Below are 1,153,433 nucleotides of genomic sequence, written 5' to 3'. Positions count from 1 at the left end.
ACTAAGGATCAAATTTATCCGATCCCTAACATCGAGGAGCGCCTTGAGAAAGTTAGTAGCGCTCAGTTTATTTCCACCCTAGATCTTGTCAGGGGTTATTGGCAGGTTCCACTTACAGAAGAGGCTAGTAGGTATGCGGCGTTCATTTCACCAATGGGAACATTCCGTCCTAAAGTGTTGAGTTTTGGTTTGAAGAACGCGCCATACTGTTTTTCAAGTCTCATGGATAAAGTGTTGCGAGGACAGCAAGAATTCGCTTTACCGTATCTAGACGACGTAGCGATATTCTCCGCATCCTGGTCTGAGCATATGGCACACTTGCGGGCAGTGCTAACCCGCCTGCGCGAAGCGGGCTTGACAGTCAAGGCTCCTAAGTGCCAGTTAGCACATGCCGAGGTTGTCTACCTCGGTCACGTGATTGGTCAGGGTCGTCGCCGCCCCTCTGAAATAAAAGTGGCCGCTGTGCGAGACTTTCCGCAACCGCGCACCAAGACCGATATTCGGTCGTTCTTAGGTGTCGCCGGCTACTATCAGAGGTACATCCCTAGGTACTCTGATATCGCGGCTCCCCTGACGGATGCTCTAAGAAAAACAGAGCCTCAAACAGTCGTCTGGGACGAGACAAAGGAAAGAGCTTTTAGCGCCCTAAAGAGTGCCCTAACAAGCCAGCCTGTGCTACGATCGCCAGACTATACAAAAGGGTTCATTGTTCAGTGCGATGCTAGTGAGCGAGGCATGGGCGTTGTACTGTGCCAACGGGAAAATGGAGAAGTAGAACACCCCGTCCTGTATGCTAGTCGTAAGCTGACCAGTCGTGAGCAGGCGTATAGCGCCACCGAGAAAGAGTGTGCATGTCTCGTGTGGGCCGTTCAGAAATTGTCATGCTATCTAGCCGGCTCGAGGTTTATCATTGAGACGGATCACTGCCCTCTCCAATGGCTGCAGACCATCTCTCCCAAAAATGGCCGCCTCCTGCGCTGGAGCCTCGCTTTACAACAATATTCCTTTGAGGTGCGTTACAAAAAGGGGAGTCTCAACGGTAACGCCGATGGCTTAAGTCGAAGCCCCTAACGTAGGAATCAGCCTCAAAATTGTTTGTTACTGATGTTTTTCTTCCTGAGGCAGGATTTTTTTTTTTAACATATTGCTTTTGTTTAGTGTTTCAAAGGGATGATATGCTTTCTAGTGCAATTTTTCAATTTGTGGACGCGTTCTGAATGATGCTAGACTACTGTAAGGAACTAGGCAGTGGTATAAAAAGGGGAAAGAGCTTGGCAGGGCTTAGTGAGGGTTGTGCCGTGCTTGCTGACTGAGCGGTTGAGTTTTCAGCGTAGTTCTAACGCTTGCCGGGAACGAGAACAAAAATGTGAACTCTCCCGAAGTCACTTTGCAGTGTCCCGTGCGAACCTGAACGAGAGAACGAGGCCTTCTCTGTGCGCTGCGCTCAAGAAACGTCAAGGGACGCCCGACTTCGGTTATGAGCATCATCGAGCGACATCCCTCCGGACAGCGGATGCAGTCCCCTGTCCATCGGGATCTCCTTCCCCCGGCGGGGCGGTCTGTTGCGTTTCGCCTGCGACACGTGGTTTTGCCGGCGCGTCTGCGGCGGGGCGGCAGACATTTTGGCCCGATCGTCGTCGCCGCAACACTCATCGCCAGGTGTTTCCAGGCGCGTCTGCGGCGATGCGACCGCCTAGGGATCCTCCTCGCATTCCAGTCATTGTGCCCGAAACAGGCGATGCCAAAGCAGGGATCTCATTCCAGTTATTGGGCCCGAAACAGGCGATGCCAAAGCAGGGATCTCGTTCCAGTCATTGTGCCCGAAACAGGCGATGCCAAAGCTGGGATCTCATTCCAGTTATTGGGCCCGAAACAGGCGATGCCAAAGCAAGGATCTCGTTCCAGTCATTGTGTCCAACCGGCAACGCCACGACAGGGTGCTACGAGATCGTGCGCAGCGCCACGACCAGGTGCTACGAGATCGTGCGCAGCGCCACGACCAGGTGCTACGAGATCGTGCGCAGCGCCACGACCGGGTGCTACGAGATCGTGCGCAGCGCCACGACAGGGTGCTACGAGATCGTGCGCAGCGCTACGACAGTGTGCGTCACCATTAGCCCATTGTACATTCACGTGCTCGTCTTTTGAGGGGTTCCTTCTTGCCCTCAACTGCGAGAGTATAAAAACAGCTGCCCCCGGACGCCAAAAGGAGGGCTCCGATTTCTTCTGTTGAGTGAAGTGCTCTCCCGTCTCTCTACTTCGGTCAAACCTGACCGCCAACTCTTTGCGATGTTAAAATAAACAAGTTGTTTCGTTGTTAACAGTCGACTCATGCTTTGCCGGGACCTTCGGATGCTTCCAGTTGTACCCCAGGCCGCCAGGCCAACGCTACCCTTGGGGCTTGCGACCCAGGTACAACCACGGGCGTCAGCGCCGAGTTCCCAACAGATCGTACCAGCAGCCGGATCAAAACACGCCCTATTATCCCTTCGTCTGAGGTTTTCGATAACTCGATCATAACGCGGCTTCTACTACTGCTCCGAGCCACGCAATAGTGATATCACGTGACCCTCCCTGCTTCAATTTTCGTGATGTACATAGGTTGCCCTAGTAAACTATACGCCAATAAAATTTGCGCATATTTTTAATTGGTCACATTAAACTATGCTTCATGACTTATTTCTCGTTCTAGAAATTGAGGCGTCATACCGTGATTACACAATCGGTGGCTAACTAAGAGAGCAAAAAAAAGGTGAGAAGAAATTTGTGTCAGATATACTTTAACACAAGCTGGCGCCCACTGACACTCAGATAAACCTTCGGTCTTTGTTACGACGCTGGGGTTCGCAAGCCTTGCGCTTGGCGTCCAACGCTACGACGTGGTGGTTTACCGAGGGAGACCGGTCGTCGGCATTGAGAGGCGAGGAGGCCGGGCTTAGACGACACGTAGCTTTGCAAAAACTTAACAATTTATTTACATGATGACGATAAAAACTAAAGTGAGATTCAAGGTACAGAGGTGCTGCTTATTGTATACCCTTCAAGGCCCTCGAAGTGCCCCTATAGTTCTCTATACGGGAAAATCACATTGTTCTCGTGGATGTAGGCAGGGTTCATTGTTTCCGGTTCCCGTAAGCCCATTAACTCTCCGGATGGGAAGGTCCACTCTTCCGAGCGACCTGAAGAACTTAGAAGAAATCCTCACCGTAGTCGTAGTAAGCGTGCATCACGTCTCACCATGTGCACAAACGTGTACAGTGCTCAGCAAACGTTGTCGACGCTGAGGTGAATAATAATGTCCGCTAGCTCTGGTATGAAAAAAGCGTCAACTGAAGCTCACCAAGCTTGCCTGATGTATTTTACTTTGCTTGTTTCACAGCACCAACAAAATGTACACCTTTAAATACACTTTACGGTCACGTTTGAAACACCTCCGTACGCATGGGCGCACTTAAAGATAAGGCATTTAAGCTCGTTCCAACGACTGCGTTCAGTCATTCATTCTCCCCTCTCATTACAGGTTGATGGAATCAGACGGATTTTGCCTTTACATACATCGATACTGTTCGATTGAGCTCGTTTAATGACGCAGTCCATAATTGAAAGTTAATAGCGTAAGAACGAACACACCTTATCACAAGCAGCCGCGCTTCGAAATTGGTACCATAATTCGTGATTGCATTATACGCCCTGATTTATGTCCTTTTCGATGTATATATATATATATTCTTTTTCTTGTCGCCGGTTTGCTGTTTGCGTTCTTTGTCCTAAGAGGGAGCTTTAGCTCGGGGCAAAGAGTCCGGGAGTCTGGTATCCTTATTCGAATAATGTAAAACGCGGAAATGCTCTCACGAGTTTCAATTACTTGGTCCGATTTGCATTAAATTTATTGCATCTGAGAGAGGGTTGCATTCTGGCAGCATAAGGAAGAAGAACTGTGATTTAAGACTGAATGTAGTTTTACAAAAAAGACATATCACTGTTCTGTAAACTATCTATAGATAATATAAATAGATATTTATAATATATAGTATCTATAATATCTACAAATAAATATCTCAGATATCTATTTACATCTTAGCTGAAGCTGTCAACATATTTACGAAGGTTTATCAAAATTTTGTTTCAATAACAAATTAGGGTTATATTTCAGAACGACGTGGTACAATGCATCAATTTCGTTATTAGGTGCAGTTCACACAATTGTGATGTCGTTTCTTATTACTGCGTTACAAATTGTCAACTTGATGCTTCACTTTCTATAATTTAGCAATTTTCAAACAATTTTCATAAGGAATTAATTTCATAAATTAAAACTTCACTTCAACAGTTACTATATTTGAATTCCTTCTTATAAGTGTAACAAACCTCATCAAAAACGGTACAGTGGTAGCCGACAAAAAAAAATTCGACGGACACACTTAGGACTGCTTACATGTAGGAATGTAGGTTTGTAGACCTCGGAACGCTATGAACGCGCTCGTGTTATACATTCATGACGTGGCGCCACCTTCTCCCCATTGGCTGCGCCGTCACGTACCCAATGACGTACCCAAGTTTCCTTTTCAAAGCCATCAATTCACTTTGTTTACAGAAACCTCCCTGAGAATTTTGACGTCAGGCTGAGCAGTTTCTCGCGTTTTTTTTTTTTTTTTTACTCTTTGCGCCGTCGGCCATTTTTGGTACCACCTTTCGGTCACGCCGACTACGACGGATTTTCGCTCAATGGCGCATTGAGGGCAAAGCAGGCACGTCTCAAGTTTTTGTACCAACTGCTGCATGACATCTATAAGATAGATGTATCTAAGTATATCGCATTTTCACAGTCGCGCCCGACTCGTCATGAGCATAAATACAGATTAACTGAATATTCTTTCAACAATGACTCGTTTGGGCAATCGTTTTTTTTTTTTTCATTTACGATACGCGAATGGAATCGGTTAAATTCCGTTGTCACGGACGCCGAAACAGTGTCCGCTTTCACTGCAAAGTTAGAATATGCATCTAAGGCCTAGTACCATCGCCATTGCGGCGCACCCTCTCTCATTTGAACGCTAGTTCCCGTTTCTTAGATTCCTGAACTTCTACAATGTATTTCCTTTCCCTAATATTTGCTGGTGACGACCGTTGAAATGTGTGCCGGTTGTCTTGGTGTAAGAGATTGCTTATGCTATTGCACATAATTTTGTTCTTGTACTATCACTTGCTTGCTTTTTCGTTCCATTCCCATTTTTGTAACAGATTGCAATCAGGTGCCTGATTGTGCTTCGCTTTTTTATTTGCAGTACTATTTTGTTTGCACATTGCGCATGATCGATACGGCGTTGATTCTCTTTGCTTGGCAAACTGATTGTAAACCATCCTCGTGGTTGTGCTTCATTTCGTGTGCGCAGCATGCGCGTTTTCGAAATGTTACTTTGAATTTGCGGGTGATCTTTGCTTTAAAAACTCTGTATAGAAGCTTGCTTTCTTCTCATTTGTTTTTCGAATAATATTTTGAATTTTGAACTTTTTTCACAATGTGCTTGATTGTGCACTGTTAAACTTTATTGTAATATTGATCTTTTTGCTTGAAAAACTGATTAGACCATATTTATTGCTTTCGATTCTTTTTTGTTGTTGTTGTTTTCTTTGTTTTTTCGTTCTTTTTCTTTTCAAACATGATTGTCTTTGTAATGCCCAACTGCTATGCTCTCAACTGAGAGTGGCAGTATTGAAAATAAATAAAATAATGCTTTCGCATTAAAACGATTTCTCCGTTCACATGTACGTATTTAGATAGAACCTTCCGAGCTTCATCTTGATGACGGTGGCTCCTGGTATTTGCAATGACCTTGTTGAAGTGAATGTGCATGCAGCAAACTTCCTCTTTGCACGTGTCTGTTTTCGAACGTAACAGCCTACCTATTGTGATAGTGTCTGTTTCGATTACAACTTTAACCTGGTTATTCGTAAGGGTGTGCGCATTTGCTATTCTGTCAGACGAGCGCGCCAATATTAACCATATGTGGACAAAAGGAAAAAATGATGTAGACAATCTGCGATAAAGTGGTCGACGAAGTCAAGCTATGACACGTGTAAGGCAAAATATCAAAAAAAGTGAAATCAAAACATTATCAAAACAAGTGAACTAAGTGACTTTACAAATCTAGCAATCGGTGAACTTCTGTGCACCGATTGTAAGGTTCGTAAAGTCTTAAGTACATTGAAGGCTAGAAGCGTTTCACACACGCACACACACAAAAAAGGAGGTCCAACGCACATGTTCAAATCTATGTGAAGCGAAACTTCGATCAATCGGTGTGTATTAAATTCTATACAACTAATTGTGATGCGTAAAGAAAGGCACCTTTGCGGTTTTGTGGCTGCCACCGACACCGGCGACCTCTCGCTCAACCTGAGTCCGAATTTCTGAGCCGCTGCGCCAACAATCCCAAATGGACGACGTAGATTTTTGTTATTTAAGCGCTGCGAATGAAGAAGAAGTTCGTACCGATAACAGACTCGAATTCAAATCGAGCGTGGTGTGAACATCTCTGAGAAGAAACGGGCCAATGGTACAGACATGTGCGCGGAGCGGTCATTTCAAGGTCATAATACGCCGCAATCGAACGGGCTGTTGTCTTTCTACTAGCGAGACCTCGCTTCTCCTTTGCGTATACGCTTGCAGCACCACGGAGCCATGGATCGGCGTGCAGAGCAAGGGTTCCTTCCGCGGCGGCGCCCGAGGCTCTTTTGCGCTCACCGCGTGCTTGTGTGTGTGTGTGTGTGTGTGTGTGTGCGCGCGCGTATGTGCGTGCACACACTGGGCGTCCACTTTTATGCACGAGCGCCAGTGTAGACGCCAGTCTGTACACGTTCGAAAAGAAGGCGAGTGGGGATGCAGGCAAACAAGCGGGCAGGCAGTTCAGCGAAAAGGAGTAAGAAAAAAAAAAGGCACGTCCGTCTATACGGCAGAGCGGGTCGATCGGCTCGTCTGAAGAGCCAATTGGCCCGGACAGATTGGCCGCGTCGGCGTATAATAATAAAGAAAGAAGAAGGGGGGCGACTGGATTTTTTTTTTTTTTTCTGTTTGAGGCATGGCCCAGGAGTACGCGTTCACCGCGTCTCAGGTATGCTCCCGTGTTCGCGGCGTCTGGCGCCTTCTCTCTCTTCCCCTCCGCACTTTTCTCGGGGCCACTGCTAACCGGACCCCCCGAAGACGAAGCAACGGCCGGGCCGATAACCGCCGCGGTATTTCTTCCGCCGCCGTCCGTGGACCCGCTCGCTCCTCGCACAGGCTGGCCCGTTGTGTCCGGCACGCATTGCGCAATCGGTTGCACGATGCGATTGCAGGAAGGGAGGGGGGAGCAGGGATTACCGTTCCGCGCCAGCTGCATTGATTCTGCGCTCATTACCATTCTCCGATGCTCCGGCCAGGAATGGGACGGGCGTGGAATGACGGCGAGAGGCGGAAAGAAAATGGAATTGATACCCGCCTCCCCCCAAATAAAGCGAAAATCGAAGGGGCCGGAAGCGTAAGAACGGGTTGGCCAGCAACCTCCGACCCCATGTAGTAGTACAGCCACACTGTAGACCTTGAAGATGCAGTCTCACAAGCATGGATGTCTGTGATGTGACGATAACTCCAATATTGTGAAATGAAACAAACACTAGCCAAATAATTAAAATAAGACGACAAAAAAACTTGTTCCCGTGTGGACGATGGACAGCAAGGGTAATGACATCTGGTTAACTATGGGTTGGATGTCGCAGTGCGCGTGCGCGAAGGTCGGGCACTGCGACTCCTGCCATATGTCCTGTTTATCGCTTGGCACGTCGTCTGAATATGCAGTTACTTCAGCAACAAACGTGTCGTTGATAATTTCTCCGTGCCGATAACCGACGCCGAGTGCCAGTCTCTGGAATGTCCTGTCTTCCTCTGGTGTTCAAATATTGCGTTGGAAATAGAGACACCTCTGGCGACGTCGTATTGACGCTGCTTTAGGAAATTCTTTAATTTTGTAGATTCGATGATGTAGGCTGCCTCACTTTGATCAAACTGTAACCAAAGTTACAGTTTGATCTTTCCAGGATGCCCTTCCCGCGCACCAGTTGACCATGTAACTTGTTGGACGGACATGCGTCACCCAAACGTCGTGATCATTAAACATGGCCAGAGTCGCACTCACGCCGCGTGCATGGGGGATGGCAGCGCGCTTGCTTTTCTCTGGCCCTGCTTTCGCGCATGGGCGGTGACGTTTCCCAGCAAGTAAAGCGGTCAGCCGATGCGCGTGAACGACCATATCGAAAGACGAGCTACCGTGGTGTCGTGTACGAAAAAGCCCTGCTCAAACGTGACACAGCCTACATTGGCGAGTTTGGAAATTTCAAAAATAAGAAACACCTAAAGCAGCGTCAATACGACGTCGCCAACGCATTATCTGAGCGGCACGAGAATACGGGACATTCCATAGACCGGCGCTCGGCATCCGTTATGGCCACGGATAAATTGTTACCGACACGGTTACAGCTAGGACATCACTGCAAATTCAGACGACGCGCGAGCGATAAACCGGACACGTGGTCACCTACACGGGGTCTACGCACATGCGCTGCGCCATCTCACCCATGCTTAACCAAGATCCATTGCCTTAATTAACCGCCCGAAACGTTCAGTTTTCATCCCTTCGTTCTTGTTTTGTTTTTTGTTTTTTCTTTTCGTCGAGCCTTTGTTTTATATCACCATGTTCTGCCCTCGCCAAACGGATTTCCGTCTAATTCTTGGTTACTATAGCTCCAAAATGCAACAAGTAGTGACAAAAGAAAGAAAGAAAAGGAGAAACATCGGTACAACACTGGATGGTTTTGACGGACGTGTGTTACCCACATCACGCCACTTTTTTTTTTAACTGCAACCGCCTATTATTTCAGCCGTCCTTAAAGGCTGGTTAACAGCAGCCGTGAAATGAAAGTGGATGCTCAGCCAAAAACACGACTGAACTACACCTTGCGCTTAAAACTCTAAATCTTGAACCGGCTGTCCCAAACTTTTCAGGATATGCACAATTTCTTCTGTCCCTCAAAATGGCTCTTCCAAACTCTTCAGAACAAGCAGAAAGCTCTGGGTCTCCTATTCTAACACTCCTTATTGCCTGAATGGTAAATCTGGAAGCCAAGCATATCACACCAACAGGACACAAGCGGCAGAAAAAGAAACAGCAAGCCCTTCACCCAAAAATTTGTATGAACAGCTGCCATAAACGCGAATAAATATAAAGCAATGCGCGTACCGCGTATTAGCTATCTCACTGATTCTCTCCTGTATATAACAATGCTGTTTTAGAGACTGTTAATTCGTATAACTATCTCCCAGCTCCATAACACTAACAATCCTTCATGACAAACTCGTATTGACTTCATGGCTAACAATGCTAACCACACGTTATGTTTTCTTCGTCGAAACTTTTCTCTAGCACTAGTTTCTGTGAAGCTGCTGCTCTATAAAACGCTCGTCAGATCCAAACTCGAATATGCTACATGTACTTGGTATCCTCACTCTACCTTTCTAGTTTCATCATTTGAAGCCTTTTCTAATTGCTCCCGTACTACGAGTGTAGCTTCCATGAAAATCCAGCTTGACCTCCTTGGCCTTGCAATACGACGAAAACTCACAGGACTTGTTCTCTTCCACAAGGTTTACCACAAATTTTGATCTCAAGAAAGTATTGTTCTTGGAACTTCACTAAATCTCACCTCGCATCGGCCACAAATTCAAGGTCCACGGTCCCCGAGCTGCTGTACAAACCTCCATTCGAACTCCATCGCGCCTAGAACAGCGTCCAGCAGGAACTACCTCCATTGCCAGTAAATTCCGACCCATCATCCTTCAAAACCGCGTTCTCTACTGTTTTGATAACCACTTCTCTCTGTGAAATTCCATGTGGCTTTGCGAGTATCGAATTAAATAAATAAGAGTGGGAGAGGGGAATGTGGTCAGATTCAGAACATCTGAACATTCTTCCTTGGTCTGGGCTTCGTGAGGATTTCGTACAAGCGTTCATGGCCTAACGAACTGTCTCTGGGCTGTCTGCATGCAATCTACACAAAGAAATGTTTTAGCTCGTCGTTCGCTACCCCAAATGCCCGCGTTACCTAGAGATATTTCCGGTCACTCACTTTCTGGTAAACAATAATAATTTTCGTTAGATTTCGCGCAACCAGCACCGGACACTTCAGCGCTTACTGGGAGGCATCATCCCTAGTACACTGCAGGCGAATAGAGCCAAGCACGCTGTCTCACAGCTCAGTGCCATTCATTATGTCGTCCGTAGACGCCACGTCCGGTGCTACAGCCACGCGAAATCTCCGAAACTATCCCCTAAAGTGAACGACCGAGAATACCGCCCCTGAGCTCAGCGTCAGCTGCAACACCGCACTTTCGGAGCGACTTCGATATCGAACGACGCCGACGACTCAGCAAGCCAACAGCGCAAGGGCGGACTAGGACGTAAACGTGAAGAAGGCTGACTAAAAAGCGTGCAATATCAACATATATCCCTTCCTCCGTGTTCTGCATTCCTGCAAAGAGCCAGATTTTTTTGTTATTTTTTTTTTGCCAGAAAGGGCACCGACAAGTTTTGCATAAGCAGATTCTAATCATTCCTGCCTACTCAGCTCTCCCGGTTAAGTTGGTGTGCCGAGATAGAAAATCATTTGGGCGTTGTGTTCATACCGCAGTTTTATTCGAGCGCGAAATATCTCCCATTTCGGCCTTTGCATTGCGTCCCAGAAAAGTGGAATGGGGGCATTCTTGCACGACTCACATTGCACAAAAGCAAACAGATGCTTTATTTATTTATTTATTTCTCTCTCCTTTTTTTTCTTTATTTGGGGGGAGGAGATAGCCTATATCGCAAACAAAACATGCTTACCAAGTTACATTGTAGATCGATAATTGTGGCTTAGCGGTCTTACTGCAATTTATTGCATAATGCGATGTGTTGCCAATCAGGAGTGGTGCGCAGCGCAAGATGACAGTAAAGCGCAAGAAAATGTTGGGGGGGGGGGGGGGGAGAAAAAGAGTCCATTTGCAACACCTGAACTGAAACAGTGACATATATAGTTGATGTAAAGATACATGAGCACTCGGAAAGAATTTCTAACTGCTATAAAATGTAATCACAATGTTAATCGCTAGCGCTGCAGAGGATACGGCACAAATGATGATGGTTTCGTGAAGGATGTGTTCCTGTTATAGATCGAACATAGTACTGAGTAAAAGGCAGCCAACGTAGGTGACCATCTCAGGGCACCATGGTCAGCTTTAGGTGAGGACACGAAAGGCAGTGAAAGCATCACCATCACCATCATATTGTAGCTTTTTATGAATTAACTGCACGAGGCAGTAGTTGCATGAATTCAGTTTAATATTTTGTCCATTGTTTTTGGTAGAGTTCTATCTTTACTGTTGATATTTTACAGGAGCGTCAGCTGTTAGGAGCTATTCCGAGCTTTGCCACGTGCGTTCTCAATCCGTCTTATCTGCATTATGTGCAGGGATGATTTTCAAGCAATCAACACCGGCAGCAGATTAGAGAACACATTGAAACTATGCAAATCCACACAGCTTCAGTGGGTTTACACAGAATGTATTCTTTGTAGACCCAGTATACATTCTAGTGATCTAATTAACTGCTGTCTAGTGAAGTTCCGAAATCTGCAAATCATTATAATGAAGTTTAAAGGATCTTTGGATTTCGTTTAGAAATCCTTGTGGTACATGCGCTCTCAACGGCCGCTGTTCTTGATGTCTACGCCGAGTCTGCGTGAATCCGCACAAAACTTTATTTTTGCTAATTTGTTACCAGCTTCTTTATTATTTGTATGCTTATTATGTAGTTCAGTGTGATCAATGTTTCACTTCTGTTTGGGTCCATAAGTGGCCTGAAATATTAAAGATGTAATTTCATAGGCGAAATAGGAACAGCACCCGAATAGGTATTAAATTCCACTTGTATTTTTAGTCATGGTGATCTTTGTTTTTGTGTGTTTCGTTAGCTATTTTATTATTATTATTATTATTATTATTATTATTATTATTATTATTATTATTATTATTATTATTATTATTATTATTATTATTATTATTATTATTATTATTATTATTATTATTATTATTGGTAGTAGTGGTAGTATAGTAGTAGTTTAGAGTATTGTGTCAATTAGAAAAAATAGATACCACGACGTTATCGCACGTTGCAGTTAGTCACCAAATATAGACCATCAGTATAAATTAAACCAACCAAGCATGCGTACTTTCCAAACTCGGGTCATACAGTAGCAAACGCGAACCTCCGGGCAGAAACACATTGTGAATGCTCAGATCTGCTTACGTGGAGGTCATGAGCCCTTGACCGCACTCGGCTTGGGGATTAATTTTAGGACTCTCCTTTCGAGCCAGTCTGCTGCACGTGGACGGCATGGTTTCAAAGTGTACCGAATGTTACGCCAGGTTAATTCGACCTCCCGCGTCGCTCTGCGCCAGCGAACATTCCTGAGCACCGAGTTACAGGCAAGGCTCGCGCTACGTGAATTGGGCAAACAGGATGCTTGGCTGCAGCCCCCATCGCTTCTGAAGTGGTATCATTTGTTCATAAATACGCATGCGGGACGCGCTAAAATGGGGTCAAGGTATTTTTATGAGCAGCTGAATGTTTAACCTCACTCCAAGTGCTAAAAACAAATACCTCGGTTATCACGAAAACAACCGTTGAACAGAGCGTCGAAGACGTCACAGATTTCTGCGCATATCCTGGAAGGATGAGCAAGGGTGTTGTTGGAGGAGGTTTAAGGAGGGTGTCGTTGGAGGAGTGTGATTGGAGGAGGTTTAAATTTGCCGCGCGCGTCGGTGACATGCTTCTTCTAAGAAAACTGTTGGCGTCGATCCTTTCGCGTAGCTAGCGCCATCCGCAGGCTCTTTCCGGTAGCAATATGAGTACTTGACGCGCTCCTTGTATTTGTACTTGTCACGACGGTCAAATTGCGCCACTATAATATCGAGCCTTGGGTTTTAACAAGCGATGGTGAACTGTACTTCTGATAGTTACACCAACTTAAGGAAAAAGAAAACGGGAGACTTCAGCGATTCTCGTCTCCAGCGTCCGCTACAGTATTGTTTGTTGTGGTTTCCGAAACACATATTCACACAGGCCCCCAATGTTAGAGTCAGACCAGTGGTGGGTGTCTGAAACTCCGCACAAATTACCGAGCGCCGAAACTGCGCGTCAGCGCAGCGGGCGCAAGTTGACTATGGATTTACGCGTCCGGCACTACATGTGCTCTGAAAAGGCAACGAGCATTTGACTGAAAAGTTCTTGCATTTTAGATGGAAAGCGGAATCTATACTGGCTGCTCTGAGTCAGAGGAGAGCAGCGACCAGTCGAAGATACCATTAAATTGCAAATTGTTGCCTCGTTTGTTGCAATACGTGAACGCCGTGCCGGTGTGCACAGTGCATCAAGAGCAAAAGCACTGATGAAATAAATCCTATTTAAACTATGTTGCAGACATCTTGAAACACTTCTGATTGGAGCAGTGCTGCAAGATTGAATGAAATGTGCACAAGTGCACAAATCTAAAACAAGTGGGAAGGTAAACGGTTGGGTGTTTTTGCTCGGTGTTAATATGTCATTGTTGTATGTAGCGGGTTCACTTCTTTCATTGTTTTTAAGGAGGCTTTGCGCCAAGCATGACTAATGCGAAAGCATTACTTGGCTCATTGTGCGACCCCGCCGTCATCAGAAAGCCATGCATGGCGGAAAAAACAGCACACCAATTACGTCATCTTCATCCAACTAAAAAGAAGCCATGGTCACCTCTGCCCCACCGCCATTGCTACCGCTCCGGAGCCGAGCGCGCTAACCACTGCGTCACTACTGGGGGCGAGGACGGAGTCGCCATCTGTTGGAAGCGCCTCCCTTGCGTAGTATGAGGGATCACGCGGCGCGCTCCTCACAGGTTTCGCTTACGGAGCTCAATAAAAACACCACGCGGCAGCCCTCCTGGACATTTATGTAGGTAATCTCAAAACGAGGGGAGTTTTTGACTGTCGATATAATAACCTTGGGCAAATTTAAAGCACAGAATCGTTTAGAGACGCTATCTCTTTACCGAATACGTACAGCGAACGCCACTACGCGCGGTCGCCGCGATGGAGTCTCCCGAACCGGCTTCTTGCGTGAAAGATAGGCAAACGCTGAGAGTAAACTATGTGAAATATGTTCTTATAGTGGGCTGTCTGTATAACCAATTGGAGCATAACAGAATGAAGCCTCAATGCAGCGATCGCAGGGGTTCGCAGCGACCGATTGCGCGTCTGCATGCATGTCCGCGCACAATGTTTTGCTTTCGCTGTTAGCGCGTTTTCACACCGTGCCGTGAGCTTTAGGCCGCAGCATATGAGCATTTGACAGTACACTAGCAACCATTGTTGCGTGGAAGCTATCAGAACTGTTCAAAAATAATTTCGTTATAGAGACCTCGACGGCTACGGCGACTGTGATGTCACGTCGCGACGATTCAATCTTTTTTTGTCTTGTAAATTCTTGCAAATTTCAATATTATTTTTCAAGTTGCGTCGCACTGTATGTTTATTGGTCTTCTCAGCGTGCGATATCCCTCTTCTTCGTTTTCGTAATCCAGTGCATTAATTCATAACACAAACATGACCATATGCCATGCCTTTATTTAATGTGCTTCTTACCTCTCCCTTTCTATTTCAGTGAACTTGCCAGTATCTAACATCGACAAGTTCATATACCAAACCGACATGACATTAGCCGGGCAGCCGGGCGCGGGCGAGCGTCTCAGTGCACGTTTTCTGCTGCTCATCACCGAACATCGCGCAGTCCCGGCGCCGTAGCAGAAATGTTCCTCGCGTCTGTGCTTGCTGCACACCCGAGTTGTAGCCGATGGCTGTCTGCCGGTTCTAAGTTTCGCCAGCCAAGCTTCACGCAGCTCCTTGCCCTGCGGCTACATCTGAATAAGGCTGACACGAGGCTCCATTGCGTACATCCGGCATTGCGGCACTGAGCAGTAGCCTAGCATGCTGCACGCCTCCAAAGGCAGCCACTATCTAGTGTGCTTTCAAATGTTGTCAAGCAGACACCCAAGGCTGGAAAAACTCACCACTTAATCAGAACCGCACCGCAGGTGGGACTTTAAACTTTCGTTTTCAGCTGGCTTCGGTGCTTCCGAAGCAGCCGACGCGGCCGCTGTGTCCGCGTGATCCTTCATGCCACGTCACGCCGACGGTGGCGCCGGCTTTTCCAGTGGTGGAAATCGTCCTCAATACGCCATGCGCAAAACGCTGACAACGCCGCCTGTCACAAAGACTGGGAAGCGTAGGCGGTCTCGCGGAAGAACTGTTCCCGCCAGCGCCGTTTGCGTTCTTCATCGTGGTTTAACGCTTCTGTCAGCCTTCAGCGATGTCTTGAAACAACTATTGCGTAGTTGGGTGCTTTACTTGAAGGAAAAACAGCGCTACAAGGACGCGGACTAAAAGGAGAACATATACGATGGACAGACGCTAACTTCCAACTAAATTTTATTTGAAGAAACAGGGTTTATACAGATGAAAAAAAAAAGTGAATAGCACCACCGTGGCTACAAGACCTCTCTATCGCATCAGAAATACCATCTCTTTTTCGGCAAGTGCCACTGACGGGCAGCTAATGCACGTGCCCTCGTCCCTAGCAATGCAAAACGCTTCTAATATCTCCCTTTCTAGAAACTGCCAGAAACTTGGTAGTGAAGATACGGACGGTATTTGTGACGTTTACAGTGTTCAGCCAGATGACCGCCCGCATTGTTATTTACGGCCCAACTGTGCTCTCGCGCCCTATCATTGTAACACCGTCCCATTTGCCCAATTTAAACCTAGTTGCAACTTAGGGTATCTCATATACGACATTTCTATTGCATTTCGTGTACTGCGCTGCATGTTTCTTAGAGCATGGTTCTGGTTTTGCCTTTTTCAGCATAGGGCATATTTTGGCCAATTTACATGGTGCGCTAAAGACAAGACTAATATTGTGCCTTTGCGCAACCTTCTTGAGGTTGTGGGACACCCTTTGCCGATATGGAATCACTTGCACTGTCTTCCTGTCATCTGGCTTTTCTTCGTTAATTCCCTCCCTTATCTGTTTGAACTTTTGGAGTAGCTTATCACAGACTCTAGCAACTAAATAAGAAGAGACACCGGCTATAGCGCAGTCTTGTAACCTGGTAAGGCTGCTTTAAAACGTGCTTGGATGCTTTAAAACGTGCAAGAACTCGCAGGCACACACTTAGTTTCCGGTGCTGCTTCACGAGCAAGAGCGACGGTGGCGGTGGATCGCGGCTGTTCGACGGAGAAGATAAGCAATCGCGCTTTGCTTCCTCTGTTTTAGAGCGATTACAATGTTTTTTTTTGCTTGATTTCGCTGCGCCTTTAGTTAATGCTTCTACGTCTAAACTTAGATTAGATTATTAAATTATGGGGTACGTTTTACGTGCCAAAAGCATGATCTGATTATGAGGCACGCCGTAGTGGGGGACTCCGGAAATTTGGACCACCTCGGGTTCTTTAACGTGCACCTAAATCTAAGTACACGGGTGTTTTCGCATTTCGCCCCCATCGAAATGCGGCCGCCGTGGCCGGGATTCGATCCCACGACCTCGTGCTTAATAGCCCAGCACCATAGCACTAAGCAACCGCAGCGGGTCGTTTAAACTTGGTCGCCTCGCGTACAGTCCAGAAGACACGATAAACATTAGGTTGTTACTGAGGAGAAGGGATGCCCCCCTTTGAAAAAAGAAGATGCGAAAAGCTGAGCCAGAGAATGCGGAGCGAAGCTGTGGAGAGAGAGAGAGGAGAGAGAGAGAGAAGAAAGGCAGGGAGGTTAACCAGAGGCGAGTTTCCGGTTTGCTACCCTGCACGAGGGTGGGGATATACGGTTTGTAAGGACGACAACGAGCGAGAGGAGAAACAGAAGTAAAAGGAAAGAGAAGAAAAGAAAACAGGTAACAGAAAAGGCGTTCCAATCCCAGGCGTTCACACAGGCCGCTTGTTCTCAAGAAGCGCAGTAGCGCTCGTGTATCCCCCTTCACTGTGTCCTTGTCGATCGTGCGCCCTAAATATTTCGCAATGAAGCGCAGTAGCGCCTGCATGGCCTTCTGATGCGATGTTAAGTCGCGCCTATGTTTCAAAATTCTTTCTTCCGACAGAGGCTGGTCGTCCAACTGGTTCCGCACGACGGAAAGCGATTGTCTGTGCCCACTGTACTGTGGGCACTGGCGTATAGAAGATGACGAATATGGCGAAGCTGTGAAGCGCTCATTGTATTCAGACGCTCTGAACGAAGGGCTCCGTATCAAAAAGCAGCTCATGGCGCCTTAAAAAAGAAGCGTCACGAAATCTCCCATGCGTTGCGCGGAATCAGCTGTTGCAATACCACTCGATAGCACTGAAATGCGACCTGCGGCGTAGAACGTTCGGTGTATGCTCGCCTCAGCTGTATGCATGTTGACTGTACAACCTGGCGTCTGTGAGCATTAAAGGCTTTTGACAGGACACTAACCTCGTTTTTAAGGGCTCCTAATATCCCTTTGAAGTAATGGGAGACGCCTGAACTTCGAAGCCCTGATGCCTACAGCTAATGCAGATTCCCTTCTGTGTCAGCTGTGTCATGCGTTGTAGTCAATTCTGAAACCTTCGTGTTTCTTTCTTTTTTTCTTGCTAGTGGCGCTAGCAAGTTCTTGTCATTTTCTTGTTTTGCATGAAATGGGCCAATATACATTCATGTTGCTTCAGTGCAGTTGTCTGTGTTTTGAAAATAATTTCAGTGTAGCACGTGGTTTACAAGAAATATTTAATGTCATGCTTTGTATGTGCTTTCAAACTGTTAATATTGTGTCAACGTACTCTTTTAACTAATTAAAAAGCGTTGCATTGGCCATTAAGGCTCGGGGCGCCACAGCAGGCGATACAACATGTAGTTTAATTCTGTATATGGGTGCGAGGGTGACACTAGTAAAAATGGTGGTGACACTAGTAAAAATGGTGGTGACACTAAAAAATAACATAAAATATAAAGGCACTATGCTCTTGACTGAACAGGGAGGCAGATATTCCAGCTATGACATCCTCTGATATGTCATTCGCGTGCTCTCGTGAAATCATCGAAACGCTCTGCTTGTTTAACGATGGAACATGCTGTACAGACAGTGGTAAGACGCAAGCATAAAAACCATCAAACCTTAATCATTGCCGGGCTCCTATATTTGCTATTTTTCTCAAGCTCATCGTGCTGGTTTGCAAGAATTACCGTCGCTGGCTTCTCACGTGGCCGCGCCTAAGAATGCGTGGTTCGTATACAAGCGCGGTCACGTGAGAAGCCACTACGAACCATACATTCGCAGGCGCGACGGCGCTCTCACTGGTATGTGCGGATTCCGTTTTCTACCAGCGGCAGCTTTGCAATGGTAACGAATTAGTGCGATTCTAACGTGTTCTATCTGGTATTTCTACGATGTCAGATGACTAACAGTCGCCGGGCTACCACTCTGCTGTATTCGGCTGCAAAAAACTTTCGGAAGCAAGCGTGAAGTGCATCTTCAGCCGCGGCAACCTCGTAGACACCGCTGCTGAGATAGCAGAGAAGCGTCCGCTTTGTATTGGCGCCAGCCTTAACAGAAAGGGCTTGATGCCACCACGTGAATGTTCGGAAGGTGTTGTTCCCAGTGAGCGCTCGGCGACGAACTCGGAACTCGGCAACCATGATTAAACTGTGCTATGAAAGAAAGGTGCGCATTCGAGTCGGTCAACTATTGCGAATGAATGTCGTGCACACACATTAAAATCATTTGTTTTAAGATTATCATGCTTGGAAACCAACGTTCTGGTGGAAGTTGACTGAGGACGTATTATGAAAGCAGTACGTGCTGACCAAGAAATGAAGGTATGGCCTTTTCCATTCTGTAACAAAAGCCATACCTACCGTGTGCTGGCCACCCTATAGGCTCTCCCGTGCTTCCGAATCTCGCCGGCAAGCTGTCGACACCGCGCATCGTGCACGGCTTTACTGCAGAAAATAACGTTGCTGGTTGCAAAGAGTAGTTCGTTTTTCAGCTCTCTCGAGCAGGCGAGATGCCCCTGCATGCACAGGCACCATTCGAGATCTAAGAGCGCATAATCTTTCAACGCGTTGCGTGCGTCTGGTTGATCATCGCATATTAGCGGCCACTATCTTAAATAAGCTCATTTTATCCATGTTAATAGCCCTTTCAATCGAATTATTTTACAGTTCTTTATTTTGTAAAGCTTGATGCTCGGATGCCAGATAAACAATGCTTATAAAATCGTACCACGAAAAATTTTAGGAGCACGAAAGCTAGCAAAACATGTTTCCGCGGAGCTTCGCAGTTACCTGGATTGGAATGTACGCTGGTGCGGCAAAAACACATGACACATGGAGACACCTCTGATTGTTGTCGCCCGAGTGATACCTTAATAGAGTTCAAGGCTAGACGTATACAATAACAACACGTTACATGTATACGTTACGTAACGACAATGTTCAGACTTGACTCCCCTCGTATTTCCATCGTGAGCAGAGCTGCGGGAGCCCCTCTAGGCCCGTCGCCGTTCGATATTGCGTATGGGGGCGAGGACTTACGGAGTCGCCATCTGTCGGAAGCGCCTTCCTTGCGTATAGTATGAGGGATCACGCGACGCGCTCCTTATAGGTTTCGCTTACGGCGCTCAATAAAAACACTAAGTGGCAGCCCTCCGGGACATTTCTCTAAGTACTCTCAACACGAGGGAAGTTTTTGACTGTCGATAACATAATCTTGGGCAAACTGAAAGCACAGAATCGTTTACAGACGCTATCTCTTTACCGAATACGTACAGTGAACGCCACTGCGCGTGGTCGCCGCGATGCAGTCTCCCGAACCGGCTTCTTGCGTGAAAGGTAAGCAAACGCTGAGAGTAAACTATGTGAAATATGTTCTTATAGTGGGCTGTCTGTATAACCAAATGGAGCATAACAGAATGAAGCCTCAATGCAGCGATCGCAGGGGTTCGCAGCGACCGACTGCGCGTCTGCATGCAAGTCCGCGATAAATGTTTTGCTTTCGCTCTGAGCGCGTTTTCGCACCGTGCCGTGAGCTTTAGGCCGCAGCGTATGAGCATTTGACAGTACACTAGCAACCACTGTTGCGTGGAAGCTATCAGAACTGTTCAAAAATAATTTCGTTATAGAGACTTCGACGCCTACGGCGACTGTGATGTGACGTCGCGACGATTCAATCTTTTTTGTCTTGTCAATTATTGGACATTTCAATATTATTTCTCAAGTTGCGTCGCACTTTATGTTTATCGGTCTTCTCAGCGTGCGATTTTCCTCTTCTTCGTTTTCGTAATCCAGTGCATTAATTCATAACACAAACATTACCATATGCCATGCCTTTCTTTAATGTGCGTCTTACCGCTCCCTTTCCGTTCCAGTGAACTTACCAGTATCTAGCACCGACAAGTTCATAGACCAAGCCGTCATGACATTAGCCGGGCAGCGGGCTCTTTCGAAGCAGCCGACGCGGCCGCTGTGTCCACGTGATCCCTCATGCTCTTCTAGTGGTGCAACGCGCCCCCAATATCAAAGCTAAAAGCTTAGTGACGACAGAATATGATGCTGCATTCATTTATTTCAAGTTCTTCAATGAATACAATTTCAGAGTCATCGATGACATCGTCCTCCACTTCTCCGCACTCTTTTTTAGCTTTCGACAGCATGTCGGCTAGGTCCGCCTAATCTTTGCGATCCACTGCAGCTTTCTCTTGAGCTCTGTCAGAAATTGATAATGTTTCCAACCATTTCTGGAATTGTTCGTGCACATGGGCACGCAGCAAACAGTCATTTCGCTAAAAAAGGGAGCGAGGAAGTGGCCGCAGCTCCTTTCTCGCACCTGTCGCTTTGCGAAGTGAGATCCGCAATGGCGGCGCCCGTCAGGGAAAACCGGCTGAAGCGGCGAGTACCCCTTCAAAGAATGTCCCCGCCCTGCACGGAGCGGCGGCTAGGTAGAGACCATTCAGGCACCCTAGCTCGGAGTAAAGCTTTAAGCTCGGAGACTGCTTTGGTGCATACTAGTGCAGACGGAGAGACATGTGCTGTGCAGTTCGTCGAAACGGGACCCGTGGTTTTGTGCATATACGTGGCGCCGAATCTGCCTCAAACGGACGCGGCAACGTTAATGTACCGAAATCTGCCTTCGGCTCTACGCTGCGGTATGTCCATGCTCGTCGTAGGAGGCTTCAATAAGGAAGCACGTTCAACGCCAACGTTCGAAACCCGCCTCACTGGGCCCGGAACACTCATTTCCCGGCACCTCCCAGGCCGATGAGCCGCCAGCCGGACAGCCCCCGAGTATAAAGCACACATAAATAATACTTGATCATGGCCAGAAACCGTAAAGAGACACTCACTACCCCCCCCCCCAACTCCTAAGCGTGTGGCAATGGAATTGCAGGGGCTACCACCGGAAGCGCGGCTCGCTTACGGAATTCATCGCCACACAGCCCCATCCCCCCGACGTAATAGCGTTGCAGGAAGTGCATTGTACTCCTACACTTCCCGGCTACAACACCATACACAGACACAATAAATACTAACACACCACACCTCACAGCCACATTAGCGTCCAAACATTTCACCATTATCGAACACACCCTCGATGCCTCACACATACCACATGTACTTCTCGAATTAGTCCCGTGATTTCGCTCCCATAGCAGCCTGTTTGTGCTTAATATCTACAGCGCACCTAATGCGAGGAAGTACGAGTGCAGACATCTTTTTGCACATCCATGCAAAGAGGCTAAACAGATGGTCATTGTAGGCGACTTCAATGCCCTGCACCTGGCCTGGGGTTACCAAACATAACACCGAAAGGACGCCGGCTTGCTCAGGTACTTGTGCTCCATTGCATGACTCTGCTGACAGAACCAAATCAACCAACACGATTAGGCAACAGCGTAAGCAGAGACACGTGCCCTGACCTCAGGATGGTCAGAGGGGTACGTCAACACTCTTGGAGTGATCTCGTGAAGAACCTGACCATTACATTCTAGCTACTGAACTGCAGGTACAACCAATACGTACTCCTGAACGTGCTGTTAAGATAACGGGTTGGGATGCATTTAGGCGTAACCGCTCCTCCCTAGCTCCTCAGGACACCCCCTTCCTTCAGGAGTGCATCAAGCAACTAAGAACTGACCTAAAAACTGCAACTGAACACATCACTGCGACAACAGAGACGCCCGATGTGGATCTCCATTTGCTCCATCTCTGGGAGGCCCGCAGAGGCCTGACCCGGCGGTGGCGGCGGCAAAAACAATACATTATGCCTTTATTTCCATAAACGTACAATTTATGGGGGATTTAAGGAAAAAGTTGCTCGCAGCAACTTGACGGGCCTTAAACCCGGTCTGAGGGCAGCAGCAGAAGGCACAGGCACTGATTCAGGACCGAAAAAACAATACATAAGCAAAAAAAAAATGACAAGTTGGCTTACACATTATGCCAGCAAACAGAAATGCAATCTAAAGAAAACGTTACAAACCACAAAAAGAAAAACTACGCAATCCACAGTGTACACTAGAGCAACGAAAGCAGTGATAAAATCATTAACAAAGCAATCATTGTAAGGAAAGAATAAGACATGATTGAGCCGTTGACAGAGGCTAATATCGAACTGAGATGTGTGACGACAGTCTACTTCAGAAACAGTCACAAGCAACAAATTAATTCGTGTTCAAAAATCACTGAAATGCTCATATAAATGCGATATAGGACAAGAAGTGACATCCATGTTATTACATTTAAGCGTGTTTAACAGGCGTGGTAAGCGATGGTGCAACATTTGAAGAGCATAGTTAATGCGAGGGTGCGGCACACACCAGTGTTCAGGTGACCGTGTACTGTATTCTGTTCTGTTTCTAATTAATTGCGCTAACGACGTGATGTATGACTGGCTTTGTTTTACTTCTTTACGATAGGCTAGTAACAGCCTGAACTCTAACAGAGAATGCAGTGTGAGTACTTTCACCTGTTTGAATAGAGTTGCAGTGTGAGGTACCTCGCAGAAGCATGGGTCGGCGCACGCGCAGCACGGCAGATGTCCGTCCCGCTTGCTTCCCGAACCCAAAAAGAGAGAGCGCCTTGTCTCCCGGCGCCCGAGTAACCCCGCCGGTAACAGCGCAACACTCGCGCCATCTCTCGCGCTGCGCTTCAACCACATCGACCGCCGCGGGCGTCACGCAGGCCACGCGGCGAAGCGGGATTGCAGGAGATGGGGGAAACAAGATATCTGGGGACGCCCGTGAGTCGCGCATCCCCACAATTGAAAAGAAGGGGGCCCAATATGCTCTCTTGGGGAACACCAACTGTTACTTGCTTGAACTGGGAGCAGTTGCCATTAATTTCAACAAGTTGATTCCACTGATTTAAATAAGATTTCACTATATCCAAAGCAATACCACAAATACCGTAGTGCTCTAGCTTCTTTAACAAAAGTCCATGGTTAGTAGAGTCAAACGCTTTACTGAAGTCGATAAGAACTCCGAGCGTGAGCAGCTTGTTTTCAAAATTCCGCAATATTCGCAATATTTGTTTTCAAATTCCGCAAGTAACGCGAGCTGGGTTGACCGTCCCTTTCGGAAAGCATATTGACAGTCACTGAACAGGTTATGTTTTTCAAGGAAATCTGAAATACGCCGAAATATAATTTTTTCAAGTCCTTTTGAAAATACTGGAAGTATAGAAATGGGTCTGTAATTAGATATCACAGTTTTATTGCCTTTTTTAAACAGTGCAAGTACTTTAGCTGTCTGCATTTTGGCAGGAAATACCCCAGATGTCAGGCAGATGTTGTAAATGTATGCTAAAACAGGCGATATAATGTCCAAGACGTGCTTTACAGGTGTAATCTGTATGCCGTCAATGTCACACGACGTGGTATTACGTAACTCAGAAAATAAATGGACTAGCTCAGACTCAGTAGTAGAATATAAGAATATACTATCGGGGCACCTGACCTGAACATAGCGGATGTCATTTCTATGGACACATAAACCAGCTGCATTAACAAAAAAATTATTAAAACAATCAGGAACCACTTCATCCGGGATGATAATGCCATCTTTAAAAATCGCAATATTTGCATGCGACGACGACGCTCGATTTAGCATAACAACGTAATCGGAAACTGCCTCTCCGTATCGCTCGCCTAACTACGGAGGCAGATGACTACGCGAACACCCTCACTAACAACAATCGGCACAGCCTTTGAGATCGCCTCAGCGGCACGCTAAGCACACCTCGGACCTGGTAGCCACTCCGCGCATTATTAGACAGTTTTAGTACTGCGGACGTTGCGGACGTAACGGCGTTGCGTACGCAAGATCGCTACGTCCTGCAAAGTGCGCATGTGCAGAACGCAACACAAACGGTGTGTGATACGTACGCGGCCGGTGCGTACGCACGCATTCGATTCTTGCGTGTGTACGTGGGGAGCCTTGCGTGCTGCTCTCGTGATTCTCGTTTGTTCGGGAGTGAACGAGACAAAAGAGTTTCGCAAAATGTCGGCGTCGAAGGCGAGCAACGGAAGGCTGTACTTTTGAATGGCCTACGATTTGACTTTGCTGCGTGAATTGAACGCGCCGAAGCCATTCCCAGATCCTGCATGGTGGTCATCATTATCATCAGCCTAGTTACGCCCACTGCAGGGCAAAGGCCTCTCCCATACTTCTCCAACTACCCCGGTCATGTACTAATTGTGGCCATGTTGTCCCTGCAAACGTCTTAATGTCATCCGCCCACCTAACTTTCTGCCGCCCCCTGCTACGTTTCCCTTCCATTGGAATCCAGTCCGTAACCCTTAATGACCATCGGTTATCTTCCCTCCTCATACATGTCCGGCCCATGCCCATTTCTTTTTCTTGATTTCAACTAAGATGTCATTAACTCGCGTTTGTACCCTCACCCAATGTGCTCTTTTCTTATTCCTTAACGTTACACCCATCATTCTTCTTTCCATAGCTCGTTGCGTCGTCCTCAATTTCAGCAGAACCCTTTTCGTAAGCCTCCAGGTTTCTGCCCCATATGTGAGTACTGGTAACGCACAGCTGTTATACACTTTCCTTTTGAGGGATAGTGGCAACCTGCTGTTCATGATTTGAGAATGCCTGCCAAACGCACCCCAGCCCATTCTTATTCTTCTGGTTATTTCAGTCTCATGATCCGGATCCGTGGTCACTACCTGCCCTAAGTAGATGTATTCCCTTACCACTTCCAGTGCCTCGCTACCTATCGTAAACTGCTGTTCTCTTCCGAGACTGCTAAACATTACTTTAGTTTTCTGCAGATTAATTTTCAGACCCACCCTTCTGCTTTGCCTCTCCAGGTCAGTGAGCATGCATTGCAATTGGTCTCCTGAGTTACTAAGCAAGGCAATATCATCAGCGAATCGCAAGTTGCTAAGGTATTCTCCATCAGCTTTTATCCCCAATTCTTCCCACTCCAGGTCTCTGAATACCTCCTGTAAACATGCTGTGAATAGCATTGGTAATCCATAGCAAAAAAATATATATATATATGAACTTTGTTTTTGAGAAAGTGTTTAGTGTACGCTGTTCGCGCGAAAGGCTCGATCTCCTGTTGGCGTAGTTCGTCGCAAATGACCGTGCCAGCCTCAGAAAGCGAGTACTCAGTTTCTTTTTTTTTTCTCGATAGGATTCGTGTATTGCATCTGTATTAAAAGTAGAGTTTCTGAAAGGCCTAAATATAGTTCGATGTTGCGTGAACGCACACACACGTAACATCACATTGGCGAGATCAACAGCGTCTATAGTTCGACCGATGGTTCGACGTACGGGCGGACGCGGCCAACGCGTTCCGACGCGCCCGGCGTCTAACAACGCTCGCCCGCTTACGTACTTACGTAGGAATTTCGCAGTACTAAAAGCCCTGACATGACACGCGCTCCTACGTTCCGAAAAGCGCTTGCGTGCTGCGTACGTATAGTCATGGCGCAGTACTAAAACTGTCTGTTAAACCCTACGCAAACCAAAATACATACTAGCAATGCAGTCCGCACGATCCTCGACAAATCAGGTCTCGATGACACTACTTTACTTCACACTCTACAACAACGCTACATTGCTACAGGCACCCACCTCACCTACAGAGACTACCCACACATAGACGCCACCCCCCATAAACGCCGATATTAAAGAAGCCAAGGTTAGGGCGGCCTTGCAGGGTATTAGGCGCAACACTACACCCGGGGCTGATGAGATTCAGTACACACTCCTATGCGACCTAGATGATCTGGCCATTCAGGACTTAACTGCATTCTACAATGACCACTGGAGGAATGGCACGCTTCCACAGGAATGGCGCCATGCGGCCATCATACTAATTCCTAAGCAAGGCAAGCCACTGTCCCTCCAGAATCTCCGAACTATATTCTAAACTTCGTGTATAGGTAAACTCTTCAAGCGCGTTGTACTTTCCAGGCTACAGCCCTTTCTCGAAGACAGCCAATCCGTTCCGGATACACTCTTCGTCTACCGCCCTAACCTCTCTACGCAGGGCGTTTTGCTGCAGCTTAAGGAGGACTTTGCGGATGGCCCCACGGATGCACAGGCCAGAGTTATTCTGGCCCTGGACCTCAAGGGGGCCTCCGACAACGTCTCCCACGACCTAATTATCGACAATCTGGCTTCTTCCCAACGTGGCAGAGGTACCTACAACTACGTAAGACCTTTCCTTTTGGACCGCACAGCCACTATTGGCATACAAGAGCTCCGGTTGGACGTCATCAAACTCACAGGTAGAGGAAAACCACAGGGCTCGATTCTATCGCCCACCCTCTTCAACGTGGCTATGGTTAAGCTGTCCCCCTTACTAGACCAGTTACCCACCATCCGGCACGCTCTCTACAGTGCAAAAGTTACGATCTGGGCAACGCAGGGATCCGACGGGGCCATCCAGGATGCTCTCCAGGAAGCTGTGCGTGTCATGCAAAACTATGCAACCACGGGAGGCCTTGCCTGTGCAGCCGAAAAGTACAAATTCTTCCTCGTGCACAGGCGGTGCCGCAGAACCGACGAATCCCCTAATATCTCGCTGTTTTTACACAACAGCCCCATCCCTCAGGTAGCTAGACTCCGTATCTTGGGCCTCCACATTCAGTCTGACGGCAAAGCCTCGCACACTACGCACCTTTTGGGTCAGCAGATAGCACAAGTCACACATATGATAAACCACATTACTAATCGTAGAAGAGGCCTTCGCGAGGAAGACGTCCTCCACATAGTACAGGCTCTGATAATCAGCCGGCTCACTTATCACCTCCCCTATCATAATCTTACCCTCATTCAGACTCGGAAGATGGACCCCCTTCTGCAGAAGGCAGTGAAAGCAGCTCTTGGGCTGCCTCCCCATGCTTCCACACAACGGCTTCTTCAGCTTGGTATCCACAACACCGTAAGCGAAGTTGTTGAGGCTCATCGCAACGGTCAGCTCCAACATCTCAGACACCGTTAGGGCTGCGCTATGCTCTCTCGCCTTGGCTACCCTGTCCCCGAGACACCCACGCACGTCTCACAATATCGCCTCGCTCCTGCTCTACGTGCTAGCATACAAGTAGCTCCGATTCCCCGCAATCTGCATCTCGAGCAACACGCCAGCCGTAGACGTGCCTGAACTCAGGCCCTGGCACGCATTTTTTGAGACGGCACCACAATGACACCGGTTTTGTACACTGACGCGGCCCGCTACCCAGGGAGGCGGGCCATGTGTTTAGCTGTAATTGACAACACAGACGCGCTTAGGGTGTGTGCCTCATTTATCACAATGGACAGCTGTTCAGCAGAGGAGGGAGCTATCGCCCTGGCCATTGTCCACGCCTCGACCCTTCCCGCACATGACACCCCCATCACCATAGTGACGGACTCGCAGGCTGCCTGCCGGACCTTCGCGCAAGGACTTGTGACTGTACACACACATCGAATCCTCTCCACTGGCCCCCCTCCCGCGTTACGCAGGGTGCGTGTCGTCTGGACTCCTGGACATGCCTCTCTCCATGGTAATGAACACGTTAATGCGATAGCCTGAAGTCTGACTCGCCGGGCACCCATGGAAAGAACTGTCCAACCCAGACAACGCACCGCCAGAGCCCCTACACTACACCGCGACGCTCGAGTACTACCAACAAGACCGTCATAACTATCCTCCTCCTCATCCTTCGCTTAACAGGGCAGGTGCCGCTGCCTGGCGGCAACTGCAGAACAATTCCTTTCCTTGTCCCCACATGCGACGTATCTTTCATCCCGCCGTATACCCTTCCTATTGTCCCCACTGTGGGGCCAAACCCATGCTGTACCACCCTACATGGGAATGCCCAAACCTTTCGGGTGTTCCTCCTATACCCTACCCTACCCTTTTCTCTTGGGAGTCTGCGCTGCTCAGCACAAGCCGGCAGCAGGAACAGCAATCGCTGATCCAGCGGGCTCGCGAAGTCGCGCATGGCAATGGCGCCCTGGACTGAGTGCCCCACTCATCGAGGAAAATTTCCTACTTGTTTTGCCAAATAAAAGTTTATTCTCTCTCTTCTCTCCATTCCGCCCACGTTCTTGAGGTACAGATATTTGTGCACTTTAGCCGCCCACATCTTTTCATCCATGTTCCTGAGTCTTTCTTCAAAACTAATTTTGCTCCACGCTTCTCTGACTTCAGAATATGCCCAACCCATATCACCCAGCACTGCCTAATTTGTAGTTTCACCGTGGGTCCCCATTTCCAATCGGTTGGTTAACGTTGGTTAACTTCTAACCCCGGCAACATATCTAAATTTAGGCACAGTATTGCTTTGGTAAGGTTCTTCGATGTCAGCCCTTGGTATGGAGGTGCCCTGTGCTGGATGGATGGATGGATGGATGTTATGAGTGTCCCCTTTGGAACGGGGCGGTGGGTTGCGCCACCAAGCTCTTGCTATTATACTGCTCAATGTCCTACTTAGGTTAAAAAGGAAAAAAAAACAAAAAAAAACACTATGAGCTCCCACAACCAAATTTTCTGAACCACTATTGCGAACTTTGCTTTTGTACGTCTCCACTTCTTTGTCGTTTCCCTACTTTTTTTCCACCAATCTTCCAATCACCTCTTACTAACCTCTATTGCGGACATGTTTACTTTTCCACTGCTCTCGCTGAACCCTAGGGCTTGAAAGAGGCCAGTGGGTCCTAAATCGACCGCTGGGCAGACGTCTTCACATTGTAATAAAACATGATCCATCGGTTCCCTAGCTTTACCGCAGCAAGCACATACTTCTATAGGCGAGTGTTCTAAGGCATCCCGATCTCGCTTCGAAAAGTAATAAGCTTCCTTGTGAGTTATCATAAATTGTTTCTTTCCTGATTTCGTTTTTTCCTCTGAAGTAGTTACTCATGGCAGGTTTCTTTTCCATTGCCTCTAGCCAAGAGATTATTTCAGCCTCTCTGACTTTCCGCTTGACGTTCCTTGTTGCTGTGTTGCCCACCCTATAGGCCGCATACTTGCTGGTAAGCTTTCTAGTTCCTTTTCTCTACCGTGAATCAATGTTTTTCCTGTACAGATACCTCAACACTCTCCGAGCCCATTTACTTTCTTCCATATTCCTCAGTCATTCTTCATAATCAATTTTACTGCGAGCTTCCCTCACTTCAAAACTAGTCCAGCCCATATCACCGTGCACAGCTTCATTTGTAGACTTCCCGTGAGCGCCCAATGCGAGGCCACCCACTGACCGTTGGTTCCCATCGAGTCCTGATTGTACCCCTGGTTTAAAGCAAACAATCGCATTTCGAAAAGTAGGTCCTGGAACCATTACACCTTTCCACATACTCCAGATTACCTTGTACCTATTGTGCCCCCACAGCGCTCTGTGCTTCCATTATAGCTGCATTTCTCTTCCCATTCTGTGCTTTGGTTGCAGACATCGCCACCTATCGGTGCCCGCCACAATCAATGTGAGCACCGTACGTGTAGGAGCTTTTGCGGCGCGAATTTTGAAAGGTGCATCTACCGTATAAAACGTTGTGGACCCTGCGCAAACGTTTTCTCTGTTGGTCCGATGGCTTATGGGACAATCCTCGCAAAAAAAAGTTGTTCCCGACCAGGCCTGCGGGACTCGCCTTCGGTTTCTCTCTTGACAGTGATGTCGCGCCTACTGTTTGGCGCGAGGCCTGGGTGGATGCGACTTTTACCACAACCTGTACAATGCTTTTACAATATGCGTGTCTTATTTTTTTTTTTACATTTCTTTACTAGAGTATTTTTACCTTCATTTTATCTTTCTTCAATAATAGAGTATCTCCAAATTTGGAGCGAGGACTTGTGAGTGAGGAAAATGTGCGTCTATATTACTTCCGAACCCATTATTCCCGTTATTGTTCCTGTGCTGAGGTGCTCGATCATTAAAATCCGCAACAAGTTTGGCCTATATCGCATTTCCACAGGTTATTGACATTTCATTAATGATATTTTACGTGCTCTTTGTGATTATCTTGTGATTAGTAATGATCATGCTTTTTCATACGATTGCACAACGTGGGCATGCGGTTTGCACGAGGCGGGAAAAAAAAACTGGCACTGTTTGTGCCGGCAGTTTCCTTTAGCCTGTACGAAAACTTGCGTACACATGGAATTACTTTCATTGATTTTATAGAACACAGTTGAATTATTGAATCATAGAATAATAGTTTATTAATGAACTGCAGGGTGTACCCTCCTTTTGTCACCACTTCTGCTCGCGAAACTGTTTCACAGAAATTAACACAAACGGGCAATGAACTTTTTCGCAATGAAAAATGAAACTATAAAAGATGATAATTATTACACCTGACTAGACGAACGTTCGTCGAACCCTTCACTACGTAATGGGTAAGGACTATGACGGGACGAAGATTGCGCCTCCCATACTCTCAAAAACAGGCACTTCAAGTAAGCTACGCAAGCTAGCTCGTGCGATTGCTTCACGAAATCGCGTCGAAACTCCTCGACACGTCCCTACGGCTCCTATTTTTTCCAGCCCTGCCACAACAAAAATCAACGTTCGTGCGGCGTCTGCGGCTAAGCGTGGCGTTCAAAAGCGCTTTGCGTTTCGCGTCGGCATGACAGACAGCTACGTTTGTTAAGCATTCGGCTGTGATGACACAATCGAACATAATGTTTAAAGGAAAATGTACTATCCGGAAGCGTGTTGCTTCCGCTGTCTTCGTCTAACACATCCAATTAAAATTACCTATACCTCTCATTTGCTACTCCAGCGGTTGTGCGTACAGAGAAAGGCGCTGCCTCCATAAGCTGGACAGCCGTCTGCTGTCTGAACGTATAGACCTCTAAGCTCCTGTCTTTGACAAATGTCCACACAGAATATTCTAAAATCCCTGCTCTGTTTTTTTTTCTCTTTATCTTCAAGGCATGTTTAAGTTAAAGACTATACGACCGCATGCCGGCCCCTAACTCCACTCTTTCCTTCTTTTCTGTTTCGCCCCTATATTTCCATTCAGCGCGCAGGGTAGCAAACCAGAATACTTTTCTGTTTAACCTTCGCGCCTTTTATTTTCTTCTTTTCTCCCCCTCTCTTTGAATATATTTAGAAATGTTTGCTTGTGCTAAAAGGTAACATTAACACCAAATAACCTACAGCGATGCATCCATGCCCGCTGCTCGGGAGGAAAAAGACGTGACATGCGGTTGGCGCAATGTGCACTCGGCCATGCGAGAACGCCTAGCTGAAAGACCAGGCGCGCTCTTTCTTTAGAATAAACGCAGACGTGAAGACTGTGGTGCGCGGCAACTTGAAAAATGCGTCGTTACGTGGATGCGGTGGTCACTGTGGCGTTGTCGACTCCGTACTTGGTGTAAAAGGTGGTTCTAACTTTGCAAGCCTACCAGCGGCGGTTGATTCGTCTGCGTCGCTTTGATATCAAATCTGCGTAGTTCTGCAACTGGGGCGAACGACTTGGCATCAGATACTGGAAATACGGGAAGCGGACTGGAAAAGATGTCAGCCATTATTGTCAACACACCGCGACTATAGAGGTTAGCAGCCGGGCCGGTGATTCATTTGCAACGGCGTCGAAGAAATTTCACAGACATCACGTCACTAGTCACCAGTGATATCATTTCAATGTTATCCAAATGACATAAGGACAGGCCCGTGTATGCACGGTGGCTTCCACAACGCTTCCAATGAATGCGTAGAATAATTGAGTGCATGCTGAACCGCTCCGTATGCAAGAAAAGCTGAATTCATCTGTAGAGGCGAAAAAAGTACGCATGGAAAGTGCTCTTAAATTATCAGAAAGGAACTATTAACACAGAGAGAGAAGCAAAATTAATTCCTATGTCTGTATGTTTAGGAAATTGCTATGGAAAAGTGTTTTTATTTTCTTTTCTCAAAGTGGCGAGTTTGGATGCATGTAAATGTAGCTCCGGCCTATTCGCCGCATAGCACTGTGGCACGCTCACATCCTCCAAAAGTCAAAGTCTCAAATAGTAATTGCTTTACTAAACCAAACATCCGTGCTCACTTTCGGTCGCTTTGAGTTCCTCCTCGTGGTCACATACTTAATCAATCCCTTCCCTGGGGAAAAAGCCTCACTACTGCATAGGATAAGGACAGGATCTGCCTATACGCCAGCATTGTTGTTTAAAAGTGGGCGTGCCCATTTCCTATTGTGTCCTTTATGCAACAACAAAGGAGAGATCGAACACTTTCTGAACGTTGTTGTGCCCAAGCTACCGCAATTCTTGAGAATCTTCAGAAAAAAGGTCTTTCATATGCGGGCCCTGCAAAACGCCTCAGAGGCATTGGTCTTCTGAATGTGTGGTGAATGTCGTACCCCCGCGGCAGTGCAAGAGACGCTAAGGTGGAACAATTGCCGGTATCAATCGCCACGCTAAACCCCACTGGTAGCTAGAATACACCACCAATAGCAACATTGAATTGATGGATTCAGAACTATCAGAACGCTCTAAAAAAGACACCATGAGTGCAGGGCTCTCGATTTATTTGGGGACAGTCATCTTACTTGCCCTGGAACCTCGGTGCGCATAAGCGCTGCATTCCATCTCCATCTGAATGCGTCGCCGTTGCCGCGTTGGGGAAGAACCAGCGACTTCGTGCTCGGCAGCAGAAATCCGTAGCTGCTGACCCGTCGTGGTTTCTTGACTAAGCGATTATTTGAAAGCCTGATAATCAGAGGATAGCCTGAAACCTTCGCATAAAATTGAGGAATAGTGTGTTCACATAGAGCAGACGCACCCGTCGTCCTCCCCATTCGCCCTCATAGATTAAGTGACGTGACCTCGTTCGCCTACGGAGCAGCATCTGGAGAGACGAACCGCACGACTGTGCTCATACAGCGCCGATTTTCGCTGCCACAACGCTTGACATCACTCGCGGCTCGTAATGGGGTGTCTGCGCGTCACGCGTACAAGCCTGCATCGTAACTGGTCGTAAACTTGCCGACAGCTCGCTTCGCGAAGGACGACAACGTCAGCCGCTTATTACAGAACAAAAGAGGCGCCGGCTGCTAGGAGGGCCGCGGCTATATCTCCCCCCCCCCCCCCCCCCGCTTTCCTCATTCTATCCCTCCTTGCCGCACTCCAATATAGCAGCGCCCTCGGGCCGCGAGCGCGGGAGCAGGCGTTCACTCGCGCTGCCTATGATTTAAGCGCGCGGTTCGTTCGCCGCGAGCTTCAGACGTCTGGCTTGGCTGCATCGCGGCGTGTCTCAAGATCCAGGCAGGTCAAGCCGCGCGTCGCAAGGGCCGTATAGCCGAGTTTAGCGCACTAGCTCCTTGGACGAAATGCGCGTCCGCGACTTGTCCGGCTGGAATAACGGTCGGCTTGTCTCGTGGCATCGCGACGCCCGGGTCGCGCCAGTTTGGCAGCCTCGACGCTCGCGGGTAACGCGTGCTCGCCGCAGACAACACGGGCGCCTATTGTGCGCCCTTTCGCGGAACGGGCACTGCTCGGGGCCTCGTAGTCGTGCGGTGCGCAGCAGCGACTCTTCACGGCTGCAGCCTTAAGCATCCACCACTTCACGACCCGTCCCCTCCAAACCCTTCGCAAGCACGTGTGCTCGTGCGGAGGTTAGCTGTGCTGTGGGTGTCTCCCAACTATCTGAACGATAACCACACTGCCGGCTTGTGTCGGAGATGGCCAAGCTAGCATCTCGCATTCATAAATCTTGTGGTCATCTCCCGCCATGCAGAAAAAAAATTAACGAGTGCACGTAGCCGGCACCACTCACTGATATACCAACAGTGGCTATTTGCGCTTAATGCTCGGAGATCCAAAATAAAGTAAGTTACTCTTAGAAAACGGTAGGAAGAAGATGCGCAGGTGGGCTGAAGAAAAACGCAGTGGTAGTCGAAATAACGGAATAATTACTTCTCACCTAAAAATTATTCCGCGTGCACTACTTTCATAAGATGATTGCTTTAAATGCTCCTGATATTCATGATTGAGGTAATTGGAGATTCCTATAGTTACTGGCAGAGATATTCTTCCTGAAGTGCACTTAATATAATGGTGATCATCATCGTTATTATCACAGGGCTATGGCCTGTCTCTTGACCTTTGTCAGGGATGTCTGCGCAAGCTTTATTTTTGCCACGTTACTTTCAAACACTAGTTGAAAATCAGATGTGCCTTCCGTTAAGATTCTGTAACGTTTATCATTACACAAACCTGCTTGTTAATTGGCATCAGAGGCGCGAGCGGACATATTGCCGTTTGTTCTTGACATATGCTGGCTACCACGATTGGTGACCAGCTCTTCTTAGCAGACTCTTGATAAAGACCGGACCCCGGCTGAAACGTCGAAATTAAATGTTTTTGCTTTTTTACGTGCACCTACACTTCTTCTAACACACACACACACACACACGCACATATATATATATATATATATTGGCAAGCTAGGCATTCTTGCAAAACCGGGATTACATTCATATGGCAAGAAAAGTTGATCATCACTCTAGAAAATAAAGCCAAACTGAAGGCCTCTCCGGATTAGTTTCCACCGCCTGGCGCTCCTTCGCGTGCACTTAAATATAAGCGTAGGAGCGTTCTTTTTTCTTTTTTTTTTTTTTGCATTTCGTCTGCACCGGAATACGGTCGCCATGGACGGCAATCGAAATCGCGACCCCGGGCTCAGCAGCAAAACGTCACTGAGCAACAGCAGCGGGTCATTTTCGTAAGTGCCGTTTGTTCTTTGCCCACGTTGGCTACCACGATGGGTCAGCAGCTCTCCTTAGGAGAAGTTTTAGTGTATGAACTGCTTTGTGAATGCGGACCTTGTATATTTAATTTAGAACTATCGAGCGTCCTATTCCTTTCTACGCAGTAATGGAACGCGCGAATAAGCGCCACGTCGCATATAACACGTTGCTTTTAAACGTGACCGCGCGTCAGTCTTCCTCATATTGTAACGCCTCCGGGATCGGTGGAACGTTGGAACGAAGACCAGGATGGAACGTTTCTTCGCCGGTGGAGTGCAATAAATCAGCGATGATGCCATCGTCGTCACTATCGTCGTCGTCGCCGCGCTGCTGTCGTCACACACAATAGCTCGCCCTGCACAAACACATTGGTCCATCCGGTAATGCTTTGCAGCGCCCCAAATGGGGCTGCAAAACAATTCACATAACGTCGATACTTTTTTTCTTCACTTCTAACTTTGCCTAAAATATGGCCATCGGCAAGAAAAACACAAGCTTCATGAACATAAAAAAGCTTTTCTAAAATTGCCCAAGTACAAATACTAATTGAGCGCCTAAACTATATTTTCGTTTCATTTTTCTTTCTTCTTTTCGTAGCAGACATATCATGCCATCGTACAACCTCCAATTTGAATGACGTATACTTGACCAGCATTTTCCAAGTAAACCTCTAGTGAACCACAGCCATTTTCAGTAGCAGCGAGAAAGTAACCGCGGGTTCATCACTTTTTTTTTTTTCGTTAATACAAGGAGTATTCGCATTGTGCGAAGCCCCTAGCGCGAGGCACGTGCTGGCCTCACGCCGAGTACAAACCCGGCAAATACAGCGTACGTGTTCAACAATAGGTGATAGAATTTTCGTGCCATACTTTCGCCATGTTTAGGTCATTACCCTGCCCCACCTATTACTACGACACCTGACGAAGATGATCGCACCTATATGTGGCCGCCGTGAGCGCCAAAGGCGTGAGATTTTGCTCTCCTGTTCGGGACTCAGACGACATCGTTCTCCACCAAAATGGCGGGGCGTGAGCTAATAAAAAAGGCTGAATGCTTCAGTTGAGTTTTGCACTCAGACTACATTTCAGCACTGACAAGGCGATCAAAATTTGCCAAAATGTATCGTACTAAAATTCCTGCCCTCCTTGAGTGGCTCAAACGCATCTCTGACCGCGGCCTTGATTTTAGAATTTCAACGTATTCTTGATATATCTGTGCCATATTTTTTTTCAATGGCGCCCTTTCTAAAAAAAAATCTGGTTCAAACTAGAATTAAACTTTGACGGCGTGAAAAATCTGGGATGTGGTTGAACCTGAAAACTAAGTACCCAGTATATGAATAATGTACTATTTATCCTGTGGTATGCAAAGAAATGTGTACATTTAGATAAGGCGACGTTTATGCTTTTTCGAAGCATATGTAATTATACTTTTGCTAAGCAAAGATTACGTAATAATACATGGGGCTTTTCCAGGGTTTTGCCGCAAAGGCTTCATATTCTGTCAGCATTCTGTCATTGTAGCCTTTTATGAACCACATGCCCGAAACAGTCATTGAACACTACTCCACTTTTCGAAGCAAATCAGTCTTTGAGCAAGAAGTCCACGGCAAACTACATGATTGCTCGGGGTGGTGAAAATGAAATGAGAACCACTTCAAAACATTCACGTCTTAAATGTGCTCAATAGTCCGATGTCCAAGACACAGAGATTTGAGTAGCTGTGAGAAGCACAAGGACACTTGAAACATATATACAGCTCTGTAAATCACTCCTCCGCGACTCATTTCACTCGCCCTAGAAAACAACACTGGATGACATATTTATAGCAACAAAACAATGCTAACGACACTCAGCGGCTTATGAAAGCCAATAAGTTCAGTTTGAACTTCATGGCGCATGGCATGCACTAATTACAAAGGGAAGACGACTATAATGAATAAGGGTTTGTTTCATTCCTTCAACTGGCACTTGGAAAGACGGCCGCAAAACCCAACGTGTGAAGCCAACAAGAGCAGTTCGCAGCACAATATAGACAGCAAACACACATCTCAACGAAAAATGGTGCCGCGTGCGTATTTCCTGACTCCCAAAGGGTTTGCAATGTTGCAGATGATACCTGTTCAGGTATTTGCCTGGTGAACATTTATGCAGGTAATGGGCGCTTACTGAAATCCCTCCACTACGCGGCTGGTGAAAGCTGCTACGTGGGATCACCCGACACCTGTTACAGTAGGGAGAAAGGACTCTGAACTTGAGCAAAGCTCCTCCGTATTGCCAAAGTGCGAAACTAACGTTTCAATTGCGAGTCAGTTTGCAAGCTTGTGTCTAAACTATATAACGGGAATTATTTCCTGTTAGAAGCCACAAGGACTAACCAGAGAGAAGTTCACGCAAATGGTCCACTTGTCGTTGTCCAAACCGAGCCTGGAAGCCATGGGTTTCTTTTCCCAGAGGAAATAACTACTTACACGCTAGGTTACTTAGACATGCGCGCAAGACACACGTCCTTAGGCTCATGCATTCAAAAGTCCAAATGACGCTGGGTGACAGGACTAAAAACGAACACGCACGGTGACAAAGCACTCAAATGAGCAAATATTTCATTAGACGATGAGTAGTAACAAAATTGTGCCTTTGAAGCCCATAGTTAGCTTGAGGTGCAAGCTTTACCTTCGCTGTCTACTGTCATAGAAAAGCTGCTTCATTTGCCTGCCATGTCACCGCACTCAGGTGGATAATTCGTCGCTTTAACCAACACCCATTGCTAGTCTACAATGCACCCCGCACACCCGTCTCTTCGCCGTGTTCACTGCGAAGCCATCAAAGCACTTCTCACGAAACAGCTCAACCGTTTGCAAAGCCCACTCGCGGTGTTGATCGGCTGCGTTTTTCGGTACTCGGGTGCTCACTGAGACACCGGCTGTTTAAAGGCCTTGAGCGTGCTCTGCATGGCCAGATCCAGATCCTGCCTCTTCTTGATGAAGGTGAGCGTCTTCCAGAGTGTGACACGTATGTTCAACTTGGTCCTGCCTGTGAACAAGGCGCACATGTACTCGCCACGCAGTAGCTCGAGAAGCCTGTCCTCATCGGCCGACAGCACGGGCGAGATGTCGGCATGGCCCAACGACGCCGTCTTGGCCAGATCGCCCGTCACGTAGGCATCGTCGATGGCGTGGAAAGGGACGCGGAACGCGGCAACGTACAAGTCCCACATGATGGCCGACGGGATGACCACGAACCAGCCGTGGCAGTGCATGGGGAAATATTTTTTGGGATAGTCGGTACGGCTCAGGTAGTGACGGCTATGTGGGTTTCGAATGACGGCGTTGCCACGGAAAGTGGAGCAGTGCAGCCGCCGGTCGTTAGCAGTGATGCGAGTGCGCAGGTATGCGTCCAGCAGCTCCGGGTGTATGAAGACGTCGTCGTCAATCTTCACCAGACTACGCACCGAGGGGCAGTTGAGCATGACCCAGCGCATGCCGTAGAGGAACTTGAGCGAGAGGTTTCGGTAATGGTCCATGAACGGCAGCTGCACAATGTCGCCATACTGCGTAGCTTCGTCGGTTATATTCACGTCCGGCCGCGTGCCGACTAGGAAGAGCATGGACCATTTGAAGAGCGACGCAATGCGCGGGTGACCCACGGTGGAGCGGAACAGCTTGCGTTCGCGTGCGTGCGTTGGATCCGTGTGCACAAAAATGAGGTGCTCGGCTTTGCCGGTGTTACACAGGTGGCGCACCAGGCGTCCGTCGGCGCTCGGGTCGACTACGCTGGGCGGGTCCAGCGGGAACGGTATCTTGCGCGCCAACCACTCGAGGTCCACGCGCGCGGACGTCGACACAGTCGTTGCGGGCGCGGGCTCCGGCGGTGCATCGGGACTCGCGCGCGGCTCTTCGGGACGCCGGGGCAGCGCGGCGTTCGGTGGATATTTCGCGCTGTCGGCTCGGCTCTTGCCGGTTGATGCTTGGCCGGTGCGGACTCTGTGGACTGGCGCAGCGTTGACGCGCCCCGCGTTCAATTGCTGCGTGGGTATCCACTGGGGGCTGCGATAGATGCAGCCGCCAGCCGTCACCAGGATGAGAAACACGAAGATGATCGGGAAATGGCGCAGGAACTTGCGATGTTGATTCTTGCGGCTGTAAGGCCTCGGCTGCTGGTAGCCTTCCTTGCCGACACTCTGGAAATAAAAGATGCGTTGGCATACAAATAAAAATTGGCATACACAACACTAATACGCCCTAAAATATAGTATACGCCTCAGCCATATGGGATCCCCATCAGAGATGCCTAATAGCTGACTTAGAATTCCTGCAGAACCGTGCTGGTACGCTTCATCTTTTCAGATGATTCACAACAAACCAGTGTAACAGCATTAAAATATCGCGCAGAGCTTCAAGCCTTGTCCCTTCGTCGTAATATATCTCGTTTAACACTATACCATAAGCTTTACTATCACGTATCTCTTCATAAGGAGTTCATGTGTGAACCCTCAGCCATTTTTCTGCGTAGGGATCATTCTTGCAAAGTCAAATACATCATGTGTCGTTCCCTCGCATTTGGTCAGTCATTTATACCTCGTACCGCGGTAGAGTGGAATAATCTGCCATCGCACATTGTCACGGAAACAAATGACTCGAAATTTACAGACGCTCTGCGCAGTACCATGCATACCTAATATATAACGTTTCGCTCTCTGATTTGTAAACTGATTTTTTTTTCATGCGCCGATAACCAGTCTCCGTGACGTTGTCATAGGTTGTGCAAATCATTTAAAGTTGCTGTACTGATAACTATTTTTATTTTTTGCTTCTGTGTTTTTACGTTGATGCACTGTAATTAATTTTATCATAGTTTTGCTCTTGTGTTGTATTTACATTTATGCACTGTTCTTTGCCTCACTGATGTAACATTTAGCCTATGCAATACCCTCCCTAGAGGGCCTTTAGGGTTATTGTGAAATCAATAAAAATAAATAAACATAGGGCATTAAATCATTTCCTTCTTTGCTGGTTCAGGGCGTCACAAAACAAGTAAAAAGTGCAGCTCCTGATTTTGTGTAGAAAATAAGTCTCATGGTGACGTTTAATCGGACAAATTAAACTATAGCAGATGTCATGTTACCCAGATCATTGACAACCGCCATTTGAAGTGACCGAAAAAGGCGAGACATTATGCTATTTCCTAAATCCGCAGAGTAGCACTCATATAGGCTGCCGTGCGGAGTTTTACGAAGAATGTCAGGAGTAACTGAGTGGACAACGCGCTTATACTCAGTAATGGAAACGCCCGGAAACCATAATTTGACAGCTTCATTTGCCGCGCCAAAAAGTCATCCTTCACGTAAATATTCAGCTCAGAAGTGTATACTGGGGCTCTATAACGTAAAGCTATTCCAAACTTTTCTACTCCAATTCTGCTATCAGTCCTCCACGATTGGTCAAAAACTTTTTTGGACCACCCCTACTTCACCTGTCTGTCACTCGGCGTCACGAAAACCGCGATAGCTCCCCATCTGATATGACGTGTACACACTCATTATGCATGATTTGACCGAATAAAGAAAAACACTTATTTCTGATTCGACGCCTTTTCGTCATTAGCCCCCGACTATTGGTCAAAAGTTTTCGGGCTGCACCCGCTTCACCTGCTTGTCACGCGACGTCACAAAACCGCGAAAACTAAGCGCGTCAAAGTGACGTGTACGCGTTAAAGATGCATTACTATGCCGAACGAAACTGAATTTTCTTCTGAATAGCCTCAGGCTGCCCCGTTCCGAAAGGAATAAAAGATGGCTGCCGCCGATTGCTCAGGTGCTGGCTACTCGCACCTGCCGGAGAGCATGGGTTTATTTGCGTGTAATAAAACTTCTTGCGTGGCCGTGTAACGTTTTCGAGCACTTTCGGCACATTTACGACCTCCTTCGACCAACTCTTCTTTGCTGAGAATCCGTTTTAGCGTCATTCTTAAGCTTCCTTTGCATGCCGCCGCGATTTTCGACCAGCCACCGTAAGCTAAGTGAGGGGGAAGCGGACCAATCGCACATGCCGGCACCACCCTCTTCATCCAGTTATCAATTTTCAGTGCACTGGCTCTGCGCCATCGAATCCCTCTCCACTTGAGCGTTCTCCTCGCCTCTTGCCAGCGAATTAGATACGACAAGCCGCTCAGTGTAGGCAATATTATTCGTTTCTCAAGCAAACACAAGTGACCTCCTGTGAACGAGTAGAGCGTTTGATTGGTGTGTTCAGACAACCATGCGGGTGATCGCCCGGTGCTTGCGTCGGTGGTTACGCAAATTTGACGTCAGGAGATTGGAATAAAGACATATTGTAATAGTTTTACGTTATAGGCCCCCTGCATTGCACGAAACTATATACCCATATATAAACGCCTTAAAGAAACGTATTGCTGAAATCGCCAATAGCACACGTTAGGATATTACACGCGCGGCTTCACCTCTGCCTTTACGTCTGAAGGGCAGAGGGAAAACATACATAAGGTGAAAAAAAGGTACAGAACGACCGGGCAAATCGCGGACAAAGCCTCTCCATTAGCACGCAGTGCTGCAAAAGAAAAATGACTACAAAAAAATCTATTTCGTAATCCGTTGAAATACCCGTTTGAGCAAATAAGAAGTCTGTAGCCAGAGCTCTCAATAAAGTTTTCATCGGGTTACCAACCGTGGGCCTTTGCTCGAGGGAACGACCTTTTTTTTTTTTTTTAGGATTTCGTATCCAATCTACCGTATGTCCCAGCTAACGTTAGCCAAGATATTCAAAGAAAGAAAAGCTTAAAAAATGACGGTGCAAGATATGATTATAAGACATTCGGTGTTCGGTCGTCAGAGGTCTGACAACCGAACATCGTCGGTCCTAAAATCCTATCTCACGCCGTGTATTTAAATCTTTTTTTTTTCTTTGAACACATTGACTAACGCTAGCTAGGACACCGTGTATATGGTTATTACATGGAAATAATCGGGAATCTTACTTTTAGGTGGCTATTTCATCATGAAGGTTAGCCTCTTTATTTTCACAAAGTGGATGATCGTTTGCTCGCTTGTTCCAGTGCGGCGATACGATTGTCAATGAAGCTTTGTGTCGTGTATTCATGCCACTGTCTCGTCCACTTTTTGTGTGGCAGCGGACGTATGTAGAGTCAAGCGCGGAGAAAGTAGCTGCTAACGCAAATCTGATGCGGCGTCGACGACGCGAGTCTGAGGCGAAGGAACGAAACTGCGGCGTGAAGACGTTTTCCTTAGATGATGCTGCTAACCCTTTGTTTCCTACTAGGATGTCATTGAACGTGCAGGTTCTAGCCTATACTTTCCATTAAATACTTAATAAGCTAAGGAAAAGAAACACTGACGTCTTCGTTTTCTTGTTCCTCTTTCTTTTTTTTTCTATTTCTCTTCAGAGCGATAGCTTCGAGTATAAAAGAGCTCTAACTTGATCTGATTGGTACTCGTAATGCTGTATTGAGTAATATCACATGGGATAGGATAAAGGAAAGGAAACGGACGGACCGCTCACTGTCAGCCTAATGAATTTTATTGTGCACAAGGCAATATATAGTATGCCGGAAAGAGGAAGATAAAGCAACAGAATAACAATGAAAAAAGAAAGCGGGTGGAAAATTTAGACAAAATAAAGAAAGGCCCTAATCACACAAGTGAGCGATCCAGTAAAATAGGATGCTCGACCTAGAACTGCTTTTTATGTATTGACCATGTGTGCTGCCCGCATGCCCTGCCCACGGCTACCGCGCGTATATAACGGCAATTGGTGTCACTTATGACGAGTAAACGCTTGTTTTTCGTATTGCTGCACTGCCTGTATCGTGCATGTGTATCGGAAAAGTCGCGTAAAGCGTTGCAGAGATTAACGAGCAGCCGAAGCGGTTCACGACGAACAGATGTGAGGCATAAGACTGTTGTTGTGGAATAAGAGACGGAGAACTTTGAACTGATGGAAAAACGACAGACGTCCTTTCGCTTCGGGCGCATCAAGAAGACTGCTTTATTTTTCACTAGAAGGTATGGGAAATGTGAGAGAGTAGTGAGAAGGAGAAAGTCATAATACACCATGCCACACAAGCATTCTTGCACCACGCACGCACCAAAGCCATCGCCACAGGCCGGGCTGCCAGGGTCATGAGCCTCCGGGACATGAACGCTTGAGTGCAGTGGGGCCGTGCGGGGGCCCAAGGACCTGCGTGTCCGCAACTCCCCTGTGTGCAATAAAGTTATCACCACCACCTCCACTCTTGGAACGCACCACCGCACCGCCGGTTCGTTTGTATACGTCGCGCCCGCCAGTAAGGCACGTAGTTTGAGGGGTATCAAGTGTCCGGCGCCTCTGAGAAGTTCTCCTTGCCACTTCGTCGGTGGCCCGCAGCGCGGGGGTTTATCAACTGTCTGGCGCCGCTGGGGAGGGGGACCCTGGCTCCAGAATGGAGGATATACAACAACCTCCCCCGGATGAGCGAACTATTATTGAGCTCATTGCTCTACAATCTCCAAGGGATACAGCAGCTGTATCGGTCGCTTCACCTCAGTTCCCCCACTTAATACCAGTTTGCAGGACCGCACCCTGCCGTCTCTACCCTTAAATGTTTCCTTAATTCTGGCGGTCTTCCACATGTGGCGTTTCAAGCGGTCTTCCCTCAGGAGCACCAATGCGCCTTTCTTCAGATCACTCGATGTCGTTGGTCGGCACATATGTGCCGATCTGAGCTCCAATAAGTACTCTTTCCGCCACCGTCTCCAGAAACTGTCGGCCATGGCAGTCCGGTACTTCCAGCGTCGTGAGAGATGCATGCCACCGCCAGGAATTTCGTCCGGCAGCAGGTGTGGAGGAAGGGTCGTCAACTTTCTTCCGACAAGGAAATGAGCCGGTGACAGTGGTTCTGGCTCTTGAGCATCATCATATATGAAAGTCAAAGGGCGTGAGTTGATCACGGCCTCCACCTCATAAAGAACGGTGGTCAGTTCTTCGAAACTCAAGCTGCTCCGACCTAACACCTTTCGCAATGCTACTTTCACAGATCGCACCATCCGCTCCCAGAATCCACCCCACCAAGCTGCCCGTTCAACAATAAACTTCCATCTGATCTGGTTTCCGGCGAAGCATGACTGCAATTCCTCGACCTGCAACAGCATGAACATTGCCTTTAGATCCCTGGCTGCACGCTTGAATGTGAGCGCGTTGTCCGAATACACCGTCGAGCAAATTCCACGGCGTGCCACAAAGCGTTTAAAGGCCAACAGGAAGGCTGTAGCCGACAGGTCGCTGACAAGCTCAAGGTGGACGGCACGTGTCACAGCACAGGTGAAAATAGCGATGTAGCATTTTTTGCTGTCGCGTGACTGTTGACAAATCAAGGGCCCTGCAAAATCGATGCCAACGATGTCGAACGGGTTTCCCTTTGTCACTCTGTCAGCTGGAAGTGGTGCTACTGGTTCCGTAGCGGGAGGGCAACTTTGCCTGTGACTGACGAGGCACTGCTTGATAATTTTCTTTACGGCCTGACGTCCTCGGATAATCCAATACGATTCTCGCAGCTGTGCTAGAGTATCGCGTACGCCCGCGTGCAGCATTCTCAAATGTTCCTTCCGTATGAGCAGTGACGTGAGGGGGTGATTGCCAGGGAGAACGATGGGATGCTTAGTCTCTTCGTTGTTATCACTGAATTGCAAGCGTCCACCAACTCGCATGAGGCCCTCTTTGTCGAAGTATGGGTTGAAAGGCATAACAGGAGAGCTCTTGTGCAGCGGTCTTTGATTCTTCAGGTTTGAAATGTCGTCGCTGAACGCATCTCGTTGAGCTCTAGCCAACCAGTATCTTTCGGCGCTGATTATTTCTTCAGCTCGTAATGGGCCGATCGTCCTTCCTTCTTTGTTGTGGCAGTTGTCGACAAAGCGGCGGACCCACGCGGTTACTCGCACGACTCTGCTGAATGAACTATAATTCTCAACATTGAAAATTGCCATGGATGACGATGATACTATGGGCATCACCGTCACCTTTCGCTCTTCCATTTGGCACTCCCCAACCTTCGAGCTCGGCTCACTTATCGTTGGCCAACACGTGTCATCCTCCTGAAGCCAACGGGGTCCTTTCCACCACAGTTCGCCTTCCCGCAGGGCCGATGGGAGAATGCCGCGGGTGATTAGGTCAGCGGGGTTGTCTGAGCCTGGGCAGTGTCTCCAATCCCTGGGATCTGTCAGCGCCTGCAACTCTGAGACTCGATTTGCCACGAAGGGCTTCCATCTGGCAGCGTTTCCCTTGATCCAGTACATAGCTACTGCAGAGTCAGTCCAGAGGATGGTAGCAACGTTCTTCAGATCCAAGGCCTTGGTAACGTAGTGGCATAGTCGCGCGCCAATAAGGGCTCCCATCAGCTCCAATCGGGGTAGCGAGAGGCGTTTCAAAGGGGCCACTCTTGATTTAGCCATGACCAAGCTGACATTTGTTAGTCCGAACGGAGACTTGGTCACAATATATGCGACAGCACCATAGGCCTTCGGGCTTGCGTCACAGAAAACATGCACCACTTTCTCCGTATCATCGTTTCTAAAGTCTGCCGCTATCAGTCTTGGAATAGACACTCCTTCGATGCGTGGAAGCTCCCTACACCAGCAGTCCCACTCAGGCTGCAAGGTTTCAGGCAAGGGATCGTCCCAACCAATTCCCAACTCCCACAACTTCTGGAACATTACCTTTACGCACAATGTGGTGGGAGCAATAAATCCAAAAGGGTCGAAAATTCTTGCCGAGACCTGCAGCACAAATCTCTTGTTGTCGGCTCTTGCGGAGAGGAAGTCGATGAGTGAAGTTAGGTTGTATTCAAAGTGGTCAGTCTGAGCATTCCAACCCACTCCCAATACCTTTGTAGCTGCAGCATATCCAGCATCAGCGTTCGTTCTCTCCATATTGCCATTCTCTAAGAAGTTGACGAGATCGCGGTCGTTCGACATCCACTTGTGTAGCCGCATCCCTGCTTGAGACAATATATCTTTGGATTCCTGGCACAAGACTTTACCCTTGTCAAGGCTGTCAACCCCAGTTACAAGGTCGTCCACGTAAAGATGCTTGCGCAGAATACCTGCAGTTTCAGCATACCGTTCCGGCAGGCCTTCAAGATGATGTTGCAACGTTGCAGCCAAGAGAAATGGGCTCGACGTGACCCCGAACGGCACGCGAGTCATGCGATAGGTCACCACAGCTGGAAGCTCTTCCCCTTTCTTTGGCGTCATAGCGTACCAGAGAAACTGCACAGCGTTCCGATCGCCCTCTGATAGTGATATTTGGAGAAAGGCCTTTTCAATATCCGCAACGATGGCAATGTTGTAAGTGCGGAAATTGATCAGCAGATCAATGAGCTCTGGGTTTAGGTTTGGGCCACTTTCCAAAACGTTGTTCAGTGAGAGGCGATTTTTGGCACTTGATGATGCATCAAATACTACCCTCAGTTTTGTCGTCTGGCTTTCGCGACGAACAACTGCTTGATGTGGCATATAGTACACCGGACCTTCCGACGTGCCGCAGTCCTTGCTGGCTGGCTCTGCATAGCCCTTTTCTATGTAGTCTCTTATGCAGGCGTCGTATTCCCTAATCAACGAACCTCCTTCCAAGAGGCGCTTTGTCTGTGCTTTAAGACGCCTTGCTGCGCACTCGTAGTTGTCACCAAGCTCGTAAACCATCGAATTCCAAGGGAACGACACCTTATAGCGGCCATTCTCAAAGTTGACGGTTTCTTTATAGTGCTGAAGGACTGCGTCCTCGTGACGAACTGGCTCATGTTCCTTGATACCGATGTGCTCGAGCTCCCAGAAAGACTTTAGCTGTGCTGATATTTCCTTGTAAATTTGTTCACTCACTCCTATCCGCATCACGCCAGCAGCCGAGGAGCAGACTCCTGTTGACTTCCTTGTGCCGACCTGGCCCTGGACTGTCCATCCGAATACAGTCTCCACCGCCATCAATTTGGAGCTGAGACGCTTAGTGGATCCCGTGACAATTTCCCAGTAATGATCAGCGCCAATCAAAAGGTCAATATTTTCGCTTTCGTCGCCCCGCGAGGCGTCTGCGACTTGGAGGTGAAATTTTGAAAGTTGAAGTAGAACAGAATTTGATGGAGCAGCCATGATATCTGCACAGATGCAAGGAACCTCCAGCGCTTCCACTCGCACCCCTTTTCCGTCGTACTGGCTTCCGAGCCACAGCTCCACTCGACGCGTTTTTGTGCGTGTGGTGGCTGATGTCTCACCAAAGGCAAATATTTTAAGTTCCTCTTCTCCCAGCACTTTTAACTGCAGCTTTTCGGATAGGTTGCGATTAATGAAAGTTCGCTGACTGCCACCGTCCAGGAGAAGCCGGACAAGCGTACGTTCATGTGGACCCACTGTCCAAGCTCGCGCTGTCTGTAGGATAAACTGCTGCTCTCCAGTGCACATCAAGTCATCTCCCGTGCCTAATGAGGACTTCAACACCGTGGCTTGCTCAATCACCGGTGACGAAGATGCATCCCTTTCATCAGTGTTGCGGTGTCTCCTAAAGTGAGGGTCGCACATTGTCGTTAAATGTCTGCCCTTGCAATGCGCACACCTGAGCCACTTAGCTTTACGGCATTCTCTTGCCTCGTGCCCTTTTGTTGTACACCGGAAACATCGATTGTCACGCTTCAGCACCTCTCTCTTATCCGCCACAGACATCTTTGCGTTGCAGTTGCCGGTCTCATGGCCGTTCGAATTACAAAATAGACATGCTGTGCTGTCCTTGATCGTGGTGTGCAGTGCCGCTGCAGTAGGCATGTTCGCCGCTTTAGTGTTGCTGTTGCGCCTTTTTTTTACCAATTCGGCACTGTTGTCTCTCGGAGCTTCGGCCCGCTGTATGATCTCCCGCGTCGCAACCTCTTTTCTCAAAAAACGCAGGAACTCCTCCAGCTCACTTCCCTCGTTCGTAGCCTCGTTTTTTCGTTGGTATTCCAGACGAAGGTCGGCAGGCACCGCTTTCTTTATTACGGTCAGTAACAAAGTTCTATAAGTGCCAACACTCACGCCTAAAGAAGTGAGGCTGCGTACACCTGTCTCTACTTCGTCGACGAGGCTGCGCAGTTGACCGAGATTCCGTGAGTCACGCACTGGCTTGATGTTAAGCAGCCGTGACATGTGGTCTTCTATAATAACTTCCTTTCTGCCGAACCTCTCCTTCAATAGCGAGAGCGCGACATCGTAGTTGCCTTCCGACAAGTCAAGTCCTGCTACCGCAGCCGCCGCCTTTCCTCTCAAGTAGCTGTTGAGGTACTTGAATTTGTCTACGTTTGAGAGATTCTGGTTAGCGTTGATAGTCGACTCAAACTGACTCCAGAACCCTTGCCACTCTCGAAGCTCTCCGTTGAATTTGTTGATTTCGAGCTTTGGCAGCTTAACGGTGGAACGTATTTGCGAATCGTTTGCGCTAGATTCTCTTTGATCTGAGGAGTTTAGTGTGCGATCTGATGAAACATTTGTGCAGCTAAAGTCGCGTAGCATGCGTTGTACCTTTGTTTTCGCCACGATGATCTTTTCTCTGTACATTTCGGAGCATGCAATTTCCTCTTCGAAAGCTTCATCTTCAACGCCTTTTTCTATCTCCCGATCTAGCTCTTTCAGTGAGTCTTCTTTAAGAGTAAGAAGATTTAGCTTTTCTTCCAGCTCACCGATTGATGCGCTGTCGTCCATGGTGGATACTTCATTGATCAGCTTGGTTGTAGATGATCGCGCCACGGCCCTTTTTCGCTTGATTCTGTCGATGTCCATCTTTTGACGTTCCTATTCCCGGGTTTCGGCACCAAAAAATGTTGTGGAATAAGAGACGGAGAACTTTGAACTGATGGAAAAACGACAGACGTCCTTTCGCTTCGGGCGCATCAAGAAGACTGCTTTATTTTTCACTAGAAGGTATTGGAAATGGGAGAGAGTAGTGAGAAGGAGAAAGTCATAATACACCATGCCACACAAGCATTCTTGCACCACGCACGCACCAAAGCCATCGCCACAGGCCGGGCTGCCAGGGTCATGAGCCTCCGGGACATGAACGCTTGAGTGCAGTGGGGCCGTGCGGGGGCCCAAGGACCTGCGTGTCCGCAACTCCCCTGTGTGCAATAAAGTTATCACCACCACCTCCACTCTTGGAACGCACCACCGCACCGCCGGTTCGTTTGTATACGTCGCGCCCGCCAGTAAGGCACGTAGTTTGAGGGGTATCAAGTGTCCGGCGCCTCTGAGAAGTTCTCCTTGCCACTTCGTCGGTGGCCCGCAGCGCGGGGGTTTATCAACTGTCTGGCGCCGCTGGGGAGGGGGACCCTGGCTCCAGAATGGAGGATATACAACAACTGTATACGCATATAAAGTATGCAGTCTGTAGTCTCTATAGCGTATAATGCAAGGGCGGAGCAAGCGCTGCTTCCTCGCTCCAAGCTCGCATCTCAGCTCTTGTTTTCCGGACTGCTCGCCTTAGTAATACATACGGCAACTGTCGAGTGAAATAAAGTTACGTATTCGTGCCAAGCTTTCGTAAAATATTTATTGCGTGAGCGCGTCTCCTCGTTGGCCCATGCCCTGGAGCTAGTCCCTAAAGATAGCGATTGGTATAACAGCCCCATTGCAGCGGGCATGACCAGTAGCGGACGGGCCTTGCCGTATGGTAAGGTCCGCACTCGTGTAAGGGCCGCTCCCCGGACTTGACAGCACAAAATAATAATAATAATAATAATAATAACAAAATTTCTAAAACTGAAAAGAAAGAACGTCGCTGAAGCTTCTGTCCTCTCTGATTATGGGCATATGGTGTCGTCGGACATTGTGGACAAAGTCCCACGCACGTCTAATGCCATGGATGGAACCGGGGACGACTGTGCCCACGAGTGTGCTGCCGAACCGAGCAACGGAGACAGTGGGCTTCTTCGATTTTACACTTCTGGCTACCCGCGGGCTGCCAGAGCCAGCCAGAGCGCCTTCGTTTTTCTCGGGTTGCTCCGCCCACCGCGCGACGCACTTCCGCCGGGCGTTCGTTTTGCTCGGGCTGGACGGTTCTGGCTACCCGCGGGCTGCCAGAACCTGCCAGGACGATTTTGGTCTGGCTGCTCTCTGGAAGTTCTCTGGCTAGCAGACGACTAAAAGAGGCGATGGGCGCTCGCCGCCATCTTTGCTGGGACTTCACGGATTGCAACGCGGGCGCTTGAGGACTTACATTTACCTCGCTCAGCCAACTGTCTACGGTCATCTTCGGATTTCCTTACTTCTAGCGTTATCTTTTTAGGTGCTAACGCTCCGTTGCGCATCGCGAAGCGGTGTGATACGAGCCGTGGTGAACCGCTTGAAGCTTTTGTGTGTGTGTCCCCTGATTGCTTCTTCGCGGCGGTGAACAGAGCGCCGCGCTCTCATGCGTGCATGTTAACTGCATCGTGTTCCACGAAAGTTGTAGACGCTCATCCACACATTGCGGTACATTTTGGGTTCGTCTTTCACTGGTGGCGTTCCTTCTCACATATCTCGCGTATGTATATATCTCTCCTTTCTCTGCAATTAGCCAAGGCTTTGCAGCTAGCCCATGTTCGCTCCGTCTGTCCGTCGTATGCTTAGGTGGCAGCTCGAAACCGATGTGTTCGAACTGCAGGCCGTTGATATAAGAATACACTGATTGCACTCGGTACATTAGACACACACGTATGTACATTGGCTTATTGCTCTCATGATTGCGACCAATGTTTTTCGTGTGAAACGTTTCGCTGGTCACAGGCGACGTGCATTTTCATGCGCCAGCCGCGTCCCCAGCTCCTTGGGGTCAAAATGAGAAGCACCACCAGCCACATCAAACTTTCTGAAATCGAAGCCCGTGCAAGCAGGTAGGCGCGAAATTTTATGCGTATGAGACGTACCCGATAACCTGCTTTTTCATGTCTTGTAATGACACAGCGCCAACTCATCAATGTCGCCAGTGGGCGACGTGATCGCCGCGAACAGGGATCCTCCAACTATCGCTTTCGAGTATACAATCACGATTTCGCGTCTTGTCGTCCGCCGCGTCGGAGGCCACCTGTTGCGCTGCGCAAGGTGAGGTTGGCCCAGTACGCGTCCTGCGCCGAGTCGCGCGAAATCGCGCGAAAGTGATCGTATTCCTGAATGCAACTATATATTTTCAAGCTGGTAACGCATAAATGGGCCGACTACGCCGAGCGCGCGCCGGCCTCGCCGGGCGCTGCCATGCTGGTAGCATGTTTACATTTGGCCAGCTGTAGCGGCGTTCGATTTTGCAAACTTCGGGCAGGTTCGGGTTGTCTTGGAATCCCAGCCCACGTGACTTCCTGTCAGAACCGGAACTAGCTGGCTGCCATCTGGCTGCCAGCGGGCTGCCAGAACTCCGAAAATCGAAGAGGCCCAGTGACAGTGGGAAGGACCAGGCGTGCACCGGGTGCGTGACGTGCACGCGTGAATAAGTAAATGCATTATGAACACAACATGTTCGCTCTTTTCGCACAAAGGGTGTTCGCGTGGATTACGCAGGGCCGAAAAAATGGATCGAAATGGCCCGTCCCCGTGTAAGGGCCGCACCTCGTCAAGATCGTGAAAGAAAGCGCGGGCCATACACGAGAGAAGTTTTGGAAATACGGATTGTTTACCTTGCGTGCACGGAACTATCTTCGTCGCATCTAAATTTGACTGCAATAAAAAAGCCAGGGATCAAATGACAGTCACTTTTGGTGAAAGCTTATGCATTACGTTCATAAAGCTTTTTTTTTCCTTCTTTCTGCATACCTCATCTCCGTCGTGAACAAGGCGAAATAATATACAGGGTATTTCCGCTAACTTTAGCCAGAGTTTAAAAATGTACCGATGCAACCTAAGACGACGCGAACTTTTCTATGAAGTGTGTCACGCTATTTTTTGTATCTTGCTTAAACAGATAATTAGTCAAGGTTAATTAACCAACTTCTGAAGGAACGAAGTTAGGCAAAAAGTTGCAGAGTGGTTTGCCAAACGTCCGAATGAACAGTTTCTGTCTTTTTATCTATTACGTATGAGTGTTTTTCAGCTTACTGCGGTATGCCCACGAAATATAAAAACTACTACGTGACATGCCCGCTTGAGCGCCGTGATTGCAGCGCTCCCAAACTGTCCGCGTACAAACGAACATAGCATCTAGCAGGGCGTGCTGCCTCTTAAAAGGCGACAGGGTAATGACGAAGGCATTGGCTGCGTGATTTAAGCCAGAGCGATGTGCTTCCCTCGCGGCGGTTCATGATAGCGGTAAAAGCAGACGCAGCGGCAGCACACCCGGCTAAATGCCATGTTCGTTTGTGCGCGGACCGCTTGGGACCAGTGCAATCACGACTCGCAAGCGGGCATATCACGTGGTGTTTTTTTTATTTATTTGAAAGGCACCCGCAATAATGTGACAAACACTAATACTTAATAGAGAGACAGAAACTGTTTATTCGGACGTTTTGCAAACCGCTCTGCAACTTTCTAATTGGAACTCTTTTTCCTAGCTTCGTTGCTTCAGAAGTTGGTTAAATAATCTTGACTAATTATCTACTTAAGCAAAATAAAGAATAGCATGACACACTACATACAAAAGTGAGCAACATGCACTTGGTCGCGTAGTCTACCAGACGTACGCGTTCCAATGCGTCCGCACACGCCGCGCTGACTCGACGTCGCGTGGCGCCCGACGGAGGAAGAGGGCGCGCACCCAAACGATGCACGAGTTGCCGCGCGTAGCCGCGCGTCTCGTCGCGGCGGCGCAGTGTTGCTAGCTTGCCATGTTCAAGGCAGTCTAGCCTTAGCTTAACGGCCTCGTTAAGCAATGTGTTACATATTAGACAGTTTTAGTTTAGCGTCAGCAACTACAGCGTACGCTATACGCTATAATATAGCGTACGCTAAGCAGCGCACGTTTTTTACAATTTTAGTTGACCGGCGATATCTTCGAATCTCAGAGGCCATATGCCGTTGTTGCGGCTATTTCGCGCCATTAGCGACAGGTGGCGTTGACATCTCGAATGTTTCTTTCGTTAGGCTTCGACTCGTTCGAAACGAGAAGCGATCTCGAAAACACCACGAGGTTATCCATAATACTCTGTCGTCGAAGCGGCCTGAGACTAAGCGAAAGCCGTTTACACAGTCATTTGCTACGAACGAAGTGCATTTTACAAAAGCAACGCCAAATTCAATTCGAAGCGAGCAGCCGGGACCGCCGCCATGTTTCCCGCAAGCTTGCCTGAACGTCGCGCGAAGAGTCGTTCCGGAAGTGACGTTGGCTTGCCGTGGTCATGTGAGGTGTGTCATGCTACTGACGCGAGCGGCAGCTTCCGGCGCGGGCGCAAAAATTCTAGCGGTTGTAGGTCTCCACGCCGCCGCGCGCCGACACGCAAAACAGCCTCCGCGCCTGACGCCGTACGCGCCCAGGCGTGGTGCGGCGCGTGCGGGCGCATTGGAACGCGTACGTCTGGTTGAGCGGCGTGGTGCGGCGCGTGCGGGCGCATTGGAACGCGTACGTCTGGTTGAGCCTCTCAACCAGACGTACGCGTTCCAATGCGCCCGCACGCGCCGCACCACGCCTGGGCGCGTACGGCGTCAGGCGCGGAGGCTGTTTCGCGTGTCGGCGCGCGGCGGCGTGGAGACCTACAACCGCTAGAATTTTTGCGCCCGCGCCGGAAGCTGCCGCTCGCGTCAGTAGCATGACACACCTCACATGACCACGGCAAGCCAACGTCACTTCCGGAACGACTCTTCGCGCGACGTTCAGGCAAGCTTGCGGGAAACATGGCGGCGGTCCCGGCTGCCCGCTTCGAATTGAATTTGGCGTTGCTTTTGTAAAATGCACTTCGTTCGTAGCAAATGACTGTGTAAACGGCTTTCGCTTAGTCTCAGGCCGCTTCGACGACAGAGTATTATGGATAACCTCGTGGTGTTTTCGAGATCGCTTCTCGTTTCGAACGAGTCAAAGCCTAACGAAAGAAACATTCGAGATGTCAGCGCCACCTGTCGCTAATGGCGCGAAATAGCCGCAACAACGGCATATGGCCTCTGAGATTCGAAGATATCGCCGGTCAACTAAAATTGTAGAAAACGTGCGCTGCTTAGCGTACGCTATATTACAGCGTATAGCGTACGCTATAGTTGCTGACGCTAAACTAAAACTGTCTAATATGTAACACATTGCTTAACGTGGCCGTTAAGCGAAGGCTAGACTGCCTTGAACATGGCAAGCTAGCAACACTGCGCCGCCGCGACGAGACGCGCGGCTACGCGCGGCAACTCGTGCATCGTTTGGGTGCGCGCCCTCTTCCTCCGTCGGGCGCCACGCGACGTCGAGTCAGCGCGGCGTGTGCGGACGCATTGGAACGCGTACGTCTGGTTGAGCCTTTGCACCGGCATATTTTTAAACTCTGGCTAAAGTTAGCTGGGACACCGTGTATACGTAAGAAGACAAAAGAGAGAACAACACGAGTGCGGATTCGGAAATGGAACGTCTACGGAAATTACAGAAAATATAAACCAGGGAAACAAAAACAATCGTGAGTACGCGCAGACATAAAAATAAAGGACATCCGGGAGGTGATGACGGCTTATGAAATACTGATTAACACTGCAGCGTTTGCTTCTATCAGCCGAGCGTTGCCTTGTCCCTAACGTGAGTACCGTGTCTTGAATTCGCGTGAGTTTGTTCCAGCTTTGCGTATTCCTTTGGCTTAAACTTCACGCCAGTTTCCCATAAACCTCGCAGTCACGCGTCGGCGCTCGCTTCGTCCTTTTCCTTCTTTCGTGGGTCGTATTTAGCGCAGTTCTTAGACGAAAATGAACGTTAAATGATTACATAGCTCACTTTCTCTTCTTGTTCCGGATAACTTTTCCGAGTGTAGCACGTGTAGCGCGGCACAATTTTTCGGCACATTTATTTTCATAATTGAGTTACTGAGTATTGGCGAAATTTGCAAAATGCAGGAATTGGTTTCACGCGGACAAAAAGTCGCCGTCAGCCTGACTGTATCAAAATGCTGCAAAGAGAGACGATAGGTCTGTAAAACCAAGCTTTGTGGTGAGATTGGGTGCGATCAAACGAGCTCAAAGTCGTCACACTGCGACGCACTGCCGGAAATGCGGTCAGAACCCCCTGTTTCAGGACTGCAATGTCACAACAAAAAACACAGATAAATTCACTAGAAAGGTCATCGAAGTATGTGCAATCGTCTGTGTGCAGTATGTTCCACATCCACGGCCAAAAATGACATTCACTTATATGCTCATGCTGTATGCCAAAGAAACTGAAAGCAGTAATGCGTGAGGTGCGATCGCAGTGAAAAATTATAGGAGCAGGAAGAAGGTATGCAATATTAGCGAAAACTATAAGAACACGAAAGCCATGAGGTAATGCAACCTAGCGGGAAAATAGAACAGTAGTTGCACAGTTTTAGCAAAGGAAGAGCCGTTGAGTCAAAATCAAGGCTAAACCAGAACCATGGTTATACACTTAACATCATGCTTAGGCTTCCTCGCACCTACAGAAGTCGCACACTGGCCATCGAGCATCTACTGTGTATCTGTCCTCGCGACAACGTACAGCGCCTCTCTCTCTGGACAAATTTAAACCGGCTGAACTCGAGACCGTTCTCTGAGTCAAAGATACTCGAACCGTGGCCCCACCCGTCACTTGAAGTGCACCGGTTTAAGAGACCGCTTATTGTGTCCCTGTGCGCACTCACACGTGCACTCAGTGTTTACTCTCTCTCCCTCTTTCTATTCCCCTTTTCCTTACTCCCACTGTAGGGTAGCAAACCGGACGCTCGTCTGGTTGACCTGCCTGCCTTTCCTCTCCTTGCTTTCTGTTCTCTCTCATGCTTAGATATTTGCATAAAATAGTGAGTAATATTCACCAGCAATAATATTCACAATGGTACGCCAGTTATTAGCTATATAATGCATTATTTATTTATTTATTTATTTATTTATTTATTTATTTATTTATTTATTTATTTATTTATTTATTTGACATACGTCAGTACTACAAGGGCTCTAGCCGTAGTAGGTACGCTAGAGGATTCACAAAGAACGAACATGAACACGAGTGTTACAAAAACGCTAGGTAACAGAACATGACATAGTAGAATCAACTACAGGAATGAAATCGTTAAGGAGAAGGGAACGCGTATCACCAGGTAGCAAATTCCAAAGGCCACTTGTTCTGCGGTAAAAGCTGTACTTAAATGTATTAATGGGTGGGTAGCAAGGTTGCAGATCAAGTTTGTGGTAACTTCTGGTAGAAGCTTTCTTGGCGAGTGTTAAGTGCGCACAGTTTGACAGACTGACAATTAACGATACTATACAAAATTTTTAAGGAGTCCACATCGCGGCGCGCCGGAAGTGGTGCCAATATTAGTAGTCAAGTTCAAGAAAGGAAGAGTAGTAGAGGGTGAGAAGTATATATGTCGTATCTGCGGCATATAAAGCGCCCAATTTTCTTCTGCACGGATTCAATTTTACGAACATCACACTGGTAGAAAAAACGTCAAACAACAGAGCCATGCATACTCAAGTATAGGTCGAATCAGCGCAGTAGCTTCGTGTCTTTAGGGCCATCCGAAAGTGTGCGCTTTATACATATATCCAAGATTTTGGAGTGCTTTACCAGTTCACATATGTACGTGATCTGACCGTGATAGGGCACGTATCCAAATCATGCGCTTATTTTACCTAAATATGGCAGGATCCTAATGCACAGCAATATTAAATGGAAAGTCATTCCAATGCACAGTTGCTAGTAATCAAACACATTAACTAAACGCATATTGGCCCGCCCGAAGATGCACAGGAAGCTGCGACGAACCCGCCGTGGTTGCTCAGTGGCTATGGTGATGGGCTGCTGAGCACGGAGGTCGCGGGATCGAATCCCGACCAAGGCGGCCGCATTTCGATGGGGGCAAAATGCGATAACATCCGTGTACTTAGATTTAGGTGCACGTTAAAGAACCCTAGGTGGTCAAAATTTCCGGAGTCCCCCACTACGGCGTGCATCATAATCAGAAAGTGGTTCTGGCACGTAAAACCCCATATTTTAATTTAAATTTAAGCTGCGACGACTATGCAGGGGCCCAGATGTGCGCGACAGATTATCAACTGGAAGGTAGACAGATGCCCACTGTGAATTACGTTGCGTGGAAGGAGGAGCAGCCTTTTTTACACAGTTCTATAGGTATAGGCGCGTCAGCGAAAGCTTAATGTTAGTCATGCCAGGATGTTGACTACATAATTCTTACAAATGAAAGGTGCGACACAGCTACGGTTCGAAAAATACATCCTGGAAATTCATTTCAAGTGGATGCGTCTTGCAAGCTCACCAGCTGCAATTAGTAAATTCCAGTATGTGCTGTAATTTGTTAAGAAGGTAATTAGTGACTTTTTTGTTAATTAGTTGAATATGTGTTTCGGTTTCTCGTGCTAGCACTGCCGCCTCTGAATAACCCAGCTAAGGACAAGAATTTCGCTATCTGCTACAGGCGACTTTTAAAAATTCCATAAAGCTTCAAATTGATCGCACTGCAGATACTACACAACCAAAGCATAAAGGATAAGAATATAGAAAAGTACAGGCAAAAAAATTAAGGGGGACTTAGTTATCGCTACGTGGATAAATGCGAAAGCATTGCGACCATCGCACGATGCTTAGATATTATGCCACAACGCCAGGTCATGGATTCGAGTCGGGTGCCTCAACTCTACCTTAATTACCGGTGCCTTAATTAACTTCGCCTTAAGTAACACCAAAGGTCGTGGGTTCTACTCCCACCAAAGGTCGAGGGTTCGACACCCACCAGAAATCGTGGGGCTTAACTCCAACTTAATTTACATCAGAAGTCGTGGGTTCGAGTACCTTAATTAACCATATCTTAATTGACTTCGTCTTAACACCAAAGGTCGTGGGTTCGACTCCCACCAAAAGTAGAGGGTTCAATTACTTTTTGGACCACTGGTGGTCACGCCCACGCCGACAACTATGCCGGATTTTCCACCTCATGAGCCATATAATGCTTTCGCATTAATAATAACGACACAAGAGGGCTAAAAGGTTGAAACGGCTTAATGTTCGAGGCAGAGCACGAGGCGAACTGGGATATATCCTGCGAAAATCTGCCGCAGCACGTGCAAAGAGAGGCAATGCGCACGTTGATTTCTCGCGTTGTGCCTTCTACGGCAGCCTCCACTGGCGCCAGATGATGACGATGATGATGATTTATTGGCATCCCCTTTGAAACGGGGCGGTGACAATTAGTCGCCTAGCCTGCTTGAGTTACTCGGGTACGCTAGACATGCTTTCCGTTCCAGCATTTGTGTATACATATCTTTGATCTTTTTTTTTCTCTTCCTCAAAACTTCCCTATCTACCTTGTTCCGCTACCTATATGCCCGTAACGGGTCCGCTCGTATCAATCTCTTCCCTGCTTTTTTTCCACCAATACTCTGAACGTCTCTTGCTCATCTAGACTACTAACCGGTCAGCGCTTCCATCCTCTTTAAATCCAAGCGTTTCTGGAAGGTGTACGTCACCTTACGGTTCTCACTGAGTGCACCCCTTCGCATACCATCGGGATGTGCTGAGTGGTCTCCGGCGTTTTGCTGCAGCAAACACATGCCTCATTCCAAATATTTGCTCCGGTACGTTTTTGTCCTTAGGCAACCAGCTCGAGCCTCAAATAACGAGGCACTTCCCTTCGTGTTATCGTACTCCGTGTTATTGTAGAGCCCTCGGGTAACAGTGCCACCTGGGAGCAGCCGGGCGCGCGCGCCACATTACACTTTCTTGCTGGGGAGCACGCCGGATAGGACGGCCGGAGCAAAACCTGCCAGTGCGCGAAATCACGGAGACCATGTCCAGAGCGAGGTTCCTGCTCCAGCTCGCCAAAGAGAAGCAAGCTTAATCGAAGCGTTACACGGAGCAACGTCGCGGAGCCTGAATAAAGCACCTTGCCGTCGGTTACTGCGTCCATGTAAGGAAGTCAAACGTGCGGGAATACATTTTTTTGCACTTTTTGGATGCCAAGAGGGTAATCGAGCAGCAAGAACCGGCGTGATTTTTTCGGACGACGGGCGAATACGGAGTCCGAATACGAATCATCCAAGTTTTAAGCAACGCACCCAAAAGCTGAAAACCGACTGTCCTGCTTTTCTATAGAGTGGACGCTGCTGTAGCTGTCAATCTTCTCTGCAGGAAATGGCATTGCCTGTAGCACAACCTGGCAACTTTCCAGGTCGTCGCTGCAAGATTAAACAATGCAAGCAAGCAGCGATGAGCTAGCCGCATCCACCGCCGCGCTCAGAGTTTATTATACCGTTGAAGCAGAAGGCAATCAAGCACCAGCAGACTTGTGCCAGCGCCACGGAAGAGAGCTCACGCGAAAATGACTCCGCCAGAGTTAAAGGACTACAGGTTATGCCAATAGATAGCTGGTTTTCTTTCTTTCTTTTTTTGAACGTCCAGGGTTTCGTGACACGACTTTATCAGTAAGTCCATCAATTTTATTTTATTTTCTCTTTGAAAGAGGAAACAGGACAATATGCTCACGATGACGAGGATGCGCTGCGACAGCGCAGCACGCGAGTGGGCGAGGCACTGTGAGTATAGTAAAGAGAATAACGTCAACCACGATGCTTATCTTTCCCGCTCATCTGGGAACCGCCAGACAACGCGACCATTTTTGTACAGGGCAGTCTTCAGGAGAAAAACGACGTAGGAGGCATCTTTTCCTAGGACAGGGGGGGGGGGGGGGGGAGGAGAGAGAGAGAGATAGGGTTGCCAGTGTGATGGTCTATTTTTGTTCAGAGTGCAGGAAAGCACTTATCACTTCGCACTCCAATCTGCTAGAAGCGGGGCCATGGAAGAACGGGGGGGGGGGGGGGGGGAGCAGGAAATATTGGGGAGTCGGCTGCCCGCTGCCACCTCTTTCACCCCTTCAGAGCCGCCCCGCCGACACAAGGTGGTGCACAGTGCGTCGAAACCCATGGCTCCTTGTCGCCGAGTTTTCTTATATTACAGCCCACTTGATACAGACACGGCTAATTGGAAAATAAACTGTGGAAGCTTTACAGATAAAAGTCAGCGTACAGAAGACCTCCGATGCCGTTATCGCATGCTCGTTTCTCGATTGCAAACTTACATGCGCTCTCTTCATGTGCAACGCAAGTGGGGTCAGTGATGCCACCGTGCTTGCAAAAGACAGCCGCACTTACCATCTTTCCTGTAGCGCTGCGCCTGCTTCCAGGCACGGGCTTCGGGCGCACTCAACTCATCGCTTGGCAGTGGTCGGGACTTCTGAGTTCTGGCATCTTCCGTCGGGTGACTATGAACTCGGGGAAGCCATGATGTCCCTCTTCTTTCTCTTCGTCGAGCTACGAGACGACAGCGACGTCTGTAGCTGTGGACAACGTTCGCACTGATATACAGCGTTTTTACTTGGGCGACGCGCTGCGTTTCTTTACGCAAACAAATCTTAATACTGCCGCTAATATACTATGATGAAGTACTGTTTGAAAACAAAAATAATATTTAGTGAGCAACGCCCTTTACGTATACCGCTTTCTTACTGCACGTGAAAGTCCAGTCAAAAGAAAAGAAAGAAGATGCTCTCGCTAACGTGAGCGCCAGTAGCCGGCTTTGCACAACGGCTAGATTTAGAAAATTTTCTCCTTTAATATATTGTGCAAAACAGACGTTCCAAGTAACGTACTCTAACCGTTTGTTTTTCCCTTGGGACAGTCAATGGTGTCCCACACGTAAATTGCTTACCGCCCTCACAAAATAAAGATGCCGTACTTTTACACGTGTCTGGTCTGGCGCTGTCCCTTCTATGCCATACCTGCAATGAACTTGAAATAACTGATCATTTTTATCAACCTGCCGGCGGCGATATACAATCCAAAGAAAGAAGTACATCTAAACTCCATTCCGAAAAGTAGCCGTTGCTGTAAATACTGAAGATATTGTTTCCTTCGGAGCATCTACAGTGGTTTTAGCCACAGGGACGCATGCATGGCCGTCTGCGGGTTCCTTTGTGACACGATGAGAATACCTGGTTAACTTGCTGATTTAATTATTCGTTGATATTTCACAAAATTAGAATTAGAAATTTATTTTAATTTATTAGTTTCCAATTTGGCTGTCCTTTTATAAACCACACGTTTTCCTTCAAGGAAATGAAAAAAAAAATTCTCTAACATTAGTTAACTGAAACCGCCGTCGTTCGCGACGCGTCCATAACCGCGACCGTTACCAACCAACGTTCAGGAAGCCTCGAGCTCGCTCATTCCCGACGCCGCCCCGGCTGCGGGGGCCGCCGGGGACCTTCTCCGTCGGCGTCGCCGCCGCTGACAGGCGGCTTTCAAAAGTTCGGAGCTGGAAGACCAGCTCTGGGCCGTCCGGCAAGCCGAAGTCCAAGTCCGCCCGAGTCCAAGGACTTGGATCCGCCACCTGAGGCCACCGCAACCAAAACTGCCGGTCCATTTTTTTCAACAAAGTTGATTTCCTTCCTAACATTAGTTTGCCTATTTTAACTCGTTGTACAATTTCAACTTTACCCTGACGTACTTTTTCTCTCAAGCTTTCTCCCCTCGCCTCACCCGTTCAACCGCTGGCTTCTTGGCCAATACATATCCAGCTTTCCTGGACACGTACCAACTAGCGCCCCAAGCGGCCCCGGCACGAAGCTAGCGCGTTTTCAATGGAACGAGCGGGTTTTTCGCGCATAACAAAAGCTGCAGGTCGATTATTGAAAAAGGCAGGTGACAGACGTGTTTTGGAAGACAATCCACACGAGCCAAAGGCAGTGATCACGCTATGACACGTAATAATTTTGTTCCCACAGCAGTTAAAGATTTAGCAATGGAAGTCTATGGAAACGACGAAAATTTGTACTCGATTTTCAAGGCGAGAACGGTGTCTGCGATAAAACTAACGCGTCTATCGTAATACCCAGTGCAGCGTATGTAGTCCGGCGACTCAGCTTTCGATTGATGCCTATCTCGACTCTCCACACATGGCGTAACACTGTTACCAAAAGCTTTTTTTTTTTTTGTAGCTCTGTCGCGGAAATACAAGTGGTATCTATAAAAACAGAAGCGTACCGCTAGGCGGAGCTATTCAAGCCGTGGCCGAGTGGTAGAATAGCGCGCACCTTTCGTCTCGCGTCACGGTGGCCGCGGGTCGATTTTATTATTTATTTATTTTCGCACGTTTTATTTTTATTTTCTTTTTTTTTTAAAGCGGCATAGGACCTAGTTTTGTAGTGTCTGACTAGATGGCAAAAACACAAAACCCAAGATTTGCTTTTGGTTCTGGTTTTTCAGCGGCGCAGTTTTTTTAAAGCCGCATAGGGGTAGTTTTATAGTCTCCCACCAGATGGCAAAAACACAAAACTCAAGATTTGCTTTCGGTTTTGGTTTTCCAGTGGTACTCAAGGAATATTATGTTTTCTATTTTTCCTTCCTAAAACGTAGCAGTGTCGTGTTCATTTCTTAAGTCATCGATTTTATGAAGAGTTTATTCATTGGACATCATAACTAGAAGCTTGCGCATAGCTTTGTGTTATGCAAAAAAAAAAAACTTTCGTGCTTTGTAGCGTGGACCTTGGGAGAACAAAATGGCTATTCGTATTGCGTTCTTCTGGAACGTCCGTTTTCTTCGACTTTCGGCTGTCCTTAATGGCACACACTCCGAGCGAATCAGGTCCACCTGGGCCACAATGCCACCCGGTGGCCAGTGCCATTCCTATGCAACATTCGTGTGGAACAAAGGGTCTGCTAGGCTGAGTCGCTGCCCGAACATTAATTATTTCTAAAGATTCATCCAAATAAGAAATGCACCAACTAGGAGAAGATGTGCAGCGTCTGGATTAATAGCTACTGTTTGTGTTCCGTACAGCCAAGTGGTATGAATCCGTAGGTGTGGCCGTAAAAAAACCATTTGAATAAATGTCCCGTGCTGTGACTGCCCCGGTATTTGCTTTTAATGCGCAGCATTCATTGGCGAGTACCCCAGCAATTTGGTAGCAAAATCGTGCAATATCGTGCCTGTAACGCCCAAAAACTTGACGCATTTCCCATATAAATGCATAGGTCTTCATAAAGAAGGTTAAGGTGGCCAACTTGAAATTGGAAGTGGCATCAGCACAAATTTGGCCGTGGTACAGGGATGGGCCAAGTTGAATTTGGTAGTGATATGGGAGTGGCCCAACCTACATTTGGGGTGAAATGGTAGTGAGCCAACCTGAATTTGAGGCTGATGTGGGGGTGGCCCAACCAAAGTTTGAGGTGATATAGGGGTGGGTAAGCCTAAGTTTGGGGGAATAGGGGGGGTGGGCCAGCCTGGATTTGGCGATCATATGGGGGTGGGCCAACCTGGATTTGGGGATGATATGGGCGTGGGCCGACCTAAATTTGAGGGTGACATGGGGACGGCTAACCTAACCATGGGGGTGATGTGCGGCTGAGCCAAGCTGAATTGGGGTGTGATATATAGGTGGACTAACCTTAATTTGTCGGTGATTTGCGGTGGGCCATCCTAAATTTGGGGTGATTGAGGGTTGGGCCAGCGTTAGTTTGAGGCGGATTTGGGGGTGGGCCAATCTAAATTTGGTGGTTTGTCGAGGCGGGCCAATCTGCATTTGGGGGTGATATGGGGTTGGTACTACCTAAATGTGGGGGCAATCTTGGGGTCGGCCAATCTGAATTTGGGGATGAGTTGGGGGTGGGCCAACCTAAATTGTGTGGCGTGTGGACTCGAAATTTGGGGTTGGATGAACTTGAAAATTAGGGGTGGCCCAATTGAAATTTGGGATTCGGCCAACTTTGAAGTTTAAGGCTGGGCGAAATGAAAATCGGGCGTGGCCGACCTTAAACTTGGGGGTGGGATAATTTAAATTTGAGGGTGTGCCAACTTGAAATTTGGGGGTGGGCCTACCTAATGTTTGGGGGTGGGCTAATTGAAATTTGGTGGCCTGTTTACGATTAGTTAGACAACACCAGTGGTGTTTCTGCAGCCTTTTCATCATCGCAAAGTACGCACATTAATAATTGTTAGCCAATACACCTCAAGGTGAGCTACCACTCGAGCCTTCCCAGCCCACTGGGCTAATAATGTCACAGGGGTGCCCTCATCGTGAGGACTGCGACATTCAATGTGGAGATCCACAAGAACTTATCGCAGATCGAGCTGACCATTTTCACACCAATGTCATCGCTAACACTACTCGCTCGTGCTAGACGCAGCACAAGCTTACAACGATCATAATTCAACTTTCAATCGCACGCTAGTCGACACGCTCTCAGTGCACAATTTCGCCAATCATCTGGATTCACATTGCTGCATGTTTTACTGTTATGTTGCGTCGTTTTTCACGAAGGCCTTCTCCCGCAAAGAGAATACACTTTTGAGATTGACGATGCAAGCTAGTACATAACTCATACGAAGCAAATGTATAAACGGTTATAGTGAATTTTCATAAAAATATATAAGTAAATAAGATTTCAGATGGTATTGTTTCGACCGGGCATGACAACGATTTCTTCCCGCCTGTTACAGTGCTTTGACCGAAAACCTAATCATTTTGCCCAAACGTGTTGCCCCAATACTACATGGGCTAAATGTACAAAAGTGCTGTGCGTGGTCACAGCTTCAAAGCGAGTCTGTTTTGTGTGCTGTTGTTTATATTGTAGAAATGTTGAGTTTTCCCCTTCATAAGAGCACAGAAAGAAAAATATTACAGTTGGCAGCTAAGCGCAAAGTACATCGGAAGATCTGAAACCAGCGATATTTTTTTTTTTTTCAATTTGCGGGTTGGTCGTCTCGGCTGGTAGATGGCTGTCCGATCACTTCAACGAATTTTGTTTGTGTGCAACTGCAGCAAAAACGTCGATACTACCGTTTCATTGCCAGGACCTTTATGCCCTCCACACACACAAGAAGGACACCAGATAATTGGCACACGCACTTTACTGATATTGTTTTGCTAATTTCAGTGTAGCGAGATGTCTGCGAACGGAGCATTTTCTTAGTATCAGTCCAGTGTTAGCAGTGAGAAGCAGTTCGGTCGACCATACCCATGAGGGCATACTAGCCATTGTAGCGCTTTACTGTAGGACAAGTGAAGTGCTAAAAACTTGGTGTGCCTTGCCCTTTCCGCAGGTCGTCCATCTGTCATGTTATGGTGACGATCAACGTTGTGTCCGTCCTCATTTTTAGCTTCACCATCGCGAGAGCGCACAGAGAAAGGAAGCTTTGCTCACAATCAGCCCCAGCGGGATTCCACCACTCGTAACTGCTGCAATTTGCATTCAATGGCTGGGCATGCTAACAACATCCTTAGTTTCACAATCACTAGAGCGCGCAGAAAAGGGAGCGCTTTGGTCGCTATCACTACCAAGAACCCATGTCAATACAGATATAAGTACGTGCAGGGGCTGGGCATGCTAACTTCTGCGCTGCCACCTGCCGCCGCCACCTTAGATTTTCCATGCATACCTGCTTCTTGTTTTCATCGCAGACGCATGCCCCCCCCCCCCCCTCCTGTCAGGTCTGCGGGCAGCATAGAGGCAGATAATGAAGTTTTCTTCTTTGCATAAACGCATTACCCATGGCAACAAACCATAGGACATTGAATTAGACCTGTTGCAGACGGCTGCTGCTGCGGGAGCCGGAACTACGTTTGAACGCTTTGATGTCTCGGTTTGACGCTGCGTGCCGCCGTTGTCTAGACCCGCCAGAAAATAGTTTATGTAAACGGTGTCACATCAGGGGCTCGGTCTGCCCGATTTCCGTTCGACGCGCTCGTGTTGGCTTCACGGAAACGTAGCTATTGAATTTCCTACAAAAAAAAAATTTGTAGGAAACTATGCACGACACAACGACGACTGCTCGATGGAAAATGGTATAACCCAGCCTCTGTGTGGCTCCATCCGATGTCTGGCGCCACGGCTGATGTCGAGAATAAAAGGGGAGCTACAGCCCGGGCTTAAGGAGAAGAGGACACAAGAGGCCACGGTGGAAGAACAGTCGAGCAACGAGTGGCGTTCGAACACGTTCAGCAATCCTCCGCATTATCTCGCTCTTTTGTGTATTCCGTGAGACCGAAAGCTGTCGGTGGAGCTTCACAGTTTTGTCCACAGATTCGCCGCTGCTCTGCGTGCAAGAAAGCAAGTGATCTGTCAAGTATGGAACGTTCCCAGCGTGAGGTCCCCTGTGCCGGCGGCAGCCGGTATTTCTTTTCGTCGTGGCCCTACGAAGACCGGATCTTCTTACAACAACTGTACCATCGATACGTGTCCACTGGGGTTCACTCCATGCAACAGAACGCCGCCTTATGCGGCACTCGCGAGGACTGCAGCCGGTGGCCACTGTGGAACTTTCTGGCCCTCGAGTTGCGATCCTCTCTTGATCGGTCAGTGCCGCCGAAGCAAATCGAGCAGTTCTTCAGAGAGGTGGACGGTGATGGAGTGAGACCGGACGCGGTGTCCCGCAAACTGAATTCGCTACTGTTTCCAAGTGATTCGCCTTCATCCACGCCGGACGACGGAACAGACGAAGCCGCGGCGGAAATACGCGAAACGAGAAATGACGCCCCTTCCGACGTAGGATGGGAAAAGACGGAAGCTTTTGGCGACGCACCTCACCCCCAGGAATGCAGCGAGAAGCAGGCCACAGACGCAGGCTGCGTAGTTCGAATGACCGAGAGCCGTTCTGCCGAAGTGCTTCTTGCGTCGAAAGACGGCCGACGCGCATCAGGTGGCGCAGTTGATGCAGTGCCCGCGCCAATCAACACCGACGGGCTTCCTGGGGCACATCCGATGGATTCGGAGTCTGTGTTTCCAGAGAACGACGTTCTCGATGACCTCAGGGCGCTTTTCGTCGAAGACCCCGACGAGGACAACGAAAGCACTGGCGACGACGTAGCGTTAACGCGGCGTCAAGCGCCGGCCTGCGACGTGTTCGACACTACTGGTCGCGATCGTGAAGAAGGCACTGCTGGTTCGACAGTGTTCCACGTTGGCGCTGCGATAGAGCCGGCGTTTGGCGATCATCCGCACTCCAACGCCGGCGCGACTGGCTACTCAATAGACGATGATACTTCATGGTCAGCTTTGGACAGTGTTGACTCGGATGTTCAGTTCACTGCGAAGAGCGTGGACAAGGAAACGCAATGCGAGTTCGAGGCGGATTTTATGTCCGAGCTGCTTCGCGCTGAAGCCGCACTGCAAATGGAAGTCCTTGAACTGGGCAAGCAGCTGCGTAGAATGGAGATGCATCCGGAGCACGGTGATCCGGAGCACGGTGATCCGGAGTAACGGTGATCAGGAGTGGGTGCTTTCGTTGTGGCAAACCCACATGCTTGGTGCACTGTCTAGAAGCTCGTGAGCTACACCGCGATATGCGTGACCTACGTATATATGCGTTGATGGGCTATTTTCGAATTGGCAGAATTGAATGTGTTTTCTTGTCTCGCTGTCATAAATTTCTACCGCAAATAAAGTTGGCGGATACTCCAATTTCTAGCGGATGAAACAAATCCCACTTGTCCTTTTTTTTCTTTTAATGCGCATAACTTTCTTTGGGTACCAGACACGTTTTATTTGACACCAACCTTAGCGAAAGAGCGCTGGCGACAACCCTCCTCCTTTTCCGCCCTGTCGTCGTCGCCGTGATGCTCCGTACAAAATCCAAGTGCCTCACTCGCCGTACGTTGGGGATGAGGAAAACGCGCGCGATGGTGAGCCGAGAAGGACGGTGCCTAGATGCGCGAAGTCTTCCCACGTGCCCAATGTTCGAGGTCATGTGATCAAATGCGCACTAGAAGGGTACCAGAGCGCGCGTCGCCTCTTCTAGCCCGGCCGTAGCTACACATAGCGTGGCTCGGCGCTTACGGGTATCGCGCGCCCTATCTTAGAGATAATCTGTGACGGGTGCAGAGCTTGGGCGAGCCGAGATGGCTATTACTTCGAAAGCATTATATGGTCCATGAAGCGAAAAATCCGGCGAGCGTCAGGTGTTAACATTCGATGGTACCAAAACCCATGTGACCAAATGATGACGTCACGCTCCCGGCGCTAGACTTCCTGCAGCTTGCATTGCGAAATCCCATGGTGAGCAGCCACGGCATCGGACGGACGCCGTAGCCCACACCCAAAAAATTGACTTTGTCCAGTTCGAAAATTGAGTTGACCCACATTCAGTATCGACGTGGCCCACTCCCAAAATTGTCTTGGCCCACTCCCAAAATTTCAGTGGCCCACAGCCAAAAAATGTACTTTGCCAAATTCGAAAATTTAGTTGACCCACGTTCAAAACCGACCCGGCCTACTACCGAAATTGACTTGACCCGCCTTCAAAATTTGAGCGGCCTACCCCCAAAATTGACTTTGCCCAATTCGAAAATTCAGTTGGCCCACGTTCACTGCTTTCGCACTCAATGTATGTACGGAGACTGAAAAGGCTGTTTCACATGCTGCGACTGCAACGACGAAAATCGGTGCTGTCGGACGCGTCGCAATGCGATTTTTAGAGGGCTCATTTCACATGATTGCGATTTCAACAATGCGACTGGTGCGACGCCCAGGGTTGCTTACAGCCAGGTTTCGCGGCACACGCTGCATAATTACTTTATTGTAGTGAATAAAACGTTTACACTATAATATTATTGACTTATCTTGATTAGAAGCAAATAATATGTACGTTTACTAATTTAAAACCGTTAGTTAAGATTTGTCTTGGAGTGCGCGACGGCGGTTTCTGTAGATCAGTGCAACATCGCGCACGTAAACAGCTGTTCGCAGGTGGTTCAGCAATTCTTTATTCTATGGTTCAGCGCTGTGTGTTGTCTTATCTACCTTCTATGACCGTTTCGTTTTGCCTGCGCTACAACAATCTACAAGATGGCCTACCGACAAGTTCATATAGCTGCCCTCACCGTATATGCAGTATTCGGAGTTCGGCTGCACGAAGTTGTGTCAGCCCAACAAGATCCTCGCGCTACCCGTGCTCGGCGTCAGCTTTTGGAGAAATGATGCGTGTACAATGCCCGTCATTGCGCATATGTGGTGCCTGCTCCTAGCCATATTCTTACGCCAAACGCATCAAGAAGCACCAACCCGAACGCCCGCGTGTGCCCCTGAACGAAGCCTCAAACGATCTGTGTGATTACGACGTGGAATGAAAATTGTGTTGTGAAATTCAACCTTAGCGCTAGCCTGGTTCGTCCATCGCCGTGCTTGCGCTGCGAATATATATATGGGAGCCCTCTATAAATATTTCTAAAGGCGCAAAAGCCGACGAATCAAATGTTTCGAGCAGTTACCGTCACTTTTGTAGAAACCTGTACGTTGTAACATAGCATTCTAAAAGACACACTTCTCGTCCACTTTGTTGTCCCGTGTCTCGCGCTGGTACTATACTCGGAACTTCTAACAAGAAGACCATATCAATACGCGCTATCCATAATGCAGGATCGTGGGCCCACGGCAGGCGCACTTGCCGTAGAATTTTTCAGCTTTCTGCTCAGCCTCGCACGCCTCTCACGGTTAGCCTGTTCTGTGGAAATAAATATTATTATCAATGTTATTAGATATTATAGTTTCTTCACTGTAATTTATAGCAATCTTCCAGATTTCTTAAGATAGTCATGCATTTAACCTGTATTAGATCAACATTGTTACGACATGCTTATGGGAGTCATTTCAAACTAGATTGCTCAGCCAGAGAAAGTACAAATGCAAGCCTCCATGTTTATTCCAATTTGGTACTCCTAAACAGATTATATTGGCAGAATTTCGTGTCTGCTTGCATTTCCTGCAATTCGATGTTCAGAGCTGGAAAAACTGATTCCTTTTCTTGCTGTCGAAAGGCTGCTTCAATGTCGATAGCAAGCTATAATTATTAATTTCGAAAGTGTTAAGCAATGACTATATGTCTAAGCTTATCAATGCATTTTTGTTCCACGAACACAATCAAGTTTTCTCTCCGTCTCATTGACAGCCATGGAATGAAACCGTTCACTTTCATAAGTATCAGGATGCAAACATTCTGGAGTTTGTCCTGAGCATTTGTCTGCATCCTATAGTGTGCATGTTTGTATCAAGTTATGGTGTTACAATCTATAGTAATTAACTATAGTGCAACAGAAATACGATGGACAGGAACGAAGTGAACACACAGAGCACTTCGTTCTTGTCTGTTGTCAATCTGTTGCACTTTAGTTAATAATGATTACACACAAAGTCATCTAGTTTTCAGTTATTATGTCGGGCTTATAAGCCTGCTTGTGTCCTGGAATATCTGCACGGTTATGTATCCTGTAATTTAATTTCTGGCCATGTGCTTGCAAGTCGCGTGTCAATCTCCTGATTTTCCTGACAATCTTGTGTGATGTGCAGGCCCAAATAGTTTCTAGTGAATCCATGCAGGGTGTTGTGCAGGGTGTAATCTGCACTACAAGTGCTGCTTTGATTGCTTTCAGTTCAGCTTTTCTAGGTGTAGGATGACCTGGAATGGTACTCACTTATATAGGGTTTAGCTTTATGTAGTGTCATACTACTGTTACACTGCTATTGCCATGCCATATGTGCCTTATGTTTGCTTGCATCTTCATGATTAGCAACCTCCTCTGTGTGTTTGGCAGTTGCATATAGTCTCCTGGCTTAATTGTTTGCCCCCATATTCCACGGTATGGGCCTGTTGTGTTTCAAGTTCAGGCACTCCCGAGGTTGTGTTTCTGAAGGGAGGGGTAGTCGTCTTTGCATCTCATATGCTAGCTGGCATAGTATCTTGGGACGAGGTTCTGAGCTCTTGAGACAAAGAATTTGTGCTGCAGGCTGCAACTCGTACTGTCTAGGTGCTTGTTCGTTAGCTCTTTCTCATAGAGGTCTTCAAGCATGGTAAAGTTGGAAAGACCTGTTATTACTACCCGATGCCTGTATTCGACGAGTTGTCTTTTTTGTGTGCTGCTGGTAATTCATACCGTACCATACCTTGGACACAAGCACAGCATCTGCGATTTTCTATAGTATCCACTTGTCCACCCCCATTATTTCGAGATTATTCTTTTCACCAGGTGTGGAAGTTGCGTCCAGGCATTGCATAATTGTTTCACCCACGTGCTGGCTCTGCCATCATGGGCTTACACTGGCTGAGGATTTGTGGATGTTGTCTTGTGGGCATACTTGTCCAGCTATGTGGATCACAATGTGCAATCTGGGGCAGTTCTTGATTCTAGTCTTTCTTTTTTTTTCGACGTTGATATGAGCTGACTTATCAGAAAGCGAGAGGCCAGACCGGCCAAGAAAGTCTGAAGTGTTGTCGAGGGCTTGTTGCATCATTCTTGATTTCTGCATAAGATAGCTTTCCCATAGACTGTAATACACCATAGGCTGTAGTGTTTCTTGTAGTATGCCCGTGTTGTTGGTATGTGTGGGCCAAATGTACCTCCAACTCTCACCTGGAATTTTCTGCCTTTCAGAAAGTTACTGTTTAAGTGCTCTACCAAAAATGTTTTTGCTCATCGTTCCTCTTATTAGAGCAGCATGAGGTACTCCTGTTAAAAGCCTCTTAACTCTCTTCATTCTTTCATAAGCGGTATTACACAATGTCCTGCAATAAAGTTCCTGCTGCTTATGGCCCACTCATATCTGCCAGAAGGGACAACTCTTGAAAAAGGTTTTCTTTGTGCTATGCGTGCGACGTATATGTAGTATGAGCATTCATGCCTTGATATTATACATCTGTAGAACCAGCTTCCTGACAGAGTACTTGCTATACCTGATCATGCTTATTTATAAGTGCAGTGCTGTTGAACAATACATATTGATGCAATGAATATTTACACACTCGAATTATCACGAAACATGGTTGTTTTACAATTCTGCCCTTTGCTTTCTATTGGCGTTAGATTTTGCATAAGCATGCCCCCCTATGCAATAGTATATTGAAGTGTAAGGGTTCAATAAAAGGTGATGAACTAAATCTAAGTGCAAGAGCTTTTTTTTTCACCTATGACTCCCATTGAAATGCGACTTCCATGGCTGGCAAAACAACCCCTCGCCTTGTGTTAGCAGCAGAATGCTATAGCCACAGTGGCAGGTGAACAAATTGAAGAACAATATTTCTGTCTATAATTTTTTTTCTTGCCTGTATGTAAGTAAAGTTTGGAATAAGTTTGTCATTGCAAAAAAGCCCAGTTTGTGTTATTTTATTGAATAAACCACATATTGTGTATAGTTGAAATGCAGAAATTTGTTCTAAAATCCTCGGGTGATATATGTTCTTGCAAGTAGCATGGTATTTCATTATTTATAAAGATAGTAATCGCAGCGGATATCGTTATATGGTTTTACACACTAATATATGTGATCACAAACTTATTAGAAACTTACTAGAAACATGTAAGGCATGAATGTTTCTGCACACTTGATCAGCCGTGAACGTGCAAGAACTGCTTGTACTGGCTGACTTCACTGCACAGTTTTGATTTACTTTTCTTCAGCGTGTCGTTTTATACTGTTTTATCCCCACAAGAACAGGCCATTTGCCTGCTTTTCGCATTGTTGCACGAGTTCTACATAATTGTGCAGGAGGGTACGTTGTCACTGTGCCATTATAGCAAGCAATTTACTTAATCTACTAGCTGTACAGTTAAGTACCTTGCAGAGCATGTGTTCATACAGATGCAGTAAGGATACAAAGTCCGCAACATAGTCAATGTTTATTGGTTTCTGTGCAAGAAAAAAAAATATCCAGAGAAGAGGTGCAACTTAACGTGCATGTAATGTTTTATTCAAGCCACGGATTTAATGCTATCGTAGCAAATTCATTACGATAGCCTACACTTTCGCTCTGTCAAATTTAATAAGAGGCAAGATAAGCTTTCAAGATGCATCGGGAAATTCATGCTTGAAAACCGACAAGAAAATGCAACTGAACGGTACCGCGTTCAGCGCAACGTTGAAACTTCGGGTACTTTGCTGTCTTGTCATTTGCCCTTGCCAAGTTTGAAGTAATTCAAGCTGCTTTGTAAGCGCGATTTCTGCATGCTACTCAGCAAAAGAAAATTGTGACGACCTCGTCGTCTGCTGGGGTTCGAACACCTCCTAGCACTGAGAACTCCCAAAGGCGTACGAAGCAAACGTGAAAATGCACTTCATTTGCTGTGTAGCGTGTCAACAAACGCATAGCAATCGGAGAATGCAATCTGCGGTACAAGTTTTTTATTCTCCCTTCGCGTACGTACCGAATTCGACGATCCACCTCTCCGCGCATTGCACTTGTCGTGCGAGACGCCACTTTCCAAAACAAACCGGCGGAATAGCTCCGTTGACAGCTCTCCGCGCAATTTCGACGGAAAATCGCAGCGATCGGTGCGACGGTGCGACTGTGCGACCAACCGGTTGGTCGCAGCCGAAAATTGGGGGGTCGGCACTGCGACTGCGATTTTCATCGCAAACGACGGAAATCGCACTTCCGGTGCGACGAAAATCGCATCATGTGAAACAGGTTAAAGGGCCCCTGAAACGGTTTGGACAAATTTTGTAGGCGCGTAGGGTTAAGTAGAACATTACCACAATTTAAGTGAAGCGTTACGTATTAAGGGAGCTACAAGCGATTACGAGTTACCCTCTTCCCTAGCCATGCGTTTCCTTCTCAACTCGTTCGCCGAGCGATCGCGGCTAAGCTCCACCTTCACTGGTTCTGCGTCACGAAGCGACGTCACATCGTCCACTTCCGGTTGTTTTGGAGCCCGCGCCCGCCCGCGCGAAAGCTCTCCGCTAGCCGCTTGGCCGTCGATCACCAGCGAGAGCTATCCAAGCAGCGTGTGTTGCAATAGTTCTGTTGATGGTCATTCGCGTCATGGACCCGGAGCTTGAGGAGCGGTTGCGTCGGATGAGCGAGGAGATGGGTTTTGACCCATATAGCGACACACCTTTTCAGAATCCGCTCCACGCTGACGACGGCAGCAACAATTCGCCCCCACCAGACTCACCGAATTCCCCACAACCACCGGTAAGCGTAAACACGGAAATTGAGTTTCTCTATTCGATACCTGTCTATCTTCTCGGAGCTGTCTAGCTTGTAACAGGAAAAACGAAAAAGAAACATTCAAGTTGTACGGTGTGCTCTTTATCCGGGCCCTGATCGGATACCGATAGTCCGATGCGCTGCAGCCACTCCGCTCGTCTGCTGCCGCCGCAACTTGACATATTTCCAGTCGCTACGTCTGCAGCCCACAAGGCAACAATGGTGATTCATCGTGCTCACGAAAAGGTAGACCGACACTGACGGCGGAGCTCTCGTCAAAGACGGAGCACGTTGTAACACAAGCAGACGACACTTGCTGTGTGCCGGAAGTGCTTAAGTGTACTGAAAAATTGTTGTGCGTTCTCTTTATGTTACTTTCTTTTTATAAAAACAAATTAACTAGCATTCCAACTATTACGAACATCATTTGTTTACCATAAAGTTGGAAAAATTATCGATCACGCGCCCTGGGCAGCCATTCGGATAGCTCGCCCCATCTGACGTCAATTGGGTGATTTACGTCATATGGGTAGGGGCGGCTTAAGATTCCACCGAGCAGTGTGCTGCGATCGGCAGCGATGTGCATTTTTAAAACCTTATAATAAATTCGCGCTTTGCGCGAAGCACTTAGATGCATCAAATAATGATCAGAAGGACCTACTCTAACGACTCAGCACGTTTGTAGAAAATCTTCAAAATCGTATCAGGGTCCCTTTAATTTCCTCTGTAACTTTTACGCGCATGTTTGCTGTCCAGCACTTTAAAAAGGCGGCGTCTGTCTGAAGCCGCGAAGCAAACGGACCAGGAAGGTGCCTGGGGGTGAAGAAAATCGCGCGTCCACATACATTTATTCCACATACACTCAAACATACATTCCAACAAATCGCCTTCGCTGCCGCCTTGCGGCTGTTACGCGCAAGTGTATATGTTCCGTGTGTGAAATCGGCGAAATTAATCGTGTCGCCGTGAGGGAAGCGAGCGCCGGAGGAGGAAGGCGCCTGGAGGTGAAGAAGAAAATCGCACGGTACGGAGGCAACTTTTCTATAAACGTTGTACGGAAGAGTGCGGTGAAGACGGATGGATGGATGTTATGAGCGTCCCATTTGAAACGGGGCGGTAGGTTGCGCCACCAAGCTCTTGCTAATATACTGCCTAATGTCCTACCTAGGTTAAAAAAGAAAAGAAAAAAAAAACCGATGAACTCCCACAACCAAATTTCCCGACCCCTTATTGTGAACTTTGCTTTTGTACGACTCCGTTTTTTTTTTTTTTTTTGTCGTTTCCCTAGTTTTCTTCCACCAATCTTCCAATCGCCTCTTACTAATCTCTATTGCGGACATGTTTCCTTTTCCGCTGCTCTCGCTGGACCCAAGGGCTTGAAGGAGGCCAGTGGTGCCTAAATCGACCACTGGACAGACGTCTTCACATTCTAATAAAACACGCTCTATCGTTTCCCTAGCTTTACCGCAGCAAGTACATGCTTCTTCATCCTTCTTATATCTCGTGTTAAGGCGCGTGTTCTAAGGCGTCCCGATCTCGCTTCGAAAAGTAATGAGCTTCCCTTTGAGTTATCATAAATGGTTTCTTTCCTGATTTCGTTTTTTCCTCGTAAGTAGTTACTCATGGCAGGTTTTTTTTTTTTTTCATTGCCGCCACTCATGAGATTATTTCAGCCTCTCTGACTTTCCGCTTGATCTTCTTTGTTGCTCTCAGACCCCGCGGAGAGTACGCGCCATAATATTAGGAAGCACGCAAGCAAGCAAGGTTCTGCACTGGGCCTGCTGTGCCTGCCTACCTGCGTGCTCGCGCGTGCGCTGCAGCGGCTGCCGCCCTATATAAGCATATGCCACGAGCATTCATTTTTATTCCAACATTTTTTTTAGGATATCGTTATTCCGTTTCCTCGGGTCAATTACTTCAGAGAGAGAGGATAATTTATTTGAGGTAAAACGGAGGAGGTCTGCCTAAGGTAACAGAGCGTGCATACTCTGCTGAGAGGGAGTGAGAAGAGAGAGAGAGTGACGAGCAGGATAAACAGTACGGTTAGGTATGATAGGTCGCAATGCTAATTAAAAATTCTTGTTGATTAACGTTTTAGTTATCCGTAAACGTAACGATTGTAGATTCGAAGCCGGGCAGTAGTAAAGTCAAATCTGCTTATAAGCAGATATGCATAAATCTTGATACAGTGGCATTAGCTTCGAAATGTCCTTCCTCAGAATGTGCGCCACAGTGGACTGGCATTCCAGTTAATATTTTTCATGTAGACACCATTCGCAAAGTTCGCGTGTAGCAGAACAAAACTGCAGGCAAAAAAAATAAATGTAGAAGAGTAAGAGAAAGAAGATGCTGCATCATACCACAAAATATTGACTTTTCCTTTTTCCTCTTTTTCCACTTTCTCCAACGATTTCTAGCCGTATAAAACGTTTGATAGACCATTATTAGAATATATACGCGTCAGCTGTATGGGACCAGTTTACGCAAATATTGACAAAATAGAAAAGATACAAATAAAGGTTTTAGATCTATATACGATGCATATAACCGCAATATATCACAAACTGCGCTCTTACAAATTGCTAACATGACAAAATTAGGGAATTAGGGATCTCGGTCAACTAGTACATTTATCTATCAATTAAAGGCCAACACGATTTTCTCACACTAACGAAGTGAAATTTCATGCCAAATTAATGTATATACGGTTTGTTTGTTTGCTTTTTTCTTTCTTTCTTTTTTTTTAAACACTAAAGAACTGCAATACCTTATCGCCAGCAGTACGTGAAAGTGTTGACATACATCGTCATTTATTCGCGCAGTACGCGAGTCCTCGTGCCCCGAGAAAATTGGTAAATATCCGTTTGGTCCTGCTCAAACAGTCAACTGTATACAGGGTGTCCCAGCTAACTTTATCCAGAGTTGAAAAATATGCTAATGCCACGTAGCTGGACAGAACCAGGGTAATGTTGTTTGGCGTGGCTTGAAGATACTCAAATAATTTTTTTTCATTCCTCATAATTAGATAATTAGTTTTAATTAATTGATTGACTTTTCAAATATTATAATTAGATTAAAAGTCTCAATGAGAAAATTGTTGAGCGACATGAAAAACTCCCGATACAGTATTCTGTTGCTCAATACGTGCTGACCTTCCACAGTGTCTAACCACATTATCAGAATGCATCTTATACCCGCCGTGGTTGCTCAGTGGCTATGGTGTTGGGCTGCTGAGCACGAGGTCGCGGGATCGAATCCCGGCCACGGCGGCCGCATTTCGATGGGGGCGAAATGCGAAAACACCCGTGGGCTTAGATTTAGGTGCACGTTAAAGAACCCCAGGTGGTCAAAATTTCCGGAGTCCTCCACTACGGCGTGCCTCATAATCAGAAAGTGGTTTTGGCACGTAAAACCCCAAATATTATTATTATCAGAATGCATCTTATATGCTGACGACACAACTGTCTTATGTTCGAGTAATTCTCTAAGCAACATTACAACAACCCTTAATGCTGAACTTATTAACGTTAGTGCATGGTGTGCTAAAAATAAGCTTTTGATAAATCCCTCGAAAAGTAAGTTCTTAATTTTCTATTCCAGGTCAATAAATAACGCGCAAGTTATGCCCCTCTTTATAAACACACATCCTATTCATCTATTATATCATTGTTCATTTCTTGGTATCAAACTTGATTCCCGCTTAAAGTTAATTTGCATATCAATGAGCTACAGCGGAAAACTTCCTATGGTATTAGGGCATTACTAAAAGCTAGATGTTACTTTGACTTGACTACTTTGGTCACCTTATATTATGCACTCATTCACAGTCATCTAAATTATTGTATTGGTTCCTGGGGTCAAACATATCACTGCCACCTTTCATCCCTCCAACATGTTCAGAATCAAGCCATTCGCATTCCCACCTGGAGCAACCGACGTTCGCATGTTACTGATCTGTACCGGGAACTGCAGATACTGAATATTGACAATCTAATCAAATTTAATGTCTGCACATTCGCTTATCAAGCAGTTCAAGACCATAACCTTCTCAAATTTATTCTTATCCGACACCTTACTAACTCAAATATTACACGCATTTCCTCCAATAACGTAAATGCGTTTTTCCGAGCGTGAAAGAAGCCCGCGAATGCACGCAGAATTGCCGCGCGACTGGCCGCTCGAGGCGCTCGAGTCACCTTTACCTTGTTCTGCCGCGAAACGGCTCGAGCTTCCGCTCTTTACGTAGGTGTGTTTCTCTATGGAGGTACTGCAATAGTGACTTGTAAAATGTGTTGTCCATAATTCACCCTGATTCCTGCATCGCTAAAATCTTGCGCTAACGAGTGCGGTGGTAAACGTGGCTCCGTCGCACTAGACCGACACGACCCCAATGTCAACTGGGCGCTTGCGTTACCGGCATTTGTCGACGTTTGCGTTGTCGGCAAACGCGTGGCTGAAAGACCCGTCTGACGCTGTTCTACTGACTTTCTTTCTTGATATCCTTCTTTCCTAAAGCGTAGGCAGACGTGGTGGCCCTCTCGATGGCAGTTGTCAGCCATGCTCCCTCCCTATTTCCCGATCTGTCCATTGTATATGTGTGTTCATATCGAATAATAATGATAATAATAATAATAATAATAATAATAATAATAATAATAATAATAATAATAATAATAATAATAATAATAATAAATGTGGCAGAAGCGGAGATGCGAGTGGATTGGCAAAATGCATGTATGAAAAAACTTCTTCCATGGTAAAAGTCTTCAGTAGTGGAAGAATGATCTGAGTGGTGCATCTTTCCTCCTTGAAGGAAAGATTCTAGGGAGTCATCTCCATAACTGGATGATGATGATATATTAAATATTAAAAGCATGGAATTTTTTTACACGTGTACATTGTGCGCCAATGTTTTCTAAAAATTAAACTACCTGGAATGCCCATTACATTTTCACTGGTCTTGTTGATAAAAAATAGCAAGGTGATTGTGTATTATTTCTTTTGGCTTTGCTGTGGCACTGCTAAGCACGAGGTAGTGGTATCAAATCCAGCCACAGCGGCCGCAATTCGATGGGGGCGAAATGCAAAAACACCTGTGTACTTAGATTTAGGAGCACGTTAAAGAACCGCGGGTGGTCAAAAATAAATCCGGAGGCGCCCACTACAGCGTACCTCATAATCAGATGGTGGTTTTGGCACGTAAAACCCCTAATTTATTTTCTTTATTGTTTATTTGTCAAAATTACAAGAAACTGCAAATGAAGACATGTGCCAAAATTGCGGAAAGTTCACGACGAGCTAACCAGAGGTCAAGAGGACGTTGGTTGTGGGAGAGAAGTGGTTCTATGTGAAAAGGAGAGATTGACGCTATCTTCTGCAATCCTTGAGGGAGCACGGCTTAATTAGTGTGCTTCAATGTCTTCCTTGCCCACCGCTCCTTGCAGGGTGGGGACAACCGCGGCGTCTAGCTGCTACGGCGTCCGCCATTGCATAGTCCATCTCTCGGGTAGCGCGCTGTAATTACACGAAAAAGTCTCCATTTCGCCCGTAAGGCGAAGCATCGATTGCGATAGCAAATTAGTAGAAAGCTATACGAAGTAAGGATAGTAGATTGATCGGCCGTATAAACTTTCAAACATTCGCTTACTAACTAAATTAACACACATGGTGTCACGCGCGCACAGGTAAACATGAACGCATCTCACTCCACCACTGCGGACACTCGCTGTCGAAACGTTGGCGCGAGGAAGCGCGGCAGCAGAAGCGAGCGAAGTGACCTTCCTGCTGCCTATTGCTTCAACGCAAACTTAGCGGCGAGAACGCAGTACGCACAAAGATATGAGCCGTCGGCGGACTACCCAGGCTCTGCCCCCAACGCAGTTGCTGCCAGAACGCCGCCCCCCCCCCTCAATCCTCTCGCCCCGGTGGCTTGCGCGCGACGGAAGACGGCGCGCTTCCTGCCCGCTTTCCCCCTTCCGCGCGCGAGCTCGTTCCGCGATCGTCGGTTCCCCTCGCAAGCTTTCACTCACAGATACGGCATACGGCGACGGTGTTTTCGCCCTTGAACTTCATACGCAACCTCACGGCTACGACGACAACAAAAATGCGCCTAGTGTCCATATAATTGTTATCGCAATAATATTCCATTAGATTCGATCTAGTCCGCAGGCGCGTTTCGTGTTGACAAAATTGCTTGAAGAGGTAGTAGGGCATAATAGATCAGGGAAGCTCACTTCTTTATGGTATAATGTTGCTCAACCTACGTTCCGATGCCCTCGCGTCCATAAACGCGGCGTATTTTGCTTCTAGGTATAATGCAGCAACTGCTAGCGCAGAAAGCATGCGACGTGGATCACAGTGTTCTCGCGACACCTACGGCAGGTGCCGTAGTTGGCTTGTCTTTAGCTAGTGCGGTGTGGGCTCGTCCGCTTTAGCGTATACAGGTGAGCTTTGGATGCTATGCCTTTCCCAAGCAAAGCGGGCTGGCAAAATTTTATTCTGACTAAAGTTTGATCACGCAGAGCTAAAATACGAAATTCAACTGTTAAAACAATAAAAAATAAATAACCTAATGAACTGCAATTCTGGTATTTATGTCAATGTTTGGAATACTGGGGGCGAGGACATACGGAGTCGCCATCTGTCGGAAGCGCCTCCCTTGTATAGTATGAGGGATAACGCGGCGCGCTCCTCATAGGTTTGGCTGCCGGCGCTCAATAAGTATACCACGCGGGAGCCCTCCTGGACATTTCTGTAAGTATTCTATAAACGAGGGAAGTTTTTTACTGTCAAAATAATAAGCTTGGGCAAACAGAAACCACAGAATGATTTACAGACGCTATCTCTTTACCGAATACGTACAGTGTACGTCCACTGCGCCTTGTCGCTGCGATGGAGTCCCCCAAGCTGGCTTCTTGCGTGAGAGGTGGGCAATCGCTGAGAGCAAACTATGTAAAAAGTGTTCTTATAGTGCCTTGTATGTGTAACCAAATGGCGCATAACAGAATGAAGCTCAATTCACCGATCGCGCGGGTTCCCAGCGACCGACTGCGCGTCTGCATGCATATCCGCGCACATTGTTTCGCTTTCGCTGTGAGCGCATTTTCGCACCGCGTGCAGTGAGCTCTAGGGCGCAGAATATCAGCACTTAACGTACAAGCAACCATTGTTGCGTGGACTATCAGAACTGTTCAAAAATAATTTCGTTATAACTATATAGGGACTTCGACGCCTATACGGCGACTTCTGATGTGCCGTCGCGACGATTCAATCTTTTTTTTTTCTAAATTCTTGGACGTTTCGATATCATTAATCATCAAGTTGCGTTGCACTGTATGTTTATGGTCTTCTCGGCGAGCAATTTCCCGCTGTTTCTTTTTCCTAATCCAGTACATTCATTGTTTCGTGCTAACACGAACATGATCATATGCCATGCCTTTTTTTAATGTGCGCCTTACTATTCCCTTTCCATTCCAGTGAACTCGCCACTATCTAGAATCAACAAGTTCACAGACCAAAGCTTCATGACATCAATCGCGCAGTGCGCGTTTTCTGCTACTCACCACGAACATCGCAGCCCCGACGCCGTAGCAGAAATCTTCCTTGCGGAAGTGCTTGCTGCACACCCGAGTTGTAGCCGATGGCTGCTTGCCGGTTCTAAGTTTCGCGGTTCAAGCTTCACGCAGCTTCTTGTTCTGCGGGTACGTGTAAAGGCTGACACCAGGCTCCGTTCCTTACGTCCGGCACTGTGGTACTGAGCTGTAGCCTACCATGTTGGACTCCTTCAAACGCAGCCACTACCCATTATAGTACTTTTAAGTGTTGTTAAGCAGACACCTGAAGCGGGAAAACATCCCCACTTAATCAGAACTGCAGCGCAGGTGGGGCTTTAACCTTTCGTTTTCAACAATGCTGATTTGGTTTGCATCTCTGTTTTGCACATACCCTTCTCTGTCTCCTTAACCTTTTTCTTGACGGATGATTCCTTACCTGTCCCCCCACTGCTGCCCAAGTATTTGCTTGTCAATTTCCTAGTTCGCTTCCTCCACCTTGTGTCAACGTTCCTCGTGTATGAGTAACTGAAAACCCTCCTAGCCCACCGCATTTCCCCCATTTTTCTCAATCGCTCCTCAAATGCTACCTTGCTACTATAGGCTATCTGCCCTCGAAAGAAGACCATCCCAGATTCCCCTGCACCCCAAGATTTGGTGTCTCAATTGCCATGTGCTCCCAGAGCGAGCCTATACCCACACCACGTTGCCTAGTTTCCAACTGTTGCCGGGTCTCTGCTCTCATATAACTGCATTGGCAAAAGTCAGGCCTGGAACCATTACCCCCTTCCATATCCCTCGCACTACCTCGTACCTATTGTAGTTCCACAGTGCCCTACTCTTCATAATCGCTGCATTTCTGTTACCTTTAGTCGTTAGATATTTTTCCTACTCTGTCAGATACTCAATTCCATTATTTATCCACACCTCAAGGTACTTGTATTTATCGACTATCTCCAGCGTGGCCTCCTGTATCTTATGCTCGCCGCAAATGTTATCATTAAAAATCATGACTGCTGATTTTTCTTTGCTAAACTTCAAGCCTAATCTGGGTCTCCTTCTGTACCACATATGTCCATCAATCCCTGCAGATCTTCTGCATTGTCAGCCATTAATACAATATCATCCGCGTACATCAGTCCTGGTAATGACTGTTCAATCAATTTTCCTTGTTTGAAAATTATAGGTTGAAGCCGAGTCCGCTTTGCTGTATTTTGGCCTCTTAACCTTGTAGGTACAGCATAAACATCAGAGGTGACAATGGGCGCCCCTGCCTAAGCCCCCGCCGAATCATTACAGGCTCTGAAACCTGCTTTTCCCATTGTATAATCACCCGGTTACATTTATAGATATCTTTTAAGAAATTGGTTACTCCATCTTGCACTCCTAAAGTTTCCAGAATGCCCCTCAAGCCCTCTTGAAGTACACTATCATAGGCTCCCTTGATATCCAAAAAAGCCAGCCATAGGGGTCTGTGTTTCTTTTCAGCTATTTAAATGCACTCTGTTAGTGAGAACAGATTGTCTTCTAGCCTCCTATGCTTCTGGAACCCATTTTGTAGCTCTCCAAGTAACCCCTCGTTATCTACCCATGCCTGCAATCTGTCCTGTATAGTCTGCATAACCACCCTGTAAACTACTGACGTCACTGTTATAGGCCGGTAGTTATGTATGTCAGCTTTGTCCCCCTTTACCTTATATATCATTCTCATCTTACTTAGCCTCCATTCGTCAGGTACATTAATTACCATTCATTAGCATTTTGCTCACCACCTCCCTTAATGCTTTCTTAGATTTCGGGCCCAAATTTCTTTATTAACCTAATTGGAATACCATCGGGGCCTGCCGATGTGCTACTTGGTACCCTCCTCTCGGCCCTTTCCCACCCTCTTTGTCCAAGCGAAAGCAGTGGATTGACCGGGCTATCCCTCTCCGGCATACTGCATGTACCATTTCAATTTCAGTCAATGCCCGAGACAGGCGCCTCTGGCGGAAAACGACACAAGTGCGGCGTCGCGGTTGTTCGTTCGTTTGACATGCTGCACAGATGCTGTTCCGTTTCCATTCAGTAGAACTAACGTTCGCGCGATGTAGTGCTTGAAATGTTCACTTCATTTATTGTCGAGCATCATCCGTATCTTACTGCACCTCTATAAGAACGCTTGGTGGCCATTTTTACGTGATCATCTGACTTGCTGAGGCATGAGCGCCGAGGCCGGAGATGGCGATGGTCCGCAGAGTTCACTAGAACCTCCGGACAATCCCGCTTGTCAAAAATCCATACCTCTGTGCAGTCTTGTGGAAGACGGCCTCTACCTCGGTGGACGAGACGCTGCTGAAGACGAGGAATTGATTCAAGGTTTCGGCATCACTCACGTTCTTACGGTGGACACGTATCGGCTCAAATTTGAGGGAAATGTCGTCTGCTTGTACCTCTATGCCGAAGACAGGGCCGAAGAGGACTTGCTTAGTCGCTTTCATGAGGCCTGTGAATTCATCGAAAAGGGACAACAGAACGGCGCGTGCTTAGTGCACTGGTGAGTTGATCGCTTGTTTATTGCACGCACGTTACCACGTGGTGTCGGCGTAACTGTGTACATTGTGCTCGTTCCAGTCGCTTTGGTGTCTCGAGGAGTGCGACATTGGTGGCCGCTCATCTCATGCGAAAATATGCCTTAGATTATGCTGAAGCGCTGCACAAACTGAAGGAAAGGCGTGCCTGCATTGGGTATGTGACTACCCCTCCTGCACCACTGCATTCTGTGGAGGGAACATGCATGCTTACTTTCGTTTAATTCAGAGAATGTCAGAGGTGACTTGTCCAAATTTCCATTCTTTGCTTGATGTTGTATAGTGTGCGGGCGCTCAGCTATTTGGATATCTTTAAACAACTAGTCAACATTACTGTGCAATACCATTAGGTTAAACACTCTTCACAACATACTTTTCTCTGTGAATAATTGTTGTTTTTGAGTGTCACGTAACAAACAGGCAAAAAAGAAACTGTTCCGCCATCACATCAGGTTATGAGCAGTGCTGAGAGTGACAGCAGCAAAGTAGTGTGGCTACACAAGAATAAAATCACTGTGAGAGAATAGCATGGAAATGCATGGCTGTACAATGAGACATCAGTATGTGAACAACTGGTACATGTGCCCTTCCCAAAGCAGTATGTTGTGTAATCTGAACCACACCATTCATTGTGTCAGTGGATTAGAAATATACACTGCAACTCGTGAACTACAGCTTTGATCGCATTTCCTTTTTGACCGACTGTATGTACGGGCTGCTGTAGCTGCTGTCCAGCCACAATAGCCTTTCGCACCGATCATTGCCCTGACATTCACACTGCAAGTCCACTGAGTCATTGCATTCACTTGTTTGGAAGGCGTCAACACAAGTTAGTGTGTGTAGCAATGTACCTCCAGGTAGAGTGCCTGCATTCCTTGCAATGCACCCAAGTCAAGCGGAAAGGGCAGCAGTATTCAAACAGTACCTGACTGATGTTAACTATATCTTTATACTGTGTGCATAGGTGTCACACAGGGCTTTTATTCTTGTTGCTGTTATATTCATGGCAGCGATAAAATGGTGTGGTTCTATGTCTCTTCTTTGTCAGAAAGAATATTTTTAACATGAAGACCATTTTAACAGAACGATTCTGTAAGCCATGAACCCCTTCTATGCCTTGGATGAGCTGGGTTCGTCCACATGTTTCTGATAAAAACAGCCAAGAATGAACTCGGCTTGTCAACGGTACTTTGCATTTTCTGGCAATGCAATGGACATGCCTAGTTTTGTCTTAATGCTTAGTCGTGCTTTTGGTAGATGGCAGCACACAATCCATGGGACAGCGGAAGCAGAAGCAAAATTATTCTGACAAGGTAAAACAGGTTGGCAACTGGGGTCTTCAAAAATAATTTGCCCATTTTCGGTCAGAATTCGGCATAAGATTGTGGCATTGGAAGGTGTTAATTCATTTCTGCCAACTCTCCTGAATTTTTCTTAATGCCTACGAGCTCGGGTTCGTTTACAGTTTTACTAATTTTATGCTCTGCTTCACTAAAGATAAATTCTGTTTGCAAAAAGCTTTCGAGGTGTTGAAAGATGGGGCGGTACAAGATTGCAAAAAACATATACAAGAAATTGGGATACTACATGTGCCACCATCTTGTGGCAGTGCAAGACACCATATACCAGAAGGGTAGTGGCAAATTTCGCAACAGCACAGTCACTGAAGAATTCACTCTTATCTAACAACACTGTATAGCTTGTCAGTCTCTGCTGTTCCAAGTTTGCTGCTACTCATGTGCTGCATCTAAAGGTAAACTTGTTAATAAAGTGTGTGTAGCATTTCACAAGAAGTGTGTGCTGAAGGCAAAGTTCTAAACAATGCATGTTATACGACCCACCATGGTGGCATAATGACTTTGGCATTGTGCTGCGAAGCCCAAGGGCACAGGATCGAATCCCAGCTGCCGTGGCCACATTTCGATGGAGCGAAATGTGAAAACACCTGTGTATCATGCATTGGGTGCATGTTAAAGAATCCCAGGTGGTCAAAATTAATCTGGAGACCCCCACTATGGCCTGCTTCATAATCATTGTTAGGGCAGTGCTTATTGATTAAAAAGTAAGCGCTGCTAAATTGGAGGTGTTCTGCCTTTGTTGAAATGGTCAGTGCCTAAAGTTAATGGGACACTCTCATTAGATTTCTGGGCTGAATCAGTGAGGCAAGAAGCACCACAGAGATACAGAGATTAACGTACCTGCCAGCTTGTGAACCTGGAAATTCTTAACAGTCCCACGGACACGAATTAAGGGTGTGGGGGAGGCATAACATGCAAAAAATTCTGGGGTTTTATGTGCCAAAACTAGCAACATAATTATGAGGCACACCGTAGTGGGGGACTCCGGGTTAATTTTGGCCATCTGGGGTTCTTTAACATGCACCCAATGCACGATACACAGCCATTTTCACATTGCGCCCCCGTCTAAATACGTCTGGGATTCGATCCCTTTCCGTCAGGCTTAGCAGTGCAGTGTCAAAGCCACTACACCACCACAGCAGGTAGTTTAACATGCATTCTTTAGAAATCTGCCTTGAGCACACACCTTTTGTGAAATACCACACCCACTTTATTTATGTTTAGATACAGCACACAAGTAGCAAATAGCAGCAAACTTGGAACAGCCGAAACTGACAAGCAGTACATTGTTTTTAGATAAAAGTGACTTTTTCAGTTACTTTTCTGTCGCCAAATTTGCAGGTACCCCTCTGGTATATGGTGTCTTGCACTGCCACGACCATATATGATTATGTAATGAAAAACTTCAATTGATTGAGAGAGACTTGTCTATGGCTCTCCAGCACAGCATTACTTACAGCCTTTAGAGTTGCTTTAGAATATGAGCTGCTTCTCTTTGTTGTGATTATGTGAAATTTATGCATACTGTATGCATGTGCGTGTGCCTTACTCACGGATTGTATGATTGCTAGCATTGCTTGCATTGCTTGCATTTTATTCTGTAGACCAAATGCAGGCTTTGTGGCTCAGCTGAAGCTTTTCCAAAAAATGGGGTACAAAGTAGACAAAGCAGACCTGCAATTCAAGCTCTTTCTCTTGGAGCGGCTTTCTCATTTGGCAAAGAAAGGTAGGTGGCTTAGTGTTGACTCTAAGCATTCGTATTAAAATGGCCAGTTCCAAAATGTTTCAAATAGTCTTTTGTGGCACTGTCTGTACTGATATGATCAAGAGTTGTTAAACAAGGGAAGTCTTAGGCTGGAGCCAATGTTTTGCCGAGGGGATTTGTCTTCATTGAGGTGAAGGCAAGTCCCTTTGTCGAAACGTCGGCTCCATAGTGATATCCCTTGTTTGGCCATTAGTGATCCCCTCAAGTCTCCATCTTTCAGTGACACCTCTGTCTTGTTTGGATGTCTGTACTGACATTGTTCACATATGGCAGAAGCTTTCACAACTGTTCTGAGGAAAAGTGATGACACTGCTTCATTTAGTTTTCATATTTTCTGCATTTTATGATTCCAGTTGCTCAGATTAAAGTTTTCCTTATCTGAGTCTCATTATGAAGTAACTCGGACAGCAGTTTCTGCATGTTACAGTTTCCTGATTAACTAGTGTACATGGTTTTCTGCTCTTAGGGGAAGCGTCTAATTAATATGTGTGTAATATTTAATGTTGGCCACTTTTTCTCCATGAAGTCGAAGAAAGGAAATTTAATCAGTCTGAACACTAATGGAGGTGTTACTCCTAAGGCAGGATGGCACTGCACGTCTAACTTGCCAAATTGATTTGCCGACGAGATCTCTGTAAAGAATTGATTTTTGTTGGAAATATTGATCGAATGCACAGATTTGCTTGCATATATAAAATTTTATTTTATGTGCAGCGTAATAGTGTCTCTCTTGTTAATTGAGGATCTCCTCTGTTGCAGCTGGCTCATTTTATGCCGTACCATGTGAGGTGAAGAGCTTCTGGACTGATCAAGACAAGTCTAGTGGGGAATGCTTGAGGTGCCGGAAATGTAGGTCAGTATCTACAGCCGCAAAGCAGCAGGGCTGTACTGCGTACAGTGTTCTACGTTCTTTTGTGGCTATGGATATGTGCAGTAGATGTGCGTGATGTGCTAGGTTGGTTTTAAATCAGTCATTTGACATTGCGAACAATGCTTCCTCCATCCATTTGTTTTTCACAAAGTGAACCTGTTCTGGCAGTCAATGTGCTACCTAATGCATGACCAAAGCACGTGGACATGCAGTAGGTGATAATAATTTGCAGTTTGTATCATCTTTCTAATATTAACAGTGCAGGCTGTCAAGAATAAGCCAGTGCAGAGAACTGGCTTAATTCTCTACAATCTCTGCAAACTCCTCTTGTAGCCTTGCTGTATCACTTGGTTATTGAAATAAATCAGACAAGTAAAACCATGCAGCTCTTGGTACCACAAAGGCAGTTGACTCAATAACAATCAAATAAGTCCATCCCCATCCTTTTCCTCTCCCATGTCTGCTGATGATTATTGTAGGACTTATTGTCCAGAACAAATGCATTGGATGCAATTTGAGATACACGAATGATTTATAAAAGGCTTTTGCCATAGTTACTAAAGATCGGAAGTACCTGTACATATCTTTCTTTCTTGCTATGCTGGGTGTTTCAGAAAACACCTAACTTTTTTTTTTTAAAAAGGTGAAGTTGAGAAAATCAGTGATTTCCTCTAGATTGCTTTTACTGCAATAGTGTACATAATAAAATGACTTGAAGTAGTGATTGGATGAGTAACTATAAAAAGAAATATTAAAATAACATTTTAATCGACAGTGTAAGCCAATCGGTCCTAGGTCAAGACTCAAAGCAAGTCTCCATAGTTGCAAAGCCCCAAAGCACTTCTAGAATTGTACAAGGCTGACATTGTAATTTCCGTGGAGTAACTAATTCCGGTGAATTTCACCCAAAAGACCAAAACTGAAATGCTGAAGGACATAACTGTCATGCCCCCAGCGGATGCTCATGAGTGACCGTGACTGTTTCTACATTACTGTCTGGCAAGCATAAAGTGAGATAGAGCATGGCTTGATCAAGCTTCTTGCTCATGCTTACCTAATGAAAGGAGGAAACAGTCTTGTCACTCATGAGCATCTGCTATGACACAATAGTTGTGCTCATTGGCACTTCATTTTCAGGCTTCTGGGCAACATTTACCAGGATTCATTACTCCACAGGAATTAGCATGTCAGCCTTTTGAAACTCTGGAAGTGGTTATGAACTCTTCGGACAGTGGGCTTAAGAGTCTCACATGAAGATTGATTGTTTTGGTTAAAAAATTTGTCTATAACAAGTACATACAGCGTGAACAGATGAGAATGAGATAGGATGCAGCGGTGCTTGGCAACTGTAATGTCTTCCATTGTATTGGCTACATATGGGAAGTGAAATAAAGTAATCCAGAGTGAACAACCAATGATGTGAAAATGAAGGAAAGCACACAGGACAAAATGAGGAGCAGATTTTGACGTGTCAAGTGCGCGAGTGCCGTGATCACAGTGGGTCAGCCATGCAAAGAGGACGACGAGACGCTGCAAGCCAGGAGAGAGAAAAGAAAGAAAAGAAACCGGGGAAACGTGGAACAAGCCTGCGTGGAGGAAGGAGTTCGGCAGTGCTCTAGGCGCAAGAGTGAAGTCGTCAGGCCCGTGCTTCGTGCCTTCTATAGGTCCAATGTGACCTTCCAGAGGCGTGGTCACCGCATTCTCCCGATTGCACTCGGGAAGGTGCCGATTGACGTGGGAGAAACCGAGAGCAGAGGTGACGCCATTGGACTTGCTATCTGGCGTTGAGTCCTCTACTGTGCCAAGGCCGCCTGCCCATGTCCCATCGTCGCAACTGGACTTACTCCTGCATCACTGGATCCCGGTTGTCCGCCTCAGGGTGGCCAGAATTTTTCTTCAACAGTGCCTGCCTTCAGCACCACTTCTACGCACGGTCCACTGCAGACCATGAAACTGTAGGCCCCTTCTGACATTGATACTTTTTTTTGGAGACTTGATTCTTTTTTGTGGGTTTGATTAGTTTGTAGAGTTTCTTTTACTTGTGCTGGATTTTCTTTAATAAATGGCTTGCGGTGTGGTAATGAACGACTTCATCGCTTCGTGCACCGAGGTGGTGCCTAAACAACAATTCATTAATTGAAAGAACCTCATCACATTTGGCGTCCGCGACAGGAGGATCGTTGTCTCATATTTGGAAAAGAGACAGCCTAAAATGAATTTGATGGACTTAGTCACCGTGGCCCAGCGGTTAGGTTTGCATGGGGCAGACTTGGACAAGTGGATTCAAGAGTGATGGTCGATTATATGTGAGAAAGCTGAGAAGGAGCACAAGAAGCAATTGGCTGAGCAAGCAGCTGAAAAGCACATCTAGAAGAAGAGCTTCGCAAGGTACGCCTTCGCATCAAATGCATAGATCCAGCACTCACGGATGCTTGCTCCGAAGGGACAAACTCCATTGTTGGGGATGCAATACAGCAGTGCAAATGGGACTGGAAAGCTCTCTCCGACATAGCATCAAACGTTGACAAGCAGAAAATGTCTCATGCAAAGACAACTTGTAATGGAGCCATCGTAGGCAAAGGTACTGTTTTATCCAAAGAAGATGTTTGCTCGCAAAGTAAGGAGCACATTGCCTCTGCATGTCAACCAGCCCAGCGTAGACGATGACCGGTTCGTACATGGGTCCGAGCTACCGTGCATCAGCCGTGTTGAGGAAACTATAGTTAGAACTGAGTATCTCCTCGAAGCTAAAGATAGTACATTGGAAGATTTGCACCCGGGCCAAACTGAACCTGAAGTTATCACGGCTTCTGAGGAACTGTCTTTGGTTTCCAAAAAAAAGTATTGAGGTGTCTTGACTGCATTCCTCGAATCGGACAAAAGCAACTGTTTGTAACACTATGTGCTCTTGGGAGGGTTTATGCCTGTCTGCCAAATATACTCATTGCTTTAAGGACGCAGGAGCTCCTTTTGTGTTCTCATGCGCTCATGTGGGGTTCGACCATTGGCATGATGTTGCAACTACACATCACAATGTTTAGGTTATTAGGATGCAGGCAATGACTTGGTTGATGCCATGCCTTTTCATGACTCTAGCTTTAACAAAAAATGTCTGGGTTAAGCTTACAGTCAACAACACTAGAGGTCTGATTTTATGCAGATATAGAGGCATGACTTCCGGGAGCGATACGATCGTAGATTGGCTAGTCTACTCTAACAAAGAAGATAGATATCTAGTTCGATTGATGTGGGAACGGGTCATTTAAAGGAGCTATGATGCTTCATTTATGGTTTCTGTCGGAATTTTGACCTCAGACATAGTGACGTATAGACTTGGTTATGTTTATTCAAATGGAGTGTGTGGTGATAGTCTGTAGCACACTTAGCAGCAGTTATTTTTTTCTTTAAAAAATAAACCTTCTTAAAAGGGGGCTATGTGATGTGTCAAGTGCACAAGTGGGTCAGCTATGCGAAGACGACGACAACACGCTGCAGTGGTTGCACGAGCGCGCCAAAGAAATAATTTTAACAGCAACAACAACAAGCCAGGAGAGAGGAAAGAAAAAAAAATGCAGATCCCAGGCACTGTGGGAATCGGTGTAAGCAAAGCTTTCTGTGCTGTTTGGTTTGATTGATGATAATTAGCGGTGATTTTGATGACGAATGTTTAATTTCTTGGAACGTTTTGTTAACATGAGAGTGGTGAGTTGATGTTAAACTTTACCTTGTGTGCACCACTGCTGTTTGTCTGCATAGTACACAGAACACAAAGGGGGAGGTTTTTGTTTGAGGCGTCGTTGTGCGCCATATTTCATAACCTCTGAGAGGGTTGAGCATTGTCATTGCACGGCCGCTCGATCCAAAAGCACAAGGTGCAGCCCGCTGCATCGCGCCTGAACGGTGTCTCGGGCCTAGTTCTCCATGCTCCCGCTGCGGCGCCACCGCTCGAGGATGGCTGCTGATAGAGAGCGCCTTCACAGCTGCGGCGGCACGCGTGATCTCCACTCCAGTCAAGGCGTAAATAATGCGTTTTATATTTGGAAATTGCAGACAAAATCTTTTAAGTCGTCGTTGGAAGTGCTGATAATGCCACAAACGCCAACAGATTGTCACAGGGGTGGAAATCTGTTCTAGAATACGCCTGAACGCTATCCGTGACGGTTGCCCGTACGATGCACGACCGGGTGGTGCACTTCCATCGAGAGGTTCTGCTTGAAGCAATCTATCAGTACTTTTATTCACTTCTCGTGAACACGTACGCAAAGTAAAAACTTTACATAGGGAGAACTTGTACGAGTTTCCCAAGTAATTCAAACTAACTTATATGAAATAAAAACGCTTATCATTGCTAATAATCATCAGTAGATTGTTTCTCATGAAAACGAAGCACATTGAGTGATGCTAGAGGTTATCTAAGGAGTGCGTTCCTTTTAATGAAGCTTCAAAAGGCATCTGCTTCTAACATGCTCATACCCTTTATTTGAGCACGCTTTCCATAAAACACATTCCCGCAGGATTCTTTCATTGTAGGCAGGTTTTTTTTCCCCTGAAGTGGACACTTGGTTGCTGATAAAAACAGAAGCTTTGTCTCCTTTTTCCGCTCTTTGTAATACCTGAACAAAGGACTGAATTTCGTTGTTGTTTTCATAAACTAAGCGGTGGTTTTTCATTTCGTCCCGTTCGGACTGCAATTTTTTCAACTCTTCTTTTTGACGGGCAACTTTTTTTTAAAAATCTCTTGACTGCTTGCTTTGACTGTTCTAGGACGTCCACAATATCTAATGTAGTTTGGCAGGCCTGGTCAACAAAAAAACTACGTTCAGAGCATGATTCTAAGGCAGTCTCTGGAACTAGAGCTTCCACCTCGTCGCTGAGAAACTGCAAGGCACTTTCGATGTTGGGGCTTTCTCCTGAGCTGCCGCAATTATCGCTTGCCTCAACTACTGTGTCATCAGTAAAGTTTCTTCGATGGCGTTTTTTGGGCTGCACATTCTCTTTTTGCAGGTACTTTTTGCAGGTCGGTACCGCATTCGGAAGCAGGAGCCTAAGTTTCGTGTTCATTTTATAGTCACTTTCTATAAAGTGCAGGGAACATACCAGAGACCTATCGCTCGGTTCCCACTTGCTTCCTTTTCCCGACACTCCTTGGCGAGATATATTTTTTTAGCCACGCTTCTCGACACTCCAAGTGGCAGGGGAACTCGTGATATTTCACAGTCGGGTCCTTTTTGGCATTTGTGTTGCAGAGTGGCACACAACAGCTGCGCGGCATCGCGCCACATGAACGAGGCTGGCTACGGCACACACGCACACCGAAGAGCCTTAACAAAACACAGCAAGCACAGGCAAATTTGCTCACACACACGCACGCGAAAAAGCACGAGATTAATGCATATCGCACGAAGCAAACATGTTCTGACGCGAACCGACTTGCTCACACATATGGCCGCGAAAAAGCACTAGATTAATGCATAGAGCACGAGGCAAACACGTCCTGACGCGAGAACCAACGCCCGCTTAGCCCCGGTGCGAAGTCGCGAAAGCATCCCTGAGCATTGGCGCCCTCACCAAGAAAAGCGGTCGCAATTGTAAACTCGGCCGAGATGTGCACGCCTATCATCCGCGGCTCGACGTAGCTGGCCGCACCTTGCTTTGCATTGAGCGGCCATGGTCATTGCCTCACATGGTACATCGCATCATGGCAGAAGCATTAAACTTGAATTGGATTATGAGGCTGTACGTGCCAAAACCACAATCGGATTATGAGGCAGGCCATAGTGGCACACTCCGGATTAATTTTGGCACCGTGGTGTTCTTTAATGTGTCCCTAAATCAAAGTGCATGAGCATTTTTTATTTCGTCCCTGTTAAAATGCGCCTGCCTCGGTGAAATCGGCGACCTCAAGCAATGCCATAGCCGCAAAGCTATCGTGGCGGGTACAGAAGTGATGATTTGACGTGCGACCACTTCTGTCGCCTAGACCCTGCGTAATTTGTCCGTTAGACATATTTGCATGGTTTCATTTCTCAGAAATAGCAGAAGTGCACTGTACCGTACCTTGAACTTAAGTATATCCAGTGTTTCCTTGCCTTCTCATGTCACCTTTTCCCCTATTCCTTCCCCCCCCCCCCCCTGTTTGTATTTGTATGGGAACTGTGAGCGAAGAGTGTCAAACGAGTGGCATTCACTCATTTCGCGACTGTGTTGGTTCTACCCATTCTCTGCCTTTTCTCCCCCCTCCTCTCTTCCATTCTATCTAGTTTCCCTCTGGAGTTGCACATTGGTAAAAAGTGTTGGTAGAAAGGTAAGCGCTTGCGGGGGGTCACGGATAATTACAGCTGTCAAGAGGCTAATGTGGCGATGACCCGGGAGCTCCAGAGGTCATTGCGCACATTCGACGCGTTGTTGCGATCCAGACGAGTTCCTTGCATCTCTCTTTTTCTCTGCCACACTCCTTCCATGTGTATACACGCTCTGAATCACCCCCCAACGCGGTGTGCCGACAGCAGCAGCAGTGGGAAAGTCGAAGGAAAAGGCAAAGAAAGCTTCGCTTTAAAAGAAACCTGGGAGACTTGGAACAACAAGCCTGCGTGGAGGAAGGAGTTCGCCAGTGCTCCACGCGCGGAAGTGAAGTCGTCAGGCGTCGGGCCCATGCTTCGTGCCTTCTACTGGACCAGTGTGACCTTCCAGAGGCGTGTTCATCGCGTTCTCCTGATCACATGCAGGAAGGTGCTGATCGACATGGGAGAAATGAAGGCCATTCACCGGGAGCAGAGGTGAAGCCATTGGACTTGGTGTCCGGCGTCGAGACCTCTACCGTGCCAAGGCCACTTGCCCATGTTCCCAATGTCGCAACCAGACTTACTCCTGCATCACTGGAACCCGGTTGTTTGCCTCAGGGTGACCAGAATCTTTCTTCAGCAGTGCCTGTCTTCAGCACCGCTTCCAAGGTCCGAGCGCTGCCTCCGTCGCCACCTTTAGTTCATCTCGCAGCTCCACTGCAGACCATGAAACTGTAGACCCCTTTCTTTGGAGACTTAATTCTTCTTGGTGGGTTTGTTTAGTTTGTAGAGTTTCTTTTTCTCTTTGTGCTGGATTTTCTTTAATGAATGGTTTGCGGTATGGAGCAATGATTAATTAATTGAAAGAACCTCATCACACAGATATATCTGCAAAAGGAGTGGAAGGTCACTTTTAATCCTTTTCTTCTTGTTAGATTTGCACTGCCCATCAAAAAAAATTCGCAGTCGAACCATCCTTGGGGTTGATATCTTTGTAAGCGATAGTGTGCGCATTACGACAAGGAGATGCACTGCAGATTTCAGTGGTGAACGCGTCCCTCAGCCACCATGTGGGACCTTGCAGAGAAAGGGAAATTTTTATTCAGCATTAAAACGCGTTGAATTGCAAGACACAATGGGCTTGACCTTGTAGAAACATGCAGCGAATTTCGGCTATGAACACATCCTCTTCTATCTCCATCGTCAACCAGAACATGCATGCACTCACTTTTTATGAGTAAGTAGCTGCTATGCAATGCACCTGTAGGCTTATGCCTCAGGCGCGAAGGAAAGAGGCAGCTGACCCAAATTGACGTCGGAATAGAACTGCAAGCCTTGGCTTAGCGTGCTACTGCCAGGCACCTTCTTTATTTTCTTCTCAAGCGGGCGTGCTCTATCCGGGTTCTCGGCGCCACCCGAGGAAGGGTGCTACACACCTATCATGCCAAGCATCTCAAAGCACTCATCAGCATGAGGGAAATTAGTAAAGATGTTTTATTCCACCTTCTTAGGCATGTGTTCACGGCCTAATGGTTAGAACATCGAGCTTATGTGCTGTGGAAACCGAGTTCGAAACTGTTGAGTAATAATGTAGACCATCGCATTTGTTGATCTGCAGTGCAATGAGGAAATTATCAAAGGCGATAATTGGATGGGTAGAACAGGCATATAACTTACATATAATTACCACTGCACTCTTACACAGATGCAAACACATGCACATGTGTAGCTGCCATTGTCGTTTTTCACCACAGAAAGCAACCATCAGAATTTCATTATATATAAAGAAAGCATGATTTGTTGAGACATTTCTTTACTCAACGTTATGGCTGGAGGACCAGAATTTATCAAGATTGGGCATACGAGGTTACATGAGGGTCCTGTTTATACAGTTTTAGCTGTGGACAACACCAGAATGCAGCATCAGTCAGGTTTGAGACCGTAAAATAAAGGTAGAAGAAAGTGCTTACGAAGGTAACCAAAAAGGTGGAAGAAAAGAAAAAATTACCAAAGGAAGAAAATTAAAAGAAAAGAAAGACAAGGGTCAAGCAACCATTGCCTTCATGTAATGTGACTGAGTTCAAGGAACATGAAGCATGAGAGTGTTGCACTATAGCTAACAGCCAGAGTTAGGGGACACAAAGGACGCAGAGGGGAGAGTGGTAGTGGGGCCTGCTTTTCCAATGTAGCGTGGTATGCATGAGCGCTATGCGTTGTGTAAGCTTCATCGTATGGGGAGTTTCTCTCGATTTTTGTTGACCACGACCCTATGAAGCTAGTGGGCAATTAAGCCAAGGAAAGCACAGAGGTAACTAGCCGTGGTTGAAACTGAAATGCAGAAAATAATGCAGAAAATTAGAAATGAAGGTGGACGAAAAGCTATCTTGTCGCTGTTGGGGACCGTACCTACAACCTTGTCATTACGCGTGCGATGCACTACCAATTGTGCTACAGTGATGACCATTAATCCGTTCACTAACTTAGGTATTTATGCTGTCTTCTCGTCCACTCTCATTTCCCCTTCTTTATTTTCTGTATTTCAATTTCAACCACAGCTAATTACCCCTATGCTTTTCTTGGCTTCATTGCCTGCTGTCTTTATATGGTCGTGATTATATGTGTATATATATCCCGTCGATATCATGTACACAGTGTCAGTGTTGTCTGTTCAGGCACGTACCCAGTGACCCAAGTTGTCTACTAGGCCAGACAGCAGCTGGCAGCAAGTTGTCTATTTGGACACATACCCTGTGGCCCAGGTTGTCTGCTCGGCAAGGCCGCAGCCAACACATACCTAGTGACCCGAGTTGACTCTCCGCCCGTGAACGACCAGAAACGTGTAAACGGCCAATTGAGGAGAAGAGTAAAAAAAAAAGCTATCTCTAAAAAACATCCAGGAAGGTGTGGCATCCACCCCCAAAAAGCGTGTCTCTTTCTAGTTAATGTAACCTTCCGAGTGAGGACGTTGCTCTGACTCTGTGCATTAGAACATATTGTATTACATACATGAACTGGGATATACCAGGACATGAGTTCCTTAGCACGTCCTGAATGTCAGTGGTATTCCTGAAGGGCCAGTAACTTTGGGAGTCTCTGCTGTGGAAGATTTTAAGGCCATATTGGTTTTGCCTTTTACACATCTTATGTTGTAGTGTGGTGCGCTGTTTATTCGGATGTTTCTAATCACAGACCAAATGGTGTTTGTGTCTGTGCATAGGTAATTTGGCATGTGTGGTTATTATCATTTCAGGTTTACACTCTGCTTTACATCGAAGATTGTGCCTCACACACCAGGCTACAGCATTGCCTGGTGGGACACTCGCTGGAAGGAGCCGGAAGAGAGGCTTTGCCAAACAAGCATCTTTGTTGAGCCAACAGCCTGGCTCTTCAACCAAGCAAGGGCACTCCAAGGAAGGGTAGGCGCCATAGCATTTTCTTTCAGAACAAGCACTTCAATACTAGCTCACTGTATGGTTTGTGTTAGTTAAAAACTTTTACTGAAATGTTTTACCTTATACCCCTGTCACACAGGCACTCGAAAGCCTTTTGAGCAAAAACACATCTCTCAAAAAATAGTTTCGCCCGCAGACACATGACAGGGAACAATCTTTTTCAGAAGCGGTCTTTTCTGGAAGCCGAGTTCGTCTATCTCTTTTTGTCAGAAAAGGGGTAGCCTTGAAACCAGTGGGTGCCAGCAGTTATCATATATTAAAGTAAATAAGCAAATGTGTCTTTTTCTGTTACCTAGGCTCATAATAAAAATAATGTTATGTCTCGCCGAAGGTGTAGTAAATCCAGTAATGCTCATTTTCTTCTGTGCTCTTGTAAGTAGGTCGAACAGGTCAGGGATTTCGCATGACGACGCTTACAGACCTGTGCCGCGTGGACAAGACGTTAACATTTCTTAATCGGGTGTTGTTAAATTTATTTGAAAAGTATGTAATAAACTGAGTTTTCACTTGATATTTCGAGATACATCAGTTTATTTCGGCCGATTTTGTTTCAAATGCCAGCACCACGCTTTCGGTAGCATGTCCAGAAGGAAACACTAAAAAGAGATCATCGGTTCCATGTGTCTGCTGTGCAATACCTCTTTATTAAAAAGCCTGTCAACTTGGTAAAAGACCACTTATGTAAAAGAGCTTTTGCATGCTCATGTGACAGAGTATTACACTGACTGTAGCAAAGGTCCAGTGATACAGGTCTTATGTTCCTGGTTGTGGTAGCCATTTTAATATAGAGGTTAAATCTACAAATATTTTTGCTTTATGATTGTTTTCAAGAGTAAAGTTATAAGTGTTATGATTGATAATCTTGATGTTATCATTTTCGTTTATCGTTATTACGGTAATCCTCCTTTCCTGCTTTCCTACCTTCCAGAATTGCGTAAGTGGGTCAACTCGAGTATGAGTCAACTTAGGCATGTTGTGACACTTACTTATTCTAATGGTAAACAAGTTTATTCTAACAGTAAATGAAAAATGGTATAACAGTCATTGTGGGTTGGTGATTATGGTTCTATTTAATGACATATGGGGTTGTATAATGCAATGATTTTATTTCATTGTTGTTCCTTCTTGTGCTTTGTCAGTATAGATGCTCGATCAAATTTTGGTCAATTAATGATTAATGATTAATCAATTATCATTTTAGCCTTTAATCGATTAATCACTTTCAATGCAGGGTGTTTAATCGATTAATTGATTTATCTAAATTTCTGCCAGGCACTTTAGTAAGGTTAAAACACAGTTATCTACTTTTGTAGTACCCTATTTTAATGTTTGAGAGGTTTGAAACAAGTTTGAAACACGAGTGTATAAACGTTTAATGAAGCATAATCTTTAATTTCTTAGACTAAGTACAGTTGGCACTAGCGGCTTTTGAAAAAATAAACATATGTTAAAAAATTGTCACTTAGGGAATTGAATAAGATACATGGCATTAGTGAATCCATGTATAGTACAGTTAAACAAGAAATAAGAGAAATGGCAAACGTGAAATGTGAAGTCCAACTAAGATATGCATGGAATTCCAATATGCACAGGGTAAAAGAAAATCACTGGTTTTGGATTTTTAACCACATGCTCTTCTCTACATAGTGAAGCAATGTCAGTTAACTGAGATGTTTGGGTGAAACCGACACCTTCTTTAAATGGCCACACAACCAGCTTGCAAGACACTATAGATTTGCTGGAATCAACATGAACTCCATCACTATCTCATGAACATGCTACAAACCGGCATGTATACTGTGCCACGTCTTTAGTGGACTGGGAGTGGCACGGCGATCAACAACTGGGTTGCTATAGTATGCCTTGAATTGCGAGGACTTCGGGTGGTGTAGTGGTGTGTGCGGTGTGGGGAAGAGAGTGGAAGCGCTCAGCGTGGCATCACTCGGAACTCGGAAAAGCAGTCAACACTCGTGCGCTCCACAGCAGCACAGTCACTGCTCGTGCGCCGCCATTCCAGTATCAATATTTTCGCACCACTCCTCTCAAACTCTCAAAAATGATGAATCAAACAGGTCTAATCAATTAAGTCGATTAAACAAAAGGTGTACATCATGTGAGATTAATCGTGTTATGGGATACATTTAATTGATTAATCATTCATTGATATTGCCGACCCTATTTGTTAGTGGTCCGAGTGGCGCTCTGCCCACATTATTAGCGGGATCAACTGACTGTGAACAATGGATGATAGGAAAGAAATATAATCGAGTGAAAAGAATCCTTACATTATACCAGCCCTGTATTTGACTCTACAGGGCTTTCAGAAACCAGGTACCTATAATAATGGCATCAACTATGCTGACAAGTTTTACAGCGAATCTGTTAAGGGAAGTTCTGCAACGGCTTTCATGCAGCGGTCAAGGCCGGTGTGTGACAATGTTGTCGATATCAAATGTAAATGCAACGCAATGTATGTCGGAGCCTTGAATTTGCTTTAAAGCATAATTATCAATGATAATAAAATAAAATATGGCTATAATATATAAACATGTATGAATAGACAACAACTTATTTGCACAGTTTTTTTGGCCCAGTTATCTGTAATTATTGTTCCTCACATTACGGTTTTCCGGCTCCACGTTTAAGATCTTTGTGCGACTGTAGCAGTGAAAGCTGACGGAATTGCATTGCAGCACAGCCGACGTGGGAGCCATGTTTGAGCAAGGTTGTGAGCCAACAAACAGACTCTGAAGGAGCCTCTTTGTTGGTTCATGATTTTTCGAAGGGTAGGAAAACTCACTTATACAGCTTCAATGTCTTTGATGTAACAGTTGTCAGATTGGCATGCATCTGTGAAGGATTTTTTTTGTTAACATCAACAGTGCCAGTTGTGTGATCTGCCAGAATAGATACACATAATTGTTGACAGCAGTGAGCCTCCTTGCCGGTCTTGTTAAGTCGTGTTCACAAGCCCACTCATTTCTGCATCGTCCAGTGTTCTCAATGTATCTCTTGCCATGTATTGAAGACTCTTTTACATGACTCTAATGGTGCAAGCCCTTTGTATGTCTTATGCCCATGTAGCAGAGAAGAGCTTTGGTGCCCAGGTTATAAAGCTCCTCAAACCAGGCTATGTATCTGCCTTCTGTGTTGGTAGCTGTCATTGAAATGGATTTTTAAAAAGCAGAAGGCTGGCAACAAAGAAACAATGCATGAGCCAACATAGTGAAAGAAAAAACTGGAAGTGGTGTTTTACATTCATAAGGCTCGCCTCCCATAGTCTTAAAAAGGTGGTGCAGCATTATGGCATTCCTGCTGTCATTACTGGCCCCTGTAAACTGTCACATGTGCACACGTTTTCTCAGGCAAGAACAGGAAAGTGCCCTGCAAAAAGAAGCATGCGAAGTCTTATGTAACTTGCCCCATTGGCTTACTGTACGGGATTTCCCTTATCATGCGGCAAGAGATACGTTGGGCAAACAGAATGGTGCGTAAATGATTGGGCTCGATAGCACAGCCTCTCAATTATAAATAAGACATTTGCTCATTTGCCGATGGGCTGCACTAAGTGCTCTTGCACTCCACAGTTTCACACTATCAAAAATACTCAGATGAATGAAGTAGGGACACAATGATTTGAGAATTTCTTATCACATTCAACAAAGTGGTTTGCAATGCATTAGTAGACAGATTTCCACCTGCACTGACAATCCACCATTGCATCTGCACATGTATGAATAGCAAAGTTATATATATGCGTGTGTGCTTTCCGAATAAAGAACTAGTCGCATCGCATTCACTGCAGAGTAATTTGCATATTACAACCGTTTGTAAGTGGCTGCCATAAGTGGTTGTCCTGCGCGTGATTTGGACAGGTGTGGTTATATAGTGTGCTTGCTGGCTTAGTGCATGTTCGGATATGCTCACCTTATCATTTAGTGTTCTTCTGCCCACGATGCAGTTAACCTGTCCAAATTGTCATGGCAAGCTAGGAAACTACAATTGGTCAGGTGAGGGTCTGCAATTGCATTTTTTAAATTTCTTTTTTCTTCTCTCTCTCTTCTTTAGTGCACACTACACTTGAGTAGTTATTTCAGTTAGAGTAGGCTTTCATGATGTATTCACTTAAAATACGATTGCATTCTGTGGAGGAAAGGTTGGTGTACATTTCAGTGAATATGAGTATGACAGACATCTTATAATTAGGTATGCTTCTGTGACCTTGTTTAATGTTTAATTACCAAGTATTGTTTATATTGTTATGTGAATGAGCTCATAGTGCCAGCCTCATTGTTCCTGCTCGAAGCCAGAAATTTTAATTCAGTTATGTTGCTCTTCGGCACTTGAACAGTCAGCATTGCAAGAAATAGACAGTTTTAGTTCAGTATTTGCAGCCAAATGTAAACATGTTACATACATAAAGAAATAGCGTTGTCATCACTGCGCATGCTCTGAACATTATTGGGATTCTGTGGTTTACATGCGCTATGATAATGTACATTATTTGGAGAGTTTAACGTGTAATGTTTATGGACGCAAAGAAATAGCATTGTCGAACATCATGGCGTCACCCATGGCTCCCGCTTCAACGTGAATTCTCGTGGTGGCTACGCTCTCACTCACGTTCATCAGCAGTATATTGAAATTAGCTATCGCTTTCTCTAAACTCACCTTAAACATTATTTATCAGTGCATATCACATCCAATTTCTGAATTCGTTCGGCGATTCCGGCCCCCGTAGGCCTAATGAGACGCGTCCGCGTGGCAACAACCATAGAGTTTCCTACAAAAATTACTAGAGGGAACTCTGGTGCTGCAGTCATTGTCCTAACATGGGAATGATGGGAAATACATGGATTTGTCTGATCTTCGTGCTTGTGGATTCAGACGTTCTTGTGGCTTTGTATATTACGCTATATAAATCTTATTGTCGTATATTTAAGTGCAATCTATATTCTTCGAAGTGCAGAAGACGCCGGGAACACGTACAATTGCTATTAATTGCAACGATTGAGCTTGTCCAGGTGGCCAAATCGAAATGCGGCAAGCGTCTCACGGCACTGGCATGCCCGCGATAAATTCATGAGGGCGGTTCATACGCTTGTCGATACATGTGTCCGTGGCTTAATGGCTTCAGTATCAGGCTTCTGTGCTAGAGTTCCTGTGCTAGAGTTCCTGTGTTCGAATCCTGTCATCGGACAATTTTAATGATGTTTATTTAATTATTTATTACGCAATACACTGTTGAAAATGACGAGTTTACAAAGTCACAAAGCCGTTTGAAGCCAAAAGGACGAAGTTTAGGCAAATCCATGTACTTTCCATAATTCCCATGCATGGACAACCGCTCCCATTGCAGCTCCCGTAGACACTAGCGCCAGAGTTTGTTCTAGTAATTTTTGTAGGAAACTCTATGGCAACAACAGGATGGTTGCTGATGGATTGTCTTGGCTTGGATACGTTTGGCACGAGACACTAGATGGCACCCTATTTTCTAACACCTTCCTTACGTTTGCATTCCCATATGGTAAACTAAAGGTCTTGAAAAGACGCGCACTGTAACGTCCTGTAAAGATGCTTACGTTTAACGTATGTGAGGTGACAAATGCTATTCTAAAACTGTCTAATAACTGACATAAATGTAAGACTGGTAAAGTCGCAGCTTTGCACATGTTTTAGGAGAAGCCCTCAATGAGGAACAGATTTAAAATCTTTAATTCAGTTCAGTTAAATTTGTGGTGTAACACACCCATTGTGTCTCCCAGCTGTTGTTGAAGCTGTTACCTGTTGTGTTCTTGCCATCACAGGGCTGTATTGTGAGTGTGGAGCTTGTGCACAGCCAGGCTTTCATATCACGCCAAGTAAAGTTGACAGGGCTGTTGGTGCATCAGAGCCTGTCAAAGCCTACCTGCGGCACAGACACAGGCCTGCCACAAGTGAGTGTGGGCCCGCTTACAGTCGCCTAGAGGAAGAGCCTGATGACAGAGAGAACGACTCCTCGTCCACCTGTAAAAGGCTGCAAGATGAGCCTGACAGTGGTAATGTGGAGCTCATATCTGCCTGCTGTCAGTTGGAGAAGCAGCCGGAATGCGACAGCAGTGAGCAAGTCTGTGCCTGCAGTCAACTCGAAGATGAACAGCATGAGGTGCACAGCTTTGAAAGTGCATTGGTCGCTAACTTACATGAGTCAAACGAGGAGCAACACGATAGTAGAGGAGGGGAGCATCCAAGAACAAACTAGGCAGCATCCCAAAGCATTAATTTGTTGAAAGGACACGGCAGCAAGGATTCGCACAGGAAAGAAGGCCTATGGACATTGTAAACAGTTCTTCTATTAAGCTTTTTTTTTCTACCACATTGTTTTGTGGTTTCTACCTTTAACTGACAATTTCTGTAAATGAAAAATGCACGAAATACTGTTGTATGAGGCTATGGTGAATGTTATGGACTGACTAGCTGCTAAGTTAGCAGAAATCACGCATGTGGAGCATCCTCTTCTTTTCATTTTTGGTCATAACTAGGCTTTGCATTTTGCTCAGAAAAATGAAGGTCAACATTCCATTACCATCACTTTTTTTTTTTATTGTTGACTCAAGTCACAGATGATGTTAAGCCCAACTCCAGCCTGTCTTGGAAACGCCAGAAATAATTTCCTGTGTTGACATTGCTTATATCAGTACACACTGGCTGTCGCATGGTCAGTGTTCCGTGACAAATGTTCCACCTATGCTGAGATTCATGTGATAACTGCCAGGCGGATGAAGGTTTTCAGCAAAGCAACAATGGGGTAGTGAATGACTTACTGACTGGCATGTGATGGAGTGAACATAGTTTCAAGAGTTGTTTGCGTGAGTTTTTCTGTTTTGAATGTGCCAGTAAAGCAGAAGTGTTTAATCAAGCAGCAGGAATCATGATCAATACATGCTCAAAAACGAGGTTTAATGATATAAGAGAGTACATGTACTTTTATTTATTTTATTATCATGCTTTGTGCGTGCTCTCATTGCCTGTAAATGCAGTTCTTTGCGCCTTCAAGTCCAGATTTAGCCCTTCAGATCTAGTCCCTTGTTCTGATAGTGACATAACCTCACAGAGTGAGCAGTTGCAATGCCTGTGGACAACAGAGCAACATCCTATGGCTCTCCAATAGTGTCAGTGACTGTACAAGACTGTGTCAGTGACTGTACAAGACTGTTTCGATTTGACTGTGTAAGGCTACAGTGCTCTAATACTTTCATGCTCTTTATGACCTACAATGCAACTGCACCAGTTGAACATGTAGTTCATAGGAAAGTGGTGTGCTGTAATCGCATCACATCACACATCACTTTATTACTTTAAAGACCCCCAATATGGGGGTATTACATAACGGGGTGGGTACAGGAATAAGTAATCACATATACAAAAAAAATCATTGGTTAAATATGGCAGCTACACAATCAGAAAACGTAGATGGACAGGTGGTTGCAGTGACGTCGTGTGGAAGGCCATTCCAGTCTATGGCTGAGCAAGAAAGGAATGGGGCAGCAAACTTTGTAGTATGAGCACGTGGACGAGCAAATTGCAGGGGATGACCAATGCGGAGTGAAATTCGTACCAGAGAGCTGATGTAGGGCAGAATATGAAGTGAGCTGAAAAAAAAAAACTTATGGAACAAGCACATACTGGCGATTAGATGACGACAAACAAGATTTGCTAAACCGGATTTCACTTTTAAAGATGATATGCTGGTACTGTATGAATAGCATGAATGAATTAATCTAGTGGCTCGATTCTGTAGTTATTCTTGTGAAGTTATCAGACAGATTTGGTTAGGGCTCCAGATAGGGGATGCATATTCTACTTTTGTTTGTACCAGGGACGTGTATGCCCGAAGCTTTACGTTCGGTTTAAAAAAACCAAGGGTTCTGTTAGCTGATGGTAGTATGTTTGTGACATGCGCATTCCAGGTTAGGTCTTTGCACAAGGTTACGCCCACGTATTTGTAAGAACTGGTTAATTCCACTGCGACGCCAGGATTAAGTGATGCATGACAATTGCAATTGTAAAGACTGCAGGAAGCCATCTGATCTCGCATACATTCATCACTTGCTGATACCACTGGGCAACGCATTGACTGTTGAAGTAAGCTCAGTTGTTCATATTGCATGGCAAAAGTGCACTCGCACAGCATGGGGCACAAACTACCAATGACATGGCACTTTGCAACCTCTAATACATTGCTTTACCAGCTGGTAAGCCATGCGTTAAGTGGCATTAAAAAGAAGGCAGTGTATAGAGACAACCCATTGGTGCAGCTTCGCATCATGAAGGTTTTAAATAAAAATGACCTGCTGCTCATGGAAATTTGTAGGTGAAACTGTGTCATGTGAAACTGAACAGATGATTAAATGTTTACACTCTTCCATTTTTTGCATCTTTTTACAATGTTTGCATTCACTATTACATTTCTTTATACTCAGTAATAATGCTCAGCACAAAACAAGTTATGTCTAGAAAGCAGAGCAGAACAAGGGTGCAAACTACAATATTGCGAAGTGCACTCGGGGTGAGCCGTCATCTTGCAAATAACAGGGTGCTCAATAACCACCATATAAGTTCATTTCTCAGTGAGAATGTGAATATGCGCTAGTTAAAGACATAATTTAGTGGTAGGGACATAAAGTGTAAACCTTAGATTAAACAGGTGTTTGACAAAGTATTCATTAACTTTATTTGCTGGTTTCATTTGCAAGTTAAGCTGCTGGCCACATTCAGGTGCCAAGGCAGCTTGTTACGTGCGTATATTGAGGGTACAAGAGCAAGCGAAAAAAGTTCAGAAAACAACATTTTATTGTTAGTAAACTGATAACATAAGCACAAAATATCAGAGAAGCTATATAATGTGTGGAAAGCAAACCAAAATGACATACATAAAGTGTGCAAGGCAGAAAATTTTCAAATGTGTGCAAGCATTTTCATTTTTAATACAAATTGACCACTTCTCATTCCATTTCTGCTCAGCTGGAAAATTAAAACAATATTCTCAATAATCATGAAGGGCTGAATGAGCAGGCACCCACCATGGCAGCTTAGTGGCTATGACATTCTTTTGCTAAGCATGTGGCTTGGCACCTTGCTTTAGTGGCTGCATTGCAAATCAGGCGGAATTTCAATAAATGCTCATGTATAGAGCTTGGGGGACACATTTAGGGAACCTCAGGCTGTCAAAATCAATATGGAGCTGTACACTGCAGCATCTCTCATGCACAGCAGGTGTAATTTCAGGTGTACTGCATTACTGGGGTCTTTATCGTGTATCATTATCGTCAAAATACTGGTCTATTACCTGAACCTGTGTTCCAAGTGCAACCATATTTCCTATTGCAGGAAGATTCATTATTGTATAGTATTACCATAAACAGGGAGCAATCACTGAACTGGTATTCGGTTGTATAATTAATTGGGCCTGACCTAATAAGGAATGTTTCAGTTTTAGGCTGCCTACAGATTATTATCTTGAATTATGCAAAGCAATGGCCATGTTCTTTCTGGTTGTTACCTCCATGTTTGCATTACAGGGTGTGTAGTTTTAGTCTATGTTATCTCTGAGTGATAAGGGCACCTAGCTTAGACTTGAGAGCTATCCTTTTTCTACCTGTAAATACTTCATCATTATTTAAATTTATTTGTTTTCATTATTTCTTTGTCATATAACCAGTTAAGCTTTCCACATTGCATCTAGGCATTTGCTTTTTTTTCTTTTATTGTATTGATGACCTTCCTCACATTATTTATTTGCAACTCATTTGAATACACCTTTGTTTAGATTTCGCAGTAGAAAACCTTACGAGCTTTGGAAGATAAAAAAGTGAGCTTTTATCCTTTTGCCCATTCCATCCATATTTCTCAACTTTTTACAAATAGATGTTTAAAATTCAATTCTGTATTCGGAGTCATTTGTTCTTAAATATTTATATTCAACTTAGTTGCTAGATTACTCGTAATAAAGTGCCCATCATTCAGTGTAAGTGCCCCAAGTTTCTCAAATTAAAATGATGTCCATGCTCTAAATCAGTTTTAGCACATCTTGTGCTCTGATTAAAAGAGCTAAATAACCTGTCATGTTGGCACTGGCCACTAGTGCCACTTAGATCATACAGAAGGTGTGGCTGTGTTTTTAACTATCATCATCATCAGCCTGGTTATGCCCACTGCAGGGCAAAGGCCTCTCCCGTACTGCTCCAACTAACTTTTTAACTATGGTAGCTTACAACCTCTGGCCAAGCACTAGCTCTGCTTACTGAGCTACTTTATCTGGCATGCTGTGTGAAAAAAAAAAAGTTTCCATATAGCACTGCAAGATTTTCTTTTTATTTGATGGCAGGTAACCTTGCTTCACTACAAAAATAAACAAGAATATGTGTTTTTGTTTGCATTGTGATAACTGATATACTGGCTATATGCTCTGGAAATTCTAATGCATTAGTAGATATAACCTGTATGATGTTTGGGAAAAAGTTATTGGGAAAGACGTCTTTGTGAAGTTTCTGTTGAGTTGACACATCACAATGGTTTGAATGTGAAGATGTCATCATTGCATGTCATCTAGTGATGTGGTTGCTTTGTTTCAGAGACAGATTTGAGCTTTTGTGAACTGTGCAATACAAGGGTGGGCTGATAAGTCTTGAGCTTTACTGAAAGAAAAGTCATTGCAATTTTCCACTTATTCAAAATATTCTCTCCGAAAGTCAGTGCACTTCGAACAATGAATGTTCATCTTTTCTTGTCCTTTAAGAAAAACAATTGTTGTTGGGCATGAAACCATTTATCTGCAGCATCTATCACTTGTTCACAGATGGGAAAATATTTGCCTTTGAAGTGTTCCTAAAGGTTAGGAGAAAGATGGTAATCACAGGGTCTGGCAAGTAAGGGAGATATTGCACCTAGTCAAAGATGACGTCAACCAGTTTTCTGCTTCGTGATGGTGGCTTCGTGCAGCAGTGCATCATCATGTAGAAGCAACAGCCTAGCTTGGCAATTGTCCTCAAGGCTTCTTGTCAGATTCTGCCTTACTCTGTCAAACAGTGATGAATAATGAACTGCTTTGGGTGCTATCTTCCAGATGGTCGATGAAAACATTTCCATCCTTGTCCCAAAACGTGGATGTCATCACCTTTTCAGCGAATATTTGCTCTAGGAAATGCTTTGGACGAGGGGAACCCAAATGTTCGCACTCTTTCGACTGTTTGGTCTTGAAATTGTACAAATATAACCATGTCTGATCCATCATGAGCAGCCTACATTAACATTGCCTTTATCACCTTCAAAATGGTGGAGAATGGCCCGAGTTGACATGCGTTCATATGTTTCTGGTCAGCACTGAGGCATTTAGGGACCACTTGGTTGTAACCATCATGTCCAGCACATCAGTGAATATCTAGCCTATGCACTGTCGTGACAAATTAAAGGCTACTACTATGTGTTTAGCTGAGGTCCTTCTGTTTTCCAATACCATTTCATGAACAGGGTCCATATTTGCCCCAGAGGTCGCTTCCACAAGTCTCGCAGGACATTCTTCATCTTCTGTGCTGATGTGGCCTGTACAAAATATAGCCACCCATCTTTTTTTACTATAGCATATAGCATATGTTGCTCAGTCTCAAAAATCTCCTTTGCAGAATTTCCTCTTGCTTAGAGAAATTTGATCACTGACACTCTTTAATAGTAAAATGCACCGTGATTGACACCATCTTCTTTTCAGAAGTGAAAAGTTAAGAAAAAACTGGCTTGAAGGGTAAAATTTGCAATACAGTTATGCAAGATAATATATTGTGCAAGATGTTAAGATATTATGCAAGATCATATATTTTTAATGTAACACCGAAATTTTTTTATTAGACAAGAGGATAATGGTAAGGCTCATGATTTATCAAATCTCCCTCGTATATCTGTTATCTTTATATTTCTGGTTTTGTCAGCTATGCTTCATTCTTATAGGGAGGGGGCATCATTTTTTACAAGTTTTTTCCTTGTTACATTATTGTTAAGGAATACTGAATTCTCTAGTCAGAAAACACTTGCATGCACAAACAATGTAAAAAGCTGGCTAAGGCAGAAAGATTCTCGTATGTTTTATTGATAGTAGATGCTCTGTAAAAGTTTTCAAGGAAAAGGCAAATGCTTGCTCCTTGCTGCTTCAGTGTACTCTCAATTCTGTCTCGAGCATTTTCAACATGAATGCCATGTTGCCAAGAGCCTAACAGTGAATAGTCACAAATGCCGGCATGAGTGCAGCTGATTGTAGCGACTGTGCCACTGTGGAACTGAGAGCTCTGCACAAGGATGTGAAAGTCGTGCCAGAATTTTATAGAGAATGTTAAAGAGATTACCACTTTCATGACAATGTGAAAGTGACAAGCGGCAACCTATTACTCCTTGACACTTTTAACTATTTTCTCATCTTTTTCTCTCGTGCCATAAATAAAATACAGAAAGCACAATTAAATTCTTTATATTTACAGTCCATCTCTTTTTGTTTGCACTACACAGGTACACTTTATCTGCGTAAAGCTAAGGCTGCATGCACAGGCGTCACTGTTTAAGCGGGCTTGCCGTAGCAGGCTCTTAGAGCCCCTCACCAGGCCCCATTGCAAATTTTGGTTATACACTGGAAGTTGAACGCACCATCCAGGGAGCGTTTCACCAAAATGTTTCAAACTGGTTGATTATTAAAGGAGTTTGAAGAAATTGAACTTTCTGTTGCCATGCCGCCAGGAGGTGAGCGTTGCTGTAAACACAGACACTCCCTCCCTTTGCCTTGACTAGCATCCACAAGCGACGTTCCTTCCCTGCCTTCTCCTAGACCAGAGCCAAGGGACCCTTTTTTTTTCTTCTTTGTCTCCCTCATTTTCTGTGAGGCGCATTTCCAGTGGTGGCTTTGCGCCTTTATAATATTTGAGATAAAAAATAAAAGCACTCGACATTAAAAGGGTTAAGACTGTTCACTGCAAACAGACATGAAATTGACACACAGCGTGTTCCCTTTTGCACTCTCACAGATTTTATCACACTTCAAAGTCATAACACAGGAAAAAATGCAAGCTTGGTCTCAAAGTAGTCCGGACATCAGGCAAAACAACATGAAGGGTTATGCGACACTGTGGTCCAGTGCAGGTTGTGACGCAAGTTCCAAAACCAGTGTGACATAGGCCCTGCAGCGGGAGGGGCTAATGGCAAGATGTTGTGGTCAGATCACTTGAACGACCGATGAGCTGAGAGGTCACATTTGGTGTCCCATTGGATGCCCGAGGATGTTCACCAGCTTGGGACATGATCCACACGCCCAGGACCACCAGCGACGAGCAGGAGGAGCCCGGACCTTAAGTCCGACGTAGAGATGTCAAATTTCATGAAATTTTGAGGGGCCTGAAAAAAAACTGGTTGCATTCATGTTTTTCTTTGAGAAAAATATGAAAAATTGAAAAAAAAAAGAAAGACGATTGTGCACAGAGCTATAAAAAACCTGATACATTTATTTCTCCAACACTAAAAAGAATATAATTGTTACTTTACTGCATCACAAAAGTCCTAGCAGAGCATCCGGGTTCAAAATCTCGGCATGATTTCACGTCAAGGCATTGATTTCACAACAAAGCGTCAAGACCGACATTTGTATCAATCTTTGTCCAATTCATTTCCGCCTCATGCATCAACACTTCGCTGTGCAGCGGATGAAGCCTTCTGGGCATTGAGGTTCGAGTGCATGTACACAAGTTCTTGCTCACGATTCACAGTGAGCCTGTTGCGTAGCTTAATGTGCACATTTCCAAACTCGGACCAGTTTTTTTTCACATGCCGTAAAAGAAGGGGGAATCTGCAGGGCACGATGGGCAAGGGGGCTCAAGGGTTGGGTGAAGCGAAGTTGTTTCCACCACGTGGATAGATCCTGGTGCTTCACAGGCTCCCAAACTCCTTCTTTTGACCCAACTTTTATATAGGTCGAAAGGAGTCGCATCGCAACAGACTTCTGTGGAGAAGCTCTGGGGTTTTCTCTTTTCTTTAAATTTTATCCTGGTTGAAAAGACGAAAAAAGCACCTTTTTTTCTTGATATTTTCAATATCAAGAAAACCAACCACTTAAATCTCTAGTCCGACGGACTGCTTCTCTTGCCAGCTTCTTTCTCAATGGCGCCTGTTTCATGCTCATGCCACAAAGCTTTCCCGCATTTCTTTTTCATTCACATATTTTTTCTGTGTCATTGCAAAGTCGCGCTCGTATGTCTGGGTTGTTGTCGTCGTCTTCATATGAAAGCGATAACCTGTATCGCAGAAAACTCGGCATCGGCGTCCCGCGTCCAGCATCGACAGTCTTTTTGCGAAAAATCATTCCGAACCATACATACCCAACCGCTCTCCTATCACCAAAGTTGCTCACACCTGGTCTTTCATTCTTTACAAAGGTATTCCTCGGAATTTTGAGAATGACAGCCCATAAACAAATGTCATGAAAACAAAACACTAACAGCGCACACCTTTTATGTTGGATCTTCCTAGACTGAAATAATAAAAATGCGAAACAATAACAGGAGATTGGCCCATGCAAGAGGCTGCGTTTCTGCTGGAAAGCTTGTCTTCATGCATAGCCTTTGCCACCGGCATTTCACGGTAAACGTTATGGTTACATAAGCAGCAGTTGCCGGGAAGGGTGAAAAGCAGTCGGGGATCTTTGAATGCTATTGCGTTCCACTCTTAAAAGTGAAGCTTGAAGTGTCCTCCAAATTTTGTTTGCAATGGTAGCATGTGCACCTCAAAACACAACCCCCAGTTGCAATTTCTTCTTCTTCTTCTTCTCCTCTCTCTCTCTCTCTCTCTCTTTAATAAGAAAAAAAGCTACTCACATAGAGGTGCATTCACATCATTATATTTCAGTCACCGACCGACAGATAATATGGACCTAACGGGAACCGCCCGAATGTCCGCATGTTAGGGAGTTCTAAATACTGGATACACCCGAAAATAAGTGACTTTATTCCACAAGCGACTAAAAAAATTAATTGTAACACCTCTCTCGATGACTGTCGACAGTAATGCATTTATCATTGAATCAGTATAGCGACACAGCACACTGCCACCACTGAAATGAGTTATGTATAAGGTGTGTGCTGCAGCAGGACGCTTCCATTGCCATTTTCTAAGAACATTCAACGTCATGTAGCGGTGCCGATGCGAAGCCTGTGCATGGCCTCGAAAATGCATGGCACGCCGGTGTGTGTGAATGCCGAGAATTGCTGTCAACCTTGCCGCACACCCAGTGGCACAAGTCGGCGAGGAGTTCATTAAAGAGCGACATCTACTCGGTACATTCATGGTGCAGCTTGCTAAAGTGTTGGCGCGAAAGGCGTTCATTGAAAAGTGGCACATTTGTAAGTATTGGGTTCCTGTCCTTGAAGAACCCTTGCGACGTCGGTTCGAATCTAATTAGCATCGGTTAAATTTAAGGGTTTTTTTGCCATTGTAGGGCAGCACATTCCCAGTGGCACATACCTAGTGACCCAGGCGTCAAAGAGGTTCATTAAAGACCAGCACAGACTAAGTGGCCCATACGCAGTGCTCCAAGTTGGCATCAAAGAGTTCATTGAACAGCGGTACCTACGCAGTCCCGCATCTACAGTGACCCATGTCTGCTTGAAAGAGGTTCATTGGAGAGCAGCACATGTATACACATTGCCACATACCCAGGGACCCAAGTTGGTCCAATGATTTGTTTCGAACCTCGTTTTCCCAGGACAGCAGCCCGATACGCTGCCCATTTGACCGCGGACTACCCATTGACCGAGGTAGGCGGGAAAATGGTTAGGTACATACATAATTTCACGTGACTATAACGCAAGGCCCATCGGCATCTGCGATCGACGGCATTCTTGGCACAGTGCAGTGCACGCTATCTTATCACTGTGTGGAAACGCTACTGCCCATCAACACATCCAGTGTTAGTCATGCACAAATGAAGGTATCTTTCGCAAGGGGTAGTTCGTGAATACAGCCCAAGTTTGTCAATGCGTGTTGCTGTGCAGACATACACTTGCCCTTGACCCAGACATTGTGTGGCCGTGATTTTCTAACAATGCCCTTCCTTTCCACGCTTTATCAGTGATCAGAGCAACTCTTCGCACATGTTATCACTGGGATCAGCTGGCCATGAGAGTCATAGAATCAAGCAGAAGGTGTTGCTTCAAAATTGCGGCCCGTATCTCGACCATTGTCATGCTGTCGCTACAGATAGACAAAGAACAGCACCAAATTCTCATCGGCGACTGCTAGATCGACTATAGTTTTGGTTTCCTGGAGTGCCGGCGTCATAGTTGATGACCATGTTGGCAACGTGTCAAAAAGAAAATATTGCTATTTCTCCTTGACTCAGTGGCCATATTAGGACACAGCCATGCAGTGAGAGTATGAATTATCGCACGACACGCTGTAAGGTGTTCGAAATTTCGGTCATCCTTATACATTGTCTATGGGGCTATAGTGGCGGTGCCTCGGGGCTGTCCGAGTAATCAAGCGTGTCCAAATTATTGCTGTCCGAATAATCAGTTGTTGACTGTATCCTGAATAACACTTCTAAAGGACAAGTGACAACAAAATAGTAAGATTTTACTAACATTCGGTTAACACCCTAGAGGCAAAGCAGTGTCAGGCACAAAAAGGCAAGGTGCAAATATTGGTGCCTCACATGTTAACCTTTCTCCTACTATGTATTCACAAAAATCATGGTCCTGTATCAGATTTGGGAGTTGTTTTTTGCTGCAATTACTTTGGATTGCACAAATGGGTAGTACGGGTGAACATATGTTATGTGTAGTAGACACAGAGATAGCTGTAGCTGCCTCCTGAGCAGTTTCATATTCTTTATACCATTCTCTGCTTGTACCTTGGAACCCTCTTTCCTCTGCCTGGATATCCGACATTTGTTTGTTCTGTCAATGCTTAGCTAAGGGACCATCATGCCATGTCTCTGGGACCTGCATGTTATCATATAGAAGAAATAAGTGCCTGTTCATTTTCTCTAAGGATTGATTTGTGGACATAACTAATATCTGTTTATCAGACCCTATACACTGTCACTGTGGCGAAACCGACGGGCTACCTTGGAGTATCCTCCTTGTGCACCGTCGTGGGGCTGTCATACTGCAGCTGATGTTCACATTTGAAATACCCTTAGCCTTATTTAGTGCCTTTAGAATAAGCATGAGCTTGTACATATGCATCGGGCATGAGTAATAAAATCTGTCCTTTATGCGTATCCTGTGCAACCTCTTGATTTGGGTGTACCCAATCATAGTGTTGATCTGCTGGTTCCTGGGGACCTGGAATGTTGCCTAGGATTATGTCACAGGTAGGGATGCCTGTACATCTTGCCAACGTTTTACCAGTAAAGTAGTGACGACAAGGTAACCTGGGCCTCGGGTAGAACGTGTGTAGTTCCCTCAACCAATGCTACAGCTCTTTGTAGGCAAGAGACCCTAAGGAAACGAGGCCTTGGCGCACTACAGAGGTATTGCTGCCTGTATGTTGCAGCATGGAAACGTCATATACATTTAAAATGTACGCCGTCATGGGCATATTATTGTAAGAGTTACTTTCCTCATGTTCTTCGCATATCGGGCTGGTGATATCACCCTGAGGATTGCTTTCACCGACTTCGGGCCCTGCCACCCCATCTGAAGCTACATATTAACATTCCCAGTTCAAGCATAGCTTCGGACATTTACTGGGCGCTATCCAAAGCACAAGATGCTTGTTCATGCGACAGCCTTTTTTCTGGACTATGTATTACCTCACGCCCGCGTCGATGGCATGTCTGACAAAATGTGGATCTTGTTCTGGCTGGACAATTTGGAGCCGTGTAGAGCACTCTACTACACAAGAAGCATTTCGCAATTGCAGCTCTAGTCGCATCCAGGTATTTGCCTCAGAATATTGTTCATTTCTGATTCCTCTCTGAAGTGGTACACGTTTTTCTGTTGCTGGTCTTCCATAAACTGATTTGCTACTTTTGTAGCTGCGCACATGGCATTCTCTCTCACTGAGAAAGGTCACCAGTCTTTTATTGCAATTTGCTAAGAACTGCTTCGTCATGTACTAGCCACGTACTTCATAGCCATTTCTTCGTTCTTGAGATTGGAGACTCCATAATGTTCCCTGTGCCCATCTGCTGAAGAACAACACTGCAGCAGAGATAGCCTGTATTGGTCATAGTCTAAGCACTCCTGCAGAGGTAGCCTGCCACATACTTTCAAAGCTTCTTTTGTGAGGCACATGCTCAATGCAATGGCCCACTGTGATCTGCGCCGGCCTTGGCTGGTAGTGACACATTCAAATCTGTTGAGATAGGCATCCAAATGATCTTTAGCATGCTGAAACTGCGGGAGAAACTTGTACGGATTTATTGTTCGAGAGCAAACCGCTTGTGCTGCTTCATTGGGTTCTGCCTTCGTTCTGTCCCCTCAGGCTGCCTCCATCTCGGCAACCTTGATGCGTAACTGAAAGCTGCACTCCTCTGCTTCTGCTCATGCTCATTCTGACGATGCCAGTTCAATGGTACGCCACTCACGCTCCTTCGTGTCTTCCGGCTCAATTGCTTTCATCACACTGACAATTTCCCCTCCTCTGTCATCCACTCTCTCAGCTCTGACCCCAACGAGCCTACCGATTCTTTAAGTTCTATTATTCATGGGTGTTCATAACCTTAATTATGTGCTTAAATGACAGAGAACAGTTTCGTCCTGTCATGCGGACACCAAATAAATTTTTTCTTTCTTTTTAACATCCATTTTCACAAGGGCCCCGAATCGCCGATTCAGAAACTTGAGTAACACCTTTGAATGTGTGCCATTTGAGTAATGTTTTCTTGAGAAGACTTTTTAGAAAAGCCACACGTGTACAGTGCAGTTAGGCACGCAACTTGGTTGAGATCCTTATCGATCTATGCTCTACTGACAATGTATTTGTTCACCTCTTTAGGGTAGTTCGGGCCCTAGTAATTATAACTGCAATAATTAAATTAGTCTTTTTAAAAAATTGAGCATGCTACAATATTGAACTCGGATAAATTATCCCTCATATAAAAGAATTGCTCAACATTGTAATTCCACAATAGGAATGCATAGCAAACAGCATGAGCACATTTGAATGACAACAGCACACACTCAAAGCAAGCCCAAGCTTCAGGCAGTATAGTATGGCTCTAGAAGCTGGCTTTCCCACAATGATGTGCAAATGAAATGCTCATCATTGCACATAACATATGAGCATGCAGAGAAGACATTGAGACAACATTGGAACTGTGGCTTGTGTGACCATTTTCCCATCTCTCTTTATGCTCGTCTGTTTGTGCTTTGTGACCAGTTGTGAATGTGTACAATTTTGGCTCGGCTTGCTATACTAGAAAGAATTACCTAGGGTCACCATGTTCGCACTCCAAACATTAGGGAGCTTAGGTTTTGAATGCCCAAAGTTGGGGTTACGCAAACCCCTGGGCCTACGAAAGAATGAAAGCAGGGCGTTGGGCTTTGGATACGCAAAGACACTTGGGTAGGCTATTTGTAAAGCTCTTACTGTGAACATGTGGTTCATGACTGAGGAGTGCTCACTTATACTTAGCAGGCAATGCTGCGGAAGGCATATGCAAGTAGTGCGGTCGTTAAAGTCACTTCATATGTTTCACAGTGCAGTTGTTTCTGACGTGTGATGATTTGTACAAGTTAACTAGTTCATATATTGCAACTACATAAGTCTCGGAGAGCATGAATGAAAAGTGAACTTTTCTGTTCATACCTTTCATCAGTTAATTTTTCACAGTTTTAACATGAAATTGACACTGATAAGTTCTCAAGCTGCAAACCGTACATACAAAAGCAAAGAATGAATGAAAAGTTAAAACTTGTTAGCTTAAAAAAATGGCTAATGGTTTGAATTAGGCTGAGCTTGTCACAAACAGCGTTTAACTTATCATATGCAGTATACCAGAATTTTTTTGCTGCATCTGTATATGGATGTCGTTTTGGCTCACCTTTCCTCGTTTACATCTATCCATAGCATTGCTTGCAATTTTTTTGCCTGCACAGAATATGGAGAGTGCCCACACATTCTGTAACACATACATGACGCTAGTCAGGTATATTAACGCTAGTTAAAAAAAAACATCCCAGCAGAACCAACGTTGAGTTGATGTTTTTGTAAGCGATAGCTTATGCATTATGACAAGAGACGTGCTGCAGATTTCAGTGATAAACACATCCCTCAGCCACCATGGTGGGCCTTGCAGAGAAAGCGCAACTTTATTCAGCATTAAAACGTGTTGGCTCACATCACAAGACAGGACATTCTTGACCTTGTAGAAACATGCCCCAGTACGATGAGAGAATTTTGCCAATGAAGGCGTCCCTTAACTTCTGTCTTCATTGTCACCTAGAGGATGCTCGCGCCTAATACACCAAGTATCTCAAAGCACTGCCTAGTACAAGGGAAATTCGTAAAGGTGTTTTATTTTTAGGCATGTGTCCCTGGCTTAGTGGTTAGAGCACCGGGCTTCTGTGCTAGGGGAACAGGGTTCAAAACCAATCATCAGAAATGTATTTTCTTCATGTATACATACTGTATTTGCACATAAATAATGCGACCCACAATATAATGCGATAGGCAACTTTCAGCCTCACAAAAAAATAAAAAAATATTACCATTTATCGCAAAGTGATGTCACGAAGAAACGGGAAACAATGCATAAAGGCGCATACCCACAGAGCTTTATTTATCATTACTGCGAACTGCCGTGACAAAATAAAGTTAAAGGACGAGTGCTTTACACCTTTGTCACTGTCAGCAAGGTTGTCATCATTCTCGGTACGTGACACCCACCAGGGCTTTATTGTATTGGATGAACAGCACTTCAGAAATTCTTGTGACACAGTCGAACATGGCAAAGCCTTTTACAGATTGCACGCTGTGATGCACCACGTGGCATTGAAGACTGCTCGCATATGTCCATGAATTTTGTACATTGCCCCTTGGCTATCTATGAAACTTCACCGTAGTGCACCAGTGTAACTCAGTGGGCAGCATTTTTAAAAAAATGTTTCATAAGGTCGCCCGAATTTCAACTCGGTTAGCAACATCAGCATACTTATGGCACTTAGTTGTAGCGTTCTTGCTGCGTTATAGCCAAATTTTGGTCAGGATTAAAACACTGCTGTAACTCAGCAGGAATGTTATGAATAAGTGCCATAAATATGCACATTATTAGAAGGGCACACCCTCCTTGACATTGCTAACTGAAAGTTGTTGAAATACAGGTGGCCTTTTGAAACCTCTTTTAAAAATGTTGCCCATTGCGTTACATTGGTGCATTGCAGTGCAGCTCAACAGATGGCAGCAGGGGCAATGTCCAAAATTCTTGGGTATGTGACGCGCTTGCCCAGCAGTGCCTATCGTCTTGCTCAGGATTGCGATTAATACGGTGTAACCATACTGACGTGGAACTAACAGCATTCTAAATCAAGAGAAAAAGGACGGTTTAAATTGCTCGGTGGCAACTCCCAACTCGCTGCTCTTGCGGCAAGGCAGCATGGCGAGCAGGCGAAATTATTTTTTTAATAGAACATGCATTAATTATTGCATTAAAATGCATTAAATTATGCATTAAAAATGCATAATTTTGTAAAATAGAAAATGAATGATATATTGATGTCACAAACCCAAATATATAATATGCAAGGTATGTTTCGAGGCCAGAAATTTTGATAAGTGGACTCTCATTATATTGGTGCAAATATGGCACGCAAACACACAGACACATATGCCAAGCTAATTCACCCTCAAGATTACATAAATGGCCAGAAACATACAAACCATAAGGTACAAGGGGGGAGGGCAAAAAAAAAGCTATCGCTTTAAAATTTTCTCAACCTCCAGTAACACTTACTATATATGCTGGCTACAGTGAAATGTAAGCAACGAAAAGAGATGTTGTGACTTAGCTTGTTGTCTCAAAAGTAAATGTGGGCAAGGGCCTTCGAACAGTTCTTATATTGACTTTGCTATATGCAAGGTTGCTGTCTGCCATAACAATGGACTACAAAGTTGTACCCTGCTTGTATTTCTGAAGGAGTTGTTCCCATTTTTTGTTTTACTGTGTTTAAGATATTGTGGTGTGCAAAAACTGCGGCTTAAGGTTTATAACGGGCTGATCTCACAAGTTTCACTCTGCCACCACTGCTGCAGTGGATGTTGGTGGCATAGAGTTTTATACAATTACTATAGGGAATTGTGGCACTAGTGTCTACGAGAGCTGCAAGCAGGGCAGTTCAGCCAGCATGGGAATAAATTGTAAATTGGTAAATTGTAATAAATGAAGCCACAAGCACAAAGATCAGACAAATCCATGTACTACCCATAATTCCTATAGTGGCTGAACAATTGCAGCGCCTGGATTCCCTCTATGAATTGTAGGAAACTCCATGGCTGGTGATATACATGTTGTTCCGGTGTTGCTACACACAGTAGAAGTAAAGGCCCCCAATATTGTGAATCATACTTGTATAACAAGGAAAAAAGTGTTAGAGCATGTCTGCTTCCTGTTTTGGCAAAACAATCCTTGGCAAAAACCTTTCTTGAGTAAAACTATTTGGTTTACTTTTCATTCAACAGTTTCATTCAACAAAAAATAAGAATTTCTTATGGAGATAACTTTATTTGAGAAATCAGTTTCAAGGCCATGCTCTGACCAAGTCTTTGAAACATGTACACTCACTGCACATGAAGCTGCATTTTGTGTTGATGCACTAATTTATTTGTGCGTTTGCTGTGAATTGAGCAGCTGATCAACCGCTGCATGTACACATTTAACACATTTTAAAATGACTATGCTTAAAGGTGATGTTATGCAGACAAAGCAGAACCACTGCATGATGCATTTCTTAGAATAAGTTGTAAGACAAGGGCGTATAATGTTTGTTGAAAACCTCCTCTATTTTCAACTGGCTCATTCAAGTGTGCTGCATGTTGTGCCACCTCATAGCATTTCTACTGTGCCCGATTTCCCATTTAACATGACCTGCTTGCCATGCTTAGATTTGTAGTTAATATAGTGAGATGGTGCTTTCTCTTTGAAATAAGTGCTTACAGGATGGCCCCAATTTATTTTGAAAACGAAAAATATTGCTAATGATAATTTATCTGCTTCTTGCCATGTGCATTACTGTTAAACCTCGATATAACAGCTACATTTTGCTTTCTGGCTTTGTGCAACAGGTTCAGCTAGTATCTTGCAATTGTGAAGAGCTCAAAAATCAAGTACCAAATGTCTACATCCTTGTGGATACATTCCCAATGTCTAGCGCCCAGTGCTGTGCATAATATTGTTCCAAACACCACCTTTTCATCTGCTGAGCTAGAATGATTGTGTATACAGCCCCTCCAGGCACTGATAATGCCCAAATATCAGAACTAATGAAAATAAATGTTATGCAGAGTCTATGCGCTGTGGGGATCAATGTTATGCAAAGCGTTTTGCAGCTGGCTCTCCAGCATTGTTTGGAGTTCTGCAAAGTGGATTGGGTGTACGATGACAGCAGCATGATTACAGGGCAACAATGATCGTATGGTGATGATAGCATGACAATCAATTTACTGTACTATGGCAGAGAAGCATTACAACCTGCTTATTTGCTGTGACCTGGGCCAATCCCAAAGACTTTACTATGTTGCACGGAATCTAGTAGCATTAGTTGCTATGAGGAGAGTTGCTTTGAGGGAAGGTGGTGCAATGTAGTCTCTTGAAGCGCTAGCTGCCACAAGGATGGAAGAAACTGGCATGCTTAAATTATGGTACCGCTACAGTTTATGAAATGGAAGCATCAGAACCATAGAGTTTAGAACACACATTTTGTGCACATGTACAATATGCAGACAAATTATTCATTGCAACATTGCTTCCTTTATTCTTTTTTCAGTTTTTCCTTTAAGCATAGCCACCACAAAAGCCTACCTCTGCAGAATATTAAGAGATGTATCCGTCACTAGACCATTTGCAGAATTAGCTGCCCTGTATGGCTCTTTTCAAACTAAAAACTCGTTTAAAGAGGGCATTCTTCCTTCTAAATACGGTCCTCCCATGGAGCATGAACACTTTCCAAGAATTGTTCATATACTAGTCATAGTCACCCATTTTCCCCACTAAAAGTTAATGTTTCCCTTCAACACCCTTTACCACTGCTGAATCCCTACAGGGGTTCTGCTGTGGTAAAGGCAAGGCTATTGAATGGAAACAATACTTTATTGTACTAGTCTGTGGACAAAGAAAAAGCCATTTTAGCACATGCACAATCTTTTTAACAAATACTACGTATATTGCTTTGGAAGGTTACCTTGAAAAACATGGCACAAGATCGGCCTTTTAGACTTCTTTTTTTGCTAGGCCAGTTTTGTAGCTCCAGTTTCATAAAACAGTTTCACTACTTTCTTTTGACATTTCACTAGCTCACTTTTATGCCACTAAAATTCTTAATAATTGCATGTAGGCTTTTTTCATTAAACTTAATTATCCCAAGGTAAGATCACAAAACCACCTACCTTCATAGTTCATGCAAAAGCAGCAATTGTCTCTGAAAGATAGTCACTACATCTGCAGAGCGCAGTTATGCCTCCAGCAAGCAATTTGTTTAATGGGTCACTTTCTTAGCAAAATGGGAATTTACTCCCAAAAGTCCACATGGTTGTCAAAGAGGTTCTAAACACACCCAAATCCTTTATGCAGCAAAAGTGCAATATCTTCAAGGAGGACTTTTCCACCTAACATATTGGGCCTATACTCCATTTCGCAAGTCATTTGCAGCACTGTGGAAGCTGCAGGATTCCTTAGCCAATAGGAAGGTCAAATGCCACTCAAGAGGTGTTCATCCATGCTGCATCATCTACTCACCACCACAGTAATTCGCGGTATGTGACGTGCATATGCAAAGGTCCTAACATGTCACGTATCGCAGTAACTAATCATGTACCAAGCAAAAATATTCACCGACGATTACAATACTCCCTAATGCAAAATTTGAGTGCAGCTCTGTATGTATTTTCACTTTGCGATATATTGGCTAGCATGGACAATCTGTCTCATGCAGCACATTACAAACTGAGAGCAAAGTGCGGTGCGTCTGCCTTGCTAATCAAGAGATTGTGAGAGGCAGTGCGTGGGTTGTGCGATTCACAGCAGCCACTGCAGACAGACCTCTGCTCATGCAGCGCTTCGTGTCTATAGAGCTCATGCGTGCTTATCTGGTGCTATACCATAGCCATCGTTGCCGCACAGTGAGTCTTGCGCGGCACTACACTTCCTTCTCATGCTTTCGTTCCACCAACGACGAGAGTGGCCCTTCGTCACGGGGAATTCGTGCCAGCAGTGTCAGCAGCAACAACACCTAAGGAAGTGTCACATCGAGCCTTACTCGTGGCCGCTCACTATTGCCCTTTGCAAGAGCAGTGATCCCCGTCACACACGCTGGTACCGTATACTGTCCTCAGCAGCTGACACCGCGGACTAACATAGCCCCCCCCCTCCCCTTTTCACCCCAGAAGCACAGATCGCCCACGCAGCTGCAGATGCCTAGGCCGCCTCCCCTCAGCTCTTCCTCTGCTTTCCGCCTCATGGTTCCGCTGCACTCTTTGCAGCACTCGTTCGCTCGGTTATACAGACATCGAACAACGCCGACACTTGCCGCCGGTACAGACGCCTAAGAGCTGCACTCTAAAACTCTCCACTCTCACCTATACTGGGACAGTTATGCACGGAACTGTATTCCACTGTGCAAGGATGTTAGCTGTGTACGCCTCGTACCTTTGGCAGTGCTGCAAACAACTTGTGAGATAAAGTATAGCATTCATAGCGTTCGCCAAGAATCTGAGTGAGCAAGCATACTGCCCCATGTTGACTTTCATTTGGCCAATGTTTTTTCCACACTTCCCCAGTGTCATACAAGGCAGCTACTCTGGGCACTAAGCTATTTGTTATATGAGTACTCAAAACTTTCTCTTGAAGTATTTATGGCTGCTGATGTGAAGTATGAAATCACGCATGCTTATTTTGTTTCCACATTTGAAAAGCTATTAACTGGAGCAATTAGTTATAAAAACTAGCACAAAAGCTTGCCATTCTTAACAGTACATTAAGAGAGTTTACCGTAACACGAATTCTAAACACAGTTCAGTGACACAAAGGGTATTAGGCCATTTGTTAGTGACTGCAAAGCCAGTTGTCAACAATTCGGCATGAAGCGACGCTTTTGTGTTGACAGTGCTTCTTGTGCATTTATTAATAATCTCAAAAAGGTTCTTCCAATATCACCAAACTGTTGACGCTCAGTCCCAAAGCTCGGGCTAGGAATTTGCAATGGCTAACAGCTTTCACCAGCTGGCATGACACATGTTCACAAAAGTTAAAATTTTAGCAGACTGCTTACAAAACGCAATCTAGGAGGAGTAAGAGTAACAATTACAGAACGAATTTAGTACATAATTAAACTACACATGACATGAAGCACTGAAAAATAAGTTTTATTCATGCAACAGAACTTTCCACAACTACTACCAAAGGATGTACTACAGATTTAATCATGTTTGAATAAAAAAAATATGCAACAACACACTCCTGAAATCCCTACAGCAAGAGACAAGTGTACTGTAGCAGACACTTATTTCTGGAACTTGATAGTGGTGTAGACAGTAAAGCACAACAAGTATAACCGCTGTGGCAACTTATTTCACCGGCTAAAACAGGAAGCAGCGCTTTATATTCTAAACAAGAGCATGCACATATGCACTCACAGTAAAGGAACATGTTCATGCCAAGTCCACCCCAATGTGCCACTATAGGACCACTAATTATCAAACTAGACTGTGCACTGAATTGTGAGCTATAAACAGGCTGGAGCTTAGACTAGCACTCACTCACTGCAGCACATTTTCACTAAACACTTCTCCAGCCCACCCAATCGTCATGAGAGGATTACACGAATGGATGCGGCATCTAATTTGTAAAGAGTAAATATTGCAATTCTCTGGGTGAGGGGCTGATGGGACAATGATTTTTCACTTCAGACAGCATTACAGCAACCTTTCTCACAAGTACCACACACAATTTCTGCTGAGCGACCTCATGTAAGTCATCCCAACAGGAAAAGTTACTGTGCCTTCATTTACGTGAAGGATAGCAGCTAAATGCTCCATATGTATGTACAATTTAAGTCGCTTTAAGAAGTTCACAAAATTATACAAATGAACGACACTACATATAATAAGCTGTATGCAACTCGTCACAAAGTGATGTCTTATTTAATCATAAGCAAATTTAGCAGAAAAGAATGTGCAGGTGACAGTATTGCGCAAATAGTGAGCCAAAGCCATTTCCATACATTAAAGCCTCCCAATAATGCTTGCAAGTTTTCCATGGTTACACAACTGTTCAGGCGGGCATGCAATGTAGCGTAAGCAGTCAGTCATCCACCAAGGATACATTTTTTACAACTCGGAAGCAAAACTTTTAGTTCTGTTGAGAAATTACAAGATAAACTGCAGCAACTTACCCATTAACAGTGCATTTAGAGAGAAAGCAAAAAAGAAAGTCAATGAGACACTGTGTTTAAAGATGTCAGACATACACAGCAGAATTTTTATATACATTGAAATACACTGGAGACACTGCACACTGCAACATTACACTATTCTAGAAATGTTTTTAGGTATCATTATGCATATAAATTTCTGCGCCACAAATAGATGCCAAAAGGCACTACAGGAATAAAAAGTGTGCTGCGGATTTCTGACCGTACGAAGTGATTTCTTAGATATTTTTTTTTATATTGTTGTTTCCGGTATGAGAAAAGGAGTAGCCATCACCATTATCAGGTGACTACATCTCTCTTTTATTGTCACGCTACGTGAAATTGAACACGTAGATACGGATGCTTTGTATACAAGCACAGTTTTAAGCCTGCTGCTGATATGGGAGATGTAGCTATGGGCTCCTGATCAAGTTTGACCACCTTAAGTTTACTGTTTTTAGAAATGTAATGCAAATTTGAACACAACCAATGACAATTCAGACAATTTTTTAAAAAGCATGACAAAACAAAAACAATGTGTAATGCGACTGCAAGCAACTGGTTCAAATTGACTGTATTAGCATACTGTGACACACAACTTGCTACTGCAATTCATGCCTGTGCAACATCAGCACTTGCGCTGGGCCATGGGTACATACATTGCAGTACATCTATCACACTGTGCTGAACTGCTAAGCATTGTCCAGAAGAGCCAGATGTGTGGAACAGGGTGTTTGATTCAACAATCAGGAGCAGATGCTGCTCATTACAGTGGTGGACCAGGCCACTGCAGACTACTTTGTGCTGTCACTCCCTTTACCCTTCGTGGCACTCCTGCTTAATTGCAGACATGCACCTTTCTCTTCAAACTGATGCACTTGCAGTTTTTATGCACAGCTCAGACACCCAGTGGTTGAGCTCATATGTCTTTTTTTTTTTTACATGCATAAGGGAGGAGGAAGGGCACTGCATGCTATTAGAAGCATGCTTTCAAATTTAATGCAAACTGCTTTCTTAAACTGGTGACCACAAAAATTGCAACATGAGAGCTTTTGCATTAACAACCCTTCCAAAAGAAGCTACTGAATACAAACGCAGGGCTGCAACTGTGCAGATAATGTTTTCAAAAGCTCTTTAACATTGGCTTTGAGCTCTCCACAAGGACATAATAGAAACCACGGCACATGTGATGGACAGAATAGATAACGCTCAGAAACATAGCTCATCAAAGCTTGTACAATGCTGCACCTTCTCAACAATGCTTACAGTGCAATTCTGGTCGCACTGTACAACAGTTGCACCATGCTAACACTATTGCAACACCTTGCCACTACTGTGCTTACACATTGTTCTCAAAAAGCACAGATCTACTCTATGCGCTTAAACTCAGTGCAGCCATCACATGCTCCAGTGTCTCACAATGAAGTTCAAATTAACAGTAAAACCTAGAATTTAAAGCAAAATGTTTTTTCATGATGGAAAACAACAAGGGAGACCTGTTGCAACAGAGCTCATTTTGTCTAAGCTGGCCTGGCAAAGCTTACGATGGCTCAAGTGGTTCACAGCAAAGCATGTGCAAGGTAGGTACAACACTTTGGTAGTGAATCTCAGTGAGTACACTTGACACATCCTTACACATTACATAATGCTATTGCAGGTTGCCACTTCTACACACCAGTATGTATAGCCAGCTGTGTTGCATTACCTGTAAAAGTTGAAATTGGGAGGGACAATGTCGAGACTGTGCCCACGAGCCGTTTTACTTGATTTCATATACACTGTTGCAACTCTCACATTTGCTGGACAATCACAACTGTTGGAACATAATGTAAACCCCTCACAGTCTGCTTTGTGATCCAAGTTGCACATATGCTTAGCACATAAGTATGTCCACATCTTGTAAGTAGAAGTTCCAGAACTTGATGCAGCTTCTATGTAGCTTAAAAGCACTTTAAAGCTTGCTCTGTACACAGATTAAGCTATGCAGAAAACACAATTGTTCAGACATGGCACTGGCAACAAAAACCTAGAAGCAAACACACTACAAATGGCTCACTACTGCACTCCCTTGTAAAAGGCTATGTGCACCAACTTTAGCATGATGAGCGCAAGTGCACAACCTTTGCATTTCTGAAAAATAAGTGCTGTTCAAATTATGTCGCCCTTTACTGTAACCGATAATAAACAACACTCAACAACAATAAAAGAGCAGCACAAATAACTAGTGGACACACCACTGAATACCAGCTTCCTTAGTAAGCTGCAACGTGGAAGCAACTTTAAAACCATGCCCAACCAGTATGACTTTTCTCAAGTTAGCAGACAGTGCAACTTGTACTTCCATCAAAGAAATTGCCATTTATATGAAGATCACATAGTGAACAGCATCTTCGGGAGTGAAGATAAAACAGATCGACATCATTTGTAAAGCATCACATTTAAATTTACACAGCGCAAAAAGACGAGCACAAGCAGACAGCTATGAGATAAATAATCCTTTCATGCATGTACATTGTGTGCTGTCAAAAACAATATTAAAAAAACTTCCATTTGGTCTTTAAGTTCTTGCTTAATCATTTTACACTGTGCGATTCCAAGCTGCTATGCCAAAAGCATTGCTGCAATCTACAGGAGTTGAACCAAGTTCAATAGCAAACATCCTTCTCTAGGCACTACTACTCACAGGGATTGCTCTCACACGATAACTTTACTCATCCTTCCCTTTGCAAAAGCCATTAAGCCACACTTTTTTGTAACAGGGAGCACCCTGTTACAAATGTGGCAGGAAGGCGAGACAAAATTGTAAAGGCCGATAAAGGTCTTGACTTGTGTTCCTAAAGCTATGTACACTGCACACACAAAATGTGTGGGAGAAGAGAAGCAAGAGTGTCAGCTTCAGCACTAAAGCAGGCTGTTCTCGCTCGAGGACACCACTGTCGGAGATCCAAAGCTGAACGATTGTGGTGTCAGGCCCAACAACAAAGCAAGCTTGATGGCCACATTAGATGGCTTCGCCTCTTCTAACTCTTCGTCAGGCATCATCTACAACATGAGAAATAAATCTGTTGCATCAGCAGTGCTAGAGAATCAAATTAACAATCAGTTCAAATAACCACACAATGACATTGTAGACTAGTCGTACTGTATATATTTACGTAGTGGCTACACTCACGAAAGATTCGCACTACACAGTTCCAAAAGAAGTACTTCAAAAAGTATTTTTTAATTATTTCATATGTGGAAGCCATATCACTAATCAAAAGATGTTACAATCTCCAGTGCATACAGCAAGGAATGAGATGATACTTGGCCACATGGATCTGTCACTGTTGCAACTGATCTGTCTATCCCGAAAATATAGCAAAATGAAAATGTACATTTTTAACAGCCATGCATGTACATGGCTTCCATCCAACATCACAAAAATATACTGTAGACCTAGTGCATGCTATTGTGGCATAAGTAAAATACACAAGTACATGTGCTTAACCTGGTTCACAGCACCACGAGTGCAAAATGCAAATTTCAACCTTTCCTAAAGAAATAACTTCATGCTAAAAAAATATTCCTCACAATACAACAAAGAAATGGCAAAAATGGCAGTCAAAGCTTGGCTTCACCCTTCGCTGTTCATAACAATGTTCTTAAAAAAAAATGGCCTGTACAGCACCTGCATAGAAGGTGCCAATGTTAAATGTGCTTCTGTTATGAACCAAATCATTGCACAGAAAGGAGTTGTGCTTACAGTTATGTCATGGCTAGCATATTAATGTAGTACCACAATGCTGAAAAAGAAAAGCTTGTTACTGTACTGAATTCAGGGTTACATACAAATTCTTGATAATTGATGTGCTGTGCAATATATTCCTACCACTCGACACCGAATAATAGCAGCAGAGTTCATCAAAACAGGCAAGAAGCTTACCTTGTCACAAATGTGCTCGTATATAAGGCCATCAGATCCTACTTTAAGCACCGAAAAACCATCCGTCCACCTAGCAGAAACCAAATAAAAATAGTTAAGTGTGTTTTCTTACATGGCTATTTAGACATACATACTATTGTAGCAGCTTTTGGAGACTAAACATTACACATTATACCTTATTAGCAAACATCACAGGTAAACAGGAAAACGGCCTCCAAAACTAAGATGGAATTAAAGAAAAGGACATTTCCTCACCCTACTTGTAAACGAACGTACTGGTGACAGCCGGGATAACAATGTGTTTGTTTTCTTGTAACACTGCATTATATTCGCTGGTACGGGCAGCCTGCCTTCACTGCAATAGAGATGTGGCCCAAACAGCACTGGCATCTGTGCCCAATCACCACAACGCCGTTGGCCTTTGTCTCTTCTTTTGCAAAAGGAACTTTTGCATGGCTGCTGCATTATGCACTAATAATGCTGCATGAATGTATTGGCAGCTGCTGCTTGCCCTAACACGTGCAGACACTAGCACTTTCAGAGTCTGTGTTGCCTGTCTACAAACCCCACACAAACTGAAGCACAGAAGATTGGCAACAGCTCAGTGGTTATTGTGTGCGGCTCCCAATTGCACATTGTTGCAGTGGCTTTCAAATCACCAGTAGCAGCATCAGGCAGGTTCTTTGTTTGATATATGTTTGAGGCGCCCCCATGCGGTGGTGTCAGGCAAATACTATATTTTTCCACGTATAACCCATACCCCAATAAACACCCTGGAATTTTTTTTTTTTTAATGTCAGCTGAATTACTCACAGAAATAACTGCACACAACACTCAAATCTTTATAAAAACAGCCTCGCGGATTTACGACTTTTCCACATCGTATCTTTAGCCAGCAGCTCCATTTCCCACCTCTTCGGCAACGCTAATGATCATCTGCTACGCTGCAAAGGACTGCCATCGAGCGCGGCTCGCATGATCCACGTTCTGGTTCGCCGACGCCGCATGCACTATTTTCCAACTGCTAGCCCAGCGAGAACACAAAATCACAGTCCAGAAAGAGGAGAAAAATGGGCGACCATGAAAGAAGGGAGAGAGTTTCAACTCACGGGGGTGGGGTTCCCTTGGAGATAACGAAACCTTAAATGGTGAACTTTGCCTTGTAGTGTGGCTTCACGGCAACGTACGCAGCGCTGCCGTGAAGCCACATTTCAAGGTTAGATTTGAACATAATTTGCACCCATACTACTGATTTTTCACGTTTTTGGCACGGGTTATACACACATAAATATGGCATACAGCCACAGGCACAGGTTTATGAACATCACTGAGAGCGCTTTTCAAAGTTCCTACAACTGGCTGTTACCAGTAAATAGAAAAGTTGTCAGAAATTTGTCTCTCTAGCAGCAAAATCGAACACTGTTTCATAGTCATTGTAATTCTGACAATTATTTCAGCTGAAAAGTGTCAGGATGTGACTTTTTCATTAGCCACGGTGACAAAATATTTCTAGCAACTAGCAAAAAACCTAAATGTATCTGGTTTTGCCTCGTGGAACTGATACCTTGGGAAGTACAATGACCATTTTTTATCTATTGGTCTCTCACTTCTTGAAATATGTCATACATCATGAGTCTTATTTAGCAGAGAATTATTTTTTTTAGTTTATAATGTGATCCTTGTTTATGTGTCATCTTTACCTATCCAGTCTCTATGATAACGGCATGTAACTGCAGCGTGGGACCTGACGCATTAATGCAGAAAGCTAGGCTAGTTGGTTGCTTTAAGTGACATATTTGTAGCGCTTAAGCTTGGAACATGGAAAAGTAGAGACAGCATCTGTCCTGCCTATTCATTGTCATGTTTCATGCTTGGAACAGCTGTCATAGCAGTGCACTTGTGTGAGCAACCCTGTTCCCTCTGCAGCCCCAGGTTTGAATCCTGGGTGAGTGCTTGGGTAGAAGGGAGTTTATTTTCAGCCTGCAGCTAATCTCATACATCTTTTCTCAGGCAGGGAATCTCATAACAGCGACTGTGGTAAATATTAAAGACTATCATGGCTCATGGCACATATCTGAAAGTGCTATTCCAAGTTCAACCAGCATTTTAATACATGTTGTAGGTTCTTGACACTCTCTTACCAAGGTTGATTTCCTTATGTTTTCACCAATAAATATGCAGAAAAGGACACCTTTGAGTTCACAGTTTGACAGATTTAGTATTCATCAGAGCCTAGTTTGTCTAGCGACAATGTCAATTATAAGTCAATCCTCGATAATATAAGGAAGTGGTACTTGCAGTGAAATACTTTTATAAATTGCAAATTTTGTTAATTCAAGGTTATAAGGTTTCAGCAGTAAAAATAATTTCACAAATTCCCACAGTAATCCTGGTGTAGTATCTTGTCATTAAGCACTCGTAAGCAAACTGCAAGAAGGTTGGGCCATAATAGCGCGAGTATGAGAACCAGCGCAAGCTGTGCAGATCGTGCTGAGATCTATGCACCATAAACCTTGGACGCCATAGCTGATCACGCTTGTGCCCACAGCCGTTATCCAATGATGTCCACAAATTAAAAACAAATGGAAAAAAGATACATATTTGTCCAGAGAAAAAAAAATGGCACAGTTTCACAAGGCAGAGCAATGATGGTAATAGCAGATAGAGAAACCATACAAAGCAAGATTCGTAGCTTTATTGTTGTCACGCGTGCTCAGGCAAACATGTACAAATCTCACTCTATGACTACGAACACTCGCCATCACAATGTGAGCAAACACTTCACATCATGCCAGAAACTTGAGATTATGCGACCGCCAACACTAGATGTGCAGGAACACAACGTGCACCAAGGCAAGGGCAAATATGCGTAGGCCTCCTGCCCTGCCCCTTCTAGACCGTGCTTGATCATGTTACCATGTGTTCACTCCTCCCAACCACCCTTACGCTGCAGGAATCGTCAGCCCTCATGTTTTCCCAAGTGCTCCGAGCTGCCGTGCACCCCATGGCCTCCGAAATTTCTTTACCAGCACAATAAATGGTGTGGTGGCATTTCCTGCATACTGCATCCCAGCGCAATGCAAGTAGCATGCAATGCAATGATCTTTTTTAAGATGAGAGGTTGAGTACTAGGGACAGAACTACAATGACGAATACCTACACCATTGGGCTAGTACTTGAATGTCCTGGGTGAGGTGCAAATCATGTCCCGCATTTGCCTCAATTTCTTGATTACTAAAACGTTTGCGATAATGCTGACGTCTTAAACGTTCTTGAGCATTAATCTATCACTTTAGCTTGACTTAATATCTACGTTTAGTGTCCCTTTAAAGGAAAAATATTTCCACATTCCAATAACAATTGCTGTTCAGCCTATCACAAGCTACAACTAGCAGCAGCATCTGCGGTAGCAATGCCATGGTGAAATTTACAGTGAGATCTCTCAACGAAGATAACAGAGATGCTCTAGATACCTTATACTGTAATATTATGATGGCTACTATGTATAGGCAGGTGCTAAGTTTCACCACAATTTTACTACTACACTGAAACAAACTTTATACCTAATACTGACCCCAGCTCTATGAAGGAAGACAAGAGAAATGCAATAAGAAAGATAAGTGGTAACAAAGCCTATATGCAGCAAATAAACTATGAATTGTTTGTACATAAGTCCTCTTCTCCTCAGAGTATGTAGCAACACTAATACATGCCAAATGTACTATCGTGGACAAATGAAACGCGAACAGCGGAGCGCGTGGCCGATAGTACAATGAGCGCGACCTGCTGGCCATGCTCAATTCAGGCACCGAGTGTGAGAGTAAGTGTCCCACTGCGATATTTTCGACCACCATTTCCTGTGACAAGACGTTCATTTGAGGAATCGCAAGTTGTTTGTGTGCAGACGCGAGTAAATGCGGGCGTGAAAGAGAAACTTTGGGGGCTTGTGCTCCTTGAATATATGACTCTGCCTAGGTACTGTGTGTTGTAGGCGTTTGTCCCTTGGCGTGCCGGCATCGCTCGGACGCTGGCTGCCGGCGCGGTAAAGTAGGTGAAGCAGCGGACTAAGCCAGTCGTGGCGGATTGTAGCTTTCTCGCTCCTTACGGTGATGTACTTTGTAAATAACATCACAAATGTTTCTGTGGGAGCAGTAGCGACCATAGTAGAGCCCGGACCACATATATTAAATGTCTGGAAGGCAGAGCGCTTTAGCAGCCGCGGTTGAATGAAAGTGGCTGAAAGGCTGCCAGTGACGATGACTGACCCAGCAATAGCGCCGCAGGCATGAGAAAGTCTCTCTGACGTACCTTCATACGCAAAGTTCTGACTGGTGTTGCAGAAGTCGCTGGGCGCGCTAGTGCTGAACTTAGCATTACAAGTTGGCGGCTGGACACAATTATATTTCTTCAAACATACCTTTTTACTAATTGTAACAATGTCATTATTTCGCATTATTGGTGGCACCTCCAGGAAACCAAAGTGGCAACGGGGACACCAATGCTAGAATCTGGACTTGTCCGTGGGTTGGGGCTCGCCGAGGTCTGCGTGTGACAGGGGAGTACAAGATCGGCTGTCAGCCAATTTTTTATGCGAACACCCTCTGGCACGTGTCAGCTTCCGCAGCCCCAACCCACGGGCCGCCTTGCTTCCAGCTTTGATCCCCCACTACCCCTTGGGTGCCCTAGAGATCCTGCACCACATGCTTTACTATAACCTCAGGTGCTTGCGCCTGAGGCCTCCGTTATCAGTTACATGTGCCTTCCTGGAGCAGTGCTTGTGAAAAGTCCTATCTATCGTCACGACAAAAAAAGCGACCCGCAACTTATACAACACATACCAGTCAGAACATTGCCTTTTCAGACACAGTGATCACCAAATGGGGCGTCCGTGCCCACTGCCTCACCACGCAGGCAACCAGCGGCAAAGCGTGAACAAACTCTACCGCACTCCACAACGCCAGCATGTCTAGGGAAAAAACGCATACAACACGTGCTAAGAAACCTCCTCCGTAGTGCCTAGGCAGAGTCATATATTCAAGAAGCAAAAGGCCCCAGACTTTCTCTCTCACACCCGTTCTTACTCGCGCCTGCACACAAATGAGTGGTGAGCCCTCAAATGAAAGTCTTGTTTTCCAGTGTAGGTACTAGTTTTATCATACCACTGCACCGGCACGCTGCTGACACTGCCGTCAATGCAGCTGTTCGTGCCACGTGGTGTTGCCTAAAGGCAGTCCGCACGTGCGAGACGAGTGTTTGCTTTGCTCACTATCAATAGTTGCTTTTTATTTATGTATTTATTTTTGCCACGATTGTCTCCTCGCTACCACCAGTGCTTTAGCTGCTGGAAGGCAGCACTGCTCGTGCCACTCAATTGTAACATTAAAAACGCCGCTTGCACAAGAGCCACACCTTAATGGGGTAGTGTTGTCGTGTCGGCGCTATTGTATATAACTACAGGACCCGGTGTTTCTAAGGCTATTAGAACTCATCCATGCCTGGTGTGTCGACAGAAGACTTCAGATGATTGCTCTTTACTGGTACAATGTGCCGCAACGTGACATTGCCAGCATTACAGGCCACCAGTTGTCGACTGTTCATTGGATTCTCCAGACGTAGCGTGACGAGGGACGGCTTGGAAATTTACCTCGTGGACACAGGCGTCGAGCCACGAGAGAAGACCAGGATCTTCAAATCGTGGCATGCGCAGCTGAAGCCCCACCGGCGCGCCACGCCAGTGGCATGGCGGTTTAACAAAACTAGCACACAGGAAACACAGGCGAACATATCGCAGTGGGACACTTGCCTCGGTATTCAGAAATGCATCTTAACTTGAAGCCCATGCTTGACTTGATATAAGTGACGCCTCGTATGAACGCGTCCAAGAAGCTCATTGCATTTCTGTTGGTGCGTTCATGACAGGCGTCATTTAAATTAAGTCAAGTGCGGGCTTCAAGTTAAGATTCCTTTCTGAATACGGGGGTTACTCTCGCACTCACCGCCTGACTTGAGCATGGCCAGCAGGTTGCACTAATTGTACTATCGGCCACGCGCTCCGCTGTTCGCGTTTCATTTGTCCACGATTGTACAGGTGCAACACAACAACCATTTAGGAAGAAGAGTACTTATACAATTCTAGAATTTTTAAATCCTTAAGCCAGTGCCCAAGTCAATTGTTTAAAAAGAACTCGTTCATTGAAAGGTATCTAAACAGTCAGCATTAGAAGCAGTCAGTGCACACCTACAAAGAAATTAATGAGTTGATATTACAGATAATGAGGCCCCCAGGGAATGGCAATCTGATTATTTTGGCCAAGTACTATGAAATTTCAATCTTGGCCCCAAAAAAAGCAATGCAACATACCAAGAATCTACTGCAAATGCATAAATGTTTATGGTGTTTTAAACAGAGCCTTTGGAAAATTGGTCAGCTAACAAGCAGAAGAAAGTGGGTGCTCAAAGGAAGGTCATCAGTGAAGACAAATTATTAACCTTCATGGCTCTACAAAAGCAGCCCAAGTGTAAAACAATCAGCAACTAGTTGCATAGACCATGTACTCACTCAGCCTCCTGAGAGATCATCTTCTGCCACTCCCAAATTCGGAACTTCCAGAACATGAACAGGGCACGCAAGCCTGATACGCCCACAATGCGCCAGCGTATACGAACTGTGCTGTCCTCCTTGTGAGTTGTCATTTTGAGAACTTCCAGTTGCACATGTGCATACCGTAGGTGACCCAGGATGCGAACCAGTGCCATTTGCTGCACATAGCCTGTAATTCCCCTGTATGGCGAAAGCATCCATGGAATTCCAGAACAGCCAAAAGTCAGACAAAAGTTCATTTAAGTCAAGAGTCGTCAAGAATACCGTTGTTGTATAAAACCAAACAAGACCTTTTGGAATCTACAATGAATCCTTTTCTCAAACAAAATGCAGCTTACAATTGACATGTTCTTATCAATTACTGAATGTGAGTAAATGTAAGGACTGTATTTGCTGATAGTCATGCTGTTTTCTGGGTAGATGTGGCCTCAGAAAAGCTCAGCTGTCGAGGTTTTAAAGGGGTCCTAAACAACCCCTTGAGCTTTGTGAAAAAAACACAGTCTGCAGATAGCATACACTGCTGTCAACATTGCACTCAAATTTTGCAGTCGTGCACGGTACGTGGAGCTCGCAAGTAAAGCACGAAGTCACATTTCTCTCAATCTCTCTTTTCAACAGAAGCTTGCCCATCACTCTTTTCTGAACACTTTATTTCGTAATATAGCAGATTCCCATACCCAGCTGCTATTGGCCAATAGCTGACATCAATTAAGAAGGGCGTTTGGATCAGTGCGCTTCTTCCTACAGTTACTGTGAATATTTATTGACGCAGTTTAATAAATACACTGAAGTAAGCGAAAATCTGGTTTTAAACTTTGAGAATAATTACGTACTTCCAGAAAAAGCCAACTATCTGCTCATGCTGGGGCCGCGGCCGCTCGTGTAGGAATTAAACTTTGGTCACCCTGCTTATTTGTATCATAGGTGTTGGGTCGCGCCAATTCCAACTAGGTAGTTTTGAACACTCAACTAGCCTAGAACCAGACAACACTCAAGGTCAGACCACACGCATGCTTGCCAGCGTGCACTCGCAATTTGCCACTCCTAGTTAGACACCTTGGCAGACTTCGCTTTGTATTGAGCTATTGGCAGCGCTTCAAAATGCGCAAGTTGGATGTGGCTACCATCCGTAGTTCAAGCTGGTGCAGGACAAAGCCAGTCTGCACCACATAGCACAGACAGAGGAGCACATGAGCACGAGCACGCACTCAAGTCCTCTCGTGCACACAGCAAGTGCTGCACATATGCACTGCAGTTGCATGTAGCTGCGGTCTGCTATGTAGCATAGCTACCGCAGCCGCCATGGGGTGCCGCAACAAGTCTGCTGGCTGAGCGCACTGCGGTTCACTGAGGACAACTGTGTCTGGCATGTTGTAGGCACCACTTTAACGAGAATCAAATTTGAACTGCGCACCACAGTGACATTCAGTAGACGGTACGTTGTGGGCGCACCCCGCTCCGTCATAGCATTCACAGTGCAAGTCATTGAAGAAGCAGAAGCACCGCGAATGGCACATTTGATTGCCAATAACTCTTCTGCTGAACAGATTGAGGTACTTTTTGTGGCAAAGTATTTCTGAAATAGTCTAATTTAACTTCAAATGTATTATTTTGATAAAAAGTGGTTCAGGGCCCCTTTAATGATATCTGCAGCCCTATCTCAATGAATGTGCATCTCATGTTCATATATGCTCCTACACGGCACTCTTAAATTTGCAAGTTTCCCACGTGTTACCTCTCTTACAGCCATCATGTAGACTTCTCCATGCTGCCAACGTAAACATTGGTCTGACCTACACATGGAGTCCCGTAGACCTGCGTGAAGGCTGCTAAGCTGTGAGCCATCCATGATTTGTGGAAGCTTGCTTCACGGCTTCTGGCATTAAACATGAGCAAACTAAATTATGTAAATTGATTAACAGGTTTGAACATCCCGAAGCAACACAAGGGCTACAGAAGATGCTGCAGTGAAGGTCTACAAATATTCTGACCACCTGCACCTCCTTAATGTTCACCCAAAATACAGCAAACAAGCATTTTCACATTCCACTCCCACTGGAATATGGCTGTCATGGCCACGAATCAAGCCTGCAACCATACGTTCAGCAGCAGAACACCAGAGCCAGTGTGTCAGCACAGCGAGTAAATTATGTGAATAGTGTACAGAAAGCCAGAGAATTGAGGCCTCATGGCAGAGGAATTGTCACACGCACCAACGTTGCAGACACAGTTAACCCCTTAAGTACTCTCGACGACTCTTACTCAGTTACAATTTTGTTTGAAATTAGGGCCGAGGACGAGTCTGGCTCGTCCTCGTGTTCAGACACTCTAAGTGCCAGCAACAGGGTGGGCTGGTCCAATCCATTTTGACGTTCTGGTGAGTTCGCTCGACGGCCGTTAGGAGGCCTACAAACTCAGTTTGTTAGGATCGCCCGGTAGAAATGAAAAAAATGGTGGCTGCCATTCACGTGTTGTCGCACCCATCACAAAAGTGCAGCTTTCATTCGATTAGATCATCAAGCACCAAAGATGATTTGCTTCTGCATGAAAGCATTGACAGTGATGGCAGTGTTTTCTGTGCTACGGCAATCACACATCAAGCGACTCTGATGTTGCTCACTACTATGATAGTTCTCATACGGTGCGGCAATGAAGGAAGTTAGATGGACAGAATAAAAGGTGCCCAGATGGCTGGGAAACTAGCACAGCAGTTTATGATTTTGCATGGCAGCAAAGCTTTGTTTTCTTCAAGATGCCATCAACCAACACAAAGTTCTTTTGAGAAAAGGCTGAATTATCAGAAGGAAAGCAGTAAAGCTACTGCACAAAGGTAGCCAAAATCATGGAAACAATGTTTCCAATATGCCTATGCTAGCACTATGGCTTCAGCTGTGCTAACACAATAAATTGTGACCTAAATGAAAAAAAATTAGAAGCCTTCCATTCCTGCCTCAACATTGTTAAAAGGTACATTGTGTAACTTAACTCGTTACAGAGCTAATCGAAACTGACAGCAAAACCATATCATGCAGTTTCATAGGGCAAACTGTTAGCTTAAAGGGCCCCTCAGCAGGTTTGACCATTTTGAGCTGACAAGCGCAGAGCATACATTGCGCGATAATGATCGTGTCTGCCAAGTATTACATCGCTACACGCCGCGGAAAGATCTGAAATTTCAAACTAAACGCTGTTTTCCCTTCTCTTCGCAGCCACCACTGTCCAAGCCAGAGGATGGTATACACGTGTTTGCACTGTGACATCGCTCGTGGTGACATGTGATTTCGAGATTTATTCAAGGCAACATCTGTTATTTGTGTAATATGTTGCTTGAATAGACGAATTAAAGCTTAGAGAAATAATCAAACACACAAACCGAATGTCTGCAAGTTTTTATTTTACTTCGCACCACAGCAAGAGAGATGTACTTCTGTTTCGTCTGCTTGTTCCCACGTCGTGCAGTCGCGCACGCAGACACCGAAACTGTCATTTTCTACCATGTTTCAGCACGGGATCATGCTCAGTGATTTGCTTGTGTCTGCCTCGGTATTCGTGTAACACTGACTTATACTGCTAGTCAGGTGTCCTCGTGCACAGCATGCAAGATCGTGCCCTGCGCGAAACAAGACAATCACAACAGCTTGTGTGCGACGCCGGCAGTGGAAGTGCGCTGCGCCACAAAAAAGAAAAATCGAGGAGAAAAAAAAATTAAGGCGGGGCCCATGATGTATGTGTAACACGATCCTTGAGGTCCGGGATGGGAGCGCGCAGGGAAGAATGCGAATGCTAGACAGGGCAAGTGGAGAGAGTGTCTAGCCTGGCAGTGGAGCTCGCCTCCTGAAATCATGGGTTCGCGACACTGAAATATTTCTATCTCGGCTATTAATGAGCCAATTTTAAAAATTCTTATGGCAGAACGCTCCCTAGAGGACACGTAACAACTTCCAGCGTATAACCGAAGTTTGCTGTGTGGCCTGGTGAGGGGGCCCTTTAAGCAACTAGTACTTTTAAACAGGCGCAGGTATCAAGAGCCATTAAATTTCTGATACCACACCATGTATATGACGAGCCTGGAAGTTGATTCCACTGTCCTGCTGTATAAAAAAACTATCTTGAAACATGCTTTTGCACCTTGCTATAGACCACCCATTTTTTTTACTTTCGATGCATGAACAGGTGAGAAAACCTGCAATTTTTTAACAAATTACATTTTAACTACGTGCATGCAGAGCAGCAAAAAAGAAGAGACTGCCAGGCCTCTAACCTTGTGGTGATGCCACGAATGTTGTTCCTGAAGACAATGTTCCTGTTGTACAAGCTGTAGATGTGTGGCTCAGTGAAAAAACGAGGCAAGTGGCCAGCTAGGGCCCGTGATATCCGCTTTAGCTGTTCTTCAGTAGCACGACCAGGATCTGGTAGCTGCTCATTATTGCGGGCCCCTTTCAGAGCAACTGATGTGCCCGCAAACTGCAACACCTCTCGCTCATAATCAGATAGTGCCATCTCTGCTGCCACCCGCCGGTCAACATCAAAGCAGTACACCTGATAATTAGGCAAAGATAAAAAGAAAGAAGAAGAAAGAACAATAAGGAGAGAGACACTTCTAGAGCAACCTGTCCTATCTACACTTGCAAATCTCTCAACAGGGCTACCAACCAACATGCAGCAATTTTAATTTGGATATTTTCAAACTTCCCATTAAGGGGACACTAAATGAACAAATAAAACCATGCTTGCCAGACAGATTATCCCAATTTACTATACATTCAAGGTTTGTTTCAGGAAAAATTAAGAATTATTTGTGAAGAAAATCATAGCTGAAATCTGAAGTTCAATATTCATGCATGAACTGTAAAGCTGTAACACTGCCTCAGCAAGTGGCAACAACGCTGTTCGCCACGGAAACCCGAAACAAGCAAAAGAGTCGCCACTTGACATGATCCCAGTAGCTGTGGAGTATTTTTTTTAAATAAATGGTTGCATATAAACAAATACTAATTGAGTTAATTGGTATAACAAATGAAATTGAGAAATCCTATATATTAAGTGTCCTTTCTCAATTTTGTTTTTATCATGTTATCAAGTATTACTGCCACCAGCATCACAAAATGTGCAACTTCCGCTCTTGGATCGCCTGGTGTTTTTCTGTGACAGCATCTGGTTAAGCAGCGGCTGGACCAGTAAAATTTTATTCATCGTGGGAGCCTGAAAGCTGTGCACACAGGACATCTTTAACAGGAAAAAACAATACGATTAGCCAGCTTTCTCTCCAGGGAGCATTCAAAGCATTTTCTACACCATTTTTCCCAGAAGAATTCAAGTGTTAATAACCACCAACACTCCTCTGTCCGCTTTCTACATTGATGCAAAAAGCTTGGACAAAAGTTTTTTTCCAAATTGCAAAGAACAAATGACAATGTCTTTGATGTATGCTGTTTCAGGGGCTTCAGCAGTATAGAATGTCACAGTAACAGTGAAGGCACGCAATTTAGTGATAAATGAAACAATATGCAGCTGGGTTTGGCACCAGGACAGAGTGCAAAATGCATGCAGCACTAGCTAACTGAATATTTGGTACGACAGTAAAATCATAAAAGAATGAATAGTCTCATATTCATAGCTCATCTTCAGGCACATAATGATGTGCAAGTCAAGATAATAAAGCTAATAAGAATGCAACATACTTCCTCAGCTAGTCGAGAAGGTACTACAAACAACCTGTTTCACAAGCACAGAATTAGTGTCTGTGCATCACCATTTGTTTTTTCACACAAGCACAGGCTTCGTGGTGATCGAATGCATGGCAGATGTGCAAGTCAATATGTTTATTCTAGCATAAAGCTCACATGATCTAGTCATGCAGCACAAGGCAAATCAACGGGAGCTTCAATGAGTGAAAATGGGATGAATAAATATGGAAAAATGCCAAAAGAACATAAAACTAACCTGCCTCTACATGCACTACTTGTGTACTACTGACTTAAATTAATCACGAAATAAGTGTGCTGAACAATGTGCAAAAATAAATAAAAGATCGAAATAAGTAGACTACAGGGCATTTGAATTCTATGCCCACACTCGTTGTTCCTTTCACCCAAAACAAGATGCCATTTCATAATGGGTACTGTGTGTCACCACCTTTACCTTTACCAGCAGACTTCCATTAACTCCAGTTAATTCAATTCTTCGGTTAATTTGATCCCGGTCGGCGTCCATGCCATTTAGGTGCACCAAAACTCATTATTTAGATACTTTGCCGGATAATTAGAACTTTACCAGTCGACATGCACGCACCTGACCCCTATGGTGACCCCTTTATTGGCAGGGTCTATCGGCAGAGCTTGGGGGAAAGTCAATGTATTGAACGTGCATCATCTCCCGTCAAAAGCCGCTATTTCTGGCCTGCCCTAGAAAGATTTTCAAGAAATAACCATAGCTCAAACTGTCTGATTACAGCATTTATCCAATTATAAAACTTTCTAAAAAAATAAATTTGGGCCAAAAATTGGCTGGTTGGCGTTTGTATGCTGTGCCGCATAACACCGTATTGCAGCGAACTTTAGAAAACTGGCTGTCGTTGTTTAACACATATTAGACCCTTGCCCACTTTTCTTACTAAAAAAAAAAATTAGTGCACCTTAGATTTCTACTTTGTTTAGGTGCTTCAATGCGATTTCTACTTGGGAAACATAGAAAGTGGTTGCGTGTCTGATTCGGAAGCGTGTTCGAATCAGACAAGTACTGCCTAATGAATCATTGGAGTGTTTTTGTCTTTTTTCTGCATCCTGTTTAATTCGACACTGTGGATAATTAGATCAATTTCGTTGGTCCTGTCAGGGTCGAATTACAAAAGTTGACTGTAGATTCTCTTCAAGCACTAGGGTAGTCACACTGTGCTGTGAACAATACGAGGGCTATGGGATGAGATGCACAAGAAAGACCAAATGCTACAGAGGATTTCATAGCGGACAGTGTGTGTACTACAACCATCTGTGGTTATTAAGCAAGCAGTGAAGTCCCAGCACATACCTAGGTGTTGCACACAATTTTTTCTCACCAAACTATGGCTGCGAGATGGCCTTGAAATGAACCCACATACCTAAGCTCTATAGCAGAGTTCCGAAGTGACTGCACCACACAAATATGTAAATGGGAGGAGAAGTCAAGTAGATTCAGCCCTCAGCTTTCGAAAGCTTGTATTTGGAAAACAGCTTTTATTTATTTCTTCAGCTATATCTATGGCCTAAATTTATCAAAGCCAACACGCTTGAGAAGCTTCCAAACAACTGCAGTCACAAGCAGCACAAAAAGTTATGGTTTGCGAAATTTTCCAAAAATACTTTGGAAATGCATCGCTTCAAAAAGTATTTCATAAACAATATCTTGCTGTGTCATACACTATGAACTTTTTTCTCTACCTGTCACTGGTGCACAAAAGGTTATGACAAATTACTTACAGGTACAAATTGTGGCATTCATTTGTTAAGACACATCCACTTGCTAAAAATTGTGGTTAGGTCAGCTGGTAGAGCAAATGCCCAGAAAGAAGGAGGTGCCACTTTTGAACCCCAGACTAGGTCAAAACTTTCAACAACTGCAAAGTCTTTCTGAAATGTTATTCACCTATGCACACCCGGCCACAGAAGTTTATGGACCAAGGGATCTCAGAAAACGTTTAATTCCAAAGCAGCCTGTAGAAATAGCCAGTAAAACTGTACACGACAATGTTATTAGCATATTATAGTCGAGGCCTGAAATGCAAATACCAGGCCGCGTTGCGAGGTTGCGGATATATTCAGATTTTTCTCACATTTCATGGTCCGTAATACTTTGTGGCCGGGTGTACAGTCTAGCAGGAAGTCTGGCTCTCAGTCTCGAGACTTCAAGACCTCCTTCAACATTTATGTATTTTTATGCGGTGTATCACATGTATTCTAATAATAAAATCTGAAATCTTAAACAAGCAATATGGGTTTTTACAGTTTTCTGCTACAGTCTTGTAGGCGCCAAGTTTCCCTATCATCAATTGTAAGACTAGTACTAGCATCCTGCCAATCGGTGAACTTAAAATTAATGAAAATGCTGTAATCACAAAGGAGGGGAGGGCATACCACACCTTTTTAAACAATGTTGGCCCTGATCACACACCTTTTGTGGGATGCATGCGCATTTTTAAAGATTATTCCATGCAGCCCTCTAGATGGAGCACATAAGGCTTTCTTGGAAAATAAGAAGTGGAATGCCAATGCCCTTTTCTGCTAATGCAGTGATTATGTTAATCTGGTAATGGGCATAAGGATTTCAACTAAGTGAAACATGCCTTGAGGTCTGACCAGCTTCAATTCTGAGAACTTGCGACGTGTGCCCTAAGGTAATGAAAAAGTTATATGGTGAATACAATAGATAGTTACCATGGCTATCACAAATTCCACTGAGGTGTTAGCTGCTGGTAGCAATGTAAAAAAAAAAAAAGACGACTTTCATTGTCACCACAATGTCTTCAAGAAAAATGGCCATTCTTTCTTTCATACCTCTGAGTGGCACTGGCTAACACTCGCGGAGCTAGATGTAGTACACATCAATGCCCAAGTTAGCGGACGGATTGATGGCTGTCGTAGCACAAGTGGAAGTTCATCGCATGCGTAATGCGAAGGTTGTGGGTTCGGTCCCACTGGTGACAAGTTATCTTTTCGTGCACTTTCATTTTTCTTTTCTTCATTATCTCCTACACTTCAATTTCAACCACAGCTAATTACCCCTATGCTTTCATTGGGTTCATTTCCTGCCGGCATTATATTATATGGTTGTGATTAACGAAAATCAAGCCCCTCCATTTGCCTTCTCGTTCTCTCTGGAAGCAAGCCACATATATACACTTCATTTTCTACAGTGATGATAAGTCTGAACTGGAACATTACTGCATTATGCCACATATTTGGAAGGTCTAATTCTAGAAACTGACGCTAAGAACATTTCTGCTAAATAAATATTACTTCATTACTAAAATGTGCTCCTAAGCAATTACTTACTAAGTTAATCAGTGAAACATAGTTAGCTCACAACAATCTTGCAATTTTTCTTTGAAGTATGTCTGCCTCTTCCAGTAGTCTAACTGGTGTGACAGTTGATGTACTCTGCCACAGAATATCTTCATTACATGCTTTCACTAAAATAGATAACCCGGTACATCACACTAATAAGTGACAAACGGCCATATGCCAGTGTGAAATCGATTATAAAAGCATCTGTTTACTGTATATTCTCAAGTAAGGGCCAGAACTTTTTTGCAAATTTGGGTCCAACTTTCTTGGAAGGGACCCGTACATGAATAAAAAGTAAATAAATTTGCATCTCCTCGCAAAAAAATGACATGCTTGCCACCACGTGCAATGACCTTGGGAAGCCTTCATCTAAGCTTTGTTTGCTACCCCATTTGCCATCATTGGCACACAATCGCGGAGATGGAGCAGCTGGAATCTGGTTTGCCAGAAGCACACTGGTACAAGATGAACCCATCCGCGGACATGGGCTTGGATGTAGCGCCGCAGGTAATGTAGTGTGATTAAAACACTACCACAGCTTTCACAAAAATTTTAACAGTGTGTAACAGTCGATAGTGCCTGCATACGTTTAAGCTAACATGGGAGCAACGAAAGCTCATTGCACAAACGTGTGCAGTACATACAAAGTGTGGAGCCCATGGCCGACACCACACATATGTTGCACAAACCCGTATGCACAGAGCTACAGGAAAAGCAGCAGGGAACTGGGACATAATTTTGCCAGTGCTTAGTTGACCAACTATGGAAACAACCGAAGAGAAAAACGAAGAACAAGCTGTAGTGTGTCGATATCGCTACATGGTCATGGCTGATGAGGTGTGCACATGAAAAGGGCGTGCTGCCCATACATGAATAATTTTTTTTTCTGATATACTTAAGCCCAAAATTAGGGGTATGGCCCTTACAGAAGAGTATGCAATATTTGTCCACAAATAGGCGACCATACATGGGTGTCCTAGTTACACATCAATAGGCTTATCCAGATATGAAACAAGCATGATGGTGCAATGCATGTTCCGGCTGAAAATAGACGCTCGAACAAGGTTAAAAAAAAAGTTGCCATTTTGTCCTTAGCCATTAAACTGGTGAACATTATGCAAGGTGTCATTGTAACAGCTGGCAGCACTCGCTTTCCACCAGACCTCTACACTCATTTTTGCACCATATTATCAATCTACTGGTGCAAACAAATATTTGTTCTGTCAGAGGTGGCTTGTCTAAGGATCTATGAGAGTCTACAAACCAGCAGCACAACATTATCAACCCAAGGGTGCCAGCCCAAAGAGGTTGACAAAACACATGGGCAACATTTGCTGCAGTAACCAGCATTCAGAATGCAAAACTGACACCCTAAGGCACAGAACATTGAATTTCTCCATTCCCTGCTGACGCTCAAAACCATTTCAAAGCCTCGCAACATCTGGCAGGCTTCCAGGGGTCAAGTCATAGAAGAGAATTACCATGCCATAAAAGGGGCACAAGTTGTTGAACAGCGTGTCGCTCTCTATATCCATTCCTACATAGCTCTAAGCAGGTAACTACTGTATTTACGTGTCCACACCAAAAATGCAAAAAAAAATTTGACAGTAAAGCTAGGCTGTGGGTTATATGCGAATTTTGCCTTAAGATCTGGTTTCAAGCTGCTTTGTGAAGCCACACCACAAGGCACGGTTCTTCACCATTCAAACCATCATCTCCCAGGGAACCCCATGCTACCGCCACCCCTGCGTGTTGAAGCTCCCTTCTCCACTACTTCATGGTTGCCCATTCTCCTTCTCTTTACGGGTCGCCATTTTTGCACTTAGTAGCAAGCGAATAGTGCATGTGGCGCTGGCAAATCAGAACTCTGATCACAATGAGCATGCTCAACGACCATCCTTTTACAGCGTAGCAAAAGCTGAAGAGTATCAGCATCACTGAAGAGGGGGGAAACAGAGCCACTGGCCAAAGATACGATGCGGACGAGTCATGCATTCGCAAATGGAGACTGTTTTTGTAAAGATGTGAGCATCTGACTAAATTTTCACTAAAGAACTTTATAATTAGCAAAATATAAGGGGACATGTTGCAATTGTGGAATTGAAGTCAGCCAGTAGTTCAAGCAAAACCTTTATCGAAAAACTTTGGGCCTAACGCCTGTTTCGAGAAATATGAACTCAAAGTGAACTGTGAAATGCATTGCATTTTACTCCAGTTTTTCAGTACTTATTTCTTGAAACTGGTGCTGATTTCCAGCAAAAAGGTAATTATGAGTAGTAGCGGACTTCAATTTTGCAATTTACATGACCCTTAAATCATTAAGATAAACACAGTTGCAGATTGCTAATTAATAATCATGTTGGCAATTATTATACAAATTCTGATGCCCACTGGTGCAACAAAGCTTGATCAATAAGAATTGTTTTGTATATTATGCTGGAGGAAAATTTGTTCCAGAGAATGACCTAACCCCCCCCCCCCCAATGTACCTCTCTGCTCAAAAGTTGTGTGACAATTAGCAGACTTGAATGCTTTTAACTAATGGTGTCGCCACTCTTCAAGGCACGGCTCCTGTAATGGTGCGATTAGCTCTTTCTTGGTCATTGTAAGATGGCCATTTCCAGATTTTCTTAGTAAATATGCTTTTATCATTGCAGAAAGTTCATTAGGCGAAACTGCAGAACATGAAAAACTGATTATGTTTATCATGTCAATGATTCCACTATCAAGCAACACTTTTTAAAAAAGCAAACAAAGCTTTTTAACAAAATTTTCTGCAAAAAAAAGAAAATGTTGTGCACTGCACTGCTCATAATAAAACCGGGACATAATTATTCCTTTGTTATACAGGTCACTTCAATGTAGAGGCATCACTGTAGAGGTGCTTGGACTGTAACAAGCACTTTGGTAGATCTCACAATCTCCTCTAGAGCCACTCCTTTCCACAACCCATCCTCATTATTAGATATTGTTCTATCTAAAATATGCACCCAGGAATAATTACTGCTGCCATTACACATACTTTATGACCTTCTTTATCTGCAAGACAACAGAAAAATGCTGAATATTGATTAAGTGCTTCACGCCACTCAAGAATAAGATGACAAAATCCACCAAGCTGAAAAACTTGCGGCGGCAATGGTGCATATTCACGTGCCACAAATGTTGATGTGCTGCTAGTAACAAACAAAAACATGCATAAAATGTTAAAGAATGATACAACAGATCCATCTAGTATTAAAAACTACACTCACCGGTTCTTACACAGAGGGTTGTAAACACCACAGTTGTAAACAATGACCATTTATGCAACTGTTTTACACATTGCTGCCTCATGGAGAAGCAAAAACAAAGAATGAAAACAACTTTACAGTACCTCAGCTATCTACGTAGCTACGACAATCATAGCACCTGGAACGAGGTGAAGCGGGCAAACTAAGCTATAAGTCTTCTAGGCTGCATAAAAAATGTCAACTTTACAGCACTTTTCCACCCATCATGTCACCTTTAGAATGAGTAAAACCTCGAAGGAAGTGATAAGGCAAACTGCACGAGTGTCTTGACTCACATATACAAGAGACAAAAGCTGTAATCTCACCTTGTATGGGTAGGCATCTAAATATCCAGACAAGACCGTTGTATGCACTCTGCAAACTACGCCTGAAGATTTTGTCTCATCATCCCCACTTCGGAGTTCAAAAAATGTGAAAGGGGCCTGTTCCTCCCGGTTGACAAGTTCTGGAGCAATGACATCATTTGTGACAACCTCAGGCAGCGAATGTGCAGCAGGGAGGCACATACTGGAACTGCGGCATGTGCTCTGGAGGGAAGTGCCTCCCAGGACTTGAGGCAACACAGCAGCATGCTTTGCAATGACCTGTCCGGGAAAGATGCAGGACAGAAGGAAACCTCAGTAGCTATATCAATTTAGCTCCATTACATTTATGAAAAATGGTGCAGCTCAGCACAGAAAAATATGTAGTCTTGTCACAGTATTATCTCATACATACAACATTCCAACCTGCAGAAAGTATTTGTGGAAAAGTTAATGTATAAATGAACTGAATATCCCAATATGAAACCAACATTTCTTCTCTCTCCTCACTTCAATATAATGCTTTATTCTGTAAGGCCTATGTAAACACTATACTGAAATGTATAAGAACCAGCCCCATGAGCAGCCATATGTTGGCCAAGACTGCAATATGCCACAGAACATAGTTTGCCCAGTGCGCTAGAAATTATATTTCTGTTAACTTTGTTGCTAGTAAGTAATTCAGTAGCCAATTCTACCCGAATTCTCAGCTCTCCTGTACTTAGTGGTTTGGACGTGCCAACTGTGTAGCCATTGTGCTGGCTTTTCGTAGCAGACAAATGGCAAGGCATGTGTTGATTAGTCGTCTCCCACTTTTTATAGAATGCCGTGCAGGCACAGACTGGCAGCATTGAAAAAATGCTATTGTTCATTGAAAGTAACAAGTTACAAGGACCATCCATGAAGTAAGTTCCGATTGTTCTAAAATGAGGCATAAAAAGCAGAAAAAAGCAGTGTTTATATTATCCAACAGGTGATACACAGTCTATGTTTAGGGACGGAAACAATTCTTTTGAAGGAATTCTTTGAAAGACAGTACCGTTTTGTGTGCAGTGTCACACTAATGTGCCACTAGCAAGTAAAACCTGGATATCGCAACTTGTTGCCCCACTTAGAAACAGTTTTCGAGAGACAGCAAAGATGGTGCTAGTTGTCAGAGTGACATGTGCTAGTTTGGCACTTTAGGAGCAGTCTTCTTTTATGTAAAATGGCTGCCTCGGTACAGTTTCCCGACAAATGCAAATTTACTAGCATAATCTGGCCGGCCATCCATCATCACAGCGGGTCTAATGGAAAGTGCGCGGTAAGCAATTGAAAAAATATATATATATTAAATAAATAAAAAATTGACGCTTGACAATTAATTTTTCTCCCAGTTTTCATACATTAGCCACCCCCTGCCACCCAAGATTGTCACAATTTTTGGTACAGCAACTTTTTCTCAGCAACGTTGCAGCTCAGGCAGAGTTGACATCCTAGGAGGTTTCAGTCACTGGGAGCAGTTTAGTATGACACATTCCTTCAAAAGGATGGTTCACGTCTACAGAAACAGCCAATGCATAATGCTAGCCAACAATATTATAAAAACGCTTTTTATCATGCTTATGCCTTATTTAAAAATCAACTGGAATTCACTTTCGGGACAGCCATCGTACACATATTAGGTTGTTTTTTCTTTGACCTCTCAAAAAGTGGCAGATGGTGCCTCCCTGCACGTGTCAAATGGAACACTCTGAAGCATGACAGTAATAGCAGTTTGTCAACAGAACTGATAGTTGGGCGAGCTGGTACGAATTCATAGTAAAATATTTAGCGCGCACAATTGACAAGGACACAGTGAAGGGAGACACACGAGCGCTTATCGCAGCGCAGTTTGTCAAGTCTGCATTAGATGCAAATTGTGCCGTCTTCCGGCACAAAATTTACTTTCACCTAACTTGAAGCAGACGGTAAACGCACATTTTTGCACCATACATTAGCTAAATAAACATTTCTTGAAGAATTCATTCCCTTTAAGTATGACAAGTACACACAAGGACAAAAAGGAAATGCTGAACTGAGCTTGGTTCTCATGGGTAATGCTGCGGGAAAATTCAGACACGCGGAGTCTAAACACCCATTGCAACAACTGACCAACAGGAGACTTGATAAAATGGCAGCTCAGACTGACATAACCCTCGTGGTACTTTGCCATGGCACCTCATGGTGCTCAGGAAATGCTGATAAAATTGCTAAGGGGTGAAAGTTAAATCCTGATAATAAATTTACTATAGCTCCCCAATTGTCACATATTTATTCTGGGTCCTCAGTCTCAATTATGCAGTTATGAACTCGAAAATCCCACATTTAAATGCAAACTACTCAATACATTTTTTTTTTTTAATATATGATATTTTGTGATTTCCACACTGAAAACTGAACATTGTCTGTTCCCATAACCTTGGCTACACATTCCACCAAGACAACTTGTTTCTCAAACCGATTTGACCAGCAAGAGTCCTCAAGAGAGCTAAAACGTAATACATAACGACTACTACTGAGCAGAGGTAGGCACAAATAACCTCCCAAGGCTGGACCTCACCTCCAAATGAGATTGGATGACCTCATTTAACTTCATCCCATGAAATTGAGATGCTGCTTTCAGATCTCACCTCGACTTTCGGTCACTGACAGTGACCTCCTCTCAACTTCATTATTCAGGTGTTTCGTATTAGCAGTGATGAAAGTGAAAAAATAGGTTTAACGTTTAACTGAACCTCCAATTTAAACTAACACCTTTACAATTTCCAGTATATAAAGCGGCCTTCCAAGAATTGACCTTAGAATGTTACTGATGCATTTGGCCCTTACGTTGCGAGTTTGTGCTTACGTTTCTTCTACTTTGTGCGTGTTATTTATTTCCCTTATGTAAGCGGGGAGGAGGTTAAGTGGGGGAGGGAAGGAATCAAGGAGCGTAGCCTCTGAACAGACTTCGAGCGTGGCAAGCGGTACAAATGACAGAACGAAACCTCGCGCCCCGTTTCTGCCACACCACATTGTTTATAACTATGGGTAATGCATGAAATTGTCATTTTCGTCTGCTGCAATGTTCAAACTACGGTAACTTGGGAATCGTCGCTCACAATGAATTTGCCAGCAGCCAACCAATAATTAATATAAGTAACCCCGATGAGTTCGTTAAAAGTAACACTATTTAAAGAACGCGGCATTATGTACAAGAGTTCCCAAGCGGCAAGTGACTTGTTTCCCGCACGTCGAATGAATCGCACGTTACGTAGGAGACGGTGTCAACTAGCTAGCATGCACACGCAAGCTCACGCGATAGCAGAGGCGACAGATTTGAAACTGCGCAAGAGGATAAAAAAAGAAGCACAACAAAAGGGCAAGAATCACCTTCGTGCCTTGGCTAGAGGTTAGGGTTACATAGCAATTGCATGGCGTTGCAGCAGTCAGGGTCAGAAGACCGGTATGGGACCTGATGTTGCTAGTCTTCACAGTCCCCAACGCACTGTTCAAAGAACCCTTGAGTGCTCGGAGACACACGGCCATATCACGCAGGAGAGCGCCAGTGAGCAAAAGACTGAAACGCAGTGACGAAAACCTTTAAATATGCACAGAAAGTATACACATGCCCGACGACTTAGGTAGCAGGAAACTCGCTACTGCTGCTGCCGGTCAATGTTGGCTGGTTGTCCCGAAAATTGGCTAAAGCTGTAAAAAATATTGTAAATCCCACTGCAAAACGCAAATAGTAACTCTTATGGCAATTATAATAACACATTATTAAACAAAAGTTCTAGCATCAGTAATTCTTGCAAAATGTCTTAGTAAAGTACGTTTTGCACTACCTGCTTGGCGGCGCCGGATCCATCCGTGTTTCGCCCGTGGACCCATGTGCGCCGGCAATGGCGTGGTATGTGGCTGCGCTCTCTCAAATTAGGTTGTTTTCTGGGTTCTCCGCCCGTAATGTTTTATCGTCACAGACGTTTGCACCATGCGTGGCCATCGCATGCAACATCCAGTGCCGCCACAAAACGTCTACTACTGTCAAGAGGCGAAAAACGTATCCTTTCCACTGGTGGGCACCGCGCAGGAGAAAAGTGAGGGACCAGGACCACATCCTGCCCGAGAACTACACGTTTCTCCAAGAGGTCGCACAGAAGAAATACCTGCAGCCAGGCGAAAGTCCGCTTAGGGAGGAACCATGGCCTGTGGCGACTTGGACGCCGGAGTCGCGCAGGACCGGAGTGATCGGTCGCAAGATAGGCATCTACCCCATGTGGACAAACACGGGCAAGCGGATAATGACCACATTGATACAGGTCTTGGACAACCATGTAATTGAGTACTTGCCTCCAGAGCAATACGCGAAGACGCGGTTTGGTTTCCGGGCGCAGGGCCTCGGCTGCTTGATAGTCGGTGCTGGCAGTATTGATCCCATGAACTTCAAGGCACCTTACCTGAAGCTCTTTGAAAAGTCTGGTGTAATGCCCAAGAAGAAGCTTACGCGGTTCCTGATCACTCCGGATGCGGCCCTTCCGCCCGGGACACCGCTGACGGCGGCCCATTTTCGGGCGGGCGACTACGTGAATGTGTACGGCAAGACGCGGGGCCACGGTTTCCAAGGTGTGATGAAGCGATGGGGTATGAAAGGCGGCCCGGCCACGCACGGCACGACCAAGTCACACCGGCGATTAGGAGCCATCGGCGGGCCCCGTGGCATCATCCAGAAAGGGAAGCGGATGCCGGGACACATGGGCCAGGAGAGGCGACTGCTCGCTGGACTCCGTATCTGGCGCATTAACACACAGCACAACGTACTTTTTGTGCACGGTCCTGCGGTGCCAGGCCATACGCTGGCGCTCGTGAATATCTACGACTCGAAGCATGGCAAAAAGGGCCATTCTGCCGATGACCCGCCACCATTCCCTACGTACTTTCCTGATGCCGCGCATCCTTTGCCAGAGGAAATGTACGACAAAGAGCTGCACCCATTTGAAGCACCGTCAGTCACATTTGAGGATGATGAAGTGCAAGTTAAAAAGAAAGCCAAGGTCAAGGCCAAAACCAAAAGTCGAAAGTAGTCATGTGCTATCTGACTGGCACTGCAACATGAGCACGGAACTTATTTCATTGTAGAATAAACCAATGTTCACATTATGTGAGTCAGAGTCAGCTACTCCTTTATGGAGCAATACATATGCAGACACATTATGTATATACACTAAATATTCGAACCTTGTCTTAAGCAGTATCTGCATAAGTGTGGAGGTGTTTTAAAGACAGCAGTTTTAGAATCCTGTTATAGCAACTCAGTAGTCAGGCTCAAATCCTGGTGGCTGCATTTCACTGAGTGAAAAATGCAAGAATGCCTGTGTGCCATGCATTGAGTGCACATTAAAGATGCACAGGTGGTCAAAATTTCCGAAGTCCTCCACTATGTCATGACCCTCTGTGGTTGCTCAGTGGCTATGGTGTTGGGCTGCTGAGCACGAGGTCGCGGGATCGAATCCCGGCCACGGCGGCCGCATTTCGATAGGGGCGAAATGCGAAAACACCTGTGTGCTTAGATTTAGGTGCACGTTAAAGAACCCCAGGTGGTCGAAATTTCCGGAGTCCTCCACTACGGCGTGCCTCATAATCAGAAAGTGGTTTTGGCACGTAAAACCCCATAATTTAATTTTTTTAACTATGTCATGCCTAGTAATCGTATTGTGGTTTTGGCACGTTAACTGCATAATTGTTTTCTTTTTAGCAACTCTTGCTCCACTACATTAAATGTAAGCAATGGTACCACTTGAACTTTTGGTGTCAAAACAACTCGGTGAAGTGATTGGATTAATTGAATTAAAATCCCAAAGCAACACATTGGCTGTGAGCAATGTTGCAGTGAAGGGCTTCAGTTTAATTTTGACCACCTAGGGCTTTTTAGTGTGCTCCGACAGCTCATGGGCTTGAGCACTTTTGAATTCTGTCTCCAAAATTAGGCTGAAGCTGCTGCTGGAGATGAAGCAGCAACCACATGCTCATCTGTAGAGGGTCTTAGCCACTGAACTACCAAGCTGAAATAATCAGTGTAGGAAAAAGTCAAACCAGGTACACCCATTTTCCTAAATGAAAGCAACCATTGTTATGCAATTACAGTCCCAAAAAAGTCAGTTTCACCAGAGAGGCGAAGCATCAATTGGGATAGCAAATTAGTATACAGCTATACGAAGTAAGGATAGTAGTATTATTGGCCGTATAAACTTGGAAACATTCGCTTACTAACTGAATTAAGTATGGTGCAAACGCACAAGCAAACATGAACACATCACACTTGATGAGCACGGATCGGGATCGCAGTCATAACGCTGGCCTCTGAATGTGTGATCTTGGATTGACATTTACATCAGGAGACTTCATTATTGCTTCTGTCTTTATGTTTTTTATTGATAGGTTAAGCTTTTCCTTCAGTTTGGAAGCAGTCATGTTCACATAAGTTTTCAAAGTGGCACTGCTTGTAAAAAAGCTCCCAATATATTAAGCATTCAGCTTGGTCATGTATATTTGTTATGTATGTTTCAAGTACATTTCAATTTGCAAGAGTGTTCAGTGTGATGTCTCAGTGGAGTGATGGGAATTCTCTTACTGCACTCAGGAAATATGTGACGTGAAAATAATTCTGACTGAAGGCACGCCATTCCTTTCATTGCATCTCCTTCAGCTCGCTTAGTTAGCCAAAACACACTGAAATGATATAGTAATTAAAATTAATTGTATGAGGATGCAACACCTGGTTTTATATAGAGTGATGTGGGGAATGTTCCTTGACACCATACGAGAATTGCAAAACTATATTTTTATACCCCTAACTTTTCTCAATATAAGCTCATTGTCATTCGTGGTTGCAAAGTTCTGCCATCTTTTCTTTCTTCTAGTGGTAGGAGATTCACTTATCTACGTCTAGTAAAGTTTTGCAGAATGTCAACCCATCAAAATTGAATGTTTGTGAAATATAACAGTTTCACAGTAATAGAAACAGACATTAAGATGAACATACCCTCATCACTGGCAACATGGATGTATTATTGTGTAGTTATGAAAAAGGATACAAGTACTATGTGGTGAGTGTTTCTTCTTTGTATTACAAGTACCTTGTTTAGCTAATTCCATTGGTCATTTTGAGGAGCTACTTGAATTCTCCAGTGAGTGCTCAGATGTCACAAATTCAAATGTGCAAAAGGAAGACAAAATGCTCCACACAAAGATAGCATTTAATGCCAATTTAGTTTAATCATTCTGAAAGTTACAGTTGAACTTATGCCTCAATGGCAAAGCTAGGGAGGACATTGTGCCATGGTGATTTTAGCTGAAACAACCAATGGAAAACACAAAATTAGTTCCGAATTGACCAATAGCAAGTAAGTTATTTACAATGAATAAAATACATCTGCTCCAGTGAAATTTACCTCTAATGTCTGGGCACATATCGTGATGCTTGTTCATCATCACTTAATTCACTGCACTCACCAGTGAGTAATCGAACTCCTGCAGATTGTAATTTGGTCCAGCTGCTTTGCTATACTCCTGGTATAATGGCAATCTTCTACTGTACTGTTAAAATACTTCTGTGCAATCTTCACAAGTGTCAAACCTAAGCTAAAGACTCACTAGCACCAGTCAAAGCCATAAAGGCACATACCAGTCATACAGGCTGCACTTCATGTTATGGACATGTGTGTCCTGTGCATCCACCATTCCTCCCAAAGGAGGGATATTTTTTATTTGCATTTTTTCGACTCTCTATCTCCAGTGCCAAAGTATGTGTACAGTGGGCACAACTTGCATGGCATGGAGCAAGAAAAATGGCAGTTGTGACTCTTTTGCCTTGTTTGCCGTTCGTACTAAGTAGAGAACCCACTAGAACCTGCACTCCAAATAATTTGGTCTAAAACACTTGTGCTTATTTTGCATGACATCCTGAAGAAAATTCTAATAAAAAGACATCATTATATTACTGAGGTTACGTTATGTTGCCATGAAATAGGTATTTATTTAATGTAACTTAAAAAAATAATACCTTGTAAGTTGTGTGAATGAAGAAAAGCAGAATGTAGCAAAATTATCAGGAATTTTAAAGCAATGGTTTATTAAATATGGCAAGGATATTCTGGTTTAACATGGTCAAGCTTACTTAGACTAGTTTTACGATGGCTATTTGAAGACAGTATAGCATGTATTATGTATAGCATGTGAAGTATGTATAGATGTATAGCTGACATCTTTACATATAAAAAGGTATTCAGAGGCCATGCACATGTTGAAATCTACTATGTGAAGCAAAGCTTTAGTGAGTTGATTAATAAAATGTTATATACCTAAATGTAACATGTACAATTGTATTCATCCTATACCACATGTAACCTCATGCACTGTTTGTGCACTGCACAGGCCACAACATTAACATAGTGTAATGTTTATGTTATGCACTACACCATTCACAATCTATGCTGAAATGCAAGCACCAAATCATATGGATACACAGTGTTAGATGTTGATGCAGTGATGTTACAAGGATGAAGGCGATATATGCATGTTGTTTGTAGATGATACGTAGCTAAATATATTTAAAGGTGTCACAGTGGCACATACCCATTCTGGAGGATTGTCCAACAATGGATGCATACCCAGCGGCACATACCCAAGGGCTCAAGAATGCGCTAGTGCAACTATAAGAAATGCACTGTTCCATTGCTAGATCTGTGTGCTTTAGAGATATCCATGAGCCAACATTGTGTGTACAAGTTTTATGTTGTGATTTATTATTTCATTATGCAGAACAGAGGTCTGCTCAGATGTGCTCACGGGCACCACTTTGTCAGTCAAAATTCCATGCTATATATGCCAGGGCATCCAGTGGCACATACCCAGTTGGCCAAGAATAGGGCAGCTCAAATATAAGAAAACTAAGAAAATCAAGGAAGCCACTGAATATCATGCACTATTCCATTCTGTGCCTGTGTGCTTTAGAGACAACTATGAGCTGGTATTATACTTACAGGTATTATGTCGTGATTTTTTTTTTATTATTATGCAGAACAGAAGTGTGCTCAATGGCACAGCTTTGTATGTCAACATGCACAGCTATATAAGCTGGTTTGCTGGAACCTAGCTCACGTGCCTATCAGGCGAGAATGTGACGACCAACCGATGATGCGCGCCAAATTACAGGGTGGTAAGCAGAGAAAGCTTCACTTTAAAAGTACTCTCGTGCCAACATTGCTTTGCTTAGTGCTTTCTAGATGCTTGAATGGTGAGCAATGAGTAGCCACTGTAGGTTCACAGCAGATTTTTGTGTCACGCTCATTAGTACTCATCCTACCACTGAATGTTAGTGTACGCACAATGCACATCACATGTAATTGTAATTTTATTTGCACCAAGAAATGTGGGCGTACGCGGTGGCATACCAGGATAATCGAAAAGGTAAAAACCCTTACGCGTGAGCGCCCACTAACCAACCACCGTGTAGGCGAGGTCAGATGATGTTGAGAATGGGGGCAGAGTGAGAATGGGCAGAGATGAGGAGGATCGTGATGATGTCATGAAGGGAGAAAGCAAAGAAGGGAGTGGAAAGCAAGGAAGGAATCATGATGAGGCGAGATGGGTCCCACACTGTTATATCTGGCCTTGAGAGATACCATGTACTACAAAACGCCTGAAAAGTTCCTGGGATGCCACATAGGTGACCTGGGCAACGGATGTCGCAAAGAGACTGCATGGAAGGGACAAGAAGTCGCTAACGGACGCAGGAAGCAAGGACTCGCGATGCCGGACAGTCCTTCCGTGAAGGAGCTCGGGTTGCCCCGATCTCTTGCTGACGTGCACTGCGGTGTTCACACAAGGCAGCTCTTAGGCCCCAATGGTGGCACATCAGCATGCTGCACTCGCTTCCATATACAGGAGAACCTCGTTCATGTGTTTCGGAAAAAAACGCGAGAAAAACATACTAACCGGGAAACGTACGATCCGAACTAATGAAAAAAATTGACAGACTCAACTATTACTGACATCTCGTAATGCGAATTAAGCGTCGCGCGGATCGTTGCGGCAAGACGCGTTTTGTTGTTTGTTTTCCTCTTGTGTGGTGTTTTAAGAGGGCGACGGCAAACCGAAACGAAATCGGGCTGGTGGGCGACGCCGGATGCCGCCGAAGCGAAACGTGATGCCCACATCACGTCGCCTGCAGCAGGGAACGGCGGCGCGTTTGGATTATCGCCTATTACAAAAGCGCGCAGTACGCTACCATACGAACCACGCGCTGTAAAACAGATAGGTGAAGATGCTTATTGTAATAGGTTTGGCAGCGATAGCTGTAAATGCGGCATGCGACGACCTGGGCGTAGATTAATGCTGGTACCGGAATAAGGAATTAAACCATGCGCGCCGTCGTTTTAGCGTGAGACGGGTGATTATATACTGCTCTCGATGCCTTTTTTTTTTTTTCCCATCGGATCTAGCGGCCGGAAAACGTAAACGATCGCAGTCTGCAGCATGGAACGGCGGCGCGTTTCGGTTATCGCCTATTAAAACCGTCTGCTACGCTTCAGACGGCACCATATGTGCACGCGCTGTGAAATTGGTAGGCAGAGATGCGTATCTCAGTAGGACTGGCGGTGATAGCTATGAATGCCGCGTGCGACGAGGCCGGAGAAGATTTGCTGGTACCGAAATGATAAATTGAATGCGCGCCGGCGTTTTCACGTGAGACGGGCGGGCGGGTATTGCGGTGAAGCTGCCGCGGCGGGCAGCTTTATATTGGGGGCGAGGATTTACGGAGTCGCCATCTGTCGGAAGCGCCTCCCTTGCGTAGTATGAGGGATCACGCGGCGCGCCCCTCATAGGTTTCGCTTACGGCGCTCAATAAAATTTTATTGTTTAAACACCACGCGGCAGCCCTCCTGGACATTTATGTAGGTAATCTCAAAACGAGGGAAGTTTTTGACTGTCGATATAATAATCTTGGCCAAAGTGAAAGCACAGAATCGTTTAGAGACGCTGTCTCTTTACCGAATACGCACAGTGAACGCGTCACATACATTGCGCGCGTTGGCCGCGATGGAGTCTCCCGAACCGGCTTCTTGCGTGAAAGGTAGGCAAACGCTGAGAGTAAACTATTTGAAATATGTTCTTATAGTGGGCTGTCTGTATAATCAAATGGATCATAACAGAATGAAGCTTCAATGCAGCGATCGCACGGGTTCGCAGCGACCGCGACCGACTGCATTCATGTCCGCGCACAATGTTTTGCTTTCACCGTGAGCGCGTTTTCGCACCGTGCCGTGAGCTTTAGGCCGCAGCATACGAGCATTTGTCAGCACATGCAACCATTGTTGCGTGTACTGTTCAAAAATAATTTCGTTATAGAGATTTCGACGCCTACGGCGACTGTGATGTGGCGTCGAAACGATTCAGTCTTCCTTTGTCGTCTAAATTCTTAGACATTTGAATATTATTTCTAAGTTGTGTCGCACTGTATGTTTATTGGTCTTCTCAGCGTGTGATTTCCTTCTGCTTCTTTTTCGTAATCCAGTGCATTAATTCAATTATAACACAAACATGACCATATGCCATGTCTTCTTTTAATGGGCTTTTTACCGCTCCCTTTCCATTCCAATGAACTTCCCAGAATCTATGGTATCAACAAGTTCATAGACCTAATAAAGCGTCATGACATTAGCCGGGTAGCCGGGCGCGGGCGAGCGTCTCAGTGCATGTTTTCTGCTGCTCATCACCGAACATCGCGCAGTCCCGGCGCCGTATCAGAAATGTTCCTCGCGTCTGTGCTTGCTGCACACTCGAGTTGTAGCCGATGGCTGTCTGCCGGTTCTAAGTTTCGCTAGCCAAGCTTCACGCAGCTTCTTGCCCTGCGGCTGCGTGTGAATAAGGCTGACACCAGGCTCCGCCGCGTGCGTCAGGCACTGCTGCACCGAGCAGTAGCCTACCATGCCGCACGCCTCCAAAGGCCGCCAATACTTATAATAATACTTTCAAATGTTGTCAAGCAGACACCTAAGGCGGTAATGCCTCACCACTTAATCAGAACCGCGGCGCAGGTGGGACTGTGTCCACGCGTGATCCCTCGTGCCACGTCACGCAGACAGTGGTGCTAGCTTTTCCAGTGGTAGAGCTCGCCCCCCCCCCCCTATACTGTTCTCGATCGCGCGTGCCTCGCGCATTTTCCCTGATTACGTGGGATCTAGCGGCAGAAAAACGTGTCATACGATCGCATTTTGGCGACGTACTGAACGTTAATTGTTGCCAAAAAATTGTGTATTCCGGGAACGTATGAACCGGTAAAAGATGAGCATTTGTTACGCTCGTCATTTTTTGTGCTCTCGATTGCGAACGTTGGCGCCGGGAAAATGTACGTAATGGGAACGTATCCACGAGGTTGTACTGTATGTCATATCATGCACCGCAATTAAATATATACATCAGTATATGACGCACACTTCGAGCAGAGCAGCAGGTTCATGCATATATGCTGCACACAGCTCTCATTCAATGCTTGTGGGTCTTGGTTAAAATTTAAAAAGTGATCTACTGTGATTATAGGATATTATTAGAGATGAGCTAAGTTCACAGTTTGCATAAAATTGTTATGCAGCAGAAATCCGCTTGCTCATTTTCCAGACTACAGTGTCACTGCATGATTTCAGCAGTGTGTTCATATATTAGCTATAGATTTTCAGGTTAATAAGTTCTATTTCTGCGGTCCCATGAAGTATGTGTTAGAGGACTTCTGCTGCATGTTTATTATTGGCTTGTTTAGCTATTTTACAGTCTGCTTGGAATTCCACATAGAATCAACTATGCGAGCTGTAGGTAAAATTGACACTGTGCATAAAGAAAATGTAATGGTGTCTATTTTCAGCCATGGGTTACTTCAGGAGCATGTCAAGAGGGAAGACTAACTGGACTGATGGCACCTCAACCATGAGGCGTTTGACCCTGTATTAAAAAAAAAACTTGTAGATATATTACATGGTCTTTTTCTTTAAAGAGCAGGTGCATTTCAGCCACCTCCTGCCATAATTAATAGACCTCTTGCCTTGCTAACATGAGCCTGTGATTTTAGTAGTACGAAATTATTTATTAGGCAAGATGTATCTCCTCTAAACTCGGAGAACAACATTTTTCCGCTGCATATATATATATCTCTACACTTTGCACAGAACACTTCAACTGTAGCCTACAGTTCATATTAAAATGATAAAAATTAATTATGGAATTGCCCAAAGGTAACCTTTACACTGCCAAACATAAAATAAATATCATCTTCCAACTATAAACTGCCAAAGGCCTTGAGTCACTCCCTTGCTGCCATAAACCCATGTCTTCCTTTGTAAAACACATCAAGGATAGGCTAGGGAAGTAGTGGCCGACTGTCCATTGAACACCAGATTTGCCATTGAACAATGAATGGTGTTCATAATTTCATCCACCAACTCTGAAATACCACACATACATGCACATTCTGCACTTAATTGTCTTGCCTTGTCTTGCTTGTACAACTCATTGCTCTGCTTATTTTGCAAAGATGATATAAGAAATAATAATGTCCTGATGAAGACAAATACCCTTGTCAAAATGTTGGCTTGAACAACATACCCCTACATACTCTCAATCTGACTGAGTGGACGACAAGGCCGTACTGCCTATGCTGGACGAATTGAAACAACTCCAACAAGAGGCAAAATTTAGCCACCGAAAGCTATCCAGACAAAGGCAGGCATTTCTGTGTGATCAAAGCTACATTATCACACAATGTCCAGACACAGAATAACAAAAGCCCCCATGGGACAAGTTAGACAAGGTTACTGTTGATCCAATACATAGAAACATGTAGGCAGACACGCAACTGTCAAGATGGCAAAATAGAGCTCAACACATCAGGGACAATATCAAGGACTGGATGCTATACACGGCTGCCTCTCCAACTAATTATGGCTTCTGTACAAGGGTGACAACTGACTGTATGCCAATATCATGGAACCTACACTGCAACATCACATCACAACATCAAGCAAAACTTACAGCTGTAATGGAGGCCACCACCGTGCCAAACCCACACAAATGAAATCTGCTCACTCAACCAGATAGCCAGGCTGCCTGCGGGGCACTCACAGCCGGAAATGTCCTCACAGCACTAACAACACGCCTCAATGCACACCCTAATATTAGAGTATGGATTTAGTGTAATTTGAGCCGCATGCGGATCAGAGGGAATGAAATGGCACATGCCACGTCCTGTGCTAACCTCTCAGGCCTCCCCTGTGGTGGCTGGACCCATTGAACCTGAATGCCCTCATGTGGGTGGAAAGTAATAAAAACTACATACATTACTCACCAAATGCATGAAGTATTCACACTCAGATACGTACAGTGAGGAGGGGCGATACCATGGAGGTGTGTGCAACGCATTCCCTTCTGTTTCCACACTTCAAACACTACATACAGAATTTGTCTGGCAAACCTGTTTGCATGACATGTGGTGGCTTCCCAGACAATTTTCACATTCTGTGGGACTGTCTGGGGTGCTGTTCTGTTATCCAAGTGAGCCTTGCCAAACTCATACCAATGGACAGGCCGGCAACACATGAGGAGTGGCTGGCAATTTAACTCCGCCCCCAACTACATGCAAGCCATGAACAAGCTGATTGCACACTTCGATTTGGTGGAGGACAAGTAGAACAAAGCAGGTGAACATGAAATGGGGTTACTGAAACAAAGTTTACTCTTTCTTTCCATAAACCAGTGGCCTATTTCAATGCCAAGTACAGTAGACTTCGGTTAATTTTACGCTGGTTAATTCTATTTTTCCGGTTAGTTTAATCCCAGCCAAAGGACCCGGCCGGCGCCCATACATTTCTATGGGTGAAAACTTTCGTTATTTCGATCTCAAAATTGACCTTCGCCGCAATACAGCGGTGCCACGCGGTGAAGCATATTAAGAATGCAAAGGGGCCCTGTTACGGCACGTAATACGCGTTTCTTAATTATACAGGTGCGCACACACAGTCTCCAGTCACAGTTAGAGCACGTAGGCGACTAATAAGCATACTGCAGCAATTCAGAGCCGTTTCTGACGTTGTTGTGGCGATTTGAGCCCTCATTCCGCCCGCCATGCGAGTGTTAACGGGGCCTAGTACGCGTTCCTTAATTATACGCGCGCGCACCAAGAAGTGGAGAAAAACCATCTGTGTTTTGGGAAAGCTAGCGAAAAGGAAGGAAGGTGTTACGATTAAAACAAGCCGACGAGAAGTTTAAAGCCAACAAAAAAGCGGGGGTCTATCTAAAACTCTGAAGACTTGCCATTAAACTTATTAGGCGTCTTGGTGCTCGTACTGTGACCGGAGACGGCGCATGTGTGTAAATTAAGGAATGCGTACTAAGTCCCATAACATATGGCATCTGGTTCTGCCTAATATGCTTCACTGCATAACATTCCTGTATTGCAGCGAAGCTAACTTTACATCAAATACTGCCAAGTGAATTAACGGCGTGTTTCGGCGTTTTTTTTTGTTTTTTCCCTATAGTTTAATTCGACCCACCGGGTAATTCAACCAATTTCGTCCGTCCCGTCAAGATTGAATTCAACTGTATACCTATGTTCAAAGCATAAAGCACGTGTCCTAATTGTTTATATAGTCGTATCATGGGAAGCCAACAAAGACACCAAGGACAACATAGGGGAAATTACTTGTACTTACTAATTGAATTAAGTTCTTTAATTCAATTAGTAAATACAACTAATCTCCCCTATGTTGTCCTTGGTGTCTTTGTTTGTTGGCTTCCCATGCTACGATTACTAATAATCGGGCCCCTCGGTTAACCCTCTTTCTTCTCGTGCCTTGTTTAGGGCACATTAGATATCTGGACTCTTTCCTCATCCCTCGTTTACTCACCCCTTCTGCTCTGAGTTTTGCAACTCGTCCATTGTGCTTCGGCTACTTTTTGTTCTTGCTGCATGCTGTGTGGCCACAGAAGCAAAGGCATGAACCTTGATGGCTTTACCTCTCATCAGTAACAAAGAATAAGATACCATGTGTGCAATCCCATATCCCACCTTGTGTGCTATGCAGTGCATGATCTCATGTACAGGCCATCTATGATTAGATGGCTGCTTGCAGATGGTTGACTTGAGGCACCATATGCTACGTACATCACTCTTCTGGCCATGCTTTTCTTCTTTTCTTTCATTGAAACGGAGTCCTAGTCGCCACACAATGATGATGACTGCTCCTTGCGATAGTGAGGAAAAAATATTGAAAGAAATGTCACAATATCAGTAAATGAAGCATGAGTGTAATGAGAGTAAATGAGGTCCCAATGTAATCCAAGATCTATAAAAGCAGTCATGAAGAGAGCTGAAAACGAGAAGTTCTCAAAGATGTACAGCAACACAGCTAAACAATTTCTTTTGAAAGGAACTGCCACGTGTTGAGATGTACCTGGGTATTAGCAACACGTCGCCAGTTCTTATAAGCACTATACACCATGCAGGTCTTTCAGAAAATGTATTAGATGCATACTAAGCTGCCAATACAAATTAGCTAACTCTTCTGTTTGCAAATTAATTGAGACACAAATTTTAGAGCAAGTTACAAAACTCATTTCAAAGCACCGTCTAGCAAATTTTTTTTCATATTGCTACATTTATACATAAATTCATGGGGGAATACCAGCAACAAGAGCATTCTTGTTGCTGGTATTCAAACAAGATCTGAACCTAAATGAGGTCTTCCAAAGCACACTGCAAGAAGTCTGTTTAAGCCTGATTATTTTAAACCATACATATACATTTTTTTCTCTAAAAGCTTGTGAGATGGCATGGCTCTAAATGTGGTCACTCATGAAATATTTAGCTTTGATCTTTTGCAAGAAGTCATCCTTATTGATTATTCTTTTTATTTTATTGTTCCCTGTTTTCTTGGTTTGCAAACGTGGGACAATGGTCTACATATTCTACATAGCTAAATTTTCCTCTTTTTTTTTTTCAATGACAACCAAAATAATCATGAAGTCAACTGACCGGTTTTAGTGCAGTATTACTACGGGTGCTGTGGGAAGCAGTTGGATGATAGGCTACAGGAACATGCAAACTCGCTAAAGGACACGGCATGTAGCCACTTGTTTAGCCACGTGCATGTATGTAAATGCTTTCTATATTTCGACAGTTGCATTATCTTGAGAAAAGATATTGGGAACGGGAACAAAGAACATGTGAGATTCTTGAGGCATTTGCTATCCACAAGTTTGGCGATATCTGCATCATTGAACCCTCTGTATGTTTGCTCAGGAAAGGTTTGTCATACCTTGATTATGAATTGTAAACACATGCTCTTGTGCACTCGGTGATGACAGCAAGCTATGAGTAGCTTTCACTTACAGTGGAAAAGACACAAGAACACGTAAGAAAACGGTCAGACAGAGTATTCTTTCTTGTCCAGTCGTTTCCTTGCTTGTTTTCATGTCTTTTGCACTGCAAGAAGTATGAACCAGCTAGCCCAGTAACAAGTAGTAGTAAGTCTTTCGCTATAATACAAATAAACATTAACCCTTTAAGGACGAGACATATAAATACCCAGAAAGAATGTTTATTTTCTATCTAAATGTGGAAAACACATCAACAATAAGCATAATCAACAAAAATGAAGTTTGCAGAAATCTTTTCATCAATGAGGGGAAAACCCCAGGCAGCAAATTGGAAGTGTGCTTCACTCCAAGCCACCTAAGGCTTCGTTTTCAATTTGTAAAAACAGCACTCATAATATGTGAGCCATAGGTGTACATTTCATTTGCTTTATGTCACATGTGTGACAACCCTGCAGCTGGATATCTTGTATCAGCCTGTCTCCTCTGACCTTGCTTTCAAAAGACAGTGAGTCGTGTGCCAAACTTCTTCCTCGTCTAGTCTTCCTGCGCTAAGCCAACAAATGAGGCTTGCGGCAAGCTGAAGACATTTAGCTAGAAACTTCGTACTCAATACTGAAACTCCGCAATACATTTTTTCTGGTAGTTGCCTTTAGGCAACACTCATTAATAAAGGATTACGATTGCTATTCAGCGCCTGTCTTTCGTCTCCTCTTGTTTCATTCTAAAGCACTCAGTGTTGCTCAGCTGTACCATGGCTACAGTCTTCCAAGATATTATGCGGCCCAGCTGAGAGGACGTTGCACAGGTATGCAGCTTTTTTGCAATATAAGCCACACCTGCACTTAAATCCTCTCTCCACTTCATATGCCCTCCTGGATCTATAATATTAAAGTGTATCTGCAAAGTGTCACAGGCATTCAGGCATGATTACAGCATACAAACTGCTTTTAAATTTTTTTGGGGGAAAGGGTACAATATAATGTCATCAGCTATGTACACAGAACTCTTGCTTTTTTTCCGGTGCGTACTTGAGTGAGTACTTGTTTATTTACACTTGACTAAAATAAACCTTGAGTGGAATGCAGAAGCTAGAATAATTGTGGTTTTTGCCAAAGAATTATTTTGATTTTATTTTGGAAGACCTGGCATAGAATGCTTCTTCAAGCAGATTTTATTGTTTTATGATCAATGAATCTCTTAACGGCGACATCTTTGAGTCTGTAGTTCAATAGATTAAGTGCCTATTGAGGCTTAGTTTATGGAGTGATGTGTTCTTCATTCTGCCACCCTTTCTGTACCCAACCCACCATCCACCTATGTTACACCTTCTCCTACATCCCATGGCTTAAGCGGGAGGGGATGAAAGAAAGAAAGAATGGAATAATAAAAAATTGGCGGATCCCACGCACTGTGGGAATTGATGTAAGCAAATATTTGTACACTGTTTGCTTTGATTGACGTGACAGAAGTGTTAAACATTACTAAGGTGACTATTTGGGCATGTTGGTAGGACATGAATGCAGCTTCATGCGCAGAAGACGAGCACGAAGAAGAGGCTGAGACACACGAGCACAGACTTACAACATTGTTTACAACAGTGCAGACTGACAAACAATGTTGTAAGTCTGCGCTCGTGTGTCTCAGTCTCTTCTTCATCCTCGTCTTGTGCGCGAAAAGCTGCATTCACGTTAAACTTTAATTGAATTATAGGGCTGTAGATAATTGAATTCACCTTATAATTGTATGTATACATTGTATACATACATTCGGCATCTGTACCATGTTTCGCTGCATAGCAAAGATGCTCCTGTTCCGCTCGACGCTTCTTTCGGGCCTGGGTATCCTCAACGCTGAGTGTACACTTTGGATCCATTTTGCTGGTGTGAGTTTACGTGCTCCTTTTGCATACATAGCCAGCACGCTGTTAAGACGCCAGCTCCAAGCACTCTCTTCAGGTTACGGATGATTGTAATGTTTACACTGTCACAGCCCAGCACCAGCAGTTTTGTCGCATAGGAAGGTGCAGCACATGCCATACGCACAAACTGTGAAACGCTGCCACAGTGACGCCGGCTGGGATGGATGGATGGATATTATGAGCGTCCCCTTTGGAACGCGGCGGTGGGTTGTGCCACCAAGCTCTTGCTACTATACTGCCTAATATCCTACCTAGGTTAAACAATGGAAAAAAAAAAAAAACACTATGAACTGCCACGCCCAAATTTTCTGATCCCCTATTGCGAACTGTGCTTTCGTACACCTCCATCTTTCATCGCTTAATTTCCCTACTTTTCTTCCACCAATCCTCCAGTCGTCTCTTACCAATGTCTATTGTGGACATGTTTGCTATACCACTGCTCCCTCTGAACCCAAGGGCTTCAAGGAGGCCAGTGGTGCCTAAATCGACTGCTGGGTAGACGTCTTCACATTCAAATAAAACATGCTCCGCAGTTTCCCTAGCTTTACCACAGCAAGCACACGCTTCTTCTTCCTACTTATATCTCGCTTTATAGGTGCGTGTTCTAAGGCATCCCAATCTCGCTTCGAAAAGTAATGAGCTTCCCTTTGAGTTATTATAAATGGTTTCTTTCCTGATTTCGTTTTTTCCTCTTAAGTAGTTACTCATGGCAGGTTTCTTTTCCGTTGCCACCACCCATGAGATTAATTCAGCCTCTCTGACTTTCCGCTTGACCTTCTTTGTTGCTGTGTTGCCCACCCCACAGGCCGCATACTTGTTGGTAAGCTTCCTAGTTCTTTTCCTCCACTGTGAATCCATGTTTTGCCTGTACAGATACCTGAACACTATCCCAGACCATTTACTTTCTTCCATATTCCTCAGCCGTTCTTCATACTCAATTTTACTGCGAGCTTCCCTCACTTCAAAGCTAGTCCAGCCCATATCACCCTGTACAGCTTCATTTGTAGTCTTCCCGTGAGCGCCCAATGCAAGGCGACCCACTGACCTTTGGTTCCCGTCGAGTCCTGATTGTACCCCTGATTTATAGAAAACAACCGCATTTCCAAAAGTAAGTCCTGGAACCATTACACCTTTCCACATACCTCGGAGGACCTCGTACCTATTGTATCCCCATAGCGCTCTGTGCTTCATTATGGCTGCATTTCTCTTCCCCTTTACTGTTATGGTTTTTTCCTGTGTTTCCATATATCCATTGCCTTCGTTTATCCATATACCAAGGTATTTATATTCTGTTACCCGAGGTATTTCTTGGCCCTGTATCTCCACTGTCTGTTCACTGTTTTCATTGAATACCATAACACCTGATTTTCTAACACTAAATTTCAAACCTAAATATTTGCCTTCCTGTCCATAGATATTAGCAAGACGTTGCAAATCACTTTGCTTGTTAGCTAGCAACACAATGTCGTCCACATAAAATAAACCTGGGAGTTGCTGCTCTATTACTGTACCCGCCTGTTTGTATGAGAGATTAAACCCGATATTACTTCCTTCTAGTGCCCTCTCCATCCTCACCATGTACATCATAAACAGCAGCGGGGATAAAGGGCACCCCTGCCTCAGTCCCTTGTTGATATGAACTTTCTCCTCGCTCCTCATCCCTTCCCATTCAACGCAAACGGTATTTTCTAGGTAAATCTCTCTTAAAAGCTATGTACAATCGTTACCTATGCCTTGCCCTTCCAGAATATCCCACAAAATGTTGCGGTCTACATTGTCGTAGGCTCCTGTAATGTCTAAAAAGGCCACATACAACGGTCTGCTTTCTGCTTTTGATATTTCAATACATTGAGTAAGAACAAACAAGTTATCATCGAAACGCCTACCTATTCTGAAGCCATCCTGAAGCTCTCCCAAAATGCCATTATTCTCTGTCCATGCTTGAAGCTTTAATTTGATTGCCTGCATTGCTAGCCTGTATATTACCGATGTAATGGTCAACGGTCTATACAAGTGAATTCTGTCTTTCTCCCCCTTACCTTTATAAATTAAATTCATTCTACTTTGTCGCCAACTGTCTGGTATTCGTATATCTTTTAAAGTTTTTTACACTGCTTTCACCAGAGCTTCCTTACTTTTTGGTCCTAGTTCATTTATCAGCCTAACGGGAACCTCGTCTAGCCCTGTGGCTGTGCGCTTAGGAATTGTCTCTTCCGCTTTCTTCCAGTTTAAATTTGTCAGCACCAGCTGCTTTTCCCCTTGGGTCTCTTTCATTCTCATTTTTTCATCAAGTATAACCTCGTCATTGCCTTGGAAAGATTCGGCTGTTGCTTTTCGGATGTAATTTATTGCCGCTTCTCCTTCCAGTCTGTTTTCATCTTCGTCCAGGATATGTTGTTGTATTGTTGTTGACTTCCTGCCTAATAATTTTATGTGGTTCCAAAATATTCTAGGTGCGGCCTCCTTTTTCTCACGTATTTCTGACAACCAACGTTCACTTTCACCTTTTAATTTTGCTTGCACCAGTATTTGAACCATAGACTTTTTCTCCCGGTATATTACCCATTTATTAGTTACTTCATCCTGTGGCAACTGTGCCTTCTTTGCCTGCCTGTGCTCTCGAGATGCTTTCTGTCGTTTGGCGATCGCTTCTCGTATCTCCTTGTTCCACAAGCTTTTCGGTTTCTTTTTTCCTTTCCAACAAACATGTTGTTTCTCTTTCCGTATTTCTGTCGTTATTACACTTAGAAGCTCACCATATTCCCACTCTTGGCCATTTGCCAAGTTCTTCCTCAACTCTAGTGACTGTATTTGCTATTTGTTCAGTGTTCAAATTTGGACTGGCCATTTTGCTCTCCTTGCTCTCTTTCCCAACTACATATCCCATTTTCAATATGATGCGTTTATGGTCACTCCCTATGCTGTTAAACCCTTCCTCATCGATGACCATTTCTCTCAACTTATCATGAATTCCTTCTGTCATCAGACAGTAACCAATGGTCGATTGCCAGTTTCGCACTTCCCACGTGATCTGCCCTTCACACTTAGGCCCTGTATTCACGATCACGAGGTTATGTTGCTCATAAAGGTCCAGCATTGACTTCCCGTTATTGTCGGTATAGCCATCTAAATCCTGTATGTGGGCATTTATGTCACCTAATAGGACAATTTCAGCACCACTCCCGAAACCCTTAATATCAGCGCTTTATCATTCCACTAACTCTTTATTCTTCTCTGTGCAATTTTTTCCGGGCCACAAATACGTAACGCCCAGCCAAGTTTCTTTCCCACTCATTGTACCTGATAACCAAAGATGCTCTTGACATTGTGAATTTACTCTTTTCCATTTGGCTCCCTGATGGATGAGCGTTCAGACTTCACCTCCCTTTCTTTCCGACTTAGTTCTGTTGCACCCTTCCCAAATATAATTCTCAATAACTGGCGGCTCTTCTGAGTCTCTAAGGTGCGTTTCTGTAACCGCATACACCCCTATTTGTTCTCTGTGTAACTGCTCCTCAATCTCTGCCCACTTTTCCTTTCTTCTGCCGCCCTGCATGTTTATGTAGCCTATTGCATGGCGAGCTCTTTTTCTTGTTTTCTTCCTTTTTCTATTATCGACGGCGATGCTCTTCTGATGTTCCCCTAGGGGACCTTCTTCATTACTATCTACTCTGACCTCCTGAGCGCCCGCGGGCCCCCTAAAAATGCAACAGCGCGACCACCAAGTCGCCAGCCCACTTCTCGTGCTAACCTGTAATTGAAGTGGATCCCATCTCGTTTAAAACCACCACAACTTCTCACTTCCCTGTTTACTTCGACAACCTCGAAGCCTTTCTCTCGGCTCATTTTCCATATTGCCTCATTAGCAGCCACTACGGCTCTTTGTACATGACTGTCACGCACAGACACCTCCGGCACCGTGCACACCACGATCTGCACCTGAGGGGATAGCTCACGCAAGTCGTCCACCCCCTTCGCCAAGCGCTGGGCTAGTCCTGGCCCTTTCCTGTTTAGGACGTCATTTAGCCCACATGCTACTATAGATGAGCGGAGGCGAGTGCCACCTGGTGGTGTTGCAAGACCACAGCAGCAGTAGCAGCGCCCAGAAAGCCGGGAAAAGAGGCAAAGAAAGCTTTGCTTTAATAATACTAATAAACAAGCTGTACCTCAGTGCCTTTCAAACATCCAGACTTTTTCATGAGGGCACTACCATCATAGGAAAATGGTGCCATGTATCGTATCTGGCTAGACTTTGCCGAGGTACTGGACTCTGTGGCCAGCTGCAGCAGTGCTTGCCTGTGTGTGATGTGTACCACATCTGCACAATGGAATCTTGGCATTTTTGCATGTGCGGTGGTGGTGTTGTTGAGAGTATTAACGAAGCTCTATAGCACTGCCTCTGGCAAGATTTATTTTGAGGAAGGTGGACCTAAGGGGGTACAAGGGAGCCCAGGGCATCAAACCCCCAATATTTGCTTCTGCCCCCATCACCCCCTTCCTACTATCACTGATCAAGTGCCCTGCTGCACCCCCATGAAAATGGAGAATTGTGCTCTGGCCATCTTCAACAGAATAATTAGTAACACCCTGTATATTGCAAGTATGCTCATTTAGTAAGTATCTGCTCTGCAGTGCAAATTTCCTCATAGAGGTGTACAGCTGTTGCAAAGTGTATTACACAAAACAAGTGGATTGCTCGAAAGCTACATTGTTGCATTATTCAGCGTGAGATGATTCTGTATGCATGCCTACAATTCGAGAGTTCTTTTGGCCATGTGCTCTTATCAGGGTAACCCCCAGGATAATCTGTCATCAGTTATTTAATTTACGCAAGAACATGTTGGATTATTTTGTTCACAGTACAAAAGAGAGCAATGAAAAGTTATGCATGAGTAGGGTCCTATTTTTTGGGTAAAACCTGACAATTCCCAGTTTTTGCACCCCAAACAAAATTTATGAAAATTGGGTTAAACGAAATCTGTCCCGCAAGTTTTCCCTTTTGTAAAGGATAAAAATAAATGCAGGTACTACAAAACCAATCAGCACTGCCAATATTTCCTGAGCAAGTGACCAAGACATATCATTACACAACATAATACTAATATTATGAATTCGGTATATGCCTTGTTTTTCGCTTAATACTAAAACGAAGACCAGCATGTATAAAGATATAACATATTCAGCGCCTGTGGCTGCTGAGTGAATGAAAACATGATTCTGTTTGAGTACCCGTGTTTACATGGATACCAGAATATGCATTGCATTGCATTTCCTGCATGTCATAAATGTAAACTGCAGTAATGCACTAGCGAGCGAATTCACACAGCGCTGACGTTGAGAGGATCAATGTTTACCAAACTACGTCACATTCAAAGCGTAGGTGATTTGTTTAATTGGTCTTTCCACTAATTTTAGGGAAAGAGCATATACAGACAAGGACGAAAGGCCCAACAGGTTTAGGATAGGCAGAAAAATTCTACCAACGCATTTGATAATGTACGTCACCGAGGGCTTGTAAGATAAGGAAAAGCATCACACTTCCTGTGAGGCATGTGTGTGTGTCGCAATTCTTGTACTTTTTTTCATTTGCTTATAAAGTGCAGAGAACAAAGTGAAGAAAGGATCACCAAACCCATCTATATTTGTTGTTTCTGGTAATTTGGTTTATTTTAGATGTGTTAGTAATGCCTGACAAGGATTTATGGAGATCAGTTTGTCACATGATTTGCGAGCAGCTCTTTTTGCCTTTAGGCGTTCATGCGACTGATTTCGCTTGTTTAAATAGAATGACTGTGTAAAAAAGGAGAGCATTGCATGTATTAATAATTTGTCAATGTTACAAGAACTATCCCGAACTTTGGGCAGCCAAACAATACCCCCGATTTCTCCTCAATTTTAATCTTTGAAAAGAACACAATTTTCACTCCCCGAATTTCAAAATACATGAAACCAAATAACGAAGGACCCTATGTTTAAGCTGCTGTGCTTGGCATCTCACACGCTCTCTAACCATTGCGCTGCAAAAGCGTCAGGCTTAATTATGGCTTCCATTTTTTTCCATGAACCAAGAAGCAACCTGCAGTGCTGAAGGAGAAACACTGATGCTCTTTTATAAGAAAAGAAAAAAAAACATGACTAGCTATACTTGTGGTGGCTCAGCCGGTACATATGACATTCTCCTGCTGATCACGAACTGGCGTGTTGAATTCCCCGCCTCAGTAGCTGTATGCCAATGTAGGCAAATGAAAAGACACTCCTGTACTAATACATAGGTGCACATGATCGGCAGATAGTAAATAGTAATTGAGAACCACCAAATGCTGAATCTCTCATAGCCTCTGTGTTGCTCTGAGACAATGAAAATGTTCTATCAACCAAAGAATCCACCATAAAAATACACTTTTCTTCAGAAATTATGTACTCTGCTTGCTTCATGTATGCCTTAGCATGATGCAAATGAAATGAAGCGTTAAAGCATGAAAACGGAGTGGTTGGGGAGGTCCTGAAAAAGCTGCAAACATTATGTGTCTCATGTGCACTCTCATGTCACAGCTGCGTCATGTCTTGTGATGGCTGCTGCTTGATGCACGCACTAAGCAACCAGATTATAGATTAAAAAGAAGTCTCAAATGATATTTGATTTTTATTACTGTACTGTTGGTCGGTCATTACAACTACCTCAAAAAAAGCAGACATCTTATGTTTTCTTTCAAGATCAAGAGAGTGGACTTGGAGCTAGACTTACTGATACAGCATGTTTCACGACTCTCCACATGCGAGCTTGGTTATAGTGAATACCACAGGTCATCACGGAGGGGAACCTCCCAATTTGCATCAAGCTAATGTTCACAAGTTTGACTTGCAATCAGTTGATTGTTGCAAATTGGGACGTTACCTTGGCAGTTGCGGGTCACGCTCATCACAAATTGCCAGCTATTATAGCTCTTTGATATGCACATGCTATCACACAGAAGCTTTGTGGTGCCTAAAGATTTAGAAGCTGTGGTGGAGCACTCAGAAAGGACAGCCCTTCCCTTCTCCCACTGCCCTCTCCCTCGGTGGCAGGAGAGGATGGCAGTCACTTTCCACGCCAGCGCTCTTCCTGCTGGAGACAATCCACAGTGTTGTAGGCGTTACCAAAAAAAAAGTGAAAAAATATGTTATGTTCAAATAAAAGCAATGTCTCACCACCCTAAGTTACTTGCAAATTAAGGTAAAAGTAATGGCATTTACTTTCTTGTTAGTCCATGTTCAGAAATTTTAGACAGTGGATCCTAGCAGAAATTATTTACCAGAAAAATTGCAAGTGCTTATGTGAAAGTGTTCATAGTCAGCCTCACTCGTTCGGGATTAACCAGAAATGGTCGCACACAGAATAAAACAAAATTTAAGTTGAAAGCAAAATTAATTAATAGCGCCTAAATTATGAGACAAACAACTTTCTAGTATTTACTGTGCGCTGTTGAACTTATGCAATAGTTTCATTTCATAGGCGGCATCGGACAGCTATAAACAGCTTTGGTAAATACGACTGCAGCGATGTGCAATAGACACTCAACGGATCCACTGGATAGAATGCAGGCAGCAGACCTAACTAAAAAAAAGTACTTTTTTTTAGTTAGGTCTGCTGCCTGCATCGTCAAAGGCACGCACTTTGTGGCACACACAAGAGCCAAGAGCATGGCTGCTGCGAGTGTCTATACATTTTATTTGCGATGCCACTTTAGTTCATATTTTCTATGCTTCTTGAGGGTGGGTGGGAGAAAGTACTGGAATGAAAAGCAACTAGCAAGATGGTGCTTCATTACCAAAAAATGTTGATGCAAGTATGTTACCCTTTACAGATAGAAAAAGTAACGACTACATCACTAAGCTATCAAAAACAAGTAATGCATCAACGGTAAAGTTGTTACTTATAATACATTATTGCCAACACTGCACACACATGATGAATCAGCTTGTATGTATAGCAACCCATACTGCCACTACAGTTGTGCTGTTTAACGGCTCCATTCCCTTCGAAATTACATAACAGAATAACAAATGCTACCTAAATATCCTCATTGCACCAATATACACCCTCAAGCATATCATTCCTTTAAAAAAGCAGAGGCTTATAGAAGTATTTTGCTATTCCCTTACATGGACAATCATAGTCTATGATTTTCATTTAAAGGGGCATGCACCAAATTACAAACTTCGATTATTTCTAGGTTGTGCAACCTTAGGGGGACAGCCAAGTTTTAAGTGACTGTGCAGGTTCAAAATAAGAATAGTGCAGTAGCTTTCCATAAGCTAAGGCTTGCTTTGGAAATAGAATTGAATTATGAAATGACAGATGGCATTCGTTTTCTCTATACCAAAAAGCTTGCCCAGATGCTGCTATGTCATGACTGTTAAGGCACACCTTGTTTTGCCTTTGTAATTTTTAAAAGGACACTAAAGGAAAATATTAAATCTTGCTAGATTGACGAGTGTTCATCTAGAAGTTTTGTGTGTACCAATATATCACTTTTTACTGTAGGCGAGTTGCTCTGGGGCTCTGCTTGGGTTCAGGATTCCAGATAGTCACTTGAGTCTCGTGGTTCCCACCTCAGTGGATGTATAGAGAAAATGATGCAGGTGGCAGTGGCAGGATATAGCAGTCACTCGGCGAATCGGGTAGCAGTACTACAGCCCACCCAACAGGTGGCATCACTCCAATTTACCATTTTCCCGCTTACAAATTTGTTACAATTTGTCATCTTTCAATCTGGCTCAACTTAATATTTTACTTTATGTCCCTTTAAAATAGGTCTTTTTCTTTCACAAACCTGATTTCGCAAATATCATACCTATGGAATTTTTGGCATATGTGAAAGAAACAACCATAAGTGTGGAGACTTCTGTGAATTTGAATCTGCCTAATTCAGTCTCGACCAAAAAACACCTGGCTGGCACACATGCATTTCTATATGTCCAAACTTTTATTTCGATTCTAAAATTGGTCTTTGCCACATAATTCAAACTTGACCTGTCTGCATGCATGTGCCAGACTCCAATGGCGCCTTTGTTTTTTTTTCCCAACGAAAAGTGGTCAACAAATTTCCTGTGCTGTGCAATCTAATACAATACCAAAACCACATTTGCATGCTTGACTGCATAGCTGTACTGCGGCAAAGCCGACTTTAAAACCCGGTTGCCACAGTGCAACACACATTAGACCTTTGCCTATTTTTCTTGCTAAAAATTGGGTGTGCATTAGATTTGTACATTGTTTAGCTTTAATGTCATGTTTACGTTAGTTTTCTACTGTGAACACATAGAAAGCAGGTGCACGTTAGAATCAAGAAAATGAAGCAGCGGTGAGCTTTGGTGTACTTTCAGAATCTTGTTATAATTCAATCGCTTCTGCCTGTCCTGCAAGGGTTCAATTAACTCTCTATATGCTGGCATTATCGTTTGGTAACATACTGCATTCTACCCAGCCTTCGAGACACACAGGCTGGCAGTTTTACTAATGTGTAGAGGGGCCGTTTGGTAAAGCAGCCATTTTCAATATTGGTAGTTCAGGGTTTCCCCTCCAGGGGACAGTGCCTGCGAATTTTCCATTAAGGCAGTAGCACATGCTTTTTATGCCTGTCTTAGTTGCATGAACAGTAAAATTATGTACAAAAGGTGCAATAAAACAGTGATCCATGGTCATCATTTGAAAGTCTTGGCATTCCTTATACACGTGACGCATTTGAATTCATGACACATATAACATGGTGAGATAGTGTGTAAAATTTGGCTTTCTTTTGCCAGAGGTCAAACGTATTTGTTTCAAGCTGTCTCTTAGTCATATGCATTCTGAAAAGTTATATGTGAAGGCAGCAATCAGAAATACAAGCAAGAATGTCCAAACTTGACTTCCTCTTAATCAATGGAGTCCAATGCTTCTTCAATGCGTTGAGCATTCTCTGGGAACTTACTCAGATTTCGTGCCAACCCCAAAGCTAGTGCAGTATAACAGAGCGTTTAACACAGACCAGTACTAATTTGAATGCCACTTCCTCAAGGACCAATTCAATGCAGTCTACAAACTAAACGAATAATTCAACCATGCTACTCTACCTATAAAACTTGTAGCATCATTCATTACACATAGTGCCAGAAATAAGAGCCTCCAAAAACATGCTAAATGCATTGTTCGATAGCAGCATGGATTGGTTCATCAATACTTTTAGTCGAATGCTGGAGTTTGTTACAAACGGCCACGAGCACGCATTCACAGTGCACACTTGGTAACAGTGACAAGTATAAATTTGCACTATATTATGGCACAATGTTACCAAATGGTAATGTACCAATTTCTCATTTAGTTCTGGAATAAATGAATTCGTTCTTGCACAATGGTTTGCAAGTGCTTTAGAGCAAGCGCAGTTAGCCATCAATACTTTTCTATTATGCTCTGATATATGGCACAATAAAGGGTTAACAGATGTCGACTGCATAATGCAACCAGGCTTGAGCATAGTGCAAGACAATGCACTAAGCTCAAGCTAGCAAAGGCATGGTGGCACACGAGACCACCAAAGCAAAGCCAGTTGCAAATGCACGTAGAAGTAGTGAGGCGAAAGATGAATGCCAGGAGCAGCAACTGCATTGTTTATTCCCCACAGGATAATGCCATGCTGCCTTTAACGGTTGGACTTGGCCACACGCTCGAGCTCGTCCTTCTTCTTGATCGCATAGCTGTTCGATGAACCCTGCAAAATAAATCTCAGGTGAGCAAGCACACTCATTTCCAGGCTCAACAACTAGCTGCAAGTGTGAAAGGAATGAAAAATTTATGCATAAGTATCCTTGCAGTGCAAACCACCTTGCCCATAGATGTGTTGCCGTCTTAGACAGCACCACAACCAAAAGAGTGCTTGAGCAAGCCATTGCTGACATACACTCAGGGTTTTGTTGGAGGCAGCCAGGCTACGGAACAGTACAATTTTTCACAGACCCTCTACAGCAACACAAAGGAGAACAAGCACCACATAATGTAAACATGTCAAATATGAACATGACAACGCCATGTGCTGTTGACATTTACCTTAAAGGGAACATGGAAGAGAAGTACAAATTACCTGTATGATCAAATCCCATTTCCAGGATGCCAAAAAGCTTTATTGCAATAAGACAAGGGATTTGGTGCGTCAGAAAATACAAAAATGAAAATATGAGTGGGGACCACCTTGTTGAAGTTCCCATACCAGCTTCTCATGATGTCAAGACTTAGATACCTAGCATTCCTTTCAGTTTAGGTAATTGTTCACCAATAAAGATTACAGTGATCTAAATAAACGAAGTACTCAGCTAAGAATAACATATGCAATGGCATGAAAATCTAGGAATATCTTAGAACTTTTTCAGTGCTAAAGTTTGCCCAATACAAGAAAATCCTTAACTTTGTGTTGTCACATGATGTACCGGCGCTGCTGTGAGGGTGCAGCATTCAAAAAAGGAAAGATCGATTGTTTTTTTCTCTAGTACTGAACACGATTGCGCCAAAAGAATGAAAACGAGCTTCAACATACTGCACTCCTTTAAACCGATTTGCTGTATCTCTTCATGTGTCCCTTTAATTGGCAACAAGCCAATACAACATTTTTACGAAGTTGAACACCTTGACATCGCAGAGGAATATCTCGTAACAAGTTTTCAAAAGCATCTATAAAAAATAAAGATGTGAAGAGCAAAAAACTTGCTTTTGCAATTTTCTTGCAATGAAATCACTACACTCGAACCTCATTATACCAGAAAACAGATGCAACAAAGTCAATAAAATTTCACTTGAAATCCCCATAGAGATATGTGTATTTAAAACCTTATTTTAACGAAGTGAAATTGTCCCGCCAATGGATATAATCAACTAGATTCGTCTCTGAAACCAAAAACTACCCCTCGCGCTGCGGGCGAAACATCTCATGTTTGCAACGGGAGGGCACCTCTTCGGATGACTGGAAATTATTGTGTTAACTGTCACAACAGCAATGTAAACACGAAAGGGTTGATGCTGCCAGTGAAATTGTCAATTCACAAGAAAACGGTACGAAAAAAGCAGATGACAGACATGGATTACTGAGGCGCGCCGAACAAAGTAAATAAACAACTGGCAAATGAAGCGATCTCGTTCATTGATCACTCATGAGTGTATGACGGTTTTTACATGTAATCTACATGAATTTCATGATTACTGGGCATATAATCTTTTAATGCAAATTTTCTGTTAGACCAGCGCTTGTACTGTCTTCTTTCTTGTGTTTCATTTGTGTGTGCGCTGCCTCAGAATGAAAACCACTTCTATTGCATGTGCTAGCAATGGCCGCAGTTCACGCGTGCCGAGAAATTGAATGTGCGCACGATGCATTGAACATGACTGGAGTTCATTCCTGCATTACCAATGCACCGTTCGATCGAGTTACTGGACGATACATGCCCGCTTCTTGGTCGCGCCAGCATTGCCGAAGCAAAAATGCAACTTCAGACTCTTGACCACTGTTGAAAAGTGGCCAAGCTACTTACGCTGCTGCCTCTATTCTATAATGTAGGGGACGTACTAGTTAAAGTTGTGTGCGCATGTCATATTTGCACTATGCGGCGATATATTTTGTTTATTTCTGCAGTGTCAATGGAAGTCCGTTGCCGCCAACAGAGACAACACTGATTTGTAGAAAACATTTTGTGAGAAACTGCAAAAATAACTTAGCTAACACGCATCGAATGTGCCAACGATTTTTCAGGCGGCACATACGTCGTTTCCAATTACCTGCTCAGCGTCACTTACATGGCTAAGCAGACTGCCCTTTCGCTGCATTGCAGCCATGAAAATAATTGTCTAGTGCACTGATCTTTAAGGGGGGACACGAGTCTTGCGGTGAAAAAATTGCGAAAATAAATGATTTTTTTTTTTAGAATAACATTTTCTATACCTACAGCTAATATTCCTTTAAATCACCAAGTTTCACATATCGTGGAAGAGTATTTTGCCCGCAATATCAATTTATAGCATCACTGTAAGCTGAATTCCGCGCAAAAACAACCTCTCTATCGCGGTGCATAGCTCTTTTCCTACGCGCGCGATCGCAGCCATCTTGGTCTCATTAGAAAGAGGAGCCTTTCTTCTTCAATTTCCCGCCAAAAGTGATTCCACCGGCTCGCCGGTGACGTTAAAATCCAGGAGGACAAAAATTCCAAATGCGCGATCCCATTCGTCGACTAGCGCGCGTGACCAGAAACGCGTGCTGCGGTTGGCTGTGTTAGGTTCCTGTCTGCTCCATTCTGCCAGCGACTTGACGGCATGTCTGGTAGGTTTGTGACAAATGCGCAACGATGACCGATCCACAGGGGAAGTTCACCATGAGGCACAACTTCGGCAAAAAGAAGTGTTCCATTCCTTCGGAGAACAATAATTGTCCACCGCCAACCGCAAGTGATGCCGAAGTAGGCCTAGCCAGCTCACCAACGCGCGAGTGTTCTGGACAGCGGCCGAGTTCGGCGTGACACTGCAATGTTGCAGCATGCAGATTTGCTGCAGAGAGATGGATGAAAAAACACCTTCAAGTTCTTGCTTCAACGCCAGCAAAAAGCAGAAGTTGGAATTGCTCACTTACGCCGATGGCGTTGCAGCCGCACCAGTTGACGCCGAGGCAGGCTTCGCTATTGTCAGTAGGACTCTGAACGCACTGATGTCGTTTGTTAAGTGCAAGGTGTGCGGCGGTAGCGTCGCAGTAGGCAAAAGCGAACGGGAATATGGCCTCGCCATAAAGACCGTTATTATGTGCGCGTGCTGCGGCGATATCGCGTTGGCGTGGAGCTCGACCCGCGTGAACAGCAACCTTGCCACGAGCGCGTTGCAAGCCACAGGGAATCGGCGAACAGCACTAAACAATGTTTTCGCCACATTTGGGTGGCCGTGGTCAGAGCGACTACATTCTTGGTGGCTGTTGGCCACTGACTGCAAAATATTGCAAAATTTTTTCTGCACCTTTGATTAAAAGCGTATATATTTCTTTTTTTCTCGTTTTCTCAAAACACCAATTTTTTTACTGCTAGCTGGTTTGCAGCAGCGATATCTCTGCCTTCAAGGCAGGTAGAGCCATAACTTTTGTTGTGGCTTGTAGCTGAGTGTGCAAAGTACACAGTGGTAGGAACAAATTCTGGAATTTATGCTTTAAAATTTTTCAATTCTGCTGTAGATCGGACAGTAGGGAACTCACATTTGGAACAGTAAATATTGAATTGCTATAGAGCTACCAATATTAGTTATATCAAAAAGGTATTCCTACCATTGTGTTCTTCATGTTTTCTAGTACTATGCATGTGACAATATTAATTTTTGTAGCGTGGATATTTTTCTCGTTTCTGCAAATGATGAACAATGAATTCCATTTATCTTCAGAAGTAAATGGCCTATAGGAAAAGAATTACGTATTTGAAATCAGCACAGAAATCTTTATAATGTTGGAAGGTTTTATTAGTATTGATAAAAAAAATGAATATTATATCAATAGTAGTGTCTCCCCTGAAAAGGACTGTCGTGTTGTTAGTGTAGAAAAAGCGAATGTCCTTGGCAGCTTTTTAAGCAGCTGCAAAGCGAAGGCATTGAGGAAAATCCCATTCAGATTATTCCCCTAGAGCCTTTTGAGCCATTGGCTATGACAATTTCATGCATCCAGGAGAATAAAATGCTTTTTTCACATGGTGGCTAGTTTTTTCCTTTTTTCTCAACACTCTTTATTTTAGTAATCAGCAATTTTCCAGGAGGCATAATTACTTGCCTAATAATCCAATTTGAATAATTTTTGCTCTATCTGATAGCTAGGCTCCCAGGCAGGGCAGTAAGTCTATAATACCATTTCTGCACCTTGAAACATAGTGACATTTTGAGGAAAGTAAAAATATATATATATATCGCCCATGTCAAGTTACAACTCTGAACTTTTTTAACTTTGGATAGAACAGAGGTAGAAACATGAGACATGCTTACTGCACTCCCTGAACATTCAGGAATATTTTTACATTTCTTATTGCAAAAAAATTTTTTGCCAGTCATCCCAAAATTGGGAACATGAAAGATTTTATAAAATATTTTTCTCGTTATGTACAGAAAAACTAATTACATATTTGCATCAAGCACATCAAATTACGTATTACCTACAAATTTCATTCCTATAGTAGCAATATCAATAATGGTATTGCTCGAGGCCCCAGGTCGCCCCCCCCCCCCCAAGGCAAATAGAAGCGTGTACATAGTCCTGCGAATAAAACGTCCACACACGCGCGCACGGTACGAAACGTGCCCAAACACGCGCAGTGCAAGAGGCAATCAAGGCGGCGTGAACGAGATGTACACCTGCTAGCTGGAATTTTACCCCGCATGCGGCGCTCTCACGCTCTTGTCTATTGCACGTCTCCACTGACCTCTCTTACATGTTCCTGACTGCACGAGCCACGCCACGCTGCGAAAGATGGAGTGCATTCACTTCTGCGCGCCACACAAACAGGCGAGGTGGGGCGTGACCTCCGAGATCTCACTAGCACAATCATGGGGGTAACACTCAACTTGCACCATGTTGCGCGGCTGTGCACGCAGCCACAGCTGGACCTGGCCTCAGGGGCCTCCGGGCGCAATCTTGGGGGCGACGTCCAGGGCGTGCATTATTTTCTCGCTCTCCGTGCAATGTGCCATGTGGTCTAACAGCTGGGCATGGCCTTGAAGATAGCACTGGCATTGGTGCAATCTCGGAGGCCACGAGCTGGCGTGGCGGAGTTTGCTTGCCTCCTCGATCCCACAATGGAGTGCTGTGCCGAGTGTGCCATGTGTTCTTCGACCGCGACGAGACAAGTGGAAAGTGGACACAAAAGACCATTATAATGAAACAGAAGCCAGCTATCTAAAGGCTGACGCATCCAATGCTAAGTCGAGTGTTGCATACGCCGAAGATTCTTTGGTTCTTTTTTCATTGCTTGCGTGGCCACATACCAGTTCCGAGGGCTTCAAGACAGTCTTCTTATTTCCATTTTACAATCGCGCTCCCCATAGGGCATATATTGCTATAGGCGGTAATAATTAACTTAACGAAGTAACAGATATAACGAAATAATTTTTGCCGCCCCTTCAACTTCATTATAACAAGGTTTGAGTGTAGCATAACTTGATATGCTGACGTTAGCAGAAAAATATGGAAAAGTGGGACACGACACACACATCCTCATTTCACAAAAATGCAAAACCCATGAATGGTGAGCCGCCATTATGTAATACAATCTATGGTGACGTGTGCAACCTTTATTTCTAATTAAATCTGTACATACACACATTGGCTACTGACACTCCCTAAACCACTACTCCAGTGAATGCAATGCTGCACTTAGCAGTGCATTTTCATGCCTGTCATAAATGAAATACAATTTGTTCAAGCAGGGTCTGTATTCTGTAATGTTCCAGTTAATTAACTTTACATTCTTTTCTTACACACAGCACCAAGAAGCCAATCCCACCCAGTGATAATGGCTGCATGGTGTCATTCGAGCCAATGACGAGCAATAAGAACGGAAAATTACATTAGAAATGCTACAAAATAAGACTGCTGTGCCAATTAGCCATGGCGCACAAAACATTTTCTGGCGGAACTGAAAAAAAAAATTTAAAATTAAATTACGGGGTTTGATGTGCCAAAAGCATGATCTGATTATGAGGCCCGCCGTAGTAGGGAACTCCAGATTAATTTTGACCAGCTGGGGTTCCTTGAAGTGCACCTAAATCTAGGCATACAGGTGTTTTTCCTCATTTCACTTCCATCGAAATGCAGCCGTCGTGGCCAGGCAGCACTGAACACCTCTGCCAATGTGCCATGACATGCAAAGGGACAAGAAAGGTTCTCGCATAATGATCCCACTTTTCTGACCGAAAAAAAAAAAAAAAAGAAAAGGCGAAATTAAGGGGTGCGATCATTAAGCGGGTTAAATTTTCCGCGAAAAGAACAAAAAATTTTTTCGTCTCACATTTGCTGCGGGACACCAAAACAAAAATAGCGGCCGGCAGAGCAAGCCAAACACGTCTTTTTCTTCTCGTGAGTACAGCACGTGCATTGAAAGTTTCTTCCGGACCAGTAATGAATAATAACGTTAATAGAGTGTTTTAGTTAAGCGTCTTTACGGTACGCTCCGCTCCGAGCTGCCCCGCTAAGCCACAGCGGAGCGGCGGGCGATTTTCACGTTTTAGTTATACGTTTAGCGTAGCGGAGCGAACCTTTCGTAGTTGCAGCGCCCCCTGGCTAAATTCAAGGTAATGAAAGAAAATAAAAACACTTTATGATCACTCTTATACAGTAAAACGTATATATGTATATATATAACTTATTTCTCCATGAAGTACCTAGACGTGCGCTTGTAATGCGTTAACGGTCCATTTTATCCAATGGAAAAGAAAGCGCAGTCTTGGGGAACGCCACGTGTTAGCCAGCGTGCTTGCTTTCTGCATCCAATCCAATCTGTTCTGACGCCAACGCTAGCCAAAGTGCTGCCCGGCACGCTCCGCTCAGGCAGCTTCTTAGCGGACCGTGTTCTTCGCTCCGCTAGCCCGCTTACGGCTAAGCGGACGGCGCATGCGCATTCGCGCTTCCGCTCCGCTTAGCTGCTTAGCGGAGCGTAAACACGCTCAACTAAAACACTCCAATATAGGCAAGTTTGCGGCAATAATGTAGCCACGTTCACTTTGAGGGGACAGAAACAGATGGGCGCACTTAGCTGCTAGTGACATAGGAACACATGGTGGGCATGCTGTGGAAGCTGCAGCATCTGTCTTCACTACTATCCCAATATGGCACGTTTCCCCTAAGGGTGGGCGAATATCTTAGCTGTGTTACAAGCGTCGGCATATGAATAGGGTACACTTCAACCGCATCAGTGTAAACGTGGCTGCTATTGTCGCCGCTCGCGATTTGTTGCGTGCCCACGAGTGCAGACGAGAGGAAACAAAAGGCACCTTTTTTGTTGTTGACCACAACCATTATAATGTTTGCAAATAATAAAGCCAAGGCAAGTTTGGTTGTGGCTTTTTTTTTTTTTGTCATGGAAGTGCGGAAAGTGATGAAAGGAATGAAATGGGGCATCTGCTTAAAGGGAAGCTGAAAGCTTTTCCAGAAAAAATGAGTGAAGAGCAGTATGCCGTGGTTTTCAACCCTCTGAATTCGAATATCGCATCGAAATTGAGCGAAAGAAGGCGCAAACATTTTATTTCGACGAAAAGTGCAGCAGCAGACACGCCCAACTCGCGCGCCTCGTGACGTCAACAATGGCGTTCGTCCGGACCGACTGCTGCCGCTACACACGAAGCACGGTGCAAAGTAGTTTGGTGGTGTTTTGCTGAGACGGTCATGGAAATTTTCGAGAGCTTGCGTTTCTCTGAGGAGTTCGGCGTTAAGTCCAAACTCTATGAGAGCGATTTTGCGTGCGACGGTGAGGGGCTACGGCTTCAAGCGACAAAACAGGCTGTCGCTTGAAGAAATCGCTCGGTGTTGTTGCTCGATCGCTCGTTTCTAGAAATCTAGAACTCGTCGCTCGGAAATGCTATGAGTGACTAACCAATTGTGCGAAGCCGAAACTGGATGTACATAACTCAAATACTACTGTTTGTCGCACGGAACGAGCAAACTATTCAATTTTACACGTGCAAGAATAAGAACCTAGTTAGTACAAGACCTTCAGAAATATTTTGTGCTCCTTCAGTAAAATACATCAACTTAAATTGATAAAGCATGCGTCACGCTAGTTTCGGCGCGTATATTGCTGCCCTCATACCGGGAAGTCGTCGCTCAAAGCCGTCGCTCGCGTGGAGTTCGGCTTGCAGACGACGAGTGAATGCGACAGCCATCGCCTTGCTTGTAGCGCTGTCGCGTGCAAGATCACTTGTAAGGGGTTTATACTTGTACATACTACACGTACCTATGTACTTGTACATACTACATGTACGAGCCGATTTCGAAGAGCCGGCCTCCCCAAGAAGCAAAAAATGCTGGTGCAAGCACTGCTTTCCACGCGAACGAAGGCGAAGTGTTAGCATCTCCTTGTGTTGGAAATGTTCTTTGGCGAGTATGTTTTTTGCTAAGCTGCATTCAGCGTTCCAGTGAGTACGTTTCCGGGCAAACAACTGTAGTGTTATGTTTCTGCATGCCTCCTCATAGAACGTAAGCGGTGATGCGATCTTCAACATTTGTGCGCTGCCCCAAAGCTGTCGGCAATCTACACAGACGGTTTAAACGCGGAAAAATTTACCGGCTGTTGTAGCACGTGTAGTATAGAACCTTCATCAGCGTGTCATCTGCACGCTACTCGTAACCGGCGAATTCCATCGGCTACGTGAGATGGTCGGTTCCTTATGTGTGCGAGAGAAGGGGGAGCGCAGCGTCTTGGCGTGAGCAGGCTTTCCAACACACGCAAACTTTACGATTGCGCTGCGTTATGGTAGCTGCATGCAGGCTGTTTCACAACACACGTGCGAATAGAAAATTCGCGGCGCTTGGCGATGAAACCTGCGTCAAGGGTGGGCAATAAACATGCACCTTCCGTTCAGCGTGCTAACTATTTTTTTTTTTGGAGAACCCAAAGCACGCATTATTGATAAACTCCGGTAGTAATCGTCACAGAAGTGGCTAGAGCACAACACTGTTGTTCTTGAGCCTTTGAAGTTGTTTCGCTTCACAGCAGCCTCCCACTTAGCTGAAAGCTTCCTGTCTTGCAGGAACTAATGGAACATCGGAACATCGTCTCGGCCACTGGTGTTCGTGCAAGCCTAGGCTGCACAGAACGGCGAAATGATCGGCCTACAAGTTCAGTTGATGCTGCGCACGTCAACTACCACTCCTATTACACACAAAGGAATGTAGGGTCGAGCAAAGCAGATTATGACGGCACGCACGCAGAAATAAGCCCGGTCAGGCACGGTCGCGGAGACTGCGAAGGAGCGGAACACCAGTGTTGATGTCACTAAGCCGCGGTTTCTGGTCTCCACTCGCATTGTCAGCAGCAGCACGCCGCGCTTGACAGGTGGGGGGGGGGCTACAGCGCAATTTTAACCGATGACTGCGTCGCTCCTAAGTGAAAAATCCCCCCCAAAATTTTACCTTCATGCTTTATAAGGTTCCCGCATCCGTATATGAGCGTCTTATTGAATTCAACAGATTCTTCAGCTTCCGTTTAAGTATGTTTGGTGCGTGCAGAACGCTTGGTTTGTTCTTGAGTTGTTCGCATAGCATTCGACAGATGGTAAGCGTGATCATTATTAGCTAGACTTGGCACACGACATATCGCTGTGGCAAGTTCGGGGTGCGATCATTACACTGGAAATTTAAAAAAAAAAAACAAATTTTGACGACAAAATTTAGGGGCGCGATCGTTATGCGAGTAAATACGGTATTGATGAATGGGTGAGTTGGTGCATCATATTCTTGTCTTGTTTTAACGGAACTCAGTTTGAATATGAAGAAAGGACATGTCACATGTCTGTCCTTTTTCCTTTATGCTCAAACTGAGTTGCGCTAAAGCAAGGACCAGAAAAGCCCGCAGAAGAGCATGGAATTGTTCTTCTGAAGTTGCGGCTTCCCCGTGCCACATGGTACTGGCCATCCTCACGAATGATGATGATCCTTTTACACGGTACTGGATGTGCAAATTTATTTACATGTAAAAAGTTGGAGGTGGCTCAGGGCCTCTTAAAAAGCATGTGTGCTGGTGCTACATATCACTTTCAAGCAATTAAATGCTGTCGTGATGATGCACTTACAGAATACAAAGTCTTTAAATCAACAAACACATTCCTAACAGATGCCTCTGACACAAATGGGAGAGGTGCTCTAATTTAGCAATGTGCATGCCATGGTCATACGCACGAGCGAATGTGAAGATAGCTCGCAGGGGAAGCAGGTACTGTGGAAGGAAAAAAAAAAAAAAAAAAAAGAAAAGAAAAAAAGAAAAAAAGAAAAAAAAACAAAGCAGCCGAGATTTCTCCCACTTCCTGTACAACACCTTCGAAAGCTTTGCCAACCGTATTTTAATGGCAATTAGAATCAAGAAATTCAGGCACCCAATGGCAATTCTGCACCCATGTGGTATATGTATATAATTCAGCGTTAGGTGACTGACCTTGGCTGCATTGATGAGCTCATCAGCCAAGCACTCGGCAATGGTTTTGATGTTGCGGAAGGCACTTTCACGGGCGCCTGTGCACAGCAGCCAGATGGCCTGGTTCACCCGGCGCAGCGGCGACACATCCACGGCCTGACGACGCACTGTGCCAGCACGCCCAATGCGCGTAGAGTCTTCACGTGGTCCACTGTTGATGATAGCGTTCACCAGCACCTGCAAAGGGTTCTGTACCAACAAACACACAATCACCCATTACCCACTTGTCCACACACTGTCATAAGGCCTCCCCCCTTACAGCTTGACACTTCACTCATTCAATCAGCATCACTCAATTCAATGAAGTGCCTTCTATTCCTTCATGTGCCACTTTGAGGACACATCAAGCTTGCAAGCAACAAGAAGCATAACCAACATCAGAGTAGTTTCATCATATCCTTATCCAGCATGAACTCTGATGCTACTCGTACAACACATTTTAATAAATATGCAGTCTAGTTATATTTAACCTGACTTGAATAGCCAAGAACACTACATGTAAAAACATGCACAAATGGATACACAGGTAGTTCCCTTAACCATATTTATTAAGTCTAGCCCAAGTACAAATGGCATCAGTAAAGCCTCTCTGCTGCGATTTCTAATGAGGCAGACGCAACTCAAAAGTGACGCATAGCAGAGAAGCTGCACTTATGTGTTTTATTGAAAGGCAATAGGTCACAGATGGCTAAATTAGCAATGGAATTTTGTCGCTGAAAAGGAACAGGCAATCAGTGACAAGATTTCATTGCCAGCAAATAGAAAATTTGGCTCATTAGCTGCTCGTGCAGTTTGTCAACAGGCCTCAAAAGTTAGACCATGTGACCCTTTCTGGTATCCCCATGGCCTTCAAAGCCATTATTTGTTACAAATATGACATTTGGTTAGGAAGTGGCAATAGGGGAAGTGGTACCAGACCTCTCCAGTAAGAAGGTGTATGATCTCGAAAGAGTGCTTGACTATCTTCACTGCAAGCAGCTTCTTGCCATTGTTGCGGCCGTGCATCATCATGGAGTTGGTCAGACGCTCCACAATGGGGCACTGGGCCTTGCGGAACCTCTTGGATGCATAACGTCCGGAGGAGTGGGGCAAGTACTTGGCATGTTTCTCCTTCACTGCAATGTAATCCTGCACAAAAACAGCATAAATTCAGAAGCTGTCATCTGTTTCACTTTACTAAGCGGAATGCAGAGAATATGAGCCCTACCAGGCCTCAATGCTTAATTCAAAGGCTAACAACTGAACAATTTTGCAGGCTCGTCTTGAGCTAGTCAGCAATGCAGTGTACAACCAGCAGATGAAATGCAAACGACTGCAAGAATGACGGACATTTCTCGTATTTATCACTCTCGTCTTGTCCTGTTTCATTCAACAAGCTCTAGCTTGCTTAACATGTGCTGTTATGTCCACTCACTCACCAAAGACAGCGCGTAGAGAGTACAATTATGCCGACCAGCGCCACTTTTAATGTAGGACTCCAGTGTCAGCAGGCCTACTTTAACTAGTTACAAAGCACAAGTTGCATATTACAACTGCTTACGGTAGCTGGGGAGCGAGTGTGGTTAGTAGGGGACGCAAGCACAGGGCACCGCATTGCATGGGTCGGCAAAATGAAACTCACAAAATATACTTTTTGCTTAGAGCTCACTCAGTATCAGCCGGGCTCACTCAAGACTCGCAGCCCTAGTAACCACTCGAGCTCGCGGGTCAGTGCGAACGAGTTTGCTGTCCTATGCCGCATTCTAGCGAACATATAATAACATCGGGATTTTCCATTAAGCATTTCAGGAATTTGAACAGAAATTCGCGAGCAAGCCGGAAGCACACATCAAACAGCGCTTAATAAAAGCATACACATTCTGTAGAAAATGTTGACTACAGCGGGTGATCACAACGTGAAACAGTTCGCCTTTGCACAAGGCCTCGTTAACAAAATACAGCACAACTTACAGCCTATGCACACAGTAGAAGATGTGAGCATACACAGAAGAACTTACAGTGAGGCCGATATCGCTGACTTGCACATCACTTGAGCTCCAACGTCCAAAAAGTTTTGTTTCTAGTTGCTCCGTAGGAACAACTGTTACCGTAGTAGGCGCAGGATCGTCCCAGCAGTCCGTCATTTTGAGCTGTAAAAGAAAGCTTAATGTAACACAGACGCCGGCACGGACAACGTGGTCGCCCACATGCCAATCAATGGCAGGTGCCAGTCACCAAGCACAATTACCTCAAACTTAAAAAGTAGCTACAGTTCTCTTGCTAAATAACCGCAAAAATGCTAGGAGAAAATGCAACAACAGCAAGTACATGGAGCGAAGCGACGATCGTATATTCGAGTACTCGAATACAACCTGGCTGAACACGTTTACGAACCAAGACACTGTTAGGCTTAAGCAGCTCGGGAAACCGGTCGTGCACATTCAGAAACGCCAAAAACCCATAACATCTCAAAGTTCCAATGCTGAACAACTCATAACATATTCATAAAAGCCAACTTAATCCAATTTGCAATTAAATTTAAGCAGAACTCTCTATTAGTGTAAAAAATATATCACTCGCCTAGCACACTCCCCGCTCGTGGCAGCTAGAAGAGTAGGAAAAGGCTGGATCAGTGCGGATCTAGCATCAAGTCGAGAACTTCCGGTGAAAACATGCTCGCCCCCTGGCGACAAAAAATGCTTTCAGTTTTTTTTCTCTGTGCGCGGCTAATGCGCGAATCTTCCTGTTTAAAATATTTTTCGTAGCCTGTGGACATTACATTTAGTATATGTACAAAAAGGCTACGATAACTTTATATAAACAGAAAGAGAGCCACTTCTATGGCATATATTTATTTTTTATGTGCTACAGGTTTCATTGTAACAGCCTTTTTCTCTTCGATGTGTGCGAAGAAATCTACCAAGTTAAAGACACAGATATTTTCTACTTTGCAAAGTGCATTTTGCTCTGAGTTATTGCTAACGACTGCTTACGTTTGCACTTCACCTTTACATCATGGGTAGCTGTATAAGCCCTTGGCAACGATGTGAGCAATATGAAACCACCTACAGGAAATCGCGCCGAAGCTGGCACCGTCATCGTCTTTGCAGAACGGTATTGCTGTGCGCAGTGACTGCCACTTTGTTTGTTCGCCATGATAAGGTGCAAAACTATGTTAGAGAACTTAATGTTATTTTCTAGATTCAAGTTGTGGAGTATCGTTTTTGTGTTACTCACTTTGAGGCAAATGGCTGTCACAGAAAAAGCCGTCGAAGAAGACACGGCGTCATCGTGCACTTACGAGGCGAGTTCAGTTCATTCTGTCATATCGGCCCTCTCATAACTACAGGGCTCAAAAATAGCTCATATACGTTCCTCCCGCGACATCTTACCACCTGATGTAAACGCCACTTCATATATATATATATATATATATATATATTGGCCTCCTCCTTAAGGGGAAGCTTTAGCTCGGGGGCTCCTAACTAAATACAATGTAGAAGGTGCATTTGTTTTTCTCGGCAACCACTACACCAAATTTGATGAGATTTATTGAACTTAAAAGAAAAACTTGAATTCTACTGACTTCTGGTTTCGAATTTTTCATTTAGATTGTCAATTCTTTATTAAAAATTGGCAGAAATCGCACATTCCTAGAAAACGAAACCATCATGTTTAAAACTCTAACTCAACAATGAAAAATAATATCCCAATTCTGTGAATCGCACATAATAGCATATCTACAGCGGACAAAATTGATACATTACACATGAATCTGAAAAAATTTTGTATTATGGAAATACGGTTTTTTCAGAACCCTTGTACACCACGTAACCAATTCACGTAAGATACAAACTGACATACCAAATTTGTCCGCTTTGACTCTTATAATAGATACCGTTTACAGAACCGTGATATGTGTTCTTGATGCAGAGCTATTAGTTTGTAAACGTCGTGCTTTTTTTTTTCACTTTCGAATTTTTTAATATATTTTAAACAAACTCCTGGCCCTAAATTGAAATTCCGCTTCCAACATATACTAGAATTTAACTTTAGCTCTCAAATGCAACAAATTTCATTAAAAGAAATCCAGGGGTTATCTCAGAAAAGCGTTTCTGCATTTTACATGTATTTGAATAGTCGCGTCGGAGTTGTGTCCGAGCTAAAGCTTCCTCTCAAACAATTTGTCGAGGGATCAAATACATGAATAATAACTGCATTGCCATTGCCAAAGATGCTGCAAACGAATTCTTGAACGCTATGCACTGTCAAAACAAGTAAAATATGTATTTTTTCATAAAAGATATACTCCTATGTGCCAACATTGTGACCAAAATAACTGATATCAATGCTTCCATGTTTTTGTCTATTTAATAAGTAAAGAAAACATCACACGAACTTTAGAACTATATCAGTTTAAAACCAGCAAAGCAGTACATGCCACTGATATGAAAAATGTAAAGGCCATGAAATGAACAAGTTGAGAATAAATATGCTAATGAGACTTTGTCATTCAAGAACCTTTTTTTACATTTTTGTTCATATGCAACGGCCAGTGAAAAATCTCAATGCAGCTGTCATTTATTCCAATGTATTACGCATGAGCAGCTGTCACCGGTCGTGTATCGTGAGTAATGGCACCTAAATTATTGTCCCAACAGTTATCACGTATACAAAGCCGTTGTGCAATATATACGAGGGCGAGTCAAACCAAAGTGAGCCAATGCGAATATATGACAAACGGGGCACTATGTTTAAAAGTAGTCTCCATAAGCATTTAGAGATTTGTCCCATTGACTTACGAGTCGCGTGATTCCCGTCTCATAAAACTCCTTGGGTTTCTGCTTCAAAAAGTCTGCAACTGACTCTTTCACGTCATCGTCCGGCACGAACCTGTTTCCGTTGAGCTGTTTTTCTTCATTTGTTCCAAAATGTGGAAGTCGCAAGGCGACAGGTCTCAGCTGTATAGCGGGTGTTGCAGCGCTTCCCATTTGAACTTTTCCAGTTTTGTATTAACCACATCAGTGACGGGATGACCGGCATTGTCGTGGAACAATTAAAAATTAAATTATGGGGTTTTACGTGCCAAAACCCCTTCTGATTATGAGGCACGCCGTAGTGGAGGACTCCGGAAATTTCGACCACCTGGGGTTCTTTAACGGGCACCTAAATGGGAGTACACAGGTGTTCTCGCATTTCGCCTCCATCGATATGCGGCCGCCGTGGCCGGGATACGATCCCGCGACCTCGTGCTCAGCAGCCCAACACCATATCCAGGTCGTGCAACAAGATGACCCCATTCGTCAATTTTCCACGTCATTTGTTCTTGATTGCTACATGCAGCCGATCCGGCATTTCGCAATATCGGAAACGATTGATAGTCTCTCCGGGTTTAGCAAATTCTACCAGTAATGACCCCTGACGATCGAAAAAAAAAAAAAAAACGTCAACAACACCTTTCCGCCGGAAATGATGGTCTTTACTTTCTTTGTGGGAGGTGAATTCGATTGGTTACACTGTAAACTTTGCCCTCGTGTTTCAGGCTCGTAGTAGTGGTACCACGATTCGTCCACGATCACAATTGCAGACAAGAAGTCGTCACACTCATGGTGATACCCGATCAGATGAGTCAAGGCAGCGCAGAACCGCTCTGTCTTACGGCGGTGGTTCAAATTTTTGGGCATCCATTGCGCACACAAGAGCCGATAACCGAGATGTTCATGAATTATGGCGTGAAACGAACCGTGACTAATGTTCACGCACTCTGCTAGTTCATCGATCCTTATCCTCCGTTCTTGTCTCCTCAGCTCATCAACATATCCAATTATGTTGGGGGTGATTGCACGATGGCTTTGTCCCGGTCTTGGATCGTCTTTGCAACTTTCACGTCCTTCTTTCAACCGTTTACTCCAACGCTTCACAGTGGCCCAATGAAATGCGATGTTCAACATACACGGCCGCCATACGGCGACTAATTTCTTTTTGGGAAACACCTTCAGCTGTCAAAAACCTCAGGGCACCACGCTGCTCAACTTCTGAAGCGTCCATTATGTCACGCAACTATGTTCAACCCAGTGTATGAGAGCATTAAAGAACATTTATCCTCACACCTGCGTGCCACTTTTGTAAATGAGAGATGCCGCTCTGCTACGCGCATGACTCGCAGATAATGAGCAGAACAATTATTGTGCGGGGTTGGTTGTCTCACTTTGATATGACTCGCCCTCGTACATTAGAAATGCGAAGATACAATGGAATGTACAAATGCGAAGATACGGCTTAATAAAAGGCATAAAGTGTCGCTGGAAACAAAGTTCACTGCACGTATACACAAAACCTCGCAATAAGATTTTTAAATATACGTATAAGTCTCCAATAAATCTATGTATCTAAGAAAAAGTAACTGTATATAATGCGTCAAACAAGGCAAATAAACATGTTGCCCAATCACAGGTTCACAAAATACTAGATCCTGCTCCCATTCCATCCACTCCCCTCGATGTATCGCGCGCGACGGAAGGCGGCACACTTGCTCCCCGCTTTTCTCCTTTGCGCACACAAGACTGAGCCACCATCGTCGGCTCACCCATTCCTACACCCCCCCGCCCCCCCTGCTCTTTCACTCGCACACACAGCATGCGGCGCGCGGTCACGACGTTATCGCCCTTAGACTTCATACGAAACATGAGGGCGACGCTGACAGCAGGAATGCGCCTGGAGTGTTCATATAATTACTATCGCAATAATATAATAATAGTATCCGGCAACCGAAGCGTGCCATGGTTGATTACTTTCCGCAAAAGAAGTAACAAGCTGTCACCATTCGACAATTCGCTGCGCCGCAACAATGTATATATTTTTTCTTTTGTGAGGCGGGGGCACCGAAATGAAAAAGAAACGGAAAGGAGAGTATGTTGGCCACAATTAAATGCCTACTTTGGCCACTTAATGTGGCTACCGAATGAATATCGAAGAAAACGTGAGACGTTTGGTCCACCGAGAACCATACGCATATATTGCTCGGTATCCTACACTAGCGAGACAAGACTTTCCAGAGAGGTTGCGCTCAAGCGAACGCGGTGCAATCCGCCGAGTCTTCAAAGTGATGGCGGTGGGCGACCATTGTTTCTTTTTCTCGTCTGCTATCCAGAAAGCGTCCTAAACTCTGCCAGGCGAAAATCCACTCGGCCAGAGCAAACCGAAGGCGCACCGAAGTGCGCCGCGCGTTGGTCGAGGCAACACCAAAAAAACGCATGCGCTCTGGCTGGTTCAGGAAGCCCGCGGGTAGGGTAGCGAGAATAAAAAAATTGAAGAGGCTCAATGTGTCCTCGCGAATAAAAGCCCCCCCCCCCCCTAATGTAGAAAAAAACAAATAAGAACGTAGTTACCCTGGTTGGCTTTAGTGTCTTGACACGGATGCTTTGGCGGAGGTGAAAAGAATGTTGATATTTTTTTCTGTGACATGACGGCACAAATGAACCATCATAAAGCTTCGTCTCATCAGACCACGCTGCGTGCTTTGTCAACTTGTCTAATAGTGTGTCGATTTGGCTTGTCTCGTTGTATGTTCCGATGTACGACTTTAGGAAAAAATACCCGCCGTGGTTGCTCAGTGGCTATGGTGTTGGGCTGCTGAGCACGAGGTCGCGGGATCGAATCCCGGCCACGGCGGCCGCATTTCGATGGGGGCGAAATGCGAAAACACCCGTGTGCTTAGATTTAGGTGCACGTTAAAGAACCCCAGGTGGTCAAAATTTCCGGAGTCCTCCACTACGGCGTGCCTCATAATCAGAAAGTGGTTTTGGCACGTATTATTATTACTTTAGGAAAGTCAATGCACCTTTGGCGTCAAATGTTTATAACAACATTAAACCCACAAAGTTCCTCAATTTAAAATCTAAAGCACAACTTTGGAAATGTCAATGCACCTTTCACATCAAAAGTTTATGAGAACTTTATACCCATAAAGTTTCGGAATTGACCTCCATGCGCTCCGTAGATTCCGCGGCCTCCGCGCGATTCCTCGGTGAGCCCATTCGCCATCCAAATGACCTTGAAACTTTGTGCTCGGATGGGGCTGCTTGTGTTATGTGACTCCCGGTACATGTGCGTTGCCGCGAAATCCAGCCCGAGTTAGCAATGTTCGTGGCGAATGTCTTTACGAGCGTGAAAAACACGTTCTAGACAAACTCCAGAATGATTTCTGGCGCCGGGGGTTGCTTTGGTCGACGGTGCATCGACAGCGCGAAAAAATTTCGGGAGGGGGGGGGGCTGAAGCCCCATAAGCCCTCCCCCTGGATACCTCCCCCTGGCTACGATGATGAGGAAGTAGATCAGTTTTATGAAGATGTTGAATTAGCGATGAGAAAAGCGCAAACTCAGTATACTGTAGTAATGGGCGACTTCATTGCAAAAGTGGGGAAAAAGCAGACTGGTGAACAAGCAATTGGCGAGTACGACGTCGATTCTAGGAACGCTAGAGGAGAGATGCTGGTAGAATTCGCCGAAAGGAATAAACTGCGAATAATGAACACCTTTTTCAGGAAGCGCCGCAACAAAAAGTGGTCCTGGAAAAGCGGTAATGGTGAAACAAGAAATGAAATTGATTTCATACCTTCTGCCGATCCCAGCATAGTGGAGGAGGTAGAAGTGTTAGGTAGGGTAAAGTGCAGTGATCATAGGTTAGTGAGGGCTAGGATTCACGTCAATTTGAAGAGAGATATACTAAAATTGGTCAAGAACAAACAGGCCAACCTAGAGACAGTAAGGGCAAAAGCAGATAAATTCAGGCTGATACTTGCAAACAAATATGCAGCCTTAGAACAGAGAAATCATGACAATAGGTAATGAATGAAACCGTAACTAGGCCGGCTTCAGAGGCAGCAATTGAAGTGGGAGGCAAGGCACCAAGGCAACCAGTAGGCAAGCTCTCCCAAATAACAAAGGACCTAATAAGGACACGACAAAGAATGAAAGTGTCAAACTCAAGAGATAAGATAGAATTCGCGGAACTGTCAAAGCTGGTCAACAAGACGAAAATAAGTGGTATTCGAAACTATAACGTGAGAAAGACTGAAGAAGCCGTATAAGATGGACGCAGCCTGAAATCAGTGAGAAAGAAACTTGGCATAGGAAAAACCAAGATATATGCACTGAAAGATAAGCAGGGTAATATCATCAGCAATCTCGAAGATATAGTAAAAGAAGCGAAATAATTCTATAGTGACTTGTACAGCCCCCAGAGGAGTCAGGATACCTCCATTAGAAACAGTAATGAACAGGATACAGAAACTCCTCCTATAACTAGCGATGAGGTCAGAAGGGCCTTGCAAGACATGAAACGAGGAAGAGCGGCAGGAGAAGATGGAATAACAGTCGATTTAATCAAAGATGGAGGAGACATCATGTTTCATAAGCTTGCGGCCCTTCATACGAAATGTCTCACGACTTCCAGGGTCCCATAGAACTGAAAGAACGCCAACATTATGCTAATCTACAAAAAGGGAGACATTCCAAAATTGAAAAATTGTAGACCCATTAGCTTACTCCCAGTATTTTATAAAATATTTACCAAAATAATCTCCAATAGAATAAGGACAACACTGGAATTTAGTCAATCAAGGGAGCAGGCTGGCTTCAGGAAAGGTTACTCTACAATGGATCACATCCATATCATTAACCAGGTTATCGAGAAATCTGCAGATTACAATAAACCTCTCTATATGGCTTTCATAGATTACGAAAAAGCATTTGATTCAGTAGAGATACCAGCAGTCATAGAGGCATTGCATAATCAAGGAGTACAGACCGCTTACGTAAATACACTAGAAAGTATCTGCAGAGATCCCACAGCCACCTTAATTCTATACAAGAAAAGTAGGAAGATACCTATAAAGAAAGGGGTCAGACAAGGAGACACAATCTCTCCAATGTTATTCACTGCGTATTTAGAAGAAGTATTAAACTGGGAAGGCTTAGGGGTAAGGATCGACGGCGAATATCTCAGCAACCTTCGGTTTGCCGATGACATTGTTCTATTCAGAAACAATGCAGACGAGTTACAACAAATGATTGAGGACCTTAAAGGGATACTAAAGCGAAGCAATAAATCAGTTTAGACTAATAAACCATTGTTTGAGAACCCTGCAGGCAGTCATTTCAAAATAATAGTTTGATTGTTAGGTGAGAAAATGCAGGTCGAAGTATCAGTATTTGAATTTGGCGCCGAAACCCCGACGCCGGAACGTCAGTGCGACGTCAGAGATTCAGATTCTAAAGTATGTTTTCGCATTTGGGCCGCGTTGGCTGAGTAAATGTTCCCGAAACTTGCCATGTTTAATAGTTGGTTCATTTAGAACACGATGTAGTCGATATGTACCGCTATATAAATAAATAGGCTCTAGAAGATGCCATGAAAATCCATGACGCCACAGCGACTGTGCGGGAAGTTCAAGGAGGCGTCGCCACCCGGCTTTCCTTCTTGGGCTTTTTATTGCTTACCAAGAGCATTATTGTTGTAGAGTGGTGTTTTTGGTGTCGTAGAAAGGTAACTTACTGATGCAGAAGAAATCATTTTTTTCTCTTTAGTGTTTCTTTAACAGAGAGTGTGTGTAAGAGCAGAGTTGAAGATTAATATGCAGAAGGCAAAGATAATGATGAATAGCCGGGCAAACGAACAAGAGTTCAGGATCGATAGTCAGCCTCTAGAGTCTGTGAAGGAATACGTTTACCTAGGTCAATTAATCACAGGGATCCCTGATCATGAGAAGGAAGTTCATAGAAGAATAAAAATGGGTTGGATCGCATACGGCAGGCATTGTCAGCTCCTGACTGGAAGCTTACCATTATCATTGAAAAGGAGGGTGTACAATCAGTGCATTTTACCAGTGCTAACATAAGGGGAAGAGACTTAAACTGACAAAGAAGCTTGAGAACAAGTTGAGGACCGCGCAAAGGGCAATGGAACGAAGATGGCTAGGCATAACGTTGAGAGACAGAAAGAGAGCGGTTTGAATCAGAGAGCAATCGGGTATAGACGATGTTCTAACTGACATCAAGAGAAAAAAAATGGAGCTCGGCCAGGTCATGTAATACGCCGGTTAGATAACCATTGGACCATTAGGGCGACACAATGGGTACCAAGAGAAGGGAAGTGTAATAGAGGACGGCAGAAGACTAGGTGGTGCGACGAAATTAGGAAATTTGCGGGTGCTAGTTCGAATCGGTTGGCACAGGACAGGGGTAATTGGAGGTCGCAGGGAGAGGCCTTCGTTCTGCAGTGAACATAAAACAGGCTGATGATGGTGCATCGCCGAGCCCCAGTTAAATCGGTTTTGGTCTTCAATAAGACAAGCTCATATAACCGCGAAAGTCGTATACAGCTGTCGCGGCTCCAAGTGCAGCGTGCCACGCTGGTCGTAATCTACATTTCAAAAACTTACTATAGCGTTAAATACGCGATATATTAATCAATTGGCGGCGAGTTCTTAACTTCCCCATTTACCTTCTAGCATGAATTTCAGAATATTCAAGAAGCGGACAATCTTATAGCTGTCAATGCGGCTTTTCGAGTATATAAAGGGTGCTTCAGCGAACACTTTCAAAATTTTTTTTAAGGTTGCCAGTGGCAGATAGTACAATTCTAGTTCATGAGCTGGTCTACTCGAAGTGGTGGACATTACTTGCACAAAGAATCGATATACGTAATCGACTATAATTAACAAAAAATACTAATTAAGCTTGTAACTGATTACCTTATGGCACATATTGCGCTTTACAAATTCTAGCCGTGGATTTCGCAAGGCGGATCCATTTGAAACGAATTCTGAGGATGACACCATTTTCGAAATATTAATTCCCGAACTTTGCGGAGAAATGCAGACACAGCCAAGGCGTTCTTCAAAAGGCAGTCCTTTCTCCACTGAGCTCCACGGCATGCCATAAGATGTGCACACTTAGGTTGATGCGGATGATATAGCGCTTACCTCATTGGCATGTGATATTCACACCTTGTACTACTTAATACACACCGCAATTTTTACCCGTTTGTCCTAGAAGGTTGGCATGCCAACGGTCTGCCCCTTAATGTGTGTAAGGTATATTTGCCGGTGTTTCCTCTAAAGGAATATACGTAAATATATCTTTATTGTTTTTCTGGAAATTTTCCCCCAAAATTATTCTGCAAGTAGTAACGTCAAGTGGCTTGGCGTGACATTCTTTTGTTTAGCGTGCGCACTCTACAAAATGTGCGCATGGGGTTGATATGCTGTATAGACAAAGTAACTGTCATCGGAGCTATTCTCATTGGAGCGTTAACAGTCTATCGCATGTTGCACGCCATTACGAGAATTTCGGCGAGTCTGGCTTTTCTTCCTATATAGCATTGCGTCATTGTTCTACATTGGTACTGGATGTGTAGGCTTTGCGAATATAAGGATCATCATCATCATCATAATCTTGGCTACGCCCACTGCAGGGCAAAGACCTCTCCCATGCATCTCCAACTACCCCGGTCATCTGCTAATTGTGGCCATGTTGTCCCTGCAAATTTCTTAATCTCATCCGCCCACCTAACTTTCTGCCGCCCCCTGCTACGCTTCCCTTCTCTTGAAACCCAGTCCGTAACCCTTAATGACCATCGGTTATTTTCCCTCCTCATTACATGCCCTGCTCATGCTCTGCCCATGCCCATTTATTTTTCTTGATTTCAACTAAGATGTCATTAACTCGTGTTTGTTCCCTCACCCAATCTGCTCTCTTCTTATCCCTTATCGTTAAACCCATCATTCTTCTTTGCATAGATCGTTGCGTCGTCCTCAATTTAAGTAGAACCCTTTTTCGTACGCCTCCAGATTTCTGCCCCGTAGGTGAGTACTGGTAAGACATAGCTGTTATACACTTTTCTCTTGAGGGATAATGGCAACCTGCTGTTCATGATCTGAGAATGCCTGCCAAACGCACACCAACCCATTCTTATTCTTCTGATTATTTCAGTCTCATGATCCGGATCCGCGGTCACTACCTGCCATAAGTACCTGCCCCTTACCACTTCCAGTGCCTCGTTAACTATCGTAAACTGCTGTTCTCTTCGGAGACTGTTAAACATTACTTTAGTTTTCTGCAGATTAATTTTTAGACCCACCCTTCTGCTTTGCCTGTCCAGGTCGGTGAGCATGCATTGCAATTGTTCCCCTGAGTTACTAAGCAAGGCAATATCATCATCGAATCGCAAGTTACTAAGGTATTCTGCATTAACTTTTATCCCCAATTCTTCCCAATCCAGGTCTCTGAATACCTCCTGTAAACACGCTGTGAATAGCATTGGAGAGATCGTATATCCCTGCCTGACGCCTTTCTTTATTGGGATTTTGTTTCTTTCTTTATGGAGGACTACGGTGGCTGTGGAGCCGCTATAGATATCTTTCAGTACTTTTAGGAAATGAGGTCCTGTATCGGCGTGGAAACCAGAACCGGTATAATTTAGCGATCCCTTCCGCTCGATTTTGATGCGAAAGCATCAAATGGCCCGTTGAGCGAAAAAGCCGGCATCTGCAGCAGCGAGATTGCACTTAAATTCCCATTGGCTGCGACGCCACCTCACGTGCTCGCCTCGACGGAGCAGATGCGGGCGAAAGGGAACACCTGCTACCTTGCTGGCGCGCCAGGTGTTGCGCGAGGGGAGGGGGCATCGACGCGACACCACATCACCCTCGCTCTCAGAAGTCCGTGTTATCTGGACGTTCCTTGTCCACGCAAGCTCTCGCCTGCGTTCTAACTTTGCCTTGGTAATCGCGATAAAGAAATTTATGTATAAGAAAACAAAATAAATTCGAAAACAAAAACGTTGGCGGTAGTGATCAAGTCCGGGGTCCGAGTCCCTCCGGAGATTTCCGGGATTGCCGGAGGGGCGGCACTGAGCCCCCCCCACGATGCCGAAGCCTACATCCCCCCCCCCCCATCTAACTTGTCATTGCCAGACTTTTGTCACCCACATCATTTGAGGTTTCTTTTGACTTGCGTCGACCACCTTTTCAATCACAATTTTATTGTGGTTAATAGCGCACTGCATCATTGTTGCGCGGATTGTGCATGTATTTTAATTCACACTTTGCTTTATTTCTGCAAATCCTGACAATAGGAGAACAAGCGCATTAGAAGTACCAGCGGCGGCTGCCTCATCCGTATTTTCTCACTTCAACATTGTTTTAAATTTCCACTGTAAATACCATGCACATATACAATATATTTACATATTTGCACAGAACAAAGTTTATGATATTTTAAAGAGAAGGAGGTAGCCAATTAACAATTATTTCTAAAGGTATAGATAGCTTATGCCTAAATAATGAATATGTTGCTGTATGTTCACCTCGCTTCAAAATGTTTTGCGTGCTTTTTTGACCTTGAAAAAAAAAAAAAACCTGTAGACTTTAGTGACCCCTCCGGCAGAGTCTTTTGTCAACGGCGTGTGAAATGCACATGAATGATATATATCTTAGTATCGCTTCTCTTTCCAGTAAGCAAAGCTAACGACCCATTAAAAAACACGTCTAATAATTTGCAATACTTATTAGGGATGGAAACATCGTCACTTGCATGCAGAGGTTATAAATATATTCAGGGTGTCCAAATTAACTATCATGCGCCAAGATTAAAAAAAAAAAGCAATGCGTTACTCGAAGAAAACCTAGTGTATATTGTTACCAGTACAGTGAAGTAGCTGCCAGTAATTTTTTTGTTACTGAGATTACATTAGGTAATTCTAACTAATTACCTAACTCGAGACGTACTATCATAATTATCAAAATGTCAATGAGGCATTTGAAGAAACAGGGAAGGGACATCTAACTGCGGTATTTTCAGTGACGTACTATTTGTGTACTAACTTTTTTTCGACTCATGAATAAACCCTGCGAAATATGGCCATTTTGATGACTTCGCTCCCACCCGCATCTTCGCACAGGCTCATTTTGAGTTAGCAAGGACGAAATGAAGGAAATGAAGAAAAGAATCACCGCCCAAGCACTTCGTACCGATGGTTAACCAGCAAAGCTGAAATGTGCGGCCCCGGTTTTTATCACTGGGTTGATCCCGACGGTTCATTAAACGATGGCTTGGTAGGCTGTCGGATCTTCGGTACGCAGTTGCTGGTTGCGCTCGGCTGCACGAGCCTGTTCTTGTGCCCGGCCTGCAGCATCGGCACGGCGTAGACGAGCTCGTTCCCGGTTCTGCTCGCAGCGTTGCTTATCGAACGCTGTCTGCTCCTCAAGAGTACGCATGATGCGTGATCTGCCCATTTCGGAGCCGGACAGAAACTGCTGCGCACCCGCTGGGCTGCGGCGAAGAGCAACGACGTCACTACTGGCGCAGCCAATCGAGCGCCTCTCTTTCGCTTTTTATTCCCGTGCATTCACATGAGGTTGCGCCGGAGGAGTTTTCGGCGTACAGGCGACAGGCTGACGGACAGACGAATTGGCTAGCCATAGACAGCTTCGCTGTAAAACAGCGTAATCGAGCTACTGCCTTATCTGCCGCGCCTCGGCCAAAGTAACACGTCGCGGGTGGTGTTAGTTGGAAACAAGCTGTGATAGCTGTTGTCTTAGCCTAGATAAATTGCACGGATGGTTCCTTTTCTTTTGCCACAAAACCTATCACCACAAAAACGAATTGTCAACGTCAGTGCAAATGTTCAAAAGTGCGTTTTGCTTCGTCCCAGTCACCATGTCTTTGTCTAACGAGCTGAAGGTAAAAATGATCCTTTCCTCGGGAGCTGCAAATGACAAGAGGAAGTGCGCAAATATATAGCATTCATGGAAGTGGGGCGGTATAGACCAAACGCGTCGACTGCCATCAGAAATGATGAAAACCTGAGACGAACCGGCACCTTCAAGAAACAGCGTCATAGGACTCCATCGTTGAGTCCTAGCCCACGTTCTAGCATTTATGGCCTGAAACCTTCATGCTAGCGCGGACGCGGCCGCCCAGGTGCCAATTTCCAAGTCATCAGTTTGGAAGATTCTAAACGACGGCCTTTCACCCGTACTACTTTAACCAGCATACCCGCCGTGGTTGCTCAGGGGCTATGGTGTTGGGCTGCTGAGCACGAGGTCGCGGGATCGAATCCCGGCCACGGCGGCCGCATTTCGATGGGGGCGAAATGCGAAAACACCCGTGTGCTTAGATTTAGGTGCACGTTAAAGAACCCCAGGTGGTCAAAATTTCCGGAGTCCTCCACTACGGCGTGCCTCATAATCAGAAAGTGGTTTTGGCACGTAAAACCCCAAATATTATTATTACTTTAACCAGCACCAATGCTAGGAAGATAAGGAACTATAGAATCGTCTAGATTTGACGAATTGGGTCCTGACAAAAGCCAATGAATCACTGGACTTCTTGCGCAACATCATGTGCACAGATGAAGCCAATTTTCACAGAAACGCCCAGGTAAATTTGCATAATGCGCGCTATTAGAGTGATTACAATGGACACTTGGTAAAGCGCACTCGGCACTAGTACCACTGGTCGTTCAATGTGGGGTACGGAATTTAAGCCGCTGCTATATTCAGGCCCATCTTCTTCGACCAAACACAGACTGGACAGCGTTACGTGGGCGAAATTCTTGAAGGTGTGGTGGATGAGTTTCTCAACGTAGTTCCACTTCTGTGGTATCAGCAAGATGGAGCACCAGCACATAGCAGCAGCCGAGCACGAAACTGGCTAGATGCGACTTTTCATGCGCAATAGATTGGAAGGAACGGACCTGTAAATTGGCCGGCAAAGTCACCTGACCTCTCTCCACTCGATTTCTTTCTTTGGAGTATATGTGAAAAATCGCGCCTACATGATCGAGACGGATGTCAGATTAGCTCAAGACAAGAATAACGGATGTCTGCCGTAGGATTTTAGCATCGGTCATCAAGAAAGCCACTGAAGATGTGATAAAGCGGACTCAGTACATGCGTATATAGTTGCAGAAGGAGAGCTATAGTCGAACACGTCCTCTAGGCAGCAACTAGTGTTCAACGGCGCTTACAAATTTATAGATAATAAGGGCACACTGAAATCTCATGTATTTTTCGCTTTTGTGCAGTCGTCCTGATTGCCAATACGGCTCATCTATATAGAAGTGCTTATTTACTTTCTTGAACGCATCGGTTTTGCCTTTTCTCAACACGTGGGTCGCTTCCCGGTGTGTTTATTTGCTTTTATTTTGTGCCGTGAGCCTGTTCTTGCAGAACTTATACACTCTCATGAAAACTAAAACCGTCACTTTCATTTAGCTTTAGTCCGAATCAAGTTTCTGGCGCGAAACATAGCTGCGCGCGCACTCTGTCGATGCGGTGCGAGCAAAGCCGGGATTTGAAACATGCTATGCCTATTACATTGCTTTTCGCGTTTCGTGCGTGGTCAGAGCGGCGCTTCCGCCTTGTTAATTATCAAGGGGCTTTTGTTATCAATGTGATCAGTCGGCCTTGACAGACGGATAATAAGACTGACGTAGAGAGAAAGGAATACCGAGCTGCAAAACCGCGATACCTGCTGTTGGTGCTCCTTCCGTACCATTATCAAGGGGATGCGCTGTCTCTTGGGGTTTGCGACAAGCAGTGCAGCTGCTTTCAGCCGGCTTATTTGAGGGTGCTGATTTATGATGCGGGTGAGAGCGCAGTCACGTGGTATTTATTCGTGAGGTTTGCTTGTCAGTCGGAAAAAATTGCACGCAATTAGTACGTCGCTGAACGCACAGCAGTTAGATGTCATTTGCGGGCGCTTGGGGGTGCCTACAAATGCCACATTGAGACTTTGATAATTGGGACAGTACTTCTCGAATTAGATAATTAATTGCAATAGTCGAAATAAATTTCAGGAACGAAAGAATTACTGGCGGCTACTCCATTGTACTGGAAGAAAAGACGGAAAACGTGGAAATATTATCACAAATTACACAAACTACGCATCCTTTATACCTCACTTTAATTTTAGGAGATCACCCGGCCACTTGTGCCTGGCGGTAGTTGTGAACTTTTTAGACAAATCTGACTTTTTGAATAAACTTTAAAGTTAAGCTGATGGCTGACACCTGATGGCTTCGCGTGCGCTGTGTTTTCACGTATACCTACATCGCATTGAAGCGAGAGGCATCATGAAGGGAAATTCGCTCGCCGCTGTTGCCGGTCTTAATGACGCCAGCGTTCCGACAGCACGTGTCCGCGGTCATAGAGTTACATATGTTCTTGTTTGCCTGTGCACGCACGACACCGTGCTTGTTAATTAAGTCAGTAAGCGAATGTTTACAGCACTCTATGCCAACTGATGATAAAACTACTGACCTTACTGCATATAGCTGTCAAACAATTTGGTATCGCAATCAATGGTTCGCCTTTCGGGTGAAACTGTGTGTTTTTTTTTAAACCGCGTAAATTGCTTTTGACTCCTGTGGCGTCCCCCGCTGATACTAAAGTTGAAACGTTGGCGTGAATTTCCGATTCAGCTTTCTGTTGCTCATTACGTGCTACATAAACGTTTTTTCCAAGCCTGAAAGAAAGCCCGCAAAACACGAAAAAGTGCCGCGCGACTAGTCACGTGGTCTACAATGTTCTCATTGCCACTTTTGCTCTGAATATAATATTTGAGAAGTTGATTAATTAATAATAACCAATTAAATAATTAGGCTAAATAAAGAAATATATCTGACTTGCACCAATCGACGGCAAACAACATTGCCTTGGTTTTGAAGAGCTACGTACGTGGCACTTATTTGAAAAATTCGGCACGAGTTACGTAGGACTTGTTGTCCTGGAAAAATCCGGCTCTTTAGATGTCCTCAGTGCCTATCGACCAGTATCCATCTTGTCAATTTTGTTTAAGGGATTGGAACGAGTAATTTCATGACGACTGGTAGGATTTTTCGATAAATATAATTAATTATAAGCAAAGAGTTTGGCTTCAGGCAAAAAATCGTTTACAGAACTTGCTCTTCTACCACAAAAATAATTAATCAGTGGTGACATTGAAAAAAAGAAAAAAAAGGAAAGATCACTGGAAATGCAGTCGTACATAGATTTCTCGAAGGCGTTCGATAGAATCAATCATATTACACTCATTCAGAAGCTTTCACGCGATCATGCTCAGTTTGCATATATCGGCACTACAAAATGATCTGCCCCAGGGAATTATAATATATATATATATATATATAGACGAGAGAAGAAGGGGAACCTAGAGTCTCGACTTTGTTAGTCATGGCCACATAATGACAACAATGGCGCCAAGGAAAGCATCGGGGAAATTAACCGTGGTTGAAATTTGAATGCAGAAAATAATCAAGAAAACGGAGATGAAAGTGAAAGATAGCTTGTCGCCAGTGGGAGCCGAACTCACAACCTCCGCATTACGCGTGCTTTGCACTACCAATTGTGTTACGGCGACGGCTATCGACTCGCCCGCTAACTTGGGTATTTATGTTTACTAGACCTAGCCCTAGGAGTGTTAGCCAGCGCCACTCAGAGCCATGTTGGGCGGATGTGGAACATCCTTTTTTTGCCCAATGGTGTCACATAGCACGTCATCTTAGGAGGCACGTGGCTAATAAACCCTCGCATCCTACCTAATGACATCAAGGCTGCCAGGTTCGAGACCCTCGCAATGAATAAACGAGAGAAGAGGAACCGTCCGCTTTCATTTCCCTTCGTTATTTTCTTACTTCCGCGAATACTGGCAAAGGGCCCCGAGCGGCCCATCGCGCGGAAATTTTGTGTGTATTCGCGGGCTTCTTTCACGCTCAAAGAAACATTTCTTTGTGTAGCACGTATTGAACAACAGAAAGCTATAGCGGAAGTTTTTCATGTTGCTGTACAATTTTCTCAGAGACAATTTTCATCTAACTATAATATTTAAGAAGCTGAACTACTAATTAATACAAATCATGTAATTAGGCGTAAGGAAAATATAATTTGAGTATCTCCAAGCAACGGCAAACAACATTACTTCGGTTCTGTCCAGCTAGGTGGCATTAGCATATTTTTAAATCTTGGTGCATGATAGTTGCGATAACCTGCATGTATATAAAGAAGGAAAGGCGGGGGAGGTGAATCAAGGTCTCGCCCATTTGACTACCCTACATGTGGGGAAGTGGTAGGAAAGAGTAGAAGGAAATCATTGGTTCGCGCATACGCAGATGAATGTTCGCTCACGTTGAACGTAAAAAAAAAAAAAATCTTGGGTTTTACGTGTCATAACCACGATCTCATTATGAGGCACGCCATAGTGGGGGACTTCGGATTAATTAAGACCACCTGGAGTTCTTTAACGTGCACCCAATGCACGGTAAACGGTCCTTTTTTGCATTTCGCCCCCGTCGAAATGCGGCCGTCGCAGCCTGGATTTAATCCCGCGGTCTCGTGCTTGGCAGTGCAATATCAAAGCGACTAAGTAACCACGGCGGGTACACGCTGAATGTTCGCACGCAAGCGCTCGTCAAATCCGCTTTGTCTGTGAAAAAAAAAAAGCGTATTAACGCTTTGGTGGCCTTGTGCATACCGCGGTCTGCGGCCAGAGTCCCAGGATCTTAGCTTCCGAGAACGATGCGTCGTCTAAGCGGCTAAGACTCATACGCAGAGCATGACGTCGACAGTAGTAGGTTGGATAGTGGCACAGGATGTGTTCCATAGTCTCATCACATCCGCAAGAGATGCATACTGCGCTGTTGGCCACCCCGATGAGGAACGAATAAGCTTTCGTGAATTCCACGGCCAACCCCAGGCGGCACACTTCAGACGACAGCGATTGTCGTCGTCGCTCTTTCGGTCATTTTGTCTATGTACGCGCTGTAGTCAAGTTTGCAACGGGATACCAACTACACAGCGCTTACGCAAACCCTGCTTCGGCACACTAAAGTTGCTCCACGACGACCTGGGTGGCAGGCGAAGCCGCATGTCAATATTTAATGAACATAATCGCGAGTTGGTAAAATCCGGCGAGTTTCAATGTCGAAAAGTAATGCTCCTTGCAAGTGAGTAAAGATGCCGCCGCGCTGCATCACTTCTCAGCAGTGGTATTGGTGTACGCGCTGATCTTGCTGGTGAGTTATGCGCGCTGTTTCTTCTGTACTGTCGTTGCCGGCAATGGCCGTCTTTGAATGCTTGATGGTGAGTATGCCTGATTTCATATTCCATCTGTTCATGAGAGCCATGACGCAAGGCAAACGGTACTATTGACAGCGAGAACTAGTTAAGGACGTAAAAACGCTGGAGATCTTTAACGAATTCGTGCTATGTACCATGCGCATTGAGGATCTAGAAACCCAGCTCGCTTGAGATGTAGGTACCGATCTTGAGCAAATTTCAGTATATATCGCCCAAACAAACTAAGCTATTAATATATCAGAGTCTTTTTGAATCAAACATAAACTACTGTCATTTAGTTCGGGTAAATACTGCTCTCACAAATGCTGATAAACTAGCAATACTATACAAAACGTGCGCTCGGAGCAATAGCTAATATACCGTTTTTGTCACCCTCTGAATCACAATTCAAAAGCGTCAGTGTCATAAAAATTAAGTGCTATTATGAAATCCGTCTTCTTCAGTTTCATAATATGTAAATTCATCACAGAATTGAATTATTATTCGAAAACGTGAACCCTTGAAGTAAATTCTATACATTACGAAACGCGACATCATGAATATTGGCATGTTCCACGTCCGCGGATTAATTACTCACCAAGCACTAAATTACGTGTTGCCTCCAACTCTAAGCAGGTTTAATTTAACTGAATTACCACTAAAAATGATTTCATATAGGGACTATAAGAAAATGTTTCTCGGACACATTTGCCTTGTACTAATGTTTTCTGCCCAGTGTTGTGCTTTTCTTGTTGTTAAGACACTTGTTTTATTATACTTTCTTTTAATCGTAGGACTTGTGTGCATTTGTAATCATTCTTTTGGATAATGAATCTCGCTCTCTTCAGTTAGTTATATTGTGATTCTTTCGCCACTGTCGATTTATTTTAGAGGATGGGAGCAATGTCAAGCCTGCATAACAGCGGCTTTTTTCACCATGTCCTCAGCCATGTGATATATCCAAGTGGCATTAGACAGACAGACAGACAGACAGACAGACAGACAGACAGACAGACAGACAGACAGACAGACAGACAGACAGACAGACGGACGGACGGACGGACGGACGGACGGACGGACGGACAGACAGACAGACAGACAGACAGACAGACAGACAGACAGACGGACGGACGGACGGACGGACGGACGGACGGACGGACGGACGGACGGACGGACGGACAGACAGACAGACAGACAGACAGACAGACAGACGGACGGACGGACGGACGGACGGACGGACGGACGGACGGACGGACGGACAGACAGACAGACAGACAGACAGACAGACAGACGGACGGACGGACGGACGGACGGACGGACGGACGGACAGACAGACAGACAGACAGACAGACAGACGGACGGACGGACGGACGGACGGACGGACGGACGGACGGACAGACAGACAGACAGACGGACGGACGGACGGACGGACGGACGGACGGACGGACGGACGGACAGACAGACAGACAGACAGACAGACAGACGGACAGACGGACGGACGGACGGACGGACGGACGGACGGACGGACGGACGGACAGACAGACAGACAGACAGACAGACAGACAGACAGACGGACGGACGGACGGACGGACGGACGGACGGACGGACGGACAGACAGACAGACAGACAGACAGACAGACAGACAGACAGACGGACGGACGGACGGACGGACGGACGGACGGACGGACGGACAGACAGACAGACAGACAGACAGACGGACAGACAGACGGACGGACGGACGGACGGACGGACGGACGGACGGACAGACAGACAGACAGACAGACAGACAGACAGACAGACAGACAGACAGACGGACGGACGGACGGACGGACGGACGGACGGACGGACGGACGGACGGACAGACAGACAGACAGACAGACAGACAGACGGACGGACGGACGGACGGACGGACGGACGGACGGACGGACGGACAGACAGACAGACAGACAGACGGACGGACGGACGGACGGACGGACGGACGGACGGACGGACGGACGGACAGACAGACAGACAGACAGACAGACAGACGGACGGACGGACGGACGGACGGACGGACGGACAGACAGACAGACAGACAGACAGACAGACAGACAGACAGACGGACGGACGGACGGACGGACGGACGGACGGACGGACAGACAGACAGACGGACAGACGGACGGACGGACGGACGGACGGACGGACGGACGGACGGACGGACAGACAGACAGACAGACAGACAGACAGACAGACGGACGGACGGACGGACGGACGGACGGACGGACGGACGGACGGACAGACAGACAGACAGACAGACAGACAGACGGACGGACGGACGGACGGACGGACGGACGGACGGACGGACGGACGGACAGACAGACAGACAGACAGACAGACAGACGGACGGACGGACGGACGGACGGACGGACGGACGGACAGACAGACAGACAGACAGACAGACAGGAAAGGGCCCCCAAGAACAGGTAACAGAAAATACATTTTAATTACAGGCGTTCACACAGGCCGGTCGATATCAAAAAGCGCTGTATATAGCGCCTGCCTTCTAATGCGATGATAAGTCGCGTCGATGTTGCGAAGGTCTTTCTTCCGAAAGAGGATGGTCGTCCAACTGGTTCAGCACGACGGAAAGCCAATGCCTCTGCACGCTTTACTGCGGACACACAAAGAACATACATAATTGTTTCCTCATCGCCGCAATGGCCACATGCGGCATCGTCAGCCATTTCTATGCGGAACGCGTAGTGAAGGCGACGGCAAACCATAGTCTACAAAAAAGGGTCGCGGCTCTTCGGGGAAGTCTTGGTGCAAGCCGAAGGCTAAGGTTAGACCCATGGTGTATAATCGGGCATGCATAAAATGTGTATTCCACTCTGATGTGGCGCATTCGCGTGCAAATAGATGGAGCATCCTTGCAGCATCTATGCATTCAATTGTATATACATTTCTGCAACAAACAAACAAACAAAAAGCAAATAACTAAATAAATAAATCCGAGGACGCTTAAGCGCTTCTTACGAGTTATGAATGCGGAAGCATTCATGTCCAATTGAACTCCGCTGAGCGGTTCTTCGAATTATGAACTCCTCGCGGCCAAGCGTGTGCGTTGAGACGCTTGGCCAATGCTTCCTAAATAGCACAAGGCCGGTGCACTTCGATCCGTGACATCATGCTACCTTGCCCGACTGCCATAGAATCTAATGGGGACGCTCCCCAGTAAGCCGCGGTGATTTTGACGTGACCGCTTTCGTCACGCCGGGCTTGGCAATGGATATTTCTGTCCAAGTAATCTGGTGCCATAAAGCAGAGTGCACAGGCCTGCTATCTAGAACACATTGGTCTGGCTCGTATTGATTTGGCCTTACCGAGGCGCAGCTAGAACGCAGGCGAGAGCTTGCGCGGACAAGAAACGCGGAGATAGCACAGGCTTCCGAGAGCAAGGGCGAGGGCGACATGCCGTCGCGGCGATGCCATCTTGCTTCACGCAACTCCTGGCATGCTGTCGCCGCAGCAGGTGTTCCCTTTCGCCCACTCTGCTCCATCGAGGCGCGCTCATGACGTGGCGTCACACCCAATGGGAATTTAGGCGCCGTTTAAAGGTATGAGCCTTAAATGGCTCATACCCCCCCCCCCCCCCCGCCCCCGATGGCCTTGAAAAAAAAAAAGAAACACGTGTCGTCCGGTCCAGTGGCACAAAATCTATCACCATCAGCAATGGCTCATACCCCTTCACCCCCCCCCCCCCTTCCTGTAAGCAAGCAGAAATTCCATGGCTCATTCCTCTCGTAATGCAGAGGTTACAAGTTCTCATCAAAGTTAAGCGTGCAGTACATGCATTCATTGGAATCGCATACAAGGTACACAAATACAGCGTCTAGTCGAGTGGTACAAAAAAAAATTGACAGTCACTTTATAATATGCTATAGAGGGCGAAGGCGAAAGCCTGCGCGGCTCAAGAAATATTCATAAAGTTACTTGACATTTTCATTCGAACAATATACGTTGTTACGTCTTATTGTTTTCTCTCACGTCGTGTCGTGGATTCGAGTGCCTTAATTGACGCTACCTTAATTAACTTCGCCCTAGTTAACACCAAAGGCTGTGGGTTCTACTCCCACCAAAGGTCGTGGGTGCGATCCCACCAACGGTCGTGAGTTCGAGTGCCTGAAATAACTCTATCTTAATTAACCTTGGCTTTTCTTTGGCATGAGGAGCGGAGTCGGAGCCAGCTGTGGAAGAAGACGAACGCCCGAGCAGTGGCACGGGCGCGTGTCTGCAAGAGGCGAGCTCGCATGACTTTCTGTACAGCAACGTCGCCTTTTCCAGACCATCAGGGCTATGAGCCACTTAAGGCCGTCGCCTTAAAAGCCACGTGACCTTCCCAATGGCTCATACCCCTGCAAAAATGGCTCATACCCCCGTGAGGCTGACGCTACAACATAATAGAAAATGCAGGGCTCCTTGATATAGGATTGTCAGGACAGGGAGCTCGCTCTTATACACGAATTCAAGGTCGCTCCTACGCCCGCCTTGATCGGATTTATGTTTCTTCATCACTGCTCTCCCGAGGACTGTAAAACTGTCCCGTGTTACTATCCCAGTTTCGTTCTCCGATGATTGTATGGTTATCGCAAAGATTGGTGAAAAATCTGTAACTAATTTCCGATCACAGTGGGCACTCTGGAAGCTTAACGCTGAGCTCTTAAATGATCAGGAAGTTATTAATCGCGTGCGCATGGCCCTAACAAATTCTCTTTCTACTGACTTGCCGTTATTTGCTGCTTGGGAACATTTTAAACAAGAGGTTCGTACAGTAGCTGTAGAAATTGGATCGGTGAAATAATTCTATAAAAAGAATGAAGAAAAAATGCTTCTTAAGAGCCCATGTAGCCCTTATGAGATGGAATGCAAAATGCCAGGCACTTACATTGTTGACATAGAAAATCTTAAATGTGAGTTACAAAAGTATGATATACTAGGTTGCAGAGGTGCGGGAATTCGATCTCGAAATGGGCGTGTTCTGCAGTTTGAGCAGCCAATAACACGTCAAGCTTTACTTGACGAGCGACGTCACACTACTTCCAAAGTAATTCCGGAAATATACTTCGAAGGTAGTCTTCTAACAAATACGAATTACATAATTTCTCAGTTCGAAACTTACTGCACTGTGTTGTTTAGTGCCCCTCCGAACGATCACGATGCAAAAGTTTCAGAGTTTTGTATCTCTTGTAAAACCGTTACAGGATGATGACTGTGCAGTCATCAGTGGTAGCCTTACGATCCAAGAAATTGAGCTAGCTATTGATCAGCTGCCTTTGTCAAAAACAACCGGCCCCGATGGACTTTCCAGTGAATTTTACAAAGCTTTCAAATCAATTATCAGTCCCATATTATTGGACATTTTCATTACGAGTTTAGAGGTGGACGCCCTTCCGCAATCTTTTTGCAAAACCCGCACAGTTTTAATTCCCAAAAGTTCAGATAAAGAGAAACTGCGTTCTGCTGAAAGCTACCGACCAATCACATTGTCAAACGTGGATTACAAAATTTTTGCAAACGTTTTATCTAATAGACTGCAATTTGCGATGCCAATTCTAATTGGTTCTGACGTGTAGAATTAGGGGCCGATCCATTCAAAGCAACATACATATCGGCCATATACTTCAATACTGTTATGGTTCCACTGAGCAGCTTGCAATGCTCCAGGTAGACCTTGCTAAAGCTTTCTATCGTGTTAGTCACTCCTATTTATTTTCTCTTCTGGAGCATGCCAATGTTGGCTTCATTGTGCTTAAAGGCGTTAGGCTTTGCTACACCAGTTGTACTACTCGTTTAATTATTAATGGCCAACTCTCCGAACCCGTTTCCATTTGCTCATCAGTAAAACAAGGATTCTCGATGTCCCCGCTACTATTCGCGCTTTACCTGGAACCGCTTTGCTTAAGCGTAATTCAGTCGAGTTACATCCATGGCTTCAATACACTGGGTAATGAAGTAAAGGTCTTAGCTTACGTAGATCTAGCGTTCTTCTGCACGGATAAGTCCAGGGTTGGAAAGGTAGTATCGACAATAGAAGGATTCGGCAGTGTATCAGGAGCACGAAAGAACTCGTCGAAAAGTTTAGGCTTATGGTTTGGCTCATGGCGCTATACACCAGAACAGTTTGCAGGCGTTGAGCGGACTGATGTCCCGCCAAAGTATCTTGGCGTGCCGCTAGACACGTATAAATTAAGCGCACACTATTGGAAAGAACGGGTTTCGGCCCTGCAAAGTTACGCCCAGATATTCGTTCCACAATGTCTTTCTATTTTTGGGAAAGCCGAAGCCTGCAATAAGCTCTTGGCAACAAACATTTACTATGCATTGCAAGTTATTCCTTGTGCTAGGGTATACATCCAACGCTTTCACCGAATCTTTGCAACCTTCGTATGGTTTTCATCTTTTGAGCCCGTGAGACGAGACAATATTTTTAGGCCTGTTAGTGAACGAGGGCTGGGCTTAGCACATCTCTATGTGCGGCAAATAGTGTCTCGTTTCTTCTTTTTTCGCGATACTTTACATCCTATAATTCGGTCATACATCCAAGTCGCACTTGTTAATGCGTTACCTAATTTAGTTGTTTCCTCAAATTTTTCTTCCCATTTATGCTTGTGGGGGTTCATGAAAGAAGTTTACTTAGCGGTTCGTTTCCTGACAGTTCGGTTTTCCACTGAATACTTGTACTTTGTGTCGCGGAAAACGATATACAAAGATTGACTGTCCATGCTATTTCAGCCTCCATTTTACCGATCACTATACATTAAATGGCCAGGCCACGATGTACTAAGGCGAGTTCTCAATATGTATTTATCTCCTTTCTGCAAAACATTATTTTATAAACTTCATAGTGAAACCATACCGGTAAAAATATGGCTACAAAAAAGAAAAAGGGTATCTTTGTATCTTCTGTTAACTGTCGCCTTTGTGGTGTACCAGAGACAATTGAAAATTGCTTTATTAGCTGCACCGACGCCATCCTGTTTTGGGATGTTCTCCAACGGAATTTAAAAAAAGACTGAGATTAACGCTCATACTGTGCGATACCTGCTGCCAACCACTGATAATAGTGCACCTTTCGATACGTTTTTTCTCATGAGAATGCACAGTTTGTGGAAAACGCGAATGATGGACCGAAACGCCGAAACGGTGGTACTTACAAGAGTACATTTTATCCAAATGACACTACACCTAAAACATGTTTATGATGGACTCGATATGCAACCGGACTGGTACCCTATTTTGGTGAGATGCTTATCCTTACCACCCTTCTAAAGTGAAACCAACGTTTCTAGTCACGGCATGAACGCTGCCCTTTCTGTGTGTGACTTTCATTGTGTCCTCCATTCTCTGACTATGCAGAACTGGTGAATGTCGGGTTGAATGCTACTGTAATAAATGCCATGGAAGAAAAGCGCCCAGCAACGTGAATCGAACAGTGCATATATTCATTGAAATTACCTATACAACACACAGAACAACGTATGTTTCAATTCCCGGCTGAGAGGATGCAACCTAAAGTCGAAGAGAAACGTCGTTGGCGCGAGTCTGACCTCGCTATACGAGCGTTCGAAGCCGCAGCTAAGCGTCGAAAACGATCCGAAGAAGCGGAACTGCGAAAGCAGCAACGCGACGATGCGAGACGGAATTACCAAGTGTGTGGCAGGCTTTTGCCTTCACGTGTTACAGCAGTGTAACGTGCTGCTGAATTTTTGGCTTGAAATAAACTTTTTAGGAAGAAATAAACGCGTTACTTTGGTAGTAGTAGTAAACAACTTTATTGAGGTCCTGAGGAGCTAGGCAGGGGGCCTGCTATAGGTAGGTCCCTGCCCAGCCGTTGGCTAGTCTCGTGTCGGAACAGAGGCCATGCCTCTCCGCTCGTTCACGGGCCCTTTGGACAGCCAGGAGCTGGACGTCTTGTTTCGGGTCTGTGATGGCCTTCGTCCAGTCTTCTTCTTGGTTAAAATCCTGTAACACAGGGCACTGCCAGAGCATGTGACTTAATGAGCAATATTCAGTGCCAAAATCTGGGCAGCGTGGATCAATGTCCGGGCGGAGCATGTTCAGAAAGCCCCTAGAGGGGTAGGACCCCGTCTGGAGCATGCGGAGCGTGCTAGCTTGTGATCTGTTGAGCTTATGAAGGGGGAAGGAAAAACTCTGCCTATTTCCTCTGTAATGTGATGTGATTTCGTGAAAAGCAACAAGAGGATCACTGGGCGAGCTCTCCGGAAGTCACCCAAGACACCGTCCCGTCGCGGCATATGAAACCTCGCGCATGGTCGTGGCTATTTCATTGGGGTTCAGGTGACCCGGTCCCATGTGAGCTGGGAACCAGACTATGTAACGAATAATGTCAGAGGGCGGTTTGCTGTTGAGAATCCTGACTGCCTCCTTGGCCATATGCGAACGCTCTAACGGCCGCTCCGGAGTCCGTGTACACCGCAGTGCGCTTTGTGTCAAGTAATGCGAGAGCTATAGCAGCCTGTTCCGCCCCATCGACCACGGAGGTCTTCAGCGAAGCTGCCGAAAGGAGTTGTCCCCTGTCATTGACTACCGCTACGGAAAACTTGTTGGCACGCGTGTCGCGCCGCGTCAACAAAGGCCTCCGTTCCGGATATGTTGTTTAAGAAAGTCCTAGCCCTCGCTAACGTTCGACCTTTATTGTATTGGGGGTGGACGAGTCTTGGAAAAGGGTCTACAATAAAGGAGTTGATTGTTTGATTACCAAGTTATGTGGTCTATCCCTGATTGAAGCTAGCACGGAGGCCTGCCGCATCCAGCAGTCTTCTACCTGCTTTGGAGTTTGATACTCTAATAATTTGTGCTGATTTTTGTGTTTCTATTAACTCCGAAGTTGTGTTGTGTATTCCCAATCTCATGAGTTGATCTGTGCTAGCCGTGATTAGAACGCCAATCACCCTTTTGACACGGATGAGCGTGTCCGATTTATCTCTTTCCGTTTTGGTCCAATTGAGGACCGCGACTATGTAAATGATATATACATGGCTCATGAGGAAAGCATGATGAGCCCTCAGGAATATATACTCGCCTATGCGAGGATATATTCCTCGCAAAGCTCGCCTATGCGGCCTTTGTTGTTGGACACTCTCATAATTAATCTGAGAATGTTCTCCGTTTTAGTGGTGAGATGGGCTATAGTTTCAGCGTTGCATGCAACCCTTTGAGTCTAATGAAAGTCCTAGGATTTTGATAGAATCTACTCTCGGGATGGTGTGCCCATCCCTAGTACGAACGCTAATGGACACCTGATCGAGTGGGGTGAGTCCCCTAGCACCTCGTCTAGCCTGCCTGTACAGCAGGAGTTCCGACTTTCCAGGCGAGAGTGCCAGTCCCGTACCTTCCAGGAAAGAGTCAAACATCCAAAGCCTCCTGTAGAGCTTGTTCGACCATCGCCTCCGATCCTCCGGGAGACCAGATTGTAATGTCGTGAGCATATAATGCATGACCTACATAAGGAATTGCTGCAAGGCTTTCCAACAACTTGCGCATTGCTATATTGAACAGAAAGGGTGAGATAACTGCCCCTTGGGGAGTACCCCTTCTTTCGAGTCTGAAAGACTCCGAGACTGATTGCCTCAACTTTATGGCCGCGGTCCTGCTCTCGAGGAAGGATGCAACGAAGGGGAAGAATTTAACTCCTAAGTTCAAGGCCCGATATCTCCTTAATTAAGGTTGCCGCTTTCTATATTAAGCAACAGTGTATATGTTATGCGAAATTTTGCATGCTGAATAGTAACGACCTTTAGCTTAATTCTCTACAGCTCTTTTACGGCAGCACCACCAGTTTCCGCAATTATGAACCGCATTTTGGCCAGAGTTACAGGTTTAAACCTACATTTTCTCAAGAACCAAAGGTATGCAAACCAGTTAAATTGGCAGGTGTGTACCGCACACAACTGTTTTCAAACGAAACTTGAGAAAATTAGGTTTCTACTGTAACATCAGGCACGAAAAACAATATTGCTCTCACTTGTGACCTATAAGAGGGAACTTGCAGAATACATTTTTTTCCCAATATGATAAAGAATATTTTTGCACTTTAGGTTCAGACTTTACGCAATATAATGTACAAGTTGTAAAAATTTCACCATAGTCTGAATAACAGTTTTATAACAAGAATAGATAAAAATATTAAAAATGTCATTTCGAGAAAGAAAAATAGTTTTATATATGTCTGCATTTACCACAAGGGTTAGGAAGGTTCCAGCATATTACATGCCATTTCTTGCCTTCGTTCTTATTCAATCTGTGTAGCTGCTGAGCGTACCCTCAACCCGCTGCTTATCAAGGCAGGCAAGGCCAGTGAGAGCGATCTCACTGAAGGTGTCTGGTCTGATGCCAACTGCGATCAAAAGAGGCCTTCCTGCTGCGTTTTCATCGCTGTTCACTTCGTATTCGGGGACAATGATGACCGCCCCCCCCCCTGCCCACACACACACACGGGTGAATTTGGACGCACATTCAGAGTACAGCCACGCTGACACAGTACGCTACAGCAGCTCCCTTACTGGGAAAACTTGCAGCGACAGCGATCGAACACGTGATATATCGACTGAATTTTGCATATAAAGTCCCTTTATTTACCTCAGCAAACAAATACATCGAGTAAAACAGCTAAGGCGGCGTGCAAACGCAACGCACGTCTTTTTAGGGGACGCTGCCCTAGGCGCATTTTTTATATAGTTTGAAGCAGTCGTCCATGCTCGCCGTTGCAATGCCTTGCTCCTCAGGCTAGGTGTAATTTTGTGCCACTCAGGTGCAAAAATTAATATGTTGTTAATTTACCGTACCACCCTTTTCATCACCAGCCTATTTTTCGATGTCTACTGCAGGACGAAGGCCTCTTCCTGCGATCTCCAATTACCCCTGTCCTGCGCCAACTGATTCCAACTAGCGCCTGGAAATTTCCTAATTTCATCCCCCACCTAGTTTGCTGCCATCTTCGACTGCGCTTCTCTTCTCTTGGCACCCATTCTGCAACTCTAATGTTCCACCGATTAGCCATCCTATGCATTACATGGCCTGCCCAGGCCTTCCTTTTAAAACGCCACAATGAAACTCGGGGGCTTGGAAAACACAAGGAGTACGTCCTTGAGTTCCAAGAGCATGTACGCAGGCTTGCCCATGTGAAAATTATTTGTTGTTTTATTCATATGTACCTTCTTCAGCCCTGTTCCCTCTCCAGTGCGAGCTGCAAATAATCATGCAGGCTCATGATCTTCATTTTTAACGTTTAGTGGTCACTGTTTGCTTTTGTATTAGATTTCGGGGCGACATAAAAACCCCTGCCATTTAGAACTCTTCTCACTTATCAGTATAGTTATGCTGTAACGATGTAACTTCCTTATTTGTCTACTATTTCAACGTTGGCATAATATATGTTGGCACAGCGCTTGTCCTGTCTTCATTCGTGTTACTTTTGCTTTAGTTTTAGGCATTAATTAAGCGCCAGCTTCCTCAACAAAGCGTATTATTCACGTAAGATACACGTGTTCTGCAAAAAATAAGCAAAACAAACAGAAAGCACAGGCTAAAACGAGCGGAATTCCAGCGCTGCCTGGAGGAACATAAGAAGCCAGCTCGTTTTTTTTTCTCATGTATGTGCATGGGAGCCACAATTTATGGCCTTGACGGGCTCGTTTGCGCCTCACTTTGCCGCACGCAGAGCTGCTTCGTGGGACGACCGGATATGCTGAACGTCCACATAGTGTGCCATAGCCACAACGACGTCGGCTGGACCGAGACGCCGGACGTCATCTACAACGAATGTGAGAAAAGCGGTTCGCGCGCTGTCAGCGGCACGCGTCAACAAAAAAAATAATTCAGCGGCGATTTAGCGGGAAATGCGAGAGAAATGCGTAACTATTACGTCGCACCTCTTTGAGGTCCCGCATCCATGATTTAAACCGCGTTCACCACATTTAAAAGTGCTGTTCAGGAGCTCACTCAACACACATCATGCCGGGCGTCTCGGCGAACACAAAACATTTTTCTAAAATTTCTAAGATGGTCTGCCAAAGAGGCGGACATTACTTGAACACACACGAAAAAATTAGACGCATAATCTTCTGAATAACAAAAAAATACTAATTAAGATTTTAGCTAATTACGTTATAGCAAATTACAATTACAATGAGAAATTCTAGAAGGGGAGTGCGCAAGGCGGATTCACTTGGAACGAATTCTGAGTACGACGCCAGTTTTGAGATATTAATTCCCTAACCTTGCAAAGAAATGGATTGGCGTTCCCGTTACTTTTGTGCTTCAATGAATAAAATGATGTTTTGTTAAAGGGTCCCTCACCAAATCTAGCCATTTCGAGCTGATAAGCGCAGAGCATGCATTGTGCGATAACGATCATGTCTGCAAAGTATTACATCGCTGCGCGCCACGGAAACATCTGAAGTTTCAAACTGAAGGCCGTTTTCCCTTCTGCTCGTGGCCGCCACGCTTTAATCCAGAGGATGACGTACACGTGCTAGTGCGTCTACGTACACGTGTTTGCACTGTGACGTCGCTCTTAGTGGCACGTGACTTCGAGAATTATTCAAGGCAATATCTGTTATTTGTGTAATATGTTGCTTGAATAGAGGAATTAAAGCTTAGAGGAATAATCAAACACACAAACCGAATGTCTGCATGTTTTTGTTTTACTTCGAACCGCAGCAAGAGAGGTGTACTTCCGTTTTGTCTGCATGTTCCCACATCGTGCAGTCGCGCTCGCAGACATCGAAACTATGTCATTTTCTACCGTGTTCCAGCGCGGGATCATGCTCCGTGATCCGCTTGTGTCTGCCTCAGTACTCGCGTAGCACTGAATTATAGCGATAGTCAGGTGTCCTCGTGAAGGGAGCGCAAAATCATGCGCTGCGCGAAACGAGACAATCACAACAGCTCGCTCGCGACGCCGTCAGCGGAAGTCAGCATAGAACAGTTTACACCGTTTGGAGTGCCCCTTCTGATAAGGCGCGTGCCGTTCGTTACTGGAAAGTTCCGGGCTCGCAGCGTTAAAGAAAGGAAACGCATCAAGATCAAGGCAGATGACGATTATTGTTGTGTGGCAGAATGGGCACGCCAAAGGGTGTAAACTGTTCTTAGAGTGTGTGTGTATATATATATATATATATATATATATATATATATATATATATATATATATATATATATATATATATATATATATAAGGGTGTAACTGATGATGAGCCACTGCTCGAGTCATGCACTAGCTAGTGGACTGCGCACCTTTGAGAAAGAGTAAACTCGCCGGTTGTGCGAATGCTGCGCTACATTTCCCCGGTGAGCATATACAGCCGGACTTGTGGCGCAATGAAAGAGAGGGAGAAAGAGGGAGCGACAACAAAAGTTAAGGCGTCCCATTGGAGGGTGGCGTTTGCCTCGCATTTCTTCAGTTGCTTCACATGATCATCCTAAAACCTATTTTCGTACTGTGAGCATTGGACTTCAGTTTTATTAAAGAAAAAAACATCGAGTTTCCAAAGAGCTGCAACTCTAGACTTTCGTGAGCTATCTTCCAGTGTTGCGGTCCACTGACCAACGTCGCAGTGATGTAGCATGGACGATAAAAAAGAAAAAAAAGTGAAAAAAAGGAAGAAAAATATTCGGGCATGTATACCTAGAACGGTAAAATTTCTGAAAACTATAAAGGGCAATGAAACCAGGAAACTAGATTTTTTTCCGGAAACTTCGGAAATAGAAAAAGAATGTCCTGAACTATTTTTACGCAGCGAAGTAAAACAAAGTTGGAAACGAGGGTCTACATGGAAGGAATATTACCACCAGTTGCGACAATGTGCTGACATCGTACGACACAATTACCAGAGTCTTTTGTTCGTTCAGAGATTCATAGTGGAATTTTGAATTCTCATCTAACAACCACGAAAGCTCAACGTTTGCTCTTTTAAGGTGAAGAGGCTGGTAAATTTGTACACCATTCGCTATATATACGCCGACTCTAGGCGCCGTAGCATGCGCGCCATATTATTGACCCTTTTCGCGGAGCAGTTTGTTCTAGAGAAACGAGATGGCGCTTTCGGCGGCGCGCCGCACGTCACCTCAGCAACAGCGCAAGAATACAAAACCATTACAGCTTCCACCTTGCTTCTGTGCGATCAGCTGTCGGAAATGCAACTGAGTTTTCGCTAACGCAGTGTGCTCCAATCATGCCGGATTGAATCATGTGGATTGAAGAGGTGTGCTGTAGTTGGCTGCGAAAACAGTGACTGGCATATTAAGGAATGTAATGAATCTGTGTAGCCAAGTTCGCGAACCGTTGCTGCAACTCTCCGTACGTGTTACCGGCACTTCGAGATGTAAAGCTTTCTTCGAGGATAGATAAATTTGCTCATCCACCAGCGTTGTATCGCTAACGTTCAAAGAAAGCGCTTCAGCCCCTGAACGTCAGCAAGAGTGAGTAGCACTCGTTAGACAATGACAAAGGGAGTAGCGCTGCTTCCTGTCATAATACGTTTCGCGCACAGTATCCAAGGTATATGTAAACTGGCAGCGAAGCTCCCATACAAGCCCACATCTCAAGAAAATGGCAGCTTGTTTCAACCGTCGCCATCTACGTATTGGGGGGGGGGGGGGGACAACTAACAGGAAGCAAAAAAATAAAAATAAAATAAAAAGTGACTTCACAACCGGAAATTGCAGTGACGTCAAAATCTTATGTGCTTGGCGCGAATGTTCGACTTTCTTTAGCGTCTGGCATTTTGACCGCTACGCCAGCAGTTATTGTTCTTTTGAGGTTTAGGCGATTCAGCGACTCCCTTCAGCTGAAGCGCCAGCGTGTCATTAAACTTTGAGTGGCGCACGTCTTAATGTGAACATAATTAGGCTCTTATTGATGGCAATTGCTCCAGTAGTTTCCTTAGGAAGGTGAGCGAATCGGACGAAACTAAATAACAGTGCCACAGAGGTTTCAAAAGCAACTTCGCTTTTACTCGTCTAGAGTAATGCAAGCAATATAATTGACTAAACAAACATGTTTCAATGGATGAAAAATACTATGGCTATAGTAGGATACAACTTAAAGAAAACAGCAGTTCGCAACCAAGGCACACGGATTGCACGGCGTTGTGTTACTCCGATAGCCAATTACCGAAGCTAATTCGTCGTCATGCGACGTTTTCAAAATGGCGTAGAGCTTGATACCTCCGGAGCGTTTGCTGTCCTTGAAGAGTCTTTTCCTTGGCGGAAGCGATAAGGTGTGCAACAGACATGGACAAAGTGTATGAAGTCTGAGCATTTCACTTTTCAAAAGTCCTCAGTACAGTTCATTTCATTGCTGAGCCCGTTTTACTTGTGAAACTTCACTACCAATTGAAGTGAAACTTGACAGCAAATAGTTGCAGCAACGCAAAGCATTGTATTTCAGTTCAACAAAGAATTAGGCTTTCGCCATTCCACTATAATAGACGAGTGAAGACGCATAAAATTACGCGCTTATAACTTTACTTTTGTGGTTACCACCTTATTTAGGTAACAGTAAAAGTTTGAAGTACGAACTATTTGCAGACTCGCGGAGCAACAGTGGCTGGCGGTTATGAGGGCATGGGCGGGGCTTCCCTTAAGTTGTATCCGACTATTGCACGCAGTCGTATATATATAATGTACAGCAAATATGCGAAACGTTCTTACAGAATAATTCGCAATTCCGTGCGACACCGTGTATTCAGATCGAACAGTTATCAGACGAGAGAACATTGCCCCAGAAAACATTCCACTTACCAATTTGTGCTGCCCGTCGGACACTCAGAGCCTGTGTTACGGCGAGTGAACGAACATAACGCGACGTTTCTTCGCGAAGCGTTCCCGCACGTATCGTCACGACGAGAGACAGCGCGGCGGATGCCGCAGCGTGAACTTGCACGATAACAAAATACCTGGACTCACACCTTTCGCCCATGAAAGCCGCGCGCTAGGTCACGAAAAATTTGAAGTGAAGCGCTAGCCACACTTTGAACAAACACGCAAGGAAAAAAAAAAAAAAACTCGGACCGCTGCATTCAAGTGAGCAACGCCGTTCCTCACGACATTATAGCTGGCTTGCACAGTCTTGCCAAGCCTTGCGCCAGAATCACTGGTTGGTATGGGTCACAAAGAACGAACTAATAAATTGATAATTAGAATAAAATTAACGCTTCTTGTTTTAGTGCACCAAAAATATTTGAAAGACAATATTTGCTGGTATGACAGTATTCTGATTTAAAATTTTCGAACATTTCTTCGAAACAGGTTTTCTATAGTTTCAGTGTTTGTGTCCCCCTCACCTAGTCGCGCTTCAATCGCGCACCATTAACTGATACCTCTGGCGATAGGTTTTGGCATGCTTTTCGTTCCAAGCTTCGCGACCTATCTAGATAGACCTCGCAGTATCTACACACATCTACCCCAACTGGCACGGAATATTACGCCCACTCTAACGCCAATGTGTCTATAAGTGAATGGGCGCACACTTGAATATATGCGCACCATATATGCACAATAAATGACGGACTACACCCATAGCGCACGAATGGTTGAAGCTGAACGTTTCGTGACGGTCCACAAGAGTAAGCGAGTTACTAGCGATAATACATATTCGCTACAAGGTATTACAATGTGAAAAACGGCTACGTTTCATGCCTTGCGCGCAACAAGAACAAATCTATCGGAACTGAGCACATCCGCGAGCAATTAGGCAGGAATAATCAGATAGTGACCCCACCAAGGAAATTTGCTGAGTCGGAAATTTCGCAAGCCGCTGCTTCAAAATATTTGCCAAATAAAGAACGAATAGCAAAACACACTAATCATGATTCAATTCATGAGCGGAAGGTTTGGATGGCTTGGAATACATATTTAACCTCGCTTTTAAAACGAGCACCACATACGCTGCTCACTCCGTTTGCACATAGCATAATCGGTCTCCAAAGCGCTTTTGCATGTTCTCTGAAGCTGTGCCCAAAGCTTCATGTTGTCCACCCAGTCACCGTCTGCGGTATCTCCCGAAACAGAGGTTTGCTAAGCCGCACCGGCGTCATACACACCCATTGTAAACGCGGAGGCAACGGAGGCAGTTGAGAAAAGCAATGGACGCGTCACCACGTGATCAAACATGGCAGCGCCCACGGGATCGCCTCGAAAAGGGTCAGTAGGTTTTTTTATTTCTCACCGAAGTGGTAAACAGCGAACCTGAATAGCTATCGAATAGCTAGAAGGAGGCTGGTTGACTGCCTGCACGCTTGCGACTGTGGCAGTGTGCTGCAACGACAGAGCGCTTGGGTCATTTTTGCGACAGACGTGCAGGATATCTACAGCTCGGTGACGGCGGCACTGCACAAGAGCCGCGACCGGAAGTACGTGTCGGCCGAGACGGCGTTCTTCGAGCGATGGTGGCAAGACCAGCTGCCGCCACGACGAAACAGCGTCCGCAAGCTCATCCAACAAGGTTAGCCCCATGCGGCGCTTACCCGAATGCGACAAGTGACGCGTCGCATTTCTTGCGCATTGTGTCCACGTAAACGTCGGTAATGCGCTACGAAAGCGAATCGCATTGGTGCGACCGGCGGAAACCTAATCACAGGAAACGGGTTCCAGCTTGTTTCGGACAAACGGAAATGCGCCGCGTGTAAGCATGCGCTGTCATGTGGTAATTACCGTGTTGCGCTAAAAAAATGCGACTGTCGCATCCGCGTAAGCGCGGCTAATGTTTCCATGAGCTGCGAGCAGTGAAAAAAAAAAGCATGTTTCCTGCTAAATATGCCACATTGAAGGGAATAATAATGAAAATGTGCTACCAAATATACATAAAGTTCGGCTGCAGTTGTAATGCCTTGGTCGATTATATTTTTTAAACAGGCATTTTCTTAAAACTTTGGATGATAACGGGGCTTGGTCAGGGTGATAAAGCAAAATCGCGCAGTGACAGAGGTGGAGAACCACAAAATGTTTTGTCCAGAAGGATTTGTATTATGAACATTCCTTTGACCACTGTGTTATTTTTTGTTTTCGCCCCATGTCATTTAGAGTTAGCAACATTACGATGTGTGCGGGTGTGCAATTTCCCAGTTTGGTTTCATTTAGCTGGTCGACGTTCTGACGTGAGGTCACAACTGCCGCATTATGCACGCCTTCGCCATCCGGTTGCACATGTGACTGCAAAGTAAGTGTTTAAAATCCCCCCCCCCCTCCCTTCGTTTTTATTTTCATGCGTAGCATTATATGGTTAGTCGGTCGAAGACTTACAGGTGAAGCCAGAAAACCTCTTTCCCAATACGTACAGAGTGAGAATGCGCAGTTCAAGCCCATTGTGTGCCCGGTTGGTAGCTGCCGTCCAGAGTACATTGACAAACGACCCGTTGTCCACGATAAGTATCGGCGCGCCGGCGCAATTAATACAGTCTACGGGCCCGTCCTTCTCGTCATTCCAATTACGCCCCCCCCCCCCCCCCCGTCCAGGTCCTCCAATACTTTTCGTCTGATCGTGAAATTTCCCCGAAGGTTTCATATAGGGAGAGAAGGTGATACCAGAGGCGCTGGCGTAAGTAGAAGGTGAACAACAAGCTGCTGTGCCAGATGGCCGGGCTGCGCGATCATGCAAATCTTTCACGAGGAATGGCGCCTCTCCCACATTTATTTCAGCATGTTTGTACAGTGAACATGGAACGGGAACTTTTGGCAAAATAATTTAATGAGCGATGCGTTTGTGTTTAAATTATACACGGCACCGTTTTATGATTGACGTCGTCCCCTCCCCCCTAGTAGCCTTCCTTGCACAAACTGTTTCGTTCGGCTGTCTCTATTTGTCTATTTGCACTTTGTCTAGTTAGTTGTATAAGTCAGTTATATTTGGTTAGCTAGTTCAGTGTGTTAGTTATTGATTGAATAGTTAGTAAGTTAATTATATTTCCTTACTTATTATACTTAGGTAGGTTATTAGTGGATAATTTTGCTATATCAGTTAGATAAATTAGTTAATCAATTGGTTAGTTGTGTTAGTTTAATTATTTAATTAGTGTCGTTAGTTAGCTTAGTTATTTAGTTAGTTTAGCTAGTGTATTACTTAGTTATTATTATGTAATTAGCTTATTGGTTGAGTTGGTTTTGTTACTGTAATTTGCTACGGTATTTACTATTGAGTTTAGTCAATGTAGTTAATGTAGTTGTTAGATTAGTAAGTTAGGTTAGTTAGTTGTTCGATTGATAATTAGTTTAGTAATTGCATATTTGGTTAGCTTTGTTAATTTAGTAACTGGTAATTAGTTGGGAATCAGTTTAGTAATTAGTTCAGCGGTAATCAGTAATAATGTAGTGATAGTTTAGTAATTTAGTATTAATTAGTAGTTAGGTTAATAATCAGTTGTAAGCTTTGTTTATTAATTACCTATTTGCTTAGTTAATCCGTTCGCTAACTTTGTTAGTTTGAAACGCAGGTTTTTTTACGCGAAATTACATAAAAGTGTGGTGTGAACTTGCTGTGTAGTCGATTTCTAACGATTGAGTAATCCAAGGGCCCTATAACGTGAAGCTATTCCAAAATGTTTTTATTTCAATCTCCTGATGTCTAATTTGCGTAACCGCCGACGCAAGCATCGGTCGGTCACCCGCAGGGTTGTTTGAACAGACCAATCAAACGCTCTCCTTGTTCATAGGGATGTCACTTTTGTTTGCTTGAAAAACGAATAACATTGCCTATGCTCAGCGGCTTCTCTTATCTAATTCACTGACAAGAGGTGAGGAGCACGCTCAAGTGGAGAGGGATGTGATGGGGCACTGCACTGAAAGTCGATAACCGGACGAAGAGGGTGGTGCCGCCGTCTACGATTGGCCCGCTTTCCCTTATTTAACTCGCGGTGGCTGGTCGAAAATCACGGGGGCATGCAACGGAAGCTTAAGAATAAGGCTAAAATGTATCCTCAGCAGAGTTGGCAGAACGAGGTCGTAAACGTGTCGAAAGTGCTCGAAATGTTACGCGGCCGCGCAAAAAGTTTTATTAAAGCAAATAAAGCCATGCTTTCCGGCAGGTGCGAGTGCCTGGGCGATCGGCGGTAGCCATCTTTTATTCCTTTCGGAACGGGACAGCCTGTGGCTATTTAGAAGAAAACTTGTTCGGCATTTTAATGTATCTTTAACGCATACACGTCACTTTGACGCGGTGAGTTTTTGCAGTTTTGTGACGTCGAGTGACAGGCAGGTGAAGTGGTTGCAGCCCGAAAGCTTTTGACCAATAGCCGAGTGCTAGTGACGAAAAGACATCGAATCATAAAGAACTATTTGTTTTTGTTCGGTCAGATCATGTATAATCAATGTGCACGTGTCATATCAGATGGGGAGGTATCGCGGTTTTCGTGACGTCCCGTGACAGCCAGGCGAACTGGGGGTGGTCCAAAAAAGTTTTTAACCAATCGCGTAGGGCTGATTGCAGAATTGGAATAGAAAAGTCTGGAATAGTTTTACGTTATAGCGCCCCAAGTGTACAATTTGAATTAGAATTAAGCCGCAGCTGTTGCAAACGCAGTTGAACCTGGAAATGAAACAAGGTGTTGGTTGTTTCGAAGTTGTTCGCGTTTAAGTTTCTGAACACTGTGCAGAAGCAGGGCGGCGATTTGCACGTTTTATTGCCCAATATTCACACGCCGATACAGGCAGCCGACCCTTGCACAATAACGAGCGTACGCGCTGAACGCCCGTGGCGTCCGTTCGGCGCCTGCTCTCTAGTCCATTGCGGGCGATGAAGCTTTCCTATAGCGTTACGTGCTGGTTCCGTGACCAGATAACGGTATTCAAGTACCCTGCCTATATATATAATGTACACTAAAAGGGGGATAGCAACCAGTATGGGACGTCCTATAGTAAACACCCAGCCAGTGAGGATGGAATGTGACTAAAGGGGAGCAAAAACGATAGGATGCGCCCCTCGTGCATTAATTACACATGTACGCACCGCCGACCCTCTCCGCTGCCTATGACGGCATTAACGCGTTGGTTATGCCGCGCCGGGTAGCGCGCAAACAAATTAAGCGGAACTTCCCTGAACGGGAACTGTTGAAGATATGCGTAGGATAATATGGCAGTCGGCGTGGTGCGGAATGTATATGTCCGGCAATGTAAATATGTGCCTCTCTCTGTTCGTACACTCCGCACGCATATATAAATAAATAACGCACACTGCGTTATCATAGTCCACCCCACCCCCTAAAACACACACACACACACACACACACACACACACACACACACACACACACACACACACACACACACACACACACACACACACACACACACACACACACACACACACACACACACACACACACACACACACACACACAACACACACACACACACACACACACACACACACACACACACACACACACACACACACACACACACACACACACACACACACACACACACACACACACACACACACACACACACACACCGCCATATAATGCCACACATATTGGACAGCTCTCGTTCAGCTGTGCGCCGCTTAATTTTTTACTTTCGTGTTACGCAGCCCTTCGGAGCTGCTTCACCTTGGCACGTTTCGAGTCGATGTTTCGCGTTCGCAGTGCACCACTATTCGGCTGTCAACCTGCAAACGCTCTTTGGAGGTGCGGCCTGTCGCATGCAGTCTTCTGCGCCGCAGCAGTGCTCGTGACGGGCTGCGTGTGCTGCATGCAGGGCAGCTGGAGATGGCAGGTGGCGGCTGGGTGCAGAGCGACGAGGCGACCACTCACTACTCGGCGATCGTCGATCAGATGACGACGGGGCTGCGCTGGCTCAACGACACCTTCGGCGAGTGCGGCCGGCCCCGCGTCGCCTGGCAGGTCGACCCATACGGACACTCGCGCGAGAACGCCGCTCTCTTCGCACAGGTGTGCACGTGATACGTAGTTCAAGCTGCTGGGGGCCGCCGCCACGTTGAGTTTGGTTCGCTCTGTACGACAGTTCAGCCCAATAGGTCACGCCTTTTGCGGTCAGTGGAAAGCCTTGTTCAGAGGGCTCTATAGAGCACACCGACTGTCGTTTAAGTTCGAGGTTAAATTTCGTAACCGAACAGTCATCAGGCTAAAAGTAAATCTGCCATACCCCGTTGCGGGGCCGGATTCACATGCATTTAGTTCGCAAGTGCTCTTTGGAATTGTCCGGTCCATCTTTACTAATAGTACGTCCAACACCGCGGTTGGCTGGCAGGTGCTCTTACACGCAGTTCCAGCGTAAAATATTTCTTGTGAATAGGGGCGCTGTTCTCCAGCTCGAGGGCGTCGGTTTGATTCCCGGTCACGGTGGCTGCATTCCTATGCCTATGCAGCCGCCACGGCTGCCTATGAATGCAGCAGAAGAACAATGCTTTCTCATGGCCGACTTACGCACAGACCGCACGCGTGCGGTCGTGCTTAAATCTGCACATGTCGCACACAATTTCGGCCCACATTGGGTCCACACAAGCAGTGCCGGCCAGCTGAAATTTGTGCACTTGTGTACGACATGTCCATTATTCCACACGACCGCACGCATGCGGAAGGTGTGCGGTGCGGCGTGCGGTTTGAGTGCAAGTCGACCCTATAGATGTAGGCGAATAAGGGCCGCCTACGGTATCGCTCAAGGTGGACACTTCACAGTTATGCGGTAGAAAGGAAGTCTCGAGAGCACTCCCAGGCTGTCTCCCTCCCAAGGAAGGACCAAGCACAATGCTGCTCAGTTTTCGGTGATCTGAAGAGAACCGGTGTATTCAGGATGACGTGATAGATGACCACGGACGGACTGCAGAAACATTCATGTGCAGACGTTCCGGTGCAGCTCAAGGAACCGTTGGCGTTCGAAATGAGTCCGGAGTACTCGATCATACGGTGTTCGTAGTGCTATCCGAACAGAGGCTCTACTCATGGGGATTTCTTGCGCCAGGCACTATATTTTTTGCAATTTTTTCTCCTTCTTCCGCAAGCCCGTATTGCGTGCAGCACTCTCGAAAAAGGTATACAAATGAAATTAGGTTAGATGGCATTGCTATACGCAAGGCGTTCTTTTCTATGCGGATGTTTTATTTTTCAACTGGGCGCATCAGCATTCACACATTTTTTTCGCACACCATTTCAGTATTATACTCACCTACTCACCTTTCAGATGATATCTGAAAGGGTATCAAAAGATCGCAGACATTAAATGTAACGGCTCGTATTCATAAAGCAGACCGTGGAGCGCTTCGTAGGCGCTGCCGCAGTGATAAGTATGCATCAGTGAACATTAAAATTTACAGGACCGACACTTCTACCAGAGCCGTAGAGCGCGACTAGGTAGTCTGCGCACAAGGCGCCTGCTGGCGACAAATAGATTAAAATGGGCGACGAAGGCGGGAGGAGCGCTCAATCGGTAGTGGGAAACAAAAACATGTGTTTGCCGTGGTCGAATCTCTGCGGCGCCACGTCGCATTACGTTTGGCCTTCGGCTGTGCCGTTCAACTTTTACAACTACTCACTTGCGTTTAGGCGTGCTGAAACCGCTCGAAAGGTGTCCTGCGCGGAGCCGCTTCGAGTAAGCACACGTTGTTTTGTTTTGCGCTGTCTCTGAGGGGGTGCGACTTGGGATGAAATAGAGCTGCCACTCACTTACTCACGTAGTACTCACGTACGGGGCAGAAACCTGGAGGCTTACGAAAAGGGTTCTACTCAAATGGAGGACGACGCAACGAGCTATGGAAAGAAGAATGATGGGAGTAACGTTAAGGGTAAAAAAAGAGCAGATTGGGTGAGGGAACAAACGCGAGTTAATGACATCTTAGTTGAAATCAAGGAAAAGAAATGGGCATGGGCAGGACATGTAATGAGGAGGGAAGATAACCGATGGTCATTAAGGGTTGCGGACTGGATTCCAAGGGAAGGGAAGCGTAGCAGGGGGCGGCAGAAAGTTAGGTGGGCGGATGAGATTAAGAAGTTTGCAGGGACCACATGGCTACAATTAGTACATGACCGGGGTAGTTGGAGAAGTAAGGGAGAGGCCTTTGCCCTGCAGTGGGCGTAACCAGGCTCATGATGATGACGATGAGAGCTGCCGCGAAGGCCTTCTTAAGTTGCAAACGTGCGTTGATTCTACTGAGCGCCATAATCATACCTTCAAGTTTATTACGCTTAGTCATCCAGGGCTGCTTCAGTCGACCTCCGTTACGAACTGCCTCTGCTACTGGCACAAACCTTTAGTATATTAATGAGATGCTAAACGTATCCGCCGCTGGCGTAGAGCTCTGCGTGGCGTTGTCATTCGCAGTCCGTATAACAACAGACACACAACGCGGCAACATACACTGCTCAAGCTGTCAAATCGCTTGTAACGGCTAGACTGTCACGAATACCATAAGCTGCATGAATTTACTCAAATCTGGAAGCGAGGAAACGTCGCGAACGCATCGTACACAATGTTGCCATATATATATATATATATATATATATATATATATATATATATATATATATATATATATATATATATATATATATATATATATATATATATATATATATATATAGGGCGGAATTTTCAGGTTCTGGGACCTGGGGGGAACTAAGAGCTCACATTGGTAGCGTATGACCAGAGGCCTCCTTTGGTACTATTTAAAACAAGTAAAGCCTTGAAGGACTCTAGGTACTCTTGTACAGCGCTATAAGTGCGCGTCTTCCCGCAGATGGGCTTCGACGCAATCTTCTTGGGTCGCGTGCACGTGGCCGACAAGGAGTACCGCCGCAGGCAACGCTCGCTGGAGTTCGTCTGGAACACCGACAGGAGCATCGGTGCGTTCACCCGCAAGCTTCGCCGTCCTGGTCGGCACCAGCCCACGCGTGCTTTGCAAACATTCCACAGGACACGAATGCTCGTTATTGGTACATCGCGGCTCTGAGTGGCTGTTAATTGGTTTCAGGAGCCAAAAACGGGGAATAATTATTGCCGGAGACGTAACCTGTGCAGGGGGGATGCAAATTATGTCGTTTAAACAGTCTTTCTTGCACCATTCGAACGATAAACAGGAAGTCATAGCGTCAGGGCTTGCATGCTCCGCATTTTATTTTCACTGTCTAAGACTGAATGGAGATCTCTGAGTGAAGTGGACACATGCTTTTTAAGTTGTAACGCGGATGATTCCTTTAGCTCAGGCCTACCATAACATAATCACCCGCCACCTACCTTTCGTTGTATTTCCCACTTCCCCTTTCCCTAGTGAGGAGCAGCAGGCTAGAGGCACGCTCTCCAGACCGACCTCTCCTCCTTTCTCTTCATTAAAATCTCCTCCTCCTCCTCCTCCTCCTCCTCATACTAGGCATTGAAACTGTTCACTACTGTATGTAATGAAGCTGACGGACGCGAAGACAAGACATGCATTCTTTTTTTTTCATTCCACCACAAAAGGAAAGAAAAGAAAAAAAAAGGAACGGACTCATACAGCGCAATTCGGCCTGTGCTGTTAAATTAACTGAAGAGGTGGGCATTATTTGAGCGAAAAATTGCAGTGTCAAGTTAGGTAATTAAAATATTCACTAATACATTTTCTAATTCTTCATTGTAGGGCAAATGTTGCAATATCGAGAGTGAAGACAAGCGGAAAGGCAGAGAAGTAATGTCTATATATCTTAAAACTAACATGACTTTCTTGATATCCATCCTTAAAATGTACAGCGAAATACGTTGGCATTGCAGTTAATATTTTCCCGAAAGACTTCCTCTAGCAGTTCAGGACGATCTTAACTAAAACGCCGACGCGAACTTTGCAGAACTTGCATTCTCTGCGGGTTGAGCATTGGTTCGGACCAGAAGTACATAGAGTGTCACGGACAGACGAAGACAGCGCTAATATGTAAGCAGTAAGGATGACGCGGAGGGAAGAAGAGGGGTATTGCTAGCTGCAGGCTGACCTCCTTGTAAATATATAGCGGAAGCAGTAGGGGGAGGGGAATCCACCGTTGGTGTGCCACGGATGTCAATGCCGTTCATAAAGCTGGTGTCAGTCAACGCGGAATCAAATTAGTATTATGATTTTTATGCTGAAACACACATCGACCCTATTTGGCTCAATAAGAACGACCAACAGCGCGACAGCCGAGGTACCAGCGAATTCTGTAGAGTGAAAATTTGGTGAAAACTTGATGCCAGCTCTAGCGTGCAGCATGGCCTGAGCATCCTTTGCGGCATTAAAGCCCAAACTAGCGTGCACGACAATTTTGACCATTCTTTTAAAGATAGATAAATAAATAAATAAATAAATAAATAAATAAATAAATAAATAAGGGGGTGATAGTGCTTGTGTGGTTTCTTGATAGGCTCTTCAACCAGTGTGACACCGATGGGAAGTGGGAGCACTGGCTGTGTTTTGGCTTATGGCTTAGTGAGCGATGCGAATGCAGCTGCATAAGTTCGTCTTCTGACAAGTAAGCTGTAACACCTAAATAAAGACCAAAAAATCTCAGATTAAACCGATATCAATGGTGGAATGCTGACGTTATTGGTACCGGGAGGTTTGGTAAATGCTCAGAAAGAGAAATTTGATTTTCACTTCCTCTTCTGGAAAGTCATCTCTCTCTCTCTCTTTCTCTCTCTCTCTCCTTTTCGCAGAACTCATAGAGACATCACTGAAAGTGCTGTATCAGACTAACAAATTTTATTGTTTCCTTTTAATGTCGCGACTAAATAGAGTGTTTTAGTTGAGCGTCATTACGGTACGCTCCGCTCCGAGTGGCCCTGCTATGCCAAAGCGGTGCGGCAGGCGATTTTCACGTTTGTTCAGCGTAGCGGAGCGGACCTCATGTAGTTGCAGCGCCCTTTGGCCAAATTCAGGGTAATGAAAGAAAATAAAAACAGCTATTGATCACTTTTATACAGTAAAACGTGTGTATATATATGTCCATGAAGTGTCTACACGTGCGCTCGTAATGCGTTATCGGTCCATTTTATCCAATGGAAAATAAAGCGCCGTCTTGGGGAACGCCGCGTGATAGCCAGCGAGCTTGCTTTCTGCATCCATTCCAATCCTTTCTGACGCCAAGACTAGCCAAAGCGCTGCGCAGCAGCACGCTCCGCTCAGGCAGCTTCTAAGCTGACCGTGTTACTCGCTCTGCTAGCCCGCTTACGGCTAAGCGGACGGCGCATGCGCATTCGCGCTTCCTCTCCGCTCAGCTGCTGAGCGGAGCGTAAACACGCTCAACTAAACCACTCTAGTGAAGGCCACTTCACGAAGGATTACGTTTAGCGGTGTTTACCCCGAAAGCGCACGAACTGCTTGCGAACTGCTGGCTATAGGATCATGCGATGTCACGCAGACGCTGTGATTCTTCCTTTCTGTGTTACAATAAGCATAAGCATGCAAATCGCTGCACATCACAAACCGTGCAGAAGCTGCGAAGAGGAGCACGAAAATCAGCGCCAGTGAAGCCGCTGTAGCTTTGCAGTGTTAGCGCATACATACAGTTAGCATGCCGCACGACACGCTTGATTTTTTTTTCACCCCCACCCATTTTTGCGGGTTCGGTTGTCGTGAGCAATTACAACGAGTTTCTGCTACGTTAGCGGTATTCTTGTGTGCTAAACGCTCTATACGGAGTATATGTGAAACAGGCGATACCAAGCGCGCTATACGCAGGGAGCAGCGCCGACCTGTTCGCGTCCATCCTGCCCAATGTCTACATGCCACCCAGGGGCTTCTGCTTCGACAAGTACAGCTGCAACACCGACCCGGACGTACTGGTAAGTGAACTACCTAACATCTCGTCTCTCATAATGTCCACGTGCCGCTCGCTCAACGTGCCTAATTTGCATGCATGCGGGTATAAACGCGCGGGAGACGTGTGGAACTCTAGTTGAAACGGGTGTGTCCTTATACGTTATACAGGAAACCGAGTTAGATGCGCGCACACTTCCTTCGAAGTAGCTATGCTTCGACAGTTTGAATTGGTCGGCTGGACCGCCGAAATTATTCAGCAAACGTAAAATAAGCCGCAATCCAAATTATAACACATCTCAAAGTGGTATATGCAATTAATGACTGAACGCAAGTCATAATTTTCGTTCGCGCGTCAAAGTAGTTTTTCGCGTGAGTTCCACTTTTGCTGCGTGTCGAAATAATTTGATCCGCATAACATAGCGTTTCGTTTATTTCGAGCACTGAAAAAGAAAAGAAAAAGAGGCCTCAAAGGTTGCTCGAATCTCGTCACTACACATTAATATGTACCTGGCGGGCATCATTTGCTAGGAAAACCGAAGCAATCAGTTCAGTAATTACACTAACTACGATAATTACTTCTTAGTTAGAAACATTACGGCGCATGTTTCTATCGTAAAGTTGAAGGAAATTGTCACAAAAGTCTAGTTTCGTGTTCCAACGTGTTAAAACGGCTATGTTAACCGGCATAGATGGCCTCCAACTAGTAGCTGAATTGACCCCATTACGCACGTAACACTGCGAACATGCGGCTCGCGGTGCAAACCTCCTGTCACGTGGCAGGGTTGCGAAAAAGATTAAGCAGGGCCATACGTCTCGATAGAGCGGGTCCGTCTCGCCTCTGCGGCCGAACATGCATCCAGCCGGGAGTTGCGCACATCGTCAACCGGAATAAGGTCGCGGGAAGAGGGAAGTGGGACGGCAGCTTCTTTTTACGCCGCCCAGCTACGCCACAGCAGGGCTGCATAGCAAGCTGCGCTTCGCAGTGCTGCGCGCGTAATCAGGTACGTTCAACAGAGAATTTAAGGCCGATTAAACCTCGGTTTACATGACCGTTTTCGAATGGTTAAGCACGGGCCTTTATGGCGATTCCCTTCAACTTTCCAATCAAAACAAGTGCCTCAAAGTTGGTAACTAGGAAGTTAGTCAATGTAATTAGTTTAATTTGTGAATGGATTGCTTTATTTTTTTCTGGCAAATGATGTCCGCCTGGACGCGTAATTAATGTACAGTGGCGTGATTAGAATAACTACTGCGGACTTCTTTCTTTTTTAAGTCTTCGAAGTAAAAAAACAAAAACTAAAAAGAACACTGCTTCCCAATGAGGCGTAGCTGCATGAGCCTTGTTGGCATGCCAGTTTCTACTTTGTTGTATAGTCCAGGCAGAACGACAGGGTCACAGAAACACACAGCTGTTTGTCTATTGTGCCTTTCTGTGTCCCTGCCGTTCTGCCTACGATGCAACAAAGTAGAAGATATGTTTTCCGTTGGTGCTGTGTTTTTGTTTATATTACCATTTACCTCATTAGTGAAAAAGTGTAGCTGGAAACATACTGGTTCTAATCTCTTCATATTGACTCCATTCAACCCTAACGTGTGAAGGCCATAAAACAGTTGTTGAGATAATAAACTCTGGCCCATGTGGTAGAGAGACAAAAGGGAAGGAGAGATAGGGAGGTTAGCCAGTGTAAGTACCGGCTGGCTACCCTGTGCTGGGGAAAGGAGTAAAGGGAATAAAAGACGAAAGAAGAGAAAAAAGGATCGAAAAAAAATCACACAGTAACGCGATGCTACGCGCTACAACATTCAAAGACGGTCGCACAATTCACAGGTCCTTGAAAACTTCAGCCGAGCCCTTAAGGCCTTGAGTGCCGAAACCCGTCTGGACCAGTGTCCTAGAACTTTTTCTTCTGTGAATGGGCAATTGCTTTTCATCTGACTATATAGAAGCAAATAAAAAATAACGCAAACAGACACAAGGATTGTCAAAATTGACTCCTTCTTTAAGCAGAAAAGCTTTTGTATTATACACTAAAATGTCTTTTTTTAGGTGCTCATGCCATGAATCTTTTGTCACGCAAGATATGTTGAGAATGCGTATAAACGGGGATAACACGCCTGAATTTATTGATGTCTCTCGATAACGTCAGAGATGACCGAGGTGTATGTCTGGTGCGTTTGGCATGAAATGACCCTTAAGAAGGATCCAATATGCTACGTAACCTGTTCTTTTCTTTTTTATTACGAAATAGGTATCTCTCCGATTAGAACATGACGTTTCGGTGTATTGTATCGAGTTATGTTCTCAATGCCAGATAACTTGGGGCCGAATTCACAGAGCTTTTTGTTCATACGTGCTGTTTTTCATTGGCTGATCGCCTTCGCTGATAATATGTCTTACATCGCTATTGACTGGCATGGTCGCTTTTAGCGTGCGAACGTTTTGTGAATACGGGCCCAGATATGAGTGACCAACCGGTGAATAAGCAGATATGAGGACGTTAGAAGTGGGCAGCGGCATGATAAATGCAGGAAGTTAAATCGAATTTCAAAGCAACCTGGTTTAAGTGATATGGCGGTAATCACACTGACATAACAGCGTCAGTGCCCCAAATCTTGTTTTACTTCTGTTCGCACATTTGAGTGACATATACAGTTCAAATAAAACGCCTGAAGGCCTAGTCCACATTCTCCCACACACCGCATGCGGTGGCTCAGTGGCGGCGTTCTCACGAGAACAAGGCCGCGGGTTCGATTCCTAACTGCGGCCGGAGGATTTTGATGGGGCTGAGATGCAAAAAAATTTCGCGTACTTCGATTTATGTTACTTTCAGGAAAACCCGCTGGTAAAAATAAATCTGGAGCGCTCCGCTATCGCGTCACTCATAATTTCCTGTACAGGTTCAAAACGCTGAAATCAACGAATCAATCAATCAATACATCTACTAATTATCGAAATAAATAATCTATCATTTAATTTAATGACATGATTAATTAATTAATTAATTGCACCTACTTGAATTTCGTAAGCATAAATAGTTAATAAGTTAATTAATTGATTAATTACTTATTTACCCATTCAATCAATCGAATATGTAACGTACCGAGGACTAACATCGAGGTCTGAGTGCTGGTAAGCAGAGATAAAAAACAATAATAAATATACCTGACACCACTGCGTCATAAAAATGTGGGCATGTGGGCGTTATTTATATATTCCTGAAACTGTGAGACGCTCATTGTGGTGTTGCACTGCAGGGTGTTGCATTGCAGACGCTCATTGCATTGAGACGCTCATTGTAGCGCACTGTGGTGTCGTTTCCCTTCCGTCCTTGTTTGCTAGCGCTAAATATGCTTTCAGTTTACCAACACGCCCAACAAATGCCAATGTGAGACGCTGTTTGCGCCTCCTTCTTGGTGCATGATGCACTCTGAACCACAAGATCATGCATCTTCAATTAAAGAGCATTTTCCTTTCTTTTTAAAGAATGCATAATGTGAGTGTCATCAGTGTTCTATGCGTTCGCATTCGTGCATGCGGCCTCACCTCTAAAGCCGTGGCAGTTATTGTGGCACAGTCATCCTCTGGCTTTTTTTTTTCAGGCCTACAATGCAAGGACGCGGGCTCGACAGTTCATTGACGCCGTCAAGGAATACGTGAGTATTACAAAAGTGCCTCGCTGAGTTTAAAGCCGTTCCGCCCTTTCCTGCCACATTTTCTCGCTAAAAACAAACTGTTTTGTCGCAGTGTTTTGTTGTAGAAAATATTTAGTGGTCTCCTTTAACACTGAACATCTTGAAATCTGGAAAAACCGAGCGTTCTGAAATATCGTATGAACGTGGCAGTTTCATTATTCCAAATGGATCAGGAAATGCTTGTGAAAATCTTTTTCCCAAACAACGCAGCCAGCTTTGCGCCATCTATATGATTTATGCGTGTTTCCGAAATTATTATTTTTCGTCTTTTCTTTTTTTGCTGCAACGGCACACGCACACACAGAGAGAAAGAAAGAAAAAAAAAAAGCAATAACTGCGCGTCCTCGCTCCTTGTTTATCTGCAGTTCTTCCGCCCTCCCTTTTCCTTATGCACGATGATTAAATGGGCGGTGTGGTAAGGATCGAGTCCCACTCGTGCCCCAAAAGCGAAGCACCATCTTTTTCTCGACTTACGTAGCTCACGCTTCGCCGGCCGTTTTTGATCACTTCGACGGTGCGCGCAAGTCGTATTCGATTAAAAGGCGAAATGAAAAAGAAGATCGGTGTTTACAAACGTATCCACGAATATAATAATCTTGCTCCTATAGAATCACGCACAATAACTGTGCGCCTTCGTTCCACTTCTATGAACACAATATTGAAGACACTTACGCTGAATGTACATCGAACTTTTCTGTCCACATTACACACAGGAAAGGACGTGTTATTTTCGCGGAATGGTGTCTGTTTCCCAAGAATCACTAGATCAAGCGAGCATATACTAGGTCCTACGCCTTCCTATTCAAAGCAACGCCAAGCTTTGAATTATAGTTTTTCCTTCGTTCAGGACAGTGGCTTAATTAACAAGTTTTGGCCTATACCACAATACCATCACCTTCGTCTCACCTGTATGTATATATATATATATATATATATATATATATATATATATATATATATATATATATATATATATATATATATATATATATATATATATATATATATATATATATATATATATATATGTGGGTGCAGTAGCCAAAAATTTTGTTCGGGGGGGGGGGGCGCTCGGTTTCCTCGTCTTCCTCCTTACAGAATTTGTCGAGGGATCAAATACATAAATAATAACTGCATTGCAATTGCCAAAGATGCTGCAAACGAATTCTTGGACGCTACGCACTGTCAAGAGAAGTAAAATATGTATTTTTTCATAAAAGAATACACTGGTATGTCCCAAAAACTGTGCCAGAAATAACTGCTATCAATGTTTCGACGTTTTTGTCTATTTAATAAGTAAGAAAATATACCATGAACTTTAGGACTATGTATATCAGTTCGAAGCCAGCAAAGCAGCGCATGCCACCGATATGAAAAATGTAAAGCCGTGAAATGAACAAGTTGAGGACAAATGTATTTCTGAAACTTTGTCAGTCAAGAACCTTGTTTGCATTTTTGTACACATGCAACTGCCAGGGAAATACCTCAATGACGCTGCCATTTGTTCCAATGTATTGCGCAGGAGCACCTGTCACAGGTCGTGTATCGTGATTAACTGCAACGAAATAATAGTCGCAACGGAGACCACATATAAAAAGCAGGAGTTCTGAAAACGTGCGAGTGCGAGTCAAATGAAAGTGAGCCAAAGCGAATATATGACAAACGGGGTACATTATTTAAAAGTAGTCTCCATGAGCATTTAGACATTTGTCCCACTGACTAACAAGTCGCGTGATTTCCGTCTCATAAAACTCCTTTGGTAGCTGCTTCAAAAAGTCTGTAACTGACTCTTTCACGTCATCGTCCCACGAATCTGGTTCTCTTCAGGTGTTTTTTCAAATGCCCCAAAATGTGCAAGTCGCAAGGCGACATGTCTGGGCTGTATGGCGGATGTTGCAGCGTTTCCCACTTCAACTTCGCCAGTTTAGTGTTAACCACATCAACGACGTGGCGACGGGCGTGGTCGTGGAACATGATGACCCCATTCGTCAATTTTTCATGTCGTTTGTTCTTGATTGCGACACGCAGCCGATCCTACGTTTCACAATACCGGAAACGATTGACAGTCTCTCCAGGTTTAGCAAATTCTATCAGTAATGGTCCCTGACGATGGAAAAGAAAAGTCAACACTACCTTTCCGGCGGAAATGACGGCCTTTGCTTTTTTTGGGGGTGGTGAATTCAAATGTTTCCACTGTAAGCTTTGCCGTCGTGTTTCAGGCTCGTAGTAGTAGCACCATGATTCGTTCCCGGTTACAATTGCCGACAACAAGTCGTCACCCTCATTGTGATACCGGATCAGGTGAGTCAAGGCAGCGCCGAACTTCTCCGTTTTCTGGCGGTGGTTCAAAACCTTGGGCATCGATCCATTGCGCACACAAGAGCCAATAACCGAGATGTTAAGGAATTATGGTGGGAACTAAACCGTCACTGATGTTCACACGCCGTGCCAGTTCATCGGCGCTTATCCTCCGTTCTTGTCGAATCAGCTCAGCAACCTTTGCAGCTGCGTTGGGGGTGATTACACGGTGGCTTTGGCCCGGTCGTGGATCGTCTTTGCAACTTTCGCGTCATTCTTTGAAACGTTTCCTCCAATGCATCACAGTGGCCAATGAAATGCAATGTTCAACCTACACGGCAGCTACACGGTGACTAATTTCTTTTTGGGAAACACCTTGAACTGTCAAAAACCTCACGACACCACGCTGTTTAACTTTTGGAGTGCCCATTATGTTACGCAACTATGTTCAATCCAGCGCATGAGAGCATTAAAGAACATTTATCCTCACACCTGCATGTCACTTTTGTGAATGAGAGATGCCCATGTGCTACGTGCATGCCTCGCCGATAACGAACAGAACCATTATTGCGCGGGGTTGGTTGGCTCACTTTCATTTGACTCGCCTTCGTACATTATAAACGCGAAGATACAGCTTGATAAAGGGCAAAAAAAGTGCCACTGGAAACAAAGTTCACTGCACGTATATACACAAAACCTCGCAATGAGTTATTTAAAGATACGTAAAAAAATTATGGGGTTTTACATGTCAAAACCACTTTCTGATAATGAGGCACGCCGTAGTGGAGGACTCCGGAAATTTCGACCACCTGGGGTTCTTTAACGTGCACCTAAATCTAAGCACACGGGTGTTCTCGCCCCCATCGAAATTGCGCCGCCGTGGCCGGGATTCGATCCCCCGACCTCGTGCTCAGCAGCCCAACACCATAGCCACTGAGCAACCACGGCGGGTTAAGATACGTATATGTGTCCAATAAATCTACGTATCTAAGAAAAAGTCACTCTATATAATGCGTCAAACATGAACATGTTGCGCAAACACAGATTCATAGATTCGCCCCCCGCCTCCCTCCACTCCCCCCGATGTATCTCGCGCGACGGAAGGCGGCGCACTTCCTCCCCGCTTTTCTCCCGTGCGGACACATGAGCCACCATCGTCGGCTCACCTAAGTCGCCCCCCCCCCCCCACCCCCGCTCTCGCTTGCACATACAGCGTGCGGCGCGCGGTCACGATGTTATCGCCATTGGACTGTATACGGAACATGATGGCGACGGCAGGAATGCGCCCCGAGTGTCCAGATAATTGCTATCGCAATAATATAATAAGAGTATCCGGCAACTGAAGCGTCCCGTGGCCCATTACTTTCCGCAAAAGTTACAAAATCGAACTTTCACCATGCGACAAGTCGCTACGCCGCGACAATGTCTTTTTTTTTTTTGTGGGGCGGGGCACCGAAATGAAGAAAAGCAAAGGAAAGCATGTTGGCCACAATCGAATGCCTACTTTGGGCACCTAATGTGGCTACCGAAGGAATATCAAGAAAACGTGAAACGCTTGGTCCACAGAGAACCCATACGCACACTGCTCGCTATCCTACACCGGCGAGACAAGACTTTCCGGAGAGGTTGCACTCAAGCGAACGCGTTAGAATACGTTGACTCCCGCGACGTGATGGCGGCTAGTGACTATTGTTTCTTTTTCTCGCCTGCTAGCCAGAAGGCGTCCATGACTCTGCCAGGCGAAAATCCACTCGGCCAGACAAAAACGAACGCGCGCCCAAGTTCGCCGCGCGGTGGTCGGGGCAACACGAGAAGGACGCATACGCTCTGGCTGGCTCTGACAGCCCGCGGGTAGCGAGAACAAGAACATTGAAGAGGCTCAATGTGTGCTCGCGAATTGAAGTGAAAGTAGAGAAAAAAATAAGGGCGTAGTTACCTTTGATGGCTTCAGTGTCTAAGCATGGATGCTTTGGCGCAGGCGAAAGAAATTTTTATATTTTTTTCTGTGACATGACGGCACAAATGGACCACCACAACACTTCGCCTCATCGGACCTAGCTGCGTGCTTTGTCAACTTGTCTGATAGTGTGTTGATTTGGCTTGTCTCGTTGTATCACAGAGGTTGTATGGTCTGATGTACGACTTTAGAAAAGGCAATGCACCTTTGGCGTCAAATGTTTCTAACAACATTAAATCCACGAAGTTCCGGAATTGAAAATCTAAAGCACGACTTTGGAAATGTCAACGCACATTTCGCATCGAAAGTTCGAGAACTTTATACCCATAAAATATCGGAATTGAAATCCATGCGCTCCGTTGATTCCGCGGCCTCCGCGAGATGTCGCGACGAGCCCACTCGCCATCAAGACGCCCTTGAAACCAACGCTTGAAACTGTGCTCAGGATGGGGCTCCTTGAGTTATGTGACTGCCGTTGCATGGGCGTTGCCGCGAAATCCAGCCCGAGTTCGCAATGTACGCGCTGAAATGTACGCGCTGAAAAATGACATTCTAGACAAAATCCGGAATGGTTTCCGGCGCCGGGGGGTTGTTTTTGGTCGGTGGTACATGGACAGCACGAAAAAATTTCGGGGAGGAGGGGGCTGAAGCTTCGTAAGCCCCCCCCCCCCCCCCCCCCTGGCCACGCCCCTGATATATATATATATATATATATATATATATATATATATATATATATATATATATATATATATATATATATATATATATATATATATATATATATATATATATATATACATTCTCGTCCTTTATTTCTTTCTTTATTATATGGTACATAGATCTTGGTGGCGCCTTTAGTAGGCGCCGGCTACTCCTTTTCACACAGAGATTTAAAAAATAATAATTAATGCATTAAAACTACAAGCCAACTCCAAAGCATAATAACACAAGATTCAGTCTCATAAGTACACTAATTCCACGCTACAAACTGAAAGTCAACACCAAATCATAAAAACAGAAAGTCCAGTCACACAAGTACACTAATGCCGCACTAAAACTGAAAGTCAACTCAGAAACACAGCAACAGAAAGTCCAGTCACATAGGTGCACTAAAGTAAACACAAATTCCGCTCACTTAACTGCACTAAAATCAGGGAACATAAGAAAGCGCGGATTAGATTCAAATGAAGGTGCACGCTGCTCTTGCCGTCCTCTTTTCCCCAGGGCCTTCCTGCTTCCGCGATGTCCTTATCTGTGCAAGGTAGCATGTCGATGCCTACACATACACCAGTAAAATTCTCCGCATTTCATCAGAGAGCTGTTTCTCTCTCTCTCCGAGATCTCCCCGCAGCGAAAGGTGGGAAACCCTGCGGAGCCACCCTTTTGTCTGCGCAGGCCAAGCATTACGAAACACGCAACGTGATGGTGACCATGGGAGGTGATCTGGCGTACACTAAAGCGGAGTCCTGGTTCGACAACATCGACCGCCTTATTTCGGCCGTCAACAGAGAGGTGAGCGGACAGTTCCTGCGACCGCGCCGGGCTGGTGTTTATCCTCGCTCCTTAGTCAAAACACCGTAAGTGGCCTGAAGAAGAGCAGCGCGAGGACAAATAAGAACGGTCTTCAATAAATAAGCGGCAAGAACTTGTCGCGCTTCCGGCTGGGAAACGCGGAACTTGTTCCGAAGTCTGGAGACCAAGTGAACAATGCGGTGTGGTCCTAAGAAGCAGGAACATCTTACATTGGTCGCTAGGTGTGTATAGACTAGACCATATAGATAAAACAGCGCAGATGATTAGCAAAAGGAAGCGACGGTATTCATGAAGGCTGAGGCATGGCTTGGCTGAGGCTGTTCACATGAGGTGCTCCGTCAGTTTGGTTTCGTTTGGCCTTAAACGATATGGAGGCTCAATCCACTACGAGAGATTGGCCAAGAATCGGGCGGTAGTAGGAAAGAAATGAAAAATAATTTATGTAAAATAAAAGAGAACATTTTAATGAGCTAATAATAGAACAATAATAAATTACCATAACGAAGAGATGCGATGTTTTGAATCATGCTGTTGGGACTTTTAATATTGAAGATTCTAATAATAATGCTACTTATTGATGAAGACAATAAGTGTCCGGCTTCACCTTCGTCTGCCTCCGTTGAATAACTCTGGTGGCAGCGCTTTTGTGCGCCCTGTTCCATGGCATGCCCCGTCTGACTCAGTACTGTGCGTACTTTTCTGTTGCTAATAGATGGCGACGCACGTAAGCACACTGTTAATGCCACTGTTTCGCACTTTGCGCGAAAGTGCGATCCTTTCTTTTGATATTTTTTCCCCGCCAGTGCACTTGAAATTAGTATTCATTTAGTGCTACAGAAAAACACGCCTGTGGTGATATTATAATCAACGACGCAACAGAAGTTACTTCATCGCAACGAAGCGACGGTCATTGCGAAGAAATGAGATATGTGGCAGGGCCCGTCAGGAGCATACAAAGCTACTGGAAAGCAGCAGGATGTCTTAAGCAAATGAATAGTATCGTCGCATTCTGAGTTGAAAATGTGGTCATGTGGGACACGCCACGAAGCTTTCCTTTTTCGTAGCAACTTCCAGTGGTCGAGCGCTCGACAACAGCCCTTGCCTCATACTACGGGTCCTGTTAGAAACACCTGGAGTATTAGGCTTCTAATATTACTCTGATAAATTGTCCTTTCATACAAACAACTGATTTGTCGAGCTCAGAAAGCCACTCACTATATTGGGATTGTAAAATATTCATTTGGTTGCAATGGTTGCAATCGAGGATGCCTTCGTTCAGATTGGCTGGTTTGGATCCTGAAGCCTACGCTTTCTTAAGAGTACGCAGAAGGTAGCTTACTTGAGTTGTGGAATGGCGAACGCTATGTCATGGAAAACGGTAGAAGTCAGACTGCAGACCATCGCCAATCGAACATGCACGTACCATACAACAACGCGTAAACACCTGATGTAATAAATAAATAAATAAATAAATAAATAAATAAATAAATAAATAAATAAATAAATAAATAAATAGTGGTAACGGTGCCGCAGGCGCTCGTACGCTTCGAAGACGCGTTCACGTGCACATTGTGGGTCGGTGTGGAAAGACGCGCGCATATCGGAATGCAAGGTATTCGGGATAACAAGGAGCCACTTGCGACCGTCGGGCTGGTAGTTGCGTCGATACAAGGGGTTGTCCCGGACGGCGAAATGGGCAGCTTGGCGACGCATGGAACTACGGGAGATGCAGTCGAGCTAGAAAGTCGAGCAGTCGAGCCAAAAGAGGGACTACCCAGCGATCCTTGCGCTGTTCTGATGCGAAGGCGTCGATGTCGACCGACGACACCGCCTCAAAAATAAATAAATAAATAAATAAATAAATAAATAAATAAATATGCAAGATGTTCGAAAACACCTAGATGAATAAAGCTGTCACAGACAGCTTTATTTGAAGGAAGCGAGAACGGACCAAAATACAAAAATACAAAAGCTGTAAGGGCTCTGGGAGCATATACAATAAGATACAATAGAGAAATTGCGCAATCACACATAAAAACGCGACGTAATATTGAGCGACACCGAAATTTTACAAAAGGCGTTTATTCAAGATAAAACATTCAGGAAATTCATGGTGAGAAAAATTTTCATTGACGCTTTGCTTCTTAGAGTAGAGGTGACTCGAGTAGGCGTAGTGATAACCCTACAGTAGCCAAACACCAAGAAGTGCATTTCGGCACTGTTGGGCATGCGGCCGATTATCAAGAACATTTGTGCTAAAATTGTCCCTACGCAGCTTTCTATGCTGGTGACGTGAGGCGTGCTCAAATGTTTGTTCTGTACAGCAAATTTCATAAATAAAAAGGTTAGCTTATGAGCTGACGGGATAGCCGTCCCGGAATAAACTAAGTACGTGTTAAGTTTCACATAAAAGTGAGAGCCGTCGAGGGTCTTGTGTCTCAGTGCAAAGTGTGTGTTTCCGTAGAAAGTTTTATCAGCACAAACAATGAATTCAGTACGTTCGGATGCGGAGGCACTTCTGATACCGAATAGTGTTTTGGGACACAGTTATCAATCAATCAATCAATCAATCAATCAATCAATCAATCAATCAATCAATCAATCAATCAATCAATCAATCAATCAATCAATCAATCAATCAATCAATCAATCAATCGCAGGCCTCAAGTTCGGGCGTAAGGCTGCAGGTGTTCTACTCGAGTCCTTCGTGCTACCTGAGGGCACTGCACGCGGCCAACCGGTCGTGGCCCGCGCACACGCGCGACTTCCTGCCGTACGCTGACCGGCCGCACGTCTACTGGACGGGCTTCTACGCCAGCCGGCCCGGCCTCAAGCGCTACGCCCGGCAGGCCAACGGATTCCTGCAGGTCACTCCCGCCGGTCGTGTCACGCTGTCTGGCGCATTACGCTGCGTACTGCTGCAGGGCGGTGGACAAGACTCGCGGTCGCGCAATTGTTCGCCACAAAAGTATCTTTCTTGCCTGAATGCACGGTATAACCGGCAATGCTAGACATTATCGAACTCAGTGCTGCTTACTGATCTCTAGTCGAATCCTTCGACGTTCGAGGTGAAGGACCCTTTCATATCCTCGTTTCTCGGCCGACCTTTTGACATATCTACATAGACCGTTGATAATATCTCGGGTTTCAGTGATCCGTTTATGTCAATCGCGTGCCATTAAAAATTAAAATACACGCTTTCGTAGTAAATTTAACTAACGCACTAGAGAGAGCGATAATGATCAGAAAGTGCAAAGAGGTCAAGGATGTCCGCTTTGCTACCCTGCACTCGGCAACGGGGATGATGGGATAGAAAGAGATAGTGAAGCGATCGGGAAATAGGGGCGCTGCGCGCGCGCATGCTGGAAGAGGAACCTTCTATGAGTAACCACCTAAGAGGAAAGAACGAAATCAGGGAATAAATAGTTTATCATAACTGAAAGGGAAGCTCTTTACTTTTCGAAGCGAGATCAAGATGCCTTAGAACGCATAGTTATAAAGCGAGGTACACCGAGGAAGAAGCACGAGCTTGTCGCGGTAAAGCTAGGGAAACGATGGAACTTGTTTTATTATAATGTGAAGATATCTGCCCAGTGGTCGGTTTAGGCTCCTGTGGTCTTCGTGAAGCCTTTGAGTTAGGGTAGTTAGTCATAGTAGATGCAAGTAAACGTGCCCGCAGAAGAGATAAGTAAAAAGCGATTGGAAGTTTGGTGATCGAAAAACATGGAGACCACAAACAACTGAGGCGTAAAAAACAAAGTTCCCAATAGTTATTCAGAAAGTTTGATGCAGGGAATTCTTTGTGTGTGCGTTCTTCTTTAATATAGGTAGGATATTAAATAAGAACAAGAGCTTGGTGGCGCAACCCACCACCCCGTTTCAAAGAGGACGCTCATAGCATCCATCCATCCATCCATCCATCCATCCATCCATCCATCCATCCATCCATCCATCCATCCATCCATCCATCCATCCATCCATCCGTCCGTCCGTCCGTCCGTCAGAAGAGCTCTCGACTGAGTAGGCCGGCCATGAATCAAGGAGACCACGGACATGGCGCCCTTTGGCCATAGTTGGCCCTTACGCCATTAAACATAAAACATTCATTCATCAATCAAGAATCTGCTTTACCGTCACTGCCATTGAGTGCAGGTGGTACGTGGCGCGGAGTGATGAAGTGAGCGCACCTTCGAATTCTTTATTGAAGCGTTCGTGTGGTGCAGTAACGTAATTCTAACAACCGAGTGAAATCATTTTAAGACATCTACTTCATTTCTTCCCCACTATAATGAGACGCATATAGTATACGTGATTACACTCACTTATACACAGCGCGTTTAGTTCACCCCGTGCAATATCGCTGGTTTTTTATTGTTGCGGTGAGAAACCTCACACGAAGGTAGCGATGTTGTTTTGTGATGTAAAGAAAAGGTTCACGGTTTTTATCGGTGAGCAGGCCAGCCATCAGCTGTTCGCTGCAGTTCGTCAGCCATAGGCTATCTGGACAAGGTATTATTTTCCGTAGGAATCTTGCTCTTTTGCATGCCCTTATCGCCGTCTGCTAGCCTTCGTTTTACCCATAAGAAAATATAACTCCTGTATATTACAGCTATCATTTTGCCTGGTATACCACTTATTTTTTCATTTCATTTATTTACACTAAGGGCCCAGGGTCGGGCATTATATATATATAGGGGGGGGGGGGGATAACAACAAGAAACTTCAAAAGGGGGTCATAAGAATGAAGAACAAAAATACACACAAAAAAACAACACGAGTATTTTCAGCATTAAGGAGATACAGTGCATCTAGAAGTAGTATGAAGTAATGATTATATAATGCAATAATACAAGTTTAGAGCTACAACACTATTAGAATAATACAACAAATGCATGACAGCGTTCAAAGGTAGTAAGGCGCGCAAACAGGATAACATGGCTAACATGATAACATGAAAAGATCAGCTGGTGTGCTATAGTTTGCTCATTAAGGTAGGTTAGTAGAGCCGATAAGAAAGAAGATAATTCTTTAATGTTGGCAATGGATTGCGGGAAGAGCGTTCCACTCATTTATTGATAAGAGTAAAGGTAAGTGTAAATATCTTTTAGTCCGAGCGAAAGGTAGGTATACCTTGTGTTCGTGGCCAATACGGGCGATGATGTGGGCTACTGGATGAATGAATTTGCGTGAAAAGGCACTGTCACGGAAATAAACAACGGGAAAAAAACGATAATCGCAAATATTTTCTGCGTATTATGAGAGGTAAAATGCCAAGTGTTTTTATGGATGACACACTGTGATACGAGAATACGAGGACGAGATTAATCTAGCGGCTTTACTTTGAATTGGTTCCAGCATGCCAGTAAGGCAAGCTTTATAGGGATGCCATATGTTAGAAGCGTACTCTAATGACGGTTTAATTAGCGAATTAAATGCCTGAAGTTTAGTGACTGAATTAACAAGGCGTAGGCGAGGTTTTAGAACGCCATGCTTTCTAAATGCTTTGCTACTCATTAATTCTGCATGATCATTCTATTTTAGATTGTAATTGAATAGAACTTCTAAGTATTTAATTGACGAAACTGTTTCAACTGCAGAATTGTTAATTGGATATTCCTTAGGCAATAAATTGAGACTGGGACCAAATTTAATGTCTTTAGCTTTCTCAATGTTAATTTTCATTTGCCATTTGCTGCACCATTCTGAAAGAGTCGTTAAGTCAGATTGCAGCGTTGAAGTATCGTTCTGGCTGGTTATTTCTTTATATACTACGCAGTCATCTGCAAAGAGACTCTGTTATTCTATATATCGTTTATGTAGATGAAAAATAACAGCGGTGCCAAACTGATCCTTGTGGCACTCCCGGCTTGACATGCGTGTGGTGGGGTCCGTACTGATTGATTTTAACACTCTGAAGTCTGTCACTCAGAAAGCCCTTCATACACATAAATGAGAGAAAGGGCTCTTTATTAGAAAACAGAGAATTTTGCCGGCGCGTATATAACCGCTGGCATGCTACTTTGTATAGGGATGGGGAATGGGATTAAGAGATTCCAGAAGAGAGTGGGAGAAAAAGAGGATAAAAATAAATATGAACTGTCCGACTGGACCTGATACTAATATTTACAGGTGACCTGGCGGGTAAATTTAGGCTTTTGTATATGAAGTGTGCCATTTTTAAAGCTTTCCTATAAGACCAATTTCTGACAGGTACGGTATGAGCCTTCGAATAGAAGATGAAGTAATCTGTAATCTGTGCCAAGCTGGTAGATTCAAGTTACCTGCATAGTGGAAAAGTACTACGGGTGCAAGGTTACGATGCAAACACATAAATGTTTTATCATCTAGCTATAGGCTACGTAGTTTTGTAACTAACTTTGGTGAGGGACGCGATCGAACACTTTCGAGAAGTCAATAAATATTGAATCGATGAAAAACGACCCATTGATATTTTAAATCGGTTACTAGCTCAAACAACTGGGTGTGACGGGGTATTTTTCTGAAAGCCGTGTGGCTTTCAGAAATGGCCGCAATTTACACGAACTATAGTCTTGCTTGACGGCATGGACCTTACTTTTCAATTTTTTTTCGATGAGCGTGAAATGATTCTGCTCTCCCTCCCGCTCCCGCCAGTCTTGTTACACGAGCTCATGTCTTCAGATGCTTGCAACGTGGCGGCGATGAACGAGTTCGCCATATAGCTCAATCTCGTGGAGCTGACAACAGACAAGGAGCCGGTACAAAATATCAGCGGAGTAGGACATAAAACAATATGTATGAGGGTTCGGTAGTGATTTTGATCCCCGAACAATGAGTAAAAAATAATAAAGTTTGTTTTCCGCGATAACTTTATCAGAAAACGCATTTGCTATCGTTACACAGCACCTTTCGCTGCCATTTGTTTTTTTGTCTCCGGGGCGGCAATAGTCATGGATGCGGCCATTGTATCACGAGAACTAGGGAGCAAAAAAGAAAAAAAAATACGGCGGCTGACAAATACCGTGCGTAAAATATTGTGCTACCGTCCTCTACCCACAATGTGTGCGTCTTCTTCTTTTAACAGGTTTGCAAGCAAGTGGCAGTTACAGCAGGACTTCGAGCATCAATACACAGATTCAGTAAGTGATTCGCAATGCTACATGCCTGTACTCGATCCAATAGACGTGAACAATATGGGGTGAAACCACTAGGATATCTCAGATACGAGCAGAGTTTTGTATCACTGTGACATTATGAAACAACGTCCTGTTTTTTTATTAACTATATTCAAGGAGATGTTTGTCCCTATGAGTGGCACCAGCTACTCTTCTTCTCAAGCAATATAACTGTTCTCAAAATCATGGTCATAACAAACGCAACGAGTCGAAAAAAAATGGTGTCCTCATTTCAAAGTTCGCGTGCACAAAATGTAAATGATCATGTTGGGTTTATTTCAGTGAGCTTTGGCTGTGGTAATGCAGGCCTCTCAATTCAGACTTGACTCTGAAACGTCAAAATAACAGTCATGCGGCTTCATCCTGGCACCGCCTAATAATAATAACAATACAAATAAACAATGCAGTTTTTATTTGCTCTAAGTCGAGGCAATGACAAGTGCGTGTTGTCTGCGGTGACACTGCTCAAAAGCTGCCGATTTCTCTGCAATGCAACATGATAATCTCTTCACATGTCGATCCCTGAACATGATCTTTGCAGCGGAACGGAAGATAACGCCCGAGCTTTGCTGCTGAGGTAAGATAAAGCGTAGCGAAAGTCTACAACACCATTCACTTCCTGTGAAGTGAGCAAGCGGGGTATAATAAGGATTGCCAACCATCCCGAATTTAGTGGGACAATCGCGACTTTTGAGTAAATGTCCCATGTCCCGACTTGACCCAATCGGGACGGCGAAATGTCCCGAATTCTGTGTTTATTCTAGTAGATAACAATGAATAGACCATTTTTCTTTTTATAATGCCGGATAGCTCGTTTGCACGTTCTTTTTTTTGTGGACCTGTTGCATCGTAAAACAAGGGTAATTTCGTTTTTGTCGTGGTTCGAGATCTGTTGCAGGCCGTAACCGTTCACAGTTCCTCTATTTGTGTTAGTAGCCATGCTAGTCGGGCAGCTATACTGCGCCTTTCTTTTAGTAAATAGTGACACGGCAGGGCGAAAAAACAGTTCAGCATTGTTGCACTTACAAACCGGCGGTTCCTGGCACTGACAAGGTCAGTCGTCGCCAACCCTCTCCCCCCGTCCCGACTCTAAAGTTGGCAACCCTACGTAGAGCCCGTTCGGCCTGAAGCAGGCAGGCCCAGGCAGACCAGGTGCCGCTGTGTCAGGCGATAACGTCATTTACGTTGCATCCATGCAGCGCAAGTCTGCAGGAGACCTCGACAAAAACCGCTTATGCGGTAATAAAGCCGGCAGGTTTGTGCGACCTTGCAGAATCAGAACACATATTCCTGCGAGGCATATGTAGGGACCGCGGGCGCCCGACGCGCTTCTTGCACCGTCAAAGCGCATTTCCCGACAGAGAAGCATTTCGGTTTTCTGCGGAACTTTTCTGCAGCCCTTCGTGTACCTTCCTAACCTCCTTACGGTCACCTCGCGCCGTTTCACAGCTGTTGCGCTGATGGTCTTTAGCGCGAAACCACATAGTTAGCACTGCCTAAACTGACGCTTCTGAGCCAGCCAAGGTATATTCAACAAAAGAATCTACTCGTAAGTGTAGAGCGTCTCAAACGTGCATAACGTTTCAAGCAGAAATGTTCGGCCGTTTGCTTATAACAATTCTAAAATCTAACTCTTTGCTCGAAGGGCTCCTTAAAACCTCCTGCGGCAGTTTGGAGATTCTTTACATCACCCTTCAACCTGTTTGCAACATTATCTTCAGAATGTGCTTTCTAGGCAGGCACACTTTATTTCTGCGAAGTTTTGTCGTGATATGCCTCCAGTATAGTTCGTAAGCGCGAAACGTTATAGTGCCCCGGCAGTCATCGACAGCCTCGATTAACACGAATTTGGTAACTCCTTACTGCGCTCTAATGGTACCTTTAAGGGAAATTTCTCCTCCATTTTATTCCCAAGGCACTCTTTCTGATAAACCTGATTTCTGAGACGGTACACTGTGTACTAAACCAGAGAGCGCCCAACGCGCAATTAATAGAACCTTGGTAATTTCTAACAATGCGCCTATTTATCCCGCACAATTCTAACTTTACCAACGCATCACTCTTGACATGCTCAACTTTACCTACAAATTTCACTGACTAGCGTCGAGCACAGTAAAATCTCGTCAAAATTTGGATAGGAGGTTCTCCACCGCATGCATCAAGTCGTATATAACAGCTTCGCCAGAAGATGCCAGCCTATTCTGCGAGATTTACTGCTCCAACGGGGTTCTCGCGCATGGAATATTGACATTATAGGCTTCACGCAGTAACACGTCTGTGCAACGGAGCATTGCGCTGTATTTTACTGAGAGAGCAGTTAAGAGCTCGGCATGGTGTTTGCTCTCTCCGGCCATTTCGTTGCGTCGCGGTGTCTGTCTTCTTGCGTGTTGCATGCATCGTTCATTTAGCCTGGGGTGCAGACACCATATGTGCAACCTTTTACTTCCACAGCAGTGAAAAGCTCAAATTTTTTTTTTCTACGTCCTTCCGTACGTTCCGTTCAGTTACGCCGCGTCGTGCGTCGTGTCGTGCAATCACGCCGGCGTCGTTGTCACTGCGTCGCCGCTTTGTCATCGTTGTGCACAGTTTGGGGAGTTTGCACAGAATTTCATCAGTTTTGCCCATAGTTGTGAGGGCTGGAGGAAGGCGTAAGCGTGTCTGCTGTCCTAGTTTAAAAGAGTTCAGCGTCGGAATTCATCGGGGCAGCACTGAAGAAAGCTGTCGTCGAGGCCGTGTATATACTTCAGCGGACGGCCCGCCATTGTGAATTGATTGTCGTTCGCGGTGACGTGCTTTTATTGACGATGTTCGTGCAAAACATAGGACTGTCGTGTAAAGACGCTTGTTTTGCACCTTCTGACGACGATACAAAGTTTTCCGAACGTAAAACATGCAGGGACGCCGGATCTGGTCAGAGCATGGGTGACGTTCGTTCGCTGGCACGCCCGTCCCATGTGTATACTACACCGAATCGTCCTATGCGGCAAGTCGGATGGACACGTGCCGTACGTAGGGCGGCCCGCGAAATGGTACCGTGTGTAGCCGTATTTTCTGAACACATCGACATGACAGGGCATCGTTGCGAGGTTGCCGCAGTCTCCAGCGTAGCAAAGATGTGGCACCGAAGCAGCCGTATCATTTGTTTCTCCACGCGGGATACCGACAACAGTGGGTCAACTTCGCTTGCTGTTAACAACGATCGGAATATTTGGCCGCCAAGGAAGAGCAGCCGAATTCGCCAGCTCCATTTTGCGGTGGCCAATGCACGCGTTTTATCTTTATCGCATGCTTACAGTGTTGTCAAGTTCCGACCCATTCTGTATGCTGAGGCCAAACTAAAAATGGTTCGCTACATCCACTATATGGCAGTGATTCCGACTAGCACAAATTAAGTCGTCGGCCTCACTTAACGATGCAGACGACCGCGATTCTGGCATCGACAACATGGTGTAACACGCTTGCGACTAGCAGAGGAATTCTGCAAATGGCCATTCATCTAGCGCACTCCTCAACGGCACCGCATGGCACCAGTTTTTAAGCCCACGAGATCACGTGTCCGGTCACTTGCGACCGCCGGGCGCGCGTTTTGATGTGACCTTATAATTTATCATAATTGACAAGTGACGAATAATAATTACTATTCATCAATGGTGGACAGGCCGCCATTGGAATCTGAACCTGGCAATGTTTAACGCTAGAACGTTATCTAGTGAGGCGAGTCTAGCAGTGCTATTGGAGGAATTAGAGGGCAGTAAATGGGGTATAATAGGGCTCAGTGAAGTTAGGAGGACGAAAGACGCATATACAGTGCTGAAAAGCTGGCACGTCCTGTGCTACCGGGGCTTAGCGGAGAGACGAGAACTAGGAGTCGGATTCCTGATTAATAAGGATATAGCTGGTAACATACAGGAATTCTATAGCATTAAGGAGAGGGTGGCAGGTCTTGTTGTGAAACTTAATCAGAGGTACAAATTGAAGGTCGTACAGGTGTACGCCCCTACATCCAGTCATGATGTCCAGGAAGTCGAAAGCTTCTATGAAGACGTGGAATCGGCAATGGGTAAAGTCAAAACAAAATACACTATACTGATGGGCGACTTCAATGCCAGGGTAGGCAAGAAGCAGGCTGGAGACAAGTCAGTGGGGGAATATATCATAGGCTCTAGGAATAGCAGAGGAGAGTTATTAGTAGAGTTTGCAGAACAGAATAATATGCGGATAATGAATACCTTCTTCCGCAAGCGGGATAGCCGAAAGTGGACGTGAAGGAGCCCGAATGGCGAGACTAGAAATGAAATAGACTTTATACTCTGCGCTAACCCTGGCATCATACAAGATGTGGACGTGCTTGGCAAGGTGGGCTGCAGTGACCATAGGATGGTAAGAACTCGAATTAGCCTAGACTTGAGGAGGGAACGGAAGAAACTGGTACATAAGAAGCCCATCAATGAGTTAGCAGTAAGAGGGAAAATAGAGGAATTCCGGATCAAGCTACAGAACAGGTATTCGGCCTTAACTCAGGAAGAGGACCTTAGTGCTGAAGATATGAACGACAATCATATGGGCATCATTAAGGAATGTGCAATAGAAGTCGGTGGTAACTCCGTTAGACAGGATACCAGTAAGCTATCGCAGGAGACGAAAGATCTGATCAAGAAACGCCAATGTATGAAAGCCTCTAATCCTACAGCTAGAATAGAACTGGGAGAACTTTCCAAGTTAATCAACAAGCGTAAGACAGCTGACATAAGGAAGTATAATATGGATAGAATTGAACATGCTTTCAGGAACGGAGGAAGCCTAAAAGCAGTGAAGAAGAAATTAGGAATAGGCAAGAATCAGATGTATGCGTTCAGAGACAAAGCCGGCAATATCATTACTAATATGGATGAGATCATTCAAGTGGCTGAGGAGTTCTATAGAGATTTATACAGTACCAGTGGCACCCACGACGATAATGGAAGAGAGAATAGTCTAGAGGAATTTGAAATCCCACAGGTAACACCGGAAGAAGTAAAGAAAGCCTTGGGAGCTATGCAAAGGGGGAAGGCAGCTGGGGAGGATCAGGTAACAGCAGATTTGTTCAAGGATGGTGGGCAGATAGTTCTAGAGAAACTGGCCACCCTGTATACGCAATGCCTCATGACTTCGAGCGTACCGGAATCGTGGAAAAACGCTAACATAGTCCTAATCCATAAGAAAGGGGACGCCAAAGACTTGAAAAATTATAGACCGATCAGCTTACTGTCCATTGCCTACAAAGTATTTACTAAGGTAATTCCAAATAGAATCAGGAACACCTTAGACTTCCATCAACCAAAGGACCAGGCAGGATTCCGTAAATTCTACTCAGGAATAGACCTTATTCACACTATCAATAAGGTGATAGAGAAATGTGCGGAATATAACCAACCCTTATATATAGCTTTCATTGATTACGAGAAAGCGTTTGATTCATTAGAAACCTCAGCAGTCATGGAGGCATTACGGAATCAGGGTGTAGACGAGCCGTATGTAAAAATACTGAAAGATATCTACAGCGGCTCCACAGCCACCGTAGTCCTCTATAAAGAAAGCAACGAAATCCCAATTGAGAAAGGCGTCAGACAGGGAGATACGATCTCTCCAATGCTATTCACAGCGTGTTTACAGGAGGTATTCAGAGACCTGGATTGGGAAGAATTTGGGATAAGAGTTAATGGAGAATACCTTAGTAACTTGCGATTCGCTGATGATATTGCCTTGCTTAGTAACTCAGGGGACCAATTGCAATGCATGCTCACTGACCTGGAGAGGCAAAGCAGAAGAGTGGGTCTAAAAATTAATCTACAGAAAACTAAAGTAATGTTTAACAGTCTCGGAAGAGAACAGCCGTTTACGATAGGTAGCGAGGCACTGGAAGTGGTAAGGGAATACATCTATTTAGGGCAGGTAGTGACCGCGGATCCGAATCATGAGACGGAAATGATCAGAAGAATAAGAATGGGCTGGGGTGCATTTGGCAGACATTCTCAGATCATGAACAGCAGGTTGCCATTATCCCTTATAATAGCTGTGTCTTACCAGTACTCACGTAGGGGGCAGAAACTTGGAGGCTTATGAAAAGGGTTCTACTTAAATCGAGGACGACGCAACGAGCTGTGGAAAGAAGAATGATAGGTGTAACGTTAAGGGATAAGAAAAGAGCAGATTGGCTCAGGGAACAAACGCGAGTTAATGACATCTTAGTTGAAATCAAGAAAAAGAAATGGGGGGGGGGGGCATGGGCCGGACATGTATTGAGGAGCGAAGATAACCGATGTTAATTAATGGTTGCGGACTGGATTCCAAGGGAAGGGAAGCGTAGCAGAGGGCGGCAGAAAGTTAGGTGGGCGGATGAGATTAAGAAGTTTGCAGGGACAACACGGTCACAATTAGTACATGACCGGGGTAGTTGGAGAAGTATGGGAGAGGCCTTTGCTCTGCAGTGGGCGTAACCCGGCTGATGATGATGATTACTTTGAAGTCTTTGCGATTTCGTTTCGTGATTGCCAAACACAGACCAATGCATTAAAACATAAAACTCAAAAACAAAAATTTTTCAGTCAGGATCCTTTAACAATATTTAATGAAGTATTTATCATCATCAATGAAGTCTGCCAAATTTCTTCTTTTTGTATGTGTACCGTGCGGTTGCTGTGCTTCTTTGTTGTTGTTTGAAGATGAGCAGTCGCCAACTATCTGAAAGGTCGACCATTCTGCTAAATGTCTAAGCACATTTACCGGCAAAAGGAATATCAGCGTACAGAGCAAAAATGCCAATGGATCACGATTTTAATTACGTGTCTTTCACCGTGAGCTGAATACGTCAGCAACTCGACGCAAGCGTTTTAGAAGGCCGCGCGCCATATGAGTCCCTGATTTCTTCAACGGAAAGCGCGTAGAACTGTGGTCCTTCGTTTGTGGAAAACAACACGTTACCACGCAAAAATGTCTTCTTGAATAAAAGCGTTGGGCGTAAGGGCTCTGAACTATCCACCAAATTTTCGTTCAGCTTGCACTTGGACAACACGCAGCTCACGTGGTATTAGATGAAGGAGAAAAAAAGGCAAAGCTTGTTCAATCTCTCATACAAACAGGCGGGCACGGTAATAGAGCAGCAGCTCCCAGGTTTGATTTATGCGGACGGCATTGTGTTGCTTGTAACAGACAAACTGATGTGCCACGTCTGGCTAATATCAGTGGACACAAAGGTGAGAATTTCGGATTGCAACTTAGCGTTAAAAAGGCATGTCTTATGATATGCAACGAAAAAAGTGAACAGACAGTGTGAATACAGGACCAGGAAATACCTCGGATAAAATACAAATACCTTGGTATATGAATAAATGAGGGCAATGTATATATGGAAACACTGGAAAAAACAACCATAGCAAATGGGAACAGAAATACGGTCATAATGAAACACAGAGCGCTTGGAGATACAATAAGTACAAGGTGATTTGTAGTACGTGGAAATGTGTCGTGGCTTCAGTACCTAGATTTGGAAATGTGGTTGTTTGCTTGAAGTCAGAGGCAAAATCAGGACCCGATTTCAACCACAGGCCAGTGGGACGCCTCGCATTGGGCTCTCGGGAAATCTACATATGTAGCCGCACAGGATGATATGGGCTGGACAAGTTTTGTTAGGGAAAATGCAAGTTAGGGAAGCTCAGAGTAAAATTGACTTTGAAGAACGACTGAGGAATATAGAGGAAAGTAAATGGGTTGGGAGAGTGTTCATGTATTCACTCACAGTGAAGGAAAAGAACTAGGAAGCTTATACCAGCAAGCATGCGACTGGTATAGTAAGCAACATCGCAACAAAGAACGTTAATCTCAAAGTCAGAGAGGTTGAGACAATCTCCAGGGTGGCGGTAATGGAAAAGAAACTGGGGAGGGGGGTGGAACTGGCGGGGGGGGGTAGAACTGGGGGGTGGTGGAACGGTGCGTATTCAGGACCATTATAAGTGCGGGGCACCATAATGGGGCTTTGGAATATCTGACGTCGACTTAGCGGTTTCCCTCCACCTCTATCCCCCTCGTTTCAACATTGTAAACGCGCTCGTTCAGGACTGCTGCAGCACATGCGGCGCGCTTGTGATTCTCTGTCAGTCACGAGCAACCCTGCATCGTCCCTTATTCTTGCTTTAATTGATCAGCGTCACGTTTTAATCAATTAGTAAATCAGTGTATTTCATGTTCAATGAATCTATGAAGCGCATCGTGATGCCACGGGGGCGACAAATTAGCAGAATAGACTGATGGACAGAAGAATGTGAAGGGAGGTGTTGCAGCGCCATTCTAGGTGAATTACATCGTAAGAGCTGCACTGAGGCCTGCGACAAGGCCATGTTGTCGGTGTATACCTCGAAGTGTGATATATGGAAGACAAAAACAATGATAATTAGCAGAGTTGCTATAAACGATTTTTGATTATTATTTTGCGAATATTGTGGTCAGTATACTGAAGCATTTGTTGGACTTTCTCAGAAATAAAGCATTTGTGTGATATTATGTATCTGCCACACAGTGCACTTTTTTCTGTACGTTTTTATTTCTTCACAGTTAGATAAGACAAGTTGTCTTTCTGCTTAGGGATTTTGCAAGGATTTTATTGCAAGGCTGTATGTAATTTCGATTGCAATCGATTTTCGCGTCCTTGTCTTGATCGCACCACTTGAATTGCGTAGAATTCAGGAGCTCATCAATGTACGGCTGTTTCGCCTATTGCTCTCTATTCACTGGAGCAGAAATAAGTGTTTATTTATTTGTGCAATTATCTGTTTATTGATTGATCATCTGCATGGTGCTTTGATTTAAAGCAAATGAGTGCGTGGAGTGCCCTTCTCTCCTAACTTATCGTATGTTCATCTCCTCTGACGCAGAGAGGGCCGTTGCTACATTGCAGCACCACGACGCAATCACGTGAGTTGTGGCAGTGTAAATGCGCTGCACGTGTGTTTGGAGCAGTTGGCCTGCGACGAAAGTGTTTCTGCTCGCAGTGGAACCTGCTCGGAAAAGGCGGCCCAGGGTTATTCGAAGCTCATTGGAGACAGCATGTTCCAGTGCGAGGTAACATCGCTAACTGACAAGAATGGACATCGAGTTTCCTTCCAGAGTTACTAGTGGGAAATGTAGCGCTGCACTCATTAAGTCGTCATGGGCCTGATGGGTAGTGGGTGGATTTTTCTACGCTTCGGCATGACTTCGTGGCGAAAGCAAACTGCAACTTATTTGTACTTCTGCTGTAACGCGTGTTAATCACACAGTAGTTTTTTTTAGCTCGGTGGAGCACCTTACGTTGAGAGCTGCTTCATCCTGTTATACCATTACGACTGCAAAAATACTTGCCTCGACAATTGTGAGCATGCGTGTCCCTAAATTCTGCTGACTTCTGTGCTGAGACAATCACTGGTGGGTGAATATTCTGTGATATCTTGAAGGGTTTATTTGTAAGATTTTGAAAGCAGCGCGATGGCAGAAATTAGAGAATAAATGAGGTTAATTATTGTCATACAGACGATATTAGGTTAAAATAAGTAAAAATATTCTTCGAAGAGAGAGGAACGAAGTTTGGACAAATTCATATACTATACACATCACTCCCACGCTGGATGAAGCGCTGTACCCACGACTCACGTAGACACTAGCGCCAGATTTCTCGCTGGATAGTAATTTTGGTATGAAACTCTGTCAGTATACATTAGCGTGTTGCGCAAACGTTGGCGTAAACGAAGTCTCGGCCTTCAATATAGCGTAAATGGTTATGATCAGTCTTCATAGCCTGCCGTGGCGTGCTAGGTCTCCTGAGAAAACACCTATGCAGCACTAAAGTAATTCGTAATACCACAAATAGTCAATAGAAATTCGACTACTGCGCTCAATTAGGCTAATTAGCAGGCGTACAACACGCCTGAGAATACGACGAATCTTTTCGTTATGCTTACGCACGAAATGGGGTTCTCGTGAGCTTTTACGAAGATTACATATAATTTTGCCGTGGGCCGAACAATGACAAAACGAAATCATATGCGGAGGTACAAGAGCTTCTGTGGCTTTGGCCGTGATTTTCAATACTCTGAAATGAGGTGTCGGATTTATTTTTGCTGTACTGTAGAACGTACTCGCAGATGTGTCTTATTCGTAGACCAGTCATCTGTCGGAGTCAGTGCGGTTCGTTGATGAAACGATGATGCGACTGATTGCTGCAGAAGGTGATCAGCGACGGGATCGTGAGCCTCCTGTGGCGAAACCCGGACAGCTACGACGAGCCACTACAGTTTTGCCACAGGCTGAACGAGACTATCTGCTACATCACCGAAAATGAGAAGAAGGTATAATTTGATACCGAAGCCGGTCCAACACACATTGGCTAAAATTTGACAAACCCGAAGAGATTATAAGCGTCTTTGGACAGACGACTACAGACTACATACAGACTACTAGAGCAATCACATCATTAACTGGTCATACATACACACATACAACATACATGCGAGAGAGGCTACCAAAAGTCCTGCATTCGAACTTTCATATACCCTGTTTGTTCTTTCAGTTTCTGGTGATCGCTTACAACCCCATGGGTCAGAGGGTGAAGCACTATGTTCGGCTCCCGGTTCCCTTCAAGGATGGCTATGTGGTTGAGACACGAGATAAAGAGACCGTGCAGTCTCAGGTATGGCAGCGCTACAGTGTTTTGAAGGTATCGGACGCAGAAGTTCCCATGGGATAGGATGTGCAACGTACGCTTTGCGATAGTCAAGTATTATGACTAGCACGTGCTCCTTAGCAACACCAATTCGGGATGCGATTGCATGACAGACAAATCTAACCTTCCTAAAGTGGGCTGCGAATAAAGCATATGAATTACGCATGGGCCACAGACACTCTTGATGCGGAATGGAAGCTTCGTATGTAACATTTATATTGAAAGCCGACCAACCACCTACTGAAGGATTGAAAAGGGGGCGAGTTGGTACCTATCCATTCTTGGGCAGCGTACGCACAAACGGTCTTCTTTCTCTTGTTTGTTTGTGTGTGCGTTGGCCAAGAATGGATAACCCTGTACTCTTAGCTCCTTCCACACGTTCTCCCTCACCATATCTGTAGGCAAACTTATGGAAAACATAATGCTCTCTCGATTCAAATTGTACATAGATTCTATTGAATATCTTTATACATTTACCGACTAGTTCTAATATTTCCTCTCTGGTCAAACTTCTCCAAGCTTCATGACGATATCTTCGCCATGTCCAATGCAGTCTAACTTTGAGATATTCTGGCCCTCACTCTAAAAAAGGCCTTCAATCACGTGGCCCACGATGCCTTGCTCGACGAGTTGGCTCGCTCATGCTGTGGCTCTAGTCTTTACAACTACATGCTCACCTTTCTCCCTAGCTGAACCTGCTCTATTCGCTTTGCTGATTCTGTCCTAGCTAATCTTCAATGTGTTACACTGCAAAGCCTCGGTTCTTTCTCCTGTTCTCTTCAACTTGGCCGTGTGCAAAATACATTGTGCACTTGCCACTCTCAAAGGACCTTCGCTTTACAATCTACGCAGACGACATAAATATATGGATGCCCGCTGCCTCCCCGGGTCATCTGCAAGACACTTTGCAATGTTCCCTCGACCTCTCTTCCAAATCTGCCCAGTCTATTGAGTTTGCGTGGTCCCTCGAGAAATCTGAACTCCTCCTTGTCCATCTCATCCGTTGACACCACGCTCCCATCCAAGTTACCTGCGCTGGGATTGCTGTAACGCAGCCGCGTCACATCGGGATCCTTGTTCTCCACATTGCCCTAACAGACGTACTTGTTCACATTATAAAAAATTCCCACTGAGTTTGAATAGCTTTCATTAAACTGTTTTTAGAAACTCAATAAAACTTCTGTGTATACTTGTGCCAGGGTGATCGCGGTGTTATCGCAATGCGGCGGCCGTTCAGGAAATCTTTCGCCAAATCGAGCAGGTACTGCACATGAGGCGCCGTATGTCCCCGCTATCGCGGACTGCGGAAAACTGACATGCTCCGCTTTGACGACGCTCTCGTAGTCTCTCGCTTTCATTAGCTCCCATACGTTAAGATTTCGGCAAAAAGATCTCATCAAGCTCGATGCTTTCCTTCGTAAGGTGACGAAGCTGGCACTTGGCGTTCCTGTCAGCACTAGTACAAATCTCTTAATGCTACTACACGTACACGGCACCACAGAAGAAATCATCAACATTCACAAACGGAATCAGGAACTCTGTCTCACTCTGACCTCGCAGGGTCGCTTCATTCTTTTTCATCTCAGCTTTCATGTCCCTGACGCCTCTGTCCCTGTTTCTACTTCGCTTCCTACCACTATGCAGGCGCTTCTCACGGTCGGCCCCGCTTCCTCACCACGTGTATCCACAGCGATCACAGATGACACGCGTACACTGCTACCCGTGACATAGCATATAGGCACCCTTACCGCACGTATGAGCCTTTACACCGACGCTTTGACTCGACCGTATGCAACTTTTTATTATGAACGTTTCCCAATAACTGACTTTGCCCTGGCGGAGTTCTACGCCGTTGCAATCGAGTTCCGCTACCTTCCGCGACATTCACGCAATGGGTGAAGACTGCACTGCGCTTCACTAAAAAGGGCGAAGTGCGAGGCGTAGAGAGGGGCTTCGGTGCCCGGAAAGAAAGTGGACAGGATCGGCACTGAGCATGACAAAATACAGGCAGCTACCCGCTGTAAATATTTATTTACTGTAAAAGCGAGCGTAATTTTTAATGCTGCATGCCAGCAACCGTCGAAGGTCCGCCGCCCGCTAGCAAATACATTCAGAGTGAAAGTATGCATGGCGCCGAACTGTCGATGAGCGAGCGACTCCATATTGCTATATACCGCAGGCGTTATGGATAATCTTCTGGTGAACGGGGAGGCCTCAAGAGGCTATTAGATGACTTAGAAATAGAATTTCTTCTTTTACAAGAAAAAGCCAGGAAGCTGGCCTGTAGCTTCAAACCTAACGCACAATTTCTAGAACAATTACAAAGGCTTTACTGACTAAGCATAATAAATAATCGCCCTGCTTATTAAAGTGTTGGGGACGGTACACCAACGTCTACACTTTCCAGAGGCATATCGTAATGTGCACATTACGTTCCCCAGAAAGTGTCAGTGATCTCAAGCCACTGTTAACTTTATACCGAGAGAGAAAACTAGTTTTTTATGCTTCTTGAGTATCGAAAGAAAAGAATATGCTATGAAAGAACTGATCTAGTGACCACTGACAACGTAGCCTTCCCTTGGCGCTTCAGGCTTGAGCTTGAAGCGCCAAGGGAGGGCTACGTTGTCAGCGGTCACTAGATCAGTTCTTTCATAGCATATTCTTTTCAGCCTATTTTTTCAGGCTTGAGCTTGAAGCGCCAAGGGAAGGCTACATTGTCAGTGGCCACTAGATCAGTTATTTCATAGCTATCGGCATAAAGTTAACAGTGGCTTGAGATCACTGACACTTTCTGGGGACGGTAATGTGAACTTTACAATATGCCTCTGGAAAGTGTAGCTATTGGTGTATCGTGCCCAACACTTTAATAAGTAGGGCAATTATTTATTATACTTAGTCAGTAAAGCCTTTGTAAGTGTTGTAGAAATGGCGCATTATGTAGCTGTGTAGAGTATGAGGTCGGTTGTTGATTTTTTTTAACTGTGTAAGAAGGCTGTTGTATGAAATTCGATTTTCTCGAAAGTAACTGCGGCAGCTCGTTTTTCTGTTACTGTGACTTAAATGACAACTATTCACTATACTCGCTTCTTTTCGTGGCAAATCACTTAATGCGACGTACCAATAGGTTTAAGTTATTCTCTGTGGTTTTCCCGCAGGTTGTTCCCATGGCTAATACAGTTATGGATCTTCCGCTCAAGAAACACATTGCGATGAACGAGCTCGTGTTTCAAGTGGAGTTGCCGCCACTGGGAGCCACCGCCTACCACGTATCAAGAATACCAGGTACAACATATGTGCCCTATTATACGTGCCAGATGTGCTGGTAAAATTTTAGATAAAGAATACAGTGAAGATTTAAAGTTGAAGAAACCCACCGTAGGTCGTGTGTGCAACGCACTTACTGGGCGAAAATAGAAGCTTCGTGGAAGCTGAGATAGTTTCCCACATCAAGGCGCACCTGTGGAAACAGGTTTGCGCTTAGAGCTATACAGTTGCTTTGTGCGCCGAGCATGAGTGGCACGGCTACAGAGTTTTTCACAGAAACTACATTTTGTGATTCATGTTCCTGACCAACAAATACTTAGAGAGTAGGGTGCGCACATGATAAAGATGAAAAGTCGTTTTAAGATCGACCTGAAGATACGAAAGCGGATGCCCAGCACAACACGTGGCCACAAATAAGCCGAGCCCTCTATATCCGACCTACATCCGTCTGCTTGCGCTGCCCAGAGGAGGTGGTGAAAGGATGTGCGTGTAAGAAGGGGGACTCGATGATGTTTTGTTCTCTTCCTGCGGTATAGAACAAGCAAAGAAAGTTACCGATGAAAGAAGAACAAGCTTCAGACAATGGTAGTCCTTAACAGTAAATTCGACAAAATTCTTCTTCCAGAATGAAACAGGGAATGGCCAGGCTTGCGTTTGAGGGTTTCTCCCAGTGGGTAGGTATCCGATTAAGAAAATGGAGCTTGGCTGAACAGCAAGCAAGGTCGCAATGTTAACGAGTGCGCAGGACAAAATGGTGCCGCAAGTGTAATGGAGGTATACAGAGGTGGCGCCTCAACGCATGATGCGGCGTTGTAGTGCTGTTTTTTTTTCTCGGCGCCGGGCAGCTACGACAGTGCGTTTTAATTTTCTGTTTTTTTTTCCAGTCGCGAAGCCGGCAAACGAAAACTACGACATATTCAAGATTGACCTGGAGGAATCGTCGATCGAAAACGAGGTATAGCATTAGTGTCACAATATAATAATTCAAGTTAAATGTTCTGAAAGCTTATTTTGGTGGCGCGCACTGGTCGTGACTATAGTCGCCATGGCAGACAATGATTATTACGCAGCGATATCGATTAATAAAGAGCACATTGCGGGTTGAGGAATAGAACTTGCAAATAATATTCAAAGTAAACTATTTCGCATTTATTGTTGGTGAATATTTAGAACCAATACTGCGATGGAAAGGCTATGGGTAAAATTAAGAGCATTTTAATATTTTCATTCGGCAGCCGCGTTGACAAAATTTTAAAACCTATCGGGTGCAGACGCTTCGCTATGGGCTCTTGTCGACACCCTTTGGAACGCCAAATGTTTTTAAAAATTTGCAATATCAATCAATCAATCAATCAATCAATCAATCAATCAATCAATCAATCAATCAATCAATCAATCAATCAATCAATCAATCAATCAATCAATCAATCAATCAATCAATCAAATGAGGCTTTAATGTGCGAGAGTACCCCGTCAAACCACCACTCGAGGAAGTTATGACAAAGTAGAGAGAGAGAGAGAGAGAGAGAGAGAGAGTTAAACGGGATGGCAAAGGCAGGGAGGTTAACCAGAGTAGTCGGGTTAGCAAGTCTGTGCCCTGAATTAACAAATTGGCCTCCGAATCTAAGCAGTTTCTTGACTACACCGAGATTTGAGCGACTCGGTGACGTTTCCGGCGTTTCCCCTTGCATGTCGTGTTGATGATAGGGCTTTAACACGATGGTGATGATGAGTTATTGGCATCCCATTTGAAACAGGGTGGTGGCAAATAGTCACTAAGCCTGCTTTTGTTAATTATGTATGCCGTACATGTTTTTCATTCTGGCGTTATTATATACATTTTCTTAACCTTTTTTCTCTTCCTCAAAACTTCTCTAGCTACCGTGTACCTATGCATGTAACGGGTGCGGTCGTATCAGTCTCTTCCCTGCTTTTTTCCCACCAATACAGTAAACTTTTCTTGCTTATCTCGACTGTTGAACGGTTGATGCTGGCGTCCACTTTAAATGCAAGTACTTCTGGAAGGTGTACGTTATCTACAGGTCTTACTGAGTGTATGTCTTCGCAATACAATAGGATGCGCTAAGTGGCCTCCAGATTTTTTGCTACAGCAGACGCATGCCTCATCTTATTGTGAATATTTCTTCCTGTAAGCTTTTGTCCTTAGACAACCAGCTCGAGCCTAAAATAGCAAGGCGCTGCCCTTTGCGTTACGGTACAAATTTTTCCTTCTAATTTCTTTCTTCCCATTCTTTTAAATCTCCGTGGTCCTTTTTGTTTCCATTCTTTACATCCAATTAAATTACTCTCACTTTCTTTGTGATGACTCCCGGTTGTCTATGTACAGTTTAAATTACCCTGTACTTGATTGCCAACTTCCTTGACCCACGACCTTTGGTGTTAATTAAGGCGAACTTAATTAATGTAGAGTTAATTAAGGCACTTGAAACCACGACCTTGGTGGGAGTCTAACCCACGACCTTTGGTGTTCATTAATGCGAAGTTAATAAAAGCACAGTTAATTAAGACTCTTACCCACGATCTTCAATTTTAGAAAACAAGTGATAGGAAGTAACGACACATTCGAATGAGAACGTCAAGTAATATAACTAATGTTTCGTGAGCGCGCAGGCTTTCGCCTACATCCTCTTTAGCCTATGCTAAAGTGACTCAACTTTTGTTCCCGTTGTTTGCATCCAATTCACTGTATATATTTCTTTCACTTTCATTTTGATGACTCTTTGTTGTATATTCACACTTTCGATTACCGTGTACTTGGTTGCCAATTTTATTGACCTCTTCCCCCATTCTGTGTCCACGCTTTTCATGTACACATACTTGTGCACTTTAGCCGCCCATTTATTTTCATCCACGTTACCACTGGCTCTTTGGTCGTCCCAGATGTCATCAACGCAAATCACCAGCTATGGAACTCCACTTTGGTGTCACCGTGCTTCACTGCACACACAGTCATCACATCCTTCTTCTTTTATTCCTTCTATTCCCCCTTTCCGTCACCCCAATGTAGGGTAGCAAACCAGACGCTCGTCTGGTTGACCTCTCTCTCTCTCTCTCTCTCTCTCTCTCTCTCTCTCTCTCTCTCTCTCTCTCTCGTTCCTGAGTCTTTCTTCATAACTGTCTCGATACCTTAAAAACCGCCTCAGTGCGTCGATGTCTTCCTCGCTGTCGAGATACATTGTGGAGCGGAGGATTGTTTAAGAATGGGGAGGTTATTCTCAGTCTTACTCATCAAGCGAGAACAGCTTTATGTTTGAGTGACTCAAGGCACTCTAGTCATCACGAAGGGGTTTAAATGCGTTCGGACAAGAAACGGAGGAGTGTTTGCCTAAAGAGTCTGAAAGCTCGCCTGTCCTCCGCATTAAGGTATTATCTGGTCTTGATAGGATCGCATGGACACGAACGGTGGCTACCTTTTGAGGCGTTAAAATGTTTTGCAACCTCTTAAGCTCTATTGCGATTCTTTTTAACGACCCACTCGACGGTAATAGTGGGTGGTATCGACGTGAAACTCTCGGGGTGAGAGATATCGGTCATGCTCCGAGAGACAATGGGCGATGTAGCTGGCGGAGGGAGCTGGTGTTTCGACCTTAGCAGAGAGTTTATCATGTGGGGGTCATGAAAACTGTTTACCTGACTGAAAAGCTCTACCAATTTCTATAGCTTGTTGTTTGGTGAATGGCGTGAGTGCTTGACATTCGCGATCACTTCGTGTGGGAGGTTGGTAGGTGCAGTAAGTTGTGTTCGTCTGCTGGTGGCACCATTAGATAGTTGACCTCGAGTGAGTACTAGTAGGCAACCTTAAATGTGCGATCCGTGCAATAAAATGGTGACGATCAGGAAAGTGGCCCTCTGGTTCTCAGCACAGAGGGTTTCATCATACGTGTCGAAACCAGGCAGTGACAAGGGTCTGCTTGTCGCTTAGACTTAGGCGAGTTGGTGATTCAAGGAAAAACGAGCCCAACATGAAAGACGAGGATAGAGAACCAAATACGCACGTGTACAGTGATTCACAAGAGCGCCTCCAATGAAAATGTTACTCAGAGCATGTACTTGAATAACATTCTGCAATGGTTGCTCTTCGTAGCTTTCTCGGTTATCGGAATTTGGGCACCTGTTAGCGGTAGCAAAGAGGCCTTTGCCAGCAGATTTCACGCACGCTGAGACTCCGATCGCGCACAGTTGTGGTTGCGACACGGCTGCGGGTAATTAATGAATGTGGTCGCTGCTCAGTACACGAGATGTACACGCTGAAATGTTTGTGCCACACAGAAGTACCGCTTGATCGTGGATGTGACCACCGGCCTGCTGAAGGAGGTCATCATTCTGGAGAGGGGCGAGACGTTGGTGCTGCGCCAGTCGTTCTTTTGCTACGAGGCGCAGAACACTGGCGGCAAAGCGAGCGTCGGAGCCTCGTCCACGTCGGGCGCCTATATCTTCAGTCCAGCCGACGACGAGCCGTACGACCTGGGCACACACGTTACGTACAGAATCATCAAGGTATGTTTTACGTTGCGTTCAGTTGGCCCTGCGTTTCAGGGCCAATTCAGGGCCAAATACTCTGCCAAACGCAGCGTGTTTCATCGCATGTATCGAACATATCATCTATGATAGAAAAATCTGAGCACATCTAAGCATTTCTTATGAGTTGTGAATGGGAATGTATTACTGTCCAACTGAACGCCGCTGAGCGGTCCTTCGAGTTTTACGTTGCGAGTAATGTACCAGAGCGGTACGGTGCTGCCCGAGCCAGCAAGCAGCAGCAGCAGCCTCCGGTGCCAACGCCGCATGCCACCGAGGTCCTGCGAGGAAGCAGCAGCTGTTACCAAGGCCGGCTGGCGCGCGCGGCAACGAAGCCCAGTGGGGGTAAGAGAGAGAGATACGGATTTCGCGCCTGCTTCCGAGAGCGAGGGTGACGGGGCGTTGCGGCGATGCCCTGTCCCCTCACGCAACACCTGGCGCGTTAAGGCAGCAGCAGCTGTTCCCTCTTTCCCACTCTGCTTCGTCGAGGCGAGCTCGTGACGTGGCGTCGCAGCCAATGACAATGCGAACTTAGGTGCCGTTTCACTGCTATAGACGACAGACGCCGGCTTTTTCGCTCAATAGGCCATTCAACGCTTTCGCATCAATAATCTCTGAGGTTCCCATGAGACAATGGCTCCGTCTATAAAATTATCAAAGACTGGAAGACATCTCGCGTTTATCCGGTTAGCCGCCGCGGCAGCCCAGTGGCATCGCCCAGCTGAGCTCGGAATCACTGGTTCAAACACCGGCCGCTCATTGTCACGGAGAGGAAACACAAAATGCCCATGCACTTAGATTTAGGTGCACGTTAAAGAACAGCCTGTGGTATAAATTAATCCGGAGTCCCTCACTACAGCGTGACTCATTATTAGATCGTCGTTCTGCCATGAAAAATCCCAGAATGCAACCTTTCGTATTCAGTTTCGCTTTCCGATTCAGTACTCCACGTTTATAGAGAACGCGTGCTCCTTATGTTGACTCGGCCGTCTCAGCATGAGATCGCATATCTCGGAGGTTGATTAATTTGAAGTGATTTGCTTCATACCAACCAAGCAGACGTGCCACCTCTCACCGAAATTGCAAAGAGAACTCGCCTGCTAACGAGTCAACCCACAAAAAGCTGATACTTGTCGACCAGTAGAATTCATCGCTTGTTTGGGTACTAAATGAGTGCTTTACATTCACGATCGCTTCGTAGGTTGGTAGGTGCAGTAAGTTGTGTTCGACTGCTGGTGGCACCATTAGATAGTTGACTTCGAGTGAGTACTAGTAGGCAACCTTAAATATGTGATCATCACACAGGCGGAGAAGCTGAAGTGCGTACACCAGGAAAGTAGAGCTGCGCCTGTTAAACTCTTCTCTAGAATCTGCAGATGCGAATCGAAACTTGCTTTTCCAAACACAAGTCGAATGCACTTACTTATCAGCATATAAAATGTGTTTCTTGAGCGTAAGATCAATCAATCAATTAATTAATTAATTAATTAATTAATTAATTAATTAATTAATTAATTAATTAATTAATTAATTAACATAGTACGGTTGGAAAAGACAGCGACGCGCTTCATTATAGAACCAAAATACCACGACCCCGTATAAGCGTGATGTTGGCGCCGCGGAGAGGCGATGTTCTCGTGTGGTGGTACCAGAGAATGCAGCCAACAGATGGTTTTTGTAAAGAGTATGGGGCTTATAGCACAAGAGCGGCACACGTTTAGCCCAGAACTGGCACCCGTTTGTATTAATAACGCGTGAGAACTTTAACTGAACTCATAGCATGCATGAACTGGCCGAGGACAAAATATTATCTACTGCAATTACTAATTTCATCTGATCATTCAGCAGGGTCAATGGTAAAGAATGTGTTCGGTGGTTTTATTGTTACCACATTAGTCACAGGCAGCCCTGTCGGCTATTCCGATGCACTAAGCAAATAATTTCGCAATTGCTACACCAAGCAATCGGCAAAGAACACTTGTCTCATACCGTGATAGCCCTGTTGGGAGGCGGGGTCGTGTAGAAAAGTCCAGGCGATGCAGGCGGGTATTCTATGTGCTGGAAACTTGGCCTGTTCCACATGGAGCGTGCGGCATCAGGCGCGAGCATGCGAAGATTAGTTGCTGCATCTGTTCTTGATAACGGGATGGGTTCCTGCACGCCATAACCATGAGTACACCGAGCAACATCGCCGGCGTTATCCTTGATCGATGAAATGATGAAAAATCTCTCAAATTTCAAGCATTACTCATTCGTGTGGTTCACGCTGTAAAATGGATATCATACACAGTAGTGTTGCCTTAGAATCACTGAATGCGCTCCATGTTAGAGGCCCTTTTTGGCGAATCACACCAAATGCGCTACGAAAGAAAGCAAGTTCCGCCGCAGTCGACGCTTTCCATTGAGGAGCCCTAAATTTTTTGCCGGAGAGATATCTCACAGACCCACCTACTGTGGTCGAACGGTCAGTGTCAATGTGAATATGGTCTTTGTAAAGATACCTATCGCATTTATTCGAGTATCATGATCATGATCAGCCTATTTTTACGTCCACTGAAGGACGAATGCCTCTCCATGCGATCTCCAAGTAACCCTGTCTTGCGCTAGCTGATTCCAACGCGCCTGCAGATGTCCTAATTTCACCATCCCACCTAGTTTTCTTTAGTCCTCGACTGCACTTGTCTTCTCTTGACACCCATTCTGTAACACTAATGATCCACCGGTTATCTACAATACGAATTACATGGTCTACCCAGCTACACTTTGTTTTTCTTAATATCAGCTAGACTATCGGCTATCCCCGTCTGCTCTCTGATCCACACCGCTATCCTCCCGCTTCTTAACGTTATGCCTAACATTTTTTCGTTCCATCGCTTTTTGCGTGGTCCTTAACTTGTTCTTACCCGCCGTGGTTGCTCAGTGGCTATGGTGTTAGGCTGCTGAGCACGAGGTCGCGGGATCGAATCCCGGCCACGGCGGCCGCATTTCGATGGGTCGAAATGCGAAAACGCCCGTGTACTTAGATTTAGGTGCACGTTAAAGAACCCCAGGTGGTCAAAATTTCCGGAGTCCCCCACTACGGCGTGCCTCATAATCAGAAAGTGGTTTTGGCACGTAAAACCCCATATATTATTATTATTATTATTAACTTGTTCTTGAGCTTCTTTGCTAACGTCCAAGTTTCTACCTCATGTGCCAGCACCGGTAGAGTACAATGATTGTCCAATATACGTCAACCTTTTTTCTCAAGAATGTCACCCAAAATAAGCTGTCGACTTATATTCGTGACCAAATGATTTCGACCCATATTCGTGAGCAAAGCTAGCACAAGTATACCGAGCCAACGGAATCTATCCCCAAGCGTCTAATCCGTAGTGGCTGTCGCGATAATTTGTGGATATCGCCTGACAGAAAGAGGGAGAAGGTCGGTGTTCTAGCAGCGAGACGAGATGGTGGGAAGAGGCGAGGGCAAGGTGCCTGGTGAGTACTTTGAGCGCTTCCGCAACAATGTGAGTCGTCACTAGTCAGTCGCGAACAATCGCCACATTTATCGAAGGAAAAATTGTCATCCGACCTAGTGTAGCGCAAAGCTAGAAAGGAAACCCATACGGATTTCTCAGACAGAAAGCTTCGCAGTTCAAGAAAAAATCGTCCTTACCCGTGGATACAACCGAAACCAACGCCTCTCTAGGGCGATCGCTACACCATCTGAGCTAACCAGGAGGCCAGCAAATTACCGGGCGAGGTTGATTGATCCACAAGGCGAAGCACAGGGGCAGTGAATAGGGCAAATCAGCTCCACAGAAGCCCGCGAGGTGGAGGAATGTTCTTGAAAAATATGGTCAATCATTTTACAGCAGCATTTATGCAGAATTTTTCTTAAACTGTGAAGCTTTCTTTCTGAGAGACGCGTATTCTCCTGTGATTCTCCTGTGTGGCTTCCTGTGCACATATGTACTTCGTATAGCGTAGAAAAGCTGGATGGTTATGTTGGGGTGCTGTATGCTACAGGACAGACTATCCTTTTGTTGCTGTTGGTACCAGCCTCGCATATCGAAGATGAGCCAACGGCACAAAGCGACGAGGACAGGAACACCCCTCGGTTCATGTACTGGTCGCTTCGCGCCGCTCGTTCCGCTTTGACATGAACGTCCAACTTGCTCAACACAAAATTCAGTTTCACATTTTTAGTTAATTACTCGTTATTTGTGTTGCTACCTTGTCAGTGCTCTCAGTGATCAGCATTTTTGAGAGTAATAGGCTGCCCATATTCGTAATGTTTTAGGCGCATGTCATTAATAATTTGGCAAAAAGCCTGACGTCTTGTTCGTTCTTGCAGGGAAACGTGGTACAGGAGATCCAGCAGGTGTTCGACTCCTGGATTACTCAAGTTATCCGGCTCTACAAGGGCCTGGACCTCATCGAGTTCGAGTGGATGGTGGGACCCATCCCGGTCGAGTGAGGTCCCTGTATATGGAGCGAGGTGCCCCCCAGGCTTGAGATGCAACTCTTTGAGTAGACTGCACTGAGTGGCCCTGCCGGTCTGGTGCTCCTTATGTCAATAAGGAACGGAAGATAAGCGTTGCTACAGCAAGAGCGCAATGCTTTCGTGCGGGCACTTAGAAGACAAGTGTGTGCAGCACCATTCGTGTAATGATACACTAGCAGAGAACGGCCGTCACGTAAGCAGCCGTCCGTAATCTGGTTTCCCTCGAGCACCGCTGCCGCATAATAACACCTTCACTTTAAGAGTGACATTATACGTTTGATGAAATTATGGAAAGTATTTTCTTTTATAGAAGTACGCGCCTCCGCTTGTGACCCTTGGGACGTGTTTTAGCAGGGGTTTATAGTTCATTGTTGCAGATAGAACAGTCGCTCGTAGTAGGTCGTCATTTAGTTGTTACTTTATTGGATACCAGTAACTGATAATGTTGCCAGTCTGCTTCCTCGGTGTTTAAACGTGCCAAGGGGCCTTATTTCCTCTGGCTGAAGTTGCTTGCTCTACGGCAAAAATCCTACCATACGAAGTCTATTGTACTAAGTCTTCTGTGCAAATTATATTGGTCTTGGTGGTTATCGTAAAAAAGAAAGTCCTAGTTCCGTCGGAAATGCAATGTATTCGTTGGGATAGCAAATTATTAGAAAGTTATACGAAGTAAGGTTAGTCGTTTTATCAGCTGCATGAGCTGCTGTAAACATTCGCTTAATAGCTAAATTAACAAGCACGATGTCACGCGCGCACAGGCAAACACGAACACATCTCACTCGATGGCCGTGGACACTCGCTGCCAGAACGCTGGCGTGATGGAACAGCGGCAGCAGCGGCGAGCGAATTCACTTTGCTGCTGCCTTTCTTTTCAACATGAACTAGGCGCGTGAGAACAGCGCACACGAAGCCATCAGCTATCTCTGGTCGGCTAGCCTTCGAACCCAGCGAAGATTGCCTCCAAGATGGGACGCGCTCAGCCGGTCTCAGCCGCCGCAGATGGAGTCGACATGGATATGTGTGATCTTCGTGCTAGGGGCTTCAGACGTTCTTGTGGCTTCGTTTATTACGCTTTATCAGGGCCTAAATTGGACTAAATTTCAAAGCAATTTATACGTTTTTAATGTAGAAGGTACTAAGATTCTGCAATCAGGCACGCATAATCGCTGCTAATTGCAATGGTTACGCTTGTCTATGCGTCCGTGGCCTAAGGTTTTCAGTATCTGGCTTCTGTGCTGAAGGTCCTGTGCTCGAATCCTGTCGTCGGACACTTTTATTAACGTTTCTTTCATTACTTATAACGCAATACTTGCTTAAGAATGATCACTCTGCAAAGTCACTAAGCCATTTAGAGCCAGAAGGATGAAGTTTAGGCATATCCATGTATTGCCCATCATTCCCATGCTCGCTGAACTGCCCTGCTCGCAGCTTCTGTAGGCACTAGCGCCACAGTTCCCCAGAGTGATTGTATGGAACTCTATGGGAGCAGAAACCTAACCTGCCCCCCCTAGCGCGCTCACATCTCCTCGCCCGCTGCCACCCATCACCTGCGCGCGTAACAAGACGGCGCGCACCCTCCCCGTCTTCACTGTTTAAGGCGATTAGCGCAGCTCAGGACGAGCAAAAAAGGAAAGAGGTAGGGGTAATCAAAGGGAGCGGAAAACAGGGTTCTCACCCTGTTTTCCGCTCCCTTTGATTACCCCTACCTCTGTCCTTTTTTGCTCGTCCTGAGCTGCGCTAATAGCCTTAAACAGTTATGACATACCAACTCGCCCAAACTGCCACGCATTTGACCTCCCCGTCTTCCTCCCTCGCAAGCGCGAGAAGACACCGCCGCATCAAGCCACCACCCTTTCTGGCTCCCCCTCGCAAGCTTTCGCTCGCGCCTACAGCATACGGTGCGCGGCTGCGATGTTATCGCACTACGGAAAAAAATTCACCTTGGTCGGCGCCTGTTTCCTGTTATCGCCATACGGATGAATATTCTGATACAAACTGCAAGGGCTATTCACTAATTTAGTAAATTTCATAAGTGAAAACATTTATACAAATTCCCCTTACCTCTTATGGCGCAGGTGACGAGTGACGCTGAGGGAAGGAAAAAAAAATTGCCTCAGCGGGTCTCAGCACAATAGTGACCTTGTAGGAAAAAATTCTTTAATCTTAACCAACTAGGTCTTAATTTTAGGCAACCTTAATCTTAAGCAACGTCAAGTTGCTTGTCAGGACGCTCGCCTGTCGAGTGCACCTGGTCCAAGCCTGTTTAAGGGTTCGTTAAAGAGCATGTTCGGGTGGAGAGGAAACTGCCCCCATACACGTCCCCACACGAATACCTCGACAACTAAAAAAGTTTGCCATCTTCACTTAGCGTTGAAGACTCATCGCTCTTCATGCAGGAGCCGCCGAAGCAGGGTGGTCAGCCGTGAGATCATTTCGCGTTACTCAACAAACCTCCTAAACGACGGCATATTCTACACGGACTCCAATGGGCGAACAACGATCGAAAGAAGGTATGTGTGCCACCCGGGAGCACGTAACGCGCGGGAAAGCGATCGGACGACGAGTACGTGAGTCTTGCTATACATCGACCTGTGCCGAATGCTATACCAAAGATCGATAGCTGCGGACACGCCACGTAGGCGTTGAAATTTCTGCTTCCTGATTCATCTACAACCATCCTGGTTCCGGAGCAGCAATTTTTCAACCAGTTGCTATCTCACTATTTCGTAGGGTGTAGCAGATAAGGATAGGAAGGTTAAGGTGTTTTTACACACAGGGGCAGAAACTTAAGGTTCTGCGCAACGAACGATGAAGCAAAGAGTGATAGGTGTAACCTTAAAAGATAGGAAAACAGCGGCGTGGATTAGAGAGAAAACGGGGGCAGCCGATTTTCCAGCTGAGATTAGGGTCAATCAGTAGAGTTGGGCAGGCCATGAAATGTGCAGGGCAGTTAACCGATGGTCTATTAGAGTTACCGAATGGGTTTTAGGGGAAGAGAAGCGCAATTTAGGAGCAGGTAACTAGATAAGGGGGCAGTTTGTATAGTGTGATGAAAATAGAAAATTTGCAGACATAGGAGGATGGCGTTAGGTGGCGCAAGATATAAAGAGAACTGAGATGGGAGATCGGTGCGAAATTCCTTCGTCCTACAGTGGACTTAAATAGCCTGATAAAGAAGAAGATGATGGTGTGACACTTTAAGAACAACGGCAGCGTTGGGAAGCTCCCTTCGCGGAAATAGCTGCATGGTTTCCGTTTGTTGTCTCTGGATATACAGATACATATATACCACCTGGGTTACCACGACGTGAACCGACCATGCTGTACCGTCTGTAACTAGGCGTCGCATATACAAACGCTTATGCCTTCGCCATTGGAATGGCCAACAGTACCACGTGCGACACATGCAGCTGTGATGAGACGCTCCCCACACATAATTTGCGTCTGCCCGCGCTATAGTGGCGATAGGCAAGTGATGTGCGGAGTGCTGGACCAATTGGACAATCGTCCGCTATCAGAACTAAAAGCTCTAAGCCAGCGCTCCCAAAGAACCTCCGCGCAGAAGGCTTTATTCGCGCTTCTAAGATTCCTGCAGTCTACGAGTCTTTACGATAGACTTTACGAACGCCACTCCCTACCTCTCTATAGTGTACGAAGTCTGTTTTTGCTCGTCTCTCTTTATTTCTCTCGCTCTCCCCTGCCGTTCTCTATCTCTTTTTATACCCCTACTCCTTCCCCTTGTGCAGGGTAGCCAACCGGAACTACCCCTGGTTGACCTCCATACCTTTCTATGCATCATTTCTCTCTCTCTCTTTCATATAAACCAATTTTCGAGACCTTTCCTTCTGCCAAATGAAAGGCGTTCACTCTAATTGGGCAGAAGCATTGAAAACGAACTCTATCTAGGTGCACGAGGGCTCTCTAAAAGGGATTTAAGTATGGGCAAGTAGTTATTTCCGCATGAAGGAGCTTAGAACACTCTTCTGCTTTTACAGCGTAATAGAATATAGAGGGTCATCATAGTTATAGCTAAATAATACAGAAAACTAAATATAGTTTCTAAGTGTCATCGACGCATGAGTAACTTCATGTGTTGATATGCTAGTATTTAATTGACCCGCCGTGGTTGCTCAGTGGCTATGGTGTTAGGCTGCTGAGCACGAGGTCGCGGGATCGAATCCCGGCCACGGCGGCCGCATTTCGATGGGGGCGAAATGCGAAAACACCCGTGTACTTAGATTTAGTTGCACGTTAAAGAACCCCAGGTGGTCGAAATTTGCGGAGTCCCCCACTACGGCGTGCCTCATAATCAGAAAGTGGTTTTGGCACGTAAAACCCCATAATTTAATTTTTAGTATTTAATTGTGAGCTTCACGTATTGTTTTTGCCGCAGGTAATGGTTAACCAAGATGAACCCAGGTTGAGAAGTTATCAAAGCGAGCTTGCGCCCCGAAACATGCGTCGTACTTTTTTTATTACGATAGCATGCCTTTTGACATGAAGCATTATTTACAAGTATAGTGGATTCCCGGCAGAGTCCGGTCCAACTATCCACTTCCGGCGGCCGACCTAGGGTGGTCAACATCGAAGCAGGTGTTTCTGCCGGAGGGCGTGTAGAGGAGAATAAGTCCAGAGTAGGTGCCCAGTGTCCACCTCGCAGGCAGTAGCGGGACAGAAGAGGCCGGAATCGCTGTTGGAGGCGCGCTATCATGTCGACCACGACCAGGTTACCGTAGGCGTAAGGGCGACACGGGCGCGTAACCTTCGTAGCAAGACCTCTTTCCAGCGTGCTAGGCCGCCAGGGAGGTCGGTGCCACACGGTGGGAGAAGTGCTCGCGTGGTGCGCTGAAGGTTTTCTTTTTCCTTGAGTAGCCTTGGTTTCTGGAGAGGTGGGGGCCAAATGAAGGGGACGAGGAGTTTTATTGTGACTCGCTTCATCCACCAAGGCTTGTGTGGGATGTGCATTGCGACGTATGCATTGTACACGTACAGTAACAGAGAATTGCTCAAGTGTGTCCGGAATCTCCTGTGCCAAAACGTCAGAATTCAGAACACGCCGCAGACTACGGATGGAAGCTGAGGAATTGGTGATTATGAAAATATGCCTACCGTGCGCGTCTCCCGCGCTTGCATCGTCAGATGTTCCTGCCAAAAAGCGATCGTGTCTGTTAATCCGGACGCTCTCCCGCTACACCCATCTAATAGCCCTCTTGGATCATATAATGTTGCCATCCGCCCAAAGAAAGACTACAACATACACGGTATCCCTATAAAGACTCTTCAGAGACGCTCGCCTCTTACGTAACCGGGACGGGCTTCTGAGGCTGCACATATCACCAGGCCTCCATCATGTTATTCCTGTGGGTGCCGTTCTTAGTGAAGTGCATGCCCTGTGCACATTGGCAGCAATCGCCCTTCCCAACGGACGCGTCTTGCGCGTTCAAGCATACCTGCTCTCTGGCACGGGAATTTATGGCTACATGGTAACAGGGGTCGATCCCGACGAGAGAGAGAGAGAGAAAACATTTATTCGGACCATCGAGGTGGTTGCTCTTGAGGTCGAGTGGGTGGTGTCTCATTCCAGGACTCCACTGGCCATGGCTGCTCGACGTACTTGCTGGACGACAGCTTCTTGTCCCGCCAGGTTATCGCCGGTCAGCTGTACCTCCCACCGCTCAAATGACGTGCTAGGCGTCTTTAAGTGTTGAGGTTTGCCCCCGCACCCCCACGAGATGTGAAAGAGTGTAGGGCGTGTGTCGCCGCACCAGGGGCAGATGCCGCGATATGTATGTGGGAGTATTTTACTGTATCTGTGTAGGTTTGGAAATGTGTTGGTCTGAATAAGTAGGAGAGCTACGGCACCTTCAGTGCTGAGCTTTCTGTGAGGCGGAGGATAAATCCTGCGGTTGAGTCGCTGGATCTCGAGTAGGTCGCAGTAATTGTACGGCAGGGGCATGAAGGTAATGGGTGGGGATTGATGAGACGATTGGTCTTGCCCCGATCGGTTGATGAGCGCTCGAGCTGGGGCGTTCGCCCTTTCGTTCCCCTCCAGACCCGCGTGGCCCGGCGTCCACGTGATTTGATGGTATTCTTGCAGGCTCGGGCCTAGAATCTGAGCCGCCAGCAGCGGTGTTCGTCCGTTGGTAAAGTTACGGCAGACCTGCTGCGAGTCGGTAACGACATGGACTTCCGTGCCTACCATGTCTTCATGCTTTATTACCAGCGCCGCGGCTATGGTCTCAGCCGCAGCTGGGGTCTCTGCCCTTACTGAGGCCGCGAGGGTCAAGGAGTTGTCTCTCCCGTTCACGGCGGCTACCGCGAAGAGGCCCCCTACAGGGTACGCCGCCACGTCCACGTACGTTACGTACGGGTCACACTTGAATTGTCGGCGCTGTCTGTCGACGCGAGTCTTGCGTCGTCCTTCATGGAGTTCATGACTCGTGTGCTTCGGTATCGGGTTCGCCTTGATCTTGCATCTGACCTCAGGCGGGAGTGATCGTTGCCCATCGAGGGCACGGAGCTCCGTTGCCGTTCCGGTCCGGTGGAGGATGGCTCTGCCCGCCGCCGTGTTCTGTAGTCTGGCCTTTTGCGTCCGACCGCGTCCGACAGCTCAGCGAAGGTGTTGTGGATCCCGAGGGCCGCTAACTTCTCGTTTGAGGTGGTGACAGGGAGACCCAGGGCCGTTTTGTACGCGCCTCTGATGATGGCATCGACTTGTTCTTGGTCGCGTTTGTTTAGCGAGTGGTAGTGATACGGCATGCTATACGTTATTCTGCTGATCACCAGAGCCTGGACGAGGCGAAGCGTGTCCTCTTCTCGCATGCCCTTGCGGCTTTTTGTAATTCGTTTTATAATCCGCGAGATCTGGTTGGTGGCAGACCTTAGAGTTTGGATGGTGTGGGAGGCTTTCAGGTAGCTCTGGATCGAAAAACCCAGAATCCTAGTCTTATTGCCCTCCGTGATCTTCTGGCCCTCAAGATAGAGGTCGATAGGGCCGGGGGACTTGCAGATTCCTCCTCCGTGCACCCGGATCATCTCGGACTTCTCGGGCACGCAACGCATCCCGCTCGCTGCCGCAAATCTCTCCACGGCCGTCGCGGCCTCTTGAAGGGTCGCCTCTTTTCGCGCTAGGGAGCACTTGCTGGCCCAGAGCGTGATGTCGTCTGCGTACAGAACTTAACCTAGGTCGGGGATCTTCCACAGCTCTTTGGTCAGCGCTAGCATCGCGACGTTGAAGAGAATCGGGGAGATTATCGCCCCTTGCGCTGTTCCTTTGTTCGGCACGTCGATCGTATCCCATCGAGTCTGACCTATTCCGATGGTTGCCTTCCGGCCCGTCAAGAACGATTTAACGTAATTAAAGATATGCTCCCCGCAGCTGGTGTCGTTCAGTCCCTTGAGAATGGCCTCGTGAAAGATGTTATCGAAGGCCCCTTTTAGGTCGAGTGTGAGCAGGAGGTGTTCTCATCCCTTCGGGATGCCCTTGAGAACTTCTTCCCTTAGGATTAGGAACGCATCTTGCGCAGAAAGTCCCGGCCTGAAGCCAAGCATGGTGTACTGGAAGAGGTCACCGTCCTCTATGTAATGTTGGAGGCGGGTTTCGATGAACCTCTCGTACAGCTTGCCGAGGCACGAAGTCAGCGAGATTGGACGCAGGGCGTCGATCGCGGGCTTCTTGCCGGGTTTGGGAATGGTCACGATTTCCGCGTGTTTCCACTCGTTCGGTACGTGGCCCTTGCTCCAGAGTTCCTCGTTTAGGTATTCGGTCAAGTCCTGGATGTGCATCGGGCTCGCTTTCTAATCATGGCAGTGGTGATTTTGTCAGTTCCGGGAGCAGTGTTGCGCTGTAAGGCTCGTGCCACGGCGTACACCTCTTCCTCCGTGATGGGAGCGTCCAGTTCTGGTCTTGGTTCTCCTTCATATTTTAGGAGGCAGGGTTGTATGTGGTCGCTGCCCAGGTATCTGGTTTTTAGGGTGTCAATCAGATCCTGGTCGTTTCCGGGGAACTTGTGAGTGATTTCTAGAAGCGTCCGACTGGTTATCGATTTCGCCTTGTCGGGCTCGATCAGGCAACGTAGGATGGCCCACGCCTGCGCCGTACTCAGGGTATCCTTGAGCGAGGTGCCAAACTGTACCCAATTTTGCTGCGTCAGCTCGTTTGAGTAATTTCTGGCTTCGTCTGTTATTTTCTCGATTCGTAGACGTCGTTTCCGGTTTAACCGCTGTCGCTTCCACCGTTTGAGGAGGCCCTCACGGACTTCCCACAGGTGTAAGAGCCGGCGGTCGACTTCGGGCGTCTCAACCGTGCGCTGGATGGTTTTAGTGGTTTGGATATGGGCGTCCCGGAGGTGCTGCATCCATTCCGCTATGTCCGTTATACCGTTTTCGGGCGGGGGTACTGCCTGAATGCCTCCCAGTCCGTAAGCCTAATTTCGTCAATTGTTCTCTTGAGTTTCGGCGTGGATACCGAGATGCTGAGGATGTACTGATCGCTGCCCAATGTTTCGCCCAGGTGCGCCCATGACAGGTGCGCCTTACGTTTATGACAAATGACAGGTCCGGAAACGTGTCTCGACTTACACTGTTGCCTACTCGGGTTGGTTGGAGGAGGTTGGTTATCAATTCGAGGCCCATTTGGTCAACCGCATCGAGGAGCGACCTCCCCATTTTCGTGTCTTGTTGGTAGCCCCAAGTCGTGTGTCTAGCGTTCATGTCTCCCACCACTACCAGCTGGTTGCAGCCAGCGGCTCTCACGCTATCGTAAATGATGTTGCGGAAGTCGTCTTTCTGAGCCCTCGGTGGACTGTACAAATTCAGGATGAAAGTGCTACCTCTACCCCTCTTCTGCGGGAGGACTTCCACTAGCTCGTGATTAATGTCATGATGTTGATAATGTTGTCCCACGGCCGTCGCCGTTTTGTGAACTAAAACCGCGACCTTCGGTGATCCCGCGTGTTTCATTACGTTGTAACCCCGTAGCCTGATCGGCTGGTTCCCGACCTCCTGAAGGCAGATGCCGTCGGGGGGAGGGGGAGGGTATAGGTGATTTTGGATGAAGAGGTGGAGTGAGCTTGCCTTCTTGTTGAAAGAGCGACAATTCCACTGCCAGATCTCGAGGTGTTCGGGCGCGCTGCGTGTGGCGTTAGCTATTGCTGACGTTCATGCCACCGCCGTCGCAGTTGTCGGCGTCCCTGACGTCACCCGTGTTGTTTATGCGTTTGTACGCCTTGATGCGTGGGTTGCTGCTCTCGTCGTCGACCCGCTTGCGCGACCCAAACTCAGCCTTGCGTATTATTCTTTCAAGGTCCTCATGGCTTAGTGTGTTCTCCTTGACTTTATTGTCTAATTCGCCCATCTGGTAAAGCATCAGTTGTATCGTAGCATAAATGCCATCGAGGGTGACTGCACTTGACTGGCCTGCCGCTGCCGAGGCCGCACCGGGGAGCGATGAGGGCGTGGTGGTTTTTGAGGGGGGAGGAATGGAGATGGCGGGCTGGTGGCCTATCGTTCCGCTTGGCGGCCCTGCCTGTGTGTTGTTGCTTGCTTTGCTTAGCAACGCTTCTAAGCGTTGCATGCGTTGGTTTAGGTCGTTAACCTGAGCCTTGAGTTTTTAATTTTCTTCCCTGATGCGCGCACATTCTGGGGGGCATTTACTATTTTCACTGGTATATTGAGCGGAGGAGGTACTAGACTGATTCCGGCTCACCTTGTTGTTGTTGGCTTGGTTCTTATTGCCCGATTGGTTCTTCTGCTTCGACGTGGATGTCGAGGTAGAAGGCTGCCGCTGCCCTTGCTTCTCTCCTAGCTTTGGCCACTCAGAGCGGAATCGGGACCTGGACCTGGACTGGGACCGGGATCGGGGCCGGGATTGGGACCGGGGCCGGGACCTTGACCTGGACTGGGCCCGGGACCTTGAGCGGCTCGCCGAGGATTCCGAGCTGAAGCACCGCAGGCGGCTTCGCTTTGGCCTTCCTCCATCATTGTCGTCGTCTTCCTTCCTCCTTCCGGGTGGAGGATGCTTTTTGGTGGTAGTGCTGTTGTTTTTTAGCTTTTGCTTGCACTCGCGAGATCCCGTGGCGTGGGCTTCGCCGCAGACGGCGCACTTGAGCGAGCATTCGTGGGCGTCCGTCGGATCGTGCGTCCCGCAAGCGAGACAGATCTTGATGTTCGGGGTAGGACAAAAGTCCTATCGGTGTCCCATGCGCTGGCACACGTAGCAGATTTGTTTTGTGGGCTTGTAGGGGTGACACTCGGTCTCCCCTCCATAGTAGTAGACATATCGTGGAACTACGTGAGAGCTGAACGTGATCACGGCCGTCTTGGTCTTTCCCAGCATGCGAGCCTGCACGATTTCCACGCCTTGGGTCCTCACTCTTAGGTGAGTCATAAGCTCCTCGGGCGGGGTGTCCTGGTCAATTCCATGAATGACGCCCCGGGCCACTCCGTCCGGTGCCGCAACGTAAGAGTTGACTGCGTAAAGGTTGCCGCCCAGCACAATAGGCGTGATCTTGCGTGCAATATCCGCGACCTCCTGATCTGGGGTACTAACAATAATTATGTTGGAACCGGGCCTCTAGCGCACGATGAAATGCGAATCATCAACTTTCCCTCCGCAGGCGGCCGAGACGGCTTTCGATATTTGGTGGTTGCTGAAACTCTTCACCTGAAGGCCTTTCTTGGGTCGAATGACGATTTTTAAGTCGCTACGTGGCAGGGGGAGGGGGGGGGGCGAGTCGTCGCCTCTTCTTAAAAGAAGGCTTCGTTGATGCCCCAGCGCCTGCAGCTGCGTAGGATGTTGATGATAACGCGGTTGCGGAGGAGGGGATAGCGGAGAGATCACCCTGCCTGCCACGCACACTTGCTCGCCTCTGGCGAACTTCTTCTTCGTTCTTCGCTTGAGGCGTAAAGACCAATCGGAATAAGGTCATCCCAATGGCGTCCCTTGCGAAAGGTCCTCTTCCATAATGGCAGGGTCGTCATGGCGATCTTCCGAGATGTCTTGGAAGTCCATGGCTATAGTTTCTTGCGACGAAGGCCCGGCGGCAGCTCGAACAATAGCACCGGGGACGGGTGGGGCTGTAGCAACAACTCCACCTCCACTCCCTCCGATAGAAGTAGAAGCGGCCGGCTGGGATCCAGCAATGTGCGCCATAGTGAGTGTCGAGTAATCGTAGCAAGCGAGCGGCGGCAAAGGCGGCGGAGCGCCTCGCCTACCTCCGCGCTGCTACGTACGGCGGCGTCAGGCTTAACACGGCAGCGCCACCCCGGAGAACTTCAAAGTCCGAAAGCGCAAAATAATATGCACTCACGGTCTTCAAACTTCTCAAGGGGTTTCCGGATGACTTCACGAAGGTCGTCCGACAAAGACATCGCTCCTCCGATGTGAATTTCTTACAAGAATAATGAAAGTCGACAGAGCCCATGCAAAGCACGTCTACGCCACTCGGCTCTTCTTCCCGATCCCGACGAATCGCCGGAAACCCTACGAGATACACAGAGTTGCGACACTCATTATGTAGTGCTAGCTACCTAGGACATGGTCGCACATGTCTGTTAACAGTTTCAGGACCGGCTACGCCAAAAAAATAAACGCTTTATCTACAAAGGGCACGGCACGTTCTTCACCTCGTCCATACCACTGAAGCGTAGTATACTGTTACCAGTGCCTACAACAAGGCCACATGCGTGCACCGTGCCCTAACCTGGCTCCGGTGTAGACAAATGAGCCAAACAACTCTCAAGCCTTCCAATGTGGTCTATCTAAGTCCAATGGCCCTTCAATAACGGATGGCGCTTGCCCAACCAAGCGTAAGACTCAGAAAAGTAAACGCGGTGTTCGCACCTTTCGCCCTACTCCATCTACCCAAGACCTGTTGGTGACTGCCAACCGCTTCGCTCCGCTAACAGAAGAGGATGAAGCCATCGAGGAAGATGTCCCTTCATCATCTAAGGTGGTGTGTGCGCCTCAGGCCAGCTACAGCGATGTTACTAGCCGCACTCGTCACAGTCATCGTGCGTCTGCATCAGCGGCCCAGGAGAAACTTCAAAAGGAAATGGCTGACATCTATTGCAGTATCGAAAGGTTGCAGACGGAATTATCCAAACTCCATTCTTGCCGCAACCACCTTGTCATGCCGTGCACTTGGTCGACAACAAATTGGTCATCGGCGGTGCAAATACCTCATAAATGCCCTTCACCAGTACCAGCGTCAGGTATTGCGTCCACGCATGAATTTGCACCTAATTGCCACCGACCCATCATCACTTGTGCGCTATGTCGCGCAACAGCTACAGGCCCTAATTGCCACCCTTACAGAACACTTATGCCACAGTGGCTTCTAACCCACCTGCATACGCAATTCAGTGGAATTGCCGGAGTCTCACTAACAAGGTCAATGAGCTCCGAGAACGCATTCGCTTGGGCTCACTTCGAGCTTGGGCGTTACTCCTACAAGAACAGAACAATCTTCGTGATGCAAGTAATTTTTTCCGGCTATGATACGCAACCACCTGTGGTCTCCGCCTCATTTACCTTTCCGCCGAATGCAGGGTCACTCTCATCAGCTCATGTTATCTCTGGGATTCGGTCTCCGTTCACGGCGGCCGCTTGTATCGCTGCACAAAGCCAAGAAAAATTGCAAAATGCCCCGGGTCCCAACGGCGTGACCTATGAGGCATTTAAGAAACTAGAAGGAGCCACGTTGGAAGCTGTTCTCAGCTTATTAAGCGCTGCAGAACCGTCATTAGAGGTACCGGGGCACTGGCTTCAAGCAGCTATAATCGCCATCCCAAAGCCCGCCAAACCTCGTGACAACATATCAAATCTTCGGCCAATTTATCTGACGTCTACTTTGTGGAAATTATTGGAACGTACGGTGGCTAGACGTACATCACTGGTATCATACGTCGCAAGTTGGCTTTGGCCCCCACCTTGGTGCAGATGAGTGCCTAGATCACTTATCCTCTATGATTTTGATTTTAAGTCCGGTCCGTTCTCGACATAGATGTGCACAAGGCACATGACCATATCAACCAAGCTGCCCTCGTTGAAGTCCTATGCTGGATTCACTTACCCTCCCACATGTACAACTTTATTCACAACTTTCTTACATCTCGTGAATTTGCCATACGCATCTATAAACACAATGTGGGATCCTTTCGGCCACATCACGGTGTACCGCAAGGGGGATCAGTGCTAGCCCTCATACTTTTCAACATTAACCTCCTACTCTTGGCATGGTGTTTGGGCGACATTGCTGACCTGCATGCACTCATTTATGCGGATGACATCACAGTCTGGTCCGTTCACCCGTCTCTCCAAATATAAGCCAGAAGTTCACAGCTCGCTCTGACAATTAGACATCAATGATGTTCTTTTGTAGGGCTCACGTTGTCGCTTCAAAAGACTGCTCTACTTCCCTTTGCGAATGCGCGTGGTCGCCGTGCGTTTAACACCTCCCCTATCGCCTTTCTTTTTTTCTTTTGCACAGAAGCAGAATTCGAGATGTCAGCTCACTCCGAGTCCTCGACCTTGACCTGTATGATTTCGGCCCCGCCGGCGCTTGGATTCGCACAGCACGCCAGAAAGCGCCTAAAATGCTGCACTTCACCCGCATGATTTCTCAAAAGTCAGATGGTGCCACAACCACCATCGCCCGCCTTCTCATACGTACTGTGTTGCAGCCATGATTGATATACCAAGCCCAGTTTCATTACATGACACGCGCAGAGTGGGACCGATTGGAATCTATCAACTGAACAGCAGTGCATCTAATTACGGGCCTTCCACAAGTTAATACCATTCACGCCCTCGAGGCCGAAGCGCAATTAAATACGCTTGACGAGCTGGTTCACCAGCGCCGCCAAGTTCGTTCCATAAAGTGTCATAACATCCCTGAAGCCGCAGCCCTTTAGAATATATGGCAGACGGTACGGTGTGGCCCCGCGATTTCTGCCCATTACGACCGCCGTGGCTTTACCAGCAAGTTATGGACATTCGGTCTATGACTCGTGCTACTTGCTTTTCTGTCCTACACATTATTCGGCTTATTTCTTACGCTCACGTCGCATATCCCGACTACAACGTGACGCAGCAAGACAGATGTGCCTATGTCGGTCATGACATGCTATAGAACCGATAGCTGCTCGTCATGCTAGAAGCGCAGAAGGTAAGCAAATAAATAAATAAATAAATAAATAAATAAATAAATAAATACCCTCATGTCTCATTGCGATGAGGGACGTTGGAGCTGACACTAAGCTATAGCTCAAAAGGCACACATTGAAGACCTAAACGGATACATGGACTACAACAGAAAACAACTATTTAACCTAAGTGGAGAGCATAATCTTGCAACTATTAATAGGGAGCCTAAGTGCGAAGGTAAACCAACGTGGGAGCCAGGAAATGGAAAAGACGCGTCTATTCATTACAGTCTGTGTTGCCATATATATGCAGCAAGTTGGTTAGTATACTAACAGACAAGGTAGAAATTAGAAGCTTATAGGCTGATCGCTATATTTGCGCTTGGGACACAATAAATCACCTAGTTTCAACGACCAAAGAGTAGTACAAATAGCAGCAAGCATAGCGCAGGAACTCGAAAAGAGCCCATAGATTAAGTGGCATTACTGCGTACTTCACGGTAGCAGAAAAATTCACCGTCGATCACAATGCTCCTTAATGAGAAATTTGAGCGCCGCTACTCAGGTGTTTCGAATTCCACCGGTTGCGTCGCTCATTGTTGAGAAAGAAATCGCGAACACGGGAGCGCGTGTCTCGCGCGGAGCGCTTGCTCCAGCGGCGGCGGCGGCGCGGCCGAAGTAGCGCGTGCGATGTGGGTCCGACGCACACGCGAGGCGCTTCGTTTCCATATACGGTATCGGTGGACGCGCTCGCCCAGCGCTCGCCGCATGCCTCAGTCACATCGCTGCGGAAAGACACACAATGGGAATTACTTAGGCAGAAGGGAAAGGGAACTGCTTATTGTAGCCCGGGAACGAAAAATCGAAAGCGCAAATAATTTCTGGCTTTCAGGAGATCACGCGAGAAAACTCGAAAGCGCACCGAGAATATTCTGGGACCCCGTAAAACCTCTGTGGGCGGAAAAAACGACTAAAGAGTTCAGGCCTATGACGAAGATCGAAAGAATTTCAACGGGGCATACGCACGAAATAATCGCACTAAAGGAAATACAGCTGATTTATTCAAGAGTTATGCAGAAGAAATTCGCGGGAGGCAGAAAATTTAATTAGTTCCGAATAACACCAACCGGAAAAAGTTTGAAGGGAGAGTGCCAATGTGCGCGGCACCCATGTTGGATGTAATAGCGTTGAGGATAATTATTGAAGTAAAACCGAAAAGGAGAAAGACATTACTAAAATTACTGATAAAAACGAAAACGAAAACAAAAACAATGCAAAAATGAACCAAGCAAACAAACAAACAGTACCCATAAAGGATGCGCAAATCTCGCGTAGTTGAGGACAGTGTAGGATCACTCATTTGCAGAGGAGGAAATAAAACCGACATTAAATCCTTCAGTCCAAAGTTATAATATCTCCATTAGTGTACAGTTTAAGGACGCAAGCTTGCCCAGAACAGAATGGCACATTGGGAAAAGTAGAGATGCATTTACTGGCAAAAGGGAGGGGGAGGGGGGGCAAGTAAAAGCTTTTTGCAATTACACACTCTATAAAAATAGCCAGAGAAGAGAACAGACCATTATATTTAGCGTTCCTTTCCTGCATATTAGCATTGTATACGAAAACGTAAACACGGAAATTTTGTGGACTCTTTTTAGTGACTGTCTGGTTGAAGTTAAACCGTGAAAAAAAAAAGTAATGTGAAAAGAATGATAACGGGCAATAGCTTGGGAAAGGCGAACTAGCGGCGATACAACAGGCTGTCAGACATGTTTACGCCAATGTTTCCCGCTATCACCGCTGCTCTTTATGATGTATGCATGATAGGAATAGGGAAGAGGGCTAGAAGCAAGTAAATTAGGTTATACTTACTCGTATACGAGCAAGGAAGTGTGATGGTGGAGCATCTTATACCGGGTTTACCGTAAGCTGATGGTATTCCCCAGTTAGCGGATAGTCATACGAATGTTTACCTCCCGGCAGATATTTGTGAAGATGGTGATTCACTAAGTTTCGGTTTAGTGGGGAGAAGTCAGAATTTCGGGTGTTTAATAAGAGTCAGGCAATCACACAATACAGGGAGACAGAACATCAAGGGTTGAAGAAAAGAGTTATCGAAGAGTATGTATTAAAGAAGTAAATAATAACATAGCAAAGCATGAACAAGTAATATAAGCGAAATGAAAAAAAAAAAAAACGTGGCCATAGCACAACAGAGAGGGTTGTGGCGATGCGAATAGTATGATGCAGTTAAGAAAGGAATCATTGCTCCAGGAGTTAAGTATGGAAACTCAGATTTATGTTTAAAAATCGAAGTGCACTCGGGGCCACAGATTAATCAGAATGTTTTTGGAAGACTAGCTTTAGGTGCACACGGAAAAACTACGAATGACGTTGAAAAGAATACATGTACTGGGCCTCTTTCAAAGTGTGGAGGGCTAAGAACAAAATTTCGAAAGACTACTACGGTATTTGAAGTAAAGTAGATAGACGGCTGAGGCACTGATGAGGTATGGCACTTCTATTTGAAGAACGTTGTCTCACAATGGAGAAAAAGTGCCAGGAAGCTAACCAGTGCTACGTTAATAGTGCGGACAGCAGCAGAGATAGGAATACTACAAATAAACAATGTGAAGAGGAAGCCAGCTATGGAAGTATATCGGCAAAGAGCTGATAAAATCAAAAGACGAAATATTTAATGGTAATCCAGAGGGCAGCGCGAAAATCGGGGTGCCTCAATATACAGGATACAGTTCGAAGGACACAGTTCAGGGTGATCGGGATATAGTTCGAAGATCTTGGTTCCCGAGAAAGCATAGTCATAGGAGAAAACTCGCGGATCACGACTATTCATGCGCAGCGTGCGAAAATAGTGCAGAAATCATTCAACTTGTCCGGTTAGCATGCATAGAAATTCACCCAGAAGCAAGTGAAGATGCAGTTACTCAGCTCGAGGCCTTGGGCTTCTAGTATAGACTGGGATAAGTGAATGAATCTGGTGGTGTAGAGGCTACACTAAACGACGACTGGACGATTGGTTGCGTAAAACGCAGACAGGGAAGACTGTTATTTTTTTTAGAACAAAATATTCCAAGTTTCCACGGTTTGTAAAGCACGAACCACTGACTCTTAGGGGCCCAGAATAAACGCAGAAGAAAGACAAAAAAAAAGGCAAAAAGAAATTATACAGATCCCAAGCTCTGTAAGAATCGATGTTATGCGAAGCCATTTGCAGGTACCTGGCTAGGCAGTATCATTTGGGGTTCTCCAAAGAGTTACCAGATGGACAAACGTGGTTGTGCAAAGCAAGCAATTGCGTGTGTCACGCTAGCCTCTTTGTTACGACCGCAGCAAGACGACGACGACGGCGGTAGCGTGGCGGCGTGACGAAAATGTATGTTTTCTTTTTATTCCGAGGAAGAAGCGTTATAACCTGTTCCGTTACGACCTGCGTTGATCCCTACCGTGGTACACTGTCGCACATCGTCTTCGTGGCGCTATCTGCTCTACGAGAAAAGGACTGGGAAATGTAGGCCGAAGGCGGTGCAGTCTGCACGCTCCCGGCCGTGAGAAGAGGTGCTCGCGCACGTGCTATGTGGCGTGAAGCGCGCCATTCGCTTCAAATGGCTAGTCGGCGTTGGCGCGAGGTATACATGCTATCATAGCCCGATAAGTCTCGCCAACATTGATTATAAGATCTTTATGAAGGTATCGGCGAAAAGGATGCAGAGTGTGATAACACTTCTGCAGGGCCGCATCAAAGTAGCAGAAGTGTCGCAACAAACGTTCATGGAACGCATCGCGTTTTTGGAGCGCTTGGAGCGCAGATTTTTTGGGGGTGGTTATTAACAGAAATTTCACCTGGAAACCTCATGTAAATTATGTGAAAAGCGTCTGATGGGAATTTGCCATATGTTTATGTTCCTAGCAGGAAGGACCTGGGAAGTGTCATACAATCTATGCTGCAACTGTATAGGGTCTTCTTTATTGCATTCCTGCGGTAAAGCCTACCGGTAATCTCCAACAACTGCACAACTAACGTGAATACAATCCAAGGTATCCAAGCCTAAGCTCTCAGGATATGCCTTGGTCTACTGCGGGGCACGTCAACGACAGAAGCCATTGCAGTCACTCAAGATTGCACTATCAGAACGCACATTGCCATTGAAACAATGCGCGTGCACATAAGACACTTTACCCACCACCGCGCAAGTCTCCGAGTAGAAAGGCCCCACACAACATTCAGTCTAACTGTTTTCGCGCACCGTGCCTCTCTTACGTCAGTATACGCACCTGCAGAAAAACCTTCGATTCCTCCATGGTTTGTGGGCCGTACTCAAGTAAACCTCACAATCCCAGGACTTCAGAAAACGTCAGACTTACCGTCATCTGCACTTAAGAAACTTAGTCTACTCCTCTTGTACTAGAAATAGAGCGACTGCACACACGTCTATACTGATGGTTCAACTACGTCAACGAGTTCCGGTGACGCTGTAGTGATACCACCAAGGGGTATAACCCAACAGGTCAAGACTTCTCATATCACTACGTCTACAGCTGCAGAGCACGCGGCCCTCCGCGGTGCGCTTCACATGATCAATACAGATAGCCCTGGAAAATGGACAGTCTTCTGCGATTCACTGCCTGCCTTGCAATGTGTGCAGTCGTTTCTCCGACATGGAAATTACTATCCGCTGACGTGCGAAATCGTGGAACTTATCCATCACTTCATAGAAAAAAAGCCATGATACCTCTTTTCAATGGATACCAGGCCATTGCGGTATCATTGGAAATGATGACGAAGATAAAGCAACTCGGATGACCAATCAAGAACAGACGCTGCGAGACCGGTTCGCATTCTAGCACACACACTTTAGTTAGCTGAGTGGAATATCGCACTTACAAGGTGCACCAGACTGCATAGACTAAATCCTTCGCTGCAACTCGGACCTCCGGCCGGACTGCACCAACGAGAAGCGTCTGTTCTTTGTCGGAGTTGCCTTCACGAAAGCTTATTCAGCAGTAATTGGAATAGCTGAAGGTCCTGCATGTGATGTCTGTGACTGCGAGGAGAATGTTGACCACCTGTTGTGCCGCTGTACTCAAGTCGAAGCACAAAGACAATCTACGTCCAACTCATTCAGGAAACTAGGCGATCGTCTTCTGAGTGAACAGACAATGCTAGAACATCGTCCCCACCGATCACCGGCTCAGAAGGCAGTGAAGGCACTTTTGTGCTTTCTGGGAACGCCGGGCTTGTGTGAGCGCCTTTGACTCTGTAGTGTTGTCCGCGCACTTCTCTCTACCCCCTCCCTCCCTATCTCTCTTCTCTTTATTCCCCTTTTCCCTTCACCCAGCGCAGGGCAGCCAACCGAACTCTCGACGGGTTAGCATCCCTGCCTTCCTTTTATCTCTCTCTCTCTCTCTCTGCTCATGTGAAGATCCTCGCTTATGCGCATGATATGGTTGCTTCTTGCACAAATATGGACAATATCCACTTAGTTACTGATGTCGAAAACCTTTTGCTAACCCGCAGGTTTCTGCATAAGTAGGGAAAAGAGCTCTAGCTTCTGACTTGAAAACTGGTTTACAAAGCCTAAGAACTTTTTCAGTTCGCATTGGGCAGCTCTGCCGACGCAGTACCTCGGCGTTGATTTAGGCAAATGCAACGACACCGATGATCACCCGGAAGTGCAAACGTCACGCCTACAAGAAAAGGCAGACGCGTGGCAAGGGAGGCAACTCTCGTTGTCCGCGCTCTCTACGGTCTGTCATGGGCTCCCTGTGTCCAAGAGCTCGAGCTCGTATGTGATGAATGTATTGTACGCATCACGTATTAGTATTCAAAGAATTCATCGACCATGTGCTGCATTTAGTTGGGCTTCAGCGTGGGCGAGAAACGCTCGGACGAACCTGTTTATTCTCGTTAAAAAGGATGGCATTGGTCTGGTCCATATATTTATGAGACAAGTTGTTGCGCGTTTCTTGTTTCTCCGCGAAAAAAAGAACACTGTTTTTCACGTGTTTTTCCTACCAATACGTTTACGTAGATTGCTTCCTTGGTCTATTAGTTTACTCTTATGTGTGGTGCCATTGCTAAATATATGCGCGAGGTTTTGCAGTCTTGTCGTATGCTGCACGTCATATTTTCCTTAGAATATTTGTCTAATTTGTCCCCCCACCTCCGCCTTCGAAAAAACAAAAGACATTAATAAGAATGACCTTACAAAGATCTTGATGTTACGCTCCCTACCGCACTGCACGTTCTGGAGCCCCCAGAAAAAAATTACACAAAAGAATTCAAAAAATGCCGGTCGCGCCTACTCATAAGAGTTTCTTCTTTAAGTTACACACAAACACATTATTCGTTAGAGCATGCCTCCAGCAAAAATAGATGTTTATATCCTGGACGACTAATCCTCTATTATTAAAAAAAACAGAAACAACTGAACATTTTGTTTTCTATATGTACCCACAGCGCGTGTCCTGTGTGTACCTTCTTCGTCCTTCGTCCAATTTGTGAGCGCTGCACAAACTTCATTATGTATGTTTTTGCTACATTGTATGGTAAACAGCTTTTCATTGCGATGTTCTGCAATGAACCATTAAAATAAACTTGCCCATGAACGTGCATGGTATACGATTCGTGCCGATTGATAACACACTCGGTGCTCCATATATAGGATATAATATTGCTCCTGGGCCTAGACAGTTTGTGAAAGGCCCGCATCCATCACGCATTAATCATGCAGATATCAGTGTACGTTCTGTACGTGACAACTTCATTGAGAATGCTGTTCCTGTTAGAGAGGCGTCCAGGATGCAACACCATCCACTAGAGTGGATCCCTCTGGCGATTTGACAGTGCTCAAGAAATTTTAATGTGTCGGCCATACAAAGGCTGTTGGCGCTCTTTGTGGCCATCCCTGGCCCTTAAGCCAATAAAACCCACATAATAATAATAATAATAATAATAATAATAATAATAATAATAATAATAATAATAATAATAATAATAATAATAATAATCGTCGTCGTCGTCGTCGTCGTCGTCATCATCATCATCATCATCATCCATAGGTTAGAGCATCAAGCTGTTGTGCTTGGAGTCAGAGGTTCGATCCTGCAATCGTGAATATTCTTTTTAGTGAAGAGGCCCGAAACAAGGCGGGACAGGAACCTACCTGCCCACTTAGCGCGATGGGCCTGGGATGAGGCACAGAACACTCCACATTAAAATAAATTAACTCCGTGGTACCAGACACCATGCAGACAGCTTCAAAGCGGGTGCTCATAAAACCCATCAGTCCATCCGCGCTTGAAACTGCGAAACGAGGTATGATAGATGGTAAGCCGAGGTTCTCAATTATGAATATCTGAAATTCCCACTAGTTGCAAGAAATTAACAAAGTTGGCTGATGTTAAATAATAACCACGCTCTTTACTCATAGTTCGTGTATTCTCATCGCAGTCCGCAAATAAAAGAAGTGTTAATGCAATGTGTAGTTATGATTCTCATAAATAATACACGTTCGCCGTTTTGTTTTCGTGAGCTGAGATGCAGTTGAACGGACGTAGTTTTAGCTGCCATATAGCCTTAAATATATTCAACAGCTAATCCTGTATAATTTTTTTGAATAACATTACTACCTATCAGCGATGCACGCTTTTGAAGTGTAGTACGTCCAGCTTTACTTGCGGGACGTCGCTTGCGCACAGAGTGCAATTTTGTTTTCTTTAAGACGGCTGGAAGTTTGTTATGCAATGTATTTCATGCAAAACAACTAATCGACTGAAGAACTGCAGATGTAGTACCCGGCCCTGGCTGTATATGGTAATGCCGCCACGGATATGTAGATTGGCAGATCAGAAGGACGTCGAAACTTTGTGCGCATGAAGTCAAGTGAAGAAAGGACTTTCCAAGCCACACGAGTGAGCTCCTTTCGCAAAACTCTGTTTTAGGCATCATGCCTTAGACACTGCAGCGTCCTTGGCATCGTGCCAGAGACATGGGAAACATATAAGCCTCGTCATTTATGTTTTATTCCAACGTTAAATCCTTGTCTTCTCGTCTTATCTCTTAATGAAAACAAGTCATCAACCATCTATTGTTGGTGCCAAAGTTAGGAAGTTTCTAACACAGCCGAAACCTCTCTTTGCCTTCCCTATTTCTGAACAGATCCAGTCAATTATCGATTGGTGCAGGCCTTTGCTAAGTTGAAAGACAAGCCTCAGCTCAACAAACGAAGCGCAAGACATAGTTGAGCAAAAGGAGAACAACACATCATTTTTTTTCTTTTGCACTTGCAGCTAGCAACGCTCCTCCCTCGCTCCTCTTCGACCGCTCATAGACAGCTGTGCAAATATAGTCATCTCTGTGATGACACGCTAATACGATCGATATTTTTTTTCGCCACGGCATGGAATTACCTTTTCCCAGACGGGGTCCTGTGGCAAAGAAAGGAACAGACAACTGGAAAACTACAGCTTCGCAGTACTACCCCGTCGTGTCTTGGGTGTACATTAAGGTAATCGTGCTCTCATTTGTAATCAGAATCGCCTGCCTCGAGGCATTCGTCTCTTTGGTAAAGTCAATATACAGCGCTGTACCCAAACATTCTGGTAGCGACCCAACTCACGCACTTCCCTCTTTTCCACCAAACCCTACAGGACGTGGTTCGAAACATGCAAATGACCATCCTGCCCGACTCATCCCAGGGGACGGCCAGCCTTCACGACGGGGAGATTGAGCTCATGGTAGTAAAAAAAAAATATGTATAAATTCTGCCCGTACTACTCCATTGCACCAACATATGGCCTATGCGTAGTAGTACACTCTTGAAGTGATTCATAGCGCTTAGCACCTGTTTGCTTTTCACTCCATCGAAGCTATCACTGCATTGTTGGAATGTCAGATTTCGTGGGAGGAGGATGACGAGTGTGGCCGCCGACACAGCGAACACCTCCCGATTCACACGCGCTATAGCATGCACGAGTATACTGCTCGGACGTTTGATAAGTTTCGAGATTGCCGATCCCTCAAGGCCTACTGGAAATCTCTCAGCGTCCTGGATTGCCACGACATTCGCTCCGGTTTAAGAACGAAATGTTAGCCATTAGCGTTATTCCAGGTGTCAGCTCTCGAGCATTGAAATCGCTGAAGTCCTAGGTCCAGAAAACACTAAGAATAACAACGCATCGATGATCTTGCCGTGCGCTCGTAATCTCGGTGCAATTAAATGCGCCGCTTTCGCTTTCTTCTTCTCGCTCAGAGCGGCGATATTTGACTTTTGTGGCGATGTTCGGATGAGAAATCAAGCAGCGCCCCCTGAAACGTATTGTATCTGTGTCGGTAGCCACGTGGCGCGGCTATTTCGTTTAACTCGGACAGTGCGTGCCACTTCATCGTCTGTATTCTGCAACGAACTGGGAAACACAGCGACGGCAAGCGACCATGTGCGGAAATAATGAAGGGGTCTCTTCAACTTCGCAATTATATGAATTGTCTGTAAGGAAATAATCGTGGAGCTCATAAGAGAGAGCAACCAGAGACGCTCCGACTTAAAGCGATGCGGCGTCATGCTGACGCCTGTCTGTTTCAGAGTAGCAAAAAGAAAAAAAAATGCAACCGCTTTGCGGCCGCATACTATCAGTTAAAAATTGCTTAAGCACCTACTTATTCGCGTCCCGCATGGCCGCAGTAGCATGAAGAGAAAGAAGCACTGCAACGAACGGGAAGTTCTTGAAAACTGAAATGAAGATTTTCCAAAACTACACGTTATCCTTCATATCTTGTCTATAGTGATCGCCGCTAACAAGAGGTAACCGAAGTTGCTCTTGTAGTTTGCCAGCGCTAATAGCATCAGAAACTCGACTTAATCAAAGCTGCCATTATAGCCGGTGTACCCATAGAACGCAGTAACAAGCGATTGATATGCACTCCCTCGTTATTGCCGTTATACGCGGCGGATACACCCGCCGTGGTTGCTCAGTGGCTATGGTGTTGGGCTGCTGAGCACGAGGTCGCGGGATCGAATCCCGGCCACGGCGGCCGCATTTCGATGGGGGCGAAATGCGAAAACACCCGTGTGCTTAGATTTAGGTGCACGTTAAAGGACCCCAGGTGGTCAAAATTTCCGGAGTCCTCCACTACGGCGTGCCTCATAATCAGAAAGTGGTTTTGGCACGTAAAACCCCACATATTATTATTATTATACGCGGCGGATACCGTTACAAGAGTCGCGGCTGCTGAGCTGTCGTTGCCGGGTCGCAGGTGCACCGCCGGCTGGTGGAAGACGACGGATGCGGGCTCGGCGAGGCGCTGAACGACACGTCGGTGGTGCGCGGCCACCACTGGCTGCACCTCGGCACTTCCGGCTGGCCCCGCATGCGCCAGCAGGCGCTCCAGCTCGTCTACGCGCCCACGCTCGCGTACTACAAGCTGGGCAGGGAGTCGGTCGACAGCATGCTCGCCACGGGAAACGTGAGCCACGCGACGCTCGGCTCTTTTAAGTGTGCTCGAGTACAGCGTGCGTGATTTGTTCGCTGGGTATGCGAGATGCCTTCGGAAAAAAAAGCAACAGGGTGCTGCGCTCACAAAGTTCCGGCGGCTTTAATTATAGGGAACGCGAAGCAGATGCTCGCGTGCTTTTAATGAAAACAGCACTGGACTGAGGTAAAAATGCTGCCGGCTGCAGCCCCAGGCTTCACTTTTGGGAGCAGGAATTTACATTCATTAATCGTCACTTTCTTTTCTTTTGTTGGCTTTTTGTTTTTGTCATCTGCCGAAGTTGAATTATGAGAAAGCATTGGGAAAACAGCGTGTCTGGAACATGAAGCAGAACCCCTAAGTTGCGAGATACTTGCTGCGTTCACTTTCGATTTCTCCGAGCAAGTCGGGAATTATGAAGCTTTGTAGCCCCAGGCTCCAGTACTTCTTTATGTGAGGTTTAATTAAGCATTATAATGAAGCCGATAAACGTGATCCCTTTTTCATTATTTACGTGTCGTCGAGGATCGCAGTGCCGTCAGGCATCAGCCGAATGAGAATTAGGAAGTGAAGATAAAGAAAAAACGGGAATACAACTAAAGCATGAGCCCTCCTGGTATTTGGTACTCAAGAAATGTACGAAAACTTGCGGAGTGTAAGAAAACGCTAATTCGAGACTTGTCTCACATTCTGTTTTACGTTGTGCAGCATATTTATGTTTCTTAAAAAAAAACGTTTCCATAGTGAAGGCATCATGAAGGATTGGTCGGCGGGCCATCTTTTCAGGCGCAGAAAAAATCGAATGAAAGAAAAAAAATGCAGATGGCGCCAGACGGGCACACATTGCGTGAAGGTAACTAGACTATCCTAAGCGCATTTTCCTTTTGCGCAAGAACACGTTGCAAAGAAACAGATAACAAAGAAAAATACGGGGAACGGACACGTTTATCCGTGCTGCGGAGAAGTGCCACGTACAATTGCGAAAACTTGTCCGTATCACGATTCTGCCTGCGTATGAGGATTTATTTTCTCAAGGTTCGCGCCAACGCTGTCTCTTTGAAATGACGCTATCCCGAAATTTGTCCGTGCCAGTCTTGCAATGCTGACCGATGCTTTGCTTAGGTCGGAGAGCAGTACCAGTACTCGAGATCGTGTAGTCATGAGGTAACGGCTCTGCAATGTTGCGTCCTATGTTCAGGACAGAACGCGCAAGTGCGCTATAAATTTTTATTATTACTGTTTCGCTTGCCGTTCACGACCCAAAAAGTAGCGTGCAAGAGTCAAGCCAGACGCTGTAAAAACCTCTTCCGCTGCGTAAAATGCCTCGCTTAGGCAGCTGAATGACTTATATAGCTTTTGGCTTTACTCTTCTGCTCAGACATTTTACGCAGCTGTGCGCATGGGAGTTGTCAGGTATCTGATATGTACACGTGTCGAAGCATGAACAGTCCTTGCACGTGCGGCGTTGCCTGCGCCATCATAATGGGGCTACCGCCACGAAAGCGAAGCGCATATTGGAAACAGTTGATTTTGAAGCAGATATCATTCGAGGTGGCTAGTGTTTGTTGTGAGTCTCGCATTTTTATCGCAGTCGCCGCTTCGACGTGTTTATTTGTCACCTTTTTGGCAAGCGGGCGGACGGGGCAGCTGGTGTTATCGTGCTTTAGCAATGTCTCCTGGATGCGGTTCAATTATTAAAGTCCATGAATTGCCAAAGGGAATACCGCAGATCACGTATACACAGGGGCTGGTGGTGAAGCATGGCTTCATTGATTTCTGCGTCGCTTATACGCATCTGCTGTCCAACAGCTGCGCTCAGCCGAACTACGTGGCTTGTCTTGGCGCCTCATGACAGTTCTCAGGGCTGCGGGAAGAGCTGCCTGACAACGCGCACTTGCTGACACTGGAGGCACTCTCCGCGTCGCGGATCCTGGTGAGGCTCGAACACCTCGCCGTCGACAAGGACGCCAATGACAAGCTCATCTCTATCACGGTACGTACTTCATTAGACCATTACTGTCCCCTACGTTAAAGGAGCAGTGAATCGGTAAAGCACTAGTTCAGTATATAGACTGGCGCGCTTGTTTACAGAACTATCTCCCAATTCCTTCGGTGAAAAAACAACAACAACAATTTCTTACTAGCGCAAAAAATGAAAGCCAGAAAACCAGGCAACAGTGTCCTTAACGTCGTAGCACGGATTGTACAGAATTTTTTTCTTTTTCCGCTCCTTTTCTTTTTTCTGTAAAGGCCGACCCATATGGTGAACGTTCGGCGGCGAACATGGCGGCGTGCCTTCGTCGTGCAGCACACGCAAAGACAGGCGGCTGCCGGCAAGATTTCAGTGTTGCTACAGGCGCCATGGTTTAGTACACAGTAAAATTAAAACAAAATATGTTTTGTTTTTTACAGGCAAACTATTTATTATTTAGTGGTGACATAGACAACGACTTATTATTTAGGTTTCATTTTAATTTGACAATTTCAACTTTTCATCACAACCTAGACTGCAGAAGGCCGACAAATGGCTCGGATTGTTCACACTGTGCAGTGGTAATCGTGATTGGAGGCTCTAAGGCTCTATTCTCGACACCATGGAGGAAGGAGGCACTTTTCCTTCCTCCATGCTCAACACGCATGGCGGCTGCACGGCGGCCATTATCCGCCATGTTGACTCTCTGATTGGATGTCGAGAACTCCCGTGCCTTGAAATTTGTGCCGCGAAACGGAAGTTTTGCAAAGCACATCGCTCGCGGGTGGTGTTAGCATCTGTGTTTTGGGCCATCGTTCACTCTAAAAAAAGTTTACACCCTTTGGGGTGTATATCTGCCACACAACGATAATCGTAATCTGCCTTGCTTGCGTTTCCTTTCTTGAAAACGCCGCGCCCGCTACTTTCCTGTCGGCAATGCTACGTCATGCTGATAACGCGCGTGCCGTTCGTTACTGGAAAGTACAGGGCTCGCAGCGTTGAAGAAAGGAAATGCGGACAACACAGATGACGTTTATCGTTGTGTGGCAAGATACGACTCAAAGGGTGTAAACTTTTCTGAGAGTGTTTGTTTAAAAAACACGTTTATTTGAAATAATATTGATTGAACAATGGAAACCTTCTGCGGAATTTTTCACTTTTCTCTGCTGCGTTTGTATTGTAATCAAGATTAATGACTTTTCGCATCATCAGAAACAACGGCGGCCTTTTAATTTATAAGAAGAAATGTACGCAAGGCGGCGCCTCGAAGTTTCCTTAGGCGGCGCGGGTAAGCAGCGAAGTGAACAAGAGATGGCACCGCCGGCACTTGCGTCGCGCAAGCGGATACTTCTGGCGCGCGCAACGCTATCGGTGATATTTGGCCATTTCTCAGCCAGCCGAGTCGGACTGAGTCACTTGCGTTTTGCGAGATAGCGATAACGCGGCCTAGAACGTGCGCTCATCACCACTGGTAGATCGCGCATGCTGTCTGAAGTTAGAAAACAAGCGCGTTGGCGCCAACATACGATTACTCATTCCGTATCCCGGAGACACCTCCTAGCTAATGAAGCAGACGACGGAAGCGAGAAGCGTTTTCGGCGGAATAATCTTACGCTTTGAGCTAGCTGCTTTATTTTTGCTGGGGAGGAAAACTGCTTTGCTTTATCAGGAACGTTAGGTTCAGTGCCTTCATTTCAGTTTCATCGGCAAAGCGTCAAGTTTACGTCACGTTACGAAAGCAAAACAGGGTCATCAGCGCCATTTTGTAAGCTTCGCGCCTACGTCACGCTTCGAAAGAAATTGGCGGAATGTCCAGAGTAGAGCCCTGGGGTAGCGGCGGCGAGGTTCAAATTTTGGCTGCCGGAAGAAGGATGCAGTCGAGCCCCGGTTTTAGTCCCCGCTGCCCTCCTGCTTTCGCCGCTTCCGGCAGGCGGCCAGCTGACAATGTCAAGCCCGGCTTTGTCGATGGCGAGCAGCGACATTTTGGCTGCCGGGCTCCGGGCGGACGCTGCCGTGCGCCAGACCGCCGCTTTTTCGCCGAAAAATCGCTCCATGTGGGTCTGCCTTAAAGGCCCCAAAAAGCTTCCAGGTTGAGATTTCATTCACTTTGGAATACCAGTGCACTATTCTTTCTTGGTAAAAGATTGCTTCGCCTTCTCTAGGCGCTGCTAAAATTTATGACGCCGCGGGGTGTTGGTGCGGGAATATCAAAATGTGTTGCCATCAATCTTTCGTTTTAACATCCCTACTGGCTTGGTCTAAGCCTTCGTTCACTGCAACATTGACCTATTCATCAGTCTAGGCGCGCTCTTCACAAATCTGGCTTAACTTAATACTTTTATTTGCCGTCTTTTCAAAGACCATAATCAAACGATACTTCATGTGCGATGTTGCTATCAAAATAATACATCATAAGCTGTCGGGCAAAGCAAGGCCTTTGAGCAACAATAGCAGCAATAAAACATTGCGCTCCTACTTTGAACCACTGTCAGTTCTCTTCAAAAGACAAAAACTAAGATGATAATTTGATGAAAAGAAACAAAATTCGCTGTCGCATTTGAGGAAGAGGAAAGCATCCTATTGCAGGAGGGGCCGCTTTCATTATGTGTTTTAACGATGTGTACCGTACCACATAAAAGTGTATATAAATTGAATGCTAACGAAAACATTTTCTTGGGCCAATTATAATGAAACACGAAAACAGAAAACCATAGAAAACAAGAAACACTGGACAAATACTTATACAAGATAGCACCTGTCCTGTGCAATGTGCCTTTGTCCTTTTTTTTTTTCACTACGCTTTTTTTCGTCAATACCATGACAGGGAAGAGTGACACCGAGGAACTCGATTTTATTGCTATATAGTGTTCATATTATATGAACACTCCCAGGCGCATATACACCGCACTACACTGGCGTTAGCATGCACCCGCAGTAGTATGCTTTCATCTTTCTCAAATGCGTTAGCCGATTTTCAATTACTTTTGATGAACGATATCATGAAAGCTAAGATGAACGATAATATAAGGAACAGACTACCTAATTTGATAACTGCCAATTAAACAAGCCTTCTTTCACAAGTGGTATTATAGCTTTCATACCGATTTATTTACGATTGTAAGATTTTTATCACCTTCGCGGTATAAAAGCTAGCGAAAAATAAAGACTTATAAGAATGCACTGCAGGGTCACAATGAACCTGTTAGATCACATATATCATTACGTCACAAGCTCTTGCGCAAGTCTTCTAGCAATAATGAAAGAGCGTGTGGTTCGAAGTGTTAGGGGGGCACGAGCAAAGTGCCGAAACGAAGCCCGCACGAAGACCCTCCACCACGGTATTTTAGGCACGGCTATTGGCCGAACTTTTCGGCATTGCCCAGCTATCTAAATAGGCGGTCCCAAGTCCGAGGCGCGTCTTTTATGCCTCGATACAGTCCGTAGCAATATATAAATTGGTCAAAAATTACGCTTTGCTTTCGGTGCTTGGTTAGCGCTCACCAGCTGATCTAAAAAAAAAAAATTCAAAGCATTCTAACCAGTTGGCCTGTTAAAATAAGGCAAGATAACTTTAGCCATTGAGTACAAAGAAAATCGAAAGGGGGCTCATTGCGTCACGTGATTAAAATCACCAGATCTGAAATTTTATTATCTTTACGTGAAGAGCGCCAAGTTAAAGATAACCTAAGAAATGGGCAAAGGGAATTACTGTATATTAGTAATTATATATACTACTATATTAGTACTACTACTGTATTACTGCCCTTGTTTTTTATTTGTTTTCCTTTATTCGCAATAAAGTAGGTTTAACACTCAGGCTAACATAGAATGTGGTGGCGACAGCCACCTCCTTTGCGTTTAAGACGTGCTCAGTGACTATGGTGTTGGACTGCTGAGCACGAGGTCGCGGGATCGAATCCCGGCCACGGCGGCCGCATTTAGATGGGGGCGAAATGCGAAAACACCCGTGTACTTAGATTTAGGTGCACGTTAAAAAACCCCAGGTGGTCGAAATTTCCGGAGTCCTCCACTACGGCGTGCCTCATAATCAGAAAGTGGTTTTGGCACGTAAAACCCCAGAATTATTATGCGTTTAAGACGCCCGTAAGCTCAAGAACAAAAGGCAAGCGAACCGGCTGGCTTTCACGACTTTGCAAAAGTGCGAGGATGGAAGGACGGAACGAGCAACAATCTAACCGTATATCTACCTAACACGATACGTTTAGCAGTAAAACGAACACCAGGAAAGTAAGGCGTGCACGTGATAAGTAACAGCGGCTTCGCGCACGCGTTCCGCAGCATCTGCTCAGGAGCAACCTCCTGGAGGACGTGCACGAGGCAAGCCTGTCGGGGCACATGCTGCTGGACGAGATGCGGCGTCTGCAGTGGCGGCAGACACAGACGTCGGGCGGCCCATCGGCGCCCAGTGGCGGCTCGGGTGTCGTCCACGAGCAAGACAACTATTCGGTACAACTGTTGGACGGTCGCATCAGGACCTTCTATGCCTCCCTTTCGCCCAAGCTGCGCTAGGGGAACGCTTGCGACAGCAGGGGCGCTTCTTTTTTCGTCAGCTGACTGAATAAAGCCTTCGACTGCAGCTTAGAACTTTTTGTATTTTTTGTCAGAAGTGTTGCATGAGGTAAAAAAATATAAAGAAGCATGTAGGGGGTGTGTGCCCGCGCGACATGGACAGACGTTGAATAGACCCCACAGGCACACGCTTTCCGTCAGGGTCCCTCGCTATATAGGGAGGTACAGGCACGTACCCAGGATATTTTTTCGTGGGTGTGGGGGGAGGGGGGCGACCCAAGGTAACTTTCTTATGTAAATGAGGCGGGGGGTTGTACCTGTACTAGTACAAATGTTAATAACGCCCAGCATTCGCCATAAAGACCCGTAAACCCGCAAAATAGGAATGAAATAAGGTGTATCTCACAGGCGTACCTGTGCGATACACCTCTCCTTTACTTGGCGAACAAGGAACTACGTCAAATGGACTCACGCAAGAAAGAAGCGTAAAATAAAGATTACTATAGTAGAATACAACGTAAAAAGCAGCAGTTGGTAACCAAGGCCCAAGGACCGCGTGGGGTTGTGTTACTCCGCCAGCGAATCACAGAAGCAAATAAAATCGTCGTCATGCGGCCTTTTCAAAATGACGTCGTACTTGATACCTCCGGAGCGTCTGCTGTTCTTAAGGGCCCTTTCATTGGCGGAAGCAATGAGGTGTGCAACAGACATGGACAAAGTGTATGGTGTCTGAGCATTTCACTCTTCAAAAGTCTGCGGTACAGTTCATCTCACTGCTGAAACCGTTTTACTCATGAAGCTTCACTGCCAACTGAAGTGAAACTTCACAAAAGATAGCTGCAATGAGGCAAGCATTTTATTTCAGTTCGATAAAGGATTAGGCTTTCGCCATTCCACTATAATAGGTGAGGGAAATAATTTTATTTTTGGTGTTACCGCCTTATTGGGGTAACAGGAAAAGTTTGAAGTACGAATTATTTGGAGCCTCCCGTAGGAACAGTGGCTGGTGGTTATGAGGACGTGGGCGGGGCTTCACTACAGACTTAAGTTGCATCCGGCTATAGTAGAGTTTTTTTAATTAGCTCTGGAACAATTATAGAGAAATATATATTTGCGGAACAATCACATGTTCTTTTGAATCCCTCGTTTACTGATCTGCCAAGTGCCCAAACCGAGTCATATGGTTATTTGGGAAGTTGCGTAACGATGCGTGGCCGCCAGTCCCGTACAACCACGTAGAGCGCAGGACGCTGCGGTTTTAGACGCACTGCGCCCCCCGCGGAAGATTAGAAAAACACACACATAAGCACAGCAGAGAAGTGGCTTCGTAAGGCGGCTCGACTGATGACTGTAGAAGCGTCATTCAAAATACACGGAATTATTGTCACTTCCGGCGCCGTTTTCTCTACTTCCTTTTTAAACAAATAGATGTTGATCTATAAATATTTTCATAAACAACGGGTAAATTTGTTACTTTTCGCTTTTCCTTCCTGTTTGGCTGTTGCCTTGGCTCTCTCCCTTAGTAGATCGCTTAATTTCTCAACTCCTGGCGACTCCTGTTTCCAGTTGCCAATTTCGCACGAAATGTGTTGTACAATTAAGGAAAACCAGTCGAGGAAACGGGTGACAGTCATACTGCTTATAGGTATAAGTGTTATTGCATGGTTTAATGATGGACACTGCCTCGCATTATTTTATTTTCCACCTTATCTCACCCATATCGCGGGTATACGGTTCCGAGGATCTGCCAGCGTCGCGGTGAGCCGTCACTCAAGGAAATAACGATGCGAAAGGAAAAGTTAATCGTAACTGGTGTTTTCTCCGGCCGCAACTCGTTCCACGAGCATACAGACCAGCTGACTACGAACGGAATCTCTTTCCTGGTCCCTGGATCAGTTCAAACAAAGAAGGTTCAATTAACGAAGTAACTGCGATGCGCGTGACCGTTGAATAGATGGTGACAACTGAACGCGTCTCGAGTTAGTCGCGCGGACACCTAATCGATGAGAAAACTGGCCTCCACACCACAGGAGATGCTGATAACTACCGCCATCCAAAAGGAGTGAAAAAGGCAGCAAAATGTTGACTGCCTAAGAGTTGTCAAGTCTCAACATTGATTTGGCGGAGCTTTAGGAACGCGTGTGAGGAGTGGTGGCGTTGGGCGGGGTGGGGGTATGCCGCATAACTTCCGGGGAGGGGGGGGAGGGGCGTTTTTTCGACGTTTAGAGAAAGACTGCGAAATATTGTTACGGAGAAGGGTGAAAGAAGAGAGAGAGGAAGAAGAAGATCTCGAGATGCTGGCTGCTGCGCGTTGTTACTAGTCAGCCATTTTTAACCCAATTGACTCTCCTTGTATATACATTGTAAATACAGTTTTCTACTCCCAACATCCCCGTAACATATTGGTGGGAGGTGCTGGGTACCACGGCTGGAAACAGAGCTCCGCATTGGACGTCGCATCACCGTCCTCACCATGAATCACGGTGAGCACTCGGGATAAACGTCGTTGCCGCCTCCAACGTCACCATCGCACGCTACGTCGCTGTCCCCTTCGGTTGTGGTTGTGCAATCCAAGGATCCGGGAACTTTCTGCGGGACTGATGGCGCCGACGTTGAAGAGTGGGTGGCTATGTACGAACGTGTGAGTGGAATCAACAGATGGGACCCTACGCTTATGCTAGCTAACTTGTTGTTCTACCTGAGAGGCACGGCAAAGGTGTGGTTCGATAACCATGAAGAAGAGCTGACCAGCTGGGACTAATGCAAAGAGAAGCTAACAGAGTTGTTTGGCAAACTAGCCGGCCGTAAAACGGCCGCAAAGCAGCAACTGGCCTCTAGTGCCCAATGCCCCACAGAGTCCTGTGTTTCGTATATCCAGGACGTGCTCGCGCTTTGTCGTGAAACCGATCACGACATGACAGAAGCTGAGAAGGTACGGCATGTGCTCAAGGGAATTGCTGACGACGCGTTTAATCTGCTCATGTGCAAAAGCTGCTCTACAGTTGATGCTATCATCAAAGAGTGCCGACAATTCGAGCAGGCCAAAAGCCGACGCGTCCTGCACCCACTCACCAGACTTCCAAATACTGCTGCAACATCGACGTGTGAAGATCAGCCCGCACAACAGCATGCGTCGCCATCAAACGACGTGGTGCGAATCGTTCGACGTGAACTAGACGCGATGGCGCCCGCAGCTTCCTGTTCGCGTAGCCCTGATGCTAGCCCTTTTTCAGTTCCCCTCGTGCAAGCCATCGTTCGACAGGAACTTCAAAACTTTGGCCTACATTCTGTCTGTGCTGTCACCAACCCCAGGGCCAACGAACGCCCTTCTACTATTTTCGCTCCACCCCGACGCTTCTCTCCGCGTTATCGCAATCCGACTGAGTGGAGAACCGCGGACGACCAGCCGATATGTTTCACCTGTCGCCGCATTGGTCATGTCGCCCGATACTGTCGCAACTCGTGGCCCTCAACACCTCGCAAGCCGACCAACCTGAGCCGTTTTAATGGAAATGCCCGCAATGCTTGGCCCACCACCGAGTCTAACAGCGCCGACAACTCTGCTAGGAACACGTGGTACAGTCGCTCACCAACGCCACGCGGACACCAGTCTCGTTCACCGCAAACCTGTCGCCCATCTTGCCGTTCGCCGCAGCCGTGTCGCCTTTCGTCCCCTGTGGCTTTTGGCGGCACCCTTTCGGAAAACTAAGAAATGCGACCCTCGGAGGTGGTGCTGCATTGCCCACTACTGCAGCAAATCCTCTCTCTGTCTGTGCTCACAAAGAGAAGTGTAATTGACGTTAACATAGACGGCTTACCTGTCCAAGCACTCGTCGACACTGGAGCCAACGTCTCTGTGATGAGTGCAAGCCTACGTAGACGTTTAAAGAAGGTCCTCACCCCGACAGCCACCCGAGTGCTTCGTGTGGCCGACGGCGGCGTGCTGGTTGTACTTGGAATGTGTATTGCGCCTATAAGTATAGCCGGCCGCCCTACTTCTGTTCTCTTTACTGTGATCGACAACTGCCCTCCCGAAATTATCCTTGGATTGGACTTTTTATCCCATCATTCCGCTCTCATCGACTGCGCAACTGGCCTTCTTCAGTTGGAACTGCCTCAAGTCGCCGATGCTCCGAGCACCGCTCCACCGCACTTGTGTTCGCTTGAAGTTGTGCGTCTGTCACCTGAGGCAGTCACTTACGTCGCTTTGACCGCACAGCCACAGATTCCCTACGGTGAATATGTCCTTCGCCCCATCACCGACGTGCTTTGGAACCGGAACGTTGCTCTTCCGCATACGCTGGTGACGATTACTAATAACTACGTCGTTCTTCCGCTTCTGAATTTCAGCCTGTGCACTCAAGTGCTTCCAGCCGGCATTTTCTTGGCCAGTGTTTCTAATACTTCTGAATTTGACATTGAAAGTCTGAATGCCGAGAGCGGTTTCTTAGCACTAATTGGAGCTCACAGCTCTGCTTCCCTAACGGATGACGTGGCGAAGATGATTGCACCTGACCTCACCTCTGCACAGGCCACGGACATACGTCTCCTCCTCGAATCGTACCTTGATATCTTTGATTTTGGCGACAAGCCTTTAGGACAAGCATCTGTTCACCACCGTATCAACACTGGAGACACAAATCCTATTCGTCGGCGTCCCTATCGTGTATCGCATGTTGAACGTCGAATCATCCAATCAGAAGTGGACAGAATGCTCCGCAAAGGGGTCATTGAACTTTCAGCCAGCTCTTGGGCTTCGCCTGTCGTACTTGTGAAAAGAAAAAGATGGTAGCTGGCACTTTTGCGTCGACTATCGCCACTTAAACAAGATCACGGGAAAAGACGTCTACCCACTAACACGCATCGATGAAGCCTTGGATTGCTTGCACTGAGCCAAATACTTCTCGTCCATCGATCTTCAATCCGGCTACTGGCAGATTTCAGTTGATGAAATGGACCGCTAGAAGACGGCCTTCATCACGCCGGATGGCTTATATCAGTTCAAAGTCATGCCCTTTGTCCTATGCAATGCTCCTGCGACATTTGAACGTATGATGAACTCTCTTCGGCGAGGCTACAGATGGACCACCTGTCTCTGTTACCTTGACGACGTTATTGTTTTTATTGCGAAAGCAATACTGCTCGGAGGTTTCCGCTCTTGGCCGTCGTCCCGGAGAATCCACCATTGACCTTTAGCGTGACCTATGTGTGACGTCATACCAGCTGTGGAAAAGCGGGGCCCCAACTCGGCTCGCCGCAATCGTCTCAGCGAATCCTCCACGGTATGTCGGATGATGTGTATAAGGTGAAGCTGCAACGATGTGCTGCAGCTAAGAAGCGGCGGCGTGCGGAAGAAACGGCTGAAGAGCGGGAACAACGTTTAGCTAAACGGCGTGCATATTATGCAGCCAGGCGAATGCGTTCAACATCTCTTGATCTGGGTGCATCTACAAGTATCATGCATGCTCTCAATGCTGACGCGACTTTGACGACACCTGATCATTCGACAGCAAGCCTTATGGATGCTTTAAATGGCGACGAGACTGCATCTACACTTTCGATGAGCAGTATGGAACTCTACAACCTGAACAGAAGATTGCTTTCGCAATCCACTAGGCTTAGCCAAGCTAAGCCTCTGCCATTTTTTTCTCCCACGTTCGGCAGCCACCTTACCCGACTCGCTGCCATTCTTGCGGTCTTCCGAAAAGCCGGCCTCCAACTGAACTCCATGAAGTGTCAATTCAGGCGCCGTCAGATTACCGTGTTCGGACACCTCGTTGACGCATCCGGTGTCCAACCGGATACGGAAAACACTCGCACTGTACGCAGTTTCCCTGTGCCACGTTCTGCTTCTGACACGCGCTGCTTCGTCGGCCTGTGTTCTTACTTTCGCCGTTTCGTCAAAAACTTCGCCGACGTTGCTCAGCCTTTGACAGATCTTCTAAAGAAGAACACGCCGTTATCATGGGGGCCCTGAGCAAGCTCACGCGTTCGCCGCTCTCATCGGGTTTCTGACTAACCCTCCCACACTTGCCCACTTTGATCCATCTGCACCGACCGAAGTCCACACTGACGCAAGCGGCCACGGCATCGGCGCTGTTCTTGCTCAAAAGCAGAATGGTACCGATTGCGGGATAGCTTACGCCAGCCACCTGCTGTCACCTGCTGAGAGAAATTACTCCATCACCGAGCGGGAGTGTTTGGCTTTAGTTTGGGCAGTCGCCATGTTCCAGCCATATTTGTACGGCCGCACGTTTTCGGTCGTTACAGACCACCACGCCTTCTGCTGGCTGTCTTCTCTCCGGGATGCTACAGCACGGCTTGGTCGCTAGGCTTTGCGGTTCCAAGAATTTTCATTTGTTGTCAACTATAAGTCTGGACTTATAGTTGCGGAATATAAGTGCGGAATATAACCAACCCTTATATATAGCTCTCATTTATTGCGAGAAAGCGTTTGATTCGATCGAAACCTCAGCAATCATGGAGGCATTACCGAATCAGGGTGTAGACGAGCCGTATGTAAAAATACTGAAAGATATCTAAAGCGGCTCCACAGCCACCACAGTCCTCCATAAAGAAAGCAACAAAATACCAATAAAGAAATGCGTCAGGCAGGGAGATACGATCTCTCCAATGCTATTCACAGCGTGTTTACAGGAGGTATTCAGAGACCTGGAGTGGGAAGAATTGGGGATAAGAGTTAATTGAGAATACCTTAGTAACGTGCGATTCGCTGATGATATTGCCTTGCTTAGTAACTCAGGGGACCGATTGCAATGCATGCTCACTGACCTGGAGAGGCAAAGCAGAAGGGTGGGTCTAAAAATTAATCTGCAGAAAACTAAAGTACTGTTTAACAGTCTCGGAAGAGAACAGCAGTTTACCCTTACAAAAATGACTTTAGACTGTCTATAGAAAGTCTATAGACTTTTCATAGACGACCTTTCCTTTCTATAGATTTGGACTTTTGTTGATATAAAGTCTATAGACTGTCTATAGACGAAAGTCGATAAAGTTTCTATTTCTTTTTGTCTATTCGCAGTCTATAGACGGTCTATAGAAAAAAGTCGATAAGGTGTTTGTTTCCTTTTTGTCTGCTTCCCCTCTATAGAATGCCTACAGACGAAAGTCGACAAAGTCTCTATCTATTTTTGTCCATACTTTGTCTTTAGACTTTCTATAGACGAAAGTCGATAGGGTTTCTATTTCTTTTTGTCTATTCGCAGTCTATAGACGGTGTATAGAAAAAAGTCGATAAGGTGTTTGTTTCCTTTTTGTCTGCTTCCCCTCTATAGAATGCCTACAGACGAAAGTCGACACAGTCTCTATCTATTTTTGTCCATACTTTGTCTTTAGACTTTCTACAGACGAAAGTCGATAGGGTTTCTATTTCTTTTTGTCTATTCGCAGTCTATAGACGGTCTATAGAAAAAAGTCGATAAGGTGTTTGTTTCCTTTTTATCTGCTTCCCCTCTATAGAATACCTACAGACGAAAGTGGATACAGTCTCTATCTATGTTTGTCCATACTTTGTCTATAGACTTTCTATAGACGAAAGTCGATAGGGTTTCTATTTCTTTTTGTCTACTCGCAGTCTATAGACGGTCTATAGAAAAAAGTCGATAAGGTGTTTGTTTCTTTTTTGCCTGCTTCCCCTCTATAGAATACCTACAGACGAAAGTAGACACAGTCTCTATCTATCTTTGTCCATACTTTGTCTATAGACTTTCTATAGACGAAAGTCGATAGGGTTTCTATTTATTTTTGTCTATTCGCAGTCTATAGACGGTCTATAGAAAAAAGTCGATAAGGTGTTTGTTTCCTTTTTATCTGCTTCCCCTCTATAGAATACCTACAGACGAAAGTGGATACAGTCTCTATCTATTTTTGTCCATACTTTGTCTATAGACTTTCTATAGACGAAAGTCGATAGGGTTTCTATTTCTTTTTGTCTACTCTCAGTCTATAGACGGTCTATAGAAAAAAGTCGATAAGGTGTTTGTGTCTTTTTTGCCTACTTCCCCTTTATGGACTACCTATAGACGAAAGTGGATACAGTCTCTATCTATTTTTGTCCATACTTTGTCTATAGACTTTCTATAGACGAAAGTCGATAAGGTTTCTATTTCTTTTTGTCTACTCGCTGTCTATAGACGGTCTATAGAAAAAGTCGATAAGGTGTTTGTTTCTTTTTGTCTATTTCCCCTCTATGGACTACTTTTAGACGAACGTCGATACAGTGTCTATTTATTTTTGTCCATATACTTTGTATATAGACTTTCTGTAGACGAAAGTCGATAAGATTTCTATTTCTTTTTGTCTACTCGCAGTCTATAGACGGTCTATAGAAAAAATTCCATAGGGAGTTTGTTTCTTCTTTGTCTACTTCCCCTCTATATAGGCTACCTGTAGACGAAAGCCGATACAGTTTCTATTTATTTTTGTTCATACTTTGTCTGTTGACTCTCTATATTATGGACAATAGTCGACAAGGTTTCTATTTTTTTCTCTACTCCTGGTGTATTGAATGTTTATAGAAGAAAGTCGATAATATGTAATTCCGAGTTCCCATACCCCCCGCCCTCTGCGAACGCGATGATATGGCACTGGTTCATGCACGACGGCACCGCAACCCTGGCGCGGCGGGCAAACCGTGCAGACTGCTAGTCTGCGTTCGGTGCAGCTGCACCGAACGAGGATCGCGGCGGAGCAGGCACCGTCCGAGTCACCAAGGTCTTCCAGGCACCCGAAGGCCCTAAACCTGGCTGCTTCCCGGACGTACACTTCGCGAAGACCAGGTGGTGAAGGTCAGATGGTGAAGATGTGGCAAAGGGGGTGAATAAGTGGCGAAAGCCCGCAGACCAGGTGGTGAATTCACCACCTCTGAGTTGTCGTGGTCTTGCATGTCTATAGATTAACAATAGACAAACATCGTTTATCTGGGCCCAACCCGTGTACGCTGTAACCAAGCGCAGGTACCGGTGGATAATACATAGCTGCATTTGATATAAGCCACTAAAGTTGTATACTGCTGAGATTGCTATAGAGCCTATTTGTAGACTTTAGTATACACATAGTGTATACCTCCGCATTTGTTGACCACATATGATCTACGTAGTCACTCTCGGCAATCCCAAGACAGTCTTCACAGTTGTCGCATCACTTTTGCGGCAGTAGAATAACGGAAGCAAAACGCCGATCCAATTGTTAAAATATATGTTATGAACGCCAGCTTCAGATACAAGTGGATTTGAAACAGGCATCAAGCTAATAGCAAAGACACTCGTAATGTTTGTAGCTGACAACGCGGACTTTGTGAATGTGCCATGAACCGATGTCGCGCATGTGGTGTTCGCGTTGTGTGTCGTCCGATTCTCGGATACTTTTCACATTGTCTTCATACCTCGGCTGCGTCACTAACATCGGGAGACTTTTGTTGCCTAATATCCTGCACTATAAACTCATCAACGTTTCTCATTCACTTAAAATAGGTGCCAAATTCTCTGAGCCCACCCAGTATTTCGCCGGCGGTATGCCTGCGCAGCCACGCATATGAGTACCTCAATGCTGTACTGATTGCTTTGACCTATCATCGGAACAGAAAATTAGCACTAACATACGTGCGGGCATCACATTTAGCGGTACGCTGGAAGATATGCTACAAATACGCTGTATTACTCATCGACGCTGACAATAATGCGTCTAAAACGTCTGAAGGGCACCGTAACGGCTTTTACAAACAGCGCATTCATGTTAGCGTTCCAGTCTCATACGATAGCCCACAGTGTTTGTCATACAACCTGCCAGCGCATATCCTTCGTCCACGAAAAAAATGCATAACGGAAAAGAAAAGCCACCCGTTCCGGCGCGCATGGCGCATCAGAGAGAGAGAAAGAGACAAAGAAAAAAATGAAGGAGGAAAAGGCGCTCACACTCCTCCGAGCGCGCACGCCCTCCGCGCGGAGCTCCTGCGCATGCTCGGAGTTCTTGCGCATGCGCGGCGGTGCGCCGTCTCAACGAGCGCGCCAGGCACGTAAACGGTTGTGCCGGTGTGCGGTGTCTCCCTGAACGTTGGTGTCTGTGTATGCGTGTCTTCTTTGTGGCATCACAAGTCAACTACATTGAATGGTAAGCTTTATCAAAGACGTTTTGCGTCAATACCTCATGATTATGTGAGCGCATTTCGTAGCGCGAACCGGCTGCACGTAGCGCAGGCGACTCGGGTATAGTGTCTGTTTGTCGTTGACATGGTTTGATAACGCGCTCCTGTTCTCGCTTCTACTATACGGAATGTTTTACGGCGAGCGATCGCTCGTGCTTGTTGATTTTATCATTATAGCTTAGGTGCGTAAAAAAGGAAGTACACCATGTTTTAACTTGATACTGAGCTACCACTAAGCGGATTGTGTGTGTTGGGCAGCCAGTGTGGTAGATCTCATTTAGTGGCGCTTGATCCGGCCGCGATGAATGCTGCACCGTATGTGTAGCGAAATTCTCGTGACACGCTTTACGCATATATCTCGAAATTGTGTTAGCATCAAGAATTTTCAAACAGACAGGCATAGTTGAATAACTGCTAGCGTACTAGGATGAAAGGCCGTGTTTGCGGGGCATGCATCAGCAGTGTGGGCGCTGCCGTTTTCGCATAGTTTAAAAGTAGCAGTATTTTTAAGGTTCCTGGCAACCAAGCTAAATAATTTTGGGAAGTTACAGCAAGCAAAACACGAGACTTGAAGAAATATCTAGTAGAAATCTCTAGATTCACCCAATCTATTTATATGCAACCACAAACGCTTTTGGAGCATGAAACCTGCGATAAGCTTAGTCACGTGCAGCTCCGCAACTTAGCCGAAAAAATCAGAGAACAATAAATTAGTCGCTCCGGGAACACCTTTACACGTTTCAAACTGAAGGCATTGCGTTTGACGGTAGTTGGAAGATTTGTTTTTTGTCTCTTTTTTGAACAATTTAGCAGCAGAAGTTATCTTTCGAGCTATATGAAAAGCGTTAAGCGGCTTCCGATGCTTCGGCGTTCTGTAGTTTACGTGCTCTTAATCACAAGGCAGCTGCTGGCGCAGATTCGCATTGTGCTAATCGTGCATGGTATGAAGCCATTGTCGTGCGTAATAAGTGTTCCGGTTTTCATTACTGTTGCATGTAGCGCCGTCGTCTTGGACAGGCTGCATACAATATGCGCTGTACAAAAGAAAAAAAGAGCCAGATTATCAATTTGGTGGTCTTTTCTAAGTAGATAACGCACAGATTATTCAAATAATTCAGCGGGCATTGCATTTGTTCTACCCTTATCAACACACCTAAGAGATCGTAACATGTTTTAGTTGATAAGTAACCTGATCAGTACGCCCCCATTCATGTGCATTCTACTGAAAGTGTGGCAAATGTATTCATCTCGAAGTATGAGAAAAGAGACATTGCAGACTGTTCTAAGCGGAAGTAAATTGCAAATCTTAACGTAATTGTTCAAAACTGTAGTCAGTATGCTGAGCATGTTCGTTCGGCATGGGCATATTGTATTAACACCTGAAAAATGTGCACAGCCCAGCCGGGTATCTTTGTTTCAACAAGTATTATTATAGGAATCGATTGGGATTCTCGCATTTCTTTTATTTTTATAAGTACACTGTGTGTCACATGAACCTGTCCTAAAACGAAACGTACCGTTGCTGGCACCGGCGACCATTACGGTTGTCTAACTGCTTATCATACTGTAGTATAACGAAACATCATAATGGTACTGATTAATATTCCCATGTAGTCTTTAGTCAGAGGTAAACAAAGTTAACTAGAGGCATAAGTGATGAGAGCAAATTATATTGAAAACTACTACTGAAGCGTAAAAATAACTAATTGTATAACTCATTGTATAGTTTTTCCTCACATTGTTGCATTTGCTTTACGTGTGTCTCTGTGTCTTCCGTGCTGTACTCGTGTGGCCATCAATTACGAACTTGCCGAAGCCCTTGTCAGCTTTATTAATCAAGGGATTCAAGTCAGTTGAATCTAACACTGCATGTCAAGTGACTGACGTGTTATTCGTTTTATCTAAATATTATGGACTGGCAGTACTTGGCAAGCATTAAACCACAATATTTTTTTTATTGCACTTAAGCTGCAGGCGTCATAGATTGCCAGAAAATTTTCATGAGAACAACCAGGGAAGGCTTGGAAAAAGATCGGGAAATTTTAAAATGGCCACATAGGTATGCTGTCTTGTTATATGTCATACAAAGTTTCCAGAGAATCTCTGAGTTAAATATATTTTTAAAACGTTTCACCTGATAAAAATTGAAGGAAATTGGTTCCATTTATTGAAAAATAAAAGAAAGTCAAGCTTACTGACAAGGCATTTCTTACTCAATATGTGTTTTTTTTTGCGTTAACTAAACGTCCTGAACCTCGATAGCCTAGAAAAAATTTTCATCTTTCAAAGCACCTTAAATAATTTACTGTAATAGAATTCATTCGAACTATACTATCAGTTCTGTTTCCTAGGAGGTGCATATCTGTCGTGCCATGACACAAAGTGCTCGTGTGGTATTTCGGGTGCTCATGTGGTATACCTAACTTGGAAACCTGTTAGCACGCCCAAGAGGCCTCATTACCTGTAACAAATTAAGTGACCATATCGATACAATCAGCCCATCTGCCTTCCATTGAAGTTATGGCCAATCACCCATTCATTTAAAAGTATGAGAAAGACATTTAAATGTGTATTAAGCAAAATAAATTACAATCTTAGGCATGATACTGTGAATATTCCAGTCACGTCTTCTGAAAATATCCCTCTGCACGGGCATACTTAACTACCAGCCAAAAAAAATGTACAGACAGCCCAACTGGGTAACGTTTCAGCAATAAATATAGAGACCATTTGGGATAAGTACAATAATGCATCATATATGAACGTGTCATAAAAGGGAACATACTGTTGCTGGCACGAGCAGCAGTTGTGACTGTTTAATTGTTCACCATACCATGCAATAAAACATTCTATAAAGGTGCTGATTTGTATTGACAAGCAGCCATTAGTCATAGTTAAACCGCATTAAGTATTGACTTCGATGGTTTGAGCAAATATATTAAGCTGCTTAATGAACACACAAAGAATATACACTTGTTATTTTTGCCTCATATTGCTGCATCTACTTATTTGCAGCATACACCTGCAGCACCTTTGGGACTAATGACACAAAGGTCAAGGCCAGCCTGGCGACCATGCTTGCCAAGGAGTAGTGTAAATATTTAATCTGTTTCCATAATAGCATACGACATGAATTTAAGGAATTCATCTATTATATCGAGCAATAAAAACGGTGAATGCATTGCTGGCGCATTTGTTTTATTTTTCGCACTGCATGATTCAGCACTATATAAATTCTTTCTGTTTGTGCAACATATATGAAAGTACAGCTGGTTCAGAAGCATTATTAGTCTACTAACGGTAATGCATAAGTGCAGATGAAAAGGAACAGGTGCACATGCATAAATACATTCAAAACTTTTTGCTACCGCATGTAAGCAAAAATGTAAACTAACTTGTAGATAGCCGCTATGGAGTTATGGCCTTATACACTCTTTGTAGACTTGTCTATAAGATGTCTGTGTATATAGAGTGCCTATAGATAAAAAAAATTCATATTTGTTAACAAATGTCTGCAGAATGTCATAGAAAAAAAGTGTATCGGACTATAAAGTTCTGTTTTTGTAGACTGAAGTCTATAGAATGTCTATAGACTATCTATATACATTTGTATATAGACATTCCATAGACTTCAAACTACAAAAGTAGAACTGTATATATAGTTCTACTTTTGTAGACTGAAGTGTATAAAATGTCTACGGACAAATCTCATCTGTAGACATTCTATAGACTTCAGTCTACAAAAGTAGAACTGTAAGCCTATACACTTGTCCATAGACAGTCTATAGACAGTCTATAGACTCAGACTTCTTATAGACGAGTCTATAAAAAGTGTATGGCCATAAGTCTCTAGACTGTCTATAGGCAGTGTATAGACAGTCTATAGACTCAGACTTTTTATAGACTAGTCTATAAAAAGTGTATGGCCATAAGTCTATAGACCGTCTATAGACAGTCTATAGACTCAGACTTCTTATAGACTAGTCTATAAAAAGTGTATGGCCATAAGTCTATAGACAGTCTATAGACAATCTATAGACTCAGACTTTTTATAGACTAGTCTATAAAAAGTATGGCCATAAGTCTATAGACTGTCTATAGACTGTGTATAGACAGTCTATAGACTCAGACTTTTTATAGACTAGTCTATAAAAAGTGTATGGCCATAAGTCTATAGACTGTCTATAGACTAGTCTAAAGAAATGTTTATAGACAGTCTATAGACTCAGACTTTTTATAGACTAGTCTATAAAAAGTGTATGGCCATAAATCTATAGACTGTCTATAGACTAGTCTAAAGAAATGTCTATAGACAGTCTATAGACTTCATAGACAAATGTCTATAGACTGTCTATGGACTTTCTATAAAAATTTTTGTAAGGGTACGATAGGTAGTGAGGCACTGGAAGTGGTGTGCGAATACATCTACTTAGGGCAGGTAGAGACCGCGGATCCGGATCATGAAACTGAAATAATCAGAAGAATAAGAATGGGCTGGGGTGCATTTGGCAGGCAGGCATGAACAGCAGGTTGCCATTATCCCTCAAAAGAAAAGTGTATAACCCCCAGCTGTGTCTTACCAGTACTCACGTAAGGGGCAGAAACCTGGAGGCTTACGAAAAGGGTTCTACTTAAATTGAGGACGACGCAACGAGCTATGGGAAGAAGAATGATGGGTGTAACGTTAAGGGATAAGAAAAGAGCAGATTGGGGAAGGGAACAAACGCGAGTTAATGACATCTTAGTTGAAATCAAGAAAAATAAATCGGCATGGGCAGGACATGTAATGAGGAGGGAAGATAACCGATGGTCATTAAGGGTTACGGACTGGATTCCTAGGGAAGGGAAGCGTAGCAGGGGGCGGCAGAAAGTTAGGTGGGCGGATGAGATTAAGCAGTTTGCAGGGACAACATTGCCACAATTAGTACATGACCGGGGTAGTTGGAGAAGTATGGGAGAGGCCTTTGCCCTGCACTGGTCGTAACAAGGATGTTGTTGTTGATGATGATGATGATTATGATCATGATGATGATGATGATAAGTCTGGACGTCTGCACAAGGACGCTGACTGCCTCTCGCGTCACCCCGTGGATCCTCCCCATCCTGTTGCGCATGATCCGGTGACCTGCGTGATCGCTTTGACTGACATGACCGACATGCGCGCTGAACAACAACGCGACGCATCCTTACAGTGCATCATCGCCGGAGTGCAATCTGGCAGCACCGACGGCACGTGCTGCATGTTCGTGCTGCATGACGGCATCCGCTACCGCCGCAATGTCAACCCTCACAGCCCTGAGTTGCTCCTTGTCCTTCCTCGTCATCTGCGGTCCGTCGCTCTCCAACAACTTCACGATGCACCGACGGCGGGACACCTTGGAGCTTTGCGTACATACGACCGCGTACGACGCCGCTTCTTCTGGTCGGGCCTCTACCGCTCTGTGCGTTGTTATGTCGCAGCTTGCGAATTGTGTCAGCGCCGCATGAAACCTTCCCTGCCACCAGTGGAACGACTCGATCCAATTGAAGTTCCCTCTGAACCATTCTTTCGCGTAGGCCTTGACCTGCTTACCCCTCTTCCGACGACGACTAGAGGGAATAAGTGGATTGCTGTCGCTACTAATTACGCGACACGCTACACGATAACAAAGGCGTTGCCAGACTAGTTACGCAACTGACGTCACCGATTTTCGGCTTCACGACGTCATTCTCCACCACGGTGCACCTCGCCAGTTACTTACAGACCGCGGCCGCTTGTTCTTATCTTGAGTTGCGGACGACCTGCTTCGATCTTGTGCCACTGAGCACAAGCTGTCCACCGCCTGCCACCCCCAAACGAACGGACTTACGGAACGTCTGAATCGAACGCTTACAGAGATGCTCTCGATGTACGTTTCCAACGATCACCGCGACTGGGACGCCACGCTGGCCTACGTGGCATTCGCGTATAACTCGTCCTGACATGACACCGCAGGATATTCACCCTTTTATCTTTTGTATGGTCGCGACCCCACTTTGCCCTTTGACGACATCCTACCTTCTGTGCCTCGTATTGCCACTGAGTACGCTCGTGAAATCATCGATCGCGCTCACATGGCGCGTCAAGTCGCCCGATCTTGCTTATTAGCCTCGCAGCATCTGCAAAAAGAGCGTTACGACCGCTGCAATCGCGATGTTCAGTTCGCCCCAGGTGCTTGGGTGCTGCTTTTGTCACCACGTCGTCCGGTCGGTCTCACCCAGAAGCTTCTCTCTCGCTACACAGGGCCTTATGAAGTCGTACGTCAAGTTAACGACGTCAATTGCGAGATCGCGCCGTTACAGTTTCATCTATCCTCAAGTCTGCCGCCTGTTGAGGTCGTGCACATTTCGCGGCTGAAACCATACTTCGCTCGCAGTTCTTCGCCTACTATGCGCCGAGACGGCGCTTCAGCACCCGGGGGTCCTGTTACGGAAGGGTGAAAGAAGGGAGACAGGAAGAAGATCGCGAGACGCTGGCTGGTGCGTGTTGTTACTAGTCCCCGTAACAATATGAAATAAAACCACGTGATTGCGCTCATTCGCTATCCTATTGCAACGCTCTCCCCCGCGCTTCGTGCAAAAGAACCGTGTGCGCTGACCGCGACGGAGTGAGTGGCCGCGGCTCAAGGCATCGGCTTCACAGTGCGTCAGCATCTTTGGCGTTGGCACACGGAAAGGAAGCGCCGTCGTCGCTGATAAGCGATAGGCTCGACGCACGGTTGAGAGCGCTGAAATGCGATAGCGCACGAGCGCAGTCACGTGGTTTTATTTCATATTTCGCGGGCTTTCTTTAAACGCCGAAAGAAATCGCCACGCAGCATGTACGTTGCCAAAAAAATTGGCTCAGTTGTTTCTGAACCCCCTCTACAACGCAACGAAACGCACTTCGCCCTAAAGCAAATATTAAATATTTTGGAAAATTGATCTTAGTTAATTAACAAATTAAGCGGAATATAAAGAAATACCAAAAAGAGCGCCACATGATGCAAACCATATGCCGTTGGTTTTGTTCAGCTGCGGATAATCACTTTCTTAAATCCTTGGTTCAAGTAACGTGAAACACCCTGTATGTCGCCTTATAGTTGAGAGTTCACAAGAAGCTTGTACGAGTCGCGCTAAAGATAGCATCTGAGCAGATGGAATCTCCTCTCGCGTGGTTGAAATTAACGCTGTAATGACCAGCGTATAATTTATACTACGCCGAGTTTAATACCTCAAGATACTTATCTAAGCACGGGAAACCTAACGATTAGCCTATGATAGCGTTGTTGACACGCTGTAGCAAGTCTTTGGGATAGTTTCGGCAAATCAATTACTAGTTATCTATTAACAGCACCAATTAAAAGTTTACTCAAATGGCATTCCATAATTTTTTGATACAAATGTACTCTTCGTGTCCAGCAATAAAACTGAACAAGTTTTCATTTTTCCGTATGTGGAACTGTGTTTGGAACTGTACCTAAAGGGCCAACCGAGCAAGCAGTATTCTTCCTTGTAGACTTCTTCATTCTCGCACAAAAGAAAAAAAAAGAAGAAAAAAAACATGCTCAAGGGCTTTTTTTGGTCAACCCCCCTCCCTGTACACGGGCAAATGCCATTGCTTGTAAACCACAGCATTAAGGTAGCATAAAATTGTATACTTTACTCGTTTCGTAAATTAAAATCAATGTCAAGAGCACTGCTACTTTACCGATTTCTGCTACGCTTGCATTTAACAACATACGATACCGAAAGTGATTTGCTCGGCACCCCACATTTACGACGCCACGCTCAAGGCTGCTTCGTCGAAGAGCTGCGTGGAATCGTGGTCGTGTTTGTTGACAGCGGCAGAGAAAGAAAAAGTTACACAGGCACTTAATTACGTGCATTGAATGTGAAAGCAGTATGACTTTTCCACTCGATACTTTTTACTTGGTAATATACTCGAATTGACTGACTGAATATACTTTATTGAAACCAGCAAGGGGTGGTGGCTGGGCCTAGGTCTCCCACGTGGGGACGTCGAGGTGTTGCCTCTTCGCCGCCTCGCAGGCTTGCTGAGTCGCCCAGAGTTGGTCGCAAAGGTTGGAGCTACGCAGGGCAGCGTGCCATCTCGACGAGAGGGTCGTGGGGTAAGGGTCGGGGTATTGTTGTGTAAAGTTCCAAAGCATGTGTGGAAGTGTGGCTGGCTGTGTCTTGCAGATATGGCACGTGGGATTGGGGTAAATGTCTCGGTAGATCTTGTAACGTTGTAACGAGGGATAAGTATTGGTTTGTAGCAGGCGGAAAATTGTAGCCTGCGCTCGGGATAGTTTGTTGTGTGTGCCGGGGAAGGTTCTACGCTCTAAGTAGAAGGACTTCACAAGATCATTGTAGCGTGTCAGGTGATCCATACCGGTGGGGGCAGCCTCCCCGTCTCCCGCGCGGTTAACTAGGCCTCGCAGTAGGGAGTGGGTAACCTCGTTGAGGTTGGGGAGGTGCGGGTGGACGGTGCCTGCATGAGCTGGGAACCAGACGAGTGTAACATGATGGTTGGTTGTGCGGGGTGCTTGTTGCAAGATGCGCAAGGCTTGGTGTGAAATACGGCAGTTGATATAGTTGATAACGGAGGAGCGGGAGTCAGAGACGATCGTATGTTAGGTCTAGTGTGGCTAGCGCGATGGCCACTTCTTCAGCTTCCTCAGCGTGTGGGGTTACTAGGCTGATAGCATGGCGGAGAGAGCCTTCACGCGTGGTGACAGCTGCAAAGCGGGTACCGTGGGGATATTCGGCGGTGTTGACGAAACTCACACCGTCGTGGCGAGCAAGGGATTTGGTGAGAGCCGCAGTACGTGCTGTGCGGCCTGCGTGGTTGTATTTGGGGTGCAGTTTTCTGGGGATAGGGTCGGCGTGAATCCAGGCTCGTATGGCGGAGGGGATCTGGGTTTTATGGCCATGTTGATGGTGGTAGGTGACACCGAGCGAGGTGAGGATATGGCGGCCCGTCGCTGTGAGAGTGAGTCTCTCCAGCTGAGAGCGGCGTTGGGCCTTGATGAGCTCGTCCAGTGTGTTATGGACGCCTAGTTGAAGGAGGAGGTCAGTGCTGGTGCAACCGGGGAGGCCGAGGGCTTGTTTATAGACACCGCGTAGGAGGATGTTGAGCTTGGTTTGTTCAGCCCTGTACCAGTTTAGATACGAAGCGACGTAAGTGATGTGACAAATTACAAATGACTGCATTAATCGGAGGATATTGTCCTCTTTCATACCCCCACGGCGGTTAGAGACCCGCTTCAAAAGCCTCATGGTGTTGGCTGTATTCATCTTGATTTTGGCCGGGGCCATGCCATTCGCTCCGTTAGCCTCTATGAGCATGCCGAGCACACGGATATAGGGGTAAGGGGCTGCCATCCGTGAGATGAAGCGCAATGTCTTCGTAATGACCTTTAGCAGTGGAGTATTTCGGACGGCGGCCACGGAGAGTAGGCCTGTAGAGGAGGAGTTCGGACTTCGCAGGGGAGCAGCGAACCCCCGTGCCTTGGAGATAGGTCTAGACTGTTTCAATGGCGGATTGTAGTGCCGTTTCTATTTGGCCGTCACTGTCTTGGTGGGCCCAGGTGGTTATATCGTCAACGTAGATGGTGTGGGTGACACCGTCCACTTGCTGCAACTCCTTGGCAAGATCGATCATAAAGAGATTAAAAGGCATTGGGGAGATAACGGTGCCCTGGGGGGTTCCCACCGTTCCCATCCCCCCCCCCCCCCGAAAGGAAGGCCATGCGATTAGAGAGAAAGTCTCTGACGTAATTATAAGCGCGCGCACCGAGATTAAGGCGTGAGATGCGGTCAAGAATGGTGGAATGGGCTGTACTGTCAAAGGCTTTTTCGAGGTCGAGGCCGTGTATACCTTTAGTAGTACGTGTTCTACCTTCTAGTAGTGCGTGCTACCATCTGGTGCTTAAGTTGTACCATGACGTCTTGGGTCGACAGGTGGGTCCCGGAAGCCAATGACCGAGTGAGGATACGCTGCGGTGTCTTCCAGATGGGTGTTATTGGGGTGAGGAAGGCATTCTCCATAACCTTTCCCACAGAAGAGATTAGTGAGATGGGGCGAAGATTATCGTGGCTAGGAGGTTTGCCAGGTTTGGGAATAAGGATGACCGTTGCTGTTTTCCAGGCCGGGGGAATGGCATCATTACGCCAGCAGTCATTGATATAATCTGTGAGGTGGGTGACGTACGGAGGCATGATCCAGGTTACGGATGGCTTTGTTAGTGACCACATCGGGGCCAAGGGCAGAGCGGCTGTTTAAGTGATGCAGGGCGGCTTGGACCTCAGCGACACTAATGTCTTCGTCCAGTGGGGATTGGGGGCCCCGGTGTAGGAGCCGTAAGGTTGTACTGGGCTCACGGGGAGATACTTGTTAGTGGGGTAGTCTAAGACTTGGGCGCGGCCCTGTTTCTTCGGTTCTATATACAGAAGTTTAGTGAGGCGATCTTGTTGGGAAGAGCGGGTGGCTTGACTATCGAGGAGGTGTTTGAGAAGCTTCCAAGAAGAGGGACAGTGGATCTGTCTGTCAGCTGTATTGCACAGTTCAGTCCACTGTTGACAGCTCAGAGTCAGGCAATGGGTTTCGATTTCCTTGTTGAGGAGGGCTATTTTAGCGCGGAGGCTCCTGCATAGACGTTGCCTTTTCCAGTGGGATAGGATGGATGTTTTAGCTGCGAGGAGATGGGCCAGTCTGCTGTCCCTGCGCTCGACGGGGGTATCGGCGGTAACGGTGTGCGTGGCTGCCTTGGTATCGGAGTGGAGATTTCGGGTACAAGCATCAATATACGCTATGGGTTCCGCTAGCTGGTCAGCGGATCGATGCTTGCGAAATGCATCCCAGTGAACCCAGGTGAACTCACGGGGTTTGGCGGTAACTGCAGCTATCCGAGGGATAAGTATGGTAATGATGGAATGGTCACTACCGAGATCATGTTGTGTGTTGCTTCATTGGGCGTTGGTGACGTTCTTGGTAAATGTCATGTCGGGGGTCGTGTCGCGGGAAGTGGAGTTACCGAGGCGTGTGGGGAACATGGGGTCTGGAATGAAAGTGAGGCGGTCATGGGAGTCTTTCCAAAGGTTTTGAGCCGCCGTCGTCGAGTAGCTATATCCGCATACCGTGTGGGGGAGGTTGAAGTCTCCACCGATAACGAGGGGGTTGGTGCCAGCTACGTTAAGGGCCTTCTTGAAGAGGGTGAGAAAACGGCTTCGAACTTTGGCAGTGGGATGGCTGTACACGTTGAGGAGAAAAATACTTTCCTTACGCTTCCTGGTGGGTATAAGTTCAACGACAAGGTGTTCGATGTTTCGGTCGTGGAGATTGTGTTCAATGAAGGTGATTCTCTTGCGGACGAAAGTGCTGAGGCGGCGAGAAGCATTTGACGGGATGAAAGGTTGGTAGCCTGGTAGGGTGACCGAATCGATATGGGTTTCCTGAATCATGATGGCGTCCGGTTGCCGGGTGAGGGTACGAAGGTGTTGACGGATGACTACTTGTTTGCGGAGATAGCCTCGGCAGTTTCACTGCCAGATAAGTGTATCACTGTTAGTGCGGACCATGATGGAGATTGGGGGATGCCATCATGGGCAGTGCCGGGGTTTCATGGGCAGGGAGAGCGGGCATGGGAAAAGTTTGTAGGTGGGTTTGTGACGCGCTATGCAAGGGCGAGAAGGGCGTGTTGTATGGATTCGACTGCGTTCTGGAGTGTGTCCATCGTGCTTTGAAGTGAGGCAAAGTCAATTTTGAGGGTGGGGCACCAAAACTTTAGGGGTGGGCCAAGTAAATTTTGGGAGTAGGCGAGGTCAGCTTTGAACGTGGGTCAACTCAATTTTCAAATTGGGCGAAGTCAATTTTTTGGATGTAGACCACAGCGTCCGTCCGACGCCATGGCTGTTCACCGTGGGATTTCGCTGTGCGAGCCGCAGCAGGTCCAGCGCCGAGAACGTGACGTCATCACTTGGTCTCGTGGGTTGTGACGCCGGACTTTCCTCCTCATGGGGCCTACAATGCATTCGCATTAACAACAAGCCGGAGCGCTGCGGAGCGAGCAGCCACAGGTGATCGTGTTCGGGCAGGCGGCAAGAGGCTGCGGCCTCTGCTGCGGCATGCCAGCCGCCACCTTACTCTGGCCGGTCGCAAGCGGAAAGAAGACAGTGACGCGACAGACCTGACGTTCATAAACGAACATACTGGGCCATCGTATCGCTTGACGGAGGCTGAGAAGAGTGTCCGATGGTTTTGAAATTTCACAGCCAGCAATACTCTTTATCCCAGGGTCAGTCAGTGTATGCAATACTGGGCTGCTTAGCGCAGTCCTTGAGCCAGGTCTGCGAAGCGTGTGTCATTTTTGTGAATGATTTCAATAAAGTGTTACTTGTTTGATACACAGTTAGCATATATGCGTTTCTTGAATGCTCGCACACATGTATACATTTAGAGACTTTGACATCGGTATGATCACAATTAAGTTTATTGATGCAAAGCACACGCAGGCTCTATGGTAAAATTGCCGCCGTTGAAATGAGGGCTATAAGTACAGATAGGTCAAGAGGGCGTTCTGATGCGTTGCTTTGCAAATTAGCGAGGAAGATTCTTGTTATATGTCCTGTTTATGCTGTGCTTTTTGTTCATGTTCATGTGTTTTCATGTTCTGAACGTAATTTGTTTTCGTTGTTTCACGGCATCGTGCACTCACCCACGCGACAGCCACGTGGTATCAAAGAAAGTCGCCGAAACGTTCAGATTTAAATTCGTCTTTGTTATATAAGGCGTCGCTGCCTACCGCAGCGCCATGAGCAGGCGCGCGCTTGGAGCCGCCCAAGGGGGAGGAAGAAGAAGATGGAATAAACGCAGAGGATGAGTAATGTCTCCATTTCTGTCGTACTGAGTAATATGCACGATGTAGCAGTCTTGTCCCTGTCGCTTCGATAAAATAGAAATGTCGGTCTCTTACAGAGCCTTCCGAGTGACGCTCACGGTGCCATGGCATCATCAAGAACAGTCTCGTCGCGGTTTTCTTTATACAGGGTGTTTTTTTCTTCTGCACCAAATTTTTAAAATGAGAAAATATAAATCCCGGTAACGTTACGTTTACCATTCGAGTGTACGGATAGGCAGCCTCTAGATACAGAGCAATTTTCGCAATTACGCGTATAATTAGCAAAGTTACTGTAATTTTCTAATTATTAACACTAAGTGGATACAGTAAAAGTACTCTGGGGCCTGTCCTGCACACTACCTATCCCAACGATTAAATTTTGAATAGCGGATTTCATGTGGGAGCTACGCGAACAATTAGTTCCCCTTGGCAGGCTCCTTGAAAACGAAACTGGCTGGCAAAAGAGCGTCTGTGTCGTCTTGTAACTTGTAACAACTGCAATTCATCAGAGATGACTAAACGTGGTTAGTAATGACCAGTAAGGACTAATAATGGCTTGTAATGACTACTAATGACTGTGATATGACCAACATGTCTAACGACGGTTTGAAATGACCACAATTGCTTACAAATGACTAAAACTGCTTAGTAGTGAGCAGTAATGACTAAAGAAAAGAAAAAGAGAAGAGGCTAGCTAGGAATTTCGACTATCATAGCGCGTGAAACCGAAACTGAAGCGAGCGCAAAGCCGCGCCCTTAGAGGCCCGGCGTTGGGGTGACCAGCAGCGGGCAGTGCGCTGGGCTGCGTGCTCCTCGCTGTCAAAGTGGGCTGACTGCCCACTGCTGGGGGACGTAAGCAGAACCTCGAACCTTTGCGTACGATGTAGCCTCCTGGTTTAGGTTTCGCGTGCTCGGATAGCCGGAACTCGGCGTGCCACAATTCCGCGGGTAATCGCATTTTTCTGTATCCAAAAGTTGATATGGCTTGTACGGAGCTGTCCCATAAATTTTCCGATTACGATGAGCCCGCTAAAACTAAATGTTTAAGAGTTACTTAATAGAAGTTTGTTAATTAGCGACTAATGGCCATGCATCAACCGTCACCTCATGGTCGCCAGCACTGACGGCATGTCTCCGAAGTAACCGTCCCTTTATTTCAAAACGGCTATTTTTAAAGATTACCTAAAATCTTCATGGAAACATCCTGTAGATTCGCCGTTTCCTACTTCTGCTTAATGTGTACGCCCTTACGCGTACTGACGGGTGTAGCAGGAGTTCACATGAACGAGCTAGCGCGCTAGAAACGCGCTACTGAACCAGCTGCGTTGCCGCAACAGGCCCCGATGTCTTCAATGCGGTCACTGATTCTACTGTGCTTACCGCAGCAGAAGCAGAAGCGAACTTAATCGCCGACGATAGGGCAGCTACTGAGCACGGATATCCCCACTGGTGACACGCACGTGCTGGTGTGCATACTGCTAATTTGCACAGCAGTAGGACATCAGGACATGTTTATAAATAATTTGCTAATAGCTAAACCAGAGAGCTTGAACCCATGACACACGATTTATTACGAATAACAGAGCCTTATTTGACTTGCCGTCTTTCAGATAAAGCGCTCGATATTTGCTCTGTTTCTTAGATGTCTGTGCACTTATTTCTACTCATCATTAGCCAAAACAGCAAATGAACTGGCTGAAAGACTGCACACTTAAAACGCCCTTGGCTATCATCACGTACTTCATTCGAACACCGAGAAGTTATGCGAGGAGTCATGGCTTGATGAGCCGATCAGAATTGTCTCCGGGCTACACATGCAACGTGTAAATACATCCCTATGAAGTTTAGTAAAGGACATGCTATGGCTCACTTGAGGTACACAGCACGCTTCTCTTGAAAACATTGTCATTAACAGTTCGCAACATGACTACCAAGGGACATTTTGTGTTCGTCAGTCTCGGGAGCACTTTAGGTGGACGTCCAAATAACCCACTACGCTTCTGCAAAACGGTCATCATTTGAACTCTTCACGGGTAAACTGGTGCACCTGTCTCGTGTCTGCACAATTGTGCTGTTCTTGCGCGTCAACTACGGCTGCGTCACTCACGTGTACTTCTGAACCCCTTTTTCATTAGCTCACAAAGCGCTTCCACGGTGAATACGGTGCTGAATATCGGTATAGATATGTTTTCAAGAGTTCACCGACATCCCCTCGAGACAGTCTCGGCGAAAATCGTTTGATGCTGTAGGCAACAGTTTGTGACAGAAGCTCGGTTGGGTCATTGTCTTGACACAAATTGGATAATAAGAAAACGCTGATACTATTTCTCGCCTTGCTGCTTCGTACAAGACATTAACGTCATAATCTCGTGCGCAAAAGATGAGAGAACGTGATGCTTTGTGTCGTAGCAAAGAGAAGAGCTTTTTTTTTAAATAGTCATTCACTTTCCACAAATATGTTATTGGTGCTCGAGAGTGAGGTGCGCTGGTTATGGAACCGATGGAACGATACGTGGAGCATGCCGTGTGTAAGAATCCGGCGAAAGCGCGTCTAAGCGGCTTGTCAGTCTTAAGCTTGCATGTGGGGTCATTGTAAATGCACACGGGTCGGCCTGAGCTGCCATCAGGGTAAGCTCGCTCAGCCCAAGTGGGTCGGACGCAATAAATCGCTCGAACCGCTTGGCGAGATATATGCGACGCGGTGGGTTTGGGCTGTCTGTATGAACCAGAGTTCTGACTCTCTCAGCTATCTCATCCCCTTTCGTCTCCACCAGTACAGGGTAGCCAACCGGAGATAATCTCTGGTTGACCTCCCTGTCTTTCCTTTGCCTTTCTCTCTCTCTGACTCGACCTGTTAATTTTAGTATCGTGAAAAAAAATTACGCCTAAATAACGCCTCGCTTACTCAGGGCGTATAATTTTCATCCAATATAAGAGCCTTTGGATGATACAAGCTGTAAGTGATCAACCGCAGCTGTCCCTTGGAAGGTCGTCTGTGGTGAAAGTGCAAAATTGGGACAGTGTAAGCCTCAGCGAGAGAAAAGGAAAGAAAACAGAACACCGTCGCGGGTAACAAACAATAGTTTATTTCATGATATTTACTGTCTCTAAATTTGTGTCTTTTTTTGTCTTTTTCAAACCACACACAATGCACGATTTCGGGTTAACATCGATATGCGCAACACAGAAACTTCTTTCTCATTGCTGTGAGCAACGGCATACAGCTGTCAGATAAACACAGAACCATTCAATGCTACATCTTACGTGGACAGTGTTTACAGTGATATACAAAAAGTTCTAGGTGTTGGCCCTCGCAAAGGGTCTATTCACATTGCGGAACACGTTTCCAAACTGCCGGCCGACATGTTTCCCCAAGAGTTGGCCAACGTGACGGTCTCCGTCTATGTCGCCAAGCATCCTCTCAGTCTGCAAAACAGCGTTGGCAACTGCAGCAATACTGGCCAGTGTGACAGCCTCGACAACGAAAACAGGCGACACTATTGCCTCGTCTTTTGTTCTTGGTGGCATATGCTTTCCCTCGCACACTGTGCTTATAGCGTAGTGCACACTGTGCACTACGCTATAACGCCCGAGTATGATTTCTTTTTATTATTTGTCCAACGCTCTTCGTAGCACGTATCTTAACGACGCAAGTGCACTTCTTGTTAATTTTATTTTTCTATTCTACTTGTCGCGCGTTTATCGTGATGTTCGCGAGACAATATAGCGGGAGAAAACTACGAAAAGCCCCCGAGCGCCTTGTCGAACATGTCGAGCTTTATGTGACTCCGCGTTGCCCAACTCTTGGTCAACATGTCGTCGCCGCTTGTTGGGGACATGTTTCCTGGCATTTGTTGGTCCTTCAGTGTAACACGACAGCAGACAGCACGTTACTCACGCGGCTACGGATAGTGTTGGCCCACTTGTTCCCCAGTGTGAATAGACATTCACCAGCAGCAAAAACTGATGCAAGTGCACAAAGTTCTGGAAACCGGCACAATGCTCACAATACGTGCATGAAGGCGCATTATTGCACCGATATATTGACGTGGTTCTGATGTTGCTTTTAATATTCATAAATCATGACGAAAAAAAAATATGCGCCCGATTCAATAGAACTGGCACTGATGCGAGCTGCAAGGTGAAGCCTCCATCTCTACATTAAAGCTTGCTTCATTGCGCTGATTTCCAGACAACAGACAAAACTATAAATGCAATATGCTAATCAATACGCACCATTAGAACATCAGTAGCGTAACACAGCTCCTGGGCAGTTTTTGCACGCAGCGAGTACATCACGCTGCGATGGGCACCACCACTGCTACGCAGCATGCCGTTGACACGGCTTTGGGTACCTTTACCGTAACGACCATGTAAAGATTCAGTAAACACTCGTATACCTCGATCCATCGCGGTTAACGACCTGATAACAATCTAACACGTACTCGGCACACCTACTTCGAGTTCCACGTTTTGTTTTTACCGAGCTATGGCACTTTGACAATTCTGTGTCAGAAGGGCACACTTAAAAAAAAAATTTTTTTAATCCAAGGCCCGGACTTCGTAACGAAAATTGAAATTTTCATTCTTCTTTTTCTTTCTTCTCATCCGTCGCGGCAAGTGGCCGAACGCGGCAATAACGGAGGCACACCGGCGTCCGCGAAAATGAAGTGCGAAAATATCTAAAAGAATGAAAAATGAAATGAACCGCTACAAAGAGGACCCAAGAAAACGCCACCGAAGTTCCTACTGATGCAGTATGCTCTAGTTGAGCTAGCTTCATTGTCCATTAAAGTTGAATATAAGATGTGTGCTAAACTCTCCTGGCATTTATCAATCTCGCAGAGCCACGATGAGAAGCTCCCATCGAGTGCAAAAACCAATAGTTTTTGCGACATCAAATTAATCTTGGTTTCCATGTTATTAAAAAAGAATGCCGTTATGCCACTTATCGCAAGGCACTAAAAGAACTCTGTGCATTGCCTCTGCATAAGACGCTGAAAAAATGATGCAAACAAACAGCCTTCAGCGTATTGGCAACTGACACCCCTCATGCGTTTTCGGAAATGTTGCGGGTTTGATAAATACAATTAACACCTTTTGTTCGTCGCGCTAATAGAATCCGTTCATCGAATTTCCTCTTGCCTGACAACAGTGTACCTTCCGAGAGCCGGCAATATACGGTCCACCACTTTCCTGAATGCCACTAAGGATATTTCTCACGCAAAATACACTGACCATGTTCGGTTGGTTCTCTGTCTACCACTAATAACTGAGGACAAGTATACCCTACCGCCCCCGCTCTCCTCCACGTTCCTGGTTAGTATTGTAATGCTGGTTGTGTCGTTGCTGCAGGCGGTGTTAGCGTGGCAGCTAGTGTGTCCCACCTTAGCGCCGCTGTCCAGAACATAACGCACGCTACCAACTCGTCCATTAATTCGCAGTCGCGCAAGAAAGCAAGACGACGGGACACCTTCGTTTGCACATCCATAGCTTCCTAATCTAACTTCTTTCCTATTTCAAAGGCGAGGTCGTTCGGTCAAACATGCGAGGTTCCCTACGAGAAAACGTTCACACCATTTCGCTGTCAAGGACTATTGGCTTTTCATACAACCTATTATACTTGATTGAAGATATCAAAGCGAATGCTATAGAATCAATGGCTGTGTCGTTTTTAAAAATTCCACTTTACAATTATTACGGCCAGCAAGACAAGCAAAAAAGATGTGATTTTGAATATATACTCTCGTGCGCATAATCAATTTATCTGTTTTTTTCTTAGGCTGCGATGTAAATAACAGCGGATGAACGCTTCCCTGACCTTATAGAGAAGACACAGAAGGGTTTTGAACGTGACATGTCTACAGCCGCTCTCGGCATATTAATATTATCCCGTTATTTCAGCAACCGTTATCGCCGAGGAATTTCCTGAGAACTAGCCACAGCCAACTTTCCCAATTTCCGAGCTGTTAATAGTTTAATAGCGTTTCTCTGTGTGTCTTGCTCACAATCCAAGACTCTCGTAACACCTGCAAACAGTTTTCGTCTTTTGGTGCTTTGCTGCGTCATCTCTACTTTCCGCCAGTTGCACCTCCTAATCGTTACCATAAAAACCCATAAACCTTTACCTCTCGACTTTTCTGACTAGTTTTAGCGACTAACAATGTAAAGTTAGCCGCGTGCAAGAAGTGCGCGTGTGGAAAGGAAAAAGCAAGGAAAACGGCCCATTGACTGGTCACGACACAATTAAAGTACACACACGCACAAAACACAAAAGAAAAACAAGTGGCGTTTACGTAGCGAAATATTCCTACATGATCTGATTACTGTGTAGGCTTCCAATCACAGCAGCTGCTATTTTATGAGTATACGTGGTTCGTCACAAACAAGCAAAAGACCGCTGGTGCTCTCAAACGTTCGCTTAATGACAGCGCCGCTTTTGTTCTGCAAGTGTCATGGAAGCTTGTTTTTAATGAGCCAACCTGTAGCCAAGATGTCTTGGGCTTCAAATTTTCGGCGACAAGTGCCATTCTGGAACCTAGGTCTGAAGAAGTAACCAAGGGGCGCGTCTAGACGAACTCTGAACTGGTTAAACCGAGAAGGTCGCAACAGAAAAATGTCATGTGCCAGTTGAATTGACTGCGCGTGTCTAGTGGCGCCATGACACTGTATGGAGCTGCCCAAACATTTGGCGTTTAGAAATATACAAACATTTCACAAACAGAGATACATATTTTTTGTGTTTACTGCTTTAGCGTCACAATACGCTATATAACCTACACAGTGCCGAACACTCACTGGAGGGAGTGATAAGTTAACATACGTCATTTACGCTAGCAACAGCTAAACACTCCCAATAAACAGTAGCCGAAGAAGCAACAGCAAATATATATATATATATAAATGTACATGTGGAATCACCATATATTTTGCGCTGAAGGACCTGAAGCGCACTGCGCTTACACTTGAGCCGCAGCACAAGTACAAGGGCTTCAGCGTTATGATATTATGGAGAATAGTAGGTGCTGTGGCCAAAGTCACACACACACACACACACACACGCACACATCATAAACGCGGTCATGTCACGTTGGTCAAACTAAGCTCTGTGCGTGTACCGGCTTTCGCCCCCAGTGCCATAATAAATGTTTCTAAGGAAGCGAAAATAAATGCGAAGTTGCAATGAAATCATCACTCACCGGTGCTTTTGTCATTGCAAGCACGCATAAGATTGAACTCTGAGACGTTTGTCACTGCTCGCTGCACGCATGGCAGGTCCGACAGAACAGTGTGCAGAATACATTCTTAACATCCTCCGACAGGAGTTGCAGCCAAAAAGTGCACCAGTACTAAAGGCAGCAGTAAAACACCTACAAGTACCCAAGAAGTACCAGCTGCAAGAAATGATGCTTGTACGTGCAAGCATTAACGCCATTGACAGGGTCACACTAGACATAAACCGAATCACATACACGTATTCACATCTCTGACTACGCATGCAACGTTACTGCTCCCAGCAGCCCAAAATTATGATGCAGCGCGGCAGACTCGTGAACCGGTTCTACGTGAATGCAGAGCGCTTCAAGTGACGAACAACAGCCACGCGAACATGGTCCTGGAGCCCCGCATAAAACTTCTTGGAACTTTTTTACACGCCCACCGCTATAATTAAATGCGACGGATGCATTGTATACCTAATGTTCTAATCTGTAGTTTGTGTTTTTTTTATCTTTCGACTACAGGTCAGCCAGGGTATACAAAATAAATAGTCACGGCATAAAAAAAATGAACGCTACAACGAAACAATGACGCCATGTTTGCCAGTTACATACTCTGCATCGCCATGAAGTTTAATTATATTGTTGTGTTCGTGTCCTGCAGGGCTACAAACGGCAAATTATCGATCGCGTTTCTTTCCTTACCATACTGCGCAAGTATAATCTCTGTGTGTGTTTTTAATTTTCTCTTTACCCTCTCCCACTCCTTTCATGTGCGTGCATTTTTAAAAATATCTTTCTGTCTCCCCTTACCCCTTCCACAGTGCAGGGTAGCAAACTGGGTATCTTATCTTCCGGTTAACCTCCCTGCCTTTCTCATCTCTTTTATCTGTCTCTATCTCTGTCATTGAGAATCTAAACGGCAAACCCATGAACAGGCAACAATAAATTTTATGACACCACTTTCTTTTTGGCAACGTGACGTCGGTTCGCAGGCAGTGAACCATTTTATTTGTTTGACAGCGGCATGTCGTTACAGACTGCAGGCGCAAACGCCACGAGGCACCCAAGAGCGACCGCCGTGTTTTTACTACAGGAATACTTACTAAACGCGCATAATTGAACACCTATGTTGTTCTTGTTAACGAACTTGCGTGCAACACTTGCTTCAGCCGGTACAAGCTTGCAATCTTGCCAAAAATAACGAGGACATCATGAACACGCTGCGGTGCCTCCAGTTTAGATGCTACAGCAAAATATTGTGAAAATGCGATCATTTTTAGCGAGATCATACGGCCATAAGAATACGCACATGACGTGCACGGGACGCAAGAACAAACGCTGCACACTGCGGCTCATAGATAGCAGTGGGAAATGAGAAATAACAGGGCGCCGTGCGGATGACTCTTCGCACGATGTTTGGCTTTCTGTGGCACGAAAAGTGCAAAAAAAAAAAAAAAAACAGAGTTATGATGTTTAATTTTCGATTATTTTCGAATGCACTGTATATATATATATATATATATATATATATATATATATATATATATATTTTTGTGATAAGCAATGTCCCAGCCACGGCTAAGAGTTGTCAATATATGCGACGTCATGGGGAGGCGCTCCGGAAACATTCAAGGTGGCGTCACCATTCGTCTTTCGATTTCGCCTTCTCCTGGCGCACCAACTTTCCATATTTGAATAAAAGTTGCCTATCTGCTATTCCAGAAGTCCAACCTGCTGCTGATAACGGCCGACTTGTCACGACTTTCACACACGCCGCTTTTCAATGTCAGTGATGTCACACTGAGTAATAATAACAAAATTAAAGTAATAATTAAAAAAAATCACGGTAATGATGCTAAACCGTTTCTTTAAAGAAGGATCGCGCTCTTGGCTGCTGCCGTTTCGTGGGAATAAGGGGACGGTGTGGTGTATCGTTGATGAGAGAGCTCGCTGCCAGGAGTGGTGTCTACAACCACTGCAGGTAGCGCCGACTCCCTGACGAAAGCCAAAAGAGAGAGAGTCGCAGGCCGCGCGACGGTCCTGTAGACTCCGCTCTTCGCAGACGGCGACCTCTGTCTGCCGAAGGACGTCTTCGGCTTGTCATACCGTAGGGCCTTGCAGTCCCAGACGCGATACTTCGCGGTACGTCTAATAATTATGGTAATGAAGAAGCATCTGGCACGTGTTAAGAATGCGCTAAAACTTTTTGCGATTATCAAAAAGAGATATAGGTTATTTTGGCACGAAAGAAAGGCGAGTGCGAGTACTCACATCTAACTCGGGGACAGAGAATATCGCTTCCACTCCCAACATAAGTCTGTGCCATGGAGCCTACTGCGCGACGATCTTCTTGGACGCAACATACCTTACAACAGTACTAGTGATGCACGTGTAAAGCTGAGTGCGCCAAAACAATCCTAACTTTAATTATCGATGAGTCCGTGCTGGTTCTTAAGTTGCTGCTGCAGATTAAGCGACTGTTAAAGCGACGTCAAATAGACAATGCATCCGGTCAAGTGTTCATGAAAGTTTGTTTCACTGTTCGCGCTAGAATCGTTCGGGGTTTCTTTCTTTATTTCACGCGAGAACCCCAGCATTGTTCAGATCAGGCTTATTCGAGTAACGTGAGACGGTCCGCACTTGATCCTTTTTGACACATAGCAGCAGTGCCAGGTTTCAGAAAGAAGAAGCTTGTTTTATGTATATGCACTCATAGACACGTTTGCCCACGATCAAAACATAATAATAATAATAAATTTTGTCGATGCTCGAAGTATAAAAGACCTGACACAGCCCTACTTCTAGTATACACTCATATTGCAGAAAATGTGAAATTAAGCAGAATTACGTCGAGAGAACCTTGAACAAGAATAACGTCGTGCCTGTTTTTGCTAGTCAGTGTACAAGGAGACACTAAAATATTGCCATCCACATATATACGTTGCCGTGATCTAACGGACCGCGAATGCGCAAAGAAACAAAAGGAAAAGCACTAAATAGATGCGCCTCGAGAAATGGCACGCGCTGTCGGGATATAATATCGTGTTTTAGCATACCGTCACGCCATTGTCGCAACCGTTGCCGTCGTAAGCTGCTGCCAATCAGCTGCGCCGTAAAGACGCGTAATGTGCGCCTGGCACTTAAAGGAACTAACGGTGGCATGACGGTACGTTCTAGTTGAAAGCACGAGTTAAGCGAGGACAAGGTTGATCAGCTGACACCACTCGCCTTTGCGTACACGTACTGGCCTGTTGCTAGAGTCGCACTCATTAATTCATTTCTTGAGGTACAGCTAGGTCGACGGCCGGGCGCATTTCGTGACCAGTCATCTTAGAACGCGGGAAAGAGCGCACACTGCACGACACAAGAGGAGAGCCTATCTTGTCCGCTTCCTCTCCTTTTGTGTCGCCTACTGGGCGCTGCATCCCGCGTTTCAAGACCATTCCTTGAGGCTTGAATGTGGAACGCGGCGGAACAGCAGCTCGACAAGTTGTCCCGAAGATGGTGAATACACTAAACACTTCGAACAGCAATATTTCACGGCAGACCCGCGTACAGGAGCAAGTGATTTTCCCGTCTCGGCATGGGACTACACCAATACAGGTTTCCTTATATTCCCCGATAGCATACACACAAGTAGCACAAAGAACAGTCATACTGATGTCATCCGCGCAAGAGAATGTTGCGCTCAAAAAGACAAACATCGATGATTGTTTGCACACACTCTGAGATAACACGCACATTCCACTGTACACGCAGTATCGGAGCCAGGAAAAATACGATCGAAACCAAGATTTTCACTCCACTCTTTCCTTTCTGTTTTTTTTTTCATTTTGCACGCACTTTACATAACGCTAGATTACTTTGTATACAACAGCAAAATTCCCGACGTGCTTGCGTAATAATTAGTGCGTGGGCTGTTAGTACATGGACCCGCAGAAAGGGTGCTTAGTTAAACTTACGCGCTTATTTACAGGTAATAGATAATGAGAAGTTAAACAGAGAATATATTATCTCGTTAATTCTATGCATACATAGGTGTGTATATATATCTTTATCGTACAGCTATAGATTTCTCCCCCGCTTCCCACCAACCGTATATTTTATAATTTTTCTTCTTACGAAGCAATGTGCTTCACATCGAGCAAGGCTTCGCCACCTGCAGCGTCTTGACAGAAGTCCAGACAGTCATCAACCACTGTCTCAGCGATGACAAACTTCACTATCAGCGAGTTTTTCCTTGCGTGTCGTCTCAAGCGCGAATACAAGCGCCTAATGCGTGTGTGCAGAATTCTGCCAGTGGTACGTGGGTGAGGAAAAAAGCCTCTAGTGCCGTCGCGTAAACTTCGTGGTTCAAGAGAAAGCGCACGTACTAAGGCCTGACTCATACATCGAGACGACTTGCAGACGGGACCGATTTTGTGAAACGAAAACAACCATATCGGTGCTCAAAGAAATCTCGAAGAACCGAAGCGTCATTGCTTTCCTGAGCTTTTATAACAAATAGCAGCATCGCCGAAAGAAAAACTAGCACATTTTCTAAACAAGATCACACGCAGATAGCGTCTCATTCCTAGTTCACTAATGTAGCTGCAGCCGACATTCTTTCTTCTTCTACATATTCAGCAAGGTGAAGGTGCCATCGCTTGACGTGCTGCCTGGTAAAATGACAAAACACGAGGTGAAGCGTAGCTGTAAACGCAACACTTCGCGAGCTCCAGAGCTCCAAAGAAAAAAAAAAAGAAAGGTGGAGGGGGGGGGGGGGAGTAAGACGCCGGAGGCAATAACTAAAATCACAGCTTCAGTGCCACACAGTGGCAAGGCGGGAACGGTGTAACAACATATCAAGCGTGCGCCCACAGAGGCGACATAGTATAACTGCACACACAGACAGGTTTTAGCCTGCGCGCCTCGAAACAAAACACAAAATGGCAGAAACTGTCGGTTGGCTGCGCAGGCATGCATATATATACACCGCGTGCGGTCGTCGTCGCCAGAACGGCACGCGTGTTTGCACATTAAATTTTGTTGACGCCGCGATGTGAAGACGGAAGTAGGAAAGCAGACTCTTACCGGGTTATGCGAGATTCGTATCACGGATATTTCGAAAGAGCGGTGCGGCTGCCAGACTATCGATAAGCGCAACAACGCCTGCGCAGCTTTATTCGATCGTGCAGAGCGCAAATGCTACCGAAAACTTCTCAGTACCCATCCCAAGCAATACACGGCGAACGTTATCCTACTTAAACTACACCGTTATCCGCAACATTCTGTAGAATATACACGTACTAGTGCAGTTGCTGAAGAACGTAATGTTTCCCTACATTACATTTCCCCACACAAATACCCCAACAACCGTGAATAAACCAACCCTGGGATGAACTACCTGAGGGCATGTACATCTATTTTATGCATGGCTTGCAAAGCTACATCCGCCGATCAGTTCGTGGGGAAGCTGAGCCATTAATTTCAAAGCGCATAGGCGCCATGAGCTGTTGGAAGAGTTTCAATAAATCTGCATTCACTTAATGCCGAAAGGAACGCAGCCCGGCTTATTACAAGGCAATGGACTTGTCTGTGCAGCACATGGTGCCAGTAAAGCGCGCGCTTGATGCAGTTGTGTCACGATACATACGAATGGCTTCAAAATACGTCGCAATAAAGATCATGCTGCTGCCGGCGGGCGCATATCCGAGTCGTCACGATACGCGTATATATGATCCAAGATAGAGGAAGCACCGTCGTAACGACTCATGAGGTGACCCGAGACCTTGCAGCGCGACTGAAGGCGCTATTTAAAGTTGTAAGGGCAGGAACGTAAAACTCAGCGCATCGTATCGCAACGTGGGTGCTTAGGTGTACGCCAAATAGAATTACTAATTCGATAGTCGCAGGCACGGTACTATCGGTCTGTCATCGTCTACCCGCACGCTCAGACTGTGGTAAACAAACTGATCCTGCCTATATAACTAACTCCGGAACACTAACCCACGACCTCGGAGGTGCTATTTCTCGAAGTAACAATAAAAAAAATCTCGTCTCCCATTGGTGAAAGAGCGTTTCTCGGGCACAAAACAAAAAAGTGAAGCGTTTTTTTTTTTTAGTGAAACCTGAATAATCGGTTCTGGTGACAGCATCCATGTACAGGAAAAACACAAGAAAAGCCGTCTGCCCGGCTTCACAACGCGTGCTCTTTATTCCCTGTGGCACTGTGCAGCCTAAACTTTAAAGCCCTAATTGAAACAAACCCTCTCTCGCGTCTCCATTTGCTGGTCACTCGGAGAAGTGGTTTCGGCCACATCTTCACTTCGGGTCTCTAATGATATTGAGCCCTGCTTCGCAGCATGCCAATCCAAGCTCTTGTCGTTCTGTACAGGCACACTAGGAAGTACGGTGACGTTTACCTCGACAGTCGTCGGGACAGCTGCCGTCGATGGATAAACTTTCCTGTTTCTACCCTTCGTTGAACTTCGAATTCGTCTATATTTAGTAACAAATCAGGCCCCGCCGGTTGAATGCTGCTATTGAAAAGTGTATCAATCAGCTGACAGATTTTTTTCTTACTATTCATAGGGTTGAGAGAGATTTCAAAGCGACTTCTTTAGTAATAAGACTCCCGATCTAGCTAAGTTTAGCTTGGGGCGTAATGGTTTACCTTAACACGATTCTTGTGCCTTAGAGTTGAAATTCATTATTACAAGTGAAACTAGAACTGTGATAATCAGATGTGACCCTTATAAACACGTTGTGCCGTTTTTAATTACCTGCCTTCAATGTTCATGCAGTCAGTGGCGACAGCCACAAGTCTGAAATGGCTCTGAACTTTAGTTTTACAAGTTTTTCACCGAGCTCTCACCAAACAGTAGTCTTACGCCACACAGAGGGAAACAGAGAAGAGAGCCGAAAAAGAAATTAAGAGGAAAATAACTACGGGACATTGTCGATACCGTCGAGTAAAGAACGAAATTCCGCGATAACAACGATGATCAAGGTGGCGGCTACTCTCCGTTGAGTTCACAACGACAATGCTTTCTTCAGAAGGCAGAATGGCACACTGTCTTTCAGAAGTGAAGCTGAAATGCAAGCACTCTGTAGGTTTTTTTTCCTTTTTTTGATCAAACGTCATGGTCGTTCTTCGGATGAAGTATTCGCCTATTGTGAGGCTACGCCAGCGTACTAAAGAGGATGTTTGTTAACGTCACGTCTCAGCTCGTGGGCTTTGAATAACCGCTACATATATATATATATATATATATATATATATATATATATATATATATATATATATATATATATATATATATATATATATATATATATATAAAGAAAACTCCTCGCTTCTCACAGTAGACTAGATGTGTAAGGCGGCGTTTTGCAGCTACAGAACCAAAACAAAGCGCCTCCCGACTTTGGAGCAGCCATTGGTCATCTCAAGTGATTATGCTTGGAACAACCTGCGTTCCCTCCAGCGCAACAGCCACGGGACATGCCGACGGGTCACACTATTCTACTTGCTCAACTCATCCAAGAAATTAACAAAAAAGAAACGATTGAGGAACATCTGGGAGTATCTCATACATGCAGTATATACGCTATCGGAGACGATCAAGGCGTCAATAGTTGAAACTATGTTCTGCGCCGGCGACCTTTGCAGCGTTGCCTTCCGTTCAATTCTATGCCACTTTCAACATCCACTGCGGACAGCACGCTGATCGCATTGATAACGCGGGCGCAGCGTCGCTTTCACTTCGGGCGAAGCGCGTAATGTAATAGCACCGGAAAGGGCATGGCTGCAAAATCGCGGCCCAGAAATGAAACAATGACCTCTACGCCAACAGCTCCACGCAGAAAATTTCCGCATAGGTTACGGTAATGCCGCTAATTAGCGCGTGCTGCTGGTAACATTCTCAGTTGTGCCTCTGAGATGATCACTCAATTGGATTCGTTCACTCTGCCACCATACATTCTCTGATCGCGCCTTGATCGTCCAGGATATTCACAAACAATCATGACGATTGCATGGTTTAGCAAGCTCGCGCAGCGAGCCAATATGCTACGAAGCAGGGGCAGATGTCAGAAAATAAGCAAGGAAGATATTTTGTCGAACAAGGCAGCATAACGAACTGTTCAGTTGTGTGCAACTATGCAAGAATTTAGTTTTTAAGCATACCACTTACCGCATGCCTAAGCATTGCGCTGAATATAGGAAAGTCGAGTCGTTTTATCCTTTCTTGACATGATACGCCGCGGCCATCTGTTGCTAATAGCCAAAAAGGTTGAGCATGTTAAAAACTAAGGCATATATTTACACGTAAGCATGTTTTGTTCCCAGTGCATGCCGCAACTTCTTTCCCCGAACAAAACAAAAAAGAATTTATCTAAACTCTTCTACAGAGTTGAAACTACTGATTCCCGCTGCATCAGCAGTTAGTCGACAGAACCGAGCTTCAGTTAAGGAAACATGTGCCCATGATCAGGCCTGCCAACGTTGCCTCCATGCGCAGCTATCTTGCCGGTATGACCGCCTGGGCGGGCGATTCGACGATGTGCTATATTATAGATGTGAAGCTGATACCAGCAGCGTCTATATCGTTCAAAAAAAAATCGCAAGGTTTCCAACGTTCCTATAGTATAGATGGAGAGAGAGGCTCGTTTGTTAGCCTATGTTCTTGGGTTCTAGCGTCACCAGGAACGTCCGGATTTCGCCCGGATTCACCGTCACCGTGAAAAGCCGCTCGTCGATGGGCAACGAATTCTTCCCGGAGGAAGATGCGCCGGTGCTCAGACCGGCGTTCCGATGCCCCGCCAGACGCCGCAGCAGAGCGGGGGTGGGCGACTCCCTCACGGAGTCTCTCGTCTCGAAGTGGAACCTGGTCGTGTTGCGCAGGTACTCGTGTGCCGACAGCACGGTTTCCTCGGCTGCCGTCACGGTGTATGGGACCAGCATGTTCTGTAAAGAGGTGGACCACACAGATAAGAGACGTTGAGTATGAAGGACAGTAAAGTGAACCGTGATTGCACGCGGTAAAAGGCGACCTACGCAGAAGATGCAGTGTGGGCCGTTGGGCAACGACTGCCGCCTACGTGATTTGTATCTGTGTCGTCCAACACAACGCACCAACATAGACCAAGTGAATGTACTCGTAAAGGTCCGGCAGCTTATCCGTCGCTATGACTTAAACATATTTCTTCTACGACCCTGGCGTACGATAAAATCCCGCCGTGAACCATTTGTTTAGCTTGCAAGTGTGAGGAGACGAGCGTCCCTGGCGGCCCAGAAAATAGTTTTGAAAGCGACCACGAGGGGGGTACTAAGTAGGACTGTAGACACAAGTTTATTCAGGGGGCTTACGAGGCATCTTAGTACAGTGGTACCCCTGCAAGGATGCCTGGACAAGGCGGTCACAGCGCTACTAGAAAAGTCTCAAAGCGTAGTTCGGTGTCGGCCCGCCTGTTAAGTGAGGATGGCCTCGCGAAACAGCAAAAATACGGGTATTTCGGTAAGTCACTTTAATTCGGCCACCACGCAGTACGGAGAGACGAAGTGCCAATACTAGAGCCTCAGCAGCCGGCGCATGGGCGTGTAGGCGACTGGTTTCGCTGGGGGCGCGCGCACCTTAAACACGCCGCAGCACTGAACTCGAGATTTTTGCCGTGATTCACGGCGAAATGCTACAGCTTGTTCGAGGCACAAAGCACAATCTGTACGACTACAGTCAGTGTTTGCAGACTGGCCACAACAGCGCGCGTTGTGTAGTGTCGTCAAAAATCTTTCGTATTAACAGCGGAAGGTGGCCCGGACCGAGCGCACTCAGTAACTAAACCCGTGTTCAAGGAAACGCAGCACGTTAAGAGCATCTCACCTTAAGGGATACAGAAGCAGGCTTGTTGAGCCTGTTGTCCTTGATGCCGGGGTAGAGGTGTTCAAGGCGGACGATCGCACGGCTTCCTCCGACGGGTTCTAATGTCAGCAGGTGCAGGTTTGGCGGTAACGGATACTGCAGCCCACTCGCCTGCATCGTGTTAATTGTGAACGGAACGTCAAAGTCACTCAGTGACGTGCCCTTGCCTGCTTTCTTGATTGTATACCACTTGATCAGTCTAATTATTGAAGCCCTTCGGTGTTCGCTTATTCGAGATCTGAGTGCAAAATTTTGAGCCCCAATTTTACCAGTATTCTTTTGTTTAGCCCATTACATTTCCACCGCAATTACTCTGTGGGCTTACTGCTTTAGTAATATTGAAACAAGATAATTTCTGCAGTTTCAGCCGTGGTTTAACAAAGATTTTTCGAGAGAGAGAAACAGGACGAATGCCTCATTATTTCCTGCAGGCGTGTACGTAACAACGCAAGACTTAGGCATCATCATATCGGCATGCAGTTCTAGACAAAAGCTTGTGGAGCACAGGCACCGCGAAAAAAAAAGAAGAAGAAACTGAATGTCGTCGCGGCTAGGACGCACAATCGGGATTCCCACTGTTGTACACAGTGTTCGCGTAGAGACGGTGGTAAATACTTTGTTGAATATTGCTAAAAAATATTGGGTTTCCTAGTCTCTCACTGCAGGGCCTCGCCACTGTGAAACGCGCTTATTATGACAGGACGTCGAACGTCCACCTTTTTCTTGATCCAAGCGAAACGGGCATCGGCATTGGGCTTAGCGTGAAGGCACAGGAATCCTGATGGGCGGCGTGAGTTGTGCCACGCACTGCAGCAAGGCTGCCGACAGTAATTCAGCGTACCCTTGGCACCGGGATGTCGAGCAGCTCCCGGTCACGTGTGTGGAAGGCGAACTGCGGCGAGAACACGAGCCGGTTGGCCATGGAGCGCAGCATCCGCTCGGAGTCCTCAATGGAGCCCAAGAAAGCGCGATGCGTGCCGCGGGCGACAAGGCCCCGCTTGTCCACGCCAATCTCGTTCAAGGGCTCCTCGACGCCGAACGAGTCGTCATACTGCAGCCGCCGGTGAAGCTGCGCAAGAACAGTCGACAGCCGTTAACGCTGCATGCAGTCACGGCCGTCACTATACACTACGCGTACAGCGTCGTTGACATCGCTAGGGCTGTCGCGAGCATTATAAGGACTGCACACCACAAATAAGCACCTCTAGCTGGAGCTCTGTATGACGTCCACGGCATTGTTTATAACGATGGATAGCGCTACGCGCGGCACACGGCATGGAACAAGCGCTACCCTGGCACAACTTTTCTGCCATCGGAGCAGGCGCCTATTGGCACCACCTGCCACCTAGGTCAGAAATGTCCTCCTGCACGTATGTGGAAGCTGTTTGCTGAGGCTATCCTGTAACCATGTTTTACAGGCTTATGACGAAAGTTCTGCTTACCAGCGTTTTGCATTGCACTGATGACACAACGGTATAGTTCCAATTCGCGGCCTTATATCCAATACGGTCGCATACGTGTACATCAGTACGCATTTAAGACTTGCACGACGCCCTGCCGTGCAAAAAATAGCAACGTGAGGTAAAGGGCTTAATTGGTTTTCATTTCTTTCAGGCTTCAACTTCGGAAATTTTTGTTGATGGAAAGATTTCCAACAACTTAGTTGTATGATTACTAAAAGACGCCGTGCGCAGCCGTTTACTCGCCTGCAATTGCACTGTCTAATAAACGTGTCCTTGAGAGCAACCATTAAGGGAACTAGTGGGAGAGGGGTGGATACAACCTCTCTTCCACCTTTGCTTCCCAAAGCATCGTCTTGTGCTCTGATCAAGACACTCGTTGGCTCAGCAATATTTAGGGGACCTCTTAAAAAAACGCTCACTACATATATACATATATGCGTGCCGCAGTTGGAACATTTAGTATTTAGGTTTTTATTTTACAGTTCATGGTGGAAAATTACTTGAGCACTTACCATTAATTCGAGTTCGCCTTCATGCAGGCTGCTCCCACCTTGTGGTCGGTCTGGAAACACTGTAAACTGGAGGTCATGAGTTTCATTCTGAAATAAAAGTGAAAAACTACTACAACTCTCTATCAAGTTCTCTGCCTTCCATACTTTTGGCCCGCACATAATTTTTAATGTTAAAGCTGGGTTTACACGACGAACCGAATGATGTGCACGATCCTGACGGGCTCAGCGCCGCCGAATCGTGCCGTAACACGAATGCCGCAGGCGAGCTGCTGGCGGGGCAAATCGCTGAAGCGTGATTGGTCAGAATGGCGCTTTTGATGACGAAGGCGCCGTTCTGACCAATCACGCGATGCCGAACGAGCAGTTCGCTTTCCGAAACGTTACAAGATCACTCCCCAGCTTAGAAGGGTATTGATGTTCAGTATTGTAGGAGGTTGCAAATCAGGAAAATAGTGCGCTTTTTTATCGATGTCGAAATTAAATTGTAATTAACAAAAAGAAATCATGAGTGCTACGCAGGATGTGCTGAGTTTCTCGCTCGCCTGAGTTTGCTCCACGGCAGTCAGTGAACAAAGATAGCGCAGGACGCGCGAAAGCAGCACACAATAAAACGTCGAGACAAAGCCACGTATATGTAAACGCGAGCGCACCCTGCGCGCGCCGCTTGCTCCTTCCAGACACTGAAGTCTGGGGAATGTTACGTATACCAGCGCCGCTTTGTGTTATCAATGCAATATTGCAATATATATATTGACTGTTCCGCTATGTATCTACACACTCTGCGCAAGCCTCTCGCCACGCCTTGTTAGGGCGCGTCATGGGCGTCTCTTCTCTTCCGGATATTATCCTGTCCATCCACCGTCGAATGCGAACTGTGCAGACGTGGTGCATTCTCACAACTAACACTTTCCTTTCTTTCCAACGCGGTAAGAGATAACATGTGTTCTATAAGTTACTGACACATGTAGTGACACTGGGTAGAACAATATTGGAACAAATGACAAGGCACCGACGGTTTGACCACGTGACTATTTCTCTGCCGCCCATAAGGTAACGCCCAAGTGTTGATAACCCAAGAGTGAATCTAGATAAGCCAATGAAACTGTAGGCGTGCCGAGGGTTGAATTTTATGTCGTTACACCATTAGCTCATTCATCCGAGGGCGTCGCCACAGCTCGCGGAGATCCCGAACGTAGTCGGGCCTTGCTGCGTTGCACCCCACCACTCCGAGGGCAAAAAGCGGACCTCAGTGTGGGATACGATGCAACAGGCAAATAGCAGCTTCGAGTGGTCGTAAAAAAATTCTAGGTGGGCACCGCATCCGACCAATGTGCATAGTCCGAAGTATCAGGAAAGCACGGTTCTTTTGGCATGGGAGCAAAAGAAAAAAAAAAAGCAGGCGTTTTCGCGGTTTTCGAGAGTTGCGCACAGACGCGGTCTTGTGGAATGCGATGCACCCACCAAGCTGCCAAGCGATACTTTTGAATCACAATGGGCGGGTACTGCTCAGCTTCCGTGTTCTGTTGCAACCTTGCTCGAGAAATTCACCCACGCTCGGGGGCCTTATTTTGCAAGAATTCTGTTCCTCCAATTCTACTCATTGCTCATCGTCCTTCGCGCCTGTACGTATACGTAAAGTGGCCGATGCCAGCGATATCAACGGCGGCGCGTGTAGGGAGCCAATGACGATGGGCCCGAAAAGTAGAATGCGAAAAGAATCTTTGCAGTGCTTTGTGCTAGCGAGTGACATCGATGGGCAGTGACCACCTTTCGGCGATCGCCACCGCTGACCGTCACGTATCGAGGAGCCGTACGCACCTTGAGATAGATCCACGAGACCACAGGGTAATAGTTGTACGTAGTGGGCTCCACGATGGTCTTGGTCCACGGTCGATGAGCGTTCCTCCTGCGAAACGTCCCCCATCAGCGCGCGCCAGGACTATCGCCGCGGCCGGTGTACGTGGGCACTTATATGCACGGAATCGAGGCTTCGCGTCCTCCAAGTGCTTTATAACGCTTATCCGTAGCCGTCAGCACAGTAAACAGTGGGTATGGGCAGAAGATGGCGAGGAGTGCAGATGTGAACGAACGAAAGATGTGGAACCACAATAATGCGTGGTAAACTTGAGCAAGCTGGGAAACAGAACGGCCCGGAGCTAAAAATAACCGCAGGCCGTTTTTCTTTACTCCTTTGGTCATTTGTGCAATCGCGATTTGCCAAGCATGCGGTAACCAGAGGCAGAATTCGCAAAGCTTCTCGGACTGAGTAGTCACAAAGCCGTCGGCACGCCATGGCCGTTCGTATGAGGCAGTGCCCTATCTTGATAGTAAATATGATGTTAACAAAACCTGCCGGTCAATGAAAAACATTACTTACGAACAGACACTTTACGAATTTGACCCCTATCTATTTGAATGAACAACTGCAGATGAAAATAATAATTACAACCTCACCCTAAACGTCTGCCAGCCTGCACCTCTGCTTCCTTCCTATAGCAAACTGCCGTTTTTCACAGGAACTGCATGTTCCAACAAGGAGACGAGTGCTGGGCAGGAATGCACGCCGATGTTGTCCTCGCACGTTAAAGCGATGACCGACGTTCGTGGCTGCGTGGTTCGCTTGCTCGCTGGCATGCTAAATCAATCGCTGCTCTTACTCGACTGCAGAAGATCGCCATCAATTTTCCGTTATGCGCTCGAAGATTTTGGCAGCTGCTCGTAATGTTGCCGAGAGATGAGCAAATGCGATTTAAAAGTCACAGCATTTTTGTCCCACGTTGGAAAATAGAGAATGCGTTGAGTTCAAAAAGCTGTCGTCGTTTTCCCAGCAGCGCGGCTAACCAAGCAAGCCGTGACAGTGCTCGCATTTCATAACCCGGTGATCAATGACGGCAATGTTGTATTAAAATAAACGGGCACCGCCTCCCGCCTTGGGGGTAATTATTCCACCATTTGTTAACGCGAAGCTTTCTTTGCCTTTTCCCCGGGATTTGGCATTTGTCGTCGTTTCGTTGCGTTATATATCGTCCGGGGCTTTGATAACCTTTGTAACTCTTTTTTTTTCTCTCCGTACTTATATGGTTCAGGCAGCGCTCAGGAAATTAATTATAAAATTGTTTCCTTAATTTCACTCCTATAGTTAGAACTGTAACTGAGAAAAAGAACTTCCATGATCCAGTTAGAAAAAAAGAGAGAGAGAAAATGAGGCGGAGAACTGGAAAACGGGAAATAAAACTGCAAAAAAAAAAAGAAAAGAGAAAAACATAACACACGCAACATCGCATTAAGATCTCGAGAACTCTCGGCGAAGAGCTCCTCTCTCGAACGAATCACAACCTTTGATGTTGACCTCTATACGCCAGTAAAAAAAAAAAAAAAAAAAAAAAAAATATATATATATATATATATATATATATACACATATTCCTGAGATTTCTCGTACCCACCTTTTAACCCGATTAAGATGCTTCAAAGACGCGAATAAAGAAAAAGCATCAACTCTAATCATTTTTTACCTTGTACTACCCTGCCTATACATTATTACAACTTTCAAAATTCCTTGCGCCTTCCTGGTTGTAGTGTGCTCTCCGCGCTATGAAACAGGAAAACAACAAAACAATTTCCTTAGCATCGCTCAACTTTTCGATGCCGCAGTCTCGTCGGTACATGCATAGGCAGTAAAATTAAAAAAAAAAAAAAACATATTACTTTTCACGAACGCTATTTTGGTGCTTTTTTACCGCTGGCCCCTGCAGAATTTATCGGGGAACCACTTCGGCTTATATGGCCATCGTCCCGAGCTGCTTCAACCCCGCACGCAAACTATGATGGCAATGATCGCGCTCTGTTGCTGTCTTCTATATTTTTTCTGGAAAAATGCCTATATACACATCATGGAGGTCAGAAGGTCGCTGACCACTTGCTACGTTTTTTAGAAAATCCGGTAAGGTATAAACTATCTGTAAAAATTGCAAGCCGACTTTTAAGATACGCACCATTAATACGAGCGCTGGTCGTGCGTTTACTATCAACGCTGGAAACACACACACACAAAAAAGTAAATATAAAGGCCATCACGCTGCACTCGCGAGCAAAAGAGGGGAGATGTGAGGTCGTTTCTGAGGCATTTCGTTGAGCTGAGAAGTACCTATGGCAAGCACACACGCACACACCACACACACACATAGAGAGAGAGAGAGAGAGAGAGAGAGAGAGAGAGAGAGAGAGAGAGAGAGAGAGAGAGAGAGGCAGGGACGCTAACCAGACGCACGTCCGGTTCGCTACTCTGCGCTGGGGGAAGGGGTATAGGGACGAAGAGAGAGAGAGAGAGATGAGATACAGATAGCACAGTGTCGTGCTCACTTGAAGGTTCGCATCGAGTGGCTGTGAAGAAAACTACCAGCCACTGCCGTGAGAAATAGAAGGTGCGCAAGTTATGGCCAACAAATGTATTTTTTTTCCTCTCTCAGCGCCGTATATTCTACTAGTTCTTGTTTACACGGAAATAACGCTTGGTTTAGTCTCTATGCAGTTGTGTTCCCTATAAGGGCCATTTAACTTAAAGTACATGAAGCGTCTGGCCGCAGTGATTACTGGTGGATACAAAGCTGACGTTGCCGATACATATACGTCGCCCCATATAATCCCATCTTAGGAAGATTAGTGCAACTACCAGGAAATGTTTAAATTTTGGCAAGCAATAATCGAACTTCACTCTCAATGGTTCTTGGACATGAAAGTTATAACATCTTTTAAACGTTAAACATAATAAAAGAAAGTAGCGACAGATTTCTAAGATAGCAACAGCGGGCCCGTACGACTTGGGCCCTGCTGTCGCGACTACTGTACGACTATTGTGTCACCACGCACGTATCGAAATCTCGCTGTAAAGCGTAATAAACACTTTCGTATGGTATGGGCTATACTGTGCAAGGATCGTTATAACAAGCGGCACATCGTGGGCTCACCTTGTTATGATCAAGCGACATACCGTGCGAATATGATAAAAAATTATTTTAGAAGACAGTAGTTCTGCACCTCGCAGGAATCAGCGCTTTTTAGCATATACGAATAAGTAAGCTTCGCAGTAGTCGTATACTCTTGTTTCTAAGCCCAAGAACTAAGCATACAGATCGCAAACAATGGACATCTCGACGGTTTTACCACCGTTATATGCTTGAGTTTCTGGATCCCATAAAACGGCGCAAGGATTTATGCTACTTTTTTTCCTTCTCAGTACAATTCCAATCAAAGTTGTTCAACGCATGGTTTTATACAGGAAACCAGGCAAACTTTCACCAGAACAGTATCTTTTGGTTCCCTTTCTTACATTTTTCCTGCCGGATTTAAATATAATTGTAAAACGGAATTGCGTATTTTCCTTCTAAACTGCGCATGCAATCGTCTCTCAGCAGCAGGCGTCATTTCATACTTTCGCGAGCTCGACGCTTTAGACAAATTAAACTGTTAGTCTGTTTCAAACAGCAAGACCTGTCGTTGCGTAACTCAAGCATCCATTGCGTTCGCTTGATCGTCGCGTTCTGGTATAGAACCCATGTGAGACGAAAACGCCCACGTGCAAGAAGCTACTGCGAGAAAATAGCGCACCAAGCGACATTCCAAGCCCAATTTGCACCATACTACGTAAGACGCTTTGAACATGCGTCAGACAAAGGAAACCGGTACATGAGGCTAACAGCAATTTTGACGTAGCGCTGTGAAAAAAAAAAAGAAGCACATGGAAAATAATTTACTAACAGCAAATTCCACCCGCGCATTCACTGGGCAGCAGCGCTTTCAGACAAGGTATAAATATGCAAAAACACGGATAGAGAAAATTTTCACACTCACGTTCTCTTTATTGTCTGACGTCCGTTGGAATCAGTGTAAAAAGTGCCATTGTTCCAAATCGAGGTTTGGTAACGTGAGATGATCTCCTTGCCGCGGCTGGGCTCGCGGCCCTCGCTAAGAGAATGAAAGAAAGATGAAATGTAGGTGAATTAAACAAGAAAATCAGTTGGAATACTCATTAATAGAATAATTACCATTAATTTGCTGTGTTTATCATATTCGCGCGCTAACCAGGCAGATTCGGTACAAATGTAGTGATTCTATTCCAATCCTGTTCTTTTCAGCGCTTCGCCAGTGCTCCAATGACCGCTACACGCCTTGTGGATCCCCACGTCACCCACGCTTTCGGCTTAACGTGAACGGTGGATGATAAGAAAGGATTAGAATAGAGCAAAAGTTATCCTTACATTATAACGGCTCTCTCTTTCTCAGATTTTTTTTTGTTTTTCTTCAGCAGCTACAAAAATGATAATGATTACAAGGTCACTGACTGTCCACGAACAAGAGAAGACTCAGGTTGGAGCCAACGTTTCGATTATGAGCTTGTTTGGAACTAATGCACCGATACACTGAATACACTGGGCAAGCATGGCCCAACGGAAACGTTTTAAATTAAGGAATCAAGAACTCAGTCAGGGCCAGCTGAATTGTGGCCGCCGCGCAAACACGACCATTATAAACAGTCCCTGCGGGATGCGTTAGTTGTCGTGGTAAAGATTGCAGCATTGATAGCACTATTTTGTGTGCCTGCGCTGCGGCGTCCCCCGATATCACATGTATGGCGTGCAAACTCGCATTTCTTCACACGGAGAGGAAAGCGTTTTTGCTTGTTTGTGTTACGTGCCGCTACACACTATTTTGCACTGCTTCCACAGAGCAGTGGCTAGACAAGCAAACAAGTGCATAGGACAGAGAGAGCGAAGGCTCGTGCCAGCTCGACGGTACTCTCGTGCTCTCGTACATTGGCCTGTCGTCGAAGGAATGGTGCTATGTTGGTGCATGCAGCAATACGCGCAGTAGCATTTCTTGGAGCTGTCTCGGTATTCAGGTTGTACAGCACAACTCGTTCACCTGAGAGCCTGATGCGAAGCTTTGAATGTATAGTTTCAAATTGACCTCAAGTGCGTTCGTGGTTGCTTAGTGGCTATGGTGTTGGGCTGCTAAGCACGAGGTCGCGGGATCGAATCCCGGCCACGGCGGCCGCATTTTGATGGGGGCGAGAACAACCGTGTACTTAGATTTAGGTGCACGTTAAGGAAACCCAGGGGGTCCAAATTTCCGGAGTCCTCCACTACGGCGTGCCTAGTAATCAGAAACTGGTTTTGGCACGTAAAACCCCATAATTCAATTTTTTTTAATGCTTTCGCAGCTGACATGATGGTGGCAGTTGATATGCATGAATTTGTCCTAGTCGATGTACCCGCATGCTTCACTGAGTCCCATGCCCCAGTCCTGGGTTATTATTGCCTGTGGATATGGTCGAGGGCTGGAATACGGGACATTAACTGAATGCATAAATAGGTAAGTTCCAAATCACGCTGGGCGTTTCGTCCCCGATAGTTTCCAACACCCGTGATCGCACATTGTCGGCTTAGTAAGCTGCCACCAATGGGCGTTTCGGAGTTCGTTCTTGAACTGCAGACATTTTTTCCCTCTCAGTTCGATTACAAGTGCCATTGGCCTCCATCTATGTGAGGGAGCCGTTCCTCTGAGTACGAAATATGGGCACTAAATTTTTAACGAACTTCGAAGCTGTATCAGAAAGTTTTGAATGCTTTATTTTCTTCCCCCTTCCCATCCACAAAAGAAAAAAGAAAAGAAACGAAAAGGAAAATCAATTACTTCGAGTTTTATTCCAACTCAAGTCTGAGCATTCGACTCCATCCTAAGTCGAATCATAATTAAATGGAACGCGGTTCTTTGATATGATTGCGGTGATGCCGGATCTGATGGAAATCAACAGGGGTAGAATACACATGCGCCACTACAGGACCAACACGCTCAGACATTAGCGCAAACGTTTTCGATCCTCTGAAACTGTTATTAAATCCGTGCAAGCAGGTCTCGGAACCATGTTCCGCAACCAGACTGGGGAACATGGTACACTGCACGTAGGTTCTCAAGGAGACGCGAACTGTATACTGCTGCACCAACCTGAACGGGATGGGTCCGACGACCCAGTCAAACTCGATGATGTCTTCGTCCTTGTACAGCCGGATCACTTGGGAGACCCAGTCGCTGAACGTCTGGTGAATCTCTTGCACCAAGGGGCCCTGCGTACCGGCGAGAAGACCGGAAGGACAACGAAAGCAGTTAACTGTGTCATGCGCAGAGCGAGCCACCGGCGCTTCGTGGCTATTTAGTATTTCTCATAAAAAAAACACGGTCAATCGACCGCACAGAGTAGTAATTAAGGAAGAATACCTAGATTGATGCCAGGTCGAGGACCATAGCGTAACTTCAACGTGCTCTTGTACACTGAAGTCATCTAAGGTAAGAGCTGAGCAACGTGCTTCAAGTCAGTTCATCTTCAAGATAGAAATTTCCTTTAGACATAATATAAAAAGTAATATAAAAGTAAAAAGAAATACCACTTTACTCCGTCCAAACGCTAGATATATTTGCTAGAAGGAGAAGAAGCAGCCGAAGAATAACTTTATTCAAAGGTCCGGCGAGTTATTCGGGGATTGGGCGAACATCCCCGGCTAGAGGTAGATAAAGTAAGAGAGATAGAAAAAATAAGAGAGCAATAAAATGAGAAACGTAACTCGCTATAAATATAAGTTCCCCAAATATTGTGAGCCCTAGTTTACATTAATAAAGAAGTTTTTCACAGCAAAGGAAGCTGCCTTTTCAAGGCCAGTAACTGGCCGTGGCGCAAGTATTTTTCCAAGTGACAATATGTGGTTGTGCAGAGGCCGAAGTTACTAACGTAGCTACCAAACGGCTTACGCTGTACTTTTCCGGCTCGTTTCTTCATATACCTCTCGAAACATATCACTTTCTTGCGCGACATGCTAGCAAGATTCACGACTAAGACTATCCTAAGCTACGTTGACTGTGCCTATAAGCATTCAATGCTTAATACAAACGACAGGGTTGCAGACTGGTGGAGAGGAAGGAAAAAGTTGTGAAAGCGGCATGCCACAGACAAGAAGTTTCATCTATTTCCCCCTCGCTTACGCTGCACCGTAACCTGAATACGGTTTACAGCAAATGATGAGCTAGTTTTCTAACACTTGTCAACGCGCGCCCATTCAGAACTACTTTACAAACTGAAATGTTGTCACACGGATAGATATAGGACCTCACAACTAAAGAAAAAGAAACAAAGGGGGGGGGGAAGGGGGGGAATGCTGCTTAATTGAATGAACCCATGAATGTGTTAAAGAGAACACTGATGGGTTTGCCATTCCTTGCAGGCATTCTGCCTTTATTTGACTTTCATATAAAGTTTTGCACGCTCCTGACACCAAAAATGTTAATATATTTCTTCTTTATTTCTTGCACCCGTCCGCTTATGGTAAGACTCCGCACGGGCGTGAACTAAATTAATTATTTCGTTTTATAATTTTTTTTCATAGTACGTGTTTCTTTTTCTTGAGTTTTCCACATGTAATACCGGAAGTAGACGTGATCTATCGGTCTGTCCATTGCTGTAAGAGAATGTCTCTCTGACCCGCTCGATGATGATATGTGATGTTTAATGGCGCAAGGGCCGAGTCTGGCCAAAGAGCGACATGCAAGCTCTGATGCGCTTGACAGGAAAAATGAGAGATGACAAATGACACAAGAGAGAAAGAGAGAGAAAAAGGCAAAGGAAAGACAGGGAGGTTAACCCAAGATTATCTCCGGTTGGCTGCCCTGTACTGGGGGAGGGGCAAGGGGATGCAATAGGTGAGAGAGAGAAGGATAAAAACACTTTTCAGACGGGCTACATCCTTAATTTCGAAGAGGTAAGTTAATCCGCCGTTCTTATACGCCTTTATGTTTCTATTACCCCTTTCCCTTACACCTAGTGTAGGGTAGCAAACCGAATGCTCGTCTCGTTGACCTCCCTGCCTTTCCAATACGTGCTTCCCATCTCTCTGGACCTTCAGTTGAAGGTTACATTACTGGCAGTGTGTAGAGAATCCCCCGCGGAACAACCTCTGGCCTACTGCTGGACTACACGGCAAAGGAAAAAGAAAAAAATTTCTGTCATTGGTGGACGTTACTATATAGATACATAGAGCAGCGATCTGTAGGTACAGCCTTCGCGAAAAGTTTGGAAACACTGCTCCCGCAATAAACCATCGTAAACCGGCGTGATGGGCCTGCAGCAATAGTTACAGCATTCAGAAGATCAGCAGACATAAATGGAAGTGTCCCTCCCAATCTACAGAGCTTTATATGGCACCGAGAGTTGCACTCTCGCATTGCATGGTTTCGAAAATTTCGGCAAGGACGAGGAACAGGAGGAAGAAAAGGAGCGGTGTTTCTTGCTGCAGGCCGACATGAGCTACAAATAGCCGCCGGCAGCTGCCCCACCCGAGCGCCACTTATGGGGTGCGGTAGAGTCTGAAGCCTACCCGCACAGTGGCTCAGTGGCTACGCGTATGGCGTTGCGCTGCTAAGCACGAGGTCGCGGGTGCGATCGCGACCGCGACAGCCGCAGTCCGATGGGGGCGAAATGCAAAAATGGGTCGTGTACCGTGCAATGGGTGCACATTAAAGAACCGCAGGCAGTCAAAATTACCCCCCCCCCCCCCCCCCCCAACTACGTCGTGCCTTATAATGTGATCGCGGTTTTTGCACTTAGAACCTCAGAAATTAAGAGCCTTACGTTTGTCAGAACGCATAAAGGGAAGAGCCGCGGTGAGAACGGACCGCACCTTATCGTGTTCGATTTGTCTTTCCCCCCTGTAAGTCCGCATCCTGCCTTGCAAGCTAGTTCACCAATCGGTACCACTAAATTCCAGACATATAGTCAGAACACTGCGCTGATAAATACCTTTAGCATCAATCAAAAGGCGGCACCGTCGTCACGCAAGTGCATGATAATCGACTTTCGGCTTCAAAAAGCATGGCAACGATTCGCCGATGCATGGCGTGCAAGCTGCGCGGCGCGTACCTTGACGAGGCTGTAGTTGACTCGGCGACCCAGATCGATGGGCTGATCGTCCGAAGGATTGAAGGAGTAGGCGCCCGAGGGCTTCTCCACGACGCCTTCATAAGCTAGGTATGCGAACAGCGACTGGCGGAAGGGCACCTCCAGGCCCGTGTTGAGGAGCATCACGCGACTCAGCAGGCCCGTCACAGGGTCCAAGAAAAGCCGGTACTTCTGCAAAGTCGAGTGGTTTGTTTAGTGGTAGTTGCAAATGTCGAAAATAATTCGGTTAGCCTTTCTTCCGTCTACAGACTGTTGCTCAATAGAAAACAGATGAAAATGAGTAAAGTGAACCCTTTGCAGCCTTGGAGCGGTTTTCCGAACAGATGTGTAGAGTTACTTGACTGCGAACAAAACAAGAGCACAAATAAGAAACGAGCTTTACTGCATATAAATAGACGTCAAAGACGGTCACATGTGCGCATCCCTTAATTGATTTCACCCATCTCTGCTAATACATTGCCGCGCAAAGAATTCCACGGCACCCTTTTCTACGAATACGAGCATCGTTCGAGCACTTAAACAGCTTTTCGTGCCGTGGCTGCCCATAAAGGCATCAGCTTCGCGCTCAGGATATATTGTCTATATTTCTGATAATACGACCAGCATGAGTTCAATAACTGTGCAGCGCCTATAAACGGGTGGTTAGTAGACGAGATGAAACGAGACGAATTTCAAACAAACAGAGCCGCCAGATTCATTTCATCCAACTATACGACTGGCACTCTAGGGTCACTCGAATTAAAGCAGACTTATCCCTTCAAGCATTATGTACCGTAGAACAGTGGCACTTTTATGTTTGATACACAAATACATTCAAGACACAACACAACACAAGTTACCCCTTGTAACCCCACTACGTACATGTAGGCTTCTTCATAATCATCTCAGCCTAAAGCGAATATTTGGTAGAACCAAAGCTTCAAATTCCTGAGCGTTGCCACAAGCTATGGCACTCTGGAATGATCTTCCCGACAGCCTCGCCTCCATCACCAACCGCGGGATACTTCGCGAAAATTTTTGCACTCACATCTTGTAAGGGTGTGTTTTAGGTATTGTACAGAATTTTTGTAATTATTAGGAAGGTTAATTTATTCCTGTTTATGCTTTATGTAATTTTGTTGTACTACCCCCCCCCCCCCCCAATCACACAATGTTCCTATTGGAACCTATGGTGTATAAATAAATAAATAAATAAATAAATAAATAAATAAATAAATAAATAAATAAATAAATAGCCCATCTGAATTCACTTTATCCTTGTGTCCCGCATCACTGACAATACTGAATTTTCCCGCCATGTACGACAAATATCTACTATAATGAACCACACAGAAACAACACGTGTCAGGTAAGTGTTAGCTCCGAGTTTATATGCTTAATATCATTGGAATGCTATATTAACACTCCATAAAAATATATGCATAGTATGGCAGGAACAAAGATGGCTGCGGCACGTTCTGTCTCGGAAAATTACGGCTGCGGTTTGTATTACGGTGAATGCAACGCACTGAGTCGCGCATCGTTTACGCCTGCGTTACGCACCCAAGAAACGCCGCATAATTATGGACTAGCTTGAGCTGCGCAATGGCACATCCAGACCCCAGATGAACATTGTTTCATTGGCATGGGTTCGACCTCCAATGACGGCAGTGGGTAAACGTTCATTTTCTGTGCCTGGTGGTGACGCGGGCCTCACTACAGCGGCAACCTCTATCAAACCACGGACGCGCGTTTACTGATGTGACCAAACAGCTCCTTTTGAGGTCCGCATTACTGGCTGTCGGCACCAAAAAGAAATAAGAAAAAGCCAGCCTGTTGTTAGCCAGCGCGAAGAGGAACGTCGTTAGTCATACGCCACGGGCGCAGAAATTTTCGCGAGGCAGATAGGGCGCTCAGCGGAGGACCTCCTTTCAGCACTAGCTGCGCTGTCAACACTTCCGGGCATCACAATATGAAAGCATACGTAATACTAATGCACCACCGGAAACGACCGGAACCACTGACGTACCCCATTGACTCTTGGGTTAACGCAATTGCTGTGACCAGCAGTCATAGCAAGTGCTTCGGCGCTCCATCCTCCAGCTCGATGGCGAACGGCCTCTTTATTTCTTTTCTGTGGTGGAATACTGCACTGACAGCTAGACCCAGTGAGAGGCTTCGTTTATACTCGTCTCTGGCTTCACACTCATCATGTCGATGCCCTTCCGACGGTGAGTCGTTCTGCGCAGCCCGTGCAGTATTCTCAGCAGGAGAGGGACACGTTTCTTAGCTTATAATATATAGAAGGTGGGCGTGGAGTAGTGATTAGAGCGATGAGTGCGCGGCAGCGAGAGAGCGGTAATCGTGTAATCGCTGGCTCGATTCTTTACACCAACGCGCAATTTCTTGATGGTGTTGGGAATTGTTCGAACGGCTGATCGCAGTTCTACTTCATAACAAATCAGTAAGGGGCGATACCATAGGCTACTAATGTTGACTAACCCGCTACAAGTGGTCACCTTATCGAGCGTCACAAATGCGTGCATAGGAGCTAAAAGAGCGCACTTACGCCATTGTCTATGGCCGGAGCTTCGCTGCCACCGTCAAAAACAGCACTGCTTTCACTGTCCCGAAGCGTGAAACCTGGAAAAAAAAAACAAGCGGAACTTTATAGCAACGACGGAGGAGAATGCCGACGAGTTGTGCACAGCAGACCAGACGTCTTGGTGTCCGATTTTTTTTGTAGATTTCGCTATCACTTTATGCGTTTTGTAGCGTTTTTGTCTGGAAACCTTTCGTAGGTTACCTCCATTGGGGAGCCTCCGCATTTCGTCCGATTTTTGCAATTTGTATAAGTTTGCAGCTATATACAGGTTGGCATCATAAGGCCGCTTGGCACGCACGGGTGAATATTTGCGAATTTTTCATCAAATTATCGCAGTTTCAAATCGAGTAATAGGTGCTCGAACGAGGGCTCAGCAGTCATGTCGAAATGTGCGATACTGAAGAAAAGACACTTCCTTGCACCTCAACGAGCTTGCTCGTTGTGATTATCATCATATTACTTCGTATTTGTGCTTCGCTTGACTTTTCACGTAAATTTTCCAGCTAATAAGGCTGACATACTAGTTTAACTACTCTTCACCTCTAAACCTTGCATTCAAATATTTTAGCGGCATGCACATCCGCTGAGCTCCTCAAGTAAAGTATATCAGCACCAGCAGAGCTCGTGATAGTAAATACGGGATTGCACGGGTTGATTTCCAGTTCACTCCAGCATGACCGCCTACAGCTTGCTTCGAGTTAAATAGACACACAAGAAAGAAAATAAACTTCAAACTTCAAACATACAAAAATATTGTAAAAAAAAAAAGAAATTCCGGGGCAGCTTCTTTCGCAAGTGACAAAAAATATATATCCTCGTTCGTTGGCAGTAAACGTTCGGGACAAACATAACACAAATAAATAAAAAATAAACGACAAAGAAAGCGTGGTGTATAAATGAACACGCCCTCGCCTTCGTATTTCCGCAGCTGGTAGGTGGTGACACCCATGGGCGGCAGCTGCATCGGAAAGACAATCTCCGATGTCGCGATGGACGTCTTCCGCTCGGGGATGCGGAGCACCTTCCGCTGAACCGGCACGAGCTGCGCAAGGAGGAGGCCGCCACTCGTCGTGAAGACGCCGCAACCACACTTTCCTGTTCCACGAGATACATACACTCTGCGCCGTAACCTGTTATGGTACAGCACCTCCGCAAAGCACAATCGCAGAAAAGAAAAAAAAAACTTTTTTTTTTTTGGAGCACCTCAAGGCAGCGGGAGCTTTCTGGCTGGGTTCTTTTTATCGCTCTCTTTATTTCCAAGGCTACAAAAGTGTTACGGCCGATTGCCTACGAAGGAATGCAGTCGCGGCGGTGTGTGTGTCTCGGATGGTTACGTCATCAAAAATAAACGAGGATAAATTAATAATAAATAAACAAATTCACCCAGGACACGAGCCTTGCTGTGGTATTTCATCGGTACGCCAGGTCCTCGCAGTCACGTAGAACAGTCGGTCATGTAGAATGACCGATCATGCAGATTTAACGGTTGACTTACGCTTGAGCCTCTCGCTGACACAACGGCTGCATACTTGCACGCTGATGACTGAGTTTACATCTTTCAATCAGCTTGAAAGATATAGTTCAAGTTCGTCTGAGACGAAAAGTCTGAAGAACGAGAACATGTTGAAGAATCCTGTTCGTTTCAAAAGCTTAACCGCAATACTACATGTGTAATCATTCGCGCAATGAAAGCAAGCACTTAATAAGTCAAGGCGCAAACAGCAAATGTGAATTCCCATGCAATTGCGTTTTGACGCTCGGTGTTCTGAAAAAAAAAAAAAAAAGTTGGGCTACGGAGTCCTCATACACATCGCTCTCACGCTCCCTGCGCATGCGCCCACCACACGGCGTGGACGCGCGTATGAAGGTTCCCTAAATTGGGCAATTGCTGCAAATATTACGAGTGTGAAACATGTGACAGAAATATGCAATGGCTGGGAAAGGGCGTCGTTACACCGCATGGCGCAGCAAACGTTGCTTGCATGTTGGCAACATGTCGTAACTCGATGTGTGTAAACATAGTAAATGTGCGCTTCTCCGACAACACATAATTCGTTATCATTAACACAGGTAGTCCAGCACTTACCTGTGCCTCGATGACCTGTCCCGGCAGTTCTTTCACTTCGTAGCCGCCGCCCGTAACCGGCAGCCTCGCGTACGTTTGGACGGGTGTAGATAGCGGGTTGTAGACGAAGACAAAAAACTGCGCAGATATGTGAAAGGCGGCGAATGGGCAGCTGTCATAGACTGCGATGAGATTCGCAGATGCACATCCATATGTATCCGCGGATTAATCAGGGCGCTTCATTTGACAAGCCTATTTCAAAGCAAGTCTTGAGAGCGGGCTAATTGGTATGCCATCATGATTTCGTTGCTTCAAAGGTTGCGTCTGGTTTGCTCTATGCTTACCAAATCGCTCGTCTCAGAGGTTATTTAAAAGACAATCAGTAAGAGTCCATTACGAAGAAGCTGCAAGTTCTCACATACACTTTGGTTTTAAGTGATGCGCAAGAACGTCAAAAAAAATAAGTGTAGCGAATGGCGACCTTGGCAGGGCGTATAGGCAAAGATAACCCGTCGTACAGAGCCACCAGCGACAAGTTCTTCATCTGTGGTATATAAAGCATATGACACTTCGGAGAAGAGAGAGAGAGAGAAGGGAAGAAGGAAAATCAGGGAGGTTAACCAAACTGAGTCTAGTTTGCTACCCTACACGTGGGCAGCGAAAGAGAGAGAGAGAGAGAGAGAGAACGTAGGTCTATACCGAAGAAATGCATGGCGAGATCAGCATGTTTGCCGCGCGATATTAAAACGTTGGCAAGTTACTTTGAACAGCAAGAATTCAACAAGCTGTCATATGCAGAAATGATGACATGTTTTCGAGAGAAAGTGCAGGAATAAAAATAACGGTCGAATCTAGCGTGAATGAAACGTCAACAGCGCAAACAAAACAAACCGTCCCCGCCAGGAAATACACTCGACGAGTATATGTTCTGTTCGTTTCTTGCGCCGCCACAATAATTTTTAAAATTAATTTTCGCATGTAGAAAAGGGTGAAACAAGATCGCCAAGGCTCACCGTGCCTACTTTTAAGCCCTGCATTAAACTTCGCACGACAATCTCTAACGGCCACTCGGCGCTAAAGAACAATATATATTACTTCATATAACCAAATAAAGCAAGAACACAACTGCTACTGAGAATAACACAGATAGCTGCCGGAAAAAGCTCAGTAAAGCTGAGATCGAACGCGTTTATAAATCGTGGCCTATATTTTCTTGGATAACCATAACTAGCGGCCAGTGACCCGTGATTATGCCAGGCTTTTGTAGTGCGAATTCGTGCGGCTGTTTCAGAAATTCACTACACTGTACCCGATATCATCGCTATTGCCGCATTCACACGGTGACCCGTGCGTTCCACAACACCAGAGAAACATGTACGGATTACGTAACGTCAAGATATGCGGACAATAGACAAGAGATTACAGCGAGAAAAAAAATACACGGGGTGACCTAAGCGCAATTAGCCTGCGATGTGCTGAAAACAGCTAGACAGTCACATGTACGAAGATTATGCACTGTATGTCTCACATGCATTTATGTGCATCTGACACTGAACTGGGCTCTCCGCTCTCATTGCTTCCTTAGCGCGCCTTGATTGGGCTCGATCAACGGAGAACAATATTCTCCATATTAATAGCGCCAAACCTCACTCAAGAGATGCAAGCTTCGTTTTTTTTTTTTTTTCGGGAAGCCACGACAGGATACGCTGATCGTGCCGAGTATGTCTTCTGCGGAGTGTGGTCCTCTTCGCCACGGCCACGGACGAAATTCTTGGCCGCGGTAGCTTCATAGTCGTTGCGCTATTCGCAGTGTCAGCTGCGCGGTTCTCTCAGACATTGCAGCCTTGAGGTTGCAACTTGCAAGTACCGGTCTGCGGTTCAGACCATGTGTGGAGGTCTCTAGTGCTTCTACATTTACCACAGTAGAATAGGCGACACTGGCGACCGTTGGGCCACCAGAAGATCATACGCCCGCCTGTGACGAGGCCGCCTCGAGTTGTACTTTTCTCTTTCAAACGGAGCACACCTTGTACACACGTGCCAGTCTGCGACTTACTTAAATAATTAAATTAAATTATGGGGTTTATCGTGCCAAAACCAATTTCTGATTACAAGGCACGCCGTAGTGGAGGGCTCCGGAAATTTCGACCACCTGGGGATCTTTAACGTGCACCTAAATCAAAGTACACGGGTGTTTTCGCATTTCGCCCTCATCGAAATGCGGCCGCCGTGGCCGGGATTCGATCCCGCGACCTCGTGCTCAGCAGCCCAACACCATAGCCACTGAGCAACCACGGCGGGTGCGACTTACTTCGTCGGCTGTTTCGGTGATTTCGCAGCTGCTGATGTTGAGAAGCGGGCAGAAAGTCAAGCAGATGTCCGACTGGAAGGCGGTCCCGGCAGCGCCCGGTAGCAGCATTCGCCGGTAAGCCTTGTTGAATACGTCCTGCGAAAGTCCACAGCGGCAGGTCCGGTACAATTCCTTTACACACACATCGCTGACCTGGAACGTCCTGCCGGCCAAGTCGGCAAGACTCGAACTACGCACACAGAACTGACGGCTATGTAATTTCTTAAATAAGAAAAAAACAATTGCGAAGGGAGAGAGAGAGGGAGAGAGAGATAAGGGGAGGGGAGGGACGTTAACCAGGCTGAGCCCGGTAGGCTACCCTGCATTGGGGAAGCGGGAAAGGGGATTGAAAGAGGAGAAGGAAGAAAGAAGGTCACACATTCCACAGTTACGCACACAAGCGTGCACCACTGAGTCAGTCACAGGCGGTCATACAGGCTGGCGCACTTCAAGAAACGCACCAGCGCCTTTGAGGCCTTGCACATAGCAGACGCACGTGGCCACAGGCCCAAGATCTAGCGAGAAATCTACAGCTTATTTGCTCCCTCTCATGCCTTTTGAATTACACAACTTTTTATTATGCAACCATATGAGTGAATTACGTAACTTCTCGAAATGGGAAGCAGACGTCGCGAGCGAAGTACTATTATAGGACTACAATAGGCGAGAAATTCTAATACAATTATACACGGGAAAAGAAAGAAAATAAAAGAAAGAGAGGAAGAGAGAGAACAGCGATGGCTTAAATGTCTTCTTGGAGAGTTTCTTTTTTTTTTTTGCACTGCTAGCTGAGGAGCCAGAAATTCTTCTTCGATCCGCATTAAAGAACCCATAATATACCGTCTACACCAAAACCAATAACGCCGATTTGGGACGCGATTCTATATTAGAGGTGTTCTGTACCCATGCAAATGATATATTGAACGTCACCGCGCGTACGATTGAGCGATTAAGCTTTGTAACTGCTCTTTATCTATAAGTTCTGCCGCGCATAGTCGCATCAACAAAGTCACCACTACCAATAACATAAGCTCCCAGCGTCACGTGATGGGCAGTATAAAGAGCAGTATAAATGTACTCTACACACGTACACATGTACCTTGCACAAATGATGATAAAAAGATGCACTTTACGTACCTCACATTGCTTGATTCCTATCTCAGTCATGTATACGTAGTCCTCAGCCACATGCTGCTTCTGAGTGCCCCTGCAGTGAACGGCGGATATGGATAAATGAGGTTTGCTTTCCTGAGACAAACTGCATAAAAATCCTTATGCAAGGCGCGAAAGCAAATGTTTTTCTTGAGGCACAATTAAGATTATCAAAAAAAAAAGAAACTGCAATATCAAATTCCATAGTGCCGACAGTAGCATGAATTCAATTATATCGTACTCAGTATAGTGTAAATCTAAGTTCAAAGTAAAAGAAAGCTTTCTTTTACTGCATGCGCAAGTATGTTGTGCGCATCATATCTTAGCCGATTCAGGTACCGCAGAAATATTAGAGCTTCGTCTTCCCTGAACATACATTTATCTCCCAATCGCTTCGCACCTACTGTCGAGGTAGATGCGAATTCGATTCCGCCCAGGAATTCGTTCACTCGGAATCAATAAAGATTTCAGCCATCTTGTGCGTGTCTTTGTATATATGGCCGAGATCGTTAAGAGCTGAAACTTGCTAACCGACAGTATTGAAAACTAAATAAAGCAATGATGTGGCGAAGTACCTGCACGCAGCTGCACCTACATATCGTTGAATAAACAGCAACAAAAAATTCTATTTAAATTAAACGATGGGGCTTTACGTCCCAAAACCACCATCTGATGATGAGGCACGTAGGAGTGTGAGGGGGGGGGGGGCTTCGATCAATTTTGAACACCTGGGGTTCTTTGACGTGCACATACATACAAGTATACTGGCGTTTTTGCATTTCGCCCCCATCGAAATGCTGCCGCCGTTGCCGGGATTTGATCCCACGAACCCGTGCATAGCAGCGCAACACCATAGCCACTAAGCAACCACGGCGGGTAGCAAGAACAATAAGAAAGACTAATTACAGAAAGGAATAATTTAAGCACACTTATTCACAAACTGCATCTGCCACTTGCATGCGATAGCTTCAAAGAAAGGTGAAGGTCTTGTTAGACACATGATACACTTACGATATTGCGTCATGGTGCTGCAACACAGCCACGGCTTTTGCTGCACAAGAGAGAAGAATGACATCAGGCTTGTGTTTTTCAAGTAAGTAGTTTAGTAAACAGGATCATATTGCTTTGTTTCGCGGTTCGTGGTCCTGCATTCCACGTTTAGTGACCATCGGAGACGTTTTGAACATAGAAAAATGGACGTATGCCGACGCATTATTTATAATTTCTTATATTTATTTATCTTGCACAATACATAGCATTTCATGCGGGTTTGCGCTAAAATTAGCCTCCTGAGGAGATTCCGTGCTCCATCTGGGCGCAGCAGCTATATCACGTGACTAAAAACAAAAGAAAGATTGGGCACATATGCAACACAAAAATATAGCAAATGCTTTCTTTCAGGTAGATTTATTCTGGCTCAGAATGTACAAGTAAATTACATAGCAATACAAACAGGAGGAATAATAATATGCAACAACGAAGTGTACATACACATACACTCACGTCAGTAACGTAACAGAGTGGACCACCACAGAACCAGTAAAATAGGCTAAAAATGCCGAGCTATGAAGAAAATGCAAAAATAAATTCTAAAAAAAGTCATGATGCAGATTCAAGAATGATAGAACAAAATGACAGTGTATGATAATTGCATTACTTGAGTTAAACATCTCTGTATTCCAGCAAGATGGCGATTCAGGCCAGTTGGCCGATATTCATGTTGAAGTTTTTTGAAGCGCGGTGACAGAAAGAGATTAAGGCGCTTGTCCTGTTCTTCTTACATGTTCTCTACCTTCTTGTATTTGTCGCCGGGCATAAAACAAAGAAAAGAAGAGAAAAACTTAAACATCAGTATCTATGTTCGCCCATGCTTCACTACTGGGGCCGAATTCACAAAGCTTTCCGTTCGTAAGTGATGTTTTTCACTGGCTGATCGCCTTCGTTAATAATGTGTCCTACATCACTATTCGCTGGCACGAACGCTTTTAGAATAAGAACGTTTTGTGGATGCGGGCGCTGGTTCCAATGGATTAAATAGCGATCGGATTGTGAACTTATTATCAATTAGCAGTGAGACCAGCCAGACAAAGGTTCTGTTTGCTACCCTACGTAGGTAAAAAGGGGTTAAGGGATAAAAATAAAGAAAGGCGAGAGAACAGACAGGGTGCCGCTTCATCCGGAGGCGCACATCAACATCCCCGTCGGTCTGCAAATTTCACGAACTGGGACCGAATTCACAAAGCTCGTTGGATCGAATCCACAAAGCTTTTCATTCGTAAGTGCTCGCTGTCATTAGGCGGTCGCCTTTGCTAGTGGGTACCCGGCATCAGGATTATCTAGAATTTTCTCTTACGAACAGTTCAAGCGAAACAGATTGTACTGAATACGGGCTGTTATTCGTGAATGCTTTTGCCATTGGCCAGCCGTCTTCGTTAATGGTATGTCAAGCATGAGGATTGATTGGTATTTGGGATTACGAACAATTCAAGCGTAAGGGCTCTTTGTGAATATGGTCCCTGCATTTGGGGCGCCATAATGTAAAGTTATTTGATAGTGATTTTATTCCAATTTTCTTACGTCAAATTTACGCAACAGCTAGCCGACGCAAGCATCGGGCGCTGACACGCAAGGTTGTTTGAAAAGCTCAATCAACCGCTTTCCTCGTTTATAGAAACGTAACTTTTGTTTGCTTTCAAAGCGGATAGCATTGCCTACATTGACTGGCTCTTCTTATCTGTTTGGCTGACAAAAGGCGTGGAACACACAGAAGTGGAGAAGGTTTTGGTGGGGCCGGGCGAGCGCAGTGAAAGTAGATAACTGAATAAGGAGGGTGGTGCCGGTGTCCGCGATTAGCCCGCTTCCCCTTTCTTAGCTTGCGGTGACTCGTCGACGATCACGGCGTCGTTCAACGAGGCGTTAATGATGCCGCCAAAACGGATGCTCAATGAAGGAGATATGGCATTACGATGTTGTATACGTGCAAAAAGAGCTCAGGAACGTTTTACGGGTACCCAAAATTTTTAATATGCGCAAAGAAATCAACTCTCGATCCGAGTAGCTGTCGCCAGAGCGATTGGTGGACAGCCATTTTCTATTCCTTTCACAACAGGGCAGTCTCCAGGTATTCCAAAAAAAGTTCAGTTTTCTTCGGCATAATAATGAATCTCAATTTTCTCAATCGGGAAAGGCTAATGGTGGCAAATGAGTGGAATCGGAAAGAAATGTTTTTCTCTTCTTCGGTTTAATCAAGCGTAGTTAGTGTTTACACTTCATTTTGATATGGGCAGTTTTCGCGACGCTTCGTTACAGACAGGCGAAGGGGGCGCGGCATTAAAAATGTTTGACCAATCGCGGAGGGTTAACGAAGAATTTGGGATAGAAAGATACTCGAATAGCTTGACGTTAAGCTCCCTCGAATTCGCAAAGCTTTTCATTCGTAAATGATCCTTGCCATGGGCCAGTCGGCTTCGCTAGTATGTCTGGCATCAGGATTGGATGAAATTTTCTCCTACAAAACAATTCTACCGTGAGAACTTTTTGTGTATACGGGGCCTGAAGTTTGAAAAGTGAATAGCTCGGTAAATGAGACCAATAGCGCAGGGAGCAGCCCTTTGGTTAAAAGAACATTGCAGGTGCGCTGGCTGAATAAGCCGCGTAAAGCGATGATCTGCCTCTCACCAAGAGTGTCGACGTCTGCGCTGTCGTCAAGCTGCCCGATGACCTTGAGCTGCTTGCATGCCTGTCAACAAAGGAGGTGTGAGGGAACACGCGCGCACTTAGCAGGGCCGCGAGCCGTGCTCGTTTGATCAGGACGAAAGCAATGAGCCCCAATGAAGATGTGAAAATTGAGGCCCCACACACAGACACGCGTGTCCCGAGACACAGAGTGACCAGCAAGCTTTGAAACACTTTCTCATTATAAAAGCGAGTAGCCCCTAATGCATGCGTGAGAACTTCATCGTGCTTCTCTGTCATGCGGGGGAGCATTCCTCGGTAGCTGAGCCTGTCGACTTCTTCCGATTTCCCAACCCTAGTACCCTCAGTAGGCCGATGAGTCAGCCATATTTCAATACAACTTCATCATCACCATCATGCTCTATGTGCACGTGCGCATACCTGGAGAACACCGTTGGCGTGGCGCGCGAAGTACTTGAAGTTTGGCCGGCTCGTGTAGTAGCCGGTCCAGTAGGCGTGATCCTGGTCGGCGTACGGGAAGAAGTCGTCCGAGAACTCGGGCCACCGCAGGCCGCTCTCGTGCAGCGCCTTCAGGTAGCAGGCGGGAGTCGAGTAGAAGGCGTGCACGCGGCTGCCATTCGCTTGCTGAACACGAAAACAGGCACGAGGGACATCGTGGTCGAACGCTTATAGTTCAGGTATGACAACGTTACCTCACGGGACGTGTTATCAAAAAATTACACTGAATAAGGTACTGGCTCTCAATGGGAGTAAAATATTCCGCAAGAATCGCGAAGCAGGTTGCTATATAGAGAAACACACACACAGATGGGGCGCTATAACGTAAAGCTATTCCAAGCTTTCCTATTCCAATTCTGTAATCAGCTCTGCGCGATTGGTCAAAAAACTTTTTTTGGACCACTCCCATTTCGCCTGTCTGTCATGCGACGTCACGTAAACCACGATAGGTCCCAATCTGAGATGACGTGTAATTATGCATGATTCGACCACGCAAAAGAACAAAAATAATTATTTCTCATTCGAAGCCTTTTCGACATTAACCCTCTGTTTCAGGCTGCACTCACCTCACCTGTCTGTCACTCGACGTCACAAAACCGCGAAAACTCATTGCGTCAAAGTAACGTGTACGCGTCAAAGAGGAATTATTATGCCGAAAAAAACAGTATTTTTTTCTGAATAGCCGGAGACTGCTCTGCTCCGAAAGGAATAGAAGATGGCTACCACCGATGGCTCAGACACTGGCTACTCGCACAAGCCGGAGAGCATGGGTTTTTTTCGTGGCCGTATAACGTTATCGAGCTCTTTCGCCACGTATACAACATCGCTCTGCCAACTCTTCCTTGCTGAGGATCCGTTTCAGCGGCATTTTCAGGTTGCACGCTTACACACACGCTTAGGTTACACGCCTTAGGTTGCACGCTGCCGCGATTTTAGACAAGCCACCGCAAGCTATGCAAGGGAAAGCGGACCAATCGCAGATGTCAGCACCTCCCTCTTGATCCGGTTATCTATATGTTCAGTGCGCTGGCTCGGCCCTATCGAAACTATTTCCACTTGAGCGGGCTCCTCGCCTATCGTCAGCCAATTAGATAAGAAAAAGCGCTCAATGTAGGCAATGTTATTCGTTTTGAAAGCAAACGAAAGTGGCCTCCTATAAACGAGTAGAGCGTTTGATTGGGCTGTTCAGGCAACGCAGCGAGTAACCGCCCGAAGCTTGCGTCGGCGTTTACGTAAATTTGACGTCAGAGATTGGAATAAAGACATATTGGAATAAGTTTACGTTATAGGGCCCATGATACAAATGCATGCGCCACACAAATGACTTCAGGTATGACAGCAGCTGTGAGAAATGTGGAACGGCAATGATATCAGACACACAGTCATAGAAAGCTGGAAACCTCTGTGCCCCAAATAAGGCCAACGCTCAAAACTTCACTGAAAGAGCGCTAAAGCACTTTTAACAAAGCTGTAGAATGCCTCACCTAGAAAAACAAAAGAAGAACGTGATGACAAAAAACAGAGGGCAATAAGCAGACACATTTAAGCGCTTCAGAATAAGCCATGTAGCAACCAGACCGAGTGAACACAATCCTCCACCAGGATATTTGTAGAATGCATCTGGATATTCACGGGCACGATTTCTAAAATTAGTCACGGCAGCTACACAACGTTTTCAGTTTCAAGCGTATCTTCGGAAGCACGCAAGCACTTCATTCCCCTGCATTGTCTCGGGCCATCACGTGTTGAAATCTTACTTAGCACATCACTTCCTCATCTGATCACCATATTTTCCGTGCCAGCTTGCACTGGTATGTTTCATCCTAACACTGTTTTTGCTTTGTTCCATGTTTGCATGTTAGTGTTTATTATTGTGTTGATGTTGCTGCTTTGTTCCATTCCATACATTTTTTCTCCAACATCTAATATTATGTATTAAGGATTGCAATATGATGTTCCTTGTTTACGTTACCTTTGTTTCTGAGCTCGCTGCTTCAGTCGTTCGTTGAGTGCCTCGTGCTCTTATTTCATTTCGTAATGCGGGCACGCAGGCGAAACTGGACGAGGCAGAAACGTCTTCTTCGCCCGAAGGCGGAGATGGACTTACAGGAGCAAAGAAGAAAGAAACGTCGAGAAAGGGACTGGGAGAACGGCCATAAACAAGGTAGAATGAACAGGTTGTGCGTTGAAAGGCGCTGTTATACGCTGAAGTGACGAATGACAAAATTGCATCCCAATTTCTGCGATCCGGTTGAATATAGGCGGCTATCATGACAGTGAGCGTAGGATGAAACCGCTCAGTCAGGTCATTGGTATGAGGATGGTAACTTGAAGTAGTCTTATGGGTAGTGCCGAAGGCTTGGACTGCCAGTTGCGAAAGGGATGCCTTTTCACGGTCGTTCAGAAAGACACGAGGAGTGCAGTGACGCAGGATAATGGGTTGAAGAATGACGGCAGCAACTTCATAAGCAGAGGCAGACCTCACAGAAGCTGTTTCGGCATAGCGCATCAGGTGGTCGATGGCTGTCCCTATCTATCGACTAACGGCAGGAGTAATAGGAGGATGCCCATAGAGATCGATGCCAACAACGTCGAACGGTTCTGTAGGACACGATACTGGTAGTAGCTGTCCAGCAGGAGCTGATGTTGGCCGCTTTCGACGCTGACAAATGGCGCAAAAAGCGACGTATCTCGCCACACTGGTAGGCAGGCCAGGCCAGTATAAGCGACTTCTTACGCGGTCGTAAGTTTTTTGCATACAAAGGTGGCCAGAAATCAAATCGTCATAAAAGGCCTGAAGGACACGCACAAGAAGGCAGCGAGGCAGAACAGGCACCCAGCGTCGACCGCCAGGATGATGGATATGGTGGCACAGCACGGCGTTTTCCAGCTTTAATTGTGTCAGCTGCCGACAAAGGATCAAATCCTGGCCGTCCAGCGCGCCCGCGATCGGGCCGGCAGACTTGATCTGTCAGTCCCGTCGTGGGATTAGCCGGGTGCGCGTTTTATCGCGCTTTGCTGGACCAAATAAAAGTTCACTCACTCACTCACTCACTCACTCACTCACTCACTCACTCACTCACTCACTCACTCACTCACTCACTCACTCACTCACTCACTCACTCACTCACTCACTCACTCACTCACTCACTCACTCACTCACTCACTCACTCACTCACTCACTCACTCACTCACTCACTCACTCACTCACTCACTCACTCACTCACTCACTCACTCACTCACTCACTCACTCACTCACTCACTCACTCACTCACTCACTCACTCACTCACTCACTCACTCACTCACTCACTCACTCACTCACTCACTCACTCACTCACTCACTCACTCACTCACTCACTCACTCACTCACTCACTCACTCACTCACTCACTCACTCACTCACTCACTCACTCACTCACTCACTCACTCACTCACTCACTCACTCACTCACTCACTCACTCACTCACTCACTCACTCACTCACTCACTCACTCACTCACTCACAAAGTCGGACGTTGGGCGGGCGCGAAGCTCCACGAAGGCGATCTCTAATACGTCGACAGTACGAGACGGCAAGTTGTTAAGACGAAAATGATTCATGGTTGTCCCAAGTCAGGTCATCAAGAGCGGCGAAGGACAAAACTCCGCCGTAGAAGCGACGTAAGTGAGTGCGTCACTGGAGATCATTGCGGAACCATTGAGTGTGGCGGTAGGAAGCGGGTAGCGAGAAAGAGCGCCTGCGTCTTGGTGCTTTTTACGAGACTTGTAGATGATCTCAAAGTGTGATCTCAATCTATGATTCTTTCAGAGGAAGAATCCAGCGACCAAGATGTCCTGAAAAATAAGGCGTGGTTGTCCGTAAGGATGGTAAAGTGGACAAAACTCCGGCAGTGAAGATAATGGAGAAACTTCTGTACCGACCAAACGACAGCTAGCTACTCCTGCTCGGTGATGGTATAGTTCCTTGCGGCAGGTGTGATTACACTGCTGGAATATGCAACGACTCTCTCACGTGAATAATTGTCTCGCTGGAGGACAGCACCATAGCCATAGCCGCTATCGTTCATGTGTGCAGTCTCATCGAAATGACAAAGGACAGCCTCAGATGTGAGGGCGCCCTCCAACTGGTCAAAGGCAGATTCACATTCCGGAGACAACACGAACGGAGTACCAGAACCAAGTAAGCTGTGTAAAGGAGCAGTTATAGAGGCGAAGTCGCGTATAAATCGGCGAATATAGAAAGCAATTCCAAGAAAACTACGCAGGTCTTTGTTCCTTTCAGGACGAGGAAAGCGAAGCATCACCGAAATCTTGTCAGGTTCAGTACGAATACCATCCTTGCTCACAATGTGACCTAACACCTTGATTATCTTGCTTGCAAAATGGCAGTTTTTGGTGTTTAGCAGAAGACCAGCGTTGGCGACGCACGTAAGAACCTCGTCCAGACGTTGCAGGTGCTGGGCAAATGTCGATGAGAAAAAAAATTCACGGGGATTCTTATGTTGTCTCTAAGAGAGCTTGAAGGCGAAAGCCCAAGTGCCGATGCATTAAAATGTACGTTGCTAGTGTACGTTGTTTAGACATCCCTCTTAATTCCAAAGGTCTTTGGTTCAACTCCCACCCAAGATCGCGGGTTCGAGTGCATTAATTTACCCAATCTTAATTACCTGTGCCTTAATTTTCTTCGTCTTCATTAACACTAAAGGTCGTGGGTTGGAAAGCCTCAACTCTATCTTAATTAACTGTGTCTGAATTAACGTCGCCTTCATTAAGACCAAAGGTCATGGGCTCAACTCCCACGAATGGCCGTGACTTCGACTCCCACCAGAGGTCGATGGTTCGCAGCCTGTTTGTACGTTTCGTGACGTCGACGCGTTTTCGCTCATGGTCGACTGACCGATGTGACATACAAGGCTTTAGCCTTAATAACTATATCGTCCAGATAGCACAAGCAAGTCATCCACTTCAGGCCATGCAGAACGGCGTTAATCAAGCGCTCAAAAGTTGCGGGAGCATTGGAGAGGCTGAAGGGCATGACGTTGAACTCGTAAGGGCCTTCTGGGGTTGCAAACGCCGTTATTTCTTTGGCGTCTTCGTGCATCGGGATTTGTCAGTAACCTGAACGTAGACAGAGACTGGAGAAGTACTCGGCGCCTTGCAGGGAATCGAGTTGCATCGTCAATGCGAGGCATGTGCTATACATCCTTGCGCGTGATCCTGTCGAGTGCTCGGCAATTGACAGAAAATCGCACGGAGCCAGCTTATTTTTTTCAGACCAATACAATGGAAGGCGATCAAGAGGCGGATTATCGTACGTTGCAACATATCGGTGACATTTTCCTTATAACTTTCCCTTCGGCTAGAGACACGCAATACGGCAGGCGACGCACGATGGATCTGCCGTCTGTCTGAATCCGATGCGTTGCGACAGAAGTCTGTCCCATTGTCGAAGAATGGATGCCAAATGAACGTTCAGGCCTCTTCAACAAGGCAAGCAACTGTTGTGTCTGTGAACGGGTCAAGTCGGAGCTGATTACGGCTGCAAGAGCAGAGGCAAGATGAGAATGTTCAGCATGAGGGATTTCAGAGGGAGCAGCCTCAAGAGGAACGACAGAGAGGGTCTGAATCTCCTACGCAAGCCAAAGTTGCCTTTAGAAACAAAAATTTCGGAAGTGTTGTGTTCATTGTGGCGAAAAACGCAGAACCATCATCAAATCTAACTAGGCCTGATACAATGGCTATCTCCTTCGTAAACCAACGCGCAGAAGGTAACGCTAACACATCGCCATGGTTGATGACGGCTGACGTGATCGTAAGAACTTGCTGACAGCCTGGAGGTAGCTGAGTATCACGCCACCATGGCCGTGAGTTGTGGCGTTGGCTAGCACTACCAGGGATAGATCTAGTACACATATATCTAAGAAAGTGAACAGGAAAACTGTGCAGCAGTAGCTCAATCGGTAACAGCATCGCACACGTATAATGCGAAATCGTGGGCTCAGATCCCACCTGCGACAAGTTGCTTTTTCGTCCACTTTCTTTCCCCTTTACGGTATCATTTCTGCATATAATCTCACAAAAGAAAGCAAACAAGTTATTTAGTTCATGCTTTCCTTGGTTTCATCGTCTGTTGGCTTCATATAATTGTAACTATATCAGCTGTTCCTGCGAAGCTCTTAAGCGATTTTTAGAAATCGCCTGTGGCAGACAGTACAATTCTAGTATTTGAGCTGGTCTACTCAAAGAGGCGGATATTACTTGTCCAAGAAATCGGAATTCACAATCGACTTATTAGCAAAATTCACTAATTAATTTTTTAACTAATGGCCGATGGCACATATTGCAATTTAGAAATTGTAGCCGGGGAGTTCGCAAAGCGGATCCACTTGGAACAAATTCTCAGGATGACAGAGTTTCCCGAACTTTGTAAAGAAATACATTGGCAGTCCAGTTACTTTTGTGCTTCAACGCATAAAACGGCGTTTTGTAAAAGAAAGCAAGTGGAATGACAGTGAACTTTGACCACGAGTTTGAAATCGCATATCGTGAAAATGGTGTCATTCATAGAATTATTTTTAATTGCATAAGCCGTGCAGCCTCACCGGCTACATTTTGTAAATTGCAATGTCGTTAGTAAAAACGTAGTTAGTCAAATTATGTCAATTCGTCTATTACGCTTTTCCATTTGTCGCGCAAGTAATGTCCCCCTCAGCGTGAAAACCTACTCTAGGACTATAACTGTGCATATGTGTGTGTGTATATATATATGTATATATATATGTATATATATATATATGTGTGTGTGTGTGTGTGTGTGTGTGTGTGTGTGTGTGTGTGTGTGTGTGTGAAGGAAGGAAAGCCTTGGAGAGGCTCCGGCCCGCGCGCGGACGTGTTGGAAGAAGTGTGGGGGAAGTCACGTACTGTTTTTCGCAAAGCAGCCCTGGGAATGGTACCTAAAGCGTAAACACTGCCATGGTAACCCATTCCTGAAGCTCTCGCTGCCGCTCTAGGCCTCTGAAAATTGAGGTTGGGTCTTTCCGCCCGTGTCTTTCTCGCAGCAGATTCTGTTCGCGAGACAACCTGACTTTGGAACGTGGTGTGCAAGCAGGAAAGTTGTGTTTAGGGTCTGTGAGTGCGAGTGTCAGTGACACATTCAAGTAATCACGGCGCGGGTCTTCGTCATCTTCTTCAACGTGCCACGGAAAAGCACAGGAGCGCGTCTGCGTCACTAGAACTGTTACAGAAGTTTCGTAGGCTCTGTTGTGACGCGCGTCAGCAGCACACACTACCGGCGGCTCGTAGCAATGCAATTCAAAGCTCCCGCCTATCTGCTCCGGCGAGCAGAGTGGAGGCACAACGGGAGATGACACACCAACATGGCTGCGTTTCGGGCTTCAAAAACATGACGTCAATGCTCCTCCTGTTTTGTTTCTATCCTCCATATATATATATATATATATATATATATATATATATATATATATATATATATATATATATATATATATATATATATAAACACAGAACTAGCCTAAAGAAAGACGTAACCCAAATCGTAGCGAGTGGAAAAAGCTGCCTTTAGTTGAACATGCTAGGATTTTCAGACGACGAATGTTATAGCTGACCGAGGCGTACACGCGCCTTCATTCAGACGAAGCAATAATTGCAGTTTTCCTTTTGTTATGGCTGGACACTTGTGTAACTTGTGGGGCCGTATTTTGTGGCAATCTACGAAGAAAAAAAATTTCTCTTTTTCTTTCGGGGCCAAAGCAACGTCATAAACAGCATTGAGTGGCTTCCATTACACATATTAGATGTCTCGGTGCTCGTACCGTGACCAGAGCTGGCGCGTGCACGCGTGTGTAATTAAGGAACCCGTACTAGGCCCCCTTAAGGCCTAATATACGGGGAGCGCAAGGTGTGCTAAAGAAGGGCTAGAATCGCCACAACAACAGAAACAACTCTTAATGGCTGTCAGTACAGTTATTAGACGTCTTGGCTCTGGTGCTGTGACCGGGGATGGTGTTTTCGTGCGTGTATAATTAAGGAACTACTACGTCCCGTGACAGTGGCCCCGTGCGACTCTTAGTATGCTTCACTGCATAACAGATCTATATAACGGCGAAGCTGGCTTAAGCAACCCGGCCATTATGCAACGCATATTAGACCTTTGGCTCATGCGCACTCCTCAACGCACGCTTCGATATGAAGTCAACTGAATTATGCTCACACCGCCCACTTACAATTGGCTCGGATTTAAATTCGACTTGACGTAGCTACCTAGCGCATAATCGCAGTTACGATGCGGCTGTGCTGCATGACGCGGTGTTCTCTTTTTATTTTTATTTATGTATTCTAGGGAGGGGGGCGCAGTACTTCAGAAGCATTATGGCCATGCCCGTACAATGGGGAGGATTAGTCGCAATTCGGGAGTCTCCCGGACAAATAGGAAGAGTTGACAAACCATGCAGAGTACATCGTCTAAAATTATGTGTAAAATATAAACGTTCGGCACCAGAGTACGCGTTTAGAATGCCTGTGTCTTCAAGGAAATACGCAAGTGCATTGAGTGCTTCTTGCTGCGCTGTTTTCGATGGCCACGGGCCGAGCAGTTTTAGGAGCGAGAAAGGTCAATGCGCATCGATTCCGTGCACTTCTTGTCCTCTCTGCCACATATGCGTTGCATATGCGTGTCCGGGAAAATGGTAGTTGTTGCAGCCTCAAGCCATGACTCAATAAAGGAGTAGACAGTCAACGCCTTCGTCGTCACTGCCACAGGAACAAGCCGGGAATGACATGTGTTTTATGTGGTACGTAAAATGTTTTGTACTAATTTATTTTATACATGCGAAAGTATTGTATGGCTCCTGAAGCGGAAAATTTAGCGGCGTGGCCGGAGATCGTACAAAAAGTCACGTGGTCACAACGATGCGTTCGCGCCACTGCTCGCGCGTTCGTCGTCGTCTTCTTCCACAGCTGGCTCCGATACCGCTCCTCATGCCAGCGTTCCCATAGTGCCCCTCCCTCTGCGAAGGCGCTGACCGCACTGGCCCGCTGCCAGCTGTCGGTGCGGTGATTTCGGTGAGTTCTGTCGTGCGCTCCTATGGACGAACCTTCGACTTCGACTTCTCAGTCAGTAGCTGCGCCCGGCTCTCTTAGACGTCCACGCAAGTACTCGACCGAGGCCGAGACACGTGGTGCGAGAAATGATACAAGGAAACCAATACCATTACGTTTCGTAAAACGAGTCGTTATCGGGTGTACGTCGCAGTTCTTTCGCATTCATCCACGTAGGATGCCCAAGTACCTTTGACTTCTTATTTATTTATTTGCCAAACGTACCATTTAGTAGAAGCTGATCCTAAACAGAGCACCACGGGTATATACAACACACAATCATCTGCAAGCAGAAAAAAGCGCAGTCGACTAAGGCACAGTGAACCAAGGAGCTGGAGGAGTTAGTGTCTTGGTAGCTCTTGAAAGGTTGAGATTCAAATTGTACTGCTTCGTAAATGATCGATTCCTGATTATTTCTTTCAAATCAGATGGACATAAGCATTTCCTTCGTTAGTACTTCTTAATATGCATCGCATATCCATTGGTGGGAAAGGAATAAGGTGAACTTCCGCATCCTTATGAGGCCATTTCACCAGCGAGTCCAGTAATTCATCTCCTGTTGTGCCTACATGTCCTAGGACTCACTGCAGTAACACTTATTGTTTTCACTGAGCAGCCCGAGTTAAAAACTTTAGTATCGAATGCATAGTTATACATGCGTGTGGTTGGCTTTCGTCGATAGTTTCGAGACTTGCTGAAGCCGACAAGGTGTTTGTACCGATTGTCCTTTCTTTTTTCGTATTTCGTATATGTTAAAAAGTCTGTGGCTTGGACCACTGACACTAATTTTGCTGCTGTTTACGACTACGTGCGTCCCGGCCGACAAGCGTGCTTCTCTTGTAAGGCCCGGATGGCATAGGCTGCTGTCGCAGATTCTTTTCGACAGAACCATCCATGTATATAAACATGTACAGAGCCCCGATATTTGCTAAATAGTGGATGTAATGCCGATTGTTTCGCTGCGAATGTCGAAGCGTCGCGTTTCCTTTGAAGACCGTCGAGTGGTGTTTCTGTTTTCGATACCTGAAAAGCAATGGAGAGTACCAGACGGCCGAGTTCCAAAAAAAGCCGACTGGGGAAGCCGTACACTTGAAACACGGCGTGCATTTGCGTATACCGGCATTATAAAATATGAAGACGCCAAATAAACGGACACACACAAGAGAAGAGAACGGGACAGGGCGCCACAATGAACAGCTACCAACTAGCCCAACAAGAAGTGCTTTTAAGCGTATACCGGCAGTTTTCCATCAGTGAAAGGTGTTTAGATACTCTTTTGCTCTAAGCTCTCGTACGCGTCTGTTTCGCTGACAGGCGGTACTTCATGCAAAATCTGTTTTACCTGTGAGCTACACACGAACGCAACGAGACCATAGAACCTGCTGGTAAAAGTGGCTGACCTCTGCGTTGATGTGATGGATGAGGCTGTCGAGGTTGCGAAACCACTTAGAAGCGTCCCTGTAGTGGAAGTCCATGCCCATGGTCACTACGGTGTGGTTCGTGGAGTAGTGCTTGGCCTGAGAAGAAGGGCAACGAACAAAATTTGACAATTTTGCGTCAAAGTACAGCGCCTGCAGTGCAGTGAACAGGTACAGATGATAGAGAAATATTTGTGACAATTACGGAAGGCATGAAAAAGTTGTATTTTCTGGAAACTGAAGTTCGCATTAATGAGCTGAAAGGTGTACTCTGCACTTTCGTGCGTGATTCAGGAGAACAGTACGCCCTTGGATTCGGGATATTCAGCTTCTTGAGAGTTCCTGCCTTACGAACATTTCTGTGAAAACTTGCATGCAGGGTAAAGTCGAAATAAGCAGGAAATTTGCTTCCGCGGACCCAGAAGTCGCGCAGAGCGTGTTCAAGCTGGTTAATTACTTGTCGATATTCAGTCCAGCGTTTTCTTTCCTTATTTTTTTAATGCAGTACAACAAACTAAATATTTTTTTTATTATTATTTGGCCTTGAACTAACTTGCGTTGCTTGAACGTGCAACCGCGGTACATTTGCAAACCTAATTTCCCGCGCAACATTGTTTGCTAAGCTCGTTGAAAGCTGCTGTCGCAGATATGCTCGTAACTACGTACTAGCGCGACTTTGAAAAAAAAAAAAAAATCATTGGCCACCTGCAAGCACCGGAACACTTGCGAAATTCGAGACAGATTTCCAAATATCGCGGTCGACTCAGATAACACGACAGTCTCCACTTACCTGTTTAGCGACGATATGAAGAAACTCTCTCGCCCTCCTTTGTCCGTTGTATGCCTGGCATGAAATAAAAATGAAGTTTGCGTTGCAGCATTGATCACTCAGCGCCAGAAAAAGCGCGACGTATTTTCGATACCTGCTCCGTTTTATAAATGAAAGCGTGTCACGAACCAAGGATTGCTAAGCTTGCGACACAAAACTACAACAGACACGCCTTGCACGGCGATAAAACTACCACTGAAACAAGATACTCATAGGTCTGGTTTCGGTGAGATGATCACGGCAGAAAAAAAAAGTAAAGTTGCGAAATGCACCTATCCAGCTCTCTTCAGCGAAAATCCCAATATAAATGGCGAAAACATGAGATCAATCTTGCTCGTCTGCAACACGATGCCTCTGCGTGCAAGTTTGTCGTCGCTAGGCTGGGTCACGACGGTTGAAATTTTAGACTTCATCGAAAATCTATAACAGTTCCGCTTGCAGCCCAACTAGTCGCGGTTATTTCTGTTCATTTCTTGATAGGACGCCAGTAAGGAACACTGAGTTTAAACCTCGACGAGCGGTTTCGCACACCGCGATCCTGTCCCACCTTTTTTTGTCTAGCTTTTACGTTTCGTAAGAAAAACTGAATTTCAACGCGACGAGATGATAACACGCGAAAGCACGAAATGGCCCTCTCGAGGGGCAGAAAAGCAAGCAAACAGTAGGATAGATCATAAGATTAGTCTTTTGAAAACACAAACAAGTCATTCTAATAAGTAAAATATGTAATATGCTAGTCGCGTAAGGCTCCATAACTCTGTCATAAAAAACATATATCTTCAAAACAACTTAATGAGCAAAACGAGAACAAAGTGAAAGCCGAGGCCAACGTTTTGACAGGTGGACTTGTCTTGTTCAAGGCGACGTATGCTTTCTTCGGCACGGTTGCGGCAGATGCTTTCCATCTCGCGCCTTCCCCGTGTTTTCCCTGGATTTCAAAACAACTTGCCTTTCAGTGATCATCTACATTGTGCACACACAGCTTGGACCCTTTAAGTGACAAGGCTGATTATCAGAGGACGAAAAATCACCGACTATTACGATACACCCAAATGCGAAATTTGAGCGCAGCTTTGCGCAGGTTTTCATTTCGCGATATATTGAGGCAAAGAATTTGAGAGAGGCATGAGAGACATGTAGCAGAGTCGACAATCGTCGAAAATATGATCTGCGTGACAGGCGCGCCGGCTTTTAACATGACTCGCCGAAGGTTCCAGTGTAATCACTGGTGCCACGGGGCTTCCAAAAAGTATTACGCAATTCGCGCCGCGCATACAATCAGATTACAAAACAATCGCAAACCATGACAATCGAAGCAAGCGCGAACGAGACCAAACCAAGCAAACCAAACAAGCGTCAGTGAGGGCTGACGTGAGCAGACGTTAATACGAAACGAGCGGTCTGGCAGAAACCAGATACGAGTATACGCATCGAGCGATCGGGCGGGTCCACATGACACCAGTTTCCCGCGCACACGTCATTGAAAGGGCCTTTCTCATTGGTCTCCGCCGTTCGCAGCTCACGTCCCCTTTCATTTCCCGCTCCGCCTTCGCTCTTTAATCTTTCGCTGTGCTCGTTCGCTCGGTTACGCTGACGCCAACGCCGACGCTCGCCACCGGAACGGGCGCCTAAGAGCTGCGCTCTAAAAAGAACCCGAAGGTCCTGATGCTCAACTCCGAGTGCCTGTAATGCGATAGCATTACCAGATCTTATCATCATTTGATGATTACCTATCGACATTTGCGCGACTTCTCCGGTAATTTGTGGGTTATTATGGCATTATCGTCAACTGCCACCGCCAACAAGTCTACAACGCCATTCAACTGAAATCCAACGGCACAATGACTGCTTTTTGCTTGTTGCTCTTAAACTCAATACATAGAACTTGCATATTGTGCAATAATGGAGTCAAGCCTCATTAATACTTGTCTTTAGTGTCTCCCGAAAGAATACGGGGTGAAAAATCAAAAGAGTGAACAACTCACGTCCAACGTCTCGTCCACACACCAGACGTCGAAGCAGAAGCCCGTTGGCGGCCAGTATACGTTTGGCAGGACACCCGTGAATATGTCTCCTTTCTCGCCTGCAAGTGGCCATAGCGCAAGTGGCTCGTGGGTCATAAAAAAAAGAAGGGTCAAAAGCAGCACACACACGCCCCCATTTTTCAGAATGACTTGCGTGTATAACGTTTCAAACTTACTTTAGTCTCTTTCAGATTTGTTTCAATATTGTAGCGATAATGTACGTGAAGTAGTTGTACGTTGTAGGATAGTTGGACATGACGAAACGGTGAATATACCATCATTTCCATACATGTCCTGACTCAATGTCCGTAACTAGTTGTAACGCTATCCTCGACGCACAGCATAAAATAATTGATTAGAAACTGCTCTCATACACAAGGCAGCTCCTATTAGTATAGCAATCGAGCAATGTGCGCGCGCGAACTGCGGTGTAAATAATAATTAATGAGACTTTACGTACCCAAGCTACCCCTGAGCGATGTTCGACACTGTAGACAAGACTTCTCGTTATGTAGGGCATTAATGTGGGGCTCTCTGAATGTGCAACGAAGCCATAGAACACGGACGTCTTTGCATTATGCGCCATCTGAACACACTATCACAAGTGGCAACGGAATCGGTGGCTTCGTGTTCGGCAGCAGGGCGCCATCGCCACCAATCCACTGCGATTGGTGAGTGCTTTCAATGAGAGAGAAACTGTTTTATGGGTATACTGTTTCATTCGGTGACGTTTGCGAAGTAGAAGACACTACATACATATAAGCAGGCATCTATCTATTAAATTATTTTCATCATAGATGACATTCCACCAGTATTCAGTCGCCATCAATGAGCATGTCAGGCGTTTTTGATGACGAAAACTTCTTTCAAAGCTTTGTGTGCGCGGTCGTTCATAGCTGGCGTTGTTACATGCAATGGGACGGTGGCTGGGCCTGGCGATATCTCCTGGCACGGCGTAGATACCACAAACACTCGTAATGCGGGTGTGCTTCATTTTTTTCCTTCTTATTTCTTTTCTTTTCTTTTTTTGGCTCTGCGCATGCATCATACCGATGTACTTGTCTGCTCTCCACAGGAACTCCATCTGCTTGGTGCGCTGCCGCCACTCTTTGTCATCGAGGTGAATGCGACCCAGGAACAAGCCGTCGAATCCCATCTAGAAGATGAAATGAGTGTGGTATAGAACAAAGGGGGGGGGGAGGACACAGCATAAAAGCACTCCGTAGTGATTTGGGAGGACGGGTCAAACCGACACTGTTATTCGCCCTGTGTAAACAGTCATTTTTTTCTTTCCCAAACACTTTCTCCGGAAAAAAACCCGGACACGATAGCCATATCTTGGGGGAAGAAATGCAGGGGGAAGAATGCAGGGCCAGTTAAATAGACAGGGAAGAAGCGCTCCACTTCCAACGATGGCATATTTCGAACGCTCGTTGAAGTAGAGGCTTTCGTCCTTGTTCGTTTCACCGTCCCTGTGTTGCCGTGAGCTGGTCTGCAACAACGAAATGTAATACCACGCGCGCAGTGTCGTGGAAACTTCGGACAAAGGTTAACCGAATAGTTAATTTGGAGCAGACCGCTTGTGCGGGCATGCACGTGACCGCGTACCTGTGCGAAGAGCGCGGCCTCCTGGCGTGCGTGTCCAAAGGGGTCGATCTGCCAGGCGACGCGCGAGCGGCCGCAATGGCCGAACGTAGCGTTCAGCCAGCGCAGTCCTAGCGACATCTCGTCCACCGTTGCTGTGTAGTGCGTGGTCGCCTCGTCGTTCATGCACCAACCGCCACCTGCAAACTCCAGCCGACCTGCGACGCCGTACGCACAATCAGTTCCCGAATATTGTACGTGACCGTAGCTGCTTCTATACCAGTGGCGTAGCCATGGGTTGAGTGGGGTGTTTCAGGTGTACACTGACCGAACTTCCAGTGTTTCTGTACCCTCATCCGCCGGTAGCTCTGTTTCAGGGGCTCGCTTATGCCTTCCATGCCGCCAACGCGCGGGAAAGAAAAGTACGGTAGAAGTATCTGATGACCCTGTGCGACGCTCACTTTTCAGTGCTGCACAGGCACATCGTTATATTTGCCTTACATGAAGTTTCCCAGGGTAAGAAATAGTAGTGATATTTATAGCTTGAAAAATTTGTGTGGCAGGCCATAGAACTTATGCCAGAGGGTGACTGCACCACTAAGGCTGGAGTCACTCCTTCGTCACAATATGCCGCACAAAGCGGAATTAAAAAGGAAGTAAAGAAAAAGAAAGAGCTCCAGAGAACGAAGTGTTAATTTTCGTGTTAATTAAATGTCGCTTAATACCTTCTGCAGCTATAGAATTTGCCCGATTAATATGAACCTTGTCGCCGTTATTAATGGAATCAAAGACTTATTACTCTGAAAGCCAGAATGTAGCGCTACATAATACTAGCGCCGAAAAACAATGAATACATAAAACAAATTCCAAAAATAAACCATCCGAAAGTGATACGAATTATTCGCAGTCCTTGAAATAGAGTGCTCATTACGTTTTAATGTGATATTAGCACCGTCACACCGGAACCGTTTTCCCTCATCGCTAGAATTAAGGACATTTCCTTGATGTAGAAGAAGTTACACGCGACACTATAAACCTTCGCTTCTTCTTTAACGGGGATCGTCAGGAACGACCTTATGGAGCTTTGTGGCACCGATACCTTTGGCAGAGCCTCGTGTTTGGAGAGGCTTCTTTAGGGTTCGTTCTTCATGATTAATACTAGTATTTTAGCGTTCTACCAACAGTCTACATCCTCTTTTCCAATCTTTGTTCTTTTAACAACGATATTTGCTATGCGGTCATCTAGCAGATCATCCCTATCTGTCGAAGCCTCGGTGAGGAGCAGGTCTCATAAAAAATGACAACTGTACAGCGCAACTCAAAGGGAATGTCTCAAGTGTAACCCAAAACAGCGATAGCTATCCTGACAGACAACGACGAACTGTTACTGTAACGCCAAGAACGAAGACGACTTTGGCGGAACGACGACGACAACTAGAGTACGGCGATAACACGACGGTACGACGACTTACAGATCGTGGGCGCGAGAATGATTCATGGTTGGGAACAACTGAAGCTTCCTAATGGCTTTCGTAAAGGCAAAATTATGATAAACACGGTGACGATACACCACAAAATCTACCTAACCTACCCCTAGCAGCTATCGCTCTAAAAGTATATATTTATCGCATGCATCACGCTCAGCTGGGATGTAAACCCTGACATCATTCGAGTTCCAAGACAGACGTTCAGCTCAGTGAACCATAATGCCCTTAGCGGTATGGATTACGACAATATAGACGAGGCAACCTAAAGTTTGCCCGCCCGGCACCAGCGCCGAATGCTCCCCTAGCGGACCGATGGAAGTTTCGAGGGTCGTCGCTGCGCTGGCGCGCGCCCGTGTTCTGTACGGCGGGAGCGCTCGTACGCGTGGTTTTTGCGATGCCGAGTGCGACCTCATCAGCCAGGAAAGGTGGCACGCAATACTGATGTGTTGTTGATTGCCACAGCAGCCTCGAAGACACGAAAGGTCGTACGCCGCCCGTGAAGTTCTACAGATTTCCTGGGAAGTGGTACGAGAAGGACAGACGACAAGCATGGATAGCTGCAGTGCGCGGCCGAGTAAAGTAAGCCTCATACTTTCGCATTCGCGTGTAATATCTTGAAAGCGGAATAGTCATATGCCTGTTTTTAGTGCACGGCCGTTTGTTTAGGCGTGTCGCGTTGTTGAATTGTGGTGGCATCCGCCGTTTGTTGGCGGTAAATGCATGCGTGTTGCGCCGCTAAGCTCCACGACGCGTGCTCGATTCCCAGCCACGGCGGCCGCATTTCGAAAGGGGCAAAATGCAAGAACACCCTTGTTACCGTGTGCTTTGATTTTTGTGCATGTTGAAGAACCCCCCGAGGTTAAAATTATCCCCGAGACTCCCCATTACAGCGGGCCTCATAATGATTTCGTGGTTCTGGCATGGTTTTGGCACTTAGAACCCCCGAATTTATTTGATTGCACCGTGCCTTCACTCGCGATCGGCATGGACGAGCTCAAGATAATTATTTCCCTTTTCCAAACGCTGCAACTTAAATTACTAGTTGTGCAGGTAACGAAAGGGGCCGCGCGCTACTTTTGTGTGGTAGCAGACCGCATTTAATGCAAGCCGCGGTCGTCGCGTGCGTCGGGAAGCGGCAGATCGGAAAGCAGCCACTCGAGACGTGCGCGTTATTTTTGTTGTTTGCCCATGCTTTCTAAGTATCTAAGTGTGCAAGTATCATAACTTGTAGTGGTACCACTCTTGTAGAATAATATATGCACACAATCACAGGAACGTTACCTTTGCAAACATATTATTGGGAGTAATTTAATCCCCACAAAAAATAGGCACACATACTGTTTCATTTATATGCGGGCCGCATTTCGATGGGGGCGAAATGCGAAAACACCCGTGTGCTTAGATTTAGGTGCATGTTAAAGAACCCCAGGTGGTCGAAATTTCCGGAGTCCTCCACTACGGCGTGCCTCATAATCAGAAAGTGGTTTTGGCACGTAAAACCCCATAATTTAATTTTAATTTAAATTATAGGCGATGCAGATGGAAGTGGCGCCAAACAGACCAATGGCAATCACAACAGTCTTCTCAGCAGTCAGCACCACCGGGACATGTGCTTTCGTACTGCAGCGACGCAGCCCTTGAGCAGCAGCAAGACACGTGTGAAACAGACTCCAGAACATGCCTTTGTAATGTGACGGAACCGTCAAGAGGCAGCCCAATGGATCTGCAGTCATCGAGTAGTATGACAACAGAAGTTCCTGCTGCCAGTGTGACTTATGTTGCAATTGAAATAAAAGTGGCTAAATTTCTGAACATGGTGCGTACCTCTAACTCGACGTCATATACGATCTTGTCGGACACCTGTGACACGCACTTGGCTTTCACTCTCACATCACCGTCCACAATTTGTTCAACGCCGTACACGTTCGGAAGCAGACGCTCCCCTATCGTGAGGTTGCCGCCACGAAAAAAAGCTGTCGGCGTCGGCAACCTTCTTGAAACCGCACGGCAATCTTTGCATCGCTGTTGCACAAGCAGGCGATCTGCCGCCGTCGAAAACGGAGGCCGTGAGAACGAGCAGCGAAGAAAAGCGCGAACGGCACAATGCAAACAAAGCGGAGACTACGCCACAGAACACCTATACAAACTTAGAGAAGGGAAACTGTACCTTCCACAGTGCTACGGAAATAAGCGTAGCGGTGGCGTCGTGAACTAAAGTATGTGACCACGGGTGGCGCTGTACAACAGGAAACGGAAACGGGGTTTTGCACAGTATGGCCGTTGGCTTTACCAGGTGTTCTGTGGCTTTACTGGGTTTCTGGCTGCTGCGCCTCGATCGTGCACCCGCCAGTTTAGTTGCTGTGTGGCAGACGTAGCGCCTACATATATATGTAGGCGCTACGTTTGCCACACAGCAACCAAACTGGCGGTAGCACGATCGAGGCGCAGCAGAATACATGTAGCGCTGAGTCATATCGAGTTGAGGCACACTCTGAACTGACTTTTAAGGGCATCCCCAGCTGGTTTTCGTTTATTACGCCGCCGTTACCCCGAGTTGTACCGCCGCGCTCCAGCTGTTGCATTTCGTGTAGGGCTACTGACAGAATGCGGTTTCCAGGTGGCACGATGGCCTCGACTGGAATAAACGCACACGACACCAAAGATTGAGTAAGCCTGAAAATATTTTATTTGCATTTTATAAGTACAACAAAGAGCACACGTCTACGCATCCACACAAACGCGGTCACATAGTCAAGAACATAGTCAAGAAATGGCTCATTAATAAGGGTAGCACAAGCGCACAAGAAAGAAGACCTAAGCTACAAAACGTACGGTCGGCTGCTAAGTATAATAATTTCTCTGTCACCGCGGGTCACTTTTGTACAGCATCTTTACAGAACTACCAGGCCAGGTAGTTTGGCGGAAAGAACGCAACAGCTTACGGCCGTCAGCTGCCTCTTCCTTACGGGTGTCATAATTATCCTAATCTCCGCATCAACGTCGTGCAATACCGCAAACAGGCATCTGTATCTGAACCATATGTGCCAGCTTAATACATGTGTAGTAAAATTATGATAACCACTGCGTCTTATCAAACGTATTGGTTTTGCAAATGCGCATTACAGCTGACGGAACGACATACTGTAAGTGAATCACAAGAGAACAAGGACAAAAGGAGGGTACAACACTTGAAGAAGAAATGAAGAATTAGTAGTGTCACGTTTCGCCTACGACGCGCGGTTTAGCCGGCGCGGCTGCAACAAAGCGGCAGACATTTTGGCCCGTTCGGCGTCGCCGCTACGCCTCCCCGCCAAGCGCGTCCAGGCATGTTCCGATGCCACGTGTCTTCATGTGCGTGTGTGAGTGTATGTGCATATTGGTGCCCACGCTTGTCGAAGCGCGGCAGCCGGGGAGAGGAGCTCCCAACAACTGTGAAGCGAGGGGGTCTGACAGGCGCCGACACGACAGTGTGAGCCACCTTCTCCTCCCCATTGTGCCCGACCGGCGGCGACACGACAGTGTGAGCCACCTTCTCCTCCCCATTGTGCCCGACCGGCGGCGACACGACAGTATGCGTCACCTTCTCCCCCCCATTGTGCCCGACCGGCGGCGACACGACAGTATGAGCCACCTTCTCCTCCCCATTGTGCCCGACCGGCGGCGACACGACAGTATGCGTCACCTTATCCCATTGTGCCCGAGCGGCACAGTCACGTGCTCGTCTAGAGAGGGGTTCCTTCTTGCCCTCAACTGCGAGAGTATAAAAGCAGCTGCCCCCGGACGCCAAAGGAGGGCTCCGATTTCTTCTGTTGAGTAAAGTGCACTCCCGTCTCTCTACTTCGGTCAACCTGACCGCCAACTCTTTGCGATGTTAAAATAAACAAGTTGTTTTGTTGTTACCAGTCGACTCATGCTTTGCCGGGACCTTCGGATGCTTCCAGTTGTACCCCAGGCCGCCAGGCCAACGCTACCCTTGGGGCTTGCGACCCAGGTGCAACCACGGGCGTCAGCGCCGAGTTCCCAACAACTCGCGCCAGCGGTGCGATTACAACAACTGTCTGCCAGCGGTGAGATCGCGACAACGGAGGCCAGCAGCGAAGATATGCGGTTGACTGTATGCTGAGCAGCTCAACGACGATCCGGGAGCAGTGCAACGAGCCCTGTGTGATGACTGGTTGCCTGCAGCGGAACGACTGCACTGAACTCTTGGCTGCGAGGTTTGGTGAGTGCGGGACTTTCTTCTTCTGAGCTTTGCCAGGCTTTTGTTAGTGTCAGAAACAGAGCTGGTAATTGTGGTTGTCGTTGCGGCCGGGTTAGATTGCGGCAAGACAATAATAGGCAGTAGAGAAAGCAGCATTCAGAGCAGCCATGGATTTGAAGTCGTTGCGCAAACCGAAATTGCTGGAGCTTGCAAGAGAGTTGGGTCTGGATGTCTCGGACAAACTCAGAAAACCAGAACTGCTAAGGGCCATTCTTGAGTTAGAAGCTGAGGATGACGAGCTGTCGGAATGCCTTGAGACCATTGAGGAAAGGGAGACTGCAAAAAGACAGGAGCACGAACTTAAAGAACAAAAAGAGAAAGAAAAAGAAGAGCGCGACTACGCTTTGGAAATGAAGCGTCTCGAGGTAGAGATGGAACGCGCTCGTAATGGAAGTCAGGCACACGGTGCAGGAGAACGAGTATTGTTCAAAATGACTGACCTGATGCGGCCGTTTAAGCTTGGAGAAGACATTGGTTTGTTCCTGGTTAACTTTGAGCGAACGTGCGAGAAGCAGGGGTTCTCTCGGGAAACGTGGCCACAGCGCTTGCTCACTTTGTTACCCGGCGAGGCGGCCGACGTAGTCGCTCGCTTGGATAGAGAGGAGGCAGAGGATTTCGACAAAGTGAAATCGAGTCTGCTAAAAAAGTACAGGCTGTCAGCGGAGGCGTTCCGTCGGAAGTTTCGGGAAAATGAGAAAGGCAGAAGTGAGTCATACACAGAGTTTGCGTACAGGCTTATGTCAAACATGCAGGAGTGACTCAAAGAAGAGAAAGCGTTTGGTGACCACGATAAAGTTCTGCAGCGCTTCGGGCTGGAACAGTTTTATAGTCGGTTACCTGAGAACGTGCGGTACTGGGTCTTGGATAGGCCAGACGTTTGTACGGTGGCTAAAGCCGCTGAGCTAGCCGAGGAGTTTGTGACGCGTCGGGCTCGCGGAGCTAAGGACGGTCAAAAGGGTGAATTTGGCTCGAAGTTTGAGAGGCCGAAGTTCACACCCATGAGAGCAAAGAGGAACACACGTAGTGCGGATGCGAGTGAAAGCAGTGCGACCGAACCTAAGGAGACGGCGGCAGCCGAAGCCGAACGCAGAAAGCGGTTCGAGATGAGGCAAGCGCGCGTTTGTTATACGTGCCAGAAGCCGGGTCACTTTTCGGCGCAGTGTCCGGAAACAACACCAAAAGTTGTGTTTTTTTCATTATGCAGCACTGACGAGAACATGAAGCTTCTCGAGCCTTACATGCGAGACCTCCTCGTGAACGGGAAAGAGTGCCGAGTGCTTCGCGATTCAGCAGCTACGATGGATGTAGTTCACCCCTCTTACGTAGAACCCCATATGTTCACGGGCGAGTGCGCATGGATCAAGCAAGCCGTGGAAGCTCATAGCGTGTGTCTGCCGGTAGCAAAAGTGCTTATTGAAGGACCTTTCGGAGCGCTTGAGACGGAGGCGGCAGTGTCATCCATGCTGCCCCCCCAGTACCCGTACCTATTTTCAAACAGGTCCGATCACCTCCTGCGCGAGAAGGGGCTTTTGTTTGGTGAGGCTAGCGTTCAGGCCTTAACCAGATCGAAGGTTCGGGAGCTCGCTGCAAAGGCGGTAGTTGCGGGGCCGACGTTATCAAACAATGAAAAAGGGTCAGAGGCGCAGCAAGCCGATATTCAGAGCACGCCTGAACTGAATAAAATTGAGCCTGTAGCGTTGAAGGCGCCAGATACTGGAGAGGAAATGCCCGATAAGGGAAAGTTAGAAGAGCTATCTGCAGATTTGCTCATCGCGCCTACGTCAGACGGACTTGATAGGTTGCTAAAAGTCAGCCGGTCGGCTTTGATAGCCGAGCAAAAGAAGGATGGCAGCCTAGAAAACATACGCTGCAATGTCAAGGAAGGTATCGCCAAGAAAAATGCTCGTTTTGTGGAAAGAGGTGGAGTCCTGTACCGGAAGTATCTAGACCGCAGGGGAGTGGAGTTCGAGCAGCTGATCGTTCATCAATGCTATCGTCAGGATCTGTTGCGCTTGTCGCATGGGGGTTCGTGGTCCGGACACCTAGGAGTTAAGAAAACTAAGGACCGTCTCTTGCAAGAGTACTATTGGCCAGGGTGTTTTCGGGACGCAGACCATTTCGTGAGGACATGTGACACCTGTCAGCGGGTGGCCAAACCAGGGGACAAATCGAGGGCGCCGTTGAGATTGGTACCTATCATTACGGAGCCTTTTAGACGGCTCGTTATTGATACAGTGGGACCTCTGCCGGTAACAGCCACGGGGTACAGACACATTTTGACTGTGATCTGCCCAGCGACAAAGTTCCCTGAAGCAGTGCCGCTTAAAGAACTCAGCTCAGTTGAGATAGTCAATGCACTACTGTCCATATTTGCGCGAGTTGGTTTTCCTGCGGAAATCCAATCAGATCAGGGCACAGTGTTTACTAGCGCTTTGACGACAACTTTTCTCGAAAGGTGTGGGGTAAAGCTGCTACACAGCTCAGTGTACCACCCACAGTCGAATTCCGTTGAGAAGCTCCACTCCGTCATGAAGCGCGTGTTGAGAGCATTGTGTTTTGAACATCGAACTGACTGGGAGCTGTGTCTGCCTGGGGTGATGTTTGCATTAAGGACCGCGCCGAATGCAGCTACGGGGTTTTCGCCAGCTGAGCTGGTGTACGGTCGCTCGCTTCGGTCTCCGCTTCGCATGCTTCGAGAATCGTGGGAAGGCAGGGGCGACGACCCAGTCGTGGTGGAGTACGTGCTTAAGCTCCTCGAACGCTTAAGAAGGGCACAGGAGTTGTCAGGTGAAGCAATGGCAAAGGCACAGCAGAGGGCCAAGGTTTATTATGATCGGACAGCCAGGGCCCGTCGTTTTGAGGTGGGCGATGAGGTCATGATATTGCGCACATCGCTAAACAACAAACTAGACGTGCAGTGGGAGGGCCCAGCACGAATTGTTCAGAAACTGTCGGACGTTAACTACGTGGTGAGTCTGCCAGGAAAGCGGAAAGCACAGCAAGTTTACCACTGTAATCTGCTCAAACCTTATAGACAAAGGGAAGCAGTGGTGTGCATGATGGTAAACGTTCCTGAAGAGCTTCCGGTCGAGCTTCCGGGACTAGGCTCAGTGACGAACAGGGAAGACACCGGTCAAGTCATTAGTGACTTAATCAGTAAAGCATCGCTGTCGCCTGAGCAGAAAATCGAACTACACCAGCTCTTACAAGAGTTTCAAGGTCTGTTCTCTGAGAGGCCTGGTAGGACTTCTGTCCTTACTCATGACATAGAACTTACCTCCCCAGAGCCAGTACGATCCAAGGCGTATCGGGTGTCACCCCGCCAGAGCGATATTATGGAGGCTGAGGTAAAGAAAATGCTACAGCTCGGTGTTATTGAGGCAGGTGAGAGTGGTTATACCTCCCCTTTGATTTTAGTTGAGGTACCGGGCAAGGAACCTCGTCCTTGCGTCGACTACCGCAGGCTTAATTCCATCACTAAGGATCAAATTTATCCGATCCCTAACATCGAGGAGCGCCTAGAGAAAGTTAGTAGCGCTCAGTTTATTTCCACCCTAGATCTTGCCAGGGGTTATTGGCAGGTTCCACTTACAGAAGAGGCTAGTAGGTATGCGGCGTTCATTTCACCAATGGGAACATTCCGTCCTAAAGTGTTGAGTTTTGGTTTGAAGAACGCGCCATACTGTTTTTCAAGCCTCATGGATAAAGTGTTGCGGGGACAGCAAGAATTCGCTTTACCGTATCTAGACGACGTAGCGATATTCTCCGCATCCTGGTCTGAGCATATGGCACACTTGCGGGCAGTGCTAACCCGCCTGCGCGAAGCGGGCTTGACAGTAAAGGCTCCTAAGTGCCAGTTAGCACAGGCCGAGGTTGTCTACCTCGGTCACGTGATTGGTCAGGGTCGTCGCCGCCCCTCTGAAATAAAGGTGGCCGCTGTGCGAGACTTCCCGCAACCGCGCACGAAGACCGATATTCGGTCGTTCTTAGGTGTCGCCGGCTACTATCAGAGGTACATCCCCAGGTACTCTGATATCGCGGCTCCCCTGACGGATGCTCTAAGAAAAACAGAGCCTCAAACAGTCGTCTGGGACGAGACAAAGGAAAGAGCTTTTAGCGCCCTAAAGAGTGCCCTAACAAGCCAGCCTGTGCTACGATCGCCAGACTATACAAAAGGGTTCGTTGTTCAGTGCGATGCTAGTGAGCGAGGCATGGGCGTTGTACTGTGCCAACGGGAAAATGGAGAAGTAGAACACCCCGTCCTGTATGCTAGTCGTAAGCTGACCAGTCGTGAGCAGGCGTACAGCGCCACCGAGAAAGAGTGTGCGTGTCTCGTGTGGGCCGTTCAGAAATTGTCATGCTATCTAGCCGGCTCGAGGTTTATCATTGAGACGGATCACTGCCCTCTCCAATGGCTGCAGACCATCTCTCCCAAAAATGGCCGCCTCCTGCGCTGGAGCCTCGCTTTGCAACAATATTCCTTTGAGGTGCGTTACAAAAAGGGGAGTCTCAACGGTAACGCCGATGGCTTAAGTCGAAGCCCCTAACGTAGGAATCAGCCTCAAAATTGTTTGTTACTGATGTTTTTCTTCCTGAGGCAGGATTTTTAACATATTGTTTTTGTGTAGTGTTTCAAAGTGATGATATGCTTTCTAGTGCAATTTTCCAATTTGTGGACGCGTTCTGAGTGCTGCTAGAGTACTGTAAGGAACTAGGCAGTGGTATAAAAGGGGAAAGAGCCTGGCAGGGCTTAGTGAGGGTTGTGCCGTGCTTGCTGACTGAGCGGTTGAGTTTGAGCGTAGTTCTAACGCTTGCCGGGAACGAGAACAAAAATGTGAACTCTCCCGAAGTCACTTTGCAGTGTCCTGTGCGGACCTGAACGAGAGAACGAGGCCTTCTCTGTGCGCTGCGCTCAAGAAACGTCGAGGGACGCCCGACTTCGGTTATGAGCATCATCGAGCGACATCCCTCCGGACAGCGGATGCAGTCCCCTGTCCATCGGGATCTCCTTCCCCCGGCGGGGCGGTCTGTTACGTTTCGCCTACGACGCGCGGTTTAGCCGGCGCGGCTGCAACAAAGCGGCAGACATTTTGGTCCGTTCGGCGTCGCCGCTACGCCTCCCCGCCAAGCGCGTCCAGGCATGTTCCGATGCCACGTGTCTTCATGTGCGTGTGTGAGTGTATGTGCATATTGGTGCCCACGCTTGTCGAAGCGCGGCAGCCGGGGAGAGGAGCTCCCAACAACTGTGAAGCGAGGGGGTCTGATAGGCGCCGACACGACAGTGTGAGCCACCTTCTCCTCCCCATTGTGCCCGACCGGCGGCGACACGACAGTATGAGCCACCTTCTCCTCCCCATTGTGCCCGACCGGCGGCGACACGACAGTATGCGTCACCTTATCCCATTGTGCCCGAGCGGCACAGTCACGTGCTCGTCTAGAGAGGGGTTCCTTCTTGCCCTCAACTGCGAGAGTATAAAAGCAGCTGCCCCCGGACGCCAAAGGAGGGCTCCGATTTCTTCTGTTGAGTAAAGTGCACTCCCGTCTCTCTACTTCGGTCAACCTGACCGCCAACTCTTTGCGATGTTAAAATAAACAAGTTGTTTTGTTGTTACCAGTCGACTCATGCTTTGCCGGGACCTTCGGATGCTTCCAGTTGTACCCCAGGCCGCCAGGCCAACGCTACCCTTGGGGCTTGCGACCCAGGTGCAACCACGGGCGTCAGCGCCGAGTTCCCAACAACTCGCGCCAGCGGTGCGATTACAACAGTAGGCGTACAGCAAACAAGCGATGACGGAGAACACACAATGATGCATCGGGTGTTCTGCGACATCGGTTTGCGTACTTACGGTGTTATGGAGATCAACGGCATAAAAACGTACCTTCAAGCGTACTCCCTCAACCTCCGCCGCACTCATTATGATAATCAACGCCCAAAACAAAATGAGGCACTATTTTTTGCCAAGAGTAGACCTCTTTACAGCAAGTCTATGTAATGACTCGCAGACGAAACCAGCATGCTTTTGAAAATGTTTTACCGCCGTAGTATTCGAACGCCAACGGCCAGGAAACACATCGATACCAATAGGCTGTCGGCTGTCGGTGGTTAATCAAGTACAAAAACTTTGACGCTATGACTAAAAAGCAGCTTCAACAATCGAATTTAAAAAAAATCAACTGCCTATTTGCCTGAGGTAAAAAAACATCCTTAGACACCTCGATTGTTTATGTCAATGGTTTGGGTAAAGTAAAAAATCAGCATGTTCAGCGCCCCTAGCAGAGAAAGCACAAATTAAAGTATTTGACCAAATTACAGTAGCTACACTTGCGCGCTTACGCTGAAACGCGCCTCGATTGACTTTTCGCCCTCTGTGGCCATTTGTTGAACTTGAGAGTGTGCGGGGCCTGACTACGCCACGACGCGACCGCGCTGCTTGGCGTTTCCACATTGGGGGAGGCGCAGCAGCGCCGCCAGGCCATGGTTTTCTCGTCTATAGCGGCCTAAAGCGCGCACGTGCTGGGCGGTGATGATGATACCGACGCCTTGTAGCCGCGCGTCGCCACGGTGCGTAGCAGGTGTCGGTTTCTCGCTTACGACGCTTCCCAGTTGGTGAACAAGAGCACATTTCCAGTAGTTCTCCTAAACGCCCGCACGCCATTGGAGGAAACGAAAGTGTTTGCAAGGAATACGCTCGGACAGAAAAAGGAATAGGCGTTCCGAACAAGCTTCAGCGCGATGAAAGGCCAGAAAGAGGCTTCGCCTGCCCACAGTGGTGTACTGTGGTGTGAGCATGATTCAGTAAATGTCCAGAAAAGATGCACGTCGGTGTTTCGGCAAGTAGCCGAATGCGATCTGCGAGAACCAAGTAATTTGATAATTTGCATTAAGTGTAGCGTGGCGTAGTCTTGATCGCGCGGGTACCTGAGGCTACAAGAAGCATTACGCAGCACGGACCAGGGGGAGCAGCTCTGGGCTGTCCAGCGAGCCCACGATGCGGCCAGGGAGTTACAACTCCCGGTCCCAACGTGGGAGTAGCCCGCTCTATGGGACCTTGCGCCCCGTAGCTCGCAGGACCTTTCATTAAAGTTATTCCATCCATCCATTAAGTGTAGCGAAAGTGCACATAGAGACCCATCCCTGATTGTTCTTTGTTGCGTTGTGCGAGGCACAGTCAAATAAGTAAGCGCTATATTTTTTATATACTTACTAATAGTCACAATATAAAAGCAACACATCCCATCTTCACCACGGTCGTTCACACATTCAAGGAAATGTGTGCCAGCACTTCTGCAACACGAAGATGCCGAGGACGATAAAAAATATTGCGGGTGATACTGGAGCCGGAAGTGCACCGTTGATTGGAGCCCGTCAATGATGGACCCCTCTTCGCCAAGACCTCCCGTAATGAATTCCGAACAAACGAAAGTTGTTCAGTGTCAGGTCTAGGGAGTGTGCTAAACGATCTGTACATGGTCAAGCCATCATGTAAGCTTTTTACCCGCAGTCGTTCAGGCTGTGTGAAATTGTGCATTCTGAGAGAGAGAGAGAGAGAGAGAGAGAGAGAGAGAACATAAGAGAGGAAAGGTAGGGAGGTTAACCAGACAGGCGTCCGGTTTGCTATCCTTAACTAAGGAAAGGGGATATAAGGATGAAGAGAGAGAGAGAGCGTTTTGCTGCTGCTGCAAATACAGCCGAATGGAACAAAATGCAGCGTTTATGTATTTTGTCAAGCTCAATTCATTTTCCAAAATGTCAAAACATGGCAAATTGTTGGCACACAGCCCTTAGACAAGTATTTTTCGACTATACAGGCTTTTTACAGAACACCGTGAACACCTTTGCCGCTGTCGGCGCCGTTCGGAACTTCTTTAGTCTATACATACGTGATAATACCTGCTGCTCACACGTATTGCTCACCTGCTCAAACAGGCTCTGTGTTCGTATTCCCAAAGCAGTTTATCCGTCACGGCAGCTATGCTACTGAGAAAGTAGAGTTAATTTCTGGCTGTCTCTTACATAATTGCACTTCTCTGGAGCGCAGTTTCCTCATGGAGAGGGAGTACACGGAAGCAGACAATTATTTCCTTTATTTTGTTCTTCAGCGCGACACTGAGCTAGAAAAATACCCCAAAAGCCTACTCAGCCAAACAAAGCCAACTAATTTATGCAGCCGCTGGGGAACTGGACTGTTCGCGTCAAGGCGTCAGCAATGCGCGCTCGTCTACTCGTGGTCAAAAATAGAGCATGACACATCTGTACCTAGGGAAGGGAGCTCCATCTTCAAGTGCTTTGTTGCGCAGTGGCAGCGGCCCCCGAGGACCGAGCGGCTTCAGGGTTACTAAGCGAGCCGCACGGGGATCTGCTCCGCCACCGTGTACGCGCGCGCTCAAAGTTATACGCGCGTTACGTGCCAGTGTGGCGGGCTCTCCACGTCCCAAACGACGATCATTCCTTCTTCCCACGAGGGCGACAACAATGCAGCTCACGAGCAGTGCACCAGCGAGCCGGCGGCAGATATACGACCGGCGCCACATGTGCGCAGTGCTTCTCGGCGGGTGCGCATATACTGCACAGCGCCGGCTTCGGCCCGTCCCTTTTCTCCTCTGCTCTGCGTACATCTGCATGGAAGCCTTCCGGGCCTTCCCTCGTCTCGGTGTGCGCACACGCTCCCGAGCGGGCCACCGGTCGTCCAGATTTATGGCGGCCGCTGAGTGGTCATTCGCGTCGCAAGCGCTCCCACGCGGGTCGTCGAGACGAGGCGGGCGCGCGGGTAGAGCCGAGGGAGCGGGCCCCCGTCGTCTGCGAACACCGCAAAGGCGACGTGCGGTTGCGCCGCACTTGTAAATCAATCAACCGAGGAACGCGGCTATGCTTCGGGCACCGCCGCTTGCTCGCCTCGTTCTCTCTCTGGCACTCGACCAGCGTACACCAGGGCCCGCCGAATCCACTATACGCAGATGTGCGCAGAGGCCGTACATCGCGTTTTGTCGCTTCCGCTTGCACACGCGGACGCAAAAAGAAAAAAAAAATATCTTTCTCCTTATTTCAGTGCACGGGTTTTGTTGCGAGGGGAACACTTGAGTTTGCGTGCCGCGCGAGTTCTGTCGTCATACGTAACGCTGGATTGCAGGAACTTGGCAGCACTCTGCCGCCGCAACGGGCAAAGGGTCACCGCGAGGTGTCTGCGGGAGCCCAGTGCTCCCTCAAAGGACCCGAGAACGCCTTTGTTCCGGCTTGTAAAGAACGAAAGTGTCTAGCGAAGGAAAATGTGGTGCCGTATACATTTTGAACGCTTCCGCCTCGGGCACGCTCGTCGCACTCTTGCGGTATACGTTCGTGGGGCTGACAGAGTGTGTGGCTGTTCGAAACGACTGCGCCGTATCTCTAAATGCGGTGCTGACTGTTCCTTGTGGCGCTACACGGGACACTTTGGCAAGCCTTCAACGCTTAGCGTTAAGCATCTGCTCAAAAATCAACAGAGAGAGGGAAAAGCTGCCTTTTCTAACAGCGCGAGATGGTCGTCAGCACATGTGTCCACTCAGACTGAAGCGAGTCATTGCTATGGTTATCTGCCAGTTGTAGCGAAGTTGAGAATGAAGTACACATCCAGTTATGGTAGCTTTCAGTCGGGATGCCGGTTTTGTTGTCTCGGCTAGCGAAAACAGGACGTGAGTGACCTAAATGGTGCGCAAGTGAGAAGCCGTATTTACGTAAACTCGACAGAGTCGAGGGGCTTTGACCGGTCGAGTTGGGAACAGTTTTATTTATTTATTTATTTATTTATTTGTGTAAACTTTATGTGGCCGATCTGAGCAAGCAGTATACGGCGTGTCGAGTCGGTGAACTTACTTGCTGCAGGCTGGTTGACTTGCTTGACCAGTGCAGCGAGAGATGCTCAGGAGCATTGTCAGCTTAATGACACTTCTTCGTGGAGAGCTCTTCTCCAGAGATTTAGGAGGCGGACTGAATCTCACACTTTTGAGGCACTCAACACTCTCCGCGTTCTTGGTCTACATTTTCCCAGTTAGCGGTAACGCCTGGGTCTCCGAGGTCGTACTAGACTGTGGAATGCCATTTAGTAATTTTTCGAATTTCGCAGTGAGCGCCAAGCACTTGTGGCGGAAGTGGGACCTCTGATGCTCAACACCATCACAGAATGAACGATCATTATCATTTATGCCCAACACTTTCGCTGACAAGGGGAATGGAGATAGCAAAGCGGCATATGTGATTACGGTTCCGAAGGCACCATGCAAGGGCATCCAAACTTGGTCGCGTCGAGTCCTCTCCGGTGTGCAAAAGTGTTTCGTAGAAGCAGCCTCGTGGAAACTGGGCTCGTGTTCCCAAAACATTCTTACGCTGGTAAAATTCGTAAGGTCAAGAACAGTCCAATAGGGACAGCAAACATATCATTAGCGAAGGCCGCCAACCAATAAAAAAAAGTGCTTCCGAACAAAAACCTTTCTGAATTCGGCTTCTGGGTCCGTATTCACAATATTTTCTTACGTTAGAATTTTTTCGTAAGAAAAAAATTCAGCCAATTCAGATGGTAGACATGATATTAGCGAAGGCAACCGACCAATGGCAAAGAACACTTACGAAAGAAAAGCTTTGCAACTTAGGCCCGTGATGTCGTGCCGGCCGCAACTTTTAGTTCGCTTTTTAAACAGCAAGGCTTCACTTATTATTACAACGAGGATTGCCCCTAGACAAGTGTACTCAGCGTTAACTACGCGCAGTTAAGTAATTGCGAAGCACCGCTTCTACTATGGTTTTCCAGTTGCAACCTTCACATATCGGTGTAGCAGTCATCGAGACTGCTCACAGTTTACCTCTCACAGCACTGGCAGGTCAGCGAAGGAGTGCTTCTCAGGACGTAGGAAGAGTCCAGAAATGCTGCCTTAATTCGCATCCGTTTGTTGTGATCTCCCCTGCACAAACGTTTTGTGACAGAGGAAGTTAACAGAATTGAAGCCGCGCTCTTGTATCGCATTCGCACGGGGTCAGTGCAAACTACAGTGTTGCGGTTCAAGACATGAGAAGTCACGTCATCGTCGCGTACGCGCACTGGAAAGCTCTTAGTGACACTGAACATTAAGAGTGCTCTGAATGTGATGGATATCTAAAAGCTTTACTAGGTGGAATGGTTGGCGCCCAGCCTGTTGCACCTAGTTCAACCCCGTACTCTTCATTAGTCTTTGCCTGTGTGTGTATAATGACGGGTTTCGTACTATGCTGCATTTCAGAAGTAACGCTCGGTCGGAGAAATTGCCACCAGTTTCAGCATGTCTATACGCCCACCCACAGCCGGCTTCATGTTCGTTTTCGGTACATTAGAATGCAGTTCTTCTGCTCCGCTACCACACAGTGCGCCCTGAGTATTAAAGCTTTCGCAGAAACTATCGAAAATTATTGTCAATGTAAGCCAATATCTTACGTGGACTAAAGAAATCAAATGAACACACTAGCGATAGTTCTGAAGCAACGTAGGGTCTGAGCGGTAGGGGCCGAAGCTCGTCACATTACGTTTCGTAACACGAGGACATCCGCTAACACAAGAAAATGCTAGTGACGAGGATAGATTTCAACGGGGTCGGAACTGGCTACGCGCCATCCATTACATGTCGACCCTGCAAACGGCTCATCATTCACACTATAATTATGCCGGAGAAACTTTAGGAGGAGACGAATCATCTCTCATCTAAACATCCAGTGTCTTCGTGGGAGCAGCATGTCACTTGAGCTTGTTTGTGGGGCCATCTTGCACTTCAGCCCCTCAATAACCACTCTGCGTTATTCGTCAAATTCAGGACAATCTAACAATTAATGGTGTATGTCACCAAGAGCTTGACAGTGCGCACAAAACGCACGTTCGCGTTGCTACCTTACACAAGGAGGAAAGGGAGACGAAAAGAACCGAGCAAAACGGGCAGCGAATCAGCTATGGGCTGAAACATCTGTTACATGTCCGTTAACGCTACCATCACTAAGGTCACACGCAAGGATTCCAAGAACAAACAACAACTGTTAAGCTGCTGTAAGGGGCTTTGTGCGCCACTAATGACTACGAGTGGCTGTGCTGTAGGAGATGTTCGGAGACGAGTGTAACATATTTCATGAAAAGGCGAAGTCCTGATGTGAAAAGAGCAATCCCAAATCCACCGGAGGCATGTCAGAGCCGTCCGACGACACCACATGCGTTCCTTTTGCTGCTGGACGCTATTCCTTCGAACTCGAAATCATTGTATTTCTCTGAAAACGTACATAAAGAGAGAAAAAAAATCTTGACATACAAAGCAGAGAAATGGGAGATAGTTTCTGACAGACTCGCTTTTCTTGAGACAACAATGGCTTAGAACAGAAGAAAACGAAGACAGAAAACGAGCATGTTGTTGGTCTTTTATCCTGCCCCCCCCCCCCCCCCTCACACACACTTACTTTTTTTCTTTCCATTTCCAACGCCATCTTCTCGCGCGAAGGAAGAACATTTCCTTTTTTTCGCGCATCGCTTCTCTCACTTTCTCTTCAGCAGTTTTTTTCCATCCGCACCGATCGCGGGCGATACAGAGGAAGGGGCTCGGGGCGGAGCAGTTACCTCGAAAAAGCAGATCGTGCGATGGGTACTGCAGAAAAAAAAAAAAAAGAATAGTAATAACAACGCGCGCCACCAGGCTTCCCGGGAACGGAACGTGTATATACACTGTCTCGGTCGCGCACATAAGTTAACGGCTCGATGCACGAGTTCTCGCAGTTGGTGCGCTTCAAAGCTCGAGCGCTGCGGCCCGAAGTCTTCGCGCGCCGCCGAACGCGCGCCTCCTTCGCTCGCTGGTTTCGTTCTCCGCCCTTTTATTTCCGCCACTTCACGGCTGCACCCCATCCTTGAGAGATGGGGCCGCGGTTCTTTCAGAAAGCCATCCTTCAACGCGCCCTGACAACGGAGTTGAGAAGCCGCGTCTTCGCGCGTAGCAACAATGGTGCGCGAAAGCTCGGATGCACCGCGCCTTGGCGATCGCGCACTCGGCGGCCTCGGTTGCATGGGTGCGCCCTCCGCACTCGGCCTGCAACCCTTCCTTTCCGTCTCTCTCTCCCTCTCTCTCCATCGTTCAAGCGAGTTGAAATGTTCCGTTTAAGAGAGCCGAGCGCGGGCACCATGAAATGTGCGTTAATATAATTCATTTTGTTTATTTCCTTTCTTTTTTCCTTCAGAAAGAGTGCGCGCAAATCAAAATGCAATAAACACCGCTGTGGCGCTTCTTATGCTACGTCGAATGCGTGTTCTGACCCTTGTATTTCTGTCCTGCTCCGCATAGCGGAAATCAGCCCTTGAGCGCTGTAAGACACTGACGAAACGGGGCCACTCCCTTGTGCTCGTCGAGTGCCCCAGGCACGCGTACGCACAGAAGGCCTCTAGAGCAGGAACTTCGCGAATTCGCATCACCCGTCGCGGTGGCGGCTCAGATAAAAGTTCTGCTGATGAGCACGATGGTGACGCAGGGGCGTAACCAGGGAGAGAGCGGGCTTATGGGGCTTCAGCGCTCCTCCCCCTCCCCCCCCCCGAAATTTTTTTCTTGCTGTCAATTAAATTAAGCGCCGCCGACCACAACAACCCGCGGCGCCAGAAATTATGCTGAATTTTGTCTAGAATGTCCTTTTCACACTCGAAAAGGAATTTCAGCGCGAACATTGCGAAATCGGGCTGGATTTCGCGACAACGCCCGTGCACCGGGCGTTCCATATCGTAACGCAAGGAGCTCCATCCAAGCACAAAGTTTCAAGGGCGTTTTGATATCGAGCTAATGACGAGCGGGCTCGTCGCGGCATATCGCGTAGGCCGCGGAATCTACGGAGCGCATGGATTTCAATTCTGAAACTTTATGGTTATAAAGTTCTCATAAAGTTTTGATGCTAAAGGTGCATTGGACATTTCCAAAGTCGTGCTTTAGATTTTCAATTCCGGAACTTTGTGGGTTTAATGTTGTTATAAACATTTGACGCCAAAGGTGCTTTGACTTTTATAAAGTCGTACATCGGACCATACAACGAGACAAGCCAATCAACGCACTATCAGACAAGTTGACAAAGTACGCAGCGAAGTCAGATGAGACGAAACGTTGTGGTGGTTCATTTGTGCCGTCATGCAACAGAAAGGAATATCAACATTTTTTTTTTCACCAGCGCCAAAGCATCCATGTCAAGACACTTAAGCCAGCAAAGGTAACTACGTTCTTATTTATTTTCCTACTTTGACTTTTATTCGCGAGGACACATTGAGCCTCTTAAATATTTTGTTCTCGCTACCCGCAGCCGTGGAAACGACGTGGAAAATTGAGGAATGGAGTCATCTCGCTCCACGACCATGCCCTCCCCCACGTCGCTGATGTGGTTAACACAAATCTGGCACAGTTCAAGTGGGAAACGCTGCGACATCCGCCATACAGCCCAAACATGTCGCCTTGCGACTTCCACATTTTGGGGCAATTGAAGAAACAGCTCAAGGGAAACAGATTCGTGTCGGACGATGACGTGAAAGAGTCAGTTAGCGACTTTTTGAAGCAACAACCCAAGGAGTTTTATGAGACAGGAATCACGCGGCTACTCGTTAGTCAGTGGGACAAATGTCTAAATGCTCATGGAGACTACTTTTCAATAAAGTACCCCGTTTGTCATATATTCGCTTTGGCTCACTGGACAATCGCCCCTTTACAGAGGAAAAAGCTCTAGGACACTGGTCTAGAAGCGCTTCGACACTCAAGGCCTTAAGGGCTTTGCTGAATTTTTTAAGGACATGCGAATTGTGCGACCACCTTTGAATGTTGTAGCGCGTAGTATCGCGTTACTGTGTGAATTTTCTGGTTTCCATTTTCTTTCCTCTTCTTCTTTCTCCTTTTATTCCCTCAAACCCTTTCCCCAGCACAGGGTAGCCAGCCGGTACTTACACTGTCTAACCTCCCTGTCTTTCCTCCAGTTTGTCTCCTCCTCCTTGGCTCACTTTCATTTGACTCGTTCTCGTATATTTTGCAGAACTCCTGCTTTTCATATGTGCTTTCTGTTGTGACTATAATTTTTGCGCAATTACTCAAAACACACGAGCGGTGAACCTGCTCCTGCGCAATACATTGTAACGAAGGACAGCGTCATTGAGATTTTCCTCTGGTCGTTGCATATGTACAAAATGTAAACAAAGATGTTGAATGACAGTGAGAGAGAGAGAGAGAGAGAGAGAGAGAGAGAGAGAGAGAGAGAGAGAGAGATGGAAATGAGAGAAAGGCAGGGAGGTTAACAAAGTTATATTAAAATATTTGTTCTCAACTTGTTAATTTTCCGGTCTCTACATTTTTCATATAAGCGGCATGGACTGCTTTGCTGATTTCAAACTGATATAATTCTAAAGTTCGTGTGATATTTTCTTTACTTATTAAATAGACAGAAAACATGGAAGCAATAATATCAGTTATTTAGGGCACAATTTTTGAGACATACGAGTATATGCTTTTATGAAAAAATACAAATTTTACCTGTCTCGACAATGCGTAGCGTTCAAGAATTCGTTTGCAGCACTCTTGGCAATGGCAATGCAGTTATTATTAATGTATTTGATCCCTCGGTAAATTCTATAAGGAGGAGGCCGAGCTGCGACGTAAGCCCCCTCCCCCCGAACGAAATTTCTGGCTACGCCACTGTGGTGACGTGTTCGACTACTGGCCCCGGCGCTACGGGTATTTCCGTGGGGAGGGGGGGGAAGAGAATGGAAAAGCGCTCGCGTGACATGCTCTGGATGCACGTTAAAGAACACAATAATAATAATAATAATAATAATAATAATAATAATAATAATAATAATAATAATAATAATAATAATAATAATAATAATAATAATAATAATAATAATAATAATAATAATAATAATAATAATCAGCCAGGTTACGCCCTCTGCTACGCTTCCCTTCCCTTGGAATCCATTCCGTAACTCTTAATGACCATCGGTTATCTTCCCTCCTCATTACGTGTCCTGCCCATGCCCATTTTTTCTTGATTTCAACTAAGATATCATTAACTCGCGTTTGTTCCCTCACCCAGTCTGCTCTTTTCTTATCCCTTAACGTTACACCTATCATTCTTCTTTCCATAGCTCGTTGCGTCGTCCTCAATTTAAGTAGAACCCTTTTCGTAAGCCTCCAGGTTTCTGCCCCTTAAGTGAGTATTGGTAAGAACCAGCTGTTATAAGCTTTTCTCTTGAGGGATAATGGCAACCTGCTGTTCATGATCTGAGAATGCCTGCCAAACGCACCCCAGCCCATTCTTATTCTTCTGATTATTTCAGTCTCATGATCCGGATCCGCAGTCACTACCTGTCCTAAGTAGATGTATTCCCTTACCACTTCCAGTGCCTCGCTACCTATTGTAAACTGCTGTTCTTTTCCGAGACTGTTAAACACTACTAGTAATGTTTAACAGTAAAGAACAGCATAAACATTCAAAATTATTCCCGGTCCCTCCGACACCGCGGCTCGCACAGGCGTTGCTTTTTGACATGAAACCCAATGAGGGTGGCATTTGGACGAGGTGGTTAGGCATATTGGAATGAGTTTTTGCTGTGATAGCCAGACACAACAGAAGCAAAAAAAGAGACACTGGACACATGAAGCAGTTCGCACGCACTTGAAAATGATATTTCTGTCGGGCCACTACATCTTTACGCAGGCCTTGAACTTGCGCCAATGTCAGAACACGGGAGGGGACAAATTAACTTGCGGCTCGTGTGTTTAGGCTCGGAAAATAGACTTCGTTCCGCAACGAGGGCCTAGTTCCTAGACGCTGGAGAAGCACCGACTTTTCCCCCACACCACCGCAGCACACTGTCCGCAGACGTGCACTGTCAGGGAGACGCGCTTTCCATTGGCGTTCGTCCCGCGTCTTTCTAGTGTCCTTGTCATTCAGAGTTAAAAAAACATTCGAACAGAAAATGCAATCAATCAATCAATCAATCAATCAATCAATCAATCAATCAATCAATCAATCAATCAATCGATCGATCGATCGATCGATCGATCGATCGCATGTGGTATAGGGGGCGAGCTCCACCACTGGAAAAGCTGCGCTGCCATTGGCGTGACATGGTATGAGGGATCACGTGGACACAGCGGCCACGTCCACTGCTCCGGGAGCGCCGAAGCAAGCTGAAAACAACAGTTTGAAGTCTCACCTTCGCTGCGCATCTGATTGAGTGGGAAGTTTTTCCGCTTCGGTTGTCTGCTTGACAACACTTGAAAGCAGTATAATATGTAGTGGCTGCCTTTGAAGGCGTTCAACATGTTAGGCTACTGCTCAGTACTGCAGTGCCGGACGTACTCAACGGAGCTGGGTGTCAGCCTTTACACATACCCACAGGAAAAGAAGCTGAGTAAAGCTTAGATCGCGAAGCTTAGATCCGGCAAGCAGCCATCGGCTACAACTCGGGTGTGCAGCAAGCACTTCCTCAAGGAAGATTTCTGCTACGGCATCGGGGCTGCGATGTTCAGTGAGTAGCAAAAAGCGCGCGCGCTGCCCGACTAATGATATGAAGCTCTGGTCTGATGCTAGATACTGACAAGTTGACTGGAATGGAAAGAGAATGGTAAGAAGCACATTAAAAGAAAGGGCATGGCGTATGCTCATGTTTGTGTTGGCACCAAATAATGAATGTACTTGATTAAGAAAAAAAAAAGTAGCGGGAAATTGCTGGCTGAGAAGACAGATAAACATACACTGCGATGCAACTTGAGAAATAATGATATTGAAACGTCCAATAATTTAGAAGAAACGAAAAAAAAAGATTGAATCGTCCTGACGGCACATCAAAAGTTGCCGTAGGCGTCGAAGTCCCTAGTTAAAACGAAGTTATTTTCGAACAGCTCTGATAGCGTCCACGCATCAATGGTGGCATATGCACGGTAAAATGCTCATATGCTGCGGTCTAAAGCTCCTGGCACGGTCCGAAAACGTGCTCGCAGCGAAAGCGAAATATTGCGCGCGGACATGCAGCAGACACGCAGTCGGTCGCTGCGAACCTGTGCAATCGCTGCATTGAGGCTTCATTCTGTTATGCTCCATTTCGTTACACAGACAGCCCACTACAAGAACAATTTCACATAGTTTCCTCTCAGCCCCCGATTGCCTACGTTTCATGCAAGAAACCGGTTCGGAGGACTCCATCGCGGCGACCGCGCGCAGTGGCTGTTCACTGTACGCATTCGGTAAAGGGATAGCGTCTGTGAATGATTCTGTGGTTTCTGTTTGCCCTTGGATCATTATTTTGACAGTAAAAAGTTCTGTCGTTTCGAGATTGCCTACAGAGATGTCCAGCAGGGCTCGGGCGTCGTGTTTTCATTGAACGCCGACAGCCAAACCTATGAGGAGCGTGCCGCGTTATCCCTCATACTACGCCAGCGAGGTCCTTCCGACAGATGACGACTCCGTAAGTCCTCGCCGCCAATATTTCGTTATGAGGGAAAACCGCTGTATGAACTTCACTGCCTTTATTTATATTCATGGCTCTAAGTTATAGAGCACCAGCACCTACGTGCACAGAAGGCCTCCATACCGACAATTCTGACGTGACGTCAACGTCGCCGTGTTTGTCGAGCCAGCTAACCATCGTGTCCTGTTACTGACGCCATTGCAATCGCAAATGAGCAGTTCATTACTGGCGTTACCTTAACGCAGTATCACACCTGCGCTGTAGCGCATCTGCGCCGTAATGAACAAAATTTAGACACTTGTTGAATAAAATTGGAAGTACTCGAAGACAGTATTATTCTCGGGCCCATGAATGTTAGCCTGTGCCCTGAATTTGCGTCATTGCCAGCAAATACAAGGGAGGGGGAAATCAACTTGTAGCTCATGTGTTTAGGTTGAAGATATACGCTGCGCCGTAACGAGGCCTCAGCTCCTCGATGCCGAAACGCTGAGGGCGCAGCACGTTTCGAGCCTGTTCCCAGCCCACCGTTTGCCGACGCGCGCTGTCAGGGCGGCACGCTCCTTTCCCCCAGGTTCAACGCGATTTGCATGGCCTGCCCATTCGTAATGCGGACGCTAATGAACCTCGTTAGCGGCGCCCAAGGATAGCATCCGTTCACACTCACTCGCTCCTTCGCAAACATTCTCTCGTACGCTGGCTGTTGGAGCGAACGTTTGTTGCGAAAACAGAGCATGCCGGGAAAAAAAAAATGCTGAGTGGAGTCATTTAAATTAGTCCGGCCTCGTCCGTGCCTTCGCATTTGTGCAGTTGCGTAGGGAAACTAAGGGTAAACCAAAACAGCATATTTCTTTCCTTCGTTATTTCTTTCGCGCAAAAGCTTGCCGCTGTGTCGGCATCGCCTGCCGGAGTCTGCTCGTTCGAGTGAGCTTACTTTTGAGCATGCGTTCGCGTATGGGCCCGACATCAATACCACCGATTTTTCCTGTTCAGTGCCTTGCGCAGCTTCTAATTAACGACTCCACCTGAACCCTCAGCGGTTGTCCTGTTGAAAAACGACGGCAACTACTTGTAAATACGCGCGCAGCCATTACCAATACTACAAGTACACCGGGTGTTCAAAATTAAGCTTTACGGTTTTCCTAATATTAGGCACTCGCAGGCACACGAAGACCACCAGTGCAAATAAGTTATGTGGCCAAAGGGACACAAAGTGAGATGATAGTTATCGCTGTCAGCAGCCCAATTAACTAAAATTGAATAATTAAGTGTTTATTGACTGCAGTAAGTGTGTATGTTTGTATTGAAAAGTTAGAGGCAATCGTGTTTCTACACAGTTATCATTCGGAATAATTTTTCTAGGATGTCTGTGCTCCTAGATATTCGACTCCAAATTTTCATGATCCGTTCGCATGATTACGCATGCAAGAGAGTTAGGATTGGCGCAAAGCTCCTCCCTTATGTGACGCGACTGTCACGTGCGGCGTTTAGTCTGACAACAAAGCACCTCAATCTAAGTACACGGGTGTTTCCGCATTTCACCCCCATCGAAATGCGGCCGCCGTGGCCGGGATTCGATCCCGCGACCTCGTGCTCAGCAGCCCAACACCATAGCCACTGAGCAACGACGGCGGGTCATGGCACATAAAGCAAACGACACTCCGTGGGGAGAAATGCACATGCAAATCAATGTGTTTTGCCATGGTTTTAAAGCGCTCACAGTTTTTGGTGACATTTTAACGTGAAGCTTGCTTGCCTGCTTCCCAAGAAATCTACTTTGGCTACCACACAAGAAATCTGGCTGCGCCCCCCCCCCTACAAAAAAAGAAAGGAACCAGTACATCAAAACTCATGCTTTAGTCGTGCTCGAAGCGTGCGCAAAATGACGCGTCTAACTGCCTCGCCCCACGTGCGGCTAGCTGCATTAGCCATAGCATATACTTTCGTCACTTCATTGCGTCAATTCAGTGGAACCGCTGGTTCAAGCACCTGACTCGCAAACGATGATATGAAACCTCACTAGAGGAAGTTTTTTTTTCTCTTCTACTACTGAGGAGGCATTCTGTGATGACATCAACCGAAGGCACTACGTGGACATCCATTTGTGAATTCTATAATGGCTAGTGCCATTAAAACAAAGACGTGGCGAAACACGATTGGACTGAGACCTGCTGAAATCGGCTAGGCGGACACAAACGGCAAGCAGCGTGCGAAAAGCGAATAAAATAATGTAAACCTTTCAAATCCGAGGCACAAGACGCCGATCGCCCAGAACATCTGAGAAGTGCCGTTTCCTTCATGTATTTGAGAGAAATTAGCGCTAATCGATCAGCCGACCATAGAGCCATGCGGCAGCTACATTGTCCCTACAAGCGACGGACCAAATGACTATACAAACAGCGATTCACGGTGCAGTTTCTGGAGATCTGCTTTCCTGGAATCCGGTGTGTCCTCCAAGAATGACAGTAAGACAACTAAGAGCAGGCAACTGAGTTAGCATTATTATTCTGGTTAACCCCAGCCAGCTATGACCAGCGGGGCGGTACTATGACCAGCTACTACCATAGAGCGCCGTCAAGCTTCACTTCAAATCTTCGGTACTTTTAGCCAGTAAAGACCAATGTTTGGACCACTCATGAGGATGTTGCTCTTTTGTGAAGAATTTTCTTAATTACCACTTCAGAACTTCAGGTGAATTCTCACCAGGCTCAGCGGCAAACGTTGGTTGTAAAGTACCGTCCACGCATCGTTCTACCACAAGAATTTAAAAAAAAATGAATGGTTTGGCAGTAGAAAATTAACGAAATGTTCCGACACCATGATGATAGGAGGCGAGCTACCCTGCCAGCATAAGGGACTCTCCGATTGCTTCTACCAGCGTCCGCAAGCGACATTCCTCTTCTGCCGTTATGGAAGGAGCGCACACGTGACGTTTAGTCACGACACCTGTCTCCTCCTTTTTCTTGTTTCCCTATCCCTGCTGGGCGACGAATTTCCAGGCGCGGTTCTTCGCGCTGTGTTTCACGGGAATGCCCGAGTTGTTCGCATTGCTGCCGACTGCGTTTTTTTTAAGCGATAACTTTCTATGGCTCCTCCCCAAACTTAGCGGTTTGTACGTTTCTGGCCGATTATGGGGGGAGAACGAAATTGGGCCACTGTCTGGACCACTGCCCACTGTCTTGACGAGCAGACTCCATTGGCAACTGAATATGTGCCAGAATAGGCAACTTGCTGCTGTCTTGCTGTCTCGCGCTGCACTTAGCACAACCTTTCACCCCCTAATCAAGAATCTTTCTCTCTCTCTCTGGCCGATTATGGGAGGATAAAGAACTTGGGCCACAGCCTGGACCACTGCCCACTGTCTTGCCGAGCAGACTTCAACTGAATATGTGCCTGAATAGACAACTTGCTGCTGTCTTGTTGTTTCGCCTAGTAGACAACTGGGGCCGCTAAATATGTGCACACTGGTTATGTGCCGAAACAGACAACTTCGGCACTGCCTTTGTCATATCGGTATGAGCCCAGTCAATAACGGAGTCGGCAATGCGAGCTTGACATCCATGCGAGAACACGCCACGAAATGAGGGAGACACCTCTCGCTTACAGTTTCTGAGCGAATTGGTTCAAAAGCACAGTTGCCACATTTTATTCATTTATGAATATCCAATGGAATAGGAAAATAAAACGAGCAAGAACACCAATTATTTAATATGCCCACTGCTTGTGTTTTATTTGAGCTGACAATCGCACATCTTCTATGTATCCACCAACGTTATTGTATGGAGAGGCAGGTGTGTTGTACCGCACAAGAGATACTGAACAGCAGGCCACTGTGGACAGCGGTCACAATGGACGGATGCGCTAAAGGCAGAGAGAGCGCTGGTTCGCTACGTGAGGTCGACGAGGCTGCGAGATTAACTACAACATAGACGTAAGTGCCGCCTCGGAATTTTATGCGCCCATTCCAGTAGCAAAGCGGAATTTTATTTTTGTCTGGTTAACATTACTGTCTTCCTCTATTTCTGTATCTCTCTCCGCACCACTCGGTATACACAATTGGGTATGTGCCACTTTGATTGTGCCTATTCTTGGATCATAACCTAGAATGGTCATGTACCACTATGACGCAAGGGGTACGTAAGCCTTAAACGTATTTAGGTATGTGTCGTACTTATGATTGCATGCAATTCTCATTCACATTCTACCCTCGACAAGCATGATACATCATCTCAGTCTTTGTGAAACAGACAGCTAATAGCTACACGTGACTATGCTGTGCTCGTGTAATCCGCTGCTATTGGTGACCGCACTAGCTCAAACAAGCTTCGCGCCATTCAGATGCCAACATTGCGTTGTATTTGCGTGTTTTTCTTTCCGCAAGCAGCCAAACAAACGTGTTGTGAAAGATACATACCAGACAGGTATTCGCGTTATCTCCACGACCAGAGGGAGACGAATTGAACGAGTGTTACTCTCCTTCGCACAGAACTAAACATTTTCGAATACGAATCTCAGTCAGTGCGGACAAGAGCGCGTGCGCGTCGACAGTGTGCGGTCTCAGCTATAGACGAAACTGAATCACAAACCACTTATAGATGGAAGCTCGGGATCCCTTTTGCCGTGCGCTCTGTCGCCATCGTGGCTTTTCTCAAAAGAAACGCCGGTCGATGCGGTGAATTCAATTTCACAGCCGTATGCTCTCCTAAATGAGTAGGATTTTTTTTCCTTCCTTTATTTTTTCTCGAAGAGCTTGATATTCTTCACTTATGACATTTGTGGCCACTGAACGGAAACACATAACTTATACGTGCTCGGCTTCTGCTGCTGGTGCAGTTTTCGCACTTTCTTTTCAGCACCTGCGAGTATCCAAAATTGGGCTGGCTCAAATCATACATCTTGAAAGAGAACGGCAGACTAACGAGGGTGAACTGACAGGGATGGCCAGCAGATGACGTGACCTGAAAGTCGTAGGCGGATCTTGAGCTGGCGCTGTTCCTTTTGACGGGTATCATACTCTAAATATTCACCATACTGCTGCGTAAGTCTCCCTCAGGCATTTGCTTCCCTGACTCTCCTCGTGTGATTTTAAAACCTTCGTAAGGTTACTCAAACAGTGAACAGGAGACGAAGCGGACAAAACGAACTCATTCAGTTCACCTTGTTACTCAGCAGCTCATATCGTCGGTAATATCGTCGGTACATTTCGTAACCCGATATTCATCATTGAGGTCGCCGTCGGTCGCTCTGCTGAGAGAGATGCCTTGTATAGGAACCGCAGACCTCGCAGCGACACCGCACGACGTCTCGAGAATGGGGTCGCACAAATGCTCTATTGACACCTTTCTCCCACTTGTGGTCTGCACCGGCGCCAGTCTGTTTTAAACTGGTGCCACGGTAAGCAAATATAACAATAAATAGGTAGATTCTGACTCTGCTATTGTCAACTGTCAGTCAGCATTCAGCAATTGTAAACCAAGTCTTCTCTGCTCCTAGAACACTATAAGGAGCTCCTATTGCCCTCCATTGTGCATTACGGAACACACATTACATATAGCTAGCCAGCAGCACATTGAAAGGAAGTTCAGAAAGCTTCCTTTGTCGTAGATTGTGTATGACAGGCAGCTCCAAACAAAGTGCATGGAAATCACGGACCCACAGTAGCAGCGACGAATTCCTTGTGCAGCCACTGCGCCAGCCATTGGTCAGGGTTGTCAAGAAAAAAAAAATAAAGTGCCCGTGCCCTGCAGTGAAGACAGCAGGACATTTTCTGTCGCGGGAAGGCGCACGGGTATCCGAGGTGCTCTTGGTGGATACTCCCCCCCCCCCCCCCCCCCCCCCGACATCGGTTGTACGGGACGCGTCTACTAATCAGGACGCTGTTCGCGCTCATCAAGGGAAAAAGAGCTGCGCTGTGACTTGCGAGATTTATTTTCGAACCTGCCGGGATAGCTTCTGTGCCTCTGGAAATGCTCTTGGCGCGAATGCCGCAGCCGCCACAGGTTGCTCGTTGCGCTAAATGCGGACGTGTAGGGATTTCTAGGGCGTGATTTTCTAGTTGCATACGGAACCCAATAACCGCGATGACAATGAGCATCTATTTTCCCTACCACATTCACTGGCTTCTGCCAATGCCAAAGGGGGCAAGAGAGCCGGGACCAAATTAAGAAAGCTTTTCGTTCGTAAGGGCAATTTTTCATTGGCTGTTCACCTTCGCTAATAATATGTACAGCATCAGGATTGACTGGTATTTACTCTTACGAACAATTCTACCGTAACTGCTTTTTGTGAATACGGGCCGAGATGGGTAAACTTTAATGCATCAGTGCACAAATAGGCGGACGAATTACTATGAACCACAGTCTGTTCAATCGTGCGCCGAAACAGGTCGAGAGTGCGAGACGAAGAAGCGTGCATGGAAGTCGAAAGTGAGACTCACCTTCTTCGATTAGGGCGCGTACCGAGGCCTGCTTTTCTGGCGTCTGCTCCTCCCACCAGCGGGTGAAGAAAGCCATCTCGACGTAGATAAATCGTCGGTCCGGCTTCGCCTCCAGCTCCGCGACCACCGAGTCCAAGATCGTACGCACGTCTGTCCAGGAAAAAAAGTATAGGAAAAATTCACCGACGATTACGACACTCCCTCATGTGAATTTTGAGCGCAGCTCTATACGCGTTTTCATTTCGCGATACATTGGCTGGCGCGGGCAATCTGTCTCGTACGGCACGTTGCAAACGGAGCGAAGTGTGACGCGACTTCCCACTCGTGGGAACGCGTGGGCGCGATTCACAGCAGGCGCCTAAGACCGACCTCCGCTCATGCAGCGCTTTGTTTCCATACAGACGACGGGCTACCCTGGCGCCATCACGTAGCCATCGTTGCCGCAAAGCCCGTCTTGCGCAGCACTACGCTTTTCTTCTCACGCTTTCTTTGGTATTGCCGTCTGCCCAGCCTTTCCTCCTTCCCTCAAGAACCCCTTTCTCTCATTTCCTGCTGGGCTCCGCCTCCGCTTTCTCCACTCGCTGCGCTCGTCCGCTCGGTTACGAGGGAAAACGCCGACGCTTGCCGCAGGAACGATCGCCTAAGAGCTGCTCTCCAAAATAAAAATAAATAAAAAGTAAAAGAGATGCATCTCACCTAGTCACCAAATTCTTGTAAGCGCGAAAAGCTTTTCCAAGCGCTACGCTTGGTGTGCGGGCTATTTTCAATGTTGTTTCGTGGAGACGGTCATTTCCTTCGAAAAAAACGTTCAAGCACTTAAAATAAGTAGCACGCAAATATAAGAGAAGTAAAATACATGCATTAATGAAAAGAAATCGTAAGCGTTGCGATCCGCGATAGCATTCGCAGTATCATCGCGCATGCAAACATGCGCGCGCCGCACGAACACGCTATACGTCAGAAATGCCTCCCCTGCTAAATCTCGAACCCAATACGTTCATTTGTTTGCGTATGTCATGAATGTAACAAAAAACTATATTTGCAACGACTTTGTTCTACATATCTGCTTATGCGAAGGTGTATACTGAAGTTCTCTCTCCCTGTTTTTCGGGAACTACTTCTAATGCGTTGCACTTGTAGAAAACGTCAGGAGATGGCGCTACCAGAGCTGCTGTTGCCGTCAGCGGTGTTTCGGTTTCAGTAAACAGCGATCCCATACGCGAGCGCAGAGCCGAGCAGTCTCCCAGAGGGACGGAGACGTTCTAACACAATACCTGACCCTTTTTTTTTCTTTCACCTGAACAGGACCTTAAAGAACAGCCTGGAGCAGGCAGCGTAATTTTGCTCGTTGAACTCGATTATTCGCGCAGGAGGGCATACTTTTACACGAAATCAAAACGGATTGTTGAATAATTAACAAATTTTCACAAATACACTTTTGCACTAATTGCATAAAAGCACGCATTGAAAAGTTAATTACGCATTGGAGCCCGTGAATTCGCAAGACATGTCCACGTAGAAGGAATTCTGAGGCCGCGGCATCAGCTTCGTAATATCCGTTCCTAAAGTTAGCTACAATATGCATTGGTGTTGGAGTTACATTTGTCATTCACAACTTAAAAACGCGTTCTGTAAAAAAAAAAGGAAAAGAAAAAAGAAAGAAAGAAAGCTGATGTTCCTCTTTCAAGGAAGCCTGTCTCAAAATTCGCGCATTTCAATATTCGTTCCAAGTGGGACGTGCCTTGGGCATTTATATACATGAATATAGCGGCTGAAACATGCTCCCTAAATTGACTAGTTAAAAACGCATTTGGAAAATTCTGCTAATTATATAATTATTTACTGTCATTTCTATTGCAGGTAGCGTCTGCCTCGCTAAGTAATCTACTTCGGGAAATACAATTGCGCCTTCTGCTTGAAGCGCATTTTAAAGATTTTGTTCCCCTAAAAGAGAGAGAGAGAGAGAGAGAGAAGGCCAGGTATTTAGGTACATGCAAGTTTTCAGTGGCCTGTGTATCAACGGCCTTTCGTCAATCAGTCAATCATCTCAACTTCCTTAAGCGCAGTAGAGGTACTTAAATCGGCAGTGGCGCCAAAAATAAGGTCGTTTATTGTCCTCACAGCTCCAAAACTAAAGCTACGAAGTCAAAGGAAATAACATCCACTTCGGAACCACGACTTTGATAAGTTATCAGCTTTTCTGCTCATCAGGCGCGCGTTTCAGCGCCTGGAGCCGAACCGTCGGCGCAGTTCTTCCATCGTTTGGTATGTTACCCCTCTCGAACCCCCGTATTCTCATCCTTGACGCTAAATAACGCAGAGGAAATGATCGAGTCGAGCACCACTTGCGTCATTTCCCTCTTGCACTCGTAGTTGGCGTCGATTTTCGCACTTCATCGCCCTTGGGCGAAATTGTGTCTCCCGGCAGAACAAAAGGCGGAAAGCGGCGGATGGCAATCGCCTTGGATTGCATCCGGGAGCAACTGCCACCAGCGTTCGCCAATGGAAGTCGCTTTTTCACCCTTTCACGGGCAGCAGAAGCAACAGGGAATCGGAGAGCAGCCATCTTTAAAGCCAGGCTACTCGCTGGCGGTAAAACTTTAAGCCGCACCCGATCGAAACCTCCCAAAGGCGCACGACTCTCTCTTACTGGAAAAAAAAAAACAAAACAAAAAAACAGTATTAGGACGCCTTCATCGCGAGACTACCCGCCTGGCGCAAGTCAGGCGCCGATATTCTTCAGTGAACTCGAATATCGCGGGTTGCAAAGGATGCAAGATGCCGTAGTTTTCAGCCACACTGTTTTTTTCTCTTCATCATCTATTTTATGCGACGTGCAAACAATATGCTTGCCATTCTTCTAGAGTTAAGATAAATAATAATAATATTTGGGGTTTTACGTGCCAAAACCACTTTCTGATTATGAGGCACGCCGTAGTGGAGGACTCCGGAAATTTTGACCACCTGGGGTTCTTTAACGTGCACCTAAATCGAAGCACACGGCTGTTTTCGCATTTCGCCCCCATCGAAATGCGGCCGCCGTGGCCGGGATTCGATCCCGCGACCTCGTGCTCAGCAGCCCAACACCATAGAGAGTTTAAGATCACCGCCGCTGTATTATAGCAGGTTGGACTTGAGACTGGCGGTGACTAAGCAGCAGTACCATTTTGCTATAAGATGAATTTTTGTGTCCAGCGCGTCATGAATCATGGGAACAAAAACGAACTTGTCGCTTTGCAGGCGTTCACTCAAAGTATATATGTGTGCGTGATAACCAAAGCAGATGAAAATGGAAGAAACACAATAAAGCCTACCCTTGGCTCAGGGCTAATGCGAACTTATATTCGCTTGTCACTCATTTAAGGGAGATTTTTCAACATGCTTATTGTGGTTTCGAGACGCGAAAAACTCGAATAGAGCATCAGCGGTGCTTCAGAGAGCAAACTACCGCGCTTCCTTAAGGAAGTTACTTATCTCAATCATAATGCGGACGTTGGCTTCCGCTTAGTACATGTGGCTAAGCTTTTGCTGTGTCATGCATAAGCGAAAAGACAAAACTACCTAAGTCGTCGCGACAGGTAAACTAAGAGCATGAAATAAAGACATGCGTAAGCAAGAGACAGAGAAAGACTTTAATGAGAGCCGGATGTATTGCCCTAGTGAAAAGCCTGACATGCCACTCCAGATGATTAGGGTGAAATATAATATAAAAATTAATAATATAGAAGGAAGGAATGACGAGAGCAAGATCCCTGGTACAACACATGTAGCCTCCGTGACCCATGCAGTTAAATTTGGATGACATCGTCAGTTCTATTCATCAGGCTCCTGATTCCCGTTTTCATAAGTATCAGAGACTGCGAGCACGATGTCAAGCAAGCTCTCTTTGTCCTCTGCGGTTTCACGTAGCGTTCATGAAATTACGCCTTTTTTTTTCCTCTCCCTCTCACTGGTATCCGATGACTGACAGTCGTGCATCATACGCGCGTGACTGAAACGAGAAAATCATGCAAGCCTGTCTCAGCGGTTGCACTCGCCTCAGCGTGCAAACACTCTTCGATGCGATATAGAACAGTCACGATACAGTTCGCTTTAATACAAATAGACGGTTTGAAGGCACTCTTCTCCAAATGATATATAGCTGCCGGGAGTGCTTATCGACGGCCAAGTCATGGCGTTGCGTCTTGTACGCGCTTTCTCGCGTGTGTGGGCGCACCTATTTTTCAAAGTTTCTTTTCTCCCATTTTCGGATCCATTTATCTCCTCTACCCTACACAGGATGGTAAGCCCGAACTAGTTCTGGTTATTCCATCTGTCTTGCCGTACCATTGTTCACTTTTTCTTAAACCGTTTACGCACTCCATCTGTTTCTTTTTTCTTTTTGTCAAAAAGAGGACCCATTGTAAGAAAAAGAGCAGCACACAGAGAATAAGAGTGAGGGTATATTTTGCTCCAGTAGCGCTGTTGAAGATTCGAATAAGTCGTGGTAGCCCTGCGCCACTCTTGCGCTGTCTTGTCTCAGCAACCGGACTATTAAAGCCGCGGTAAAGCCAACCTAAGCGGCCAGAAGTGCAGAAAGCGTACCTTTATTTGTGACAGAGCGCACAAATCTGAGGCTGCAATATAATAGGTATATATAAACCATGGGTATGCGTACTGATGGTAGTAAAAGAGGAGACCCAGCAAATAACGCGCACGGTACCGCTTCGAGCCGCGTAGAAGTGGGCGCGCGAAAGGGCCTTAGGCAGTTCACTAACACCGCATCCTTTTCGCTCCGAAAAGCGGCCCCGCACTGAAGCTCTCATGAGCGGAATATATCCGTGCGGTGAAGTAAAAAAATAAAGAATGGCCACAACTGTAACGCAAAATAGGTGCATTACACGGTCGATTTGCTTGACAAAGAGACGAGAAGCAAGGCGGGGGTGCACGCACGCAGTGCGAGTCAGAGTGCCTGCTGTGTCGGCGCACAGAGACAGACACCTTCGCATTTTCGCTGGCGCAAAGGCCAGGCGCTTCTGATGCACCAAGCGAATCGAAGGATTCCGCTCGCTTCATTGCAGAGCTGAAATTGTGCGGATATAGCCACATCTTCGCCATAAATCGCATTCTCTTTCGGTAAACGCACGTAGTTTTTACGAACGCTTCCTAGAGCCTTCCTTCTTTCACATCGTCGACGCAGGTGTTCGACGTAGTGGAGATTCACCACAATCTCCTTTCTTCGAGTTCATCCGTCTATTCCACCTCGGCGCGTCGGACCGCTGCTTGGCGCTTTAAAAATCACTCGGCAGCAGCTCGAGACTTGGCGCTTCCAAGTGAGGACTAAGCCGGCAAGTTTCTCTTCCCCCGTGGTTGCCCTTTACCACTGTCAACTGACTCTTCTTTTTTACTGCGATAGCAATTATATGGACACTCCAGGCGCATTTGTGCCGTCGGCGTCGCTGTGATGCTCCGTATAAAGTACACGGTCGATAAAGCGTCGCCGCGCGTCTTAATATGTGCGAGTGAAAGCACGTGAGGGAAGCGAGCGATCGCGGCTCAATCTGGCGCGCGCAAAGGAAGAAAGCGGAGAGCAAACGCGCCGTCTCCCGCCGCGCGAAAGGTCGTGGGGGGATCGGAAGGAGGGAGGGAGCGCGGGCGGCATTGTGCTCCGGCAGCAACTGCGCATTTCGTGACCGGACGCAAGGGGAACTGACAACCACAGTTCAATCTCGCGCGCCATATATGGAGGAAAGCGGGGAGGCAGCACAAGTGGGAGAGGGGGCGGAGGGCGGCTTCGGCTCTGCCAACAAGTGCGTACTTTGCATGGCCGCGTGCGATCGCGTGTGCCGTATCTCGAAAGGGAGCTCCAGACGGCTCATACCACTGCGCGCGCAGCGTTCTCGGCGCTCTTGCGTTGAAGCGATAGACCGCACGATCGTCACTTCGTTCGCTGCAGGCTGCAGCGCTTGCTCACACCAGCGTTTTGACAGCGAGCGTCCGCGCTCATCCAGTGTGATGTGTTCAAGTTTGCTTGTGCGCGCTGACACTATGATCGTTATTTCATTTAGTAAGCGTATGTTTCCAAGTTTATACGGCCGATAAAACTATTACCCGTACTTCGTATAGCTGTCTAGGCGGTGGTGGTGGTGGTGGTTTTGAAGCAGGCAGCCTAGCATGCATAGCCGGCGATTGTTCCGCCTGAGCCTCCTATGAGTGTCACTATGTGCGTCAGCAGGTTTCAAAGAGCCCCGTGTCTAACATGAAGACAATCAGCAGTCGTTGAACTCTTTTCCTGATTGCCGCGGGCCCTCCGGGGAAAACGACGTCTTCAAAGGTCCTGTGCGAAAGACCATTCTTTTGAAGGCTTTCGATCATCGCTTTTCTTTCTGTGTCGAACTGCAGGCATAGCCAAATGAAATGTTCGATGTCACCGATATCACCACAAAAAGCACAGAGCTAGGAAGCGCATCCTTCAGTCTTGAATAACCAAGCCTTAATTAAGGCCAAACCTCAATAGCTGCGTCAGCAATGCCTGAGATGCCAAAAGACGGAGTGGAAGAGACTCCGCTTCATTACTAACCTTCTTTTTTGAAGCCGCTTGAGGAACTCCTATCGCCAGGCGAAGTCCCTTTCTGTGCACTGCCTCCAAGCGCTCCAATTGGCTCGGGGATAGTGATATCAGCGGCAGCTAATAGAGAATGCGGCTTGTTATCACAGCCACGTTCAGTTTTAACATGGACATAGGACTGTTTTCCCAGCGTACACCTCCAATGCGACGAAGTGCGTTGACCTTTGCACTGATCCGGCCTCAACACTTTCAACTGCGCGTCGCCAGAGTAGCTTGCTGTCGATGGTGATGCCCAGGAATCGAACACTAGTTGCACGGCGAGTTGCATGGCCCCTTATATTCAGCGTCAGGCGTGTTGACTTACGCCTCACTGCCAGGAAAATCATGAAGGCAGACTTTTTCGCTGATAAAGATATGCCAACCGTTGATAAGTGGCGTTCGATGACGGAGATTGCACCCTTGCCTATCTGGCCCAAGCGTTTGTGTTGGTGCCCCAGATCCAGATGCAGATGTAATCATCGTAGATGGACATTTTAACTGCCGTGCAACCTACCTCCAGCGCTTCTGAAAGGCTGGCCATGACAACGTTAAAAAGCAAGAGAGATAGGACACTTCCTTGTGGGACACCGAGGGAAATGCGTCGCTTTTCGCTCATTATGTTTCCGAGCTTAACCTGGACACATTGATCCCTAAACATACGTGGACAAATCGAAGAGCATTTCCAGAGACACCCACGGTTTGGAGTCCGTTGATGATGCCTGTATGAAGCGCACAGTCGTATGCTTTGGCAAAGTCCACAAAGATGGCGAGTGTCGAAAGGCCGTCGTCGCGATGGTGCTTGATATGGTTTAGGAAGCCCGAGACACTGTCCTGGGCCCTCAACCATGGATTAAATCCGGTCATAAACGATGTAAGTCAACTTTTTTGCTCAAGATACCAAGTTAACCTCGTACCATATTAGTTTTTCCATCAACTTTGATGCGCATGATGTTAGCGATATCGGCCGATACGAGGCCGGGTTCGCAGGATCCTTTCCAGACTTGAGCACTGGCACCACCCATGCTGTCTTCCACGCTTCTGGGATCTCTCCTGTGCTCCAGACGCGATTAAATATGTCCGGAAGGGCTCGTCTTCGCTCGTATAGCAGATTTGTCAGCATCTGAATGCTGATTAAATCGGAACCCACAGTAAAGCCTCTTCAGCTCATTAGGGGATTCATCCAACGCTTCTCTGTATGTGCCCCAGCATGTCAATGTACAGAATTGTCTACCAGGAGTCTGAAATCCGATTATGTTTGTGAAGATCGGGAGATGGTCTCTGCCTATCTTGTCCGGGGCCGTTGTCGATGATACCAAAATTTCTGTAGAGTGTAACACGAGGTCTGCGGCACTCCATGAATCTGGTGGCCTGGAGAAAGTCGGTTTGCCATTGTTCGTCACACGTAAGTCAGCATCGTCCGAGGCAGCGACAAGCTCCTTGCCTCGAGAATCTACAATCTTATCCCCCAAAGCGAATGATGTGCGTTAAGCTCGCCACAGATTAGTCTAGGAGAGGAGCAACGACTGGAAAGGTCCTTTAGAAACGCCTCCATGGAGACCTTCTTTCGTGGACTTATATACATCGACACCGCACTGTGTTTTCGGTTTCCTAGGCACACTTGCCCAGCGGCGACTTCCAAATAGGTGGAACAAAGGTGTTGCACTGGTAAGGTACTGTGAGGTATTTCTCGCCTGATGTATATAATTGAACTTCCATTTGCAAATGACGGTATACTCTGATTGTCGTGTCTGATGTAACCTGGGATCATCCTTCCATTTGGGAGACCGGCCTCCGAGAGGAATAGAGTTGGTATAGGGACGTCTCGAAAAAAAAAAGGCTAAGTTCGCACAGACGCTGCAGAATACTGGCGCAGTTCCATTGCATAATTGAGGGCACTTTTGAACGGTGGAATGGACCTTTAAAACTTCTTTCTGGGCGAGTTGGTGCATACCTGATTTCAAAATTGTTTCGTCTTTGTTATTTTGTGGATGCATGTGTTAGCGCTGTAACAATTTTCAAATCAAGGAATGGACCAGGTGGGCGAAAAATTGCCATTATGCGTCTACTAATCGTACGTGGAAGTAGAGCAGAATATTACTGACTCAAGAACCAGCACGGCTTCCAGCACATCCTTCGTTGAACCCACAGGCATCTCCGCGACGTGTGAGCGTAGTGCCGTGAACAAAGCGCGTATCACATGTTGGCAGTTTTCCTGCTGAGTGCTTCCAAGCGGTACTTGAGGTCGATTCACTGCGGCTGCATAGGTGGTTTTGCGGACTCTTTTGGAACATGTTCTACAGCGGCGTTGACCATTTTCGTTGGCTAAATTACTTCTTTTGTCGGTATCATAAGAAGCCAAGAACCAAAGACACCAAGGACAACACTTGTAAATTACTTGTAAATAAAGAAATTATAAATTAATGGAATTGAAAGTGGTCGAGAAAACTTGCTGCAGGTGGAGAACGATCCCACGTCTTCTCATTACGCGTGCGATGCTCAACAAATTGAGCTCCCGCTGTGCCGTCCTCCCATACACTTTCTCGGGTAGTTATGTGTTACCACTAGAACTAACCCTGGGAGTGTTAGCCAGCGCCACCACTCACAAACCTTGGCGGCGGATCTAGAACATCCTTTCTGCCGAAGGCGTCACGAGTACGTGATCGTTTTCGGTGAAGGCAACTGTTCAATAAACTCACAGAGCTACCTGAAGGCATCAATGTTGCCGGGTTCGAGATCCTCGTTATGTAATGAACGAGAATCGCTCTTCTGTCAATATGAGACGCGGGAAATTAGGTGCCTACTCTGTTTCCAAACCACTTAGTTGTGGCGCGCTGGACGTCTTCTTGTTGTTCCATGGTGCACTTGCATATTTGGACTCAAGACAATTGATTATTCCTTCGCTGAGCAGCTGTCCGTGCAGGACATCGGCCGTAGCTAGCTGGGTGGTCGCTAACGCGGTTTGCACGCACAAAACTGTATTTACTTACACACGTCTTAAAATTACGAGGCACCCTACAGCGCTTAAATCTTGTAATAGTTGGGGTCGGGCATGAAAAGGGGTAGCTGGCCCATGCCGTCGTCCGGCTCATCCACGCTAAGGAGAGAGAGTGAGTGACAAAAGGGGAGGACAGAAAGGGAGGTTAGCCAGTGTAAGTACCGGCTGGCTACCCTGTGCTGGAGAAAGGGGTAAAGGGAATAAAAGGAGAAAGAAGAAAAAAATTTGAAAAATTCACACAGTAACGCAATGCTACGCGCTACAACATTCAAAGACGATCGCGCAATTCCCAAGCCCTTAAAAACTTCAGCAGAGCCCTTAAGTCATTGAGTGCCGAAACCCGTCTGGAAAAGTGTCCTATAACTTTTCTTCTGTGAAGGGGCGATTGTCCAGTTTTTCGAGCGCGGTCACGAGCACTTTTCTTGACATATGGTAACGGGGACAGTCGCAGAGGAGGTACTCGATCGTCCCCTTGCTGCCGCAGGTGTCGCAAGTAGGGCTGTCGGCCATTCCAATGCGGAAGAAATAGTAGTTCGTGAATGCCACGCCGAGCCACAAGCATCACAGAAGTGTTGCTTCCGCTCGTGGTAACCCTGGTGGAAGACGGAGTTGCAGACGTGGATCCAACTTGAGGAGACGTGCATTCGCGAATTCACTGGTGTCCTACAGAGTCTGCGTAAGCTCGCTTGCAAGGGAGCGAAGACTTGTGGCTGCATCTGTTGTTGACAGTGGTATTGGTACAATATGGGCACAATCGTGGGCCGATCGGGCAGCGTCATCCGCACTGTGATTACCCGAAATTCCACAGTGACCACGCTAAGGACGTTGTTGAAGGGAGGCACGTGTTATCATCGAGAACAAGGAGTACTGTGTTTATTTGTAATATCTACATGAAGAGTGGAGAAGGTTACATCGCATCATTCTAGGATGACTGAACTGAAGCACACCCCGAGGAGCCAAAAACGTCTGCTTAAACACCCTTTGTCCTCCCTAGATCCCTAGGCCAGGGAAACTGCCGTCCAACCTTCCTCCAATCGGAGCATCCAAAGTCGTCGAAGGACCTGCGTTGAGGGCGAGGGTTCACGCACTCACTCCCGCACCTTTGTTCACTGCACACACAGAAAGGAGGGGAGCTTTTCAGACAGGGGTTGTCACGTTTAACTCATGTTGGCGCGTCTTGGTACCTGGGATGACGCCGCAGTTAGCTGGGGAGTCTGTCAAACAAGCGCGGCGGTTACCGGAGTCCGTGAGGGAACGCTTTAGAACACCCATTCCAGGAGTTTTCTTGCTCACATTTGTCCGTGAAGGCGACAGTGAAATAACTAACAATAATCGGTCCGCCAAACGGATCTCGCCTTCCTGGAGCCGGTAGTCTGTCCGTGGGGGACGCATTGTCAGCTTCACGAAGCGATTCGTCGCAGTGGGGTAGAAGAGGCTAGAAGGTCACTACCCCCGCTGGCCAATCGTAGCAATCACTGCTCCGCACGACAGCACTTAGCTACGTGTCCGAAGCACTGGCAGTGAAAACAGCGTGGTTATGTCTCCACGTGGTCGAGTAGCTCGTGTCTGGTAAGACCAAGGTTAATCTTCTGCGGGCGTTCAGAATTTGGAGCAAAGGTGAGAACCGGAGTCAGTGCGCCTTGACTACCGTTCAGATGACAAGGTTCCTGATGATACTTCCTGATGTCTCAAGTAGGTGAGCAGCTCTTCATCCGAGTACCATTTTGGGACTGTAACAATAGACGTGTTTTTCATATAACTGTGCGGGAAACGGGCACATATGCCTATGCCGCCGAATATTCTTGGTCTATAGAAGGACGTTAGCTTGACCTTTTGTCTCTACATCCAAGAACAATGCTCCCTGCGCTGTGAAACGGCTCTTGACTGGGGCTACACTGACAATCGTTTCAATCTCAGAGTATAGGACAATAGGGATCACTTGCCTTAAATCACCTCTTTCGGATGCTGCAGTGATGAACACTGGAATGCCCACCGAATGGCCACCGAATGCCCGCTGCCTTTACGCTGGCGCACCATTCGGAAGCCAGCCTCGTCCATATCTAGGTCTGAAAGGTTCGCCTCGTCGTGGTCCCCGATGATTGTTGACTCGTCCTCAGATTCTTCAGTGTCTTGTCGTTTGCAGTCAGGCAGGCTTGTACAAACCAGCCGGCGTTTCTGACCGAGTGTCACCCCTTGGGAGGTCATGGCGGAGTGCTCGTTGGTACCAGATTGGGTTCTTCTAGCAACCTGTGAGGCGGCGGGTGGCGCAGCACCCGTCGGTTTCCTACACGGAAGGTATCTTTTCGAGTCGTCCGTTGTCTTGGAACAGTTCCGACCATTAAGATGACCGATAAATAACGATAAATACAGGCAGAGCTACTTAGACGGGCAGCAGCAACTTCGTCGTCGATGCTTCGCCTTTCGGACGAAACTGCGACTATTTTTATTAGCGTCTAAGAAAGAAGACCATTCTCCTACGTCAGGATTGCCATTATTGTCCACATTAGCGTGACTGAACGAAGTTAGTATTTTGCCATTGTAAATTGTTAACTCCACAAGGGTGGTTTGAAACGCGATTTTATCAACGGGATCTTTCGAGAGAGCGAGAGAGAAACTTTTATTGTCTTAAACGATTTGCATGCAATGGTTGGAGCCCCTTTAGTCCAAGGCCCCGCAAACCTCGGCCGCCCGCTTGACCTGTCTTATGAAGGACTGTGTGTCCCGCCAGGTCTGAGCTGGTTAGCTGTACCTCCGATTGCTCCATTGTGTGGTTTGTTTTATAAGACGGGTGTGTTTCACAGTCCCAAGTAATGTGTTGTAGCGAGTGGGGAACATGGCATTTTGTAATTTAACGTGGAGGAATACCGCGGTCTGAATTTTGCGCCAGCTGGCGGCTTCCTCTCCACTGAGTTGTGGGTGAGGGAGTTGAGGGGGGGGGGGGTATTTTTTTCTGGTTGCACGCTGATGAGCGAGAATCTCCCGGACATTCGTTGGATTGGGGTTATTACAGTGGCTACTTGGGACCATCCCGGTCGAGTAGGCCCGGTTAATAATAGCTCGGGCTAGCGAATCGGCCAGTTCGTTCCCCTCAAGGCCTGTATGACCTGGACACCATAGGATCCGGTGATGATGGGCGAATTTCGTCGGTATTATTGAGTGACATGTTTTGGTCACGTGGTCCCTGACAAGCAGGCGACATGCTTCTTGTGAGTCTGTTATTATGGTGACGCTCTTTTGCGTGCGTTTCGCGTGAGCGAGGGCCACTGCCACGGAGAAAGTTTCGGAAAGTTTCTTTTTTTTTTGTGTTTTTTAGCGTTTTCCTCTCTATCATCTTTCTAACCCCTATCTCCCATCCCCAGTGCAGGGTAGCAAACCGGAGACTGATATCGGGTAAACCTCCCTGCCTTTCCTCTTCATTTTCCCTCTCTCTCTCTCGGAAAGTGGCAGGTGCTGAAAATAGGAAACGACAGTGAGCTGAACCAGAATGTAATGTTTGTTTTGCTGCCTTACTCTGGGAAAGAAAGAAAAACAAGAAAAACAAGAAGAAGGGAAATAAGCAAGAGCGCACAAGTGAATTGAGGCCACAACAACAAGTGAAAGCATAGCTGAAGCTCCAAGAGCGGCCACGCAGGCCAGTCGACCTCACGAAACGCAGGTGCGCTTTCGTCGGCTTCTGCCGCAACGAGTGGAAGAAAGAACACTTCAGAATTTTCTGCTGCCCACAAGAGCCCGTGATCGCAACGATTTAGCACAGTCAGGCGGAGCCGACTGTGTGCACGGTGCAGGCCATCTTCAGTAAGCGCAGGTGATATATCGTTTTTGTCATAAGGAAACCGGTCTCATTAAGCGACAACGGCAACATTAATTAGTCTTGAGTTCATTCCGGCAGGCGCAACAATGTGCCTTTGTCGGCTGCTCTCAGACAAAGCTTGTACTTCTATCACCCCCTCCCAACGCCGTAACAGTCATGCGGTTCCGGGAATAAGGCACATAGTCCATCGTACCGATAATAGCCGAGAGAGAAAGGAATAAAAAATGTGAAAAAAAAAACATGGAAAGAAAGGCGAGCGCTAAAGACGGCGATATATAAGAAGGAAGAAAGCTGAAAGCTGTATCTGTGGTGAAGGACGAACATTACCGCTGAAAGCTAACGACAAAGAAGGTTTTAACTGAAACTTTGCGCCACCATAGACAAATCTGTTCAATTCTACCTGCCTTGTCGATTTATTTAGTGAACTGAAAAATTCTAACGATGCGTAATAGCACATTTTTGCAAATGAGTAAGGTTAGTGGGAGATCAAATGAAGAAATTGTGAAGTTGCAATAAAGCTGATCTGGTGACAAAGGTGAAGCTTCTTGCGTATACAGAATGACTGTGGTGCGAGTTCTGTATTACGGAACTCCAATTTGACAACAAGATACTGAATAAAGTATTGTAAAGTTCAATGCCAATAACATCAACGCCCTAAGATTAAAAAATAATCATAAAGTGAGATAAAAGGATACCCACACTCCCGCTAATGCATTCACTGTGGGAGCAAATAAGGAATACAGTAGTTAAAGCGGCGAAGCAGACAATAAATATGTTAGCATTCTCAGATTGTTTCCCCTATATCGCACGGCCATTACAACATGGACGTAAAAGTCCTTTATAAGCACATGCAACACATTAAACTTCTATTATTAAAAAAAACAGTTTTAAAGATACTTTTCATGTGACAGGAAAAACTGCAGCTTGATTAAGCCCGGCGATCGAGGCCGGCGATTGGTCCGCCTGAGCGTGTCTTTCATTGCTACTGGGGTATTCACCATCTGTCGAACAGTTCAGTGTGTCTTAGAAATGTGAGAATACGTGTTTTTTCTTGTTTTTTAAAGGTTTGTATCTCAGACGCCAACTGCTACAGCACATTCTGCTGCCCACAGGACTTCAAACGGTATTATAGTGCACTGTTAAGTTGTGCACCATTCCGTACGTCTAGGCTGCTACTACCGGCTGCTTCGCAAGGAAGCCAAGGCATTGTCAGGCTTTTCCAAATCATTTCTCCCATTGCATTTGGCTTCCCTCCTTTTCTTTAAAATAATGTATACCTGAACTTCAAAATTCGTATGTAGGACTACATGCACTGCTCGCAGGATAGACGCATAGTTCTGTGCGCTCGGCAGAGCAGTTCAATAGCAGTTCAATCAAAACCCAAACGTCTTAACGCAGCACAGTGCCTATAGTCACTCAACGTAAAGTCAGCCGCGTCGCGCTTGCGCGCCTCTCGGGTCGGCATGAAGCGAGAGCGGCTCACGGTCTGATACGCTGCGCGAAGAACGAGAGGCGAATGGGGCCCGGCGGCGCAGAGACGCCCGAAGGCGGAACAGACGGGATGTCACGGAGGAAATGAGGTCTCTGCCTTCGGGCTCATTGTGTTGCAGACAGGTTCAACCATTGGCTCATACAGAGCCCCTACCAGCACTTCTCCTTTCCATGTTACTCGAGACGTCTGCACCACAAATTGTTTCTCGTCGCGTTTCCACCGGTAGCTTCGCTCTTTATTCCCTTTGTCCCCCCCCCCTCCTCCCCCGTCTCTCTACGAGCAGCCTTCGGGAACCAGGAGCTCGAGGAGCAGCGAATATTAGGATACCTTTTCGGCTTTAAATGATTACAACGGAACCAGGCTCTGTAATTGTGGGAACGTAAATTACAGTCCTTTCTTGTGCCCAAAAGTAAGTAAGTAAAACAAAAAAGGAGGAACAAGGATGGAACGGTTAGAACGAGTGACGTTACGGTGTAAAGCCAATCAGCACATTGAAAATAAACGTTCCAAATATTAATGATACGATTTCTGACATTTTTCCTTCGTAATGCCGCTTAACGTCGTGGAAGTTGTTTCCCACACTTCCGTGGTTTTGCGGACAGAAAGCCAGCTTTCTTAGAAATTTCCAGCAGGACGAATAAACCAAACGAAGAAGCAAGAACGGAAGGCAGCAAAGAAAGAAAGAAAGAAAGAAAGAAAGAAAGAAAGAAAGAAAGAAAGAAAGAAACGACAGAGAGAAACGGCCGGTAGCCTTTATTTTAGTGGCGCAATACATCAATCCTAGCCTAGCTTTCTATATCGCAGCTTTTGGACCCCTCTAACGCCTCTTTTGGACATTTTGTCGGATGATGTTCTTATTTATGTCCCGGATTCCACCGCAGTAGCCATCGGATTGCTCCGTGGGTCAGGCATCGCACCCAATGTGTCGTGCAAAGATGCGGGAGAAATTCTTTCGCCGACGGGTCAATGTTTTAGCACGAAGCTCGAGCTCGCAGAGAAGCTTCGCCTCATTTCTGCATTTCTGTGCCTCTCGATACTTTTGCAATTGAGAAAGAGCCGCGAGAACAAAAAAATCGCTCGCTGCATGGGTGTAAAAATAAAAAATGCTAGTTGCGCATGTACACGTACGCATATATTTGTAACTTAAGTCAACTACAAAGGCAAAACAGAGTAAAAGAGATGGGAAAAATGGGGGCCTGGATGTTATGACAGCACTATCTCGCCCATCTCATTTTCTTTGTTCTAGACGTCAAAAATATAAATGAATAAATTACGGAGCTTAAAGTCCCAAAAGAACACATGGAATATGAGAGATGGCGTAGTGTGCAGGCTCCGGATTTATTTTGAACACCTGAGGTTATTTAACGTGTACCTCAATCTGGGTACGCGAGCGTTTCGTTTGCTTCAAGACAGAAGCCAGTAGCCAGCTTTACGAAACAATAAACATTTCTAGAAGCTCACCATTGGGAATCAATCAATCAATCAATCAATCAATCAATCAATCAATCAATCAATCAATCAATCAATCAATCAATCAATCAGCTTTACGAAACAATAAGCCTTTCTAGAAGCTCACCATTTGTAATTAATCAATCAGTCAATCAATCATCCAATCAATCAACCAATCAATCAATTTTTTGACAAGTGACGGCTACGAGTGAAGTGGCGCACAAAGAAAATGACATGCATGTAATCTATGGGAAGGGATTCCTGAATTATATGCAACTAAATGCGATGCGTACGACTGTGTTTATTTTCATTTGCTGCAACGTGTAACCTCATGCAATGTTTGTGCGTATGCATTGCGCAGACAACAATTTTAATGTCATGCAAAGTTTATGCCTTAAACCGTTCACAAGTTAGGCCGAAATGCAAACACTGAATCAAGCAGTACCTTCTCGGTTACTCGCACACACGCGAGGAATTATTTAAGCGGGCTTCTCCACACAAGATCTCTTATTGTGGAGAAGCAGGTCGTGACGGACGCTCAGAGCAAGGGAGCTGTGCACCCATGCAAGAGCCGCACAGCTTTTGAAGTGCCGTCGCAAGTATCATACGCAACCTACCCCCAGTAAAAGTGGATAAGAGAGCTGCTTTAACTCGACAACTCGTTAGGTTAGAAGGGCATGACCCAGTCCTGTTGTCTTCTCCTCGAACCGCATATCCCTCTGCCATGAAAAAAAAAATGTATGAAATGCCAGTCCCGGTTGCTCCGCAAGAAAGTGTTTAGCATGCTTTGGAAGGTGGTTATTTATGGCACTATGTGGGGCACTATGTTGCACTACGTGTCATCGGTGGTGCCCCCTTACCACCGCGCACTCTTCGCACGTGGGAGCCAACCGGTACTTCGAGCGTCACTTCCCCAAGTAACAGTTCGGAACCCAGTGCTGCGTCTCAGACGACAGCGTCTGCGTCTTCAACCAAAGGTGCAGCGTCTCAAACTACAGCGTCAGAAACGCTAGCCGTCACGAGGGAAGAATATAAGAATGCTCCTCTTAACACCGTGCCACCGCACGGTGGTACCGTACCAGTCTGCGGTTTTTACCGCTGTGCTGGAAAACACCATCTTCGGGATCGGCCCACAAGAACAATTGGGCAGCCAAGAGAAAATCGCGGTTAGTTCCCCCAAAAAGCTGAACGCTTTAAAGGAGAAATGGGTCACTTTTATTTTTTTGTTCTCGTGTTCTTTTTTCGTCCTTCCTCCACATTTTGCGTCGACATACGTCTATATCGATCAGCCTGGAACTCTCGTCTCGACTACGCGACATAACACAGCGACCGCCAACAGCGCGGCAGTTAGCGACGGGCTCGGCGAATGGGAGGAGGCGGGCGCGAACGTACGCGGCCTGCACGTCAGCCCCTCTCCTTGTTTGCTCGTCGCCTAAAGAAAAGTGTGGCAGCCAGCCCTCGAAGTCGTGGCCGCCGCCGGCCGACGCTGTGTCAACAGGCGGGCAGCAAAAGACTCGTCAGAGGTGGCCTGACTGCGATGCTGCGCATTTCGGTGGATGACTTTCGCCGAGCGCGAGAAGGCCCATGGCGGTCACGGTTCGACAGCGCGGCCGCGAACGGCTGAAGACGAGCCTGACAGTGCTGATCACCTTAGGTTCACCAGGAAGAAACCTCTAGCCTCCCGTCTGTGGGTGAATTTTCTGTGCTTTTGCATCTCCTGCTATATTTCGTTTCCCTTTCCCGTATTATACACGTAGCAGCCAACCAGGCATGTGACTGTAATCTAGCTGCCCTTCTCTCCCCCTCTCCAATCTCTATTTCAACGTCCTAAAGGGTGTTGACGCCGCTTACGAAAGTCCACTTTCGCGACGGGCGCACCTTTTGCGAAGCTGGCATTGTTGCAAGAGAAAAAATTGTAGGTGCGCACACACGCACACACACACACACACACACGCACACACACACAACACACACACACAAAAAATTATATATATATATATATATATATATATATATATATATATATATATATGCGACATCGAAGTAGAGGTATGTATGGTTGCCGCAAGGTTATAATTGAAAAGATGATGCACTTCTTGCTTGAAAAACAACTGTTAATTGCCGACCTTCTCAAGAAAGGTCGGTCTCCGGCCGACACGTCCACAATAATTATTTGGCTATCAAGAAGTAACTAAAGCAAGTAAAGCAACACACACACACACACACACACACACACACACACACACACACACACACACACACACACACACACACACACACACACACACACACACACACACACACACACACACACACACACACACACACACACACACACACACACACAAACACGGTAAAACGGACGCTGACTAAAACATCAAAAGAAAATAAACCAAGACGTTTCGGCTCCCATACGGGGGCCTTGTACACACATATATATATATGAGGTAAGTTCGACCCTCCTTCAGAAAAAAAGAAAAAAGCAGAGGTGGTGAGTTGAATAAGGCCGACAGAAAAATACCTTAGTAAGCCATCCTCTCTTCCCTGTGCAATGCGGTATTAAGTTTTATTCGTTTCTTATATACGTATATCTATCTTTTCGGGAAGTCAAGGGGCATCTCAGGGGGTAGGGGAGACGCTTGGGTACGAAGAAGAATAAAGTTGGCAACGGGCGAAGATTTGGTTGTCGCAAACTCTTTGTACTCATCGCTCTGTTCCCTTCTACCTCCTAACACGGAGGTTATACGGAGGACAGGACAGCAATATCACTAGCAGAAACTAGACCCCCCCCCCCCCCCCCCCCCCACACAATCGTCATTTCGCAAATGTAGGGTTTCTCATCGCAAATGACAAGCTATTCGTCCCTATGCCAGTTAGTCCGATCCGCAAGGCCACACTTTATATGCCATCCCGTAAATGGAGGTCTAAAATTTCATCTGCCGCCATCTCTGCCTCTCCGTTTGAGGGAGACACGCCACTATTATTAACTTCGATTCCACATCATGGCAGTGGAGATATACCCTCCGGTCTATTCGCTTAATGGAGGCAAAAAAGTTATCGCCGAGAGACGAGCACTACAGCAGCGGCCAGATGAAGCGGGACAAATAACGAGACCGACAGAATGGAAGACGCGGTTGGGGCTTCGAAATCGAGTGGGAGCACCATCACTCTTCTGAGCGGCCCGCTTCTGTTCCGCGACACCAGGGACGTAAGATGAGGCCGGCGTAACACCCGAAATTGGAGCAGCGTCGCGGGTGCACCGACAGATGAAACCGAAGAGAACGTGCCTGGATCAAAACTGGCACTGCGAGAAAGCGGGAGCAGGAATGACGCAAGTCATCGCTGCACGCGTCTTTGTGCGGCGGTACACTCGATGCCGAATAACGGCTGGATCCTTTGATTAATACGGTAAGCAACAACAACAATGACGACGTTTCTTGTGAAATGTGTGTTCCGCGACGACCAGCCCCGGTGGCACACATAGAGTAGCGCCAATGTTCTGCGCCCTTGGAAGCCACAGTGAGATACAGAAAAAGCATGAGACATACCACTAATATGTTTCATGTCTATCACCAGGAACTCGAGCTTGCGGGAGCTAAAAAAAAAAAAAACGAGTCCTACGTCTAATAGTGATGGAAATGGACGTAGTTATGCCTTGTTTAATGTGTTCTCAAGAGGCAGGCTGTGATAGTAGAAGAGATAATACATTCTGCCATTGATTTAAGTTGCTGACCGCACATGCCAGCCTCATTCACTGAGCGGGAAATATGCAAATAGCCGGCATACTGAGGCGTCGCTTGGCGTTGTAACGGCTCAACGTCATGCAAACGAGGGGTGCCTATGGCTCTCCCAGTAAGTGCTGCCTGCAGACAAATCAATGGCTCCATAAAACGAAACTATCAGCTGGCGTAACGAAGATCACAATTTAGCACGCAAAAATCCACATGTGCGTATGTTACGAAGTGTCTCAAAGTCATGTCAAGCATCCGACCGCATACATATTACAGGACGCACTGATGCGTTTGCGGGAAGGGAGAAAAGTTTGCTTAAGTCTTACTCAACTATGCGAGGCGGAGGCGGAAAGGGTGATTATTCTGCAACGTTAAACATGTGCGCATAAAATTCAGGCCGCGGATCGCGTTCCTCCATATCACGTGCTAGGATATGGGAAAGAGATGGTTGGCACAGTGCTAACGATAAAATCATTTTCACCCTGCCAGGAAAGAGTGCGACATGTGTTGCGATAAACGAGAGAGTATGGCCTGTGTCCTGCGTCTTTTGCCTTCTTGGCCAGCACCCTGACTAACGAACCTCATCAAGCGTAGAGTCAGAGGCACGCACTGCTGAGGCAAAGTGTGCCAAAATAGAGTGTTCGTTTGGAGTGCCCATCTCACTGCGCAGTTTTTGACACCGCTGAGACCGCATAGTCGTGTCTGTGTTAACACTAATAGTTGCATAACACGAAATATTTATACGAAAGTAAAAGAGCTCCTAAACGTCGGCAGCTGCGAAAACCACTTTTACGCAGTAGTTAAGTAAAAGATTTACTTCCATCGGTCTACGGAAATTGTGATCCCGACACACCGAGCATACAAGGCCAGCATCTCTAACCAATTCAAGGCCACGTCATTAATACGCACCGCCTGTTCCCTCCTGCGAAAAAAATGGCATCGAAGAGTGAACGGTTTTCAGGGTTTCAGTAGAAAGTGCCCAAGAAAGAAAAATCAAGAGATTAACTGGTCAAATAGCTCAATCAAGTGAATATCGTAAAGGCCTACAAAGCTTCGTCCCCTTCCCCACTGCAAGACACATATGCACCATTGCCCATTTCGTCAAATACTGCACTCGTGACCAATATATCGAGACTAAACATTGTCACAAAGAAGAAAAAGACACGGAGGAGCGATGGGGGGGGGGGGGGGGGGGAGATGACGGCAGGGTACACGCTTGGATTTAAGCTCAGCCTCTGCTACTGAGAACGATTGCAATGTTTTCAACTGCAGAAGACCTTGCGTGGCCAGAAGAAAACTGTAGCTGAAATGGAGCCAAATAAAATGCAGTTATTTGCAGATCGAGTAATCATGAATAATTGAACCCTTGGCATAAGTCAACGCGCAGTATTGAAGATATACGGCAAAACTGATCGTCAAAAAATGCCCCAACCTCCTTGCCGCTGAGTTTTCACTTGCTTTCGCGAGACGGCATTTGATCAAAGCAGCACGCAATGCCTGACACAACGAAGTGCTACGGAATTCGCAGTTCATACGTATACAAGCCTCAGCTTTGCTACTATTTACCATTATTAACCATTTATCGTCAATCAGCGAGCGATATGTCACCATCGATGTATTTCACAGAGGGACGAAATGTTATAGTATTGCTATACTTAAAGGCGCTACGAAAGCAAATATTCTAATATTCTATCCCCAACGCTTTGTCGTGGAGGCTCAAAAAGCAGGAATATTGCGTTTTTAGTTATGGTGCATGCCAGGAATATATTCTTTAGAAATTCTCATGCCAAGACCTCCTCTCCTTATTTAGCCCCAATTTCAAAGAACGCTCCTGACATCGAAAACTTTTCTTTTTTCGACAAAAATAATTCGAATTCGAAATAAAAAAGAACATCTAGTACCTATTTTCTTTTATCCTTCGCTATATCTTCATTTATCGCACGCCTCAATCTAAACCAAGTCCTCGCACAGAAAACCACAACCGTCACAATCAATTCTGTATGTTCTGTTGTCGAGTTGCGCGTTTTCGGGGTTGTTCCTGACTCATGAATCCTGAAGGGCCGAAGATCTACATATTTCACCATGTCACTGATTACCAAAACGGCCACTCACGACGAATCCGGCCACGTACACAGGCACCAAGTGACAACAGTCACTGAGCAGTGCAGAGTGGCGTTCAAATGATGACCAAATTTAAGCCTTGCTTATGTGAACATTCATTCGGTTGTACGACTAGGGTTTCTAGGTTCTGTGAACGGTTACGTAGTAGCAGGGCTAGTTTGGACAGTCACTGAGTCGGAGCCGCTGAGCCTGTGTCTTTTTTGACGTAAAGCTGAGGCGGTAGGCAAAGTGAGAAAATTTCTAGCGAGTGGAATAACTGATGGATAAGATGCGTGTATAAGCGTAGTTGGCCTAACTAAGCACGGTAAGCTAGGCCTAGAACCTTCCACGTACTTTGTGAGGTACATTTAAGGAAACGCAAACCTGCTAACGCAAGTTCTGCAATTAGCGTGTAAAGAAAAAAGGACAACAAGCAGCCCTGGCGAGCCAGACGAAGAGTGAAACCGGCGTGCTGTAAGTGCGAAGTGTTCACACAGAACGGTGCTTTCTTCACAATATTCTGTTGTCGTCCTTATGTTGCCGAGATAATGAAGGAAAAGGACAGATTACGGACAGAAATTAAAACGAGCTTGGCCATAATGTTCACAACATAAAATTCATTTGCATCGCTGTATGCTTATCTGAGCTGCACTGAGTGCTCATGCACCCCGCAGGCTCCAGAGATAAAAAAAAAATTCGGCAAAAGTAGAGACACATTGGCTCTTGAATTTTCACGTTCGACGAAGTGGCCCAGAATGCATCCGCGACACATCCGTGAATCTTTGAATCCCACTTGTGATGATGATTAACGATTGTATCTGTCTGAATGACCCGGCTGTATATATTTGCATGCTTTCGAGATTAAAGAACTAGTTGTAGGTGGAGGAATTCTCCTGTCGCCTTCCATTTCTTAGTGCTTCTTCCGTGCACTTTTGTTTTTCATTTCTGACAGGCCGCTTAGGTTGCCTGATCGAGCTTAGTCTAAATAGTGGCTATGCGCTTGCGGTACCACCGCTGCTCTACTGACGCGAAATCTACCAGAATAGCTGCCGTAGGGTGCCTGATAAAGACGAGAGAGGTCGCATTCCAGCTTCGGCCTAGGTGGTGCTTCTGCGCTACGGTAAAAAAATACAAAGGGGCTGATGGAGACTTGAAGCGATGAAGAGTGGACGAACAAGGGAGGCCTCAGGCTGTAGAAAATGTTTCGACTAGGGGACGCATTGTCATCGCCAGGGCCCTGTTGACCATCAGCTGCCCTACGAAAACCGTCATTAAGTATCTGAGATATTTCATCTTGTTTCTTTTCTATTACATCACACTTCTCCAAAATTTATCAGTGGCAGATTACACCATTTCGCATCTTCCAGTGGATTAACGGAAAAGCTGACAATAAATTATGCGATTTGGTGATGAACACATTCCTATTAATTATTCATTTATGTAATTACATTATCAACATCAGCCTGGTTACGCCCACTCCAGGGCAAAAGCCTCTCCCATACTTCTCCAACTACCCCGGTCATGTACTAATTGTGGCCATGTTGTCTCTGCAAACTTCTTAAATCTCATCCGCCCACCTAACTTTCTGCCGCCCCCTGCTACGCTTCCCTTCCCTTGAAATCCCGTCCGCAACCCTTAATGACCATCGCTTATCTTCCCTCCTCAATACAATTAATTATAATTACATTACAATTCATTAATCACATTACAATTAATTACAATTGCATTATAGTGTATGTTAAAATCGCGGAGACAGGCAGTGCTGAAGTCCTGTCCATTTAGCAAAACAAGAGAGAGAGAGTGGGCTCTTTAATGAAACCTGGAAAGGTATGCTTCGTGGCATGCCTAGCATGCCATCAGTCATGGGTATGATGGGTATGAGTAGCACGGGTATGATAAAACAGGAAGTGACCTGTAGAATGCAGGTCACAGATGCACAATATACATGAAACACGTCACAACACGCAACAAAGTAAAGTATCCAGTTGCATATGCATTTACTAAAGGCTATTCACCTTTGAAAAAAACAGCCCTAATGTGAGCACTGAATATTCATCAAAGACTGCCATCCCGTGAGGTACTTGACCCATGCGCTAATGCTGCCTTTGCATTACGCGTAACGAAGGGGAGTTTAACACCTTCCTTAGAGAAAGTGCATAGTTGCTCAACATTACCAGCTTTGAGATATCCACCTTTAAAACAATCTACTAAAGCAGTCGATGTTTCGCTTAAATTATAAAAGAAAAATTCACCGACGATTACGACACACCCTAATGCGAATTTCGAGCGCAGCTGTTAGGTGTTCTGAATTCGCTGTATATTACGGCAAATAATTTGATTCTAAAGGACGAGGTGCTCTCGGCGGCGGCGCGGAACCTCTGCTCGGGCAGCTCGTTTAAGGCCGATCCACATGACGGACCAAATTGCTCTTTTGGACCGCGGTCCGTGCATCACGTGATAGGACGTCACCAGTTCGTGCGTACCGCCGTTGGCCCGCGCAAGACCGCGGCCCTCGCGGTCCAACAAATCGCCGAGGCATCTCCCACTTCCGTTTTGGCGACGGACCGCATGCACACCGCAGCGATTTCGGCTTAGCCAACGAATGTTGTCCGGCAACAGAGTGTCTTCAGCCAAATCCCTTCTAGTTTTCAGCTCAGCAAAAGCCAGTCAAGCCAGTCGTTTCATGTCCGCCGTTCCGCCTACACGTGCGCGCAGCAGATAAATGTTTTAAACACCGTGTCCTCTCGGAGTGACGAGGAGGTTTTTTCATTTTGTATACCTCGTTGAGCAGTTCCCGGCTTTGTGGGACTCGAGCCGGAATGATAACAATGATAACACTCTGGCCGAGAGTGTAGCTGGTTGGTCTGCTCTGCCGTCTGCTATGGCGGTCCGCCGTGTGGATGTGCTCTGCGCCGGACCGGACCGCGGCAGGCCGTGACGTCGCATCACGTGACCGAGCGGCCCGCGGACTTGGTCCATCGTGTGGATCGGCCTTTAGCAACAACGGTAGACGAAGCATTTTCACCGGTAGCATCGCTCATTGTTCAGAAAGAAAGCGTGAACACGGGAACGGGTGGCTTGCGCGGAACACATTCTCTAGCAGCGCGTGCGCAGTGAGTCCGAAGCCCACGCAAGCGTTTTGTTTCCGCGCTGGCCGCAAGCCTGGTCCTGCCGGCGCTCCGCTTTCCACCTCACCCTTTTCGCGAAACCCTCCTCCGCTTTCCACCTCCTGGTTGAGCTGCACCCTCCTCTCCGCTTTCCTCCTCGCGTTTTTGATCCGCCGCTGCGCCCCGCGTTCGCTTTCATCTTTCGTTGTGCCCGTTCGCTCGGTTACGCCGACGCCGAGGCCAACGCTCGCCGCAGGAACGGGCACCTAAGAACTGCGTTCTCAAAAAAGTTACCGCTCTCACACTTCGAGGCAAAGAAATGTGGAAGTATTGAATGAAGAGACTTCAACGGAAGGAGTGCCCCGCCACTGCATGGGCCCGCCGCAAGTGACCGCCGGCACCGCCGCCGACGGCATCCTGAGCTGCCGATACGCTTGAATGTGGGCCACGTCCCGCGCGGCATCCCCAAGGGCAACGAGGATCAATCGTCGCGACACTTTCGCTTGCGTCACGCGGCGCGCACACTTCACGGTTGCGCGCGCCTGAGGGGTTCCTCGGGTCGTGCCCGGCATAAAAATGCTCCCGCCGTGGCGCAGAAGGAGGTTGGCCTCTCTGTACTCTACGCCCGAATCGCGCCCTGAAGCACGGAACAGGGTTCCTGCACGGACAAACACGCCATTTCTGACCGCGCCAAATAAATCCCTACGCACGAGCCACGACAACGAAGCTACGAATTTCGCCGCGGGGCCCTGATACATCCGACACTAGTGAGCAACGCAAGAATTATTTACTCGAGCCAGCCGATTTAGGGGAAACAACGTCAACCGTGGCATAGTGCAGCGCACGCGGCGCAGAACACAAAGGAATGCGGAGTCATACCGCAGGTTCCACAAGTGAACTTAGTGAGGAAAAAAGAAAAATAGGTCATCCTTCTAAACCCGCGACGCGAGGGGAGAAATCCCGAAAACAGAGAGAGCAGAAAAATAACGAATCAATCAAAGCACGGTTGACCTTGAGTAAACGAACCTCAGTCAGAGAAGGCTTCGCATATCAGCAGTATGAACACGCTGCATGCATCTGCCTTCGTTGCTCGTCAGCCGTCCGCGTAAATACTATGTCTATGAATAGACAGTTACTAACTGGAAGAAGTGAACCACGGTTAAGCCGAAGCTCATTTACGGCATATAAAAAAATTTGCAATATTTCAAGCAAAAAAAATCTTACAACAGTTATTCCGTTAATTTGGTTAACAAAGCGTTTAAGGGAGGATAGCCTGCCTTTGTAGCTATGCAAAACTACAGCAAGACGTTGCTTAGATGCAACTTAACCGAAAGAATGCCCATGAGAATGGTAGTATTTCCAACGGGAATGTAAATGAACCCTCTTGAAAAGTCCGCTCGATATGGAACCCTAATTTATCTACATAATTTATCATCACTGTGATTTAATACTTACGTAACAGCGCGGAAAAAAATAAGGAAGGGACGATGATAGAGACAGAATGAAGAGGGCGACAGACCGAAAAGTGTCGTCCCTTCCTTATTATTATTTTTTTCATGCTGTTACATAAGCTGCAATAAGTTGCAATGAACCAACTAGCCCAACAAGCAACCATTCTGTAATTTAAGAGTTGTCCCTCTTTTTTTAACATGTGATGTTTAGGAGATGTCGAAGCCTCTAAGTGGCACTGGCTACTCATTTTCACATAGAAATACATCCAGTGATAGGCCACAGAAATAGGAGAATCACATACCACACACTCTCTATCGAAAGATAAGCTCATTCAAGGAGATGTTATCCTTTTCACTGCTGCTGCTTTAAGCCAGCGGCTACGGGCGCGACGGGCACACAGCTATGCGAACGCTGTGCGTCCGCCGCACGCGGCGAGCAGCCGAAGGGCGCCGACGGCGACCAATCCCTGGAGCCGGGGACCTCAAAGGATGCGAAAACCAATCAGGGGACGCGAGCCCAGGGTCTTCCGGGACGGATTTCCGCGTCTCGTTAAACGAGGTACGGCCCCGAGCGCGGGCTCGCACATAAGCGCATGAAAAACCGCGTGCGCCTCGTTGCCGCAACAGAATCACCTTTCCCACGCAATATCGTACCCGTTGAAAAGGTCCGAAGCAATAGCGTGTACAATATTGGGAATGAAAAACACTCGACCGACTTTAAACGCGACGCCTTTAATCTCCTGATCCTAGTCCCTTCGCGCGTGTACTCGTCGCGAATCGGAAACACACACACAGACACACACACACACCGTCCTGTGTAGTTGTTTCTTTGGTACCGCTTTAAATTAAAACTGTATTCTGTGAGTTTTACGTGCGGCACGCCGTAGTGGGGGTCTACGAATTAATTTCGACCACCTAGAGGTTCTTTAACGTGCATGGAAACCTAAATACACGAGCGCTTTTTTTTTTTTTTTGCATTTCGCTTCCGTCGAAGTGCGCCGCCGCAGCAGGGAATGGCACCCACGACCTCGTGCTTTTCAGCGCAACGCCGCCGCCACTACGCCACTGCGGCAAGTAAGTTCCGCTGTCGTTGAGTGTGTTTTGCAACAACATGCCATGGTTGAATGTATTTCGCAAGATCGCCACTGTTAGGAAACACCATAAATCACAATGACGCCTGTTACACTTTCGGTGAAATTAGCTAAGGAGAGAGAGAGAGAGAGAAGAAAGGACAGGCGGTGAGGTTAACTAGACGAGCGCGTGCTTTGCTATCCAGTGAAAGGAGGATCGGGAGATCAAAACTAAGAGGGAGAGACAGAAAGAACGGCAACTGCGCGAGGATGAGGCGGTGCACATCGCGTCTGAAAGCGGTCACTGAAGCCATTCGTCTTCAGAAACTGCAGCAATGCCCACGTTGCTTTCTGAACACGCGACGCAGAGGCCACGCGGTCCAAGCCTCTTCCGTTTCCGAAAATGGTCTATAGCGTGCTTCCCATCTACAAACCATATTGGGAATGAAAGAAATGGGTTCGAATTCACGAAGCTCTTATTTAAGCGTTCTCTATCGTGCACCTTACCATACCCTATATGCCGTGCAGCCGTTCTCATGTATGATCATAAATGTAAAAAAATATATCAATCATGGTTATATTGCGCTTAGTTTTACAGTGACGATATCAAGTGAAGGACAGGACGTGAACGTACGTCCTGCCCCTCATTTAATATCGTCACTGCAAAACTAAGCGCAATATAACCATGAACGTTCACCAATTAGGCCCCTTCATTGCTTTACTAAATATATCAATCAGACTGTAGTGCGTTTCGAACTCGGAGCGCGTACTGCTGCCACAAATTCGTACTGTCAGGGGCAAAAGTGTGCGTATGGAACCAGCGCTCGTCACGAGGCGCTGAGTCTGCAACTGGAGCATGCTGACACCATCCGATAGGGAGGCCACGAGAATGGCACAATATTTTGGATGAGGAAGACGCGCACCTGTATCACCGTTCGTGTTATAGCTCTATGCGCCCAGCCAAGCTCTGGCCGCACCCATGCGCGTTGGAGGTGGGCGCGCGCTCGTACGTTCTATAGCACGCCGGTTCCCAGTCAAGCCAGAATGTGGGCACATGTGCCTCAAGATGGAGCGGTCAATCTGCTGGCGCGCAATCGCAGCACGAGCTGCTGAAAAATGCTTGAACCGCTGCTGTTGGCACCCGAAGTTTCAGCGTTGGTGGTCCACGCCAGTGAAAGCGCATTGGGTGACTAGTCAGTCGGTAAGAGTACGTGTTTGTTGTCCTCTGCAGTGGTGCTTGTTCAAGTTGGGAATCAGTGCAAACGATAACAAGCATCGACTGTGTAGACAGCGTGCCATGGGTCAGTGGGACGGCTATGGGAGTGACGCAGTTCGGTTGTCGCTTCGGTGGGAAGATTTTTCTCCCGGCAGTGCAACTGCTTTCATTCCTCCCAGCGCATAGCTTCTGGCTAATTCATAACCAGTGGCATTGAGCAATGTGCGCGAGAGCTTGGCATCTAGGCAGATAGAAAAAAACCTTATTTTACAAGCGGCTGCGTGTCCGAGTTGTCAGCGGTGTGAGGAGAGAAGTCGTTTTGGTCTGTATCCGACGCACCGAAGTTGATGAGATTTGCTCATTAAAAGAAAGTAAAAATCTACCGATTGAAGACCGCAGATATTTTTTTCTCAGAGGATAATAAAATATTGCGTAGCGTCGGATAATTTCTTAAAAGTGAAGCGCCGGGTTTACGACTACTACGACTAAAACGTATCACCGTTACGGCACTTTATTTATTTATTCATTCATTTGCAGTACCCTCAGGGTAAAATACGTTATAAAGGGGAGAGCGTATACATAGACAACAGTAATATATATATGCAGGGAGTTTCAACGAACACTTACGAAAATCTTTAAAGGTTGCCTGTGGCAGAGATCGCAATTCTAGTTCATGAGCTGGTCTACCCGAAAAGGCGGACATTACTTGCGCAAAAATGTGAAATGCATTATCGACTAATTAACAAACATTCACTGATTACTTTTTTAAATAATTACCCTATGACCCACATTGCAATTTACTAATTCTAGTCATGGAGTTCGCAAGGCGGATCCACTTGTAACGAGTTTTCAAGATAACAGCAGTTTCGAGATATAAATTCCCGAACTTTGCGGAGAAATGCATTGGCGTTCCACTTAATTTGATAAGGAAACGTCGTTTTATGCATTGAAGCACACAAGTAACTGGAACGCCAATGCATTTCTCCGCAAAGTTTGTGAATGAATATCTCGAAATTGTTGTCGTTTTGACAGTTCGTTCCAAATGGATCCCGCCTTGCGAACTCCAAGGCTAGAATTTGTAACTTGCAATATGGGCCATAATATAATTAGTTAGTGAGTTAATCAGTCATTTGTTTAATTATTCGATCATGCATTTCAATTTTTTGTGCAAGTAGTGTCCGCCGCTACGAGTAGACCATCTCACGAATCAGAACTGAGCTATCTGCCAAAGGCAACCTTTAAAAAATTTTGAAGTGTGCGCTGAAACACTCTGTACACACACACACACACACACACACACACACACACACACACACACACACACACACACACACACACACACACACACACACACACACACACACACACACACACACACACACACACACACACACACACACACACACACACACACACACACACACACACACACACACACACACACACACACACACACACACACACACACACACACACACACACACACACACACACACACACACACACACACACACACACACACACACACACACACACACACACACACACACACACACACACACACACACACACACACACACACACACACACACACACACACACACACACACACACACACACACACACACACACACACACACACACACACACACACACACACACACACACACACACACACACACACACACACACACACACACACACACACACACACACACACACACACACACACACACACACACACACACACACACACACACACACACACACACACACACACACACACACACACACACACACACACACACACACACACACACACACACACACACACACACACACACACACACACACACACACACACACACACACACACACACACACACACACACACACACACACACACACACACACACACACACACACACACACACACACACACACACACACACACACACACACACACACACACACACACACACACACACACACACACACACACACACACACACACACACACACACACACACACACACACACACACACACACACACACACACACACACACACACACACACACACACACACACACACACACACACACACACACACACACACACACACACACACACACACACACACACACACACACACACACACACACACACACACACACACACACACACACACACACACACACACACACACACAGACAAACACGCGCGCGCGCACACACGCACGCACGCACGCACGCACGCGCGTGCACGTTACAAATAGGGCATTACAAATAAAGGACATTACAATTAGAGGATAAAAACAAAGTCAGCTAATACATTTCATGACCAAGATTTCTGCAATACAAAACTGAAGAATAGTTATACATTATTTCCAGGCATCACGCTTACAGTAATAACAAAAACTACAGAATGCGCCAGTCAACAAAATGGTCCAAGGATTCGTTGTGGTTAACCGAAGCAGTTTTAAATGAAGCGGGATTACTTATGCTACCCATTTATGCGGGCAAACAGTTCCAATTGTTGTGTGTTTTCGATAAAATGATTGCGAGCGTATCAGTGTGTTAGAGTGCGGCACGTGCACTTTGCGCACGCCATCTCGACGGCAGGAGATTAATGCGGCTGGATGAAACCACGCTGACCGGAGCGCTGGGTTTTAGTAGTGTATCTTATGGATTAATCATTGCTTCGATTGTTTCTTGTGGGTTGAGAGAGAAGGGAGGCTTAATGTGGCCTTCACTTGTGTTAGGCTTGCCGGGCGATGGTGATTTGTTAATATGAATCGAGCAGAACGGTTCTGAACGCTTTCGAGGCGGTTTATTAAAATGGCATGATGAGGGCCCCGCGCCGATTAAGCATATTCGAACTGCGGACGAACATATGTTGTCTATAACAAAAGTGTAAGCGCTAATGGTGCTAGCGGGAAGTTTCTGCGAAGGTACCCTAGCGTGGGATTAGCTTTTAACGTTATAAACTCGATGTGTTGTTTCCAGGACAAGCTATGGGTTATATCGATGCCAACGTATTCGTAGCTTCTTAATTCTCTAAGCAGATGTTATCAAGTAAGTAGGTAGGGCAGGCTTCATTCCCACCGGAGATTTGCATAAATTGACATTTTTTAACGTTAAGTTCTATTTGCCATTTACGAGACCAGTTAAGCAATGTACTTAAGTCATATTGAAGGGAGAACACGTCAGAGTCCTTTGTAATTTTAGGATATATTACGCATAATCTGCAAAAACACAAAGCTTAAATGAGATGTTATCAGAATGGCAATTAATGTAAATCAGGAATAAGAGGGGTTCAAGTACAAACCGCTGCGGGATGACAGATTTAACGGGTGCTAAGGTTGAAATATCTTCATTAAGATTTAAGAATTGCACTGGATACCTTAGGAAGGCCTTTATCCAATTAAAGACGTTAAGGTAAATATTTATAGCAGAGTTTAGATTGCAGTAACGTGTCGTGTACTTTGTCGAACGCTTTTGCAATATCAAGAAACATTCGGTCCGTTAGAAATCCTGCGCTGAGAATGGAATTCAAATCGTTAGCAAAACAATTCAGCTGAGTGTCCAAGGAGAAGATATTGCGAAAACCGTGTTGGCTGGGAGCAAGGAAGTTCTTAGATTCGAGGTAATTTATAATCTGGGAGTAAACAAGATGCTCCATTATTTTACAGGGAACTGACATCAATGAACATAGCCTATAATTAGAAGGGTTATGGAGGGCACTATATTACGAATTGGAATTATTTAGGACTTTTTGAAATCTAGAAGTACTGTGCTGCAGTTACGCGACCAAGAAAAAATTATTTCCAATGAGATGGAGCAATGTTCATTGGTACTGCGCAAGAACTTAGCTTTAATTTCATCTACACCACTCGACGACTTCTAATTTATTTATAGTTGCTTTAATAACGCTACAATTAAATACTATGGGATCACTCTAAAAGTAACTTTCAGGTCTTGTTTCGGGAAGGGGAGTAACATGTGAGGATGGTAAGAAGGCCTGAGAAAACATGTAATTTAGTATTTCAGCACACGCTTGGTCGGGAACAGCCTCCAGATGGTGTCATTAGCACGGAATTTAATTTTAATGTTATTTCATTTGGTAGTACTCGATAATTTGTTGCTGTTAGTTTTTAATAGCTTGGGAATGATTAACATTGTAGAAAGAAAACTTTGCTAACATTAGTGTAGAAGCCTATGCTGCGGAAGCGGATTTGTATGAGAACCACGGCTTTAGTGACCGTTTAGCGATACAAAATAAGCGTTTATTTTTGTTACTTAGCCTGTTTAGATTCCGGCTATACCATGGTGCATTGTTGCTTGAATATTTGCGTCGGCCAAGGATGTAACGATTTATTATATCACTGTTTTGTTCTTTAAGGAGGCACTCGTTTTTTTCGATGGGGCGTTCGAGATACCCAGGTAAAAACGTGGAAAGAAATGCAGCTATTTCGTTGTTTATTGCAGAATGTCCACTTTTTTATAATCTCTTATTTGGTTAAAACGTTTACGCGTAAGTTGTTGCGAAAGCGTGAGCGTGAAATGCAATATAACATGGTCACTTACGCCAGGCAAGTTTTAAAAAGTTACAATAAATTATGGTGTTTTATGTACCAAAATCCCGATCTCATTATGAGGCACGCCGCACTGTTTAATTTTGACAACCTGCTGGTTCCTTAACTCGCACCCAATTCACGGTACACGGGTGTTTTTTTGCATTTCGCTCACATCGAAATGCGGCCGCCGCGGCCGGAATTTGATCCCGCGACCGCGTGGTTAGGCCAGGTAAATGCGTCAGTGTTAGCCGCTGACTTTGGCGAAAGATCAAGTAAGGATGACGTTGTGCCATTTATACGCGTTGGAAGGGTGACCGCTTGAGCTAGACTGAAGTCAGATCAAATAGCGATAAAGTGATATGCTTCATTGGATGATGGCTTAGAAAAGAGACACGCGCTTTACCAGTCAACGTTAAAAAAGTTAAAGTCGCCCATTAAAATTACCTGCGCTCCCGGGAACTTGACTGTGTAACCTGATTTAAGCAGTCACGCAAGTGATCGGAAAAACGAATATTTGAAGGTGGCCAGTAGCAGAACCGTAAGATAATTTTATTGCGATATATGGACATTCCAGTCGCATTGTCGCCGTCGGAATCGCCGTGATGTTCTGTATAAAGTCCACACACGATAACGCCGTCGCCGCGCGTTGTATGCTATATGTGCGAGTGAATTAGCACGCGAGGAAAGCCGACGCACGCGGCTCAATCTGGCGCGCGAAGGAAGAAAGCGGAGAGCAAACGCGCAGTCTTCCATCGCGCGAAAGGCCGCGGGGGGATGGGAAGCCTTGGCGTATTGCGGCATTGTGCTCCGATAGCAACCGCGCATTTCGCGACCGGGCACAAGGGGAACTGGCGATCCGGGATCAGGCTCGCCCGCCATATACGGAGGAAAGCGGGGAGGCAGCGCGGGAGGGAGTGGAGGGCGGCTTCGACTGTGACAGCAAGCGCGTACTTTGCACGGCTGCGCGCGGTCGTACGCGCCGTATAATGAAATGGATCAGCAGACAGCTCATACCATTGTGCGCGCTGTATTCTCGCCGCTCTTGCGTTGAAGCGATAGACGGCACGAATGACACTTCGCTAGCTGCTGCTGCCGCGCTTGCTCACACCAGCGCTTTGCAGCCAGTGTCCGCGCATATCGAGCGTGATGTGTTCCTGTTTGCTTGTGCGCGCTGGCACCATTCAGTTCAATTCAGTTAGTAAGCGAATGTTTCCAAGTTTACGCAACCGATAAAACTACCATACTTACCTCGTACATCTGTATACAAATTTGCTATCACGATCGATGCTTCGTCTTTCCGGCCAAACTGCGACATTTTTAAAGAAATTCCGGCTCTAAATCCAATAGTCTGAACATATAATCGGTAGCATTTTGCTTACTCGCTCACATGCAAAAGATTGAATTGAAATCGGCTGAGTGGTTGTCTACTAAGAGCACTTACGACTCCCACGTGCAATTTGAATATGGACATACTAGTCGACCGCGAGTTAAAGCCCCTCTCTTAAACAAGATTAACCGTCCTTGACCCTGATAACGTCTTTTAACCACTGGCTCTGCACGCGATCGTGTACAGGTGCAGCAACTTGGCGAGCAGGCAGACCCTTACCAGTCGAGGCTGTTGGGAGTGTGCCAAACGGAGCTTACGAGGTTTAACACGCCATATAGATGCGAGCAGCTGCGAGCAATGCGTGCCCACAAGAAAAACAGCGTGACTTTCTGATACCACTACGCTACAAGAGCCATTGTAAAACGGCGGGAGTGCGACACTCCCACTTCAGCTAGCACCACGCAGTGTATATTGTGTTGCCTTATATACCGAAACGGAAAACTTAAAGCCCAAAGTATGCAGCCCTGCATCGTTTGCGGTGTAAACATTGTTGATTTTTTTTTGAAGGAATGATCATCAATAACCACGATATAACGCGCAAGCATCTCGCTTTCCGAACGTTCGCTTTATTGCTTCCTACGTCACCGAGTAGGCTGCGTTCAAATAGCGTCCCTGCCTCGTCGAGAAGACGACCGCTGACGAAAGTGCGGCGCACGCGAATGCCGAGGGCGCTAGTGAATGTTCGGAAAGCGAGATACTTGCGCGTTCTCGCCCTGCTGCACTCCTACGCTGGAAACAGTGTAAGCGAGCGCGGTGGCAGTTTTACGTCAGTATGATAGAAAAACCGACAAGTGCAGCCATATGCGGTGAGAAATTATTCGGTTGTTCATCAAGCCAATGCTCGTGTCTAGTGCTTTCAAAACTATTAATTTATCTTAAAGGGACACAAAAGTGCAACAACAAAAGACGGGTGGTCACGTCCCCTTGAAGTTTCCGCACCTGGTCGCTATGACGTCATGGATTTTGACGGTATCTTCTAGGGCCTACTTACTTATACAGCGGTACAGATTGACTACATTGTGTTCTAAAAGAACCAAATATTAAACATGACAAGTTTCGGGAACCTTTACTCAGCCAACGCGCCCCGAATGCGAGAACATACTTTGGAATCCCTGACGTCACACTGACGTACAGGCGTCGGGGTTTCGGCGCGAAATTCAAATACTGATACTTCGACCTTCATTTCCTCATCTAATAATCCAACTATTATTTTGAAATGACTGCCTGCAGTGTTCTCAAACAATGCTTTATTAGTCTAAACTGATTTGTTGTTTCGCTTTAGGGTCCCTTTAAAATAATGTTGTGCGTGTTTATATTACACGCCGAGTGGTGTATTAAGCAACAGTCATTGCCAAGCCAAGTATAGTGAGGGGTGCTCATCTGAGAGGTGCCGACATTCCTCTGCGGCGCAACGGGTTACATTCGGGGTTCACAAGCACGCTTAGTGGGCGCGGCAGCAGTGCCGAGACGCGTCGCTCAAATCCATTCTTGTTCGCCGTCCAGGTTACGCTTAGTGTGCTGCTGACTTCAACCGGACCTTCATCAGGGAATTCATCGACGCAACTGTTCCGCCCACTTGTTATCCCGGGACATGACTGGCCTTCTCATTGGGTACCAGATGGTGCCAGCGGCTACGTCCCCCCGACAGGTGCAAGTCTATAAGAAGACAAGACCATGACGTCAAGGGAATGCTGTTTAAGGAACTGTTTCTGCGAGGGATGCTTCAGTGGGCGCGGCGGAGCCGAGATGGGTCGCTCAAATCCGTTCTTGTTCGTCATCCAGGTGAGGAAGCGCATCGGCAAATCCTTTCGTAACAGTACTGTTTGCCTGGTTTTGCGGCCGTGCGCACACGCTTTGCTTGAATGGTTCTGTGATTTGCCGGCTGCGATTTGCTGTGTTGCTAGCAGGGGATGTCGAGACTAATCCTGGGCCAGGTGACATTACGATTGAAGAGCATCTCAAAATGATTGAGAAACACATCCAGGAGATAAATAACGAATAAATGGTGACCAATCAAAAGCTGGGAGCAATAAATGAAAAGGTATAAAAAATAGGCAAAATTATGGAGTTTAACGTGCCAAAAGCACTTCCTAATTATGAGGCACGCCGTAGTGGAGGACTCCGGAAATTTCAACCACCTGGGGTTCTTTAACGTGCACCTAAATCGAAGTACACGGACGTTTTCGCCCCCATCGAAATGCGGCCGCCGTGGCCGGGATTCGATCCCGCTACCTTGTGCTCAGCAGCCCAACACCATAGCCACTGAGCAACCACGGCGGGTGGGCAAAATAGAAAGGCAAGTCTAGAATGCGTCGAAAGGGTTGACAAACTCGATCATCTGGTTCTGCCCTTGACTAAGAAAATCGACGAATTAGATAACAGTGGCCGCAGCTCCAAGATCTGTTCACCAAGATCTGTTCGATGTGGTTGAGAAAACAATCTTTGAAGATACGATAGGAATAAAAACGGCTAGCATCGAAAGAATCCACCCCCTTGCGCGAAAGAAAGCGACTGGCAATCCCAAGCGCAGCTCTATCATTCTGAAGTTATTTGACTACCGGGATAAAGGTAACATACTTAGTATTTACGAAAAGCTAAAGGGCACGGGATACACAATTAGCGAGGATTTTTTGCCCGCAGTAAGAGAAGTTAGAAAGAAGCTATAGGGAAGAACGGAAGTGTATCGAGACCAGAAAGAGGGGGGGGGGACACTTTCTTTTTGTCTTACGATAAAGTAAAAAAAATAATCGCCTGTACACCTGGGATGATGAAATCAAAGACATAGTGGAACCTACAAAAAACGAAAGCATGGACAACCGACCAGCCAAGCGAACTCGAAACCACCGTCGGCCCTAGCTGTTCTCAATGTTAATGCGCACAGCTTTTTGAACAAAATCGAACATCTGGAGGCGATTCTGATCGCTCTTGAACCTGACATTATCTGCATGACTGAGACATGGCTGCACGTTGACAATGGAAACCATGAAGGGGCTCCACCGGGCTACTCCATCGTCTGAAAAGATAGGACGACTAGAGGTGTTGGTGTTGCTTTGCTCATAAGCCGAGAGATAAATTACTTAGTGATGCTAGATGACCCAGTTGTGGAGGTGGTCTGGTGTAGGATTTAGTTGGGCCAGAGCCACATCTGTGTTGGCGCAGTGTACAGACCCCACAAGCCGACGTGTCGTATCTTGAGCAGCTTCTAGAGTACATGCATGGGCGCATAGTGGGGAACGCCATAATAATGGGAGAGAACTTTAATCTCTCAGATATTAAATGGAGCTCTCCGAGCCCATCTAATGTAATAAACAATACTTTGCTGAGTTTTCTGTTCACCTTCAACCTGACCCAAATTGTATCCAAGCCTACCCGAGTGCAGGGCCCTTCGAGCTCTATCTTCCACCTTGTTTTTGTAAGCTATTTCTTTTCGAAAGGAAACAATAAAGTCGGTATTCTTGAGAGAGAGAGAGAGAGAGAGAGAGAGAGAGAGAGAGAGAGAGAGAGAGAGAGAGAGAGAGAGAGAGAGAGAGAGAGAGAGAGAGAGAGAGAGAGACAACTTCATGTAGTCGCCTGCAGAACGACACCATGACTAAATGGCGCCGTGACGCGGGCCCTGACGTCTTCTCAGCGGGTGGTCTCTACTCAATTCCAGCGCGTGTTACTCCCGCGGTCGGTCGCCCTGAGGGGCAACGTTCCGTCGGTTTCGCTCGGCCTTTGTCTTTCAAGAGCCGCCGAGACCTGCTGGACGGCCCAGGTTTGACTTTCGTGGTCGTAGCATTCCGCCGCAGCCGCGAGTCGCGGCGGAATCGTTGTACTTGTCGAAGCCTCATTGGGGAACTTGGTACAATCCCATAGGATGTGCGTCAGGGTGGCCCTCTCCCGCTGGCACACGCGGCACACATCACTCACATATAATTTAGGGTATAGATGAGTCATTAACACTGGGGTGGGTAAAGAACCAGTTTGCAATTGTCTGAACAGCACCGCCTCCGCTCGGCTCAGCCCCGGGTGCGGGGGTGGGAAAGTCCTTCGAGCCAGGCGGTGGAACTGTGTAAGTTCATTGAACGTCGTCATGCGGTCCTTTGCACTACACCACGTTGGACGGTCGGTTGCAGCGGCGCGGTTGGTTAGCGCTCGCGCCACTGCGTGTGCCGGCATGTTGGTGTACGAACACCAACAAGCTCCTGAGCCTGGGGGTACACAATACCCTCGACGAAATTGCGGAAGCGCAACGGACCGCCCAGCTGGAGCGGCTCTCTATGACCGAAGCCGGCAGGCGCATACTTCAATACTTGGGCTTCACGCCCGGAGCGAAAGCGGCGAGTAGCGACGTTTCTGTCCCGGACGGAACCCGGCGCCGGATTCGGGTGGACCTCATCCCGAGAAACATGAACCCGGAGTATAACAAGGAGAGAAGAGCGGCGAGGGCCAAGGCCCTCATCGACTTTCACGCCAAGGACGAGCACGCAAGGTTCGTGGTTCGTGCTCGGCTGACCTGAAACGATAGAATCGGTATGTTAGAATCAAGTGGTTCCCGGCGCACGCGGGCAACGATGCGTCCGAGAAGCACGATAACCACAACGAGTCGGTATTCTTGAAGGACTATCGGATTATGACATGGTTCTTTGTACGCTAAGTATTCCTAATCGAATCCGCCAAAGTAGTACTAGAAAGCGCGTGTACGTATTTAACAAAGCAGAGGATGACGCTACAATGACCTACCTTGCCCACGAGTACTACGACTTCCACGAGCTAGTCTCGGAAGGCTCGGCCAGCATTGACGAAATTTAGTTGCTGTTCAAAGCACATGTTATGCACTGCTTGAGGCAATTTGTCGCACAAATACAAAATAACACTAACAAGCACAACCCATGGATAACACGCGACGTAATTCATTTAAAACGCCGAATAAAAAGGCTGAGGAAATCTAACAAATCATGCCCAGTACCAAACTTCTGCCAAAAAATAAATTCGTTAAACAGACTGCTAAATGAAAAAACAAAAGTAGAAAAAAGCGCTTCTGCAGTATAAGGCTTAGCAATTTTATCAAAGACTCAACCCAGAAATTCTGGCTTTATCTCAGGCACAAAGATAACCCTTCAAAACCGTTATCGCCGACAGAAGAAAAGAAACGAGCAGAAGCGTTCAACGCATTTTTCCATTTCGTATTTGTCCCTGACCATGGCATAACGCATGCTTACATGCCAGAAAATGTAGAGCAAAACGGGGCGCTGAGCGCACCAGTTGTAACCGAAGCAGGCGTGTTCTCACTATTATTAAATTTAGATAATAAAAAATGCAACAGTCCAGAAGTAATCCCGAACTGTTTCTTGCAAAGTTATGCTGAGCCTGTAAGCAAATACTTATGCCTTGTCTACAATAAATCACTCTCCAAACAATACCTTCCAGCAGAATGGAAAATTTCTAAAATAGCGCCAGTCTACAAATCAGGCGATACGTCTTGTCAGTCAAATTATAGGCCTATTTCTTTCACATGTGCATGTCGTAAAATCTTGGAACATATTATCTTAAAATACGTTATAGAGTTCATTGAGGTAAATAATGTCCTCCATCATTACCAACATGGATTCAGGACTGGTCTGTCTACCGTTACCCATCCTGTTGAGATCCTACACGATTTCACCAAAGCAGTTAACGACCACAAACAAATATATATGTAAGTTACCAAGACTTCTCAAAAGCCTTTGATCATGTCTGCCATGCTAAACTAGTTCTAAAACTTAAATATATACTAGGAGATGGGCCAATTTTTCGTTGGGTTAGCAATTACTTTTCTGACAACCTCCAGTTTGTTCAGTTAGGAGCCCATACTTCTGAAATTGTGCCAGTCATTTCTGGTGTGCCCCAGGGCTCCGTTTTGGTCCCTATCTTGTTCCTTTTGTTCATAAACGACATAACTAGTCAGGTTGAATACAAGATTAGGTTGTTTGCAGACGAATGCGTCCTGTATAGAGAAGTACTGAACCGACATGCAAGATCAAATTGGTCTTAACAAGGATTTTGCTTTGATAGCCCAATAGTGTGAAAACTGCCAAATGGCCACCAACATTGATAAAACAATTTCAGCGTCAGTAACAAAAAAGAAATCTTATCTTTGCATACGGCTGTGATAGTGCCATCCCTAACACTCACTCAGAATAAGTACTTGGGCGTCGTCATATCATCAGATTTAGGATGGTCGGCTCATGTAGAGCACGTGGCAAGCAAAGCGATGCGAAAGCTAATGTTCTTAAACCGGGCCCTGCGATACTCTACGACGGAAGCCAAGCTCTTGGCCTATGTGACGATCATACGTCCTATCCCAGAATATGCGAACGGGGGGTGGTTTCCCTTTGCCCAAAATAATATAGCTACTCTTGAGGATGTCCACCGAAAAGCCGCGGGATTTATCTGTAACAGATATAGGCGCACCGACTCGCCTACGCAGACGCTATCCGATATCGACCTTCATACGCTAAGCAGTCGAGCGATGCTGTACCGACTCATAATCTTTGTATCTCATCCTGCATAAAAAGTTTAAAATGGATTCTGACACCTATATTTGCTATAACATATCCAGAGAAACCCGTTATAAGCATGGGCTTACACTCCAAGAATATCCTTGCGCTATCAATACATTTAGTTTTTCTTTCTTCCCGCGAGCTGTTCGCGACTGGAATGCTTTAGCCCAGACGGTAGTCGCGCAGCCCAGTGTTCACAAATTTGTTGAACGTGCTGACCAAACTGTACTGTTAGCAACGAGTAAGTTATGTCATCATTATTATGTTTACCATTGTTTTACTTACCAGGTATTTTGGAAATCTGTGATGTGAAATTGTAGATGATGTTACCAATTGGCATATCTCGTATGCTTGTCCTTCTTTCCTTGCTTTCTTCTTTTTACAGAACACCATATGCAATTGAAATAAGTTGATTGCGCGTTATCTTTTTGCCATACTCATTGCTGTTTACATAGGTCTATTATCCTTAACACTATCTAGGTAACCTTTTGTATACTAAAGTATACAATGAACCACAATGTCTACAGACCCTTCTAACCCATTCCTGTAAGAATCCCTGATGGGATTGACAGTAACACGAAATAAATAAATAAATAAATAAATAAATAAATAAATAAATAAATAAATAAATAAATAAATAAATGAATAAATATAAAATAAATAAATAAATAAATAAATTTGCTGAATTACTCCTCTGTCAAGTGGAACGTTTTCAGGAACTCTCGTGCCTTTCTGCCCGTGTAGCACAAAAACGTTCTTATTTGGAACTAGTCACCTGTTTGGTTTTGTCCCGACTCAAGCAAGTATAGTCACTCGTAATCGTTCATCCAGGAAGGCTGTTCACTCGCACTGCAAAAATCAAAGTGCGGCAGTGCAAAAACAGGACGCATACTTGCAGTACGTTGCTTATTTGTCTCTATATTGCTGTGGTTCGCGCCCGCCCCAGGCATGCTCGAATTGGCTGGCGGAACATCATCGACCGCTAGGTGCACCACTAACCTTAAAAAAAAAAAAACTAAGTGACATTATGGGTATTAAAGATTGCTGTCAGCAAAGAGACGCAAAGCCGCGCGGCATGTAAGCCTTATTTGATGGCCAATTCTTGAAAAATGTTTTCGCGTATTTAAGGAGGAGTAGGAAAGAAAGAGAGAAGGCAGAGACGGGGTTAACCAGAAATGCGTCTGGTTGGCTACCCTACCCTGGAGGACGGGAAAGGTGGAATAGAAAGATGAGATAGAGAGAGGAGTTGGCGGAAGAAAAAATCCGTGAGTTCGCGCGCGCGCGCGGAGGGCCGTCACAGAGGCCCGTCGCCCTCAAGAAAGACAAAAGTGCTTTCACAGCTTTGTGGGCCGACGAGCCATGGGGACGGTCTTCAAGTAGCGCCAGCGAGGACAACGGCCGATCGTCCAGTCGTCGCAATGCGATAGATAGTGTTTGTCTTTCCGACTGAAATCGACGACAGTGGCACAATAAATGTTCAATGTTCTCTTCGCTGTCGCAGATATCGCATGCAGCAGTGTCGGTCATTCCAATCAATGTAGTGTAAGCCTTCGTGAAAGCCACTCCCAGCCACAGCCGGTATACAGGGTGTCCCACGTAACTGGAGCCAAACATAAAAAATATGCAAATGCCGCGCAGTTGGACAGTACCAAGGTAATGTTGTTTGCTGTCGCTTGGCGATACTCAGATTATTTTTTCATTGCGCCTAATTACATAATTAGTCTTAAGTAATTCATCAACTTCTGAAATGTTATAAGCATACGAAAAGCGTCAATGAGAAAATTGTAGAGCAACATGAAAAACTCCCGATAAAGATTTCTATTGCTCGATACGTGCTACATAAAAGAGTTTTTCCGAGCGCGAAAGAAGCCCGCAAATATCCGCAAAGTTGCCGCAAAGTTGCCGCTCGAGGCACTTTGCATGTATTCGTGTATTATTCATAAGAAAAGTTTGTTATATACTGCTGGACTGCACGTCCAACGTGTACACGTTGAAGAAACAGTCGTGCGTCCGAAGGTTCGGTATAAACTACGCTTGACTGTAGCCGGAAGGCTGCCACCATGTAGTTAAATATATACAACCTTCTCATCAGTAACTCCACGCCCCCCCTCCTCCCCCCCCCCCCCCCCCCCCCCAATACGCGTCCGCTGAAATAGGTCGGGTGGAACGCCGTCGGCCGCAGATCGTAATCACCAACCTTATTTGCTGTTTTTTTCTTGTCCGCCTCTGCCGCGCATTAAATGAAACACGAAGCCACGTATCTATGATGAAGCTGCTCCAGGTAGTCGATAGGCCCGCTTTCGCTCTGACGACATGGTCGGGCCGCACGAAATTGCGAGCTGATGCACGACAGAGCGGATGGGTACCGGCACGCAGCAACTAATTTACCCAAGTCCCGGACGACGGACGCTTGTTAAATCCGGACATTTTATGTAAGTACGTAATGCGTATACACATATTACTCAGGCCCTTTCAGCCTGAGGGGCGCATACGTCACTAGACTGAGTACTGTTGGAAGAAAGAAACATATACTCTCTGTGAACAAGCAAAGAAAAAAGAACAAGCAAACCGCATACTGCAAAGGTTGTCCCTGTAAACATTTCCCTGTGAAGCTCCTATTAGAAATTTCGAGCACGCATTTCATATTGCTAGAGCAAGGACTTCTTTTTCGTGAAGCTTTCGAATAAATTCTCTGAGTTGGCGAGGGAAATCTGATAGCTCTAGAATAGTTTCTCCTCGATAGGGTCAACAACAAATCGAGTCGACGCGAGTGGGTGTTTGTTTCACAGATTTGTAATATAAAGCTTATCAGCACAATTTTCCTTTTTTTTAGAAGTTATCCAGTTTAACTGTTTATATAAGCAAATACCGCACAAGTATACACATAGACAAGAAGAACAATTAAGAGAGTTCAACGACTGCCCAATGTAAACCGGCCCACAAGGTAAAGTGGGATTCACTCCTGTGGTCCATGTATAGGATAAACTAGGCGGCGTGGGAATGACCGTGCGCAGGCACGTCAGTTATATATATATATATATATATATATATATATATATATATATAAGCAGAAAGAAAAGAGTACAGAGGTGTTCTTATCAGGTCAAAAAAAGAAAAGCGGCAAGTAAACTACATTCTTCAGAAAAAATTGTTGTTTGGCACTTTGAAATGAAGGTGGACTTCATTTCTTGCTGAGTAACGGTGACTTTTAGTTCGATGTCGATGTCCACGAAGAGTTTGACATACATAAACCGATGAGAGGTTACGGGTGTATACAAAACGGCTAGGAGCATGGCGCTACGTTGCATTGGGCCGGGGCTGGTGACTATTATCTCAAATACCGCTAATATAGAGGAATGTTCCCGCGACCGAGATGCTTGAATAAACGTCCTTGAGCAGTCGCCTGTATGGTGACGCTGTGCTTATCCGGTGCACATCACGTGCGCGTACTTCTGTCCCCTGTAAAGTCATGCTTTGCATAGTTTTGTGTCGGCTTTGTAAGCTTTGTATCAGCAATGATATTACCAATTTTGTCAAATTTACTGGAGCAGGCGCCGAAATAACAATAAAAGCGCACTCCATTGGCGCTTCTAACACAAGATGCTGAGAGCTGCAATACACGAACCCGTGAAACTGTTCACGATAAATACCGCTTTATGTTAGACGGAACTTTGTGCTTGCATCGAGTGCCTCCAGCACGTTGGAAATAATGGCAATAAAGCACTCTTTTCACATTAATTCATTCATTAATTCATTCAACGTACCTGCAGCGCTTAATGAAAATCATTATTTCAGGTGCGAAAAACGGATAATAACTCGCGAGTGACCATGTGCCGTACATACATAAACAAAAAGAAATTATAAATAATGGGAAAGGCGGACTAGTCTTCAAAATGAACAATTGGCGTATAAAAGCAGCAAATTTTATGAGCGTTTCAACACAAATGAGTGGAACGCTTCCTCTGACACATATTTTTCAATACCCTTGGGCCTACTTTCAATATCTTTTATTCAGGCCACGTTAAAAAACTGGCCAAAGTTATTCCGAAGTTTTCCCCGAAGGCGTTTCCCACAACCCGGCTGCTGCTTTCGGATGTCATGCACCTTAATTGAATCCCAGCCATCACTGATGTCTAAAAAAAAAAAACCGCAAGTGCAACGACAACGGACGGGGAAGCAACTCGGCAAGCTAGACGCGAGGGGAAGCAGGTCAAAGGAGGAGCGGGGCGTGAGGCAACAAAGCGGCCCAGGCCGTGTCTCTCGCCCTACCGCGATTGGAGGCAATATACGATCGCACGTCACGCTGAATATACGCGCGCACGCGCGTCCATCGCAGCTCTGCCATTTCCTCCGTTGCGACGACGACGAGGCCAGCCGTGCGACGAGCGCTGCCCGCTGTGTGCCTCGCCGCACCGAAGATGACAGGCTGTGCGCCTGTCATCCCGTCGGCTTCGTCATCTTTCACTCGCCCAAGACAAAAGAGGGGCGGAGGGCAGCCCCCTGTTTACGGCGTCAACACGGCGCGCTTACACGTGTGCTTCCGTGTCCCCTTCAAGAGAGGGTCTCGTACACGCAGCCGCAGGAGGGCTACGTAAACTATGCGCGTACGTGCTTGCGTGCGTGTTTGTTTGAGAGAGGAGGAGAGGAAATGCGGGGGTGGTTGCGGAAGAAAAAAAAGTGTCTGCCAAAGTGTCGACTCCAAAGAAGACAAGATCTACGCACAAAGTGGTTAAAATAATTTGTATAAATGTTGATTATACTTCCGTATTCTGTTCTTTGTGTCTATTTCTCGTGCTCTTTATTCACTCATTTCGTATCTTATTCGTATCGTATTATACGTGCAGTTACGTCGACCTAGACTTCGTTAGCGTCGACACTTGGTTTTGTCTTCTTTCCTTTCTTTATTATTTTTTTATTGATGATAGGTGGACCGACCGCGCAGGTTTATTACAGTTTATGGTGCAATTCGGCTAATTTTCGACTATGCTGGCACTAATTACGCCCGTACCGTAAACTTTACCTACTCCGCAACTAATTCTCACTTCTTGTGGGCAGCAGTGCAGCCCGTTTCAGACATCATTGCCTTGCGTAAGCCAAAGCTAAGTTCAAACGAACTCGCTCCATTCGCCAAATCTGCCATACGGTGGCTTTGCCTCATAATGTCTATATCTACGGCGGTGCACCCTTTACAGGTGTTTAGTACAATTTCGTTAATTTTCTACTATATGGGCTCTAACTACGCCCATACCGTCAATTTTAACTTCTCTGTGACAAATTCTCACTTTTTTGTTTCGTCGATACCTACATTTTGATATAATTTGTGACTTACTACGACGCTCCGAACGTGCGAAAGGGCCATCTATTTCTGGAAGTGGTTACAAGATACCCATCTCCCTAGATACGCCAAGCCCCTATGAACACAGCCAAAAAGAGCTTGCCTTCTAAATGTGTGGCCGAAACGGCAACCCGCGGACGCCGATGAAATATGTGACGCTTGGGTTTCCTCGAAGGCGTGAAACAGTGGTCTACAAGACGCGCAGGATTCTAAGAGTGAGATGAGGAAGGAAAGGCAGGGAGGTTAACTAAACTTTGTTCAGTTTGCTACCCTACACAAGGGGAAGGGAACGGGGGAGTGAAAGAAAGAGAGAGAGAAGACACGAGTCTTGACAGCACTTTCACATGCACTAAGCCAGGTGCAGTACATCTAAAGTCAGGCACCCAATTCTGTCGTCTTCAGGTACTGTATAAGAGTTTGAAAGGCTTTCTGGGCTGATAAGCTATGAAGCCAGGCTCTCAAGACCTTTGCTTATGTAAATGACCTATCATCCAGTTTTTTCAAGGCGCACTGGAGAGTCTGGTGCTGTTTATCGAAGTGAGAACAGTGGCCCAGAAGATGATCGACGGTCTCTTCTCACTTGCACTTAGCGCACACGAGCGAGCCCGCCATACCTATGCGATAGTTGTAGGAGTTAGTGAGTAGTGAAGGCCACTCGTACCCACATCCGACGCAGCAGTGTTGCGTCATGTCGTGAAATGTTTGTCGGTAATTGCAGTTTCAGTGATGGGTCGAGGCTGTATAATCGACGGTTAGAGTTGTGCGAAGTACGCCAATATATCGACGCGATGGTACGCGCGAGACTGCGAAGCTCTCTTGCAGCGTGTACTCTTGACAAAGGTATAAGCAGTGTCGGTGCTCCAACCTGGGCACGTCGGGCCGCGTAATCGGATAGGTGAATACCAACGATACAACAATATCCCGGCAGCCACCGAAAGACCGTCCTCGTTCAAAACGCAATGGCAAATTTCGTTGATTTGAGGCTGTAATGAGTGAGTGGAAAGCGTCGTGGTTGAAAATGCAGCGACTGCTGAAGACTGTTGAAAAATGCGGTGGCAGAACACTGCGGGACAGCGGCAGCTCCAAATACCCTCGAGTGGCCGACAAAGAAGATGGCAGGCGGTAGCACTGTACGACGAGGGAGAAAAAATATCGCCCAACCAGGGGGCGGCACAAAACCAGCGGGACGATGACGCAAGAGAAAGGAGGAGAACAGACTGAAACACAGAAGTAAGAGATCGCTCGGGAACGGGGCTCGAAGATCGCTGATGTCGAGGGCGGTGTCGTCGGTGTCCAGACCCCAACCAGAGAGCGTCGACCGAACCAGGACGAGCCCGGCTGTTCCTGGAGAGATCCGCCGAGCGTAGCGCTCGGCTGTTCCAGCTGCACCTGCTGTTATTGGTGACGATCCTGATCCTGGTCCTGATCCAGAGCCGCCATGAGGAGAGCGGAGGTTGCCTGGAAGCGACGAGATGCCTGGGGCGACTTTGGTGAGAGGCGCCTGGGCGGAACTGCGAGCCAAGGAACGGGTGCCGCTCAGGTGCAGCGGTCGCACTTGGATCACCTTGGACTCCGACAGCCTTGGCCTTGGACTTAGGCCTTGGACTCGGACGTCCGGGGTTGGTTCTACCGTGCGTCCGCGTCCGTCGTTTGCCCCTGCCCCCCAGGTCGCTACCACCGTCAACGCAAGGGCAATTTCTGTCAACGCATCGCCACCCGAGTAAATAAGACCTGCGATGCCTTTTTTTTCTTGTTTCTTGTTTCGGACCGGGAGTGATTTGAACACCTTGCATGGACTAACGTGGCCAACTGTACTTTTATTATACTGTACGTTTTGTGTGCTCCTTGTTATTCTCTTGTTTTCTTTTTTCTCGTAATGAATATTAAGTTTGTTTTGGGGAAAAATGGTTTCGTCTGTGTTGGACTGAGGCTCTGCCTCAGTTAAATAACTCGTACTCGAGAAACCTATCATAGCAGGGACATCAGTTGGTCGTAATTTCCATATCGTAAACTTGCACGCTTTGAAGTACTGCATGCTTTCGAGTCACAAAACATTGCCCATTTGCTAGTTGGTTGTTTTTCAATGTATTCCACATTAGCGCGAAGAGCGCCAAGTTCGGAATCTGTAGATGTCGTGACATCTGAAGTCTTAAACTTGATGACGACCGATCGAGATGGTATAGCAATGGTGCCCGTTGAACTTTACGAGACCAAATCGTCCGTGTAAACATGGATTCGGCTAGCGTAGGAACAATGAAAAGGTTCCATTGTGATATGCTTGAGAGCCGCGGAGGTCCGGTTAGCTTTCTTCGTAATTCCTGGAACAGCAAGGTACACAGGATGCTTTTTCAAGCTCCACAGAGGCGATGGCGTTCTTGTTGCGGGCGAGTATGTCAATCACAAAGAGTGCTGGTTAGCCATAATTGATCTGGAAAACCCTACCTTGGGTCTTCGCTCGGGAAAGCGAGCGTGATGATGGTAATAAATTCTGGATACATGGCGAGCATGCACCCAGAGTGCGTCGACAGCTATATAAGTCGTTATTGGGTGGTCTCTCATGATGGCAATGTTTGCTGCGGTTGAAGCACATCGAGGTAATCCCAGACATGTTCGAAGGGTCTGGCCTTGAATGCTGTGTGCATACGGATGTCAATTTTGTTAGCCTTGGCGAGTATTGATGTGCTATATCGCAAGTATCCTAGGAAGAGCGGGGTTCTGAGCGTGACACGTAGCTATGACCCCCATTTTCCCATGCACGATACTGTGGAGAGCAACACGAATTCCACCGTGACTGCGACCAAGGGATGTGAACGGTTTATATGCGGTACAGTTTTACACGGCAAATGTTTAACAAAAACACAAAAATAAAATGGCCAATAATTTGCATAGCACTCATCTACGATTACTATTCCGGGTATGCGAATAGCCGAAACCCGTCATGAATAAGGCATGCATCGCAGGCCAGTACGCATGCTTTATGAAGCACTCGCGCTTCCCTCTGGACCCGCGCACTATCCAGCATATATCGCCGCCGCGAAATCCCCACATACCCCCGGGGTACATAGCCATGGAAATGACCCACGTGTTTTGACTGTACTATCTCCGGAATGGACTGATATTTTTCGTTAGATAGCTAGATAAATAGACGTCAAAAACTGCTTTGACAATGCCAAGAATGCTACTCGCATGAGAAGTAACCGCACGTGATACACACAAGTACTATATGGCATGAATTGTGCGTTTTTTTTCTTTCACGGAACTGGACGACCGGCTTTAGTAGGGGCGCCTGTGTAATGTACATACACATTCATCCATTCTTTATCCCTCATCATAAATCACTACTACACTTTTACTACAATTCACTCTGCCCCAGTGCAGATAGCAGGCTAGATGACAACAGCTCAGGACAACATCTCTGCCTTTCTGTAAATAAAATCTCACTTGTTCATCACGGTTCTAGCGTTGGCAGTGCCGACAGCATAGTTAACGCAACCTAAAACTACCCTCATGTATTAATGCATTATGTGAAGCTGAAAATACGAGGTTTCTGTGTTTTTCCGTTGTAAAAATCTCAGAAAGTTTCAGCGATCTCTTCTCTGATAATGAGAGCAAGGTACTCTCAGAACGGGGCATAACACAAAGAAATAACAAGATGAAGCCCTTGCGAATAATAATGGGAGAGCGACGGCGATGCCGGACAGTATCCTGCGCAGTCATAATTTTTGTCAATGTTAGAATCAGACAAAAAAATTCACCGACGATTACGATACTCCCTAATGCCAAATTTGAGCGCCGCTCTGTAAGTGTTTTCATTTCGTGATATATTGGCTGGCGCGGACAATCTGTCTCGTGCGGCACGATTAAAACAGAGCGAAGTGTGGCGCGACTGCCTTGCTAATCGGGAGATCACGAGAGGCAGCGCGTGGGTGACGCGCGGGCACGATTCACAGCAGCCGCCGCAGACAGACCTGCGCTCATGCAGCGCTTTGTTTCTATATATGGTATCGGTGGACGTGCTCACCGCATGCTTTAACGATGGCGTCATCAATGAACAGACGACGCGCGTTACTCTGATGCAATCTCGTAGCGGTCATTGCCGCAGAACACGTCTTGCGCGGCACTACGCTTTTGTTCTCAAGCCTCCTCCTCCGCTTTCCGTCTCATGGTTCCACTGCGCCCCCCTACTCCGCTTTCCTCCTCGCGCTCTCTTCGCTATCACCGTCTTTCATCCCCCGCCGCGCTCCGCGTATGCTGTTTCATCCTTCGCAGTGCTTTTTCGCTCGGTTACGCTGAGGGACGCCGAGGCTCAAGGCAGGAACGGGCGCCTAAGATCTGCGCTTTAGAAAGCAAAAAGCAAAAAAAAAATTCATGAGCCATTTCATTCTGTGATGGTGGATGAACAGCGAAGCTGTTTAGCGCACGCCACAGAGGTAACCCAGAATACTGACCGAAGGTATGCACATATCTATTTTCCTAATCTGTGGTCATCGTGGCGATACAGGTGCGCACACACATCTGCGTACCACCTCTGTTATTAAATGTGTCCATCACGTAAGATAATGAATGGCTCATACCCACTTAAAGCATTGGCTCATACGCCCGTAAATGCGGCCTCCGCATCACTACGACAGGAGTGAAATTCTACGCTCGAATGATGAGCGGCAACAAAGCCAGCTGTGGAAGAAGACGGCAACGACGAACACGCGAGCAGTGGCACCGGCGCGTTTGCGCGGTTGGCGCCGGAAATTTTTTAATAGTCCTTTTTGAAAAAGTTGTGCGAAACATTTTTTCAAAAACATCTGTTCTTACCCTTCTGCCTGGGACCTCTTTGCGTCCCACGTGTGACAAGGGTAGTTCAAGGGCGCGTTACAGGTCCCCGAGCCCACAGGGGTATGTTCCATTGAGCTTGGACCTTTTCTGACCCAGAATCTACACACATGATGATGTGTTTTTGTCAACATCTCGGACATATTCTTTTCCAGATCCTAGCCATGGACAGCTTCTGTGTAATACTCGCGATGCGTTTCGTTCGTAAAAAAAAAAACTGTTACAGTGCGGTTTTGTTCCATTTTACGTTCGATATTACATATGGAAGGCGCCAGCTCAAATGAAGCACTCTATAGTGCAAGAAAACACTCTTGTGAATGCAGGGCCAGGGGCATCAACCGATAAATATAACTGCACCGCAAGTAGCAGCTAGCAGTCACTGCCTAGCACCTTTAGAACGAGTATTTCTGCAGTTTGCTCTAATCTTGAAGCGCACTATGAGTGCGAATTCTAACATTGCGGCTTCGTACATGGGCTTGTGAATGTACAGCTTTGTACGCATCTTTATGGAATTCGTAACCTTGCTGCATGAAGTAAATCAAGTGACGTCCCTTGCATGGCAACGGCATCCCTTCGCGCGGCTACGTCCAGAATCGACTTATTAACATGACGATTCAATGTACTTTCATTCTAACCGTCACGTATGCTCATTTGCTCCGCCCACATTGAAACAAATCCTCGCCGCTGTCAGATCAGCAACGCCAAACAAGACGCTCTCAAGCGTAGTGATAGAGATGGTGACGGACATACCAATTAATGTCCCCAAGATGAAAGACAGGCGACGTTCTCTTCTCATTAAGGTTTTTTTCGCGCGCGAGTATCTATGGTGCTATCGTCACGCGTCCGCTCCTCGCAAGAACGCCGTCTGCGACCTGCTCGCACGCTGCAAACATCGTTGCTGCCGCCAACCAAAAAGGGACACAACCCCTCAGAGACTTGAGCACCCCCCCTCCCCCTGCAGATATATATCCCCTTTTATCCGTACATTGCCGGGCCGTCAGGGCGTGCCGGTGCCACCATGCACGCGCCAAGGGAGCGTGAGCTCTCTTCCGTGGAGACGCGGATCGGCCCATTAATCTGAAACCACTTGGCGTGACGACCGCAGGGTCCTTTCGACGACACCCGCGTTACCCCCCTGCGGGACAAACGTGTCGCGGTCGTGATCGCAGGGCGATACTGCTGACATGCGTGGAGCAGTGGCGGCGTCGTCGATGCTTGGTGCGCACGTGGCAACCGCAAAGCCGCCATCCTTTTCGCCGTTCTCTTTCCGCCCGTCTTCCCTCCACTTTTGCTGGCCACGTTTGGCAAAGCTTCTCGGTCGGTGCCTTCGTCGGAGCACGACGGTGGAAATGAACTGAGCGAGTGTAGTGTGGCCGATGGCCGCTTCGAGTAAGACCATCCAGAGTCATATAGCAGCTACGGTTGACATGAACCAATGAATGACGCCGAGTCATCGATAGTGTTCAAATTTAGGAGCTATTCGCAATCCGTCGACCCTCATGAGCTGGCTCACCTCGACGACCGAGAATGCAACAGCCCATGCGGCAGAGAGTCAAGAAGCACCCTCACAGGCAAGGCGAATTTGTGGGTAAATTCACGGCCCCTAGATTTGGCTAGCTTTCGTGACCTGAGGATGAGTATTCGGAAAAAAGAGAGAAAACGTATCCTTTACATCAAACTATTTTCTGAGAGTAGTTCCTGAATATAGGTTTACGTTTGTTAAAATACCTGGCAAACAAATCAACAGTCAGAATGAAGTCAGAATCAACAGTCGACAGATGGAAACCCACTACAAATAAACTGGAAATTAACCGGGGTTGACGTGCGAGAGACTAGCTGCCAGCACTTCAATAGGCGGATCTATATTTGTCAAAGGCGAATTTTTTACCCACTAATTACATGATACTAATACGCCAAGAGTGACAAGACCGTCCTTGGCAAAACTAAATACACATGTCGTAATATCGGCCTGCCTCTGTGGCGCACCTAGCCCAGGTTCGTTCATTTTAATTCACCGGCCATAGGAAAACTCGAACGTCTGCCTCTTACTATTTTATTCTCAGCTGTATACCAGTTATTTATGATGGCACACCTGCTGCGGGGCTCTGGCTAAGTGGTGCAACTATAGTAACACTTAGATTATATAAAGTTAGACGCATTTGTATTCATACAATTTTATTTTTCACGTCCTACCAAATCAATCGCATTGGCACTGCTGTTTGCACATGTCTTTGCTTGCTTGCGACATCTGTTTTTGTTTTTTTTGTTTTTTTTTCTTTTTTTGCGGCATAGCACCGTAATGCGTCACAATTTGAGGCGAACCTCTCAGGCAGTGCGTCTAAATTCCACTCATAGCTTCCGACACATTTTGAGAACGAATTCGCAATACAATTCCGGCTTTCAAGCGGCCTTCTGCCCTTTAGGGCAAGCTCATTCTTCTGCTCTTTTCGCGGGCTCACAGAAAATAGTGTAAAGAAACGCAGAACGAAACCCGCGCGTTACCCAATCGTTCAATCCTCTTGTGTGAATTTTCTCGCAGCAAGTCGCCATTCGACCACCTTCCGGTCATTGCGGTCTTGCTGTTGCGGCTGTCTCTGCGGTTAGCTTTGCTTGCTTCGCGTGCCGAGCGCAATAAAGCGGAGACCGACGTGCAGACACCGGCGCCGGCTATAGCCTTCACGCAGGACAGGCAATGAGGACCTCCACAATCGCTCGGTGGTTCCCCAGTGCCGAATTCATTACCGAATCGACCCATCGCGTAAATGTTTGTCCTTCACTGGACGCAGGCGTCTAGTGAGATGCCCTTCAATGTCTCCACGAGGCTTGGCCCTCAGGATATATATAACAGGCAATTAGTGGAAATTAAAGCGAGAAATTGCGCAAAATATAAAGAGACGAATAGGACTAACACGAAAACCGGCGTAGCATACACTGCATGTTAAGGTTAAGCGATTGGCACAGCAGGTCAAGCCATATACAAACACTTCGTGCAGTGCAGGCAAGACACCGCCACGATACCCGTCTGAGCGTTAACCGTAAACTTAATTAGAGTGGGAGCAGCTTGGAACATGAGTCACACACGGTGGAACCTTTACGCTTGAACCATCTGACCTTGCCGGTATTAGGAAGTCTTAGCAGAGGAGATTACCGGAGTGGGCATACTCAGCAGAAGAGCGCGGCACCAGTTTCTTGCTTTTCTCTCCACGCACGCCTCGGCGCACTTCTTTTCCATCTTTTCTTTCAATGCGAAGCATCCTTCTCCGAGTGCAACTACTTTCTTGCGAGTGGGCGCGCGCCATCTCGCCGCTTAAGTGGGCTAGTCCCGGTGACAGTGCAGTCGAAAATTATGTGTTACAGGGGCAACAGGGTATGTGCCACTCGGGCGACTGGGTATGTGTGCATTGGGTATGTGCTACTGGGTGTGCGCACTGGGTGTGTGCAATGGATACGTGCCACTAGATGTGTCGCGGGGGTCACTGGCTATGTGCCACTGAGTTTCAGTTTTCTTTCAATCTTATATCTCGCCATTACAAACATGTCGAACCGAACTACTTAACAAAGCCGGAATCCTAACAGTACAAAACCGAGCTGTACTAGCCCGTTCTAAACTTATGTACCAGCTCTTACACAACAAGCTTAATATTGATACCTCTAGATATATCTCCAGAAATGAAACACGGCCAACGTGGCATAAAAACACACAAACACTCAATGAGCATTCTTTTCATCCCGATTGCTTTAAGAATTCATTCTTTCCTTTAGCGATAAGAGAGTGGAATAAACTGAGTGAATCCATTAGTAACAGCCCCTCATTAGATAAATTTGCCAATTCAGTGGAAGAACATCTCCTTGCCTTGCAGCTCTGAATTACATACTCAGGTTTATTGCCGATCTTCATAGCCTAACACTTTAATATATGAGTGTTCTTTTTGTATGATGCATCATACGCATGTCTGCATCCTGTTTGTCGTGTTCATTAGGTATTTTATATCACACGTGTTTTCAGGTTTTTCTTTTCTTTTTCTTGTTTGGTTTCTTGTTTTCTCAGATTCTTCTTTGTTATAGTATATTGTACCCAAATATTGCATTTGTTATGAACTACTTAATTCTTTTGTTTAGCGAAGCCAAACCCTTTGCAACAACACATTTATGATTATATAATGTATTTATATTCTCTGTTCGTAAATATTACCATATGTACTTGCCCTTCCTGTTATAATCCCAAGAGGGATTGACAGTATGTGAAATAAATAAATAAATAAATAAATAAATAAATAAATAAATAAATAAATAAATAAATAAATGTCTTACTTATTATAAATATAAACCCTACAGCTTATAATCTCTACATAACCGTTCGCTACACAACATTCACATCATACACACAACCGTTCTCTAAATATCATGAATGCTTCGCATTATGTAAACGTTAACTGCCAGTTGAGTCTGCCAATTTACTTTTTTTCTGTCTTATTACTATTCTAAGAAGAATCACATTCCACAGACATAGATGAAGAAAAGACACTGTCATCTTAACCAAAACTAATTCGGCAGATCGAAGTTTTTGAAATGAGGGCGCTGAGGAATATGTAGAGAGTGAATCGATTGCTGAATGGCTACGCTGGTAAAACGATAACGATTGCCTTCGTTAGAGATTCCTTTTCAAGAAGAAAGCGAGTATTGATCGCAATAAAGGATGCTTTCTTTAAAGCAAACTAGGCCGAACAGAAACATTTTAAATGGTAGCCGAACAAGCGGAACCTGTTTTCGGGATCACGGCACCCTAATCGGCGCGTCTACATTGCACTCCACAATAGCCGCGGTGTACTCCCGGCCAAAAATGCGTTCCACGCACTTATCTGACGCACATTTGGCGACACCACGCAAAAGATACGTCAGAAATACGCTCCACGTGGCCGCTTCAGAGACAAGAGCACGAGGAAACGAAGGATAAACGATAAGTAAATAAGAAATCAACTGATAAAAATTAACACCTTCTGAAGTAGAAAATCCTTCAAACGAGAAGACAAAAAACGACATAATGTTAATAAGCCTAACCCGAGTACTGCCGAACGACCAGCTCGATCACTTTGCGATGCCATACCTCAAGCACATACATTAGACGTCACTGTACCACCTCCATGTCTCCGCCACGTATTATGTATACCTCATCATTCACACTCCTTCGATTTGGTCTTTCTGGCTTGTCTACACCAAATCGACCCACAAATCACTTGACACACTCCTCGGGCAAGCCTCGACGACTCGCGAGCTCCGTTCGACGGTTTCGCTAAGCTCTCATCCTTTACGTGGCTGCGGCACTGCGCGCTTCGGCTTTGCCAGCAGCCGTGAGCAGTAGCGAAGAACCCACCTCGGCTTCATCGGGCTCTTACGCAGAGGCCTCTCTGCTGTACTACTGTCTCCAATAGACATCAGCGCGTGGGTTGCTCGAGTTGGACACAGGCGCGGGTTGGGTGGCGACCCGTTGAACGTTGACGTCCGCGCTGCCGCATGCGCGCACCTGCGCGCTTCTCGGTGCCGCCCTGAAGTCTTCTACGTCGACGCCAGTTAGGCGAGTTGGACGGGAGCCGGAGGCTGGCGCAAGTCTTAACGCTACACGTGCTGACTCCATCTTGCTAGCGCTCCCAGCCAGGCCCGCCAGGCCTCCTCGCTGCCGCGTCGAATGTAACGTGCCGGTGCCACTGCATGTGAACACCTCCGAGCGTTACGGACTCGCCGAGTCGCGGTAACGCTGGCTTCGATTTCCTACCTCGCAAGTGCTGGGCGGGTGCAACAAAAATGATTCTACCATCACGGAAACTGGAGCGCAGTTAGCGAAAACGTCACTAGTTCCAGCAAAAGCACATTAGGCCTCATATATAAATTATTCTGGAAAGTAAATACTATCGGAAGTGATTGACGACGAACTACAGGGGTCAACTTGAAGTTCTGGAGCGCTGAAGACGCCTGATTATCTGATTATCACCGAGAAAACAAGCGAATTAGACCGTGGTAATGCCAAGATGGAAATACCACACAAAGTAAAAAAAGAAAGAAAGAAAAGAAAAAAATCCGCCATGCATGTTCTGCCTTTTCTCTTTTAAATTCTGGGGATTTGCTGACGGGGATATGCAGTGAAAAAAGAAGAGAGAGAAAGAAATGAACAAGGATTGCAACAACGCGCCTGAAGAAACGAAACAGTGGACACGAAGTAATGGCATGATGCGCGATACCCCATGCGCAGAGCTGCATGAGTTTATTTGATGGACACCTCTTGATTTTTTCGGGCACATTGTTTGCAAATCAGTTTTCATTTTAAGCCCTGCACACAATGCCTCGACAACGTGACCAACATACGAAGTGCAGAACGTGTTTTATTGCCAATCGGATTGTAAAGATAAATGAGGAAAATGTGAAACCTTATTCTGAGCTATAAATCACGAAGAAGAAATCCGCTTGCTGCTTCTTTCTCGCTGCGGCAAAACACTGATGACATTGTAATAACGGAGTCCCGGTGCCACTGGCGATATCAGTGATCTAAGTTGAAACTCACTTCATAGAAGGCGCGTGGGGGTGGGCAGTAAGGGAGGGTGTAGGGGATTGGATATGAGCAGTGGTATTACAACCAGAGCCAAATGTTCATTCAAGGTGGAAATCCAGACGACGAGCAAGTCTTGCAGGCTCCATAAAGTTAGCCACGAGAATCTAAGAGTAAAACTCCGCCGCACCAGAGTAATCTGCGTAATTATGCTTTGTTTTAGTTTCTTTGTTTCTGCAGCAGGAGCACGGGGTTACGAAGAAATATTATTCCAAAAAAAAGCGCTCGTTACCGACGCCACCTGAAACTCTTTGGCGATCAGCCTGGCACGAAACGGCCAGTATCAAATTACTCAAATCGGTTATGGATGTTCCCAGGTAAATCACTGGAGTTTCGAATCGCGCATCGCCGTGATGGCACTTCGGAGTGCGAACATGTATTTTCTCGTTTTAAACGACTTTGAGAAAAAAGATCGTCATATCCGGCCCCGTGTTCGAAAAGTCGCAATTTCTTTATGGCTTCTGTGCATAAGACAGCGTAAAATAGGCGTTCGCGTTCATGATTAAAAGCGCGTACAGGGACAGACACCGTAGGAGAGAAAGAGAAGTGATAAGGGAAAGACAGGGAGGTTAACCAGGCTGAACGCAGTTGGTTACCCTGCAGTGGAGATTAGAGAAGGGCGAGTGAAAGATGAGAAGAATGAGTTCACACTGTGAGCAGATAAGGACAGAATGAAGGGTTCACCGTTTGGTTCACCACAAGCGCTCATACAAACTGGCGCATCTGAAAAAGCGGAGCAGAGCTTTTGTGGCTTTGCACATCACATACGCACGAGGCCACGGTCCCAAGGCCATATCTTCCGCAAAAGGCCCGTCATCTAGGCGCATTAAAGCTGTAGGAAAACTAGAAAGCAATTTGGGCTCGCATAAGGCAAGAAGCAGTTCATAAGCTATACAGTGGTTTGCAAGAAGATGCTGGTGTCACAAATCAACGATGCTGGTGTCACAAATCAACGAAACCTGCCATTGCGCATCTGAAAGAGGACATGATATCATATTTCAGTGGCTGCCGGGACATTGTGGCATCGTTGGTAATCACCTCGCCGATGACGCTGCCCGACGTGCCCAGGCTGGCTCACCGACACTCCTTATACCTTTATCCAGAGTCGACGCTGCAAGAGAGCTTCGCAGTCTCGCTCGTATAATCACGTTAGGTTGCTAGCATACACCACAGAACTCTAAGTGTCGTTTACACAGCCTCGACCCATCACTGAAACTTACATTACCAGCGAACCTTCCACGACGTGACGCAACACTGCTGTGTCGGCTGTGGGTAGGAGTAGCATTCACCAACTCCTACAGCTATCGTATTGGAACGGCGGATTCACCAATTTGCGCTAAGTGCAAGTGCGAAGAGACCATCAGTCACCTTCTGTGCCACTGTTCTCGCTTCGATAATCAACGTGCGACTCTCCAGTGTGCCTTGAATAGACTGGATGACAGGCCATTTACGGAAGCGACGATCTTGGGAGCCTGGCCTCACAGTTCATTGGCCCAGAAAGCAGTTCGAGCGCTTTTTCGCTACCTGAGGGCAACAGACTTGAGTGCCCGACCATAGACATCCTACACCTAAGTTCTCTCTCTCTCTCTCTCTCTTTCACTCCCCATTCCCCTCCCCACGTGTAGGGTAGCAAACTGGACTCAGTCTGGTTAACCTCCCTGCCTTTCCGTCTTCCCTTCTCTCTCTCTCTCTGCAAGAAGATACGCGGGCCAAATTCACAACGCTCTTTGTTTCCGGGATATGTTTGTCGTTGGCCGGCCACTTATATCACGTCGGCTGTCACGATCAGCCATTGCAACCTGTTTTCACAACCCGCCGTGGTTGCTCAGTGGCTATGGTGTTGGGCTGCTGAGCACGAGGTCGCGGGATCGAATCCCGGCCACGGCGGCCGCATTTCGATGGGGGCGAAATGCGAAAACACCCGTGTGCTTAGATTTAATAATAATAATATTTGGGGTTTTACGTGCCAAAACCACTTTCTGATTATGAGGCACGCCGTAGTGGAGGACTCCGGAAATTTTGACCACCTGGGGTTCTTTAACGTGCACCTAAATCTAAGCACACGGGTGTTTTCGCATTTCGCACCCATCGAAATGCGGCCGCCGTGGCCGGGATTCGATCCCGCGACCTCGTGCTCAGCAGCCCAACACCATAGCCACTGAGCAACCACGGCGGGTGCTTAGATTTAGGTGCACGTTAAAGAACCCCAGGTGGTCGAAATTTCCGGAGTCCTCCACTACGGTGTGCCTCATAATCAGAAAGTAGTTTTGGCACGTAAAACCCCAAATATTATAACCTGTTTTCACAAATCACTCTAGCGTGCGAACTGCTCTGTGAATACGAGTCATGAGCCGGGAGCTGAAGCGCATGCAGTAGGTCCTCTGAAAGAATGCACGATGACGCATCGAGCATATACATGAATCGGAGGGCTATTTACCGCTGCCATGGTCTGCTAAGTTGCGGACGCAGTTAAAAGTCAGCCCGCTCGAACAGCCGAAATACCGGCTCTGTATTCGTCGAGCAGTCTGTACTCCAAAGCGGTTCGTATGTAAGAACAGGCAGCGGCCAATCGTAATTGAGGACATAGTAAAGTGTTTAAGAAAAAAAAAACGTGCTCTTGGCATGGCTGTTGCTTACTAAAGGAGACGTTTACTGTTAAAAAAAAACGCAACACAGATAGGGGGAAAAAAACGACGCGGGTGGTCGCTATACTATACATACTATAGGGTAGTATCAGAGCCCCATTACTATACGTATACTGCACTGCTGTAATGCTATACGTAATATATACTATTAGCGAAGGCGACCTATCCAATGGCAAATAGTTTTTATGAATGACAAGGTTTGTGAATGCCACCCCGTAATTTTATTGTATCTAGCCCCCTATAACAGCGCGGAGAAAGCTACTAAAAAAGCGCGATTTTTTTTAGACTCGCACGACCGTTCAAAATGAGAAAAGTACTAACGCTGCAAGTGCTCTTTCTCTATTTTCTTTTCCTCACTATCCTTCCATCTTTAATCTTTTCTTTGCGTATTCGCGATGCCTACTTTCTATTACGTAATGAAAAAACGTCAGCCTTCTGCAAGATTTTCAGCTATTTTATATAGTTGTAATACTTGCATGTTGCTCACACTGAAACTACAGCGACATTTGCGCGAAAGGTTCTTCAATCAGCAATTTATTCTATTCCTACACGGGGTCTGCATTTTCATGCGTTTCTTTTTTTATTTTTTTTTAATTTTTATTAAGCGAAGTTGCTTTGCCTACCATCAAATATTTTCACATAGGTTGGTCGGTCAGTCCATCCATCTCTGATCGGGTTCTCGCCGAGTAGGTTTAATCGCATTCTTTAAAAAAAAAAAACACGTCTAGCGGTGAGCTGCTCCAACCTCTAACAATTAAGCCACAAGTGCCCGCACAGTTCATTCGTGCCACCAAGATTTCGTACCATCACACACCAACAACGGGTGAACAAGCCTTTAATGAGGAGGCACCCGGACCAATCTAAGTTTGTGCGTTAGAAGGCACTGTAAAAAATGAGATGTACCTGAAAAGCGTGAGAATCAATATTTGAGCCCGAGAGGTGAATATAAAGTTATAGAATCTGTTACAACGACAGCTGGCACGACTGATGAATTGAATGCACGGATGGGATAAAACATTCAATCAAAAAGGAACTTCGTCGTCAACCGTTTTCCCATGCTTGGGAGTGCAGCCCATTCACGAATGAGACGACGACCCTCTTTCTAGAAGAACAAGCAATTTAATTTTAATTGGTATCTAGTATAATAGTTGTAGCAATACACCGTGCTGATACGAATATTTTATGGTTGAAAGAAACAGAAAAAATTTCGGTTTCGCCCATAGTGCGAAGCAGTTATCCGACAGAAGAGGAGCGAATGAGGGTCTCAAGAGCTTAAACTTGTTCTCATGTCTGCAAGGAATCCAAAACTAAAGAAAGAAAGAAACAAAAACAATAACACACACACACATACAATATATATATATATATATATATATATATATATATATATATATATATATATATATATATATATATATATATATATATATATATATATATATATATATATGCTCTAGAGAACGCAACATCTTCCTTTTTTCGTTATGTAAGTGTAGTGTCCTTCCTTTCCGAGGCCGAAGAGAAAATTGTGCGTCGGTGTAATAGGGTGCGAATCGAGCGTTTTCCACATGATGCTCTATTTAGGCCCTTTTTCACTATAAAATGTCACTTGGAGCAAATTGAGCGCGCTGCTTGCAAGTCGCGGTTGAACTTACAGTTTCTGTAGTAAAAGTTCACAGTGTGGACCCATCCAACGTCGTTGTGGGTGTGGCTTACAATGTGCACGTTGAGGAAACCCGGCTTGGTCTCGTGGCAGGCCTGCAGAAGTAGAGAAAGAAGCACAAGAGGTAAGAGGACGGGTACTAGGGTTGAAATACAGGCTAGTTGGTTATTCATGATCGCCAAATAGCAGTGCGTAGAAAACAACGGACGAACGTAAAGAGCCGTACATCGTGCAGTACAGTTAATGGGATGCGTTAATCGTAAATTAAAACAAGACCACATGAAAAGGAAAAAAAAGAGGACGTCGTCGATGGCCCTTCAGTGAGAAAGGCTTTACTAAGTCATTCATCATCAACTGTTAGAGTTCAACCGGCTACGATACGGGTCATAGTTTACATTATTGTAGTATCGCTATCACATGTGCCGTATTATACGGTCGACATGGCCAACTAAACAGTCCACACTGCGCGCAATGGCCGATGATCTATCAACGCTCACTGTTTTGCTTCGAGTCAACAACAGCGCCTCAGCGATAGCTATATTCAACTAGCGGTGACACATACTGACACACCATCGGAACAATTGGGCAAAACAGCTAACCATGTGATGTTTGTTGCACCGAAAAAGTAAATAAATAAAGACAGCAGGTTTAGGAAAGTCCGTGTTATACATAAGCAAGCAAGAAAAAGATGTCCTATAATAATAATAATAATAATAATAATAATCCATAATGTGAAATTTGAACGCAGCTGTATGCGTGTTTTCATTTCGCGATATACTGAGGCAAAGAATTTGAGGCAGCAATCACCGCACCGACTGGCAGTGGGCCAGTGCCGTCGGCGAGTACGGGAACGCTGGCACGAGGAGCGGCATCGGAGCCAGCTGTGGAAGACGACGACGAACGCGCAAGCAGTGGCACGAGCGCGTTCGCGCGGCTACGCCGAGGGACGCCGACGCTCAACCCAGGAACGGGTGCTTATAAGAACTACGCACTATACAAGGTTGGTCAAGGCGTTCGCGAAGCTTCGCTCCCAATGTGACTATGTGATTTCCTCTTGGAAAACATGCGGAATGAGAGGTAGTAATCGGTATATCATTTTTTTAGAGAGCGCGGTACTCTATAAAGCGACGGTTTAAAGCCATTATACAGAGGAGCGCGAACTTGGAGAAACCACTGCGAATTGCAATTTAAAAAAAAATAAAGTGCGCGCATGAGACTATACCACGCACGCACACTTACGGAGTAGCAAAAGCCATTAGAAGGAGTCGTACGCAACACACGGATATAATGGTACGAAGCAAGCTGTGGAGAAACCTGACGCCGTAAGAAACTTTTAAAGACAACACGAAACACATGCCAATCAAAGGCACCATTCGCAAAGAGACGATTAAAAATAAAATAAAACGAAAGAGTGATCGTCTAAGGAGTCAGCTGGCAAAGTACACTTAACTTGAAACATGAGGCACGGCGCTATAAAAAAAGTAAACCTGATAAGTATCGTTTATTAAAGAGGCGAGATCACTTTGCGCCGCCTTCTTCGTTGCTATCCTAAGTGCTTAAGTGCCTCGGCTACTTCGAGCAGCGTAAGTGCGCTGCAATTCTGCCTTTCAATCTCCCTTGCGGCGTAACAGATTGGTCTGGCAACACAGACTACAGGAAAAGCCACGTGCTGTCTTGAAAAAGACCCCGAATACGTACGGTGACAAGCATGCAAGTTAACAACTTTCCTTCGTCGATGCATTAAACGGCCACGTTGCGATTATGATGTCCCGCCGCAGCCGCGTCTACGACCGCTTTCGCGCGCATCCATTCCCGCGGCGAAGCGTCTTTTTGAGCAACAATGCCGTTTTTTCTTTCGGAACGCATATGCCGCGACGAGGTATACGAAGCCACGGTAGCGAGATTCAGACCATACACTTAGACTTGACATGTGACTTTTGCTATGTCGAGGTCACCGAAATATCGCACCTTCTGGCCCCCTTACATAATTAAATGTTATAATGACGTGTTGAGGTAACAGGAGAATGAAGAGTGAAGAGACTGTGTCGGTGTTTCATTATTTTACTTGTTTTATCGCACCATTATATCAGCAGTTACTTACGGCTATTGGATTAAATATTAGCAGTACTGAGTGCTAGACATCTTTGTTAAACCGGAGCGACGAGGAACTCGCTCACGTCATGTCATGTGATATCATCTCGTTCATTGCCACAGTTGGCCGGTAGTCGTTGGCCGGCACATGCTCCGCGTTTGTTGGCGCGAATGACTTTGGAGATCGCTAGGTTGTTTTCTAAGCGAAGCTTTCTTTGCCTCTTGCAGCCAACTTTGCGGCTGCGGCTGCCTTTGCGGGGAGACAACTTGCCGCTGTTTTCCCGCGTGGACTAGAACTTGCGGCCGTACATGCGCGAGTAGACAAATTGGGCCTCTTGGGTCTGTGCCACTGGGTCTGTGTACGTTCTTGGCCAATCGCTCAGAACAGGTATAGGTGCCACTAAGTGTGTGCCCGGATTGACGAGCAGAACAAGAGGCTTGAAGTGGACAATTCGGCAACAGAAGATTGAAGGAGTCGGCGTTTGCGTCATTTTGCGCTGCCTCATTAGCATTTACGTCTAGGTAACGTACGTTTTAACAATTCCGTAAACATCAAAGAAAATGTCGCTCATCACCGATTCCCACATACGCGCGTGATCTGCCAATTTTATTTTGTTAATTTGAATGATTGGTTGGTTCTTTCGTCCTAAAGCCCACACCTGGGCTGTCAAGAAAAGAAGTAACGAAGGCCTTCCTAAATTCTTACGAGACCACACTTAAATTGAGAGCGTGACGAAGAACTTGACGCCTGCAAGTGGTGCATGCATCTGAGAACACAAGAAATTGAAGAGTCGGCTCCGGTTGACATCTGGACAATGCGACCCACTCTTGGTTTGGTAGCGAATAGCTCTCATGATTCATATAACTGTTCTGCAGCGAACGGTTACTGCTTTTGCGACGCGTTGAAAACTTTTGTTTGTAGTTGTGATAGCCAGTGACCGAAGATGGAGTCAAAGAGGTTCATCGCATAGCGGCACATACCCAGTCGCACATACCCCAGTTGCCTAGTCGGCACATCCCCAAGTTGGCGTCAAAGAAATTCAATGAATCGAGGCACATGAACAGCGGCTCATACTCAGTGGCATACACATACCCAACGGAACGGCCCACATTTTTTACTGCACTAACTTCGGGATTGGCCCACGATAACGTCAAGATTCCTGTTGCCGGAAAATGGGTTGAACTCGTCAAAATTGCTTCGTATTAAAAATGTTGCACTTCAAGGCCAACAGGAATGCGTTAGAAATACAGTAGACTCTCACTAAATCGAACTCGAAGGGACAAAAAGATGTGTTCCGTTTATGCGAAGCTTCATTAAAGTAAAATACGCAAGAATGACCAGGAATGCTTTTATTCGGAAAGTGTCCGAATGTTTTGATATAATTGTAGTGAAAAAAAAAGATACTTTACTGTGTTCTGCTTCTAATATTGTACCTTTCTTTGCGTAAGGTTGTGTTCATACGCAAAAGAATTCCCAATGGTTATGGTCAGTTCTCGCGTTCAATATAGCGCTGCAAACATTCAATTGCATTTATTGCCGTCTGGTCAGAAACAGTAACGCACATTCGGACAGTAATATCTATGTCTCAATAATAATATGTAATAATATTGTAGTGAAGACGACGAACGCTGGCCAATCATCATCGCCAGCGCTGGGCACAAGGTTCTCCGCTAGTGCTGGGGCTTCTTGCTGCTCCTCGACCGCCGCGCCAGCCGCTCTCAGTCCGCAGCCAATAAACCTATTCGCAACTGATGGAAAGTGCTAGGTATATAGAAAACGACCACGCTGGTACTATGATCCCGCACGCTACTGTCTGCCACGCCCGACGACGCATCGCCGCAGGCGCCTCCTCCTCTACTCTATCGGTCGTGTGCTCCGGTGTGCTCCGCCAAAGGGACCCTGCTGTTTTCAGGGGCGCAGATGACAATGACGTGGAAGATTGCCTCTCGTCGTAGGAGAGGGTAAGCGTGCACAACAAATGGGACGATGCCGCAAAACGGAATAACGTGATTTTCTACCTCGCGGGTGTGGCCAGTACAAGAACTGTGAGAGGGATTTCCATACGTGGTCAGCGTTTAAGACCTCTTTCGTAGACGTGTTTCGCCGCCGTGCTGTCCGCAAGCTGCGCGCAGAGCAGCGTTTATTTATTTTATTTCCATAAACGTACAATTTATGGGGGATTTAAGGAAAAAGTTGCTCGCAGCAACTTGACGGGCCTTAAACCCGGTCTGAGGGCAGCAGCAGAAGGCACAGGCACTGATTTAGAACCGACAAAACAAATACATAAGCGAAAAAAACAATGACAAGTTGGGAACAACCTCAGCAGCCGGGCGAATCTTTCGCAAGCTACATCGAAGACATCATAGACTTGTGCAAAAGAGTCGACGCGACCATGTCAGAGTCCAACGGAATCAAGAATATTAAGAATGGAATAGAGGACGACGTTCTCAACATGCTGCTTGCAAAGAGTCCGCGCACTGTGGCCGAAATAATTAGTCTGTGCCAAAGCTACGAGCCGCTGCGAAGGTAGCGATAGTTGACCAGCCGACCTTCTTCGCAAGACCAACATCTGTCTGGATTACTGCCGTTTCCGACCAGTAAAATGCTGCTCGCTGAGACAAAGACGTTTGTGCGTGAGGAAGTTGCCTGCCAGCTCTCCTTAGTGCCCTCCGGTCAGCCGCAGCATATTCAACAGCCTGATCCAGATTTTGGGTTCTGACTCCGCCAGGCAATTGAGCAAGAAATTGCCGGAGTCTTGCCTCTGCACCGTCAACAGATCCCCGCAGTGGCACTTCTGAGTTATGCTGGAGTCGCCATCAGGCCTCGACCATCACATGCAACTGCAGCTCCGCCCCTCAATTACGCCGACGTGGTACCTATAGGTCCCGACCACAAGTCGCCGTCCTTTGTTTCACCAGACGCCACGTCCACCGCGTCCTGTGACCTGGACTGGACCTGCCGTCGCAAACTCAATCGGCCAGTATGCTTTGCCCGTGGCTACGGCGGTCACATCGCCCGCTTTTGTCGACGGGCTCAATCGACTGGTGCCGCATCATCCCTGACGTCCCGTGATACACGCGTGCCAAGGCCATTTTTCAGCTCTTACGACTCATCTTCGGCCCCGTCAGCTGTTCGACCGATGCCCGTTACCCGCCGTTCATCTTCGCCACGTCGCCGCTCACTATCGCCCATGCGAGCTCGTTCTGTCGCCCGAGAAGAGGAAAACTGATTGTCGCAGTCCACGAGGCAAGGACTGCGTCGCCGTCGAACAACAAAACTTCTCACCGTAGCCTATCAAATTTTATAGAAGTTGGCATTGAAGGTGTAGGCCCATTTGCTCTCGTGGGCACTGGAGCGGCCGTCTCTGTCATGGATGCAAAACCCTGTCGCTCACTTGAGAAAGTTACGACTCCATTTTCGGGGTTCTCCCTTCGCACTGCAAGCGCTGAGCACGTTCACCCTCGCGCGGCGTTCATGGCGCATGTGGTCATTGAGGAGGTCCTGTATACCACTGAGTTTGTTGTTATATCTTCGTGCTCGCATCATGTGATGCTCGGATGGGACTTTCTTTCGCACCATAACGCCGCCATTGCGCACGGGCTGAAGTTGAACTATCACCGATGGTAAATACAGCTCCGCCCCTCAATTACGCCGGCGTGGTACCTAGGCTCCGACCACAAGTCGCCGTCCCGTTTTTTCACCAGACGCCACGTCCACCGCGTTATCTGACCTGGACTGGACCTGCCGTGGCAAACTCGATTGGCCAGTATGCTTTCTCTGTGACTCCGCCACCACCATCCACGATCCAATACTCCACGATTCAGCACTTCGGGCACTTCTTGGAGGGCCAGCCATCTTATGTTCTAACGGATCATAAGCATCTGGTGTATGTGTTCTGTGCAGACTCTTCCAAGTACGTCGCACGTGAACTTCGTTAACTGGCCTATACATCGGAGTTCACTACGGATATCCGGCACATCAAACACACCGAAAACGAGGCAGCAGATGCTGCCTCGTGAGTGAGGTGATGCAGACTCCTCCGCATCACCTCACTCAGCACTTCCACATCAACTGTGACTTGGAACGTCTAGCTAGGGCGCAAACGGAAGACCCTGAGCTGCAAGCGCTGCGTGACCACCCTCGTTCCCTCCATCTACAACTCGTTCCTCACCCATTTGTGTCTGAGTCACTCTGGTGTGACACGTCAGCGGCTGCACCTCGCCCCTTCATTCCGGCTGTCTTCCGTCGTGCGGTGTTCCAATCCCTTCGCGACATCTGCCATCCCAGCATCCCAGCCACGCAGCACTTCGTTACAGAACGCTAAGTCTGGCCAAGCATTAACACCGCTCTTCGCCAATGGGCACGTTCGTGCCTCACGTCCCAGACTGCCAAATTGAACCGCCACGCGCAGACTCCAACCCATTTCTTCTTGCCAGCTGGCTGTCGCTTTGACCATGTCTATCTTGATTTGGTTGGATCGCTCTCATGACTGCCGGTGCATTCTAGCAATGATTGACCGCTTCAAGCGTTAGCCCGAAGTGTGCCCATTCCGGACATCACTGCGGAAACGGTCGCCAAAGCCTTCGTTTCAGCATGGGTTTCCCGCTTCGGCTGCCCCAGCACCGTGACCACTGATTGCGGCCGGCAATTCGATTGCACACTCTTCACTTCTCCCAACCGCCTGCTTGGCGCTAAACACTGCCGTACCACTGCATATCACCCCTGTGCCAAACGCACGACTGAACGGCTCCACCGCCAGCTCATGATTGCCCTGCACGCGTGGATCAGGAGCACTGGGTCGACCACCTTCCTATGCTTCTTCTTGGCCTACGCGCTGTCCTTCGTCGCGACATTGGCTGTTCTCCGGCCGAACTCGTCTATGGTGCACCCCTGCTGCTTCCTGGAGACTTGTTCGTTCCTTCGGACTCCGCGCCCCGACCGCTGCAGTACATTCAATGCCTGCAGGACTGCATTCAGCAACTGCGGCCCGTCTCACCTCGATCTTCGACTACAGCATCTCTGTGCATCCGGACCTTGCGTCGTCACTCACGTTTTGCTTCGACGAGACGCTGTAAAGGCACCTCTTACGCTCTCCTACGATGGGTCGTAGCGTGTCATCCACAAGACGGCGAAGTCCGCCACCATCCTATTAAATGGTCGCGAAGAGCCCGTTTCATTAGGCCGCCTCAAAGCGGCCTACCTCGAGACGCCTGCCACGGAGCTGCCCGCGGATGTCGCCGGCGTATCTGCGGATCTACACGTAACCAGCACCATCTCCACTTCGTCGGCGAGTACATTTCGCCGTTCCGTCTGGGCGGGGTGCCGTGTAGCGCCCACTGACGCTGCTACGCGCGGACGCTAATGGCCGGCGTTTTCGGTCGGCAATGCAAAAAGAAGACGAGAATAAAGTTGGGCGGCGCGTACTCGCAGCGCAAGCACGGTACGCGCTAGTCCGTTCTAAGAGCTTGCTACGCTGGTCCTCTGGTTCTGACGCTCCGCTGCGACCCCTCAGTTAGCGACAACATTGTGCTTAAGGCCGACCAACCAAAATGCCGCTAATCTAGCATTTCCGTCCAAGCGAGTTTCGCTTAATCGAAGTCCACTGCACGTGTGAGCTGTAGTCGACGAGGATCCACTGGGACGGTCATGCTCAATAGGATCTTCTTTCTAGCGCACACATTCTACCCCACATTGCCTATCTCAGAACAGCTGTTCATAGAAATATACGTACTGTATTGGCTGCGCGGCCCACCGGGCAGACACTCTTATGGAAAACCTACAAGCAGCCGCTGTCCGGAACGCAAAGAAAAAGACGCAAACAAGGAACTATGCCCATTAAGAAAAAAAAATAGCGTTTCCAGATCTTCAGTGATTCTATTCCAGAGTATATCTTAAATTCGTCAAACTAAAAGTATCATGTAACCTAGAACTTGAGAGGCTACTCCAGATGATAAAATGATAGCGTCAAAATTGTCATTACACAGATACCAAAAGATAGCGTTAGCCGTTCTCCAGATGATAATTAAGCCTGTGAGCGGAAATGACTCCACCGAGTCGCCGCTTTCCTGGAAGACAGATTACAAACCGTCTTCTGGTATATAAGAGAAACGAGAATGTGTTTCGTTTTGCGCAGTACAGTAAATAAGTGACGCCTACCTTCTATAAAAAAGCGAGCCGTTCGGCACCCACAGCTTATATAGCAATACCCATAGAGAGTACATTTTTTACTTACGCTTCCTCTCGTTCACTCTTCGTAATTTTTTTCTTCGTGCAAATGTAAAGACCGGAGACGGAAACAGTGCGAATCTATATCGTTCACACTATATAGTATTTGAGGCAATTCGTTTCTTCTTATTGTTCTTTCTTTTTCTCTCAGGCTTTCTGCGCGAAGCAAACTGGACCGAGCGGAACTTTATCCAGCGGGCTGCTAGGGTTCGACCGTGGGCGACAACGATGAATCGGTGCTTCCGTCAGCCACGTTTATGTTGCCTCGAGCTTCGAAAGAGGGGCCTCTCTCTGGAGGCCCGCGCGCTCCTTCAATTCGAGGCGGAGCTCGACCCCGACGAAGATGACGGAGTCACTTTCGCTTCCTTCGTGTCTTTACTCTTTATTTACGCTCAGCTGGTAGCCGGTGCGCCTTAAGCGGATCGACACGACAGTAAAACAAAACAAATGCGCGCAGACACTGCTTTTTCTGATGGGCTTTTATTTTTAATCTCATTCTCGTTCGGCACCGCGACAGTGTGCGTGCGTGTGAGTGAGTGAGTGAGTGAGTGAGTGAGTGAGTGAGTGAGTGAGTGAGTGAGTGAGTGAGTGAGTGAGTGAGTGAGTGAGTGAGTGAGTGAGTGAGTGAGTGAGTGAGTGAGTGAGTGAGTGAGTGAGGTGAGCGAGCGGGTAGGATATGATAGGTAGAAAGTGGGAATTAAAAACATGTTCAAAAATAGCGTTATAATCCATCAACATGGACACGTACGTTAGCGCGTGCACTACATGAGCTCATTGCTGCAAGAAAGAAAGAAGCTAAATTATGTAAACGACGGAACTGAAATTAGTCCTGGTGACCGCACAAGCAGCAAAAGGGACATTACCGTGGGAGTTTAAAATCTCACATAACATTCAAGATGGTAAGGTGTCAAGTTGGTCACCGCCTTGCCGTGTGATACTACGTATACATTAAGCTGGCCAGTCCATCCCACATCATTCACTAGATCTTTTGAACACAGGGTAACATCTATGCAGCTTGAATAACTATATCCGCGAGGAAATGTTGGCGATCCATCGTTTAAAACAGTCACGTTAGATTTATCTATGGCGCACTCAATAACGTTACCACGTGCATCACAATGATCACTGCCCCAGATAATGGTGTGTCCATTGAAATCTCCACATATAGATACATTAGAACGAGTTATTTTGAACATATCCACTAGCGCTTCTGCCGAAATACGGTTTGAAGGTTGTAGATATAGATTAATCACTGTTATGCACAGCTTACCAAAGGATACTTTGCATGCGATGAATTCCGGAAAGTCTGAATCACTGGACTGAATTTGATAAGATGGTACGTCCTTTCTGATGCACAGGAGCACTCTGATAACAGCACCTTGACGAGACATCTTGTATATCACAAAATTCGAGAGGCGAAAATTATCACTGATTCCCGCCTCTTGAATGCAAAGCACTGGAAAGTTGTACTGTACAAGCAGTTTACGAAAGTCAGCACACTCTCGTCGAAGACTGTTGGCATTCCACTGAAATATGGAGATATTTTTGTAGCGGTTATTTTCTTACTGCTTGCTGCAGTTTTGGCCCAGACTGTTGACACAATAGCGCTTCCAGAGGCAGCAAGGCTGTGAGTGAGTTGGGCTGTATACCACTTCTATATATAACACTTCTGGTAGGTTGTTTGCTTCCGGCAGAGCAGATAGGATTGCCTTAAGAGCTGCGAAAAGCATTGGCAAAATCGGAGGAAGAAGAAGAAGTGATCATAGCGAGCAGCTTCAGCTTCGAGCTCTCTGCATTTTCTATTTTATTTTCTGTGATCTCTGCAATCAGTGACAAGAAAACTGGGGGACGTCGTCCTCTGCAATGGGGGACCCAAACCCCGCCCAGCAGTTTTGTCCTGAACGGCCAGTTCATTATGCCGGTGACGTGAGTGACCGCTTCGACCCCAGCATGGTCCCGATTGAGTCATCTGATGGCTCCTCTACTGATGAGATGGGCTCGGACAGCGATTTTACCGTGGTGTCAAGCCGACGCCTGAAGAGAAAGATACGAAGAACATCACCGACCAGTCGCCAGGCGACGAAAAAGGCAAGTGGCAAGCAATCATACACTATTGCATATGTACCAACAACGACAACAGACAACCTCAACTCACTGAACAGGCAGAGCCTGTCGGAATATTTTGAACGAACTGCCCATGGTCACGTAGAAGAAATACGTATAAACGCTCGAAAGAACATCCTCTCGGTGGAAGTCAATACACCGACCATACTGGAGACACTGAAAAACATCACTCAGTTGGGAAGCATCCCTGTTCGCGCATTCCCCACATACGGCAAGGAAGCGACGACAGGCGTCATCTACGATGTGGACATTGACATTACAGACACTGACCTGGCCAAACTACTATCATCGTCAGCTCCTGTGCTCAGCTTTCACCGTTTTGGACGTTCCCGATGTGTGAAATTAGTGTTCCAATCGGAAACTTTGCCAACACACGTCAAGGTTGGATATGTGAGGCATCCGGTACGTCCTTACGTGCCGAGGCTTTTACAGTGTCACAGGTGCATGAAACTTGGGCATGTCAGCGCAGTTTGCAAGGGTGCAATAACATGCAAACGATGTGGTGGACCTCACGGAGACAGCAATTGCAACGTTGCTGCGAAATGTCCAAATTGTTCTGGTGCTCATGACGCAACGTCAAAAGAGTGCCCAAAGATCAGGAAGGAAAAGGGTATTCTGAAGAAGATGGGTAGAGATCGTTCCACGCACAGGGAAGCGGCAAGGGCTATCCGCCACCGCAGACGTCGTTCACGAAACCGACATCAACGGGATCGCAGCCCTCCTCGCGTTGGAGGGACGACAGCTCAAGTGCAACATCCACCCCCTCTTCGTCTCAGGAATGAAGAAGCACGTGCCTCAAAGCCTTTGTATGCCGCGAAAGTGCAAGGCGACCCATCATCGGCACTAGCCACATCGGAGACTCAGTGGCCCTCGTTACCGTCAAGGTCTGTGGGAACGCCCTTATGCACCGCTCCTACACGTACTGAAGAAAACGAAAAGATGGATGACATTGACGTCACGAGTATGGTGAAAAATTTGATGGGCTCCATGCGCAGGATTCTTTCCGGCCTAAATACCCCGGCTGCCAAGGCTGCCGTGCAGCTACTTGAAGTCTTGGAACCACTGCTAGTGGTTCTTCACTAAGCAAGTATGGCGATAATGTTTGAAGAACGGATGCGTCAATCGTTTGTTATGCAATGGAATGCTCGCGGTCTGCGTGGTCGTTTGTCGGATTTCCGACAGCGGATATTTAAATACCAATTTCCAGTTATTGTTCTCTGTGAACCTAATATGGATTCTTCTTTCCGTATTTCTGGTTATGTCCAGATGTGGTCTCGTAACGACCAAACCTCGAGCAAAGTATTAGTTTGTATACGTCACGACCTGGTGTATTTCAGACATGACGTCCCATCGCATACTACTAATGATTACGTATGCCTCACCATAAAATACAGATGTCGCACGGTTACAGTGATTGGAGGATATATCCACCCAAGAGCGAGGATCGATTGCTCGCACCTGATGTCTCTGCTGCAAGCATCGCAAGGCCCTCATATTGTGATTGGTGACTTTAACGCGCACCATCCCCTGTGGGGTAGCACTTCGATGAATTCTCGTGGCAAATATTTGGCTGACTTTATGTGTAGTCGGGGACTAAATGTGCTCAATGACGGGTCTCCTACATTTATTCGTGGCACGTCCTACAGCAGTTGTCTTGACCTAACGTTTGTATCAAGGAGCCTTCTGTCTTCAGCATCCTGGTCGACGGATCTAGAGACTCATGGTAGCGACCACCTCCCCACTTACGTTCACTTTAGCTGGTTTCGCCGTTCAGCCTCACGTTGCATTCGTCAAACAGACTGGATTGCATTTAAGACCTCTGTCGACACCGCCTGTCAGAGTATGACATCTCCATCCGAAATAGAGGACATCATTGCCTCTACCCTGCGGGACAAAACTAGAGAAGTCAGCATACCGAGGCACAGGTCATCGGTCGACATACAATATGAGGCCCTTCGTGCGATCCGTCGCCGCGCAGAACGGCGATACAGAAGAACAAAGTCACCGTCCGATCTTTCGAGCAGTCGCCGAGCTCAACGACATGTTCTTCGACATCTGGAGAAGCTTGACAGACAGCGTTGGAGGGCTTTCTGTGGATCCCTAGATCCAAGACAGCCTCTATCTAAGATATGGCGGGTCATACGAAGTCTCCAGGCAACTCCACAACAAAGACACCCATTCCATGCGGTGGCTCTACATCAACGCCGGACCGAATTGGAGGTAGCAGAGGACTACTGTAAACTGATTGTGGACGCATCTAATGCAGTGACTTCATCCCTTGTCACCATCGCACCCCCGTCACCTGATGAGCGGCTCGAAGTACCGTTTACGATGCAAGAGCTTGACGCTGCGCTTTCAGTTTCTCGACGCTCCTCGGCACCAGGACCAGACGGAATCACGTACGCTGCACTCTGCCATCTTGGCACCGAATCACGGCGTCTTCTCCTATCTTTTTATAATACGACGTGGGAGAAAGGAAATGTTCCAGATGGTTGGAAATGCAGTCGCGTTGTAGCGCTGCTTAAACCGGGAAAGTGCCCCAACGAGCTTTCCTCCTACAGACCGATCGCCTTAGCCAGTTGCGTCGGCAAAGTAATGGAAAGAATGGTTTTGTCAAGACTGGAATGGTTTCTAGAGAGAAATAATTGCTTTCCTGATTTTATGCACGGATTTAGAAGAGGCCGTTCTTCGATTGACGGAGTTATCGACTTGGTCTCCACTGTTGAACAGGAAAGAAGTCGACGTCGGTTAGTTGGAGCTGTCTTTCTGGATATTAAGGGTGCATACGACAATGTACTACATTATGCAATCCTTGATGCACTGGAAGATTTAGACATCGGTGGCCGACTATATACATGGATTGTTAGCTACCTCAGTGGCCGCACGGTGTATATGTCGACAAGTGATGGCGACACCGGACAGTACCATATACATCGAGGTGTTCCACAAGGGGGAGTTCTCAGTCCAACTCTTTTCAATGTTGCATTGATTGGCCTTGCATCCGAACTTCCTAGCACGGTAAAGATTAGCACATATGCCGACGACATATGCATATGGGCATCTGGAGCCACCCGTCCCCAAATGCGTGCTAGGCTTCAACATGCAGTGACAATCACAGCTAAGTATCTTCGGCGTCAAGGCCTCCGACTCTCAACTGAAAAATGTTCTGTGATTACGTTCACGCGAAAACGAATGACCAGGTATCCGATCATTGTTGACGGCGTAGCGATACCTACGGTTACACACCACAGATTCCTTGGCTTAGTCATAGACCGGGGATTATCTTGGTCAAGACACGTCGCCGCACTGAAGTCAAAGCTGAAGACTTTTGTTCACGTCCTTCGCGTCGTGGCAGCAACAAGATGGGGCCCCTCGGAGTCGTCATTACTCCAATTGTACCGAGCACTATTCGTAGGGTATATACGGTACAGCATGCCGGCGCTCTCAAGCATGGGACTTAGTTGTGTGCGCGCGCTCGAGAGCATTCAAGCTCAGGCATTGCGCACATGTTTGGGCCTCCCACGATGCACGTCAACCAATGGAACAATAGCGGAAGCTCGTGCTTGTCCTATTCGGGTGTACTTGCTCTGCGAGCCTCTTCGAATGTACCTCCGCGTGTTGACCCGACACAGGCACCATCCTCTGTCATCGCTCCCTACCACACACCCAGGTTCCAGCTTTTCAATGACTATATCGCGGCATCAGAGTGTTTTGCCGTCGAGATTCTCTCCCGCCTGTATTCCGAGAACACCCCCGTGGGTTCTGCCTAAACCTGTCGTTACATTGCAGATCCCTGGAATTACTAAAAAGTCTTTCGTTGCATCTATTGGCCTCAGGCAACTCACCTTGTTGCACATTTCTACAGAGTACGGAGATACTGTACATGTGTATACCGATGGCTCTGTCACACCATATGCCTCCACTGCAGCCTTCGTCATTCCACATATGATCATCGCTCGCCGGTTTAAACTAGACCATAGCTCAACATCAACTGCCGCAGAACTTGTTGCTATCCGGGAAGCACTTCGATTTCTCTCCGAGGAGCGTCCTCACGCATGGACGATATTCTGCGATTGCAAGCCAGCTCTGCAAACGATTGACTGTGTCCTCAGACGGGGCCCGTATCATTCTATGGCTATAGAAATTACAGAGTATCTCGACCACGCAACTAGAAATGGCCACAATGTCACCTTTCAGTGGATACCGTCACACTGTGGCGTGATAGGGAACGAACAGGCAGACGCTGAAGCAAAAACTGCTTTAGATAATGCTTGTGAAGTACGCATTCCGTTCTCACGAACAGACACAAACGCCCTACTTCGTCGCGTAAACCACAACTCTACGTTGGAACACTGGGCCCAACCTGATCGACGACACAAGCGATTACACAAATGGGACCAAGAAATGCGATTTCGTATGCCTCAAAAGTTCAATAGAAACCACACGAGCATGGTGCACCGGATTCGCCTTGGTGTCGCATTCACCAACCGTTATAGAAATATGATAGGTGCCAGTGATACTAGCCCAAACTGTGAATGCTGTGAGGTGCCAGAAACACTTGAACATATATTTTGCGTGTGTCCCGCGTACGCGCAAGAACGACAGCACCTTGTCTCTTCCATAGCAAACATCCATGAGAGACCGCTTTCGGACGAGTTTCTTTTAGGTCCTTGGCCTAATGCAACCAGCGCAGCCCTGGTCACAAGAGCCGCTGTAGCTTTTCTCCAAGCCACTGGGCTGGACGCACGCCTTTAGAGATACCACAACTCTGTGAATTTGTATATACGCATCTCTTCCTTATACCATCATCATTCATCAGCCCTTTCCCTCCCCGTCCCTTTTCCCCAGAGTAGAGTAGCAGGCCAGAGCAAGTTATAGCTCAGGCCGACCTCTCTGCCTTTCTGTAAATAAATTTCTCTCTCTCTCTCTCTCTTGGCAAAATCAGTTGCGTTACCGATGCGGCGGTATGGTCGCTATTAACTGGCGTTACTTCTGCAGTAGGTGCGTAACGTCGCTGAGAATAGTGTGTGCGAATATTAGAGCTTTCTGATGTATTACTTTCTGCCTGTTGTCAGGTGGGTTTCCGTAGCACTGACGCATAAGACTGGGCGCTTGACTGTGATCCTCTTGATTGGTCTCTTGATTGCACTCTTGGTTGTTCTCTTGAGGAGGAATAGCTTGCTGGTTCTTTTGGCTGTGGTGGTTCTTTTGGCTGGATGAACAATCTCAAGGTTTGGGGCGGGATCATTGCGTCGCGGTTGTCTTCCATGGATAAGTTCACGTCGACGCATTTGTGCCGCTGCCTTGCTCTGAGGGCAGCCTGAGTAGCAGGCAGCATGGTTCCCCGCACAATACGTACATTTAGGCTGAAGGAGTGATTTGCACTCCTTGTGGTCATGACCTTCTGGGCAGATTTTGCATCGACGTGTGCTGCGGCAGTTTTTCGCCATGTGCCCAAATCGCTGGCAATTACAGCAGCTAAGTACTGGTCCTAGATATTCCTCGACATGATGACTGGTGAAATCTAAATAAATTCTTCCTGGAATAGGGTGATCATCTCTGAAAGTCAGAATTACTGTGTGAAGTGGGTGCAACTTTACTGCTCCATCTTCCCGGCGGTAATACTTTATCTGTCTGCGTGCCGATATAACTCCTGCATCTTTCAAGGAGTCTAGGAGTTGCTCGTCTGTATACTGCGGAAGCACATGTCTTACTTTCCCAACATTTCGCGTGTGTGACTCTGGGACGAAGGACTTCCAGGCCTCCTACATTTGAGAGCATTAAAAGGCGTTTGCGGATGCTAAGGAAGCAACGCTGACACTGAAACTTCCATCTCTGGTCGTCCTAAAATACTGTACTTTTTCTTTCGCAGCGGAAACTATTTCGGCAGACACTCGGCTTGGATTCACTCGTCAAAAAGTAGTGCCTTCACTTGATGGGCGAAAGACAACCGGAATGCCTTCTGCTTGTCTTTTGTTATACGTGACCAAAGTAAATGGTGCATAATGCGAAGAAGGGGTAAGGCGTGCAGACACGGACACTAGAGAAGAGAAGTGGAAAACACGAACGCCGACTATAAACTGAAGGAAGAACTGAGGCGAAAAAAGAAAGAATACACATAACTCATTTGCACATGCTCTGGAATGGTAGCACCACGTGTCAATCGGGGACACGTGCCGCTCTATGTGAGATGTAACTGGTAAGGCATTTGATATCTTCCTTATGCAAGGTAATCGAAGGCTGACTCACGCACGCACTTCCACCTTTATTAATATGCCATGCCTCGACCATAAGACGCGTAACTTCATTGAAGCTCTACGTGAGAGGTAACTGTTAAGGCATTTGATCTCTTCCTTATGTAAGGTAATCGAAGGCTGACTCACGCACGCACTTCCACCTTTATTAATATGCCATGCCTCGACCATAAGACGCGTATATAACTTCATTGAAAAATGAAAATCCCAATTTTAAAACCGGATAAAACGCCCTTGTGCCTTGAATCCTTCCGCCTAGTTAGTTTGACAAGTTGTTTATGCAATGTAATGGAGAAAATAGTTGACGGGCGACTTCAATAGTGGTGTAATGAAACGGATGTGTTGTCCAACTACTTAGCAGGTTTTAGAAAACGCAGATGCACAATGGATGCAATATTGCATATAGCAACCTGTGTGGAACACGAACGTGCACGTGGAAACATAGCGATAGCAGTATTCCTAGACATCAAGAGGGCATTTGACACTGATAGTCACGTTCATGTTCTGCTAAGTATGTTAGAACTCGTAATGTCTTGCAGGTCCTTGCGATAGATTTCTGAATTTTTATCAGGTCGCAAAATATTTGTTCAGACGGGTGAAGGAAAGAGTGCTGAACATGTTGTCAAACAGGGAGTACGGCAGGGAAGCGTACTCAGCCCTTCTCTTTTTACCTGTGTCATGGCTGATTCAACAAGAAGACTGCCATCACACTTAAGGTTTTTACTGTATGCTGATGATACGTGTATTTGGACATCTTGGTCTAATGTTCGATTACTTAAGATGGCATTGCAAGACGGCATAAATATCACTAACAAATTTTTGAGAGAGAGAGAGAGAGAGAGAGAGAGATGGGGGGGGGGATGGTTCTATCATACGCAAATACAGCTGCATTGCCCTTCACTCGGAGGCCGTTAAAAAATTTTTACTCTTAATCTGGAAGGACACCCTCTAATGATTGTCACACGGCATCGATTTCTAGGCATAATACTTGATATGCAGCTATCCTGGACACCCCACATAAAAAAAACTCGAAAACTAGGTCAATGCGATAGTGACTGTACTTCGCAGGCTTGCAGGCACATCATGGGGCGGATGAGTATCGTTCATGCTGACTGTCTACAATGCATTAATATGACAAAGGATTGCATATTCCGCGCCCACCTTACACGGACTTTCCCACACGTCGGAAGAGCGACTTCAAAGACGTTCAGCTAGAGGACTACGTATATATCTAGTAGTTCGATGAGCGACTTTTAGTTATATTGTAATAGATGAGGCTCGCCAATCATCGTTTCCAGTTATGAGAACTACAGAAACATGCCGAAATTATTTCCGTCTTCAGACACAGCATAAAAGTCACAAATTGGCTCTAGACATAATGAAACGAGATAGAAGTTACGTTAATAAAGAAATTCGAGAAAATCTTCATATATTGCCTAGAAATGAATTTTGGAACTCAGACGTCGAATATCCTCCAAGGCTACTAAACTTCCAAAAATCGAATTGTCAGTAGACGGCATAAGAGACATGTTTATTCAAGCTGCTCAACAACTAGCACTTTACTGGATATACGAATATATGCGATATTCAGGATACAGACACGTCTATACAGATGGCTCCATGCATATAGCGGAAGCGTCTTGCGAACTGGTCCAGTATGATGTAACGATAGTCTCTCTTTCTCTCTCTCTCTCTCTCTCTCTCTCTCTCTCTCTCTCTATATATATATATATATATATATATATATATATATATATATATATATATATATATATATATATATATGTACTTGTACGAGTGTTCCAACACTGGATGCGCTGACGCTACTATCCTGCTATTGTTCTTATGGTGTTTTTGATCACGTGGCACTGTTCGGCATCGCATATCGCGCGCACGAATTCAAGTGCGCCGTTCTATAGAACGTGAGTAAGAACGTCCCTTTTTTTTCAACTCTGTACTTCACCGTCAACTGTTGTTCACTCTTGTACTATAGCAGCGAAAAAGCTGCTTCGGGGCCTCCAGGACGCTTCATTTTAATGTCAAGAGGTTCATCGCGGTGTATATGCAGTCAAGGCATGGACACACTCTTGTATTGGCGAGTGTTCCTGTACGGTGGTGGCGAGACGTCCTGTGCTGCACAATTTTATAAACTGGCCTGACCTTTCATTCGCCATCCTGAACGTGTCACTATTTCCGATTGTGATCGACACAAGAGTGACAGAAAGAGAAATCCTGAACCTGCGGCCCGTTAGAGATCCTACTATCGAGGCAATTATTTTATATGAATGTTAACTGCTTGACAAAGATCATCTACGTTCAACACGAGGCAAATATTCGTTCGTGATGGTGGTTTGTAGCGGTGAAAAAAACTCTGCAGCCCCCGAATTAACGACTCGGGATGTCAGTTTTATTATTTTTTTCCACGAACTCTCGCGGTTGTATCGCGAACGATGGCCACATTTCTAACACTGAAACGTTCATCACATCGATTCAGCCTAAAAAGACTACAAACGCAGACACATTGCTCGTGTTTATGATTCCTATGCCCTGCGTGCCTCGCTTGTTCGCGTTGCACAGAAATGATGAATGCGAGCCAACTCGCCCAAGCTGCCGTTTTGGTGCATGCACCGTTACTTCATGAAGTAAAGCATCCGCAGCGATATTCGCCCACATACGCGATTACGTGCATTTGCGCCCGGGAAAACTGGCATGCGCCGGTAAAAACTGGCAGGCTTCGTGCTTCGTGTATATGCTGCGCGGCTCAGCGTTTACCATCTGTGGCAGTGGGAGAAGTGGCGCGGAATAAGTGATTACGTGAATTACGGGAATTACGTGATTGATGCTTGGAGGTTTCGCGTCCTGAGCAACTCGACGGCAAAGTAAAAGGAGAGGGACGCTCCGCGTGCTCCTGCCGAAGCAAAGCGCAACGCGTACAAAAGCGACGGACGAATGCGATAGCGCCATTCACCGCCCATACAGCTGCAGGCGTCAAATGAAGATACAGCCGCAAAGCATGCGCTCATCCTGACGGAAAACGCTAAGAACCCTATGCGCCGGATGAGGAGGCACGCGAAATTTCGGCGAAAAGCTCGTTGCGCGAAGATTACAGAGCCCAAATGCGCGTTCGCGCACACAGCGAGCGACGATATATAGGCAGAAATGTCCCCCTTCCTGATCCGGAACGAGCGTAATGGGAAGAAACCGTTACGATCGCTGGTGCTTTACCCAAATGTGGATGTGCGGGGCGATAAAGGCTGCAGGCTGTGAAAGAAAAAAAAAGTGCGCAGTTTTTCGTCTGGAAGGCGAAAGATCGATTACGATAGCAAATTATTAGCTATACAAAGTAAGGATAGTAGTTTTATCGGCCGTATAAACTTGCGAAGGTTCGATGGAAGACCGCGGCCTACCTCCCAGCCTCCCTCCATGCACATGCGAGATCAAACCGCCATCCCTTTTGGCTTACCCTCGCCCGCTTTCACTCGCATCTACAGAATACTGTGGGCGGTCGCGATCTTATCGCCCTTGGACTTTACGCGGAACATCACGGTGACGCCGACGTTGGAAATTCACCAGAGGTGTCCATATAATTGCTATCGCAATGAAACAGTCAATAAGGTATCATCAGGTTGATGGCTATTAGCATAGGCAGACGCAACCTCCATATGCAAAGCTGGGAAAGGAAAGCGGAAATCGAAGGCGACGGGCGTGTAACCAGAGAGGGCAAGTGTATATTTTGGGTGCGGAAGCTGCCTTGTATCGAACGTTCCTTGCGAACGGTACTTCATACTCGCTGTGCAAGGAAATTGTACGCCTCCGAACAAATTTACACAACTCCACAAACTTAAGCGCGCGTGTGCGCGTACACGCACGCACGCACGCGTGAACGTGCGAGACGCCGCTTAGTTAACTGCGGATACACAAAGAAATTCAATTTAAGCTGGCATTAAATTCAAGCTCCTCTCACAAGAAGCGCGCGAATCGTCGAAGGAAGGAAACATTCGCGCAGTCCTGAGACTGGAAGAGGAGAAACGCGTAAGCATCGACGAAGTATGCCTATCGTTTTCTTGCAGCGAGAACAAACAACGAGGATGCAAATGCGGCTACAACTCGATCACTTGCTGCTTCGCACGTCCTGCGAGTCATGTTTCCAGCAGACAGCCCCGTTATCGGCTAATGGGAATTCATTTAATGTCGTGCGCCGCGCTGATCTTGTGATTGGCATAACCGTATCACACCTATTAGCAGTCAACTCTATTTGTTGACTGGTTACCTTGTTGAAGCAAACATGACAGGATGTTAGTATTCTGCCTTGAAAGTATCGTCTCGTACATACATGACGCAACTTATAAACGACATGTCTGGTGCACCAGAAAGCCCTCTCACCCTACACATTCCAAACGGCCGTCAGTAGTACAATACAGTACAATACTTGCCGATGGTGCATGTACTTCGACAGCCACTGTTGTGTTGTTATAAACAAAAAACTTTCTTCCGTCAGAATTTAGGGTATGCGACCAGAATTCCGTCCTTCCTCTGGGGCTTTACGGTTCATGCGAACACTGGCGCATAATTTATCTCCTTGTGACAAGCAGTGAGATCCTGACTACAACTGTATCAGATGACATTCTTTCTTTTTATCCAGCACATAATGTTTGAAAGTCAATCGCACTTTCTGACGCTAAAAATTTAGTGCAGTCGAGCATCCTAGTGGATCTCGGGCTAAACCAGTGAGAGATATTATTCTCCCGCATTTCGTGGATACCTTAAACATGCCGCTTTTTATATATTTTTTATTTGCATATACTGTTGGCCTTCCGGCCGTAACAGCGTGGTTGAAAAGCAGCACGTACAATTAAGATACACTTCCTCAGTAACACAATCATTAAAAGGGCCGTGAACCACTTTTTATGGAAGTCCAGAGGTGCACTTGAAGTTAGATTATTTCAGAAATGCTTTGCCACAAAAAGAACTTCAATGCATGCAGCTGAAACGGAGTTATTGGCAATCAACTGTCCCCTACGCGGTGCTTCCGCTTCTTCTCAATGACTTGCACTGCGAAGGCTACAGCGGAGCGGGGCGTGCCCACAACTCTCCGCCTACTGAACGTCACCGTGGTGCGCAGTTCAAATCTGATTTTGGATGTTAAAGGGCCGCTCACCAGGCCACATAGCAAATTTTGGTTATACGCTGGAACTTGTTACGTGCCCTCTAGAGAGCGTTCTGCCGCAAAAATTTTTCAAATCGGCTCCATTAATAGCCGAGATAGAAATATTTCAGTGCCGCGAACCCATGGTTTCAGCAGGCGGGCTCCACTGCCAAGCAAGGCGCTATATCCACGCGCCCCGTTTAGCCTCCGCTAGCGAAATTCTTTCCCTACGTTCTCCCATACTGGACCTCGAGGATCGCGTGACGCATACGTCACAGGCCCCACTTTCATTTTCTTTCTCTTCGCTTCCTTTTTTGTTTTATTTTTATTTTCATTTTTTATTTATTTATTTATTTCTCTTTTTTCTTTTTCTTGTTTGCAGTGTTGCGCGCGAGCTGTTGCGATTGTCTCGTTTCGTGTAGCGCATGATTTTGCGCGCTGTGCGCAGGGGCACATAGACTAGCAGTATATTTCAGTGTTACACGAATACTGAGGCAGAACAAGCGGATCGCAGAGCACGATCTCGCGCTGGGACACGGTAGAAAATGACAGTTTCGGTGTCTGCGCGCGCGACTGCACGACGTGGGAACAAGCAGACGAAACGGAAGTACATCTCTCTTGCTGCGGTGCGAAGTAGAACAAAAAACACGCAGACATTTCGTTCGTTTGTTTTATTATTTCTCTAAACTTCGATTTATCAATTCAAGCAACAGATCACACAAATAACATATGTTGCCTTGAATAATTCTCGAAGTCGCGAGTCACCACGAGTGACGTCACATTGGGGACACGAGCACGTAGGCGCAGGGACACGAGGACGTCACCGTCGGGCTTGGAGCGCGGTCGCCGCAAAAAAAAAAAAAAGGAAAACGGCGTTCGGATTGAAATTTCAGACCTTTCCGAGGCGCGTAGCGATGTTACACTTTTCAGACACAATCTTTAGAGCGCATTGTATGCTACGCGCTTGTCAGCTCAAGATGGCCAGACCTGGTGAGGGGCCATTTGAGGATAATGGACCTACGTTAACACCAATGAGTATGGCAAAAAGATAACGCGCAATCAATTTACTTCAATTACATATAATGTTCCGCAAAAAGAAAAAAAAGAAGGACAAGCATATGAGATATGCAGACAATTGGTAACATCATCCACAATTTCGCATCACACATTTCCAATATACCTGTTAAGTAAAACAAGAATGAACACGGTAATGATAACACCCCTTACTCGTTGCTAACATTACAGTTTGGTCAGAAAGTTCAACAAATTTGTCAACAGTGGGCTGTACGACTACCGTCTGGACTAAACCATTCCAGTCACGAACAGCGCGCGGGAAGAACGAAAAACCAAATGTATTGATAGCGCAGGGATATTCTTGGAGTGTAACCTTATGCTTATGACGGGGTTCTCTGAATGTGTTATAGCAAATGAAGGTGTCAGAATCCACGTCGACTTTATTATGTAGGATGAGATACGAAAATTACGAGTCGGTACAGCATCGCACGACTGCTTAGCGTATGAAGGCCGACATCGGATAGCGTCTGCGTAAGCGAGTCGGTGGGCCTATGTCGGTTACAGATAAATCGTGCGGCTTTTCGGTGGACATGCTAAAGAGTAGCTATTTGATTCTGGGCAAAGGGAAACCACCCCACGTTCGCATATTCTGGGATAGGACGTATGATCGTCACATAGGCCAAGAGCTCGGCTTCCTTCATAGAGTATCGCAAAGCCCGCTTTGAGAACATTAGCTTTCGCACCGCTTTACTTGCCGCGTGCTCTACATGAGCCGACCATCCTAAATCTGATGATATGACGACGCCCAAGTACTTATTCTGAGTGACAGTGTTATGGATGGCGCTATCACAGCCGTATGTAAAGATAAGTTTGGATTTCTTTTTTTTGTTACTGGCATTGAAACTGTTTTATCAAAGTTGATGGCCATTTGCCAGTTTTCAAACAATTGGGCTATCAAAGCAAAATCCTTGTTAAGACTAATTTGAGCTTACATGTCGGTTTAGTACTTCTCTATAGAGGACGTATTTGTTTGCAAATAGCCTAATCTTGGATTCAACCTGACTAGTTATGTCGTTTATGAACAAAAGTAACAGGAAAGGGGCCAAAACAGAACCCTGGGGCACACCAGAAAGGACTGGCACAATTGCAGAACTGTAGGCGCCTAAATGGGATGAAGGCACTTACTGTGCCTTCTTACCACGGTAAGGGAAGTTTCACGGAACCAAAGTTTTGTGCACGGTGCCGAACAGTATGCGCGTAGACCCGGCCTACGTGTGGTCATGGAACAGCCGTTTGATGTGTTCGCAGTCGTACGTTCTCTGGAGCCTTGCTCACTATTGCAGCGCATCCGCTAAAATTCACTTCCCTGCGATTCTCGCGCGCACAGATAAGATACCCCTGCGGTATAGGGTGAATTCGTCCCTAATAAGACAAAGCAGCCACTTCTTTCCCATCTTCCAGGATGAAGCGTCGGCTGGCCGGCGCACGGTGCCGAAGGCAGCAAAATGCACATATTCTGCGTAACGCGCTATCAGCACGTGTATTGCGGTACATCTGTGTAGGTCTGTATGACCTACGACCGCGCTCTTTTTAAAAGAGTACGTGCTGCCGCGAGTACTGCGAGAAACAAGCAACGGTTGAGCAACATGTGTTTTAACATGAACAAAAGCAAGTTGTTACTGAACATGAAGTTCTAAAACCAGGATTATGCATTCTTGAATAACCCACGTTCTACGTTCCGCAAATACACCACGCGTGGTTAAAAGCAGGAATCACTGACCTGCAAGGCGTTCATTGTACAGATTCTGAAACGCATCGGCTTCGGCCTGCGATGGCACGTTAGCACGATTCCGCCGAAGAGGGCAAGATTTCCCGCGGATACTACATCGTCCGTTGCCATTGCCGTGGCGCGGTACATTGGGTACAGTACAGCGTACAGTACATTGCGTGCAGCGCGTAGCATCGCGTAGCATCGCGTTACTGTGCAAATTTTTCTCGGTGTTTTTTTTTGTTCTCCTCCTTTTATTCCCTTTAGCCCCTTCCCCAACACAGGGTAGCCAGCCGGTACTTACACTGGCTAACCTCCCTGTCTTTCCTCCCCTTCTCTCTCTCTCTTGCGTACAGTATTAGCTTTAGTTCCGCCTGTCCCACCTGGTCACAGCAACATCCTGGAGAGCACGGTCCAGGTAACACAGCGCAACAAAACACCTATACTGACGCAAACCTGCCCACACGACGCCTTTGCCACGGTACGAAACGTACGGGGCAATACGCGTGAGCGCGCACGACCATAACAAAGCCGCCATTGTGGCCCAATAACATGGCCGCTACAGCAAAAGAAATAAAAAAGAGGGAAAACAAGGAGAACCTACTACGTCATTTCCTCCACACTTTTCGCCTGCGCGCGCAGGGGGTAGGGCCTCTCCTCAGTTTCCCTTCCTCCATGTATATCACGATATAAAGCGCCCAGAAAAAGAGTGAGGAGCAGACTTGTGTTGAAAAGAGAGCGTCTGAGAGAAAGGTGGACTTCGCGTTCCGCTGGCGAGCTCCACGCGCCGCGCACGGCTGCACAACTTGGCTGAGATGTTCGCAGCGGCGTAAGCTATCCGCGAAATGCGTTTTTTCACAAAGCGTGAGGGTGGTTCAGGACCCCTTTAAAGTAGTACGAACAAATAGAAACACATACACACGAATAGATTAAAGAAAGGGCGGCAGCATGTCTTCCGGGTTCGAGAGTAGCAAGCAAATGTTGGCTGCGCATGTGGAAAGTCGGAAGGAAAAGTGATGCGCTGTGGGCCTAATGTACGGCAGTTTCGCTATTCTAGAAAGGACGTGAGGAAATCTTCGTTACATAAGTTTAGGCTATATCGTTATTATATTTTTGCATTGTACATTGTTCAAAAGTGTCTTCCAGAACGTGCTCTGTCAGAATGGTCTTTCGGATCTTTTAGCCCCACGAAACGATTTGTAAGCGTCAACAAAGCCCCCCTTGCAACATGTCTCCTTCGAAGGAAGTGATTCTCGCGGCGGTCTATAGGTTAGCCACCCAGAACAAGCTGCGCTACTCAATTGACGCCTCGAAGTTTTATATATATATATATATATATATATATATATATATATATATATATATATATATATATATATATATATATATATATATATATATATATATGTATATATATATAAACGAATGCTGCGAAGGCAGAAGCCGCGAGAAACAGCACAGTCGCTGTAGAAAGCCCGAAGGCTTAGACCATACAAGTGTGCAACGTGTTTAATAAAAAAGCGAAAAAAAAGAATCTCCAAATTTATATGATCTAGCCGAGTCAGCGCAGAATCAGATAAACCCCACCGACGCCAGTCCTTTGTAATTCAATGTGAATATGACAACATACTGAAGCTTTTGAAGAACTACAACAAAAAGAAGGGGGAAAATCAAATGTGCATAGAAATATAATCCGTGAAAGGACCGGCGCATACCTGTGCTACTCTCGGAATTAGATTCGAGAGCGTGCGGCTGCAGTAGGTTCGTAAATTAAGCCAGTGCCAGGCAGAAAAAAGAACCTCGGTCGTAAATTGGGGCACCCACCTGATGGGCCTATTCCGGATCCGCCTTTTTTTTTTTTTTTTTTTTAGCGGTAGCAAACAGAGGCGAAACCAAATGCAATATGGCGCTTAAAAAAGCCCCGAAATATCAGAAAATCCAAACTTTGGTTTCCATGTAACAAAATCGGCAGAAATGTGTCCAATTCTGGCAGTGTGCAACGGCGTAAGGCCGTGAACATAACCTCAGACTTGAGCGGATAAAAGAACCCTGTGTTTCATTTGAATTTTAAATTCTGGAACTCAGGCCTCTCTGGGATTCCATCGCTCCCCGTGCGCCTTCGTGAAAAAAGAGAATCAATAATATCTGTTGTGGCCGACTGCACATGCGGACGCAAGCACACTCATAACGCGCACGCACATACAGACGCGTACTGGCGCACGAGCACGCATGCAAGGAGAGAAAAAAAAAAACTCGCAAGCCTGCTTTATAAAAGGCTCTGTTACCTTTGCAACGAAATATCATGACCTGCCATATGATCAGCAGGGTTCGCTGCAATATGGTAATAGGATACAGTGAAATCCGGCTGGACACAATGCGGTTCAACTCAACTTTGTGGTAAACGGAAGAACGAAGCTTGGTTTGCGCAGACCTTGATGATATCATTCGGAATTGAAAGCATTGTGTTCGCGTAAAAGAGAGACAGAGAGTAATAGAGGAAGGCAGGGATGTTAACCAGTCAATAGTCTGGTTGGCTACCCTACGCTGGGGGAAGAGAGGAGGGGAAGCGAGAGAAGGGAGAGAGAAGGTGTAGATAGGTGTACGGACAGCACTTGAGCTAAAGCCGCTCGCGCAACCCAGAAGTTCTGAGAAAGCACAAAAGTGCCTTCATTGCCTTCTGAGCCGATGATCGGTCGGGACGGTGCTCTAGTAATGTCTGTTCACTCAGAGGACGATCATCTAATTTCCTCAATGTGTTGGACAAAAATAGTATTTGTGCTTGAAATTGAGGACAATGGCACAATAAGTGTTCAATGTTGTCCTCGCATCCGCAAACATCACATGCAGGACTACCAGCCATTCCAATCAGTGCTGGGTAGGCATTCGTGAAGGCAACTCCAAGCCATAACCGACAAAGAAGAGACGCTTCACGTCGGTGCATGCAGACCGGCTGGGGGTCTGAGTTGAAGTGACGGGTTTAGTCTGTGCAGTCTTGTTCGCATTGTATGTACGGTATTCCACCCTGCTAAGGAGATCGTGCGTGCTAAAATGCCAAGTTGTCTCGCGGCGTCAGTTCTTGAGAGGAATGGGGACGCAGCGGTCTTCTTGGTTTGACGTCCGAGCTACCTTATCGACGTCATCATTTCCTATGATATTCCTCTTTCTAGAACTGACGCAGCACGGAAGCTCCGCCTTATCGACGTCATCATTTCCTATGATATTCCTCTTTCTAGAACTGACGCAGCACGGAAGCTCCGCCTACTTGCTCGGCAGTGCACCACGTCGCAATGGAACGAACCACATTTAAGAAATACGCGACTGTACTCACTTGATCCCACACTAAGTCTTCGAGCGCCATCACAGCTTCGCCGTAGAGACGCCACCCTTTTATATCGACTTTGGTTGGGCGTCACCCTTACCAAAGCCTATGCATTCCGCATAGGGATGGCCGACACCCCAACCTGTGACCACTGCGGTCATGAAGAATCAATTGGCCATATGTTGTGCGCCTGCCCGCAGTACAGTCCACAGAGGGCATGCCTTTGCCACGAGCTTTGCCGCGAAAAAAGAATTCTACAACATCGAAAGGACCTACCGTTACAGAAGAAGGCCGTGCAAGCGCTATTGCGCTTTTTGCGATCTACCGGTCTGTGTGAACGACTTTAACTGGAACGCCTTTTGTGTGTGTGTCTCCATGTGCGTGTTGTTGTTTTTTTTTTCCTTTTTTTGCGTTTTCCTCTCTGTCATCTTTCTAACCCCTATCCCCCATCCCCAGTGTAGGGTAGCAAACCGGAGACTCATATCTGGTTAACCTCCCTGCCTTTCCTCTTGATTCTCTCTCTCTCTCTCTCTCCTATAATATCGCAATAACCTGGTATCCACTGGAAAGAGATATCATGGCCTTTTTCTCTTAAGTGATGGACAAGTTCCACTATTTCGCACGTGAGCTAATCGTGAGCTGCATGTCGGAGAAACGACTGCACAAGAGTTCCATGGAACGAAGGTAGAACAAAAAAATGTTATTGGCTGTCATGAGAGACAGCTGTGGTCGCGGTAGTGTCATCAGTATGACACGAGGAATTGTGTCGACACTAAATAATTAAAGAATGCGGCCATTCGATATTTCATGGTGACACGCACTCGTAGGTGATTCATATAGGCACGTTCTAGCCACTGAGTTTGACGCCTCAGATTGTTGTACATGGACTAACTGGTGCGCGTTACCTCTATTCGGCTGGTGCAATTAAACTCTTAGTCTCCGTAAAGTCTTATCTGTATTTTCTCATTACCGGTCACGCTCGTGAGGCTCCTTTCGAATATACCCGCACGACCAAGTCTTGGATAGTACAAGAAATGATCAAACTGGAAGCAAGACTCAGCTAAAGTAAATTAAACTTTGAGGCGAGTCGATGTTTTGGTAGATGGAAGTCTGTTTTTTTTTTAATTTCGTAACGTACTAACCCCATAACTCTAGCACGTAATGGTGGTGACGTCTCGACACGACGTCAATAAGAAAGCTGCAAGGATGACAAACTCCACTTGACAAAGGACTGTTTTCCAACTGAAACACCGGTGCTTGCCCGCCGCGGTCGCTTAGTGGCTGCGACGTTGCACTGCTAGGCACGAGGTCGCGAGATCACACCCCGGCGGCCGCATTTCGACGGGGCAAAAGACGCGCGTGTACTGAGCATAGGGTACACGTTAAAGAACCCCAGGTGGTCGACATTAATCCGGAGTTCTTGAACTTGCATCAACCCCACTTTTTTTTTGCCTTATTGCTGACTTTGTATCAATACAAGGCAACGTTCAATTTGATGATGTCGCCAGGCTCTAGCTGCTTTACCGATGTGATGGAAGTTGTGCACACCCATGTCTTGAGCCCTCGCAAGCGCAGACGCGACGATTGCATAAAGCTTCTCAACTGTTTCGCTCTGTTTTGGCAGCAGAACAGGCGTCTTGAGGAAGTGATTGATACAAAAAATAATCGAGAAAGAAAATTTATTCATTGCGATAAGTCTGAACCGTAAGTTAGACATGGCGGTTGCGTGAATGAGGCAGCACTGTGTATGCAAGGCGTGGCAAATAAGCTCAAGAACACGATACGGAAAAAAAAAGATCATATTACGAAACACTGGTATGCATTCCAATATATAAAACATGGATGGCGATCTGTTGGCGTAGCTTATCTGCATACAAACGATTGGTGCATAGTTCTCCCTTCGCCGGAATTGGCCGTGATTCGAACAATGCCGAAGCAGGCTCACCGGCATAAATTTGTTTTGACGAGTCAGTAAAAACAAAGTTAAAAAAATCTGAAAGAAAACCTCCTATACCTCCTCCTTCCCCCTACCCCCCCCCCCCCATTCCTATGGCTCCTCGCAACCCCCCATATCCGTTTTCTTTCTTTGCCCATAACCGTTGCATTCTGACACTTTTACGGGGTCCCTCACGAAAATACACTTAATTTTAGTAGAAGAACGGGGCAAAAACCCAGAGAACTGAAGAGTTAACACAACAAAGCGAAGAGAGAAAAAAAGAAATAAAAGAAAGGAAAGGCGGGGAGGTTAACTAGACGCAAGTCCGGTTTGCTACCCTGCTCTGGGGGAAGAATATGTGGAATAAAAAGAGAGAACTGGGCGAAAAATTAACCAGGACCCTTGGGGTAGCAAACTTCGAGTGCAAGATAGTCACAGATTGTACCTACAATCGAAGTTGCGTTAGGCTAGTGTTATAACGCGTTGGAATTCATACACTTGACTACCCGCAATTTTGACGGCGTCCGGTAGTTGCAGTGTATCAGCGCAATGCTCGACGCCCTGCACCAGCCACGAAATACAATCAGTCCTTACTCGCCACTTTGAGACGACGCCTACGCAATAAAATGCTGTTGAACAAGGCTCGCGACAACAAAAAAATCAATGCAGACAGTGAGCGCTGCAGAAGGGGCTGAATAAAAAGTTAACATCGATGAGCTAAAGAAAGCACACAGATAAAGTCTGCATGTTAGAGTGATAACAGCGCTGTTGCGTAAATCGGCTCCACGTTTAGGATACAAATGCAGGCATTACTTCATGCGTTGCCCAAGAAGCTACCTCGAGATTAAAGGCTTGGCCAATGACGCATGTAGATCTTGCCGCTCAAAATTTCACCTTTTTTGTCGCTGTTCTCTGTACGGAGGAGCAATCGAATGCGGTTGCAATGGCCACCGACAATGTATACATTTACCATATAGAAAGAAGTCTAAAATGTAGGCGATTTGCTGCGGATTCATGATTCAAAGGAGCATCGCGATGCTATGGGGGCAATAGCAAGATTAAGAGCAAACCGTGTGTTTTTACGTTCTTCCTATGACTCCCGCTGCGTCGCGCTGTTGCGTTAAATCATGAATAGCTATCAAGCTCAAAGAAAGCTAGACCAGACTAGCATCCATGTGTGGTATTTACTTCGAGGACCCACCATTTGAGAGGCATGCGCTGCCATCATCCCTGTAAGGTAAGTATACTGTTTACTGCCCCAGTAAAGTCCAACATGGTGGTTTACTGTTATGCGCTGTGTTGCGCGTCTGTTACCAGAGCCGGCGTTTCATAAATATTCAAACGACAAGAGAGAGAGAGAGAGAGAGAGAGAGAGTGTGTGTGTGTGTGTGTGTGTGTGTGTGTGTGTGTGTGTGTGTGTGTGTGTGTGTGTGTGTGTGTGTGTGTGTGTGTGTGTGTGTGTGTGTGTGTGTGTGTGTGTGTGTGTGTGTGTGTGTGTGTGTGTGTGTGTGTGTGTGTGTGTGTGTGTGTGTGTGTGTGTGTGTGTGTGTGTGTGTGTGTGTGTGTGTGTGTGTGTGTGTGTGTGTGTGTGTACGCAATATTATATACGAAGTTTAGATTTAGAATGAAGACAGACCATTAGGTTGAAGCGTGTACTTGTACAGGTTTCATTCCTGGCACATATTCTTTACCCTAACATCGGCGTATACAATTCCACTGGCCTATAAGAATACATTCACGTAAATAAGCTGGCATTACTTCACTGATTTTTCTTTTCTATTTTGCTCCAAACATCAGTTAAGCTGTGGAAGCTGTGTTTGCTGCACCCGTCCGTTCCGTTACGCCGCCGCCTTCGTCGCCACCCTGACCATACGTCAAAGAAAACAAAATCTTTTCCCAATGCAGCCATAGGGGTGCTCGTACTTGTGCCCCTGAAGCCATATGCAGCTGGGACTCCGAGGTGCTGACCACTGAGATAAAGCGCAATATTCGTGCATGTCAATTCATGCGGGGTTTTGTGCGAAACACTAAGAGTGGTGGCGTCGTGCGTGTATTACGGTGTCCACTGCAGGCAATAACGTAGCGTACGAAGACGACGCCACGCATCGCAATAAAGAAGCCGTTTCTGAGAAGGTGTTAAAGTAATCGACATCAACATCAAAAAAGTGGCGGTGTCCACTGTGGGAGCCAGGGCGGTGATGAGATGCAGCAGTAAATGAGCTCTGGTCCGGAGAAATTGGGAAAGTCCGCCAATTTTTTTCCCTGGCGAAATAGCTTTCTAAAAACACAGAGGTATTCGAACCACGTTCATCAAAAACAACCTGCAAAGAAATTGCTCGTCGTTTTGGATACTATAGAAAAAAAGGGCGCGTGGTCGCACCTGCGCGGCCGCAATGGAAATCGTGTTTTTGGGAGGATTTATTCGGATGTCGAAAGGTGTTTAGCGCAGGAGTTAAACAGCCGTCGCAAAAAAAGATAACTGGATTTTCTTGGTTTCTCTTTAGCTCTGTTTTAAATTCCAGGGAGAGGTCAACGCACTAAATAAATAAATAAATGAAGAAAAAAAGAAAGCAAAGAAATATTACCAAACGATTTTCTTCTGATAACGTGGGCAGATGCAACTTTTTAGACAGATTTGTCTTTGGGTCCGCGAGATGCTCGACGTTGGATTACTCCGACCGGCCTGCCGCGCAAGCGTATAATACACTGTTTGCACAATCATCACGACACCAGCTAAAAACCAACGTTATGCGTCCCGCATTCTGGGTTTTAGTTAGCGCTATTGTATATGGCTCCCAAAAGGGCCTTATCTATGCTACGTATGGTGGCATATTCTGTATCCGCCGCGGTTGCTTAGTGACCATGGTATTAGGCTGTTAAGCACGAGGTCGCGGGATCGAATCCCGGGCACGGCGGCCGCATTCCGATGGGGCGAAATGCGGCTATATTGCGCAGAGGCGGTGTCGTACCCTATGAAGTGCTAAACGAGGGGCGACTATTGCTAGTTGAAAAGGGGGCGAAATGCGAAAACACCAGTGTACTTAGATTTAGGTGCACGTTAAAGAACCCCAGGTGGTCAAAATTATTCCGGAGTCCCTCACTACAACGTGCCTCATAATCATATCGTGCTTTTGGCACGTAAAACCCAAAAGCCATAGCATATTCAGTAACTCTAGCTTTAGTTCACTCATTTAGCGCCCCGTAACGTAACAATTACGAATGTTACGATATTTACAAACTGTCGAAGGCGTTTAAGGCTGCCTTGGACACCCTATACACTTTTGTGCACCTTATAGTGACGAGAAAACAAAAGGGAAGATAGCATGGCAAATAGCTCAGTTGTAGATCTCAAAATTGGTGATATAATATTTGTATCACCAGCGCCCAGGTAGTGATACCAGTGCCGTATTTTGTTAGCTTCTTATGTGATGAGGGGCAGCCGCGGCGCAAATTGGACGCGCGTACATTGCTTTAAGAAAGCACGAAAGAGAAAAACGATTTTTTTTCTATATGAGAAAATCGCCCTTCTACAATATCGAAAACACCACTCTTAGCACGCCAAGACGCTTGGTAGGCCAGAAGAAGCGCGATAACAAAAGACGGGTGGCGACGCCTCCTTGAAGTTCCCGCACCAGTTCGCTGTGACGGCATAGACTTGGACAGCGTCTTCTAGGGCCCAGTTAATTATTTAGCGGTAAAGATAGACTACATTGTGTTCTGATGGAGTCAGAGATTGAACATGGCGAGTTTCTGGAACATTTGCTGAGCCAAACCGGGCTAAATACGAAAAAAACAATTACTTTGAAATCCGTGACGTCTCAGTGACGTATGGGCGCGTTTCGTATTCGGAGCCAAATTCAAAAAACTGAAATTTTTACTTTCATTTTCTCTTCTAATAGTCAACCAATTATTTCGAAATCAACGACAACAGAGTTTCCAAAAATCCCTTTATTCGTCTAAAGTGAATTAGCGTTTTGCTTCAGGGTCCCCTTAACGTTGTCAAATCGAGGTATATATACAGCCACAGCCACGTGGAACAATGAAGAAGTAGAAAAAAAATTAGGCCCGAATGAATGCAAAGCATTTCGCCTTTTTCGTGTGGGGAGCGCATGACGGCCGTTTCCGGAGGCGTCATCTGAGAGCGAAGAGCTCTGACTTCGCCTCCACTTCCTGCCTCCTTGCGCGTCACATCGCGTCTTCCTACCGGCGAACCGTACAGCCCCTATATGATGCTCTGTCCACCGAGCAAGCGCAGGGCCCGCGAGATTTATGCGATTCATATACCGCCGACCCCTCTTTCTGTTTGGGTCAGCGTCATGACAGCGCGGCAGATCGCTCCGTGTTTATTGCTGCAGCAGCTGCGAGCCCGTTCATGACGCTGTGTATATACTATAAGGCCGGACCGCCACCGCGTCCCCATATCAGTGTCAGCTTCTCCTTTTCCGCTTGACGGCCGTGTTGTCCCCCGCGTCCAACCCGCTCCTCCTCGTCGGAATGGATGCAGAAATCCGTGGCAGCGCAAGTCGACTGCCACCGTGTACGGAGAGAATGAAGGCACTTGGCGTCTCGTTCTGCTGCTTCGTTTCGAGAACGAAGGCTAGGCGGCAGTTTCAATCCCTCAGCCCTGTGCCCGGCGAACAGTGACAGCGGCTTTATAAATTATGTTACTCACGCTGCTCCCCCCCTCCCCCACCCACTCCTCGTTTTTGTGCGTGTGTGTCTTTGATTTCTCTATTTCCCCTTCATAATTTGCACATTTGCAACTTTACCCCCCCCCCCCCGCTCTCAACTTGGAACTTATAGTTCAGTGTGCTCGACATTTAGCGGTACTGTCAGTGCACATCGTGCGTCGTTTACTTCAGGGTACGCACCTGCGGCCAAGCCAGCGTTTCCTCCGTGGTGTTTGAGCCGTCCACAAGTACATACAGTGATTCCAGGTCTACAGAAGAAGACAGATCTACCGGCCCCTGCTCCAAAACAGCTGAGCTTACTTCTTTTGCATGAAAATTAGAGCAACCACGTGCACATCTATGCCGATGGATCGACTACGTCGTGCAGTTCTGGTGGTGCCGTGGTTATACCAACGCGAAGAATAACACTGCGGTTCAAGACATCGCATGTCACGACCTCAACGGTTTTTCAAAACCGGCATTACAAAACCGGCATTCAAAACCGGCATTACAGTGCACGCAGTCAGTTCTCCGACACGGATGTCATGACCAATTGACATACGAAATCGTGAAACTTTACCATCACGTCCAACAAAAAGGTCACGAGGTCGTTTTTCAATGGGTACCTGGCCATTGTGGAATCAGTGGCAATGATTCCGCCGATAACGCTGCTCGCACAGCACATCAAGAAGAGCACAGCGTTCCAATTCCGCTTTCGAGGACAGACGGGGCAAGGCAGCTTCGACACCTGGCACGCAGTCTCTCAACTCGCCAAACTTACGACTTACACGACTGCATCAACTAAACCCCTCCCTGCAACTCCGACCTCCACTCGGACGTCCTCGACGTGAAGCTACGCTTCTCTGTCGCCTTTGGTTAGGAGTTGCCTTCACAAAGGCATACTCTACATTAATTGGAGTGACAGATCCTGCAGCATGCGAGGTCTCCGGCACCGAAGAAAACATCGACCACCTGCTATGCCACTGTCCATGATATGTCCCAGAGAGACAAGAACATTCCCCAAATTCCCACAAACTTTCCAAAAACTGGACAATCGGCCGCTTTCTGTGCAGGTGCTGCTGGAATACCGCCGCCATCGCTCGTCGGCCGTTCTCAGCTCGTTAATTCAACGCGCTGAGAAAGAAAAGTATTGGGGACCGCTAACAAAACGCCACCTCTAGGCCTATTGTTGCGGTCGCATTGATAAATTGTAAAACGATCAAGAAATAAAAATATTTCAGTGCCGCGAACGTTAGAACGTAACTAGGTTTCCGTTAGTGCTACAATGTCAGCAGTACAAGGGTCAACAGCAGAAACGAGGCAGTCGCGTTTATTTATTTAATTTTCTCGCCTCAGTGGTTCCTTCAGTTGATAGTCGGCGTTCGTGTTGTCTACTTCTGTTGTGTCCGTTGTTAGGAACGGCCCGCTGAGGTTCAAGTTTTGCCAGCCAGTCGCGACAGCGGCGTCAACTTTTCCTGGAACGCCACCGCAAACCTCTAGCCACGGCGTCCCTAAGTCGACTGTGTGCGGAGAACAATACGCGCGTCCTCGACTCTCTGTCGCAGGAGCCAAGATGAGTTTGACGAAGCAGGCTTTGTGCCTGAACCCGCCACCGCCGATCTGGTCTGCTGTGAACAAGGGAGTCCCCGAGGGAACGTAGTTCCCCTTCCCACGCACCGTTCCTGACGTAAGCCCCGACTTCGGCGAAGACCGTCTGACCTCGGTTGAGGACCGTGAACCTGTGCGGAAGTGTGTGTGTGTGTGTGTGTGTGTGTGTGTGCGTGTGCGTGTGCGTGTGCGTGTGTGTGTGTGTGTGTGTGTGTGTGTGTGTGTGTGTGTGTGTGTGTGTGTGTGTGTGTGTGTAATCCCTCGCGCAAAGAGGCGACTCGTCTACGGTGCCTGGTCGGCCGTTTCCCTCACCTTGGGATCGAGGGGGCACCGAGTGTTTATAAACCACTGTTGTGCGGCTGCTCAGGGTACTTTCTCTCGCAGTCATGCAAGACTGATAAACTGCAACGTCTTTATGTAGATACTGTAAATAAAACCATATTCCTCGTTCGCGATAAGAAGCAGTCCTTCCCTTCGACAACGTCCTCAGCGTGGATAAGTTGGACGACGGCATCGGCCAGCTACCATCTAATTCATACCCGACTCCAATTTTGACAACTGATTACGAGCGATGGGATTGACCTCCCAATCCCCACACCGAGTCCGCACGCCTTACCCCTTCTTGGCATTATTTATTTAGCACGCTTCTTATGTTGCAGAATAAGAACTGTTAAAGGCGATGAATGGCATCCACTTCCCCTCACGTGTTCCTATGTTGCAGTGTATGGCGATGAACACACGCAACAAATGTGTCAGATGCCGGTTGACATATGAATTGATTCCCATATTGACCTTAGTTACTGTTTTCAATGACGAAATAACGTCCGTCAGATATCATGTTAAGCTTCAAAAGGCACCACAAGTTCAGCGCGAAAAAGCAACGACTTCAGAAACGCCTTCAGCACTATACAGCGGCGATATTCACATGATTCTCTTTCGCGCATATTTACCGCTTTCTCTTGACCTGTCGTACGGAGCCTGATGCTGATGCAAGTGACAACTATAGCTTCTCTCACTGCGATGCCCCATTGCTGGGACTGGCTTCCAGGAACGCTTATTCGAAAGTTTCGTTATTTTTGCCAATAAATCAATTTGCGACTTGCGGTTGCATGGAGCCCATCGAGTGCATGTGATGGTTCCATTCTCGACACGATGCACAGCGGCCTGTTTTTACAGTTTTACAGGTCGGTTTTAAACGACCGAAGATCTCAGGGCCGCGGCCACATGCACTGCTGGTGCAAAAATCGATTCGCGCTTTTATTGCAGTTGTTGTTCCCGCTCTCTCCCTTTCCCTTGTTCTATGGCATTGCCCACTTGAGTATGGAGCAGCGAAGCAGAGGTTGGTCCGGTTGATCCTCATACTTCCTCTTTATTCCGTCCTTATTTTTTTCGCTCTCTGCCAACGAATTTTGACTGACGATGATGACGATGACGTTGTTGCTACCGTGTTATATAGAAAAATATAACACCTTCTCCACATGACTGAATAAAAAGATTGATGATTGATGTTTGAGGTTTTATGGCGCAAGGACCAGGTATGGCCAAAGAGCGCCATGCTAGTGGCAATGAATATGCAGTGGTCTGATGGGTTCTGTGAATTTAATGTGACATGGCTGTAAAGAGGCCTAAAAGAGTTGGTGTAAACTGCATAAAATGTACACGCAATAAAATTATGGCCATGATTAATGGAATGTACTATGATCACTAAAATGCATTAAGAAAGAATGATGCATTATATAAAATATGCGAGATGTTAAATTGCTTAGAGCACTACTGCCTGGCCAGAGCCCTTGAAACACAAGGGCCTAGAGGCATGTGCTATTCAAAATAATTATCACAGCGGCATCCTCTGAAGAGAGGAGGCGCTACGAACTAATGGGGCTAATAACATGCAGCACAACTTGTTTCAGGAAGCCTAGGACAGCGTTGGTATCAAAGAGCGGTTCTGCACCGAGTAACATAACAGGATGAAGGGGGATGCGCTGCCGGTATGCTAAGGGAAAATGTTTCTTTCTTTCAGCTTCGGCTTCCCGACACTCCAGGAATTAATAAAAAGAGCATGGAATTCACATGTGCACGGAGCTCGCCAAACATGAAGCGAACTGCTCCATGTTGCAAAGTAGCTATAGCCGCATTTTCATAAATATGGGCCCAAGGGGATGTGATCAACGTTTAGCACACACCCTGCACTGACCTTTATTCATACTGAGAAACCGTGTTACATTATGAAGACGACCAGTGTTGCGTCGCATGTGATATAAGCAACCTAGGTTATAAGAATGCGGGAGAAAAATAACAACCGTTGGCAAATACTCACGTAAAAAATAATAAGGACGACAAAATTATAAATGAAAAAGGCTGCGCAGCACGCAAAGACAATTTACAGCTGCGCTTTAGAAATACACAGAAGGCTCCAAGAATCTAAAAAAAAAAAGAAACGCGGAAAAGCAGCCAGTGAGAGCTACTTTAAAGTAAAATCCCTCGAATTCCATTATTCGACAGTATATACCGAAAAAATAATGTGGAGCGAAGCTGCTATATTTCACATCTGTGCGCCGGCCAGTCCTGCAACCAGGGCTCTCCTTCGAGGCCGAATGAGAACTGTGGCAGCGGGAGGAGGCAAGGGCGTGCCAGGGCTGGCTGCATGTCGTAAAGGGAGACTGAGTGCCGCCTATAAACCTCTCGTAAAGAAACGATTCCCGAGCCAGTCATAAAACAAGCACGTGCCCGTTTCCCTTTGTTCCCAAACGGCGCTCGACATCCCATGGTCTCCCAGTTGGGGCCCCCTCCGCACGCTAGCTACTCGCTTTATCTATTCCCTTAACACGAACGTTGCGAACCAGTGAATAAGGCATGAGTGATGTGTGGCTGTTCGGGGTCTCGGGTTCGCTTTTCCACTACGGAAGCCGCATTTTGATGGGCGCGAAAAGGCATTTGGAAAAAAAAAAAGAAAGAAAACGCGCCCGTCGAGCTCAGTACACGTGGACTAGCTTCGAAAGGGGTCACCTAGATTAATGTAAACTCACGACAGGGCTCGGTGTCTCATTCGTTCTTATTTTTCTGCTAAATTTTTGTAGATTTTTCTTCTTCTTTTTCTTTCATTTGGTAATCGATATAATTGTTTTTACTTTTTGTCATGGCTGGTTGGTTCGTTAATTGTCGCAGTTCAGAATTGAGGGTGTGCCTAAGGCGTAATACTTTCCCGCGCACTTGCGTATAAAATTTTACGAAGAACGATATCGAGAGAAAGAGGGGGAGCTCTTCGCTGCCTAGGCATACGGTCAAGTACAGCTGCGCTCGTACATCACAAAGAAGGCACTGCACGCAGAGCGTTGCGCTGCATGCAATCAGCGTGTAGAAATTACCTTCTTTTCGTCGATGCCACGCACCGTAATACAAGTACTTTGGCCAAGGCTGTGTACATGAAAACTGGTGACATGGCTTGCGACCACCCTGGCGTGCTATATAGGTAAACTAATCTTACTTAAACTTACCGTATACGCCCAAAATACGCACAAAATCATGCCCCAACTTCGTTATTTTTCTCCGTCTCTCTTTTATTTATGACATCGACAAGTCACAGTTTTAAATCCTGCAGCTGAAGCGTGAAAGACCTACAGCGCCAACCAGGTGTTCAGCGAAGCTTTCGCAGGTCCTCGTTTCGATCTATTCCCTGAATGATCTATCGTCGCTCACCGAGAACTTAAAGCGCCCCTCGCCATTTGGGCACTGCAATCGGACGAGCCCGGTGTGTAGATCTTGCGATCACGACGGTGCCTGCACAGTATTGCATCTATGTGCACCGTGAAACCTATATACTGGAATTTCAAGCATTACTCGGTGGGCCACACAGCAAGGGGGAGACAGGAAAACGGAGGCGGGGATTGGCGGGGACGAGGGTTGAGAAAGAGAAAGAAAAAGAATGAGAAGGGCACTCGTTTTCTATGTGAGAGAAAGGAGGAGATGAATATCGCTAGTGGGCGCTGCTCGAGGCAAAGAGTGAGAGCCTGTGTTGAGGAAAGGGTAGCTCACCTCCTTGCATCATTGTTTGAAACATTTCACTTGCCTCTGTGCTGGTTGCTACTACACCTTTCCAAATTTTCCTTTCGTTTTCACTTTCTTTTTAAGCGCAGTACGCTCCTTCGACTGCGCTTTATAACTTGCATTTCATAATCAAAAGTTTCGTATTGACCTGAAGAAGGGCCCTTCAGGGAAAAGGTAAGCATTTAGGCCACTCGACAATGCGCAAATCAAACCTCGCGATTATCTCCAATATCTCTTTTTCCGAGAGTTTGTGTGAAGTTTCGTTAGTTTTAGTTCTTGCACCCCGGAAATGGCCGGACGCGTGGCCGGGGTGCTGCTAGTACCTGTCATATTGCCACGTTGTAGTGACGGGGAAGTACAGAATTAAGACGTAAATGTGCGCAACAAAATCTCGGATGCTACAACCATCATTCACCGGCCAGAACAAACTGCCAAATGATCTACAGCGTAATTTGGACTACTCTCACTATGCCCACCACTCGCCTCCCTTTTCCTTTCATTTTTTTTCTTCTTCCTCATTTTGTTTTATTGCGCAAGCAAATAGATGGACACTCAGGCGCACTTTTGCCGTCGCCATAATCTTCCGTTTAATGTCCACAGGCAATAACACCGCCGCAGCACGTCGTATGCTATATGTGCGAGTGAATGCATGCGAAGGAAGCCGACGATCGCGGATCAATATGGCGCGTGCGAAGGAAGAAAGCTCAGAGCAAACGCGCCGTCTTCCGTCGCGTGCAAGGCCGTGGGAGGATGGAAGGGGGGGAGGGGGCAGCGTTGTGCTCCGACAGCAACAGCGCATTTCGCGACTGGCCGCAAGGGGAACTGACGAGCGCGGTTCAATGTTGCGCGCCGTATACGAAGGAAAGCGGGGAAGTAGCACGGAAGGGATGGGGCAGCGTCGACTCTGCCAGGAGTGCGTATATTGCAAGGCCCCACGCGCCGTATCTTGAAAGCGATCTGCAGACACCTCATACCTTTGTGCGCGATGTGTTCTCGGCGCTCTTGAGTTGAAGCGATAGACCGCGCGAAGGTCACTTCGCTCGCTCCTGCTGCCACGCTTGCTCACACCAGCGTTTCGACAGGGAGTGTCCGCTGTCACTGATTGTGATGTGTTTATGTTTGCTGTGCACTCTGACACCATGCTTGTTAATTTACTTAGCAAGCGAATGTTTTCGAGTTGATGCGGCCGATAAAAGTGTTATCCTTGCTTCGTATGGATGTCTGCTAATTTGCTATCGCAATTGATGCTTCGCCTTTGTGGCGAATCTGCGAATTTTCTGTTACGTGGCGTACACTCTGGATCCTGCTTGTTGACGATGTAACCATCGTGCTGATTGCACCGACGATGTAAGCAACGTTATGGAAATCGGTTGCACGGAGTATGCGACGAGTGTGATTGCGATTTCGGTCGCAGTGCGATAAAAATCGCATTCCGCTACGATGAAAATCACATCGTGTGAAAAGTTCTTTAGGCGCGTACTTTCTTCACTTCCCTATAGCACCTATAGGGGAAGGATGGAAGATGGAAGATGAAGCAGCGATTGATGAGCAAGAACACGTACGCCAGTAGAACCGTGCGAAAGAGAAATCTGAACTTATACCCCTGTCAAGCGGGCAAGTTAAGTGCACTTACAGGGAGTGCACTTCGGAACCTTGAGTGACACTTTAATCTACGCGGTGCTAAACGGGAAAACAGCGTGCACTCGCACAAAGAAAAAATGGCGACAGACTAAAACCATGTTTTTTGAAGATGTAGATTAAAACTTTAAAAGAACTTCTAAAAAGCGATTCCTTTAGTTCTATTATAAATAAAAACAATCGTAATCTATACATACTCAACAAAAAACGAAAGTATTTTATCATAAGAGTGTTGCAAGTCAAGGCAGGCCAAGACGAATGGCTAGCCAATCCAGAACGACGTGGCGTGCGACGAGGTGGCATTTGATCCTGCTAGAACAGAATATCAGCGACTTATGCTTTGATTATTTTGTTAAAAGCTGTTCAACAGCTAGAATTAACTTCTCTGTCCTTTTTCTACGCATTACATTTTGTACCGTTGAAACCGCTGACGGCGAGGCTACGTACTAGACCAGCAAAGTGCGTTCGTTGAACGCACTCCGACCGGAATGAGGTATTTTGCAAGTACACTCAGCTTGCGACGTTTAGATTTGGAAAGTGCACTTACCTTGCCCGCTTGACAGGGGTATTACTTATCTCAAGTTGTTTCGGTCGCCGTTTCATCCAGACATTTTTTTTTTTTTTTTGCGTACTGCCCCCATCTAAACGCAGCTGCCGCACAGCCCATTGAAGCCTTGTCTGTCACATGTGCGCCAGCTGCGCTGCGGTGTTAGCGATTTGGCATAATGGGAAGCTCCAAGCAGTCTGTGACCACATATGAACTCCGCCGACGTGCCGAATTATCTAAGCACAAGGATACTTTTGCATTAAGCCCCTCGAGAAAATGTGGCTGCTGCGTTGTGTCCTAGAATCGATTGTGCAACCATCTTCTCAACTGGAGAAAGGCATAATAACTACTGAAAATCCGCGATTCGCATAGCCCGTCAATTGTACGACGCCCGATTTTGAGCAACGGATACACACCGGCGGCGTACAAAACTTTCGCATTCTTCCGATTGACTTGTTCCGCTTCTCCCCATTTCGTTTTTGTTCTCTGTGACTTCAAACCTACGCACATATCCGATATGGTTCCTTTTTTTTCGTTTTCGTAGTTGATGGTTTAAATTTTTTTTCTGCATCTACTATCACGACGAAAAATAATAACAAACGGAAGCTACGGGTGGAAAACAGAAAAGGACATCGAGCCAATAAGTGCTCTTCTCTCTGCTGGCTTGTTCCACATCTCTTTCTCCAAGTTCGCCAGAGCTTGGATTCAAAGTGCGCATTAAAAAAAAAGAAAGAAACAAAGGCCTACATGGGGCGCGTTGTCGAAAAACTCCCTCGAGCTGAGGCTCGTTTTTACAGCACGAGAGCTCAAGTCTAAAACTCGAGAGTGGCGTGCGTGCGTTAGTTGCGTCGCCGCACGCATTACGTCCCGCCATTCCCCGGGATGATCGGGCCCACGCGTACAGGACAAAAGGGCGCACGGATGATTGAAATCGGCGCTCGCCCGGCGGACCCCGAAAGGAGGCCCGCCGAGTGGAGAAGAGCAGACACTCCGGGGCGCCGTTGGCTGGCGAAGGTCAAAAGCCGAGGCAGACGACGCCGACCACGCTTTTTACGACCGTCGGCGGGAACGTGCCGAGTGGCGGCGTCGCGTCGAGTCCGCCGCTATAGGTGCACCGAGCCGAGCGACAGAGACGTACACCACTACCGTCGATGCGCTCCTCGCGCGCTCAGAATTCGATTTACACACACAAAAAAGAAAAAAGGTTGCGAAGGGGGAACGGAATGCACTCGGTAATGAGTCGTGCTGCGGCACTTGTTCCGAGAAGGTATTGTAGCGAAGTGACGCAGCCGTGAGATATCAGACGCCTCAACTCACCAGGGAGACGGAAGAATGGGGATGAGCTCCGGCAGGGGAAGTCCAAATCCGCAGGTACGACGACGAGAGTAGCATTTGAACTAGATTTATTCTCTTGGTATTTACCTTAAGTTTAAACTGTACAAAATATATACAAGCAAAACGATGTCATACCCGTCGTCGTCGGCCTGCCTGACCGGCCTGGTCTCCCCTGGTGAAGATGCGCCGTCTGCTGCTGTCTACTTGCTCACCCTACTACTACTACTTGCTACTTGCTACCCCAAACTATTCCTTAAATAAGTTTCCCCAGCATCCAAGAGACACTTTTCTCCACCAATGGGCTACTTCGTTACTCCGACCAATCAGGCAAGCCGACATCATCCAATAAGCGGCAGAGTTCAAGGGGTCAAGAAATGGTCGCGTCAACGCTCCGTACACAAAAGCACTCTGACCATAACTAATTGGCCTTTGACAGCCGAGCGTGAGAAGACGACGCGACATGTGCAGGTGTGACGTCAGGTGCGGCGGGGGCGGCGGCCGCGCGGCAGCACTGTCCGCGGCGCCGTCGAGGTCATTTGTGTACAATGGTTTGCCCCGCGTCAAGGACCCCACAAAATTCCCCGAAAGACAGCAAAGAGGGCCGCGGTACACTTTCTTCGCGACACCTCCCCCCTACGAAAAAGAGTGTCCCACTCGTTACAAATCATTACTACAAAATAAAACATGGCTCAAGAAGTTAAACGCGCACATTAGGGATTCATATAAAGAACTGAAGTATCCGTAAGGAAGATTTAGCATCACGTAAAACAAAACAAACAAGTTTTGACAAAATGGAAACAAAATGCACAAGACAAGAAACAAAGTTCATTCGCGCGCGCTACACAATAAAATTAACAATGAAGGTTATACGCTTGCGCTGTGATACACATCAGTGTCCGTGTCGTAAGCAGTGATAGTTCTCGGATCGGCTTCGTTGTGGAATGTCTTCCAGTCGGAGTAAAGTTCCGTCCCATCGTCCGAGTCTTCTACGACGCGCACTCTTTCACAAGTCTCTGTCTTGTACACACAATCACTACGCGAACCGCACTCGCGCACACCACCGTTCAAATAGCACTCGCGCACAGCACCACTTGGATCACACACCTCCTCTCGATGTCCGTCAACAGACTCGTCGTCCGCGTCGTCATTATCCGAGCACTGTCTGACGTGGCACGGTTTTAAGCGCGCAACATTAACAACGTCGCGTTTTTTGCCAGTTCTATCCACTACTTCCCAGTTGTTCTCGCCGATTCGCCTAACAAGACGGAAAGGCCCGTGGTACCGGTGAAGGAGTTTTGTTGTCTTTCCCCGAGCTCTGAAGGGAGTCCACAAATACACCAAGTCTCCCGCATGGTAGACTGCACTACGCCGTTTAGCGTCGTAACTACGTTTGTTCTTTACTTGCTGACGCCTCTCCCGTTCGGTCACTAGCTCGCGAGCACGCTGCAGCCGGAGGGCCACTTTCCTGGCGTCCAGTGTGCAGTCGAAACCGCGTTCCGCGCCTAGCGCTACATCTATAGGAAGTGTAGGCTCATGTCCGTGAAGAAGAAAGAATGGGGTGAACCCGGTGGTCTCGTGGGTAGAAGAATTGTATGCAAAGAGCACGTACGGAAGAAATTCGTCCCAGTCGCGATGGTGCGAAGAAACGTACATGCTGAGCATATCGGCCAACGTGCGGTTGAAGCGCTCGCACAAGCCGTTTGCTTGAGGATGGTACGCTGTAGTAGTGGCATGCTCGCTACCTATAAGTCGGAAAATTTCTTCAGTCAGGTTGGCGACAAAATGCTGCCCTCGATCTGTTATCACTTTTTCTGGTGCCCCATGGCGTAAGACAATTTGCTCGACGAAGGCTTTAGCAGCTTCTGCAGCAGTGGCCGCTGTACACGCGACAGCCTCGACCCATTTCGTGTGGTAGTCAGTAACCACGAGGATGTAGCGGTTTCCTGCTTTGCTTTTAGTGAAAGGGCCAAGAAAATCCATGCCCACTTGTTGGAAAGGGCGACTTGCAGGTGGGATCGGCTGGCTTTCTGTGGGCGAGCGGCTGTTTCTGGCACTCAGAGCAGGATAGGACGTACTTGTTGACATGGGAAAACATCTTTGGCCAGAAATAGCGGCTGCGAATTTTCTCCCATGTGCGCTTGACACCGAGGTGGCCTGCCGTGATGTCGTCATGGCAGTGCCTCAGAACCTCCGATCTCAAACACTTGGGGACAACGAGTGCTGCGCGATCTTCCTGAAAGCCTTTCGCTCTTCTGTACAATACACCGTCGACCAGCCGAAAGCTCCGTGCCGTTCTTTTCGTTTTTCTGGCAACGGGCGCACTCGGCTGCTCTAGGTGTTGTAATACTTCTCGCATCCATGAATCCTCTCTCTGCCTTTCGCCGATGTCCACATGATCCAGCACGAGCAACGGTAAGGGATTTTCTTCGCTTGCTGGTGCGGAATCATGCGGAAGTCGGGAAAGAGTGTCGGATTTGCTTTGCTCAAAGTTAGAGCGCTGCTCCTTCCCCTGGGGTCCGTTTTCCTGGAGCCATTGCCGGCACTGGGGCGCAAAGTGGCCGATGCGGTCGCATAGCTGGCAGCGTGGTCGCTCGTCGTCGTCACGGGTATTTTTCGCTGGCCAAGGCACTGGAGGACGACGTACATCTTGTTCGATACCTTTCAGGCGGTCAAATAATGAGGCTATAGAGTCCGCGATCGTCCTCAAGTCCCTGTCGCGGTCGGTGGCCTCTCGCGGGCAGTGACGCTCTGCCGCAGCGCAGGAGGCGAGACATGTTGGAGGCGGCTGCACTGTTGCTCCAGCGGAGGTCACTCCCGCGAAGGGTGCCGCGGCGAGTGGGTACCACGACTGCTGGCCGGCAGGGAGGTGGGTGCCGATCGCTTCTGGTTGGTATGCACGTGTCATCAAAAAAGCTGCCCAATCAATTCGGCGTAAAATTTCAAGGAAAGCAGAGCAGCTGTCCGGGTTTGCAATAAGGATTTTTTCCATCACGTCCGGACGCAATCCGCGCGTAAGGTGCCGCATCCGCTCCTCTTCCGTCATAGATGGATTGGCTCTGGCGCACAGCTGCACAACGTCATAATAATAATCTTCGAGAGATTCTGATGGCAGCTGCGTTCGGTTTTGGAGCCGCAAATATGCGATCTCAACTGAGTGACGACTTGTGAAGGATGTTTTTAAGAGCGTCGCCCACTCTTCCCATGTATTAGGGGCACCCGTTAGAATTTGCGTGGTGTGCCACTTTTTCGCATTGCCATCTAATGCCAAATATAAAAATTTTGCTTTCGTCCCTTCATCCCAGTTGTTGAGGGAGGCTACGTGTTCGTAGCAAAGCAGCCACTCGGTTATTGACTCTTCCGGTGTGCCTCTAAAGACTGGCGGTCCGACGAAAGGTTTAGCTTGAGGGGTCGACATGGTAGCGAGAACAGTAGGGGGTTCGGTTATATTCGAGCTGTTAGAGCTAGGTTCTTGGGGTTTGTTGCCACGGCCCATGATATTAGTGCGTGGCCTTCGGTACCCAGCACACTCCACCACTTTGTAGCGAAGTGACGCAGCCGTGAGATATCAGACGCCTCAACTCACCAGGGAGACGGAAGAATGGGGATGAGCTCCGGCAGGGGAAGTCCAAATCCGCAGGTACGACGACGAGAGTAGCATTTGAACTAGATTTATTCTCTTGGTATTTACCTTAAGTTTAAACTGTACAAAATATATACAAGCAAAACGATGTCATACCCGTCGTCGTCGGCCTGCCTGACCGGCCTGGTCTCCCCTGGTGAAGATGCGCCGTCTGCTGCTGTCTACTTGCTCACCCTACTACTACTACTTGCTACTTGCTACCCCAAACTATTCCTTAAATAAGTTTCCCCAGCATCCAAGAGACACTTTTCTCCACCAATGGGCTACTTCGTTACTCCGACCAATCAGGCAAGCCGACATCATCCAATAAGCGGCAGAGTTCAAGGGGTCAAGAAATGGTCGCGTCAACGCTCCGTACACAAAAGCACTCTGACCATAACTAATTGGCCTTTGACAGCCGAGCGTGAGAAGACGACGCGACATGTGCAGGTGTGACGTCAGGTGCGGCGGGGGCGGCGGCCGCGCGGCAGCACTGTCCGCGGCGCCGTCGAGGTCATTTGTGTACAATGGTTTGCCCCGCGTCAAGGACCCCACAAAATTCCCCGAAAGACAGCAAAGAGGGCCGCGGTACACTTTCTTCGCGACAGTATAGAGATGACGGGTGAATGTGCTGAGCCTTTGTCGTTTTGGCTGGCGGTCCTCCAGAGGTCCTCTGTTGTAAGGATTCTTTTCCTTCGATTCTATTCATTTTATATCACGCATCGCACCTAGTGGCCCAACCGCGCGATAACGGCGGCTATGCGACCCACCTACTAAGGGCGAGGGGAATGGAAAATGAAAATAATCGCTACCAACGCCGGCACTACGGCCATTAGTGACAGTGCAGTATGCACGCTAGAACGGTGCGCTGCGGGTTTACGTGCTTACGTCTTTTTCGTATGGTACATAAGCCCCCTTTTTCAAAGAAACAATTTGTTCTTTCTCATGTGCATTTCATCCCCATCACATCACAGCGACAGTCTCGTTGTTGTTGTTACACACAATGCTAGCCTGACAGTTACTGCAGGCAGTGGCTCACAGCCGCTGTGCGGGGAACAAATCGCGTTGTAACATTGTAGCCGTTGGTTCAATACTAAGAAGAAGAATTAAAAAAAAAAAACAGGACACCGTTTTTCTGCTTGCTTAAGTTCGTAAGCCCAGATTTGGCAAACGGAGGCAAAGATTTCTTTCGATCGGCAGATTGCTTTCGGTAGGCAACAGGGGCGTCTTGCCGCAGTGGCTGAGTGGCTGTGGCGTTCTGCTACGGAGCACGAGGTGGCGGGTTCGGCTCCCGGCAGCGGTGGCCGCAATCCGATGGCAGCGGATTAGGAAAACGCTCGTGCACCGCGCGGTCATTGAGGAATTCATGGACAAACCGCTAGCCGCGGGAAGTGATTCCCATGGCTATTATTTGACTGATGATACTGGGCTATATGCCGCAGCCATAGGCTACGTAGATGTCCACAAAAACGACAACTTCAGAAAGACCACCTTCTTTATGGTGCTCAATGTGGCTCCCCAGATCCAACGCACTATCAGTGGCCAGAGCCTGTGTCAGAAGTCAGTCATGCATATGACGGAAATTTTCTGTTCTGGCCTGCAAACTTGCCCAGCGTGGCACAGGCTAGCGACTGGAAAGCTTGTTATGCGCAAGACGCCAATGACACTGGCCCCGAAATGAGCATACCAGCCTCTTGTACGAACCTGTACAGCAAATCTTTCATCCCCAGAGCAAGCCTATAAACTAAGACCACCTTGCTGCGTTCACCACTTTTATCCCGCCTTCTTACAACTTGAAGATTACTTTGCACCGTGCTGTTTGTTCATATCCAATGAATATGTACGCATTATTATCCTATCACTCATTTCCCTAATGACACCGGTGCCCTTCAGAGTGCATGAAATAAATAAATTAATTAATTGTTCGTGACAGCGAGCATCGTAATAGCGAAGGCAACCAGCTAATGATAAGCAGTTCTTGATCGAAATGGTTGGCGAATGCGGGGCAACAATTGTGCGGCAAGGAAACTGGGGACATTGCAACAAAAGACAGAAAAAGAAATTATTCAACTTTAATAGATCGTAAGGCTGCTGTACAGAGGAGAGATAGAGAAAGGACAGGAAAGGCAGGGAAGGCAACCAGACGAGCGTCCAGTTTGCTACCCTATACACTGGTGGTTCAGAGGAAAATATTGAGTACTTCGCGCACGGCGAAAGACACACAGGAGGACTTTAAATATATATAAACGGCCTGATTGACTGTCCCATTTATAGCAAAGAGGAGAAACTTGCGTGATACTAATCAAGCTGAGATATAATGAGATTTTAGACATGAGGAGAGACAGACACATGATGCGTACCGCAGAGGATAACCTGCGGTATTTTTCAGGTAACAGAATTGACATCGAGGCAAGGAAAGCATGATCATAAGCAGTGGAAAAAAGCTTCTGTCATGGTGTTTAGTCGATCCCAAAAAACAGATGCAGGGTGTTCCAAATCTCGTGTGCCAAGCCATAAAGAAAGGTAGAGCGCGCTACGCAAGCGATGCAGTACTGTTCACTGTTTCCTTGGGCAACTGAGGCTAATTTTCGAGGGAGGTCTAATTTGCTGATTAGCCATGATTAATTAGCTAACTTCTAAAGAGTCGGATAGCGTGTTTAAAAGCATCCCAACGATTTATTAAACAGCTTTATAATAGGGTCTGAAACCAAACGTAAACACATTATGTACGTAAAGAAATAGCATTAGTTGTCATCACTGCGCATGCTCTGAACGTTATTGGTTTTCTGTGGTTTACGCGCGCTATGATAACGTACGTTATTTGGCGACTATAACGTTCTTAATGCTTACGCCCGCTAAGAAACAGCGTTGTTCGACATGGGGGCGGCATCCATGGCTCCTACTTCCCCGTGAATTCTCGTCATGGCTACGCTCTCACTGATCGCCAGTAACTATTCAAATGAGCTCTCGCTTCCTCTAAACTCACCTGAAACGTCAGTTATGAATGCATATATAGGAAGTCCAATTTATGTTCGGTGATTCGGGGGACCGTATGCCTAAACGAGACTAGTCCGCATAGCAACAAGAGGATGGTTGCTTATAGATTACCTAGGCTTGGATACGTTTGGCACAAGGCACCAGACACTCTTAACGTCCTTCTTACGTTTGCGCTCCCACACGTTAAACTAAAAGTCTTGACGGGACACGCACTTATCGTCCCCCTAAGGTGATTGGTGTTAACCCACATAAGGCGACTAATGCTATTCTAAAACTGTATATTTCCACGGAGGCTCCAGTTTTTCCGAGCATGAAAGAATGGCGTGCCAGATCTACGCAAGCACCACGCGACTAGTCGCGTGCGTGCAGACATGTCAGAGCCCACAAACGTGGTCCGAACAAATTATCGCTGCTGCACGCAGATAAGATGTGCGAAAAGGCTACAAGCGACGGTGATAATAGAACTCAACGGTCTTCGCCTCCCAAACTCCTGCTGATAACTTAGCGGCTGAAATGATGAGATTACGGGACATAAAGAGCGCAAAGCAACTCTTGAGGTTGTTGCAGCGTTTTTGCCATTGACAGAATGCGTAATGGGCGAGGAGATTGTGGCGGTGAATGGTAATGCATGCGAGACGCAATTAGTGGCCGTCGCCGCCTCGAAGCGATCGTTTTCGCTGGAGGGCTGCGGTCTTAAATGCAGTCGGTCTACGTGCAGCACATATTGATCATCGGGGAGCTGTATAACGGCATACATTACGCCGCGCGTAAGCACTCATAGTCACGCAGTAGTTCACTTCAAAGCTTGCCCACTTTCGCTGGAATCCAGAAAAACTAAACGCACAACTGCTACTTTTATGAAAGCAGATTGATTGTATATTTCACGATACGCTATACAGCTTCTCTGCTGGTAGGCTATGCGTCTAGATTGGTACTTTAAAATATAGATAACTATATACGTCGTCAGTGAACCAATGAGGATCTATGAGTAAGTTGCCCTTACTACGATACCAGAATGGCCACTCTTAGAAAGGCCGCTCTTAGCGTTTTATAAGAGGCTTGGTAAACCAGAAAAGGAGGAAAAACAAAACACGGGTAAATAGCAACGCTGCCTCAAAGTTCCCGCATCGGCTCGCATCGGCTCGCAGTGGATGCGTCATGGATGTTGACAGCGCCTGCTCTAGCCCAGTTGAATTTTTGTCTCTTTTGTTACTGTGGAGAGACTGAGGTAACTTAGCCCCTCGGCTACTCCATTTGTCTATGTTATGCAGCGCAAAATAACGGAATAGGTGGTAATGCTAAAATAAGTAAACGAATTAAAAAAAAAGTGGCAGTGAAGCTAATGAATAAAACGGATGGGCGCTAGTCTAGAAAATGCGCGGCAGAATTCTAATAATCTTAGGCAGTTCCTTCTTATTCCACAGTTTGAGTTTTTGTATCATTATATAAATCGTGATCCAGAAGATCAAATGCTTTCGAAAAATTTACATATATCCTGTGTACTAATTGCTTTGCTTCAAATCCGTCAATTATAATGTCCTTTTGCTTCATCAATGCTGCTTCTGTGGGCATTTTCTGTCGGAAACCGAATTGACAATCAGATAAGACATAATGTTTCATTAAGAACTTGTGAATTCCGGTTTACATCCCTTTTTCTAGGCCTTTTGATATCACTCGAAAAGTCGAGATTGGTCGAAAGTTAGACAAGTTTGATGCGCCACCCCCTTTATGGATGGCAGTAACTTTCGCTACCTCAATTTCTTTTCGAAAAACTGCTGTGCAGAGAGCAAGGTGATAAATGTGCATAAACACTGGGGCTAGCGAGCGGGCAACTCACTTAAGGTTTGATTTGAAATCCATCTTAACCTTCATCTTCACTTGTTCTAAGATTCGAAAACACTGTAATTATCTAACTTTCCGTTGTGGGAAATATAAAAAGCAAATGTGAAGCGCCAGATGCGTGATGGACGTAATTTATGGGAGTGCTACAACAACACAGCCTTTGAGTAATAATAATAAAACATTAATAAATTCAATAGGCAGGTCTCCTCCACTTAGTAAAAGACCATCCTTCATAAGCGACGTAACAGTGTTTTTAGAACTGCAGTTTAGAATTTTATTTAGATGGTCCCATTGGTTCTTCACACTTTTGTTAGGTGAATGTGAAAATGCTTTCTTAAAATACTGTATTTTGGCTACTCTGAGCCCAAGGTTTAACTGGCAGCGATATTTTTTGCATATCTGCAACTTTGAAAGTTCTCTGGATTTCAAAAACTGAGCGAACAGCTTGTGTTTTTGGTTTTTATTTTGCGCATTAATTCTCACGTGGTCCAAGGCTTTCTGGCTTGTTTTGTTTTCGAGTGCGTTCTAATGGAAAGCATTTGTCATATACAAATTTGATTTTTGTTATCAGTGCATTGTACAAATTTTCCATGTCGTTCAAAGACAACACGTCACACCATTCAAGTGCAAAAGTAACTGCAGTTCGAAAATGGTCTAAAGTAATTGCATCGATTCATTGACATTGCAAAGGGTTACTCGTAGTTGTTTGATGGGGGCTGCACATAGAAAAAAAAAACAAATACAGGAAGGTGATCACTGATGTCAGATATTACTTTACCGGAAGTCGTTCTGGCGTCAGCATTAGTGATTATAATGTCTATGGTTGAGGAACTGGCACATGTGACACGCGTTGGCACATCGATAAGGTTAGAATAACCGTAAGCATGCAAAAATGATACAAACACTTTCTGTGACCGTGATACAGCTTGTACATGAATGTTAATATCACCATAAAGAAACAAACGAAGCCGATTTCTTGACAGGTAATCTAAGACACTCTAGAAGGCTAAGGCATTTTTCTATGCAACCATCCGGTGTTCCGTACAGCACAGAAAAAATATTGTGTGCATCTCCGACTGTTACCATTTCAATGTCTGGACTGGACAACGTAAAGTTCTCATTTTCTTGTGGGTGGAATTCGCATAGCACGCACCTGCGTTTTGTAAGGATTCAGAAGTGTTAGCCCAAAAACCTTGTATATTCGTGCGACTGCAACGGAGTGGCTGCAGTATGGGCTCTGGGTTGAAGTATTCATCAAGCCGTACACCTATTTCATTGGAATGACTGACTTACCTATCTGCGCTCAATGCAGATGGGAAGAGACTATCGATCGCCTCGTCTGCCACTTTTCCCCGTCTCAACGAACCACACTAGACACTCCAGTGTGTTTTGAGCAGACTAGACGGTCGGCCTCGTATAGAAGAGAAGATCTTGGCAACCTGTCCTCGCAGCTCATCAGCCCAGAAAGCCCCACGCCGAGCGCTTCTACAATACCTCAAGGCGACAGGTTTGAGTGCCGATGGCATAAACGCTGGGCATCACACAGTATACGCGCATAATTTGAACTCTTGCTTCTCTCTCTTCCACTCACCCCTCGCCCCTTCTTACGTACAGGGTGGCAAACTAGACAAAATTTACTTAACCTCCCTGCTTTTTTTTATCTTTCTTCCTTGCTTTTCCCTCTCTATCTCTTTCTTTCTCTCGCAGGAACTACGTTGAAGCAGGAGCAGCGAGGCCGGCGACTGCTATATCGCCCGACTGCCACATTTCTTCTCTGCTAGAGAAACGCCTGTCAAACTCTCGAAGTGAATTCGTTGTCGAATAGGCGCAAAAAAGTAAAATCGGTTCTCGCGCTCGCACATACAAGATTGGATTGTAGGCCTCGTACTGTATGCCCGCACTCGCTTAATTTGCTTCTTTAGTCGCGATATAGCCAGGCGCTACGGGTTATTTGTGCGTAGAATTGAAAACTGCATAACCTAATGGGCCTTTGGCGTTTACATCGCCTATACAACCCAAGTTTATCACCGACGTTGTTTTATTTTTATTTCTTTTTACAAAGCCGAAGTTTAATAAGCTTGCAAGAGGGGCTTTAAGAGTCTGGCGCTCACAGTTCAGTAATGTCGATTATTGGGCAAGTTGGAGGGGGATATCGTATCGTCTTGAAAAAAAAGGGGCAGCGCACAAAATCCAACACAATAAGAGAGAGAATGCACGACACAAGCGCTACGTGTATGTCGTCCACTCTCTTCTGAGTGGTTTGTTTTTGTGTGTTGCCACCTCCTTTTCAAGTTGACGCTCACAGTTCATCTGTTAATTTAAAATTCAAAGAATTTTTTGCATATTGCCGCTACGCGTGTCTATGTGTGGCGGACATGCCACAAGCGTGAACGCGCTAGTATAGCGGAATGAACAGAGTTCAATTGCCACGAGGACCCTACTTTATTTTATTTTCTTTCACAGAATTATTTTCTTCCGCAAATGAGCAACTTCAGTTGGCTACCGGCGGCCAAAAATAGGTATCGGGCAAACCATGCGGCCAAATTTCCGACGTTTAATTTTGTATTCCCCCTTCCCCTCTTTCTGAAACGTAAAGGCGCGGTTGGTGCACGCACTGCGCGCGAAGTGCAACACACCGACAGAGTGTGTGCTCCTGTTACCGTTCGCCGGAAATTAAAAACGTCACCGGGCCATCGCGTCACAACAGCAATAAAAGAAGGCACTCCCACCTCCAGAGTAAATCCGCCGCGACGCGTGACGCGCGAGACCTAGGAGGCCACTGCAGCAACAACAGCAGTGAGGAGCGATTCTGCTGCTGCTGCTGCAACTACATACAGCCGAAATTCAAGACGTGCTTCTGGCAATCACTTTCTCCTTTATTACTTTGTCGCGGAAACCAGCAGCAACAGCGGCGGCGGGCCACGTGGAAAAGACCAAGCTGCAAGTTGTCCCCCTTTGCCAGCGGGGAAATCAAGCGCCGCTCTGTCCGCCTCGCCGCAAACCGGTGTACTAACTGGACAGGCCTGTTTTTCTGGTGTTTTTCCTTCCCTTTTCTTTCTTTTTTCCCCGCAGGTTTTAGTTTTTTTGTGGCCACCGATAAGTGCGACAAGATGAATGGAAGGAAGAGAAAACAGACGGAAGATGGAGCAGGGCCCATGTATATATGGCGAACACGAGAGACGCAACGTCGCAATCGCTGCAGCCACCGAAAATCACAAAAAGTTGAAAACAGAAAATAAGTACCCGAAGCGCGAATGCGAGAAACGCCACATGTGTACGACATGTCGCTGGTACGCGTAGCTGTTGAAGCCGCATTTTGCCTCTGCTCGCGCACACACCAGCGGAAAAACGCGCGCGGCGCGCCGCCGCCGGCAAAACACAGCGCCAGCAGAGCGGCCACACCAACCGGCGGCGAGCCGCTGCGGCACTCACGTGACAGCATGAAAATCTCGCCTCCCCTCTCTTTCACTACGCTCTCACTCTGCGTGTAGGTGCAAGATGTCGCGTCATTTTTCCTTTGTCTGCTGACAGATCGGCGCTGTGTTTACGATGCTTGTCCTTCGTTCCTAACGCAAGTTATGTCTTATGAAGATGACGACGTCGTTGGCACTGATCATAACCATGTTGCTGTGCTTCCTTCTGTTGTGGCGTCGCCGCGTTCAAAAGACAATAAGAATGAGGTACTGGGTGTCGCCTCTGCGTCCTTGTATTTAGGGCCCGTCTTTTCGTACAGAATCGGATATGACGCAGTATCTCCAAAAGCCTTTCCATCGGGACGTCTCGGTTTAGACTCATCAATGTAAAAAAAAAAACAATCGCAAACCATGGCAATCAAAACACGCGCGATCGAGACAGCTATGAAACACAAATATTGGTCTTCTCCTAACCTCCCGAAATGCCATATACATTCACGTAATTTATTTCTAAACCTAACAATGCCATCAAAAGTTTCTTTTTCTGAGGCGACAATGTTATGCCTCCTTTGGCTCGGGGTGGCATTCACAAAAGCCTAATCATTCCTCATCGGAATGGAGGAAACGCCGATGTGCGACTTTTGAGCAACAGAGATTATTCAACACATTTTGTATCTTTGTCCTCGGTACGACATCAATTGTGAACCTTTCCGGACAGAAGTGAACCGGCTGGACTCTGAACCAATTTCGGAATTGAAGATCCTTGGACCATGACCGTGTGCGTCGATGGCACAGAAAGCCACGAAAGCATTATTGCAGTAAGCCTCTGGTCGACAGGTCTTTTCGACCGTTTGTAACTCAATTCGCACCTTCAAGTGGGCGCGCAACTAGAGCTCTCTCTCTATCTTCCCTTCTCTAATTCATTTAACCCCTTTATCCCTTCTCCCCAAGAGCAGGGTAGAAAACCGGAAGTGCCTCTGGTTAACTTTCCTGCCGTTCCTCTCTTTCATTGCGATAGCAATTACATGGACACTCCAGGCGCATTTCTGTCGTCGCCGTCCCCGTGACGTTCCGTATAAACTACAAGGGCGATAAAATCGTCGCCACGCGCCGTATGCTGTATGTGCGAGTGAAAGCGTGTGAGGGTAAGCCGGCGATCGCAGCTCGATCTCGCGCACGCAAGGGAGGAAAGCGGGGAAGAAGCGCGCCGTCTTCCGTCGCGCGCAAGGCTCTGGGAGGAAGGGGGGGGGAGGGGGCCCATTCTACTTTGGGCGCGTGCCCGCCCTGGCCACTGTATTTTGAAAGCCATCTACAACGGTTACAGAGTCTGTCATGCGCTGTTTTCGCGGCTTAGTTCGCGTTGATGCAAGGTTCAGCACGAAGGTCAATTTGCTCGCTGCTGCTGCCGCGCTTCCTCACTCCAGTGTTTTGAGAACGAGTTTTCGCGGTCATCGAGTGAGATGTGTTCATGTTTGCTTGTGCGCGCGTAACATCATGCTTCTTAATTTAGTTAGTATGCCTATGTTTACAAGTTTATACGGCCAATAAAACTGATATCCTTACTTCGTATAGCTGTCGACTAATTTGCTATCGCAATCGATGTTTCGCCTCTCGGACGAAACTGACGCTTTTTTTCCTCTGTCTCACTCTCTTTCTCATGTTAAATTTGCCTGACTGACTGACTGACTGACTGACTGACTGAATGAATGAATGAATGAATGAATGAATGAATGAATGAATGAATGTCACGTATACTTTATGCCATACATCAGCTGCCAAAAATCATTGGTGTAGGACGCATGCGATCGGCACGGGAAATGGGACCGAACTAGCAAAGTTATCAGTTCGTATAGATGCTCTTTGCCATTGGCACACTGCCTTAATTCGGCTATAATATACCCATCATCAGGATTGGCTGGCATTTGCTCTTACGAGAAATTCTTGCGTAAGCGCTTTTTTGTGAATACGGCCCCTGATTTCTGGAGACAAAGTAAAATAATAAGTGATCAAGGCACGAACTCACAAATGTTTTCTTTCATAAGTGCTCTTTGCCATTGGCCGATTACCTTCGCCAATAATATGTCCAGCACCAGGATTGGCTGAAATTTTTTCTTGGTAGCGTAAGAGCGTTTTGTGAATACGAGACATGGTCTCGGCACTTTCACTGCCGCTGGATCATCGTCGAGTCCTACAGTAAACTAAAATGGAATAAAAGACAACCTGCGTAATTTGCGTGACAGGGCCTATTTAAAGAAATACATCGCTGCGCTATACAGAAGAGTAGAAGGTCCCAGTGACATTACATGCACTGACACGTCCCGTCAATATTCCTTAACCACAACACACATATAACAAAAGCTCGACAGCCTTGGAGTTGTGGAATACACCTTAAACCTGTCTTTCGGAGTAGACAAACTTGGCCTATATCGAAAAAGGCAGTTTGCGTATATTCGTCAGATAAAAGGTGCCGCGTGTATGCATCCATGCGGCCGTACGGCGCGTGCGTGGGTCGAATTAATGCGTTCTCACCAGCGTACTTTTCCGTCCGCTCGAGGCCGCAGTCGCGACATAACGGAAGTGAAAGCTCAAGAGTTCTTGAACGTTCCTTTCTTTTTTTTTTTTTAAGCGAAAACTTTGTCGATACCGCTGTAATCTTATAGAGTGAGCTTTAAGCACTCTAAAAGCGCTCTGGAGTTAAAATTGGTTAAAGAAGCAACATAACGGTGCCCTTTCAGATCACGGTAAATCCTGCTACCCGCTGTGGTCGTACAAGGCAGCTCGCAAACAAACAGCGCTAGCTCGCACTGCGAGAGGCACTTAAAAGAGTAATTTAACCGAGGTTCCCCATAAATTGCGCCATTGCGCGCGCACGGAGGCGTGACTGCGGGGCGCCACTGAAATACGCTCCGATGACCCAGTCGCGGCGCGCGCGTAATCCGAATGCCGCGAGCCGACTTAGCAGGCAGCGTGGCCCCGTGGAGCGCACAGATTAAGCAATTACCACCTCTAAAACCGAATCACACTCTTCGAAGCAAACACAGGCCAGCGGGTGCGCCCTCTCGCCATGCAACCGAGGCAAGAGGAGGGGCGGGTGTAGGGTTGCTTCACCCATCGATTGCCTACACGCGCACTCGAATCGATAAAGAAGAAGACAAACAAAAAAGCACCAGGTGGCGCGTGTTTAATGAATCCCGTGGTCTTGAACGGGGCCGCGGCTTGGACAAAGAGAAGCGCGAGGTGCAGTTTAACTGCCCGCTATGCAAAGCACACGCCTATATATCCCAAAAAGAAGTCGCCGTGAAGAAGCAAGTGTGTTTTAAACCAGCGCGTATACGGCGGCAGCTTTGCAGGAGCCGCCGCGTTCCTTGCACCACCGACGGACAACCAAACACGCCAGCGCTCCTTTCCAAACACCGGCTTCAAACGCAGCCATTTGAGCAGTCATGCGCTGGCGGCCGCCTCGGGTTTTCCGCGTCACGTTCATATATTCAGAACCATGTGGCAACTATAACCCAACAGCAAACGTTATTGACCGACAGACGCGCGACAGCCTCGTCAAAAAATTAGGCTTCCCATTGAAAGTCGAGGGGAAAACAGCAACCGGCCGTTTGGACCGGTCGCAGCGGTCTTCGTTTTTCTTCACTCATTGAGGGATATATCCACCACAGCTCTCGACGGCGCAAGTTCTATCCGCATCCTCAAAGCAGTTCGTGCGCAACAACGGTACGTAAGGACATGCACTGACGACCCGTATGCGCAAACGTGTTACGTTAGCGAAGGCGGCATGCCAAAGCCAAACACTCGTTTCAAGCGAAAGTGTTGTGAATTCGGTTTCCTGGGCCCGTATTCACAAAGTAGACCTTATGCAAGAGCAGTTCGTAAAATCAGACGCAAACCATGCAATGGAATTATTGGGCATAAAATTAGCGAAGGCGGCCGGCCAATGACATACATCACTTACGAACGAAAAGTTGGTGAATTCAGCCGCCGTTTCTTTGCCTTACTCGCGTTTTCATTATCGCATGCGTGTTAGATGAAACATCCGAGTTAGCCTAAGATTTTTGTACCTTAAGCCATGGTGTCCGCAGGCAGGCCAACCAATCTCGAGCAACAGTCTATACAAATTGGCGCGTTCGGAAGTTTTGCGCAGCATGGTTCGGAATGGGAGTATCAGCCATGCCTGTGTCGAGCAAGCTTGGAGGTTTTGTGCGAGATTTTGCTTTGATGGGGACTAGGGAAGAATCTATAAAATCTCGCAGGCATTCTACGAGACCAAAGAGCACAAGGTTGAGGATGATTTCCAGGATGTTCAAAGCATAACTAATGGAAGTGCCGATCAAGCTGCTCGTTCAGCTCATGTAGAAGACAACCGCCTATCGATCCCGTTGTCTAGGACAGATGCTGCAAGGATGATCCGCCTATACTTGCACGCCAATGCACTACATCAGAGTGGAATGAACCACATTTTATGCACGCCCGTTTGTGCACCCTGGATCCAACCTTAAGCCTCCGACTTCCACCGAGACTGCCCCGAAGAGACGCGACCATTTTGTTTAGGCTTTGGTTGGGCGTCGCGTTTACCAATGCCTACGCATTCCGCATAGGGATGGCCAACACCGCGGCATGTGGCCATTGCGGCGACGCGGAAACAATTAGTCATCTTCTTTGCCAGTGCCCGCAGTACAGTGTGCAGAGACAATCACTTTCCGTCGGGCTGAACCAGTTGGACGACTAGCCCCATGTCGAAAGAAAGAATTCTGAAACATCAACGCGACTTAACATCGCATCAGAAGGCCGTGCAAGCGTTACTGCTCTTTTTGAGATCGACCGGCTTGTGTGAACGCCTGCAATTCGAACACCTTTTCAGTTACCTGTTTCTGCTTTGTTTGTTTTCATACTTTTTTTTTTCTTTTTTTTCCGCCCCTCTCGTTCTTTGTCGTCATTACAATCCCTATATCCCCCACCCCAGTGGAGCGTAGGAAACCGGAAACTCGCCTTTGGTTAACCTCCATCTGTCTGTCTGACTGGATGTAAGGGCGTAGACCTGTACGACCTTCATTTTGTATCTCTTATTAAGTTTCACAACAAGACCTCCCACCCTCTCGTTAATGCTATAGAGTTCCTGTATGTTACCAGCTATATTCTTATTAATCAGGAATCTGACTTCTAGTTCTCGTCTCTCCGCTAAGCCCCGGTAGCACAGGACGTGCCCGCTTTTTAGCACTGTATATTCTTCTTTTGGCCTCCTAACTTCACTGAGCCCTATTCACGGAGCAAGAAACATTTAGGAGTGGAAACTCCGCTGTTTGCGGCGACCAGAAAAGGTCACAAGCCCGCGGAGCCGTCATCGTGCTGGCGGCGCCTGGCGGCCTGGAAAGAAATTACCGCCGTTGAGAGCACGACCTACTGGAACTCCAGACCTGCATAGATATCCAGCTTCCAGGTTCATTTAACCGCGACATAGTTGTCCAGTCGCCAGAATTCTCACGAAAATAAACGCTTTGTGACTCGCGGCGTTTTCATTGCAAGCGCCGTCGGCTGCTGCTTCGACAACCGGGAGCTATATAGGCCTACCGGCTCGAGCGATCGGCGGCTGCCGACAAAGAGTTTACAATACCAATATGGCCCATATACAACAAAGCAAAGTTTCACGGAGCTGTTTGCCTTATTACGACGGCCCTTCTTCACGTACGCTAAATACGGGAAAGTCTCAACCGGTGCGCCGTTCTCTCGCCTGATGCACTAACTGCCACTGATGAAGACAGTATAGGTCTTACTCGCTGGCCGTGGGTGTCGCCGGTTACGAAGAAGCTTCTGCTAGCAATTGAACGCATAGTCTTTTGCGAACTCTTTAACGCTTGCATGAATATTAAAAGGCTAAGTGAAGAATACATTTGGATATCTGTACACCGTCGGCAGAAAAGAGCAAACCAAGGCGAACTCCGTCGCACGGTGGTCGCTCCACGCTGCCCGTCGGTGACACCAACTGCCCTCGGATAGTGTGTTTCGATTACTTTAATGGCGTAGTACTGGGCGCTGATTGTGATATGAGGCGCACTTTCGAGATCACTTTATAATATTTGTTATAATTACATGTCAGCTACAACTGAGTGACACCACTGCGCTTTCGCAAGCGCTGTCCGTCCTCGTCCATCTTGAGTTTTCCACATTCCGGCAAAATGCGGCTGGGTTTAAGGGCGTCTCGAAGCTTGCAGGCCGAAATAACCTTGCGGCGCTGCCATATGACAATTCAGTAGCCGCAAGTAGCGCGATGAGAACGGGCTCTGCGAGGAGCGAACAAGTTGTGTGCTGTGATGGCATCGCCAGGCGTCGCTTATCCACGCTGCTTTCCTCGCCGGATTAGCTCTTCTCAGTCGGAAACTGTAAACTGGTGCTCCGTTTGCTAGTGAAGCAAGTTGTGCACAATACTCAACATAACTAGCCGGCCTTTTCACGAAAATACCGCGTTCAAAACTACTACAAACAGGCGTCTCAAGGCGCGCTGGGGCTGCGTTGGTTGTTCGTCTGCTTCTCGTACCTAAACATGCAGAGGGCGCTCGTAACAGCCGTGTTCGCGCATGCGCAGCAGTATTTTTGCTAACAGTCCATTCATATCACTGTAGCCATCCGCGGTAACTATACAAACGAATACTACTCGTATATATTGCGGTAACTAGTAACAGAGGCCTCTGTTCAGGGCAATTTATTACCGTCTGATAACATCATTAATTGGTGCTTCAACATGTCAGTGGGTTACCACTGCCGCCGCCTACGTATATTGGCCTCGAGCTCCACCACTGGAAAAGCTAGCGCCACCGTCGGCGTGACGTCCTATTAGGGATCACGTGGACATAGCGGCCGCGTCGGCTGCTTCGGGAGCGCCGAAGCGAGCTGAAAACGAGTTTAAATTCCCTCGTGCGCTGCGGTCCACATTTAGTGGCGAGGTTTTCCCGCTTCGAGTGTCTCCTTTACAAGGATTGAAAGCACTACAATAGGTAGTGGCTGCCTTTGAAGGCGCGCAACATGGTAGGCTACTGCTCGGTGCCGCAGTGCCGGACGCACGCAACGGAGCCCGGTGTCAGCCTTCATACGTAGCCGCAGGCAAGAAGCTGCGTGAAGCTTGGCTCGCGAAACATAAAACCGGCAGACAGCCATCGGCTACAACTCGGGTATGCAGCAAGCACAGACGCGAGGAAGATTTCTGCTACGGCGCTGGGACTGCGATGTTCGGAAAACGCGCACTGAGACGCTCGCCCGAGTCCACTGCCCGACTAACGTCATGACGGTTTGGTCTATGAACTTGTCGATGCTATAGATACTGGCAAGTTCACTGGAGTGGAAAGGGAGCGGTAAGAAGCACATTAAAAAAAAGCATGACATATGGTCATGTTTGTGTTATGAATTAATGCACTGGATTACAAAAAAAAAAAGAAGCAGCGGGAAATCGCACGCTGAGAACACCGATAAACATACAGTGCGACGCAACTCGAGAAATAATATTGAAACGTTCAAGGATTTAGACGAAAGGTTGAATCGTCGCGACCGCACCATCACAGTCCCCCCCCCCCCCCCCCCGTAAACGTCGAAGTCTCTACAATGAAATTATTTTTGAACAGCTCTGATAGCTCCCACGCAACAATGGTTGCTTGTATACTGTCAAATGCCCATATTCTGCGGCCTAAAGCTCATGGCACGGTGCGAAAGCGCGCACGCGGCGAAAGCGAAACAGTGCGCGGACAAGCATGCGAACGCGCAGTCGGTCGCTGCGAATCTGTGCGATCGCTCCATTGCGGCTTCATACTATTACGCTCCATTTAGTTATACAAACACTATAAGAACATATTTCACATAGTTTGCTCTCAGCGTTTGCCTACCTTTCACGCAAGAAGCCGGTTCGGGAGACTCCATCGCGGCGACCGCGCGCAATGGCGTGCACTGTACGTATTCGGTAAAGAGATAGCATCTGTAAACGATTGTGTGCTTTCAGTTTGCCCAAGATTGTTACTTAGACAGTAAAGAACTTCTCTCGTCTCGAAAGTACTTGCAGAAATGTCCGGGAGAGCTCCCGCGTGGTGTTTTCAGTGAGCGCTGACAGCAAAACCTATGAGGAGCGCGCCGCGTGATCTCTCATACTACGCCAGCGAGGCGCTACCGATAGATGGAGACTCGATGACTCCTCGCTCCTCGCCGCCAATAGCTGGAGCACCAAAATGTTTTCGCTGCAGCGGCAATGCTTGCCCCCCCCCCCCCCTCCCGATGACTCGCTGAATGAATGAAGACCGGTTGCTTAGCTGCGTCATTTAAAGCATAGGACTACGCAACGGGTGCGCTTGGGTAACGTTACCCGTCTGACCCTCTTTCGTCTACTTCGACGCGTGTGGCCCAGAATAAATAAGCACGCCGAAATTTACAGCTCACGTCTCTCTCAGGCAGTGATAAAAAGAAGAAAACAGCGTCCCCGCAGTCATTTTTCATTGGCCGAATTCGCCCTCGCATCTTTCACTCCCCCGGGGCATCACCGTTTCGCGGCCCTCAAAAGCGACAGCCGCGTCAATTCGCGTTTACTCGGAGCGCGAGGGACGACGAGCTGACGACGACGGGCGTGGCAAATCGGCGTCATTGCAAATCCCCTGCGCTACAAGCGTCACATGATGGATGAGTGCCATGCATGCATTAAGCCCAGCTATAAGCGGTGCCACTATAAACGTCGACGAGGCGATGCGCGTTAAAAAAGAGCCGAGGCCATGGCCTACATGATACACACTGCCAGTTTTCTCCTTTACATTTCTCTCGACAAAAGGCCTGCGGTGGCCGATGAACGTTTTCGGATATCATCAAACGAACGCTGCCATTCATGCATTTGATAGCTCTCACCGCGTCGGTTATTTTAAGGAGAAGGGAAGGAAGTGTATCGCGCGAGCAACCTGTGACACAGCAGTCCGTGGACGCCGTAACGTTTGAGTCTTCCGAGGCAATAGATTTGCTTTCGCAGTTATGCGTGGCGGCGTTTGCTCAACTTAGGATCGTCGCCATTATATTGGCTCGATAAATTCTTCATTGCGCAGTTAAACAAACGACGAGCACTTTTGTCAGGAAACATCACCCTAAGCAGGTGTAGAGACATCTTCACCGCCGTGCGTCCTCATCACGTGCGATCACCTGCGCCGCGCATCTCGCGTAGCTCGAGCACTAGAGCGCTCCCGATGTCGGCAGGGCGGGACGCAGCAGCCGCCGCTCCATCCCCCGCTTCGCACTTCGGGAAAAACGTATAGGGACAAAAAAAAAAAGGGGGGGGGGGTTATGTGCCAAAACCACGATCGGATTATGAAGCACGCTGTAGTGGGGTTCGTTAACGTGCACCTAAATTTAAGTACACCGGTGTTTTCGCATTTCGCCCCCATGCATGGTAATGGGACCGCCGTGGCCGGGATTCGATCCCGCGACTCCGTGCACAGCAGCCTAACACCATCGCCACTAAGCAACCACGGCGGCTGTATAGGGACGACGGCAAGCCTCGTCGGCCGCCATTACGTTGCCCTCCATAGCCACGTTAAAAAAATAAGGAAATATGAATTCGGCACGTCTCGAATCTTGAGTGTGACTATACAGACACCGTAGTGCAAGACAGGGACGTGTCTTAGATGTGTCTGTTAAAAAAAAACATGGAACTAGTCCCAGTGTGTTTGTGTAAACTAGATTAAAAGGCATTTCTTTAAAAGAGAAAAAAAAATAAAAGGTGAAGTGAGCTAAATGAAGCAGCAAGGAACGTTTGAAGCGGAAATGTTGGCAGGGGCATCAGATCAGACGCTCGCGAGCAGTGGTTTAAAAGTATTGGAGATACACATGATTGCACAACTTCCTCAATTTTTTTTTAGTGCAACCTCAGAGGACCAGTACTTTTTTTTCTCTCTGCAACCCCGACGATTTCGTCTAAAAGAATAGCGCTTGTTCTGGTGCTCAGGTTTTTCACCTCTATCCATCACAACATTGTAAGTCCAGATATAATCTGTATTTAAATTACTGCAATATTATTCCTCTTTGTTGTTGGTGTTGTTGTTGGCTTCCCAACCAAAGACAGTGCACAGCGTTGCCGCAGGAAGGCTGTAACATATGTAAACACGTTTTATCTTCCTCTTATTCTAGTCGGCGGGCTGGAGAACGTGACGTATTATTTATTCTGCCCGCTAATCTGCCGTGAGCCAGTGAAGAAAAATCTACACAGATCCGCTGCAGCTGCGACAGCGCGCTACATAAAGCGAGCGAAGCGCTAGAAAGCGGGAGATTGTCCCACGAAGCGCGAGATTGTCCGCGGCGCAATATACTCGCCTGCCTCGATAAAGAAAGGAAGGTAAGGACAGTGTGTGACGGCTGAGCCAAATGCATTCGACTGCGGCTCATATGCACAGCTCGTTGAAAGGCTCTCCCATTGAGCGGTGGAACTAAGCCGCAAGCAGAGCGAAACCCATTCTACCGCTTGTGGTTTCTGTATGCGTGCTCAAGCCAGGGCCAATGGAACCACTGAACCAGGCTAAGACTTCTATATATTCAAAAAGGTCCAAGGGACATCCGTCCGACTTTACTTCCTCCGCTTATGTTGCAATACTTATTTGCATATGTATGGTGTATTTTATTCATAATGCCCAATGGCTTTAGTGGATGCTTTTAAAGAGAACTCTCGCAGATAATTTGCCAAGTGCACTTTTTTTTCTTACCTGTTTTTATTACTAATAATACGTTCACTTTCACGACTGGCTGCCGCGCGCTCTTATAGCAACCGCCCAAGCGTAAGAACTGTTTTGCGAATACAGACTCCTCCGCAAGCGTAAGGGGCAACTTAATGCCAACGCAGGAAGTCTGGGTCCGCATACACAAAGCACTTAGTACGTTAGAGTGGTTTGTAAAGATCGTGCCCGGTATGGTCAGTCAACACAGCTAACATATTATTAATGAACACGGCCGGCCAGTGAAAGATAGTGCTTATCAACGAACATGTTTGTGTATTCAGCCCTCTGTTTCCTGAAGATTGATCAGGAAAAATGCCCACACAAGATTGCTTTCTTAAGGTGACAGACAACCACTCAGAACATGAATCGAGGTAACTCCGCTGATAGAAATATTGCCTACCGTGTTGTCTAAAATGAGCCCTGTTTTCCTCGTTATACACGTGGATTGATATATTCAGTTGTTCACTAAAAGCCGCAAAAAACGGCCTTTGATGCCCTAAGCGGAAAACGTGGAGATGCATAAGTGACCTATACGCGACCTTCTACAACGGCACGTGGTTCCTGGTCTTTTTATTAGAAATCAAATGCAGTACGCTTTTTTTTTCTATTATAAGTTTTTTTCTAACTTACAATGGTGCAGATGAGCCTTCGTTTGCAGGGAGTGGAAAAGTGGCGCTGCCTTCGCTTTCGATGAGTTGGCTTGGCTCGTCTACCAACAGAACGACGACGGAGGCCTGCCAGCCATGACGTAGGCGTGTACTTGGGGAAACACGTGTTACAAATATAAGAAAGGTACGTAATATAACCAAAAGTTATTGTACCAGCTTTTTATTTTCAAAAGTGGTTGAAAGGGTCAAAATATAGGTGGTTAACCACAGTTGCACTCACTCCTGTGAAAGCAGAACGATGGGTGTCTTTCACAATTCGCGAGGCGGGCTATCGACATCGCTCTCAGTTCTTCGCGTTGCTAGAGGAGGGACTCTTTCTTTTTTAGAGGCTGATCCGATCGAAAAATTCTGCTTAAAAAATATCCATGTGCTTTTGTTTGTAACCACTGCAATGCAAACTGTACGGAGTGAGCTTCTCGTTGCGCCATAAAAAAATTGGGTGCTTAACAATTTGTTGTCAGTCCCTTTGAATTGTTTCCAGTCTGTTGTTACACGTTGGTACAATTTCAGCAATGATATAACTTGCTTCAGCAGGCAGGGGCCGAATTCCAATGCCTTTCCTTCCTATATGCCGTATATGCCATTGGTCATTCGCGTTCGCTGATAATATGTCAGACGCTACTATTGGCTGGCACCTGCTCTTACGAATATAGTTTTAGCTTAAGATCATTTTATGAATACGGGACCGACGTTGGGACAGAATGACATCTTGGGACCAGACTTGAAATTCCCAATGATTGCATAGTTCAGTAGAACAGGGACGTAGTCAGGGGGGGGGGAGGGGGGGGCTTGTAAGGCTTCAGACCCCCCCCCCCCTCCCGAAAATTTTTCGTGCTGTCCTGCACCACCGACCAAAACAACCCCCGGCGCCGGAAATCAATCTGGATTTTGTCTAGAATGTCTTTTTCATGTTCGAAAACACATTTCGGCGCGATCATTGCTAACTCTGGCTGGATTTTGTGGCAACGCCCATGCACCGGGAATCACATAACGCAAGGAGCCTCATCCAACCGCAAAGTTTCAAGGGCGCTTCGATAGCGAGTAGGCTCGTCGCGGCATCCCAGGGAGGCCGCGGAATCTACGGAGCTCAAGGATTTCAATTCCGAAACTTTATGGGTATAAAGTTCTCATAAACTTTTGATGCGAAAGGTGCATTAGCATTTACCAAAGTCGTGCTTTAGACTTTCAATTCCGTAACTTTGTGGGTTTAATGCTAGCTGTTATAAACATTTGACACCAAAGATGCATTGACTTTTATAAAGTCGCACATCAGACCATACAACGAGCCAAAGCCAAATCAACACAGTATCAGACAAGCTGACTAGATTGTACCACTCTAAAGTTGACAAAGCACGCAGCGAAGTCTGATGAGATGAGGCGTTGTGACGGCTCATTTGTACCGTCAAGTCACAGAAAAAATATCAATATTTTTTTCACCTGCATCAAAGCATCCATGTCAAGACACTAAAGCCAGCAAAGGTAACCACGTTCTTATTTATTTTTCTACTTTGACCTTTTTCGCTGAGGAAACATTGAGCCTCTTCAATTTTCTTGTTCTCGCTACCCGCGGGCTGCCAGAGCGAGACAGAGCACATGCGTTTTTCTCGTGTTGCCCTGACCACCACGCGGCGCAATTTTGTGCGCGTTCGTTTTTTTCTGACCGAGTGGATTTTGGCCTGGCTGAATTTTGGACGATTTCTGGCTAGAGGACGAGAAAAATAAACAATCGTCGCTCGCCGCCATCACTGTGGGGACTCCACAGACTGCAACGCGTTCGCTTGAGTGCAACCTCTCTGGAAAGCCTTGTCTCGTCGGTGCAGGATACCTGGCAATATGCGTATGGTTCTCTGTGGACCAAGCGTCTCACGTTCCTTTCTTTTTTTCGATATTCCTTCGGTAGGTGCCCGAATTAGGCATTCGAATGCTGAAAACATGCTTGCCTTCTCTTTTTTTTTTTCATTTCAGTGCCCCCGCCTCAGCAAAAAAAAAAAAAAAAAAAAAAGACATTGTTGTGGCACAGCGAATTGTCGCATGGTGAAAGTTCGATTTTGTTACTTCTTTTGCGGAAATTAACGGGCCACGGGACGCTTCAGTGGCCGGATACTCTTATTATATTATTGCGATAGCAATTATGTGGACACTCGAGGTGCATTCCTGCCGTTTCCGTCGCCCTCATGTTCCGTATATAGTAGTCCAAGGCGATAACATCGTGACCACGCGCCGAATTTTGTATGTGCGAGTGAAAGCGTAGGGGGGAGGGAGGGGGTGGCATGGGTGAGCCGACGATGGTGGCTCTGTCTTTAATAAAGGGAAAATCAGACATCCTCCATTTCGCAGCAATTGCTACAAAGGAAACCCATACGGGTTGCTCCAAAGAAAAGCCTCGCAGTTCTAGAAAAATTCGCACTGGTCCAGGCCTCGAACCCGGGACTACCTCCTTTCCGGGGCAGCCGCTCAACCATCTGAGCTAACCAGGCGGCTAGCAGATGGCAGGCGAAGTCGAATTTGTCGATAACTCGAAGCAAAGGCAAGATTTTGACGTAATAGTTCTATTACGTGGCTCAGTCTTGGGTGCGCAAGGGAGAAAAGCGGGGAGGAAGCACGCCGCCTTTCATCGCTCGCGATTATCAGGGGGAGTGAAGGGAGGGAGGTCGGGCCTTAGGATTCTGTGATCTGTGAACATGTGATTGCGCAACATGTTTATTTGCCTTGTTTGACGCATTATGTATGGTAACTTTTTCTTAGATACCTAGATTCATTGGAGACTTATATTCAATTTTCTTGTTGCGAGGTTTTGTGTATACCTGCAGTGACCTTTGTTTCCAGTGACACTCTTTCGCCCTTTATCAAGCTATATCTTCGCATTTGATTATTCCGTTGTATCTTCGAATTTCTAAAGTGTTTGTGTTTGTCCGAGCGTGAAATTGTTTGACCGAGTGTGAAAGAAGCCCTCGAATACACGCAAAATTGCCGCGCGACTGGCCGCTCGAGCCAATTTTGCGTGTATCTGCGGTCTTCTGTCAGGCTCGAAAAAACGCCTTTATGCAGCACGTGTTCAGCAACAGAAAGCTGTATCGGGAGTTTTTCATGTTGCTCTAAGATTTTCGCATTGACATTTTTCATCTAATCATAATATTTTAGAAGACGATTAATTAGTTATGACTAATGGTCTAATTAGGCGGAATTAAAAAAATAATCTATCTCCGTGCGACGGCAAACAACATTACCTTGGTTAGGTCCAGCTACGTGGCATTTGTATATGTTTAATGTTTGGCTCAAGTTACGTGGGACATTCTCTATAAGCTACACGTCAGCAAGTGGACGAATGCGTCCATGACCTGTGCGAAAAAATTGGAGGGGACCGAACTGTGACGCGGCCTATTCAAATACATGTAAAACACAAAAATGATTTTCTGAGATAACCCCTGGACCGATTTTGAGGAAATTTGTGGCATTTTAGATAGAAAGCTAAATTCTAGGGACTTTTGGAAGCGAAATTTTCAATTAGGCCTTGAATTGTTAAAAGAAATTTCAGAAATTACATAGATCGAAAAATATAGAAGCACGAAGTTTACAAATTAATAGCTCTGCTTCAAGAACAGATATCGCGGTTCTGTAAGCGGCATCCATTAGATCATTCAAAGCGGACAATTTCAACGTGTCATTTTATATCGTAAGTGAACTGGTCACGTTGTGTACAAGGGTTCTGCAAAAGCTGTATTTCCATATCAATAAATTTTTTGAGATTCATGTGTAACATATCATTTTCGTCCGCTTTAGATGTACTATTGATACAATTCACAGAATTGTGGTATCAGTTTTAATTGATGAGTTACAGAGTTGTAAACTTGATAGTATCGTTTTCTGAAAATTTTCTATTTTCGCCGCTTTTTAATAAAAAATTGATGACCTAAATAAAAAATCCGAAACGACGGTCACTAGATTTTAAGTTTTTCTTTTTAATGCAACAAACCTCGCCAAATTTGGTGCAGTGGTTGCCGTGAAAAACGAATTCTGCTTTTGCGTGTATTTAGATAGGAGCACCCGAGCTGAAGCTTCCTCTTAAGCTTTGCCTTTAAGAGTGTAACGCGGTCGCATTCAAAGATCCCCGACTGCTCCTCACGCTTCCAGGCAACTGCAGCGTATGTAACCGCAATGTTTGCCGGGAAACGCTCACGGAGAACGCTATGCACGAAGGTGGGCTTTCACACAGAGACGTGGCCTCTTGCATATGAGCCCCGATGCGGCGGATGCGAGCGCCATCTGGAAGTGTTTCAAGGAAGCGGGCGCTCAGTAGACATATATTTATGCGCCGGCTTGCGCAAATGGCGGACGCCGTCTCTGGTCTATGAATTGCATAAATGCTGGAAAAGGTTTTTGTTTAAGTTTCCGCGTAACAAAATTACGTTTTCTCGTATATTCAAATTACATTCCGAGAGCTATCACGTCTGTAAGTTGTGTATAAGTCGCAGTTTAAGATTTTTCCACGCGTTTTAGCTTGAAAAATTCGATCGGTTTAGTGAATTCCTTGCGTCACATGGGATGCCTGGGAATGTGTGGTTCGAAAATGCGTAAGCCAGAACGATGTCCGACGCCGACACAGAATGTGCGACACGGGCTCCTTACGCTATCGCGTTAAACCGAAAACAACAACAACAAAAACCCCGCGCATATTTCTCGGAGACTGATTGCCTCCTCTCTCCCAGTTCGCCGCCGATTTATTTATTTATTTATTTATTTATTTAGTTAGTTGCGAGTGAGTGAGTGAATCTCTCTTCCAACATTGTTACGAGCAAAAAGTTCGGAGCTCCCTCGCAGACCGATACGCGGAATCGATTGCCACGCCCAAAAGTTAGCAGGTGCACAGTGCAATTTAGGCAAGCAGGGCGAATGCGGTGCACCGTGAATATCGGCTCGGAGAAGAAATCAGAGAGAGGTCGCGCGCACATCTCTTCGGCGCGTGTATCGCGTGCTTTACTGCGGACGCGTAGCGTGTGCCCGTGGCTCCAGCACGGGCGCTCGGTCACGTCGCAATCACGCGAGCCAGGGCATGACGACAGGCTTAGAAGCCGCCCAGATGGAGGGGGGCGGACGTAGCGCATGCGGCCTAATGGGCGCCCGTGGCCGTTGCAGCGCGCCAGGCGACGCGTCGGTCTGCGGCGGCGTCGAGGCCTCGGCGGTTTCGGAACGAATTCCATCCGCCTCCGCTCGCGCTTCTCAATAATTCAGTACCTGGGGCGCTGTCGCTGCTTTCCCTTCGCCGCCTGTCGCCCAGCTCTTACAGAGCTGCGGCTGGGCAGAGATAATGGCTGCTGTCCGGGAGGACAGGCACGCCCGAAGCTGGGACGGGCGAAGCAGCAAGGAGAGGCAGCAAGCGAGACGAAGACAAAAGACCAAATAAGGCGCCAGACCGCGGGGAATGGCACGCACACAAAGCAAGAGGAGAAATAAAAGAGAAATTGCCGAGGTCAGATCGGTGGCTTACGGGCTGTCTCTCCTTGGGACGACACCGTAGTAAAAGCTACAAGGTCCCCTCCTCATAGGTTGCACCTCAAATCGTTGGACGACATTCTGCATGTGGCTAAATTGAGTTCGATTTATGCGTGCTGGCCTCATCAGCCCAGCTTTACTACAACTGGACAGGCAACGTTTTGCTATGCACGCGCCAAAGCAGAATGCCGCTGGTAGCAATGCATTTCACAAGTGTTAAAGGCTATGCACGAACAAGTCAAAAATGAAGATCGCATCCCAAAAGATGTGATACTGTACAGCAAGATGATTGTGTTTGCTCACACAACCACCCCCCGTAGCCGCTGCGTAATATGGTCCAAACATTCCAAAGCTTTATGCATGTAACGCACTAAAGTGCGCGAGACGAGAGGGCTGAAAATCACGTGTCTAGCCGCGTAGCAAAGTCCACAGTCACTGCTAATACTACAGCCAGTCAGCGCTCCCAACTTGTGCTATAGCAAGGCAGACCGATATAGCAAGCACCGAAGGAACCTGTCAAGTCGCTAACGCGTGCGAAGGAAGCTCGCAGCTACAGGTCGATCAAAGACGCGGCAAATAAAGACAGCCAGTAAGTTTGACAGACACTCTAAGCGGGCCAGGGATGTGACATGTATATTAGCTCGTATATTATCTGTCCTAAATATAGGCTGCATCGCAAGCTGTGTCCGTCCCAAGGCGGGCCTACCACGAAACGCGTCGCAAGCTGCGACTTATTCTGGAGGCATTCGCGACGTGTCACCATTCCGAAGGTACAGATGCATAACGTACAGATAGAGACACATACAGATACATACACACAGATACAGATACATAAGCGCACAGATACAGATACAGACCACGGGCCGTATAACGTAAAACTATTCCAATATGTTTTTATTCCAATATTCTGACGTCAAATTTGCGTAACCACGACGCAAGCATCGGGCCGTCACCCTCAGGGTTGTCTGAACAAACCAATCAAATGCTCCCCTCGTTCATAGGAGGTCACTTTTGTTTGTTTGAAAAACAAATAACATTGTCTGCACTGTGCGGCTTGTCTTATCTAATTGGCTCACAAGGGGCGAGGAGCATGCTCAAGTAGAGAGGGATTCGTTGGGGCCGAGCCGCTGCACTGAATATCGATAACCGGGTGAAGAGGGTGGTGCCGGCGTCTGTGATTGGTCCGCTTTCTCTTACTTAGCTTGCGCTGGCTCGTCGACAATCGCGGCGGCATGCAACGGAAGCTTAAGAATGACGCTAAAACGGATCCTCAGTAAAGAACAGTTGACAGAACCAGGTCCTAGACGCGACAAAAGTTCTCGAAAACGTTACACGGCCACGCAAAAAGCTTTATTACACGCAAATAAACCCATGCTCTCCGGTAGGGGCGAATAGCCAGAGCCGGAGCGATCGGCGGCAGCCATCTTTTATTCCTTTCGGAACGGGGCAGCCTGGGGCTATTCAGAAGAAAATTCAGTTTTGTTCGGCATATTAATGCATCTTTAACGCGTACGCGTCACTTTGACGGTGTAAGATTTTGTGGTTTTGTGACGTCGCGTGAGAGGCAAGTGAAGTGGGAGCAGCCCGAAAACTTTTGACCAATAGCCGAGGGCTAATGGCAAAAAGGCGTCGAATCAGAAATAACTATTTTTGTTTTTTTCTGTCGAGTTATGCATAATCACTGTGCACACGTCATATCAGGTGGGGAGCTATCGCGGTTTTCGTGACATCGCGTGATAGACAGGTGAAGTGAGGGTGGTCCAAAAACGTTTTTGACCAATCGCGATGGGCTGTTTGCAGAATTGGAATAGAAAAGTTTGGAATAGTTTTACGTTATAGCGCCCCACCTTGTTTTTGGATAATGAAAAAGCTTTCGATAAGGTCCCTCGTGGGCGTTTAATACTAAAACTTTCAAATCTTAACCTACATCCATGAGTGTTAGCATGGATAAGGGCATTCCTGACTAACCGCCAACAATTTGTTTACGCGAACTCGCATTCATCGCCCGGTGCCTTCCATTCCCTCAGGCATACCCAAGGAACCGTGCTTCGCCCACTTCTCTTCCAAATCTATATTAACGACCTTCCTTGTAACATCTCTTCTGAAATCCGCCTCTTCGCCGACGAATGTGTCACATATTGCCCAATAATTAATCCCGATGATATCTCCAGCTTGCAAGAGGATCTTAACAAAGTATTAACTTGGTGTGACACATGGCTCATGGCGCTTAATGTAAGTAAGACTCCCTACTATCACTTCACCGCCGCCGTAACTACGTGGTTCCGTCTTATTTTATTACCGAAAACCTCGTCGCACCTGCTGACTCCTACAAATACTTGGGTGTCCCTATTTCTAATGCTTTAACTTGGACACGTCATGTAAACGGCATCACCAACTCGGCTAACCAGTTATTGGGCTATCTTCGTCGCAATCTGGCGTTTGCACCGCCCTCTATTAAGTTACTTGCTTACAAGACCCTCGTACGAACCAAACTTGAATACGCTAGCGCTGTTTTTCACCCTCATCATACTAACCTATATATATATATATATATATATATATATATATATATATATATATATATATATATATATATATATATATATATATATATATATATATATATATATATATATATATATATACACCCTCGACTCCGTTCAAAACCGCGCCGCTTGATTGATTCTGTCTGGCTACTCGAACACCAGCAATATCACAGCATTAAAAGCACAGCTTGATCTGCCTCACCTCGCATCCCGGCGTAAAATAGCCAGGCTCGCCCTTTTTCACCGATTTTTATCATTCACTGCCACCGGGTAACAAGATTATCAGACCACCTTACCGCTATTCCCGCAATACTCGCCCCCAACACTGTGTGCACCCCACGCGCACTCACAGTCACATACCAAAATAATTTTTTTCCCAACTGCCATTGATTAGAATCACCTGCTGGAACACATCGCCAGCATCAGTGACCTGCCACGTTTCAAGTGTTCAATCGAAGCGCATCATTCAAGTTTTCTCACCTAGCCAACATTTCTGCTATGTTAGCCAACCCCTCATGTAATGTCCCGGATAAAGACCTTGAAGGTATAATAAATAAATAAATAAATAAATAAATAAATAAATAAATAAATAAATAAATAAATAAATAAACGGGCGCTGCGCAGTTTCACTTCGCCAAGACGCAACGTCGAGAAGAAACCCTTATCAACTCACCCATACCTGTGGAATCTGCGTATATAACGCATAATGTGACAATGCAGCGGTTCTCCCGGCATAGACGAAAAAAAAAAGATATCGAGAGTGAAACTACACCTCGCGTGATCACATACACGGCTAAAAAAACATTGACTTGTGGGCCTTAACGCGGAGAACCGGGAGCTGTTTATCGAAGTAGCCTCGTTGCGGAGACTGACGACGACACACAGCACCGAAAAAAGGAGCAATTGTGCGGCGTTGCAGTTGGTGCACCAACTGGTGCACCAATGGTGCAGTTGTACTAGTAGGTATATACAGACAGTGCGCGATACGCGTAGTAAACAGCAGGGACACTATAACGTAATACTACTCCAATCTGTTTTTATTCCAATCTCCTTACGTCAAATTTACATAACCATCGACGCAAGCATCGGAGGGTAACCCGCAGCGTTGTGTTTGAAAAGCCCAATCAAACGCGCTCCTTGTTTATAGGAGGTCACTGTTTCTTTTTTTTTTGCTTTCAATACGAATAGCATTGCCTACATGGAGCAGTTTTTCGTATGTAATTAGTTGACAAGAGGCGAGGAGCACGCTCAACTCGAGCGAGTTTCGATGGTGTCCAGCCAGCACAGTGAAATTAGATAACCGAATGAGGAGGTCGGGGTACCGGAGTCTGCGATTACTCCGCTTTGCATTACTTAGCTTGCGGTGGCTGGTCGAAAATCGTGGCGTGCACCGGAAGGTTGAGAATGCCGCTAAAACGGATCCTCAGCGAGGAAGAGTTGGCAGAGCGATGTCGTATACGTGCCGAAAGGCCTCGATAACGTTATACTGCTACAAAAATGTTATATTATGTGCACATAAATCTATGCTCCCCGGCAGCTGCGAGTAGCCAGTGCCGCAGCGATCGGCGGGCAGCCATCTTCTATTCCTTTCGGAACGGGGCACTCTCCGGCTATTCAGAAAAGAAATTCAATTTTGTTGGGCATATTAATGGGTCTTTAACGCGCACACGTCACTTTCCCGAGGTGAGTTTTCGCGGTTTTGTGACGTCGTGTGACAGAAAGGCGAAGTGGGTGGAGCCCGAAAACGTTTGCCCAATAGCCGAGGGAAAATGGCGAAAAGGTGTCGAATCAGAAATAATTATTTTTCTTTCGTTTGGTATAATTATGCATAATCAGGGTGAACACATCATATCAGACGAGGCGTTCTCGCGGTTTTCGTGACGCCGCGTGACAGACATGCGAAGTGGAGGGGTGGCCCGAAAACTTTTTAACCAATCGTGGAGCGCTGATTTCAGAATTGGAATAGAAAATTTTGGAATAGCTTTATGTTATAGCGCCCCAGGAGCCGAATTCATAAAATCTTTCTTTCGTAAGTGTTCTCTGCCATTGGCTGGTCGCCTTCGCTAATAGTAACTCAATCGCGATTGGCTGGGATTTTCTCTTACGAAAAAAATCAAACGTAAGAGCTTGTTTGTGAATGCGGGCCCAAACGAATAATAATGAAAAATACGTGCATTCCGTGCCATGAATTTAACATAACGAGACCATGCGAGTCAGGCAGATAAATTTGTAAAAGAAACGGCTTCCAGCAAAACGCGCAGAAATGACCATGCTGGATAACGCGCATTGGAATAACGTTTTTGAACGAAAATCATGTTTGTTGTGGTTTATCACCTGCCACACGGGAAGTATGGCGACTGAAGAGCCCTCTATTCCAAAGTCAAAGCTGAACACACACACACACACACACACACACACACACACACACACACACACACACACACACACACACACACACACACACACACACACACACACACACACACACACACACACACACACACACACACACACACACACACACACACACACACACACACACACACACACACACACACAAACACGCGCGCGCGCGCACACCCACAAAAAAAATATACTGCACGACAGAACAGCGTCCGTAGACAAATAAAGAGATATAATCACAATATTTCGCAACAATTCCGAGTGAAAGAAATACTCTGCACACACTCTACGAATATCAAGGAACTCGATGTAAAGTTCATTATTATTATTTGTTTTAAAAACATGTCTACATTTGACAGGAAAGTGAAAGCGAGGAGGAGGCTGGCAAGTGCCACCGGAAGGAACAACACGCCTAGAGGAAGAGACAGATACATAGAAATAGAAGATCTATACAAATCACGCATAAATCAGAGTCAGCGTATGACCTGTGAAAAGCAGGAGTACGTAGTCGCTGCTCATGTTCAAATAGATTAGTTCAAAGCAAAGCGCATAAGAAATCACCAAAGAGAAAGAGTTGTCATTATAGCAAAGGGAGTCATGTGGTACCCGTTAACGTATATGGTTACTATATTATACTATAGTGATAAAGCTAGCGTGATAACGTAGTGCTAATGTGATCTATGGTTTTGCCCGATTTACATGACAGTCTCGAATGTGGAAATAATAATAATAATAATAATAATAATAATAACAATAATAATAATAATAATAATAATAATAATAAACAGACGTAACATCTCCCGGCAGCACTCAGCAAGGGTTGCTGTCTCAACTGACACTTTTTTTAGTTTGTAAGGAGCTGTATACGCATGATTTACGGCCGCCCTGGTATATATGTTTGATGCTTACCTCTTAAATCCGTTAGTGTGTTCAGAGCTATACTTATTTCTGCGTAAGCAGCACCGCAGAAATGGGCGCAAGGCTAAAGATAAAGAAAATAAAGAGTGGTTAGCCTAAAAGGGGAAGACCTTGTTGCAATTCATGATTGTATCGGTTGCTACGCCAAGAAGCCAAATTTTTGTTCTTAGCAGAAGACAAGTGTGTCAAGATCGCACCAACGTTACAAGCATGCGGAAGCTAAAGGCCATCGTAGCAATAAAGTGCCACTGTGCCTTCGAGCCTATGCAGCACCTGTGCCGCGAGTCTCGAGGTAGCGAGCGCGGAGCGGTGTAGGCATTGCGCAGTCGCTATCACAGCGGAGTCGAAAAAAAAAAAAACTACACGCGAGACTTACCCACAAGGTTTTACAACTCATCTGACGAGATGAGCAGTAAAACGGTGCTCTGCGGAAGCCTTCGACAAGAGCACGCGCAATATCAGGCCTTACATACGTTAAGGTCACGTGCGGCCTATTGGCGACACCTCTATGGCAACACTGCCTAGTAATCTTCTGCAGCATCGCAGGACGAACACAAGGGCAATGCGGTTCGCGTACCATCTCCGCGGCCTCTTACACACGTTTGTGTTTCCTCCAATACAACAGGCGCGTACGGCTATCATTTCTCGTTTGCCCCCGAACGTCGCGCTTCCGTTGTCCGATTGTTTTTCGATTAGACGCTCCAGCAAAGACTCGGCAAGAATCAGGATGCTCAAAATATCTGAAGATTGGTTGATGTCGTTTGCCAGCACTGAACGTCCCTCTTGGCATATGCATGATCTTTGCTCGGCACACTTATTGCAAAAATATGCGCTTTCGTTAGCTACATGGTCGACTAGATCGCGTACGCTATACTCTGCATGGAGAACCAATTCTCGCGTTGAAGTTTTGTCGTTTCTTTGACCCATGCGGGCTAGAAGCCCTCCAGAAGACGGAATTTCGCACTTACCAAATGGAATAATCGCATCATCAATTCAAGGACAGCGGCATAAAATATCGGTCCGCTTCGACGTACGAAAATAGCTACTTCGACGTACCGCTCGTCCACGTTGGCGGCTAGAATTACGCGATGTCAGACACAGCTCATCTGCTTATATAACGCCTGTCCTTTTTGTTCATTTTCCGATCACATTTTCCCGAAAGATTGTTTTCCTCAGTTGAACGACTTGAAGACGCGGACGTTGCTGGCACGACAAATCACATTGTACCGATTGCCTTTAGGAAACTTGTAAAAACTAACTGTAAAATAAATATACTAATGTACACGTTGAAAGCACGGAATTTGCAGCACAATTTCTGAGACAATGCGGTACCTTTCGAAATATCTGTAGCAAATTTTTTTTATAAAATTATACTTACGTTCCACGTGCTATTTTCCCCCAAGGCCTTCCTTCTCAACGGGAAGACAAAATATCGTGGAAGGCCAATCTGTACTGCGGCGCATACCGGGGACGAAGAGAGAGGGGTAAGGATAAATTAAATGCAGGAAGGTTAACCAGGACTGAGCCTAGTTGGCTACCCTGCACTGGGGAAAATGGGGGGGGAGAGATTAAGAGAAGGATATCAGTGTTGAAGGCAGTAAATATTCTCTGCCGTGCATCACAGACGGGTCGCTCAGTCCAGTAGCCTTCAGGCGGGAATCGCAGCAGCGGCCTTCTGCAGCTGTGATATGCGAGACCATGGTTCATCTTATCCAACGAGAGAGGTATTCTGTCTAGGTGGTTCAGAGCTATGCGGACGTCAAGGCTTACATTTTCAAAGGAAGGGCAGTAGCCCAGAAAGTGCTCCATAGTTTCTTCGCCACTACAGCCGTTGCATTCGGCGTTATCGGTCATTGCATTCAAGAAGGAGTATGCACTGGTAAATGCAACTCAAAACGAATGTTCTGAAAGTGGTGCCAGCCTCAATATTTCTATTTAAGTGTTTCGCATCTATTGAGCACTACGCGGCTTAAACTCCATATACTGAAGAAGTGCTTTTAAGCGATTAGTTTCGGTGCAATTGCTGCAAAATTGTTCATTAGCTAAGTATGACGTCATGCTTTGTCGTGCGAGAAATGACTGCCTGTTAAAGAAATCGAGTTAAGCATAGGCGGCGTTGAACGAACTGCCACAGTCGATTTCGAAAGAAATATGTTCCAGTTAAGGAAAATACGTATAACAAGCGGCAAATGAGTGGCTTCAGAGATTGAGTCACACTTGGACGTGTTGCAGCGTTAGCAAAGAGGCTGTGCAGATTGCTGCCTCGCGACGACATCGATATTTACCTTGGTGTAATAACGAAAGAAGCCTAATGCGTATAAGTTCGCGATGATCGAAGCTCATAGCCGAGACTAGAAAATTTCGTGCGCTGCACAGGACTTCCATAGCGGTTGTGCGATTGCAGCGCAAGAATTTATTGCGGATTGCAGCGCCTTCTACAATTATTTTTCTACGAAGCCAAATGCGGCATGTTGGCGCTGTGCGCGCTTTCCTGCAAGACCATCCCCCATCTTTCATCCCCCCCCATCCCGCTCCCATGTGTAGGGTAGCAAACCAGTTAAGCTAAACTGGTTAACCTCCCTGCCTTTCCATGTCCACTTTTTCCTTCCTTCGTTCCTTCCTTCCTTCCTTCCTGCAAGACCAAATAACGCCGCGCACGGTTGAGGAAGAGTCGCGGTTGCTCCTTTTGCCTGGGTGACCACTTCGCATGCAGAAAATAAAAGGCATCTAAAGTAAACTACGATAAGGGCGTTTGTATAGAAGTTTATCGACAAGTCGCACATTAACTAGCGTCCGCGTAACAGGACGGTCAGCGGTTACAACAGAGTTTCAAAGACCGCCGGCACATATCACCGCGGCGCTCGCTCTGCGATGCGCGGACTTCGCGTTCCGTAACCGCTTCGAATCCGCAGCGCGGCGTCCTGCCGACTGCTGTGACAAAGTGTGAAGTACCGAAGACCCCGCTAGGCGCCGCAGAGAGTGCCGGAGCCTTATGCAAATGCTCCAGGATTACGCGGCGCCCAGACGTTCTGGCTCGTTAGCTAACCGCGGTGCGCACACACATACAAACGCACGCCCATCACCGCGTAGCGGCCCTTTCCCATCAGTCCGTGGGGGGCTCGGGCGCTCCCTGGTATAATACGGCACGCGCGCGACGGAAGTGTGTGCGCAACAGAACATTAGAGACAGGCTCGCACCCTCCTTCCTCTCTGTGACACTGACTTCTCGACCAGTTTGTTGCGCATTCTTATTTTATTATTATTATTTTTATGCGCGACTCCTTTCTCGCTCGTTCTGGCCCGAAAGGCACCTCCTTCTAACGAGCCGCTACGTATACGTCGACGAGCCGCGTCCCCCTAATTGCGCGGTGGGCGCGATATTAATATTAGCGAAGCTGGCACGTCTCTGTGAGGTGGCAGGAACGTCGCGATGAAGGCGCAAATGAAACTTCTCGCCTTAGAATTCCAAAGAGTGAGGGGGACCGAAGGCGGGGGGAGGGGTGTGGGAGGGGTGGAGAGTGCAAGAATTTATAAGGCTTTTCTGCTACGAGAAGAGGAGTCACCATTATAGGGTGACTACATCTCTTTCTTTTATTTTCATTTCAATAAAGAACAATAATAAGGCTTGTGAAGCGCGAACATTAACGCCGTCTGGTACACCGCCGCTTGCCTCATCGTATAAGCCAGCGACATCGCGATCACGCCATCTTATACAACGATATACGCGTACGGTGCTGTGCGATCTTATGCGAGAAATAAAAAAGTGAGAATAGCTTATCTACGGAACAAAAGAAAAACGAAAGTCGTATACCTGAAATGAAATGTCTGCATCGTCGCGATTTTTTTGACATACAATACACATAAAATGACATTCCTCGCAAACGCCATGCCATGCATCCGTCAACGCACGGTGGTCCATGATATGGCGTTCTTCGCTGCTTTCACTTTTCTCCGTCTCTCATTCTCCTTGATCGGGGATCCTGCTATCAATCAAGAGCCTTATAGCTGCCGAAAGGCCGAAAATTCGAGATGGTAGGAACGGCGAGTGCCCACCGTTAATTGAATGGCATAGTTCGTGTGTCATCGTCTGTCACTCGTCACTAGCGGTAAAATTCGGAGAGAAGCACTAAGTGGTCCATCACTCGTCATTTGAGGTAAGAAAGAAGCGCTCCTCTTATTGGAGATACCGTATTTAGTTGCACGAATATAACGCAAGTTCTTTCCCGAAATTTCCGGCCTCCAGAACGCGCATCGCGTTATATTCGGATTCGTAACACAATTATAACGCGTTCTTTTTTCTTGTTCTTCTTTCTATAGCGCTGCCAATTCACCTCGCGCAAGAGCGCGCGAGCTGGGAGTTGCCGCTGCGTATTTTGCGCCGTTTTTCTTCCCCTGATTTTGAAGGTTGCTCGTGCCTCATCAATGTGGCTGCGGCGTATTAATCGCAACCTTGAACAAGACGATCGGCGCTGTTTGGCAGGCGCGAACAGCGAGTTGTTCTCGAAGTCGCACGGTGGATCACCACACAGTGCGTTAATTGCCTATACCCCCTTTCCCATCCTCCAGTGTAGGGTAGCCAACCAGACGCGCTTGTCGTTGACATCTCTACCTTCTCTTTCTTTCCACCTCCTTGCCCTCTTCGATTGTGCCGTGGGCGTTTCTGAAGTGCTGCCTGTCCAATAAATTTGTGGAGGACGACGACGTTCTCCCAAACAGTGACAAAGATTTCAGCAGTGAAGGTAACTAAATTGTGCATGCACTCGTCCTTTCACCTTTTCTTTTTTATTTTTATTTATTTTTTTATTTTTGCGGCGGCAGTTCACAGTGATGATGAATAAAGCGCCGCGGGCATCCGCTTTTATGCGTCGTTTCCTGTTTCGTTGCGGCTTCACTTCGCACTATAATCGTAATATACACATTTTCGTCCGTTTTTCAGAGAGACCGAAAGTCCCCCTTCGCGTTATCTTCGTTGTCGCGCTATTTACGTGCAAATACGATAATTGAGGGTAAGTCAGCGAAGAGAGTAAAACATCTTTATTAATAATATTTGAATGGCGAGAGCAGTGCAGGAGGAACCCTCAGTCCAGGGTCCCTAAGATGATTCCGGCGATGTTTCGAGCCCGTTGTATCACAGCTCGGAGGACCTCGGGAGGTCCGTCGCGGAGGGCATCGTCCCACAGCTCTTTGTTGCGTAGGGCGTAAAGGAGAGTTGGCAAGGGAGGAAAGAGGTTTGCAGTGCACTCAATCGTGACGTGGAAGATTGTGGGCGAGCTGCCACAGTCAGGGCAACGATCTGCAGTGTGGGTAGAATTTATTGAGAGAGACAAGATTAGGAAAAGTTGCGGTTTATAACTGGCGTAATGCCACTGCTTCCTCCCGCGAGGAGGACGGCGGTGGTGCGGCGTGGGTGCGACGAATGCGTGTATAATGACGGAGTATGTCTTTGTAACGGAGCAAGGGATCCCCCTACTCTGAACTAGTCGCCTCACCACGCCGAGTCGCCCGGAGGGAAATTTCTCGGGCAACCGCATGTGCGCGTTCGTTACCCGGCAGCGAGGTATGACCAGGGGTCCAGAGTAAGTGGACGCGGGGAGGTGTGGTTGGTGTATTTTGCGGGATCTGTTTGAGAATTTGGTGCGCCGTTCTCGGGATGCCATGTCCTGATAGGAACGCCCGGCATGCCTGTTGCGAGTCCGTCAATATACACACTTCCTCAGGAACACGGATGGCGTATCGAATTGCAAGAGCAACACCGAGAATTTCTCCGTAAGCGGCATTTGTTCCGCGCATTGCAGCAGAGACCCTCAGGGATTCGGTGCCATCCAAAACTACCGAGGTATAGCCCTCTTGAGTGCGTGATGTGTCCGTGTATAAAGTATGTGTTTCCGGGATGTTTGCAAGCATGCGGCCAATGTATCGTACACGGGCTTTGCGCCGCCCTTTGTCATGCTCGGGGTGCATATTACGTGGCAATGGATGAATACTTAGTGCTTGGCGTATCGCTGACGACAAGGTCGTTGGACGGGTTTCAGACTCAAGGGGTGTGACAGAGTATCCTAGCCGTGTGAGAAGATGGCGGCCAGTAGGAGTGAGTAGGAGGCGCTGGCGATGGCTAACCCAATATGCCTCTAGCAGCTCGCCTAGTGTGTTATGTGTCCCTAAGTTAAGGAGACAGCGTGTGGAAGTATAATTCGGGAGGCCATGGGCCAGCTTCGTCGCTTTGCGAATCATTGAGTCTATGCGAAGTTGTTGCGCGTGGGTCAACCGCTGAAATGGGAGATGGTATGTAAGGCGGCTGATCACGCATGCATCCACCAAGCGCAGCAGGTCCTCTTCTCGAAGCCCCGAGCGCCTGTTGGAGACCCTCCGGACCACGGCCAGAATTTGCTCAATCTGTCTGGATAGAAGGGAAACAGTGTAGTTTGACCTGCCATCCGCTTGGACGTGTAGGCCGAGGATACGAGCACGATTAACCTGTGGTATCGGTGTGCCATCCACGTGCACAGTGATAGGGGGAGTAGAGGAACGGCTCCGGGGGCGAATGATTATGAGCTCCGACTTTTCCGGAGCACATCTTAAGCCGCATTTTCTCGCGTACTCGGAAACTGTGTCGACTGCTTGCTGCAGTCGGTCCTGGATGACTCCGTCGGAACCGTGTGTCGACCAGATAGTAATGTCGCCCGCATAAATAGCGTGGGCGACATCAGGGATCTGGTCGAGTAGCCGGGGGAGCCCTGCGAGCGCGATATTGAATAGAGTAGGGGAAAGAACTGAGCCCTGGGGTGACCCACGTCCTACAAGGCGAATCGTACCGGATCGATGCGGTCCCATTCCTACGGTGGCTGTGCGATCTCGAAGAAATGCGCGGATATAGTTGTACATACGAATTCGTGTGTGAATGTGTGACATTCACACATTCACACACGTGTGAATACGTGTGAATGTGCAACATTGCGAAGGATGAGGTCATGTTCAACATTATCGAATGCCCCTTTTAGGTCTAAGGCGATGAGTGCTCTCGTTTGGGCGGACGACGGAGTTCCAATGACTTCCTCCCGCAATTGTAAAAGCACATAAGCGACCTCTGTGCGTGCAGGGCACCGAAATCGAGGATGTCGCTGAGGATAGTTTCGCGCGAGCTTTCGAAATTGGGGAAGACGTGGTTGCGCGGGTTGCAGTGCTTGTTTAGAATTTCACGATGCTTGGTCGCGGCGGGAGGCAACGTCAGTTTTCGAAATTTCGCGGAGTAATATACAAGTAGAGATTTTTTTTTTAAATGTGCCCAAATTCTAGCGCACTGCAAACAAGTGAAATCTAAGTTTTGAAATTTGCTCTAAGAACCTAAAATTGTTACAGTGATAAAGTTAAAAAAGAAATCGTTACAGAGTTATTACTAATTATTTTGTTCCGAAAAGCCCTAGAGATAGCGCTAGTTTCTTGAGGATGGATTATTTCATCTTCGCCGCATAACTTTTTCTTACTTTCTTCCTCTTTTTGCTAAGTGTTACCAGCACACCCCCTACACACGCACATGTACACGCACGCACACACAAACACACACATACACACACATCTTGGCTTCATTGTCTGTTGGCTTCATATGGTCATGATTAACAAAAATCGAGTCCCTCGGTTTCCCTTCTCTCGTTCATGTATATATGCATACAAGACGAAGGGTTTCGTACCAGACCCGAAGGTGTAACAACCAGAAAAAGAAAAATAGGCGAACGTTACGGCATATGTTTTTACTGACGTTTCGGCCGGAGGACCGACGATACGTCAGCAAAAACATCAGTAAAAGAATATATATATATATATATATATATATATATATATATATATATATATATATATATCTTTTAGTGCATGCACATTTTCTGAAATATAGCCTGTAACCGATGTGTACCCTCTTCGCTATTCGTTCTTTCAGCACGGCAGATGATCCAGTAGCCGTCACAGTCCATTCGCTAATTAGCTTAGATTCATTAATTTCCCTTTTCATCAGTAGTTTCAGCGACAGCATTGCAATGGTAGAATTGCAGGAGGCAATAGCAATTCACCAGCTTTTAGAAACGCCTTCCGTTGTTGAAATATTCGTCGACGAAAATTCGCTTTTCGTCCCTCCGATGCAGAAACAATGCGTGCAAACAGGCCTAGCCGCATGGGGTGACAGCTCGTTATTTGAAGGAGAATTCATAATTTCTGTGTTAACTCATAACTGAGCCGTTCAATCAATACTGACAGAGAACAAGTGATCATATCTGATTAGGCAGAAGAAAAGTGTACTATCTGCGCCTCGAAGTGGCTGGCAGTATAGCCTGATACTACCAACCGAAGTGGCTCGCTTCAGTATAGCCTGATTCGTTTACTTTAACCTGGTGCGTGTTGGCTGTGACATCTGCAGCGTTGTTCCTGCAACTATACTACAGGCACTGTTGCAAGCGAAATATACTTTCTGATCAGTCCGGTCAGTAATGTCCTGTGGCATCCTCCTCCGCTAGCCGTGCTTTTTGGTACACACACTTGGGATCGGTTGCATCAGGCGTTTTACCCGTGTTGTTAATTTCTGTATGCGTAAAAACACCTTCGCCTAAGCGACAGGACGTTGCCGCAGAATAAGCTATCCATTGACAAAATTAAAAAAGAAAAAAAAGTTTCACACGAGTGTCCTTCATTCTTCAGCCACTTACTAGGCTGCGGACAGTTTACTGACAGTTGCACGAAGCTCCTTACGCTTCGGCAAATTTGCCAACGGACGCTTCGTGCAAGCGGCCACCAGGATGGCGAAATCCTTCCTTCTCTCCCTTGTAATCAGTAAGAGAGGAATTGGCTATTGAGGTGACAAATGCTGCTCTGCTGCTCGCATCCTGGCGGCAGCTATATGCGAAGCTATACGGAGAAGAGGTAGAAAGGTGAGAACGTGACGAATGAACGCAGGCAGCCGACGAGGAGCCAATGACCTTTCCACCTACCCCGACCTCTGGGCTCCTGCGGGTCTACCGCAGTTTAAACGTCGCTAAACGCAAGAGGGTCGCGGCACGAGCGGGATACACAGCCCGAACCGAAAAAGCCACCGCCATGAATTTGCCGACATGCTAATAGCGCTCTGCCTCAAGCCCCTTTCCCCCCATGCGAACTCGCAATAAATCTTTTCCGTCGCGCTTCAACCTAACTTTTTTTTTCTGTGCCGTTTTCCTCTATTCGCTTTCCTCGTCGTTCTCGCTTTATGAAAGCACTGAAGCGCCCTGCCTTCGGCAGAATTCGCAACATTGCGGGCTTTTACCACCCAACCTTATCGCATTTCATGCAATCGTGTCTGTCGGCACGTAGGCATTCTGAATGCCGGAGTGCAAGCGCATAGAGTGAGAGAGAGTGAGAGAGATATCAATGAGATGCGAAAGGCAGGGAGATGAACCGGCAGATAGATATATAGCACCTGTCGAATATCACTTCAATTATCTGGCATTTAGTAGGCTTACTATTAGGCGCTCCAACGAAGTTAAGAAACAAGGAAATAAGAACTCCATAATCACAGACAGAAGGAACGTCGTATAAGCTAGTATATTATATTTATTTCTTTGCTTCATCGCGTATACACGACACGTACTCATACGTACCGAAGGCGAGAGCTTATAATAGCCGGCAGTTCGTTCACCGGGCTACAGGTGCAGGGAACCAGTAGAATTCGAAAAACGGCCTCTCGCAAACTGTTGCGTGCATCGGAGTTGGCATCGAGAATGAAGACCACGCCGCATGCGTGACCGCCATCCTGTCGAGGCCGCCACCAGAAAGAAACTGGGCCAAGGGAGAAGCGTCGCCCCAAGCTGCCACCGTCTCGCTGGCACACCGGCTCCCACGGCGCTTGCTTTGGGCGCGGCTGTTTACAAACAAGGCTGGCGCTTGATCGCCGCGTGCCGCTACAACATTCCGCATTCGCCGGAGCACGCGGGTGGCCCCGTTCGTCGATCGCGCAGGCATGTTGCGGAACGTGCGCAGAACCGCGGCTGGCAACAGGGGCCCGTTCCAGGCAAGCACGACAGATGATCTGGCGCATTGCGTGTTTTCCCCTGTTCGCCTCCCGCCGCGTACAACGAGCACGGACGCAGCCATTGGCGACAGGACGCGCGTGGTGACAGAAGTAATACTTTCGTTAACGGTGTGTCGGAATGTGCCGTGTGCAAACACGTCGATAAGCGGTACGCTGCATTACATTCCGCACAACGAGACAACAGTAAGAAAGAAATAAGTGAGCATCAGATGTCTGCTGGCCGTGGTTTGATCATTTGTTTTTACATTTTCCCTACACTGCGTCCATGCAGAAGACATTGCTGTAAGTGGCTAGCTAGATGAGAGCCGTTGTCTATATTACACACACACACACGGACGCACGGACACGCGCACACGGCTGATCTGCGAGCTTATGCAGTCAATGGCGCTATGAGCCCCGAACTTGCCGAAAGTGTCGATTTAAAAAAAAAAGAACAGTTATGCGTCCTCTTGTAGAAAACGATTGACGGTGCCCACTTTGCTTGCCTTGTCTTTGATGCACCCACCATCGTGCTCTACTTATCTGTGAATATCGTATCCGCCTATACATAGCAATAGGGTGTCCCAGCATACGTTAACTCAGCTGCTCAAATAAAAAAAAAGATTTAAAGAGCACGGTGCAAGATACGATTTTAAGACCTACATTGTTCAGTCGCCAAAGCTCTGACAACCGAACATAGCAGGTGTTCCGATCACATCTCGCACCGTGTCTTTCTTTATCTTTATTCTTTTTCTTTTTTTTACGAACAGCTTGGCTAACGTTAGCTGGGACACGCTATATATTCCTCATACAGCATCACATTCGACAAATATCCTTGAAATTTAAGAAAACCATATCAGAAGAGGTTATTTTTAACGCAGGTATATGGCGCGCCAGCGTATATATGGATACACAAGGGGGGGGGGGGGGGGGGAATAGAAAAACGGCCTCTGTAAATCACAGTGTGCAGATGTGAAAAGTAATTCGTGCGAAGACGCAGGCGACGTGATCACGATCGTTTCATGTTATGCGCGTGGTTCAATAGCATGTATGAAAGCATAACGGTCGACATTATAAAGGGCCATTGAATCACGCTAAGGAAACCTTTACAACCTTGGCTTAAGCAAAACAGAAAAAAGAAAAATTGACAGTGATTGGACAAATTCCCCACCGACGTCAATGCATAGTCATATTACTAGCCGCTTTTTCAATATTCATCTTTATTTATTTATTTATTTATTTATTTGCGCCGAGGTATGCAATGTGGCTTAACGTAGAGGTCAGCTTTATACGAGGAATATGAGCTCTTTTTATGTATTTGTTACGCAACGACATACGTTAGGTTGGATTAAGAAGACGCGCACATTCTGAACGGATTTCAGGCATGACGAATTCATATACCGCAAAAATTGCGTTTTTGATAGATGTATTTTTAGAAGCATTTTTGAATGACTGGAAGCAAAGATGGAAGGTGAAGAAATCATTTTTTTAATGATTGTAATGAAAATTAATTATTAAAGGAGATTTAATCTACGTATCGAATTGATTCTGGGGTTTTACGTGCCAAAACCACGATTTGGTTACGAGGCACGCCATAGTGGGGGACTCCGGATTAATTTAGACCGCCAGGGGATCCTTGAAGTGCCCCCAATGCACGAGACACAGACGTGTTTTGCATTTCGCCCCCATTGAAATGCGGCCGCCGCGGCGGGGATTGGATCCCGCGACCTCGTGCTGGCCATCAGATAACTTTCCAATGGCTTTCAAGTCACTGCGGGATTATCGGCAATGAACGGGCCGATCAAGCTGCCCGTTCAGCCCGTACCTGAGGACCACCACGTACCAATGCCACTTTCTAGAACTGACGCAGCACGGAAGCCCCGCCTGCTTGTTCGCCAGTGCACCACGTCGCAATGGAATGAGCCACATTTCAGGAATTCCCGACTATACTCCCTTCATCCACATTAAGCCTTCGAGTCCCATCAAAGCTTCGCCGTGGAGACGCCGCGCTTTTGTATCGACTGTGGTTGGGCGTTGCTTTTACAAAAGCCTATGCGTTCCGCACAAGGATGGCCGACAAGGCAACCAGTGACCATTGCGGTCATGAAGAATCGATTGGCCATATTTTGTGCGCCTGCCGGCAGTGGAGTACACAGAGGGAGTCCCTTCGCCACGAACTCAACCAGCTGGACGACCGACCACTATCGGAAGAAGGAATTCTACACCATCGACAGGACCTAACGTCGCAGAAGAAGGCCGTGCAAGCGCTACTGCACTTCTTGCGATCTACGGGCATTTGTGAACGTCTCTAACTGGAACGCTCTTCGTGTGTGTGCGTCTGTGTGTGCATTTTTTAACCCTTTCCTCTCTGTGCTCTTTCTAACCCATATCTCCCAACCCCAGTGTAGTGTATTAAACCGGAGACTAATATCTGGTTAACCTCCGTGCCTTTCCTCTTCATCTCTGTCTCTCTTTCTCTACAAATTAAAACAAAGAAAGACGAATAAAATGCGCATGTACACATTGCACAGACAACGAGTTATACACGAGCTAGCTTGGCATCAGAGCAGGACAGAACTACACATGTATAAAGAACAAAGTATAGAGACGCACGTTGACAGATAAATAACTGCCTCGCCGTCCATGCAAGGATACCGTACGAAGAATGAGATGATAAAAAAAAAAGGTTCGGAGCTGGAAGACCTGCTTTCGGCCGTGCGGCCAGCCGAAGATGCCGCCCGAGTCCAAGGACTTCGAGCCGCCATCTGAGGCCACCACAACCAAAACTGTCAGACTATTCTTTTCAATAAAGCTTATTTTCTTTCTTCTATTAGAAATAGAAATAGAAAATTAGAAACAGATTCGACAACAAAGAAATACTAAAATACGAACAAGAAAGGAGGCAGGAAACATACTGAAGTCTGCTGCTACTTTCCCTCCTGTTAATATCACGAACGCGCAAAAATTATGAATCGCTCATGGCATTGGGGCCCTATTAACTGTGTAACATGCGGAGTATGTCATCGAAAAAGTTCTTTTTTTTTTTTTTTGCTATTGGCTGGCCGCCTCCGCTTGCAATATGTCCAGCATCAGGATTGGCTGAAATGTTCCCTTAGGAACAATTCTGTTTTTGTGATTGCGCGGTTCAGGTGAATGCGATATTAATTAAACTGATACACACTGTGGTTTCAATGTCAATCGACCTACTATCCTGAAAAAGACTCAAAAGACGGATCTACCTGTGTATACACTTAAACTTGGGGCAGTGGAGGACTCCAAGTACGAGGTGAGATCATGTCGAAAGCGGTGCAGCAGGTGCTTTGTCTATGCTGTGCCAATGTTCAATCTACGCGGAACAGTGTCAGTGTCTCTTTCAATTAAACTCGAGATTCGGTAGGAATTCGAGTCTTTCTTGCTTTGCGCAAGCTATGGCTAATCAGTTCTGCAGAAGTCCGCAAGGTGGAGGAAAGTACATGAAATGAGAGAATTGCCATCCAGCTGGATCGTTGCACGAATCTGTAAAAAAGGAAACCCTACGGGTTTATCAGGCAGAGCGCCTCACAGTTCAATAAACAAATTCGTCCTGGTCAGGCGTTCATCCCGGACCAGGATGAATTTTTTTTTCTTCAACTGTGAGGCGTTCTGCGCAAGCTGTGTTGATGAACGCAATTTCCCTCTCAATATTTCCAAGACCTGTCATTGATCGGTTGGTGGTGAGATGAGGCGATATTCTAAATTTTTGTGCGTCGGCTTTCCCACTGAAGCTGCAGTTTCTTTTTCTGTAACGCCCATATGCCCCAGGACCGACTGTAAGACCACATGATGAGTTCAATCAGATCTTTCTCGCGTTTGGCTGACCTTTAGTCGGTATTTAAACGAAAACACAGGTCCGTAATAATCACTCGCATTTTTAGTGTTTCGTGTACTTAATAAATCCGATGGCCAGGTGTGTTGTCCATCAACTCCGCTGTTTTTGAAGACGATATACACCCTATGCACGAAGCGAATTTCTAGTGTATATCTCGTTATAATATAAGCTGCCGCTAAACCTTCCCTTTTGACTGTACCCGAAATGCGTAAATATTTTTTTTTTCAGTAATTACCGAAAAGTTGGTGTGATGTCAATTGCTCCGCCGCCGATATAGTCATAGCGCCGGTCTCGGTACCGACGTTGGAAGCTGTCGTATGAACTCTCGAAGCGAGTCTCTTACTTGTGTGTAAGTTCTTCAATTCGCGAAAGCAGCGAGTGCGCAATGTGTAGAGCACTGAGCCTGAGCAATTGTCGGCGTGCAGTTTCTGCGGTGCGCATTGCAATAAAGGGTGGCTCACGCGTGCTTTTGATAGGTTGGTTGGTTAGTTAAGTCGTTTGCTACAGGCGGGGTTAACCTGACAGTGTGGCCCGGCAATTGTTCCGTCTGTGCGTCTATTTGCTGTTCAGAAATTTGTTACCACGTGTCACTGAGGTCAGTATAGCGTAGACATGAGAGTATAAAGCGTGAGGCTTCCTCGCGCACTATCCTCGGCTATTAGGGGAACATTAACGGCTGCATACGCGTGTGGAAAGCCTGTCGTTTGCGTGTTGTCAAGTATAGAGTCTTCCCTTCTTCCTTGAAGCAATGGCAAGATCAAATCAAGTAGAATGCGTTCTAGAGACAGAGCTGGATATAGCAACACCGAGCCTGTAACAGCTGTATAGTCGGTCAAGGGAGGTCCCAGAGAGGTTGTGTAGAACCGATGAGGTGTAGGCAGTTTTCTGACGTAAAGAGCAGAATGAGCGTGGAGCAAGGCGGAGGTTGTTTCTTCCCGCCTTGTAACCGCAGTTCGACGCTGAACGACTTTGCGGGAGTTTATATTACTTGGTCTTCAAACACATGCAGACGATAAGCCTACTTTAATTGAGAGTTGAAAATGACAATGAGAAAACTGTTTTCGTACGAGTTAAGTATGATAACAATCTACAGTAGTAAATATGTTTGTTTTTACTTTCTTTTGTGTAAAGGGCAAGGCCGCTCATTTATTATGTGAGATTTGCTTGTCCTGTCCTCTTAAATACTTATATATTGCATCTATAGCCTCCTCAAGTCGACGCCTAGTAATCTCAAGTGACTTGTGCGACGTGAACGTGAAATATCGTACGCAAATGCGGCTATATTAATACCTTGCGGAAGTGACATCGCTGGTAACCCCGCTATTGCTGCATTGGACAGATGTGGCCTTAAAACACTTCCTTGCGCACCTCCTATGCCATTGTGAATACATCACTTTGTTTATCGCTTGTATCGACATGCACTAGCCTGTCTGTCGAAAAATCAGCAATCCAACTTAAGGCTCGACCATGCACTTCAAATAAGGAAGCTCATGGAGCACATACCACAGTATACAGCACAATGATGACCTTGTGCGTCATACCGCCGAAGGTTGACCGAAGCTAACGTCTGCTTAGTGTCTATGGAAACCGAAACGACACAGTTCCCACTACTCATCATGTGTCCAGTGAACATCACCGAATCAAAACTGTACAGTTCACTGAGCCCCGCTGTATTCTAAAACCAGCCATTTGATCTCGGAGACAGTTACCGGAGTCTATCTACTGCTCTAGTCTGGGGTCAATAATTTTTTTATCACCTTGGAAGCACCACGGGCCGGACTGACCAGGCGCCAAGTCGAACGACAACGGCGATTTTCTTAGTTTGAGAAAATTAGCTAAGTTAGCGGCTCTCTAAGACAAAGGAAAGTTTGTTCCTTTTAACATATTGATGAAGATATCGAGCATAGTGTCAGATGGGCCACGATATTTAATGACGTGCAATAAGATGACCGGGCTGGACAGTGTTCTATGACGAGTTCGTGTAAAGGCGTATCTTACCTCCGTATTCAGAAAGGAGTCTTAACTTCAAGTCCATCCTTGACTTTACCTGGAAGACACCTGGCGCGAACGTGCCCAAGACGCTCATTGTGTTTCTTCTGGCGTGTTCACGACGGTCGTTATTTTGACTAAGTCAAGCATGACATTCAAGTTAGGGCGCATTTTTGAATTAGGTGGTTAGTCCCTTGAATTAGTGCAGACTTTAGCGCTTTGCACGATGTAAGCGACAAACATACTCGACCTCGTCCTGCGCGGGAGAGGCTAACTACGTAAGGAGCAGTTGCGGACAGAGAACTTTCCGGTGCCTGGCGATTCACAGAAAAAAATCTGGAGTACTAAGCGGCTTCAATCATTCCAATAAAGAACGTGACTTAAAGCCTTTAATTAAAAGTAAATGGCCCCATTTTGGTTGACTTATTATGCTAGTAGAGATTGATACAAAACTGCTGCCGTCCTTTGCTACGAATATAGTGCGCTGCCATAAAAAAGAAGAGAAATGAGGCAGAAACACCACTCTCTCCCATATCGTTCCCCACCTCTCTTTCGCCAAAAGAACTTTAGAAGAAACGCCATTGTTTTTATCTCTTGGCGTTGTGGCGCATCCAATAAAGGCAGTTTAAGTGGTTTCTCCTGGGTCAGCAACGCTGGACAGACAGTGACACGATAACGTACAAGCACACGCCACAGGCGCTGTCTAGCAACGGAGAACGTTCAGCCAACTCGCCCACCACTTGTGCTAAGCCACTTGATGCTGGTGATGGACACTCTCCATTTTCCCTCCTTTTCGTGTGCAGCCAAGAATTACGCGCACAAGCACACAGCAGGACCTGTGGAAGAGAGACTCGAAGGAATGCATAAGCGTAGAGGGAGGTAGCTCATCAACCCCGCGAGCCGTCTAGTGCTAACATGAACGCGAAAGTAAGTTTCCTCTTCCCTCGCGCGTTCTGGCAAATCAGAAAGATAAAGTGTGCGCTTCTCCGTCATTACTCAGAAAGCCACTCTAGTCGCGACAAGCGTGACGCTCATACAATTTTGTTGAAGCTATGTCCATGACAGGAGTTCAGCGTGCCTCCGCTAGTTTCAGCTCCACGTTCTCTTCACGTGTCCTCGTTCTTTATGGTTGTTGCAGTGCACTAGCCCCTCTGCAGCCTTTCTTTGTCTCGCTTTCGTTACGGGTCGCGCTTTGGTGGAGTACGCGGTTGCGCCTTCATTAGTTTAAAGAGCCCTTGGCTTGTCGGCGAAGCGTGCAGGCCCCAGGCCAGGCCGCTGCGTGCCGTGTGGGGGGGATTTGCGCCCCGCGCCAGGGCTCCAATCAGGACGGGCTGAACACGTTTCTAGAGCACATTGTGTTGGTGTTCCCGCCCCCGCACTGCTTTCGCAAGGTCTCCACCCGGTCCCTATATTCCTACTCCCCCCCCCCCCCCCGAACACACACTGGGAATGCAAAACTGGCCGTGTACTGTGCTTTAGCTGTGCATTAAAGAACCTCAGGTAGCCAAAATGATGATAATGATGGCAATCATTATTTTAGTCGGTAATTTTCGTGGTTTGACTGAAGCAAGGACGAGGTTTCTACGCTAGTCAAGGGCATTTTAGGGGAGTTGGTGGAGTGGGGATGAGGGTCGACCGACTGTTTGAAGCGACCAAGTTACTTCTAAACATTCTCGACCCGTGATTTCGCTAGCAGGGGCCAAGGAATCGTTGTTTTTTTATGTTTCATTCTTTCATTCTTTCCACGAATTGAATTAAAGTTCGAAAACAATGTCTTCCAAAGACGCGCCTGCGGCTTCCGTGCCATAAGAATGGCGTGTTTCCTGTACCATTGCTTTTTTGCGACTATATCTCAATCTTTTCTGATACAATGGTACTTGGCAAAAATAAGAGAATAGAAGGTGTCCTAATCTAATTAGCATTATAATTGTCGTGGTGCTTTGTCAGTGTAGAAATAATGGAGTATGTTCTATACGGCTATATTTTATCGGACCAGTTTACATTCCCATTCTAAACCGCAGTATCTTGAGGAAGGATAACTCATCAAGAGTAACTAAACTGGTCCCTTGCAAGGATGTAGTCAACAGGAAACAGCCACAAGATTAATATTTCACCCTTTCAATCTCGCACTGATTTATCCAAGTATATTTTTTTCCCGCGAACGGTTGACTTCTGGAGCAATTTTCCTGGTGAAAGACGACATATCCTTTTACAGAATTTTCTAAAGTGCAGTGAGCAACATTTCATTTGTTCATAGCGCATTCTATAATTCGTGCACGTATCGTATGTTAAGCTTTTCTTTTTCACCTTGTAGTTTGCATGCTATAAGGTGCAGCATTCCAGCGTCAATGTGTTTACTTCCTTTTTGTACCACCCCCCTCAAGCGCGAGTCGTGACGGCTGCAATTCATATTAATTATTCAATTAATGACTTTTTTTACTTTACTATCAAGTTTGCCATTGAAGTGACTGTACACAACGAAAACATATTAACGCCACAGCGTTAAAGGCCCCGTGTCGCAGAAAATTCGGCACCGGTGTTGGCACCGGCGTCTGCTGGCCAGAAAGTCATCCTGAACCGCGCATCCCGAACCAGGCAGGTCCTCTGCATGGCGCATAGGCGTTACTGAAATAATTGAATTTTTCAAAGTAAAATGCGTCAGAAAGCTCGTAAAGCAGGACTTACACACAACCTCCAGATACGACAGTGGCGGATTGTACTTTGAATATACGAGAAAATATAATTTTGTTACGAAAACCCCTTTTCCAGCTGCCGTTTGCGGCCTGTCTTAGAAGCGGCGCGGCCCGCTCGGTTCCTTGCAACACTACAAAAAAAAAAAGAAAAAGAACCAGAAAGCTCGCCTTCGTGCATAGCGTTTGCTGCCAGCGTCTCCAGGAACACATTACGGTTACATAAGCTGCAGTTGCTGGGAAACGTGAGAAGCAGTCAGGGGTCTTTGAATGCTATATCGCGTTCCACTCTTAAAGGCGTCCTCCCAATTTTTTCGCCACTCGGTTCAAATTCCAGCTGTGTTGACGCGTGCTTCGCTTACGGGACGAAGAGAAAGGAAGCAAGAGTCAGAGCTTCTGCGCGTTCATACAGCACCGCGGCCATGAGAAGGAACAGCCAGTGCGCACGCGAGCTATGAAGGCACAAAGGTGGCAACAAAAAGCAAGAAAATGATTTTAAAAGTAGGGCAAAGCGTGCGGTGATGATTTCCATTAGCAGCCCCTCGGAAACGTGGTGGCGAGAAAGTGTCACCTAGCTTGCTATACGGCTGATGAGGTACTATGTATATTGCAGTCTATAGGATTTTGCCCATCGATCCTTGGCCTTTTCTCTCTCGACTCGGACCTCTATCTCTATATTGTACAGTTGACTATGCCTGTAAAGACTACGGCTCTGTCGATCTTTTCCTTGTTTCCTCCTCTTTTTTTCTTTTCCACCAATCCTCTCAACGACTCTTGCTTATCTCGACCGCCGACCAGTTAGTGCATCACCTTCGCGCTTTGAATCCCAGCACCTTTGAATATAGGCGACGATATCCGTGACACTGATAAGTGGCACTGCTTCTTTTTAAGGGGTAAAGCCCGTCAAGCTAGTTCTCTGAACTCCAAAGTCGACACACACCAACACACGCACGCACGCGAAAGGCCAACGAAGAAAATGACAAGCAAGAGCGAGAGCCGCGATGGCGTGGCACTTTTGGCGCCGTTCACATTCGTGCTCTCGTTGGGCTCTCTAGCTCAGCTCGACAGCCATCGCCAGTTATGAGCGCGTAGCACACAGGCATAAACATCCATAGCAGTCGGACGCTGGAAGTGCGCGCGTCAGGAGCAGCTCATGTCACTCGCGCGAGCACACCGACGTTAACGCGAACCGACGTTGGGTCAGATCGATAATCTGGCGCAGTTTTACGAACCCTGGCAGGCCAAAAAGAAAGAAAGAAAGAAAGAAAGAAAGAAAGAAAGAAGGAAAGAAAGAAAGAAAGAAAGAAAGAAAGAAAGAAAGCAGTCCTCCAAGCGCAACAAAAGTAGCGTCACTGCGTAACTATAGCCAGTCTGACTGACACAGTTAACGCCTTAGCTGTTTACACTTCCTGCGGTCACATAATCAGACACCGCTATTCAAAGTTTGCCCACATGGTTCGCCCCGCAGTTCGGTGATTACGGCAACGTCGCCGAACTACTACGGATGTGGAACAAACCCACCAACCGAAATATGCTTAACAAGACCTGATATCGGGAGAGTTGGTTCATAATAATGAAAGATGCGCTTTCTACATCCGCCGCGAAGTTAATTGGCGCTTCAATTTCTCGTTGTACAGAATGTCAGTGGCCTTTTTCTTTCTTCATTAGTTGTGAAAGGCGGCAAGTTTGGCCACTGAGAAGGCCGGCTATCCCGAAACATTAACCAAGAAAAGCAAAAAAAAAAGAAGAAAGGAAAAAGAAAGATGTGGCCCCGGTGAATGTCGCCCTGTTTGCGTTCAAATCACTCGTGATTGTTGTCAGAAGCGGATTTTTATGTTCATGTAGTATATGCAAATATAGTTTTATTTTGAGACTATTTCTTCCAACAGTCGAAATGTTCCATTGTCCAAGTCGGCAGACAAATGTTTTTTAGTGAAAGTTTTGTTATCATGGTCCAATGGCTCGAAATAACGATGCCGTTCTAACGGAAGAGCGGACGCCTGCGAATTGTGACAGCAGACAGGATAATAGAAAACGTAATACAACATACGACCGTCCATGACAAGCAGTTCGTACGGACAAAAGCCTCTGCCAAAGTCCGGTCCCAGAAGCCGCATTCACGAAGTTTCCCTCACACGAAAGTGTTGGTCATTTGCCGACTGCGTTCGCCAATATGTTGGCTATCACGACTGGTTGGAGCACGTTCAAACGAATCGCTGTGGAATACGAACTGCTCTTGAAATACTGGCCCATAGCCCGTATTCATAAAGCGGCTCTTACGTCAGAGCAGTTCGTAATAAGAAGAGCCGACAAATCCTGATAGACCACACGGGCAGAATTTGCAAAACATTTCGTTCTTAAGCGCTGTTTGCCGTCGGCCGGCCATCTTCGCTAATAATATGTCCGGCATGGCTATAAGTTAACATCTGTCCTTTCGAATAATTCTAGCGTGACAACTTTTTGTTAATAACGACCAATATTATCGCAATGGCGACCGGCCGGTCCCAAGTTCTTACCCGAAGAAAGAGTTTCGTGCATTCGGCCTCATATTCAGAATGCCTATATGGTAGTACGTTACACGCACTCGCGACTTTCTTATTGTGTCAATGACTAATGCGTGAAGCTCGGAACGCCAGCCAATCGACAGTCGTCGTTACGTGCCAAATGTCTTTATAAATCTTAAGGATGTGCTCATGAAGCTTTCCATTCGCGAGAGCTGCTATCGACCGGCGCCTTTGCTGTCCTCTTTTTCGCTGCCACATTTCGCGGATCGCGACCAAGGTTGGCGTAATGTTAGGATTCCTTTCGCTCGAATCTATTCCTTTCTTATCATACACTGCTCAGGAGCGGCCGATTGTGGCGATAACGTAAGCTGCTCGGACGACTGACGAAGCGCGAAAAGAATTAGCAGTGGAATAGGATGGTTACATTACTCCGGCCCAGCATTCACAAAAAATAAACAAGCCTAGTCTTCGCAATGCAGCTGGCACACTACAGTGATTAGTAAGAACACACACTGACCAATATAGTTGTAGCAAACGTTTTATTAGTGGAGGCGGCCAGGCATTGGAAAAGTCTCTACGAACGATAACCTTGGGGAAGTAGGCCCTGTTTTGCGAATCCGAAGTCCTTCGCCCTTACGGAGCAAAATGAAGATTGCGAGAACAGCGGGGAACGAAAGGTGAGTTTAGCCAGTATATTTCGGATTTATACAAAGCGCCCGCCGACAGGCGAGTCTTGAAGCAGAATTTATTCAAGAGGCACGACAAGAAAGGTCTTCGTTAAAATGCGATTCGAGTTAAGAAGGGCGCATATTCTCTCAAATTGTGCTACGATTTGCATATGCCGCCTTGGGGCTCGGATAAAACCCGCGTGCTTCCCCTTTCGCTATGTAGCTGACGCAATTTTACGCCGGACGCGCGTAATCATGTGGGCCCCCTAGGAGGCACGGCGATTAAGTCGGACAGAAATTAAGGATTAAGTCAAGAAAAACACCACACAGCACAAATGGGACAAGAAAGCAAGACAGACAAAGAGGTTTAATGACTATTTACCCATTAGTCCAAAAACAAGCGCTCTTACTGAAATAAATGAGGTCGATCTGGGCCGCCGATTTCTTCAGCCACAACGCCGAAGCAGCTAGCAAGAGGCACATGTTTTTGCACGCATGAATCGTCCGTGCCGACGACGACACACTGATGCACGGCGTGTTTAGCCGCGCCACGAATAGGCTATCCGCCTGCAATTTGCAACTGCTACACTGTGATACAACTTTACTGTGCCTCCTATGGATATGGGTGGATTTTACGAAAGCCTATTCATTCCTTATTGGAATGTCCGATACACCTATCTTTGACTCGTACAACTGTGAAGCGGCGATCAAGCACGTGTTGTGTTGTGTGACATAGAACGAGACATTCTTCGGAGTGTGTTAAACCGTTTAGACAGCAGATCACTTTCAGAGACGATTCTTGTACCATGGCCCCACGCGTCGCAGGCGTACAAAGCCACGCAGGCATTGCTACGATTGACGAATTGGACTGAACTCAGTAACCGATTCTAGGCGTGAAATGATGGACAACAGCATGTGTTCACACTGACAGTATCTTCTTCCCTCCTCTCTTTTATTTGTTTGCATCTCTTAAATCTCTTCCCTCCGCGCAGAGCATCAAACTGGACTGCGTTGTCATATCATCGTCATCACGCCGCCATCTTTGAGCCATCGTTGCATTTCGTCGTCATCATTACGTCGTCGCCATGCCATTGTCCTCCTCGCGTCGTCATCAAAGGTTTGCCATCATGACGTCGTGGTCTTTCCATCGTCATAATTTTGTCGTGGTGATTCTACTCTCGTCCTCCTATTGTCGTTATGTCTTTCTCGTCATGCTTTCGTCGTCATTTCAGCTCCTTCATTCCCTTCGTCACATCGTCGTCGTCATGCCATCGGTATCATTCCAGCATCGGCAACACGTTTTCGTCATGCCATCTTCCCGTCACACCATCGTCGTCATACCATCATCCTCACTCCAGCGTCGTCATTCCATGGTCCTCACGCCATTGTAATCACACCTTTGTCATCGCACATCATCGTCACCCCAGCGTCGTCATCCCATGGTCGTCATACCACCGTCGTCACACCAGTGTCGTCATCCTTGGTCGGCGCGCCTTCAACGTCGTGAGACCCTAGTAGTCATACCACCATCGTCTCTCGAGTGTCATCGTCCCATGGTCTTCACGCCGCTGACTTCACACCATCATCGTCATAACACCGTCGTCTCTCGAGTGTCGTCATCCATGGTCTTCACGCCGCCATCTTCGAGCCATCATTGCAATTTCGTCTTCGTCATTACACCCTTGCCATGCCACTGTCGTCCTCACGTCGTCATCAAAGGGTTGTCGTCATACCGTCGTGGTCTTTTCATCGTGGTCATGTTGTCGTGGTGGTTCTACTCTCGTCCTACTATTGTCGTTATGCCTTAATTAGTCGTCATTTCAGCTTCGTCATCTCCTTTGTCACATCGTCGTCATCTCATGGTCGTCACGCCATTGTCATCCCACCTTCGTCATCACACATCATCGTTGCCACAGCGTCGTCATCCCATGGTCATCATGTCTTCACACCATCGTCGTCATACCGCCGTCGCCACACGGGTGTCGTGTGGCGACGACGTAAGCCTTACGTTGTGTTTCTTCGTGCCTGGTCTCTCTCTCTCTCTCTCTCTTTTCCAACTGTGCCTGTAGCGTTTGCCATATTGGAGTAAGTTGATTCAAGCTTATTAATGCGACTCGGGCTGAGCAAATGCTGGCAAGAGCGACACAAGACTACCACCGCTTCCAGCATTAACAATAGTGAAAAAGTGCCAAAGAACTAGGAATGCAAACTATAATAAGCGTTTAGGGAACTAAGCACAGTCGGGCGAGACCAGCTCGCAACGACTTCGCTTTTTAATTGTTCCGCATATTTTTGTCACGCGACAAGGCTTCAGGCGCTTTAGAAACCAGACACCGTTACTTGACCGCAGATCCCGCTACTAGCCGACATAGGCGACGAGCTACGCATATAGGGAATGGCCGCGTGGAGATAATGCCACGTTTTTCTTTAACAATAAAGCTTTCTCTCTCTCTCTCTCTGTTTCGCATGACCAGCCGCCAGTGCATCTGAGTGCTTGCACATCGTTTTCACGTTACATTTCAAGGAAGCAGGTCGGAACGTGCACGGCCCGGCTCCAGCCTGAGTTCGCGGTGCTCGCGTCCCGTGTGGGGTGGACGACTGCGCTGTGCCCGATGGCTGTCACGTTTACACACATGGTGCAAAAACGTGAGAATAGGTGCTAGATTACACTATACCCGCCATGGTTGCTCAGTGGCTTTGGCATTGCGCTGCTAGGCACGAGGTCGCGGGATCAAAATCATCGCCGCGGCGACCGCATTTCGACAGGGACGAAGTGCAAAAATGTTCGTGTACTGTGCATAGGGTGCACGTTAAAAAACCCCAGGGGGTCGAAATTAATCAAGAATACCCCCCTACGGCATGCCTCATAATCAAATCATGGTTCTGTCAAGTAAAACCCCAGAATTTAATTGTTAACTTTCATTTTTTCACACTTTCCTTTCTTCTCTCATCATGTCACATTTCCCCCCTCCCATTGTAAGGTAGAAAACTATAAAAGCAACCTACTTAATATCCGCTGCCTCTGCTCTCTCAGAGTAATCGCGTTCAACTGTCAGAGATTCATGTTTATCCGAAGGAATGGGGCTATCAGTATGAACGCTGTCAATTATTTACACCCATAAGAGTGAAAATGTGTGTGTGGGGGGGGGGGGGGGTTAGCAGGGGAGGAAGGCTGCACAAGTCGCATCGTGAGAAGTCAAACTGCTGCGTCAACAGGGTTCGTTTGTATTGAGATAACAACGCAAAATTTGCAACCGAACAAAATGCCCGCCGCCAGCGTCATGAGTCGCAGCTGGAGGTAGACGCATGCGTCAAAAACGCCTGCGACTACGAGCAGACAGAAAATGTCGCTGAAATAGTGTTGCACTGCAAGTTGCTTGCAGTATAAGTTGCATATACGCAAGCGTTGTACAAATGGTTTCGCGTCCCGCCGAGTGGCCTTTCGCCGCAAGTTTGCTGACTGGTGTCGCTAACTATAATCTTAGGCTATGTAATATAAGTGCACATTCCTTGAGTGGCGTCCAGTTTCGAGTCCATTTTCCGAGTCAACTATACTTGTACCGTGGCGACATCCGTCGCAGGCGCAAAAGGCTACCCGTGCACTGGTGCTGTACTTGAAGTGCAGCGGCCTGAGCGACCGTTTATAGTCCTGTGAATCATCCCGCGTACACACATTCTTCACTCCCTCCCTGTTTCGTCTTTCTATCCACCATTTCCCTTTTTAAAACCGGACGTTCGTCTGGTTGACCGTCCTCCTTTTCCTCTCTTTGTTTTCTCTCTTTGGTTTTCTCTTTACCAGTGGACCGTATACTGTACAAAAGGCGTCGTTATTTCCTGGTATATAAAACGACTGCGGTTTTGGTTTAGAAAAAGCTGCGGGGGTCATCGATGTTACGACAGACGATAGTGATGACAAAGACGGCACACATGACCAAACTAGCAAACAGTGCCCAACTCATGGGACCCTACAACGCAAAACTATTTCAATCTATTTTTATTCCAATCTCCTGAGGTCACATTTACGCTAACACGCGACTACGCTGCTACCCCACTACGCTTTAACACGCTTACTTTGGACTACGCTAGCACGCCTTAAGTGTCTTTTCGCTTCTCCTGCGAATGGCGTTGAAGATTTTTGGCTGAGGTATACCCTGACTGGGGGCTGGTTCAATGTGCCGTCCTTCCAACGCCTTCCATGTTTGCTCTTTACAGCCTGCATGTACGTATGCATTTGCTAAAGTTAAACCGCCAAAGACATGTCCTGTTTGTGCAGGTCGAGTCTCACGGCGGCTGTATAAATGCAGGTGACTCGTTTGCACTTCTCAAGCTCGCACGCAGCACGCACTAGGAATGCGCCCTCGGCGGGGGGAGGGGGGGGGCACTCTCGACGGATCCGCGCCTTCGCCTTCCTCCGGCACGGAAGACGCACGCGCTCCGAGTCGACTGCGTCCACGGCGCCATAAATAATAACAGCGCGCGCGGCCTGCTCCCCTGACATCCGCGATGACCGCTTTGCTGCGGAAATGAGGATCGCGGCGGCCGCGCGGCGCCGTTCGGGATCCGGTGACCTGCGAGTGGGGCTTAATTTGGCCCGGCAAGCAGCCCGCACGGAGCACCGAATCAGTGTCACCCAAATAAGACAACCGAGATGACAGTAATTCCATCAGTGACTCTTAATTAGAGCGGAGCAGTGGCGCGCTTCGCGGCGGAATGGACGCGGCGGTGTGTCCGTGACTCTTTCTGCCTTCGCCACAGGACGCGTGTGGTGAGAGGAGGAAACCGGTTCCGCTTATTTTACTGCGGGTTATTACTTATTAGTGTTGAGGATGTTGTCGAAGGAGCTTCCATGAGGTATAATATGAAACCTGCGATATATATATATATATATTTCAACAAAAAGTGCTGTAGGTCCGGTGCATAAGTAGTTGAGAAACGAAGGTGCACACTTACGAAAATTGCATCTGTAATGTTCTTATTCGTCAGAATTATTCTGGCGAAGGCCGTGCCACGGCCGGAACGTTAAAAACACTTTTATGCAGCACACATTGAGCAGCAGAAAGCTGTATCGGGAGGTTTTCATGTCGCCCTACAATTTTCTCAATGACACTTCCCACCTAATTATATATTGAGAATTTCATTAATTAAGACTAATGATCTAATTAGGCGTAATGCAAAAAAAATAATTCGAGTATCTCCAAGTGACGGCAAGCAACATTACCTTGGTTCTTTCCAGCTACGTGGCATTCGCATATATATATATATATATATATATATATATATATATATATATATATATATATATATATATATATATATATATATATATATATATATATATATATATATATATGGTGTCCCAGCTAACTTTAGCCACAGTTTAGCCAGATATGCGTCTCAAATATTTGGATATCTGGAAACGGTCTGAGACTTCTGGTGAAAAAGTCAATGAATCTAAGTTGCATAATTACTTGTGGAATTACTACTTCCAGCCATCTTAAGATGCATGCCTCTCACTTAAAGGTAATGACGAAGAAATCGTGCTTAATTATCGCATCTTCCCTATATTTACCGAACGCATCCTCTGAAACACCCTGTGTAATACTGGGTGTCCCAAAGTAACTCTGTAGTGAGAAAATGAGCAAAAAAGAATATGATGATAATTGAGAATGACATCGCAGTTTGACGGCCGATATGACAGCGAGCCTGTGGTTCGTCTGATAACCTCTGTGGGGTGCACTCAAAGGACGGGTGCACAAATACAATCCTCACACATCACTGCAGGAGCTACACACACAACCATTATCCAGCGCATTGCACAGGTAATTTCAGAAACCATCCACCGAGTGTTTAACATTATGCAGCGTCGTGTGCAGACATGTTAAACACTCGGTGGATGTGCAGGCAGTGGCTGACATAGTCAGTGCAGATACATTTTCAGAAGCACTGAACCATCTTTTTTTTTTTTTCGCTTACCAAAGACCGCTAACACAAATAAAAATGTTCCGAATTGTCCCCCCCCCACCCCCCACCCCCCGTGATATGGCATGTAATGTTTTAGCTCATATCATGTGTTGCTTAACTTTTTTTCTCATGCTGTTTTCAAGTAATCCTTTTATGCTTCCGTACTTGATTTTCCAAATTGCTGTATTGTCGTTTCTATTGGAAGTGTTTTCTTGCATATTTCTAGCTTTGTAAATGAGGAACTGTACCTGTACTTCTTTATGCAAGCGTTTCTCTACCATGTTTTCTAGGAGTACTGTACAAAATTTTGGCACCGCTGTAATCTTTGTTGCACGAATGAAATTTTCGTTCGTCATTGTACTAAAATGTCTTCTCTTCTACATAATTAATGATCGACTGGTCTTTAGGGTAAATAAAAGAAAAAAAAGGAAACAATGGAGAGCTTGGCGCCATAACGTAAAGCTATTCCAAACTGTTTCTGTTCCATTTCTGCAATCAGCCCTCCACAATTGGTCAAATATTTTTCGGGCTACCCCCCCTTCACCTGTCTGTCATGCGACGTCACGAAAATGGCGAGAAAAAAAAATCTGATATGGCGTGTACACACTCATTATGCGTGATTTGAGCGAACAAAAGATAATTAATTCTGATTCCACACCGTTTTCTCCATCAGCCATCCCTTGTTGGTCAAAAGTTTTCGGGCTGCCCCCACTTCGCCTTTCTTTTATGTGGCGTCACAAAACCGCGAAAACTCGCCACGTCCAAGTGACGTGTGTGCATTAAAGATGCATTAATATGCCGAACAAAACGGAATTTTTTTTTTGTCGGAATAACTGGACGCTGCCCCGTTCCGACAGGAATAGAAGACGTCTGCCTACCGATCGCTCAAGCACTCGCATCTCCGAGCTGCCAGGGAGCACGGATTTATTTGTGTATAACAACAATTTTTACGTGGCATTATAACGTGTCGAGTCCTTTCAGCACGTATACGACATCGCTCTGCCAACCCTTCTTCGCTGAGGATCCATTTTAGCGGCATTCTTAACCTACCGTTGCAACGCCGCCGCGATTTTCGAGCAGCCACGGCAAGCTAGGCGAGGGGAAGACGGCAAACCCAGGCGCCGACAGCACTCTCCTCATCCGGTTATCTGCTTTCACTGCGCTGGCTCGGCCCCACCGGAACCCTACCCATTTCTGCGTACTCGTCGCCTCTTTGTCAGCCTATTAGATAAGAAAAACTGCTCAACGTAGCCACTGTTATTAGCTTTCAAAGCAAACAAAAGCGACCTGTTTTAAACGAACAGACCGTTTTATGGGGCGGTTCAAACAATTCCGCGGGTCGGTGATTAAGTAAATTTGACGTCAGCAGATCGGGATAAAAATAGTATGGAATAGTTTACGTTTTCGCGGAGCACTTTGCTCCACAGGAACGAGATGGCACTTTCGGGGGGGCGCCGCGAGCTGCCTCAGCGAAAGAGCACGGTTACGAAACCGTCACAACTTCGGCCTTACTTCTGTGCTGTCAGGAAAACAAGTGGGCATTCGCTAACGCACTGTGCTCCATTCACGCTGCAAAATGTGGAGCGGCAGAGGGAAAACGTCTGCTGGTAGTTGGCTGCCAAAGCAGTGACTGGCGTATTAAGAAATTAAATCAATCTCTGGTACCACGTTCACGGACCGCTGCTACATAATGACTGCCTGTTTCGCCGGCACCTCGCAATGCACGGCTTTCCCCGCGGATAAAAAAGTTCCCTCACCCGCCAGCGCTAACCTATAAATAAATGACTTCAATCCCGGAACGGCGGCAAGAGTACCGCCCGTTACACATCGAGAAAAGCGGTAGCGCCGCTTCCTGTCGCAGTAAGTTTCTGGCGCTTTACACACGTGCACCCCAACCCACACGCACATTTACGCCCACTATATCGCCAACAGGTCAGGAAAAAGTCAATGGGCGCACACTTGAATCAATGCGCCGAAGCGTGGGTGACAAGACTACGCCAACAGCTGAACGTTTCGTGTCGGTTCAGATTAACTCTTTCCCTAAATATAGCGGAGATAGGTGTTTGTAGGTTAGGCCAGATCTTTTTTTTTTACTGAAGTTTTATGTAATACTTTTTGTAATACATAAACAAATAGCAGATTAATGCACTTTGCAAGCATGAAAGTTTTGTTAACTCAATATATGTCTTAGAAATATATAAATTGCCAGAATCAAGATTCAAACGAGCCCCTCGGTTAACCCTCTTTCTTCTCGTTCTTACATAACGAGGGTCTCCAATCCGGCAACATTGATGCCTTCATGTAGCACGTGTGAGTTTATTGACCAGTTACCTTCACCCAAAAAATATCACGTACTCTTGACGCCTGCGGCTGAAAGGATGTTCCACATGCGCCGCCAAGGTTTGCGAGTGGTGGCGCTGGCTAACACTCCCAGGGTTAGTTCTAGTAGTAACACATAAATACCCCAGGAAGTGGATGGGGAAACGGCACCGCGGTAGCGCAATTGGTAGAGCATCGCACGCGTAATGCGCAGACGTGGGATCGTTCCCCACCTGCGGAAAGTTATTTTTTTCATCCACTTTCAATTCGACCAGGGGGCCGAGTGGAGCGGACGTGCTTCGCATGGGCTGCTGCTTTTATCGCGAGTTATTGCAGTTAACCTTAACCAAACTTCACGATTTTGTGTCATTGAACTCGACAAGGCAATCGGCATCGAAAGTCGCCAGAATTACCGCGGTGAGTGGATTTGTTTACCTTGAGACACCGAGCAACGAGCACCTCGACATATTCGAACACCGTTCTCCGAACGCCGCACGCGCCCCAGGAGCGGGCCCGCGTGGCCTCGCGAGCACCGAGAATGGCAGGGGAAACGAACGGCAGTGCTCACGAAATGGACATAGAGAACAATAGCCAAGACTCCACAGCGGTCGAGAGCAACATGGAATTCGACGAGAACAGCGGCAAGACGCTGAGTCAAGCTGGCCCATGGTTCCAAGCAATCAAGGCAAGAAAAAACAAGAAGGCGCTGAACGAGGACCGCATACAAGAGGGAGGAAAGCAAGAAAACCCCCAGAACCAGCAAGGAGGACTGAACGCGAGGAGCAACCCGAGAGTGGAAGCAAGCATGCAAGCCAACAGCAACCACCAACGACAGCAAGATCAGGGAAGCCGAACCAACGGCAAGCCACCGCCGCGACGCGTGACGCCGCCGCTGCCAGAGAATGATTACAAGGTGGTATACCGACCAAGAACCGGCATGAAACTGTCCAGCTGGCCGGACGAGAAGATCGCCGAAGGACTTGCAAGGGCAAGTGGTTCTCCTTTCAAAGAATTTTGCGCGAACGTAACCATCCAAACGCAGTGGAAGCAGAACCTGATAATTGCCAGCACCGCAGACGAGGACTACGCACTGAAGCTCGGTTCCATCAGCAGCATCGAACTTGGGGCGGCCACATACGAGATGACGCCGTACATCAAACCGCTCCCAGGAACAGTACGTGGAGTCGTGCACGGTATCACTGCGTGTACGACGGAGAAACGACTTGCGGAACTACTGGCAGCCAACAACTGTGGCATCCTGCATGCGAGGATGCTCGGCAAATCCAACTCAGCAGTTATCACCTTCGAAGGTCCGCACATCCCTTTCTATGTGAAGGTGGCCGGCTCGTACACACGTTGTCGCCCATACCGCAGATCGGTACAGTATTGCAAGGCCTGCGGAGAAATCGGCCACCGGCAGGACGTATGCCCCAACCCAGACAAACATATCTGCAACCGGTGCGGGGTGCAGAACCCACAAGCAGATCATGATTGCCAGTTGCAGTGCAAACTATGTGGACTACCTCACGAGACGGCAAGCAAGGAGTGCGAGAAAAGGCTCAAGCCAAGACCCCCACCCCTGTACGTGAGGGAGAGAAGTCAATCAAGAGGCCGACAACCACCTATAACAAGGGAGACAAGTTCAAGCTCCTCGCAATATGGAACAAGTAAGCCACAGCAACAACAGCAGAAGATCACCTGGGCGGAAGTGATAGCCAGTTCCAAGTCGACAACCGACTCATTTCCCTCACAGCCGACACAAGAGCGAAATTCGAGATACGAGGAAACCATCTCCTCTCTTAGAAGGCAAAACGCCGACCTGATCAAGCGGAATGAAGTGCTCATGAAACGTCTAGAAGAGCAAGAAGGTCGCCAGGAGGAACGCGACAGAAGAGCTCAGGCCAGGGAACAAGCCCTGGAGAGGAAGCTCCAACATCTCATTGACGAATTGCAAAAACAGCAGAAACTGACCACAACACCAACGCCGCCGAGGGAACATAATCCCCCGATGGAGGACCTCGATTCGGGAATAGAGTACAAGATGAACAAGGCCCGAACCGAAGACAAGGCCGAACTGAGAAATGAGTTCCGAGCCGAACTGGCTCAGGCCGTCGACACCATAAGCAAATCTGTGGCAGCCACCGTCCAAGCAGCCGTACAAACGCTCCGCCAGGAGATCACCCAGATGGGCAACGAACTCAACCAACGCATCTCCATTCTAGAAAGGGAAAAAGAGCAGGCAAGGAAAAAGCCAAAATACCCCATCAGAGAAGCCCAGATGAACGAAGCTCTGGGAAGCCAAGATGGCGAATAAGATAGCAAAGAAGAAAGAAGCGACCGAAACCCTCAAAATTTGGCAGTGGAATTGCAGAGGAATAAATCGGAAACGGCAAAATTTACTTCAGCTATGCACCCTACACCAACCTGACGTCATCGCGTTACAGGAAACAGAAACAAATAATATTACGATGCGCGGCTACAAAACGTACATTGCCCAAGGAAGGACCCGGACCGCCGTCCTCATCAAGAAGCACTACACGACGCAGCAGCACCAAATCAACCACAGAATCGAACACACTCTGATTGAGCTGGTTCCTCCCAAGAAAACCCTGCAGAGCCTCTACATCCTGAATGTATACAGTCCTCCGCGCGACACACTAAAGGACTTGGACAAGTTCCTGAGAGAAGTGAAGAAAGTCACCAACGGTCAAAAACTTCTCGTGGTGGGTGACTTTAACGCTCCACATGTGGCTTGGGGCTACCGATCAACCAACAAGAAGGGTATGGACGTGCACAACGCGGCACAACACCACCAGCTGACGTTGTGGACCGATCCTCTAATACCAACTAGAATCGGCAACAGTGTCTCCAGAGACACCAGCCCAGACCTGACCTTCTCCACTGGCTTAAGGCAAGTCGAGTGGTCGAGACTGGACGAGACTCTGGGCAGCGACCATCATATCATCCAGACTGAAATCATGCACCACAAAACCCCTGTGAGATTAGGTCAGGCCAAAATTACGGACTGGCCTGCTTTCCGGAAAGACGAACACCCCAGAAGCCTAGAGGACATCGAGGAGTGGACCAAGAACGTGATGGACTTGGTTACCAAGTACACAAAGACCATCCAACTCACTGCGGACAATCCCGAAGTCGACCCACACCTACTTCACCTCTGGGAGGCCAGGCGAGGACTTTTGAAGAGATGGAAGAAGCAGAAGAGAAACCGCAAACTCAAGATCCGCATTGCCGCAGTCTCACGGCAGGCGGAGGAGTATGCTGAAAAACTCGGACGTCAGAACTGGAATCAAATGTGCGACCAGTTACAGGGAACCCTCAGCAACCGAAAGACCTGGGCCATTCTAAAGACCCTTCTAGCGAAGACGGAATCAAAAACTGTCACGGGGCAACACATACAAAGACTTATACACAACTTCCAGGGAACTGAAGAAGAAGCGCTCGAAGCCATCACCGAGAAATACATCGGCGACGAGCAACAACGGAAGACGCAGCCGGTCATTCACCCGGAGTACGAGGGGGAACCCAATCCGGATTTAGACCAACCTTTCACCAAGTCGGAGATCGTGGCAGCCTTAAGAAATCTGACAAGAAACACGACGCCCGGCAGGGATAAAATTAACAACAAGACCCTCCGTAACCTGGACGACGGGGCAACGGAGAGTTTACTAAAGTTTATCAATGAAAGCTGGGAGAACGGCAGTATACCGGCTTCCTGGAAGCACGCGGACGTAACGATGATCCCGAAACCCGGCAAGCCCATCAACCTACAGAACCTGCGTCCGATCTCTCTCACGTCATGCGCGGGAAAACTCTTCGAGCACATGGTCCACAATCGTCTCTCGCCCTATCTGGAAGAAGGTGGGCACCTGCCGAACACTATGTTCGGTTTCCGGCCTAACCTCTCCACCCAGGACATTCTACTTCAGCTGAAAGAAGAAGTCATCGACGGCCTCAGCACATTCCACAAGAGTGCCATCCTGGCACTCGACGTGAAGGGAGCCTTCGACAACGTCTCACACGAAGCAGTGCTAAACAGCCTACAACATACCAACTGCGGACGGCGGACATACAACTATGTCCGGGACTTCCTGACGGGTAGAACGGTGACCATAGGCCTGGGGAATCTCAGGACCGAGAAGTTCCAAATACCGCAGAAAGGAACCCCCCAGGGGTCGGTGATCTCCCCGTTGCTGTTCAATATAGCGATGAGGGGATTGCCGAACCTCTTGGAGAACATCAGGGGTATCCGTCACGCAATGTATGCAGACGACCTGACCATGTGGACGTGCACGGGATCGGCGGGCGAACAACAAGACGCCCTGCAGGAAGCCATCGACAGGACCGAACATTATCTGCACCGCTGCGGTCTTTCATGCGCGCCGGAAAAGTCGGAGCTCCTGATCCTCAAAAAGAGGACAAGAGGGCGGCCTCCGCAGGAGACACCTGACCCAACGTTGACACTAAATGGAGTCAACATACCTAAGGTGGACACACTCTGTATTCTGGGCCTCACTCTCCAGAAGGACGGTGCCGGTCTCGCCGCCATTAAAAAACTGCAAGCGACAGTTACCCAAGTCGCGCACTTGGTGCGAAGAGTGACAAACAAAAAGCACGGCCTGAAAGAGCTGGACACAATCAGATTAATACAAGCCCTGGTAATCAGCAGAGTCACTTACGGCACCCCGTACCTGGGTCTCAAGAACAGCGAGAGAGACAAATTGAACACCCTAATACGAAAGACCTACAAGCTGGCACTGGGGCTTCCACCGACGACGTCGACGGAGAAGCTACTCAGCCTGGGCATCCACAACACTTGGGAGGAACTAGTAGAGGCCCACAAGACGAGCCAGATAGAGCGACTCAAGCTCACCAGCACGGGTAGGGACACGCTAATAAGACTGGGCTACCCAGTCGAATATGAGTCCAGAAAACAGCGGGTTCCTCTACCCCTGAGGGAGAAGATCACGGTGGCCAGCATCCCGAGAAACATGCACCCTGAATACCACAGAGAAAGGAGGCGCGCGAGAGTGAAAGCTCTGCGTAAGGCCTACGAAGGACCAAAACAAGGAGAAGTCCGATACACCGACGCGGCGAAGTACAAGAACAGAGCGGCCCACGCTATCAGCGTGATCAACGGCCAAGGACAAGAGGTAGCAGCGGCCACGGTAAGCACTCCAGACATCGACTGCGCGGAAGAAACGGCGATAGCCCTGGCGGCCACTACGGGCCAGCGGGAGGAAGATCTAATCACGATCATCACCGACTCACAAACAGCATGTAGAAATTACCAAAAGGGCTGCATTTCCAAACAAGCCCTGAGCATCCTCGAAAAGCGAGACAATTTTCCAGAGGTGTACATTGTCTGGGCCCCGGGACACGAGTCCCTGGCGGGTAATGTAGCGGCTAATGCCGCTGCCCGAGATCACATTCTCCGGGATATCCCACCAGGTTCACGAGCACCGGTAGACCAACAAGATAGCGTCCCGAAAAGATACGCCGATATCCTGAGCCACTACAGACTGGGTAGAAGGATCTATCCACCCCCGCATCCCCAGCTGACAAGAGAAGAGGCGGTGATCTTCCGAAAACTACAGACCGGCACATTCCCGCACGGCACCCTGCTACACGCAATGTACCCTACGACCTATACTCACAAATGCGCCTTCTGCTCTACGCTTAATACCCTCTACCACATGGTATGGGAATGTCAACAAAATCCATCGACACCGCTCATCACCAGACCAACCGTCGAGCAGTGGGAGGCCCAACTGATAAGCTCGAGCCCTGAAGACCAGCATCGCCTGGTGAGCAGGGCCAAGCTATCAGCTCAAGCCCACGGCATCCTGGACTAGGGACGCCGACCACCTCGGACGATTTTACCGTCAGCTCCTTTCAACTAATAAAGTTTATTCCTCCTCCTTCCTCCTCCTCCACTTTCAATTCCATTATTTTATCATTTCTTTATTTAAATTACTAAGTACAAATAATTTACCCTGTGTTGTCCTTAGTGTTGGCTTCTTATGATATCATTAATAAAAACGGACCCCTCGGTTAACCCCCTTTCTTCTCGTTCAGAATCAAGATTGTGGGATAATATTGAAAAACGTTTGTAAAGACGCGCTTGTATCTACTAATAAAAATAAGTAATAAAATTATGATATACAAAATGCATTGCAGTCTAATAGGCATTATGTCCGAAAAAATCGAAATTTTTCATTGAACAGGTATTAAACTACAAAAATTTAAGTGCAAGCAGTACATTTGGGCGCGCCGCGCTGCGGCCGCCGAGGTTCTGGGCTAGTTTGCTTCGTCATCGCTCTCAGAGTCCGACGAAAAGGCAGCATCCTCAGACTAGCTGCTGCTCGATCTATCGATAGAATGAACCGCAGACGCAACGGAATCAAGAGATCTACGATCTTTCGAAGCGCGCCGCTCCCGGAGGCAGCTATTTTGCACGAGACGTTCATTTGAGGGATCGCCAGTCGTTTGTGCGCAGGCGCGAGCAAGAGCGGGCGCGAGAGAGAAAATCTGGGGCTTTTACTCCTTAAATATATCACTCAGCCTGGACCCTAGACATGCGGAGTGCGGTCGAGTTTGTTTACACTCCGCCGCTGGCTGCGCGCGCGGTGAGGCAGTGGGCACGGACGCCCCATTTGGTGATCGCTGTGTCTGAAGGGGCAAGGTTCTGACTGGTATTGTGTAATTCGCGGGTCGCTTTTTTCGTCGCGACGACAGCTTGGATTATTTTACGAGCACTAGCTGCTCCAAGAGCTAGGCACATGTAACCGGGAAAACGGAGGCCTCAGGAGAGCACCTGAGGTTATAATAAAGCAGGCGACGCACGATCTCCAGCGTACCCAAGGCGTAGCGGGGGGACCAAAGCTGGAAGCAGGGCGGCCCGTGGGTTGGGGCTGCGGAGGCTGAAGCGTGTCAGCCCCAACCCGCGGACCAGTCCGGGTTCTAGCTGTGGTGTCCCCGTTGCCGCTTTGGTGTCCTGGAGGCGCCGCCAATAATGCGAAATAACGACAGGTTGTTACAATTAGTAAAAAAAAAAAAACACTATAGAATAAATATAGTTGCGTCCAGCCGCCAACTTGTGACGCTAAGTTCAGTACTACCACGCCCGGCGACTTCTGTAACGCCAGTCAGAACTTTGCCTCTGAAGGTACGTCGGACAGACTTTCTCGCGCCTGTGGCGCTGGTGCTGAGTCAGTCATCGTCACCGGCGGCCTTTCAGCCACTTCCGTTCAAACGTGGTTGCTAAGCCGCGCTGCCTTCTAGATCTTCAATATATGCGGTCCAGGCTCTAATACGGTCGCAACTTCTCTAACAGAAACATCTGTGATGTTATTTACAAGGTACATCACCGTAAGGCGCTAGAAAGCCACGTTCCGCCACGACTAACTTAGCCTGCTGCTTCAGCTACTTAACCGCGCCCGCAGTCAGCGTCCTAGCGTAATCAAACTGGACACCACTCCGCAATGCTGGCACGCCTAGGGAGAACCAAATGCGATCACCAAATGGGGCGTCCGTGCCCACTGCCTCACCGCGCGCGCAGCCAGCGGCGGAGTGTAAACAAACTCGACCGCACTCCGCATATTGTTACGACTTTGAGGTGGTCCCGTAGCGCTCGTCACCCGTTTCGTGACAGAGCGTTGGTAGCGAAGACTCCGAGTCAGGCGTCGGTGAGAATAACAAAAGGGACTTTATACACTATATACAGGTCATTATACAGGACATGAAGGGATCGGCACTGGGGCCGAGAGCTCACAGCAAACGCGACTGTTCCCGCACGGCGACGTCCGGCGAAAACGCGTGACACATCTCACTCCAGTCGAGAGCGGCACTCTGCTCCCGGTGGGTCGGCGGATCCGGTTTTCCAGGCGGCGCGCCGCGGCTTATAAGCCCCCAGAAACCATTGCCACTCAAACGGCCCAATACAAAGTGAGCACTCGACGGTCGTCGGAGGGGTCCAACCAGCGACCACGCTGGCCACCCCGTTCAAAGTTGGCGGGCGCGGTGACCTCCAGGGAAGGGGAGGTACGGCGCCGGGCTGTCTGGCACTTGGCGACACGTTTGAACATGTTGCCCGCCGATGCTTCTCCGGAGGACACCACTGCCTGACGGCTCAGCATCTTGACTTGTCAAGGGAGAATTAGGGCGCTGTGCCTTTCGGCGCAGCCCCGGGTTTGTCCAAAGGGCGCTCGCAGGAAAATTCTCCATCTTGCAGATTCGGAATCCGGGCTTGTGGTAATGGCACAACAATATCTAGGGGACAAACGCATACAACACGCGTTAAGAAACCTCCTCCGTAGTGCCTAGGGAGAACCATATATTCAAGGAGCAAAAGCCCCCAGATTTTCTCTCTCGCGCCTGCGCACAGTGAACGCCTCTAGCTATTTTGCTTTCTACTTCGACTTTTTGACAATCGCGAAACTTCAAAGCGCGTTCAAAAATCACCGCCCGGTGGGAGAAAAGCGACCTACTTTGAAAATAAAAAAATAGTTCTCCTCCTTCACGTCCGAAGGCGCAGTGTTTCTGTGAGCGAGGAGAGTGAGGGGAAGAGAGGGCGGGCTAGGCATGTGGGAGGGTGGGGGGTCAGGTGCCCGGAGTGTATTTCGGTATTCGTAGCGTGCGCATTTGAGGCCAGCGCGACGTTGCTTCACTGCAGAGTCAGTGGCACGACGCCGACTCATGAATCAATAGTGTCATCCGTAATTACACCACCGCGGTGCCGTTGTCACCGAGTAAGGCCGAGAGTCGGGGTATATATGCAATTCCCGCATTCGCTGTCGGCGCTGACATTAGATAGGCGGCATCAAGTGCTCGAGCCTAACACTGCGCCAGGGCCGCAAGAAGTTCGCACGTGCTATACGAGCGACGCAAGTTAGCGACTCTCGCTTAATAACTAGGGACAGCTATATAATTTACGGACATCTTGAAGAAAATTCTTCCCTTCTGATCCACTGACCTGCTCGCGCTGAAATGTCAAACGGATATCGCGTGCACGGGTGACTTTCGCCTACCACCGCGCATGGCGGTGGCACTTTGCCGGTTCATCGGCTAAAGAGCGACAATGAAATGAAACACTGCCCGTATAGCGAGAGGCGATGACGCAGCCCAGCTCAAAAGTCTCGGTGCCATATCCAGCCGATGGCATTAAGCGACGCCACGCGTCTCGTCGCAGGAGATATCTTTTCTCATGTCTCTCATTTTTGCCCCCTATTGGAAGCAGGTAAAGCAATGTCGAGAAAAGGCGGCATTCGACAAATGCGATCCGAAAGTTCTGAAGGGCCAGTGACCCATGCGATACAAAAGTATTTTGAAGCCTTTTCCGGTGAACAGTGCAGCCGAGCCGGCTGTGCGCGCTGTGACGTGCAAGTGGACGTGTATAGTCGTTAAGCCGGAGTGAGAGTCATCTTTCGTATACGTCCCTCCATAGCATCCACTGCGCCCGAGAAAATCAGTCGACCACCTCGAAACAGACAGCTACTGTGTTTGCGCCACACGGTCACTTGTGTCGTTTTACTCTAACAGACACTCGGAAACACAGGTCCACTGTAGATGTTTTCGCGCGGGTACCCGCTTACGAAAACCAAACCTGTCGTCTGGGATAACAAAGGACTCTCAATAGGGGCTCACGTCGAGCATCTCTGCTGACTCGTACGTACGTTCAACTTGCGCAAGCACCTATATTAGCTTTCTATGTTAGCTCCCTTGTCGTTTGTGAAATCTCCCGAGTCAGGGTTGGTTTAGTGTTTCACAAGACTTTCTATTATTGATACGTGCCTTCTGGAAACTATAGTGTCACTGGACACTTCTTTTGAAATATCAATGTCGGCGATGCACGAAGACAGCTGCACAGTGCAGCTTAACAAAGCATCAAAGTTTTTACTTTATATTATAAGCTTCGCCAGCTGGCTGTTTTTTTTTTTTTTTCTGCGGCCAGCGCAGTAAACGTTGCTATGCACCTTGACGACTTTTTCTTGTATTCGCTAATTCCTGTGGCCTACAGGTAAAGCCGGCCTGCCCACAGCAAATGGTGTTTGCCGGAGTTCGCCTGTCATCGCCTGTACTTGCTCAACCCCTCGAAGCAACTGCACCTGTGACCTGGTTTTTCCCGGTATGAAGATACACTAAGCTGCCGCTTGCGCCTGTCGTTGCTTTCATGAACGATTGCTCCTCCTTGATTGGAATGGCCGTAAGCGCTGTTTACAACACTCGCGATCGCAAAGGAACAATAGAAGGCATACTATACATATGTGGCTTCCCTTTGAACGTCAACGGCTTGCCCTCCACACCACCCGTAGCGAGCTAGGTGGAAGACCTTTCACCGGGAGCAAGACCTTGGATTTATGTACTCGCAGACAGCAGCTGCATTAAGCCACAAAAGTGCATCTGCAGTTACCGAAATCAACCTCACTGAGTGACCGTCTACTAGCCGTGGTAGCTTAGTTGCTATATGACGTTGCGCTGCTAAGCTCGAGGTCGCGGGTACGATCTCGTCTGTGGTGGCCGCATTTCGATGGGGGCGAAATGCAAAAACACTCGTCTACTTAGATCAAGTGGCACGTTAAAGAACCCCAGCTGGTCAAAATTATTCCGGAGTCCCCCACTACGGCATGCCTCATAACCAGATTGTGATTTCGGCACGTAAAACCACAGATCTTTTTTTTTTTTTTTTTTTTGAGTGGTTGTCAGGCAACGATGAACATTGGGGTTCGCGTGCGTCTCCAGCGCACCTTGGACTGCCCTCTTTTCCTCTATTGCCGTAGAATAGGGTGGCCAATAGGGCTCGGTCCTGGTTAACTTCCCTGACTTTTTCTACTTCTCTCTTTCTCTGTCTTTGTAGCGTTTTGTATACGTTCGTACAAAAATTAGCTATACTACTCCTGCCTTTGGCAGGGATTAATCTCAGAAGTCTGTTGCTTAATCAGTTGTGCATATCCTGTCTATTGCTAGTGTTCTCGTTTAGAATTGCTCCTTCTTTAGTGGATTCAACTGGCTACAGCTTCGTTGTTTTTCATTCCCGATTGTGCGTTTTGTCTCTAATGGTCATGCAAGAAGCAGCTCTGTCCCTTACCATTTCAGCGCGGCAATGGTGCCTCCGAGCGGACCAGTCCCCCACGAAAGCTTGAAAAGCTATGGTGGCCACTTATCGTGCAGCACTTCAAGATCGTGCTAGGCCAGGAGGCATGAGCCTACCAGGAGGGCCAGAGTTGGGCTTTAGTTCCTTTGGAACTAATAAATGTTATTTCTGTCTCTCTTCTTGACGCACATATTTGCGCACATTTGGGAAAAATTGAACACACACATACGCTGGAAGATTAATGTGTTTTCCTTTCCGCTCATAAGGTTTGCGAAGCTTATTAGAGATATGCGGCAAATGTAATTAATGTTTCATTTCTTTACTCATACTTGCCGGCCTCTCTGCTACCTTCTTGCGGCGCTTCGCTATAAACAGTGTCTTTGCAATGATAATAAGAAATAGTGGGTGGAGACCGCGACATTCTACGTAGGATCTTCTTTTCTTCATCTTTCTAGGTAAGTGTATACCTACGCTCGGAAGCACAACGAAAGTACGAAGGTATGTCACAACGGGGTGAAACCGAGACGACATGTTCGGCGCAAGGCACAAATCGCTTCGGCTTCTGTCGGCACCCCACATACACCGTTTTCCTCATCCTTCTCCGGCCACTTCTGTGATCTGCCCCTTATTTCTCCCTAGTCTGTTTCGGTTTCGTCAATTTTATATACGCCTCTTTCATCCACAGTGTGCCCCTCTCGTGTCTGTCACGGATTCCCCTGTTGCACGGAAGTTGAAGTGAACGAAGGCAGAGGGGTGAAGGCAGAGGCTGTTCTGGAGGGCTGCACTGCTATAGCAGGAGAAATTCCCCGAGTTTCGGCCCCAACCCTAAATGCATATTTTATACAGAACGCCCGGCGTAACGAAAATCCTGTCTTCGGCTCCTACGCGGCTGTTCAATCCGGCTCCGTCATGCGCGCCGGCGGTATTCGGCCAGCCATCCCGCCCGCAGATAGACGAGCAGCGTTTCTCTCGGGCCTCCCTCCTGCTACCTCCGCAGGCGCGTCTCGCGTAACTGCACAGCGTCTTCCTTTTTTCTGCCTTATTTTGCGTTTCTTCAAATATACGCTTTCTGCCTCCATGCGAGCCGCCCTCCGAGATGGCTGGCACGTCATGCGCGGTTCTCGTTTTCCTTTTTCCTGCTGCGCCTACGTACACGGAACCCCGCGGTCGCCACCGTCGTCGTCATATAACGTCGTCGACGCGGCATTGACTCCCGCTTTATTCCTATACAGCGCGCGGCTTATACGCGTGTTTATGCGCCGCGCTTGGTCGTTTTCCGTTCGCTTTTATTTTGACCCCCTTCCTCCCTGCTCGCTTGGCTTCTCGTTCCCGGGGCGGCACGCAGAAGGCCGGTTTTCATCGGGGCGTGTCCCGCGCGCGGCGTGTCACATAACTCACCCCAAATTTACAAACGACGGCGAAGACGCCGGCGCCGAGAAGGGCAAGGGGGAGTGGCGGCGGTGGTGGTGGCTATGTTCCCTCAGCCCGTAATAGTAAGTGGTGCCAGACCGCACGCTGTGCGGACCGACGCTGCACGCTCTTCTTTTGGGGTCACCCTACTCGGCAAGCGGCCGCTGCCGGGATCCCCGGCTGCGCGGGTCGGCATCTTTAGGCACGATAGGGAATCTGTTCAGCTCTTTTTTTTCCCCCTTGGGTGCAACTCTGGCGAAAAAAAAAATCATAAAGTCAAGAAGCAGCTCGATGGAGGTGCCTCACTTTCTTTCGTTTCTTTTTTTTTTCTTTTTTTTTATGAGTACCGGCGCTTTCATCATAACGGCCTGGAAATGTCACGAACATCGAGGTTCACGGCCCTGCGCACTCGCGCCCCGCATTCCCTCCCGTGGTGCATCAGGGCGCTATTCGACAGGAATCTCTTGGGCGAGGTAGGGCGATAATGACGCCGTGCACTAGGGAATCGCCCGTGGTCGAAAGCCCGACTCGTTTCGGCGGACGACAGCTACAAAGTTTCCTTTTTTTTTTATTATTATTTTTTTTTTACGCATGACCACTGCGTCGTAAGAGGGAAGGTTGCCATTATGGTCGTCTTGCTAGCAAACTGCGGTTTAAGAGGTCGGAAATATTTCCAGCTAGAAATATTTACGTGCACAAAGACGCGCTCCTTAGTACTCAATTTATTTTAGCTTGACTTCGAGAACATTACGTCGCTAGACTTTCGCTCCGGTGACGCTATGCAGTAACGCACGAACTGCGTTATCTCATCGCGACTGAGGGAAAATTCGGAGGTCGCTTAAGCTTCGCCGATAAGAGAGGAACGCGATAGCATTCAAAGGTCCCTGACTGCTTCTCACGCTTCCCGGCAACTGCAGCTTACGTAACCGTAATGTTTACCGGAAACGCGCTGGCGCCGAACGCTATGCTCGAAGGCGAGCGTTCTGGTAGAAACGTGGCCTCTTGCGTGCGCGAATCCCGTAGTTAGTACACAGCCGCGCCAAAAGAATTACATCATTTTCGGGTTTCTGTTATTGTTTCTCACTTTAAGTATTTCAGTCTGAGAAGATGTAACATAAAAGGCATGCACTGCCGGTGTTTTGTTCCGTGACTTTTGTTTGTGGGATGAACGAGAAGAAAGGGAACCAAGGGGCCCGATTTTTATTACACATATCATAAGAAGCCAACAAACAGACACCAAAGACAGCACAAGGGAAATTACTTGTACTTACAAACTGAATTAAAGAAATTAGGAATGAATGGAAATGAAAGTGGGAAACGGCGCCTGTTAGGAACGGCCTGCAGAGATGCCGACATTCAACGTTTTCTCAGCCAGCTGAAGCTGCGAGCGTGGCGAGCTTCCCCGAAAAGACCATGGAAGCCTTCAACACCCGCCGCGGTGACTGGTTTCGTATAGACAACGAGGTGCCGCGTCAACAACCCCTCGGCGCCACTATGACTAATGTTGAATTCCAATGGCGGAGTCGGAGCAGCCTACGGACTCCGCGAGCGAGCACTCGACTCTCGCGCAGAGCAACGCCTCCAAATCCGCGAGTGGAACGCAACCTGCGCCGCTAGGATCTAGTAACGTTGGCCGCTAGAGCAAGGCGGAAGCGGAACTTGTATCGCCGAGTTACCCAGGATACCGTGCGTGTTGCCACTTCCTTCCGCTGTTTGCTCCCAGCACCGCCGCACCGGTCACTTGTCTCTTCAGCGCCGTTCACCTGTCGTTTATTTAAAAGTGCGGAATGGATATCTCGCCAAGCGTGCAGCAGCTTTTGCTTCCTCGCGAGTCGTGACCGGTGGCGCTTCCCAGCAGACAAACGTGGTAAAGAAAATACGTCGCGCAGAGTTCCGGTCCACTCCGCCGATTTTGGCGGAGCATCTTTTTCTGCTCCACGGAGTGACTCCCGCTCTGAATCCACTCCGACTCTCTCATTGGAACACCTTACTCCCGCTCTCACTCCGTCATTGGAACAAACTTGCTCCAAAACGAGCAGAAAAACTTGCTCCGACTCCGCCATTCGAATTCAACATAAACGCGATCGGCGGACCAACTATTGTTAGTGAAATCGCCAACGCCTTCACAGTTCGACTGAAGTAGTGGGATTTCCTGGAAGGAAATGCCTTGTGGTGCCTACTCACGGGCCTTTGAAGACGCCAGACAATGGACAGCGGCGGAGGCCACTGTGCGAGGTCCACTCGGGGATTAAGAGGCGTCTGCTCGGGGCAAGACACGTGTCAGCGAGAACCCGCTCAACTCGCGTTCTGGGAACCCAAAGTGTGTACGTGTGTGCGTGAGCCCTCCTCCTCCAAAAAGACGGGTCGACTGCGTTGACTTGAACGCTGCGAATCGGCGATGAACTCACGTTTTTTCCCTCACCTAGGGAACTAGGGACCAATGGAGTGTTTATAAGCAGCTGTTGTCGGCTACTAGAGTGTGCTCGGTGCTCGTGCTCGAGAAAGTGCTCGTCAGTGTGCTCTGTGATCGTACTCGTGAGCTGTGTGCTCGTTTGCTGTATGCTTCGTCTTGCGGGCTCCATTTGGGAGTCCCGCTAGACTGTGTAAATGTATCTCTTGTTTAAAATGCAAATACTGTAAATAAACCCTGTTTACCTAGTTCCTCCCAAGTTCCTCTCTACGACCTACAACCCCTTCAACTGGTGGCAGCGGCGAGATCGTCCGACAACTCCTACAACTGTATGCCAGCGGTGGGATCGTCCTCCAAATCTAACACGCCGCGGTAACTCAATTGGTAAGAGCACCATACACTTAATGTGAAAACGTGGGTTCGTATCCCATTAGTTGTTTTTTTCACCCACTTTCATTTGCATTAACTTATCGTTCCTTTAATTCAATTAGTAAATGTAATTTCCCCTATGTTGTCCTTGGTGTCTTTTTTTTTTGTTGGTTTCTTATTGTTTGTTTGTGGGATGTCATTCTCGAAATTTCGAGGAATAACTTCGTCAAGAATGTAAGACAAGGTATGGGTAACTTTCGTGATAGAATGGTGTAGCAATGTAACCCGCGCATATACCGCATGTCATATAGCAAGGCGTGGCGTATACATATACCTAAATATATGCTAGAATTTTCACTTACGAACAACTCCGCTGGCGACGACACCGGATTTTCTGCGACACGGGGCCCTTAACGCCATTGCGTTAAAATGAGACGTTTTATTATGAAGGAATGCACGAACAGCTATAGACACCCATGAGAGCTCGTGGGGTTTGATATGGCGTCGCTACCTTTCCTCGGCGAAAGAAGCGGAATCAACCGGTGCCCGGTTGTGGCGCAGGTCTCACTGCAACGAACGTCTCGAGAAGAGAGAGATGAAGAGGAAACGCAGGGAGGTTAAACAGATATCAGTCTCCGGTTTGCTACCCTTCACTGGGGATGGGAGATAGGGGTTAGAAAGATGACAGAGAGTAAAACGCAAAAAAAAAAAACACATTGGAGACACACTCACAAAAGGCGTTCCAGTTAAAGACGTTCGCACAGGCCGGTAGATCGCAGAAAGCACAAAAGCGCTTGCACGGTCTTCTTCTGCGACGTTAGGTACCTTCGGTGGTGTAGAATTCTTTTTTGCGATAGCGGTTGGTCGCCCAGTTGGTCAAGTTCGTGACGAAGGTATTCCCTCTGTGGACTGTACTGCGGGCAAGCGCACAGAATGTGTTCAATTGATTCTTCATGGCCGCAGTGGACACAGGTTGCGGTGTCGGTCATCCCTATGCGGAATGCATAGGCTTTGGTAAAGGCAACGCCCAACCACAGTCGATACAAGAGCGTGGCGCCTCCTCGAGAAAACGAAATGATGAAAACAGTGAGGACATTTTGCTGTACTCAACTTCAGAGAACGGCGCATCTGTTGACAGCTATTACGCAACTGCATAGAGGAAAAACATGAAGATGAGATGCTTCACAGCTTCCTCATATTCATTCAAGTTAGAGGTAACTATAGTGTTGAACGCGGAGCCATCGGCAGGTGCCATTGTGTTTGTACCCGAGACGCCCACACAAAACATGAATCACCTGATCAGGCAAGCCATATATATATATCCGAGTGGGAAAAGAGGAAGAGGACGACGCTGAGTTATCAACCAGCTGGCCGCTCTTGCGCTCACCTTCGCAACCTAAAGTAAACGGCCCCCTTCATCCGTAAGGGTGACAAACGGTCTCCTTCACGCGTAACAATATCTATATATATGATTTCTTTAAACGTAGCCAATCATATCAGCGATTTCAATAGAGGTAGCTAAAAGTTTCTGGCGCAAGGGTAGTGGGCTCAGCACCCTACTCTACTATACACTAAGAAAAATCCCGGGGAAAACGGGAGTAACTGCGCCGTTTAGTCCTAAAAAGGGCGCTTTCGTCCCTCAAAGGACCAACTGCATGAATGTGCGTGCCGTGTGCAAATTTCGGGGAGTAAGTGTTTAGTCCCTGGTCGGAAAGAGAGCAATGGGAGGACGAACGGCAACAGTTACCCCTCAGGCGCTTCGCTGTTTCCGTCCGTGTCATGGAGCGATGCGGCGAAAACGGTATTGTATATAAATCGTGAATGGTTCGACGTTCGTGCATCGTCTATTGAACCAAAGCAGCACCTTGCCTCTTCGTGAGAAAATTACGTGAAACTTAAAACTGGAATGTGAAGAGCCATGCCTTTCATGTGCACCCCATAAGTGAGCGATACACATTAAACGCGCAAGTCATTGATAGACGGCTAGATTTTCTTGGTCAATAGTTCCTTCTGTTCCAAGGAGGTTGCGAACTAAAGCGATGTGTAGCTCAAATAGCACACGCTAAGCGACAGAGAAATTGGCCTTCTCTGTCGTCTTCGGTGCCCCATTTGAGCTCGCTACACGTATACATGGCGTAGTGCCACAGTTTAAATCACCCTAAGAATACTCGGGCTGATTTCTTTTCGCAGTTCCTTATGGTTGCAAGTACACTCAACGTTAGATTCTCACTGCATAGCTTGCACAAAATGCGGAGTTGCTTTTATATTGCCGCACGTGCATTCCCATGCTTAACCTTGTCTAAATATCCCGTCTTGTCAACAAGTTACAAAGGTGTATTACGTACTACAAGTGTTATGCATGGCAAGGATTTCGGTGCAGAAACTTCACAGAGTGTTTGCGGTATATATATGGGGATCCACTTGGGAGAGAACTAGCCGGTGTAACTTGTTTCATTCGGTGAAGAATGGAGGACTAGGATTAACACATTTGTTTTTGAAACATATTGTTAGTAGGTTCTTTTACTTAAGGGACCAAAGTGATATATTTCTGCGTACTGTTATTCAGGTGAGATGGAGTTCTTCCTTGCCTGAGTGGGTTGTCTCATCAGCAAATGAACGTACTCGAACACCAATTGGCTTTCTGAGGGATGTTGTTATGTCCTTTTCTTTACTGAAAGCGCATTTTTCGAATGAATTTTTGACTTCAGTGACGCGTAAGAAACTTTATAGTGATCTGGTTGATGTTTTTTTGCCGCATCCTGTTTACCGTATGATGTATAACTTAGGACCTGAACGCAATGTGCTGAAACGCGTTAGAAAAATGCCGGTTAGATCTTCAGCGAAAACCTTCTTTTTCCAATTGCATTCGGGCACTCTCCTTGTGAAGCCATGGCTGCAAAGCAAGGGCTTCTTTGTTCCATGGTCTGTTAGCTGCATCATATGTAAGAAACCTGAAACTATTGAGCACATCTTTTCGGATTGTCATGACTCAGTTTTCTTGTGGGATGTTCTAAAACGAACTCTGAAGAAAGAACTGCCGTTAAGTCCTTTCGGTATTCGGTTCTTACCGTGTGCAGACACAGGGGGAGTACCGGCTGACTTGGTAATGCTTTTGTGTATGAGCAGCGTGTGGAAAACGCGCATGGATATCAGGAATGCCCGCGTAGATGAAAGGTCTGCGCGGGAACACCTAAGTGAAAGTCTTAGGTACACACGTGATGCCCTCAAGCACATGATTGAACCGCCAGAGTGGTCTGAGGAGCTTGACACTTTGGCGTCTGTGATATCCTCTTTGAGTGCCTTTTAAATATGTACAGTCTCTCGAAGTGATGTAATATTATTTTTCTGCACCAAATGACCTACTTTGTACGCGTTTGAGTGGTGTTGAAATCAAGGTAATAAAGAAAAAAAAAACGCGGCGTGGTGAAGTGGTTAGAGTATCCGACTTGTGAGCGAGAGGATGTGAGTTCGATTCCTACTCTTGCGCACGTTCGTTTTTCTTTTTCTTCAGCTCATAAATTTTTATAGGGTATAAATGCCTCATTTCATTAATTCCACTTTTGCGGAGCATCGGAAAAGGGCAACTGCTAGTCCCCGAAGGAGTAAGCGCATGGGGAGTAACAGGTCATCCCCAAAAGGACTAATAGTTGTGGCAAATCAGTTAGTCCCCAAAAGGACTAATCTCCCTACCCCTTTTAGTCCTTTTTTTTCTTAGAGTGTACACTTGCTCACATTGCTGCGCATTGCTCACGAGATGTGCGCATGGACGTTCTCTTTTCCACGGAAGAGCTGGAGGCTTCGCTGGCTGCATGACAGTGTTCGTCTTCGCCTGAACTTGATGGGGTAACGCATTCTGCACTGGGAAAACTCGGTCCAGATGCCCGAAATTCTCTTCTCGGCCTCTACAACAAATCATGGCGAGAAGGGTTAGTTCCTCATGAATAGAAGTCAAGCTGCCTTGTCCTACTTCTCAAGCCTGGCGGACCTCTATTGGACCCAGCATCGTATCGTCCAGTCGCGTTGGACAAATGCGTTCGGAAGATGATGGAGGGGATGGTAATGACACGCCTGAAATTGTATCTAGACAGCCACAACACCTATCTTTAAGCTAGGTCTGGCTTTGAAGGTGGCCTATGACAATGTAATGTAAATGGTATCTTTGAAACGGCAGGAGTTTCTGAAACGACTCACATCGGCGCTATTTCGACCATTTTTGGACGCCTTGGAAAAGCTGCAGGAATTGGTTGCCTCGTGTTTATCACAGCTGTGTGAAATATATTTTCTTACATCATCACTGAGGATGCACTTTTCATCACACTTCTCGCGGTGTTTTGCAGGGTGTAGTCTTGAGCCCTACGGTGTTCAACACGGCGCTCATCGGTCTCTCCAAATAGCTGCCACTGACCGTACCACCATCAAATTATATTGACGACATCAGCACACTCATCTGCCGTGACTGTTTAGTGGCTTTGGTGTTGCGCTGCTAAGCACGAGGTGGCGGGGGTCAAACAAGGCCACGGTAGCCGCATTTCGGTAGGGGCAAAATGGAAAACACCCGTGTACCCAGATTTAGGTGCACGTTAAAGAACTCTAGGTGATCAAAATAAATCCGGAAGCGTGCCTCATAATCAGATCCTGGTGTTCGCACGTAAAACCCCATAACTTAATTTAATTTCTTTTTCAGATCTGCACAAATGCCTCAAGTTTAACAGACCTACAGATTCGGGGCATCTAAACGCGACCAAAGACCTTTTGAAGTCTCAGTCTCGCCCGCAAGCGCATACTACGCAGCGGAGGTATGCAGCTTTCTTTGAATAAGTTCTCGTTGGTTGCGTTCATCCGCAAACCGATAAGATCGTATGCCTTTGGCGTCAACGGCCAACCTGTAGCACCTAGCTTACTGCACGTTTACACTGATGGCTTTGTTATCTCTACCAGCTCGGCAGATGCAGTAGTCATTTCAGTGAAGCCTGTAAAAATCAAGGGGAAGACATCCTGTCTGACTAGTCCTGAGGATGCCAAGATTTCGGCACTTCTGTAGTGGCACTTGAAGTTATTCTCCAGGAGCCACTTCAGAACTTTGAAAATGACAAGCCAAATATCCTGCGCGTGCCCTATCGGCCAGTCGAATAGGAATCGCCTGAGTCAGAGCACACCAGAGCGATTGCAAACAACTAGTCGAATGCGGTATTAAACTCACTGTGCAGCATTTGCTTTTTCCGGCAGCCTTCACTAGCACACACGGGACACCGAGCCAGCTTTGACGTCATATTTTGTCAGCCGAGCCGTATGTGTTGTCCAGCTTCATATTAAAGATATAAAAATTAAAAGAAAGCTATAGAAGCTTTAGCGGTTCAATGACGCCTTTGAAAATGGCTATTGTTTTAGACACTAGACGAATATAATAACGGTTTTACGTCTTGTAATGCTTGTGGTACCGCGTGATGATTCCTTTAGTTGTCGACCATGATGATGATGTAGTATATGTATTTCTTACGACTCTTGTGCGTGTCGAATGTTCAGTGCTTCAGAGTGAAAAACACTGATAATGTTTCCTTGCAGAGGTGATAGATTGTCAAGGAATTTTCATTCCCTCTTCAGCCCTGCTGTGCGGACCACACAAACACCTGGTATTCGAGATTAGAGAACTAATTCATGCCTTAATTGACTGAGTAAGGACAGCACGTTACATTTCAGTGGATTCCAAGTCACTGCGGCGTCTTATAGATAACGAACACGCCGATAACGCTGCTCGGTCGGCTGTCTCTTCAACGTGACGAAGAGGAGTCGTACCATTATCAAGGACGGATGCCGCTAGAAAACTTCGAATGCTCATCCGGGATATCACGTTCTCCGTGTGGAACACACGAAGTTTTCAAAGCAACCGGTTGCGCCACACAATCTTCTCTCCGCCTTTTCATCCCAGCTGGACTCTGCCGACGCGAAGATACCCTGCTTTGTCGAATATGGCTAGGAATGGCCTTCACGAAGACTTTTGCATTCCCAATCGGATGGGCCGAAGACGCCTCGTGTGATGGCTGCGATAGCGAGGAGACGCTTCAACACCTTCTCCCTGACTGTCCTCACTACAATTTACAGAGCCGATCACTCGCAATCGCGCTAGCGCGCTTTGACCAAAGATCTCCAACAGAGGAACTTGTTTTAGAATGCCGATATCACAAGCCATCGCAGCGGAGGGCGAGGAGGGCACTGTTGCAGTTTTTAAAGGCAACAGAATTGGACAAGTGGCTGTAGCCTTAACTGATGTTCATAGTGCTACGGTGCATTGCGGTGATAGTGCGCGATGACAGTGACCGACTGTGATTAAGTATCTGTGCTCCCTTTCTTTTTCTCTCTCTACTTTCCTGTCACTTTACCTCCCCGTTCCCTCTCTCCCCAGAGTAAGGTAGCAAACCGGATCTTCACCTCTGGTTAACCTCCCTGCCTTTCCCCTTTCTTGTGTCTCTCTCTTGTTGAATTCCAATGGCAGATCCAGATCAAGTTTTTCTGCTCTGTATGGAGCAATCCTATTCCAATGGCAGAATGGGAGCGTGAGCTGTGTGTTCCAATGGCAGATTGGGACCAGCCGCTGATCCCGGATTGCTCCGTGGAGCAAAAATATTTGCTCCGCCGAAATCGGCAGATTTGACCGGAAGTCCTCGTGACGTATTTCCTTCACCCGCCTCTGCTTCCTGTCACGGTCGCCTGTTTCCGGTCGCGGGCAGCTATGGACATGGGGAAATGTGGACGCCGCTTCGCGCCGTGCGATTTTGTTCGCGCTACTAGACAGCTCCGACTCAGACAGTACGATTTCCAAGTCGAGTGATGATTCTACTGACACGGACAGTGAAATGGGATGGTGGGTTGCGCTTCCATGCGCTTGTTCCTCTCTCTATTCTAGCGCCCTCTCACTTGATTTTCCTGTACTAAGTGCCCCCGCGGGAGCGCACGCATTCCCTTCGCAGATATGGTGTGAGCAGATGAGAGCGATCTCAGTCGGAGTGACGCGCTCCGTTCGTGATCCGGCCGAGCGCTCGCGATCTACCATTGGAATTCAACATCTATTTTCATGCTCTCTGTATTTATTTATTTATTTATTTATTTATTTATTTATTTAAGCAACGGCAAGAGCTTTCACCTCTGAGTATCAGCCTCATCACACATACAAGCTTCCGACGTGAAATGAAGCCGTTATTGCTAGATTCTCAACATGCTTTAGCGGTCACGTCGATATCACTCGCGGCTGTACGCGACTCGACATCGGGAAGCCCTGTAATCTGCAAAAGGGCGGGGTTGGCTACAATTTTCGAAGCGCGGCAATGACTCTCGATCTTCCCAAACGTCCCGCCACGTCGAAATAGCGGTGTCGCATCCACTGTGACGTAAGATCTTCCTTATCGTTCTTTTCAGGGCTTATTTCCTGCAACCCAGCCAACTGCGCTCTCTCTCTCACTTTTTACTCTATCTCTCTCTTGTCTCACTGCTAGCGCCGAAGTCATAAAATACGCTAGCGTGCTACGCTTTCTTTCAGGAAACGCCGCGAACATGCTGCAGGCGTTATTCTCTGAGCGGTATGAGCAGGCCGCGGCTGCTAAGCGAGGCCTGCTTTAGATGCCAAGGTTATTCGTTAAGTTTCTGAAAATCTAGTAGGGAGAGGAAGTCTTTAACAGACCCATGCATTTTCTTTTTATTCGAACAGAAGCGAACGCGAGGTATACGCGTGTGCAAGAGCTGAAACAGGGTAAGAGAGAAGCGTGCAAGCTACGCGCAAGTAAATGCATGAGCAAAATAATTTTAACTTTTCCTGATTACCTTTGGGTAATCAGGAAACTGTTCGTATTAAACATCACTAAAAAATATTGTTGCCGCGACACTTCCTAGAAGTTCGCAAGGTGCAAGCTTTTAGCCAGGTTTCCATCAACCATTACAATGCCTTACATTAACTTCCAAGTAAATCGCGAAACGAGTCTGTTTTCTTTTCCCTATACTCTCCACCGGGTTGCAGGTGTTAAGAAACATTGACCTTTTGTTACAGACTTACTTAGTGGCTATAGATACAGACTTCTAAGGCGCATAAAAGCCGGTGAAGTAGCGACAAGATAGCAATAGTTTCGCGCTCAACTGACTTATCGGCACCTTGTAAGCAGTCGCCAGGGTAACGGTCACGGCCTGAAGGCATCGTAAGTATTCCGCTTACGTAATTTTCGCCGTCTCAAGTACCGCGTAGTCATGGCGTTTCTTTATATAACATTTCTTCTATTCGGTGGCGCACGTGTGACACTTCCACGGTGCGCAAAAGCTGTCCAGTTAGCGCTGCCTGCTTCGACGCATTACATACTGAGCGAGGCAGCCGCGGCTCAACTCTAACCACTAATCAAGGAGTCCCAGGCCCACCAGGCCCAACCCAGGCACTCCTATTCCTCGTGGCCGCGTAGTGTGTGCTTACAGCCGGTCACCTGCCTTTGTCAGACTCCCAACTTCGATCATGCAGTGAAAAACACGACCTTGGAAAGTGTATACGCGTTGAGTAAAAAATAAAAGCGCTCAACTTACAAGGTGCGTTGAATGAGAGTGGTTCGCACACTCGCGACCGAGCATCCGCCGCATGCAGCGTCGTTCGCCTCCGGGGCGCTGCGTGCGCCTGTGGAGAAGCGCGAACTATAGTTGTGTGCAGCGGCGCTTCCCTATAGTTTAGCTCGTTATTCGCATTACGAGATTGATTACACTTCCGCGTTTCACTATGAAGCACGAAATTAATTACGATAACAAGAGCTCACTGCGAGTTGCGCCCGCTCGAAGCTTTTGCGTATAGTATTACCCCCTCCCCCCCCCCCCCCCTCAGGTCTATATTATACAGCAATGCGAATGCCCCCGCCTGCTATGTTTCCCCTCAATGATGGCGTCGCGCTGGATGCGATGAGGCCGACACTTAATTTCTGGCTTAATAAAGTTCAGCGCTGTACAGCACAGAATCATGTTGCTTTTGTGTAGCAGCGATGCACACTATGCTGATTGACTTCGCGAAAACAGAGAATAAACCATTGAAACTTTCGGCTAGCAAACGACGAATCGGCTCTGTAACATACGTCTATGATGGCATCGCTAACGATGTCGTCGAGTTAAATAGATAGCTGCGGCAAGGCAAGTATGCTAGTTCTCATCTAACAGTAAAGCCAGTTCGTAACGTTCCTTCTTTATCAGTGTCATTTGCTAACACACGTAGCCCGATGTCGAAGCACGATCTCATTTCAAGTTACCTCGATTACGCTGACTCCAATGTTATCGCTTTCACTGATACTTAGCTGTATTCCGCAGTATCTGACAATGAAATTATTGCCTTAACAAGTACCTACGATACATATAGGTGCGATCGCACCGTGCAAAAGAGGAGGCGCTTGTCTTGTTAGGCATAAAAATAAGCCTTACGTCATTCCTCGTGAATACTAATTCCGACGTTGAAGCTGTCTAGATTGCCTGCACGGTATTTTCTATCAGGATACTGATCAGCTGCTGTTACCACCACCAGATTTAAACATCTATTTTATAGATCAGTTGCGCATTAGCATAGACCATGGCATCTGAGCTCTTCCCCGCTGATGTTACCCATCTGTTTGGCGACTTCAACTTTCCATTAATTGACGGGGACAAATTATCATCGCCATGCGACATGTCAACTGAATTCATTAACTTCACCCTTGACTACAACCTCTCCCAAATTGTATTGCAGCCAACCCGTGCCTCTAACACACTAGATCTTACACTTACAGACAATCCTGAAACAGTAGTTTACATAGAGCATTTAGACGGTTTCAGTGGTCACAATTTGCTTCAACTCACCTTAGATATACATTCTCCTGTTTCTAATATGTCGCCGAAACTAATCAGCGATTATAATAAAGGCAATTACATTGTCACCATCACTAAACTAAAAACGTGTTGGGAGCATGAGATGTCACCGTCATTTTACGACCGATTAGTCGAAGAAAATTGGTTGATGTTCAAGGAAAAAATGTTCTCATTAATTGACGTATACATTCCTCGCATTAAAATCAGTAATAATATGTAAAATCCTTGGTTCACAAAAACTCTTAAGTGCATGAAGAATTAAAAAAAAAAGCGGCCGTAAGAACGCGTAAGAAAGCCTTCATCGTGGACTGAACACAAAGCCTACCTTAGATCATATTGCATTGCCCTATGCACAGCAAAAGTTAAATACTTTTCCAACAACCTTCCACAATTACTCAAAAACAATCGAATAAAGTTTTAGAAAACAATAAGCCCTAGTCAAGAGAGCAACTGCATTATATGTTACACGATTATCACGCAATCGCTCTATCTGAGAGTGATTGTTCAACGGTTTTCAATTCCTTTTTCACGTCCGTCTTCACAAGCTCAAATGTACCCTTTTTACCCGATTTCGACTACGATTACATGCCACGAATAAACATCCCGGTCGAGGGCATTGCATCACTAATAAAGGACCTTAAATTGTCTTCTTGTGGCGTTGATGTAAAAAATTCTCAAGGTATTAAAAAATACCACTTCTGTTTCAAGCGTCATACTGTTTCAGATATTCAAGCAGCCCTTAACGTCTGGTGTGCTTCCCTCCAACTGGAAGATAGCAAACGTTATACCGATTTACAAAAATGCAAGTAAAGACTCATGTGAAAATTACAGGCCCATCTCGCTTACCTGCATTTCCTGCAAAATGCTCGAACAAGTCATCGCTTCGCATACTTATAATCATCTCGAATTTAACAGTTTTATTTTCCGCATAGTTTTATTGTCCGAGCTCAACATGGTTTCATAAAAGGCTTTTCGTGCGAGTCACAGTGACTCGAATTTACAGCGGATGTTCACGTTAAACTGGAATCACTACTTACAGACCGACTGCTTATTCCTTGACTTTTCTAAAGCGTTTGATCGTGTTGCACATTGCCGCCTCATATCGAAACTTTCTGTGTTAAAATTGGATTCCTGTAGATTTTCATGGCTACGTAGCTCTCTGTCTAATCGAGAGCAATTTGCCTCTGCCAATGGCTCCTATTCCCCCAAATCTTACGCTACTTCTGGTGTGCCGCCAGGAAGCGCACTCGGGCATCTGTTGTTTTTAATCTATACAAATGATCTGCCTAACAACATATCGTCTTGCATACGAATATTCACCGATGATTGCATAATCTGCCGTCCAATAACTAACGCTCATGATTATATAGTGCTCGAACAAGACCTAGAAATAGTAAACCAATAATACATGGCTCACGACACTAAACGTGTCAAATCGTAAAACAATGACTTTCACCCATAAATCTGTTAATTCGCAGTTTATCTACCACATTAACAATAATATTATATCCCCGACTGCACAATATAAGTATCTGGGCGTGCACTTTACACCTAATCTGTCATGATCTGAGCACATTACGTGTGTCTCTGCCAATTTATTCAAATCATTAGGATTTTTGCGCCAGAACTTGCGCAGTGTTGCAGTTGCCTTGTGTAAACTCTAGCTTATTTAGCGTTCGTGCAACCCCAGCTTGAGTAGGCGCCTCCCACTTGGTCACCACATCAGAAATACCTAATTAAAGCGTTGGAAACAATTAAGAATAGAGCAAGTCGTTTCATTGTTTCATTACTCATAATTATAGTGCCCTACCAAGCATAACGCAGATCAAAAATCAACTATCGTTGCTGTCGTTGAGCACTCGCCGTGATATTGCATTCTTTGGTCATTATTCCATAAATTCATTGACTGTAACGGATCATCCCTACCATGCTTGAAACACCACGTCTATACAACGCGCAGATTGCACAATAATTTCAGCTATGCCGGCGTATATGGCGTGACGCAAGCACTTAACTTTTCCCCACTGCTTCGCGCTATCAGTCTTTGGAACTGCCTTCCGGATAGCATTGCTTCGCTTTGAAATCATGAGGCCTTGTGCAGTGGCCAAGCATTTTTCTCCACTCTGCGAGTATACGGTTGATTAGTACATGGGTACTTATCAATGCGATTACATTTATTTTTCTAACGCATTGTCACGATTTGTGCCAGGTTTTTTTTTTTACATTACGCAATGTATAACGTCCCAACGCAATGTAACTGGCTGCTTTTATGCAGTGCTTCTCGCTGTGATTGTTGTTATGCAACTTCTTGCTTTTCTTACGCAATGCTTATGTGTTTCTTTGTTGTTGTTTTTTTGTTCTTTAACATCTGTATAGCTTCCGCAATATGCAAATTTCTTCGTTTTGTGCCAATAATTGGGGAGGGGGGGGGGGGGGGGCGTGCCACCGGTTTCAACGAACAGTGATGGCGTCAGTCTCACATGACCAAGAAGGCAAAACAAGTAGTCGTCACTGTTATGAGGTGGCTAGATCTCTCTTTTATTTTCATTTGAATAAAGAAGAACGCCAAACAAACTCTATTTTGCGGCAGTTCAACGGTTATGAATTTTAGAAGAAGAAAAAAGGCTGATACTTTGTATTGACCCTATTCACGGCGATTCCGTGGACGCCGCCATGTTTAATCCCGTGGTGACGCGTCCATTCCTTGCCTTAGCTGCCTCCGTTGCCTCTGTGTTTACAATGGATGTGCATGACGCCGGTGTGGCTAAGTTAACCTAAGTTCCGGCGGATATCGTTGACGGTGACTGGGTGGACGGCACGAAACTTTGGCCACAGCTTCAAGGGACATGTAAGCGCTTTCAGAGCTCATTACGTCTTGTCCAAGCAGCGCGAGCAGCGTATACTGTGCTCGTACTCAAAGTGGGGGTAGAAATGTATTACAAGCTGTCCAAACTTTCCGCTTATGCATTAAATCAGTATCGGAGTGTTTTGAACCATTGAGGCATGTTTCTCACTCAGTGAAGTTCCTCGGTGCGGTTACTATCGAATTCTTTATTTTCTGCCTAATCGCTCGAGGGTGCGCTCAGTTGCGATAGATTTTTCTTACTGCGCGCAGGGTTCGGAACGTAGATGCTCTTTCCTTTGTATTAGCTTGTGGCAAAGGTGCATTTTCTCCATTCACTAGCTTACTCGGCGGACCATCACGAATCGTTCAATTTCGAACATTCGTATGCTGTCGCTGTAGTCGCCGTCATCCATGCTTCGGCGCATTGATTCAAGAGTGCGCCCACTCACACATTTTTGATAAGTTGGAGCTAGAGTGGGCGTAACTTTGTCTATCAGCTGAGGTGGATGTGCGTAGATAACGTGCGGTAGACTTAAACCAGGAAGCGGCACTACTCCTTTTGTAACTGCGTAACGAGCAGCACTCAATCTTGCCGATGTTCCGGGTTGAAATCCTTCCTCTGGAGGTTAGCGATACAACGCTGACGGATCAATCATTTTTTTTTTATATTCTCGAGGAAAGCCGTGGTTCGCGAAGCGCCGGCAACACAAGCATTGGTTATGTAGCAGCGGTCCATGAACTTGGGCACACAGATTCATTCACTTCCTTAAAATGCCAGTCACTCTTTTTGCAGCCAACTACTGCATACATCTTCCCTCTATCGCTTTGCATTTTGCAGCACGAATGGAGAGCAGTGCGTTAGCGAACACCTAGTTGCATTTCCGACAGCTGATCTCACAGTCGCATGAGAGACGCGGTAAAGATTTGGTATTCATGCGCTTTCGCTGCGGCAACGTGCGGCGCGCCGCCAATAGCGCCATCTCGTTCTTCTACAGACAAAACTGTTCAGCGAAAAGGGCCAATATATTCGTTAGTATCAAACGTTGCCAACGAGGGGACACGAAGGAAGAATTTGTTCCTTATTCGATCTTCAAGCATCGTTACATCCAGCGCTTATCCATGTTTGATACCTCGTTATTTTCGCTACCGTAAATCAATAAGCCATTTAAGGAGAGCACGTTACTTATTCGGCACACGTAAAGCTCGAATTTGTGCAGTTGGGCGCAAGTCAGCCACTGCGAGCTATCGCACATGGGTAATTGTTCGTAAATGTCGAGATGGAGAGGCGAAGGAAGGTCCCGTTCTTCGGGCGTGTTCAGTGAGCAGTCGCCCACGTCTCGGACGAAAATACATGCTGCCTGCACTCCGAAAGGAAATTTGCTATACACTAGATGAAAAAGCGCACATATATGAAGACAGAAAGCCTATTCGACGTGGGGGTTGGATGGTAATTGCGCCTCCGCGACACAAGACGTGGATATGCATTCAATATATGTTTATGTGCACTGCAAGGCATAGGGAACCCGAAGTAGTTTGCAGAAACTGACATTCTGACGCGCAAGGGCAAAGGCTTGACGACAGTTTTGAGTCTTCACGAAGAAACAACGAATACAGTGACCCTTAAGCAGTACATTGCGTCTGCTATATATAGATATATATACAGCTCTGCCTTTGCTGTGATCACAAATTGGCTGGCCTTCTTTTAAAGCCTTTTCAAGACCATTTTTTCGTAGGCGCCGCCATATTGTGAACGCAGTGGCGCCGCCTATGAGCAGCGCCATACTGGCTTGGGTGAAAGCGGTCTTTTGCATGGCAGGTATACGCTTGGCGGTAGGTTCTGGCGTTTGTTTTCGCTGTCGTGCGGTCTGTTTAGTATGACGTGCGTCTTCTACGTGGTAAACGGTTCTGTGAGACGTGCTGAAGTAGTTTAAGGCGTCATGGCCGAAATTTCTGCTGGCGTTGAGGTGGACGGAACACGCATCGCGATGTGTGCGCGCATATTTGAGCCTACAATCAGCCTTGGAGATGAATTGTGTATTTCTGAATGTTCCAATCACTAATGTGACCTTATTGCAGTATTATCCTCTATTTCTAAGCTGCGGTTTAGGAGCCATGAAAAATACGCGACGATCGTAACAGCGTGGGCACCGTTCTGCTACAATAGGAGCTGTGCTATTATACTTTGACAAGCGTTCAAACTGTTCGATGCAGGTTACATTGCGTGACTACTTGGTTGGATGGATGAGGTTTCCACTCATGAATAAAATAGTTTTGGCTAGTAATAGCAGCATACCTTAGAGTCTGAATTAAGCTTGTCCAGCAAAGCGACCGTTGACGAACTGCGCGAGCGTCCTAAGCAGTAGTAGGTGCTGGGTTACAAATATATTTGTTCTATATAGCGCATGGTCCAAGCATGCGGCATCAGCGGTTATATATTTATAAACGTTGTGCGGCGTTAGCCCGTTTAACTTGCTTTTTAGAGAAAGAAGATGATAACCGAATTTTTTTTTCGGTTGTGTTCATTCAGTTCTCTACGACGCACTGACACGTATTACGGAAATTTTGCGCTCAAAAATAGCCATCGCATTCTTTTTATGCGAACCCTCTCATTTACTATGCCTGTATACAGGCCAAAAAGGCAATGCCGAAGCACACAGCTTATGTATGTATCGTGCTGGCTTACCAACCGCAGTGATCGCTGTGTTGAGCAGCGCCATGGGCCTCACGCAGCAAGGCTAGCGTAGACATATGGTAATTTCAAGCACACTAGACTTAAAATGAGTGAAACGATGCCAGTGTATCACAAATATTTGATAGCGCCTGCCGCTCAGATGTTTCGTGGTTGCTTTAGGTTGGCCGTGCACGAGCATACGCTCGTATGTTTTATGTTTTACTCCCTACGCTAATCGATCAGACAGTGAGCTCATTGACCATTTAATGCTGGTAATACAGAGACGCCGGTTTTCTTTGTTGAATTAAAATCAATATAAGCAAAATAGTAAACAACTCATACACGCACCGCGACTGATAATTCGCGTACACCGTGGCTGATTATGCGCGTCACATTTTTGCGCCCCCCAAGACATATTTCCGCCTACAGTAGTTGCCGATGCACCGAAAGGCTTCCCTGACGACCTTATATGAACGAACATGGCGTAAATTTCCCAAAGTAAGATCTAAAACATCTCGAAATCGTTCCGCAGCACGCGACAGCAATACTTTCAAGCAGCGCCGCGCCGGATCGCCCAAGCCAGAGAGGAGGAAAGGCTCTCCGCGCGCCCTATCCTCCTCGCCCGATGAAAGGCGATCGGCGGTGGTGAGGAGTGTGGTTTTCTTAGGGGGCAGTTGGGTTTCACCTGAAGGGGGTGGCGCAAGAGAAAGTTGCAAGTGGTTCCCCGGAGGACATGATTTTTTTTTTCTTTTTTTTTTTTTTTTTTTTTTGTCTCCGCCTCGCTCTGCAGCCATGACTGCAAGAGCCGTTAAAAGGCGCTTTAATCCAAAGTGATCACGACTGTGCCGGGGAGGGCTAGGCTGTGAAGAGGCAATTAAAATATCTGCGCTCGCCAAAAGTGAGAAAAAGGAAACGAAAGGCCCAGCGACACCGGGTTTACAAGATATTCATTAGCGAGAGTGCTCGCACCTGCCACCCGCGTGAACCGTTGGTGTAACGGCACGGAGGCGAGCTGCCCTCCTTGTGCGCAGGGTGTTCCATGACCGACCTGTGTGGGCGCGACCATTCTTGAATTTGCTCCCACATGTGGGACTTGCCAGGTGATGTTGGAGTCGCACGATCGCCTTTGAGTCCCGCCTCTAAAGGAATGGGGACGCACGCGGCCGGAAATTGAACCTACACAATCTGGTGTTCAGCAGCAAAATGTCGCAGTCATTGAGCCAGTAAGGCGGGTACTCTCTCTCTCTCTGCATCAATAAAAACAGAAAGTTAAGCGAATCTGGAATAATAAAAGTTAGGCACAAGACAAATCGGCATTAATTAACGAACCCTCAGCTATCCAAAGATGGCTTTCCAAAGCTGAATAAGATGGCTGTTTCGGCTGTCTGCACTTCCGCCTGTTACCGAATCCTTTTGCAATAAACCACGCGTGCGTTATCCCTCTGACACCTCCCACCCACCCACGTTTATTTTCTCTCTCTCTCTCTCTCTCTCTCTCTCTCTCACTCTCTCTCTCTCTCTCTCTCTCTCTCTCTCTCTCTTTTTTTTTTTTCCAATGGCCGGTTCTCTGGCGGATAACACAACGCGTTTAGCAATCTCTCGCGTTTATTTCTCGTTTCAGTGTTACTTCTTATCGTAATCTGCGTATATATTATTGTGAATATTCCTCTCATACAGAGGCCTCATTAATTTACCCGGGACAGGGGCTCCTATTCTCGGGACCATCGGTGAAGAAACAAAGCACTAGGAGAAAAAGAAGAAAGGAAAGCAAACTTCGAAAGAGGAAGAGAAACCACTCAGAATGAATGCGTGTTTACCGATAAACGACTGCGTTCCACGGCGGCCTTTTTTTCTCTCACAGCTAACACCAAAGCTCATGGGTGCCAGTTCAATGCAGCGCGTCTTGGATGACATACACTCTGAGGCTTCACGGTCCCAGCGAAGCTTCTTACGGTAGTGCGAGACAGACAGCATGTGTCTGGCTAGACCGAGAATTACGCGATAGAAAAACTGGCATAATTAGCAATGATTTTTTTTTTTGTGCTTCGCACTTTTGTCTTTCTTGAGGACGACTGGCCTATGTGAGCGCCTTCGGCTTGCTGATGCCCTCCATGAGCCTGCGCGAGCTCACCGCGTCTTTCCTCCCTCCCTCCTCTCTCTATCTCATCTTTCTGTTCTCTCTTTCCCGGTCCCCCAGAGTAGGGTAGCCAACCAGACGCATTTCTGATTAACATCCCTGCCTTCTCTCTTTATTTCCACCTCCTCCTCATTTGTGGTTAGCTCAGCGCAACCAATGCGGTTGTGTCTCGCTCTATAATACGGAATTTATGACTGACTCGCGGCAACATTTTGCATAGCTCACTATACTCACTTTTTTTTCGTAAGCATCTGTGGCAAACTTTTCTTCTACTGGCGTCGTTGGTTTTAAACATGAGCGAGTAGTGGGGTACAGCTTAAGAAATGAGGAAAAGGAGTTAGACACGATGGAGGAGATCAAATGAAGGGACGTACAAATAAACCCCAACTCGTAACTGTGCTGATGTACTCCATCGTTTCTAACTCCTCTTCTTCACCCTACTAATCGGTCATGTCTAAAACCAGCGACACCAGAAGAAGAAGAAGAAAACTTTGCCACACATCCTTGGAAATGTGATATCCACAACGCCACTGCAATTTAATTATTTCATACTAATGGCTCCTAGACCGGACAAAGAGCCATTCGTAAGTAAAGTTAATATCTCGCTCTTGTAGGCAGTTCTGTGGTAAGACCAGAAACCCAAGAACCACACGCGCCAGCATTCGCCGGATAACTTTCCTCCTGCGGACGACGTGCACAGCGACGCAGGAGCTAGACTACGAACGGGAAATCACATTAGAATAATAGCGCTGCCAAAACGTTTTCTGAGAAAGAAAGCAAGAACAAAAGGAAGGATAACAGAAATACATAAAGATATTAAGGAAGGAAAAAGGGAATTACAGTTTGCGAAACTTTGTTAATTAGCTAAATGAAGTGCGCGTGTTCCTCCTCTCCAACGATCCACCTGAAGCGACGGAATCGCGCTCTCTTCCCCAGGCGATTCGACCCCCCTCCCCCCCCCACACACACGCACACAAAGAAGAAAAAACGTGACACATACTCGGCGTGTTTTCTATGGGGGTCCTCCTCCTCGTCGGCGTCGTCGGTTGCCTACTACTTCTGCCTACGTTGGCTGTAATTTTCTAAGAAGCTGAAGTTACTACTTAAGCAGCCTTGTACGACAAATTAATGTGGCGGGAGTAAATCTGGCATTAGAAAAGAACCTGCGAGCCATAAAAAAAAAAAATGCACAACCATACGAGCAGGAAAGTGCGCGGGGGTTTTATTGCGCATAAGTATGATGACAGCTGTTGCAAATCGTCTTGTACCTAAGGTGACGCATGAAGGTCCTGTCGATAAGCGCCTACAAGCGAGGAAAATCAGAAGAAAAAGAAACAAACCACGGTAAGGAAATGACGCGTGCCCATAACTTCGAAGCTCCGAAGTTACTGTGAAGATATACTATAATCTTCCTTTACTGAAACGTTGCTGTTGTTGTTTTTCTTACGTTCAGAGACCCTGAACGCTTTCCTCGCTGAGCTCAACTCAAAGTCAAAGTCAAAGAGATTATTCAGACAACGTATGGTATAGTTGCCTAGGGCGCAGACCAAAAGGCAAGTGGATGCCTGACAAGGAGTCTGCGCCGTTCTTGCTCCCATTCGAGAGCACAAGACATTCAGCGCATAAAATAAACACTAAACGAGATAGAAATACAGAGTGGTTGGTTAACATTGAAACTGCAGTTATTTCATATTGAACATTTATGTACAATTGGGAAAATACTGTAAGAAACAACACAAAACACAAAAGAGTGTTCAAGCCTGCAGTGAAAACAGATACATAGTGATGCTATTTTTGAAAGCTTTGAATGATTTACTTTCCTGGATAATGCTTACAGCAGGATGGTGATCGTTTAAAAAACTGGAAATTCTGTAGCTAAGTTTCTGGGTGCCGTAGTTCGTACGTATTTTTTCCTTATTGTAACATATGTGCCGGGTGTTGTAGGTGTGGGTTTTCGTTAGATACTGACGAAAAAAGCCGTAGGATCGGAATGCATTTGTAGGTAGCTAGCTAACGTTATCTTTTTGTTTATAAAATCCCACAGTGTAAGCAGTTAATGTTTTCAAAACAATGGGACAGTGTGGCTAAGGTATGGTGCATTATCTATTAGGCGCAAAAATTTCTTTTGTAGTAAATATATGTTTTCTATGCTTGTTTTAGGTGCTGAGCCCCAGACAAGAAGACAAAAGTGGAAACGCGAATGTACCAGTGTGTAGTATAGTTGTTTGTTTAGCCAGATAGGCAAAAGGTTCTTTGTTTTATACATGATACCAATGGACCTAGATATACCAGTGCGAACTTTTTCAATGTGAGGTGACCAGTCAAGATGCTCGTGAAATATGACACCAAGAAATTTATGTGTTGCTACACGTTCGATAGATTCATCGCGAAATTGGATAAGTATTTCTTGTTTTATACACTTGTTACGAGCGCGGAATATAATGTACTTAGTTTTTTTAGTGTTTAACTCTAGTTCATTACCGTGGAGCCACGTGGACAAATTTTCCAGCCATACATTGGTTTCTACTTGGAGGACTTCTAGGTATTGTCCGCAGATGAATACATTGGTATCATCAGCGTACAGTATTATTTATGGTGTAGAGGGCACGTTAATTATATCATTTATATAAAGCAGAAATAACAGCGGCCCAAGAATTGATCCTTGTGGAGCTCCATAATGTATCTGACCTAAACTGAACTTTGCATTCGTAATATTCGTGTACTGGTGACGATTTAAGAGGTAATTCTTTATTAATGTGAGAGCCGTTCCTCTAATGCCATATTTATATAACTTGTACAGTAAAATAGGGTGCTTAATGGAGTCGAATGCCTTTTTAAAGTCTAGAAAAACACCTATTGTACATATTTTCTGCTCAAAGTTGTCTATTATCTTGTCCTTAATTTTTATTAGCGCCATTTCAGTAGATTTCTCTTTCTGGAATCCGTATTGCTGTTCGGCGATGATATCGTTTCGCTTGCAGAAGTTTAGTAGCCTGATGTTTATAACTTGTTCAACTACTTTCGAGAGTATTGGTAGGTCCGAAATTGGTCTATAATTATTTATGTCATTTCTATCGCCTCCCTTGTGTATGACAGAGATTTTTGCAATTTTTAATTTATCTGGAAATATTCCGGTACTCAAATTCAGGTTGCATATATGCGTAAGTGGCTCACTAATCATGTGACTGATGGATTTTATAGGTTGAACTTTTATGTCATCAGCACCACATGCACTGTTATATTTTAGGTTTTTGGTTACTGTGCAGATTTCTAATTCTGTAGTTGGAAACATGAAGATTGAGTTTTGGATGTTGGACGTGATATACGTTGTAAAATCACAGTTACTTGCCTGAGATTTACTTGAAGCCTCTGATGTAAGAAAGTGTTCATTAAGTTTGTCACCAAGCGACGCCCCTGTGTAAGGCACTCCATTTATAACGAGTTCAGAGATGCCGTCTCTTTTGTTGTTGGACATTAGCTTGTTTACTGTATTCCATAGTTGTTTAGGGTTGTTGCAGATATCAGTAAACTTATGTTCGTAATAACTAGTCCTGGCTTTTTTAATATCAGAGAGCTTAACTTATTACGAATTTGTTTGTATTCAGTCAAACAGTTCATATTTTTCATTCTGATGAAAGAGGCAAATAGTCTGTCACGTTCTCTAATTCTTTTCAGAAGGTCGGCATTTATCCATGGCTTTCTGGCTTTTTTACACTTTTTGAATTCTACGGTAAGGAAGGCTTGATTGTAGAGCTCATTAATTGTTTTAATAAAGACGTCATATGCTGCGACGGGGTCAGATAGTTGAAGAACATCGGAATCAACTCATCAGAATCAACTCATCGGAATCAAATCATCAGAATCAACTCATCGGTATCAACCATTCATCTCAACCAGAATTCTCAACTCATCAATGCAACATGATGCTAGAAAGAAAGAAACAAAGAAAGAAAGAGAAAGGACGAACGAATGAATGGATTGAGAGCTCAGTTTCTCCTGAATGAGACACGGGCTGCTGCATTCAGCGATGCCAAGTACGAGGCAATGCGTGATAAAAGAGTAGGAAAGGGTTCAGTACGCGGAAAATAAAGCAGTAACTCCTTCATAACAGTAGGTGCATGAGACACGACACCAGCTCGAGTCCGATGTCGTTTGTTGCTGTCAAGGTGATAATAGCATCCTCGAGTCTCGAGCGATGGCATGCGCCTGCCCACCCGACGCCACATCCAACAACAGCCCCCCGACCCGCGTTGCGCGTAGTGAGAAGCTACCCGCGATCACCGCACGCAGGCTGCAACGGGCCGTGTCGCTATCGGCTGCCAGTCGGGTGCGTGTGGCGCGCAGGCAACGCCTCGGTCTGGCCGCTGCGGACAACTGCGACAACTTTGGTGACATCACCGAACACGTGCTCCTGCGGCACAGTGCTTTCAAGGCACCGCGGAAAGAAGCTGCTACCGCGCGCACGGGCTGCCGGCCGACGGCGCCGAGGCGCTCCTATACGTATATACCAGGTCCTCATCGCGCGCGGGAGGCAGCTTACGAAACACCGTGTGACTTTCTTGAGCAGTCCTCTCTGCTATCCTCTCTCCCTGTTCTTTTGCCCGAGACGCGCATGCGATTTTTATATATGAGTGTGAATAACACTCTTTCAGGCTGAATCGAATACGATTCGATTAGCCCAGAGGTGAATAATCCAATTGAATGTCGATGGTTTTCGAATATTAAACAGCCTTCTTCACTATTAATACGAAAAAGTGACTCGCCATCCCGGCCTTGTGAAAGTGGATGTCCTGCGAAGCTGTTGCAAAACTACCACTGTAACTGCTGAGGGTGGCATGTAATATTTATTTTATGATGAGCGGCATCGGAGCCAGCTGTAGAAGAAGACGACGACAAACGCGCGAGCAGTGGCACGAGCGCGTCTCTGCGCGAGGCGAGCTCACATGGCTTTCTGTACCGCACACCGCGTTTTCAAGGCCACAATCTCACGAGGCATTTAAGGCTTGCGTCTGAAAAAACGCGTTGACCGGTCCGATGGTACAAAAACTATCATCATCAGCAATGGCTCATACCCCTTAAGCAAGCAAAAAATGCAATGGCTCATCCTTATCGTAATACAGAAGTGAAGCGTACAGTGCACACACTGATTGGAATCCCTCATACAACGTACAGAAACGCGGCGTCTAGTCGAGTTGTACAAAAAAAAAACACGTGACCTTCTCAATAGGTCGCACTACCGTATACAAGCAAAATTTGCAATGGCTCATACCTCCGTAAAGCAGAATCTACAGGCGCTCAGCAAAGTGAAGCGAACAGTGCATACATACATTCACTGAATTCCCCCATACAGCACACAGAGCAGCATGCCTTTCAATCCCCTGCTGAGAGGATGCAACCTAAAGTCGAAGAGAAATGTCTTTGGCGCGAGTATGAGCCTGCTAAACGAGCGCGCGAAGCAAACAAGCCGCAGAAGCTTAACTGCGAAAACAGCAACGCAACGATGCGAAATGGCGCGTTACCAAATGTGCAGCAGGCTTTCGCGTTCACGTGTTAAAGCAGTGTAAAATGCTGCCGAACTTCTGATCGTTCGGATGCTTGTTTTGAGCTTGTTATTTGTTGAAACCTACGCTGTTCTGTATGTCGTATGCGTGATTCCAATGAATGTATGCACGGTTCGCTTCACTTATCTGAGCGCTTGTAGCCTCTGCTTTACTGGAGTATGAGCCATTGAATTTTTTGCTTACTTAGGGGGGTATGGGCCATTCCTTACGGGGGTGTGAGCCATTGCATTTTCATTTGCTTACACGGGTATGAACCATTGCTGATAATGACAGATGCTTGTTTTGAGCTCGTACTTTGTTGAAACGTACGCTGTTCTGTACGCCATATGCGTGATTGCAATGAATGTATGTACTGTTCGCTTCACTTTCCTGAGTAAGCGTAGCGTCTGCCTTACGGGGGTATGAGCGGTTGCATTTTTTGCTTGCTTAAGAGGGTATGAGTCATTGCTGATGATAATTTTTGTTCGTGGACGGACAGCAAAAAATGCCGACCACCGAGAGGCTAACAGCTTCGCTGTAAACATTTTCACATCCTAGTATTCACAAAGTTAGCAAGTTTCTGTCTTACACTGCGCATTATGAAGCATGAATTAATAAACCATAAATGCACCACTAAAGAACAAATAAGCAGGAACTGATTTCACACAGCTTTTCTTTCGTAGGTGCTGTTTGCCACTGGCTGGCAATGGCTAATACTGGCGCGATGTTTGTTTTCACAGCAAAGAAAAAGGCTCATCACGGTGTAGAATTGCCGAGTATACAACGGATTAGGCTTACTCCTTTCACTTCTCTCACGCCGCACGTCTCCAAAGCACACCCACCGCACATTCTGAATCGCAACTTTTCCAAGCATAGCCATATCAGCAAGTGAAAGTTCAGATATAAACATCTCCACGCCCATAACTAGAATATAACTCCCGCGTGCAATTAGATTTATGAATATATATATATAGGAAAAGGCAGTGATGTTAACCAGAAAAGCGTCTGGTTGGCTACCCAACGCTGGGGGAAGGAGAATGTGGGAAGGGGAAAATTAGAGAGATAGAGAGGAAGGTGGTGTGCACGTGGCGCGGACAGCACCAGCCAGTCAAAAGCACTCGCACAAGCCAGTCGTCTTTAAAAGGCACAAAAGTGCCTTCACCAGTTTCTAGGTGACTGGTCGGTGGGGACGGTGCTAAAGTAACACCTGCTGTACGGTCAGCGAACCTTCGTCTATACCGGGCGTTTTCATTTCAGATAACGCAGATTTTTGTACAATAAAACTGTGACCGTGAGACACCTGTCGTCTTCGCTTACGAGCTCTACAGCCAGGCGGAAATACTTTTCCGCTGCGTAAGTTACTCTGAAAATACTGATTAAGAAAAATTTGATTAACTAGCTTTTTATTTATGCCTTGGGGACAGTTGTCTAAATGGCTAATTTGGAGGCGGTGAGTCTTTCATGCCCACCTATCTTTCAAAAATCTCGAAAATCTCACCTAGTTCGAAATATTCGTCATCAAATTCCAAAGCTCACTCGAGGCAATACGAAGGGTGAGCGCGTCCCCTTGCGCGTCAGACGGCAACGCCCCGTAAAGAAGTGTGGGGAGAAGTTTGAATGCCGCGGCAAATCCTGACCCGACATACAGCCGCACGCGCTAGCCAAGCAAAGCGTGCCGTATCAGCAGATGCGGCGACTGACGGAGGCGTTCGGTCTCCAACTATTCGCGGGTGTCGTCAAGGGGCGTTTCGCTCTGATATGATCGCGGGGCCGCCTTTTCGGCGCTGCTGCGGCGCTCAGTGTCGATATGGCCTGCATTTACCGTTGAAATTGGATAACTAATATCTCAAATTAGGCGTAATTCTCAAGATATTGAAAAAAAAATAAAGGTGCAATAAAACGTAGCTGCCTTCATGTTCGCCATTTAAACAACTGCCCCTAAGGCACTACTAAACAAGTTGAGTAATTTCTGTTAATTATTCCTGTCACAGAAACTTAAGCAGCAGCAAAGTATTTCCGCTTGGCCGTAGTGCTTGTACGCAAAGACGACAGGCGTCTCACGGTAATAGCTTTCTATAAAACATCTGTATTGATTAAAAAAAAAACATAGCTCCAATCCACGCTGGGAAGGTGGTTGGACAGCGAAGCTGTCAACGACTCCTAGAACGATTACCCGTTGCGATGTGGCTTGAAATTATTCACATGGATGAATTCACATGCACTTTACCTAATTATGAGCTAAAGACGTTTCAACGGCCAGCGACTTCGCTTGCGCCGCTACTTCGTGCACCTACAGAGAGTGGACCAGGGACAAGCGAAATGCACTTAACCATGTTGCGGTGGTCACCAAGTCCAGAGTTCTGTGAGGTCAATCTCATTGCTGACTGCCACTGTTGCGAAGAAGGGGGTCCGTGCGGCCAACGAAGTTTCCATCGATGGTGCCGTGCCAGGTGCCAGGAGGAAAGGTTCCGAGCAACGTTTAAGAGAAATAGAAAAAGGAATATATCCAAAAAGGTACATGGTTGAGATTACAAAACGGCTCCAACTAACGGAGCACACTATGGTAGCGTCTTAGCATGTCCGAGTCACACTGTTTCCTAGCGCCCCTCCCCCCTCTGAACGGCCGCCAGGCATAACAACCTGTAACCACAGTCCAACGCACACCGAGCAACTAAATCCAAATTCTGCGTCGAGAGCTTTCTTCCTAAGTTTAGAATTTGCAGCCTTGAAATGATTCATTGCAGTGTGCCTTCGTTGCTCGGCCGCGTTATCGGCTTTCACGACATTCATCATCATACTGCCACGCTTGGCGTTTGCGCTGACGGTCCTGGACGCGATGTTCATCCGTGGTACAAGCACGACCCCGTTGTTCACGTTGTCGTCTCTGTTTTCTTCGCCGGTCCTCGTATGCACGCTACTCATCAGGAGTCTTCACTATACGTGGCCTTTACATAGCACTGTCACTGTTCCATAGCACAGTTCCTTTACAGTGTATATATGTAGCGTAGTGGCGTCATCTACCGTGTTACAAAGTGTGCTGTCACAAACCTGCACTTTAGTTTATATTTTACGTAGGTATTGACGTCACGCCTCCTGTTACAAGCGGATGTCGTTATCAATAATTATGTGCTTCCCATTGTTAACAACCGCCTTATCATCCATCATGTTGACCTGAGACGTGTTATCTGCTTTTCTTTATCGAAACTACCTATGTGGTGTGCAGTGTATGTGTGATTCGAGAGGATAAGCACACTTTTCGCTTCAATTTTAGCCTACGACGGCAGTACCTCCGGGATCAGCCCACAAAAGAGGTTAGTTTTGCCCACAGAGAGGACAAATGCGTTGGGGTGCATAGATATACAACTTCTCTGAAAAAAAATATATATATATATATATATATATATATATATATATATATATATATATATATATATATATTTATTTATTTATTTATTTATTTATTACATGACCTGCCCAGCTAAATTTTTTTCTCTTCATGTCCATTAGAATCTCGGCTATACCCGATTGCTCTCTGATCCAAGCCGCCCTCTTTCTGTCTCTTAACGTTATGCCTAGCAATCTTCGTTCCATCACTCTTTGCGCGGTCGTTGACTTCTTTGTCAGTCTCCAAGTTTCTGCCTCATATGTCAGCACCGGTAAAATGCACTGATTGTACACCTTCCTTTTCAATGATAATGGTAAGCTTCCAGCCAGGAGCTGACAATCTCTGCTGTATGCCATCCAACCCATTTTTACTCTTCTATGAATTTCTTTCTCATGATCAGGGTTCCCTGCGATTAGTTGGCTTAGGTAAACGTACTCCTTCACAGACTCTAGAGGCTGACTGGCGATCTGGAACTCTTGTTCCCTTGCCCGGCTATTCATCATTATCTTTGTCTTCTGCATAATAATCTTCAACCACACTCTTACACTCTCTCTGCTAAGGTCCTCAATCATTTGTTGTAACTCGTCTGCATTGTTGCTGAGTAGAACAATGTCATCGGCAAACCGAAGGTTGCTGAGATATTCGCCGTCGATCCTCACTCCTAAGTCTTTCCAGTTTAATAGCTTGAATACTTCTTGCAAGCACGCAGTGAATAGCATTGGAGAGACGGTCTCTTCCTGTCTGACCCCTTTCTTTACAGGTATCTTCCTGATTTTCTTGTGTAGAATTAAGGTACCTGTTTTCCAAGGTATTTACGTAAGCGGTCTGTACTCCTTGATTGCGTAATGCCTCTATGACTCCTGATATTATATATATATATATATATATATATATATATATATATATGCCTGGTTACGCCCACTGCAGGGCAAAGGCCTCTCCCATACTTCTCCAACTACACCGGTCATGTACTAATAGTGGCCATGTTGTCCCTGCAAACTTCTTAATCTCATCCGCCCACCTAACTTTCTGCCGCCCTCTGCTACGCTTCCCTTCCCTTGGAATCCATTCCGTAACTCTTAATGACCATCGGTTATCTTCCCTCCTCATTACGTGTCCTGCCCATGCCCCCCCCCCCCCCATTTCTTTTTCTTGATTTCAACTAAGATATCATTAACTCGCGTTTGTTCCCTCACCCAATCTGCTCTTTTCATTTCCCTTAACGTTACACCTATCATTCTTCTTTCCATAGCTCCTTGCGTCGTCCTCAATTTAAGTAGAACCTTTTTCGTAAGCCTCCATGTTTCTGCCCCGTACGTGAGTACTGGTAAGACACAGCTATCATAAACTTTTCTCTTGAGGGATAATGGCAACCTGCTGTTCATGATCTGAGAATGCCTGCCAAACGCACCCCAGCCCATTCTTATTCTTCTGATTATTTCAGTCTCATGATCCGAATCCGCAGTCACTACCTGTCCTAAGTAGATGTATTCCCTTACCACTTCCAGTGCTTCGCTACCTATCGTAAACTGCTGTTCTCTTCCGAGACTGTTAAACAATACTTTAGTTTTCTGCAAATTAATTTTCAGACCCGCCCTTCTGCTTTGCCTCTCCAGGTCAGTGAGCATGCATTGCAATTGGTCTCCTGAGTTACCAAGCAAGGCAATATCATCAGCGAATCGCAAGTTGCTAAGGTATTCTCCATCAACTTTTATCCCCAATTCTTCCCACTCCAGGCCTCTGAATACCTCCTGTAAACACGCTGTGAATAGCATTGGAGATATCGTATCTCCCTGTCTGACGCCTTTCTTTATAGGGATTTTGTTGCTTTCTTTGTGGAGGACTACGGTGGCTGTGGAGCCGCTATAGATATCTTCCAGTATCTTTACATACGGCTCATCTACACCCTGATTCCGGAATGCCTCCATGACTGCTGAGGTTTCGACTGAATCAAACGCTTTCTCGTAATCAATGAAAGCTATATATAAGGGTTGGTTATATTCTGCACATTTCTCTATCACTTGATTGATAGTGTGAATATGGTCTATTGTTGAGTAGCCTTTACGGAATCCTGCCTGGTCCTTTGGTTGACGGAAGTCTAAGGTGTTCCTGATTCTATTTGCGATTACCTTAGTAAATACATTGTAGGCAACGGACAGTAAGCTGATCGGTCTATAATTTTTCAAGCCTTTGGCGTCCCCTTTCTTATGGATTAGGATTATGTTAGCGTTCTTCCAAGATTCCGGTACGCTCGAAGTCATGAGGCATTGCGTATACAGGGTGGCCAGTTTCTCTAGAACAATCTGACCACCATCCTTCAACAAATCTGCTGTTACCTGATCCTCCCCAGCTGCCTTCCCCCTTAGCATAGCTCCTAAGGCTTTCTTTACTTCGTCCGGCGTTACCTGTGGGATTTCGAATTCCTCTAGGCTATTCTCTCTCTCTCTCTCTCTCTCTCTCTCTCTCTCTATATATATATATATATATATATATATATATATATATATATATATATATATATATATATATATATATATATATATATATATATATATATATATATATATATATACAATGCGCTGGACGCCATCAGAAATAAGAAAGCAAGATCCGCCTACAGCGGTGCCTCTCCCTGGCTCGGTATGTGTGCGTGCGCGCGTGCGTGCCCTTGGATGCAGTGATTTCAAGTGCTTGAATTATTGGACGCACGGACCGAAAACATTGCATTTTCCCGGCGTTTCGGCCGGAATCCGTCCAGAACGTCAAAAAAAATAAAACGTTTTCGTTTCGTGCGTCCTGCCATTCAAACGCTATATTGATAAATACGACGCAGGTTGAGTTGCCGGTTGTTCTCTGATTGGCATTTGATGCCGAACACGCCGTCGATACCGCACGCCGGCCTTCGCCATCGCACGAGAAGCGTTGCGGAACCCACCTTAACGGCCTCGCTGCAAAACAGAAAGGAGGACAGACGCACGCCGTGCGCATTTACCCCAGCAAGACTAATGGCCACTCTCACTGTGTGGCCTCCTATATCTGCGGTGCTAATACGAACCATGGCTGTGGTTCAGGCTGCAGCCAGGCGCCAAGCACTGCGGTCACACATCCGCGTTCGCCGCACGCAGATCTATATAGATCGGCGACAAGCGGCTGCTGCGGCTTTATGGAGGCTTCGGCCGGAAGGCGGGAGGGGAGGATGAAGTGGGGGAACGTGATTGAGCGTGGCACTAAAGCGAATCTTCCTGCGGCGAAATGAACCTTTTCACGGGCAGCGCTGGCGGGACGCACTCAGTTGGAAGGACACTGAAACCGAAGCGGGCCCTTCCATGATGTGCTCCACCGAACCGAATCTCGGTCGGCCAAGCTCTCTCGCTACAACGGGCCACGAACTGCCTTTTACAACTTTGCCGGCGTGACACAGCGCTTCTTCTTTGCCTGTATCGCTTTCCTCGTCAGCTCGCGTGCGGCGGCCAAAGAAGTACTGCTCACGCGACTCCATTTTGTTTGAGTGTACGCTGCGATTCACTTGGATGAAAAGAGTCGACGAAACATCTTGAAGTATACGTGTTCATACCTCTTGTAAAATAAATTCGATAAATTTGGTAACGTTTGTCGAAAGTGCACATTTTACTTTTTTTTTGCGCGCCTACAAGCTAAAAGTTACGCAGCGACGCCTATTTTGCCGATATAGCATTTACGTCAGTCGAAATGGAACAGAGAGGATCGGTATATACAGTATACCGCTGGGCTGCAACTGCAATCGTGCAAATTGCAAAACTCGCACCTTTACAAAGCTTACCTTTATAGAATACGAAAGTGTACACACTTATCATGGTAACCTTTATAAATGGGCATGCTTTCACATTCTTGTGCCGCAGCATCTAAATACCTAAATACAAGTTACAGCGCAATGTCGTTAATATTCTCATCCATTTTTATAGATTATAACGAATAAATCGACCCAAGTTTTTTAAAATTTTATTCCGTTTTTGTTATATTGTCCTGCTGTTAACAAGTGTTCTTATTACTCATATGCTATAAACATGTTTTGATATTACTCTTAGCTCTCATCTGTACTACTGTTGCTTTAAACATTGTATAACATCACAAGTGTCGTTAGCAGGAAGCCCCGATACAGTCTGACTATGGGACCTCCTTATGTATACTACGCACATGTAATTATCTGTATTTTTACTAATAAATAAATTATGAAATTATGAAGTGTAAGTGTAGCACGTGCCTGAGCCTTCTTGCGTTCTTGTCTGTATGCGCTACAATAGCTTTTCCATGTTGCCACACCAACACGCCCTCGTTGCAACACGTGGCATATACACCCGTGAGCAAAGGTATACCGACCACAGGGTCGCCAAAAAAAAAAAAAGAATTTCTTCGTAATTAACACGCATAAGCGGAAACTGACGAGTGCACTAGAATATTTGTAATGCCAAGTTTGGACTGCAGTCTTTTATTTCTAGTTGCGTTGACAGACAGAGGAGAAAATTAGTTTTATCGCGCAATCCCTAGTCCGTATACTTTTGCTCACGTGTGTACATTTCAATCCGTGACAAATACCGCGCCGTGTTGTGGGTGTATACGGTTGGTCAAGTAACACGGTTAAACATAACTGGCTTCAGCGGTGCAAGGTGAACGATTCCATACTTCGTGATAGCAAAAAGATGATGACGGGCAGCGGTAGGAGCAAAAATGGCAGGATCCAGGTCGCGGTAGAAATTTGATTGAATGCCACAAAGCACACGTACAATTTTCAACGGCCTAAAGGTTTGTCGCGTACATCGTACGCCGTCTTTTGGCTCCAGCGGTGCCGAAGGGAGAGAAGCGGTTGGCCCCTGCCCGCCATTCTGTGGAATGAGATGCCCTGTGGACATTTGGTCATACAGTCCAGTGGCGAGCAGGTGACCGTTATACAACACCACCCTTCAACCCCTAACAAAGCGCCTTACGCCCTGTACAGCTCATGGCCACAGTGAAGGCGTCGCAAGAGATAAACGAATTTTCGGCATACTCGCGATCATTTTATTTATTTATATATTCATTTATTTATTTTATTTATTTACTTATTTATTTATTTATTTATTTTTACCACCTTGTAGCTTATGTAAACAGTTTCCTTCGTTTATCCTCTCTCGCTTTCCTTTCCCCCCTTAACCTCACTGCTGGCTACCGTTTAGATATCGTAGCTATACAGTTGCAGCGCGGTCAGCAGTAACTTTCCTCCCTTTCCTTTTCTTCATTTTATTTAAAATAAGCAGCCAATTACTGCCCCATACTACTACTACTACTACTACTACTACTACTACTACTACTACTACTACTACTACTACTACTACTACTACTACTACTGCTGCTGCTGCTGCTGCTGCTGCACGAATTCGCGCCAGCCAATGCAGCCACGTTTACAGCCACTGCGGCACCACGCTCTTCCGAGAGTATTTTGCTGGCATTGGCAGGCCTACAGGTGCGCGACCTTCGCTGTAATGGGAGAATATAGACACTGGGTAAATCGACAACTGAAGATACATATAGATAGACCACTCGGAGTCATCAAAAAGAGTGTGAGAGAAAAAGAGACGGTAAATTGGATGCAAATGGGGAAACAAAGACCATGGAGTTTTAGGAACACGACAAGAAAGAAATCAGGTGGGAAAATCTGTAGAACACAGCAGTGCCTTGTTATCTGAGGCCGCCCGAGCTGGCTGCCTCATTACAAAAACATACCGGAGCAAATACTCGCAACAGAACGAGGCAGGTGTCTACTACAGCAATAATAATAATAATAATAATAATAATAATAATAATAATAATAATAATAATAATAATAATAATAATAATAATAATAATAATAATAATAAAAAGAAAAAGAAAAGAAAACAACCGCAGGCAACTCAGCACATCTTAATGGAATGCGAAGGTGTTCCCCTAGCGAAATCCGTAGAAAATATCCATCTTCCAGAAACGCTGGGATTAAAAGCGGATGGAAGCATTAACTGGTCAGCAGTCGAGATAAGCAGGAGACGTTTACAGTATTAGCGAAAACACACACACACACACACGTACACACACAAAAAAAAAACGGCGAAGTGATTGATAGAACCGGAGTCGTTGTGCAATATAGATATTATAGAGATAGCATAATACGTATATGTAAGTGCACAATATAGAGATAGCGGTTTTAATGAAGATAGCCAATATCAAGGAAAGATAGGCAAAACGCTGACTGCGAGAGATGTAAATCCCGATGAGATAAAACAGACAAGGTGAGTACTTGTTGCTGCCTCGTTTCAAAGGGGATATCAATGAAAATTATCACCATCATCATACTTTGGATGAAACACTACGCTCTAGCCGCGTCTTTTCAAAACGGTGTTGAACCCCTTTTCTGGCCTGTGCCGCACGCGACGCGGTTGGTGATGTGCGACGCGTCGTTTCGTCACGACATTGACACCGCGCCGAAAGGAACAAGGCACCCGAAAGAATAAAAAGGACAGGACTACCGCATGAGCGCTTTTACTATATGTAGGAATTCCGGTGGGAGCAGGATGCTTTAAAAGGACATCTCATGCCACCGCCTTATTTTCCGTCGTGGCGCAACTTCTTTGCCCAGCCACGTATCTCAGGTGGAGCATTTACCAGCCTGGCGCTCCAATGCTGAATTATCCAGAAGCAACGATCAACAACAGCAGAAAGGTCGTCGCCGAAGGCTTTCTTTTTCTGCAGATGAGAAGACTCAAGGGATGTAGCAGATAGAGATAAAAGTTTGCCTCGTGCTCAAAGTTGTATACGCTTCTCAACACGGCGCTTCCCTAATTAGACAGCCTGAAATTCTGCCAATGTCCAACAACACCGCATTGAACATTGTCAATTCTGTCGGCTGTGCAGCCGGTGTGCGAAGCCGTCTGCTTACCACCTGAGTAATTCTTTCCAACCGAATCGCGCACAGCTCACACACCCCTCAACAGAAGGACCGGCCCGAGTGGCCCGATTCCTGCTCTGGCCTGGTACCACTCTCCCTATGCTGTCTTCCCGATCGCCGGAAGAAAAAGAAGGTCAAGTAAGGTGGAATGGCATATATAGACCGAGTGCCATTTTAAAGAGACACTCAAGAGAAAATAAAATTTAGCAGCATTACTAAATTGAGATCCTACACTGCCCAAAAAGCTAGAATACGCATGCTCTGTTTGGGACCCGCACAAAACCACCCTTTCTAACACTCTAGAGCAGTTCAGAATCGTGCAGATCGTTATATTTATTCTGATTATTCTTACCACACTAGTGTCTCTCAGATAAAATTAAAAACAGGAATTTCTTATCTAGATATAAGGCGTCATGTTTTCAGACTGTGTCTTCATCACAAATTTTATCATTCTGCTCCTAGTACTTCAGCCATCATTCCAGCACAACGTCCATCTTGCCGATTACGTCACGAAAAATCTGTGTACCCTCCGCCTGCCCGGACCACTGCGCACCTTCATTCTTTCTTTGTGAAACCTGCCCGGGACTGGAATGACCTTTCCGCCGACGCCGTGCACCACTCCCATCCACATCATTTCAAGGCTGCCATTGAGTCCACATTCCACTGAAGCAGTCACCCATCTCTCATGTAATAACCCACACCGTGGCCTTTGAGGTAATAATAAATAAATAAATAAATAAATAAAAGCGGAAACTTGATAAATCGCAAAAGACGCAAGAGCGAAAGCGGACGGCGACGTCGCCTTGGATGAGTTCCCGCACCACATCCCCGTGGAGTAATGGATAGGGACGGCTTCTGCTCGGGCCTAGCTAATCTTTATAGGTAAACATTAAATACATTGTGTTCTGGAGAAGCCAAGGATCGAGAACACTTGGCGCACCAAAACGGCCGAAACAGGCCAAAATGCATAGAAATCAGTGACGTCACACTGACGTGACGGCGATGGGCTTTCGTCGCGAACTTCAATAACGGGGAGTTTGGCCACTTTCCCTTCGACCCCTTAAACCTAAATATTAACAGGAAATATGGTTTCGAAAGAATGTTTTAAACTGTGTTAATGTCCCCTTTATATAAAACCATACATCTCTCGAAGCCAACCCTTCAACCCGCAGATGGGGATGACCGTAAGTCCCGAACCCATTACCCTTTCTGGCATTTGTAGCTTATCCGTGCGCTCTCTTTAATGTCGCCCACAGCCCGCGTGAACGGTCTCGCCTTTAGACCCTAGCCAACCGCGTGGTACTGGAAACCGGAGCCGCAGTCGCTCGTTTGGTGGCTCGACTCATTAGCAACCGAGTCACTGTGGCGCAGCCGAATCTATACTTGCGGCGCGTAAGTAACGAGCACTGGCTGGCAGTGGCATCTGGCCCAGGGCGGCTCGAGTGGCCGCGTCCTGCGCGGTGCCCAGATTCAAGCCCGCGTATTTACCACCTGCGGCACGCGTGACAGGCGCGGCTTCCGAAAAGCGACGCCGCTATATGGACGCCGCCCCTCCGCTCCGGCCACTGGCTCGAGCAAGCAGCCTCTTTGTTTTCGTCTATATTGCGATATCAACTATTGGGCTGGCAGCCTTACTTAATGCCTTAGTATACGGATAGCGCAATAGATGAAGGTGAGCGGGCTTATAAGGAGGATGTGGCTCTGGTCTTCGGCTCTGAGAGTACGGAAAGGAAACCCATTCGCACCGAAAGACAGAGCGAGAGAACAGAAAGAAAGACAGAGAGGTTAACCAGGCGGACACTCTCTTTTATATCCCGCACTGCGAGGGAAGAGTTAGGTGGGAAGAGATGGAACACCATATTTGTGCGTGCATGTGAAGGTGCGAACCAAGTATAAATAAATGCCCGCCGAGACCTCTCGACTTACGGTATAGTAATGATCTCGTTGCTTTATGCCTTAACAAAGCAGAAGGTTTCCGCGTCTCGAAAGGGGATTGGGAAAACATAAATCTGCCCGTAAAATAACGATGACAACATGTACAACTATAGCCAATGTGTTTGCAGCAGGAAACGATGAAGGCGTGCTAATCGTGCCTCTTCTACGCAGGATATAGCCCGCCTTTATTAAAACGCAGGAGTGTGTACTTCGTGTAAAGGAGTGTAGTGACAGCGATGCTGAGGTTTATTACGAACCGCCTGAAAATTTGATAACAGGTCTGCACAGTCTGGCACTATATATGGAATAAGAGAGGCGGCACGATGGAGCTGCTTTAGCAGCGCACACAGGTGTGGGACGCCGACTGCCGTGGGCTTCACTGACAATGGCCACGGGCCTAGGGTACGCATTCATAAGGCCAGAGCGGTAGGTTATTTGCTATCGGCCGTGTATTTCTGTAAGCATACATAAGCATTAACAAGTTGAAATATTCGTTTCTTTTTTCTTTTCTCGTTGGCTTCAGCAACATTTCGAAACCATATTGGTCTTTAAAATACAGAATACAGGAACTATCTGCCAACTAGAATATCAAATTGCTGTTTATTTAGATTCATGACCGCAACAAGTTTATTCTGATCTCGCGATACTGAGTAAAAAGAAGAGCCTGTGAAAAAAAATATTCTACGAATTAATGGAACGGATATTCAGGTGCCCAAGACCTCAAACCACGAACCACAGCTTATGAGCCATCCACAGAAAAAAACAGACCCACAAGTACACAGAAAAGACTGTATAACTATATATATTAACTACCAATTCGGGATCGTGAGGGGAGGCTATCAGCCAGGCTACCATCTCCGGCATATCCTAAAAGCTTGTATATATATATATATACAATAGGATATGCATATCCTAAAAGGCATACCCTAAAAGCTTGTATATATATACAATACCACCTGCCCTCTTTGATGCATCTCTATATGCCAACTGGACTCCGCCGAAGAGAGGCGACTCTGCTTTATCGCTTATGGCTAGGGGTGGCTTTCACGAAATCTTACTCCTTCCACATTGGAATGGCCGACAACGCTCTCTGCAATGCCTGTCTTTGCGAGGAGACGCTGGAACACATTCTGTGCGACTGTCCTGAATATAATGTTCAGCGACAGTCCCTGGCATCTGTTCTAGCACCCACTGACACTAGACCATTGTCCCTCGACACGATTTTCACATGCCGCCGACAGACCTCGCAGGTGAAGGCGACGAAGGGACTACTTTGGTTTTTGAAAGAGACGGGATTGGACAAGCGGCTGTGACAGTGATATCACGTACCATGCCAGATTGATGGACTCCAACGGACGATGTGTGTGTGCTGTGCTATGTGCTCTCTCTCCCCCTTCCCCATCTTACATCTCCCCCATCCCTCTCCCATGTGTAGGGTAGGAAACCGGTTAAGATAAACTGGTTAACCTCCCTGCCTTTCCTTCTCCACTTTTTCCTTCTTTCCTTTATATATATATATATATATATATATATATATATATATATATTGTGAGAGCCGCGCTGTAGCAATAACATCTCATCAAGGTCAACTAGAGCTTGAATCGCCTTCCAAATTTTTTGCCATCAGTCACATAATCAGTGTACCCAGGGTCACACATCCAGTGGTACATGCCCACGAGCCCCAGGGTCGCATATCCTTTGGCACATACCTTGTGGGCAGATATTCGGGGCACCAAGTAGCCCCAGTACGAGTATATTCAGACACGAAACCTGACACGGAGAAGTGGTGTTAACTCGCTAAGGAAAACATAGTCTTCAAACAGAGAAGGAGCGCGATTACAAAGCACCCATTTGCGGACGTTAATGATGGCCGAACTGTTGTGCTGAATACGATTCCTCAAGTTTTTGCGCGGGCAGCTGCACTAACAAAAAGCCTCCCGGTTTAACAAGCTGGCGCCGTTTCCCCAAAGCGCACTTGTAGCCGTCTACAAGCTGTCGTCCACTCGAGACAGCGTTCGTTTTTCCGACGAAGCCTTCCCGCGGCCTACGAAGCGCGTTCTCCGTTCCTTGCGCACGCGGAGAATTTCCATCTTTGTTCCTCTTCGGGGCCTCGGAAGTTGCCGCCGATCGCTTCCCATAAAAGCGCCAGCGCGGGCGCCTTTGTTTTCGGCGTCTCCTTTGCGATCGCGCCGCAGCCAGAAGCGTACTCGAGAAAAGAGGGCGGGCTGTCGCCGGCCGCTTTCTATGCGGGTGACCCGTTTGCTGACATGGTTTGATGCTTTGTGTCTCTCACTTCGCTGCCAACCTTTTCAAGGACGTCTTTGTGCGCGGACAGCGCAGTCACTGGAGAAAAAGGTCGACGATACATGCCGGCGCACGCATAGAGAAATGCCCGGTACGCTCAGACGCCATGCCCAGAGTTCACGATGGGCCTGCCGCTTGCGCTGCGGCCAACTTCGCTCCTCCTTGTGCGCGACGGCGAACATGAAAGGGCGCACTCTTTACCAGCGTCCAAACTTTGCTTCCCAGGCGGCACAGCGTCAAACTCGCGAGATCGCCTTGAGAAGCACACTTATTTCTTGCCGTGAATAAACTTATTTTCTACGGCCGCGGCCTGTCAACCGCAGACGGCAGCTACTAGCCCTACGGCAGCTGCTCCCCGTCTGTTTCACTTTTGCCCCCTTTTCATCTTGCTTACTTGCTAGCAGGCCTGTCTTGCACGGTTATTACTTTCTTCATCCTGCGTTGCGTGATCCGCTCAATTAATATACTGGAACTGCTCTGAACCATGTTTCGCATTCACTTTCTCTTTGTGTGTGTGCGTGCGTGTGTGTGTGTGTGTGTGCGTGCGTGTGTGCATGCGCACATGAGCGTGTGGGTGCGTGTGTGTGCGTGCGTGTGTACAGGCGCACATGTGCGTGTGTGTGTGTGCGTGTGTGCCGGCGCACATGTGTGTGCGCGTGCGCGCGTGTGTGCAGGCGCACATGTGCGTGTGTGTATGCGTGTGTGCATGCGCACATGTGCGTGTGCGTGCGTGCGTGTGCGTGCGTGTGTGCATGTGTGTGTGCGTGCGTGTCTGCGTGTGTGTGCGTGTGCGTGTGTGTGTGCGTGTGTGCGCGTGTGAATGCGTGCGTGTGTGCATGCGCACATGTGCGTGTGCGTGCGTGTGTGTGTGTGTGTGTGCGTGTGTGTATGCGTGTGTTCATGCGCACATGTGGGTGTGCGTGCGTGTGTGTGTGTGTGTGTGTGTGTGTGTGTGTGTGTGTGTGTGTGTGTGTGCGTGCGTGCGTGCGTGCGTGCGTGCGTGCGTGCGTGCGTGCGTGCGTGCGTGCGTGCGTGCGTGCGTGCGTGCGTGCGTGCGTGCGTGCGTGCGTGCGTGCGTGCGTGTCATTGCGCGCGCGCGCGCTAGAATGGCGTTCCGGGCGAGTCGGACTAGATTCACGGTTTACAGTGCTTAAAGAAGGGGGCAAGTCCATATCTTTTTCTTGTCCCCCGCCTCCTCGCACCGTGTGTTTCCGTGTGTGTTTGTGTGTGCGCGTGTGCGTGTGCTATTATTTGCTTTTTTTTCAGGGGCGCCATGTCCTTACACAAAAGCGAACACGTACACCATCGTACGGAGAGAGACGAAGAGTCATCATTGAGTGGCAAGGAAGAGCGCCCGGCCCGCAGCGCGGGAAACTAAAAGTCGTACCCACAGAGCCTCAATTTCTCATGCGACAGTGGTAGCCGTATATGTTTACCTAAAATTCGGATCACGTTACGGAGCTGCTAGCAGGCGTCAAAAATCAAGTGTAAAACCTAAAAGGAATTAGGTAATTCTAGCCAGCGCGCAGATTAATTAGAATATGTGACGTCGATTCGAGCGGCCAGCGCTGCCAGTAGCACCACCTCGAGTATAATCTGAATTGTCGGCAACTCGTCTTATCTTTACATCATTATACATCTAAGTCCGCAAAGAAGCGCCTCCTGCCTTCGAGGGCGGCATCTCCATGAAAGCATCGGAAAAACCAATGATGTATGCAGTTCGTGGGAACACGAAACGAAGAAAGGGCCAAAGGGTGGGTCTGCTTTCTTCGCCTTCATTTTGAAGACTCGCATCGCCATATACAAGAGCGCGAAGTGAAGCGCGCAATCACGTTTTCCCCGGCTCGTTTCTTTCTTTCTTCCTTCCTTTCTTTCTTTCTTTCTTCTAAGAACTTGTCAATACTTGCCTATAAAAAAAATGGGGCGTGGAGAAGGGAGCACTGAAATCCTTTTTGCATGCCGCAGATTCCGCTTCCCGTATTATTGATAGGAACAAGAGAAAAAAATCGCATCACTGATCTGAACCACACGCATCGTCTGACAAGCTGATTAACGATTTGCTCTCCGGCTCCAGAGGCGGCTTCTGTTTTACGCTCCTGCTGTGCGTTTCGAATTTCTTCCTCTCGGTTCCGGCCATTTAGTGATGAGCTTAAAACATGACAATGCAGCGCCGTTGCTGAATTTTAAAAGAGGCGGCGTTGTAACGACACTGCAAAAAGTTACAGAAACAGCGAAACGGGTCGATGAGGGCAAGCTGTGAGCAAGGAAAGTTTTTGAACGAATCGTTGTTGCCCCCACAACGAACAATAAACGCTCTCCTTCTGTCACGCGCGTATTTATAAACGCTAAAAAAAAAAGGGGTGGGGAGGGTATTCTGTGCCAAAACCACGATCTGATTGTGAGACACGCCGCTGGGGGGGGGGGGGGGGGGGAAGCTCCCGGTAAATTTTGGCCGGCTGTGGTTCTTTAACGTGTATCTATAACTCCAACTACACGAGAGTTATGTTTGCTTTCTTTCATCTTTTGCCTTTCGCCCCTCATTCAACTTCGGCCACCGGACTCGAACCAGCGACCTCGAGCTCAGCCTCGCAACGCCATAGCCACTCAGCTACCGCGGCGGGTCTTACCTCGATGCAGACGTTTGCCCCCACTCTATTGCAAGTCCGTATTCATAATATGCATAACAACGCACACGCAGCCAAACCTACAATATAAATAGAGTTTTTAGCTTGTCTGTGCAGGCGCATTATACCAGATATGCAACACCGGGGAACTAGATGTGAGCAGCAGCGCGCTGGATGTGCCATGGATCTCGTGACGCTGGATTTAACAAGAGCGAGCAAAACTAGTACTGCAATGGAGGACTGTGGTATACTCATTTGCTGGTGCATAGTGTGGCGGCGGCGCCGTAATCACGTATACAATAAACCAAAACGAGTAGTGAGCTGCGCACCACCTGTGGTGATCCTCCTTCGTAGGCGTATTATTATTATTACTATTAGTATTATTATTAGGTTAGGAAATTGTTGTTTCGTTTATTTCGATGTAGAATATATCTTACACTCATTATTATACTGCATTATTCATAATATTATTGTTGTCGTTATTTCTTGTTTTGTTTTCTCACTGGTGTAAGTGAGCTAGGTCTCAGCCCTTTTGGAGCTTCTGTATTTTTATTAATTAGTGTCAGATTTTAATATGTTAACGATGTTGTCATCTTGTCGCCTGCTGATGTGCCGGGCCTAGTCATGGAAGCCACTTCTTGGCTTTGACAGGCCTGCTTTCGATGTGTAAGATGGCAATAAACATTGTTGTTGTTGTTGTTGTTGTTGTTGTTGTTGTTGTTGTTGTTGTTGTTGTTGTTGTTGTTGTTGTTGTTGTTGTTGTTGTTGTTGTTGTTGTTGTTGTTGTTGTTGTTGTTGTTGTTGTTGAAGAAGAAGAAGAAGAAGAAGAAGAAGAAGAAGAAGAAGAACTGAGCAACATAGGCTGCCGGCTTCACAAGTGTCTCACGTGTCGGTGGACACCTGAACTGTCCCGCGGCCTATAGGAAGCGTGAGCAAAGAGGAAATGGCAAAAGGGCGAAATAAAAGGATACACAAAAAGGTCACATAACAGCATTCCGGCGCGTATTCCCCAAGCTGTGACACCTATACGGGCAGGCTAAATCCAATTTATTTGCATTCACATTGGCGACGCAGTGCAAACAATTGAAAGCATGGGAGGGAGAGGCGATGGCCAGACGAAACTGCGTGTCCATCCCCTTTTCCTCCCGTGCTTGCGTTTCTTTGCGCCGTGCCTCCAGCACAATGAGTCGCCGACCAGCGCAGTTAAACTTACTTGCAATTAATCGCAAAGGCGCGTAAAAGCAGACCACTGATGGTGTTACACGGCTCCTAATTTCCCTCTCTCTTGTGTTTAACTTAGTCTCTTGTGTACACGTTCAAGTGCGGACGAAGATAGTCGGTTTGCATTACTTATTTCTTGCAGTGTGGGACACGCGAGTTCAGAGCCAGAAAACGGGAAGTGCAAGTGGGTGATTTATATCGGATTTCTGCTTATCGCGAATCTAAGGAGAGAAAAAACTCTCAAGTTACGCATGGGCTGCCGCTGTGTAAGAAACATTACGGCAGCCAGCGCAGGATGTTAGCCAAGATCGGCTGAAACACGAAGCAACAAACGGCGGTGAACACGTACATGTGCGCACTCACGAAAGCTAGCCAAGCTCGACATTTGTGCTTTTTTTCAGTAGGAATCGCTTAAAATACAGGGAAAACGTATAGTAAACTTTCCAACGACCGCTCTCAAAAATGGGGGAGAAAAACATGGGGGCAGAGGTATGGGAGTAGATCTCCAAGCGCCTTCGTGTACGTATACATACACGTCCGAGATGCAACTGTTTACGCAATTTGTTTACGAACGCAAAGTTACGCATTCTTGAAGAGGAAAAAATTGCTCAGTCGAGCGCTTGAGACATGCGTAGCTTTGATGGCCGCAGGTGCTTTTGCTTGCGTGCTGCAGAGCATCAGTGTTTCTGGGTGAAGTAATCGGGCTCGCAGTGATTATTGGAGAAGTTGCCTCGTTAAAATGCCGTGCAACGAGGCCCCTAGCCGTGACGTAACAATGTCTCCAGCGAACGTGTAGCCACTGCGTAGAGTACGCCTTTGTAGACATGTTTTTACGCGAACAAATATTGCGCCCTTTTGAATACGTACATTTCAGCTTTTCTTCTCAGGCCTCCTGTATGTAACACCCTGGCACACTGAAGGCCAAGTGAGCGAACAGAACTAACCCCCTTTCAATGTGCGTAGAAATTTCTATAGGAACTACATCGCACGTGGTATAAAGACAGCTTTGGACGTGGGCACAATGTTTACTGATTCTTGACAAGTCCTGCGCATGCCATGCCATACGTGCTCACATTTATCAATGCACTCGCTGAATGTCACGTACGTTTCAGGACTTCTGCGCTGCTCTTCAACGTTGATGAGACGTCGAGCAACTATTTTTACGCAGCTACATTTAAAGAAAACAACGCAGTTGATGAGAATGAAAAACTGGTATACGCTTTGGTGGCGTCTTGGTTCACATAACTAACCGACGGACACAGCTGTTCACAGTAAAAATAAAAAAAGAATGGTGTAGACAAGTTGCTCTTGCGCGTAGCGGCCACTGTTGTTGCCCATTACCCAGTTGGCTTCTTCTCCGTATAATACCTCGCGTTCATGCGTGCGACGAACAAACCTAACTTTCTCGAAAACTTTGCTCTAGCTGGTACACGCTGAGTTGTTCAAAAACACATTTATTTTCTCCACAGTGCAATAAGATCAGCGGAGACTCATCGACAGAACGCTCAGCGCATTCAGATCGACAAAATGACATATTGATGCGAAGCCGTCGCACGGCTCATTAAGCGAAAAAGCCGGCGTCCGGCGTCGCAGCAGCGAAACGGCTCCTAAATTCTCACTGGCTGCGACGCCACGTCACGAACGCGCCTCGAGGGAGCAGAGCGGGCGAAAGGGAACACCTGCTGCCGTGTTAGCGCGCAATGTGTTACTTGATGGGAGAGGGAATCGCCACGACGCCACATCCTCCTCGCTCTCGTTCTCGGAAGCCTGTGTTATCCGCGCGCTCCTTGTCCGCGCAAGCTCTCTCCTGCGTTCTAATTGCGCCTCGGTAAGGCGTCTCAACACGCTCGCTTGGCCGCGAGGAGTTCATAACTTGAAGGACCACTCAGCGTTCAATTGGACATTAATGCTTTCGCATTCACAACTCGTAAGGAGAGCTTAGGTTTCGTCGGACTCTTTTGTCTTGAACCCCCCGTAACACTGGGGCTCCTTGTTCTATAGACAATACCCCGAGTGTCGGTTGTCATAGAATACTTACTACTACGACGAGTTGGTGTTCCGCGTGACAGACCAAGAAATTGCGGGCTCTGTACTGCGCAAACTCACCTGTAAAAGACAAAATGAAAGGGAAAGTTCATGTTTCGTCCCATAAGACTTATCGGTTCAATCAACGGAACGCACTGCAAACAACAAATACCGGCGACTTGCAACGAGGCTCGCATATGCTAAAGCTTCAGGTCTTTACAGAAAAAAATAACGGACACTCTTGTTGCAAATAGGTCAGTCGTATTGCGTGCTATCAAGAGATAGACAGATAGAAAGAATGCACGGAAAGGTACGAAGGTTAACCAGAGGTAGTTCCGGTTCGCTATCCTGCACGGCGGAAGGGAGTAGGGGGATACAAAGAGAAAGAGAGCGGAAGGAATAGAGAGAGAGAGAGAGAGAAAGACAGACGATCACAAACAAACCGCGTACACTATAGAGCGGTAGTGTCGGCCTTCATAGAGTCTGTCATAAAGCACCGTAGACCGCAGGAATCTTAGTAGCGCAAATAAGGTCTTCTGCCAGGATGTTCTTTGGGGAGAATTGGCCTAGAGCTTTCAGTTCTGATAGAAGACGATTGTCCAATTGGTCCACCACTCTGCACATCACTTGCTCTCGGCACTATAGCACGGGCAGACACAGATATTGTGTGCGAGCGTCTCTTCAAATCTGCATGTGCCGCTGGTGGGGCTGTTGACCATTCCACTAAAGACGGCATAAGAGTTGGTAAATGCTACGCGTAGCCACAGACGGTACATCATGGTCTGTTCACGTCGTGGTAACCCACGCTGTAGATGCATCTGTATATTTGGAAAAAACGAACGCGAACGACACATGGTGAAAACGCTCGAGTCCCACAGGGGAAGGGTATATTCAAGGGACATGAATCGGAGGCCAGCCGCAGCGTCTGTTCGCGAAAGTGGAATCGAGACAACTTCAAAAGTATTGTAAGACATCAGTCCTACTTGCTAACACAATTCACGCCTGCTACTCGATTGTCAGCCTCACTGTGGTGTCTGCACGGCCGCAAGTACAATTGACATTTCCGGGCACCAAAAGGAAAGCTGGAGTGCGGTTGCAAGCTTTAAAGCAAGCAACTTTAGAACACATTTAAAAGATGCACAGATTCCCACAACATGTCTACACCGATCGATGGTTCAATATAAAGCTCAACAGCTCTGCTGCTGCAGTCATCATCATCCCGGCAAAATCTCAAAAAATCAAGTTAAATACTTCATGTGTGACCACGTCTACGGGTGCAGAGCTTACGGAACTCCGTGCTGCACTTGATTTCATTAATCGGGAACCACAGCAACAATGGACATTGTTTAGTGACTCCAAGGCAGCCCTTCAATGCATACAAAGCCCAACGCGCCACGGACCCAATGAACAAATGGCGTGAAAAATCCGACAGATATATCATCGCAGCCACGACAAAGGACCACAGCGTGATCTTTCACTGGCTTCCAGGAGATTGCGGCATCAGCGGGAATGACCACGCCGACGAAGCCGCCCGATCTGCACATGAGGGCGTACTACCAATATGCTCGACTTTCCAACGTTCGCCAACAAAGTAATGCGTTATGATATTAATTCCTCGTTAACCACCCCACACAGCAAACCGCAATAAAATTCAAACAAATCATGCACACTGCCCGCATCTGTTCAGACCATAAAATCGTGACGGCAGGGTGGCCTCCACGGCGGGACCTTCTGTTCGTGCCTTTAGAGCCTTTTGATCCCGAAGCGCCATATGGGCTCTCAAAGGCTCATTTAGAGCGCAGCTGCGCTCCCCCTCCCTCTAACGGTGCCCAAACGTCGGCCCGTGATCGTTCGTGCGAACTTCAACTCGGATCGAATAATGCAGACGCAGCAGCCGGAAATCGAATCTGTGGCCCTGAATAGAGCTGGAGGCTTCATATCACAAAGAGTGTGGAAAGAACGTTAAAAGAATTGTCGCTATGCAAACTTTATCGCCGCGTATAACGAGACGCACGGCCACCTTTTCCTCGGGAAGCGTCAATTTCCTTCGGTATAGCGGAGTGCATTTTGTCAGACGCCGGGCACGTCAAACAAGAAAGAAACAAACAAATAAAAACGTACACGCCGCGCGTGAGACGTCTTCAATATTATAACATTGCTTATTTATGTCTATGGGGTGAGCCCCCGCCTGTGACGACGCTGTCAATCCCCATCAGAAAAAAAAATGATAATAAGGCCTAATTTTGTAACGCCTATAAACTGATTAACTAAAAGAGAAGGATTCAACTAAAAGAGAAGGATCAGGATTAACAACACCCATGATCCGTAGAAAAATGTGCGCGAACTGTAAGACGTCCCGGTCTCTATTGTAATTTTCTTCATTCTATGCTCAATCACGCATAAAAATCAGACGCTGGTACTTTCATACACCACTGGATACTCCTTTACCAACTGCTTTGGGATAAGTAGCCTCTGGGACTCATGCACTCAATGTAGAGAGAGTGTCTCCGCTTTAAAAGTATAACCGAAACAAAGTTTACTTAAAGTATATCCCATTAAAAAAAAACATAAATTGAAGTAAGTTTATTTTCGTTTGAAAATGCACAACATAATTCATTCCCTTTTTTCTTGGAAACGAAAATATATCACTTTCGTCCAAAATGTCGAAACAGTGATAGCAAAAGCAAAGCGCCAGACGACTACACGAAGTGAGGTTCGTAGTTCTATCGGCCGTATAAATTGCAGTACACATTCGCTTAGTAATTAAACTAGCAAGTATGGCATATGCCGCGTATGGACTCTGCCGAGCAGGCAGCCATTCGCAGTCATGCACGGCCGAGCTAGAGGAGGGAAGAAGTGTGCTCAACAGCCTCCCATCCCACGGCACGCTCTTGATCACGTGACCTCCAGTAGTGGGCGCTCGGGAAGACGGCACGCACCAATGCACCAACCATTCTTCTCAGTCTCGCACGCTTTCCCTCGAATCCACTGCGTGCGAGGTACGATAGGATCGTATCGCACTTCAACTCCTCAGCGACGGCGAAAGGTCGCCTGGAGCTTCCATAATTGCTAGCGCAATAAAGCAAGCCTTCACTCCCGCTTTCCTACCACCTCCAACGCCCCATCTTTTTCACAGGTGCGATTTCCCAAAGCTTTGCTTCTGTTTTATACAGTTCGATTCGTTTTTATCAGGCTTCAGTTTATGCAAGTAAAAGCAACAGGCGGTATCCGCTACATCGAGCACTGTTTTACACCTAGTTTCACATCTAGTTTCAAATCTAGTTTTACATCTGGGACCGGATTCACAAAGCTCTTCTTTCGTAAGTGTTCTTTGTCATTGGCCGTCCACCTTCCCTAATCATACGTACAGCATGCGGATTGGCTAGAATTTTCTTTTACGAATCAGTCGAGCCTAACACGTTTTCATGAATACAGGCCCGGGTTTTTTCATCTAGTTTTACATCTATAGTTTCAGTTTAACGATAAAAAAATAGTACAGAGATGGAAAGAAGAATACGATTGCAATCCATGCCCATGTCTTTTGGGCGTTAATTTCGGCGTACTTTCCAAGTCGGGGGCTTCATACAACTTCACAGCTTCGCGTATACATAGAACCAATATGCCACGTTTCCAACCACAAGAGCAGCGTAACCAGATTATTAGACGGTGCTACATTCGCGAATTTCCGCGCTCCGCTCGATAATTTTCTGCTATATACACTATAGAGACCGTTCGCAACTCGCTCGACTACGTGGAAGATATTCGGAAAAGGCTGCATGAAGCGCAGAACACGAGACCACAAGGAAAGGAATACTTATGGGACAGGCGCGATTCTCTGTCGTGTGATCCCGTGTGTTGGGCTTCCACATTCTCTAAATATGCTTCGCCATATGGCTCAAAAGAACACTCATCTAAAGCGGAAAGTAGTTCGACGATGTGAAGTGGTGCATTTATTTAAGCGTTCCCAGTGTCCACTTATTTTTTTTTCTTTTTTTTTTTGCGCCGCGTCTCCATTTAGATTGCGACAAATGCAAAGAGGGGAGAAACGGCGGCCACTCTGCGCACACACAAGTGGGGCGCCACGAAGCCCGCGAAACATCATCGTAAACGAGTTAACTGCCTTTACTATGAGAGCCCCTCCTATTATCGCTTACTGAAGCCGGAAGCTTTGGTCAACGATTACGTGAAAAAGCAGCCGCTATTCGCCGGCGAAGCAGCCGTCGACGCGGCCGGTGGCGTCGGAGAGCGCCACGGAAGCAAGGCTGGCGGGCCGCCCACCCCGAACGCCGACGCGGTCGGCCTGTACCGCGCTGCTCCTACACGGCCACAAAGAGCCCGAAGAGCGCCAACAAAAACAACGCTCGTACAGCGAGCGCCAAAAAAAGAAAAAGAAAAACAGCCTCAGTCCACCCGGAGGTGCTTGCGGAGAAACACGACGCCCAGGAAGCGCGAGTTGCGTTGCCCGGAGCAGTTGCCGCGGCGACCGGCCGGCAACGCGGAAGTGGCCGTGAGCTACGACGCAGGCGAAGGCCAGGGCCGCTCTTGGCTCCGGCCAGACGCGGTGACGACTCACTCGGCGGACGGCACGCGCCGCGCCAGCACGCGTCGGTGGCGCACGCTCGCGCGCAGCGCGACGTAAATGTCCCAGCGCACAGCATAACGCGGGGCGCGTGTGTGTGTGTGTGGAGCCAGCGCACGCGATTATTAAGTGTCAAGCTGACGTTTCATTCGGAACATTTTTTCTTTCTCGTACGCACATACGAAGGTCGTTTCCGCATGCGGTTGCGAGTGAAATAATTAGCCGCATGCTTCGGCGTTAAAAGGTCACCTTAGCGTTGTGCGTCTCGACTGCGCGATTGCAAAATACTTGGCGCCCCTCTTTTGGAGTTGGCAGCAGAACTAGGTCGCTACATCGAAAACTAAAGTCGACGAGTTGCAAAACATACTTGACTGAAAAAAAAAAAGGAAAAGAACCAGAATGTTGGGCCGCACCAGCACTTTGAAAAGACGTTACAGAATACAGAGATATTGTGGAATTCTAGGTTATCTTTTTTCCCCTGAATATATCGCTAGATCATTTGCTTCAGCATCCTTGTCTCCAATACAAAAACGAACAAACGTTCCGCGTACCACTTACGAGACATGCTGATGAACCATTTTGCCTCCGCTCTAATCTGGCAAGTGCAACTACCGGCTTATGACCCACTGTCGTTCACTTAGTTTGCATCAATCTTTTTATTTAGTTATTTTCCTTCTCAGCTCAAACGCGCCGCGTTGCGCAAAACAGCCTCTGAAGGTGCTCGACACTAATCCAAGTAATCTCGTTGAGGCAGCTATTCCGCAACGCCTTCCGCTCTGACAGCGAAGCGTTCAGTACAGCATAAAGTGCTGCATACATTGAGAAGATTAACGTCCTTTTGGAGGGAGACAAAAAAAAACAGCAAACGTGCTGCGTTCATGAAGATGACGTTCGTCACAGACGCCTACATCGCTTTTCTTAGTAAAACATCTGATGCATTCTCTATACGCACTTCAAAACAAATATTCTCAAGACGAGCACTTCTCAAAAGATTGCGCCTAACATTTGGCTTGTGCACCCTCTACATTTAATCTGGCAATTAAAACTGAAGCTCACAATATCCACCCGTGCGCATTTGTAATCCCTCGTGCATATCAAGCATACCTTCTATATAGAATCTGTGCGGTCGAGTCTCGGTTCTGCCCCTACGAAGCAATTTATATATCCCGAATTTCCCTAGCGACCCTTATGTGGAGAAGTATTATACGAGACCTGTGACCAGGATATGACATGTGGTATTCGTTAAAGAGAGCAACTCTCTCAGAATCAAGCTTAACCTGCCACTCATTTTTTTTTCTTTTTTGATCCTCAAGGCACTGAATACACAAAACAAGCTAAAAGGTATAAATGAACAGAAACTGATCATTTTCTCAAAGCGTGTACAATTATGCGCGCGCATAATAAGGTCGCAAATATAAGCACGAGAACATTAGAATAAACAGATAGAAAAATCTTTCCCAAATTAGATTCGATTCCAGTATATTCCGCCAATTTTTAAATTTCCAGAGAGTATTTTCTTAGCCATTCTATTTACTGCTGACACTCGCTCCACAGGAAAGAAGAAGCCGCACTGTTCATCTCGCAGCAAGCTATAACGACACAAGCACGGCTCCGACTCTTTTCGCATGAATCGGATAAAAAGTCAAGGTGAAAACTGTGCATCAAGACGGGGAAATGAGCAGTGACGGAAACATCGTTGTGCACGCGACAGCACCAATGTGGTCCAAAGCAAAATGATTCATCGTTCTACGATAGTTACAGGGTTTCCATGTGTAATTAGTGAGCATGATGGCGCTTTAAACGAGTAATAAACGGGAGTTGTGCAGCGCCCGTGCTATGGGTGAACGCGCGCGCTGTAGAGCAATTGCACGAGTTAATAGTTGCATAATTAAGCCACGGTAACTCTCTTTCCGTGGAGGCGCGGCGTGGCCAAGCAAGCTGTCTTGAAGCGTTTATATATATATATATATATATATATATATATATATATATATATATATATATATATATATATATATATATATATATATAGTCTATGTATCTTGTCGTAATAGAGTGTACAATGCCGGGAGCATCGGTGAGGGAACGCATAGCTACCTTCTGACGGGGGCTCCCTTCTGGGAGCGTTGCGATTCAGTATTAACTGTCCTATACGGGGGATAGCGTGACTGCTCGATATTTTTTGTCGATTTATTGGATGTGTTTAGGGAGACGGCTTCACAGGCACACGCAACACCCGCTACTTCTTTTCTCTCACACGTTAGTGGTGCGCGAAAGCTGAGGTGTTGTTGCCCACTCTGAGGCAAACTGCCGTGCGGCGCGCCTCCCGCTCGCTGGTTTCCGACAGTCGCGCTTTTTTTTTTTTTTTATCCACTCTCGGTCTCTGCTCGTACGTATTGCCGACTGTCGAGGCGACCGTTTCGACGCTTCTTATTCCTTTTCTCGCAGAGCCGATAACTATGCGAAGGAGTCCGCCGAGGCGCGCGTAACGACTCAATTTCTCCGGCCGCGTCGCCGATACACGAATTCACGTGGTCGGCTCAACGCGGGACAAGCGCCGCGCTGCGGTGCACGCTGTCGGCGGCGCCGGACCTGCAGATAGGGGGTCAGTGTCGGGTCAACCGCTTTTGCATCCCCCGCGCTCGGGGCACCGATCCACCGGGACGCACCCTCTCCGCCCCGCGCCGCAGTCAACCGGTCCCGTTTGACCGCAGCTCGCGCTGCGATTTCCCGCCGCGCACCGACCGACGGCGGCTCCAGCAGAAAAAAGAAAGAACCGCGTAGCGGAGAGCCACTGCGCTCTGTGCGCCCCGCGGCAGACGCCGTGACAGCCGCCGCCAACGACGTCCGCTCCTTGGCCGAGTGAACACGCGTTTTGTCGTGCCTGTAGCGCGTTGCTTCATACAGTCGATCCCCGCTATGGGTTTAAACGCCGCGGAAGAGGATATGCGAGACTGGGCACACCCGCCGCGGTGCGCTTAGTCGGCGTTGGCGGTGCGCTGCTCAGCACGAAGTCGCGCGCCCGATGCCCGGCCGCGGCGGCCGCATTCGGATGAGGGCAAAATGCAAAAAGAAAGAAAAAGAATAAGCTATCGTAATCAGATTGTGGTTTTGGCGCGTGAAACCCACGAATTTATTTTAATTTTAACGAGATGGGGCGCTTCGCTTATTGTAGCCACAGACAAAATCTGCACGTTCCGCTCCGCAGACATGACAGCCGAACAAAAGAAAAAAAATTTTTTGGTCTCGGATACCACACAGACGGGGTTTTAGAAGGTTCAAGGACTCAAAAGTCAGAGTTACAACGATTACATCGTGGCCTCCCTCGAGAGAAGTTTATAAAACAATCTCTGGCACCAATTAACGATTTAATGAGCGAGGGATTTAACGTAAAATTCCGATGGATCCCATCCCACGTAGGGTATTGAAGGAAACGAAAAAAAAAAAAAACTGACGGTCTTGCACGCGAGCTGACATGTCTCCCTAAAGTGAGAGCGTCAAATAGAGAGAGGAAGCAAGGAGAGAAAAGGCAGGGAGGTCAACCAGACGAGCGCCCGGTTTGTTACCCTGCAGCGGGTGTAAGGGAAAGGGCGGATAGGAGGCTTAACTGATAGGAGGCTCAGGCAGAGCGATTGCGGCTATATATAGTATGTCAGGCTAACCCCGCCTGCTGCAGCATCACCCCCACCCTCCCCACCATAGCCAAGGTTGCGCGTTTTCGCTAGTGACAACGTTCAAGCCCACCGTTACTTCGCGCGGGAAGATTCTACATAGTATGCAAGCAGCTCCATGAACAAACGCGAATGTAGAACGTAGAAGAGTACGGCCCTCGCTGTACGTCAGGAGAACGTATACGTAGTTGTATACGCCCTAATATGTCGGCAACGGCCGTTCAACAACAACCTGGCGTCGTATACGTCATTTGAGTGCTGCCCAGTCAGACTTATATGAAGTGCAACAGAGAAGCGCACACAATGAATGCTTCCATGCGTAAGCGGTGGTGGCAATGCTCAGTTCCTAGTTCCAAATTTCTCGGCTTTTCTTGCTTACTTTTCGGAATAACGTCACACTGACACTGGCGCGCAAGCACACGTAACACGAAAGAAAGAAAAAACGCGCGTTCCAAATGTAATCGTTACTCCGTACATTACGTTCAATTCTTTTCTGGCGCGGTCTCCTTTCTAGTTCGCTCTGAGGGCAGCAAAACTCGGTCCCATCTTTAATGACGTCGCTTTTGCATTGGCCGGCTGTGTGCGCCTTGCTTTGAAGAGAATACATGTCCTTTTTCTCTGTTTTCTTTCTTTCTTCATTTTAAGCGCGCGGCCCATTACACCGTTTCAAGACGAAAAAGAACAAGTCCGGGAGACTTTTCTGCTGCTCTCCGTGCTTCCTTAGTCTCGCTCCTTTTTCTTTGCGTTTTTTTGTACGATCTCTCTCTCTCTCTCTCTCTCCTGTCTCGTTAGACTGGAAAGCAAACCAAGTGCAGTGGCAGGGCAGCACATCGCACCGGGCTGCCGAGCTACGAGATATAGCGAGGCAAGCTGGTCGGCTAGGAGAATACCCTTCGAACGACGTCGACGGCTGCCGCGCCCTCGAAAAACTGCCTCGTGTCGCTTTGTTCCCGCAGGCTTTTAGTTCCATTTCCGTATACACGGCTTCCCTTTTTCTGCGCCAGTCCCTTTCCCCGGCTCATTGGAGATGCGCCAGAGGGGAAGGAACACACAGCGAGACTCGTCATGGATCAGATCGAACTCGACCAGCGCAAAAAAAAACGAGAGCGAACCGAAGTGGATGCTGGAGGAGGGTGTTGCGCGCGCTCGTGCGAGCATACGGCGCGGAGGTGAAACAGCAGTCACTGCAGAGAGCAGGTTCTTGTCGAGAGGACCACGAACGAAGGAACGAGTTGCAACGGGTTTCCGGTCGGCCGACAGCCGCGCGCGTCGCGAAGCCTGTCACGATGACGAGCTGATTCGGCCGCGCGCGAAGTGCCGCGGGCTGACGTCGGACGACGACAAAAGGGAGGCGGTGGGAGGGTTGCGGGGCGCGTTTGACCGCGCCGCTCTCCTTTTCGGGCTCCCTCCGGCGTTGCGTCGTGAGCGGCGCTTCTTGCACGCCTGATTAACTCTGACGGAAGGTGCGTGCGCGCTGCCGCGTTCCCGCGACCCTGGCATGCTCGCAAGGGTTCAAGGCCAGCCCGACGGCGGCGCGTTCCCTCGAGTTCACGCGGCGCAGCGGCGAGGCATAGAGCCTTCCGCTCGAGGGGTGCCATGCGGTCGGGGAGGTCGAGGTTCGAACGTATAGTTCTCCTGTGCGAGAGCAGAGCGTGGGCGCCAGCAGTAGACACCTGTATAGCGTGGGCCAACAAGGCGAACAATGCGCAGTCAACATTGTCCGAAAGAAAATCTGAGAGCGAAGTCGCTTTTCATGGTCTACCATTAACATTATACCGATAGCTGGACGACCGATGAGCCTTGAATATCCGCAAAAGGCTGACTTAATACTGTGGTCCCGGATCGCTTATCTTCCAATCAAGTCCTCGCAAAGTTGCCGCTGGTCAAAGCGCTCAATGAAGAAAGTTGAATTTATTGTCCCGATTTATTAGTTGGGAAGCTGGTGAATAAAATAGCTTCCTGGGATCGCATTCCTGAACATATCGAGTAACTATTTTTGACCGCAAATTGAATATTGACTACATCCATGCGATAACTCGATTTGCTCTTCTGATTTGGTGGGCACAAAATGAAGAACAAGAAGAACCGCGGTGAAATCGCACATATCACTGCAAGGAGCCTGTGACCGTGATCTCTCAGATACGCAGTCAGGGATGAATGGGGCCGCTTCTGTCGCTGTTTACAACGACGGCAAGCGATGGGGACATACCTTAACTAAACGCCCGCCTCCGTTCATTCTATGCAATACGTACACCCCTCAGCGCCAGCTTGCATGCACGTGCGTCACAGGCCCTGACTCCGTTCGCTTCTGACTCCACTTACGACTATACGCCTCGAAGTGGCGCCGGCTGCACTTTTTTTACCTGAAATGTGCGAGTACAACGACACCGCATGAAGAAGGAGGTGGAAAATTAGATTTCATGCAGTGCAGTATGGAAACATAAACTGAAAGACATTCAATCTTTATTCTACAGTTCTTCTTTTCATATTTTTTTTTCGCCTTTGCACGGAAGCACCTCCTATCTCAGTGCTTAATTCATTTAAGAGGGGACGGGATCATTATAGTCTCATCCCCTCTTTTTGTAACCGCTCTCTTTCCGTCTTTACTACCCCTTTCTCTTCTCCTAGTGCAGGGTAGCAAACCGGAGGCTTTAAAGTGCAACTCCGGCGATTTTTTTACCATGTCAAGGTAATGGCATATCTAGGTTCCCGAAACCCCCCTGTCACGCGTCTGATAAGCAGAACTGTTTCGCAAATTCGAAAATAATATTAAATTAGCAAGAAAGCGCAAAAACGAAACCTGACCAAACAGCCGAGCGAACATCTTCGTGTGACGTCACCAGTGTCTTCACCGGCGAGCATTATTACAATTGCTAGGAGGTACAGCGGGACGTGGCGTTTCTCGCGGCGCTCGACGTTTCTGCGATGCCGCGATTAAGAGCGGGCGCAAGAGAGAAAATCTGGGGGCCTTTGCTCCTTGAATATGTGACTCTGCCTACGCACTACGGAGGAGGTTTCTTAGCGCGTGCGGTATGCGTTTGTCCCCTAGACATGCCGGCATTGCGGAGTACGGTCGAGTTTGCTTACGCTCCGCCGCTGGCTGCCTGCGCAGTGAGGCAGGGGGCACGGACGCCCCATTTGGTGATCGCTGTGTCTGAAGGGGCAAGGTTCTGACTGGTGCTGTATAAGTCGCGGGTCGTTTTTTTCGTCGCGACGACAGATTGGATTTTTTACAAGCACTGCTCCAGGAGGGCACATGTAACTGGCGGGCGGAGGCCTCAGGAGAGCACCTAAGGTTATAATAAAGCAGGCGGCGCAGTACCTCCAGGGCACCCAAGGGGTAGCGGGGGGATCTAAGCTGGAAGCAGGGCGGCCCGTAGGTTCTAGCTTTGGTGTCCTCGTTGCCGCTTTGGTGTCCTGGAGGCGCCGCGAATAATGCGAAATAATTACCCGTTGTTTCAATTAGTAAAAAAACACGATTGAATAAATATAATTACGTCCAGCCGCCAACTTGCGACGCTAGGTGCACCGCTACCGCGTGCCACGACTACTGCCGGCACGCCTAGGGACAAACGCATACAACACGCGCTAAGAGACTCCCCCGTAGTGCCTAGGCAGAGTCATATTTAAGGAGCAAAATTCCCCACATTTCCTCTCTCGCACCCGCTCTTATTCGCCCATGCGCGCAAACGTCCGGCGTCTCCGCAAGTGCCACGCCCCGCTGTACCTACTGGCAATTGTAAATACGCCACCGGGGAAGGCGCGCACGGCATGCCGGCCTCGCCCGCTGGCAGTGAAGCGCAGACGCTCGGCTGAATCGTGACCGCGCCGGATCTTCGGGTGTCAATGTCAGCTGCACCAGCTCTTCGGATCTGTCCAATATTGACAGACATGATTCCGACGAATTCGATAGCCACGAATCGCCGTTCGCATTCGACCCGCTACCAGGAGAGCCAGCGCCCATGCGCTACATATCGTGCTGCAACATGAAGACCAAGGGTAGTCCAAACCAATGATTTTATACGTGCTGCTTGCTATTTTAGGTGTTTAGTTTGCGCGCGATTGAAAGTACGATTGAAAAATAGTTTGCCACTTATGTGCGAGGGGAAGAGGGAGAGCATGGCGACCTATTTCTGTGCTGTATACGAACATTCATAGCAACATGAAGAAGCTTGATGACTTCGAGGCGCTTATCGATTCCTGCAAATATGACGTAATCGCTGCAATCGAGATATGGTTGAATAATAATGTTCGCGACAGTGAAATTTTTACTATTTCCACGTCGTTGCAGATTTATCGCCGCGATCGTGATGGAAGAAGACAAGGTCAGTGGTACTCGCCATTTCAAAGCGTTTGAACTCTTTCCTCATAAACATGACGTCTACATTGGAAAGCGATATGGTGTGGGGTGGTTTTGAACAATAAGCCGCAGCCTTTGGTGTCCGTTACACTCCTTCGGATACGGACATTCGCTTTGTTCATGAGTTTCACGGTAATATTAATGCAATTATTATGCGGTAACCATCAGCTTCTATAACTATTCCAGGTGATTTTCACTGTCGTTCCACATTGTGAACGCCATCATTACCACAAGTCGTGCTATTTTCTTCTCATAGTCAATACTTCCTTAATACCTGCAAACTTTTTAATTTGGCACAGCTGGTGACTAATCCAACTCGCGTCACCGGTAATTCGTGACACATTGTTGACTTGATCCTCACGACAGTAGCTGAGAATTATTCATTCATTGTCTTCCCTTCCTGGTCTCAGCGATCACTGTCTGTTATACTTTCACATAAAAAACAGCATGCCTACCGCTATTAAGTAGCGCAAGGTAATTTATGACTACAATGCCGCAAACTTCGAAGCCCTTAACCAAGAATTGTCTCTTTTTTTAGATGCTCACATGACTTTGGTAATAGAGCCTTACAAGAAAACTGAGAGCTGTTTGTGAACAAAATACATGAACTTACTCGAATTTTTATTCCCAATAAATTTACACCTGTTCAAACCCTGGCACAATACCTACTTAAAGCGACTTTCGAACAAAAAGAAACGCTTGTTTCGTGCGGCAATATTCCAAGGTACTCTGGCGTCCTTACGAATCTGCTGCAGACGCTTATACCTTAGCCAGTTGCCGACGCCAAAACTAAGTTCCTGCCAAATACGCTACCATCAATGCTTACCAGTAACCGGAATAAGTTTTGCAGAATTGTAATGAATGATAATGGAGAGTTAAATTGTACTTGTTTACATGAACGGTCTTCCCCTATCTGCCCACAAGTGCGCAACACTTTTAAAGGAAAATTTTGTTCGCAACTTTCCAGCTTCATCTACTAGTACGATTGTTTCTTTGTCAATATGCAATTTTCCACGTATGTCTCCTATAGTGATTGAAGACGCTCGCATCACGAAATTGATCGAATCACTCCGAAAGTCCTCTGCTTGTGGTGTTGACAATATTAATTCGCGATTTCTTAAAGAAACAAAATTGTAGTGATCTCTTCTTTTGTGTAGAATATTTCAGCAGTCTTTGGATGAAGGTGTGCTGTCTCGGGTTTAGAAAAAGGCAAATGTGGTTCCACTACGTCAATCCGAAAGCAAGCACTCTGTCATTAATTACAGACTCATTTCTCTCACTTGCATACCATGTACAATTCTGGAGCATATATACAATCTTCTCTAATCTGGTCACCTTCCTCTAATCAAAACGCATTTTTATCAAGTCGAAGCATGGATTTAGGAAATCGATCTCATGTGAAACGCAGTTGCTCTGAATTACCCATTCCTTATATAAGAAAGGGGCTGACAGATGGAAGAGCACACTGTGGTATAAAGTTTGTAAACAGGGATGAAGTGCCTCAGACAGGCTGGCCAACGTTTCGATAGGAGGACCTATCTTCGTCAAAGGCGGCCTCGTCATCCTCGGCGTGTCAGTTTTAAAGGGTTAGTGCAGTGACGTCACGTGCGGGTGTTGTCGCTGGCGGCTGGTTTTAAAGAGAGGGATTACAAGAGGAAACAAGCGGTGTCGTCCGACGTCTGTGAGCTTCATTCTCAAGACGAGGGGACAAGAGCGTGAGAGTGGGCACGCGGGGAGAAAAGAAAAGAAATAGAAGCAGAAAAAAAGGAAAAAAAAGGGAAAAAAGGGGGGGGGGGAACCAGGGCGGCACCAAGACAGACAAAAAAGGGGGGAGTGAAAGAAAAAGAAAGAGAAAAGTGAAATCTTTAAGAAATACAGGGGCTTGGGAGCGTGTTGGGGATGCGAAAGGTTAAGAGGTATTCAGGGGGAGTCGTTGGCGGCATGTTTTTGAGGCATTAAAACGGTCAGTCAAGCGGTCAGCGCGCGAGTAACACAAAAGACAAAAAAACAAAAAAAAGAGAAAGGAGAAAAACCCAGACACAAAAAAAAAAAACATGAGTTGAAAGTGACTTGAGTAGCATAGTAGTAATACGTCGAGTAACTTTGAAATAGTTAAGGTGGCGACGAGGAGTCTGCGGTGCAATGTATGGGGTGACTGAAAGGCAGCGGCATCGTCTTTCAAGGGGCACTGCCCCACGCGCTTAACGTAGGTGTCGTTACGGCGGCATCCAGAGATGGCGATACTCTGTGTTGAGGCGCCGAAAAAGGCATATTGACTTCGGAATGTGTTGTCGAGGGGATTTCAAGAAAAAAAAAAGATTAAAGAAAAAGGGGGGGAGGGAAGGGAGAGGGGGCTGAAACCGGTATAACAAACAGGAGGGTGACGCGCGCAGAAGGGGGCAAGTGTACATGGAAGAAGGGGATCGTACAGTTGGTATAGACGTAAAAACCTGAAAGAGTACATTAAATTGAGTAGTAGGCAGGAAAAAATTCTTTCGGAATGGAAGAGTAGGTGAGGTAAAGAATTAAAGTTGGCTGGTGGCCACATGTGTTTTGTGTATTGGTTGATGATATGAGAGTTTCAGATTTAAGTTACAGCTTTTAAAGATTCTAAGTTGCCGCGTGCCAAATTAATTCCTGTCGGGTGTAGGCAATTAAACTTGTGTATGAGGTATGATTCCGTATACTTCCTTTCGCGAGGGGAACGGAAATTTGTTTGTAGTATATAGAGCCTTGCTTTGTCAAACATATGTCCATGTTCATTAAAGTGGCTGGCTACTGCTTTGGGTAAATTGTGTTTTGTGTCCGCGCGGTGACCATTGAGTCTTGTATTAATTTGTTGTCCAGTCTCACCTATGTATTGTTTGCTACAAGCGGCGCATTCTAGACAGTAGACTACGTTGCTTGATGTGCAGGTGAAAGCCGAAGTTACCTTGTGTGTGTAATTCGACGCTGTACTTTTTACTGTAGTAGTAGATTGAATGTGTTTGCATGTAGAGCACCTGGGGCGGCCACAGGGATTGGTTCCCAACTTCTTCTTTTTCTGTAGTTTGGCGTGCACAAGAACATCTTTAAAATTAGTGTTGCGTCTGTAGGCCACTCTGGGAGGGTCGGGAAAAATCTTCTTAAGTTTCTGGTTGCTGGTGAGAATCGGGTAGTATTTACTTAGGATGTTATTCACGTTTGGGAGTGCGTTTGAGAATTTAGTAGTAAGAATAGGCGTTGTTGTTCTTGTGATCCTCGGGCGGGGCTTGAGGACCTCGGCTCGATCAAGTTTGGTTGCAGCGATGTAAGCTGTTTGAAGGTCACTGTTTGGGTGGTTCCTGTTTGATAGTGTTTCTTTAAGGTGATCGAGTCTATCTATGTAGTCTTGGTTTTCAACGCAAATGCGACGTAGTCGTGTGGCTTGGCCTTTAAAGATGCCTTGTTTGCAATGTCTGGGATGGTGGCTGGTATATTCTAGGTACTGTTGTTTGTCGAAAGGTTTCCTATACAGCGTTGTCTTTAGTTCACCATTGTCAATGTATATTGTTGTGTCCAGAAAGTTTATGCGCTCAGTTGAGGATACTGATGTGAATTTTATTGTTGGGTGAACAGAATTTAGAAAGGCTACATATTTATCTAGACTGTCTTGACCATGTCCCCAGATTATGAGTATGTCGTCTATGTATCTTAGGTATGTGTGGGGCTTAGTAGTGCAGCGCGATAGGAAATCTGTTTCTAGAATCCCCATAAATATGTTCGCGTAGGTTGGTGCAAAAGGCGTACCCATGCTTGTACCATGTATCTGTAGGTAGTAATTCTCTTCAAATTCGAAGTAGTTATGTGTGAGAACTAATTCAAGGAGAGACAGGTAGACTTCAGTAGAGTGTTGTGCACTGTGTTTAGACAGCGTTTGTTTTATCGAAGATAAACCATCAGGGATTGGAATGTTGGTGTACAGCGCCGTGACGTCTAGTGTTGCGAGAATTGTGTTGTGGGGTAGTGTGCCTTTAGTATTAATGTCTTCTATAATTCTCAGGAGGTGGGGCGTATCTTGTACAAATGACGGAAGTGCTTTTGGCAAGTCACCAAGGTAGTGGTTAAGGAATGTGGAGATACTCTCTGTCGGGGTGTTGTTGTTTGATACTATCGGACGGCCTGGGATAATAGCAGTGTATAGTTCAGCGGATGGAATTTTATGAATTTTCGGAAGGAGGTAAAAACGTCCGGCAGTTTTGTTGCTTGGTTTAAGAAATTTGTATTCTGATGGTGTTATCAATTCATCAGCCAAAAGTGATTTCAGCCTGTTGGTAATTGTCACTGTGTAGGACAATGTCGGGTCGTTATCTAGTTTGCGGTAATGTTCTGGGTTGTTTAGTTGTCTGTAAGCCTCGTGCTTGTATTTTTCTGTTGGCCAAATAACTATACTTCCACCCTTATCTGCTTCCTTAATAACAATGTCATTCCGGCAGCTCAGATTTGAAATGATATGACTCTCCGACGCAGTTATGTTTTTAGGTCGCTTAGATGTCTTGGATTGGCTTATAATTTCTTTAGTGATAGTTTTAAGGTATATGTCAAGTTCAAGTCAAGTTCTTGTATATGTCAAGCATGGGTACGCCTTTTGCACCAACCTACGCGAACATATTTATGGGGATTCTAGAAACAGATTTCCTATCGCGCTGCACTACTAAGCCCCACACATACCTAAGATACATAGACGACATACTCATAATCTGGGGACATGGTCAAGACAGTCTAGATAAATATGTAGCCTTTCTAAATTCTGTTCACCCAACAATAAAATTCACATCAGTATCCTCAACTGAGCGCATAAACTTTCTGGACACAACAATATACATTGACAATGGTGAACTAAAGACAACGCTGTATAGGAAACCTTTCGACAAACAACAGTACCTAGAATATACCAGCCACCATCCCAGACATTGCAAACAAGGCATCTTTAAAGGCCAAGCCACACGACTACGTCGCATTTGCGTTGAAAACCAAGACTACATAGATAGACTCGATCACCTTAAAGAAACACTATCAAACAGGAACCACCCAAACAGTGACCTTCAAACAGCTTACATCGCTGCAACCAAACTTGATCGAGCCGAGGTCCTCAAGCCCCGCCCGAGGATCACAAGAACAACAACGCCTATTCTTACTACTAAATTCTCAAACGCACTCCCAAACGTGAATAACATCCTAAGTAAATACTACCCGATTCTCACCAGCAACCAGAAACTTAAGAAGATTTTTCCCGACCCTCCCAGAGTGGCCTACAGACGCAACACTAATTTTAAAGATGTTCTTGTGCACGCCAAACTACAGAAAAAGAAGAAGTTGGGAACCAATCCCTGTGGCCGCCCCAGGTGCTCTACATGCAAACACATTCAATCTACTACTACAGTAAAAAGTACAGCGTCGAATTACACACACAAGGTAACTTCGGCTTTCACCTGCACATCAAGCAACGTAGTCTACTGTCTAGAATGCGCCGCTTGTAGCAAACAATACATAGGTGAGACTGGACAACAAATTAATACAAGACTCAATGGTCACCGCGCGGACACAAAACACAATTTACCCAAAGCAGTAGCCAGCCACTTTAATGAACATGGACATATGTTTGACAAAGCAAGGCTCTATATACTACAAACAAATTTCCGTTCCCCTCGCGAAAGGAAGTATACGGAATCATACCTCATACACAAGTTTAATTGCCTACACCCGACAGGAATTAATTTGGCACGCGGCAACTTAGAATCTTTAAAAGCTGTAACTTAAATCTGAAACTCTCATATCATCAACCAATACACAAAACACATGTGGCCACCAGCCAACTTTAATTCTTTACCTCACCTACTCTTCCATTCCGAAAGAATTTTTTCCTGCCTACTACTCAATTTAATGTACTCTTTCAGGTTTTTACGTCTATACCAACTGTACGATCCCCTTCTTCCATGTACACTTGCCCCCTTCTGCGCGCGTCACCCTCCTGTTTGTTATACCGGTTTCAGCCCCCTCTCCCTTCCCTCCCCCCCTTTTTCTTTAATCTTTTTTTTTTCTTGAAATCCCCTCGACAACACATTCCGAAGTCAATATGCCTTTTTCGGCGCCTCAACACAGAGTATCGCCATCTCTGGATGCCGCCGTAACGACACCTACGTTAAGCGCGTGGGGCAGTGCCCCTTGAAAGACGATGCCGCTGCCTTTCAGTCACCCCATACATTGCACCGCAGACTCCTCGTCGCCACCTTAACTATTTCAAAGTTACTCGACGTATTACTACTATGCTACTCAAGTCACTTTCAACTCATGTTTTTTTTTTTTGTGTCTGGGTTTTTCTCCTTTCTCTTTTTTTTGTTTTTTTGTCTTTTGTGTTACTCGCGCGCTGACCGCTTGACTGACCGTTTTAATGCCTCAAAAACATGCCGCCAACGACTCCCCCTGAATACCTCTTAACCTTTCGCATCCCCAACACGCTCCCAAGCCCCTGTATTTCTTAAAGATTTCACTTTTCTCTTTCTTTTTCTTTCACTCCCCCCTTTTTTGTCTGTCTTGGTGCCGCCCTGGTTCCCCCCCCCCCTTTTTTTCCCTTTTTTTTCCTTTTTTTCTGCTTCTATTTCTTTTCTTTTCTCCCCGCGTGCCCACTCTCACGCTCTTGTCCCCTCGTCTTGAGAATGAAGCTCACAGACGTCGGACGACACCGCTTGTTTCCTCTTGTAATCCCTCTCTTTAAAACCAGCCGCCAGCGACAACACCCGCACGTGACGTCACTGCACTAACCCTTTAAAACTGACACGCCGAGGATGACGAGGCCGCCTTTGACGAAGATAGGTCCTCCTATCGAAACGTTGGCCAGCCTGTCTGAGGCACTTCATCCCTGTTTACAAACTTTATACCACAGTGTGCTCTTCCATCTGTCAGCCCCTTTCTTGTTTTTGGACTTCCATGACAGCTGACGATGACGGAACAGGGTAAGTGCCCCTTGTTATCCTTTGCCCATGTAGCAGTCCTTGGAGACAGCCAGTACAGATACCTGAAGGAACATTTTCCACCAGGCCCACACGCGCCATACATAAAACACCTTAGTGGGGCACAAACATCAGATATTCTACCGCTAGTATGTGATACGCCAGTTGACACCACACACTTTATTATCAATGTAGGCACAAACAACCTAAGAACACAAAGCGCCGCGGACACGATAGATTCCATGAGCGACGTAATAAGAACCATTCAAGCCGCTCGCCCAAACGCACATATAACCATAACGACTGTCGCTCCCCGCCTACAAAACAAACACCGCCCACTAATCTACCAAACTAATGCACTCATGAAGCACAATGAGGAGATTAACAAGCTAAACTCACTAATTTTCAACTTAGAAAACGTCCATAAGAATGTTGACATCATGCACCACGCAGAAATACACGAAGCACCACACGAACACCTAGCTTGGGACGGCTTCCACTTGAACCGCAGTGGAATAGAGCTAGTCTCCCAACACATCAAGTCCTTTATTAAGGACAAGTACAGAAAAACTCTTTTAAATTCCACCTCAAATACCACCTCCACCAACTCTGCGGAGCGTGCGACCGCGAACAACACAACTGCGACAGTCACTTCGAGAACACAGGGAATACAGACAGTGGAATGTGAAGCCAGCCACTGCACAAGTGAAACAGTCAACACAAGAACAGTTGGAACACAGACAGTGGAATGTGAAAAGAACCAGAAGGCACACACAGCACCAAAAATGACATCAACCACCGTGCAAACCGACACAATGGCAACAGACAACAGAAAACCCACCACCGAAGTCTACACACAGACCCCCACACGCCTGCCTGCACACACACAAACTCAAACAGAGACCGAGATCGAATTAAGCCAGGCATACGATAATAAACCGGCCGAACAGAAAAACACCCCACGCAAATCTGCCCGCAAGAAGACAAGTAAATGACAGACATCGCAAAACAATAACTCTTCAATGCCACGAAGCACCGAATTCCTACAGGCTAGAAAACTTACCAAAAAACATGTGAGCTACACCTCCCATCTGAAAACCTACACAAGCTGCACAGAGAAAAATATAATTCCTAAAGGCCTAACACTCAAGGCTGTACCAGCTCTAGGAACACTCCCACCACACCATCGCGCAAACTGGCAAACAACATTACATAATGCCTCACTTTCACTTTTGAATATCCTCAAAGAACACTGCGAAGAGCAAATCGAAACTTTTAACCACAGACTTAGGAACATAACCCTGACACCAGATGAGAAGAGAGATTTAGAACATTACGGCGAAAAACAATCTAGAAAATTGGTTCAAAAACAAAGGAAAAAAGCAAATTTTAATCAAAAAACAACCTTCCAGCCAAACAGCCACCACTCCCAGACAAGAGGGACCTCGAGCTTAGAAGTACCAGACAGGAAGGAAATTTCCACAGAACTAAACCGCTCCAATGTTATAGACATTTCTAAAACATTAAGTCAAAAAGAAATAGCCGTACTCAGCAAGGGCTTAAACTTTTGCCCCACGAACAACACAATAAATGAATTCGAGCTTCACAAGGACCTCTCAGAATTCTCCCGACGAATGCGTATCCGACACTTTTTTGCAGACACACCAGACACCGGGACGACACCACTTAGAGCCCAATCCACTTGGACTCCCGAACCAGAACAAGCCATAGAACTTGACATATACCTTAAAACTATCACTAAAGAAATTATAAGCCAATCCAAGACATCTAAGCGACCTAAAAACATAACTGCGTCGGAGAGTCATATCATTTCAAATCTGAGCTGCCGGAATGACATTGTTATTAAGGAAGCAGATAAGGGTGGAAGTATAGTTATTTGGCCAACAGAAAAATACAAGCACGAGGCTTACAGACAACTAAACAACCCAGAACATTACCGCAAACTAGATAACGACCCGACATTGTCCTACACAGTGACAATTACCAACAGGCTGAAATCACTTTTGGCTGATGAATTGATAACACCATCAGAATACAAATTTCTTAAACCAAGCAACAAAACTGCCGGACGTTTTTACCTCCTTCCGAAAATTCATAAAATTCCATCCGCTGAACTATACACTGCTATTATCCCAGGCCGTCCGATAGTATCAAACAACAACACCCCGACAGAGAGTATCTCCACATTCCTTAACCACTACCTTGGTGACTTGCCAAAAGCACTTCCGTCATTTGTACAAGATACGCCCCACCTCCTGAGAATTATAGAAGACATTAATACTAAAGGCACACTACCCCACAACACAATTCTCGCAACACTAGACGTCACGGCGCTGTACACCAACATTCCAATCCCTGATGGTTTATCTTCGATAAAACAAACGCTGTCTAAACACAGTGCACAACACTCTACTGAAGTCTACCTGTCTCTCCTTGAATTAGTTCTCACACATAACTACTTCGAATTTGAAGAGAATTACTACCTACAGATACATGGTACAAGCATGGGTACGCCTTTTGCACCAACCTACGCGAACATATTTATGGGGATTCTAGAAACAGATTTCCTATCGCGCTGCACTACTAAGCCCCACACATACCTAAGATACATAGACGACATACTCATAATCTGGGGACATGGTCAAGACAGTCTAGATAAATATGTAGCCTTTCTAAATTCTGTTCACCCAACAATAAAATTCACATCAGTATCCTCAACTGAGCGCATAAACTTTCTGGACACAACAATATACATTGACAATGGTGAACTAAAGACAACGCTGTATAGGAAACCTTTCGACAAACAACAGTACCTAGAATATACCAGCCACCATCCCAGACATTGCAAACAAGGCATCTTTAAAGGCCAAGCCACACGACTACGTCGCATTTGCGTTGAAAACCAAGACTACATAGATAGACTCGATCACCTTAAAGAAACACTATCAAACAGGAACCACCCAAACAGTGACCTTCAAACAGCTTACATCGCTGCAACCAAACTTGATCGAGCCGAGGTCCTCAAGCCCCGCCCGAGGATCACAAGAACAACAACGCCTATTCTTACTACTAAATTCTCAAACGCACTCCCAAACGTGAATAACATCCTAAGTAAATACTACCCGATTCTCACCAGCAACCAGAAACTTAAGAAGATTTTTCCCGACCCTCCCAGAGTGGCCTACAGACGCAACACTAATTTTAAAGATGTTCTTGTGCACGCCAAACTACAGAAAAAGAAGAAGTTGGGAACCAATCCCTGTGGCCGCCCCAGGTGCTCTACATGCAAACACATTCAATCTACTACTACAGTAAAAAGTACAGCGTCGAATTACACACACAAGGTAACTTCGGCTTTCACCTGCACATCAAGCAACGTAGTCTACTGTCTAGAATGCGCCGCTTGTAGCAAACAATACATAGGTGAGACTGGACAACAAATTAATACAAGACTCAATGGTCACCGCGCGGACACAAAACACAATTTACCCAAAGCAGTAGCCAGCCACTTTAATGAACATGGACATATGTTTGACAAAGCAAGGCTCTATATACTACAAACAAATTTCCGTTCCCCTCGCGAAAGGAAGTATACGGAATCATACCTCATACACAAGTTTAATTGCCTACACCCGACAGGAATTAATTTGGCACGCGGCAACTTAGAATCTTTAAAAGCTGTAACTTAAATCTGAAACTCTCATATCATCAACCAATACACAAAACACATGTGGCCACCAGCCAACTTTAATTCTTTACCTCACCTACTCTTCCATTCCGAAAGAATTTTTTCCTGCCTACTACTCAATTTAATGTACTCTTTCAGGTTTTTACGTCTATACCAACTGTACGATCCCCTTCTTCCATGTACACTTGCCCCCTTCTGCGCGCGTCACCCTCCTGTTTGTTATACCGGTTTCAGCCCCCTCTCCCTTCCCTCCCCCCCTTTTTCTTTAATCTTTTTTTTTTCTTGAAATCCCCTCGACAACACATTCCGAAGTCAATATGCCTTTTTCGGCGCCTCAACACAGAGTATCGCCATCTCTGGATGCCGCCGTAACGACACCTACGTTAAGCGCGTGGGGCAGTGCCCCTTGAAAGACGATGCCGCTGCCTTTCAGTCACCCCATACATTGCACCGCAGACTCCTCGTCGCCACCTTAACTATTTCAAAGTTACTCGACGTATTACTACTATGCTACTCAAGTCACTTTCAACTCATGTTTTTTTTTTTTGTGTCTGGGTTTTTCTCCTTTCTCTTTTTTTTGTTTTTTTGTCTTTTGTGTTACTCGCGCGCTGACCGCTTGACTGACCGTTTTAATGCCTCAAAAACATGCCGCCAACGACTCCCCCTGAATACCTCTTAACCTTTCGCATCCCCAACACGCTCCCAAGCCCCTGTATTTCTTAAAGATTTCACTTTTCTCTTTCTTTTTCTTTCACTCCCCCCTTTTTTGTCTGTCTTGGTGCCGCCCTGGTTCCCCCCCCCCCTTTTTTCCCTTTTTTTTCCTTTTTTTCTGCTTCTATTTCTTTTCTTTTCTCCCCGCGTGCCCACTCTCACGCTCTTGTCCCCTCGTCTTGAGAATGAAGCTCACAGACGTCGGACGACACCGCTTGTTTCCTCTTGTAATCCCTCTCTTTAAAACCAGCCGCCAGCGACAACACCCGCACGTGACGTCACTGCACTAACCCTTTAAAACTGACACGCCGAGGATGACGAGGCCGCCTTTGACGAAGATAGGTCCTCCTATCGAAACGTTGGCCAGCCTGTCTGAGGCACTTCATCCCTGTTTACAAACTTTATACCACAGTGTGCTCTTCCATCTGTCAGCCCCTTTCTTGTTTTTGGACTTCCATGACAGCTGACGATGACGGAACAGGGTAAGTGCCCCTTGTTATCCTTTGCCCATGTAGCAGTCCTTGGAGACAGCCAGTACAGATACCTGAAGGAACATTTTCCACCAGGCCCACACGCGCCATACATAAAACACCTTAGTGGGGCACAAACATCAGATATTCTACCGCTAGTATGTGATACGCCAGTTGACACCACACACTTTATTATCAATGTAGGCACAAACAACCTAAGAACACAAAGCGCCGCGGACACGATAGATTCCATGAGCGACGTAATAAGAACCATTCAAGCCGCTCGCCCAAACGCACATATAACCATAACGACTGTCGCTCCCCGCCTACAAAACAAACACCGCCCACTAATCTACCAAACTAATGCACTCATGAAGCACAATGAGGAGATTAACAAGCTAAACTCACTAATTTTCAACTTAGAAAACGTCCATAAGAATGTTGACATCATGCACCACGCAGAAATACACGAAGCACCACACGAACACCTAGCTTGGGACGGCTTCCACTTGAACCGCAGTGGAATAGAGCTAGTCTCCCAACACATCAAGTCCTTTATTAAGGACAAGTACAGAAAAACTCTTTTAAATTCCACCTCAAATACCACCTCCACCAACTCTGCGGAGCGTGCGACCGCGAACAACACAACTGCGACAGTCACTTCGAGAACACAGGGAATACAGACAGTGGAATGTGAAGCCAGCCACTGCACAAGTGAAACAGTCAACACAAGAACAGTTGGAACACAGACAGTGGAATGTGAAAAGAACCAGAAGGCACACACAGCACCAAAAATGACATCAACCACCGTGCAAACCGACACAATGGCAACAGACAACAGAAAACCCACCACCGAAGTCTACACACAGACCCCCACACGCCTGCCTGCACACACACAAACTCAAACAGAGACCGAGATCGAATTAAGCCAGGCATACGATAATAAACCGGCCGAACAGAAAAACACCCCACGCAAATCTGCCCGCAAGAAGACAAGTAAATGACAGACATCGCAAAACAATAACTCTTCAATGCCACGAAGCACCGAATTCCTACAGGCTAGAAAACTTACCAAAAAACATGTGAGCTACACCTCCCATCTGAAAACCTACACAAGCTGCACAGAGAAAAATATAATTCCTAAAGGCCTAACACTCAAGGCTGTACCAGCTCTAGGAACACTCCCACCACACCATCGCGCAAACTGGCAAACAACATTACATAATGCCTCACTTTCACTTTTGAATATCCTCAAAGAACACTGCGAAGAGCAAATCGAAACTTTTAACCACAGACTTAGGAACATAACCCTGACACCAGATGAGAAGAGAGATTTAGAACATTACGGCGAAAAACAATCTAGAAAATTGGTTCAAAAACAAAGGAAAAAAGCAAATTTTAATCAAAAAACAACCTTCCAGCCAAACAGCCACCACTCCCAGACAAGAGGGACCTCGAGCTTAGAAGTACCAGACAGGAAGGAAATTTCCACAGAACTAAACCGCTCCAATGTTATAGACATTTCTAAAACATTAAGTCAAAAAGAAATAGCCGTACTCAGCAAGGGCTTAAACTTTTGCCCCACGAACAACACAATAAATGAATTCGAGCTTCACAAGGACCTCTCAGAATTCTCCCGACGAATGCGTATCCGACACTTTTTTGCAGACACACCAGACACCGGGACGACACCACTTAGAGCCCAATCCACTTGGACTCCCGAACCAGAACAAGCCATAGAACTTGACATATACCTTAAAACTATCACTAAAGAAATTATAAGCCAATCCAAGACATCTAAGCGACCTAAAAACATAACTGCGTCGGAGAGTCATATCATTTCAAATCTGAGCTGCCGGAATGACATTGTTATTAAGGAAGCAGATAAGGGTGGAAGTATAGTTATTTGGCCAACAGAAAAATACAAGCACGAGGCTTACAGACAACTAAACAACCCAGAACATTACCGCAAACTAGATAACGACCCGACATTGTCCTACACAGTGACAATTACCAACAGGCTGAAATCACTTTTGGCTGATGAATTGATAACACCATCAGAATACAAATTTCTTAAACCAAGCAACAAAACTGCCGGACGTTTTTACCTCCTTCCGAAAATTCATAAAATTCCATCCGCTGAACTATACACTGCTATTATCCCAGGCCGTCCGATAGTATCAAACAACAACACCCCGACAGAGAGTATCTCCACATTCCTTAACCACTACCTTGGTGACTTGCCAAAAGCACTTCCGTCATTTGTACAAGATACGCCCCACCTCCTGAGAATTATAGAAGACATTAATACTAAAGGCACACTACCCCACAACACAATTCTCGCAACACTAGACGTCACGGCGCTGTACACCAACATTCCAATCCCTGATGGTTTATCTTCGATAAAACAAACGCTGTCTAAACACAGTGCACAACACTCTACTGAAGTCTACCTGTCTCTCCTTGAATTAGTTCTCACACATAACTACTTCGAATTTGAAGAGAATTACTACCTACAGATACATGGTACAAGCATGGGTACGCCTTTTGCACCAACCTACGCGAACATATTTATGGGGATTCTAGAAACAGATTTCCTATCGCGCTGCACTACTAAGCCCCACACATACCTAAGATACATAGACGACATACTCATAATCTGGGGACATGGTCAAGACAGTCTAGATAAATATGTAGCCTTTCTAAATTCTGTTCACCCAACAATAAAATTCACATCAGTATCCTCAACTGAGCGCATAAACTTTCTGGACACAACAATATACATTGACAATGGTGAACTAAAGACAACGCTGTATAGGAAACCTTTCGACAAACAACAGTACCTAGAATATACCAGCCACCATCCCAGACATTGCAAACAAGGCATCTTTAAAGGCCAAGCCACACGACTACGTCGCATTTGCGTTGAAAACCAAGACTACATAGATAGACTCGATCACCTTAAAGAAACACTATCAAACAGGAACCACCCAAACAGTGACCTTCAAACAGCTTACATCGCTGCAACCAAACTTGATCGAGCCGAGGTCCTCAAGCCCCGCCCGAGGATCACAAGAACAACAACGCCTATTCTTACTACTAAATTCTCAAACGCACTCCCAAACGTGAATAACATCCTAAGTAAATACTACCCGATTCTCACCAGCAACCAGAAACTTAAGAAGATTTTTCCCGACCCTCCCAGAGTGGCCTACAGACGCAACACTAATTTTAAAGATGTTCTTGTGCACGCCAAACTACAGAAAAAGAAGAAGTTGGGAACCAATCCCTGTGGCCGCCCCAGGTGCTCTACATGCAAACACATTCAATCTACTACTACAGTAAAAAGTACAGCGTCGAATTACACACACAAGGTAACTTCGGCTTTCACCTGCACATCAAGCAACGTAGTCTACTGTCTAGAATGCGCCGCTTGTAGCAAACAATACATAGGTGAGACTGGACAACAAATTAATACAAGACTCAATGGTCACCGCGCGGACACAAAACACAATTTACCCAAAGCAGTAGCCAGCCACTTTAATGAACATGGACATATGTTTGACAAAGCAAGGCTCTATATACTACAAACAAATTTCCGTTCCCCTCGCGAAAGGAAGTATACGGAATCATACCTCATACACAAGTTTAATTGCCTACACCCGACAGGAATTAATTTGGCACGCGGCAACTTAGAATCTTTAAAAGCTGTAACTTAAATCTGAAACTCTCATATCATCAACCAATACACAAAACACATGTGGCCACCAGCCAACTTTAATTCTTTACCTCACCTACTCTTCCATTCCGAAAGAATTTTTTCCTGCCTACTACTCAATTTAATGTACTCTTTCAGGTTTTTACGTCTATACCAACTGTACGATCCCCTTCTTCCATGTACACTTGCCCCCTTCTGCGCGCGTCACCCTCCTGTTTGTTATACCGGTTTCAGCCCCCTCTCCCTTCCCTCCCCCCCTTTTTCTTTAATCTTTTTTTTTTCTTGAAATCCCCTCGACAACACATTCCGAAGTCAATATGCCTTTTTCGGCGCCTCAACACAGAGTATCGCCATCTCTGGATGCCGCCGTAACGACACCTACGTTAAGCGCGTGGGGCAGTGCCCCTTGAAAGACGATGCCGCTGCCTTTCAGTCACCCCATACATTGCACCGCAGACTCCTCGTCGCCACCTTAACTATTTCAAAGTTACTCGACGTATTACTACTATGCTACTCAAGTCACTTTCAACTCATGTTTTTTTTTTTTGTGTCTGGGTTTTTCTCCTTTCTCTTTTTTTTGTTTTTTTGTCTTTTGTGTTACTCGCGCGCTGACCGCTTGACTGACCGTTTTAATGCCTCAAAAACATGCCGCCAACGACTCCCCCTGAATACCTCTTAACCTTTCGCATCCCCAACACGCTCCCAAGCCCCTGTATTTCTTAAAGATTTCACTTTTCTCTTTCTTTTTCTTTCACTCCCCCCTTTTTTGTCTGTCTTGGTGCCGCCCTGGTTCCCCCCCCCCCCTTTTTTTCCCTTTTTTTTCCTTTTTTTCTGCTTCTATTTCTTTTCTTTTCTCCCCGCGTGCCCACTCTCACGCTCTTGTCCCCTCGTCTTGAGAATGAAGCTCACAGACGTCGGACGACACCGCTTGTTTCCTCTTGTAATCCCTCTCTTTAAAACCAGCCGCCAGCGACAACACCCGCACGTGACGTCACTGCACTAACCCTTTAAAACTGACACGCCGAGGATGACGAGGCCGCCTTTGACGAAGATAGGTCCTCCTATCGAAACGTTGGCCAGCCTGTCTGAGGCACTTCATCCCTGTTTACAAACTTTATACCATTCCTTATATGCCACTCAGGATCGGGGATCCTGGGTCCATTCTATTTTTTCAGACTTTCCCAAGGCGTTTGACAAGATTAATCATCATCTCCCCCTTTACAAGCTCAGGACCTTGAACACTGACTGCAGTATTCTCACTTTGACTGAGATTTTTTTTCTAAATAATAGTTCACAGTGCGTGGTTGCAAATAATTCTAGCTCATCCTCCTCTCCTGTTACATCGGGCGTGCCTCACGGCTCTGTACTGTGCCCTTTACTTTTCTACGTTTATATTATTGATTCGCCCGATTGCGTAAGCTCCCCAATTCACTTATTCCCAGATAATTGTGTTGTCTACCGTGACTTATCAAGTAACCTAATCAGTGGGTTGGAACTGAACAAAAAAAAAACGAAAAACGAAAAAAAAGCTATATCTTTGACCTGAACCAAAACGTAACCGAAACGTTATTTTGTTTCGGAGTGAAACCAAAATATTTGTTGATCGCTTTTCGTTTAGAGGGGAATGTCGGCGATACGAAACGTCAGAATTAGCGCGTATATCTTAGGCAGGGATAGTGCGAGCGATAGCCGGTCGAGCGCTCCTTCTTCAGCTGAAGGAACAAGTCCTTGAACACATCTCACCGCACAACACCGGAGCGATTTTAGCACTAGATCTCAAAGGCGCTTTCGACAATGTGGCTCACCATACCATCCTTACAAACCTAAGCCCCACGAACTGTGGTCGTAATACTTACAATTGTATACGCGCCTTTTTAAGCAACCGCACGGCCACAATAGGCATTGGCTCACTCAGAACCCCGACGTTACCTACCCGCAACACAGGAACCCCACAAGGTGCTGTTCTATCACCCACCCTTTTCAATATTGCTATGATGAAATTACCTGACAAACTCAACGCAATACCAGGAATCAGGCATGCAATATACGCCGATGACATCACTATCTGGACCACCGCTGGTTCCGAAGGAGAGAAACAAGACGCCCTTCAACAAGTGACCGACGTCGTCCAGCAATGTGCAAAAGCAAGTGGTCTCCGGTGCTCCCCCGAGAAGTCAGAACTATTAGTCGTTCGACAGAAATCCCGAAGAAAACTCAATGAACTACCAAACATCACACTCACCCTCGGCGACAAAGAAATACCCACAGTAAACCGCGTCCGCATTCTCGGACTCCACATACAACCACCTTCAACCACCACAAGCAGACCACCTTCCAGATCATGCGAATGGTCAGCCGTATCACCACCAAACAATACGGACTGAAAGAAGACGACATAATACAGCTCGTCCAGGCCATGATAATCAGCCGCATTGCCTACGCTGCCCCGTACTGCCCCTCACTCCCAAAGATAGATCAATTAGACGTACTTCTTCGGAAAGCCTACAAGCAAGCGCTCGGCCTACCCCCGGGAACAACGACACTCAAGCTTGAAGCCCTAGGAGTCCATAATACTATAAGAGAAATTATTAGAGAGAAATTTAAGTATGTGGTTGTAACACGCTATTATTATTCAAATTCTTTTAAAGTATTGGTAAAAAAATATGTTGCGTTACGAAAAACAGAAAGGTATTTTAAGCCAAGGGTGTTAACTATGGAAAGAAAACCAGAAAGTATTATGTCCCTGATACTTTAATGAACTTGATGCAACACTGTATGATATCAATTCAAAAGGTAAAATGATGAAAAATGTGAGGAAGTGGTATTGAACTGTTTATTGTAATATGTGATTTTTTATAGGGATTCTTACGTGGCTGGAAAACGTAGTATTTATTCTTTGTATGTTAGAATATTTAATTTTGAAGTTGTCTAATTTTGAACGGTAATTGTATGTTTCATATCTCTATTGAAAGCTGTACCACCTGCTGCTTGGTCTTCTAAAAAGCACGATGTGCTTAGATTGACCAGCAAACAAAATCTGTCAAAAAATGTATTTGAAATAAAGTCTGATTCTCATTCTGATTCTGATAGACGCCCACCTCACAAGCCAACGAGAACGACTAGCCCTCACGCCAACAGGAAGAACAGTCCTAGCGCGCCTAGGTTACCCCACACACGGCATAGGCCACGAACAAGCAATCCATCTGGCCCCAAACTTCCGGGAGCACATCAAGGTAGCCCCTATCCCCAGAAGCATGCACCCGGAACATCATGCCGATCGTCGCCAAGCTCGCGCAAAACCTCGACAGACAAAATATGGCAGTCTCCCTACCACACTATACACCGATGCCGCGCAGTACCCCCAAAAAGCAGCCATGACGGCCAGCGTTGTCGACTATAACCTACAAGAGGTGGTCTCGATGACGGTCCGCACTGCCAGCGCCCTCGTAGCAGAGGAGACAGCCATCGCCTTGGCCATCTCCTCTAGTCTGACCAACGAGTATATCACAATTATTACCGACTCCCAGGCAGCTTGCCGTAGCTACACGAGAGGTCGAATATCTTCAATCGCCCACCGAGTCCTCAAACAAGCCTCCCAATTCCCGGACGTTGAAATAGTGTGGACTCCAGGACACGAGTCCTCCCGTGGAAATCAGCGTGCGCACGCTGTAGCCCGAGCTCATGCCTCCCGGGCGCCACAAGAGAGGGATACGAACGCATCCATGGAGCCCGTACCTTTACAATACAACGCCATACTACAACACCACAGATTGAACAGACGACAATACCCACCTCCACACAAGACCCTCTCACGTGAAGACGCCGTAACATGGAGACAACTACAAACCAACACATACCCACATTTAAGCAGACTGCGCGCAATCCACCCTACACTATATTCATACAAATGTCCCCTTTGTAATGATTATGCCTCCCTATATCACACCACATGGGCGTACCCCAACGTGAAGGCGGCCCCGCAAATACCCAATCCCACACCCGAGCAGTGGGAGGCCGTGCTGACTAGTTCGGACCCTCGTAACCAGCAGCAACTGGTGCGGCGGGCCCGGGAGACAGCAAGAGTCGCAAGAGCCCTGGACTAAGGGCGCCTCCCGCACAAGCAGAAAGACACCTGCTTGTCCTTTCTTTTTTTTTAAATAAATGTTTCTCCTCCTCCTCCTCCGCTAATCTAAGCCCAGCGCTCGCTACACTATAATATCGGAATCGTAGCAAAACCCTGAGCTAGCGCTCTGAAGAGCTTATCATTTCATTTTCTACGGGTATCAACGCTTTGTTACCGAACATTTATCTTCGTTTACGTTCGTTCAAGTTCGTTCTATCGGAGCGGCGGTCTCGCATTTCGGCGAGTACGCTCAATGACGTGCTGCTTCCGTAATCAAGCTCAGTGCCTTGACTCAAGGCACTGAGCATGATCTCAGAACTTATGACTCACTTATTGAGAAAAATAAATTCTGTTTTTTTCGTTACCTTGCTTGGAAAATTTTCGCATGTGAACCAAAACCGCTGTGAACCGTTCCGGATCTTTTTTTTTTTTTTTTTTTGATTACGGAGCAGAATCAGAACGGAACGGTTTTAAGTAAAACGAAACTAAATCAAGAACGAAAAACATGTCATTCCGACACCCTGAAACTAATATTAACTGTTTGCAAGCCGACATCTCTAGTATAGCTCGTTCGTGCAGAACAAGCTATATGAATCTTAACACTAACAAATTCAAAATCTTACGCGCTTCACGTACTAACGCACCTCTTGCTAACTATACATTGAACAACGCTTCTTTAGATTCCGTTACTTCTTACAAATACTAGGGAATTCACATAACATCTGACCTAAGCTCGACATATCACATTACCTACGTTATTAACAATGATAACCGATTGCTAGGATATACCTGCGGCGTAACTTCTGTCGTGCCCCTGTAGCTGTGAAACTAACAATATATAAAACACTAGTGCGTCCAAAACCTGAATATGAATGGTTCATTTGGGACCCTTTTCAAGCGCACTGAACTCACCATCCTGAAATGATACAGAATAACGCAGCACGTTTTATATTATCTTACTGCCATCACACTGCCAGTATCACGTGTCAGCAGTATCAACCTTTCCTCGCAGTCACTTGAATCACGCCGCGGTGCATCTCGTCCAACGCTTTTTCGCGATATGTATCACCGTCCAGTTTTGAGGAGTCCGTTTGACATCGTTAAGCCCGTTGAGATCTTCGCCATATAGTACACGTCACTATTTGCCGCGCTAACATTCTTTTTTCCTCCCGCGCACGTCCAAAGATTGGAACCACTTTCCTTCCGATATCGTTTATACTTCAGACCACGACTTGTTTTCTTCATCGAGACCCAATTATTTAGTCAATCACGCGTGAAGTGAATGTTGTTCATTTTCGGTGTGCCTTATTTGTATACGTCGTACTTCGCATCGTATATGAATTTTCATTTGTGCGAGCCTTGAAAGTTGCATCCTCCTACCTGCAGATGTTTATACATTTCATGTCATTTTTCTTTCTCTTGCTATTTTTGTGTGCTCCCTTCCCCTGTGTAGCAAAGCGCTTGGAGATGAATAAATGAATAGATCAATAAAATAAGTAGTGTGCAGGTCGAGAGTGCCTTCGAGGAGCCTCAGCTGTCCCAGCTGTCATTGGAGCAATCGTGACAGTCCCCACGGTTGTCTCAGATTCCTATAGGAACACGAATTTGAGATGTAGACGAGCTTATCACGTTGCTGTTGCACTGTGGTCGCCGAAAATTGGTCTCCAAGCGCTCGCGCTCCGCAACAACGAGCGTGGCCACGCGCACGCACGCACCTGTGTCCCTATACTGAGCGTCTCCTGTTCCTTCAATAGTGCAGGCACAATGAATTAATCGCACATTATTTTTATTAGCTATTCATTCAGACTGCTGTACGACAAAATTAAGCGTACCCGCGCGCGAAATTTCACGTGTCTTGCACGCGGGGGGGGGGGGGGGGGGGGGGGGGCATGCGTTGTCGCTAAAAATTCCCCTGCCCAGCTCCCATATACGCGAAACTGGTTTTTGTGCGGGCCACGAAAAAAAAAAGCGTTCTTCTATAGATAAGCGTCAGAGGGCGATAGGCCCGCGCCCCACCCAACATTTCTCACAGCGCGGGCAACCAACAATCTCCCCTATCCGTCGGCGAAGAACAATGGCCGGGCAGAAGGTTACGCCACGGGTTGTACTTTTGGACGCGAGAGCGCCAACTTTCTTTGGGTGTGGTTTTCTGGCTGCACCGAAATGTACGGTTTCGCCATCTCACTTTCGCGATGCTGTAACCGGATTAAGGGGGGCTTCTTCGGTCTTAAGAATTGTTCATCGTTGGTTATAGCGCCTTGACTGTAATCGTTTTCGTTATCGCGATGGGTTATGTGCCCCTTCTTACGAAAACCTCTTCCGCACGAATGGCTTTGTGCGTTTAATGTATAAGGCATGTCTGTTCGCGTAACCAACATGTACTGCAAGGCTGTAGCATAGGAGCGTCAGGGAAATGTGGCGACCCTTATTGGATGCCCGCGCACTGGACGAGGTTCTATACATACACTGCGTCGCAAACAGGCGGATTTTTGTATTGGAATGCTCACCAACCCTGCCTGTGAAGCGAGTGGTCAGCAATGATCCGATGATCGCACCTCGATAAGTTGACCTCATCACATCTCATACATAGCGCTTGTTCCGCTTATAACACCCAAAAGCTTTCAACCGAGACAGCTGACTTCCTTCTTTTTTTTTTCTTCTGAGCAACCTTAACGAGCACAGTACACATATTGAATGCGCAACACAGCAAGTTCCGACTGCACTGCCGGACGAGCGTCTATGCATTTTACCGAAAGCAGTGATCTTTTATTTTATTTTATTTGTGCTCGAGAAATGGTTATTGTGATTGTAATTGCATGTACAACGAAAGTTAACGTTTCATTGGCACCTGTACTTGCGCGACTTTTCAGAGACACTATAGTCGCTGTAAACTGAGCGCGAGTGGACCGCGGATGGCAGCCTCTATGCAACCCAAATAGAACAACAAAGGACGCGCCTCCATTCTATACACGGTGGTGCAAAAAGAGCGCCCATACTCCCCGAAAGCGTTGGCGCGACCGGTTGGCCACCGAGCGCGGCGCGCAAACGCACCTGGGAACGAACGAAAGAGAGGTCACCACCGCCAAAGGGAGCGGCGGGCGCAGTGCGTGTTCCGGGCCCGTGGTCGCCAAGTTGACCGTGCACGGAAGAGGGGAGGCTCCGTCCGGAAGGCGATTGCCCGCAATCTCGCGCTCCGCGGCTTCTTAATTGCCTCCGCGGGGCGCGCTCCCGGCCCAAGGCGAAGAGCGCCGTGAATCGCGTCCTACACACGCGTACACGGCGCGTGCGTGCGGCTGCGCCTTCCGATGTCGTGCGTAGCGGCGCCGGAATTCACCGAAGCCGCCCCCTGGTTGCCCCATCCTCGGCAGGGCCGCCGACCGTGCGATTGCCCCCCGTCTCCAATTTTCACTGGCTGCGCGAGGCGTCGCGATGCTCGATAAGCCAGCCGTCCGGGCGGCGCGAGCCACTCGAAAGCGGGGAGGGGCTGAGCCCCGGCGGCTGCGGAGCCCGCGTTCATTGCGGTCAGACGGCGGCGATCACTCGGCGGCCTCTCCGCAGGGCCGCTGCACGCGTCGATCGAGTGTATACGCGCGACGCGTTCGGTGGCCCATGCGCAGCCACCTTCCAGAGGCGCTTTCATCGTGCAACCGGACCGGTTTCTCTTCGTCGAGCACCGGAAGTCTGCAGGGCTTCCTCTCCGGGGCTATAACGCTCTACACAGGTGGCGTATGCGCCCTTTGTCGCTGCAGAACGAACGGCTGCAGGAGGTCTTGCACGGCCAGCTCAGTTTAATCGCGCAGGCGATGGAAGCTCCAAATGACGAGCAAGTTCCAAATGGCAACCGCTCTTGCCGCCTTCGTGGAGGCTTCCGCAGAGACAGTAGGAACTTTCTTGACAACATTCCTCACAACTCGATCTGCACAACATCCTTTCTCTCGGGTGGAAGCCCGCTCTGGTGAGCCAAATGTCCCCGGATGCTGCGCTTTGGTTAAGTAAGGACAAGTACCCCAGAGCGCCATCTTCTTTTCTTCTGGTGCTCTCGGCCACAGCGGCAGCGCCGCTAACACGGTACCGGCGACGTCAGCTGCCACATCAGGTCTAAGCCGATAACTGTAGAACTTGAACTAATCAGCCAACACTGCCCCACCCACCCTCTTCCCCCCGAAGAAAAGAGAAAGAGAAAAAAAGGGGTAGAGGAGAGGAAGACGAAGGGACACAGGCCTTGCAATGATGCGGTCTTTGCTTTTTGCCTTTTTTTTTTTCGCCTTTCTTAGAAGCTAGAAGCCGGACAGCTCTAAACGAATTGGGCGGACGTAACTAGATTTTAGCAATAATAACGGCATGGGAGTAGCGAAGCTACTTGGTGTTTTCCATCCGTCGGTTCGTCCTTGAAGAAAAGCTCATTGGGACTTTTTTTTTTTTTTTTTGTGAAGGCAATGCACCGGTGTAAACGCTTGACCAAAATCCCCGAAAGGTTCCTGCATATTTATTTGCGTCTTCGAAACCTTTTTCTCATTTTATTGTCTACGCTTTCTGTCATCGCCTGATATAATACAGTCAGTCTATGCACGTCATGCGAGTTGAATGTTTTAACATAGAAGTTACAGCTTCCCGTTAAGCGCTACCGTTAATACCGTGATTCGGTCCCCATATGTACAAAATGAATCAAATTGCAACAAATAAATAAGATTTCTGCTAAATAAAATTTACTTAAAACGAAAAAAAACAATATAGCGTTGTTCATCACTTTCATTCCGTTTAAACATCAGAAAATATAATATCAATTTCAAATTGTGACTTGTAAAACGTAGCTTTCTATAATTGCTTTTCGTTCACCCAATTTCTATTGAGCCTTGACGACAGACATTAAAGTGATGAAAACTGAAACTACTTCGGTTTCTATGTATCTGATGCCGTCATTAAGTAATGGAGTAGTACCATAAAAGAAGAAATGCGATTTTCGTTTATGAGGTTTACCGACCCAAGAAGAACACGGGGAGTTCGAGACACGCGGTAATTGAGAGCTCCGGATTAGTCTGTCCAGGTGGGGTTCATTAACGTGTGCGCAGTGCTTGACACGCACGCGACTCTTTCTTTTTTATCCCTCATCCCGCCCCAACAGATTGCGCACCGAGCCACCAAGGCCCGTCAGGAAACGCATTCGTCATTCGTAGGCTAAAAACTAAAGAGAAAATCAATTGGCAGAAAGCAAAGAATCAATCTAAATCCTGCATTAATTTTATTCAGTTCTTTGTGTAAAAGATTTTGAAGGAAATCGTGGTATTTTAATAAAATAGCCCACACGGTTTGCTTTAGACGTACTGTACCGCTTTTGCATAACGACAGCTACGTATTGAAGATATAGAAAGACGTCATCGGTCATATATTGTTGCCTCTAAATTGTTTCAATTCCTGCGCTAACAATCTTCGTTCTGTCTCCTCTTTCCTTTTTTTTTTCTTTTCGAATTCCTTTTTATCCAGATTGCTCTATCCTTCTCAGTAAGGGCTTCATAACTGATGATGCCGATATAGCCGGTTCATCGATAGCCCACTTTCCCAGTCTTATATCCCCGAAACAACAAGAGCCAATATATTTTAAAGAATACGTTTGCAAACGTCGTCATAGCGTCGCGCATAATACTCAGTGTGCATCCAATCATAGTATATACAGAGCCATCCTAGTGCAATAATTTTAGTCTAATTTGAATACAATGCAATGGAACCAGATGCAATATTCCACTTAACTCGTTTTCAAATTCTGTCCCCTATGCTCCAACAGTTCAATTTGTTTCGGTTTTCCGTGTAGTGTGACTGCAGAACATGATGACCCTACAACAAGCTCAAATCACGACACCGATCGATTTGCCTCACTGTTGCACAGCCACGACCTACTATCTGGCGCAGCGGTTGGTACGAATTAAATGCAGCCGAAGGAAAATAACCTACTATATATGGAAGCTGCATATGCGCAGAATTACTATGACCGCCAGAGAGCAACAGCGTGTCCTTGTAAGACGCATATATATATATATATATATATATATATATATATATATATATATATATATATATATATATATATATATATATATATATATATACATATATATATATATATATGTGTTTGTGTGTGTGTGTGTGTGTGTGTGTGTGTGTGTGTGTGTGTGTGTGTGTGTGTGTGTGTGTGTGTGTGTGTGTGTGTGTGTGTGTGTGTGTGTGTGTGTGTGTGTGTGTGTGTGTGTGTGTGTGTGTGTGAACGAGAAGAAAGGGCCCGATTTTTTATCAATATCATAAGAAGCCAACAACACAAGTTCTTCCGTATTATTAGAGATTGTCGGATATCATGGCCTCCTCAAAGAAAAGCATTAGAGGAGAAAGTCAACTCCCTAATCAACATTCTCCGTCGATTTGCTGGAGTGAGATGGGGTAGTTCAACCTCTTCTTATTACGCATTCCCTCGAAAATCATTAGATAAAGAATAACATACTCTGCTCATGTGCTACATGGAATATCCTGTAATCTACAGGAAACAATTCAAAGATTGCTGACCAGGAGCCTTCGCATATGTCTTGGTGTTCCGCGTGCATCTGCCAGTGCTTTGGTAATTGCTGAGTTCCGCTAACAAACTTCTCATGCACTGAGATTTACGGAAACTTGTAACTTTTTTTCGTTTGGCTACACAACACGCTAATCATTCACTATGCCAAGACCTTCAGGATAGAACAATTGCACGCATATATGAAGAAACACGGCGGTGCAAAAACTTACTGCCTGCTTACGAAAACTGGCATACTTGCGCAACTCATCCCCCATGGCGACTAGCAATTCCAGAAATAGTCACTTGATTTCCTGGAGTAAGTCGCAAATGTGATATGCCCGTAGTTGCGATAAAGCAATTAACTTTATCACATATTTACACTAAGTACGTAGATCGCATTCACGTGTATACCGATGGATCATGCTGGAAACAAAGCTCTACATCTTTGTTTTATATACATGCATACCAACCGAAAAGAGCTTGTAAGCTTTGCCAGTTTACAACGTCCACAATGGCATAACTTTAGGCAATACTTCCTGCTTTACGTTGCATATGTCAACAGTCAGAACCACTTCGTTGGGTAATTCTGAGTGACTCACAAGCCTCATTGCTGTGCTTAAATGAAATCAGCTTAAGAAAACCAAACAGCACATTGACATACGAAATACAGAAGATATAAGCCATAGCGAAAGATCTGCAACACGACATAACTTTCCAGTGGATTCCAAGTCACTGTGAAATCGTAGGAAATGTAAGAGCTGATCACATGGCACGTGCTGCACATCCAGAAAATGAATTATCACTACTTCCTCTAGCGGCGAGTGATGCGCGTTGTCTATTGAACAAACTATGCACTAGATTGTACGAGGAAGCTTGGTTCATAAATGATAAGCAGAACTCTCAATTACATAACATTGATCCTGGAATAAATTCATCCTTCCGTTTAAGTTTAGTCGGTCTGTTGAAACAATAGTCCATAGGCTTCGACTAGGCACTGCCTATACTAAAAGCTTCCTGTATATATATAGATAAGAAAAACTAACAGTGCTACATGCTCATGTGAAGAGGCTGAAGAAGACACAGAACAACTTCTTCTAGACTGTAAAAATCATGATGCTCCCCGCAAGGACTGCTCGAAAATACTACATGGCTTGAATAGACGGCCACTATCCTTAGGAAAAAATGTTAAGTCCATGGCCAACAGAAAAACTTCAAACCATCGCCGCGCGCGCCTTAGTACAATTTTTGGAGGAATCAAAAATATTAAAAATGCTAAGTCATAAAATAGTTATTGGTCGCATTGTTAATATTAACAGGCATCCTTAATTACATGTTCATTGTCTTCGTGTTCATGTAGCATTTGTATTTGTTGCATTTAGAGTGCGGCATTCAAGTGCCCAACACCTTCTGTGTGAACATCTTGGCTTTGCGAACATTTATGCTGTGTCAACTCATGTGTTGCGAGTGAACATTTCGGTTTTGTGAGAATTTATGCTATGAGAACTCTTCTGCTGCGCGAACACTTATTTATATTGCAGTACTGACACTTAGTACGTAAATGTTTCTTCATGTGTTTATTAGTCCAGTTTGGCGATTGCTGACAATTTTTCGACGATAACTATCATGTAAGAGAAGAGGAGTAGCCGGCGCCACACATAGGCACCGACCTCTACTTAAATACATTTAATTAAAAATAAAGCCAACAAACAAAGATACCAAGGACAACACAATGTAAATTACGTCTACTCAATAATTGAATTAAAGAAATCATAAATTATTGGAAACGAAAGCGGATGAAAAAAAAAACTTTCCGCAGGTGGGGAACGATCCCACGTCTTAGCATTATGCGTGCGATGCTCTAACCAATTGAGCTACCGCGGCGCCGTTTTCCCATCCACTTTCTGGGGTATTGATGTGTTACTACGAGAACTAACCTTGGGAGTGTTAGCCAGCGCCGCCATTCACAAACCTTGGCGGCGGATGTGGAACATCCTTTCTACCACAGGCGTCACGAGTACGTGATCTCTCTGGCTGAGGGCAACTGGTCAATAAACCCACACATGCTACCTGAAGGTAGATACAGTTATAAAACCTACAGCGTTCGGTCACCAAAAGTCTTACAACCGAACACTGTAGGCCTTATAGTCGTATCTTGCACCATGTTTTTTTTTATCTTCGTTTTCGTTGAACAGCTTGGCTAACGTTAGCTGAGAAACTCTATACAATATTCACGTTTGACGCTTTATGCCATGGCTCATCTACACGAATTTCGAAGCTTCGCATGACGCTAGATATGCGAACCGTTCGCAGTGTGACGATACACGACGCGCCGACGGTATTTCGTCCGCACAAAGAAACCGCACGTATTTCCCGACGAAGAAAGGCAACAAATTCAAATATTTTCCGCATCTTCGCAGAGTAAGCCTCGTGGGAAATTCTGGGAGTGAACTTATGCGCGGATGCAACGTCAGCAAGCGCTCCTTTTTTCAAAAGAGAACGCACCTTCGTTGCGATCCTTTGACAATAAACGCCCACAATGGGGTAGACCTATATTGGCCTGTAGTGAATGCGCGTGTGTCTGCAATCTAGTTGTGGTAGCAGTAAAGAAGAAACAGAAAAAGGCTAGAAGAAACGGACACAAAAATAGGTCAAGGTTCTCAAAGCCAGCTGTTCAGTTCCTCAATTTTTACCTTCGGGTCAACAAGCATCCTCCTTCACTTGTTGCTTCATCTTTCATCACACATCGGCGGTCGCATCGCGTGTACTGTCTAGGCCAACCCCTCCAGCTCTCGATGTGCACCACACTATTTGGATCCCTGCAACTCTTTACGTTGCGCACAAGAGAAATCCTCTGTTTTTCATGTTTGCCTTCTTTCTTCTTCTGTACTTTTACCGCAGAAGCGGTTTTTCTCAAGGTCTCCTGCAGACTTCCATTTCACGGAAAGTACATCGTCTCCCGACATGACTAAACGCAGGGACCCTATAATGTGAAACTATTCTAATCCGTTTTTATACCAATCTCATGACGCGAAATTTACGTAACGACGACGCAAGAATCGGGCGGTAACCCGCAGCGTTGTTTGCAAAGCCCAATCAAACGCGTTCCTCGTTTAGGAGGTCACTTTTCTTGCTTTCAAAGCGAATAGCATTGCCCACATGGAGCAGTTTTTCTTATATAATTGGCTGGCAAGAGGCGAGAAGCACGCTCAAGGAGAGAGAGAGGTTCGATGGGGCGGAGCCAGCACAGTGAAAGTAGATAACCGAATGAGGAGGATGGCACCATAGTCTGCGATTGGTCCGCTTCCCCTTACTTAGCTTGCGGTGGCTGGTCAAAAATCGCGGCGGGCACCGGAAGGTTAAAGATGCCGCCATAACGGATCCTCAGCGAAGAAGAGTTGCCAGATCAATCTCGCATACGTGCCGAAATGGCGCCATAACGTTATACTGCCACGCAAACATTTTTATTTTACGCAAATAAATCCATGCACCTCGGTAGCTCCCCAGTGCGATCGGCGGGCAGCCATCTTCTATTCCTTTCGGAACGGAGCAGTCTCCGGCTATTCAGAAAAAAAAAATCAGTTTTGTTCGGCATATTAATTCGTTTTTAACGCGTACACGTCACTTTGACGGGGTGAGATTTCGCGGTTCTGTGACGTCTCGTGACAGACAGGCGAAGCCCGAAAACGTTTGAACAATAGCACAGGGATAATGGCGAAAAGGCATCGAATTCAGAATAATTATTTTTCTTTTGTTTGGTCTAATTATGCATAATCAGTGCGCGCATATCATATCAGATGGGGCGTTGTCGTGGATTTCGTGACGTCGCGTGACAGACAGGCGAAGTAGGGGTGGCCCGAGAATTTTTTTTACCAGTCGTTTTGCTAATGGCTGATTGCAGAACTGGAATAGAAAAGTTTGGAATAGCTTTACGTTATCAGGACAGCATATGGAGATGGCGTATACGTATATCCATCTGGTACAACTTTTACAGTTGTATCGGATGCCGACTCTGTTCTCTACGAAATTACGCAACGAAACAATAAACGCTGTCTAAATGTCCCCACTAGAAGAAATACTCCCTTTCCAGAGCGTCATTATTTTATTAAACTGAAGTAATTTCTTTCGCTCAATTTGCCATTTTAATGTTTTCTTTGGTTCTTCCACCTGATTTCGTACTGGAAAGATTGCGTTCATCGCCGAACACCAACTAGCTCTTTGAGACGCTCAAGCACTTAAGCGAGCTCTCGCTGATGTAACGTTAAAGGCGCGTTCAAATAGCACGTTTTTTTTTTCTTTGAAGTTCATGCACAAAACTAATCAGTTGATTTTTAGCTCACGTACGCAAATCCAGAAATCTGATTAGTAGATTATTCGACCGAATCAGAAGTTTTTCAATCGAACATTTTAAGCAATGTCCAGATCTATTCTAAATACATGAATGATACTGACGACTACATAAGCACAGCGATGTACAGAATTGTTGAACGATGTACGGTGAATGGAAGGTTCGGGCACAATGTACGGATGGGACAGTGCGCTGAAGCGGACAGTCTGATTTATCATGTCATTGCATTTACGTTCGCGCAGATGGGCTTCATTGTCGTGATCGAGGTGGTTGCTTGGTCGGTCGTTCGCGGTAGTGGACTGCTCTTCGCAAATAGCGAGCGCTCTGCAATTTAGGTAGATGACATGAAACAAGCATGAGTGCGCGCGAAGAAGTACCACAAATAAACATCAGCGATTCCGCCAAATTCGACGCAGATACGGTTTCATTTGGTGGCGTGTTGCGATTGAGCAAGTATTTAGGTCTCAGCAGGTCACGACACCTCCGTTTCACCGAAGTGTGACCAGTGAATTTCCGATGGACGTTGGAGCTAACGAAGTCCGGCTCCCGTTTAATTATACCCGTCCAGAGAGAAGAAGCCCCATCAATCCGCCACTATAGCAGCTCTGAAAACGATCCCCTCTCTTACCGTGAAATAGTTCGCTTCTAATGTAAAATACATATTGATGCATGAACAAATATTCGAGTGAACACAATTAGAGCGCCAAAAGAGGCTCGGAAGACTGTAATCGATAATGAAATCACTGAATGAGTCTTACGTTTAATATTACCGATGAGCACTTTTAAGCACCCGATGGTTGTGCTTGCCAGAAAACAAAATAAGCAGTTGCAGACTCCGTGATTCGGTGTGTCGATAGGCTAGAGAGAGAGAGAGAGAGAGAGAGGAGGAGAGGAAACGCGGGGCGGTTAACCAGACGCACGTCCGGTTTGCTACGCTGCAGTGGGGAAAGAGGTATAGGGAAGAAAAGAGAGAGATAGAGAGAGCACAGTTTCGCGCACATTTGAAGGTTCGCACCGAGCCTATACACGGTTGCCAAGACCTGTAGACTTAAGGTACTTCAACAACGCTCTCGTGGCTTACTGTGTCATCGACGCGTACAGCCATGCTCCAAGGAGGCTAAAACGCGTCTATTGTATAGCACCCAACACAGTACCCAGAGTGCCTCTCTAAAGAGCCCCTACTTCACGAAGATTTGTACGAATTGGTAGCGTAATAATTTTTTTTTTACTTTCTTATTCCTTTGCTTGACTGCCGACTGCCGTCGCTCTACAGGCTGCTTTAAATTTTCTCCCGACGAATACACGCGCCGCCGGGGCGAGTCTGCGGGAGTCATTAACAGGTATTGTTCCTGGCAGGGTGCCGAGCCATGGCACAACGCGGAAGCCTCGCATGATGCCAATTTCCAGGGCGTAACAAGTGAGATGACCCTAGAATAGCTGTCACGGGTTTTCGTCAGGGACGATGCCGGGCGGCCCACCGACAGTGTCGGCTGCTTTTCGTAATTAAGCGGAGCTATTGCTCACGCGTGTTAGTTTCATTATGAAAGCCCTCAATTGTGGACGACCGCTTGCCAACGCGTCGACAAATGCTGTGCAATCGGTCGAGGAGGCGAGAATGCCCTGCATTGAAACAGCGATAAGAGGAACGCATACACCGAGTCGCCGACCTAATTCGTTGGTCGCAGCTCGCAGCAGTTTAGTTCAACACGGCTTAGTTTCCGACTCTCTAGCTAAACAGTTTTAGTGTGTGCGTTCACGATTCTGTAACAACTTTTTTATGGACGCCACGCGGCCAACAATCATAGATGTGGCCATTCGGTAAGGACGAAAGAGGAGGAGGCAGAAGGGGGCCTGCGCGACTTGGATGGCACCTTCCTGTTGTCAATGTGGTCTTCCTCTTCATTATACATATCCTGAGGTTCCTGTGCGGAAAAACCTGGGGCACGTCGGTACGGTCCATGCTGCAGCTGTACAGAACACTGTTTCTGGGCTTCTTACGGTACAGCATGCCGATTTTGGTGAACACATGTAAAACAAACGTTCGTACCCTCGAAAGTTTGCAAGGCCAGGCCCTACGGACATGACTACCACGATGCGCCTCGATCGACTCATGCAACAATCATGATTACTTGAAACTACTTGGCTCCAACATATATAACGATTGACAGCCTTAGAACATACATTCGACATCTGTGTCGCGTACCCAGTCACTATATTGCTGTTTCGCAGGCACAAAGACCGCAAGCCACATTTTCCAAACTTGTTGCGACACATCAAGGCTACCTTCCGTCGGGCTTTACACCAGCAGCAAGACCCTACGGCTCCTACGAAAACCACAAGTACGCCTCACGATTTCGAGAATTACGAACAAGACCGTCATTGAACAGTGGCTCTACATCAGTTCACACTGTCATTACTGAATGAGGCAGAGGCATATGAACAAAGAACGCACATTTACACCGATGGATCTCTCTCAGCCACCAGCTTTACAGGCGCTGTTATCATCCCGGCCTTACAAGTTACAATTACTTTCAAAGTGTTCCATAGAACGACCTTTACGGCAACAGAACTTGCCGCTCTACGTGCCGCTGTTAATTACATCGCATAAGCGAAACCTAGAAAGTGGGTCATTTTTTGTGACTCCAAGGCAGCCTTTCAGAGTCTGCAGTCAGCCTTACGACGCAAGACCCATGAACAACTGGTGTTTGAGAGAGGTTCTCCGTCAAGCCCTCATAAACGGACACGATATCATCTTCCAATGGCTTCTGGGGCACTGTGGCATCGTCGGACATGACCTTGCTCATGATGCCGCCCAGTCAGTCCATAAAGAAACCCTGGCACTTCCTATACCCTTATCAACGAAAGATGCTACGAGAGGTCTTCATTTACTTGCTCAAACCAAGACTGAAACTTTGTGGAACAACCTGATTTTCTCCAACTGCCGTCTCCACCGGCTGGATCCTACATTGAAGCTGCAGATTCCATCGAATTTCTGCCGCCATGATGCAACATTACTGTGCCGCCTCTGGTCGGCTTTTACGAAAGCCTACTCATTCCTTATAGGAATGTCTGACGCACCGATCTGTGACTCGTGCAACTGTGAACAGGCGATCGAGCACGGGTTGGGTTTTTGTAATCTTCATGACAACGAACGCGACGTTCTTCTGAGGGTGTTAAGCCGATTAGATAACAGACCATTTTCAGAGACTAAGATTCTCGGACCATTGCCCCACGCGTCGCAGGCTCACAAAGCAACGCGGGTACTGCTACGTTTCATGAAAGCGACTGGCCTCAGTGACCGATTATAGGCGTCAAGTTATGGACATCCGCGCGTATTCACATCGATAGTACATTCTGTCCCCCGCTCTCCTTCCTTTTCTTCCCTTACACCCCTTCCCCTGTGTAGGGTAGTAAACCAGACGTGCATCTGATTGACCTCCTTACCCTTCCTTCCTTTTCCTCCTCCTCGTCCTCTTCATTGCCCCTCTGCAGGTATCACGCGGTCGGTCGCACGTTACGTCATCCTGTGCAAAGCCTCACGCCAACTGCGGTTGGCGTACGTTTCTGCATGCGGTCGAGGCCGCATCCGAACACAAACTTCCGTCATATGAATACAAACTTGAACTTCCGTCACTGCAAGATTGTATATCTCCAACGATGGTGCGGCGAACGCTTGTCGCTTAGTAGTGCGTCTGTTTTCTTATCCTCTGTTGCGATTCGCCTGCGACACGTGGTTTTGCCGGCGCGACTGCGGCGGGGCGGCAGACATTTTGGCCCGATCGTCGTCGCCGCAACACTCATCGCCAGGTGTTTCCAGGCGCGACTGCGGCGATGCGACCGCCTAGGGATCATCCTCGCATTCCAGTCATTGTGCCCGAAACAGGCGATGCCAAAGCAGGGATCTCATTCCAGTCATTGTGCCCGAAACAGGCGATGCCAAAGCAGGGATCTCGTTCCAGTCATTGTGCCCGAAACAGGCGATGCCAAAGCAGGGACCATCCTCTCATTACAGTCATTGTGTCCGACCGGCAGCGCCACGACAGGGTGCTACGAGATCGTGCTCGACATGGTGCTACGGCATCGCTACGACAGTGTGCGTCACCATTAGCCCATTGTACATTCACGTGCTCGTCTTTTGAGGGGTTCCTTCTTGCCCTCAACTGCGAGAGTATAAAAACAGCTGCCCCCGGACGCCAAAAAAGAGGGGCTCCGATTTCTTCTGTGGAGTGAAGTGCTCTCCCGTCTCTCTACTACGGTCAAACCTGACCGCCAACTCTTTGCGATGTTAAAATAAACAAGTTGTTTCGTTGTTACCAGTCGACTCATGCTTTGCCGGGACCTTCGGATGCTTCCAGTTGTACCCCAGGCCGCCAGGCCAACGCTACCCTTGGGGCTTGCGACCCAGGTACAACCACGGGCGTCAGCGCCGAGTTCCCAACAGATCGTACCAGCAGTCCGATCAAAACATCTGGTTGGCAGCGGTGAGATCGCCTACGACTTCAAACAACTGTCTGCCAGCGGTGAGATCGCGACAACGGAGGCCAGCAGCAAAGAGATGCAGTTGACTGTATGCTGAGCAGCTCAACGACGATCCGGGAGCAGTGCAACGAGCCCTGTGTGACGACTGGTTGCCTGCAGCGGAACGACTGCGCGGAATTCCTGCCTGCGAGGTTTGGTGAGTGCGGGACTTTCTTCTTCTGAGCTTTGCCAGGCTTTTTGTTAGTGTCAGAAACAGAGCTGGTAATTGTGGTTGTCGTTGCTGCCGGGTTAGTTTGCGGCAAGACAATAGTAAGCAGTAGAGAAAGCAGCATTCAGAGCAGCCATGGATTTGAAGTCGTTGCGCAAACCGAAATTGTTGGAGCTTGCAAGAGAGTTGGGTCTGGATGTCTCAGACAAACTAAGAAAACCTGAACTGCTAAAGGCTATTCTTGAGTTAGAGGCTGAGGATGACGAGCTGTCGGAATGCCTTGAGACTATTGAAGAGAGGGAGACTGCAAAAGAAAAAGAAGAGCGTGAACGTAAAGAACAGAAAGAGCGAGAGCAACAAGAGCGTGACCGTCAACACGCTTTGGAAATGAAGCGTCTTGAGGTAGAAATGGAACGCGCTCGTAATGGAAGTCAGGCACACGGTGCAGGAGAACGCGTATTGTTCAAAATGACTGACCTGATGCGGCCGTTTAAGCTTGGAGAGGACATTGGTTTGTTCCTGGTTAACTTTGAGCGAACGTGCGAGAAGCAGGGGTTCTCTCGGGAAACGTGGCCACAGCGCTTGCTCACTTTGTTACCCGGCGAGGCGGCCGACGTAGTCGCTCGCTTGGATAGAGAGGAAGCAGAGGATTTCGACAAAGTAAAATCGAGTCTGCTAAAAAACTACCGGCTGTCTGCGGAGGCGTTCCGTCGGAAGTTTCGGGAAAATGAGAAAGGCAGAAGTGAGTCATATACAGAGTTTGCGTATAGGCTTATGTCGAACATGCAGGAGTGGCTCAAAGAAGAGAAAGCGTTTGGTGACCACGATAAAGTTCTGCAGTGTTTCGGGCTAGAACAGTTTTATAGTCGGTTACCGGAGAACGTGCGATACTGGGTCTTGGATAGGCCAGACGTTTGTACGGTGGCTAAAGCCGCTGAGCTAGCCGAAGAGTTTGTGACGCGTCGGGCTCGCGGAGCTAAGGACGGTCAAAAGGGTGAATTTGGCTCGAAGTTTGAGAGGCCGAAGTTCACACCCATGAGATTAAAGGGGGACACGCGTAGTGCGGATGCGAGCGAAAGCAGTCCGACCAAACGTAAAGAGACGGCGGCAGCCAAACGCAGAAAGCGGTTCGAGATGAGGCGAGCGCGCTTGTGTTATACGTGCCAGAAGCCGGGTCACTTTTCGGCGCAGTGTCCGGAAACAACACCAAAAGTTGTGTTTTTTTCAATAGGCAGCACTGACGAGAACATGAAGCTTCTCGAGCCTTACATGCGAGACCTCCTCGTGAACGGGAAAGAGTGCCGAGTGCTTCGCGATTCCGCAGCTACGATGGATGTAGTTCACCCATCTTACGTAGAACCCCATATGTTCACGGGCGAGTGCGCATGGATCCAGCAAGCCGTGGAAGCTCATAGCGTGTGTCTGCCGGTAGCAAAAGTGCTTATTGAAGGACCTTTCGGAGCGCTTGAGACAGAGGCGGCAGTGTCATCTATGCTGCCACCCCAGTACCCGTACCTATTTTCAAACAGGTCCGATCACCTCCTGCGCGAAAAGGGGCTTTTGTTTGGTGAAGCTAGTGTTCAGGCCTTAACCAGATCGAAGGTTCGGGAGCTCGCTGCAAAGGCGGTAGTTGCGGGGCCGACGTTATCAAACAACGAAAAAGGGTCAGAGGCGCAGCAAGCTGATATTCAGAGCACGCCCGAACTGAATAAACTTGAGTCTGTAACGTTAAAGGCGCCAGATACTGGAGAGGAAATGCCCGACACGGGAAAGTTAGAAGAGCTATCTACTGATTTGCTCATCGCGCCTACGTCAGACGGACTTGATAGGTTGCTAAAAGTCAGCCGGTCGGCTTTGATAGCCGAGCAAAAAAAGGATGGCAGCCTGGAAAACGTGCGCTACAATGTCAAAGAAGGTATCGCCAGGAAAACTGCGCGTTTTGTGGAAAGAGGTGGAGTCCTGTACCGGAAGTATCTAGACCGCAGAGGAGTGGAGTTCGATCAGCTGATCGTGCCTCAATGCTATCGTCAGGATCTGTTGCGCTTGTCACACGGGGGTTCATGGTCCGGACACCTAGGAGTTAAGAAAACTAAGGACCGTCTCTTGCAAGAGTACTATTGGCCAGGGTGTTTTCGGGACGCAGACCATTTCGTGAGGACATGTGACACTTGTCAGCGGGTGGGCAAACCAGGGGACAAATCGAGGGCGCCGTTGAAATTGGTACCTATCATTACGGAGCCTTTTAGACGGCTCGTTATTGATACTGTGGGACCTCTGCCGGTAACAGCCACGGGGTACAGACACATTTTGACTGTGATCTGCCCAGCGACAAAGTTCCCTGAAGCAGTGCCGCTTAAAGAACTCAGCTCAGTTGAGATAGTTAATGCACTACTGTCCATATTTGCGCGAGTTGGTTTTCCTGCAGAAATTCAATCAGATCAGGGCACAGTGTTTACTAGCGCTTTGACGACAACTTTTCTCGAAAGGTGTGGGGTAAAGCTGCTACACAGCTCAGTGTACCACCCACAGTCGAATTCCGTTGAGAAGCTCCACTCCGTCATGAAGCGCGTGTTGAGAGCGTTGTGTTTTGAACATCGAACTGACTGGGAGCTGTGTTTGCCTGGGGTGATGTTTGCGTTAAGAACCGCGCCGCATGCGGCTACGGGGTTTTCGCCAGCTGAACTGGTGTACGGTCGCTCGCTTCGATCTCCGCTTCGCATGCTTCGAGAATCATGGGAAGGTAGGGGCGACGACCCAGTCGTGGTGGAGTACGTACTTAAGCTCCTCGAACGCTTAAGAAGGGCACAGGAGTTGTCAGGTGAAGCAATGGCAAAGGCCCAGCAGAGGGCCAAGGTTTATTATGATCGGACAGCCAGGGCCCGTCGTTTTGAGGTTGGCGATGAGGTCATGATATTGCGCACATCGCTAAACAACAAACTAGACGTGCAGTGGGAGGGCCCAGCACGAATTGTTCAGAAACTGTCGGACGTTAACTACGTGGTAAGTCTGCCAGGAAAGCGGAAAGCACAGCAAGTTTACCACTGTAATCTGCTCAAACCTTATAGACAACGGGAAGCAGTGGTGTGCATGATGGTAAACGTTCCTGAAGAGCTTCCGGTCGAGCTTCCGGGACTAGGCTCAGTGACGAACATGGAAGACACCGGTCAAGTCATTAGTGACCTTATCAGTAAAGCACCGCTGTCGCCTGAGCAGAAAACCGAACTACACCAGCTATTACAAGAGTTTCAAGGTCTGTTCTCTGAGAGGCCTGGTAGGACTTCGGTACTTACTCATGATATAGAACTTACCTCCCCAGAGCCAGTACGATCCAAGGCGTATCGGGTGTCACCCCGCCAGAGCGATATTATGGAGGCTGAGGTAAAGAAAATGCTACAGCTCGGTGTTATTGAGGCAGGTGAGAGTGATTATACCTCCCCTTTGATTTTAGTTGAGGTACCGGGCAAGGAACCTCGTCCTTGCGTCGACTACCGCAGGCTTAATTCCATCACTAAGGATCAAATTTATCCGATCCCTAACATCGAGGAGCGCCTTGAGAAAGTTAGTAGCGCTCAGTTTATTTCCACCCTAGATCTTGTCGGGGGTTATTGGCAGGTTCCACTTACAGAAGAGGCTAGTAGGTATGCGGCGTTCATTTCACCAATGGGAACATTCCGTCCTAAAGTGTTGAGTTTTGGTTTGAAGAACGCGCCATACTGTTTTTCAAGCCTCATGGATAAAGTGTTGCGGGGACAGCAAGAATTCGCTTTACCGTATCTAGACGACGTAGCGATATTCTCCGCATCCTGGTCTGAGCATATGACACACTTGCGGGCAGTGCTAACCCGCCTGCGCGAAGCAGGCTTGACAGTCAAGGCTCCTAAGTGCCAGTTAGCACAGGCCGAGGTTGTCTACCTCGGTCACGTGATTGGTCAGGGTCGTCGCCGCCCCTCTGAAATAAAAGTGGCCGCTGTGCGAGACTTTCCGCAACCGCGCACCAAGACCGATATTCGGTCGTTCTTGGGTGTCGCCGGCTACTATCAGAGGTACATCCCTAGGTACTCTGATATCGCGGCTCCCCTGACGGATGCTCTAAGAAAAACAGAGCCTCAAACAGTCGTCTGGGACGAGACCAAGGAAAGAGCTTTTAGCGCCCTAAAGAGTGCCCTAACAAGCCAGCCGGTGCTACGATCGCCAGACTATACAAAAGGGTTCATTGTTCAGTGCGATGCTAGTGAGCGAGGCATGGGCGTTGTACTGTGCCAACGGGAAAATGGAGAAGTAGAACACCCCGTCCTGTATGCTAGTCGTAAGCTGACCAGTCGTGAGCAGGCGTATAGCGCCACCGAGAAAGAGTGTGCATGTCTCGTGTGGGCCGTTCAGAAATTGTCATGCTATCTAGCCGGCTCGAGGTTTATCATTGAGACGGATCACTGCCCTCTCCAATGGCTGCAGACCATCTCTCCCAAAAATGGCCGCCTCCTGCGCTGGAGCCTCGCTTTACAACAATATTCCTTTGAGGTGCGTTACAAAAAGGGGAGTCTCAACGGTAACGCCGATGGCTTAAGTCGAAGCCCCTAACGTAGGAATCAGCCTCAAAATTGTTTGTTACTGATGTTTTCTTCCTGAGGCAGGATTTTTTTTTAACATATTGCTTTTGTTTAGTGTTTCAAAGTGATGATATGCTTTCTAGTGCAATTTTTCAATTTGTGGACGCGTTCTGAGTGATGCTAGACTACTGTAAGGAACTAGGCAGTGGTATAAAAAGGGGAAAGAGCCTGGCAGGGCTTAGTGAGGATTGTGCCGTGCTTGCTGACTGAGCGGTTGAGTTTCAGCGTAGTTCTAACGCTTGCCGGGAACGAGAACAAAAATATGAACTCTCCCGAAGTCACTTTGCAGTGTCCCGTGCGAACCTGAACGAGAGAACGAGGCCTTCTCTGTGCGCTGCGCTCAAGAAACGTCGAGGGACGCCCGACTTCGGTTATGTGCATCATCGAGCGACATCCCTCCGGACAGCGGATGCAGTCCCCTGTCCATCGGGATCTCCTTCCCCCGGCGGGGCGGTCTGTTGCGATTCGCCTGCGACACGTGGTTTTGCCGGCGCGACTGCGGCGGGGCGGCAGACATTTTGGCCCGATCGTCGTCGCCGCAACACTCATCGCCAGGTGTTTCCAGGCGCGACTGCGGCGATGCGACCGCCTAGGGATCATCCTCGCATTCCAGTCATTGTGCCCGAAACAGGCGATGCCAAAGCAGGGATCTCATTCCAGTCATTGTGCCCGAAACAGGCGATGCCAAAGCAGGGATCTCGTTCCAGTCATTGTGCCCGAAACAGGCGATGCCAAAGCAGGGACCATCCTCTCATTACAGTCATTGTGTCCGACCGGCAGCGCCACGACAGGGTGCTACGAGATCGTGCTCGACATGGTGCTACGGCATCGCTACGACAGTGTGCGTCACCATTAGCCCATTGTACATTCACGTGCTCGTCTTTTGAGGGGTTCCTTCTTGCCCTCAACTGCGAGAGTATAAAAACAGCTGCCCCCGGACGCCAAAAAAGAGGGGCTCCGATTTCTTCTGTGGAGTGAAGTGCTCTCCCGTCTCTCTACTACGGTCAAACCTGACCGCCAACTCTTTGCGATGTTAAAATAAACAAGTTGTTTCGTTGTTACCAGTCGACTCATGCTTTGCCGGGACCTTCGGATGCTTCCAGTTGTACCCCAGGCCGCCAGGCCAACGCTACCCTTGGGGCTTGCGACCCAGGTACAACCACGGGCGTCAGCGCCGAGTTCCCAACAGATCGTACCAGCAGTCCGATACAAACACCTCATCATTATTTGAGCGTTCCTTTCTCTGGTCTCCTCGCACTTTCCTTTTCCGCAGGGCCAGAACAGCCGGAAAGACAATTAACAAACGAGTTTCTCAGCGTTAATAAACTCTCTGGTGCTACCAGAGTATACGCTTGCGTTGTCAAAACCACGTATTGTAGAGTAGTATTGCGTTGTCAAAACCACGGGTTAAAACCGCGTGTTATAATCCTTGTGGGGATGATCTCGCGACGAGTAACGGGAACATATCAATCGCCATTTCGTGAGCTCGGCGCAGAGGCGGTAAGCCCAGAAAGCTATATTACAAATGACACTCTATTTGCCTAATGAGTTCCGACCTTGACGAAAAAGAAAAAGAAAGAAAGCATCAACCTTTTTTTAATATGGTTTAATGTTTCTCCCGTCTTAGATCCTTCATGATCCGGTTGCAGTCACAGAACCTGGCTTGCGGACACATTTATTAAGTGCTGAACCAATCAGAGCCCATCCTCCCCCCCCCCCCCTTCCCCCGACTCTCCGTTTGCTGAACATCCCAATGAATAAATTCGACCAGCCGCTTTTGTTCCTTTCCTCGTCGAGAACCAGACGTCGGCGTATAATAGGAACCAAGCAAAGCAACTTGGCCCGCTACCGGAGGCCGAGTTTCGTCACCGCGGCGGTGTCTATGCATGCCCAGCCATCAGAGGTAATTAGCAATCTCATTCTGCCTCCTTGAGCAATTCAGCCTGATCCCCGCAACCACCCGCTTTGGCAGCGTCAGGGACGAGGAGAGTCCCCCGCCCCCCCCCTTTCGCTCCCTCTCCGTTTCACCAAGGCCGCGTTGCCCAGCGCTGTCCTCGGCTCACCTCTCCGCACCGCATTCCCCCCACCCACTTTGCAGGCGTCGCCTGCCGCCGCCACAGCAGCCTCGACTTGGCGCAATCAGAAGGAAGCCGCACCGCGCGGAACGAACTTCGAGCGTCGTCCTTGCAAGAGCTATCGACCGCCTCGCGATGCGTGTGCAGCACATGCCGGAGACGCCTCACGCCTTCGCGCCGTAGTGGTTGCGTAATTCGCGGTCACTTACTGCTAGCTTTCGCTTTCTGCCCCTCTATGTCCGCACGCTGCGGCGCTCGTCGCGTCAGGCTAAGCGCCAGGCGTTTCGCAGTGCTCTGCCGTGACCGCGACCTCCATCCTTTTCCTCTGCTCCGTGATATAAAAAGAAATAGCGTAGGAGTCTAAAGCGGGATATTTACGTACCATTGCAGCATGCATTCTTTGCTTATGCCGGTAGCACTAAAGAGAATTCCTGCATAAATGCGGAGGCATATATGACAAATATAGCAAAGACTCAGTTGTGAGTCGGTACAGCATGAAATCAGAGCTCGCCAATAGAAAAGCAGCTTAGTTTTTGACATACGCAAGTATATTTAGCTTTTCTTTCTATTTTATTTTATTTTTATGCGGGAGTCATAGCGAATATAACCTGCAGGCCGGTTAGTTATAGCACTGTGTGAGAGTACCCTTTCTTCATGCAGCCTCCAAGCACGGCATCAGTAAACAAAATCCATTAAAAATATATTCAGGGGTACTGCAGTCTTGTTGCCAAATTATAAAGAGCCGCGCTCCCTTCACTGATTCTGCAGCTTTCGTTTATTGCTTCACACAGAAAGGAGTGAGTGCAATCCTTGACAGGGCATAATCAGTGCTTATAACCTATTTGTGCATCGATTCCCTGGTTGCTCTTTCTTGTTCGCTTGCTCATTAATGTGGTCTTGTCAGGCAAATCGTCATGCACACTATTGTCGGTAACAACCTAATTTAGTGGAAGATTCCCCGCTGCCAAACTGAAAGAGTATGTATAAATGGACGCCAGCGCATCAATCAATCAATCAATCAATCAATCTTCATTCTCCACCACAATGACCAGAAGGCTACAGGAGATAAAGCCCTAGCTTCACGAGCTCCTGAGCGCCATACAGTTCGACAGGGGTCTACAATGAAAGACAGCAACTGCACGTAGACTGGACACAATAAGGTTTACACAGAGGCTTACAATAATTTGGCGAAACAAAAGCAATTATGAAATTTACCACAGGTATTTAAAAAAAAATAGGTACAGACAAGGAAATGCATATAATATGGACAAAAAAAGAAAGAAAGAAAGAGAAAGAGTGGTACATTTTCTAATTAGCATGATATTAACAAAGTTTACAAAGCAAGTATTAAATGGCGCGATTACTCATTTTCGCGACGTCTCAGCATAGGCGAACTTCTTTCAATATCAGTGTCTTACAGGAAGTATGCTTTGGTGCGCGGAGGCACAAAGGGCACGCACGTGCTTTGCGGTACTCTGGGCAAACTTTGTACTTAATTTTTACGTTGTCACCCAGTAAAGCTTCACCAAAACACATACACGCCTTTCGTGCTACCGATTTCAACAACAAATGTTACCTAATTTTAATCACCCCGGTATCATTACTTCAAAAATGTGAATACAGTAATACTGAGCCTGGACGACAGAAATAGGCACCGCCCTCAGCAAGCTAACGCGATACGTTTCAGAGGCTCTTTGTAATGACATTGGCACGGCACTGCCGTTCAAAGCAAGGTAAATTAAGCTTCAAAAAAGAGAGAAAAAAAAAGAAATTACCTGTACGCGTGTTTGTATCAATAGCGCGGTGCTTGCATAAGCACGAGCCTCGAGCATGAACTCCGGCTTGCGCTGACTTCTTCGAGAGCCAGCCTCCCATTACCGTGCATTCCCAAAAGGGCAAACGTGAGCGTGACAGAACACGGAGGCGAGTACCACATATCGGCGCACGTGTACGTACCGACAAGGAAAAAAAAAAGAAGAGCAAGAAACGAAACAAAAGCAGTTATGCAAATTTACGCACGCCATTCTTGCGAAATTAAGTTTTCCACTGCACGAGGTAGACGCGCCGCGACTACGTGGAACTACGGAAGCGCGTGCGTGATATGCAGCAGCGGATGCGGTATATGGGCCTCCGGAGCCGCTTTCCAGCTGCCCGGTTGCGACACGCGCACTCTCCGCCCACGCGAGGAGAGAAAGTCAAATAAAAGACGCACTCGCAGTGAAAGCTCCCGCGAGAAGAACGAGGGGGGGGGGAGAGAAATGGGCATCGGGACGCTGGGCCGCCGTCGGCGCCGCGCGTTTATTCGCGGTCGGCCGGAATATCGTCCCTTTCGGCGGACGTGACCATGAATACTCGGGAGAAGAGCTTACCGCGCCACCCCCACCTCATTTCTTTCTCCTTCTTTTCTTCTTCTTCTTCTTTTTTTTTTTTTTTGCCAGCGTGATGACCTCTCGTAGCCGGCGCAACTGAAAACGCGTTGCGCGCGCGGTGCGTGTAACTACAGATTTCTCCCGCGAGCTCACACCCGAAAAATGTGTCTGCGCACGCGCGAGCGTATGAGGTATACTAGTAGTATACACGCCGCTGGCGGCGTCTGTAGCTCTCAAGTTGGTCAACTAGCTACTGGGCGGGCACCGCTTTGCTTCATTCTCGATTCGTTCACGACGCACTTTAAAGACTCCGAGCCGTTAAATACGCCGCTCTCGAGACCTTCGTGCGATAATGTGGCAAGACTGAGAAAACCAGTGATCGCGGCACCAACACTGCGAAGCTCCACCAGGCATTGAGTTAATTTGGACTTCTGTGAATTGCAAGCTGCGCATATCGCGCGACCTAGCTCGCGTAGCACCGTAGCCAAAATCATATTAACTGGCTTGAGCATATGCAAAGACAGTCAGCTGTATGTAACTTTTTTTTCCTGCTACAACAGAATGGAACCTGCAGTAGCATTCGTACACAAGACTGGTCTTTCAACCATTGGCCACACTCAGAAAAACAGCTATACGGTTAAATTATTTTCGCAAACTTTACAACAAAAGAGTAAACTTGGATCCCATGCAGTTCGTACTCACGTCCTTTCGCAGGAGCCCCAGCTAGCAATGACCGCAATATGCAAGTGGTGCCATAGAGTAGAGGCAAGCCTACAATTTCTGCACTCAAGGTCCTCGATTCAAATCGTCATCTAAGCCATTACGTTTTTCAGGCTTGAAGCAGCGAATGAATGCAAAAAACAAAAACAAAAAAAAAGGGGGGGGGAGAGGAAACGTGTATACAGCGGAGAGCCAATGTTACTATACTGTACTCGCGGACAACTTTCTCTGGCAATGAAGGGAAAGCTACGGGGGCGGAGCTTCTGCACATGTGTTACTGCGCCAAGTAGTCCGCCAGCGTTTGACATTGCTTTTGGTTGCTCGGAGCAGACGCTGAATCGACGCAGCTTCACGTGCGACGGTTTCGCGTTTGTCCAGACGCGGAAGGGAAAAGCCGCAAAATAAGTAAACTTTTACATTCAGTGGTGTGTTTTATCTTATTTACCTGTTGCTTATAAGGTGTTTATGTTTTCTATTTCCCAGCTTAAACTAACGGGGATGTAAACACGGGACTCTTTTCAGAAGCCCTCTCACTTGTGCGCGCTTTGCCTCTGTATAGCTTTCCTTTCAATGCCACAGAAAGTTGTCCGCGAGTATAGTTCAAGTGCAACCAAAATAGGAAAGCCGACACACTTTCAAAAAGAGAAGAGAAAGAAAGAGAAATACTGCACCTTCCATGGCGCAGTATTTAGTGCATATACTGCTGCCGCGAACGTCGCAGTTTATACTTGGCCCTCGATATCAAGCTGCTGGATAGCACCTAACCAAGACAGTGGTCAGACGTTTAATGCTGCGCAGCAGAGGGTGATAAGAATATCTGGATCCTGAGAAGCTGCCACTAGAAACTGAACCTGCACGTCAAATGCGCGAGCCCTACCGAATGAAGCCAGCTTAGCGGACTGCTTTAGGGAATCAACCATCGTCACTTGGAATGTCGTTCGACTTAGCGAAGTTAGGGTAGCTGGTGAGGCACTGATATTATACTAATTGATGGGCACGTCCTCTGTTAAAGAGCTAAGATATGCGATAATACGAGAGAAGGATTTCTAGTGCATAAGGACGCAGTGGACATCATTGGTTAAATCCGCAGTGTTCACTTTAATAAAACCAAATAAGATCAAAGTTATAGTACAAATCAATACACACCAACATCCAACAATGATAATAATGAAGCAGAACAGTTCTATGAGGACGTTGAATCAGCGATGAGACAGGTGAAAACGAAGCAAAGTGTGGTCATGGGCGACTTAAGCGCGAAAGTAAAGAGGCGCGGTCCCGCACGAGCAACAGCGGCAAACGCGCACATTGAGGTCGAGCAGGGCGCCGTTCATTGCTCGGTGGTGTTGTGAATTAGAGTTACTGTACATGCTACCAACAAGCATATACAGTAACTCCATTGCGAATAGATACACCCCACCGCTTCGCATGGCGGCCGAACGCCGCTTTGCTCGAGCGATTTTTCCAGTTCAAGGCGGCACGACATTGACCGCGACGGCAATGCCACAGAGTAACCGGTAATGTTACGGATCCGCACGCCGAAGCGGAATGTGTGAAGGCGAAGGGCGCGTCGAATACCGCTCCCGGCGTAGTGACCGTGACCGACGGTGCATGTACTCGGCGCAATCCAGCGCACTCTTCCGACAATTTGAGCAACGAGCCGCTTGTCGCAGCTTGCCTTCTGTGCGGAACGGGTGTGCAATCGCAGCTGACTCGCCTTAACTCAAACACGCGTAGTCGCAACATAACTCTGTTTGAATCATCAAATGTTTGAAGTGTCAAAACTTTAATAACATAGGATCTAAGACAAGACTATGACTCAATTCCTGTGCTGAATTGAGCCCATTGTGTATGTATTGCGTTGCCCACATAAAGTCAGGTGAGCGTCAGGTGAGGGTAAAGTCAGGTCAGGAGTCAGGTGAGCTGAGTGAGTGAGTGAGTGAGTGAGTGAGTGAGTGAGTGAGTGAGTGAGTGAGTGAGTGAGTGAGTGAGTGAGTGAGTGAGTGAGTGAGTGAGTGAGTGAGTGAGTGAGTGAGTGAGTGAGTGAGTGAGCTTTTATTGGGTCCAGCAAAACGCGATAAAACGCGCATCCGGCTAATAATTCTGTTGTCCAAAATTGATTACCTTATCCGACTTCCAGACATAATTTTAGCGCGTAATATTATCAAGCACACAAGTATATACCAATGCGGCCAAAGTCAACTGGAAAGTCACTATCGGCAACGACTCCATTTAATTTACCCTCGCTTGTACAGCTATGGGTGAGTTTTGTGTAAACCAATGTGTTATTTGCACTTCTCTCTCTCTCTCTCTCTCTCTCTCTCTCTCTCTCTCTCTCTCTCTCTCTCTCTCTCTTGGTTTTTTTGTTCTGATGCTTTCTTCTTCAAGATGTTGGCTCGCTGTTCCTTTCAGGAGACAGCTGCCAGCTTTAATTTCGGTTTATGTTGATCATGTATATTTTCATGTGAATACAGTAAAGTATAGTAGTAGTAGTAGTAGTAGTAGTAGTAGTAGTAGTTTATAGTAGTAGTAGTAGTAGTTTATAGTAGCAGCAGTAATTTGCACATGGCCTATAACTAAGCATAGTAGTTGTATACGTGCGAGTCTCAACAGCATACGTAAGTATTTGCAATATGCGAAAGCTGGCCCAGAACCATGATCGCAAGCCCGCAGCTGCTCGCATTGCATAGGCACCGTCACGGTTATATAACTTTGAGAAATTTGTTCGGTTCTCGACATATGGAACGTCTTGCCCGGCTAGCCTGGCAAGAAGTTCAGCGGAATTATTATAACGAGTGAGAGGGACACGTTCAAAAGGTTTGAACCTATGCAACAAGCCTGCGTTCCTGTTCCCTTCTGCGCATGGTGTACAGCTGCAGGCTTCCGGGCGCTGATGTAACGCGGTTTCTAAGGGTTCCAAAACAAATCAGGCACAATGGTTTTTGACTTCGTAAACGCAGTCACGCAAATATAACGAAGCTGAAATATAACAAACGTCGAAATAGGTGGAGAGGGAGAAGGTAAAGCTTATGCGGACCGGCTTTAAGCAGGACTGGCTTGTATCCGTTATTCACGGCGGAAGAGCGAATGTGGCGAGAAAGGTCCACAGAAGACAAAACAAGGGGTGCGCGCGCGTGTACACGGACGGGTGTTCGCCGTTGAGTCACCGTCGAGGCTGGCGAGCGCGCTGTGTGATGTGCCGCGAGCCAGCGCGCGCAGCGTTAGGCATTATTCGCTGGAGTCTCCTGCACTGGCTACGTTGCGCAAGCCTCGTGTTGAGAGGCGCCCCGAATGCTGCGACGCCTGACGTGGTGCTGTCGAGAGGACACGCTGAGATTCATCCGAAGGCGTCGCGTGCTCCATTTGGGCAGGCCGACGGGGCCTTGTGCGATGGATCCTTTGCACGCTGCCACGACTACAGCTCCGTTCTTGCTCGTTCGTCGCGTGGTCTCTCGTTGGGCTTCTGGATGATGCGCTCGACAACTACAGCTTTAATCAACTTTCATAATATAAAAAAAACGGCCCTTGGGCGCGGCGCATTTTCGGCAAATCACGAGGCTATAGATTTGCGTGCAGTCAATCGCCTGCACGTCATGCTAAATAACTGGGACAGGAACAAGTAAACAGCATGTTCACCTCACTTTTCGATATTGAACTCATGTTCCTTCGTTGATTAATTCGCTAACTAATTAATTATATATTGCTGTGGTTCGCTTAGCTGCACGGCAGCTGGTTACCAACTGCAGCAATAATAGTTGTGGGGTCTTTACATCCGAAAAATGCACCTAGACTACAAATAAAAATCTCCTTTTGAGGGCACCGGACCTATACCGTGGTTATTTTAATGTGCGCCTATAACCTAAATACGCGAAAGAATTCTCCTTACTTTTTTTTGTTTACAAGAAACTATGTCCCAGCAAAGCATCGTGATAGTTGGCACATTTCATTGCGTAGCCGCGTGCTATATATATATATATATATATATATATATATATATATATATATATATATATATATATATATATATATATATATATATATATATATATGTGTGTGTGTGTGTGTGTGTGTGTGTGTGTGTGTGTGTGTGTGTGTGTGTGTGTGTGTGTGTGTGTGTGTGTGCGAGCGCGCGTGTGTGCGCGTGTAATAATGCCCAGTACAGGCGTTGTGCTGGGCATTATTGCCTGCATTTAGAAATATGCTTTTTACAGAATGTGAATGCGCCATAAACACTACGACAGAACAATGGCAGCATACGGAGCATCGCTGCAACTTGTATCGCCGAAACGTTTTTCTTTTTTTTTTTTTTGTACGTGCTCAGATTCTTAAGGAGGTTCAAAAATAATCACATTGATCTTTCTTTGAGAAGTGAGGTACGAAGGCGGCATTGCGAGCGACTACACAAATTTATCGGGCGAAATGCCGACAGCAATTTTTGCCACATACCCGCCGTGGTTGCTCAGTGGCTATGGTGTTGGGCTGCTGAGCACGAGGTCGCGGGATCGAATCCCAGCCACGGCGGCCGCATATCGATGGGGGCGAAATGCGGAAACACCCGTGTACTTAGATTTAGGTGCACGTTAAGAGAACCCCAGGTGGTCAAAATTTCCGGAGTCCTCCACTACGCCGTGCCTCAAAATCATGAAGTGGTTTTGGCACGTAAAACCCCATAATGTGTAATTTTTGCCACTCGAGAGAAGGCAGAAATCGAACTTCGTGCCACTCTGCATTTATGTATTATACACCCACGAAGCTGCCACACCGCCGTGTCGCGGTTGCCTTGCACGTATGCACTGCCAGCGTAAACTCCGCACCCGCGAGGCGTTGCACCGTTCGCTCCCTGTTCGACGAGCCGCAGTTCGGGGCTAACAGACTTGGGCGTCTCTGCCGCGGCGCCCCACCACCTCCGACAACGGCGCAGAGAAGAACACGGTGGCGTACAGCTCACCGCGCTACATGGGGCAGCGTTCGGGGAGAAGGGAGGAGGGGGCGTTGTACTGCACCGGCATCCATCTTCATCAGGTCTAATTAGGGAGACCGGCGAGATAAACCCGGGCGACTTCGCCCGGCGCGCACGTCGTCCCGGCCACCGGAGACGAACGCCAGCGGGGGACCGCGCGCGGGTCACGCACGCCGCCCACGCGAACGCCCACCGCCACCACCGGAGAGAGGAGACTCGTCGCGCAGGCACGGACCGAAGGGGCGAAAGCCATGTGCAGTTCTCGCATGCTCGGCCGACGACCGGGAAACAAAGGGCCCGATGCGAGACAATGCGCCGCGCCCAGCGGAGGAACCCGTGTTGGTGGCGGTGCGTCTCGCACGAAGACAGCACTGTTAACTTTCTTCCTTAGAGGCACGGGCCTCAAGGCTTCTCGAGTGTTGTGGCGCGTTTTGCGCGCGTGCGTATCGTTTCAGTCTTCATCATACCCGCCTCAAGTAGCATGCTATCGGTATATGCCACCAGGCAAACCTCTGCAGGAGTCATTAAATGATTATTAGTGGTATTATGCGAAAAAGAACAGCCATCACCATTAAGGGCGACTAAATATCTTTCATCTATTGATGCGAAAGCGTCAAATGACCAATTGAGCCAAAAAGCCGGTGGCGTCTGTAGCAGCGAAAAAAAAAAAAAGACAACGGCACCCAACTTCCCCATTGGCTGCGACGCTGGCTCGCGCTTGCTGGCTCGGGCCTCGACGGGGCAGAGCGGGCGAAAGGGAACACCGGCTGCCGTGTTAGCGCGCCAGGTGTATCGTGAAGGGAGATGGTATCAGCGCGACGCCACGCCACCCTCGCTCTCGCTCTCAGAAGCCTGCGTTATCGGTGCGTTCCTTGTCCGCGCAAGCTCTCGCCTGCGCTCCGACTGCGTCTCGGTGAGGCCAAATGAAAACGCGCCAAGTGTCCCGACACGCTCGATTGCCTGCAAGGAGTTCATAACTCGAAGGACCGCTCAGCGGCGTTCAATTGGACATTAATTATCATTCACAACACATAAGTGCTTAGGTGTTCTCGGATTTTTTTGTTTTTGTTTTCATTTCAGCAGCAGCAACAACAACAACAACAACAACAACAACAACAATAATAATAATAATAATAATAATAATAAGTGCGCAAAAACCATAAACGATTATTGTCAATGTAATCAAGAGCACGAACGAATGAACCAGGGAACGAGTGAGAGTATGAACGTTTTCCTCGCCGAGTCTAGCCACTGACCAACTACGAAAACGGCCGAAAGAGTCAAGGAAAGCTCTTCAGTTTAATAACGACAACGAAATACATATACGAGCCATCGAACACGGTAAGCTAGCGAAACGCAAATGCGTCGTGCTGGGCTGTTTGGGCTGATTTCCCGTTCATTTCGAGGCGTGAGTTTGCGTTGGCGAGGGCGAAAAACTGAAAGCATCGAAGTGTGCTGCGATTTTCGTTTTTGTGCACGTCCCGCTTGGGCGAATACGAATTTGAACAAATCAATCGAAGTGAAACAAATGAATGATAAACAACTTTATTTGTGTTATTTTCGCACTAGCATACGCAAAATAAAAGGAAATCTCGGGCCACAGGTGTGAATACTGCTGATAACTACAGAATGTGTGCGAGTGAGCGTGGCGCATTGTCTTTAAAGCGCGTGCTGTGTAAGTACAAGGGGTGACCCAAAAGTAACGAGAATACCTATTGAAGCATTCGCAAATAGCAGATACCTTTGCAGCATACATCCGGCGTTAAATCATGCTGGGTATATATATATATATATATATATATATATATATATATATATATATATATATATATTGCTACGGCACAGCCGCCACAGTGTGGCTGCACTGAGAAGGAAGAAGACGACGTGGGCCCGCTTGATACAGCGCCGGCATTTTGGCCTTCCGTTAGCGTCTCTGTAAATAAATTGTATATAGCATTGGGCTTCAGCTACACGTACCATTCATTTGCTATCGCAATAAAACTGCAGAGGAGAGCGTGATAAAACGCTAACAAAGCAAGTTTAGGTGAGGGCTGAAGTTCGTGTGACAAATGTCACAGTGTCACAAATGCGAAAAACAAAATTCTGGTGGAAAAGAAGTATAGGGGTTGCTGATGCATTCGCGATGCCTCTCTCGCCATCTCATCGCGATACGCAAATAGCCCGAAGGCGGAAAATTATATTGCTCTTGAGACGGGGGGACACACGTTGACTCCGAATCATGCAACTCCTGGTTTGCTGACCTTGCTGATTAAGAGTCACCGTGAGGGTCCTCGTTAAATAAATAAATAAAAAGAAATTAGACGCATATGCATATTGAAGGGCTCGAATAAGTTCAATCTGATTACTTAAAGAGCGCAGCGCTTGTCGTTTTCTAAGTAAGTTTTCGTTTGAAGCGCGCTGTGTCTGACTTCGCCGTTGCAATAGGCGCGCCCGCAATAACTATAGTGCAGTTATTCAAAGCGTGTTTGCGAGTCAGGCAAGGAAAGAGTTATTGGAGTTGCTGTATGCCATGAAATTGGACGAGCCGCTTTAGTATATAGGGCCGCTGCGTAATGTATACATACCCAGCTCCTTCCTTACTCCTAGTCATCATTCATCCCTATAGTTTAACTATACTTCCTTCTTCCCCAGCGCTGCGTAGCAGGCTATATAGAATGCAACAGCTCAGGCCGACGTCTCTGCCTTTCCTGTAAATAAAATATATCTCTGCGTAAGCATGTTTATTTGCCGCGGTTTAATCTCGGCCTGATGCTGGCCTTGCATGTCTCGCGCTCTTCAACCTTATAGGCTTGCTACAGCGTTACTTTGCTCGCGTGCTTTTATTCTAGCGCCCAATAAGTGCACTTTTTGGCCAGGCTTACGCGAAAAAAATAATACAGCCTTAGAACACCGCACGATGGCAAAGACTCGTTAATTTATTTCCACGGGAAAAGAAAGAAAGGAAAATAAAACGAGGAAGCGCATATACCCGAGGCAGACCGATTTCACAACCCCCTCCCCCTTTTTTCTTTCCCCCTCTCTCTCTATCAGAGGAATTAACAGCACCATGATGGGTCCCGAGGCGTTTTCTGAGATTATTTTCCTGGCTCTCCATTTGTGCGGCTTTGCGCGTATTCCAACTCGGCTTCGTACGGTCTTGTACGTCCTTTGTCGTTCGATATTACGCGCCGCATAAAACGATAAAACGCTGCGTTTACAAGCTCGGCTCTTCTTTCTTGTTACTCTTCTTCTTTGTTTTTTTTTTTCCTCGGCACCACGGCAGCACACCGCGAGTCTTGTTTTTTTGAAGTACACGCCACGCGGATGCCAAATTGAGTTGGCGCGGCGCAGTAAATGCGCCTTCGACTGGCGGGAACCACGTAGTTGCGGATGGCACCGGCGCTTCAGCGCGGCTGCACCCAACGCATAAATAAAGAGCCCCCTAGCGCACCTGTAATGGCGTTCACTGGGCGGAGACAGTCTGCGCGTGGGGGAGAGGCCGCTGATGGCCAAGGATCACGACTCTATTAATCACGAGCGTCCTTCCCCCACGCTTGCTTGTCTTTCTTTCTCTCTTCAGTTGTGTTCCGCAATAACTTCTCTTCCGTTCTTTCTTGCTTTCTTTTCAGGTAGGTTGGTATTCAAGCCCCATCGCAATTGAGCTCTGCTTATGGGATCATGACAACACACGCCCGCGTTTTAAAAGAATATCTGTCGTTCGCTGCCGGTGAACAAAGAAAAAGAAAACAGAGAAGAAATACAGCCAAGCTTCGCGCGACGTGTTTGCTGTTCCGGCTGTGGCTAATAAAAACCGTATACCTGTCCTCGCTCGATGCCTGCCTCGATGAGACACTCAGGCGGAACAATTGCCGGTTCGCCGGTTAAGTATGAAAGGCTGCTGCTACACCCCCCCCCCCCCCCCCCTGCCATCACCACCATGAATCGGGCGGGTGTGGCGCGTTGCGCGGCTGAGCCCGACAATAGCAAGTTAGACTCCCTGGCCATGGCGGCTGCAGCATTTCGGCAGGGGCGGAATGCGAAATTGCGCGTGTATTTCGGTACGAGTCAAGGTGATTTTTCGGGAAGAAAGAAATCACCTGATTCAGTCCAAGGACTATGCGGGTGATGGGGTCGCACCCGCTCCCCCCAACGTATTCAGCGATTTGTTACGTCGTGTGGTCAAAATTCACCTGGATCCCTCCACGGCATGCGTCACCCGTAAGACAAGGCGTAGCTTGTGCGCATAAGTACTATACATACGCGTCCACAGTAAGGCAAGAGTGTAGTCATTAAATTATTCAATATCTGGCCTATCACTCAGTGGAAATGCGCATTTGAGACGAGATAATACTGATTCTCGTTTTCTTTTTTTTTTTCTACACTTATCTGTTCTGTTGTAAGTAGGCTGCTGTGTAGAATTAAGGTAGAAAATATATGGAGTACAGCACTTTCCCCCTCTGTAGGAAAAAAAAATAAAAATAAAAAACAAAATAGAAGTAACCTGCGAAAACAAAAACACAATAAACGCCTGCTCCTACGCAGGTTTCAATAACTGATTGTAGTGTAGGCGGTACGCATGTCATCACACGAATAAGGAATGCACCCCGTCTTCTTGTTTTGTGATTTTTTTATTTTATGTAAACTTGCCGCCTGACAAACAAACCGATATGTAGTATAGGTAAGGGCATTGCTCGCGCCAATGAGAAAAAGTGAAAATGATCTCTCTGGAAGAGAGCGGGAGTAGAAATTGTTGCATTATTCGGACTCTTAATTGCGAAACCTCGTATTCGCGACAATAACGATCCGAAAAATAGCCTAATTACACTGCAAGCAAGTTCAGAGCGCAGCTTACAGAACAAGAATAAAGAAGACAAGAAAACTGTCGTTCTTTCGTGAACTGGACTGATTCTGCACGACCACCAGAAAGAAAGTTTGTAGTCTCCGAAATTTCGCATTGCTTTCGGACGAATACGTAGAACTGTTTGCGCCACAGCCTGGAAAAGAAAAAAAAGAAAAAGGAGGAGGTACACAACTTGTACGTTGCAAGTTCGCTTGCGTGAAGCACGTGTGTGACTCTTGAAGGTGCTACAGCCAGGGCAGTGTATCAGCGCATACGTTCTCTTTGTGTGAAGTTGTCCCCGATTCGACGAGAAAGCCTTCTGGAGGCACAACGCAATAATGTCGCTTCCTTCCGCATCCTTCTCTCCTTCTTGAGCCGACTGCAATTCTGTTGCGCATATGATCTATAACTTCCTAATCGTGAACTCATTATAAGCACTGGCCGTTGCCAGACAGCATAGATAGCCGCGCCTCCGAAGAGCGTATACAGATAACGCGCGAAAGACTCGGTGGTAGGGAGGCCAAATACGGATCAAGGGACGCCGAGAGGCATGAACGGCGCTCGAAGTGTGGCACTTGGCAGCAGCGCTTTCCCACGAGGCCGAGTGGCTCGTTGCTATAAGCCGCCAGCACGTGCATCATGTACAGCGATAGCGAAGGAGAAGCTTAGCCGCCGCCACTGCGGGTCGCCAGCGGAAAGCGCGCACCGTATTTACTGTCTTCCAGTTCGCTTACTCACGCAGTCTTTCCTCGCTCTTCATTTGGCACCACCGACGGTTTTTCTCCGCTAAGCACGCCTTCCGCTAGCCGCTCTCTGGTCCACTTCATGGGGCCGCCACTTGTCGCATTCACTCGCGGCCCCTTTTGGGCGACTCGTGCACGGTGGCGACCGGCCACTCGGCCGACCTTCTATGTCTTCTTATCGTAGCGGCGAGAGTCGGAGCACTTAGGTTCCTTGAATGCTGTCGTCCGCTGACAGCGCGAACGAAGAAGCACGCATCCTAGCAGCCTCCATAGCGACGATGCAGGAACTTAGCCGAGAAGTCGGATACAAATCGGTGGTGTCGTCATCGCAACTTGCAGAGCGCAGCCCGACGATCCCTATTCGTGTTCGGCTTATATACCGCACGTAGCAGCGCGTGCGACAGAGCATTCCTCGCGGCATCTAAATAGACGAGTCCAAAATCTCCTTTCTCTCGTCACACATTCCGCAACCTCGTCGGCGGGGACCGCACGGCGCTTTTCTTCTGTCGTTTCGTCGAGCGCGCTCTAACATTCCCTTTTCAAACCCGCGCGCCACGCCGTAGATTTTTTCGCGCGCTTCCCCGCGACACCCGGTCGCATTTCAGGGAAGTAGAGCGCCGTTCGGAAACCCATCAAAGCGAAAATGCGCGGCACCTGCGCGTGACAGGCTCGCGCACGCTGTGCACACACACGCACAGCCTTCCGCGAAGCGCTCACTGTTCGTTCCAGCGCGCGCACGGTGCACGCGTCTGTGAGCCGCGTTGCGGCACAGAGACAATGCGAGCTGCAGCTGCAGCGATTGGGAAACGAGCAAACAAGCCTTCGTTGGAAGCCCTTTCACTGGCCTGATCGCATGCTCGACGCCGCACGTGCAAGATCTGCATCGGCAAAGGCGTCCGCGAGCGTGAACACTTGGGGCCGTGTTGTGGATCCTTCACTTCGGCAGATACTTTCATTTTTGGGTTATGTACTCTCAGGCTCGACGCCTCACTGGAGCGACGCATCGCTGGATATAGGCAACCTACTATCAATGCTCTCGACAAATATGTATGAGAAGGGAAAATAACGCGACTTGGAGGTGCGCCATTGTATTCGCGATGAGTATTTGTTCTGGATTAGTCAATTTAGGCGCACTGAATGTGCAAAAGGCAAAAGGTAAAATAATTTGCTCATAAGAAGGAATCAGCAGATTTGAAAATACAAGAAACTAACGAAATAAAACGAGAGCTTGCAGTCCTTGAGGCCGCCAATATTGACGCAAGCAATCGTATGCGAAGGAACAACTCACTTTTTTTTGACCTTAAGGACTGCGAAAAAGAAAGTTGGGAAGAGTCTTAAAAACAGGTACGAGCCCTTTGCTCTACTGAGCTCGGTGTGGAACTAGACACAGGTAGTATAGAACGTGCACATCGACTCGGAAAATACGGTACGGATAAACAGCGCCCAATCATTATTAAATTAGCTCATTTTAAAACAAAAGAAAACATTCTGTCGTGTGGGCCCAAACTTAAAGACACGGTCTACGCAATCAGAGAAGATTTTGCCCCTGGAACTCGCCTTGCTCGTTCCAAACTTCTGCAGTTCATCCGCCCCAAAAAATGTGCCTTCAAACTACGACTTGATAAGCTGCATGTTGGAAAACAGTGCTTTACGTACAACCCCACTACTGACACGGTGACGGAATGTACGGCACGTGTTCCCAACGCTGACAGTAGTGCATGACGCGCAACGAATCATGTTCACAACAGACGTCCTCCATCTTACCTCGACATCCATATCGCATTTACCAACATAAGGAGCGTAATTCCCAAGCGTGACCAGCTTCTTAGCTTCATCGACGACATTGATGCGCACATTATCCTTCTAACTGAAACCTGGCTAACTGAAGATATCCTCGATAACGAAATCCTTCCCGCTAATCTTAACTTCACCATGTACCGTCGCGATCGCAGCAACCGTAGAGGGGGCGGTGTTCTAATAGCTGTAAGAAATACATTGTCATCATCCTTAGTATACCACGACGACGTACTCGAATCATCATGGGTTTGTGTCCATACCTCATCTGTGAAAGCTATAATTTGCATTTGTTACCGGCCACCCGATTGTGGGACATTTTTCATCAACTCACTCTACCGTAGTTTAGCGTATATCAGGGATAACTTCCCCAAATCACCTCTTTTTCTATTTGGCGATTTTAATTTCCCCCAGATTAACTGGCCTCTACTTAGCGCACCTGGTAAATCGCAGTCCAGTGAGCCCAAGCAATTCCTCGATCTAACCCTTGATTTCAGTCTCCATCAAGCCATAACACTTCCGACGAGAGGGAATAACACCCTTGATCTCTTGCTGACGTACAGTCCTGAAGACATTAAAGGTGTAACGGCTCTTCCTGGACTAAGTGACCATGCACTTCTACACATTTCCATATCATTACTGCTGAAAGTTAGATCAACCGCTGAAAAGATAATGTTCAATTACAATAAAGCGAACTTCGATGCCATCAACGCGGAACTTACACGGTTTTATGAGCATTTCCGCGAGTCTTATCCATCCAGAACAGTTAACCATAACTGGGAATTATACAAAACAGCAATGATAAACCTCAGGAACAAATACATTCCAAAAATAAATATTGGGTCCGATCATAGCAATGAGTGGTTTACCGTAAGCCTGAAACGTCTCCTAAACAAGAAAAAGCGCCTTTATCGATCAGCAAAGAAATCTAACTCCCCTACTACATGGGACCGATATCATCAATGTACAAAAACGTACATTGAAAACTTAGCTGCTGCAAAAAATAAATTCTTTTCCATCGATTTACACAGAATCCTACAGTCAAATCCCAACAAATTCTGGCGCATTCTATCCCCTAGGTCTCGCCCGAACCAAATAGCGCTTATGGGAACTAATGGAGAACCAGTCGAACCAGATCACTGTGCCAGCGTTTTGAACCGCTATTTCGTCTCGGTGTTTTCTCCTGTAAGCAACTCTACCGCAATAACTTCACCAGAATCCTCATCAGTGGCGATGCCTATGATCCAGGTTGATACTAACGGTATCAGCAACCTTATTGCTTCTCTAAAACTGTCGTCGTCAGCAGGCTGTGATCATATCCCAATAGTAAACTACTAAAAAACACATCAACGACTTCGGCTCAGATACTACAATTGATCTTTACCCAGTCTTTACAATCCGAGGAAGTTCCGGATGATTGGAAAATTGTCCAAATCACCCCAGTCTTTAAATCCGGTGACCGCAAATTAGCCTCTAATTACCGTCCTATTTCCCTAACCAGTGTGCCATCAAAATTACTCGAACACATTATATCCACAAACCTAATGACACATCTTGAATCTAACAACTTTTTTTATTCGCACCAGCATGGTTTTAGGAAACACCTTTCATGTGAAACCCAGCTTGCAGAGTTCATACACGATTTGCTCGAATCCATGGATGCCAACCTCCAAATAGATGCTATATTCCTCGATTACTACAAAGCATTTGATCGGGTCCCACACAATCATTTACTACAAAAACTTTCATCACTAAGAATACCCGTCAACCTAATCCGTTGGATCGAAAATTTTCTTTCAGGGCGCAAGCAGTTCACTTCTACAAATGATAGCCACTCTCCTCTTTCCAATGTAACATCGGGAGTCGCTCAGGGCGCCGGCCTGTCACCACTACTATTCCTAATTTACATTAATGACCTCCCTTGCAATATAAAATCGGAATTACGGCTTTTTGCCGATGATTGCGTCATATACAGAGTGATTAGGGCAACCAGCGATTCATCTTTTCTTCAGTCCGATCTTGACACTGTCTCCTCTTGGTGCGATAAATCCCTCCTCTCCTTAAACATTAACAAATGCAAATCCATGTCTTTCACCAGAAAACGCACCGTGAATCTGCACCAACACAGTATTGGCTCATTTTCCATTGATTCCGCATTATCCTACAGATATCTTGGCCTCCATCTAACACCATCGCTATCATGGGTAACTCACGTTCAAAACATCTGCGCTGCAGCCTCTCGCACACTCAGATACCTGCACCGTAACTTGAAGGCCGCATCCCCCGACATAAAAAAACTAGCATATATAACATTCATTCGCCCAACACTAGAATATGCCTCATCCATTTGGCACCCATCACAAGCGTACCTCGCCGCTGACCTTGAAGCCGTGCAGAATCGCGCCGTCCGATTTATATCATCATGCTATTCAAGAAAAACCAGTATTACCGCGCTGAAACACTCCCTGGCCATCCCATCACTGGAGTCGCGCCGCATTATATCTCGCCTCTGTCTTCTTCATGATTTCTACTATCACCCACGCACGAGACACGAAAGGCTGCAACCCCCGCACAGGACGTCTAGCCGCCTAAGCCATGACCATAGCATCGCACGCATCAACTGTCGCACCTTAGCTCTAAAGTCATCATTTTTTCCGGACGCGATAGCACTATGGAATGGCCTGCCAAATACCATCGCATCATGCACTAACCGCAAATCATTCCGGGATAAACTAAATGACCATTTTTCATGAGGGCAAAAGGTTCCTGTCATATTCAATTCGGCACTCTGAACTGCTGATTATTTTTTATTTTTACTTGTTTTTCCGTGTGATGCCTTTTTCACTGTATTTTTTCTCGTGTATTAATTGAGTGTTTCATATAGATATCTATATTTTTTTTCTCGTGTTTCAATCCCGTGAATTTTACTTTGCATTGTATACGCGTGACAAGAACATTTAACTGTTACATACTCTTTTTTGTTACTGTTCTCTTTTGTCAAGTTATTCTTTCTCTTTGACCTTGATTTTGCTCCCCCCTTATGTAATTGCTCCCCCCTTAAAGGCCTTCGGGCCTTTAAGGTAAAAAAATTAATGAAGTAAATGAAATAATATAAAATAAGATAACGTGGCCCCTAGTGGAAACGGTCCCCGCCTGATTGCGATAACGAATGACTGTTAAAAAGACAAGGCATCGACACACAATAAGAAATTCTTATGAACGAGAAGCTTCGTGAATCCGGTCACACTCTACAGACACGGCGACACTCGCAGTGGAGTTTCCAAGCGGTGCGCAAACCGTGGCGTCACCAGCGTTCGTAATCTACAGCAAACCTCAGAAGTATGTGGAACTGCTCGCTTCCAGCGCTAACATTTGTAATATGCGGAACGTTGTGGTATAAAGCAGCAAGTGAGTTCTGCAAGCGTATAAAGGAAAAGTCACAAGCCCTCTCTCTTTGCCTTCGATCGCGTAAAAATTAACCAGTAAAGCTTAGCTATCAGTTGCGATGTTGAGCAGTCAATTCCTTACCATATTCTATCGCTATTTTTGAGGAATCAAAACCTCCAAAATTCGTCGCTTCTTTTTCTATATATATATATCCGTTGAGCTAAGACGACAAAATAATAGTAAAAATATTAATTCAGATAATTTATCAACAGCAAACAGGAAGCCTTCTTAATTCAATGTATAGGTTCGTTGGGACCACGTGTTACGCTTAAATCTAATTATATTGTTACGCGAAGGACGAGTCTGTAAGACGAGCAACTATTTACAGGTTATATTTACAACAGCGGTTGCAGCGCTGACCGGTTAGATTAACAGCGCGAGCCCAGTTCGTTCTTCCTCCTCTTTTCTCGAGTGATGGCGCCCACGCGGCTCATTCAAACAATCAAATACCACACGCGTGTAGCATATTAATGCGGTATGTAAATCTACCAAAATGAGAATGAGCGAGATCCAGCCTTATCGGTACGACATATTGCAAATATATGGCGCAGATAAGACACTGACTGAGAGAGGACATGTCTTGTCCTTCCTTACCTCGTGTCTTATTTGCGCTATTTCTTTGCAATATCTACCAAAACATTCCCCTATAGTCTGCTCTTCTTTACCTTAAATAAGTGCAACTGAACGGCTTTCCCTTCTAAAAAGGTTAGCGCGTTTTCTAAGTGTTTGTTAGACTGTCGCTGTCTGGTGTTTTCGCCGTTATGTCCCGAGTAATGGCACCGTCTACCCGAGAATGCTGCTATACTGAGAAGCTCGGGAGGATTTCACGTATTTCTTAAACAGTACACTGGAGGCGCATTCTCTTTGGGTCCCATCTTCTTGTACCGGGAGGTATCATTCTTAATGAAAAAAGTTTGTAAAAAAGTTAGTATAGTCGATTTGTTTGCTAACGCTTTATCAATCTGTTACTCACTTCATGTTAACATTCTCGGAGCGTGAAGAAAACGCAACTAATAGGTCAAAACTCCCCGTCTGTCAATCCCTGTGATGCAAATGTCAGGCGTTATTCTTACAACGTAAACTGTCTTTTCGGTTTGCTGAGTGAACAGTCCTGCGCCGCTTTCCTGAACACTTCATTGTTGACACCTCGTTCGACAAATGCAATACAGAACGTTCTATTTAGATCGGTGTCCTTGAGCGGATGGCTACGAAACGCAATATTGTCACTTCACTCTGCTGGTTGTTGCTGTCATGACGTATAACGACGTATTGCGAAGACATGCAGTCAGGTTCAGCATAAGCTCCAAAGCGATTCCAGTGGTTGAAGGGGCTCCAAGACTTCACAGTGGAGCCGACATACAAAAAATTGGAGAACTATGAGCACCATTCTCAATACTGGTATTTATTAAACCAATTTTTTCGGAGTCTTAGAGCCCCTTCGGCCACTGCCACTGTGTTGCAGCTCATATTGAACGCGACAGTAGGTCGTGTTTTGTGCACTCACGCATAATTTGCCGCTCTTGTTACGAAAAAACAAAACAAAAACAAATTACGGCTGATTCAACGCACGCGATGGAGTGTACGTTTAGCGAAGCTATCTTGAATTGTTTCTATTAAATGTCACACAAGGAGACATACAATGTGTGAAATTGTATTTTAATTTCAATCTACGCAATTGTTTACACCTTCTGCCTAAACACAAACACAAGTGCATGTGATATGCGACGCGGATGCAACGACGTTCTTGTACAGGCTATATAATGCGACGCTTTGCGAGCGGTGAAGGGAGCGCTGTGAACAGAGCTGATGCGCAGAAAAGCACGCACGAAACACAGCGATGCATGTTTAACGCTTCAACACCTCTGACACGTACGTGATCAATCAATTACCTCCACCGCGCGACCGCGGAGACCTCCCGCCGAGCCTGTCCGGCGACCTGTCCTTTGTAAATGCTCTTCGTGCTTTCACTCTCAGTGCCACAGCTCTGGCGGAAGGGAGGGACCGTCCAATGTACGTCTATACTCGGCGAGAAAGAGAGAGACGAACACTTTAAATCAACAACGGAGCTGGTAGAGGCCCTCAGTCCAAGGCCTCGCTGGTGCAATCCTTCAATGCAGCGTTGATGAATTCCGCCAATATCCTTGTGCCAGTAAGTAGGTGGCTTGTGTCAGCGGCCTATCCGATCGGTTAGAAGGGCGCAGAGACAACGACGCCAAACCCGACGGAAGAGGCAAAGAAGCTATGGTTACACATGACGCAGCTAAGCGAGTGTAATGCGATGATAGCGTTATATGAGAATCGCTCTGCCCGCGTTATCGTCTCGCGCTGCAAACCACGTTAGAACCCTCGCGAGGACGCGTATCATGCCCCGCGGTGCAAGGATCGGCCCAACGATTCACGACCTTTGATTATACACAGTTCCCGCAACGGGCCCAGTTTACTTTTACACGGCATCCTGGATAGACTCGCTTTTGATTAACGCCTCCGGGATCGGGCCATTTTTCTAGGCAAGAAATTGACCGACGGACAAAGGGAAAGCACGGGGTTTCGAAAAGCAATGAACGGGGCTAGTTGGGCCACGGCTATAGTTGTGTTGCGCTATGTTGTAACATTGCGCTTGCATACAATAGGTTGTGTCACCCATTTTCATTTGTTTCCCTGTTAAAACAAAGCGCAAGAAAACTATGAACTGGGGGTTAGGCAAGGAAGAAAGCCCTTTGCCTTAAGATTGCGCTGTGCACAAACATTATATGCATGCCACGAGTTTTAGCGTATAGTTGATTCTTCTTTATGCAAAAAGCTGCCCGACTTATTTATATTAACTTACCTTAGAGTCGCGTTGTTAAGAGCACTAACAAACGTGACAGTAATTCTTTTTTATATGAAGGGGGGAATCTGCCATGCACGAGGCCTAACCAGTAAAGAAAATGCGTCAAATAAATGCATGTAGCCTTGTGGAATGCAGGTACAGCACCAATTAGTCATTAACTTGATGTAATTAATTACTGCTTAGGGTATACTTCAAAGAGTGTGTACGGCTGAGGACGGTGCAGTCGCCCCTCTATTCTGCTGCTTCAACGTGTACAAGAAAAGTAAAGCAACGAAGAAGTGTTAATTATTCCACTTGCGTAATTTAGCTAATTGTCCACTGGACAAGAGAGAGAGAAATAGAAGAGAGGAAAGGCAGGGAGGTTAAACAGACGCACGTCCGGTTTGCTACCCTGCATTGGGGGAGGGGGTATGGGGACGAAGAGAGAGAGGAGAGAGATAGAGAGCAGAGTTTCGCGCAAATTTGAAGGTTCGCACCGAGTCTACACACGGTTGCCAAGACCTGTCGACTTGAGGTACTTCAACAACGCTCTCGTGGCTTTCTGTGCCATTGACGCGCATACGGCCATGGTCCAAGGATCTTCATTTCCGAAAATGGTCAAGAGATTTGTCATGAAAGTAGTAATGCCCGCCTTTTCGAGCAATCCATCTTTAAAGGTGCAACGGTGCTATATGCGGATGAAGTGCAGTTTTTCCTTAATTCGTCAAAATGTTTTAAAGCACGGGTGACATGCAGGGTAAATCATTGGGCTCGCTCCCTGTCCAGCAGACGTCTCGGCGTGTCGCCGTGGTCGTGAAATGGCTTCGCCACGCACAAAAGCTGCGCCGCTTCTCTGCAGGTGCGCTTTGATGAATGCGCGTCATTGGCGATCTCATTAGGCAGTGAAAAGCGGCTTTAATCGCTTTCTCCTTCCGGCTGTCCTTGTGCCCCCCCCCCCAAAAAAAAGCGTATCTTCACCGTCAGGAACGTCCGCGGCTCATGGCCCGTTCGTTAACAAAGAGATCTCCGCTTTAGAAAGGACGAACGGAGCCTTTTGTGCGTGCGGGTGTTGGAGTCCCGTTTCAACGGCTGTTTTTCGCCTTTGAAAAAGATACGGAAATTTTTATTTGCATATCAAAGCCCGAGCCAACTGACGGCGGCGGGAGGGTTTCTTTGGCTTCGCGCCGGCATGCAATATCGACGTGGCTGCAATACACCTGCGTACTCTCGTTGAGCTGTATTCTTGTTGTTTGTCTTGTCGTTATGTTTTTCCTGTTGGAGGTTCGAAACTGACTCTCTCGTATACGTCCTGAGAAAAAGATAAATAAAGCTCGTGAATAAATCACGTCACGTACGTCGTTTCCATAGTCATCGCGAATGAAGTATTGTTGTTGACGAAAAGAGGATTCGAAGCGAGAACGTACAGTACGCTTATACACAAAACCAGAAGCGTGTGCTCCACGCGGGCTTTGATAGTCGATTATGCGGCTGTAAAGTCGAATGTGACAATCAGAACACTGAAAGATCGGCAGTGGAGGGTGTGGTTGCACACGTGACCAGGACGAACCGAAGTGACGCAGGTGACGCGAACTAGCTGATTTCGTCCAGGCCGAGGGGGCCATGGCAATACTCGATCACTCAATTACCCTCGAACGCGGGTCGATTTCCGCTGCTTCTTATTGCATCGAAAATCGAAGCGGTTAAACGTGTTACTCGTTCACGTCAGTCGCGTCGAGCCACGTTCGCATTGTGATTGGCCCTTTCAGCGGCTCACCACGTCTGTCGGCCGGCGTACGCTTTGCCCAGTGAAACCGTATAAGCGAAACCGTATAAGCAAAGATGACAACGCGGTCACTCACCCAGCTGTGCATTCACTGACGTGTATACGCGGTCGCCGCAAAAACAGCCGCCGTCAAGGCTGTTAGGCGGCCGAAGTTAAGTTGCTCGAGCTCGCTTTCCGTCTCCGCGCCGGCGAGGAAAGTCAGCGAGACGTCGCCGTGCGTCAAAAGCTGTCGGGTTTCGCCGAACACCGCGACGGTTAGCGCGTACGCGGCCCCGCACGAATGGACTCCCCGTCATCCGGATGAATCACGACGGCCGCCAAAACACAGCGTGCGCGACGCAAAACTTGTACGTCATCCTCCTCGTATTGCTTCTTGTTCGTCTTTTTTTTTTTCGTGAAAACGAAAAGAAGATGCCCGTGGCCACCACCACTTCCCGATGGCGAATGAAGGCGAGGCCTGCACTATATAGTAGTGTTATACGGGCGTTTAAGCACACGCGCGCGCACTCGTAAAGACAGTCCGCGAGGAGCGAGACGCACGAACCAGCTGCGCGTACGTGTACATTATAAACACACACGGCGACGCGTCGTGACGATCGCTTTCGCGGCGCGCGTGCGAACGCCAACAAACAGGACCGGAAATTGTCGTCCTGACAAGAATGTCGCTCGGCGCCCCTCGGCGGAGATGCTCTTGCGTAGCCATTACGTCCGCGTTTCTCATGCCGCGCGCACGACAGCACGCACGCTGCTGCGCTTTCTTCCCAAGAGCCGCTGTAGCATAATAGCATGCGTATTATGTACGCGCGCGAGAAGCACGCTTTGTCAGGGCGCTCACGTATGCACTGTGATATGCGCCAACTGGAGCGCTGCGACAGGACTATGCCCTCGCGCGTCGCACGCAGATATAGTATGCGCCACATAGGGTAACAGAGCCTGAGTGGCGGCGAAGCACTGCCTACGTATGTAGTGACGGCGTCTCATCCTCCGCCTGCTGACTATTTGATTCTTTTTTTTTCGTAGCGCCTTCTAGACATTGTTCTTCCTTTAGAGCTCTTCGGGCAGAAAGCGCACGCCTTTTCATGACTCTGGGCTCTGACAGCATACAGGAAGCCCTGGCCCACCCGCGTTCTAAGAAGCCGGTCCGACATGACGTTCAGACACGTTGCTCCGGTGAGCGCAGCTCGTGACGACGGGCGCGCGCGCGAGTTCTGAATCCGCGCCACCGGAATCACTTCACACGCCGCAGCCGTCCTAGGAAGCTGTCAGGTGCTGCACACACACAGCAGGGTGCGTCGAGAAAGTTTGAATTGCGCCAACGGCGCACCATCGACGCTAACCGTATGCGCTGTCAGCGTAAAACAAAACAGCCTCCGGCGCTCACACATTCGCGATACTCCGGGAGACGTCAACCCGATCCAGCGGGAGCCGAGAGGGTATACGTAGCAGCGCCGTATGTAGATCGCTCCACGACGCTTCAGTTGAGAGGAAAAAAAGTACAGGACGATTGACTGCGACGCATTTCTTCGCACAAAAGTAAAGCTCCAGTGGCAAAATTACTCATATAAGCACAAATGTAGCATCAAGCTGCTTGTATACATCTCAGTGTAGCCATGCATGGCGGAACGCCCCTCGCCAAAATTCAAGTTCACCTCACCGTCTGACAAAAGCCGACTCTGCGTGCCGTGTGGCGCGTCTCTTCAAGCCTGTATCAAGAGCCCGAAAGCTTGGAAGAAAGCATGAACCCTTCCGCACGACTTTGGAGTGCCGCAGATACAACGGGAGACTCACATGCGGCTGCAGTCGGCCTTGGTCACAATACGAGAGTGAGATGAACGTTGAACATCTTGAAGGGGCAGATGAACGTATGAGAAAGTCAGTATTTGAGCGTACGCCGCGTACGAATGCCAAGTTACTGGAAGAGATGCATGAATACAGCTGGGGCAAATTTTCAGCCATCTTCGTGCCCCTTCTTGCATCAGACTTTTTATCAGTAGAGGATGGAAAATCGAGATCTCTCGAACGGCTCAAAGCACGTGCGCCCACGCCGATGGGGCATTCAGAAGCAGTTATTTTCCAAGTTGGTTTTACGTCAATTTTTTTTTAATGCGAGGATAATCATTTGAACAGAGACTTCAGATGTACTGTCTTCAACATTTAAAATATATGCAGGGTGTTTTTTTGTTTTGTTTTGCTTTTAGATGATACAGATTTTTTTATAAAGAAGGCTATAAGCGTAGCCAACATGACACTGTTGCAGACGAGATCCTAGGCGAGGCGGACATACTTTGACACTACCAGCGTGAGCTTCTGAAAACTAACTTTAAAAAATACTTAACATTTTTGTTAGTGCCTTAGAGACACTTGCAGGAATTGAAAGCAGTGACATTATAATGCACCCTCATTTTATGGGGAATTTGAAGGTCGCACCTGATTCGAGATACCTATCATCGAATTTCAACGGAAAATCCAGACAATATCGCAACCGAACGCCGCGGGAGCGCATAAAAGGCGGCCTCGCTGTCATATCAGAGCGAAACGCCCCGTGACGACAAGCGCGATTAAGTTGCAAAGCGAACGCCTCGGCCAGTCGCGGCAGCTGGCGATACGGCACGCTTTGCACGGCGAGAGTGCGGCTTTGTGTCGGCTCAGGATTTGCCGCGGCATGCTATCATTCGCCCCACACTTATTTAAGGGGGCGTTGCGCCTGACGCGCAAAGGGACACGCTCAGTCTCGATATTGTCTCGACTGAGCTTTGGAATTTGATGATCAATATCTTGAATGAGCTGCAGTGTTCGAGATAATTAAAAAAAAGTAGGTGTGGGTGGAAATACCACTGCGTCCAAATTAGCCATTTAGACAATGCGCGCAAGGCACTAGTAAAAAGTTTATTAATGAATTTTTGTTAATTATCCTTATGAAGCTCACGTTATTGGCGGTAAAGTATGTCCGCCTCGCCTAGGAACTCTCGCCTGCAAGAAACGCCATGTTCGCTTCGCTCATTGCTTCTTTATAAAACATCTGTATTGTCTAAAAAAACAAAGAAGAAAGAAAAAGCACCCTGGTTCCATTTAGGATAGCTGCATTTTGGACCATTTGATTGTTTTCAACGAGTACATAGGACTGAATATATTGAAACGAAGTCAAACTACATGAGCTAAACTAAGCCTCTTAATTGCGCCCACGTATACAATAGAGAGCTTTAGATTAGGGGGACGCAAGGCCTTGGGACCCGCTAGCGCTTTGGGGCCACGATACTGCGCATGCGCAGTACCGTGGCCCCAAGCGCTAGCGGGCCCCAACGCTCGCGTCCCCCTGATCTAAAACTCTTTACTGTAAAGTGTGACTCGTGCCAAACGTAAAAAGAAAGAGAGAGAGAGAGAGAAAAGGTGCTCGCACGGCCTCTGTATATTCGAACCCCTACATTATCCAAAATTAACGGCATCTCCTCTCTCCTCCTCCTATGCTCCTTCTCTCGGCTCCTCCCGCCGCGGACAGTGGCGGCACCTAGGCCGGGTACAGCTAGCAGGCGCTCCTAACGTTCGTTCCTTTGGCGCACAGCGCACTGCGCGCCTTGAGGATTTTTTTATTGTTGCGTTTATGACAGGAGAGGTTCATAAATGTGTTACTCCAATAACAGCCGGTATCCACGTTGCACTGCGTTATCGAAGCTCCTTCCACTGCGATCACTTCGATTGCGGTGTCAACGGTGGAGGTGGTGTGCGGAAGCGAGCTGACGGAGTGTGTTTTCTCGAACGGCGCCTTTTGATCAGCTTCATTTGACCTTCAACGCCGCCAAGAGAAATTGGAACAACATCAGCTTTGTACGTGGATATTTACCTTTTCCTTTTTTTTTAAACACAGGCGTGGGGTCTAGGCTTTATAAGAACCGATGTTGGTGTACTACTTCCACAATATATTCTGTCATAGGCGCGTTTGCTCGCACTACAAGAAGGCTTGGTAATGCATCGGGCTTTAATTTCTTGACGCCGTAATTACGAAGGATTTGGCTTTAAAATAGGTCTTCGGTGAAGTGATCCTAAGATGAATAAGCTAAGATTTGGTATGATACAACTTTTTGAGGAAAGACACAAGGCACGGAAGAAAATACACGCCGTGTCACTTCATAAATAATCTCAAAAATAAGAATTGTTGATATGTTAGCCCGTCGTGTGCATGGTCATAACAATTTTATCAACGTCGAACGTTGAAAATGGTCTGGGCCATTGCGCGCCCCTTCGTTAGGGGTTTCTTTTACCCGACTATCCGCCTTAAAAATGTTTCCACCAGCTTAGATTTGCACGACATTTTTGAACCCAATATAATTTCGGCTGTGTTTAGTGGATGTCTACATTCTGATGTATTATGTGCGCAGATATGGCGCACTCAAGATATAGCTGCCGTTACTATGCCTAGCCACAGTAACTGCCGACTTTCGTAACAACCCTGCAAATAGATATGCATGCACCCAATGCGCGCTACATAAAAGCTAGACCTGCACCGCGAGTAGCATGAACAGTGGGCGCTCAAACGATGAGAACCGCCGTTTTAGTCTCGACTTCGTCCGCGGAGTCCAACTCAAAAAAAAAAAAGAAAACGCCTAGCAATGCGCCTTAGTTCGGTATGCAATACGCGCCACTGAATGGCGGGTTGAACTAACATATGAAGCGCAACTTTCGCGTCTGAGCCCAGCAACGGTTTCAACTACAACGAAACGAGTGCGCCAAGCAATGTGCGCAACGTCACAATAAAGCCTGCCGAAACAGCAGCGTGAACGGCGAGGCTCATACAACATGAAGCACGGCTTTTGCAGCAGCGATAATAATAATATTTGGGTTTTTACGTGCCAAAACCACTTTCTGATTATGAGGCACGCCGTAGTGGAGGACTCCGGAAATTTTGACCACCTGGGGTTCTTTAACGTGCACCTAAATCTAAGCACACGGGTGTTTTCGCATTTCGCCTCCATCGAAATGCGGCCGCCGTGGCCGGGATTCGATCCCGCGACCTCGTGCTCAGCAGCCCAACACCATAGCCACTGAGCAACCACGGCGGGTTCGCAGCAGCGAGTGAACGTTTACAACTACAACCGTGCCGAACGTTATTTAGTGCGAAGAAAGGCTGCAGACTCTCGCGCTTCTCACCAAATCGTCCGAAAGAGTACGAGTAACTTCTGATGAACAGCCACTTTCCTCACGGAGGCGTGGGTACCGCGCATTTTTCAATGTTTACCCGGCCGGCCGATCCTGTGCAGCGATATCTTTCGGCGAACGGCGTCGCTTCTCGCGAATGGAATAACGAAGTCTTTTCCCCTAGCCTCCTCGGCACCCATAAGCACAACACAGGCTAGGCAACGCCGCAATACGTAAACGGCGCCAGCGCTAGCCAAACGCTGCCCGCCAAAACGCCGTCAGAAAGCAACCGAAGCGCGATTTCGATACCCGGGAATTGGCGCCGGCGTCTGCTACGGACCAAAAAAGCGCGCGCTAGCAGGGGACCACGGCGCTTCGACCAATAGGAGGGCCGACTCTCCGGAGGCGTGGAAGGCGAGAGAGAAAGCGGCAAAGTTCAGAGGAAGTCATTACTTTTTTTATTCATGGACTTTAATATCAATGAGATCGGTTCACTCCTGTCGACAACGCTCGTATGCAGGAAGTGTTTTCTTTATTATTGTTTGTTCACCAAATACCTTGCAGCTATAACGCTATACGGGCAGATGTGCCCAGTGTACATCACACTTGGCCAGAGTAGCCAACCGGCAAAGAAAGTACGGGCTGACGCTGCAATAAGACCACGCACGGTCATGCCCCATGCTCGTTCCCTGCGCTATAAGAACAAACCCGAGTAGCTACTGCTGGCACTCGGGATCACTCACAAGAGAAATGTGATTTATACTGCACACTTGTAAGGTAAAAAAGCGGAGCGGTATCGTGAATCCATCTGCGGACACGACGCTTTGCCGCCGAGCACGAATTCGTGAGTTCTACTTCAGGCCGCAGAGATTCTGTTAGGCGGGGGCGCAATTTAAAGGCGCCCACGCGCCCACTATGCGGTTCGTCTTCACAATAACGAATCTAGCAGCTGTCGAAATCAATCGGGAAGCCAACGATACAGCTCTGTTTAGCAGCAAACAAAAACCAACTAATCAATGTCGGCAATTTTCACCACACTTCTAACAAGATCAGGAAGAGATGCACAGAAGTGCGCCCATCGCCAAAGGCGGAACAGTATAATGCCGACCACCTACATTCTGCGTGTAATACATTTCGCACGCTGCCGTTATCCCTGGGAGCAATTTCCGGGAAAGGGACCTAATTTAAACATACTGCGTTTGATTTCAACTGATCAAAGTTCTTCAATATTGCTGGAAGCTTGACTCATGCTCACATAATATAATCAGGCTAGTTTTTCTTTTTTTTTCCCCTTTATTACCTTGTAATTGAGATTGAAGTAAAAGATAGAGAGAGAAAAAAGCAAGGATAGGAAAGGCAGGGAGGTCAACCAGAAGAGCATCCGGTTTGCTACCCTACACTGGGTGTGGGGGAAAGGGGGAATACAAAGAGGAAAAGGGTAGAAAGTGAGCACTGAGTGCGTGTGGGCGGGACACTATGCACAGGGACACTATAAACGGTCTCTTAAGCCGGTGCACTTCAAGTATACACCCCATGCAAGCGATCTTGCACGCGACAGCGACAGGCGACGCGATGGAGATGGCTGTCGCGTTCGCTCGTCGCCTACAAGTTGCACCCCATGCGAGCGATGACTTCGAGCGACGTCTCCCCAGTGTTGCCGGTATGAGGGCAGCAATATAGGCGCCGAAACTAGCGTGACGCGTGCTTTATTAACTTAAGTTGATGTATTTTACTGTAAAAAGCAGCATAAAATATTTCTGAAAGTCTTGCAGTAGGTTCTTATCCTTGCACCTATAAAAATTCAATCGTTTGCTCGTTCCGTGCGACAATCGGAAGTACTGGAGTTACGTACATCCAGTTCCGGCTTTGCGCTATTGGCTAGTCGCTCATAGCACTTCCGGGCGACGAGCGACGAATTCTAGATTTGCAAAACCGAGCGACCGCGCGACAAGACCGAGCGATCTGTTCAAGCGACGGCCTGATCCGTCGCGCAAACCCGTCGCTCGTCGCTGTCGCGCACAAAATCGCGCTAATGGGGTTTAGCCTTCAAGTATTGCACTAATGCACGATTCGCTTTTCGTGCCAGTCACGGGTGTGGCCACGGTCCGAGTATCTTTGACTCGTTGAACGGTCTTTAGTCCAGTCGGTGTAAAGTTTCCCGCAGAGAGAGGCGTTGTACATCGTAGCGGGGAAGAATAGTGTTTGAGGCCTGAGCTCGTTGGTTGCACAAAGCACAATCAATTGGTTTCCTGTTATAACCGACGGGAAAGAAAACGCTACTGTACCGCTTGCGAATAGGAGTTTCTTTCGCAAACACCTACTCATGCTTAATTGGAATGGCGGACAGTTCCAACTGCAGCAGATGTGGTGTCGAAAAAATGACCAAACACCTGCTGTGCGACTGCCCTGCATACGAAGACGAGAGGAGTGCCCTTCGTACAGCTTTGGGGCACTTATACGACCGTCCTTTCACAGAGGAGATCTTGGGCCCGTGGCCTCGTGCGTCTGCTATGTGCAAGGCCACAAAGGCGCTGGTGCGTTTCTTGAAGTGCGCCAGCCTGTATGACCGCCTGTGACTGACTCAGTGGTGCACGCTTGTGTGCGTAACAGTGGAAGCTGTGACCTTCTTTCTTACTTCTCTTTCCATCCCCTTTCCCACTTCCCCAGTGCAGGGTAGCCTACAGGGTTCAGCCTGTTTAACCTCTCTGCCTTTCCCTCATAAATTATCTCTGTCCGCAGAACGTGCTGACACGGACAGAAAGGGACGACGACACCAACCGGTGTCGTGGTCTCTTTCTGTCCGTGTCAGCACGTTCTGCTGGAAACCAGTCGTGCTAAAAGGAAGAGTCATTGTCGTGATAAATGGTAACGGCTAGTTCTTTTCGTAGATAAAATGAAATAATGTTGCCCCGAAATGTGCGAACGAGTCGCAACTCTTTAATTCCAGATTGCGCGCTTCATGCAGGGGTTCTTCCTATGCGAGGCCATTTATATTAAATGGCACCGATGTGCGCATTTATTTATTTATTTATTTATTTATTTATTTATTTATTTATTTATTTATTTATGCTTCTTTAGTATTGTGCGAATATTCAAAACTTTTGAATAATTCACATCGTCAGCTGTGCATGGTCAAACAAATCTGTATACAACTTCGACCACTTTCATCGCGGCCATGGTGGATGTAAATCACAATACGTCACGTGCGTATAGCAGAGCCCGCTCCGTCGCCAAGGGAGACAGACTTTTCCGGCTAAACTGCAATCATTCTCACTCAACTTTCTCCCAGACATGGCATTTGGCAGTGGGTATCACTTGCTACTATTTACTGATGTTGTACCTGCGCGTTCTCTACGAATTAAATCTGAATGCGCTTCGTTGCAACATTAGCTGATATAGTAGAGTATAGCACCTATGCCGCGACCCCTCTAACTAGAGAAAAAGTCTCATGTTATCGCGCTGCTGTCGTCGCATACGACACTCATTTCTGATTTAACCTCGGAGTCACAGATACTCGGACAGTGGCTTCATCGGTCGCTGGCGCAAAGAGCCATTAGTGGATTAGTGCAGTTTTTGAAGTGCACCGGCTTGAGTTATCGTTTATCGTCATCCGGTGGGGCATCCTCCCGCGTGCACGCTCTGTTCCCTCTCTCCCTTCTTTCATCTTTCTATTCCCTCTTTCCATTACCCCCAGTGAAGGGTAGTAAACCAGACGCTCGTCTGGTTGACCTCCTTGGCTTTCCTCTCCTTGCTTTCTCTCTCTCTCTCTCGGCTGCATACACAGACATTAACGAGCTCACAAGACTGCTTTCTTTAAATGTTCGTTCTGATACTTCACGGCCATGTATGCTTTAATGAAGAGTACCTGACTGTGCGAATAAAGTGTTCATTTGCTTCTATTGCTCCATTTGCACTTTTAAGAGCCGTGTTTTAGAATATGCAGTGTAATGGCAGAAACTTGCTAGCCACTTTGAATACAAGGGTGTGAACATTGTTTTATGTTAAACGTGAAAGAGGCTGCTCACTATTAGAAAGCTATTGGAAAGGTATTCCGATTAGATTCGCTTCTGGTACTTTTCGATTCGTGTTCGATTCGGTATCAGAGATCACCGTTCTCGCACCACTAATCTTCTGCTTCAATTGTCGCCGTTAGTAAACGTTGTCTCAACGTCTGCCTCAGATATAAGTGCGCCTTACTATCAGTACATGCGTTTCCTCGAACTAACCACTTGGTCTTGATCCAAGTTGCATCATCAAAAACACAGAGACGCTCTTATATATATAATAATAATATAATATTTGGGGTTTTACGTGCCAAAACCACTTTCTGATTATGAGGCACGCCGTAGTGGAGGACTCCGGAAATTTTGACCACCTGGGGTTCTTTAACGTGCCCCTAAATCTAAGCACACGGGTGTTTTCGCATTTCGCCCCCATCGAAATGCAGCCGCCGTGGCCGGGATACGATCCCGCGACCTCGTGCTCAGCAGCCCAACACCATAGCCACTGAGCAACCACGGCGGGTCTTATATATATAGGATGACCTTCTCGGCTAAGCGCCTGCATGGGGAAATCCAGCCGAGCGCCCCCGGCGTCCTCCTGGTCGAAAGGTAACTCGAAGAAGCCATATCGCGGTGCACATCGAGTAAAGCTGTTACTCAAGCGACAGTTTAAATGGCGTTGTTAAGCGGTATTGTCTTATAAGGGCGATTAGAAATAAACGCCGCGCGCGGAGTCATAAACAAGTCGAAACAAACAAACAAAGCAACTTCAGGAGGGCACTCGCTATGGCACTCTGAGTGGCCGCGGACCAGGAAGAATTTTTCCTCACCTTCGAAGTTGTTATTTCTGAGAGACCCGTATGGGTTTCCTTTGTAGCTTCGTGCAACAGGTGGGTGGATGGCAACTTTCCCTTTTATGAACCTTAATCCACCTTGCGGGATTCCGCAGAACTGATTTGCCATATTGAATCACAAGAAGCTTTAATCTACTGTAATGTGAACCATCAATTTAATGAAAGTTATTGGAAGACGAAAATATTTTCAAGTATAGATCAGTAACCGCTACAACTTATCTCCTGCAATAAGAGCAACAACCAAGCTTAGTTTCTTCCACCAGGTTATGCGTGCGGTTGCAAGCTGATGATGGTGATTTATTAGCATCCCCTTCGAAACGGGGCAGTGAAAAATAGTCACTATAGCCTGCTTGAGTTATAATCAGGTATGGTATGCATTCTACGCGCAGCATTTTTGTATAGATATCCTTTGTTTTTTTTCTTCGCTTTCTCAGAACTTCTCTACTTGCACCGCTACCTATGCCTGCAACCTGGGTCGCTATCTTGTACACGTTCGAAAAGCCGACGTTCGATTTCGCCTCACGCGATTGGACTAGATTGGCCTAGGCCGCGATAACGGCGCAGCCTGGACAATCGGGCGAGGCGAAACCGAACGTCGGCTTTTCGAACGTGTACAAGATAGCGGCCCTGTGCCGCGTATACCTAAGCCCACCATGAGCGGGGGAAGACGCACCACGTGCCTGTCAACGGGCTGGATGCGTATATACGGATCGGTTTAGTTTGCCGGCTCAAACGCGCGTCATTCGAGCGATGCAGCCACCGCGCATTACCGCACGCGGAAAACTGTCACGGTAAATAACTCCGTCTTGCAAAGCGGAGAAGGTATATGCAAGACACAAAATTATCGTGCTAACGCGTACGGCTCATGCGAACACGTGGTGCACCGGTTGCGCACCACTGTCGGTGTAAGCCTCGGATGCTGTCAGCACGTTAGCGGCGTCAACACGCGAAGGTGCACTTCAAGCTCTTTTCATGAAATATAGACAAAAGGGACAGTAAAGAGGCTCCAGCTGTATCGGCGGACCCTTCAATTACGACGTCGACCCAGTTTAGTAAAACCCCAGCCTCGCGCAACGCACCGCTTGCTACACGCATTTCCGGACGTCGTCGTCTGACGGGCGCCGACACGCGAAGGCGATCCGGTCCAGCGGCCATCTTCGGCGTGTGTAATTAGGTCGTCGCATAAGCATCCAGCCCGTCCGCGCAAGCCAGCGGAGCCATTGTGCGCCAGCAACAGCGGGCATTGTTGTGCCGCGCTGTCTCCGTCGTCACCTTGAACCCCTCTCCTTGCACAAGCCACCACGGAAGAACAGCGCGGGCTGATGCGACGTATACGCAACAGCTGTCGCGCCAATATAACGGCGCTTCAAACTTGGCCTCGCCGGGGACGCGACCGAGGTGGGTGGGGGGAGCTAACGACCATTCAAAGGCTTGTAGCAGGAGCGGAAAAGCTTTAGAACAAAAGTTTTGTATTTTATTTTATTTTTCCTTTCTTCGTATACAGAACATCCCATAAAAAATCACTCTGCTTAAAAAAGCAGTATGGTCGCAGAAATCGGTAGTTAGGGACAGTATTTCTGATTCGATGTCTATACGCTTTTGTCAAAAGTCAGCGGGAGTTGGGTATAATGTTGCCGTGCATCTGTTGTGAGTTATGTGCTGTTGTATATGGCGGAATTAATTAGTGTAACTCATTAAAATGTGGCTTGCCTCTTCCTCCCAAATTGCGGGTGCAGCGTGATGTTTTCGACGGTGGGTCACAAGCTATCCCTGTTGGCCACGTCGTAGTGGCTTGTTGACTATGGGTTCATCATGGTAATATTAAAAGCCAAGCTTTTTCTTCTGCCTAAACCCCCTACTTTGCGACCACTGGCTGCTGGTTTCCACTATGAGCCGGTCCCGGAGATATTGCAAGCCCAGGTGGCCGAGGCAACCAAGAGTATTATACACGGAGCGCGCGGGCGCGCGATCTCCAACGCAAACAAAGTGCGGCCGAAATTGCACTGTGTGCGGCGGAGACAGACACCCGGAAGGAGCGTCGAGCAGAGCACAACGTCTTCGATGCGAAGCGACGCGTGGTTTAGAACGCGACCGCATGCTGGCTCGCAAATGCGAACTGGAGCAGCGTCGAGTGGTGGCGATGATCGCCGAGGAGCGCTGTGAACTTTCCGTTCAGAAACGCGAAGTGAAGAGCGCACTTGCTCGCAAACGCGAACGAAGCTGGGGCATCGTCGATACGCAGTGAGTGATGTGAGAGCAATGGAACCGGACCGTGTCCTTTACGGGTACGTCGACGGTCTGGATAATCGCAACGCAATCGCAAGTACATTATACGCTTCGCGTCGTTGAAACGTGGGTTTATGCGTGAAGAGCCGTTAAAGGCTGCGCGATGCGAATGAAACGGGTAAGTATACGATTGGGCGTCGGACGGACGTCCATTGCTACAGTTTTACAGCTTTACAGCTTTACAAGGCGTTGGGTGGCGTCCGTGTTTTACCTGTATTCCCCTGTAATAATTCAGCAGCCGTGGCTGCTGAATTTTTAACGCGAAGCTTCCTTTGCGAACGCTCCCGGACTTTGTTTACCGTGGCTCCTGCCTCGCCAATTAGCTGCAGCACCCACATAACGAATCGGCTCATAGTACGTAGCCGCATCTGTATACTACCCCCAGAGATGTGGTGGTCGCCAGCTCTGTTCTCCAAGGAATTACACTGTCAAATAACAAACGGTACCTAATATTCTCGCCTACGCAACAAATATACGCCGCCAGGCACATGATTCATTCATTAAAGCGAAGCGCAACGGAATTTGGCGCATCTACTCGGTCGCTTTCTCCCGAGGAAAGTTGGCCGACTCTGGATAAAGTGTAATGCGCGGTCACGTGGTTGGGGTCTCTGCGTCTTGCCATCTTGCTGGCAGGCACGTAATCGCTATGCTACGAAACGCTGAGAAGAAGATGAACAGTCTTCGAGCATTTAATTAACCGCTTCACGAAAGCTTCACTTCACATAGATTTCAATGAGTGTCTTGTATCTGCGTATATTTCTTTTTATGCAAGATATTCATGGCATCGCCACTGAGGATTATTATTATTATTATTATTATTATTATTATTATTATTATTATTATTATTATTATTATTATTATTATTATTATTATTTCCGGTTAGTAAAACCACATGGCGCATGTGCGTACGACTCGATTTGCTGGCTGACCGATATTGTGCAACCTGGCTGTCATATTGTTATCTACTTATACAAAAGCGCAGCACAGCAACCACGCGCTGCACTTCGATCCCGAGTTCATCCGCGTGAAGCGATGAAAGCGAGAAGAGAAAAGCCCGGCAGTGTAAATGAGGGAAAGGACGACGGTTACAACAGAGCCCTAAATACCCCGCCACACGTGCTGAGCGCAGGCCCGGTGCCAAGTGTTCAGCCCGAGACACCGGCAACCACGATGTGTTCGCGAGGCGCACATGCGTACACACCCGCGAGAACGGCGGGCAGAGCGATGGAGGGAAAGCGAGAGCGGGGCTCGGACGTAATCAAAGTGAGCCAACCGCGAGGCATCCGCGACGCCACCGCCAGTTCCATAAGTCAGCGATGGAATGCAACGCGACATCGAGGGGCCGCCCGATGTAGCATGTACGTGCTGCGCTGAGCCACTTCCTCGGGGTGCGTAGAAATGTAAGCGAGAAATGCCGGCACTGCAGGCGAAGGCAAAAGCAAACGATGGTCGCGACGCACCCGATAATACAGAGATACACGAAACTGGCGGACCGAGAACGCTGTACAGGAAGGCGAGATGGAGAGAGAAAGAAAGCGCACACTAAATACAGTACAGACACTCCCGCGCGTTTCGCGACAAGGCAGTACACCAATGACGGTGGGGGGCGGCAATTGCGTAACGCTAAACGGATGTCGGAGCTCTTGCCTCGCTTGCGGCAGCCGCCGGCGGCCGAAAGTGCACCTCTTGATACACGTATGGCCGTTTTGCTCAAGTGCGCGCGCACTTGGTTCTGCGCGAATCTTCCTCGCTTGCACCACGCCGGCCGCTCGCTCCTCTCTCAAGTTTTTTTTTCCTCCTTTCCATCGACTGTTTGTCGTTTTCACCTTACTTTCTTTTCTCTTCATATTAGAAGTACTACTGAGATAACGAGCCACAAGAAGCGAGGGAAGTTTTTCGTGGTCCTCTTTATTTTGGTTTCTCTCTGGGACTGTTTCTCGCGGGTGACTCGACCTATACATACCTTTTCTTCGTTTCGTTAATTCCTGCTCGCACTATTACGTTGTGTTCGCCGTCTGTTGCTGGCAATCCCGACCACAGCTTCGGCCGTGCACCTCTCCGCGGCTATAGTTTTGTCTCTGTAATTCGTCCACCTTTCGCCGCGCGTTTTTTCCCTTCGTGCGCGCCCTTCGGCGTGGCCGTGAGCGCAGATAGCGCCGGCAACAACGTTTCCCTCGACGCCCGCAGCAGCGTCGGTGCTGATTAGCGTCCTCGCGAACAGTTGTGGACAGCGCATCGGACGCTGGTATCCGTTGGGAAGCCCCGTCTCTTCCAATTCTTTGCGCTTGCTTCTAAGCTGTTTACGGCCAGGGCGGCCGCCTTCCTTCTCCAATCTGCCACTGGGTGCGGGTCATGTCCTTTCGTGCACGGCGCTTGTCCCCATTTACTCTTCGTGCGGCCTATCGATAGCCTGGGACTCTAGAACGAGGGGCCAGCTGCCTGTTTCAGGGGCTAAGTTGGCATACTCTCTAATGTGGCGATAAAACGAGAGGTTTGTACAGTGCGCGTGAAAAGGAGTCTAAAATGTAGTTCTTCGAGTGGTTCACTACTATAATGGGAGGCGTCACGTGGAACCGTGGTGCTGGTGTACGTTGCTCCACGAACCGCGCCCTCCTGAGACGTCTCTTAAATCCCACCAGACCGCTAAACAATGCTCTTTTCGATTGCGGAGTCGCGTTCCGTGTAGCGTGATGTGCATATGTATAGTTGACCATGTCGGGACCCATTTATACGAGCGAGCTGCACCCGTGTATATTGATGGCTACGAGCGAGCTGAAATTTTAATAGTTCATGGAATAGAGTGAATGTATTTTTTTCAGTGAGCAGCAGATGATTCGTCCTCAGTTTACGTAGCGGCTTCGCAAATAAACTAAAAAGCAAAGTCGAAAATAAAGCCAAAATCGACAAGCGAAGGGCGTGCTAATTATTAAGTGATTACTCAAAACTCAAGATGCAGTTGACCTCAGCCTAAGATTTTTTATTTCCCTATGTAACCTCGCCCGCAAACGTGCATCGATTTATGGAAACTAGACGTCTCCCAGCACTGCGCACGCGTCACGTAATTGCGGGCGGCAACCGTGCATGTTTCACTTTCTCGTCTTCTTAGCATCGCATCTGCCACTTCATCGAGGCAAGTTCTTATGACGTATATGAATATGGAGAAAAGAGTGAGTAGCCTCGGCGTCCCCATAAGCATGCCAACGCCTCATTCTGTAAGCATTGGGGGTTAAAAAAAAGAAGACAAATAAAGGCAAATCCGCCCTCGTGTTATCAGTTCTGCGGCAACGGCGTCCCGCAACTAAGAGTCTGCACCTCAATCTCTCCTGACCTCATTCAGTCAAGTCTCGTCGCAAATAAACTATGTTAGTCAATAGCTCGAAGTAAGCTCGTCTGGTCAGGTGATCTTAACAAAGACGATGCCGACAGTAACTCGAGAGATTAGAGTGAGAGACGTTCAAAGTGTAACGACAGGCTGTTCTTCCCGCTGTGGGTCCGAGCATCGCCTATATCAAATATTCGAGTAGCGATCGAGCATGCGCACAGCCGGTGCATGGAATTGGCCAGTGCGGCTGTGGCGCAGGCAGCGCCAACGGGGACGAACCGAGCCGGCGTTATTCGAGCCCACTCTCCCTTCTTTCGCCTTCCTTAATGCAGGGAGCGCGGCCGGGAGCTTTCGGTGCTCGCATTCCTGCTTCTTCTTCCTCCTCGCTAATACCTCTGGCAGCTGACCTACATTAGTAGTGCCCAATGCACATTTAAGAGGGGACTCGGCAACTAATTGCAGCTGCCGGCCGCGAGAGCATGTTCTGTCCCCGGGAGAGTACTTACGCCGTACATCGACACCTTCAGCAACGGTGCATTTGCGCCTTTCTCGCAGTTGTCGTCGGCCCTCCATCCGGCGATGTGCCCCTCATGTAGTTTGTTCGCGCTACTCTATTATTCACCGTTTCCGCACCTTTCCTTGCTGTTGGGCCAGCGCTGATCGCTAGCGAGCCACACTGTATCCCATGCTTTCTTTCTTTACGCAAACGCTCTTCTTCTTTTGACAAATCGGTTGATTGATTTGGTGTGAAGTATGTAGTCAAGTATATCTTACTCGATCTTCGCCCATCTGTTACTTGGGCTCGCTGTGGGTGTATAATCTACCTATAGTCAGTAAGCCCACGGTCTCAGAGCAGCATAATCACATTGCTTCATGGAATGCATGACGCAATTTAGAGCGCTGCCAGCTACTGGGCTTCAGAAAGCCGGTGTCATTTAGCGTATCTCGTGTGATACAGGGGAAGCAGTGATCTGTTACTTTCAACGCAGTGTCTCCGCGAAAGAACATCTGCTCCTCGTTGCCGGAAAGATAACGTCATGTCCCCTGTCTGCTCACACGTCGTAGAAGCCAATGATTATCCAGTCTTTGTCGACTGAAACAACATACACGGTAAGATTAAAGCAGATTAGAGACACCGACGTTAACGAGGGTCAGCCAATTCGTGTACCCTTCCGTTTCATTTCCCCTTCTGTCTGCCCTTCGTCACTGGCTTGGGCGCCGTCGAGCAGCCGTTGTCGCCGGATCGACCGCTCGGAGCAAGCGCTTTATAAGAAAATCTGAACCGGAAATAAGTTTGATCATCATACAGAAGGTACGGCCCCAGAACCACATTCTCCATCGGTCACTTTCGCGGCACTCTCTTTTACGTCACGTAGCGTTCAGCGTAACACATCGCCGGAACGATAAGCATCCTACCGAGGGCGATGGTTGGGGAAAGCAAGATGTGCATGGGATAATAAGGTAATTGTAAATTAACAAAATTCTGTTAATTTCACCTCGCAGCTTTATGGTGTATTCAAGAGTGTATTGTTTCAAAACTATAGAAAATATATGAAATTTGACACAAATTACTAAAACTAAACATAGTGCAGAAATTTCAAGGTTGTAGTTGCACAAGTTAGTAAATTATCAAATTTGTGCCACTCGAGGTTCTTTTGGATTTATGCCAGAGGATTAATAGTTTTGCGGTTTGTAAACTACTGGCGGCGTATGGAGATGAAACATGGTAGATATAGAGAAAGATGAGACAGAGAGAGAGAGAGAGAGAGAATGAGAAAGGCAGGGAGGTTAACCGGAAGGCAAACATTCAGTTTGCTTGCTACCTTGCACATGGAGAAGGGGTAAGGGGAGAATGAAAGATGAAAAGGAAAAGAAAACGCAGAGACAGAAAAAAAATCATACACGTGCACAAACACACACAAGAGCGCAGGAGGGTCAAAGTCGTTTAACTAGGTCACTTGAACGGAAGAACTTTAGCAGCGCCTTCGTCGCCTTCTGTTATCGCCTGCTCAAGAAGCGGTGGGGAAAATGATAGAGGACATGTTCGATTTTTTTCTCGCTGCCGCAATAGTTTCACGCAGTACTGTCGGCCATTCCGATGAGGCGAGAAAAAGTACCTTTAAAACATACAACAGGCCAATAGTGGGCAGAGACAATCATAATCTCGCTGCGAGACAGTCCAGATGGGATACGGAGTCCGAGAGACGGGTCCAGGCGATGCAGATTGGTATGCCGGAAACCTGGCAAGTTCTACATGGATCGTGTGACATCACGCGCGGGCATGAGAAGCTTTGTTGCTGCACCTGTTCCTGCCAGTCGGATCGGTTCCTGCATGCAATTTTCGTGCGCATTCCCAGCAGCTTCAACAGCCACAGAGGCCTGGTAGCCATTGGAAAGTGACATGATGTCCTTTCTCAGCTATATAGTTCATGATGCCTCTCTTATTTGCAGCATTAGTTTTCTTATTTCCAGCATGCGGTATGGATATACGTATAAGGTGCACATGCGTTTTGGGAGGAACGAGCTGCAAAGTTTTCCCAGTTGTAGGTATATTGCGGACGCCCTACGAAATTCCTAAACTGCCTTGGCTCATTTGAAGCGCCCCTTCGAACACCGATTCAAATTGTATACCTCTTGTTGTAAGCGAACGGCTCAACAATCTTACTTTAAAAACTTTAGAACGAACATATACGTGAAACGCTCTGCACTTGCAATGAACAGCTCAAAGTATCCACGTGACTTGGGAAGCAGCAATTTGCAAGCGGTCGCGCGTTTGACGACGTTAACGCCAGCGCAAGAGTTGTAGTTGGGCCCGGCGCGAGGAGGCGCTGAGGAGGGCACACGAGGAAAAAAAATTCTCACAGGAACCGTAGTAGGCTCTTTGCTTCAAAGAACTGTGCTTCGCTGGAATTTTGGTTGTTATTCTGCAAGGCCACACGTAATTTAGCCGGCGGCTTTTGTTTTTCATTTCTTTTTCATAGAAAAAAAAAGCCCCCGAAATATATCTTTTTTTTTTTTCGAAGCACACGTTCTAGAGAGTGCGACCAGTTCTTCCCAGGCAAGTATGGTTACTTCAGCGTCATTGCGGTCAGATAGAAAATGTATAAATAAAGATAGTGCACGCAGCAGAATATGTAAGAAGTTAACTCTGGCCGTGGTGCTGATGAAATCAAGCCACAGGGGACCATTGGTGGCCCTTAGGAAAGCGCCTTGTCCAGCTGAACGGCGGTCATTTTCGTCATGCACAGAGATCAAACACCATGGAACCCTAAAGTTTCATTTAAAAAAAGAAGAAGAAGAAGAAAACGTCTATAGGCGCTGCTATCGATCGAGAGCTTTTACTCCTCGGAAGACAGCACTCTGCCAGCGCGCGGTCTTTTGGGAACAAAATTTCGCTAACGCCCAGGAGTTGGCGCACTCGAGCGCTGCTTGAGTTGGTGCGGACTGGAGTCATCGCTTCTCGAGTCTTCGGCGATCGACGCTGTCACCGTCGGTTCAAGAAGCGTGCAACGACGACAACAACAGAAGAAGAAAACAAACGCCTTGGTGGGATCGGGCGCAGCCACTGCTTCCTCTTTGCCACCGACCCCGCAAATGTGCCGTCTCGCGAGGGCCCGACGCGACCGGAATGCTCGTAAGCACAGGAAATGCCGCGCTCGGAGACTGGGACGTTTCTCGCGTGAAAACGTGCTGTTGCTCCCCGATGGAGAAGCATGCCCCGAGCGCACTCGAAACGTGCCATCGCTGGGCCAAAAAAAAAAAAGCGAATGAGATACAGTCGTACCGAACCGCACTAAACAAAACGGGGGCTACTTATGAAGTGCTCAAAGAGCTGCTATTGCATTAGCACAGAAGTGTAGACCCAAGCACGAATATTTTTTTTTAGCTGACGCTATTCATTGGCCACCCCAACCTAGAATAATTGCGGTGAAAGGGACCCTCACAGGGTCCATAGTAATTTTTGGTTATACGCTAGAAGTCGTTACGTGTTCTCTAAGGAGCGTTCTATCGCAAGAATTTCTCATATTATTTCATTAACAGTAGAGATATGAGTATTTGAAGTGCTGGCGAACCTATGCTTTCAGGAGGCGAGCGTCACTACCAACACAGACTCTCTCCCCACCTGTCCCCGTCTGGCCTCCGAAAGCGAAATTCCTTCACTGCATTTTCCCGTACTGCAGCAACAAAGGTGGCGTTGACTGGAGCCGGAGGTTCGCGTGACGAGTACGTCATAGCTCCCGTCCTCTCTCTCTTTTTTCTCTCTCTCCCGTTTTCGCTGACGGTTTCGCGCGCGAGCTGTTGCGTTCGTCTCGTTTCGCGCAGCATTACGATTTTGCGCGCTCAGCACGAGAACACCTGATTCACGGTACAAGTCATTACCCCAGTCACGAACACTGAGGCAGACGCTAGCGGATCAGAGAGCACGATGGCGCATTGGAGCCCGATAGAAAATGGCAGATACTCTCGTTTTCTGCGCGCGCGGCTGCACGACGTGGGAACCAGCAGACGAAACGGAAGTACGTCCCTCTCGCTACGGCACGGAGTAAAACAAAGGCTCGCAGGCATTCGGTTCGTAGGTTTTGTTATTTCTACAAACTTTAAGTCGCCTATTGAAGCAATGGATCAAACAAACAACTGATGTTACCGTGAATAATTTTCGAAGTCACGCGTCATTATGGGTGACGTCACAGCAAGGCGAACCACGTAGGCGCACTGGCGCGATTAACGCCGACTCTCTGGCAGGGAGCTCGGCGGCCGCGAGAAGAAGGGCGCACGGAGTTTGATATGCAATTTCCGCTCTTTTCGCGGCGCTAGCGGTGTAACAATTTGTAGACAAAATCGTTAGCACGCACTGTATGCGCTGCGTTTGTCAGATCAAAATGGTCACACCTGATTCGGGACCCTGTAATAAAGGGGAAGAACAGTGTATTTTATTATTATTATTATTATTATTATTATTATTATTATTATTATTATTATTATTACAGTCATGTATCGTTAACATGTACAGCGTCGGTATTGACAACACTTCCTATAAATGAAAGCGCGAGCTGGCAGCGAAACTAGGGTGCCTCGAGGTCAGCGCCGCCTCCCGCCATGAAAGCGTGGCGTCGATTTCACCCTGGGCGAAACTAAAGAGGCGAAACGCGCCCGCATGCCACCGCGGCGACAGTGCGCACCGCTGCCGGCATGGCCAGTGCCCTGGCGGCAGCCACGTGATGGCTTCGCTACTCAAGTGCATTCGGGGACGCGCACGGGCTTTCTGAAGCGCAAACTGGGCATTCCCCGTCTTTCAACTGGCATCGCGTGCACAGAAGTCAGTGTAGGTATAGAACAGCTCTTTTCTTCTGCTTGGTTATAGCTCCGTGAGCAAGCTGTAGCTGTCAGAATTGCTCTTCTGTTGTGTTGACTCTTTTTGACTGAAAGCCCCATTGCAGCGAGTTCCGTGAATGCAAAGTTGGACGCCACAACCCTCGTGGACAGCGAGACACTTCAAACTTTACCGCGTTTTTCTTCTTCCGTCGTGTCATTAGTTGTGCCATTTTGATGATAAGACTAGTAAAAATATCAGGCCCCTCGGTTTGCTTGCCTTTGGTTCATATATATATATATATATATATATATATATATATGCGAAGGTTGTGGGTTCGGTTCCCACCTGCGGCAAGTTGTTTTTTCATCCACTTTAATTTCCATTAATTTATCGTTATCCTTAATTCATTTATTAAGCACAAGTTTCTCCCCTATGTTGTCCTTGGTGTCAGTGTTGGCTTCTTATGATATGACTATATATATATATATATATATATATATATATATATATATATATATATATATATATATATATATATATATATATATATATAGTAGGCGTACGGCACATATGTGTTCACCAGTTTACTGTCCGGATTAGCCATTCCGACAGTCTGCCCATCCGGACAGACTGCACTGGCGGATGGGATCAGGGCTGAAAAGACGAGGAGAAAAGAAGAAAAAATGTGAAGCGGATCTGCCCGCACAAACACAGCTAATACATCTGGCGGCGACTGTAGTTTTTCAATCACTCCCTATGCTTTTAAGGAACACATTAGCGCGTTTTGAGAAACTCGGGCTGACGACTGCTGGAAACAAGGATTCTCTTTTTCCGTACTGGTTGCCAAGCTTGTCGAGTGTATAACACAGGGCGTTTTTCCTTCTGCGCTGGAACGAGGACAGCCGCACAGGAGGTGCGCAATCACATCTTTGCACCCACAAACTTCACATTCCGGACACTTGGACATTCCTGTGAGAAACGACTAGCCATTAGTATATGCTACTCCAATCCGTAGGCGACAAATGAGAGTTACATCTCGTCATGGTAAGCTGCGCGGTAAGCAGCTTTGGAAGGGAATCCAGCGAATAAATGCGCTGGTTTGCAAAGTCTGCCTAATTACATCAGGCCCGGCCAATATAAGCTCACGTGCAAGCATTCGGAGCTTTCCCCCTGCATCGGCTCTTGACATCGGTGTATCAATGCAATTGGCCCTGTCATGAGCAGGTAGAGCTGCTGCATCTGCTTGATCGCTTCTATAACGACAGCACAATGATTTGGCAACCATTGAAAGCCGATGTCATGTACTCTCAACTGTCCGATGGTAAATTTCTCTTGTGGCCGCTACAAGTTGTTCGTGGGTCGTGGGGTCCGATGCTCTATGCAGACAGCACACTCTGGAGGGCTATTTTAGAATCACAGATGGACCATTCCTAGGGCTCTTCCTAATTGATGGATTGAAAGCAGAGACCCAAGATGCCAGTATTGAGAAGGCACCGCATGTATTATCATGTCGTGGCTTGTGGTGCGGACTTCCTTTACACAGTACCGACCAACAGTGCGAACACACACACACACACACACACACACACACACACACACACACACACACACACACACACACACACACACACACACACACACACACACACACACACACACACACACACACACACACACACACACACACACACACACACACACACACACACACACACAAACACACACACAAACACACACACAAACACACACACAAACGCGCGCGCGCGCGCGCGATAGAACGAACTCGAAACCAACTGACGACCGATCGCAAAACTGCAAAGTGCATATGTAATTATTTGCAGGACTGCAAGCACGCTTGCATCGCTTCCTGCGAGCTTCCCTAGTTTTTGTCTTGTGGCAAATAAAAGAGAGACAGACTGCGCAGCGCTTGTCGAGAATGTGCGGTCGTACGGCAACATCCACCAAGCACGTTCGCAACGGGAACTACCGTAGACGAAGGAAAGACCACGTTCGTAAGCACAAACATCCCTGCTTCTCAGCGTTGTACACAGCTGCCCCACTCCGCTATCGCCACACCAGCCCTCTCGCCCCCGCTGCACCCCGTGTACCAGCTTCCAACCTTTCATTTGGCTTGTGGGTGTAGGATGTTTCATCTGGCTCTGATTAGCGTTCTCCCACTCGCGCTTTCCCGATTCCTTTCCCCCGTTCAGGCCATCCCCCTTCACCTCTACGCATCCGAGCTGCTCGATTTTCGGTTTCCGTTTTTCCCGCGCCGTTAATGATTACCCAATCTATTAAAGCGGGAAGCTATCCGGAAGTGTTGCCATCAGCGATATCTTCATTATGCATTTATTTCATTTTTCTGCCTCTTCCTTTCCGTCCTATTAAACGCGTGTTTTCATCCTTTCCGGCATCGGTGAAGGGCTGGACACGTTATCGCGTAGCACTTTTGATAACCACCGGCGGTGGAAACCGAAACAAGTGTACGGAGAAGAACTAGCCTTCGGCCACGTAACTCAATTCGAGCGTTGCGGAAACAACGCAAACATAAACGAAAGAAAAAGTGAAACCGGCGTTGTGGGAGGAGCACGCTCAAAAGCCAATATTCGTAGTTGCGTTATCGCGATGAGTGATGTCGGAAGCGCGATCCTATCGGTTCATTGCAAGCGCGCGAACTTTTTGACATCACGCGCAATGGTAGTAAAGCGGGCTCGTCGCTTGGCGGTCTATACTATAAATTTAGCTTTTCCCTCAAAAAGCCCAATCACCTGAATGAAAAAAAAGGAAACAAGATATGAAGAAAGAAAGCGACAATTACAACGCCGGCGTTTTCGATCGTTGCACCTCAGATCACAAAAGCTTAATTTACTTTACACTAGCTTCCTTGCTTACTATCTTTTTCTTTCGGCCCACAAACGAAATCAAGGTACACCGACCAAGAAAAAAAAAATTTGGATAGTGAGCTAGCGCCGAAGAAGAGGCTCGTGTGTAATTAATCCGCACTTGACCGACTCATCAGGTTCCCCACAGGCTGCATCGTTATTACCGCTCCGTTCATTTTCACGACTCTGTGACAGCATGCAGTGCGCTTGCCCTTTCGTGTTCACTTAACAAAATCAGGGAAGCACCAAATCTCTCTGATGAAACGTTTCCAGTGAACGGCCTTGGAATGGGGGAAAAAGTTTCAGTTGTTCCAAACTTGTTCCCCAAAATTTAATTAACGCTGAGCTGCGGCAAACTCCCAAGTACAAGCAGAGCCGTTCGGCGGGAGAAGCTGGCAGCCGATTTTCGACCGAACAAGCAACAGCCAAACAGAAGGCAGGCGCTGTTAGCTAGGTGCAGCTACCATAGGTCGGAAGAATGAAGGTGCACTCGCGAATACTCACTCGGCAATATTTTTGGATGGCTACCTACTCCCTCATTGGCATATGCACTCATACGTTCACCGGCACTCGCCCACAAGCCTATATTCACGTTGATAGTCGCATCCATTCACACTCACCGTCACTGAGGTTCATTCGCACTCACCTTAGCGGCACTCACCTTAGCGGCACTCAATCCCGTTCCAATTTTCGGGAATTAAAAAAAAAAAATTATATCGCCTGTGGCACATAGCGTCATTCTTGTCCTTGAGCCGGATTATTCGAAGAGGCAGACATTAATAGCACGAGAAATCGAAACACATATTCAACTAATTTTTAAAAATCCACAACTTAACTTCATGATTTAAATTACGGCCCACATTGCAATTTGCGAATTGTAGCCTGTGGGCTTGCGAGACGTATGTACCTTAAATTGAATCTCCAGATGCAAGGCTTGACAGATGCCTTTCGCTCCGGCTAACCATGTAGTATATCGAGTTAAAATGCCTTCAACGAGCGTGCCTGAACAGAACCAAGGCACCCTGTAAGAAAAATAAGGGCGTCTGCTGCTCGAACATTACTTGCTCGCACACATACGTGTATTTCCGTGTAGCGCCTTAAAAAAACGACTAATATGCACGGCAAGTTGCAAGGACCTACTTACATGTTCACTTGACGAACCTTATGCCGTTGATGGGTGTTGAAAATTGATTCAGTACATCGAGAGTCTGGTACAAGTAAATGACGCTGATATACTTATTGCATACGAAAAAGAAACTTGTTGCAGATACAGAGAGTTGTACGTTTTCGACTTCGTATCCTTCACTATAGCAGCTTGGCAGAATACGTAAGCATTTCAAGACCTAGAGCGCGCACAAGTGGGTGCCGTCGGATCCCTTATGGGCCACCAGCTAATCACGTCAGGAGGTGAATGTAGCTCAACACTTCTCCATTCGAGGCTGGCAGACGGGAAAGCTAGCCAATTACATTTGTTTTACTTTCGGCTCCCCTCCACCAAGAAATATTTCTCGCGATGATGCCGGGAAATTGTACAAAGCTATACACATGCGCAAGTTATCCCAAATTTTAGCTTCATGTAGCCTATCGTGCGCATTTTTTTTTTTTTGGCGCTAATTCCATCATATCACCTCTTCTGTAGCTTAGCTGCCCGCAAAGCAGCCAAGCAGCACCTGCGGACACATCTGTTTGGCTCCAATGAACACCACAATTGCTCTCTGATTGGCTGAAATGAAAAAAAAAGAAAGAAAATATCGGTAGAATAACCCGAAACGTTTAGAAAACGTGTTCCTGGTCTTCGCAGTGCTAAGAATCCTCGCGAAGGTGACTAATTACGACAGCCAAGCGGCGCCGGTCGTTGGCGAGCTATGTCTGTGAGTGGCTGCGCGAAAAAAAAAAAAAAAAGAAAAGTCATGTCGGCGCTAAGGCTCGCGTGCACACGGAGGAATGACCGGCTGCATCTCTTTGGGCGATTCACCGGGACTGCCATAAGAGGCCCTGGGTTGATGCGGCACAATCGCTCCCTGGCTTCTTGGAGTGCGGATGCATTCCGCGTCGTCGGGTCGGCTCGGGCAAGACTCGCCGGTTGCGCAACGCATGCGCTCCAGTGAGCATTGGCACGCCAGAGGGGTCCGCACACGCGCCTATATTGGAGCGAGAGAGAGAGAGAGAGAGTGGAGGGGCCGCCTTTCTCCCGCGCAGGCTACGCGAGGCCGCTTTCGATTGAAGGGAAAACGAGCGCGGAGGTGCCGATGGGTGTGCGTGTGTGTGTGTGTGCGCGCGCGGCGGCGGCGGCGGCGGCGGCGGCATGTACGAACGAGGAAAAGGGCCGGACTCGCAAGTGCGGCCAGGTGCGCGTGTGTGAGCTGCAGAGGAAGGAAAACGCGAGCCGCCGCCCTTCTCTGCGTTGAGTGGTGCCGTGAGCGTAGTCGGAAAAGAAGATGCACGCCGACGCGGCTTCGCAGCACGTGAATCGTCCGTGAAGTGCGTACGATCGGAATGCACGCGAACGCGCGATGGGTTATCGCAGGATATACCGAAGTGCGAACCTCTTGGGGTCGGGTCAGAGAAGAAGTGGATCGTGTTCCGTTAAGTACAACATGAGTTGTAAGTGTTGCCGTTAGCGCCAGTTTAACATGCGGCGCCCTGCGCACCAGTCCGGTGAAGCAGCCTGGCCAACCATGATGTGACGTGCGCAGCGAAGCTTTCATAATCATTCTTACTATTTATTATTGATCGCACTTGTTATTTGAGTTCAGCGCCGGTGGTTCGATATTTCACAGCTTCAGTTACGTTAGCATGACGAGTGAAAGCCAAAGGAACAAGAGAAAGAGAGAGAGAGATGAAGAGGAAAGGCAGGGAGGTTAACCAGATATCAGTCTCCGGTTTGCTACCCTTCACTGGGGATGGGAGATAGGGGTTAGAAAGATGACAGAGAGTAAAGCGCAAAAAGAAACAAAAACAAAAAAACACGCACACATGGAGACACACACTCACAAAAGGCGTTCCAGTTAAAGACGTTCACAAAGGCCGGTAGATCGCAAAAAGCGCAATAGCGCTTGCACGGCCTTCTTCTGTGACGTTAGGTTCTTTCGATGGTGTAGAATTATTTTTTCCGATAGTGGTTGGTCGTCCAGCTGGTCATATTCGTGGCGAAGGCATTCCCTCTGTGGACTGTACTGCGGGCAGGCGCACAAAATATGGCCAACCAATTCTTCACGGCCGCAGCGGTCACAGGTTGCGGTGTCGGTCATCCGTATGCGGAACGCATAGGCTTTGGTAAAGGCAACGCCCAACCACAATCGATACAAAAGTGTGGCGTCTCCACGTCGAAGCTGTGATGGCGCTCGAAGACTTAATGTGGGATCAAGGGACTACTGTCGAGAATTTCTTAAATGTGGCTCATTCCATTGTGACGTGGTACACTGCCGAGCAAGCAGGCGTGCTGCGTCAGTTCTAGAAAGTGGAATTCGTACGTGGTGATCCTCAGTATGGGCTGAACGGGTAGCTTTATCGGCCCGTTCATTGCCGATAATTCCGCAGTGACTTGGAAGCCATTGGAAAGTTATTTTATGGCCTGCATCACTTATATGGTGTAATGTCCCTGTAATGTGAAATATTAAAAATTCATGCTGATGGCTGTAACAGACAGATGCATTGAGGCGAGTGCTGTGACTAAGTCACGCGGACTCGTGTCAAAGAGGATAAGTACTTGTCAGTGGCCAATGAAGTACAAACTCATGCAAGGTTGAAGATCTTCCTCTATAAGAAACTAGAGGTTAATTCATGGCGCTTAGCCATTAATTTTCCTTGAGGCAACCTCCTTCCAATCCTCTAAGACGCATAAAAGCTTTCGCGAGCCTCTGAAAAATAAGGAAAAGCGTGGTATATGGCTTTTGTATTACCAGTATCGACAAATGTGCTTCCTGCTACAGCGTAAACCCCTTGTTCAGGTCTCGATCGATGGAGTTCTTCTACCGCGAAGCTGTTTATGGCTAGGGTTCCATGAACTTTTTGTTCTGCGTGTGCACAAACCGTCGGACGATTCCGAAGATAGTGCAATACCGGGTCGACCCGCAGCGGGGGTGAAGTGCGCTTCAAGCACTCCGCCAACTTGCAAAAATAAGTTTAATATCGTTGGTCTAAATACAACCCGTATCACATATTAAGCTGATAAGAACAGATACTACACTCTCACCCGCGTCGGCCATGTCTACGTTCGCACTGCCCTCTCTTTGTTGGCGTTCCACGCCGCTTGCGTATCTCCTTTCCTTCCACTCTCCCGCGATGGCTGTCCCGCCGAAACGTCACGCGCGTCTAGTTTCCTCCGGCATCTCGGGGCGGCGGTCCCGTCGTCCACGCGAATGTATATGAAAGTCACGGTAAACGAGTTCGTATTCTTTAGAGCGCAGCTCTTTGGCGTCCGTTCCTGGGTTTCGCGTCGTCGTCGGCGTCGTCGTCGGCCTCGTAACCAGCTCCGCCCCCCTTTCATCCCCCCAGCGCTAGCAGCGACCGACTGATACCGCTGGATGCCGCTGACGCCGCTAGAGAGTCAAGATAACGTGACTGCATAGAACACCGTCGCCGCCATGCAGAAAGAGGAGGAAAGGGTCCCCCCCCCCTGTTCTTGTGTGGCGGATAGGGTGCTCTTCAGTTGCCGACGCGCCGGTTATTTCACGTAGGCCCCGGCACGTCGACGAATACGTGACCACCTTCCCACGGCTAGACCTGGTTCTTAGCGCTGCGGAAGCGAGGGTATCATATTGTTTGTGTCGGCATCGGCGGCGTTGTCCCTGAAACCAACTCCGCAGCTGGGGTTGACTCACTATCGGCGTCAGCGGCATCAGTCAGTCGCTGCTATCTCTTCCCTCCTCCCTTTATCGTGTTGTCCGCTTGCTGCGCGCGCTTCTGCCCCCATCGTTTGCCGCTGGGTGTACACGCCGCCCCCCTCCCCCCTCTTCCTGCGAGTCTCCGGTTGTCAAAGCGCCGGCTCGAACTTAATTCCTTTCTTCGCTCCTCCTCCAATGCAACCCCTGTGCGGTGGCAATCAGAGAGCCAGATCGGTGGCGGCGGATCTGTATATGTGCACCGCCCGAGCCGAAATTGCCGCTGCCGTTCGCCCTGTGCGGTGGCAATCAGAGAGCCAGATCGGTGGCGGCGGATCTGTATATGTGCACCGCCCGAGCCGAAATTGCCGCTGCCGTTCGCCACTGCGAAATTATCTGCCAGTTCTTTCTGAGCCATGAGCGAGACGACCGATGGAAGTCCTCCGTCTGCTGCCGCTGCTGCTGCTGCTAAACGAGCTGCCAGAGCAGAGGCCCAGCGCCGTCGCCGTCAGAATCCAGAGGTGCGTGCCGCCGAAGCAGAAGCTTACCGTCGCCGCCGTCGAGATGATCCAGGAGTACGGGAAATATAAAAAAAAATTCTGTGATAGCGCATACATGTGTTGCTCGATTTCTTTGCCTCAATCTATCGAAAAGGTGAAACAGCTTATTTGCTGCGCTCAAATTTCGCATTAGGAAGTAACGTAATCGTCGGTAATTTTTTTTTTCAAAATTCTACGCTATCTCCGTATCGTGTGCTAAACACCTTTGCTGGTCATCCACCTTCACAAGGTGGAATAACTCATGCTTTTTTTTTCCTTTTTTCTGACGAATGCGCACCAATTACGTTAGTGGAGAAGCTGCAGGTTAGATTTTTCTCTTTTTTTCTTTTAATTCGGAGATTTTAGGAGTCAAAAATACGATATGATTATGGGGCACGCGGTAGTGGCAGACTCCTGGTTAATTTTGACCATCTGGGATTCTTTAACACGTACCCAATGCACGCTACACGGGCGTTTTCGCATTTTGGCCCCATGGGAATGCGGCTGCCGTGGCCGGGATTTAATCCCGCGACCTTGTGCTTAGCAGCGCAACGCCAAAGCCACTAAGCAACCATGAGTAATGACGAGAAAACATTCGGCAAGCGAATGGAAATAGGATAGCACGGAATTGGAGGTGAGCAGTCCGATGTCATGTAATTTGCTATGAAACAGGGACCGAATTGCCAAAGCTTCCCGTCCGTAAGTGCTCCTTCCCATTGGACAGCCGCCTCCGCTAATAATATATCGAGCATCAGGATTGGCTGGAATATTCTTTTACGACGAATTCGAGCGTCAGGGCGGCATTGTATAGTCACTGTGGCCTAGGATGCCTCGATATACGCGGCCTTCGAGAAGGGCGCGCGCACCGAGGCCCCCTACGGTGGCATGATCCTCTCTGGCGGCAAAGTGCGACGTCTTTCTCTGATCTTTGATCAATGATTCTGCAAAGCCCCACGCACCTGCTAGGAGCATTATTGTTGTTGTTGTTCCCGTTGTTTAGTGTGTGTTATTTATATTTCGCAATTTTATGTTGCTACCATGTGAAGGCGGAAACGTGTTTATTTGCAGGTCTTCGAGGTCTATGAAGAGCTGCGACAGCAGAGTATCGCATGTCTCATGTCAGGCAGTCGTAACTGACTACCTGTGCAATAAAAAAAAAATTACCGACGATTACAATACTCCCTAATGCGAAATTTGAGCTCAGCTCTACAAGTGTTTTCATTTCGCGATATAGTGAGGCATCGCACCGATCACCGCACTGGCTGGTAGAGCCGCGACGCGCGGCGCTATATATGAGCCGGCCATACAGTTGGCGCTTCCCGGAAACTGCAGCTTATGCAACCATAACCTTTACCGGGAAACGCTTGCGGCGTATGCGCGAATGCGAGCTTTCTGGTTCTCTTTTCTTCTTTCACCCGCAAGGCCGCTGCCGCGCATGCGTGGACGTGAGCGCTATCTGGTGGTGCTTCAAGATGCCTTACTCCGCCTTCCTCCTCATGTTTCCGCTGCGCTCTACTCCTGCGATTTCTTCCTCGCGCTCTCTTTGCTCTCACCGTCTTTCATCCCCCGTTGCGCTCCGCGTTCGCTCTTTCATCGTTCGCTGTGCTACGCCGAGGGAGGAGGAGGCACGCCGACGCTGAACGCAAGGAAAGGGCGCCTAAGAGCTGCGCTCTAAAAAAGTCGCAGTTTCTCCCGAAAGGCGAAGCATCGATTGCGATAGAAAATTAGTAGACAACTATACCAAGTAAGGATAATAGTTTTATCGGCCGCATAGGCTTGTAAACATTCGTTTACTAACTAAATTAGCAAGCATGGTGTCACGCGCGCAGAAGCAAACATGAACGCACTTCACTCGATGACCGCGCACACTCGCTGTCAAAATGCTGGAGCAAGAAAGCGCAGCCGCAGCAGCCAACCAATTGACCTTCGTGTTGCCTCATGCTTCAACGCGAACTAAGCGGCTACAACACAGTGCACAAGAAGCTATGAGCACTCGGAGCACTGTGTCCCCATCGCAGACCGCATCGCAGATCGCCTGCGTGGTCACTCCAGCCGCAGAAATGCGGCTGGGGTGTCCATGTAGTAGATGTCGCAATAAAATAAAAAATAATTGTGTATTTGTGCCCAAATGGCCTCCTCAAGGGAAAAACGCGCGGTCATCTTGTTTGTTGCTGCTGAATACTTATAAATGCCTAAATGTTGCTTGCATGCGTGATGTCACCCTGGCATCCTTCTTGTAATGTAACAGGACGCGCAGACTTGGCCAAGTCCTTGTCACTTCTTGTTTAAAGTCTGCATAATTGTCTGCGATATTGAAATAAACTTAAAGCTTGAGTCTAGCTGCATTTGAAAATCAGAATTGCATCACTATTCCCTATTATGAGTTGCGTATGCGCCTTTCTAGACCCTTCTGCCTACGTCAGGGGACAATATACCCTATAATATTACTTAATATGTCACTGCTTATGAAAGAATGGAAAAGTACTCAAAACTGTTCAACGCAGAGGGCCATTATTGTGTTAACCATTCTGAAGCCTGTAGTATACGGTAATGCTAGATAACAATTTTGGACGAACAAGCCCTACACATGACGCCTCTGCCTAAAGGAATAAAAATTTACGCGGCTTCTAAATTTGATTCTTTCCTTTATTACCTTCGCCTTTATACTACGAATTTTGAAAGAGGATTTGCCGCGTGCCGCTGCTTTGTACTTGTTCAAAATTCGCAGGGTTATTATGCGCTATACTACGCTATATTATGCTACAATATGCTATATATTAGGCGCTTTGTGTGAGTATCTCTATTATGTGTGTCGTCGTCTACGCGCCTTTCACCTCAGGATATCGTATATTTCACAGTCTGCATTGTTTATTAAAGCCGTGAGAGTATTTATTTGCTAGGTGCATCTGGAAAAACAAACGCAGTTGTATGTTCACGTCGTCATCGCAGCAACGAAATGCTGCAAAGACATAGACATGATTTCGATATCTGCTGGGAAATAAATGTTCGAACAAAGGAAGCAAACAACAACGACGGCAAGTATGTCACTGTATGCGGTGTGGACCAGAACATGAAGTTAAGTGAAAACGAAACAATAGCAAGCGCTAAACCTTCTTTTGAAGCTTGTGCAATTGAATCGCAGGTCACCTTATATCACCTGAAACCTTGCGCTTCTTCGTACGCAATTAGAGCGATTTTTACTTTGCGTACTGCCTTCCGCCCACATTGCAAAGCGTCGCGCGCATCGGGAAAATATGAACTCAAGAAACTAAAGAAAGAAAAAAGAAAAAGAAAAGAAAGAAAACAACAGGGACGGCAAAAAATCTGAAAAATTTCTTCCATCACAATCGACGCTCAGATTTCCGCGGATATGGATGATTTCGTCAAAGCGTTTCCTGCATGTAGGTCAGGCTCCTCTACAGCTGTAAAGACCAACGCACTGTGTCGTGGCTGATACTGAAGCACGGAAATGGTATAATGCAGACACCTTCGACGTTTCAAGAAGGCGTTAGCTCGACTTCACTGTGATGCCCATCCGTGGACTGAAACTATAATCTTCCTTATATCAGCGGCATTCCATTAGGCTACCGCCGCAGCACGTGGTCATTCTTACGAATCCGTGGCGTGAACCGATCATTACGGTGACGGCAGCAGCGCGCGATTGAGGGACCGAGTCAGTTAAGCAAAAGGCGGCTGGGCAGGGTTCGCGGTGCTGTTCATTCGCGTATTTCACGATCCACGGTGTCGTAATGATCCCGCATCCGTAAATGTACGCACTTCCTTGGTCCAGCCTTTCCTGTAACTTCCCCGCGGTCACCGAAGGTCGATTATGTCCTTCCCAGTCGATTTGTTCGCTACAAGGCAAATCGACCGGCCGGTACTCTTTTTCTTATTCACTATTTTTTTCATTTAATCGAATCTTCCACTGCTGCTGACGCTTCCAATTCCGTGCGGCTCACTTACCGCGGTGGTTCAGAGCCTACGGTGCTCTATAATGTTCAGAACAAAGTCCCGGGTTTGATTGCCAGACGCATGATCGCATTCCAATTGGCGCAGTAGCAAAATGGAAGGTCCGTGTGCGCAGATTTTGGTGGCACTTTACTGTATCCCATGTAGACAAACTTAAACCCGAAGCCCTCAGCTAACGTGTCTTTCATAGCGCCTGGACGTCTAGAAAACAGTTTAAGTCATCTCATCGGCGCAGGTCACTACTCATAACGCTAGACGGCATCTAGCCCACAAGAGCTGTGCAGTACAGCGCTTCGATATGCAGATATTTCGAAACGGGGCTGTCTGATGGAATCACTTTAGAAAATGCCGCTGCCGCCTCATAGCTACCGTCGCCGACGGCGGCAGAATGTTGCCGGCGGCGGCTTCCCCGTGGAGCCGCACGCGAGCAGCCGTGAGATCTGGGTCGTTCATCGGCGCCAAGTCCCCTACGGCGCGCACGCGCACACACACACACGCACACACATACACACACAGTTACTTATATGCGGCTGATTAACTGACCTTCACCCCTTTAGAGAAATGCGCATCGTGCCTTTACATTTGCGTCCCCCTTGCGGCTGCCTTTATGCCGTCTATTCCATCCGATGTTCATGGCAGATTGCTTTTTTTTCTTTTTGGCCTTTTTTTGTTGTTTAGAAAAAGTTTATTTCGACAAGAGACGATACGAACACTGAGTCATATTCACGGCACAATTCCACCGGGACGATAACATGTAAGAAACGAAACACAGCACGTTTTCGCACTTGTTGCTCTCGCCTGCCTGGCGGCCGCAGCAGCACCCTGTATCGTCCGTGCATCCCCACTACCGATAGATGGAACGCCTCAACCGTGAACAAGTGTAGGTCAATTTCTTGTGGGAGGCTGTGAAGACAGATGGTCCCGAAGGGACTGAAACCTGCGAAGCAACAATTTTAGCTCGCCTTCTTCGTATACCTTCTTATCTGCATTCCTGCTCTACTAATACGAGAATATGCTACTCATACATTCGCGCCGTTGCTATATACTTGCGAGCGCCTATGGCACAAGCGGATTTTCGATCTTCATCCCATGCTGCAGGATTGAATTCATTTGGTGCTCCCCTGGATCGATTTGGCAGCCGTTTGCCTATACTTGACTTACTTTTTTCTTACTTCACTGTTTTTTTCACGCCACCAGTTTTCCCATTTCTCTAGCGCCCATTGTTCCTACGGACATTCTGACCATGGCGTGCCTCAGGGTGGAGTGTTGAGCCCCATATTGTTCAACCTCGTCCTGGTAGGACTTGCGGAGTACTTACCGCGGACAGTTCATGTCTCAATATACGCCGACGATATTTGCATCTGCACTCTTAAAAATAAAGTTAGTAAATAGCTAGTAAATGCACGCGTTTACTAGATTACTATGTATTTCACTACCTTCTTACCGGTTCTGTACAAGCCAGCGGCTAGTAAAGCTAGAAAATGCTGCCTTTACTAGCCAGAAAGGCTTCTTAGTAGTTTTTACTAAATAAGTACTGAGTTACTACCTCGTCTGGCCGTGGCCTATTATACTGTGATTGTGAGTCTTGCGCAAAATTGGCATAAACTGTAGTGTTGTTCATAATGTTGGACTAACACTTGCGTGCGACGTCGTAGCACACATATATGCAGACAGTAGGCTTTAGAAAATTGTGCACAAAGCTTTGATTATTTAACCAAATACATAGGAGCTCACCGGTGCAACATGTGCTCCCTCAAACTAGGGCTCTAAATACTCTTGAAGTTGCTCTTCAGTAAATGTCGCGTAGCGTCTCTGTCGTTCTTTGCGCTCTTGCATATCGTTGCTTGTGAAGATATTCATTCTTATGCGAAGTAGCCTGCCTTAATGTACCTGGTAAGCATTACGTATATATACTCTTTGTTCTCTTTTTTTCGTGTATATTTATTATTTGACTTTTCTTATGCTTTCACAATAGCATCGACTTCATATGACAATGCAAGTGGAACTTATAGATAGAATAGCTAGGCCCCATTGTATTGTTGGCAATTATATTTCAGTTGCGTTAGTAACAGCACTACCGAGGTAGTATTTAGTTAGTACTAAGTTAGTGACCTTTTTCCAGCTTCAGCAGGCCGTGAAAAGTACTAACCATCATTTTACTACCCGCACTGACTAAGAAGGTAGCGCTTTCGGGCAAGTTACATGTTAGCATTTAGTTAGTGAATATGACGACTTTTTTTTAAGAGTGTGGGCCTCTGCGGTGACTCGGCCACAGGTTCGGGCCAGGCATCAGCGGGCAGCAACCTTGACGGCGTCTTCGAGAACGAGGCCTTAGTGCGCTTACCGAAAAGTGCGCATTGGTTGGCTTTACGCGCAAACAAATGTCATTGTATCCCGTTTCAATCAACCGTCAAGCTGTGTCCTATGCTAAGACGCACCGCTTTCTGGGTGTCATCATTGACCGCAACCTCTCGTGTAGCCCTCACTGCGTCTATCTGAAGAAGAAGTTAGTTGCCATCGCTCAGGTCTTCAAATTTCTATGTGGGAAAAACTGGGGTACACTAGTCCATTCTATGCTGCTTATGTACAGGGTACTGTTCCTGGGACTCCCACGTTACAGTCTACCAGTTTTGTCAAATACGTGCAAGGCGAACATTCGCGCTTTGGAGAGCATACAAGGTCAAGTCCTACGCACGTGTTTAGGGCTGCCTCAGTGCAGCTCAACAATTGCAACAATTGCCATCGCGAGAGATCATATGATCCAGATACGCGTATAGCTGTCGACTCTCTCAGAGCGCACATTCGCCATCTGTAAAGCATCTCCGACCATTACTTAGCTTACCTACCAGCCAAGAGACCTCAAGCGACCTTTTCAAGAGTGATTAGCGGTCATCAAGAGTACATACAGTCATCTTTTATATATATATATATATATATATATATATATATATATATATATATATATATGTACACACACACCAGCGGCGAAGCCTTCATATCCCCTGTGGTGCCTGCAACAGCCTCAAGTGAATTTAGCTATTTCCGGAATTACAAAGCAGGCCAGTCATCCGTCGCCGACTCTGAAGCAACTGACGCTCCTATTAGTGCACCAGACATATCATAACCGCATACATATATATACCAATGGTTCGACCTCACCTACCAGCTCAGCTGCCGCATTCGTCGTTCCAGCTAAGCAGGTTACAGTTAATTAAGTTCAAAGTGACACACATGACTACATCAACGGCGGCAGAACTTGCAGCCCCCCATGCCATGACCTACGTCACCGAAGAGCCGGCACAGAAATGGATCATATATTGTGACTCTAAGACAGCTCTTCACAGTATCAAGTCTGCCTTACATCACAGAACTTACGAGGAGATGATATCTGACATCAGGGGTGTACACCACCATGCTCTGGAAACAGGGCACAACATAATATTCCAGTGGATTCTTGCTCACTGTGGCATCTTCGGCGACGACATTGCTGACAGGGCTGCCCGGTCTGGCCCCGAACGCACCCAGATGCGTCCAATACCTTTGCCGAGGGCGGACACTTCCAAGGAACTTCGCCTGCTTGCACGCAAAAAGTCGCAAGCTTTCAGGAGTTCAAGTGCCTTCAATTGCCGATTACATGAGCTGGACCCCTTGCTACGGCTACAACTGCCATCTAGCCTTTCTTCCGGCAAAACAACCTTGCTGTATCTCTTGTGGCTGCGAGTGGCGTTCACGAACGCTTACTCCTATCGTATAAGAATGGCCGAGAGCGTCTCTCTCAGGACAACTTTAAACCGACTAGACTCGAGACCGTTCTCCGAGTCAAAAATACTCCGACCTTGGCCACACCCGTCACTGGCACAAAAAGCGATTCGTGTTCCAGCACAGTACTTGAAGTGCACCGGTTTGAGAGACCGCTTGTAGTGTCTCTCTGCGTCCTCCCACGCCCACTTAGTGTTCATTGTCTCCCTCTTTCCATTCCCCTTTCCCTTACCCCAAGTGTAGGGCAGCAAATAGGGCGCTCGTGTGGTTGACCTCCCTGCCTTTCCTCTCCTTGCTCTTTCTCTCTGACCATCCGCTATCGAACAAGCAGAGTATAGGTACTCTTCAATCCTTGGGCACGCACAATTTCGTCAAAATTTTCTTTTTATTATTATATGCTTTATCTAATCTGCTATTTATTATGTCCATAAGTACCAGCCGAAAGTATCAGTCTACCGTACAACATGTTGCCTCCAACCTACATATTCATTTCGACCCAATGGAGCGCTCTTGCTCGACTGGGCTTTTCAGCTAAATTTAACTGTGCGTTCTGTTTTCATTTTTAAAATACAATTTCGATTCTCTTTTCACTGAGCGTGAATCGTCCAACTCGATCGACTTTATTTTGTTATGAACGTTCTGAATCGCGCATTCGTTAAGAAGTTTCGTTGAAAATTGCTTAGTGAAAAATTCGTGTTAACTGAACGTCACTTTTTAACAGGATATAAAAAACATACATTGCCACATTATTGTTCGGTATACGTAAGGGCGCGATAATATGGAAATCGCTGGATAGTATTTGCTACAGGGCTCCGCCTTCTTGTTGTGCCACACATCTTTGAGCGAGCATTCATCGCGGTTACCTGAGCTTCCCTGCATGCTGCTGATGCCCAGCCCTATATGCAAGACGGGTGAAGAACCCATCACTAATGACTCGAAAGTGCATTGGTCGATGTGAAATGGGGAACGGTCACCAACATCAAAGACTTTTCCCGTAAGGCTATTTTCTGCTATAGATGTACATATATTCTATAAAGCTTTACGTTTCCTCTGCGTCTGTGACAAGAGTCCGTCTCTCGTCCTTCACTTCCAAGTCACAATAGCGGATGGCAGCTGTTCGCTTGACGGACCAACATCTCAACACTCCTGTGCACTGGGGGCCAGATGCAATAACAAAATGTTCACGATTTTGCGACTCCACTACGATGGAACAAGTGGAAATGTTGAGGCTCAACATCTCATTGGACGCGAAGCAGTGAAGCATTACACATGGCTGCTATACAATGCCACCATGCCTCGATCTATTAGTGATATGGCACTTGAAATCTAGAAACTGGATTTCCTCTGTTCGTCCGTTCATTGCGATGCACCGTCGTCTTAACGCCACTGCCGTCCAGATCAATGACGAATGAAATGGTCTCTTTGGCTCACAGCAGCGGGCACATCCCTCGTCATCTGCGCTTGCTTGATGGGCGCCTCTGTACGACTATTTTTACTCAATGTTCGAGGAACTCATTGCGGTGACTGTCACGGTCGGCCTACTATACTTGGTTTTATTTTTTTGTGCGACCAAAACAACCCATGGGGCCTCTACGGGGAACTTGAACGTCTCTTTAGCTAACCAATAATTGCACAGCAGAAGAACCCTCTGCGCCACAGACGCGTGAGAAGAACGCAAACCCGCCACTTGTGGCAAAGAGAGAGACGCCAGCTAGCGTGTGTGCGGCACTCGTCGACGGACACGCATGCGAGTCCAGCCGCAAACAGCTACACGCACACTACTGTCGGCCGTGTCTGTTTCTCCGCCGTGTCTGTTTTCGAGCGCTCTTCTCGCTTGCGAGACGTCGGGTTCGCTGCCGCGCCAGCGACACATTTCGGCAGCGTCAGGTGCCCTCGCCGCACGTGGCAAGAGCGCCACAGCAGCAATCTTGCGCTCGCTCCGCGCTGCCTCCACGTCGAAGAGACGCTAAAACGTGCTTCGTCGCCTCCAGAGTAAGTGCGCTCTTGCGGGGCCAGCTGTAGCGACGACGGCTTTTCTCTCACGAGCGTGTCGTCTTGTTTTCGGGACGCCGGCGTCTTTCTGAGCACGCGACCGGAAGGCTGGCTCCGCAGCGGCCCTCTCCCCTTCCTGTTGGACTTCTCTTTTATTGTGTCCTCGCACTGGCGTGGACGCCGGCGTTGCGGCTGCCGAGCTTCCTGCAACCGTGTGGCTTTACCGGCTCTCGTGCTACCGGAACACCCGGCGGTGGGCGCCTTTCTGAAAGCCGATAGGCGAGTTGGACGTGCGCGAGTTGGGAACTGCAACTGGCCTCCAGCAGATCGATGACAGCTCTGTACGCTTCCACAACGCGAGAAAATGTTCTGCATCGAGCGCTGGAGTACACACAACGGGTTCCAGTGCGGTAAATTTCGCCGGATTCTTCCCCTCAGTAGCTGCAATTCCACCGGTGCATATATAGCCCTATATATTTTGAAAGGAGCCGCTAGACGTGTCGAGCCCTTGTGTTACGCTGCAAAAAAAAAAAAAAATAAGCAAAAAAATATACCGTCCGCATAAAAGTCGGGGCTCCTTTCGCAAAATATGGGTATAGTAATCTGCAGTCCAGTTAGCTCTTATACGTACCTTCCTACTTGAGGAAGACAACAGTTCACACTGAGGTTAAAACATGCGCACGTTTTTGTAGCAGCGTAAAAGGGCGCACAATCACTGCAGTTGCTGACAGCCGCCCGAGTGCCGCGAGCGCATGCGAGGTTACCGATGTGAACACGTCATACGACTGCTTTGCATTCCATAAAACTAAACCACAGATTTCAACACTCCTCATCTGGACTGCAGGCAAGAAACGTTTATATAAAGACAGCCACTGCTTTATCGTTATGTGATAATCCGGTGACGCGCCTTTTGAACAAGCGCGCACGTTTCTCATTGTTTGAGCAGCCTGAGCTAAACGCAGATAATTGTAAAATTTATTCAGGGGGGGGGGGCACATATTACGTCACGTACAGTAACCGCCAACATAACGAGCATTGTGCGCACATCGCCGCACGAAGCAAAGGATATACAGTGACCTGCGTTTTTCACGCAACAGCCCGGAGGGGAGACAGAATAGTAGACAGAGGAGACAGAGAATGCGTAAAGCCAACGCCGTGAAAAAACGGGTGAGCTTTCGCTCCTGGCAGTTTGCGTACATGTCATGATTGCGGGGGAAAGGAAAGGCGCCGTCAGAAAGCGTTTCGTTTGGAGTCTCTTCAATAAAAGAAACGCTACTACTAGACATGGCGACAGTTGCGGACAAACTGTAAAAAAAATGATAATAATAATAATAATTCAAGGCATGGTACGGCACATTCCTGCTATTTCTGAAAAATAAACACCGTACACGTTTGATTAAAGCACCGCGGCGTCAAAACGACAATAGGCAAAGGTGGTCCAGCATCATCAATACTTAAGACCCACCGTGGTTGCTTAGTGGCTATGGTGTTGGGCTGCGAGATCGCGGGATGGAATACCGGCCACGGCAGCTGTATTTTGTTGGGGGTGAAATGAGAAAACACTCGTGTACTTAGATTTAGGTGCACGTTCAAGAACCCCAAGAGGTCAAAATTATTCCGGAGTCCCCCCCTACGGCGTGCCTCATAAAAAAGATCGCGGTTTGGGAACGTAAGAACCCCATAATTTATTACTGTTATTAAACAGTTCAGCCACGATGTCCCTACCCTGCAACAATGGGAGGCCGCGCTGCGTGACGGAAGCCCATGGTGGCCAGCGGGCGCTGATCCGTCGGGCACGGGACGTGGCAGCCAACGTTACTAGATCTAGTAGCGATGGTGGCAGCAGCTATGTTTCCTAAGGCATATAAAAGGATTTCTCTATGGCAACCTACCGTGCGGTGCGCCGTGTGAGGGAATGGCAGTGCTAACATCCTCGCAGGCTACGGACAATGGCGCACAACAGCAAACACGTCTCGCTGTGCGCTTTGTGCACTACTTAGAGAGACAGAAGCGGTGCACGCAAGATAACATTTGACACCGCATCATCAATGTCGTATGCCGTTGAAATCGCCATGAAATGCCGCCACTGAACACAAACAGCACAGAAAGCCTCGCGTGCATCAAATCTCGAGTGCGTGGGATCTGCACATTTGTATCCTATAACAACTTTAAAATAAAGTTATTCGTTTACCGCTGCCTTGTGCTCAGTCAAATTTCGCAAGGAAGCTGCTTTCCTTATTTTTTTTTTCGGCATATTTCGACAAAATACTGGGCATAGTTGTCTGCCTCGTTTGTCCGAACCTTTCGTTGCGGACGGTCGGCGAAACCAGTCCAATGCTGCGCAGCAAGTATGAGATTACAAGGCGGGAATACAAATGGACGAATCAGGCAAGCACAGATGCCCATTGTTTAAGCGTTTTATTGAACGATGCAGACCAAAAAAAAACAAAGGTTTTACTGGGAAACTTGAGCGAAAATCAAGCAGCGTTAAGCATGAAATCTTATTACAGAGTCGTTGGAATAATACCGCATGACCACTGTACCAGTGACGTTCTTTGTGTAGCCGTACCGTTTAATTCGAGCTTCAGTCTGTGACTCTCCGTATATGACACTGTCTTGATCGTACATCACGTGCGCCACCATTTCTCACGTGCGCCACAATCACCTGCCATTACGGATGCCATAATTCTGCCTCCGGGCAGAATTATGGGATTTAGAACGTCTCAACTTAGCATGCAAAAGCGCAGTAAGGACGTAAGAATTGGTTTAGCTAGTCCAGCAAAGCATTCATTATATCATACGCATTCGCCCTATCATAATTCCTCGATTATGTTATATCATAATTTGTCAACGACATAAATAAGATCCCTTTCTTCGATGAAGATGTCAGTGAATTTGAATGAATAAGTGAGTGACCCCTTGCGCTGTTCAACAAAGCGTTCGTCCATGATATGGACTTATTCAAAAGGCGCCCACGATCAACCGAAGGTGGTGTTTGATTCTCTCTGATGATGTTTACGCACATCAGAAACTGCCGTCTAACCTAAATTTGTTAAATACCTCTTTTTAAATGTTTTATTGACATGATACAAAGAGATGCTAGCGCGCAGCTAATGCGCCTGCTATTCCTTGTCACGTGCACAAGAAGTGTTGTAAAAGCGTGGCACTCCTATGCACTCATGGACACAGGGCCTCTTCAATTAACGTCCTTATGGTCGACGCCAACATTGAGTTTTCTTTCATCCTACCAAACGTGAAACGCAATGTATTTGCGTTTATGACCTGTCAAGCCACATTTAGCGAGGGCAAAATACAAATTGCACAGTTTCGTGTTACACGAGTGCGCCTCCTACATCTCACGAGTTCTTCCTTCTCGCCTACGCTTTCCCTGGAAACCTTCTCGCTTTATATCTCTTCGTGCTCGTGTGTACAATACGAAGTCCGCTTCGCGGCCCTTTCAGCATAAGGCGTCGGACCGGTATCTGTCAGTCTGCTTTTTTTTTTTTTTTTTTTACATACGCCATCTTCGAACATCCCAGAATATACAGGCTGGATTTTCCCTTTGCGTGTTTGCCAATACAGGGTAGATGTTAGTTTATATGAAAGCCGGCATGCAGCCACAAGAAGGGGAAAGTGCGACTCGGTGAAGGTGCATAATTTCCCTTCATTATAACTATGGTCGCGTGATCACTTTAACACCCTCCCCCCCTGCCTCTCTCTCTCCTCTCTATCTCTTTTCTTTTTACTTTTTTTTTTCCAGAGAGCAGTACTTTACCAATCCAGTGCGATTATCTGTGATTCTGCTTTCTGCGCCTTGTCGCGAGGGCTGAAATTCACCTTAAATATACTCGTGAGCCGAGTGCGAGCAGACGCTTCATGGTAGACCAACTTAGTTTGGGGAAAATACAATTTCGATCACGCGCGCTCAGCCACGCGTGCAATGGCCATGTCGCGCCTGCTTTCGCACCAAGTGCCCGACATGGTCGGAGCTCGTGGCGGTGACTTTGCGGCGGGCTGCATATTGCAGGCACTGCCGTTGCATGAACACTCCCGAGAGAGTGCATTAATGCAGCAACGCGCCTCTGCTGCTGAAATACCATAAGACGTCAGGTCTTCGTGCATTTTAGCTGCGTGGTATACAAAGCCATGGACACGTGCAAATGAGAAGAGGATTTTTCAGACAAACACGCACACACACGCACACGAATGGAATTCTGGGTTTTACGTGCCAAAACCACAATTTTATTATGAGGCACGCAGTGTAGTGGGGGACTCGGGATTAATTTCGCCCACCAGGGGATCTTTAATGTGCCCCCGAAGCACGGGACAACAGACGTTTTTGAAGCATTTCGCCCCCATTGAAATGCGACCTCAAGCTTAACAGCGCAACACCATAGCCGGTAAGCCACCACGACGGGTTCACACACACACACACACACACACACACACACACACACACACACACACACACACACACACACACACACACACACACACACACACACACACACACACACACACACACACACACACACACACACACACACACACACACACACACACACACACACACACACACACACACACACACACACACACACACACACACACACACAAACGCGCGCGCACGTACACACACGCGCACGCACACACATGCACACACATGCACACACACGCACGCACGCACACACAGTAATATGCAACCTAGAGCTATTTGCACAACCCACTGATTCTGCGGATTTGAATTTCTCCATCGAGTTATATTATGTCTCTCACTGAGACCGAGAGAGAGATTAACCAGAGGTAGGTCCGGTTGGCTACCCTGCACAGGGGAAGGGGCAGGGAAAGAACGAAGAGAGAGAGAGAGAGAACGAACAAACCGAGCACGCTATAAAGCGGTAGCGGCCGGTGTTCTTAGTCAATCATGGAGGCCCGTAGACCGCAGGAACCTTGATAGCACAAATAATGCCTTCTGCGCGAAGTTTTTTTGGGAGCACTGGCCTATACATTTTTGTTCTGATAGTAGACGATTGTCCAATTAGTCCAGCACACTTCACATCACTTACCTCTAGGCATGCACAAAATGCACGTGCTATGCATCATATGGATATAGGATACATTAGAGGGTCAGTATTTGCGTACATTATTTTCCCTTGATATTCATTACTTGACATGCGTTCCTCCAAGTGGCCTATCCCGGCGATAGCGTGGTCGCGGCTTTGTGGAAGCCAATGACGAAGAGCGAGAAGAATGGAAGAGGAAGAAAATCATTGTTACAGAATGGATTCCAGACAAATTTAGCGTTGATGGGCAATAAAAGGCTCACATCTGCCAATTGTCCTTACATAGTCAAGAAGCTACCAAGCCGCATGTCATGTCGGCATAGCCTTACCGCTCTGTCCGGTCTAGAGAGAGAGAGAGAGAGAGATAAAGCAAGGAGAGGAACGGCAGTGAGGTCAACCAGACGAGCGTCCGTCATCACACACGCGTATCTGATGCCGGACGAGCTGCCAGGAGCTGCGTTGAATTCCCTCGTGGCAGCCGTTCCGTTTCAGTTCTGCAAAGAGCCTGCGTCTGCCGATTTCAGTACACCATAAAGAACCGGCATACACAAATGTGGTGCAACTTGTTCTCACTGCATGGCTTGCCTATACTGCTCGCTACAGATTGGATAAAAAAAAAGGTAATATTACACTACAACAGCAAATAGCCCAAAATATATTTGGTGAGCCACACGTGGAGACTCTTTCGCGTGACATCCAAAAACAACTAGGACAGCAGGTTGCTCTTGCGTCCCTACGCGTTCTTTGTCTATGGGGCGGCGTTCTCGGATGACTGTCTCCGATAATGTCACTTTCCTGTACGCGGCGCCCACTGAGTATATATAGACTGCAGCGCAAGCGGACCCGCGGCAAAAGAAATAAACGGTGGGCGGGAACCCTCCCCATTAAAGTTGCTTTAGGGTCGCGTGCACTGCATTGACATGGTGGGCACCAGACACGTCGTGACGCCAGTCAGTGCCTGCCCGTCACTGCAGAGAGACCTTGCACTTTGGGTTATTGTGCGTGACGCAGATCTGAAGGTAAGCGCCACCGCAAGTTATTTGTCATTCACTGAGAAGGCAGCCCTTAGTAGCCAGACTCGATAAAGAAAACTCGCCGCCAGGCTCACGGTGCGAAGTATACTCGCAAAGCAAACGGAACAGCCCACAGACGGAGCACGCAGACTGCCGCCGCCTCTGTTTCGACAGCGGCATCTGTGAAAGCTCGCGCACACGACGCAAAATTATTTCGAGCGTGCTGCCGCCGGCTGACAAATTTCTCGCTCGCGGACCGACCGCGACAGTGACTGTCGATGCGCGCAACACAGGCGCCAGTACGCGCATTCGTGACGCCTATCTCTCCTTCGTATTTCCGATCTTTTTTGTTTATTTAGTTTTACGTCAGCCTGGGTGGCTCAAAAAGGGGGTATGGGCACGCGCGTGCGCGCGCATGCATAAAGCTGCTGAGCGCATATAATCGCGCCCGCTGCTCAAGTTCACGCATTGACGACGAGGGTCGGCGCGGGCAACAGCTGCGCGACGCAGGATTGACACGCAGGCAACATGCTCGCGCTGGAGAACCGGTCGGAAGCAGGGGAGCACTGCAGCGGCTGCTGCCTATCCGCACAAAAGCGTGCCATCCCGACATAATCTCGAGGAAGCAATGGTCGCCGTGACGGTGCACGGTTCTGCATTAATTGTCTTCGTCGCCTTTCGAAGGCGTTCCTAAGATGGCGCACTGGTTGAGTTAAACGGGGGAGTGGAAGGAACCCAAGAACAAAATTGGCGAGCCCATGTAGAAATTGCATGGAGAATAGAAATAGCAGTAAGGAATAGATTAAAAAAAAATACTTTTTACTGAATGCAAAATATGTTAACGCATTATATATTACAGCAACAACGGTTGTCACAAAATATATATACGAGGTGTGTGCAAACCAGCTGTATGATCAATCAAAAGTAATCGCTTCCTCATGTCGCGGCACTGCGATGCACACTGCTGAGTCTGCGAAACTGAATTCAATCGCCATTCGAGCCATGTGTGTTTGATAAAAATCGTCCGACTATGTCATCTTGTATCTAGATATCCGTCGCGAAATATTCGGCGAAATGAATTGGCGTTCTGTGCGTTACTTTTCTTGAAGCTCTTCTCACACACATGGCGACACATTCGTGCGCCACGCCAGTGTGCGTTTCGCCGCAATTCACATGCTGCAACATGGGGCGCAATGCTACTAATTCTAGGGTAAACATATACGGTACATTTCCTCTACCAACTCAAACGTGTGTCATACCCGGTTTTTTCTTGCTATCACGACGATAAGAATATTCGCCATCTGCTCGTCTAGCGCTCCAGACATGCACAGACGGCGTCTAGAGCCAAGAAATTCGCGGAATTGATTTACATCTCGCCAAACCGCTGGGCCAGTGGTCATCGGAAGCAGCACTGCGGAAATCGTTGAGCGTGCTTGAATATTCCTTTTTTAGAGCAACGACGTATTCAGCACGTGACTTGCTAGGCGCTGCATTGATGTGTTTAAACGATATACTATGTAGAGAGCGGAAGCTTTTCGTGGGAATGCGCACAGCACTCGGTAGAGTTGTGTATAGTGCCGCCTTTACGCGCGTATTATATCATCTGCAAATCATCTGCTATCAGTGCAGGCGCTATAGTAGTGGCTCGTCGGCGCACAACGTTATGGAGGCACTTTCGAGCTTCTAGAGGGCGAGTGGCACGCGTGAACGTCTTTGATTGCTTGGCGCCGTCTGTGCGCGTACACACAATCACGACGTCTTTCCTTCCACTCTCTCTCTCTCTCTCTCTCTCTCTCACTCATCTCGCTGTTCCCCTCTCCCCAGCGTAGGCTAGGCAACCAGACGATTTTCTGGTTAACGCCTCTGCCTTCTGCATTTATTTTCTCCTCATTCTCTCTGTATATCGTTTTCGACATTGCTACTAGACATACCGGAGCACATCGGAACCTCATGTGCCTTTTTAGTCCTTTGTTAATCGGTGTACAGCACACAGTCGGCTACTACCCACGTGCCTCTGTATATTTCGGAATACGTCGTCACCTCGTTTACCGTACGGTCTCCTCGTGCTTATCCGAGCACTTGATATTTCTTCTTACACTGTAGTTTCCTGTTTACATACAACCCGAGTATGCCGACAGGCAAGACAATACTGAAGAGATAGAAGAAAAAGTGCGCTGTAGGAGGAAAAAGTGTTCAGAAAGCATAGCAATCGGCATTGTGGCCCGATGTTGAAAACTTACTTTGTAATTACTACGTAACGCACTCCTGCTACACATACAACTAAATAGATAGATAGATAGATAGATAGATAGATAGATAGATAGATAGATAGATAGATAGATAGATAGATAGATAGATAGATAGATAGATAGATAGATAGATAGATAGATAGATAGATAGATAGATAGATAGATGAACTTTATTAAAATAATAATCAGCAAAACAGCTAATGGTCGGGGCCTTTAGTCCAGGGCTCCGCTGGCTCTTGCCATCTTCTCAGCTCTCTCAATCAGCTTGAGCTGGTCGTCGAGGGCCGAGCTGGACAGCAGTGCCTCCCATTGCTCCCTCGTGGTGTTCGTGTCTGGGTGTTCTATGTTGTGTAGTGTGCACTCCCACGTAATGTGGTGTAGGGTTGGTGTGGCCCCACACCATGGGCATTCGTCCCTGTAGGCTGTGGGGTGTATCCGGTGGTTTCATGTTGCCCCGATATCACGCAACATGGACCCTAGCCTACACTCCGGCAGGAGGAGAGCAAGGGCCCAGTACATGGAGAAAGCGTTCAGGTTGAATACCACGGCCCGTTTTACGGACAACTAAGTGGAGCAGGCACTGGCATCAGCGCGTTTGTCGGAAATTGTTGCGCGCTTTTCGTTCTCGCCCACGCCTATAGTGCCGCGTGTATGCACGCAAGCATTGAGCATAAAAGAAGGGCATTCATAAGGAGCAGTTTGGCACCGCAGCCACCTTCACGCAACCCATACACAGCGTAACCTAATGCACCTAATTTTAAGTAAATAGAACGGAACTAAAAGAACAATCTCTCCAATCGCCATGTAGAATCTACGCCCTGTACCTCCCCCTCCCCTCCCCCCTCCATTATTTGACCCCATTTATCCTCTCGCGCAGACAGTGTTTGGACAACCCAAGACAAACACCGCAGCGATGCGCTCCCTCAACAAAGCCGCCGCTTTCGCGCGCATCGGCGAACCCTCGAAGGAGCTCATCTCGCAACGGTGGCAGGAAATTAGTGTGGGCAACGACGCATGACGAGATGAAAATGATAAGAAAGAGCCAAATAACGATAAAAAATATGTGTCAGGAGATGTCACGGTATACACGTAGCAATAGAAGAAAGCGTCCGACCAATTTAAGAAGAAACTGTTCTGGGGAAGTCAGTCGTGTTTTTCTTTCCAAAAGCTTTCGATGAAAAACACCCTGCGTGGTATACCCTGCGCATATGTTTCCATGCACGATGTTTGTGCGCTATGTGAATTCAAACCCGCAACTGTCTGGCACGTACATTTTCTTTCTTTCTTTTAAGCCAGCGTGGGTGAAAGTGTGAATTCTGCACTATGTATATCCTATAACCTCGAAGAAAAATGAATTTTTTCTTCATACGATACGGCTGATATTGATTGCAGCAGTGTTAGTTGGTACGAATGGTGCTTTGAGATTTGTGCTTTCTTCTATTGTTGTATCCCGTTTTCGCTCGCAGGCAGTTCACTCAGACTGTTGCCGACTCGAGTAAGCGACTTGCGTCAAGGGACGGGAAAGAGACGACTCCAGTCGCACTTCTACGGGGAAAAAATATTTGCTCCAAGCTAATCCGTAATGCGCCTGTTCGCGCGAGCCACTTGAGCGAAATACGAACGCGCGTGCTGATTGTTGATTTTCGAGCTGGGCGAAGGAAATGGAGCTGCCGTGGCTTATGAGCAGACCGGCGTGGCGAGCCAGCGCTGAGCCAAGCCTCAGTCAGCGTTGAACCTTATCTGGCCGCAACAGATTCTCGTGTATACACGCAGAAACGTCTCTTTCTTTTTGCGCTTATTTTAGTTTAAAGCGAAACTTTCTTTTGCGAACCCTCTCGGACTTTCCTGACCATGGCTGCTGGGTGTTGCTGTCTTACCGAATAGGTCACACTTAAAAAAGTAAAACCAGTTTCCTCGCAGATTAAGCTGCCAAATCAACGAAGCTGGTGGTCATTTTCTCAAGTTCGAACTCGTGTTTAGCGCGATTTTCATGAAAGCCTTTTATCTCGTTGTCGTCGTTTTGCTAGATTCGAGCTTCGGCTCCGGATTCCGCACACACTTCACTTGCGTGAGGTTGTGATCAAAGCACCGTCTATCACACACCTTGCAGCTGTGGCCGCACTCGCGGTCACTCGCTCGACCGCACTCGCTCTCTGGAACCGTCCATCGGCACCATCCGTGGGAGGAATCTCTCCGCGTCGACGTCTCTATTCGGCCTCCTACTCTCGAAGTTGGGGGTTAGCTTGCCTCTGCTCACACTTGGCTCCGGTTGCCTAACTCTTGGAGGTGGGGGGTTGGCTTGCCTCCACCGGCGCTTGGCTTGCGCTTCCCGTTCTCGATCCTCGGCGGTAGGGGCTTCCCTCCGCTGGCGCTTTGCTTGCGCTTCTCGCTCTCGAAGCTCGGGATTTGCGCGACGTCTGCGCTGCTGATCGCGCCGAACGAAATCCACTGGGGCGAAAGGGTGCGCGCCGGCGAAACACCTGCTTCTATACCCCTCTCCTACCCCCTCCTATGGCCTATGCCCCATAGTGGGTTTGTGCCATTAACTTGCCCCCCTGCGTGACACCAGGCGCCGGACGGCGAAGGCTCGACTTAGAACAGCTCCGCTGTTAAAAATAGAACTGATTTACGAGTCCGAGGGTGGGACCGAGCATCCCAGCATCAGTAGCTCGATGCGCTAACCACGAGGCCACAATCGCACGTGTACTTCTCCCGTGCCAACACCTACTACAGCTCTTTGAGATGCATGCTTGCCGCGTGTTTCACAGCGTTCACGCGCGTCAGTTTACTTTAGGCATAAAAACCCCATGCATGCGACCTTGCGCGCGACGTTGACAAGCGACGCGATGGAGATGGCTGTCGCGTTCGGCTGTGAGCGACGTCTTTCCGGTGTTGCCGGTATGAGGGCCGCAAATACGCGCCGACACTGACCGTGACCCGTGCTTCAATAATTTAAGTTAATGTGTTTTACTGTAAAGAGCAGCATAAAATATTTCTGAGGGTATTACTGCAGTGAGGTTCTTATCCTTGCACGTATTAAAAAAAATGGTCGTAACTGCTCGTTCCGAGCCGCAATCGGTAATACTTGACTGATGTACATCCAGTTCCGGCTTCGCGTTATTGGCTAGTCGCTCATAGCACTTCCGGGCGACGAGCGACGAATTCGATTTCTAGAACCGAGCGATCGAGCGATAAGAGCGAACTATCTGTTCTCGCGACGGCCCATGTCGTCGCGCGAAACTCTCATGGTTTTACGCGAAAGACGCAGGATTGAAATGTGCAAATTTATAGAATTCGATTTACCGCCTCACCAAAGCTGTGCTTCACATATATTCCACCATGTTGGATCTGCACAATGTTTCTCTTTTTCTTATTTTGGGGGGAGGGGGTAGGAGGGGCGTTCGCATAGAACTTTTACGCCACAATATTCTGCACTTCTCAAGTCGACGTGAAGCATTCGCTTCTGAGAATGTTATCTTCATGGTACAATTCCGTACCCACATTTTAATTTTATATACTCGAACCGAAGCACGAACAGTAGCAAACTGTGTTATACTTGAAGGCTGTACTTTGAACCATGAGCGCACAAAGAGCAGTGCTACTCATGTGCTGTGCATATGGCAGGGTATGGCACGTCCCTGTCATTCTTAAACAAGCAATATGTGGCTTGCCTTAGAAATCAACGTCCAGCACGTGCTCGGTCTATTAGGGGGAACAAAAAAAAAAAAAAAGAAGAAAGAGCCATCAAGCAAACTTTGACCTGTTCCATATGAGTAGCAGGCTAATAACAAATTGATGAAATGTGGTGGCACATTTTACTAGAGCACATCCATGCAACGGTCCGTGAGCAAGTGGCGCCACGCCTTGAAAAAGTTTGAACATGGTGCATGACACGAGGAGTTTCCGCTGTACATTTAGAAGCTTGACACTTCAAGCTTGACACTCGTCCAACATTCAGCGTTCCACACAAGTCGGCAGCATCTGCAGCTGCAAATTGCCTAATTCGTCAGCCTGTAATGGAATTAATTATTTTTTGGCTTCGTTTTTCGGAGCCGTGAACGGCCACGCCTTCGAACAAGAACATACCGAGGAGGAGCGGATAGCTAGCTATACCACGTCTGCAACGTGCGTGTTCTTCCGTATGATAATTCTACCGTCATTGTGGCATTAGCTTCAGGTGTATATTTAGCGTGTTAAGGAGTAGCGGGCAACCCTCACAACAGGAGTCAGCTTCATCTTTACGCTTTCTCGAAAGCAAGAGAGAGAGGGAGAGAGAGAAAACATCGCGTCTGGCGATCTCAATGAATCAGCTCTTGCGAATTTTGGAAGCTTTCTTTCTCTTTATCGTAATGCATTTTATGGAATTATACAAAAGACTGGAGGCGTTAAGGAAGCTTGCTTTCTTTTTCTCGCAGTGCCTTTTATTGAATTATACGAAAGATTGGAGGCATTAATTTTGCCATGGGTTAAGCTTTATGTTTTCATTAGCGCCCCTTAAAAATGCAAACGCACACTTCAAGATGTATTAGCGAACCGGAGCTAAAAAATGACAAGGGGGGGGGGGGGGCGAATAAAACAAACGAAATTTCGCCGAATCGAATACATTCCACTTTGGGGTTTTAAAAAAATGCGATGCATGCTTCCCCCATACTTTGTGTTACTACCACACTTTACCACTGAGTCCCTGGTTGACTTGCGAAGCCACCATCAAACCTGACCGACATCCGTCCCTAGAAAGCATTCGGGGTTGAGTGTGTGCGCGTGTGCACTAGCGTGTGCCTGCTTGCGTGTGCGTGAGTGAGCGCTTGCGTTATCTGATCTCTAAAAGAAATTACGACCACTGCGCCCTCAAGTATGTGCGCCGTTAACGGCTGACAGTAACTTGCGCATGCGCAGAAAAGGGCGGCAGAGATGGACATCAACAGTACAGAGAACGAGAGAACGGAGAAGAAAAAGATGGTGAAAAAAGAATGCGTCTAAGGAATATTAAGAACTCGTCCGTTCAGACAAAGCGTCGTGGTAGTCCTACCTACTAACTACGCTGTCCCCCCCCCCCCCCCGGCTTTTTTTCTTTTCTGGAAATCATTACTCCCCGCGGCCGCAATATGCTTCTCCACTTTTTTCCTTGGAAACCACCGACGTAATTCACGGGAGCAACGAGAGGCAGCGCTGAAAGGCGGACGAGCGCGTTGCCCAGAAGCAGCTGAGGAAAGGGCGCGTATTTTACGACGCGCACGCAACGACAACGCGCTCCCCGCACGCCGCGGTGTGGGCGCCAGCCCTCGTCGTTCTCGACAGTCGGTCGCCCTGAGCATAACGCGGCCAAAGGAGCTCCGTTAATCAGGAAGGTGGTCGGAAGACAATGCATCCTCCTCGGCGGGAACAATGGCGAAAAGACAGGAGCCGCACCTGCGTACAGCCCGCCAGAGACGGCGCTGTCCTGCTCGTCTGGGACAAAAAACAGCGCGGCCGGCGTCCACGGGGGATCGAGAAAGCTCTTCTGGGCCGCCTCTTTTCTTAACTAGTGGGTCAAGGCTCTCATTCTTTGCCGACACTCCACGCGCCATTGTTGCGATCAGGAGGCCCTCGGCGACATCAGCGCACCGATTCGCCTGAGATCGACGAGATTCTGTCAGCTGCTGCCGACAGAAGAGTCCCGTCACTATAATAGTTACGGGGCACCTGCTGAGTACCTCTCCGAGAGTGCGGTGGCCCAAATAGCGGGAGGAGAGGTGGGGGGGGGGTGGGGGGGGTCAAACCTTACTGTGCTGTATGTTGTCCCACACGACTGTAAAATTTGACGAGCTCTAGGGAAACTAACGGACGCACTAGAGTGCGCTATAGAGTAGCGCAATTATCATTTCTTGCCCGCTGGTGACGGCCCTGCTGTCTCGAGTATACTGTTTGTCGCTCCCCGCAGCTACTGGCCACTATATACGACGCACTTCTGCTATACTGCCCCTTGTGCCTTTTGCCGTTTCCTTCGGAAGGGTCCAACACACGTTTGTTCCCATTCGAAATGCCCTCTTCAATTCCGAATTCCCACAGGCTACAGACGCTTCTTAGTCAGCGCTTGAGTGTGCATGGTGCTTCTTTCATATGGCATTGTTGATATCTGATCACCTTTAAGCTTAAGCGAGGTCCTCAGTGGCCTGCCCTTTTTTTCTCTATTCTTGCGAACTTTCCAGTATAAGGAATATTCGAAACCGGTAATTTAAAATTCAAGTCATTTTTGTAATTTCCTGCAAAAGCGACGGCTAAATTACCTGCTGCCAGCGACACGCTGCAGCAACCTTTCAAATGACAGCGCCTTTCTGACGGTACATAAAAATTGTCATCTAGTGCAGAAATATTGCCCGCACTTGCCGTCCTCTGTACATAGCTTGCGAGCGATTCCCATATATACAAGTATTTTTTCGTTTCTAACACACACACCACGGCGTAACGAGAGATGTTTCCTTCGGATTTTTGGACAGCGTTCACGCGGCACCTGACGGCATTGTTGATTGTCTTCTTCTGTCCACAGTATTCACTCTGCTACTTAGTAATATTTGGAAGCCTCAAACTGCTATACTTTTGTAGTCAGGGTGCAAATGGAATTCGAGAGGTCTTTTAACCTGGCTCCCAGACTTATAAAACTACGGTGACACCGCGTATTCAAACTGAAAGTGCCGTTCGTTTAGTTCGGAGGGTATCAAATCGGCACCGCGGACTCAAGGAGGATAACCTCATTCGACTAATGCATGCCTTCGTTCTGTGCCACTTTACATACGTGGTAGCCATGCATCGATGGAAACGGGCAGCGCGGGATAAATTGAATGCACAGCCTAGGAAGATTACTAAGCGGGTTCTCGGTTTACTCATATGCACTTGAACAGAGCACTTAATGCAGCTTGGCATTCACAATACTCTGGAAGAGATTGGAAGAGGAGAGCGCACAGCTAACTCGCCTCACTACAACGAAGGCAGGGAGATCCATCTTGCAGGAACTCGGATATCGCCCCGATAGAGTAGCGGAGGAGTTCTCTGACGTTCCTCCGTCGATTCGCGAGAGCATTTCGGTCCCGCCCATACCTAGGAACATGCACCCCGATCATAATCACGGTAGAAGGAGGGCAAGGGCGGCCAACCTCCTTAGGCAAATACACAGTGATCAGTGACAGGTCAGCTTTGTGGATGCCGTTTCCTGTACGGGACGTCGGGCGTGCACCATCGTCACTGTCAATGGCCGGCAAGGAATCACCAATACTGCCTCGGCTCGGACGAGGCACTCCGAAATTGCTGAAAAAATGGCTATTGCACTAGCCCTGCTGGACAGCTCACGGGATATGTCATCTATAGTGATATAGTGATGCAGTTAGAGCATTTGAAAAAGGCACTGTTTTCAAACAGGCCCTCAGACATCTTGGGGGCAAGGCAATCGCGCACCACTTCATTTATTGGTTTCCCGCACATCAGGGTCAGACAAAGGGTGCTCCTTCCAACCTCAACGAGTCGGCTCACGGGGATGCGCGTGAACTTGCCCACCGCGCTACCCTCGACCAATCGGAAGCTGACTCCCCAGAGAACAGGGACACGCCCTCCACCTGCAACGAGATTAGTAAACGCTACTATCTCAGCCATAGAACCTACTTCGTTCCTCATCCGAGGCTCAATAGAGTTCAAGCATTAACACTCCTTCTACTACAAACGAATACGTATCCCCAATCCGTCGCTCTTACATAAAACCTATCCGGATACTTACACCAATGGTACTTGCCGCGATTGTGGAGAAATAACCACGTTAGAACACATGCTCTGGCGGTGTGGCCGGTCACGCTCTGTTATCGATAACAACTCGGCCAGATGGGAGGCTTCTCCGCAGCCCTCTTCTGGCTGACCAGCTCTGGGCTGTCCAGCAAGCTCACGATTCGGCCGAGAGGCTCGGCCGTCCGGTCCCCACGTGGGAGCGGTCCGCTTCGTGAAGACTCACGATCTGCAGGACTTCATTAAAGTTTTACTATACCATACCATACCATACCGCGTATTTCATCGTCCTTCACAGTGTTGCATTGTGTTGTTATGCCACCTGTAGTCTTCGCTGTTGTTTTATGCTCTTTGTGTTGCAATTCGTATTTCCGCTGCTATTTTTCTCTCTCATTCTGCCTCCAGGCTCTCGAATAATGTCCAAACATCGAAACAGCACGCACAGCTTTAAGAATTTGTAAACGCAGTGAGTTGCACGAGAGGAGGTTCTTTCACACAGCACTGCGCATGGTAGTTTAGATAAATAAATAAATAAATAAATAAATAAATAAATAAATAAATAAATAAATAAATAAATACACTCTAATCCAGCTTGACAAAGCCCATCACTCAAGTTCGAAATTATTTTTTTGTGCTATGTGACGCATGGATCATCAAAACATTTGTCTGATTCTAATTTCTCATTCGTCGTCCTGGTTGATTGTATTTGTTCACTAGCAGCGCACCTCGCCTTTATTGTCTCTCTGCCGCCTTACGACCAGTGATAATCATTACGGGCCTCTCGAACCCGACGTTACGAGCAACACTCGGCGTTTATTTTGGATTAGAAGATGAGCAGGAGTAAGGCCCGCTCCTGCGTGTTGTCAAAACAATATTGACTTCCCCGTGCAATACACCCTAAGTATATAGAACAGACATTCGCCGTAGTCCCTGAGTATATAGAACCTTCAACTCGTAAGTGTTGAGCAAGAGATGGCATCGTGTGTACTTTGGTGCCGCTATTTTATGGCAGATATTGCCAAACGGATCGGGGCGCCGACTTCGTAAGCACATATTTCTTTATTTCCAATACACCCTGTTTTTTCAACAGTATGAGCATGGCACTTAGTGAAAGCCTTGCTTCTCTCTATCTCTTGTGCTATAAGGCTGTCCGTATGCGATGCGTCGTCACATTTGAGCTGATAGCCTTCGCGCACGTCATCCTAACGCGAACGCCAGCGCGGCCGGCTGGCAGCACGTGTGATCCGCTCTTGAAGAGCGTTGTCGCCGTCGCGGGCGACAAGACAATTCCATCTAGCGCCGTCTTTCCGACTGCCGAGCAGCTGTTGCGCGGCGCGCGATCTTGGCGGGCAGAGGAAGATGAAAAAGACAATGGGAGACGTGTTTGGTCTAAGAGCGCACTCTGCTGTACGCAAAGGCAGCGCGCGCATGATCGTTTCGTTGCTCTCGCTTTGTCCATTGAAAGAGACAGCCGACGGTGCCGCCACGCGTGAGAGCACGCTTTGTTTTATTTACTTATTTAAAGATACCTTACAGGCCCCTAGAGGCATTGTGTAAGGGGGGAGACTACACTCAAAGGCTATGCAATGATTAGAATACATCTGTGAATACATATACAAAAAATACAGTGTAAGAAACGCGCAGTTTTGAGCGCAGTTGCGCGAGCGGCCCGTCGGTTTCCCGCGAAGCCCTCCTTCCCATCCACCCACACTTCCCTACTCTACAGCGCCCGTTTCGCCCGAACTCGGTGGTCCTCGTCCTAATGAAGAGGAACACGAGGTGGCGCGCCCGCCTCTTGAGGAAGCAGGTGCGGTCCTCGCACGGATGCCGCTCGGGACCCGAAAAACCGCGGCACAGAGCGTGTGGCGCTCGGTATTCTGAGTTTAAAGTGAATGAGAAAGTGCGGATCTCGACGGGCGCCGGCGCTATATAGCCAAGGAGAGCGCGCCCTCTGATATATGCCGGTCGTGTCTGCAGCTGGACAAAGCGCCCACATCCTCCTTTCACTTTCTCTACGAGTACGCGGACTCGCACGGAACGCAAAGTAAGCGACAGAGCGAACGCGCACGCCGAGTGCGTGCGCGGGCGGAACGGCGTGCGAGCTCTGTTCGCGGAGCACGTACGCTGCATGGCAGCGCGCGCACCTCGCTATGCGCGCGGTGAAGTGTGTATCCAGCGCCCTGCGGCAGCCTCGCCACCGTTCTCGGTCGCATACACCGGTGAGCAAAGGCTGCAGGGCGTGTGTAATGCAAAATAATCAGGCCGTGCCTGCAGCAGTGCGATAATTTACCAACACGCGGAAAACAATAAGTAACCTAGACTATAGTTCCATGCGCTTATCAAGCTATACTATCTCAATTTCAAACAGACGCTCAAAGCGTGAAAATGAAACAAGATCATCTATCTTAGGCCCGAGAGCAGATATAACTGCTGAGTACGTCTATCACATCATCAACACCTAGATCATGCTCATTGTCGGTATCGCCTTCTTCCTCGCTGCGAACGAATACTTCATCGCTACCGACCGCTTTCATTTTCTTTTCTTTCGTTCTCTATTTTATTTTTAATTTCTAACATGACCACCATACAGCTCCTCCATTGATCGCTGCCACATTTCTTGCTTACTCAAGACGGTTCAGTGCCAAATCATGCACTCTTCGTGTGCTGGTCACAGCTGGTAATATGGGGCCCGTTTCATTTTTTTTTTTCAGCACGGTTGCCAGGCCTCGGCGTAACATATGATGCCGTTGATAACACACGGACGTCCCGCTTTATATATATATATATATAAACCGTCTATATATATATATATATATATATATATATATATATATATATATATTCACGCGCCTCCTTCAGTCCCCTCGTACAAAGTAACACGACTGGGTTCAAATTATGACTGAGCTTCCCTGCGTTGGTTCAATTCCCTGTCAGAGTGAGCGCCTGGCGAATGAGCTCCTGGGCTCGAATTCACAAAGCTTTTCCTACGCAAGTGCTCTTTGTCACTGACCGGCCGCCTTCGCTCAAATTATATCCAGCATTATGATTGGCTGCAATTTGTTCTTGCAAACAATTCCAGCGTAAGAAAGTTTTGTGAATGCGAGCCCTGATATTTAAAGCAGCTATGCAAATACGCTATATATAGAGCATCCCATGGACCCGTGTCGCAATGATAGGGACTGTACACTGTTGCAGTTGGACCCGCACGCTCAGTTTTCTGCTAGTCCCGTTTTTAACAGCTCCAGTTACCAAAAACAAAATAAAACATGACAATATTCGACAATGATTGCAAGTTAGAGCGCCAATATAGTGACGCAAAAGCAATTATCTTCCCGCTGGACATGAAAGGCTTCCGTAAACAAGTTATTCGTGCAGCTATAGCATGCTGCGCGTATAAAAACTTGCTCACCCGTACAGCAGCTTGCGAGTGCAACGAAATTACGAAAGCTCTTCCTGGTTCCAGCCATTACAATATGCACTCGAATGCGTGCCAGGGAGTTTTGAAACAGCCGCTCGCACGGTCACATACTATGGCCTGAAAACGAGCTCCTTAATTTGTTAATCGACCCTTGAGATGATTGCGTCTTCGCGCGCGCCGGAACAGTATCTTTTTCTTTAACTATATTACTATTTTCCGAGATGTAGGGCTGCCCCATTGTGTTTGAGAAGATGCGTAAAGATAGGTTCTGTCAAGTATAATCAAGTTTCGCGCTCTCACTGTTCATTTTGTTTTATTATGCGTGCGTGTGTGTGTGTGCGTGTGTGTGCGTGTGTTGGTGTGCGTGTGTGCGTGTGCGTATGTGTGCATGCGTGTGTGCGCGCGCGCGTATGTGCGTGTGCGTGTGTGTGTGTGTGTGTGTGCGTGTGCGTGTGTGTGCGTGTGTTTGTGTGCGTGTCTGCGTGTGCGTGTGTTTGTGTGCGTGTGTGTGTGTGTGTGTGCGTGTGCGTGCGTGAGTGTGCGTGCGTGCGTGTGCGTGCGTGTGTGTGTGTGTGTGCGTGCGTGTGTGTGTGTGTGCGTGCGCGTGTGTTCGTGTGTGTGTGTGCGTGTGTGTGTGTGTGCTTGTGTGTGCTTGTGTGTGTGCGTGTGTGCGTGTGTGTGCTTGTGTGTGTGCGTTCGTGTGCGTTCGTGTGCGTTCGTGTGCGTTCGTGTGCGTTCGTGTGCGTGTGTGTGTGTGTGTGTGTGTGTGCGTGTGCGTGTGTGTGCGTGTGCGTGTGTGTGTGTGTGTGTGTGTGTGTGTGTGTGTGTGTGTGTGTGCCCTGCTTAACTAAGTTAACACAACCTTACGTAGTTTGTGCTTCCCTTTGCAGCTGTTATAACGAAGTAGCAAGCTGATGGAGGAAAGACGTAACGTTAGTATGTTTTGTTTTCTTTCTTTCGGTTTACTTTTGCAGAGCTCAGCTTTTTTAGGTCACCCCTGCAAGAATGGTAAGTCCAGCTGGCGCGCGATTTTCTACTACGAGCTAGTATCGGTAACAGTGGCAATGTTGTCACCAACGAGGGCGAAATTGTGACACATGCAACATTTCTCCGCCGGCAACCACTGCATCAAAGGTATGAAGCTGTCCTTTAAGTCAAGAGAAAATTTTTGTTTTAGTGAGCGAGAATCACACAGTTTTCATTCAAGATATCGATTAAAAGCTTTTTCCCCCTTTATACAACAATTAACGATACCACTGAAACATTCAACCTGTTTATAAACATTATTACCTCCACCATTCGTTACCACATGCCTAGCGCCTGCTATACTTTGGCTTTTCTTTTTAATAAATTGGACAGAGACCAATGCATCTGTTACCCTAGGATATAGGGCATCCAGCCTGTTTTTACACTGGTTAACCCTCCTGTCCTTCCCTCTCTTCTTTCTCCTCCTGCATGCTAGGAGAGAGGCAGGGAATCCTACAGGCCCACGTATGTATTTGGCGACATATAGTTTTTCTTTGAAGTAAGGAACGTACAATTATTAATTTAAAGTGCGTTATGCGCCCATTCTGGCATTGAGTAAAGGGGCCTATGTGAATTAATAGTGACACGGTAAAGCGAGAACCATTTTCAATTCACACGACACAGGATTTGAGAGGGAGTCTACAATTATGTACTTACAATACCTTGCAGGCCGATTCGGGCCGTATATACTACCTATCAATGCTTATTTTACCATCCTCGTACTTATCGTTTTCCGCGACAGCTCAGTTGCAGTTATCTTTGTAAGCGCCCCAGGCTTCGAAATTATCCACCGTCTGATGAACTTGTTTTTGCGCAAAAATCACAAACGCTGCATATCGGACTTCAATTTGTGGACTACTCCGTGCAGCTGCGTACACCGTCTCACCTGCTGCGATGAGAATCGAAACTTCTGTGACATCTGCTGTTCGGAGCGGCGTTCACTAACCTATGTATGCTTGCTCAGCCGTTGGCCCCGATTGCGGACCGCAGCGGCAAGGCTGTTGCGCATCTCACCAGCGACTGCTTCAGCTTTGTGTGCAGAGACAAGAACTCCCTCACGACGTGCCCTGCACTGATACGATACTGCAACTGAAACGATAGCTGCAGGGATAACTAGTAAAGTTAATCCTCTGTTGCAAGTGCGAAGGCAAGCAACCTTTAAAATTCCGTACTAAGGGCACGATACTCGACAGAATGTTAGATTATATTGTACCGCCCTGTTGACTTCAACAACTCCACAGCTGCAGGAGTAATCACGGTGAAGTGTTAAATTGAAGTGATGGAGTCACACTGTTTGGACAGGTGCATGGCTTCTTCCTGCAGTGATTTCGCGAAGCGCTCAAATGTATCCATACAAAGCTATCGCAAGATATCGCAAAGTTGCACTACGATTAATTAGCTCTAAGGCTATCTTCTAGCATGCAAACTTAAGCGCGCCATCACACCATTGAAGAACTGGTGCATGACATCGGCGCATTTACCGCCGTGTACAGGGCAAAGCACACGACGTATCGTCTCAATGATTGACGAGACCCTGGAGTACCACTGGGAACGACGGCTCTGAGGAAGCCATCCAATTTGCCAACAGAAACAGCAAATCCACGCAAGTCGCCTTCCCCGAGCGTCCACGGGGGTTACATCTTTACCTCAATGGGCTGCAAGTTTGCCTCTTGGAACAACGTTTTCACGATCTCTTGTCTATGTTCGCTCGTCCTTCACTAGCAGATGTGAACTCCGGCGTGTATGCATAGTAACGTGATGAGAGCAGACCATGCTATATCGTTTGTGACGCAGGGTAGCAGTTATAAACGCGTGGTCATTTCTAATCAGAGAGGCCGGCAGTTCCGTCTGTAAAAAGTGCAACTGTGACGAGACCTTCGTGCGCATTCTTTGAGTCCGTCAGTATTACATTGTACAAAACAAGTTTCGCTTGACAATACTCTAGATAATCGCACAATTTTAGAATTCCAGGACAGCGGCCACAACGGATGTCTGTGGTTTAGTCTAACAAACACGTTGCTACATGTTGAAGCCTCCGAGCCCGTACGATAGAGTCTGACAGTGCTGCGTTCTAACCCTCGGTTGCGCGAGCCGCTTTACGCTAGCTCTATTATTCTCTCATTTCTCCTTCTATATCCTTATCCCTCACATCGTGCAGAGCAACCAAGAAAGGCTACTTCTCGTCAACTTCCCTGACTTCGTTCTCTCGTTGCCAAACACACTGCTGAGTAAGAAGACATCACGCGCAGAGCGCAGGCCCTTAGCAACACAGTTATAATTTTTGTCGGGAGCTGTTGCGGACAGGATCAATGTGCTTGCAGTTCACACCAGCAAAGAGTATAAGCAAGCAGGCAAATGGGCCGAGATAAAAATTTGCCTCTAATCTATGGCAGAGTCGAGTGAAAAAGCCCTCTGAAGAACGAGGAAGCGCGAAGTTGTCGTGCCTCCGGGGCCTAGAAGTTGAACTCGGGCGGTTCAGAGCGGCGCGTTTGCTATGCGGGGCTGCAGGGTCGCCACAGTCCGGGCGAGCTCGCCCAATTACTCTCACTTTGAAAGCAGGCGTATATTGCAAGAAGAAAGCGGCCTTCGAGATTGCCGAGCTCCGCTACCGCCAACCGGCGCTAAGGCTGTTTATTAGTAGAGTCTCCTCAACTAGCCGTATCGACCTTCGCGTTTACTCAGTTAGAGCAAGCCAACATGTCGGCGATTCCTGCGAGCGTGCTTGGCTGGAAGCGACCTGCCTGCGGCGCGTGAACGAACGGGGCGGCGCCAAGACGCCAGCTTCGTGCGACGTCGCTTACCACGCGCCGCGAGGACAGGCTTTAATTGAATTTAGTTTAATTTACTATCGCCTTCGTCGCTGGTATATATATATATATATATATATATATATATATATATATTGGCAAGTGTCTTCCTTCGGTGACCGCTTTCACCGGCTGACAAATGTTAAACGCTATAGCTCGGCGCAGGACACGCCTGCATGTATCGGAAGTTTCTCGAATGTTATCAATAGTTCTATCCGTTGTCTGTTGTCGCCAAACACTGTGTAATCAGATTGTATACGCGACACGAACTGCCTAGTACTTTTTACCCTGGAACCATCGGCCAGCGATGTATAAAAGCCGACGCACTTGACCCGCAGATCAGATATCGACGATCACCAACTGTGCTGGCCGCTATCGTCGTGCTTGAGTGTAAGTTGTTCTTCTGGGCACAGGTTAGCCCAATAAAGAATTTGTTCGTGATTCAGAGTTTTTGCTGGTGTGTACTTCATCGTCGTTACTACAACGTGACATCTTGTGAAGGTGCTTTTGCGTGCATGTACGTACCGGACGGCCCCGCAAAGTCGTGATCCAAGCCCGAACCGTGAAGCGAACACCAACGCCGCCCCGGCTCATGGAGCAAGCCTCGATCTACAAAACTAGCCCTCGGAATACGGACTTCTACCCGAGAATACCAAAAAGGCCAAGGCAATGTCAACAGCCGCGATAACAGCCACAGTGCCGCCTACACCTATCGTGTTTCAACAACCAAGGGAGCCCCCTACTTTCCACGGGTCTTCATCGGACGACCCGGAGGCCTGGATTGAGACATTAGAAAGAGTGTCAACCTACAATAAGTGGAACGCTGAGGTCACGCTGCGCCACGTCTATTTTTCACTGGAAGAAGCCGCCAGAACTTGGTTCGCAAATCGAGAGTTCCCGTTATTGACGACATGCGACCTGTTCTGTGGCGAGTTCCCAAAGACATTCACAAGCGTCGTCAGAAGAGAAAGGGCCGAAAATCTACTGCAAGCCTAAGTGCAGCTGCCAAACGAGAACATCACCGTTTTTACGGAAGAGCTGATCCGACTTTTCCGCCAAGCCGACCGGCATAAGTCTGAGGAGAAGAAAATATCTATTCCTCACGTGTGGGGTAAAGCAAGAACTCTTCGCCGGACTTATGCGCAACCCGCCCAAGAGCGCGTATAGCAGAATTTCTGACGGAAGCTATGATTGAGAAGACGCTTTACAAATGCGTACTAGTCAGTAGAATCGCCGCTCGACGCCAGACAGCGCATACTTTTAAGCACTCTGTTCCAGTGACCTGCGGGAGACGATACGGGCGGTTGTGCGAGAAGTACTACGAAAGATGTTCCCAGCGTCGCAGCCCCAAGTGAATTCGATTGCTGATATAGTTCGAGAGGAGATCCAGCAGTCAGCGAGGTCATGAACCACCGCAGTCTCAGCCGGAAACAATGACCTATGCCGCCGTCGCCCGCCGTCAGGTTCCCCCTGCACGGTCCCGTCAAAAGCTCATGACGCCGCGATTCCGCCACCAACCGCCGCCAGCCCGCCTGCCTGTCGGCCCGCGCAACACCCCGGCATTTGGTGTAACTCCGACCACCGCCCGCTGATCCTCCACTGCGGAGAAGCGGGCCATGTCTACCGCCGGAGTCCACATCGAGAGATATGATTACGAGGACTCGCAGTCAACGCGCCGAATCCACAGCTTTGCGAGCGACCTAGTGACATCGCCGACCACATCGCATTAACGCAGTGGAAACCCCGACGTCGTTCGCGTTCGCCTTCGCCAGGACGCTACTTGTCGCCGTAGCGCCGACCGTATGCAGGACCATCCCGTGGCCGGTCCATAAGCCCTTATCCGGAAAACTAAAAGCAGCAACTGATGGAGGTGCGGTTGCTGTTCGTCGAAATGCCGAAGATCCTTTGAAGAAAGTCAAGACTGCATGGTACGGCGCTCAAATCCGGACAGCTGGAGGACACCTGTTAACACCGACTGCAATCTGCACTGCAAGACTTCCAGTTCATAATCAGACACACCCTGCAATGTTTGTTATCCTGCAGCAATGCTTACGATACTCAATTCACGGCATGGAGTTCCTGAGTCAACACGGCGCAATCATCGACCTAAAGTGAAAGTCGATAACGCTATCCGAAGACCACGTGATATCGCCAGAGAGTTCTCTGAGTCACCATGCCTTAAGAGTGCTTGAAGATCCAGTCAGCATCCCGCCTCGCTCCAGTATAATCATTTTCGCCGGCACCAAAACACCGGCAGAGGGAGAAGGCGTCGTCGAGGGTGACCAACATGTGCTGCTAGACAGCGATATTTGCGCCGCAAGAGGAATCGCTCGACTATATGGAGGCAAAGCGAAAGTAACACTAACAAACTTCAGCCAGGAGTACAAACACCTAAGCAATTAAGAGCCCGACGATCACATACATAGAGGAAATTGTGGAAATCCGCAATGCGTTTGTTCTCTCGGATTATGCCGCGTCTACATCGAAGGCCATAGTTCCCGAACCAGCCTTCGACATCAATCCGAGTCTCCCCACGAGTAAGCAGCAACAGCTCAAAAGTCTTTTCCAACGATAAAAAGACTGCTTTTCGATGTCCTCAAGGATTCGGCAAACACCAGCTGCTAAACATCGCATAATAACCAAGGAATGCGCTCAGCCACTCCGTCAGAGCCCGTACCGAGTTTAGACGCGAGCACGAGAAGCCATAACGCAACAAGCCATGAAATGCTACGCGACGAAATCTTTCAGCCTTCGAAGAGCCCGTGGGCATCTCCTGTTCTCTTGGTGAAGAAAAAGAAGGGAACCTTGCGTTTCTGTGTGAATTATTGCTGACTGAACAAAATCACGAACAAGGACGTATAACCGCTCCCACCGATAGACGACGCATTGGACCGGCTTTGAAATGATAAGTATTTCTCATTGATGGATTTGAAGACTGCCTGCTGTCAAACAGAAGTCGACGAGAGGAATAGCAAGAACACCGCCTTCATCACGCCGGGCGGCCTCCAAGAGTTCCAGGCCATGCCATTCGGATTGTGCTCGGCACCTGCAACCTTCGCGCGCGTGATTGACACGGTATTAGCGGTGTTGAAGTGGCAGACCTGTCTCGTCTAGTTGGATGACGTCGTTGTCGTCGCCGGAAATTTCGACGATCACTCTTAGGCGGCTTGGGACAGTACTAGAGGCCATCAAATCTGTCATCGGATCTGTCATCAGATCTGTCATCCGATCTGTCATCCGATCTTTCATCAGATCTGTCATCAAGTCTGTCATCAGGGCTCACTCTGAAGCCGGAAAAGTGTCGCTTCGCTTACGGTGAGCTTCTGTTCCCAGGTCCCGTAGTAAATCTGGAGTCTGTCCTGATCTGCAGAAGATATCTTCCATCGCTGACTTTCCACAGCCCACCGACAAGACGGCAGCGCGCAGATTTCTTGGCCTGTGTGCCCATTACAGGCGCTTCGTCAACGACTTTTCACGCATCGTCGCTTCACTGACATATCTCACAAAATCCCACGTCGGGTTCAAGTGGGAAACGCCGCAAATAGAAGCATTCGAAGAGCTTAAACGACGCCTGCAGTCAATGCTAGTACTCGTCCCTTTCCATGAAGAAGCCAACGCCGAAATCCACGCCGACGCAAGTAGCCTAGGCCTCCGTGCCGTCCTAGTCCAAAGGAAAGACGGATTGGAAAGGGTCATTTCTTACACCAGCTGGTCGCTGTCGAAAGCTGAAGCCAATTATTTCACGACGAAAAGAATGCCTTGCCATCATTTGGGCTACCACGAAATTAAGCCCTTACCTATACGGCAGGCTCTTCGAACAAGTCATAAGCGACCACTATGCCTTGTGTTGGCCGGCAAATTTATAGGATCCTTCAGAACGCCTCGCACGATGGAGTTTCAGACGCAAGGAATTTGACATCACCGTCGTCTACAAGTCCGGACGGAAGCACTCTGATGCCAACTGCCTATCGCGAGTCGACGCCGCAAGACGACGAGGATGACGCCGCCAGGTAGGCGTCGTCATCGCTGATGACTTCGCTGAACAGCGACGAGCGGGCCCGGAAGTAGAAAACCTCGTCGAGTATTTGGAAGGCAACGCCGACGTTGTCCCTAGCGCATTAAGGCGAGGATTATGTTCATTTTCCCTGCAAAACGACGCCCTCGTAAATAAAAACTTCTCACCAGTCCGTGCCAACTATACCTTCTTGTTGTGCCCTTAGCACTGCGTTCAGAGGTTCTGCACGCCCTATGTGACGATCCGACCGCTAGCACCTTGGATTCTCCCGTACTCTATCGAGGATACAAGAAAAGTATTACTGACCGCGCATGACCATTCACGTTGCCCACTATACGTCAGGACATGCCGAGACTTCCAGGGACGGAAGACACCACAAACAAGGCCAGCGGGATCGCTGAAGCCAATCGAGCCACCTTGCCGACCATTCCAGTAAATATTAATGGACTTGTTGGGGCTATTTCCGATGTCAACATCCGGAAATAAGTGGATCGTTGTGGCTACCGACCACGTCACCCGCTACCAAAAGCCCTTCCCAAAGGTATCGCGGCCGATATCGCGAAGCGTATCGTCGAGAACATCCTGTTACGACATGGTGCTCCTGAAGTCGTGATTCACCGACAGAGGAACTGCTTTTACGGCGGAGCTTACTCAAGCCATCCTGCAGTACAGCCAGAGTAGTCACCGCAGGACAACCGCCTATCACCCGCAGATGAATGGCCTCACAGAGCACCTAGATAAGACCCTTGCCGACATGTTATCCATGTCTGCGGACATCGAACACAAGACGTGGGATGCGGTGCTTCCCTACGTAACCTTCGCTTACAACACAGTAGTGCAAGAAACAACGCACATCACGCCGTTCAAGCTGGTTTACGGAAGGAACTCAACGAAGTCTTTCGACGTCAACGCCTATCTACACCGCACCGAAGATGCACAACTCACCCCTCTACGCATCAAGAGCCAGCAATGGACGGACAGCCGACAATACAATCTTCGACAACGCCAAGTGGAATACTAGCCCGGGGACCGTGTTTGGGTTTGAACCCCGATACGCCGACGAGGACTTAGTGAGAAACTTTTGCGACGCTGCACAATAACATTTCCTTGCGCGAGTTTTCTTGCGACGCTATTCCGGATCCTACAAGATCATCCTACTTATTAGGGCACTGGACTATGAAGTCGTGCCAGACTGCATTTTGTCGCGCCTACAATTTTATTACAGAAAGTTCGGCGACAACACACAACGGGTGGAACTAGCGATAACATTCGAGAAACTTACTATACATGCAGGCGTGTCCTACGAGGAGCGATTACGTTTAACATTTGTTAGCCAGTAACAAGCGTTCACCGGAGGAACCTTATAAACAAGCACACGTGCCAATATATATATATATATATATATATATATATATATATATATATATATATATATATATATATATATATATATATATATATATATATATATATTCGCTGTGTGTGTGTGTGTGTGTGTGTGTGTGTGTGTGTGTGTGTGTGTGTGTGTGGAGAGAGATAAACACACGACGAAGGACTGACTCATGACTCATGAGTTCACTTGAAACCCGTTACACTCTTCAACTGGACGAGACAATAGCCGGAATCCCACACAGGTATACGTGATTAATGTCCACTGCTTTCTTCAGATGTCAGGAGGATCTTGCTAGCGATTTACGAGGCGAAGCGAAATTGGCCTTTTGTTTTCTTGCTTGCAATATGACGAGTATTATGACAATGTCGGACGACCGTTTCACTGCATTTGGCGGCAGTGGGCGGTGGCCGTCTCACAGCTGCGACCGGATGAGTAAAAAACAAAAAACACGTGTCTGTCGCATATAGCATTGTATTGTCAAGATGACATAAAGAAGACATCTGGAAAGAATAGAGCTAAAGAAAACGAATAGATAAAGAGGGGGGGGGGGAGCGAAGGATGTAGTTTACCGCTTGCTTTCGAAGTCCCAGGGGAACACGGCCAGGTATTCTACTTCGAGATCTTCATCTCACTGTCCGTATAAGACGCAAAGGGCCGTCACAAGCCTTGTATTTACTAAGGCTCAAGAGCGAACCGAATAACTATAGGCATTCACTCATCGTAAAATCAGAATACTATATGCAGTGGCGGTGCTGCATTTCATGAGTCGAGTGGATTGCTCGTTAGTGATTCCTTGCAGTCGTCATGCCGTATGCATGCCGTAGCTGCCATCGCAATGACCTGGTTTCTTATATTTTTCACGCATTATTTATATTTATTATCCGGGAAATCCGAAGCACTCGGAGCGTCAGAGGCATCCGCCTTTCGGCAGGAGACGAATTAAAACCTGTTAGAGCACATTAGTGGTCTCAAATTCCAGCAGGCCGTGTTTGCTCCTGAGATTGGTGTAAGCTGGGCCTATATTTACAACACAGTTACACCATGGCGATTCCTACGACCAGCCAGTTGCGTAAAGGAACGTTTTATTACCGGATGCTATCGGGAAATGTTTGCTTGTCAGTCTTCGTGAATGCGGCCTTCTCAAAAACATTTCGTGAAAGCTTTCGCGAATGCTGCACATCAGTCGCGAGCGAACTGGAAGATATCAGGGGACCGAGATACGTTTGCCTTTGTTCAACACAAATGCAAATAGCGCTCGCGTTTCCTGTCTACATCTCGCGCGGTTTCCACCGTCACTTATCGCTATAGGAGTCAGTAGGTGAGCACGGCGCCAAAGGTACGAGTTCTCGAGTGTATTATACACGTGGGTCAACCACACGGGGGGAGTGTACTCGAAGACTGCCCGTCGCACACCGAGAACTCGCGGGCTCGTCCGGGGCGCGGGCGAGTGCGCTCCACGACGGCTTATTTACTTAGGCAGCCTCAAAAGGGGCCCGAGTAGCAAAAACCGAAAGGCCTCCGCCGTCAAGCAGCCGATTGGACGAACAGCCACGCAGCCAGATTGGACACGCACCGGAACGAGTATCAGGAAAGGTTTCACCTACTGGCTGGTCGCTTGAGAAACATATTGTGCTTATACAGATCTATAGAATGTGGTTTAGCAGCAGTTACTTGGCCAGAAAAGTTCAAACGGATTCGGACGACGCTGCGCGCACATAAATAGTTCAAGACGCACAAAATGTACACATTTGCGAACAACACCAGCTTTACTGTACAGGCGCTACATATTTTCTGCCCCAGGCTGCAGAAAAATGTGGGCACGGTTTGAAGATAGCTGCGGACAGGCACACCGCCATACATTATATATATATATATATATATATATATATATATATATATATATATATATATATATATATAGCCATACCATAAAAAGCCAACAAACACTGACACCAAGGACAACATAGGGGAAATTACTTGTGCTTAATAAATGGGATGAAGAAACGATAAATTAATGGAAATTAAAGTGGATGAAAAAACAACTTGCCGCAGGTGGGAACCGAACCCACAACCTTCGCAATCGGTAGAGCATCGCACGCGAAATGCGAAGGTTGTGGGTTCGGTTCCCACCTGCCGCAAGTTGTTTTTTCATCCACTTTAATTTCCATTAATTTATCGTTTCTTCAACCCATTTATTAAGCACAAGTAATTTCCCCTATGTTGTCCTTGGTGTCAGTGTTTGTTGGCTTTTCATGATATGACTAATAAAAATCGGGCCCCTCGGTTAACCCCCTTTCCTCTCGTTTATTACATAACGAGGGTCTCGAATCCGGCAACATTGATGCCCTCAGGTAGCATATGTGGTTTTATTGGCCAGTTGCCTTCACCCAAAAAGATCACGTTCTCGTGACGCCTGCGGCAAAAAGGACGTTCCACGTCCGCCGCCAAGGTCTGTGAGTGGTGGCGCTGGCTAACACTCCCAAGGTTCTACTAGTACACATAAGTACCCAAGAAAGTGGATGGGGAAACAGCGCCGCGGTTGCTCAATTGGTAGAGCATCGCACGCGAAATGCGAAGGTTGTGGGTTCGGTTCCCACCTGCGGCAAGTTGTTTTTTCATCCACTTTAATTTCCATTAATTCATCGTTTCTTCATTCCATTTATTAAGCACAAGTAATTTCCCCTATGTTGTCCTTGGTGTCAGTGGTTGTTGGCTTTGCTATATTATCTATGTATTCATGTATGAATTTAGAAAATGTGACGCCAGAGAAAGCAATAGGAATGCGTAGAACAATTATAAGGAAATCTGCACTGACGAGCCCTGAAAAACATTATAAAAAAGACGCTTCAGGAAACAAAAGACCAAGCCATGTCACAGGAAGATCGAAGCTCGGACAATGTGGCGCAGGCATGCAACAACAACGAGGGCTTATGATTTGGAGTAGTATACTATAAGAGCCGCAGTAACATCGACGTGCAGTGTATTTGACCGTACTGTGGCGACATATCGCGACTTCGCATATGTTAGTTATGACAAACTGAAAGCGCAACCTCTTATCTACCATAGCATACCAGTGTAGCTGTTTCTAACACAAACACACATACAAACACGCCCAGAACCGCTTATAATTGCGAAACCTGTAGGTACGAAACGCTTGCAGGCGCAAGCACAGAAAAATGTCACGTACACTCCCCTTTAGTGTGGATACTACAAGTTTCCTCTGATAGCTTTTCATCCGTAAAGAAAGATGGCTTTCTTTCCCTTTCATTTCTTTTCGTCCTATTTTACTTAGCAGCACACGCAAAGCAACCTCAAAGTCAAAGCGACATTCCCACGTATCTGGAGGTATTTCATGCACGTTTATTATAGCGCACCACTCAGCTGCAGTAGAATGGCTTGGATTGTTGCGGTGACGCAGTCAAAGTACTAAAACTTGCAGCGATAGCAGCTTCGTTACACACACCACGAACGGCTCTCGCCGTCTGGATGTCAGCCGTGCAACTTGCGCGCCGACGTGATATTTTAGAGCGCAGCTCATTGACGCCCGCTCTTGGGTTTCACGTCGCCGTCGTCCCTCGCCGTAACCAGCTGGGGCCAGCGCGCTGCTCTGGCGGCGCGCGCTCCTGGCGCCATCTCTGGCGCACGGCACGAGCCTTGCTCTCTTCGCTCCTCTTATGCCACACCTGTGCGGCGGCAATCAGAGCGCCGGCTCGGTGGCGGCTGATCTCGATGATGTGCTGCTGCCCAAGCCGAAACGCATAGCCGCCGCCGTTCGCCACTGCGTGTACCCCTCCTCCGTGGCGGCGACCGCGCGAGAGCGCGCGGTGTTCTCCGGTAGCCGAAGCGCCGGCTCGGTATCAGCGGATCACGGTGCACGCTCCCCAAGCCGAAACGCAGAGCGGGCAGAGCCAGCTTCAGTTGGCTCGCTAGCAGCGTCAGCGGCGTCAGTCAGTCGCTGCCATCTCTTCGCCGCCCGACGTTCCTATGCGCCTACGCGCTGCCTCCCGTGACCTCCCGATAAGTGAGGCAGTTTCTGGCGGCTGGTGCGAAATGTTCCGCACGAGACGGATTGTCCGAGGTTAACAGACGGTATATATTATAATATAATCCGTCTGCCTATATAAATAGTTTACTCTCAGCCAGCTCTCTCTGAGCCATTGGCGAGGCAACCGGTGGAAGTCCTTCGTCTGCCGCTGCGGCTAAACGAGCTGCCCGAGCAAAGGCCCAGCGCCGTCGCCACAAGAATCCAGAGGTGCGCTACGCCGAACCAGGCATAGTGCAGCAAATCGAGCATATATCTATCGATTTCCCCGACCACAAAGCTTCCTTCACGACAATCAAGAACTGGGAGTGGAGTGTTTCTTGAAGAAGGAATATGTGTGAAGAACAAAAAGTTGTCTGCAACTGTGCATACATGTTTTGCTAGAATTGTTTGCCTCAATATAACGAAAAGCCGAAATAGCTGAAGAGCTGCGCTCAAATTTCGCATGAGGAAGTAACGTAATCGTCGGCAATTTTTTCTTATTCTTCTACCTTTTTTAGCCACTCGCCGGACGGCACGGATGCTTTGCTCCCTCGAAGGCTACCGGCAAACCTATAAAAGCTTTGTCCCGGGAAAACATGCCCGCCATACGTGAGCGACCGTGGATCGCCTTTGATTTCGCAGGTTCCCAATGTGTTCAACGACAAAACCGGGCGCCCTAGCTGCGATTCCTTTCAGGGTGCCTGTGGCCTGGTAACGGCGCATCTTTCAGCGGTTGCGAGAGACGTGCTATACTTCTCGGGCACACAGCTACTTGCATGATATACGACGGTGGCTACTAAAAAAGCACCGTGACCGTCTACCAGACTTGTGCAACGGGCGACCCGGCACATCGAAGGACGATGCAAAGGGCGCACCCGTGCAAATTCGTGGGGGCACGTACCGATGACCGCCGCGCCGCCTCTCGTGTTGTGCCCGCAGAGGCCATTTGTCCTCTCCTATCTCACTGTGTCGCAATGCATGCGCTACATCCTTCAGTGTACGTGCGCGCGCACGCGTGCGTGTGTGTGTGAGAGTGTGTATACGTCTACACCGATGAACCGAAACACATCGAGAACGTGTCCTTAACGGCTTGTTTGGGACAGAAGATAAATGAATTGATAGTCTAGCGTTTGGCGAAAGCACAGTAAGATAGAGTTGCCACATATTAGACACCATAGATATCAGTCATTATATCATACTACACAACCGGTTTGTCTTCTCGCGGGCTTACCGATGAATGTCAAGGAATTCTGAAGCATCCGATCACGACTTACGTTACCACCGACACGCTTAGGGCCCATATTCGCCACGTTTCACAGATACAATCAAGTTCTCTTGTCTGCCTGCCAGAACGACGACCACAGGCGTCATTCTCCAATGTAATCAGCACTCGTCGTGCCTTTCTACCATCGGGTTTAACACCGTCGGTTCACCATCAGCATTGAGGGTATTTAAAGCAACCCCAAGTGCGCCTTTCCCTTCCAGGAATAAGAATACTGACCTGCCAACCTTGGCCCTGAAGCAAGCAGCTCTGGATTGTTTGCACACTTTACACTTTGACCGAATCCACATATATACGGATGATTCTGCCACTCAGACCAGCTCAACCAGCGCAATGGTTATACCATAACGACCAATATCACGTCACAAAATCGACCGGTGCGGAGTTTGGTGCCTTCCGAAGCGCCTTTGATTATATTAACAACCAACCCGCTAATCGGTGGGCAATATTCGGCGACTCAAAGGCGGCCCTGCAATGTATTTTGTTAGCTCTTCGTCGCGGGTCCTGTGAGCAACTCGTGTCGGAGGTACGAGAGACGCCCCATCATACGATCACGAAAGGACACGACGTCGTGTTTCAGTGGCTGCAGGGTCCCCATTGCGGTATCTCCGGCAACGACCTCGCCGACGAAGTTGCTAGGAAAGCACATGAAGGAGTAAATCTTGTTTCTGTACTTTTATTGAGGACTCACGCAGCCCAGCACTTAAGCAAGCTAGCGCACCGTATGACATTGAAGAAGTGGCACACACGTGAATTCACCCAGCATCGATTGCATTCTCTCCACCCATCTATGCAACTGCGGCTGTTACCTGGGCTTCCGCGAAGTGAGGAAACAATGCCGTGCCGCTTACGCTTGGGCGTTGAATTCATCTGTGCATATACGTGTTTGATTGGAATGGCTGAGTGCTCCGAGTGGGGGGGGGGCAATGCCTGCGGTGTCGAAGATGTGAATGCCTGCGGTGTCGAAGGTGTCGGTAGATGTACAGTAACGCCTCCTGCGCTACTGTACATCTTTTGAAAATCAAAGACGTGACCTTTGCAGAGTTCTAAATCAGAAAACCGTTCACCTTGAAAAAGAGCTTGGCTCCATGGCTTCACATATCGCAGCTACAAAAGGCCACAGAAGCGCTGCTGCGATTTTTGAAAGCTATGAGTGACCGTTGTTACGATAGCCAGCGGCGGAAGCGACCTTCGAGTCTCTCCTGCCTACTGCGACGACTCGCTTCGTGATGCTCACAGTACGCCGCCTCGCACAGACCACCGGCGACACCAAGGCGAGGCACATCTGACGGCGGTTGATGGATGGCACTTGGTCGCCGACTACGACGCTAGTCGAAGGAACTGCTGTGAAAGTGCGTTATATGCCGCTTCGTTACGGTCGCTGCTGAACCATACCAAGAGCCAAAACACGCAAATGGAGTCAAGCGTGACAATCCTGTCTAGGAGCGTCCCCTTCTTTCTCTGGGACAGTGAGCCGTGTGCTCCCGGGGTATTTTTCCGATGGCGTTCCGTGAAGAAAGGTGCCGCAGTGATTGTGCGCACTGTCGCCCTCCAGGCGAATACGAGCGCTCCGCTTGTGCTAGAGGGTGCTGGAGTGCTGACGTGCTCTGATGTGTGCTCGCCAGAAGGATGCAGCCTTCTGACCTGTGGCTCATGCTACGAGAACGATGTACTGCGCTCCGTGCTCCAGCCAGTACGAGTACCCCTTGTTCTGTGTAAAGAAGTTTGCCTTTCCAATGTAAATAAACCCCCTATGCCGTTCCCCCCCCCCCCCATCATCCTCTCGACCTCGTGCTCTTCACTAAAGAAGCAACCCTCATCAAGAAAACTCGACGACGGCGTGAGCCCGCTTAGCCTCCGTTAAAAAAAAAATTATGGGGTTTTACGTGCCAAAACCACGATCTTATTATGAGGCACGCTGTAGTGGGGGATTCAGGAAATTTGGACCGCCTGGGGTTATTTAACGTGCACCTAAATCTATGCGGGTTGTGAGATTTGGGTGTCGTAGTTGTAGGGAGAACCTTGACTCTTCGTCGGGACTTAGGCGTGCAGGATTTATTTACGTTATTTACATTTGAACATGAGATACATTTACACAGTCTATCGTGACTCCCACATAGAGCACGCAAGACGAAGCAGACAGCAAACGAGCACACAGCTCACGAGTACATTGACGAGCACAGAGCACGACGACGAGCACCCTCTAGCCGTCGACAACAGCTCGTTATATCCACTTCGTGTTCCCTAGATCCCTAGGTGAGGTAAAACGTTCGACATCAGCGTAAACAAGCCGCCTCTCTGCGGGAAGTTTTACCTCTCTGCGGGAAGTTTTACAAACACACACACGCACACAGAGGTTTCAGTGCCGCCTCCGCGGGCAGACGACCTTTGCAGCGCAGTCGTCGTGGTGTCCATTGTCCTGCGTCCCCGCAGCCAGGTGGTCACGCCCGAACCCAGCCGGCGCCTCTAAATTCCAGAGCTGCCGTAGTCCGCAGTTCTCCAAAGGAAGTTCACGGTTGGTTAGCGCTGTCCTCGCTCGTTCTCTGAAGGGCGCCCCCACCCCGGATCGATCGACGCAACTGCAGCGGGCTGAAATAACTTGCACGTTGCCACCTTGGCAGGCCATTCCTAACAGGGTGCACACGGGTGTTGTCGCATTTAGCCCCCATGGAAATGCGGCCGCCATGGCCGGGATTCTATCCCGCGACCTTGTGCTTAGCAGCGCAACACCAAAGCCACTAAGCAAGCATGAGTAATGATAAGAAAACATTCGGCAAGCGAATGGAAATAGAATCGCACGGAATTGCAGGTGAACATTCAGATGCCATGTAATTTACTAAGTAACCACGGCGGGTCTTAGCCTCCGTGTGACGCACCGGCGGCGTAGGCTAAAGAGCGACCTTCAGCTGACGCCAGACTCTCAGGCCACGTTTCCCGACTCCTCCGCCGTCTGTGACCAGGAGTGAGTGACCGTCAGTGATACAGAGCAGAAAACTGCTACCCCGTCGGCGATATTCATAGCGGACTTCCTCTTCTCCTCTTAATCTGTCCCTCCCTTTTCCCTTCCCCCAGAGTAGGGTAGCCAACCGGGCTGAGTCCTGGTTAACCTCCCCGCCTTTGATTTATCATTTTGTCTCTCTCTCTTTTTATCTCTCTCTAAAGCATGTGAGATGTAGAGGTCTAATGTTACACGACAGTCACGTTCTTGCTTGAGGTGGCTCAGCTATGTGAGAGTAAAACACACTTTGTGTGTTTTACTCTCACATAGCTGAGTTTCATAAGGTCTGTAGAATTAATCCAAGAAAGCCAGTACAAGAGACAAACGTTTAAAAGAGTATTGACACGACGTTTTCGAATAGCTTTCTTACTGTTATTTATATATTTATATTTATTTATTTTATTCTTATTTATTTATTTTTAAATGACGTTTTTCGCGTTATGCATTATTTAAGGTGCTCCATGGCAAGCGTCAGAAAGCCATAAATGCTTAAGTGTATCATATTTTTACACGAACCAATTTCGGTTTCTCTTGAGAGGATGCGTCGTGACATCTTGATACATGTCACATGGCAGCAGAACATTTGCCACTCGTTCTTCTGCCGTCTTCTGCTATGCCGCTGTTCAAGGTGCTGTCTGACGTAGCTCCGCGTTCAGCCACGCTGTTGCGGCTGCTGCTTCGCTGTTTTACTGGCTGTGCTGTTAGCCACAAAAAGTATCTGCCACATTCGGTAAAATACAAGGTGGAGAGAAAAGAGGGAGGAAAGGTAGGGAAGTCGACCGCACCTATTTGCCACCCTACACATGGGGAAAATTAAGCAATAAGGGAGAAAAGGGGAGGGAATTCGCAGAGCGAATCCGTGGTGCTAAACATTACACCTACCAACCGGTCACTGAGGTCCAGTTGATTTGAGAAACTGTAGAAAGTTTCTAGGTGCTTTCTGAGCCTGCGACGCATTGAGGACATGGCCAAAAAGCATTTGTCCTATGAAAACGGTCTAGGACGGAAGCGGTCAGAAGAACGTCGCGCTCGATGTCACAACGATAAGAAAAAACACAAGACGTGTTCGACTGCCTCTTCACAGCTGCACGGGTCACACGTGGATGGGTCTGCCATTGCAATGATGGATGAGCAGAAACTTCACGTCTCCTTATCGAATTCTTAAAAGGGACTGGTTTGATGGACATATGGTGAAACCCTTCAGCGGTATTGTGCGAGACGCTCGGGCGGAGCAATTGCCGGCCTTGATCGCCAGGCTAAACCCGCCTGTTGCTACAATTCACCCCCACCACCACCACCACCAGGCTTTCGTAAAAGCCATAGCCGATGGCGGTGCAGAAGATTCTCGTCACAGCGGAAAACGTAAGATGGCGTTTGCAGCTCGAACGCAAGGTCAAGTGCGTGGAGGCGACAGTTCAATGCGCTCGAGATACGAGATCGCTACGACACAAACTCGGAGCGGCGCTAGGCCCATAAACTCGGCTGAATGAGACCGACATCGTCGGCCGCGTGCTACAGGCATGCAGCCGTCGAGCGCTGCATGCCGACAAATCTTGAGTGCAGGAATATAAGCTGGCGAAAGCGCTGCCGGCGCAAAGTTTTCACTCAGTGGTCTATCCTCCGGGTATAGCTGTTGAGCTCGGGACTACGCTGATCGGCGTCGTCGGCGCGAAGTGCCGTCACATTTGTGACGGCTCTCAAGCATGTAATCGCCTCGGCATTGTTGTCGGCATAGTATGACGAAAGAGGCTTTCAGTGACACGTTTGCCGACAGCTGGCGCCGGCAAATATGTCGTGCGCATGCTGCTGCAGCCGATCGTCTCAGCTCGTGGACACGGAATTTTGCGGCAGGGACACCGGTCGAACCTTGATCTTGTGCTAAATGTGTAACGCTAGTTTCCTTGGTACTGTCATTTATTATTGGCATTTCAGGCTGCGTGTAGGATGCAGTGTGAGAGAGCGGGAATTCGAAACCGATCCCTCATTTAACGGGCTCTCTCGGCTCCTGCGATCGATGCGACTGTAACTAGTCAGTTGAGTATCCAGAAGAAACGCGCGCAGCACTTTTTCTTTATAGGCAACGTCAACGTAACTAGCCTTATTGCAACACAATGAAGCAACTCTTGCTTTCTGCCACGGCGCCATGATGTTGGACATTTCGATTTCCATTTCGATGGTCTGATTTCGATTTTCTTACTGTTCTTTTTTTCGGGGGGGGGGGGATGCAGCCGACTCCCCAACCGAACAGAATTTATGGCTGCACCACTGCACTGAACCAACGATTTATTCTTCGGTTTCGTCGCCCCGCCACAGTCCCACAATTTTTGGGCGGAAGATCTCGCGCAGATCTTTCTACTATATGCCGTCTACGCTCTCCTTCAATGTCCAACGTCAACGAGCAGAGCTGCCGACAAGCAAGTCGACCACGGTCATGTCTCTTGTTTTTGATATCGCTCGGCTCTGCAGTCCTATATGGCTCTGTTCACACCGGTGGCCGATCGCGCGGTCGGTCATCCTTTAGGAGTCGCGTGCTCCTTTCACGACGAACCCGCCGGTTGCGTCCGTGTCCGAAACCGGTTCCCGCAAAGGAAGCACCCGTTGGGGACGCATTCGACCGTGGACCAAGTGGACACGGCACGCTGCTCTCTCGTACACTGTCCGGGCTCCTGTCGCAATGCATGTCTCCATTTCACAACCTGGACGTCTTTACGACCACTCACACAACGCACGATTTCTACCCACAGCGCTGCGGCAATGTCCCCACAAGCCGACAGCTCTTGCTGCGATTAAAAAATAAACAAGCAAAAATGATCGTCAGGGTGCGATACCGGCACCAGGCTGTGCGGGTGATAAGCTATAGTGACTGCTGTAGCGTCGTCTCCTATGGAAATCCTGTGGGAACCGAGTCGAACCACTGTCACACATGCTGCTTCACACCAGAACTTGCGCTTGAATGCATCTGACCGGAGAACTGGAGATGAGACGCGAATCGGCCCTTCTTGAGGCTGTTCGCGTAACGATCTGATATGCACGTGCAATTATGATGCTTCGCCACTGCTCTCTCTCTCTCTCTCTGTACTGGCGCCTTTCGGATGCTATCGGCGCACATTTTTATTCAGCCATAGCAACGCGCGGGAAGTCTAACTTCACGCATGTACGGTCCACTGCGTGATCCCCGCTTGTGACAAGCTCGCCTCCGAAATCCACACACAAGCCTTCCCGGAAATGGAGCTTGTCATGGTTCCGCGGTGTCTCTGATCGTATGTTCCGTTACGCCTCTCCATCCTCCGATCCCAAGCATCCTACCTCATTTGTTTTTTCTTCAGTGCATGCACGCTGCACATCTTTTCTGTATCTGCGCTGGAGCGACTGACTTTTCACAGCGCCGAATACGGTCTTTTGTAGCGTGCTCTCGCGTGCGATACTGGGCCTCGCTCGGGACACTGTTTCGCATAATAAACGTTTCTTTCTCTCTCTCTCTCTTCTCATTCTAGTCGTCTCAATTCACGACCGAAAGAGCGAGCGTCTCCATTCCGTGCTACCTTTTGCTTTCATTGTGGGAAAGTGACCTTCGCGCAACAACCACGATCAGCTTAGTCTTTGTTGAGGCGGTGGATTCGCGTGCTGAGTTTGGCAACGTCGTCCATTTCAAGCGGACAGCACGAAAGCTCATGGCGCGGAGCGACACGGAGGTTGGGGGTAGGGGGGGGCTGGTTAAGAAGAGGAACCCCGAACTCGATCCTCCCACGCAAGTGCTTCGGCACAGAGCGCAGCAGAGAAACACGCTGTGACACGCGATTATTTCATCCGAGTGAAGTCAGCGAACGCGACAACTGGAGCACAGCGCGAGCGAAACACTCTTCCCCTTCCCGCCCTTTAGTTTGCTTAGAAATGAGGAAACGCGTCGCGCCCATATGAGAGCGCCTTGGGGGAGGGGGTTGGCGTGTTGCTAAGTGACTTATTGCAAAGAGCCACTAAAGAAGTACTAGCCACGGCAGCTAGGACGTATATAGTGGCAATAAATATGTCCCACAACTGCTGAACAGCACTCGCATATTTCGCCTTCGCCCACCTGCTTTCGAGACCAACAACGAGCACTGTCGTCATTTCGATGTTGAGTCCTTTCGGTGTCCTTCAACACCCAAGCAGCGAGTCCAAAATAAGTACGCGACCCGCCTTCACGAAGTCAAACCTGTAGCACTAAACGTGTGCTCCTTAGAGATGTGTGATGTCCATGACATTAATAAAGCCGCGCATTCCAACGCGCCGTCAACAGAGGCAAGAACTTCCATGAAGTAGCGCCCATCCAGAGCCACGAGAGCCGGGGCCACTGGCGTACTTAGACCGACGCAGCTCCACCACGCGCACACCTATATTTTATACAAACTATGGCTCAGAAGGCATCGATGCTCTCAGCGGCAGGGCACTATTTATTATAGAACGGAGAAAGAACAGAGATAAAATTTTAATGTGAAAAAGGTGGAAGGACGTCGGCCGGAGGATAAAATAGCGCCTATGCTGTAAGTCTGCATCAATCAGCGGCTAGACACCACAGGGACGCGCGCAAGTTGACGTTGCTCAGATTCGGCGAGTACGCATATTCGGCAAGTACGCATATCTAACCCTATTTAACAGCATCATGAAGCCCTGTTCGGCCCACGGTTCTTGACAACGCTGTCGAATGCAGTGATTTTTGCTTTTAAATAGCGTTATCAACTATAGCGCAAGTCACCGCTATTGGGTAAAAGAAGAACATCAGGATATTAATATCCTGACGAAGGCAGCGTTAAAGGGCGGAAGTTTAAGTGCCTCTCAAAGCGCTCACTTGTTAGAGAGATACGAAAGAGCAACATTAAATCAATTTAGAGTAGTAAAGTATCTTTCTGAGACTATATTATTTCACTTTGCAATAAACAGTTGATTTTTACCGGAGATCAAAAAAAAAGAAAAGGGAAGGCCAAACTTTTTTTCTTCGCGACGAAACTTCAGCGCGATGTCCCGGGTTTGCAAGGATATCTTCACGTATTTAGGTCATTATGGCACAGTAAATGTTATCTGAGGTTGCTAGATTGAGTGTTCGGTTCGTTTAGATTGTAAGGTAGTGCTTCTTTACAGATAAATAAATGAGTGCGCCTAAGCAGACACAGTCATTATAAATGACGTCACGGTATGGGTGGTGCGGGGAAAATCTAGGGTGACGTTGCCACACGTCTTTCGTTTTCGTCACCACCCGACACAGCGAAGTCTAGCCTGTGCGCTTCAGGCCAAACTGGCAGCCATTTCTGACCCATTTAGTCCCCTAACTGGAATTGAATTGGGTTGCTGACTTTCTATACCTTTCATCTTACCTCGGCATCAAAGTTGCTGCATTATCTCGGTCGTCTTCTTAAGGTTGGTTCTCGATATCGGGGCGTGAATTTCTAGCATTTGGTAACACAACCGGTCGCCCGCATTTCACTGTCTTGGGCTGGTGTGGCCTCGGGCAGCATGCGCTATTCTTCGTTCGTGGTAGCTCGCGCCTCGAGAACGACGGCGGGATTCGGCGCGTGAAAGCGCTGCATCAACTGCAAAGAGTCCAACGGACCGAGCTAGATAACGACAGGCAGAGGAGTCGTCAGGTGGAGGGCCTTCGAAACTAGCAAGCAACGTTCTCACACCGCGCTATTCGCGTAGACTGGGACTATCCGCCAACTACCATGTGGTGTACTCGCACACACTTTTGTAATAGCTTTCATGATTCCTGCATGTAGCACTCGCCAGCCTCAGCTTCTGCGGTCATATAGTTTAGTTCAGAAATCAGACAGCCCTGATTTTATTAATTCGAAAGCATTAAATGTCCCATGAGGCAGAAAAAGCCGGCGTCGTAGGCAACAAGTGGTGCCAAAGATCATCATTATTATAGACCAGTGCACTAGAATGGCAGCAGCGTGCCCTGGAGGAGAAGACGCCAAAAGGGTTATGCCCCTTCTTGATCGCACAATTTTTTCACAGCTAAAAGTTGTGATATCAGACAATGGACCCGCCGTCCTAAGCAAGAAACTTCAGCAGAGGGCAGATAGTCGGGGAGTTACGCTACGACGTTGTGCTCTATATCACCCGCAGGCAAATGAAATCGTCCGAGAGAGTGATTCGTGACCTTAAGCAGTTCATCTCCATGTACGCAACGTTTAAAGGAGGATGGAAATGCTGTCTAGGAGCGGCTGTGCACTGTAAAAAATGTGTTAAAGAAAATTTATAGAAATTTTCTGTTCCGCAAAATAAATTTTCTGTGAATGCTCTATATATCATAGAAACCTGTAAGCAGAAAAAACAGAAATGTTCTGTTCTTTTTCATCTCCAGCCTATAAAACGAGTCAAAACTGAAATATAACCGTTCTAAATTATTGTAACTGCATAAATAAACTATACAATAAAATTTTATAGCTTTTTTTTTCTTTTCATACACGGCGTTTTTTTTTTTGCGTATATACCATGCACAACGTGCTGTTTTGCGGCACTGCTTTGATGCCCCGTGCCATGATCAAGATAGCTGCTCTTCAAGTCAACGCATGTCGGCACTGCTCCGTTTCTCCTTTCGCCAATCGTAAGAGGGGAGGGGTTTTCTTTTCAAGTACATTGCTAACAATGTACGACGTATTCTTTTACCCAATATTTTCCGCGTGTTCATTACATAAGAGAGTACTACAATGTAGCCCGCAAAGAAAATTCAGGCGAACAGTGACAATATTTAGCAACTACGTGTTCCGACATTTCAGCGTACATAGCGTTTTCTGAGGCAACGCGGGATTTGGGTATTAAATTTAGCTTTAGTTTTTTATTACAGCAAACGCAAGGGTTACCCATTGGGCTTGACGAATGTGTTGTTTTCTATTCTTGCCTTTTCGGAATGTTACTTGTTTTTGATATGGCTGCCAGAAAGAAAAAAAGAAGCATGCGTGAGTTCTCAGCAAAGCTCACTCAGCGACGTTAGCTCTTAGCTACGATCAAGTGTTTAGTTCATTGAAGTGACCGGAAAGTGCGACTTTTTGCGTGTTCTGTAATATTTTGTCTCTTTTGATGCTGGCATGTGAACCCGGCGCATATGAGCGCTCATGGTATCCAGCATTCATGATGTTGCTTCGTTAGCTGCGGTTCGGGTATTTTAGTGCGTTACCGTCGGCAAATGATTTTGCCTGGCCGCTGACTGCGTCGTTTCGTATTGAAAATAGTTAGCAGGAACACAGGACGGCGTTGCTTGGTGTACAATCTGCGCATCTTAAAAGCACGGAACCGAAGGTGCTTGTAACCCGAGCCGCGAAGGTATGCTGTCATCACGCTCGTGGCCACGAAGAATTGCTCGCACGTTGTAATGCTAGCCTCACTTCTCGACTCTGACAAAGAATAACTAAATTTATGAATGACGGACTGCGAAAATAAGAAAATTTGCATAAATTGAACTGCAGCAAAACATTTAGTAAGAAAGTGAAAGGGCAGTATGTGTGTTTCACTTAACTAACACTACACAGTTAGCGTAATGTGTCCAGCGATTTAAATTATCAGGACTATTTTCTACCTTGTGCCATTATGGTAGACATTGTTACGAAAGTAGCTGACGTGCGATTTGTTTGCGACTGCGCATTTCGCGACCGGGAGAAAGGGGAACTGACGGAGGCAGGAAGGGAGGGAGGGGGGGGGGGCGGCTTCGACCCCGCCAACAAGCACGCACTGCGCGCGCGCGACCGCGCGCCGTATCTTGAAATTGATCAGCAGACAGCTCGTGCTCTTGTGCGCGCTGTATTCTCGCCGCTCTTTCGCTGAAGCGATTGATCGCACGAAGGTCACTTCGCTCGCCGCTCTTGCGTTGAATTTGCTCACACCAGCGTTTTGACAGCGAGTGTGCGCGCTCATCGAGTGTGACGTGTTCATGTTTGCTTGCGCGCGCTGACACCATGCTTGTTAATTCAGTTAGTAAGCGAATGTTTTCCAAGTTTATACTGCCGATAAAACTAGTATCCTTACTACGCATAGCTGTCTACTCATTGCCTATCGCAACTGATGCTTCCCCTTTCGGACGAAAGCGCAACTTTTTTTTTTTTTAGTTCGGAAAATAAAGAAAAGCGCATGGCGCATATAGCACAATTAAGACTATTGATATGGATTACATGAAGAAGTGGACTTAAGCGACAAATTGCAACGTTCAGGTTGATAAATAAAACTATTTATTGAATACATTCGTAAGTATTCTATTTGAATCAAATGTACTAATTCCGAAATTGAGGCCAAGAAGTAATGAAGTCCTTGCATCACTTCGCCACTGATAGGCTTCAATTCCGCAATTTCGACATGTGCCCTCAAGTGAGAAGTAATATTAGTTTAGAAGGGTTATATAAGAGGAAGTCATGAAAGAATGTGCACATTCGTTTTTGATATCACGTTCTAACTGGCTGCAGGGTTTAAAAAATGTTTCAACCATAGTTGCACAAATTGTATGCTAATAGTTTTATGAATAGGTGACACGCATAAAACAACAAACAAAACGACCAAGATAGTGGGAGGGTGGTAATCACACTTGTAGTTGAACCGGTGGAGACCAACCTGAGATCTTTTTCTTTCTTTGTCTTCATTGACTGTTGCTCCTTTAAAATGAAGCATAGTCATTCTGAATGTGTCGCCTTTTGTATGCTTAACTGTGCTTAAAAAAGAAAACCACAGACGCCTCAATTATCCTGAGGTTCACACGTCCTCTAGCTTAGTGAATATTGGCAATAATAAAATGAAGCTTGTCAGTGCAATGCTCTGTATAGGTTTCTACATTTTTTAAACAAACAGCGACCAACATGGAGGTGTGTGTATGGAGGGGGGGGGGGGAGGGAAGGGCGTGTGCATTTTGTCCCATGGTGAGCGCTGTTTGTTTCAAAGTGTGCAGTCGTCTGGCTGATATAAACATTAATTCCAAGTGGCCTCCCACACGGTACTGATATACGCACACACTGCAGGGCTTTGTTGACCGTTCTTCCTAATGTCCTAATGTCTTTCACTGAGCTCTGTACAATCATGCTACTGCCATATGTATATTAAAGCACCACAGTTGTTTTCAGGTCAGTCGCAGCATGACACCCTAAGAGAGGAACCAAGGTCCAGCGCCCAAGCAAGCAGCACGGTCTTGCACCAAAAGATTTCTCCATAATCAGGTGTCTTCACGATTGAGTTTTCAAGCAAAAGTCTTCATCAACGTAATGCCGAGCCCACTTAGAGTGTTTTTCAGGACCCCCCCATTATGGTTTGATATTAAATCTGGTTCTTTTACTGTAGTAAGAAGTTCGCTGTTTCTGTTTTTGTTTTCATGTGGCTTATTTAGCTATCAGTTTTTCTTGCTTTAAAATAAATCACTTTTATATTTCTGTGCGAAACAAACTGTAGCTTGGCTCTTCTTTGCAGCATCATTTACCACAGTGTTAGTGCTGCCACCTGCTCTTTGTTGCGCATGACTCCATGAAATCTCTGCTTCCTTGGTTTATCGACAAAAAAAGAAACGAACAACGCCCTCCGAGGTGGCTAAGCGGCCATGGTGTTGCGCTGATAAGCACGAGGTCGCGGGATCGAATCCCGGCCGCGACGACTGCACTTTGATGGGGGCGAAATGCAAAAACGCCTCTGGTCCCGTGCATTATGGGCACGTTAAAGATTCTCTAGTGATAAAAACTAATCCAGAGTCCCCCACTGCGGCGTGCTTCGTAACAAAATCGTGGTTTTGGCACGTAACACCCCAGAATTCATTCACAGGAAAAAAAAAACAAGCGTTCGAGTGAAATTAGAATAAACGATTTTCAGGTGGTGAGAACAGTTTTGCTATTTTGCGACTCCGCTACGATGGTTAAACTAATATCTGACTTTACGCAACAGTTCCTTTATACATGAAAAAAGCATTCGATTGTATCTGCATTTTGAAAATACGCACATCTCTTCAGTGTGCGCTTCACAATATCTGGACGCTATGACATAATGCACATATGACACACTGCTATGACACACTGCACACTCATCGTGATGCTACTGTGTGTCGCCAATGCGTGCATGAATACCATACCGTGTCTAAATCTAAACAAATTTACTGACAGGGTCGGGGGAGTTCTGTAACATGGCCATCAGTGTCTACTATACACAAAGATGTGCGTATTTATTTACTTCGCTTGCCTTGCCTTGAAAGGGGGTGTGCCTCTTCCTTCTCTACGTACGCGTGCGATCCATGGCAAGCGGAAGCTTATCTATAGCCTGGAAAATTGACTTTTAAGCTGTTATAGCACCTTGGGGAAAAGCGATGCTGCTTGTTTCATGAACCTAGTGCGCATAAGCAGATCTATGAATATAACTGTTTTGATAGTTATCTGTCCAGTGATGTTTTGATGTAAAATAAAGCAAACATTCCTTTTCTTCTACAATGTCCTTAACTACAAATTATTCCTTACAGCCACGGAGAGAAAAAAGTGTTGATCATATTTAACAGCAGCGCAAGAAAACTGAGTAAAGTAAATACGGAGACACACACGAGCGCTACTTGTGACCTTTGTCTTTTCGCGCTGCAGCTGAACATTTTCAGCTTCGACGTCAAGGCCTAATTTTTGTTTTGAGGCCAGCTGCATATTTACATGATATTTGTTATTTTATAACGATTATGTGACGCGCGATAGAAAACTCAAACATGAAAGAAGTTCTCATCAAAATGGAGGCCTGAAGCGATAAACAGTGGTTGAACAAGGAATATCGGCTGCAGTCAACGTTTCTACAAAGAAAATTCTTTTCGTGAGGGTGGCAGCTGCGGTCACAAAGAGAAATGCCCTTTCAACGCGTTGGTTTCAGCGACCATCCTGGCTCGACCATTATTCGATCATCACGATAGAAAATTGTCTTTACACATCATACTTCTGTACAGTGGAACAGAGAAAGTGTGTGAAGTTAGAGAAATATAAACAGAAACCAGAACATTTCCTTTGCCTCAAAATGGATAATTGTTTTAGTCATACATATTCTGTAAAATAAAACAGAAAATATTATTAAAGTAACAGAAAATTTTTAAACAGAGAACAGAACGTTTCCTGTATTACAAAACAGGTAACTGTTTTTAAAGACAAAATTTATATTAATGTAAAACAGAAAGAACTTGTTAAATAACAGAAAAAAGCAAAATAGAAACCAGAGCTTCACAGAAATATTCTGACAAGGCAGCTGCCAGAAAATTTCTGTTTTTCTAAGAAAATTTTTTTTTACTACAGGACGCACAAAGTCTTGGTTGTAGCCCTCATTTTGCTGCTTATGGCAAAGTACCGACGCTGCCAGCTGACAAAGAACTTGGAATTGAAGACAACATGCGCCTGTTTGAGCGCCATAAGAGCAACGAGGAGCACACTAGATATCGAAAAGCAATGAAGTTGCATTTTTGAACTAGCGGCACCAAAGACCCCGGGTTGACGTTTCACTGAACGATCTTGTGCTCGTACGGAAGGGGCTACCCGGCAATGATACAAGAACACATGGCCCTCTCAAAGTCGTGCAAACATCGACACAACAAGGTGTGCTTAAGACTATCGGGTACCTCAATAACGGACAGCTAGAATTTGCGGCCGTGAGAGATGTTCTCCGCTATCACCCCAGGAGGGGCGAACAAGGAAAGCGGGAGAAGTGTAAGGTTGAAGAGAAAGATGACGCGAGAGGACGGCCTTGAGGAGGCCAGGAAGAAAGTGAGAATAAACAGTAATGGCAGCCGTGTGACCATAGTTGTTCTTGATGTCGTTACAAAGAAAAGCGTAGTGCTGCGACGATGGCTACGAGATGGCGCCAGAGTAGCGCGCGTCATCTGGGAGGTCTGTCGGCGGCGGCTGCTGTGAATCGCGTCCACGCGTCACCCACGCAGTGGCTCTCGCAATCTCAAAATTCGCGAGGCAGTCGCGCCGCACCTCGCTTCATATGCAACGTGCCGCATTGTCCGCGCCAGCCAATATATCGCGAAATGAAACCACGTATAGAGCTTCGCTCCAATTTCGCATTGGGGAATATCGTAATCGTCGATGAAATTTTTTTTTTTGACGTCCTGCCTTCACAGGAATGCTACCAGTGCATGCAGCCAGGAAAGTCAGTGGCAGCTGACGTCATGAACCGTTCGAGTTGTGTCTACTTGACATGGCTACATAATAAGCGCGAGTTCATAGCGGCAACGGTGCTAATTGGGGTGAGCTGAGGAAATGCAGTTATTTACGACATGCCATCGCTATTTGTCAAGAAAAGAGAGAGAGAGAGAGAGAGAAACACACACATGTGCAGTTCTCGCTCTAATTTTTATTAACTTTTACTCGTGCTTCACTTCTCGTCCTGACAGCAACGTAATCCTCCTTCCCTGGCTTGGACCACGCACTTAAGTGGAGTAAGATTCTTGTTATAGTAGCCTCGGTTTGATATTTTTGTCGTTTAATCTCATCGCCGCCGTTTCTCCAGTTTGAGTAGACACAGGACACTGCATTCTGCTGACTCCAGCGGAAGCAAGCAATCTATCACGAGGCAATTCCTTATTATTATTTTTTTCCACTAACTTAATGAGTCATTTTTTAATTTCTTTTTTTTTCTTTCGCACTTTTCTCTAGTGAAATTCCAAAAGGGATGTTCCTTTCTCCAGTATAATAAAATCGTGTGTTTCTACAAGGACATTTCCAAAATATCGGTTGCTAATGCATGCGTCTCTACAAGGCTGTTCCCTTTTGGGAGAGATCGAAGATGCCTCTTGCTCAATTCCTACATAGGCACCATTTTTTTTACGTGCACAGTTGAAGATGGGGATCTTGCGTCACGTTTTATCCTTATACATTGCATGCTTTGAACGGTACGAGCCGTAGCCAAATTAAAACGACCCGTCCTTTTTTTTTTTCCGACGGAGAGTCACCCACATAATAGGCTTATCGACATTCCCGAATGCTCGCGCACGGAAAGTTGTTCATCCCACTGGAAGAAGAAGAAAAAAAATGAGAGAAACAGCGCCAGCGAAGTGCCTGAAGCGGCCAGTCGCGCGGCAATTTTGCGTGCATTTGCGGGCTTCTTTCACGCTCGGAATTTTTATGTAGCACGTATTGAGCAACAGGAAGCTGTATCGTGTGTTTTTCATGTCGCTCTTGTTACGTTTCGCCTACGACGCGCGGTTTAGCCGGCGCGACTGCAACAAAGCGGCAGACATTTTGGCCCGTTCGGCGTCGCCGCTACGCTCCCCGCCAAGCGCGTCCAGGCATGTTCCGATGCCACGTGTCTTCATGTGCGTGTGTGAGTGTAGGTGCCATTGTGCCCGACCGGAGGCGATACGACAATAGAAGTCACCTTCTCCTCCCAGCCATTGTGCCCGACCGGAGGCGATACGACAGTAGAAGTCACCTTCTCCTCCCAGCCATTGTGCCCGACCGGAGGCGCTACGACAGTAGGAGTTACCTTCTCCTCCCAGCCATTGTGCCCGACCGGAGGCGATACGACAGTAGGAGTTACCTTCTCCTCCCAGTCTTTGTGCCCGACCGGCGGCGCTACGACAGTATGCGTCACCTTATCCCATTGTACAATCACGTGCTCGTCTATTGAGGGGTTCCTTCTTGCCCTCAACTGCGAGAGTATAAAAACAGCTGCCCCCGGACGCCAAAGGGAGGGCTCCGATTTCTTCTGTTGAGTAAAGTGCACTCCCGTCTCTCTACTTCGGTCAACCTGACCGCCAACTCTTTGCGATGTTAAAATAAACAAGTTGTTTTGTTGTTACCAGTCGACTCATGCTTTGCTGGGACCTTCGGATGCTTCCAGTTGTACCCCAGGCCGCCAGGCCAACGCTACCCTTGGGGCTTGCGACCCAGGTGCAACCACGGGCGTCAGCGCCGAGTTCCCAACAGGTCGTACCATCGGTGCGACCACAACAACCGTTGCCATCGGTGGGATTCAAACAACTGTCTGCCAGCGGTGAGATCGCGACAACGGAGGCCAGCAGCGAAGAGATGCAGTTGACTGTATGCTGAGCAGCTCAACGACGATCCGGGAGCAGTGCAACGAGCCCTGTGTGATGACTGGTTGCCTGCAGCGGAACGACTGCGCTGGACTCTTGGCTGCGAGGTTTGGGTGAGTGCGGGACTTTCTTCTTCTGAGCTTTGCCAGGCTTTTGTTAGTGTCAGAAACAGAGCTGGTAATTGTGGTTGTCGTTGCTGCCGGGTTAGTTTGCGGCAAGACAATAGTAAACAGTAGAGAAAGCAGCATTCAGAGCAGCCATGGATTTGAAGTCGTTGCGCAAACCGAAATTGCTGGAGCTTGCAAGAGAGTTGGGTCTGGATGTCTCAGACAAACTCAGAAAACCAGAACTGCTGAGGGCTATTCTTGAGTTAGAAGCTGAGGATGACGAGCTGTCGGAATGCCTTGAGACCATTGAGGAAAGGGAGACTGCAAAAAGACAGGAGCGAGAACGTAAAGAACAAAAAGAGAAAGAAAAAGAAGAGCGCGACCACGCTTTGGAAATGAAGCGTCTCGAGGTAGAGATGGAACGCGCTCGTAATGGAAGTCAGGCACACGGTGCAGGAGAACGCGTATTGTTCAAAATGACTGACCTGATGCGGCCGTTTAAGCTTGGAGAGGACATTGGTTTGTTCCTGGTTAACTTTGAGCGAACGTGCGAGAAGCAGGGGTTCTCTCGGGAAACGTGGCCACAGCGCTTGCTCACTTTGTTACCCGGCGAGGCGGCCGACGTAGTCGCTCGCTTGGATAGAGAGGAGGCAGAGGATTTCGACAAAGTGAAATCGAGTCTGCTAAAAAAGTACCGTCTGTCTGCGGAGGCGTTCCGTCGGAAGTTTCGGGAAAATGAGAAAGGCAGAAGTGAGTCATACACAGAGTTTGCGTACAGGCTTATGTCAAACATGCAGGAGTGGCTCAAAGAAGAGAAAGCGTTTGGTGACCACGATAAAGTTCTGCAGTGTTTCGGGCTAGAACAGTTTTATAGTCGGTTACCGGAGAACGTGCGGTACTGGGTCTTGGATAGGCCAGACGTTTGTACGGTGGCTAAAGCCGCTGAGCTAGCCGAGGAGTTTGTGACGCGTCGGGCTCGCGGAGCTAAGGACGGTCAAAAGGGTGAATTTGGCTCGAAGTTTGAGAGGCCGAAGTTCACACCCATGAGAGCAAAGGGGAACACGCGTAGTGAGGATGCGAGTGAAAGCAGTCCGACCAAACGTAAAGAGACGGCGGCAGCCGAAGCCGAACGCAGAAAGCGGTTCGAGATGAGGCAAGCGCGCGTTTGTTATACGTGCCAGAAGTCGGGTCACTTTTCGGCGCAGTGTCCGGAAACAACACCAAAAGTTGTGTTTTTTTCATTATGCAGCACTGACGAGAACATGAAGCTTCTCGAGCCTTACATGCGAGACCTCCTCGTGAACGGGAAAGAGTGCCGAGTGCTTCGCGATTCCGCAGCTACGATGGATGTAGTTCACCCCTCTTACGTAGAACCCCATATGTTCCCGGGCGAGTGTGCATGGATCAAGCAAGCTGTGGAAGCTCATAGCGTGTGTCTGCCGGTAGCAAAGGTGCTTATCGAAGGACCTTTCGGAGCGCTTGAGACGGAGGCCGCAGTGTCATCTATGCTGCCCCCCCAGTACCCGTACCTATTTTCGAACAGGTCTGATCACCTCCTGCGCGAGAAGGGGCTTTTGTTTGGTGAGGCTAGCGTTCAGGCCTTAACCAGGTCGAAGGTTCGGGAGCTCGCTGCAAAGGCGGTAGTTGCGGGGCCGACGTTATCGAACAATGAAAAAGGGTCAGAGGTGCAGTAAGCTGACGAACTGAATAAAATTGAGCCTGTAGCGTTGAAGGCGCCAGATACTGGAGAGGAAATGCCCGATAAGGGAAAGTTAGAAGAGCTATCTGCGGATTTGCTCATCGCGCCTACGTCAGACGGACTTGATAGGTTGCTAAAAGTCAGCCGGTCGGCTTTGATAGCCGAGCAAAAGAAGGATGGTAGCCTAGAAAACATACGCTGCAATGTCAAGGAAGGTATCGTCAGGAAAAATGCGCGTTTTGTGGAAAGAGGTGGAGTCCTGTACCGGAAGTATCTAGACCGCAGAGGAGTGGAGTTCGATCAGCTGATCGTTCCTCAATGCTATCGTCAGGATCTGTTGCGCTTGACGCATGGGGGTTCGTGGTCCGGACACCTAGGAGTTAAGAAAACTAAGGACCGTCTCTTGCAAGAGTACTATTGGCCAGGGTGTTTTCGGGACGCAGACCATTTCGTGAGGACATGTGACACCTGTCAGCGGGTGGGCAAACCAGGGGACAAATCGAGGGCGCCGTTGAAGTTGGTACCTATCATTACGGAGCCTTTTAGACGGCTCGTTATTGATACAGTGGGACCTCTGCCGGTAACAGCCACGGGGTACAGACACATTTTGACTGTGATCTGCCCAGCGACAAAGTTCCCTGAAGCAGTGCCGCTTAAAGAACTCAGCTCAGTTGAGATAGTCAATGCACTACTGTCCATATTTGCGCGAGTTGGTTTTCCTGCGGAAATCCAATCAGATCAGGGCACAGTGTTTACTAGCGCTTTGACGACAACTTTTCTCGAAAGGTGTGGGGTAAAGCTGCTACACAGCTCAGTGTACCACCCACAGTCGAATTCCGTTGAGAAGCTCCACTCCGTCATGAAGCGCGTGTTGAGAGCATTGTGTTTTGAACATCGAACTGACTGGGAGCTGTGTCTGCCTGGGGTGATGTTTGCATTAAGGACCGCGCCGCATGCAGCTACGGGGTTTTCGCCAGCTGAGCTGGTGTACGGTCGCTCGCTTCGGTCTCCGCTTCGCATGCTTCGAGAATCGTGGGAAGGCAGGGGCGACGACCCAGTCGTGGTGGAGTACGTGCTTAAGCTCCTCGAACGCTTAAGAAGGGCACAGGAGTTGTCAGGTGAAGCAATGGCAAAGGCCCAGCAGAGGGCCAAGGTTTATTATGATCGGACCGCCAGGGCCCGTCGTTTTGAGGTGGGCGATGAGGTCATGATATTGCGCACATCGCTAAACAACAAACTGGACGTGCAGTGGGAGGGCCCAGCACGAATTGTTCAGAAACTGTCGGACGTTAACTACGTGGTGAGTCTGCCAGGAAAGCGGAAAGCACAGCAAGTTTACCACTGTAATCTGCTCAAACCCTATAAACAACGGGAAGCAGTGGTGTGCATGATGGTAAACGTTCCTGAAGAGCTTCCGGTCGAGCTTCCGGGACTAGGCTCAGTGACGAACAGGGAAGACACCGGTCAAGTCATTAGTGACCTTATCAGTAAAGCACCGCTGTCGCCTGAGCAGAAAACCGAACTACACCAGCTCTTACAAGAGTTTCAAGGTCTGTTCTCTGAGAGGCCTGGTAGGACTTCTGTCCTTACTCATGACATAGAACTTACCTCCCCAGAGCCAGTACGATCCAAGGCGTATCGGGTGTCACCCCGCCAGAGCGATATTATGGAGGCTGAGGTAAAGAAAATGCTACAGCTCGGTGTTATTGAGGCAGGTGAGAGTGATTATACCTCCCCTTTGATTTTAGTTGAGGTACCGGGCAAGGAACCTCGTCCTTGCGTCGACTACCGCAGGCTTAATTCCATCACTAAGGATCAAATTTATCCGATCCCTAACATCGAGGAGCGCCTTGAGAAAGTTAGTAGCGCTCAGTTTATTTCCACCCTAGATCTTGTCAGGGGTTATTGGCAGGTTCCACTTACAGAAGAGGCTAGTAGGTATGCGGCGTTCATTTCACCAATGGGAACATTCCGTCCTAAAGTATTGAGTTTTGGTTTGAAGAACGCGCCATACTGTTTTTCAAGCCTCATGGATAAAGTGTTGCGGGGACAGCAAGAATTCGCTTTACCGTATCTAGACGACGTAGCGATATTCTCCGCATCCTGGTCTGAGCATATGGCACACTTGCGGGCAGTGCTAACCCGCCTGCGCGAAGCGGGCTTGACAGTAAAGGCTCCTAAGTGCCAGTTAGCACAGGCCGAGGTTGTCTACCTCGGTCACGTGATTGGTCAGGGTCGTCGCCGCCCCTCTGAAATAAAGGTGGCCGCTGTGCGAGACTTCCCGCAACCACGCACGAAGACCGACATTCGGTCGTTCTTAGGTGTCGCCGGCTACTATCAGAGGTACATCCCCAGGTACTCTGATATCGCGGCTCCCCTGACGGATGCTCTAAGAAAGACAGAGCCTCAAACAGTCGTCTGGGACGAGACAAAGGAAAGAGCTTTTAGCGCCCTAAAGAGTGCCCTAACAAGCCAGCCTGTGCTACGATCGCCAGACTATACAAAAGGGTTCGTTGTTCAGTGCGATGCTAGTGAGCGAGGCATGGGCGTTGTACTGTGCCAACGGGAAAATGGAGAAGTAGAACACCCCGTCCTGTATGCTAGTCGTAAGCTGACCAGTCGTGAACAGGCGTATAGCGCCACCGAGAAAGAGTGTGCATGTCTCGTGTGGGCCGTTCAGAAATTGTCATGCTATCTAGCCGGCTCGAGGTTTATCATTGAGACGGATCACTGCCCTCTCCAATGGCTGCAGACCATCTCTCCCAAAAATGGCCGCCTCCTGCGCTGGAGCCTCGCTTTGCAACAATATTCCTTTGAGGTGCGTTACAAAAAGGGGAGTCTCAACGGTAACGCCGATGGCTTAAGTCGAAGCCCCTAACGTAGGAATCAGCCTCAAAATTGTTTGTTACTGATGTTTTTCTTCCTGAGGCAGGATTTTTTTTAACATATTGCTTTTGTTTAGTGTTTCAAAGTGATGATATGCTTTCTAGTGCAATTTTCCAATTTGTGGACGCGTTCTGAGTGATGCTAGACTACTGTAAGGAACTAGGCAGTGGTAAAAAAGGGGAAAGAGCCTGGCAGGGCTTAGTGAGGGTTGTGCCGTGCTTGCTGACTGAGCGGTTGAGTTTCAGCGTAGTTCTAACGCTTGCCGGGAACGAGAACAAAAATGTGAACTCTCCCGAAGTCACTTTGCAGTGTCCCGTGCGAACCTGAACGAGAGAACGAGGCCTTCTCTGTGCGCTGCGCTCAAGAAACGTCGAGGGACGCCCGACTTCGGTTATGAGCATCATCGAGCGACATCCCTCCGGACAGCGGATGCAGTCCCCTGTCCATCGGGATCTCCTTCCCCCGGCGGGGCGGTCTGTTACGTTTCGCCTACGACGCGCGGTTTAGCCGGCGCGACTGCAACAAAGCGGCAGACATTTTGGCCCGTTCGGCGTCGCCGCTACGCTCCCCGCCAAGCGCGTCCAGGCATGTTCCGATGCCACGTGTCTTCATGTGCGTGTGTGAGTGTATGTGCCATTGTGCCCGACCGGAGGCGATACGACAATAGAAGTCACCTTCTCCTCCCAGCCATTGTGCCCGACCGGAGGCGATACGACAGTAGAAGTCACCTTCTCCTCCCAGCCATTGTGCCCGACCGGAGGCGCTACGACAGTAGGAGTTACCTTCTCCTCCCAGCCATTGTGCCCGACCGGAGGCGATACGACAGTAGGAGTTACCTTCTCCTCCCAGTCTTTGTGCCCGACCGGCGGCGCTACGACAGTATGCGTCACCTTATCCCATTGTACAATCACGTGCTCGTCTATTGAGGGGTTCCTTCTTGCCCTCAACTGCGAGAGTATAAAAACAGCTGCCCCCGGACGCCAAAGGGAGGGCTCCGATTTCTTCTGTTGAGTAAAGTGCACTCCCGTCTCTCTACTTCGGTCAACCTGACCGCCAACTCTTTGCGATGTTAACATAAACAAGTTGTTTTGTTGTTACCAGTCGACTCATGCTTTGCCGGGACCTTCGGATGCTTCCAGTTGTACCCCAGGCCGCCAGGCCAACGCTACCCTTGGGGCTTGCGACCCAGGTGCAACCACGGGCGTCAGCGCCGAGTTCCCAACAGGTCGTACCATCGGTGCGACCACAACAACCGTTGCCATCGGTGGGATTCAAACACTCTACAATTTTCTCATTTACAGTTTTCATCTAATTATACTATTTGAGAAGTTGATTAATTAATTAGGGCTAATTATCTAATTCAGCGGAATGAAAAACATAATTTGAGTATCTCCAAGCGACCGAAAACAACATTAGCTTTCTTCTGTCCAGCTACGTATATGCATTCGCATATGTTTAAACTCGGCTAAAGTTAGCTTGGACACCTTACATGTATATTACCGCTAGTCACTCGATTACTCTGTGGACACTCACGAAACGTTCAGCTTTGAATATTCGTGCGTTATCAGTGCAGTCGCCGTCGCCCGTGCTTAGCAGCATTCATTGATTGAACTCGCCCATCCACATCACCTTGAAAAAAGAGTAATTCCATTGCTTAATATGCTATTCACTATATTTGCAGATAACTACGGCACATGCCTTCCCTCCACCGTTCCACATTTTGCAGCATGAATGGTGTACAGTGCGTTAGCGGTCACCCAGTTGCATTTCCGACAGCTGATCGCACAGTATACTTTGCTATGACTTGCTATAGCAAGGCAGAAGCGCTAACTGTTTCTTATTCGTGCGCTTTCGCTAAGGCAATGTGTGGATGGATGGATGGTTGGATGGATGTTATGAGCGTACCCTTTGGAACGAGGCGGTGGGTTGCGCCACCAAGCTCTTGCTATTATACTGCCTAATGTCCTACTTAGGTCAAACAATGAAAAAAGAAAAAGAAACACTATGAACTACCCAGCCCAAATTTTCTGATCCCCTATTGCGAACTGTACTTTTGTACGTCTCCGTCTTTTGTCGCTTCCCTACTTTTCTTCCACCAATCCTCCAATCGCCTCTTACTAATGCTTATTGCGGACATATTTGCTTTACCACTGCTCCCGCTGAACCCAACGGCTTCAAGGAGGTCAGTGGTGCCTAAATCGACCGCTGGGTAGACGTCTTCACATTCTAATAAAACATGCTCTGTCGTTTCCCTAGCTTTACCGCAGCAAGCACATGCTTCTTCTTCCTTCTTATATCTCGCTTTATAGGTGCGTGTTCTAAGGCATCCCGATCTCGCTTCGAAAAGTAATGAGCTTCCCTTTGAGTTATCATAAATTGTTTCTTTCGTGATTTCGTTTCTTCCTCTTAAGTAGTTACTCATGGCAGGTTTCTTTTTCATTGCCGCCACCCATGAGATTATTTCAGCCTCTCTGACTTTCCGCTTGACCTTCTTTGTTGCTGTGTTGCCCACCCTACAGGCCGCATACTTGCTGGTAAGCTTCCTAGTTCTTTTCCTCCACTGTGAATCAATGTTTTTCCTGTACAGATACCTGAGCACTCTCCCAGCCCATTTACCTTCTTCCATATTCCTCAGCCGTTCTTCATATTCAATTTTACTGCGAGCTTCCCTCACTTCAAAACTAGTCCAGCCCATATCACCCTGCACAGCTTCATTTGTAGTCTTCCCGTGAGCGCCCAATGCGAGGCGACCCACTGACCTTTGGTTCCCGTCGAGTCCTGATTGTACCCTTGATTTAAAGCAAACAACCGCATTTCCAAGTAAGTCCTGGAACCATTACAGCTTTCGACATACCTCGGAGGACCTCGTACCTATTGTATCCCCATAGCGTTCTGTACTCCATTATGGCTGCATTTCTCTTCCCCTTTACTGTTATAGTTTTTTTCTGTGTTTCCATATATCTATTGCCTTCGTTTATCCATATACCAAGGTATTTATATTCTGTTACCCGAGGTATTGTGGCGCGTCGCCAAAAGCGCCACCTCGTTCCTCTAGATCAAACTGCTCCGCGGAAAGGGTCTATACAGGTCTCTACACTCAACACAGACACCAAGGGGGAACTTCGTTTGGTCAATGCAAATCGGCACTGCTGGTCCCTATGGCGTGCATATCTCTGCGGTTCAAGCGTTGCAGTGTGAGGTTGAGCTTGGACGCATATTGCGACTACTACCATTAGTTCCGTCATACACTAAACAACGAAGGCTCAGAGAAAAGATCTCGCAAGAGTATTACGACAGGTTCAGGACCCGTGTTCACAAAAACAACTTATGGTAGAACTGCCCGTAAGACCAGGTACCAGCCTATCGTAATGTTAGGTACATCTTTAACGAAGGCGGTCGGCCAATGACAAACAGTTCCTACTAAAGAAAATTCGGCATCGTGTCCTTAAAGTCATGGTTACAGATTCACGCAGTCGCTTGTATAAGAAAAGGTGTCAGCCGACCGCCGACACCTTTTCTTATACGAACGACTGTGTCGATAGAAGAAGCCTCGACGAATGACGGGCACTTCTTACGCCTGAAGGTTCTAATGAATCTCTAAGACGTTTGCGCGCTAGACTGGTTCACAAGAGCATGGGGCCGATCAATCGTGACAGTGAACGCTGCCCTCAAAGCGCGGCAACCAGTATAGCGCGCGCACGCACGTGCACACACACACACACACACACACACACACACACACACACACACACACACACACACACACACACACACACACACACACACACACACACACACACACACACACACACACACACACACACACACACACACACACACACACACACACACACACACACACACACACACACACACACACACACACACACACACACACACACACACACACACACACACACACACACACACACACACACACACACACACACACACACACACACACACACACACACACACACACACACACACACACACACACACACACACACACACACACACACACACACACACACACACACACACACACACACACACACACACACACACACACACACACACACACACACACACACACACACACACACACACACACACACACACACACACACACACACACACACACACACACACACACACACACACACACACACACACACACACACACACACACACACACACACACACACACACACACACACACACACACACACACACACACACACACACACACACACACACACACACACACACACACACACACACACACACACACACACACACACACACACACACACACACACACACACACACACACACACACACACACACACACACACACACACACACACACACACACACACACACACACACACACACACACACACACACACACACACACACACACACACACACACACACACACACACACACACACACACACACACATAATATTTGGGGTTTTACGTGCCAAAACCACTTTCTGATTATGAGGCACGCCGTAGTGGAGGACTCCGGAAATTTTGACCACCTGGGGTTCTTTAACGTGCACCTAAATCTAAGCACACGGGTGTTTTCGCATTTCGCCCCCATCGAAATGCGGCCGCCGTGGCCGGGATTCGATCCCGCGACATCGTGCTCAGCAGCCCAACACCATAGCCACTGAGCAACACACACACACACACACACACACACGCGCGCGCGCGCGCACACATATATAAGGAAGAGTTCATGTCACTGGAATCGGCGACCTTTCTGCTCTTGTGGACACAGGCGTTGAACAGTCCGCAATACTTCGGCGTCATGCTCCATCCACACTTCAATCTTGGACACAACCCGCATCGCACTCTATCGGAGACAGGGTTCTACCAGTCAGCATGTTAGACTTAACAATACTTGCAGCAGGTCCATCCCTGCCTTGCCACTATTCGAGAACCTTCCTGCTGACGTCATCTTGGGGAAGGACTATTTACTCCACAATGACGTCGTGATCACCATTTCACAAGGGCGTATCCAACTTAGCAGTCCGTATTTCAGCGCCGCCTCAACTAAGAGCCCGTAGGGTAAGCATTCTGACTGCACCCACCCTGAACATGTCAACCATGCCGCCGAAGCTTTCGGTGATCATTCAAAGTGCCATCACGTTGAAGATGTCAATCATATAGCGCCGAAGCTAGGCCATAGGACTCGATTGAGAGCCAGATGTCGGAAAACAGGGGGTCAGGGAACGTATTCTCTAGAGAAAGCGTGTCCAAGGCCCAATAAAAAGACACGGACTTGCTGTTATTTTTTGCACACCTTGACGAAGAAGGCAAGCAGTCCAAATTTGTTCAAGAAGGTGACATTTTGTTCCGTCGCCATTGGAGGTAGAACAAACAAGAGGAAATTCATCGTAATCCCTTGGTCTTGGGGCTCCCGCGTTTTGAACAACACCCACACGACTCAAGATGGGGACACATCGATCAGCGAACCACGCTCCGTGAGATACCGCAGCGATTTTGGTGGCCGAAAATGCAAAGTGACATCCGTTACTACGTCGCCCATTGCGACATGTGTCGGACGTGTAAACAACTACGCGGGGACCCGCCGGGACAGAGTCAATACTTTGCACAGCATCATCTGAGAGTAATAACTTAAAGCTGCTCTCAGACAACCTGAGCCAAGTTTCAGATTCTAAGGTATGGTCTCGTCGCTTCTGGAACGCTGAAACGTGGAAGAAAAATAGAGGTCGTACACAACGACATCACCGCCACTTTCGACCTCCACCGGCGTGCAACAAGGGAGCACACTTATAGCGGCGTGCTCAATGTCCTAACCGAAAGCGTCTTGATAACTTAGAGTTCGAGATAACTTCGAGTTGCTTGACTCCATTTGCGCGTCTTGGCTCCTTGTAGGGTTCCGAAGTCGTGGCCTCGCAGTCGGGCGTCAACTGAGGGTCGCTCTCCAGTCTACACCACCGGTGCGCTTCGTAACAGGTAGCTGGCCTACGTTGGCGGGACGTCGCACGGAGGCTAAGCGAGCCCACGCCATCGTTCGAGCTTATTTGATGAGGGTTGCTTCTTTAGTGGAAAGTGCGAAGTCGAGAGGGCTGAGGAACGGAACAGGGGGTTTATTTACATAGTACAGACACACTTATTTACAGAACAAGGGATCACGTACTGGCTGGAGCACGTAGCGCAGTACATCGTTCTCGTAGCATGAGCTACAGGTCAGCAGACTATAAATTTCTGGCGAGCACACACCAGAGCACACTAGCACACTAGACACATCAAAGGTGTCCGCTTTTAACGCCTCTGTCCTCCCTAGATCCCTAGGCCAGGAAAACCGCGGTCGCACCATCTTCCAATCGGAGCGCTCGTAGTCGCCTTGATGGCGAGAGTGCGCACAATCACTACGGCACCTTTGTTGACGGAACGCCATCGGAGAATTACCTCCGGGCACACACGGCTCACTGTTCCAGAGAAAGAAGGGGATGCTCGTAGACAGGGGTGTACCACTTGACTGCATTTGTGCGTCTTGGCTCCTGGCATGGCCCAGCAGTGACGGTAACGAAGCGGTGTGTAAAGCACTTTCACTGCAGTTTCTCGGTCCATGCGTCGGGGTCGGCCACCAAGTGCCATCCATCAACCCCGTAGCCGTCAAACGTGTCTCGCCTTGGTGTTGCCGCTGGTCTGTCCGAGGCGACGTATCATGAACCTCACGAAGCGATTCGTCGCAGTGAGGGAGGAGAGGTTGGAAGGTCGCTTCGCCCGCTGACCGATCGTAACAGCTTTCGTCGTAACCGACTGCCTCGAGGAGAGCACGTGGCGGGTCTGCCGGCCTCGCACATAAAGCCTAGGCGAGACAAGAACTACCAGTTTCGTCGCGCACGCGTCGCGACTCAAAACACGTGACCATGCTATGGTGGCTAGACTTTCTAGCCAGCATAAGCAAGCTGCGCTTTCTTTCGTGTATTCGCTCTGTGGTTGAGTGTAAGGAAGAGGAAACGTGTTCACAGATGAAGGAACAGTGTGACTTAGAAGGGTTTGGGTGCGAGCTAGTTGGTACGGGTCATTCATGGTAAACAGCGCCAAAAAAAAAAAAAAACACGGACAAGGAAGAGCTCAGGACCAGCGCTGGTCCAGGGAATGGGAGGCGACGAAGATTAATAAAGTAAAACAAGCTTTGAGAGGGAACGGTGCTCCGTTTCGTTTCTTCATGAGAATATACATATTAATGAAGCGTGGACTCACAGGATCCGGCAGTGAATAAGGTCCAATAATAGAAGCATGTAGGAAAAATACCTGGATTTTACTAACGTTTCGGCCCGGGGGACGTTTCACAGGCCACAGAAGTTGTTTTTGGTACGTTCTCTTCTTCTTTAATTTCATCATCATCATCATCAGCCTGGTTACGCCCACTGCAGGGCAGAGGCCTCTCCCATACTTCTCCAACTACCTCGGTCATGTACTAATTGTAGCCCTGTTGTCCCTGCAAACTTCCTAATCACATCCGCCCACCTAACTTTCTGCCGCCCTCTGCTACGCTTCCCTTCCCTTGGAATCCAGCCCATAACCCTTACTGACCATCGGTTATCTTCCCTCCTCATTACATGTCCTGCCCATGACCATTTCTTTTTCTTGATTTCAACTAAGATATCAGTAACTCGCGTTTGTTCCCTCACCCAATCTGCTCATTTCTTATCCCTTACCGTTACACCTATTATTATTCTTTCCATAGCTCGTTGCGTCGTCCTCAATTTAAGTAGAACCCTTTTCAGAAGCCTCCAGGTTTCTGCCCCGTACGTGAGTACTGGTAAGACACAGCTGTTATATACTTTTCTCTTGAGGGATAATGACAACCTGCTGTTCATGACCTGAGAATGCCTGCCAAACGCACCCCAGCCCATTCTTATTCTTCTGATTATTTCAGTCTCATGATCCGGATTCGCAGTCACTACCTGTCCTAAGTAGGTGTATTCCCTTGCCACTTCCAGTGCCTCACTACCTATTGTAAACTGCTGTTCTCTTCTGAGACTGTTAAACATTACTTTAGTTTTCTGCAGATTAATTTTTTAGACGCACTTTGCCTCTCCAGGTCAGTGAGCATGCATTGCAGTTGGTCCTCTGAGTTACTAAGCACGGCAATATCATCAGCGAATCGCAAGTTACTAAGGTAGTCTCCATTGACTCTTATCCCGAATTCTTCCCAATCCAGGTCTCTGAATACCTCCTCTAAACACGCTGTGAATAGCATTGGAGATATCGTATCTCCCTGCCTGACGCATTTCTTTATTGGGATTCACCTTCCTCCCCTTTCCCTTACTCCCTTCTCCCTCACCCCCGCCCCGACCTCAAGCACCGCTCTCCTGACCTCGACCGTCGCGGGCAACACAGTGAACGCGGGGACCCACCCACCCGGCCGCGATAACTGACGGCACCGCCACCACTGCGGAGCAAGAGAGCATATATATATATATATATATATATATATATATATATATATATATATATATATACACACACACACATATATACACACACAAAGCAAGGGCTGCCCAGCTATCCATGCCGCGTAGTGTACACAAACAACACATCCAGGGAAAGCGCGCCAGCAGTACCGAGCATCGCGCGACGTGCTGGCGGGTGAGGCAGTGCGCGCTGTGTGGCGTCGATGATGGAAGACATGCGCACCCGAGCATAGCGAGCGACACACTTCTGCGCGCGCTTCCCAGTCGGTGGACCGCTGAGCGCCACCTCTCTCCTCCGCTGTTCGAGAAAAACGCGCGCACTGACCTTGGAAAGTGGCCCCGCGCCGCCCCACCTCCCCGAAGAAACTTTTCGTATCGTCGAAGGGCCGCTTTTACGTCCGCGCTGTGCTGCGCACACGCTGCATTCCGCTGCATCGTCGCTAAGTCATCTGTGCGAAGAATAACGACGGAGGGCGCCAACGGTGAGCGGAAGGCCTGTTACGGAGAAGTGACGCGGGAGCCGCCGGTAACGTAAAAGAAAGCTGGAGGAAGGAAGCGACCGACACTACCGCGAAAAGCTTCCTCCTCAGCGGCGACAAGGTCACAGGAAGTCGGCGTTTATCGACCGCATTCAGGGGTCGTGATCAACGCAACGTTATTTGAGTGAAGGTCTAGGCCGTGCTTGTGTGGCTTTCTTCTCCGAGCACGATGCCGCGCGATCCATTCTCGGCCGCGGAATCCAAAGCGTCTGAGTGCTCTGATGAAATGACGTGGCGCTTGGCTATAGTTGATCTCCAGAATCGAACGTATTGGGTGCGGCAGGGACACCACGATTAAGAAGAATACGGACAGCAAAGGATAGCCAATCTCGCTAATGATTTCACCATATGAACGCCAGAGTTCCCTGGGTGGTTAATAATAATAATAATAATAATAATAATGTGAGCTCAACACTGTGGCGTCCCTCGGCGCTCAAGCCTAGCTTTGTGATATAAAAAAAACTGATCGAGTCAAAAACGAAAGATGATGAGGCGAACTAGAGCGTATTCGAAAGTTCGGGGGGACATGGAACGAGCAACGCTTACACACGGGCACCCTTTCTTTATTTGTAATTTCCACAATTTAAAGATATGGTAAACAAAATCTACAAAATTAATTATATTTTGGGGCTTCACATGCCAAAACAACGATCTGTTTATGAGGCACGCCACAGTGGGAGGGGGGCTCTGGATTAAATTCGACCACCTTGGACTTTTTAACGTGCACCTAGATATAAGTATATACGGGCGTTTTTGCATTTCAAGATGCGGCCGCCATAACCACTAAGCTACCGCGGTGGGTTGAGAAAGGATGCAATTTCTATTGTACGCACTGGAATTACCCGTTTTACACTATGACCAAAATAGACTTGAAAATAAAATGGAGTAGGCTACAATCGATTACGAAATTTAAAAGAAAAAACTGCACAGGCACGGGAAGCGCAGTTTCCATTATTCGCACAGCGAGAGATGTGTTCTACTCCTACAATATGCGCTAACGCCACACGTTGAAAAACATCCCTTCTGCATCTGCAGATATGCGCCATCAAACTCCCGTAAAATGCACTGATGTTCTACTGACATTTTTTAACGAAGCTGAATATGGCTAGCCGATTCGTCTGCGCGTCTGTGGCCTGTACGCCGAAAACACCTCCGGCTACACCTCATGCGCATGCGCGAAAAAAAGAGAGAAAAAGAGAGACGCGTGATTGGCTGCTCCAGTAGTGACCTCGTTCCTCTCCGTCGCAGCCGAGCGCGCGCACAGCACTTTCTCTCCGGCTCCAACATGGGTAGGCCACGCGTCATACGTACTCCTGAGGAGCAGGCAGCTTTCGATCAGCAACGCCGCGAGCAGAATCGGGGACAAGCTTGTCTACGTCGTGCCGATGCTACAGCCGGAGCACAAGAACAGGCTCGTGCAGCCGAGCGCAAACAGCAGCAAGCGTACCGAGGATCCGGCAGCCTACCAAACCATCCTTTAATGAGCCGTCGGAATTAACCCAGTGATAAACACCGGGGTCGCACGTTTCAGCTTGGCTGGTTAACCGTCTGTAAGGAGTGCTTGGGCGGTGATTTTTTAACAACACGCTCTTTTATGCATTGAAGCACTGAAGCAACTGGAACGCCCATGTAATTTGTCTCACAGTCTGGCAATGGATATCTCTACGTTGGCGCCATCCTGAAATGTCATCCTAAGTGGGCATACCGGCTACAGAGTGCACAAGGGACCGCCCGACGGCAGAGGCCTGTGCACCCTGGTCAGGAAGGGACTCACGTTCGTCGAACATGAGCTGCAAAGCAATCTCAAGATCGAGCACACACTGACCGAAATCATCCCTGGCAAGAAGAGAAAAGGAAGCATATTTCTGCTCAACGTCTACAGCAAGCCATCTCAGAGAAAACAGAGATTCAAGACATTACTGCACAGAGCCAGCACCGCAGCGGGCCGTAACACCCTGATCGCGTGCGGAGACTTCAACGCGATGAACCCTGCCTGGGGCTACAACAAGTACACAGCAAAGGGCCGCGACCTGTACCAAGACGCCACGGAACTCGACTTTACCCTCATCACGGACCCGACACATCCGACGAGAATCGGTAACTCCGTGTCCCGGGACACCACTCCAGACCTCACGTTCGTCAAGAACGACATCCGGGGCGCGATCACATGGAGAAACACGGGGATCGACCTAGGCAGCGACCACACCATCGTGGAAATCGGCATACCGGAACACAACGACACCAGCGTCAAAACACACAGATGGATAGACTGGGATGCCTTTCGAGACGCCAGAAGCCAGAAGAGCGACGGTGACGACGAGATCGAAGACATCGACTCGTGGACGGCCGAAATCACCAAGAGCGTACGCGACGCGACCAAAGAGATTGAAACGGGCGCGGAGATCGACAAAGTAGACAGCCGGCTTGCGCATCTCATCGAGGCCAAACAGTCGATACTAAATCGCTGGAGGAAACAACGGCTTAACCGAAGAATGAGAAAGAAGGTGGCGGAGCTGAACCGAGCGATCGAGGATCACTGCCGCGCTCTCTGCATGCAACAGTGGAACGAGATCTGCAACGCGGCAGACGGGCAGATGCATAGCGGGAAGACGTGGAACCTACTGCGGCACCTGCTCGACGAAACGAAGACCAAGTCGCACCAAAGGGACAGACTCGCCAAGCTCATACATCGGGCGGTCTCAGCACACGGCGTCGACGAAGTCACCAGGCGCATTAACGACAAATACCTGCCGACTACACCTACCGAACAACACGCGCCGTACAGCGGCCTGCCTAACGCGAACCTCGATCGTGACATCGACGTCGAGGAGGTACGCGCGGCCCTGCACGACCTCAACAGCCGGTCGGCAGCCGGCCCGGACCTCGTCACGAACAAGGCGCTCAAGAACCTCGATGACGGCTCGATTGAAAAGCTCGCACAATACTACAACAAGTGCTGGAGAGCGGGAGCGCTGCCAAAGCTGTGGAAGACAGCCAAGACCATCCTGATCCCCAAGCCGGGGAAGCCGCCGGACACGGATACCCTCCGCCCCATCTCGCTCACGTCCTGCGTGGGCAAGGTGCTGGAGCACGTCCTGCTCAACAGGTGGCAAGACTACCTGGAACGAGAAGGGCTGTACCCGGCCACTTTGATCGGCTTCAGACAGCATCTCAGCACGCAGGACGCGATGCTGCAGCTCAAACACCAAATCATCGATGTTGGCGGCAGCGCCCGCGACAACAAAGCCATCCTAGGGCTCGACCTGCAGAGCGCCTTCGATAAGGTGAAACACTCGGCGATTCTGTCCCAAGTCTCCAAGCTCAACATGGGGGAAAGATCCTACAACTACATCAAGGACTTCCTCACGGACAGGACTGTCGAGATACGAGCAGGCGACCTACAGACGCAAGAGAAGAAGCTCGGGAGCACCGGAACACCACAGGGATCGGTCATTTCGCCAATGCTGTTCAACCTGGTAATGATCGGAGTGGCCGAAAAGCTCGGGTGCATCGAAGACGTCAGGCACACCATCTACGCGGACGATATCACGATATGGGTGACCGGTGGCAGCGACGCCCACATCGAGGGCGCGCTGCAAGCCGCCGTCGACGCAATAGAAGACCAGCTGGAAGGCACCGGACTGAGATGTTCGCCGAGCAAATCGGAGCTTCTCATACTCCCACCTACCAAATACAGCAGAGGCAAGACTAGACAACGCGAGAACGAAAAAATCAGAATCGTGACCAAATCCGGCAACGTAATCCCCGAGGTCGGCAAAATTAGGATCCTAGGCATGGTCATCGAAAAGCACGGAAGGAACGGCGAAACCATCACCCGTCTCAAGGCAAAAACAACCAACGCGATTCGACTCCTCAAACGAGTCACTTCCAGAACGGCTGGCATGAGAGAGGAGAGCCTAATTAGGCTCGTCCAATCTTTCATCATCGGCCACGTCGCGTACGTTGCAGCCTACCACAGATGGCTGCAACACGAACGAAACAAAATCAACGTGCTCATCAGAAGAGCGTACAAGACAGCGCTGGGCCTGTTCGAGTCCACAAGCACGGCCCGCTTGTTACAACTCGGGCTACACAATACGCTCGAAGAAATAGCCGAAGCGCAACGGACCTCTCAACTGGAGCGGCTGTCCATGACCAAAGCCGGGAGGAAGATACTGGACGATCTGGGAATAAGACGCTCGAACGAGGTGGAGATGAAGCTCCCCGTCCCCGAAGAGGTCCGACGCCAGACCAGAATCGACCCCATACCGAGGAACATGAATCCCGAGTTCAACAAGGGAAGAAGAGCGGCGAGGGCCAAGGCTCTCATCGACCAGCATGCCAACGACGAACACGCGCGGTACGTGGACGCGGCCGAATACCAACGGAACGCCTTCGCAGCGGTCGTCATAGAGGCGTCAACCGGCGCCACGAGGACGGCAGCGAGCGTGAGAAGCACCGAAGCGGAGCAAGCGGAGGAGGTAGCCTTCGCCCTGGCCATCGCCGACGCAGACTGCCACACGGTGCTGAGTGACTCCAGACAGGCGGTGCGAAACTTCGCCAAAGGGCGAATCTGCAGGGAGGCTGAGCGCGTACTGCGAGCGGTAAAACTAGACGAACGAAAAGTACGACTGAAGTGGTTCCCGGCGCACGCGGGCGACGCGTCGGAACGCAATGAGAACCATAACGAGACGGCACACGCCGCGGCGCGAGCGCTAACCAACCGCGCCCCGGCGACAGACCGTCCGACATGGTTCGGAACCAAGGACCGCATGACTGATTACAATGAAATCACGAAGGCCTACCGCTTGGCTCGCAGGACTCTTCCACCCCCGCACCCGAGACTGAGTCGAGCGGAGGCGGTAGTACTGAGACAGCTCCAGACCGGATCGCTACCGAGCCCGAAACTGTTAAATCGCATGTACCCCGAGACATATCCGACAGATATGTGCAGAGTCTGCCGGAGGGGGACCGCAGACTACACGCACATCTTGTGGGACTGCATTGAATATCCAGAAGACGCTAACTCAAGAACACTCCCACCGCGGCTCGAGGCAGCCGCGAAGAGCTACGACCGAGACGATCAGCTCTGGGCCGTCCAGCAGGTCCTCGAGGCGCTCGAAAGGCACGGACCCAGCGAGCCGGCGACGGCGAGCGGAGACCCGCGCCGAGTAACGGCACCTTCGAGGATGACGTAGGCCCTCGTCGGGGCGCGCGAGCGCCCAACTGCAGGCATGAATACAGTTTCTCCAATCCAATCCAATCCAATTGCCAACTCACCGGCTACAATTCGTAAATTGCAATATGCGCCGCGAAGTGATTAATTAGGAAGTTTCTTTAGTGAACAGTTGTTAATTAATTGAATATGCGCTTAGATTTCACGTGCAAGTAGTGTCCACCCCTATAAGTAATCCAGCTCAGGAATTTGAATTATGCTATCTGCCACACACGACTTATAGAAATTATGCTAAACTTAAAAAATTATCACCCGGTATGCATCACGCGCGCACGTGGCCCCCTCGGAGCAGCGCACAATATCGGAAGCGGATCTCTCACTTTTGAGTGTTAAAACGTTCTATTCTAGGTTAATGCTGTAGAAAATGTTCTCTAGTGTAAACAATACCTTTGACGGTGCAGAATGTGTATGTATCTGCAGAAGAACGTAAATTCTCTTTTTTAGACACTGCTACACCTCTGCGGAATAAATCTGTAGCGTTTTGGACAGTAAATCGTGAATTAGTGCGGCTTTATTAAAAGCTGCTGGATTATTGGTATTTTTTTCATATTTCTAGCAGCGCGAAACAGATAAACAAGTCCGCATCATTAATTCGCCCTTACGTAAACTAGTTTGTGGCGAACTTTAGATGCGCATCAAGCTAGCTGGGACCTCGAGATACATAGCTCGTCGAAGAGATGCACAACTTGCGCGTGTTTTTTGTAAAAGAACGGCTTCTTCCCCAAACATGTTGGAACGTTGCATCATCTATTATGCGGGAAACTGACACGCAGCATCTCCACCAACGGAGAGCGCTTCACGAGCGCGACAATAGTTTCAACGTAATCTTGAAAAATTTTTCCTCTTTTTTCAGCATCTACCTTGCGCAGGTGCAATACATCTCAGAATTTCGCTATTATTCCTCCCCCAGAAATGCGTGTCACTTGCGCAATGGTCTTGTACAACTTTGATACAAACAGACTGCGTACCTAGAACTGTCGTGTATAAGCCGCCCCGTATTGCCTTCCACCGAGCGGTGCGCTTATAGGCGTCTGTATAGAGTGCGTTTCCGCCGTCCACCGTGCGGCTCGGTATAGAGACAGTTTGCTTTGAGCGTGCGCTGCCAGATCAGCTGGTCTCCGCTATTCGTTCTGCTCTCTGCGCAACTGCCGTTCGCTGCTCCTTTTTTATCAACGCTACCGCTCTTTTTCCGGGAAGCCTCAGCGGCCGCCACGATGCCAAAGTACAGGCATGCCTTGTCGCCTTGCGTGCCACCTATCGCTCACTGCAGCCACCGTTTTCGCTGAGCAAAGGGGCAGTGCGAGTCGCCTAACGAAAAAAATAAAGAAGAAAAAGAAAACCGCTTGCTGTGAGGTAGTTATCTTGGCCCAGCGACCTCCAACGTCGCAAACGCGCGCTGCCGTATAGACAGCTTAAGCGATGCAGGCAAGTGTGCTGGAAGCTGTGTAGTCATACACAATTCGAAACTTATGTCCCTGGAACATAAAGAACCAAGCGCCAATAGTGACCGTTTTCATATTTCTTCAGTGAGGTCATTAAAAGAAAAGAAAACATTTCAAACAGTTATTGTAATGTAAGCGAGCTTTTTTGTGCATGTTTCGTTAGTCTTCTTCATCACCGCGACTCGCCAGAGGTAGCTCGGCGGCTACCTCAGCAGCAGAATTACATATATGGCGTTCTGCTGCTGAGCACGAGGTTGTGGGTTCGAATACGCATCGCATTGAAATGGGGGCGCAATGCAGAAACGATCGTTTACTTAGATTTAGTCGCACGTTAAATAAACAGAGGTAGGTGGCCGGTGTTGTCCCGGAAAAAGTGTGCCGCTTAAGACAAAAAAAAAAAAACGAAGAAACGCCCAATAGACTATCATTCCAGTCGGCGCGCATGAGAGCGCCGAAAAAGATAACAAGCACGCGCTTTACGCTCACGCAAAAAGGAAAGGAGCAGTTGTAAATGTCTTGCCCCGTTTTTAAGTCTTTCTTTAAAATCAACGCCTTCGTGGGCTCCTCATCAGGCCTCGTTAAAAAATGTTGCTTGCACACTGGAAGCTGTAATGTTCCCTCCTGAGAGCGTTCTACCGCAGGAATTGTTAAACAACGTGTTTATTTGACCTTGCCAGGCGATGGCGCAAGGAGGTATACTTCCCCGCAGTAGAGGATCTCTGTCCTCGCCTCGACCGCCGCCAACCCCACCAACAGCGCCCGAAATCGACATTCATCCCTGCCTTCACCCATATCTGAGATAACATTTATAGTTGATGGGAGCCGACGGCCCACATGATGTTTGCGTCACAACCCCCGCAGTTCGCTCTTTAGGTTCATCAGAATACAACGTAGTGCATCTTTACCTATAACTCTTTTTTTTTTCACCGGAAATCATCCATTTTCAACATCCTTACCATGCAACGCACTGAAAGACACCAATTTTTGAAAGACGTATGATTTTTTTTAAACAAGGTTATTTTCTTCAATAAACGAACGCCGCAACATCAGGAACCTAGATATACTTTTCTTTTGTGTTATTTGCAAGTGTGTGCGTTTACAGATAAAGTGTAAGATGTGGCATGGCAATGGGCCTTTCGTTCTTGCTTGCTTTCTTTCTATTGCCAGTGGTGTTTTAATATCACGTTACTTAGTTCACGTAACGTTCAACATTTTGCTGTAAAGACTGCATTGTTTACCTCACTGACGAATATTGATAAACGGCTGCCAAATGAAATGCTGCCGAAAAACACGAAGGAAGATACGAACCATTGCGGAGTAATCGGCTTTGCGAGAAGCATGCAGCCGCTTACTTGAAGTGCCGGGAACAGCTTGCGCTTAATCACCGTTTCAGGCGGAACACGTAAAATACGTTAATACATTCCAAGGTGTCAAGGAACCTTCCCTTTATCCGGGAGGCGGCGATTTCAGTCGCTGATACCGCATTTCATGAAGTTTAGCAACATTTACAAAGCAGTAAAATAGTTATTTACATGCAAGCGACTGATAGAGAAGAGTGTAGACGCTTTAAATAGACAGGTCTTTCTTTTTTCTTCCTTTCTCTTTTCTTTTACCTCTTTTGCTGTAACTCGACCTCAGCTCACCACGGGCTTCAAGGCAGCACATTTTAGCGTTGCAATCTTTGCGTAACGTCCCTGAGGACTTGGAACATATGTGTGACTTCTGCCATTACTTATCCGAGAGGCAATCCCTGAATGGGACAGTAAACTTTCAGCGCGACTACAGAGCTTAGAGCTGCGGGACATTTCCGGCCCGTGGGAAAGCACCAACCACGAGTGTCGCGCTGTAAAAGCGCTGCTGGTGTTTCTAAGGTCTACATGCCTTAACGAAACTTTGTGAATAGCTTTAGAGCGCGCGCGCGTGTGTGTGTGTGTGTGTGTGTGTGTGTGTGTGTGTGTGTGTGTGTGTGTGTGTGTGTGTGTGTGTGTGTGTGTGTGTGTGTGTGTGTGTGTGTGAGAGAGAGAGAGAGAGAGAGAGAGAGAGAGAGAGTGCGTGCGCGCGCGCGCCACGCGTTCAGCCAGGCTAATACATATAGCGTTTCATTAAAGACAACATCTCGCTCTCTTATAGCTAGCGCCGCCGACACCCCCCCCCCCCCCCCCCCATACTGAATTTACCTCAGAAAAAATTCAACCCTGTCGCTCTGAGCTAGCTAGAAAAATAAATTGCTCCATCGGCGAATTTTCCCCTTTGTATCATGAGTGGGTTATCTCCCACATCACAGACGTCGCTGCAAGCGCCGCATGCATATATCGGATAGCATAGGATCGAATGTCTCGCAGAGCGTCAGTGGCCGTGCCAATGCACAAGTCCTGCGAAACAGTTCACGGTGTATCACTTTTCATCGCTAGACGCCACCTGCCCACACCTCTTACGCTGCGAGAGATCGCCCACGAGAAAAAAAAAAAAAAGCGCCATCGACTCAGCCCACACGCCAGCGAGGCTGCAAATCGAGGGGGCACTGTGCTCTAGTTCTGTGCCTAAGTTCGTAGCGTTGTGGGATGTATGGCTCATTTCTTACTGGTGCGTTTGTCTTCAAAGGAAGAACGCGAAACATTGTTGCGGAGCCTGAGGAAGTACGGTCTGCGTTTGCGGTTATGATGTACGCGCTGTTTTTTTTTTTTTTTCACCTTATGATTAAAGAAGCTGACTTAGGGCATCCGCTGAAGCATGGAGAGCAAGGATTATGGAATGGAGGATATGGTTGCCCGGTTGCAAATGCCAAAAACGCTAGTGCACTTAGATTAGGGGTACGTTATAGAACCCCAAGCGGTATGAAACATTGCGAAGCCCCCAACTACGTCGTTGCTCACAGCCAGTGTGTTGATTTGGGAACCAGATATATTATTCATTCTTTTTTTTCCTTCTTATTTTTTTAATAGACGCTTACGCAAAAATCAAGCATTCCTGTTTCCCCAAATGAGACGCTTCGTGAATCTTTAAAGCCGCAAGTGTATCGTACAAAGATCAGCTTATACAACGGCAATAAAGAGCAAGGTAGGCGCGCATATATAACTGCCCATCGTCCAGCCAGCTGTCGATATAATAAGTCGGTTTACCTAACACTCTTATGCAGGAGCACCTGGTAGAGGGTGAAACGTAAAGCTCTTGCGTTACAATTACCGAAAGCAAGAACTTCACGGTTCAGGCGTTTCTGTTTTTCGCATCTCAATTGTGCCGCACAAGTGGCCGCCTTTTTATATTCCTTTCTCCTCTCTATCGCCATCTGCCAACGAACGATAGAGCGTGCCTGCTCACGCGGACTTTTATAAGCTTCCTTGCGAGCAGGCCGTCCTGCTCTACCTGTGCGGAGTTAGCGTATACTTCACCGGTCCTCGTTCCAGCACTGAAAACGTGACACAGGCAATAATAATAATAATAATAATAATAATAATAATAATAATAATAATAATAATAATAATAATAATAATAATAATAATAATAATACTCGTGTTGCGATGCCTCGTGGAAAATGTCGTGCCTTCACAGGCGCAGCGCGAAACGCGAAATACGCGCATTGTACACATTTTCATTTTTTTTTTCGCGTAGCCAGAAAATTGGCCACTCGGATGGTGGAAAACGCAAGGACCTCGCTGAATGATAGGTACGCCTTCCCGGTGGCAAATTTTGTTGAGCTAGCAATAAGCGGGGGGAAAAAAACGAATATTTCGGTGAAGGTCAATCTGAGAATGCCGCGAAATGACGACACGGATTTGGTGTGAAATGCTGGAACGCGAATACGGCGTGTATACCTTTACTGCAAAGAGAAGCGACGCGGGCAAACGGAGAGGTGAGTAATGTGCGACCTTTGTCGAAAGAAACAAAGCCACTTCGTGCATAACCGCTGCTGACACCGTGGATGTCTCATATAGTGCGCACACTGTAGTATCCGCACTGCTCCAATGCTCTGGAGAGAGGGCGGCGAACCTCCCTCGTCACCTTGTATACAAGCACTGTAGAGCTCCACAGAGCTGACGCCACAACGCTCTATGTGGCACCAGGAGTTCGTATAGAGTAGCGACACGAAACGAGGCATTGACGCATGCCAAGTTAGCTCGGATCGTCGTCAGCCCATCCGCTCATTGGAAGACGCGTCCTATATATATATATATATATATATATATATATATATATATATATATATATATATATATATATATATATATATATATATTGTAACGATGTTAGTAAAACAAGGATATTTATTAAAGGCGAACTTGTGCCCACAAGTAAAAGTCACTGCGGTCGTGCAGGAATCCGCGGCAGTCGCGTTCTCAAACTGGCTCGAACCGTCTTCCTCTTCTTCTCGCGTGACACCTCGGGCGCGTGCCGCATGCGAGCCGGGTCCCACTGGCTGCCCGTGCCACGAAGATCGCTTCCCGTTGTTGCTGAACAACACCACTGTACGGCGTGCACAGTGCCCAATGCAAAGGACGCGCAACTTGAATGTCACCAAGTTTGTCGTGGCATTATCCCCCTCCTTGCCGCATCGGCCCGATGCGTGAGAGGAAGTAGGGGTCCTGTGGGCTCTCACTTTTTTTTTTTGTTGTTGTTGTTCACGACCTCTCCTGGTAGGGTTTCATGCGGACAACATGCACAACTTCCGTGGAGTTGCGCCGTCTTGGGCTCTCGTGTCCAGCGGATTTCACTTCGTAAGTGACGTCGCTTATACGACGAAGTATTTCGTAAGGGCCGAAGTATCGGCACAGAAGCTTTTCAGATAGTCCACGGCGTCGCACTGGGGTCCATACCCACACCTTGTCACCGGGCTGGTAATGAGCTTCACTACGGCGCTGGTTGTACCGGCTGGAGTCGATGCGTTGTTGGCGGCGAATTCGGTACCTTGCCATCTGTCGTGCCTCCTCGGCTCGTTGCAAGAAATCATCTAGGTCAGATGAGTTATGGTTTTCTTCATCTAACGGCAACATAGCATCCAAAGTTGTGATTACTGCTCGGCCGAATACAAGTTCAAACGGGGTGACTCGTGTTGTTTCCTGAACGGCCGTATTATATGCGAAGGTGATGTATGGCAAAATTTCGTCCCACAGCCTATGTTCAACGTCGACATACATCGAAAGCATGTCGGTCAGTGTTCTGTTAAGGCGTTCAGTTAAACCGTTTGTCTGAGGGTGGTACGCCGTAGTTTTCCTATGATCAGTATGTGTCATTTGCAACAAGCATTTCATGAGGTCCGCAGTAAAGGCCGTTCCACGATCGGTAATAACAACTGCGGGAGCGCCATGCCTGAGCACGATATTTTGGACAAAGAATTTTGCAACTTCGACAGCCGTTGCATTGTACAGGGAATCAGTTTCTGCGTAACGGGTCAGATAGTCCGTGGCCACAACTATCCACTTTTTGCCTAAAGATGATGTTGGGAAGGGTCCAAGGAGGTCCATACCGACTTGTTGGAATGGGGCTTTTGGTGGCTCTATTGGCTGGAGGAGGCCGGCCGGTTTTACGGATGGAGTCTTACGCCTTTGACACTCGCGACAAGTCTTGACGTAGTGCTGCACTGAGGCTAATAACTTGGGCCAGTAGTATTTCAGACGAATCCTAGCGACTGTACGGCTCGCGCCCATGTGTCCAGACATCGGCTCATCGTGACATGCATGCAAAACTTCTTCTCGCATAGATGTGGGTACGACAAGTAAAAACTTCGTCTCGCTGTTCTCGAAGTTTCTCTTGTGGAGGACACTTCCTCGCAGACAGAACGAGGATAGCCCCTAGAGAAAATACGCGGCAGTTGAACGTCCAGTCCCTCCAGGCGCTGTATAAGTGGAAGCAATTCCGGGTCATCTCGTTGTTGTTGAGCAATTTGTGACGCGTCAACAATGCCAAGGAACGGGAAATCCTCTTCTTCTGACACAGTTGTCTCGACGGGTGCGCGTGACAAGCAGTCGGCATCGCTGTGTTTCCTCCCGGATCGGTATACGACAGTAATGTCATACTCTTGAAGCCTAAGGCTCCATCTTGCTAGTCGTCCAGATGGATCCTTGAGATTCGCCAGCCAGCAAAGCGAATGGTGATCGCTGACTGCTCTGAATGGTCTACCATAGAGGTAGGGCCGAAATTTACATATTGCCCAAATGACTGCAATTGACGGTAATTGATCTGTCGATACTGCAGGTTCCTGGCAGGGCAGTTGACGTAGTTAGGCTGCATAATTCGGTCGCTTCACAGAACTCGTGGAAATAGGCAATAGCTGTTCCTTGTGCGATGTGTTGGAATTCATTACCGAAATTTGTAAGTGCGACATTTGCACGGCCATCGCTTAAGTGAACAAGGCCCCGAGCCACGCAAATACCTTTGTTGAAAAGGAGCTCTATGTTTCCATCCGCTATGCCTTCGCGGTCGGAAAATCTTTCATTCTCCACAAGAACCATTATACTGCAGCGTGGCGGCACAGTTACGTCATCGTCAACGACGCGCAGTGCAGCGAGACGTCGCTCCTCCGATTCTTCCACAGGTATAGCTTGTTTTGTCGAGAAAGATACACTGGACCTACGTAGGTTAATTATGGCGCCGTTAGCTTGTAGAAAATCCATTCCTAATATAAGTTCCCGTGAACATTCTGGCAGTACAATAAAGTCAGAAACGTAAGTAAAGCCTTTTATCGTAAGTCTTGCGGTGCATCGGCCAAGGGGCGTAATAAGATGGCCGCCTGCCGTGCGTATCTGCGGACCAGTCCACTTCGTCACAACTTTTTTAAGGTGCTTCGCCATCTTGAAGCTTACTACCGAATAATCAGCGCCGGTGTCGACTAAGGCATTCAGCTCGCATCCGTCTATTATCAACCGCAAATCTGACGTAATCGTTTCGTTCCTGCACCTGTAGACTGGAATTATCTCATCACCGCACTGGAATCGCGTTGGAGGATCTTCGTCACTCTGGTTATCAGCGGCCTCACCTCCACAGGTCGCTTGCTTTAGTTTTCCTGGTGTGGGCTTGGTGAACGACGCCTAGGCAATCTTGGAGACGCGCGTGGGCTAGGCGATCGGTAGCGCATGGGCGACGGTGATCGTGGTTGACGTTGGCGAGGAGTAACGGGGCTTTGGCGCGTCGACAGGTATTCTTCGATCTCCGCTGGCCGTTCACCGTTTCGGGGGCATGGTGCGCTTAAGGGAAAACCCCTTAACCCAACTTGACGGTACGGGCAGAACCTATACAGGTGACCCGCTTCTCCGCAGTGGAAACACAGAGGCCTGCGCTCGTGGTCACGCCAGACGTCACTTTTCCGGGGCCTTTGTTCCACAAAACGAGGTGCACTACGTGCTGAAGGCTGATAGGCAGCCGGTGGTTCCAGTAGACGAGGTGCACTGCGTACGGTCGACTGGTAGGGAACGGTCGTCGCAACTGCTCCACTACTGTGTACCGCGGGTTGCCTGAATACGTCGGCGTACGTTGGCGTGCGCCGCGTCGGCTGTGGCTCACACTCTGGATCCCGTATGACGTTCCTGAGTTCGTCCCGGACAACGTCGACGATAGATAGTGCAGCTGGAGCCTGAGGTATCTGCAACTTGTTGAGCTCTTCCCTGATCACTGACCGGACAAGCTCCCGCAGGGCTCCCAGGTCGTTTGGCAGGCCTCCAGGGAAGACATGGACAGGTGCGCAGCTTGCCTCACGGTTGTATTGCCGAGCCCGCTGTCCCAGCGTCTTTTCGATGGTCGTTGCTTCACATCTGAACTCGGCAACCGTGCGCGGTGGGTTGCGGACGAGAACTGCGAAGAGTTCCTGCTTTACCCCACGCATGAGATGGCGCAGCTTCTTATCTTCACTCATGGTGGGATCAGCACGCTTGAACAGGCGGGACATGTCCTCGATGTACATCGCCACGTTCTCGTTTGTGAGCTGGTTCCTGGCTTGAAGTGCGATTTCAGCCTTTTCTTTACGATCCGTGCTGGCGTACGTTGCTAGCAGTTGTCGTCGAAATTCCTCCCAAGACGTCAAAGAGGGTTCGTGGTTTTCATACCACGTTTTTGCGAAGTCTTCCAACGCGAAATATACGTTACGGAGCTTCTGTCTCTCATTCCATTCATTAAAGCTCGCCACTCTCTCGAACAGTTCCAACCAATCTTCCACGTCTTCGAACGAGTCACCATGGAATGTTGGCGGCTTGCGAGGTTGGCTTACGACTAGCTGTGCCGGTGTTACCTGGGTAGTCATTGTGGCGGCGTCCGTTGTGGGAGTTTCTCTTGGCAAGAAGAGAAGAGGGCCGAATTCGGGCGAGTCACCTCGAAGACGGCGGCTCGTCCGCTGGTGTACAGGTGTCAGTTCCACGGGATGGACTCGCGGGTTGTCGGGGCTACGCTGACTTTCGTTCGTGGGGCTTCGACTCATACCCCGCACCTCCACCAGAAATGTAACGATGTTAGTAAAACAAGGATATTTATTAAAGGCGAACTTGTGCCCACAAGTAAAAGTCACTGCGGTCGTGCAGGAATCCACGGCAGTCGCGTTCTCAAACTGGCTCGAACCGTCTTCCTCTTCTTCTCGCGTGACACCTCGGGCGCGTGCCGCATGCGAGCCGGGTCCAACTGGCTGCCCGTGCCACGAAGATCGCTTCCTGTTGTTGCTGAACAACACCACTGTACGGCGTGCACAGTGCCCAATGCAAAGGACGCGCAACTTGAATGTCACCAAGTTTGTCGTGGCAATATATATATATATATATATATATATATATATATATATATATATATATATATATATATATATATATATGTGTGTGTGTGTGTGTGTGTGTGTGTGTGTGTGTGTGTGTGAGAGAGAGAGAGAGAGAGAGAGAGATCTGCACGTCTTGTGCAAAGCCTAGCGCGCGAAACAGAGTGAATCCGAATTCGTGAGGCCGTTCAGTCCGCGTCAGACAATATTAATAGCATGTGAGATGACAGAAAAGCTGGCTATGCAGCCAGTGATGAGCAATTCTTATAAGCAAGTAGAATGGAAAGAAAAAGAAGCACGGGACATGAAAACGTCCATCAACACCATTTTTAACGCACAAGCGTCTAATGTCCAAGTCTCCAATAACCTTCCTATCGCAATCTCAAACGGCACCTCTGTCACCAAGGGCTTCTGCAGACTGCCATGCTCATTAGCTGGATACACTAACAAATTCATGGAGCTGGGCTGAAACTGTCATCAGGATCGAGTGCGGCTTCTGCGTTCACTTGCTTGTGATTCTTAAACAAGATAGTCCTAAAGATTTTTTTTCGCTCTTCCCTAGTTGGCCGGGAGAAGGAAATATACTGAAACGCGAAATGTTTTTCAGACCTCTTTCCTACGTATGCACAAATATTTGCTTCAGAACTTATTCCGTTCGTACATCGTTCGTTACTGAGGAAGCACACGGCCAACTTGGGTGGTACGCAACAGATTAGAGTTCTCCCAAGTCAGTTATCAGCAGATAACCGCAAGTGATCCGGAGGCATGGATGCTCAAAAAGCTGTTATATGTGTTGTATGCATTCTCCGAAGGCCAGAAATAAAGCCTTTCATGCGTCATGTGACTTGGCGAAGAAAAAATGACCAGAGAGAAGAAAGGAAGCAACGGAGACAAATGTTTCTTACAACCAAAAGTTGCCGCAAATCGCGAACCAGCTATATATGAGCCCGGCAGGATGGCATCCACGCACGGAGCTACGCGGTGTTACGATCGGCCAGCGGGGGAAGCGGGATGTTTGGATCGGACTGCTGGTACGATCTGTTGGGAACTCGGCGCTGACACCCGTGGTTGTACCTGGGTCGCAAGCCCCAAGGGTAGCGTTGGCCTGGCGGCCTGGGGTACAACTGGAAGCATCCGAAGGTCCCGGCAAAGCATGAGTCGACTGGTAACAACGAAACAACTTGTTTATTTTAACATCGCAAAGAGTTGGCGGTCAGGTTTGACCGTAGTAGAGAGACGGGAGAGCACTTCACTCAACAGAAGAAATCGGAGCCCTCCTTTTGGCGTCCGGGGGCAGCTGTTTTTATACTCTCGCAGTTGAGGGCAAGAAGGAACCCCTCAAAAGACGAGCACGTGAATGTACAATGGGCTAATGGTGACGCACACTGTCGTAGCGATGCCGTAGCACCATGTCGAGCACGATCTCGTAGCACCCTGTCGTGGCGCTGCCGGTCGGACACAATGACTGTAATGAGAGGATGGTCCCTGCTTTGGCATCGCCTGTTTCGGGCACAATGACTGGAACGAGATCCCTGCTTTGGCATCGCCTGTTTCGGGCACAATGACTGGAATGAGATCCCTGCTTTGGCATCGCCTGTTTCGGGCACAATGACTGGAATGCGAGGATGATCCCTAGGCGGTCGCATCGCCGCAGTCGCGCCTGGAAACACCTGGCGATGAGTGTTGCGGCGACGACGATCGGGCCAAAATGTCTGCCGCCCCGCCGCAGTCGCGCCGGCAAAACCACGTGTCGCAGGCGAAACGCAACAGACCGCCCCGCCGGGGGAAGGAGATCCCGATGGACAGGGGACTGCATCCGCTGTCCGGAGGGATGTCGCTCGATGATGCTCATAACCGAAGTCGGGCGTCCCTCGACGTTTCTTGAGCGCAGCGCACAGAGAAGGCCTCGTTCTCTTGTTCAGGTTCGCACGGGACACTGCAAAGTGACTTCGGGAGAGTTCACATTTTTGTTCTCGTTCCCGGCAAGCGTTAGAACTACGCTGAAACTCAACCGCTCAGTCAGCAAGCACGGCACAACCCTCACTAAGCCCTGCCAGGCTCTTTCCCCTTTTTATACCACTGCCTAGTTCCTTACAGTAGTCTAGCATCACTCAGAACGCGTCCACAAATTGAAAAATTGCACTAGAAAGCATATCATCACTTTGAAACACTAAACAAAAGCAATATGTTAAAAAAAAAATCCTGCCTCAGGAAGAAAACATCAGTAACAAACAATTTTGAGGCTGATTCCTACGTTAGGGGCTTCGACTTAAGCCATCGGCGTTACCGTTGAGACTCCCCTTTTTGTAACGCACCTCAAAGGAATATTGTTGTAAAGCGAGGCTCCAGCGCAGGAGGCGGCCATTTTTGGGAGAGATGGTCTGCAGCCATTGGAGAGGGCAGTGATCCGTCTCAATGATAAACCTCGAGCCGGCTAGATAGCATGACAATTTCTGAACGGCCCACACGAGACACGCACACTCTTTCTCGGTGGCGCTATACGCCTGCTCACGACTGGTCAGCTTACGACTAGCATACAGGACGGGGTGTTCTACTTCTCCATTTTCCCGTTGGCACAGTACAACGCCCATGCCTCGCTCACTAGCATCGCACTGAACAATGAACCCTTTTGTATAGTCTGGCGATCGTAGCACAGGCTGGCTTGTTAGGGCACTCTTTAGGGCGCTAAAAGCTCTTTCCTTGGTCTCGTCCCAGACGACTGTTTGAGGCTCTGTCTTTCTTAGAGCATCCGTCAGGGGAGCCGCGATATCAGAGTACCTAGGGATGTACCTCTGATAGTAGCCGGCGACACCCAAGAACGACCGAATATCGGTCTTGGTGCGCGGTTGCGGAAAGTCTCGCACAGCGGCCACTTTTATTCCAGAGGGGCGGCGACGACCCTGACCAATCACGTGACCGAGGTAGACAACCTCGGCCTGTGCTATCTGGCACTTAGGAGCCTTGACTGTCAAGCCCGCTTCGCGCAGGCGGGTTAGCACTGCCCGCAAGTGTGTCATATGCTCAGACCAGGATGCGGAGAATATCGCTACGTCGTCTAGATACGGTAAAGCGAATTCTTGCTGTCCCCGCAACACTTTATCCATGAGACTTGAAAAACAGTATGGCGCGTTCTTCAAACCAAAACTCAACACTTTAGGACGGAATGTTCCCATTGGTGAAATGAACGCCGCATACCTACTAGCCTCTTCTGTAAGTGGAACCTGCCAATAACCCCTGACAAGATCTAGGGTGGAAATAAACTGAGCGCTACTAACTTTCTCAAGGCGCTCCTCGATGTTAGGGATCGGATAAATTTGATCCTTAGTGATGGAATTAAGCCTGCGGTAGTCGACGCAAGGACGAGGTTCCTTGCCCGGTACCTCAACTAAAATCAAAGGGGAGGTATAATCACTCTCACCTGCCTCAATAACACCGAGCTGTAGCATTTTCTTTACCTCAGCCTTCATAATATCGCTCTGGCGGGGTGACACCCGATACGCCTTGGATCGTACTGGCTCTGTGGAGGTAAGTTCTATATCATGAGTAAGTACAGAAGTCCTACCAGGCCTCTCAGAGAACAGACCTTGAAACTCTTGTAATAGCTGGTGTAGTTCGGTTTTCTGCTCGGGCGACAGCGGTGCTTTACTGATAAGGTCACTAATGACTTGACCGGTGTCTTCCCTGTTCGTCACTGAGCCTAGTCCCGGAAGCTCGACCGGAAGCTCTTCAGGAACGTTTACCATCATGCACACCACTGCTTCCCTTTGTCTATAAGGTTTGAGCAGATTACAGTGGTAAACTTGCTGTGCTTTCCGCTTTCCTGGCAGACTTACCACGTAGTTAACGTCCGACAGTTTCTGAACAATTCGCGCTGGGCCCTCCCACTGCACGTCTAGTTTGTTGTTTAGCGATGTGCGCAATATCATGACCTCATCGCCAACCTCAAAACGACGGGCCCTGGCTGTCCGATCATAATAAACCTTGGCCCTCTGCTGGGCCTTTGTCATTGCTTCACCTGACAACTCCTGTGCCCTTCTTAAGCGTTCGAGGAGCTTAAGTACGTACTCCACCACGACTGGGTCGTCGCCCCTACCTTCCCACGATTCTCGAAGCATGCGAAGCGGAGATCGAAGCGAGCGACCGTACACCAGTTCAGCTGGCGAAAACCCCGTAGCCGCATGCGGCGCGGTCCTTAAAGCAAACATCACCCCAGGCAGACACAGCTCCCAGTCAGTTTGATGTTCAAAACACAAGGCTCTCAACACGCGCTTCATGACGGAGTGGAGCTTCTCAACGGAATTCGACTGTGGGTGGTACACTGAGCTGTGTAACAGCTTTACCCCACACCTTTCGAGAAAAGTTGTCGTCAAAGCGCTAGTAAACACTGTGCCCTGATCTGATTGAATTTCCGCAGGAAAACCAACTCGCGCAAATATGGACAGTAGTGCATTGACTATCTCAACTGAGCTGAGTTCTTTAAGCGGCACTGCTTCAGGGAACTTTGTCGCTGGGCAGATCACAGTCAAAATGTGTCTGTACCCCGTGGCTGTTACCGGCAGAGGTCCCACTGTATCAATAACGAGCCGTCTAAAAGGCTCCGTTATGATAGGTACCAATTTCAACGGCGCCCTTGATTTGTCCCCTGGTTTGCCCACCCGCTGACAAGTGTCACATGTCCTCACGAAATGGTCTGCGTCCCGAAAACACCCTGGCCAATAGTACTCTTGCAAGAGACGGTCCTTAGTTTTCTTAACTCCTAGGTGTCCGGACCACGAACCCCCATGTGACAAGCGCAACAGATCCTGACGATAGCATTGAGGCACGACCAGCTGATCGAACTCCACTCCTCTGCGGTCTAGATACTTCCGGTACAGGACTCCACCCCTTTCCACAAAACGCGCAGTTTTCCTGGCGATACCTTCTTTGACATTGCAGCGCACGTTTTCCAGGCTGCCATCCTTTTTTTGCTCGGCTATCAAAGCCGTCCGGCTGACTTTTAGCAACCTATCAAGTCCGTCTGACGTAGGCGCGATGAGCAAATCAGTAGATAGCTCTTCTAACTTTCCCGCGTCGGGCGTTTCCTCTCCAGTATCTGGCGCCTTTAACGTTACAGACTCAAGTTTATTCAGTTCGGGCGTGCTCGGAATATCAGCTTGCTGCGCCTCTGACCCTTTTTCGTTGTTTGATAACGTCGGCCCCGCAACTACCGCCTTTGCAGCGAGCTCCCGAACCTTCGATCTGGTTAAGGCCTGAACACTAGCTTCACCAAACAAAAGCCCCTTCTCGCGCAGGAGGTGATCGGACCTGTTTGAAAATAGGTACGGGTACTGGGGTGGCAGCATAGATGACACTGCCGCCTCCGTCTCAAGCGCTCCGAAAGGTCCTTCAATAAGCACTTTTGCTACCGGCAGACACACGCTATGAGCTTCCACGGCTTGCTTGATCCATGCGCACTCGCCCGTGAACATATGGGGTTCTACGTAAGACGGGTGAACTACATCCATCGTTGCTGCGGAATCGCGAAGCACTCGGCACTCTTTCCCGTTCACGAGGAGGTCTCGCATGTAAGGCTCGAGAAGCTTCATGTTCTCGTCAGTGCTGCCTATTGAAAAAAAAACAACTTTTGGTGTTGTTTCCGGACACTGCGCCGAAAAGTGACCCGGCTTCTGGCACGTATAACAAACGCCCGCTCGCCTCATCTCGAACCGCTTTCTGCGTTCGGCTTCGGCTGCCGCCGTCTCCTTAGGTTCGGTCGCACTGCTTCCACTCGCATCCGCACTACGCGCGTTCCCCTTTGCTCTCATGGGTGTGAACTTCGGCCTCTCGAACTTCGAGCCAAATTCACCCTTTTGACCATCCTTAGCTCCGCGAGCTCGACGCGTCACAAACTCCTCGGCTAGCTCAGCGGCTCTAGCCACCGTACAAACGTCTGGCCTATCCAAGACCCAGTATCGCACGTTCTCCGGTAACCGACTATAAAACTGTTCTAGCCCGAAACACTGCAGAACTTTATCGTGGTCACCAAACGCTTTCTCTTCTTTGAGCCACTCCTGCATGTTCGACATAAGCCTATACGCAAACTCTGTATAAGACTCACTTTTGCCTTTCTCATTTTCCCGAAACTTCCGACGGAACGCCTCCGCAGACAGCCGGTACTTTTTTAGAAGACTCGATTTCACTGTGTCGAAATCCTCTGCCTCCTCTCTATCCAAGCGAGCGACTACGTCGGCCGCCTCGCCGGGTAACAAAGTGAGCAAGCGCTGTGGCCACGTTTCCCGAGAGAACCCCTGCTTCTCGCACGTTCGCTCAAAGTTAACCAGGAACAAACCAATGTCCTCTCCAAGCTTAAACGGCCGCATCAGGTCAGTCATTTTGAACAATACGCGTTCTCCTGCACCGTGTGCCTGACTTCCATTACGAGCGCGTTCCATCTCTACCTCAAGACGCTTCATTTCCAAAGCGTGTTGACGGTCACGCTCTTGTTGCTCTCGCTCTTTCTGTTCTTTAAGTTCGCGCTCCTGTTTCTCTTTTTGCTCTTTAAGTTCGCGCTCCTGTCTTTTTGACCTCTCCTCAATAGTCTCAAGGCATTCCGACAGCTCGTCATCCTCAGCCTCTAACTCAAGAATAGCCTTTATCAGTTCCGGTTTTCTTAGTTTGTCTGAGACATCCAGACCCAACTCTCTTGCAAGCTCCAACAATTTCGGTTTGCGCAACGACTTCAAATCCATGGCTGCTCTGAATGCTGCTTTCTCTACTGCTTACTATTGTCTTGCCGCAAACTAACCCGGCAGCAACGACAACCACAATTACCAGCTCTGTTTCTGACACTAACAAAAGCCTGGCAAAGCTCAGAAGAAGAAAGTCCCGCACTCACCAAACCTCGCAGCCAAGAGTCCAGCGCAGTCGTTCCGCTGCAGGCAACCAGTCGTCACACAGGGCTCGTTGCACTGCTCCCGGATCGTCGTTGAGCTGCTCAGCATACCGTCAACTGCATCTCTTCGCTGCTGGCCTCCGTTGTCGCGATCTCACCGCTGGCAGACAGTTGTTTGAAGTCGGAGGCGATCTCACCGCTGCCAACCAGATGTTTTGATCCGGCTCGCTGGTACGATCTGTTGGGAACTCGGCGCTGACGCCCGTGGTTGTACCTGGGTCGCAAGCCCCAAGGGTAGCGTTGGCCTGGCGGCCTGGGGTACAACTGGAAGCATCCGAAGGTCCCGGCAAAGCATGAGTCGACTGGTAACAACGAAACAACTTGTTTATTTTAACATCGCAAAGAGTTGGCGGTCAGGTTTGACCGTAGTAGAGAGACGGGAGAGCACTTCACTCAACAGAAGAAATCGGAGCCCTCCTTTTGGCGTCCGGGGGCAGCTGTTTTTATACTCTCGCAGTTGAGGGCAAGAAGGAACCCCTCAAAAGACGAGCACGTGAATGTACAATGGGCTAATGGTGACGCACACTGTCGTAGCGATGCCGTAGCACCATGTCGAGCACGATCTCGTAGCACCCTGTCGTGGCGCTGCCGGTCGGACACAATGACTGTAATGAGAGGATGGTCCCTGCTTTGGCATCGCCTGTTTCGGGCACAATGACTGGAACGAGATCCCTGCTTTGGCATCGCCTGTTTCGGGCACAATGACTGGAATGAGATCCCTGCTTTGGCATCGCCTGTTTCGGGCACAATGACTGGAATGCGAGGATGATCCCTAGGCGGTCGCATCGCCGCAGTCGCGCCTGGAAACACCTGGCGATGAGTGTTGCGGCGACGACGATCGGGCCAAAATGTCTGCCGCCCCGCCGCAGTCGCGCCGGCAAAACCACGTGTCGCAGGCGAAACGCAACAGGGACCTTCGAGCCTCGCCTGCCCTACTGCGATGAATCGCTTCGCGACGTTCACAATACGCCGCCTGGACAGACTAGCGGCGACACCAAGACGAGATACGTTTGATGGTTACAGGGTTGATGGATGGCACTTGGTCACCGACCACAACGCAGACCGAGGAACTACTGTGAAGGTGCGTTATACGCCGTTTCGTTCCGGCCACTGCGAACCACCAAAGTCAATCGAAAGACAACCAGCTAATTGCTGGGCCATACCAGGAGCCAAGACGCGCAAACGAATTCAAGCGTGAAACCGCTGTCTGCGATCATCCCCTTCTTTCTATGGGACAGTGAGCCGTGTGTGGGGGTATTTCTCCGATGGCGTTCCGTGAAGAAGGCTGCCCGAATGATCGTGCGCACTCTCGCCCTCAAGGCGACTAGGAGCGCTCCGAGTGGAAGATGGTGTGACCGCGGATTTCCTTGGCCTGTAGGGATCTATAGAAGGACAGATGGATAAAAAGCGGATACCTTTGGCGTGCTAGTGCGCTTTGATGTGCGCTCGCCAAAAAGATGCAGCCTTCTTACCTGTAGCTCATGCTACGAAAACGTTGTACTGCGCTCCGTGGCTCCGACCAGTACGAGTACCCCTTGTTCTGTGTAAATAAAAGTTTGCCTCTCCAATATAAATAAACTCCCTGTTCCGTTCCTCATGCTCTCGACCTTGTGCTCTCCACTAAAGAAGCAACCCTCGTCAAGAAGACTCGGACGACGGCGTGGGGCCGCTTAGCCTCCGTGTGGCGTCCCGGTCGGGTAGGCCAGCCACTCGTCACGAGGCGCACCAGCAGCGTACGCCAGAGAGCGACCCCCTGCGTGACGCCAGACTCCGAGGCCACTTTACCGGCTTCTACAGCGGCCAGTCGCGGACTGGCGTAGATGTCGGATCGTGGTCCACAATATGATCTCTATTGGTCTGTAGACGCCGATCTCCTGGACGCAACCGTACAAGAGGCTTACGACCAGCGAAATGAAGGAAGTTCGTGTTTTGCATTCACAAAGCTTTTCTTTCGTGAAAATTGGCCGTTATTAACCAGCCGCCTTCGTTAAATTATTGTCGCCGTCGCGGTTGTCTTGTGCTTGTTCTTATGAATGGCAAACCGCTTTATGAAAGCCGTCCCGCAGTCAAAAATAAAAGAGAAAAATAATGAACAGATGGCGAGCTGGTTTTTGATGACGGGAAGGGGGGTAACTGACCACGCAGTTCACGAGCAACAAAGGTAGAGAACGCAGTGACGATGACAGGTTTAATAAGCGCATAAACGAGCAGTTTTACGATTATTTATGGAGAGTCTGTATTCCAGGATTCTGCCGCGTTAACAGTCTCCAAGCGCGGCTGAGGCGACTCCATCTGCTCTCCTAATTCGCGTACGTCACGGCATCCTCTTAAAAATTGGCAAACGTGTTCAAAAACGTTACAAGACGTCTGGTATATAAATCAGCGTGGATCAACCGTGACTATCTTACGGTTATTACAATCTACGACTACGGCTGACGACGTACTAAAGTGATCTCGCCAGAGTGTTGTCGATCGTGCCCTACTTTAAGCAGAAGGCTGTAATTTATCTCCTTTGTCAATAAATCAAGCAAGCATTGGCCTACATAATGAGTGACATTCGCGTCTCCCGAGTGCTGGATAAAAATACGTACAGTGACCAATTGAACCGTGAACAATGTGCAGCTTGTACCGCTGTACCGCGCAATCTTGTACTTATCACGTACGCCTCTTAAGTTTGGCGCTGCAGTGCTATTATGGTGAGCCTAACAAGCGCCATTTATTTAGTTCTCTCCAGACGTCGTACGTGTGAACTTATTGATTGATTGACTGATTGATTGAGTTAATTATAAAATTTAAAGTGATAGCATTGTCGTAGCTGTAAAGCAGTGTGGCGCGCTCTGAAGGACCCACTAAATAAGCGCATACCTTCCTAAAGACACGCCAATGAGAGAGCCCAAGTGGAAGGCGGATGCACCGCACACGATTGCTCTTTCCGGGCTTTTGCCGTGCCACGACAGTTTAGTAAATTTACGGGTGCTAGCATCTGTTCTTGCATAAGTTACCAGCTGGGGGCGCTCGTCCGGCATCGTTCTCTCAACGAGGGCTTTTAAAACCACTCTCGCGACAGCCGCTTTAGCACCAGTGGTCTCACATGTCGTACCCGTGGCCGATCCGAGAAGTATACAAGATGTCTTCAAGCGCGATAGCCTTATGCCCGCACTAAGCGCCAAAATGAGGAATCAGTGTCAGCGCTGCGTGAAAAATCTACTCGGTTGCAGAACATAGGAGCACTAGAGAGGAAGCTATAGGGCGGGCTCTGATACACTGTAAAATAATTTACACCCTTAAAAGTGAAAAGAATGGTGTAAATGTGTCGATAACTCACACCCTTAGGGTGTGATTTATGCAACTAACACCCTAAGGGTGCGAGTTATAGACACATTTACACCCATTTTCACTTTTAAGGGTGTAAATTATTTTGCAGTGTACCCGAAAACTAAGCAGACACCGTTCTGGGGCTAGAGGGACGCACATCATTCCAATACACGATCGCGCTCGAGCCTAACTGGTTGACTGCAGCTTGAGCTTCCCTTGTAGAATCACATTATCTTGAAGCGAGTCGCATCTGACTAGCGTAGACCACCTGGTTGAAGGGTTGAAGCGGAGAGTTCAGGCTCTTGGCTTGCAACTTTGCAAAAATTATGCGTGACACTCAGTTGTATCCCAACTGATAGTCTATTGAAGGCAACAAAAGTTAAAGCACAACACTATTCTTCTCAGAACTTTTGCGAGGGTATTCGAAAAAGATTTCTTACGGTAGAACCGTTCTTGAAGACAGACGCCGGTGAATCGTGACAGAGAACATACCGGTAGTGAAGGCCAATAAATGAAAATTATTGGCCTTTGGCAAAATATTTCGTTCATTTTTTATTGTCTTTTTTTTCTGTGAGAATTGCTTGTAAATGGCTGACTGCAGTTGATACTGATATATCTACTGTAATAATTGATCGGTACCTGTTATTACCAACCTCCATATGAAGCATGCAAACAACTTTCGAAATACTCAATTATTATTACTACTATTATTACCAAGGGAAGGCGAAACCTTAATACTTCCAACATCCGGCACACAACAACGTCACTTCCTACTTTATTCTAGCGCAGCGTAAGTAAGAAACCAAATCCTTGCATTAGAACTAACTGGCGTCAACCAGCACGCTTATAGGTCACATGGAATTCCCCCATACCCTTTCAGCGCTATATTACGTTGCTTGAAATTCCCTTTCCACCTTCCCTTGTACAGGGTAGCCAGCCGGATATAACCTCTGGTTAACCTCTCTGTCTTTCCTTTGCCATCATCTCTCTCTCTCTATGGCTCCACATTTGCCACGGAAGGACCGGCACTTACGTATAAAACCCCGCGCTTGCGCTGCTACAGAGTTCCTGTCGGCAACTGCTGAGTTTCGTCGTACAACGCTTTGCTACCCACGGCTATTCCCTTGTGTCGCCCGTGACCGACGACCTCAGGGCCCCATTTCAACCCGCTCTTGTAGTGCTCGTTCATCATGGCTATCACCGTGCTGCAGCTGAATGAGGCACTGTGCAGTTTTCCTATTCGTGTTTTCGCTTCTCTGTCAGGCGGCGATTTTAGAAATACACGCGAAGGTCACTGACCAGCAGACTTATCCGTAACTAATTATATGTAACTAATTGCTTGCAATCGATTACATGTATTACATGCATCGATTACATGGTAGTTTTGTAATTGATCGAGTACCTTCTTTACTCGGTGACGCTCACTGTAATTCAATTACTTTTTTTCAGTAATCGATTGCACGTTATCAGTTATACTTTATCGAGAACTCGAATTTGGCGGCAACCATACAGTATAGAACGCCCGCGGCCGAGCCATGCAGCAGCCTCGCGGACGCGCATACTGGGCCATACTCAGTACTTGTTTCCCAATTGCCACCAAATCTTGGCTCACGATTTCAACCGGCACTGCACTGCTCGATAGCGATGGCCACTTCGGGCGTTGAATCCAGAAAATCGCCCATTTTTCACCTTTCCATTGGCCCTTCCATGAGCGCCCTTTCCGAGCCCCAGCAACAACGATGGGCTATATGTGTATATTCATAGAGGACTCAGACATGGGAATCGTGCTATAGGGTAATTACGATCTTGTGCGCAAGGGGTTGGGTACCTTACAGCACCGTTGTTCCCTCCAGCGCTCACATCGAGCGAGTTTTCGGTCTCTGTTCTGGTGTCTTCGCAAGGAAACGATGGAACACGAAAGACGAAAATTTTTAAAAGCAAACGTTAGTGGTAAACAGTGTGAAAGTGAACAACTGTGAAAGGCTGCAGAGGATACGCTGAAAGAGTCATGCCAGTTCGATCTGTTTACTGTATTTGTGCAATGTAAATAAAGCTCGGGAGGAAAGTACCGTAAAGGTAAACAGTTAAGTTTTCGTAACAGCTCAGTTACCCTTATGGGGCAGTGACCAATCAGTCACTTCAATCAAGCGCATTTCTGAATGAACTAATAGTAATCGGTTACTTTATTTCTGTAACGTGCACAAGTTCTGCTGCCCCTGCAGGGATTATTGTTTTCTGTGCCTATGGTATTTTCTTCACCGCAGCGCAGCCCCCTTTATGAACTTTTTTCCCCGTCATTCTAACAAATTCACACACAACTATCAGCGCACAAACAGCTGCAGTGGCCCTCAAGATAATAACCACTATAGTCAAATCTCAGCGCCGACCGCGAAAGTGTGTGAAATCCGCGTGTGCGCGTCTGTTTTTCGACAATTTATGTATAGAATGAAGCCTGTAAAACACATCTGCTGACCTCCTCCGTTTCCTGGCTGCAAATAAAAAAAAGTCTGCACTAACTTGCTAAAAACATCTCCCCATTCTCACCATGATCAGGAACACACATAGAAGAAAAGACACTGCAATTGACAGCGTAAGATGAATCCTGTCGACATGTGCCAAGAACAGAAACGAAAGCCCACAATCACGTTCTGCGAACCATTTGTTTGCAGCGTCCGTATTCTTATATTCACAGTTATGCAGACAAAGAGGTCGCTAATTCGCTCTTTGAGATAGCAGTGCTTTGTGTCGAACGAGCGGCAGTAAAATCGCCTAATCACCTCGCGATTGAATTACGAGCTTTATTTTGTTTAATTTTTATTGAATGCGCCGGGTAAAAGCAACGGAGCCGCTGCTGAGCATGAGGCGCGAATACAGGGCGACTAACTTAACAAGGATCATGGCACGTATTCACAAAACTTTCTTTTCGTATGTGCATGTTTACCATTGGCCATCAGTGTTCGCTATTAATATGTCCAACATAAATATCGGCTAGCATCTGTTTTTAGGCACTGTTTTAGCGTAAGAAGTGCTTACGCTAGAATACGGGCCCTGCAACGTGAACGCCGTCCGGAATTGCCCATATCGCCGGAGCCACTGCAGTCTCATCGTCACGCAATTGCTATTATTCATGTGGCGCCTGTCTGAACCCCCAACCACTGAGGAAGCACTCGTACGCAAGAGAAGTTTTGCGAATGGAGACCACAATTTGACTTCTACCACCAAAAAGAATACCTGTATTTTGAAACTGGCGGTTTTCTTTTTTCCCCACGGCGTGGGGCCGCTTGCTTCGAGGCAAAAACGCGTTTGCTGTGTGCCTCATTATCACAGAAGCATCGAGAGTCCATCTCAGCCTTTCTATCCTTTCTTTTAACTTAGTGCACTTTTAATGAGCTTTCGGGCGAAAACGTAACCCTTCAACGGCAATGGCCACTACTGCCTGTAGAAACGCTTCGCGAACCAGCCGATTACTTCTCATTCTCTTTCGCTGCACGTGCCGCCGGTGTGTCCGGCCTTCACGTCTTTGCGACATTGAAACGACGCGATTGCAAGGATCAGGACGAATCTCGTAGACGAAGCGGCACTTACCTGTTCCCCGAACAGTTTCCTTCTGTGAACCAGTTGGTTTTAGCTACGCGAACTTTCATTGTGCGTTGGCAAAATTTAAAGCAGAACAATCAATCGCGGTCGTGAACATGCGTGGAAGGGACGCACACTACACAAGGTCCGTGTGGTGTGCGACCCTGCGCACAAAGTGACTGGTAGTAACATATACCGCTGAAATGTTGATAAAAGAAGTAGGTGTACAGAAAAGCAATGCTATTAGTACACATTAAAAAGAAGGAACGGCGAAAGCGAACGCATAAATTTCGTAAGGCGTGATACACTCGGTTTGGGCCTCTCGTTCGAACTGTTCATGTCGCGCAACGCTGATTGCACATATGGCATTAATGTCGGTTTTCCGTCTAGCGGTTTCTGTCTATAGAATCATTTACGTCGCACTCGAAGCACAGGCTGTCACCTCTTTATAGCAGGGAGAAAAAAACGTAGAAGAAACGCTAAATGCAGGCGCGACCCTGTCTCTAAATTTTTATCATTTTCGAGCTTTTTAAACTGGCGAGCGCTCGATAAATATTGCTGGATAGACTGGCGTTCATTCATTTACATTTGCAAAAGGTACTCGTGATGGGACGCTGATCTGTATCGATTCGCATCTCTTTTGAAACGGAAATGAACGCTAAGTTCCTATGACAGAAGAGTAACGTTGTTCTGGCGCGGCGTAAACGTTTACTGATACATTTTCTCGCTTTTTCGCCCTCTTTTAGTGACAGCGCGTCGACAGTTTCAGCGCTGTCCGGCGATTCGAGCAGACGACAAATGACGCGCGCCGTTAGCAAGCCAGCTACTTTCGTTGTCTGAGCGGGCACGCGACACGAATGACGACGCGTGCAGAGCAGTGTAACTGAAACTTCAGAAAGAAGTAAGCGGTTGTCGTTCGCTCACCTTGTAGATGCAGGCGTTCTCGTGCCGGCGTTCACGCTGCGCCGCTTGCCGATGCTGGAGGCCGGCCAGCGCCGAGCAGAGCACGAGCGAGAGCATGCCGGAGAGCAGGAGCATGGTGGCCAGGCCCTGCACGACCGGGTCCCTGCGCATATCCAGGGCGACTAACACCAGCAGCGGGAGCGAGAACCGCTCCCGCTCGCCGCCGCTCTCCGCCGACCCCTCCTCCTCGAGCGACGCCGGACGACCGCTTCGCGCACCGCCTGCCGCCGCCGCCTCCCCTGAGATGGCGGCACTGCAACAGACGACGTCATCGCAGGAGGCGCCGTTTTCGAAACTTAAGTGGGCGCCGTCGCGAGAAGATAACATCGTTTCTAATAGCCTTCGCGTGACCCTATACAGATTATTTCCTACCCACATACAGTGATTAAGATATTAGCAAGTTTGGCTGCTGAGCGTAAGGTTACAAGTTCGATTGCAAGCCGCGGCGCCCACATTTCGATTCGGGCGAAATGCAGAAACCCTCGTGTACTTCGAGTTAGGTGCATGTTAAAGAACCCCAGGTGGTCAAAATTAATCCTCATGGTTGGTTTATGAGTGCCTCACAATCCACTGCGCAGTTTCCGGAGGTTAAACAACGCAATTTATTTCGAATTATCATTCCACGTTCACCCGGCGAAACTTGCATGCAGTGTTATGCCCTAAATTAGAGATGGGCGTGTCCCTGCTACATCCCCTCCACCATCAGCGACCATCGGACCAACCTGGGTCACTGAGTATGTGGTAATGTGTACATATGTGCCGCTCTTCAATGAACCTTTTTCACTCCGACATCGGTCACTGCAGACGCGGGACTGGATATAGGTGCCGCTGTTGTAAGAAACTCTTTGGCGCCGACTTTGAAAACCGGGTATGTGCCACTCAGTCTGTGCTGGTCTTCAATGAACCTCTTTGATGCCAACTTGGGTCACTGTGTATGTGTCAGTGTGTGTGTGCCACTCTTCAATGAACGTTTTTGACGCCAACTTGGGTAACTAGGTATGTGGTACTGGAATGTGCCGCTCTACGAAATGTTTGAATGAGTAAAGGCAAAGCGCAAAAGACCAGGACTAAAGAAGGACACAAACGACATGACCGGCGCCACTCGCAACTAAGTTTATTTCCGCAATAAGTCTGCCTTATCTAGGTAAATCAAGCCGAATCACACACGATACGTTAGAAGTACAATACAGCAATCCATCGACCACTCAGGAATCACATCTGGCACAAAAGACCAAATCAGCAACCAAGAAGCACACGTGGAGCACCATGGGAAGCAATTAATCGAACACAGTCTTTACCAAGCCAACGGGGAGAAAAAACGAGACGGCTTGTTCGATTCAGCATCAGAAGAAGTTCACTGAATGCAGGACACGTGTCATGTACCAAATCCCTCTAAGCTGTGGTCGCAGCTATATCGGACAAACAGGTCGGTGTTTCAATGAGCGTGCAATGGAACATCGTCGTCATCTGCGCAACAATGAAGGGAGCTTCCTTGCAGAGCATTACAGAGACTGCACTAATTGCCGCCCTCAGTTCGACAAAACTAAACTTTTGAAGTTTGGAAAAGACAGGTTCGAGCGGGAGATTGTGGAAGCCTATATTATCAAAAAAGAGGGAAACAAATGCGTCAGCAGGCCGTCCATTGTGCTTACTGACAAGGAGACTACTCTTTTAGAGGGTTTCATTTAGGCCTCATGTTAGAGTGATTTCATTTAGGTTTTTTCCGTCTGTCTTCCTTTATTTATCCAGCTTTTATTTTGTTGACGATTTTCTAGTGGCTCTTACAGGTTTTTCGCCTTTTTTTCGTTTTGACGCAGACGCTGTTCTTCAAACTCTTTATCGTTCAACTGTTCTGTCCATTTCATTGTTTGTCAGATGATTCATCTTTCGCGCGGTCACGCGTTCTATAAATATTTTAGGTGAGTGACTATTAGAGATTTTAGTTTTGACGCAGACGCTGTACTTAGACGCCCTATCTTCATGTTTTTCCGTGTTATTCGTTGGTCATTATTCCCATAGTCGTGCGGGTTTTATGCCTGACTGGGCCTTAGGCGTTTCAATGGTGGTGTGTTTTGCATAGTTGATAGTGAAGCGTAGACGGTACTTTTTATGTCTCGTTTTTTCTCCCTGTTGACTCGGTAAAGACTGTGTTCGATGAATTGCTTCCCGTGCTGCTCCACGTGTGCTTCGAGGTTGCTGATTTGATCTTCTGTGCCAGATATCATTGCTGAGTGGTCGATGGATTGCTGTGTTGTACTTCTAACGTTTCGTGTGTGATTCGGCTTGATTGACCTACATAAGGCAGGCTTGTTGCGGAAATAAACTTAGTTGTGAGTGGCGCCGATCCTGTCGTTTGTGTCCTTCAGTCCTGGTCTTTTGCGCCTTGCCTTTATTCATTCAAGCATGAACCAACTAGCCCAAGCAAGAGTTTTACTACGAAACGTGCCACTCTACGAAACAGATCCCTTAAGTTTCTCCGATGCTGAGAATTGAACCCACGTCACAAGGTCTCTTCGAGGGCAGCAGACCCACGCTTTAACCGGCTGTACCACAATTGCACTGACTATGTGCCTTTTTTCAACGAACGTCTTTCACACCAACGCTTTAACTAGCTGCGCCATGAATGCACTGGGTATGTGCCGCACTTCAGTGAACCTCTCGCCATCTTGCGTCACTTAGGATGCGCCTGTTGAAAGTCGCAAGCGAGCACCATACATTGTTGCACCCGTGGTTGGGGGACCGAGGACACAAGAGAGAGAGGGAGCCGGCGAACGGGCGAGGGGCGCCCCACTGCACCACGTACCGGCCGGCGCATCTACTGACAAGCTGATCCGTTCCACCGGCTTTTCGGCGAACTGCCTACTCAGTACGAGGCGCGGGCGCCCCTGACAAGGACGAAGGCCTCGGTGCGGCCAAAAGTGAACGTGGACTTTGTGTAAATTCTCTCTTTCCCTTCTCCTTTCTTCGATCTATCTTTTGTAAATAAACCAGTCTCGAAACAGATCCCAACGAGTGGAGCTCCTTCCTTCGAGGCTCCTGCGTGCACGGCCGACGCCGTCCACCTTAGTTAACACGCAGCAAAAGTTAGCGGAGTCGTCCCAGAGTGACAGCAATTAGAGTTAGCCCAAAGGCGCGAGAATTCATTTACATTTTTGGTGCCGAAACCCGGGAATACTTCGCCTGCTGACATTGAAAGCGCCATGGAACGACTAGAAAAGAAGCAGGCCGCCCTGCGACAAGCAATCGAGAAAATCATCGCAGCGGCCAGCGACCTACTGCAATCGCCAACTATCCAAGTCGGTGAGCTTGAGGAACGCCTCGACCTTCTCCTTGAACAAGCAGATGAGTTGAAATCTGTTAACGAGAGCATCGAAAAGAAGATAGATCTTCAAGAATTAGATGCAGAATTAGAAGCTTGTGCTGCATACACCCAGAAAATCTGCTTCCTCAAAACAAAGATCAAGAGAGCTCTCAGGAGTCAGACAGCCAACGAGAGCCGGTCGACAACTCCGTCAGTGACAGGCAACGCGTCAGAACAGGAAGCATACCACATTGGTTCCGTCCCACCTGCGGCATTACAGCCACTATCAGCAACCACCGGACTGATGCGGGTAGGTGTGACCACAGCACCCGACGAAATTTCTCGTCAACTAGGATCATTCTGGAAGATGGAGCACCTTGGGATCGTCGACGATGTACAGCTGACTGCCAAAGACGACAGCGTTCTGCGGGTCTTTGAAGAAACCATCACCCACAAGAACGGTAGATACCAAGTAGCTCTCCCATGGAAAGAGAACGCGTCAGACTTGACGGACAATCAGAGCACATCATCGCACAGACTTCGCTCATTAACGGCGAAGCTACTGCGACATGAAGAAGCCATTCTAGACTACGATCAGGCAATCAGGAACTACCTGCAAGCTGGACACACCGAGGAAGCGAACGAACTGGGTGAGTCCCCGCTGGGGCCCATTTACTACATGCCACACCGAGGTGTGCTCTGGCCTGGTAGCAAAACAACCAAGTTGAGAGCCGTATTCGATGCCTCTTCCAAAGCGGCGGAAAAGCTGTCACTGAACGACGTCTTCTTCGCAGGACCTGATCTAAATTCAAACGCTAACCCAAGCCGAGAGTGCCGTAAACTCTCGCCCACTGACTTTCGCGTCTTCGGACGCGGGGGAGCTTATGCCCTTGATTCCAGCCCATTTCCTCGTCGGTCGCCAGCTAACGAGATTGCCTCCCTTCCGAGAAACCACCGAAGTCAAATCGGCAGCAGAGACACACCAATGGAGGCGACGCGCCGGGCTTGTTCACTCATTCTGGCAACGGTGGAGACGCGAATACCTACTGCAACTTCATTTAGCGCTTATCACAAAGCCAGGCAGAGGGAGAGGCATCGGTGAGGGAGACATAGTTCTCCTCCGGGATGATCGGGCTCCACGCCAGATGTGGAAAATGTGTCGTGTTTTGGAGACCTTTCCTGGAAGAGATGGCCGACTACGCGCTTGCAAGATCCTTCTCCCGAACCAAAGCGAACTGCGACGACCCGTACAAGCCTTGTACCCACTCGAGCTCAGCGAGGTGCCACCCTGTGCAAACAATGGTGGCCGGGAATGAGCCGGCGCTCATTGCGGGGGAGGATGTTGAAAGTCGCAAGCGAGCACCATACATTGTTGCACCCGTGGTTGGGGGACCGAGGAGAGAGAGAAGTGGTTCTTGAAGGGGTAAGGAAAGGTTAACGCTGTTTTCTGCAGCCCTTGCGGGAGCACGGCTCAGCGTCAACGGGGGTGGGGGGGGGGGTAGTGGGAGCAAAGGAGATAGGAGAGTAGAGGGTTAAAGTGTCGCCATGGCAGCGGCTGAGCAGTCCGGCAGGAAGGGCCCAGTGGGTCCGGTAGGAGTGGTGGTCTGGTGAAAGGCCAGGGGGCGGTGATCCAGCAGGAGCCAGATGATTGGGGCAGTTACACAAGAGAGAGAGGGAGCCGGCGAACGGGCGAGGGGCGCCCCACTGCACCACGTACCGGCCGGCGCATCTACTGACAAGCTGATCCGTTCCACCGGCTTTTCGGCGAACTGCTTACTCAGTACGAGGCGCGGGCGCCCCTGACAAGGACGAAGGCCTCGGTGCGGCCAAAAGTGAACGTGGACTTTGTGTAAATTTTCTCTTTCCCTTCTCCTTTCTTCGATCTATCTTTTGTAAATAAACCAGTCTCGAAACGGATCCCAACGAGTGGAGTTCCTTCCTTCGAGGCTCCTGCGTGCACGGCCGACGCCGTCCACCTTAGTTAACACGCAGCAAAAGTTAGCGGAGTCGTCCAAGAGCGACAGCAATTAGAGTTAGCCCAAAGGCGCGAGCATTCATTTGCAGCGCCAGTGAGTGTGCGGCAAGCAAGGGAACAATTCTTAGCGTTCACAGGCAGCAGTTCGCCACGCTTCTCGTCTCGGAGGCCCACGCGCAGACTTCTCGGCAGTGGCACTAGATGGCGCACCGCGCCCAGAAAGAAGCGCGAGAGAGGAGTCCGGTTGCAGCATGGTACGTTTCTCAGCTTTCGTACGCACCAGCGCGCCAAGCATTTCGGAGTCCATGCGCAGGCTTCGCGGCGGCGGCGCTAGTTAGCGCCGAGTGTTCTTAGGGAAGCCCGAAAGAGGAGTCCCGCAGCGACACCTCATACATAACTTGTTTCGACGGTGGCAATCCGTTAGGCCGCTATATTGATTCAATGCTAACGCATTATCGTCGACAGTCACCATGAGAAGGGTTTTGCCGTATTTTTTCCTTCGTTATATGATTTTAAACTGAAGGTAGGCGCCTTTAGGTGGCGCTGGCTACTCCTTGTCGCATGGAAAGCAATATGGAACCACAAAGAGCAATATGAAACACATTAAACAATATAAAAGAAAACGAATGCAAAAACTAATGAAAAATTCCGCACAGAAGTCCATGATGCCACTGAAGGCAGTAGAACATGCGCAAACATGTATAAATACGCATGGTTTCATAAATAAATAAAAGTGCTTCGAACTGTCCGAGAACACGCGCAAAGGTTTAGTTTTTTACACGCGTGGATCAATGTAAGTGCCCATGATTACACAATATACCATGTAGCTAAATAACCTAATTCAAATTTGCGTGACGCATATTGGTAACAGGACTTTCATTTTACAGGACAAGAAAACTTAATATAAACCTGACATATATAGAGTTTCTAATGGCACATTTAACTGGTCGCTTTACGAGAGCTTCAGAGAACTCTCGCGGAGAGGTTTACATTCGGCTGGTCGACATGGACTCGTCGGAACACGTTCGCCTGGTTCATTCAAAGTGCCACGCTCAAACTGGGAGCGCTAGGGGACGCTCTCACCTTCGAGCTGGGAGCGCAACCGAGATCCGACAGAACTCCGATTACGTGGCTCATCCGATTGCTCTGGAACCAACTGAACGTACGGCTGGTGGGCCCTTTCTTAGTGCACGCTTCATTGTGCAGAGGCCTCCATATCGCTGGAAATCGTGTTGTATCGCTGTAGGGATCAGTCGAATGTACCATTAGAAAACGTTCAAAGCGACAAGCGCTTTCCTCCACAACCCCGCCATGCCATAGGCGAAGTATCTTTTCAGGCTTCTGTTCTGTAGATAACAGACGATGCCGTGGGTCACTCACAAAAAGTTCTGTTTTCGCTTTCTGCGGGAATGATTATTCCATCAGTAAAGCAATGACTTTGATAGAAACCACTCTCGAAACGCTAGTGGTGATGGTAATTGACACGTGATCTTATTTTGGCCTGATAAACGCGTGAGTTCCTGTGTGGGGCGTATGTTCCCGTACTTCTATTCGCTCATGGTAAAGAAAGGCAGGCTTGCAAACATGAACACAAGTAGAACGACAAGGGCAACCCAGACGTTGCGCTGTCTCGTTGTTCTAACTGTCCGTTTCGTTCCAATTGTTGTCCGTTTCGTTCTAATTTTCTAGCACGCCTGCGTTTAAGTATACCATGAATCCATATATACCAGCCTGCTCAATTTGACTGGTTCATAAGCTTCCGTTCGTTTCCTCCTCCTTTCTCGCCACAGTTGATAATTACCACTTCACTGCTGTTTAATCAATTGTATTAGCGCGTTTATGCGCGCAGTCTGTTGATAGTTTTGTATTCAGTGCTTATTTGATTACTGCAATTGGTTCGTACGAACGTGCCGGAGGTTGAAAAATCTTTTACACTAAACTATAATTATCGAGCAGAAAGCCAAAGATATATGTGCGCCAGAAAGTGCCCACTGAATTTTCCTATGGATATAAGAGCTTAGAAGTCATAGAATTTTCTGGTTGGGTAAAAGAGAAAGGCTACCAATGGCTAAAATTTTGCTTTTGTGCAACTTTCGTGGGTGTATTTCGGGCTTCGCTGAAACAGCGTCGCTGTTCGAGAACTTCTTGTCATGCTTTACGTGCTTTACGCGCGTTCTTCGTGATCTGCGTTCTTTTATATGTGCTGTAACCGTTCGCAGAAAACTGCACCCTCAAGCAGAAACCTTTTCGCCGAGCCCTGAATTCAATATTAAAGAGGGGCGGTTGCAGATTTTGAAACCACACGCTTGCCTATGCAATTAAATGGTTGTTAATTACAACTGCACCTAATAAAAACAAATTAATTAATAAATCATATTCATGCTCTCTGCATTAAAGAGATAGAGAGATGGCAGCTCTTATTAGACGACATAGATTTTTGACGGTGTGTATACAGCCGCTGACATACTACTCCACATAAGGAGGGGAAGGGTATGGAACGGTTTCAGAGGGGGGGGGGGCGAAAACAAAAATAATAATAAATATAAATATGAAATGCACGACTGAACCTGGTAATGATATATACAGGTGAGACGCTGGTTGAATTTAGGCTTTTCTATATCATGAAGCGAACGTTTAATAAATGTTTCCGAGACGTCAATTTCTGATAGGTAGCGGAACAATAAATATTGTTTTGAAGGCCCAGGCATCGATCCTAAGATGCCAGGTAACTGTTGGCGGAGCGTGACACATCATCTCCATTTGGCGCTCAAAAGAATATCTCTCGTCATGGTATTGGGACACATTCAAGTAATACGTGCTCCACTGCCCTTAAGCTGCCGCATTTATCGCATTAGTGATCAGTGGTGCGTACTATAGGATATAATCGTTCGTAAGTGCTAAGACTCCTTTCTTCATAGGCATAATTTTATGTCATGTTCGAAGTATCGGTTTTTTGTGAGATTCGGCCTTAGTGAGATTAGAAGAACTGGTGAGGCTTATAGGTTGCTGAATAACAGCCATGTCCTCTGCTATAGATGTCTCCCTGATAAGGAGCAATACGTAGTAGGATTCTTAACCCATAAGGACATAGCGGGCAACATTGACGAATTCTACAGCATTAATGAGAGGGTAACAGTAGTCGTAATCCAACTTAATAAGAGGTATAGATTAAAGGTAGTACAAGCCTACGCTCCAACATCCAGTCACGATGATGAGGAAGTAGATCAGTTTTACGAAGATGTTGAATTAGCGATGAGAAAAGTGCAAACTCTGTTGACTGTAGTAATGGGTGACTTCAATGCAAAAGTGGGGAAAAAGCAGGCTGGTGAACAAGCAATTGGCAACTACGGCGTCGATTCTAGGAACGCTAGAGGAGAGATGCTGGTAGAATTCGCAGGAAGGAATAAGCTGCGAATAATGAACCCCCTTTCCAGGAAGTGTAGCAAAAGAAAGTGGACCTCGATAAGCACTAATGGTGAAACAAGAAATTAAATTGACTTCATGCTTTCTACCGATCCCAGCATAGTGCAGGATGTAGAAGTGATAGGGAGAGTAAAGTGCAGTGATCATAGGTTAGTGAGGGCTAGGCTTCACCTCAATTTGAAGAGACAAAGAGTAAAATTGGTCAAGAAGAAACAGGTCAACCTAGAGACAGCAATGGTAAAAGCAGACAAATTTAGGCTGGTACTTGCAAACAAATTTGCAGCCTTAGAACAGAGAGAAAGAGCAAATGATAAATGAAAGGTAGGGAGGTTAACCAACACTGAGCTTAGAACAGAGGGATGATGATTATGACATAGAGGCGCTGAATGAAACCGTAACGAGGCTGGCTTCAGAGGCAGCAACTGAAGCGGGAGGCAAGGCACCAAGGCAACCAGTAGGCAAGCTCTCCCAAGTAACAAAAGATCTAACAAAAAATAATAAAGAATGAAAGTGTACAACTCAAGAGATAGAATTCGCGGAACTGTCAAAACTGCTCAACAAGGCGAAAATAAATGATATTCGAAACTATAACGTGAGAAAGACTGAAGAAGCCGTAAAGAATGGTCGCAGCCTGAAATCAGTGAGAAAGAAACTTGGCATAGGACAAACCAAGATGTATGCACCGAAAGAGGAGCAGGGTAATATCATCAGCAATCTCTAAGTTATAATAAATGCAGCGGAGGAATTCTATACTGACCAGTACAGTACCCAGAGGACTCAGGAGAACTCCGTTCGAAACGATAATGAACAGGATACAGAAACTCCTCCTATATATAGAGATGAGGTCAGAAGGGCCTTGCAAGACATGAAACGGGGAAAAGCAGCAGGAGAAGATGGAATAACAGTCGATTTGATCAAAGATGGAGGAGACATAATGCTTGAAGAACTGGCTGCTCTCTATACGAAATGTCTATGTACTGCAAGGGCCCCAGAAAACTGGAAGAATGCAAACATTATACTAATCTACAAAAAGGGAGACATTGAAGAACTGAAAAATTATAGGCCCATTAGCTTACTCCCAGTATTATATATAATATTCATCAAAATAATCTCCAATAGCATAAGAGCAACACTGGACTTTAGTCAACCAAGGGAACAGGCGCGCTTCAGGGAGGGATTCTCTACAATGAACCACATCTATGTCATTAATCAGGTTATCGAGAAATCCGCAGAGTACAATAAGCCTCTCTATATGGCTTTCATAGATTACGAAAAAGCATTTGATTCAGTAGAGATACCAGCAGTCATAGAGGCATTGCCTAATCAAGGAGTACAGACCACTTAAGTAAATACCTTGGAAAATATCTACAGAGATATTACAGCCACCTTAATTCTACACAAGAAAAGCAGGAAGATACCTGTAAAGAAAGGGGTCAGATAGGAAGAGACCGTCTCTCCAATGCTATTCACTGCGTGCTTGCAAGAAGTATTCAAGCTATTAAACTGGGAAGACTTAGGAGTGAGGATCGACGGCGAATATCTCAGCAACCTTCGGTTTGCCGATGACATTGTTCTATTCAGCACTATGCAGACGAGTTACAACAAATGATTGAGGACCTTAGCAGAGAGAGTGTAAGAGTGTGGTTGAAGTTTATTATGCAGAAGACAAAGATAATGATGAATAGCCGGGGAAGGGAACAAGAGTTCAAGATCGACACTCAGCCTCTAGAGTCTATGAAGGAGTACGTTTACCTAGGTCAAATAATCACAGGGAACCCTGATCATGAGAAGGGAATTCATAGAAGAATAAAAATGGGTTGGATCGCATACGGCAAACAATGTCAGCTCCTGACTGGAAGCTTACCATTATCATTGAAAAGGAAGGTGCACAATCAGTGCATTTTACCAGTGCTGACATATAGGGCAGAGACTTGGAGACGGACAAAGAAGCTTGGGAACAAGTTAAGGACCGCGTAAAGAGCGATGGAACGAAGATTGCTAGGCTCAATGTTAAGAGACAGAAAGAAAGCGGTTTGGATCAGAGAGCAAACGGGTATAGACGACATTCTAATTGACATGAAGAGGAAAAAAATCGCGCTGGGCAGGTCATGTAATGCGTAGAGTAGATAACCGTTGGACCATTAGGGTGACAGAATAGGTACCAAGAGAAGGGAAGCGCAGTAGAGGACGACAGAAGACAAGGTGGTGCTATGAAATTGGGAAATTTGCGGGTGCTAGTTAGAATCGGCTGGCGCAGGACAGGGGTAATTGGAGATCGCGGAGAAAGGCCTTCGTCCTGCAGTGGATACAAAATAGGATGATGATGATGACAATGACGACGACGACGACGACGACGACGATGATGATGATGATGATCATGATGATGATGATGTGCTAAGACTCCTTTCTTCATAGGCATAATTTTATGCCATGCTCAAAGTATCGGTCTTTGCAATAATATTCTAAAATTTCTGTATTCAAGTCCGCTTTGGGTGCTCCATACGCTTTCTTGTTTACCGAAATACCGGAGTGGCCAGGTATCCACTGGAAGGTGATGTAAAGCACAGCAATGTTGGCCTTGTGGTGTAGATGGGCAATGTCACAGGCTCTCTTCATTAAACTGTGATTTAAAGTATACTTGTGAGAGCAAGTTCAGGGGCGCCATAACCTAAAGCTATTCCAATCTGTTTCTATTCCATTCTTTTCGTTAGCCCTCTGCAATTGGTCAAAAATTTCTGGGGTAACGACCACTTCACCATTCAGTCACGAGCAGTGGCGTAGCCAGACATTTCGTTCGGGGTCGGCTCACGTTGCAGCTCGTCCTCCTCCTTACAGAATTTGTCGAAGGATCAAGTACATGAATAATAAGTACCTTGCCATTTTCAAAGATACTGCAAATTGTTGAACGCTACGCACTTTCAAGACAAGTAAAATATGTATTATTTCATAAAAGAATATATTCGTATGTCCCCAAAAATTGTACCAGAAATAACTGATATCAATGCTTCCATGTTTTTGTCTATTTAATAACTAACGAAAATATCACACGATCTTTAAATGTATATGGGTTCGAAACCAGCAAAGCAGTGCAAGCCGCTGATATGAAAAATCCGGCCGATCCCACGCCCTGTGGGAATCGATGTATGCGAACCAATGTGCGGGAAGCCTACAAAGTTAACGAAACGAGCACGAAAGCGCCAAGACGTAGGGGGCTGTTTCATGGCCTACATGACACGCATGTCAGGACATGCATGCCTGCATTTATGTTCGTCATACAGTTGAAGTTGAAGTTGAAGTTGAAGTTTATTTACATCGCCAAAAAATCAACGATGCGGGTAGGCCCGGGCGAAAAGTGAACACAATCACTTGAGGGACGCCCGAGCCCCCCTATACAAGGCATACAGTGAAAACGCAAAGTGTAAAAGTCATAGTAACGCTCTGGCTATTTAACAAGGGCAAAAATATCTCGTATATGCATTAGTTTGTGAACAAAGCATAAGAACAGAAAAAACACAGCATGATAGTAAAAAAACACAGAAATGGATCGCAGCAAGATAAAATTACACAGGATACATCGCAGCAAGATACGAGAAAAAAAATATATGAACGCGGCTTTCAAAAAGAAGATATTAGTGAATTAATGCACTTCTCATGTCAACTAGTGAACATGTTTCAGGAATTATACCCCTTGACAATAATTTATTCAAAACAGTGGGCAGGCTATGTCGGAGCATCTGTTGCCCGTACATTGTACGGGAGAAGGGAATGTGCCAAATTTCTTTCTTGCGAAAGGAGTATTCTGAAAGATTTTGACTGAGGCAGGATAATTCAAGAAAACTAAGCTGGTTATTTTGGATACAACGCTTATATTTTAATGCTAAGTAATATTCGTACACGGTATTAATCGGAAAAATCTGGTAACGAGCAAACAGTTCCTGAGTGTGAGCAAGGTAGTCTACGTTTGCTATGTAGCGTACAGCTTTCTTTTGAAGCATGTATATTTTATTAATATTTGTTTTAGTGGTAGTACCCCAAGCCAAGAAACAATAATTTAGGTGGGATACAAACAGCGCATTGTAAATAATTAATTTTATGTGTTCGGGCATAAAATGCAGAAATTTTGCGAGAATTCCGGTGCACTTTGCCAGTTTACTCATAATGAACTGAACTTCAGTGTCCCAGCTCATGGTCTTGCTAAAAATTACTCCTAAAATCTTGACAGTGTCTACAAACTGGACACGTGAATTGCCTATGTATATATAGAAGAAACTAGGAATAGGCAAGAATCAGATGTGTGCGTTACGAGACAAAGCCGGCAATATCGTTACTAATATGGATGAGATAGTTCAAGTGGCTGAGGAGTTTTATAGAGATTTATACAGTACCAGTAGCACCCACGACGATAGTGGAAGAGAGAATAGCCTAGAGGAATTCGAAATCCCACAGGTAACGCCAGAAGAAGTAAAGAAAGCCTTAGGAGCTATGCAAAGGGGGAAGGCAGCTGGGGAGGATCAGGTAACAGCAGATTTGTTGAAGGATGGTGGTCAGATTGTTCTAGAGAAACTGGCCACCCTGTATACGCAATGCCTCATAACCTCGAGCGTACCGGAATCTTGGAAGAACGCTAACATAATCCTAATTCATAAGAAAGGGGACGCCAAAGACTTGAAAAATTATAGACCGATCAGCTTACTGTCCGTTGCCTACAAAGTATTTACTAAGGTAATCGCAAATAGAATCAGGAACACCTTAGACTTCTGTCAACCAAAGGACCAGGCAGGATTCCGTAAAGGCTACTCAACAATAGACCATATTCACACTATCAATCAAGTGATAGAGAAATGTGCAGAATATAACCAACCCTTATATATAGCTTTCATTGATTACGAGAAAGCGTTTGATTCAGTCGAAACCTCAGCAGTCATGGAGGCATTACGGAATCAGGGTGTAGATGAGCCATATGTAAAGATACTGGAAGATATCTATAGCGGCTCCACAGCCACCGTAGTCCTCCACAAAGAAAGCAACAAAATCCCTATAAAGAAAGGCGTCAGACAGGGAGATACGATATCTCCAATGCTATACACAGCATGTTTACAGGAGGTATTCAGAGGCCTGGAGTGTGAAGAATTGGGGATAAAAGTTGATGGAGAATACCTTAGCAACTTGCAATTCGCTGATGATATTGCCTTGCTTAGTAACTCAGGAGACCAATTGCAATGCATGCTCACTGACCTGGAGAGGCAAAGCAGAAAGGTGGGTCTGAAAATTAATCTGCAGAAAACTAAAGTATTGTTTAACAGGCTCGGAAGAGAACAGCAGTTTACGATAGGTAGCGAAGCACTGGAAGGGGTAAGGGAATACATCTACTTAGGGCAGGTAGTGACCACGGATCCGGATCATGAGACTGAAATAACCAGAAGAATAAGAATGGGCTGGGGTGCGTTTGGCAGGCATTCTCAAATCATGAACAGCAGGTTGCCACTATCCCTCAAAAGGAAAGTGTATAACAGCTGTGTGTTACCAGTACTCACATATGGGGCAGAAACCTGGAGGCTTACGAAAAGGGTTCTGCTGAAATTGAGGACGACGCAACGAGCTATGGAAAGAAGAATGATGGGTGTGACGTTAAGGGATAAGAAAAGAGCAGATTGGGTGAGGCAACAAACGCGGGTAAACGACATCTTAGTTGAAATCAAGAAAAAGAAATGGGCATGGGCCGGACATGTAATGAGGAGGGAAGATAACCGATGGTCACTAAGGGTTACGGACTGGATTCCAAGGGAAGGGATGCGTAGCAGGGGGCGGCCGAAAGTTAGGTGGGCGGATGACATTAAGACGTTTGCAGGGACAACATGGCCACAATTAGTACATGAACGGGGTAGTTGGAGAAGTATGGGAGAGGCCTTTGCCCTGCAGTGGGCGTAACTAGGATGATGATGATGATGATGATGATGATGATGATGATGATGATGATATGTATATCGGGTTGAGTGGGAAACTGTCTTGTACTGAATAGAACCACTTTAGTGTTTTTTTGTGTGTGTGTTTATGAGTAAAGAGTTTGCTTCAGACCATTCCTTAAGTTTATCAAGAGCATTGTTAGTAACAGAAACCAGACATTGTATGGAACTACCTGTGAAAAATAAACTTGCATCGTCAGCATAAATTACAAATTTCGGCTGGCTAACAGTCAAAACAAGGTCATTTATATATAAAATGAAAAGTAGAGGTCCTAAAATACTACCCTGTGGGACACCAGCAGTAATAGTTTGAAATGGAGATATATGTGGCCCTATTTTAACGCATTGTACATGATGACGTAGGTACGATTTCAGTAGTTCAAGTGGAGTGCCACGTATGCCATAAAGGTCTAATTCTTTAAGTAAGGTATTATGATTAAGGTGATGGAAAGCCTTTGAGAAATCTATGAAGATGCTGATGCACAATTCTTTATTTTCAAAAGCGTTAAGAATAATTTCTTTTTGAGACAATAAAGCTGATTCGGTAGATTTACCTCGCAAAAAAGCCATGTTGTGCTGTTGATAACAATTTAAACCTATTGCAAAAATTTCATTAACCGTTTTTTCAATAATTTTCTCCAACCCTTTCGAAAAAAAGCGGTAAAAATGGAAATCGGTCGGTAACTTGACATGCTATTTTGATCACCGCTTTTATATAATACTATTACCTTAGATTTCTGCATCTGCTTTGGAAAAGGACCCGCTTGATAAAGCAAGGTTATAGATATAAGTTAATAGAGTGATACAAGTTAATAGAGTGCTATTAGAGTGAGGACAAATTTTTACAGGTGAGATTTGAACGCCATCTATATCACAAGACCTGTTGTTCTTAAAGGAAGTAAAAATACTACACACTTCAGTTTAATCCGTAGGTTCCAAAAAATATATTATTGCTATTCCGTCGTATAGTGTTGCAAGCGAAATCTGAACTCGGGCCGGTATTTATAATATCTTTGAAAAACGTATGAAATTTCTCTGCAAGTGCCACACCCTCAATACGTTCACCTTCAAACCAAAGCTCTGTAACTCCTGACGTAGACTGTGCTCGGTTTAATAATTTATCAACTTTTTTTCCAAACTTGTGCGCTACCATCACAGAACTCGCTGTCAAACTCATTGTACAGAAAAGTTTCTTTTTTCGTTTCTGAGAAAAGACGTTACTTTACTGCGGTATTGTTTAAACTTGCCTAGATCAGCAAGGGACTTGGTCCTCATAAATTTCTTGTATAACTGGTCTTTTTTTTTTAATCATTCTAAGGCAATCTCGATTTATCCATGGCTTAATTACGACTTCTAGTGGACTTTTTTACAGTTTTCTCAGGGAAATGATCATGGTATACGCGTTTAAAACAGGTGATGAATGCCTCATACGCCGCATCTACATTCTCAGAAGAAAAGACGTCATCCCAGTTTTGATTTGAAAGAATAGAAAAAAAGGACGCCAGGGTGTCCGGAGTAATACTTTGCACAGTATTCTGCGCTGATAGGTTGTGTTGTTTATTTGCGGCACATTTCAGGAGCACATAAATGGGATAATGGTCGCTGATAGAACTGTGTCATACACCTGAAAGTAAGCTACCAGTATCTAGGTTAGAGATAAATACATCAATAAGTGTGGCTGTCTGCATCGTAACGCGTGTAGCCGTCTGAGTCAGTATGCAATTACCACTCGATTCTACAATTAGTAAAAGAGCTTCCTGCGCAGGAGATCGTTTCAGGAGATCAATGTTAAAATCGCCACCAAGAATTAAATTGAACTTGTTGTCGTTTACGTAGCTGAAGAGGCGGCCTAGAAATTCAATAAAGGTACTTATGTCAGCATTAGGGCGTCGGTACGCTACGGAATAAATATAATTTTGTGATAGCAAAGTTAAACATTCAACTTCGTTGCATATAAATGAAAATTCCGAAAGAACTTCACAGTCGAACTTATTTTTAACCAAGATAGCAAGCCCACCCCCCAACCTACGGGATCGATTTACAAAGAAGCTCTGATATCCCTCCGGCTTGTAAATTTCTTCGCCACATGTATACCATGTTTCAGTCAACATGATAGCGTCGAACTGGAAACTAAACTCGTCTAGAAATACTGATAACTCATCTTCTTTGTGTCTGGCTGAACGAATGTTAAGGTGTAGGCAAAAAAAGCATACATCGGAGTTGATTTGAATTATGTTGCTGACATCTCGCGGTGTATCGTTCATCATTCAAGATAGACTGCTCAGGCTCGCGAAAACCGGAGCAGTTTACACAACCTTTTCTACGTCATGCGCGCTACGGATGTGCAAGACAGGAGATATTTCCTCTTTTCGCGCATAGACCTTGCCACCACGTGTCCAAGCAAAGCGCCAGTTTTTCGCCTTTTTTTGCGCGATTGCCATTCCGAGCAACTGTTTCATAGCAGGGCAAAGCTCGTTGATGAACACAGGTTCGCTAGACTTATGGCCAAAGTCACGCGTCGAAAGTTTAAGCTTTCTTGCCTTCTCGAGCACAGTGTCACGCTTAGATCGACATTTAAACTGGACAACAATGTTAGGAGCAACATTCGAGTTTTTCGCTTGAACACGGTGGCAGACGTCAATATCCGACTCCGAAATGGGCTCACCAACAAGTCTACCAATCTGACTCAGGGTGTCAGGAATGCTTTCACCCTGAGTGAAAGGCAAACCCTTCACCTCGAGGTCACATTTTCTGGAGTACTGCTCGGAGGCGTTGCTCAAGCTGAAACGCCCGCCCTTCAAGGGCCTCGCAGTCCAAAACAAGCTTTTCATTTTTCTTAATTTTTTTTTGAGAGATCTGTTTTCTTGCACAAGCTCGTCGCGTTCCTTCTTTACTTTCTCAAATTCCAAGTTGAAGAATTCGAAACTTGACTTAAGTTCGCTGATTTCTTTGCGTAATTCAGTCTTGTCATACTGTGCCAATTTGCGTATATCCCAAGACTTACGCGGCTGTTTCATGACCTACATGACACGCATGTCATGACCTATCATTTATGTTCGTCATACATTCTTGTCATACTATGCCAATTTTTGTACATACCAAGACGTAGGCGTCTGATTCATGACCTGCATGACACGCATGTCATGACCTATCATTTATGTTTGTCACACACTCTTGTCATAGTAGGCCAATTATGGTGGTACCTACCAAGTTAACGAAACGACTGTGAGATCACCAAGACGTAGGCGGCTGCTTCATGAGCTACATTACACACATATCATGATATTCATATCATGACCGATCATTTACGTTCGTGAGACACTCTTTTCATACCATGCCAATTTTGATACATTACCAAGTTAGCGAAACGACTATCAGAGCGCCAAGGCGTAGGCGGCTCGATACTGTCAAGGTGGCAAATGTTCGCCAAGAAATGCTTCGCATTTAAAACGTAAATCCATGAACTAAACGAGTTGAGGACAAATATTTCAATTAAACTTTGTTATTCAAGAACCTTGTTTACATATTTGTATATATGCAACGGTCAGGGAAAAATCTGAATGACGCTGTCCTTCGTTCCAATGTATTGCGCAGGAGCAGCTGTCGCCGGTTGTGTATTGTGAGTAATTGCACCGAAATTATAATCGCAACAGAGAACACGTATAAAAAAAAGGAGCTCTGCAAAATATACATTAGAAATGCGAAGATACAATGGAATATAAAAATGCGAAGATACAGCAAGATAAAGGCCAAAAAAGTGTCACTGGAAACAAAGTTCACTGCATGTATACACAAAACATCGCAACAAGATATTTAAATATACGGCTAAGTCTCCAATAAATCTGCGTATCTAAGCAAAATACACTGTATATAATGCTTAAACGAGGCAAATGAACATGTTACGCAATCACAGACGCACAGATCACAGCATCCTAAGGCTCCCTCCGCTCCCCCCGATGCATCGCGCGCGACGGAAAGCGGCGCGCCTCCTCCCTGCTTTTCTCCCTTGCGCACACAAGACTAAGTCACCACCGTCGACTCACCCCCCGCCACCCCCCCTATGCTTTCACTCGCACACACAGCATGCGGCGCGCGGTGTCGATGTTATCACCCTTGGACTTTATACGGAACATGACGGCGACGGCAGGAACGCGCACCGAGTGTCCAGATAATTGCTATCGCAATAATATAATAAGAGTATCCGGCAACTGAAGAGTCACGTGGCCCATTACTTTTCGCAAGAGAAGAAGTAACAAAATCGAACTTTCACCATGCGGCAATTAGCTGCGCCGCAACAATGTCTTTTTTTCTTTTGTGGGTGCGGGGGCACTGAATTGAAGGAAAAAAAACGCGAAGGAAAGCATGCTGGCCACAATCGAATGCCTACTTTGAGCACCTAATGTGGCTACCGAAGGAATATTGAAGAGATACTGTGAGACGCTTGGTCCACAGAGCATATGCATACAGTCCACCTATGCATACCGCTCAGTATCCTACACCAGCAAGACAAGTCTTTTCGGAGAGGTTGCGGTAACATCGAAGTCAAAGTGATGCCTTCAAGTGAACGCATTGCAATCCGTCGAGTCCCTACAGTGATGGGGGCGAGCGGCCATTGTTTCTTTTTCTCGTCTGCTAGCCAGAAAGCGTACAAAACTCTGCAAGGCCAGAATCCACTCGGCTAGAGAAAAACAAACGCGCACCGAAGTGCACCGCGCGGTGGTCGGGGCAACACCAGAAAAACGCATGCACTTTGGCTGGCTCTGGCAGCTCGTGGGTAGCGAGAACAAGAAAATTGAAGAGGCTCAATGTGGGTCCTCGCGAATAAAAGTCAAAGCAGAAAAAAATAAATAAGAACGTAGTTACCTTTGCTGGCTTTAGTGTCTGGGCATGGATGCTTTGGCGCAAGTGAAAAAAAATGTTGATATGCTTTTCTGTGACATAACGGCACAAATGAACCGTAACGCTTCGTCTCAACGGACATCACTGCGTGCTGTGTCAACTTGTCTGATAGTGTGTTGATTTGGCTTGTCTCATTGTATGGTTCGACGTACGACTTTAGAATAATCAATGCATCTTTGGCGTAAAATGTTTGTAAGAACATCAAACCCACAAAGTTCCTGAATTGAAAATATAAAGCCCGACTTTGGAAATGTTAATGCACCTTTCGCATGAAAAGTTTATTAGAACTTTATACCCATAAAATTTCGGAATTGAAATGTAAGCGCTCCGTAGATTCCGCGGCCTCCGCGAGATGCCGCGACGAGCCCGCTCGCCATCAAAACTTGCTGGAAATTTTGTGCTCCTTGATTTGGCTCCAGGTGCATGGGCGTTGCCACGACATCCAGCCCGAGCTTGCAATGTTCGCACCGAAATGACTTTTTGAGCGTGAAAAACACATTGTAGGCAAAATCCAGAATGCTTTCCGGCGCCTGTGGTTGTTTTGGTTGGCGGTGCATGATAGCACGAAAAAATTTCGCGGGGGGGGCGGGGAGGTGAAGCCCCATAAGCACCTCCTCCCCCTTGCTACGCCCCTGGTCGTAAGACACCACGGAAACCGCGAAAACTCCGCACCTTAAGATGACGCGTACACACTGGTTATGCATGATTACGCCCTACAAAAGAAAAACATTTCTTTCCAATTCTACGCATTTGTCGCCATTAGCCTTGCGCGATTGGTAAAAATGTTTTCGGGCCACGCCTAGCTTGCTTGTCTGTCAAGTGACATCACAAAACCGCGAAAAGAGAACATGTCAAAGTGACGTGTGCTCAATAAAGTTGCATTAATAGGCCGAACAAAACTGAACTTTTCGTGCAATAGCCGGAGACTGTCCCATTCCGAAAGGAACAGAAGATAGTACATCGTGGATCAATTCAACACTGTGTATACTCGGAGCTGCTGGCAAGAATTGGTTTGTTTGCGCATAAGACGTTTTGCGTGGCAGTACAATATTGCCCAGCCTTTTTTATCACGTATATAACCTCGCTCTGCCAAATCTTCTTCAGTGAGAATCCGTTACGGTGCCATTTTTACGCTTAGTAGCACGCCGCTGTGATCGTCGACGATCCACCGCAAGCTAAGCAAGGGGAAGCGGACCAATCGAAAACGAAGGCACCACTCTCCACACCCGGTTATCTACTTTCACTGCGCTAGCTTGGCCTCACAAAAACTCTCTGCTCCTCTGCGCGCTCTCACCTCCAGTCAGCCAATTGGATAAGAGAAACCTGTCGCGGTAGGAAGTGCTATTCGCTTTGAAACCAAGCAAAAATCACCTCCTCTAAACAAGGAGTGCGTTTAATGTGCCTATTCAAACAACGCTACGGGTCACTGCACGTGCTTGCGTAGGCGGTTGCGTAAATTTGACGAATAAAGTTAGAATGGAATGGAATAACTACGTTTTTATAGCGCCACACGTCTCTTTTGCACGCAGTGCCACTTACTTGTTCTAACCATATCGCCCGTTCAGGTGCACGTTGTAATAGTTGGGGTCGGGCATGTCAAAATGGTGTTATGATCGGCCTGCAGGGGCACTCACCTGCAAACCTTTCTCAGCCCGCTGCAGCAGTTTAGATAGAACTGCGGGGGTAGCGGCCTTCGGAGAACCGACGACTTCGCGGGCCACTGCGACGAGTCATTTTGGAGGGCTAAAAATGCGCCTCCTGTGGACAGCCAGCGGCGCCACTAAGTCTAGCCACGTTAGGCGGACCGAGTATTGTTAGTTGATTAGCTGTCGCTTTCACGGTCTACTTGGAACAAGAGAACTTCTGGAAAAGGGTGTTTTGCAGTTGCTTTCTCACGAGCCCCAGAAATCGTCACAGTCGATTGACAGACACGGCGGTTAACTGGAATCAAGAGGCGCCAAATGGGGTCAAGCATGACAACCCATGTCTACGTGGACCCGCTCAACTCGGTGTGTTCAGTGAAGCCAAAGTGAGTGTGTGAACCCTCCCCCTCAAAGGCGGGTCAACTACGACTACGATGGCTTTGGATGCTCCCATTGGACGAAGGTTGAGCGACAGTTTTCCCTCACCTAGGGATCTAGGGAGGCCAGAGGGTTTTTAAGCAGCCGTTTACGGCTGTTGTGTGGGCTTCATTTTTCAGTCTTGCTAGACTGATGAAATGTATCTCCTGTGTTCACGTAAATATTGTACATAAAACCCGTATTCCTCGTTCTCGATGAGAACAAGTCTCTTCCTTCAACAGCGTCCTTAGCGTGGATGAGTCGGACGACGGCATAGGTCAGCTACCACTTATTAAAGCGAAAACTTTACTAAGCCAGCGAGCGAGCCATTTCGGCTCGTCGCGTCGTATGCCGTATGCAGGTAGCTGTATGCCGTATGCCATATGCCGTGGCCGACGAACGAGCTTGAGCCGCCGTTGCCTTGCTACGCCGAAGCCGCGGTCCAACAGAGGGCGCCGCCGTCGACGCCGCTACCGTCGCCGCTCGCTCCACTGCTGGGGTAGAGGAAGAGGAGTTGTCGCCTCGCGGGGGGTAAATATATATGCGCTTCGCCTCATTGCATTTAGTAGTTAAGGAGATGGCGAAAAAGACGCAACAGACAGAACGAAGCGAGGAAGAGACAACGCGCTCAAGAGACGCCAGAAGAAGCGTAGCCATGCAGCTCTTGCTTTCGTAATTCAACTGGGGTTAGCCAGAGCTAAACCGCAGGCAATTTTTTCGTGCCCGACCCCAACTCTTACAACTGGCTGGCAGCGGTGAGACGGACTTTGCGACGTGGTGCTGTGTCTGCGGTGAGTGCTTGGTTCTTGCTTTGACTCTCTAGGCTTCATTTTGTGGTTGTTCTGTTTAGAGCAGCAGGGAAGCTGGATTGTTGATTGTTAGCGAGGTTGTGTTTACTTAGGTATGATTAGCGAGTAGGACCAAGGCAGTAAAGCAGCAATCATGGAGTTTAGGACACTGATGAGAGACGAATTGTTGATTGTTGGTGAGGAACTGGGACTAGAGGTACGCAAGGAAATGTAAAAATCGTCATTATTGCAGCTGATTTCCGAACAGGCCAGTGAGGAGGACATTGAAATTGGGTTATAACTTTTTAGGAAAAGAGAGAAACGGGACAGAGAGGAACGCGAGAAAGATCGTGAGTTGAGAAAAGTGCTACTTGAACTTGAAAGCAAACGTTTGGAGTTGTCTCAAGGAAGTGAAGAGGCTGTGGGACGATCAAGTGAGGCAGAATCATACCCCATGGACAGGCTGTTATAGCCATTTGAGGTCGGGAACGACATAGGACTGTTCCTAGGAAATTTTGAAAGGACTTGAGAGAAGATGAACTTCGGTCCGAGTACATGGCCACAGCGGTTGCTGTCTATGTTGCCGTGTGAGGTGGCGGAAGTAATCGCAAGACTCAGTGCGCAAGATGCATATGACTATGCGAAGGTTAAGGCTAGTGTTTTGAAGAAGTACCGCATTTCAGCCGAAGCTTTTCGGCAAAGGTTTAGAAGCACGGGAAAGAAGGATAGCGAGGGACATTCGGAGTTTGCATATGGCTTAAAGGCAAACTTCGTCGAGTGGTTGAAAAGCGCGGAAGCGTACGAGAGTAGAGACATGATTATTGAATGCATGCGTCTAGAGCAGTTTTACAAAACCATCCCACAATCTGTGAAGCTGTGGGTGCAAGACAGAGGAAACGTAAACACTGTGGAAAGGGCGGCTGAATTAGCCGAAGAGTACGCAACGCGTAGAAAGCTGAACGGCGAGGACGGAAATTGGGACGGTCGAAATGGACCGCGGAAACCATTTCCGTTCAAAAAGGTTCGTAGACGACCGGTACCTGTAGACGTGGAGAAAAAGACCTCAGAAAAGAGCCGAAAAGAAAATTCGAATCTTTTGGACCGATCCGCTGCTATGAGTGCAACTCGGACATATCGCTGTACACTGCGGGAAGCCAAGCATAGTTTTCACCTACGTGGATGAAAAAGACGAGAATATGGAACTTTTAAGCCCATATCTTCACGACATGCAAGTTAATGGGAAACCATGCCGGGTGCTGCGAGACAGTGCCGCCACTATGGACATTGTCCATCCGTCTTACGTGACGGTAGATGATTTCAATGGAGAAGTAGCATGGATCAAACAGGTTGTTGAAGAACACAGCGTGTGTCTGCCCATGACCAAAGTCAAAATCAGTGGACCGTTCGGGGAGCTCGTGACCGAGGCTGCAGTTTTCACATTTTTGTCGCTACAGTACTCTTACATTTTTTTCGAATCGGTTGGATCAGTTACTGCATTAGTCACAGGCTTTGACACGAGGCCAAGCTCGTAAAATCGCGTCGCTTTCGGCTGAAAACGCAAAACCTGCTCCACCTGCGGAAGTAGCAAAAGAGGTAACTTCAGTAACCGAATCCGAGCTAGGCTCGAGGGACGAAAAAACGGTTGATGAAACCCTGCCAGCTGACCAGATGAATGAGAACTGATCACTAAAATGTCAAAGTTCACGCCTGCAGGAAGAGCCAGCTGACGCACTCGCAAGCGAGACAGGGTCCTTCATGTCACCATCCTCGAATAACATTGATCGGCTCTTACGTGTGGACAGAGAGTCAGTGGCAGCCGAGCAAAAGAATGATGACAGCTTAGCTAAATTGCATCACACAGCTAAAGAAGGCATTGTTAGGCGCAACGTGACGATACAAGAGAAAGGAGGATTGTTGTATCGGCACTACAGAGACCGAAAGGGCAGGATTCTAGATCAGTTTGTAGTACCTACTAAGCACAGGGAGGACCTTTTGAGTCTCTGTCATGGAAATGGGTGGTCTGGCCACCTAGGCATAAACAAATCGAAGGAAAGATTGCTTATGGAATACTAGTGGCCTGGCTGTTTCAAAGACGCAGAAAACTTTGTAAGATCATGCGATGCCTGCCAGCGCTCGGGTAAACCAAGAGAAGCATGGAAAGTTCCACTAAAGGTAGTGCCCTTAATATCAGAAACTTTCAGACGAATTGTGATAGACACGGTAGGGCCTCTACCAAAGACAAAGCCCGGTTACAGGTGCTTGTTTACCATGCTGTGTCCGAAATGTTTCCGGAAGCAATCCCTCTGAAAGAGCTCAGCTCCACCGAAGTATAATAGACACGCTTTTGACAGTATTCGCACGAGTTCGGTTTCCAGCCGAAATTCAGGCGGATCAAGGGCCAGTATTCACCAGCTCACTGACTTCCACATTCTTACAAAAGTGCGGGGTAAAGTTGAGACACAGTTCCGTTTATGACCCTCAGTCAAATAGTGTAGAGAGCAGAGAGAAGTGTAATTCAATGCTTAAACGAGTTTTGCGGGCGCTCTCTTACGAGAACAAGGAGGACTGGGAGAATTGTCTTCCGGCCACTTTGTTTGCTTTGCGAACGGTTCCTCATGAGGCTACAGGGTTCTCAGCAGCAGAAATAGTGTATGGGAGCTAGGGCACTCCGTTCTCCACTGAGAATGTTAAGAGAGATGTGGGAGGAAAGAGGAGAGAGTCCAACAGGGGTAGAATACATGCTAAATCTGCTGGAACGGCTAAGTGCAACCTAAGAACTAGTCGAAAAGAACATGGGAGTAGCTCAAAAGAACGCCAAGTTCTATTACGACAAGAATGCCAAGCTTCGTATGTTTAACGCCGGAGACCAGGTAATGATCCTCAAACCTTCAAGAAAGAACAAGCTTGAAGTTCACTGGGACGGACCCGTTAAAGTGTTGCACAAGCTTTCAGATACTAACTATGCTCTGAAAATGCCCGGTCGTAGGAAGGAGGTGAAGATATACCACTGCAATTTGATGGAGCCGTACGTGGAGCGGAGCGGAGTCGTTAACTTTACCATCAAGGAGAAGGATGACACTAGCACCGAGTTTAATGAGTATAAGGCAACTTCCAACTCTGAAATCAGCCTCGAAGAAGTGGTAAAACATTCGGTAAGCACGCACTCTCTTTGACTCGAGCAGCTAGATGAGCTAAGAGGGCTGTTAGGGGAATACCTCTGCACATTCAGCGATCGGCCAGGTAGAACCGAACTAATAACGCATGAAATAGAGCTGACATCAACCGAACCCGTAAGATCGAAGCCTTACAGGGTGTCTCCACGACAGAGAGAAATTATGGAGGCAGAGATACAGCGCATGCTAGAGTTGACAGTTATCGAGCCCGCTGAGAGTGACTACACGTCAGCCCTAATACTTGTAGAAACGTCTAATAAAGACTCTCGTCAGTGTGTTGACTAGAGGAAGTTAAATGCCATCACTAGGGATCAGCTGTACCCGATACCCAACATTGAGGAACGAATTGAAAGAGTTAGAGCTGCTAAATACATTTCAACTATAGATCTCGTGCGGGGGTACTGGCAAGTTCCCCTTTCAGAAAGTGCCAGCCGCTATGCCGCATTCATCTCACCTGTAGGCACTTTTCGTCCTCTCGCCCTCAGCTTCGGGCTGAAGAACGCGCCGTTTAGCTTCTTTAAGTGAATGGATATTGTCCTAAAAGACTTGCAAGAGTTCGCCTTGCCATATCTTGATGATGTAGCAATTTTTTCGGACAGTTGGGAACAGCCCGTATCACACCTCAAACAGACGTTCTCACGGTTGAGGGAAGCAGGCTTAACGATAAAGGCGGAAACGTGTAGGTTTTGCTGCTCGCAGGTTACTTATCTGGGTCATGTTGTCAGTCAGGGCACGAGACGGCCGGCCGAGCTGAATAGAGCTACGATTGGAGATTTTTCACAGCCGCGCACGAAAACAGACATTCATTCATTTTTGGGACTTGTTGGGTACTACCAACGGTACATTCCGAATTATTCGCAGATGGCAAGTCCTTTAACGGACGCACTCCGAAAGGGAGCACCGAGTAACCTGCACTGGGATCAACAAGCGCAACAATCATGCCAACTGTTGAGGAAGTAAAACTTTATCACTTATGGTATTGTACGTCTAGTAACTCACGCCAAAAGGTGTATCGTAAATAAATGTGCCATGTTCCTTAAATATAAATCAACTTGCTGCACAGTCAAGAACACGAAAATAGCCGACAACAATTTACTGCAGCAAGATTGTAAGAGGCAGATACATGAAAACGGGAAGAAACTGCGAAATGCAAGTAATACGGGTGTCACATGGCGCACTTTTAAATGCGGTCAAGCGCAATCCTATTTGAATTTCTCGGTCGCGATTGGGAGCCAATAGCAGACGAGAATTTCGATCCGGATCGTACTTGATCGCGGTCGAAAGTGGTCGTGTGACACCGGTACAATGCAGAATAGTAAGAAATTAATGACGTGATGGCAATAACTTTGCACAAGCATAACACATAGATGATGTGTTGCAACTATCCAGATAATAAAAAAAAAGTGCACATACACACCAGCAATTAATTGGCTCAAAATAGGACTGCTTTAGAATGAAAAAAATACGACGTTTTTTCTTGTACTTCTACGAAGGAGGGTGATTTAGGGTAGCAAGGTTATGTGAATCGTTGCGTGCCGAAATAAAATGGCTGCAAAAATAATTGAGCACACACCAACATCCTCATCTCGAATGTGTAAACCAGTGTGTCCGTCATTAAACAGCTGCAATTAAGCACTTTGTGTTGGGGGTCTTCACCTGCTGTCTTCGAAGCCTTGTAATCGTCTTCTGATACTTGGAATTTTGCCATTCAGTATGTATGATGTCCTTTGGCTGTACAGTGTATTTTGAGGAAATGGTGGAGATTCCTGCAATACGTAGGATGACAGACAGAAGGTACGCAATACTGGAGGCTTCAAAGCTATTGAATGTAGACACTACGTTCCTTCGTATAAGCAATACTGGAGCCTGCAAAGCTTTATAATGGAGATGCTGCGTTCGTTTATGCAATGCGTATCTTACTTTATTTTATTTTTTTGGTTAAGGAAGCACTGGTTATAAAGGCTAGGAAACAAAGAACTTTCTACGGTAACGACTCCATACACAATTAAGAGATGAAAACACCTATCTTCAGCCAAATGCAGAAAAGCTAACAACGCTCGAGCCCACATAGCCTGCTACAGAGGTTGAGAGAGAGCGCATTATTGCCATACTGCAAATATTGCACGTTGTACCGCTTTAGAAATAGCTACATTTCTTTTGCAAAACTAGAACAACATAGTTTTTCAGCAGTCGCTGCGCGTAACATAAGGCTCTCTGCCCCGAACGGCATGTGTTCATGGGCCGCATTTCTTAACGAACCATTTTATTTTATTTTCTAACTTCGCCATTGTATCGAACGTGCCTCGCAGCTCGGACGCTGCCACGTCACTGTTATCGCTAGCATCACCGCTCATTGCTGCGCCTAAAAAAAAAAAAGAATGTGAAATGAAAGTCAGCGTAGCAGATGGACAGCAGCTGTTCATGGCTGCCAGACCGCCGTCACTCGTTCATGCGGCTAACAGTGACATAACGAAATGCGAAGAGAATAAACCGTTAACTACGCGCACAAGAACTTGCTGTGGCCTTACCATGAAATGGCGACGCAGCAAACGCTGGCAGAAGAACCCAAAAACGATCCTCAGGTGCATTTTACAGAATGAGCCCGGTGGCACGGCCTGACTAGGCTTTGCACTAAAGCCCCTCAATTTTACTTTGCACGTGTTGGATCGTGCTCAGTCGTCGTGCCGCCTGTCGCTAGCCGCAGCCGCAGCCACAGCCGCATTATTCTTGATGTGCTCTGCCACCTAGCGGAATCGGCGAAGCTCCATAGCTCGGCCGCGAAACCGCTCGAGTGCCCCCTCCTGTCGTTTACTATGTTACTAGATGCCTCAGTGTTGGGTATGGGGTAGAACTGATCCCTGGTGATGGCATTTAACTGCCTGCAGTCAACACATGGACGAGGGTCCTTATTAGGGGTTTCCACAAGTATTAGCGGGGACGTGTAGTCACTCTCAGCTGGCTCAATAACTCCCAACTCTAGCATGAGCTGCATTTCTGCCTCCATAATTTCTCTCTGTCGTGAAGACACCCTGTAATGCTTTAATCTTACGGGTTCGGTTGATGTCAGCTCTATTTCATGTGTTATGAGTTCGGTTCTGCCTGGCCAACTGCTGAATATATCGTGATGTTCCCCTAGCAGCCCATTTAGCTCATCTAGCTGCTCGGGTTTAAGAGCGTCCGAGCTTACCGAGTGTTCTACAACATCCAGGCTGATGTCAGGGTTGGCGGTCGCCTTACGCTAATTAAACTCGGTATTAATGTCATCCGGCTTTTTGACGGTAATGTGCACGACTCAGCTCCGCTCCACGTAGGGCTAAATCGAATTGCAGTGGTATATTCTCACCTCCTTCCTTCGATCACGCACTTTCAGAGCATATATAGTATCTGAAATGTTGTGCAACATTTTAACGGGTCCGTCCCTCTGAACTTCAAGCTTGTTCTTTTTAGAAGGTTTGAGGATCATGACCTGGTCTCCGGCGCTAAACGTACGAAGCCTCGCATTCCTGTCGTAATAGAGCTTGACGTTCTTTTATGCCGCGCCCAGGTTCTTTTCGACTAGTTCTTGTGTTGCACTTAGCCGTTCCAGCAGATTTAGCACTTATTCTAACACTGTTTCCTCTTTCCTCCCACATCTCTCTCAACATTCATTATCAGTGGGGAACGGAGTCTCCTTCCTTACATTAGTTCTGCTGGCGAGAACCCTGTAGCCTCATGACGAACCATTCGCAAAGCAAACAAAGGGGCCGGAAGACAATTCTCCCAGTCCTCCTTGTTCTTGCAACAGAGCGCCCGCAAAACTCAATTAAGCATTGAATGCCCCCTCTCCACACTATTTGACTGAGGGTGATAAACGGAACTGTGTCTCAACTTTACCCCGCACTTTTGTAAGAATGTGGAAGTCAGTGAGCTGGTGAATACTGGCCCTTGATCCACCTGAATTTCGGCTGCAAACCCAACTCGTGCTAATACTGTCAAAAGCTTGTCTAGTATACTTCGGTGGAGCTGAGCTCTTTCAGAGGGATTGCTGCCGGAAACTATGTAGTCGGACACAGCATGGTAAACAAGCACCTGTAACCCGACTTTCTCTTTGGTAGAGGCCCTACCGTGTCTATCACAATTCGTCTGAAAATTTCCGATGTTAAGGGCACTACCGTTAGTGGAGCTTTCCATGTTTCTCTTGGTTTAACCGAGCGCTGGCAGGCATCGCATGATCTTACAAAGTTTTCTGCGCCTTTGAAACAGCCAGGCCACTAGTATTCCATAAGCAATCTTTCCTTCGATTTGTTTATGCCTAGGTGGCTAGACCACCCATTTCCATGACAGAGACCCAAAAGGTCCCCCTGTGCGACTAACTGATCCAGAATATTCCCCTTTCGGTCTCTGTGGTGCCAATATAGCAAGCCTCCTTTCTTGTGCATCGTCACGTTGCGCCTAGCAGTGCCTTCTTTAGCTGTTACATGTAATTTAGTTAGGCTGCCGCCATTCTTTTGATCGGCTGCCAGTGACTCCGTCCACACGTAAGAATCCATCAAAGTTCTCTTAGGCCGGTGAGAGTAACGATCCTGTATCGCTTGCGAGTGCGTCAGCTGGCTCTCCCTGCAGGCGTGAACTCTGACACATGCCTTGTGATATGCTCTCGCTGAGCTGGTCAGCTGGCAGGATTTCCTCAACCACTTTTTCATCCCTCGAGCCTAGCTCTGTTTTTATTGCCGAGGATACCTCTTTTGCTACTTCTGCTGGAGCGGCTCTTGCATTTTCAGATGAAAGCGACGCGATTCTTGCGAGCTTGGGATCGCGTCACCGCCTGTACTACGCCCTCTCCAAGTTTCAGCCCTTTCTCGCGCAGTAACTGATCTGACCGATTCGAAAGAACCTAAGGGTACTGCAGCGACAAGAATGTGGAAACTGCAGCCTCGGTCACGAACTCCCCGAACGGCCCACGGATTTTGAGTTTTGCCATCGGTAAGCAAACGCTGTGTTCTTCCGGTGAAGTCATCTACCATCACGTAAGACGGATAGACAATATGCATGGTGATGGCACTGTCTGGTAGCCCCCGGCGTGGTTTTTCCGTTAATATTGTAACGGATGAAATGGGTTTGTTTACAAGATGATAGATGGTTAGCGTAGAACAAGACACAGGACGGTCATGCAAGGCCAAAAGGCAGCGGCCAGCTCCTCGCGCACACCTCCACTTTCTCTTCCTTCGGCTATGTCGTGCAGCGTGACCGCTTCTCCCGGGGCAGACGAAGCTCTCTGAGTGATTTATGTAGCCCGATGGTGGTACAGTTTCAGTCGGGCGACGTGCACGACTTGCGTTTTAGGTGACCGCCGGTTGTGCGAAGTCACTCTTACGATGATGTATGTCACGTCACTTAAGCGTTTCAGTATGACGTATGGGCCAGTGTATCGTGCCAGAAATTTTGTGTACAGCCCCGTTTTCCGCACCGGTGTCCAAAGCGAAACAAAGTCCCCAGGAGCAAATGTGACGAGCATATATCGAGCGTCATAACGAACCTTGACACGATCTTGAGAGGAGAGAGTGCAGAGGCGGGCTAGTCGACGGGCTTCTTCGGCACGACATAATGTCTGGCCTATGGAAGAGTCATCATGTGCAGACCAGGGGAGGACGGTGTCGAAGCTTTACGGGTTGCGGGCATACAGAAGAAAGAAAGGCGCATAACCCGTGACTTCATGCTTGGCAGTATTGCAAGCGTACGTAACAAATGGTAAAATAGAATCCCAATTTTTGTGATTTGTGGAGACATACATGATGACAAGCATGTTGGTCAGGGTACGATTCGTGCGCTCAGTGAGGCCGTTTGTTTGCGGATGGTAAGGGGTCAAGTGCCTGTAATCACATAACAAAGACGTAGTATAGATTCTTCAACAACGTCCGCAGTAAATTTCCGTCCACGATCACTAATCACAACGCGTGGAGCACCATGACGGAAAATCACGGAGTACAGCAGGAAAGATGAAACGCCAGCTGCTGTAGCCGAAGAAAGTGCCGCCGTCTCAGTATACCGGGTCAAATAGTCCACACACACGCAATAATCCAGCGACGTCCGGTAGTAGACTTGGGGAAGGGACCCAGCAATTCGACACCAACTTTTTCAAATGGCAAGATCGGCGGCTTAACTGGCTTCAGGGTACCTGCAGAAGGCGTCGCTAACTGCTTATGTCGTTGGCAAATTTCACAGCTGGAAACGTACTGCTTCACCGTCTTCCAGAGCTTGGGCCAATAGAAACGTTGGCGCAGTCGGTGGAGCGTCCGAGCAAAGCCAAGGTGGCCTGACATGATGTCATCGTGCATGGCCTGAAGTATCATAGTTCTCAATGTTTGTGGAACCACGAGGAGAAGTGGAGCGCCGTCAGCAGAATAATTCGTCTTATACAATAAACCGTCAACAATAATGAAAGGGGAGCCCCGTGCTGGGGAGGTATTCTCTAGGAGTCCACCTAGTGGACTGTCCATTTCGGCTGCTGCTGATTGGCTGGGGCCGCTCGTCTCCTCCTCGCTTGCACAGCTACATCCATTCGAAAGCGGCCGAAATAGACAGTCCTCTAGGTGGACTCTTGCAGAATACCCCCCCCCCCTTGTGACCGAGCGGCGTCAAGAATAGGTCTAATGGAAGGGTCATGCTTTTGCTTACGCTTGAAGGCGGTCGCGTCAGGAAACTGTTCAGAGATGGTGAGGAGGTATTCACCTAAGTCTTCGCCCCTATCTCGCATGCGTGCTGAAGGAAGGCGAAATAAACAGCATCGGTGTGACATCGACCACTCTTGTATGTGATGGAAAAGTCGTATTATTGAAGCCGTAATGACCACCGAGCTAATCGGCTACATGGATCGCGTAGTCCAACCAACCAACAAAGAGAATGGTTGTCTGTCACTATCGTGAAGTGGCTGCCGAACAAGTATGGTCGAAACTTGTGGGTGGCGAAGACTACCGCGAGGCATTCCAATGCGGTTACGGTATAATTCCGCTCAGCCTTGGTAAGAGTACGGCTTGCGTAGGCGATGACTTGCTGGCGTGCGCCATGTATCTGTACGAGTATTGCTCCGACGCCCAGACCACTAGTATCGGTGTGAAGCTCAGTTGGGACCTCAGGATCAAGGTGGCGCAAAATTAGAGCCGAAGTGAGCAGAAATTTTAGTTGACGGAATGCAGACTCACATTCAGTAGTCCATGTAAACGGTGTGTCCTTGTGAAGGACTGACGTGAGCGGCTGAGCTAGGCGTGAAAAGTCCTTAATAAAACGGCGAAAGTATGAACATAATCTCAGGAAACTGCGGAGGACTTTCGCCGTCTTCGGCTGGTGGAAGTCACAAACCCCTGCAAGTCTCTGCTGGTCTGGGCGGATGCCTTCTTTGTCGACGAGGAAACCCAAAACAAGTGTTTGACGCTCGCCAAAGTGGCACTTTTTGGAGTTTAACATCAGCCCAGCTTGCCGTATGCAGTCAAGAACAAATTCCAGTCGTTTATTGAGCTCGTGAAATGTCTTGCCGTAAATGGCAAGGTCGTCCAGGTATGGTATGGTATGAAGAACTTTATTTGGGTCCTGAGGGATCAGTCTGGGACTGATGCGGGCCGCTCCCACGTCGGTACAGAGAGGCCGAGCCCCTCTGCCAGCACACGGGCCCTCTGGACAGCCCTGAGTTGGTCCGCCAGCACTTCACTGTGCAGCATTCGCTGCCACCACTGTTCACCTCGAGAACCATCACCGGCCAACGCCAAGCAGCGCCACACCCTTATAAAAATTTCTAACAACATTTTTTAGACAGTCTATAGACTTTTGCTGCTAGAACCTACCAACAGTCAATTGAAATCCTACCAGCTGTCTTTATACATCCTAACAACGCTCTAGTAACACCCTAGAAACAATTGGCCACCAACTTTCAATAGAAACATGTTCATAGGATGTCTTTAAACTTTCTACCAATTTACTATGAACATTTGTCTTTATACACCCTAGTAACATTCTTTCAAAAGAGAAATGTTCATATATTTTCTGTTAAATTCCTACCAACACCCTATTAACAAGCTTTCTTTATACACCGTATTAACATTCTTTCAAAAGAAAAATGTTCATATATTTTCTGTTGACTTCCTACCAATCCCCTATTAACAAGCTTTCTTTATACACCGTATTAACATTCTTTCAAAAGAAAAATGTTCATATATTTTCTGTTGACTTTCTACCAATCCCCTATTAACATTTGTCTTTATACACCCTATAGTAACATCCTATCAAGAATTGGATCCTATCAAGAATTGGCTACCGTACTTCAACTGAAGCATATTCATAGATGGTCTGTAAACATTCTACTAACCGTCAACCAACAGAAGCCTTTAGGCTCTTTAGTAACACTCTGGCAAAATTTTACTTACATGTGCTTATGTACTTGCTATTGACGTCTTACTATTCCCCTAGTAACATTTGTCCCACATACGACCTAGTAGCATAGTGTAAACATTTGTCAGTATGTGTGAACATGTTGGTAAACGGCAGTATGCAACCTAGAAGGTGCACGAAAATGGAAAACAAATGCAAGTTTGCACTGAAAGAAGTTTATTCACACGAAAATATTTACACAGAATTGTGAGAGAAGTAGTAGAGAAATGAACAAAAATGAATAATGACTTAGTTGATTACGGCATGGCAGCTGTCGCATAATCTCTAGCAAGCATCGATTATGCAAGCTGATGTCTCAGAATGCTTGCAGAATGAACCAACCCTGCACAGAAACAAGATGGTCAGTGTTAACATCATGTTCAGGTTAGCATATCACATACATAGAACAGCTTTTTAAGGTTCACATGAATGCTAAAATTGTGACCGTCATCCCTGTTTACTTGCAGAGGAGATGGCAATGATGGGGCACATTATTAAATGCATATCCTTTGCTGCGTTGTATTTACTACGTGTTATTAAAATTAGGAAAGTGTACAAAATGGGTTTCTCTACCAATTACCTGCATAAATGAGTTACTCACTAAAAAGTTAATTACATCGTTTATTCATGGTGAAATTTGTAGCACGCACAATAGACACGGACGCAGAGAAGGTGGACACGCGAGCGCTTACTCAAAGCTGGTTATTTTTGGAAGGAATGAACGTAACAGCGCCAGCTAGTTGCACCGAGCATGTGCAAAACGTGTCATCCATTTTTATATAAACAGATGACAGAGCTTGAAGCAGTATTCAAGAATACAAATGCTTTGTCAGTGATAGCAACCAATGGCTGACTGATGCATTTTTAAGCACACATTATATGGAACGCTTCTGTAATTTGACGTGTTCGTTTATTTTTACTCGAAAACAAAATATCAGTGTCAAAAAATACCGGTTCACAATGACATAGGTTGCAGTGGTTAAACAGGTGCGAATGAGTTCTTTCACATTCGCACTTGTCTATCCAGTGCAACCTATGTCATTGTGAACCGGTTCGCTGAAAAATATATAATTGTGAACCGTGAAGCTATACGCTCAATATTTTACTGTTTCTCATCCTGTGCACCCAGAGTAGGAAAGAGCAAAGAATGAGTTCATGATCAAACAATATTTACCAGACCTTAGGTCATTGCGAACGCTGTGAAAACGAAGTATTTGTACGCTTCGTGTTTATAGCAACTTCAAGCGAACCCCATGACGCGGGGCAGCTGAAAAAGGTAAGAAAATCGTTCTTAGAACATTTCACGTCGTTACAGTTCGCGCTATAATAACCTGCCAAAATGCGGCATTAGAAACTGAAATAAAATAACATCAAAATAATATGTTTATGAAAAATGATGGAAAAGAACATACCTTTTATTATAATTTGGAGATAGAGAAAACTTCGGCGCATAGCAGTCTTGAGGAACAGCTGTTCGCTATTTGTGCAGTTTAAAACACGGACAGTGCCAATATTAAATCACTTCACACGACACTGCATCGCAGCTGGCAGAGAAGTTCCAGAAACGCTCACATCACGGAACGAAGAAAGCACCGTGGGCTTCGCAAACACCTTGCTGGTTGGCTTGCATCGATGATTCATGGTTATATTGCGCTCAGTTTTACACAGACGATATTAAGGAAGGACAGGACGTGGACGGACGTAGCGCAAACTACCAACTGTTTAATACTGTTAAAGAACGCGCGTATATACAAGGAGATATGGCGCGGGGGGGGGGGGGTATAAAAGATATGACAAGTTCGCGAAATGGGATCATAGTTCGGGTCAGGAACGTTCACCAACTAGCCCCCTTCATTGCTTTACTAAATTGCATCGATGAATTAGCCACAACACAGCATAAGCATAAATAGCAGCAAAAATAGCTAGATTGCTGCTACAATACGACACGAAACACCTACATCGCTCCGACCGTACCATGCCGGCGTCGCAAAGGAACTGATGGCGATTGCGATGGTCTTCCTCTTTGCCTCGACTCGGCCAACTGTCAAATTTGTGCGCATGCGCGGGAGAGGCATGTGACATTCTTTCCATCCACCTGCTTCGCCTTGACCGCCGCGGAACTAAAGCCCCTCTTTAAGCCGAAACATGCACCCCCCCCCCCTCCCCCGCTACCTTGCGATGGTTGACTCACACCTAGACATTCCTCGCCTCTTGATGAAAGCTGTGGCCGGCCTTTGTGTACGCACCCCTTTCTGGGAACTGCACTTAGAGGGAGGAATGTACCTCATGGCCGAGGTTGAAAAAAAAAAAAAACTGAGAAGGCAGCCGGCTCAATTTTGTTGGGCATTTAGGGGCTGTATATTTTTATCTTTCGAGACAATTATTTTTCTGAAAACCGACTTTTTTCTCGAAATGTAATAAACATAGAACAATAAAATCATATTGGGTAAATTATGTGGTTATTCTATTTTGCGCAAGAGCATCCTTTAGCACTTGCTGCTCTCAAAGACAAAACATTGCTCCCTGGCGCCCAGCGGTGAAGCACATTGTAGTACTATTTTTATAGTCAAATATACGTCCGAAGCGTGGCGGCTATGACGTTAGCAGTTTTCAGACGCCAGAAGCACGGCAAAAGCATGGCCTTTGATATCCTGGCTGTTGGTATACGGAATGCCATTATTACGGATGTCATGGCCCCTTGTCGGAGCTCAAAATTTTGTCGCCGTGTTGTGAAGCAAGATCACTGAATGTTAAGAGTGCATAATTATTTCTTTTCGATCTGTTTTCACACACAGCAAGCTACCATCGCCATAAAGCACATCAGTTGACATAGTTACTTTGCCTTCACTTTGATGCAAGGTCCTATTTCCTTTAATATGCAGAAGCCGTCGGTAGGAGGCAGGGACGAAAGCGTGCGAATATGAACGCGTAGAAAGCTACATTTTTTTATACTGTAAGGGTAATTTAATTATTTTTTCACAGAAAAGTGTTGCTTGCACAGAGTTCAGCTTTTCTTTCTATTCGACCTGTGCGCTTCTCAGGTCAATACACGCTCTCACTCAGCAGTAGTTGTATTTTGCAGCCTTTTGGACATTTGAGCGGCAACGTTCCAGCGCCGTGTTACCCTGAGTTTCGGTTCTTTTTCTTCTTTTTAACAAATATCGTGACGCTACTATGCTGACACGTTCCAGCTTAGGGCGTACTATTTATATCGCAGAATGCACTGACCTAATTATCTCGTTGCAAAGCTAATTGGTGGCATTGCAATAGCAGTGCGTGGTAAGGGCAAATTTACGCTCGAGCCTTACACCACACCACCCGCCTGCCCGCACGCATGTGGTCGGGTGAAAATTTGCACATTTTGTAGACTGGTACACACATTTCGGTTTATACACTGCATGTGCGAGCCCAGTGTATGCCAAAATTTGTGAACCAGTGGGCGAAATGTACAGTTTTCTGCACGACCGCATGCGTCACGGCTCAAGCGTAAATCGGCCTTAAATTAACCAGCCCCAAGGTCGGGATAAAGCTCTGCAACTGGTGCGCGGCCTACACAGTAGTCCGCTATCACACCGGTCAGGTGGTGTAGCGCAAGCAAATTTTCTCGGAGTGTGCTGACGTCCCCGCACGCTCACGTAGTCCAGTAGATCCTCTAAAAGATTAGTTCTAAGAATTTACGAACATATTTCTTTAAACATTTTAAGAGCACTCCGTCAACAATTGGCTACCGACTTGGACTGGGACTATGATTTAAAACTATGAGCTTGACTCCTGAGTATGTCATATATCGGCATTGATGTGTGTTAGAAAAATTTATCAGAAACTCTCAGGTTACTTCCCATTCTAAATATTTTTTGGCAAACAGTACGAGCTGTGGACGTACTGAGGATACATGTCCTTCAAACAAAAAAATATAGTTCGATGATGTATAGTACAACACTCTTTACACAAAAGTAACTAGCCTTCTGACGCAGTACTGAAGTGGTTATAGAGATAAAAGTTAGAAAAATACATGTTGATGGGGACCTTAAAATATTCTATGTGCAAAAGTAAGAAGGAAGTAAGAAGTAAGAAGGCCACACTTGGCCCTTGCGCCAATAAACACTACATATCATCATCAGTCTTCACGGTGTATTAAATATATTCTTTATACAAAAGTAAGAAGGAAGTCTATTAACGGTGTATTGAAAATATTCTTTATACAAAAGTAAGAAGAAAGTCTGTTAACAGTGTATTGAAAATATTCTTTATACAAAAGTAAGAAGGAAGTCTTTTAACGGTGTATTTAAAACATTCTTTATACAAAAGTAATAAGAAAGTCTGTTAACAGTGTATTGAAAATATTCTTTATACAAAAGTAAGAAGGAAGTCTTTTAACGGTGTATTTAAAACATTCTTTATACAAAAGTAATAAGAAAGTCTGTTAACAGTGTATTGAAAATATTCTTTATAGAAAAGTAAGAAGAAAGTCTGTTAACGGTGTATTGAAAATATTCTTTATACAAAAGTAAGAAGGAAGTCTTTTGACTGTGTATGAACAAATGTTACTAGAATGTAAATGTTAATAGACTGTCAATAAAGTAAGTAGAAAGTTGGTAGGAGTTCTAAAGAATGTTAACGTTCATTTTTATAAGGGCAGCATGTGTTGTAAATCGAGCAAACCCCCACACTGACTACAATAGACTGAAACCCCGCAGTCCGGATTAATTTTATTCATGATGACCGGGTTAGGGTACGTCCGTGTCTGCAGAAGCCTTAATGTAACCGCCTGCGGCCTACTTAATTTAGGATGTGGCAACGGGAATGCCCTGCGCCCTAAGTAATAGTGCTTGGCGATTTCATTGTAGGTTAACAGTTGGTCCCTGTACTCAGGAGCGGGAGATCCAGCCCCTTCAGGGAGTACACGGCACACTAATCCTCGTGCCTCCCTGTGCGCCACCTCGTTGAGGTTACGCGGGGCTCCCTCCACTGTCCCCATGTGCGCCGGGAACCAAGTAACGGTATGCGAAGTGATATCCCTACCCTGCAGCAGTCTGTTAGCCGGTTCCGCAACAAGTCCTCTCGAGAAGGCTGTAATCGCAGATCGCGAGTCGCTAAACACCAAAACTCTTCTAGAATCAATTAGTGCTAGAGCAATAGCCACCTGTTCAGCAACCCCCGGGTCTTTGGTATAAATGGAAGCAGCATTTCTAACGCTCCCTTTGCCATCTACTACCACCACCGAATAAGCATTTTTACCATGAATCCATGCGGCGTCAACAAACGCAGACTCCTCCTCCTGATCCTTTGCCTCTCGCAACAAAGCCCTAGCTCTCGCGACCCGCCTCCCTACATTGTGCACGGGGTGCACATTCCGCGGAAATGGACGAACCATGATATTTGCCCTAAGGTTCACGTTCAACTCGTGTAGGGGCGCCCTATCGTGCGACACAGCCACCGATTCTTCAATTGACTGTAATATATACCTACCCGCTGGTGTACCTAGCAACCGCTCCCTCTGTGCGGTACGTTGAGCCTCAGCAATTTCATCTAAAGTATTATGCAAACCCAGTCGTAACAACATATCGTTTGACGTAGTCATAGGCAGACCAAGCGCAGCCTTGATGGCTTTTCTGATTAATGCTTCCAATTTATTTTTCTCCCCCCTATTCCAATTTAGCATAGCTGCCACATACGAGAAATGACACATAATAAATGCGTGAACTAAGCGCATCGCACCTTCTTCTCCTAAACCCCTATGCCTATTAGAGATCCTTCTTATAAGTCTTATGGCCTCCTCCGTTTTCTTGGTAATACGCTGAATGGTTCTAATGTTCGATCCGTTCGCTTCAAGTACAAAACCCAGGACCCTGATTGCTTCAACTTTGGGTATCACCGACCCTTCCCTAGTATGAATTCTAATGCAAGGCTCAACTTCCGGTACCCAACCCCTCGGCCTACGACCTAGCTTCTTAGATTTGAAGATCAACAACTCCGACTTTTTAGTGGAGCACTTGAGCCCCATGAGACCCAGGCACTCCTCCGTAAGCGTTACCACCTGCTGCAGCCTAGCCTCAAGCTCTCCATCACTACCACCGACACTCCATATAGTAATGTCATCCGCGTAGATAGAATAGCCAATATCCTGGACAGTGTCCAGTCTATTAGCCAACTTCGACATCGCCAGATTGAATAACATAGGCGAGAGTATGGATCCCTGCGGAGTACCACAGCAACCCAATTTAACGACTTCCGATTTTATCTCCCCAAACCTGAGACATGTCTTTCTATCCTTAAGGAAAGCCTTGACAAAATTGAAAAGCCGCTGCCCCATATTCAAGTCCGATAGCACCCGTAGAATGAAAGAATGTCGGATTTTATCGAAAGCTTTTTCCACATCAAGTCCAATTAGTGCCTTAGTATCCCTTGTTCGCCGGTCAAGGATCTGATGCTTAATCCTGATCATAGCATCCTGAGTCGAGAGGCCGGGCCGAAATCCTATCATCGAATGCGGAAAGACCCCATTGCCCTCAACATAACGCGTTAGCCTATTTAAAATGGCATGCTCAGCGACTTTTCCCAAACACGACGTCAGGGAAATGGGTCTGAGATTTTCAAGCCCTATGGCCTTGCCCGGTTTGGGTATCAGAACAGTAGTTGCCAGTTTCCACTCTTCCGGGAAAGAGCCTTCCTTCCATAGGCAATTGATGTGCCGCGTAAGGAACTCAATTGACCCATCGTCTAAATTCCGTAGCATTTTATTCGTAATGCCATCCGGCCCTGATGCCGATCGACCATTAAGATTCTGCAGCGCCATCCTGATATCACTTTCAGTAAATTCCGCGTCCATAGCTGCATTTTCGTCTCCACTATATTCCAAAACCACATCAGGTGTATCGTGCCAGGTCCCCAAAGGAAGGTATCTCTGAGGTAGCACACGCATATCTTCCATCGAAGTCCGCGCAGAATCGTGTCCATAAATCGTTCGAATGTTGCCGGAGCATTACACAAACTAAAAGGCATTACGTTAAACTCGAAGAGTCCATCCGGTGTTATGAAGGCTGTCTTCTCCTTGTCTGGGGCGGGCATAGCTATCTGCCAGTAGCCTGAGCGCAGATCAACAGAGGAGAAGTACGAGGCAGAATGTAAACAGTCAATGGCGTCATCTTTACGAGGGAGGAGATACACATCCTTCTTTGTCACTGCGTTGTCATGCAAAACCGCCATGAGTGCCCATTTTTCTTCTTGACCAATATAACTGGAGGCGCCCACGGACTATATTGGACTCCTGGATGACGCCTTTCTGTAGCATGTCTGTAAATTGTTTGGCGATCAATTTGCGCTCGGCTGACGAAACGCAGTACGGCTTCTGTCGTATTGGCGACGTTGTTCCAGTATTTATGCAGTGGTGTACGCGGGAGTGCAGTGGTGAATGTAGACGCTCTTGTGCAAACTCAAACACTGCAGCATAGCTGGAAAGGAGCTCTTGGAGCGCTTGTTGGCGGGAAGAGGGAAGCGATTTATTAATCATGCTCTTAAATTTTGAAAAGTGGTCGCTGAGCGGCAAGCTTGCGTCCGTAGAAGTAGCAACTGTACCAATGCTCACAAAACCATCTTCCTCAAAACATCCTACTTTGAGTCCTGCAGGCAAAATAACTGACTCGGAGGACACCATTCACCGTGCACACGTGAGCACAACCTTCTACAAGTTCGATAAGTGAGCGAGGGACAAGTACATTCTTCTTAAGAGTGTTGACGTATTCGGGTTCAATCAATCAATCAATCAATCAATCAATCAATCAATCAATCAATCAATCAATCAATCAATCAATCAATCAATCAATCAATCAATCAATCAATCAATCAATCAATTTTATTTCATTCTGTCAAAGATACAGAAAGAAGGACTGTGACAAAAAGTTGCTTGTCAGAACAGCTTGACTAGGCCACAGCCCCATAGAAAAATTTCGGAGCGGTAACAGTACTACCATAAAATAAATAAAAATTGAAACTTAACAGACGACGTAGGGCGCACACTAAGGTATGGAAATGTAAAGTTAATACAGAAAAGTTAAAGCAGTTTTTACAATCGTCATAAAAATAAATACAAAACAGTTTCTTAGAAAAATGAATATCTGAAATGCTATCAAATTACAAATATCTAGAATAAATAGACTGAAAATACAGGGAAACGACGGTATATAAATCAACTTGTTACAAACAGTTACATACAACCAGATGGAACAATTCGATACGGTTATGGATTTGATAGATCCACAGCAAAAACCAACACGGGCGTGCGACGAGGTCACTGGGATGAACATTGCCGTCTGCGCAGGCACACGTACATCAGTGGACACGGAAAATAATTCTTGATAATCGGATGGAACGTTGTCGAGCGTTGGTTGTCTGACATCACTGTTAAGTGAAATTTCACCAGCCCTACAGTCTAATTTTGCTCCACACTCCCATAAAAAGTAAATACCAAGAATTGCTTCATGCGTGGCCCGTGCGAGTACAGTAAATTCCGTTCGAAATGCCTTTTCACCAACGGTTATGACAACTGAACACTCTCCCACAGGACGTCACCGGTCACCACCAACTCCACGAAACGTGGTATTTACGTCCCAAGCAAACAATACTTTCGGTCCTAGGTGATTCTTGAAAGAAAGACACATCACAGACACGGAAGCACCAGTATCTACCAAAGCCACAGTATTTACATCATCGACACAAACACACACTTTGTTCTTTAACATCACGATTAGGCGGAGGCATTTGAAAAAGTGACCGCCCCGCGACGTCACCTCCATAGGTCGCACCAGCTAGTTTCCCAGCTGGGGCGGCGTAGGCGAGCGGCGACGCGGAGATGGCGATCGACGTGCCCGGGTCGGAGGTGGAGTGAGGCTGCGGTCAGATACTGGGGGGTAATCCCTTGACGTGTACTCTCGAGGTAGTTGACGAAAAGGCACAAATGGTTGCCAGGATGTAGCTTCTTGCATGCGATGTGAATATGCGCGATGTCGCGGAGCACGCTGTGGGCAACGACTGCAACATCTCGCGATATGTCCCTGAGCCCCGCAGCAGTAGCAAACAGGTGGCCTGCGATTTTCATTGAAGTTGGGCACAGATCTCCAAGGCGTGTTGTGAACGGGAGACACACGTCGCGGCTGTCTGTCATATCGACGTTCAAAACTCGTAGGCTGTGGCTGGACTACGGTGCTCTGGGCATAGTTGTTGTCGTGAACAGGATGGTCGCTGTCGGTAGGTTGTGGCCAGGCTGCCGGTGCCTCGCAGTAGCGCTCTTCAATGGATCATTGGTGGCACACGCGGTTGGCATCTGGGCCTTGAAGATGAGCCAGCTCATCTCTGATAACTCGTCGCAAGGTTGTCTGAGGCAGATACGCCCACACTTGCTACGGTGGTCACGTTGTCCAGCCGACCAAACTTGGGAAGAACGCGGCGTGTTTTAAGAGCCTCGAACGTACGACAGTGACGCCTTAAATCGGAAAGGGTAGTGAGGTCGTCCTTAGCGATAAAAACATTATATAGATCTTCGGCAATTTTTTTGTGTAGGTGTCCAACCTTATCCTCGTCCGACATACTTGCGTTCACAATTCCGCAAAGCTTCAGGGCTTCCTCAATGTAGGTAGTGTGCGTCTCTCCCGGTAACTGCGCTCGTCGTAAAAGTGTCTGCTCAGACCTTTTCTTTTTCGAAAGCGAATCACCAAAGCATTTCGTTATCTCTTCGACGAAGCTGTCCCAATTTGTGAGCGAGTCATCGTTATTGTCGAACCACATCAGGGCAGTTCCGGCAAGAAAAAAACAACGTTAGAAAGCTGCGTAGACGCACTCCATTCATTGTGGCGGCTCACCCTCTGGTAGTGTCTCAACCAGTCTTCGACGTCCTCATTCGCTTTGCCTGAGAATGTGCACGCTTCTCGATGAGGTGTCCAGTAGCCAGCTTGCCTTGGGGGAATGCTTTCTTCCGCGGTTTCCTCGCGAACTTCGCCTCCGTCCGAATCACTCATGTCAGCGTCTCCTGGTGGTAGCCCGGCCAACAGTTCGCTGCGTCGAAGGGGTAGTATAGCTCGGTCGTCCAGTGTGATCTACCCAGCACCTCCACCAAAATTGTTACGGATGGGATGGGTTTATTTACAAGATGATGGGCGGTTAGCATAGAGCAAGGGACAGAACGGTCATGCAAGGCCAACAGGCAGCGGCCAGCTCCTAGCGCACACCTCTACTTTCTATTCCTTCGGCTGTGTCGTGCAGTGTGACATTATGCAGTTCGTGAAGATATGGGCTTAAAAGTTCCATGTTCTCGTCTCTTTCGTCCACGCAGGAGAAAAATACGCTAGGCTTCCTGCAGTTCGCAGCGATATGTCCGAGTTTGTGGCACTTATAGCAGCGGATCGGTCTAAAAGATTCCAATTGCACTTTCTGCTCTTTCTGGACGATTTCGCCATTTTACTGCTGTTAGCTCTGTTCTTACGTACTTTTCTCCGCGCCTACATGATTCGGTCGTTTCGTCTGCGATCCCTTTTTGAATGAAAATTGTTTCCACGGTCCATTTCAACCGTCCGAACTTGCGACCTCGGCGCTATGATTTCTATACGCGTTGCGTACTCTTGGCTAACCCGGCCGCCCTTTCCGCAGTGTTTACGTTTCCTCTGTGTTGCACCAAATGCTTCACAGATTGTAGCATGTTTTTGTAAAACTGCCCTCGACGCATGCATTCAATAATCATGTCTCTGCCCTCTTACGCTTCCACGCTTTTCAACCACTTGACTAGGTTTGCCTTTAAGCCATATGCAAACTCCGGATATCCCTCGATATACTTCTTGTCCGTGTTTCGAAACCTTTGCCGGAAAGCTTCGGCTGAAGGTGCCATTTCTTGAAAAGGCTAGCCTTAACCTTCGCATAATAATATACACCTTGCGCACTGAGTCTGACCATTAATTCAGCAGCTTCACACGGCAACGTAGCCAGCAAACGTTGTGGCCATGTACTCGGGGCGAAGTTCATCTTCTCGAAAGTCCTTTCAAAATTTCCTACGAACAGCCCTATGTCGTTCCCACCTCAAATGGCTATAACAGCCTGTCCATGCGGTATGATTCTGCCTCACTCTATCATTCCAGAGTCCCTTCACTAGCTCGAGACAACTCCAAACGTTTACTTTCAAGGTCAAGTTGCATTTTTCTTAACTCGCGTTCCTCTCTGTCCCGTTCTTCTCTCCCTCTGTTCCGTTTCTCTCTTTTCCTAAAAGGTTCTAACCCATTAACAATGTCCTCCTCACCGGCCAGTTTGGAAACCAGCTTTAGTATTTCCGACTTCATTATTTCCTTGTGTACCTCTAGGCCCAGTTCCTCACCGACAGCCAACAATTCATCTCTCAGCAGTGTCCTTAAATCCATGAATGCTGCTTGACTGGCTTGGTCCTGCTCGCTAAACATAACTAGATAAACACAACCAAGCTAGCAATCAACAATCCAGCTTCCATACTATTCTAAACGGAACTATCACAATATGAAGCCTAGAGAGTCAGAGCAAGAACCAAGCACCCACCGCAGACACAGCACCACGTCGCGAAATTCATGTCACCGCTGCCAGCCACTTGTAAGAGTTGGGGTCGGGCATGTCAAAAGCGGTAGCTGACCCTTGCCGTTGTCCGACTCATCGACGCTGAGGATGTTGTTGAAGGGAGAAACATGTTTTCATCGAGAACGAGGAGTACTGGGTTTATTTACAATATCTACATGAAGAGTGGAGAACGTTACGTCTCATCAGCCTAGCATGACAGCAATTGTAGCACCCTGACGAGCCGAAAAATTCCGCTTAAACCCCCTCTGTCTTCCCTAGATCCCTAGGCCAGGGAAATCTGCCTTCCCACCTTCGTCCAATCGGAGTGTCCAAAGTCGTCAAAGGACCCACGTTGGCGTCGAGTGTTCACACAATCGCTACTGCACCTTCGTTCACTGAACACAGAAAAAATGGGAGCTTTGTAGACGGGGATTGTCAGGTTTTACTCAAGCTGGCACGTCTTGGTTCCTGGGATGACCCAGCAGTTAGCTGGAACGTCTGTCAAACGACCGTGGTGGTTACCGGAGTCCGTGAGGAAGAGCCGTAGAACACCCTTTTCCAGGAGTTTCTTGCTTGCATCGTCCGTGACGGCGACAGTGAACCAACAAACAACACTCGATCCGCCAAACGTGTCTCGCCTTGCTGTCGTCGCAAGTCTGTCCGAGCGGGCGCATTGTTAGCTTCGGGAAGCGATTCGCCGCAGTGGTGTAGGAGAGGCTAGAAGGTCACTATCCCCGCTGGCCGATCGTAACAACGTTGGCAAACTTACATTATGAACGCGTAGATGCTATACGCCTTGGTGAAGCCTCTGAGTTCGCGGCGGCGAGGTATTGTGATGTCACTTGGCATGCTCTCGGCGAATGACGGTTGTTGCTTACGATATTTTAGTGCTCAGCTTCGCGTCTTTTTTTCGCGCTTGATTAGGCATATGACACATAAAATGCAACTAAACACTGCAAACACTATGAACACCACAGGTAAAAATTTCGTCGCGATTACGCATTTCAAGGCACATATGATACACAAGACGCTTCAGACAAGGAGCTTTTCGAACCAGTGCAAACGCTAAATATAACTTGCTATTGAAAGCATAAAAGTATCAAGGTGTTGAAAGTATAAAAGCTGTGTCCGCTGTAAGAGTTGTCGGACGTTCTCGCCGCTGCCACCAGATGTAAGGGTTGGAGGTCGTAGGGAGGAACTTGGGGGGGGGGGGGGGACTAGGCGAGCAGGATATTTTTACATATATTTTACATTACAACAAGAGATACATTCGACAGTCTAGCGTGGCTCCCAAATGGAGCACGCAAGACGAAGCATACAGCATACTAGCACGAAGCTCCAAATACACCCAGCATACTACTGGTCGAGCACGAGCACACAGCTCACGAGTACGATCACGAGCACACTGACGAGCACACTCTAGCAGCCGACAAACTGCCGCTTATAAACACTCCGTTCTCCCTAGATCCCTAGGTGAGAGAACCGTTCGACCAGTCATCGAAGCCGAGCCGTCTTTGAGCGGGAGGGCTTACACACACACGTACGCACTTTGGATTCCCAGAACCCGAGTTGAGCGCGTCCTCGTAGCCAGGTGGTCACGCCTGACCCCAGCCGGCGCCTCTAATTTCCAGAGCTGTTCTCCTGTAGTCGCCGCGAGTGTCAGCAGACTGCGACAAATCCTGGGGCCCGAGGAAAACGTACCGCAAAGCACCCTTTTTGTTAGGGAAGCTCTTCTTGCTGCAGAGAGACCATGAAGACCCGGCAAATCAATCAACAATACACGGGGCGCCAAACGTGGCCAGCCCTGCTGCCTTCGCCGATTCTCCAAACGAGGCGCATGGTAGATTAACGCTGCCGTAGTCTCCAGTTCTCCGATGGATGTTCATGGTCGGTTAGCACTGTCGTCCTCGCTGGTTCTCTGAAGGGCGCCACCACCGCGGGTCGATCGAAGCACCTGCAGCGGGCTGAGATAGTTTTGCAGAGCAGTACCCCTGCAGGCGATCCTAACACCGCACGCATTAACTTGCTGTAGTTCCGTCCGCCAAAAATACCACTTAGAGAGAGACGAATAAAAGGGAAAAGTCAGAGAAGTTAACCAGAACGAAAAATCCGGTTTGCTATTCTACCCTGAGGGACGGCCAAGGGCGAGGTAGAAAGATAAAATGAAGTAGAGAGGAAGCACCCGGGACTCGATATCATCGCACACTATCACAGCACAGGATCACGTAGAGCACAATGAACACCAATTAAGGCCGAAGCCACTTGTGCAGGCTTGTTGTCCTTAAGATTTCTTCGTAGTGCCTTCATTGCTCTCTGTTGCGATGGCTTATGAGGTCGGCATTCCAAAATGGTGTGTTCTGGCGATGGTCTGTGATCAACGCGAGCTAGCTGAACCGCGAGCGATCATCTCTGTACACTGTTGCAAGGACAGTCACACAGAAAGTGTTCAAGGGCCTCCTCGCCACCAGAATCATCAGACGCAGAGTTGTCGGCCATTTCAATGCGAAAAACTAAATATTTCGTAAAGGGCATCGCGAGCATACGCGACAAAGCATCGTAGCCTCACATCGACAGAGTCCACATGGCATGCGAAAGCGGGGAGAAGAGCAGAGATGGTCGTTTTAAAAACTTTGGGTGTTCCCCACAGAAGAGCCCAGTCGGTCGTTTTAAAAACTTTGGGTGTTCCACACAAACATGATCACTGGCAAACACCCAAAGTTTTCTAGCGTCACCTGATCTTGGCAATGGTATCGATTCCAGCTAGCTGTTTCAAGAACTGACGGAACAGTGTCGCCTAACAGTGTCGAACCTATGTGACGCTGCAGTTACTTGGAAGCCACTGAAATGTGACGCGGTACCCTTTCTCTATAAAATTCTAACTATCGTTGGGTGCATTTTCTGCATACTATACTCTGCTACACTGTGCTGTATATGCACACTATATGCTCCCCTGTGATTATGTGTTAGAAAAACATAGAGATGTCATTGGAGGTAAGCTCAGAAAGAGAACCACGGCCGGTTGCGCCCTTGTTATTGTAAGCCCCACAAACAAAGAGCTATAAAATGTCAAGGCTACAGAGTTAAGCTTACTCCTTTCCTGATACAAACTGACAATGTTTTTTTTTTCAATTCTACCTCAGTAGATGCTTCTGAGTCGACAATTTATTCTGCAGTGTATCTAGTAAATCGTTGTATTTCTGTACATTGATGCGATACGCCTATAAAATGATAAAATCAGCAGTTATCCGCAAATCAAGGAAAGAAACCTATTAAAAGCTTTCATTAGCGGCGTTTGCAATACACGACGCTTGTCGCACCTCGCTGCTTGTAGAGGAGGTTTACCGCGCACATAAGCAGCGCAGCAGAAGGAACTCACAAAACAAATCAAACAAGATGGTCACTATTGTCGACGAAATTTTATGGGTGGACTGTGCAGAGGAGTAAGGAATGTGGATAGGGATATGGTGGAGGGTAAGAATGTGGAGAAAAGGTTGTGAGGTGGGTGAGGGGGGGAAGTGAAGGATATCTTTAGGGCGCTATGCCGACTAATTAGTTGCGTCAGTGATGACGTCATCCCCACCTGAGCTTAGTCGCGGAAGAAAGGACGTGCCTCAGTGGCGCGTGTTACAACCAGGCTTGAACACGTTACAGAAATAAATTAACCGATTACAATTACAAATAATTATTTCAAAAACATAATTCATTGCGATTCCTAATTACTGCCCCATGGAAGTAATTGAACAATTACTAAAATGTAGTCGATTATTTTAACGTTACTATACTCCCTACTTTTAATAACACTGGACAAATACAGTAAATAGAACGAGCTGACCGGGCTCTTTCAAGGCTTCTTATGCAGCCCTTCATACATTGTTTGTCTGCACTAAGTATTCCTTTTCAATATTTTATTCGGTAATTTTCCCTAGTTTTCTTTATATACATGACAGCGACACTGAAAGCTCGCTCAATGTGCGCGGTGGAGAGGAGGTTTGTGTAGTAACGAACACATTGCTCATACGATTCTGGTTACTCGATGTCGTGATGGTCGGGTCTGGGCTCTTTATGAGGCGCAGCGCCTCTGTGTTGCTTGGGCTAAGATAAGGCGTTCGCGAAAGGGCCAGAGAGAGAGAGAGAGAGAGAGAGAGGGATGTACAAAAGGCAAGGGATGGTAACCAGTCAAGAGTTTGGTTGGTTACCCTACGCTAGGTGAGAGGAGAAGGGGAAGAGAAAGAAGGGAGAAAGGGGGTGGTTATAGAGCCGTGAACGGACAGTATACAGAGTCAAAGGCGTTCCTACGAACCAGACGTTCTCACTAAGGCCAAAAGTGCCTTCATTACCTTCCGAGCCGATGATCAGTGGGGGCGATGTCCTAATATTGTCTGTTCACTCAGAGGACGATCATCTAGTTCCTTGAATGCGTTGGACATAGATTGTCTTTGTGCTTCAAATTGAGGACAACGGCACAATAAGCGGTCAGTGTTCTCCTTGCATCCGCAGACATCACATGCAAGACTGTCAGATATTCCAATAAGTTCAGAATAAGCTTTCCCGAAGGCAACTCCCAACCATAACCGACACAGGAGACACTTCGCGTCGGTGCAGTTCGGCCGCAGGTCCGCGTTGCAGCGAAGGGTTTAGTCTGTGCAGTCTGGTGCGCCTTGTATGTGCAGTATTCCAATTAGCTAACAAGTGTGCGTGTTGGAATGCGAACCTGTCTCGCAGCGTCTGTCCTTGAGAGAGGAATGGCGACGCAGTGGTCTTCTTGGTTTGACGTCCGAGCTGCCTTATATATGTCATCATTTCCACTGATGCCGCAATGTCCTGATATCCATTGAAAATAAATATCATGGCCTTTTTCTCTGAAGTGATAGACAAGTTCTACAGTTTCGCACGTCAGTTGATCGTGATTTCCATGTCGGAGAAACGACAGTATACATTGTAAGGCCGACCTTGAATCGCAGAAGACTGCCCATTTTCCAGGACTCTCTGTATTGATCACACGCAGCGCACCGCTGAGAACCACGTGCTCTACAGCTGTAAGCGTAGTGATATGGGGAGTTTTGAACTGCTGGGTTATTCCCCTTGTTGGTGTAACTACAGCGCCACTGGAACTGGTTGACGTAGCTGAACTATCACTATAGACGTTTGTACAGTCGCTCTATTTCTAGTACAAGAGGAGTAGATTAAGGCGCTTTAGTACAGATGACGGTAAGTCCGACTTTTTCTGAAGTCCTGAGATTGTGAGGTTTATTTGAGTACGGCTCACAAACCATAAAGGAATCGAAGGTTTTTCAGCAGCTGCGTATACTGACGTAAAAGAGGCACGATGCGCGAAAACAGTGACAGTTAGACTGAATGTTGTTTGGGGCCTTTCTGCTCGGAGACTTGCGAGGTGGTGGGTAGGGGTCCGGGCGAAGTGTCTTATGTGCACACGCATTCTTTCAATGGTAATGTGCGTTCTGATAGTGCAATCTTGAGCGACTGCAATGGCTTCTGTCGTTGACGTTCTCCGCGTTAGACCAAGGCACATCCTAAGGGCTTGGGCTTGGATACCTTGGTTTGTCTTCAGGTTAGTTCTGCAGGTGTTGGAAATGACCAGTAGGTAGGGATTACATCATCATTACAGGAATCTAATAAAGAAGACCCTATATAGTTGCAGCATAGAGTGTATCGATACTCCCGAGGCCTTCCCTGCTAGGAACGTAAACATATGACAAATTCCTGTCAGACGTTTTTTCACATGATTCACTTGAGGTATCAAGACAGATTTCTGTCAATAACCACCCCAAAAATCTGACTTGTGCTGTACGAGATCAGCTGTCCATGGTCAGATATCACGTATGGAGACGTTGGTTTCCTGGTAAATACCACCACAGCACCCTTTTCTCATGGTATTTGAAGTCCTTGTTCTCGAAGGTAGGATGATGTTAAAGTACCTGCTCTCTGAAGCCGCGCGCGCAGCTGAAGTAGCGTCACACCCCACATTGCTCGACGTACGTCACCAAGTCGATAACGGACGTTGTCTATGGAAGAACGGCCACGCCTGAAACCGACCACAGCGTCTGTATATAGCTGGTAATGTTCAAGGTACCATTTTAATCGTACTAGAACCATCTTATCCATTAGTTTTCCGATGCAGCTGGCAAGCGCAGCGGTCGGTATGATGCAATGTCTACAGGCGACTTGCCAGGCTTGAGCACTGAAACTAGGCGAATAGTCTTCCATTCCTGGGGAACCATACCTGTCTGCCAGGAACTGTTGAACAGGAGCAGGAGCATTTTCCGAGCCTCTTCACCAAGATTACATAGTGCATGCTAGGTTATACGGTCGGGTCTTGACGATGATGAACGCTTGCACAAGGCAAGTGCACTTTCGAATTCGTCCATAGTGAAAGGGCTGTCTATGCGGGGATTACGTGAAATCGGTGAGTGGTCGACCACCGATGTTCCAGCGGATCTAATTTCGCCAGCAATACTCCTGCATAAATCTTCAGCGACGTCAATCTCGCTACATTGTTGGTGCAGGGCCAAAGACTAGAAAAGGTGGCGTTGCTGAGGTGTTCCACGGAGACCGCGAACAGTTCTTCATATGTAAGACAAAGACAATTTTGTAGTCCGTGCGTGTAGACGTTCTCGAAAGCGAATGCGTGGCAGCCTCTACGGCACACTTTATAGTGTCTTCTAGGCTAGATGATAAGCCATCACGACAACCGTCTTCCACAATTGAACATCGGCCAGTCGATACATTGGGTGACGCCGGGTAACATGGAGTCCGTCAGCCCTTCAATCCTAAGATAAGGGGGGAGATGGTCACTTCCCCGCGTTTCAATATCTGAAAACCACCTAACCTTTCTGGTGAAGGAGCGTGAAACAAAGGCGAGGTGCAGGCAGCTACTGCAGACAGTTACATGCAGAAAGGTGGGGCTTCCATCATTTAACATACACAGTTCCTGTTCGGAGGCAAATGACACTAATCTTGTGCCCCTCAAGTTTATCTGGGAGCTTCTGCCAAGATAGCGGTGGGCATTAAAATATCTAGTCATCACCCAAGGCTGTGGAGTCGCTGTCGAGATTCACCGTAACCGCTGGCAGTCCAGCCGACTTGAGACTCCAACTGCTGTGAAAGGGAGCTGGATTTTCTTCACTGTCAGACACAGGTACTGGTTTTCATGGTCATGCGGCACTGGTTGATGGACATACGTAAGATCACGCCGCATGAAAACGATAATTTTCCTGCATTCTCCGTGTGTAGCGGACATGAAGCACTCATACCCGGACAGTCTGATGTAAGCTGATAGGGGCTCGCAGATGACTATAATGGGGCTCAGCAGCGTAGCTTTTTGGGCTTGTTGGTGCATGCTTTCAATAGCAATGAATAGCGCGCAGAGGACGAGACAGTAAAATTCAGACACACACGAACAGTACGAGGGCTATCTGATTCATGAACACAAACTATCGAAAGTCCGACATGTCCAACTTAAGTACTCTGGCGATTCGGTGAAATATCGACGCGTTCTGAACCTCTTCACGAAATGACGGTAGAAATCAACGCCAAAAGGCACTTTCATTGCGAAGGTTTCTAGATTGGGAAAACGCACGCTGAGGGAAGGTTTTATTTAATTGAGACACCATTCCTTTCCACGTCAAAGTAGGACATGTCCGCCATTCAGTTCGACCATTCATGCCGAAGCCCCTCCAGTGCTTCAAGTGTTGCAAGATTGGCCACACAAAGGGTGTCTGCGTGAACAACATTGTGTGCCCAGCTGAAAAACTGTGTCGAAGGAAATGAATTTTCAGTTCCGTTTGGCGCTGCAGAGATTTAAAATATGACACTCCTGACTTAGTGTGATGTATGATGTGGTGAATGAACCGTGTGGTACTGCGGGTGGTGAACCGCGGCGTGTTTCATGTGGTCTCAGGTGACTCAAGTTTAACGGGCGAGCTCTGAGCTATTTTCAGTAACAAAGACAACTTTCGAAAGTGAAATGAGAAGAATGGGGGTTAACTGAGGGGCCCGATTTTTATTAATCATATCATGAGAAGCCAACAAAGAACGACACCACGGAAAACATGGGGGAAATTACTTGTACTTACTAACTGAATTAAAGAAATGACAAATTAATGGCAATGAAAGTGGATGAAAAAACAACTTCCCGCAGGTGGGGAACGATCCCACGTCTTCGCATTACGCGTGCGATGCTCTAACCGATGCTCAACCGCTGCGCCGTTTTTCCATCCACTTTCTTGGGTATTTATGTGTTACTACTAGAACTAACCTTCAGAGTGTTAGCCAGCGCCACCACTCACAAACCATGGCGGCGGATGTGGAACATCATTTCTGCCACAGGCGTCATGAGTACGTGATCTTTCTGGGAGAAGGCAACTGGTCAGTAAGCTCTCACATACTACCTGAAGGCATCACTGTTGCCGGATTCGAGACCCTCGTTATGTAAGAACGAGAAGAAAGGGCGTTAACGCCGAGAGGCCCGTTTTTTATTCATCATATCATGAGAACCCAACAAACAATGACCCCAAGGAACACATAGGGAAAATTACTTGTACTTACTAATTGAATTAAAGAAATGATAAATTAATGGCAATGAAAGTGGATGAAAGAACAACTTGCCGCAGGTGGGGAACGATCCCTAGTCTTTGGATTAGCGCAGCGGTAGCTCCATTGGTTAGAGCATCGCACGCCTAATGCGAAGACGTGGGATCGTTCCCCGCCTGCGGCAAGTTGCTTTTTCATCCACTTTTATTGCAATTAGTTTATCTTTTCTTTAATTCAATTAGTAAGTACAAGTAGTTTCCCCTGTTTTCCTTGGTGTCTTTGTTGCTTCTCGTGATATTTCGAAAGCGAAAGACACTAGTAGCCTTGCAATACTTGACATTGCTTGCAATACTATGACATTAAGTTATATGCGGAAAACACACCATGTGCAATTTTCATACACCCTTCGGGATGCTCCGCTGCCAAGGCCTGAGTCGATGAAATGAAAAATCTTGGCGTGTACTTCGATAAATAATCACATAACGTGCCCTTCACGATCTTGGAATTTATGTTGTATATTGCATGATTTCCACTCACCTGTTCTGTTTCTGAAACTGTATTCTGCTGTGTGCCTTCCACTACTAGAGTATGCCTCTGTAGATGGGGTGCAACGTGCAAATATACTTTCGACCTCATTGAATGTGCCCAGAATAAATTATATCTTCAAGCACCACTTTCGCCATTCTGGCGACCATAGTTCATCCTTCTCAAATATACCTCAACTTGCACCTCTTGACTCAAGATTTAATTAATCAAACCTTTTGTCCCTGTATAAGGTGGTCCATGGCATTATACATTCCCCAAATCTTCTTGATCATATGCAATTGTTCGTGCCGCAACAGTACCAGGCAGCAATCCGCATTCTTTGCCTTGCCTTGTTGCATTAAAGACTGTGCTATATATGACTCGACTCCAAGAAACATGTAATAAGAATTGTGCCTGTACTGACATACTTCAAAGTTCATTTCCTGTGTTTTGTGTATGTGTAGATAATCATGTATGAGTAACTCCCTTTTACGCTTCCTCGTTTTCTTTTTCCCTATTTGTTTCTCTGCCTCTCATTGTTTTGTCTACCACATTCATGTTTTCGGTACATTTTGTCTCACATATTGCTTTTTAAGTGCACTAGTACGAAGGCACCAGGAAAGCTGTTCCTGTGCACTATAATAAATATTTTATTTATTTATTTATTTATTTATTTATTTATTTATTTATTATTGTAGTATAAAATCGTGCTTTTTAAGTATGTGCTAGTATACTATTTCAGTGCAGTAGCTTTTGGGCAATTAAAGAAAAAGACATAAATTAAGAAAGTGTAATAAAATGCTATGTGCCTGATCATATGCACTGTGCTATTAATTTCTCCTGAGTTTGAATAACGCTTAGCTACTGTATCCAGTGTTGTGCAATAAAATAATATGCCACAGCAATTACTGTGTGCCTCACAGAACAAATTGAATGTCTTTCTCAGTCAAAAAACATCATAGTAGGCTGAAAACAATAAACTGTTTTTTTTTGTGTGTGTGTGGTGACTTGAAGTGTATAAATTGTGCAAATAACCTGTTTATATATATATATATATATATATATATATATATATATATATATCATATTATGCAGATGAGCTGTCCCCATACATTCGAATAAGTACTTCTATAGCACGACTTGGCCAAGGGCAACGAAAGACACCTATTAAAACCCTCCGATTCTCAAGATTGTATAATATGACGGTATGTCACTCCATTAATTTCGAGAAAGACAGACTTGACATGTTGAAACCAGTTAAAATTTATCAAACAGTAACAATTTTTCTAGCAATACACTCAATGTGAAGGCCTCCCGATGCGTTCTTGATGCGTCAAAATAACCTAGAATAATAAATGAGGTGCTCAGGGCAAGCTTTGACAGAATCAAGAATCGAGAAGATACGAGCTACGAATTACTTAAATTTTAGCTATTCTAGGTGTTTTTTTCTGACTGATACAGGTGTTTCAATTCTTTATGCTGATTTTCTCAGAGCCCACTTCTCCGCGTTTCTTTCATGCACCAACAAGCATAATTATATTGACGCGGATACTTTTCATCTGTATCCGGTGACCGTATTTCACCGGCTAACAGATGTTAACCGTTATCACTTGGTGCAGGACGCCCCTTCAGGTATTGGAAGTTTCGCGTATGTTACCAATGGTTCTGTCGGTTGTCTGTTGTCGACGAACCTTGTATAACCTGACTGCATACGCGACACGAATTGTGTAGTAGTTTCTGGAAGGCGCGCGGGCAACAGCGAATACGCTGGAACTTTCGACGACTGACATATGAAAGCCGACGCGCTTGACCAGCAAATGTGATTTTCGACGATCGCCGACTTTTCTCGTCGTTATCGTTGCTAATGAGTGTTGCTTTTCCGTCTAGTTCTGACTATGCATCATTTTTCACCGTCACTACTACGTGACAATATTTCTAACACAGATTTTTCAGTGATACTTTGCACGCCTAATTCTTACATAGTTGGTTGCGCAATGAGGTACCAAGAATGAAATAAATGAAGGGAAAATCAGACATCCACCCGATCGTAGCAATTGCTACGAAGGAAACCCAAACGGGTTCCTCGAAAGAAAGGCCTCCTAGTTGAAGAAAAATTCGTCCTGGTCCGGGACTCGAACCCGGGACCACCGCCTTTCCGGGGCAGCCGCTCTACCATCTGAGCTAACCAGGCGGCTAGCAGATGGCAGGGCGAAGTCGAATTTGTCGACAACACGAAGCAAGGCAAGAGTTTGACCTAGTAGTTCTGCGGAAACCCGCAAGGTGGAGAGAAGTAATGAATGAAGGGAAAATCAGACATCCACCCGATCGTAGCAATTGCTACGAAGGAAACCCAAACGGGTTCCTCGAAAGAAAGGCCTCCTAGTTGAAGAAAAATTCGTCCTGGTCCGGGACTCGAACCCGGGACCACCGCCTTTCCGGGGCAGCCGCTCTACCATCTGAGCTAACCAGGCGGCTAGCAGATGGCAGGGCGAAGTCGAATTTGTCGACAACAGGAAGCAAGGCAAGAGTTTGACCTAGTAGTTCTGCGGAAACCCGCAAGGTGGAGAGAAGTAATGAATGAAGGGAAAATCAGACATCCACCCGATCGTAGCAATTGCTACGAAGGAAACCCAAACGGGTTCCTCGAAAGAAAGGCCTCCTAGTTGAAGAAAAATTCGTCCTGGTCCGGGACTCGAACCCGGGACCACCGCCTTTCCGGGGCAGCCGCTCTACCATCTGAGCTAACCAGGCGGCTAGCAGATGGCAGGGCGAAGTCGAATTTGTCGACAACACGAAGCAAGGCAAGAGTTTGACCTAGTAGTTCTGCGGAAACCCGCAAGGTGGAGAGAAGTAATGAATGAAGGGAAAATCAGACATCCACCCGATCGTAGCAATTGCTACGAAGGAAACCCAAACGGGTTCCTCGAAAGAAAGGCCTCCTAGTTGAAGAAAAATTCGTCCTGGTCCGGGACTCGAACCCGGGACCACCGCCTTTCCGGGGCAGCCGCTCTACCATCTGAGCTAACCAGGCGGCTAGCAGATGGCAGGGCGAAGTCGAATTTGTCGACAACACGAAGCAAGGCAAGAGTTTGACCTAGTAGTTCTGCGGAAACCCGCAAGGTGGAGAGAAGTAATGAATGAAGGGAAAATCAGACATCCACCCGATCGTAGCAATTGCTACGAAGGAAACCCAAACGGGTTCCTCGAAAGAAAGGCCTCCTAGTTGAAGAAAAATTCGTCCTGGTCCGGGACTCGAACCCGGGACCACCGCCTTTCCGGGGCAGCCGCTCTACCATCTGAGCTAACCAGGCGGCTAGCAGATGGCAGGGCGAAGTCGAATTTGTCGACAACACGAAGCAAGGCAAGAGTTTGACCTAGTAGTTCTGCGGAAACCCGCAAGGTGGAGAGAAGTAATGAATGAAGGGAAAATCAGACATCCACCCGATCGTAGCAATTGCTACGAAGGAAACCCAAACAGGTTCCTCGAAAGAAAGGCCTCCTAGTTGAAGAAAAATTCGTCCTGGTCCGGGACTCGAACCCGGGACCACCGCCTTTCCGGGGCAGCCGCTCTACCATCTGAGCTAACCAGGCGGCTAGCAGATGGCAGGGCGAAGTCGAATTTGTCGACAACACGAAGCAAGGCAAGAGTTTGACCTAGTAGTTCTACTAGGTCAAACTCTAGGTCAAACTCTAGGTCTAGGTCAAACTACTAGGTCAAACTCTTGCCTTGCTTCGTGTTGTCGACAAATTCGACTTCGCCCTGCCATCTGCTAGCCGCCTGGTTAGCTCAGATGGTAGAGCGGCTGCCCCGGAAAGGCGGTGGTCCCGGGTTCGAGTCCCGGACCAGGACGAATATTTCTTCAACTAGGAGGCCTTTCTTTCGAGGAACCCGTTTGGGTTTCCTTCGTAGCAATTGCTACGATCGGGTGGATGTCTGATTTTCCCTTCATTCATTACTTCTCTCCACCTTGCGGGTTTCCGCAGAACTACTAGGTCAAACTCTTGCCTTGCTTCGTGTTGTCGACAAATTCGACTTTGCCCTGCCATCTGCTAGCCGCCTGGTTAGCTCAGATGGTAGAGCGGCTGCCCCGGAAAGGCGGTGGTCCCGGGTTCGAGTCCCGGACCAGGACGAATTTTTCTTCAACTAGGAGGCCTTTCTTTCGAGGAACCCGTTTGGGTTTCCTTCGTAGCAATTGCTACGATCGGGTGGATGTCTGATTTTCCCTTCATTCATTACTTCTCTCCACCTTGCGGGTTTCCGCAGAACTACTAGGTCAAACTCTTGCCTTGCTTCGTGTTGTCGACAAATTCGACTTCGCCCTGCCATCTGCTAGCCGCCTGGTTAGCTCAGATGGTAGAGCGGCTGCCCCGGAAAGGCGGTGGTCCCGGGTTCGAGTCCCGGACCAGGACGAATTTTTCTTCAACTAGGAGGCCTTTCTTTCGAGGAACCCGTTTGGGTTTCCTTCGTAGCAATTGCTACGATCGGGTGGATGTCTGATTTTCCCTTCATTCATTACTTCTCTCCACCTTGCGGGTTTCCGCAGAACTACTAGGTCAAACTCTTGCCTTGCTTCGTGTTGTCGACAAATTCGACTTCGCCCTGCCATCTGCTAGCCGCCTGGTTAGCTCAGATGGTAGAGCGGCTGCCCCGGAAAGGCGGTGGTCCCGGGTTCGAGTCCCGGACCAGGACGAATTTTTCTTCAACTAGGAGGCCTTTCTTTCGAGGAACCCGTTTGGGTTTCCTTCGTAGCAATTGCTACGATCGGGTGGATGTCTGATTTTCCCTTCATTCATTACTTCTCTCCACCTTGCGGGTTTCCGCAGAACTACTAGGTCAAACTCTTGCCTTGCTTCGTGTTGTCGACAAATTCGACTTCGCCCTGCCATCTGCTAGCCGCCTGGTTAGCTCAGATGGTAGAGCGGCTGCCCCGGAAAGGCGGTGGTCCCGGGTTCGAGTCCCGGACCAGGACGAATTTTTCTTCAACTAGGAGGCCTTTCTTTCGAGGAACCCGTTTGGGTTTCCTTCGTAGCAATTGCTACGATCGGGTGGATGTCTGATTTTCCCTTCATTCATTACTTCTCTCCACCTTGCGGGTTTCCGCAGAACTACTAGGTCAAACTCTTGCCTTGCTTCGTGTTGTCGACAAATTCGGCTTCGCCCTGCCATCTGCTAGCCGCCTGGTTAGCTCAGATGGTAGAGCGGCTGCCCCGGAAAGGCGGTGGTCCCGGGTTCGAGTCCCGGACCAGGACGAATTTTTCTTCAACTAGGAGGCCTTTCTTTCGAGGAACCCGTTTGGGTTTCCTTCGTAGCAATTGCTACGATCGGGTGGATGTCTGATTTTCCCTTCATTCATTACTTCTCTCCACCTTGCGGGTTTCCGCAGAACTACTAGGTCAAGAATGAAATAGTACAACAGCTTTTGATACGATATGGCATCGTCGTGCAGGTGTTTGCGAAGCTATCTCGTAGACAGACGACGCGCGAGCTCGAGTGCTGATGTCGATATTTTGTGCATTATCGTTACTTCAGAGGTAAAAAGAAACTCTTGCGGCAGGCGTACATTCATTAATAAAAAAAAAGAGCATACAGATCACTAACTTATTGTTTCAAGCTCAGTTTACAGCAGGCTGTTTCAGGTCGGACTTGGACGGTTTAAAACAAACTAGTCCAGCAACATTGCGTCGCAGCCGAGGAGCGAGCGTCAGCGCGCGTCAGAGCTTCTGTCCAGTGGTTGCGTTGCCTTTTCCTCCAACCGACGCGAAGCGACGCGTTCGCTTGTCGTCGCGTGCCGAAGCGTGCCGACGCATGCCAGTGGCTGGGCATAGAATTTGGGTGCCACTGCTCGCGCGTTCATCGTCATCTGCTTCCATAGCTGACTCCGATGCCACTCATCATGTTAGGGCTCACATACTGCCCCTCCCTCTGTGAAGGCGCTGGCGGCACTGGCGAACTGCCAGTCGGTGCGGCGATTTCGTCTTAGATTGTTTGCCTTAATATAACGCGAAATAAAAACACGTATACAGCTGCGCTCAACTTTCGCATTAGGGAGTATTGTAATCGTCGGGCATTTTTTCACAGTTATTTTTAACAATAACACAGCTTGGAAACAGGTTGAAGCTGCACCTGTTAACAGCAATAATCAAAACAAAAATTTGAAGGACTTATGCTTCGCCTTTAAGAGAGGAACGCGATAGCATTCAAAGATCCCTGACTGCTCCTCACGCTTCCCGCAACGTTTTTACAATTGCTAGTAGGTACAGCGGGGCGTGTCGCTTTTCACGGCGCTCGACGCTTCTGCGCAGGCGCGAGTAAGAGCGAGTGCGAGAGAGAAAATCTGGGGGCCTTTGCTACTTGAATATGTGAGTCTGCCTAGGCAAAACGGAGGAGGTTTCTTAACGCGTGTTGTATGCGTTTGTCCCCTATGCATGCCGGCATTGCGGAGTGTGGTCCATTTTGTTTACGCTCCGCCGCTGGCTGCCCGCGCGGTGAGGCAGTGGGCACGGACGCCCCATTTGGTGATCGCTGTGTCTGAAGGGGCAAGGTTCTCACTGGCGATGTGTAAGTCGCGGGTCGCTTTTTTAGTCGCGACGATAGATTGCATTTTTACAAGCACTGCTCCATGAGGGCACATGTAAACGGCAAACTGAGGCCTCAGGAGAGCACCTGAGGTTATAATAAAGCAGGCGGCGCAGGATCTCCATGGCACCCAAGCGGTAGCAGGGAGATCAAAGCTGGAAGCAGGGCGGCCTGTGGATTGGGGCCGCGGAGGACGAAGCGTGCCAGGGGGTGTTCGCATAAAAAATTGGCTGTCCCCTGGCACGCGCAGGCCTCTGCGAGCCCCAACCCACGGACCAGTCCGGGTTCTAGCTTTGATGTCCCCGTTGCTGCTTTGGTGACTTTACGGCGGTTACCTACTGGAATATGTGCTAGGTTAGTTTTCATTGAGGTTATGCTCGCAATACGGTTATAATTAGAATGAAACGTGTAATCTTTTACTAGTTCAAGTGAAGTATTAAGATTAACGCAACTGGGATCCCATATTGCAGACGCATATTCAAGTTTCGAGCGTATTAGAGTCTTGTACAACTGTAGTTGTAACGTAGACGGTGCTTTGAAAAAGTTGCACCGTAAGTACCCGAGCATATGATTGGCATTGTTAATGACGTGCTCTGTATTAATGGTGCATTTTAAGTTATTTGTAATGTGAACAGCAAGATTTTTAAATGACATGACGAAATCTAAGGGAATGTTAGGATGGCAACTGCTAGGATTAGAATTTTAGAATTAGGTATGGATACGCGCATTATTTTACATTTGTTAATTACATATGGTTCATGTACAGTTTGCATGAAATCAATAACTAGGCTAGCCCTGCACAGGAAGAGATAGCTAGAAAAGGTATGTTCACACAATCGGCCTATTCCACATTTCTCAAACAGACAAGTCGCTAAAAACAATTTTTCTTTCTCTTCAAACAACAGATGACAAACCTGAGCACAGTGTGTCCCCAAAAAAGCTTTTTTTTTTTTAATATGCTCGGAGTAAGTTCAGCTCATATTTCACTCAGTCAACAGTGGACGAGCAAGGGACGCCTCAGCGTGGCAGCTTGTCTTCACCACGGCCCTCACAAATATTGCAGTTTCCAAGGATCCGTGAGCATTAATTTGGCTTGCTTAAATGTTTATTTAGCGTTCTTGCTTATTCATACAATATCTGCAGAAGTCCTTGTTGGCACTGTTGTCTCCATAACGTTCCTTGCCAGCACTCCACTTGTGTCAAAGCCGTTACTGCCGCACCTGAACACCACATGTGCAGCAGAAGTGTCAAAAGCAGACAATATGTGCTGCAAAATATAGCATAACGTTTTGTTGTTTTTTTTCCACTGCACTACGTGCCTCTCGCCAATGCGTTATGAAAACAATGGGATATTGCAGCTCGAGTTTATTTTGCTTTCAGTACATCATTGCCGAGCACTTTTTTATGTTTCTTTTTTAATCTATCTGAAATCGTCGAACGCAGACAATATACGTGTAGTATGAAACACGTCAAGCAATGCTGTACGTAACTACAAGTACGAGGGTAGCCAGACATAAATATTGTTGTCTGAAGCTTCGTTCTCCCTACCTTACCGGCACGCCGAACACGATGAGAAAACTTCGTTTAATTCCAGCTTTCAATTCCATTAAATAGATGGCTGTGTGTCTTTCTGTATGTTGTAAACTTAGTGACTGACAACATTAAGTCCACCTGACCTGTACAAAAATTGTGAGCATGTACTGCTTCATTCACCATTGACAATAAACAATGTAAGCTTACTTGTTTCAGGTGTTTTGTATTGCCAGTTGAGGCCTCTCGGTCACCTGGCGACATAATAAAGATATCTGCAGTCATGTTAGAATACCGCACACACGATTACCGCCCCGCTAACAAAACGCCCAGAACCAACGAGCGAGCAGCGCGACGAGCCCCACCAGCCGCTACCGCAGCAGCCATATTGCTCACTGATGTTGATATTAGGATGGACGGATGGATGTTATGAGCGTCCCCTATGGAACGGGGCGGTGGGTTGCGCCACCAAGCTCTTGCTATTATACTGCCTGATGTCCTGCCTATAAAAGAAAAAAGAAAGGTTAAAAAAAAGGAAAGGAAACAAACGATGAATTCCCTTAACCAAATTTTCTGACCCCTTATTGTGAACTTCGTTTTTGTGCGTCTCCGTTTTTGTCGCTTCCCTACTTTTTTTTCCACCATTCTTCCAATCGCCTCTTACTAATCTCAACTGCGGAGATGTTTACTTTCCCTCTGCTCTTGCTGAACCCAAGGGCTTCAAAGAGTCCAGTGGTACGTAAATCAACCGCTGGGCAGACGTCTTCACATTCTCATAAAACATGCTCCATCGTTTCCCTAGCTTTACCACAGCAAGCACGTGCTTCTTCTTCCTTCTTCTATCTCGCTTTATAGGTGCGTGTTCTAAGGCACCTTGATCTCGCTTCGAAAAGTAATGAGCTTCCCTTCGAGTTGCCATAAATTATTTCTTTCCTGATTTCGTTTTTTGCTCTTAAGTAGTTACTCATGGCAGGTGTCTTTTACATTGCCGCCACCCATGAGATTATTTCAGCCTCTGACTTTCCGCTTGACCTTCTTTGTTGCTGTGTTGTCCACCCTACAGGTCGCATACTTGCTGGTAAGCATCCTAGTTCTTTTCCTCTACTGTGAATCAGTTTTTTCTGTACAAATACCTCAACACTCTCCCAGCCCATTTACTTTCTTCCATATTCCTCAGTCGTACTTCATAACCAATTTTACTGCGAGCCTCCCTCAATTCAAAACTTGTCCAGCCCATATCACCCTGCACAGCTTCATTTGTAGTCTTCCCGTGAGCGCCCAATGCGAGGCGTCCCACTGACCTTTGGTTGCCATCGAGTCCTGATTGTACCGCTGATTTCAAGCAAACTACTGATTAGTTATGATTTTGTCAGCGCCATCTCTCGGTCGTATCCTTTAGTTCACAATGCCACCACTACTCTTATTTCCGTTGCACTGTGGGAGGTACAGTTTCACTTCTCTAAATTTATATAGGTGTTCTGTGGTCCGACGCCGGACGCCGACGCCGGACTTTCTGCGACACAGGCGGCTTAACGCTATCGCGTTAAAGTCCGGGCTACAGTTGCAAGAAACGACTACGTTAATCTTCGACGTGCCCACTGAGCTATTGAAAACGTATGCTTGCTAATTACGTTGTGGCAGCATCAATGCACGATGATGAACATTATCCGCCCTAATTTTACTATACTCGGTGTCTTTTTTTAATAAGGCGACAAATCTGGTGAAAAAATAATAAACTTGGCTACTTTTAGCTACTTTTTACTTTCGCTTTGGTACCTTTTCTTGAGTATCCAACGACAACACTGCGCGTTATGTGACGCTTCAATGATGTCTACAGATGAAAGTATTTGTCGATCAGTAAAGATTGACGCAGCACGCGAGGCTGCTTTAGCCAAAAGACGAGGGGATAATTCACAAAGCTTTTCGTTCGTATTTGCTCTTCGCCATTGTAGAGTAGCAAATCGGACAAAGTCTAGTTAGCCTCCCTGCATTTCCTTCTTCCCTTCTTTCTCTCTTTCCCTTCGCCATTGGTTGGCTGCCTTCGCTAATATGTCCAGCTTCAACATTGACTAGAATTTGACTATAATTTTATCGCATAGCAACTGCGTGCTTGGAAGAAGTATTCAAGCTATTAGACTGGGAAGGCTTTAGAGTAAGGATCGACGGCGAATAGCTCAGCAACCTTCGGTTTGCCGATGACATTGTTCTATTCGGCAACACGTATGCAGACGAGGAGGAGGAATGAACGTGTATTGTAAGAAACAGCGAGAAAGTGTCCTCTCTTCGCCCCAGGTGGGCGGCTCTCTTAGTCCAGAAAGCCGTTGGCTAATGCTGCAGCCCGGGCCCGGTCCACCAGACTTCGCTGATCTTCCAGGCTCTGTGCCGTTTACAACAAATAATTGAGGACCTTAAAAGAGAGAGTATAAGAGCGGGGTTTGGGGAAGATTAATGTCCAGAAGACAAAGATAATGATGAATAGATTGGCAAGAGAACAAGAGTTCAGGATCGCCAGTCAGCCTCTAGAGTCTGTGAAGGAGTACGTTTACCTAGGTCAACTAATCACAGCGAACCCTGATCATGAGAAGGGAATTCATAGAAGAATAAAAAAGGGTTGGATCGCATACGGCAGACATTGTCAGCTACTGACTGGAAGCTTACCATTATCATTGAAAAGGAACGTGTACAATCAGTGAATTTTACCATTGCTGACATATAGGGCAGAGACAAGCTTGTGAACAAGTTAAGGACTGCGCAAAGAGCGATGGAACAAAGATTGCTAACACAGAGCAAACGGGTATAGATGATATTATAATTGACATCAAGAGAAAAAAATGGAGCTGGGCAGGTCATGTAATGCGCCGTTTAGATAACCGTTGAACCATTAGCGTTACAGAATGGGTACCAAGAGAAGGGAAACGCAGGTCGAGGACGGCAGAAGACCAGGTGGAGCGATGAATTTAGGAAATTCGTGGGCGCTAGTTGGACTCGGTTGGCGCAGGACAGGGTAATTGGAGATCGCAGCGAGAGGCCTTCGTCCTGCAGTGGACATAAAATAGGCTGTTGCTGCTGATGATGAATTGGTAATAACATTTGATTAACAAATTAGTTTTCCAGTGTAGCATCTTTTTTTTTTCGGAGAAAAGCCTTTAGCAACGTGTTCTACACCTTCTTGTGAAAAGTAATTTAGCAATGTTTTTATTTTCAACTTCTTTTCTTTTATTCTTTTTTTTTTCTTAGCACGCTTTCGTCATCTGTATAGACTTCGAAAAGAGCGTCCTCATTTATAAGCGTTCCAATAATATATGGGCGCTTTGAACATTGCATTTCCTGTTGCTAGGTGCACGGTTGAGTGATGGGCCAGCCTCTGGCAGCAAGATGTGAGTACATCAGTCGGTCGCTCGCCGTTTGTCTAGCATTCATTGATTCCGCACTTTTCTCCAAGGAAATAGTCGGGGGAAAGGAGGGGGTAGGCGCACTGGTCAAGTGACGCCCCCCCGCCCCCCCAAAGAAAAAAGAAATAAAGGAAAAAATATCTGTGTACCAGGATGCCACCAAGGAGGTTATAAGGAATATAAGCTTCTTTGATGCCACCTGCTCACTCCCCTCTGCCTGCGTCCCCTGCCCGTTCCCGGTCAAGTGCAAGCCTATCCCCCCCCCCCCCGATTCCCGCAAAAAAATTCCGGCTACGCCACTACTTTTGTCTCCTCTATTTGAACAGCAGCTACGAAAATATAAAGACGTGAGGGCGCTCACCTTCAGGACACCGCAATGTTTGAAACCGTGAGCAAAGCAATTTGTTGCAAAAAGGGTACAGTAGCTAGGCGGCTTCGAAAGCGCTAATTTTGTGCACCGTGCTTCCATATAAGCTTTGTCTTGTCAAAGTATTCTTGCGCGCTGGGGAAAATGAATCAGTCCATTGTCGCCTCGGGGTTTCCATAACGGCGCCGAACAAGAGCTGCTTCGTCCGGTATTGTCCAGTTGTAGATTCATGTACAAATGCTCGCGCTCTTGTGTCCCACATGTGCTTGTTTCGTTGCTGAAGACGAACGCTCACGAAGGACTGCGCTGACAGTAGAGCAACAGCGCGGAATTTTCTTTGTTGTGCGGAACTTGCATATGTTATGTTACCGATATCGGCCGCTCGACTTTAGGAGAGGGTTAAATGTAGGAGGCGGGCGTTCCGGGGTGTCAGATGAAGAAAACAGACAAGGAAGCCCTAGAAGGAATACGAAGAAACAATCAGCCACAGGTGGGAGTCTAACCCACACCTTCAACATTGTGCGTTGTAAAGGTAGGGGTCGGGCACCTCAAAAGGGGTAGCGGGCCCATGCCGCCGTCCCACTCATCCACGCCAAGGATGATGTTGACGGGAGGAACAAGTTCTTATCGAGAACGAAGAGTACTGGGTTTATTTACAATATCTACATGACGAGTGGAAAACGTTACGTCTTATCAGCCTAGCATGAGAGAATTGTAGCACACTGAGGAGCCCAAAAATACCGCTTAAATCCCTTCTGTCCTCCCTAGATCCCTAGGCCAGGGAAATCTGCTGTCCTACCTTCGTCCAATCGGAGCGTCCAAAGTCGCTGAAGGATCCACCTTGAGGGCGAGGGTGCGCACACATATCCAGCTTTTCTGGACACGCATTTACTAGCATCCCAAGCGGCTGCGGCACGAAGCTAGCGCGTTTTCAATGGAACGAGCAGGTTTTTCACGAATAACTGAAAGTGCAGGTCGATTATTGAAAAAGGCAGGTGACGGACATGTTCTAGCAGACAATCCACACGAGACAAATGCAATGATCATGCTGTGGAAAGCTAGCATTTGTTCCCAGAGCGGTTAAAGATTCAGCAATGGAAACCTATGGAAACGACGAACATTTTTGCTCGAATTTTTGAAATTAGAACGGTAGCTGTGATAAAACTACGGCTGCTATCGTAATAGCCGCTACAGCGTATGTAGTCCGGAGACTTGGCTTTCGATTGATGCCTATCTCAATTCTCTATGCATAGCGTAAAACTGTTCCCAAAAGCGATTTTTGAAACAGTCCGGCAAATTCACGTGGTATCCTTATAAATCCGGGCGTATCATTGCGGAAGTGACGGAAGCCGTGGCCGAGTGGTTTAGTCACACGCACGTATCATCCCGCGTCATGCTGGCAGCGGTTGAATGCCATTCTCCGTGGTATTTCTTTAAAGCCACATAGGACTTAGTTACACATTCTTCCACTAAATGGCAACAACACAAAACTCAAGATTTGGTTTCGGCTTTTGGTTTTTCAGTGGTGCTCTTCAAATATTATATTTTCTGATTTTCCTTCCTGAAAGGTAGCAATGTGTTGATCATTTGTTAAGTCATCACTTCCACGTCCCACAATGAATACCTCCGAGACGCGATCCTGTATGAGAACAGCAGAAATCGGTCGAGAATACAAAGCTTGGACAATTTGCCGAAAACCTACGCTAGAGCCAGCCTCTTCCAAAACGCCGAGCCTATGGCTAATGATATCGCAAACCTTCTCCTGATCGAAGGAGCACAGAATATCTGGAAGTTCCCTGGCATTTGCCCACAGGAGGAGGTCCCTGACTGCTAAACTGTGAAGGTGAGTGGAACGTCCCTGGACACAACATGTCTGGTATGGACCCAAAACAGTGTTGAGTACTGGAGTGAGTCGCATACACATGCACTTTGCTATAAGCTTGTAATCGCAGTTCAAAAATGTGATTGGACGCCATGCTCTTAAATCTGTACTTCTCGACTCATCCTTACAAAGGAAAGTGATTAGCCCCTCTCTTTGAGACGCTGACAGAGTCCCTTCACTGAGTAGCCTGTTCACAAATGATGTGAACGGCTTCCCTAACAGTGTCCAAGGTGTAGGGTGATAGTTTGCAAGGGTCGCTATTTACAAGACCACAGGGACCGACGGCGACCTCCTCATTGTGTACAAGTGAGGTGGAGCTCAGAATGTTGTTTGCAGACCCGTGCGACGTAATGTCACCGTGTTCTGTGTGTTCATTTACTGCTTCCAGATTTCGTCGCGAATTTTGAGGAGTGGCGATTTCAAACATCCACACGATACTTTCAAAAGTATCATGTGGCAACAACTCATGGTTCACGCAGGTTTTAGAACAACTGGGCTACGCGTTCAAACACGACCGACGACAGTACTCGGCATCGGACTTGCACTAATTTGATAAAGATATTTGTGCGGAATATTCTACTTCCCTGCGTACTTCGCGGATCACAGGATCCTTCTTGCAGGATTTCGCTGTGCATAAAAGAACGAGAACAAAGAAGCCGATTATCAAGGTGATGCGCGCTAGAACATTCGTCGTTCGTTTGTGCAATTTAGTCATTGACCTTCCGTCACTTCGCTGCTGCATGCGTTACTCGTAAGGGTTACTCTAAAGGACTGCACGAAGGATTACTCCGAGTAAATCTTTCTAAAGTTCTTGTAAGAGTGACTTACGCTATGTTTCATATATACTTGAGGATCCCTCAGTGTGTATGTCCGACGGGAGATTGTGGCATGATAAAATTCACCATTGGCTGTCGCCATTACATCTCTCTCGGGCATAAGTCGGCATACGCACTCACGAGTAGACTAACTCATACGTGGGTAAAAAGGTGCGTGAGTACGCATGTGAGTCAGTGCCGGCGCGGAGGTAGTGGTGCAGGTTTCCTCCCATCACCAGTCTCTCTAGAACCTTATCTATCACAGCTCGCGGTAGACGGTCAAATGTGCTTTAGCTGTCTAAGAGGAGGAGGATGCCAGCATACCCCGAGGCCAGAGTGTTCTCCATCGTAGAGATGGCATCTCCCACGGAGTCCGCGGTGCGACGCATCAGTCGGAATACTCTCTACGTATCGGAGTGATAACCTTGCGCTCCGAATGTCCATTGTATTCGGTGAAGCGCCATATTATCCATGGTTCTTCCCGCCACAGACGTCGAGGAGACTGGACGACAGGAAGAGAGCGGAATTTCGTTTTCCGTACTTCAGTATGGGGACCACCATCGCTGTGGATTCCTGCGCTGTCCACACCGCCACACCTCGTTGCAGGAGCCGAGGAGCCTCATTCGCTCTGGAATGCTGTAGGTTTCAGAGCTGCTGGTAGGCGATTCCATCTGGCTACGGGGTGCTCCGTCGTCTACAGCGATTGAGGGCTCGCTGTTGTTCTCCCATGGTAAAGTCCGCCTGGCAATGAGTAGTGATCCTTGTACCATGGGGAAAACATAGCTCGATGTCATTGGAAGGGAACCTGACGCATCGTGTAAGGACAGGGATTTGCGGAATGTTTGGTGGCTGCAGGTGTTAAACCACAGGGCCAAAGTGATCCCAAGGAATTGAACTAGGGCGTCTCTGAAGACTCCCTCAGCGATTGCGATGAACAGGACTGGTTATCTGAGCATCCTAAACTCTTAAAAATAAAGTTAGTAAATGACTAGTAAATGCTTGCTTTTACTAGAATAATATTATTTTACTACCTTCTTACTAGTTCTGTACTAGCCAGCAGCTAGTATAGCTAATTAGTGCTGCATTCACTAGCCAGAAAGGTTTCTTAGTAGTTTTTACTAAGTAGCTACTAAGCCACTACTACTTCGTGTGGACGACGTCTATTATGCTGTGATTGTGGCCGTAATATGCAAAATTTATATGACCTTTATTATTGCCCGTTGTGTTGGACTAACAGTCATGCGTGACGTCGTAGCACACATATATGCTGACGGAAGGCTATGGTTGTTAGGGTGCAAAGCGTTGATTATTTATCCAAATACATAGGTGCTCACGGGTGCAACATGCGCTCGCATAAAACTAGGACCATATATATATATATATATATATATATATATATGTGTGCTCTTGATATTTTGAGTACACGTCGCTTACGTAACACCCTTGTCGTTGTTACGTATGTGTATTCTTTTGAAGAAAACTACTGAAAACACGGATAATTAAGGAAAAAGACAGGATGAGCGCTGTCCTGTCTGCTCTGGCTTATCGTACGTTGCTTGATGGAGTTATCGAGCACTTTGTTACCCGGAGTCATTGTGCCGTAATGTCCTTGGTAAGCATTACCTATTGCAATAATTCTGATTAATGGATGGCGAAAGGACGCCGTTTATTTATCTTTTTTTCGTAGGTATTATTTTACGTTTCCGTGCTTTTGCAATACCATAGACTTAATAATGAATTCTGTGGTTTTACTTGCCAAAGCCACGATTTCATTATGAGGCACGCCGTAGTCGGGGACTCCTGATAAATTTTTATTTGACCACCATGGCAACTTTAACGTGCCCCTAATGCACGATACACGGGCGTTTTTGCATTTCACCTCCATCGAAATGCGGCCGCCGCGGTCGGGATTTGGTCCCGCGGCCTCGAGCTTAGCAGCGTACTCGACTTAATATGACGAACCAAGCGGCACTTATGAATCGAATGGGCTCCGTTTTGTTGATGGTGATTATATTTAAGTTGCGTTAGTAACTGCACTACCGGGGAAGTGCTATAGGAGCTTTTTCCTAGCTTGAGCAGCAGGAGCGTAGCCAGGGAAGGGGGGGGGGGGCTTATGGGGTTTCAGCAGCCCCCCCCTCCTCCCCGAAATATTTTCGTGCTGTCATGCACCGCCGACCAAGACAACCCACGGCGCCGGAAATCATTCTGGATTTTGTCTAGAATATCCTTTTCACGCTCGAAAAGACATTTCGGCGCGAGCATAGCGAACTCGGGCTGGATTTCGCAGCAACGCCCATGCACCGGGAGTCGCATAACGCAGGAGCCCCATCCGAGCACAAAGTTTCAAGGGCGTTTTGATGGCGAGCGGGCTCGTCGCGGCATCTCGATCGCGGAGGCCGCGGAATCTACGGAGCGCATGGATTTCAGTTCTGAAACTTTATGGGTGTAAAGTTCCCATAAACTTTTGATGCGAAAGGTGCATTGACATTTCCAAAGTCATGGTTTGAATTTTCAATTCCGTAAATTTGTGGGTGTAATGTTATAAGCATTTCCAAAGTCATGGTTTGAATTTTCAATTCCGTAAATTTGTGGGTGTAATGTTATAAGCATTTGAACCCAGAGGTGCATCAACTTTTCTAAAGTCGTACATCGGACCATGCAACGAGACAAGACAAATCAACACACTATCAGACAAGTTGACAAAGCACGCAGCGAGGTCCTATGAGACGAAGCGTTGCGGTGGTTCATTTGTGCCGTCAAGTCACAGAAAAAAATATCAACATTTCTTTTCACTTGCGCCAAAGCATCCATGTCAAGACGCTAAAGCCAGCCAAGGTCACTATACGTTCTTATTTATTTTTTTACTTTGACTTTTATTCGCGAAGACCCCCCCACATTGAGCCTCTTCAATTTTCTTGTTCTCGCTATCCGCGGGCTGCCAAAGCCAGCCAGAGCGCATGCGTTTTTCTTGTGTTGCCCCGACCGCCGCGCGGCGCACTTTGTTTTTCTCTGACCGAGTGTATTTTGGCCTGGCAGAGCTTTGGACGCTTTCTGGCTGGAAGACGAGAAAAAGAAACAATCGTCGCTCGCCACCATCAGTGTGGGAACTCGACGTGTTGCAACGCGTTCGCTCGAGCGCAACCTCTCCGGAAAGTCTCGTCTCACCGGTGTAGGATACCTGGCAGTATGCGTATGGTTCTCTGTGGACCAAGCATCGCACGTTTCCTTTGATATTCATGTAGCCACATTAGGTGCTCAGTTTACAAAGGGTTAACCAACTATCCCGCCAACGTGTTTTAATCAAAGTAGGCATTCGATTGTGGCCAACATGCTTTCCTTCGCGTTTTTTGTTTCATTTCGGTGCCCCCGCCCCACAAAAGAAAAAAAGACATCGTTGCGGCGCAGCGAATTGTCGCATGGCAAAGTTCGATTTTCTTACTTCTTCTTTTGCGGAAAGTAATGGGTCACGGGACTCTTCAGTTGCCAGACACTCTTACTAAATTATTGCGATAGCAATTATGTGGACCCTCCAGGCGCATTCGAGCCGTCGCCGTCATGTTCCGTATAAAGTCCAAAGGTGATAACATCGTCACCGCGGCCCGCACGCTGTATGTGCGAGTGAAAGCGTGTGTGTGTGGGGGAGGGGGGTGAGCCGACGATGGTCGCTCAGTCTTGTGCGGACAAGGGAGAACAGCGGGGAGGAAGCGCGCCGCCTTCGGTCGCGCGCGATATCGAGGGAGTGGAGGGAGGGGGGGGCGGACCTTCGGATTCTGTGATCTGTGAATCTGTGATTGCACAGCATGTTTATTTGCCTTGTTTGACGCATTATATACATTGACTTTTTCTTAGATATGTAGATTTATTGGAGACTTATACGTATATTTAAATACCTTGTTGCGAGGATTTGTGTATATACGTGCAGTGACCTTTGCTTCCAGTGACACTTTTTTGCCCTTTATCAAGCTGTATCTTCGCGGATCTAGGGAGCTACCATTATATACTACGCATAATGGTGGAAACGACGGGGGTGTAGCTAATGTATTTCACTCACATAGACTGGGATCAATTTAGAAAAATCAGAAAATACAGAGCAGAGACAGATAGAAGGGAGCGCATCAGACTACCAGAGTGGGTGGCTCAACTTAGGGACCACTTGATTGCAGCAACTAAGGCTATAGAGACAGAGGAAGAGGTTGAACAAATTGACAGTAGATTGGCGCATTTGATCGAAGCCAAGCAATCGATGTTATAAAGATGGAAATCATAACGCTTAAACAGAAGACTTAGGAAACGAAATGCTCAGTTCAATAGGGATATCGAAGAGCACGCATGATATTTGCAGAAACAAAAATGGGATGAGGTGTGTAAATCTGTAGATGGAAGGATAAAACGTGGAGGCAATTGGAGTTTGCTCAGGCATCTGCTCAATGAAAAAGGCACTAAATCGAATAGACGTACGGCAATGGCTAAGCTGGTACACCAAGAAAGTCAGACTGCAAGCGCAGAGAGCATAATGGAGCGATTGGCAGCTAAATACTTGCCTCTCAGGAAAGAGGATCAGGAAATAAGTTATCTCGATTACTTAGGGGTAGAATGCAACTATATGGATCAGGAATTCACGGAAAGTGAGGTACGCACGGCGCTGTTGGAATTGAATAATAGGTCAGCAGCGGGCCCGATGGCATCTCTAACAGTCTGTTTGAGAATTTGGACAACGAATTAATAAAATGTCTGACCACATACATTAATGAATTATGGAAAGATGGGGCATACCCGGAAGAATGGAGAACGGCCAGTACTATCTTAATACCAAAGGCGGGCAAACAACTCAACTTGGATAACCTCAGGCCAGTTTCGTTAACATCATGTCTAGGGAAAGAATGGAGCATGTCATATTGAATAGGTCAACGAAATATGTGGAGAACAATGACATCCTGCCGTATAATCTGATTAGTTTCAGACCTGGCTTGTCCACACCAGATGGCATGTTGTTAATCAAACATCAACTGCTCTTAGCCAAACCAAAGAACACTCGAGCTCTCTTGGGGTTGAATGTCGAAAAAGTCACTGTGAAACGTTGGAGAAAACGGTTCAAGAAGGACGTGAAAGTTGCAAATACGATCCAAGATCAGGCCAAAGTCACTGTACGATCACCCCCAACACAATTGCAAAGGTTGACGAGCTGATTAGACAAGAACAGTGCATAAGCATCGATGAACTGGCAGAGGGTGTGAACATCAGTCACGGTTCGGTTCACACCATAATTCTTGAATATCTCGGTTATCGGCTCTTGTGTATGCAATGGCTGCCCAAGATTTTGAACCACCACCAGAAAACAGAGAGGTTCAGAGCTGCCTTGACTCATCTGATCTGGTATCATAATGACGGTGACGACTTCTTGTCTGTAATTGTGACCGGGGACGAATCATGCTGCCACTACTACGAGCCTGAAACACAACGGCAACGCTTACAGTGGAAACATTCGAATTCACTACCCCCAAAGAAAGCAAAAGCCGTCATTTCCGCCGGAGAGGTGTTGTCGAGTTCTTTTAATTTTTTTTTTTCGATCGTCAGAGGCCATTACTGATCGAATTTGTTAAACCTGGAGAGACTATGAACCGTTTCTGATATTGTGAAACGCCGGATCGGCTGCGTGTCGCAGTCAGGAACAAACGACGTGGAAAATGGACGAATGGGGTCATCTTGCTCCTCGACAATGCCCGACCCCACGTCGTTGATGTGGTTAACACTAAACTGGCAAAGTTCAAGCGGGAAATGCTGCAACATCCACCATACGGCCCAGACCTGTCGTCTTGCGACTTCCACATTTTGGGGCAATTGAAAAACAGCTCAAGGGAACCAGATTCGTGTCGGACGATGACGTGAAAGAGTCAGTTACAGACTTTTTGAAGCAGCAACCCAAGCACTTTTATGAGACTGGAATCGCGCGACTCGTTAGTCAGTGGGACAAATATCTAAATGCTCATGGAGACTTCTTTTAAATAAAGTATTCCGTTTGTGATATATTCGCATTGGTTCACTTTCATTTGACTCGCCCATGTATATTTTGCAGAACTCCTGCTTTTATGTGTGCTCTCTGTTGCGACTATAATTTCGGTGCAATTATTCACAACACATGACCGGTGGCAGCTGCTCCTGCGCAATATATTGGAACAATGGACAGCGTCATTAGATTTTTCCTGACCGTTGCATATGTTTTAAAATGTAAACAAGATTCTTGAATGACAAAGTTTCATTAAAATATTTGTCCTCAACTTGTTCATTTCACGGCCTTTACATTTTTCCTATCAGCTTTGTTGGTTTCGAACTGATATAGTTCGAACGTTCGTGTGATATTTTCTTTACTTACTAAATCGACAAAAAAAAAACACAAAGCATTGATATCAGTTATTTCGGGCACAATTTTGGGGACATACCAGTAGATTCTTTCATGAAAAAATTACATATTTCACTTGTCTTGACAATGCGTAGCATTCAAGAATTCGTTTATAGCATCTTTGGCAATGCAGTTATCATTTTTGTATTTGATCCCTCGACAAATTTTATAAGGGGGATGCCGGGCTGCAACGTGAGCGCCCCCCCCCCCCCGGGCGAAATTGCCGGCTACGCCACTGTTGAGCAGGCAATGAAAAGTCATCATCATCATCATCATCAGCATATTTTATGTCCACTGCAGGACGAAGGCCTCTCCCTGCGATCTCCAATTACCCCTGTCCTGCGCTAAGCGATTGCAACTAGCACCCGCAAATTTCTTGATTTCGTCGCACCACCTAGTCTTCTGCCGTTCTCTACTGAGTTTCCCTTCTCTTGGTACCCATTCTGTAAACCTAATGGTCCAACGCGTACCTAATCTGCGCATTACATGTGCTACCCAGCGCCATTTTTTTTCTCTTAATGTCTATTAGAATGTCGTCTATACCCGTTGCTCTCTGATCCAAACCGCTCTCTTCTGTCTCTTTAAGTTATGCCTGGCATTCTTCGTTCCATCGCTCTTTGCGCGGTCCTTAACTTGTTCTCAAGCTTCTTTGTCAGCGTTTGTCGGTCTCCAAGTCTCTGCCCAATATACTATATACTATATATTATAATTTTACTACCTGCACTTACTAAGAAGACAATGCTTTTTGTGACAAGTAACGTGTTGGTATTTGGTTAGTGAATATGACGACATTTCTTTCTAACCGTTTAAAGGTCAATATACGTAAATATAGATATACGTAAATATACGTAAATATACGGCGCCGCGAACGAAGCCCAAAATGGTCGATGGCGCATATTTACGGCGCCGTCTGTACGATTAAAAAGCGCGCCATTTTCCTAACTTTTTCTCTTCTGTCATGTGCTGCCGCTATGTGGGAATACAGGGAATTTTTTTTCGCGTGCCTCCCTCTCTCAGTTTTTGTTGCATGGTTTGTTTTCGAGCTAGTTCGCCCCCGCGCGTCGATGCAATACCGCTCGCGCATCGGCGCGCGCACAGACGCACGGTGGTTTGGGTTTGGTTCCGCGGCCGGTTTCGGCTCCTTGCGCTCGCAAAACTGATGGCAATATCGTTACTAATCGTTCAAAGGACGACCGCTTGTTTGTTGCTCGTTTAGTGCTCACAGGGATGCGCATAGGAAGGATGCCGCTGTGCATGTGTTTCTGGTGTGTGTGTGTGTGTGTGTGTGTGTGTGTGTGTTTTTTTTTTGAGACTCGCGAAAGCTTAGTGCCTCTGGTTGGCGATAAGATGAAGATTAGCGGAAGTTTATCGCACATTTTGCTTTTTTGACGGACACACAACCACACAGTTTTCTTGAGTGCGCGCACCTACTCAGTTCGATTACGCTATGGATGTACATATTAGTGTAAGAGCAGGAACATTTGAGTCTTGCGAAATATTCTCGTGTGCGCATTTTCAAAGCCTTGAACTATGTGTATAACAATGCGTCAAATTTTTAATTCTTATAAGTTTATTTCCTTTTTTATTGTTGTTATTCATGAATGAAGAGTACATGTATACCACCGCAAGATGTATTGCGATTGGTCTCCTGAGTTACTAAGCAAGGCGACATCATCAGCGAATCGCAAGTTACTAAGGTATTCTCCATTAACTCTTTTCCTCAATTCTTCCCAATCCAGGTCTCTGAATACCTCCTGCAAACACGCTGTGAATAGCATTGCAGAGATCGTATCTCCCTGCCTGACGCCCTTCTTTATTGGGATTTTGTTGCTTTCTTTATGGAGGACTACGGTGGATGTAGAGACGCTATATATATCTTTCAGTATCTTTACATATGGCTCGTCTACACCCTGATTCCGTAATGCCTGCATGACTGCTGAGGTTTCGATTGAATCAAACGCTTTCTCGTAATCAATGAAAGGGTTGAGTGCAGGGTTTAGGATGGCACCCAGTATGCGCCACCTGCCCGCTGAGCTGCTCTTCTGGCTGAGCGAGTGGCAGACGCCCTCCGAGCTTTGGTTGCGGCGCCTAGGGGCATGTCTTTTGCAACCGGGACTAACGTCGTGTGCCCTTAGGTGGTGAGCCACCATCCATGTCCTCTGCTTCGGGGGCGGCCTCGAAGGAGCTCGGTATTGCCGCAACTGCCCCACACACTTTCGCTCTATAATCTCCCGCTGGACAAGGGTGGGTTTACCACCGTGGTCTCGCGCTCGTGCCGCCATCTTAGAACCAGCGCAATCAGAGGAGAGCGAGACTATTTTAACCACTATTTCGCGGGGACGGCTCTCTTCCGGACATCGGAACAAGGAGAATCGTTTATCCAAATGTCACGCCTCGCAATTGCAGAGGCACTACCCGGGCTGCCAGATTTTCTCGCCGTCCGTATAGATATGAAGACGAACGTCGTGGCTACTGACGCCGCTACATTAGAGCGACTTCAGGCCCTATTCACTTCGCTTCACTTTATTACCTTAAAGACCCCTTGATAGGGGCGTTAACATAAGGGGTGGGAATATATCAGTACATAATTCGCAAAGTACATAACTGAACATGCAAACAACAGAAAGGAAAAATGATTACATGAGCTAAAGTGTTAAATACGCAAGTACAAATACATAGACCTTAATAATACAAACTAAAATTGCACGAGCAGATAAGTGCATTAACACAAGTCACAGTTTCATTGTGAAAAGTTCGCAGCAGTGAGTGACACTATCCATCAACGTACAAAGGGAAATGATGGCGGCGATTTGGTGGGGCAGGTTGTTCCACTCTGTAGCGCGGCATGGCAAAATAATGAGGTGGAAAAGGTAACAGTGCGCATGCGAGGGCGGCCCACTTGAAAAGTGTGCCGTGTATGATGAGATGTTCGGGTTGCGGGGAGGATATGCGGTGGTTGATTAGGCGAGGTGTGCTAAAACTTGTGGAAAAGTGAAAGGATTGCACTGCGCCTGCGCTTACAAAGAGGAAGTAATGCCAATTCCTTTTTTTAAGTGAGATATGCTCACGTCATATAAATAGTTAAAATGAATGAACCTTGCGGCGCGGTTTGAACGGCTTCGAGTGCGTTGACGAAATACGTTTGGTGCGGATTCGTTATGGCGAATGCACACTGCGGTTTCGGTCGGACTGTCGACTGGCAGGCCGGTATGGTGTAACGGGTTCATGGGCGCGTCTTAGATGACGCTTGAGAAAACCGAGTAATTTGTTAGCAGATGGAATGACGGTAATGTCCTGTGCGCGCCAGGATAAGTCTTTAGATATAGTGACATATAGGTGCTTGTAACACTGCGCAGCACACGCGGGAATGCTATTGATTGTGTATCTGAAAGGAAATTGATCGCAGCGACGAAAAAATACCATTACTTTGCATTTTATTGGATTAAGTTTCATTAACCAACGGTCGCACCATTACTGTAAACATTTAATGTCCTCCTGAAGTAAGTCTTGATTAGATGTGATAGTAACTGTTCTATATATGATGATAAGTAATTAATGTATATTAAAAAGAGTAGGAGCCCAAGAACAGATCCTTGAGATACATCGGAAGTCACTGGTAGGTGGTTAGATGCGCGGTTGTTAACTGTAACGAACTGAGATGGGTTTGTCAGGAACGCTTCGATCCATCGTAAAATGTCATGGTTAAGGTTCGCAAGAGAAAGTTTTAGTAATAGGGCATTGCTGTGGTACCTTGTCGAACGCTTTTGCGAAATCTAGAAATATCGTGTCTGTTGGGAGGTTAGAATCTAAATTGGTGTGAATATCCTGCAAGAAAATTTCCAGTTGTATTTCGCGCAAGAAGCTTTTGCGAAACCCTAGCTGTAAAGAATGAAAGTATTTATTCGAGTCAAGAAACTTAATAATTACTGTGTACGTGACGTGGTCTATGATCTTACAGGGCACCCTCGTTAATGAAATAGGGCGATAATTGAGAGCGGGCAATTTCTGTCACCTGCTTTGTGGATGGAAACAACCTTCCTCACTTTCCAGTCATATGGCATTTCATCAGTTGAAAGTGACTGCGAGAACAGTAAACACGGGAACGCCGCAGTGACATGTTAAGTATTCTTGAACAGCTTCGAATTATTGTTATCCACGCCGGCTGACGATGTGAGTTTAACACTGTCAATTGACGATGAAATGCCATCTGGGAAAAGATGATAGTTGGTATAACACTTGTTGCACTGGTACGTGAGGAAAGAGGGGTGTTGGTAGGTTCCTCTGTAAATACAGAGACAAAGGCTGCATTAAAAAGGTTCGCACAATCTACATCGCCGACAGTTTCACCTTCTTCATTGGTAATTGTTACACTGTGCGTTTCTTGAGGGGTTATCACCTGCCAGATTTTTTTTTTTATCGCTTAAAATTTTCCGAAGGTCATCACCAAAAAATGCATCTTTCGTCTTGCGAATTGCTGATAGGTACAAGTCCAGGAATCCGAGACATCTACTACGGCGGCGAAGCCGACCCTGGGGCGTTGCGGTCGGTGTAACTCTATGGGAAGCATTTTTTTTTAATTGATTGCTGAGCAGTGCTTCGTTCTTCGCAAATTGCACTTTAGGTACTTAATCCCAACAGCAGTCTCACGCTATATGTCGTGTCTACTTTGATGCCGCTGGCTGGATTGTTTTTCCTGGGACACTTTTGTAGACCCATTTAAAATGCATGAGGTGATTTTCAATATGCTGATCGCAGCGCAACGAGAAGTCATCCGCTAAGTGCGCTCTAGTGGCATATACTCGATGGCACCCTCTATGTATAGGTCCAGTTTGGTTTTATTCCGCTGGGTGAATGTTTTTTTTTTTTTTTTCCTGGGTCGCTCTTGTTCAGCTACTATGCGGCGAAGCAGCACTACAGGGGCAGAAGATAGGTCCGTAGTTGAACTGATGGGAAAAGGCTCATCGATCATGCTAAACTCATTGTTAGATATGGGGCTGTTTTCTGAGCCCCCTTCGAGTTCCCCAGACCACATCGAATCGCAGCACAGCTAATTGAGAAGCGCAAAAACACGGAAAGCACATTCCAGAGGAGCGCACGTGCAAACAAGTTGAAGGCCCCCACTTCGTACACAGCCGGTGGAGCTATTCACTGCTTGACTCTTCCAGAAAGCGAGGGGATAGCCCGGCGCTGTTCTAGGTAACGTGAGTCCCGAAGCCAGACGGCCGTGATGTACCGGGAAGGCCTGGCAGCGTCGCCCCGGCCGCCTTTGAAGAGGGCATTTGCAAGCCAGCGAGGCCATACCGCCGGGAGTAGGGGGCACTCGGACAATTGGGGCCCACGCGTCGCCCCCGTCCGCCTTTGAAGAGCGCATTGCAAGTCAGCAAGGCAAGACCGCAGGCAGCCGCCGGGTGTGACACCACCGCACGGGCGCCTACCATTGGCCGAAAATGGTGTCATCTGAGCGGACTCTCCCATTGGCCGAACATGACGCGTCTTCCAGACATCGAAGGGCTTAAAAGAGAGACCGGGAGCAGCAAGAGGATGCCAGAGATTCCTAGAGCATTCCCTGATTCACCTCTCTCGAACTTCTTGCGCGGGCCGCAGCGTCCGAGTTGCTGCCGGCCCGTAATGACTGTACGACTGTTCATTGACGTCTCTCTGTAAATAATGTAAAATAAACCTCCCAAGTGTTTAATCGCAAAGTCCGTCCTCAACTCCTACATCATGGACTCCAATGTGCATCAGAGCTGCACATTCGCGCTCTGACGTATACGGAAAGATGACACTGTCAGAGTCTGCAAGAAGCAGCGTACCGAATGGCTTTATGGAGTGACATCCAAGCATTAAGCCCAGTTGCGCGCGCCATTTTTTCTCAAGTTTCGGCGCATAGTAAAATGATTTATTTGATGCATAGAAACATAAACATTATGTTCCAGCTCAACTCACGATAACACCCGCCGTGGTTGCTCAGTGGCTATGGTGTTAGGCTGCTGAGCACGAGGTCGCGGGATCGAATCCCGGCCATGGCGGCCGCATTTCTATGGGGGCGAAATACGAAAACACCCGTGTACTTAGATTTAGGTGCACCTTAAAGAACCCCAGGTGGTCGAAATTTCCGGAGTCCCCCACTACGGCGTGCCTCATAATCAGAAAGGGGTTTGGCACGTAAAACCCCATAATTTAATTTAACTCACTATAACAAATAAGTAGTTAAACTGCATTAATGAGCAATTAACTAAGTAATTACACAATACAGATAACCAATAGTACTATATTTATGAGTGATCACTAGTTACTAACATACTATGCTAAGTTATCTCGTTTTTGCACACCATTAATGCCATGGATATCAAATGAAAAGTCATTCAAACAGTGACTCATTTATGATAACTAGGAGTGTTAGAGCTGAGTTACTAGTGGTCACGAATCGCTTTGTTTATTATGACAGTGGTAGCGTTTATGCATATACGTCACCATTGGTATCAATTCAAAAGTAATTAAATGACTATTTCTCTGGTTACCACTGCTGATCGATCACACCCTGTTATTAGTGATCACTAGTGATACACTCAGTATGATTTTCTCCTATTTTATACAATGTGAGCTTAATGGAAATCAAATGAGAAGTCATACAAACAATTATTCAATTATATTACTTAGGAGATGGTAGGACCGAGTCATTAGTGACCACAAATCACTTTGTTTGTTATAACAGTGGTAACGTTGATTGGAGCAAGTTGTCATTGGTATCAATCAAAAAGTGATTGCATGAGTGTTTTGGTTACCATTGTTTATCGACGCTGCCGAGTCATTAACGATCACTAGTCATACGTTCTGTTCAATGTAGTCGTCCTGTTAAGCAGCTTAGCGCCATGAATATGAAATAAAAAGTTCTAAAAACGGTAATTCAAATATTATAACTAAGAGATGGTATGATTGAGTCGCTAGTGATCGCGAATCACTTTGTATAGTATGACAGTGGTAGTAGTCTTCCTTTATTCATTGTCATTTCTATGAATCGGTTTCATTAAACTTACTTTTTCTGAGTATATAGCAGACAGAATCGAAATACTGATGACCACTAGTGATTACGTTCATTTCGGTATTCTCGACAGAACTCCTAACATTTTCACAAAATATTACCTCGGAATTGGAAGGTTCTTGAAGGACAATCGGCTTGCATTAAAGGCACTTGCACTGTTAATAAATCGAGTGGTGTTTGTAATTATTTGGGCGGGAAACCCTGTAGTTTGCAAACGCGAAACCAAGTGCCGCTGAAAACTCGTTTTCAGTTGTGCATCTTTTTATGCTTCGCAGAATTGAGCCAAAGGTATGGTTGCTAGCAAAAGGCTGCCATTTTGTTTCAGGCGTGGCAGTGAAGGCAGGTCTAATAACAACACCTAGATGTTGCTAATCATGGTGGTTAGGGAGAAAAGCAAGAGCTGCGTAAGTTTCTGGCGAAGGGGGAAAACTCACCGCGTGCCGCCAGCCGTGACGCAGCAGGCGCTTCGAGCAACGACAGTGCAGGCTGCAGCACGGGGCCGGCTGACGTACTACGTGCGACGGGGTCGCCACTCGGACTCGCGGGGGACGCACGCCGTATCGTTTTCACCGACCAGGTCTTGCTTTATGCCGCCCGCTTTGTTTATTCCGCGTGAATACGTAATTCTGAATGCAAGAGCTTTCGAAGTGCATGGTTCTTTTTCTCTTATCCGCGGTTTCCTGGTGGTTGGTGATGTTCCTCAGGCTTGTGGCTTTTTCTAGTTTGATGAAGACAAGGTGGAAGTTAACGAGCCGAGGTGACGTGGCATGAGCTGCGATTATGGTTTACGCTAAAAGAAAAATATTATTGGCGCACACCTGTGCCGAAAACTTAATAAACATTCAAAGCCATAGCTGTGGTCTTGTGTATCGTATGTATGTGTCGTATGTGGAGGGCAGCGAAACTCAATGGCGGCTAAATGCGAGGGTTGTTGGATATGACCAAGCTTGGCGCCGAAGATTCATAGGATGGTTGATATTAAAGCGATAGTCCACGGCACCTGCAGTGCTTTAGGTGCAAGTGCTTTGGTCATGTGACGGCTGCATGAAGGTAGCCAAAGCGTTGTCTGCGCCGTGGCAACAGGATTGTTGTGATCGGGCCCGTGAAACTCGGTCGTGGAGAACGCGGCAATGGTAAACGAGGCAGCGTCCTCGTCAGAGCCAGTTCCAACTGCGGTGGTTCACGGCAACCAGTTGGACACTACCAAACGGATTTGGATAAATTGCAAAGGGACATTCCTTCAAGCGACCTCAGGGTGCCTTTCTCAAGCGTCGGAGACAAGGGTGCACTCGTCTTTTCCCTTTCGTCTCGGAGAGAATACGAAGCGAACCAGATGCAGACACCCTTCTGCATAAGCCACGGGCCCAAACCGCCACGTCCGTGTCGGAGACGGGTGTGTTTCCCTCTCCCTGTTCGTGCGGTGCTTCGGAGAACTCACACAGAGGAACGGAGATGGCGAGCAGAAATGCAGCTCCACCGTTCGGCGTGGGATGAAAATCCTGGAAGAGGCTACTACTGCAGGCCTCCTAGTCATTAACACAGGTGAACCTATACTCTGTTGAGTTGTAATTCGCCCGAACTGTCATTGATCTCACGTTCGTTACGACTTTGATCCGCTACGACTGGCGGGTCGAGCCTGACACATGGAGCAGTGATGACTTCCTCATCACCCCTGTACCGTGGTACCTCAACTGCGTCCCAGTCCGACGTTCTGGGGTGACCAGATGAAAAGACTTCCGCTCCCACGGCGCCCTATACCCATTAGAGAGTGCTTCTTCGAGGGCATTACAGCAGCAGCCAGAGCCGCCACCAAGCATTGCCTTGTTTCAGCGAACCAGCCCGTTCCGGACATCAACTTCCTCAAGCTGCGAACTGATCGAAGACGTGCTCAGCGCGTCACCATGCGAAATGACGCTGCACAGGACTGGCAGCTCTACGACCAAGCGGAAAGGTGCAACCTGGACGGAGGAGCCAGCGATCGGTGCCGCAGACCGACCAGGGACCGCACCCATTTCTTAAAGATCCTCCCACGACAATTCGCCCGCTGATTGGTCCATGCCACGCGTGGGACCCTAGTTAAGACCGTTCAGGCCCACTGTTAGATAGAGACTCCAGAAATGACCGACTTTTAAATTTTGTAAATATATTTATCTTCATTATTCGTCATCTCGATGCCTATGTCGTCGTCTGTTTCCTTCTACGGCGTTAGCTGCTACGCCGGGCCTCACAAAGAGTAGTAGCATAGGAGTATTACGACCATTGCGTGACGAAGTACAAAACACACAATAAGACGAGGACAGGCACTATAACTTCCTTTATTGCATAATAATGAAACTCACATTTGTATGCATGTCTTGTGTACTGATGCCACGTATAAAGAACAACTCAGCAAGAAAGAACACAAGAAACGAAAAAACAAAGTACCTAACAAAACAGAAAACAAAAACAAAAATAAAATGATCTGCCCCATGACGGCAACCTACCGACCACGTGAAAGATAATCTATCTCTTTTTGGGACAGCAACAGGGAGGGGGTGCTCACACATTCGTCACCTAGCCTCACGATTTATTCAGATTAGATAATTCTCATGGCTTCTTGTGTGTTTTGACCCCCGTTAGGCGCTGGTCTAAATAATGCAGAACCAACTTGTACAATGCCAGACCTCACTGAAACTTTGCAGGAGGCGACCGAATGAGCCAGGTGACCATTTGCTTGCGTCATGACGTCACGACACAGTCATGTCCTGGGAAACGAAACCGAAACTCGCTGTAGAAAAGCTATTTAGATCGTTTTGAAGCTTGCCAGTATTTTTCTAGTGTTTATAAAGGCATAGGACCTTCATTTAACGCAAAAAAATGAAGAGTCGAAAATATTGTTACGGGGACGCAGGAAGCATAGTGTTCTTTTGCTTCGAACGCTTAAAAAAATACCTATGTTTTCTCCAATTACGTCGCACACACACAGTAGTTATTATTATTATTATTATCATTATCATTATCATTATTATCATTATTATTATTATTATTATTATTATTATTATTATTATTATTATTATTATTATTATTATTATTATTATTATTATTATTATTATTATTATTATTATTATTATTATTATTATTAGCGCGGGTCGTTCCCGTCTTTAAGTCAGGGGTAAAAACTGCGGCGAGCAACTACAGGCCTATTTCTCTCCTATGCGCAGCATCTAAATTATTCGAGTCAACTCTGCACTCAATAATTTAATCCTGTATTAAAAATACTATCATTCCTCGGCAGCATAGATTCAGTTCGGGACGCTCCACAACTACCAACCTGGTTAGCTTCATGATGCATGCCTATCAAGCCGCGTATAAGAAAGGACAGCTGGATGTCATTTATTTTGACCTCAGTAAGGCGTTTGATGCAGTATGCCACAAAATACTCCTTCAAAAGTTGACACAACTTTATCTACACTACTCTGTCACAGCGCTGATAAGAAGCTACCTACGCGACCGGTACTGGCATCATCATCATCATCATCATCATCACCATCATCATCATCATCATCATCATCATCAGCCTGGTTATGCCCACTGCAGGGCAAAGGCCTCTCCCATACATCTCCAACTACCCCGGTCATGTACTAATTGTGGCCATGTTGTCCCTGCAAACTTCTTAATCTCATCCGCCCACCTAACTTTCTGCCGTCCTCTGCTACGCTTGCCTTCCTTTGGGATCCATTCCGTAACTCTTAATGACCATCGGTTATCTTCCCTCCTCATTACATAACCGGCCCATGCCCCCCCCCCCCCATTTCTTTTTCTTGATTTCAACTAAGATAACATTAACTCGCGTTTGTTCCCTCATCCAATCTGCTCTTTTCTTATCCCTTAAAGTTACACCTATCATTCTTCTTTCCATAGCTCGTTGCGTCGTCCTCAATTTGAGTAGAACCCTTTCCGTAAGCCTCCAGGTTTCTGCCCCGTACGTGAGTACTGGTAAGACACAGCTGTTATAAACTTTTCCCTTGAGGGATAACGGCAACCTGCTGTTCATGATTTGTGAATGCCTGCCAAACGCACTCCAGCCCATTCTTATTCTTCTGATTATTTCCGTCTCATGATCCGGATCCGCCGTCACTACCTGCCCTAAGTAGATGTATTCCCTTACGACTTCCAGTGCCTCGCTGCCTATTGTAAATTGCTGTTCTCTCCCGAGACTGTTAAGCATTACTTTAGTTTTCTGCCTATTAATTTTTAGGTACTGGTATACGTTAGCGTAAACGGTCAGTCGTCAGAACTTTATGCGGTTACAAGTGGAGTTCCTCAGGGATGTGTCCTGGGCCCTCTTCTTCTCTCGCTATTTATTAACGACGTTTCGGCAGTCATTCAAAACTCTTCAATTTTGTTATGTACTGATTACGCGAAACTTTTCAAAGCGGTAAAAAAAATTTAATGATTGCGCCACCCTTCAGAAGGACACTGCAAATTTTGCGTCATGGTGCGCTGAAACAACATGGGCATAAATGCATCAAAAGCGAAAGTTGTAAGCTTGACGCGGAAAACTAACAGGACATTATTTCCCTATAGCGTTAAAGACGTTCTCCTGCCAAGACCTCAGGGAACAAAGGACCGTGGAACGCACTTCGATAGCTCTCCGAGTTTCTCGCCCCACGCTCAACACACGAGGCAGCGCGCACTTGAAACGCTCGGCACAGTATGTCGGGTGACGAGAGACTTCAAACAGCCTGGGTCATTTGTAACGTTATGTAAGAGCGTATGCCTTCCAGTTCTTGAGTACGCCTCCATGATTTGGGGCGGAACTTTAGGTCAAATTGTGAACATCTCGAAAATGCGCGTAAGAATTTCACATCTATATATATATACATTGACTCTGTCAAACGCCTTCCATCTCGATCCACAGAGTTAACACAGACACTCACGTTACCTACCCTCACCTGTAGACGCAATAAATCGTATATTATTTTTCTTCACAAATTGCAAATCTGCTGCTCGCACTTGCTTTCTAATGTGTGCATTTACGTTCCGCAGAAAGGCACAAGGAAACTGCGCGTCTTTCAGTCTTCAAATTTTGTAACCCTCTATCTAGAGTGCAGGCGACATATAACGCCCATTTCGAGTGCTTGGATATCTTCATGCCTAATTTTAATATTTTCCTGAAAGGAGTTGCAAAGAGGAATTTCAATAACTGAACAAAAACTCTCATATCTGTTGTGTCTTCCGTCATTCTGTAATAATTTTTTTCTGTTTCTGCACTTTTGCTTTGTATTCTCTTCGTGTACACATTTTATGCTCTGTTAAAATCAGCATCGTGAAATTAATCATTTCTTTGTGTGTGTGTGTGTGTGTGTGTGTGTGTGTGTGTGTGTGTGTGTGTGTGTGTGTGTGTGTGTGTGTGTGTGTGTGTGTGTGTGTGTGTGTGTGTGTGTGTGTGTGTGTGTGTGTGTGTGTGTGTGTGTGTGTGTGTGTGTGTGTGTGTGCGTGTGTGCGTGTGTGCGTGCGTGCGTGCGTGCGTGCGTGCACTGTTTTTCCTGTGCATTGTTTTGCCGAGTGCACCAGCACCAAGACCCTCGAGCTTGTTACTGGGTGCATTAATGAAGACCTTTGATTATTATTATTATTATTATTATTATTATTATTATTGTTATTATTATTATTAATATCGTCGTCGTCGTCGTCGTCATCATCATCATCATCATCATTATAGAAGACGAGCTCTTGTCTTGAAGAAGCCGCCGGATCTGCGCATTAAAACGTTAGGATCTGCTTGCGCGCCGATGTAATGACAATGCGGTAAATGAATTGCCAGTGAGGTAGCGAGTTAACATAACCAGATATAGATACGAACAAAACAATTAATCTGGGGAAAACTTCGAATCGACTAAGGGGGGACTTGCGACTATAGTGGCTGAGTTTTGCACGACAACGGCTCTTACGATGAATGCCGATGATCGACAAGCTCGGTGGAATATTGTGATTTTTTTTACCTCGTGCCCACTTTCGTCCGTTCGAGGAGAACGCAGCAAAGGAGAAAAGCAGCAAATAGTGGTAAGACGTGCTCCTATCTTTTGTTCCTTTGTTGCTGCAGTAGGTTAAGCGGTTCCAAACATTCAACCACATGAAATTTAAAAAAAATGAGAAAGTACTTCGTCGGCGTAGCAGTATCTTGTCAGAATGGGTACCGCTATTGATACCTAAAACAGCTGCTACAGGCGTCATTTTAATTTTCTCTTTCTATTTTAATGCGTTTAGCATTCTTCGGGAAATAAACGCGATTTCTTGAGTCTGTTCAACCGTTTGCGTGGGCCGATCCCGAAGATACGCAGTCCAACTCGGCGGTAAAAACCCAACGGTGGTACCACTGGTACTGTGCAGCACTGCAGGGTGGCACGGTGGTAAGGACAGCGTTCTCGCACTCTTCCCTCGTGACAGCTGGCGTTTTGAGGTGCTGTCGCTGAGACGCTGCACGGGGTTCCGAACTGGCCCTAGAGCAAGTGGCGCTCGAAGTACCGGCGGTTGGTTCCCGTGTTCGGGTAAGGCGCGGTGGTAAAGAGACTGCAACCAAGAACACATGGCATAGGCGCCGAATACGGGAGTTGGGGAGTGCTCCAGGGCCCGAGCCCCATCCGAAGTTTACCGGGGAGGAGGAGCAGAGCCCCCTCCCCTCCCCCAGCGATGCTGACGCCCCCCCCCCCTCCTGCCCTAAAGTGTCACTGCCAGAGTTCTGTCACCCACATCATTCGAGGTTGTTTCTTTCTTTTAGTTGCCTCTGCCTTCTCATTTACAGTTATATTGAGGCTAAAAGCTTACTGAATAATTATTGGCGCGAACGTGCACGGCTTTTAATTCATACTTTCGCTTTATTTCTTCAAATCCTGACGATAGGAGGACAAGCGCATTAGAAGCACCAGCGGCGGCTACGTCATCCGTATTTTCCCAACTGAACATTTCAGCATCTCAATTCCACTGTAAACACCATTCACAGACACAATATATCTATCTATCTATATATATATATATATATATATATATATAGGACAACGCTCGTTATATTTTTTAAAGAGAGGGAGGTAGCCAACCAACAATTATTTCTAATAGTATGGATAGCCTATGTCTAGCGACTGAGTCGTTGTTCTGTCATTGTCCTCGTTTGAAGAGCTGTTTCCCTTTCCAACTAGAGTATGAATATGTTGCTGTATGTTCAGCTTGCCTCAAATTGTGTTGCGTGCTTTTTTTTTACCCTGAAAAAAACCTGCAGACTTCAGTGACCCCGTCGGCAGAGTCTTTTATCAAAGGTGTGTGAAATACACGCGAATGATGTGTGTGTCAGTATTGCTTCAGTTTCCAGTAAGCAATGCTAACGACACGAGAAAAAAAAATCACCGATGATTATGATATTCTCTAACGCGAAATTTGAGCGCAGCTGTTTAGATGTCTTGAATTCGCGATATATTGCAACAAAGAATTTGATTCAGAACGACAGGGTCCTCTCGGCGGCGGCGCTTAGCCTCTCCTCGGGCAGCTCCTTTAGCAGCAGCGGCAGACGAAGCCTTTCCACCGGTAGCGTCGCTCATTGTTCAGAAAGAAAGCGGGAACACGGGAAAGCGTGGGTCGCATAGAACGCATTGTCTAGCGGCGGCGGCAAAGGCGAAGTAGCGCATGCGAAGTGGGTCCGAAGCCCACGCCAGCGCATTGTTTCCATATATGGTATCGGTGGACGCGCTCGCCGCATGCCTGGTCGCCGCCGTGGAGCCCGTCTCGTGCGGCACTTCGCTTTCCTCCTCATCCTTTCGCCATACTCTCCTCCTCCACTTTCTTCATCGCGCTGTCTTCACTCTCGCCGTCTTTCAACCCTCGCTGCGCGCCGCGTTCGCTCTTTCGTACTTCGCTGTGCTCGTTCGCTCGGTTGCGCCAAGGCACGCCGACGCTCAACGCATGAGCAGGTGCCTAAGAGCTGCGCTCCAAAAACTATTCTAATAATTTAAAACATTTATTAGGGATAGAAACATCGCCACTTGCATGCAGAGGTACACAAGTATATATAATTAACTCAGTAACCGAAATGAGGCCAAGCCGGATTCACTCGAAATCAGAATCAATAGCACTGATGTGCAACGGCACTTATGCTTGGACTCACAGTAAAAAAAAAAAAGAAAAAAAAGGAGACTGCAGTTGCACTGGAAAGGCGAAGCGGTATTAGTGATAGCGAAGTACAAGACAATTACACGAATGAAGATTACACCACCGAGTGACGCCATATTCTTGGTGCTGCGATCGGACTCAGGATGCGAAATTGAAATGTCCTCTACTATGCAGCATTGTAAATGCTCATATGAGACCGTCACTTCTGTGAACCATTGTTCGAGGCCACACGAAGTTTCTTCAAGTGCAAATATTATTAAAGGTAACATATAGGGGAATCGGAAAGCTCGTAGAGCTGCCCCCCTCCGCCCCCTTCCCGGAAAAATGAAAACTTTCCACCTATAAGACATAGTGCAACGTAGTGCCATAAATAATGACCTCTCAAAGTATGCTAAACGCATTCTTAGATAGCAACCGGGGTTAGGTTCTTCATAAATTTTCTCTGGCTGAAATTACACCACAAAGGAGCTTACACATAAATGCAGATACGCATAACTACAAACCAAAACATATCACTTCAGTCTGGAAGAGCGATATATCCGCGTAATAGCCGCGCCTATACCGTCAGATGCAATTCCATGTAGCTCTTTCGCGGTGCGCGGAGACGCCGATAGTGGCGCCACGACCTGGGGCTTTAGAGAAGGTGGCGACCGCGTGATCAGGTTGCGGCCCTTCACGTCTTCCGGGCTGCACTCACATCTGTCAACTTGCGAGAGAACCGAAGAGTAGTCCTCGTCTGACAACCACAAAAACAAACGGAGAAATGGCCGGGAAAGGGTGAGCATGCTCTTTCCTATGTAAAGATAGCTAAGTGTTGAATAATTTTCGCAGAATTACCCGAAAGCAGCGAACGATTGTCTTTCATATCAAAGCTGTCCACTATTCCAGTGCACTCTGACAGGTACTGGCTCCGTACGCAACCAGAAAGACGCTTATTGAAATTAAGTTGCTGTCTGTTCGAGCTCGCGTTATGAACGTTTTAAACAAGTCTCGCTTTTTACCTTAGTTGCTGGCGTGGGAAAGCAGCAGTGCCGGATCAACGAGCGATTCGTTTGGAAAAACACAAACGTTAATCAGTTCGTGGCAGTAGTTGCCTTCCACTCGTCCAGTGGCGAATTCCGTCGGTTGGTTAGGAGGAATTATCTGCTGCTTCGCGCCTGAGATCATGGGACGCGTTCGCCGGTTCGGAGAGAGACTGCCCGTTCTTCGCTGGTGGATTCCCAGCGAGTCGCTTCGAGTGCAACCGGCCGTTGCATGTGTGATTTCGTGATCGGAAAGACAAAAGAACCACTCGCACACTCGCGTTCTGCAGCGTAGCACTGCTCCAAATCGAGCAGCGCAATTCGCCGCTAGCTTTAAGTCTGCCGAACTGAAGTTTGTGATCTGTTTGTCATCGGCGATCAGCCTAATCCCGTATATATGGTACGCTCGCCATCATGACCGAAGTTCGTTATTAGGAATGACTCGAGCTTCACAACTGCCTAAATTTGTGAACAAGGAGGTCTTGTTCTAATGGTAGGAGCGTTGCAAAACTGTGGCCGTTTGGCGTCGATATCTCTTGTATGTGTAATCAGACGACTTTCTCGAACCGCAAAAAGACAAATTACTGTGGATCTACTACAATCGTACAGACGGACTTAACGCCTTTCGCCACTTGCGACTATATCATGCATCTCAGAGAGGCGCTAGGAAGGCTGAACTGCACTTATTCTTTGGCTTCCTTAATGTGACCTCTTTGCTGGATGTGTTACATAGCGTGCATTCATGGTGCTCCTAAATGCAGCTGCATAATTACGGGCTTTCCCTTGCAGAAGGAGGAAGCGACCGGCGCCAGCGACCGGACAAATCCAGTCCTTGGAAATGCTGGACTTGGAGTTGCTGCGGATGCTGCGGGTGGGATGTTTTTCTTTATACGTGAGATATGACCGCAGGCGCGCACTGGGGCTACATGTCCAATGGAAGTCAGCTGGGCAGAATAGGAGAAGGTGCTCAAACTCCGGTCTCGGTGTCAGATTCGTCCTGTGTTTCTTGTAGGTCCGATCCGCCGACTTCTCCGAAGTGAACGAAGGTCCACGCTCTTGACTAGCGACCGACATTTGTGGAGAACGAGTGGCTACTCGCCGCCGGCAGTCCGACGCTCCCTTTTCTCAAGTACTCGGCCTTGCACGTATTCTTTCTCGGCGTCCCGGGATTAAAGAAGCACGCGCGTATGCCACATTCTCCTTCGAGCGGAATGTTCGCGACATCAACCCATATTGCATTAACTTTTTATACAGGAATGGTCACAGCACGCAATATGGTGGACCACTCCTTCATCGTTTTTATTTTGTCGCGTCCTCGTGGGAATTGCTGAGCTGACTAGTGTTCCGTTACACAACCCCACTGCGGCAGGAGCACCGACTCGGCGGCTGTTTAAAGGCGAGAGAAGTGAAAGTTAGGGTACTCGCGCGAGTGGTATGGCTTGAGCAGCACAGCGTGGACAACGTCGCTATGCTGACAGCGGGCGAGAAGTGGCGATTTCGTAGGTGTGGTCGGTGACTTGGAGAAGGACACGGTAAGGGCCAGTGTAAGCCAGTGTGTTACCTTCTTGCTGTCTCCTCCTCGTATATTATTATTATTATTATTATTATTATTATTATTATTATTATTATTATTATTATTATTATTATTGGAATTTTTTTATCCAACAGTGGCATAGATCGAGTCCAGAAAAAAGTTTCGAAGCATATATCATCGCCGCTTTGCTAACGCGGACACTGGACCTGGTCCCTGCACTGTTTGATTATTGTAATTGTCCTTACTTCGCAGCCGATGTTATCGCGCTGACCTTCTGTTTCTTTTTGAACTACTTCACGGTATTCTCACCTGTCCCGAGCTCCTCAGTTGTATCATGTGTCGTATTCCGCGCAAGATCACCAGAGAACCTAGACCTCTCCATGCTCTGCCTGTCGTCACCAACACTCAAAGGACCTCAGAATACTGAGTCTTTATAACGCCTATTTTTATGATCTCGACATTTTTTTCAGAACTCACTGTCATTGTTTTGCCGTGCTTTACGTTGTTGTATCGTAGTTTCACACATTGTTCATGCCTTTCTCCTCCTTTTATATTTGCCTTGCGCTTTCTTGTATCTACTCTTCTTCTCATAATTGTCCTTTTTATTCATTGTTTTTGCTTATATTCCCCTGCAGGTTTGTGTTTGTTTATTTGTTTTGTTTGTTTTTGCTTTTTAATGTGCTGGCGGGCTCCAGCACTCAGACCTTAGGGTTGTTCCTGGGCAGGTGATTGATTGATTGATTGATTGATTGATTGATATTCTTGCGTTTCAGCGCCTCCTCATCGTACAGATTTGGTGTATGGAACAAAGGAGGCGCCTGCTCGAGGAGCTTATGGAATTGATGGATAATATTCAAGAATAGCACATGCTGCTACTTCTCTCTTTTTTAAAGTATTTTATTGAAATGTAATAAACCTTCTTCTCCTGAAATGAATGCCCTATTTCTTGCTTAACTATCGCGCGCTGGATTTTGTGCACCGAGAAGTGTGTTTTATAGAAGCCGTAAACAACCGCTGAAACAGCGTTTTTCGAAGCCGAACCGGCAGAACAGATGCTCTATATGTTTGACGCCTATGCCACCTTTTCAGTCAGCAACGCGGGCAGTTGAAATGCCAGTTGCAATTGTCGGCGACAAAACTGCACAATTGGTGACAGGAGATGCAGAGCTTGTCTTTGTATTTCTTTTTTTTTAATTTGGAATGAACGTACAAGGACAATGGTGACGTCTATTGCTTTTCAAGTAGCAGTAATAAAAAAATGACAGGAAAAGAAAGGTCAGGAGTTGAGGAAATAAAGCCTTAAGTGAGCTGAAGAGCAAAGGCGTGGCAGTTTGGGCGAGTTGGTATGTCATGATTTTTTTAGGTTTGTAGCGCAGCTCAGAACGAGCAAAAAAAAGGAAGGTGGAAGGGGTAATGAATAGGAACGGAAAAGAATTCTCCGTTCCTTTTCATTACCCCTTCCACCTTCCTTTCTTGCTCGTCCTGAGCTGCGCTACAAGCCTAAAAAAAGAGCTGAAGAGCGTAAACAAGGTGGAGACGACGCCCAAGATGCAACGGAAGATATAGATATCAAGGCCGACAACAAGTCGCATTATACATTCCCGATGAACTGCTGTAGGGACAGACTCGTTACTATGTAGTCGGGGGAAAGAAAGGTGCACGATCGGTGTCGATGAGGACAGAAGGAAGAGTGCGCGAAGGTCACTGCTCTTAAACTCAGAAAAAGAAAACTTAGTAAAAAAAATTACCGACGATTACGTTACTTCCTAATGCGAAATTTGAGCGCAGCAAATAAGCTGTTTCACCTTTTCGATAGATTGAGGCAAAGAAATCGAGCAACACATGTATGCGCTATCACAGAATTTTTTTTTTATTTTTCACACGTATTCCTTTAACAAAGACTCCACTAGGTAAGCTTCTGCTTCGGCGGCACGCACCTCTGGATTCTGACGGCGACGGCGCTGGGCCTCTGCTCTGGCAGCTCGTTTAGCAGCAGCAGCAGACGGAGGACTTCCATCGGTCGTCTCGCTCATGGCTCAGAAAGAACTGGCAGATAATTTCGCAGTGGCGAACGGCAGCGGCAATTTCGGCTCGGGCGGTGCACATATACAGATCCGCCGCCACCGATCTGGCTCTCTGATTGCCACCGCACAGGGCGAACGGCAGCGGCAATTTCGGCTCGGGCGGTGCACATATACAGATCCGCCGCCACCGATCTGGCTCTCTGATTGCCACCGCACAGGGGTTGCATTGGAGGAGGAGCGAAGAAAGGAATTAAGTTCGAGCCGGCGCTTTGACAACCGGAGACTCGCAGGAAGAGGGGGGAGGGGGGCGGCGTGTACACCCAGCGGCAAACGATGGGGGCAGAAGCGCGCGCAGCAAGCGGACAACACGATAAAGGGAGGAGGGAAGAGATAGCAGCGACTGACTGATGCCGCTGACGCCGATAGTGAGTCAACCCCAGCTGCGGAGTTGGTTTCAGGGACAACGCCGCCGATGCCGACACAAACAATATGATACCCTCGCTTCCGCAGCGCTAAGAACCAGGTCTAGCCGTGGGAAGGTGGTCACGTATTCGTCGACGTGCCGGGGCCTACGTGAAATAACCGGCGCGTCGGCAACTGAAGAGCACCCTATCCGTCACACAAGAACAGGGGGGGGGGACCCTTTCCTCCTCTTTCTGCATGGCGGCGACGGTGTTCTATGCAGTCACGTTATCTTGACTCTCTAGCGGCGTCAGCGGCATCCAGCGGTATCAGTCGGTCGCTGCTAGCGCTGGGGGGATGAAAGGGGGGCGGAGCTGGTTACGAGGCCGACGACGACGCGAAACCCAGGAACGGACGCCAAAGAGCTGCGCTCTAAAAGTTCAGTAACCTCGGCATACTCCATCTCACGGATCGTTACTAACATTTTACTAACTATTTGCTAACGCATGGGATTCATAGATGCTTGAAGGTGAAGTTAGTAAAGGCTCCTACCTCGTGATGCACGTGGTCTTTCATGCCGTGTAGTGGTGGTCTTAGAGTGGCATTTTTATTAACTGTAATTGCTTTCATGATGCAGGATTAACGTCAATGTATTACTTCGTCTGTTTTCGACTGTACGTAATACAAATTTGGGTACACAACTTTGTTTAGTGAAGCACCACCTCAACAGCCCCAAGTGAATGAGTGAACTTAGCATCTCCAATGCAATGTATCCCTTCGCATGACCTAGCGACCTCAGTCATACAATCGAATGATCGTTTACAAAGCAATGCTGAAGATTGGTCTTCACTTGAATGACACTGTATATTGTTCAGTAACTCTTGTCACATTGTGCCCCTGGAAGCCGGCAAATTTCTCCTAAGTAGCATTCCAAGTCATCTGTGACATAATTCAGTTCAGTTTATATTTTATTTATGTTTCAGGGAAAGGAACCGAAAGTGGCGAGAAAAAAAGCAGTGGTGACCACCGCTTGACTATCCTGACCTCGCAAAGTCGAACAGCGTCAGCGCATGATACAGAAGTGATGTATGACAGTCGTTAATCGTATGCAAAAAAAAAATTGCAACACGAAATGCAGTTTCCAAAACAAACAATTTTTTTACAGTGAATCACAGAACGGCGTACCAAGTATTCCTCGAGTAGGAGGACAAACCGGAAACCGTCCGACCCTTTCTCTCTCTAATATATATATATCACCGCTTATCCTAGATATGTTGGTGAAAACGACCTTCAGGAATGTCGAAAGTTGAGCACATTGGTGACGGGACATTTTGGCAGTGGTTGTCCTGTGCGCTCTCTCTACTTTATTCTGTCGTGTTTTTGTTTCTTGCGCCAAAAGAAAAAGACGGCAGTGTCGAATGTGCAGAGCCAGTACAATACCACTCATAATTTTTTTTTCTATCGGTATGTGTCACTTTTGACGTTGTCTGTTCATGTTATAAACCGGAACTATATATATAGTTCCGGCATTGACAATCCAACGATTTCATGCCGTAAAGCATGCTATCGTTGGTCGCGGCTGAATACAATAATTTATCCGGACCTACCCCCCCCCCCCTCGTCATTAGGTTAAATACGGCAAGCTAATTTTGTGTTTTCAAATATGATTAGGTGGTCCCCAAAACCTGTGCACTATGCCAGAAGCACAACGCGAAACTTGTTATGGCGGGAACTGACCAGTGACAGCCTTCTCCAAAATGCCAGCGTGTATGGCGTGAGCCATACACGCTACCCCGTTCGTCATTTCCTACAGCTCTTTGCGGCGAGAAACAAAAGACAATCCTCGCTGCCCGTACAGGGGATGCGTAAAAAAAGGAAATCCCTGCTTACGTGGCGAATGCATTCGGAAAGAAAATTCGGCTTCAGCTGTTATTTTGTTGGATTTTTCAGCGTGCAGTCGCACGCACCCGCCTTCAAAAGTGTGCGTGTGGGGGGGGGGGGGGGGAATGGCATACTTTGCCCCACCACTGGCGACAGTGGCAAGTGTTCCCCCCGGTAAATACGTCTATGTAATCACAGTTCAATTAATAAAGCTCGCTGGTTACAAAGCATACTAACTATTACACGTACGTATGCACACAAAATAATAATGAAATAAATATGAAATTTTTAATTATCCGGTCCAACAAACGTTCAGAAACAACTCCTCCAAAGACACCTTAACAACGGAACGTACAGCATTTATTGTGACGGCCGTGTGTTTCTTTTAGTTTTTTTTTCTTTTTCTATTCATTCCTTAACTTGTTTTTAGGGGGGGTACAGGGGGGAGAGGATACTTGGCTTGAACGGAGGTGTGTGTGTGTGTGTGTGTGTGTGTGTGTGTGTGTGTGTGTGCGTGCGTGCGTGCGTGCGTGCGTGCGCGTGCGCGTGCGCGCGCGTGTGTGTGTGTGTGTGTGTGTGTGTGTGTGTGTGTGTGTGTGTGTGTGTGTGTGTGTGTGTGTGTGTGTGTGTGTGTGTGTGTGTGTGTGTGTGTGTGTGTGCTTCAATTACGCGCGAGCTCGGAGGCGAGCATCCAGGCAGCCTACATCGCGGTTCACTAAATTGCGGGCCGATTGCTCGACAACGCAAGTTCGCTTTTTACAAACCGTGAACGGTTCGCGCATTCCCGTTTTGTGGCTCGCTGTGCCATTATCGGTGGTGACTTTCTCGCCGCCCACGGTCTTCCAGCATACAGACCATGCGGAGACATCTCCTATGCGCCACCGCCTTGCTTTCGAACCAAGTCATTACCACATTTACGGCAGCGGCAACCACTGCTGTGGCACCTTCATGTGGCACGGTTGCCAATGGGCATTTTGCAGTTTGCTGCAAGACTTCTCTCGTCCTGAAATGGTGTAGTAGGTTTAGGGGAGTTGGAAATCCATTTTTACAAACAACGCTGGGATGAGCATACGAATGGAAAAGACAGCGAAGCGATAAACTTTCAACCATCTTTTTTTTCTTTTCAGCGAACCTTTCTCAGCGAACCCTCCCGTACCTTGCGGACCGTGGCTGCGGCTGCTCTCTTGCCGGATAGCTTAACACAGGACCGCACACGTATATAACGAGTTGGTTTACGTGTACGGCCACCTGCACGACATCTGCAGATGTGCCGGTGGCCGGCTCTGTTCTCTATGGAACTACGCAGTGAAACAACAAACGCTACTCAAATATTGCAATTGTAACAGATTCGAGCACGCCAATCCTCCCCTAAAGCAAATCGCTTTCTTTGGTTCTTTCTTTTGCTTCCGTGCTCAGAGGAACATGCGGCCTCAATCGCATGCTTCTCTTCCGCCAACGACGACTAAATTCTTTGAGGCGCACGTGTCTTCTCCCGGGAGCTTTGAGGCGCCCGAAAGTTTAGAGGCTGTGGTCGGTATTGGGAGCGAGAACTTACGGAGTCGCCATCTGTCGGAGGCGTCTCGCTTGCGTAGTATGAGGGATAACGCGGCGCGCTCCTCATAGGCTGTCATAGGTTTGGCCATGGTTTGGCTTACGGCGCTTAATGAAACCACCACGCGGTAGCCCTCCTGGAGATTTCTGTAAGTACTCTCAAAACGAGAGAAGTTTTTATCTGTCAAAATAATAATCCTGGGCAAACTGAAAGCACAGAATCGTTCACAGACGCTATCCCTTTACCGAACAGTGAACGCCACTGCGCGCGGTCACCGCGATGAAGTCTGCCGAACCGGCTTCTTGCGTGAAAGGTAGGCAAACACTGAGAGCAAACGATGTGAAACATGTTCTTATAGTGGGCTGTCTGTATAACCGAATGGAGCATAACAGAATGAAGCCTCAATGCAGCGATCGCACGGGTTCACAGCGATCCACTGCGCGTCTGCATGTATGTCTGCACACAATGTTTTGCTTTCGCCGCGAGCGCATTTCCGCACCGTGCCGTGAGCTAGCGTATGAGCATATGACAGTACACTAGCAACCGGTGTTGCGTGGACGCTATCAGAGCTGTTCAAAAATAATTTTGTAATAGAGACTTCGACGTCTGCGGCGACTGTGATATGCAGTTGCGATGATTCAATCTTTTTTTTTCTAAATTCTTGGACGTTTCAATATTATTTCTCAAGTTACGTCGCACTGTATGTTTATCGGTCTTCTCAGCACGCGATTTCCCGCTGCTTATTTTTCGCAATCCAGTACATTAATTCATAACACAAACACGACCATGTGTCATGCCTTTTTTTTTAATGTGCTTCTTAGCTCTCCCTTTCCATTTCAGTGAACTTGCCAGTATCTAGCGTCAACAAGTTCATAGACCAAATAAAGCGTCATGACATTAGCCGGGCAGCGGGCGCGGGCGAGCGTCTCAGTGCGCGTTTTCTGCTACTCACCGAACATCGCAGTCCCAACGCCGTAGCAGAGATCTTCCTTGCGTCGGTGCTTGCTGCATACCCGAGTTGTAGCCCATGGCTGTTTGCGGGTTCTAGGTTTGGCGAGCCAAGCTTCACGCAGCTTTTTGTCCTGCGGCTACGTGTTAATAAGGCTGATACCAGGCTCCGTTGCATACGTCCGGCACTGCGGCACCGAGCAATAGCCTACCATGCTTTCGAATGCTGTCAAGCAGATACCCAAGGCGGGAAACAGTACCACTTAACCAGAACCGCAGCGCAGGTGGGACTTTAAACTTTCGATTTCAGTCTGAAGCAGCCGACGCCGCGGCTGTGTCCACGTGATCCCTCATGTCAGGTCACGCCGACAGTGGCACCAGCCATTCCAGTGGTGAAGCTCGCCCCCATGTGCGCTATGTCGCGTGTCTCCGCCGCCTTGGCTGACAGTTGCGGGACGTCGGCGAAGTCCGCTGCGCGTCTGTTGTCGAGATGCTCTTTTGCGTCTTGTCGGCTCACCACAGCTTCGCTTAGACCGACTCCCTCGGTGCGTAGGATATGCATGATCTAAAGTACCTTGTTCCGTGGAGTAAAGAGCCCACAAAATCTACCCGCATTACGTCAATGCGAGTTGATACGTCAATGCGGGGGAATTATCGGTTCAGGCGGACATCATATGCAAGAAAAACGAAAGCCATTCCATTCACGTATTAGTTAGATTATTCAACTTCTTAGACACACACTTTACAGGCACATGTTTGAATGGGAAAGTGCAAGGGAATCGTCATAATAATCTATTTCCATGTTCCTATATTTCAATATGGCCATGTAAACCTAAATAACTGGCGTCAATTTATTCGTTCCGTTTACCTGATTACTCACTCGGCAACGCGAAGCGCGGCTTTCGGCGCAACCCCCTTTCGACGTCGTCGGGCGACGGCAGTGACTCGAATGCGTGTCTGTAAAACGCTCTTTGGATAATCAAAGGCGTGTAAAGGCGGACAAAGTACCAGCTGGACAAAGTACCATAAGACGCTTTCAGCACCCATCCCCCGCCCATCTGCTCCTCTCATCTCTGTTACGTCTCTGACACAGCAAGCACGCTTACGTTCACTGCAGCTGTGCTGCACCGACACTCCGTAGAGCACCTGCATTCATTTAAACAAGTTTTTTCCAATATCTTTTTTTTTTAGTTATCACGCAACGGCGCACTGGTTCACCTTTTTCTTTCTTTCTCTCTCTCTTCTATTCTTCCACCGCTGACTGCAATTTCTCTACACGTTAATTGCATCGGATTAATTTTTCACCTCTCGAGACCTTGTAACACGTACATGCCGAAATATGCCTACGTGGGCGTTTTTGCATTCGGCTGCCATCGCATCAAGGTCGCCACCGCAGGAAAGTGAACTCGCTGCTTCGTTCTCAGGGAACAGCATATAGTATACGGGGTGATCATTTTGAAGTTTTACAGAATAAAAAAAAGATACCTGGGGCAGATAGCATAATTCCAGTCTTTGAGCTGGATCATTCAAAGAGGCGGACATGTGCGAGAAATTGAAACAGATAATCAACTAATTGACCAAGATTTACTAATTAACTTATAAATTAATTACTATACGGTACTTATTGTTGTTTGTAAATTGTAGCCGGTGAGTGAGCAAGGCGTATCTACTTCGAATATTTTTTTTAGGATGGCACGAGTGTCGAGATTTCCGCCATCAGACTTGCGGTACAAATGAACTGTTGTTCCACTTATGTAACAAAACGCGTTTTTATACACTGAAGCTGGAAAATAACTAGAACGCCCGTGTATTTAGTCGCACAGTTTGGCAATGAGTATCTCGAAATGGTGCCAGCCTGAAAATTCATTCTAAGCGGATACGCCTTGCGAACTCACCGGCTACAATTCGTAAATTAAATTGCAATATGTGCCATGAAGTAATAAATTAAGAAGTTGATTATGCCTTTTTTAATTAGTTTAATATGTATTCTGATTTTTCATGCAAGTACTGTCCGTTTCTTTGAATAATCCAGCACAATGACCGTAACTATGCTGTCAGCCCCAGGTGGTTTTTCAAAAATTCGGTTAAACTCAAAAATGACCACCCCGTATGTATAGCACATTTGTGGGTCCCGCGAGCGATTCTAGCGCTCGATTAAATGATGCAATAAAAACTAATCCACTGAGCCAACAAGCCGCCCGTCTGACAATTTACTGCGGACAACACAGGTACGTACAGTCGCACACTAATGCAAAATAAGAATTTCACAGGCTACTTCACACGTGGCAAGACCCGCTGCTCGGTGGTATACGTGGCAGAGTAACAATGACGTTCTTGGAGGAGGGTGAAAAACGCAGTTGTCGCCTACCAAAGCGTTAAAAGGCTATAAGTATATACACACGGTAATTTGACAGGTTCTTTTTTCGTTGCCCTACTCCAAAAACTTCATAGGTGGCTGAGTCTCGAATTCAGACGTACATACGATCGCGTAAATCAGCACTAAACTTTATGCAAATTATATGGAAAAACACGAGAAACGGGGAACTCGCGCGGCCTGCCCGCCGACAGCAACGGTAAGCCTGTCCTCACCTACAGCATACTCCCAGTCAACTCTGTGCCACTACATTAATGTTGCGCCGGTTATTTCTTTTTTTCGTTTTTATTTTTACGCAGCATGAAAATACGTTAACCTAGCAACCTCGCCGCACTGCACGCAGTCAAGACTTCTGCCACTCGTTCAACGTGATATCTCTCTGGGCGAATCATTGGCTAGAGCTAATCCCTTTCCGCGAGGCTGTGATTACGGTAACGGTTAGAAGAATGGATTAAAACGGACCTTTGTGCGAGTTGGTAAGCCATATTTGAAACAGAACAGCGCAGTTTTGACGGGGACAGCAGGGAGAACGACACGGACGAGCGCTGTCCGTGTCGTTCTCCCTGCTTTCATCGTCAGAACCACGTTGTTCTGTTTCAAATAGAAGAATGGAATAATCTAAAATAATTATGAGATTTTTACGTGCCGGAACCGTGAAATGATTGTGCGGCACGCCGTCGTGGGGAACTCCGGATCGACTTTTGACTACCTGGGATTAGTTTTCGTGCACCCAATGTACGGTTGCAGTGAGGTGCGGCCGCCGAGGCCGGGATTTGATCCCACGACCTCGGGCTTAGCAGCGCCTGCAACACGAAAGCCACGACGCCACCACGGCAAGTAATTGGATCATCCGTTTACGGCCGCTGCACGATGACGTTGCTGAGTAGCCGCAACAATTTCCGACGCATCTGCGAAGCACGCATGTCATTTCTGATTATCTAGTGTAGCCAGGGAAGATTCTCCCACATAGGACTTGATTCAGTCATATAAACACTGTATCGGCTTTGAACGACCAAGGTATTTTTTTTTTTTGTCGGAACTTTCTTGTTGATTAGCTCTGTCAGCTGCTGAACGAGCGTGGCACGCCACCGATAGTAGTCGCAGAGACCAAAAGCTTTCCTTAATTCCGTTTTTTTTAATCTATTGAACCCTCAATATATGTTGCTACTATTTTATCAGTCTGGTTTATGAGTCCCTGAGCCTGCGAGATGCCAGAGATAACGCATGATGGTTTGAACCAACTGTTCAAGTTTTCGCTCTTCATCCGAAGGCCGACAACTTGCAGCGTCACAAGCACTCTGTGGAGATGCTCGATGATTCGAAGGCGAGTACTTCATCCGCTTTCCTGGATATGTTTAACATGGCAGGTTTATTATATTATGAAGCATACACCTCCTGCCTTTTGCGCTTCGTGAATTCTGCGACTTCAGCCGCGAGCTCTAGCTGTTATCTTAGTTTCTTCAGATAGTCTGCTGGTGGTGTCGGCCAACTTTGCAGCCACATTTAGGTGTACCTCCCAGTTTTGTATACGCCACGAAAGAGCGACACTCCAGTAATCTAATGTAGGGCCTCTCGGTGTGTCCAAAGTAAAAGTGGCACTAACTTATCCTAGTTTCTCCCGTCCCTCTCGATCAGGTACATAGTACAGCATAGAACAACCTTGTTCCACGTCTCAACAAAGCTGCTACTTCCTAGGTGGTCAGAAGTGCAAACTCCGGAGCCCAGCCGCTTGAGGAATTCTATTGTTTCCGCAATCTGAGCGAACAACCTCGGGTGCCCTGCCTGCTAAAGAGAGACAGTATATACGCGCCTCGCAAGTTGCCTCCGCTTACGAAGACCGTAAGAAAACCACTTCTGGCTATCCCGTGCGTAGGTCAATCTCACATCGTGCGTAAGATACCCCCTCCGCAGACGGTGGGTCATTGGGGCCGATAATATTTGTTGTCCTTTTGAAACGGTAACTTAACGCGTGAGCAGTGTAATCGGTACTCGGTCGCACCGAGGCCTATCCACGCGAACTTGACCGCTGCTCCAGCGGTTGCGATGCTCGGCTATGTCTCCTTCCAAGCCTGGTCAGTAAATGATTCACTTTAAACGCGCGTTTGTCTTCCGAAAGGGCAGGTGGTCACCCCAGTATGACCCATCACTTAGAGTAAGAGCGCCGCGGCGCCGCGATTGGGGCAGTACACCTGCAGATGTTGCGCGTTCTGACCAATAACTTTGTAGTGGGGCAGACTCTGTACAGCAGCCATTTCTGGCTTGCCTTTCTTGGCATTTTTCTAGGCATCGCGTAGCGATCTATCGTCTCGATGCTTGTCATGAAAGCAAAGGCGTTACTGAGCTCGCCCACTCTAGCCTCGCGTAGTGTTAGGAATTCATCCCGAGATTTATATGGTTTTTGGAACTAAGTTAGGGATTGGGGGCGTCTTACCAGAATTTAGGGACTTCAAAAGGTGCTCAAAGCTTGTTTGGCATTCTTTCCAGTGTTGAATTTGTACATATATGATCGGGTGGGGGGGGGGGAGGGAAGGGGGGTGTTACTATGTATAACTGCTGCGTAAGAAAACAAATATGAGCTGGTGAGTGGATCCCATTTTGCTTCTGCATCTCGGAGAACACTCACGTGGTTGTAACTACCAAAACTGAGCCTTCGGTTCCTACTATTTTCTCCCTCACTGAATTTCACGAATGTATTTGTTGTTCTGCCGCAACAGAAAAAAAATAATATACTTGATTTACTAGCCGCTCTCGTGAAAGAAGTCCGGCAACATTAAAGACGAAGAACAGCGTCAGTGGGCCAGAAAACACGGCGTCACCTCTGGTCTCTCGGATAGGTTTAAGCTTTTCCTTGTTGAATACTTCTGTCGAAATTGTTTTGGGAAGTGAAGCTGAAATTAATGCAAAGGAGTAGGCTGTTAACAAACATATTGTGCGGGTGATTCGCTGTCCACGAAGAAAACTCAATCATTAAAGATATTTTACTCATGCTTAAAAAGTGGAACGACCGCATCAGAACGTGTGGGAAGGGCTGAAAATAAGCAATTTATTTATGAAAGGGAAGCTACAAAATTTTAAGGAAAAGCGAAGGTGTTAACAAACGGTGACCATTGAAGCAAGCTTATGTATATTTATTTCGTGTTCTGATTGTTTATGTTACCTGTTTTGAATTTAGTATATTATCTTGAGCCATATTAAATACGAAAAGGCAATGCTTCCTCTTCGGTGCACACATCTGCCTGCCATTTATTCATAGTGCTCAAGCGATTCATCGAAATTAACAGCAAATACATGTGAGCAGCAAAGCGCAAATTGAAAAATGGACTAGTTGGTAGTTTATACTTTCGTGATGGTGCAACCAGCATGGTACACAACGAGAACGGTTAGAAAAATATGGAGGACGCTTAAGCTTCGCCTTTAGGAGTGGAACGCGATAGCATTCAAAGATCCCTGACTGCTTCTCACTCTTCCCGGCAACTGGAGTGTATGCAATCGTAATGTTTATCAAGAAACGCTGGCCGCGAACGCTATGCGCGAAGGCGGGCTTTCTAGTACAAACGCGGCCTTTTGCTTGAATGGATGGCTGTTATGAGCGTCCCCTTAAGAACGGGGCGGGGGTTTGCGCCACCAAGCTCTTGCTATTATACTGCCTAATGCCCTACCTAGGTTAAAAAATAAAGAAAAAAAACAACACTATCAGCTCCCACAACCAAGTTTTCTGATCCCCTATTGCGAACTTTGCTTTTGCACGTCTCCGTTTTTTGTCGTTTCCCTACTTTTCTTCCACCAATCTTCTAATCGCTTATTACTAATTTCTATTGCGGACATGTTTACTTTTCAACTGCTCTCGCTGAACCCAAGGGCTTCAAGCAGGCCAGTGGTGCCTAAATCGACCGCTGGGCAGACGTCTTCACATTCTAATAAAACATGCTCCTAGCTTTACCGGAGCAAGCACATGCGTCTTCTTCCTTCTTGTGTGTCGCTTTATAGGTGCGTGTTCTAAGGCATCCCGAACTCGCTTCGAAAAGTAATGAGCTTCCCTTTGAGTTATCATAAATTGTGTCTTTCCTGATTTCGTTTTTTCCTCTTAAGTAGTTACTCATGGCAGGTTTATTTTCCATTGCCGCCACCCATGAGATTATTTCAGCCTCTCTGACTTTCCGCTCGACGTTCTTTGTTGCTTTGTTGCCCACCCTACAGGCCGCATACTTCCTGGTAAGCTTTCTAGTTCTTTTCCTCCACTGTGAATCAATGTTTTTCCTGTACAGATACCTGAACACTCTCCCAGCCCATTTACTTTCTTCCATATTCCTCAGCCGTTCTTCATACTCAATTTTACTGCGAGCTTCCCTCACTTCAAAACTAGTCCAGCCCATAACACCCTGCACAGCTTCATTTGTAGCTTTCCCGTGAGCGCCCAATGCGAGGCGTCCCACTGACCTTTGGTTCCCATGGAGTCCTGATTGTACCCCTGATTTAAAGCAAACAACCGCATTTCCAAAAGTAAATCCTGGAACCATTACACCTTTCCACATACTCCGGAGCACCTCGTACCTATTGTATCCCCATAGCGCTATGTGCTTCATTATGGCTGAATTTCTCTTCCCCTTTACTGTTATTGTTTTTTCCTGTGTTTCCATATATCTATTGCCTTCGTTTATCCATATACCAAGGTATTTATATTCTGTTACCCGATTGGATTGGATTGGAGAAACTTTATTTATGCCTGCAGTTGGGCGCTCGCGCGCCCCGACGAGGGCCTACGTCATCCTCGAAGGTGCCGTTACTCGGCGCGGGTCTCCGCTCGCCGTTGCCGGCTCGCTGGGTCCGTGCCCAGAGGTATTTCCTGGCCCTGTATTGCCACTGCCTGTTCACTGTTTTCATTGAATACCATAACACCTGATTTTCTAACACTAAATTTCAAACCTCTATTGTTGCCTTCCTGTCTACAGATATCAGCCACACGTTGCAAACTCACTTTGCTTGTTGCCTAGCAACACAATGTCGTCCGCATAAAATAAACCTAGAAGCTGCTGCTATACTAGTGTACCCGCCTGTTTGTATGAGAGATTAAACCCGATATTACTTCCTTCTAGCGCCCTCTCCATCCTCACCATGTACATCATAAACAGCAATGGGGATAAAGGGCACGGATGCCTCAGTCCCTTGTTGATATCAACTTTCTCCTCGCTCCTCATCCCTTCCCATTTAACGCAAACAGTATTTTCTTGGTAAATCTCTCTCAAAAGCTGTAGACAATCGTCACCTAAACCTTCCCCTTCCAGGATATTCCACAAAATGTTGCGGTCTACGTTGTCATAGGCTCCTGTAAGGTCTAAAAAGGCCACATATAACTTCTCATCTGCTTTCTACTTTTGATATTTCAATACAAAGAGTAAGAACAAGCAAAGTATCATATAAACGCCTGCCTGTTCTGAAGCCATTCTGAAGTTCTCCCAAAATGCCATTATTGTCTGCCCATGCTTGCAGCTTTAATATGATTGCCTGCATTGCTAGCCTGTATATTACCGATGTAATGGTCATGGGTCTATACTAGTGAATTATATCTTTCTCCCCCTTACCTTTATAAATTAAATTCACTCTACCTTGTCGCCAAGTGTCCGGTATTCGTCTATATTTTAAAGTTTTTTTTCACTACTTTCACCCGAGCTTCCTTACTTTTTGGTCCTTGTTCATTAATCAGCCTAACGGCAACCTCGTCTAGCCCTGTGGCTGTGCGCTTAGGAATTTTCTCTTCGGCTTTCTTCCAGTTGAAATATGTCAGCACCAGTTCCTTTTCCACCTGGGTCTCTTTCATGCTCTTTTTTTCTTCAAATACAACCTTACCATTGCCTTGGAAAGATTCGGCTGTTATTTTTCGGCTATAATTTATTGCCGCTTCCCCTCCCAGTTTGTTTCCATCTTCGTCTAAGATATGTTGTTGTATTGTTGTTGACTTCCTGTCAAATAATTTTGTGTGGTTCCAAAATATTCTAGGTGCGGCTTCTTTTTCTCGCGTATTTCTGACAACCAACGTTCACTTTCACTTTTTATCTTTGCTTGCACCAGTATTTCAACCATAGACATTTTCTCCCGGTATATTTCCCATTTACTGGCTACTTCATCCTGCGGCAACTGCGCCTTCTTTGCCTGCCTGTGCTCTCGGGATGTTTTATGTCGTTCGGCGATCGCTTCTCGTATCTCCGTGTTCTACCTCCTTTTCGGTTTCTTTTTTCCTTTCCAACGAACGTATCACCGCGATGCGGCGGGGGCGAACGCCATCTGGAGGTGTTGCAAGGTACTGGGCGCGCCTCTCCGTGGCCCCCTAGATACTCACGCGCCGGCGCGCGCAAATGGCGGATGCCGTGGCCGGTCTGTGAATGGTAGGAACGCTGGAAAAGCAGTTTCTATGATTTTTCGCGTAACGGAATTATGTTTCCTCGTAAAGTCAAATTACAATCCGATGCTATCGTGTCTGTAGCTTGTGTGTAAGTCGTACTTGACGATTTTTCTACGTGTTTTAGCTTAAGAATTTAATCAGTTCAGTAGCTTCCTCGCGCCACATGGAGGGCTTGGGTATGGGTGGTTCGAAAATTTTTTACCGAAACGAAGTCCGACGCTGGATTTTCTGCGACACGGGGCCCTTAACGCTATAGCGATAATAGAAGAGACAAGAACGCGTCCTTTACGTGTTTAGCTGTTGTCCTCATCCGTTCTAGTATTGCCATTCTGTAGCGTGGCATATTAGAGTGAACATCTCAGCACGAATAACAGCCATAAATATACAATATGCTTCCGTTAAGGCGAATGCGGTTATGCTGAATATTTGAATGTGAGAAGCAAAGGGAACACTTTGTTGGTTTCCCATAGACCCAGTGTCCCAAAAGCCCGCTTAACACGAACCGACGGCTCGGTTAAGGCAAACTTTCGCCTGGTACTTGGCTCATCGAGATGTCCGAAACAGCAGACTTGGTGGAAACTGCTCTGATCGCTACACGAAATGCAAATAGCGATTCTGTGAGCATAAACAGCCATGTCAGCGTCGATAACGACGCGAAAGCTTGCAGAGCCTACAGCATAGAAACAACAAATTCACGCAGAAACTCCCTTGGGAGTCGTCTAATTATGCGTCTAATTATGCGTAAGCTTTGTGCCACTTGCTCATCTCCACGCAGACCGGTGTCATTATCAATACTATGAAACTTGATCCGATCAGTATAAACCCTGATCGGTCGTTATTAACTTTATCGGACTAGATCCGACTCTTATCAACCTTATCGGACTCCATTCGAGTCTTATCAACACTTATTGGTCCTTATCAACTTTACATGACATGATTTGACGATTATCAACTCTTATCGGTATTTATCAACGCTATCGAACTTGATCCGACCTTTATCAACACTTATCGGTCTTTATCAACTTTACATAACACAATTCGACGCTTATCAACTCTTATCGGTATTTATCAGCCCTATCGAACTTTATCCGACCCTTATCAACCTTTATCGTTGCTTATTAGCCTTATCAGAATTGCTCCGACCATTATAAGTCCTTATCGCTCTTCAGCACATTATCCATCCGCGTCAAACCATTATCAACCGTGATAAGACCCATTTAACCCGTCATCACTGCTTATCATCCTTATTAACTCATTGACTGCTCAATGACCACCGCCAACGTTTTTCCTTCTGAATTTATTCGGTTTCATACATTAATTTCTTTATAGCAATTCGTCTTACGCGACAGACGGATGAATGGACGGGCTTTCTCGTTGGGTTGGCGTAGGAATTCATACGCATTTAATAACTTCAGGAGTTCCTCCAAGGGTCACTCCACACTTACAATATGGTAAGGACACTGCGCAGTGGCTACAAGAACCAGCGGCATTCACACATGACGCCCTGAATACATCGGTGCATTTTTATTAATTTTTTTCAGCTTGAGCGCCATGCAGAATTTTTAAACAAGCTAGGAGAAATGTTAGCCTTTTTTTACAGCGCACATGTGTGCACTGCGCCCGCGGTCAATGACTACTTAAATGCTTAAGAGCAACGGTACCTTGTGGCGTTTATCATTGCTGCACTGAAGAATGCCGTAAGCGAGGCTCTGCACTGATGGCATTTTCACCACACCCATCCAACCTGAAAATAAAGGCATTTTCGAGGTGTCACTCGATCTGGGAACAGGAGATTGGCACCGCAGGCCTTCCGAGACTGTTTTTTCCTAGCCCGTTCTGACTGGTTATTTTCGGGAAGTTTCGTTGCTCGAATCTGCGTGAGGTCCGTGTGATGCTAAGTTCTAGTGCTAACAGGCTTATAGTAGAGACGTTCAGGTCTACAATGCAGACGTCCAAGCACGTCTCTACTGCTTGCACGTGGACCTCAGTGTCGGGTTGCCGCAGACTTTGCAGGTGTTCCCATGCCTACGCAGAAATGAGACAGCCTGTATCTGCGAGTTCATTCGTAAGCAGGAACACTACTGGCGTAACGTCCTCCAGTTCACTTATTAGCGAAGCTCCGCGATAGAACGAGATAATACTGCGAGCTTGGCTTTCACCTTCTCACCGAAAGCTGACACTGCAGTACTACCTTTCTTTGTGATGATGTTTTCTCGTACAATGCTCTAACGGACCACTGTGATATCCGCTCCAGTGTCAACGATAGTACATCAATCACCTTGACTTGGCCTCAAGGACTTGCATATGAAGGCCAATCCAACATCCTTCACACTGACTCTATATCCATTAGCCTATCCGCGAGTAGTTGCGTGCGCTTTGCTCGAGTGTCTCTTCTCGAGAGAAACGGGCACTGAGAAGCAAGATTTCTCTAGCTTCCGCAATGGTAACAGCTGCTTGATACTGAAGCCTATTTTCAATCAGTTGACGACCTGTGTGTGCTGGTTTTGTACAGCCATGGCGCCACGTATTGAAGTAATTTCGGAGTGATCGAGGCTTGAGCCTTTGTGTTGTGTTTTGAACTTTAGTGCTTGTAACTATCCGACCTCCTTCATTTATACTACCTCACACTCTGCTTCTTCGAACGCCTGCAACAATTGTGCCAATTCGCCTACACTTATCCAGTTCTCTTCTTCGCACGCTTCATTTTTTAGGGGGTTCCACTGTTAAGCCCACTTTAAGTTGAATATTGACCAACAGCTTGGGAAGCCTTCCGAAGGACGACATGCCTGGGGACAAAAGTTGAGACAACTCTGCAGGCGGATACAAATTAAACGCCTTCCAGGTTTTTATTTTGCGTTAGCCAGCACTCAGGAACTTCCTTGGTAATCAGCCTTACGTAAGGCAGTTGCAACGTTGAGGAGGGGGAGGGGGGATAGCAGCGTCGAAAGCCATGTGGCCTCACTAAGCAATCATACGATGAGACCTGACCCCAGTGCTGTCTGGGAACGTCCTGCTCTGGCGAAGCTTCCACTGACTCAAATCGGACAGGCAGTTCACCGCCGCCGGGGAACTTCAAAAGTGTTCCTACAAGGAGCCTAATAATAATAATAATAATAATAATAATAATAATAATAATAATAATAATAATAATAATAATAATAATAATAATAATAATAATAATAATGTTTATTGCCACAATATATACAAAAACAACACAAGCAGGCCGGTCTAAGCCTTAGTTGGCTTGTATGACCGTGTCAATGAATGTGATAGACGAGGCAAAAAAATATACATAAATTGATGAGACATGAAGGAAAAAAAATAAAAATAAAACGAATGGCAAAAAATTTAAAAGAACAAGATAACATTTTGTTATCTACATATAACAAAAGTTGAAGAGGTAAATATTGCGATGCAAAAAAATGTACAAGAGGTTAATTTTACTGTAGCTGCTTTAAGAAGTGTTTGAGCGTGCTTTTTGATGTCGCGTTAAGAATTTCTTGTGAATAATAATAATAATAATAATAATAATAATAATAATAATAATAATAATAATAATAATAATAATAATAATAATAACATTATTATTATTATTATTATTATTATTATTATTATTATTATTATTATTATTATTATTATTATTATTATTATTATTATTTGCATTGAACGTCAAGGGAAAAAAGAGAGAAGGGGTAGAGATGTAAAGAGAAAGAGGGGTATCGCCCTGGGTGGCGTGCTAGGCGTGGCCGACAGGTGCGGACACCTACGCGGAGCGCCTGCCAGCCATCCGCCCTGGGAGGAAAGGAGGAGGAAAATACCGTGAATGATGGGTAGACTCAATGCAATTAATCGATTAACTAATTAACGAACTAAGCCCCGTCACGAAGTCTTCTCGCCAGCGCTCTGCACAGCTCCCTAGATGCCGCATGGTCCGAAGGGAGGGGTGTTCGCACACTTCGGGGTGCGGAAAGTCCCTCACTGCAGTTGAAATGAGAATTCTGGTGGCGGACTGTCCTTGCGTACATGGGTTCGGGCTCACCCGTTCGTTTGCTATAGCGGACAAGTGCTGATGTAGGAGTCTCCAAGGGATCCATCCAGGCAGCGGCGGAGATGGCCTGCACGGGCAACAGTGCGCCGGTGCTGGAGCGTCTGCCATCCAAAGCGTTGCAATCGTGCGTCATACCTTGGAAGTATACGTCGCAGCCGCAGCCGAGGCAGGTGAACAGTCTCCGGGTGGCGCGGTGCTAGACGCCCTCCCGCGTATTGGTCAAGTGAACCTGAAAGGCGTATTCCACACAGAACAACACTAGTGTTCTAGTCTTGGCAGCACAGTTTATATAGTGCGCGGAAAGCTTCTGAGCCGCAGGGTCTGGATGTGCGCACCATTATTATTATTATTATTATTATTATTATTATTATTATTATTATTATTATTATTATTATTATTATTATTATTATTATTATTATTATTATTATTATTATTACATAAGGTCTGCTGCCTCATTCGTCTCTTCATGCGTCCGCGAAAAGGTGTTTACACGAAGACGGGCAAGCTCGTGCTCCTGTATACGTGCACCGTTGTGAGGGAAGCGCTTGAGCTTCGACGCCATCAACGGCATCCTCCAAACTCACGTTTTTCCGCTTCCATCTATTGATATTTAAATCCGGAGAAATCTGGGCGAACGTCCTTCGGGCTTTTTTGTACGGATTTAAATGGGCAAACCTGTAGTCACTATCTGGGAAGGCCAGCTCAAGTGCCACAGCGCGCGTAGAAAAATGTGTACACTTGGACTTCTTCCCTTCCGTGCTGACCGATGGACCTGGATTGACGAAAAGTTCTTGGCATACTTAATGTCGTAGCCTTGGCCAGTCTGTGGCGGTAAACGTCCATTCCAAGCCGTGGAGATGATGCAGCCGCGAGCAGCGCCTTGGCGGCTGGCGAGACACGTATCAGGGTGCCTGTTCCGAGTGAGATCATGCGGCAGTACTGCGGTGAGTCTGGTGGCCGCCAGAAGTCGTAATCGCAGCTTTTTCTGGCGGTGTTTCAGTCTGACGAACCGTCAAGGCTTATGGAGCTTAGACACTTTATCATCACGGCAGAGGCTGCTAAAAGCGACTCTGATAAGAAACCGGGATATAGGAGGAGTAATCGAGGGCAGCTGGCGCTGGCGACCCGTGAGTTAAAGCCTGGGGCAGGAGTTGCACGACGGGGAACAGCAGGCTGTCGCTGTTCTCTAGGGGTGATGAACCTGGTGACGTCTTCGTCCATGGTCTGGAGCCACCCGTGCCCGTATTGGCTGGCGTGCTGTAAGTCTCCTTCGGCAGAGGACACAGCACGTGCCATGTTTTCAATGTATCAGTAGGAGCGGAAGTCTAACGTGAGACCCTCTAGTAGACGCTGTCGCTGCGAAGTACCGGCCGTGGTTGCTCAGTGGCTATTGTGTTAGGCTGCTGAGCACGAGGTCGCGGGATCGAATCCCGGCCACGGCGGCCGCATTTCGATGGGGGCGAAATGCGAAAACACCCGTGTACTTAGATTTAGGTGCACGTTAAAGAACCCCAGGTGGTCGAAATTTCCGGAGTCCTCCACTACGGCGTGCCTCATAATCAGAAAGTGGTTTTGGCACGTAAAACCCCGTAATTTAATTTTCGCTGCGAAGTCTGTTCGCTCTCAGATCCTGTCAACTGCGTTAGTAACTTGACACTGCATTTTCCCCTTGCACTCCTCCGAAAGTGAGCACTGTTGTTTGGGTCTCTCCAATAAGACGCGGGAACGATCCCGTAAATCATAACTGAACGAGAGACAGGAAACGCGCCGCGGCCCTGTTCACTGACAGCAATGGTGCGCCCGTCTTCAACTATCACACGCCGGGATGGCTCTCTATCGCAGCATTGATTTTGAGCAGTTTTTTACAGGCTCGCTTGGATGTACATGTCTATAGGCATGACAATGCGTTGTCCTAGCAACCTCACGATACTGCAGAGCATGACATCATCTGTGACTTAATCGGTCACTGGTTCTACCTAACGTCACGTTCGCTGAACTGGTATTGTATACAATCAGAACTGACGTCAGCGCATAAGCACTGAATCCTTTTTCGCAAGGCAGCAATGCGATGCCCCGACGACGACATTTCCGGTACTCCGGTAGCGCTCAGCATAATGGAACCCTAGCTCTGTTTATGGCGCCTTCTGTGGTCTCGAATGGGATCAGTGGAACAGGGCCTCACACAATAACGCCGGGCGTGCGCAAAACGCAGATACACATACTTATCCGGTTTATGTTGCTAACTAGAACACATGCCTTTATTGGACATCTTTTTTTTTAATCTTGCAAGCAGGTGCAAAGACCGTGTGCTTCCATTCAAATGAACTTGTGGCTGGACAAGCTTGTTGATACTTGCGGAAGGCATTGTGGCGCAAATTAGACGATAACAAAGTACAGAAGACGGAACATTGACGCTATATCTAACAACTAAATAATTCTGTATATTTCGATCTGGCCTTTCAATGTAATAAATCAACTGTGAGTGCACTGTCAGTGATGTCCAGCCTTCCGAAATTTCTTTTCGTCTATTTTTTTTCCTAATAAATATGATACAACCCTCATCACCCGCAGTCGACATGTGGCGCCCAAATTTTCGCCTTAACCGAAACATGGCTGCCAACCCATATGAGTGATGCTGAACTTTTTCACGGCCCGTTGAATTTCACCGATATCATCACAACTGCATTACGCGTTGACGAGGTGATGCACTAGCAATATCAAAAAACGCGCCACAACCTGCAACCGGCGTCATGAGTGACCTAGAAACAGTGCGGGCTTCCGTTGCTTTGGTCATCAAAACAAAATGCCAGCCAAAGATAGCTTCGCTTTAAAACTGTTCAAACGCGTGCAAAAGTGATCTGCCTTCTGAATGCGAGAACGTTCAAATACGTTCAATCATTGTTAAAGCTGCTGGTGATGTTGCAAACTGATTAATGCATTAATTCCTCCCTCGTTTACGAGTCTGTTAAACCAAAACATTTGTAAAGTACTTGTCTTGTTAGTTAAATTATATTTACGAGACTTTTTTTTCAGCACTCTCTGGATATGTGCACATTGACTAACGAATGAACTAGCGTGAAGGTGGTTCCAATCTATAAGTCAGATAGAAAAAACTACAGTCTAATTTACATAACCTACGCATGTCGTAAGCTACTAGAACATATTCTAAACTTGTCAGTTTGATCAGGTGTCATTTATTTTTCCCTCCTCATCGCAAGCATCGCTTCCAAAAACTTTTTTTTTTTTTGCGAATCGCAACTCTCATCTTTCACTTATAAATTACATCGAATTTTGGATCGTCCTTCTTTCACTAACTGTAATTCATTTTTTAGATTTCTCGAAAGTTTTCGACAAGGTGTGTCAAGCTTCTGTTATAGAAACTAAGTAGACGAAATCCTAATTTTAACCTTGAAGCGTGGATTCATCGTTTTCTAACAAACCGCACTCAATGTGTTATATGCGCAATAACAATAACACCCGTACATTGTTTATCTTTTTCCGATGATCGTTTTTTTCACCGGCTAACCACTGTTACGGAGTTATCGCTTTGTAACGGTGAAAGAATGTTGTCTAATTAGATGGAGTGCGCGATAGGAATAGCGGTGCCCATGCATTCTGGAACCCACGCGAGCACCGGTGATTACGCTGGAATGTACGTTGAATCCGATATATATGCAGGGTGTCCCACCTATCATGCGCCAAGATTTGAAAACATGCAAATGTCACGTAGCAGGACAGAATCAAGGTAATAATACTGCCCGTCGCTTGGAGATACTCACGCTATTTTTTGCATTCCGCCTGAATATATAAATAGCAGTAATTGATCAATTAACTTCTCAAATATTCTAATTATATGAAAAGTGTCAATGATAAAATTATAGAGCAACATGAAAAACTCTCGATACAGCTCTCTGTTGCTCGATACGTGCTACATAAGAGTGTTTTTACGAGAGTGAAAGAAGCCCGCGAATACACGCAAAATTGCCGTGCGACTGGCCGCCCGAGGCACTTTGCAAGAGACTGCCGGAGACATTAATGTCTCAGGCAGTGTTACTATGCGTCCTCATTGTCCTCAGCATGGATGAAGGAGGATTAAAAAAGAAAAGTTCTGGAGTGCAAATGATGTCCCTAATGTAAAGCCTGGCTGCTGCCATCTTAGGAGGGGCACGATAATATAGTAGCTTTTACTGAATGAAAAGAAGCACTCTCTTCAAACTTGCCACGAGTTTTTCATGGCTTATTTTGCCGTATAGATATTGTTCAACGTGTATCTTTGTGTTATTGTTTTAAGATGAGGCCTGGACGTCTCGTAAAATTTTATTGCAGATATTATAACCTCATCAATACTCAGCCGAAGATAACACTTTCGTCGGAAACAACCAGCTTTTATTTTACATTTAGCCTATTTAGCTTAGTATTTACATTAAAAGAACCAAATCACCTCATCTGTAAACGCACACCGCCCGACATGGCTCTATTTCAGAGGTGAAGTAGGGGCAAAAAATATGGGCCATGGTTGCTACGCTATTTCCACACGCTACATATATATAGGTGACATCATCAAATTTCCGCCCATAACATCGCGTTCTAGCTCAGACATCCTGACCTAACAAGGAGTTTAGCTTCTCGGTTTAGAAACTTTCCTAGCGTACTTGTCTTCTATGTTTGCTTCACATAATGCACTATTGTAAGTAGTACCCTCGTCTGTATGTTGTCTCTTATCAATTCATTGTATTTAAAGAATAATAAACTGAACTGAACTGAAATGAAACGCTTGACTATTAAATATGCCTTATCTGCTCACTGCGTCACAACACTGTCTTTAAACAATGACTGAAGTACGTGATTGAATAAAAGCGGATTTTCATATGCCTTGCGAGGCCCTGTAAAGTACCGTTATGGCTTGCATAGTGTGATTGTAAACTCTAGTTCAAAGTTTTCTTTCCGTTAAAGTGGGCCGCACACGTTTAATATACATAAAGAAGCTTGTGGTTAGCGAGTCTATTTCGGCCTCTATCACGCCAAAACCGAGGCTTTAAGTGCCTCTTCTAGGCTCCTAAGGTGCACCTTTCTTAGTTCCTAAAATTCCAGTCTCTATGAATCATCACCCTCAGAGCCCCCCGTACACCTGCTTTCCCACCGAACGGCGCGATTCTTCTCCCGGAGCACGGTCCCGGAGACACCGCAGCGTCCCGCCAGAGGGCGCCAGGTGAGAAGAAAGAGCGCGCGGCGCGAGCAGCGGACGGAAACAAACGCGAAACGAAAGCAGCGCACGCGGAAATGGCCGCCGTTCACCCGGAGCCGGCGGAGACTCTGCCGTCGGGCTGGGAATGCCGTTTTGATCCCAGAACGGGTCGCAAGTGAGTGGATGGGCTGTTAAGCTTCTCAATTATGCGTCTGCTGGGCCAGGCACGCTAGCCGATTTACTGGTCTCGTTCAGCTAGCGCTCTTGTAGGCCTAGACGTGCGCTGCACAGGTCGGCTTTCCTACAACGCTATCGATCCGATGCCTGCCGTGGTCTGCCGGCTAGCGCTACCAGAGTGCTGTGATCTTGTGACCCTACCGTGCAAAACCTTTGTTTATACCTTGGCCCTGAGAGTATGTCTTGTTCGGCCTCAACTGGTTAGCCAGTTAGCATCTAGTTTCGAACACGTACTCCATCCTTGCGTAGAAACTGCATTTAGCCCCTCCGGCCTCCCAAGTTCAACGAGAACGTTGAATGTTGCGTGCGTTATCAGCTGTCTATTAGCGCGCATTCCATGAGTCTTGATCGCGGGTTGCATTAACGCGCTTCCATGCCGCGTTGTTTAGGTTATGGTAGCATGTACAAATTCTGCCGTCTCTGTCAATATATACTTTTTTTTAGCTTTATGTGTCGATCGGTCTCAGGTATTGTACGTACTGTAAGATGTATTTGTCTGCACATAGATTTCAAGCCATGTTACTTGACTAAGTCATTTGTATAATTAAATTATGACGTCAGTGCTGCCTAAGTGGTGTGGTTTTTGTGAATTGAGCTGTGTATTTGTTGTGTGATAGACTAATTGGGCCCTCTCTTTCTTTTTTTTTCTCTCATATTTAGCTATTTTATAAATCACAGGGAACAAACGACAACATGGGAAGATCCGCGGCTGCGATACCCACAGTTACAGCAGGTAACGGGACAGGCACCCTTGTAATTTCTGTAAAAATATTGTTTTGCTTGTTGTTGTACCTAGACAATGGCGCTAGACGCTACGAATGTTGGCCAAGAATATGTTGGGAGCAGAGAACTGGAAGTGACTTCGTTGTCTTCACGGCTGCATCTCGTACAGTCAATAGAGCATATTTAGTGAAAGGGAAGTGGAAATTGCCAAGTCAATTTCTACACCCGTTCTCTAATAATTCATAGGCACCTTGCATGCTTGAACTGTACTGTGTTTCTGGCGAGTGTAAACGTGTGGATCTAAAGGTTCACCAAGAGGAAGATCGCTACTTGCCAACTCTCAACAGTCCATGTTGTTTGTAGCCAGTGCTGGGCAGTATCGAAGGTACATGTATCTTAGATATTATCTTAGACACTCTTTGAGTATCGTGTGTGTATCATGATACCTCTGGCAATATGTGCACCAGTATCTGTATTTTCGATACCTGAAAGAATGCATCGTGTATCTTAAGATACAAGATACTGCTGTCGGAACATTGCCGTGTGAAACTGTAAACTTTCGCTCAAGTCCACTTCTCAAACTGATAGTGCAGCCTCCACAGGTACCGAATTTTAAATTATCTGTAGTTAACAGGAAAGTTGACAATACTTCATGCTTAAATGTCATAGTTATTAGTGGTGCCGCCTGTATCGTGTTTCTATGTATTCACTGTGATTGTGTGATACAGTACCACCTTTCTGTTTCACTTAGATATATTTTCTTTAGCTCACCTTTAAATTTCTTACTGTTACAAATCACCAGGTAATCGGAGCTATAAGTGGCAGTAGTGTGAATAGCAGCATTACCCTGCGACACTTTGTGCCACTACAATGCATATGAAAAGTTTTTGGGCTGCACAAGTTGTCTCATAGAAGAAAAATTGTAAAAGGATTGCATGCTAATGAATATGTTGCCAAAGAATGCTTTACGACAGCAGATAATTAGAATATGAAAGGTCATTGCAACTTTATGTGCTCTCTGTATACATGATGTGTCACAAAAAATGTCGCTACAAGCATTGTTGCTGCTGTTCACCTGTCCGGTGATCCAATGTTGCGTAAATGGTAATATGTTCACAGACAAGGTAAAACTCCACAGAGGTATTTGTGCCATCATGCAGAGGCGTCTTATTGATGTTCTTGTAATTAAATGGTGACCCGCTAGCTGGCTGACAAGCAGAGCAGCGACTCCCACCACTTACAAAAGCGGCAAGCAAAAACCGCTGACAGTGTAACGTATAAAGAACTTTTATGTTAAGCAGCTAAAACAGCCATGCTAAATTGTTTTGAAATGAAAATATTATACTTTGAGCAAGAAAGACAAACATTTTGAGATACTAACAGACATTTCATTCAAATGAAACCAGGTTGGTCAGAGTTGAGCAATTTCCAAGCTAACATTTTTGTGCATACACATTTGCTGCTATGTTATATAGATCTAAAATATGTAATTTGTGAATGTATCGAAGTATCTAAAGATACAAATCATAAGTATCGCATCGGCTATAATAATTCGATAGTATCTTGTATCTATCTCAAATACTTGTCCGAGTATCTTGTATCGTATCATGATACAATTGCAAAGTATCTTTGCCCAGCCCTCTTTCTAGCTGTAGCTCATATGATATGTTCAGTGGGCCTCATTGCTAGCTATTTATTATTTTATTTTAAATATGTGCCAAGCTAAGGACCAAAATTGGATAAGAAAGTCGAAGCATGCTTTTCATTGTTCCTTCTGATTCACACATACAATACAAAATTTATTTCATATGTATTTTGCTGAGCAGTGTACATAGCATTGTGCATTCTACTGTTTGTGGTAGAATTTTTATCTACCGTGCATAACACAAGGGTAAGACAAAAATAGACACTGAACTAAAATTATATCTGCAACTTTCCAATTCTCACCCAGTCTAACAATTACACACTGTGTGCTCATAAGTGCGTGGGGGAACTGACTGTGTAGACAGAGCATGCAGCTTATGTCCTGTTGCAAAGTGAACATCTGTGGTTGGTTTAATGCAAAAATCTTATTAATGTGTAGCTGATCTATACAACATAGCCACGTGGACGTATAAAAACGAAAAGGTAGGTTGGATAAAGAATCTGATGTGTTGAATACTGCCATCATCTCTGATGTCTAGGGTGGGGTAGTATGTTGAACACTATGCTAAGATGAAGTGTGCTTGGATGATGATCGAGCTTGTCACTGTGTGGATTTTCAGTGCATTGCATGATACTTATGACGACTACAGTGACTGTTGAACATGCATGTACTTTACAATAGAAGCTCCTTCCAGGGAAAAACTTGTTTGGCCATTTGAGACTGCTTGCAACCGTTTGAAAAAGCACTAAGGTCTTCTCATGTAATCTGTGAAACATGTACGCTATGCTTACTTTCTTTACTTGTACATGATTTGTTCTAGAGGAACTTTGTGTCTACTCTTTGGATGGGTCAAATTAGGCCAGCATTAACCCTAATATATGCAATAAAGAGTGGGCCAGTTATGCAATGAAGGCTTACCTTGGAGGCATAGTTGAGGCATCTGCCACCATGTATTCCTCCTCTGACTTTCTTCTGCCTTCTTGCTACCCAAATGCAGGGCAGCTATGCAAAGTACTACCTCTACGGCAGTGGCAAGCCGACACCAGGCCAGGCAGCGTCCAAGGTGCCGTTTCCTTTTCTCTGTTGTCTCTCTCCACTGGCCGCTGCACCTCTTTTGCATCTCTTCAGAGCATGTCGCGCCTCCCGGCTTGCTGGTTGTTTTGCCGGCCACGCATTCTGCCGGCATTTCTCCCCCTGGCACCTGTCCAGTTCTCGTGTTTAGCTACTGTACTAGTTGCCAGAGAAAGAAAAAAAACACAAAAAAAGTGTGCACGCTAGCAGAAACCCCCCTTGCATGCTCCCCCCCCCAAATCTCCTCTCTTCTCTCACCTCACGGCTGTCTTCGCATTGAAAAGACACAACAGAGAGCCTTGCTGGTCGGAGAGTGAGTTGTTCCTTTTCTGTGTGAGATAGAGGGTTGGCCGTGTGTTCCCTCTCCTACTTTTACCTTTTCTTTCTGCTCATTTCTCTTTGTTTTACCGTGAGCTGACAGGAAGGGTGACCCTGCCATTATCGAAGCAGCTCTATTTATCCTTCCCACTTGCCATCTGTGTCCTCCCCTCCTACACCCTCTGCTGTTGCGTCTCGTGGCTTTCTTGCCCTCGTGGCTTTCTTTCCTTCGTGTTTGAACAAGCTTTCTGAAACTTTGTGGCAGACTTTCTCAGTGCTTTCTTTCATGTATTTTTACAGCTGGATTCAGGACCTTATTGATTCAGCAAACCAACCCTTCTCTGGCAGAGCCGTTTAGGAAACAGTGCATTATGCCGCATGTTTCTGCAATGACTGTCTCATATTATTGTGGATAGGGTATTATAGACAGATAATCATTTTTAATGACCAAGCTTTATAGCAGTGGTCGATGCCAGGATTTGCATGATAATTGTCAATATGATTATTAGCAATTCTACTGGTTAACATTTTAATTGAGGACTTTAGGGGGTATGTAAATGAAATCAGCTAGTATTTCAAGCAAAACCTTTTACTAGAAACAATGTGCCTAGCTCCAATTTTGAGAATGATGGACTTGATGGGCTGTGAAATACTTGCTCTTTCACTTAGCATTTTTACATTGTGTATGTTTTCACAGTGCAGAAACATTCTAGTTCTAATTGAAATAGCAATGTACTTTGTTGCAGATCTTGAGTGCCTATTTGTTGAATTTGGGGCAAAGCAGAGAGCTTCTAGTAGAGTTTCTAGCAAAAAGGTTATGCTTTCATTCTGACTGGCTTCAATTATTCATTTTCACCACGCCCCTAAAGTGAATAAATAAAATGTTAATTAGTGAAACTTATCTAATTAATAATGGCCACAGTGTGATTATCATGCTAATTCTGCTGTCCACCATTTCTATGAAGCTTGGTGATTAACTATTTCATTACCGCCCCTATAGAAATAAATCAATTTTATTGTCATTTTTTTATGGATTGTTAAAAATTTCTATTGCAATTCTCTGCTAGCAACATTGTGCATCGTCTGAAATGACCACTGAACTTTAACTATTTGTCAGATCTGACAATTTTTGCCAGAGTGGAGAATCTGGAAAAGTAAAACTTTGACTGGAGGTATTGTCGAACTTAACCTCCAGTACTCCTAGCACTTCTTCTATACAGAGACACAAAATTTGTGCTTTGGTTGACATGGCAACATAATTTTTCAATGACAGCAGCATTGAAGACACAAAAGCCTTTTTCGGGTTGTCAACTTTTTGATCTGGCATATAGGCTGCTTTAATGATGTCTCAAACAATGGTAGATGCTCATGAGTGCGTGTTATTTTGATGACACCCGCCGTGGTTGCTCAGTGGCTATGGTGTTGGGCTGCTGAGCACGAGGTCGCGGGATCGAATCCCGGCCACGGCGGCCGCATTTCCGTGGGGGCGAAATGCGAAAACACCCGTGTGCTTAGATTTAGGTGCACGTTAAAGAACCCCAGGTGGTCAGAATTTCTGTGAGTCCTCCACTACGGCGTGCCTCATAATCAGAAAGTGGTTTTGGCACGTAAAACCCCAAATATTATTATTATTATTATTATTATTATTTTGATGACGATTGTGTTTGACTAATATCAAGTGCAACTTTATTTTCCTCACAGTGGGTTGCTTTTATCCATCAGTGCTTTGACAGTGTTTGTGCAGATATTGCGAGCAATCCTCCTAGTCGTGTGGGGTTTTCGCTCACACAAGAGCATGCAGTCTACTTCAGATCAACCTTTGGCCGAAGCTTGTCTAGCTATCTAAACTCTTACATTTTTAACACCACCTACGTAAGTGCCTGTATTCATTACTGTACAATATTATGCAACACTCACCATTACTGTACAGCACTCTACATGAACTAAACAAAGCATGTGGAGGCTTCATCGCCAGTTCAATGCACAATAGACTACCTAGGTTGCACAGAAAAGTTGATCGCATGCAATAAACAAGTATGAGGAGCATTCTGCATGCTCCCTAACCTGACAACCATTGCTTTGCGTGCCTAAAGAATGCAGTAAAATAAAGAAAAGAAGGAGCCTGCTGCAGCGAGTAAAAACAAAAGCTCCCTGTACGATAGGAACTTACTCATTTTCACATTTGCAAAGCTACTGCTTTTCCACATAGCATGGGCATCACTACGGTTAGTTTTGGTGCGAAAGAAACATAATAATAATTTTTTTTCGTGAACTGACTCACAAAAGTTGGGAACTAGGAGCCAGATGCGTATTTTGTATATCTCAGATTTTTTTTACTCTCAGTACTTTACTGAAAATATAAAATTATTTCTTTAATTTGTGTTTCTTTAGGTGCTTGTGTGAAGTTTCACATTATAATTCTCAAAAATTGTCTGAACAGTTATCACTGCTGTACATTAATTCAAAACACTTGTGGTCAGGCTGTAATTTTATGTATCGCAGTGCACGTTGCAACTACTATGTCTTTAAATAATATGTTACTACCAAAGCACTGAAAATGAGCACATTTCTAGTGGTGATGAAATAATTAAAGCCAACTGCAATGAAATTTCACTTTGGCAAAATTTATTATAAATGAGTTTATACCACTAAAGAAATCTTAGCAAAGCCGCAGGGCATGCACCTGGTGGTTGTTGTTATGACTTAATACTCGTGCTACACGGGCACAGAAAATGACATTAACTTGCTAATGCCTTAAACTTTTATGCCATTTGCGGGGTACCACATGGACATGCTTGGTGGCATTAAAGCTTAATGCCATTCGCAATGTAGTGCATTCTCATAACTCACTTGGCCATCAAATGCGTACTCTCGTTCCCAATGTCTCCACATTCCGACAAGACTAAAGAAATTCTTAGTGAAGAACAATTAATATATTCTTAACTTCCTTTTAAAAAGAGCTCTTTCTTGTGGCATAGTACGCTCTTACAATTATTACAACTCACTTGGCCATTGAATGCGTACGCTCGTTTCCAATGTCCCCGCCGTGGCCATGGTGACCACATTCTGACAACATTAGACGAACTTGTAGATAAAAACAACTAATATGTTCTTCATTTTTTTTAAAGGAGCTCTTTATTTTTGTAGAGATCGGCAGGCAATCTTGCCGCTACGCACGGCTACAGCACTAATCGTGAGTGCGTTAGCCAGCAGAAGCTGTTCAATAGCACGGCGATGACTCCTCGCCTTGTTGACCTCATACTGAAGCCTTCGAATTTCTTGATGATGTTTGGCTCAAAGAAGCACATACGCTGCAACAAACTGGAGCTCATGGTCAGAGTCTTCAGGATCACTGCTTGAAAGCATTGAAGCTGTGAGCGCCATTTTTCCAATTTTAATGCTTTGGCATTAAAATGCATTGTATAGATTGGCCATTCAGCTACCTTCGCTTCATACAGTTTACGGCTGGGTGCAACAATGACTTCCTGAAGTAAACTACATGAAACACGCCAATTAATGTTTCTCACATCATTTCTTAAACATTTACTCCATAAATAACTGTTTTTATTATATTATGATTGGCAAGCAAACTTAACCGTTTCACTGCAGCTATCACCATTGTGACGTTTAATGTCATTAAGTATGTGCATGTAGCAGCGACTGAAATATAGTGGCATTAAGAAACTTAAGGTCTTACACTTTTAATGGCATTAACCTCGCCCGTGTGGCACGGGTATGAGTCTTGGCATGCTGCCTATGAGATTTTTCGCGCCACAGGCAGCTGTGGGCGCCGGTTTATCTTGGAGAAAATGCCAAGGAGCAATGAGCTATAGGTCATGCATTACTTCCGGAGAGTGGTAATGGCGGCGTCTTTTTCAGTTTTAGTATCAAAAATGGCTATTCTTCAAACTTTGCGTGATTGTTCCACTTGTATTTCAAACATCAAATTTTGCACAGAGGTACCTCTATATGTACACTATCTCAACCTCTTATTGGCTGAATTTTATTGCCCAAAGAAAAATATTTGAATTGCAATTAGAAATACTTGTATGCAAAATAAGAACGTCCAAAATTACTCTCATACCGTTTGTTACCTCGGGTGAGATATGCAGACCCATTTAAAGAAAAATTTCACATAAAAACACCACTGGAGTGGTGTAAGCATGTGTAGGCATTGTGCCACTTGCTCATCTCCACACATCCCGGTGTCGTTATCACTTGTGTCAAACTTGATCCAACCCGTATGAACACTTATCAACCCTATAACAATCAATCCTCTCCTCATCAGCCCTTATCTGTCCTTATCAACCTTATCGATCATTATCCAACCCTTATCAATTGTTACTGAGCCCTTATCAAACCTTATTGAACTCAACCAGACCTTTATCAACCTTCATTAGTCTTTATCAACCTTATCATAATTGCTCCAATCATTGTAAGCCCTTATCACTCTTTAGCACCAGATCCATTTGCATCCAATCATTATCAATCGTGGTGAGGCCCATATAACCCCTGATCGCTCGTTATCATCCTTGTTAACTCATTCACTGCTTGCCTCAGTGTTGCGGGACACAAAACGCATGAGCCCTCAGAGATCAGTGCCATTTCGGTCGGTGAAGAAACTCTCCAAGGGAAGGTGCATGCCGCGACCACCAAAATGCATCGGGCTTGTGATCTGTTTGGCATTAAATTTTTCCAAAGTCGAAATTTTTCTGATGTCTTCAATGCTCCAAGTCGACTCTACATGTGATCCTAGGGATGGCTTTTATTCCACCATCGCCAAACCTTTCACCAAAGGCTTCATACAAACTGTCCTCCTTTGACATTTGTTTTGTACTGCCACTACAGCACATTCATATTGTTCAGATATATTTACCTTTTGTAACCTCGCCACTTCCAACACTTTTCCTTTCGAATTTATCTAGTTTTATACGTTAATTTCTTTGTAGCGATTCGTCTTGCATGACAGACAGATGGACGAATGGATGGGGTTCCTTGTTGGGTAAGCATAGAAATGCCTATACATTTAAAACTGAAATGGGCATATAGCACAAAACAATGCTGTTATATTTACATGCTTTTGCACTGGAACAAATTCAGACTTTGCAGGCATCTGTCTGGCATCTTATTGAAATCTGTGGTGACTTCAATTTATGCACCTGAATAGATGTAGTCACACAAGTTTCTTGAAGTCTTCTCCCTTGTTGGAAGCAATATACGCAAAGCATTGTTTTCTGAGTGAAAGATGGCGACACACTAAAGCATTCTTTTTCCAGTTTACCACAGATGACGTCACAATCATGATTTCTCTTGTTTAAGCATCCTGTTTGGATTTGTGAGCTAAGATTTCGATTTTCATGAAATCGCCGACAACAGGATGGAAGAGGTTAAACTTGGTTTTTTGCGCACTCCGAGATTTCATTGCAAGTGGTATTTAAAAGCTATAATTTTGTCTAATATCCCCTATATTCAGTAAACCTGAGACAGTCAGTGCAAAAACGTGCAGTATGTTTTAGCCAACACTGGGCATGAGACTTGTTGAATCAACTGCAATTATGCGACTTACATACTGCGCATGATTTTTGATTATTGCTGTATGTTCTATTGCATACTGCAAGTAAACCATCCAGGGAAGCAGTCTTTTAATAATTTTCATCCCATTTTTCTTTGTTTCAATGCTTTCAGTATAATTTTCATGTGTTCATCACCTGTTGTAGGACCATGGTGAAATGCTTAATGTCATAGTGTGCATTTTTATAAAGTATTGGTGCATACCTATTATTCAGTCCATCAAGGACTGATAAAATGTACAGTTAGTTGAAAGTAAAGATAAAAAGTGCTCAGTGTAGTCTCAGCAAGTCATTGAGCTGGGGACAGAAAATAAAGCCACAACTAAATGCAAAACTTCAGGTTCTGCAGATGTGAAAGCCCCCATAAAAAGCCTCTCATTTTACCACTGTGCTGGTGCACGACAGCATGATTATTGTTTTATGATGATCTTCTCAGACGGCAGCACACATTGTTATGTATGTATTTTTTGAAGCCAGTTGTTCTTATTTTTGAGAAGCATACACATGCATAAATGTGTAACCACTTTACTTTCCATTTTAAAGCTTTATATGTGCCACTGGTACTGCATGCATTTACAGATTACATTGTATGAAACTGCAAAGGACCTTGTAAATGGCTGTGTCTGCATTTTGAAGCAGGAAATTTTTTTTTATTAGTGTTACGAAGTTATTAACACATGACTTTAATTTCTTCCTTTCATTTTTCTTTTTCTTTTTTCGTGCAGCAAAAGTATTTTCAAGATGACCTTGCAATGGTAATTTTTTTTCCGCCTCGATTCTACAACTCCTGGAAGGATTTAAGCTCCATAATTGACTCTTCCGTGATCACTTGCATCCACAGGCCTGCCCTCCATACTATGGCATGGTCTACTATCCACCACCACCACCTTCGACGACAGTTTCTAATTCAACCACAGTAAGCCATAAACGTTTCACACTTTTTTAAACACCAGGCTGTAACCTTATCGTTGTCCTTGAGCCACACGCGTCTTTATGTGCACGGAAGTTGTACTGCATAGCAGAGTTGCGTGGAGTATAACCATGTTCAGCGGCAGAAAAAAAAAAAAAGGAAAAAAATTGACCTAGCCATTCGCTACTATAACGCTGATCAATAGCATAATGTAAGCTGATACATATTCAGCGACCCTTCTCCCCCCTGAAAACGGCACTGGTAGGAAAGGGGGGCGGTGTAATAAAGTGCCATGTCAATCAAAATTTTTAATTTTCTATGGTTCCCCACTGTTGTATATGTGTAAGTAAGGTTCACCAGTGACTAATAGTGCACATCATGTATTTAATAATTACAAATTAACTCTGCTTGTGACTAGGAACTCTTTACATCGAGCTGTTTAATATTAAAATATATAATTAAATTCAGTCGTCACTGAAGCATGTTTTCTCTTCTGGGTTAAAAATGAGTATAAGTACCATAGATAACTATTCTGTGCTGTCATAGGAGAGGGCAGAAGTAAGGCCTTATGACATTTGTCTGCACTGCTTATAGTATATCTGCAGTAGTCCAAAGACCAGCGCAGCTTTTGGTGACAATTGTATGGTAATGTAATGCTATCAACATCTGATGTTGGTTCTATATAGTATACCTGTGCAGTAGTGCAGCAGCTGTGTCAGATATCAGTGGATTGATGGCTCCATGTTATTTGATGACAGCCTAATTTTTCGCCAGCTTCATGCACATAAAGTTTCAAGGTTTTTTTCTGTAAATATTTGCTTTCCCTATAACATTGATACTTTTTCAGTATTGTATTCTTATGTTTATCACCTGTTGTAGGACCATGGGAAATGCTTAATGTTATATTGTGGATTTCTTATAACATATTGGCACATTCCTGTTAGTCAGTCTGTCAAGGACTGATAGAATCTATAGTTAGAAAATAAAGATATAAAGTGCTCTGTGTAGCCTCAGCAAGTCATAACTATTGCAGACACATATGGTGTGTGTTTTTGTTGGTAAGTGAAAGACCAGTGTGTCCCTTTCTCTCTGTCTATTTCAGTCTCATTCAATTTTTATCCTCTCTGTGTAGTAAGGAAAACCTTACTCTAATTTCTCTGTATGCACCCGTGCAACACTTAATCTATGACACCAGTTAACAGCTTGAAACTGGGTTTGCTGTGTCTGTCTGTCCATCCTATGCATTCCTTGCTGTTGCTAGGCCACCTCATCATCCTCATCTTCACCCTCACCATCTGGCAAGTAAAAAGAAAAGTATTGCCCATTGGCTACCACTGGGAATTGGACTTGGCAGTTTTTGTGTGGTACCACTGCTTTCTCAGTTTTTGTAGGGTTTTGTGCACAATGCAGACTCTGAATTGGGTGGGGTCTGTTCATGTATTTTGGAAGCCACCGCAGCAATACTGTAGCCGACAAATTCTACATGTGCATATTGTGGTGCTAGCCAAGGAATGAAGGTAGTGGGCCGCAAATAAATAACTGGTGTTGAAGCCGAGAAATAGCCAACATTTAGCTGCAGTGGTTGGCACTGCGTTGCTAGAGGAGAGCACAGCTGCCCAGGTTCCCTCTTCCTCTCAGAGTCTACCATTCCATACTTGGCTAGTGCATGCTCTTCATGCCGCATGGTCGCGAGAAGAGCAGACACTTCATCATCATTGTTGAAGGTTGGCACATTGTCTGCTTCACGGTAAATTCACAGCTGCTATCAGCGGCTACACGTATTACAAAAAAAAAAAAAAACTTTTCCTTGAGATGATTGGGGGTGTCAGCTGCAAGAGCCTCTCACAGTAAAGCTTGGTGACAGCTTTGTTGCTACTGGCTGTGGGTGCAATTGCGAACTCCAGCGGCCAGCAGTTGAATCCATGACCAGCAACAGAATATAACAGCCAGGTAGCTACGACAGTGTGGACCAACTATGTTGTGTGAGCATATTGTAATACATTGAAGCTTGAAACCGTCATCAAGCTTTACTATGAAATACTCTCGCTGCAGATACCGCCACCTTTCTGTCACCCGTTTTCAACATGCTCACACAGCAAAGCTGGTACACACTACTGTTGCTCTCTGGTTGTTACATTCTGCTGCTGGTCGCGAGCTGAATTCCTGGCCGCTGCGACTGCATTCCGATGGGGGCAAATGCTGGGGGTGAAATTGCTCGTGTGCCATGCTTTGTGGGTACATTAATGAACTTTAGGTGGCTGAAATTACTCCAGAGCCTCCTGCTACATCTCTCATAGCCCACATCTTGCTTCGGGACATTAGACTGTAAACCTGTTAATTTTTTTAGAATGGCTAGTGTGCAGTGCAGCAGTCATTTGCAGTGTGGCTTTCACCGGAGCTTTGTTGTCATGCTGCCACCATCATCGTCATTGTGGTCATAAACAGTTGTTCCATACAGTTGTCGACTTTCCGCATGTGTGCAGGAGTTTTGCACAAAGTTGGGGGCATTTAGGCTTGTCGGGGGAGCGACTGCTGTCACAGTAAATGAGTTCAAAGCTGGAAGGATTGTTGAAGTCTGATTATTTTTTTTTTTAATATCGGGTTACAGCTTAACCAGGAAAACCATGCTAAATTGATTGTGGCCACAGCATTTCTCTATGCAATCTTAAGTCTCAGGTGTGCATGCTTTGGTATGTCATGGCACACTGACTGTAGTGTATTTGCCAGTGCCACACAACATTGATTATGAATAGCAAGCTTATCTCTGGCCATGCACACATGCTGCAACTGGTAGATTTGTATTGGTATTTTGTATTAGTAAGCTTTTATTGTCTCACCCTTTGTTTCTTCCTTCTTTTTTTCTATTTTACATGCATTAATTGTTTAAGTTATGTACCACCACTTGCTGTGCCTAATGCTATCATTTTACACACAGATTGCACCATATGCCATATTGTTGTTCTTTAGAAGTGCTTAGCTTCTTCTTATTTTGTTTTCTTGCTTTTTTTAATATCTAGACCCCAATTAGCAGCACACTGTAAAGTTCTACTATACACTTAAAAGCAACCGAACCATGCCCAACCTTGATGTCTGTTATTGCATACTGGTGCTGGCTTTGAACAAAGTTATTAGTAGCTTATTAAAATAATAACAGGCCATCAATTGGCCTGAAGCACACACTTCTTTTTGCAGGGCTGTGAGACAGTTTGCCCAAGCAGAGGGAGACCTGTAGGTTTTGCACTGTGGGGCATTATAGACGTTCCTTGTTTTTAGCTGCCACGTCTATATTGCAAGAAGCTGCCTCATATAAAGGGGTATGTCTTATATATTTTTTAGGGCTTTTTCTTATTATTTGTAATTTTTATTTAGTATAATAATTTAGCTTCAACCTGTCTCCGTACTTGATATTTTTATTTTCTTTCCTGTTGATTTTCCAAACTTTGTGATTACGTTTTTGCAGTGTAGATTTCCTGGCACTGTAAATTAGGTTTGGGTTTGCTTGTTTATCCTCCAGTTCGTTATTGCCTTTGTTTCTGTATTTTTTGTTTCAGACAATTTCTTTGAAGGGTTGGCAGCCATAGACATATGAAAAACAGGTAATAGCACAAGCTCAGCTTTCAAATTATTCTTTTGAATGAAGACAAGACTAGCTCTACTTTGATTTTGTATCACCCATATTCCTCCAATTATCTGTATGAGTCACTTGCTTTGTCACGCTTCCGTAGGCATCACCCAGGGAAGGCTTCTACACTGCAGCAGCGAGACCTGTGGTATGTATGAATCTGTGATTTGTACACTTTTACTCTTGAAAACACTCAACATATACTGCAGTTGCATTGTGTAGTTTAACCTTAAGATTTTATGGTCTTTTTCTGATGCTATAGAGCGAACAGAAGTAGACGATAATTTCCCATGTGCTTTCCTTGGCTTCATTGTCGGTATAGCTTCATATGATAGCTACTAAAAAATTTAGCCCCTCTGTTTTCTTTATTCTTCTGACTTATTACTAAGCCTAGGAACTCAAGACACACTTGTTCTTAGAGTAAATAAGAATGACACTCATTCTTCAGGTAAGTAAACTGATTGACTTTGGTGTTTGACTTGCCGCTACATTTTAATAATCATGACAAGGAGTGATCCTAAACAGTTAGCATTCCTAATAAATGGTAGCTCTAAAATGGTGCTGCCATTTCATTTGGCAAATTGCTACAGCCATACAGGGGTCCTACCTTACTTAGGCTGACTTTTTGTTAGATTTTTGTACTGTTGCACATTGCAATGTGCTCACATGCTGTAAAACAAATGCTGTTTGCTTTGAGAGAGAGAGAGAGAAAAGCAAAGGAAAGACAGGGAGGTTAACCAGAGATTATCTCCGGTTGGCTACCCTGTACTGGGGGAGGGGCAGAAGATGCAATAGGTTTGCTTTGAGATTATACTCGGTACTTGAAGGCTTCTGTATATTTGGTGGCATGTTGAATTACCAGCAGGTATACAAGACTGTTTTTTAATCAACCTGTTGCTGAGATGGCTGCTTGAAAATTAATTGGTGCTGCCTACATACACACTAATGGCAGCATTTGGCTTCTGTGCGGGTGTGTTGGAGCAATAGAATTTGTTGCAAATTAAATATTTTGAGATCATTTGCTCAACATGCAACTCTTGTCAGTGCTTCGGCTAAAAGAGCTTTTCATTGCTGTGTGCCCATCACATTTTGGAGGACTATTTTACCTACCTGGACATGTAACCTTAAGCACTCTATACAGTTATAGTTGTGAATGCTTGTACAGTGTTTTACTTGCATTTGTTTTTAGTCTTGGTAACAAAATGTCTCTCCTCTGTGTGCTACTGCAAAGCATCATCAAACTTTATTTGACTGAATATCTAAGTGTGCTACACTTTTGTGAATTTCTTCATCTTGATGTTAATGTGGTGTTTAACGAAAGGAGTTTCAAGAGGTAGAACTTTTCAGTTAGTAATTGTTGTTCTAATATTTTTTCTTAGTTTTCTATCATACTTTTTTCATTGTAGTCACCAAATGCAAGCATGATAAAAGGTTCACACGTCATCGATTGCCAGACACCTGCTGTATAGCTTTTATTCCTCACTATGTCAAATTTGAATATGGTAACTACAGAATGCAGTCATGCCATAGCACTGTGATGTTGCAAAGATATTTTCTCTACGGCAGGTGTGAAGTAACATGTTGCAGAGCACTGTGAACAACTTTTTATTAGTGGCCTTGACATTTCACCCATGTGTGGAGGACATGGGAATAAACATAACAAACACTTGTTGAGTAGATTCTGTAATTCAGAATTTGCGGGCTTTTTTTCTTGAAGTAAATTGAAAGTAGCCATTAGAATGACTAACACTCTCTAAAAGAACGCACTGTACTGAACAAATTTCTGAAAGATTCTATTCTTTTAATAATAATAATAATAATAATAAAATTTAGACTGGAAATGCACTGCATAAGACATGGACTAGTGAGAGACGGCAGGAGTTTACACGTGAGATTAATGACTGTAGCCATGAAAACTTAGTAGCACTTAGTGGCAGTTTCATGTAGAGAGTATGCAATTTATGCATGTTAGACACTACATAAATGTGTATTTTCAGCTTTTCTGGTTTGCTTTACTACTCTAGCCACGTCAGCGTTAAAATTCCAAGCGAAAAGTTCCAAACCAGGCCTCTTCTTGTGTGCGTGTAAAAATTGTGTTGTTTTACCTAGTTCTTGAGCTGTACCATTAAGCTCTCTTTCCAATTTAAATAGCTAAAGAGTTAAATGACTGATTGTAGTTAATCACTTTTTCTTGGTATATCCAATGACAATGCTTCAGTTTTTTTCAGTCACAGCGCACCACTTTTCTTATTAAAGCTGGCCTTAAGTTACTCAAGACAACCTGTATGTGACCTGTATGTGTAAATATATGAATATGTGGGTGAAGCTTACATGACAAGTGACACTACTAGAGAATGTTCTTTAATGGAGCTGAAGTGAACTTCAGGCTATACATACTAAATTGCATGGTCAGCTCTTTGTAGTCTCTCGGCATTGTCTGTGCTCCTCCAAATTGTTCATAAGTGGCCATCCTTCATTCTTTCGCTGACTGCAGTGTTAGGCCTCTGAGAATTAACCCATTAAGGCTCCAGGAAAATATACTTGTCAGATTTGATTGATTTTTGGTATGCATTGATATTTTCACACTAACTGCATACTGAAAGTTTCATTAATTATTCTTTATTATTTCATAAGTTACAAAGGTGTACTTTACAACGTATGCTGGGCCTTTATAGGAGCATAACTTGGTGCAGGTTCTTGAACTTATGGTATATTTCGGAACCCAATAAAACAAGATGCCTAAAACAAACCGTCGCACCAAACTTCTTGCTGGTCCAGTTAGTATGGTCATGTAAAAAACATGCATTTTAGCAATAATTATTTTTTGTTAGGCTGGTGTTCTTACTTTTCAAGGCAGGTAATGGGGAAAGCTTTTTGTGTTGCTTTCTCAGACGCAGTGTTAAATAATTTATTTGATAAAGGGCATGGACATAATCATTTGTGATGGAAGACGAAAACCCTAAACTTTTGACTCAGTGGAGGTAGAACCATTCAGCATAATTGGTGGTCTTTACTGCAATAACAGTCAATTTCTTCTGTTGCAGTCCTGTTCCGTGCTTTGCTTGGTGACATCCAACAAACAAATTTAGGTTAGATTTTGCCGCGCTATTGTGAGATGGAGACTGCCACTGGTTATAGTTGGGAGTTACCTACCTTTATTACATAGCTAATCTCATTTACAGAGGAACAGACATTGTCTTTGTTGTTCTTCCTTCCACTGATTTTGCAATTTGTAACACAATCATGCATAAATGACTTCTTTCTTTAAAATAAAGCCTTCATATCTAAATAGTTTTTCATTTGCTTAAATTTAGTATAATCATGCGCGCTGTTTTATTAACTGAACACCAGAGCATTGTCATCTTCGTCAGAGGCGAGAAAGGTAGCAGGAATGCATAACAGTATTGCTGATGTGATCCTCATTTCTTAACTTATTCCTCATGTATACCTTCGTTTATGCCTGAAACCACATCTGAAGCTATTCTTGTTACCCAAAAAAAATATTTTGTCGAAATAGAGCTAAGAACAAGAAAGCCCTTCTTGCATACACAGAAGCCCAGTGTACTCTATAAAGTACACCTGCATTCATTTTCTTGCCATGCCATAAAGAAGCATAGTGTATACAATGCCACACCTTCATCATTTACGCATTCTGCCATAAAACCTGCATCTCAAAATCAGCTTCCATGAGCAGGTACTAAGCAACATAAAAATAATAGCAGTACCTGTTATAGTTCCTATTTCTCCAAGCTTGGCAATAAACAGATCAAAGACATCATGCAGCTGACAAAAACTACAATGCAGTCATCTTGGCAAGGCACTCGGTAGCAAAATGGTGTACTAAATAAAACCGTATTTTGTTTTTTCTTGATTTATTCAAAAATAAAAACATTGATGTACTCGAAAGTACACTGGGCTCTTAACAGGTTAATGAATTTTCACCAACTTTATGTTTGGTCACCAGGCATATGCAGTTGCAAAAGTTAGGTGAATTTGGTATACTGCATGTAGTCAAGGGTTCAATGAAAGCTCATCTGGTCAGGTAGCACGTTTTACAAAAAGATGAAAAAGTACAGTATGCACTGACCAAGTCAAAAGTATTATTGAGATTTCAGAACCCATATCTGTTCCTTGTTCACTGTGCATTGGACAGTGTCGGAGTCAGTTTATATGCATAGCACATGACGAAGAGAGTGAAGATAAATTTGGGGCATGGAGCCATCTGTCTGGTTGATAGTGTTAGGTGTCGCCTCTATCAGCAGTGATTTGAGCAAACGCCTCGTTGTCACCTTCTTCGCTTTTGTGGTAATTGTTTACATATGCTTAGGGTTTATAAAAAGTGTATAGAAACATACGGAGAAGCTTGCTTAAAAAAGATGAGCTGGCTGAAGAAAGGCAAGCTGGCTTAACTGAACATGAGCAGTGCAGGGACAGGACGGAAAATAGTATGAATGAAGCGTTGCCTTAATTATTCTGTCCTTGCACAGTTCCTCCAATCGAGTGTGTACCACCAAGACCAAATAAGCACTATTTTACAGTATGTGTCTTGAGTAGGTTGCCATGTTGAATAAACTTCATTTCTGTGTTTTTTTGTCATTGCTTAAGTACCATGAAGGGCATTTTTATTATTTTTTTAGACTATGCAGAGTTTTTATATAAAGGCAATGAGCATAGTGCATGTGGCATTTTTACACAAGAATTGTAAGGTAAGATGAACATTGTCACTATTCATGCAAGTTTGAGAAGACTGATTAACAAAAATATGTTTCAAATATTTTTTATTAGAACTTTAAGGGCAGCTGTTGCTATGGCGAATTTGAAGGCAGTCACATTTTAAGGCACCCCTATTTTTGTTAAATCCTGAAAATCACTCCTAATTGGTGATATTAGTCCAAGTTTCGATGTTGAATCCAGCTAATATTGAAAGATAGTGTGCCAGTAGCACCAGAAAGGTAACTCCACTAACTTTCCCTCAGATGAATGCCCCATGATGTCAGACAGAAACACCGATGAAGAAGTGTGTGACAAAGCTTGAAGGCTGAACAACTCTGAGATAGCTTGCTGCTTTGCCTGCCAAGCACCTTCCATGACCTGCACATCAGTACCGGCTGCGATGTATTGTCATTCAAACATTTTGTCACACACTTCGTTGTGGGGCATTTCTGCCTGACATAATAGCAGGGCTGCCTTTCTGGTGCTCCCAGCATGCTCAGTTTTGATATTGCCTGGATTTTGCATTGAAATTCTATGATGAACATCTTGAACTTGTGGCATTAGTGGTAAACATTAGATTAATACTTATAGCAATGTATTGAATTCTTGATTAAGCAAATTTCTAAGGATTCTTTAAATTGGGTATGCAGTTGCACTGTGTTGCACATGGTAACAGCACTTATCGTTGGTGTTCTGTAACAGTGTCATTGTTGATTCTAACCTTGAAATGGCTCATAATGACACTTATTAATGCACAGACTGATTGGTCTATTATGTTCTAGAAGCCTTCCTCATTATGTGTTTTAAACATGGTAACTATATTAAACTACAGTGATATGCTGGCTTCTGGGACAACCAGAAACAGTTAATTGGTTAAATCGCTTAAACACTATGATGTAGCTCGGCAACATTTACCTGCTTTTTGCTTCATCCGATGGTGTAAAGTATGATTCATGCACTGTTTCCTCACTGCTTGCATCACCTCACTGACCTGCAGGCAAATTTAATTTCTTGCTTGACCCTTCTTGTCACGATTTTTGTCTGTGAGTCTCTCTTTTTTACAGGGTCTTTCAGCTAACTTTAGCCAGAGTTTAGAAATATGCCAATGCACTCTAAAATGACACGACCAAACGCATATTGCTCACTTTTGTAGGTAGGGTGTCATGCTATTTTTTTTATTTTGTGTAATTAGATAATTAGTCAAGATTAATTAACCAACTTCTGAAGCAACGAAGGTAGGAATTAGAAAGTTGCAGAGCGGTTTGCAAAACGTCCAAATAAACAGTTTCTGTCTTTCTATCTACTAAATATTAGTGTTTTTTCGCTTACTCCAGATGCGCGCGAAATACAAAAAATATACCATGTGACATGCCTGCTTGTACGTCGTGATTGCAGCGCTCCCAAACATTTCTTGCACAAATGAACATAGCATCTAGCAGGGTGTGCTGCTGCTTAAAAAGCGACAGGGCAGTGATGCAGTTGTTGGCTGTGCGATTTACGCCACAGATGTGCTTCTCTCGTGGCGGTTCATGATAGCGATAAGCAGGCGCAACGGCATCACACCCGACTAAATGCTATGTTCGTTTGTGCACAGAGTGTTTGGGAGCACTGAGATTGCTGTGCGCAAGCGAACCTGTCACGTGGTATTTCTTTTTATTTCGCAGGCATGACAAGTAAGCGGAAAAATACTAATGCCTAATACATAGAAAGTTAGAAACTGTTCATTCGGACGTTTTGCAAACTGCTCTGCAACTTTCAAATTGGAATTTTTTTCCTAGCTTTGTTGCTTCAGAAGTTGGTTAATTAATCTTGACTAATTATCTAATTAAGCAAGATACAAAAGATAGTGTGACACACTACATACAAAAGTGAGCAACATGCATTTGGTAGTGTCGTCTTAGGGTGCATCGGCATATTCTTAAACTCTGACTAAAGTTAGCTGAAACACCGTGTATACGTTAACTTGATCCTATCTTGCAGTGCATAAGTTGTCTTGTTTAACTGGCACTTCCCAGCTCATTTCTCTTGCAGCTTGCTTTTCACAGTGCTGCTGCAGACGTTAGATGCCATAATGTTACAGCCACTGGCTTACTCATGCTCTCTGCACTCTTTTTATTGAACAGGATGTTGCACAAAGTCGTTTGTTGTTGTGAACGGTCAGAAGTAATTCATTGTTTCTTTGCCAAAGTTCTAATTTTTAAACCTTCTTGGTATTCTCAGGCTTGTTTATGAATGGTGCAAACATCCAGAAAACTTATGTAGTAAGGAAGTAAAAGAATCCAGCACAAACTAAATATATGCACTGTCATGTTACCTTTGGACGAGTTTTAAGTGCAGAAACTTACTCGCAGTGGGCTGGACCATTGTGAAGAGCATTTATATAGTCCCATGTTTCTTTTTCTCCTCCAACTTTATCTTTAGGGCACCTATTCACCTTACTTTGGAAGTCCCCGAACACCATATCGTTTCAAGGTGACATGCTTCACTGCAGCTATTAATTTTCTTGTGCCTCTTTTATGCATGTTTCAACTTTGAGCATGTGTTATTTGTTTTTGTTTTTCTTGCAACTCCTGCTTTTGATTTGCTGTTGCACATCCTAGCATCTGTAGCCTGCCACAGAAGCAATACTGTGCAGTCCCTATGAGTATTCATTAGGGTTACACCTCGTAAAGTTGTTGTTGTACACACAAGTGTGCGTTGCATTCTTGCTATGGGAAACAAGTTGGCACGCTTTGATAAACATGACTGAAAGCACTGTGGCAGTACTAGTATGCTGAAACATTTGTAGCATACGTCTCTGTAGTTACAGGCCTACATTGGCACTAGCTTTTCAAAGTCAGCCCTATAGCTGTGTTTCAAGCTCAGTGCTTTCCATGCTCATGCCATCTTGTTCTTTGCATATAAATGAATGGCATAGCCTGAGTGCTTATTTTCTTTAATAAGGACATGCATTGTGTGCTGATGTGCAAGCATGTTTTTGTTTCTTTCTCATTGGTGCAAAAGTCATGAAAATGTGCTCACCAGAGATGTGCACAGGTTCTAGATAACCTGGAAGCCTGTATCTGGCCCAGCCTGTTTGCCAGGCTCAGGCCATCTAACCATATTTTTTAAGAATATTGTTTTGGGCCATTTGGTGAAGCGTACTTGAGAAAATGTTTAAGTGCAAAACATGGGACCACAAGGAAAATGATACAGATGAGATGATGCGCTGACGATAGGCTCAGCGATAGGCTACGAAAGCATTTTTTAAAATTAATTCATTTATTAATACTACCAACCCCATTGCTGAGGCCATTACAGAAGGGTAAAGCCAAAGAAAAAGAGGGGGAGGCAAAAAATTGTTCATAGGCGGTACAAATGAACATCTTATCATAAGACGGCAACAAACAAAGACACCAAGGAAAACATAGGGGAAATTGCTTGTAGTTACTAATTGAATTAAAGAAACAATAAATTAATGGAAATGAAAGTGGATGAAAAAACAACTTGCCATAGGTGGGGAACGATTCCACATCTTTGCAATACGCGTGCGATGCTCTTGCCGATTGAGCTACCGCGGTGCCATTTTCTTATCTACTTTCTTCGGTATTAATGTTTTTTTTTTCCACTACTAGAACTAACCCTGGGAGTGTTAGCCAGCATCACCACTCATAAACCTTGGTGGCGGATGTGGAACATTCTTTCTGCCGCAGACGTCACGAGTACATGATGTCTGCAATATAATTCAGACCTTTCACGGAGCAGATTGCGCAAGTGTGGGAAGGAAGAAATACAGTACGAATTTCGAAGTAATCATCATCATCTATGTTAATGAGCGTATGATTTATTTGATAAAAAAACTTCAGTCTTTCCTGCTTTGTTTGCAACTCTAGTGACAGAAGATTGGCATGTTTGCATAATTCAGCTGGGTAATAAAAGGTGAAATAATTTTAAATATAATTCTGGCAGCATTTCAGGTGTGTGTAATCATGAAAAGGCTTGAACTTGCCTATTCATTACAAATGGTGGTTGCCATGCATGGTTGCAGAATACGAGGTTGTCGACCATGGGAAAACAAAACTAAAACATGAGATTTTAGAAGCAGTGGCGATGGGAATATTGGACCCAATATGTGCATTAGTATAGTTTCAGTGGCACTTTTAAACAAATAAGCTTGTTTCATGTATTTTGACAGTTAAGCTGGTTCATTATTCACATTTTTGTGGTTGTATGCCCTCTGTACCAGTTATGTGTTGTTGACAGTGGTCACACGCTGCTCAGTGTACCCTTCTTGAGTGCGCATGTGTGAATGCGACACCATTACTATTGGGGGTCGCCTACTCTGCCAATGAAATGGGTGCAATGGGAATGCTGTGAAAATGGTCTTGACGACCCTACCAGTGTGCACGTAGCTTACAATAAATGAGGACAATTAAAAGCAGCTGAAAGTTGGCTCTAGATGTCATCCTGTATCTCCCTCTTGTCCTCGTGTATTGTTCGCGGTCTATACCAGACTAAGCACGCAATGCACCATGTTAACACAGACGGATCATGGCCATCTTGTAAGTAAAACTCTTGCTTGGGCTAGTTGGTTCATGCTTAAAGTAGTAAAGGCAAGGCGCAGAAGACCAGGACTCAGCAAGAAGAACACAAACGACAGGACCAGCGCCACTCACAACTAAGTTTATTTTCGCAACAAGCCTGCCTTATGTAGTTATGCGTGACTCGGCGTGGATAACCTACATAAGTCAGGCTTGTTGCGAAAATAAACTTATTTGTGAGTGGCGCCGGTCCTGTCGTTTGTGTTCTTCTTCCCGAGTCCTGGTCTTCTGCGCCTTGCCTTTACTACTTCAAGCCATCTTGTAAACAGTGCTCCATGAGTGCATGCTTTGAAGAAGCAATTGACGAGAGCACATATGCACACACACGAAACATGACAGTACAAAACCCACTTGAATGCTCACTGCGACTAAAAGACATGTGGCTGGACCTGTCGAGTCGCATCAGACTCCCAGTTGTATTCTTGTGGTCGCTGCTACAGGAACTCTACCAACCCAAGAAGGTACAAGTTACATAGCGAAATTATGCACATGTCTGCATTTTTTTATGCCGTCTGCACTTTTTGTAACTGTATTTAAGAGAATCTTGGGCATATGCACACTGTGTCCTGCTGCGGCAAAGGAGTTTTGAATAAACACTCTCAGTTGTTGGTAGCACCCGTCCCATCTGTATAGTCTTCCTTGTAGTCCCGTGTTTTGTACTTCAATATTTTCCAACCATATCTTGCATTAGGATGGGGCTAGGCCTGAGCCACTGTACCTTTCCAATGGAGGGTGTGGCTGTGTGCATTCATGGCCCACCTCCAGGCCTACAGTGAGGCAGAGAATGTTTGCAATGTGTTCTGTGCAATGCTAAGGCATGAACTTGCTTTTAAAAGTGTTAGCCTGCACATGCACCTATGGAATGTTGGCATTTCAGTCCTCATTTATAATACTCGTCATATAGAAGCAGTATGAAGTTAGGACATGGAGTTCAAACATACATATGTTTAGCAGCAAAGTTTTACCTTTCAGTACTTAGTTTATCTCTGAATAGTGCAGGTGATAAGTCTGGTGGGCTTGCAGTCTTAAGTGACTTCTACGCGGTGGCCTGGTCTCTTCATTACACTACTGTCCTGAAATTATTTGAAAAGAAACACAGAAGTAAAACTATTGGAAACTTTTTTCTCCCTAAAGCCTATTTGTATTTGCCAAACAGAGATACTTCGTTGGCATTATAGAATATTTTATGTAGAAATGAAATTAATGGTTTGCACATTTTGCAGTTTCTGTTTTGCTCTGTGGAGAGACTATTGGCTGATCAGAGCTGACAAACACTTGGAGCCAGGCCCAAGCTTGGCTTGGGCTGTAGGCTTGCCATGCCAGGCTGGGCAAAGCTGCAGCTTTGCATTCTAGGGCTGAGCCCATTGTTTTAGAGCCCATTGTTTTTAAGCACTAGGCTCAGGCAGGGGCTCGAGCTTGAAGTTTGAACCTTTATACACCCCTAATTCCCACTTTTGCAATTCTTGATAAACTCAGCTCAGCTGTTGCTCATGCAACTTAATGCGTGCATGCCAAATTTCACTGCACAGTTTAAGCAAAAGCCATTCATTGAGCCATAAACAAAGAGGCTTTGGGAGCCAGTAGTTTTTACATAGAAAATTACTTTCATAGTTCAAAGATCCATTGCTATAGCACTGCTATAAATTGAAGCACCTATCTTGCTTCAGTTTATGGCAGTGTTATAAATTGCCGTTTGGAAAGTAGCATTCATGGGGATTAACACAAAGGCATGCTCTGGCTAGTGCATAATTTATTCTTCAGTAATGCTAAAATTCCACCTAAGACATATTACACCTAGCAGTGTGTTTTAATCGATTTGTAAATTATTCCTACATTCCTATAGTTTCACTTCAGCTGCAATGGTCGGCACTTTTTCTCAAGAGAAATTTGTGGCTGTGTCACTTTGTTTCTGTTGGAATTTTACCTCATTATGTTGATCCACTACTATCACTGGTTTTGTGTGGTGGTTGCATCTCCATTGCTAAGCCAAATAGTTTCCACACACCAAAGTCAAGCTTTTTATTCTTTCTAAGAATTGTCCTATTCTCTGGTGTGAAATTTAGCAACCTGAAACTGATTTCAGCAATGGTGGCTTGAGTACCTAGGACTAAATGTTAGGGATTTTGTCACAGATTTGATGCCAAGTGAAATTTCAACTTTAGATTTAGGCAGTTAGTGTGCAGTTATTGTGGACATGATGTAGCTGCACTAAGCCGTGACAGAATGTGCTGAAATCTAGTTTGACCAGAAAAAGTTTGGCAGACACTTAAGGCTGCTTACGTGTAGGAATGCAAAAGCATTATACTATTTTTAGACCTTGGAACGCTAGGAACATGCTCATGTTATGCACTCATGATGTGGCACCACCTCATCTCCATTGGCTGCACCGTCACATGCCAAGTGACACACGCATTAGGCCACACCTTTAGTCAGCATGATGTGTGCAATGATGCATGCACTAGGCACACCTTTAGTCAGCCAGAACGTGGAGCTGCTGTGCCGTCGGGGAGGTGTGCTTGTCTTGCATCTCAGTGGCCTGGGTACGATTCCCACCCAGAGCGAAATTTACCAAATTTTCTTTTCAAAGCCATTAATTTACTTCATTTACAGGAACTTCCGTGAGAAATATAATGTCAATCCAAGCATTTTTTGACATGTTTTTAATCTTTGCGTCAGCCATTTTTGGTACCATCATTCAGTCATACCGAATATGACAGATTTTCGTTCTATGGGGCATGTAGTGCTTTCACATTAAAATGCAGTCTGTAGCACGTGTGTGACAATGTAAATATAGAATTAAAAAAAAGCATATTTGCAACTCTGTTAACTGCATAGTTCCTGACTACTGTTCTTTGTGGGGTCTTTTACATGACCTTGGCAGTGCCTGTGTTTTCTTGGTGAAGCCTTCAATAGCTACAGTTGCTATATTGAAAGACATCTGTTACTTTATGCTTCTTCATATTACTTAAGCCGTTGTGTGTAAAGTTCTCAAAATAAAATTCACAATGCAAGGCCATCATTGTTTAACTTGTATTTTTGTTTGTGAACTGTGTATCACATTGTATTATTGTAGAAATTATTCTAAATCACAGTCGCTTATGTTCATAATACATCCTTGAAATGCTGCTTTTGGAGCTTTTTTTGCTGCACTGCCAGCCTTCAGTTGATTGAAAGTCTGCACTTCCTTTGTAGTATGTGATTGCCGAATGTAGCCATGAAAAATATTCTTATATTAGCAGCTTAACACCTAATGTGGCAGTGTCCAATAAAAGCAGCCACTGCTGTGTTTCTTTTTTGTCTTTATTTGCTGTGCTGTGTCAGTAGCGTACATAAATATCAGTTCGTTATCAGCAATGTCAAACACTTTTATCAGCCTGTATGCATCATAATTTCCCTTTTGCAGTCTGGCACAGCAGTTCCAGTTGATGAGCAGCTTCTCATGAAACTTTGCCTTCAATTTCCAACTGTAGAAGAGGGCCACATCTTCACTCTGCTAAAGCAGTGAGTTGTTTGTTTTGCAATGCCAGTCAATCACCCTTGCCTTGAACACATTGTAACCACTAAGCTATTAGGGAAATCACTGTTGTCAAGTGGAGTTGCCAACTATCTTTGAAACAATAAACACCCAGGAGTCATCATTTGCTGTCTAATAGTATGTTCATGTAATGGGCAGTTTTTACTGATGGCAATTTGTTTGGCATCTAGCGTGCTCAACATTATTTGCCCAGTGGTTCTAACTAGGCAAATATGTGAGGTAAGGTATGTGAGGTAGGAGAGCTGTAGTGGTGAAAGTATGGTTTAATCAAAGCAATAGTGTAGGTTATGGCATGTATCCATCTATATTCTTTCTTTGCAACCACTTTTGTTGTAAATTTCCTGTCCCCTTTCTCTATTAGCTTCCTCAGTATCCTCTCCATTGCTGTGGGACAGTTCACGTGTCCACTGAAATGTGAAGCAGTTATGATGCCTGTGGCTTATCCCTCTCTTTCTTTCGTGCTATGGGAATGCAACAAATTACTAATACTGCAGCTACTATTGTACACGAACACTGTTTTTATAAGCTCCTCTAAATGTCTGAAAAACAAATTCCTTTAAATTTGACTTTCACAACCAACTTTATGAAACTAGGTATAGCTAGAGGGAATTGGTGAAAGTTGTGCACATCTAACCTGATGCCTAAGGTGGGTGACCCAGAACTTTAATGCTTTTATTGGCTGAAAATGTCGCACAAGGCATTGGGAACTAGGACACTGTTTGTGACACATAATTCAGGGTTCCATTTCGTACAACTCATGTTTCCTTTTTCTCTCATTCCTTTAGCTTGATCACCACCTCAAGATAATGGTGCTGATTTTCCCTTTGGCCATGTGGCACCACTCAATCACAATAACACCACCATTATGAAAAAAAAAAAAAAAGCTGCGCTTTCAGTTGTAACTAGAACTTCTGTGCCTTTTTCATTTTCGCTAGTGTATTTAAAAGCCTTTTTGTTTCTTAATCTTAATAGAAATTTTGAATGTCGTGACGTGCATTGACATTTTGCTGCAAGTGATGTTCTGCTTTGGCACATTGCAAGTCGGTACAAAATTACTCCCTAGCAACTTTCAGGATTAGAGTATCATTTTGGCTGTGACCTTTATCATGTTTTACTGGTCACACAATGTTTGTCACACAGTCCTTTCAGTTACCTACTGAAGGTTTGTCAAGTGAAAGCTGTGAAAGGTGTCATAAATGTTTGCAGCTTTCTTTTTTTTTTTATTGCCGGCATGACTCAGAATTTTATTGTTTTGAGCATTCTCGCATCTATCGGGAGACTTCTGTTTACACCATTAAAAAGCTTGTGTGCTTGGCATGACCTTTTGTCACAGTGCCATTCATTAACACATGCTAGTAGCTAAGGGAACACCAGATCTGTATTTAGCCCTTTCAGTTTCGCTGACATACCGGTATGTTTCCGTGTTTCTGTCCTGCCATGTTCCTTTTGATATTCCTTTCGTCAGGAATGTGAGAGCATTTGCCATTATAAGTGCCATCTTTTTCCCATTTCTGTACAACCAAAAATAAATTATTCTCTTCATTTTATAGCACCTGAGAAAAAGAACTAAATGCTGGAGGTGCATCACCTCCAAAAAAACCCAGAAACTGAAGGGGCTAAAGTTGGTAATTTTCCTTATGCCTGTACTGAAACATACATATAAATAACACGTATAAAACAGAACTTCTATGAGTGGAATTCTTCAACATGAGACCTATAAAATATAGCAGAGAGTACGGTTGACCTACACATTCTGTAGGAATCACTCTTTGAACACAGATGAAGTGTCTCCTTTGGTAGAGTGTACATTTATGTGATCAATTATTGTTGACATGACACTTCATGAAATGGCATGTCAACAGACCTTTTCAGTGATGTGAATTGTAACTGGCATTGCTTTAATATTTTAGTTCCCCATCTTTGAGCATTTCGACATGAGGAATGGTGTTTGGTGCAGAGGCAGCAGTGACTGCATGCCTTTAGCACAGCAGGGTGAGCTGGTGAGCATTATGCAGTGTCGTTACTGCATGACCTCAGGGTAAGGAGATGGGATGATTGAAGTTCTGGCTTAAAAACACACAGAGGCATCTTTCATTCATTCTTACTTCTCTAAAAAGAGACATTGTTGAAAGTTGCACTAATGACAGATGGTTGTACTCTATGACTTCACCACTGTTTTGCAGCAGTGCTGTCTATTTTGTTGGGGCTCTTGCTTTCTTCTTTCTCCCACTTCATTGTTTGTACTTGTGTTTTTCCTTTGTCACTAGATACCACAACAGGGACAATGTCGTGGTGAGCGCTTTGCTGGCTGAGGGACATCCACGTGCCCAGACACACCCCAGTGCCCATGAGCACTTGCCTCCAAAGCTGCTCAAGGTTCTTACTTACTATTCTTTCATGCATGCCATGTAATCGCAATTCAAAATCAGCCAAATGCAATGGTATTTTAGTATGATGTGTTGCTGTATTATGTGTGTTATGGCCATTTCATTTTTATGCGTCATGGTAATTCACACCATTCAAGCAAAAAGATCGCTTAGAACAAATGTACATTGTTGTGCATTTCCAATTTCTTAAACAGAATATCTGTAAATTATAAGCACATGCGTTCTTGTATCTCTTGGCTGTCCAAATAAGTAAAACCATTGTGGCTTGGAATCAGGCCAGCAATCTTCAACTTGTGGTTCAGTGATATCATTGATTCTTCAGAGAAAATTTTAATTGACCAAGACAGAATGAATAAAAAATCTGAGTTCAAGGAATGGAAATGTGTAAATATGTCATGTGCATTGCCTGCGGAGGTGCTACTGTCGATCACATTGCAGCTGCTTTCTGAAGCACTCTTGGGAATGTAGGTGCCACTGACTACAGCCTCTCACTGCAGAAACGACTCTTAATGGCGAAATTTTTTGTCCGTGAGCTGCTGCGGAAAGATACTTTTGTGGTGGCAGCAGATGAACGATGGCTCTTTCCCAGAATGTGGGGAAGAAAGCAATTTTTCTGCTGTTTGGAGTAATAAAGAATGCAAACATGCATGAAAATTTGTTTTTTGTATAATCACCACAAAGCAAGGGGTCAAGTTACAAAATGCAGCTAATCCTTTGCTCTTACATTTTCAGCATTATGTAATGCACTAAATGAACTAATGAATGAATTAATTAACCTTGTTTGGTTGGTTGGCAATACACAATTGTCATGACACTGGAGATGAAAGGCAACATCAATGGCCAACTGCTAATCAATGCAGACAGCTTTTTGCTAGTTAGATTTGAAATGTTGTTGGATGCCCTGTTTTGACTATTATCGTGCTTGACAACAGAATGAATGAATTCTTTAGTTCACTTATTGGGTACATATTTACTTCAGTGGAAGAGCACTGGATAAAAGCTCATCTAGTCAGCTTTACTAGACCTCAGCTGCCTATATGTTTAGTTATTTGCAAGTTATCACGGTCTTATGCTGACCTCATAGTAAAGGTCACTGTCGAAGGCCAATAGCAAGAGCATTCACACCACAAGAACATTTGGCAGTTTTGCCAGAAGGGCAAAGCATTGAAAGCAATAGCAAGGATTAGCATTGCACTGTAGCTCCTTAGACAGTGTTCGAGAAATATACTGGGGTGACATGTTGGCACAACACACAATACAAGGCAGCGGCTGCTGTCTTGCAGAAACAATGCCCTGGAAGATGGGGCATCTCGGAACGCTGGCATGATGAGGAGGGCTGACATCAGTGTTGTAGGTGTTACACCTCAGTAGTGCACGAGATGAGACCGATAGAAAACTGGCAGCATTTGCACATTGAAGTTTATTGTCCATTCTGCTCGGACCACTTTATGCATCACAGTGTGGTTTATGCAGACAGCTGCTCAGGAGGAGCACTAGGGTTTGCCTGGTTGCCTTGGTGCCTTGCCTTCCACTTCAATTGCTGCCTCTGAAGCCAGCCTAGTTACAGTTTCATTCATTACCTCTATGTCATCTTCATCTCTCTGTTCTAAGGCTGCATATTTGTTTGCAAGCACCAGCCTGAATTTGTCTGCTTTTACCGTTGCTGTCTCTAGGTTGACCTGTTTCTTCTTGACCAATTTTACTCTTTGTCTCTTCAAATTGAGGTGAAGCCTAGCCCTCACTAACCTATGATCACTGCACTTTACTCTCCCTATCACTTCTACATCCTGCACTATGCTGGGATCGGTAGAAAGCATGAAATCAATTTAATTTCTTGTTTCACCATTAGTGCTTATTCAGGTCCACTTTCTTTTGCTACACTTCCTGAAAAGGGGGTTCATTATTTGCAGCTTATTCCTTCCTGCAAATTCTACCAGCATCTCTCCTCTAGCATTCCTATAATCGACGCCGTAGTTGCCAATTGCTTGTTCACCAGCCTACTTTTTCCCCACTTTTGCATTGAAGTCACCCATTACTACAGTCAACAGAGTTTGCACTTTTCTCATCGCTAATTCAACATCTTCATAAAATTGATCTACTTCCTCATCATCATGACTGGATGTTGGAGCGTAGGCTTGTACTACCTTTAATCTATACCTATTATTAAGTTTGATTACGACTACAGCTACCCTCTCATTAATGCTGTAGAATTCATCAATGTTGCCCGCAAGTAGGATTAGGAATCCTACCCTGTATTGCTTCTTATCTGGCAGGCCTCTATAGCAGAGGATATGGCCATTATTCAGCAATGTATAAGCCTCACCAGTTCTTCTAATCTCACTGAGGCTGATGATATCCCAAACAATGTCTGATAGTTCCTCAGAGTCCTGCTAAGCTAGCCCCACTTGACAGAGTTCGGCAATTAAAGATTGACAGAGTCAGTTTCCATTGGTGGCCTGTCCGGACCCAGAGATTCTTAGCACCCTCTGCTGCATTACAGGTCTGACCGCCGCCTTGGTCAGGTGCTTCGCAGCTGCTGGGAACTGAGGGCCATGGGTTTATTGAAGGAATCACCTTAAGCTTGCACAATTTCTTACTATGCCCTGATCACCGTAGGAAATAATAAAAGTATGGTATTGTGCTGCATGCCAAATGAGAGCAGTAGATGTTTCTTCCTCGCCTCTCATAATACTGCACAAGCTGTGTGGAGCAGACAGAATATTTTCAGCACACATGTTAATTTTTCAGATCGAAATAAGGCAACACATAGATATCACTGTACAGAAAACATGCCACAGGAAGGAACAAATGAAATGCACTTGTGTACTGAAATAGCTGAGTTTCACCATACTGCCATTATTCAAATAATTCTAGCAGACTCTTCAGTGAAGAATCTCTATAATATGAGGAAAGTTATTGGTAATCACAGTATATACATGGTAAGAAAAACAAATAGTGAGACAAAAATTTGTGCTTGAATAAAGGCATTTCATAATGTATGAACAGTTCATTAAGAAGCACCTTTTCTTTTGTACTCATACTGCTTATTGCATGTAGTATCTAACTGCCTTACTGCATCAAATAAATAAATGGTTGAGATGTTGACCCTTTGACCTGCAGGATGAGTTCAGCTGGTATTAAAAAACTAAATGATAATGACCATATTTTTAAAATATGCATCCTGTGGTGGAGAAAGTGGAATTTAAAAGAAAGTGTATTGCTGCCATAGGCTTCTGTTTTTTGGTGCAAAGGAGTGGCACGTGATGTCTCTAGAAAAGAAAATTCTGGCTTCAGTCGCACAGAGTCAGCGAAATGATAACTCTTACGGACAGAGATAGTAAGTCAAACATGGTCACACTGAGAAATAGCACAAATGGCAGGAGTCTAGCTTATGCAGCAAATGTTAGATTACAAAAGCTGGATTTATACGGTATATGCAGTGTCGCATTAGACATTTTTAGCTTATATCTAAGTGAAAGGAAACAATATGTATGTGTAAATAATTTTGCTTCGACGATTAAATCAAACTCTCTCGGTGTTCCTTAGGGCAGTATATTAGGCCCTTTTCATTCCAAATTATACATAAATGATATTGTAAACATCGATCGTTCAGCAAAATTTATCGTTTATGCTGATGATAAGAGTGCATTTTTTGCACATGAAAACATTCACAAGTTAATTCAAAAAGGAAATCATTTATTACAGAAGTTATACGGCTAGGCTTGCTCAAATGGGCTAGTAATTAGTGCAGAAAAATACCAAGGCGGTAATTTTTCAAGCAAAAGGCACACAAGTGGATGTAACTTCTTCTCTATATCTCAATAATAACACTATCCAAATTGTCAATCACATTAAAACTTTAGGTGTCATATTTTCAGATAGCATGTTATGGGACACACAAGCACTGCAGGTGGTAACAAAAACAGCACCTATACTTGGCATAATTTATTGCAACCATTATTTACTTCCGTTGAAAACAATACTTATTATCTACCATTCATTGTTTCTATCCTGTGCTCATTACTGTTTCCTAATATGGGGTGACACAATGCAAACAAACATTAATAAGCTTACAAGACTTCAAAAAAGATTTGTTAAAATTGTTGTTAAAGAAAGTGTAATCATTCTGTTAGTTATATACAAGAAAAATAGAAATTAATAGGTATGCAGAATCTTTACAATTACAACATTTGTAAGGCTATAAAAAATGAACTTATACAACGAACAATAATTTCTTAACTGTCCAACCTTAAGCCCACTGGAAATAGATATGCTACACGCCAGCATAATCGCTGGTTAGTGCCCCGATCATGCACTAAGTATGGCAACCAGATGCTATATAATATTATTCCAAAGATGTTAAATTATCTTATTAGCATTGATGTGAACATTGAAAATATAACTTCAACAGATGTTATAGCATTGTTGCTATAACCTTAGTGCTAATTTATAGCAGCCATTCATTATAAGTGTGATTTATCCAATTGTATAACAGTAATCCAGTTCTATGTCTTTTCAACATGCGTGTATATTTTACCTACTTTTTTTTTCATGCTTGAGCAATAACTGTTGTATCCTGTTAAACTTTGTTTCGCAATAATTCTGAATTATTGTCGTAATAATTATCCGATCTCATGTTTGATATCTTATGTTTACTATTAGATGTCACTGCTTTGCGGCCCTTTTGTAGATAGTGGGAGCTAGTCAAGCTGCTTTTGTGCAGCTTTTACTCCCGCCATCCTTCATGTACAACACATGATAATAAAGATTCGATTCTGTTCAATTCAATGTGACAAAGTGCCACAGTACACATGCAGCTTATAAAGGCTTAGAAGAAGTCCTGTGTAGTCCTAGCGCAGTGCTGCTTTTTGTTTGCACCCGCACTTTACAACCAAAGAGTGTAGGCGTCGCAGGCAGCATGTAATAAACACTGGAAATTGCTTTTTCTTTTTTTTTCCAACTTGGTGGCTTGTTGTTTTTGTATGTGTTTATTTATCTTTCTGCTCTGTGCCCCATTAATTCGGGCAAGCAACAAGCAAACATGCTTTAACTGGGCTCTGACTGCCAGTGTTCTTTGGAAGGTTAGTTAGATTTCTGAACACTGCCGCATTGTGTGAAAAGATGCTGTCACTGCTACATGACCGTATGCACCTGCCATTGTGAGTGTAAACACTTTCTCATGGGTGCTGTGCAGAGGGGCCTACAGGTGGCATGACCGACACTGTGCACGAGGTATATAACTAAGTAGGCTGCAGCATTATTATTTCGCTTTGCTAGTACTTGAGTAACATTCAGCAAGCCCGGGGCTGAGGAATATGAGTGACCCTGTCTTTTATTTGCAGGTCGATGAGACTCTTGTAACAAAGCTTCATGGCTTCTTCCCAACAATTGATCAGGAAACAATAAGGGGTCTTCTTTACAAGTAAGATACCTTTTGTTATTGCACTAAGGGTAGTGAGCTGGGCTTGTTGGTTTGGGTTGAAAGAATGCATTTTCTAGAAAGACTATTTATGTGAATGTACACGAAACCTGTCAATGTCAATATATATAAAAACAACAAATAAAAGCAGTGCACACACTTTACATATGCACACCAATCAAAACATCCTGCAGGTATTCTATTTTTGTTGTAGATATTCTATTGAGTAAAGTTTCTGCACTACATTTATTGGTTATTTTCGTGTACATATAATTTGTCATTTTTGTAAGTAAGCCACTAGTAGATAGTCCAGTGGTTGTTTTGTCCTCTCTGTCCCTGTCTGCATCTGTAATCATTCCACTAGAAGAATGAAAAATGTGTCCCTGTTTGGATTGCACGCACAAATTCAGTGTAACACAATGGTCTGGCAAGTGTACTTGGAATTGTCATCATGTTGTCACATTTACCAAGAGGTGTTATCTATACTATCTGTTTTCACATTGAGCTTTAAAAGGTATTAGTAGTACATAAGATTCCAGCTTTCTTGTATACAAGCAGCATGATGTGGCACTACCACACAGAATCCTGTTTGGCTAAGCTCAGCAAACATATAATATGTTCCTACATTTAAAGCTGCACTTTTCTGTAATGTTTTGTATTGGTGTAGTGTCATCCACTCTTAGGGTAAACCTGCGAGTTTGTGGTCTGAGCTAGCTCAGAAAACATATACTATGTTCCTACTTTTAAAGGTGTGCTTTTATGTTATGTTTTGTAATGGTATAGTGTCATCCACTCTTAGGAGAAACATGCTAGTTTGCGGTCTGAGCTCTGCATTCAGCGTGCCATGTGCAATCGTTTTGAGTGCTCGCGCATGCATGTTGTGAGCCAAAGGTGGAGATTATGGGCTACCTCATTGCTTGGGTCACTGTAGCTTTTCTTGTACCTCTGTGGAACGAGTGTCATTCTTATATGTCACTACAGGTCAAGCATTGTTTGTTCTATGCTTTGATACAGAATTAACTGTTGAGGGAATGGAAAGATTATTCCAGAAATATTGCTAGGCCCCTGCAGCTCAAATGTTATGGGCAGAATTGCTGGATTGCTAGATTTTTTAGTCCTAAGGTATGGAATATATCCTAGTTCTCACAGCCTCCAAGATGCTGTAGCAGATGCCATCATAAAAGCTTTGTTCTTTTTATGCCACTCTTGTAAAACATGCTAATACTATGTTAAGTTCAATATTTTTGTAGGTGTCGGCACTTTGTGTAGGAGAGCAGAAAGCAGTCCATGGTTATGATATTTTTTTTTTAATGCCTTGGAGCAAGACTAACCTAAAGTCAGTAGCTCAGGAATGACACAGGACGCTAAATGAACTCAATACTGAGTTGTATCTTAAAAATTTAGCATTTCATTGTGATCATTCGAAAAGCAACCAGAAAGCAAAAAAAAGAAATGCAAATTTCAACCTTTTAAAAAAAAATTGTGCAGAAACCATCGATGATGCTTGTCAATGTAAGCAAATAGCCGAACTCTTGAAGAAAGCTATTCGCTTTATTAAAGGAATGGTGCACTTGGTGACATATATTAGTTGCAATGAGGATAGTTATGTAGAATTTGTTGTTTCATTGCACAATTCTGAACATCTGTAGTGGCAGTACAGGTGGAGAGCACGTGTGTCTCAGAGAGCTATGAGTGGCGTTAAGCGATGAACGTGCCCTTTGCTTCGGTGTTTTTGTTCAAACCTCTGGCCACTAACCCTGTAAATGGGTGAAAAAGCCAAAGAAAGTTATTCGCTTTGAAAGGAAAGTAATGACAGCACAGCAGAAACATGAAGAATGGCTATGGAAGTCATTAGTGGAACATTGCAACAAGTGTCCTTGCACTCCCATATTTGAAAAGACAAAATTCATAGGGAAAGGAAAAAGTAAGAGGGAAAGAGAATAGAGTCATCTCACATTTGAAAGCAAGGAGCTACATGTGTCTCTCTCTTGCATTGTCGGAAAAGGAAATAGCATTTTTGCATGAAAGATTAGGATGTTGGTGATTTTGCAGATGTATATGTGACTGGTGTATGCATGCCTATGGTGGAAAATGTATAAAATGGCTGGAGAATGTCAAATAAACTTCCAGTTGGCTGTCAACGCTTGTCTATGGCATTTGTTTCTTCATGTCCTTGTTCTATTCGTGCTTTTCAACCTCAGTTCTAAATGCCAAATTTCTTTACCAAGTATATATGTGACACATTATTCTTAGTTGAGGTGCAAAAGAAATATTGGCACATCAGTACTGTGAAAATTCACAGAGTGGAGGAAGTTCCATGAAAAGGAATTGTCATTTGCTGTGCTGTAGTACAAAGTTATAAAAGGAAATATATAAGGATTTTTTGGGATGAAGGCTTTATAGGTGAAGAAAAATTTGTCCCCCCTGGACCAGGATGAATTTTTCTTCACCTGCGAAGCTTTCTGACAAACTCTTTCTTTTGTAGCTCCGTGTTACTGTCAGATGGCTGACAGTTTTTCCCTTTCATATAGAAAAATATTGTTGGGCATCTTTGAATGTCCAAAGAGGCTTTTCTATAAATTCATGTAAACCTTTGTTAACATATGTTGTCACACACAGTCACTGCAACCCATGACATTGCTATGCAGGCACAACAACCAAGAGCATGAGGTTATTCGTATGCTGGTGTCCGGCCCCAACAATTACATCATCCGGCACCAGAGTGCAGCACCAAGCTCACCAAAAATGAAGCTGCGGTATCTCAAGCTGCTGTTTCCTGAAGCTGACGAAGCAATGCTCTTCAACATGCTCTATAAGTAAGCTCCCTAATACCTTATCAGTAGTACCTTTTCCTCGCACTACAACACAGGTTGTTGCTAAAGAGACACCAAAAATGATATTATAGTTCATTTATTTGCTCCCAAAAATTTCAATCTGCATTTCCTACACCATATTTCGTAATTACTATGCTCATTTAAGTGCAGCTTTCTTGAAAACTTTTCATTCAAGCATTGGCCAGTTTGGCCACTGTATAAATGCCTGCCAAGAAATGATTTTGTAAACAAAATTCTCTATGCTGTCTGCAAAATGATATCATTCATGGTATATTTCATGGTTTATTCCCCACTTGTACTAGTTCACTCTGTCTTCTGCGTGGTCCTTGACTTTTGCATGACCTTGTACACATTCTTTCTCATTTTCATCATCATGCATATTTCCAAGCAGTGCAGTCAATATCAAAATTTCGACCATACCATCCTACATGCATGTTCTAGAAGCATTATACCAAAAGCAGTCACTGTTGTATCAAAGTTTCTGACAATGCTACCAATAAGGATAGTGTGAAGCAGTCTTAAAGGAACCAGAAGGCAATTAACATGCAGAAAGTTAATAAATCTTTGATTTCTTCTGTGTTGCTCATGCAGATATGTGAAATGACTGAACCTTCGATAATATTTCTCATAACAATATGAAGCCTGATGACATGGTCATTTTTGCTGCTTAGCTGTTTCAGCTTACCTCTGCGCTCTTCAAGAGTCACACTGACAGTATATTACTTTCATTTGTCCTCATTTTGCTGCAGCTGTGATAACAATGCCCAGGAGGCCATGACAAGGCTGCATGACCTGGGCTACAAGAAGCGTGATGCACCATTGCCCAAGGGCACGCCCATCAAACAGGTGGCACCTGCCAAACCGCCTATTATGGAATTTCGCAGGCCCTCCCAAGTGGTACCACCCACCAAGGCAGATCGGCAGAAGCGTATGTCTTCTTAGCAGCTCTCATTTGGAAAGAATGTACCTAGTGATTCTGTAAGCTACTGCAACTGTCGACTCTGGCTAATGCTGTCTAAGTAGCCTGTGCATATAAGTAAATATAAACCACGAGCTGTGGCTCAGTGTATCTGGCATTCAGCTGCTGAGCACGACATGGCAGGATTGCATCCATGCTCACAGAGCCACATTCCGATTGAGCAGGAATGGTACAGTGCTCATGTACTTATATTTTGACGCACATTATTCTCAGCCTGTGGGAAAGCACCACCAGCACATTGCACACTACAGAAGCGCTGGTTGTGTTTCTGAGGTCTGCAGGCCTTAGCGAAACCGCGAATAGCTTTAGTGTGTTTGTGTGTCGTTGGGTGTACGTACCATTTATGTGTTTGTGTGATGCTGTGTATACCATAATTATCACCCAACAACTGAAGTAGCATACCAGATGATAAGTCAGGGTAACTTCTTCAGGTTTTCATTAAAGTCAGCATTTTTCTCTCATATTAAAGAGTTCGAAGATAAGAAAATAAATTCAGAGCCCTCCACTATAGCATCTCTCATGACTCAGCTGTTGTTTTGGGTCGTTAAACCCCATGAATGATTATTAAGCATAAAGTGCCTGCTGTTTTTCGTAGGTCATGTTGACTCTTGTTTAGGGAGTGTGTAGGTGCTGAAGTATTGAAATATAAATCAAGCGTGAAATGTTTGGGAAAAGATAGATGTGAGTTAAATTGTTGAATATTGAGCGTGCAGTGCGAAAAATAAGGAATAGTTGAAACAATAGAGATATTGAACTATAATTGGAATTTGTGGCAGTAAATTATGTAAATGGTTTGTGCAGTGGAGTGTATGTATATTGATTTTGGTACCATTGTGCATGGATGGAGTTCAGTATTTTTAGGCCTGAACTGAAGGACAAGAATTAAACTTATTTTTGGAAGATTGCATCTAACCAACAAAAGAAAAGAAATAGTAATCCCGGACAGTTTTTAAAAAGGAGAAAAGAAAGAAATAGAGTGCCCAGGAGTTCTGTAATGTTAAAATAGTTGTAAAAGGGAAGTATTACCATATGCCAATTGTGTACACTTGGCATATATAATTAGTGCTTTTTCATATTGCTCACTGGGTATGAAGTTTAGCTGCTGTGCACGAAGTCGTGGGTTAGATTCCTGGCCATTACTACCGGCTTCCAGTAGAGGTGGCGTGCAAAAATGGTCTTGTACTGTATGTAGGGTGGATGTTAAAAAACCCCAAATGATCCAAATTAATCCAATGCTGCTCACTATGGCATCTTTAATAGCCCATGTGTCACTTTTGGACATCAAAGCACCATAATTTAATTCATTCATATGGGAACAGTGTAAAAAAGTACATTTGTCCTCATTATAATCATAAATGAGTGGTGATAAACCGAAATATTAAGTGAATTTATGAGTTTTTTTCAATCATGGCCAAGTTCCATTGTGTCACACAGCCTTCTTCAGTCACTGTGCTAATGACATGTGCCTGAAAACCTAAATGCATAAATACCAAAGATTACAGCACAGTGACATAAAATTATAGGCCTTTACATGGCAAAACCACAATATGATAATGAGGCACGTCATAGTGGGCGACTCCGGAATAATTTGGACTACCTGGATTTCATTGACATCCACCTAAATGTAATTACACGGGTATTTTCACATTTCACCCCCATCGAAATTCGGCTGCTGTGGCCGGGATTTGATCTGGTGACCTCCATGCTCAGCAGCCAAACACCATAGCCAAGCACAGAGACATGTGCATTGAGTAGGCTTGTGTGAATATTCGATATTTTCTAATATTCGATCAAATATATGTTATTCAATATTCGTTTCAGCTGGAATTTCAGTATTCAATGTTTTTGAACTATTCAAAACAAACGAATATACATACCTTTTTGTGTATAAACCGCATCCTCAATTACAACACCCCAGAAAGAAAAAGGTATCCGCATTTGTAACCCGTAGAAATAACTGCATACAACACCCGAATCTTTGTAAAAACAGTCTTCATTCGCGGATGCACGAATCGTCCATGTCATATGCTTTGCCACTGGTTCTGTTGCCCACCTCTTCAGCAACACTAATGACAGACAACTTTGTCTTAAAGTGCAACACCGGTGATTTTTTGACCATGTCAAAGTAATGAAATATTTAGGTGCCCGAGACCCCCCTGTCACGCGTCTGACAGTAGAATTGTTTCGCTAATTCGCAAATAACTTTAAATAAGCAAAAAAAGCGCGAAAACGAAACCGAAACCTGAAAAAGCAGTTGAGCGAACCTCTCCGTGTGGCGTCACGAGTGTGTTCACCGGGGAAGGCGCACAAGGCATGCCAGTCTCACCCGCTAGCAGCAAAGAGCAGACACTCGGCTGAATCATGATCGCGCCAAATCTTCGGGTGACAATGTCAGCTGCATCAGCTCTTCGGATCTGTCAAATATTGACAGGTGTGATTCTGACAAATTCAATAGCCACTAATCGCCGTTTGCATTCGACCCGCCACCATGAGAGCCAGTGCCCATGTGCCACATATCTTGCTGCAACATGAAGCCCAAAGGTAGCCCAAAGCACTGATATTATACATGCTGCTTGCTATATTAGGTGTTTCACCCCTTCTCAGGGAAACGCTTCGCATGCTTACGGTTAGATGTGGAGCACGACTTTTCGCATTTGTATCTCGCAAAAACGCAGCTGACAGCCCAAAGCACGGAACGGTGCATTTGTTTACATCGGCAGGTGCAACGACCACTCGTCGTTCGCTTGAGATATAATACTAGTCACTCATCGTTGACATCAAATAATGTCAGAACATATCAAAACAGGCAGATTGTGTGCATGTAAGCACCGTTGCATCACTCTGAATCGTGCTGATATGAGCGACCGTGCACCTTCAAAAACATCGAGCAGGAGACTATAGTACGGGAGCGTTATGCTGCCTACTTATCATTCTTCATATTCTCTTCATGCACACAATATGTTCCTTAAAGTGTACATAGATGAGGACTTTGTGCTTGTGATCGTTCATTTAGAGAATGCTTAGTTTTCTCATGGAAACGCCGATGCCAGTATAGACACCATTGGCAGCTGAACTAGGTGATTGTATATGCTGCTGTATCGAGGGGCCTATGCTTGCTGCCCATTTGGGATACGAGGCAAGCAGTGCACCTCAGAAGTTAAATAATGAGTTAGCATGACAATACGTAAAAATACACCCATCTTCGTAGTCGCATTTAATTTAGGGAAGTGCTGATGAGTGCGGCGGGCAGCTTTCTGTTGAAAATGGCAATGTACCGATGTCGATACTACGCCGTGTCGTCACTTCTCGCTTTTTGTGTTGGCACTGTGTGAAATGAGGAATGGTTTATTTCAAATCCGTATGGGCAAAACTGAACTACAGAAGGAGTTTTCTTCATCCTGATGGCTTAATTAGCTTCAGTTCAGTCGCTCAGGTTCGCCAGCAGCAGATGCAGGAACTACGCCACTGTGACACATAGGCTTAACCTCGGCTGAATGCAGTCGGCATCGGCTCAAACTGTGTGTGCGGATGACGAGGGCTGAGTTCGTGCAGCCAACAACGCAACACCGCTTGCCTCCAATCTCTTGCACGTCCACAGGGAACGCAACTTCTTGCGACAGCAACTTCTCATCACGCCATGCACTAGCTCACAATTATCGACTCCTCGATGCTCTCGTCGCTGTCGTCTGCATGATCCCGGCGTGCTCTGCATGGAACATTTCTCACGTCATGCACAATGTGGCCTGTAACTGAGGAGGAGGCAAGGTAGGGTGTTCGAGGAAATTCATTAAATTCATTATAAAAATCTGTACAACTTTCAAACCTGCTTTTTTGAGGACATGACGGTAGTGTTCAGAGAAACTTACCAGCGAATTTCATCGACATTCATTGACATAAAAAAATCGCCGGAGTTGCCCTTTAAAGGTGGTTTCACGGCAGCACAAGCCGTGCTACCCTGAAACTGCACCTTGAGGCATAATTCGCATATAACCAGCACATCCATTTTACTGTTGTTTTTTTTTTTGTCGGCGTGCTTGCAGAAAAGAATGCGTTAAGCTCGTATGTAAATGGAAAGCATCAAGCTGAATTTGCCCAACACAACATAAACTGCTTGCGTTGCACAGTCAAGGTCACACTTCACAGCGTCATGATGACATGTCAGGCAAAAGCGAAATGCTCCCACAGCCTTTACCACTGCGAAATTTTTACTAGACTGAAGTACAACAGTTAGCAAAAGCCTGTAAACATATTTTCTTTGCAGCTGGAGTTGTAGGAAATGTTGAACTTGAATTTTTGCTTGAATATATCAGAATGACTGCACTTTGATAATAAACTGACTCCAGAAATGAATATGTTTCCTTCTGCGCAAACAACGAACCAACTTTTCTTAGATTCGTCAAAATTGGCTCTCTTGTTTGAAGTTTGAAGTTGATTTTTATTTACCACAAAGTACAATATCAAGGTTTTATGCAAGTCTCACAACTATTCGAACTATTCGCTTTGAACCAAAAATGTAACGCTCGCAAAAGCCTAGCATTGAGCCATTTTGTATGAAAATAGATTACCAAGATTGTACATTTACCAAAATAATAGTGAAAAAAAATTTGAGCCATCAGTTTGTAAAAAATATTTTACCTACAAGACAGCACCATCCTTTTAATTTTAGTTTTAAAGGGAACCGTAGTTAGGTGAAATAATCAAAAGGTATTCTGGGATTCACGACAAGTGCTCTTGTCCCATTTTTCATGCTGTTTCTCTGTTGTCAAACCATAACAAGCTCAAGTTCACATAGTGGGTCAAGTGCTGTGTTTTTCTTGTTTCGGAGTATTACTGCCATCAGGCTCTTCAATCAACTATATTGTACACTTCATAGCAGCACACTATGCTGCCTTCTTCACATGAGCTTTACATTAAAGCCTTACATTCCCATGTGTTTCGTTGTCCTGCAACAAACTGCTGCTATAGATAGAATGGTGAAAAGTGCAGAAAACCACTAGAAAGAAAGATAGAACACTTGTGCACCTGCTTCACCTTTATTTCTAGTCCTGTTGTCTGCAATGTTCACGATGCCATCCACAAAACAGTTAGCGCAATTTTTGTACTATTATGCTATTCCGCAGAGCCACTGAATGTGCTGTGCTCTTACACCCTGGCCTGTGAGAGCAAAACTCATTGAGAAACCGACCCACAAGACACTGCCAAATGAACTAGCATCTTCCATAAAAGCATGTTTACTCGAAGTTTGTTGCTATGATTTCATAACTGAAAAACAGCTTGAAAACAGGACAAGAAAGAGTTGACAGAACAAGGCAACCAACATTAGTGCTGTGAGACCACAGTTTACATGTGATAAGAGAGAGAGGCGGAAAAATTAATGTTATGGGCACTCTTTCTGATTCGGTTTTGATTTCAGTGAGCCTATGAAGGTGAAATAATTGTATGTGTGGCTATTGTCACAAAACCTTTTTATCTGAGGCATTAATTAAAGAGTAATTGCCACGGCTCTGTTAACTAGATGCATAACCACACAAATTGCTCCTTATATCTGGACACTTGAAGTGCAAACATAAGGAAGCCACTATGACTCATATTGCCCGAACTTAAAAATATTGGTGCAGTTTGGAAAAATACTCCATAGGCACATTCTCTATGAGTAAAGTCAATACTTCCTGCTAGAGCAAAACAACTTACCTGAACTAGTTATTGCATATACTCGAGTAAAGGCTGCACTCATGTAAGAGCTGTAGCCCCACTTGGCATACCAAAATTAGAAAAAAAAAAGATAAAGTTAGAAAAAAGTTTAAAGATGCCAACCAGACTGTTGTAGGGAGCATTCTTGCAGCTTGTGTTACATGCTCTTGGATTCTGAGCATGTGGCATGTGCAGTGTTCGGACATTGTTGTTAAAACCTTTGGTGTCACAGACATACCTAACTCCATGGAGGGCACTGTAGATGACTATCAATGAGTGTGCTGATGAACTCAACCTGAGCAGCAGTGACAGTGGTGAGAACTAGATGGGCACCAACTGCATGGCATGCACGTGTGAACAAATAAGTGTGTTATGAAAACAATAGTGTTCACTATTTTTGCGCAAAAGAATTGCGCATACTACGCACAACCAGGAAAATTGGACCAAAATGGCCCACCCTTGTGTAAGGGCTGCACATCATTAAGATTGTCGAAAAAAAAGTGTGGCTGTTACATGAGTATGTACCGTAATTTTTGTAATGGCAAAAGGATTTCCTCATTTAGGTTAATCATGCTGAATGAAAGTTATATGTGTACTTTGTGGTAGTTGTGTGAGCCAAGAAATTTCTTGGGGGAATCACTCAGAGGCACTGTGAGCTGGCCATTGTGCATTGGTGTTCGACCCCTACTTCACGCTACTTTCTGCTGGACGATTTTGTGCCGTCCTCTTTCTTCTTTTGTCTCATTGCAGCTGTTATTAAGGAAGCTGACTATTCATAACTGGTACATAAGCATGTCTGTCGCATTAAGGTGGTCACGAGGTCTAACACTCTTCTTTCCTCTTTTGTCTCATTGCAGCTGTTAGTAAGGAAGCTGACTATTTAGAATTGGGACATAAGCATGTCTGTCGCATTAAAGTGGTCACGAGGTCTAACATTAGGCGTTCAGATGGATGCTGTAGAAAGCAAATGCCAACTATTTTGGAAGACTAGAAAGATTGCGGAAGAAAAAAACTGCAGATTAGGCCAGCATGTGCAGGATACTCGCATGAGCAGTTGAAATGCAATGGGCATGCTCAGTTCAGGTGGTGAAGGTATGGGAGCATGTCCCATTGTGGGATGTTCAGTTACCGCATACTTCTGCCACATCACCAACAGAGCACCACTCGCCTTGCTGCTGTCTCAGCTGTTCATGTTATGCGATTGAGGGGTGAAAACCAGTAAAAAGACACAACATAAACAAGCAAGAAGACCCTTCATGATTGACCGGTTTTCACCCTTCAAGCGGCCCAGCTGTCGACCCTTATGCTGTGTGGCATTGCCCATGGCAGCATGCACATGCCATGGAGCCTGGCATGCCCTTATCTCTCGTGTATTGCTTTCTTGCTGAAATTGCATTCTTTTCTTATGCCCATTGTCATCCTGCTATCATCGACGTCTTAACCAAGCCACATGCCACATGCTGGCCTTAAAACGTGAATATGAAAACATTGGAGCAAAATTTTAGAGAAGGTCTGACGCAGAATATTCACAAAAGAATGACACCATTTGATTTAATCACATGTGGCACTACAACTATTTCCAAGTTGGTTCAGACCTCTTTCCCTGTGCAGGTACTCGCAAAGGTCACTCACAAAAATAATCAGAATGATTGCAGTTTAATCTCAATAATATACAGGCACAAAAAGAGACAGCTGCATGTTATCACACTATTTCAGTATTCCAGCACAGCAGATCACTGCATAAGTGTAGTTACCACATCTTTCATTTCACCAGTTCCTATCTGTTTTCCCATGCCAACTATGCTAATACATGCAATTCATTCCCATAAAAACTGCACTTGCGCAAGGACAGCACCCCGTTTAAGGCGGGAGCATCATCTATTGGCGGCCTGCCTTTTCCAGAACCTCTCTCAAAGAATAATGGCTGTCATAGCAGCCAGAAGGGACTTAACCAAATAGTAGGGTCCTGTAAAAAGTTCCATTTCTGCTGTTAAAAGCTGTCGAAGTCATGACTGCTGTTGCTTTTTCTTTTCCACACACTGAGTGCCCATGAGGTGCCTGATTTATAAATAAATGTCTTCTTTCCATTACTGTCTGTCTGATGTCTGACAGCTCCCTGACTACTTTTCACATTTCCTGGCAACTGCAGGTTATGTACACGTAATGTTTACTGGGAAATACTGGCGGTGAATGCTAAGCACGAAGATGAGCTTTCTGGTAGAAACACGGCCTCTTGCGTGGGCCGATCTCCTGTTACTGTTTCGTGACATTTAATATTTCAGTCTGAGAAGATCTAACATAAAAGGTATGCACTGTCAGTGCCTTTTTACATGATATTTGTTTGTGGGTTGTCATTCTCAAAATTCCAAGGAATAACTTTGTAAAGAATGAAAGACAAGGTATGAGCAACTTAGGTGATAAAATAATGGTTGGCTATCTGTGCTTCAAAGTGATTTTTGCCGAAAAGACGGTTGATGCTGGACACCGGATGTGGGATGCCGATGCTGGATTTTCTGCGACACGGGGCCCTTAACGCTTTCGCGTTAATAGTTGTGGCAATGGCAACATGAGTTGTGCAGCAGCTTGGCAAAGCAAGTCGGCAGCAAACTGTGGCCGAAGGTATCACAGTGGGAGATGCATTGTAGCACCCATCACCTGAATTAAGCCTGCCCAGCAGGTTGCGTTCATTGTGCTATTTGCCAGACACTCTGCTATCTGCATTGCAATTGTCTATGTACTATCATTCTCAATATGAGTTGCAACATGGTGTCAAGTGCACAAGGGGCTCTAAGGCTATACAGCAGCACTGACATTAGAAAATTAGTGAACTAAATACCGATGATTGGAACAATGCTTAATTCATATTTTCATATGGCACTACTACCGTGTAGGTTCAGAGCTTCTTGTACTGTCGGCACCATGTTGAAACTTGTATTGAACGCTGTTGTGTTGGGTGCCATCATCATCATCCCTTCCACACCACGGCACAACAAGCCTGATAATGCCTGCTAGCCCAGTCTATGGCATTGCTAGTGTAGTAAAAAATTATTACGAGAGAATACAGGTCACTTTCTGGAAACAATAAGTATGGGATAAAAGGATATACTTCTAAAGTTTTGTTTTCTGTTGCATGCAGTGGTGTCACACCTTCATGAACAGTTCCCTGCGGTGTCCCAGACATTGCTCAACATGGCCCTGGAGAGCAGCCAGTACAATGAAGACAGGGCCAAACAGTTCCTCCAGGCCATGACTCCGCAGGACAGGTGCAATTTTTTTTAAACATTACAAGGTGATGGTTCCAGCTTCGACTTTTGGTGGTTGAAGCTGGAATAAATTGGTGTTGGACTGTTCAATTGTGATTTGTGTGTATCATCATCATCATCATCATCATCATCATCATCATGTTTTATGTCCACTGCAGGACGAAGGCCTCTCCCTGCGATCTCCAATTACCCCTGTCCTACGCCAACCGATTCCAACTAGCGCCCACGAATTTCCTAATTTCACCACTCCACCTAGTCTTCTGCATTCCTCAACTGCATTTCCCTTCTCTTGGTACCCATTCTGTAACCCAAAGGGTTAACGGTTATCTAACCGGCGCGTTACATGACCTGCCCAGCTCCATTTTCTTCTCTTGATGTCAATTAGACTATTGTCTATACCCATTTGCTCTCTGATCCAAACGACTTTCTTTCTGTCTCTTAACATTATGCCTAGCAATCTTCGTTCCATCGCTCTTTGCGCTGTCCTTAACTTGTTCTCAAGCTTCTTTGTCAGTCTCCAAGTCTCTGCCCTATATGTCAGCACTGGTAAAATGCACTGATTGTGCACCTTTCTTTTCAATGATAATGGTAAGCTTCCAGTCAGGAGCCGACATTGTTTGCTATATGCGATCCAACCCATTTTTATTCTTCTGTGAATTTCCTTCTCATGGTCGGGGGTTCCCTGCAATTAGTTGACCTAAGTAAACGTACTCCTTCACAGACTCTAGAGGCTGACTGGCGACCCTGAACTCTTGTTCCCTTGCCCGGTTATTCATCATTATCTCTTTCTTCTGCACATTAATTTTCAGCCCCACTCTTACATTCTCTCTGTTAAGGTCCTCAACCATTTGTTGTAACTCGTCTGCAGTGTTGCTGAATAGAACAATGTCATCGGCAAACCGAAGGTTGCTGATGTATTCGCCGTCGATCCTTACTCCTAAACCTCCCAGTTTAATAGCTTGAATATTTCTTCCAAGCACGCAGTGAATAGCATTGGAGAGATTGTGTCTCCTTGTCTGACTCCTCTCTTTATAGGTATCTTCCTACTTTTCTTGTGTAGAATAAAGGTGGCTGTGGAATGTCTGTAGATATTTTCCAAGGTATTTACGTAAGCGGTCTGTACTCCTTGATTACGCAGTGCCTCTATGACTGCTGGTATCTCTACTGAATCAAATGCTTTTTTGTAATCTATGAAAGTCATATAGAGAGGCTTATTGTACTCTGCGAATTTCTCAATAACCTGAATAATGATATGGATGTGATCCATTGTAGAGTATCTCTTCCTGAAGCCAGCCTGTTCCCTTGGTTGACTAAAGTCCAGTGTTGCCCTTATTCTATCTGAGATTATTTTGGTAAATATTTTATATAATACTGGAGTAAGCTAATGGGCCTATAATTTTTCAATTCTTTAACGTCTCCCTTTTTGTGGATTAGTATAATGTTTGCATTCTTACAGTTTTCTGGGACCCTTGCAGCCGATAGACACTTCATATAAAGAACCGCCAATTTTCCAAGCATTATGTCTCCTCCATCTTTGATTAAATCGACTGTTATTCCATCTTCTCCTGCCGCTCTTCCTCGTTTCATGTCTTGCAGGGCCCTTCTGACCTCATCGCTAGTTATAGGAGGAGCTTCTGTATGCTGTTCATTACTGTTTGTAATTGAGGTATCCTGACTCCTCTGGGTACTGTACAGGTCACTATAGAATTATTCCGCTGCTTTTACTATATCTTCAAGATTGCTGATGATATTACCCTGCTTATCTTTCAGTGCATACATCTTGGTTTGTCCTATGCCAAGTTTCCTTCTCACTGATTTCAGGCTGCGTCCATTATTTACAGCTTCTTCAGTCTTTCTCACGTTATAATTTCTAACATCACTTATTTTCGCTTTCTTGATCAGTTTTGACAGTTCCGCGAATTCTATCTTATCTCTTGAGTTGGACACTTTCATTCTTTGTCGTTTCTTTATTAGGGCCTTTGTTGCTTGGGAGAGCTTGCCTACTGGTTGCCTTGGTGCCTTGCCTCCCACTTCAGTTGCTGCCTTGAAGCCAGCCTAGTTAAGGTTTCATTCATTATCTCTATGTCATCTTCATCTCTCTATTCTAAGGCTGCATATTTGTTTGCAAGTACCAGCCTTAATTTGTCTGCTTTTACCCTTACTGCCCCTAGGTTGACCTGTTTCTTCTTGACCAATTTTACTCTTTCTATATTCAAATTGAGGCAAATCCTAGCCCTCACTAACCTATGATCACTGCAAGTTACCCTGTCTATCACTTCTATATCCTTCACTATGCTGGGATCAGCAGAAATTATGAAGTTAATTTCATTTCTTGTTTCACCATTAAGGATTTTCCCGGTCCAGTTTCTGTTGCTACGTTTCCTGACAAAGGTGTTCATTATTCGAAGCTTATTCCTTTCTGCGAATTCTACCAGCATCTCTCCTCTAGCATTTCTAGAATCGACGCCGTAGTTGCCAATTGCTTGTTCAACAGCCTGCTTTTTCCCCACTTTTGCATTGAAGTCGCCCATTACTACAGTAAACTGAGTTTGCACTTTTCTCATCGCTAATTCAACATCTTCATAAAAATGATCTACTTCCTCATCATCGTGACTGGATGTTGGAGCGTAGGCTTGTACTACCTTTAATCTATACCTCTTATTAAGTTTGATTACGACTACTACAGCTACCCTCTCATTAATGCTGTAGAATTCATCAATGTTGCCCACTATGTCCTTATGGATTAGGAATCCTACCTTGTATTGCTTCTTATCTAGGAGACCTCTATAGCAGAGGACATGTCCGTTATTCAGCAATGTATAAGCCTCACCAGTTCTTCTAATCTCACTAAGGCTGATGATATCCCATACAATACCTGATAGTTCCTCAAAGAGTCCTGCTAAGCTAGCCTCACTTGACAGAGTTCGGCAATTAAAGGTTGACAGGGTCATTTTCCATTGGCAGCCTGTCTGGACCCAGAGATTTGGGAAGTTGTAAAATAAGGCTGGAGATTATGGTCAAGGGACAGAGAGCCATAACATTGTGCAAAGAACATGAGAGAAGGTAACAATCATCCTTAAGATTCCAAGTTTAATAACAGTTTATGGCAGAGATTAGTATATTAAAACCTTTACTTAAATTGAGCAGAAGATAGAATCGGTAATCCAGTAGATAAGTAGAAAAGAGTATTTTGAATGGGAAATGCTGTGTTTATGAATAATTTAAGACCCACTCTGCCAAAACCTATTAAAAGTGTCTACAGGTCTGTGCCTTTAGACAGTCAAAGCTTTTAGACCATGTACTGTACATTACAACCTAGCATCACAACCATAATAAGTCATTATAAATGAACTCCCTCACTATGAATAAAAAGGTAAACCATTTCGAGTTGTCTCAGAGGCAAGTTAGAGGCAATTCAGAAGTGAGGCGTTTGAGGCTGCAACTGAAGATCTATAAATGTGTTGGATTTCATTGGGTGGGTGGAATTTGGTGGGAGTGGGAGTTTATCAGCAGTAAAACACCTTTGGTCCAGGATATAACATATGCCAGACCTGCTCTGATACCACTATAAACCCACAAGTAACATTAGTGTGCGCTGAATTTTAAATCACAGAGGTGGTCTGGAGCATTCATTTGAAGTTCCCCATATTTTTTTATAATTGGACTCTAATGAACGCCGCAATTCATAGAGGCATGCTCTGATTATGATGCTCCTTTGTCATCGTGTCTCTATTTACCACAAAGGTTTTTCTTTGTTGATGTTTTTTTGCTTTCTTCTTTTTTGACAACTCGCAGTATGCATGGCTTTGGTTTGATGCCAAAATGTTCATATTAATGAGATGCAGCTGTACAGTTCAATGTTTATGTTGCACACTTCTGAAATATTCAATTTACTTACCTTTTTTAAAAATTTGCCAACACTTTCATGGGGCATAACTCTTATTTCTCTGGATTTAATTATGTAGTTTCATTTCATAATTACACAATTTCAATTTTAAGAAGTTGAGACTCGTGCAGCACTACAGCTGCTTCAGCAAGAATGACTGACATAGAAGCAAGCAGTTTGTATCATTGCCAGCAAGAGCAAGTGGGGTATTGTGAGCTAGCAAAAACATCCAAATCTAGAGGCATTTGCTTGGTAACTTTATGGCAAATGTAACAGTTATCAAGTTTAAGGACAGCATGGTGTAACCTCCATCTGACTTTTCAATTGAATTTCTGGAATTTTCGATGTGGGTGATGTGCAAAAATGTGGTAGTATCTCACTGCACTGCAAACAAGGCCTTCTTCTTGTAGTCTGGCGATGCTCCTTTGTTTATGTTTCTATAGCTGACATGGCTAAAACCTATGGATTGGGTACCAACATCTGAAATGTGTAATTATAACCAGATTTCCAAAATTTTATACCTTAAAGATGCTTATCCACAACATGATAGCCAATGAGGAACCTATTTTAGACTTCTAAAGGACAGAAACCTAGATTTAATGGAATTTTTTATTCAATGAATTTCTGGCTACAAGTACAACTTCATTAACTCACAGTTTGTTTATACTTAGCCTGAAATGCTATGAAAGGTAACCTTTTGCATTGCTGATATCCGCACTCCCAAAATAGTGTCTCACCTAACCATGCTTTAGAGATGGAGGAGATGGACAGAGTGAATGTGTAGGTATCAGTAAATTGGTTAGAGCAAATATGTCACTCAGTTGTTTGAGCACGACTGCCCCCCATGTATTCGATTTCCTCTTGAATTGTCAAATTTAACTAACCTACCAGTTTGGTGGCTGCACATGGAATATTTTGGGGTATAGAGGTGATTAAACGTTCACATTTTGCAACAGGTCCTTCATCTTAGCAAAGAGTTGTTGGACATATTGGTTCTAATTTGGACGTTTGAAAGGAGCACAGGAATGACAGGTATGAGGAAGAACTCAGGACAGTGTTCACTTACAACTAACTGGTATTTATTGGAAAATTTCATGTCAAAATATGCATTACCTAATGGTATCAGATATGTGCACATTGAACGTGAACATCCATGAACTGCAATCAGTAAAAGCATAGCGATCATACTGAATTCACTTTTTCTGAGCAAAACTGAGGTGTCACTTGTACATGTTTCAACATTCCTGTGAGTAAAGTAAGCCTCGAGCAGCTCACATGCCACAATGCATTTACTTTTACATCAAAGCTGCATATAGCTACCCTTCGGTGGTGGTCGATGTCCATCCATCTACGCGTCGTGTTGGCACGAATAAATGTTCATCTAGTTTCTCGCGAATGCTCTGTAGCTCTCAATTTAATGTAGGTATCTTGGAAAGAAATCACACTGAAATTGGCCGCTAAGACGACTTTATCATTATGCCGAGTTTCATTTACTTTTCATAATTAGTTAGTTCACAGCGAAGTTGTAGACGTTACAGAATTCCTGTCTGCTGTCAGTATATGGTCATCTATGGAGGGAGTCTGGTTACAAAAAACAGCTGTAACTCTTGTTTTATCGAAAGTATCCCGAAACAAATTATATGAAAATTAGCCGCTAAGACGACTCTAACATTACGCCGAGTTTCATCTGCTTTTCATAATTACATAGTTCACAGTGAAGCTGTAAATACTGTGCGATTCCCGTCTGCTGTCAATACATGGGCTTCTATGGGAGGGAAATGGACAGCCCCATGTTTGTCCGCTAGAATAAAACTCTAGTCTTTCCAAGTTTCATTCAGCTAATTAACTGGAAAGTATGCTCAGTTGCAAATTACAAACAAGCATGTTTTGTTTTGTGCACTCCTTTGACTGCGTCTCGGTCGACGCATATCGTCGCCCATTTTGAGGCTTGGTTTAATGGCCACCTGTGTCCTATACACACTGTTACCACCAGTGGGCATTGTGTGTTTTAATAATAACACAGCTCTGCTGCTGGTTCTTGTTCACAGAATGGAAGGGCCTTGTCACGTGTAACTTCTTGTAGGGATCTCCACCACCACACTGCACCTACTTGCTGGCTTTGTGAAGGCTGCTTGGCACAGCTGATTAGGCCCCCCCGGTTTTAATTTTTGAATCTAAGCCGACAAGCTTGTCAATATGTCAAGCCCCGATTAAGTGACTGAAGCGTGCTTCTCCTTTTCTTCAGAGACAAGCCTCTATTGCTGGTGAACGTGGTTGTGGTAAAGAACATAATTATATTCCACATTGCTATGTTTTAACACTATTTGCTTCTGAAAGTAATAGTGCATATCAAACTTCTAAATTCATGCTCTATTTTTCTTGTGCTTCAGGCAACTAGTGAAAAGAAGTGAAGTATCGATAAATATTTGCTACAAATGAATCTCTCAGTACATCTTCAGATTTTCAGCGACAGATTTTCACAACATAAGTGCAACAGATTTTTGGTGTTTATGAAATACGTATGTGGAACCTCTCATAGAGCACCACCAGAAAACACTATGTAAAAAACAAAAAATTAAGTAGTGTGTGGTGCTATCAAATTTTCTCTTACATAATGTGGAATATGAATATAAAGTTCACTGGCAAAGAAGACTTGCCTATGCACATGAAAAATAAATCTGATTGCTTCCACATTACCACTGGCATTGAGCAACAAGTCGCAAAACATGCAGCTCAGCCCTTATGCGTCAGTCAGTTGAGCACCTGCATCAGAAATGAGGAATACAAATTACTGGCTGGGCTCTTGACGTGTGCTTCTTTCCTTGCTCCTGCCATTGGTAGCAGGCACAAGTGAAGGATGAGATTTTACAAGTGAAACGAACAAATGTTATTACATTACAGTAGTGAATGAAACAGTTTGGCTTTGGTGTGTATCTTTCCAATGAACAGAATATAGCATATTTTTTCACTGGCAACATAGTGCTTTGTGGTTGGCCTGACGTTTGCGAAAGTGCATTGAAAAGAAGTTGTTGTTATGTTTAGAGGCATAGCCATGATTTTATTTGGAAGTGTGGAGTTTGGGCCTTCCACCTACACCCTGTATACAGGGTTTTCCACATAACTTGAGCCAAACATTAAAAATATGCAAATACCTCATAGGTGGACAGAACCAGGATAATGTTGTTTGCCGTCGCTTGGAGATATTCAGATTATTTTTTTCATTCTGCCTATTTAGATAGACTTAATTAATTAATCAACTTCTCAAATATAGCTAGATTAAAAGTGTCAATGAGAAAATTGTAGAGCAACAGGAAAAACTGATACAGCTTTCTATTTCTCAATACATGCTACATAAAAGTGTTTTTTCTGAACGTGAAAGAAGCCCGCAAATACATGCAAAATTCCCGCGCGACTGTCCACTTGAGGCACTTTGCGTGTACATATTCATGGGCTGCTTTCACGCTCGGAAAAACACTTTTATGTAGCCCGTATTGAGCAACAGAAAGCTGTATCGGGAAATTTTCATGTTACTCAACAATTTCTGAATTTACACTTTTCATCTAATTATAAAATTTGAGAAGTTGATTAATTAAGACTAATTATGTAATTAGGCAGAATGCAAAAAATAATCAGAATATCTCCAAGTGACAGCGAACAACATTACCTTGTTTCTGTCCAGCTACCTGGCATTTGCATATTTTTAATGTTTGGCTCAAGTTGTGTGGAACACCCTGTGTACATAAATATGACAGCCTGGGACTCTCAGGAAGCAAAGAGAGAAACCTGAAGCCCTACCCCCCTCTACCCATTGCAGGGCATCATACTAAACGAAATGTGCATTCGTTTATGGACTGAAAAATGATTATCTCATGAAATTCTGTTGCAGCAAGGCAATATATATAAAGTATAAATAAAACAATTCAGCAAAACTTTGGAAAACTCACTAATACTTTCTTTTTCAGATTAATTGCCCCACAGTAGAATTTCGAGATTTTTCTTGCTGACGATAGCATCAGTTATACATCACAAAATGAGTGGAAAAATAACGAAACGTGTTCATTGAATTTAACTTTACACTGCAGCATAGTCAGTGTGCTAATTTGTGACTGAGCCACAAGGTTGCTGTTAAGTTCCCAAGTGATGCAGACTGTATTTCAACTCAGTTTATGTGATGTTTTGCAATTGAGTCGCATGACCATAGTTGGCATGTCTTGTTGCCGTGGCTGCTGATTTATGAAAGATATCAGTAATGTGGCATTTGTTTGCCTAACACAGCTGAATATTTTAAAATCAAGGCACAAAAGAATGAGAAATTATAATTTGAGAGAAGCATGATATGTCTATATGCACCAGCAACAGGAACAAACAAGTTGAAATGCTATTACAGCAGATGAAAGTCTTCTTGCTGATATCACCAGTTGCCATTCACAGCGCTGCCCTCAGTCATGTGCGAGGCCAATAGTTTGCAGTTTCCTGGTTCTCATCGGAAAAACAATTATCTATTATTAATTTGCTTTTAAGTGGAGTGATGTGCGTTCTACCACTGCACTATCTGTGTAGTTTCTATAGCATTGCAACTGCACACTGAATATTTAGCATAATTGAAAAGTTACCAGAATGCGTGCACATAACGCACGTCTTTTCTGCTCTGATGCAGCCGTCCACTCCTTGGTTCTGAGGGCATACAGCCAGGAGTGTTGGTTAAGAGCACTCCCCCCGTCCCACCACGAAGCCGCCATGCCTCCCCAGCCCAGACTGATGGCCTGACCCTTGTCACCAAATCTGCACCGTCCACTAAAGGTCAGCCTATTCATGCACTGTTTTGCACTGTATGAATCCTACAATCCTCCATCCTACAAGTGCTCTTGACATGCTTATGTAGATTGCTCTGCATGCTTGGTGAAAGCTCTGGGCGCACACTGAGCACATTGCATGGGCACAGATAGATGTGCGTCTAGGGCAAAGAAATGCAGGTGTCATTACAGTTGAACCTCATTATCACAAAATGAGTTGATCAAATAATCATGAAAACGAACAAAACGAAATCCCCCTTCAATATCTCATAGAAGTGCATGCATTTTTACTTTGTTTTAATGACCCCGAGCTTCCTTACCAATGGATAGAACAGACCATTTTTCCTGAAGCAATGGCTATTTCATCCCATGTATTGTTTGAAACAGTGTTGGATGCTGCCATGCATGGCAAAGGTCCCATGTCTTTGCCTGGCAAAGGGTTGAATGGGCACCACCAATGATGATGAACATAGCATTGCACGTGATGCTGTTGTCTTCTGTGCTGCACCAAGGTCAGATGTCCCTGCTACACAAAGGGCACTATGCACAAAGCTTCTTACATGCATCGCTTGCCATATGTGCTGGCCATTGGTCTGTATATTAACACATTTGGTGAAGGTGGACATTTGAGCGGTGTAGCATTGCTTAAAAGGAATGACAACATTTGGAGATGATCAGTATGAAGGATCAGCAACACAACTACAACTTGCTTTGATTAGGTCTTTTAGAGCACATGAAAATGGTAGAAACAAGGGTAGAAAAGCAACGTGCACTTTCCAACGCGGTGTACATGTGGTCAAACATGCAGGCTGTCATTAGCCAACTGTGGAGCTAGTTCAGTGCACATAAGAGTTGTTTCAACGACATGGCCATGGCAGAAAATCTTGTTTTTCGTTTGAAGCATATGTGACAAACAGCAGCTGGGCTGTGTATTAATTCACAGGGTTTTAATAATTTATTCATGTTTCCTCTTCTGGTGCAGTGAAAAATATGAGTTGGCAGTTGAGTTTTCAAAGACAGCATGGGCCACTACCTAAGTTGTCTGAAGGAACTCATTTGTACAGAAAAAGTGGTTTTCTTGCACTTTACACTTTGTCCAGCTAGCGGCCAGTGAGCTTATACAGCGGTGCACAGTTTTCCACTTGCATTCATCGAACTCGCCCAATTCACCAAACAGCTGTTCAGTGCGAAACTTTTGTGGTCATATGCAAGCGGTTGTTCTGTTCTACTTTACTCCAAATTCATTATAATGAGGTTTCACTTCTCTGCATGTTAAGGGGACATTAAAGGAAAAGACTAGATGATGCTATACTGGTAGTTTGCTCATTTGGAACTATTTTTGCATTTATTCAGTAGAATAATCTTGCTTTTAGTGAAAAAGAAGTGGAGCCCATGCTTCCCATCTTGACTTTTGCAGCCAAAATTATGGCACTGATGTCAACAGTCTATTGCCATGGTTTTCACAATATCTCTTTGTATTTAGACCCTTCTTCTGCAAGAAAACTCTGCAAAAAAGTTTACTAGTAGTGCTTTCATTTATATTAAACTGCTGTATAATTTTTTCCTTAACTGCTTGCAGTCAGAAGCTTGAACCCACTTTGATGGCATACCATCAAACTATGTTGCAGATTCCAGTGTTGCAAATGTAGGTTATATGTACCCAAACATGTAAGAAAGTGCATACAATCGAACCTCAATGTGACAAACTCAGGTTTAATTATTTATCAGATATAACAAAGTAAATATAAAATTTGGTTGGTCATTTCACTGAAATGAGTGTTCTACTGCTCGAAACTGAAAATGCAAGCTCTAAGGTAATATCAGTAACAGCAAAATGAATATTTGTTTGCTTGCAGCTTAATATGTTTATTCTGGTAGCAAAGATACCAAATACTCAGCAAGAGCAAGTTGAAATGGCACATTCTGAGAGTGCATGCGTGTTTTCGCCAACAGCGTGGCTATCCTGCATCTCACTAGCCAACATGCTGATCCTATGTTATCACACTGATCATGCAGTTACATATTATTAATGGGACAAACCCCATTTGTAATTGAGTATGTTCACATGACTTGTATTGTAACAGCCTATGGGCCATGAAAATCGATAGAAGACCCTTTGCTGTCGTCATGCATCATGCTCATACATCATGCATCATGCTTCCATTTCTTTCACATAGATCCTATTGCGATTTTGTTGTTGTTGCCAATACCAGTATGTTCACAATAAATAATAGCAGATGTAACAAAGGTATTTTGTGTCAGATGTGACATTGTTATAACAAGGTTCGACTGCATTTCCAGTTTCCTTGTGTTGTTGGGTTGCTTAGCAGTGTACAATACTTCTCAAAGCATGAAAAAGGGCCTCTTTTCTCCACATTGTGTTTGTTAGCAAAGGCACAAACAACTTCCTTTCACAAAAATTCATAATGAAAAGTCCATAAGTTATCCACAGAAAGAACACATTATTTTCCTCTTCCATGAAGCAGCCCTCAATTTGCACAATTCCCTTGAGCATTCATTCATAATATGCATGGTAAGAAGGCTGCAATTATCAACCTAGGCAGCAAACAAATGCATGTAATTAAGCATACAGCTTGAGTATTGTACTGCCCTGTCGATAAAGAAAACATTGCAAACATGTGTTATAAAAATTCGCAAAAGACTGCAGCACAAGCATAGTGAAATAAACAAGAATTCCACTTGAAATTCAGTGCTCCTATATTGTTTCCCGTAATTTGTCCCTGTGTATATTTTTGTGCCAAAGTGCTGAAAACAATGTCTTAATCCATCACAACTCAACCAGTTAATTGTGTTTTGCTTTGTTCATGCTGGCCATATTTGTCTTGTGGCATGTTGTTATATTCTGACATCATGAGAGAAATATACAACAGCCAGCTGTTAAATACACAGCTTTCTGCACATGATTGCCGAGTCTGTCTATTCACTGTACTACTGATAACATGCCATGCCACAATACTTAAGTATTGTAGCATAACCTAAATCTATTTCTGCTGTTATCCAAAATGAAGTTAATGCTGCTGTTTCACTCAGATTAGATGTTGCCTGTGTTAAGTGCTGCCTGTGCGCATTCAGGTTTGCCTGCATGCGAAACTGTTGCCAAAGCAGTACTACCCAAAGTGAACTGGCTCACTTAATACTTCTGTCTCTTTCAGAGGGGTCCTCCAAAGAAGAAACCCAACTTATAACTGTCAGGTAATTTCTATTTTCTTTTAATTTAAACTGGGACATGATGTCAGAAGTCATGAGTTTTGGCCAAAAATCACATTTCCAGGTTTTTGCTATTTTGGGTTGCTAACACAGTTTTGATTACATAACAAAGGGGTTAGTATATCAAGATTATGTTAAGTAACCTTTATTCTTTTGAATACTCTGGAAAGCAATAATTTATGTTCATCAATGGGCCATTGTCACTTGTGTGGTCTGAGCATGTGCGGCCACAATTTTGAAGCTGCACTTGTGAAGCCTAATGTCTGCCACCGTTGAAAATGTAGTTTTGCAACATGACTTGTCAGAAAACCACCATTTTGAGTACTTTGAGAAGCATGTAGAGGCTGATAGAAGACCAGGCCACATAAGAATGCTGATAGATTAAGGCACTAATCATTGCCAAGTTGCCCAGTTTACCTGTCCAATACTCAAAACTTCCACCAGCTGTACAGCTGTATGGCTGCCATTAAAATCTTTTTTAAGACATATGAAACTTTCCTTTCCTCTGGCCACATAGAAGTAAAGGTCATCCAAGTGGTTAAATGAAGCCTTTTATGATTGCCACAATATCTCAGTACTACTGTATGGCATACCATGGCTACTGTGGCTAGTCTCTGCAGCATGGCTAATAGAATTCTAGTACATCATTCAGCTGGTGCTCCGACTCATGCTGTCGTGCCATGAGCATCATGGCTGTGAAATAACCCAAAGCCCTATTCTCAATTGATAACATACAGAGATATTTTCAGTTTTACACCACATGGTGTCCAACACAGTGCCTCAGTGGAATGACTGGCATCCTGTCCACTGTAACAGAGGGTTAAAGAACTTTCAAGCCATTTCTGTGGCTTCTCTCTGTGGCCCCTTCCATTTTTATGGGATATAAATAAATGAAGTGAAATGGTAAAGTAAAACACATTGTTGGGCTAGTTGGTGCATTGTATTAAGAAAAGCCAGCCAGAAAAAGATGCACACAGGAAACATGCAAGACAGGAAAGAAGCTGTTTCCTGCCTTCTTATATGTTTCCTGTGTGCGTCTTTTTTTGGCTCGTTATTTCTTTATATTTAATGAAGTGAAATGGTTCAGCCAGTCAACATGAAGTAAAAGCAATATTCCAGAAAATGAACAATCGAGAATACTAATTTGGCCCTCTGGAAGTGAGACGCTGTACGTGACTCAGCTAGCATACTTTGGCTGTGCTCTTTCGCGTTAACAGCATCTTACTTTTGTTTTACATAGCAATACATGGTAGAATTTCAATGCATCCTGGAGACAAAGAAGCCCTGGAACTTTGCATTCTGCATAGCTTTCTTTGCTGTATTGCACTATCACTTGGTTACAGACCTGCACCTTTCTTCCACACATCTGCATTGCCAGGTTGGCTTTGTTGCATGGCTGAGTCGCCATGTGGCTTAGCTTGGCATAGTGTGAAGTGCAACATAAGCTTTAAATCTTGCATTAATTGTATTCAGAGCATCAGTCTGATTATAATATGATGTGGTTTCTCAGGCTGGCAGTTATGAAAACGAAAAACACATTATATTCATGCAAATATGGTGTGACATAATGTGTTATGCTGACACTCAAGGCGAGGTATATGTATCACTCAAAAGGTCAGTCATCATTCACAGTATTAGGCGCTGAAGCAAAAAACAAAACAAATTACAAAGAAAAGGTAAATTGTCTCTTCAGATGACATCTAAAGTGAGCAAAGCTTGTGAGAACTGAAAACTCATTACACAGAATCTTAGATAGAGTGAACACTCGGCAATACATGTTTAGTGAATGAAACCTTGCTCTTTTTGTTATGACATCTTGATGCACTCTCTGTAGATGAAAACAAGGTTGCAGTGTTCAGAGGAGCAGTCTTCAAACAACCACTTGCTCCTCTGGTATTGCACAGTGTTGCTGCACTGCATTTTGCAAAGTTTCATGCTCTCTTCTGCTCACTGATTACCATCATTGTGAATGAAATACCAACAAAATAACACCCACTGCTGGGAAAAGGTTATTCTCCCTTGCACCATCCAACTAAGATTGTTCTTGTATTATGTTAATTTACTCAAAATCCCCACACTAATGATGTTTCGTATAAGATATCTAGATCAGTAGGTAGTAAGCTCATTATGACGTGTTATACATTATTGTGTTTCTTTGCAAGCATAACTACATTTTGTGCAAAATTTGCAGTTGTGCTTCACTGCATACATACTCGGGTTGTAGTTGAGCCACACTCTTCATTATGAAATAGAGTAGGAGGAATCTTCATTTTTTATCTATAAGCTGTTAGTGTTTGCATCCATCTCTTTGTATCATATAGTCCAAGAATACATTGCCTTGTGAAAAAAGGTTCTCAATGCCCAAGAATGGCCTTCTTTATTGTGAACATCAGCACATGCTCACCGTGTTCCCTTCGTGTGTGGCAATATATATGAATGATCTGTGAAAGTTTTCTATGCCTCTATATTTACAATATGTTCATCTGGTGCAATTTTATTACAGTGACAAGGCTACATCCCCACCTCCTAAATCGATAACTGAACGAGCATTTAGGCCCAAGTTTCTTCGGAAGTTGTTCAAGTAAGTCCGTTCTTATCATTTACAATTTGTAACAATTGAAAATTCTTATTACCTTGTTTGCATAAGGTGCATTATATTACCTACACTATAATGCGCTTGCAAATAAATGCACCCCCCAACTTTGGTCTCGTGCAGTTTTGTGAACGAATAGCCAGGCCGTAGTTTCTTGGTTCACTTGCTTTCCATCATGATGCCATTGTGACACACAATCAAAACAATTTGCGCTCCTAGAGGAAAGTGAACCAGTGAGTTGTACATTAGCCATATTTTTTAAAGCAAAGTTTTCTTTGCCTATGTCTCTGCAATTTGGCACATCGTGGTTGTAGTGGTCATCGTGAGCTGTCTCCCTGAGTACAAGCTGTTGCTATGGAGAATATACAATCACTTTTGTAAAGTTTCACGTGACTCGGAACCAAACACATCGGCATATATGGCCAACAGCGTTCCTGGTGCTATGGCTAGCTTGCTATGTTCTCACGTTGTCAGGAATGCTTTCAGCCATCTACTTCAGTGTGTCCACTGCAGAGTCGCACGAAATCTTGTGAAAGTGTTAGTAACACAGAAAGTTTTTTTTTGGATTGAATAACTTTAATGAAAGGTCCTGCGAGCTACGGGACGCAAGGTCCCATAGAGCGGGCTACTCCCACGTTGGGACCGGGAGTTGTAACTCCCTGGCCGCATCGTAGGCTTGCTGGACGGCCCAGAGCTGCTCCGCCAGGTCCGTGCTGCGTAATGCTTCTTGTAGCCTGGCGGAGTCTTGTTCCTTGTTTGCGTGGGTCCGACCACACGGCCAGAGCAAGTGATGTACGTCTAGTGTGCTATGGCAATTTTCGCAATATGATGTTTTGTATAGGTCAGTCATGTAGTGATGTAGTCTGTTTTGCGTGGGGTACGTGTTTGTTTGAAGCATTCTGAACGTGAGGGCTTGAGGCCTGGTGAGCTTATTGTGAGGTGTGCTGTATATTCTGCGGTCTAGATAAAAGTGCTTTGTTATCTCGTTATATGTGGAGGGAGGGTCCCGATTCTCGCTGGGATGGTCACGACCAGAATAGGTGGCGTCGCAGAGGGTTAGGTCTCGCGCGCCATCTCATTCGGATTGTGAGCGCCTGTGAGCCATCTCATTGAGATTGCGAGGGGCGTCCTCGATATCTCCGAGGTGTGCCGGGAACCAGCCGATGGTGTGATGCTGCAGCGGTGCGGATCTATTGATTATTTGTAGAGCTTGACTTGCAATTGCTCCTTTCTGAAAGGCTTTGATGGCCGAGCGTGAATCGCTGTAGACGTGGGTGGTGGTCAGGTCTGTGAGCGCGAGTGCGATGGCGACCTGTTCTGCTATCTCGGACTTGTGGGTGTTGATTGTGAGAGCGTTTGCGACTTGACCTTGCTTATTGATTGTGGTGGCAACGAAGGCCTTCCTGGTCGGGTACTGTGCCGCGTCTACGAAACAGGCTAAGATCTTCTTATCTTCTTATCACATATTTCGCGCAGGATGAACGATCCGCGTGCCAGCCTTCTGGGTTGATGGTGCGCGGGGTTCATGTTCCACGGGAGTGGGCGAACCGTGTAGGAGTTGCGTGTGTCCGTCGGAACGCTTTGATATAGATTCTCCATTACTGTGGTGTCATGACCTAGTTTGGCTAGTATTTCTCTACCTGGTTTGGTTCCAGAGAGTCTTGTCCATTGAGCCCGTTCTTCGTCGGCGATTTCTTCAAGTGGTATTGTGCACCCCCAGTTGCAGCAGGAGCTCTGTCTCGGTGTTCTTGGGGATTTCCAGCGCTAGTTTGACTAGCTTCCTCAGTTGTACATTGAGTTTGTCCTTCTGCGTTACCTTCCATCTGTGCATGGCCGCCTCGTAAGTGAAGTGGCATAGCGCAAAGGCGTGTGTTAGCTTGAGGAGATTTTCTTCCTTAAGGCCATGTTGTCTGTTAGCTACGCGTCGTATGAGATTCAAGGCATTATTCGACTTTGTCACGATCTTCTCCACTGTCGCGGCGTTAGAGCTGTTGCTCTCAATGAGCATCCCAAGGACTCTGATTTTGCTGATGTGTGGAATGGTTTTGCTGTGTAAAGTATGCCATCGTGGCTGATGACTGTTACAGAATACATTCCTCATCAATGTTTGCTGTCCATTTTTCTTATTACAATGCGCCATTTTGTCTTACCAGCTCATTAAAGCTCCACTTACACCGATTCCCACAATGTGTGGGATCTGAATGATTATTTTTCTACTTTGCAGGCAGCTGTTTCATGACGGCATTATCTAATGCTCGCTTTTGTGCATGTCTTGCGTTTTGACGTGGGCAATGGGCCTTAATTCCAGTCATACACTCAGCTTTAAGTCAAAGGCCATGGAGTATGCGGTGGAGCAGGGGAATCATGCTGCTGGAAGGCATTTTGATGTTGACAGAATCTGCGTGTGCTACAGGTAGAAGCAGCACGGCAAGTTGCTCGCTACGAATCGGAAACATCTCGCTTTCTGGTGGCTGAAAACAGTAAAGCTGTCACTGTTTGCAAGAAGCTGTCACTGCAAATAGTGGACATGTGTATTTACTGCAAAGCTAAATTATCGAACAGATTTTTCAAGAAAGTTCCCATAAACCTTACCCCGCATAATGAATGCACCTCTCACCTCCCAAATACAGTATTATCATGTTCTTTGTTTGAAATTTAGAAGATTAAATTTTAATCAGAAATGAACTACTATAGGTCTGCAGTGCATATGCTAGCTCATTAGGCTACATTATCACATATTACGTTGAAAATGAAGTGCTCATATGTTTAAAGGGGTGTTCGTTAGTTCATGATACAGTAATCCCATTTAACTCGAAGCTGTAAAAAGGGGGAAAATTTCGAGATAAGCAAAATCACGAAAATCGAAACCCTCGGGCCTTGCATAGATGCCTTGGAGCCTTTCCAAAATACCACTATACTCTGTGGCAATGAAGAGGAAGCTATGGGGGCGGAGCTTCTACACCTGGGTGGAATCACTTTTGGTTTCTCGGAACAGACGCTGAGTCGACACAGCTTCCATGCGCAGCAGCTGTTTTACATTTGCCCAGCCGCGGCAGGGAAAAGCTGCAAAAGAAGCACCTTTAACACTAAATGGTGTATTCCGTCTAATTTAGCTGTTGTAAATAAGGCGTTCATGTTTTCTCTTCCCCAGATTAAACTAATTTGGATGAACGTGCAGGACTTTTTTCAGAAGCCCTCCCGCTAGTGCGCACATTGCCTCCGTGGGCCTGTAGCTTTCCCGTCATCGTCACGGAAAATTGTCCACGAATATTTTTGGTCACTATCGCAAGCATCGGCACCAGCGACATCAGCATCTACAGGCAACGGCATTGCTGGCAATACCAAGACAGTATGCTTGACAGTGGCTTGGACGATTGATTCTAACGATATACTTGAAGCCAGTCATTCGAGCATAACCATTTCCAGACATCCAAAAAACTGGCGCTGCTACATGCTGCATTGTAATGAATTTCAGACAATTTCAAAAACTGAAACTAATAGAAGAGCACAATTGTCACGTCTTTAGCAGACGCCCACAAGTGATGCAGCATTTACGCCTCCCCATCCTGCGGGCGGGAGGCACGAGGCAGGCATCCTTATCAAGCCATGATCTCGCTGAACTCCTGTGGGCTCATAAGCTGGCTTCTTTTGGGCACAGCGCATAGGCTGGTCATGCCTGCTAAATGTGCCGATCATCTTGCTCAAGGTCACGATTAATACACTGTGAGCACATCGATGTGTCACTGACAGTGTCTCATATGAGAGGAGGGAAAAAAGAAAGAACGACTCCCGGCTCATCACTGCTGCGAGGCCACAACAAAGTGGCAGCAAGCAGTCCAGCAAGTGTGCATGAGCGGTGATAGAAAGAAAGAATGGGGAAAGATAAGCGGAGCACACGGCCCAGCATGGTATCTGGCATGGCTGGCAAGCTGCCGCCAGGTAAAAAGCGAGTGCAAACGATGCTGCTGATGATGCCTTGTTGCCTTTTACAGCATAACTGTTAGCCTCTAGTTGGTTGGGATTTTTCATAGGCTCGTGCTGTGCTCACCCAAAAGCAGTACCACCACCTAGTGGCCGTGGCCACTCAGACAGACCTCACACGGCAGCTGGAAAAGGAAAAGGGCTTTGTCTGAGTTTTCGCGTAGCAGAAATACGTTTTCTCGTATATTCGAATTGCAATCCAAAGCTATCATGTCTGCAGCTTGTGTGTAAGTCGTACTTTAGGAATTTTCTGATGCAATTTACCGTACTTTGAAAAATTCAATTAGTTCAGTAGTGCACTTGCACTATTGTGGAGGTGGAGGGCCTAGAAGGCTGAGGATGTTTGCTGCACTTCCAATTATAACAAAATAAAAGTATTACATCAGCAGTTTGTAGTTGTCTAACATCGCTTGTGGTAGTGGTGCTTGTCTAACATTGTCTACCATCAGATGGGGTACATATCTGACATCAGTTGTTCTTGTCTACTGTTGGTAACAGCTTCGCTGTATATGATGCACTTTCACAGGGTGGAATGGAGGCGAATTTTTTTACTGGTATTTTAGAAGTCGAGATTTAGAGATATCCAGAATCCTGCGCAAAACCTTTTCGAGATAAGAGGTTAAAAGCACGCGGGTTGACACCGCGACCGGAAAAAAATTTCGACAACCCAAATTTCGAAATATCAGAGTTCAGGTGAACGAGGGTTTACTGTATTGTGCAAAAGGACACAAATTAAGCAACTAGAGTTTGAAGGAAGTTTTAACTTCCTTCACATATTCACCATATAATTCCTGCCACCAATAGTCAAGTAAAGGCTCCCCCCCCCCCTATATCTTTATTGTTTTGTTTTAAATAAAGAACAACTCATTTTGAGTGTTAATGTGTTTTTCTACTTTAACTAGTGGTCCACTGTCATTCTGCCTATGCACTGGGCTTTGATAGGAAGAAAGAAGAAGAACTTACTTGACGCACAGTGAGAGGAAAATTGGATTATGAGGCAAAATTTTATAAACTGCAGATGTTGCATACAACTGTGTCCTGTGCAGTGTGGTATGTCGTGGGGCCGAGAAATGTCCTCGGGAAACCTTAATGGCCTGTGGATTTTACCGGAGAAACGCTTCTAAGCACACTGTACTTGTCTCTCATGTGTAGACTTAGAAGGAGCTCGTATTAATAGCTCCAACCGTGTTGAAGCACCTTGTGCAAACTGAATTCTACTGTGGCAAAACAGTTTTGCATCTGTAAAACTGCTAACAATTATAATGGACTTATTGGTCATTTGTGCAGGTTCTCTAAAGGTACCAGCACCCATGAAGACCAGATGATGCAACCTTCCAGTCGAATATGTCCTAAGGGGCCCAATGCAAGTCTTCTTAAAGGGCCAAATGATGGCAACCTCTTGTGAGTAATATAAGAAAGATGACGTCTAGTCTCTTGTTTGAAGTGTGTGTTGTGATAGGATGGATGGAAGAATGGAGCATTGAAGAAACATGCCATACACAGGTTTTATACTGTGATGACAGTGCAGCAGTCTTCAGACTGCTTGCTGAGAATTGCCAGCAACATTTGTACGACGGTCATTCCACACCAAATCAACAAGCATTTTTTCGACCGTTACAGATATAGTTGAAACAATTTCCACGTGTTTGTTGAAGTTCATAATGCATTCTCCCCGTTTTATTTTTCCTCCCAAAAATTTTCTGGCATTTTGACGAAAATTTATTGTTCTTGCCCAGCTGAGCCAGAAGGCATCAATCAACATTTCTTTTTCAAAGGTATATTGTATGATTGAGTTGCTCAAAGCGTGTGTATGGCAAGACAATGAAGTGATGTGACTACCACAGCAAACCAATATTTCAAATATTTGAATACTTTGGGTGCCTTTGGCACCGGCAAAAGCCACTAAAATTGCAAAGTTTGATTTTTTTTTCCTCAAGACGCAGGAATACCCAGAAGCCACAAATTAAATGTAGCATGGTAGCCCGGTTGACATAGTATACCTAGCCAAAAAATATTTAAAGCTTCGAAGGTTTAGCCGATCGCCTGAAAAATAACTGCAAAGTTGTAATTTTCTGCAGGAGGCTCTTTGTTGATGGTCAAAAAATAGCTTTGGTGGTTGGCTCAAAAATGTATGTGATATATCATTAGATGGCTCTACATGTCTACTATTAATGTGAGAAGACACAAAAAGGCATTATTTTTCAAATGCAGAAAATAATTTTTTGAAATGTTCGTACGTGGATCACGCAGACAGCATAAATATATGAAGTCTTGCCATCTATCAAGGAGAGGTTGTTAATAAAATGAGCCCAGCAAACTGTTCAACAAACTGTGACTGGCTTTTCTTTATTAATATAAAAAGAAGCAATGTCAAGCGCCACAGCCCCTACTTGTATTGTCTTTCTTTCCATTAATGCGAAAAGTGGACATCAACCACGTCGGAGCACATCATCCTGAATAGGGCACATATGAATTTTATTGCCGAGCATGTTCAGGCTGTTGAACAGCGGTAATGCGCCACACCAGAATACTTTGTTCACGCTCATGTAGGCTTTCAGTTGTAATTATGAAAGTGTTTTCTGCTTGCATCGTCTAATGACAATCTTTTAGTGCCAGGGAGCGAGGCCCAAAGTGTCCTGCTCCCTGTATGTCACACCGCATTGCATGTCACAGCACCTATTTATACGCCGCACTGTATTACAGTGCGACATATCTTTTCAAATACTTTGCGTGAATGATATCAGCACTCTTTCTGGATTTACTGGCTACCTAAGTGCAAATGCTTCTTTTTATAAACTGCATGAAATGTACATTTTAACTCTGCAGGACTCCCTGACAAATTTAACACATCATGATATTCCGTGTGCATTGGTTGTATAGCTCACATGGCACATGGCAAGCACAAGCCGCATTGTGTTAGAGAGTGCCTTTCTTGGCAATAAAATGCAGACCATGACACCATTTTTCTGTCATCTGTGTTGCAGACGAAGTCAGCATTGTCCTCTGCAACCCAGAATGTCAAACTTAAGCGCACATCAGAGCGAAGGCGGTGCTGACACAAAAATTCAAAAAATAATTTTTTGGGTCTCAAAAAAAGAAACCTTTTTGTAACCTCTCACATGAATAGCAGACATGTAAAGCTAGCTAACGATATATCAGATACATTTTTAAGCCAACCACCGAAGCTACTTTTTCAACCATGAACACGAAGCTTTCTGCAAGAAATTATAACTTTACAGTTAGTTACACTATGTCAACAAAGCTGCCATTCTATATTTAATTTATGGCTTCTGGGTTTTCTCGCATTCCAGGAAAAAATTTCTAACTTTACTATTTTAGCGGTTTTTGCCAGTGCCAAAAGCATGCAATGTATTTAAATATTTCAAATATTCATTATTTTGGCAGTCACATCACTTCATTGTCTTGCCATACACACTATTTGACTGACTGGATCATAAAGTAAGCCTTTGAAAAAGAAATGTTGATTAATGCCTTCTGGCTCAGCTGGGCAAGAACAATCAATTTTCGCCAAAATGCTAGAAAATTTTTGGGAAGAAAAAAAATGGGGGAAATAATTTTAAGCTTCGATAAACAATGTAGAAATTTTTTCAACTAAATCTATGACAGTCGAAGAAAGACTGGTTGATTTGGCGTGGAATGACCCACAAGAAAATATGCATACGCAAATGACAGCCTATTTTAGCACCTTCCTTCAGGGTGTCTACCAACCGGGAAAACCAGGAATTCTCAGGGATATTGTGTAGTCTGGAAAAACTCAGGGAAAATTAGCTGGAAATTTGTTGAAAGGGAACGAAAATTGCGGTAATGCTGGCTCGAGTAACAGACAGCAGTCGTAACGAATTGTCTTTGACGGCCTTTCGTCGGCTGGAGGAGTTGCCAGTGTACAGTCAATGACCGATTTTCTAGATGCTCGATAATTCGGACGGTTTTGCACTGTTTCAGAACGTCTGAAATTTCGCACGCAAGAACCCTTTGCCATCCGATTTTCCTGATTTTTTGGCGTGACCGCAGGTCCGAAACGGCATTAATCAAAGCCACCACCACTGCCGTTTTGATTGCCTTGCCACCTCGAACTGGCGCTCTCGCACGCAGATCCGCTGGAAGCCGTAGCCACCACTGCGGCAATGCTAGGCCTAACTGCTTAGACGTTCGCTATTAAGCTTCTTGCTGTTGGGCGCCGTGTTTTTTATTGAAAGAATTCCCTGCTGTCAGCGATGGCACTGACTCTGCCTTTGTGGTCCTTGCAATTGGCTTTGAAGCACGAAAAGCACTGTGTGTTGCATAACGCCGGTTCCCAAAAGTCAGCTTCGCCTCTGTATAGAAATGTTACTTGGTGAGGCGTACACAAAAGTATTACGGTGAAGCATAACAAGCGTGGGAAGAGGCAACTTCCACAGGACCCAGTATGTATTCCTTAATTATACACACGTGCACCCGGTATCTCCTGCCACAGTACGAGCACCAATATGTCTAATAAATGTACCAATAGGCCTTCAGAGCTTTTTCAAATGTGCCTGTGGCGATTTGAGCCCTTAAGGGCAGTAAAAGACCTGCATTCATTTTTTCCAACTGGCCGATTTTTCGGAAGGTTTCGCGGCACCTAGGGACCAAGAAGATGCTTCAAGTTGTTCGTGGGGCGAATGAGTGGCAGAAGGAGGACAAGAACAGAAAGGACCTATGCATTGAGGAATGAACGGGAAAGGAAGCGTGCTGCGGCCACTACGTTCTTTGCATGGACCGTTTTTGCATCAAGCCTTGTGCCAGGTGCACACAGCTGTTAGTGATAGCGGCTGTCACGTTTTTCAGCATGTGCTTTTGAATTGTCATCACATAAAATTTAATTTAATTTAATTCTGGGGTTCTATGTGCCAAAACCATGATCTGATTATGAGGCATGCAGTAGTGGGGGGTTCCAAATTATTTTTGACCACCTGGGGATCTTTACCTTCCCCCAGTGTATGGGACATGGGTGTTTTCGCATTTCACCCCCATCTAAATGTGACTGCGGCGGCCGAGATATGATCCCACGAACTCGTACTTAGCAATACAACACCATAGCCACTAATTCACCACAGCTGGGTTAAAGCCAATCACTGTCATGAATGTGCCAGCTCGCCTGCAAGAAAGATTGCATGTTGTGTTAAGGGGGCCACTTGGCCACATCACAGATAAAGTTACTTTGTTTGTGGTGCGACTGAGAGCAGCACAGCTGTGGTACAAAAGCAGGCTTCTGCAAAGGCCTTTATTAAAATTTCGCTGCCATTTTTTTAAGCATGGGAACGAAAGTGCATAAAGGTTTAGCTAATTGCTGCACTGGCTAATGTGCAAGTAGCAGTTACCTTAAAAGTTGTCAAGAGCTCGCCAAGAACAGGAAATTCATATAGATGTTTTATTTTTGTTCATATACTATGGGTTTTTTTCTTCCTTCGATGGGGCTAGCAGAAGAGACTGTTGCTTCAAAAGTATCATGCAAAGGCACCCGTCTTCATCTCTTGGTGCAGGCGTGAGTACATGCCATGGCAGGGCCCGGACCCTGACAACCGACGAGGTCCTGACCCAAGCTTGCGACGAGGCCCTGACCCCAAGAACCTTGCCAGTAAGGAAGGAGCCACCAAGGCCAGAGGTCCCCAAGCATCAAGCTTGTTCCGCCGAGGGCCCCTCAAGGACATAACCTTCCGCTCCTTCCTCCGAGGTTCCTCACTATCTTCAGGTGGTAGTGACTCACCACAGGGCTCAAAGTCCTCCTCCTCCCAGCAGTGATCAGAACAGGACTGTACTCATAGGCTCGACTTTCTGCGGTAGCAAAAGCCAAGGTGTAGTGTCTTGCACATTTTGTTCTTTTGGGGTGAAAGCAGTACATAGAAACTTCGCTGTTTCCTTGTTTTGTTTTTCACCCGTTTTCACAAGAACATGACTATGACTTGTCCCTTGCAAAATACTACTATTGTGCAAAAAGCTCTAAATTCATATTTTAAAACTGACAAGCAAGCTGCATCTGGCATTGAGGGCAGAAAAAAACCTAGTGCAGACATGCAGCACTGCTGCTCCGTGTGGCACATTTATGTTAAATGTGATGACTCTGCATAGTAGTAGAAAATGAGACATAATTTTTGCCCTTTTTGCTTGCAGGATCTGGAGGTGTCTATAAGTGGAAATTGGGAAAGTTTAGTGCTTCACTATCACAACATCTGCACACACTAACCTGTTAAAAATACCAAGGTCGAAATGCTGGCACGTTAGTGCAGCCACATGATGCTGCCACCTAGTGCAGGGCCATGCTCTTGGTGCCTACTTGGTACACATGCTCACTAAAAGCTTGTCAAAGCGTCAGCCTTGAAATGATGAGAAGGGAAGTGTGTATGCAGTGCAAGCAGGACCAGATTCGTTGTAGCTGGGTAAGTCGAAGCCAACTTTAAATGCACAGCATGCTTGCGCTCAAATTGGCGATGATGCTTTTTCATTTTGACTGGTTGAACCAAGCAGGCTATTAATGTTAAATCCTCTATTTTACAGTATACACTACAAAATGTCTTGGTTCAAAAGTTGAGCCTGAGCAAATTATTTGTATTTGCAAAAAAAAAAAAAGTTGTTGGCATAAGTACAGGGTGATTACTTTTAAGTTTTATGTAACTTTTAAAGATAGCTTGTTGCAGATAACATAATTCTAGTCCTTGAGCTGGATCATTCGGAGAGGCATGCATGCATGAGAAATCGCACGCATATTAAACTAATTAACAAAAATCAACCAATTATCTTTTGAATTAACTTATGGCACATATTGCAATTTATGAATTGTAGCCAGTGAGTTTGCGAGGCATATCCACTTGGAATGAATTTCCAGAATGACGCCAGTTTGGAGATATGCGCCATCAAACTTGCTGTAAAAATGCATTGTTGTTCAACTCACTTTTTAACAAAACACTCTTTTATGCATTGAATCACAAAAGTAACTGGAATGCTCATGTATTTCATTCCACACTTTGGGAAATATCTTGAAACTGGTATCATCCAGGAAATTCATTTCGAGTGGATACATCTTGCAAGCTCACCGGCTACAATTCGTAAATTGCAATATGTGCAGTAAATTAATTAATTAAGAAAGTAATTAGAGAACTTTTGCTAATTAGGTGAACATGTGTTTTGATTTCTCATGCTAGTAATGTCCACTTCTTCGAATAATCTAGCCCAAGAACAATAATTGTGCTATCTGCCATAGGCGAGTTTTAAAAATTCCATAGAACTTAAAAATGATCACGCTTTATATGAAGGTTACTGTAGTGTCTTACAAAGTATGAAACAGAGATCCTTTTTCATTAGATGCAATTTAGGCTTGGTAGTACCCCCCCCCCCCCACCCAACATCCTCGTTAAAGAAATATGGAATGAGTCGTTTTGGTGTCTTGGCAAAAAAAAGTTCACGAGTCACATTAGAAGTTACGAGTGTGACTAATGATTGAAAGGCTTCATAAATTTTTGTCAGCAGCATCCAAGCGAGTTTTATTCACTTGTACTCATTAAAACCTTGAAGCTCTCTGAATTATAAGTAATGTCGGTGAGTCCACATTTGGAACTCCTTGATTTTCATGCTTTATGTCTGTAGTACCTAAACCAAGTGGACCTCCTCACACTTTTTCGTTTTTGGCTACCAAAACTAGTGTCAGTCTTATTGCATGAACCATAGAATAAGGAAGGAGTTGCATGTTAATATATTCTCCAGTGTGTGTGCTCTGCTTTGTGCACTCACAGGTAAATACCAACATACTTTATCACATTGATTTTCCACGTGTTTCGCTCCATTGTATTATTGTGCAGGCATGCATGAGCCTGCATATTGGCATGTACTCCGCATGCACTTTCATATTGATAAGAAACACGAACAGGCAAATACGAACAATGCCACTTGTGGATGGCCATAATGCACACAGCTATGAGCTGCACTGCTGTGCAAGCAGATCATTAGGTCTACAGGTGTTCATAGGAATGGATTATTTCTTATTGTATTCTATAAAACTGTTATTCTGTAAGATAAGGGGTGTGAATGACGCCTCAGGGAACGACTATAATTTGGGCTATTACAGCAGGCTGCTAGTAATCTTAGTGGTTCATTACAAACACACAGCACTGCAGCAGGAGGAACAAAAAATTATCCACATAAAAAATTAATCAAGACAGCTCTGTGCTGCCATTTCTGTCTTTCTTCTTGTGGACCATCTTTTTTCCTCGATTGATTGGATGATTCGTGAAGTGTAAATGTCCTAAAGCTGCACTGGGCCTATGAGAGGCACCATAGTAGATTGTCAGAAATAAAATTTGACCACTTGTAGCTTTTTTTAACATGTAGCTAAATCTAAGCACACAAGTGTTTTTGCTATCCACTCCCATCAGAATGCAGCCACCATGGCAGGAATCGAACGCATGTGTTCAGCAGCAGAATGCCATAGCCACTGAGCCACATCTTCTGTCCCTCCTGCACTGTTTGTTTGCAGTGGATCAAAATTTATATGCTGGGCTTTGTGGGGTTAAGTGGCTTGTGCTGAGACCAATGGCTCATTGTGTTCATTCTCTGTGAATGGGCCTTCAAATGATTGTTACCTGCGATCTCCCCCTTGTTCTTCTATGCTTCAGTGGAATGACTGACTTTCCAAAGGTTATTAGGGACTTTTTTTTTCCCCTTTTCACTGCAAGGTAAATTTGCCTCAAGGTAAAACTGTTCCAGGAAATGGCTCCTGCTAGCTGAAGGGTGAATATCAGCCCAAACTGGTTTTTGGCCTTTGTCCATGAATACCGTATTGGCTCGTGTAAAGGCCGCACTTAGTGTAAGACCTGCATCCACAACTTGGCAGCCCAAAATTTGTAGAAAAAAAAAATTTTCCAATGGAGAAGCAATCCTGCTAGGTGCCATGATGCCACACACGTGCATCGGCGAATTTTTTCGCTCTGCATATTTCCATATGCCGCTACTAGATGGCAAGAGCTGTGCATTGACCTCTGATGCAATGGTACAGCCTGGGTGTGCACAAGTCACCAGCCCCTTGTGCCATTAAACATAAAATATTCATTCATTCACAAGTCGCCAGCTGTGCCGGCACCATTCTGACCAAGAGATTCGGTCCCGTTTAAGGGCCACACCACATCAAAATTGTGAAAAAAGAAGTGCAACAAGTATATGGTATGCTTGCAGACTACTACATTGGCATGTGCTTTAATATTTTGTGTTTTCAAAAATAAGAGCGCTAGCTATACACTGGGTCTGCACACGCTTGGATATAAATTTTTTTTTTATTAGAAACAGAAGCTCATTGCTAGCTATGCAGTAAAGCTAACCTTACATTTTACTACTGCAAGGGCATATGCTTGGATATGGCATTTCCTGCTTGTGCTAGCAATGCACTTAAGTCAGCTTTACTTTCTAGTCAGTTGAGTGAGATGAGAAGGCTGCATATATGGACACACAAAAGGCTGTCTTCTGGAGTGTCATCTGAGAAGCCACACAGACTGCTCATATTGTAAAAATTTTTAATGTGCCTCCACCATATTTTTTGCACAGTAAGTTTAGGCTAATAATGTTATGCTTTACTTCACTGCCTGTACAAGGTGTGGATAAAAATGTATGCCTAAATTTTTACTCTACAATTCTTGATATCATAACTTATGAAATGCTTAATTGCCTATTACACACACAAAAAGAAGCCTTAACATACAACAGTGCTCAAGCTGCTTTTGAAGAATTGCTGAATTTCTTTAAGAGGAAATGGTTCCGTCCCATGCTGATTGAGCAGCTTTTCACCCTCAATGTGTGCGATTCAAGTTGGTGCTGTCTTCCTCTTTTTTTCTTGCACTCTCTTTGATATACTGCCACTGTTGCTCATTACTGAAGAGAACAGCAGATGCGCCTTAGGTCACATGTTCCCAAATGAAGGCCTGTCTTCACTTTCAGTGACATTTAGATTTGTTCTTGTTTCATCAGGCTCAGGTGCCCAAAATCAATTTTTGAGTGAAGTGCTTGCACACATAAATCTAGTAGCTTGCTAGATATAATTACTATATATGAATGCACACTCAGTACATTGGCAAAAATTGGTACAAAAATTACCCTGTGTTGCTAGGAGCCCTGCATGAGCAATTATTTATGTCACAAACTTAGGTGATTGTGTTCAGACAGATAGAATTTAGAAAAGTTGTTAAATTCTAAGTTGTAGCCATGCATAGCTGTTGTCAAATAAAACACAATGTTTCGGAAACAACTCAAATTCAAACTTGCACTCTGCCATATGGCTTTTTATCCATGGTGAGCAAGAAAGACATGCCAAACTGAACCCTTTCTGAGGCTGTCTGAAGGAAAAATCAGTTTTGACATCAAGTGGTATGAATCTAAATGAATCTGTGTGCTTCATAGAAGAATTGTTAATTTGTCATGCTACTTTGTTAGAAGAGTACTGACACAGAATTTTCATCCCTCTTCTTTATTAGATAGCTGCCGACTTCGTAATCTATGGGGCCTAATTTTCTTGAAAACACAACAAATCACTAATTGCATCCTCTTTAATGTCACCACTTCAAAACATGGGCCATGTTGCGAGTGGGTCCAAGTTTGTTGAGCAAGCTTCCTCGTTATATCACAGGTGGTGGTCGCATGATATCACAAACCACCGGCACAGATTGCTCAGCCCAGTGCAGTGGTCACTGGCCACACCAAGACCATCTCACTGGAAGCTGAGCATATTAGGCATCCAAGAGGATAACAGGAGACAAAACGTGGTCTGCGTTCTGCCAGAAGCGACACCAGTGGACAAGGTTGATCTCACACTGAATGCAGAGGAGTTCAGGATAGAGGATGAAAGAATTGCCTACATGGCAGTGTGCATCCAGCTTTTTTGCAACGCGGTTACGGTGTGGCCTATGGCTGCTGCACCTGATGTGCACATCAGCAATTTGTGACACCACCTGGCCACCAATTCTAATTTAAATGATGTAACTAGGAGTCCTGCTCAACACACACTATGTCACAAAGCTGCGTTCCACATGGTGCGCATTTTGAACTGGTCACATTAAGCCTTTACCTCCCGAATTATTTTAGAAAAAACATTCTCAAAATACCGATTTCTTTAAATGCTTGATAAAATCCACACATTAAATAAATGCCAAAAAATACATTCAGAGCGTTATATTTATTTAGAGAACACAAATAAAATTTTTTTAATGCTAACAAAAGTTGACTTAACTGCACTGCTTGAAGTTTGCTTTTTCAGCGTCGGTAAAGTAAAACAAAACGTTAACGTCCCAAACGTGACTTCTGTGGCCTGTGGAAGTTTTGACACAATCGACTGTCACATGGGATTATATTTACTTGCATATGACCCTTTTGGCATGTTTCCATGTTATCATGTTATCAGCTTGCCCGACAATGGCAATGACGTTGCCATTTTTCTTGTTGCTAGCTTTATAAATACTTCCGCTGATCTTTCATATTCCTTACTGTGCCATCTGTGACCAAAATACAGAACTAGACACGTGGATGTACTCAGATTGTGCTTGATGAGATAAATTGGCACTTTTTACTGTGGGCTAGCTCAGCTCATCCTTGGTAGCCGGTGTGCGAAATGTGTGAAGACACACCTTGGTCGTCTGTGGGAACTAAAGGGTTGAAAATTATATAATCAATTATTTTATAAAATGATTATTGGTAATTATCTGATATAGCAAAATAAAAGCACAACAGAAAATTTTTATGTGTCAGTATTCCTTAAGTTAGACAATTCTTAGGGCAATATAAGTCTGTGCATGTTCCGTCCACTGGATAAGGACAGTGCGACCCAGGAACACACAAGTGTACAGCACATATGAATTTTCCCCTTTGGCAAGTGTACAATCACCCGGCTTTGCAACAGACGGCTCGTGGTTGGTGGTACTAGACCCTTTATACACACCTGTGCAGTGCATTAACATTGCTTCAGCTGGCACATGCACCTAGAGCGCCAGCAAAGTGAGAGCCACACATTATAGTGTCCCCTTTAAAGAAGCCCTACAAGATTATTTTAACTACCAAGTGTTGCGCAACAACAGGTTCCTTGTATGGCAAATTGGTTCTGCGGAAGCCGGCAAGGTGGAGGAAAATTCATGAAAGGGAAAAATTGTCATCCATTCGACTGTAGCATGAAGCTACACAGGAAATGCATACGGGCTTCTCAGAAAGAAAGCTTTGCAGTCTAAAAAAATTTGCCCTGGTCCAAAATTCTTCTTCCACTGCAAAGCTTTCTTTCTGAGAAGCCTGTATGGGTTTCCACGTAGCTTTGTGCTGCAGTAGGGTGGATGACAATTTTACGCTCTCAGTTTCCTTGTATGCAGTTAAACCTTGATATAATGAACTTCTGCTTGCAGCGAAAAACTTGGTTAAATCGCAAATTTCATTAATTTGAGGTTTAATGTTTCAGCATTCAAGACAACTTCACAAATTCCCAAAGCATTCTTGGTGGCTATTATCGTGTTAATAAGCACTTATAAACAAATTTCAAGAAGGTCGGAACATAATAGTGCGGTTATGAGTGCTAGCACGTGTAGTGCTGATCGTGCCATGAGCAATGAATTGATGTAGCTCATGGGGTCCGAGATTTGCGTGTGTTGCATCACACAGCGCCATAAATCTTGGATGGCATAGCTGACCATGCTTAGTGCCCACAGCCAGCTTCCCCAAATTAAAAACAAAATTGTAAAAAGATGCGCATACTCATTCTGAGCAAAAAAAGAAAAGAAAAGAAATTCAGTTTCACGGAGCGTTGATGGCAATAGCAAAAAGACAACTACACAAAGTATGGTTCGTAGTTTTACCGGTGTCACGCACGCTCAGGCAAACATGACCGATCTGACTCGATGGCCATGAACTTGCAGTCTATACTGACCACTATACTCGCGAACAACTTTCTGCCACTGTGAAGGGAAAGCTACGGGGGCAGAGCGTGCACAAGTGAGAGCGCTTCTGAAAAAAGTCCGGCATTTTAATCCACATTAGGCTGGGGAAGCGAAAACATAAACAGCTTATTAGCTACAGTTAAATAAGACAGAACACACCACTGAGTGTAAGCATTTTTCTTTTATTTTGTGGCTTTTCCTTTCCACATTTAGGAAAACGCAAAACCATCGCACGTGGAAGCTGTGTCGATTCCAGCATCTGTTCCGATCAACCAAAAGCACTGTCATATGGCGTGGTAACATGTGCAACAGCCACGTGCCCATAGCTTCTCCTTAAACATTAAATTGCGGGGTTTTACCTGCCAAAATCACAACCTGATTATGAGGCATGCCATAGTGGGGAACTCTGGAAATTCGAACCACCTGAGGTTCTTTAACATGCACATAAATCTAAGTACATGGGTGTTTTCGCATTGTGCCCCCATCAAAATGCAGCCGCCGTGGCCAGGATTCAATCCCGCGACCAACCTTGTGCTTAGCACCCTAACAACGGCCCACTAAGCAACCGCAGTGGGCTACACAACGTTCATAGGCACAGTTGTCCGCGAGTATAGACACGCGGGGACAACAAAATGCGCACGAAGGCACCAACCATTTTGGCTCGGCCTTTGCACTCGCCTCGCAGAGATTACCTCGAAGATATGGTGCGTGACCTGTGCACAGAAGTGCTAGCGCTAGGAGGAGAATGCAGACAAGTGCGTGTTCCTGCTCCCCCTCCTCCTCCCCCTTGCATGCTTTGTCACATTACCGCATGTTCACTCCCTTCCCATCCTCTTTGCACAGAAGGAATCGTCAGCTCTCGTGTTTCTCTGAGCACTGCGAGCTGCCTGGGCAATAGTTTACCAACGTGACAAATAGTGCAGCGGTGTTTCCTGCCCGACCGCGTCCCGGCGCGCTTTGACAGCCTTTTTACTGCTGAAACTTCTTGTGCAGAAGGACGCTTGAAATAACTTTTGCCTCGATTGATATTTTTATAGTTATTTTTGCTATATTTACTAGCCATACAAGCTCCAAGTACATGCTTGGAATGGCCGAAAACGTCGTTAAATCAAAACCGTGCCACGAAACTACTTTGTTAAAGTAATGCATGGTTTTCAATGCAACTAATATTGGGAAATGAAAATAGTTTGTTACATTGCAAATTTCGTTAAATCAAAGTTCGTTATATCAAGGTTTGACTGTGATAAGTCCCAAGGTAAATGCAAAAATAATGAGAAAAATTGACACAAGCAAATGAAAGTTATTTAACTTACAAATTCAATATAGAAGCAGATGATAAAAAGAAGCATACACTTTCACATTACATGCAGCCTACGAGGACTTGCGTTGCTTCCAATCATAATGTGGCTTATGTTAATGTAGTGGAAGCCGTCACCCCATTGTGGTTTTCCCACGACAACTCGCAGCCACACTTTTTGATGAGGGTCATCACTGTGCTTACAATCTCCATGTGCATCGCACGTTACCATAGCACTGGTGGCGACATCATGTGACACTTTCAACCACAAAACCCAATAAATATTTCTGTTGTGTCATTTTCTCCCCAAAAAAGAAAATCTAGTATATGCTAATGACTCTTGCTTCCAATGCTGTCATACCAGCAGATAGGTAGAACATGTTCGTTGTAATGTGCTCTAGTGGATGTCAGTGTCACAAGATGGCATCTCCAGTGTACCATTATTCAGTAAGTCATCATATATGTTTACGGGCAGGTTAAAACTCTCTAATGAGTTTCTCTCATATGACAGAATTGGAATACAATATCCTGCAATGAAGTGAGGCACTATGCATCATCCCATATGATGAAACACCTTTGGAAGAACCTGAATCACTACCGAGCCCAACACGGCACAAGGTGAAGAGTGCCCTTTGTGTAAGCTAGAGTGCTTGGATGCGCTCCCTCGGGGAAAAAGAGCTCATTAAGGAGGCACCCTAATTTATATAAACTGTTGGACAGCGCAGAAGTGCCACTTGTAAACGTTTAAAAAAATTATATCTGAGGTCTCTTTATACCTCAAAAAAGTATAAAGACGATTTTGTTTAAAAATCATGACTACATGCATAGTATTAACATATACAGTATGATTTTTGTGCCCAACCAATCAAAATGAACAGCATGAACCTATATGTCATATGCCTTCTGCCTCACATCTACTGGCTAAAATCTTCGGTGTGGAGACGTGGTTGGCGGGGAAACTGATTTCTGGAGAAAATTTAAGTCTTCAATACTCAGACCTTGGTACTTTCACTGCCACTGAAATAATCAAGTAATACAGTAAGCAAATGTGGAATGAAAACAACATGCATTATTTGCATCACAGGGCCCCTTTAACAGTAAACCACACTGTACATGCGCAGAACATTGCAGCTAACTGCAGTCTGGCATTTCTGCATTTGTATACTTGAAGCTTTTGCATATTCATGTTCAAAAGTGCTGCTGAGCTGTTGCAATTTATAACTACATCGTTTGTCTGATGTTTCGGGCAGCAGATAGTTGTGTGAATAGAAAGTATTGTCAGCATCCATTTAGAGGCAAGGTCATTAGCACAGCATGGTGATAGTGCAAATGGATGTTTAACAAGACATTAATTTAGTTCAGGAACCATTTCAACAGGTGTTGAGGAGTACTACGTACTAGGCCAAGTGCAGCTGATTGTTATTGTGACCATGTATGGTCCCTAATCATAGTGTGAGGATAACACAGTATGAGTCATAATGATTTATTTATGTGTTTGTTTTTCTTTGGGTGTTCAGAGCACTTTAGTGTTTTGAAGCAACATTCAAGGGCAGTATTCGATAATGAAAAGTTAGGTTCCTAATTCAGTGTAGAAGTGAAATTTTTTTATGTCTACTTTTTCTGGCCCATCTTATAAACCTGATATGTGCCTAGTGAAATTGTTTTTGTTTTTTGTGTTTTGTAGTTTATAAAAAGAAAGTAGCAAGGTGTAACATTTCTGAGGTGCATTTTTTTTAATTAAAGCTATCTACTCTTAGTAACAGCAATATAATGTGCATTTGCTTATTCATATGGCTTTGACAGGTTTGTAATTACTCAGTTTCTTGAGTAAGACATTCTGAAAAATCCTGAAGGCAATAGAAGAAAGCAAAATGACAAATGCTTGAGCAAGACAGTGAACATGTGTACCAAGTGAAGCAAGTGTATCAAGGATGAGCAGACTAGTCAAGCACATCTGACTCAAGCTTAGAGCAATGGTACAGAGCACATAGTGCACACTGTTGTCACGTGCACATAAGATGAGACTATTTTTTCACTGTGTGCTGCCTGAAAGCAGTGTTTCGTCCACATGTTACAATCTGTAAAGAAAACAGCCTAAAACACAATGAAAGGGGTGAAGTAGTTCACAAACATTGCTTACACTTCATAGCATTGAACCATGCTTCATTCGCTGACATTGCCATCCTAGACTTGGCCAAATCGGGCTTCGGCCTTGTATGAAAGAAAAGTATACTCAATATGGCTAATTGTGTACATCTCTTGCTCTTTTCTTTTCCCTTACCCTCAGAGCCTACACTATCATACTTGTGCAACCTTTTGTACATACATGCAGCAGCAGATATCTATTTTAGAAATCATCGTTATCACAATGTAACTGCCATTTTCATTGTGTGTGGTTATTTCTGTAAAGTCAGTAGCTGTATGTCAGTGTGACCAACACCCATTGCAAAACATATACATGTACAAAGTAATTCCATTGCAGTGGATGTTTACATAAAAAAAAATGCAAAACACACTAATTTGCTGGCATGTAATGCAGTGCTACCTAGCCTTGATGGCACTGACAATTATGCTTCCATTCCTTGGCAGGCTAAAAATACAACTGCCGTGGAAATGACCTGCATCTACTGTAGTTCGATCTGTGGCCATATCTATGGGTCTTCCCTTATTGCATACCTTAAACGAAGCCACTTTCTTCACAACTCATACATTGAGGACTACATTGGCTGCATTTATGTGCTTAATATACTTGGTTCTCAGGCCTACATTATGTAAAATATGAAGTGCATGAAGATTCCTTTGAGACTTCATTTCAGAAAACTCCTGTTCTTTTTTTTTTAATTTTTGCAAATCAATGTTGTAGGAAGTAAAGCTTTGCCTCTTCAGCTGCACTACTTGTTACTTTCATAAGAAATCAAGTTTAATTAGCTCTTTATTAATTTCACTAATTAGCATTACAACTAATTGCTTAAGGTCATATGTTGCCATTGTGAAATCTGAGCCAGTCTGTGCTAAACCCATGTTCATTTTTATAAATCCTCGAACAAGTGCAAGTTTCAGTATAAATTCAACCCAAAAGGATGTACTGAAACATTGACATTCTGAGTGTTATTTTCCATTGCAGGGCTTTCATAAGCACTTCACAATAAAACTACATAGAATGCCAGTGTGTTTTGTGGCACATTTTAGGAATATACATATCAAAAGTAGTGCTAGTCCTGAGATTTCTATTAAATAGATTGACCAACTTCAATTGCACAATCTCAGTACGTTTTCTAGGGTGAGTAATGAATCACTGATTACTGATATGTTGTTAATCAACCAATTGGCCTGGCTTTTTATTCAATTTCATTCCAATTCGTCGATGTCATTTCATTTGGTCACCTAAGTAATGTCCTGCATTTCAAGTAATTCTCCTGAAGAGATGAAGCTTCTTCACTACCTACCGTAACTCATTTGCAAATTCTAGTTTAAGCAAATGTGATCTGTGCATGCAACAACAGAGTGCAGAAAGTGCACTTTGCCTGAATGCTGCTGTATGTTTAAGTGTTAGTTAACATGAGTTATTGTGTTTCCATGGAAGTGTATGCACTCTGGTACACATATGTATGTGTATGTTTCTCTTAATTATTATTTAAAAGCAGCCAAAGTTTATTTCTGCATGAATATAGAACTTGCACTTATGATCTAAATTTTGTGTAGCTATGTGGTGTCTGGCCGTAGAATGTGCACACGACACATTAGATTTGTTGGTGCTGCCATTGCAAACTTAGCGTTCAATGATAACACAGTGCATGCACCACTGATGCATGACATGAAGTTCATTTATGAAAAGTGTTTTGTAGATGCAGGTTGAAGAAGCAATGATGTACATCACTGTTGTAAAAGATGCGTACACTAAGACTGCACGGCTTGAAGTATTATCATGTTGCCTTCTGTAACTGAAGGTTAAAAAGTCTCGAATGTTTCAATCATTTCGTCCATGGTTACCTTTGTTAAGATTTCTTGACGTCCCATGTACATGATAACAAAAAAGTATAAGCCAGGCCAGGTTAGGACTGGGCCTTTGTCCATTTTGTGTATTGCACTTAGGTTTATGACAGATGCCAGTCGTCCATTTTTGAAACAAATGCTCATTGATAGGTGCAAAGCAACTGGTTTCGTGAAGTGTACTGTGTTTGGATATTTCGACCTTGTTTGCAGCATTCGTATGAGAGTGACGCATATGAGAGTGACGCATGTTAATGCAGAGTTGTGTTATTGCAGTTTCAAACATTCACACAGATATGGCCTGGAGTGCACTGAAATGCAGCAGGTACATTCTTTTTGCTTTGCGCAGTGCCAAATGCAGTATTCGAGCACCTGAAAGTTGCTGCTAACTATTAGTTACTGTTTTGTAGCCTGTATACGGTGTTATAGCTAGTGTGTTATTGTGACACACTGGCCCTTGTGGGATTTAGCACTCGCAAAGCATCAAATTACACATCTTAGAGATATGAGCCACAGTGCATGGCTTGTTGTCATGGTATGTCATGATACCCATAAACATTCCACGTGACGTTCTGCATGAATATGTTTCCCAGCTAGTTCTTACCATTAGCAGATACTCCTGATGTACCAGTGAGTGCGTCAGGATGCAATGCCAGATAACATCAACCATGAGATCTTCACTTGTAGCTCCAGAGAACGTGCAGACAATATATTGCAAGTTATGGTGAAATGCACGTGGTAAGTTAAATTCTATTTGAAACAATATGTTGGCTTTGCTAGATTGTATCAATGTCTTACAGCCAGGCCTATTTATTTTTGTTCACACTTTCACACACATAGGAACAGTTCTGTTGCTGTAAAGTAGCCTTCCACAAAATTCTTACTACTGGAATTGTGTATACAACATTGTATTTATGTCACATATACTTTTTATTTACTCAAATGCACCTGAGTGTCCTGTGTATGTATTATTTTTTTTTTAAGCAAGAAAAGCTGTGATCAGCTATGTGAATAAGTAGGTAACAGTGCAATTACAATAATGAAAACAACCCTCTGCAGCGAGGTTCTAAATACAGTGGTTTCATGTGCCATGAATAAATATCACATGCGAGTGCATTTGAGCAACTGCTGTGGCTACCAAATTTGCTAAGGCATAAAATATAGGCTTGGGATGCACCAAGTTAGCAGATTTTTGTTACATTTGGCACTTCTGATGTGTTCCTTTGATTAGCCTAACATTTCACGTGTACACCATCGCCACACCAATACTGCTGTTTTTTACAATTCATTTTGCACCTTGGGACAAGAATCTGACTGCTCATTGAAAACTGCAGCCAATAGCTGTGCTTGGCTGGCCAATCGTGAACAAGGTCTCCGTCCCACTGATAGAAGTGGCCAGCTGATGTGTGTTTGAAAGCTTTAATGGTCATGTATCAGGAATGTATTCATTGTGCTTGTCTGAACCTTGGCTACTGTGACGTTTGGCTGTGTTTGTGAGTGCTAATATAACGCTGCACTTGTACAGCCAATGACTTCAAAGCTAGAATGCCCTGTAATGCTTGAATACTTTGTACTTGCTAGAATAGGATGGGCATCAATGCCAGTTTTGTTTGGCAGTAGCGTGGCTCATCATGCTGAGATATTTACTATGGTGGATAAGTTGTGACAGAGCTTAGAGCTTGTCCACTATTAATGGCAGATGTCGAAGCGCTGCTTGCTTGAAATACAAGGTATTTTCAGATAACAATGAACTAAGTAGTCCCATGACCACTTTTTGTTTGCAATGAAATTTTAATGTGGTTATAGCATAGTTCTTATACCAAAAAAAATATCGTATGTGAGAACGTGCATTTTTGTAATTAGCAAATTTTGCCTTTGCATGAAGGATTATAACAAAAAAAAAAAAAAACTAAGACACTCTACCAAACAAAGTTTGTAATGGCAATTTAAGATCACTTGTCATTAAGGCTAGTATAAGTTTAGATTTTTGTGGTGCAAAATAAAGGAGAAAAAATGTGGCATCATGAATCCAGAAGCAGGCTCCTTTGAATTGGGTTAAGTGGGGCAGCTTGTGCCTATACAGTGTACTTATGCTAATACAAATAGGTCAAAACTTTGCTATTTCTATTCCCTCAAGTGATTTTCATTTTTTTTCTTTCTTAAAAGCTTGTGGCTACAATGTAGATTTTTGCAATTTAATGTTTAAAAAGGCAAAAAATATAAAAACTGAAAATTGTCATTTTTGAAACACCATAAAGAACTTGTCACCTTCAGTTGGCATAAAATTTTTCTGAGTGGTGACCACCCAAGTAGTGATTCAAGAGCTGAACAAACATGCTGCATCATTTTAGGTAGGAAAACTAACACTATATCTGAATTTCTGCATTGTTTTTCATGCCAATCAGGAATATCCCATTATTTTTTTAAATGTCGCTCTAATTTCAGTTCTGTAGTATTTGGTCGTAACATAATCTGTAGATGTAAACTATTTTGCTCATTAGCTGGCAAGAAATTAGCCACACATGTGGTTGAGAATTTGCCCTCCAAGGGCAACCTAAGGCCCACTATTTTTAGAAGACGCATTTTTCTATCCCTCATGAAAATTTTATTGCAAATGAGAAATGGTCATGGGGCTGCCTGGTTTATTCTTATCTGAATGTACCCTACAAGAATGTAGCTTAAAAGCTGCAAGCAAAGCTGAAAATTTGACTGTGTTCTGTGTTGCATAATACAGTAGAACCTCATTATAGTAACCAATTAGTAGTAAAATATAGACAAGGAAACTATTGTAAACACATATGCAGGCCCAGCTTAGCCTTACAAGTGCATAAATATAAAGCATAGGTCAAAATAGTTTCTCTTGTGTGTGCATGTATGTTATCCACTAGTATTTTTCTTAACTTGAAGGCAACCATGTTTAAGACCATCGAGCAGGAGCATGAGTGAAAAAGTGCTGTCTTGGCTTAAATGATGCAGCAAGCTTTGACAAAAAATGCACTGCTTATGTTATTGGATGCTGGAAAATGTTTGCATAAGCACATATTTGTGGATATAATGAGAGTAACAGCACACTCAGAGTTCAAGTGGCAAAAGTAGTGTTAGAATTTTCACTTTGAGACAACTTCTAATAAGCAACCACATTTTAATATATGTACATATAGTAACAAACTTCTTTGTATAACAAAGGTGCTGATTACCTTTTTCTTTTCCCAAGAGGTATTACTGTACTGGGGTTGTACTGTATTTAAAGCATTTAATCTTGTAATGTTATATTCCATCATTCTAGGCAGATTGCAGACATTTTTAAACAGGCATAACATGCATTTAATATGCCAGCAGTGTCTTCAGGTACATTTCATGCTTACCTGTTCCTCTATTTTCCCGGTAAACTTGTTAAAATTCTTGGCTTTATATAATATTGAAAACTGGACATGCCTGCCTTTCCTTTCTAATGAAAGTGGCTAAGAAAAATGCTTTACTTTCAGTCTTGCCTGTTCAGTTAGTTGCATAGGCATTTTGAAAGTCGTTATTAGATTAGGAGTGCTTGTACGCACCCTGCTGCAGGGAATATAGGCGTAGCAATCAGATTGCAGAGGTGTACACAACCAACATTCATAATCTGAAGCCTCATCTCGTGAAATCAAAACCATTATGTTGCCAAAGCAAGGCTACGTCTAGAGATCTGTGTGTATTGCAAAGTACAAAAAGGTGTAACCCGTCTTCCTGCCCCATAAATGCCTTTCTATGTCCCACAAAACAGGATCCCAGGTAGTACAATGACAAATTTGCCAAATTTTCAATCCTACCATCTGTTTTCTGCACCATCACCCTTCTATAACAAAAGGCAAGACATTGTTTCACACATTGCCTAAGAAGTGTGTTGGCACTTGTTTTGTGCTGTGGTTCCTTTTAGAATAAATGCTGTCCTGCCTGATGTCCATGTTCCTTTGTTTTCACTGTGTGGATGATCTAGGCATGGTTGCTCAATAACAAATCCATGTCATTTTAGACAGGAGAACGATAGCATAGAGGCAGTTGTAGAGAACAAAATAATTCATTCTGCTGTTGAAGTTAGCACCATAACATAAAGACAGGGAATTAGAAAGCTCTTCGTGATTGGATTAAAGTGTAAAGGGAGGCTAACAGAGCTGCTTTTATGCTTTTTAGAATGCTTCTATACTCCAGCCACCAGAAACTTATATTTGCTTGCATGTACAATTGTCCATGTTCAGAGCAAGATTCCAGGAGCCTGGAGAGAGAGTGCGAGTGCATGGCATGGCAACAAAAGTTGCCTCAACATTTTTTTTTTTACACAGTACTGACCTTAACAGTATTCTATAGCAGCGCTTTCCATGTGCTGACCCTGTCTATGTCATACGAATGAAAGTGCATAGACAGGTCCATAGACTGTACCTGCAGTCAGGTGCTCATACCTCTTTCTACTTATCACCATCATCATCACTGCTTCATTTTTCTTCTTTTTTCCCCAGCCCTGTTTCTTTTAGGTCTAGTGGCAGGCTGGGAACTTGGCTCCTGCAGTCGACCTGTCTGCCTTACTATTATCTCTCTATACCTTGTAGCAGCTAGCTTAGTTGGGGTAGCAAAAAAAGGAAAGGGTGGTTATTATCACTGCACCAAGGTCCCAAATTCTCTTTCGTGAAGCTCTTCCACACTTCTTTCTTTAAGGGAGGAAGAGAGAGAAAGAGAGAAGCTCGGCACATGAAAGTTTCAAGCCCCAGAAATAAGGTTGGTAGAACTGTCTAAATTGATCAGTTTAAAGTAAGTGACATCCATATGTAATGCATAGTTTCATGTAATATCCCCACCTCTACATTCGGGAGTAAATATTAAAAAAAAAGATTGATAAAGATTGCAATTTTGTGCACAATGTAAAGCAGTGACATGATAGCTGGTGAAATATGTCTTGCGCTGTTTCCTGTGGTATGGAGTAAAAATTCACAGATGTGTGTGAGCAATCTGATTTCTTCGAGAAGCAGAAAAGTTCCTTCTATATCAGCTTGTTTGTGAATAGAATATTCAGTCCCCAGCAATGGTGAATGGAAGATGATGATGTGCCTTCAAGATAAGGCATGTACTACCCACAGTGGCAAATGGGCCAGGAATCGGGCACTTTGAACACGCTTATATATATAGGAACAAATAGATATATAAGAACCTTGAAGATTTTGGGAAGAAATAATTATAGGACAATTTGAAACAGATCAATAGATGTATGAACAATTTAGGGTGGAAGGAATGTTGAAATACTAGTAGGATTGTATTGTAAGAAAAACTGAGATCAGCATGGAAATGGTTTTTTTTAGCTTGAATGGAATTGCACAGAGTGTCAAACACATCCTTGTGGCTAAAACCTAAAGCTGAAACTCTTGAGGGAGAGCAGGACCAAAGCAGTTTAATTAAAATTTTAAAAAGTGTAGCTTCAAGTAACCTTTTTCTTTGTATCGCAGCGCAGTTTTGAAATTCATATTTCTAATTGTCGTAGGCATCACTGATTTCTCTAGGGAAACCCGAGATGCAAGTCTGTTAAAGATGTTATTGATGTTTCGATGGCGTCTGCATGTATTGAAAGTTTCCTATATCTTATCGCCGAGATGCAGGTCGATAGTGGTAAAATTTTATTACAAATTATAGGACAATTCAGAGATGATCACGCTTATAAATCAGCCATCTTGTATAAATGTAACCTACTGTGACCCGGTACTCATAGTAATCTGAGTAGACTTAAAGTGTAACGAAACTAATGACAGGAACACTTTTAATACTGGTGACTTTGATGAGGCAGTAAGCGAAGAACAAGCTCAAAGAGAATCTGTTATCAGTAGCAACTGCATTCAAAAGGAGTGTGCACAGTGTGAGAATTCCATTGCCAAGAGCTCAGCTTCAAAAACAGGAGTGAAGTTTGGAAGTCTTAAAGGGTCACTAAAGGCAAATACTAAGTCGACGTGGACTGTTTGAATATCATTCCAGAAACCTCGCAATGCTTGTTTCGTGCCAAGAAAAGACTTAGTTTATGAGAAAATTGCATCTGAAGGGTCCGAATACCTTTTTTGAAATTCAATCTTCCACCACCCAACCGGGGGTAGTGCCGACATTGGATACACCATCATCACCCTTTGCTGCCATCGGTAAGTAAAACAGCACATGACAGACTGCGGAACCATGCCATGCCTAGACAGAGCAATGGATTCGCCACTGCAGCTGCTTTTTCGTCAAGTGGTGTAGACCGTTTGGGCATCTGGCAACATCACATGGAAGTTGAATTCTCTGCTACTTGCAGTTTGTGCGAGCTTCACGAGCCAGCAAAAGCAGTGCAGCACTACGCCATAATGAAACTACTGGAACGCGAAAGCATGGATGGCGCAGAGTCGAGTGAAACAAAACCTTTTGACCGCCCGCGTCATTGTCAAGGGTAATTTTAACGAGTTCTTTTTCTTGAAAATGAAATAAAACTAGGCAAGTAGCATTCTATTTCGACTTATTATACAATACAAGGATGTTTTTTGAACAAATGGTTGAGTACTAGTGACAAAATTTAACTGAGGAGTGCTTTCGTCATCAGGCAAGTACTTGAATGTCCCGGGGTAGTCTCCAATCATGTCCTGCATTTACCTCAATTTCTTGATTATGAAGGCTTTATTTGTGATAATAATAACGCCTCAGAGATTCTCAAGCACTAATCTATTACTTTAGCTTGACTTATTGCCTTTAGTGTCCCTTTAAAGAAAAAGATCACCCATGTAAAGGGGAGAAAATACCTACCCCAGCTTTCTCACAAATTGAAGCATCCGTGGCTATATGTAAACTATTTTGTAAATGAGCAAGATAGTCTTGAAACTGATTACTAAAACATTACAGTAAATAAAACTTGATATATTGTAAAAAAAAATGTTGTCGAATGTCACTTCAGTGCAGATTTCGGAGCTGCTTTCTCAACTGCACACAATTACTGTCTTAGGATGTGCGCGAACTTGCCGACGACGACAGCCACAAATTTACACTCGTTGTCAACACTAACAAAAGTGTGGTAAAACTCCGTTTAGAAAAGTTATGCACTCGCTATACTTTGCAGCCAAGGATTCACCATAAACCATTCCGATGCTGGCCCAGCGGTAGGGAGCTTGACCAGCCACAGAGAGGGCCCTGGCAAAGATGAGGCGACATAGCGAATAACAAAACTAACTTTTTCGTTACCACTAGAAATGTGCATATTTTCAATGCTGTATGTTTTAACATTTTAAGGCATAGTAGTCGTACGTATACCGCGATATATAAATTTATAGCTTAGTCACTGATTGCTCCGACAATTTTTGGGAATTCTAATGATAAACTTCACAGAAGCACCTCAAGACATACGAAAGTAATTTGCTATTTTTAGCATAAGTACCGAGAGTAAAAAAAAAGGACAAGCTGAAATATACAAAATATGCACTTGGTTCCTAGTTCCCAAATTTTATAAGTCTGGTCACACAAGAAAATTATTATGGGGATTTGCTGGCATCAATTCTAGCCATAGTGATGCCCATGCTATGCAGCAAAGCACTGCCTTTGCAAATAAGAGAACGGGTAAGTTCTCATTGTACAGAGAGCGTTTGTTTTCACTTCCTTGTTTCATTTGTTTCATAGCAGCAGGCACCTGGCTTGTCTTTACTGCGTTCTTTAGGCCCGAGAAGCAATGGTTGTCAGATCAGGGAGCATGCAGAAGAAGCCTCATTATGCTTGATTATTGCATTCAGTTTTTCTGTGTAAGCAAGGTGGTCTAGCATGCGTTCAACTGGCACTGGAGCCTCCACGTGCTTTGTGCAGTTTCTATACAGTGCTGTACAGTAATGCGGAATGTTGCACAATAGTGCACAAAAATGAATAAGGACACTTGTACAGGTGGTGTTCAAAATATAAGAGATTAGACAGCTAGTCAACCTTCAGTGGAAGGTCGGTCTGAAATCAACTCCATGCTCTTTTGTGAGTGCAAACCCCACATGACTGGAAGGATTGCTTATAATAATTTGTTCGCACACCGTTGAGTGCTGATGGATAAAAGCAACCTATGGGGGAGGGGGAAATAAACTTGCACTTGATATATTAGTGAAACACAATCATCAAAGTAACACACACTCATGAGCATCTTCTGTTGTTCGGGACATCGTTAAAACAGCCTAGACATCAAATCAGAAAATTGACACTGTGAGAGCTTCTGTGTCTTCACTGCTGCTGTAATTTAAAAATTCTGTTGTCAAGTCAAAAGGGCAAATTTTGCATCTTTTTATTGAAGTGCTAAGAGCACTGGAAGCTAGTTTTGAGACTACGTCCAGTTGAAATTTTATTTTTCCAGACACCCCAATCTGCCAAAATTGTAAAATTTGGCAAATAGTTGAAGTTCAGTTGCCATTTCAGAGAGTGCATGATGCTGCTAGTAAAAGAATTCCGGCGAAAATGTTTAACAACACGTAGAAAAATTGATGAATTTCTAAAGGTGCAGTAACGAAATAGTTAATTACATCCCTACATAAAGAGCGGTCAGCTCGACAAGCTGCTCGATGAAGAGGGAAAGTGAATGCTCAAATCCTGAAGCTTGTTGTGGAAGGGCGCAATTTATAAGCCACGAGATCGAGTGGAGTTGCTACCTGGCAGATACTGGCCAAACCATGCATGGTGTGGCATGGCCTCCACGGTCATCCAGTGTGAGTGTGCACAATCTCGGAGGCCATGTTTCCAGGAACTCTCTCATTCAGGTGAGGGAGGGAATCAACTAACACCCTGCTTGCGGGCAGCACTTGGTACACGTTGATACTTGTCAGATGAGAACTGGCATATTCAGCATGGTATAGCTGATGGCAAGAAACACCGTTTTTCAACATCACCTGAATCGAGCTATGTGCACAGTCATGCTGAGGGGGAGAAGGCACACACACACACACAGATGCCAAAGCTCAAAGGCACACTCGTTCGTAATTTACAGTCGCTGGGCTTCTAAGTGTCTTTTATGTCCGGACTGTCGTTGTTTTGACAGTATATGACATTGAATGTTCGTCACAGAGGCAAACTGTAACACACCACCGAAAACTACAAGCATTTTTGTTCTTAATGGTGGTAACAGGTATCTGATTGACAGGCAACTGAAAGTACCAGTCCGGTATAGACTCTGTTAGGTCATGCATGTCCTTCAAGTGAACAATCTTATTTGACTAAACTGAAATACTAAAGGAACACATTGTGCTTTCTAGGTGCTTTTCAGACTATCAATGTATGATGTGTTGGCTAGTGCTCATGTAGTTCTTCCATACAATATATGTTGCACTCAATACAATAAATACCACACAAGAAAAAAAATGTGGAGCGACTCTGAGGCAATGCCTCGAACTGCCACTCTCTACAGCCATAGTTCAAATCAACTCTGGGCACTGAGCATTTATTTCTTTATAACATTCTTGCAAAGCACTTTGCGATTCCTGCAGTGAACACCAGCGGACCTATAAAATGACCAGAGGAATGAGCCCATAACAGCTATCACTGCAAGATTACCCATGTGTGGGCCACACCTCCTTTGTCAAGGTGCACTGGCTGCACTGCTATGAATGTGCCTGCGACATGGTGCACTGTACCATCTCTGCATCTCTGTAACTGTTTGCTCCAGGGTAAAACAAACATTTGAAGGCAAGGATGAAGTTAAGAGTGATTGTACAATAAGGCACAAGTATCAGTTTGTTGAATAAAGAATGTGGTTTATAGGATCCCTTTGAAGTGCAGACACGTGTACGTCGGACAAACCAGTAGATATGTGAACGCAAGATTAAGCGAACACTTGTATAATTTAAAGGAACGCTCTAGTAGACATTTGGCCTTACATTAAAATGAGTGTGTGTGTGAACCCTGCTTCAAGAAGACTACCATTCTAATCAAGCATTCTAACAAAACATAGGGGGAAATCGTGGAAGCTTCTTACACTTCACAGCAAAAAGAAAATTGTGTGAATCACCCATCTGTTGCTATGTTACATAAAGAAATGTTGCTACTTCCCATGTATCAGACAAATCACGTGATAGCTGCATAGGCCCTACATGGCATCGTGAGATGTATTGCACAGATCTGTATGGTATTTGTCTGATGTTTCTGATAAATAAAAACAGTTGTTAGAAAGCACTTGTCCTTGTATTTCTTTCTTTGTGCTTGTCTGTTTGAGCAATGCTTCCTGATGAATCAATTCCAACTAGCCCGGCTTGCAGTGATGCTCTTGAAGGTAATGCAGTCTAAAGCCATATCCATGGATATGGTTACTATAAAAATGTGGACTTATCGTGAAGGTAGTGAAGTCTAAAGCCATTCCCATGGTCATGTTTACACTAAAAATGTGGGCTTATCTTGAAGGTAGTGCAGTGTAAAGCCATTCCTATGGGTATGTTTACTCTACATATGTGGGCTTGTCCTAAAGGGAGTGCAGTCTAAAGCCCGTCCAGTGGCTATGTGGAGCCTAAGAAGGTAGTGCACTCTAAACATGTGCGCTGTTCACATAGGTATGTGCAATCTAAAAATGTGGGCTGATCCCGACTAAAATTCAGTAAAAAAATGTAGAGTGATCCTAAAGATGGTGCAGTAAAAAAATGTAAGCAGATGAACGCTCCTCCTACTCCCCTCGCATGAAGGGAGAGCGATAGAGTGCCCTGTGCAGCAACTCCACCCCATTCTCCCCTCCAACTTTAGGAAGATGGGCTTAAAAAATTGGAGGACGCTTAAGCTTCGCCTTCAAGAGTGGAACGCGACAGCGTTCCCGTCGACCCGCCAAGGGGTGTAAGACAATGGGCTACGGCGCAGCGACTACGCGCCCCGCATCGGACGCGGTGAGCGTCGAGCAACGCAGCGTTCGGCGCGACAACGAAATGTGCGCCTGAGCAAGCGACGCACGCCTGAGAAACAGCTCGTTTCTAAGGCAACACCGCGTTCACTAGAGGCGCTTTTGTACCGCTTTGAAGCATCGAAGTCGTGGCTCAGTGGTAACGTCTCCGTCTCACACTCCGGAGACCCTGGTTCGATTCCCACCCAGCCCATCTTGGAAGTTGCTTTTTATTTATGAAGTGCCTGCCGTGATTTATCGCTCACGGCCAACGCCGCGGACGCCGACACCGACGCCGACGACACCGGCTTTTCTGCGACACGAGCTCCTTAACGCTATCGCGTTAAAAGAAAAATGTACAATTGCACTATTCCCTAGTACTCTTTTCAGTCACCTGTGCAGTGGGGTCTTAACTCTGGAGTATGAAGAACATTAACACATTCAAGATATTTCATTGGGCTAGTTGATGGGACATTGCAAGTACATACAGCACGAGCAGAAGAGGACAAAGGCAAGACTTTGACAGGACACTGCACTAACAAATGCAACTTATTCATGTGTGTTCTTAGCTAAATACTGAACGTGAAACGAAATAAGCAGAGAGAAACCAGTGATGTGAACTCAGAAGGAAGAACATGTGACAAAGTGTAGATCAGGCATGCACAAAAGAAGCAGAAAGTTACATTTACTTTTGATCAGCTTCTTGTCAGCAGAGCTGTTCTTTGTCATTGATTCAATGATGGAAATGGAATTATTGCCGTTACAGCTATCACTGTGCTTCAGAATCTCACGGGTCTTATTATTTCTCACGTCACTTGATTTTGCTGTTTCAATAAAACATTAATGCATTAATGCAGAAGCATTATACAGGAAGATAAAATATTCTGTCACTGAAAACTCCCAGTAGAAAGGAGGTGAGAGCGCACATCGGATTGGCGGAAAGAGATTGTGAAAGATGTTGAGAGGGAGCACGACTAGCGTGGTTGGTGCACCACGGAAGGAGGGAATGAGCAGAAAGGAAGCGCGCGTCAGTCTCAACAGGATGTGAAGCTACTTAGCATGAAAGCTTGGGCTTGTTGATGATTCATTGGAAAAAGGACACAGCACAAAAAAGGCAAGGACACTTACAACAGTTTATTCATAAAGCCATAAAAGAATAAATATATAGGGTGCTACCATGTGCAATATGTGAATGATTGGCAAAAAACCTGGAACGTCATTTGCAATGCTGATAATGATAGCCACGTACCTAAAGAGCACACATGTCGCTCTCTCGTGTCCTTGTCTTTTTTGCGCTGTGTCCTTTTTCCAATTTTCAACAGGATGTGTTGGTGTTTGCTGCATGTGCCAGTTTCAACCAAATGCGTAGTGTGCCAAATCCCGTGATCATTTCTTGCTGTGCGGGGTATTGATTGGTTGCAGTGGAATGGCAATATGTAGCCCCATCTGTACTACCCCTACAAATGTGCTGGTGACCAGCTCTGTTCTCTATGGAATTACACAATAAACCAACGAATGGTACCTAGGCATTTTCCCTGCAACAAATTTACACCTTCGATAGCACAATTGTTTTATAAAAGTGAAGCTTTCTATGCTTTCTTTCCAGACTTGGTGTATCTGCTTGACTGGTTTCTCGCCGAGTAAAGTGGACCAATCGTGGAGATTGTACAATGGCAAGATCAGCTGACCTTGAAGACAAGGTCGTATCGAAGTGAGCTGATCCCAGAGACAGTGTATTCCGTGGTCGCATGAGTGGGGTCTCAGTCTCATGCTGGGCAGGCATGTAATAGCTATGCTGCAAGATATTGCACAGAAGATTAACATTTGCACAGCATTGAATCATCCATTGCCCGAAAGCTTTGCTTCACATAGATTCCAACATGCACACTGAATCTGCATAACTTTTTATTATTTTACAACAATGCAGGCAGCTGCATTGCACAAGCTCTCGGGGAGGTTAGATGGTCAACATCAGTAAAGAATTCCATAAAAATGATGAGCTAACATGTTATGAGTCGCAAATTGCAATTTGAGTGTTTGATATCATTTGTAAAGACCATGTGACATTGGCAAGAGTGAATGCTTCTACACAACATGCTTACAGGGACTGATAACCAATTTTTACGGTATTCATTTTTTTAGTGCAATGGAAAGCTTACCAGTCACAGCATCCAATCATGCAGTGGTAACATGGAAAATGCTATGGAAAATTTTTTATCAGAATTTTTCTATCAGCAGTGAGGATGCAGTCATTCACTGTAAGCATGCTGGAAACATTGATAGGCGAACGCAATAGCAATTAGTATATGCCAGCATTGGAGAGAGGCAGATGACAAGTGCGGCCGTAGCTGTAAGTGTATCTTGTTTACGAAGCTGATGTTCCTGCGATTCATGCTTTTTGAAGTGTTAAAACATGTTTACAATAACAGCTACATGCACTCGTGGTTTTCCGTCCAACAGCTTTGACAAGAGTGTTTTTTAGCCAAGCCAAGTTACGTTCTCAAAAGCAAAATGCCACTCTCAAGATACACAGTTCAACGCGTTGCCGTAGCTACGTGTGCGCATTTGATTTCCCAAGTGTGTTGTCCCTTGAAGACCTAAGCGAGCTGGATTTTAGCTTGCATGCATGCTCAGAATTTTGAATGCGTAGAACCGCACTCGTGTGCACTGCCATGCAGAGGGACACGAGCGGCGCTCATTAGCATGGACTTTTTACGCAAAGCGTACATGCCCCCTCTGCAAAATTGGCGAGATTACGTGTCGCCGCCGTGAGGGAGGCAAGCGCCAGAGGAGGAAGGCACCTGGTGGTGGTTTTCTGTTATTTCTCTCTCTCTCTTTTAAATAATGGGGTCTCACATGCCAAAACTACAATCTGATTATGAGGCACGCAGCAGTGCGGGACTACGTATTAATTATGATTTCCTGGGTTTTTTTAATGTGCACCTAAATCTAAGTACACAGATCTTTTTACCTTTTGCCCCCGTCGAAATGTGGCTGCCGTGGTCAAGATTTAATCCCGCGACCTCGTGCTTAGCAGCGCAACACCAAAGCCACTAAGCAACAATGGCATGGCGGTGTCTGGAGGTGGAGAACAGAATCGCGTGCCGGGGAAAGTACGGAGAGGCGTGCTCAGTGGGCGGCCAAGCCATGCCATCTAAAGGAGAGTCTAGATGGCACTGAGCGAAGTGCGGAATGAGAAAGGAGGTGAATTGTCAGGGAGGAGGAGGGTAGGGTAGGTGTGCGTGCTGGGTTGACCTCCTAGGGCAGTTGTTACAGGCCCTGTGTGCGCTATGGATGTACCAGGTTCGTCTGGCAATCAAGAGGCCAAGCGCCGAGCGAGAAGTATGGAGCAGCAACGCAAGTGGCAGCAGGCTGAGCGCCAGTCGACCGACCCCAAAGTCGTCAGCAAGTGCCAGGCACAAGCTGAACAACACCGACAAAAGGCGCAGACTAGGTGTGCCCAGGAGATCCTTACAGTGGCCTACGATCTTTCCGAATGGCACTCAACACTTTCCAATTATCAAGAAACAGCTATAAAATGTATAAAATAAAAAATAAGCCTTAACAAAATGGCAACACTTACACACAATCAAAGCATTTCGAAAACATTCTATGTAAAATGCAAAGAAAGGTAATAGCACCCATGTTTATGAAGTAAGACGTCACATAGAATAAAGCACCGCAAGCACCTAGTAATATACGAACTGCAACATTAATAAGTACGCGGTACTTAATAACAGCAGGCTTACGTGCAGTAATCTCCGATACTACATCTGAAGTACCAATCCACCGCCAGTTTGCGCCACTTACTGGTTTTTGATATTTCCTTTGCAAACATTTAAATCTTAAATCTTTCAGCAACACTGGAACGAGTTACAACAAATGTTGATGATCTTAACAGAGAGAGTGTAAGAGTGAGGTTGAAGATTAATATGCAGAAGGCAAAGATAATGATGAACAGCTGGGCAAGGGAACAAAAGTTCAGGATGGGGAGTCAGCCTCTAGAGTCTGTGAAGGAGTACGTTTACCTAGGTCAATTACTCACAGGGAACCCTGATTACGAGAAAATTTACAGAATAAAAATGGGTTGGAGCGCATACAATGTCAAACAATGTCAGCTCCTGACTGGAACTTTACCATTATCACTGAAAAGAAAGCTGTTCGGTCAGTGCATTTTACTGGTGCTGACATATGGGGCAGAGACTTGGAGGTTGACAAAGAAGCTTTAGAACAAGTTAAGGACCGCATAAAGAGTGATGGAACGAAGAATACTAGGCATAACGTTAAGAGACAGAAAGAGAGCGGTCTGGATAAGAGAGCAAACGGGTATAGCCGATATTCTAATTGACATTAAGAGAAAAAAATGAAGCTGGGCAGGTCATGTAATGCGTAGGTTAGATAACCGGTGGACCATTAGGGTTACAGAATGGGTTCCAAGAGAAGGGAAACGCAGTTGAGGACGGCAGAAGACTATGTGGAGCGATGAAATTTGGAAATTCGCGAGCGCTAGTTGGAATCGGCTGGTGCAGGACAGGGGTAATTGGGAGATCGCAGAGAGAGCCCTTCGTCTTGCAGTGGACATAAAATAGGTTGATGATGATCATGAAATCTTAAACTTCGCCAACTACTTAAATTAAGAAGAGCATGCTCAATTCATCACTATAAATTGCAATTCTTTCATTTATTCGACGTCTCAACACATTCTGGTCAGTTATCAGTCCCTTTAACATATACAGTAATTTGCAAGTGACAGAAATGTTTCCAGACTTCCAGACTTGTAAACAATTTCATTAGGACCTTGACTGCACATACCGCAACAATGAAGTACTGTAATATAACAGTAATACCACTATAAAATTCAAATTTTTTGCACCTAAGAAAGCGCACAGTTTGAGTGATGCCACAGAGAAGGCTTGAGATTTTTTCTTTTTGTCCCGAAATCCTCAAGTGTAAACAAATATACCAGCACAGTTACTGTGTTTCACTCCTTATGAACTACAGCCTTCAAATTTGAGTGGCAAGTGAGTTAGTATGCCTGTCAACTGTTCCTACATGCATCAATAATGCACGCTCACAGTATTTAATTACGAGTGCATATGCTCAGTATGAGAAATTTAGAATGAAATTTGAGTGGCTTAAGGAATATTCTCAGAAAGGCAGATCCTACAAGTGTCCTTCTGAGTGGTCATAGAGTGAAAGCTCCACTGAATGTTATTAAACCAGGACGACAACAAAAATGAGCACACGTGCATGTTAGTGTTCCTGTTTCTACTCACAATAATATTAAAGCACATGGTTTCAAGGGAATCTTATAAAAATGAGAGAGCTTTCTGTTAAAGGGCTTGTCTTCTGAACAAATTTAAAAAGCCACAAAAATGTTCAATCTTAATACGCTACAGAGAAGAATTATTTTAGTGTACTAATAAATTACCTTTCTGCAATCCACAAAACACCACTATAACCATGAGACGACGCTTCGAAAGCCAGAAATGGTGCAAAAAGGAAAGACTTCGAGGTGCCACCACCTTGAAGTCCCCGCACCAGCTTGCCATGATGTCATGGATTCTGACGGCATCTTCCAGAGCCTAGTTGATTGTTTATTGGTAAAATAGACTGTATTGTATTTTATGAGCCAAAGACTGAACACTGGAAGTTTTGGAAGCTTTCACTAACCCAATGTAGCCTAAATATGAAAAGATATTTTGAAATCTGGTGACCTCACACTGACACACCAGAGCTGGGGTTTTAGCGAGAAATTCAAGAAGTGGAACTTTGTCCTACATTTTCTTTTCTAGTAATCAACCTATTAAAGCAGAACTAACGAAAATAATGTTTTCGAAGAATAATTAGTCTAAATTGATTTAGTGTCTCTTTAAATTCAGACTTGCAAGTTCACAACTGAACCAGGTCACAGATGAGTGAATATAACCAAGAGAATTTACAAGTAAATGTAACGTGCAATACTAGGAAAAAAGAAAAAAACCATGTGGGCCTGCTCAGCTAGTGTTGTCGTGGAGCTTCGAGTCTGTTATTGAAACATAAGTCAAAATGTGACAACCTACATGCCTGAGGTCGGGCTTGACAGCTCCAGCTAAAATACTGCTCTGCACTACTACGAGTTCATACACACTTACAGATTTTGAACAATGCTAAAGGAAGCCAGTGTCATTAGCAGAGGGAGAGCTGTTCCAATTCCCCTCATACTATTTAGATCCAAAAACTACCATGTACTATGAGAGATGTCGCAGTCAACAGCTCTGACATAATTTAATTTTTCCTACCTGGAATCAGTGAACATGATGCTCAATGGAAGCTGGCATCATTTGCTTTTGCACTGCCCCACTGAAATATGGTCACCACGCTAGGTAAAAGGGCTGACCTTGAGTTTAATCTTAGAACACAGTTGCTGCTGAGTCACCACAGCATGCCCCAGCATTACCCTCGTTTAAGTTCATTTTTACTTTATTTACAAATATGAGATGGTTTCTGACGAAATGACACAAGGTGGCCAAATGTGATGGCACAAAATATTACAAACTTCATGTTCACTCAGACTTCATCTTCATTCAAAAGCATATTTGGAATGCCATTTGTAATTGGGAACTTCCTGCCTGTTTCAGGGCACACAAGCTCTCCAGCAACAACCTCCACCTGGAAAAGAAAATTGCCACACTTTAGTGACTCTGATTCCCTGAACTCAATTACTGCTAACCACAGTTATGAGCCAATGAAACCTGGAAATATTCAGAAAACTCCATGTGATTTCATGAACCCTCAGCTCCAGTGCTACTGGATGAACTCATGGAAACTCCCCGACAACACTAAGATGCTCTACCACAACCTGAAGAAGTATGCAGACTGCATACAGCAGCAGATGTTTGTTGCGCACGGGGCTACCCATTTACAAGCAACACATGTCAGCAAGCACTCTGTGAACAGCAGTTTTCTTTTTTTTTTTTCTTCTTTCTCTGCAGATTTGCTTCACAAACATTGCAGAAAGCACACAGCAATGAACATGCACCAAAGTTACTAGAACCAATAACACAGCTTCACAGCTCTGCTTGAAACATGGGCCCAAAGACAGTTTCATGAACTAGCAGCACTGCAGGCAAGTCTTTTGTTCTAACACACAGTGTAGGGGTCACATACACGAAGCTTTTCATTTGTAGCTGTTTGCCAATGGACAGCTGCCTTTGCTATATGCCCAACATTGCAATTGGTTGGGGCATGCTTTTATGAAGAGATTTAGCTTAAGAACTTTTTGTGAATATGGGCCCTTGTCTGCTGAGAAGGCAGCTGAAAGTCGCGAGAGTAAGGCATAAGCACTAATGAATGCTTATTTACATCTCTCACACATTCTGTGCTGCTGGCATCAGGTGCTTGGCACAACAAATAAGAAAGGAATACATACAATTGAAGGAAAAGAACTGACACAAAATATGGCCCTCCATCCAAGGTAGAGAGGGCAGAGTGCAGAATAAACACAAATGGAGGCTTCAAGTCTGTCGAATCAACTGGTCTGTGGATGATGTGAAAGACAGTGCAATAAAACCACTCATCTTTGTGTTGTCTGCTGCTATGTCATTCAGTATGTCTGCTTCGTGCTTTACGTGTGTACACATTTTCTCCAAAACCATACTTATGTCTACCTGCTTTGTAGAGGTACAAAAATGTGGTTACCTGAAGGATGTTCAGGATGGAATAAGTTTGCAACCTCATAAGTCAGCAAAACATATTAAGATTTTAAACATTACACCTTTTATACTATTGCTTAATTAAAGCAGACAAAACTGGCACAATATTCATGACTCTAGAATACACCACTAGTTTTCAAATGTGACATTTGCAAAAGACACCTGTAGCTGATATTGATTCTGTGAAATTGTGGTTGTGAAAGAGCAGACAAGATTGCTCTTTCTCACTCCAGAGTTGCAATGTTAATATATACACAGGGTGTTTCAGGAAACACTTTCAAAAATTCTTAAGGGTTGCCTGTGGCAGATAGCACAATTCTAGTTTATGAGGTGGTCTACCTTTAAAAATTTTTGAAAGTGTTTGCTGAAACACCCTGTCTGTATATTGTGAACATGAAACATGCAGTAGAGTACAACGAGAGGAAAAGAAAGAGGAAGTGAGAGGAAAAGAAAGAGGAAGTGAGAGTAAAATAAGAAACAGACTGACAACTATCTGTATTTTCCTTACACACAATGATGCAGCCTGTAAACCAAACTTGGCTTGATAACCTGCCCTCAAACATCGTGTTGCAGAGCAGATGTATTCTCCAGCATCCTGCTGCCACTGCTCCCACGGTTGCCACAGCTTGGACATGGTGTCCCAGATTCCTCAGTCTGGAGTCCAATCTGGCTTATGCACTTGTTACACTCAGAACTCTGCCTGTAGGCGTCATTCAAGCTTCTCAAGTCAAGGATCCATCTTCTGTTGCTATACCAACTGCTTCGTTGCTAAAGTTCACTGTAAACGCTCCGTTGGGCCTGGATTCGGCTACCGTGGATCAAGAGACCACAGCATCGTTCGTGAACGCCATCATTGGCCCCTCAATTGCAGTGTCCTGCAATTTTGCTATATTTATGCAGACCATAGCTACCCTATCAAAGTGCCTTGAACACATCACCATCTCCTTCACCGCAGCCTTTACAGATAGCACACCCTCTGGCCAGGAAATTCCAATTTTTTGAGGATTCGAAGACTATGTTTGCAACGTTAGTGAATGTTGACATTACTAGAGCCAGACACCGCATGTCAATCAATGCTGTGCACAACTGGGTGCTGTGGTATATAGTACACAAGATAAGCCCGACAAAAAACCATAAGCAATTTTTAGTGCCCAATGCAATAGCTGTTTGCTTAAGCAAAGCAGCTGTGACATAGTTGTTAGAACACTCAGCTTGAAAACAAACTGTCACTAGTTCAATCCCATGCAGGATAAATCGTTATGCCATTTAGACCCATGCCTGAACCAAAGCATGAAAAATGAACAAACATGATCGGCCCATTTTCCAGTGTTTAACTGCTGTTCCCAGTAAAAAGCAGCAAAGAATTCAACATCCAAGAAGTGCAAAATTGAATAAAGATAGAACAGGCGCTTTACAAATGCATTTGTCGGATGCAAAATGTAGACATTTCACACAATATAAGCCAGCTAGGTAACGACACTGACCTATAAGGCTAAGAAAAAAAAGTTTACTTATATGGATAGGCACAGTAAATATTTATAAAACAGGTATGTTGCTCTTATCAAGAGCAGGTATGCATAAAAACAATGTAAAAGAAATTGGCAGGTGCCGACATCAACTTGGTATTCCCGTCTAGCTCCCTTTGGCATCAGAGACTGTAGCACATCTGGCCAAGGTCCGTTGATTGGCGATTAATAAAAGTGATTACATTGCATTATTCATCGAAGAAATAAAACTAAACCTGGCAACACTTGTCGACTTTTCCTGCACAAAAAGTGAACAAATAAGCAAAAACACAGAAAATATGAAATTTAATACCGGTTTTCCTTATTGATGCTGTGATTTGGCCATGAAATTCACTAATGAGAAGCAATCACCAAAGCAAATTTTAATTATTTGCGTACACGGTAGACCATGTTATATAGGTCGACACTGCACTGTTCTCTTGTGTTCTAGAGTTTCAATTTCATTGTAAAATGCAGAAATACAGCAGCAGATGCACGATGACCCTGATGAAGCCATTCATGCTCGTGTGAACTGCTGCACACCATGAGTGGATAACCAATATGTGAATAGTTCATGTTAGAATATTTTAATCGACTGAACTGAACTTCACTTCAATCATGTTTCATTTGTGTTCTCATAGAAATTAAAAAATTATAATAAATGCAGGAGTTTTAGATGCCAAAACTGTGCTTTCCTCATTTACAGTGAACCTCACTGAGACAAAATCAGTTAAGCCGAATTCTCACATATAACAAACAACATGAGAACGTTTGTTTGGTTTTCTAGACTCAATGCAAAAATAAAAAAACCGTTTAGGATGAATCGCTTCAGATGTACCCTTTGGTTAAGGCGAAAATTCGGACAGATCGCCACCGCTACCGATCCTGGACGCTAGGGTGCCTCAATGCACCGCATCGGGGGCACGCACATCGAGGCACCCTACTGGAGGACTGTGGTGCACGTTGCCCGTGGACAGAGGCGAAAACAAGAGGAGGAAACATAAAAAGTTGCAGTGACGTTTCACTCCGTGAACGCGGGTGACGCGCAAGCGCATGGGTGCTATATCACACATAAAGCTATCGGCCCTCGGTGCACCTAGACGCCTACACTGTCCACACTGCAGATCGTAATCAAGATGGGGCTCATGTGGCCCCGCTATACGCAGCCGCCACCAGAGTAGAACACCCCCATGTAAACATTTGCTTACTAACTACATCAACAAGCATGACGTCAGCGCACACAGGCAAACATGAACACATCACGCTCGGTGATCACGGACGCTTGCTGTCAAAACGCTGGCGCGAGGAATCATGGCAGCAGCAGCGAGTGAAGTGACCTTCGTGCTGTCTATTGCTTCAATGCAAACTGAGCTGCGAGAACACAGCGCACGGAAAGCTACGACCCATCGGCCCACCTAGACTGCGCCCCCAAAGCAGATTGCTTTCGAGATAAAGCCCGTGCGACTATGCGCGGCCCAAGTACAATGCCCCCCTCTCTCTCACCCGATGCCATGCGTGTGACAGAAGACTGCGTGCTTCCTCCCCCTTTGCACACGCGAGATTGAACCACCATCGCCAGCTCACCGTCGCATGCTTTCACTGACACACACTGCATACGGCGTGCGAGGATGATGTTATGACCAGACCAAGCCGGTACATCCATATCGCAAACAAAACCTGTCGAAACTGCTAGAGGAGGTCAACCCAGCATGCTTCTACTTACCTTCCTCCTCCGCGACGGTTCATCTAAATAAATGCTTTCTATGTAATTTTGCTCCTTTGTAAGTCTACTTCATTTATCGCTTTGAAGTAAGATATTTGGATACACCAGGTCATGTCACCAATCATTCTCCTGGTAAGACGAACAAGTTTTCATGGTCCCTTTGAGTTTGTCTTAAAGGGAACTGTATATTAATGACCTGCCGAATAACATCTCATCCCGGACATGAATTAGCCCGATAGTTGTGTAATATACAAACCAATTAACAGTCTTGAACACCATTTGATTTTTCAAGGTGACCAACGCATTAATGACTGTGCAATGCCTGACAAATGACACTTAACTAATCTAAATGGAAAGTAATGTTTTTTCACACGTAATCAATTTAACTCAACCTTTCTTATTACATAAATACAAATTTAGTATCTCAACTTTCTAGGTGTTCTCAAGGATGGGGGAGGAATGGCAGTTGTCGACGAAGAACCACCGCCGAAATAAATTTCTGGCTACAAACTGCAGACGAAAGAAAAGTATGCACCTAGTTTACTCTGCAGAAGCTTTTAGGCTACACTGCCTGAAATGGTATTTACACTGCAATACATGAAATGATATTCATATTTTAGGATTACTTGCATTCTGTAACTTGAAATTCATCATTTTGGTGAGAGACCTATAGTAAGCTTTTTCATTTTTTTATTTTAAGGACATTAAAGGGAAACAGTTAACAGCACTAGACTTTGTAAGTTCCTCTTTTGAAGGACTACCTTCATTTGTTCCTCCGATAATGTGGTTTGCAGACACAATAAACAAAGACAGGCTTCCTTTTAATTCAAATACTTCTTTTGCACTGCAGCATGCAGACGCACGAACACTTTGTGACACAAAAGAGACCCTACACATCTCTCACCTCAAATAGTGTGTGATGAACTTGCTTCAAAAACTCTTCATTATGCTCATAATCTGGTACTAATGTCTTCGGCAATTCTGAAGCACAGCCAATCTGAAAGGAATAAACAACTCCTCATGAAACATGTGTAAGAACCCTTAGCTGCCTCTTTATAGCTTCCCAACAGTGCATTTAATTCTGGAGCTCCACCTCAGGCCCACCTACACAATAGTGAAAACTTTCTAGCAAGGTACAGGCAGTACAGCTGTCCTCAGGAAGTAACGACATGATTGAAGACATCCCAGTGCATTTGATTTCTACTTAGCAGATGGTTTGCACTCCCATAATGAAGAAATTTTCATTGTGTGGGAAATCTGCCTCCACAGTTCTGCAAATGGCCAATATCATGCATCGCACTTTCGTGCATAATACAGTGCAGAAAGCATTCAGAGCAATATCCACCTATACCAATGTTGGCATTGCTACTGATTTGTCAGTATGTACTGATTCTCCAAGAAAATTTTCAATTCAGCAATAACATCTCAAAAGCTACTGACCTTATCTTGGTTTGTCAAGCTTAAATGAACTACAACTAATTAAATCAGGTATTTCAATCTGGTTTTTGTTTGCATAATGAAGGGTTTAAAGGGATTTGCAATACTTTTTGAACATGGTAGACAAATTTTCGAGTTACTGTTCAATGCTGTCCCAGACAACCAGGCCCAATATTCCTGTACATGCCATTGAGAGCCCATAATTTCGCTTGAAAGATTTCCTTGCCCTCTCCTTCAAATTTTCAAAACCCTGACACTTACTCATAAGCAGAAGTAAAAATTGGGGCTACTGAACAGATTTCTTTACATGTTATGACTACACAGTGCCTCTGGCAGAAGCAAAAGCAAATAACTATCTTCTCTGGTGGGGTGGTGATGCCATCTGATGAAGAATGGTAGTACTACTCCAATACTATAGCCTAAGGGATTGGGCAGCTGTGCCCTGCGATTCTGAAGGCCATGCTGATACAAAAGCTTGGAGGGATGATGGAGAGTGCATGGTGGGCATTGTTTCACGTAGGCAAAGCTTTGCAGTGTATTTTTAATGATAAAAAGGAGGTGAAGACTGTGAAGGAATTGTAGCAGCCGCGACTGATTGCTGGTAGATCGATTCACACACATACAGCACAGTCAAAACCCTTTTGTTCGACAATATTCCTGAGAAGATGCTCTTTGTTAATAGGCCCAGTCTGCACCTTTTATATAAGAGTGCTGCAGGACTCCTTCAATTTAGAACTCTATTACACCTTGCAATAAGGGCAGCGTGGCAGGCTAGCTGGTGCAAGGTAAAGCATACAAAATCAAACAAACATAGCATACCTCTCAGCACTGTCGTGGCTCCACACTATTTTGCTTTCCTCATATATCGTTCCACACATTATTGCACAGAAAAACTCTATTCCTCAAATTAAGTTAAATTTCACAGAATTACCATCATCGCTGTCCCTCAAAAGCAAGTACAGTTGAACCTCAATATAACGAGATATAGCAAAGATATAATGAAGTAAATAAGAATGGTTCTCATCAATATATGCACGCAACAAATATATGCTTATAATTATTATAAGGAAGGTATATTCTGGTCTGATGCAACTTTGTTAAAATTAAATTATGGGGTTTTACGTGACAAAACCACTTTCTGATTATGAGGCGCGCCGTAGTAGAGGACTCTGGAAATTTCGACCACCTGGGGATCTTTAACGTGCACCTAAATCTAAGTACCCACGGGCGTTTTCACATTTCGTCCCGATCGAAATGCGGCCACCATGGCCGGGATTCGATCCCACGACCTCGTGCTCAGCAGCCGAACACCATAGCCACTGAGCAACCACGGCGGGTCCAACTTTGTTATAATGAGGTTTAACTATACAGCAAATATGTTCCTTATGAGTACAGCAGCGCAAAACACGACAAGGAGAAGTAAACAGGACAATCTCGTCCTGTCTTACACTACCATACTCATAATCATTACTAACTAACCCGTCTGTTAGTTCAATTATCAGCAAAAGGTGCCAACAATTAGTAAAATATGAAGTTTATGCAGCACAACTTTGTCTTTTCCCTCAAAATGTGTGAAATTTCGCTAAAGCATGCTCAGAGTATTCAGTGTACTGTAAACAAGGTCAGAAGGAGAGACAGGGGCACACGTCACACATAGCACTACATGTGCATGCCGCCCCTCATTTTGTCCTTGTTTATTGTGCGCTACCTACGTAACACTGAGACCCCTGTGCATATACCCCAGTCACACAGGACACTTTCAATTGCAATCAAGTCCAATTGGCATTGAACTTCTCGATCATGAATGGCTCCTTTACACAGCTTGTGCAAAGGAGCCAATTGCTGTTGAGAAATTCAATCTCAATTGGGTTTGACTGCGACTGAAAGTGCCCTGTGTCACAATCTTTTTTTCAAACTGCCTCCTTCAGAGGAAAATTTGCATGCTCCGTTTCATCGGAACCATCAAGCTGTTGTGTGCTGCTTGCTATTCACGCGTGACGCAGAAGCGCCATGTGAGAGACATTATCTTGTAGTCGGGTAAAGGGCTTCGTTGAGAACAAGGGCATACAGGCTCTTGCTTCCCCTCCCCCACCCCCCAACCAGCATAAAGCTTTCTTTATATCGTTTTTGTTTTGTAAAATACGACTGGCCAGGCCGGCCAATCAATTTTGTTGATGCCCATGCCTTTGTGTTTAGTATTAACACATTTTAGATGGAGTGTCGCATTACTGCGATTTTTATGAAGTTAGATGCATGCAAGCATCTTTAGCAATGCAGTAACTGCCAGAGCTTCACCGACGCAGTTCATGACGAACTATTTCCACACAATACATACGAATAAATGAATAGACACCAACCTTCAAAACGAAATAAAGATTGTGTAAAAATAAAGGATCGTAAACACCTACCCCGCCCCCCCCCCCCTTTTTTTTTTCTTTCAAATGCTTTGCTAACACTGATATACATAAACATGTAGCACTGATTCCAAGGAAACCGCAATGCTCAGGCAGCTTATGCGGCTGTGCCAACATTTCAACAAAATTCGCTGCGTGCTGTAATCACAGGAAAAGATATGTTAGTAGGTATGCAAAATCGATTTAAATGAAACGCAACGTCAGATGCATACGCTTTCGGCTGCTTGGTAAAGGGCATCCCAGTCCAACTTCGGTATCATGCGACACACGAACTCCGGATTAAAATCAACTGATATCACTTTTGTTTGGCTTGCCTGAAATAAGAATAAAAGGAAATATTAGCACGTGAATGCCAATATGCAAGTGAGCCAGAGAGAACTTGCCACGATGCCAAGAGGAAAACCAATGTTAACACCCTTGATGCACTTTGATGTCATCATATTGTGCGTAAGCAGCTTCATTCTGCCGTTGAAAAAGAGTGATCCCAAAGATGAATATGAAACGAGGAACTGACAGCTCACAACACAGCGCTCAAGCGCAGGCAAGAGCGGCCATAAAATAAGGAACCGGCCTAGAATATAGGAGTATCGCCTCATTAGACTAAAGCCAGCGGAGCCGTTGCAGTAATCAGCCATTAGAGGCGCTGTTGTACTGTTCTCGTTCTGTGCATAGACAGTTCACTGAAAAAACGCGCTAGTTGCAGTAGCGCCCCGTTGCGGCTGCTGACCGCAGGTGCCTCACGCGGAGGCAACGAAGGCAGGGTTGGCGGAGTACATTACAGCTTATATAGTCTAGATTCTTGTAACCATGCTTGTAACGCAAGTAGAGTTGCCGATGTCGCTGACACTGTTAATATGTTGTGAGACAAGCAAAACCTTAAAGTTAGCATAATACTCTGTGATCAAAATGATCAATGAAACTCAATTTTCTTCAAGTGTGTTGTTCACTTCAAGTATTTAAAACTAGGAAGCGACTGGCTGTAACCGGATTATATAACAGGATTTTGCCTGCCACTTGGCCATACTCGGCTAGATTACTAGGCTTTAGTCCAAAGTTTCGTCATGTTTCGTCTCTACGTCTGGCTACATCTCGTGAATAGAAACCGTAGGAACAGTCGAGAGCGTGTCAGGGAAGTGCCGTTTGGTCGGTATACATAGTGCGATCGGAAGAAAGTCGTGGACAGGTCTTTAGGACCTGCTGGACCGTAGGTAAACACGTCGTACCGAGATCTCACAGACGCGTGACAGCTGAATCATTCACGACACGCCCACTGTAACGGTACGTTATGGATGACATGCTATTTCAGTTGCGATTCAGCTGCAAACAGCTCGAACGACTCTCCAAAAAAGCCGAGAAAGATGAGCGATTGCAGAAAGCAAAGATCAAGAAGGCCTTGCAACAGGGCAACGTCGAAGGTGCGCGAATCTATGCTGAGAACGCCATTCGGAAGAAGAACGAAAGCATCAATTACCTGCGCATGGCTTCCAAAGTTGATGCTGTGAGCTCCAAGATCAAGAGTGCCATGGCTATGAAGCAGGTAAGAAGCGAGGTGTACTGTTGAACTGTAAAGCATCAAAGTTATCGAAACAGCTTTTGGTATGGCCTGGTGCAAGAGGGGAGCGTATGTATGCCATTCTTATTTGGTATGATTGTCGTTCTTACCACATGCAGTTAAACGCCAACAAGGTGTTCGAGGTAGCCTTTCGTGACCCTGATCGTCGTAGAGTTCACTTCTATAGAAAGACTTCTAAATGGTCATAAATAATTTGCCACCTTCAATGCTTCAACTGAGGAGCAGACAAAGAGAACAATAGCTCAAGGACAAACATATATTACGTATCTGTCCCCTCTGTGGTGTCCGAATTTTTTGCTCTTCATGTGCGGGAGTGCATTCAGGAATGATCATTCTTGAGGATGCCACTTTCAGCACGCATTGGGTATCGTTAAGAACACAATTTGGGAATAAGCACAGTTTTGTAATTGTCAAAATGCGCGTGGATGTCGGGTACATTGACAGCTACAGAATGACCCTCGCCTGCAAGCTTCTCTTTTTCTTTTTTATTTTAACAGTCAAACATCTGTCTTTCCGTTAACATGAATACCGTCAGAGTGGTCTCGTTAATTTCCATTATCACTTAATTCTGAGTGCATGCCACCTTAATGCCTGGTAGCATTCGAGTGCCACTTTTGAGAGATGAAAACATGATGCAGCCTTGTGTACATACATTGTGTCTGTTGATTATGCAGCAAGAATTTAGTAATTTAAATGGATGCCCGTAGCAACTCTCGGGCGTCATCGTATGAAGCCGAAACTGTCGCCAGATTCATTTGTTCCTGAACACGACCAGTTTGCTTCACATGACCAGTGTCCAGAATAGAACTGTCACTGATGGACACTGATCGAGTGAATTGGAGATATCCTCTTCTATGGAGAAAGTAGCTTGCTTTCTCACACTGTAACTTTGGGGCATTTCATTTGCTTGTGTTACTTCTATTACTAAATCATTTTGAAAAAATTTTTATGGTAGCACAGACCTGGAATGGTGTGCTACAGATTCCAATGTACTGTAACCAGAGTTCTGAACGAGGCCTAGTATGGGGCCCTTTAAAGATGTGGCTGTAAGCATTGTCTAAGTACCTGCATCTTATGGTTGATATACAAAAAAAAAAAAAAACAATCATTGTTGAGGGTATTATAGGTCTTCACACCGACCTTGATTGATCCTGACCACAACCATGTTATGACTGCATATTGCTGTGGCATCTTGATGCAGGGGCTAGAAACATGTTGCCATAATGTTGATCCAGCATAAGGCACGAGATACAAACCTCTTAAAAAGAATTAAAGGATACAGGCCTTTCACCTCGACCCAGCTCTTGTTGTTTGCTATGGTTGCCTTGTTTGCTGCTGTGGAAGTTTATTATTGAAAAAGTATTGTTCATTGTTCTGCAATGTTGTTCATAAGCTTAGTTCTGCTTGTTCTAGCATATTTTGCACCCTTTCTGTGCCTTCTGTTGTAGCTTTCAAACGTTCCTTGGTGTTAGAACAGCAGTTCCCTTTCAAAATGTTCTGTTTCCTCCATTGCTTTGATGTTGACAAGCTTTTGTGGATGGTTGTCTTTTTAGTCTGCACAACACACACAACTACTTTATTGTAAACTACTGTATTTTTGTGTTAATGCACTGCAGGAAGATTTGGCAGGTGAAGCAGACCACTATTGGCTCACCTAGGCCATCGTCATGTCTTCCATTGCCTCTGTGACCTTTAGCTGTTTTCACCAAGATGTACCTCAGCCTTATCATTTCATATCGGTGGACATGTTACTAGTCTGCCTTTTACCCAACATTCCCTTACCAATCATTTTACACCCCCCATTGGGGCATAGTGGCTTTGGTGTTGCGCTGCTAAACCCGAGATTGCGGGGGGACTGAATCCCAGCCACCACGGCCACATTTCGATGGGTAAAAATGCAAAAATACCCGTGTACCATGCATTGGGTGCACAATAAAGAACTGAAGGTGGTCAAAATTAAGCTAGAGTCCTCCACAACGACATGCCTCATAATCATATCGTGGTTTTGGCACATAAAACCCCAGAATTCATTTTTTATTAATCTTACTTTTTCTGTACTAGTGTTCCTTGCTTTCACATTTTCTTCGTGAGGATGTATTCATTATCTTTTTATAACTGTGTCCTGACTAATAGCAAACTACTCTCGTATATATCTGCTGTATAGCATATATTGAAGTTTTATCATTTCCTGTCATAAGAAAACTGCATTAGCAGGCTAGTGTCCATTGTACATGTTGCACTAATATCACAATAAACAAAGCTTATTTTCTCAAACTTGCTACTCTGCAGGTCACCAAGAACATGGGCGGTGTGGTAAAAGCACTTGACAAGGCCATCAACTCAATGGACTTGCAGAAGGTATCAGCTGTCATGGAGAAGTTTGAGCAGCAGTTTGAGGATCTGGACGTTCGAAGCTCAGTTCTTGAAGACGCCATGGGCACAGCCACAACTACAACTGCACCTACAGCCCAGGTAGACCAGCTGATCCAGCAGGTTGCTGAGGAGAGTGGCCTCGAAATGATCGACCAGCTCAACCAGGCAGGCGTAACACCAGCTGACACCATTGCTGCTTCCACAGGTCGCTCAAAGGCCGCTGAGGATGCCCTCACCCGACGCCTCGCAGCTCTACGTGACTGATGGCCACTGCAAGTGTGGTTTCTGTGGCCACCTAGAATTCGCTCAGTGGAGCAAGGTGGAGACATTCAGGTTGTCCAATCATTCTGTTCTGCATGCAGTGCTTTGTGCAGTGTAGCAAGCCTGCAGTGCTACTGTATGGCCACCAATGCAACAAAACAGAAGAGCATATTACAGCAATTTATGATTTTGTAAGTGTCCTGACTGTTTTTGTAATCCTGCTTATCTTCACTCCCGTCTTCTGGCCCATTTGAGTTGCACTAGGTTTACTTTGCTAAAGGAAGAGGCACTATCAGCACATACTTTACAGTTTTTCCATTTGCTATGTCAATACTTTTCAAGTCCTTCATATGCAATGACTCAAGCAGATTATTTTACATGAAAGATGTTTAATTGGGTTTTTAACAAAATGACTAATTGTGGCTCTCATTGATTGCTGCTGTTAGCTGTCTTTGATGTGGCATGAGCCTGCTACACTTGCTACATAAACAGTGTCCACTTTATTGGCAATGCTTACTGAATTCAGCATATGTTTATTGCATCTGTGTACTGCTCTGCAATGTATGGATCACTTCATTGGTTAAGGCAGAGAGTTCACTGCACTAAACTACACAAGCTGACTGCACAGCAAGGCAAGCTGCAGTCACAAATGACAGCCATTACAATGTCTGTATTTGTTGACCAGTGAGGATGTTAGACTGTACATCTAGCCTCTTTAGATGTACTCGGCAATCTAGTACTGGGGAAAATAAGTATTTCTTGAATTATATTTTGCCTTCATAACGACTAAAAAGAGTGTATGTCATCACAAATGTTTTAGAAAGGCAGCCTTATTAGCAGACACTGTATTTGAAAACATACTTGTGGCATGTTTTGTTTTTCCTTTGTGTGTATGCATATTTGGGTGATATCTTCATGCTTTCTTGCTGTGGAGTCAATGCAAGATTAACTTTTCGTTTTCTATCTACACACACTGTTTTTGGTGTCTGTTGATGGAAACTGTATACCCATTGCTAAGTGTACATATGACTGGTATGGTACTACACTAATATGTAATCCGGTGAATGCAAAAGAGAAAAAAGTTTGAAACTTGTAGTGGAAGAAGTAACAATGTGATCATGTTAGTACGTGAACTGCTCCAGACGTGCCATTCACAGGCGAGTTCTCTGGCAGTAACATCGAGTAGCGGTTTCACCTACCGTTGTTGATGGGCACTGTTTCATTGCTCTGTACTTTTGCTTGATGGCATGCTTTTACAGAATGGGTACCATTGAAATTGGAGGCTATTATTATATTATTATATTATGACCCATGAGGCTGATTCTTTTTGTGGTAAAAGTATATTTTCTTTTTTTTATAATGTAGTGCTACTATGAGGTGTACTTAGAGTGTGCAGTTTGTATGGGCATTCTGTGTGTTTTTAGGCATTAGCACCATTTTTCATGTGGAACATGTATGTTTACTTTTTCTTGAGCTTTAATTCCATAAACTATCACAGCATCATAGCTGTTAAAACATTGTTAACAAAGGATAGGAGCAGTCTCAAGATGGTAGCAATAATTTGAACTATAATTACAGAATGAAACGCAACAGGGAAACTGGGAAGTTGAACGCTCCATAGATGCAATTACTGAAATGTGTGATGCCATGCTACTTTGAACCTTATCACTACCAGCAGTGTGAGCTCTGACCTAAGTGCATGAGCCAAAATTACACCAATGTCACACGAACGAGAGACATTGGGAATAAAAGTATGGCATTAGTTTGCCCTAAATTGGCATGTTTCATTATGTGAGTATAGCACTAGTTTTAATACGTCAATGATAAGTTCTTAGGATGTATTAGGAAAGTGCAAGGTAGTTTCCAGACTTGTACTCGCACAGCAGCTGGTGTGAATGTTACAGCCACCACACATTTGTGCATTTGTGTGCTATTTTCCAAAACATCACATGTTTCCTTTTGATGTGAAAAGAACTCTGTGTGGTGCAGACACTTGAATTTGATGCTTCCTATGATTATGCACAATTTTCTTGTACAAAAATAGCACACACAGAAATTTTAGACAGCATGTTCGGAATTTTTTTCTAATAAACTAAGTAAGTAGAACAAGAAAATGCCCTAATAACAAGTTGGCTCCATGCAGTGCTGTATTGGTTTGAATGTTATATAATATGCAATCTTTTCTGGTGTATTTTTTCCTATATAAAACTTGGTTCATGTTATGCGAAACGCCTTCACACAAAAGGCATGATGCATTTGTAGCAGCATAAAGTAGCAGCCACAAACTTTTGACTGGTCATAATAGCGACTTTCTTTAGACAGTCTTAGTACGCACTTAGTACTTAGTACACAGGCATTTTTATGTTTGTACCACAGACGCATGAAGGTCCCCAAACATTTCAAGCATGTTACTTATTTAAGCATTGCGTGGCACTGGAACAAAAATAGGAAGCATGTTTGGTGAATTTAATGTAATAATGCAAGATATTAACACTTTAGCACATTTTATAATCTGTCTTTCACTTATGTTGAATTCCAATGGCAGATCCAGATCAAGTTTTTCTGCTCAGTATGGAGCAATCGTATTCCAATGGCAGAATGGGAGCGTGAGCTGTGTGTTCCAATGGCAGATTGGGACCAGCCGCTGATCCCGGATTGCTCCGTGGAGCAAAAATATTTGCTCCGCCGAAATTGGCAGATTTGACCGGAAGTCCTCGTGACGTATTTCCTTCACCCGCCTCTGCTTCCTGTCACGGTCGCCTGTTTCCGGTCGTGGGTAGCTATGGACGACATGGGAAATGTGGACGCCGCTTCGTGCCGTGCGATTTTATGCCGTGCGCTTCGTGCCGTGCGATTCTATTCTAGCGCCCTCTCACTTGATTTTCCTGTACTAAGTGCCTCTGCGGGAGCGCACGCATTCCCTTCGCAGATATGGTGTGCGCACATGAGAGCGATCTCAGTCGGAGCGACGTGCTCCGTCACGATCCGGCCGAGCGCTCGCTATCTACCATTGGAATTCAACATTAGTGTGATCCAGAGTTTATTGGCTTTAGCCTCCAAAAGTTATGCTGGGAAGCACTAATTGGAGGGCTGCAAATTAACTTCTACCATGTGAGGGCTTTCTTTATCGTGCACCAAAAACTTAGTACACAGGCATTTTTATGTTTTGCCTCCATCAGAATGCTTCAAACAAGCCTGGGAATTAAATCCACAGCCTTGTGTAAAGCAACAAATTACCGTAGCCACTGAGCCATCATGGCAGTTTTTTTTTCTGTTCTTCTTTCATGGTCTACCAGGTAATACATTGAAAAAGTGACCTTGAATAGATTATCTTCCTATACAGACTGTTACAGTACCCCTGTCCACATAAGAGTTTAATTGACCAACGTCTTTGTTGTAGAATCAACATGTGACAGCAGTTTTATACAGTAGATAAATCAACATGTATCACATCTGCAGGCAGCATAAAATGTACACACAAGCATCAGCAAACCAACAAACAATTCAAGGTACATGCCACACGTGCCTAACATTTGTACAAAGTGAATGTAGGGTTTCCATTGCTGATGCCCCTGAATGCTGTAGCTACAATGGAATGCAGTGAGCTTTGAAATTTGTGCTTGGCTTTAGGCCTATGATGAGTTTTATGTTGCTTTATTGTGGGTAAGTACAGTGTATCTGCTTCACTTGTCTTATCAGAGCTTTAAATGATGCTTATGCTGTACATACTGTAATTAAAATATGTCATGCACTTCACAACAGTCTGTTATAATGAAATTACTTTTACAATGGTAAATACACTGTTAGCCTCTTAATCTGGTATTGCTACTAAAGGGTAAAGCTAACAGCACCTACTGTTGACAGTTAATCTTTGAGTACTAGACATCGTTTGGCATAATTAATGCTAGCAGAAACTAGTGTATGTTGGTCACCAAATGTTGGAACAGGCCATGTATAGGAACAAGGTAGCTAACATATGGTTGTAGATAAAGTGTCGCGCTTCATTTCTCTTCTTCCAGTCTGCTATGATTAACATGCACATGTCTGTGTGCACGCTAGTGGCAACATGGAAATGGACGGCCCTTATGCTGGTTTGGACATCATACAATTGCTCCTCTTTTTTGCAGGCCTAACAGCTTCATGATATGCCTCTCTGTGAAAGCTTTAAGACTGTATTGGTAAAGGTAGCCGTTCGCTCAGCTACAGTCTTGCAGAGCTCCACATTTTTTTCTGTAAACACATGGTGGGATCTCTGTGCCATAATATAGTATTTGTGCATTCATAAACGCATAAAGCATCTGTATGTGAGGCTTGAAAACTATGCAAAGTCTGTATTTTTAAGAGTGGGAACATTTCCTGACAGGGTCCTGCACTTATTTATGTGGCACAAGGTATTGTTGGCATGGTATGTGCCCTCTAAAGACCTGAGAGAGAATGCTATATTTTGGTAGTTGTAGCAGCAAAAGAGTCAACTCCTTGGTTTACACCAAGTGTGGTTTTGTCATTTACTTTTCCGATAAAAGGTTGCAAGTAAAGGACTGAAATGTTGATGAAATAACTTCTGTACAAGCTGCTGGATATCTTCTTACCGACTGTGGAAGCACATATTAGCATTAAAGGGGCCTTAAAAATATTCATACATTTGAAATTTTCGCCCACGTAATATACTGAAACACTCATCTTGACAGTTACTGTGGAAGCACTTCCATTGGTTGCAAGAAACTTCATGGGAGCTGGTACATGGAGACATGGTGGTTGGGAGTGTGGATTTGCAGTGTAGCAAGACAAAACATAGGAGCACCTCCATAATGTAGGGTCCCCATGCATCCTTGCATCTCCACAATGTAATGTGTAGGCTAGACAGGTGAAGGCAAGAGAAAATAGGCCTGCTTTGGAAACAGTAACACAGGATAGCTTCCATTGAGTGGCTAGGAGTGCTGACTAGCGTGCCCTTAAGGTAACACCACATGCAGTTTTTTTTTTTTTGTACCTGTGCTAATACAATCTGCAAACAGCACTTTAGTGCACTTGACAACAGGTGCATTAACAGGGTCGTTCAAAATATCCCTGCTGATGATTGCTTTGTGTTTCCCAATAAAGCATAGCGAAAGTCATGATATCTGCTCAGAATTAAATCTTTCCAATAGGACTGCACACAGGATAACAATAGTAATAGGAAAAGTTAAACCTGAGTGCACTAATGCATGATAGCATGGCAAGCTTGCCACCCAAGCCAAGCATCACTAAAGCTGGCAGCAAGCTAATTAGGCATGGCTCACCGTTGAGACGAGAAACTAGGGTGGCGGTGCTACTGTGTTCAGATATCATGCATGACCTCCTGCCCTTCAAAAAAAAAGAGAAACAGAAACTGCACTTAAACTTACCCATACTGTGTTGCTCAGCCATATGTGATGGAATAAAAAACCTAGGTTACTTACCACAAGTTTGTTCACACATACAGTTTAGTTTCAGTGATTAGTGTAATCTTTTATCTGGTTTTCCTTTATTTTATTCTTTCTTCTTGTCAAATTGAGACAATAGTGAGTTTATATGCATGCCTTTATATAAACTTATATGCTTGCCTTTTTATATGTATATATATATAGCTGGTCACACAGATGTGTATTTATTTGAAATAGCTGCTTTCTCTAAGATTTCAGCCAGGATGCTTCGACTCGTGATGAATGGTCATTCCCTCTTAGATTTTCTGTGTGAAATTGCATATTATTTAGTTTAGGGCGAGCCCTTTTTCTTGCATATTTAACTGTTAGGTGTGCATGTGTGGCTTTATTGTTAGTTATATCCTTTTGTATGTTGCAACAAAACCACGGTCATTTATGTTTATTTCTTGAACTAAGCACAGTAGGTCACTATGTAACAATTTCAAGTTCAATTTTCATATTTGCACCATAAGATAATATGCCATGCAACCATGTATTTTAATTAATGAAGTTCACCACTCTGAGTTTGCAGAGTTTGCATGAGGTTTCAATGTTACTTGCTAGTGTTGGTAAAACAAAGTACGTGTCCTTAACAATATGTGGTCACACACACAGGCTGGTAGACAGTGTCCCATTGGTTAAGAATGGAGTGGACAGAAAAGTGAGCATGATGCTGTGGCCCGTAACAGCAGCAGTGCTATTGCAAATTATATTTTTCTTGTTGATAAACTAGATTAAATTAAGAAAGGTGTTTGGCTGTGTGCAGCCAGTGAAACTGAGACACTTTGTTGGTGTCACCTCAGGAAGTTGAGTTTTGTAAATATAAGAGAAAAGCATTTGTTATATATACAAGATTTAATTATACAACTTGCAAAAATAAGGCGAGCCTTGCAGCATCCTTTGAATTTGGTGAATATCATCTGTTCTGCAGGCAGAGCTGTGAGTATTTCGACCAATTCTTATAGTCGTGCTTGGCATATGGAGCTCACAAGCGGAACACAAAGATAGCTCCCCTTGTTTTTGAGCAGGGGCTATTTGTCACCCATTTTGGTGGAGCTGCCAGCTGGTTTTCAACTCTTATACGGCAGCAGCAGCCCATAGATGGCAGTCATTGGCTGATTGTTGAGATATGCAAGCATGAAGTTTGCATGACTGTTCATAATTTCTTAGTGAAATGCACTTCTTCATGCCATTACTTCTTATATTATCCAACAAAACAGGCTGAAGTGACACCCACAACTTCTGTTAAAGGGACACTAAAGGCAAATACTAAGTCAAGCTAAAGTGATAGATAAGTGCTTGGCAATCTCTAAGGCATCAATATTAATGCGAACAGAGCCTTAATAATCAAGAAATCGAGGCAAATGCAGGACATGATTATAGGCTCAGCAGGGACATTCAAGCACTTGCCCGATGGCGAAAGCATTCCTCAGTTAAGTTCTGTCACTGGTACACTCAACTACTCGTTGGAAAAAACATCCTTGTATTGCATTATATTATGAAATAAAATGCTACTTGTCCAGTTCTATTTCATTTTTAGAAAAAAGAACTCATTGAAATTACCATTGACAACGACGTGGGCGGTCGAAAGGTTTCGTTTTCGCTCGACTGTACGCCGCCCACGCTTTCGTGTTTCAGTACTTTCCTGGTCGCGTAGTGCTGCGCTGGTTTTGCTGGCTCGCAAAACCTGCACAAACTGCAAGTAGCAGAGAATTCAACTTCCATGTGATGTCGCGGGATGCCCAAACGGTCTACGCCACTTGACCAAAAAGCAGCTGCAGCGGCGAATCCGCCATTCTGTCTTGCCTTGGTGCCGCCGTCTGTCAGGCGCCGTTTTTACTCACCGACGGCAGCAAAGAGCGGTGATGGTGTATGCAACGTCACCACTCCTTCGGTAAGGTGGCGGGAGATTTGAATGTCGAAGAAGGTATTCAGACCCTTCAGATACAATTTTCTCGGCACGAAACAAGCCTTGCGAGGTTTCTGGAAAGGTAGTACTTAAACAGTGCATGTCGACTTAGTATTTGACTTTAGTGTCCCGTTAAGAGTGACATACTTCCTGAAGAACATGGCTGTCATCAGCTCAAGCTCGCCGACACCTTAAATTTCAGTCACATGTACCAGTATCACCACGATCGCACCTTGTCAGTTTTGATCTTGAATTAAGCACTCATGCCCTTCTAGGTCTGCAAGGAATCTTAGGCTGGTGAGGAAGTGGTGGTTGACGTGTTCCAGCTGTCCCATTGCCACTCTCGGGCAGTTTTGTCAGATACTTATCTTGAAGGGTACTTGCCAGCTTCCAATGAAGGATCCCTGGTGTGACCTCCAATTTTTCGATTTTGGTGGCTGCCATACCCCATTGTAACAGAGATTCTCGAATCCAGTGGAAATTGTTCTTATGGTTATGGCTGGTGCCACTTACTGGAAGTAGATAGTGCCATCAGCACGTCAAGGAAAGAAAATAATAATAAAAATGAAGTCAGGTGGCATAGCAATTAAATTTGGTGGGACATAACCATTAGCATCACCCTCGCCGAGGGGGAATAGATGAGTTAAAGGAGGACATAAATATTGCCCTTAATCTTCATATTGGGTCCTTTAAACATTTTTTAAGGAATATATTCCGTGGAAGGCACCACCATTCCAGTGTGTTCCTGAGTGTTCCAAGATTTCTTTGGTATGCCAAATAGCAGCACACAGTCCAACCTTCACTGTTTAGGCAACTTGTACTTGCAAACTAATGCAGCTTAACCATTTTTTACCACCTCAAAAAATTGACCCCTACTTTGCATTTGTGAGGCGACCTCAAACTTATCATGTTGGCAGTTAATTGTGACCAAAAAGGAGCATGTCGATTCTTGAAGGAAATTTGCAATTTTTCAATTCTATATGCACAACATTTATGTGTAGCTATGCCAGTAAGCATACATTTTTAACTAAAGCTGACTACTTCGGTATAAAGAATGCAGCAGTGGAGAAACTGAGAAGCAATTAAGTTAACATGTTAAGTAAATCACCATTAACAGAGGAAAACAAAAAGTTTTACATGTGTGTGTGAATAGTTAAGCACTGTATCACGACTTTTTCCATTTTAGTGGCAGGAAGTGGGTAAATATTTAAGCAAATTAAGCTATGGGATACCTATAGTAATAATAGATGTAACCCTTTAGAATGATAGTAAAAGAGAAATCACAGACCTCAAAAAAATGTAAGATGCTGCATTTTTAAATTTGCTGTCCTTCAAACAATGACATTACATTAAAGCAACTGTCAAAGCAGCAGTAAAAATGCTACCATCACATATTGGCTGGAATACTTAAGTGCTGATTCAAGGAGCTAAGAAAGGATTAATGAAATGCCACCTTAATGTGGTGGCTTGGAAACAAAGTACTGTATAATGTGTTGCAGTACATGAAGCCGTATAACAGTAACTTGGTCACAAGAGCTTGCCTTTTTGTAAACTTGAACACAGAACCTGGTCAAATTGTATTTATGTGCTTATTGTTACCTTGAAAATCTTGCACTAATATGACCTGCCTATATGCTTTGCAATGATTGAACATTGTGCTGTTTACAAGTGTTGCAGTATCAGTACAAGTGTAGTGGGGCATCCTGTTGATAAATATGAGCTGCTTTCAAGTCTTCTCAATGATTCGAGAAGCTATGCTGACTAGCAGAAGGACTGTCGGGCATGCTGGTTAAATAATTATGGTCTGCATATCATATTTTTCATTACACATATTACTGTAGGAACAAGAATGCTGCAATCCAGCAGTAGTAGGTTGGAAATTGGAATGAAAATAGTCTTGCACAATGAATGGTAGATGTTGGTCTGCATGTAATATTCACTGTTTGCAATTTTCACGATATAATTAGCAAGGTCTATAAAAAAGCCAGGACAATAAGTTAAAAACTGTAGTTTTCCCATGATTGATCATGTTAGTATATGTATTCTTTAACAAGCTAGGCATGCAATAGTCAAAAGGCAAATCTAGTACAAGTCAATCTTTAACGTTAGTAGAATCAAGATCTCGCAATGTAGTGCGGTAAAAATCTGAAATCTGGCCAGATAAATGCAATCTTTGTTCTCACAGGATGTTGCACGTAAGTTGAAAATGCTGAAATAGAGATTATTTACTTCATATTAAATTTGAATAAATGTGGATAGAAAGATAGGATAAATGCAAGAACATTTTGCCTGCATAACACTGCTTGAACCTTGCATTCGATTTATACAACAATCTAGGTTATGTGAAACAAGAAGGCTGATTTATACAGTCTGTCATGTCCTTTGTGTCTATATGCTATATATGACATGCTGCCTTGGCGAAGCACACTGAGAGCTGGTTTGCAATTTATTTCTCTTTGCTTACGTTGCTTTTGCTCTTCCTTGCAGTATGGATGCACTTGCATCATAGCCATTGCCACAACTCACAGTGTTGATACAGTGCACCATCGGTGGTTCCGAGTACTACCAACTCAAGGGCCACAGCAAAGGACAAAGTAAATATGAATGTGCATGTCAGCCGCATCTTGTCCAGCACAACAGTAGCGAATTTGCAGAACAAGGAACAATGGGGTAGACCACTAAAAAGCACACACTGCATTGCGTCCACACTTTGACTCTTATACAACTTGCTGCTGATGGCAAGGCTCTTTCTTTTGAATGAGTCAGCCCGCCAGGGTGCCCTGTGAAAGTGATAATAACTGTATAGTATACATACAAAATTCCTGCAACTTGCACCAGATAGTGTCGTTTATGACAAACACATGTGTACTAAAAAACTAAAAAATAATCTGTCTCACTAATGCTTCAATCACCTTAAGGCAGTGGTATATGGAACTGCCTCCTGATGGTGCAAGCTTAACTGAAATTACTCACAGCTGCAGATAATTGCTTGACTGTGTATCTCTCTCTCTCTTAGTTACCTTCACTTCTTAGTTATGCACTTATGGCTGCAATTATGTTGAGTGGCCTAGCTAAACATGCATAAAGTTAATAAAAAAGAAAGGCTGTAATGAAGAAGTGCTGGTCAGTCAGATGCATCACCAGCACTTTAAGCACGGGGCCGGTTCTGACTGCTGCACCGAGTTCGACCTCTCGCTCCTTGCGTGCTCTGTCAATGAACATCTTGACAAGCCCTTTATAAGGGTGAAACAAACTTTGTATTGTTATCAGCCATCTAAAAAAAGTTGCCAGCAGTAATGACTAATTAACATTTTAATTAAATTTATGACCACTATGTGAACAATTCCTTACTGCACATTTCAATACCTCAGTTTGGTTTGTTTACAGCACGCTATATTTTGCATAGTGCTTTTTAGAGCGCAGCCCTTAGGTGCCCATTCCTGCGTTGAGCGTGAGCGTCCCGCAGCGTAACCGAGCGAACGAGCACAGCGAAGGATGAAAGAGAACGCGGAGCGCAGCGGGGGATGAAAGAAGGCAATAGCAAAGAGAGCTTGAGGAGGAAGGCAGAGGAGGAGAGTATGGTGAAAGGGTGAGGAGGAAAGCGGAGTGCCGCACAAGATGTGCTCTACAGCGGCGACCAGGCATGCGGCAAGCGCGTCCACAGATACCATATATGGAAACAAAGCGCTGGCGTGGGCTTCGGACCCACTGCGCAAGCGCTACTTTGCCTTTGCCGCCACTACCAGCTCATGCTCCACGCGAGCGGCGCATTCTCGTCTTCACACTTTCTTTCTTAACAATGAGTGACGCAACCGGTGGAAATGCTTCATCTTGCTGCTACTGAACGAGCCGCCAGAGCAGAGCACACCGAAAGCGGAGCGTCTAAGCGGACAAGCGGATTTTCAAAGCGGCGAGGCGGCGAGTGCCGCCACTGAGAGGACCTTGTCATTCGAATTCAAAGCACATAAACAGCTGTGCTTGAAATTCACATTAAGAAGTACCGTAATTATTGGTGAATTTTTTTCTTCAGCTAAGGGTGTACCAGGGTCTTAGGGACCGAAAATCGGCCCAAAATTCGAATTTTCAATTTTTATTTTCCGCATTCCTTACGCGTTTCCGCGCCTATCTCCGAAATTTGGTTACGAAATGCCGCGTAGCTCTTCCGTTATTGTGATTCAAAGATGCGAATCCGCAAGAGTTGGCCTTTAAATTGGGGACAAATCGCGCCCGATTTTCGTCGCGCATAACTCGATCACTACGCTTTCTATCAGCGCCATTTTCGTATCATTCGAAAGCTCACGGTTCTGGCTTTCTTTATTCGTTGGTAGGCAACATTGCCGGCGCTGCGGTCACAATTAAAACAACAGAAAAAAAAATCGCGGCGCACGCTATTATCGGCATGGAAGAATAATTATCGGTCAGTTTGAGCACGTGACCAAGATGACGAGTCATGATGGGCTCCAAGGACCACGAGCGCTCGCTCCAGGAGAGGCCCTGACGTCACTCTTTGTGAAGCGAAAGTGAAGTCGGAAGTTTGCGTTGCTCATGGCGTTACTCCTCCTATCGGGCCAGCTCTTCTCTCTTGTTTACATTTCTCGACCACGCCGCGCTGCGCGCAACCGTGCTGCTCGGACCCGCGCGCTCCGCAGCAATACTAAACAATCGTTAGCACGTTAGCATGATTCCGCCAAAGAGGGCAAAATTTCCGGCGGAGATTCCTTTGTCCGTTGCCATTGCCGTGGCGCGGTACATTCCGTACAGCGTTGCATGCGCGTTCATTTCACGAACTTTAGTTCTTCCTGTCCCACCTGGCCACAGCAACATCCGGTAGAGCACGGTCCAGATAACGCAGCGCAACAAAACACGGAGACCAACGCAAACCTGCCCGCACGGCGCCTTTGCCACGGTACGAAACCTACGGAGCAACACGTGTGTGCGCACAGAACCGTAACAATGCCGCCATTGTGGTCCGAAAGGCGGGGCCGCTACAGCAAAGAAATAAAAAAAAACCAGGAAAACAAAGGAGAACCTACTACGTCATTTCCTCCACACTTTTTCCTAGCGCGCGGACGGGGTAGGGCCTCTCCTCAGTTTCCTTTCTCCATGGCTCGCTCAAACGACGAAAACAGCCGCCATTTTGTCTAGGGTATGCTGGAGGTCCGACAAAGCTTCGTTCCGTGAATCTACAGTGTGCTAGAAAATATTCTAGCACACTGTAGGGAATCGTTACGGGCGGAAACGTACAAGACGCAATATACTTCCCAAAGCGATTCCGTCGTCGAGGTCGGCACAGGATACCTGGCAGCTCGCCGCCGAACGTCGACGCCTCACTGCTTTGCCGCATCACGCATATCCACACGCCGGTTACACTCGCGTAAGAATTGAACACGGCTGTCGTAACTGAAGAGGAAATGGATAAGATCACACGAGAAAGCTACCTTGACAAGATTGCATCTACGACGGCCGCGGGACGAACGATTCGGCGTTTTGTTAATCCGACCACCGATAGTGCAACAGCCTCGGTCGCGAAGCCCGCTACTCCGTACGTTGTCGTCGGATTTGCAGCAATGAACAATATTCTCGGTGTTTTCTTATGTAATACTTGAAGTGGTTCTGCGTAGCTGGCGCGGAGCGATCAGGTATACGGTCTCGCTACTAAACTGACTGGTTTGCCAGATCTGCGGTGAAGTTGCGTCGGGACGGAGCGCGCGGGGAATTGAGAGCCCGAAAACGTGTAAACCTTTTGAATTGAACGTACTCGCAGTGCATGCTATGTCGTCGAACGGCAAAGGCCAAACATCCATGAATAAGTGCCCACTGGTGCCCACTGATGGCCTTTGGTGCCGTTTTTTCAAACTTTCTTTCAATATATCAGTTGAGAAATATTTTTGTTTTCTCAAAACCACAAGTTTGATGATGACGCCGTATTGCAGGTGCATTATCTGGGCTTCTACTTGTGCTATCCCTGTAATTCCTTTTTTTTCCAGAAAGGCAAAGATATGTAGAGTGCAAAGAAACGAAATAACGTTGTTGCATTTATTAGAAAGTTTTTAAGTTTCTTTGTTTAGCAGTTAGATGGATTTCTCCCACTGAAGTTTGCAGTGTTCTCATTCGACGTAAAATTGGGTTAGAACACCATACTTGCTTATTTGCACTCTTTGTTCCACATCATTTTCGTATGTCGATATTTATTATGCCATGCATAGATTGGTAGATAGCTAACCTCCAAACAAATTATGCAATAAAGCTGAATTTCTTCAATTTCTTGAAAGTTATTTACTCTGCAAGAAAACCGGATGTATATTTAAAACTAGCACATTGAAATAAATAAACTCGGCAAGTTTCATCGAAATCGCCAAAGAATTAAAGAAAAGTTTTCAGGCGCAGGGTACCCCGTTAAAGGAAAGCCCACAAAGCCAATACAGCCATTGCAGTACTGCTCTTGCATACTACGAATGGACCGCCAACACACTATGTCATGGCCTCTTACCATATCCACATGGCATTCTGAAACAACCAGAAGCTAAAAACTTTTCTTGCATTTTAGTGAATGCCCCTATAGAGATAACATTCATGTGTCCGACAGTTCTTCGACAATTCTCTATAGTTCTTTTACTCCTTTTTAAGATAATTTGTGCAACTGTACACTAAAGTTTTGGGAGTGCAGGGCAGCAAAATTATAATTTCTGGTTGTGAAGCAAAACATTTTGTGACGTTTACTGCAGTCTCTGGCTCAACATTAACAGTGCAAGCCAGGCTTGTGCATGAATCTTCTCTCCTTATTTTTAGGTAGTGTCAACTTAACATTCTCCTCTGACCTTCAACATGCACTACCTTATTGCAGTAAACGAAAGTAGTTGAAGTCCCGATTCTGGCCGAGTCGAGCTCAGTCTGATCTGTCAGTCGAACAAATTGAGTACTTAGGACTAAGTGCTATTATCTAACAGCTTGTAGGAATTAACTAATGGGTGCTGGTCATTTGCGCTAATGACACAGTATTTATGAATGAAAGAGAGAGAGAGAAACTTGCGGCAAGTGTCAAATAATCCCAGCAGACTGCACACTTTGGATGCAAGACTTGCGAGTCTCTCTTCAGGTACCATAATTACAAAGCTTTTCATACCCCTTCTTACAAACGGCTTTTCAGTACATTCTTCTATCATATCTTTCTTTTTATTGCGGACCTAGGGTCACTCGGGTTGCCAGCTGTTTTCGTTAACAAGGAATGTTTCATTGGCCACGACCTTCGGTATGCCATCTCGTTCGCAGCCACGATTGGCCAGTGCCCATTCTTACGAATGATTCTCACGTACAAATGGCACCGTTGCTTGGGTGCCAAGCAACGGTGCCAGATTAGGGTGCTGTTGACGCCTTATGGACGTGACCATTAATTCTCTGTATTTCCTACTGTGCCAGGCGTAACTCTTAGCGTGCTCCTGGTGTGTCATCAGTGAAGGTGAAGCAGCGTGCAGGCAGCAGCAGCAGCAGAGATGGCAGCAATGATCATTCGGCTGAGGCGTGAGTCACACCTCAGACTCCTTGCGGTGCACTCTGACAGGCGGTGTGCAGTTGGCGCGGCCACTGTCGGACTCGTCCTCGTCGGTGCGCTCTCCCGCGGCGGAAGGCGTGGCCACGTGTTTGGCACCCCTCCTGCGGCGCCTCTTGGGCTTTGCCAGCAAAAGCATGGCGTCTGCCTTGGGGCCCTTCCAGCCGGCGCAGTCAGCGCGCCACTTGATGCCGCTGTGGTTCTTGGGATCTGGCCCATTGTGCAGTGAAGGATCTGGTCCACGCCGGTTCTGTGGGTTCGGGCCTTTGCAGAGCACAGTCCGTTTTCTGCGATGAGAATGAAGAGAAATTGCATTGAATAGCCTAATCGCCTATTTGCCCCGGATAACCATTTATGTTCCATAGATGTTCATACAACATGATGTTCTGAACGTTGCACACATCCTATACAGTCTACGCTCGTTACAACGGACCTGCGTAAAACAGACTTTTGGATATAACAGACCGTATTTCAGCCGTAGTTTGTTCTACCTATTTTATTAATGCAACTAAGTTCGCTCTTAACCGACCGCTCTACAACGGACTATCGGCTACAGCGGACGAAATTAGCGGCAATTTTCTTTTCAATATCGGGCGTATAAAACGTATTTTTCGCCGTGTCGACACGGGCAGACAGCTGACTTGCGAGGGTCAGCTGACGATTGCGGCTCAATATCGCGCGCGCAAGGGCGGAAGGATAGGCTGAAACGTGCCCTCTTGTTTCGCGCGAGGCACGGGGAGGAGAGGGGGTTCTACTCCAGCGGCTGCTGCTTACGGCGCGGCCGCCGTATCTTGAAAGCGATCTGCGATGCGGACAAAGTGCGCACCCGCGTGGGCGCAGTATCTTGAAAGCGATCTGCGATGTGGACAAATGTTTCATTGGCCACGACCTTCGGTATGCCATCTCGTTCGCAGTCACGATTGGCCAGTGCCCATTCTTACGAATGATTCTCACGTACAAATGGCACAGTTGCTTGGGTGCCGGATTAGGGTGCTGTTGTCGACTTATGGATGTGACCATTAATTGTATTTCCTACTGTGCCAGGCGTAACTCTTAGCGTGCTCATGGCGTGTCATCAGTGAAGGTGAAGCCGGCGCCCGCGCGGGCGTCGTATCTTGAAAGCGATCTGCGATGTGGACAAAGTGCCCGCCGGCACGGGCGCCGTATGTTGAAAGCGATCTGCTATGCGGACAAAGTGCGCACCCGCGCGGGCGCCGTATCTTGAAAGCGATCTGCGATGTGGACAAAGTGCTCGCCCGCGCGGGCGCCGTATCTTAAAAGCGATCTGCGATGCGAACAATGTGCGCCCCCGCGTGGGCGCCGTATCTTGAAAGCGATCTGCGATGTGGACAAAGTGCCCGCCGGCACGGGCGCCGTATGTTGAAAGCGATCTGCGACGTGGACAAAGTGCTCGCCCGCGCGGGCACCGTATCTTGAAAGCGATCTGCGATGTGGACAAAGTGCTCGCCCGCGCGGGCGCCGTATGTTGAAAGCGATCTGCGATGCGGACAAAGTGCGCACCCGCGCGGGCGCCGTATCCTGAAAGCGATCTGCGATGTGGACAATGTGCTCGCCCGCGCGGGCGCCGTATCTTAAAAGCGATCTGCGATGCGAACAATGTGCGCCCCCGCGTGGGCGCCGTATCTTGAAAGCGATCTGCGATGTGGACAAAGTGCTCGCCCGCGCGGGCACCATATCTTGAAAGCGATCTGCGATGTGGACAAAGTGCTCGCCCGCGCGGGCACCGTATCTTGAAAGCGATCTGCGATTTGGACAAAGTGCCCGCCGGCACGGGCGCCGTATGTTGAAAGCGATCTGCGATGTGGACAAAGTGCTCGCCCGCGCGGGCACCGTATCTTGAAAGCGATCTGCGATTTGGACAAAGTGCCCGCCGGCACGGGCGCCGTATGTTGAAAGCGATCTGCGATGTGGACAAAGTGCTCGCCCGCGCGGGCACCGTATCTTGAAAGCGATCTGCGATGTGGACAAAGTGCTCGCCCGCGCGGGCACCATATCTTGAAAGCGATCTGCGATTTGGACAAAGTGCCCGCCGGCACGGGCGCCGTATGTTGAAAGCGATCTGCGATGTGGACAAAGTGCTCGCCCGCGCGGGCACCGTATCTTGAAAGCGATCTGCGATGTGGGCGAAGTGCTCGCCCGCGCGGGCACCGTATTTTGAAAGCGATCTGCGATGTGGACAAAGTGCCCGCCGGCACGGGCGCCGTATGTTGAAAGCGATCTGCGATGTGGACAAAGTGCTCGCCCGCGCGGGCACCGTATCTTGAAAGCGATCTGCGATGTGGGCGAAGTGCTCGCCCGCGCGGGCACCGTATCTTGAAAGCGATCTGCGATGTGGACAAAGTGCCCGCCGGTATGGGCGCCGTATGTTGAAAGCGATCTGCGATGCGGACAAAGTGCGCACCCGCGCGGGCGCCGTATCTTGAAAGCGATCTGCCACATCGACAAAGTGCTCGCCCGCGCGGGCGCCGTATCTTAAAGGCGACCTGCGATGCGAACAAAGTGCGCAACCGCGTGGGCGCCGTATCTTGAAAGCGATCTGCGATGCGGACAAAGTGCGCACCCGCGCAGGCGCCGTATCTTGAAAGCGATCTGCGATGTGCACAAAGTGTGCGCCCGCGCGGGCTTCATCAAAGCGATCTGCGATGTATGCAAAGTGCGCCCAGTGCCGGTAGCTTCGTATGCGCTGTGCTTTCGATGTTTATTTCGCGTTGAAGTGAGGGACAGGTCCATGGTCAATTCACTCGCTGCTGCTGCCGCGCTTGATTAATTTGCTATCGTAATCGATGCTTCGCCTTTCGGGCGAAAATTAGGTTCTCATTGTTTTTTTTTTACTTTCGTCTTTCGTCACTCACTGTTTGCAATAAAGTTATACATCGCGACGAAAATTTCGGAAGTGAGGCGTTTTGGATATTACGGACTTTGGATAAAACGGACGTTTCTTAGCGGATCATCAGGGTCCGTTGTAACGAGAAGTGACTTTATATATCTAGATTTGTTTAATAAACATGCATACCATGGATAATCTAAACCCCATCCAGATAATGTTGCTGTAACACTAAGGATATCGCACCTGGACTAAGGGACCTCTAATGGATGCTCACTTAGACGGGTCCTGAGCCACCACTCGGGCTTGATGAAAAAACGAAGTCCGCGGATAGTGTACGCTGCTGTGAACATCTCAGCCAAATTTTACAATGCTGCGCGGCGCGTGGAGCTCACAAACAGAGCGCGAAGTCTCTTTTTTAACGCGATAGCGTTAATGGCCCAGTGTCGCAGCAAATCCAGCGTCAGCGTCAGGCCTCCGGCGCCGTTGTCAGATTGGAAGAGGACTTGGCACCCGGAGGTGCCGCGTCCCAGAGCTTACATGTACTCATCAACCCAACATCATTCGGTACATCGGCCCCGGCGCTACCCCTCTACACGGGCTGACTGGGCGGGGGGCTTTGGTTCGGGCCAACGGTACTTTCCGGACAAGGGGGCTGCTGTGGTGCAGCGCAACTGAGTTACTGCACTCAACACACAAACAGCTATGTCGGTCTTACAGGACACAAGCCTGACTGACCCTTGCACTGCCTTGACGCAAAATAGGTCAAGGCATACAAGCATGGAGACTACAAACGCCATCCGCGGCGCAGCGCGACCACACGAAGGTGCGCCACGGCCGGTTCCGGATCTGGGTTCCACTGAGCCGAACAAAACCCCGTAGATCGACTGGCAAACACGACCGAATCTAGCGACCTTGGGAGCATGCATCATAACTATATCGAGAGCTTTCCACCTAACTCCCACCCGCGTCCAGCGTCGGACATCGCTGCCGCAAAAGGAACTTCGAACCAAATTCCGAACCATGCACACCCAACCATTCTTCTACCACCAAAGTTGCTCATACCTTGTCTTTCATTCTTTACAAACTTATTCCTCGGAATTTTGACAACGGCAGCCTACACACAAACGTAATGACAAAAAAACCCCGACAGCGCATAAATTTTATGTTCTCTCTTCTCAGACTGAAATATTAAAAGTGCGAAAAAAAATTGGCCGCCGCTTAGCTCAGCTTATCCTGGATATGCAAAGCGAAAGCTTGGTTCTTTGATTTAGCTACAATTATTATACTTAAGTATGCAATCATTGTTAAGCCAGGTATGACGGCTGTGCCTAGGTTGGTGGCAAGACTGTGATTAGGCTTGGGTAGACGCGAATCGTTCGACAGTGCGACGCCTGTTGTGCCACAGGGAAAGCGCAAGTGCTAGACATGCTTAGAGACGCCGCGAACATACGCAGCGTCGAAGCATAAACGCACAGGGCGCGAACGCGGTCGCTACATTGATCTCGACGGTGAGACGCCTGTTGCATTTCGGACCCTCTCGAGTGAAGCAGTTCGCCGGGCATTATCCGCGGGGTGGTCAGACGCCGCTTGCCGACGACGGCTTAAAGCCTCCCACTCCCGCGCAGCGCTCACAGAAGACGACCCGGCCTCGCCTCTTATCTACACTCTGTAAAAAAGTTTACACCCCTTGGGGCGTATCTTGTCCCGCAACAATAATGGCCATCTGTCTTGCCCGCATTTCCTTTCTTACGAACGGCGTGCGCGTTATCAGCGAGGCGTAGCATTTTCGACAGGAAAGTAACGAGCGCAGCGTTTTCAATAAAGAAAACGCAAGCAAGGCAGATGACGAATATTGTTGTGGGACAAATATACACCCCAAAGGGTGCAACTGTTTTAAGAGTGAAAGCTCGTACAGACTACGCGAGCGCGGCGCTCGCGCGCGGTGAGTCACGTGGTCAGGCGGCGACCTACCTGCGGAGAGCGCATGCGCCAAGGCGGCGGCGGAGCTCAGCCAACGCCACCTAGTCTAGGTGGCGTTGGCTCAGCGCGGTGGGTCACATGTTGGGTTGCCAAGGCTACGTCGTAGTTACGGTCAAATGAAGGTCAAAGTTCTGGCGACACGAAACTCGGCTCGACGCGGTTAGTGAAGCTTTCGTTTCAATAACAGGAGATCGACCCACGCAAAAGGCCGCGTTTCTAACAGAAAGATTCCCTTCGTGCATAGCGTTCGCCGCCAGCGTTTCCCGGTAAACGTTATGGTTACATAAGCTGCAGTTGCCGGGAAGCATCAAAAGCAGCTGGGGGTCTTTGAATACTATCATGTTCCACTCTTAAAGGCGAAGCTTAAGCGTCTTCCAAATTTTTTCTCAAACGCTCTTTTCAAACGAGGCCTTCTCGCCTATTTCGAAGCTGCGGGGTATATCGTCACATGCAGGATTCCCATAAACGGCTGCTATTGGCTGTTAGATGACAACAATCAAAAATGGTGTTTAGGTCAGTGCGCTTCTTTCTGCTGTTAGTGTGTGTATTTATTGAGGCAGTTTAATACACAGGCTGAAGTAAGCCAGTCCGCACCGCGTAGCGCAGCCAGACTGGAGCACATGAGTGCGAGCGCGCGCTCCAGCCTTGTCCTGCACGGAGGAAACGTAGCGCGCACTAAGGCTTTTTTTTTTGTACGTACATTGGCTACACGAGTGTAGCTAGTGTAGGAAGTCGCCACTTATTTTACTTGGTGTAGAAAAGTGTAGGTCCTCCCACCTGTACACGAAGCCATTTTTATAACTAGTGTAGCAGGAAAACTAAGCTTTCTACACTGTGGTTTCCATGAATGTAGGCAGCAGGCGACGAACAAGCAGGCTGACGTTGCAAACACGTGACAAATTTTGTTGATGAGTGTCGGCGCTGATATAGCCACGATAGTGAATATTCGCAGCAACGAGGGTAGCGAAGTGCTGACATGACCATATGTCACAGAGGAAGGCGAGCTAATCTTCTAAAAAGATAAAATTATCTTACTCACTGATGGTGCGGGCCGTTTCAGACGACACGCTGTATTATACGCATTATGAAGTTGTCTTCTTGCACTGCGCAATCGCAACGCATTTCGCTGCAGCTTGTCAAAATTTGTTGATGAAAGGGAACTCGTACATTGGCATTTAGTTTAAGGCAAGGGCATATGCGCGTTGCCAGTAAGTGTGAAGTCAGGCGAAGTGCGGAGTCCGGCGCTTTTCGTCTGCTGATGCAGAAGACGACGCACTGTTTGGTCTGATTGGCTACAGCCCAGCGAGCCAAGTGCAACACACGAAGCCATAGCCTCTGCCCGGCACTACACTCGTCTACACGAGCCTGTACGATGTGTAGCTAAAAAAAAAAAATAGCCCTACTATATTTAGCTACGTCTGCCATGCGTAGCGAAGTACCGCGGGGTGCAGCGACGAACCCGCTTGCTGCAGCTCACCGAGGACAACCGCTCTCTGTGGGTGACGTACGTGGTTCAGGCACATGGCGAGCCGGTCCGGGAGTCAGCACATATCCGATTGGAACAGGTCTTCTGCTTCCCAAGTTTCACAACTTCGAGGTGTGTCACCATCATGGTCAAAGCTATGGTGAAAGCTCGTTACGTTGGGAATCCTTTCAACGCGAGTCGGCAGTGCGGCATCCATCGCTTACCCGATGTGGGCGCTACGGACTTACTCCCACGAGCGAACACAAAGACGACGTTTCGTTCAACACTCGGAACTTGTGTGATCGCTGTAGAGGTAAGTGCTAACTCAACCATGAACTCAACCCTAAAGTTGAAGATAGCCTCCGAGTTTGGATAAGCCGCCTGAATAAAACTAAATGTAGCGACGTACTTTTCTCTTCCCGCCGACGATGCTGTAAGGAGCATGAGAGGAGGCAGGAGAAAAGTTCCGCGTCTCCAAATTGGTTGAGCACCGTCACGTGGCATTTTTCGCTCCATTTTCTCAATTTGTTTCATTTCCGCGTCTCGGCGCACTCGCCGCCATGACAGTTGGCCGTTGACTTGCTGCAGCGATTCTATGGCCTCTAGCCACCACAGCGAGACATTCTCATGTCATTTGACATGTTTTGGCTAAGTTTCGTGGCTACCCGCGTCATTGAAGAACTGTGTTTTTGTTTTATTGCGATAGCAGTTATATGGACACTCCAGGCGCATTTTTCCCGTCCCTGTGATGTTCTGTACAAAGTCCCAGGGCGATAACACCGTCGCTGCGCGTCGTATGCTGTATGTGCGAGTGAAAACACGCAAGGGAAGCCGACGATCGCCGCTCAATCTGGCGCGCGCGTAGGAGGAAAGCGGAGGGCAAACGCACCGTCTTCCGTCGCGCGAAAAGCCTTTGGGGGGATGGGAGGGATGGAGGGATATAATGGGATAAAATGGAGGATAATGGGAGGATAATGGGATATAATAGGGCTCAGTGAAGTTAGGAGGCCAAAAGAAGCATATACAGTACTAAAAAGCGGGCACGTCCTGTGCTACAGGGGCTTAGCGGAGAGATGAGAACTAGGAGTCGGATTTCTGATTAATAAGAATATAGCTGGTAACATACAGGAATTCTATAGCATTAACGAGAGGGTGGCAGGTCTTGTTGTGAAACTTAATAAGAGGTACAAGATGAAGGTTGTACAGGTCTACGCCCCTACATCCAGTCATGATGACCAGGAAGTCGAAAGCTTCTATGAAGACGTGGAATCGGCGATGGGTAGAGCGAAAACAGAATACACTATACTGATGGGCGACTTCAATGCCAAGGTAGGCAAGAAGCAGGCTGGAGACAAGGCAGTGGGGGAATATGCCATAGGCACTAGAAATACCAGGGGAGAGTTATTAGTAGAGTTTGCAGAACAGAATAATATGCGGATAATGAACACCTTCTTCCGCAAGCGGGATAGCCGAAAGCGGACGTGGTGGAACCCGAATGGCGATACTAGAAATGAAAGACTTTATACTCTGCGCTAACCCTGGCATCATACAAGATGTGGACGTGCTCAGCAAGGTGCGCTGCAGTGACCACAGGATGGTAAGAACTCGAATCAGCCTAGACCTGAGGAGGGAACGGAAGAAACTGGTACATAAGAAGCCGATCAATGAGTTAGCGGTAAGAGGGAAAATAGAGGAATTCCAGATCAAGCTACAGAACAGGTATTCAGCTTTAACTCAGGAAGAGGACCTTAGTGTTGAAGCAATGAACGACAATCTTGTGGGCATCATTAAGGAGTGTGCAATAGAAGTCGGTGGTAACTCCTTTAGACAGGATACCAGTAAGCTATCGCAAGAGACGAAAGATCTGATCAAGAAACGCCAATGCATGAAAGCCTCTAACCCTACAGCTAGAATAGAACTGGCAGAACTTTCGAAGTTAATCAACAAGCGTAAGACAGGTGACATAAGGAAGTATAATATGGATAGAATTGAACATGCTCTCAGGAACGGAGGAAGCCTAAAAGCAGTAAAGAAGAAACTAGGAATTGGCAAGAATCAGATTTATGCGTTAAGAGACAAAGCCGGCAATATCATTACTAATATGGACGAGACAGTTCAAGTTGCTGAGGAGTTCTATAGAGATTGATACAGTACCAGTGGCACCGACGACGATAATGGAAGAGAGAATAGTCAAGAGGAATTCGAAATCCCACAGGTAATGCCGGAAGAAGTAAAGAAAGCCTTGGGAGCTATGCAAAGGGGGAAGGCAGCTGGGGAGGATCAGGTAACAGCAGATCTGTTGAAGGATGGTGGTCAGATTGTTCTAGAGAAACTGGCCACCCTGTATACGCAATGCCTCGTGACTTCGAGCGTACCGGAATCTTGGAAGAACGCTAACATAATCCTAATCCATAAGAAAGGGGACGCCAAAGACTTGAAAAATTATAGACCGATCTGCTTACTGTCAATTTCCTACAAACTATTTACTAAGGTAATCGCAAACAGAATCAGGAACACCTAAGACTTCTTTCAAGCAAAGGACCAGGCAGGATTCCGTAAAGGCTACTCAACAATAGACCACATCCACACTATCAATCAGGTGATAGAGAAATGTGCGGAATATAACCAACCCTTATATATAGCTTTCATTGATTACGAGAAAGCGTTTGATTCTGTCGAAACCTCAGCAGTCATGGAGGCATTGCGGAATCAGGGTGTAGACGAGCCGTATGTAAAAATACTGAAAGATATCTATAGCGGCTCCACAGCTACCGTAGTCCTCCATAAGGAAAGCAACAAAATCTCAATTAAGAAAGGCGTCAGGCAGGGAGATACGATCTCTCCGATGCTATTCACAGCGTGTTTACAGAAGGTATTCAGAGACCTGGATTGGGAAGAATTGGGGATAAAAGTTAATAGAGAATACCTTAGTAACTTGCGATTCGCTGATGATATTGCCTTGCTTAGTAACTCAGGGGACCAATTGCAATGCATGCTCACTGACCTGGAGAGGCAAAGCAGAAGAGTGGGTCTAAAAATTAATCTGCAGAAAACTAAAGTAATGTTTAACAGTCTCGGAGGAGAACAGCCATTTACAATAGTTAGCGAGGCACTGGAAGTGGTAAGGGAATACGTCTACTTAGGGCAGGTAGTGACGGCGGATCCGGATCATGAGACGGAAATAATCAGAAGAATAAGGATGGGCTGGGGTGCGTTTGGCAGGCATTCTCAGATCATGAACAGCAGGTTGCCATTATCCCTCAAGAGAAAAGTGTATAATAGCTGTGTCTTACCAGTACTCACCTACGGGGCAGAAACCTGGAGGCTTACGAAAAGGGTTCTACTTAAATGGAGGACGACGCAACGAGCTATGGAAAGAATGATAGGTGTAACGTTAAGGGATAAGAAAAGAGCAGATTGGGTGAGGGAACAGACGCGAGTTATTGACATCTTAGTTGAAATCAAGAAAAAGAAATGGGGGGTATGGGCCGGACATGTAATGAGGAGGGAAGATAACCGATGGTCATTAAAGGTTACGGACTGGATTCCAAGGGAAGGGAAGCGTAGCAGGGGGCGGCAGAAAGTTAGGTGGGCGGATGAGTTTAAGAAGTTTGCAGGGACAACATGGCCACAATTAGTACATGACCGGGGTTGTTGGAGAAGTATGGGAGAGGCCTTTGCGCTGCAGTGGGCGTAACCAGGCTGATGATGATGATGATGAGGGATGGAGGGAGGGGAGTGGGGAGGCGTTGTGCTCCGGCAGCAGCTGCGTATTTCGCGACCGGGCGCAAGGAGAACTGACGATCGCGGCTCAATATCGCGTGCGATAGGGAGGAAAGCGGGAAGGCAGCGGGGGAGAGAGGGGGGCCGCTTCGACTCCGCCAACAAATGCGTACTTTGCATTGCCGCGCACGTCGTATCTTGAAAGGTATCTGCAGAGTGCTCATACCTTTGTGCGCGCTGCGTTCTCTCCCTCTTGGGTTGAAGCGATAGACAACACAAAGGTCACTTCGCTAGCTGCTGCTGCCGCGTTTGCTCACACCAGCGTTTTGACAGCGAGTATCCGCGCTCATCGAATGTGATCTGTTCATGTTTACTTGTGCGCGCTGACACCATGCTTGTTAATTCAATTACAAAGTTAGCGAATGTTTCCAAATTTATACGGCCAATAAATCTACTATTCTGACTTCGTATAGATGTCTACTAATTTGCTATCGCAATCGATGCTTGGCCGTTCGGGAAAAACTTAGACATTTTTTGTTTTGTTTTATGTTAGGGGTTGCTTTTAAGGGTACTGAAGGCGCATAAAGCGTAAGAATAGAGCTTTTTCTTTGATCACGGGGTTTGGAGTTCGGGCATGTGTAAGCTTATGCATTGGTACTATTCTAGGGTCTCGTTCAGATTTTTTTTCTTGATCGCGCTATCGTCAACAAGTGTATGAAGCTATGGAGTGCGTAGGCTGTGTGCTGTCATATATCGCGCTAAAAATGTAACGCGTCATTATTGTACTACTGAGAGTGCGTAGCTTTGTCAGTCCGTGCTTTTGTTATGCGCTGCAAATATATTTTGCAAGAGGGAGGACCAATCAACGCGTTGTACACTCGCTTTACAGCGCAAAAGGCCAACATTTGTAGAGTGCTCATTGATGAAAACCATTCCTGTGTTTCCTTCGTCCTTACAAACGATTTGTTTACAAATGAAGTGCGGATTAAACTGTGATGTTTGCACTTGAGAGCCAGCGGAAGTTTGTCATAAAGGCGTAAAACCACTTTCTCTGCATGCAGAGATGGCAGCGTCATGACGAAACGACACGAATAGTTGAGATGCTCCGCGTTGATCGCGCACATTTCTACATGACGCTCGCCTTATTCAGGCTAATTATGTCACGCGCCTTAAGTTCGGTCATCGCGGCGCTAGCATGACTGGTCACTGTTGTCATTGGGCACCATAACACCTGATTTTCTAACACTAAATTTGAAACCTACATTCTCGCCTTCCTGTCCACAGATATTAGCCAGACGTTGCAAATCACTTTTCTTGTTTCTACTGTCTTGTTTGCATTTCTCGCCTTCGGCGCGTTGCCATAGGCCACGGAGTAAGACATATAGGAGGTGAAACTCCCGTCAGCGCGAGCGAGCGCGGGCGACCAGATAAAGTCACAATTGTTGCATGCGCCGACGCTACCGTATGCAGTGGCGGCACCATGCGGCGCGTCGTAGAAGCCGCATAGGAAAAAAAAAAAAAAGCAGCGCCCGGCAGGCGGCTCGGCGGCTCCGGCAGCTCCGGCCACTCCGTGGTAGAAGTAGGGTGGCTAGAATTGGGAGGTGTGAAGACCGCGGCGTCGCCGCCATTGCCTAGGGAGGCCCCGCTGCGCGTTCCTCCCACTGGGGGAAAATTTGGCGCTTCCGTCGGGGGCGCGGGTAGGGTGGCTAGCGCGGGGGCGCCGTAAGCTTGTCAGTCTCGTAGGCCACGGTGCAGTACAATGTAACTCTCGTGGTCGGTGTAGTGCAGCTGCGTTTTTCTCGCGTTTCCTAAGCTTTTCTTCAAAGTAGGTGGTGTGAACTGCTGTCGCTATCCCCTGACACCCTGTGAACATGTTGCAACGACATGGAAGGTCGACAGCAGTGCCTTGACATTGAAAGTTGCACCCGAGTTGACGTGTTCACACATATACCCTATGGATTTGAAAAGATGCGGGTAAATCTGGCCTTCAATATTATCAACAGTGCAGTTGTGCACGCCATGAACTTACACAAAGAAAAAATTGAGCAACAGTGCTCAAATCTAGAGCCAACAAGGGTGTTCATTGACGTGATGGCTCAAACAATTGAAGCCATGACATCACGGTTTCTAGCTGAAGCTTTGAGGTATGCACACAGCAACTGTGCTCAATTTCGTGTGCCGGTGGTAAATGCTTTTCGTGTTGTTTCAGACGTGGCAGTGCTCAAGAAACTGCACTTAACAGCATGCTGGCGTTTCTGGATCAGTGGGAGGCCCATGCTAAAGGGCTCGGCTTCTTAAGCAAGGGCACATCAGAAGGCCTGCGTGTGACCATACATTCCACTGAAGACCTCTTGACGTATCTAACTGAGAAGGTTGAGTTCAGGTTCTTGATGACTTCCCGCCTCAGTCAGGATTGCCTGGAGCATTCATTTGGTATTGTGAGACAGTCCAGCGGAGCCAATGATCACCCCACTCCTGTGCAGTTCATCATTATAATGAAGTATGCAAGCTTATGCATTTCAGTCTGGGGGGGGGGGGGGGCTTCAGTATCCCTTAGTCTGTCTATACAACCTCATTCAGACACTCGAGGACAGGTTTACTCGGGCATTTAGCACTACGCGACTGCACGCAAAAGTTGTCAAGAATTTATTGCTTCTAGCAGCCAATGTGGCACAGATTTGCTGCAGGAAGCATTCCGCTGATCTAACAGGATCGGTGTCTAGGTTTTATTGTATAACACGTATTCACTTTTTAAAAATCAGTGTGTCATCCACAACAAAGCCAAGAAGGTTCAGCCTTAAGTTTTGTAAAAATGTGATATGCAATTATTGTGTTATTTCCAATAAACATGTATTAAGTCGCAAGCGCTTTGTACTTTCTAGAATTTCTTCACCACAATGCTGATATATTGCATGAACTTCTTCCATTTAATGTTACAATCCCAAATATGTGACTTATGTGCGGGCGACACATACAAGGTTATTCCAATGCGCTGGCCTTGCGCGGCGGTTCCTATGAACTATACTTTCGGCGAGGCATAGGCGCGCTAATCTCGGCAAGAGGTGGTCGCAAAAACCATTGCTGTGTCCGCTGCGTAGTAGGTGCTCGCTGTTTCCATGTGGAATGAGAGCAGCGAAACATTAAATTCTCTCAGCATCTACAATGTAGAGAAAAAAGTCTGGTCAGATTCTAACGCATTCAAACGCTAAAACTAAGCGCTACCAAATCATTTTCCCGCCCGGAGGTATGCAGACGCCGCGAGAAACTACGGCGCCCTAAACGGCGCCCCGGCCGGAACGCGGCAGGAACGCGTTTTGGGGCCAGCTTCCGGAGGCCGGTCTTCACACCTCCCCATTCTAGCCACCCTAGTAGAAGTCAGGCGCGCGCCTCCGAACGGGAGCAACACGCTCAACCGGTTGCCCTGGCAACCGAAACGGCGGTAATTTCTTCCCATGCCGCCAGGTGCCGCCAGCATGAAAATATATCCGCGGGCTTGTGACCTTTACTGGTCGCCGCAAACAGCGGAGTTTCCACTCCTAAATATTTCTTGCTCCGTGCCATAGGCGCAACCACGCCGGGCTGCGCACCGTATATAGCGACCTGAACACCGGTCCAATCGCGGTTTACTCCATCGCGACACAACCTATGGCAAGCCCATCTGCAGTTTATGAGAACAAACACGCATGCTGGTCGTGCCTTCATCGGAATCGTTTTGCTTTATTGAACACGTTTCACGCGGCCACTCACAGCGGAGGTGTGACGAGCCACAGCGCACCGACGAACAGCCCGGCAGAGGGGAATAAATAAATACACCGACCGTGGCCTGAGTTATATTGTTCTCACGGTAAGGGAGGCTTCACGGAAATAAAGTTCTGTGGTGCCGAACAGTAAGCGCGTATGCGTGCGTCTAGCGCGTTGACCGGGTCTACGTACAGTCGCGTGACATATGACTTGCAACGCCCTTGGTCGTGGTTGAAGGGGCTCCAGGGCTACGCTGCGGCTCTTACATGCGAAATAGCGGTTTTATAAATACCATTAATTGAAGCTGTGTTTAGGTCAGGAACTTACCCTGTGTCTGCGCAGCCACAGTCTTCGAGCCTCTTCGACCACGGGAACCGGCGATGTAGGTCATATTGCACGTGACTATACGTGCAGGCGTACTCTTTGCTGTCGAACCTTGTTCACTCATCACGCATCAGCCAACCTTTACTTACCTGCGCCCCTCGAGCACACAGGTAAGATTATGGCAGAAAAGAGTGTTCGTCCCTTTATAACTCACAGCAGCCGCTTCTTTCTCATCCTTCCACATCGCTATTTTACGTACCACAAATGCATCGTTCGTTGTCAAAAGCAGGAACACGGCAGAGCTGTCACTGACGTTCAAGGTGTTTATCGTACTTAATCTGAAGCACAGCGAGTTCAGTATCTGATGACACGTTAGCATGAATCCACCGAAGACGGTGGATTCATTCATGAACGCCGTACACTACCGTTGTGTACGGTGTTGCATGCGCGTTCGTTTCACGCTTTTTACTTCTTGCAGTCTCATCGGGACACAACAGCTGGGAGAGCACAACCTCGATTACACAGCGGCACAAAATACGGACGCTAACACAATCAAGCACACACGAAGCCTTTACCACGGTACTAAACCCGCGGATCACCACGTGTGAACGCACACAACCATAACAAAGCTGCCATTGTGGCCGGAGAACATGGCCGCTACAGCGAAAGAAAGTTAAAAAAAAATAAAGCAAAAAGAATAGAAAATACTACGTCACTTCCTCCACACTTTTCTCCTAGCGTGCGGAGGGGGCAGGGCCTCTCCTCATTTTTTTTCCTTCCTCCATAATCAGTCCTTGTATCTGGTTTTATTCAAGGGGCTTAAAGGGACACTAAAGGTAAGTACTAAGTCACCGTGGACTGTTTAAATACCATTCCAGAAACATCGCAACGCGTGTTTTGTGCCAAGAAAAGCCTTCATTTACGAGAAAATTGCATCTGAAAGGTGCGAAAACCTTTACCGCAATTCAAATCTCCCGCCACCCAACCGGGTAATGGTGTCGTGCAGTGCGCCATCACAGCCCTTTTCTGTCATTGGTGAGTAAAACAGCGCGCGACAGACGGCGGTACGGCTTTTTTTTAAAACCCTAAACGCAAACGCGCGGTCATGGAGAAACCGAGCCAATACAGAGCGATGGATTCGCCGCTGCAGGTACTTTTGGTGAAGTGGCGTGTACGATTCGGGCATCTCGCGACATCACATGTAAGTTGAAACCTGCGCTACTTGCAGTTTGCGCGAGTTTCGCGAGCCAGCAAAACCAGCGCAGCACTACGCGATAACGAAACTGCTGAAATGTAAAAGCGCGGGCGGCGCAGAGTCGAGCGAAAACGAAACCTTTTGACCGCCCGCGTCAATGAGTTCTTTTTCTAAAAAAATATGCAGATCCCAGGCATTGTGGGAATCGATATAAGCGAAGCATTCCGTGCTGGATGCTTTGATTGACGATAATTAGTGGTGATGTTGACGGCTAAAACTTAATTTCTTCAACGTTTAGTCTAGCATGAGAGTGATGAGTCGACGTTAAACGTTGCCTTGAGGACACCACTGCTGTTTGCCTGCGCAGCACACAGAACACACAGGGAAAGGTGTTCTTGAGGCGTTGTTGTGCGCCATATTTCATAACCTCTGAGAGGGTTGAGCATACACTCTAAGAAGAAAAGGAGGAAATGGGGTATTGAGGTTACTCCTTTAGGGGAGCAACTGATCTGCCACAACCATTCCTCCCTTTAGGGGGTAAGTGCGAGGGGATGAACTGTTACTCCCCATGCCGTTACTCCTCCGAGGACTAACAGTTGCTCTTTTCCGATGCTCCTCAAAGGAGTAACGGTCATTATTTCCGATGCTCCGCAAAGGTGGAATCGATGAAATTAGGCATTTATACGCTAATAAAAAAGATTACTGAGCTGAAAAAAAAGAAAAAAAAAAACGCCCGAAAGCAGGATTCGAACTCACGTCCTCAGGATCCCATGTCAGCTACTCTAACCACTGCACCACGGCAGATTGGTTGACTGGGTAGGAAATTAAGACAACTTAAGCCACGGAACGCAGGTGCGGCAATGTAAAAGCGACTCGGCATTTTGTGTATGCTGCGCGGGGAGAGTGTGACGCTGAGTGTACTTCAAACCATAAGCGAGTGCGAAAAGAAATCTGCCCGAGTATTTTTAGGGTGCTTTAAACTGAGGCACTACACGATGTAAACGTGTAGCGAGCTCAAACGGGGCACCTAAGACGACAGAGATACACAATTGCTCTGTCGCTTAGTGTGTCCTGTTGGAGCTACACATCGCTTCCGTTAAGTTCGTAATCTCCTTGGAACGGAAGGAACTTAGGTACTATTGACCAGCAAAATCTGGCAGTCTATCAATGACTTGCGCGTTTAATGTGTATCGCTCACTTATGGGATGCGCACGAAGGGCATGGCTCTTCACATTCCAACTTTAAATTTCACGCAATGTTCTCACGAAGAGCCAAAGTGCTGCTTTGAATGTAGTTCAATGGACAGTGCATGAACTTCGAACTATTCACGATTTATAGACAACACAGTTTTTGCCGCATCACTGCACGACACGGACGAAAACAGCGGAGCGCATGGGGAGTAACTGTTGCCGTTCGTCCTTCCGTTGCTCTCTTTCCGACCAGGGACTAAACACTTACTCTCCAAAATTTGCACACGGCACGCACATCCATGCAGTTACTCCCTTGAGAGACGAAAGCGCCCTTTTTGGGACTAACTGCGCAGTTACTCCCGTTTTCCCCGGAATTCTTCTTAGAGTGTAGTCATCGCCTCACATGGCACATCGCATTGTGGCAGAAGTATTAAACTTGAATTGGATTATGGGGCTGTACGTGCCAAAACCACAATCAGATTATGGGGCACGCCGTCGAAATGCGGCTGCCGCGGTTGGGATCAAATCCACGGCCTCTAGCAATGCCATAGCTGCAAAGCTAACGGGGTGGACACAGAAGTGTTGATTTGACGGTCGACTGCTTCCGTAGTGTCGTCTGGACCTTGCGGTGCGCTTTAATTAATGCGGCTCTGCTTCTGCACGCCCTACGTAGTTTGTCCGCTTGAGATATATGCATGGTGTTTATTTTTCATATATGCATGGTGTTTATTTTTCAGAAATAGCAGCAACGTACTGTACCGTACCTTGATCTTAAGCTTATCCAGTTTCCCCGCAACCGCTGTCGTATAGTAGTATAAAGAAAGCAGGAAGCAGTATAGAGTAGATTGGGTTTCCTTGCCTTCTCACGTCAGCTCCCCTTCCCCCTCCCTTATATGGGAACTGCCTCTTATCCTCCCTCCTTTCTACAGTTCTATCTACGTCTCCGCTGGACTCGCACCTTAGTAGAAAGGAAAGCGCTGCAGTTTCTGCAATGCTTCTGAGGGGAGTCACGGATAATTACAGCTGTCAAGAGGTGAATGTGGCGATGGCCAGGGAGCTCCAGAGGGCATTGTGCACATTCGACGCGGTGGAGTGAAAACGAGTTTCTAGCGTCGCCTTTACTCTCTCACTCGCTCCTGTCATGTATGCACACGCTGTGACCCCCCCCCCCCCGACGAAGTGTGCTTGACAGCAGCAGGAGCAGCAATGGGGTGTCAGAGCTGCAGAGCTTCCTTCGACTTTCCCAGTGCAGCAGCAGTGGGAAAGTCGAAGGAAGAGGCAAAGAAAGCTTCGCTCTAAAATGAAATAACACTGGACAAGTAGCATTTTCTTTTGTTTTATAATGCAATACAATGATGTTTTTATAACGAGTGGTTGAGTACTAGTGTGTGTGTGTGTCTGTGGCAACGTTTATTTTAATGAAGTCCGGAGGCTCGACTTCTTAAGCCAAGGTGGGCCGCTCCCACGTTGGCTCAGGCCAAGCCTTTCAGCGACATCATGGGCCCTCTGGACGGCCCTTAGTTGGTCTTGAAACAATGGGCTTTGAATCCCTTTTCCCACTGTGTCCATTCTTCAACGAGGTTGGGTAGAGTCGCGGGACACCACGCCAGCATATGTCTGATTCCAATGATGCCATTACAATCGTTGCATTCCATCTCCCTCTCTGGATATATTTTATTAATGTAGTAAGGCGTGGGATTTGTACCTGTTTGCAATAAGCGAAGTGAGACTGCCTGACCCCTGTTCAGTTTTGAATGTGGCAATGGGAATTGCCTGCGTCCTAAATAGTAATGTTCGGTTATGTCATTGTAAGTTATTAAATGATCTCTAGATTCCCTGGCTTGATGGTGAACGGCTCGGTTGTGACTGTCACGGTTAGCAAGTCCTCGTGCCAAGTCATGAGCAACTTCATTGAGGGTTACCTGAGTCTCGTCCACTTTCCCCATATGCGCAGGAAACCATCGGATTTCAGTTCTCATAATCCCAATGTTTTCAAAAAGTTTAGCTGCAACTCCAGCTACGTAGCCTTTATCAAAACACATTATAGCAGATTTCGAATCACTGTAAATGCAGGCTCACTTTTTACTCCTGATTGCTAGAGCGATTGCCGCTTGTACCGCCACCATGGGGTCCTTGGTAAAAATAGTGATAGCGTCTTGCACCTTCCCTTGGTAATTTGATACAATGACCGTATATGCTTCTTTACCTTTTACCCAGGCAGCATCAACTATAGCGGCCAGTTGGCTCTGCTGCTCTATTTCCTGCAAAAGTGCTTTAGAACTTGTCTTTCTCCTTTTGATGTTATATTCGGGATGCATGTTTTCTGGGGAGAGGGTTGGTTCTGATCTTGTTCCTTACTTCAGTCCTTAATTCTACTTCAGCCTTTATTGGGCTCCTTCATCTACTCAGTTCTACACCTATTGTCTGTAATATGTTCCTACCAGTCCGTGTTTTTGTTAGCCTTTCGTGTTGCACTAGCTGTTGGGCCTCCGCGATTTCTTCCATTGTGTTGTGCACCCCTAGACTCATGAGTTTGTCGGTTGCAGCGCTCTTCGGTGTCCCTAGAGCTACTTTAACAAGCTTCCTGAGCATCGCGTTAAGTTTGTCAAGTTCTGCCTGCTTCCATTTGAATAATCCAGCCACATAAGTGAAGTGAGAGAGAGCAAAGTAGTGTATTAGCCTCAAAGCGCTGTCTTCTCCTAAGCCCTTTGTCTATTGGTAATTATCTTTAGTAAGCTAATGACTTCATCTGTTTTATTCGATATATGTTGTATTGTTCTTTAGTTAGCATTGTTTCCTTCTATGTGATAACCAAGAACCTTGATTTTTTCAACTAGCCTGATTGCGGATCCTTCATGAGTGTATAGGCGCACTCTTGCCTCACCTTCCGGAATGTAACCTCTTGGTTTACGACCGTTTCTGAGACGTTTAATGACAAAGAGTTCTGATTTGGTTAAGTACTAGTGACATAATTTAAATCAGGAGTGCCTTCGTCACCGGGCAAGTGCTTGAATGTCCCAGGGGAGCCTGTAATCATGTACTGCATTTACCTCAATTTCTCGATTATTAAGACTTTGTTCGCAATAATATTGACGCCTTAAGCCTGTTTTACATACAAGCGATTTTGACGAGATGGTCATTTGAGGGATCTCCCCACGTTTGTGCGCAGGCGCGAGTAAAAGTGGGCGCGAGAGAGAAAATCTGGGGGCTTTTGTTCCTTGAATATATGACTCTGCCTAGGCACTACGGAGGAGGTTTCTTGTGTTGTATGTGTTTGACCCTAGGTGTAACGGCATTGTGGAGTGGGCTCAAGTTTGTTTACGCTCGGACGCAGGCTGCCGGCTTGGTGAGGCAGCGGGCACGGACGCCCGATTTGGCGACCGCTTTGTCGGACAGACTGTCTCGCACCTGCGGCGCTCGTGCTAGGTCAATCGTGCCGGATCATAGCTTTCTTGCGCCCTACAGCGATGTACCTTGAAAACAACATCGCAGATGTTTCCGTGGGAGCAGTAGGAACCGCAGTAGAGGCCGGGCCGCATATATTGAAAGTCAGAGCGCCTTAGAAACCGCGCTTGAACGCAAGTGGCTGAAAGGCCGCCGGTGACGCTCGATGCCCCTGCTACCGCTATGAGAATACGTCGCTCTACCCTAACGCCTCTCGCTCTAACCTAACCTGACGTTAACGTAACGTGGCCAAGACGCAAAGCCAATAATCCTCACGGCGTGACATCAGGCAGTACCGTTCAGCCGCGGTTGCTAAGGCGCTGTACGTTTACTTCACTCAAAAGGGCCCACTCAAAAATGCTTCTGAAAAGACATAGACAGCAACATACAGAAATCCTGCCAAGAGCGAAGATACTGCACCAGGAAAGCAGGCCGGGCCTCTATACTGCGGCGCCTACTGCTCCCCCGGAAAAATCAGTGGTTTTTTTATGGTAGAGAGAGAGAGAGAGATGCAAATGAGAGAAAGGCAGAAAGGTTAACCAGAGTTAAAGCCTCCGGTTCGCTCCCCTGCACTAGGGGCAGGGGAAGTAAAGACGGAAAGAAGAGCGGGGACAAAAAGAAAGGCGTGAAAAAAAAGGGACGAGATCATTATAGTCTTTCTAATAGGCCACTGCTATGTAGAAAGGTAAACAAAGCCTTGACCGACTTCCGGTGCGGCGACAGTTCATGTCGGCATTCCAAGACTGTCTGCTCGTAGAGTGGCCTGTCGTCAAGGCGGGCCAACACCATCGCTAGGGGCAGCCGCTGCGAGCTGTATCGAGAACAGTGGCACAGTACGTGTTCTATAGTCTCCTCGCTGCCGCATGTGACTGCAAGCCGCGCTATCGTCCATACCGACTCGGAAGGCGAGAGATCTTGCGTAAGCGACACCAAGCCACAGTCGGCAAAGTACTGCTGTCTCGAGTCGAGAGACTCCAGATGGGGGTCGAAGTCGAAGAGACGGGTCCAGTCGGTGCAGACATGTGTGCTTCAAGCTTGGTGTGTTCCATAAAGATCTTATGGCTTCATTTGCAAGCACACGAATTTTCATTTCTGCGTCTGTTCTTGAGAATGGTATGGAGTCTTGCAAGCCCTCCTCATGTGCAGGTCGTGCTGCTGCATCGGCATGTTCATTGCCCATTATGCCACAGTGGCTTGGAATCCACTGTAACGTTATGTCGTGTCCTTGCTCAATGGTGAAGCAGCAGTCTAATTTCTAGAACTAGTTGTTCGTGGGGTCCGCGGCGTAAGGTAGAAACCAAACAATGAAGAGCAGCCTTGGAGTCACTGAACACGCTCCATTTATTGGGCAGTTACGAAGTGCACAACGAAAAGCAGCAAGTTCCGCGGTAGTCGATGTAGTCTGGTGAGATAGTCGAATCTTTACGGTAGAGGTTTTTGCAGGAAATATCACCGGTCCTGCAGACCCATTCACCGTGGTTGAAGCGTCAGTATAAATATATGATCATCATACCTTGCTGGTAAAGCAGCGCACTGACACGGACACAGAGAAAACAAAAAAGACGACACTCGCTGCTCACTGACGTCGTCTTGTGTGTCTTCTTTGTGCCCGTGTCAGTTCGCTGCTTCACCAGCAAGGTATGATGATCAATCACCAACTATCCCAACTTTCCACATTATATATATGATGATACTCGTATGTCTCGTACAGCAAGAGCACTGAAAGTTGCTTGAGTGTTGGAGATGAGAGTTGCGCTTTTGCCCGTATTCTTGGTGCCATTATAGTCGAGAGAGAGTAAAACATCTTTATTAATAATATTTGAATGGCGAGAGCAGTGTGGGAGGAACCCTCAGTCCAGGGTCCCTAAGATGATTCCGGCGATGTTTCGAGCCCGTTGTATCACAGCTCGGAGGATCTCGAAAGGTCCGTCGCGGAGGGCATCGTCCCACAGCTGTTTGTGGCGTAGGGGGTAAAGGAGAGTTGGCAAGGGAGGAAAGAGGTTTGCAGTGCACTCAATCGTGACGTGGAAGGTTGTGGGCGAGCTGCCACAGCCAGGGCAACGATCTGCATAACAGGGTGGGTAGAATTTATTGAGAGAGACAAGATTTGGAAAAGTTGCGGTTTGTAACTGGCGTAATGCCACTGCTTCCTCCCGCGAGAAGGACGGCGGTGGTGCGGCGTGGGTGCGACGAATGCGTGTATAATGACGGAGTATGTCTGTGTAACGGAGCAAGGGATCCCCCCACTCTGAACTAGTCGCCTCACCACGCCGAGTCGCCCGGGCAACCGTATGTGCGCGTTCGTTACCCGACAGCGAGGTATGACCAGGGGTCCAGAGTAAGTGGATGCGGGGAGATGTGGTTGGTGTATTTTGCGGGATCTGTTTGAGAATTTGGTGCGCCGCTCTCGGGATGCCATGTCCTGAACGCCCGGCATGCCTGTTGCGAGTCCGTCAATATATACACTTCCTCAGGAACACGGATGGCGTATCGAATTGCAAGAGCAACACCGAGAATTTCTCCGTAAGCAGCATTTGTTCCGCGCATTGCAGCAGAGTCTCTCAGGGATTCGGTGCCATCCAAAACTACCGAGGTATAGCCCTCTTGAGTGCGTGGTATGTCCGTGTATAAAGCATGTGTTTCCGGGATGTTTGCAAGCATGCGGCCAATGTATCGTACACGGGCTTTGCGCCGCCCTTTGTCATGCTCGGGGTGCATATTACGTGGCAATGGATGAATACTTAGTGCTTGGCGTATCGCTGACGACAAGATCGTTGGACGGGTTTCAGGCTCACGGGGTGGGACAGAGTATCCTAGCCGTGTGAGAAGATGGCGGCCAGTAGGAGTGAGTAGGAGGCGCTGGCGATGGCTAACCCAATATGCCTCTAGCAGCTCGCCTAGTGTGTTACGTGTCCCTAAGTTAAGGAGACAGCGTGTGGAAGTATAATTCGGGAGGCCATGGGCCAGCTTCGTCGCTTTGCGAATCATTGCGTCTATGCGAAGTTGTTGCGCTTGGGTCAACCGCTGAAATGGGAGATGGTATGTAAGGCGGCTGATCACGCATGCCTCCACCAAGCGCAGCAGGTCCTCTTCTCGAAGGCCCGAGCGCCTGTTGGAGACCCTCCGGATCATGGCCAGAATATGCTCAGTCTGTCTGGATAGAAGGGAAACAGTGTAGTTTGACGTGCCATCTGCTTGGACGTGTAGGCCGAGGATACGAGCACGATTAACCTGTGGTATCGGTGTGCCATCCACGTGCACAGTGATAGGGGGAGTAGAGGAACGGCTCCGGGGACGAATGATTATGAGCTCCGACTTTTCCGGAGCGCATCTTAAGCCGCATTTTCTCGCGTACTCGGAAACTGTATCGACTGCTTGCTGCAGTCGGTCTTGGATGGCTCCGTCGCAACCGTGTGTCGACAAGATAGTAATGTCGCCCGCGTAAATAGCGTGGGCGACATCAGGGATCTGGTCGAGTAGCCGGGGGAGCCCTGCGAGCGCGATATTGAATAGAGTAGAGGAAAGAACTGAGCCCTGGGGTGTCCCACGTCCTACAAGGCGAATCGTACCGGATCGATGCGGTCCCATTCCTACGGTGGCTGTGCGATCTCGAAGAAATGCGCGGATATAGTTGTACATACGAATTCCACAGTGTGAATGTGTAACATTGCGAAGGATGAGGTCATGTTCAACATTATCGAATGCCCCTTTTAGGTCTAAGGCGATGAGTGCTCTCGTTTGGGCGGACGACGGAGGTCCTATGACTTCCTCCCGCAATTGTAAACGCACATCTTTGGCAGGCAGATGAGCCCGATATCCGAATTGAGAGTTAGAAAAGAATTATTTTTCTTCGAGGAAGGGCTGCAGACGGCCGCAAGAGTACATGCTCCATGAGCTTACCAATGCAGGATGTTAGGGAGATGGGTCGTAAGTTTTCAACCTTAACAGGCTTGCCCGGTTTGGGGATCAGTGTGATGTCGGCGTGTCGCCATGCTTGGGGAAGCATGCCCTTGCGCCAGCAATCACTGAAGATATGGGTGAGGTGGTTAATATCCGCGTCACTGAGGTTACGAAGGGTGGCGAAGCGGATGTGGTCGGCTCCCGGTGCCGTGTTGCGGCGTAGGTCTTGTAAGACCACCCGCACCTCGTCAGATGTGATGTCTGCATCGAGCAATTCGTTCGTCTCGCCTACATAAGGATAGTCAGGGTACTGCGGCGGCGGGCCTGAGTGTATGAAATGCTTCTCTAGCTCTCTGAGGAGTGTCGAGACATCGTCCCTGTACTCGTGCATTAGGATGTGCAGCTGTTGAAATGTTTTTCCCTTTGTTGTGGTGGGATCTGTGAGTGAGGGAAGAATCGACCACGTTTTTGCTGTGCTCAATGTGCCTGAGAGGCGATCGCAAAATCCTCACCAGTTATTCATCGCAAGGATCTCTGCATACTCCTGAGATTCCCGTGTAATTTGATCTATACGTTTCCTAAGTTAGCGGTTGAGGCGTTGTCGTTTCCATCGTCGTGTCAACCCTCTGCGGGCGTTCCAAATATGAAGTAAATGCGGGTCTATGTCTGGTGTCTCGGTTGTGGTGTGCAGTGTGCTCGTGGTGGCCTCTAGATCTTGTGCGAGAGAGTCAAGCCAGCGTTCGTACCCTTGGCGCTCAGGTGGGTACTGGTGACGTTCCCTGAATTTCGCCCAATCCGTTATACGCACATATCGCTCGGGCCTGCGCGCACCCCGTAATGACAAGGTGGTCGCCACAATGTAGTGGTCACTACCAAGACGCTCCTCTAAAGGCCCGTGCGCAACAACTGGGCGAGTATTGCGCACGAAGGTAAGGCCAGGGCAGGTGTCACGAGATACGCTGTTGCCTATCCGAGTGGGGTGCTCTGGGTCGGTAAGCACTGTGTATCTCATGTTACAGATGGCATTCCATACGCGGGCCCCCTTAGCCTGCGATTTAACGTAATCCCATGCAGTATGCGGAGCGTTAAAGTCGCCGGCCACCACACAAACCCGTCCAAACCTACCAAATTCTGTTAGTAGGTGCTGAAAACAGTGCGTTCGCGAACGGGGGGAACTGTATGCATTGAGTATAAACAGACTCTCGCTGCGTTTACCTTGCGTAATTATTTCCAATATTTGGTGAGGAATGTCAATGTTAGTGGTATGCATGCGACATGTAACATGTTTCGAAACTAAGACTCCCACAAGAGGAGAGACACCCGAGAGCGTGCTGTAGCCGGATAAAGAAGGGGTGCAATTGACTTCCTGTAAGAGGATGACATCGGGAGGGTTCGTGGATGTGGCGATATACTGCTGTAGGGAACCTCGTTTTCGGCGGAATCCCCTACAATTCCACTGCCACACCACTAATTGCTCCGCGTTACGCGGCGCCATCATCATCGCGAGAGGAAGCAGGCGGTCGTGCATAGGGATGCGGGCGCCGGGTGCCCACATTTGAAGGTTGCGGCCGAGAGCCTTGGTCGGAAAGCGCGCTTTCGTTGTTACCGCTAAGCTCAGGAACTTGCATGCGTGCGAAAGTGCACTCTATACATGATTTCACTTGCTCCGTAATCCCTATTTGAAGGGCCTCCATTTGGCGTTCTATCCTGTCCAGAGCCGCCTGCATACTAGTGCTCATGTCTGCCACCAGCACGTCCATTTGTTTTTGTAGGTGCTCACAGCGCGCCTCCATGTCACGACGTAGGCGGGCTATTTCTATTAGAGGATCGGGATTTGATAACGAATTGGTAATAGGGGAAGGGGTAGGGAGAGATTTACGGGGCGGAGCGAGCTGTGGGGGACCCTCCGCCCGACCTACCTCCCGAGGCGCCTCCATTGCTGTTTTCTTCTCCGGAGTCCACTGCACCCCTGAAGGGACCAGGGTCACCTTGGCTGGGGCGTTGGTCTGCAGGGCCTTCTTGTAGGGTTGTTTGGAAGATGGGGAAAGAGGGCGCTTCTCTGGGAGACGCACCGATGCCTCGCGGGATCGGGACCGAGACTTGGAGCGGGTCCGGAACTTGCGACGGGATCTCGATTGGGTCTCCGACCGGTCTTGTCTGGTCTCCTTCGTTGGGGCGCGCGACGTTCGGGTCTCCGCCGTATCTGTGGTTGTGGTAGGGTCGCTGGAGGGTTGGCGTTCACGCTGCTCTTTCTCGAGAGCTTTCCGCACCCAAGCTTTGTTCAGTGTCTGCCTAGCACGCCGCGGGCAGTTTGGATCCGCTGTAGGGTGGGTCCTGCCACAGGATCTGCAGTGTGGGGTGCACGGATGTGACGGGGTGGGGTTGTCAGTCCCGCACGTCGCGCAAATGAGCACGTGCGACGTAGGACAGTAATCAGCCCAATGGCCGAGCTTGTGACATATCTTGCAGACCAGTTGGCGGGGTCGATGGGGGTAGCAGCGGAGTTCTGCACCATAGAAATGCACGTAGCGAGGAACTTTAAGTCCTTCAAATGTTACCAACGCAACGTTGGTTTGACCCATCATTCGTGCTTGAAGTATTTAAGTTCCAGGAGCCAAAAGCTCATCCACTAGCTTGGAAGACGGTGTACCGGGCAAAAGACCAGGAACAATTCCCTTGCATGAGTTGTCTGGGGCCGCAAAATATGTTGTGATGGGAGAGACCCGCTGACCAAGGTTCAGCTCCCTCACCTTGTACAATGCGTCGGCTACGTGTGACTGGGGTGTGCTGATCATTGCCAAGTTCTGCTGAGGCCGCCGTCGGAATATGATGTCCTGACGATCGTCGGTGGTCAAGCCGGCTGCACTCCATAGAGCACTGGCGAGTTCCGGGCGCGTCCACTTATCGAGGCAAAGTCCTCCGTGAGGCCGCAGAATTATCTTTTCGTCGTGCAAAGGAAGTTGAGGCAGGTTCTGATTCCGACTGCGCTTGCGTACGGTAGGCTGGGAGGCGTCCGGAATGCCCAAGATGTTGTCGGAGGGTTGCGTCTTAGCGTGCGTTTGACGGATGCGTCGCTTATGTATGGCTGTCTTCCAACAGCCACCTTTGTCGTCGTCAGTTTTGTCGTCGTAAATGTTCGGGGTAGCATCGTCCTCCATCCTTTTCCCAATCGGAGTGTCTGCCTCTCGTTGTTGGGAGGGAAAATTGGCGACGATGGGATCGGCGGTCACTCCCGCGGTATCCACCTCGGGCGTCTTTCCGTCGCCGATTGCGTCTTCTGCTCGTTGGAAAATGACGTTGGGGTAGATAAATGCTCCATCGAAACAGAGCGGTGAATTGGCCGAAGGCCCTTTGCACGCCCGTTTAAAACATGGGCCTCGGAAGAGCTAGTCGCTTGGCGCTCTTGGTTCATGGTGTAGAAAACACGCCAAGGCAGCTATGGCCCCGGCAGGGGCAGCCGCGTTGGAACTCATTATAATCGAACTTTTGCTTGAGCCAAGCACCATAGCAGAAATGGAACTCTCGCTGGAGCTGTATAATCTGATGGAAGGTATGCACCATAGGACAGGATTGTCTGACAAAAGGAGGCACGTGGTTGATTCTCTGGCAGTGAGGCTAGATGATGGGCAGGGGCTCGAGCAAGGTGTCTTACGTGTGCCCTGAGCGCTTTCATGACTATATGAGTCTTGGCTGAGTAGTCGTGTGCAATCGCAATTGTTTCAGCTGTTGCCGTGCATCGCGGCAATCCAAAACACACTCGAAGTGCCTGGGCCTGGACGCTTTCGAGTGTACGGATATTCGTTCTGCAGGTGTTTGTCATCACGGGCAAGTCGTATCGCAAATGCCTGAGAAAGAGCGTCCTGTATAGTTGCGTCTTTGCATGTACTGACGTACTCCAGGCTTTTCCTCCAAGAAAGTTGAACACATTAAAAACATCCGTCAGGCGCTTCTTCAGGTAGGCCACATGAGGACTCCAGCAGAGGTCACGATCGAATATTATGCCTAAGAATCGGTGCGTCCTGACACAAGGTATACTTTGACCGTCGATAGAGACATCGAATGATCTTTTGGCTTTTGGTTTAAGGTAGAGCGTCGTAAAGGGCAAGACAGGTTTAATCCGGCATGACTGACTCAGCACTAGCGCCGCAGGCGCGAGAAAGTCTGTCCGACGTACTTCCAGACACAGCGATCACCAAATGGGGCGTCCGTGCCCACCTGCCTCACCGCGCGGGCAGCCAGCGTCGGAGCGTACTCGACCGAGCCTAGGAACAAACACGTACCAAACGCGCAAAGAAAGTTCTCCGCCGTAGTGCCTATAAGGCAACCTACAGCGATAGATATTCAAGGAGCAAAAGCCCCCGATTTTCTCTCTCATACCCGCTCGTACTCGCGCCTGCGCACAAACGTCGGGTGATCCCTCGAATGACCGTCTCGTGCGGTGATTTTGGGCCAGAAACGGCGCGGCGCCCATCGCGTGAGCAAGCCCACCAAGCCTCCTTTGCGAATACCAGTTTTCCGAGCGGCGCGCGCCGCTGCGATCACGATCGAAACATTTGTAAATGCTTGATTCGGAGGTTATTTAAGGTGCCCTACTACATTGTAATTATATTTGCGATTCAAGCAATAATAAAAAAGTTCACTAATTAAAAGCAATTAACTAATTAATACTTTGAGATGAAAAAATACTGGATCTAAGTACATACGACTGCCGGTACTATGCAGTCGGTACGATAGCTCTTGGGTTCTAAAAAAATCTTGGTCCAACTAATTATAGGATACCCTGTATATATATGTATAGGGGGTTTCTTCAAAGTTCAGCACGCAGGACCCGACATAACATATGCAGGAAAGAGACGATGACAAACTTTTCGGAAGTAAGACGTGTTAACGTTTTCGACTGGTCCACCGGCTGATAACGTTAAGTAAACACGTCTTCCAAAAACTTTGTCGTGTGTGTGTGTGATAAAGAAAAATGGCTATGGATCTCGTTTTCGTGGAGCAGAACGAAATATTTAGCACACGTACGAAAAAGTGTCTTTAGTAACATTTCGGCCGTGGCGCGGCCTTGTTCAGAGTATATGCCATGTAGCCATGTAACTTGCGCCAAACTTTAAAAATATGTAAGTTGTTGCGGCTAGGGTGGCGTTCAGGACACGGAATCCATCAAGCCGATCGACTACGACGTTGTAGAAAATGAAGGAAAATGTGCACGGTTTATCAGCTTAGTTACACGGCTCCAGTGCGGAAGCCCACTCCATGCAGGAGCAAGTTAAACGTCTCAGTTCACATCAGGACCCTCTGTCCTCACTCTCGGAAGGTATCTGCTTTTAATCCCGTTGTCTTCCCTATGCGAGTCGTCTAGCGAATCTGAAGACTCTCCAGCAGCAAATCACCGTCGTCGACTTCGTTGCAATACCATGCCCATGCTATTCATAACCCGCAGTAACTCCGCCTCGAAGAAACTGGTTTGGAACTTGTGGAAGAAAGAAGTCATCCGGCGACGCCTGGTTCGTTGCTCGTTGCCCACGCCGCGCTGACGTCTGGTTAGGAGGTGCGGTGGTTTGACACGTGGCAAACGTTCAATTAACACCCTTGGTGGTGTTGAGACGTAACAAAGTCCACGTAGGCAGTGTCGTTTGTCGACACTTGGAGCAAGTCGGACTATTTTTTGTATTTCGCATAATTACATGATTAGGTGTTAATTATTCAACTTCTCAAATATTATATTCGGAGCAAAAGTGTCAATGACAGAATTGCAGACCATCCTGAAAAATTCTTGATCCAGCTTTCTGTTGCTCAATCCGTGCAGCATAAATGTTCTTCAACGCGTCTCCGAAACTCGAGATTCTCCGACATTTAGCACTAGGTGCGCGCGAAGACAGCCACCAACCATCTCGGCTCGCCCCATTTTTGCACTCGCCGGAGATTAGCTCTAAGAGAGAGTGCGCACGGCCGGCCTATAGGAGAAGACGCGTGCTTTATCATGGTACCGGGCGCTCACTTCCCCACCCCTCGACTTTTGCGTGCTTTCCCACGTGACCTCCGATATTGGGCCCGCAAAGAGCCGCCATCCTTTCTGACTCACCTTCGCACAGTTCCCATCGCATCTACAGCATACAGTTAGCGGGGCGCGATAGCATCTGATCGCACCTAGACTATACGGAACATCACGGCGACGCCGACGGCGAAAATCGCCTGGATATAATTCTTGTCGCAATAAATTTACCATAGAAAGCTGGAAGGTTGGATAAGAATTCGTGATTTCAAAATGCAGGGGCAAAAAACATAAACACATGAGAGACAAAAAACACACCATAGGGTTTATGTTGTCTTTTTCGTCTTTGTTATGTCCGTGTATTTACGTCTGCCTTTTAAAATGAAGTCATCAACCTGCTCGCCGCTAAAATGCCTTCAGAAATTGACCCCAGTTACAATTTATTGTGTCTTGGTCACGGCGGCGCCGCATTTCGATGGGGGCGAAATGAAAAAACGACCTTGTATAACGTGCATTGGGTAAAAAAAACTACGACGTTCCTCATAAGCATATCGTAATTTTGATACGTAAACCACAAAATTTCATTAAAGTTTATTTTGCGTTAGGTTCTTTAACATGCTCATGTCGGTGGTCTTGCAAAATTATTCATGGCGTTCTTTTTAATGCGCCATCATTACCATACACACATATACGACAGGTTTATATCATGGATCCGGGACCTCTAAGAGGTGCGGCGTAATGCCAACGCATATACAGTTCTTTTTTCGTAAAATATATGTTAGCGTAGCGAACGCAGCATTCTTGCAGAGCAGTTTGTTGGGGAGGCGGACGTATTTTGCCGCTTATAACGTGAGTTTCAGAAGAGCAGTTAGAAAACATATTTTAAATAACTATTTTAGTGTCTTAAGGGCAGTTTATTAATCGAAATTGAGAGGTAGTTACATTCTAATGCACCTATTTTTTAAAAGAAATCTCGGAAAGTTTACCTAATTCGAGATAATTTTAAAAAATCCGAGGACACCTTAGCACTTATTACTTGTGAATACGAAGGAATTAATGTCCGATTGAACGCCACTGAGCGGTCCTTCGAGTTCTGAACTCCTCGCGGGCAAGCGAGCGTGTTGAGACGCTTGGCCAACGCCTCCTAGATATATCACAAGGCCGGTGCACTTCCACCCAAATGCCCTGTCCCCTCACGCAACACCTAGCGCGGCAGCAGGTGTTCCCGTTCGCCCGCTCTGCTCCGCCGAGGCGCGCACGGGATGTGGCGTCGCAGCCAATGGGAATTTAGGTGCCGTTTTGCTGCTACAGACGCCGGTATTTTCGCTCGATGGGCCATTTGATGCTTTTGCATCAATAATCGAATTCCAGCGCTCAATCCAGGCAGTATCAAAACCGAGCGCGCTCCGCTGCTCGCCAGACGGAAACGCCGCGTGACAAAGTGTGTGACGAAGTTAGAATTACGACACTTCGCGGCTCATACTGATACGCACCGGCACGTGCCGGTAATACTTGCCAGGCAAAACGCGCCCTACAGTACTCGCCGCGACCGGCCGCGACGTTCAGTTTCAGACTTCGTCGAGCTTTTCGTCATGGAGTGTGTCCGTCTGATATGATAGCGAGGTCGCCTTTTCTGCGCTCCCATGCAGTGCGCTCGATTTCGGTGTTGCCTGAATTGAGCGTTGAAATTCGGCGATGAATATATCCAATTAGGTGCTTCGGGTGCCCTCTGGAGGACCCAGGCAGTCAAAATTAATGCGGAGACTCCACTACGGCGTCACTAATAGCCTGTGGGTTGAGTTTGGGACGTTAACACGATAGCTTAATTTGGAATGCAAAAATCAAGTCGTTGAACGAGCCCTGTAAAGTGGCACGCTGATAATCAGCTTCAAATATAACTCCATCTGCAGGGGTTTCTTTGAGAACTGTCTCACGTGGCGTAAAATCCATACCCTAGATGTGGTGCCACGACTTTCTCCACCAAGATGCGAATTCTAAGCCATGCATCATGACCGCGGTGCGGAGCGACGCGCACGGTAGCCTGCATTTGTGTGTGCTGAAGACTCCGACGCCGACCTCTTGTGTTCGCTACGGAGACGTTTTATTGACAGGCAATTAAGACAGAGAGGTCAACCTGAGCAGGTGCGCTCTACAGGCTGCTACTCTACACTGGGAAAGAGCGAAGGGGAGCGAAAGCGTTTGGGATGGATAATGATAACTAGTGAGACGGCATGGAGACGGGAAGGTACACGTGCACGGTGCGCAGCAGCCTTCATGTGGTGTTCAGCGCGACCAAAACGCTGAAATTGTCCTCGTCCACCTTTTTCTGGGCGATGAAAACTAGCCAAATTTCAATTAAACATAATTCCCCCTATGTTTCCTCTCCCATCACTGTCTGTTTTCTTCACATGGCTGCAACAAACAAAAAATCGAGCCCATCATATCACCTTATTTTTCTTGCTTGTAGCCAAACTTAAATTAACTCATCCGGGCCAAGGCGAAGGTGATTGCATGGCTCCGTTGGCTCTTCTGTAATCGTCACCGCCACACTCATTGTTATCAACGTCGACTCATTTTTAAGTTTACTGAAGGAGGAAGGCCTCCTCAAGCGATCACAAATTACATAGGGCTGTGTTGCGTCTACCTTCTATGCAGTAAACGGCATCATAGAACAGGACGGACAAGAAAAAAGATACTGCTACGATCAAGAGGTGCCCTGTGATCGTCCCCGTGTCCTTTTCTTGCCCGTCGTGCTCTCTGGCGCCGTTTGCCGCTATAATGAACCGACTAGCCCAACAATGCGTCTTGTTCATTATGACTGCAAATTTCCTATTTTTTTCACAACACCTAATTATCTACCGACCTCGGATGCGTTTCCCTTCTCTTGGAACCTAACACTATTACTCTAACACTGCGAGGTTACTCTAATAGTGATCTAATACTGTTATTCTGATAGATAACCTGCTCTACATTACTTGCCTACCTCCCCACCTCTACCTCTTAATTTCAACTGGAACACCAGCTACACCCGTTTGTCGTCTCTTCCTGCCTCTTAACGTTACAGTAACTAACCACTTTTTGTTCCGTCGTTCGTTGCACGGTCCTCAGTTTCTTAACTGTTTTCCTATAAGTTCAAGCGCTATAGTTTAGCTCTCATGGAATGCACCCATTATTTACTTTTTTTTTTCAACGTTAACGGTAAGTTGTCGTTCGTCGCTTGAGAATGCATGCCGTGTGCGCTCCAATCTTTTTTCGCATGGAAAATTTCTCGTGATCCGGGTCCCCTGCTACTTGATCAAGATAAGTACACTCCTGCACGCTCACTGATTAACACCAACTCTTGTTCTCTCGCCAGGCTATTGAAAGTAACCTTAGCCTTTTCCGCATTTGTCCACAAATCTATCCTTTATCTTTGCTGGTTCAAGTATTGCAATAAATGCCGCCAGTATACCTCGCTCGCCGTGGGCAGTTATTATTACACGTCACCGGCAATGCGCGATATGCAACTGTCCCGTTTTTCAACAGGCGTTCTGGAAAATAAAATATGCATTCAAATGAGTCTACAATGTGTGAAATCTGGTGTAACGGATGGTCTCAATTTTTCTGAAGCGTTAGACGAAGTTCCAAGTGGACTTTATTGTTTTCTCTGGCGAACCTATATCTATGACCGAAATTACACGTTTTTGGACGCTTACAATCATTGAGGAGAAGCCACAACACAAGTTGTAAATGTATGAAGAATGGCCGCAATAACACTTTCCTGCAAGGATATTATTGCTGAGGAGAAGCCGCAGCAGGGGTTGTAGGGATTCAAAGGTAGACTCAATAACCGGATTTGAGCTAGGGCACATGGCACAAATCTGGTTGCTTATTCGGTTGCCTATCCGCATTGCGCACATGTCACTGCATATCCAAGCCAGGTCGTTTTGACATATGAGCGCAATTTAGAGGTCATTACATGTTTTAGAGCTTTGCCGACCGTGCTTACGAATTCATGTTCTGGAAATTACTGTTTAACATGCATATTTCTGGCTATTTTTACAGCGGAGCTGTATATGGCTAGTCGATTCGTCCGCCCGTCCGTCTGTCGCGTGTACGCCGAAAACTCCTCCGGCGCAACCCCATGTGCATGCACGAAAAAGAAAAAGAAGAAGAAAGAGAGAGACGCGCGATTGGCTGCGCCAGTAGTGACATCGTTGCTATCCGTCGCTGCCGAGCGCGCGCGCAGCAGTTTCTCTTCGGTTCCGAAATTGGTAGGTCACACATCACACGTACACCTGAGGAGCAGGCAACTTTCGATCAGCAACGCCGCGAGCAGAACCGGGATCGAGTTCGTCTACACTGTGCCGATGCTGCAGCCCAGGCACAAGAACAGGCTCGTGCAGCCGAGCGCAAGCAGCAACTGCGTACCGAGGATCCGGCAGCCTACCCAGCCGTAGTTTAATGAAGCGTCGCGATCAGCTCGGTGATAAACACCGGGGCCGCACGTTTTAGCTTGACTGGTTAACCATCTGTAAGGAGTGCTTGGGCGGTACTTTTTTTGGTAAACGGTCAGACGCCTTAGTGTGTCCACATTCCGTGTGTTCTCAGATGAGAGAGTCGCAAACATGCTCTACTCGTGTTAAATGGCTCACTATTTCTCGTCATTGCAAACGCGAGCACTACAGGGAGCTATTTAGGAGCGTGAAAGCATGTTTTGCAGTTAAAAATCTTAAAAAACAGACGGCCTTTCTGTATATTGCTTTACATCGGCTCAAGCTGCCAAGAACTAAGATACTGCCTTATTTTTCTGTCCTTTTCACTTCCAATAGAAGTGCGTGTAGGCTGGCTGGAATAGCATGCATCTCACAGTAAGCCAAATCGTTATTTCCTACGCGACGATCGCACCGTGCACGCATAGTACAACAACTGCACTCGCAATTTAAGCATTTAGAATGCTGCCGTGCATATTTACCGACTAACAAAAATTACAATTTACTAAAAGAAGGAAATGGAGGGGGTGCGGAGGATGCTTTTACATTAAGAGACTACGTAGAGAAAATAAGTTTTTTTCTGGCGTCTTCTGCTGCGCTGTACATGAGATTTGCTGCGGTTCTATGCGAAATATGTAGTTCAACTTACATGTGCGAGAACGTTTGAACCAAACTGCGGAATTTCAGAGCAAGCATTGCTATCTGCGCAACAGAAATGAATGCCAAGAATTGCTAAACTTGTATTTATTGCAGTTTGTAAGCGGACCGAGTTACGTGTGGCTGAGGAAGTCATTATTTTGATACTGCACATTTTCGCAGCGATGCCATCAGCGTTGTTATAAGCCGTTGTTGTGGTAACAACCTTCCACCCCCTTAATGATTGTCATCATGAAGTTATGCCAACGATAATGCACAATAATTGCAATGCTTACTTGGCGATGAAAAGTTACATTCTTGAATCTCGCCGTCTAAGTTTCATAGATGTAATTTAAATTGAAGGCCCCTCCAATTCCTCGATCCTTAACAGGACCCCCACAGTGACTACATGCCACAGTTCCTGAGCACATATTCATAATCGTGCAGGCATCGCTGCTAAAGTTTTCTGAAAATTACTTGCGCGAAACAGCGCGAGTCTCAGCGCAAGTAATAATGCGTTCGCTATCGCTGTCAATGCTTCGCGCTTTGGGCAAAACAACCGCGACATTTTTCTAAAGACGTCTGCACGTTTTCAAATCAGTCATGTATAGGTTGCCTAAGTATTCCTCTCAGTAGCTATCAGCAAAATTTATCTAACTGGCGTTCAGTTTCTTGCTGATCCACAGTGTTGAAAATTAGCAGATACAGAACTTTCCCTTCTGTTGTAGTTGTCGGATTAAAGTTACATCAGTTGTAACAAGCTTGTTTCTTCCTTTGTTCTTACTTAGGCGCGTAACCCAAATCTATAGAGGCCCAAGCTTGCCATTACATGTGTCCGCTTAATTTATCTAGCACCCGTTCGCTTTTAGTGGGAGTGGCAGGCCTCTTCCAGATCCTCTCACTGTTTTAGAATATGTCGTTATCCTTTGCAGCGCAAGTTTTGAATAACGCCGTTGTTCATTTCCTTCTAACGGCTACAAAGTTGTTCAATATTCTTATAATCACTGCACAGCTCTCCAAGCATATCGTTTAAGTTTTCGTACCTGTTGCACTTCATATTACGCCTTGAACAGGCAGGTGTGGATATTAAACTCATATTACTTGCCAGAGTTCTAGCGTTCCCATTTTTTTCGGAGGCAGGGGCGGGTGTTCGGTCATGTGGAAGCCGAACTGTGCGTGCAGTGAGGGAGGCACACAAAATAAATCAGTAATTGTTGTGAGCAAAATTTGGAAGTTTATTTACGCATCTTTGACCATTACTTCGTACAAAAAAGAATTTCCTTGTAACATTCTCCTCTGTTCCTTGTTACGGCCGGTAATTGGGGCTACTTGGTACCGGCTCATACGAGCCGGTACGATCGGAACTTAAAAGTTCTATCCTCATTGCAGCGCACGTGTCTTATCATGCGAACTAACTTCACGAAATTTCAGAAATACTAAAGGTCTTCATATATTTTTGCCACGACGAACGCAGAGGAGTGTTGAAAATTGGGCGAGAAGACACGGGGGCGTGTTAATGTAGCCTGTCGTGTAAAAGAGAGGATGATCCCGACCGCAGATTCTTTTTGAGTTATGCCCACAAGATGGCGCAAAAAGACTTTGTCCTTAGCTGCAATCACCCCAGTTGCTATAGCATTCTGATATTCAGTTCTTGACGACTAACTCTATCGCTGAGTCAGGTCATAGCAACTTGATATAATGACTGGTGCAAATCTTCCGTAATTGCGTAGGAAAGCACGTTGTTAAGAAATAAGAGGAACTACATTGCATCTTCACGGCGAGTTTGATGCCGCATATATCAAAACCGCCGTCTTTCTGGAAAGTTATTCCAAGTGGGTACGCCTTGAAAGCTCACCGGCTACAATTCGTAAATTGTCACATTTGGCGCAAAGAAATTAATTAAGAGGGTAAACAGTGAGTTTTTGTTCATTAGTTGAATATATGTTTCAATTTCTCGTGCAAGTAATGTCCGCCTCCCCGAATAACCCAGTTCAATGACTGGAATTATGTCTGCAACAGGCGATTTCTTAAAAATTTCGGAATACAAAAATGATCACTTCCTGTATGGTTGAATATTCCATACTAATTCCATACTGCTCATTCATATTCCAACTTTGGCTTGTCTTCTGCATACCAATTTTTTAGCAGTCAGAAAAGGTACGCGGTTGTATCTTGTGCTGTAGCCAAGGCCATGGGTAATGTGATTAGTAATGCTGTGTATGCGAGTAGGCTGACCGGGATTATTACATGAAGTACCCAAGGTACATATGTGAAGTCACGGTGGACATTGCAGAGCTCCTTACTGTATATGACTCATCTGAGAGTGTCTCCGATAAAAAGTTATGTTTAATAATATTGGGACTTACTAACCTTCTGTAATGTCATGGGGGGAAAACACTGTACCTGAAGTTACGTGTGTGTTACAAGGTTGTCATCATTTCTAAAATAAAGTGGCTGTATATAAGTCAATCTTTCTCAGACATAGATTTCTCCTGGGTACCACCGCCGGACCCTTATATTTCTAAATATGTCCCGATGTCGTATACGGTGGGTCGCGGAACAAAAGACCGTTTCTAAAGAAAGAGCCATCACAGCTTGACGACAATGCCCGGTGCGTTGGCGCGAGTCGTCATCTGTGATAATGATAAGAGCGGCAGCCCGTCGTCCAAGACTAACTTGTCACTCCCCGGTTTCTTTTCTCAAGGACGCGACTAACTCGCAGAAAGGGCGATTCCAATACGACCTGATGCTTGCGGCCTTTCGGGTGGTGGGACGAGCAGGATGAGTGCGTTCTTTGTGTTTATTTCTGGCGCATGACTTCGAAAGGCTTAGACCATAGAGAACGCTCGGACACCGAAAGTTTTTCACAGTCACTTCGGTGGCTGCACAGAAATCGCGGACTATCAGATCGCTTTGAGCACACAGGCTCTGAAACAAGAAACATTTACGAGGAAGGGGCTCCCATAATACCCATGGCGAGAAATTTATCCGCAAATTGCACCTTATTATCCCGATGTGTTGATGAGCCACACTCTGCTACCTGCATTCAGTATTATGACATAAAATATAGTTTGTGCTGTGAGTAGCCTATACGTAATACAGTAAATTGAAGTCAGAGTCACATCAACTATCATAGATCATAAATTGCAAAAAAGGAAACTGAAACTGTACTTCACAATACTCGCAAGGTAAACGTCGATGCGTGCGATTCATTGCAATTTCTTATCTGTTCAAGTGCGCAAATATGATGTTTAGATGATACTACAGTTTCACCTGCCATGGTGGCGTTGTGGCTATGACGCTACTAAGCCCGAGGTCGCGGGATGGAATCCCGACCGCAGCGGCCGCATCTCGATGGGGGCGAAATGCAAAGAAACGCCCGTACATTGGCTGCACAGTAAAGTCTTTGCTCACCTTCTGTCTCTCTCTCCCTGGTCATGCACATTTTTTTTTCGTCATATATATGGTCGAAACAAAACTAAGTCGATTTGTGAATCATTTCAACGTTAAACTGGTTTCTCCACATCTAGGGAAAATGCAGTGGGCACTTGAGAATGTACTATTTCACAAATGTTTGTTCGCATGAACTTTCTGGCAATATGCATGAAATGAAAATGTCAAATATATTGTCCAGCTTTGTCTATTCGCGGCGCAATTCATATACTGCGTTTATAAAACAACGCACATATTTTAAATTATTTTAACGCATGAGTCCAAAAATAAATAAGCAATTTATTTTCAGAGATAATCAGCAGTTGCCATGTAAGTTTCAAAAGCTGGTTCAACAGGTATTCATTTCAGTAATGAGGACGAGCGACTTTCATGCACCGACAAATAAGCGGCTGAGAGTGATAAGTGGTTGGTTAATTTGGAAGCGAAAACTTTGAGTTTAACTTTGTAGTGTATAACTATGTTGCTTTAAAGAATTCACACGTTGTATGCAGCGTCGTAAGTGACCATCCCTCATTCAATAAACACTTATTACAATTAAGTAATTAATTCATTCATTCATTTACGCCATAAGGGCTGTAATGCCTTACAGAAGGCAGGGGGTTAAGCAGGCTAAGAAAATAATGCAATGAGTAAAATGTAACTTTCTAATCACACGATCTTACTTGATGGTAAATGGGAAAAAAATTCAGTGCGCACCAGGAAGACAGCTTTACACTTATGCAGTATTGTCTGCTATTGCAAAAATTTTAAATGGAACGTAGTCAGTAATTAACAAATTCAGGTTACACAACGTACTCTAGTTAATGTTCTGTGAAACTAGCGATTATTAGTATTGTTTAGTATTTCTGTGTGAAGGCGATTCCATTGAAGGAATGTGCGAGGCAGAAAAGAGCGTATAAAGGATAATGTGACTAAATTTGATGCCTACTGTTTAAAGGCGATAAATACAATGCCATATATATTTCGATGTAGATATCACTTAAGAGGTGGAAGTTCAAGGTTAGTTCTATTTACGGGTGAAGTAGCGATTCGATCATAAGTTCAACATATAAATCGAGTGGAGCAATTTGCAGAAATTCTAATTAGGTAATAAGATCAATGGAATTGACCTTATTTCGGAATATTCTAATTTTGTCCGTGTTTTAGTTTTCTATAGTAGTTACTTGAGAGAAGATGGTGCATTATAAAAGTAGCGGAGCAAATAAACCAAAATTCGATTTGAATTGTTAGTAATGTCGATATAGGTTGACCAGCTGAGATTAGTGGTCATACGAACGCGTAACTGCTCATATTAATGTGCAGGCTCTAACGCATTCTTGTTAAGTGAGTACGTTGAAGAAGAATTGTTTTGAATGAGGAGTTGTTCGGATGATGTGGCTGTTACGTCTGGCGTGTCGCAAGGCTTCGTGTTGGGGCCGCTCCTCTTGTTTTAGAGCGCAGCTCTAAGCGCGCATCCCTGCCTCGAACGTCGGCGGCGGCGTAACGGAGCGAACGAGCACAACGAAAGATGAAAGAGCGAACGCGGAGTGGGAGATGTCTGTCACTTTAGCATACGCCAAAGAGGATGAAGGCGAAAGCCTGCGCGCTCACGGGACATTCATTGCATTACTTGACATTCTCACTCGAATGCGTTGTTACTTCCTATTACTTGTTGTTTCTCACCAAAGGTCGTTGGTTCGACTCCGACCAATGGTGGTGGGTTCAACCATCAATTTTGGTGCCATTGAATTTTGGTCCCAACAAAGGTCGTGGGTTGGTTTGCATTTATAGGTTGGTCTGCGTATAAATGACCATAATTTTAGTTGTGAACCTGCATTACATGCACTGAAAAGATAATAAGCATTGCTTACCATAGAGCCAGTCCAGCCATATTCTGATAGGATCTGCTGATTAGAGATATTAATTATTATTGAAAATTGCTCTCTTCAATAGACCCTACTGGTGACATAATTCAATAACAGTGTGCAAAGCATATGACGGGTCGTTTCGTCTGTATGAATTTTTAACCTTTTCTGGCGCCGCCTTTTAAGTGACACAATGTAGTACATGCTCTACTATTGGGTACATTATTAGCTGGTGTCTCCGCTCAGAACCGAAGAAAATACGCGAACCACGAAAAGAGTTGGAGCAAGAGCAGCACGCACACAATCGAGATACGCCTGCAAGATCAAAAGTATTCTAAAATAAAATGAAAAAAACTGACGGGCGAGTGTGACTGTGTAAGAGATGGGGTGGAGCATGCAAAGTAGCTGCTAATTTCATATGCTACAACAACGCGCTGCGTGTATAAAAGGCAACTCTCCATTGCTACGGTGAACTAACAATTTAAGACAACACAGAAGTTCACTCAGCTAAATTTTATTGTAAACAAAACAACAACGGAGCCCTTATGGGCCGAAAAACACAAAAGGAGGAACATTAGAACAGATGCAATTGCTAGTGCGTGTTTCGGTGCTTTGATTTGCGTTGCGGTGTTACTGACGGGACATGGAAGGCCCTGACGGAGCCCAAAATTATTTTCGAATGAAGGGGAGGGGGAGGCGAAGGCACGCGCTTGACCTGAGGAGAAGCGGGGGGGGGGGGGGGAGGAGGGGTATAAGCGGATATTGTCCCACGTCGTTTTATGCCAGGTATCCGGCCTGGTACACAAAAATTTCAAGAGGGGGGGCGGAGGCACATGCCTGCACGGTGGGCTCCACATCCCCCTCCTGGCTACGCCCCTGATGGACACAGTTATCAATGCACACTCACGAGAGGTTTGCGAGGCTGGGGCCCTTTCTCAGCGAAGCGTCAGGACCCTTTGGGTAGGGCCAGAACACGGACAGCTGGTACATGATATCCTCACCATCGTCTTCTGCCGACAGGGACTCGTCGCTGCGGCTGCGAGATGCAACAAGCGAGTTAGACAAGAGTCGCACGCATGAAACTTGGTCTAGAAAGAAAGGAGGGAGAAAAAAAAAAGGCAGGGACAAGTTGCAGACTGGCCAAAGCAAACGAATGATGGTTGGTCAAATTAGCAGCGAAGTCAACATTTCGAGTCACTTAATGCTGCCCATAAAGAATGTGGAATGACGAGCCAAGTCGCAAGTTTTAAGCGCGGAGTATTATAAGTGTTGTGTGTACTGTTTGTGACAGTCTGGAAAATTGTTCACCATCGGAACTCACAATAACAATTGAGGACGGACGCTAAATGCTGCTAGTGCACTACTTTGTTTCCTGCTCTCCATGGGCCCACAAGTGACAGGATATGATGGAATCTTTCATTTTTGGTGATAATATACGGTGCCCAATTTCATTCTTCCCATTTCTTTCTCTTTGTATACTTGTACCATATTTCGCTTTCACGCGCGCAAGGTAATGAACCGCTAACTGACCTCAGTGCCTTTCCGCTCTCTCTCGCTGTCTTTGGTAAGTTTAAACAGGTGCGACTTAACGTGAGAAATGTATATTTTATCTTCAAGATGTACTGAACAAATAGCGCACCCCTACAGATCCTGATACGTCAAGCTCATTTCCTTTTCTTTAAATGTCTTCGCGATGTTGATTCTTACGCTCTGCACGTAGGAAGCGTAGCAATTTCGTAAGCACAAGAAATGGTTGTGAAAACTTCGTGAAGCACTTGAAACAGTTGTTTCAAGGTAAATTAGGACATGTAATCGCAGTTCGCAGCATGCACGTGCACCTGTAAGCACGAACATAACTTTGAAGTCAGGACAGCGGCACGCGTAAATGTTATACTCGGGCGCTAAAGGACGAGGCAAGCGCCTTTCTTCTAAGCGCACCTGCAGCATCGCGAAAAAGGGATGGTCGTTACGAAAACAGAGAAATATGAAAGTCAGTTTCCGTCAATCCCAAGCGTTCATTCTTGTTCACCATTAGAAAACCGCGAAAATTTCGCTCAGCGTTTCACGTAGGCAAAAAGAAAGAAGGAAAAAAAAGAAGAGCGTCAGGGTGAGACAGTCCGGCAATCGAGCGACCGCAACTAGAGCTCATCTGATTTTTTTGGTTACAGTAGCGGATTTCGAATAACTGTGTCTCGAGCAATGTTATTTATTTATTTATTTATTTATTTATTTATTTATTTATTTATTTATTTATTTATTTATTTATTTATTTATGCTCTTACAGGCCTACGCACACTTGCACTGTAAGAGGTTCATCCTGCGATATATATTTTTCATGTTATATTGTAGGGCAGAGGAGAAGGTTGGGGCGCTTCGCTGCTGTCATTCTTGAGATGGACTAAAGTCTGCGTTTATGAAAGCTCGCAGGGCTCTTGGGTCATAAAATTTGTTGTGTTTCCAGAAGTTTGTGGTCGCATGTAGTTTGTTGTTGCCGATGCGTAGATGTTGAGGGTTACGCTACACCTAACGTTCGCCGTGTGGGTTCACACTGGATCATTTGGGTAATTAGTAAAGAAATCAGCCAAGTTGTCACTCCTGGAGAACGCCAATCACCAATATCACCTGCACCACAGAACGCGCTTGCTAAGTCACTGTTGTCTCGTCCTCCGGTTTTCTCACTCCAGCTGACTTTCAGTGACTGACACATTGCTTACATAAAGTAGCCACGATGAGCACTAGCTAGATCTTTCCACGATCAGCTAGGTTCTTGCTGCGTCAGTGTTATGTTGTAGGCTTCATGAGCGGCATTGTTTCGCCTCTAAAGCAGAACCTCAAGCAGTCAATGTTGAAGCATTTACGAAGCACCTCGCAGCAGTTTCGAAACGTTGAAAGCAAAAAAAAAAAGCCGTTTGTTTTATTTGCTTTCTGTCTTGAGATGTGTTGCTTCTAATTCATTCAGGTAAACACAGTGCTTTTGGAACAACACAGGCTACCTGTCAACTCCTGGCAGGGGCGTGTTCAGCCGCAGACAAACCACTGTGACAAGTGCACGACCAGGGCTCCTCTGCGAATGCTCGCGATTAAAAAAAAAATGAGAGCCGAGTGGAGTGTACGTGCTCGCCCCGCCCTCGCCCCACCGAGACGCACTAGATGAGCGCACCGCCCGATGAACCCTTTCCGCCCTTGTTCGCGAAAGCATTCCGCGGCCTCTCCTTCGCGCGGACGTACCTTAGGCTGTCGCCTTCTGAATATTCGCTCGATGACATGTCCGGCCGACTGCGTCTTCCTGTTTACGTTGTCGCAGCAGCTAATGATTTATCTCGTGCAGTGGCGGCGAACCGAGACTGCCATGGCAACCACGCAGCAGCCATCTTGAGGACAGACCGAGCCGCGACAGTGTTTTTCACTCACGTGTCGCAGAATGGGAGGACTCCCCATCGGGTCGCGCATTCGCTCGAAGATGTACTCGCTCCCTAAAGTCGAAGCAGACCGCAGCGCCATCTGCCGTTGGCTTGAAATCCCACATACATCAGAGCTATTCGGAGCGGCGTCGATGGGCGCGAAATGCTATAGACGGTGTTCTATTCGTAAAGTGGCTGGATCGCCTGCTTGTGTCAATTGTTTCGTGACCGTTTCACTCTATTAAAATTGGAGCACCGACCGTTCATTTACACTAGCCGCAATGTCTTGTCCAGTAACTGATGCCCTCAAGGAAGTATCTGAAAACATGGAAGAGCACCCACAGAAGGGTGGACGTGTGCACCACGATGCATAATAGAAAACAATGTTAAAATGCGGAGTGTTGCGTCTTTGTTCAATTCTTTTCATTTTACAATTTTTGAAATCGCGAGAAGCCCGTATTGTCCTTTGACGGACAAGAGATGGCGCTGGATCTCGCGAAATCCAGCGGAATAAAGCAACCCACGGGCCAACTTTTGCAGAGCGCAGTTCTGAGAGAGCTTTCGCGACTCGTCAAGATTTTACGGCTACGATACTGTGTGCGCATTTAGCGGAGCGTTATGCGTTTCTAACTGCGTGCCGTGTTTCAGAATGCATACCATTGGACGAGACTACGGTTTTATTTTTCACCTTTTTTTTATTTCTCACAACCCAGAAATACGAAACTGCTTGCTACCACGCGGACCTCGTTCACTAGCGCCTTTGCCGCGGCGCGATCGATTTGCAGGCCGCTTTTCTTTTTCTCTGTCGCTCATCGTTCGGCGGCGGCGCCACTGCGCGGAGTAAGCTGCTTCAACGCATCATATTGGCGCTTTTTTTTAATATCAGGTCAA

The 1,153,433-nt window shown here is 46.3% G+C and overlaps 11 protein-coding genes, 1 long non-coding RNA gene and 1 pseudogene across 13 annotated transcripts; 5 read left to right on the top strand and 8 right to left on the bottom strand.

The window, feature by feature from the left end:
- Positions 1–36,595: 36,595 nt before the first annotated feature.
- On the bottom strand, positions 36,596–60,868 carry LOC142581484 (uncharacterized). Its single transcript, XM_075691213.1, has 2 exons — positions 60,629–60,868; positions 36,596–39,538 (listed from the first exon to the last, which is right to left on the bottom strand). Exons 1-2 carry the CDS (start codon positions 60,629–60,631, stop codon positions 38,267–38,269), a joined length of 1,275 nt encoding a protein of 424 aa, XP_075547328.1. The 5' UTR covers positions 60,632–60,868; the 3' UTR covers positions 36,596–38,266.
- A 23,115-nt stretch (positions 60,869–83,983) lies between these two features.
- On the top strand, positions 83,984–106,699 carry MKP-4 (dual specificity protein phosphatase MPK-4). Its single transcript, XM_075691210.1, has 7 exons — positions 83,984–84,533; positions 84,611–84,724; positions 87,530–87,651; positions 88,450–88,543; positions 98,093–98,258; positions 102,256–102,304; positions 104,102–106,699. The coding sequence occupies exons 1-7, from the start codon at positions 84,199–84,201 to the stop codon at positions 104,533–104,535; spliced, it is 1,314 nt and encodes a 437-aa protein (XP_075547325.1). The 5' UTR covers positions 83,984–84,198; the 3' UTR covers positions 104,536–106,699.
- An 18,157-nt stretch (positions 106,700–124,856) lies between these two features.
- Positions 124,857–152,763, bottom strand: LOC142581468 (uncharacterized). Its single transcript, XM_075691212.1, has 6 exons — positions 152,476–152,763; positions 149,086–149,364; positions 140,711–140,988; positions 136,408–136,629; positions 129,849–129,918; positions 124,857–128,965 (listed from the first exon to the last, which is right to left on the bottom strand). The coding sequence occupies exons 1-6, from the start codon at positions 152,629–152,631 to the stop codon at positions 128,825–128,827; spliced, it is 1,146 nt and encodes a 381-aa protein (XP_075547327.1). The 5' UTR covers positions 152,632–152,763; the 3' UTR covers positions 124,857–128,824.
- A 184-nt stretch (positions 152,764–152,947) lies between these two features.
- mRpL3 (mitochondrial ribosomal protein L3) lies at positions 152,948–154,247 on the top strand. Its single transcript, XM_075691211.1, has one exon. The coding sequence runs from the start codon at positions 152,988–152,990 to the stop codon at positions 154,164–154,166; it is 1,179 nt and encodes a 392-aa protein (XP_075547326.1). The 5' UTR covers positions 152,948–152,987; the 3' UTR covers positions 154,167–154,247.
- A 24,783-nt stretch (positions 154,248–179,030) lies between these two features.
- LOC142581420 (uncharacterized) lies at positions 179,031–192,271 on the bottom strand. The gene is made up of 5 exons (XM_075691209.1): positions 192,179–192,271; positions 191,617–191,748; positions 190,538–190,747; positions 189,581–189,808; positions 179,031–179,154 (listed from the first exon to the last, which is right to left on the bottom strand). The coding sequence occupies exons 2-5, from the start codon at positions 191,740–191,742 to the stop codon at positions 179,086–179,088; spliced, it is 633 nt and encodes a 210-aa protein (XP_075547324.1). The 5' UTR covers positions 191,743–191,748; positions 192,179–192,271; the 3' UTR covers positions 179,031–179,085.
- A 30,170-nt stretch (positions 192,272–222,441) lies between these two features.
- Positions 222,442–309,354, top strand: LOC142581404 (lysosomal alpha-mannosidase-like). Its single transcript, XM_075691208.1, has 23 exons — positions 222,442–222,539; positions 228,075–228,224; positions 232,472–232,665; positions 235,467–235,572; positions 238,410–238,513; positions 242,091–242,144; positions 247,837–247,953; positions 250,635–250,841; positions 255,038–255,092; positions 264,035–264,074; positions 264,152–264,221; positions 265,361–265,483; positions 265,705–265,824; positions 269,013–269,139; positions 270,006–270,076; positions 273,412–273,639; positions 278,000–278,118; positions 280,546–280,659; positions 300,735–300,822; positions 300,965–301,051; positions 302,568–302,777; positions 304,639–304,776; positions 309,055–309,354. Exons 1-23 carry the CDS (start codon positions 222,461–222,463, stop codon positions 309,283–309,285), a joined length of 2,832 nt encoding a protein of 943 aa, XP_075547323.1. The 5' UTR covers positions 222,442–222,460; the 3' UTR covers positions 309,286–309,354.
- A 37,519-nt stretch (positions 309,355–346,873) lies between these two features.
- Positions 346,874–983,757, bottom strand: LOC142581362 (lysosomal alpha-mannosidase-like). Of its 2 annotated transcripts, XM_075691205.1 has the most exons (26): positions 983,542–983,757; positions 972,447–972,529; positions 861,856–862,147; positions 482,952–483,054; positions 420,398–420,547; positions 389,786–389,979; positions 389,228–389,333; positions 388,139–388,236; positions 386,115–386,168; positions 385,307–385,423; positions 374,713–374,916; positions 374,275–374,335; positions 371,608–371,647; positions 370,582–370,651; positions 369,406–369,540; positions 367,116–367,232; positions 365,942–366,071; positions 364,994–365,067; positions 362,407–362,616; positions 359,448–359,566; positions 357,294–357,407; positions 353,262–353,349; positions 351,444–351,530; positions 350,310–350,537; positions 349,430–349,579; positions 346,874–348,516 (listed from the first exon to the last, which is right to left on the bottom strand). In XM_075691205.1, the coding sequence occupies exons 2-26, from the start codon at positions 972,461–972,463 to the stop codon at positions 348,223–348,225; spliced, it is 3,252 nt and encodes a 1,083-aa protein (XP_075547320.1). In that variant the 5' UTR covers positions 972,464–972,529; positions 983,542–983,757; the 3' UTR covers positions 346,874–348,222. The 2 variants fall into 2 exon arrangements, with proteins under 2 accessions (XP_075547320.1, XP_075547319.1); XM_075691204.1 differs by lacking the exon at positions 972,447–972,529.
- LOC142567829 (U2 spliceosomal RNA) lies at positions 755,928–756,107 on the bottom strand (annotated as a pseudogene).
- LOC142581350 (uncharacterized) lies at positions 895,802–898,027 on the bottom strand. Its single transcript, XR_012828286.1, has 3 exons — positions 897,286–898,027; positions 897,053–897,140; positions 895,802–896,216 (listed from the first exon to the last, which is right to left on the bottom strand). It is a non-coding gene; the product is annotated as an uncharacterized LOC142581350 (long non-coding RNA).
- A 10,319-nt stretch (positions 983,758–994,076) lies between the features above and the next one.
- Positions 994,077–1,068,145, top strand: LOC142581388 (uncharacterized). Its single transcript, XM_075691206.1, has 14 exons — positions 994,077–994,088; positions 994,218–994,262; positions 1,001,249–1,001,299; positions 1,006,811–1,006,908; positions 1,009,210–1,009,318; positions 1,014,672–1,014,751; positions 1,017,397–1,017,564; positions 1,018,332–1,018,510; positions 1,027,389–1,027,515; positions 1,036,059–1,036,201; positions 1,039,368–1,039,407; positions 1,041,926–1,042,003; positions 1,047,284–1,047,397; positions 1,051,519–1,068,145. Exons 4-14 carry the CDS (start codon positions 1,006,847–1,006,849, stop codon positions 1,051,775–1,051,777), a joined length of 1,359 nt encoding a protein of 452 aa, XP_075547321.1. The 5' UTR covers positions 994,077–994,088; positions 994,218–994,262; positions 1,001,249–1,001,299; positions 1,006,811–1,006,846; the 3' UTR covers positions 1,051,778–1,068,145.
- Positions 1,068,146–1,081,495: 13,350 nt separating this feature from the next.
- Trmt112 (tRNA methyltransferase subunit 11-2) lies at positions 1,081,496–1,090,408 on the bottom strand. The gene is made up of 4 exons (XM_075691202.1): positions 1,090,212–1,090,408; positions 1,090,041–1,090,142; positions 1,086,882–1,086,974; positions 1,081,496–1,081,706 (listed from the first exon to the last, which is right to left on the bottom strand). Exons 1-4 carry the CDS (start codon positions 1,090,287–1,090,289, stop codon positions 1,081,605–1,081,607), a joined length of 375 nt encoding a protein of 124 aa, XP_075547317.1. The 5' UTR covers positions 1,090,290–1,090,408; the 3' UTR covers positions 1,081,496–1,081,604.
- Positions 1,090,409–1,090,858: 450 nt separating this feature from the next.
- On the top strand, positions 1,090,859–1,097,789 carry LOC142581302 (charged multivesicular body protein 1a-like). Its single transcript, XM_075691201.1, has 2 exons — positions 1,090,859–1,091,365; positions 1,093,691–1,097,789. The coding sequence occupies exons 1-2, from the start codon at positions 1,091,114–1,091,116 to the stop codon at positions 1,094,036–1,094,038; spliced, it is 600 nt and encodes a 199-aa protein (XP_075547316.1). The 5' UTR covers positions 1,090,859–1,091,113; the 3' UTR covers positions 1,094,039–1,097,789.
- LOC142581334 (uncharacterized) lies at positions 1,097,674–1,152,540 on the bottom strand. The gene is made up of 4 exons (XM_075691203.1): positions 1,152,370–1,152,540; positions 1,150,049–1,150,177; positions 1,108,915–1,109,218; positions 1,097,674–1,104,165 (listed from the first exon to the last, which is right to left on the bottom strand). The coding sequence occupies exons 1-4, from the start codon at positions 1,152,405–1,152,407 to the stop codon at positions 1,104,148–1,104,150; spliced, it is 489 nt and encodes a 162-aa protein (XP_075547318.1). The 5' UTR covers positions 1,152,408–1,152,540; the 3' UTR covers positions 1,097,674–1,104,147.
- Positions 1,152,541–1,153,433: the final 893 nt, after the last annotated feature.

Source organism: Dermacentor variabilis, chromosome 1 (genome assembly GCF_050947875.1).
Source record: "Dermacentor variabilis isolate Ectoservices chromosome 1, ASM5094787v1, whole genome shotgun sequence".
Taxonomy (NCBI): Eukaryota; Metazoa; Arthropoda; class Arachnida; order Ixodida; family Ixodidae; genus Dermacentor; species Dermacentor variabilis.
This window is presented reverse-complemented; position numbering and strand designations above follow the sequence as displayed.

What these genes read in the sequence shown, in the direction of transcription:
- MKP-4 (XM_075691210.1), top strand. Translation starts at nt 84,199, where the DNA reads ATGAGCGCCGAGGCCGGAGATGGCGATGGTCCGCAGAGTTCACTAGAA. An exon ending in TTCTCATTTGGCAAAGAAAG is followed by an intron (nt 87,652 to 88,449) that starts GTAGGTGGCTTA and finishes CCTCTGTTGCAG; the next exon opens with CTGGCTCATTTTATGCCGTA. An exon ending in AGGAAACTACAATTGGTCAG is followed by an intron (nt 102,305 to 104,101) that starts GTGAGGGTCTGC and finishes TTGCCATCACAG; the next exon opens with GGCTGTATTGTGAGTGTGGA.
- LOC142581468 (XM_075691212.1), bottom strand. Translation starts at nt 152,631, where the DNA reads ATGGCCGTGTGTCTCCGAGCACTCAAGGGTTCTTTGAACAGTGCGTTG. An exon ending in CCTCTAGCCAAGGCACGAAG is followed by an intron (nt 149,365 to 152,475) that starts GTGATTCTTGCC and finishes TTTCCCGGACAG; the next exon opens with GTCATTGCAAAGCATGCTGC. An exon ending in TAGATGCCTACCCATACAAG is followed by an intron (nt 140,989 to 149,085) that starts GTGAGATTACAG and finishes CCTAATTATCAG; the next exon opens with GTGTACTGCTTTGATGTTGA.
- mRpL3 (XM_075691211.1), top strand. Translation starts at nt 152,988, where the DNA reads ATGGCGTGGTATGTGGCTGCGCTCTCTCAAATTAGGTTGTTTTCTGGG.
- LOC142581420 (XM_075691209.1), bottom strand. Translation starts at nt 191,742, where the DNA reads ATGACGGACTGCTGGGACGATCCTGCGCCTACTACGGTAACAGTTGTT. An exon ending in TCAGCGATATCGGCCTCACT is followed by an intron (nt 190,748 to 191,616) that starts GTAAGTTCTTCT and finishes GTTTTTGTGCAG; the next exon opens with GATTACATTGCAGTGAAGGA. An exon ending in TACACCTTCTTACTGGAGAG is followed by an intron (nt 189,809 to 190,537) that starts GTCTGGTACCAC and finishes TTGTTGGTACAG; the next exon opens with AACCCTTTGCAGGTGCTGGT.
- LOC142581404 (XM_075691208.1), top strand. Translation starts at nt 222,461, where the DNA reads ATGCTGAACGTCCACATAGTGTGCCATAGCCACAACGACGTCGGCTGG. An exon ending in TTGACGCCGTCAAGGAATAC is followed by an intron (nt 242,145 to 247,836) that starts GTGAGTATTACA and finishes TTGTCTGCGCAG; the next exon opens with GCCAAGCATTACGAAACACG. An exon ending in CAGCACCACGACGCAATCAC is followed by an intron (nt 264,075 to 264,151) that starts GTGAGTTGTGGC and finishes TTCTGCTCGCAG; the next exon opens with TGGAACCTGCTCGGAAAAGG.
- LOC142581362 (XM_075691204.1), bottom strand. Translation starts at nt 983,573, where the DNA reads ATGGTGGCAGATGCCTCAACTATGCCTCCAAG. An exon ending in TCACCGAAACAGCCGACGAA is followed by an intron (nt 367,233 to 369,405) that starts GTAAGTCGCACC and finishes ATATCTGCGCAG; the next exon opens with TTTTTTGTCTTCGTCTACAA. An exon ending in TCAACTACAGCCTCGTCAAG is followed by an intron (nt 359,567 to 362,406) that starts GTACGCGCCGCG and finishes GCCGGTACGCAG; the next exon opens with GGCCCCTTGGTGCAAGAGAT.
- LOC142581388 (XM_075691206.1), top strand. Translation starts at nt 1,006,847, where the DNA reads ATGAAACTTTGCCTTCAATTTCCAACTGTAGAAGAGGGCCACATCTTC. An exon ending in CAAGGCAGATCGGCAGAAGC is followed by an intron (nt 1,018,511 to 1,027,388) that starts GTATGTCTTCTT and finishes TGTTGCATGCAG; the next exon opens with TGGTGTCACACCTTCATGAA. An exon ending in ACCCAACTTATAACTGTCAG is followed by an intron (nt 1,039,408 to 1,041,925) that starts GTAATTTCTATT and finishes ATTTTATTACAG; the next exon opens with TGACAAGGCTACATCCCCAC.
- Trmt112 (XM_075691202.1), bottom strand. Translation starts at nt 1,090,289, where the DNA reads ATGAAGCTGCTTACGCACAATATGATGACATCAAAGTGCATCAAGGGT. An exon ending in GTTTTCCTCTTGGCATCGTG is followed by an intron (nt 1,090,143 to 1,090,211) that starts GCAAGTTCTCTC and finishes TTCTTATTTCAG; the next exon opens with GCAAGCCAAACAAAAGTGAT. An exon ending in TTCATCACACACTATTTGAG is followed by an intron (nt 1,081,707 to 1,086,881) that starts GTGAGAGATGTG and finishes TTTCTTTTCCAG; the next exon opens with GTGGAGGTTGTTGCTGGAGA.
- LOC142581302 (XM_075691201.1), top strand. Translation starts at nt 1,091,114, where the DNA reads ATGGATGACATGCTATTTCAGTTGCGATTCAGCTGCAAACAGCTCGAA. An exon ending in GTGCCATGGCTATGAAGCAG is followed by an intron (nt 1,091,366 to 1,093,690) that starts GTAAGAAGCGAG and finishes GCTACTCTGCAG; the next exon opens with GTCACCAAGAACATGGGCGG.
- LOC142581334 (XM_075691203.1), bottom strand. Translation starts at nt 1,152,407, where the DNA reads ATGTCATCGAGCGAATATTCAGAAGGCGACAGCCTAAG. An exon ending in TCAGAAGGCGACAGCCTAAG is followed by an intron (nt 1,150,178 to 1,152,369) that starts GTACGTCCGCGC and finishes TGCATCTCGCAG; the next exon opens with CCGCAGCGACGAGTCCCTGT. An exon ending in CCCAGCCTCGCAAACCTCTC is followed by an intron (nt 1,109,219 to 1,150,048) that starts GTGAGTGTGCAT and finishes TTCTCATCGCAG; the next exon opens with AAAACGGACTGTGCTCTGCA.